Below are 1112816 nucleotides of genomic sequence, written 5' to 3' on the forward strand. Positions count from 1 at the left end.
GAAAAGGATGGAGAATGTATGGAAAATATAATTGGGCAAACCGTTAAGGACCTTGTGAAAGTCCAATTTGAGATTCAACATTCAAATATGATTAAAAAACTTAGAAAACTCTAGAAAATAGAGGATGAGAACAATGGAAAAGAATACAACGTCTTATGGTGTTCCAAAAATTCAAAAAGCAATTCATTTCTAATAAGTAACTATAATTCATTTATTCAGTACACAGAAAATATACAAGAAATTAACACTGGCAATAAAAAATCATCAGAAAGGAATCATGACAGTGCGATTTGCAGACATTTGGAGGACCTTGTAATAATATAAATACCTACATGTTAAGGGATGGCCTGATGGAAGCGTAAGTTGATTGTCACAACAATTTCTATAGGATTTAACACATGCAATTACAAGATTAATGTCGGCACACGGAGTCCGAGCATTGTTTATGATACAAATAACTTACATAGCCTTAAATAAAACATTTCCTTTTTAAATAATTATTGTGAGTATACTACATGCATGGTTCATCAACTGGCCACTGACTAGCAATGACAGACAACCAGAACATTTTCTTCACAACTGACCATAAATATTTAACTTAACAAAACACAATTTTTTGATTCAATATGAACCCTATGATTATTGTTGAATTGTAATACAATTTTAAACTTATTGAGTACAAGCATTGTTTTTTTTTAAATGTTAAAAGCAGCACATATTTTGACACGTTTCCTACATTACATGAAGATACGATAGAATCCTACTTGACCAGCCAATGAGAAAAAACAAAGCAAATCAATACTATAGATATTTCCTATGGCAAGACATCCAGTTTCCCTGATTCTTAACTTGACACTGGATCTCATTCAGTAAACTATTGGGCCCTGCAGTACTCACATTATCAATCTTACTACTTGCTTGGGGTAACATTAACGAACACTGCTTGTGAAAAGCTAGCACCAAATATTTTCGCACAAACAATATACAGCAAAAACCCGCTTAGTCCTTTTCACTTAATCCATGCAGAAAATTCAGTCCATTTCAACCGAATACATTAAACTGCTACTTGCACTCCAGATTTTTTCGCTCGTCAATCTTTACAAAGGCTCATTCATTTGCATAAAATTTGAATATTTTAGATTTTCAAATGCATATGTAATAAACGGATGAACCTCCACTTTCTATCAGTTCCAAGTGATCCAAATTGAATTCGTTCTCCTGAATGAATATTTTCCACCAAATTAGTAAGAGACATGTGAAAAAATACAACTTGAAATATGAAGGATTTTGGAGGCTTGGAAGATAGACTCCCATTTTCCGGTGTATATAGTTTTTTGCTTTAACTGCATTTCGAACATGGCAGTCATGCCCACGAATAACATCTATCAATCACTTAACCATTATCATCAAGTTAAACATAGAATGATAACATATCACATACTGCACATCAAGTTGACCAGAAAATCGACCTCTATGTTTGAACATTTCCGTAAGTACCAGCCGGAGGTCGGTAGATTTTCGGCAGAGAAAGAACGCGTAGACTGTTGAACGCGTATTTCCGAGAACCAGTGTTCTTGTAGGTATTCTCTCTACGGACACCCTCGCTGAAAGATTGATAAGAATGATGACCTCAATTATCAACATCTTTACTCTTTTCCATCTCTGTGTTACATTGCCATTATAACTTCAATCCCTCTCTTATGCATAGTGTTTTCAAATTATTGTTTGGATGTGGTAAGCCTTTGACCAAAAGACTTCAAATAACATACCAGCTTGATAGAGCATTTGGCATTCATCAGGTTTCCCCAAAGAACCCATTCATGAATTATTCACAAATGAATAAGATAATAATAATGATTAGAATTTGATTTCGATAAATGAACAAACTGAATCTGAGTATTTGACCTAAATCATGGACTCAAAAACGAGTCCATGCCTAATCATACTACAGCAGATACATAGACCTAATGTTGAAGTCTACTTGACACATAACGTATGATTTCTTCGTTTTTTTGTCTCAACTTATACTGTAATTTGAATAAGCCCTAATTTTCTTCAATGTGTAGTTCAGTCAGCTGTGGTTACAGAATCAAATATAATACTATAGGCTCTGAAAACTTCATCAGTGAATCTTTGAACCACACTACCGGGTAGTTAATTTTCAAACCTCAAATGTACCATCCCCATATTTATAGCTATCATAGTTCAGTTAACTGTATTGTATTGTAATTTTCTATGAAGCAATTGTACAATCAGAAGTATTTCTTTTGTAATGGAATAAAGAGTATCATGAACAACAATTCACGCATACCTTCTCATACATTCTAAAGCACCGATGAATATCGTTGAATCAAGCTGATGCTCGCGTTGAAGAACAGATACTTGCTCTAATGTGACGCCCATCGCTGTACGATCTTTAGCACTCTTACAACTTGTAAATCTCATTCCTTTCATCAAACGACTGGCCTAGAAATATATACATGATTTCTTCCCATAATATGTTACAATATGCTTACATGTTCAGTCTAAGTCCGTTACAATGCCTTTTTAATGCCAGTCCTGACTAAACGCCAATGTGTTCTCAGAACAAATTTGCTCAAACTAACTCCAATCCAAGTAGTCTCCGCTCAGGTCTGATCTCTTGGGACGGTAAAAAAATGTGTCCGACATATCCAAGTTAGATGTTATGTATTTCATAAATAGTTTCGCAAAAGATATTTCAACAAATATCTACTGCGGAGTCTACTGCGCCATAATTTACAATGCCAAATTCGTTATAAAGCTATATATTTTTGGTTGATCCCAACTGTGGCATTATAAAGGACTTTTACAGTATCATGATTTTAACTATGATTTGGAACAGATGGTATTAAGACTGGGTGTGCAGCTATTCGTATATCAGACAATGATCGTTGATGAAACAAATTTTGCTGCAAACCCGTTACTGGGCAGCATTTCACACCAGGTCCGAATTCTTGAGAAAGAATGAATGACAAACAGGAATAAACATTTGATTCTCATGTAGAAATGATTAGCATAGAAGTTCTTTACATGTGTCCTGCTGGTCTTTAAATTGGGAACAGTGACTTAACACTTCACTTAGCCACCAATGACGCACTAAGACATCATGTATAAAGAATCATATATCGTATCAGCTTAAAACCCTTTCAGTGCTGGGTTATTGTTACTGCTGGAGATGATTTGAAAAATTCTACCCCAGTATCCTTTAATGGGTGGGCATACCGCTGTGGTGTATCATGAGTTACTAATATTTGAATGTTTGAGGTGCTACCATCTTTCAGCAGAGATGCTGAAAGATGGTAGCACCTCAAACCATATGTAACTAATTACTAATAACATTGATACACCGCGATGTGGTGTACTAGCTAAGTCCATCACCGATATATACACCGCACTGCGATGGGTAGAAGTTTTAATAACTACATTCACAATGCACAGCAGTGATTATGAAGAAATTCCGTACCACTTCAGCTATTTGAAGTATTTCAACATTTTTAGATTTCCTTGCGGGCACGTTGATGTGTAGCATTCTCATCAGTTCAGATAAACTTGGTCCATTACTGTGTAACATCACTGAAATTATTCCATCAAAACATCAATCGAAAGAACAACAAGTTCAAAAAGACAAAATTACAAAACATAAAACAGGGTTACTAAGACTATCCTTGCGAAACGAATCAGAGTTGGATGCGTCATACTAATGATTTTTGCTTATAAATTATTAGATCGTACACAAAAGATAACTTTCAATTACTTAAAACAATATTTTACTATTGACAGTAAACGACTTATGGAAAATTCCTACCTGGCTCACCGCTGACATCTATAAACTGGTCAAAGTAATTCGAAATGACTTTTAAACTTTCGATGTTGATTAATTCTTGCAGCGAATTATCACCAAATCTACAAATTGTGAATGCAAGCGTATCTTTAAACAAGTCAAATGAAAAGTTTTTTTGTGGAAAATTTAGGATCACAGGTTTCAGACTTCCGTAGGAATTCTCGGAAAAAGCCCCACTGAGATGCTACATACTGTCTGTTCTACTAATTAACAGTAGAGATCTGTTAAATCATACATTTCACTCATTTGTAAACAAAGCCAATAGGCCTTGTTGTGAACTATCTACTTTAGCATTGTTTCCCATCCCCAAATCTACAAATTGTGAATGCAAGCGTATCTTTAAACAAGTCAAATGAAAAGTTTTTTTGTGGAAATCATACATTTCACTCATTTGTAAACAAAGCCAATAGGCCTTATTGTGAACTATCTACTTCAGCATTGTTTCCCATCCCCAAAGACTCTAGTTACAGATGTACAAATTTTGTGGTAAATAGGATAAATGTATTTACTTTTCCGCTAACGTGGCCTGTTCATTGATTCCTATGTTGAACATGACCGGCACTATCTGAATCAGGTGTCCTTGTCGTATTTCCGATGGAACTTGCTGAAACAAACTGTTCATCAACGGAATCTCGATGATCAATCCGGATCTGCTGCGGGTAATTCTCGGTGTCGTTCTCGTGTGACCCATTTGATGGATGAGTCTGAATTTAACGTTGGACAGGTCGTTCACGGCGATACACATATCTTCCAACATGCCGAGTTCTTTTCCGTGACAGCTGAGCAACGCTTCGAAATGCGCGAGAATTCCTATATGAGCGATCTGTCGAAGGAAAGCCGTGTCAGCGATGTTCTCCTGGAGTTTAGTTACAAATCCTGCAGTTACCGTTGTTATCTGCAATGTTAAATAAAGAACAGTGAATACAATGAAACCTCTTCAAAATACCTTTAGACAAAACATGTTAGCATTCTAGTCCAGCAAAGGTTGGTCCAGCCAAATACGCACAGGCCCATTTGGCACCCATGTGAATAGTCATTTTCTCGATAAAACATATCGCTTTACTTACCGCCTGAGCTAGATTAACGTCTCTGCGATATTTGATGATGTACGACAATTGAACATTCACCGAATGTTGCTAAAAATAATGAGAAAAGCAGAACAAAATTCACAAAACTTTCCATTGATTACACTCGAGAGAGAGAGAGAGAGAGAGAGAGAGAGGGAGAGGGAGAGGGAGAGGGAGAGGGAGAGGGAGAGGGAGAGGGAGAGGGAGAGGGAGAGGGAGAGGGAGAGGGAGAGGGAGAGGGAGAGGGAGAGGGAGAGGGAGAGGGAGAGGGAGAGGGAGAGGGAGAGGGAGAGGGAGAGGGAGAGGGAGAGGGAGAGGGAGAGGGAGAGGGAGAGGGAGAGGGAGAGGGAGAGGGAGAGGGAGAGGGAGAGGGAGAGGGAGAGGGAGAGGGAGAGGGAGAGGGAGAGGGAGAGGGAGAGGGAGAGGGAGAGGGAGAGGGAGAGGGAGAGGGAGAGGGAGAGGGAGAGGGAGAGGGAGAGGGAGAGGGAGAGGGAGAGGGAGAGGGAAGGGAGAGGGAGAGGAGAGGGAGAGAGAGAGAGAGAGAGAGGAGAGAGAGAAGGAGAGAGAGAGAGAGAGAGAGAGAGAGAGAGAGAGAGAGAGAGAGAAGAGAGAGAGAGAGAGAGAGAGAGAGAGAGAGAGAGAGAGAGAGAGAGAGAGAGAGAGAGAGAAAGAAACTCGAACAATTAGAATTCATGGCTTATACATGATATTGCTCAAAGCATTGCCAAAAAAGCATTAGCTCAACTAAAAGTCAATGCTGAACTCTATTACTGGTAATCCGAATCCCTACCAGCTGTATTCAGTTAACACCCAGTTTTTAGTGTTAACTGACCAATTACTAGTATCTAATTCTAATCCAGATTTCCCTGGATCAAAAATTAAATTGTTTCCGAATGTACTCTTGCTGAGTAAGTTTCTTTGTAGCAAAGTGCTACAGATTGCACCACAATATTGAACTAAGGGTCCGAGGACACTTGCGGCGATCACATGAGCATTTTTGGCTAGGAACAACTGTTCACACCGATGCCAAATGGGCTTGTGCCTGTTTGGCCCGACCGAAAACATTGCATCAGGCCTTAAGCCAAGCGGGACAAATAAGTGTGTTTAAATTGCAACTGGTCCTGGAAACGATTCACTTCGCTTTGTTTGAGCATTTATTAGTCAGTATCAAGTGATTGGTTAGTGTGTGAGTGCGGTCGCCAATTTTGCCTAGGCCAAATCATGTCCATGTGATCGCGGCTACTATGTCTACTAGGGAAGATATACTGAAATGCTCGACAATCTGACAATTTCATTATTCAATGCATCCTGGTGAACATACACAACAAGTAATGACGCTAACATTCAGCAGAAGATGTTTAAAACTCACTACGATAGAATGGAAAACCAATGCGCTCAAAGCTCTTTTGCACATAAACTCGGCTAAGCCTTTCGTTTGCGTGACCAATTTGTGTACTTCTTCAAACCACGAACTCGATTTGTCGGCGTGGTGTTTGATGAGACTGTCAACTTTTGATATCGTGCATATAATCGAAGCCTCGAGATTCGCTCTTGTAACACCCTATAAAAATCACAAACAACATACCATTTTGTTGTTTCACTTAAATGTGTAATTTGATCAAAGTGAATACGTATATAGAAACATCTAATCAAAGTGCAGCATTCGTTAAGAATATAACTGAGTTGATAATAAAAAAAATCCAAACTAAAGCAGTTATCCCAAATGACTTGTCAGGGTCCCTACAGATTGGTCATTCCCGGATGTAAGGAGTTTTAAGGGGGAAAATTTCAAATTTTCTAGGAAGGGTCTACATCACTTTCATATCCCAATCATGGTAGATCCTAATTCAGTACTGTTATCCCAGTTAACCATTATTTTGGTGGTTTTGCAAGCAAATTGTCATCCTTTACCCTACCATAACTCGGATTCTAATTCAGTAACCGCCTTATCGGGTAAAAGAATCCTGTACTGATCCATTTTAGGCGTAGTCTACTGTAAAACTCCAAACTAGACTAACATTTCTAATTGCCTAATTCTCAAAATTGAAGGAGTTTCGGGCATTTTGCTCAAATAAAAGGAGTTTCAAGCACCTATCAAAGCATATTCTGTTTAGAAGGAGTTTTCAAGGTACCTAGGAGTCGTAGGGACCCTGCCTGTATTGAGTAAGGATGAGTCAATGGCATATGTATTTTATGACAGTTAAAACAATGTTGAATGTTTTAAATGAAATATTTACCCAATGTTCCTGGGGAATTTCTGCAGTTTTCTGTAGTTCTACTATATAATCTGCAACTGCTTTCTCCAATAATGGTATTTCACTGACCAGTAAAAACTGTCGCACCTGAAAAATGAACACTTTAAATCAAGGAGCCCAAACTTGTTATGAAGGATTCTAAGAGAATAATGCACTATTCCTTTTTCCAGGAAAACCATACCCATTTGGGAAATGGTCTGAAATGCTGAACAATCCGAATATTTCAATATTCAATGCCAGTCAAGTTGAATCGGAGAAATAGATAAGCCATATTTCATGGAATAACATGTCAGCATCGGCTAAAACGTACCTGATCACTGAGCTGATCGGTACTAGAACGGAATAGATCGCTATATCCCTGAACGGCGGCATTCGACACACCGTCGCAGTAATGATGAATCGAACGTTGCAATTCGCGAATGTTCGTCTGCAGTTCGAGGTTTTTCGCGATCGTCGGCGGGTCGGCGAATTTCTCGACGTGTTGCTCTCGTAGTTGTATCAACATACGACGAACGCCGCCCTGTTTAAACATTCGCGGAAAATCGATAAATGCGCCGACTGTTACTATATCGTAGTACGTGTCTGAAAAGATTCAAAGTGTCAAATCAAAAAACAAAAAAAATAGAACCAGATGCCATCGATAAGTATGAATATTTCAGCTAATTAATGCATCTAAGACATTTGGGTTACTCTGGGTCCAGTCTAAAATTTTTGGTTTACTTGCTGTTGGTAACTTCACGTTTTCAGTGAGGACAACAATTCAAACTTAACCATTCTAAGTTTAAACTTTTTCATGAAACTGCACCCAGATCTGCTAAAGTATCACATCACTAAGTATTGCCACTGGTGATCAATAATTCAAAAGTTTTCTTTGATCTGGCAAATGAATCTTATGAATGCGTTGAAGAATGGAAGGCAGAATTATTCTAGAATTGTATAGATACTTGCATTTTTAGGTACGGTAAGTTGGTTGTTGGAATTGCAAAACTGCCAGAGAATAAAATCTTCCCTTAATGGCATATCAGTATATAACCAATCAAATACAATGTATCGCATTATTTAGTGAATGATTTTTATGGAAGAGCTAGCAAACAACAGGGAATCTGAATGGATCCAAACATTTTGGGGGGGCCAAGTAGTGTACCAGTCTCTTAGGGCAGGGAATCATCCAGAGGAGAGTCTCATTGTCACTGGGTTTTGATCCCTACTGAAGGAGAATGTGTTAGCTGTCTTAATAGAGAGTAAATGTCGAGTTTTTATAGTAAAACTGAATTACCAAATAACCAATCTAGTTGAGATAAAAATCGAACAAGCCTTGACCTAACGGATTTGCGGTGCCACCTAACAGTATTTGTAAAATACGGGAGTCAGTTCTGAGTCATAACTTGACTCTAAGGTCAAGTAATTCGTAATGAACTTATTCCAAATCTAGATTAAAAACATTGGAAATGAACTCACTCTAACAATGCTCATAATCAAAAAACGGAACAGTGGAACTTGGAACAGATGACTAAATATTGCACATTCATATCATCCTATTAACACCCCATTGTAAATTCATGAGATGTAAAATATCACGTATTCAGTACTTACTGTTTTTTCTTGCTTCGTTGTGCACCCACATTCTTTGTAAATGAAGATTGGTTGGAACAAATGCAAGTTCGGATATACTTTTCTGAACACTCTGTTTAAACGGTGGACCTGCGAACACAATCACAATTTAAAACTAACAAACTTCAGTCGATTTATGAAAGAGCCAGACAGGAAATCACCTTTATAAAAATAAAAAGAATTGCTCTTGAAGTACAAATAGACTTAAAAATGTCCAGATTACATAAAAAACTGAAAATATGAGGGTACTAGCAACCCCGGTCATATTTCTATCACTATGCATGGTCGACTTGCTGGTTCTTCTCTAGCCTTACTCTATTAATGAGTTGGCTGCAACTTTAACCCTGAGGCTAACTCAATTCATACTCATATTCAGTTGACCACCCGTAGGTTGATATTAACAACCTAAAGGCTGGCTTATGTCGACAAGCAACGCGACGCCTACCGACGCAACTGGGTTTATCGCCGATTAGCGGCAACTAGCGGCCTACGAGAGGCCGCCAGTTGCTGCTCTATCGCTTCGACATTAGCCGGCTTGTGACGGCAACCCGACGCCTACCGACTCGTCGCAAGCCGTATCCGGCTAGTTGCCCATGTTCTACTCCGGCCTACGGTAGGCGGACAGTTGCTTTCGATCGCAGCCGACATAAGCTCATCTGCGACGCGACGGAATTGAGCGCAGAGGTTCCAGCCAATGAGAGACCGCATATACATAGTACAAATTATCACCGCTAGTTAGCGTCATTCGTAATTAGTCATAATCTTTCAAATTCAAGTAGTTCAAAACGTAAACCAAACCTTCAACACGGCAGAGGACTGGACCGAAGATCTAGAAACGAAATTGGTAGAATTATGGTGTGAGCGGCCATCTTTATATGATGTCGCTAGCACGTTGTATTCAAAACAGAATCAGAAAAATCAAAGTCTTTAAGAAATAGCTTTTCTAAAAGAAATATATTTCCTTATAATTCAAATTTATTCTCAAAATGCTTATCACGTGGCCATTTGAGCCGTTGCAGTTGCCAGTAATCGTAACCGACATAAGCAGGGAAGCAACTGGGAGGATCTCGTATCCCGCTAGTCGGCCTCAGTTGCTGTGAATCGGAGCGCAGTCGACATAAGCTGGGCTGCGATCGCGGTAGGAGTCGCGTTGCTTGTCGACATAAGCCAGCCTTAAGAATGACCCCTGTTGAGCAGCGTACTGTCAATGGAATTGTTATTTTAATGTTTCTAAGGTTTTAGTAATCAATGCTTGTAAATTACCTCTGTACTCTTCCATAACCCGAAGACTCTTCGTGTACGCGCTTAAAATTCCTATATGGTAATCTAGCATCTGTTTGCGTACAGCTTCCCATTCTGCTGATAACTGAAATTCAAAGCAAAGTCATTACAATACAGTAATTGTGATCGTGTACCAAGCTAAAACTGTTGCTCACGGACAATTAGATTATCGAAAAACAAACGATGATGACTAAATTTCTGTTGACTGATTTTTTCATGGGTGAAAGGAACCTGAACGTCATACACAATACAAAATATGCATACGCAGAACTGAAGTCTGTTGGGAAAACTAATAAAATGATAACTTCTATCAGAAATGTATGGAATATTCCCGACAAAAACCTCATTCAAATTATTGAAAATGTTGTTTTAATTACCCCAACAAAACTCTTATCGACTATTTTTGACAATCTTGGGTTAACTCAATTATTAAGCCAGTGAGTTCAAGTTAATACTGTTTCATAAAACTGACCACAGGCAATATTTTGGGTAGTAACTAATAGCTTAGCAATAACTATATACCGCAATAAAAATATTTTGTCCACACTGACATAAGAGTTCATCCCTTTCGTGATTGGACACAATTTCAACTAAAGAACTATCGGTAAGTTACTGTTTTGGAATCAGTTTCTTTGTACAAATTTCTATCTTAAATGTTATAAGAACCAGTACGGTAAGGGTTTAATCCGGTATGATCTTAATTAGATTGTTTGTGTCAATGATTTATCATGAAGCAAATGAGAAGACTTTCTGAAGAATGATCGATCAACCTTTCCGAGTTCCTGATATTGTTCCATTTTTATTCGTTCTTCTGAGATCCACAGTTTGCTGAAATTTGATGAAAAAATAAAAATCAACAATCAATATAGTATCAAAGTCTACAAAGTAAACAAATTAGTAAGACCAGATCTGTACACAGATCTAGTGGTTGGTAGAAATTGGTTTCACGCACTGAAAGGGTTAGACTTCAGTCTTAAATATACCAAGATATGCTGCAGGTAAATCTACAGCATAGCTATGCTCATTATTGGCGCTTTATGTTTATTCATGAAAACAGACTTTCACCGTCATACGAGCGATGACAGTGTTGTACCTGTTGAATACTTTGAGGTGAATTGAAAAGATTTTTTATGATACCATATGAATCGATCTAACGGAGTCGTCACTTACAGCAGTTCTTTCGGAATACGGAATGTCAATTTACTTTCACCCATAAATTCGTAGACTTTCATCTTCGAGCCGTTCGCGCACGGAAATCGATACGCGCGCGTCGATATATTGTCGCATAAACTGCGTAGACTTTTCGTGCGCTCGCGCGTGTGGCTGCGTCTGAGCGGGACCGGTGGTGGCGTGTCAGTGAAAATTTCCTTGAATCGAGGAAAAACGAAGAATTATTAAACATATTCATTACAAATTGTTTCTTACATTATCATAATACATGGAAATCTATATATCATTTTCATCAGGGCTCAACTATAACATGTCTTAACCAGTACTCAAACCGAGGAGAGACATTTTTAGTGGAGACCTGATGACTGGATAATCCAAAGAATGTGATATGTGAAAAAAGATTACCCTATTCTGAGTGTCAGTCGCAACTGAACTTTATACTGCATTTTCTGCAGAGATATCATAATATATCATTCGAAATCTTAACATTATAAAGATGAATTAATTTAGTGAGAGAAAATAAATAATATCTTGTATCAATACATCATATGAGAGCAAAAAGATGATTTACCGAGATTTAAATAGTTTGGAGTTTGACTCATTGAAAATGAACTAATTCTAACTGAGAGTCAACTTGAACTCGCAAATGGCCCTGTGGAACTTTATCCAGTTTAAAAAAAAACAATTAACTACTCAATCAAAGTAAGTGCGATAAAATGAATGAAGAAATTAATTTGATTTAAGAACAACTGTTTTTCGTGAAACTGAGCCCAGTGTTACCAATATTCAACATATACCTCATCTTCCGGACTAGAGACAATGTCGGCAGAATCGACACCATCTAGTAATGCACTGATTCCATCCTCTTGCCAGGCAGTGACCGTTACCATTCCACAATCATCATCATCAACAGCAGCAGCAGCGGAGAAAATTTCCGGAGATCTGTAAACAAATTCAATCGGAAAGAAACTTTCATAATGGGTCTAGCAGGATTATAGAAACAAGGATAACAGGATATAACGCGAAATAAATTTTCATGATGTCGAAGTCCACCCAGGAGCCACACTTTGGATATCCTCATAGCAATAGTGCTCTCAAAGTCATCAGTTGATCCTTCTAAACGAATAAACTACTATTGAACTTACCCCGGTAATTATGCTGTTGATTTTATCTACATTTGGTTTTTAAAAATTCTTTTATGAATATGAATATCATGTAGAAAAACGAAAACTTTAACCTCAATTTGTTTTGATTGCACTGACATAACATGCCACTTACTAGAGCAAGGGTATTTCGTAAGAATTATGTACTCATGAGCTTGCAAACCCCTATCAATCAACGAAAACAGGGCTGGTTTCCATATTATTTGCATATGCAGTTAACTCTTACCCTAAATGTAAACTAAGTTGATGAGTTGCTTCATTGAGTAAATCAGCAACAGTGAAAATAACACTTCCTACTTGTGTCATCTGAAAATCCAATGAAAAGACGCTTGATAAGTAAATTGATATTGCAGTTGATATTGAGTTGTAGAGTAGTTGTCTTAACCGAGCTTAAAATCAGTAAGCGTTAAGACAAATAGTACTTTGAAGGTTAATGAAATCTATTTGAAGTATGAACTTTTGCTACTAGTATATAGTGGCTTCATACCTCATTTACCAGATGAAGCTGCTATAACTCACTACCTGATGAAGATGTAATTCAAATAAATCTAATTAACGTTAAGTACTATTTGATATTGCGAGTAACAGATTGAGTTTCTTGCTTCACAACTGCAGCCTTATTGTTACTTACAGTCTCAGTGATTCTTTCCCGAACGTCGTAAATCGCCAGTTTAATCCGCGTGCTTTTAGTAATTGTTTTCCAGTTTATACAGATTGTCTTCAAGAAATTAGGGTCACGATTTTTCTGAAAGAGTGTTTATGCCATACACATTATCATGAGTTACAATCAAAAGAATTATTGCAGCAACTGGAGCCAGTTGTTAAAAGTCATGTCTTAGATTTAAGACCATCATGGTTCTTTAGCCAATCCAACAACTAAAGACCAACTTACAATTTAAGACCAATTTGACTGTGCAACTGGGTCCTGAAGCCAGTTTTATAGACCGGTACTAACTTTAACCTAGGGGTGACCTCAAAAGACAAATATATGGGTTAACCTTAACCCCTTAAAGTTTTTCACGATTCCATTTTCCCACATCCTCCCCCAACAGGGATTCGAACCTGATGGCATCAAGATTGCTACGGTACGAAACCCTGCCACACTAGACTGAGTACGCAGCCCCACGCGCAGCTTATATGATGTTATTATTAGCTAATCAGATATCCCGTTTTATTGTAGCCCGGGTTTTCCCATTTATAGTTCTTCGGTGAAAGTTACCTCAGCCATTATACAATGAGCAATCTGATTGGTGCCGCAAGCTTTTGTGCGGCAAAGCCGCGCATGTACCTGCGCACCCAGCCTAATGTGGCAGGGGTTCGTGTCATGGCTGAGTGTAGCGATGCCATCAGGTTCGAATCCCTGTCGTGGGAGGATGTTTTCCCAGGGTTTCAGACAATTGCACAAAATTCACGACTTTCACTTGTAAATATTCTGCCTTCTCCAGAGCTGCCAGGATTGTTTTGAATGAAGACTTTTGAGAATTTTGGGATAAGAAATAAATCTGTATTTCTTTATAAAGAACGGGTTATATTTTGAGGGGGCATATCTATACATCTTGTCTGGGTAAGGAAGCAAAAAATATTTTGTAAGAAGTTTTTTAAATACATTTTTTTCAAACAATGATGTATACCCTTACCTCAATAACTTCCGTATGAGCTAATAGTACCCAGGATTCCTCAGGAGGGGTCATGTGACTAACGGTAACCATGGCATTAGGTTCTTGACCCGGAATACTACAGGGAAGCAAGGAACAGGCTAAAGAATAAATGGAAAAGTTTATCACCACAATTCACAGAAAGAACATTGCTTCACTTCGAAAACGAGATCATAAAACTACTTACATATACCGAGTTCAATAACAGGTTCATCTGAATGGATTCCTGAAATGAAAAACGTTTATATGTATATCGAGCGGTCTGGGGATGCCATGTCCACTTGTGAATCTAAACTGTCATCAATGACAATTCCGAGATCTTTTTCCTTGGTGACAAGTTTTAACTCGAAGTCAGTGGCTCCAGCTTCCATTATGTAATGTGCTGGGTTTTAATTAATGCCAATACCGGTATTTAGCATTACATATTTTTTGGATGGACCGCCATTTGCCTTATTTTTGCCCTACGACATAACCTATAGTATACAAAGTGTACATGTATAGCTTCGATCTACCAGATATTAAATTTTGGTTCTCTACTGGAATAGAAGTGTTTGTATTAGGGAATGGTTACCACATGGGACGTTTATCGTGACATGGAGAGTGGTTAGTTTTCTGATGAAGAGAGAACTGCATCGCCTGCGTAACACTTAGGCTACTATTCAACATAAAGAAATATTGCTCACCTATGGGACCGGCGTCTAAACTGGTCGGTTCGGGCTCATCAACTGGATCGCGACCTGTTTTCGACTTGATCTGTTCGCGGAGACTTTGTAACTGCATTTTCAGACATTCATAGCTAGCTAAGTGTAAGGCTTTAATCCAATCATCTCGCTCTTCTTCTGTGTCAGTCGCCAAAAACTGTATACGTTCATCTCCTTCAAAAACTTTAGAAGCAACCAAGAATATCATAAATCAGTTAGTGTCCTGGAAAATGTTAAAATTTACCCAATCATCCAGCCCTAAAACTTACAAGTATAATGTAATGTATACATAAAGTTATGTACCGGGTAATGTTACGGATGACATTTGAATGGAAATTTGTTCAGTAACCCTTAGCATATAATTCATAGTAAATGTTCCTTAACGAAGAGGCATAACTGTTAAAGTATTATTCTGCCTTCAAGTTGGCTCCATTCAACTCCCAAGTCTAATGTATGTAGTTCAAGTTAGGCCATAAGGCCAAATTCAAAATTTAATGCGTAATCTTGTATACCGGGTGTGCCTCCACAAAAAATGAACCCTTTTTTGACTCTGTGATTGATAAACCCAATTCGTAGATCTTTTGCACAGAATAACTTCAGGGTTATGAGTACGCAAACTATCTAAGAGATCAGTCGCGAAATAAAGAATAATTGGTTTGTTATCGTGTATATATGCGTAAAACAAAGTGTTCCCCAAGGCTCAACCACCAGTTTATATGTTCAGATGTATTTGATTTGACAATTAAGACGATTATCATTATAAACAATGTGGCCACTGGTACTTAATTTCACCATGTGGCAATCAAGGGTGGATCCTGCCCCCCCCTAATCAGACCCTAGACCGCCCCTGGCAATGATAATCATCTTATCATAATATTAATTAGCAATATAGTGATTGTAACTCAATTAGCAATCGGTATGTACAATGATTTACCTTTTTATTTACAGGGTATCTAGAGTACATGTACATGTACATGTACACGTACAGAAGTACAATAGATATATGGAGACCTACTCACCTATTTGGAAAGAGAAAGCAAGCTCTTCTTTGAGATCAAGTTCAACAGTGCATCGTTCTAATACGATAACACCAGCTGGTTCAGATGACTGTAAAAAACCAAGATAATAGCTACTTTATGACCATAATCAATTGCAAAGTTGTAGCTCATGACATGTTCTTATGATTGTGGTGAGTTTCAAGGTAATTGGTTGTTGTATATGGTCACCAGGGGGCATTGAATAGTACAATAACTTAGTATTTCCACATTATTCAAAATTTCAGATTTTTGGTTTCTTCATTATTCAAAATTTCAGATTTTTTATTTCTTTTCTCAGGAATAAAATACGGTATTCTGCTACAAATTCCCTTCTACAGTATGAAACACTGGATCCCATTGTACAGTTCATAGATGAATTCGACACAGGAGGTCACTTTTCATAAGAAATTAACTAATTCAACTCTAAATCACAAAATGTGAAATGGGATCCTGCTTTATATCAGGCCTCAAGTTGCTTGGAGAAGTGGGAATATTTTTTTTGAAAATTGAATTCTACCATATCATTCATTTTTTGCCATCTCTAGCACTCCCTATGAGTTTTAGTGCATTTAAACGACTGTAAGTTATCTCTTGGGCATGCTGATGCAGTTTGAGCTGCCAGGTTTTACTAGTTTAGGCCCATATTGCCATCTAGTGGAAATTAAGGTTATGAGATCCTGATACCTATCGGATTCATTGTCATGAGCCTCTTGGCGACACCGATGAAAAGGAAAGCAAAATCTTCTATTTCTACTTCTTTGTGCAAAAGAGATCCACCCAAAACATGAGGCCTCTTCGACTAAGGTTGTCAGAAAATGCTGGACGTGCCCCACAATAGTAGTTTTCAACTAAAATAGTAGTTTTCAACCTACCGGTTCTTTAGACTTGAAGTAAAACAACAGATTTCCTCTGAGACGACAAAATCGAGAGGTGTACACTACAAAGATAAACCAAAAAAAAACCCCGATTCATTCGGTTTCCAACCTTTACATCCCAGCTATTTCCATTTCAGTGATCCAATTTGGTGGGAATACCCACGTTTTAAAATCGAAATAGATAACAGGGTCAATCCCTATTTCAAGAAAAAAAATAGATAGATTTTCTTAAGAACCGCTGAGTGTGGCAAACTAGAAAATTGTACTTAAAGCTTTTGAAAAATTCTTACTGATGTGGCGCAAAATTTTCAAGGGATAGACCCCCCATTGCCGACTGCCTATATGCCTAGCCCTACACATAGCCACACTTTGGTATCTCCTTGGTGTCTCCAAAGGCAGATCAAGGAGATCTCAAGCAACCTCAGTAAGACGGCAACAATTTTTGAGTGTCCCATTTATTCAGTCACTTGTTGTCAAAACTGGCATAGTGCTGCTGAAATAAATCTGACTAAATGAGACTGATAAGACTTCAGTTCAATTGAACATCTAACGGGTAAATTCCAACAGGGATAACATTTGAAAGTCGAACCAAATTTTTTAAGCAAATTTCAAGAAATAGCGATCTTGCAGCGCCTTGTTTACCACTTTCCAGAATTCTTTACATTGTTTAAAAAATTTCCCTCTTTAAAGATTTTTTTTCCAACAAAATCGTGCGTGTTTTGCAAAAAGTGCCTTTAAATGGGGGACCAAAAATTGCGAGACTCTTTACTGAAGTCTTGATAAAATCCCAGGATATAGGCCCCTACCCCTCTCTCCTGACTTAAAGTGAACCTACCCTCTGATTTCTTGAAAAGACCCTCGGGTTTGTCCTTGACAAGCAGAACTCCTTCCCTGTCAAAACTTGAAGCTTTACTGTAGCGGGATAGAAAAGTCAACTCTCGGGCGTTAAACTTCATTATTGTCGATCCACACACGTCCTGCTACTAGACTCTGCAACGACAACAAAGCTTGCCAAGAATCTTTCAGACCCGCTGCCTTATCAAAATACTGGACTTAGGGGCCTAGCTGAAACGGAAAAGAATATAAAAGGCAGGTGATATTTTGCCAGTGCAGTATTATTCCTGTTAACGCTATTTTGCCAATGGCGCGTTCTGATTGGCTAATTGACGCTGTGCATGTGCACTGAGGTGCGCGACTTAGAAATTTCAAGGAAAGTGTGGAGAACAGAGTTAGAGAAAATAGGAGCATAGAGCGATATTTGAACCCGGACCAGCTATTGCTAGCGTAACGTCTAACCACCTCCCCTTTTTTAAAAATCGGTTCATAATTTCTGGTCGAAAGCACCGTTTGTTTTCAAAAATCATGGTCATATTTATTTCCAGGCTGGTGTGGTACAGACGGATTTTGCTGATTTTTTCGGATTAATTGCATGATTTAACAATCTCAAAGGCACTCAAACCTTTCTCAAACCACCCAGTCTAACGCAGAAATTCGTTGACTTTAAGAATAATCTTACTTGAAGCGGATTGGATTATCAATAACGAATTTACAAACTGTTGAAGTGATATACCTATCGACCGATCTGACGGAGAGCTGGCTCCCTTGTTTTTTTATATATAGTACCTAGGATACTGGGGTCAAAATCCTTTCGAGTCAAGTCCCTGTGTCTGGACCCTCTAGACCCTAAACCTATCGAAACATAATGATTTTATTGTTATATTTCATTACTATATCTTTGATTATATACAGCAATAGGCAAAATAGCGTTTACCAAAATAATGCCGCATTGGCAAAATATCCACTTCCTAAACAATATCAACACAAGGTATTTCCGTGATATTTCAAATTCATTTCCAGTTCAAATTTAGCGCCATTCTCGCCAGATTATCAACAACCCGGAAATAAAATCCAAGCCAGTTTACAAGCCCCTGTGCTTCGTTCCTGTCAAAAATTACTGCAGCCGAGCCAGAATAAATGCATCAATCAAGTGTTAATTTCTGAAGCTTTTTTAAAATCAGACAAGACAAGCCTGACACTGAACCTGCCCTTCTAAATTTACCTCCGTCAATTATCAACCTCAATGGAATCAGGAAACGGTTATGACAACGGATGTATAACATGAATCTTACCAACATTTGATGATTTTATGTTCATATCTGTTCAGCTGCTTATTTTTTGACAAGTCAATAATCGACCGCAGTACCGCCTAGCGGAGATGGAAATAACTGATCAATGGGTTCGAATCCCATATAAGTTAATGCCCACCTGCCAGGGACTGGTTTCATGGCATATACACAGCCATGAATCAAATATTTCAATATTTCTTAAGTTAGGCAGACTTTCGGCATATCTATATTTCGATCCTGGAGTTATATTTCTATCATTTTTATGTGGCCGCATTGCTCACTGATGAAGAAGGGCATGCAACACTATCGGACTAACCTTGCTATTAATGTCAATTTTGACCATAGCAAAATAACTTATTGTAAAATTTTCCCAGAAATAAAGCCCAATGTATCTAAAAAAAAAAACACTATCAGACCATTAAAGTTTTTGCTTCTTCACTAAAAATAAAAGATCCAACAGTCTAACTCAAATTCTTGTCGACGACTGGAATGAAAAACTCAAAACTTTTTTTCATAGAAAACCTCTTTATTATTCCTCACAGAATCAAATACTTTTATTAATATTCAGTATTCACGATTAAAGCCAAATATCGATAAAATTTTGACTAGTTCCATCAGCACACTTACACTGACAGACGACCTATCAGATCATTGTCATTAGTTACATAAGTTCAGTACATGTATTGTTGTAAAAACCAGACATAACTTAAAACATAGAATATTTTCTTCGAATTATGTATCTTAGGTAAACCTTTTTCAAGTGTCTTACAAAGCCATTTAAGAACTAACGTTCCATTTGTCAAAAATCAAAGACATGCAAATAAATTAACAAGACCGGTACTGGCAAATATTTGAGTAAATTCGAAATAAATGCTTCAAACATCAAGTCAACTTGTTCATACAATTCTTCCATGAATTGTATAGGTTTCTAAAACTAAAAGATTGATTGGAATTAGCAAATATTCTTCTAATAGTGTGCATCACATGGCATTAGCTACTAGAATAGGAAATTTTAACTGAACACATTAACGATAATTTGGAATGAGTCTAAGAACTTTGTGGTTAATTCAAGTAAGTAGGTAGGTACACGAAAAAAGGTATTTCGTCACGCCTGGATCAGATCTTAAAAAGCAACTGTTTATTTTTCTTTCATGTCTTCATTTTTCCACCGCAAACTGTTAGAAATCTACAAATGTATCTACGCGCTAATCGAATGGTGCAATTCGAATCAAGCAGTTTGATCTTCCACATATTGCACCCATTCATGCGGCGTCACACGTCCAAACTAAAAAGATAAACAACAAAATATAGTTTATACAGATAACAAAGTAATCAAATTATTACACAGATACTGAAAAGTTGTTTAACAATATACAATATTCATGTACCTGGAGATTTCAAGAATTTGGGATAGTACTTTAGTAATTGATCATGAGAGAAAATCTCTGAAGACGCCTTGTGGCCAACTTGAAGCTATCTGACTTTTACATACTGGTCATATCAATCCAGGGTTCTGGGTTAAAATTCTGGTGACCACAGAGTTTCCTAGTGGAAGGTTACGAACAGTATTCCTGGAGATGACTATTAGAATATAGTTGAAGCCGTCAAATAAACTACTAGCTCTAGGAAACATTTTCAGACTTAGTTTTTCGTTATTATTGTGGGATTCTCTCTATATTATCCAAACTTTAATTGCCTCAACACACCTCAACCATGTCAATTACGACCCAAGTAGTAGACAGCAGATTGAGAAAATTGATTTCAAGACCGTTAAGCCCATTATGGGCATGATAAGCTGATTCAAGGTTTCTTCTTCTATATATCGATGGGGAAATGAGACGTATAAGAACCGTTGACCAAGGAAGAATAGGAATGCCGATTTGCTATGAAGATAGTCACTTATTCTACAATAGTAAATGTACCTGAATAGCAGTGATTTCATCAAGGAATCGGTTTGTGAGTTTTGCACCCTGATCCATCGTCGGTATATGCAGTTTTTCGTTTTTGTAAAGAATACTCTCTACCGGACAAACTAAGCATGCAGTTCCCGCTCCAAATATTTCTTTTACCTGTGAAATAGAATTACATGGTGAGAGGGTTATATGACACGTTATGTGATAAGATTAGAGCAAATATTTGTTTCAGTGTAAAACAAGTCTGACAACATTTTCTCTTATCAAATAAGTGTACATCATAAATAAATTCCATAACAAGCAGCCTGTCAACTGACATAGCTCTGCTGTGTTTTAACCTCAATTTTCTTCATTTATCTTATGGCCCAACTGCTAAGGGCATCCTTAAAGGGATAAAATCCAAGAAAAGCTATCTAACTTAGTACCTGTTTGCCCACGGAATATGAATACCAAACTTGGAAAATATCTCTAAATGATGAGTAGCGATCATAGGAATATGGACTCCATTCATTAGGGTAACCCATGGGGGTAAAATCCCTAAACAAGGAATCTATATTGTAATAGTCCTCGGCCCATAAAACAGTGTTGAAATATTTGGCAATGATACAATATGGGCCCCACACCCAAGGGCACCCATCTGTTCACAAGGGGGTTGAAACTTTAGTCATTTCCAAAAAATCATGCATCATATCCGAATGTTACTGTACAAGGTGCATTTTACAATAGAATTTGTGTGAAACCGAAGGTTCATCTAATGATGTAAATTAGATATTGTAAAGCATAAGTAACCTTTAAAACAAAAGTTCAAATGCACTTTTACGGAACACCACCATTATCTTATTACCTATTATATAAGATCAAAAATTGGAAATTCATGAATGGGATTATAGGAAGAAAAAATTTGTTCAACTCTTACCCGTCCTTCTTTTAATGCCTTCACAACGTCTCCCATGTTGAATGATCTTTCCGAGACTTTGAATTCTCCCTGCGAAATAAATGATATTACAATAATCGAACGAAATCAATGCCTCAAATTAATTTATTACATACAATATCATCTATGTCCAGACCATATTCATGCTTGCATAATCATCAATAAGTACAAGCTACCAGCGCAGTAACTCTAGATCAATAAGCTATCTTTAATATATCAGCTCAAAGAGTGATAGCTTATTGGATGGCACCATTCCCAACACTTCCATCTTGATTACAGGGGTAAACAAAATAAGGGTACTTCCAAAAAATCCACTCTTTATTCATTTATTTTTCATTATCACCATATTACGGTAACGTCAACCCCCGATATACCGCCTACCACCAGGTTTTCTCAATGCACATCTCTATACAAATACTAAGTAAAACTCCCCCGATATACCGCCATACTCTAGAAACCGCCAAAATCATTCTGCATCGATGTGGGCAGTATATCGGGGGTTGACTGCAGTTTGTATGGTTTTCTAGAATGATAGTTTGAACATATACCATGGTCCTTTTTTGCGATCAGCCACAGGAATATCAAATGACTAGTTAGTAAATTCACAATCTTGGACATTAAGTACTTACCCAATTTTGTGCAAGTTCAATCAGACTTTTCCTGGTTACTCCCGGCAATATGACACCGGTACTTAATGGAGGGGTGATCAATTCATTTTCTAAAAAAGAAATAAATTGATTAGAAATGGTTGATATAATCTTTGTTTCAGTATTACGGTACGTAGTATGACTAAGACTTCAAATTGTTTTGTGTAACAGACCCTAGATTTTGAAAAAATTGCACATGCAGAAAGTCAAAATTTCAACAATTTCTCTATAAATTCTTATGTAATAAAGACATTAGACTCGACGTGAAAAGCAACAAGGCTTATCGGAATAAGGGTACTTGCCTCCATTTTCGTTTACCCAATACATGAAAAGGTTCATAGTTCCGACCTCTGTAACTTGTTCATCCTGTCCGTACAACCATAGAACCTGTTGACATCCACGTTCTTCTGCTATTTGTTGAATATAAGTTGTCGGAGCGTAGTTTCTATGAAATCAAAACATAAAACAAAATATTTTTGAACTCTGATCCAAAAAATTTTAGTATTGGTACATTGCTGATTTTTAATTGTACAATATTGTTATCACATTGAGATAACAAAGTGGTGTTGCTTTGTTGCTTAAAAACAATAATTGCAACTTACGAGCCCATTTTTGTGTTTCCGCTACCACCTGGCCAGGCACGAACGAATGCAGGATCAGCGAGAAGCGAGACCGGTTTCAATCCAGTCGGGAAATACGGACCAACTGGCGACAGAAGCACGAATAGTAAAGCTTCCTGCGGCGGACGAACTCCGAGCGATGGCTGTAAGATGAAGAAATATAGATAGCGGTTATCGTTATTTTTCATCACAAAGTTGTTCAAAGATAGACTTGAATTATGCGGGTTACAAATTGGAATAATACCATCACAAAGGTACATGTATTACAAACTGGGTACAGTGGAACCTTGTTACGGTCAACTAGAACTAGAAAATATGTTTGTAATAACCCATAGTTCGTTACATACAGTAGGAAATTAATAAAATTGCCTTACTTCAAAATTCTATATTTGTTACATCCGATGAACTGTTGTATCCGAGATTGTTGTAACGAGGTTCCACTGTACTTATTTCTATAAATTGTTTCAAATTTTGGAAAGATGATAAATAGCTTGATATATACTCACATCTACAGCGATCATCGTAGGACGGAGATACAACGTGCTCGTCGTTGAATAAGGTACCCATTCTTGGTCGATATGAATCAACTTTTTCATTAGTTTCACCAAAACATCTCCATCAAATGTCTGTGGAAAGTGGATGAAATTTAACCAGAAGAGATAACGAATAAGAATTAAGTTCTACATACCGGTAAGTATAAGTCTAAATGATTGACTGTAAATAATTTCCGATAGAACTGGATCAGCCAGATTCAATATGGAGTAGGTTATTGAATTACGAGCTTGAATTTGGAAAATTGTGGTTTTTTTTAAAGATTTCTAATTAAATACAGGAGTCAGGACTTTAATCGAAATTCGATCAGTTAATTCAAACCGACGTCACCTCTACATTTATACGAAAATGGCCAGTTTCAGAAAGCTTTCAAATCGGGTTCTTACACGCTACTTACGGGTAAAGTGGCCCTCACAGCCGAACTGTTCATTCGAATCATGTTTTCACGCGGGCGAAACATTCGAATTTTATTATCGACTCCCCTGTATGCTTTCATACCTTCAAACAACTGTTTAAAAAGATACCATTTATATCAAATAACGAGTAAAACATTTTCAAAAAAAGATTAGGCGTTAACTGGTAGGATCCTCCCCCTGGTTAAGGATTTTTTCAAGGACTTTTCAAGGAAATTCTTGAGACAATTTCTTTAATTTCGAAGAATATCAGAAAAATGTTTCCTCAAGAGACCTTCTAATTTCTGTAACAGATTCATAACAACACTTATCAGTCTATTTCTGATGCACTCTTAAGGTGTATCTGAATTTTCTTTTTTCAATTTTTCCAATAAGGCCTAGTAGAAATTTGCTGTGCAGGGCTTGAATTTGGGTAAAGATACCATTAAAATCAAATGATGAAGAAAAATAAACATTTTCTTGCACAAAAATAGCTTGTGTTTTACTGGTGCTGTCGGGCCTACAAACATTGCTTGTACCGACGATTTCTTCAAATTGCACACATTTTAACATTGTAACTTTAGCTACATTTGATTGATATTGTTGCAATTTTACAAAATCTTCCTCTTCAAACTTCAGAATGGCCTACTTACTTCATTCGCGTAATGAAGAACTTTCGCTCCGGGATGTAACTGCAATGGTTTGACGGGATGAATGCGAGGACTAGCCCAACCGACAGTATCCTTCCAATGTATGGATAGCATATGATCAGAAAAAGTCTGTCCGAAAACTAGACCATCTGGGCTTGGTTTCTCAGCTGGCTTATCTGTTAGTTCGACAGTTAATCCTTCATACTGCAAAGACATAATCAAGGACAAAATATCTTAACAAATTATGATATATGAAATTTTCATTTTGCTATAGGCCTATTTGACTGATTTACCACACTGGGGACATACAATTACAGGCTATTCTTATCAGTCAAATACAGCGAACTGTCACTAATTTCTGAGGGAAAGCAGGGAACTTCAAAATAATCTTTCCCGATTTGGATTTCAATTAAGTTAATAAAAACAAACCAATTTGCTTCTAAACTTTACACCTGGGGCTGGTTTTACAGACTGGTATCAACTCCTAACAGGGGATTACTCAATTAGAATTCTAACCCAGAACAGTGGAATCAGATCTCTGTTTACTTTCGCAAGCAATGGCGGCAGGCAAGATTAATAAACTGAATTGTTAATCACGAAACTGAAGTTTATCGGCACTCAAAACTTACCTTCAGTGGAGCTAAACTCAATGAACTGCATCTTCTTAAACTATTTTGGGAAAGTGCCTTCAGGAGAATATTACCCAAAACATTCTTTGACTGAAATTTCAATGGACATCATCTCACAAACTAAGCTTTTGATCAATTAAGTCTTATTGAAAACATGAAGTAAGCCTAACATATCTACATTGTGCAGCCACGACTATCGGCAGCCAAGTTTGTCTACTCATCTTCATAATAGGCACCTTTCGCCCTCTCTCCACCATTGACAGTTTATTGCCAGAAGGTTACGTCGGTGAACGTAAAAATACAGATAGAGCAAAAAATCAAGATGAAAATACTATCAAACCATCCTCGATGCCAGGGTCTGATTGCCTCTCTAAAAAATCTCAGGCTTTGTAATAGACAATGAAGGGTGTGTGGCCAGCATTTGTGTTGGCGTAAGCTTCGTCGGTTGAGGCAATCCAACCCTGGCAAGTGAGGATGTAGGCCTATCAAATAATTTTGATGAAACACTCTCTGCCCAGTTTGAAACGACAATAGAGTAAAATTCTAAAGCTTAAGTTAATTTCAAACGTTTCGAATTTATTCTTTAGGCCTAATAGTTATCTTCAGGATGCTATCAATAAAGTAAACTTGAATTGAATTGACGACCGTCACGAATGAATGATGTTCGATAAAACTTCAAGACGTTAAATTTACGAAATACGCCGATGCTCAAATATCGCGGAAGACCTAGGTATACTCACCTGCGACATTAGAACGCACTTCATGTTTATGTCAGGCGTTGAATCGGCTTAAAACAGCAGAAAATTCGAAGAACCAGGAAATAAAATGAGACTGTTAGTGTTGCGCAGAAACCGTAAAGGACTGAAACTGGTGACCGTGACGAATTATAAATAATAAAACAAATTCTTGACATTGCAAGGTGTTAAAATCAGTCAAATTATTTTTTTTCCCTGGATGATTAATGATCAGTATTTGACAGTAAGCTTTCTGTTTTCAAGATCAATAATCAATGATAATGTTGATGGTGTCTACATGAATTGACGCGACATAGTATTTTCTTCCAATTTCGAGGTTTCATCGATTAATTCACGTAAAAATGATCATTACAGGTTAAAAATTTCGTTTGTTTACAAATTTAACCAGTAGCTATGAGCTAACTGATAAAGTAATATCTTATGACCACAGGGACTTGACGCAAAACGATTTTGACACCTAGTATCCTAGGTCTTTTTCTAGGCTAGGGCTAGTAGGAGGAATAGGATACTGCCACTGGCCCCTGGGGTCAAAATCCTTATGTGCTAATGACTAAAGATCGGTGAGGTTTTAATCTTGTTGGCTATGCGTGCCACGGTTCCTTCTCTGGTAGTAGAGATATATGCCACCAATGACCGTGTAGTGTTCAGGTTCAGTAGTAGCGGTTTTTGTATTGTAAATCCAATTTTCTACTCTTCATATAGTCTAACCGGTCTAACTGCAGTTTGGGTCACCTATCCACTGGGTGGTGCTAGTGTTATTAAAGAATAGTGTTATGGTAAGGTTAGGTACATAACCATTAGGGACACCTAAACTGCAGTCATACCGTCTAACCTAACTGGTACTAGGCTACATTATCTGCTGGGCTCGGTTTCACAAAAAAGTTAAACGCAAATTTTTGGTGTAATTCCCAGTGGTTACTTCATGTTATCATGGTTTTTTTTATGGAGGACAACAATTCAAACTTAACTGTTTTTAGTCTAGTACCTAGCCGTCGTTCCACGAACCTGTAACAACGACTGGTATTCAGACTAAACCGTTTTTCGTGAAACTGGGTCCTGGTCTTGCTAATTTATTGAGACTAGTGGTCATGGACTATCTTGGGTTTTAATCCATCTCCTGTCATTGTGTACTAGTCTCTGCATGTTGCCAAAAAGAGCCAATTGTTGACCTCTTAATATGTTCTACATCATACGCCTGAATACCAGAATATAGCTTACCGCCTATTTTTAATCTAGAAGATTTCTTTTTAGGCTTGCATTTTCTTGTAGGTTTAGAAAAAAGTAGTGTCTACATCCACCTGGTGCCTTTTACGTCTACTCTAGGTCTATGGGTCAAACAAATTTCTATTGAAATTAGTTAACAGCAGAGAACAATTATTATCAGCTATAACGAATCTTGGATTTTATCCCAAATAAGAAGACCAATGTTTATTTGTTTGTAGAAATTCAGATTAAAGATCATATTTTGTATACTTTTAGTAGACTCTATACGATGAAAGTCTATCCATTTTCATGCCAGAGATCGCTTCGATAACAGCAACAATAACATTTTTCTGACAACAAATACATGTATAGACTTCAGACTGATATAAATCTCCGTGTTCAGACTTAATTAGCAAAACCCAGGGTTGATGATTTGATAATTCATCCTAATCTGACAGTTTCAGGGATTATCTAAATTTCATCATCAGAGAGACTCAAAAATAAAATGATATTTTAGTTTAGAATAAATTATTAAGTCATCAACAATGGGATTTGCTAAGTAACTATATTGAATTCGTGATAATGCCAAATTTATTTGAACATGATTAAGGATTTCTAACTGTAGATATTATGAAATAATGTCAGTCATGGTTCCCACAGCACAGGGAAATTGTGGAAAACTTGGGAATTTTGTAATGATAAACCACAGTTTGGAAATATTTGGGAATTTGAGAAATTCTCAAATCAGGAAAATATTTGGGAAATTTATTTACATTTCACGTATCGCATCATCCAGGGCAATTTTCTTCAGCGATGTCCTTAGAAAATTATCTTTATCAACCAGTTACCATTTAAAGGTTGACTGTAGTATGATCATATCTGTTCGTCTTTATGAAGGCCCCCATTTTCCATTTGTGAAAATTGAAAAATCACCCATGAAATATTTGGGAAAAACCTGGGAATTTATAATTCATGTAACTGTGGGAACTATGGTATAAGATATTGGATTAAAGTGATCTGGATTTTAAGCAGACTTAACTGAAGCAGCATCTTAACATGCCTTGCGATGCTAGTTAATCAAATTTTGACGGAATCATACTGACTGATTACTCCTAGGTTCTAATGTACTGTATGGATGGTTGCAGACTGCTACACTGAGCTGCATGGATTTTTTTCTAATGCATATGCCTGCACATTCAGTCAGAATGCGTAACCATCCTATTTCTGATTTTGGTTCGTTCGTTCGTTGCAGGCTCTTCTACTAGCGGATGATCGCATTTACAAGAAAGCTCGCCGCGCAATCGACTTCAGGATACTACTTACTTCTCCTCTGCAACTCTCGAAAACGCAACTAATTCTTCAAGGTAAAACGCATCTCTTATTTGCAATGTTTATCGCGTCATTCGTTTTATTTCGAAGAGGGATAATTTGATGAAGAAATCATGAATTGATGATCAATAAATCTTTTAATGAGTTGATATTGGCTCAATAGCAAGAAATAGATGTTTGAAATTCAATTTCCCCGCTGATATCTATGATAGGATATATGGATTGCGATAATCACGTGTAAAAGAAAGGAACTTTGAAAAATTTGAACATGTCAGGCATTTTAAAATCCGAATCAGGAATGGTTTAATGTCATTCGAGCATTATCAATAACAATTAGCAGTTTACTTAGCAGTTAATCAAGCATTATTGATATATTTAGCAATTTTTTTCGGGAAATGTGATGTTTATTTTTTAGCTCTTTTCATACCTCTGGGACAGCAATGACACCTTTTCTATGGCAATAAATCGAGCTTAGACCAACTTTTGACACAGACTAAAGTTATTTTAGCTGAGTTAACTTTCGCTGGCCATTTTCTCGTTTTACAAGAGTCTTGCAGCTATATTCATTTACACATGGTATTGATTGTGAAACAAACACCCCCCCCCCGTACTATCCTCCAAGCCATGGGGATATGATTTTTACTGAATATCATCGAAAATTACAGCTATGGACCTAATTTGGTATCCCAAATTATTTTTTCTACAATTATGTCTTATGCCAATATAGATGCCTCGGGCTACAGCGATTTGTTGTGGATTGTGTCATTTTAGGCTTAAATGATAATAAAAAGATATCACGTATGCCGTAGAAATGTGCTTACTTTTACTATCATAAAAGTGCTTACAAAGTGGTTAATTTTTCCTCAGTGTGACTGACTTCTGAAGAACCCTGTTATGATAAGGACGATGATAATTTATTTCCAAAAAAATGCTTTGTATTTCATAAAGCTTTTTTATAGAAATTAAAAAAACTAGCATTTCTGGCCAAAACAGTAGAATGAATGAAATGATGTGTTACGGCAGCTTTATATTTATAGAGCTAGGAAAAATTCTCTGAAATATTTCTCATGGAGATCTGAATGGATTTCGAGGACCGCATTCGACGCGATTTGATCTATTGCGAGGTTTTCGATTTGTAAACGATGAAGATCACCTGGATGTTCGTGAATTCAGGTGTATTCACCCGGTGAAGTTTTATCAATGAACTGCACATGGTTAAACACACGGCGATTGGTAGATTCTAGGCCGTATAACACGTGCTCAACACATAATTCCTTCCCTCTCCTCTCTCCCTCACCTGCGATTGTGGTATGTTTTAGACTGCGTTGAGAGGGCAATGGATTCTGTTTGCAGTTTTATCTGAGGCAAGTTAGTTTTTATAAGCGTTTTCAATTATTTTTGCGTCGTATTTCAATTATTTGTTTTTCTTGAAAAAAAAAACGATCGTCAGCAAAAAGTAAGTAAATCTTTGAATAATCGTCGGTATTTTCTTTACGTATTAAAGATGTGACTGAGGTGTTGAAAGATTTTTAAAAAGATGTACGTATAGATTAATTATGCCGATGTTCTCAGGAGTAATTACACACTTGACACCTCCGAGGATAAATTAGAGGGGCCAGATGCTCAAAAGTTGGTTATAGTTAACCGGTGGATAAATGCATTATTACCAATATGATAAGTCCACCAGTTAACTCTTACCGACTTTTGAGCAACCAGCCTCAGAATTATGCAGAATTCAAACTTTGAACAGGAGGATTTGTTCTCCTTCTGCCACAATAGCGAGTTAGCCAGCTATTCGACCACTGGTGGGAACAATTTTTGTTCGATAGATTTTTGATTTCATGCTTATTTTGGTTCTTCACAAACCACCTAACCTTCTGGACGACGAAATGATACATGGCGTTTGATTATGAAATTGAAAGTTGGAGTACATGTATATTTGGATGATCGGTCGGATTTAGATGATTTTTGTTCTCCGGAAATGCAATATACATAGGCCTCATTGTAAATTTTAGTTCCAGTTCGTGTAAACAATCTTCCATCTACTCCAAGCATTCAAGTGACTGATGGGGTTTATCTTTGTTGGTTGTCTAATTTCAGATTGACAAACTGAAGTAGGTAACTAGCGTTTTGGACATTATGATATTATTATTGGTTGAATATATGGGTTGAAATTGAGATATTTTTAGGGGTTACCGGTATGCCAGGCACAAAAGTATGATAGAAATCCTTTTGAAAAGTATATATTCAGGGGTGGATCCAGGGGCAGACTAAGACAGGAGCCGAAAGAAATGAAAAGGGCATGTAGACTGAAAACAATTTAATTAAGTATCCACGCAGCCAAAAACAAGGGTAATGAAAGTTTTAAACTTTCAGTGCATTTTTACACAATTTCTAGGCACTTGAAGGATATTTGAAATAAGAATATAAGCTAAATCTCTATGTGGCAGACTGCTATTTTATAAGTTGCGGGTGGAAAAATTGCCAGAAAATATTGCCATTGCATTTTCAAAAGGGCGCGGGGAAAATTGCGACGGGAGCACGTGTGCTCCTTGTGCTCCTGTCTCAGGGTTTCCAGCAGTCCTTCCAAGTCCTTCCAAGTCCTTCTTTTGGAAAAAGTACCCTGCGGAAAAATATTTCAATGTTTAAAATTGTGAACTTTCAACCTTGAAATAAGGAAAACAAATGGAAGAAAAAATAACTTCTCGCGTTTTTCGTTTCGCTTCGAGAATCTAGTTAGTTTTAGCGGTTCTCCCCGCTGAGTTGACTGAAGCTCGTGATCGAAGCAATCTTGACTTGTGAAAATCTGTTTTTCCTTTTTTTGCCGGAGCATAGCTGTTACTAATTACTTAGATTTTCTCGAGAAAGATGTTCGCTATTTGCAAGCTGGGAAATATACTTATTTCAGCTACAGTAAACTTTGGCGAACTCGACAAATTGAGGAATATACGAATTCACCGTTGAAAGTAACCGAAGGAAATCCGGACCTGGTTGCAAACATAACCCAAAGGTTTAGTTTAGTTTAGTTTATGTGGGAACTCATCAATTACTTACAAGGCAAGTTGCAAAGAAAAATACATACACTATGAGCATGTTAGGGGTTCGAAAAATCCTAATGATTGTCGAAGTTTAACCCCTCCATAGATATGAGTACAAACTCTACAGTACAAAAAGCGGAGGAATCAGTGACAGCATCGAGGGTCTAGCACAGTGACGATGATATAAAAAAATAATGAAGTATAAGCTTAGACAACTTTTGTTTACTTCAGGTGATAACAAGAAAGGAGATTGAGTGTGGTTAATGGATGGTTGCAAGAGATTAATGCATGTATTTTGAAAAATAAGGTGGCGCTTATGATGACGCTTGAAAAAATTTAGAGATGGCCTATTACGAATGATTAGAGACAAAGAATTCCATAATCTCGGTCCTAATATATACTGATTGAAAATGACCGCTATGGAATAATTGAATATATGTATCCTGTGTTCTCCATACGCTGGCATTTTGAAGGGGCTGCATTCATTAAGTATAATGATATCGTGGTTGCTAAAGTAGCAAGACTTTCAATCCCCCCCAAAAATTACAGAAAATTAAGCTGAATTTTGATGTTATCTATTTTTATACATTTCAAAGGAATTATCAGAGCCTCTCTCAATCCTGTTGTGGAGATCACTGGCACCAAATATTTCCTCCAGGATACATTATGTGCAGCACATTTTAGAATATCCTGTGCCCCACGTAAGTATCCCTCAGAAATACAAATTTTACCCCGGAAAATTATGATATTTCCTTCAGGATACATTACGTGGGGCATGTTAGAAATACAAATCTTACTCTGGAAAATTATGATTTTAACTCACAATTCTGTGACTTCTCGGTAGTAAGACGAATGAAAAACCTGAACGTCTGAATCAGTGCACTCGCTGAATGTATTCTTTTTAGACATCTCGATTAAAATTGCTATTCAATACATTGACGTAAGGCTTTCAGATGTTTTCAGGGCTCTATAGAGTCTGCACGGTACCTGGGAAAAGATTTTTACGTCATTATTGATAATCTGGTCTAGTATCGGGCCCCTATCGGTATGACGTCATGTTTTCATCAGGCCATCCCCAGGAAAAGCTTGTTCCCTGTGTATGTTTACTAAACACTGGTTTTCGGTTTCGATTTCTTTGGAAACGGTATCAGGAATTCGTGAAAATTAGTTTTTTTAAATTTCGGTATCAGCTACGCTTTCGTGGATTCTATAGAAATAAAGGAATTAAAGGAAATTTGTGTGATGTCATTTCTGAGAGGTCTTTTCTATCGCTATTCTATTGAGATTCGCATTGCGACTTGTGTTGACCTATAGCACCAAATGAATTATGTCCGGATAACCCACCCTTTCAAAACTCCCATACCTATAAAATATAAAACGTAATTTCGTAAGTTGTAACTTATAAAACCTTCTTCTTAAGTCGTGGCAGTTCAGGAATTCTGTTGAGAAGGGAAAAAAGGTTACAATTTTTTGTTTAGTTTTCATTGATATGAGGAGCAGATCCGAGGGGAGGGCGCAGGGGTAAACCCCCCTAAAAATGTCAAGTTGCCCTGAAATTTCACCGGAAAATGAAATATATTAATCTGATACCCTAAAAAAGTTTAAATTCATAAACCTGTCGTCTGTGTATCCAAAAAATTAGAAATCTTTTCCGATGAGTTTCCTTTCCGGGGGTGCCCTATTGATTAGTGATGTGCCCTATTTTGGGGATCCACCCTTCCCTGAATCAGACCCTAGATCCGACCCTGATATCACTTTCTTTTTAGATAAAAAAAGTACTTTCAGTTGAACTCGGAATCGTCGCCGTGAAGCGCAATAGATGACGAAATTACTTGATGCTACGATCATTCTGACTACGTTTTGAATTTGGTTCAATGTCGTCGATGAAGGGCCCTTCCCGATTTTCCCGTTTATAGTGAATATAAGATTATTCATTGCCGCGCCGAGGCTAATCGATTTCTTCAGTAGATAGAAACATGAAATGAGAACTAACGTCCGAGTTAGACTACGGTCACTGCTGCTGTCGTTAGAAGTTCGATTACTTGTAGACATGGCCTTTCTCGCCGCGCCGGCGTGTCTCAACGTAAAAACCAGTCGGGCAGTTATTAGAATCACGATCAAGGTCGGAATTATAGTAAATATAGGAGCACGGACAAACATGTTGTAGTACTTCAAATATATATTCTTACCAAATTGTGTCAACTTCTGAGTCCATCTCTCGTGTCCAGTGCACGGATTAACAGAACGACGAGCATAATACATGAAATAGTTTCTAGACCCATCGCCTATTGTAATCGCAACCACAGAAGTAATGTAGATATGACTTTTCCTTCGACTAATGATACTAACAGCTTTCAAGGGCCAACAAACAACGATATATCTGTCTATAGCTATTAACAATGTTATTAGATCACTGATGTCCGAGGACAAAAGTCGAATGTGTTGAGTGTATGTATAGATGCGCTTCATAACGTGGTTCATTTCAACGGTCATGTCCAGTAACAGCGTGTGACTGTAGAGCCGATACTGGAAGTCAAATATGATATACGACAAGCTAATAAAAAAGTCTGCGATAGCCAAACATCTCAAATAGAAGATACTGGTGTTGTTTGAACGCTCTTTACTAAGGATGATAAAAGACAGTGAATTTGTGCCGAAACCGAAGATGGCAATGGTGAAAATAATGTACGTCGTGATCTGTAGATACAAATTCACGTGAAATGGTTTGTAATCAGCGTGGTGGATGTATTTGCACCGAGGATGAGGTTTAAACCCCGCCTTCTCAGTGGTGGACGTCAGGTCTGATCCGTTGTGGCCTAGAAACTGAGCGTCAACAACCGACACATTTTCTGAAGCCATCATTTTAGTCTCTGCCAACGGTCACGGGGTTGTTACCAGAAATACGATCGGTGTAAACTTTCAAATTCGTAGATTTTTCAACCATCGACACCTCAGTTATAAGCGAATAATTTTCAACTACAAAGAATGGATATCAAGCCATCAAACTACACCAAGTCATTAATATGCGCACTGACGCTAAGAGACTAGAATTCGAAATACTGAACTGTTCCTCTGTTGTTGACATCAAACAAAATATCTCATTTCTCAGGCAGGCAGAGCTACTTACCAATTAAGTGAAGATCAGAACATTAATTGGCGAAATAGATATGAATCGATATTTTTTTATAAATCTGTTCGCATCATCTGATGCAGAATGTATACGTAGCTACTGTGAGATACACATGCAGAACGTGTGTATGAAAATCATGTAGAGTAATCTTAGAAATATCAGTCGAAAAAAGCTTCTATTCGTGTCCTCGAAGTTTGCAGTTAGCATGTTGATTAAAAGATTGATTTGTAAGTCATAATCAGTAAACATATTAGTTACTAAATGATGTATTCACCTACGTCAATGGTCGGGTTAGGTTGTTAGGATATATCGGAATTTCTAGTCGAATGCACGGCCCAAATTAGGAAAATGATATTTCGAAACCAGGAATTCTGTAGAGAAGGATAAAAAAGGTTAAGATTTTTTGTTTAGTTTTCATTGATATCAGTTTCTTTTTAAATCAAATAAATGCTTTCAGTTGAAATCTGAATTGTTGCTGTGATGCTCAATAGATGACAAAATCATTCGATGCTACAGTCATTCTGACTATGTTTTGAATTTGGTTCAATGTTGTTGATTGAAGAGCCTTTGCCAATATATTCTTACCAGCAACGCTATAGAACATAAGAAGGTATCAATATCAATGCGATATTTATAAAGCCTTTACAAACCTATTCAAATTACTAAAGTACCCCTGGAGGATAAATCAAGGGTCAATCAAAATGAAGACATTTGAAATCTGTGGGTATTGGGGATAGGTAAAATCCTAAAAGATCTAATAAAACTCTGTTATGCATTGTAGGAGCCCTAGGCTTTTAGTGACTTTTGGGGATTATCTACTTGCGAAGGGGGAAAATAATAATGATAATAAAAATAATGATATTGATAATCCTGAGGAAAAGCAAAAGGCTTTTCTTGGAAAAAGCAAAAGGCCCTAATAAATGCTCCACAATGGTATCAGTTACATAACTAATATACGAATATAAATTCTCATGCAAGGGAACTGTTGGTATGAAAACTGTGTATGAAATTCTAAACTAGTTAAATGCCCGCTTGTTGATAGAACATTCCTGTATGCCTCTTCTGCAAATAGTAATAATAATATTACGGTTACCATTCTTCCACCGATTTGTACAATTAAACTCGGATTTGCGGGAATATCTGACATACCCAGCGCCAGGGATGAGCCCCAGCGAGGCTAGTCAAAGTAACCCCGCGCCGTCATGATACCCCATTGATATCCCGCGAAATATTTATTTGCGTTCGGGCTTGGATTTCGATTTCTTTGCTAGCGGTCTGCGGAATTTGTGAAAATATATTTATGTATGCTATTTTGGCAACGAGTCAGCTTCGCTTTCGCTGAACAATTGTAAATAAGTATATGAGTTCGAAAAATGTTACGGACGAGATACTGCTGAAACTATTATTATTGATATTAGTACTGGTGCACAATATCAACTCAGTCCCTAGACCAAATTCCAGTTTTTTTTTTTAGTTGAACAGAAGTCTTTCTAAACATTTTCGATATTTGCTTGTGATGTGTGAGCTTAACTAAGACATAAGATGCTGCCACGTTCTTGAATAATGGATGATTAATTTGCCGATAGTGTGTACATACTTAAATGTAAAATCTTCTTTCACAACTTTTCATAGTTTAAGTTAGTGGTATAATATGATCAACATCGAGATACTGTGCAGTCGAGCAGGTTGACTATTAAAGTAGTTGATTGCAGCAGGTGCCATGGTCGCTTCAGAAATCAATAGCGTTATAGAGAGGTTTGGTAAACAATCTGTCCTGAGGAGTGGATATCTTCCCATGTCAGGGGAAGGGCGAAATATCTGGCACAAAATGTGTATCAAGGTTGTACGGCGAAGGAATGGAAATAGTACTGTCGTATTTGCAAGATAAATGGCTCACGGAGCTTTCTTATCTCGCGCAAAAATTCGGTAAACACATTTCTCATGCATCGTGAAATTTATTTCTCCCAGACTCCAAATTCTACTCTATGTAGAGACGCCAGAAGTAGAGCGAGAATTCGATGAGATTTATTCCTTGATTTTTTCCGCTGTTGAAAATTCTCTTGGCTGCTGCTGCGTTTTTGATGCAGACATCGTAATTGATATTGAAGGTCGGTCAGTGATGAGTTTGAAGAGGGTACCGATACTAATGCGCAAGATGATTTACATGCATGTGGGTTTCATATCGTTACCATTGATAAACCCGGGGAAACTGGGCGCACGTTCCTCTCTCTCTCTCTCTTTAGAGCAGCAGATAAAATGTGGCACTGATACAAACAACAATTGCTACACGCGATATGTTTTTGATACCCACTCCTTAAGAACATTGTTGAAATAGCTGAAGCCTACATAAACAATGTTGATGGACTTTTAACTGCCCAGGTATACACCACTCAGCAGGGTTAATTTAACCTTTAGAAGTGATAACGCTAACACCAGTAAGATGATTACCTGATATCTTGTACTTCTTCATCTCGTACCAGTTCACTACTGTTGGCCTAGTTAATCAATGGTTCAACCGAGGTCGATCATTTTGATCTGAAAAATGTGGTGTCCGATTTCGAGATTTATCACGGGAGATGTGGTAATGGGTCTTCACTCTCATTGCGATTTTATGATCTTAAAGGTTATTGCCCCGTGTTCCCTTACAGCTTCGAAAGCTCTTTTTCATATCTTCTTTCTATCGTTCGCTATCAGTGATTGCATTTTCTCAAAGTTTAACCTATATATTTATTGCGGGTAAGGTCGTTCATCCGTGTATTTTGGTGAAGAAATCCACAAACAATGTTTTTGTTGCATTTACATGTTATATCCCTAGCTTACCGTAGTTTATGCGGGAACTGATATACACAACAGTATGTATGCTACCAATAATATGGCTGTCATTTATGGCTGACTTTCAACATTCTTAGCAGACAATAAATATTTGTAACCTCTCCGTAATTCCTGTTAAGTGTTCAAATCATCTCAGGTTCTCCCCTACCCCACTCGGCGTTTTAAGGCCACCTGTCCGTCATTCTTAGCAATATTCCATCAGTCTCCCGCTCTCTTTAATCACCCATTGGCAAAGTTGGAAACGGAAAAAAGATATACACCTGCCAGTTTGCTTTAGGCTTGATTAGTTCTTGGAAAGAAAGTCCTTTTTCTTTCGGGAAGGGATGGTTTTCTGAAGAAGTTGTAACACTCAGTTTATGTTTTGACTTCCGACTTGTGATAAACAGTAAACTCATTAATATCATACTTTGGTTGATCAACTAAATTCTATTCATATTCATTTCATGGAATCTATTTGTATTCAGTCAATCGAAGTAATGATGATGATCATGATAGTGATAAAAGTTATGTTATTTAAGATGCTGATATAGTGCAAAATCCAACCAGCCTGCTCGGAGCGCTTTAGAAATTTGTTCTATCAAAGTGGGACCAATGACTGACTAAGACGTAAAATGTGTCACTACTAATATTTATTAATTGTTATTAACTCTATTTGATTCTGCAAAGACTTCAATTGCATGAAATTATCAAAGACAGGTTTTGAGTGTTCTGAATTTGAAAATGTCCCGGTTGTGAGCACTTTGAGCACAATATCTGAGCTGATCTAGTGACCAGGAGTCATTTGTTACCATTAGGGTGGAGAGAGGCAATACGGATAACTACCGTGCCCAGGGATACTACCGTGAAGGTATAGTACGGGTTGGAAACCCTTCGGATTCCTTTTGTACATGATTTCCAAGCCATTCTTTTGTTTCTGCAAGTTTTAGATCGTTGATTTTCTACTATTAATAAATCGTATGCGATTTGGTTTTACTCGATGATGTTCGAACATGTTTTGAGGTTCCCCTACATCGTTTGTCAGATGCCCGACAAACAATCTGAAAGATAACATTAGTACCTCTTTCAACTTTCACTATATTTGCTGCCAATCAAAATCAAATTGTCAGAAGCAGCCTCTTGTACACATTGTTATCCTTTTCCATTGAGTGATGTAGGCAGTTGTAGCCTGTAGATCGGAACTCTCACTTCAAAAGTTTTGCCAAAGTTATTTGTAGGATATTCGAATTATTGGAGTCACGCTGTGAGGTAGTTTTTGCTTCTACTAAATCTTGTGCTTGGTTCATTCACGAATAGTCTTTTCTGCATTTCTACCCATTCACGAATTTTCTGTTCCTTTACATCATGTTTCTGCATTGATTCAAGAATGTCACTGTGGTTTTTTTGCGTCGTCTTTTTCTAGTCCAGATTTTCATTTTCTTTTCTATCGGGACATGTGTTATTCGGTACGCAACGATATTCGTTGTATCCAGTACCATTCATCTTTCTGCGCCTTATCTATATCTGCACTAATACTGCCGCAACCCCCCTACCCTCCAAGACACGGTTCCACTTCAAAAAGAATGCACTACATTAAAGTCTTCTCTCCTGGGGAAAGTTTTTAAACAATGTTGTTCTGTTGTTTTTTGTCGACGTGATTTTTCAAAGCAGACAGGAAGCGAATTCATCGTTGTTTTTTTTTTGCGGGGCGGGTAATCTTAAGATGCGTTTGACATTATCTCGATGCGCACTGGATACGTGATTTACACGAAAATGATGCTCGCCGCGAATTAGCCCCCATCGGCATTCTTACATATCAACGAGTGCAAAACTTTATAAAGTGTGAAGGTTTTGCGAGATTGGATAGAACACGGAAGATCGGCGGAGAACATGCAACTTTGACAGTAAACAGATAATGTTCCTTCGAGCTTATCGTTAGTTTGTTTGAGTTTATCGGTTAGTACCTGACAACCTTTTGACCCAGTATCATCGATGTTCTTGTCAGGTTACTTTTGCTTTCTATCAGTTTCAAATATCGTTTAAATGGTTCGACACCTGATTTACTACTTCTTTTATGTTGTCTTGCTTTCGTTTCACTTTGTTCTGTCTGCCTGGTTTCATTCTTTCTATGCGGATAAGTTGGAAATCAGGATTGCAGGAACGTCCAGCATACAGGGCTGGACTACATCACACTCTTGCTGGTTTTGCTCTTGTGGAGATAAAAGCAGCTCTGCTTAGCGGATGGAGTTCGTGTTGGCAGTCTGGAACTTTTACGAAACCCCCTTTTTAGCCTTATTGCGTTCACTTCTTGTTCATCCATTTATTTGTCTGTAGACAGAATCCATTTTTTTTAGAAGTTTTGAAGATGCTTCAATGTAATGTAGTGTAATTTATTGATGGATTGTCTTGATATTAAGGTTATATATGTATCTACTCTAGACGTATATTCAGCCCTAAAACTGGCCGATCAGAATCCTGATGGCCAAATTAGTTCACCAAAATCAGCACCTTTTACACATTATTGAGGTTTTCAGGGGAAACGCTTCAATCAATTATCTGAAGCTTTCGCATGTCATTTTTGCCCTGAATTGCAAGACCTCTTCCAAATGGTTAGGCATTTCTCATTGAAATACATGATGGGTATACTTTGGGAAGGGATTTAAACATATCTGACAGATTTTTCGTTCAGTCACTTGTCACTTATTCGGCAGCCATCCCATCCGTCATTCCTAGATAGAAAAAAGTTTTTTGAGAAAAATATCGACAGGTTTTAACACATAGTCTTCATATTCAATCATTGTTACGACGACTGTCATATGATTCATCTCCTCTTGTGGAATTGGGGTTACTGAGTTTTTTTGTTCTCGTCACCAGGGGGAGTTGAATATTTAATAAGATACAATTTGTCTATTTATTTTGGAACCTAAGGATATTTTGTAACCCCAATCAATTGCAAAGTTGCTCATGACATGTTCTATGATTATGGGGAGTTCCAAGGTCATTGGCTTTTTGGACACTAGGGAGTATAAAGAAGTTTCCAGTTTCTAGGCGCCATTTTGTGGCGGTCCCTCGAGGTCCCCATTGTTGCGATAATTTGCGCTCATTTTTAAAACATAAGTTTAGATTGAATATCATATAGTTCTGCAGCCCCTTGCTCGACGAAATCAATTTATACACCATTTTAAAGGAAATGAAATGCAGATATTTGCTGGCGATTCTTGGAATTTTTGAACGCAACAATGATGAACAGTGACAATGTAAAACCAAGGACCGCATATCTTAACCGCGCGTAAAAGAAATCGCAATATTTATTAATTTTAAAATATCTAAGTATCTCTTAAAGCTGTATTTCCAATTTTCACAGAGGTTAAAGAGGGTTATTTGCAGTTTAAGCCTGCGTTTAATTTTTTTGAATATCTTTACTGACGACTGATCTGTACCCGCTTGAGTTTGAGATTACCACAGTCAATTGCAAAATTGTAGCATGTAACATGTTTTATGATTGTCAGTTTCAAAGTCATTGGTTTTTTATATGTTCACCAGGGGGCGTTGAATATTGAATATGTGAATTTCAAATCACTTCCCAAGTGGGCATGGTGGGCAAATAAAGTTGTTAGTTGCGGTTACAATTGGCTGAAAGGGCCACAGTAAATTTTCTTTTCTCCCTTCAATTCCCACCCTCATTCATATCGTTCATGTTGTTTAGATTCATTCCGCGCGCGATGGAGTGCCGCCATTGTTGGTTTTTTTTTTCATTCCAATATTCATACCTCTGTGTCTCGTATATATAAAGTCTACGTGTATATAAATGATGTATAACTATATATTCGCTCAGGTGATGTTTATATATGTTGCGGGGTATAGAGCATATCGTACAACAAACACTCACTCGCATTCTGACAAAGATATCTCTCGCATATAAATTCCTTCATCATGTACAATCGTGTGCAATAAAAGCTACATGGACACGCACGTATATTTGATACCACACCTCTGCTAGATCCGAAAATGTGAAACAGAAATGTTTCTCATAAATGCACATGTGGGATGGAAACGCTTGGAAACAATGTTTGTGTTTCCTGCTTCTGTGTTTCCCTATGTTGTGAGTTGTGTAGGCCTTCGCTGTATGCAAAAAGCCAACATTTTGGTGTCGGCATACCCAAACAACAAAGTTTACGTCGCCTTGAAAAATAACACATCATATATTGCTTAATATTGTCAACGATAAATAATATGATATAGATTACATAATATTGAGGATCTTTTAAGTTATTTTGGATTTGAGTATATCGATAATTGAATTGAATGGACTGGCAACCAGTCTAACCTCGATGTATTGATGACGTAGTGCACATCCTCTCACAACCAGTCTAACCTCGATGTATTGATGACGTAGTGCGCATCCTCTCAAAAATAATTATTAGAACTTATCAAACTAAGATAAGAGATTTGAAATTTGATTATTTTGAAACGTCAAGATTGATGACGTAGTGCACATCGACTCTCACAGAACCCCTTAATAACACATTCTAGATATACATGTATATAAATGTTAATGTAACGGATTTTACAGCAATTCAACACAATTGAATTTTGGGTTTATGTCTTACTCTGTGCGCTGGACTTTATAACACTTTGCTGAGCATTATCGAGATCTTGCAGCCACACTAAATTTGAAAACCCTCCTCTGTCCCTTTGACGTGCAAAAGGTAAAAGGCGGTACTGTTGTTTCGATGGTGCGTAATGTATTATTTTATGTTTTGTTAGTCGGATGGCTCCTAAAAAAGAATGTACAATACCAGGTGCCAGTAATGTCTTTAGAATTGTATGAAATCGGGTCGTAGAAGTGCTGGCATCAATTCGGGCGACTGGCCAGGGCATGCGGTGTGTCTAATCTTCGACTCAATTACGGGTAATGGAGTTCATGGAATGCAAACCAATCGAAACCATTAATAAGCAGTACTCTACTCAACTGTCTGCCGATCATCGAACCACCTATAATAATGATGTAAATCTATCTTTGAATGTTATTTACTAAACTGAATGTTGTGTAGAATATTCAGGAATTTGGTCAGTTTCTTCGATCACCTCCTACGAGGCACATTTGAATGGTTTATTCCTAAACGGATTCCTGATGTAAACAGGTTCATCCAGTATCATTTTCACTGCTGCTTCCGGTAAGTACTATGTTCCTACTGGGTAAACATCTACATAAATGAATATCTTTTTAATGGAATTTGTTTCGCTTGAGATGTTTAATTCCTAGGGCTTGTTTATAAAATGGGGTTAAATGCGAGTCACATGCTTCGAACTCGTGGATTTCAAATGTTCTTCAGACCACACCCTGGGTTTGTGGTTGGATCCTGTCCCTTTTGTACGGATGAGGCTAACAGGTTCCTTACGACTCCTCGATACCTTCAAAACTTCTTCTAAATGGAAAATGCTTTTAAAGGTGCTTGAAACTTCTTTGATTTGAGAAAAATGCCCAAAACTCCTTTAAAACTCCTTCAATTTTGAGAAATAGGCCGTTAGAAATTGTTGATTAGAGTACACTTAAATTGGTAGCGTTGGGACCAGGATATCCTTTTATCCAATAAGGCGGTTACCGACTTTGTAACTGTGTTGAGGTAGTGTAAAGGAATTTGCTTACAAAACCACTGAATGAATGGTTTATCAAGATAAACGGTTCCGATTTAGGAGCAGTCTACAGTAATTGGGAAATATGAAAGTGAACAAGATACATCCTCCATATTTGAAATTGTCTCCTTTTAAACCCCTTGAAAAATCTTGATATCTAGGAATGACCGATCCGTACGGACCCTGCTTAACCTTAAGACCAGTTTTGGACTTCAGTCACTTTACTGACACGCATAAACATGAACATACAGCATTTGAACGGAAAAATCTCCGAATTGTTCCTGTAGAATGTTACAATACGTAATGACCTTGTAATGATATTGCCAGTTATTTTATTATCATTGTTGGCAAAGTTGGTTGCCGAATGTTTTCATTCTTGGCGTTGAAAAGCTCTGTATAGCTGTTCCGACGGTACCATTCTGACAGTGATGGCAACCTGCTAGGCGAGCGGAGATGTAAAAAACGCCGGGGATTCCGTTCTGGAGTCGCCGCAGGTTGTCCTATAATGTTGGAAGACTATCGCATATCTGTTCATTGGTTTTCGACCTTTAACACCGAGTCGAACCACCTGTTATTCATAACTTCACGAAAATACTTTTCTTCGAGATGGAACAACCTTCTTTGTAATATGACGCATTATATTTGGCTTAGTTGTACATCCGTATGTGTTATGTATGTGTAAGAAAAACATGCCTATACCTACCTAAAAAAATACACGATAAACGGCAATTTTCGCGGAAAATGGCTATATTGTCGGTTTGCTATATTGTCATCACGATTTTAATCACCTATAGTTACTTGGATTTCAATTATCCGTAAATAGACCAGTGATGATGTAACGAATGGGGGGGATTTTTTCTTTCGAAATATGCTGATGATGCACTTCTAGTTACTGTACTAAAGCACAGACCTGCCAACTGACTTAGGGTATGTGTTGAAAATAAAAAGACCGTAGGCTATTGTGTGGGGTAAATACGACGATGAAGAACATCGATGTGGGATGATAAATATATCTTGATGATGCATCTAAATCGTATTTGATGAGTCCCTAATGCAATTTGCTAAGTTTTTCTGAAAAAAAAAATGTTTCAAGGTAAAACTGCTGCAAAGTGGGGTAAACATCATGACAGCAAAGTAGAGCTTGAATGATTAATTCATTGCGTTGATATATCTAACTCATGTTTGATGAGTCCCTAAACGCAATTTTTCTGAAAAAAAAACAAAAATTTCAAGGTCAAACTACTGCCAAAGGAGTAGAAGTCGGTATCTATAAGATTTGTGACTCAAAATGATCTATGAATAACTGGGCATGAGGTCAATTAGAATGTGATAGTTTTCCATTTATCTGTAGACTAATGTATAAAACGATTTCTTAAAGCCCCTAGGCAATTATCGTCAATCAACTTTCGTCAAAATCACTGACAATTGTTGCTTAGTCACCCATTACCGCTGCTTGAGATTTTTGTAGCCGAATTGCAGGCTGCAACGTGGCGCCACTAGTTGTTGGCACTGATTTAGGGGCGGCCATTTTGTGACTGGCTCATATTTCTAATCTCGGCGCTGATTGGCTGTTATGGGATTTTTCATTAGTAGCCACGCACCAGGTGACTGACACTGATTCACTGCCAATCTTTGGTGATGATGTCGCTGATTATCTAGCATGCTAGATACTGAGCAATCTCGTCACCAGTGACTATGTGTGTTACCAGTGGCCGCGCACTAAAACGATATAGTAGAAAGTTTGTCGTTTGTGACAAAAATAACTGGGAAAACGTCAAGAAATAGCATGCGCTGGGCTTCATCAAGAGCGGATCTAGCTTTTGGGAGAAGTAGGAGTGCACATTGAATATGGGGTCGCTACTGACATTTGTGGCCGGTAATGACAACGCTGTCCTCTAAAAGAAAATTAGTAGTTGAAATATAGAATGAATAATGCTCAGAATTTCACCATTTCCTAAACAAAAATCTTAGGGAACAAATTCCTCCGTCACTTAGTTGCCACTGTTCATTTGTTACCTGCTGTATATATATATATATATATATATATGTATGTATGTATGTATGTATGTATGTATGTATGTATGTATGTATGTACGTACGTACGTACGTACGTACGTACGTACGTATGTATATATATATATAATGTGTTCAATTTCCCTGATGAACTTCGGAGAGGGTTTGAAGGTATCTGCTATGATATGTCCCAAATGAAAAATTTCACATGAATCGTCAATTATCAATCAACACAATTCTTATATGGAATTCTCATAATATGTTAGCGATTCATCTATGCGGTTCTCACCGTAGGCCTACTGGAAATTTGGGGATTTAGAAATCATATTTCACAGTTTGGAAATCTCTTGGTAGATTTATGATAGATTGTTCAAGATGACAGTGACGTTTCGAATCCTGCATGCACTGATTTTGAATACTGATTTTCTACGTTGTATCATGATTGCTCGTAGGTTGTATACTGTTGTGGTTTTGATGGGTTTTATTGCGATATTTGCTAATTACATGAATGGAAGTTGAAATTTAGATCAGATTTCCTGGGTAGGAACACTGAACAAGACGATTTACAAGGTGTTTACTTTATTCAACATTACTTATTCAGATTTTTTTGGATAATGTAGCCATCATGGTAGAATAGCCACATCAAACGTGGAGAGAGAACGATATAATAAAAAAAAACCACTCTTCGCAGAGTAAAAGTATCACAACGACCTGGGACTGGTTTTATAGACTGGTATTATCTTAAACCCGGGAGTTAACTCTGTCTTGGGTTAACTTTTTCTGTTGAGTTAACCCCTGGGTTAGAGATAATACCAGTCTATAAAACCCGCCCCTGAGCGCAGCACTGCGACTAGTGACTGATCACCTGCAATCCTATAGATCCGTCGCGTCGTAGGGTGATCTTAGCGCCCCTATCAGCATCCCAACATTGGACCTATATTTCGATACCGGGCTAATGGGACCTCCGTGATTTTACGCATCCCCAAAATCCTCAATCCTCATTTTTTTCGTGGGCGGTTTGTACCGGTGGCCTTATCTTCCCGAGGTCATCGGTACTAGAAGTACGTATATAACAGCCCCCATTTCTGACACATAGGAAAACATCAACCGGAACGTGTCTGAGATCTTGTTCTCAGATGTTGGTGATTCCGGGCTGTGTAGTTGTTGTGAAAATTCCGCGCATTCTTGTAGCAAACATAAAGCGACTACATGTTGCATATGCATCGTGTGCTTATATTTATATATCTATAGATGCATGTAGTATATATAAGAGGTGAACAAAACCTACGTTTATCTGCAAGAACTTTGAAAAAATGCCCTGATTTTATGCAGTTCACAGAATCTTCAATATTATGTGACCTGCTTTTTAAATTTTGGATCTATTTACAAGATAATTTGAGTTGAGGGGTATTTCAGTTGGATCTAGGCTAGAATGCCCTAAACTTCGTCGGGGTAGTTTCACAATAAGATCCCGAATTTCAATTTCCGTCGCCATTCCTGTTTGTCTCCGGACTTTTGAAAGGAATTTTAAGGCGGGCGCTGGTCGACACACGACTGCTGACGACACCAGAGGTTGCAACTGGCCACGAATACCGGGGTATTTACGTCAACTGCAATGCAATGGTGTAACAACCGGAGTCAGTCGCAAGACGGTTCATGTCAATTATGGCTGGGAGAGACGGTCGGTCGGTAGTGTCGCTTACCTTTTGAGACATATATATTTCTAATTCGAATGGAAATTTTTTATCTGGTATCTATTTTTTCTTGTTCATAATGTGAAATGTGGTGAGTATTTTTATAGTTCTGCACTATGTAAGCGAATGAATTATTATTTTTATTATTATTATTATTACTATTATTATCATTATTATTATTATGCATTCCGAAAGTAGTACTTCAAAAATGTCCAAATTTAGCCATGTACGTACCACTTCAGACAGGATTATTTTTAACGCCTGTTTCGCTACCAGCAGGTATAGTGGGTTCGTAACATACAGATCAAATCAAAATTAATCAAACAAATGTGTAAGAGGGACAATCCCAATTTTAAGTTTAAAAAAAATTAAGATATAATGTTACTTTAGAAATAGGCATTGAAATGTGTACATATTTCAGATTCTATCCACGTATGGCATCATCTTCAAAATATTTTCAAACACTACTTTGCATTGCCTGGTAGAGCTATATACCTCTATTGCTCACACCCCTCGGTTCATTTCGATAACCACAAATATGTACGTCGATTTTAACGCCTATGACAGTTTGACAAATTTTCAAGAGCGACTCTTTTACATAACGAGTTCAGTAATTTCAATGGCATTTTATTATATACATATAAGTCTATACCGCACGAGAGCGTTGACAAAAGGCTTTACATACTTTGAAATCAGTAGGCCATTAATGAACGTCTAATCTTATCTATAGCTTCATAGTCAAGTTTTCTGTGTTTCTCGGCGTTAAATGTTTTCGTACGAGCGGAAGAATGTTTAGATTTTGTTCATTTCGTACGTTGTTTTCTCATTGTTAAAGACGAGTTTTACAACTTCCAACACGAACAGGTTCGTATAGTTCGTTGTAGTCGAATTCATTTTTTCTGCTGGATATTAGACAGAGAATAATCGATCGCTTATAACAGACAGGTAGGGATAAGTTTTATATGACGTTGTCAGTACTCTCAATATGCTGGAATTTTTTTATCTTAAAATATGGATTGTCCCCATTATTTATTTATTTGGCCAGTAAATTTCGTTTGATTTTTCGATTGAGTGTCCCTTACAGACCCACCACACCTGCCGGGAGCGAAACAGGGGGTTTGATTTTGAAATCGGAAATCGAAGTACAGATATAGATGTGTGATCGGCGGTCGAGTTAAGAGAATATTTTTAAATTTTTTAAAGAGGCTGCATCTGTTGTTAAGTGTATGACATCGTGGCTGCTGAAGTAGTAAGGTTTTCGATCCCCCCAAAAATACAGAAGCTTAATATTGCTTAATTTTGGTGTAATCTACTATTTTACATATCTGCTCAATACATTTTCAAAGCAATTTTCAACATTGATAGAATATTGACATCCACTCTGGTAAGGGCAGAAGATATTTTACAAAGGGGTGGGTGATATTCAGAAGGGTGGATGTAAAAATGAAAGGTGTGGCTGCCCCTCTAAAACCTGTTGTGGAGATCACTGGTTGACCGTGATTTAGATGTGTTACCCTGATAGATGGATAATTAAAGTATAGCTTTATCATTTGTTCTCATTTTTAAAGTTTTTCTTATTCCACCTTATGGTTATGATACAATGCAACTGACAGGACATTTCTGGAACTATATCTGTACTTCGATTTTCGATTTCAAATTAGAATGCCCGTTCTGGTCCCAGAATTATAGCTGATAAAAGTTGACATTTTAATGTGAATTTCGGATTTCTCTTAAAACTTTACTCGTTTTCAACAGAAGAAGGGCGGAACAATACGATGATAACGTATAACTGCGAAACGTTCTCGGCATATTTTGTAACGGTATATTTTCATCAGAAAAAAATACGCTCACATTTTTAATGGTGTTATTGAAAGAAAATTCTTTCCTTGAATAAAATGCTATTCATTCCATTGGATATTTTTTTTTGCCGTGAAGAAGAATTTCCCGTCGATTCGGTATTGCCAAATTTGGTTTCTTTAAGCTTTCTTGTTATTGCGTCAAATATTTGCTCGACCATCTTAGATTGGCAATTTGGAGAATATTTTGTCGATATCGGTAGACTATATTTTCTGACAGACTTAAGCCAAATAAAGCATATCACCGGTAGTAGTGGTACAAAACCTTCAATGAAGTTTTGAGGCATATTCTTAACTTCCGAGTACAATCTTCAAGAAAACTAACTTGAAAGTTTATTGACGCCTTGAAGAAAGATAACTGATATATATTTCCTAATATAGTCGAATGAATTATACATAAATGGTATGATATCAAGGATCAATAAAGTTACTTTGAATTTGAGTATGTCAATAATTGAATTGAATTGACTGGCAGCCAGTCTAGCTCCATTATAACGATCACGTAGTGTACATCCTCTCAAAAATAATTATCCAAATCTATCAAAAATGATATAAGAAATATGGAATATATCTAATTACAAAAAACACCAAAATTCACAATTCTAACTGTAATTTTCAAATGCTGATATTGATGACGTAGTGCGCACACAGAACCCCTTTAATAATGCATACTAGGTATCAATGTATATCAACATTATTGTAACGGTTTTTATGGTGTCTGTGATAATCTAATACATGCAGTTCTCTTTTCAATACATCAAAACTCTGATCTAATCTTTTTCGAGGGAATATTCTGGCCCATAATTTTTTTTTGCGGAGTTGTTTTGAGTAAACTTAGATTTACGGTATTCACTCTGAAGTACTAGTTGGTTCAAGAATCATGACTTAGTCAATATTGGGACTGAGTGTTATATTTCTCCACGGTAAATAAGTATGGTCATACGAACTGTACGACTTTATTGTATAAAACCAGTCACAAAAGTATTGGCACCACTGTTTTGATATTGATGTTTAATTGGGTTCAGACCGCGGTCTTTCTCTCGAGATCAATAAAATAACATTTATTCAGATAATTTCACAGGTATTTCAGTACATTTTTCAGTCTTTTCAGCTCATAATGAGTGAACTCTTTTGGGATATACAAAGGGGTCTCCAATAATTGCACTACCCTGATAATGGGTTAATGGCACACCACCAGATGGCATGAATAACAGTCAGTTTTATTGTTTTTAGATGCTTTTATTTTCTGTTTTTTTTTGTAAATAATTGTAAATACGCTTTTTCCTCCATATACCATGGAAATGGTTGGAGTGTAAATAAAGTTGTAATTCATAATTTATAAATATTTATAAACAACATAAATTTTTCCTTCCACATTCCATGCAAATGGTTGGAGAGTAATGAAATTATCTTATCTTTATGTACTGGTAGTCAAATTTCATTCAATCAACCTTAATGGGCTTTTAGGCTACTAAATCTAAATATTATCGTCAAAAATTATAAATCCAAAAAGTTATGAAATCGACTTTTCTAGCTGGATTTCGGCGCAGGTTTTGTTGTATTTCTATCTATTCATTACCTAAAACTTAAAAGAGTTTAAGCCGTAGAAGTGATTGTTAGAAGAGTTTGAGTTAGAATTTTTAATTGGAAGTGTAGAAGGAGTGAAGCTTGGAAAAGACGAATAACTATTCAAGCGTACCTAGCGGTTTCTCTCGGAATCATTCATTGCCGCAGCACCCTCGTACTGCTGCTAGTACCCCATTTCTTTGTAACTACTCTAATAATTGCACTACTCTCCTCACACTACTATATACTCGCTCTACTCTAATTGCGCTACTCTACTTACCAAATGCGAGATAAGGAAAACGATGGATCACAAACCTCTTCGAAATGGGAGAATAATTAGACAAATCAAACATGTAAAATAACAAAATAACAATTTCGAAGGCATGTCGATTGCCTTGTACTTCATCTTACACTAGAGTTTATTGACTACTAGGATTGATACATTTTTTGCTCCACCGATATTTGATATTGTTCTTCAGGGCTCCCTCATTCACCTGATGAAGCTTCTATACATTAGTAGCGAAAGCTCGTGCGTCAAATAAATAGTCAACCTATATAGTATCACTTGTCTCGTTACTTATTTTAAACCAGGTTAGCACGGCTACTCTACAAATATTCTTCAGGGCTGTAACCCCCAGCTCCGCTCATTTTTATTTCAAAGGAAATATTAAGTAGAAACATTTCGCTTACATCTACAACATAATTCATGTATATAGAATTTGTTCATATTTATTAGACCTTCGTATCTCGAGGGAAATCAGAGGCCATATCTGGGCATCACATTTGGGCCAGGGCCCCAGACCCATGGTCGGTTCCAACAGAATTAAAATGAACCCACCCCCGTGTATTCCTCATGCTGCGGGCCTGGTTCATCAAACGACAACTTTATCTCATTGAAATGTGTTTTGGGAAAATTAGTTTGTATTCCTCTCTTGTTATTCACCCTTGTTATTGTCGTCATGATACATAAATTGAAGTTTTAACATGAAAAACATAGCTTTGCAGGCGATCCGGCTGAAACTGTAATGTTGAAAGTTGAAAGAGGCACTCAATGAAAAGTGCAAGCAGTATCATGAAAAAGTTTATAGTCAAAGTTTTCAAAGCTGGGACGATCATTATGTTGACGACTTACGCTTAGTAATTTAATTTGAAATACAAATCATGATTAAACCGAGTTCAACCTTTCTTACCTTTTAACACATTGCTACGCGGAATTTCGGAAGTGGTACCATCTTTTTTGTAAATCTTTTAAGATATTTCTCATAAGACACTGTATAAAATGAAATTACCAATGTAGGAACTAAACTGAAAATTTGTCAATTCGATTCTCGTCAATCAACTTGAAATGTTCTTTGAAGAAATGAATTAAGAGCAACATACAGGTCTGTTACCCAGGGGGCTTGTCTCAGGGGTTAACCCAATTCATGACCACTGGGTTATAATACCAACCAGAATTTTCTATCGAACGCCAGTTCTTTATTGCGAAATACAAAATCGACATTTTTAAGCAAAAATTGAACAACAAAATGATCCAGGTATAACATTTTAAATTGAATCTATTTTTCCTAGTATTATTAAGTTCAGTGACTGAGACCTTGGCCTACTAGTCTGTAGCGGTCGACAAAAAGGGAATCGACAGATCACTAAAATCTAGTTTATGAAGTATTTTAGAGATGTAGTTATAGCTGGCAGTTTACTCCGAACATATATTCAAAACAGCTGGATTTTCAGAGAGTTTTCAGTGAACGCGGCATGGATCAGATTTCTACAGACCGCAGATGGATTCGAACCGTGATTCACCGTGTTTAAATTAGGGATATAGGGATGTAGGTCTGCGGTTAGTCACAGGTGTCTGGAGTACGGGATGGTGTGTGTGTTTTTTTTTTCAGTAGTAAGATCTCCAACCACTTCAATGTTATCGTTGGGTACTTGTTCTGTAGCTTCAATGTAAACACGATTGTGGTTGCACCTGTAATCATTATCTTCGGCTCAAGTGGGTGTTCTATCACTTCGCGCTTACACGTGTACATGCTCATCGTTTTGATGACAGGATCATAAAAAAGTGATTCTTTTTTTAAAGTAAAAACTACTAACTAAAATGTATTATTACGAAAATCCCGCAATAAAGAAAAAAAAGGTCCGAAAATGTTTCCTTGAGCTAATGTAGTTTATTCAACGTTTCGACTATGTGCAGTTAGCTCAGTTGGTTAAATGGAGGACTGGGAACCAAGAGGTACCTGGTTCAAAACCACCTCTGGCGTCGGTTGTCGAGACACATACATGGACTAAGCACTGCTAACCTAGTAAGGTTGTGAGCCATAACAACCTATTAAAAGGCCGTCTCTTAAAATCCGCTAGGGTGACACTGTTACTTGCAGTGGGACGTAAAACTCTTCTAAACTAAACTAATATTGTAATAGTCATCTTCAGGAATTCTGTATTCCTTTAGTATTCCTGAAGAGGACTATTAGAATATAGTCAAATTGAATATACTACATTAACTCAAGGAAATATTTTCGGACTTTTTCTTATTGCGGCTTATTGTTATGTATGTGTTGTATTATATTTTTGTGATATTATTGTCATAACACTGATATAGTGTCTCTTTAATGGTTATAACTAAATGTATATACGATTGACTAAAGAGGTTATGAAAGTTTAATTTTCATTCTCGGTCCACCAAAATCTGCATATATGTTCAGTGATCGCGATTTGTTTGGTCAGAAAATGAAGTTGCATCATAAAACGTTACTTAATTTTAGTGGCGGCAAATAAGCATATTTTTCATGCTGCTTTGTGAAATCATGAATGGAGTCACCTAGGGATCCTCTTGAGGGCGTCAAACAAACACTGCAAGAGTATTAAGCCGCGATCACACAGAGACGATTTGGCACCAACCAGGCTTGGGGGGTGGGGGGGCCAAATTTGGCCTGTGCCTAATTAGAGAGCGCGTTCACACGCAAACCATTCTCTGGATACTCAATAATGCTCAAACAAAGCAAAGTGGATCATTTCTGGTGCCAGTTGCAATTCAAACGTAATCATTTGTCTGGTGCTAAAATTAGACTCGGGCCTATTTGGCACCCGTGTGAACAGTTGTTCCGGGCCAAAAATGCACGTGTGATCGCGGCTTTAATCAATCAATCTTAGGAAGAGAGTTCAAATATCCGAATAACCATAGAAGCGATAACATTAAAAACCTCATTTTCTAATGAGTAAAAACAGTTTATTAACACGAACGTTTTCGGGATCATATCCCCTCATCAGGTGAAATACAAGTGAATCAAATGATTAAACTACTGGTTTATATACAACATAAGTTACAAAATTACAAGTGCTAAATTCTAAGCTAATTACAAACCAAGTATTTAATTACAAACTAATTATTTGAATACATTTAGGATAAAGGATGAGCCGTTTTGAAATAATTGTTGATTTAAAGAGGGTTAAATCTGTTAAATCTGTTCTGTTTAAATCTAATGCGTTTCCTATTCATGTCATCGATCAATGTATTAATAGATTTTTGAAATCAAAACAGAACTCAGAACCTCAACCGAAACCTGTTGAAGATGGAATTGATCTATTCATTTCATTACCGTATATTGGTAACCCGTCAATCCTATTTGCCCGAAAATTAAAATATCTATTTAAAAGGAATTTTGAAATCAACTTGAAATGTGCATTCACTACGACCAAAATTAAGAATTTTTTCTCTTTGAAATGTGCTACCCCTAAATCGCTGAAGGCTAAAGTCATATATAAATTTAATTGTTTATGTGATATAAACACTTCCTATATTGGGAAAACTAAACGACATTTGGCCATCAGGAGTAAGGAACACAGATCAAAGACTTCTGCGATTGGACAACATCTCGCAATTTGTCACACTTGGGATCAGGAATTCAGTAACAACAAATTCAAAATTCTAGACAAAGGTTCATCTGATCTCGACTGTAAAATTAGGGAGGCCCTGTTTATTAAAGCGCAACGACCCTCTTTAAATCAACAATTATTTCAAAACGGCTCATCCTTTATCCTAAATGTATTCAAATAATTAGTCTGTAATTAAATACTTGGTTTGTAATTAGCTTAGAATTTAGCACTTGTAATTTTGTAACTTATGTTGTATATAAACCTGTAGTTTAATCATTTGATTCACTTGTATTTCACCTGATGAGGGGATATGATCCCGAAAACGTTCGTGTTAATAAACTGTTTTTACTCATTAGAAAATGAGGTTTTTAATGTTATCGCTTCTATGGTTATTAATCAATCAATACCTCAATTTTCTAATCATTGCATGATTGAAGTTTCATTTGTTTTTACGTGAATAATTGATACTATACCAAGTGCCAAATAGGCTGATATGTTTCTATAGATCTTGGGTATATTTGATCATTTTTTCGTATGTATATAACCGTGACCTGAAAAAGTTACAAATTTTTAAGAAACTATCGCGAAACTGTGTCAAGAAACTTGAAGCACAAACAGCCTTTAGTTGTATGCGGGTGTATTATTACTTAAAAGGTGCAAATGACTGTGATTATTTGTACGACAATACATTTCATTGTACAATGTTGAAGGTTGTCAATTACTACTAAATGATTTTTAATTTTCTTTAATTTTCGCACAGTTGAACTGAAAGTCCTACCGCAAGGCACAGATAATACGTTTTCATACTTGCGAAAAACGAATCGCCATTCGCTTTGTAAAACTAGATCTTGATTATTTGTTTGTAACGCTACAGTGACTCGGGATAATCCAAACCATGGCATATGCGGAATAAGAATTCACTCTCCCATTCCCCCTCTCTCTCCTTTTGCAACCGAATTCACTTTGGTTAGGGTTTTCTGATCATTTTACAGAAAACTCTATTGTTATTTCCTGGATTAATATTATTAAGTTCCACATTATTTTCGCTAAAAAGTGCTATAGTCTCTCGGTGTTTTTTGACGAATCGATATTATAAAAGCAATGTCGAGCCATAAACATCGTAGATTTGGGCGCACTGAATTTTACCACATTGTGGTGAAGTGTAGCTGTTATTGCTGTTATGGATAGATAGCAGCATTGATTTAATTCCAAATGTATGCAATCCAAATGTATATAATGGAACTGTTTCTGGTTGTGAGAACCCCAAATAGGGTTTACTTTAAAGGTGGTGTTATGTCTGCATCTGATAAATGCCGTGATCACACGGAGACGATTTGGCCCAAGCTAAATTGGTACGTATCAAGCCCGAATAAAATTTAGCTCGTGCCTAATTAGAGAGCGCGCTCACACGTAAACCACCAACTCACAGTTGCAATAATTTGACCCGTGCGAAAATTTGGAACGCGCCTGGCTGATGTTTTTGGTCAGGGCCAGACAGGCATGGGCCAAATTTGGCACCCGTGTGAAAAGTTGTTCTAGGCTTTATTTGGCCCGGGCCAAAAATGCTCGTGTGATCACGGTTTATGTTTACATCATCATTTTAGAGGCATTTCGTGCCAGATCTTTTGTGTCATGATTGTAAAAATGACGGCCCGCTATTATAACCAATTACAAATACAACAGGGACTTCTACATGCGTGGCTGTTATCTTGATTATAATTATAATCAAGGAATTGCTCAATTTCAGTATTCGTTAATTAGGCGATTTCGAATTAGCCCACATAAATCTTACAATTTGTGAACCAATTAATATATCAGAACTTCTTAATTAACCAACAACGACAGTTTAGATAAAAACCATCCACGCGTATAAAAATGGCGTGGTGTTATTGACCTCACCGAATGTGTCGGGTAGGTTTATTTTCCGGGGAAGTCGGCGGCAAGAATGTGTATTGCAAAACCCTGAGGCAACCCCTCGAAATTCCGCTTGGCTTCCACTGTTTTCTCTCATGCGTCGGATACGTCGCCCGAAGCGACGATGTTTACTGGGAAGTTTTCTGACAAACCTGTTAGTTTTCTTTCTATGAATCTTTCCGATTTTTCTGAGAGGTTGCTATCGGTATCCGGAGCATTCTACGAATACCGATTACTGTTGATTTATAGATGTGTAGTGTATTCAGGGCACTAACAAGCCAGCTCAATGTGAAGAAAGACTGGTCTAGTAGCCCTTTAATTGAGGGCTTATTCAGAAGACTGGTCTTGTGCCGCAATCACACGAGCGTTTTGCCCCGTGCCAAATTTTGCTAAATGTGCCCGTGCCTGTTTGGCCTTGGACCAACTAAAAATGGACCAGGCCACAGCCTAGTTTTAGCGCGTTTTAGCACAAATTATTGCTTTCGAATTGGAACTGGTTCCAGAAATTATCCATTTCGCTTTGTTTAGGCATTGTTTAGTATCTTGCGCTCTCTAATTAGGCACGGGCCAAATTTGAATCAGGCTTGATCCATGCCAATTTGGCCCAGGCCAGTGATCGCTGCTTTGATTTCTGTTCGATTGGTTTACACATAGGCCCAATGGTCTAAGCTTGCGGTCATGAATTAACATCTGGGTCTTAAGTAGTACATGTGTGACTAGTCTAAAAAATTAATGGTTTGGAATTGCAAGATAAGTTTTAAGTCGTTAGATTGGCAATGTAGAATGGTGTAAGACAAGTCTTATCTTAGGTTTTATTAGCTGTGGAACTGTGGAAATATCTTGAATCCTGATTAAAGATTTATAGCTTACAAAGTTCAAAATTAAGTTAAGAAGACAGTTGTATAACCATTTTCGGGAGTAAAGGTATGTCGAGCCTTAAGAGTTATGGTAATTTTATCAACTGATGTGAGGACAGTTAAAATGTAAAGGCCAATGACACAACTTCTGACCTGAATTGCGTGATATGTTGTCTGGAAGAAATGGCAATATTTGAAACAAGAAACGGTCCCAGTCAACGGTGGATTGACCTAACTTCATCAGCCGTTCACTTAACTCAGCCGACCAATACTGCTATAATTCCATCCCTGACCTATGATAAATGTTGCTGCATGAAACCTGAGCAAGTTAATAGGACGCTAGGTTATTTGAATCAGACGTTTTTCTGTCATCTGTTAATTTTTTGTCAAGACGTTAGTAAAAGTAGGTGCCTACGTGACAGGTCGTAAAAAATGCCAAAAACTAGAAAACGAGATACGTTATCGTACAACGTATAGATATATCTATTTTTCAGGAATTTTTATTCGCTATTTATAACCGGTCGTTTTTCGTATTTCGTATCTTTCAGGTTTTCACGTACGACGCGTAGCTTCGATACACACACACACACACGTACGTACGTACATCGGTACCGCGTAGTTCAACCAGCGTCGTGCGCGAGGAGCGAGAATTTCCTTCGTCCGTCATTCATTCGTAGCGCATGGCATAAACGGTTGCGGCAAGGTGGTCACGCGCGATAATGGGATTTACCTGCCGGCACGCTATTCTAAGTCGTTGAGTTTATCGCGCTGTCACCGCTAGCTACGGCTCATAATGTGACCTCATTATGTCTTCATTGAAGAAATAATAATAAGCAGTACGACGGACCGTTTTATTTCATTACATCGGGAATAAATCGATCGATAATTTGTATATGTTTTGCGCCGAACCACCGTTACGAGCAGATTCATCGCTTGGGGTGACATGCCATTTCGACAATACGTGGTAAAACCAAACTCAGCCGCCGACGCGAGATTCACGACGACACCGACTTTCGACAGCGCGTATTTCACCGTAGAGAACAATTCGACGCAAATGGACGGCGGGATGTATCAGGATACCGGCGGCGGAGGCTTGCCGATGTCTTACCACCACCAGAGGGCGGCGTCTCTGGAGTCATTGGAAAGTTCGGCGACGAGTCAGACGCGTTATTCGTCGGACAGCGGTGGCGACGGTACCTCGTATTCGCGCGAAGGCAGTCACCCGCGCGATGGTATTTCGCGTGGCGGCAGCGCGGGGAACTACCACGGATTGCGCCGCGCGAGTCTGTCGACGACGGCCCCGGCGCATTCGCCGATGCAGTTCGTCAAGACGGATATTTCGCCGCTCGCCATCAAGGCCGCGATGCACGTGCAGAAAATGAAGAAATTCGAAGAGGAGAAGAAGAAAGCGAAGGAAATTGAACCGTGGCAAGGGGTAGGTGTGGTAGTCGTATATTTGCAAAGATCCATTCAGGTCATGGACCCAGTTCCGTAGTTTCGGGTTAGATTTAACTATTGACAATGATTTAAGTTATTATGTGGTGGCCACTTACCTTGAAATGAGGGAACAGTTGGGGAATTTTCTTTTCTTTAAAGAAGTCAGGGAAAACAAGCTGAAAATCAGGGGTAAGTCAGGGAAATTTGAGATGGCTATATTGTGCATAAAATCGAGTTTACATCTATGTCTTCCATATTTCCTGCGTTCTTAATAGCAGATCAAGTCAGGAAAAACAACGTACATGTTCATGGAAAAAGCCAAATATAAGTGGTCACCTTATCATATTTTTACACAAAGCTGGAGATTGGGGTCATGGATAGCAGTTTTCTAAACTGCTACACCTGGATGACGCCTTTTGCCTGAGGTCAATTAGTAACCACTAAGGTAGAGGCGCACAAGTGTATCTTTTTCCCAAATCACCCAAATTTGATAACAATTTCGACATCAATTTCATTACGTGACGAATCAAGCATTAAACTCTAGATCGAACTGCAACTGAGGAACTGGGTCGTTGCCTTTCATTTTCAGATATCCTTACTTAATTAACCATGGACTTGAATCCATGCCTTAACGTCTAACTTCGGCTTTTAAGCTTTTTATCACTTAACATTGTCACCGGTGGTTGAAATACATATAGACCATCGAGTGTTATGTATCGCGTGTAATGAGCATGATTTAATGTCGTTTTACATATACTTTGATACACGAAGCGTTTGTATATGACAGTATATAATTACGACACAAGCTGTCACTCTCTCTCCTCTCTCTCTCTCATTCAGTCTCTGGGGGTCTGATGATTTTTTTCTCTATTATTTCTCTGTAGGATATTTGATAACCGAATTGAATGCTCTGTTCTGCGTGTAAGCCACCTGCGGTATGAAAACATATGGTGGATTGTATATCTTGTATACGTGCACAAAATCCCGAATCAACCTAATCAAGTCAGATGAGAGCAAATTAATTCCTGGGAGGGGGGTTGAGGGGTAATGCAGTGGGAGCCCTCTCAGTGTGCCGAAATCACTCTGTGGATGAGATGTTTAAGAAGCTGCAATCACACGGGCACGATTCGGTACGGGCCCAATTGGTCCGCATCGGGCCCAAGCCAAATTTGGCCAGTGCCTAATTAGAGAGCACATTCACATGTAAAAAAATGACCAAACAAAGCGAAGTGAGTCACTTCCAGCAATAGTTGCAATTCATTTGTCCCGTGCTAAAATTTTGCTTGGGCCTGGTCCAACGTTTTTGGTTGGGTCAAACTGGCATGTGCCCATTTGGCCCCCGCGTGAACTGTTGTTTCAGGCCTAATTTGGGACAGGCCAAAATTCTGGCCCGGCCAAAAACGCTTGTGTGATCGCGGCTAGTCTTTCAGTGAGATAAGGTTTGAAGGGGGGAATGTGACTAAGTCTAAACGCTATCAGAGGTTCGATTCCTTGCGAGTGCGGGATATGGTTGAGTCTCTCAGTGGAGAATTTGCATGTGTCGGAAGCCTCTATGAGCCAGAAATGTGAAAGAGTCTCTCGGGTTCAAGTTTCAAATCCCTTCAAGGGAGGAAATAAGTCTCTGGGCCATCAGGTTTGAATCCCTGTGGAACATGAACGCTTCTTGTGATAGCCTTCCATTTCAACTGTGGCATTAATTTTGGTGATCTTATGTATACAATTTCCGCAATAAACGAAATTTTTAGTTTTAGGTGGCCACTTGCCTCACCAAGAGGGCTTGCACTAATAAAATGTCAGTTAGAAATTTTTACAATACAAAGACGATGGTGTGTACAGCCATTAAAAAACTGATTATTAGTTTCGGAAGAAAACACTCAATGAACGGGAATGAACAGGAAACGCTGGCGATAACAATGCGTTACATATCGACATACTGTTGCCTAAGAGTTGAATTAAGTTCACTGCCGATAACTTGACCCCGGATTCAAATTTTTAGCCCAGAATTATAGAATACTGGCCCCTGATTGTCTATGATTTTAATCTTCACATTCATATGATATGTTTATAACAATTTATCAATGTTAACTACAACATCCTTCCCGGAAGGGATTCGAACTTGATGGCATTGCTAGACACCGTCAGTGCATAAAACCCTGCCACACAAGACCGGGTGCACAGGTATATACACAGGTTTGCCACAAGTTATCTTGCGGAAAACCAATAAGATTGCCCGTTCTATAATCGCTAAGGCAAATTTCACAAACTATGAATGGGAATACCCAGACTAAAATGACATAATCTAAGCTGTGTATGTAGCTTCGCACTCGGGGCCAATGGGGCAGGGTTTCTTACCATGGCGAGTCTCGATGCCATCAGGGAGTATGTATCTTTAACTGCATGTGAATAATTACATCACTCCATTCTGTCCTTGACACTGGTATGATCGCTGTCCTTGTCGCACCGGGCCTATTTCACAGAATATAAAGTTCATTCATGGTTAAAAGGCCCTTTTCATTCTGTGAAATGGCTGGTCATTAAAATCATAGCATTGTCCAATTTTCCCATATCTGTAAGATTTTTGGAAATTTAATACGTTTGCCGCCAACTACGAGATATGTATATCTAGTTCTGGTTGTTCCATCATTGCCACTATGGGTCGTAGCTGATATTTCTGCACTGTTTGATTTGCCCTCATTCGAATGACACCGTCCCTTATTGGTTGGCAGTGTGAACAAACTCAGTTTATTGGTTAATTCAGAATAATGGCTGCTGCCTATGCTGCCTCTATGGCCAACTATGACATAAATTGAAAAAAAAGTAATTTCTGCAAAGGAACATAGTGGCTGCAAACGTCTTAATGAAAATTCGTGAAAATTTTGCCCAAATCTTCCATTTACGGCACTTCACTTTGTATCAGCGAAAGCATGGTTCTCACTCTTAATTCAATCATGGCTAAGCTGCTATTTTAAAGACAATTTGCACATTATCCGCCTGTTCAATTCATGAATGACCCCCTCGTATGAAAGTACAGTTGACCCCGCTTAATTCAGATCAATTCGGACAAATGAAATATACCTGTATCCGGTTTATGAGAAATGGAAAAATGAACATCATATTTTTCATGAATTTATGTATAAATGGACTGTAGGCCCAGAAGTCGAGGTCAGGTTTACTTATGACCTGACTAGATCGTCATAAGCAGTAACACACATGACTGCGGATTGCTCATTTGTTTGTCTCACAATCTTAAGAGCACTCTGGTCGACTTACGACGCGATCATCGCCGAGTCTGAAAGTCATGTGATGCAATACTCATCACTGATTGGCTACGACGTTAAGATCTGTCATAGGAAAAAGAACTCATTCTTTCCATACGATTCGGCTTACGATCGGTCTGCGTTCAATCCGTCGTGGTCGTAAGCGCACTCAGGTCAAAAAGATTTCCGATGATCTGATCCGATCTCAGTTGACCTGAGTAACATAGGCCTATATAGCATCTAGATTAGATGAAAATCCGTGCTGGATTAAGCGGATTTGACTGTACTATCCACAAATATGTGTATTTAACCGATTCACCGAGTTCTCCAATCCAGGAGCAACACTGTATCGTTCTCTCCGAGTAAGGGCGGAACACACTCGCATGCGTCTAACATCGAAATTAACCCGCGTCTTGTTTTCTTCGAACGTGTTCTGAACTTTTAGGACACTTATTTGCAGGATTTGTCGAATTGGAGAGATAAACGCCGCAAGCAGTCGGTGACCAATCCAACCGAGTCATCCGATCACGACCAGACGGACGCGTCCGACCAGGAACAACCTAAGGAACAACCTAAGACTAAGACTTTCAGTGAAATCATGAAAGAAAGGTTGGTCATTTAATCATTAATAGTATGGTAATTAATTCTAAATCGAATAATTTGTTCTGGTATTTCATTTTACCCCTCTGGGCCCAAGTTCATGCACTGAAATTCTAATTAAAGTTTAATGAGGTTCTTAATGAAGATAATCCATTGGGCCAGATTTCGTTTGAAAAATAATTAGATAAAGACATCTGTTTTTGTTTCGACTGTCAAAAGTCATTATTCATATTCATAACTGATTACTATTGATATTTTAGATTGAATTATGCTTCAATTTTAATGAGGATTCTACATTCATTTGACTCTTGATTCCACCTTGTAAAAACTGACGATCCACCAGGTGGAAACAATGTGCATTTCGACAACGATTTCGATCGGGAGGCTAAAAATCTAGATGAAAGCTCACTGAAAATAAACTGAAATTTGACCGAGTTGTCTACGCACCACGCCATCTAGCTGGTGACACAGTAGGGTCATCGTTGAAAGAAATCAAGTGTCATGGTCTTACTCCGCACAAGCTAACCTGGTGGATCCTCACTAGGCAAGCTCGCCGTGGTTGCATTGCCGGTCAGCTTCATTGTGCCATGGTTTTCCGATTATACTTTTCAGAAAATCAAGAAGACATAGTTATAACTTTTATCCGATTGATGACTCAGCTTCAACTATAGTCGACGTAGATATAGAAAGCAATGCTCAAGTAAGCATCTAGGATATGCTAGAATTTTTTTTTAAAGAAAATGGAACGCCACAAGTGTATTTCCTTACTACTGTACTGTTCCCTTTCCTATAGGTTTTGCCAATATTCTCTGAATTTGATCGCCAGTGATTTTTCTATACGACCCCGGCACTGCAATATCGCATTTAGCTAACGGCGATTTCTGCCATTTTTTCGCTATAGGCTAGCAGTCACAAGAATGCTGCTAAGCAGGGCGGGAGGGTGGGACTTCCTCCATAGGAAAGGGTTAAATACTACTCGAAAATACAAATTTTAGTTCCAACAATTGTAATTTTTTTACCTGGGCCAAATTTGGCTGTTCACATTGGTGCCAATAAAGTCAATGCTTGTTTGTCATGGGTCAAATTTGGCTGGATCAAAAACGTCCGACGATGAATGCTTACTGATTCTGGGAGTGACTCATTCCTCTTCATCACTGCATCGTTTTGATGGCATTTTAGTAAGAGTTTGTGATTTACGTGTGAATGCACTCCAATTTGACTCGCGCCTGGTCTAAATGGTCAAAATATCTCAATTTGAGCGTGGTTTTATAGTTGAATTCGATAGATATCAAAATTTTATAAGAGTTTAAGAGAAATTGGTTCCTTTGACCCTGTTCTTTTTGTTGAAAAATCAAACTCAATCAATTTTGCAGAAATAAATTGATGAAATTAAGAAAATTGCATTGATTTTTAATAGTTTTAGAACGGTGCCCTGCATTTCTGCATTTACTCCCAGCCAAATTTCATTTGCATTGAATCGATGAAGAAATTTGATACTTTCGATGAAAATGATTTAAAATCGTGACATATTTCTGAAATTTGCTATGATTTCTGATTCTCTTACTGCATTACTGCAATCATTAAAGCTTGATCATACCGATCGAATCCTATTTCGAGACCTTAAAAAAACATATGAATCACCCTCTTAACTGATGCATAAGAATCCCATGTGTTCTCGAATAAAAAATTGCTACTGTGGAATCTGTAAATCTCAACTGGATTACGTAATAAATGTGTGAGTCATTTGCACTTGAAACAGTCGAAGAAGAGGTAACCACTTAGATAAGAAGTAATTGGAAATTTCCAAATTTTGGTGAGCGTTCACACGGCGTTTTGAAATGCGGTGATTAAATCGCTTGTCACCGGGCCCACAAGATGTCGCCATCTGCTAAGTAATTAATTGCGCCTGGATGAAGTCTTGCTTCCAGATTCGAAGTATAGCAAGACATTCTTCATTTGACCAATTCGATCCTCTGTCAGGTTTAGACATTTTTGCGAATTTGATTTTATTCTATCATGCTGAAACTCTAAGTGTCGTTTAAACACGGTTCAAAGCACGGCAGTAAAACGGATGATGATCGCGATATACGAATACGAATTATGCTCCAAACATTTCCATAGTATAGTGAGGAAAAACAGTTTCTAAGAATAATTACATAAACAGTAATAAAAGCATTTAAAACTTAATAAACTGAACTCACACTCTGCTGCAGAGGTCGCGACATCTATACCGCAGAGATTAAGAATTACGATTTAGACCAGACCTGGTACCAGTTTCTGTCCACACGCACATATTTAGATCGGTCCAAATTTGGTCCGGTCCTGGTTCGCTCTTTTAGACCGTGCCAAATTAGACCAGTCTAAACTAGACCGGTCTAATTTTGAACGGTATTTTTGCCAGTGTGAACGCTTGGTCTGGTCTAAATTTAGACCGATCTAAATTTAGACCGGTCGAAATTTCGTCGTGTGAACGCACCTTTAGATCCCAGACATACAAAACTCTGACCGCCCCATACAAAAATGGATGTATCTACCTAATAGAATAAGTAATCCTAATTGCTTTGCCTGTTCACATTGTAATTGAAAAATTGTTTGTACATATCAAGTGCCAGTGAATAGACATTGTTTCTTATACATACAACGATTATGTCAAACTGTCAGGATAGTTACAAACTGCTGATTGCCCTATCTTAACCCTAACTTCAAATTTGGCCCGTGCCTAATTAGAGAGCGCGCTCACCTGCAAACCACTCCCTAGATACTAAGCAATGCTTAGACAAAGCGAAGTGAGTCACTTCCGGAATCAGTTACAATTCAGACGCAATAATTTCACCCGGGCCGGGTCCAACATTTACGGGTATGGGCCCATTTGGCATCCACGTGAACGGGGGGTTGTTGCAAACCAAAAACAATTGCGGTTATTATTACGCATATAAAGATTATGAACTCGCACAGTCACAAACGGGTGATTACCCGATCTTAACCCTAACTTCAGTTATATTTCACTGATTATTTTATTTATAGGATAAACCAGCTGTGATAACAAACTCGAACGACGATCGTGATAGGAATCAACGTACGATCAGAAAGAAAGATGAGACGGACTGCGGCGTCACGAAAGAAACTGATCCGGAAATCATCGAGTTATTGAAACGAGTCGCCGCAATGAAAGCGCAACAATTACGTAATAAAGGTAGCGAGTCGGAAAGCGAGTCGGAGGACAGCGAAACCGGCGAGGTTCAGAAACAAAACGAGAAGAACGAAAAAGTCGCGACGATTACGAAAACGGATTCTTTGACGCCGCCTCGTCGGACAAGTGTCGGGTCGACCGGGAGACGTCGGTCCAGCTCAGAGGCTCCTTATATCATAAACCCGAACAGAAACCTCGTAAGTTTATCTATTCGCTGCGTCTGTTTGCACTTTACCGTTGACTTGTTATATTCAGGGGCGGATTTAGGGGGTCTGGTCTCGGGGTTTCCCATTGAGGTTGCCCTTTTCATTAAGACAAAGATTGTTAAAACCTGCAAATTTACCACTCATCCTCTCGTAATTTTCATGTTTTATGATGTACATCTCCAAAATATCTAAACACCGAGAGTGGGACCCCTGAGTGCTTAAAGGCTGGCCTATGTTGACAAGCAACACCACGCCTACCGACACAACTGGGTTTATCGCCGATTAGCGGCAACTAGCGACCTACGAGAGGCTGCCAGTTGCTGCTCTATCGGTTCGACATAAGCCGGCTTGCGACGGCAACCCGACGCGACCGACTCATCGCAAGCCGTATCTGTCTAGTTGCCCATGTTCTACTCTGCCTACGGTAGGCGGATAGTTGCTTTTGATCGCAACCGACATAAGCTCATCTGCCAATCAGAGACCGAATATACATAGTACAAATTATGACCGCTAGTTAGTGTCATAAACTTTCAAATTCAAGTAGTTCAAAACGTAAACCAAACCTTCAGCATGGCAGATGACTGGACTGAAGATCTAGATACGAAATTGGTAGAATTATGGTGTGAGTGGCCATCTTTATATGATGTCGCTTGCACATTGTATTCAAAACTAAATCAGAAAGATAAAGATCTTTAAGAAATAGCTTTTCTAATAGAAATATATTTTCCAATAATTCAAATTTATTCTCAAAATGCTTATCACGTGACCATCTGAGCTGTTGCAGTGGCCAGTAATCGTACCCGACATAAGCAGGGAAGCAACTGGGAGGATCTCATATCCCGCTAGTCGGCCTCAGTTGCTGCGAATCGGAGCGCAGACGACATAAGCTGGGCTGCGATCGCGGTTGCTCTCAGTTTCGTTGATAGGAGTCGGTAGGCATTGCGTTGCTTGTTGAGATAAGCCAGCCTTAAGACATAACATTGCTTTATTCAAGGAATGCCTTTTCTTTTCTTCTGGACCCCTTTCAGTGGCCTTACCTTTTCCTAATCCGCCTCTGATATTACCGTTTCGAATTGCTGTTCACATGAGAATGTGCTGCCCTCTTTCTTCGAGTTCTAAAGTTAATGCATAGTTATATCGTCTATCTCTCTCTCTCCCCGTTCATACTGATCAATATACAGTAAATTGCAAATGATAACAAAAAATACCTGTACGTCCTCTATATTTGATTTGATTGTGCATGATATTAATCCTTGTCAAAAGGCCGCCGCACATTAACCTCATCCATTAAACTGGGCTTACTCAGCCCAATTTAATGGCAAAAGTCAGCCCAGCTTCATGGGTACGATCACATGGAGACGATTTGGCCCAAATTCAGACCCGGATCAAACACGCAATTGGTGCCTGTGTAAATGGTTGGCCCGGGTCTAATCAGGTACGGGCCAAAAACACTTGTGTGATCGTCGCAGCTATCGTCATCATGTGTTAAGAGAAATTGAAAGTGGCAGGCATTGCCGACCCATGCATTCCATGAGACAAACCGATCCCACCACGACAATATGAAATCCCGTAAATATCTGCTGAGTTGCGGCGCCCTTGAAATCTGCATTTCCATTTTTGTTAAGTTCAACTTTGCAAAGTCCTGCTTCGCATGGTTTCGGAAGGTTTACAAAGTTAGTAAACTTTCTAATTTTGCTATATGCTAATGTGCTATTAACTTATTTCAGCCTGGCCTTCAAAGACAGTTTAGTGGTGTAAGTAAAATAAGTATGAGCTTCTTAGTATAGATTATAGTCTAGGTGTTGGTATGGACCCACTGAGAGTCAAATTCTTCAACAGTTTTTTCTAATGAATGACACTTCCTAATTACCATAAATAAAGTCTGGTTTGGCATTTCCATTCTAATTGTACTCTAATATTGTACCACCATTTCCTTGAAAATTAGTTTGTCTTGAAGGGGAAATCTTCCCGACCAACTGGATCAAAATACTAGTTAACAAATTACATACTCTTACATTAGCCACCACCATTCTATGAAAGGTTGTCTCTCCAGGCTTTACCCATTTTTGTCATAATCTGGCCATCTTCTCTTGGCAGTGATTCGTACCTGATGGCATCAAGATTTGCTTGCGAAACCTTGCCATACTAGATTGGGTGTGCAGCTTAGATGATGTCATTGTTAGCCAATCAAAAATAATGTTTTATTTTAGCCCAGGTTTTTCCATTTATAGTTTATCTGTGAAATTTGTCTCAGTTATTATACAACAGGCAATCTGATTGGTGCCACAAGTAAACTTGCGGCAAACCTGCGCTTCCGGTCTAGTGTGGTAGCCATGGAGTGTTGCGATGTCATCTGGTCCCTGCCAGGGGAGGATGTAATCTGGCATGCAGATTTTAATGTCTTTGATAGGTGTTTGACATCTGATGCGACAATCTGAAGTTCCAGATGGATGATAAAAAATGAGATCTCTCTTATGTTTGCTACTTTCAGAAATATGAGGATAAAGAAATTCAGCTCAAACAAAATCCACATAAAAGCGACGGGTTTGGTTTCACAATTAAAGGAGGCATCGACCAGTTGCTACCAATTCTAGTCGACAACATCATTGAAGGTACGTTTCAACCGGTTTTGAATTCTACAACCATGCCAATGATTTAAATCTGTATTCAAGTAGTCTGCTAAAGAAAAATTTCAGCCTAAAGCTAAGCTCAGGTCGACTTACGACTCGTTCATCTTGTCGTAAGAACAGCGATAGTAAATATGTGACCGCCGATTGGCAATTCATTTGACGCGACGTCGCAAGAGCACTTAGGTCGACTACGACTTGATCATCACAGAGTCTAAAAGTCATGTGATGCAGAACTCGTCGCTGATTGGCTACAGCGATTTGATCGGGTTTGCGATCAATCCGTCGCGATCGTAAGCACACTCATGTAAAAAAAGGTAAAGTAAAAAATCGCAGACCGTTCCGACGAGATGATCGGGGTGTAAGTCTTAGCTTAAAGCCTATATGGCAGGTTTGATTGAGCTCGGCCAATGCTTGAATACTGTTACAGTATGTTTGTTCAATGAAAATACAGGTCTAGTGATTCCATTGAGTACAATTTTTCGATTTCAGGATACACTTCTGGGGCTGTTGTTGCTCAAAAGTTGGTTAGAATTAACCAGTGACTTACATAGTAACTTACATAGTGACAATTAAGAGTTCATTGTTACTATGGCATTTATCCACTGGTTATCTTTAACCAACTTTTGAGCAACTGGCCCCTGATGTGTTCATTTCAGCCTGAAACATTTTACCTATTCCAGAATGGCTCTTGGAAATCAGAAAAAAAGTTTGGGAATCCTCTTTTTCTATAAGCCAGGGAATAGTCAGAGAATTTTGGGAAAAAAAGCAGGGTAGAGTCATGGACATTAGGTGTGATGGTCAAAGCATTTCTCTCTATATTTTACTTATTGTGGCTGTGTTAATTGGTTGAATTTTTAGCAGAAAAACTTACCCCGGAAACATGTCAGGGAATAGTCAGGGGAAAAGCATATCAAATACAAGTGGCCAATTGATAATAGTACTGAAAACCTGGGCTCTTAGAGCTAAAATGCATTCCATCGAAATCCTGCCTTAAAATACAAAACATTTTACTGAATAAAACATGTTTATATCTTATGATTATTTGTTTTCTTTTGAAATATTCATATTTTTCATTTCATGCAATTTTTCTATTTCTAGGTAGCACCGCAGATGATGCGGATATCTGCGAAGGAGATGAACTTTTGTATGTGAACGGTCAGACTTGCGAGAACCAATTCAAAGGATCGGTCATGTTGGTCATCAACAGCGCGGTAAAGGCTGGACAGTTGAATATCAAATTACGCAGATTTGAAAATGCTCGTAGTAAGTATTCAATGCTTTTTTCGAAACTATCTAAGTGCTAGACGGGAGCAGATTCCTCATCCACTTCTGGCAGGGATTCGAACCTGATGGCTCACGATTGCAGGTTGCTGCACAGTCACCCGTCTGCGCCCAGCTTGAGATACAATTTATCTACAGCTAGAGCTTGTTCTACTCTTCGGCACCTGGTTGCTCTCAGATCCGGTGTTATCACCTGATGCATGCCCTCCCTAATCAACAAGGTATGGCACAACTGATAATCAAAGTGACTTTGGGAAGCCCTCTAGAATTTTTGCTAGATAAGAAGAGATCCCAGTTGCCGTCAATGGAGGCTCAGTCAATCTCGATATTGACTGCCAAGTTTTCGTCAGTTTTTAAGTGAGTATGGGGTACCTGGCTCACAAGTGACTCATCTGATTAGTGGCTAGTCCGATATACGCTTAGCATTACAATTGTGTAGCATGTGTAGGGATTTTATCCCAGTACCAATGAAGTTGTTGTCTATGAGTCGAGATAGATGGCAACACATATCAGTCCAAGTATTCTGGAAGTGCTCCTATACAGCTGTTAAAACATTGATTTCCTCTAGAATGTAGCCACAAATTGTTCGTAATTTAAACCGATATTTTTCGCACGCATGAATCTATAATGAATATAGAATTCTGTATTGATTAGTATATGTTTTCAGAAAAGAGCAGCACGACAGTCCCTCCGATACTGCCTCCAACACAAGCGCAGATAGAAACATTGTACGAAACGGCCGGACCTAGGAGGAAAAATAAACCTGATTCTGTAAGTGATGATGATGATGATTTTGATAAGGGAGAAGATGACAATTTGACTCGGTCGGTGTTCATTCCCACGAAAAGAGTTCCCCCTAGTGTTCCCCCGAAACCGTCGCTTAAGTCTTCGTTATCCCTGCATGCTATAACCGAATCGCCCGACCTCGAGCAGAAACTCAACATCGAAAGATTGAAATCTGATGAGGCGGAGCCGTCTGCTCAGAAATCGACTCGACCGACCGATGACGAGGAATTCAACTACAGCATGTTGCATGGTGATCCTTCGCATTTAGGATTTAATAGTTCGAATCAGCAGCATGGAAAACAGCATGCATTCGAAACCAATCTTCCGGATTTGTTGCCCAAGAATGCTTACACCCTTAATAGCACCACAGCTGAGATTATCATGCCGACTTCGATGGTAAGAGCTTTTGTTGTTCTTTATTTTTACCCATATTATCAAATATTAATGGGCTCTTTTTATGTTCAGAAAATTTCCAATGGCTTTCTATGTGAATTCATGAATTCATGGTAGTTCTATTCTATATGGTACTTTTCGTGTTTTCAGTGGATTCTGTTAAGAAAAGATGAATTTCTGACCGATTAATTAATTGAACACTTTTTTCATTGTCAAATTACTGCCATTTGCACTGAAAAACTCCTGCAAAGGGAGATGCCAAGGTAGTCGGGTCTGCTTTCAACGTGGATCCATTAACCCATTAATGGTAGTATTTTAGTTCACCAAGACCATTAATGTCTAATGTATCGCAGGTGGTCTAGGCTTAACAGCCTAGCATAGAAACGCATATGTGCCCCGCGCTCCAGGACTGGGTGACACATTTTAGTAGCGGTATATCCTATCGACCTTCAATTCCGTCCGGTGTCGATGAAAGGATCTTTTTCCGTCGCGGTTTTCGTCGAGTATCGATTTCACGAACAACAGCTGTCGTCACAGTGGGAAAGATTTATTACCTCATTAAATTGTCAAAAAAATGAATTATTCAATTTACGCCGCTTTTAATGAAATTCATAAAAATCGACTCAGACGCTCGGCGGGCGTTTGAAAAACATTTTTTCCGGATGATATCCGTAAGATATACAAAGCATGGGCGGAATTTCCATTCCAATTGTCGCTGACTTGTTCAATATAGTGTCGTCTTGACATTCGCGCCGCGATACATTATTCAACGTGTCTCTAGCGAGTACTCGAAAAACTTTTGATTATTTTATCGATATGCGAAAATATTTCTGTTGACCTATTTTGATTTCACACATGCGACGAATCGAGGCGAATACCAGTTTTTTCACCGTAGTAGTCAATTTAGCTTCACGCGCACTCGCGTTAACCGTGTTAATTATGTTGAAAAGAGAATTCACGAATGCGAAATACTTTCATTAAAAATTTTATTACTCGATTATGCCGTTATATAGAATCTGCGTCGTAATCGACGAAATGAAAACCGTCCGTTCGCGTCATCGAGGAAGGTCCACCCTTCCCGTGTAAACGTTACTTGTTTTAAACACTTCGGCGCTCCAACGGCGCGTGGAAACAAATACTTCTATCGCTCGTTACAAGGAGTTTCGTATTTTATTACCGCGCTGCCGTTTGTAAATGCGTAGCAATCAATAATGAATGGTACGAGGGAAGTGAAATTTATTCAAATTTGCAATGATGGATTTACGCTGCGGGACGTGCTTGTACTGTTTTTATACGGCGTTGATATATATAGTTAATGAGCGAATAAACCTGAATGTGCATTAGCATTTGAGGCGAGTAATAATCGGACGACTCTTAATCGAGGAAGAGTTGCGCAATTTCTCTCGGAATATACGTTTTACGTTTTGTCGAAAAAAGCAGGTATTAGAAATAGAATATCGTATATTTCGGTGCTATGGCTTCGTATTAGACACCTCTTTCAGCTTGGGTAACCTTTGATTATTTGATTATGTCGAGACTGTTTTGAGAATAACAAAAATGTTGGGTGTTGAATATATAAAACTTTGTGAAAGTGGTGACTGACTTCTGGTTAGTTAAGAAGTCGAAAATCTAGGCTTTTTTTATACAGGACCTGGACCGATGGTTGCGCAACAAATTTTCTTTAATTCATAGTATGACTTAATTATTCTATTCTGATAATAGTTTTTCGTCAATATATAGTTGATACAAACAAACAACAACCACGGAACAGGGTTCTGGCATCTGATGATATGGATTGATCCCATTACCAACAATCCAGGTCTCTGCTATGAATGAATTAACTGCATGGCATGGCATTTATTTAAAGGAATTTTTATTATTACTAGGTAGCGTGTGCATATAACTAATCTTTTATCATATGCATGTTTTTGAATTAGCCGACAACGCTAGCACCAGCCCCGACAGCGCCAGCATCGGCAATGGATCGTGGAGATAAAGTGGACGTCGGTGGTAGCATGTCGTCGGACGAAGAAGAACGCTTGGAGCGCGAGATTATGGATAAACTGGAGCTGGAGGAGAATCTGGAGGAGGAGACCGGAATGATGAGTGATTACGAAGAGGATGAAGTATGCATGGTTGATAACCGTAATTGAATGATTTTGGTGGCAGACTGCGTAGTTTGAATTTACATTTTTATTTTGAACCCAGTTACGAGGATTGTACAATCTAGTTCCGCTGTGACAGGTTTAATTTGTCTCGCAGGAATTGAATTGAAATAACTAATTTTAGTCCAGATTCAAATTATACCTTATCACATCCAACACCCTAAGAGAATGGCTGTTTTTGACATTTTTATATAAGTTAATTTCTTTACTAAAAATGAAATACAAAAATAGTCATCACTAATACATAGGAGAAAAAGTTTAGGAAGGTACTTCTGCATAGTGAAATTTTAGCAAAGAAAAGGACAAAAAGGGATCCCAAGGGGGGTATACTTTTAATAACAAGCCTAATGCCCTGGCGGAATGAAATTTGGACAGGAAGTGACATTAACATATGCCCAAAATCTTGAAGGGGTTTATCATTCTTGGGGCCAAACACTGAACTCATCTGTAGTATTGGGTCTTCAGTAGTCCTGAAATCAATCACCAGTATTGCATTTCGTCGCATGAACTGAATATAGAAACTTGTTTTAAAAACAAGACTTTCCCCTGAAATGTTTGGCCTTTATTGACTTTATTTACCTGTTTATCTGATAAGACCAAGATAAGAATTGACCCGATCATCTAATGCATATTTCAATTGCCCGTACTTCAACTCTTGAAGAAAATTAGACTTTAGTGTGGTTAGAACGACCTATGCTTCAAGTTGAATACGTCAGAAATATTTGGATCTTAAATATTGTGGCCTGTTCAGTATCAAATTTGATACATTCAGTCGGTTTGAAATCAAGATTTGGCAGTGGAACTGAGCCCTGTTTCACAAAATTACTTAAAACAACATTTCATTAATGTTTCGTCTTTGTTATCATGACTTATGAGTCGTTCTGTGGAATATGTCCTTCTCGGTCCATGAATTCTAGCATAGTAGATATACAGTAAAATTTACTTGAGTTGTCATTTGTCATTGGATAAGTGATCTGTTTTTTGAGGCCCAACATGTATTTTCAAATTGATTTACGAAGCGTAAGTCCTCATTTGGATAAGTCAACAACATAATGATGGTCCTGACTTTGACGACTTAGGTAAGTTTTACTGTAGTTACAAAAGCAAGAATCTCAGTAAAGTGCAATTCGACAGGTCTAATGTTTTGACATGGATAAATTTGCTCTTTCAATCCTTTCAATGTGTCTACACCGCAGTGCAGTGTGTCAATCAGTGATGGACTTAGCTAGTACACTACATCACAGTGTATTGATGTAATAAGTAATTGGGTTTTATCTCTTTGGAAAGATGACAGACAGCGCCTGTCAAATAAAATGAAATGTAAGAAACTAATGATACATCTCACTGCAGTGTAGACAACGCTCTAAAAAAGTATGCCACACTGGGGTGAAATTTTTGAAAATTTTCAAATTATCATCAGTACTTTCGGGTATAAATTAGTCAGCACTGAAAGGGTTTTAAGAAAAATTTTCTTTCATCGAGTTTTGTATTTTCGTCTGTTTTAGACATTAAAGACACCGTTACAGCGAGCTAGACGATCTCTTTCACTCGATTCCGGTAGGTCGACTCCACCGGCGCCGATCATGGAAACGTTACCGGACATCAACGAAGCGCCGAGTCCGAGTCCGGCGGGGAAAACGAAACCGAAATTACAAGCGTTTTCGTTCCTCGAGAAATTCGCCGCCGAAGAAGAAAAAGAGGGCCGCGCGAATGAAAAACCGAAGATGCGTCAGTCGTCTGCGCTGCCGTTTTTGGATAAATACCTGAAAAGTCAGGATAAATTCGAGCAGTTGGCGAATTTAGAAGACGACGCGACCGACGACAAGCAGAAAACGTTCACATTTCTCGACACGCTTCAGAATTCGACGCCGCCGCCAGATTTAAGCGCGACTACGAAACCGAAACCTTACAAATCAGACTCGCCTACGGTTAACGGCGATACGGCAGTCGTCAAACCGGATACAACAAAACCTGAAGGTAAAGTTCCATAGCTAGGTGAAAATATTCGAGCCCTTTTACTGTTGATGCGATCACACTGAGACTATTTGGCTCGTGCTGAGTTAGAGAGCGTGTTCACATGTAAACCACTCACTCGATACTAAATAATACTCAAACCAAGTGAGTCACTTCCACAACCAGGTGCATTTCACAGGCAATAATTTGACCTGTGCTAAAATTTGGCTCCGGTCTTGACGATTTTGGTTGGGGTCAAACAGGCATGGTCCTATTTGTTACCAATCTGAACAGTTGCTCTGGGCCAAAAATGCTTGTATGATCGCGGCTATAGCGCGGTGGAAATATGTGAACCCTTTCATCGTGCAGTGTGTACCCCACTATGCAGTGTATAATCCACCCATCCTATATTGCATGTGCCCCGTTGTGCGATGTAGTTGTATATTAGCTAAAATCTCTATTACAAGAGGGTCCTGGTGCACCTGGTACACATGGTGAACATTGTGAAATATAAACTTACACTGCACAGAAGGGTGGCCTAGTGTCATGGCTTGTACAGCTAAGAGGGCAGTATCTTAACAAGCTCCTTCAAAATGGCCGTCAAATGCAGGTAAAAAGTCCATATGGCATGGTAGACTATACCTTACCTATATTCTACCTATTTTTCAGCACCAGCGACAGTAGGTAAATTAGATGAGCAGGCTTTGTGGGCGCGCGTTGAAAGTCAGATGAGCGCGGCTCCGATGGGTCGAAAAAAGAGACTTTCGCAACACGAGGATCTAAACACGAGCAGCGCCAGTAGTACGGGAAGTGTCGATAAAAAACTCGAAAAACAATGGAAATCTGTAGAGAACAATAACGCTCAATCGGAAAACAACGCCGAAACGACGAAGAAATCGTTATTTCAACCGAAATATAAACCGGTCGAATTCAAGAAAGCGGTCAAATCGCCGGAACCGACGAGTGCGAAACCGCCGATCGCGAAACAGAAACAATCGGACAATAACAACGTCATCAAAAAAGCGGCGGTCGCGAAAGATGCCGCGAAACCGAACATTAAACAGTCCCCGACGACTAAACAGAATGGTAGCAGTCCGTCGAAACGAATAAACGGCGGCGCTTTGTCCCCGTCTACCGTTCAATCCGGTCCAAAACGTAATGGCAAACCCAGCGTTCTGAATCGTTGGGACCCGGCCAGTTTACAGGAAGAGAAACGTAAACGCGAACAATGGATTAAAGATCAGGAGAAACGACACAAGGTAGGTTGCAAGCACTGACTGCTCTAGGTGGCGCATTACACTTGTCTCGGCTTTCGGTGGAGGATATTGTAGATATATTTTTTCGAAGCACGACATAGTATAGTAGTCTATCTATTTCCTCTAGGAAATTTATTCACGACGGCTTTAATGCACTTTTAACTTCTTGCTTATATGAATGAGATCCTCTTTTATAGTTCTGTGTCCAAAGCCTTAGTGCAGCTATTTACCTGCTGTCTGTACACACCACCTCAGATGTTCGACGGACATTCACCATTTTCCCAAGACATGTTCATCCAGGCATCGCTATAAACTGTGGCAGTACCACGGATGTATTTCTTTGGAAATGAATAAAAGTGTCATGTCTGAACCATTAATTTTAGACGGATGTTCACAATTTGTGAAAAATATGTTCGTCCAGACTACGCCGTTCATAACATGATCATCTGAGGAGGTGGGTCTGACAGCTGCATAACATGAATTGAAATCAAAGATTTTATTTTCCTTGGTTGGTTTCTGATTAAGGAACCGGGTTAGAGTGATCTCTGAGATTCAAATCTTGACCTTACTAGGCCCAGGTGAAAATGGTTGTGTTCATTTCGGTATTTCAGTTACTGAGTAGACTGATGCATCTGTCTTCTCAGTCTAATATTAACTGAAACTTTTGAAATCAATCAGCTGCTTCTGTCCAGGATTAGTCATGCAGATACTCTATGAACAGTTTTCTCATGAATTGACAAAAGAGCCGGTTTGCACAGTCATATCTGAACTAAGTCTGTCTCGTAAACACGCAATCGTTAGTGCTCACCTAGAAGGTGCTGCCATCTAGTCTGTTTAAGAGGACCTCATTCATATACGTATAGCTACTGTTGTACATTTAAAGCGGATGACAATATGTATTTTATAAATGTCTGATTCTTTATATACAGTAAACTACAGATCTATCATATCACTTGCGACTGAAGGACAGATAACTTATGGAATGAATAAAACTTCTGAGCATACCAAACGAAATTTCAAAATGTTGGTGTAACCAATCTTATTGAACGTAATTTGACCAAAGATCCGAAAATGAATAAATTTCGCTTCATTCAGATTTCTTTGTTGACATTGTTCAGTTTTTAACAGGATGTACACATTCTGAATACTGAATTTATTGACAATTTACCAATACATCCATAGTTTACCGTATAAAAGAAGATGAAGTATTGTGAAAAAGAATGTTGGACTTGACATTGTCTGATTGTGTAGTGAGTGTATAATATCTTGTTTGAACAAGTGGCATTTTAGGTTTTTTACTATATGTACATAAATACTAGTAGTGTGAATAAGCATTAAGAAACCTGGTAGGAATAATCGTAATCTGATATGTCTTCCTCTGTGATATTATGATAAGTGCCTGCAATGATAAATTGTGAGCTCGCCTGTGTTAGAGAATATCTGAGCTAAGCAACCGTTTGGAAAAAGATTATCGGTACTTGGTGTTTATCTGTCGTCGGCGGATTTAGAGAAATGTCTATCAATACACACTTCTGCATCGAGAAATTAAGTGAACTCTCAAAATCAAAAGATTGTTGTTTTTTGAAAGCACATTTGACCCCCTTGGGTTGAATCATTGAAAAATAAACGACCAGCGCTTTTTCATCAAATCTAACGTACAACTGTGGTCCTCGGCCCGTTCCGCAGTTCCGAAAGTTGTCTTAAATCTTAAGACTGGTCTTAAGTTGTTTGATCGGATATAGAACTAAGTTGGTCTTAGTCAAGTCCCTGAGGTCTATAGTGAGTCCTGTCTCTTAAGTGAAGACATGACTGAATTGAATATCGATGAATATTTTATACTCAGCCGTGAGGCTTTAAAATCTTTGTAAATGATAAACCTATGCAAGCAATCCCTCGATTATACAAACAGGACAGTTCAATGATATCTTTTGATATATTGGAAAGATCATCGGTTTTATACCAGTTTGTGTATATTTTTATATATTTTCTGGCTGTGAGCTGTAAGTTTATCAGGAGTAAATATACGATGATAGATTATTATTAGAGAATTATTAGAGAATACGGTATCAAATTTATAAAGTAGTTTGTTTCTTCAAATATTATTATTCGAAGCAGTGAAGGGCTGTGACTGGGTATTTTTCGTATGATTGGGGGAGGGGGGGTGGCGAAAAGTATGGTCAGTTAATAACCGCTTATAACAATTGTTAAAAATGTTTGTCTACTGTTGACAGATAATGATATTTGAAGTGGGGTCCGTGTATTTCATGTAAATGTATGTTCATTTGTTTGATTGAATTGTAGTTCGAAACATGTAAGATATACTTAAGTTCAACTAACTCAGGACCCAGCTAGTCGCTATATCATCTCGCCGTAGATTCTATACTTGGTATGAGATTTCCTGATGAAAAACCGCTGCAATAATGATGAATCCTGTGGCGATTTTAAATTTGACACCGTTTTTTCATGGTCCAACTTCTACAGAGGTCTTGCGCGCCGTCATTTGTTTAGAACCACAAAAAAAGCCATCGAAAGCCATTGAAGCATTCAGAAAATACATTGGTAATATTTTCAGGGCATTTTTTCCAGTGGCAACCAATGAGACAGCAGTCTGCAATGCAATGTTTAGCTTATATTCTCTTAAATTCTCCAAGTCTAGAAATTGTATGAAAATACTCTGAAATTTCAAAATTCTCCAGACCTTTGTTATGGCTTTTTCAGTATACATGCCCTTTTCATTTCTTAATGCTGCTGTCAAAGTCTGCCCCTGGATCCACCCTTGGCATTTTTGGATTCATTTGGATTTTTAAGCTGATATTTCATACAAAAAAAATGACTCACCATTACATAACAGTGGGGATGTACAAGCTGTACTGGGATATATCATGTAAGCTACCAATGCTACTGTGGCAATTGAGGATTCCACTTATGGCAAGCGAGGATCCACCAGGTTGGCTAGTAGTAACTCGGTCTTCCATGTTCAAACTTTTCTACATTTCGGTTGAAATTGAATCAACTTTTCTCTTAAATAAATCAATTATCAATAAAAACTATACCAATCACTGAGTAGGAAAAAAAGTTTAATGTATATCTGTAGGCCCTGTGATAATGTATGGATACTTGAGCCTTTAAAATCTATTTCAAAGTCGATCGAGATGATATACTAATTTTGAATTTAAGACTGCTTGTCACGCTCTCTGGTGGGATAACTGGGGTTGCAGCTCCCCCGATACCTCTAAAGCTTACGAGATCCAGCTTCTTGCTCTGTACATAAAGGTTTACAAGATAGGTTTAGCTTTTTATGAGCGTCCTAATCTGAACAGGAGTTAGCTTTGAGATATCTCAGCTTGCTCTCTAGACGTTGGCGACTATGCTCTTTTTGGGCACAACCTCATCAAGGTTAGGAGGAGCGTTGGCGTGTTTTGTAGGCTGATCTTCGATATGATTTATGTCGAATTCATTTATGTCAATAAACAGAGTAACCAAGGTGAAAACTGTGAATATACCGGTAGTAGTGTACAGTGATTTTTTGTGTTGAAAATTGTGTTAATACGTACAAAAAATATGTCATAGTAAAAATCTTCTTGTGACAATAATATTCGTAGTTTTCGTGAGATTTTGATTACGTATAAGTCATATAGCAAACAGTGCAAGCGCGCTTAACTTTGACTTGGTCCAGAATTGGTCCAGAAAGGTCCACAAATTGCGTAAATTGAAAGTTAAGTTATTAAGCGTTTCATGCAATGTTTGTAGAAGTCTATTGTTTGCAAGCAACAATTCGATAAAACAAATAGTTGGATTGAAGAAAGTGAAGAAATGTTGCTCATAAACATAGCTTTGTTTAGATATCGCATGTGTTTAGGACGTCGCATGATTTGTTTAAGAATTACATAAATCAGCATTATAGTAATAGGTTTTGATTTTTTGAAATCATATTCCGCAATTTTCAGTTCCAAGACAAATATTCTACCATATCCTACAGCCCCACAAAATCAGTTTTACACCGGACTGACTGATTGGATGCTGCCATTCTGATTGCGGAGATCATCCTGTAATTTCCAAACATAACCTTGGATTGCAAAAATTCATATATTCTGAAGACCCGTAACAGCAAAAACAGTAAAAACCTCATTTTCTAATGAGTGAAATAAATTTGTTGTTACGATACTTCATGGTTAGCTGAACTTAGTCTGTGTTTACACAAATTTTGAGGTACTGATGAATCCAAAATAGATTGCACCGGGCCTGGTTTTATAGACAAATTTAACATTGGGGTTAACCCTATTATTTGAATTACCGGTAAACCCCTCAACGAAGTTAAACCGTTCTATATGACTGGGCCCAGATTCTTGAACCCATTAGCACTCAGGAATTGTACTATGTAGTGTCAATTACTCCTCAGAAAATTCAAAGTAAAATCTAAGTTCATTACGATACCGAATAGCTCATTTGCTGTTTATTTCCATGCATTACAAGTTAGTGTTATTTTGTAGTAAATAGTCAAGGCTTTCATATGATATAAGATTTGATATAAGATTTAAACTTGTAATACTCGAGAAATTGAAATAGGAGGATGTTGATTTCTGTTTGGTATTCCAAGGACTTAGGTGTGTAGTTTATCATAAGCGATTGGGTTCGAATCCCACTACAACCGTTTTCGTGCAGCATGGCTTGAGGAGTAATAGGCAGGGCGGATACGGGCGGCCTGAGTGCCAATGGGTTAAACGGATTATCATACAATATTGGTTGACACGAATAATTTAATACTGACGATTTAACTAACCATGGACTCTAAAACAAAAGTCCATGATTTGACACTATAGAACTAAGAAATAAGCTAGCCGAAGTTGATTTCGAGTACAGGCGCAAGATATAAACTAAGCGAAATTGTCGATTGGCAGTCACTTGAATTTTCAGTGTTCATATGATGTTTCATTTTATAGGAATTGCTCGAAAAAGAACAAGCCCTGCATAAATCTGAGGAGGAGGTCAGTTAATAACAGTTTTTGTTGTTTTATGTGGAGGATTTTCTGGCGAAATTTCGGTGTGTTAATTATTGTCGTTTTTTGGGAAAAAAAAAACAACTGTTGTTTCTGTGTTTAACATTAAAATCTACACAATCTGAGCTTCATAAAGCTCTAACTTGAGGAGTGGATGGTGATAGGGATTTTCAATACTCATCTTATTTTGGTAGTTAAGAATTTTTCGGTGGTACTTCATATTTTTAGCGGTTCAGGGAATTGCACTTAACTGAATAGATAAATACTAATAAAATAAATGATCAGTAATGAAGTATGTACCGGTAGCATAAATAAAAGCCGTGATCACACAAAGCGTTTTTGACCACGGCAAACTGTTCACAATGGTTCCAAATGGGCCCTTGCCTGTTCCAAATTTTAGCATGAGGGATCAATGCAACTGGTTGTGGAAACATTGTTTAGTATCGAGTGAGTGGTTTGCGTGTGAACGCGCTCTCTAATTAGGAATGGGCCAAATTACACTCAAATCATATCTGTGTAATCACGGCTAAAATGTCTTACAATTTCACCTAGCTTACCAAAACCATTTTCGATTGGGGCTGTAGGTCTTTTTGCCGATGCCTGAGACATTCAAAACATTTAGCAGAATGACCTTGAAAAGAAAAAACGATTCAAGAAGCTTATTTTCAACTGGTCCAGTGTTGCTGTATGAATGCATGTTCATATATGTACAGTAGACTTCGCCTAACTCGGACCAATCGGGACCTGCCAAATTGGTCTGAGGTAAGCAAAAGTCTGAGTTAAGGACAGGAATAAGGTTAGCAAGTCACAAAAATGCTAGTCTAAAGTCTTAGTTGGCCATGTCTGAGTAAGGCGAGCTTTACTTTATGCGAATTCCCCAAAGCAGTGACAATATTTTTCTAATAAACCAGGTCTGAAATTCTTTTCACAAGAAAGTCATCATCATCAACATCATCGTATGGAATTTGATGTATGTAATGGTAATGCATACCATAATGTAATTGATGAAGCTAATTGTGTCTGCTATCAATGACCACCCATTGTTTTGATAAGTTGTGAAACACCGTATCCAGACTGCTGTGGAATTCAGACATCCTATTATAGAGCGGAGGCATTAGTTTTCTTCGGTTAAACTTTCAGTCATGTCAACAAGGTGAACCTATTTTGTAGGGCTGGATGCAGAAGCAAATTTGGGGGCCTTAAAAGGCACACTGCCGAACAAGAGCATACTGAACAAACTAAACAGTGGGTGCCCACTTCACAGGACAACTTAAAGTTTCAGGAAATATTCAGCCTCGGTCCAGAATTTCTCAGGACTCACTTTCAATGTAAACAAGGTCAACTTATAAGTAGGGTTTGATGCCAGCATTTTTTGGGTCCTTAAAATTGGTCCAGAATTCGACTCACTATTTGTTATGGAGATTGAAAATGCCATTTGCTGGAAAAGATTTGAACATCTTACAGATTTTGACAGCCAACAAATTTTGCATTATATTTGTTGGTGTTATGGAATGCCAGTGTGACCAGCATTGAATTCTTCTGCAGCCATCAGGTTTACTTAGTTTTTGTTCGGGCTGTATTTTAGAAATTGTCACCAAAGTATCCATACACACGGTAAACATGTCATGCAGAATATGTGGGACAATTTGCGAAATAGTCGGAAAAGAATGTCAGCTGTCAGCTGTGACCTATCGTTGTCTTTGCAGTATAAATACCAGCAAATTTTAGCGAAATATTAATTTCGCCAATTTCGCAGCTGTTCACCGGGCAGCCGTTTCTCCGCTCGCGCTAATACTTACCTATCGGACTGTTTGCGCTAATCGATTTCACCTTCATCACCGAACGCGATCTATTCACGACCGCATCGGTCGGCGCATTCGATCGCGCAATTGATGGATATTTAATCGTTTTTTCTTTTTTAACGGAATGATAATTTTACCTGTACATAAATGGCTGTTATACGTATAGGTTGTGTATATTGTTATAATCATCAGCTGTATATATGTACTGTAAGCGTTACATTGTGCCGATATAATACGTACAAATAAAAGCATTGAGTATTACGTGTCTTTGGTGACCCGATTTGTAGTCAAGCAAAATATACGTCGCTTGTCGGTTGAGTTATTATTTCAACGAGAATGTTGAGTACGAGTTAAGTATGTTTTGTTCGCCGGTCGGAATGTTTGGACGATTCTCGCGAGGTCACAACGCGATCACGGGGGTTCGGTTGATAAGCCTAATCGAGGAGGAGACACCGCTCGAACGAGGCAGTGCCATGACGAGAACCAGCGCGTTTCGACCGAAGTAGCGGCGTTATCGTAGCGCGCTCATTCGTTCGGATACTACTACCGATAGCGGACGGATAACGATACACAGCTCCGGGCTCTCGCCGTAAACGAGAAAGTCGCCGTTGTAGCGCGTAATTGCGTGCGCGCCGAAAATCCGGGAATTATGAAGAATTGCAAGTTTCAATGCATGTGTCATCTTTGTCGTACGGGATTTAAACATCAGCATAGTAGTAACGTTATCGATATTCGAAGCCCGACGAAACGAATCTCGAAATTGGTATGTAGTTTTGACGATTATATATGCATTGTTTTGGCATCGCGCCATGCGAACTCTTCCGTTTTTTTAAACAGCATGAATGAATGGAATAAGCCATAATTATTAGTGCATGTTGCGTTTGATACGAGTGAAACGTGATTCCGCATCGTGATTTCTAATCATTCGAATTTTTAATTAACTAATAACGAGAATGTAGATATTTCGTTACGTGAGTTGAATATGCCGTCCTGCAGATATCGCTTGCTCGCTTCTGTAATTATTGTCTCATGTATTCTAGATCGACGTGTACTGTACAAACGGTGTAGGTGTTTTATTATTTGCCACAAATTTGTGCGTAGAGGAAATGCCAGGGCTGGGCACATCGTACTGGAAGGTCGAAGATACTTCTCTCTTACCTTGATTAGAAGTAAAAGGGATCCCATAACCCTGGCTAGACTGTGGGTTTTTTTTTTAAAAACCTACAGTCTAGACCGGAGCACATTGTTGAATAATAATTGTTGTATACATTTTTCTAAACCATTCCATATAGCAATGAAAATGGTGCTTATTTCATCCATTTCTCTCACATCTTGAATGAATCCATTTTTCAGGGGTTCATATTCTTCCACTCCCCCCCCCCCCCATCAGCGCTTTGCGCAAACTTATTTACCCGGCAGCAACCCAGATATTTGTTAGTTATGAGATTAACGACCTCAGTACCTCAGTCCTTACGTCTCTTTTCCCTTCATTTGAAGTGGCTCTGGCTCTCAAAAGAACATCACAATGGATTTTGCATTGTAAAAATTGTAATGATTGTAAAAACATCGTAAACATGCATGTTTTAGTTTGTATTTCTATAATCCGTGGCACAGTCCTTGATTATTGTAAGTTATCGCGTTGAAATTCTTTAAGAAATACTAACGATTAATTTTAGTATTTCTTACAGAATTTCAAACCCCTTGAAATTTTCTGGAAACACCCATATAACAAGACGGCTTAATTGCGTTTGTATGATTTTCGGCAAGTTATAAGTTTATCATAATTCAATTAAAATCAATTGTGATTGAAATAACGTCACCCATCACTCCCCATGGGGAGGGGAGGGAGTTGCGGTGGTGCCTTGATTTCTGATATGATTTACTTAAGTCATTTGTTTACGCATTGCGAAGTTCTACTCCGTCATAATTAACCTGACTTTTTATCACTCAAGCATTGCAATATCTAATAGAAAAAGCTGTTTAGATGAGATATGATATTTGATTAGCTTTTTGTTTTGTATGATATGTAATAATACGACGGACGATTTTATTCCAAATATCCCAATATAGATGGCATCAAAAATGGCATGAAAAATGTGTATTCTAACTCCTCTCCCAATTCGTGTTTTCACTGGAATTTCAAAATGCAGATTCAAAACCTTGCTATAACCCATTACAGCACCGTGTTCCATTGTTCTGATTGGTATTGATTACCTTATTGGTGATTAACTAATTTATCTTATATTTGTAACGAAATATATCCAAATATGAAGAAACAAATATATTCAAGTGAAGTAGAAATATGATTAAAATGCGCTAATCTCATAACTTGAGTACATGAAGGAAGAAAACTGGAATGACATGGTAGCAATTATTGACCAGAAAGACCTTTGTAGCTATATCTTGACGATCAGAGCCCAGTTCTTGATTATTTGATTTCTATCAGAGTTGAAATTGTCCCGTACGATTTAATCCTACAGCAAAATTTTTGGATCTGGAAAAATGGAACACGGTCCTGTTATTGCTTTATAGTCCCCCTGTGAGCTGAGCCACATTTTCAGATTTTAGTGAAAACACGAATTTTGAAATACCAATTTAGTTACCCGTTTATCAGGAGTTGAAGCCTGATATAGAAATCATGATGAACTTTCCTCCATAAAACTTAATTGATTAATCCTGCTTAAAGTCCTGAAAGTAGAAGTGATACCTCGCATGTTTTATTAATGATATCGTTAAATTTTCACTATGCGCGGTGTTTCGACCGGCAGGTTAATATGTCCATCAAACATTCATTTTACATTCATCGCTTTCGTTTCTGTTGGAAATGAATTAGAAATAGGCAGATTACGATTACAATTCCGTATGAGTTTTATGCAGTTTAAGTGTTTTACAAATATTCTATGTTTTCCTAATCGATTGTTCTCACTTTGACATCGACATGCACACCACTGTTATATACAGATATGTGTATAGATACTAACCGTACTGTTATTGCAGTTTAGAATATGTGCATTTTTTCATCACGAATTACTAAAGTCTTTTCGAGGCGAATGCGGAGTTGCTAACCAACTATCTCTTATTAGTCGCGATTACGCAACTTTTTTTAACCTGGGACAAATTTGGTCTGTGCTAGGTTAAGCCCGTTCACCAAATCATTGCTAAAATCCTTTGAACCTAAACATATATTTGTTTGGTATATACATTGGTTTTGATTAATTGAATTTGTTCATATTTAAAAAAACATTCGCATTGCTTCTAAATGCCTTCGTGCCTTGTTGACACTGACCAAATTTGGCCCTACCAAAGACGTCGGACCAGGCCCGTGCCAAATTTTAGCACCATGGGTCAAAATATGCTATGTGAACTAACTGGTTTTGATGAGACTTGCCTCATTTGCCACGGCATAGTTTTAAAATCATTTTAGGAACGAGTAAGTGGTTTATTTTCGATGCTCTCTTTTAATGAAGCATTGGCCAAATTTGACCAATTTGTCCCGGCCAAAATTGTTTCCTTGTGATTGCGGCTTATATTGAAACATGATTTTATGCCCATATTGTATACTGAAGAGTTTATTCTTCTTATTTGTATATAATTTCCCCGATGAACATTTCTTTTTCCTGATTGAGAACTTCACCTGTTGGTTGGCAACTTGGTTCGTCTATCGAAACTGGGTTTGAAAATATTCCCACGAAGAATATTCTATGTTTCGATTCACAAGAGCATGGAATTTTCAATGCTAGGTTGAGTTTCACAGAAATACGGTTTTATTCCATAATACATGCCATGACGGTCGGGTGGCAACCTTAGACATTCTTAAGGTATACCATCATTACTGGGTATACAGAGAACATACGATTCCATATACAAAGTTAGAATTCATCGAGTTGAAAGTAAACTTATTTTGATTCATGAATTTTTGATTCTTTACTCTGACAATGAACTGTCTAGATTTACAAAATAAATACATGTCAAGGTTGCACCGGTCTGGTGGCAACGTAAGACATTGTTGAGATATACCAACACTTCGGGTTCCCTGAGTTGAAATTAAACTTCAAGTTAAAATCAAGTTAAAATCTAACACAGAACTGTCGAACTGGGTCGTAGTAATAAGATTGTGTGTCATTAAGGAAATATGTGAAACTGAGCCTAGTTTTTAGCTTAAACTTACTTATGATTCAAACTTTGATTAAAACTTTTTTTTTCAAATTATCTATATAGGAACAAGAGGAAGCTGACCGGTCTCACAGGCAGATCAAAGATGTCGAGGACAGTAAGTTATTACTGTTGAAGACTGGCGCAGCTCCTGATGTTGTTATAAGATCGACTGAACAGCATAAAATCGAGTCCACTTATAACAGGTAATTATCACCGATATAAATTATACCGTTACGCGTTGCCATGCATGATTTCCAGCAATTACTCAAAAATATCCGATATTCAATTGTAGTTAGTTAGAAATCCATTGTCGGCTACTTTCAATTATATGATTTAATTCATGCCTGTTGAGCAAGGGATGTCGATCCGCGGTGTGTCGACGGGGAGTCGATAAATTAGAACTTGGAACATTCTCAAGATTCCTGGCAAATCCTTAGCCTATTACCTGGTACCGTATTATGTTACCTGTTATCATATTATTTATAGAAAACTTTTTCTTTTTTTTCATTTTATAAGATGTTTCTATAAAAACCTCTTTGACGGTCTTTCTCACATGATACTGCCAAATGTGTTAAAAAGAACAATAATACGCTGAGTCTACTTGGCTTTCAGTCAAGATTGTACATCATAGGCCTGTATGGCGATTCACCGGAATCTCTGCAGCAAATATCAACTGATAATTGAATCATATGCATAAACCCTACTGTTTCACACGAGGTCACACAGGAACTAAAATTCTGATAACTGATACAGCCTTCGGCGGTCATACGTGTCAACTCTCGTTATCGCTTCTGAACTTGTGACAATTTCTCAGCTCCGTCGGTATTTCATTTACATTCGACCTTATTCGGTATACACGCGGAGATGACCTGTCATTTTAAGTTGTTGATACCGAAGTGTTGATACTTACATAGTTTACCGATCAGGTTACGACAAGAATTCCATTCATTTTACGGAGATTACGAATTTATCGATCTGGCGCATAATTGGTCGGATAATCAAATATATCAACGATATCAATGTCCTACATATTCTAATTTGTACGGTAAACATGTATGTTTGTTAGCATAACTTTGGGGACCACGAATTCAGTGCGGAATATTTGCGTCAGAATTATGCTCGACCGGCTAGCATAAGGCAGAAAAATAAAAGTTATAAAATAATTCCCTATGTTTTACACTCTTATATGGCTATGGAAGTTGTACCAAACTAAAAAGCTTGTCTCTAACCCGCAACGTTTTTTGGCTGTTCATTAACATGGCTGGATGCATAATGCATATACCAACAATATTAACTTACATTTACGAAATATTGTATGCCCAGACATTATGTGAATGGTCTTTTGGCGCAAGTTTATGCTTTTCAGCCCATTTTCAGGCTCGGTTAATCTCTAGCGCGAAGAGACCACAGCTTAGCAATTTACACAAGTGTGTTAAGTGAACCTGAATGAATGAACGGAGGCAATATGATCATGAATGAACTAGGCTTATAATCACCCCATTGAAATAGTACTGTGTATTGCTTCGTGCATAAATAGTAGATTTCTATTGACTTGATTTTGACTTTGACTTGATTTCTGAAATCATGGTCAAGTCTCGAACGAGCTCGAAAAATCAGCTTAGCATGTTTTTTTTCATCACAGTTGAACGATTGTTATTGATATGATAATTATTTCACCTTGACTCGATATAATACAACAAAGTAATTCTTTATAGAGTGTTTGACTCTGGAAATCCAGAGTGTGAACCCCTACATTACCGTGGTGTCCCTGAGCAAGACACTTATCCTCATTGCCTGTCTTCACCCAGGATAAATGGGTACCTGACCTGATAAAATTACTCCTGAGCAGCTGACAGCTGCTCAGATGTTACTGCTCCCCATGGAGAGATTACTGATAAATGGTTAGAGTTATAGGCTGGGGGTAATGATATCATTGTAATGGAAAGTGGACATTGTATCACAGTGAAAAGGGCGCAGACTGCATCAAACTCAACTAACTCAAAGTTACAAAGATGAAATTGCGTGAAAATTGCAAGTGTAAATTCTCTATATACTGGTGACATTGGTAAAAATACGGTTATAGTACCTGGAAGTATGAATATTGCAAATGCGAGTGAAACTGTTACGAGCATTATTGTCGTGCGTTTTTATTTTGTAAATTTCTGGTCAGACAAAACCACTTTTGAACCTCTGAATAACTGAACTATTATAACAGAATTTGATAGAATAATCAAAGAAAAAGGTAGAAAGTTATCGTAAATGACAATTATGGAGGAAAATGGTTTGATATATTATTTATATTTGGTTTGATAATTTCTAGTAACATCCAAAATACTGGTCGGTGAAATGCATCAACAAAGCAGGTGTGAGATATAGAGCCATAGCATTCACAGTGATAATTGTCGATATAATAAATCTAGCGAATCTCGGTGCGCATATCAAACGAGAAGTGATCGGGAAGAGCACGACTGCCGCACGTTCTAGAGATATCGCTACTATCAACCACGAACTATTGCTGTTTACGAGTACCACCATTAATTCATAGATTTGACAACTGATCGGTGAATTCAACTGGACCGTCTTTAAAACGGAGGAGAACAAACTGTAAAACAGGCATCAGCTTAAAATTGATGCAGTATGTAAAATCACTGAGAGACAAAACAATAAGATAGTTAGCGTAGGAATCTGCGGAATCTGCGACTTATCGACTCGATAAGCCGCACAGATTTTAAAACATTCAGCACCGCAGCTTCAGTACTGAGACTCGGTTTTATTAGCCTCGGTTTTATTAGCCAGTCTTAACTTGTGGTTAATTCAACTATAAGTCTTTTGAGTCAAGATTTTTAAAAACAATTAAAACCGGTTTACGATTACAGAACACGGGCTACAATTGCTCAAAAGTTGGTTAAAGATAACCATTGGTTGAATTTCATGGTAACAGTGGACTTTTAATTGTCACTATATCAATTATCGAAGGGTTAACTCTAACCAACTTTTTTTGGGCAACTGACACCAGGACTTCAGTCCTGATTCCCTAAGTTGATTTCATTTTCAACGTATTCAAGATTCGAATGTAGAAAACCATTGATTTGGAACTGACTCGATCAGAGTTCCTCGCCTTGAATGTATTAAGTATTAATCATCGTCTTAAGAATGTTGACGAATATCGAGAAACGACTGAATGAAATTCCAGTGTCATATTTACTGTTTACCCAGCAGGGTCAGGTGTTTAGGTCAACAACCACTTTAAATTTCTCCCGCCGAGAATATAAGCTCAATCCAAATTCCATTGTGAATGGATGTGCGTTTAAAAAATGACATCTTTTGTGGTAATTGGCGACCGGCATAGAGCATTTCTCGTCAACAAAAGAGGATCGAATTTTGCCCGAAAATATAGGTTTACATGATAATTTCTTGTTTTTATAGGATGTGTTGTATACACTGGATTTATAGGTAAAATTTGAATTTCTAAAGTTGAGAATATCTTTTTTTCTATGGCAGAAAACAAGATGACGAGGACGCACAACTTGAATATCCGCGAGATGAGGATGAGAAAAAACGTCAGCTTGACTATGAACGACGTCGGCGGATAGATGAACAAAAACGCAAACTAGAAATTGTAAGTTTAAGTTTTTGATTTTAACGGGTACGTGAGAGTGGATTTTCTACCACTGCAGCACATACTCCTCTGATTTTGATTATTTCTGCTGTTGCTCTTAGAGTACCGTCATAATTTTCTTTTGAAAAATAAAAACTGCGAATTCTTGTTGTATAAAACAGGGTGTTTATGGGTTTTAGAAAGTTTAGGAAAATGGCAATTTTTTCATGACCCTGGAAAAGCTATGTAAATTTTGTTTTATTCTCTGTGGCTATGTAAAATCTGAAAATGGTCTCAAAAAAGAATTTTCTTTCAATTTTGAATTATGGGCTGTATGCCTAATTGTCTTACTAACAATTTTGATGGTAAGAGGGAGTTGTCACTTTACAGCAACAAATTGCACATAGCGACTACTCATTTGACAAATATCTTTATGAAAACAATTGGTCAATGCATAAAACAAATGGTTAATGGTAATGATAGTTGTAACCAATTTACTTAGAATGGGAATCTATATGGGGATGTGTAACTTAGGGTCTATGGAAAATCTATAATCTGGGTACGGAAAATGAAATTGGTTAACCTGTAGTCAGGAAAACGCATTTCTACACAATATGTACTGGTAATTGTCATACGATATCTGGGGAAGGAGTTTTTGCTAAGTATAAAAAGTGGAGTGATAAGGTGAAGGGGCTTTTTTTGTGATACGACTTAATTACCTTGTACTGTAAATAGCTGTTGATATTGATCAAAACGAATTTGAAAAATGAATGCGGTTTTTATAGGATATTGCTGAGACGAAGCAAAAGATGGCGGATGACAGGCGATCGAGAGATCGAAAAAATCGCCAGCTGTCCGAAGATCAACAACGTCAAGTGTGGATCGAAGAACAGGAAATCGAACAAGAGGAACGCGAGTTGGAATTGTTGCGTCGTGAAGAGGAACGCAAACTGAAAGAATGGGAGGAGAGGATGAAGCGTGATGCGGAGCAGAGGAAGAACGAACCGCGTCGGGATATTCATTACCAGGATCGACGAACAGCGCAAGAACCTAGGAACAATGATGGCCGAGGAGGATATTATCAAGATCACGGAAATGGCAGAACGCAACCAGAATCTGTAATTCTAAGTAAGTTTCAATACAATCCAAATGGTAAAGTGTTGAAAATAGTCGTTTCATTAGTAATTACAGCAGGTTTATTGCCTGATTTTTTGTAAAATGTTTTTTTCTTCTTGAAATAGATGTTTAATGTTAAATGAAAAAATTACAAAAGGTTTTCATGGCTTAGGGCATTTTTATTTAAGCAACTTGCGTACTTCACCGTCAAATTTAACCAACTCGCCATACTTGAGTATCCAACTCACCATACTCAAGTACCCAACTCAGCTCATTTATTTGGATGAGTTACCAATGCGAGTAACTCCTTTCGCATTTCAAGATGGTGCCTGTGTCTAGTGCATTCGTTGACAGATCAAAAAACAAAATGGCGGCTTTTTCAATTGCAGAAAATTCAGGTTGCGGTTCGGCCGTCGATTTGTACCACGTGATCATACGTGGATGTCAAATGCGAGTTTTTTAAATAAAAACGCCTTTAGTTTAGATTTTTGTTATTGATTTTCTCATTGCTTTGAAATTATATCGTAGTTTTGATTCGTTGTAGGAACGTCCAGGAACGGCCCGAGCTATTCCATGCCGACGAAAACTCGTCCGGATTCGGTGCCGAATCATGCTCAAGTATCGCGACAACCTGTTCCCAATCACCCACAACATCGGCGACCAGAATCGCTCCCTGTTCACTATCAACTCGTACGCGAATCAAACTCGCCGAACTTATCTGGTAAAAATAACTATCACGACACTAAAAAACCTTTAGTCAGTCCGAAAGGTATCATGAAACAATCTAGTAGTCCGCCGCGAAGTCCTTTAGTCAGCCGAAGAATGGACTCTCCGGGCAAAGAGCTCGTAGACGGCGTACTCAATAGTCCTCAGTTTGCCAAACGTGGTCACACTAGTCCTAACATGCGAAGTAAAAGCGCCGAACGCTTGAATAGTAAACCGTTCATTGAGAACAGCTTACAAAAACAACAGCAGCAGCAGCAGCAGTATAGACCAGGATTTAACAACAGTCGTTCGATGCATAACTTACGCGTCGATTCGCCGTCGTCTCAAACACGCTACGATAACTCGAAAACACCGCACGGGGAAGCGATGCATCGCGAGATACAGAATCCGCAGCAGCATTGGCTGTTCGAAGAGGCCGAACGACGACGCATCGACGAACAGAGATATAAAGAGCAACAATTGAAATACGCACAACAGCAGCAACAGCCAACTCATAGAAACGAGTCTCGAAATCATCCTCGAAACGCTAGAAACGACTCGCGTCGGTACGACGAAAGGTTATCACCAAATAAAGATCCCAGTTTAAGAAATCATTCGCCTAATAAAGATTTAGGATATCGTCCCGCTCACATGGAACAATCGACGAAACCAGTGAATACGGTAAAAGAATACGACATGCCTCCGAAGAAACCTGTGCACTATTCCGGTCCAATTCCTGATGCTATAAAACAGACGCTTTTGCAGAGAGTTAGTTCGCCAAAATCTCCTAATCCTCCGGACTATGCGGATTATTCGCAATATCCGCAATATTCAGCCGGTTACAGTCCAAAACCTCAGCACAATCCTAGTTATTCTCAGCCGGGACAGTACAATCCTAGTTACAACACACATCCCGGTCCGAAATCATATCAAAACGTACCGCATTCCGTAGACGGGCTTGTTCGGATGTCGTCGCCGCATGTGGCTAATCGTAGTTCACCGTATAGCGGAAATAGTGCTGCCGATTTAAGAGGTTCTGCTAAAGGACCACCTAAACCACCACGAAATGTACCAGGCGGCGCCGAGGTAGAGCAAGTACTCGCTGTTAGTGGTCAACATCGATGCTGTCACTGTAACCAAGAATTAGGTAAGTGGTTTTTGCTAAAAGCTTTTCTAACTCCATACTCTAATCGAGAGAATTAGTTCTACGTAGCTTGTGGATTTGATAACGGCACTTGTTTTGAACGTTGAAAGTTGTGGCATGTGAACAGTTAAATTGTTCTGAAAATGGACGCAAAACTTGCGCACTACTTCCAATTTCTATATGTTCCATGACTGAATATTTCTTTGTGACAAGACTGATTCCAACTATCTTAAAAATCTTTTCATTTTTTTAATCTTAAGTAGTAGGCTATAGCCATGCTCGGACATGGTAAATAGATGGGTAAACAAATTTCAAATTTTAAAACCAAGATTCATTAAAGATGAAAATTAGTAAAAAATAAGAAAGCCCTGTAATTAAAATAGTACAAAGTTTTGGGCTCCAACCAGAGACCATCGTCAGGCTTGTGTAAACCTTGTGTTTTTAAACCAGATGATGTACCGGTACGTGCATGTTATATCTTTCAGGACACGGAGCAGCAATGGTTATTGAGTCTCTACAGTTGTATTATCACATGCAGTGTTTTCGATGCGTAGTGTGTCATACTCCGCTAAGCTATGGACACAACGGGGCAGACGTACGTGTTCGCGCGTCGCGGTTGCATTGCGTAAACTGTTACAGCAACGATGAAGGTATCGAATTTATGGGAACATTCTAACCACCAATGTGTGTGTGTGTGTGTCTTTGACTTCTCACTATGGCCTCAGGTATTATCAGTTAGACTAACCAGCTTTTATTTGGTCGACGCATGACTCTTTAAAGGACACAACAGCATTTAAACTTCATATTCAAAGAATGTGTTATAATTATTGCAAGTTGAATGTGGAAATTGGCACATATCTTAACTGTGTTAGAATGCATATGTATTTGATATTCATTCTTAATTGCTGATTTTCTTGCATAATTCAAATATACAGACAATCAGCACTTAAGGTGGCACAAAGTAAGTTTTCTTTGAATACCATGGTAATATGAAACCTTTCACTATTACCATGGTCAACATTGAACATACTTTGAGTAACTGACCCAGATTTACATCAGTACTGCCTTGAAATACTTCAAAATTACTTCACTATTTCACCGCACTTAATTTCCTATCCAGTTGTTTGATTTGTTATACACTTATAATGATTTCGATAAATACGCAAGTATTATATGTAAATTTATTCATGATTACTACACCACATTAATACATATATACAGTGGTTTGAAATAAACGAGTCATGCGCCTTTCAAAACCACTTCGGCTCAAAAGCAAACCCCTCCTTTCCGACCAAAGGTAAATTCTCTTTAAAACATGCTAATCTGATCATCTGTCACCTACTAGCCATCTGCACTAATACATCGTTATACCTGTAGACATTTAGTTGTTATAATTAAATATTTCCCTGCTTATATTATCATGAATGCATAAAGCTTCGTAAATAATATCATCATCAATGCAGATATGTGAAATAATTGATTTCTTCTAAATCTAAAGCTAGGACATCTACTGTGTCTACTTGCTGATATGATCGATTAGATAATTTCTTTGGGTAGTGTCTTAGGGGATGTTTTGAACATCAGCCACGATGACATGAGCATTTTTGACCCGGGCCAATGTTGGCCCGACCAAAAATGTGGGACATGGCCAGAGCCAAATTTTAGCACGAGATAAATGATTGCGTTTAAATTGCAACTGGTACCAGAAATGACCCACTTCGCTTTGTTTAAGCATTGTTTAGTATCAAGTGAGTTGTTTGCGTGTGAGCAAGCTCTCTTATTAGGCATGGGCCAAATTTGGCTCGAGCCTGATCCTTGCCAATTTGGCCCGGACCAAATCGTCTCTGTGTGATCGCGGCTATCATATCCTCCTTGGAAAATTTTTAGGCATGCTATTTGTACTGTTATTATATGTAATGATCAATCTTCTGCCTGGCCAACCCTCCTTCCAATTTTCAATCGCCCGGACACCAATCATCCCATGTATTCAGGACTTCACCTCAGAAATTATACTTGCGATTGGACTATAAACGTCAGACTTCCACACTTTGAAAGAGTGATCACAATAATGGGTTCCAGGCTGCAGATTGAACATTTGAATACACTCTTAGCTTTAAATAATCTCTCACAGTACCTTCCAATCATTGTAATTATATTGACAATGAATTAATAACCATTTAATTAAGTAGTGAAATTCTAGAATCTGAGAATAACTGTTTCATGCAAACCATTTTGTTTCAGGAATTAAATACAGCAAAGTGTGACTGACATTTCAAACTTAATTCATTGATCTTCAAAAAAATGTGGAAAATGAAGATCATCCCATCCGCTGGGGCTGGAAAGTTGTTCCGTTAAAATCTAATCTATGAAGGAAGACCTAACTGTTTGCTACCTCGTTGGTGTAAAATGTTGTGCTAAGTGATTGCTAACTCATAACAATAAGTAACCTGCAGCATCGTGTAAATTTACTTAGGTATAAACAAGCATAATATATTTGAAATATCTTTTGTGAAAAAATTTAATTTCAATGTAAATATCTTTTCACTCTGTGAATATAGCTATAAGGGGTCATTCTTTGGAGGGGCCATTTGTAAAGTAATTACGCGACATGGAGGAGGTTGGTAAAAAAATTGGTCACTTTTCCTTAAGTACATGATGCGTGATGTAACGTTCATGGGGGAAGGTGTTGAAATCAGCAAAATTGTGCATATATGAATGGCTCCTCTGAAATCACATACGAAGATAAGGGATTGGCAATTTGCTTGACCCCTAAGAGATATAGGATAAATATGACATTGTAGAACTTCATATAGAATTTGTAAATATATTTAGAATATGACTTTGAAAAATCTTGGCAAGAGCAGTAAAGCTTACTTCGACTTGAATCTTTCTCGACGAATTCTTTTGTCTGAATCCATAAAATACAAAGTTGTACGATGAACATGTAAACTGCATTCCGAGATGGTAGAATTCAAATTAAGTAGGCTTTACTTTTAGGCTATTACGCTAAACAGTATATTGGTGGTCACAGTTTTATTCAATGAAACATTTTGGTGGATTTTGTTCTTTTTTATGCATTGTCATGTAAGACACAGATGCGCAGCTGTATCGATTGTGGTATCGATGATAATACGTGTCATTTTGAACATTGAATCACCTGTTTGCTGCAGATACATCTGCATAGCTGATACAGGCCTATGTTTTCCTGTACATAAATGTAAATATTCCTGATGAAATTTAGATGCTACACTCGTAATAAAAAGAGAAAACCATCATCATCAGTTCCACAGTTGACGACCTGTATTCTCCATTTTACTGGTGAAATATCTTGATAAGCATAACTATTTCACTCTGATAAAAATGATGAACAGCCTAGTAATCAATTCAACATATCATGGTTTAGATTTGTGACATCAGAGTTCCAATAGTCTTGTCAAGAATTAAGTCCCTTTTACCCTCAACTGTGTCACATCTGTGGAACAACCTATTTTATAGGCGAGTTTTAACCTTCGGGTTACCTCAATTGAAAGAAGTTTAATCTGGCCTTTGATGTTGTGAGTGTTTTAACTCTTTGAGTTCAAATAAGCTCATTCAAATATTTTAACTCAATCTTACAGTCAAACTTAAAACTGCATTACTGGGGCCAGGGCACAAATTCAAACACGGATATTTTCGTGCATATCTAGATGAAGTAAACATATCTTTTATGGTACAATGTTAAGACATACATAGCTCAATAATGAATTGTTTTATGGTGGACTGTTATACGTTGCTGTTTGGTATTCTTTTGAGTACAGTTATATATATATATATGATTATACTATTATTCTATAAATCAAGTCTTAATCCGGCCGACACAACATTTACGCAAAAAATCCATCCTTTATCAAGTAATTGTCACTTACAATTATGTTTTATATAGTATAGGAAGAATTCCATTGTTGACAATTAGTACAGAATGCTTTTAGTGATAAATCCGATTAATGTTTTATGAAATTATGTTTTTATGATTTTTGAGTGATCCCACAACTCTTCAAATTTGTGTTGTATGGGAAACCGGGTTTAAAGCGGATCAGTTGAGACTGACGATTTGTCTGTGGTGTGTGAAAGATCCCAATGAAAACATTGTATTCTAATATACATTAATGTATTGATGGATTGGAAATAATGTCCGAAAAATATCAAAATCCACCGAATAAACTAATCCAGATTAAAAAGGGTTTACTCTTAAAGATTAATTACTTTTGCCCGGTGTGTATTAAAAATTAGATGCATATTTATATTTTCGGAAGTACTGGTATCTATAAAAATCATTGTTCACAATTTAAAGGTTAAATGAAATTCATCTTGATGCGTCATCTGTCCAAATAATTCCCTCCCAAATAAATGCAAGCACCTTCTCTTACAAATGGAGCAGAGTATTTGCCCGTGTGCAATTGATAAATTATAGGCTTATATTTTGTAATATTGTATATGACGTAAATAAACTTATTGAAGTACTTTACATTCATATCTTCTTTCATTGATTCAATTATTGATAAGGATTTATGAAGATGAGGGAAGAATTGCAAAATAAAGCCGAAACACATGGTGCTCCTTATCAAGGACGGGCAACCAAAACTTTTGGAATTTCAATTGGAAAATGGACTTGAAACACTGTCGCCATGTTTTCACTTCGCAAATGAGCACTCAATTTGCTATTTTTCTGACAGAAATGTTGCAACTTTCTGTTAGTCTTTCTGGACTGTTAGACTCGAACTATTCATGATTGGCTTTTTGAAAGGACAATTATTCATGGGCTGTGCATACATCTTCATGTCTGAATGAACAATTTGACTGGGTCATTTCCACTCTAAAATTCAGTATGTTTTCAGACAAGGTCAAGTGCTAATTTGATGAATAGGGCATCGGATATGATATAATATAATTTTATTGAATTGAATTGCCTATGATTGAAAATCTTCCTTCTTCGACATGGTACATATTGGAAATTCAATTCAATTCATTAATGGAATGATGAGTGATGAACTGGAATACGGCCGTGGCTTGGAAGTTCTATTTTCTGCGGCCAAAAATCAATTGAAATCGCCGATCGACGCGTTAATTCTTTATCTACACAACAACCTGATAAACCATGGGTTTAAATGCGCTGGTACCGGTGAAGAGGTAAGCACTGTCAGTTCCAAAACAAATCCAAAACATGGGTCATGAAATGATGAAATCAGAAATGTCTTTACTCATCCCCTCTTCAGGGCACAGGCACTCGCCGATGGCGTACATACAGTTGCTGGGGTTTTTGATAGTGTATTTGTGTTTTCATTCGTGATTCCGCAATAAATCCGAAACGTCTTGGTACTGATACGTTTAGAAAGATAATGGCCGCTGGCTCCACACACGGCGACCTCACAAAATACTGAACAAACTTCGTTTTTCAATCTAAAATCAAAACTTTTATTTTATACGACACTTACTAGTGATATGACAGTTATATATCCTATTATTCCATCCGACTGTGAGACACTGTCAATTTGTGAAACGTCTTTAGTAATATAAAAGAAAAGGTAGTTGACAAAGCGTGAGCGTATAGGAAAAAATTTAACAGGCGTTGAGACGGCAACACTAGGTCACACGGGCACCTGCTACAAGTATTCCCCTTCTATATTCAATAAATCGGGATTTCGTTATGACGTCACTCAGCGGTTGAACGACGTTCGGTGACCTAGTGTTGCCTTCTCAACGCCTGTAAAGTTTTTCCTATACGCTCATACTGCAGCGGCCATGATCTTTTTAAATGTATCAGTACCAAGACATTTTTTCTCGGATTTATTGCAGAATAACGAATGAAAACACAAATACACTATCAAAAACCCCAGCAACTGTATCCCAAGCCCATCGGCGAGTGCCTGTGTTCAGGGTATGAAGCTCACGCCGACACAAACCCCGACCACAGGCCTTTTATTGGTCTAATGCACCGCCCAAGATTTCTTGCACGATGGACAGGTTGCCACCCTCACAGCATTATATTAGTATTACGAGCATTCAATTTCGGCGATCGCATTCGTAGTCAATTTACGTAGATTTTGCGATCATATCAAACGTTTGTAAAAACGACGATAGTTTAGGTGAATTACATGACATGAACATGTGGAGAGAAAGATTTAATCAATCATCAAATCAGTTAGTTAGTTACCTAATCATTGGTGGTAAGCTTTTTATAATCGGATGGGCTTATACCCTGTTTTGGCCCTTGTCATCCCTAACGTTGGTGTCCGGTCCTCCTTATTACCAAGATGATGTATTTTACCGAGATCAACCGAGATGACATGAAATATAACATATTTATTAATTCCTTATCGATTTTAACACTTAAAATTATATTATATCAGTAATAATAAATACCTGCTTGAGTCACATTTTACATATTTTGTCGGATATTTTTGTAGAAAAATATCTTTTAACTTTACCGCGATGAGATCGTCGATCAATCAAATTTAATGAAATTTTATTGCTTACCGAGATTACGTATTTGAAATCAATATTTTTTCTACAAAATATCCGGCAAAATATGTAAGATATGACTCTAGAAGGTATTTATTACTCAGGGCCGTCGGAACAGGGGCGGCCAAAGCTGCCCCGCTTTTTTGCTTAACAAATTTTTTTTCAAAAGCATGTTGCGTAGCAGCTCGTCGTTCTCTGTACTAGGTGGTTGGCTCACAGCTTCTCATGCTTCTGTGAATGAGACCGTGAAATGGCCCCAAAATGCATCTCCGGCGATTGAATTCTCTCAAAATTTTTCTAGGGGAGGGCCCCCAGACCCCCCCTTCAGAAATAAGCCTCGCCGCTAAAAAATTCCTTCCGACGGCTCTGTTACTGATATTACATGATTTCAAGTGTTAAAACAGTTAAGAATTTAACAAAATGCTATACTTCATGTCATCTCGGTAAATTGTGTCATCTCGGTAATAAGGACGACCCCTCGTAAAGTGCATTTCACTGAACGGATGCACAAATCCGATGCTTGTAAAAATGCCCTATGGAATGCCGTCCTAGCAAAAACTATTTCATATTTGGTACATGGTATTTTAACAATGTATTCACAGTTGTATAGTTGTACAAGCAACAGACAATCTTTATCAGAGAGCGTCTACGTTCAACGCCAGTAGAATTATACAGTAGGCTACCTTCCTTGCTTGAAAAGCTCGCACCAACATAGTCCTTGAACGCACTTACGTCATTGTAATGTTCTATTACACAACTACATGTTATCATTCAATGAAGCAAGCGAGGAAAAACAAATAAATTTTTTTAGGTATATATCATCCTCCCTCGGCAGAGATTCGAACCTGATGGCAGCGCTACACTCAGCCACGGCACGAACCCCTGCCACACTAGACCGGGTGGGCAGGAACATGCGCAGCTTTGCCGCACGAAAACTTGAGGCGCCAATCACATTGCGTGTAGCTGCGCACTCAATCTAATGTGGCAGGGTTTCGTACTGTGGCAATCTCGATGCCATCAGGTTCGTATCATTGCAGGGGAGGATGGTATATATTTTCATTATTGATAATTTTCATAAGTGGCAACCTACCCGCCGAAGGAATGTGTGTGGTGATATAGACCGATGAAGGAAGTGGTTTTGTGTTGCTTGTGAGCTTTTGGTGGGAGGCAATCAATCTCCCTCTTTCGTTTGCCATAAAACATCAGTTTTGTACTATTTTCTTTTTTCAGGGCTCGTGGGATAAAAAGTCTGAGTTGTTGCCTTGCGGGTGGAATGACAATCAGGACCTTTATGTGCTGAAATATAGGCAAACCGATGACAATACCAGACACTTATTGAAAGTGTTGGTCGTAGAAGGAGTTTTACTCGTACATTTGATGGTATGATTCTCTTTTGTATCTTTGTCGAATGCTTGCTTTATGCAGCCTGATATCAATCTGGCATTTAGGGTGCACTCTTTTATGAAATCGGAGAATCCGTTATTGGTCACATGACCTTTTGGGGAGTTCGATACCTCCTTTCCGTCGAGGTGGTGTGATTCGGATTTTGTGTGGAACCAACCGGTGATTTCGGATAGAGACTAGTATGCCCTTAATGTAGCTCATTTTCAATTTAACCCTTTCGCTGCGAACATGGTCAAATTTTGGTATGCTGGAGTCCCGAGGTAAAGAAATTAAATCAATTTGATTTAAATAAAACCATGAGATTTTGATTAGGCCTCATTTATTATGATTTTTCCTTGATGAAAATAGCTAGAAATATTATTTCTAAATCCCGATCACCATCAGGACTCAAAGGACAGAATGCGACAGCATAGCATATTCAATGAGCCCATCTGGTGCCACCAGCCGGCCAACCACGCGAATCAACTGGTGAAAATTTCACCATCTTTCAGAAAAAATCGGAACTAAGTTGTCCAGCATGTGAACATACACAATGCGCGATAACTAGTGCTATACAATACGGTACATCATGATGAGCCGAGTTCGTCATACGCACATCAAATGTCAATTTTATAACGCAGCGAAAAGGTTAAACTGTCCAGAGATCAGATTGTTGGGAAAAATGTGCAAAACTTTTTACAAGAAAAGTGTCAAAAATGTTTTGATACCCTTTTCATGCCATACAGGTATACAGTTATAACAAGGCTTGGGAATACCAGCCTTTATTACCAAGATATCAGCTAATCCTAGATTTCCACGGTAGATGTGCTCGAACCCCATTGACATCAGCTAGGAGAATCCTTCGAGGATTGCTTCTGGAGTAAGATTTTGATTGCATTAATTTGTTTCGTTTTAGCGTTTGGTAAATGAAAAAGTTGCATGCACCAATGTGAAGGTTGGCGATTTCACTTCTTCGCAATTTACCGAATTTGAAAGGTACATTCACTAACTACCATTTCATGTCTTCATATTAATACCTGTTGATACCTAGTTGTTGAATATTGAAATTATCTGATTGTCAAGCATTTCACCAAGTGGGCATCCTCTAGTTCAATTATAGCTGCGTTCACACTAGATTCGGCGCCTACGAAATGCCGTAATTCACCAAAATACGGCGCTTACACGGCCAGTTACATTTACACTACAAGTCGGCAATTCGGCACTTAGTAAGCCCAGTATAGTAGTCACCCAGTGTGCCAATAGAGGGAGTGTAATTAGTGTTTGGTGTTTAGTACCGTACTGAAATCCTAGTGTTAACGCAGCTTATAAAGCTTTTCGAATCATCGTAATTGCATTTTCAATTACAGCGCGTATAAAGATTTGGGCGTCTTGGAGAAACAGATTCAAACAGAATTACTGAACGAGGTTTCCGGTCGTACTGCGGCAGCTAGTAGCCAGCCACAGAGGCGAAGAGATGAACCACGTCAACAGCATCGTCCCGAAGATGATGACGATCCTTTGAGGGTCGGACCCCCCCGTCGTGGTGGCCCGAGAAATTTTATACCTCCCGACCAGTAAGTATGTTCATTTGATACAATCAAACCGCTGTCTTAGAAGACCGGTAAGATGTTCAGTAAGTCACTCTGACGCTAGTCAATAATATTTAAATAAATTTATTATTTATTTTCAGTCGAGATCCATTTGGTGTCGGTAGAGGCGATTTAGATCCATTTGGCGGAGGTGCACCGGGAATGATAATGGATCCGTTCAGAGGACATCCTCGTTTCGGTTTTGACCCTAACGTCGGTCCGGGCGGATTACCGAGGTAACAGTGCTTCATTGAAAGTTAATCTTACGACACTTACAAAAGAACTCGAGTTCGGAATGAAATTTATTCATTCTTGTTTACATTGGTTTTGTTATTTTTCAGAGGAGCCGTCCCGCCCGGCGCACGTTTCGATCCTTTTGGACCTCCAGGGCATGGGGGAGGGCCGCCACCTGATAATGCGTTCAGACCAGGGTAAGTATGTCATAGCGCAACAAGTAATTATTTGCGAATACTGGTTTGGTCTATTTGCCATTGACCATTTTATCCTGTTCATTCAGCACATGTACTAGTTCATAAAAATGGCATTCAGAATTACAGCTTAGCTATTTGGCCGCTTAGCTTAGCTGATAGTTGTAAGAGAAATTGTATAAGACGGCGACTTATCCCACTAGCGTATATTATTACAGCATTATATTATTTTGGTTGTAGCCTTGAATATAAACAAAATTTTGCGTAGCTCCACAACTATTACTGTGATCACAGGCAAACTAACATGGTACAAACCTGACTACGACTTCTATTTGAGAGTATTTTCTACTCTTTTCAAGAGCTCTTATACGCTGAAGAATATCAAAATACCACCCGAATAATTTCCACTTCACTAAACTACTATATTTTATATAAAAATACTCTCATTTTATGCAAATACTACCACAGTTAGAGATATCAGGTAGTGTGGTCTGATGGTTATCTAAAATCCCTGTTTCTATTGCAGGCCAGATCCTGACCATGAACGACCACCGGATTTTGATGATATGTTCATGTGAATGAAGATTATGCTTCGATGATGAATTTCATTTGCGGCGTGTACTTTATGATTCTTTTGGTTTGTGAGTTGATGGTGTTTGAGGGTTTTGAGAGTGTACAATATGAAATGTTGGTTCTTGTTTTATTATGAATAAAATTTTATTCAATTTATGAAAAATTTATCGGTGTTGTCATATGTTTTTGGGAGACCTATGATGGAATTTAGTATGGATTGGATATTTACTTGAAGTACACGTTTCAATACTGGATATGGGCCATGATCGCACGGTTAATGATTTGTCCAGGACCTGGCACCAGATCATATTTGGCGTGTGGCCAATTAAGGAGTGTGTGGAAGCTGTGTATGAGAAAATTATGATTAATTCCTCGCTGATCGATGTCTCCAGTCCAGAAGACTCGCTAAAGATTTTTCCACAAGATGAATTTAACTGGTTGGGGTTGAAACAAAAAGTTTAATTTGTATTAGTTAAGTTTTGGTGGCGTTTTGGTTAATCATGTACATTAAGAAAGAGGAAGATCAGATCTCGGCAAATTTTTACCATGTAACAAAAGCATTGTAACAATCTTTTACTATATAGCTGGATTACTATGATCAACTATAACAGAGTCGACCACAATCCAACCACTTCCGAATCCCAAAGTTTACCTAGTAAAAGCAGAACTTTCCCTATTTTTTCTTAAGGACAGCAGTAAAAAAGACCAGAGAGTTATCTTGATGGACCCAAGTAGTAAGCGGTAAGTATTGGGATACATGAAATCTGTCAGTTGATTGGAGCTAATCATTTCAACATTCCATATCTCTCGGCTGACCTTTGAAATTAGGCATATCAAATAAAATCTTCTGGATTCCTTGTGTAATGCTAAAATAATAGGACCTCATTTCTCCTAATCAGCCGGGCCATTTTGAAGACTGCAATAAAATTTGCAATCATTTCATTTTTATGACTGCCGGTTCTGTTAAGGTTAACTTGATCATGATTTAGAAAAAAAACATGTTCAGGAAAGACAGGCAGCTGGCCCGTTCAACTTTTTCAAGCTCAACAGAAATGAGAAACAAAGAAATTTAGCCTAAAATGTTGAACGCATCAAATTATCTCCATATTCCATGAAAGTGAAGTTAAATGTAACCAACCCAAGTATCTTGTAATGATTTATTTATCGGAAATTGAATATATTATCAAAGTATGAAATTAACAAAATATATGGTAAACGTGACTAGCATAAACTTAAATTTGTCTTGGATGGTTTGTTCGGAATATGGCTTGGTGGCGAATGGCGATGTTTCGGCATTTTAGTACTTTCGTGGAGAATCTGCATTACACGGTAACCGTAGCAACTCTTACAGCGACACCTAAAACGAATACGCGAATGTGAAATATGTTTCATAATATAATGATATGATTGCTTAAGGAGATGAAAAGTTTTCTTACCGCAAACATTCATTCCAACTTTGATGTGTAAATAACCGTTTATGCCGAATGCATTGCCCCAAGAATTTCTAACGATATAATATGGAATATCACCTGAAATGGATGAACACAATATCGTACCGATACTTGAGCTACTTACTACTAGCATCTAGTTTCACTGTTTTGAGTCCAAATTTGACTCATTTGACCACCGGCAATTGACATAGAACTATCTTGACTCCCGAGTTAAATCTAACCTTGGAGTTATCATTCTGACAGAGTGATTAGTCCAAGATCTATGCAGGGTGGTCACTGACCTGGAAAACTCAGGGAATCAGAAAAATCTAGTAAGAATTGGGGAATTTGACAAATCATAGCAAAAAATCTGGAAAACTCAGGGAATTTGGATAACGCTATTTACCACGTATTTCTTTATCAATACATGATTCAAAGAAAAATGAATGAATAATAACATTTCAAAACTAGAAATTTCTGACCCTGGGAATTTTGTGTTATCACATAAAAAAACTAAGGGAATTTGTAACTGGGCGAAAGGCTTACCCTGAACTGGGTCCAGAAGTGCCTAAAATGCACCTGGGTAAAGAGGCAATGAGGATAAGTGTCGCGCCCAAAAACGCTGCGATAATGTGCAAGGTTCGAACCCATGATTTGGCATCATTAAGTCGACTGCACTATTATTCACCAACACTGCTGCTCTCAAACAAACATAACACATCAAAGATCTATATTACCTGTAAGATCATATCCGACAATCACTACCGCGTGGTTATTGAATGTCGAACAATGATATTGTATAATTCCACCCAGATAGTCGTTCCAAGTTACCGCATCCACGCTTATAGTCAATGGACCGTGTTCAGCTATCAATCTCAACATTTCATCTTCCTGATTGACAAAACTGAAAAGATTAGAAGAAGTTCAGCTGAACAAGCGAGTTTGGCAGTTTCGTGTGCTTTAGCCTTTGGTAAACTAGAAACTAACGTGTGACATGTGGAGCTGTTGATTGGTATTCCTGTATAACCAGTTGGGAACATCTTGCAGTAGTTTGATTTGTTTGTCAGTGGATATTTATTTTCTGTCACTAGCTTCATCTTCGTCTACAATTTTGAGAGGCGTAATTATTTCATGAAAAGCCTGAGTATGACGCCAAACAACGCTCATGGATACGTTAGCGAGATTTATTCGATTATTTCAAAGACAATTATATATTTCCATTGCCAGGACAAAAATAATCAAATGTAACAAGTCTCAGAGGATATAAAAATAGACATGTGAACCTAAATAACCACCACTCAAAGAGGAAAACAACTCACTAGGAAGTATTGTACAGTGGAACCTCGTTACAACGAACTCGGATACAACGATTCCTCAGTTATAACAAATATAGAATTTCATCCTAAGTAAAAACAATTTAACTAATTTCAAACTGGATATAACAAACTATTGGTTATAACAAACATATTATCTGGTCCCGTGGAGTTCGCCATAACAAGCTTCCACTGTTGAATAAAATTATCACAAATTCACATATCAATTTCAGGATTAGATTTTCGGGATTAACAAATGTCATTCCAAGCGAGCTAGATATTGAGCAAGCATAAAGGACATTGTGAAAAAGATTACTTTCAAACTAATTCGTAGTTGCGAGAGGTATAAAATTCCTACCGTTTGAAGCCAACTTAGGGCCATGCAGATATCTCCCCCAGAACAGCCATAATTTCCATTTCCTGCACAGTCTATCATCTGTTGGGTACTGAGGTCGGATAGCGTGCCTGTTTTGATCGCATGCATAGTTTCAATATTTTCTACTGAACTGAAAGCCCTGAAAATCAATATCAAGAAGTTAAGTCGGATTTGATGAATTTAATCCTAGTAACACGGGCAATCATTCAATCTTTTTAGCGACCATAGCACTGTAGATATTTCACTTACCAACATGCTCCACAGTGGAGTTGGTTTTTGACGGGAGTAACTACTTTTTTCTCTCGCCTGCAAAAAATTATAAATGATACACTATTCACTGAGTTGAATCTATATAGTTTACATATGAATAAATACATTCAACTGATGAAGCTACTATATACTAGTAGCAAAAGCGCATGCATCAAATAAACTAGTTAACCTAAAGTACTATTCGTCTCGCATCTATTCTGCACCAGGTTATCATGGCTCCTCTACGAATCTTCATATGAAGAAATAAAACATCTCAGATCCTACAAAACTTTACTTACCAATCCCATTTTTGAGGAATGTTTAATTTCTTATAGTCTATCACAGAAGGCTTGAATCTCAATACATTGCTGCTTTTGGAAGAATAGACAATAGCTGTCTGAATGGGCGGACCACCATTAATATTCAGATATTTTGCTGTTACAATGAAAAACAAGCTGGATATTATCATTTTACCAGGATGAAAAAATTGTCTCTGAACAAGGGAAAACGATTTTGTCTTGATAGTCTATGTAAAGCTAAGTTAACTGTCATAGAATGAAACTGGATTAATTTCAGTCTAAGATAGCTTTCATAGAAACCAACCCTGTCACCAAAAGTTGGACACCAATAGGGCTCTAGGCCTACCAGGCCTACATCCGTCCCTTTGTGATATTGATGATGACGATGATCATCATAATGGTTATATCACCTTTAAATTCCTCTGGTGTAAGGTCAGAAAACTGTGTGACTCCGTAATAAGCACTCCCGTTGCTATTTGCAGTTGCGTTCAATTTTGCTTGCCGCACTAAATTATCCTATTTCAAAAAGAAAAGTAATGATACAAAAGTAAAAACAAAACGAGATGTTGAAAGCTCTTGAAAGTCCTGTTTCAAGATAATACCATAAAAATTTGATAACACTATTCCCAAATACTTTTAAGTCAAGTACATCATGGTTCCTACAGATTGGTCTTTCCAGAATTTTAGGGTTTTTTTAGGAGAATTCTTTTAATAATCTGTTCGCATCACCATGCCCAAGAAATTGAGCTCCATAAAAACGTGTATCAATTACACCTCTATTCCAGTAAGGAATCCATATATCCATTTGCTTTGTTTGTGTGACTTTATTTAGTGATTCGTCAAACAACAGAACATATTCGTCAGCTGTGGATACGGACTTCTGAAGCAGATCACTAAAATGAGGGCCTATGCCAAAGTTTACGGTATAAAGACACTTGTCTTCACCAAGACTAAACTTTCTAGCTTTCTAGCTTTGAAGCTATTCCACTATCCGGAAACATTCTCCTATACCGTTTATTTTTATTCTCCATCGAATGAATAATTGCATTCTATCGCATCAATAGTGGACAAAATTTCAGCTTTCCTAACATCTTCTGTGACGAGATAATCCGCGATAGCATGGTTACTTGTAGAACCTGACCTAACGGTATCAGGAATTTTCGGTTGGTTTTCAGCAGTAAGTACATCATCAATCCGTTGACAGTTTCTTTGTGACATTTTAAATCTCTCATGTGCCGCAACATGTTTCATCCCTTTTTGGTGTGACGCAACTTGAGATTTGCCCTGACCAGCAATTGAAAATGTTGTCCTACATATCGAACGCTTAGCCGAGTGCTTATCTGTTGTGTACTTCAATAACCAATCTGAGAAATCCGGAATAGAAAGCCAGGCATCATTAAATTTACAATTTCCTTTCGGCATCTTGGAATGTATACGACTGACTGCTAAGAGAAACTATTCGAAGTGTAATTTCCAGTTCATAAATTTTGCTTGAATAATATTCAATTAATTGGCTAACTTAGGGATTTGTTCAATAATTAGTAATTTGTCTATTGGTTTAATTAAGAGCCTGAGGTTTGTGGCCAGTTAAAAAACCGTTTAGTGTCTAACTGTACATGACCAGTAGGCCTACTTAATTAGTGCTTTATAGACAATAAGCAGGAGGTGATTGGATATTCTCTCTATCACCTCCCTGGTTAGTCAACAGTTCCTTCACTAGCCAGTACATTTCAATAATAATAGGCCTTTTGTGTCTGTGTGCTTGCATCTAATCTAAATTACATCTACAATGACCAGTGGAAACAATGAGCTGAATTGAGCTACTAACTTTAACACAATTCAAAGGAATACAAAAGCCCACTATGATGTTTCACATACAGCATCACATTCAAAAATGATCCTAAAATTTTTACGGAGATGATTTCCAGAATTTTAGGGGTATTTTAGGGGCCTGAGGTTCAAAAGCCAGAATTTTAGGGTATTTCTCCCCTAAAAAATGGAATTCCGGAATTTTAGGGTATTTTAGGAATTTTAGGGGCTGTAGGAACCATGTATGTACATTCTGATGGAAAAAAGGCACCAGAGAATTCCAGAAAATCATTAGCCCTAAGAACTAGACTCTGGTTAATTTTCAAAATCGGATCTTTTCACAAACATTATTTGTTGCTGTTGAATAGATGATTCGGTAAATAAAGCTCCATTGTCATTCGGCAGAGATTCAAACCTGATGGCATTGAGACTTAACCACAGCAAAAAACTCTGGCTTATCAGCCAAGAACGCAGGCACATGTGGAGCTTAGCTGATATCATTATAACCAACCAATCAGAAATTGTGTCTTATTCTAGCCCGGATTTTTCCATTTACCCATGACTAATTTGCCTCAGCGATTATTCAAAAGGCAATCCGATTAAGCCAATATGCCCATAGTCTAGTACCTAGCCGCTGTTCCTCAAAAACAACACTGGTCGTAGGGGTCCACACATAACAACGACTGGTAGGCCTATTGGTATTCAGACTAATATGCCCACCTCAACAAAACCTGCCTATTCCTATTTCGAGGCTAGTAGACCATTGGTTTAACGGATTTCCATTGACAAATTGCTATCACAAAACCAGATACGTTTATTTGAAACCTGAATAGAGATTGTTGGAATAAATACAATTTAAATTTGACTTGAATTTACCTGGAATATGTTGAAACGTCGCTTGTATTCATCGGAACCGGGTCGATATGACTTTCCGTACTTTACGATGAATTCCTCAAATAGTTTTTCGTTCTTTGTTTCGGTTGTCATCGGTATGCGGAGGCTGTGGCTGGCCGCAAATGTGAAAATAACGGCGAAAAGTAGCAAACCCGGAACTAACATGGGCGCTGCCATTTTCATTTCCCACAACGCATTGCGCGCATCTGTCACTTCCTTTTGCTAAAGCTTGCAATCATGGCGGCTCAAATATCGAAAAAACGAAAGGTACAATTGAAGTTTTATACCTCTTAGCAAGGCCGAATAACTCTATGTTGTAGCTAGTCAGAAAGCTACGTATCGATTTTATTTTCTGTGCTTGAACTGCGTTATTTGAAGCTATCGATGTCGCGATGTTTGCCGATTTACTTCAGTAGGCATGAAAATTCCGGTCGATTGTATAAGATTATGCTGTTTTATCTGCACTACATTCGCCTATATATGAATTAGGAGTCGTTACCTGACCAGTAGCAACCCTTCCCCATATTTGCAGTCAGTAGTGCTGGCAGATCATTCCTATCTCATGCCAATTTCAGATGATAAATGCTATAACATTTAACGAGTGAGGGTCCATACATTACTTCAATTCTCTTTTTCTGCCAACTATTGAATGAGGTTCAGAATAAGTCCCACTCAATGCAGCAAGATATACTCAATATCAAAGGCTTAACTACGAGCTGGGCAGTAAAGGCGAAGCCAATGTGATAATATTGAAGTTGGCTTGGTAAACTAAATCTTCATGCAGTGGCAGTGCAGTAGGCCTATCAATATGCTGCCTGTCTGTACCCCTCCCCTCAGATAATCATAAGATGATCATGATTTGATTTCCCATTTAGTCTAAAACTCAAAACATTGATTTATTTTCAAAAATTTTTCAGTTAGGCAGATAGACCTTCAATGACAATAATCATTTCAGTCGTCTAGTAGTTAGGAGTAGTTTGCAATCGGCTTATTTGCAGGGATCAAACTGTATTTTAGGCCATCATCTATGGCTCAGCTTGGCGCTGCTACAGTCATCCTGTATTAAATCTTATGCTTGCGATGTATTTCACAGTTTGTTGCTGACGGCGTGTTCAAGGCCGAGTTGAACGAATTTCTAACCCGTGAGCTCGCCGAAGACGGTTACAGCGGTGTCGAAGTACGCGTCACGCCGACCCGTACAGAAATCATCATTCTAGCCACGCGAACCCAGAACGTCCTTGGAGAAAAGGGACGCAGAATCAGAGAATTGACATCGGTCGTTCAGAAGAGATTCAGCTTCCCGGAGGGTACAGTCGAGGTGGGTATTTACGCATATCCAGCATAGCTCAACCAAGTGCTTTACACCACTGTTCGGATTAGAAAAATCATGCCATGATATGAATTGGTTATTTAGAACAGTATTTTCATTTTGAGAGACTTTAGTTTAATGGAATGTGTGCAGTTAAAAAAGAGTAAGATAGCTGTGTAGGCCACTTTTCAAATGGGCCATCTATTAAGAATATGTACATGTGCATGTCCGTTTCACTCTCAGTGGGTGTGGTTGTTTTTGGAAGGGACAACGAATCCAAAACGAAATCTGCCGATGGATTAAATAAGGATCAATCCCTATTTTAAGATTTTAAAAAAGGATATACGTAACACATCAATGGGGTTGTTGCTTCCCATATGTACAGGATTTGATCTGCGCGGATTCCGCTTGTGAAATGACTTTCTAGACTTGCTTAGCTTATCTTTACATATGTCTTAAATGATGGTATCTGGTTCGTTAACGATAATAGAATATTGGTAATTTCTTATTTTACAGCTGTACGCCGAGAAGGTCGCCACACGTGGTCTGTGCGCTATCGCTCAATGCGAGTCTCTCAGATATAAACTCATCGGAGGTTTAGCTGTACGAAGGTATGTAGTCGCATTTGACCGTTGAAATTCTGTACTACATTTTGGTAGCATTATTAGAAAGAAAATAATCGAATGATCTGTACTTGATCACTACCAAATAGTATATGATCCTCTGAAGTAAGCGTGGTTCTCGATACCAGGAAATAAGGAAAACTGAATATTTCCTCAAACCTAGTTTCGAAATATTTAGGAATTCTGTAGATTTTTCGGCAGAATTCATGTTGCGAAGTTCTCGTTTATGTCAAGGGCAAACTTCAGCAATTTTGACATTCCCCTCATCAACTACCATCACTAAAATCTAGACATCCTTGTAGTATGATGGTAATTTCATTTTCATGAAGTCCCATTTGGAAAAATTGAAAAATCACCCATGTAATAATATATTACTTGGGAAATACCTGGAAATATTGAGTTCCATATAACAGTGACAAAAAAATGACTGGACTGATCCAGGTTAAAAATGTTGGATCTTCTGCACTTAAGTTAGAACTGTCGATTAATTTCAGGGCTTGCTACGGTGTATTACGTTTCATCATGGAAAGCGGCGCTAAAGGTTGCGAGGTAGTCGTATCCGGTAAACTGAGAGGTCAACGAGCTAAATCGATGAAATTCGTCGACGGTTTGATGATCCATTCCGGTGAACCGTGTAACGAATACGTCGACATGGCTGTCCGACACGTACTTCTCAGACAAGGTATATACTGTTTGGTTGGGCCTAATGCATACAATGCAGGGAAATGCGTTTCTGTGCGTTTCGCCTTGTCATGTGCGTCTATTTAGAAATTGGAACATGTGTGTTATGTTTCTGTGTTTCCCTAATGTCATATGCGTTCATTAGAACCATCCATGTTGCATGGTGTGCGCTGGGACTTGATCCTTACCATATAGTAATCTTTTTCGAGGTCTTGAAAGGTGGTGAATTTTCATGTAGGGCTTCCAAATCAAAAAGAGGGCAGTGACGAATTACAAAACAAAACTACAAATATATCTACAATTTATAATATGTAGACCTTTACGTTGGTACTATATATTTCACCATGTTGAGAATAGAAAAAAATCCAAATAAACTTGAGTAAAATTTGCCGATATTTAAGCAGATATGATCGAGTTGGCCAGTACCGAGTAAGGAGTCGACTGTAACTTTATTGTATTTTGTGTGAAGTAGAAATGATATTTTACTAGGAAGCTTATCGAGTGGTACAGTGAAACCTGATGTTACACCGAACTTGTAGGGGCCAGAAAATCTGTTCGTTATAACCGATAGATCGTTATATCCAGTATGAAATTATTAGAATTGACGAAATTGTAGGTTTGTAATAACCGATAAGTCATTATATCAGAGGTCCTGATTCCACTGTACTTCTATACAACGTACTTCACGGGACCAGAAAATCTATTTGTTATAATCCATAGTTCATTTTATGGAGTGTGAGGTTATCGAAATAATCCTATTGTAGAAACTTATAGGTTCATGGTAACCAAAAAAATCATCACATTCTGTATAACGAGGTTCCACTGTGTTCTAGGTTCCATTTTCAAGAATTTGAATGATAACTGAAAAGCGATTATGGATTTTTCCCTTCTAATATGTCGTCGTCTGTTACAGGTGTTTTGGGTATCAAGGTCAAAATTATGTTGCCGTGGGATCCTACCGGTAAACTCGGACCGAAGCGCCCGCTGCCTGATCACGTCAGCATCGTCGAGCCGAAAGAAGAGACCATACCGGCCGCTCCTTACAGCGAACAGAAAGGCGGCAAACCTGCTGAGCCATTGCCGCAATAGATATGTACAATAAAATACGACATTAAAAAAAAATGATACGGAAAATGTTTTTAGTTTCGTTCTGTTTTGTGGAGTTATGAAGTGCACTTTCGATCACCCACCATTATTTGGACCAATGGCCTTTTGGTGGAGGTTGATCTTCAACTGTTTTGTTGGCAGATGAAAAGGTTCGGATTTAATTTCACGAATATTAGTTTGATTTTGTTCATTATGGATTGCTGAGGGTCGAGGAGTGTGGACGTGTTAACCTTGGCCAACTAGCGGATCGATAATTCTACATCGGGTACTACTTTTATGGTTGTAGTAGTAGTAGGGCGGGTTCGAATCCCATAATTACGAACAGGTATTCGCCGTCTATTTATCAAATTACACCCTAAAATTGATGGTAGATTCCTGGTTTGATTATTTTCTCAATGGAGGCTAGTGAGAAAATCTAATTTAGGATCATATCTATGAGTTTCCCGTGAGACGATATGTAGAACAAAATAGTACGTTCGCGCATGCACACATAGAATGCGCTAGAATTTGCGTGGTGTGCCCATCTGAACGGGGCACTACCGAAAAATTACTGGGGAAAATCCCATTTTTCTCCCTTTATTTGGAAATTTTATGATTTTTGACGATACGCGATGGAAGCAGCACAGTAAATTATACGTAATCACCGCTTTTACTGAGCTATATGCTCTTGTGTTCGCAAGAAATCAGCATCGAAACGGGTCAGGTAATAGTCTTTCATTTCCTCAAATCTGACGTTTCATCATTAAACATAGGCCCTATTAAATTAGTATTGGCTCTAGTTAGTTACCTAATCGTTGGCTTATTTATAATGAATGGACCGAAAATGCTATGATGCCGGTTTTCTGCCAATCGATTTCGAAATTTAAAACGTTGAGTTCGAAGCAAAATCCTTAACCGATTATAGGCCTAATGATCGAGGGCTTCAAATGTATAAAACGTTCTATATTTTCGGAATATTGCGGTTGTTTTGTAAATCCATACGATCTTCCAGCTTTGCAAATGCGAATTTTGTTATTTATTTTCGATCCAGGCGATTTCGGCCCTAATTTTGCGTTCAAAGACATATAATTCACGAACTATTCATTCGAAGTTAACAGGATTAGTTTCGTAAGAAGCAGGAAGTTTTCAGCTTTCATATCATGCCTGGATTATCGAAATTGGATGAAAAATAACAAAGTAGTAAGCGACTGAAGTTGAGAAGTGTGTGTGCGTCGTTAGCTCCCTTGTTATTTTATAGGCCTATATACTATGGACATTGGATTAACAGATTATCGTTTTATTACCTACAACTCTGATATGAGGTTGCTGACTACCTATCCTCCTGATCTCATATGAGTTTTTTATCTTAAAATAGGGATTGACCCTGTTATTTATTTGATTAGTAGATTTCATTTGATTTTCTGTTTTTAGAGAGACCTTCATCCATTAAATTTGCACCATTGGTTCCCCGTTCCAGATCGCCTTTCATTTCCTAGAATAACTTAATTTTGGTGTTGTTACCGGTTTAGGTTCTGTGGCTAGTAGGATTGGTGGACAGTGATTGTGTACTACAACAGGATGAAACTTTGTAACGAACGACTTCAGCAGCTAGGCAACCGTCTGGAGTTGGCTTTGACTCGGGAAAAGAATAACAAGAATCCTTTCAACGTGTACAAGCGACTGATTCCGGTGAGTGTGACTAAAGTCAAAATCAGTTTAATCGTCATAGCTGGGATGATTGTTGTATTGACAACTTATGCTTAGTTAATGGAATTGGAAACACATAAGTAAGGACTAAAAATAGTGGTGAATTAAGTAATGTGATGACTTCAAAGTGGCGTCCACCCAGTTTCATTTTCACCCCATCCCCTGAAAATTTTCTGCCCGGACCTATTAGAGTTAATCAGACTGAGTTAATGATTAATAAACATTTTCACGCCTATTCATAGCCGTTGCATTAGTTACAATGATTGACTACCATACCAAATTAATTTCTCTACAACCACAAAAGCTGGTACATAGATTCTAGCGTATCGATTTCTAGTGATATGATACCAGGAAGTTATGATTTGATTACTGTACACAGGATTTGAACCCATGACCAGATATATATCTGCGTTGAATGTTCAAACCATTCATTCATTCTGTTCCACGCTGGTGAATTTGTTTAGCTCCACAGTTTTGTTTAGATAACCATTTAAACACTATATTCGTGTTGTGACGGAAATGCGTAGAGAATCCCACAATAAGGATGAAAAAAATAATATGGAGTCCGAAAAATGTTTCCTTGAGCTATTAGTTTATTCTACATAAAGTGCTAGCTCAAGGAAACGTTTTTTGGACTAATTTTTTCCGATATTATTGTAGGATGCTCTATACGTTTTGGTTAGAACTTTGCAAGTTAAGATTTTATTTGATAATGTTCACATCTTTCGTTTGCGATGGAATTTGACGGCCTGTAGGCCTATCGGTTCCTGTGGATCACCGTATAAATATGTAGGCCTATATGTGATCGTTTTCAATTTCAGGGTAAAGATGTATTTCCTCAGCAGCGCGACCAAGCTGTCCTATGGATAATGCGTCTTTGCGACAAGTTTCATTTTTACCCGGAAACATTCGCCCTCAGCATAAACATTCTTGATCGAGTTCTTTCCTCAGTCAAGGTAAGAAACTATCGGGTTGTTGAAACGGTCAACCATTCCAATATATAATACGTAGAGAGCGATGATATGTTCGAGGTTGTTCGTTTATTGACATATTTTTCGATCAACTTATTCCAGGTCAACCCTCGGTACTTGCAATGTATTGTCACGACCAGTCTATACCTAGCTGCCAAACTTTTGGAAGAAAATGAGGTAAAATGTGTAACCTTTGTAATACCACTGTTTTTGTGTTATCAAGTTAAATCAACAGGCTATCAGTTGTTTATATGAAATGTAATATAAGTGTTCTTCCCTTTGCTTGACATTTCCATATATAGGAAGAGAAAGTGTCAATATGGAAACAAACACACTTAATTTGGCTCATTGGTGAATTTTGAACTTGTTGTAATAACCATTGTTGATCCGATGAATTATAAAATTTGAGGTTTCCTATGACAAATTAAACTTAGTAGGCCTACGCGGCCTATTTTTGACAGGTTCTAATATTGCCGCTGCAAATTTTCTTCAATTTCATTAAAAACATGGTATAGATAAGAAAGAAAAAAAACTTCATTCAGTAAATTATTGCAGCGGTAGTCGTTACACTTCCAACGCCACTTATAAACTACTTAGACATGGCTTCATAGACAATAACGATAGGACTCTGTGTGTGAAATGTAGTCATTCCATAAATATTTTTTTACTTGTCGCTTCAGGTAGTACCAGGAACGTTGGAATTTGTAAGAAGTACACAATGTGGCTGTACGGTTAGCGAAGTACTGCGAATGGAACGAGTGATCTTAGATAAACTACAGTGGCAGATCAACTCTAGTACAGCCTTAGACTTCTTGCATATTGTAAGCACGATTTACTGATTTCTTCTTTCCCAATTGTTGCGTTCAGAGACGGTCTGATTTTATCCCTTGACGGGAGGATTTGATAGATTTGATCCATTTATCTTTCAGTTCCATACGATGCTATTGTCCAGTAATCCTCAGCTATTCGGTAGCCACAGCCACCTGACCCCGGCGTATCAGCTGTCAGCGCTGACCACGAAACTCAAGTTCTGTTTGGCCCATCATCAGCTGGTCGCTTTCAGACCGTCCACGCTAGCTTTGGCTGTTCTCAGTCTCGAAATGGAATCGTACACCGGCGAATGGTTCTCGCTGACATGTTACCTCCAACATTTGGCTCAGGTAAACTTTCATATCCATGTTATATTATTAGAAATGTTATTGCATTATCAACATTGAGTCGAGAAGATGCACAATATCCGTGTAAGATGAATAACGAGAGAAATCCCACTATAAATTCAGATAATTAAAATACATATCATCTTATATTTACCTTAGAACTTTTCATTTTTCGCTGGATTTATAGCAGAATTTTTCTTATTATTAACATTGTTGATATTAGGTGTTTTGAATTTCAATGTTTTTGAGATTGTCCCGCTACCCCCCTAGGGAAATCACCACTGGGGTAAAATGCATTTCCAGACATCGATACCCCCTTGAATCTGACGTTTTGACCGGAGAGAAAGTCCATTTTCAGGCAGAAAACCCATTCCTTGAAGTGTGTAATCTACTAGGGTACTCGTAAACCCAGCTATCCCGCCAGCTGGCGTGACGAGCAGTAGGTCGTCCGTTGTCAAAACGAGTTCATTTTTAGTGAACTTTGAACTGGATTTTTAGACTCCCCAATCCATATATTATCACAGCACCCGCCGAATATACAATACTTTCATTCTTCTACTCGGTTATCGGGATAGTTTTCTTGAATAATTGATTCATTTAAAAGAAAAGTTAATTTAGATTTAATTGAAATGTAGAACAAATCGAATGCAGACGATCAACTTTACTTAACTGGCAGATCCTCCCTGCCATACCTGGAATCCTCGATTGCCACAGTAGTACTGCGGGTACCCCATTCATGGTTCACTGCAGATACGCTAAGCGTTAACGAGGTTCATCTTGAAGTTGTCACGATATCAAAACATTCCCAATTTTCGTTTTCTCATTTCATCAGATCGATTCTCGTCGGCTGATCCACTGTCGCGAGGCGGTCGCGTCGTGTTTGTCGAGCAGCCAATACAAGAAGAACGTCGTCTACCGCTTCAGTCTCGAGGCCGTGAACAAACGAGTGAAACGCAGTCTCAGCGAATCGGACGACGATCCGAACATCTACGACGGCATCAAACGGTTGTACAACAGCGAAGACGGCGGCGGTGGCGCGATGAGTTGCGGGCTCGCCGCGCGATGCGGCGCTGACGATACGCCATGTCCTACATTGAAACCAGTCGAAGTTAATTAGATAGCGACAACGACCAACTGCACAACTACCGCGTATTAAACGACAATATTTGCCCTGTTTTAAATAAGATTATTGGTCGGGTGTTATTTGTTTATTTTACATGTATTATTGAAAACTCCGAGGGTTACAATTTGCCTTTGAAATACTGTACGGTAGAGACTTCGGTTGGATCTTTTTCGACCGTAACAATTCGTCCGACCTGTCGATATATGGGATACGCAATCGAATAAAATTTCTCCATATATCCAAGTTGATAATGTAAAGTTTAAATATCCAAGTTGAAAAGTAAGCATAATTTTATTAGAGGTAACCAGACATAATCGCGCGGAGGGTCCCTACAACTCCTTGATTCCTTAAAAACTCCTTCAAAAAGGAAAATGCTTTTTAAGATGCTTGAAACTCCTTTGATTAGAACGAAATGTTCAAAACTAAAAAAACTACTTCAATTTTGGCATATATACAATTAGAAAGTTTTGACTAGTTTATAGTTGTACAGTAGAAACCAAGTTTAGGATAGAAATTTGCTTACAAAACCACTTGAAGTTTACCGCGATAACAGTGTACCAATTTAGGAGGAGTCTACTGTAATTGAGATGAAAATGATGCAGACGCTTCCTCGAAATTCGAAATTTTTTAAAACTCCTTGGAAACCCCTTATATCCAGGAATTGCTGATCTGTAGGGACCCTGATACAACAACCTAAGTCTAAAGCTTAGAGTTTTGATCTATAGGTTACTGTAAACTATTTCGGTCACCTGCAAATTCTTTTTCGAAAAAAAAACGAACTTTCAGGAAATTGTGCTCTTTCGATGACTTTTCAATACGTACGTATGTATACGTTGGGTGTGTGTGTGTGTGTAATCATCGAAGACGAATAGCTTTTCGTCGTAACGCTATCTCCGCCTTCATTTCGCCGTCTGTTCAACGCTTCGTCGACTTTACTCGTGAACGCGCGACGAAACTCAACGAAGCGTTGATACACGACGAAATGTTATCATCGTTTACCTTCTTGCGATACTCGTCGATTTATAGTCGTAACGGTATTTCGAAATACCGTCGGTGAGTTTTCTCGATCGAAAATTTTTTACACAAAAACATCTTTTTTTTCTCAGTTGATGTAAGCATTGCTGGAGCATCTCAATCACCATTTTATCGAACGGTAGTTTCTACCGTTTAAGGGTTTAAAAAAAACAATGCGCCAAACCAAAGAAGATTTCTGAACTCTTAAATCTGACTTATTCCAACCCCTCTTATAAAAATGGATCTACTCTATTTCATTTTTGGGATCTGGCACACTCAGGCATATCCACATGTATTCGGTTTGGTGAATGTTTTATATGCAACTGCAATTTGTGATAAGATTCTACAACCGGTAGGCTACTCAATCGAATTAATTCAATTTCATTGACAATTTCAACGAGGTTGGCAGGTTTCTATTACACTGTTGGGTCCAGTGCCTCGGTTACGAGTTGAAATCAGTTCATTTTCAGAGTTAACTCGGAGTGAAATCTGAACTCAGAACTCCGGAACTGGGTCCCGCTTTGAATCGATTTGCGCTAGTGCAACGAGATTTAATTTCATCCCATAACGATAAGAATATGATAAAAAATCTTCGATCGAAAATGTACTTCTTTCATCATCGAAGAATTTTAGAAAAACAACTGATATTTTGACGTACTGAACGATGGCTTCTGTTTTAAATATCCGCGACATCGAACTCGATGCTAAATTCTCTCTCTCGCGTACGTGCGGATTTTTCTCGGGAACTCCCGACGTACGGATTTCGGTTAGTTTTATTAGTATGTAAATTATTTAACGTGTAATTATTCTTAGGTTAGTCTTAAGTTCCTATTATGAATAAAAAAATATCGTAGTTCAACAGGTGCTCTTTGTGCTCGGCGGTCGCCGGTGCCGGAACAAAATACTGTACAAAAAAAATTATAAAAAAACGGTTTTTTATACGAATTGAAAAAAAATGTATGTAAAAAGTTTAAAATGTTAGCAAAAAAGCTCCAATGGACCACGCCTTTTGTGGGGAGGTATAAAGTTATTTTATTATTATTTTGCGTGTTGCGTCTTGCTGTGTTTGATTGTGTTGCGACGACGACTGGCCGTAAAAAAAGCGCCAAATTTCTCTCGGATGTCACGATCTCGCAAAACGAAATATCAACGAGTTATATTTTAATATATTTCCCCTTAATCAGGACATTTTTCGGGTGTGCTAGAGAGCGAGTTTGAATGCGAGCTTAAAAAGAAGATAACTGCATGGATAGATCTGGAGGAGTCAATATTATTGTCTATAAATGTTCTCAACCTTGTGTGCTCGGGTCATCTTAGAAAGGCCTATGCAGTAAATAGTCTCAAATGGTCCATTGCAAAAAATATTGTATTTTATCATCATTTGTTTATCTTTCACTATGTGTGTTACTAGTATTATTTCATTATGTATTGTTACCGGTATCATCATTTTTGACCGTATCGTCCTGTGTTAATGTCATTGTTACGTATTTATTACCAACAGTCAACTGATCGGCTGACTGATTCAAAAGACTTTTGATGATGAAACTTTTGTCACACTCAAAAATTCAGTCGGTTTCAAGAAGAATCTGGTAGTCATTCCATAAGTAATTGATTCCCCGTTTATATTCTCTATACTGTGTTTGTCCTGTCCACTTATGGTTCTAGATATTTTCTCTGTCTCTGCGCAAAGATCGAAATGAGTGCCAATATTTGTTGTTTTCGTTAGCGTAGAATGACCGTAATTATAGAAATAGAACCGTTTCTACCGTTTTCCGGTCATTCTTTATTTATCATTAAATTGTCTTGTCGTGTGTTGTCATTGTGTGTCTTCTGGTGTATGACTTCAAAAATCGTATCAATCAAAAATAATCTATCAGCCATTATTGAATGAAAGGGCCCGATTTAGGTGTGGAGCTCTTATTTCTGGCTGTATGCGTGCATGATATGGTTTCTCATTTGAAGAAAAAAAATCGGTTTATTGCATGTTATGTAGCACGGGTCACTGCTTAGTCATTGTGTGGCTTAGATACTGTTCGGTGAAACTTAGCAAATTGATTACAATGAGATTTGTACTTTTTAGGGGTCTAGTACAGTAAAATGGGTCATTCATAAAATGCACGCTCCATATTACGCAAGGGTCATATTTGACTCGGGAGTCCGATCCGGGCCAAAACTTATCCATTTGATAGCCACTTATGGATTGCTTTATGAACACGTAATTCGATACATAGAAATGAGGCCCGGGGTAGGTTTGTAATGAATCCGCAATGTTTGCCATCTTATGAATGACCCCTTACTAAGTCCTTGTCAATTCGCTAAGACGGATTGGTTTGGATTGAGTTTTGTTAAACTTGTATCCTGAGTATGGCACTCACTGTCGTATCTTATCATCTAATCATTCTCATTACTATGGTTAGGCAAGACCTAAGTCGAGCCGGCTTAACTTGTATTTTTACCACTCCCTAGTTTGTGAATCGTTCAATTCGTTTTTGTCCCACGTGAGTTCGGCGGGCTCGACTGCGGTCGGTGTTGTGTATTTTTCTTTTGTTAAAGGGGATAAATCATTTTTTTTTTTTCAAGGCAGCTGAAATAACGGGAAAAAAATTATCATTTATCCCTTCGTAAATGTCAGCGTCGTGAAATCACGATTCTCTTCTTAAACCAGGGCAAACCGTTCATAATCGCGAATATACATAGAAATTGATAGTTACGTGTCATTTCATTTCGCGGCATATTATTCCTGTCAGTATAGTTTACCGTTTTGCTTCATCTCTTTCGGTAAAGATATACCATTCGAAACATAATATTTGTGTATGATTATTCCTAGAAAGACCCAAAGACAGAATCGAATGTTTGTTTTTTTTTTTTTAATCGGAATCGAACTTGCGCGTAATTTCCATTGAATTTGCTCATTCGTACGATATCGCGGTCAGCTATGCAAAGTGTTTCGATGGCCGAGTGTCATTGGCGAAAGAGAATGTTTTTTCTACTTTGATACTTCTTTTGTAACAGCTGTACGTAGTGCTACTACTCGTTGCGAAAGACTGTCTACTACAACTACAAGCCAGGGTAGTCATGGGTCATCGGATCTCATATCGGGAACAGGTGCGTATATCGTAATGATTGATTCGCGCAGCGAAAAAAAATTCTTGTTTATACCCTAAAAAAATCAAATTAACCTGAATTTAACGATGTCTTTCGGTTTAGATAATCGTACGGAAGTACCCAAAATTATTCATGTACCTATTGTGTAGGGGTGAGTTTCACACAAAATTCTCGGGTAGGGATTAGAAATCTCTCTAACCAGAAGGTTTTCGTCGTCTCCTCCGCGCCCGGCAGCGATGCGACGCGCGGATGACCGAACGAAACTCGAGCAAAAAAATGACCAAAAAAAAAACTTGGAGACGATCGTGCTGTGTAAAACATAGCAGCTTTCAGACAGAGTTTCAGTTAGCCTTGCGCCGTGTTTCGCCGTGAAAGAAATATGAAAAAAGATTGCCGGCTTACACTCGGTGCAAGGTTCGAAAACGGGAATATTTTATGTATTAAAGTAGCTTTGTTTTAAAATCTACGGCATATGTTGACGGCTAAAACGATCGTTCGTTTCGGTCGTCAGAATAGCAATAAAAACAGGTGCATTTTTTACGGTGCGAGATGGGGGACACTTACTGCTGAATCGTACTAAACGACTACTACTTTAGTATCACTCTCCGTAATTGTCACACTTATCGCGACGAGAAACCCGGTACTTACTAAAAAATCTGCCCGTCTCGCATCGGATATTTGCGCGTATTGTTTATATTGTTTGTTACGATGGAGAGTGAGATTATATTAAAATAAACGTGTCTCCAAACAAAATCATTCGATCTTTTTTTCATTCGATTTGGTGTTCTATTCTTTGGTGTTCTATTCTATGTTTAACCATGGGCTCTAAAACGGTGACGTCACATATACGAGGAATGTACGGAAAACTGTAGCTCGGATACTATTTTGCCAAGATCAACGGAGGCATTTTCACGTTCCTTCATTTTTGAGTTCATGGTTTAACAGGTTCAATGATTTTTCCAGAGAAGACTTACTTACTGCCTCTATTGTTTCAACCCGCTTAGGTCATTTGTTTAACATGGGACGAGTGCAATTTCAATAGTTGTCTTTTCAGGGGCAAAACTGTCATTACTGATTGGCCTGTAGTTCTTGATCAGAGCCTGGCTCAACTAAGTGACAAGGGAAAACATAACACAGGGGAATAATTTCTCTCATTGGAAAACAAGAGAATTTGATAAAACACTGGGAAATGGTGTCAACGCCTTTTTCCCTGCTGATTGTGTTGTATCTCTTGTCACATCTTTTCAACAATTTTCGTTTCATGCGAGTTAATTTGAATTCCTATAAGAATAGGATTCTTATAGACGGTTCCATAGTCAAGACTTAAGACCAAAAGTGGTCTTAAATCTTACGACTGACCTTAAGTTGTTAGATTGGCTATAGAATTAAGTTGGTCTTAGAACGGTCATAAGTCTAAGCCTTGACTGGAACCAGCCCCTGGGCTAGCTAACTACTTGGCTGAGGTAACAACACTGGTCTCTTCTACTGATGTTTATCAGAACATGGGGAAAGTTCCGATTTTACCGGGAAAACACAGGGAACGTGGAAGTGGATATATTGTGGTCGCCCTGCATTATATTGCATTGAAATTCAGGGCCGTCGGAACACTTTTTTGCTTAACAAAAATTTTTTCAAAAGCACGCTGTACCGCGTAGCAGCTCATCGTTCTCTGTGTACTATAGGTGGTTGGCTCACGACTTCTCATGCTCCAGTGAACGAGACCGTGAAATGGCCCCAAAGCACATCTCCGGCGATTGAATTTTCAAAATTTTTCTAGGGGAGGACCCCCAGACCACCCTTCAGAAATAAGCCTCGCCACTGAAAAATTCCTTCCGACGGCTCTGAAGTTTGAGATGGGTAAGCTACAGGAAGAGGCAGTCATTAGTCAATCATAACTGTATGTAATATCTGCCAATGTTCATCTGTCTAAGATAATGAAGAGGGGTGCAGTAAAATAATCGTTCTTGGGCCTCTCCACAGCATTGGGATACAGATACTTCCAATCCAATACACGTACGCAACAGTCCAATAATCAACTAGATTTGAAAGAGAACAATAGGACAACTATGGAATTTCAGTCAAATATATTAATAATTTCATTTATTAAGTAACAGTCAATGATCGATACAATTCCGGAAATTGCATATGAAGCGAAATTACATCGAAGTGAATTATAATTATTGAATTATATATGCCACTAATAAATTATTCGACACAATAAAACTACTGGCTTTTCATTAATCACAATATTCCCTAACCTTTTAAAATCAATAGTGAAAACTTAAAATGCAAACCTCTTGTAAGTTGCGTTCCGATCGTATTTTATAAGTCAAAAAAACCTAAAACCCAGTTATTCGTCGTCAAGTTTTATTCAAGATCAAAACGGAGAAAATAATTAATGCAACGACCATCAACAATACCCATATATATCGCTTATATTTCGTAAGGAAACTCGGCTCTTCAACGATTTCTTTTTTAGAACGCGATTTCCGTTTCGGACCCGAATGAAATTTGCGGTTATACTTTTCTAATTCTTCCTTCTGTTTTCGAACTTCCTCTTCTTTTTTCATTCGCTCGGCCTCCGACGCTTCCTGTAATTGACAATAATATTGAGGATATGCAGCGACTTCCACTAGGTGGGCACTTGTGACTTGTTTTTCCCCCGACTATTCCTAGACATACATTGTTTTCCCCGACTTGATCTGCCAAGAATCCGATCAATTAACACAGTGCGTATGACATAGACGGATACTGTTTGATTATACTTGCGATATAGCAATCTCAACAAATTTCTCTGACTCATCTCTGACTTGAGGCTTTTTCTTACAAAATTCCCTGACTTTTTTAAAGAAAAGAAAATTCCCCGATTTCCAGGTAAGTGGCCCCAATGTTACACATTTGGAATATTTTAGGAGGGGACCCTTCTATAGAATCCGAATGCAATAAGGCCCTCAGTATCAAGATGTATAGTTCAGTTTGCTTAGTGAGAAATCTTTATTGAATTTATGTAAAAACTAGGACATGGCATCAATTAACTAGGCGTCCAGAGACACCATTGCCAAGTGGGCTAAAAACTGGAAATCTAGAAACAGATTTTGCATTCATGTGTTTTGATGTATATTCGCCCACCATCGCAAGACGCATACAGAAACAAATATACAGCGCCACTCGTGATAAAAGTAGTAATTGTACCACATGCCATTCAAATAGCTGACAATTTTGATCAGTTATGTGATTCGCTCATTGGCGTTTTACAATAAGCAGGGTTACTTAGCTTAGTATAAAACAACATGTATGAGTCGTGCATGAAAATATCTGTTGAAAAGGAACATTTTGATTGACAATTTGAAGGATTTTGCGTCCGAGATGTAAACGTAACACCGGCGTACCTTTTGCTTTTTCTCTTTTATTTTCAAGCACGCTGCATCGCAATCGAGATTAGCTTGATGTTTTTGATTCACAACGCAGGCAAAATTTTTCTTCTTGCGTTTACACGGGCAGTGTCTAGTTACTGACTCGGTGCATTCATTCGCTTTCGAACACGCGCCATCGTGACACGATAAAATGCAGAAATGGCCGCACGACATCTGAAGGCAAAGAAAACATTTGAAAAGTGTTATGAAAGAGTGGACATTTTTAATCTGTTTCATTCATTTTTTACAGTCTTGCAAGTTACACATTTTTATTACATGGGAACATCTGTACAAAATTTAAGGGCCCCAAAGATACAAATTCAGTACTAATGTCCTGTTGGGTTCTGTACATACATAGAGCATCAAGAATCTGAAAAATTCAATACACCAGGTACAGTCAAGTTTGCTTAATTTGTTTCATAGGCATCTACTTTGATTACCCATTTGATTTCTAACTTTTGTCAAGTTCGCTTATCAAAGTTAAAATTTGCTGATACGAATTAAGTGGACTTTTAATTGCATTTCATTACAAACCTGCCAAAAATATGAGTAAAAACGAACCCAATCATCAACTTACATGTTTAGTGCACTGTCCCATACAAGATTTCAGCTTGTTCTGTTCAGATTCAGAAGCAGTTATCCATTGATTGCACTCGATGTACAACTGTAAACTGCTGCAGTGACATCTTGTTTTGATTCGGTGTTCGCACGGCGGACATTGCCCCGGGTGACACGTCAGCAGACATTTATGCTTGCATCCGATTGGTCGCTTTCTGTTGCATTGAGCCTCACACATCAAACAGTTTTTTCCTGCCTGTTAAAGAGGATAATAACGAGCGTAAACAAACGATGTCAAAAAGATTCTATATTCCACTTGATCTTCAGCCTACAATTACGAAACACACCAGCTCATGAGGTACTATTTACAGGTTTATCGGTAGTACCAGTAACCTGAAGTTATGTATAATCAGTTTTTCAAAATTTTACTTCTACCAAGAGGAATAGAAGTAGATTGTAGAATTTACAAGAACAAGGACTCCACAAAGCTGCTGCGGCAAGCAAAGAGCCACAAAGTTAGCTTGTGAACAGAATGCTGGATTTCTTCTTTAACTCAATAGATTTTTATAACAAAATTGCACACTTTGAACCCTAAAGATCAATGCTCTGCAGGAGATATTGTCTAAAGACATAATTCATAAACGGCTAAAACATGATTTCAGTTGGGCCTAATTGAAAACAAAGTCTGAAATTTTAGTGGTGGCCAACTGGTGGTATGTCCGCATTCCTTAAAAGAAAGCTGACCCTCTTCAAATGTGATTTCCTCTTGATCCGGGAGAACTTAAATGTCTCCACCAATCGATTGTACCAGGTTCCCATCCAGAGTTATTAGTGAGAATTTCAGTTCATTAAGCAAATGATTCTCTACCTTTTCATTATCACTGGCCCCTTGTACTTTGTGACACTCATGGGCACACGTATGATTGCCGCATGGTAATTTGCGACCGCAACTATTTGAACAGGAATATGATCGTGCCTCGCTGCATGGCATATTGATAGTCTGAAATAAACAAAATAATTTTGTTACCGTTATTTGAATTTCAAGTACAGTTGAGTCCCGATAAAATTTCCCGTTTCTGAACGCCTAAAATGGAGCTAACATTGAGATCATTTGGGCATTTTGTGACTAAGATAAGTTCATTTAAGCGTGTCCCATTACAGGGTTGCTTCTCATTTTACCTCTTACTATCTCACAGGGTGGCCACTTTTATTTGACTTGCATTTTATTTGACATGCATGTTGTTCGCTTTTTGCAGGATCATGCAATCTCAACAATTTTCACAGATTTTGCTTTGATTCTAAGCTTTTTTTTTTTTTTTACAAAATTCCTTTGACCATTTTCTGACTTTTATCGAGAAAAGAAAATTCCCCGACCTTTTCCCTGATTTCCAGTAAGTGGCCACACTGTTTCACTAAGATGTCATCACTCCATTGATTTGACCCGTTTCTCTATAGGGAAGCAAGGATCCTCTTAAAAACTTCATAAGGCTATATGGAGATCGTTCGTGCATTAGATGGCTCATTAGAAACACAATTCCAATATTCATTAATGAAATATATATCATAGATATCAAATTCTTGTTGTGAGATTTACATGTAATAAGTCGTAAAAGAATTTTCAATACGTTATACATTGTATCATATAAAATGAATATAATTTATGGGTTTAAATTCAAATAATAAGATAACTGACACTGTTAGGCTGTAAGGATTCAAGTTAGCGATTAGGATATAAACTAATGGAATTTACCTCGTGATCACCTAAACATGTAACTGGAACTGGCATTTGACATGGTGGACAGGGCTGATCAACCAGTTCGTACCTTATCTCGGGCGCTGCTTCCCACGGACCGCTGCGTTCCACCTATGTAGAGAATAGATAACAATTCCAACGAAAGAAGTCACTCGGGTCCACTGATATCGATCTCATTACTTCAGAGAGCAAAACCCACAGTTGATGATTTAAATGATGTTAAATCATCAACTGTGGGGTTTGCTCCTTAACCCTTTCAGTTCTAATTAATCAATACCCTGAAGTGCGGGAGAAATTTGCAATTTTTGAAAAGTTCCAGCCCAGTGCATCAAATAACAGGCATCCACTATAATGCGTCTATACACCGCTGTGTGGTGTATGATTAGTTACTTTTGTCTAACTGTGTTTGGCAGGTGCTGCCATCTATCATTAGAGATAAAAACTTTTACGAATTGCATCAATACACCGCAGTGGTGTACTAGCAACGTCAGTCACCGATTTATACACCGTCCTGCAGTGTAGATGCAACTGAAAGGGTTAAGTCTATCATAAATATAATCACATCTTCCTTTGATGAAATTTACATGTACTGTTATAAAAGAACATTTGACCGCCCAGTTATTTGCAAAACTGGTAGGAATTTTCTACAATTTGATGAATTGGAAAAAGACCACCTCAAAACACATTCCAGACATACTTAAAATCGTTCACTAAATCTTCAATTCCAAACCCTTACATAATGCTATACCAGAACAGGACTATCACACTATCAAATCCTTTCTATTTTGACTTCCGGTATATGTACCTGGTAACCTTACTATTTCCGCCTAACTCTCGGTCCTGTGCTTACCTTATCGACCACTTTCGTGAATACAGCTATATGACACCGGGCAGGACAAGAATGAGTACAGGTAAGAGATTTCTCACAAACTTGACGACAAGGAGGACAACGCCCAAAATGACATCGATGGGCATCACGAAATTCATGATTACACACCGAAGCAATTCTGAAATAACAATAGAACTCAGTTTTATCGCTCAGGAATTTTCGCCCCAGGAAACGAGACATCTACCCGCGGTACACAGTATCAGAAATTTGGTACATACTATGTATTATGTAATGGGCTATCTGGGTTGGTTTATTACTCAAGGGCCCCAGTTTGACCCTAGCTGAAGGTATTAGAGGGTTGGTACCTCCGATTCACAGAAAAACACAGGCAATTTAATTACAGGCTTTGAAGGCAGAACATTAAATTTTGTGGAAGCCGATATAAGAAAAAATTTCAGGTTTTCAAATAGAAGGGGCATTATCAACCGGCTTCTTTAAATCTAAGAACATCCTAATTCTTCGGGGACAGTTTTAAAGAAAATGGTTTCAACTGTAACACTGGGGTTAACTCTAACTATACGGTAAGTCAAATTAGTTAATTTCGAAGTACGAGTTAAAACCAATCGGTTCTTTTTTTCAAACTTTTTTTTGTCAGAAAACATTTAATAGTGAATCGTGCACTTTTTTTTTTTAGTCAGAAAACACTTACTAGTGAATCATGCACTTTTTTTTAGTCAGAAAACATTTACTAGTGAATCATGCAACACAAGTGTTGGTTGACAAGGTTTTCACATTTTTAAAGATACTTACGAGCATTGTTTTGAGCAGCGAGGAGGTTTAGTGATCTTCTCGCGACCGCACCGTACGACGATCTTCGACGACTTGCAGAAACAACTGACCGTTTCTTTCAACGAACACGGATAACACCGACCTAGAAAACACAGCATCAAAATGTCTGGTTATCTCCGGTTTGACTCACTCGAATCAGCTAATACAGTGGACCCTCGTTACAACAACTTCAGAGGATCCAAAAAGATGTTCGTTATATCCAGTATGAAATTATTGAAATTGTCCTATTTGCAACAAGATTCTAGGTTTGTTATAACTGATAAATCATCATATCGAAGGTGTATTTAACGAGGACCACTGTACACCATTTACCAAGTGTTTCATGGATTTTTGTCCATTTCCAATTTGTAGAATGAAGAGGGTTCTAATCTGAATTCGCAAAATGTACTCGACAACAAGGACAAGTACACCAGCATATCCAAATCAGTTATTGAAGCACTTAACTAGTAGGCATGCATGAAGAAAGTGTGCTATGGAGTGCACATCCTAAACTTAATAAAAATACTAGACGAGATGATAACATGATGCCATTTGTCAATATAGATTAAAATATAACCCCCAGGGAGCTCCTACAAAGAATGTGTCAGTAAAGGAATGGAGAATGAATAGAGGACATCACATTTCCGGTGCCCATTTTTTGGAAAAGTGGCCTATTCTGAAGGTACTATGGTCATAGTCACTCATCAGAATTCAAGAGAGTAGAGGAGCCGACATACCTGTATGACATCGACTGTTGCATTTGTGTTTCTTGCAGCCGAGATTTTTCGCACACGGCTGTTCACACGGTGGACAATTACCGTCGCAACACTGAAATGAAGACCAAAACTAAAAATGTCTAAAACTCGACTGTGGGTTTCCTTCTCTCAAATGATGAAACACATTTGCAGGGCTTGATTTTGTCAGTATCCCGGTATCGCAATGGTACTAGATTTTTTGTCGGGATACTAAACATGGAAATGAAACAAGAAATTTCGTATTTCACCATCAGAAAATGTTTAATTAAATTCTCTTCTTGATTAGAAACTTAAATCAATGACAAACTGAGATAACAAACTTTGATGTGGGATACTGAAAATAGAGGATCTTGTATCCCAAGAAGTTACTCTAGGTATTGTATGTATCAAGCCTTGAATTTCAATGCCCCAATCATTCTTCCAGGTATTTGGGAGCTGGTTGTAATACGGCTACCACATATCTCTTGACAATGTCACATTTGTAGAAAATTTTGCAACATATCGTGCATAATGAAATAGATGGTACACAATGAATTACCTTTCGTTTACAAGAATGTCGACCACAATCCTTAGTTTTAGTACATCTGGTGTCACAAATATAGTCCTTACAACACAACACTTCCTTTTGCCGCGCCCCGCATTTACATCTTTTAGTCACCATTTGCCGACACTGTGGTCAAAAACAAGGATCCATCAACCGAATGAAGACACTCAATCAAACGATATGAAAAAGGAAACTTTTCACTTACAGCACCACAAGGTCCAGTGTGACATCTTTGCGCGCAAGTATGAATTCCGCAATCTAATAGTTTACCACACGTGTCTCCGCAAGTCGGTATATCTTCAGTACAAGGCAGATGTAACTCTAGAAATGACCGAAAACTATAATTGACGAACTGACCGGTTTATTTTTCTTTCAATCAATCTAGCAAAGCACTACTTACTGGACTTTCCACAGGGACACGACCTAGCACCGGCTCTCGGACAAGGTCCACAACTTCCAGCGTGACAAGTTTGCTCGCAAATATGATTTCCGCAGCCTAGAACCTTGCCACAAACCTATAAGCAGAATTTCCATTATTACATGTCACAACTGATTTTGATAAATGGTAATACCAACACTTCAGGAATTATCACCGAAACCTTCTGTCCGATCTGTATCAATATCATTTCTCTCAGGGGGTAAGAAACATTCCAGTCGATTGCGGAGCTAAGGAGTCAGAGGCCCAGGTGCAAGGATATAACTGTGGTCCTGGGAGTCCAACATACGACTTACGAATACAAGTATCTAACTTACAAATGAAACTACCTAGGCCTGTGAAATCACGGGGAACTATTTTCTGTCTGGGTATACTCGTGTATCGACTAACAGCTTGGAAATACCCCCTGAAACAGAATCTTATCGTCCAATCAGGCTTTATGTTGCATTTAGAACCTCACATCAATTATTTTGAATTGAAAATGAACCACTACAGCCAGACATTAATCACCACGCTTTCAAAAAATGATCGCAAAGACTAGCGGTGACCATTCGTCAATAACTGTAATACAGTCAACCCCGCATAAGTCGTAGTCCTCGGGACTGACGATTTTACTACGACTTAAGTGATGTATGAGCAACGTGTATGTCGTATTTTTACGAGTTATCTATAAGTCCTGGTTTTATACGAATTCCGCGAATAACCCGTGAAAATACGATATATACGACGCTCAGATTCCAGCATGGTAAGTCATGTTGAGCTGACAGTGCAGATCCTATATCGCTCAATCAATCAATTAAAGCCGCCACGTGCATCACACTGTAACTGTCTGACCACTAATTACAATGAGAATATTGTAGCGTATTTTTATCTGCTGCCGGCATAGTAGGCTACGACTTACGCGATGTATCTTGAATGGAATCAGAAGATTTGGCTTCTAAAATTGATATGACTTACGTGAAAATACGACTTATGAAGTATGAGTTATAAACATAATTTCATAAGGTTTAAAGAAGAAGAAAATGGGGACCAAAATAATTATACGAGATATGTGATGATTTGGCTTATTCTTCGATGACGACTTATGCGGGGTTGACTGTAGCTTTGTTCAGAACCATACCTTGTCACACTGCCAGACCGGAGTAGCGCATGGACGCTGAGCGGTCTGCTGACCGCACTGACACCGCTGAGTGCTCGTTTTCGAGCACGTTTTACAATCGCCCTCGTGACACGCCTGTTCGCAGCGATGCTGTTTACACGACAGCGTACGCGCGCAAGGTTTACCGCACGACCACGATTTCGATCCGCACCGACGAATCTGCGGCTGTTGTTTGTTACAATGACATTTCACCGACACCGTTTTTGGACACGGAGGACAAGGACCTGAAACAAGATAAAACCATAATCATGGTGTTAACGTACGAAGCTTTCAAAATTTCAATTTAGGGCTGTTCTACTTTTACACCGTCATCCCGGTCGTAGTTGTAAAAGACAATCAAAACTGTTTCACTGCTGAAGGTTTGTATATTTCGTCTCAATCACATCTTCACCCGTCAAGGGATTCGAACCCACTATGCTAAAGCTGTTCGCCGAACCCCTTGACCTCACGAGTCGTTGGAGTCGTTACTAGCCGACCAGAATCCGGTCGTACCAATCACAGCGCTTGTAACAAACGACTTTAGGCTTCTATTGGTTTTCCCGTTAAATGGACCAATCAGCGAACGTTTTACTGAACAAGGAAGTATTTCGCAAATCGATATTTGACGTCTTGCGCAACAGTGCTAGTAATGAAATCACGCTTCGTGAGACCCGGGAGCATGTGGAAGCGAGTTCGGGAGTGATGCCGGACCCCTGGCAAGCGAGGGTGTCTCAATCAGGGATCTGTGTGTATATCTGCGCAACTTACCCGGGTGACAGAACAGCATACATTTGTGACCACAATTTGAAGGTAGCAGTTTGCCGCACTGTTGACCACACGAATGCGGTAACAACCACGGATCATACTCGGGCTCCTCTACTTTACCACAGTAACACAAATACTTCGTCGGACATTCGATTTGTTTGTATTCCAGGCGACAATTAGGACTGTAATGAAACGACGGCCATTGGTTCAAGCGTCACAATTTCGCTTAGTTGCTTTCAGTGCTGACTAATAAATACCCTATAGTGCTGGAGGTAATTTGAAAATTTTAAAAAATTCCCCCCTAGTGTGTTGAACAACGGGAATACCACTATAGCGTGTCTACACTGCGGCGCAGTATATCGTTAGTTACTAGTATTTCACCATGTTTGACAGGTGCTGCCATTTTTCAAGAGAGATAATTACTAATTACATCAATACACCGCAGTGCGGTGTACTAGCAAAAGCTATCACTGATTTATACACCGCACAGCGTAGACGCACTGAAAGGGTTAAGCAAACAAATTTCATTTCGATTTTGCTTTGGAGACTGAATAAGGCCGAATGATTTTAACAGACCAGACTACCTGGTATTTCCATTTTAGAAATCTTCCTCACAAATAAGAGCGATCCGACCTTAAAACTTGTCGCTTAATTGACGATGAACTAGAAAATCATTCTGATTTTTTTGGGGGATTATTTTGATGGTGTTTTTAGGAGTGCTTGAGCTCTAAAAGAGTTGTAATTACTCAGAAATAGGAGTGAAAGTAAGGTCTGTTCTTAACTCTTGGCCTTTCAGTGTTAGTCCAGGGGATTGAATCTTGGAAGTGGAAGAATCATTGTTAATTTGATGATGACTGTTAGGAATCTTTGAAGTCATTAACAATTCACGTGTGCATTATCAAAGTTTCCTGATATCTGTAGCACCAATTCAATAGTCGTACACTGATAGGAATTGGCCATTAACTCACCAGTTCCATGGAATATCGCGGTCGGGAAAGTTTTCATCCGACAATCGAGACTTAGTTTGATAGACGCCGTCTTTAACCCATTTCTGTATGCACGGTATGTGAAACACACAGAAACATTGATTACAACACCAAATCTGCAAAACAGAAATCAACAATAAGATCAACTTCAAATGGTCAGCTGTGGGCATAAAAGTGTATAAGATTCAGCTTAAATCCGAATCTGATAAAACAAATACTGGGTACTTACGGCGTCAGTCTTCCTTATGTTTTCTAAGCAGATCAAACAAACCGACGTATCGGACTTGAAGAAATTGTGCAAGTATTCGCTCGTTTTTCCGATGTCGCCATCGTCTGAAAGTGTGAGACAAATCATCAGTTATTCACATAAAAATTAGCAACTGAAATATCGATAACACTGTCAGCAATGACGGACATCAGTAGAGACAAAAACCCATCACCATAAGAAGAACATCATATGGTTCTAACGTTCAGGGCAGAATACATTTGTTCATCTTCGGAGGCATGTTTGCTTTGTAATAGTATAGTTTTTAGACCAGTCTTACTTCAGTGCTACATATGACCAAAAAGTGCTGGAGAGATAATTGGAAAGTTCCACCCTAGTATGTTGAATAATGGGCGTACTGCTAACAGTGACTACACTTCGGATACCATACTCTCATCTGGAAAATTTGCGTTTTGAAATGTGCTTCCTTTCTATCTAGTCAACACGCGGGACAATCAACTTAGAGGACTTTCTACATCTACATCTACCATAAAAAATAAATAAATTATCGGACTATTTACACGCAGAAAACGACCAAAAAAATATAAAAATGGACAAATGATCTTCAACCTTGTAATATAACTATTTCCAAAATTTCGATGTATTAAATTAGACAGCCAGAAAAATTCACCCCAATCAGTCGCTTGCCGGTTCAGACTGGTTGGAAGATTGTTTGGATGAACTGGAACCGAATTTCCCAATTATGCACTTCGATTTAAACAAAAAATTATGTAAACTCGACCGCCGATCACACAACTGTATCTGTACTTCGATTTCAGATTTCAAAATCAAACCCCCTGTGTAAGGTTACAGACCCACCACAAGGGACACTCAATCAAAAAATCAAACGAAATTTACCAACCAAATAAATAACAGGGACAATCCCTATTTTAAGATAAAAAAAATAGTGCATTTACACTGCCTTACATTGCCATGCGGTGTATCGTTAGCTACTGGTATTTCATAAAAGTTTCACAGGTGCTGCCATCTTAAACTATTACATAATATCAATACACCACAATGCAATGTCCTGGCATGTCGTCGATTTATACACCGCACTGAAAGGGTTAAGACCATAAGAACACCTTGAGACCAAACTAAGATTAACAACCTTTTTTGAACTCAAGTCAAAACTGTCACCACAGAATCTACACTTACCAGTAGAGTCGGCAAACGATTTTAAAACTGTCTGTATAGCCTCTTCATTCTTTATTTCATCTTCGCTATCATCTTCTTCATCGTCTTCATTATCGTCATTGCTATTTTGCTGCTTCAGGAGACGTTGCGCGTTTTCTCGATCTTTAGCTTTGATGTCTTGGAATTTGTCTTGCGCTCGTTTTGGGGCCATGAAATCTGGTTGAATTTTCAGAAGAATATAGAAATAAAGTTAGAAGTAAAGATTAAAAAAACCAAGCGATATTGATCCACCCTACGAATTTTACAAAAAATGAAAAGTTTGAACATGTCAAGTTATGAGAATAGTTCACATCTTGAAGCTTATGGTTCAAAGTTAACTAGGGTCTGTTTCATAATTCACTAAAATCAACGAATCTAAACAGTTTGTTATTGTAATTGGCTGCTTTTGTATAGTGGTGGATCCAGGAAGGGATTTTTATATTAAGCATAGGGCACGTTTTTACAGCCACTGAAAAAGAGACATTAGCCTGTGTGGCATCACAGCCCCCTACACTTGATAAAATGTTGCATATATAGACTGTTATTCAAGATTTTACTGACAGAAATCTTATCATAGAATTGTCTATTTACAGATTATGACAGATGATACTCAATACTTTTCCAATCACCACTGTATTCCAAAGTGCCTAGATCCACACCTGAACCAATGGTTAATTTGATCATTTACAAGTAAACAAGTTAACCAAGCAGAGTTCAAAGACAAACTTTAAAAGCCATCTCACAAATATACATGTAGACCTATCTATTTGTTATTTACCAGTGAAAGATGTCTTTTCTCGACCTGGTGCAGTATTTTGGTTGCTATTATTCTGATTCGTTCTACCTCCTCTTCCCATACCACCGACATTTCTTTGAAATGGATTGAAGTACGCCTCGTCGTTATTGCCATTTCTATTGTACGTTCCTCGACCTCGGCCACGACCTTTAGCGGGTAAGTATGCGGGAGTCCCGTTCATCTTTCTCGTTGTTGGTATCTATTTGGAAAACGATGAAATAAATTGAAATTTAGTCGGCTATCCAAACAACATCGGTCCCTAAACTCTCAACACACTTTTCCGCATCATTCGTGATCGTGCAGACTTCGTATAGCCTATCAGGACCTTACCTCATGACATTTTTAATTGAAAATAAACCAAACACAAGACATTAGCTACGGAGAGTTTATAAATGCTAGAATGATGGAAGGTCATAAACCTATTCAGTGGGATATCATTTTACAGTCAGCTGTTGCACAAGGATTGCCGATGCCATCCTCGCTTGCCAGGGTTTGAATGCTTCCCACTCCACACAAAGCTGCTCAGTGGCCACCAGTCTCTTATCAATAGCTTTGTATTGATAGAGGATCTGCCAGGAAAAACAACGCATCTAATTGGCGTAATACATAGACTGCTCTGCAGCCAACAGTTCACCCAAGAGCTCTTGCGCGGTGTGATAGACCAATGGAGGGTCTGCGGCCAGGACAGGATTTGTGTTGGCTTGAACTTGGCCGGGCGGCAATCAAACCCTGGCAAGCGAGGATGTATTGATGCTAGCCAAATTTCGATATCATGGATAAAAATTGAGAGGAAAATTTTTCTATATATCTAAAAAAATTGATTGCATCAAAAAAACATTGTGTCAGCAATATTCTTCGTTCATGACACGCCACCACTGGAGTGGACAGGCTGTAGTAGAAAGTGTATTATTATACTCAAAGTCCAAGTTGCCACCTGGTTTAAAAATGATAATTGTCTCAAATTCGGTCGATCCTCTGAGTTCCCTACGACCGATACACTTTTACCCAATCCCTGTTTTCCTTGATCTCTTCGACTTCGTGTTTGACAGATAGTTTCAATAAATATCTTTGATTTATATTGAATTTATATCTCAATTTAATGACAGATTCGGTGCGGTTTTATTCACCTATTCATTTACTGGTCGGTTCAAATATCAAGCATGTTATCGCTCGAATATAACGATCGAGAAGCCGATTCATCTGTGAGACGAGCAAGATGCATTTATAAACACAACAACCGTGCGTCGTGAGAACCGCCGACCAACGACTTATTGCAACGCCGCAGTTCCACAAAACGCAAATCCAATCCAATTCAATATATTCGCCTAAACATTCAAATTCCAACTCACCTTTATTACCCCAAACTGTGTACTAAAATAAAAGAATAGAAAATCGAAAACGTTGATAGGCTTATTACTCAACGTACACAAAATATTGCTCGTTGAAGAGCTAAAAATTAGAATGGGCACTTTAATCTGAAAGGGGCAATGCACAAGGACACACAAAACGTTTTTGACCCCATCCTACCGGAATCGGGCCGGGTAATAAAAAAAACAAGGGAGCCAACTCTCCGTCAGATCGGTCGATAGGTAAGTCACTTCAACAGTTCGTAACTTCGTTATTGATAATCCAATCCGCTTCAACCAGGGCCTAAGATTTTCTTAAAGATAACGAATTTCTGCGTTGGACCCGGTTTGACTAAGATTTGAGTGCCTTTATTAAGATTGTTAAATCGTGCGATTAATCCGAAAAAATCGGCAAAATCCAACTGTACCGCACCAGCCTGGAAGTAGAACTTACCATGATCTTTGAAAACAAACCGTGCTTTCGACCAGTAATTCTGAACCGATTTTTACAAACGAGTATGCGAGGGGATGAGCGAAACATTGGTGGTGGTGGGGAAAGGGCTTGTAGTGGTCCTCAAACAGACAATTTGGGACAAAAGGGGATCCGGTCTTTATCTCGGCCCATTTGGATTCATTTTCCATGTGTTCCTAAACGTTTATTTGCAAACATTTCTCCAGACTTCTCAAAGGGCACATTCCCGGCACATTCGAATTTTGAAAACCGGACAAAAATCCACTCTCGACTCAAACTCGCACGCACCCTCATGGAAAAACATATAACGGAAACACTAACTAACGCATTACAGGTTACATTTGACAAACATCTTTTAAGAAATCCCTAGGCCGTTTACCGTTAGGGGCCATTTTTAGTGGATTCGGCTACGACAGAACCGGAGTTGAAAATTCACACTGCAATAAAAGTTGAAGGTTACGAAGGAACGATTATTATCGTAAAATGCGATACCATGATTCAGTTACACGAAAAAGAACAGCTCATATTTTTTGCTTAATTCAAAACTTCAATTCAAAATTTTTGACGACGACAACTGTATGTTCTCTGCAATGAGATCCGAACGATTCAAACTAACCGTTTTAAGCTTTTTCATGAAACTGACCCGCATATCTCAGATTTGTCGAATATTTTTATAGCATATTCTTTATTATGTATAGATCGCAATACATTTTGAAGAAGAAATAATCCAGAACCATCTTTTTCAAAAAGCGGATCTCAGCCGACCGTTGTATCGTTGATTCGATTGAGCACTTACACAATTTGACCGGCTTAAAGTATCCAGCGTTTCGGGTTATCAATGGTTCTGGGGCGGAATATTAGCTCGAAAATTACATCCATTTTTACGTAGCAGCTAGAAACCTAAATGATTGTGTGGAGTTGAGAAAATGTCGTAGTAAAAATGCAACTTTCAATAGCAAATCACTATCAATGGAATGGTAAAATCATGGCGAAACGATGGACGATTCGGTCACCGTTTTAATGGTTTATCCAAATTGATTTTTTTCGAATAAAAATTTCCTAGATTTCAACTCTTTGAATGTTATCGAGATTTAGATCGCGAATAATGTGTGAACAACGTCCCGTATTTGCGTTCACCTTTCAAACCGGCGACACAATCATTACCTCCCATCATCCATAATTCTTCTCGCCATTGTAACGGCGTCGTGAATTTGTTTATGACTTTCTTACAAGTTAGTTCTGATCCGAGTGACGTCCGGACAATGCCGATCTCGACCGACAATAGCAACAGACCCATCAATCTGTTCTGCTTGTGACTTCCAAAACAAATCTTGTTTAAATGTTGCCTATAAAAAGCGACTGTTATAATTAAGTTGCATTTTTCACCACATCTGCGCGTTAACTAGTGAAAGAAAATTTAAATGAGCCACCACATAACATTGAATAAAACATTCATTCGTTCATTGAATTTCGTTGAATGGGTGAAGTTACCGCGAAAACTTGTCCTTATACTTCGCTAAACTGTCCCGTCGACAATCGACGAAAGATTAATATGTTTGTTGAACGAGGTATGCACGACTTGACACACAAAAGCCGTATTTACATATATCCAACACCGAAAGCATTGTAACACAAATGAAATAAACACTCCAGGTTATTCAAAGTAAAAAGTTGATCGAGGGCATATTCAAACAAATCAATTCGCTATACAAATACCGACACCGAAATACACCCTTTATCACACCGTGAATCGTGAAAAAAATCAACCCAGAAGAAAGAAACTGGGAAATCTTTAACATTCTATAGAAAGTCGGGCTGCGTGGTATCTTTTTCAAATTACCGATCGCTCTATGCACACTATAGCAAAGGCACTACATGAAAAAATGCTTTGCCGTCTTCGTTTGTGGGAGACCTTTTTATCTGTTCTGTATGCTCTCGTAAATTTCGTCATTAGGTGAGCAAAATCGACTCCGTAACTTCGAAATGAGCTTGAATCCCAGATTAACTTTCCCAGATGACTTTATCACCAATTTTAGGATAAGAAAATTGATACCTCGTTTCTCCTGTCTGCTGAACTTAAAAGTGTTGACCCTGCCGGCCGCCTATCTACCATGTACCGGTACATAACGTTTAGAAAATTATGATGAAGCTTACCTTAACAGACCCAGCAGCTATAGAAATTAACTGATTACACATCTTATTGCGATTTAGAAAATGACCCGACCGATTAGGAGAAACAAGGTTTTATTTTTGATCTTAAGATAGGGATTGACCCTGTTATTTATTTGATTGGTAGATTTCGTTTCATTTTCTTGAGTTGGTGTCCTCCTTACAAACCCACCACACCTACCGGGAGCGAAACAGGGGTGCCATATATTAGTTACCGTTTTCATCTTCTTCCAAGGGACCGAGCTCCAGTAATCCAGAGAATTGCACGATTTCCATGTCTCCTTTGAGCATTTCGGATACTTACGGTCAAAAACTAAACGGGAAGGAAAACAATGATTTGTATATTTCAACATATTCTACATTTATTTATTTAATTCAATTATTTATTAATTTCCTGAATAATTTACATCAATGAATACCAGATTTATAAAATGACAATAGTTAATTGATTTGTTTTGCGCATACATACATAGACTGACGTAAAATAACAGCAGGGCAGCCGGAGAAAAGCAGAGCTTGTAATATCAGGCACCCTAAAAGAAGACAAGAGGAAATGAAATACACAAAAAACAACATATTGCCCGTAAAGATTTCCACGTGTACTCTTCTGTCCGTAGGAGAAAGAGAGTTCGTGTGCAATTTCACTCGGCTCGGTCCGGTGGGATAAACGTTCTGGACCGAAGACAATCGTCTGCGTTGAGTAGACAAACAAACTACGCGGAGATGATCAGAATTTCATTAGTATCAGGTCAATATTTGTAGTTTACATTTATCCCGAGATAACATCCACTCGCTTCCCTAGATACCGCCAGTATTGATTAACGCGCTCGTTCTCAAATCTCTTAACTTAGCCGATAAGTCAAAAACTAATCTTTTCCATCGGAAAATGCTCATAATTCCGCGTGATCGGCGGTATTCTCATGAAATAATGCGCCGACAGTTCGCTGAAATGTGTAATGCGGTTATTTTATTGGGGATTTTGAGGGATTAGGCGACGAGGCCTAGTGAGTAATTCCTGCTGATGATACGGAGGGTTTAAGGACTGATGACGGGAAAATGATTACGTTTGTATGGACATAGTTGATACTGTAAGACATTCATTAAATGAATTTCATAATCCCGTCGCAAAGTCGCTTGCTTAAGCGCCTATATTGATGATGCTTTTTTGAAACCAATTCCGGCGTAAACGTAAAAATGCGGCAGCGAGATTTGAAAATGAATATACATATTCATAGTGGAACATTTGATAAGATAATTCGTTCAAGAAGTTTGTTTCATACACTCTGTCTGGATAATGTCACGAAATGCTAAGTGTGTGTAAAAGGTTAATCCCATTAAAACGAATTTGTGGCCAAATATTCCACCAGAGTTTGGTTTTTTAACTTTTGAGGTATTTTGATATTTAATATATTTAATATTCCTATTGCTTTCTTTATCAGATTCAACAAATTAACTCTAAGCTAAGACCTTGACTTGTTCCCTTTGATCTATTCATCCAACCTATACATTTTTCAGAGAAATAAATGAATACATTTCCAATAAACGTATTACAAAACAGATAGAATTAATAGGATTGAATTCGTGATTCTAGAACTACATATGGGATACCGAGGAGATTTATAGGAGCTCAATCTATATACTGGGTAAGTATATGTAGATTAGCTTTTACAAATCGTTTTAAAAATGCAAGTCAGTGAGTCTAGATTCGTTTCTCATTTATCACAAACGGATGCGTTCTTTCTCCGCCGAACATTCGAACGCGAGAATGATTTGTTGTACTCATTAAATAGGCAAATTATCTCGCCTCGTATCTACGTTCGATCGTTTATAAATCTGTGTTGAAATTCCGGAATTTGTAGCCGGATTTGTCAGTCTTGGCTTTAGAGATCCATCGCTGAAATCTCAAATGCGGCTGCCTGGATTAAACGCAGGATTAAACTCCTTCGTCGAGAACGTTTTATCAATGACTGGCGAAGATTCACTCGCCTTTGAAGCCGTGATATTTTTAAATTAAGATTTATCTGCGGCAACGCATTAGAAATCTTCAGTGATGTCTAACTTCGAGGGACTCATATACTCCCTATGAAAACCCCAAAATTCACAATTTCCATTTTTAATAAATGACCCGGCTTTAAGGATTATATTTTCGACAGCTTGGAGTGGCCAGTTGTAATAAATTGGGAATAATTTAGAAATTAAGGAATTTCACCGGATTAAAATGATGTGTAGATTGACGATTTTGAGGCAGATGGTGGTATGAATGGAACTTGCCGGCAATTTATCTTTTACACGATTTGTGACAAGAGTTTAAAACAGCAGTAATGAAACAGTCGGTGTCCAAATCTTCACTTGTGCTTTTTTGAAGATGCTTTTGTTTTCGAAAGTCCCTGCTCTACTACCCCATTCGATGTTATATTGTCAAGTAGAAGACACATATTAATGATCGCACTTTGCACCGCTTATGCAGAATAACGAGAATGTGAGAAAAAAAAAATCCGTATCCCTGTGATTCTGGATCTAGCTGTTAACATTCGGGGAAGGAAATATGTGGACAAGACCTAAACTAATCTGTGGCCGATGAACTACGATGGTGTGCTAAATCCTTGTGCGAAAAAACGACTAAATTTAATTATGCAGAAGTTGTGCAAAAAAGGAAATGCAATTTATTATTGAATAGAATATCTATTAGGCAATATGACAACATATGCAGAGTATGAGTCAAAGCAATAACGATTTATCAACTACAAATAAATCCACGTGTTGAAAGTAAATCTTTAGACCAGTCGGTGCGTCATTACTGATGACATAATACGCGAAGATTGATGTCGTCTTAATCACGGCGGATTCGGGACCTAAATATTGATATTTTTGCGAGGAAGTTGACAAGATGGTCAACTTTTAAACCTTTTATGACGAAAGAACGAGAGGGTTCAATGTTCATGAACCATACAATCTATATTCATATAGTCTATATTCAATTTAAGAATTATACATTTATCAATATGATATGCATAAAAAGGATTAGCACAACAAACTTGGAGCGAGGAATACTATATGATGGCTATTATACATACAAATTCAGCCCCGTATAGAAATAAGTCCGATTCAATGAAAATGTCTTAAAACCAATTCACATTGTGGAAGAACTTGTTTTGAACAGATATATCTTCCAAACCTTTCCATCCATTGATTTCCCGCACAAACAGGTGAAACATCATAAGCCGCGATCAAACGGAGACGATTTTGCCCGGGCCTAATCGTCATGGATTAGGCCCGAGTAAATTAGGGGATAAACGGGGATTTGGCCCGTGCCTAATAAGAGAGCGCGTTCGCGCGTAATCCACTTCACAATACTAAAAAAGTGATAAGTGAGTCACTTCCGGAACCTGTAGTAATAATTTGACTTTGCTAAAATTTGGCTCGGGCCTGGTCCAACATTTTTGGTCGGATCAAATTTGGCCCGGACCAAACAGGCGCGGGCCCATTTGGAACCCGTGTGAACAGTTGTTCCGGGCCAAATTTGGCACGAGGCAAAAATGCTCGCGTAATCGCGGCTATAGTGTTAATATCTTTAGCGTCATCGGCAATGCTTCTTTAACCGAGTTAATGAGTGCCATTACGGTAACCACAAAATTGCCGAGGCTTTTCGCGTCGTGTTTTAAAACGACATTAATGTTGAATTTACGTCTCGTCGTATTGCACCGTAAAGTGATTACAGTCAAAGGTTGTCCTGGCTGATAATTGCCGCAAACCTCATCATCAGATCGCACGTCTGCCCCTGATCGCATTATTGATTATGATACGAACGCGCGCGTCTAACGTGGAAAAATAGCGTTTATTAGTGTGATTGCCGTCAGTCGCTGACAATGTATTCTAATCACCCGAGGGATGGTAATTATGGATTATTTTTTGCGTCAAGTGTCATTATTAACAAGAACGATTGCATATTGGCTTTATTGAGTCTCATTTGCCTTTGATAACTTGTCAAGATTGTGATTAACAAGTTTGCTGATACAAATCCGAAGCCACGCATCTTGCTGACCAGCGTGAGAGATGGCCAGAAATCTACAACCGCGGTTTCTACCGCGGCGTCCGGGATCGGATTAAGCAAGGTGGCAATTTTTGATCACGCCAAAGATTTATGGAATGTTGTTAAGTCATATTCTTTACTTGGCCTTGATAAATCAGCTCGTCTCATACTAATTGACTGAAGGAAATCTATCACAGAAATCTCTAATTATAAGAAATCTCTTACTTGGATTTGTTTGACTTTCGTGTGAAAATGTTTCATCCAGAACACTTGTCAGCGGGATGCGTACATTGGGAACGCAAAGAATGGTAGAGCATTGTGTACACAACTAGTTCCAGGACTGGGCGAAGAATGTATTAATGAAAAACGAATAAATTAAATTATTTTTTGTGAATGAATTAACGACTGAATCAGATCATTTAATGTGAATGAATACATTTTTATAACGTTCTTACAATGATAATCTTCTATTCAAATGAACAACACTACACCATTTCTCTTATATAACGTACACATTTGTAATATGCAAATGAAGGCGCTTAAAGATAAAACGCCAAAGAGAGATGAACGTCGAATTTTCTATCAAAAATCGATTTATTGCGCCCTAAAGCGAAGCCTCTTTGACACACCCGTGAAAGTTTGTTACCAAGCCTAAAATTGCAGCATTTAAAAATAAGCAATAAGGACTAAATGAAATATCGATTTGTATGGTAATAAAAAACGTAGATCGTTATTATAATAAACAATGAAGCATGTTGTTGACAAAGGTTTTTCAGGTTGGATAAGGGGGGGGGGTCTGAATTAGTATTCGCTGATCTTTAAAAAGGGTTTTTGATTCTTAAATAGCGCCTGAAAAATCAGAAGTCCCAGCGCATTTTTAAGTCACTATATTTTGAAATGACATATATCTAGAAAAATCAATATCATATCAAATTATGTATCTTCTACAGTCATATTTGGGTTTAGCCCTCCATAGAGTTCCGAGACGAGGACGACGAGAGGTCCCTTTAGCTTTTATTAGTAAAACCATGTCGTGCCACCCGATGATAAATAAATGATTGGGTTAAGAAATCAGCGTTTTCGGTTGCGTGCGCGAAATCCTTGGTTTGCCGGCTGAAAAGATTTCCCCGCGGACGACGAAAGATACAAAGCGATTCGGTCGAAAGATTAACAGCCGAACTTTCGATTGGGCCGATATGCGCGTTAATCACCGAAAACAAATACATCTGAACGCTAGATAAATATTGATATATTAATTTCTGCAACAACATGAATCGATTGAATGCAAACGATCACCTGACACGCTATCGATGTTGATCAGATGAACCGATACCCGCCAAGCAGACGCTCAATCGAGACATGGTTCTTGTTTAATATCTGACCACTAGAATGACTAATGAGGCGTGCAATTTAATTGACTAGATGCAGGTAATGTTTCGATGAGGTTGATTTCTTGGTGCTTCCGATATAAGATATGTCGTTTTCCCTGCCGTATAGGATATTTTGAAATTTATCAACCATTTTTGGACGTGTCATAATATGGTGGCTGCCGATTTGAAAATTATTATTCCAAATTAAAGGGTTGAGAGGCCAAAGAAGAAACTAAAAACACAGCCGCGGTCAGGGAATTGAATCCACGAACCTGCGATTATTGAGATCAGTACGCAAACGACCGACAATTTACACCACTCAGCCGGACAAGTTAATATACGTTATGATAATAATTGACATTGAAATATTTAGATTTAAAACATACTTTTCGAAACGAAGATTTCTTAAATACTACGAACACCGAATGATGATGTGTATAGTGATTACAAAACCAATAAGCGCCTTTAGAATTAAAATTCCCTTATCATATCGAAACAAAGAAATTTCTAGCTAACACTTCTATTTTCATTATGATTTTGCTATTAGCATTTTTTTCAAATCATATACCACGTTTCTCGTATCAATCTTAAAGATTAGATTTAGATTAGTTTCGATGAGTTTGATTTTTTCTCGGTGCTTCCGATATAAAATATGTCGTTTTCCCTGCCGTATAGGATATTTTGAAATTTATCAACCATTTTTGGACGTGTCATATAAGCCGCGATCACACGAGCACTTTTGGCCCGGGCCAAATTTAGCCCGGGCTAAACAGGCTCGGGCACTTCCGGACCAAAAACATCGGACCAGGCCCGAGCCAAATTTTAGCACCAGACAAATGATTGCGTTTGAATTGCAACTGGCACCGGAAATGATCCACTTGCTTTGTTTGAGCATTGTTTAGTATCGAGTGAATGGTTTGCGTGAAAACGCGCTCTCTAATTAGGCACGGGCCAAATTTGGCCCGAGCCTGATCCGTTCAAATTTGGCCCGGGCCAAATCGTCTCTGTGTGATCGCAGCTAATATGGTGGCTGCCGATTTGAAAATTATGATTCCAAATTAAAGGGTTGAGAGTCCAAAGAAGAAACTAAAAACACTGCATCGGCCAGGGAATTGAATCCACGAACCTGCGATTATTGAGATCAGTACGCAAAGGACCGACAATTTAAACCACTCAGCCAGACAAGTAAATATACGTTATGATAATAATTGCCATTGAAATATCTAGATTTAAAACATTCAAAATGACGATTTCTTAAACAGTACGAACACCGAATGATGATGTGTATAGTGATTACAAAACCAATAAGCGCCTTTAGAATTAAAATTCCCTTATCATTTCGAAACAAAGAAATTTCTAGCTAACATTTCTATTTTCATTATGATTTTGCTATTAGCATTTTTTTATCAAATCATGTACCACGTTTCTCGTTTCAATCTTAAAGTTTGATTTAGATTAGTTTAGTTTATTTGCTTACAGTACAGAAAAAAAATTTACAATATATGTGTAGTAAATACATGAATATGTGTATGATGGACAATCCTGTCTATAAATGTCTATAAAATGTCCATAGATTACACTACAAATTTAATTAACTTTACCCTTTTAACTTTACACTACTGACATATATTGATGGCGTGATGTTTCCTTAAAACAAACGTGGGCTTGCCTTTTTTTACAAAATAAACCAGATTTATCAGGGATTATTAGGTTGCTATTAGAATTGATATTGTTGGTTCGATTTGCGCTACTCAATGTGAAACACTATGTCGAGAGTTGGTTCGATTAAAAATCTTCAACTACACCATTTCAAATCCTTGTTTAATATCCTTAAATCCAATGAAATGTCATTTTTCAAGATGAATCGTTGTTACATCAGTGTTTAATCCAGAAGGCCATATCCGTCGCGTGATCTAGCCAAAGTTCTTTACGATTCTGTTCGGAGTGGATTCTTCTCGGACACGACTCCGTAGTAATTGATCATTTCAACATCGATTATTTTTATTGACCTTTCTCTGATCCGATTTGACAATCTGATGGAAAATTGATTAGTTATTTCATCACAAAATGTGGTCGTATTTGACGGCTTAAGAAGCGTAGAATTACATATCATCATTAAAGTTTCGTTTTTTCCAAATTACTCGTCCATGATTATTTCGTGTGTTTTTTTTCGGTTTGAAAACAGATATAATCAATTTGAATTCGTTAAGATAATTAGTTATTTTCGAGTAAATCTGAACCGTGTGACAATAAATGATGTTTTAGTACTAATTGAAATGTCGCGAAAGAAAATACAGGAAAAGCGGGTTTCGAATCCACTCGTGATTTTACCTGGGATTACTATTTAGTGACAGGAAAACGTGATAAATGATATCTTGATTACACGGGAATTCAATTAGATTTTAAACCCGTGTAAGCTTTGTTCATCCGTGTCTGGTCCCATCAATCCAAAGTTCAAATAGTTTGAATTCTCGAATCAGTCAAGAGTTCTGGGGCATGATATCTTATCGTGCGTGCATTTTGGAAAAGATCAAAACGATAACTATTCTGAAGAAACAAAAATTAGATATATCAAGACTAATTATGTGTATAATGGCACATTTCCCATCTCCATGCTTTATTCAATTTTAAGGGCCAACAACCAGTATGCTGGGTGGGGTGGAATTTAATTCAGTATTCAGAATGGAAGAGGCCTATTCCCGACCACCTTCACACTAGATTAGACTCGCAAAATTGCTTTGTACCTTAAAGGGTTAAATGAATCAGTAGTATGCGTTTTGCGGAGATACTTTGATGATTAAAATAGAACTTATAGACATAACGCTACTCGTTCATACTTATTAAATGGATAAATTTAATTAATTTTCAACAAGAAGAGCTATATTGTGCTATACGTTTGTACGATATTATTTTGCCGTAACAAAAATTGTATCACCGTAACAGTTACAATGACAACATCACTTTAATGTCATTTGTTGCGGCCAGTAATCGTTTCTATCGCTAATCTTCCCGCAAATTTACTGACCTGAGACAACTGACCACAACTCTTTCCGCGCTACGTAGAGAAAGAACGCATTTTCATGTAGCGCGTCATTTTAACGACCAACTCAGCCGTCGAGAAAAACTGATGCAATTGTCTTTTGCGTTGATCCCTGGATTAGCGTGATTGTGTTGATAAATCCTACAAGATACTCAAAGATTGATGACAATTTGTGATAATGAATACATGAATTCACAAAAAGGTTCCCTGTCACGGTGATTTATGAAGTACTCCCGATACAGTTCTCCTACGTACTCGCCGTCTGATAGATTTTGGTCATATTCTGAAGATTGTCCAGGCAGGGCAGAGCCATTTAGGGTCTTCCATTTGATTCTGATTAGAAAAATAGTCTGCAGCATTATTGGCTTTTATTCAATTTGCCAAAACAGAGATGGGATCCTACCAAATATTCGTGACTGCGACCAAGTTGGTAGATCTCCCTGATCTTCCAGCAATTCACTTTTCACCTATTTTCGTCAACAGGCCAACGCAGACGATGCAGGAAACCATGGGAACACAGAAACACGGAATCAGACATGTTTGATCTCGGAACGGTTTTTTCCAAAACCATCTCGATTCTCGTAAACACACATACGCCACCATAAAAACGCTCTGAAACATGTTTCTATCTCATTATCCGTGTTTCCCTGCGTCTTCTGCGTTGGGCTTAAAGCATAAAACGTTTAGTTACTAAAAATCATTTCCGTGAAATCCCAGCTACACGAGAAAATATCAGGTGACTTAGATAGGCGAAAAGATCTGCGCTGGAAATTTACGAGAAATAATTTTTGTGAATCTATTATTGAACTGAGACCACAGCGGCAGCATAGACCTTTTAGAGCCCATGAGTAGACTAACCTTTTATCTACAGTTGACACACAGGTTGATTATTTCATCCGATTGAGCGACTGGTGGTGTCTCGAGTAGTGTTTGAAACAATGCGCTTTCAATTTTGAATCGAGAAGTTGTGGCTCCCTATACGTATCTTCAATGTAATTCATCTTCTAAAACGCATTCGTTCTTTTTCTAAATTGTGTCGCGGTGGCGAAATAAAATTACGGCTTATTGTCCGCGAGCAATTTATTCTTTTGTGTTCGTGAAAAGAAAACTCATTCGTTTCGTAAAGTTTTCGCGTATTGACCCTGTTTCGCGCGCATAACGTCGAAAATCATGTATAGATAAACTTTTCACACCATCGCCGGAGCAGCTTTTCATTTTTGGCAGTTTACCCCGAGAGCGTTTGTAATAAAGAAATGGGATTCAAATTGTAATCATTTATCTATCAACGTGGTTATTAACTTAACAGACGCCTGTCACGATGTAAGTGGTTAGTTATAGGTTTCGTGGCGACATGTTTCATTGTGCATTATTGGCGGTTTCGAAACGTAAATAAATCTATAATTTTTGAAAAGTTGACCCACCAGGCGACCCGTAGCGCAATGTCCACATCGTTTCTTTTGATGTTTCAGATATTTGACCTTTGTTGTTTTTTACCTCAAGTCAGGGTAACTGGCGTAGGCCATTTACTTGGAAGATCGTGTGCAGATTTTGGTCGGTTGAAAATAGCGTAAAGATCTGCGATTGTGATAGCCACATTGATTCTGACTGAAGTTTGTCGCCGATCAAGTTTATCGGCTCCGGGATCTAAAAGATCTTAACACGTTGTACGCAAATTGAATATCTAATTTGATCATCTACCGATAAGAATTGAATTCAGGCCCGTGCCGAGGGGGGGGGGGGGCGTTCGAGGTTAGCGAACGAACCCCCTAAAGTGCCCTTCAAAAAGCCAGTGCCAAGAGATTTGGGTCAAGATTTTTCGAAATTTGAATACAATTTTCATAGCTTTTTTTTCTGGAAAATGAAAAGTTACCCATTCTCAAATGATTTATTCAGGTGTACCCGGGAACTTCATATTTAAGATCTGACCCTTTTTCAATATGAAATGGGCCCTTTCTTACAGTGAAATGTGCCCTTTTTCTTGAAATAGAACTGACCCTTAAAGAAGCTCGGCACGGGCCTGAAATTCATCGAAGGAGACTTTAAAATACATATCAATCGGCACGTTAAACATTCACTGCTGCAGTTAGGAAGATGGTTAATGTGTTAGGGTAATCAGTTAATCAGTTAAAGAAATTTTCAGACGGACCAACGCACACAGAAATTTGACTATGACATGTGTAGGATTGAGTCGTAAGTTGAGAAGATACACATCTTTCGTGAAATATGAAGACATAAAAAATAAAAAAAAGTCCAGAAAAATCCAAAAAGTACAGAAAAAGATGATGGCTGTGAGCATATAAACGAAAAGTTGCTCAAAAAAAGGAAACATTTACTACAAGAACTAAGGCTCTTTTTCTGGACATATTGTGGGATTTGTTTTCATTTTTACGTATCTCGAGTTGTACTGGATCAAATTTCTTCAATTTAGTACGTCCTAATCGGCAGTTCACTGCCGATATCTTTGGCGTAGTAAATTTGCTGCCGCTGTTCGAGAAAAAAAACAGCTACAGAACGAATGAATAATTTCGAATAGATTCTTTCAAATGATTTTTACAGAATAGAATATCTAAGCGAAAAAATGATATATGTTGAAATTCTGTGGGTTTTGTGGATTCAATTGATATGAAAAATTGATTAGAACTAAAAACAATATTTTGGAATTGTCTTAAAAAGTATACGTTTTCAACAACACTTACTTGATTTTTCCAACTATATGAGAGAAGTAACTTCGTTTATTCACCGAGCACATTTATTAGTTTTAAATAATGAGTGTACACTAGGAACACACACACTATAGGAATAAATTAATTCGATATTAACGATTATTATCATATCATATTTAGATAAGGTTTTTTAAGTTTCTACGACGAGTTTGTCGCCGTGTTTGTTTCCTGATGTTTTGTTGGCGGCGATTCCCGTAAGGCGGATACGGTGGAACAGTTCGCGTACATGCTCCCGGCCCGTGAAATACATACTCCGTGTAGTCCCATCGGAAGACCGGCCTCGCCGCTTACAACCAACGACATCGGGGGCATAGCAGATATCGGCGACGGTTTTATCGGCAATGGGGCAGTGATGCCGGGTAAAAATGTCCTCATATGTCCCAAACTGACTTCGTTTTTCAAGGCGGATATGGCGGAAATGTCACTACTCCACGATGGAGCCAGAGCCGGGTTGCCGACGTGCGATGATAGCGTATGGATATTGGACCCGGCAAACGTAGGAATCGCTGCCGGAATTATCGGGCTGAACGACGAACCCGACGACGACTTAAAATCCGGGGCGATAATGTTCTCAATCGTGAAGGCTTGCTTGTTAGCGTTAGAAGGTCTGGTCGATGGTACAGTACCCGCCACCGGGTATTGCGGTATTTTACTCGGAATATGCGCCGGATGAAACTGTCCGCTGTTCCCACTACCGAAATTCTGCATTCTTAGTTTCTGCTGTTGCAAGTAAAGCGCCGACTGGTCGAGGATTTCTTGCGCTTTTCCGAACTGTTCGGCGAAACATTTCGGCGATGAACGCAGTTTGAATCGCTTTCGTCGCCGCAAGAAACTCCCGTTTTCGAACATATCCCCGCAATACGGATGTAACGCCCAGTAGCTTCCCTTGCCCGGGCGGTCCGGTCGCCGAGGAATCTTGATAAAACAGTCGTTGAATGATAAATTATGACGCAACGAATTCTGCCATCTTTGCGTATTTTGACGATAGAACGGAAATCTGTCCATGATGAATTTGTAAATGTCGTTCAACGGTAACATTTTTTCGGTTGATGATTGAATCGCCATGGCGGTCAAAGCGATATAGGAATACGGTGGTTTTTGGTCGCTGTACGTGTTTCTACCCGGCCGTGGCATCGTGCTCGATATTCTTACAGTGTCCAACAAGTGTCAAAAATACGCTAATAATATATTACGCAAATCGTGTTGAGCTTTTCTGAATTCGGATGCGGGCAAAAAATGTTCTGTGTTAACTCCGAAAATTTAGTAATCGGTTTTTCCTTCAAATTAGAAAAAAGTCCACTTAACTGAAGCAACAGAAGCCTAATTTCCCTTATGCACTTGGTAGAAAATGATTTCACCTTTCGTTCTTGTGGCTTCGATTGGACCAGGCTCCACTATGTTAACGCCTGTGACTGCTCTCCAACACTGACGCCAAATTCAGCAAATATTCCCAGTTTTAACAGCAGTTCTCATAATCACAGTTACACTTAATCAACTACACAAACCACACAAAACCGAACGCACTTGACAGCGCCGTCGTGAACTCCTTCCAATGACGTCAGTTGGTCTACACGGCTAGGGGAGGGGCTTCCTGAGGGAAGCGCGACCATTAATGCCGATCCGGTAAACTATTAATGACATCTTTGACAAGAATTGTGAAGTGTTTTCAATGTCGTACTAAAGTGTTATTGAATTAGCTGACAAGAGTTAGCAAGTTTTCAAACCACATGCGTGCAAAAACGCATAAAAACCTACTCGAAATAATCATCTCGTAAGCAGATGACCAGAATCGCGAAGCAGCCAATCAGCCGTTTTCGGCAATTTATTTCAGCAACTCCGCTCGATTAAAAAGAATAATTATTCTGCGAACTATACGCATCGACGGCCTTAATCAAATTTCAAAACCCGAACATTCATTAGATATCAAAATCATCGTCCTTGTGGTGTGCTATAATAACCTGTCTCTTACTCACCATTCGTTGCAGTTCTATTATCTAATATTAACCGCACAAGGTTATTTTGTGGAATAAACGTTTATATCATCAACTGTGGGTTCAACTTAAAAAAACTCAGAATATATTGGTATACCAGTCGACTCGATTCATCTCTTGTTGACCATACTTAAGTTGCCAAAGTAAATTATGTGAATTATGATATCGTATAACGTTACCTCTTGTATATACATTTTCCCGATTAAGATCTTGATTTCATTTGAAAAATTCATAATAGATTTTGCCCTCTGTCTGCGTATATTCACATTCACGCCTTATGAAAACAATTTCTTACAGATATTTAGTCGGCAGTTGGCAAAATATTTTTGGGTCGGTTGCTCCGAACAAGCCACCATATGTCCCCAAAAACAGAGCTGTTACTTTAAGAACGTCGGGCCTCGCCGTTCGCAAAAAAACGTGCACAAAGGGTTTACGGGGCGAATTTCCCGATTCTCAATTCGTCTGTGAAAAATTTATATTTCCGATAGTGAAGTAACCATGCGGCAAAGTCAACGTTTGTAAACCTAACACAAAAGAAATCAATTACAGATTTGAAATCATGGTTCCCGTACACGAAAGATTATGTGGCCGAGTTCTTTTTTTCGGGGAGTTTCAACGGCACCTCGGAACCGAATATTATTTTCATTCTGTATACCCTCGAAAAGAATAACGCGATCTGATTGTTAGTGCGCGGCATTGTGCGCGCTACACAGGCTCACATTTCGGTTCCTCCCTTTACTCGGCGGGGATTAATAAATTTCATTAAACATAACCGATCTAGCCATCAGAAGCCACTTGCGCGCGGCGACAGAGACTATTGTCGCCAATAGGCCGAGAATAATGGAATAACTAACATTGACATGTCGATATCATAGAGACAATCTTCAACGATGCCTTTAATCCCGAATTCGAGTTCGTCTGATCTGCGAACCGTAATTATTCTTTTCCTATTCTATTCGCTATCTTTTCTTGAAAATCAAACGAAGCGAATGCGAATGGGTGAGATATTCACGAAATGAACTTCATTCAATCCTATTTCGCTTTGCTTTGATGAATTATTGCTTTTTTTATCGCCGAAAAGCGATGTTCGAGTACTTTTCGAAAACCTGTGAATCTAAGTAAATCATCCGGTTTCTTAGTGTAGTGAATTATTCAAAGTTGTCAGAAATGAAGAAATACGTTTCTCAAATTGCTATTCATTGAAATATCGCTTCTTGCTTTAAGACGAATAGCTTTTTTCGACTGCAATGTTTTTGGCTTTTGAAAAGCTGAGCACATTAAGGCCCTAATGTTGTGAAATGCGAACAATAACCCATCAATCTGACGACGCTTCGATCGGTTTTCTATAATAAGCCAGTAGCTTGTAATTTCCAAAACAAGACATTCAGATCTTAGAATATAAACAACCGTACGAACGACTACATCGAGATAGTGGTATTCATCTTTATTGCCAAGATCCGCACTTAGATATACAAAAGCGGTTAAAACGCGTATACGTCGTTTAGCAGGCGTAAATGAAAAGAGCCATACAAATACACTATATATGATGTTATTATTCATTATTCTAAAATGAGCTCATATAAATTCAACTATCCTTTTAAAAGCGTATTCGGTCGTCGTCAGACGCGAGAATAAAACTTTAGCCCAGGACAAATAAAACAACTTAATGTACATACGATGTGTATGCGGCTGTTTACATTAAAACTTCTAATATTTGTTTAGGTCATTAATCTGACTTATAAACGATGAAAGAAGACGCATTTATCACCGGACATAAACTCGCTGAAGACACTTGATTTAGGGCCTTTACGTCGCGACAGCGCTATTCATCTTAGCCCGGTTAAAGTTTCGGTTCGGCGCGTTCTAAAAAGGTGTTTTCCTCACGCAAAGACTTATTGCGAGCTGTTATTTCTTAATGGCTTCGGCAATAAATTCTCGACAATCAAAATCACACGTTAATGACAAATTTGAACGCTCGATAAAGTAAAACCACGATTTTCGTAACTTATCAAGCTTTATAAACTTCGTTTTTCGATCTATTTTTTGCTATTATACATAAATAGTTTTATGTGTTGTTTATTTCTATTTCACAACCATTAACCAGTTTTAATAGCGGTGTGAATTGATAGTGTTTGCTTCGCTTTGGCTTTGAGATAGATGGGTATATAAAAATCCAATTGTCTTCGTATCCTGAAAGTTATTTGTTCTACGGCGTTAATAACGGTGTGAAAATAGCGTACGTCTATCAGTTGAAGTTTGTTTTAAATCCAAAGAAAATGGTGTTTTTTAAAAGTTTTTTTGATGGAATTTCCGGGCTTTGTTCGCAACGCGCATACGTTCAAATTCATTTTATGAGTATAAACGCGGCAAGATATTTTTCTCTGAATCTAGATTTTGGCCGAATACAGTTTAACGTGACTCATATCAATATTAAATTTCGGTTCGAAAACGTCAGTCTAACGGAAATCACGGCTAATTTCCTTGGCTACGGTGAACAAAACTGTACAAAAAGCGTTTTTATTTTGTCATAGAACAATCGTAGGAATAGTTGTGTAACTGCATCGCGTCGAGCTATCCGTCAGCGATGGAGTAATCAAATTTCAGAATGATTACTCTTAATCGATGAACAAAACATAATTTGATATAGTAAAACAGTCTTTCCGTCGTGTTCGCGTGTAACAATCTAACTCGAGTTCATCCCGCACGTGCGCACTTGCGGAAACGGGGGTATCAACCTTAAACAATTATACGCGGCGGGCACCACGCCTTGGACGCGAACACGAAACGCCGAAACTCTCGGTGTCATTCGAATCGGAAATTCCCGCCTGGCAATATCCGCAAGATACAACCGCGTTCAGTTCTTTATTATCAATTCACGTTTACGGCGTCGCGATACCGCTGCAACATCGTCCGCCCGCCGGCGCGCGGAAACCAACCGAGTTTTATGCAACCCGACATCATCGGCAATAATGTTATTCGCCGCGATGAAAATTAATTATTAACTATCCACGGCCGCAGCAGCAGCGGCAGAAGTCCCTCGAACGATGATGAAACTAAACGCGGTATTATTATTACTCTTGCGCCACGGATAATAACGTTAGTTTATATACGTCTAAATGACATTAGAAAAAGCCGGTTAACTCGCGTATTATTGTCACATTCTGTAACCGCACTCGTGTGTTTGCAATTTGCTTCGCATGTAATATTTCATTTAAGGCTAATATTGAGCTAGCTCAATGTGTCATAATTTTACGTGTCGCTCTGCAAATTGAGTTTGATTAACGTAAGTTAAGTGCGGTGTTGATTGCTGTACGGCTATATTATTGAATAGTAACGTTATGTAAAAAAATGTTTTCGTGCATTATCATTTTTTGTTTCTACGATATTTTATTCATGAATGCAGTTACCAAGTATTAGAAAACAAAATTCATCTTTTTTTTGGTATGATACAAATGAACGAAAATAGCTTCTATGCTCAGAAATACTGTGTAGTATAATTTTAAGAATGGTCTATATTTTAACTAACCATCGTATCTGTAAAAATTGATTTTTCAGAAATTACATTCGAAATTCGCTAAATGATTTGTAGCTCAAATGGCATAGATATTTGTGTCATTTGAACTTCATATTCGGCCAGAATGGAACGCAAGGCCTTATTATCATATGCTGCTATTGGTTTTAGTCAAGCCAAAAGAATTATCCAAATTTAGGGGGCCAAAGTTGTGCGTCGGTTAGTGAAACGGTTTTTCTAAATTTCACCAGATACGTCACCTCAGCCTGTTAGATTCGCTAGTTAGTGAAAAAGAAAACTGTATGCTTCTGTAGATACGTCTCTCAAGAAATACTGTGTAAAATGACCATTATTTTTTTTCCGTAAATCCCTCTTCCATATTTCAGATAGGTTCGAAGCCTATATACATGGATAATATTTTTGCCATTTTTTTCTGCTTAAGACCAAATAGCGACATCTTCGTTTAAATTCATTAAGTTTCTAAGGCGATTTTTTGTGTAACCCATTCGATTCCTTGTACAGAAATCTATCAACGTTTTTGATAATATCTATCAACGTTTGTGACACACGTCACGCATAGTCCCTGTTCTTCGATTTCCGATTTCAAAATCAAACCGTTGTTTCGTTCCCGGCAGGTGCGATGAGTTTGTAAGGGACACCGAATCAAAACAAATCAAACAAAAACTATATACCGATCAAATAAACAACAGGGACAATCCCTATTTCAAGATAAGATATATTGATAATTCTATTGCTACTGCGAAGAGGGGGCGAGAGATGAACTCTGAAGAAATCAAGATGTGGGGGCGCTGAAATTGAAGAACGTTTCCTTTTCTGCGATGCTTTAACGAGCGACGTATAACGCGACAAATGATGGATTACACTTCGTCGAGAATCCAAGCAAAACATCATCAAATATCGGTTTTAATTGGTGTTCATACGAAACTTACACGACGCGAAATCTCCATGAAAATACACCGGGCCGCTGATTCCGTTCTTGTAAGGAAATGACGAATGCCCGTTAGCCCTTTAAGTCCCGGATCACGCTGAGTGATTTCTGGTGTTTAACGGATGGCTTAAAGTGATGTATGTCCAATGCGACACGACTTCATTGTTCATGTTTTTGACTTCGAACCAGGTTCTTGCGACACGGGATTTTTTGTAAATATTTGTGCAAGTACAGGTCTTTCTTTGCTTAATGACGTTTTTATTCGGTGTGATTCCGCTTTAAGTATGATTTATGCCTTATGGATATTGCTAAGAATTGTAATAATGCGATTGAATTGCCTCTGCGATGACGGTATATGTTTTTGTAATCTTGCTTAACCTTTAAAAGACCTATGCGTGACTGATTCGCATGATCGACTAGCGATATAATGCAGGGAACAGACACCGGTCGTGGACAATGATTTATCAATATTGAAAATGTCCGACCGACGCAGCTCAATTGAAAGATCGCAGGTACACGGTTTTTTAATTAGACAACGCGACCAGAGGAAGAGCCTGTAAAAAGATCATGTCGTATTAATTGAATATGAAAAGGAAACCTTTTCACAAATAAGTTGATACGGGGAAAACATGACTTATAAAGCATTTTATTCATACGGTCAAAATGTTAAGCTCTAGGTTCCATTCATTCTTAAGTAATTCTTGCGCGCAATCTTTTCGCAATATTCTCATAAACATACGTGTAACGCAGATCAGAATGGAAATACATCTTTTTAACGATCAATTTATGTGAAAAGTTGGCTAAACGAATGACTTTTAGATTCCTTCGAGCTCGTATTGTTTATGATATCGATGGAAATTGATGGTCGCAACCGTAACACCGGTGACACCTTACTGAGCGGCATCCACGCCGACTACTCGCTGGAGTTATTTGCTCTGTTTCATTAGATCAACCATTCTGTGCTCAATATCATTTCATTGAATATTAAAGCGATTGTTTCCGGGAGTGACTGCCATCGGGGACTCGTCAATCAACATCTTTATTAACGATCTTTGTCGAGTAACGCGCTTTCGAGATCCTTGTACAAGCATCTTAGGCCATCAGAAAACTCGCCGTTGTCGTTACAGCAAACATTTGCCTAATAAATGTTGCAAAGGGACAAATATTTGTCGGTTGGCGACGAGCGAGTTTTTCTTGTATCAACCGGATAGCGCATCACGGCAGAGAGATACATCCATCACAGACGACAGCGTGCAACGAAAGGCAACGATATGAATTGCAAACTTGATCAAATTAACCGGACCCTCGAGACTGCTGTATTATGGCTTTTCTCACCCTCTCGGTGGCTTCTGACGCGTTCGTCGAGCTCGGTAGAAATATGGAAAATTGTATTGGGTTATTTAATTGAGGGCTATCAATGGAAATAAATCGCCTCGCAGCGAGTTTTCATCTTAGTTAAATGTTGACAGGCACTCGATAAAACATATCATCTGTCGTCGTTTGGGGAGTGAAGATTATTCGGTAACGGTCTGTGTTAACAAATGAGATAACGGAGGGTTCAGTCGGCAGGTGTCTCCGGGGATCTAATCAGATATCTATCCATTTTTAATAACTCTCGGGTTTGAACTACGATTCATTTCATAAACGTATTAAACCGGAGCCATAAATACTCATTATATTCGGAATACGTGTATAGAAATTCAAAGTAACGTCTTTGTGCTTACCAAAAGTTAGCTTTTTTAACAAGGAATTTATTTGCCATAGTATATATTAGTACATGGAACTTACAAAATCAACTTACAAACCCTTACTAAAATGCATTATATGCAAGTGTAGATGAAAAAATTAATTAATGTACATAGATGGCAGACCAAATGCAAAAATAAGGAAAAAGAAGAAAGGGGAAGTATCTAAGGTACCTTCTAATTGCAGTTCTTAATGCTAGTATGATTCGCTGTGAAAAAGTTTGCTACGGTGATGGTTAGTTTGTTATTTAAAAGTTTAAATACCTGCGTAAAGCATTTTGCCACGGTAAGAATATCTGTTACGCATTGGTCGTATCTGATTCTTGCGACGAGTCGGTAGGCGTCGGGTTGCCGTCGCAAGCCGGCTTATGTTGAACCGATAGAGCAGCAACTGATGACGGCCTCTCGTAGGCCGCTAGTTGCTGCTAATCGGCGATAAACTCACAGTTGCGTCGATAGGCGCCGAGTCGCTTGTCAACATAAGCTAGCCTTTATAATACTTCCTGCGCTTAAACGGTGTTATATTGGATATAGGCATACGGGACTACAATAGAAGTAGGATCGGATGCATTCGGAAGCCTAGCTAAAAATAAACACGAATTGGAAAAGGTTTTTCTTGGCTAGTTTCGTGACTGCGCGCATTGCTCCAAAACAAGAAACGCAGTTTGCTGAAATAGGCTCGTGAAATCAATATGACCACAACATCCGTTTTATTGTCGCGCTAGAAAGATATCAACACCTAATAGAGTCCACGATTCAGTTTCGTTTCAAAATTATACTGATAAACTATTCTTGCTAATGAAATTCCGCAGGGTGGATTTTATAATGATAATGAAAATACATAATATCTATGAATTCGAAACGTTTCTTTTTCTTGATTGAGCGTTGATTGTAGTACAGTCGTCTCTCCATCGATTTCTTTTTGGTCGGAGTAAGAGAGATGTATACATGTAATACATATCGTGGATAAAGGTTTAATGAAAATAGAAAAAAGAAATTTTTCAACGAATAAAGACTTTGACCCATTTTATTTAACAAGATTTGCTGTATAAAACCAAGACCAGGATAAATGCACAATTTTCTGAAATGCCATACCTATAAACAATTTGTCGAACGCATGAATATGAATATTATGACTATCATTATGCACCAACCACGTATCCATATTAACGCTTGACAATTTGAATTCCAACTCGAACGTCACATTACAGACGTTTTCGATTTCAAACGTGGCTCCATTGATGAAACGTCTAGTATACAAAAATAAACAAGTCGTATTTCCGATTTTATTGTTGACTTCTATTTGCCCGCGTTCCGGTGGCGTTCTGCGAAATTGACCGTTTGTGACGGTACAGATACACAACCGTAAGTTAACATACGTCTCGGCGCATTGTCTGTACCGCTCGTAGCTGGTCACGCGCTCGACCGACGCGACCGTTAAGCTGGATTCGTCGACGCCGTGTCTTACAGCGACGAAAAATGTCTCCCGGCGTCCGTCTGCACCAAGAATATCCAAGTCAAACTTGTAAACCATAGCGTTCTGAAAGAAATTCAAAAAGAAACTCGAAACACCTTTTTGAAATACTATACTTTCTAAATGTGTCTATATGATGTATGGTGGCTGATTCGGGCCATACTAAAAAAATTTCTGTACGGCTAGAGAAACGATAAAAAACTTTAACATTGGCCCGTTTTTTGGTTTCTCGCGCGAGAAAACAAAAATGTTTTGAATTCTCGCACGAGAAAACGGGCCAATGAGGACATTTTTATAGTTGCTCTAGCCGTACAGAAGTTTTTTTTAGTATGAACATGTTTCTGGTCGAGTTTTTGTCTGTGGACGATACAAACCTTGTTGATACTTTTTCTCATATTTCTAAACGATTTTGGCCGAATTCTCCGACAACTTCCGTACTCGGCACTATCGATGCTCATTTTGCCGCCATTGTCCAGAAAATACGACCGTATCTGATTGTTCAACACACCCGACGTAAATTCCGCCAGAATTTCGTGGTCCACGTTATGACCGACTCGCAACTCGTATCCAGCGCAAATACATACGTTTGGCATAGATAACTCGATGTCGTCACAAGTACGAGTTTCCGGTACCGCGCCAAAAAGAGTCTGACTAGCCGATACGCTGCCTTGAGCGTGTAAGAGGTAACGGAGGGTATGGTGAATATCAGTCATTGATACAAGTTTATTTTGATTATCGAACATGTTTTCGATCGACTGCTCGCCGAGAATGCGCTGAACGTTCGGCGGAATGATGAAAAACAACATCGGGTTGTACGTTTCGTATCGACCACGAGTGTAGTTCTCGGCGTACGTCCCGTAATTGTTACCGTGATCGGAGAGCAGGACGGTGACGGTGTACTCGAGCGTTGCGGCCTCGTGGACATACGCGGCCAGATCTTCGTCGATAGTTTGAACGCGAACGCCCGTTTCTTCGTGGCTAGTACTACACGTATAGAACGAGAAGTACGGCCGTCCAGACTTCGTCGCGAATACGCGATAGTTTTTGAGGTATTCGAAAAAATACTGGTGGCTATACTTATTATTGAAACAGATCTCTTTCAGATTATGAAAAGGGTTGTCGGTGTTGCTCTGCTCGAGAATCTGACAACTTGCTGCCGTGAGACCGATATCGCTAATTGAGGCCGATTCAAAAGCCTTCAGCAAACGTTTCCAACGACGAGAACCTTTAATCGATGCCTTTTCTCTGGGCAGGAAGTCCTTCACTGGGCCCCAGCCCGACTTCCAGCACAAATCATCTAACCACAAAGTCAGATACCCACGTTCGGCGCATTTGTCCAACAGTTTTTCAGTTCTTATCGGTTCGTAATAGTCCTCGTCACGTTTGAATTTCATCCCCGAGTCGAGCGTCACGTGACCAGTGAACAACGCCTGCAGCGATTCGTACGTCCTCGCTTTGACCGATTGCATCATTTCGAAGTCGAAAATAATCGGCGCATTTCGATAAACCGAACGTTTATTGATAAAACGCATGGCGCTGGCGGTTTTTTCCAGTGACCTGTAAAAATGATCCCTGGAAAGTGAGTCGACCAAAACGATTTCGACGTTTATTTTCGTTTCTGTTGATTTTCTGTAAAACTGCAGGGGATCTAACGATTTTCGGGGCAATAGAAAGAGTTGAGCGTGTTTCGTTTTCTCGCACTGAATGAAACAAAACCCGAAGCTGTCCGTACTTGAATTTACTATTCCAGTTAGTTCACTTTGAAGTTCAATCGCAGTTTTAGCTTTTCTCCAAATAAGATCCCCGCTATCAACACTAACAATTCCATATTCATATCCAGTACAGCCAGGGTTTGAACCACAGAATATTGTCTTGCCCCCATCATCGGAAATTGACTAGAAAATATGAAAATGCGTCAATCTTAAAATCGATTCGAATTTAATCCACAACGAATTAGATGATGACGTATTGCTTTTTCAGGAATGTCTACTTACGTTTAATGTGCAGTATTCAACTGGCTTTCGGGTGGCGCATTTTGATGATTTTCCTTTTGCGAACAACTTCTGAGTGACGCCACAAATATGGCGTGATGGCGCTACCCGTTGACATGCTCGATTCTTGCCCGTATTAACAGACGAACCAATGGTCGGAAAAATATCACAAGGGGAATCTTTTTGTGGGCTCGTGTGTTTTAGTTGACTGAAACTCCGGAATAAGTGACCACGTCCCACCGCTGGTCGACGCACTGGTCTGGCCGCTGTAGTGACGATAGGCTTGACCACTGGCTGGACTACAGTCCGGACCACTGGTTTCCCATTATCATACCGTCGTAAAGTTACGTTCAACGCCAAATACACTACCAGACCAAGAATAATTACAGCTTTAAAACACGTAGTTACTAGCGGCAAATTCATTCTATTGTAAACTATCAAACTATCAAACTATCTTCATCTTGTTAGAGCTTGTAGTCTGTAAAGAGGAATCATGAATCGGATTTCAAAAGTAATATTCAAATTACACGATGCCATGTATTTTACATCACATGGAAATATTGAGAATAATATAATTATAATGATAAAATTAAAACTTACCAAAAATTAGACTTAATGAATACATGTACTTATAATTCTTAAAATGGTCGTATTGGTTTTGAACGTGCACGCTTACAAAATCACGATAACGACATTCTCATTTCAGGGTTGATAATGAATGTCTTATCGACCACAAAGTCAACAGAGTAAAGGGTTGTGTATAAAAAGTAAGATTTCAGGAAAAGACAACTCGTTTGTAAAGAACTGGTCTCCTTTTATAAAGAATAATACTTTGAAGTGAAATTCAAATAGTTGGGGTGCTGTGAACAAGGTCGTAACATTCTCTCTTCATTGATATTCAAATAATGGTAGAAAAAGAATTCTAAAAGCAATTCTTAGGTTACATATGATACCGCCAGTCCCGGATTTGGTTTCACTCTCGTCGAATGCCGTAGCAACGGTTTCGAGAGGTTTCCCCTGACATAAGCTGAAATAAAGTGAAGAGCAAACTATATTCAGCAGAGCTATGTACAACATCGCCGACGATGGTAAACCGCCACATCAGATGTTGCTAGCACAAAGAATCTCACCAAACGTTCGAGGAAAATATCTTCTCTAAAATCTGTTAAATATTCTCCTCTACCTACTACTATACTACAACAACTGCGCATTATATACACAGAGCTAAAACGATTTGCGCACTTACCACAACAGTTCAAGACATAGAACAAAATCGGCAGTTCACATGCATGATAAGACGTACGTATGTGTGTAAATATGACCAAAATGAATGCCTTAATTTGTAGATATAACTCTCGCAAAATGTGACTACGTTATATTACTCGGTTTTATATACCGGTCTATTAATTAAAATGTGTAAAGAGACGCACGCTCAGCGCACATAAATAATGAATAATACTCATGAATGGAATTCTAACTTAAAGATCTAATGTGCGTTTGTTGCATGATATATGTTCATGTATGTGTATGTTATATATTTTCGTAGAATTTCAATCTAGAATCGACTTTTTCGTGAACTTGAAATCATGATTATACGATATTATTGACTGCGTTTACGAGTAATGTGGTGACCTCTGCAACGATGTGCAACCACATAAACAAACGATAAATCTTGAAGTAATCCCTTCGTGGGGTTTAGTTGTTATACATGCAGTTGACCATCGAATTCGCAAAGCATAACCCGCACCGTCAACAAAACTGGTCAAGATCTTAACATATGCCAATCGACAGTCAACACGCGGATACAAGCAGGGAAACTAAATAAGGGGAGCAAGAAGGTCATTTGAATTGTTCTCGGTAAAAACCTGGATCTACGGTAAGATCGTTGGAGATTTACCTCAAAAGATCGGCTGATTTCTGTTTCTAATCGTTTATAAATCGGAAGTAGCGCACGTCAGGTCCACGTTTTTCAATTGTAGAACGTGTTATGAAATTCAACACACAAAAAGAGGGCAATATAGTTATCGGTCGTAGTACTGGGTCTGTCGTTTGTGTGACATTCAATTGTAGTCACGCTCGTATATGTTAAGTCCGCCTCGACGAATAGAGAAGAACCAGGTTATGTGTATTTAATATTCGGCAAAATCGTATCGTCAATTCATTGCGTTGCCAGGAATGTGCGTTTATATCTAAATTTTTAAGCTTCTGCGCTATCAGATTAAGATATAGTTCAGTTATATGATTTATTTTGCATAGGGCGCCATTTAGAAACAGTCACTCGCGATAGAATACGCCGAGTATATTACGAAGTCGAAGGATACTAAAATTATGGCTACGGACTCGAAAGAACCGGAAGATTCTGTGAAATTACAACGAACCCTAGGATTACGAAGTGGAATTTCAATCATTGCCGGCATCATTATCGGTAGTGGGATATTCATCAGCCCGAAAGGAATTTTTCACGAAGTAGGGTCTCTGGGATTGGCCTTGATTATATGGGCAGTATGTGGCTTGTTTGCTTTGTTCGGTGCTCTGTGCTACGCTGAGTTGGGCGTCTGCATTCCAATATCCGGGGGTCCGTACATCTATATTCAAAGAGCGTTCGGACAATTACCGGCATTTCTAGTGTTATGGATAAACATCATCATTCGCGTACCAGCCGGATGCACTGTCATCGCTATGGGGTTCGGCTACTATATCGTCGAGCCGTTTTTCCCGGACTGCAAACAGCCGGATGAAGCGGTTAAACTATTTGCAGCAATAGTCATGTGTAAGCATTTCCACAGTTTCGAAGATTCAAAGTTTATTTTGCTCCGTATCTTACAAAAGATTTGAGCACAGATATTTCTGTCCTACAATACATATTACATATTTATATCTGTTTTGTGTATAGGGTGACTTGTAAGTCCACCTTTGGGCTTGGTGCAGGTTAAGGTAATTGACCATATCATTTGCATTTATATTTCACATGTCACTTTAATTAATAAATAGACGGATATGAATAGATATTACAAGGTGAACAGACAAAATCAATTCCTTTCGAAAACTTTTCGAAGAACACGACACCAGCATATTTTCTGTCCAAGTAACAGTAGCATACAACATGTAGATTTAATTATAACCCGACGTATTCAGTTGTATTTGAATATCAAGTAAAAGCAAAAATACATCCTCTTTATGTATGTTTGGTAGGGGAATAATGAATATACCATGGCTTTTATACTAGTTCTTTTTGATAGAGCTAACTTTTTTTTTCTATTTCGCAGGTTTTCTTACCGTGCTGAATTGCGTCAGCGTAAAATGGTCGTCGTGGGTATGCGACGCATTTATGTTGGCGAAATTCCTAGCTTTGATACTTATCATCGTCACTGGCATCGTACAGTTATTCAGAGGTAAAAATTACGCCGGCTTCGCACACAGCTGTGCACTATCTAGTAGCGTTTATTGCGTAACTTATAAACAATTCACGTTCGCGAAAATACAACGAGCTGTTTCATTTATCAATATTTGGTACACTGTATTCATAAGTTTACTAAATCCTTAGGACCGCGCCGTACCTAGCATTTGAGATTTGTTTTTTGCTCGCCCACACAGGCACTTTTCCAAAATTTCCGCCCCCCCTCCGAGCCCCCTGCTGGTAGCTTCGGCCTTCAACACTGATATATATCTGCATAAAGAGCTGAATACCAAGAAATGTTTGCGATCAACTTATTTTCAAAATTCTTTTTAGGCCACGCTGAAAATCTAACGAATGGTTTTGAAGGGAGCACGACGAATTTAGGGAAGATTGCCATTGCTATTTACATCGGCATGTTCTCATTCTCGGGCTGGTAAGAATGATTTCTAAAAAAAACTGCATCTAATCGACTTTGAGTTCTAAATCGCCATCAGACCATATGCTATTTTGTAGGGATGCGTTCAATTTCGTAACTGAAGAAATAAAAAATCCAAGAAGGTATTCCTTGTTTCTATCGTTTGTCGAATGATTAAGAAGCATTTTTGAATTATCTTCCACTTTTTCAAATCTACGTATATATATGAAAACAATTAAGGGTGAATGAACTTTTCACACGTGTTTGATGTTTTGTAAGGTTTCTGTAAAATTTTCAGAAATCTACCATTAGCCATTTGGATATCGGTACCGGCTGTGACTGTGATATACGTTCTAGCAAACGTTTCCTATTTTGCAATTCTTTCACCTTATGAGATGTTACAATCCAACGCGGTCGCTGTAGTGAGTATAATGCACAACACCTTATGTAAAAATAATCTAAATCTACACGTACCACACCCCTAGACATTTCACCATCTGTTACGTGTATAAGCTATCATAAATATCTAATTACGTTACGTTATTTGATTGGATATTTGGTGGTTTAAATCGATCAAATAAACAACAATAGATTTTCCTGATATTTCGTTACACTACTTTTTCTTACGAATGATACGTAATCATATTACGCATAAAAATGTTCGTAACGTTAATACGTGTACATACGCGTTATGCAAACACTTATACTCTAAAACTGCACCTACTGAAAAAGTTATGTTGTTTTTTTTTTAAATGATGAATCATAACCACGCCTTATCGTTTTATTCGTATCAATCATGTAGTCAGTCAACTTCAAAGATTATCATCTATTTCATGATTCTGCACTACAACCGATAGACTCGTGATTCACCAAAGACAGAACATTGGAATCAAACTACGGTACTCTACAACTAAATGGACTTTGTTTTGTAATTTCTTTTTATTATCTCATTGCAGACATTTGGTAATAAAGTGTTTGGTGTCATGGCTTGGTGCGTCCCAGTTTTTGTGGCCGGGTCGTGTTTCGGAAGTCTAAACGGCTGTATACTTACAGGTTCAAGGTAACCAAGACGAGACGTTCAGGCTAAATTCGATAAAGACCGGTCAAAGTTTGATTCCGTGTGAATAGACGTTGGAAAAGTTTTGTCATTGAAATTTGAGGCATTGTTTTATTGGTCTAAAGTGTCAAAATGTTATCCATAGACAAGCTAGAAATCTAGAAAAACCGTCAAAACAATAACAACAAATTATTGAGTTTAATTAGGCCACACAAAAAACTGCTTGTTTCTCATCAGTTTCATTTTCCGAGTACGCGTCAAAAAGGTCCCTCAGTAAAAATGAAAATAGAAATGAGCATTCCGCATGCAAAAATCTGTTTTCGTTTATTTTCTTAAAGTGAAACACTTCTGTACGCATCCCAATAAAGCACCTAATCGCACTTACGATTTTTCTACCCGGTCGCTCCCCAATTGTTACTGTGGCAGGTGAGTATTTCGGTAACGAAGTGGACTCCTGATTCAAAGTCGTTAACGCCTAGATTTCCCCATTTGAAAAAAAGAAAATAGTTGCCCTCGTCACTTTTAGAATTTGGAATAAGGCTTTTTATTTCTCTCTAGCTTTTGAAAAAAGGAAGTAAAAATAAAAACCTGCCGCCCTCTTCACTTTTCCAAAAAAGAGCTGATGAGAAACAAGCATATTTCTTTGCGTAGTTTTATGCTTTTAGTTTGTTTTAAATCATATGTTTATCTAAGTTTAGTTTAGCAAATTCACGCCAAATGTCACTGTCGTTTGTATCATGATTAATCTAATGGATTTAAACTAACTGCATAAGGGGTTATAAACTTCAAAAATTTTCATGGTACCTTAAAAACACTGAAATGGCACTTTAGGATTTATTGCGTGTAGTACATTGAACCATGGACTCTTAAACGAAGTCCATGATAAACTGAGCTTCTGAAGACGTCGTGTAAAAATTGCTTTATCTATTTTCTAGGATGTTCTTTGTTGGGGCGCGTGAAGGACAGCTTCCGGACTGTCTGGCACTTGTTAACCTTCGTTTTCTAACGCCAGTGACTAGTGTGATTTTTACAGTACGTATATATAAATCGAGAGTTATCGGTTCAATTGGAACCTTGCCAAACCTTCAAAAAGATAAGATTTATTTTCAAACAACCGTAAAGACTGTCCCGAATAATAGATAAGTCGAGAAGAATACATATAGGTTGATAATCGGTGAGGACGAATACAGGGCGACCGATTCGTTCTGCACCGATGTGGGCGATATATCGGGGGTTGACTGTAGTTTTTTTCTGAAATACGTAATCACCCTTTATTCGTTTCAGGGGATCATGTCGTTGGTTTTCCTATTTTCTAACGATATCTACACGCTGCTATCCTTCCTGGAGTTCACGGAGACGTTAGTTCTAGCTTTACCTGTACTTGGTTTACTGTATCTCAGGTATACTGAACCAGATCTCAAACGCGAAGTGAAGGTAAACCAACATAGCAATCCCTTGAAAAATCAAAATCTGGAATTTCAATTTGGTACTACATTATAGGCGTCTACGGGGTCGGCGACGCAAACGTCCTGCTTTTGGGTCAATATTTTCTATTTCAACGACTTATTTTCAGGTGAATATTATAATTCCGATTATCTATATGATTCTATCGGTATTCCTGTTGATTTTCCCGTGGTTTACTGCACCTGTTGAATCAGCTATCGGTCTCGCATTTGTATTGTCTGGCATTCCATTTTATTGGTTCGGCGTATGCTGGAAGAACAAGCCAGCATCCATCAGAAATGCCATAAGTAAGTAAAGTTGTAGAGAAGCCGTGCTAAATATCCCACAACGTTGATCTCTGGGGAGCATAGGTGATCGTATCTCTCGATGCGTAATTTGGTGTAATACAGTATGGAACCTCGTTACTTCACGGCACGAGAAGATCTTTTCGTTGTAAGCGATAGTTCGTTGTAGCCAGTATGAAAAACATTGAACTGTCTTAATTGGAACAAAATTCTCTATGTATTATATATATATATATATATATATATATATATATATATATATATATATATATATATATATATATATATATATATATATATATATATATATATATATATATATATATATATATATATATATATATATATATATATATATATATATATATATATATATATATATATATATATATATATATATATATATATATATATATATATATATATATATATATATATATATATATATATATATATATATATATATATATATATATATATATATATATATATATATATATATATATATATATATATATATATATATATATATATATATATATATATATATATATATATATATATATATATATATATATATATATATATATATATATATATATATATATATATATATATATATATATATATATATATATATATATATATATATATATATATATATATATATATTATTTGTTATATCCGATGAATCGTTGTATCCGAGTAATCTTGAAATGAAATTCGAAATGCATAATCTGAACGTTTTCTGATGTTTTAGGTTCAGTTACTATCGGTCTTCAGAAGCTGTTCATGGCAGTCGAATCGGACAAGTCTTTTGAAAAGAAACTCGCCTAAAGTCGACGGGATAGTCGACATAATTAGGCCTATCTAAGAGCAATCAGATTGCTCGTAGGGCCTATGGATCGTTGTTTTATTTTTGTTTGATAGATAGTTAGCAGATCACAGGCGGGAGCCGCGCATCGACACTGCATCAACCAACGTTTCTTTTTCCAAATCTTCTTTTATATGTTTTTTCTTGTTCTCCGGCATCTTATCAGGGCGTTGCGGCCGAATGGTATAGGGTTTTGGTCAGCCACTTATATTAATCCGTTTGCATAGCAATTGCTTTTCTGAAATATGATCATGTATTCTGAAATATAATTTTATATTCTGAAATATAATTTTATAATATATTCGACCAGATTATTCACTTGAAAATTGTTTTATGATTTCATGAAATTTTATAAATAAAGAAATTAAAATGCTTTCTTTCGGGTTGCGCGGTAAGTTCTTCTCATTAGTGCATGCTGGATTTGCGGAAAAGGTTTCATATTCAATGGAGCAAACAACAAAATCAAACGTAGGGTACAACTTCTCGACTATACGGGCTCGTTTCGTTCTATCCTGGAAAATATCAACGAATGATTTCATTTTGTTCCTGTAGTTGATTAGATGATGTGTCTCAACATCACGAATCGAATGTTCAGTTTTCACTTCTTGGCTGCTATGCTGTTGCCTATCCTGCAGAAGGGAGTATTTTCCCGTTATAATTGACAGTCAATTAGCGGGCCCGAAACATACGGCGTCGAGAAACGGCGGTCGCCCCGGGTACACGCCAGACGCAATTTTTTTTAATCTCCATAAGAATACCGGATCTCTTTATTGATTTTGTGAAACGAATGGATCAAAAGTTTATCCAACTTTAGTTTATCCATAGAACTATTCCGTTATAGTTCTATGGTTTAACTTACATGATCTTTCCCCGCTTTCCAAGAACCTGGCAAGCGAGTAATTCAGACTTTCGCACTTTCTCGGTAGTAAATAGCGGAATCTTGTTACTATTGGTGGCGCCACTAGACGGTACAAGTTTAAAAACACCGGCTAAAGGAGATGGAACTTGAAGTTTGGGGATGCGATTGGGGTCTTCCCTCGGTTGACGCTGCTTGTTTGACAGTTATGGTATATTGCTTCCAAAGATTACTCGTAACTTCGTTGGTTTAAAACCGAATAGCCTTATTACCGCCGCTTGTCACGCTTTATTTCGAGCGAATACGGGTACAAATTCGTTCGTGTTTAGTCTGTGTTTCAGCTGTTAAGCACCCACTTCTCGACATCGTGGCCGAGATCGACTGAAAAATAACATTTTGGTAGATTTCCCACTAGGCTTACCCGAACTTCTGGTTTTAATGCTTGAAACCGAATCATATTTTTAGGCATGTTGTAAATTTGGTGAAGTTCCTGTGAAGATCAATCAGACCAATAATCCGTGGCGTTCTCCTTCTGGTGAATATTTCATACAAACTAAAATTTGAGACCAAGGCTTCTGATTTTGTTGAAGGGTTTTAGTTAGTTATCTAATCAGTGGTGGTAAGCTTTTTATAATCGGATGGGCTTATTAATATACCAACTCAGTATGTGAAAATTGCTGATCGTGAAGTAGTCACTAGCTGGGTTTTCCTGAGAAAATCAGTAACCTTCTCCTAACTGTAAAGGCAATTATCTTAATAGTGCTATTTTATCAGTATCTATTATTGTAATAGAGAACCTCGTAATACAAAGTAAGGCGCATGTCGGCACAGTATCCACTTCCTAATGTATTTACTCTTGAAAATCATTTGTTTTTCAGGTAATTTGCCAGTTTTGAGACATAATGAGAAGGTTATATCTGGTGTAACAGAAGTATGTAACTATTTGAGGGAACAGGTTCGTGATATTATTTGAAGATTCAATTATTCAAGGGGTGACAATATAAAGATTTCACATTGTGGTCAGGCATTTTAGAAAGTCAGTCTGAATTAATACCAGAGGTCCCTGACAACAATGACTAAATTAACTAGAATGCTGAGGGACTTTGGCACTAAGTCAAACTAATTTATGGTTCCTTACTGAAAATCTTTGGGTTCGTCAAACAAGCAGAACGTATGAGAGGGGACCTACAGGCCTGCTATGCTAAATTCCTTTCAAAAACCCTTTCAAACAGTCAAATTTGCTTTATCCAGATCAGATAACCCTTTCAGCTTTGGCCAATCCATACCCTAAATGTGCTGGAGGTGATTTAAGAATTCTACCCCTGTGCGTTGTGTAACAGGCATACTGCTATACTGCATCTACACTGCTGTGCGGTGTATCATTAGTTACTTATATTTCAAAATGTTTGAGACACATGCTGCAATCTTCCAATAGAGATTAACTAATTAATAAACAAATTGAACAAATTAAACAAAGTTAGCTAAGTCCATCTCCATCACTACAATGCACTGCAGTGAAGTCGTTATGAAAGGGTTAAATGTTGGCGCTTTATCTGGTTTTCTCATAAACCGGATGGATTTTATAGGTTGCGAATTTTGCTAGGTCTACTAGGTTAACACGTTGTGGGTGACATGTTTTAATAGGCTTGTCATATTATTTAGGTAAATATTCTAATTGTTGAATTTGTTTGTTTAAGAATTTGATCACTGATTATGAGTTGACAGTGAAACAGAGTTCAGAAACTTTGGCGTTCCAAGCTCTTTTGGAAGAGAAATTGCTGCCGGCTCTTGTAAGTACACACACTAAATCAAGCGTATTATCACCAATTCATAACGTGAGATTGAGTTTCAGAAATTCATGAAATGATTTCAGATTGTTTTATATTCTATGAATACATTACTGGGATGCAAACCTCTGTTTTAGCGGTTCCTGAAACAATAATTTCAAAAAGGACAACGATTAAAACTTAATTATTTTCAGTATAATTTGTATCGCGAATGGTGCAGGCCAGCCATTAGGATTTACTATTTAGAACGTTTGATTTTGTCAAATACAATGTAATCATCTTTGCAGTGAATAATTACGCGATACATATACTGTTATAACATTTTCTGGTATGATTTAATTTTATGAGTGAAATGTGTGACATTTTAGAATTTATGGCAGCTGGCGATGTATATTTTGGAAAATCTAACGCAGGTATCTGAACCCAACCCTCAGACATACAATTTTTTGACCAGACTTCCCAGTGCATTAGATGCATTTGTTCAGCTGACTATTAACTAAAAATGTACCCAAAATTCCAGGCTATAGTTACACAGTTTGTGAGTTCAGAGTTAACCAAGTTAAAGCTTGGAGTAATTCAGTCTGATTACTCAAAGGTTAAAGTTAGCTCATTTTCGATGATTAAATAAATGAACTATCAGTCAAATCTTAAATCAGAACTGTGGAACTGGGTGCAGGAATTTAATAGTGATTTCATTGCCACACTTTCAAAAAGTGGTTGTCAAGACTTCACTGTTAGTTTGTGAGACAGTGGTTGTGGACTGCAGATTGAAAACTGCGTAAATCGATTTTTGCAGTTGAGAATATGGTGGCAAGATGACCGGAACTTCTCCGATGTTACTCGTCCATGGTTTGCTAAAGCCGTGCCTTTTCCTCAAAATTTCTACTATCCAGTTCGAAAACAGTCGAAGTGCATAAAGCAGTTTACCGAGAAAATGAGGATCAATTCGGCGTTAACGCCAGAGGATGCCGATCTGAAGGTAATGCTTATTACTGAGTGAACAGTGTGGCTGAGTGGTTAGAGCGTTCAACTCCGGGAAGCCAGGTCATGGCTTCAAACCCATACATTACCATAGTGTCCTCATGCAAAACATTGCCTCTCTCCACCCAGGAGTAAATGGGTACCTGGCCTGATAGATGACTCCCGAGTGCCAAGTAGTTGCTCAGATGTTACTTCTAGAGTTTTAGGCTCGGGGTAATAAAACTAATTTGGAATCTTTTTGGTGATACACTACGACAAGTGTGAATTCGATTTCGGGAATTAGAAATCTATAAATCTTTTCTCGAGGGGGTGTTTCTTCATCGCCTGGAAATACCAACTCGTTCTTTCACCACTTTCCTATGTTATATATCGATTGATAATTCTTATTTTCTATAACAGGTTTTTAGAGATGCCAAAGAATGTCTGAATTGTTTATCGCACAAACTAGGTGACGGTGAATTCTTTTTGGGTAAAAAGTAAGTGTAAGATGGTCTTCTTAAAGATCTTGCTTCGTGGCGACCTAATAATTTGTGAAGTCATGAGGGATCGATTAAGCCAACGTACCTGAAAAATTTTGAGAGTAACCTATATGGAATGAATATTGAGTGTGATAAATTTCAAATGTACGTTTCGATTTTTCAGTCCCACGACATTAGATGCATTAGTCTATGGCTACCTGGCGCCACTGCTGAAAGCGCCGTTTCCGAATAACCCACTGCTAAACCATTTAGACAACTGTGACAATTTAACCTTGTTCTGTTCGCGGATATCGCAAAGATACTTTCCTATCGAAATCAAAGGTAAATCTAGAACATTGAGGTTGATTGTTTGTTGATTATTCATGTATTTGGATAGTGTAATACGAATTAGATTCATTAAGTATTATGCAGGGAAACAGGAGACAGAAACATGTTTCTGAGCATCTGTCTTCCTGTGTGGTGTGCATTTACGAGAAACATGGTTTCGCGAAAGAATGTTTCTAAGATCAAACATGTTTAGTTTCTGTGTTTCTCTGCATGGTGTGTGTCGGGCTTTAGTATCGAATGAAATGATAGATGGTGAGTAATTACATGGTTCCCACTGTACAGTATCGGGAAATTGGGAAAAACTTGGGAATTTTGAGATAATATTCCCAGTTTGGAAATATTTGGGATTTTGAGAAATCTTCCTCTAATCGGGGAAATATTTGGGAAATTCATTAACATTTCACGCATTGCATTTGCCAAGGGCAACTTTCTTCGGCAATTTCTCTTGAAAATCACCTTTACCAACCAGTCACCACTAAAATGTTGATGATGAAGTATGATGGTATCAGTTCATATTTACGAAGGCCCCATTTTGCATTTGGGAATTTCTGATTCAAGCAACTGTGAGAACCATCTAATTATTAAAAATAAACTGGTTTAAACTGTTCTATGAGGAATACGGAATGATTGACATTATTCTATTATATTCATGTGGACTGCAGATTTAATATGCCTTGGATAGGATCAAAATTCGGAATTAGCATTTTTTACATGTACCCGTATTATCGTCTGCTTTTAGAATCTGAAGCTATTCGCGACGAGAAAGCGAAAGAAAACAAAGAGGACATCATGGAATTCCCTCACAAATATCGTAACATCGTACTCGCCGGTTTAGTGGCTGTGACGGCGATGGTTGGTTTTGCATTTATGACCGGCATGGTTCAAATAATCGAACTGGATGACGATACTACTGACTACGTTTACGATAAAGACCATATGAATATTGACGAGGAACGGGATACCAAGCATTCCAGGAATTGAAAATAAGCAGTTTAATTTGTATATGAAGTTTGTTAAATAATATTGAAATCGTCAAATCTAAGATAATATTGAAAAATGCAGAAATTCGTTGAATTTGTTTTTGTAAGCAGAAACTGTCAGCCGAGTTCGACCCATGAAAACCTGTCTTCATTCGATGGGTTGCTGGTACATCTTAAAGGTGTCGATGCCTCAACTCATTCGAAACAAATAGTGGGCAATCCAGGAATCCTGTAGCTGTACGATGCCCATGCTCCTCATAACTACACAGCTCAAATATGAGCACAACGAGAGGAAACCAGGGCCAAAAACTGACTGATTCGCCAAGAATACATGTAGTACTAGTCTACGCGTCGTACGATACTGTCGCCACTACATGTATTTTGATACAGTAGACCCTGATAGTATATCCAAGATTGGATTGGACGCATCAAATATGATGCCTTGGTGAGCATTTTATGTAGAACTGACGAGTAAATATTATGTTTCACTTTGATGGGTAAAAATTAAAAGTTTGGCTATCTGAATTCTGGTATGAAAGTTTGACGAGTAAATCTATGTTTCATTTCGACAGTAAGCCTATAACTATGCTAAATGCCTTACTCTTCACTCAAGTATGGATTTATCTTGAAAAACCTCTCTATAGTGAACTGATATGTGACCGCCAGCAACAAGGGGTCACTATTGGAAGTGGTCACTTTAGGGAAGAATATGCGATTGCGAGCAAAGTTCCAGTCCAAGGACGGGTGTGAATAGTTGACTAGGGTTAATCAAATAATGATATAAATATTAATAACGTCTGGGGAAACAAATAACAAATGAAAATAATGATTTAATGTGAAGAGTTGGTTTTAACGAAGAAAAAAAGGAATGTAAATAGCTTAGTCTAAGGGAATAATTCAGAAACATGATTCAGAAACTTGGTATGTAGTGTTGGTGGTTGGAAATATATTTCTAGTCGGAGAGTGGTTAATGGAGCTTGCAGATTCTGTAGAAACCACACTAAATTTGGTAGGGAGAGATCACGTGGTTGAAACTTGGTAGAGGGAGAGAGTAGTTTAGTTGGGAAACGAGTAGAGAGAACGGAGTTCGAATTTTGGCAGCCACCAGTACAGTTGATAGCAGATCCCATGAGATTGCCTAGTTGTTAGCTTATTTTTTGGAGAAGTTCATCTTTAGAGGCAATCGATCAGTGTCACCTCACGTGCGTAAAAATAATAATTCAATAAGACCCGTGAATACTGTTATATGTTATCATTCATCGAATGAATGGAGAAATAGATGTAGCCCACGTACACTTTTGGAAATGGTTGTAGCTTGATGAAAGCGTGTAAAAATTGAATTGGAAATTGTATTAACCATAGGTCAGACTTTACTAAGCCGGTAAATTGCACATGTAGTTACAACAGCGTTGTCTTACAGCCGTCTCGTGTAAAATCTGACAAATTAAAAAAACAATCATGTCTGGTTGAAGATCACAACGTTGTCCATTTTCATATGATTTGGTCGTTCATCTTTCCATCGGGTCAACCATCAAGTGAAACCGCGTACTGCTTACAGACTTATTGTCCCAACGTCCCCGAGTAGGCGGGGTTTTCCGTCGAATTGAGATGACCCTTTCCTTAAGTTAACGTGTATATAATATTCCAAAAGGCATATAAAGGTTTACTTTTTCTATCTTATCGGTATTCTACATATGTTTGTTATTCTATTATGGTGGGTACCTTTTCATGCCGACAATTTCAGTCCGGATACGTTATTTGATGAATCATGGGCCATAAAACGAATTCGGTAGTCCATGGTATAGTTGCCTTTATCTGCGATATCGATTTTGAAGTATCAAAGAGATATTCTTAAAATCTATTCAATCCTAAGTTTACTTCATAAAAAAGTACAATACAGATACATCTCAATTAAATGTAAATAATTGTATTTATGTATATAAATGAAAGAAGTTACACGAATGTATATTTATACACTATGGAATACAGTGCAGAAAAAGGACAAAAGGGTATACAGTCACCCCAAGGGGTATATACAGTGTACTTTGAATTGAAAAAAGCCTGATACCCGCGGCGGAATAACGTATTAAATCGAGAATAACAGTAAAATGTATTACGCGCCGGTCTAGTGGCTGTGACAGTGATTTCTAGTTTCGACATTAATACAGTATATTAAGATAATGATTTAGTCGTGACGATACTTGTTTATCAAGATCAGATTTGACACGTCAGCTATTACCGCGTCAAAACTACATAACACACATATCTCATATGGATCGAGTTCCACAGTTTTGAGTTTGAGAGCTTGGAGGAATTATTTGGTTAGAGTTAACTCTTGAGTTGAATAACTAGTTCGTTTTCGACGAGTTTGACTCTTAGTCGAATCTTAACTCATAGTTGTGGAACTGGGTCTTGATTTCGATAAGCGCATTGTGTATATTTTTGTAAATTTGCTGTTTTAGTTTTTAACAGGAAGAATATGAAACTTATGGTCGAATTTGATGTTACTATTTTGAGATAATATCTGTCATTTATAATATTGTGCGTGTACATATAATACATCAGAGTGCGGCCTTTTAGACTGGTATTAACTTTAACCCGGGGTCAACTCAATTGAAATTGAATTGAATTAACCTCTGGGTTAAAGGTTACACCAGTAAGGCCACAAATTGCTAGTTTCTTATCAGTTTCATTTTCCGCGCGCGTCAAAAGAATGTTCGTTGGTTGGTAAAAAATAGAAATAGAAATGCGCATTAACTGATTGCAATTAACTGATATCAATCTCAGTGTAGAGTTAACAAATAAAAACCCACAGTTAGATCTGTAAAAACAGATAATTTTCCTTACAATTTCGAGGCTTTAACTAAGCCTCATCATCAGAGGATCAAAAACAAAAAAAAAAACAAAATGCGCATCCCGCATGCAGAAATCTGTTGTTGTTCCTTTTTTAAAACATTCCCGCACGCATCCCGATAACCTAATCACACTTTTTAGCGACCTCATTTTTATGTTTTTTCTTTCACGGTCGTTTTCCCATAGTTTCAGTGGCAGGTGAGTATTTCGGTTACGAAGTGGACTCAATCCCGATTCAAGGTGATTAACGCCTAAATTTTCCCATTGAAAAAAAATTGAAAAATAGTAGCCCTCGTCACTTTTGGAATTTGGAATAAGGCTTTTTATTTCTATATCTTTAAAAAAAAGCGAGGTAAAAATAAAAACCTGCCGCCCTCGTCACTTTTCCAAAAATGGCTGATGAGAAACAAGGGTATTTCTTTGCGTGGCCAAATTTGCGGTAATGCTTTAGCCCAATTGGTGTGTAGATTCTTTGCCAAACGTGGAAACCCCAGCTGCCGCAATAGAGTGTTTCAGGGGTTTTGAATTTTCTGTAGATCAAAGTCCTTTATCAAATATTGTTAAGCTCATCGCACACGACGCACAGAAACACTAAAACGAACATATGTTCTCGGAAACATGAGTGTTATCCGTGTAGACCATGTGGATACAGGGAAACATTCAGAAACACGGTTCTGCCTCCTGTTTCCGTGTTTCCTTGCGTCGTCTGCGTTTGGGCTTAAGAAACAATGTGTCCGTAAATCAGATACCCACTGTGCCCAGCCGTGTGACAGTCTGAGTTTGATAATATATAATCTTTCTCGGTTTTTTATTTGAATAGGATCGTGTTTTTGTTTTGAATAATAACAACAAACATTGCGAGACTTTGTAACAATTAGAAATACACGTTTTAGATTAGATCTCGTTTTTCTAATAATACCAAAAATTGTGAGACTTCGTAACAATATTCGAAATACACGTTTGAGATTAAATTTCGTGCACGAACTGCGCGAATTTCAGTACTGAAATTCTTAGAACTAGAGCCATTAAACAGGACTCTCCGTGGAGTACTGCCATCTAGACGACGGATATAAACCGTTTCCACGCTCGAAACTAGCTCTCTGAAATAGTCTCGCGCCAGTGATGATTTATTGTGCTGGCGGTATGGCTATAGGCATTCGGTGACACAGCGCGGTAAACAATACTTGTGTACTGCTCGTTGCTAACAGCGCACAATAACGCTATTATAAAATGTTCCCGTGGACATACGACGGATTAAGATCGGACTGGAATTAAGCGTTGGTTGACCGTGTGCGCGTTAGTTACGTTAAATAAATCCACCTATTATAACGAAATCATATTTTACACGCGCGGACGCGACATACATTCTTCGCAATTTGACCGCGGAACGGTCGATCTCTCCCGACGCGGATTCGGACGGCAACGGCGCGCAGCGATTGTATAATTCAAGTTCCCCATCTGCGGAAGAGAAGAGCCGAACCCGATAAATACGTGATTTGATTGATGGAGCGCGGAGCGCGCAGGAATTTAATATCGACAGAACGCCCAACGTCGTCTGCCGAGGAAGTACGCGTTGATATACGAGTCGCGTGAAAAACGGAAAAACAAGTGACAGCCAAGCACAATTACAAGCATCCGTATCAATATTTGATTCGTTTGCGTGTAGCTTTATTTGTTAGATTAATGTGCGCTCATTAAGCTTTCAATTTTAGTACTAGTATATATATATATATATATAAGTACAGTATTTGGTTTGTGATTATTATTATTACCATGCATTATTGCTAGGTAATGGACGCGCGTAGTGGAGGACAATATGGAGATTAGTTTTCGTGTTCTGGTTGAGTTTAGTTCGGATTTATCACGATGACGAAGGAAGAAGGTAAACCCGATACGAAAGGGAAGCCGGATCCTGCCGTAGGGGGAACGTCTTCGGGTCCGGTGAAATTGAAAACGTCCCATGTCGTATCTTTACTTAAGAAAGAAGCAACGAAGAGCGAACCCGATATGAAAAATGAAGATGCCGAAAGCATCGCTAGTTCGGATTCTGATCGGTTTCAGTTTAAACCGTTCACGAGAGAATCCTTTCAAAAACTGCTAGCACGCGAGGAGGATCTCAGAAATAAAGCCGAACTTTTGCGACGAAAGCCCAAAGAGGGTCGATTAGTGGACGGCGAACTACTGTTCGACGATGGAGAGGGTGGGGAAGATAGTCAAATAGATCGGGATCCTCATCTGATCGAAGGTAACCAACTTCCAGAACAGTTTGGCGATTTTCCGGTGGAATTACGCGGTAAAGCTATCGAAGAAATTGACAAGAATATCAAAGATAGGGTGAGTTACGACCACGCGCACAAGGATGTTCACGAGCGTAACGCTTATAGAACATATTGCCCTAATACATATTGACATCGAAGTGAAATTGTACGATTTGGTTCAGACTTCAATTCGACTGATTAGAAAGCTTACCTATACCACTTCATATGTTCCTGAGTAGGGTTTGATGATAAAACTTTATTTAAGATTATGTGAGTTGTTTTGACTAATCTTACATTTCAAGATTAGCCTACATACACGTATTTGAATGTGAATTCACGAGGTAGATATAATCTCAAAGAAAAGAACATCTTTTGTGTCGCCACGTCCTATTTTTATTTCTCTTTGACCCAGTAAAGCCGAACGCGAACACCCGTAACATCGGTCACCGAAACCAGTGTTTCTTGTTTCGGAGCAACGTACTGTAGCGCACACAGCCCAAAAACAGGAAACACTGGTTTACCGGAACCGTGTTTTCGAACAGCGCACACAGTCACGAAACAAGCCATTTCTCTTATTTCGTGTTTATGTCTTATTGCTATGTGCGCAGGGCTTAAGATCCGAGATTAAGATTAAGGGCCAATTTCGAAAGAAAGTATGCATGGAAAATGATTTTCTGATGCATGAACTGAAGCGCAGCCAGGCTGTCGTAACAGTACTGATCATAGCTTTCAGAGGCTTCAAAACCATTTACCATTTACCAAGAGTATCGCATTATGACCTAGGTCTATTGGGAACAGTAACTTGCCCTTTGAAAAACAAGATTACGCATAGGTTTTGAGTCGTCCTTCAAAAGGTCACGAAATGAAGCCCTGTCTGAATGCGTATCGACGTTATACAAATCGAAACCGACGCAGATTGAATACGAAATTTTATTACACCGATTATAGATTTAGAACGTCTCCACCCTAATTACTCCAATCGATAAGCGACACACGTATATAATATTTGTACATATAGCTGGGTCGTAAAATCAACATCTATGAATCGAAATTAAAAAACAGTTTACATGTATTTAAATCGACTATAAATCATGAATCTCGAGAACTGTGGACACGCGGGCCATTGGATCCGCTGTTCTGATATAGATGAAGAAAACATTCCGCAATTTAAGGGAGCCTAATGTTAAAATCTAAAGAACGAAGAGTAATGTATTTGACAATAGTAGCCTTAAGGCCTATATACTAAATTATCAATTTTTTATGATAGTCCACGTTTTGACTCTTATATGGTGGCTGATTCGGGCCATCAAGTATGATTCCTTGGGCGCACCAAAACGGACTTTCAAATGGAAATTCGACGTTTTTTGTTTTGGTTTGGCGTTCTGGCACCCTCGTTTGCATATCATATACGTTACCGCCCGAATCAGCCTCCATACTTATAAACCTTATAGAGAAGATTTTCAACTGCGACTTTACATTGATTTAATAACAAAATCGGTTAAATTTCATTTCAATACACGATACAGGCGTTTTTACGTGTGTATGACATAGAAAGAGTGGCATATATACATCATCAGACGAGAAAGAAGCCACGGAAAATTCTATCGCGTTAATTTCGCACATTAAAGTATAGCCTTACAGTTGAAATACGTCGAAAGTGTAAATTTGAAATTCATTAGCAGCACCGAGTGTATGTGCGTGTGTATGAATTCGCGTGGGGTTGCTCAAACACTAGTTTCAGTATATATTTTATGAAATGCACGCCAGTTATTGCTATCATAAGGACGAAAGACGAAATTTCAGCGATTCTTCGTCACTAGCCGTGAAAAGAGAGCCATATTCTACACGCGTATTATTAAACAAATTCGGTAACAAAACGACATATTATATTATACGGCGTGTACTATAAACCGTAGAATTGAACAGGCCGGGCCTATAGCTTAAGAACGTTATTTCTGTAAAGAATAAAGTAATATCTCGCGGTTCGTGAATCAAGTTCCCACAATCTGTCGGTTTTAAATGGTTGATTTATGGAAATTTCGCATTTTATACGGCGCGTTCGAGTTAAACTTGTGCAGTATATACGCGCACGATCCGTTAGTATTTATTTATGATTTCATATACTTTGTTGTGTGTATATATATGCGTAGCGAATTTTGCCTATCCACAAAAGAAATTTTTGAAAATTTCATAAGTCAGATTATGAAGCATTTAGCGCGTTTCGCAGAATTTTACGACACGCTATAGATATATACGTGTAGGATTGTATAGAAAAGGGGCTTGGTATTGACTAATACAAAATCTTGTTACGAATACCCAAGACTGATTAAATAAGGCAGCCAACGAAATAAACCCCGATCAGTCGCTTGTCGGTTCAGGCTGGTTGGAATTTTTTCTATTACAGGAACCGGTACCGAAATTTCCAATCGTGTACTTCCATTTAAACAAGAAATGCTGTAAATTCGACCGATCATCCGACTATATTCTGTGTGCTTCGATTTCCGATTTCAAAATCAAACCCCCTGTTTCGCTCCCGGCATGGTGTGGTTGGTTTGCGCCAAATCAATTAAACAAATCAAACCAAATCTACCAATTGAAAAAATAACAGGGAGGATCCCTATTTCAAGATCAAGAAACAAAAAAGAAATACCAAAGATTTGAATGCAGCAGTCGGCAACTTGAATGTGGTTACGGGAATACAATCTGTTTGAAAATTAAAATGTCTTCCTTTTTGGAATTGAAGTAATAGAATTACAAAATGTGGTATCACCTGATCATTTCAACTTACAACCTTATGAAAGATATTTCCCCCCATGGGGAGGGTTTTATTGATATTAATACTCAACTTGTTGAAAGAACACTTTAACAAAATGAAAAACGTGTAGGCCTATTGGTTTTCTCTGAGCTCTCTGACAAGTGTTGGGAGTATTATTTACTTATTGCTGCATTGAATGTAGAGTGGCAATCCCAATTCGATGTTAACTGTTACAAATTTTCGGGTTTCCCCCTCCCCAAGTGTATAAATGATGAATGAAATAAAATGAAAATTCATTCTCCAATTTCCAATTCTTATTCAGTTAAACGGTCGTTCTGTAAAAAAAAACCCACTATATATCCGACTGTTTTCTTCAAATATAAAGGCCGGTTTTAAGATTTAAGACTTGTTGTCTTATTGGGACTTAGTCTTGAGAGTTGAACTAAGTCCACAAATATTGAACTCGCTGAGCTCTTGAAGAATCGGATGTACAAAAATATGCTTCCAGCGCTTTGACGTAATATACTGAGAGGTCATTCCAAAGATCATAGTACTCCGATCGACGTAAACCTCATCGCTGTCGATTCCAATTTCAGATAGAATTAAGCTAAAAGATTAGTTGGACTAAAACCGAAAGCTTTTCAGTTTACCGACATAGAAAAGGTAAAAAAGTTAAATCTCGGCATAGCGTATCTATTACTCGTAGTAGTGACAATGATTTTACGAAGAAATGCTGTAACGTACAAAATCGAAATGAAAATCATTAATTCAAGTGAAGTTGTAGATAATACCAAAAGTCTATGCGGAATTCCTTCTCCGCCAAGTAGCGGCTGGTTCGCGCTTGTCGTCTTTATATTATCATCTATAGACAAGCTAACTCATAAATGATTTCGTTGGTTCAATATCTCGCATTCAAGCGGACTACAACTAACTTGACTACTGACGCTAGGTTACGTTTGTTGCATATTATCTACTAGCAGCATCTCTCGTAATCTGCGTGGATGGAAACGCCGTACATGTTGCCATGAAAATCCCTAACCCGATATCAGGATTGATAATAGTACGATAAATTATTAAATGATTCGCTATATTTCATCATTTCTACACATTTCTAGGAGTCTCATCATAATCGGCATATCTCAGAACACTGGACTGTTAGGTATATCTAGCTTTGCCGCGTGAGTTGGGAGGGCATGGCTATCAGGATATCTGTAGTTTATATAAATATATATCACGATGTTTCCATTTTTCGTCTCAACAAATTTGTGTGTCCGCTTGAACCGTTTTATGAACGTATATTCAGGCACTGATGACGTGGTCCGGTATCATAATTGCAACGAAGCATTTGTACCGCTGGGGCTTGTACAGATCCAAGTGCTACTTAGACTCTACTATGACTGTATATTAAAGATCTCATCGTGCACGGTATATAGCTTAAGACGGCTTATTTTCGCTTTCAGCTCGACATTGATATTTTAACTAATGTGATTCGTGTCATTTCCACCGTACCCGACATCCCCCGTTACCATGGCTCATTGAGGTGACAGCCTCTGTGAAGAGAACGTGTGTACCCTCCGCTGGCAGCGTCGCGCTGTATTTCAATATCAGCTATTGTATCGTTCTCCGCGCCGCAATCGTCGAGTTCACCGGGATCAAATTCGCTATACTCGAGGATATCATTTGCCTTCTCGGACTATAATTTACTACAATTTAACTGTAACCATTTAAATATTAATCTCTATGATACGATGTAATACACAGCCGATACAGACTGAGAAAAAGATTATATAGTATTAGCTTTATTCTATAGGACTCAGTTTCACGGGAAAGTAAGCTCTTCGAGGTTAAAAGTCTTTTAGAATTATAAATCAATATGAACAATATGATATAAATTATATGATATCAAGGGTCAATAAAGTTACTGAATATAGATAATTGAATTGAATTAACCGGCTACCAGTCTAGTCCCGATATATTGATGACGTAGTGCACATCCTCTCAAAAATAATTATCAAAATTTATCAAAAATGGAATGATTAAAGAGTTACGAAATATGTTTAATTACAAAATTAACATAAAATTCACAATTGAAATTGTTATATTTTGAAACGCCGATATTGATGACGTAGTGCACATCGACTCACACCGAATCTCTTAAGAATAACGCATACTAGGTATAAACACATTATTGTAACAGTTTGTACGGCGTCAAAAACACAGATTTAACTCAAATGTGCAAACGGTTTGACCATTTGACCGTGTAAAACCACGACTACATACAACGTTTTCGGGCAGAAAACTTCAGGGTCGTTTCGAGCTATGGCTATAATGTGAAAGTTAATGGCCATTTCTTATCGAGTGACAAGAGTCAACCATTCATGTTAGTACAAGCGGTTTGATCGCGTTTGTTCTTCGGTAATTGAAATTAGTTGCTTTTTGATTTATGTTTTATTTCAACGACCGTGGTGTATCGAACAATCCCTTGAAGTGACGGATTTGAAACAGTGTTGCGCACGACGTCGTTGATTTACGTTAGGTTGTTGTTTCGACCATGACGGTCGTTCCCCGTGATCTAGTTTCCACGAAAATTATTCATTTTATCCGAAATTAGATACTTTCTGTAACAGCCACCCCTTTCCTTTAAAAGTACACAACAGAGGATTAAATATCGAAAGTTGTTGGTTGATATTTATAAGGTCATAATTAGAACAATTTCACTAATACTCCACCCCCTTCCCAAACTTAACACAAACCTGTGAAAATCTAAACATAGTCAAATGCCACTTTCCGCCCATTTACAAATCCTCTGGGGCCGGTTTTATAGACTAGTATTACCTTTAACCTGGGGGTTAACTTAATTCATTTTTAATCGAGTTAGCCCACGGGTTAAAGTTAATACCAGCCTATAAAAGCGAGTCCTAGGTTTTCCCTGATTTTTCCATATGATAACACAAATTTTCCGGTGCGAATTAGAGAAATTTATGGGTTTCATTCATTTTTCATTCAATCACGTATTAGAGAAAAATATAAAGAAACACGCGTGGTCAATTATCCAAATTCCCTGAGTTTTCCAGGCTTATGGTAAAATATGTCAAATTCCATGAGTTTTCCCAGATTTTTTCTAGATTTTTCTGATTCCCTGAGTTTTTCTAGGTTATCCAGGTCAGTGGCCACCCTGAATCTGAATCTGAGCGCATTAACCCGTGACTAAGGGATTTGATTCATGAAGGGAACTACTACAAACTTATGTTAATGAAATAAATAATCAACGAAATAGACATCCTTTTACTTTCAATCCAGCTCATACTTAAGTGTGATACGCCCATAATATGTGCACATGTGCAACCGTACTACAACTAAAAACCTGATCGGCATGTTTCAATATACATTATTCAAACGGTGTCTATTAATTTTACGGCAAGGAAAATCGCGTGCAAATGTTCCACGCCACAATAGTTTTAAGATCGTGTGTGTTCGGCTTTTTTTTCCATCCGCAGCGACTATCAGACGCAAGTGGTTTTATTACAACACTTTATGCGATATTTCCACCGTAAAAATCAGATCTCTACCCGGAGCCATGAACATAGAAAGTGAATGGAGTTCTTGTCGCTTGTCAGGGCGTGAGATTAATCAATATGTATAACTGTGTTTGTAAAATTACGATTCCCATCAGACCAGCATATATATACTTATTTACTCATGGATGTCTGGATGTCACTTGGGCCCTATTATCTAGGCTGATGGTATTTTGGCTCGTTCGAACGGACAAATCAATATGCAGGGTCTTCTTAATGATATTAGAAACCAAATCTTATGGCTACAATCTATTTTGCTAACGAGAAAGAAACTGTGGACAGTTGAGCCAGTTCCACGTTCATCTCTGGAGTGGTGAAACGAACTGTTCCAAATGAGATTCGACTGTCAAATCTAACTGTGAAACTTTCCAGTGTGAATTAAAATTACAAGTTAGTACAGTAGTTATTGCTCAGAAAAAATTGAGTTGCCAACAGCACAAAAACATCGTAAGAATTACAAGGATTAATGCAGTTTAGGAAGATAATTTTCTTTATCTTGAATTGGGATTCTTATTCATTTGATTTGTAGATTTGATCTAGATACATAGACGCAAACTTAGATGAGGCAGTTTTGATGAAGTCGGTATGTCTTTTTGCCTTTGATGTCCATTGATTGGGTATTAATGTGTGCACGCTTGGCCGATAGTTCTGAAAAATCGTTTTAAGAATTTAGAGTTTTGATTATATAGGTCTAACAAGCGGAAAATGATTTCATTACGTAAGTTGAATAGTTCCGAGCCATAAAGTCTGAATAGATTTAGGCGAATATAATCCTATTAGATTAAAAATTTAGATAGTGAGCAGTTTATTCGATTATGTCATTTCTTACCCACACCACGGTCTACTGGTTATTGATTAAACGCAAAAATACTTACTCCACAACCAACGGCTAATAATCAATATCTAAGTGTCCCTATTTCAATCGTCTGGCGAGGAAATTGTTAATAATACATCGTTTACAAGGCGAAAATGTCTACTACGCAGTGAAAAGGCAATCAGTCATAGGAGATTTGCGCTTAATGCCAAACACGCCAGAAGCTCATCAAATTTTCTGAAAAAAAAAATAAACGTGAAGTGTCCCTCCGGTATTTCATATAGATGATTGAAAGTATACAAAACCGATCGATGGAGTTCATTTCAAAACGAATTTTCCAATATGCTGATATTTGAATGCGACGTTACAAATTCGATTGCATAAAGCGCGCGCTCGCTCGACTAATCGACTCGTCGTATAGCCGACTTTATGTCTTAAACGTCTATTTTTAGACAGAAAAGAGAAGCCTCACCCTAGCTTTGGGCGTGTGTTGGCGCAATCGTTTAAAGAACTGTTATCGTATGTACAATACACATCGATACCGTAGCCCTGACGCGATTGCGTGCTGAAAATTTTCGTGTCCGTAATCGTCAGCGCAATATTCAATTACCTCTTCGTAAAGACACATTAAAAATGTGTTACGAAGGCCATATTTTGCTTAATCTTAGAGCTCAAAATAATCTTAGAAAATCAATTAATCATTTTCTTCTTTTCAACGCCTTGGTTTTGGCGAAACTAATAAGCCGCCAAATGTATTTGTGGTTTTGTTAAATCGTAAATCCCTATATTAATTTCACGTGTCTGCTCTCCCGATATTTTCCATGAATTCGTCCGCGCGACCTTGAGGTCGCGGTTGGAGGGTGATTTTGACCAACGCGTTGCGTATGAACTTTATTTGAACTTCAAAACATAAATAGGAAAATATGCATTCGACTAGATATTCATCACACCATTAATAAATATCTTTAAAATTCTGTCTTAAAAAATTTTAAACCCTTTGACAATACTTCTAACGTTCCCGAAGCCCCAAATTTGGTTTCACAAGTACATCAAAAAGATGAAACCACGCCACTCAAGCTTTATTCCTGTGATTTTTCCAAACGCAAAATAAAGCCTAGGTCCCACTTTCCGCTAGGGCCTCGCCAAGATACTTGATATTTCGATTTCCCCATATCGGCATATAAGTATAATATCCCCATATAAGTGAAAAGTGAAATTTCTCCTAAACATTATGACAATGTTCTAATCATTTCTGGTAAGAATCTTGCAAACTGATCAAATCGGCTCTATATTCTACATCGTGGGCGATAGATTTCATTTTCTTTTAATTCCCCACTCCGCCCCTAGAAGAGTGGCGTTGCACAGCCCGGTTTGAAATTGGATACACGTGCCGCGAGGCTGTGACACCAAAGCAGCAACGTGAGTTGTTTTTAGTAAAAATTTGACTATCCATCAATCACCTCCCCATCCAGCCTGAACTGGCAATTGACTGATGGGCTTTATTTCTTTTGTTGCCTCTGCCTTATAATTCATACGAAATATCTATGAATATTGTTCGCCCAGAAAATACTGTCAATCCAATATACTGAATAATCATTGCAGGAATAACTCCGAGACAAACACGGTTAAATAATTCGCCGAATCCATATTGCTAATAACCTGACGTCTGGGAGAAAATTGATTTCGATATTCGGTAATACCTGACGGGGCAGTGCGGTTCAGTTGAATAGAGATGCCATCCGTGCCGACGCGAACGGCTTCAATAATGATATAACCCGAGTGAATAATTAATGCTATTGATAGGGTATTAATTGTTTGTGGTTAGCATCGCCGCCGACTGCGCGGCTGAACTTTCATAATATTCAACGGGCTTATACTTAGTCATTCGTAGCCGCGTATATACGACCTCTATTATCGCATCATTTGCATCTTTAGATTGAAAAATGATCATTGATACGTGTTCTCTGTTTTGGAGAGTCCCGTCAGAGTCCCGTCATCAAGGCGTTGATTATGTATTTGTAAATCATATATGTAACCGACGACCTTTTTGATTTTGATTTTTATGAGAAAATATACCAGGAAATTAACCCCAAGAAATCTGGCTCATAGTTGTAAGATTAGTATAATGTACACTTTTTACACGGGTATTGCGAATCATCGCGACTTATCAAGGAGGCAAAATCTATGAAGTTAAGAGCATATAATCAGGATGTACCCCCTCTGAATCATTACCGCAGAGATGACGTCAGAGACGCTATTTCCTGCGGGAGAGGGAAGGCAAAAAGTTTCTGGAATGGTGTCAATTTTACTTCAGATATCGGATCCAATCACGTTACTAGCGTAAAGCTTTTGATCTATAATTCATATGCACAATTAAACCTATATATAATTCTGATAGAGTCAAATTTACATTCTAAAATCCGATATACAAGTGCTAATAATGCGCCAAATGAAAAACGTTTTTCGGTCATTCGGACCGTTCTTGGGTATCCAAGACTTATCAAAGATTCGGAATGTAGGGCGAATATGTAGGTTTAACCGTGGGCATATTAGGTGTCACCAGCGTCATCAGATTGAAGGTGCAAACGCTCCCTTTCCGGCTTGCTTTCCGTCCGCTTATGTTTCCGAATTATTGGGGACGTAAACAGCGGAAATGCGTGGTTAAATCTTAGAAAACGCACCGCCAAATTTTAAACTCTCCTTTGGGACGAGGAGGGCCCACGAACGCATTCCATCGGATCGCCTCGAACTTTCAACGCAGCCCAACTGCCTTAACTTCTCTCGTGAAAAACCGGGTCTAGGTGCCACATTCCAGCGTAATACCCTGTTTTGATTTGAATGAACCACTACAGTGGAACCTCGCTACAGCTAACTTCACGGGACCAGATAATATGTTCGTTATAATCGATAGTTCGTTATATCCAGCGAAAATGATTAAATTTTATTACTTGGGACGAAATTCTATATTTTGTTATATCCGATGAATATTTGTATCAGAGTTCGTTATTACGAGGTTCCATTGTAATGGCAAACATTGTCCTCCATGTGCAATAATTTCAAAAACTATCCTTGATCATGCGACAATATTCCCTAATGCGATTTCATATCTTTCTCTCATTTCAGACATTTACGGTGATAAATACTCGATTCGGTAAAAACTATATATACCGATTTTCAGCAAGCAATGCATTTTATATACTGGGGCCATGGAATATGATGAGAAGAGGATTAATAATGACAGTTACCCATCAGGCTTTCGACTTGTTTATTATGTTGTCTATTGTCGTTAATTGCGTATTCCTTGCCTTGGATGATCCTCCCGAGTCAAACGAGTGAGTATTTAGAATTACTTACAATCTGCGCAAAGATGGATATAATTCGAGCACCTAATAGCCACGATCACACGGAGATGATTCGACCCAGGTCAAATACATCATACACGTAATCATACAGTCACAGAATTCATACAGCCACAATTTAGATAAGGAGAAATACATAAAGAAAGACATGAATACTCGGCACGGATCTTACATATATAGTTTATTCTTCTTTATCAAAGTGCGAACTACACTTGTATGACACATGATCAAGAATGCACATTTTAACAAAATAATTTGATACAAAATTACATATTGAAAAAGAAGAAATCTCGATCAATTTTTCAAATAAAGATAGATTTTGTTCCGTGCCGCGTGAATCTCTCGTTCGATACTGAACAAAGCGACGTGAAACGCGTCCGGAACCAGTTGCTATTCAGATGTAATATTTTTTGACCCGTGCTTAAATTTGGCTCGGGCCGTAAATGCTAGTGCGATCGCGGCTTTACGAAACTAATTCAAGCTCCGTTATTACAGAAAATGAAAAAAAGTGTTAAAATGTGCAAAATAGGTATTTTTTAGATTAGGTTAACTGATTTCGTTTTTACTCAATTTGTCTAATAATGAATTTTCCATTCATACGTCGCCATTTTAATCACTCGTTATTTTTCTCGTATGTTTTAGATATGTGTTTCTAGGAATTTACACGGTAGAAATGTTACTGAAAATGTTCGCCCGAGGATTCATCTTCAATAAACATACTTATCTCAGAGATCTTTGGAATTGGTTAGATTTTGTAGTTATCATTCTAGGGTAAGTACCATAATGATATATTCTATTTCCTATAATAAATTCTGGTGTACAATTCCAAACAATGAATCGTTATTATATCCTATGTCTAATGCGTCTAATGCACGGACGTTACCTTTTGTCCTATTGACCACGTATATCTCTGTATTAGAATGGACGCGAATCGACCGCTTTTGTCTCAAGGTCGCAAACGGCCGAATAGAATCCCACCAGAGTTTTCGTGTGTTTGACCCCTTTAGTCTAGGTTCTAAGTCTCAAAAAGCCTCTGGAAATGTGATTTCGTCTGACCCTGTCTGAATTTACATCGAAGCCCAATTTGTCTGTTTATCTGCGATACTTTTGAAATGATCGACCGTTTGAAACCCATTTAACAGCATAGATTTTACCAGCACGTTACCTCGATTACGCAATATCCCGGCACATGTTGCCGGAATTACAAATCTGCCGAAATAACCTTGAAAATATTATCTTTCTTCATTGTAATTTTGGGCTTGAATGTATTCCAGGTAAACGTAATTCCAATTTTTGGTACTTAGAGCCTGTACTTGCCGGTATTCATAGAGCCTGGACCACTTGTATTGATATATGATTTTTTCTATTATCTTTATTTGCATTCAGATATACGACAATACTATTACAAAGCGTCGGTGTACAAATCGGTAATCTGAACAGTTTACGCACATTCCGGGTGCTCAGGGCTTTGAAAACTATATCTATATTTCCTGGTAAGTTGCGAATCAGATCCTTGAGCATCGGATTCCTTTTCACAGAAATATAAAAAGTCGACGGCAAACTACCGGTGCCACGATGCCCTAAACGATAAGTGGTTAGAAAAATTAAAATAATCTTCAAAATCCATTAACCCCTTAGATCCTTGAGAATCATATTCCCTTTCACAGAAATAAAATAGTCAATGGTGCCACGATACCCTAAACGGTAATTGGTTAAACAAATTCATTTTCAAAAAAATCGAAGCTTGAGAATGATGAGATTGATCCATTAACCAGTGAAGCGGTGGCTGAAACGAATACCGAAGATTGTTACATTTTTCACTTAAGTAATACGGACGTGTATAGCTATTTTAGCCGTCTGAAAAACATACCCGTTACACGGTTGACTCGCGTGTGTTTATTTTGCTAAGAGCTGTCGTGCCGCGTGTCCCCGGTGGTATCAGCGTGTTGTGATCGGGACAAATTTGTTGCTATGTCGGCCTACTGAAACGAAAGCGACCGTATGGAATTACTGATATTGATTGTCATCGGAAAGACTTACGGGTGCCTTGGCTAGTATTTCCTTGACAACATGACTGTGGGCCATCACAACTTCGCCGACGCTTTCATTATCACGAAATGTTAAAACCAATTCACACAATCGATTGCACTAAAAGCGAAGCACTATTCCGTATAAAAACAATTTCCATTCCATATGCTCTTCGAGTATTCTGCTATGCAATTATTACAAAAAAAGATTCATAAATTCTGGAAGTGAAATCAACTAATGTATATTAGATGGCGTAAATTTTCTAGTAAGGGAACATGTAGAATAACCATGTATCATGTCACGATCTGATATGATATGACTGATACGGGTAATTGCAAATCTATTTAATTTCTGGGTTAGATACTTCGTCAACGATTGGCGCTCGTGGTCGCGATTGATGTAAATTGAAGAAAAAAACATTTCCAGCTAGCTTGATATTGATATAGCGAAATTGATTGTATCGTCAAGATTTCAGCATTCTCTCCGCTGGAGAATTACCTAAATGTGTTTGCTGTTTATTAATGAAAGCTGTTTACGTTGCGTATTAACAAATATTGGACATCGAAGCCGATTGATTCGATTTGACTACAAAATCCTGACTAACGATACAGCGAAATCATTACTAGTTCCTCGTGCTGCTCTGGTAACAATATTGTCCAGCAGAAATCCGTCGAGAAATTCACTAGACACGGCTGTTCACTAATCCATACAATGTCAACCCTATATAATATGATGCTGTAACTTGATAACGATACAAAACACGCGCCCTTTTTCTATCCATTAACTGAAATCTGTTGACGACGCTTTTAAATAAAGTCAACGACGATGATCGGGTTAGAATTATTTGAAGTAGTCTGAAATGCTTTTTTAAGTCGGTGACATTTCCTGGTAAAGCCGCTGTTGTGTATTTCAGGACAGCATCGAATATTTACGAGAGTTTCCGGAGAAATAAACATGAGTAGTTTTCCGGTGCGCAAGCCGATACAAATGGGACCACACGACCTACATTTTTTTACGACCGAGTCCTTTTTCAAAACGGCCTTTCCCGAGAATTTTAGGAATATTTATCAATCTGGTCATTGGTCCATTTAAGCTATGAGTCGGGTCTAAAACGTTTCACATTAGGAACATTTTGCCAAATTATGGGGATCTGCCAACGATGTGGCAATCGAGTATTCCACTTATGGCAGGCGAGGATCCGCCAGGTTCGCTAGTAGTTACTCGGTCTTCTGCGTCCAATTTCTTCTATATTTCAACTGATATCATATGAACATTCCTCTTAAACAAATCAATTTTCAATGATAACTATACCAATTACTGGGTAGAAAAATTAATTTTAAGTATTTTAGGTGGGTCAAGTGATAATGCTTGGATCAATCCGGGAGCCTAAATATTCAGTTCAAAGTTGATTGAAAATGAACTGATTTTAACAACGTAAGGCTGAGTGCTCGTCGCGTCATCTGGCGGGATAACTGGTGTTGCAGCTACCCATTAATTATTCTGCTTACAGGCTATATCTATGCGAGAGGAGGTGTCCACCATCACCATTAACTTATCATAATGACATACTCTCCGTCATCAACCCTCAAATTTCCGTCGAAGCTTCGTCCTTCAAAACTCTAACCGTGGACTCTGAAAACTCTAAAATCTTGATCTTTCGCCGCGTTCCACGTGCCTTCGTTTTTTTTTAATTCTTAAAATAGGGATTGACCCTGATATTAATTCGACGGGTAGATTTCGTTTGATAGGATCCATGCACACACGGACCCTGTTCCACAGTAATTTGTGTTAAGATTTGACTCAGAGTTAACTCTAACTAACTCACAACTGTGGAACTGGATCATGAGATCTATCCATCAAAACGACAAACACTGTTAGTACCGCTAATATGGATGTACTCTAAAAATAAATGCACAATCAGCAGAAATACGACGCATATAACCCGGAGCAATTTATAATCCATTTGATTCTATTTCTTCCAGGCTTAAAAACGATAGTCAATGCACTGTTACGTTCAATGCGTATGTTCATAGAGGTGCTAGCTTTGACGGTGTTTTGTATGATGATGTTCGCGCTATTCGGACTACAAGTTTACATGGGATTACTGCGTAATAAATGCGTGAAAATGCCGGATTTATCTTCGTTTGGCAATAGTTCCGGACCGGAAATGCACGCTTACTACGCCGAATTCACCAAGAATGAGAGTAAGTAAAATATTCCGTCATAACACATCTAGAATACTGTTGAAATCATTGACGAAAAAGTATTAATCAACAATATGACTTTGCATTCAGTTATCAGTTATTTGAAAACATTTGAAAAATATAATTAATGTATATCACACTTTTGACTGAGTTAGAATATCTAAATATCTATGACACGCAACAAGTAGAACAAATGTGTACCTTTCAGCATGACATTGATGAGGATCGCAAGCCCATAAGCAGGTTTTCAAACGGGTCGTTCTAACTTCTAGAAGGTTTATAACATATCAAAAACTAATAATACAAACAAACCTATTAAAGATTACCTTCATCGATTTTATTCCATTGCAATTGGCCATTGGCCCACAAGCGACCTATATATTTTCAAAATGGCGCTTGGTTGAAAAAGGCCGTTCGTTCGAAGGCCCCTGTACGGCCTGGGATCGTGTGTGATGATCGAAATCAATCGTGTATTTCATGTATTTTGGTCCAAATTCTTCAGTTCATATCAACATGAGGATTTTTCTTCGTTGTGTGTTTATGGATATATATATTTGATACATGAAAATACATTTAAAAAGATCGAAGCACACTCAATGCCCGCTGTTATACTATCAAAAATATGATAAGGCCTACTTTGACGGAGTTTATGGATTTTCTTGTGATGCACCTTCTGTGACCTGTGACTTTTCACGATATCGGAACAATTAAATTCAACTACATGTATATACACTGTACGCTAGCATTGTACTTCATGAAGAATTAATGACACAATCCTCTCTTTTACCCTCAATTCCTGTACATTTTGAAGAGGGGTTGATAGATTATGTACATACATTACGCAGTTTCTGAAATGGAAATGCACGATTTACACGTGGTTTTTTCGACGGGGGATTTGATCGATAAGCAACAACAATTGAAATATTCGTGAATAATTTACGCAATTATGATGTATATTCGCCAGTTGCGTATTTCAAAGTGTAAAACAAAATCAATCATACTGTAGACGTGTTTTAATGAAATCAACAAAAAATCGATTAAGCGTTGAAAAAACAACGTTTCAAAGCTTCACAAAAATGGTCTCCTTAATTACATCGCTATATTGAATACGAAAATTATGTAGATTACAAAAAAAAAACAAGCCATAGGCGACAACAGTTCTCTGGCTCAGACTCGAACTCCGAAATTGCCATGCGTTAGTTCCCATTGCATTTTTGATATGTTGTTTCAAGGGCCAATAACTAAATTTGTCAAGACAACTTTTTGAATTTCGACTCCGTTCCTCGGTTATGAGGTCATCTTCAAGGTCATGTCACTGACATTGTACCCATGCAAGTTTCATCGAGATACATAGACAGTGCAATGATAAGCGTCTAATGGAGGCCCGAGAACCAATAGTTTTTGCCCGAGAACCAATGAGTTTATACATTAATTGAATGAATGAATGAATCGCACTTTTGTCAATATAATGAACGTCAATTTTTAAGAGCTTGTTATTTTTTAGCTAACTGGGAGATCGATCAACAAGGCAATATCCGACTATGCGGCAACACTTCTGGTGCTGGGTACGTTATAATTATAAAGTTCGTTTGACTGTAAGAAATATCGTTTATTTCGCCTCAACGATTTTTTTTTCTAATTTCTTTCGTAGCATTTGTAGCCCTGGGTATAAATGCTTACCAGACATCGGCGACAATCCGAACTTCGGCTACACGAGTTTTGACCATTTCGGTTGGGCGATGCTTACGTCTTTTCAACTGATCACATTGGATTACTGGGAAAACGTTTATAATATGGTAAGGATTGCGCGTGATTACCTGAAAACCTAATAATTTCCTACCGACATTCTCCACTATCTATGTATGTATAGCTGAATCGGTTTCTGCAATTGAATTCTTAGAATTGAGGAAAATATTGATAACAACATTAAGTTCTTATAATGATAGATCGATTGTTCTTGTTGCTAAGATCGGACCCTTCATCTGTTCTCTGCTAGCGGCGGTCTCTTAGTAACGAGTCATCTTTCTCTTGGTGCGGGAGGGAAAGTCGTACTACTATGCCGATGACAACGAACCATCTGCCTTTTGTGTGTCGATAAATATATTATATCAACCCTACTGTTGAATGGTTACTATGGAAGCATTAGCTCCGTGTCCGGTCTGCAATAAGTTTCTGCGATTTGAAATCTGCACCGGAAAAAAAGATATAAATATTTCCCCCCGTTGACAATGCCAGGTCGCCTATTTGTTCAGCATTGATACATTCATTTCTGTTCCATTTTTCCTGGCTTCCTGCACATTAGCGCGCAAGCCCAAAATAGATACAATCATCTCTCATAAAAAAGCCCGACGCGGACAACCCAGGGAAACACCAAAAAAAGAATACGGAATCAAACGTTTGATCTCGGGACAGCTGCGATCACACAAGCATTTTTGGTCCGAACAACCTGTTCACCCGGGTGCCAAATGGGCCCGGGCAAAATTTTAGCACGAGACTAAAGATTGCGTTTTAATTGCAACTGGTACTGGAAATGACCAACTTCACTTTGTTTGAGCATTGTTCAGCATCGAGTGAATGGTTTGCGCATGAACGTGCTCCCTGATTAGGCACGGGCCAAATTTGGCTCGAGCCTGATCCGGGCCATATCGTTCGGTGATCGCGGCTATTATTTCCCGAAACCATGTTTCTCGGTTCTCATGAACACACACACTCGACACAGGGTAACGCTCGGGCTAGTCTGGTTAGACTGGTTGCCGGCACTTTTATCGTCGATGTATCCAAATCCAAAATAACCTTATTGATCCGTTATATTATATACGTTATTATTAATTTAGTAATTTAGTCAGTAATTTAAGGCATTATGCACGTGACATATGTGATAATTCTTCCAAGGCGTCAATGAAGTTCCTTCAAGTTTCTTGTTTCATATCTCTTTTCAGATTATTCGGATCAACGGACCTTGGAATATTTTGTTTTTCATTTTGATAGTGTTTTTCGGTTCTTTTTATCTGGTGAATCTGATGTTGGCTGTTGTAACGATGTCGTACGAAGAGGAAGCACTCAATGACGGCAAGGTATGAGGAGGTCTCTTTAACACGCGACATGAGACAAACGACTTTCGTCTTTAGCCTTATCCCCATTCCACCGCTACACATCCATCGATTTTTTTATTCAAAGGGTGTGACACCGAGAATAAAAATCTCGTTGTAATTTTCGTTGACTGATCAACGAATTGCTGTCTACAGATATATTATTACCAACTGTTTTTAATTTCTAAAATCGATAATTCAAGATTTTTCATCGATAATAGTTTGGCATGTTCATTCTAATGATTTTCATTACACGCATGTCCCTTACCACTAAAAGAATTGTGTTATTTCTGTTCGTTTATGATATTCGAATTACTTATTTCTTATGAAATACTAATATGACTATAAAAACTAAAAACCCGATTGATTTCTCTATTCTAATAAAGAACAAAAAGAATGCTGTAAGTAACTGAAAATAGAAAGGTCATTGCTTATCGAGGATTGATTACAACCAAAAGTGCAGTGCCACTTCGATGATAAACCTTTTGAATTTCTGAACATGGACATATTCGAAATTCACGAGGCGTTATTTTCCGCCGTTCGTTTTGTAGTAAACCATTTAGTTTTTATTGTTTGGAAAATTTGTTTTTTTCCCGAGTGCAATAAGAAAGCAATGATCTTTCTGAATGTGTGGTTTGCTTTTCAAAGAGCTTTACATCACGCCAAGATTTTCTTTCAAAGCACGACATTTTTGTCATCAGAGACCTTTAAAAGCTGGTATATTCATACGTATTTCCATTCGTTTGACAGAAAAGCAACTGCAGCTTCTCTCGGGAGACCAACAGGCTTTTTTAATTAACGATTGCGCAAAGCTTTCTTACCGCGTGTGATATATTCCTTAGTCTTTGAATTGCGTATATCAAAGGGAATCATAGATTTGCTAGATTAGTATGCGGTGCTTTCTTGCACTATTACAATCAATTCTCCCTCTTTACAGATTTCGCAAGAATCTCATTCTAATTCGAGAAACAATTACCTATTTTCTATCAAAGTTTTCACTAATCGGTTGCCGAAAAGAAAACCATTAACTCACGCGGTATCTTATCTTAAACAATCTGCCATACGTAACCGCCCGTTTCGTAGAAGTGTTGCCGCTAAAACATATAGCGAACACCTTTCGTTCGTAGCATAACCGACGTGTGAAAAGTATGTATATATATATATATATATATATATATATATATATATATATATATATATATATATATATATATATATATATATATATATATATATATATATATATATATATATATATATATATATATATATATATATATATATATATATATATATATATATATATATATATATATATATATATATATATATATATATATATATATATATATATATATATATATATATATATATATATATATATATATATATATATATATATATATATATATATATATATATATATATATATATATATATATATATATATATATATATATATATATATATATATATATATATATATATATATATATATATATGTACACGATATTTCATGCGGCTCACTCTTCAATTAAACACCCAGAAATATAGGATGAACTCTTTTTATGTTCTTTTTTCACGTTCACATAGATTTTTTAACTTCACGTGTTTTATATCACTATCTATATACGGAGGCGTCGAGGGATTGTATCGATATGATGTTTCGGCGTTATCTTACAGGGAGCATCGAAATCATGAGAAAGCACTATCTGATTAATCTGAAGTAATATTTCGTCTTTTCTGCCAACCATGTATGGTAGCTGATTCGGGCCAGAGAATCTCAAATTGATTAAAAGAAAGATTTTCCTTGAAAAAAATTGATTTCTGTACTGAACACAACTAGTTGATGTTAGTATCCGTTGAAAACAACTTTTAGCTCCTGAAAACAACTTCGCATTGTTGTCAGGCCCTTTAAGTTGTTTTCAACACCCTCCGAAATCACCGAAATAAATTTTTGCTCGTGGAAACAAACTTTGGACCAACTAAGATACAATATTTGTGACTTTGAATAATAACTCTCGATTATCTTCCTCCGATCAATCTATTAGGTAAAAGTTGTTTTCTTGACCGTAATGTTGTTTTTTTCTGGATCAAAACATTTTACTTTAACTTTTAACAACTTCAACTTTTGCTTTAACCAACATTTTCGTTTTTGATCAATTTGGAATGTTGTGCCCAAATCAGCCACTACACTAATGTAATTTTCTGTGAGATAATGACTCGCTAAAACTAGATTATTAGTCAAACCGATGACCAAATTCACAAGACTAATGCTGAATATCAATTAGCCCTAGCTAGTTATGTGTCAGTATTCATCGTTAAGTGTTTCGTGGTATAGAATTTAGCGTTATCTCACAAAAAATCTACCAAAATGAAATCAGTGAAAATACCCCTGAGTTGCATCGTCCCTCAGCGGTCGGAACCGATAGCATCGAGCGAACCCCTGCCCGAATAGATCCGATGTGCATATCGGTTCGGCTAACCGCAGAAATTGCGGTGCAAGTCAAAATGCTGATCGAATAATGGGTTAGGCAAATTCATGGATTTTCGAGTGGCTTATAACGACATCAACCTTTGCAATGGGTCTATTCGGGTAGGGGTTCGTACCAAGTTCGTACCGATGCCATCTGGTTCGAATCCCTGCCTAGGCAGGATATCTGGGTTGCCAATCGAGAGCCTTCTTAAATTAAGAAAAACGTCCTAATTTTCTTGTAGAATAAACAATCTTATAACTTTTTGCGTTGATATCATTGGTTAATCCCTTTTTCCAGGAATTAGAAAGGCAAAAGAAGGCCAAGAAAAAGGCCGCTAGAAAAAAGCTCAAGAAGGAAAGTGTACAAAAAATCGATTTCGATCCGGCTAGACTGAAGATGACTGTTTCATTAGTCGACATAAAATCAATCGAATCGAAACAGAAACAGAAAGAAGAGCAATCCGCGAAAGACAAAGAGGAGCATATTGCTGGACTACAACAGGTCGGGCAGGAGGACGAAACTGTAAATAAATCAGAAGCTAGTGTTAAAACAGCGGTTAGTAGAAACAGCGTTAAAAGTCGGAATAGTATTAATAGTGCCAAAAGTAAAAAGAGTGCTGTGATAGATAACATTGTGACGACTAACAATAAATCACCAACTAAAACAAAGCCGAATTCGGCGGCCAATAAGTCTCCACCGAAAAGTCGACCATCCGAAACTGATTCTCCGTCTAAAAAGAACTCTAAGAAAGTGTCAGTGAAAATCGCGCCAGTGTCGAACGCATCTTCCAGTACGGGTACGAAAAAGGGTAGTCCTCAAATTAGTAAATTAACTAAAAGCACTAGTCATGATAATAACCCGAAACCGTACGCTACACCGGTAGATTCGGGTATGGGCAGCACGGACCGACTGATAGAAGCGTTGGACGCCATCGAACAGGGCGGTGTTACGAATCCCTGTTACGTATCGGACGACAACGATGACAAAACTGCGAAATACGACAGGACTTCCGAGGATTCGGGCAGCAGTTCCCGTCCGTCTCCGAATCACTCCTCCGGTGAGAGACCGACGCCGAAACACGGACCGGCGAAAGTTGATTCTAAAACTCCGCACGAGTCGTTTTCTCGCTCACACACCGTTAACATTCCCAGTGCACAAGTTTCAATATCTAATACCAGACCACCTCTTACTAAACGTGACAGCGAGGTAAGTTACGTTTTTCTTTTAGTGTTGACGATGTGAAGTCAAAAGTAACAGTGAAACGGTGAAAGCACCTTAATCCACTCGGTAAACAGTAGTAGGCCTTGCACGAAATGATCGACTGAATTCACGTTTGATTTTGTTAAACGTTGAACAATATTCAATATAGTTATCAATATGATAACGTATTTTGCTCGATACTGAGATCCGTTGTTTTTTGTTTTTGTTTCAGCTGTCATCGAATTTTGACGATGGCCAAAGCGAAGAATCTGATGGACAATCAGTTGTTGTTGTCGACGGTACTTATGATTATTTTTCCTGCTCATTATTTTCTCCGTCATCCGTTTTGATTCTTTCATCAAAAACCTTCGCGGTTCTTTGATGCTCCTAGAGGAGGGCCACAAATACTTTCGATGTGCCCTATAGTCATCTCTAGACATGATTGCTTTTATGTACGTCGATAAAACCAGACGGCGAGTTCCAAAAATAGCTGGGAACTACAGTTCATTACTCCAAGTGTATTGTTTACAGCCGTATTAAAAATATTAATTAGTTCTTCTTTGATTGAAGATAAGGACAGAGAATGGAAGGATAGGAACTGCGTAGTCGGCTGTAAAGCATGTTGCAAGACGCATTATATTCCGTGGTTGAGAGTTCAGAATGGGATCTACAATTTCGTTATGGACCCGCTGTTCGAAATGTTCATCATGTTGTGCATAGTTTTAAATACGATGGCTATGGCTTTAGAGTTCGAAGGCATGACACCGCAATACCACAAAGGCTTGGAAATAACGAATTACGTATGTGTCCGTTTTATTTGGTAAAAGGGGTGCAATATTGCATCCACCTCCACGATATCTTTGGAGTTAACCTTATCAATCTGTAGCATGCTTTGTTGGAGAAAAGAACAGACGTATATTTGGCTGAGCAAGGCTAGGATATATAAATTTTGTTATGCAGCATGTTAGAATATCTAATATACGAATTCAATATCACTAATATGTTAAGCTTTGTATTACCGATAGTCAGCGTTTATCACGTTTAGATGAGGATTCATTTAGATTAGTACAAGAAAGCTTGTTATTAATTGCTTGGATATAGTTGCATGCATTTTTATATTAGCAACGCTTCGGTCTTAAAGGATCTCGTGGGTAGGCACGCATTTAACAGCTTCGTATATATCAATCACTGTTGCTTTTTCAGGTTTTCTCGGGGATATTCATCCTCGAAGCCATCTTGAAAATAATGGCAATGCCTAGACTGTACTGGAAAAGTGGATGGAATATATTTGATTTTATAATTGTGTTAGCTAGCATTTTGGATCTTGGCTTGACCAACGTAGCGGCTGGCCTTAGCGTTATTCGTGTCTGTCGGCTGGTAAGTGACCTGCGTGTTGTTCAAACTCGGAAATTTCTTTTTCTAGATCTTCTCCGGGATCTTTATTCTCGAAGCCATCCTAAAAATCCTCTCAATGCCACGGATATACTGGAAAAGCGCTTGGAATGTCTTCGATTTTGTCATAGTGCTAGCCAGTATACTGGACTTCATTATGGGTCAAATCGAACATGTAACTAACGCTGGGTTAGGTGTTGTAAGAGTTTGCCGACTGGTAAGTCAGTAGATGATAGTTTAGCGCCGCAGTTGTCTTTAACATCGGGGAACCTTGTCAACGTCGACTACAAAAGGATTTTAGTTGCTAGAAGCGTTATTGTATCACGCTTTCCATATAGTTAAGCTACAACAGCTGAACTAAGTGTATCCCCTAGGATAAATCTGATAGTATTGGGGTACCCCCTCGCCATCGTTTGATGCAGTCTCTAGACTTGGGGATGTCCTCTCGATAAATTGTAGTTTGTTTATGTTCCATGTACACCGTACAATATCTATTGAATAAAACTCATTCATACCACTTGTGAGTGTATCCGGTCGTTGCAACCAGTATTCACAAATTATTAGGACTATATTTGGAACTGCTCTAAATTCTTCATCTTAATGTACTAAAAATATATGAATAAAATGCATTTAGGGCAACATCTAATGCAACGTCTTATAGCCAATTTTACTTGACAGGAAATTACTTTCAAATGCAAGCAATGGTCCTGAGTTGGAAATTAAGTTGAATATAAGACGTGATAACGTCTATCAAGTACAATCCTGTTTTTCGTGTGCCCAATAAGAAGACCTTGTAGAACCAGTTGACATATATGTGTTACCTATACTCATTCTTTTGCAGTTTCGAGTCTTCCGTTTAGCACAATCATGGACCACAATGAGAATCTTATTGTCTATAATATTCAGCACGCTGCACTCTCTCGGTAACCTGACATTGATTCTGCTCATATTCATGTACATGTTTGCCGTCATCGGAATGTCTTTATTCAAGAGTGCTTACACTGAGAGTAACTTCGCCCCGGACGAGGTTCCCAGGTTCGTTAATTATGTATTTTTCTTCAAACATTATGATCTTGAAATAAGAACTAACGTTAAACGGAGCCCCTAAATAGTTTAATCATTTTGATCATACCTCGGTAAAGCCCCAAACCTTTTCAAATCCTTCTCAATCTTGTAACTGTAAATATCATTATGCTGCACGTGTTCTTTTCGTGAAATGAATTAACTTGGACTTGAACTCACTTTTAACCTAGTTGCATTCTATTTTGCAGGTGGAATTTCATCGACTTCGAGCACTCGTTGATGATGGTGTTTCGTGTGATATGCGGCGAATGGATTGAACCTTTATGGGATTGTATGCGAGCTTCTAACGAGCTTTGTATGATTGTCTTTCTACCCACTTTATTTATTGGTAACTACATGGTAAGTAGACAGATAGACGTCTATTCTATGGTATGAAACGAAGCACGCCAGAATCCGTTCATAGTTTATGTTGTTGATTTTGACTCATTGAAGTTATTCTTTGAAAAGTAATTCTCACCCCACATGCAGATGCTCATAATAGTATGAATTTTCTTCAAGGTACTGAATTTGTTTTTGGCCTTACTGCTGAATTCGTTTGCTACGGATGCGTTGAAGAAGAAAGAAAGCGATAAAGAGGAAACGAATCGCTTGAAGCTTGGGTGGCAACGAATCAAGAATATCGTGATGTCTTTCAGAAAAAAGAAGGATTCCATAGTGGAACCAGAAGTAGAATCCGTAACAGAGAATACCGGTGAGGATCTATCCAAGAACTAACTTAAGCGTGGTATGTATGGCTTTTCTTTTGAAGCTCAAGGTTTTATAATTTGTCTGTTTCCAATTTTCCAGGCTCTCAACAAGACGGGATAGTGGTTTCGAATGGTAAGGTGTCAACAGGCACGACAAATGGCCACACAGTGCAGGTAACAAGAAAATTTTTTTTCAAGTGTTTGACGCCTTGCCAAAAAAATAGTAAAATAGAACAATAATCATGAAATGTTATGTCAACGCATACATGTAAATTTTTCTTTTCATTCACAAAATCAGGACGCTAACAGTACCGATGTTGGAAGCAAGGCGATTTTAGAAAACAAACAAAACAGCAAACACGAAGCTGAGGCAGATGAGAAGAGTAAAAAATCCGGACCGGAATTGATGAATAATGATTCAGACGGCAACAAAAAAGACGAAAATGGAAACCCTATTATTGAAGATTGTTGTCCAATAGTCTGCTATCAAAAGTAAGTATGATATAGGGCATAACATAGAAGTTTAGTTACTGCCCGATATACGAAATTGATTATTCAATAAATATTTGCTCAATGCATTAATTCATAAAGGATCATTGAGTCTTAGTTCACTTTCTCATAGGCAAGATACTTTAACTTTATCGAATAAACGAAATACGTTTTTACACCTGTAGGTGTTGCCCATCTCTTTTGAATGCGTCGGACCAACCATGGGAAGCCAGATGGAAACAGTTCCGGGTTGTCACCAGTAAAGTTGTTGATCATAAAGCTTTCGAAACTTTCATATTGCTGCTGATTGCCGCAAGCAGCATTTCACTGGTAAGTTTATTACGAAATACGAATTGAACGCCTTCAAAACACTTAATCAAAAGTTTCATCTTTGGCCATCCCCATCCATCCTTGCATAGGATAATTCGCCAGGTTTAAAGCAAGTTTCGATAATGCTCTCAAGATACCTTGGAGTTGTAGCTTATGATATGTTCTATGATTGTAATGGGGTTATTTGCTCCTGGTCACATTGACCAGAGGGCATTAAGATTTTCAGATCACCGAGCACTTGACCAAGTTCCTAGATCCCTAGTTTCATTAATTCTTAACCCTTCACGCAAGTTCATTATCTACTTTAGTCGGTTGAAAGCTGTGGGCTTGCTGGTATAGTTATTGTGATTATCGATGTTTTCAGGCTGCCGAAGATATCTACATGCCTTTGGATGCAGTCAGAGTCGAAGTTCTTTACTACCTGAATATTGTTTTCGCCATTTTGTTTACGATCGAGATGTTTCTGAAATGGATCGCGTACGGTTTCAAAAAATATTTCACAAGTTTCTGGACAATCTTGGACTTCATTATCGTAGTGGTAAGCATTGCCAGTCCCATTTTTTAAAGACCGCACTCAAAATAAGATTAGTAATGATGAGACTTATAACTCCAATGATGAAAAAAAAACGATTATAAAAGTCTGATGCTTTTAATTTTGAATGATTCCGAACTAGAATATGTCAAGCAACTTATGAGAACAACTGTTCCTTATTTTGGACCAAGATCCCCCTTCTTGCGAATATAGAATTTCCGTTGAGAAGGACTTAAAAAAACTGAAAATGTTTCTTGCAATGTATTTTGAAGGTATCGATAGCAAGTTTGATAGCTGAACATGCAATGCCAGACGGTGCCAATATATCGGCATTCCGTGCTTTACGAACGCTGCGGGCATTCCGTCCGCTTAGGGCCGTTTCAAGGTGGCAAGGAATGAAGGTATATATTGCAAACGTCCTATAATCATTTTGTTATATTTTGAAACTCATATCGGTATTCCGTATTTACGTTTTAACGTCTGAATGCGATGCTAAGGATATTTGAATTCAACTGAAATCATTGCTCCACAAATTTAATATTAAAATATTTCATTTAACTTCATTTTTATAATGTATAATGATATATTGTAATATTCAGTGGAAATAAAATATATTGCATTATATTAAATTATAAGAAATTGAAAGCCTTCCATTCTCATGCCAACATACACTCATGTTGTATCCTTTTGAAGTCCCTCGTGAAGCTACTACGTAATTTAGAAATTTCAAATTAAAACCTTTTTCAAACTTGACCTTTACACTCAGAAATACAGCAGTACGGATTTGACATTTAATTGAATGCGTCGTTTTTTAGATTGTCGTGAATGCGTTGGTTTTCGCAGTACCGTCCATTTTCAACGTGCTAGTCGTATGCGCCATATTCTGGCTCATCTTCAGCATAATGGGCATGAATTTATTCATGGGTAAATTTTACAAGTGCACCCACGTCGACAATGGACGATTCGAGACGTCAGTCGTCGCGAACAAGAGCCAATGCCTAGAGCTTGCGGCCAATGATTCGAAGATCCGATGGCAGAATTCGGATGTGAACTTTGACAATGTTGGTAATGGTCTCCTAGCGCTGCTTCAGGTGGTAAGTATTAATGCAGAGGAATCCGGACATTGCTGTCTACTCATTGACATCGATACGCACATACTCATAATCGGATAGAAATACCACACGCTCCACGTGTTCTATTGTTTCAATGTTCGATTATCAATTTTCAGGCCACGTTTGAAGGATGGATGGAAGTAATGGCTGACGCTATCGATTCGAGAGGGGTTCGTGAATAAGATATATTGAAATTCTCTTCAGATTGTTATTCGTCTCGTCGTGATTATTTCAAATTCGTATATGTCAATTTTTATGCTGTTTCTTTTAGAGAGACCTACAGCCGACTAAAGAAGCCAATCTGTTGTACTACATATATTTCGTGATTTTCATCATTTTCGGATCGTTTTTTACGTTGAATTTGTTTATTGGTGTGATCATCGATAATTTCAACATGCTGAAGAAAAAGGTTAGTGCACCCTTTCGAGCTCACGCCTTTCCGCGGCTTTTTAACACCGGAATTTCGACGCAAGATTACTTCTCTGGTTCATTATCATGAAATAAGTTTGACTTTTGAAATTCATTTCTATCATGGTTGATTTCAGTACGAAGGAACGTACCTGGATGTATTCTTGACGTCCAGTCAAAGAAACTATTACAACACCATCAAGAAATTGGGAAATAGGAAGCCACAAAAGACTATCAAGCGGCCTAAGGTACAGAATGCAACCTCATATAACGATAGGTTAACAAAAAGAAAGTTTTATCGCAGAGGCGGATTTAGGAGTGGTCATGGTGGTCCACACCCCTGTTTTTCAATCTAAAAAATACCAATACCGGGTGAGGTACCGCACCAGTGGTCATTGGCATGAATATCCGAGAAATGTCTTTCCTGTTCCTCTGGACCCCTAAATCTGCCCCTGAATCGAGATATTCTATTCAAGTCACCACCGGATCATTGATTTTATATGAATTAATGTTGTAATCAGTTTTGAAGCCAGATTTTACAGTCAGAAACTGCATGAAATTTCGGCATAACGCTAACCGAGTAATATATAAATCGTTTTTCTGAAGAATTGTAAATTTTTACCGGATATATTTCTTTATCGAAATACTTCTATCTCGGTTGGCTCGATTTGTCTAATTCACCTAGATATTCAAATACGGTAGAAATGAATTGGAAATATTTAACAGTAACTAATCAGTTCTGTTGCTTGGACGTGGTGTTATATTGTACTGTAGGAAAATCCGAATGAATTCCCCTTAAAGCTCTTTAAGCTAAAGTACAAAATATACGTATCGTGGTTCTTTTTCAGAACAAAGTAATGGGCTTTTTCTTCGACATCGCAGTCAGCACGAAATTCGAACTGGCCATAGTCGTGTTGATTTTCCTGAACATGTGCGCCATGGCTGTCGAGCATTACAAGCAAACCCAGACGATCACAGTCGCGTTAGACATCATCAACGTAATCTTCACGACAATTTTTACCCTGGAAGCGGTCATCAAGATCATCGGAATGAGATACCACTACTTCCGTAGAGCTTGGAACGTGTTCGATTTCATCATCGTTCTGCTGTCGATTATCGGTAGGTTATTCCGGAAGTCTGTTCGTCTAAACACGCGAGAATGAAAAAAAAAATGAACATGTTCTTTCGCCCCTAATTTCCGCTCATGAAAGCTAAATAATTCTATAAGATAATTCGAAGGCTTTCAGAATGTCATAGTTGCACAGTTGCTGGTTGAAACAACTTTGATTCATACTCATTTCAAATTAACTACAACTGGATCGTATCCTGCAACTGCGTAAAACTGGGTTCAGAATATCCGTACGATGATTTAAAAGCCCAGCGTATGTCGTTTCATTTCATGATATACGATGATATATTACAGCTGGTCTCGGCGTACTTATGAACAAAGGTGATTGTGTGAAACTGTTGTTTTTTGCTGCGAATTCTATTCTAATCAGTATTCATTCTCTTATTACTACGTTTCACTTCCTTCTATGATCGCTGATCAGTAATAGGCGAAAAAGCTTCTAAAAGTAAGGAGAAATCCGTACTGAATTTAACGTAGCATCTGTCTGTTCTAGTTATATATTGGACGTTAGGTTTGATATGAGAATCACTGTTTTGAAAGTAAATGCACGTGTCGACTGTTTCCTGAAGGTTTCCATAGACGTTTTCCCACCTCCGGATGAATAGAAAATGATATACATTCCTCCAATTTTGGATATAGAAAAATCGAAAAAGGAGACTCCGTATTTCAAAGGGCTCAGTTCCACGGCCATGGCTTAAATTCAAGACCAGTCTAAAACCAACTCTTAGTTCTATTACTAATCTAACAACTTAAGACCAGTCTCAAGATTTAAGACCACGTTTGGACTGAGGTCAAGACTGTGAAACTGGGCCCTGGTCTCAACAATGTCCAGTTTATGCGTTGTTAATTGGGTTGGGGGTGTTTAAGAAACCATCAAAATTTCCACTGATAGTATTCTATATCGATCCTTCAAGATATATCTCTAAACTCTGTGAGAAGGTAAACAATTTATGTCAAATCTTTGAAACACCCTCCTCCCACCGGAACCATGTTTTCCAAATGTTTTACCAGTGTTTCTTGAGAAAATATTTACTCCGTTACCGATGACGAAAATATTTGATTTTCCTTTAAATCATGCCTCGTTTACTGAGAAAGTCGATTGTCATAGGTCTAATCAAGACATAATTAAACATCTATCGATTACTATCTAGAATTAGCAAAATCTGATTGTGGTAAATACTGTACTTTTCTACCGCTAAATTTTCTTTCTGATTACCTAGAATTTCAACTGAATCTGAAATGTTTCCGAGCGTCGTTGTTTTCGATCGGGAGTAGATTTTTCTTGTTATCAGAGTGGCACGTCTTCTGGTGTTTTACTGTAGCCACTTTAAGATATAGGTTCACCCAAAAAAAATAGGAAGAATCGAAATTTGCACCATATTTAGATCGTGGATTTTATGGCTGCTGTTTGTTTTATAAACAAACAAAAAAGAAAAATAATTTCTGATTGATTATTTATTTACAGAGACAGCTGCAGGTAAATGTGACATCTATAGCCATGTGTTTCTTGCGTAACATCACTTGATGTGCAAAAGCCATTTCACAAACAATTTCACAATCAATTTCACATTTCATTAAAATGTGAATTCGGAGATATTTTCATTTGAATCGTCATGTTGCTTCGCGCTTGTGAACCTGTGTCGTGGGCTAGGCTTTCAAAAGAAAGAGAATCCGAGCTTACTCTTCACTTGCACGAGAATATGATGACAAAATGTCTCGGTCGATGTCTCGTACAAATTTGAGTTCCAAGTTTAAAGGAGTCTTTGAGAATGAAAAATGTGAAAATTTGTATCTCATCAGCACAAATGTTATCAAAAATTGATACCGATACATACAAATTGTGCGTGTTCACCTTTACAAAAAAACTTATCAATATTTATCGACTCATTTGTCTCACTCATCTCTGGAACTCAAACGTGTCCAATGGAACCGACTGAGATATTTTTGCTTCCTCGAATGCAACTTGTCTATTGTTGTTGGGGAAAATGTGAAGTTGACAATCCACTGAATATTCGGAATTTTGAGCTCCACTTTCGTATGTGAAATGGTTCGATGACTCGTCAGTCATTTCGGCCTTTGTACGTCCACTGATGTTATAGATGTTAGTTGTTATACGTTGTATATTCTATTCATATATTTATAATCCCGAGTGTGAAGCTTCATTAGTAGCGCATTAGTTTACAATCACAGTTCATTTGGCAAGCTCAAGGTCTACAATTTAGACAATATGAGTTAAAAATAGAATTCATTATACAAAATAACATAGCAGCGAAAATGAAAACAGATTGTGTTAAGATGGAGTTTTGATTGTTCAGCTTAGAAGTTGGTTTTATGCAAGAACGAAGGATATTGGTAATAGGTCACATGTATGGGGAAACCCCTTAGATGTACGCTTATTCTAGTCGTAGTAACGAAACCCACCTCGACACCCTCGTGAAACGGAATGAACTTAAAACCCACTATATTCCTAATTTGACAATGGAAACATTTATCGAAAAGAAAATCGATTGATATAAAAAATAAGAAAACGTCTGTAGATACTTGTGATGAATAAATGATTTGAAATCATTTTGAAACATTTCTAGAAATACATGTAAAAATAGTGGATTTCATGCTCATTTTCGTTATCGTAATTCTTATCCATTTTTCTCGAAGTTACCGATGACATGCAAAGTCCCCTATCATCTATAAAAGACTATCTTCCTTTCGTATCCATTCTAAACCAGCTCAATATCGTAACCTGGATCGAGTTACGTTCGAAAATGTAACGGTGTGTTCTGTAAAGTAAATGTGTGTAAATACAGGTTAATTCTACATTTTTCGTAGATGCTCTACTTTTCCTTTCTATTCTTTTCCTGAACATTATTGCCAAAATGTCAGTCTTTATCCGTATAAAAAATATTTGTTTTTCGACTTCTGTTGAAATAGTTGTATATATCTCTAAGTTGTACATTTTTGCAAAACTTGCAGTGTATATTAAGATAATGTGCAGGAGTATGTAAGTTTATATTTCCATGTATTTACTTTTGACTTTGTGCTCGAAAAATTGTTAATGATTTGGAGCAATAAAGAATCTAATCTGTAATCTATTCTTATTTTTAGGGGTGATCCTGGACGACTTGTTGAAAGATATTTTCATCACACCGACGTTGTTACGCGTAGTAAGAATATTCCGGATCGGACGCGTGTTACGCCTGATCAAGGCGGCGAAAGGCATCCGCAAATTGCTGTTTGCGTTGATAATATCCGTACCAGCCTTGTTCAATATCGGCGCCTTGTTGTTCGTTGTCGTTTTCATATTCGCAATTGTCGGAATGTCGTCGTTCGGCCGCGTCAAACACAACGGCTTCATCAACGATTTGGTGAATTTCGAAACTTTCGAAAGGAGCGTTTTGGTGTTGTTCCGTTTGACCACGTCAGCCGGTTGGAATGACATCCTCGGCCCGTTGTTCGTGCAGCCTCCCGATTGCAACGATACGCATTATATCGACCCCCGCGGGGTGCCGATCGCCGAATGGAACGGCAACTGCGGACTGCCGTGGTTAGCGTCCGGCTACATGATCTTGTTTGTGATGATCACATTTTTGATCGTTATAAACATGTACATAGCGGTGATTCTAGAGAATTTCAACCAGGCACACGAGCAAGAAGAAGTCGGAGTTACCGAAGACGATTTCGAAATGTTTTACGTGATCTGGGAACGCTACGATCCGCACGCTTCACAGTTTATTAAGTACGAACAGTTATCCGATTTCGTCGCGGACTTGGACTTACCGCTAGGCTTGCCTAAGCCTAACGATTTAGCGCTTGTCGCATTCAATCTACCGATCGTCCAAGGCGAGAAATTGCACTGTTTAGACATTCTAATGGCGTTAGTAAAACGCCTGCTAGGCGACCCCGAACAGTCGAAAGAATTCGACGAGTTGAAAGTCGAAATGGAAGAGAAGTTCAGAGATACGTTCCCGTTCCGTGTGGAAACCGATGTCATTGCGACTACTATGCAGCGTAAAAAAGAGGACGTGGCCGCTAAAACCCTACAGCGGGCTTGGAGAAAACACAAGGCCCAACAGAAAATTCGTAATATCACTGCATTGGCGCTTGCGCAGCGGCCAAACAGCAGTAACTTGAACAGCGCTACCTCAAGTTTAGCTAATACTCCCCGACGCGGGCTCAGTCCAGTCAGCCGGACATCGAATAGAAGTGCGACATTACAGGTTCCTACTCCCTCCAAAAATTCCAAGAGCTGAGAAAATACCGTAGTCAGTTGCTGAGATGTAGTCTGATTTCCTATGCGCTCGTCCATTTCCTATGCGGGGAACGAAGCTTGACATTGATTCCCGCCATTGAATCCGTCCCAAAGATGAAAATATTTACACGCAATTCGTTATCATGTACGTTTTATATAATATACTATGTTATGTTTGTAAAGAATTTTTAATTTTAAGATTTTCCTTAGGGATGTTTTCGACATGAATGACAAAATTGTTAGAAATCTTGGGAAAAGTGGTTTTTCTCTTGTTGAGTACCAAACGGCGAACTTGGCCCGATTTGCAGCCATAGGTGTGTATGACTATAGAATCGCCGTGCCTTGATAACTGATAGCGCTTATCTGTGATACAAAAAACAACATTTCAAACATAATGCAGAGTTACGGCTATAACTGTGATCATTGAAACCTTGGGGTTTGCATATTCGGAACAATACGCCGGTTCTAGCGAATAATAATGTTTAACTACTTCTCTTTTTGTGTGCACGTGAAATTCATTATGTTTCGTCGTTACTTAAAAAAAAGATGTGTATTTCGACGACGATTTCTATCGAAAACGATAACTCCTCGTGTACGCATACGGTTTGTCCTAACAACATACCTATTCATCATGGTTGTTCGTTTATTTTGTTGTGGTCTTTTTCTACTGTTGTTGTGCGACCGTTCGATACGTGAAATGTATACATATATATTCCGTCCCAAATGTTCTAAAATCTAAAAAATCCTCCACGGAGTAAAACTTTTTTTCGAGAGATGCACTCGTCTGAGAGTGTTCGGTTTATTGCCAGCGATATGATCCAAGAATCGAAGATATCCTAACGATTAAAGTTATTTTCAAAAATCAACACAACTTGTTTCAGAAATTGGACAGCTCGAAAGCCCGTTGGTTGTGGGTAATTTAGTAGAGATGATAACCTACGGAGATAATGATTCGTAATCGAATTTCTGTAGGTTTTCTCCAAATATTCCTCTCTCCACTAGCAATATGCGAATGAATAAACTGCTGAAATATTCAACTGCTCAACTGTTAGATAATGATGATAATAAGTAGCTTTATCGTTAATATTGTCGCTGTTTTATAAATAGTAAATAAATATGTTGAAAATCAAGACGCGGTGCTATTGATCGGCGCTGATAATATAGACGTACTCTATAATTAAGCAAGTAGATAACGGTTAAATATGTTTCGTTTCTTGTGTTTCTTGTGCTAATAGCAATCGGTTTTATCAGTAAATGGGTAATATTTGGCATTCAGCGAAAATAAATCGACAAACAAACAGGCAATGGGTGGGAGACTGCTCTTTGACTCTGATTCGGATAACAGGGCCGGGCGGGTCCAGGGGGATTCTGGGGTGTCTGGAATCCTCTCTCTGAAAAAGATTTCTTTTTCATTTAACACAACTATTCCAAATCCAACTGAAAAAAAATCAGTAGTAAGTCCTACGCCAATGAATGTTAAATGTTACTGGTTAAACATGGTTAAATGCAGGAAAATCCATCTGCAGGCTTCTACTTTTTAGACCCCCTTTGGCGCTGGCAGTTGCTAAACACAGCCGATTGAATTTACATTGGAATCCCCCATCTCTAATCCTGGATCCACCTCTGGCGAAAGATATCCGAGATAATTCCCCAAATTCATCCTAGAAATTCATATATGTAGCCAATTCGGTGGTACATTTCGAAAACTTATTTGACGCAAACTGGTTTTCTAGTCCCTAGCCACCACAAATGCGAAGCACCTACGTTATCATGCAAACTTTGCTTATTTAGCTGTTCATTCATAATATAACCTTGATATATGAAAAGAAGAATATCAAGATGCTGATGAAGTTACTATGCAAGATAAAGACCTGCTGCGTACAAGTATTAAGCACTAATAGGGCTGGTCGCACTTCAGGTCATGACTAACATACGTCAAAAAGAGGACCTGTCTTAATTCTTTTGGACACAAACTTGACAGTGCGTGGACGGGTCTTACCAGATGAATAGTCTTATTGTAAAACTAAGCAATTACTTGATCTACATTCGTTTCAGAAATTATGATTATCATCATTAACGGTTTGGTTATTTCTTGTTGAATTCTCTAGTTTATATTTGTGTCTAGTCATGTAGAGAGTTTAGTGCGGTATCGAATACTCCTAGAGAAGAATTTTATTTTCTTGATGACAAAGCAAATGACATAAACAAACACGAATTAACTTCATCATCATTATGGTATACATGATACATTTGTTATTGTAAATAAAACTTCATAATTATGATTTCCATAAAGATAGTTCGTCAACATTCTTTTTTTCACGCAGGCTTTTGCTTTGAATTCTGTACCAAGACATCATTCCTCATAAGCTATAAAAGCGGAACTCATTCATCCCAACCAGTTTGCGCAAAATATATATTTAGTTATGTAACTTGGTATTTACGCAGAGGAATAGATTTTTTCTTGTAAAGATAACAATTTATTTGGGTCTAGGGTCTAATATCGCTCGAAATCCTCAAAATCCCAGTAGATTCTTGAAGTTGGTAGTAGATGGCGTGTGTGTGTACAGCGTATAGATTACCTAACTCTAAGTATGACTGACCTGGACGAGCGCAGGAAAGCTTGCATTGTTAACCGTGGAAAGTAAGCTGTGGTTCGGCGTAAATAGGCGCTGGAAAAAGCTTAGTTAACTACGATTTCGTGTGGCTTCTTATTTTAAGTTAAGTTGTTTAAGTTTAAGTTTAAGTTAGTTTAAGTTGGTTAGACTAACCACGGATAAGCCACTAACAACGGTAAGGTTAACGAGGTTTCCTGCGCCCGCCTCGACTGTTACAGCGTTGGGGTGACGTGTTTGACTTCGACCCAATCTGCACCCGATGAGATTCGATCACCGCGGACCAGATTCTTGTTAAGCATAGTATGGTCTGGGAATAGAGGGCATGTCGAGAAAGAGACTACTCGGCTTCTAGGAGGAAACATTGCTTGAGTTTTGATTGGAACGGTCAATCAAAGATCACCAAAGGGATTTTATTAGGCTGACATTTAAGGAGCCCATCAAATTGGGAGGCATCATGTGCTCCTTTGAAATCCACCTTAACCCAGCCTGCATTTTCTACTTAGCTCCTCTGTCCAACCCATCGAGGATGGGTATTTTGTTAGTACATGCGTGTCGTCTGTCCCGTACGTTGACTATCCTGTGTGAAAGAAATACATCTCCGAAACATGCGCTATCTCCTTGTATCCGCGAAGTATGATATTGTTGATACGTCAAGGGGTGCAATTGGTTCCTCGCATCCGGAGCTGCTTTTGCCTATACAGTGTAGAATAAAGACTGTCGGCCTAGCGGGAACTGTAGTGACCTACCTATACGGTTCGCCGCCAGTTACCGTCATTTCTACCGGACACAAGCCTACTTAGCGCTAACGATGCATCCCTGCGCCGACTAACAACTCCTCGTCTGTCATATCGCGCCAGTTTTTTCCTCCAGCCTTAAAATTATGGGTCAGTTTCATTTTAAAATCTTATGATCAATGTTTAAAGAATCCCGCTGGAAAACGTCAAATATATTTTCAATGCCACCAAATCAGCCACAATATTTTTTTGAAAAGATGAATAAATGAGCAAAAATTAGTCCGAAAATGTATGACGTTTATTCTGATATCAGACACGAAAATCATAAATTTTACAAACTCATTATTTATTCTAACCACGACGATTCTGAAAATATGATATCTTGAAAAATCTACTTCGATACTACACTGAATAATTATTTCCTAAATTTTCTGGGAAAAGTTTATCACGGTCTACAATTTGATGGTCCTAGTACTGGCACACTTTAAATTTGTCTGATTCAAACATTTTCGTGCACGAGGGACTTTCACCAATGGAGCCGCGACAGCAGTCTGAATCGGACATGCATTTAGAATACCGACCCACATCTGTTATAGAACGAATCGCAAGAAGACGCTTTGCCATTCACTGTGCAACATTCCGAGGCATAACGACAAGGAACTCCATTCTGCTTACACCTCCGTGCCTTGCAAGTATTTTGGCCGCTAGCACCAGTTCGTGCGCATGTCACTTCAATCCCACGACGACCATGATCGCAACACTCGGTGGCCGTATCACAACCCCGGTTGATGAGCGTGCATTCCGATGGTAGACAGGCCCTTATTCCACCCAACGCACCCGCTCGGCAAATCACTTTTTCGTCGGCACCATCAGCTGCCGCGCAACAATCTGCGTCGGATTCGCAACGTCTATATAATCCCTTGCATTCTTTCGCGCCGACTTGCCCTGCAATAATGACCAGTAAGAAACTGCTTATTGCAAGCATATTCATTTTGCGAAACATAATGAATAGATCTTGTACGTTGATATAAAAATCGAGATAATCAAGATAATCAAGAACAAACACTCCAGCTAATATAAACAGCCAATGCCACGACTACGGCCAATAGTGGCTTTATATATGTATATGTCACGTGTTTTATTCATGCGCGTCATATTGGGCGAATTTGGGGGAGGTTTTCGGAGTTAGTCGACTATAGTCGAACTAATGTGAAACCGGTTTGGAAATGGTCGACCACGCAATTGATCGCGGTCGCTATGGTTCGGACCTAGGTTCAAGATGGCCGACACTGTGAAATACATTAAGACCGAACTAAGGGTTCGGTTATTAGTTTCGACCACTAGTCGACTAGCAACGAAAACCGAAGTTCGCCTTGTCTGTTTTATGGCAGTCGTCCGTTACCATTACTTCAAATAACCGCCAGGAAATTGGCGGACATTAGGACGATTGTGACCACGCCATTTAAAGCCAAAGTACGTAAAAGATATTATCAAACGACGAATAGAATAAGCTGAAAAGCCTGACTAAAAAGCCAGGACCAAATTCGGTTATCTGAGTTTGTCGACTATAGTCCAACTATGTAAAACCGAATTTCAGTTAGACGGAACTATATTCCGGAAATAGTTCAGAAATTAAACGTATTCGGTTATCAGTTCCGACCACCAGTCGACTAGAGATACAAAAACCGATTTAATTGTGCTCGTTGAAAAATTTTATTATTTGTTGTTGTTGTTGTTTCTTTTTTGCTGTTGTATTTTCTATCCTTTTTAATCTCTGTATATAGCCTACCTATATGCTTTCCGTGAAATAGATTTGAAATTGAACTCGAACAACCATTACAACGCTACGGACGGAATTCTGTCATACATGTCACACATGCTCTTCATCATTATTCATTTTCCAAATTTCCCATCAGTTGATGCCATACACACATTTGATAAAACGTACAACGATAATGAACTAGTTGATAATGACCAGTAAAAACACGTCGATGAACAGTGCGGGTAACGCAGTAAAACTATGCAATCAATTGCGAGAGACGAATAGAATAAAATCCCACAATCACGAGATCGAGGTTTTTTTATAAAATCGAAACTATTAAAATTTATGAAAAAACGAAAATTCAGGTTTTTGATAGATTTTGATAGTTTCGATTTTTTAAAAACTTTTTCGATCTCGTGATTGTGGGATTTATATTCTAGGTGCGGGTATTCACTGTTCGCTGTGTAAGAGAGGTCAAATGATCATTTAGTACCATAAAGTGTTAGCTCTTCGGTTTTACTTCAAAATGAAATAAGAACGTTAGGCTCCAAGTTAAAGTGTTCGTTTTTGAAAGGCGTTCGGTTGTAACGATACAGTTATCGTCACATTACAATATAATGTGACGTTGATAGTGTTGATATGAATCTATATATATATAGATACATATCAATACTATTGTCTTATTGATTCATGCATTGCAAGAATTCCATATTTAAAAAATGCCATCGTTTACAGTGGAGCACGTGCTATGGTCGCGAGAATTTCGTGCCATTATCATCGCTAGGAGATTGAACTAAAAGAAGGCACATTCAGTCGTCCATCAATTCCGAAAACGATAGAAAAGACAAGTTCAGTCGTCTTTATCAATCACAAAAGTAGAAAAAGGCACATTTTCATAAGACGATGCAGATAATTTTCAACAAATAGGCACACCATCGTCAGGATTTTTGTTTCCTATTTATGGCCTGGAAACTATCTGAATGCAGTAAAAATCTATAAGTTCTGTTATCCTTAGCAGTGGCGCCTGGATCCGCCTTTGGTTTATAGAATTCCGCTGAATCATTCTGTTGGCCGACCCCTAACTGAGAACATCCAGTTATTGATTATTTCGTTTATTTGAAATTACTGAATAAGGTCATAATGATAAATTGATATAGAAAGGCCCGATTTAAAGTTACAATTTAATAGTTAAAAATTTGATAGAGCTTCGGAGAATTTGGGAAGAGTCTCACAACAAAGAGCTGAGCAGAGCTTTACCATGCAGATAATATATGTGGTAAAGTGAAAAGAAGACGATGTCTTATTGCAAACAAACCTATCTAAACAGGGATGATTTGTGCACTTAAAATCCAAGAAGAAGATATCAGTATCCATAATTCTGTTAAATTCAGGTTAGATTGTATATAAGTAAATGACCCAGAGGTACCGCGTTTTTGGGGAATGCCCCAAACAACAATGTCCCACGAGAGGATGAGTTGTTATGGACATGAGATAATATTTTCTATACAATGTTGACAAAAGAATTTTCTCAACCCCTTCCAGGACTAGGTGAAAATAATCTATGCTGATTTGTTGGAGTACTTCGTTGTTTGGTGGTTAATATTTTTCTGGAAGTACGTCGAAAAAGCAATGATGTTACATTCGTAACGCCTTTATTTTTTCTATTTCAATTTTTTCTATTTCTATTGCACTGACTGGTCCAGGCTTCTGGAAATATCCCGTTATACTAACTTGTACATAAACCATATCGGACTATGCCCTGTCAACTTGCGCGCCAAGCTTGTTTGGACAAATCAGATATTTCACAGCCAGTTAGTTCTTAAAAGTCCTAGGAATATTCCAACGACAAATTCTGTATTGTGCAGTTCAGTTTAGAATATTGCCAGTACAATCGGCGGTCATTTCAACGGATGATAGACTTGTGTAAGACACCATTGAAATGCGGAACAACAAATTCTTTTCACAGCTAGCGGAGATGGCCTTTCAGGCCTTTCCTTTGTCCCCTTTATTTCTGCATAAGTTCGTAACCTGAACAGAATTAAAAGACAATCAAGCGCGGAAATTAATCGTGCTAACACGTCTATAGGCAGACATTTTGCCAGCCAACATGCGTGACTGGCTTAAATTTGAAGTGGGGAAGAATATAAAAGTCACGTATGGCTCGCGAAATACCAAAAGAAAATGTGAACAATGATTTACCTTATGAACTCCCCATCGGAAAAGTACTGGTGTTGTCTGAATGGAGTAGCCGAGTCACAACCATTTTGTGTTTGACTACTGGTGTAGTCAATTACGACCTAAGTGTTAAGAATACCACACTAACCGTACTGCCGTGACATTCTCTCCGGAACACACGACACACTAAAACACGGTAAAATATCAATTACTTCTATACGTTTTTCTTCGATTCTTATTATTCTTATCTGTATTTATAGTCAAATTAGTTTCGTTGATATTCTAATTATTTTGACTCATTAGCACATTGTGCAAATTCATCTATAAGAATATTTGACAGATTTCGCGCATGAGATATGAAATAGTGAAATTGGTGCTACGTATCAGCCTGGAAAGTGCGATAAACGCTGTATTTCACTCTGATAACGTGACTTTTTTGATTAATTAAAAATCTCTTTGAATTAAGGAAATTTGATACCTTGTTTCTCCTTTCTGGTTAGCTTAAAAGTTGACCCGGCCGGCCGCCTATCTACCATATGTATCACTTTTTTTTATCAGATCCAATCAATTTTACAACAACACCCCCGGCAGCTATAGAAATGAACTGATTACGTTATTGCATTTTACAAAAATGTTTGACTTACTCGTTTCAGAAAATGAATGTTTATGTGGTAATTTGCTGTTTGTTGGTCCTCGCAGTATCCATCGATACCGCCTCCGCTTGCCAAAAAAGTTATGAAAAATGTGAATCGGATGCTGATTGTTGTGAAGGAACCAGAGGTCCCGATCGTAAATTGATATGCAAAGAATATCTCAACAAGAGAGATAATAAATTATGTTTGTACGTGCCGGTGGCAGCGACATGCAGTAAAACCTACGAACCGTGCACCACGGACGAAGAATGCTGCGAAGAGGATGGCAAGGTAATAACTTGTCAGCTGCGCCGTGGGAAAAATGTCTGTCGTGAGAAAAAATGCAAGAAGACATACGAAGAATGCGAATCGGATTCCGACTGTTGTCCAAGCGAAGATTCCGCTAAGGAATCGATTTGCAAAAATATCTTTTTAAACAAGAAAAAGATGAAGATTTGCGCGTTCAAGCGTGTAGAAAAGTGCAAAAGAACCTATGAACCATGTCAATCCGACCAGGAGTGTTGCAAGGAAGGAAATGGTGAAAGCCTAATCTGTGAGAAGTATTATGGCCAGAACGTCTGCATGAGGCCTTAAACATGTGCTTCGCGGTTGAAGCAATGCGATGATTTGATGGGTAGCAAAAAGATGGGTAGTTTGTCAATGTGCACGGCCAGTCGAAGGAAGTAACAACCTAGGCAATATTCACTTTAATTAGCAAAAATAATTCATTATCCCGTACATACGTAGACTAATTGATTGTTTTTTCTTTTCTGAGTTTGCAGTATATAGTTTTTGTCTAACACAAAGAAAAGAAATAAAGATGTTTGACTTCAGTATTTTCTCGTATGTTAATTTGCTTTGGACTGATACGGATTCGCTGAAATATATTTATCTAAATAAGGCGATTGGCCGCTCGAGTATGCAGATGGCTACTTACTTCCAATAAAGGAAAGGTTGTGGACGGTGTTAGAAAACGAAGCAAACTATCGACTTGTTAGTTGTGCTCCATCTTCACCCGTCGAGGGATTCGAACTCACTAAGCTAAAGCCGTTTAATTCCCGAACCCCTTTGGAGTCGTTACTATCCGACTAGAATCCGGTCGTACCAATCACAGTTGCTGGAAGCGAGTTCGGGGAGCAATACCGGACCCCTGGCAAGCGGAGATGCTTGTGCTCAGACTTTTCGAGGGAGAAGAATGCATTCAGGTAGTCCTGAAAATTAAGTTTCATCCTTGGCAATTATTATATTACAAAACGAATGTGAATTCAAAGACAATTTCGCAATTCCAATTACAAACATAGCGATCATATTAATGGAGACAAAGATAAACTTTAAATCGGTGACATTAAACAAAATTACCAAATGCCTACCCTTTTTATTTATTATTGCCATGCGGCAAGCATCCTATTTCTATTCTCACTACGTAGCGCTGCGGACACACGAAAGAAAAGTTTGGTTTAATTTGTTTTTCTTGCTGCCGGACGTACTAGTGCGTTGTGGTTGTTCACGGCTTGGCTTTGCTACCAGTTCTGTGTGATCTAAGAACTTGATGATGGTGTGTCTTTCTGTGTGCAGTCTGGAGGCTGTTGCCCAGGGTATGGTCAAAGATAGCCCGTTGTGTGGTGGTCGTCCTCTGTATGTGGTCACAAAGAGTAGTCCACTGTGTGTGGTCAGGAGGCTGTGTGCCTCTCGAGACTGTCCCGTCGCTGTGTGTGGACTGGAGGAATGTGCCTCTTATGACTGTGTCTTGTTTCTTGTTGCAGGCTATAGGGCCGAGCTCTGGAGTTGATGGAGAGAAATATGGTTCTGGGTGCAATATTTCCGAATCAAACGTGTCATTTGATTGTTTCTGTATCTATGCGTTTCTCCCTGCATCATGTGCGTTTAGCTTTAGATTGTACATTCACACGAAGATCTAAAATGCTATCAAAATGATGTTTTGACAAGTAAGGCGAGTAACTTCCAGGATCAGTTGGCATACATATACAGTAAGTAACGAGACGAGTAAGGTTAACTATTTATTTGACGCACGAGCTTTCGCTACTAAGGCTAAACAAAAATGATACCTTGTTTCTCCGCAGCGGCCGGGTCATTTTTGTAAAATATGATAAAATTTATAAACAGTTCATTTCTATAGCGGCCGGGTCTGTTATGGTGAAATTGATCACGATTTAAAAAAAAAGTAATGTATAGGGTAGATAGGCGGCCGGCCGGGTCAACATTTAAGCTCAGCAGAGCGGAGAAACAAGGTATCAATTTTTTTTTGGCCTAATGTATAGAAGCTTCATCGGGTGAAGCCACTCATAACCTATTTAGTACTACTCGTCTCGTTACTTATTTCAAACCAGATTAACACGGCTAATCTACGAATATTTCCATACATATTACAGAACATGACCTGTGCTAAAATTTGGCACAAGCCTATGAATGTTAGCCCGGTCAGGCAAAATTTAAGCTTTGTCAAACCATGGACTCCAAAACGATTCGTTTTAGAATCCATGGTCAAACAGGCATGGGTCCATCGAGCACCAGCGTGATCGCAGATTATGTTCATGGTCAGGCATTATATAGCGATGAAAAACAAAACTGCAAAATTCTTACTTCAAATCCGTTAAAATCTTTATTTTATCGAAACTCTGAAAAATTCGTATTAAAAAATGTAAATATTTTGCGATCATCGTCGTTTAAAATACTCGATATTTATGTAAAAATGCATATGATCTAAAAAGATCTAAAACCAAGCCGCGTGTCGCGCTAAAAGGATTAGAAAAATACGGCTTCACAGATTTAAACTATTTGAACTTCGACTTCTTCTCCAACTGTAACGCTAGATGTCTCGTCATTCTTATCTCCAACTTCTCCGGCTGTACCGGTATTTGTCTCATCGTTTTTAACTTCGTCAACATCAATTCTAACTGCAACTTCTCCGATCGTAATGGTGGTTGTCTCTTTATTTTCAACGTCCTCAACTTTATCGTTTTGATTTTCGTATTTCACGGCGGTTTGAAACGTAAGGCGTTGTTGCGAACGTCGTTGCTCGCAAAAATACGTGACGAATTTATACAACTGGAAGAATAAAATCAGCCCGTTTTTCAACATGAAAAATAGGATCGAGTTGTCCACTTCGTTGAACGCGTAGATCACGTAGTTTCGAACGCCGAAGAACGGCCGTCGATGAACACACACGACGCGATGATACTCCATCGTTCGTCTGCCAGAATCGGGTATTTCTTTGCATTTCTGTTCTTGTTCGCCGTCAAAACGAGCGTGAACAACATTAAACTCCACGTCCAGACGCCCAATAGAGTATAGGTCAGGTGGTATCGATGTTTCCTCGCGTCGAGCTCCATGAGCGTTTCGTAGAACTCGACGATATCGGCGCCGCTTCCCAGATACACGAGCAGCAGGTCGGAAAGCTGACGATGCGACAGAGATTTGTTCGGCAATACCAAACGCGCGATCGTCAGAATGATCAGCATGAATTGTTCGATCGTGATGATCCATTTTTCGGTCGTGAACTCGAACGGCAATTCTAAATCGAGCTGTAATAAATTAAACAGAAAAGATGCATCATTTCGTAGCGCGTTCAGATATTTTTAGGTAGATTCAATTTCGATCGAAATTCAAGTCATTTCTTGTCGATTAAAGCCACGAAAACAGGAAGTGTTTGGTCCAAATTTGGCCTGCACCACATAAAGCCGGGATAGTCCATCCACACGGGTGCCAATAGGATCACGCCTGAACCTGAGCCAAATTTGGTCAGTGGTCAAAATTTTTGAAACTGGTTCCGGTAAATGACTCACTTTGCTTTGTTCAAACATTGTATTGAGTGGTGTAATTTGGCACTGGCTAAATTTGACTCGGGCCTGATCTGGGTCGATTTTACCGGGGCCAAATTGTTTCTATGTGATTGCGGCTGAAGAATAGGAGCATCGCCGCTGGCTAGGGTTTGATCATCCAACGCCAACCCTGGTAAGCGAGGGTGGAACTGAGAAACTTAGATTCCGCATCATCGATAATCCAAGTTGCACATTTCTGTTTGGTCCGAATTGGTTTTTTAAATCCAATTTACTAAATGTCAGTTGTGATTTAGATGAGTGGTCGATGGAACGACGGTGACTTGGACTGGAACAAGTCAACAGTCAAACAACTCGGAACATTTCCAAACTATAGGCCTACCTTATCACTGACTTCACGGATTGCCGTTTGGATATTCTTGTTTTCTTTTTTCGCCGAACTGTGATCGTAATGTATTTGCAGAATCCAGATGCAAGTGACATTTGGTATGAGAAAGAACAGAAAGCAATAGCAGAACCTAGAAAAGAAACAAACATTATCGATATAAATGCTGATAATGGTATAGTCAAACGTGCTAAGGTCTTTATCTGATAAATCATCACTTAAGTCATAAATCATCTCGTAAGTCATCTCTATTTTCGAGTCCTTTCAATTTGCCAAGTGTAAGTTCATTAGTTATAGTGATTGAAGCTAGTTTGGCTATAAGTATACATCAGTATCATACAAACGTTTTTTTTTTACCATTTACTCTCTACTCCTTTGTATTTGACGACGCGTATAACGCCTTCGATCGCTAACGGTAGAAGTAATAGCGTAAAAAGCCAGCCGGACTGGTAAATATCCGTCACCCTCCATATACTAACTAACGCGGCCGACGCAAGAACAGCCCTGACCGTCACTGCTCGAATTATATTCGCGAAATCGGTAGAACAGTTCTTTCTTCTTTCCACCATTATCCTCCTCGCTTTCTGTTCTGCTGATATATATGAATTTGTTTCTAAAATGTTACTTCTCTAAAATGTTACTACTGTATAAGCCCCGTCCTGAGACTAACTTATGTTGTATTCTGCTAAGACTAGAATAGTAGCGGCAGCCACGCATGGGTAGCTTTATTTACTCGACCGGTCAACTATAGAGTTGCAATATTCATATCTATCTTTATTGTCTCTTTTATGGTTTTACAACATTTAGCGAGATTTACACAAAACATTACTCAATTCGTTTCACCTGTATGATTTGCAGTGCTCTCTGGATCACAAACTTCCACATTGAACTTTTCACCAATAACTGTTTCGCCGCCCTGGCTTTGTCTTAAGCTGGTCAATAAATGGAATAGAATCTTTTGACTTTAAACGTGATGGCCTTCTTTTACTAATTAACTAACAGGTAGATGAACCCTAGTGTAGGTACAGGGTGTCATAATACATTCAATGTAGGCTATGAATGCACGAGTCATTTAATACAGTGGAACCTCCAATGCAGCAGAAAACCCTAACGATGCTTTATGACATGCCAAGGAAACACAGTTAAGTAAGGTGCGTCATATACCTTCAGTAAATTCAATGTCATACTATTGATGTTTTCACATACAATATTCATTTCATGAAGAATGACATTTTACAAAAAAAAGTGATATGCGTCTTACGACACGCCATACAGACATTATAGCAAAACGCAAAATACATGTTATACAAATAAACAAGGATTAACAAAGAGGTAGATAGCAGTCATTGAACAGGGAATGAATGCTGTATGAATAGATACATACATGGCTTGCCTTACAGCGTATCATAATTCGATATGAATTTGAAGGTTATTGATGATATCTGAATATTCTTATCAAAAGTGTGATCTTAATGGCCAGATTCGAAGGAAGTCACATTTTGCAGAGATACTGCTGAGAAACTTCAATTCGAGGTCTTCCAATCATTACCAAATGGGTTTTTTTCGTGTCTACGTTCAGGTATCCGGTATTGAATAGAAGAATGCTTTGTTAATATTCTGACATTGCAGAAATTACAAGTAATGATATTGATAATAATAAAAATGATGATAATCCAGAGTGGAAACGTGGTTTCCTGCGACTGAGAGCAACAGAAAAACTCAATCAACGTCCTTTCATAAAAGAGTTGACTTTTGACGAGTAGACGAATTTTTTGCCGAAGCATAGTGTCCGTATCTTATCCAGATGGCCGTGGGCAATCTAAAAAAATCCAAAACATCCAAAGCTTAAAATAGCATTTCAAATACCTTCTACACTTGTTCCTAATCACAAAAGCGAGTATTATTTAATACAGCAATCAGTATTTTGTATTCATTGTTTTCTATACTGTATATCTTCATCATAGATAGAAAATCCCACACTGATATGGTGAAAGATGATGCCGAAAAAATTCACTATGGCTAACGATATATTGATTCGACGTTTCGACTATAATCTAATAGTCATCGTCGGGAATGAAGATGACTATCTTGAAGATGACCAAGATGAAGATGACTATCTTGATGATGATGATCTTGAAGATGAAACGTCGAATCAATAAATCCTTAGCTATAGTGAAGCTTTTCGAACGGGATTCTCTATTTATCGTCACAACATGGAATAATGTATCTTCAATGGGTTATATCTTCATAAACTAGATTGTATTGTGATTTCACTACAACATAACCTTAATTTCCCTTCCATTTTCTTTCATGAAAACAAAATTTCAAAAAAACTGTATGAATGTGGAATGTGAAGACTTGTAATTTTGACTTATCAATCTTTTAACTTATCAATCAGCCTTATCTGGTGGACTTATTCATTGACATCACCAGGTGGTGAACTGGGATGTGAATAATCCCGTTCTAGAATCCCGTTCTAGAAAACACTTATCGGCAAATGTTTTTAACTTTCCTTGGTGAGGGTCTGAAACTCCCTCTATGAATATGCCACCACTACGGAGGCGTCATGGCGGCAAACTGTTAGAAAAAGATTTTCGAGGTATTCTCGACCTGATTTTACTTGAAATACACTTCGAATACAACTTTTAATCGAGAAAAATAGTAGTTCGATTAGACTAAGTTATGGATAGAGTCGAATTACTTCCGCGAACACGTATGGGCCCAAATGCTGTTGGCTGTCGTAATTGATGAAATTGGCGATTTAGAGTCAATGATTTGACCAATGATATCGCGCAGATGTTTACGACTCTTGGCCCAAATTTGAGTTTCGTACCTATAGTTGACTAGTGGTCGGAACTAATAACCGAATGCGCTTAATTTCCGAACTATTTCCGGACTATAGTTCCGACTAACTGACATTCGGTTTCACTTAGTTCGACTATAGTCGACTAACTCGCTAACCGAAGTTAGCCTTGGCTGAATTGTGACTGACGCACAAGTAGGTTTCCGAATTATCATTTAGTCCCCAATTATGCGAGGCTGGACTGTACCATATAATACAAATTATTATTTCCCGTATGTACGTTTGGGGAAAATATTGTTCTGTCTTGGATCATGTTAACAAGTGTCTGTGCTGTTTGATGTTTTCAATTCCAATTTATCATAAGAAAGCATGGTTTAAAGATATTTACAAACAAAACAAAAATACGATTGAGAAGGCCTAAGAAATATATATGAGCTTGCGTATGAACACTGAAATATGAACTCGCAAACCGAGCTCATAAACATCGTTGTTAAAGGTTTACTAGGGTAGATTTAAATAGTAAGACTTACGAAGGCGCCGCTCCACAAGAACATCTTTGACGCTCCTTGTCGTGTACGCGAAACGATACACGCAATTATTGTCATCCCTGTATTGGCATAATCTGTGAGAGCGATCGTTTTCTGGAGTGAAATGATAATTAAACATAATATGATATGCCAATATGCACCTTTGAGTCGCCAAATGATATTTCTAACCTTGCATGTTGAACATGTGGAAGTTGTTACAAAACATTTCTATGCAAACGCGATTTCGTGAATCAGATTCGCAATGTATGATGGCGTAGCCATCTCTGTTCAACAAAAATCTTTAGTAGCAATCCACACGAGGATTTTTACGGAAGAGCATTGCGGCCACATGACAATTTTTTTGTAAACTCGAGATTTCGACTTTTAATCTCGAAACTTTACACGCATTCGACGAATATTCGGTCACTTAGAATGACGTTATCGTGCTTGCTAAGGCAGTATCGTATTTCGGCATTATTTAAACTTAGCTTGAAGAGAGAAAGATAAAACTGATCTCGTGCCATAGCGTGAATATAACAACATACTGTGCGCACATGTGTTAAAAAGTAAAAAGTCGAAATTTCAAGATTAAAAGTTGAGATTTCGAGTTTCAAAGTCAAAATTCCGAGTTTCAAAGTCGAAATTTCGACCTGAAAAAAAATGTTCATGTGACCGTAGATTTAAGTAGGGCACTAAGCGTTCTCATGTTTAAATATTTCGAGGATACGCCGCTTATTCAATTGAGTACCGAAACACCAGGCCGAGTAAGCGCGGGAAGCGTATTCCCCCTGACGGTATATGTAGGCTACGGCTTGATTTAAAACATCATGTCCCATCGGTGAGGAGATGAACTGTCTGAATTTATTGAAATTATGAAGATCACTCCTATGACTGAGAACAGAGGTCCAATTAGCGCTACCTGGTAAGTTGTCGACTGGAAGCATTCTTAAATGGCGGCAATTAGAACGACAATCTTCTGCGTTGTATCTCGCTGATCCCCAAATCATACATTCTACGCAATTTCTGAGACGTGCACACTGACCCGGACATGTCTTGAAATAAAGGAATCAAAAGGGTACATATTTTATGTATATTCATTTAACTGATATACATCGCAATTTAATAGACTATTTCAATAACCCCTGGATTGTGAAACCATGTTAAACTACTTTCGATCTTTCTGCTTAAAGTCTTTTCGATCGTCCAATCTTTCAATCACAATGTAGTGAGGGTTTTCGTTGAAGCAAATCCTCTAAACATGTCTGACTGACCACCGTCTGGGTCATTTGACTAAAGGTTTTTCACTAAAAGATAACTTAAAGGGACAATAATCAGCTTTTGAGGGGCCACCAGACTACGTGGCCATACCTAGCATCTATAAAAGGTATAGAACAAATCGATTCAATTTGCACAGAGCATATTCCCCCTTAGTCAATGGACGTCACCCAATTCGGACCATTCCAACTTCTTGGCTAATGACGACACAATTATTGTCTGGCTCAAATAAACTAATACAAAGTTATTGCTTTTCCGCGTACGTAGACGACACCAAAAGGTACCTTGGAAAATTGGAACGACGAGAGAGTTTTTACTGATAGTACTCCTGAAGTTTCGTTGATAACTAATTTCTATAAGTTATCAATCTAAAACATTTTTACAAACCTCCTTTTTCAGTTAATGTACATACCGGACAGTCTTCGCAAGTAGATCCCATGTAATAGCTGTTACGATGACACAAACATTTTCCACATATGCAGTTACCTTTGCCATTGCAAAGCATCTGTAATTGAACAATTATGAATGAAGATTTACATGATGATGAATGAAATTTTTTTTCATTTGACACTTGAAATCAAAATGCCATTTTGGTCGATCGATGCTCTATGTGTTATAAATATTATGATATCCGCTTGTTCAACCGATGCTGAATTTGTTTCAGATTTCACTATGGGCTTTACTGTGGAATCGCCATAAGTATTCTTTCTTATATGCTGTATTCGTTTTTAGAGAAGTGACAAGTACCCCGTTTGTTGAAAGGCAGTTTTCGACCGATGCGTGGCATTCGTCGCCTACAAAAACAAATTCTGAAAATCGTCCCTCGTTGAAAACAAAAACATTTATGCAGGAAAATGCTGACAACGATTGATAACGAATCACCTACCTAGAACGGAACGCCCAAAATAGCAGAAAACGGAAAAGAATATGAGTTTCTGTGACAATGCCATCTTCACATTTATTAAACAGACAAGCGATTCAGTGATCGCTTTGCTAACTGTTTGCGGAAATTAGTTGACCTCAATTACTACGTTGTTTTGGCTACTCATGATCAGGATAAGTGATTGATTGTGTCCCGTAATGCTTATAATGACAGTGTTGTTATCTTTAATTTGCATGAATATCCTAATTTTTAGGTTGTGGATATAAACGGTGGTGGTTTGGGATGTGATATTATTACTTGTTTTGATCATGGAAGCGTTTCTGATTACTTTGCGTGTATAATGCGAACAACCGCAGTCAATATTCATTGAAAAGTCCATCGGGCAGTCTAGAGAAATTATCTTCAAAAAATGCCAGTGCAATCGGCGGTCATTTGAATGGATAATAGACTTAAGATTACCATTATTAGAATGCAATACAATATATTCTTTTCATTGATGGAGGAGGTGCCTTTTTAAAGAAATGACTATACAGAAATAAAAGCTGCTGGTCCAACTAACACTTTATTTTTGCTATCATACTACAAATTAGAAATCAAAGCATTAACGATCTCAATACAAATCATAGTCGCTGGTAATGGAAACACAAACAACATCAAGAATAGATGTATAAATCTGTTGTGCATAAACCGAATCACCAATTCTGCCTATATAGGTCCAACGCTATCGCCTTTCTCGCCTTTCTTCTTCGGATAGCAAGCCTTTCTTGATTTGCCATTGGTACTATTGCCATACGGCAAGCACTGAACGTCCATTCCCAGACGCTTACAACAGTCGGAATCGCTTGAACAATTAATGTTAACGCAGTCTAGTCGACAACGCTTCCGTCCCAACAATCCCTTGCACACCGCGGAATTGCCACTGCGGTCGCTACAACAGTCCGAATTGTCACTGCATTTCGAAAAAATACGTTTGCAATCCGGTCGACGTCGACAGGTGCCGCTTTTTCCATCCCCGATGACGCAAATTGTTGCCTTACCGTCGTTAGGACAACATTCCGAATCTGTGGTACACGGTTTATCAATCGCGCTGCACTCCTTTGCCTTTGACAGCTTACACACGGCGCCACTGCCTCTTACCTTGCATGTAGCTACCATTCCAGGGCGATCGTCTGCTGCGCAACACTGATCATTAGATTCACACGATTCGTATCTAACGCGGCATTTTGACGGCAGACAGAATTTGCTTGCATCCTTCGAATTCATGAACGGTTTTCGGCACGTCACTCCATCTCCACAACACTTGTCACCCAAAGAACAAACGCTTCTATATTCTTTGCATCCCTGCGCGCTGATGTGCGCTACTACGAAGAGCAATAAACAGCTTCTCACCAACGCAGTCATTTTCTGAAATAAGAAGGACGAACAATGTTAGTAACTTTGTCGAATCGAGAAATAATGTTCAACTTTGAGAGGAATAGTTCAACTTAACGAACATGAATTGAATATTCGAAAGATCCATTACTGATTCTATGTCCATATTCAGTAATTTCCATGATATCACATACCATATGTTTCTCAAGCCGATGTCACCCAGGGAATGTCGTGAATGCAACGGGTTTATATATATATATATACATCGTAAACAAAGGAGCATTCATGCTTATCAGCATTTCGCGTAAAGCCGTAATATGCTTTAAACGATTGTGTAGTTGCAGTGAACGAGGACAATCTTTCTTTTGACTAGAATATCAGTAATAGGGGTAATGGGCTTTCAAGCCAAAGGTCGAACGGTCGAGCTCATTAAAAAACAAAACATTAAAAGTAATTTAAAACTATAATATATTTTCATAACCGTGTGTATTTTATATTATAACTAAATATTTATTCTAAGATATCAATAATTTAAATTTAAAAAGCATATTGTATTAAATCAATTGGTCGCTCCACTTCGCTACCGCTCCGCTCCGCGACCAATTGATTTATTTACAATACACAAATTCATATAATCAAATATATTTTAATAATGATAATTATTCTATTATTCAACTGAAATACACACGGTTATGAAAATATATTATAGTTTTAAATTACTTTTAATGTTTTGTTTTTTAATGAGCTCGACCATTCAACCTTTAACCTGAAAGCCCATTACCCCTATTACTCTTAAAATAATCATGTACATGAATAACATTTAAATTGACAGATTATTCAATATAAAAGTATATATTTACAACATTATTTCAATATTCATATTTGTGTGAGTTAGATTTTAAACATTAAAAGTGTTAGTAAAGTGTGATTGAAATAATACATGATATAAATCATTGAACTTCTAAAATCAATATAGTAAAAAAATATGTATAATAAATGGAACCAGAACAACCACAAATTATCAATATTACCAATAAGGGTAAAAAAAATATTTTAAAGCGTAAGGTTTCAGCGAACTCTAACTCTTTTTGAATTTTTACCTATTTTAATAAAAATTTGATATATAAATGTGCACAAGATTAATTAAAGTTCCCGCGAAAGACATGAGTAATAAATATATAAATTCAATATTATATTATTTAACTGTTAACAATAATTTAGCAGATATTTCAGGAGTAAATATAAATAGGTATTATAAATCTGAAAATAATGAATTAATTGAAACATCAGATATATTTTGCGATAATATAATGCTATATAAAATCATGTTAGAAAAAGAAATTATAAAAGAAAATAGAACAACTTTTCTAAACGTTAATCAGAGAAAGATAACACATTATGAAATTATAGAATGTTTTAATCAAGGAGATATTATATTGGATAACTTAGCTATAAAAGTTACACGTTTTTTAACAATTCATGATGATAATTCAAAATCATATATATTAAGTAGAATTAATCAAGAATTAAAATTAACAGATTATATTGCTGTATTTAAAATTTCATTATGCAATCAAAATTTAAATGAATTAATACAGAAAATGGATAATATTGAAAAATTATTAAATGAAAAAAATTACAATATATTAGATGTAGATGTGACACAAGATTTTAAAGGATCATTTAATTCAGATGAAATAAAATCAATGTTCGAAAATAGAAAATATAAAGTTCTAAAAGAATTCTCCAATGGTTGTGTTTCAGCATTACATAAGGATGATGAAATAAAGATCTATAATAAAACAGCATGTCAATTCAAATCTCCTGGTGTAAATATAAATTTCGGTTCAAATTTAATGAGTTACATAAATTGCTATCAAGAGAGGAGAATCATTTGAAAAATCAATTGAAACAGGATTAATTAGAATTGAAATAACAAGTATTTCATATTACTCATGTCTTTCGCGGGAACTTTAATTAATCTTGTGCACATTTATATATCAAATTTTTATTAAAATAGGTTAAAATTCAAAAAGAGTTAGAGTTCGCTGAAACCTTACGCTTTAAAATATTTTTTTACCCTTATTGGTAATATTGATAATTTGTGGTTGTTCTGGTTCCATTTATTATACATATTTTTCTACTAAATTGATTTTAGAAGTTCAATGATTTATATCATGTATTATTTCAATCACACTTTACTAACACTTTTAATGTTTAAAATCTAACTCACACAAATATGAATATTGAAATAATGTTGTAAATATATACTTTTATATTGAATAATCTGTCAATTTAAATGTTATTCATGTACATGATTATTTTAAGAGTAATAGGGGTAATGGGCTTTCAGGTTAAAGGTTGAATGGTCGAGCTCATTAAAAAACAAAACATTAAAAGTAATTTAAAACTATAATATATTTTCATAACCGTGTGTATTTCAGTTGAATAATAGAATAATTATTATTATTAAAATATATTTGATTATATGAATTTGTGTATTGTAAATAAATCAATTGGTCGCGGAGCGGAGCGGTAGCGAAGTGGAGCGACCAATTGATTTAATACAATATGCTTTTTAAATTTAAATTATTGATATCTTAGAATAAATATTTAGTTATAATATAAAATACACACGGTTATGAAAATATATTATAGTTTTAAATTACTTTTAACGTTTTGTTTTTTAATGAGCTCGACCGTTCGACCTTTGGCTTGAAAGCCCATTACCCCTATTACTAATATCAACGTCCAACGCTCCACCAGCTCTGCAATAGCCGTTACATGTTGTACTGGAACACGAAAAGCAGCCATCCACACGCCAAATACTTTTTGCCCGAAATCCAATATCTGTTGATGAATGTTTGTACTCTAGATAACACTGGACTTGAAATTTTTCATGGGAAAAAAATATTGGGAACCAAAATTCAAGAACATTCGTTTGGATTAAAGACATCAAAATCAAATCCAAACTGGATACCAATTAATGCCACAAGAAAATAGGTTCACTGTTTTCGATAATATCATTTTAACATAAATCGTAATGTCTGGAATGACTAAATCTATGAATCTACTTCGATATATACTAAACATAATTATAATGATCATCGTATATATTCTCGGAGAAAATTTTTGGTTACCATTCGTCATTTGAGTGCGTTGCGCTCTATTGGCATACCTCTATTGCCATTTTCAAATCAGATACACGTCGGGAAACGGCAATGGAAATTGAAAAAAATGTGTGTTATCTATCCGAAATCAAGCCTATATTCGCCGAACTGACCAAGACGTCTGAATGTCTGAGCCCTCCGACTTCGTAACAACCGGTTCAGAGTTACCCTGGTCGAATAAATAGAGTCAATTTTCAGTTTAGTTTTTGTTCACCATTCAATCAAATCACATGATTGATCAATTCAAACAAAAAGGCAAAAAGAGAATCAACAAGAAACAATAAAAAGATTTAAACAAAGCAACAAAAAGACAAAACATATATTCACTTTATTTACAGTTGTCAACACACATCAAGTTATTATAAAATGCCGATCTAGCCTCCCCAAATCTATTACTTCTCATTTACAGCAAGTTTTCCAACGATGCGCTAGTGCGAGAACAAGATATATCATTATTATCATTGTTGGTATGCATGTTGTTATACAACAATATCATTGCTTTTTCCAACATTTTTTACAGGCCATGTGGTGCGGTACGGAGACTGATTTTTGCGATGTTTTATCAACCGCCGATTTCTAGACACTGTGGCGCGGCGGCGGCAACTAACTAACGAAGTCCGCTGTGCAGTCCGCATCAGCAGAGACTGTGCAGTCAACCCCAAGGTCGTTGAACCAGTTTAGATCGGTTTGGTTTCGTTTGAAGCGATTTAACGCGCAGCAATGAAGAATACTCGTTCAACTGGTTATTTGTTGATGATATTCTTGATAATCTTTGCATCAAACGTTGAACGAAATGCTGTTGAAGGGATTGGTCCATTGGCACCAGCTGTAGCAGTGGGTACTGCAGCTATCACGTCGTTTTTGTTGACAAGTTACGATTCGATCAAATGTCAATTCGTCGAATGTTGTACGAATTCGTGGATCGATGCAAATATAACTGGTGAGTTTCATGGATAAACTATTTAAATGAATGCAGTGGATATTTTACTGCACATCATCGCTGATTGGCTGATTTACACCGCATGCGCACAGAGGTGCGCGACTTAGAAAATTCAAGGAAAGTGTGGAGAAGAGTTAGAGAAAATAGAGCGGATAGAGCGAGACTCGAACCCGGGCCAGTAAATTACTAGTGCAGCGTCTTCCCACTAGACCACTGAGCTCGCTGAGAAGCAACCGAAGGTTTTAACCATCTATACTAGTACCTCACCTTTACCCTAATCCTATCCCTAGGGGTAAAACGGACCCTAACCCTAATCCTAACCCTCTGGGTCGTTTAGACCCTAAACCCATAGGAACCCTAACCCTAAACCCAATAAAATGATTTTATTGTTGCTTTTATTGATTAATGCTATAATTTATAGTATTGATGGTATGGTAAAATAGCGGAAGTGTACACTTTGCGGTATACGTTTAATTATCCACTTGGTGAAATGAACGCAGTGGATATTTTACCGTATACGGCAGAGTCTTTACTTCTGCTATTTTACCGTACATCGTCGCTGATTAGCTGATTTATGCCGCGTATCCGCACTGAGGTGCGCGACTTAGAAAATTCAAGGAAAGTATCATACCACTAGAACAACGAGCTCGCTAAAAACCAATCGAATGTTTTAATTAGATATTGCACCTAACCTTACCCTAATCCTATCCCACGGGTAAAACGGCTGCCCGTGCAACGGTGGATTGTCTCTGCCTTAATTAGGTGAGTAATTGATGGTCAAGAGCCCCCAAATCTCTATATGTGATCCTAACACTTGCCTGTGCCAGAAGGCTTTGAACGAATTGAGAGTTCGGGCGAAAACTTGCAAGTCACCCCTATAGCTCAAGTGGTAGAGCAATCGCCCGGCAAGCGAGAGATGGTTCGAGTCCCGGTCTCAGTGGTTGACAGATTTCGCTCATCCGCTAGTACTTCACTAATTCTTTAATCACACACATGATTATAATTAGTTACAAGCTCTACCGCTGCCCGTGCAATGGTGGGGTGTCTCTGCCTTATTTAGGTGTGTAATTAATGGTCAAGAGCCCCCAAACTTCTATCTGTGATCCTAACCCTCTGGGTCCTTTTGACCCTTAACCCATCGGAGCCCTAACCCTAAACCCAATATAATGATTTTATTGTTACTTATTAGTTAATACTATAGTACATAGTAATGATGTACAGTAAAATAGCCCTAGCGGAAGTAAACACTTTATCGTATATGGTTGAATATCCACTTCGTAAAATGAAACAAAATTTCAGATTTGCTATTTATGATATCATCTACCGTGGCGAGTCTCGATGCCATCAGGTTTAGATCCTTGCTGTTGAGGATGTACCTGCACCTGCCAGTTGGCAATCCAATGAGATGCGCAAGTTCTACTTTCTGCATCACGATCGTCTTTCCCAGTTACAACTGTCTGACATTGTGACTGACAGAGACTATAATATAATTGCACACTATCGCCGATGTTCACATCTCAGTCCACCTAAGGCTGACCTCCGCCTTGCTTAAGGTTCTCAGTGAAATCAAATACACGTCTTTGAAAAACTAGGCAAATTATCATTCTATGGTTGCATTAGTGTATAGGTATTTCAACAATGATTGGGCCTATAAGACTTAGTTGATCATTGTCAGTTTATTCTTGAGGCAGAGAAAGAAATTATTAGAGTTAGATTGTGTCAATATTATGGATCCTAAAAGTTTTTCTATTGGCAAATGATTTAACATGTTTACCGGTAGTTTGCCAGGCAGAATTTGTAAAGCTACACTGAATATGCTTCATTTTCATCAAACCAAACCTCAAATCTTGCTGTATACATAAACAACTTGAATTGTACAAAAATGAGAATTAAATGATTAGCTCCAGTACAAACTACATGGAAATGCAGAAACATAACCACTAGGCCTGCATCGTTAATTAATATGGGCTTTTTGTTTCAGGGTTGTCTCGTTCATTGAACACAAGACTACACGGGCAACACCTGGTCATAGGAGCAACTCTTAAGGCAGTTAAGGTAAAATGATTTCATAGAAGTAGATATTTTGACAATGCGGCTATTTTGCCAATGGCTCATTTTGATTTGTTACTGGCGTACATGCACCCTTCAGAGAAATTACTGTACTTCACTAAAACAGGCTTCAAACCCACCACCTACTGTCTCAAAAAGAACTCACGAATGTCAACTATCATTATATTAGGCCTCATTCAACCAATAGGCCTGTAGCCCTTAAGTAAATCCTTTTGTTTGAGTCCCGGTCTTGGTGGTGGACTGTTCCCCGATGCCACAAACATCGATACCTTGCGACAACTGGGAGTTAGCCTTCTTTACTGCTGTCTGTGCACTAGTGGGTGAAATGAAGAAATTCCATGAAATGCCAGTTGTTCATTGGTTATTTATCCAATGGTTAAACTGAAATCAATTTTCGAGCAACTCAGCTCTGGACACTGTGGCTTTACAACTAACTGACATTGAAATTTCTACTGCGTGTTTATTTCAGGCGCATGTTAACAATCCTGACCCGAAGAAAGCTTTGACGCTCTCGTTTCACGGGTGGACGGGAGGCGGTAAGAACTACGTCAGTCGAATGATTGCTGACCATCTGTACGTGAAAGGAATGCAAAGCAGATACGTGCACCTGTTCATTTCAACGTTACACTTTCCTCACAAAAGTGAACTAGAAACGTATAAAGTAAGTATGTCAGTTGATGCCCCCCATAATATGAAGGCAGTGTCATAGAGGGCTCATGTACCAGTGAAATGTGTGAGCGCAAATTAGATACAAGCACAGATTTTAAGACTGGTATTAACTTTAACCCGGGCTAACTAACTCCAGTTCCCGGTTAATTCCAGTCTATAAAATCAGGCCCTGGGTTCTGGACTAAAAATGCATGTTTATGAATTATGTTTCCATTGCAAAAGGTCCAACAAGAATTTTTTATTTTCTATCTGACTTATATTCTGAGGGGCCCTGCAACAAAATTCAGGGGTTTGGATCCCTTGGACACCGTTCCTTTTTCAAATGAGCAATTTTCAGTTTTTATTTGCCCACTTGGGACTTTAGTCCCAGCAGGCTATTGCGTTCACTTTTCGTCCGTCAGTCTGTCTGTCCATCCGTAGACGGAATCCTGTTATTTTGGGGAGTTTTGAAGATGCTTCAAGGTAATGTCTTGATATTTGGTTTATGCATGAATCTACCCTAGACACATCTTCAGCCCAAAAACTGGCCCTGTCAGAATCAAGATGGCCGACTGGCAGCCATTGGTGTTCGCCAAAATCAGCACTTTTTACACGTTTTTGAACTTATGAGGGAAATTTTGAAGACGCCTTGTTTAATTACCTTGATCTTTTGTATATATTTGATCATCTTGGTGTCATCAGTACTCATTCGTAGGTGGGAAAAAGTTTTTCGACATTTTATTGATACCTAAGCATATTTTGTTACAACAATGAATTAGAAAGTTGTAGCTTATAACGTGTTCTATGATTTTGGTGAGTTTCAAGTTCATTGGTTTTTGTATATGGCCACCAGGAGGCGTTTAATAATACAATATCTTAGTATTTCTATATTATATTTGTACCAACACATATTTTGTTACCACAATCAATTGCCAAATTGTAGCTCATGACATCATCTATGATTGTGGTGAGTTTTAATGAAATTAGCTATTCTATATGGTCACCAGGGGGCGTTGAATAGTAGAATAACCTAGTATTTCCTTATTATATTGGTACCTAGGCATATTTTGTTACCATGATCATTTTGTAAAGTTGTAGTTCATGACATGTTCTATGATTGTGGTGAGTTGCAAGGTTATTGGGTTTTGAATATGGTCACCAGGGGGGGGGGTTGAATAGAAGAATAACTTAGTATTTCCATATTAAATTGGTTACGAGGCATATTTTGTTATCACAATCAATTACAAAATCATAGCTGCTGACATGTTCTATGATTGTGGTGAGTTTCAAGGTCATTGGTTTTTGTATATGGTCACCAGGGGGCGTTGAATATTGAAATTGTTAGATTGTTGAGTATTTGAAACCACTTCCCAAGTGGGCATGGTGTCCCTGGACCCCTAGTATAAGTTAAAATATGCCAAAACTTTTCCATGCTGACTAAAAAGACTACAAGTACTAAACAAAGAATGAATATTGATAAACTGCTGTGTCGATTTATTTAGGATCAGTTGCGGGGATGGATAAAAGGGAATGTGTCGATTTGTCCACAGCAGTTGTTTATTTTTGACGAAGTCGATAAAATGCACGAATCGCTGATAGACACGATCTCGTCGTATCTCGATTATCACAAAGAAATCAACGGCGTGAACTATAGAAAATCGATATTTCTTTTTCTGAGGTAATGTTAAAAAGTGTATCTCGAAAATCATGAAATCTTAGCTAGGCAAAACCTTCTAAAACCTTACTCTATTAAGGTCCGATGCATGTGATGCGGGAAAACATGGAAACAGGAGATAGAAACATATTTCTCTGAGTGTTTTGCTGCGTCGTCTACAAGAAACGAGAGACATGGTTTGGGAAAACAATGTTTCCAGGATAAAAAATGTTTGGCTCCATGTTTCTGTGTTTCCCTGCCTTTGGAATTGGGCAAAATTGATGGCCCCAGTTTATGATATCTTATATTTATTAGTCTAACAGAACGCAGAGATTAATCAAATAATCTTATTGAAACTGTTATGATTTGATTACTGTTTCTCTGATGATAAGATTTGGATGATTCTCAAAAACTTCTTGATTGAAAAATCTTTATCAAGTGTGGGATTATTCATTAGCTTCTACACCGAGTATAGTGAGAATACTGTTCTCAGTGTAGAAGCTAATGAATGATCCATATCGGTCTATCTGTCACGCTTGAGCTTAATTTGACCGTAACAATTTCTTAAAGTCTAATCTGCCTTCGTATTCTAATTCGTAGCAACACAGCTGGAAATGATATTTCGAATGCAGCCTTCAGTCACTGGCAGGATGGGGGCAAAAGAGAGGATATTTCATTCAAAAAAATGGAAGAGATAATTACTCTTAATTCATATAATGAAAAAGGTCAGTACTTAGTGCGACATTCTTGATAGACGTACATGTGGCGTGTTAGCTCATAGAAAATGAGATCCCATGATTAACCCTTTCAGTGCGTCTACACAGCGATGCGGTGTATAAATCGGTGATGGATTTTGCTTGTACAAGCAGCTTGTACACTGCACTGCAGTGTATTGATGTAATTAGTTATTAGTCTTACCCCTATTGAAAGATGGCAGCACCTGTCAAACATAGTGACATATTAGTAACTAACAATACACTGCGTAGCGGTGTAGACGCACTTGAGTGGTATTCCCATTATTTAACACACTAGGTTGGAATTTTTCAAAATTATCAAATTATCTCCAGCACTATAGGGTTTTAATTAGTTAGCACTGAAAGGGTTAAGCTAAGAATAAGCTAAAAAAGATTATTGAGTTTACCCAGTAAGTAGTGATGCAGAACGTTGTGGCATTGTCAGGTGTCTACTGGGATAAACAGTTGGAAAATATGTTTTTGACAGCCCAGAGTTGATATCTTACTTAGAAAACAGATGCTGAATCAGGTGTTTATATTGCTGCTTGAATTTTGATTCAATGCGTTTTACAGGCGGTTTGTGGCATAGTTCGTTGATTTCGAAAAATCTGATCAACGCGTTCATTCCGTTCTTGCCGCTGGAGCGTATTCACGTGAAAATGTGCATCAAAGACGATTTATTATCGAAAGGGCACCGCCATCCGTCCGAAGAACTGATCAGTTCAATCGCCGACGAGATGCATTATTTCCCGAAAGAAGTGAAATTATACTCGACATCCGGCTGCAAACGGGTGACTGAAAAAGTGGATTACGTAATGGAAGAAGTGTGAGCGGATAGCAGACGTATTTTTCTAAATAACAATCTTTATCATGTGTGAAAAAATTATCTTATTGCGATATTTGATGTATGGTAATAACCATAATTGTGGCTCCGAAATTTAGATATTTTCGTATGTGGAATTTTATGTGCACAGTAACTATAAACAAGTTCCTTTACTGCTTGTTTCGGTTAGATTCTCAATGTTTTTCATTGCTCTTTCGATGCTCTTTGGGATCAATCTACTTCCTATGGTATCAATATTTAGGTCATGAATTTAGTTATCAAAAGTAACCGTAGTATGAATCACTGGTATACAATGAATGTATAGTTCTGTAAAAATGTGTTCTTTAGTCTCAGAATTACGTTCAGGCATAGTGGGAACTCCCCTCTCTGCTGTGCTAGAAAATGAATGCATTTTTCAATGTACTACCATATGACCTTGTATGCGTATGTACTAATTGAATGAAGTTAGTATATGGAAGATGTCGACTACTGCACTGTAACTTGTGTTTTTATTGGTAATTCGATAAGACGTATTCAATCCATTAAGAAACCAACCAGGGGCCAGTTGCATAGTCATGGCTTATATTCAAGACCAGTCTAAGACCAACTTCGTTTTATAGCCAATCTAACACGTTGAGGCCAGTCTCAAGTTTAAAGACCACTTTTGGACCAGAGTCACGACTGCAACTGGGCTTCGGGGCCTTTAGCCTTACTGGTAATGCTTAATTATTTGAGGAATATTCTCCTTGTGCCAAATTGTTCCTTTTATGATTTTAGTTGAAGATAATAGTAAGATCAATGTGAATTTAAACACAATGTGGACCTAATACTGGGTAGACTGGGAAGTCAATGATTTAATGATATTTTCTGTTATCTGCTGCTGGAAATAAATCGAAAACAAAGTTAAGTTATTGAATCGATGAATTTTTTAGTTTTATTCTCGGGATGTTTTCCCAGATTTTCATGTCGAATTGCCTGTACAGGTAAGCATCAAGGCGTTTGGACGATCCAGTCTTAGTACAGTAAACCTCACCCAACTTGGACCAACTAGGACTGGCAAATTTTGTCCGAGGTAAGCCAATAACCGAGTTAAGACTATGAAAATATGTTAGCAAGTCACAAAAATTATTTCATTTTTCTCAGAGATAATCAAATGTCTACGATAGCCATGTCCGAGTAAACCAAGGTTTGCTGTAGTTTAGCAGTGATTATGAATAATCATGGCTACGTAGATTAACAACCGAAATCTTAACCTATCTCCAGATCTTCAATTTACGAAGCAATGTTGAACTCGACAGACCATGCCGCTTTATTTGAGATAAATGGGACTAGAGACGCAATCACTACAGAACGTATGGAACATATTGCTGTAAAGGGATCACTACATGTGTAGTTTGGGCTTGCTGTTTGTAGACTGGATATTTGTAGTTTTCTCTTGAAAATAATGATTTTTTTAGATTTAGATTTAAATTTATTGCTCCAGAAAATTGTACATTTTTTGCGAGCACAGGATACATACAAAATAAACAGTTTGCAGTTATACAATAACAGTTGCTAGTCATACAATAACTAGTTATATTTACAATTGAAAAGTTATTTTGAAAAGTTCGTGTATACCAGGAACAGCGATGAGGTGAGGCTAGATAAGGCTATGTGCCTTTTTTATAAAAACTGCAAGATTCCTTAGGACGTTTGGGTTTTCTGACGTAAAAAGGTTCATTAATTTTCTTATATTAGGAAACGTTACTATTTGTTGCGGTATGTACCGACTTCTTAAACTTTCGAAAAAAGTACACTCCATTATAAAATGGTATTCGTCGCCGATTTGCCCTAGGTTACATTTGGTACAAAGTCGTTCATTTCGGGGGATATTTTCATATCTTCTTGTTTCAATCGGTAGATTATGATTAGAGCAACGAAACCGTATTACATTTGTCCTGAGGTCAAATGGTAGTGCTAATGAACATACTTCCCGCCCCCAATTCGGCTTAATAATTCTATAGGTATCTAGTTTTGTTGAAGCTGCGATAGTCTGGTGCCATTTCTGTTTGAATTGATCTTGTAAACATAATTTAACAGTTTCTGATAAATACCGGATATTCGGGAAAGATTGTTCGTACCAAATGTAACCTAGACCACAGTTTTCTAAGATAGACTGAATACAAGTGATCCATTTACTGGTCTTACCATTTACATGATTTTTTATTAGGATACGATACATTTTACTAGAATGAGAGTTGCTCTCTGTGATCAGATGTCCCCAAAACTTAACCATTCTGACTTTTATTTGTATTTCAAAAGGAAAACGACCTAATTCTCCATAAACCATAGCATTTGGAGTTGCACGTTTCAATTTCAATAAGTATTTGCAGAACATTAGGTGTATTTTCTCGATTGCATCTAAGTTCGAGAAACCCCATATTTCACTACCAAAGGTAAGGATCGATCCCACCATTGCATCAAAAATTTTAAATGCAATGTCTATAGTTAGGGAGTATTGCTGTACTTTTTTAAGAACAAAAAATAGTGTTTTTTTTGCTTGGTCACAGATATCTTTTTTGCATTTAGCGAAATTTCCAGTATAATTAAAGTGTACTCCCAAATATCTAAAGTCAGATACTGTATCCAAGGCTACCCCCTGATATAGAAAATGGGCTGTCTGTTAGATCGTCTTTTTTCGAAAACTATGGCTTTGGTTTTTTCGACATTGATTACTAACTGCCATGTTTGGCAGTAATCCACAACATGGTCAAGTATATTATGCAGTTTGGAAGCATTGTCAGATAATAATAAAGTATCGTCGGCATATAAAAGTATTAATATGTTAAACCAGAAATCATCCAGCTGGAAATCTAATCCTTGACACCCTTTCTCGTATAAGAAAGACTCGAGGTCATTGACAAATATGGAGAAAAGCACTGGTGACAGATTTTCCCCTTGACGTAACCCAATTTGACTATCTATGCTTTCTGATAATCGATCGTTTACCTTGACCTTAGATTTAATATGTTGATACATGTTATGAATCACTCGGAGGATATTTCCTGTAATTCCCGTTAAAATTAATTTATGCCACAGTGCTTTTCTCCATATTGTATCGAATGCTTTTTGGTAATCAATAAATATACAGTAAAGCTTCCGCTTATTACTAGTCAGAATATCTATAAGGGAATGCAATGTGAAAATATGGTCCATGATACTACGATTTTTTCGAAATCCAGCTTGATTTTCATTCAGTAATTGGTTATCCATCAAAAACTCCTCTAAACGTTTATTAATCAGGCTCGTAAACAATTTGCTCATACAGCTTAATAGAGTAATTCCTCTGTAGTTATCCGGATTGGAAGGGTCTCCCTTATTCTTAAAGATTGGAGTGATAATACCTACAGCCCACTCTTCCGGAATGCAGCCAGTTTTCAAAATATTGTTAAACAACAAAACGAGGGTAGGCATGATTTCATTTTCTGCAGTTTTGAGGAATTCGTTTAAAATTTCGTCGTTTCCAGGGGCTTTATTATTTTTGAGGCATTTTATACATTTAGATATTTCTCCCTCAGTGATTAGCCTATTAAGTGCATCATCATTGTGGTCATGAAGGAAGTCATTCACATTGAAAAAATTACGATTATCATTTTCTGCACTACGGTTTTGGTTAATGACGGAAAAGTGGTCAAATAAATCATCTAGCGACGCTTTACATTCATTTGGTTTTTCCTTTCGGAAATATTTCCAAAAAGCTTTTGGATCGTCTTTTGCTAACTTTCCTATTTGGTCATTGTGCAATTTAACTTTCTTTTGTTTTGATATCTTTATCGATGTTTTATACCTCTTATACGCCGAATTCAGATTAGTTCTATTTTGGACGGATCGATATCTTTTATAATTTCTTTTCGCTTTCCTATAAATTCTACGGTCTCGTTTCACTTTATAGTCATGTAACAAAGTTTTTGGTTTGTCAAAGTTAACCCGGCTTCGGCCCATTGTGGCCCCTGCCGCCTTATTTAAAATGTCGCATATACGCTTATTCGCACAGGCGCTGTCTATTATATCATTTTGAAGTTCGATATTTATTTTATTCAATTCGGTTTGGTTGATTGCCTCTCTAAAAACATCGCTTCGACCACTGTTCCATTTAATTTTACCTGTTATGTTAGGCATGTTTTGTACATTTGTATATGGACTTCTCGTGTGTGAAATAGAGAAGGAACACGTAACAGCACAGTGTACGTCTGAAATCATTTGGTCATAGTCGTTTACATTGAAGTTCACGCATTTTGACAACAAATAGGGAGACATAATAAAGTAATCAATAACATGGTTATTTTCCCCTTTGATGCACGTGTACTCACCGATTCCTTTATCCCTACCTAATCTGCCATTTGCAATGAACATGTTGTGATTTTTACAAAAGTCTAACAAACGATAACCCCAATTATTGATAGAGGAGTCTTTGTTTTTCCTATTGAGTAGACCTTGTATTTTTAGTGCATCAAGGTTATGACGATCTTCCACAAAAACTTCGTCTAGGCCTAGGAATTCCATGAGTATTTCGTCATGGGGTAAATAGTCTAATAACTGCTTTGTGTAGGCATTGAAATCGCCACATAGACAAAAATAAGCATCGGTAGAACTCATTCGGTTTATAACGTCAGTGTCGAGTTCATCGAATAAGTTAATATTTCCATATCTACTAGTTTCTGGGGGAATATATACTCCTCCAATTAACAAATGTTTTTTCCACCCTAGGAATCTCTTATCAATTTCAATCCATTGAATGATATTGGTTGATTTATGAATAGTTTTAATATATCTGTTTAGACTTTGCTTAAAAGCAACCAGGATTCCCCCAGATTTCCTTATAGCTAGATTTGATCTGTTATTCATGACTACTTCGTAACCGACACTTTTAAAATACTCTTTTACCCACAATTCATCGGAATCATCAAGTTTGGTTTCAGAAAAAACTAAAATATCAGCTGACTTGCATAAACTATCAAACTCTAGAGTATATGATCTAGATTTCAAACCACAAATATTCAGACACAGGATACTAATTTCTCCTGGCTCGGCGCAATCCTATTCTGGAGCTGTTGCTAGCGGTTGGGATAGATGTAATCCACTGTCCATATCCAAGACGAACCTGGCGTCTCGGAGCGCTTCGTTTACTGATGATTGTTCAGGTTCAGACGCTACTCTGGCTCTTTTTTCCGGAGGTCTAACGGTATCCCGTTTACGATTTCCAGCAGGCACGGTTTTACGGGTGCGCGATTTCGTAGAGTTGGTCAGTGTGGCGTATTCCTAGCGGCTGGTTGTTTCGTTCGCACCAGATGTTGCATCATTATTAACAGCAACTTGAAGTGGCAGGGTAGGTGAAGCTCGAAACGTAAAACCAGAAAAAGTACTTTCATCACGGGAAGGGGTTACAACGGGCTCTGTCGCTGGGGTTCGGTTTTTTTCATCATTACTTTCATCGCGGGCAGGGGTTACATCGGGCTCTGTCGCTGGGGTTCGGTTTCTTTGAGCCGGCGCGTTGCGGTTTATCGGTTGCCTATGTGGCACGGAGCGACTTATCAATCGCCCATTACTCGCTATTTTAAGTTCTTTCTTGGCTTCTGGTATAAAATCTAGAACTCTTCGGAAGTTTATGTCATTGAGACGTTCCGCATGTGATTGGCTTGATCTCAACCAGACATCAGTGAACTTAGGATTTTTTCTAAGATTATGTTTCTTTCGCAAGACATCGATTTTAATGGCTTTTGTTTTCAACGCGACCTTTACAAGCGGATTTCTCTGACCATTTCTAATCGGCAATTGCTTGTGAGCTGTGATTGCTTGTTTATGGCCAAGATAGTCAAACATTTCTTCGCATGTTTTTTGGAGATCAGATTGGAATTCTTTCTTCAAGTCGCTCACGATAATGCAGAGTTCTGCACAGTCTAGTGGGTCGGGGCAGTTTGCAGTGAGGCCTGAGTTCACTTGGCACTGCAGCTCTATGCAGAGGCTTTCTAATTTTTTTATATCTGCCCTTGCGGCTTTAAGGCTTGTGGTGAGGCTGTTTACTTTCCCTGATGTGAAGTTCAAGTCTGAGATCAACTTTTGATTTTCATTTTGAAGGTCGTCGTAGGATTTGCTGGTGTATTGAACCGAGTCAGCGAGCTCGTCGATAGTTTTTGATTGGTTTTGTAGTTTTTCATTAATACTACTTATGTCAGTATCATGGACACGAACTGTGGTTTTCAAAGAATCGAAACTATCGGTCATTTGTTTCTGCTCAAGTTGAATATCATTCAAGCGCTTCATGATGTCAGCGACTGAGCTTTTCATAAAAGATTCAAAATCTGATACTAAGTCTGATTCTGGTTTATCACCAGAGCATCGGTTGTTTCGTTCCATTTTGTAGTCGCACGTCAAGCAGCCGAATAAGTGTTACACAACGAGTTAATACACACTACGCAGTTAGACCACAAAACTCCGGGTTGTAATCCTTCGAGCGTGACGGTTCACCGGTCGTGCACAGGTTATATATCACCAGTACTCAAATTTATAGCAATTTGCGACAACTTTTACGATCGAAAATAATGTACATACTCAATTTCCACGACGCTAAAACACGGTTGTACAGTAGTATCCTATGAGTTCTCGCTACTGACCGCGTTTGGTACTGTATTTCCAACCGCTGACAGACGAGAATCGGAGTTTTTAGCAGCACTAGAAATTTCAAGAACCAGCACCCGCCATATTGAATCTATAAGATTAGGTTAGTCCTCGGGGCATAATCCAGTTACTCAATCTTGATGCTTAAAGAGTTACCAATTGAAATACAGCTACGTTTTACTCATATTGCTAACTCTCAAAATGGCCCTTGGTTAAAGAATAATCCTTAAATTTCTTCTTAAAATGTTCATTCTATAGACACCAATCACCAAAAGATATAAACGAATGCATTGTACATAAACTGGGATTTATTTCAACAATCATATTTATATACATGAATAATTACTCAATATACAATACGCTCATTATTGAGCTATAAGGTCGGATAAATAGAAATCTATTTCACGTCAATCGAGCGCTGCACAGTTGATCAACAATCAAGAATGATCGAGCAGTTGATCACAACAATCACGAATGATCGAGCACAGTTGATCAACAAAAAAGAATGACTAGAGAAATTTCAAGCTCGAATGAGTTAAATATACATTGTATATTCCTTCCATAACCATTTGTAGAGGTGTCAAACTTGGCACATTTTTATGGAAATCGTCATTAAGATCTCAAAACTGTGTACATTGTTTGGCCCTATCTGGGGATGCAGAATACATTTGAACTACATAGCCTCCAAATTTTGACATTTCCCCGAAAAAGTAATCTAAAACACGGCATTATCTATTATGCTGTAATATAATCATCAGATCATCGGGAAATTTTCTAAAATGGCCTTTGAAAAGAAATGATGCATAATGCTTTCTACGAAAGACTACGTATGATATTTCATAGATTTTCATAAATTTTGTCCGAGGTAAGCCAATAACCGAGTTAAGACTATGAAAATATGTTAGCAAGTCACAAAAATTATTTCATTTTTCTCAGAGATAATCAAATGTCTACGATAGCCATGTCCGAGTAAACCAAGGTTTGCTGTAGTTTAGCAGTGATTATGAATAATCATGGCTACGTAGATTAACAACCGAAATCTTAACCTATCTCCAGATCTTCAATTTACGAAGCAATGTTGAACTCGACAGACCATGCCGCTTTATTTGAGATAAATGGGACTAGAGACGCAATCACTACAGAACGTATGGAACATATTGCTGTAAAGGGATCACTACATGTGTAGTTTGGGCTTGCTGTTTGTAGACTGGATATTTGTAGTTTTCTCTTGAAAATAATGGTTAGTCCTCGGGGCATAATCCAGTTACTCAATCTTGATGCTTAAAGAGTTACCAATTGAAATACAGCTACGTTTTACTCATATTGCTAACTCTCAAAATGGCCCTTGGTTAAAGAATAATCCTTAAATTTCTTCTAAAAATGTTCATTCTATAGACACCAATCACCAAAAGATATAAACGAATGCATTGTACATAAACTGGGATTTATTTCAACAATCATATTTATATACATGAATAATTACTCAATATACAATACGCTCATTATTGAGCTATAAGGTCGGATAAATAGAAATCTATTTCACGTCAATCGAGCGCTGCACAGTTGATCAACAATCAAGAATGATCGAGCAGTTGATCACAACAATCACGAATGATCGAGCACAGTTGATCAACAAAAAAGAATGACTAGAGAAATTTCAAGCTCGAATGAGTTAAATATACATTGTATATTCCTTCCTTAACCATTTGTAGAGGTGTCAAACTTGGCACATTTTTATGGAAATCGTCATTAAGATCTCAAAACTGTGTACATTGTTTGGCCCTATCTGGGGATGCAGAATACATTTGAACTACATAGCCTCCTAATTTTGACATTTCCCCGAAAAAGTAATCTAAAACACGGCATTATCTATTATGCTGTAATATAATCATCAGATCATCGGGAAATTTTCTAAAATGGCCTTTGAAAAGAAATGATGCATAATGCTTTCTACGAAAGACTACGTATGATATTTCATAGAACACTTCGCTATCGTAAATAATGCTGTCATGGCATGAGAACATATCAGTCGATAAGAACTCAACGATTTTAGCCACATTAGTCGATACGCACAATTCGTGTTCAACAGTTTTTATCAGCACAAATGTTCTTGTTGTAAGCACCATTATCATTAGAATATCCTGAGCAGAGTTGAGTTGTTGATTATTTAGCGAGCGCTTTTTCGTCGTTCACTTTCTCCAATACTGAAAATGCAATGACAAACGTCCATAAATGTCTAATAAAGATTTAACGAACTTCATCTCATGGAAGTCATATTTTTGTCGATCATCGGGGGCAGGTGCATTCATACAGTCACAATCACCCTTGTTTGATATACTCTTGTTGTTGATAAAGTAATAACCATTTGATTATTTCAAGGATTGTTTTTACCATGTTAGATGGATAGCAGATTAGAAATTGAGTATAGGTAGTGTATAGGATTTGTATACAATTTGCTTACAAAACCACCAAATTAATGGTTTTACCAAAATAAAAAATACCGATTTAGGAGGAGTCTACAGTAATTGGCATATGAAAGTGATGCAGAAACTTCCTTGAAATTTGAAATGGTCCCCTTCAAAACACTTTATATCAAGGAATGACCGATCTGTAGGGATCCTGTAGTAAGTAAAGGAGTCTTAATAAAATAGAAAGGAAACAACGCCACTGAATCATGAGGGGACAACCACATTAGACCCCCACTAAGGGTTTCACACTCCGAAGACGCTTGCTAGACAGCAGCTAAAAAGCCATATATGCTCCAGGATCCACTCCCGTTATTTTTAGATTGTAATGTCTGTCCTTTTGCCGGAGCAACTGTACATTTTTTGTAGCTAGCAGAGATAACTATGTGTTGTCATCCTACCTGGGCTATTTTATGCATCTGCTCAACAAGTGCAGCCATCATGGCTGACACACTGACATCGATCAAGTTCTGCATACAATGGACGGCTTCTTCATCGGTTAAATCCAACATGAATTTATCTTGAACCTGAAGACAACCCAACAAGAGAACGCGATACTTTTACGCACAGTTAAAGTAGATTAGCAAAAATTTATAGTCATTTACTTACAGTACAATTCATAAAGCATACTCAAACTTCTTTTTAAGACTTAAACCTTGACATTTTTGGTTAAGTCTTTATTCATACACTAACCTTTTTAACAGTTTTGTCCGGTTCTAAAGCAATATCAGGCACATTGGCATCGACCATTAGTGAAAATAGATTAAGTATCAAATTCGCTGACCTACGTAAACAAAGTGAAATATCAAAAGTTAGAATATAAGATTTAAAAGTTAAAATCTAAATCACGGAGATGGTATCTTTATCAAACTCAAATAAGCTGGGAGCATCTTCCAAGGAGATTAAAGGATTCCTCAGGATAACAGATTATCTTTTATCTGTATATCACGAAATCTGAACTGAAAAGGAGGTCGCGAGTGATACGGGTTAACCAAGGTCGACTGTACTAACCGTCGTAAATGTAGAAATGCAGTGTATGAAAGTTTTTTGAATTCGTGGAAATGTTCGCTATTCGTTCCTCCCATCGCGTCGACCATTTCTTTGCTCAGTTTCATCGGCGGCGGCAACGGTTTCGGATCGCGGCCGAGGATGAACCCGAAATCCACGTGACACAATCTTCCTAAAATTTGTAACAATCGATTTAATCAATTTTGCCGTTTATCAATTATGAGTTTATTCGACAGAACCTAACGGACAGTAAATATTAATCAATCCTTTAAGTGTTTCTGGTTTCCGTTTTCCCGGGGTTTCAATTCACGTTTTTCACTTGAAAAAATTCCGCCTTACACAGAGCTGCCATGGTTGTTTTGAATGAAGACCCTAGCAATGTCTATCAGATGCTAGGTAAACAAATTAGCGATATGAATACGTTCAAAACCCTTAAGTTATGGCTGGGTGTTGACATGAACGTAAATATACGCCCTTAGAGAATGGCTGTATTAGACGTAAACATATGCTCAAAATACTTTGAGGGGTTTAAGATCATTACATTGAGGAACAAGCATTCAGCTGTTGTGATTAGAAAAGGAATTAATTTTTACCATGAAACTAGGTCCAATGGTATCAGTAGACATGTACGTACATGAGAGAATGCTTCAAGCACTTATGTTGATAACTTACAACTTACAACAATAGCATGCGCAAAATATCAGAGTTCTGTGAATCGCTAATTATTTTTCCGTGTAGGATCCAGAGTGCCTCCAATTTCCCATAGGCTTCTAATTCTAATTCTACTATGTACCTTATTATTAAATTATATTTATCATGTTTATATCTACTTCCTTCATACATTTAGTTTATCAAAATCCCTGTTTCATTTTCTTCCGCATTTTGTGACAGAAACAGTAACAGTAAAATTAAGCGATGGACCGCTAGGGCAATCTTAACACTATTTGGTCACCACTCAGTTCTATCTAACTTACTACATATGTAGGCTCCAAATAGTAGGTGGTTGTTTATCTAATATGGAACTCATGCTTATCGTAAGATTCTTCCCATTTTGCACAATATTCCCATATACCGGTATATACATTCACCTGATTTATGTAGCAGCAAGTTATCTAGATGCCGATCGCCTACACCTAGTAAATACGTGATTACACAATAACCAGCTGAAACGAAGTAAAGGCTTAGATGTCAGCCTTATTTGTAAGCGAAATTTTCAAAAATAATTACCGACATACATTCCGTTCAACCTACCACAACTTTTTACATAATTATCCATGACCTCGGGTGCGATTCCGTAAGGCCCATTCTCTGATGGCGAATGTTTGCGGAAGTAATTCTGAATGCTTGTATCCGTTCGTAGAATTTCAGCTATTGCCAACGCGTCGACGTATTGCACGAAACCTGCGAAGAAATGATGAATTTCGCTAGTTTGTGAAAAATGACCAAGATATAGATTACCATACATTGGTGTCACGTCAGCCCCGCAGAGCCAGAGGAAGTCGGTACCTAGACAAACGGCTATAGACTATACTAAGGCAATACACATGGTTATTTTCATACAATAGCTTCTTACTTAATTTCACACACCACAATTCAACTTCGGTATCTTTGCAGATAAGGATTGGATTATCATCAGTAAAACCATTCAGGCTGTACGTATGCAAAATTATCCTAAATTGTCTATGGCAGGCAGAATAATCGCGACTAAAAAGGAAGATCTTTGCTCGTATAAATGTCCTTAAGGGAATGAAAAGTTCCATTCAGCGGATAACGGGAACACTTCTCATTTTCCACTCGAGCGGAATCCCTATCCAATAGCTGCATTATGTAACTCTGCTTACCGTGTCTATTGCTTGTAGCGAGAACTTTATAAGGCGTGAGTTTGAGATCGAGGTTTTCTTTACGCAAGAGTTTGTCCATCAATGTGATAATCTGCAGTATGAGTTGATCTTGACGTAAATCGTCACCGTGTTTGAATATTGCCATATATTCCTGGTCGTTGATTGTCCGAAATGTCAATCTACATGGCATTAATGCACTCTAAAAACATAGGACGGATAAAAACATAGAATTTATTGATTACGATTGATTCCTTGTAAGTAATCTAATTATTGAGGTTTACAGGCCCTTAGGGTGGGGTTTAACTTTTTCACTGTGTCATAAAATTGAAATTTGATGCGCATCATTTCATGTGTGTTTGTGAAGTATTTTATAGCAGTATTCATCGCACATTGTTATAACTCTATGCACTTAGTTCCAATTTTTTCTGAAACATGGCAAAACTTTCGCCAGTTGGTTCGGGTGATTTGCCGGCTGGTGGCACTGGATCATGGCTCATTAAATGTGCTATGCTATCCGACTCTGATGGTGGTCGAAATAACATTTCTAGCTATTTTCATCAAGGAAACATCATAATAAATAAGGCCCAATCAGAAATATATGGTTTTGTTTTATCAAATTGCTTTAAGTTTGTATGTACATGTACGTTGGGACTCTTTTCACGGCTAATCAGGCAAAACGTCACTATGTATAAAACTCCCAGGGACTGAAGTTTAACTTACATTAAATAGGGTTGCTTTTTCCGGGACGATAGCTATAGTTTTAACCTCTGGATCCAAGGGTAAAGGCAGTATGTCGTAATTAGCGAAATTCATCGCCTCGTTGTCCGCCAACAGAGCCTGCAGTCGTTCGATCTATGAATAAAAACATATCAATTGTGACATTCTCGCAAACAAATACATTAACCCTTTCAGTGCGTCTACACCGCAGTGGGGTGTATAAATCAGTGATGGATTTTGCTAGTACACCGCACTGGGGTGTATTGATGTAATTACTCATAAGTAATTACCTCTCTTGAAAAATGGCAGCACCTGTCAGACATAGTGAAATACTAGTGACTAACGATACACTGCGCCATGGTGTAGACGCACTATAGTGGTATTCCCGTAATTCAACACACTAGGGTGGAATTTTTAAAAATTTTCAAATTATCTCTAGCACTATAGGGTATTAACTAGTCAGCACGGAAAGGGTTAAGATCAACAATTAATTAAGGATAAGAAAGAGTGGGCTACCTTTTTCCTACGGTTTCCGCTTTCACGAGCGACCATCTTTACGAGTTCGACCAGTTTACTCATAAATCCTTGTTGTTTCACAATCAAAGATCGTCTTTGCCGGTATTCCAGACCTCCCTGAAAAGGGCAAATCCAATCTTAACATCTCGTACGAAGACAATAATTGAATCCCACAGCCAGCATTTCTGATACTTTCAACCAAGTACGGTATTCATAAGCTGAACCCCTAAACATACCTTCATCAGGACTTGACTAAATCGTTTCAGAACGGTAATGTACATATCGGTGACTTTTGCGTCTTTTTCCTGGTCATCGCTCTCTACCTTGACGTACCAATAGAAATAGTTGGCCAATGTGGAATTGTTGCAGGCTCGTTGTATAAGGAAAGTGGCGAGATCCATCTGTGAAATCATATGAAAAAATGTTCAGGTTACCCATGACATATATCTATACCACGATTTAGGGCTATATGCGTTAGATGATTAAAGAATGTTTTCGCAACATGAACTCGAAAATACATTTCAGAACCCGGACGACCAGTTGTAACTTAAACACAGAGGTTTCATTAAAAAACTGTCGATGAAATCAGCCCGGGAAGTTGAGCTAATTCAACACAACAACCGATTAAACCATCTTCAGTCATACAGCATTTTCTAGTTCGATATACGTAGATTATTTAATTTTTCTAGCGCAATTATTGGCTGCACAATTGCAGGATTAAGATAACAAATTCAAGTGCTAGCTGCTTATCAATCACGTAGTGATGCTTACTTGAGAAGGATCTAAAATTCATTCGTTTCAATTTACGGATTCATTGTATCTACATAAAAGAGCACAATCAGAAATATCTCGAAGATAACATTTTTTCAGTAGGCGGAACATTGAATCAACAACGGCTTGAATTAAAGGTAGTTATGCATACAATATATGTTAGTGAGAGTGATGCCGATAATAATCAATGACAGCTGTCATATCGAAGAACAGCTGTCAAATGAAAAAAATGTCGGCCTTTTTAATTCAAGGTCAATTTATACTGGTAAGGGATGCACAGAATTTTAATTTTGTTAGCTCACCGTCTCCTAGTACTAGGACCCCTTAGCATACGTACTCATTACAAGCATAATTTTCTATTGTTAATGTATGTTCAATCCACTATGAGTAGCAAGAGTGAAAGAAGAGTTAACCGTTAACTATTTTGCAGTCCCAACTTAGTGATATTCCTATGGATTGGCGTCGTGACATCACAATTTTTCCTATTTGGTTAAGCCTAACTCAGGTCGCACTAAGATCCGACCCGATCGTCTGTGATTCAGTCTCAAGTACACTCAGGATGCATATGATTCGATTGTTGTATGAAATAGAACATGCCCGATCCTTACGATTGTGCTTAAGACTGGTCTTAATGATCTTAAGTACATTCATCGTCTGTGATTCAGTCTTAAGTACGCTCAGGATGCATATGATTCGATTGTCGTATGAAATAGAACATGCTCGATCCTTACGATTGTGCTTAAGACTGGTCTTTATGATCTTAAGTACATTCATCGTCTGTGATTCAGTCTTAAGTACGCTCAGGATGCATATGATTCGATTGTCGTATGCAATAGAACATGCTCGATCCTTACAATTGTGCTTAAGACTGGTTTTAATGATCTTAAGTACATTCATGTTGCAAGAATTCCCCGACTGAGCACTGATTCCTTACGACCCGACGAATGGCTCGGATCTTGTGTCACCTGAGTTAGGCTTTAGTCGGTATAAAGTTGCCCTTCCCAATTTTCAACTACCGATTTTTTGTGTGTTATCAACCAATGTGTCAAACACTTCCTGGTTTGGGGAAAAAACGGTTTAGACGAAACCAGATAGGATTACATCTTCTTATTCGGTAAATTTTAAAACGTTTTTTAACGTACATCATTTTCCATCTGTTTACCGGTGTCTTCGGTGCTCGATAAACTCGCGCTATCCGTACCAGCCGTTTCTGGATCCGATTCGTTAATCGACAGATTTGACGCCCGTCTGCAATAAACAGAAATATTTACAATTTTCCTTTTATCTTATCAATGAATATCCGGTCAGATACACCCGATCCCGAAGTGATATAATTCGGGTCAGCAAAATATACCGATTCCACGCAAGCCAGTGTCGGATTTTCCAGTTGCCACTGGTTAATGCAAGGCGAATTGAGTCCCTTCACAGAGCAACAACGCAGAGCTAGACAACTATGGAGAACTCCATACTACATTCATAATGAATGAACCCTGCCTCTATTTAGTGAAATAACCACTAATTATGAAATATACATAAAATCATGATTCATATGATTAACAACCACTTTAGGCAATGCCTTGTAAAATGAAATAAAGACGAAGCGTATGTTTTCTTTCTTCTCTGCCGAACTTCTCGAAGGGGGTAATTTTACATGAATACTCCCGTGCAACCAGATACGTACCTCGGATTATTATCTTTCTCCTGGTTGATCACAGTTGGCGCTATATTCTCGGGCAATATGGATTCTTTGCGCGCGGCGAACGCACTGTCGAGGCCTGATTTAATCTCATCGAAATCTTCGTATCGTAATCCTTGCACCAGTTGCAGCAAGTACAGTAACAAGTCCTAAAACAATGAATATCTAAATCTGAGACTTTTAGGAACAGCTCTCGGGCAAAGATCCAAGGATCTTACGAAATATTTTAGGGCTAATTGATAAGAAACGGGCATTCAGGCAGAGCCCTTTTGACTCCTTTACAGAATTTTTCGACAAAACTTTGCGTTTTCAGAAATTGCCCTTGTTCAGATTTTTTTATCAATAACATTATGCCCTTTTGTTATCGTTATGAGTTCATTTAAATAAGTTAGGCAATCAAAATTCTAAGTGTCTTTCATAAGCCTTGTAATGACGACTGACTTTTACAAAAATCATTAAGGCATTATGAATCAGTTAGATCACAATATCCATGACACCACAGTTTCCATAACCTAACTATCAGCAGTCTTATTTACTGATAATATTCACATACAGTGTATCTATTTGATGCATCATTTTAGACTGAAAAAGGGTGGAATCACCCGAAATATTTCTAGTATTTCAAATAAACTTTTTAGTCTCTCAACAATTGTGGGATTTCACATTTACTAAGGCCTTGATATCATCAGTGCGTGCATTTGTTATTTCATATCATCATTTCATTGGTAACTTTAGGTGAAATTCACAGCTGATTGATATATGATTCCATTATTCCAGACATACATGTATTCTGAATGGAGTGTTGTTTAGGCTAACAGCCATGATGTAAAATGATCACTTGCTGTGATATCAAGCATAGCTCCCGGTTACTGGCAGCTGTACCGATTGCCTTGTGTGACTTGGCACTACTGCAACCGGTGTGACAACTGCACATTCATGACACATTGTCACATTAGTCATACCGGTTTAAGGATCATTTTCTATTTTGTAAAATTGTATGGAGACTCGAACTGATAACTCAATATCAAATGCCAACATCATGTTCGAAAAAGGTTATTTTAACTGCTTCCGTAACAGCCCTAAAGATATCATAACAATTGGTTTTGTTTATTAACCGCGAACTAAGATAGAAAACAATAGCAAAACGGTATCACTAAATAACACTATGGTTAAAAGCAATGGCGTAATGGGCATCTCACGGAGACATCCATCTTTTCTAGATGTTCATGTACTAAACTAGGGCATGGTTCCCACAGTTGCATGAATTAAAAATTCCCAGGTTTTTCCCAAGGTAATTCATCGGTGATTTTTCCAATTTTTCCAAATGGCAATGAACAGATACCATCTACCGTCAACATTTTACTGATGACTGGTTGATAAAGTTGATTCTCAAGAGAAATCGCCAAAGAAAGTTGCCCGTGCAAAATGCGATACGTGAAATGTAAAAGAATTTCCCAAATATTTCCATGATTTGAGGAAATTTTTTTTCAAATTCCCAAATATTTCAAAACTGAGGAATTATTATTGCAAAATTCCCTAGGTTTTCCCAATTTCCCAGTTCTGTGAGAACCATGCTAGGGATGCATTTCGCAAATATGTTTACATCGGAAATATATTCAATCAAATTGAATCGCTGCAGATTCAAATGAATTGCGTAACCCATTCCAGGATGCAGTCCACAGTTATGAGTTATGATGAGCTGAAACCACAAACACGGAAATTCATCCCGAGCTGAAGAAATATCAATACCTCGTCATCTGCTTGTCGCAGTCGCGCCACGGCGTATTTACGAACGGCTTTATGAGTGAAATGCGGACTCAACAATTCTAACGCGTCCTCGACGTCCATCGGTATCCACTTATACAGCAGTTCCAACGCTTGGTTCACCTCTTGTTGCACGGTCCAGTTGACCGATTTGAGGAACTTGATCAACGCTTTCTTCTGCGTCGACAAATAGAAACGGAATTTCCACACGAGATCCTGTTCTTCGGTAGTCAGGTTTTTAGTCGGAGGGTAGTTTACTATCACCTGTCGAAAAAAAATGCAATATCGGTCAGTATTATCTCCTGAACTTAACCATAAGTTTTATCACTTGAGAGAAATTCGAATCAACATTTTGAAATAACTTTCTATGATTTACTTGTGATACATCAATACTCTCAACTTTGAAACTGTATGCTTGTTATTTGCAGTTGGTGCAAGGTTTTAAGAGATATTCAATCGTTCATATAGAAATATACAAAGGACAACAATTTTGAACAAATTCTCAAGTATTTACTGATATCAATAGAATCCCCATTGCAGTGGGATTTCGTTTGGCATATTGGCTATGTACATAGCCAAACATGCGAGCGCAATATCCCGGTATAACAAATACCTTTATCCAGACAATCGTCTTAAACAGTATTGCTTAGCAGCTACAACCATGACAGCGCAAATTCTATGATTAATTTCGAATTTTTTGATAGCATTGTTTTACTTCGACCAGACAACCTGATATCTCTAATTGCAGTAGTTTTCCCCAAATTTGTGAGACTTCGACATCAGAAATAGTAGTTTAATTGAATGAACTAGAAATTATTCCAATTTTGGGAGTATTTTGATATTTAGTAGCTGAGCTCTCAAAAACCGAGTAGAAACAGTAGTCGTAGTCAGGTCTGTTTACTATTCGCCAAACCGTGATGGACATGCCTAGCTTTAAAGAGTTGGAGTAACATATGTAGGTTACGAAAGACTTACATTCAGCTGATCTCTGGTGGCTGCGTTCGGTTTCAAGTCACGATCAGTTGGACCACTACGTAGACTCCTCACTAGCTTATGATGTTTGCTTTCGACCAAATTCTCCTAAAATCCAAAATTCAACGAAAACTAAGCATTGAGACTATCCAAGGCCTTGCGCGTAGATGATGAGGATTAAGTGACCAGATTAAGGGTTTAACTTGAGCTAGGGCTCACTTTTGTACTAGGGCCCAGGTCCAATTGCAAGTAACAGTAGAATTTGCTTAATTTAGGAACACCTGGGACTGGAAAATTTGGGCCATTTAAAAGAAATCCGTTGAATAGAAATAACCAAGGGAGGACTGGAATTTTAGTCCGAAATATGAGAAAATTTGAATTAAGCGAGTTATAATGTACTATAAATTTGGCATTTAAGAGCGAATTGTTTTACCGAAAACAAAATCAGTATTTTCAGTCCGGAGTCAATGCTTACCAAGTCAATTTCTGGATCCGGGACGAGGACCAGTTCAGCGTGAGTGCGCATCTGATAGACATCATCTCCATCCTATCAATACAAAATAAATACAATCATGAACATTTGTAGTAGCCAAAATTTAACACAAAGCTGCTTTGTTTTCTTTTTCACCGGGATGCCAGATGGTGCTCCCTGGCTGTACTAGTCAATTAACTACATCCAGGGTGAACTTCGGTTTTCGTAGCTGGTCGACTAGTAATCGGAACAAATAACCGAACGCAGGGTAGCTTGGTCGTAAAGTAATATTTCACTGTGTCTGTCATCTTGAAACTAGGTCCGAACTACAGCGACCGTACTCAATCCCGTGGTCGACTATTTTCGGACTATAGTTCCGACCAACTGACATTCGGTTTCATTAAGTTCGCTAATAGTCAAATAACTCCAATAACGGAAGTTCGCCCAGGGCTATTATTGTAATGAGGTTTCGGGGGTATTCTAACGTAAGCCCTTCCTGAAAATACCGGGATGTAGCTGTCACCATCGGCTTTGACATCGCCAAATCGCTTAATGACCTCTCACGATCCATTTACGATTAGCTTGCTAAGAAAAATGCTAATTCAATCAATGACGATGTCGAAGTGGGACGCTATAGGCGCGGCCATCTCGGGCGGTCGTATGCGCGCTTCATTCCACTTACGCCTCTTTTCAGTCCAGACGAACACGTCAAAATCCGTAGACAGTTCATTTTAGAAATTCAAACCACCTTACATCACGATATCCTGTGTCGACTACGAATCAGGCAGAACTCGCTTAATTCGGATCACCTGGCACTGGAAAATTTTGTCCGAATTAAACAAAATCCGAATTATGCACTCCCACTCGAATAGAAAAAACATAGCGGGGACTGGGATTTTTAGTCCGAAATTACTGAAAATCCGAATAAAACTGATCCGAATAAAGCGATTTATACTGTACAAAATACTATCGCATAAATACAAAGAAATCGGAATTCTTTTTCCGCGACGAATTACACGTATGCAGAAGCCCTTTTACGGTTCTAATTTCTAGTGACATCGCACTCGCGCGGCGAAATGCGGAATGATTACCGTATCCGAAATCCATAAAATACCGTCTGTTGCAAATAATGCAACGCGTTTTAATTTCGAGTTTTAATTCGATGCGCTGTATGCGGACAGCAGGTCACCATCGTTGAAACTATCGGCGAATTCTTGGCCGGCAACTGGTAACTTCGGTGGAGCCATTAATTTCGGCTGACCAGAAAGTTCAGAAACTGCCAAGAAACAGTTCGTAATTTTACTGTACAATCAGCTAGCTGCTGGTTTTACGACCAGTCTAAGTTCGATATTGTCTAATTCCAATATCTTACTAGATTGAAGCTTTTATAGGCCTAATACCCAATCTAATTAGTTAAGACTAGTCTCATGATTAGCTAAGCTCAGTCTAAAAACTTAAGACATAATTCCTATAGTCAAACAACTTCAGACTAGACCTCAGATTTCAAATCATTTTCGGACCGATGTAATTCACAATTGCTATCTAATTTTCTACACCCTATATTGAGACATCTCCTTCCAAAACTAGATTTGTATGAAGTAAAATCCAAGTAAAGTCACGACTGGTTTGACAATCTATACCAAAAATATCATGGAAAACACTATAACCTAATGGGACAGTCCGCAGATCCAGAGATCAAGATATTTTCTATATTAGCCAACATAGGGGGGGAGGGGGAGAGGGGGAGAGCCTTTACAACACACATGACATACAGAATGGATTTCATTCACACAGGACCCCTTACCCTTGCATTAAGCCTCTGGTGGGTGTCACTTAACTTTAAACCCCTTTTTTGTATTTTATGATAGAATTCAACAGAGTAAAATTATAAATCTATAAATATACCTGTTCAATGCCGATGCCCTACCCTATAACTGGGTAAGATATTAGGGAGTCTTACAATTATGGGTAATAAGTTTCATACGTCTATTGAAAACTTTATAGTCACATTAACCTAAGACCCCCTTCAAAAAATACCGACAGGGTCATAGGGCTTAGGTTTTATGGGTCTGATGCGTTAGGTCAACTCCGTTATTTCTAAAAAGGTTCAATTTTCAAGCTTTTTTAAGGCATTTTATTATCGCAAAGATTGTTTCAGTGCACCATCTAATGTAATTCCCAGTAATACATGTGTATAATGTGACATTCCATAAATAGGGGTATGTGGTTTACCTGTGGAGATACTGCGAAAAATTGGGTGTCTGTCACACTTGACAAGATCGCTAGGTTAGGGTCAATTTTGTGAATCTCAGAATTAACACATTATACCATCTTACTTCAGAAGCGAAGGACCCGCACAAAATGTCACGAATGTGCTATTTTTAAGATTATTACCCATCATTGTGAAAAATACTGACAAATGCTCAGGCCAGGTATGCATTTACTCCTCGGTGGAGACAGGCAATCAGGATAAGTGTCTTGCCGGCGGACACTACGGTAACGTACAGGGTTCGAACCCACAATACTTCAAACGGACACCAAACACCCTCCTGCGGGTGTATTTTACCTATAGAAGAATCCACTCTTCAATTACCTGAATTTGTACACCGAGGTCTTTTAATTTTTTCACCTGTAAATCACGCAGTTTCTGCAACTTGGCCGCTTTACGTCGCGCTATCCAACGTCGAAACATGACGCGTCGACAATAATAATAATACTAATATTAATAATAATTTCACTATCATCACATTATCGACATCGCGAATAATCATCGTAACACATTGTTGTTTATTAATCCCGTCTGTGAACCGTTAAAATAACAGTAAAACTAAATCACCGGTCGGCGGGTCGGTTGGTCAATTAGCGCGCGTGGATTATTCTGTCATTCGATCTCATTTGACGACACGGTCCGAGACATATTACCGCGATATAATACTGTCATCATTACATAAGCATAAGCTATATATTCATACACACGTGCATAGGTCGTCGTCGTCGGTCTCTCGTAAGCTGATGACCGAATTGATTATTTCATCTACAGCTGTGGAATACCGTCCTCGTCGGTCGTCGTCGTGTACAGCTTTAGTTCACTCTTCCACAATTGGCAGTTGTCTTAACGATTTAATTTTCACGAAAACTCGCCTAATTTAAAAAACGAAAAGGACGATATTTCACCCGTTACGTCGTCTGGTTGCCGGTAAGACCCTTCGTCGAAATTCTGTCGTTGTATTCTCATTCAAAACCCGAACCGACAAAACGTGCGTTGTCTTGTTGTCACTGGGGCGCGATTGTCAAATGGCCCGATGGCCTTTCACATGACGCTATCAATTGAATATAGATATGGACATAGGCGCTTGTGGGACGTGCCCATTCGAAAACACACTTTCTCGCGATCTACGAATATATGCATTCGTCCGTCGGACTCCCGACGTGTCTCTTCAACAAAAATTGATCTGCGATATTGAGAATTTTTTTTAACTTCCCCGGCGCAAGATACGGTTATGAGAGATATTCGCGATAGACTCAATTTTCGCGTAGAACAGTCCAATAATCCGATTAAAACCGTTTTACGAACTTAAACGCCACAATTCAGCTTCCAACATCACAAAACATAGAAATGATAGAAAGGATTTACGTATAATACATACATATGTATGTATAATATATATATATATATATATATATATATATATATATATATATATATATATATATATATATATATACCCGGCATATATTCATACATGCGACGTGTGCCATCAAGCGAATTTATTATATTATATTGAATAAAATCAAACTGAATGAAACAGATGTTCGCGATATGACTAATCGAAATATCGAACTATACGTTATGTGTCAACAAGTCAGAGACAATGCTCGGCAAATTTGTAAATGATTAAATCTTGTCGACATATAATGATATTTATACGACAATTTACATCGTTTTTCCGCGCTTAAAGAGGTGCACCGGGGTCCCTACAGATCAGTCAATCCTGGATATATGGAGTTTTAACCCATTAGCACACTCAGGAATTTCACTATGTGTCAATATTACTTCTTAGAAAATTCAAAGGAAAATCCAAGTTCATTACGATACCGAATAGCTCATTTGCTGTTTATTTTCATGCATTACAAGTTTGTGTTGTCTTGTAGTAAATACTCAAGGCTTTCATATGATATAAGATTTGATGAGGTGGGCCACCAAAATCGTGTCCTTTCGCCCCCCCCCCCCGAAATTCATCCAAACATACTTGGATTTGAAGTGAGCACTCAGATGTGTCATGTTCTTACTCCAAATTCTCGAGAATTTCAAATAGGAGGATGTTGATTTCTGTACAGTATTTCCAGGACTTGGGTGTCTAGTTTATCACAAGCTATTGCGTTTGAATCTCACTATTACCATTTTTCGTGCAGCATACGAAAAAAGTGTCAGGGTGGATTCGGGCGGTTTGAGTGCTAATGAGTTAAAAAGGAGAAAATTTCAAATTTCGACGAAGTGTCTGCATCATTTTCATCCTATCCCCATTACAGTAGACTCCTGAATAGGTTCTGTTTGTCTCATGCTGTGGTTTTGTAAGCGAATTCCTATATTTTCTAATTCCATAAGCGCACCTCGTTGTGCAAAAAATCCTGATCCAAACCATACTGATTTAGGCATAGTCTATTTACAGTACAACTTCTAAAATTTCGAATTACCTACATATTTCTCAAAATTAAAGGAGTTTCAAAGCAGTCTCTGGCATCTTGCATTTTCCTGAATTTGTCACCAATTCGAACTCTTCACGTACAGTACAGAATTCTATCAAAATATTTTCAAAATTTGGGACTTCTTACATTAGTTTTTCATTTGATTTTCGGCACCGGGCCTAATAACTTCATACTCATTACTGTGTATGGATTTCAGCATAAGTTCTGCGTTCGTCATAGACAATACTTTTGTGGAATGCAAATTGGAGACATAATTACGAAAACATCATTTTAAATGCCTAGTTTATTCACGGCTATAGTATTAAGTAGGGGGTCATTTAACATCTAAAAAGGCTGAGGTCAACTATAGAAGTTCAATCATCTGTCAACACATAGCAGTACCTATGAACCCAAGTAGGCTCAAGCCAAGAGCTCAAACCGTTGAAACTGGTATTTTCCCTATTATCTCTAAAAATCAATCTAATTCAAAATCGGATAACAAGGTAGAATGCGACTGGTACCGACTGATATCAATCTCAATGTGCAGAGTTTTTTTAATACAGAATTTTTGGTTTCTACTATGATGGAGTTTATAGTCGAAACTCTGAAACTGTCAGAAAATTTAACGGTTTCATCGTCAACTGTATTCACCTATTAAGATAGAACGCATTTGAGGATAATGATGCCTAAAAAAACATTAAGATATAGCCAAATTGCTATCATTGTGAAAACAGCTTCATCGGTTCATATTCTGATTGGATCATATACCGGTATCCTCCATCTGGACTGCTGGCAAGCGAAAAAGTATAACAACATTAGAACGATAAATAAATCAAACAATAAAATGATGTTTGAAAAACAGGTTTTCTGAGTAAAGTTTCCCCGTAATTAGGAACCAACAATAATAACACACAGTTGATATCAACTCAAGGAGAGTCAGGCTTTGAGACACCAAATCGATTACAAGAATCAATTTCATTCGGCATTCTATCTAGTGAACAATTCCCTACATCTAAATTAATTTTTAGTTGACAAATCAATGGGGATATACAACGTCACTGTACGTCACTGTATTACCATAGAGGATTCTACTTATAGCAAGCAAGGAATGGACAACCACCTTTGCTAGTAGTAGTGCCTAACTCGGGGCTTTCCATTTTCTACTACATTTCAGTTAAAATCCAATCAATTTTTCTCGAAAGGAAATCAATTATCAGTGAAAACTATACCAAACACTGACTAGAAAAATCACTCTATCTATTTCAACGACTATACGATAATACACGGTAGGCTATATGGATTCAGGAACTTAAAAATTCAGTTCATGTCAAAGTCGATTGGAGTTTTGACAACATAAACAGAGCACTTATTACGCCATCTACCAGCCCAACGGTTCCACATCAATTCAATTGTTTGTTATTCTAAATTATCAGTTTGCTATATCTGAATCGCTTGGGATGATATACTGTAACCCGACAGATGGCAGCACCTCTCAACATTGTTGGGAACTGAACCCAATCACAGGCATGTCACAGCCAGCCTATTGTTACTGTTACAAATTTTCAAACATGGTATGGTAATTCAACTGTCTGTTTACTACTGGGCTTCCGAAGAAAATCTGTCAGTATCTTATTTAACAATAGAACTAGATTGGAACATTTCTAATGCGATGAACTTCATGGAATCAGAAAATCAGTTTGTTGTCTTCAGGCTAATAATTTCGACTATTTTCACCGCTGCAGCGATGGATAGAGATATTTTTACTCGAGTAAGGTGTGATATCGTTCGAATTGTTTGTATATCGGAGAGATGTTCATTTTAATACTAAGGCCAAAAGCGTGGCAAAAAAACATGGGCTACATCGTTCTGTTGTTGAAAGACGAGTGTGCCATCTAACAGTACAAGAACGCATTAAACCTGTGTTATCTAGATACACGGAATCATCGCAGTCCATGTTCTGTTTCTCTTAGTATATCTTTTTACAGGGTGACCACAATGTACACTTTCAAATTCCCAAGGTTTTCCTATGTTTTCCAAGTAAAAATTAGAACATTCCCCGTGTTCTGATGAACATCAGCAAGAGAGACCAAAAAGTTGTTATCTTGACAGATCCAGTTACGTAAGAAACTGTGCCCGGTAAATACTTCTATTTTCAGCTGATACGTTTTTATAGAGATACAAGCTTAACAGCGTGAAATGAAGATTTTAGAGTTGTAATAATCTGATGACAAAGATGGGGAACATAGTTCAGAAGTGAAACACAATTCGCGGGGTAAACCCGCTCAACATTAAACACAATTTCGCTGTGTTTTCCAGAATTCTATCAAATTTAATCAAATTCTAAGGGTTATCAGATTCCCTGTTTTCCAGAATCGCGGTCACCTCGTCTTAGATCTGTACGACAATACGACAATGCATCGACAAATCATTGCTATATCCGAAAAAATTCCAGCACGCTGTAGTAGTCGTTAAAGAAACGAGCAGTGTTTTCAATAAGAGCCAGGTCCTGGGTCCCAGACCCGTCTGTCGTTTTTTACGGACCCGCCTGTTTTTTCAAACCAGCTTTCGTTTCAGGGACTGTGACATATTACGGGACCCTCCTGTTTTTCGAATGGACCTGGCTTGTTAATTTCTTACCGAAAACACTGACGAGTACGAAATTATTACCTTTTCGAAGTAGACGACCGCGTATTCAACGCCGTCGCAGTGAATACGAGGAAATTCGACCATCAAATACATGAAGTTACTGTCTCGCTTCTGTTTCTCGTTGATCAACTCGATCTCGCGAAACGTCAAACGATCCAACCAGTCGACTTTCATCATGTGCCCGTTGTGATGTCGCTTCGTCAACTGCAACGAATGGAATTCCGATATGGCATCGACATATATATAAGACGGCTTACGTTTTTCGAGTCTCGGTCGATATTTTGGTGGGCGGATATCGAAGTGGCGGATAAACACGCCGAATCTGTGAATTTCGGTTCATTTGTTCATCATTGATAAGACACTACCGTATATTGGTTTCCATAGACAAGTGGCTGTCCAATTAGTCGACAAAAACCCACATAAAAAAGAAACAAGTAAAACTATCTGATAGTTTGACGTTTCGACTCAAATCTATGAGCCATTTTCGTTTTTGAAAATGGCTCATAGATTTGAGTCGAAACGTCAAACTATCAGATAGCTTTTCTTTTTTCTTTTTTATTGTGGGTTTTTGTCAACTACCGTATATCCGTGTTGTGAGGATTAAATATTGACAATCCCACAATGAGTAATTCAGTATTCCTGAAGATGACTATTAGAATATAGTCAAAACGTCGAATAAACTACTGACTTTGTCTTTCATTATCATATTGTAGGATTCTCGTTATTCTATTGGTTCGTTTGTATCATGACTTACATGAGCGAGTTGACTCATCTGATCTTTGGCCCCGGCGCCTTTACCCGCTGTAGTTGACGCATTATTTGGGTCGGCCTCCATGTCGGGCCACACTTTCAAATCGATCATCCCTCGACGAAATGTCCTGAAGAATAGGTAAGACGCTTATCAAATAATTCATATGACACTGAGTGCAGTATTACCCAACCAACACCAAGTTACACCGAGCAGCTAATAAGCGCTGAGGAGTCATCTATCAGGCCAGGTACCCATTTACTCTTGAGTGGAGAAAGGCAATGATGATAAGTGTCTTGCCCGAGGACAGTACGGTAATGTACAGGATTCAAACCCACACAACCTGGTTTCCCACCCAGAGCCGAACACTCTAACCACTCGGCCATGCCACTCCACATAAGAAAATATTTAAGCTTGTTTTGACTCATACTTTCATTAGATTCATACTTTCATTAATACCAGCCTATACTTCTAACAGCAAAAATAATCTATTTTCAGGAGTCATCTATTAGGGGGTGTAGAGGCAAGGCAACAAGGGATAAGTATTTTGCTGAGATATATTTCATTACAGGGCAGGGTTCAGAATTGTAGAAAACAAATCGTACCAAGCCACAATGGTATCAAATATTACTCTCCTTTCACATCCACCTGATGCACACAATATTCCAGCCAATAACTACTCACCCATATTTGCCATATAACGAAACGGTAGTGCCACCTATAGGTAATGCTTCTGTTGTACCGTAAATATCCCAGATCGTCAGAGCTAACAGCGCATTTCTTGGCAAATCACTATATTTGACTGGCAGCGTCAACCATTCGTTCCAACTGAAAATAAATCGAAAGTTTCGACATTAAAAATGTAACCATTCAGGCCATCCTCCCTCTGCAGGGACTCGAACCTGATGGCATCGCTACACTCAGCCACGGCACGAACCCCTGCATCAGTAGACCGGGTGCGCAGGTACATGCGCAGCTTTCCGAACGAAAACTGGCGGCACCAATCAGATTGCTCGTTGTATAATCGTTGAGGCAAATTTCAAGGAAGAACTATAAATGGGAAAACCCGGGCTAAAATAAAACGGGATTTCTGATTGGCTAAAAATCACATCATCTGAACTGCGCATGTATCTGCGCACACGGTCGATTATGGCAGGGTTTCGTGCCGTGGTAATCTCGATGCCATCAGGTTCTAATCCCTGCCGGGGGAGGATGCATTCAGGCAGGCATTTCTCTAGTCCCATTTATACAGTTTTAGGTGCAAAGATAGATTGAATATTGAGATGATTGAGTGATATTAAAGACTTGAGTTTGTTGGATTCGTTCAGGAATCAAAATGAGCTTCATTGGCACACTAATTTTTGGAATTTCTATTTGACAGTTTAACCCTTTCAGTACGTCTACAACGCAGTGCGGTGTATAAATCAGTGATAGATTTTGCTAGTTCACCGCACTGCAGTGTAATGATGTAATTAGTAATTATCTCTCTTGAAAATGGCAGCACCTGTCAAACATAGTGAAATACTAGTAACTAACGATACACCGCACTGCGGTGAAGATGCACTATAGTGGTATTCCCATTATTCAACACACTAGGGTGGAATTTTTAAAAATTTTCAAATTATCTCCAGCACTAGGGCCTATAGGGTATTAATTAGTCAGCACTGAAAGGGTTGATACAATCATGTGAACCTACTGAAACATTCGCAATTTTACTGAATTTAATCAGAAATACACCAAAATCAAGATTTTACAAAGCCTAATGAGGACAGTGTGCTATGTTTCACTCTGTGTGTGGTTCAGTAAAATTATTCCAGATGGTAGGCATGGAAACATATTGTTAAAATTGATTTGATTCATAAAATGGAGTCTCTTTTCTCCGATTCAAATTAGTCGAAGAAGACTTTTTAGCAAATCCTTCAATACAGTCTAAAATGGATATATAAACGATGGTTTATTCAGACCTCACAATTTCACTGGTCGTATTGAGACCAATTGGAGGTGTGTGTTCAAAAAGCCAATATCTGAAACATTAATACTTACTTCCAACGCGAAGTAAATGGTTTATACGCGGTCCTAACGGGCAAGGCGATCGGTTTGTTGTCCGCAAATATTTGACAGGTCACATATAAATCAGCATTCCTCTCTTGATACAAGCCGGAAAATTTCAACATCGGATCGTCCATCAAATCTTTATAACTCGGTCTTTGCCTGGTGCCTTCTAAAGTACCTCTGAAAATATGCAAATAAGCCGAACTAGAAATTTTGGGGACATAATACTACGATCGGGCTTGAACTGACAAAAGGATGAGAATGTTAGAGAAACTAGACATTTAAGAATTTACTGTCCAATTATTGATAACAAGAGACCCATATGGGTTAGGCATCGGTCATGTTGAGCAGAGCCTGCATCCAACTACACTATGGACCGACTATTATCACGTCCGGATGGATATCTGGATGATCCGGTGATTTCGGTGAAAAAAAAGTAAAGTCGGAGAACGACTGTAATATCACTTAATAGACTAGTTGCTGAGCCTGTACTGGTCGCCTGTTATCGCTATGCTGAAGGTGTATCTTCTTAACCGCACGGCTCCGCAACTAAACCACCTCGCCAGAATGGAGAGTCTGGAGACATCCGGATGATCAGGTGATCGATCCCAAAAGAGACATTGATAATAGAGTCAGCCCTATGGCATAATCCCTAACATTTAGGCCTACCCTTCTAGTAGCAGTCATAAGCGCACGCATAAGAGTGGAAAGATACCTAAACTGCAATCTTAACAAAATGAACATTCTGGCTGGAAAACTGACAATAGTTTTGTTTTTCTTGAGGGACTTTTACGATTTTCAATTTTGGCGATTTATCAGAGAAACTCATTTATGAGCACTGATTTTAGTGATAGATTTCACTACGAAACACAATTTTCCGATCGAAATTCTGCAATCGACCAACTCGCTCCGGTGGTGATTTGATTTCCAAGATGGCCACACCTGGTCCAGGTAGCCTACTGTTTAAAAGATACAATCTTTTCACGTCGCCCATCAGAACCAATATTGTCGTTTTTTTATGAATGTGTTTGATTTGATCCTAAATCATCAACTCAAAACGTGATTGCTTCAAAATTGAATACTTTTAAAAGGCCTTTAATTCCGTGCGCCTAGGCCTAAAAACCGCGATAAGAGTCAAAGAGAAAGGGGTGGGTGGGTGGACTTCTTATTTCATTCAATCGATGATAAAAACCTATTTTTACAATTACATTTTAATCTGAATGTTGACGTCTAAATCAGAGCTATACACGTAACAGAAACGATGTTGCGGTATATGATCGGTGCCATCCATCCTCCTTGAATAGTTTTACAGCCAAACAACGGTGGAGACGAGAAAAAAAATTAATTTGACAGATCAATCAATTCAATTCAATATATTTGAATCCTCGACTGCCACAGATAGAATAGGAAGTACAATTCAATTTTATTTTATTCCACAGTGCCACTAATTTCCATTTCCTCCTAGAGGGCAAGAAAATATTGCAAATACAAACATCAGTGGACGGTACAATAAGTACATTTTCTTTCTTTATGGTGAGCCAAGCCTGAAAATGCGATAAGCCGCGTGTAAAGATAATTAATAAACAATAGCAGGTGGCGCCATCTCGTTTCAAAATGGCTTCGAAAAAGAAATCGGGAGCTCGTGAAGTGATTAAAGAAGAGGATGTTTTGCAGGCGGTCGTCATCGCTGACAGTTTCAACATTCGATTTGCGCCGATCACCAAAAACATTCCGCGGGTCGGTAAAAATCTCCGTGTCCCATCCCTCGAGTAACTCTGAAATTCATCTAGAACTGAATGAAGAAACGTCGCCGTTTTTACCATATGTTTTTGTTATGCTAAGTACAGCCGACAACCGACATAAGTTTTTCACTGGGGGCTTGTCACAGTTGTTAATCAGTTTTCTCCAGATTTTTATCCTCGCTCGCCAGGGTCTGATTGCTGCCCGCTGGAGCACAGGCCAATACAAACCCTGGCCGCAAACCCTTAACTTGTCTATTATCGCCCAGAATTTTTGGGTGGACAGTTTAAAGCGCTCAGCAGCGCCCACCAGTCTATACATCTAGCCAATCAGATGCGTGGTATTTATAGAGCATCACGTCGTGCCGGTAATAAGCGCACCTGATTGGCTAGATATATAGACTGGTAGGCGCTGAGTGGAAACCTGTCCGCCCAAAAAATTCTGGGCGATGTAATAGACCAATGAAGGGTTTGCATCGGCGTGAGCTTCAGCTGGTGGGCATCAAAACCTGGTAATCGAGGATGCAGATTCTAGAAAGGCAGCCACCCCTTTCATTGTTGTACCTACTCTGAAAGTCAGCCGCAATTTATAAAATGTCTTCTGCCCGCTACACCAGAGTGGGCCCGTGACAATATTCTATCAATGCTGATAATTGCTTTGAAATATATTGAAATATTGAGCTAATGTGAAAAATAGAAGATTAGACCAAGATTTTGCGTATTGTTAGGGGATTGAAAGCTTTGTTTCTTCAGCAGCCACAATGTCATCCTTGCTTGCCAGGGGTCCGGTATCACTCCCGAACTCGCTTCCACCAGCCCCCTGGCCTCAGAATTGTGATTTCATTACTGGCGCTGTTGTGCATACGTCATATATCGATTTGCGAAATACTTCCTTATTCAGTTAAACGTTCGCTGATTGGTCCATTTAACGGAAAAACCAATAGAATCCTTAAGTCTTTTGTTACAAGCGCTGTGATTGGTACGACCGGATTCTTGTCGGCTAGTAACAACTTCAACGACTCGTGAGGTCAAGGGGTTCGGCGAACAGCTTAAACGTAGTGGGTTCGAATCTCTTGACGGGTGAAGATGCCACTATGTCAAAATGGTTAATACCGTTAACCAGCGGAAAGTTGACTCAGTAACAATTGAAAGTATTGTTACTATGGCATTTATCCACTGGTTATGTTTAACCAACTTTTGAGCGAACAGCTCCTTAAATCCTAACGAGGAAAATCATCCATGATATTGTCACTGAGAAAATTTACTTTGCCGTGAGAGTGAAGGCTCTGAAAATATAATAGGAATAAACTATAGGAAATAGATTTTTAGTAAATACATGCACCATTAATGACTTAGGGTCCAGTGTTATGAAAAGGATTTATCCCTAGATGAATTTAAATCAACAGAATCAATCAGATTGATTGAAGGGCAGGGACCTTCGTGTTGAGCCTTTATGTGAAATTTAATCCTGGTGTTTATTGCAAGACTGTGAAGAAGTTTGAACAACTGACTGAAACTTAGTATCTTTTAGAAAATAACTGAAATGATAAATAACAGTAAAAACTTAACCATTTACTACAAAATATGTAATTTTTTATATTCAACCTTTCCTCATTTTTTGTAGGCACTGATGCCTTTATGCAATGTACCCCTGTTGGACTACACGTTGGAATTTTTATGCGAAGCTGGCATTCAAGAGATAATTGTGTTCTGTTGTGCACATGCTGAGAAAATTAAAGCCCACATACGGTACGGCTTATGATCTTTTTATCGCGTTCCCTGTTCAATAGTTCATGATGAAATATGATTCTCGGGGGAGTTACTTTCATGGTTCCCACAGAACAGGGAAATTGGGAAAAACTTGGGAATTTTGAAATAATGATTCCCGGTTTGGAAATATTTGGGAATTTGAAAAATTCTCATATCAGGGAAATATTTGGGAGATTCATTGCATTTCACATATTGCATTTGCCAAGGGCAACTTTCTTCAGCAGTTTCTCTTGAAAATCGCCTTTATCAACCAGTCACCGCTAAAATGTTGACTGAAGCATGACGATATGTGTTCATTTGCATTTGGGAAAATTGAAAAATCACCCATGAAATACTTGGGAAAAACTTGGGAATTTTGAATTCGTATAACTGTGGGAACAATGTACTTTGTTTTAACTCTTAAAAGTGAAATTTTGACCCAGAACCTCAGGGGAACTGGTACCATGGTGGACGGTATACCGATTCTCATCATTGTATGTTTACATTATTATCGCAAGATTCATTTATTGCCTTTCTAGAAATTCGAAATGGAGCAAAGGTTCATCGCCGGCGTCGGTGAGAACCATAATCTCGGAGGATTGTTTGTCGATGGGAGACGCTCTACGTGATTTGGACAGTAAAAGTATCATTCGTTCTGACTTTGTGCTGGTGAACGCCGATCTAATATCTAACATGGATTTAAAGTCTGCTATTCAAACTCACAAGTAAGATCCGCAGAGGATTTTTTGCGCATTCTAGTTACTCGGATAGGTTTAAGTCTTAGACTTTGTGGAACTATACAAATCTTTAGCCATTTCCATGATTTCATTCTTTAAAAAGATTTTTCCTGGCCTAGCTTGGGCTTCACTAAAACCATAGTAACTCTTGAAACCCCTAAGCGTTTTCGGTAGGTCCAGAAATTACAGAATTTTCCGGTAGGAGTACCGATCTAAGCAATAACGAGCAGTAAGTGGTACCTCAAAAGGTTAAATGTAACATATACCGGGTAGTAAAAGTCTAACCTTATCGGTAGGTATCAGGACAATTGCCCCTCTCAATGATTGCCCCCCCCCCCCCATTTTTCAATGAAATCCAACAACAATGACAACCAACAACAATTTTATAGATACAATTTTCATTTCATAGTTTTTTGGTTGCATTTTCAATGTTTTCGTTATCATTATGGCTCAAACAACCCAACATTTTTTACGCCGAAGTAAAAACTGCGATGTTTGTTAACTAGTATATCTTGTATTACGATCGCTGGTTGGTTGTGTTAGAAACACAAGCTGGCTGTTAGTCGTTAACTCGTAAGGTTTAACCTAGTTAAAGATTTGAGTGATATACGTACGCCTTCACATCTGAAATATTCTTCTTCAGGAAAAGACGCGACAAAGATAAATCGTCGGTTATGACTATGGTGTTCAAACATGCTCCCGCCGGCCACCGTAGTCGCTGTCATGAAGACGAAGTCATTATCGCTGTCGATAAAGAAACCGATCAAGTGCTTCATTATTCTAAAGTAGGAGACAAAAAGAAGATTGCTTTTCCTCTGGTAAGTGTCTTAATTGCGATGATATCACTCGTTGGATGGTTTTGTGTAAATATCAAATATTGGTTCTCGTGGTCTCCGTTACTAGAACCTTATTTTGTACTGTCTGTGTGTTTGTGTCAGTCTTTCAGCTTAGTTAATAGTAGGTCGATCTTGATGAAACTTCTGTACAATGTTAGTATCAGGGGTCTAGTTTTGCAGTGCAAAGAATGTGCCCAGTGCACTACTAAGTGGCAGAAAAAATGTTTTTCAACAACATGACCTTGAAGATGACTCCATAACTGTGGAACTGGGTGCAAATTCAAAAAGTTGTCTTAAAAAGATTTAGCTTTTGGCCCTTGATACAACATAGCCTATACAAAATGTATTGGTAACTAACACGTGGTAATTTCGGAATGCCTCATGCATACGTCAGTGACAACAGATTCAAGCTTGAACCCGAGAACTGTGTCACGTGTGGCTTGCATTCATATTGTATAATAATGGATCTTTAAAACCTCCAGTAAAAACTCATAAAAGAAGTGGGATCCGATAAGTGCTGGCACTGCACATCAGGTTTCAGGTTCCCGTATCGAAATGTATCTCAGTAAAAAGCATAATTTAAGGACATGATGAATCTTTTGCCAGAATAACTATAGTATAACAGACCTCAGAAAGCATCAATCAGTCTAGATTATTCCTATAATGGTGGGGTGTCCTGCGTTGATAGGGAGTCGTATGAATTCATACTGCTTCGTGTACATTTTCTATCTTATTGAAATTGTTTACTTCGCAGGAAATCTTTAAGGAGCATCCAGCAGTGCAGTTACGTTACGATCTGTTGGATTGTCAAGTTTGTATTTGTTCGCCGTTAGTAGCCCCGCTTTTCTCGGATAATTTTGATTACCTGACGCGGGATCATTTCGTGCGGGGCCTTCTTATCAATGAAGAGGTAAGAGTTTTGTAAATTATACTGGCTTCACCAAGCAGGCCTATCTGCATAATTATTAGTTCTAGTTGAGTTTGGTTTCAAGTATATACTTAACTACCAGATAATTTTATACCCGGTAGTTGAGAAATTCCTCTTCTATAACGGCAATGGTGGTACATGTATGACCTATTAAGAAATGTTTTAAGTTATGATGACACCCACCCGATGTTATTCTTTGTTAAACATATCTTTGAATTTAGAGAAGGGTCAGTGAAATTCTTTGAAAATTGTAGCCCAAACAATAATGAACATCTTCGTAAGTCTCAAACTTTTTCACCTCAACTCTTTAAAAGGCACAGAAATTAGGAACTATACTTTTTCAGCTAAAATATCGTATGCCAAACGATTAATGAACTACTCTAAGGTGACCACTGACCTGGAAAACTCAGGGAATTTGGATCTATCATTGACCACGCATTTGTTTATCAATACATGATTCATAAAAAATGAATAAATTATAACATTTTAAACCAAGAAATTCCTCAGATTTAACCAAGGAATTTTGTGTTATAACATGGAAAATCCAGGAAAACTCCGGGAATTTGTAAATTGGCGGAAAGTGGCTATGAACCAGGTTATTAGTGAGTTTCTTTCCGCTGTATTTTCAGATTCTAGGAAACACAATTCACGTGCACGTTATCGAAGACGATTACGCGGCTCGCGTTTCGAATTTAATGATGTACGACGCGGTCAGTAAAGATGTGATAGCCAGATGGTCGTACCCACTCGTACCGGAGAATAATATATCCACGCGTCATATGGACGACTATATTTACGGCCGACACAATACGTATACTTGTACGGATGTCCGATTATCTAGGTGAGAATGTTAATGATAATGATAATTATAATAGTAATAATTATAATATATTTACTTATATAGTGCAGTTATAAAATCTTAACCACAACCCTTTGCATTCTAAAACTACATTATGATAAGTGCAAGTTGAAAAAAATTACTAGTAATCACCATAAAAGTTTTCAATTTGGATTTGAAGGTTTAGACAGATGGAGACTCTCTTATGCTTTGAGGTAGTCAATTACAAAGAGAAGGAGCTGAATAGTAAAATGACCTTGTTCCAATAACCTTTTTTGGTGTAGGTTAAGCTAGAATTGCAGAATCATTACCGGAACAAAGTGTACGAGGTGGAACATAATGTTAGTACCAGGCCACTGGTACGACTGAACTACAATAGCCTATCGACCAAATGAACAAAATCAAACAAATTTGATAAAAAAATCTAGTTTTCTTTTATGAATTTCTGAAAAAAAATTAATCTTTGCAAAGCGCAGCATTTTTTGAAAAATAGGTATGACAGGCAAAGAGTTAAGACGAGTCTAAGCCTGTTATCTTAGTTCTATAGCCATCTAACAACTCTAAAACTAAGAACACTGTAGGACTTCAGGCACAACTGTGTAACTGGGCCCTATAATCGGAGTATATTGGTACGGGTTATAATTGGAATATATATATATATGATGATACAGAACTGGTTTCAAAAAGCAACGTTGCACAGTTGTGAGCTCAGTTTGTCCGTAGAGTTAGAGGGGTAACTGTGTACATGTGTTTCATTGCTAGTTATTTATCGAAGCCATCTCTGCGGTATTTCACCCATATCAAGCGATTACTTCCTATTTCAGAGGTTGCATTTTAGAACAAGATGTGATGATCGGTCCCGGCACGTCAGTGGGTCAAAACTCAACAATCCGACGCTCGATTATTGGGCGTAATTGTAAAATAGGTAAGACTTTTAATCTTTAATGTTCAGTTATCATAGTAGTTACCGTCTAGACCATCTAATGTAATATCATCTTAAAGAAAAATTTAGTAATTGCATTTATGAATCCTACAACTGTTTTTTTCTTTTAAGGTGAAGATGTGCATTTAGACGGCACGTTTATCTGGGATAACGTAACTATTGAAGATAATTGTCATATTACTCAGGCTGTATTGTGTAATAATGCCGTAGTGAAAAGAGATGTAAACATAGAAAAAGGCTGCATATTATCGTACGATGTAAGTGTATGTTGGACATTACTTGATTTTAAAAGATATTTCAATTGTAACTAGTCAACAAGGTTTATAGTACATGTACATATTTCATAATATGCTTTATAGCGGTCAGTGAAGATCTTCAATAGCTTTGAATTTTGCCCGAGCATTTTCAGTCGTTGATTTGTTATTTGTTTAGGGGCACTAACCAAGGGGACCAAGGGAGGCAGCTGTCCAGGGGCAATTGTCTTGATTCCGTACATCAAATATGACTAAAAAGTGACAAGTATTTTGTCAGCCATAGATTAACTGAATTCATTGAAACCCCGTCTCCGAATAACCTTAACAAGTCTGCAAAATATCTTGCCGTAACGGAGCAGTGCAAATAATACTATTGTTCCCATTTCAAAACTTCATTACAAAAAAATAATGCGGTGTCAAAGCTGAGCAATCATGGTATAATGATATTGCATTTTTTACATGAATTTGAGAAAACTCGCATAATTGTGAGTGATCCCTTAAGATATTGTATGGACTCATTCATGGTACCCTAAGCTTATTCTGAGAAAATTTTCCATGAAATCGGTTGATCTACAGCTGAGAAATTACTACTCAAACAGCGGTTCCCTCGTTTCAGGAGTCCCAATTTAGGACATGACATATGTTTCAATTTCCCATAGTAACTATATAAACATTTTTTTTTCAATCGTAGGTAATCGTAGGTCCTTGTATCAAGTTGCCCAGCCGAACTATGTTAATGTCTGAACCTGCCAGTCATGACGACAGCGATTCTGATGACGATGAAACCGATCTGGATCCAGCTGCTACCGGTAAGTAGATGTATTTGGTCTCAACAGTTGCTTTTTCCTCCTATCTATAGCAAGAGCAACCAGTAAAGAACCACGAACTACAATCTTGAGGAGCCATTGACGAATAGGGGGGGGGGGGGGAAATTGTCCTAGATTCTGTTGCAATAAAATATCACTTAGAATTTTCATTTAGCCTCGCTCAAATTTTTACCTAGGGCCTAATTCAGGTCCCAATTGGTTTCTTATTAGGAATGTATGTGTGTTGATATTGATACCGGAATGAATGATGTACACACAGTATTAACCCATCAGCACTCAGGAACTTCACTATTCAATTACTCCTCAGAAAATTCAAGGGAAAATCCAAGTTTATCATGAGTGAGCACTCGGATCAGATCTGTCATGTTCTCGCTCCAAATACACAAGAATTTCAAATAGGAAGATGTTGATTTCTGTACATTATTTGTGTCTAGTTTATCTTAAGCTATTGGGTTCAAACCCCACTACCACCATATTTCCGTCGAGTACTGTACCCTTTCCTATGGTTTTTGCCAATATTTTCTAAATTTGGATTTATCGCCAATGGTTTTTCTATACGACCCGGCCCTGCGGTATTGCATTTAGCCACCGGCGAAATCCGCCATCTTTTTTCTTGGCGTTCTCGCAGTAGAACGCGTTGGATTTTTTCGCCGTAAAAATCTGGGAATTAGGAGTGAGTTTTCACTCTCGTAACGGTGAGTCCGTTCGGTTTGGGGGTTATCCCTGATTTCTTTTTTTCCGTAAGAATTTTATTTACAAATATAATTTGATTGAATTGAATTGAATTGTTTTGATTTGTAACAGGATAATTATGCCACCCCCTCCTAAGGGTCAGCATCGTGGCGGGGAGGGATGCGGGCATTTGTTTGGCGCCTGGGACAACCACGATTCATGTGCGTCGTGCAGGCGCAAATCCGGTCAAATATGTGCAAGGAGCAATCCTTGCAATATTTGCGTCGTGTGGTCCGAGGACCTTTGGCTTCGGGCCGATAAGGCTCTTAAACTAAGAGATCGTCGTCGAGTTAGCAGGGATTCGTCGGTTTCGGCCGATGTGCCAACCGACGTTTCTAATCCTGTTTCTTATCGTAAAGCGGAGCGGTCGCCGGTCGTTCAGGTACGATCGGCTTCCCAACTCCGTTCACCGGGGAGGAACGCTGGTTCACCGGCACCGGTCTCCGGTCATTCACCGGTCTCTGGTCGTTCACCGGTTCGGCCGGTTCAGACTACATGTTCGGAACCGAGCGCGCGCTTCGGTAGTCGCGAACGGCCCGCACCGGTTCGGTCGGTACCGGTCCGGGTCGGGCATCGGTCCGGTTCGGCCACCGGTCCGGTCCAGACGTCGTCCGGTTCAAAACATCCGGTACGTTCATCGTCTGATTCTGATCGTCGCTCCGGGGATAGAGCTCGCTCTCCCACTAGATTTAGACGCCGTGAGCGTAATAAACGAGCAAGATCTCCTTCTAGCAGATCAAGGTTTGATCCTGCAACTTCTACAACAGGTAAGCCTATTCCTGATTGTCTGTTTAGAAGTTCGCCAGCCCACTCAGTTTTTCGGAATTCTGACTCTGAATTCCTGGATGCTGCGGTAGGGTCTGATTTCAATGAGGATCCGGTCCCAGAGGCGGCAATTCCTTCTGGGGTCGTTCCTGTCGCAAGCAATTGTGGGTTGCCCCAGACGATGGGGGCTTCCCTGGCTCGCAATGTATCTCCGTCCCGTTCAGTTTTATCCGAACCAGCGGGGGACATGCCATTTAGAGCGATGATAAGTGAGTTCTTTGTCAAGCACGGGGCAACTCGCGCTAAGCCCACAGCAGCTCCTCTGGTCGGTGAGTCAATGGAAGCTTATCGCCCTCCGGACTCTTAACGTTTTACGGGAATCGTCAGCGGTTTCGAGAGAATGGGCTCGATTGGATACGCAATTATGGGGTGAATGTCGGCCTGGAACTTTTTCATTTCCCCCTCAAGAACGGGGTATGAAATCTGGGAAATATTTTAGTTCAACCGATCCACCTATAGGCGCATTTCGCTCGGCGTATTACGCAACTCCAGGTGCTGTGGATCACAGTCATAACTGCCTGGATGCTGATTATACTTTGATCAGCCCGGATACTGTTACAGCACAGTCGGGTATTCGTTTGCCTAAGTCCGGTTTGGTGGCCATGACGTCAATCCTGGACAATCTTACCAGGGTTGGTTCGTTTCAAGATATGGCACTGAAGGTGTTGACGGGTGAGCTTCGCGAGACTCACGCCGCCGTTCATGCGGGCTCCAACCCAGAGTCAGTTGCCCTAAAACTGGAGGGAATGGACCGGATTATCCAATCTTTGGCTCGGTCTGTTTCGCATGTAATTCCGTTGTCGGTTCGGGGTCAGGCTAATCTGGTGTTAGCCTCCCGTCAGTCAGTGATGGACTCCAGTGCCAAAACTCGTCTACCGGATATGGTGTCCAATGCTTTGCTGAGAGCCCCATTGGGGACGTCTTCACGTCTCTTCTCCGGTTGGTGCGCTCCGGTTTCCGCAGAGCTGAGGAAGATTCGGGAGGTTCAGGCCAAGTCCAACCCCCGAACTCCGTGGAAAAAGCGTTCTGGTCCGACGCCGGCGGCGCAAGGTTCGGCACGGACGCAAACAGGACCATCTCAAACTTCAGCGCTTTCTCAGGTGGCTTCGGATGCCGGTTGGAGAACTAGCGGGCAACTTCAACAATCGTGTCAAGCCTCGTCCGGTGGTAACAGTTCCGGTTCGTATCGAGGCAAGGGGAAGGCTCCAAAAAGGGGCTCTTCCTTTCGGAAAAACTCGAAATGAATTCTTGGGACCAGTGGGAGGTTGTCTGCAGCAGGCAGCAACCCACTGGTCCGACCTCTTTGGAGACGGTTGGCCCTCCCGGGTCGTCTCTCGGGGCTACCGTCTCCGTTTCCTAAGGCGACCGCGCCTGATGAGGTCACCTCCCGACATGCGGCCAAAACCAGGTCAGGAGGCCTTAATCTCTCCGGCTCTCAAGGAACTGGCAGAGAAGGGAGCGATAGAACCAGTTTGCAACGAAACTTCTCCCGGCTGGTTTTCTCGAATATTCATGGTACCAAAGGCCACAGGGGGTCAACGGACAGTGATAGATCTGTCATCCCTCAATCGGCACCTAGACATTCCAAGGTTCCGGATGACCAAGCCCAAGGACGTGATTCAAGGGTTCCGTCCGGGTCAATGGGCGGCTTCATTGGACCTGAAAGACGCTTACTTTCAGGTTCCAATTCACCCAAAATCTCGGCGATTTCGGCTCAGGAATGTCGGGAGGCAATGACCTCAGTCTTGGACTTAGTCCATCAGCTAGGGTTCCGCGTAAACAGGGAAAAATCTCAGTTGACGCCGGCCCAACAGTTCACTTATCTCGGCATGGACTTCGATCTCCGAATCGGCAAAGTCTTTCCGTCTATGGTTCGAGTGGCCAAACTTCAAGAAGCTGTAGCGGGAGTGTCCACAACCCCGAGAACAGCTCGTTACTGGTCACGGCTTCTAGGCTCCATCAGCTCCATGGGTCTGGTGGTGCCCTTAGGCCGCCTCAGAAGCAGGCGCTTGCAACAATATTGGAAGGTCTTCTGGTCTCAGTCGAAGGGCAACTGGGAGGCCTTGATTCCCGTACCTCCAACCGATCTAAGTCCGGATCTTCAGTGGTGGGCGGCCACTACGAATCTTCGGCTCGGGGTGTCACTAGCCCCGTTAGAGGCTCCAGTTCGTGTATTCACGGATGCCAGTCACCAAGGTTGGGGGGCACATCTGGAGAACCGAGTCAAAGCCGGGAAATGGTCTCGCTACGAGGCCACCAACCACATAAATTTCCTAGAAATGCTGGCCGTGTGGAAGGCCCTGAAGTTCTTTCACAGGAGAGTGGAGGGCCACCACGTTTGGTTAGCCACAGACAATTCAACAGTGAGGGCTTACCTTCAGAACCAAGGGGGCACTCACTCAGAAACCCTCACAGGTCTGTCGGCCAAAATTCTTCTTTGGTGCCAGACAAAGGGCGTGTCCCTGACTGTGGCACATTTAGCAGGGAAAAGGAACGTGATGGCCGATGCTCTGTCTCGTCGAGGTCAGGCTATTGCGACAGAATGGGTTCTCCACCAAGAAGTAGCCGATCGGGTTCGGGGCATTTTTGGCAATCCGCTGCTGGATCTGTTTGCCACCCGGTTCAATCGGAGGTGTCCTCTGTTTGTGTCCCCGTTTCCAGACAGGTCATAACTATTAAAGGTTACCGCTCCGCGATTTCTCATACATTGCGTGCTTCTGGATGGCCAAATGTAGCAGGGGATCATCGGATATCCCAGCTGGTTGCTGGGTTTTCTATTTCCCGGCCTCGGGTAACAAGGACAGTTCCACCATGGGATCTGTCTGTAATTTTGAAGAAGTTAATGGAGGCTCCATTTGAACCTCTTTCGGCAGCGTCTTTTGCAAATTTGTCAAAAAAGACTGCATTTTTGCTGTTCTTGGCTTGCTCGGCCCGTCGCTCTGAGATTCATGCGCTTTCAGTCCGACAAGGTCACATTGTCTTTGGGCCAGCGAATGAATTTGTTTCGCTGCGGCCTGCTTTGGAATTTTTGGCAAAGAACCAACGACCAGGCTCGGTTGGGCGTCAATGGCGAATTGAAGCCCTAAAACATCGAGTGGAACCGGGCATCCCGGACAGGACTTTATGTCCTGTGCGGGCGTTGTGTTTCTATTTAGATCGCTCTGCTTCACGGAGGGGTTCACGGGAGCGGTTATTTATTCCGCTGCTGGATCACCTAAAGGGTGATATTTCGCGGGACACAGTAGCCCGATGGGTCTCTTCAATGATCAAGGACATTTTATTGAAGGAGAATCTTTCCTCGGAGGGAGTCGTTTCTCATCAAGTGAGGTCTATGGCTACTTCCTGCGCAGCCTTTTCGGGTGCTCCGTTGGAGGAAGTCTGTCGGGCCGCCTTTTGGAATTCACCGTCGACATTCACGTCATTTTATTTACGGGATGTTTCAGGCCAGTTAGGCTCATTAGCTTCACTTGGTCCTGTTGTCATGGCTCAAGGTGTCCGTTCTTTCCGATCGGACCCTTTAGTGTAGAATATTTATGTAGCATTATCAGGATCACAGGGGGTGTATCCTTGTACATAGTTTGGGCTCATATCTGCAAGTATTAATTTCGCTAAATTCTGGGGGGGCCCCTGAGCTGGACGGACTCACTGTGGCCAACCGGTCTTCCCTGTGCTACAGTGCTCCATTCCGTGCTTGGGTAAGTGCTCTCTTTTTCCCTCTTACCTTGCGTTTGAGCGGTGGTTTTTCTATCTACCTTTCCCACCATCCTTGTGCTAGGCTAGTCTAGCAAAAACCATAGGAAAGGGTACAGTACTCGACGGAAATATTACAATTTTTGGAACTAAAATTTGTATTTCCGAGTAGTACTTACCCTTTCCTATGGTGGGAATCCCGCCCACCTGCCCCGCATAGCTGTTTTTTTTGGTCTGCTATGACGAAAAAAGATGGCGGATTTCGCCGGTGGCTAAATGCAATACCGCAGGGCCGGGTCGTATAGAAAAACCATTGGCGATAAATCCAAATTTAGAAAATATTGGCAAAAACCATAGGAAAGGGTAAGTACTACTCGGAAATACAAATTTTAGTTCCAAAAATTGTAATTTTTGTGCGGCAAACAAAAAGTGTCAGGGCGGATTCGGGTGGCTTGAGGAGTAATACAGGGCGGATATGGACAGCATGAGGAATAACACTGGGCGGATATGGGCAACTTGAGTGCTAATGGGTTAATCCTAAGTAATTTCATGTCTTGCAGAAATCGATCCGAACATTGTCGGCTCCGAGGGTAAAGCATACTTGTATAAACCAGCGACAGGTAATAACGACGAAGTCGAAGATCTGGCCAAGAACATGTGGGGACTGACGATGAGGATAGAGGATGACGACGATAAAAGCAGCGGTATTAGTGATAATGAGTCGCAGAGCGGCGATGAACTCGACAGCGACATGTCATTCGGCGACGGTGAACCGCTTCCGGTCGATGAGGACGAAGACTCTCAAAGTAAGTTATTAAGTCGAGCAACCAGGATCGAAAAATTATGATTATTCACACCACTTAAGGATTACTTTGCTATGTTTTCAGTGTTCTATACGGAGGTGTTAGATACACTGGATCGAGCGGAAGAGGAGGACCAAGATGCTGAAAATATCATCCTTGAAATCAATTCATTAAAGTACGTACGAACTCGTTGAATGGGCCAAAAAACGCTCATGTTATTGCAGCTTATGAAATCTTTATTGTGGTAAACATCTTGATTCAACAGAAATTCTTAGCCATGTGCGAAATAAGTACCATTTTAAACAGAATTCGATATTATTCTTAAAATGAATCAATGAAATTATATGTTTTTTTCCTCCTGGCAGACATGCGTATAACATCGCTATAAAAGAAGTCAATGAACTAGTCGTACGTTGTATCGGAGAACATATATGCGTTAAAAATCCACATCTAGAAAACGTTCAGTTGTTGGCAGTATTTCTAAAGGTCAGTTTACTATTTGTCAACGGTAAATGAATTTCAAAACCAGCGGCCAGTTGCTCAAAAGTTGGTTAACCAGTGGATAGTTGTCGTGGTGACAATCAAAACTTGATTGATTGTTACCAGGCGTTTATCTGCCATCTTTAATCTACTTTAAAGCAGCAAAGACAGTTCTCCGTAATTTCTTGGCAAAACTTCATGAGGAAGGAAGATTTTACTGGCAGACGAATTACTTTTCCGTGTAAAACTTGTTTCTGATGAGGAATGGAATCATTGAATAAGGATTTTATTTGCCACTCTCAATATTTGTTACTCTTAAAGTTAGCCCCAGCATTCATTATTCTGAATGATTTCCTCCTTGCCTTGAAATTGTGTATTCTTACTGATTTCACTGGATTCTTTGATTATATGAGGTTTTAGTTTATTAAGGGGCTATGTACCAGGGGGCTAGTTGCATTCACTTTTCATCCGTCCATCTGTCTAGACAGAATGCAGTCTTACTGGTTAGTTTTCAACATGCTTTGATGTATGGCCTTAATACTTGGTCTATGTATCTATCTCTCCTTTCCCTCTTCAACCCTTAATGTGGGCCAATCAGAATCAAGATGGCCGACTTGTGGCCATTGTAGTTCGGCCAAACCAGCACACTTTTGAAGTTTTTATGAAAAATTTTGAAGAAGCTTTGATCAATTATCTTTAGGTTTGTATGTATACAATGCATCCTGGGGCTGAGTGACAACCAGGGGTAAAATGGGACGATCAAGAAATAAGATGGCTGATTAGCCAAGTTTTAGATCATGACAGGTTCAGCGATTGCAGGGATTTTCAAGTCTTTGGCTTCTGCATACATTCACCAGGGGGCGTTGAATGGTAAAATTACGAAGTATTTCCATTTATGTTGGTTCCTATGTATAATTTGGAATATGATCAATTGCAGAAGTTGTAGCTCGTGACGTTTCAAGATCACTGGTTTCTGTATACGGTATGTTCACCAGGGGGCCTTGAATATTGAAATTGTCAGATTGTCAAGCATTTACCTGTTCCCAAGTGGGCATGCTGTACCTGGACCCCTAGTTATTAATCATTTTCTCTCATAGTTACTGAAAAAATGGATGAAGGTTTTACGGAATTATATAAAAAATTCAGAAGCACAGAAACACTGTTTAACAGGACTTGAGGTAAGCTTTCACTGGAAACTACCCAATAAAACTGAGATGTTAAGAATTGTGTGGTGGAGATTACATTAATTTAGGAAAAATTCATAACAGTTTTGTCAAAATAACAGTACATATATATATATATACAGTATAACAGTCAAAATAACAGTACAAATTCGCCAGGCTTATTCATTAAACACATTGATTTAACTTTAACATCCTCATAGGAACTGTGCCTTCAACAGGATAAAATGAAAGTGATACTGCTGAAGGTGCTAAATTTCTTGTACGATCAAGAAATCCTTTCGGAAGAGGTGATCATACATTGGCATAAAACGGTGCCATCGACGGGGGATCAGGCTATGAGAATTTCAATTAGAAAACAAGTACGTATATGTAATATCCGTAGTGCCACTACATTTAGATACGGTGGAACCTCGTTACGGCAAACTTCACAGGACCAGAAAATATGTTCGTTATAACCAATAGTTCATTATACCCAGTATATGAAATGATTAAACTTTCTTACTTGAGACGAAATTCTATACTTGTTATACCCGATGAATTGTTGTATCCGAGTTCGTTGTAACGAGGTTCCACTGTAGTTGAAACTGATATGCCTCAAAATCCTGCAAAGAAATATACTTTCCTAGCTAGTACAGCAGACTCTGCTCATGTTTGATCTTTTTGGATTGTGAAAGTTTGTTAGACTTGACTAAGAGTAATGGATGGTCGATACACTTCGCATTGTTCATCCATAAATAATTCCATCAAATATCCCTATCTGAGTCTTTATCAGAGTTTGGTTATATCCAACGTGAGTAGAGACTTGTTTATCAACTTCATTTGGTTGATTTCTCTAGGTGGATCCATTTGTAACGTGGTTAGAAGAAGCCGAAGAAGAGTCGTCGGATGATGATGATGAAGATTGATTTATTTGAAGATAGAATTTTATAGAAAAAACATATTTGTTGACTTGAAATAAATGAATGTGCCTAATTGTCGCTAAATAAATTATGTACGAGTCCATGTTGAATAATCGTTGTCATGTCTTTTCTTGTTGAGATCACATGATTTTAGAATTGATATTTGGTGTTTAACCAGCCAATAGAATAGATACTGGTGCATCGACGAAGTGCTCTTTTGGCATTGTAAGATCCTTCCTCTGACTTAGAATGCATAGTCACGGCTTAGACTTAAGTCTAGTCTAAGACCAACTTACTTCTATATCCAATCTTACAAAATTAGACCAGTCTTAAGATTTAAGACTACTTTTGGACTTAAGTCACGACTGCAACTGGGCCCAGGAGTTATTGTTACACTTATTGAAATCAAGGTGGAATAAACACTAGGGGTCGATTTTGGTCAACCGGGCTAGGTGTAGTGACAACTCTGATTCTGGAACACCTACTGGTACATCTCACGGCTAGCACTTGAGGCAAGAAATAACTTTTTTTAAATGATTCTGTTCACCTGCTATAACCATAACCAGTTCCCAGCAAGAAATCAAGCCAGAGAAGTGTTTCAGGTTTGTCTCGTTGCGTGGCTAGGCTTAACGTATAACTGTAAAGATACCAAACACATTGGCTGGTGTGTAAATAAATTACCAAGTACATGTACTTATGCAGGGGTTTCACTCAATACAAATCCCAGTTGCTATTCAAAGTTAATCAGGATGGCCACTTTGCACCTATCTACAAGATCCCTGAGTTTTTCCCGATTCTCTGAGTTTTCCAGGTCAGCGGCCACCCGTTAACAATAAATTGTACCGGTTGAGTCGATGGTTTCTACATAAGCAAAACAGAGAACTATATCTAGAGATATCTGTACGTCTCTACCATCTGGAGGCTGCATGGGCAGATGATCGATAGAGTGGAACCTCAGTAACACAAATCTTGCGAGCAAAGTGAAATTGTTGTATCAAGCGGGTTTCGTATCATCAAAAACAGGATTCGTAAGCTGGGACATGCTGGATATAATCGTAATAAACGTGTTTCGTATTATCTAAAGCTTCATTGATATGAATATGTTCGCTGGGACCTGCTCGAAAACGAGGCTCCGCTGTATATACAAATTGAGAGCACAAAAGCCTCCTACAATCTGATAATGAATTACATGAAACTAAATTTTTCAGTTGCCAATAAATATATTTACAAATAACAAGTGCAACATGTACACCATAAAGATAAAAATCTCCAAAAAAACTACAAATTAATCACTATATTTTAGATTTTTCATAGTTGGACGGATATCTGAATATATTTTGCTAGTACCGGTAATTACTGGACGGGGTTTATTCGTCTTTAGAAGATACAATCATATAATTTTAGATCACAGACACTTAAAAATTAGGCTTTTGAATTCAAAATCCATCGGAGTAGAAATGGAATGCTTCGTTCACAGATTTCTATGAGATTCACAAGGCTTTGCAAATCCTAATATTACATAAAACTATCACGTTACGATGGTCCATCTTTGTAAGTCCTAAAAAAAATACTTTGATTATTTTTCGAAATGTCAATCAATGTCGACGCAAGAAGCTCATCAACACTTAATATTTGCGCTTTTATATTTTCTGGTAGAAAGATGCCTCCATACTATCGGTCCTCAGCAGATCACCAGGGTGATGAATAAGATCGACGATGTACGATTTTGGTGGATATTTTGGAGCTCCAGGCTGCAACAAGTAAACAAACAAATTCCTGATCATGTTAGTAATCCCAAGAGCAAAAAATCCCCAATTAAGCCCACACAAGGGATTTCCTTAGGTAAGGTTACTACAGCAGGAGTAACAAATAATATGCAAAATGAAAGCGAATCGGTTATAAATAAAATTTCACTATGGTATTTTGTGAAGCAATAAGTAATATTTTTATCGAGGCACCTGTCTTTTCCAGAACTAAACTGAAATTCGGTTTTATTGTGAAAAATTCAACCTACCGTAGTAGTTTCATCACAAAGCATCACCTCGTTCCAGGCTCGATTATATTCGCCTCTCACTAGCGAACAAGGTACGGCAATTCTATCGGCAAGAGCCTGCAAGAAAAATGTCGACATTCAAATGAAATATCCGATCACGATTCGAGAGCAGCTAGAAATAGGAATTCATGAGTTTCATCGCAATATGCTATCTTAAACCAGGGAATCTAAATTAGGTCGTTTACAAGATTGGGACTGTGAATACAGTGTACTGGCAAACCAAACCTTGGAGCAGAATGATTATACTGAGGCAGAACTGATTCCTTTTTGAATAATTTGACATAGACATTGTAGCTTAATTGAAAATGAACTAGAAATTAGTCTGATTTTGAGAGTATTTATTTTACTTTTGCGGTATTGACCCTCAAATAGAGGCGGTAGCTTCACTTCATACCTCAACCTACTAAGTCCCACTCAGGGCATTATCAGCAGATTCATGGTTTCTTATTACCAATAAGGGGCAATGCCAGAGAAGAAGCTTCGACCAAGAAACTGATACTTTCAAAATATAATCCCATGAATTATGGTATTGACAATACCAGTAGGTCCACGTGAAAGACTGATGACTGAATCCGTGACATTGGTTCTGACGACTGAAAAATGCATGCAATTTTATCGCGATACTTATCACGTTTCATTCGTTACCTTGAACAATATACTTCTGTGATAATGTATGCCAGCGTTAATAGTCCCGATTGGAATAACATTAGACTGTAAATTATATTTCAGTTGACTGATTTGTAGTTCGTAACTGAAATTTGACACTTGTCCTTTTTCGATTGCACCACCCATACGATCAGCAACGAACCTAAAATGAGTATCAACAAATACCGTAAGATGATCTGGCTTAGGGGCATATTTCTCAAGAGACAAGTAGGGTTGCAATTTGGCCAAGAGCCCGCTTTGTCGACTCACTAATGTCTATTTCAAATTGACTTGAGAGTGCATTAGATGGCCTAGCTCAGTTAGTTTTGTTGGATTTTGGTTATCTGATAAAAGTGTTATTAGGACCAGAACAGACTGGCAGTTGACCTAAAACATCGTTTTTTAATCCAGTCTTCACTGTATTGAAGGATTAGATAAAAATTCTTCATTGAAAGGATGGCATCATAGAAAAAGAGACACAATTTTCTTGAAAAAATAAAGTTTAACAATATGTTTCCATGCCTACCCTGACAACTGAAGTTTGGAATGTATGCATGGAAAGATATAGTTAAACATTCAAATCATGGAATCACTTTTCTTTATTCAACTGCTTTCAATGAAGACTTTCTGGATATCCTTCAATACAGTTTGAAAACGATTAAAAACCAATGTTTTAGGTGAACGCCAGTCCTCTCTGATCCTAATAGGACTTACCGGTATATCAGGTTTGGTATGTCCACCAAACTAATTGAGCAAGGTAACCTTATGTGCTCTCAAGTCAAGTTGAAATAGACAGTAGTACCAGAGAGAAGGATCATAATACAAATACATATGTGAGCTATTTTCATCGCAGAGGCTATTATCCAATCATCCAAAATATTAGATTTCCAGGAAAAGAAGTAGTCAATCAGGCTGGTAATGTTGCCAAAACATAGAGATCAATTCTTCGATATTTTCAAATCAATTATATGTTAAGAAAATATTCAACAGCTACTACTACAACCAATACAGTTTTATGCATGCTCTATCGGCAATATATCTTACTCGGCTAATGCAACTACTTGTTCTTTCATTGACCCCAATGGCAATACTTTCTCGGTGACCATATCAACATATTTGCGCAACATATCATCGACTGGTGGTACAAATGTACTTTCTTCTATGGGTTCTTCCTTTTCTTGTTTTTCTTTCGTCGATTGACGTGATTTTTCGGCTGATTTTTCACGTGGTTTCCTACGAACAACATCGATCAAAATAGTTCATCATCGAAAGAGCAATCAAGAATATGAAATCGAAACCATCAGGGCCTACGTAACACAGTTCCCAGATGCCGAAGACTAATGCACACAATATCAAACGTTTTGCACAACCTGAAGTACCGGTACATAGGCTCTGAAAAGCATTTGCAGTAGCAGGTAGCATCTGCTATCCAAAATACTAGATAAAGTTCACTTGAAACGATGACTACCTCCATAAATCAGATATCTCTAATTAAAATAATCCAATATGAACCCAATCTTAACAGAGTTCTATGGTATACACAGTAGATCAATGGAGCGTGTAAACCATCTTTTAGGCTAAGCTATCTGTACATTATTATTATAATTCTTGATAGAAAATATTCTTTTTTAAGAAAACAGGTCTAGGAGCAAGCGTTTGCGAATAAAATGGGCATTTTTATAAAACAAAAAAAGGAAACTAAATCACCGAGAACAAAATGAAGCGTCATTACAATGGAACCTCAAGAGACTATTAACGACTGATCATAAAAATTTCTCATTTGGTTGGTGGTTGTACACGACGTGGATGTTCAGAGGTTCCACTGCACAGAATTTTCCCTTTACCACAGAAATAAAGCATTGGGTTTATGAATAGCTAGATTTGCAGCTCTAGACACTACAGATGAAAGATAACTCTACAATCTTTTCATGCAGGTCAACTAATTAAAAAATGTTCATGAACTAACATAACTCATGCACTGTAAAATCTATCTGATAATACATGTACCGATGTATTGACTAGCCCATCACAAGCTCGGTAGGAATGAAATAATACATAAACGATTTTGCTAACAAGTATGAAATAAAGGTTAAAAAGAAATATTCAAGTGTTGCATTCTCTCCAAAACTTTCGGTTTCCTTTGTGCTACAGTATTAATATTGATTGGTATAATGTGGCATTTCAATTTATTGGTACGTTACGCCGAAGAGAATGCAACAGGTCAAGACAACTTAATATCTAAAGCAGAAAAAGAAATGATGCGATTAGGATCAGAAATGGAAACATATCAAACGAAGAGTCCAGCCATGCGCTTAAAAACAGTATAACATAGTATGCAGATTGTCGGCAACAACCCCACACATCAATAAGGATTGGAGACATATTTTGTCCCCTCCTCGTACACAAACCGCTAAATTTCATGTACGTACCTATGTGAACCTTTTACCCCCAGTGCAGTAGATGAGCTCTTGTTGATATGGTTATTGACAGGCACGGATCCAAATTTCGAGTGCCCTTTTAATTTGAAAGGATTGCCTTTTATTTGAAAGGCACTACTTTACAGGGGTGTTGGAAGCAATTTTTGATTGCCGTGGCCAAGTGGCGATTTTGGACAGGTTCTGAATATTGCCTCGGTGAATTTACTTAATTTCTTCAAAAGCGTGGTATTCAAAGAAAAAAAAATGTCATTCAGCAAATTATTGCCGCGGCTTTCGCCGCTGCACTTTCAAAGCCACTGCTTTATATGAAACGGGCAAATTCTTGCTACAAAATATTTGAAGAGCAATTTCAGTAAAACTAAGGCACAATTTTGTTTAAAATTTTTGATAAGGTTTTTTCTTGACAAAAGTGCACTGCTAGATTGCCTTTTTCTAAGTGGTTTTGCCATTAAAAGAATTGGTTTGAGCCTCAGATTATTATGTACTTGGATCCGCTCCTGATCAAAAGGTTATTTTCAGGTATAAAGAAACAAGAATTATCAATGCTGAGGGCACGGTAGGCGGCTGGTACAAATTGAAAGAAGCCGATCCAATGTTGACTTACGCCTTGCCATCTTTGCTAGATTTAACGGGCGTTCTAGCGCGAATACTACCAGCGGAACCGCGAGGTTTTATATCAACGCTCGGGGTCGGAGTGACGGCTTTCACGCTGCAAATGATTGTTTTGTTAATGTTAAGTAAACAAAAAGAAAACTACATTTCATATATTTTCATCAAGTAAAGCACGAATATTAGAGAAAAATTTCATGCTACTATTCAACAAAATCAGTGGCAATTGCAACAAGTTTTAGAAATCATTAACACGAAAACAGTTTGGTAAATACTGCACATTATTATTAACCACACGCTATATACGATCAAGGGCATCTGAACGAAAATTTTCACAAATCTAATCCTCATTCCACCACAAGTCAGTAGCCATCAATACTTACTCGAGCGCTGATGAACCTGGGTTAACGAGGAGAATCGGTCGTTTTTGGTTGACGTCGTCTTTGCAATAATCCTCTAACGTTCTGAATGAAGAGCCAGGTTTCAATTGGCCGGCATCGAAGAAGCCGTCTGCGATCAAATTGTTCGGACCTGCAAAAAATGACCGTGAAAACTTTTTTCTAGATACGTATCGTCGGATTTTTCAGCTTAGAATTTCGAAATAAATACCTACCGAGGTAACCGGTGAGAGCATATTTAGCTGAAAGGTTACTGTCCAATAACTTTTCCATCGCTGCATCGGTGAATCTGTTTGCCCTTGTACCGGATTGTTGAATATCTTGTAATATGCCTAGACAACTATCGGAGGAATGCGATATTCATGAAATAATTCATCACGCCTGCTTGAAATGTAGAAATACGTCGCAAAATATACATACCCTAATTTACTGAGCTCAGAAGCCGTCGGCTCGTCCACTGCGATCACCGTGATGGCCCATGACGCGCTTCTTCGAACTTCGTCGTTGTTAGACTTGAGCAATTCGCACAAAGGCTCCAAACCGTTGGACAGACCGAAATCTTGCCTGGCATTAGCGTCCGATGCAAAAGCGGCAACTGCAAGCGCGGCTTTACTCTGAACAATATAACTCCTTAATATAACAAAACCAACAAATTACACACACAGATATTCACTATATCTTTTGGTCACTTTCATGGATGGGTATCTAGGTTTTCTTCAGACAGTCTACCTAGACACTCAGTTGCGAAATTAATTACACAATGATCTTTTATTGTCGAGTTCATTCTACTTTGAACTATGTTGGGCAAGTTTTCATCATAGACGAAATTGAATTTGACTCAAGAATAAACTCGATATGGCCCTTTCATCTGTTGGTTTATGCAGCTACGTTCATCGATTAGATATCAAGATATCATTAGCGCACACAGCCAGCTTGGACTAACCCATAAAGAGTTATTACTGGTAGACAAGCAGCAGAGTGGGAACAAAATAGTAAAACTTCAATGGGGCGATGATGTCAATCATATTGAGGATCCAGAATCGCACCTCAACAATTTTGAGAGGATATTATTGAAAATCTGAAGATGCGATGTTTCAGACTCACACTAGCCCGACAATTGTCTCCAGTGCGAGTCTGAAAAATCGTGTCATTTAATAATTTGTACAAAGTGGGATTTTATATATTATCTCTATTCACACTCATACTTACTGTGATTTTAATGGTAAAATGACGGCAGATACTACGCCCAATCGTTGAATTTCAGCCCTCATCTGTTCATCTACGGACATGTTCGTTAAAACGCATGCCGCGTTAGCGACAACTGTTTCTCTCTGGTCGGCCAACAGATTGATCAACGGCTCGATTCCGTTCTTATGCAGAACTTCCCTAGAAAAGCGAATCGAAATGAGACATTAAATGACATATGAACAAAGTAGTAGTTTAAACTGTAATAGAAATTTTCTAATTTCGGCCAAGCACTACAGGTCAGGAAAACTGTCAGTGATGAAAGGATTAATGACTTGTACACAACAGAATGGGAGTTTCGCAGCAATATTTAGGCAGATGCATTTTTGATCAAGCTGTAAAGTTTAGGAGCATTTGGAGTCAAAGTAACAAATATCGCCAAGACAAGCTTGAAGTCTATCGTTCCAATAAATCAATCATATCTACCCGCAGTTGTTAGTGTTGGAAACTGTGAGATTTGCCAGAGCCGCAGTCGCTGCCTCTTTCAATTCAGAATTGTCCGATTTCAGCATTTTAATGAATGGATCGATGCCCTCTACAATTGAAACAACAATTTATCAGTCGTGCTTGCTTCTTGTAAATTTAACGACTATAAATTTTCATCTCAGACTACGCTCGATGGATTTATACGAAGTTACACTCACCCCACTGTCCGATTGAGTCTCTGCACGTCAGACTTTCGGCCATCACCGCAATTGCTTGAGCCGCCGCGATCTGTACTTCTTGCGCTTCATGCGACAGCAACAAGATCAGCATTTTTTCCGCTTCTTGTTCGTGCAGGATCTTTCTATTTTCAGCTATGAGATAAATGAAAATCATTGTAGTACTAGGGGCATCATTTCAAATAAGCAATTTCAAATTGGGAGGTTTTGACCATATTCATCTCAAATAAGCCTCAAATTGGGAGGTTTTGACAATATCTATCTCAATGAAAAAGGCAACTTCAATAGGAAGACAGGGATCTAGACCCCAGAAATAATGCAACACATTTGCCCCAGGAAAAGTCAGAAATCGCTTATTTGTGAAATAGGTCAAGAATCGGCAGCTTTCAAGCTGTTGCTGTATAAACAATTCTTAAATTTTGCGTTCAAGTGAAACAATAATATTGATCCAGCACTATACAAATGAAGTTACCGGGTTAACTTGGAGTATCCTAGATCATAACAGTAAAGACTGCATTGACCAGCGAGCAAATTCTTTAAACTTACACGTTTCTCTAACTGTTGGCCCATACTGAGCTTGAGTATGGTATGCAAATTACCCTAAAATTTCAAGATTCTTTAGCAACGCTCGCAACGACTTACATCTTTAATATACTCACCATTTTTGGCAGCTCTAGCGATAGCTTTCGCAGCATGTTTCTTACACTCCGGTAAAGTATTAGACGGTTCACCGGTCTTCTTCTCTTCTCCTTTAAACAAAATCAAATACGACATGACCGGTAAGTTGAAATGATAAAATCACTTAGAAAAATAGATTTTAGGTTGAAATCAGACTCCGGAATGAAAACATTTGATGATCAATGTACGCAGGGAACAAACAAATCCAAACATTTCCTATATATAATATTGGAAAAAGCAAAAAGATATGTTCGCATGGGTTGCTTTTTGGTTTAGGATTCAGAACAGAATGTGTAACCATTTTGATAACCATTTAAGTTTTAACAGCTTCCCCTGTCTGCCTTGAAAAAATATCTATCTCATATTTTGGACTGAACTGAAAATGTTCTCAAACACGCAGCCTGGCAACTAGGTCTATTGTAGTAAATAGATATTCTCTCGTTTTTACAGAAGCGAAATCAGATTCAGTGTAGGCATAATAGATACTTTGAAGTACAAGAAATGAGGGTTAAATTATAAAAAGTTAAGTTAACAAATACGGATTCATCATTCATTGTAAACTACTCGGTATAAGAAGAGTATCGGAATTAATTCCTAACAATAAACATTTAAGGCGAAAACTAAACGACAAAGGAAGTTAAGTCAGCTTGTAACAGGTCTGAAAATGTGTATCATGAAGAATGTCCAAGTCAGAGCCCAGAAAAAGAAGCAGGTTTTTTCCTATACACGTACTGCCAGACTTGAGGAATAAGCTAGCTAATTGGGGAGAAAGGAATCATGTTACAAAAAATAACTATGGTTAACAGAAAGGAACTGCCTTGCGGCGATCAATGCAAATGATTTATAGACTTTCATGAAAACTTGTCTAATTTTTTGGGCAAATCAATTATTTACTGACCAGTCAAAAACCGCTACTGTATACAATGTACAGTACAGTAGTTCATTGATGGCAATTCTTAAGAATTCTAAAGGGACTTAACAACAAACAAAGAGTTTACTATCTTTCAGGAAAATCACAAACAAGCGGAGGCAGCGCCTTTCAGATGCTTAGAAGAACATTTTGTTAGTAAGGGGAATATAAAAAGACATCAAATAACAAATTAGCAATGTATCTTACCCTTTTTTGCTGTGAACATGATAAAAAGTGCATGAATTTAAAATATATTGAGCACATGCATATATTCGAATATTGCGCAAGTGATAATGAAATATCTAAATGCTGAATAAATTGTAGAAAAAACCCGGTATCTACTTATAACACCCAAAGCTTTCATTCATTGATGCATTGACATTTGAAAAATGCTCTAAAAACATACCGATAATTTAAATTTACAATGAAACATCACGAAAAAACATTCAGTTTTTCTAAGTCAGTTAGTTTCAGTATACATTTAGCATTTTGGTTTAGTGGTAATTTATAAAACGGTGGGTCTGTTGAGAACAATGTGATTTACCGCTTTCTTCATCCGAGACTAAGTGAAGTATTTTGGAAAATATATTTGAAAAATGTACATTTCACATTTAATCTAGTAGCTTCTCATATAACAGGGAAAAATTCCTGCCGACAAAATCATTCTCAGAAGCAAATAGAACTCGGATTTCAAGCTCAAATACGAAATGAAAACCTTTAACCAAAAGTCTGTTGCCCATTTAACCTTATGGAAACAAAGCATTAAATAATTTGCCAACCCGATCACCCAATCAACCAGATTAAATAGCACATTTTTTATTCTACGTACCGTCTTCGCCTTTTTTGCCCTTTTTAGAGCCAGATTTCGGCTTTTTGCCTTTCTCCTTGCCGCTCTCGTCTTCAGGGGGCGTCGTATCGGTGATAAACGCGATCAGTCGAGCGAGGCCGCCGTTTTCCTTGATTTGTTGCATGCTCTCCACGTCGTCGAGACTGTTTGAAAGCGCATACAACGCATGCACGTGTAGATCGTTGAAGTCGGGCCGACCCACGAAATCGACTAATCTGTTCAACGCTTCTAGTTCTCGTAGGGCAGCTCGCGTGTCATCTGAAACATTTTAAAATTCACTTCAGAAATGATTTTCAAACATTCAAACCAAGTTTTAATGACGTGGTATGAAATAGAGAAGTGTTTACTATCACAGACTGGCCATTTTCCATCAATTTAAAAATCCCCTGGGTTTCCCTGATTTTTCCATGCGATTACATAAAATCCCCCAAGTGAATCAGAAAAATTTCTAGGTTTTTGAAATGTTAAAATTCATTCATTCATTTATTTTTCATCGAATCATGTAGGCCCTATTGATAAAGGAACAAGTGGTCAATAACATTCGAATTCCCTGAGTTTTCCAGGTTGTTTGGTAAAATTTGTCTGAGTTTCCCTAGATTTCTATGATTCCCGAAGTTTTCCAGGTTTTCCAGGTCAGTGGCCACCCTGTACGAGTGCATTGGTCCTTACTATCATCATCGGTCATTATTTTAAACAGGTTGGATCTAAGGGATAGTTTTAGAAGTACGGACCCATGCCTTCCCATCAAGGTTGCCCTTTTTGTATAGACAGAGCTTGTTGAAACCTATAAATTTCATGCTCATCCTCTTGGGAATTGAGTCTTTTTGTAGGAATTTCTTCAGAAAGATCAAATCCCGATGGTGGGACCCTGCTTGTAGCCTTCCTAGAAATACCCTTCCTTCTGTTTCAGAGCATATTTCCTATTTTCCTAGATCCGCACCCGTCCTAATTATAAGTATTTCTACTGTACCAGTAGTTCAATTACTGGGGTAGTATGTATCTATTTCTTAGCTAGTTCAACCAGTAATCGTGCAGGAAGTCAGCAAAAGGAAGTGAAAAACTTACTGTCTTGAGCAGCTTTTTGTAGTGCTACAAGTGCGAATTCTTGAATCACTGGATATTCGGATTTCATCAAATCCAAAAGGGGTTCGAGACCATTTTGATCACGGACCGCTGCTCGAGCCTGGTAATCCTAAAAGGCACCATTGGTAATATTTCAATCATTGATAAATGTTATGAGTGTAAAACACAAAACCTATAGATATTTTTACATTTTTTGAGTTACGTACTTCCATCATTAAAACCAATGTCTCGAGGCCATTTTTCTGTACATCGGGATCGCCCGAATACAAGCAGCGAATCAGAGCTTCGACTCCGTCACCCTCGTACACGGCTACTTTACTGCTGAAATCGTTGCACATATACGACAAACACAACGCCGCAAATTCATGCACCACTGTATCCTCTGCAAGAGAGACAAAACCCTGGCTTTTTATGATTATTTTTGAAACTTCCTTTAAAATCCACTCTTCATTAAAGACCTAATTAACTTCTTCACTTCATTGGACCTCTGTAATGAGACTAGATTTTTTTTAATGGGATCAGAAATTCATTTAGCAATTAGCAGACAATCCAATAGTAGTCATACAAACAACGATGAAAGTACATCAGACTCATACCATTATATTATAATATATATGTATTTCAGTGACTGATAATGTGGCGTATAGGTCTTAAAATTAGCGACTGCTTATATAGCAGTCAGTTGTATGATATCATATCAAAAGATACCTAATGATGGTGTAAAGCTTTCGGATAGGTTTGTTAAAATATTTGATTGCGAAACTAAACCAGTCTAGTCACTGACTACGTGAACCGATATATTCTTGTTTACCTTCAGGGTTCAATAAATGAATAACAGCCGGAATTGTTTCATCTTGTTTTCTTAAGAGTTTCCGTACGTCAGCTGAAAAGATAATTAGAAACAACAATGAATGCTTTTTCAAAAAATAATTTGGAACTTGATAATTAATTTAACGAATACCATATAAAATGTGTCGATTTTATTGTCAGAACAGCGCAGAAAGAGAATCTCAGAACGTTGAAAAACCTTGCATACTGGACACATTAATTTGAGTATGGAGTCATAACTAGTTAATCCCAAGTAGGGTAAACTAATCTATCTTATCCAACAAATTGTAGAACTGGCTCCAGAAAACCTTGGCAATAAGTCAAGAATTTTCTACAATTCATAATGACTTCAGTTGACTTGAGAATCACTGCCTGAATTCAAATAAATTAGTCGCTCAATTCTGAAATGTACCACACTTACGATGGGCGGCCATGACACCGAAAGCCATGCAAGCGTTACGCCGTACAATTCTATCTTCCGACTGAATCAACTTCAACAGTTTATCGACCGTTCCGAGATCTAATAATACTTTCTTATTTTCATCACCTGTTACAAAAAACATTTGAAATATGCAATAAGTATTTAAAACATTATCTAATCAAATTGTTGATATTGCTAAAAGGATTTATATGGACAAAAATATTCAAAAACAGTAAGCATGCCATTTATCTTCTTTCTTTTAGGTTACCCTGGACTTACATTTGTCAGCAAATCTGTACATAGCTTCGCACGCCTTAGCGAGCACATCCTCCTCTGGACTATCCAACATTAAAACTACCGTTGCCGCTTCTTTGCTTTCCACTTGCAGCGGATCGAACTATCGGGAAAGAAAATGTAATATCAAAGGATAGGCGAGTATTTAGAATTCAGGACCCAGTTCCACAGTTCTAAGATAAAAATAACAAATTTCAAACCGTTCAATGATGACTATTAATACCCAAAAGTGCTGGAGATAATCTGAAAATTTTAACCCAGTCTGTTGAATAGCAGGCACACCACTATGGGATCATTCATTTAGTACGTACGTATTAGGGGAGGGGTAAGTGCTATTGCGTACTGCAATGCTTAATGTATATGAAAAAAATGGCCGATTTTGCGTACGGGGTTGGGTCTTTTGAAGTAAAAAAAATCAGATTTCATGCGTACATAATTTAATAAATGAATGATCCCTATTAGCATGTCTACACCACGGTGTGATCATGTATCGTTTTTAGTTACTAACATTTCATTATGTCAGGTGCAGCCATCTTTCAATGGAGATAAAATCTAATTACTAAGAACATCAATATACATCGATGCAGTCTTCTAGCCAAGTCCATCACTGCACTGAAAGTTGGTTTGAGTTGACAAACACTGTAGACCAAGTAATAAATGTAATAATGATTTTACTTATTTCATTCATCGACCGGTTAACTTAACCTAATTTTTGAGCAACTGACCCTGATTGCAGCACGTTCTTAATTGTGGATTGCTAATGTATGATGATGACGATGATACTTACAACATCCTCCGGTGGAGCTTTTTCTTCCTTTTTTATCTTTTTCCCCATGTTGAAATCAGAACCTGCTGGGCATGAGAAAAAAAATCAATGAACGGAGGTTCTCAGAGTTTAATCAGTTCATTTTCAAAATTTTATCTCTTGAGTCAAAAGTGGAACTCAGTCAATATCAGACCTATGCGTTATAGAAATGAGATATTTTAGATACAAGAGATTGCATTGCCCATGATATTTTGGGGGGGATGGGGCAGGTTGCCACACTAAATGTATCAGATGCATTGTTTTTCACTAGCAGATCTGCTCTAGCCAATGTAATATAGACTGGTGGCCACTGAATGGCAACCTTTCTGCCAAATAATCTTGAGCGGTGCAATAGACCCATGGAAGGCCGGCGGCCAGGGTTTGAGTTGGCGTGAGCTTTGATGGGTGGCAATCAAACCCTGGCAAGCAAGGATGGATGATCACCCGATGGATGATCACCGCGACTGGGCCTGCTGAGCTGAGCCACATGTCAATTACATATAATAGAAAAAAGAGTAAAACGCAACTTGCTCAAACTGTCCTCGGTCGATGACCTGAAGCACCCCTTGTATTAGCAGAGAAACAGAAACACATTACAGATCATAAACTAACGAATCAAATAAATGACAAACAGCAATAAATATTGATTTATATTTAATTCATTTTGGAAACTTCTACGATTCTCTAAGTAAAAAATAAAAAGTACGAGGCCTTTGACGCATCGTTTCAACGAATGATCCAACAAACCTGAAGTCTGTCTTCTTTCTGACAGGGGTAAATCAGCGGGAAAAATAGTTTACTCACCGAAAACGAGCTTTTAAACGGAATTTCGAGTGATGTTTTCGAGCGGAGGATGTTTGGGTAGTTGCTAGATGACGTCACGGAGAGTCGGCCGATGCTGTCACCTGACGGCTATCGAAGAAACTCATAAGCTTATCTTTACTTAAAATGATTTTTAGAATACATGTGGTCAAAATATGTAACAATCCTTTCTGAAAACGTTTAAATAATTTTTAAATTGAGTTTAAATGCATTGAAATCTTAATTACTGCCATCTAGCGGCGATTAATCAAACGAACGCGGAAGTAAAATTTTGATACTGTGACACGCACTTGTGACAGTGAGCTATTTTTGGATTTTCGTCGCGCGGTTCTCGTCGAATTCGCATGGATTTGTCGTCGTAAGTGACCCCGAACCGACTACAGCTATGGATAAGCTTTATACATATTTATTTAGCGTCGTATTCGTATTTCTACTCGTCACGGTGGCCGTGGCCGCTCCATCTGTGAAAAAACAGAACCCTAAGCCCGGCAGTGACACTAGCGTCGATAATAATGATGCTAAAAAAACTGATGACGCCAAAAAAGCGCAACCGAATAAAATATCGCCACCGCCATCGTCTACTCCGTCTACTTCAGTGAATAAAACAAAATGTGTGGGAAATAATGGAACCGATTGCGTAACGACGTCGTCGAAATCGAGATCATTCGGGGATATGTTTAACCAAAATAAAGGAATGTTATTGCGGACTATGTACGTCCTAATCGGAATTACAGCCGTCGTTATTTTGTGTTTCGCCGTGAAGACTATTAGGTAAGAATAATATCTTTTCCAGTGCTGACTAATTGATGCTAACAGAAAGTGCTGGAGATAATTTTGAAAAATTCTGTCCCAGTTTGTTGAATGACGCGGTATACCTGATAAAGGTCTTAATGGGATCAGAAAGGACAATGAGTCGACCTAAATCATCATTTTTCAATCCATTAGAAACTGTATTGAAGGATATCCAAAAAGTCTTCATTGAAAGGGGTTGAATGAAGAGAAGTGATTCCATGATTTGAAAGTTTAACACTATGTTTCCATGCCTACGTACCGAACTTCAGTTGGTAGGCATGGAGACATATTGTTAAACTTTCAAATCATGGAGTCTCTTTTCTCTCAGGAACCCCTCTCACCGCAGACTTTTTGGATATCCTTCTAGGCTATACAGTTTAAAGTGGATTAAAAAACGATATTTTAGGTCAGCTGCCAATGCATTCTGGCCCTAATAAGACTTTTATCAGGTATGTACTACCAAAACTGACTGAGTTAGGCAACCAGGAATGCTCTCAAGTCAGGTTGAAATCGACATTAGCAAAGTTCATCACCGGTGTAGATGTACTGAAAGGGTTAATTTGATAGTGAGGATCTCTGGTTTGCTAATGGTGAGTCGTCTGCCATGACTATGCCACTAGGCCTATCTGCTCTTCAAGGAGGGGTGGCACCCCTAAAATAGGGCATAGGCCTATCATATAATTAGAAGTGCACACTGAAAAAGCTAATTGGAAAACATTAGGCCTAACTCAATTTTGAAAATAGTGAACAATGCGCGGCCCCTGGATGTGCCCTTGCCTATTACGCTACATATTTTGATTTAATTCAAACATCACTTTGACAACTAGCCTATACCATGCCATGACGAGAGACAAGTCAATTCTTCGTTTTCTTCTAACCCTCTCTTCATCATGCTGAAGATTCTCAGAACTGTCCAAGACTTTCATGTTAGATCAACGCATCGGAGAAAGAACACCGACATGTCCCGGAATCAAACCTTCCACCTCACATCTTCCTCCGGCAGGGATTCAAACCTGATGGCATCGACATTGCCACGGTTCAAAATCCCGTTTTATTTTAGCCCGGTTTTCCCATTTATAGTTCTTCCGTGAAATTTACCTCAGCGATTATACAAGCAATCTGATTGGTGCCGCAAGTACCTAGTCTATAATGGCAGGGCTTCGTGCCGTGGCTAAATATAGCGATGCCATCAGGTTCAAACCCCTGCCAAGGTAGGATGACCACCTCTCAATTAGGCATGTGTAAAACACCTTATCCATCAAGAATATCAAGGGCATCTCTTTGGTTGAAATCCTGTTCAAAGATGATTGAAAATAAACTAATTCTAACTTTCTAATGGTAAGTCACATCAGCCGATCTTGTTGTAATGTGTGCCTCCAGTCAGGCTACTGGACTGTTAGCTTTTAATAGGAGGGCTTTGTTAGGGAATTGTGAAATTAGTAGTATTTGACGTTTTGTGATAAACTGACCAAATATAAGATTTCAAGCATTTCTCTCCCTCGGCCAGAGTTTTTCCCCTTAGAAATATTTACAACGAATATTCTGTGAAGAAAATAGGTGAAGCCATCCCCAAATAATGGTCTGTTTGCCGTAACCCGACTGACCGGACTTCGAAGGTACTGCATGGAAACTTTTTTTTGGGATTCATTGAAATAGATTTTATTTTTGATATTGTTTCCATACAAAAAAGGTGATAAATTTGTTTTTTGCCCTAAAATTTTGCCAAAAAAAAATTTCCTCCTACCTACCGACTCATCCGGAAAACTTTTGAGTCGATGTTACGGCAAACAGACAATTATTTTGGGATGGCCTGATTCTGATATTGCCGAGTAGATAGAATGCGGGTGTATGTTTGTTTTACTGTCAGTTCTATACTACCAGCATGGTCATTAAGTAATTGTGTAGCCTAGTTTTGAAATTATTATGTTGTCATCATATTCACGAAAGTAGTCGCAACACTTTCGCATCATTAGGATCCCCAAAAGATATTCTTATGCCATTATCTAACTCGCGTGATTAGGCCTAGTTAGCTTGCAAGGTTGTATGAACTCTTGTCAATGGATTAACATTGTTGCTTCTTTTTCTCTCATTTCTATCATGTTGAAATTAATTGTTGTTAAAATTGACCTAAGTTCATTTCTCTGGTAATAAAAAATCTAGATCTATATCATATGCGCATGGGACATATACCAAATTAAAATCTTTTAGTGACTGTTTTAAGTTTACAATAAACATATCGGCATATAAAGTGTCAATAAATCAATCATAATACAAATATTGGGGCACCACAGACTGACGACCTATAGCTGGGATACACCACATATACCAGGGCAACCACCAGCAACATATGCTTAAAAAACAGGAGAGGATATCGATACTCGTGTTCAATTTCTTCCACCTTTCCGTTAAATGAAAGAATTTGATTGCTTTATCCAGAGAATATCCTTAATAACCCTTTGTAGGCCTACCCCAAAGTTGGACTCGACCTGCCTCCATTACGAGTTCCTTGTTTTCTATTAGGCTATGTGTTTGTGGTTTTAGCTCTGTTAATGGTTGGTCGATCTTGATGAAACGATGTTAGTGCGGGGGTCTAATGGGGAACAGGCACTCCAGCTATCCCGTCAGATGGCGCCACTGAGTTATCAGAAAGCACTCGATCAAAATTAGTTCATTTTCAAGTAACTTTGATCTCAATTTTTGGTCTTTCCAATCGGAAAATTGGGCAAATCACGCAATAAACTCTGATTAGTCTTTAGAGTTCATGTGCCACAATTTGCATGTATCATAGAATTTGATGAATTATTGTTAGATTTTAATTGAGTTTGAGAAGAAATCCAGCGATGACGTCGTATTGTACACTAGCGAACCTGGCGGATTATGGTGGAATTCCGCTTACCACAGTAGTGTGCCGGTACCCCGTTGTGCTGTGCAAAGAATGGGCCAATGCGCCACCTAGCGGCAGAACTAGGCACTGAAAACTCTTTTTTTCAGCAACATGGCTAATTGCTCAGGAACGGGGTCGAAGTTCAAAAAGTTGTTTTGATAAAATTTAGCTTGACCCTAGATACAAATTTTCCAAAATGCAGTGGTAACTAATGCATTGGAATTTTGAAGTTGCTTCATGCACACGCCAGTGACTACCAATTCGAGCCTGAGCCCGACAACCGTTGTCGCATATGGCGCTTGTTTTCCTATAGATTTCTGCCTGCTATTCCAGTCCGGTAATATCATGTTTCGAGTATGTCATATACTCATGTTTAAACGCATGCTGTGCGTATGTGTGCACCTGTAGCAGATATTGTTGTCGCTGGATATTATTGTGTCAAAAAGGACTAGAAAACGTAACAAGTATCCGACTATCGTTGATTTGCCGGGGGAAAAAACCAGATGGTACCCCTCATGAAATAATTTACATTCGTTGTATAGAAAATGCTTTTGCAGCATATTATTTTCATCGCTTTTACTAAATCATGGCAACATAGGACATTCCCCTAATTGTAAAACGGGGGTAGCCATATGATTGCAACCTAATCCGAAACCATAGAAATATAAACTATAGGGGAAGACTGACTTCTGTGCAAATAAGCGCAATGATGAAATTCTGGAACGCATGCACATATTGGAAGCAATTTCAGCTAATTGCCGATTTTGACAGGTTCTGATATGTTACCGCGTCAAATTTGCTTTGATTTCTTCAAAAACGTATTCAAAGAAAAAAAACATCTTTCGCCGCTGCAGTCACTTTGCTTCCAACACCACTGGAGCGCCCTCTAGGGTTGTTGCAATAAACAATAGATTCTGGGTAAAATATTTTCTCCACAAGCATTAAGGTTGGGGTTTTTCGAGATTTGATTAAGTTTTAAAAAAATTCATGTAAATGAGCCGGTATTCCCTTCAGCGAAACAGCGAATCCAAACACAAAAATGCATTTCAAAGGTAATAGATGCTTAAAACTCTTTCAGTGCTGACTAATTTATTAATGCCCGAAAGTGCTAGGGGTAATTTGAAAGTTTAAAGAACCTTCCATCCCAGCGTGCTGAATAACGGGCAAACCGCTTTAGCGCGTCTGTTTGACAGGTGCTGCTATCTCTCAATAGCGATAGAGAATAATTATTAATAGTCTGTACACAGCGATGCGGTGTATTAGCAAAGCTCATCGATGATTCATACACCGCACTGTGGTGTAGACGCGCTGAAAGGGTTGATAGTTGTGATTTGGCGGTGAGACGCGGGTGCGTTTTTTCATATCCCTAATCTCCACGTCCCTATTAGGTACCGGTAGTTAAGTCGCTCGACAGTTTGTAACGACGATGTTGTCGCTTTTCTCGTAACAGGTTAAGACGGCGTCGAAGCAAAACGAAGAAGTACGGCGTGATATCCACTCCCGGTCACGATAATATGGAGATGACGCCTTTAGACCAGGACGACGACGACGAGGACATGACCGTGTTCGAGTTGAATAACGGCCACATGCGAAAATAGCACGGTAAGTTTTTTAGGACGGAAGTCAATCACCGCTAATTCACGTGTAGCGATGCATAGGCAATAGGGATAACAGTACCGATGTGTTTAGAAGTAAGCTCGGGGACTGAAGTGTTCGGTTAAGTTCGACGGAGTGAGTGAAAATCAAAGCAGATCGTACTGTACGCCTATGTCTTTTCGAACGGTTAGTTGTTGGAAAAAATAATTTGAGCGCAAGGGAAATCAAAATTTTGCGCAGTTTCCAAAGAATGGATATACCGCATTTACCGCGACTCATAAAACATCCCCCATTTATGTTATGTTAAAACTCAATCGTTTTATTTATAACGATTTAATTTCTATAACGCCATTTTCACCGTTATGCGACGTTCAACAGTGCTGCCAATACTGGTAGTTGGTATTATTACCCCTATCCTAGGCTAGCCGCAAATACGCGCAGACGATCTGGCCGAAACCATATTCGGTCTGTATCCGGCCGGAGTCAAATCTGGCCCATGTCTAATAAGATGGCTTGTTCACACGTAAACCAACAAAGCGAAGTGAGTCACTTCCGGAACTAGTTGCAATTCATACGCAATAATTTGACCCGTGCGAAAATTTGGCCCAGAACAAAAATGCTTGTGCAAATACGGTTTACTGTAACCATGCATCGGTCATCTCTCCGTGGGGCGGTGTAACACATGAGCAACTAATAAGCGCTCAGGATTCATCTATTAGGCCAGGTACCCATTATCTCCTGGGTGGGGAGAGGCAATGATGATAAAGTGTCTTGTGCGGGGATACTACGGGTTTCGAACCTACGACCTGGCTTCGCGGATTCAAACGCTCTAACCATTCGGCCGCACCGCTTTACAAGACTCGACTAGTACAAACTTCATCATAGACTGAACCCAGCCCGATGTATGTGCTACATATTTATTATCATTGATTCCAATCAATTCGTATTGTAGGCAACATTAAATGACTGGACAAACTAGGGTGTAAAATTTTCGGCAGGACGTTTCGGGGACCTTTTCATAAAAACTCTCGAATGTTTCATCCACGTTATTCAGATTGTATTACAGCGGACTATAGCTGAGTAATGATCTTTGAAATGGCCCCCGGGTCCTGTTTATCATGTAAACATCTCGTAAATCTTACGAAATCTATACCGACATGAATTTGATTTCAACTGAAATTGTCTCTCGTCGTCCCTCGGACCTGAATTAATAATATCTATTTCTTCATATTCTCCTCGGATGAATTGATCGTCGCATTCATTCCGCTCGAGACGTCTCGAAGTGCCGATCATCTCCGGTTTATCAACCGTCGCCGTGGAATCCTTCTTCGAATTCTAGACCGATATCTCGAGGAATCGCTTCGAATCCTATACCTCTAGTGGTAGGCCTACGCCTAACGTTTGTTTATTCAATTCATTTTTACAGTCAAACCTGGAAACATCGTGCTTACAATATAGCACTGTCTAACTGACAAGGGTGCTTGGTTTGTCTTTCTCAGTTAGCAACCATTAAACTAGCATCACCTCCCTCTCTCTCCCTCTCCTCTCTATCCAACTAGCATCGCCTCCCTCCCTCTCTCTCCCTCTCCTCTATCCAACTAGCATCGCCTCCCTCCCTCTCTCTCCCTCCCTCTTCTCTCCCTCTCCCCTCTCTATCCAACTAGCATTGCCTCCCTCTTCTCTCTCTTCCTCCCTCTTCTCTCTCTTCCTCCCTCTTCTCTCTTCCTCCTCTCTCTCTCTCTCTCTCTCTCTCTCTCTCTCTCCCTCTCTCCCCTCTCTCTCTCTTCTCTCTATCCAACTAGAATCGCCTCCATCCCTCTTCTCCCTCCCTCTCCCCCTCTCCCTCCCCCACTCGGAATTTGGTCGTTTTCACCAAATGGGCATATAATCCAATCAAATTTACAGCACATACCGTATAAAAACGATACAATTTAGTATTCGAGTAATTTCGAGTAATTCGTCGCAATGATCGCTGTGAAGGACATTATAACGAGAGAACGAAAATCTGTGGCACTCAGATAATCATATAATATGTGCTGTGATGAAAAACTACTTCGGTTGCTATCAGTGATTCTTTGATGAATGTAAATAGGCTTACCCCATTATGTCCTGCATCGTCGGGGCTATTATTGATAGTTACGTCCATAAAATTTGAAATGCGAATCTCCCATCGTTGATCGATGATGTCGGATTGACGGCAGAATTCGGTACAGGTTTCGATGACAGATACAAGTTTTGTGTGATAGAGTTTGTTATGTTTAGTAGGGTTTTAACAGTGTAACCCTAGTGGGTCTTAAGAGACGGCCAAGTTAGCAGAGCTTAGTCCATGTATGTGTCTTGACAGCCAACAACAGATGTGGTTTCGAACCAGGGACCTCTTGGTTCCCAGTCCTCCACTAAACCATCTGAGTTAATGGCACAGGACTTGTCGTGTGGATCTGTCTGATCCTCGCAGGTAACCCATCCACCCTTTTGAAAGCCTATCATCCCTAGTGGGGGAGCGATATCTTGTTTTAGTCAGCGGGTGCCGTTTGCTGTCTCGCTTGAGGCCTCGTTAGCGTGATATAGCCTGCAATTCTCAATGGATTTCCATGAACCTTGGTCTGAGGATTGGGCCAGGTGTAATGTCCACCCCTATTGAAAATGGAGGTTATCGACTGTCTGATATGGTCATCAGGGCGGCCATATTGAATTTCATGTAAAGGCGATACAGCCAGGGCGAACTTCGGTTTTCGAAGTTATACGACTAGTGGTTTGAACTAATAACCGAACGCTTTATTTCGGTCGTAACGCCATCTTTCACAAAGTCGGCCATCTTGAAACTAGGTCCAAACTACAGCAACCATGCTCAATCATGTGAGTAATAGGGATAATAGGCTTTCATACCAAAGGTCGAAGGGTCGAGCTCGTAAAAAAATGAAAATAATAATTTACAGTTGAATTAGTCGCGCACACTCCTAATTCAACTGTAAATTATTATTATTTTCATTTTTTTACTCACTCACCCCTTCAACCTTTGATACGAAAGCCTATTATCCCTATTACTCTTAAAATATTCACATAAATGAATAACATTTAAATCATTGAACTTCTAAAATCAATTTTAATAAAAAATATAGTATTAAAATGGAAGCAAATAAATACTACTGCCCAACATGTAAGATAAGTATAGATAAATCCCAAAAAGCAAGACACAATAAAACTATAACACATTTAGAGAATAAATTGAAACTAGAATATTTACAGTTATATTCAGAACAGTTAACAAAAGGAAAGAAATTTATTGAATTATGGAATAATGATCCAAATAATGAACAATACGTTGAGGAATTTATTATCAAGGAATCGAAAGAACTTATCAAAGCAACGAAGAATGAAAAAGGATGATGTTGGTCGAAGAAATAGAAGAGGATTATAAATTATTAACCAATTTAGTAAAAAAATACGTATAATAAATGGAACCAGAACAACCACAAACTATCAATATTACAAATAACACTGGCGTTATAAACATATATTACAAGAAATGTTCTAAATGTGAATTAGATAAATCATTAACAGAATTTAGTAAGCGTAAGATTAGCAAAGATGGTTTTCAATATTGCTGTAAAACTTGTACTAAACTATATACCAAACAATACCGAGAAGATAATAGAGAATCTTATAATGATTATATGACAGAATATATGAGAGAAAGATATCAAACAGATCTTAATTTTAGATTGAAACAATGTTTACGGTCTAGATTAACACAATTATTCAACAAAGAAACACATTCAGAAACATTATCTAATTTATTGGGTTGTTCAGATGAATTTCTCAAATCATGGATTATATTTCAATTCGATGATAAAATGAATATAGATAATTATGGGGATTATTACCATATTGATCACGTGTTACCAATATCTAAATTTAACATGAATGATGAATACAATAAAAAACTTATTTGGAATTGGAAAAATTTAAGACCTTTAGAAAAGAAAGAAAATCAAACCAAATCTAATAAACTAGATTTACAGTTATATTCAGAACAGTTAACAAAAGCAAAGAAATTTATTGATCAATGGAATAATAATCCAAATAATGAACGATACGTTGAGGAATTTGATATCAAGGATCCGAAATGACTTATCTGGACAGTTATAACTACTGCTCCTAATAGATAAACAAAAGTAGTGAGATATCAAATCCTAATTTAAATAAAAAGTATTTAAAAAACAATAACTTCAACTAGCTATCGAATTCTATTATATTTTTAATATTTTCTTTTCAAAAAGAGAATACTTTATATTTTGAATAGATCCGAATAGAAATTCTTTAAATTCAAATAGCTAGTATCAGTAGTCAATACTAGAATTCTTTAGCTTTAACTAGCTAGTATCATTTTATAATACTTATAATACTATTCTTATTAAATTTCTCTAATATAAATGTCAAAGAAATCTAATAAGAATAGTATTGATATTGAAAAAACATTAGATGATTTAGGTATTAGTGATAATAAGGATACAGTTGTTTCTAATTCTATTCAAGTTAATAACAATATAGATTATGAATACTATTTATATTGTAAGCATCATCTTGAATTATTAATTGCTGGCGGGAAATCTAAGGACTTCTTAGGAAAAATAATAACTTTTCAAGAACTAGACTCTATGAAACCCGATAAAGTAATAAAATATTTTAAGATTTATGAAGAAGCAAGATTAGCTAGAATAAATGATTCTATTTCAGATGGTATTGTCAAATGTTATTCAAAATTATGTAACCAGTTAATACCAATTGATGATGAAAATAAATTATATAATGATTTGAAAAATGATTATTTAGTTATGACTGAATTACAAAAATGGGTTGGTTATGCTTCATTTCAATTAGGATCGGTTATGACATTGATTTCTACTGGAGTTATAACATTTTCGAACATCAAACCTATGGAATATAAATCAGGTAAGAACGAAACAGATGTACTACAACCAAACGTCGAAACAGAAAATGAATCAGAACAAAAATTAACTAAAATAAATGAGTGATGGAGTTAAGAAAAAGGCTAGATCAGAGAAACAAATTAAATGGGCAAGAGAATTAGGTAAAAGATCATCAGAATTAAAAAAAGCTAAGAAAAAGAAATTAACTGATATAAATGAATCACCTGGTATTGATTCAAATAATAATCCATCTGATTCTTCTAATGTTGGAAGTAATAATAAATTATATATTACAATTGGGTTAATCACAATTATTATATTATCCGGTGTAATATATAAATCAAAATTCAAATCTGATGATAAAGATGATTCCAATGATGATAAACCTATTATACCAGAAAATAAATCAAATGAAAATAAATCTAAAATATTATTAATGGATTAAAATATAATGAAAAAAGAACAATATTTAAGAGAGTTATATTATAACCCAGAAAGTGAAGTATCATATTCTAACGTTTCAGAATTATGGAATAAAATTAAATCTGATAATAGTGATATAAAATATGGTGAATTAAAATCATGGTTACAAAATCAACCCACATATCAAATTCATAAAAAGATGGATAAAAAATATTTAACAAGAAAAGTTATGGTTTCATATATTGACCAACAATGGCAAGCTGATTTAATTGACATGAAAAACTTAGAAGAATACAATAAAGGATATTTTTGGATACTAAATGTTATAGACATATTCAGTAGATACGCATGGTCAATTCCAATCAAAAATAAAACTGGAATAGAAGTTACAAATTCTTTCAAATTAATATTTAAAGAAGTTATTCCAGATAAAATACAATTTGATGAAGGTAAGGAATTTTATAACAAACATTTTAAAAAACTATTAACTGATAACGATGTAGAATATTTTTCAACACATTCAGATAAAAAAGCATCTGTTATAGAAAGATTTAATAAAACATTGAAAACTAGAATGTGGAAATATTTTACTGCTAATGAAACATATAAATATATCGATGTGTTAGATGATTTAGTTAAAGGTTATAATAATTCTAAACATAGTTCTATAAATATGAAACCTATACAAGCTAGAAAAGAAGATAATTCAGAAATAGTTTGGAATAATTTATATGGCGCATTTGTTACACACGATTTTGGAGAACCTAAATTTAAAATAGGACAACATGTTAGAATATCTAAATATCGAAAAACATTTTATAAAGGTTATACCCCTAATTTTACTGAAGAAATATTTAAAATTAAAAAGATAATATTAACTAAACCATTTGTTTATAAACTAGAAGATCTAAAAGATGAAGAAATATTAGGTTATTTTTATGAACAAGAATTATCATTAGTACCAAATCCAGATGAAATAGAATACAAAATAGAAAAAGTATTGAAAACAAAAACTCTTAAAGGAAAAAAGTATTCTTTGGTGAAATATAAAGGATATGATGATAAATTTAATGAATGGATTTTATCTAGTAAAATTAAAAGAATAAATGAATAAAGATTTATTTATATTTGAACCACATAATATGTTAGTTACTGGAGTTACAAATTGTGGTAAAACACACTTCATATTATATTTATTAGAAACTATTTATAAGAATCATTTTGATAATATAATATTATTCTGTCCTACTTATGAAATGAATGAAACGTATAATAGAGATATAGTTAAGATAAAAAAGTTTATTATATTAGATCCTAAAACAGTAAAAGAAAATTTAGATAATTGTATTAAAATTGCATTAGATATTTATAAAGGATCAAATACATTATTCATTATAGATGATTGCGCAAATTTACATGATTCTAAAATTAGAGAAAGTGAGTTATGTTATTTAGCTTTCTCTGGTAGACATTTTGGGATAACAACATGGGTTTTAAATCAGAAATATAATTCAATTGTTAAAGACTTTAGAGAGAATATAAGATTTCTAGTTTTATTTTATAATAAAGATAAAAAATCTATGCAACAATCATTGGAAGAAAATCAAATTATACCTACTGAATTACATGATGAATATATGAATAAATTAAAGAATAATAAAGGTTCCAAATTACTTATGAGATTACAATTTCCATATGAATATAAATTTATAAAATAAAATCCTAATTCAAAATATTATAGAATTCACTGTATACTAATGGATGAGTGGATGAATTGGATGAATTGGATGAATTGGAAGAGTGGATGAATGGAAGAGTGTAATAATATATAATTTACATATGTTTTTTATTTTTAAAACAGTAAGAGTTTGATTTGAAGATGTCATATAATAATAAATATATTTTTATAAAATAATAAAATGACAGATAATAAATGTCATATAATAATAAATATATTTTTATAAAATGATAAATAATAAAATGATAAATAATAAAATGATAAATAATAAATATATTTTTATAAAATAATAAATAATAAAATGATAAATAATAAATGTCATATAATAATAAATATATATTGTGTTAAATTTAATAAAGAATAAAAATATTATATTTATACTCATACTATTCTTCCAATTTATGTGTTAAAAAGTAAAATATATATATTATTACACTCTTCCACTCTTCCACTCTTCCAATTCTTCCAACTCATCCAACTCATCCATTCATCCATCAATATACAGTGAATTCTATAATCTTTTTAATTTTCATTTTCATATTTTTCTTTAAGCTTATTGTATTCTAAATATATATCCCTTTGCATTTTCATTGGTATAATTCCTGAACGATTCCCGAGTTTATATTTCCTAAATGTTTCTCTTGAAAATATTTTTGGAATATAATTTTCGATTTCAGTTTTAGATGGATGTTTATTTAAAAATTCTCTAAAATCATCATATTTAAGTTCAAATAAGTTCATTGCATAAGTAACATTTGGTTTAAAGTTATCTAACTTTTTCAATATGGTAACTATATCATTACTCAAGAAATAATCTATAAATGTTTTTCTATACCACCGATAATCTAATATATTCTTATTATTAAATTTTGGATTTATAACTGTTGGATCTTCTATTACATTATCTGTACCAATATGTTTAATTGAGTATTTATGATTCAATTGTTTATCATATATTACATATTCTTTACATTTTTCACACCAAGATTTAAATACTTTTATTGCATGGGCTGAATCATTTCCACTTTTTGTTTTTAATTTATAATGTTTTGCCCAATTAGCCTTTGTTATACATTCATTACAGAAAGCACAATAATTCTGATCCTCTTTACATTTATCTTTATATATATTGGCATATGTTTTTACTAATTGTAAAATATGTTCATCTTTTTTGATGTGTAATAAATAATCATTATAATTATCAAAATCTTCTTCACAATACATACATCTGATGTTATCTTTTGGTTGAACATTTGATTTTTCTATTTTTGTTTCAATCTTATGTTCTATTTTAGGTTCAATATTATCGTCATTCGATGTAGAAGGTATAACATTATCTTCTATTTTAGGTTCAATATTATCTTCTATTTTTATATCAATATTATCTTTTATTTTAGGTTCAATATTATCTTCTATTTTTATATCAATATTATTATTACGTTTAATTAAATATTCTTTGTATTGATTTAATTCATTTAATAAAAATGTTCCAATATATTCATTTATTCTTTTATAAGGTATTACATAATACAAATCATCATTGATTTCTTTATCAGCTTTGATTCTTTCATATACTTTACCTTCCATTTATTATATACATTTTTATTAAAGTTAAAATTCTAATACATAACACTATCTAATTGTGAATTTACAATATTTAATTGCGCGTCAGATATAATATAAATGTGCATTTTAAAATTTTTGATTCCCTTTTTCTTTGTCATGAATAATTGTATTCCATCTTTAGTGTTCTGTAGTTTTTTCCCAGAACCATGTAATAAGTTATCTTCAGTTGTTCTAAAATCTAACCATAATGCATATTTATTACCGGTATAATAATCAATTTGATTAATGTTACAATTTTCAAATGATTTTACTTTTTCATTCATAAAATGTTTTTTAATTTCTACCCATTGATCTATCATTCTCATTCCTTGACAAAATATTTTATTCGCTATACCTTCAATAGTTATTTCTACTTTTGTTATTTCAGGATTATAATAATTGTCAACATTTATTGCGCCATTAGTATACGTTCCAATAGTAAAAAATATTAATATGCCTTTAATAGATCTTCTAGGAAAGTTAATATTCTCATTTATTATTTCATCATTTGCATTAATAGTTACAGTTTTAAATTTATCAATATAATCATATAATAATGAAAACCCTTGATTGTATTGAGTTTGAATTATACTTGAAATATTTTCATCAGTTACTGTATCATATTCTAAACATATATTCGATAATTTATAACTCATATCTTTATTAACGCTAGATAATACAATTTCATTTACAGGAGCAAATGTTATCTCAAATATAATATCTTCTTGAATTGCGTATTTATATAAAGGTGCATTATTATTTATCAATTCAAAGTCTAATGGAATTTTATATTTGCTTCCATATATACTTTTTATCAATTTATCTACATCATTTGTTAATATTGCGCTATTAGCTTCTGATCTTAATTTATTTTGGTTTTCTGATTGGATGCCTTGAAATATCATATTATTTCTATTTTCTTTAGTTAACCATAAATCTTTATAATGCATAAATAAATTATAATCATCTAATGAGAAAACTGTTTCTGGACCAATCTTTATTGTTAACTTTTTAATCAAATATCTCCCAACATTATCAACGACATAATTATTATTATTACCGATTACTTTTATATCAGCTGATAAATAAATACTATTTGGAACATAAAAAGTATTTTGTGTTAATCTAGGAATTCTAACGTATAAAGTTTCATCGGGATTAATATTTGAAGGGTTATGAGTAATTATATGATGTGATCTTTCTGCTTTAATAGCGTTAGATATTCTAGAAATCTTCGAAGGACTTATATAAATCCCACTCATTTATTTAACAAAAAAAATTAATTATTTATTTTTTATCATGTTTACTAAACCAAAAATAATAGCACTTACAACCGTAATTAAAAATAAAATAATATGTTCAGCAGCAAAGTTAATAATGTTTCCTGCAGATTTCAATATAAAACCAACAATTGAAGCAATAACTCCTGGCAATGCTGCAGCAGATTTTTTAGATAGTTCCCATAAATATTTTGCTAATTTCTTTAAACCATCTTTAACTTTATCTTGTATAGAATTATTGCCTGGAGGTTTATCTGGTTTATTTGGAGTGGGAGTAGGAGTAGATTTCAAAGCATTTGATATAGCTAAACCTATTGTTGTAAATACCATAGTTACAGCTGTTAGAATTGAAAGAATTGTTATTCCTTCAAACTTAAATAATAATTTTATTCTATCTTTTAGTGATATGTCAGAATTTGGTTTTAGTATTAACTCTTTAACAACAACTTTTAATCTATTAATACAATAATCATATGATTTTAATAATAATTTCATTTTTTCTTTCTGAAATTCTATGTTATATTTTAAATCATCAATTTCTTTTTCTAAATATGCATTTCTTTTTTTAAATTCAATTTCTTCAATAACTTTAAATTCTCTATCTAATTTTAATTGTTCTAATTCTTTTCTGGTGTCAAATAATTTATTTTCTAAAGGTTTAATTTTATTATATCTAATATGTTTTTCGCGAGCAATTTTATCGGCTTCATTTCGTATACCTATTATTTCTCTAATTGTTTTTTTAGAAAACATACTTAAAGCTTCTATTTCTTGATCTGTTGCATCAAGTAATCCATTCGGTAAAAGTTTTTCAGTTTGAACTTCAGTGTTTGATTTAAGTTTACTAGTTTTGGAAGTTATATTCTGTTCAGAAGTTGTTTCTATTTCCGATTTCTTTTTGATTATTTTAAATAAGTCATTAATTCTTTGTTTAAATACTATTATATAATTATTTATTTCTTCTTGTGTTACATCAGTTATAACATCATTATTGATTTTCTTAATTCTATATGGTTCTAACTTAAGCAAAGTTGATTTCGCTAATATTTTAGTTAGTATTGTCGTTTGATTAGTGATATCAATATAATAATCAAAGGACAAATGATAATAATATTCACCATCTAAAAACTTTAAATCTTGTGCTAAAAGTCCGGCGCCTTCGGCATTTATATTATATTCAGATTTTTCAAAATCATATTGAATCTTACTTAAAAATCTAATATTTTCTAAATTTTTTATTTCTAAATCTGGGTCTAAATTTTCAGGATTTATTCTCGATCTAGTTCTTCTATCAAATTCATCTGTTGATGGGACTTTATAACCTCTATCTGCTAAATTAGAATTATATGCTGATTCATTATTATCATTAAAACTTGTTTCACTTAAATCAGGTGGTTGTTCTTCAGTTATGCTGGGTTTATCAAAAGTATCCATTCCAATATTTTCTACACCTTCTGCCATTTACATAATAAAAAAATTAAAATTTAAAATATAATATTCCTCCGATTACAATTCCTATACAAGTTATAGCTAATTTAGTATTTTCATGGGATTTATTATCATCATTTAGTTTAATTATATCATGTTGAATTTTATCAGTTTTAATATTTTCTGATGTATTGTAATCTTTTATTTTAGAATCATTAACCAATTTAATATTATTAGTTTTAGTTTCTGTTGATTGAATATGTTTTTTATTTTTTTCACCTTCCATTAATTTTGGAGCAGTAATAATCTTTTTATTTATATCATTTAATCCAAATGAATTATTTATTGTTGCAGTTTTAATTAGATTATTATAACCAATTATATTTCCCATCTTTAATACTAAATCATTAGAAATAATTAATAGATTAGGGCCTATACAATAATTAAGTCTTACATGAGATTTATCTAAATAATTTTGATATCTAATAATGTTTTCTGGAATCGATCTATTTTTATCATTATGAATTGAATCTTCAAATAAAACTTTAAATTGTTTTTGTGTATCGAATGATGTATTCAAATTTCCAATTATCGGTGATCTTGTTTCAACTTGTGATCCTAAAATACATATCAAATAAGTTCTAATAGATTGATTTATTCTTTGTATTCCAGCTTTAGTAAAACCTTCACTATTTTCTAAAATGAAATTAACCCAACCATTATTATTATCAATTTTATAATTATGATAAGCTCCAATTCTATGCATATAATCAATTCTTTTTATTTCATACTGTTCACCAACACCTTGCAATTTACCATGCGCTCTAAAATCGGAATTAATATTTATATTAAATTCATTACATATTTTATAAAACTTGGATATATTAATATTATTATCTAATTCTTTAAAATATTTAGACCCGGGTAAAGGACATTCTAATTCATTTAATATTATTCTGATTTGAAAATATGTGTGAAATCTAAATATTGTGTGAATTAATTTTAAATCAGAATACTTCAAATTTTTATCTAAGTTATTTAAATGATCATTCCAACTTATTCCACATCCTGTTGTTGCACAATAAATAGCAAAATCTAATTGGTTCTGCCAATACTTCATATTAGATTTTACTTTATATTTATGATATTCATCTCGAGTAAAAGTAACTTCATATGTATTAAATATATTTTCCATTTTAGAAATAAAAAACTGTGATTCATTAACATAAATTTCTAAATTAGTTAATGAATTTAAAACTATATTTTTATATGTAATATTTTTCTTAAAATCTATTGCCGGAATATTATATTTAATTGATTTATTATATTGGAAAGCTTTTGGAAACCCCATTTATATAATTAAAAAATTAATAATTAACTAATTCTTTTAATAATTTATCTTGTTCTTCAACTGTTATATGACCATTTAAACTTATTATATAATCTAGTGTGTTCTTTAATTTATTTATTTCTTTTATATTAGATTTTATTTTTTCTTTATTACTTTTTATATTTAATTTTGAACTTATACCAGTTAAAACACTTGAACTTAATCCTAACACACCAATTGATATAGCTAAAGGTGTTAATGGACTGAATATTGCTAGAAATGTTATTACAGAACTAATTGTAACCGAACCACTTATAATCAAATAATATATAATTTTACTTTTTAAATATTTTTTCTTTTTTATCTTTAAGTCACTTTCAAATTCTAATATTTGTTTTTCTAAATATGTTTTTAATTTAGTTTTATTTATATCATGAGGAATAATATCAATACTATCAACTTTATCTTCCATTTATTTAGAATAAAAATTACTAATTAGTAAATTTATAAGCAACAAATATAACAATAACAGTTCCACCTAAAATCCATATTATTTCATATTTCTGTTGTTCTTTACTTGGGGTATAATAATCTGATAATTTAGGTTTGTATAGATGTAATTTTTCTTTATTGGTTACCGCGTTATATAAACTCATAGCATCATCAACTGATTGAAAATCTCTATGTGAAATCTTCTGATCATATAATTCTTTATTGATGTAATCCATATAGTTTTGTCTCTTTTCTCTATATTCTTCTGCAGCTTTATTGTATTTCTCTAACGCTAAGTTATGTCTTCTTTGTTCTCCTAATGAACTATTTTTATCAATATGTTTAAATAAATAACCGCCACCAGTAAATGCTAAAGCGTTAACAATTGCTGATCCTATAATAGTTATAATTGCAGAAGCCATTTATTTAGCAAAAAAAATTATGCATTTATATGGGAGGAATATATTTTTGTTTTTCCAAATAATCAATAGTTAAATTAGATAAAGTAACTGCTAATGTTAACTTTAAAATATCATTGATATCAAATCTATCAACATTAACACTTCCCATTTTGAATACTTTTTTTAATACCATTGAATAACCAACAGTTCCAACTGATAGTAATGCGCCATTATATAATCCAGTTATTATCCACTTATTATCACTCATTTATTTATCAAAAAAATTACTATATTCAAAATATTTAGTTATCTTAGTGATTATTAATTCAACATTTATTTTATTACTAGTTTTATGATTATCATATATTTTGGATAATATGTTTTTAATATCATCGATGATAAAATCTTCATCTAATTCATAAAATCTTAAAGATTCGGTAATCTTTTCTATATTAAAAGTTTCTTTATCAATTGTTGTTTCATACTCAAATGTTGTTTCATTAGAAAATGCAATATTTTTGATATGTGTTATTACATCATAAATGTTAAATTTCATTTCTTTCTCACGTTTAAAATCAAACCCAAAACATATACTCGGTCCAACAGTTATATTCATTTATATAGGTGAAAAATTACTCTTTACATCTTATAACTAATTCATAAATTACAGGAAAGTTATTCAAATCAATTAAGTATCCATTATGATTTCTTATTTCTAATTTAAAATTATTAAATTGAGGAATACAAGGTTTGAAATCACATTCAGCTAAATTATAATTTATTTGCGTTCCAAATTGTTTAACATTTTTTAATGGTAAAATATTTAATATACTAGAATTACATGTTGTATCTTTAGTTGCTTCGAATGTTTTTGTTGGGTCAATTAAATTGCAATAAATATAAAAATGTGTAAAAGGTATTATATTTGAATTACCGTCTACGTTTCCTGTAACAGTTTGTGGTTTAATTCCTAACAGTTTAGCTAAAGGTTTCCTTACCATAAATGCATGTTTGTTTTCATCATCTAACTTTATTTTAATTTTATTAGAACTATCACTTTTTATAAATCTAATTGAAAATTTATCTTCACTTTTAAGTTTTAATCGTGCTCTCCGATTAATTTCTTGTGCTAATGTATCTAAATTATATAATCCTGGTTTTAAAATTAGTTGAAACCATTTATTTATATTTCTAATATGAATTAAAAAGTCTCTATGATCAAAACTTTTATCCGATATATTATGAAAAGAATTACATAAACTTATATTTACTAATTTTAAATCAACACAATTCTTGAATTCTCTATCTAATTGTACTAATAAATTATGTGATTTATAATTTGTAAGTTTTCTAGAATCAACAAATATTCTGTATTCTTTTAATTCTACCATTTATTTTACATATTTTCTTATTCGAAATCTATTTCATGGTGCCCTTTTTCATTCTTACCTTTGTATACGAAATAGAAATCTCCAGAACATAATTCTTCTAGATCTTCACTTGATAATCTATGAAATCTATCTGGTAAATAAGTTCTGAATTTATATGTATTTCCTTTTAATCCTTCATATTCTAAATGAATTACTAATTTATCTCCATATTTATTAGTAATTGTTTCAATGTTAGTAATTAAATATTTCTTGTGAATTGTTAATTCTGTTAACTTTTTAAATTTATAATCTACAGATTTGACGCTTGAAGTATCTTTAATTCTATCTAAGAATTCATTGTGTACTTGTTTACTCTCCATTTATTATACAAATTTTTATTGAAATTGATTAACACGTTAGAATCCTTTTCATGATTTCATTTTCTTTTGTTTCTTCTCTTTTGAATTTTATATATTCATCTAAATTGCAACCATAGGCGACTGTGTGGATTCCATCATCTAAAATATATCTTTTATCATCAAATGGGTTTAGACTTATCTTTTCAATTTCTTCAATATACATTTCATGATCTTCAGATCTTAAACATTTCATTTTATGTTTTCTAACTTCTTCATTAAATATACAATTGATGTAATCTTTGAAATGAATATTCTTTTCTACTACACTTTTAGTAATTCCTTTTAACTTTTTAGCTTCATGTTCTTTAGTTTTATATGAATACATTTTAGATCTAATACCAATAAACTCTATCATTTCTTCACCACCTAATTCATCCTTAAACTTCCCTGGAACTTTTTTATTATCATTGCTAAACAATTCATGATTTTTTGGATAATTACTAAAATCAAAATGGTGTTTTAATGTTTTTAAATCATCTGTTATGTTATCAGTTTTTATCTTTAATATATAACTGTCAGTATCAAAGTATAGAATTTCTATGTGTTTTTCTCCAAAATGGGGTTGTAATATGTTATAATAAAATTGATACATTAATAACTTTGAAATTTCTAGAACTGATGCACCAACATAAATAGGTTTATTGAACTTCATAGAAGTTCTTTTCATTTTAACTGCTGCTAAATTTTCATCAAATATTCTGTTACCTATAAACTTAGGATATGATTGTAAATGCCTAATTCTTTTACCATTACTAACTAACTCAATATCATTTCTATTTCTAATATTTTCACAAGTCTTACCATAGAATGCATTATTCATTAGTTTGAAGAAATCTTTTTCAAAATCAGTTTTAGATTTAGTTCTCTGTGTAGTATTAAAATCTATATATTTTTCTAACCATTTAGATTGACTGAATGAAATATATCTATGTACTTTTTTTAGAATCATTCCTTGATTCAAATAAAACTTCAACATTCTATAATGCACAACGTAATTATATTTATCTTCTTGAGTTACCATTAACTTTTCAGTATGAATATGATTATCGGGTTTAATTCTTTTTTGATAATTTGATAATTCTTCATGTTTAACAGTTTTATGTTCGGGACAATATGCTAGATTTCTAGATTTGAATTTAATATTTTCAGGGTATTCTAAATCTACAACAAAGAAGTAACCAGTATCTGAATCATCTGCAATATCTAGAATTCTTTTCTTCCAATCAAATTTATCATTATTTTCATTCTGTAAAACTTCAGTTATTTCAAACATCCCATAAGGTTGTGGTTCCATCATTGCCCAACCATAAAGATTATTTGCATCTATGTATAATAATTTATATCCAGGATTATCATTTACATTGAAATATCTATCACCCAATACACCTGAAACACCTCCTCTTATAGATTTTTCAAATAATAGTAATTGATCTATATTTGTTAACAAATCCATTTTTATATCTGTAAATTTTAATCCACAATCCCATGTTAATCCTGGTGATGAATAACAATGACAAGGATCAATGTTAAAATATTTTAGGTTTACATCTCTAAACCTTTCGAATATATCGGTTAATAATAATACATCTGATTTTAAATATAAATCTACTAATTGACCATGATTTTCTATTTTGAAATGATTCCAAATATTCAATGTTCTATTATAAACTTCATCTTTAACATATTCATTTTTTAATTCATCATAGAATTGTTCTTTTAATAATTCAGTTATATTAAAATCATTATGATTTTTATAGAAAGAATATGGAATCGCTCCTTTATATCTCATTAATTTAAAATCATCATAATTTGGGTAATATTCTTTTAATATCTTTAATTCATCATCAACTAATGATTTTGATAGATTATCTAATGAACTTGCTAGAAATCTATAAGAATCTATAAATCTTAGACAACCAAATTGGAATGATATATAATTCTCAGATGTTTTAGCTAACATTCTAAATTTATAAGTTGGTATTTTATCTTTTGATTTATTTGAATTTAATATTTCTATTTCATTATTAATTTCTTCTATTTTATGACATAACTGTTTGATAAATAAATGCGCGTCATATCCTGATAGATTATGAAATATAATGGGGACAAAATTTACTTTTTTGGCTTGCAAATTACAATTCTCATGTGCAGCGCCTCTAAACTTTCCATTCAAATGATCATGGTCTCTTACTTTTTTATCTTTATAATTAAATATCTTTTCACAATAATAACATTTATCTGCAAACTCAAATTCTTCTTTATCTTCTTCTGTCATTATAATTTCTTTATTTGTATTCAATAATTTACTAAATCTTATTTCATATTCAATTAATAAGTCACAAAAATAATAACATTTTCATTTCTATACTGATAATATTCACTTTCAATTAGTTCTGGATAATCAGATTTAATATATAACCCGAAAGCAGCAGCTGATTGATGAATCTTTTTAATAGTATTTGTTTTTGGTGGGTCTTCTGAATAATCACTTTCATTAGAATTTAATTTCTTTCTTTTATAATATATATCTTTTCTATCTTTATCTGTTAATTCTTTATTTAATGATTCAAAATCTCCATATATTACAAATGGTACTTTATTTTTGTAATCATATTTTTTGAATTCTAATATTTTATCCTTTTCATTTGGTAAAACTAATTTACAATAATCATGATTATCACATAGTTGTTTATGATTTAATAATGTACTTTCATTACTAAATCTATGTAAACATTTTCTACATAGATATATTTTATTATGGTGATCACTTTCTGTTCTAAAAAATAAATCTATTTGTTTAATCCACATATAATGATTCTCATAATATAATATATCTATAACATCGTTTGAATCATAATCTTTTGATAGGTATAAAGGTTCTAATGTATAATGTTTAATATTATTTCCTTTTGTATTTGGTAATTTAATTAAATCAAATACATTTATTTTAAGATTATTATCTCTTTCTATTTTGGGGATGTTTTTAATTCTAACAGGATACTTATCTATCTTATAATTATTTTCAAATGGTTTATAATGAGTTAATCTAAAACTATGTGTAATATCTTCTGTTGGATGTAAACAACTTATTATAGCCCATAGAAAACATTTATCATCTTCATTTTGTATATTTATTACAGCATTAGTTTTAAATGGTAGTTTAATATAACTTGTTCCATTTATACTATCATCTTTATAATATGATAAATTATTTTCATCAATTGGTTTTGATTTAGTTAACTTATTATATTTTGTGTTATAAACATGTAAAGTCATAAATATTATCTCATCAAATATTAAACCAGATCCTTCAAAATATTTTTCTTCTATTTTAGTTTTTATTTCATTATAACATTTTTCTAATTTATCATCTAAATGTTGTTTAGATATAATATGTTGTGAATGAGAATTTATATTATATATTGGTTTATCTTCAGATTTTATAAACTTTACTTTAGAAGATATACTAATTTTAGGATATTCAACATCTGTAATTATTTTTATTATTTCTTTCATATTTTCTAAATGTTTTTTATTTTCTTCTAATGTTTTACCTTTATGAAATTTAAACTCGATAGCTGCTGGACCAATATCACTTTTAAATGCTTCGGTTATCTCTATATCTTTTTTATTATCTAATGAATTAATATAATTTCTTACATCTTCCATGTATGGTCTTTTATTGTTTAATTTATTTTTTATTCTTTTAATTGTCTTCTGTTTCTTATCGTTATCATTATCAAAATAATCTTCACCTAAAATATCATTATTCTTATTTCTAATATGACTTATAGATTTTAAATGTTCTTTATAATATCTTTTATCACTGAATGATTGATTACATGTATCACATTTGTATGTTTCTTTTTCATTCTTTAATTCTTCTAATTTAGTTTCTAATATATCATCTTTATATTCTAATTTCAATTTATTCTCTAAATGTGTTATAGTTTTATTGTGTCTTGCTTTTTGGGATTTATCTATACTTATCTTACATGTTGGGCAGTAGTATTTATTTGCTTCCATTTTAATACTATATTTTTTATTAAAATTGATTTTAGAAGTTCAATGATTTAAATGTTATTCATTTATGTGAATATTTTAAGAGTAATAGGGATAATAGGCTTTCGTATCAAAGGTTGAAGGGGTGAGTGAGTAAAAAAATGAAAATAATAATAATTTACAGTTGAATTAGGAGTGTGCGCGACTAATTCAACTGTAAATTATTATTTTCATTTTTTTACGAGCTCGACCCTTCGACCTTTGGTATGAAAGCCTATTATCCCTATTACTCATGTGGTCGACAATTTCTGGACCGGTTTCACTTTAGTTCGACTATAGTCGACTAACTCCGAAAACCAAAGTACGCCCTGCAATCTGGAATGGTGTATCTTGAAAATCAATATGGTTCTTTCCTACATGATCCGACAACATGCCGTGCAATTTAAAATTATTCCATCGACTGGTTCAGCCAGAATCTTGTATACAAGGATGTTAGTTGAACAGCTATTTAGAGAACAACGTCATCTTCAACGTTGTACAGTAGGATTTTCTACCCTTTTGCCAGGTCAACTCCTGGTTATCCCAAAAATACCACATCAAATCTCATGTCATCATAGTGACCATCTAAACAATAGCCTCTTTTAAATTTCATGCAATTGGTTGTAAATGTATAAGTTCTGACTTTGTGTGGTGCGGTTGCCATTTTGGAACAGATGTTTGTCGTCGCTGGATTTGTACTATCGGCTTTTAGACAATAGGGTTGTGGCGGCCGTGTGTAACGTAGCAAATAAGGAAGTATAGATGTTCTGTAGCGCGGGGGGGTGGGGGGATGTCGGCCTATCACACGCGTATAGTTGTTCATCTTTTCCCGTATAACAATCCCGATGCTGATTGCGCGCTTCTCATTTTTAGCATATAGATTATTGTAAATGTCGCCTCTCAAGGGGAATCTATAACAATACGATGTAAGCTGATTACGAATACATCGCGCACAGCTGTAGTAAGCAGTATATTGAATATGGATCGAGAATTATATATAATGTATGATATTAGTGTACCCTGATGGTCAAATATCTGAAATAAAACTGGAAATTGCCGGGGCTTGATCCAGGGCCATAAAGAGAGAAGTACAATATCTACAGGGTCCCTACAACTTCTTGATTGACTTTTTACCCAAAAATGGCAGTTATTTGCAAAAAGGGCACTTTTCAAAAATAATGAATACATCTGTGATTTGTAAGCCTATTTGGGCTGGGCATCCACTTTTTATTATATGTTAACCCATTAGCACTCAAGCCGCCCATATCCGCCCCGGAACTTTTTTCGTATGCTGCACGAAAATGGTTGTAATGAGATTTGAACCCAATAGCTTATTATAAACTACACACCTAAGTCGTCGAAATACCAAACAGAAATCAACATCCTCCTATTTCAATTGCGAGTATGAACATGACACATCTGAGCGCTCACTTCAAATCCAAGTAACTTTGGGTGAATTTCGGGGGCCAATAGGACATGATTTTGGTGGCCTACCTCATCAATCTTACATGAAAGCCTTTACTATTTACTTCCAAATAACACAAACTTGTAATGCATGGAAATTATCAGCAAATGAGCTATTCAGTATCGTGATGAGCTTGGATTTTACCTTGAATTTTCTGAGGAGTAATTGACACTACATAGTGCAATTCCTGAGTGCTAATGGGTTAATGGAATTATATGTGTATGTCACATAGATAAATAAATGAACAAATATATTATTTGATGATTTCTCTTTTCAGATGTATAACCAAAAGAATTGTAAAATACGTAGGGTAGTTAGCGAATACAACAAGAGAATGGGTGTAAAGTATGTACATGTACATCGAATGATCGTATTAATAATAAAAACATCGAAGAAATCATCATCGCGGTGGTGGTATCAAACGTCGCGACTTTTTACCTCCGAAAGTATCCGACGACGGAATTCATCGACGTATAATAGAGACGTCACTCGTTGAATAGTTGTAACGAGGAAACAGTAAAATACATCGGGAAAAATTGCGGTTGAAACGTTGCGAATCGTGGCTATTTGCGATTGGACGTTGATGACGGCTGGTGGAGACGGATTGTTCATAGCTGAATTATACAATTAACGCAATGTGCCGCTGCCTGGCTTTACTATTAATATTATTATTGCCTCGGAGCTGATGAAGCCGAGTATGCGTTAAATGCGTATGTGTTTTCGACTAACTGCGCGCTGTTCGTTTTGAATCTGTCATTCGTTGGATGACCACTATAGCTGCGATCCCGCGAGCAGGGCTGCCAACGTCTGAAAAGTGCTATCGGTAACAAATTGAATATTTTTGTTAACGTGTCATTGACATATGAAAGAAAATGCTCCCATTAATTGGTAATCAACAGTAAGACCCTCATTAACATCTTTCATATTTCTGTATGCATCAAAGAAATCAAATCAGTATTTCTCATTATAAATTAGTAACAAATACTGAAAATCAGAAACTGTTGCCAGCTCTGCACTAGTGCTTTTTGGCCCGTGCCAGATTGGATCCGGGCCAACGGCGGTTCAAACAGGTGCCAAATGGGCCCTGTCTGTTAGAGATATAAGCCACGATCACACAAGCATATTTGGCATGACCAAAAACGTCAGATTACCCTTAGACGCAGACATCGCATGCCACTGCATCATTTTGATAGCATTTTAGTAAGAGTTAATGATTAGCGTGTGAACACCCTCTGTTATAAAGCACGGGGCTGTTCCGGGCCATTTTGACCCGCGCCGAATTGTGCCATGTGATCGCGGCTTTGCTTCATCGACCTCATTGTGCTCAATCATACATGCAAAATATCTTGACAAGAATGAATTTTCAATCGAGTTTCATCAAAAATTCATGAACTTTTGATATCATGTAAATGTATGCATGTATACCGCATTCTAGGTTCAGGTTCTGGTCTGTCTTTCTTAGAGATATTGTATATATTACTCTATGATTGAGAATTTTATGGCGTGTCATCTACAACTTTGCGTGATGATTTAATTTGAAGTACTCGAATTCCGTTCACATTACATCGTTTTCAATACGTATCGATCCATGTCGGAGTCGGATATAAATCCGGCCGGTGCATTTGAAAAATTTCGAAACGATTACAACCGCTGTCTATCAATTCGTCGATCAAAATGAAAGTGTCGCTCGGATGCAAATTATTTCTTTTTTCATTCGTCGAGATCGATATATCTCGCGCGCGAGAGACGACTTTTCGATTGATCGAATTTTAAATCTATCATCTGTACGAACAGCCTATCGAACGCGCGACGTAGTTAAACCCCGATCGGAATTTCGCGAAGTTTCGGCGCCAGATCGGAAAATCGAAAGCCGGATTTTACCGTTAGATCCGCTACGACAGAAGATGGATCGATCGTTACGCGTGCGTACGAAAGGATGCAGTTTCACAATCGGGATCATTGAGGATTAAGAAAGTTGATTACTAGCACCAGGTTCTTACACTGACTTTGTGATTTTAAGTTCATTCGAAATTAAGCCGAGTTAAAGCCCATCGCACAGGTCGCATGGAAACTTGAAAACAGAAACGTGTTTCTAAGCGTTTATTGTGCTGTGTTGGTTGATGAGAAACAGGAAACGCGGTTTTGGGAAAAACGTTTCTGAGATTAAACGTATTTGTTTCCCTGTGTCTTGTGCATGGGCTAACGAAACTGAAACAATTTCTATTAAAAGTTTTCTGCTGTTGGAAATCTTATGCGCTCTCTAACTAATCAAAATCGAGGTAACAGTACAGAAAGCACAAATACAGAAAATCCTGTTGATCTAGATCCTTGCCCAACTCAAGGGGCTGTGAGTAACTTCTCATCAGAAATTAATCAAGATATTGCCGATTTATAGATTTACTGCATTTCTGTTCCTGTATATGAAAACAATATTGTAGTCATTTGTATCCCCATTCATCATTAAGTTATTTGATATTTTAAAGTACTTTCTTTGTGAGATATAATGTGAGTAGCCAGCTGTAGCGCCATAAAGTTACATGTGAGTAGCCAGCTGTAGCGCCATTAAGTTACAACAAGCAAACTCTCTAAACGGGTTTAGGGTTTTTTCTCTATAAATTGTTTTCCCAATCCATGATTTGTGTTTGTCAATGTGTTCAAAATCAAATATATATACAGTCAACCCCTGATATACCGCCCGCATCAGTGCAAACGATTTTGCATATAGAGAGTATGGCGGTATATCGGGGGTGTTTTACTATGTATTTGTATAGGGATGTACAAAGAGACCTGGCAGTCTAATCGAATTGGCCCGGGTTGGTTTTTGTAGCTATCGTTTATCCTTAATTGATGTGTAAATATATGTTGACAAGTACAAAACATATATGAATATAATGTTGTAAATATATATATATGTATATATATATATATTATACGAAGTCCTTCCTATTAGATAATGATGACGATGATAATGATGATGATGTAAGGTGTAGTGTGTGCGCGTGATAAAAACTATCCCAAGATTATTTTGCGTAATGATGTGCAAAATGATTATCAGTTAGTTCACCAGTTTAATGTATCTCTCCGATGCACGACGATGATGATGATGATGGCAGTTGTCTCGCCATTGTTGGCAAAATGTCAATCTATGAATTATCTAATCACGTTTTGGACGTTATTTTCTCATTAGCAGCCGATTCGTACGTACCACCCGCGCTCGCTGATTAGTGCCAAGGTACGAGGTACGATTAGAATGAATTATCGCCTTAGGTATATAGAATGAAGACAGGGTCCCCTAGTCCTGGAAAAGTTGAGCCCATCGCACACGATGCAGGAAAACACTGAAACATATTTCTGTGCAGGGGCGGATCTAGGGAGGATGTCGGGGTGTCCGGACCCCCCCCCCCCTCAACTTTGAAGTGCCCTCAAAAATGTCACCCACAAATTTTTTTGGCCAAGGTTTTCCACCTATAATATTTTTTCAACGCATGAAATGACCGAAACCACCCCCTAAAATGTTGTAGAAGCATTCGGAGTACATGGTGTTTCGTAAAAAGTGCCCCTTTTTCTTATTGGACACCCCCCCATGGAAAATCCTAGATCCGCCCCTGCTGTGTTTCCCTGTATCGTGCGCTACAAACCTAATCTTTGTGAATTTAGTAGTAATGGAGAATTGGGTATGTTTGGCCCTGGAAAAGGTACGGAAAATCAAATACTGCTAATAGCATTAACTTTGGAAAGATTTTCTTGCTTGGTTGACAGAACTAGTGGCCATTCTGTCAGTATACTGGAACTTACTGTAGGTCCCTCAGGCTCACGAAAAAGTTTGGTTAGGCCTACTTTTGGTAACTACATGTTTTCAGCGAGGACAAAAATTCAAACTTTATCACGAAACTGAACCCTTGTGTATAAAATCTGGCTCTAATTCAGCATATGCTCAATAAATATGACAGTGATTGTTTTGGCGTTCCAAGTGATGGTCATTTGTATGCAGGAGCAGCAAGCATTCACAGCTTAAATCTACTACTAATCAAATTGAAACCAGATGATCATTTCTGATGCGATGAAGCCTTAAAAGCATTTGCGATATCACATTAATCGAATTTAAAGAATTTTCTGAGAATCACTGGCTGTTGTCTTCGGCGCTCTGATTAGATTACTGACTCGTCTGTGATGAACGATATTAAGTGCCTGTTGAGAAGTGTTTCTTTTTTTTCTACTTGTACAAATTATATTCAAACGTCAGTCATAGCAGACGCCATGTTTGTCAGTCTGCAGTGCTTTACCTATTAATGATATAGGGTGGTGGATGAGGTTTAATTATTATCTGAACAAAGCTATCTCGCGGGTTTGAGGTTCACAATATAATCTTTCAGTTTAACTGTGGTATATTGGATATTGTAACCGAAAAAAAAGTTTTATTTATCTATTTGTGTTGAATTAAATGATGAATGTAATATATTGAAAACAGAGATAAATATTTGTAATGGTGTTTGTATCGTTTTTATTACTAAAAGTAAGGAAAAATCCCAACTGGTTACAACCAGTATTTAAATTTGACCAGAATTTTTCTCTTAGTTTGTACATTCCAGGAAGAACTGTACTATTTTGATTATTCTTATTTGTAAGTACAGAGATTTTTTTTACGAAAGTTCAAAATCGGAACTTGGAGATGCAATGTAAATGTTTTGCCCAGAATCTGTCAAAATGTTTGTATTTCTGATCATTGAATAAAATCTAAATTTCTTGAACAATTTTCGTAGTTAGTCAATGACTTGCTTGCAAGAGGTAGTCTGGTTTCTCCTCATGAGTACATGTAGTTGGACACCTTGTTGGTGTTGGTTTGGTAGAACGAGTCAACATGCATTCCTATCATCTCAATAGAATGGAACCTTCAAATCAATGCCCGCACCAAAAATCAGTTTTATGAAATGCATGTACTTCATGAACAGTTTTCCAATTGAGCCACAAAACTGGTTCACATGGTCATGACATTACAAAAAGAATGGCACATCAAGTTGATTGTGACTGTCCATGAGGATTGACTGGAAATTCCAATCATGATACAACAGTGCTAACTCATGCCGGTCACCACTGCCTTCAGGAAGTCATAGATATACAGTCAAGCCCACTTAAAGTTGAATTTTTAAACCAATTTTCTGCAGAAGCCAGTTTCGATTGTCTCCACACTTGCTATTTAAATTGTGCTCCCCGAGTCTGATTTTCACTAGTCAGAAAAAAATCCCAAAACATTCTAGAAAGATCTGATTTAAACTTTACCGTAGTTACTATACCATTAGTATGAGTACAGATCGTTTCTTAAACCAGACCCTTTGATAATGTTCCATTACTCCGAAAGAAGTGTAAGAAGCCAATTTTTCTGAGATTGCAGGCGTTTTGAATGCAGCTCCCACAGAGTGTGACAAACCCCTAGGGTGACTGAACACTAACAAATTTCTACTTGTGCAATACTGACCCGAGTGATTGAAGACAGAATCAACAGGATACCGTACATAATCGATTCTTTGTATATTCAGCTATAAATCAATTATGTATCTATTCAACCTTTTTCCAATCGCTTGTGGTCAGCTTTGCGCAAGTAGAAATCTGTTAGTGTTTAGTCATAATCTGTTTCTCCCTACATGTTCATGACGCATCGATTATTTTTGTGGATGGCCTTCAAATGCCCCCTCAGCAATCTCAATAAAATTTGCCTTCATATTCTATATCGACCTCAACTGAAGTTATGGGCCATTTTCCGAGGGTCTGGTTTCTTACGAAACACTCTGTAGTGTCCTATGAATCTATACGCGCAAGAAACATTTGACGGTTTATGAAAAAGATTTATTCCAACGTTGTGAACATCGTCATCATCCAGACATGTGTAAGATCAATATTAACACAATTAATTCCAGTCTGGTTGAGACATATACTCATATACAAATAAATCAATATTAAATGTAAATCGCTTGGATGGAACCCAACACACACACCATACGTCGGCAGATATATATCTATATCAATCAAAATTTCTTCCACATTCCCTATCAGTCTAAAGAGTGTAATCGACACCAGATTTGTGATTCGAGCTTCTTATTTTCAAATCTTATTAACAGCTTTTTAAGAGAACAGGATGCAATTTTTTCCAGTCCTCGTCCTTTGCCTAATAAAAATTTTACGTGACAACTCATAACCTAATACATACTATGTATACATATTAAGAAGACCCACACAGTTCAAAAATCATTTATACAAACGGATTATACGAAAAAAAAACCTTCAAAACTAAATTCTTTTTTTTTCAAAAGCGTACAAGTAACCATACACGAGATAACATACATTCTTTCTAAAAGGAAGCACCGAAAACATCCGAACATAAGCAAATTTGAGCCTATAACAGATTAAGTGATTAAAATAAGGCGGCTATTCCTTAAAACGCGTAGTAGTAGAACAGGGTAATCAAAACATCGGCTAGATCGCCTTTCCAACTTGATACGAGCAATCATATGAAAATCATAGAAAAATAAAATTCAATTTTTGCTCCCTTAACAGACTGAAATAGGTGATAATTTCGGAGGCAATTCAAAATTCAGTCAGAAACATGTTGTAATACACACGTACAAGAAAAAGCAAATATCGTCGTTCTGTTGTGACAAAAAATTGTGTATTTCTAATTGGAATGAGCTACTGGCATCATGGCACTTTCCTTTCCAAGAAAGGTGATGCCTTGAAAATATTCCGACAACCCATATTCTGAACACACCATATTCTGAGAATAACTACATATTACCCGACTTGATTTCTCACAATTGCGAAACAAACAGGTAATTACTCGGTGAAAAGAAAGCATTACTCATTCATTATAATCTGAAATCATCCAAAAATTGATTGGTCAATAAATTATAATCAAGCTAGATATGGCCCGCCGCCCTTCTTCTAAAATTGATTCTTATTGCAGAGAAAATATATACACACAAGTAGTGTTTTTCTGTAATTCGAAAAAAAAATTGGAGCTCGAGGAGAGGTGTACTATTGTTCATATCCATCGCACCATCCTTCGCTACGGGCCTAATCGACGTTCATCTCACGCGTATTGAGGGTCCTTTTCTGAATTCAACGATAAACAGTCACGAAAAATCGATCGTCGTCGAGTTCAAAACTTTTTCGATCCAAAAATTGCGTCGGCATCGGGCGCGCCTTTCGGGTGTTGGAATTTCAAACGGCGTTCCCGGTTCAGGTTTACGGGCGGCGGTCGATTCATTCCGGCGAGCATCTCCTGGTAGTCCTCCTCTTCTTGGCGTTCGTGTATGTCGAGAACGACGCGTTTCAAACGATTCTTCTCGTCGCGTTCAGCCTGCTCGCGTTCGATGAACTTCGTCGCGAACGTCGCTGACACGGGCACGTTCACCGGCACGAACTGTGGCTTGTTGCCTTTCTTCATCATCAATGTGAAGTTGATCGAGTTCATCGTCGTCACGACCGCCGATGCCGGCGCGTCGTCCGCCGCGTCGTCGGGCGGCTGCAATATTCCCGACGCGTCTGAATCGTTGTTCGCGCCGTACAATTCGGCGGCCATCGTCGACGTGATGACGCCGCGCTTTTTCGCCTTGTTGCACCCCTTCAGGTGCATCGGCATCGCGATGTCGACCGGCGGCGCTTTCATCGCCTCTTGCGCGCGCGCTTGCAAACTGTCGATCATCATCTTGTCGAACGCCGACATGAAGTCGTCGTCTTCCGTGCACTTCATGTGCTTCGGCCCGCCGGTCAACACGTGACAACGATCGTCGTTATTGTCTTCCCCGGCCGACAGGTAATCATCGTCTACCCCCTCGTCGTCGCCGTGTTCGTCTTCAGCTGTCAAACGCTGCTCAGTCAGCGATAAACTCCCACTCCGCTCCTCCGTGCTTTCCTGCGTGCTGCCCTCGTCATCAGACGCAGTCGCCGCCGATGAACGAGGTTCGCCGATCTCGTCGGCTTCGTCGGTCTCTTCGATCGGCGCGAGATTACCGTCGTCCGAAAATGACAATCGCTCCGGCAGGGCCTCGTCGAGTTTCGACTTGAATTCGTTTTCGATTTTGCCGACGGCTTCGTTCGCCTCGTCGAGCGTTTCGAACAACGCGATCTTCGCGCGGATCGCCTCCAGCGAGTCTTTCACCATGTTGTCGACGTCCATCGGGAACGGTCGCTGATCGGTCCAGATGGCGCGCGAACGTTTGTACAAATAGTAACGCTGAAAATACGTCAGGAAATAGTCGAGTTTCTTCCTGCTGCTGCCGCGGTCGAAGAACTGTCCGCACGTGTCCAACAACACGCACACGAGCCGTATACGGAATAGATGTTCGGGCTGATCGAGCGGGGACGGCACGCTTTCGTCGAGCGATACGCCGAACGTGATGAATGAGTACAACGTTTTAAAAACGACCGCGGATTCGACCATGCGATAGTTGTACAGTTCGCCGAGGTACTTCGCCGTGCTCACGCGACGCTGGTTGAACTTCGGCGCATTGATCTCCATGCCGACGCGCACGTCTTCGAGAACGCCGTCGACGACGAGCACGGCGATGTTCTCGTGAAACGGCGCAAGACCGGCGAGCAGATTCGCGAGGCAGTGAACATTGTTGAAGCGCACATTCCACACCGCCGTCAAACACTTCGCCGCATAGTTGCGCAAGTCGTCGTCGTCCCAGTCGAGTTTACGCATCTGCCGCAACATCTTCTCGACCGTGTGCTTCGTCAAGTCGTCGTAGAGGATTTTGCGGATGTACTCGTGCATCGGTGGTCGCTCCTTTTTCGTCGTCTGCACGGTGTCCGGCGGGTTGCAGTAGTAGTACGCGTTTTCGATCATCGCCGTGTAGCGACTGTCGAGGTGCAACGCCGCTTTCTTGCGCACCATCACATCGAGGTAGACTTTCGTGCGTTGATGCGAATCGGCGCTGCGATAGAGAAACCGGCCGCACGTGTCGAGCAACGAACACGCCATCTCGATGTTGTGGTGGCTGAAATCGTACATGAGCATGCGCAGGAAGTGCAATGCGTCCGATTTCGGAAACATGTTGAACTTGACGAGTTCGCCGATGAATCGCACCGTCTTCAACTTCGACTCGATGTTTATCTGGTCCTTTTTGCGTACGTGCCATCGGAAGTCGCTGCTGAGCAACTGCGCGAGTTCTTGCGACACGTCGGGCATGCACGGGTACAGAATCGCGACTAACCGCGAGTAGAACGGCAACAGGTCGTAACGCGTGCGCTGCACGGTAAACAAAACGCGCACGAGTTTCTTGCGATTCGCCTTCGTGTTCAGGTTCATGCAGAAATCGATCGCCGCCTTGTCGATCAGTTCGCGATTGACGCAATTCGGCAGCGATTGAATGAACGCTTCGAAAATCAACTTCATACAACCGCTCGTGTCGTCGTCGTCGATATCGGCTTCGACCTCGACGTTCACCGGTTCCGGTTCGTCTTTTTTGCTACCCTCCAATTCCATCTCTTTTTCGATTTCTTTTTCGACGTCTTCGACGTTCAGGCTTTCGTCTTCGACCGTTGTCGTCACTCCGCCGCCGTCGCCCGTCGCAACCTTATCCGACGTAGTCTGTTCGCTATCCCTGTACAGTATCCCCGGAACCATCGCTTTCAAATCGGGAAACGTTATGTAAAACGCCTTCGTTTCTTCGTCCTCGAAAAGTTCGACGTCCGCATCGAACGGATATTCGGCGATCTTGTCGCCGAACGCGTCCAAACCGAGCCCGTCGTTTTCGGCGTTCTCTTCTTCGGCGAACTCCGGCAAATCCTCGTCGAGTATGTCGGCGAATTGCGCGGCGTTCGATTGCAATTTCTGCCACGCCGACTGCGCCGCTTCGAACTTCTCTTTACGTTCCGTAGTCAATTCCCCTTTCATATGCAGCGTTTTGCGATTCTGACGCTCCATGTTCTTCAGGTTTTTGTGCTCGGCGACGAGGTGTTTCGACAACGACACGTAGTAATCTTTGATCAGATTGCGACACGCTTTTTGCCGATCGGCGACGAGGACCTGACTGCGCGGCACCGGCGTCGCAAACTTCTCCGACAACATGCGAATCTTCCGCGCCAAAAGTCCGGCCCAATCGTCGCCGCAGTGTCGACAGAAACTGAGAATAATCGTCAGATTGTTGTGCTCTTCTTTGTCGGTGTTGATCAGCAAGCTGAGCTGCGTCGACAACACCGGCAATCCGACTTTCTCCGAGAACACGCGAACGGCGACGAGGTCAGCGAAAAATCGCAAATCGACGCGTAGCTTACTGGCGTTGATCGCCTTCTCCTCTTTCTTCGACGGCAGAACCTTCAACCAATTCTCCAACAACGCCGGCGAAAACTCGACGTACCGCTGGTGGAGCAGGCTGCAAATATAGACAGCGCAGCCGACGTCGGTCATCTTCAACTTCGCCTCGGTGATTGCCGATGCCACCTCGCCGATGTACTTCGTCAAATTCAACGCGTTGAAATCGTTCACCAACGTTTCGCGTTGCGCTTCGCTCAGCGAGTGCACTTTCTTCACGAACGCGCGGTTCTTCTTCAAACTCGAATCGAGCTTGCCGAAAAACGACTCCGAATCGGGTCGATTCTCGGCGGCGTTTGAATTTTTCGCGCGTAGCTCCGCTTTCAGTTTAATCTTCTCTTCGACGTCTTTGATATACGCGATTAACGTTTCTTTCTCCTCCTTTTCGATCAGTTCGATGTTCTTCCCCTCGGAGCCATCATCCGGTTGTTTAACTTCTTCGTTTTTCTCCATGTTTTAACTCTTTTCACCTTCTTTGATGGCAATTATAACTAATATTCACTCGCGTACTAATTGAACGATTCCACTGCCTGCTTTTGTTGGTCGAAACGACTCTTGTGATTTTTTGCCATGTAGATGAAATACGTCAGGGCTTCTTTCTCCACAACTGGGATCGTTTTGAAGTGTCTCGCAACAGTCTGAAATGACACAAACGTCACGATATTCAGATCGCATCAGAAAAGATCAAATCACAAGATTTAGGTTCGGAGGGGCGACCATCCTTTCATTTTTACATCTACCTTCTGAAAATCTGCCACCCCTTATAAAATATCTTCTGCCCCTACCAAAGTGGATTCCAATATTCTATCAAAGCTCATAATTGAGAGCGTAATGAGCTTACAAATTAAACTTAATTTTCTGCATTTTCGCGGATCGTTAAGTTTTGCTACTTCAGCGGCCACGATGCCATAAACTTAACAATGAATACAGCCTCCTTAGAATTCTGTGCATATCAAATATTGAGTTGATATTGGTTAATTTTCAATGAATTAACACTAAGGACTGTGGAACCGAGTCCTACGTTAATTCGGATTGGTTGAATTTCATAGACCAGATGAAGAATTTTATCAGTCCAAAATGCGGTGTTAACATAAACAACAGTACAATACAACCACACACACCATCATCGAAAACAGTGCATAGGCCCCTAGTAATCATATTATTTGTTTACACAAAATCTACGAGACTTATAAAGGTTCAGGGTTAGTTGTTCCAAAGTTTGTCGATATTGGATAAATACTCTTAATTACAATGCAGTTTCAACGGTTGCGCTATGTTAGTAAATCCACTGATAACTTAGACAAACTTTCGAGCATTTGGAATGATATTACTCAACAATGTCACGGTTTTTTGCAAGAAACATCAACAAAAATCAGAACTTACATCGGCTAATTGAGCTTTATTCAATCCAGGTCGCGTTTGTAATTTGTAGTAGCGCTTGTATCTTCTCAACGTGTTTACAGGCATTTGTAAGAAGTCAATCTGGAATCAATTCAATCATAGAAACAAATAAAAACAAATAGAAATTATGGGAAAATGAGTGCAGGCCAATGTTTCAAATGAAGAGATTATTACACAAATCAGTTAAATTCAAATTTTCAAATTAAAGACTCAATTTTCAAACTTATTCCAATTTATCTATCATCTATTCGCAATTCAATTGAACTTGCCAAGTTCACGGTTTTAAACAGTACTATTTCTCGAAGCACGGTTTATACTTTTTGGTCATTCAACGATTTGATTAATTAATTAATAGAATCAGGATACTTCATACAATACATCGATTCAGTATCCTGATTAGATATGGCAAGAAAATGCACCGCCATCATCAGGGGCCAGTTGTGTAGTCACGGCTTAGATAAACAGTCTCAGAACATCTTAGCTGATTCTAAAGATAATCAAATAAGTTAATATTCCAGATAAGACCAGTCTATGGATTAAAGAAGTAGAACATTTTTGGACTTACGTCATGACTGTGCAACTGGCCCCAGGACTAATTAATTCAAGTTAAGTATAAGTACCTCTAGTCTAAGCCTAATCAGTATTTCATATATAGTGCCCGCTTCAAAATTAAGAGTCTAAGGGCACCATACTGATGAGGCTAGGTAATAAGATAGCCTTAAGAGAGTAAGGTATAATGTCATTGACTGAAATATATTTGATTTTTAGGACTCTTCCAAATTCAAGAAGTTTGTCGAGTAATTTCACAAATTTAGAGGGAGATTCGAGATGTTCAATTCAGACCGAGTTTCCAAGCAGTAGTAAGACGACGAGGGCAGCTCGTTGGATTCATACCTCGGGTAGATCGTTGTCCCTGTCTGGTGTATCACGATCATCACCGCTATCTTTTCGTTTTCTTTTGGTTCGTACACTTTGAATCATCGTCTTGTGGTAATCACAAATGTAGATGTGGCGTACCTGCACACGAAATAACAAGTAGATTTATATTCACTTATATCCCAGGTATTAAAAACAGATAGGAAACATCCCACACCACTGAGGCAAGTGCCCTACTGTTCTGTGTTCTTCCCTACTGTTTAAATCCCTCAACCCACTTAGTGCTACACCGAGCATTATGAGGGACCATGTATTTACTTAGTTTGTACGCAAAAATCTGCCAATTTCTATGAAACCCCTCCCCTTATACGCAGCTGTACTTTTCGCTTTACCCTCACTCCCAGTATGTACGCAAGAATGATATGTTTGTATAAATTATTTGAGATTTTTTTTTAAATCATAAAGAATGCGATAGAGAATATAAAGAATCCTTAAATCGCGACACTTCATTTTTTTAAGTCGCCCATCCTAATTGTACGAGTTCCTCATTTCAAGGTTTGTATGAAAAAGACAATTTTAAAAAACGTACGTTTGTATCGATATTAAGCTTTAGTTTTCTCTGAAGTACGATCTTTTGGATACGTTTGCTGTAACTGGCATTTCCGGCGAGACGAACGCAACGTGTACCGGACTCTAATAAACAGCAGATTTGATCTTGTGGTCCTCGGCTATCCTCTTCAGTACTAACACCGTTCATACCACCACCACAGCCACCTCAGCCTCTCCTGAAATACACAAACCCCAGCTGAACAGATCAAGCGAATAAGAGGCTAGCAAAAACGATCTGTGTTTTTCGGACATGTCATATTAATCAAAGTAGAGAGGTACAGTAGCAGGGGCGGATTCAACCAAAGAAAAGTATGTTGGGAGCCTTCAGACATCCTCGGATGGGACCAATTTTTTTACAGGTAGGGGGGCCAACTGAAAATCTAGAGGGTAGCAACCCCCTAGATCCGCACCTGTGTAGTCTGTAGAATTGTGGTGAAGGCCAGTGGATTGGCTGCAGTAGGCCTAGGTCTAGCTAAAATAGGGGCTGTCAAATGTTAAAGCGCAGATCCACACCTTTTCATATGGTTCGATCAATTTTATCAAAGATCACCGTTTCAGACTCAGAATATCATCAGGAATTCAGTGCAGTTGTTTATTTTATGATATCACCACTAGAGAATAGGTAGTTGCCCAGTTTTTGTCTCGAAATCGTCACGATTTTTCAACCGGATGCCATATTGGATTGAATGGTGAATCTGAAGTGGAGATCTGTCAAAAGTATTTGCTGAAACTATGTTTTGTGATCCAATCAATTTGAGAAAGAAAAATAAAATTTTCTTATCAAGTTAAACAATTATAGGCCTATCAGACAATTTAGCTAGCATTAGAAACCCAAGTGACAGTTGACAGAAATTTGATCAACTTAATTGTACTGATAATCGACACATTGTTTCAGTAAGGATTCGTAAGAAGTCTGCATAAGAATAACGAAATCCAAGATGGCATCCAGTTAAAAAATCGTGATGATCTTGAGATAAAAACCGCGCCAAAATTCGGATTTCTAGTGAAAATGACATGAAATAAATGATTACATTGGATTCCTAGAAACATTCTGAGGCTGGAACAGTGATTTGTAACTCTTAATTTAGATTGTGTCAGTCACGAGAGGTGTGGATCTGTACTTTTACAGCTATGGCGCTATAAATATAATTAGTTAAGTGGAACACTGTCTTATCGCCAGTCCTTTTTTCACTCAATGCTCTGCAAAAACTAGAGGCATTAACAATTAACAACCTTTGTCACCGTTCCGTTTTCGTAACTACTGTCTGTCACACCTCCTCTCCGTGCGACGTTTTGGTCCGTAATTTCGTTAATAAACAGCTTATCTACCTTTATTACGCATCAATTTGTTCAGTGAGGACTTTGCATTCAGAAATAAACAACATTTTTTACTAAAGTTGTATTTGTTTTCATTTATGAGCGATAGTTTACTCGGCATACGCTCGCGTAATGCTGAAAAATCCGCTCCGCGGACGCTCGGAAACATTACAGTGATGTCATCACCTGCTCATTAGGCCCGGAACTATAGCAGAATCAGAGAGACTCAAAAGAAGACACGTTGACGCAATGGTTTCTATACTATAACTGAAGATACTTTATTTCCACTAACATACAGAATGGCGGGTTGCTGGGACGCACATGTGGTCCTAATAAGCTACTCTAAACTGTGGCAGCGTGAGAACGCGGAGAGAATGAGGAGAGCGCGAGAATTATCGACAATTAGCATATCAAAACACAGTAGGTGGCGCCACGTGATGGGCCATAAAAGCCGATTTTCAGAATTATGCGAGCATATGCTAGGTAAACTATCGCTGATAGATGAAAACACAAACAAATCTATGCCAGATCATGATTTATTTCTGAATGCAAATTCCCTACTGAACAAATTGATGCATAATATTTAGAGATAAACCGATTATTAACGAAATTACCACAGGCACTTGAATATGGGCTTTGATAATGGATAAATATCAAATAATTCACCAGCGATACGTTGTTCCTACTTCGATAATCCGCCATGTTTTATAATAATTTACCCATGATGCAACGCGCGCCCGTCGTTTAACTATACTACACAGAAAGGCTGGAAACGATCCCATCTCCGTAGTGCTTAAATCTACCCGCAATTATCGGGACAGCCGAACACTGCCGATGATTGCCGAAGTACGTCCCAAGTGTCAATTTTAATCCTGAAATATAATGAGCGCCCATAATTTCAATTGTAGATGATTTTTTGGAAACATTGACACTGTTTTAGCTCCATTAAAGATTTGAACTGGCAACAAAATTGATTTTTGAAAATTTGTGATGCCTCTTCGGGATTGCTGTGACGTCATCAGTCCCGATATTTGCAGGTAGATTTAAGTATTACGGAGATAGGTGCGTTTCCAGCCTTTCTGTATAGTATAGTTAGACGAGGGATGCGCGTTGGATCATGGGTAAAACATTTGCATCATGGATAATTAAGATGGCAACCCCGTTGGTGTTTTTATCGAAGATTACGATAAATCTTATCATTTTTAACACACCAACAAGGTCAAAGCCCATATTCAAGTGCCTGTGGAAATTACGGACCAAAACGTCGCACGGAGAGCAGGTGTGACAGACAGTAGTCAACTAAGCCAAGGTGGGAAGTAACTGAACGCCCTTTTTGTTCAGTCGCAACGTATTTCAGTATCGGCCATTTTGGAATCAGGCTCAACAAAATACAACGACCGTGCTCAATTGTGTGGTAAATTTCCGGACCACAGTTCCGACTAACTGACATTAGGTTTCATCTATTTCGACTTACTATAAGGGGTCAATTCATTTATTACGTACGCAGGGGAGGGGTAAGTGCAATTGCGTACTGTAATGCTTAATGTATATGAAAAAATGGTCGATTTTGCGTACAGAGGGGGAGGGGGGTTGAAAAATTCAAATTTTATGCGTACGTAATTAATGAATGATCCCTAAGTCTAATCGAATCGACGTAACGAACGGAAACCACCCAGACTAGTTTTATCATGGTCTTTCAGCTTAACAATTTAAACACTATTTAAAATTTAAATCATGAAGTATTCTACTTTGAAGCACGCTTCAGCTTACCAACAAGTTTCCCGACGCAAAAAGCGACAGAATACACCCGTTCTTTGAGGATTTGGCTCAGAATGGTACAACAAAACTAACGACGTTACACCAGAAATTTGTGAGGAAGCACCGGCACCGACCGAAGTGAGAATAAGATGACGTCACATAAATGAACACGATCTATCCGGGCTTAGGTTCGAACCCCAGCGTGACACTACCATGACAGAAGGGTAAACTACGCAAACTAACATAGCAAATGCCAAATATATAACACATTCTTCAAGATTAAAACCTCAAATAACAAAAAGGTGGCTTACTCACTTTTAAAAAAATTATCTTTATTTGAGTTGATCAAACAGAGGGCTGAAAATTGGCATATGATATTTGATACAGGTGTAATAGCCATCCATACAACTATTCCATTGTTTAGCTTCTGCAATGTGGTTTAGGCATAGCTGTGTTTTTGCCACCTCAGCTCGGATGAGCGGTTCATTATCGCATCATTACAGTCGAATTAAATATCGGAGAGCGTGCTCTATTGTTTTTCGCGTGACGTAATGGCATATTTAAACGAATAGCGATTGAGAAACGTGATTGGCTGCTACGTAGGCAGATAATGATATGAACGGCGGCGACGGACTCTGATTCGCCACGATGCCGACGGTCTGGCGGGAAATCGACCAATGGGCGCTTGTTTTGGCGGCATAACTCATCGGGATAACTCGGTCTGCATAAGTAGCGTGTATGTGCGGGCTCCGTGCTTTGAATATACGCGGATATAGAAGGTATGTTTACATTCAAATATATCTGTATGATTTATATTTACGAATTTATCCAGTTAATGCGACATCGTTCTGAAAATATTCTAATTATTAGCGAGGAGTTTATGTCGTATTTCGGTGTTGTTCTTCATTAGAAAGCGTTTCTGCGCAGCGTTGATCTCACTTGTCGAATCTCTTAGCGCTGTGTGCATGCATTAGATATGGCGGCCGTGTGTATGTATGTATGAACTCGAAGAAAAAAATTCTTACGAATTCATTTTTCGTCGATCGACAAAACATTTCGAGATAGCCATTTCGTATGGTTTCTGTATATGATTAAAAATGTATATTGAGCAGGTTCTCGAAGTTCGTTTTTTGCCTGTGAAACCGATGCAAAATGCCAGGTTGGCGCTACACTACGAGGTTGGCATATGGCTGCGTAGTATACAAGGCACCCTGTACGTTTTACATAGGAAGCCAGAGCCCTATCCTGGTGTACTAGACGCGTATAAAAGCATAGCGGATGGTGCGCTTGTCACAAAATCTTTCCTAAACATTTCTATTTTCGAATGTTAATCGAAATATGGTTAGGCGACGTTTAGATCACGCATATTAAGGGGGACTTTCATTCATGCGAAGTAGAAATGATGTCGACAAGGTGAATTTGAGGGTCATCAAAGACAAAATGTCGGTTGTAGGCAAATGAACTACCGTCGTATACTACTCACTACTACGTTGTAGTGTAACGCATAAAACATTTTAATGGACTGTCACTTTTTGCTACCAATCTTTTTCAAGCCATACGATTGCAAAGATAATTTTATGGTACGGTAATAATGATTATACTATGTATGAATATATTTCTATCGAAAAGTTTAATTTTTATCAATAGCCTATTCAATTTATCTATTTTAACCACAAAATGTGGCTGTTATTATTTCTATTTTGTAGAGTGTGGACAAGGACCATTGATTGAATTAGTCTTATGATTTTTGATAAATCCATAAATGATTAAAAATTGACAAAAAGTCATTCAATTTTCAAATTTCGTCATTAAATCTGATTTTGTATCTTGCAATCAAATAATCTTTCACAGAAAATGCGATTGATAGGCCTATCATTCAATTAGCCTTGAATAGAAAATAAATCGATTCAAAATTTAAGTTTTACGAATATACTGCTATTTACATATGTAGCCTATCTTTTTTTAGATACGACTCCTAATATGGCTTCAATGGGAATGGATCCTGTTGCCGTGATGCAGATGCAGATGCAGATGAGACAGCAAGCGGGTAATGTTACTACTGCTGCTGCTACTGCTGCGGTTAGTTCTGGATCTAGTAAAAAACCAAGAGGGAAGATGACACCGTATGCGTGCTTTGTTAAGGTGATCCGTGCTGAGCATAAGAAAAAGCACCCGACTGAACATATCGTATTTGCTGAATTCTCTAAGAAATGCGCGGAAAAGTGGTCGGTAAGTGCAACGTAATTCCGTGGTCCTTTTTGGTTCAAGACTTCGCTATTAGATAAGACGTCACATTCTCAAAAATATTATCATTTTCTTCTCCTTTGCAGCAAATGAATGAAAAGGAAAAGAAACGATTTCAAGAAATGTCGTTGAAAGACAAAGAGCGCTACGAACGCGAAATGGCCGAATATGAACCGCCCGCAGGGGAAGCACCGAAGCCGAAGAAGAAAAAAAGGACCAAAGATCCGAACGCCCCAAAACGAGCGCTGTAAGAAATCAACTAGTTATTTAGATTTGAATTATCTACTCGTTCTTTTGCCTGTTCGAAACAAGTTGGGGGGGGGGCACATGGTTTTAAGCATCAGTAAACATCTTCCCAGTTCTTGCCAACTCGGAGCAGCGATATTAGTCAGAAAAAAGGATAAGAAAAATGAGATTATTATTTTGTTTTTATCAGAGTAAATAAAAAAAGTTTGATTTGGGCATGTTGTACTAAGCCACAACTGCCCCTGAAATATCCATCATAAACACGGTTTTAATTTCAGGTCGGCGTTCATGTGGTTTTGCAAAGACGCGCGCAAGGATGTTAAAGAGGCGAGTCCTGAACTGCGAATGGGCGAAATCGCCAAGGTTCTTTCGGTCAAGTGGAAAGAATGTCCAAATCGAGAAATCTACGAAAAACAGGCTGACGAAGATAAACAAAGATACGCAGAAGTAAGTCGATCACTCAAAAATTTCCGTTGTTGGTTGAACTATTACCATTGTGTAAACAGTAAACTTCTGATTATCTTCTTGCTTCCCTTGTGACCAGTTCCTTTTCGTTGGTTAGTTTTGATGGTCTAAACTGAACATATTAATTATTATGACCAATTTATGGAAAAAATCTGATTTGGTATTCAGAAGCGTATAATTGAGAGTTGAAACAATTTCAATCATCAAATCACCATCCCTCCTAACAACTTGTTTGCATTGCATGCTCGATGAATGAAGGCTTGGATATAACAGAACTATATAATAATTGCGGTTCAGATATGGATTATGGCTTGTTTGAAAGACAATTGCATCAGATATTTCTAACAATGTTGCAATGTTTTTTTTTATTCGCCGGTATATATCGCTATTAACGATCTCATTGTTTTACAGGCGATGAAAGTTTACAAAAGCCAAAAAGCAACCGGAAAAACGAAACCGATGATCGTCGGTAATCAGCAAAATCATCAAATTGCCGCGATGATTCCACAACAACAACAGCAGCTACACCACAAACAACAAGGTGGCGCTGAATCTGAGGAATCAGACGAATCTGGCTCTGAAGATGATGATGAGGACGATGAGGCTTAGGATGGTGTAGTCTGCTACCATTGTTGGTTGTCTTTGATCGTTGGCTGCCGTCTGAATGAGCCGCCGATAATCCAAGTTTTGTACAGCAATTGTTAATCCGAGTGTCCAAACACCTTCGATTGATACATCGAACGGATCTGCATTTCAAACAAACGACTTTTCAATGTTTTTATTTTTGAAAACATTTTAAGTTGTCACGTTTCTTCCATTTAAGGCCTATATAGGCGCGGACCTATGTATTGTGTGTGTACGTACGTTGACGCTTATTGTTGTTAATTGATTCTTCGATCGAATTGAGAATTTTCTTGTTGTTTCATTATTTGTAAAATGTTGATTAGAAAGAGAGCTATTATGATGATTTTTGATTTGTCTAACGTGTAAAAGTTGTTAAGTATATCGATGTAACATGAAAATAAAGTATATACCTAGTGTAGATCTAGCTTGCAACTGATATACGTGTATTTTTGTGTGTTGCGAATGATGACAGCTTCATCGCTATTCTCTATTGTAAATATTTCGTGAAATTAATTTGTTTAGTCATACTGAAATGAGTTTATCTCTTTGACGAATGATACGTTGAAAAATGTGCAATGTTTCATAGGTCGCTGAAAAATGTCATAATGTAACATTAATGTACCTGTGATGTGCGGATCTGGTTCATTTTCTGCTCAATTTCAGACTGGCTCAGCAGTTGCTTGAGCAGTATTTGATTGAAATAAAGAAAGAGTAATTCATCAAATACTGAATACCGCCCATTGAAGTTAATTGTGTAGCATTAGAGATTCATGTAAGAAAAGTTTTTGGCAATACCGTTAAACACTAACTCAATGTATGGTATATCATATTCTGTGCTTTTTGCTGTAGTTTAGTGAGGTTGCAGAATGGCTTGTTTCATTCATGTGATTGTAAAAAAAATCCCCATTGCAACAACAACATATTTTTGGTGGTTGTTGGAGCTTGTCAATTGTAAGATATGGTAACATTCATTAGTAAGGGAATTGGGACTAGTTCTGTTTGGTAAGTAAAGTGTAAGAACTCAACTTGATGAGATTGGAACTAAAATTAATCAGTGGTATCAAGTAGACTGCCAAGTGATATGGCGATTCAAGAAGGAAAGATAGTTGTGTATTCATCTGTAAATAGTCAATGAATGTCACTGTATGATAACTTCGAATGTTGTTACAGAAAAACATTTTATCTACTATATTAACATTGTATTTGATATGAATGACCCCTGTCATTAAATAAAATACATAGATTCATTTAATTTTTGATTAATTGTAGTATATTAGAAATATGCTTCCGTACCACTAGTCTTGGCGCACTTTGTTTTTCTTTGAAATATCGTTAATTACTAATTACTACTAGGAATTCAAAAATACGTCCAGGAATTGTTATGATTTTGATATGATTTTATTTTCCAGTCTAATGAGTATTAAACATCCACATTGATTGATTAAATTGATGGTCTTAATTGAACCTAGTTGAAAACGTTAATATGTTTTAGCAAAGTATATTCTTTTATGTGTAGTTCAATATTATTTTCTATCATCAAAGAAAATGAAAGCTATTGAATAAAAAAAAACTATTACGCTGAAAACGTCTTTATTAGTTAAGGGAAATTGGTCAGTTTTAAATCAAAAATGGGCCCCGTTTTGCGCCGTCTGCCGGTAGGTCAGCCAAACTCAAAACATTCGGTAGATGGCAGCACTGTGTAGATAATGGCGATCCTTCATTGACCGTACAATAAGATATCTAGCTAATGTTTGCCGCCTAATTTCACCATCAAGAAATCTCCGCGGGTAAGGTTTATCTAAACGATCGAATTCGTTGCGAATCGTAGACGACTATGACGGCCAGTTTTAGTCGATGCATTCGTGAATTCGCTTCAAATCGCCTTTCAAATTCGGGTGTTTTAAAAGTTCGATCCTCGTCGGTTTTTTCATTCTTTCTTCTCTTCAATTTTATTGTGTAAATAAAGGCTCATCTCGTCGAAGCAATCGTGTCGTCGATTGAGTGCGACTTAATTGGCTTTTGGTTGCCGTAATTGCAATTTGCCTTGAATATTGTCTCTCATTGTTGAAGTTAAGATCCCTATTTGTATATTAAACTGTATAGAGATAGAATAGAATACATTTAAGTAATGTATTTTTAGTTCCGAAATGAATTTCCAGATGGCGCTTTCCATCAGGGAAATATTTGATTACATTGTATTCTATTTTTCTACATATTGAAACAATGTAACGACTAAATCTCTCAACTGTTGGCACAGGTAAAATCAATGAAATCTTCCACAACCCAGAAATACCTTATGGTTTTGTGTTTCAGCTTATTTATATGATCAGAATGTCTTTGGTTCTTTGTTATCAAAAAATATTTTATTAGAAACACACATTTCGTTTAGATGATATTCATTTAATAACATATTCAGAAATGATTAACTTTACACTTGTTATACAAGCACTATCATCTCAGACCCGATATGAATTTGGTTAAGTGCCATTCTTAAACTTACGTGCACAAGAAATGGTGAGATCATAGATTATGCTACATAATTTCAATTCGTGTACTGCTATCTTTTTGAGCCCGGCTACTTAATGTATGCAGGATTTTGGTTTTGATTTCGATAATGAGCCTAAAGCTCATTTCAAAAAGCTAGATATTTTTCAAGACTTTGTCTAGCAACCTCACAGTGGATCTCAATGAATTCAGAGAAATTTGGATATATTATGGAGCAATCATCCACCAGCACCCAGTTCCTAAGTGGTCATTTAGGCCTGTAAAGGTTCAAATTTTTTGGGAGTCCATTATCTCAAGGTTTGAATTGTTATGTCGCGCAATTCACGATTTTTACTAGTAAGCATTCTTCCTTGCCCGAGCTGCCATGTTTGTTTTGAAAATAAAGAGCCATGAGATCTATTCGATATCAGGCAAATGAAATAATAGTGAGAATGTTAAATCAGTCTAAAACGCTCGCAGGAGTGAAAGGCGCATTGAAATATACCTTGGTCCCTCAAGCGATGTGTTAAAATCTTAAGCTCAAAACCCATATTTTGTTCATCATCAAAGCTATTTGATTAAACTGGTTTCAGTTAACAAACATTTTTTGACGTTACATCAACCCTTTAATGACTTAAAATTTTACCTAATAGACTTAAAAGGAAAGCGCAGTGATTATTTCATTGTACTGCGCTATATAGAAAAAAATATTATTAAAATATTTGGAATGAACTAATTTTAACTGAGTGGTTAAATTTTATTGACAACTTTGGACTTGATTCAAGCATATACAGAATCCAGCTCCATTCAAATTCTAGGGCACATAAATTCCAACGAAAATACAATTATCTCAAAATGTATGTTTGGTTCCAAGTAGTACTTACGATTTTGTACCAAATTAAAAATGAGATGTTTTTTTTTCCGATTTCAGGAAATTTGTGTTTTCTAGCATTGTCGTACTTACGAATAACAACAGTGTGTGGCCATGATGATGCAAATGCCAATGAACCCTATGGTAGCTCCCGGGCCCGCTCCTGGACCGCCTGCGGGCGCAAACAAAAAACCGAAGGGCAAAATGACTCCTTACGCCTGTTTTGTGAAAGTTATCCGGGCTGAACACAAGAAGAAACACCCCAATGAACATATCGTTTTTGCTGAGTTTTCGAAAAAATGTGCAGAGAAGTGGTCGGTAAGTGTAATCATGGACGTATAAACTAGATCTAGTTTATACGTCCAATGTGTAATAGAACGTAAACAGTAAAATCTTTATGAGAACTATTCGTCAAAATGTTTTATGTTATTTAACTTTTCCTGACCCCTTAATTCGGAGATGCCTTCCGTAATTGGGATATGATAGTAATGCAGATTCTAGCTCAAAATTCTCTACTTTATAAACTTTTTGTATTCAGGAATGACTGATCTGTAATGGGGACCCTGTTACATTAGGCTATAGAAAGTTGAGACTATTCTCAGTCTGGATTATAGTTGTTTCATCCACTATGTAAATTAAAAAAGACAATTGTTATTTTTGTTCTGACGTTTCGGGAGTATTACTTCCACCCATCTTCAGAGATTATTTATACATTAGGCTATCTTCTGAACTTAATAATTGACGTTGCGTATGGACATTCTCTTCGTTTTAGCAAATGACCGACAAGGAGAAGCGACGATTTCAGGAGATGTCGTTAAACGACAAAGAGCGTTACGAGCGCGAAATGGCTGGCTACGAACCGCAACCCGGTGAAAAACCGAAGCGAACAAAGAAGAAGAGAACAAAGGATCCAAACGCTCCCAAACGAGCCCTGTAAGTTTTGAGTCGCGGCTGGTGCACTGTCGACTACGGTGGTCGCGCTAAACGTCCCAAAGCATTGGGTAATTCTCGGTGCTATTTTTTCCTGAGCAAAATTCTGCCCTGTTTTCCTGCAAAGGTTGCAGATGATACCAGTGCGTAAAAGATAAATGAATTGCCCTAAGACTTATTGCTGTATATAGAAGTATACTACAGTATTCAGTATTTGGGCATGCGTCTGGTAGGAAACAACAAATGTATTTCAACATGCTAGTTAGGTAGCGTTTTAAAACGGAAATACAGTACAATGTTTGGCTGCGCCGTGCACCATGTATTTCTATGTATAGGCACCCTTTTGAAATCTCTGACTGCCATGCATAACAATGAATAGACATGGTCAGTCGAATTTGGGAGGACTTGAAGACTCAAAAAATTACTTAAGGGCTGTTGAGGCCAGGGGTTTTATGAAAAGAAAAAAAAAATAAATTATCTGAATCGGGCTTAAGTTTATTTTCTCTCATTGATTTACTATTCTATTCAGCTCCGCGTTCATGTGGTTTTGTAAGGACGCTCGTAAAGACGTGAAAGAGGTCAGTCCCGAATTGCGTATGGGCGAAATAGCGAAGGTGCTGTCGGTGAAATGGAAAACCTGTCCGAACAAGGAGTACTACGAGAAACAATCGGATGAAGACAAACAGCGATACGCGAATGTAAGTTCTCGCTGCTTTCAACTCTAGTTTCGAAAGATGGCTGGTATCAATTGAGACGAAACATCAACATAGTTGTTCTTAACCCTTTCAGCGCATCAACACCGCAGTGCGGTGTATAAATCGGTACTGAACTTTGCTAGAACAACACATTGATGTTATTAGAAACTTGTTATTATCTTTACGAAAGATGGCTACACATGTCAAACTTGTTGAAATAGTAGTAACTAACGACCCGCACTAAACTAGTGGTATACCCGCTAAACGAGGTATTCGGGTGGACTTGTTAAAATTATCTCCAGCATTTAAGGGTAATATTTAGGGCCAAATTCGGTTTTTCTATCTAGTCGACTAGTGATCGGTACCAATAGCCGAATGCACGTAATTTCCAAACTATTGCCGAAATATAGTTTCGACTAACTGAAATTCGGTTTCACTTAGTTTAACTAACTGCCTTCTCCTTGGCTGCACTGAAAGGGTTTAATTTTGCGGGTTTAAGTCTGTTCATTTGTAATAATGAATGTCGGAAGGGGTGGTTCCAGATTGAAGATTGAAAATCAAAATTCATCAATATTTTCCAGGCAATGCGGATATACAAAAGCCAAAAAGCTGGCAAACCGCTGCCGGCGACGACGATTCCTCCCCAACAACCGACGGTGATGCCGATGATGGCGCCGATGTCACAACAGCTTCAGCCGCCGCCGCAGCCGCATCATCACCTGCAACCGGCGAAGGGTCCCGACGAATCGGAGTCGGAATCGGACGAATCCGGCTCCGAGGACGACGACGACGACGACGAAGCCTAAATATCTAGAGATAGACTGTGAATGCATTTGATTGCCAATTCAACTGGTAGTACATGTAATAATAATTATCATGGATCTGCGTTTGTACTGTTGTAAAGATTAAAAACACAAAAAAACCATTCTTAGCTCATTCTTCCATAGGTGTATCTAACTAAGCTATTATTATTATTATTATCATCATAATGATTATTATTATTATTATTATTATTATTTAAGTTTACAATTCTTCGGTTGTTGACGGATTGTATTTTGTGTAATGCTGGGTATTACTTCATTGAATACTGAATGGGTTAATTCGGAGATAACGTTAAGAGGTGTGCCGGCTGCTAATCCGTGTTGCGGTGTTTTGATAATCGCGATACCAGCGAAATGATTAGCGAAAAACGGAAGAAACATCGGAATGTACTGATTACGAACGACAATTTTATGCATGGCCCATTTTCTAATTAAGTATATCGCGTGTTGTAATAGTGCCGAGGTTTTTGGTTATATTGTCTTTTTTAACCGATTGTCTTACTCTTCTATCGCTTAATAGTGCTAAGATTGGCGCAAAAAATCGAATATTTCGGGTTGGCGGTGTATAATGGATATGTAATAATGTCGAATCTAAATCGAACATAGATTATAGCGTGTATATTTCTGAAACCAGTAGTAGCTAGTGAGTTAAGGCACAGTTCTCGAAAAGGAATTCGGTCGAATCTACCCCTAATTTGGCGATGGTCGATGCCGGATTCGGTGAATTCGAATCAGGTAAACGTGTTGTAATTGCGTAATTACCCCTGATTCTCGATTCAGTACTCGGATGAAAGATTCGTTAATAGTAGTCCCGACGCGACATCTATTGCTGGTTTAAAAACCGTATACATGTACATATGTAATGTGCGTACATAATAGCTTTTATGTATTGTTTCATTCGAAACGGAACAGAGCTGCCAACTGTTGCCGATTTTTTCGAGAACATGTCCCGAATTTGAATCGTTTCTTACTCGCTTATCACGTCGATAGAAGTTACCTCGGTCGTGTTTTGTTCAGATGGTTGGCAGCGTTCCTGTTTTCGTTTCTCGTCGAGAGACCGAACGATACTTCGATGAAAAAAAATTCGAAAGTAAGTTTAATCGCTGTGCCATATCATCATAATATTTAGGTTTGTATTTTACAAAAAAAATAAAAAATGGTTGTATGGTAAGCTTTATTCTCGATGTTGTCAATTCATCCATCGATGATTATGGTCATAATTGTAAATGTATAATTTGGTGTGGGGTATATATCGGTCGGGGCTTTCCCCGCTCGCCGCAGCCTCTTCGATAGAGATTATTTCCTCGTTCAGTTATGCTACGGCGCAACAACAAAAAACTCGGATCGGAAAAAAAAAACCGCTTTAAAAGTCGGCTTCGTTCTGTTGAACTCTTGTCGGGATGGAAGAACGAATATCTAGCGCGGTTCACATTTAGGTTTCACTCGAATGTTCGTCGGAAAAGTGTTGAATTATCCGTGTCGATTTTCGTTGAAATTTTTGTTAATATTCTGTTTCGATTTGAGATCGTCACAGTTTACTATATGACAAATTTATCGTATAACCAATGCCTGCGTATTGACTTTGATGAAAAGACTTAAAAACGAATCGGTGATTTTTACCAGAGCTCTAGATACGCAGTAGACCCGACCTTCCAGAAAACGTCGGTTGTCTGCAATGACGCTGTATCTAGAACCTCGTTGTTTTCAAGACTTTCCAGAAAAAGATGGATGGTTTCGTAGATTCCCGTAGTACCATCCTCCCTGGCAGGGATTCAAATCGATGGCATCGCTGGTCTCTGGTCACGGCGCGAAACTCCGCTACACTTGAGGACCGGGTGCCGAGGAGGTTGTCTTTTCTGGAACGGCCGGGTCATGCAGTTTTTCACCGATTAGCGAATATACAGGATACACTTGTGTTAGATATTTACGAATTGTAGTCGTGATCGCTTTTACATATCGAAAATTGCTTCTTTTTTTTTTCTTAGTCGAATCACCAGCAGATAAAATGGCCAAGTACCATTAGGTATATATATATATAAATTATTGATTGAAGTCGACGTACCTGTTCCGAAGAAGAAACGCGTATGGATTATTTACATAACAATATCGCCCATCCGACAGTTCAGTTCAACTTGTAAATATATCCCTTGTACGTAACCTTAGAAAGAAAAGTGTTCAACTAATTCCAGTTTCGTTAAGTTTTCTCTGGTCGCTAATCAATCGAAAAACAGTAACAACGCGATGTTTTTTTTTTTACCAGGTTTCAGTTCCTTTTCTCTTCTCGAATTTTGCTTCCTTTTTTTTCGCTCGTCGAAAAAAATCGCACTTTTTTACGTAACCATCGTTTGTAGTTAAGTTTTGGAAAAGCAGTGAATGCGCGAAAAATTCAGGATCAATCCATGGATAAATCTATCGGAATTCATTTATGTAAAGTTTTTTGTGACTATTTTTTGAAGAAAAAAAATGCTGTATAAATGTATTTTTTTTTGGTTTGCTGATTATTTGCTTGGAAATACATGCTCATTTTAACATCCAGGCTCTTTGTATAGTGTGTATGTTTTAGCAAGAATATATTCTTTTATGTGTAGGTCAGAAAAATTTTGTATCATCAAAATTAAAAAAGCATTTTAATCACAAACAAAACATTAGTTTTTAGTTGGTCTCGTGAACGGATGCGTAAGCCAGGAATGTTGTGCTGTTTTCTGTGTATAGTTAAGTCGTTACTTCCCATCACGGTTCATAGCAGTCCTTGAATGTCTGTTAGAGTTTTGAAATGGGAATCCTGAAATCATTGTCATGGTCCTTGAATGGCATCAAGTCATTAGTTATTGTCCGCAGATCCAAGATACAGCTCTTAAAATCTGATTAGACCTGGATTCATGGCAACAATACGTCCTGGAATCGGAGTCCTTGAAAAACCCTTGAAAGTCATTAAATGAGATAGGTCACGAAATGAATCCTGGTTATAGAACTGGTAATTTCATTGAATTTGAGTTAGATTGGACAAATTTGTTCACTGAAAAAAGTTGCGGGCACTGGCATCAAAAAGGATGACTTCATAACGGACTTGGACTGTAGTTATTCAGACGCTTTAAACTTACCAAAGTGTAAGGATACATTCGATTCCATTACAGTAAAACCTCCCATAATGAACATAATGAAAATTTCATTTAGTTCATTTCCGATTAAGTTAACCTGTAAAGTTATACTGTATTTCAGAAATTAAAAGATAATTTCATTTCATGGGAATAGAATAGATGTGTGCCTTGAAACATCCAGACTGGTTGCTGTCACTGAAATACACGTGTCAATCTGCTGCCTGGACCATCTTAATTTCCATACGTTAATCATTTTCTTAAAATATATTCATTGTCTAGGGCTATAAACACACTTGATCGGACATAAAATTCACTACAAATGACAGGAATTATAGTCATTTTTCACCATGATTGCTTCCAGTTAACACTCGCACTTATGTTTTATAAAATTAGACAATCTAGAACAAAAACCTCCCTGATTGCCGCTGATAGATATATACAATCTTCAAAACGCGTAACAGGTATTCAAATTATTAACAAATCCATTGTTTATTTATTACAAGGATACAAAGCATTATCCAGATGTACACATTTATAAAGAATCATTAATATTAAAGCACTCCACGTTGAAAGACAAGGCATAACTGCGTTGAACGGAATTCAAATGCGCCATCAAGTTCGTTAGGCCGTAAAAAGTCCAGTAAAATTATCTCATTCGAACAGAACTTTATCTCGAGTGAGATGTGACTATACAAAACATTAAAACAAAAATACAATCTGTAGAAATAAAAGAAAGCTACAAATAAAACAGTTAAACAGCGCGAACATTTCGAGACGCGTTAGAAAAAAAAACAACATTCTGTGCGGGAGTTAATCTTCGAAAAAGATGAGCGAAAATGAAATTTTCTTCTCATCCGTTAAACCATCGGATGACGACAACTTTGCCGTCGCTCGTGCCGACAGCAATCATCGGGCCGTCGCCATCGTCTCCGATATCGATGCACGTTACTTGAGCCGACGTAATCTGTTCGCTGAAACTCGGATTGGTAATGTCTATTTTCTGAAAATCTCTGTAGGATTCCACGTGATAAGCATGTATCTTACCTGTCAAAAGAAAATAAAGTACATGATTAAGCAAAGAATATTTTTCAAGACTTAAAGACTAGTCTACTCAATCGATCCACCCCCTTGATCCGTCCTTGGATTTTAAATTGTTCATTAAACGATCTTATGTCATAAGGTAAATTGTTTCACTATCCGGGCCGCACTGAGAGAACACTAGATCTCAACATTCTCATACGCCTTATGCAAGTTGAAGATCTAGTGTTTTCAGCATGTCCTGATTTTTCAGAGCACCAGTTTTTGTTACTTTATCTGGACTGAGCAGCAAGTTTCATAGTAACCACTGAATGCAATTCACATTGGATACATCTAATTTATACTACATGTTGATCAGACTGTGACCTTAAGAAATGTGAAAACTGTTAACTACCTGCCGTAGTTCCAATCACAAATAACGAGCCCCATAATGCCGCTAATACTGCATTTCCACCAAGACTCTCCCATACATTATGTTTGACAAAGTTGTATCCATGATTAGTTGACATAAACAGCAGTCCAGAAACTGAAAACATTATTGAAAACAATGCTTGATCTCGACACAAAATCCACATTCCTTCTTCAGGGGTGATTGCATAACTTAAAATTTAGGACTACAATGTACGGTGCCGGCATTTACACAGATATCCGTTTGGAGTTCTTAGTTCTTACTGCAACTGAACCCTAATAAAAATCCTTAAAACAATCGATACTAGTCCGTTAACAAAAAGATTATCTTTCTGGGTAAATGTTCATCAATCAATCAATTGCTTATTTACGGAAAAAACAAATAACCAATTGCAACTAGACCAGAACAGGCAGGATCTAGGAAAATTTGAAGGCAAGGGGCCAGAAGAAATGAAGAGGCGTTTCTTGGATAAAGCAGCTAGTTCAAAGGGCACTATAGAGGGGTCCCACCCTCAGTGTTATAGATAAAATAATTAACTTATATATTCATCTGAAAAGATGTAATTTCCGTGGGGGAGATTGTCAAATTTTCAGGTTTTGACAATCCAAGTCTTGGCAAATAGAGCAACCTCACATGGAAGGCAGGTGTCTGGACCCCCAAGATCATCCCCTAAATCCACCCGTGCAGAAACGTGTTCTCGCACTTTTTCTTGAAACTGCACTTTCAGCTTATATACAGAGCCTTTCAATTACCTGTCACACAAATGATTATGTCAGTTCGTAATATCAAATTATGCACGACTTCCTCGAACACGTTAATGACCTCGTGCGCCAATCCTGTTTGCAAACCCACGACATCATCGCCAACATCAGCAGTCGATTTGCCTCGACTCAAATCCCACACCAAGAGATCACCTTGCGAGCTTAATGACATCACCTTCAAACAGAAAAAATAATCCTGAGACTGGACGAAATTAACATTTTTCCTGGCTAGCCATTTTGAGCTGACAGTTTTAACGAAATCTTAGGTGCACATCGGTAGTAAGGCGTTTTATTTAGCACTACAGGGGTCATAGTAGGGCATAGTAAGCACTTTTTGATAATAAAAGTACCTGTGTAAGTGACACTTTTTTATTGCCCTAGTCCTAATGCAACACATAAATTGTAAAAGCCCTAAATGATATTAAACACTGGACAGGCTATGGATAATATGTTTAAACAGGCATAAATATTGGCATGAATGAATAATTGTCCCACAGAAATCAAAATAAAGCACTTTTAGAACTTTTTGTGAAAGGCAAGCGCTTTTAATGGCTTTGCCCAATTTTTTTTCAAAAGTAACCACGGTTGAGTAAGAGACTCACTATGAAACCTGGCAAATCGTCTATAGAAAAGATCAGAAGAACTTGTAGAAAAGATGAAGAACATTCCGAGTCACTGCCTTTGAGCTCACCTCATTTTTCCAAATCTTGACGACTAACGGTGGTTGAGCGTGTCCGTAGAGATTATATCTCAATTGTGGTTTAAGATGGTCGGCTGCTAGTTCGACCACTCTGTGCCCGCTAATAACATGATCTGCTGCTGCCATTACAACCCTATTTCCGAAAGCGCTGAAACTAAACCAACCATACACAAAATGTTAAGTTTTCTGAACACTTTCCCTCCATTCAATGACTCAACTGAACTTGAAAAAGTCTGATATATTAAACAATTTTTGGTTCTGTTACGAGACCCTAATTTTTTTACTGTCTGTCTGTGTGTCTTTCAGTTACTTAGCGTTGTTAATAGTGGGTCCATCTTGATCAAACAATGGTAGTATGGGGGTCAAGTTGTACAGTGCAAAGAAAGGGGCCCAGCAGCTGAACTAGGACACTAAAAATCTTTTTTTCAGTGACATGACCTTGAAAATGACCTCATAACTGAGGCATGGGGCTGAAATCTAAAAAGTTGTCTTGACCACATTTAGTTATTGGCCCTAGATACAACGTATCCAAAATGCAATGGGAACCAATGCATGGAAGTTTTGGATTTCCAGATTCACCTGAGCCAGATTACCGATGTCGCATGTGGCTTGTCCAGTCACAAAACAGCTGACTTAGGAATTAGTTTGGTCTACAATAGGCTCACTTCATTACTGAGAAAGTTATACACAATTCATTTACCTCGGATTCTTTCCTTTGATACAAATGAATTGTCGTCTGTTGTCTTTTTTGAAACAGTTGTACAGGTCCGTGAATACGGCACCCATTCGATAGCAGATGAGACAAGCGCGGAATGGCAGATTAATATCTAGAAACTCTAACATCAATTCTTTGTTCACGTTGCTCAATTCGTCGCCATCTAAATCTGCGGAATGTGCAATTAAAACGATAAAATGAAAATCGATTCTAATGAACGAGCCGAAACAATAACTTTCTAGAAGAATACAATTAAGGGTTCACGGATAGTCCTTAATGATTGGACCATCTCAAATCGATTCAAAATGAAGTGAAATTTGATTCAAAAAGTAAGTAAAGATACTATTACCAGGTAGTTTAATTCATCATCTGTGCGCCACTATGTGACATGTGTTGTCTACCTGGTAATAGTGGGCAGTGGATAAAAATATTTGCCATTAATTGTGCCTACGTATTATGAAAGTGGTACATGCTTAAAACTAAGTACATAGTAGTAAGGAGAAGCAAGAAAAATGGGTAATATAATTGATTTTAACGTGTCTACTATACGCACAAATATGAAGTGATATTAAAAAGTGGAGGGTTAACCAGTAAAGCGCAACATAACTCCCCTGGTAAGCACAGTGCACAATTTTGTATTCAGTAAACCAATACCGTGAGATTCATGCTAGGAGTAAAACTAAAGCCGCGATCACACTGAGATGATTTTGCCCTGACCAAATTGGCACGGATCAGGCTCGAACCAAATTTGGCCCGTGTCTAATCAGAGAGCGCGTTCACACGCAAACCATTCACTCGATACTAAACAATTTTCAAACAAAGCGAAGTGGGTCATTTCCGGTACCAGTTGCGCTGCTTCACTGTCTCGTGCTAAATTTCGGCTCGTACCTGGTCCGACATTTTTGGTTGTGCCAAATTTGGCTAGGGCCAAATAGGCTCGTGCCCATTTGGCACCTGTGTGAACAGCTTGTTCCAGGCCAAATTTGGCCCGGGCCCAAAGTGCTCATATGATCGCGGCTTAAGATGCTGCCAAATTAGAACACATGCAAAATATCATGTGTTCTGGTAAGCAACATCCCAGCATGTGTAAAAGATTGGGTGCTCTATTCAGTGAAATTCAAACAAGGCTTTAGGTCAGAAAATGTTTTTCAAAACAGAGCCAGGGATTTGTTATAGAAAGGATTTGTTTCTTCCCATAGAAAATCTAGGACAAAAAGAGACTTCTCTGGCCCTCATCAGGGCCCACTTTTTAATGGATTTAACTGATTTCTTAGCAATGTTTGTATCAAAACTAAAATTGAGGGGAACTTACTCTGATAAGTTTTTACGGCGCCAAACCCCCTAACTACAGACTTGAGAGCTAATAACTGATTGTGAATGAAGTGATTATCAAAAACAACATACCACACATAGTATGACACACGTTTTCACCTGAAACGTTGGAGTTTTGTTGATAGAAAAGTTGAATATCGGTGACGCCACACGCCGTTTTACCGGGAACGGTCACCACATCAACGAGCTCGCAAGTCAAGTGATTCCAAATCGACACATTTCCACAATTCATCGATCCAGTGAAGAGGAAATCTCCTGAAATCCAATAATAATCATTCATTTACAGCAGACTCCGCCCAAGTCATATCCAACCAACTCTGATAACCATTCGACTCAGATGGTTTTTGAAAGATTTTGTCAAGAAATTAGTAGGTACATTAATCAGAAGGACAACCCCGCAACCTCAAATTTCTCATAAACTGAAGGCCCATTATATCCTCAACGATCATCAAAATTCAAAATTTCAAAGATGAAGAGCTGTTGATCTTGTTGAAAGTGGAGGGATCACCCATAGACACCTGCAGAGCGGGTGGGGCACGAATGAGTAAAGTGAGTCATTTTCAGAATCAGTAAGTATTCATACGCAATGATTTGACCCTTGCTTGAATTTGGTATGGGCCCGGTCGACGTTTTTGGTTGGGCCAAACAGACGAACAGCCCATTTGGCACCCATGTGAATGGTTGGTCTGGGCCTAATCTGACACTGGCCAAAATCGCTCAGTGTGATCATGCTCATATCATTTTTTTTTGTGTTGTCTGTATTGCGATAGTTTTATGCGAGAACAGCTGAACAATCACGTACCATCCCTGATATCGATCATACACAGGGGCAGATCCAAAGGGCTATAGACCTATTATTAAACTACCCTCCAAATTTAGAAGGGCCTGAAAATTGAGGTCCTGAGATGTAATCTAAGGGGCTCCAAGTAGCTTGAAACACTAAAAAATCAAAGTGGAATTTTAAGATTAGATTCTCCGAAAGTTTTTTTGCCCTTTTAAAAAATTTTGATTTAATGTGGCCTTTTTAATTGGATATGGTAACCCTTTTTATCTGTCCTCACCAATCTTCTCAAAAGAAAGGTTGATTTTCTTCATAAAATTCTACTACTTTGATTTTAAAGGGGCATTTTGGAAATTTAAATTGCCTTCCAGAAGGCATGGCAGGTAAGCTGGATCCACCACTGGTAATACACACATTGGCTCAGAGAAATACCGTTGAATTTGACGGTGAAAACGCGAGCCTGCTCTTCGCAACACGGAATCTCAGTGCGTATCTTCTTCCACGTTTTAACACGCCGCATACGGTACCACTTGACGTATAACGTTTTCCACGCGAAAAACGGGTGAATATCTGACGCGATGTGTGCCGCGATTTCATTGAGATCGCGACATGAGCTGATATCCAGTAGTATGTCCTCGTCGATTTCGTTTGCGCAAAATTTTGTCCACGCGTCGTCCTTGGCAGTGAGCTCGCGTAAAATCGAGTTCCACTTGTGACAAACGGTCCTCGATCGCGCGGAATCGTAACCAGTCAAGTTGCGAAATATCCGAATTAGAATTTCGTCGGGAATGTTCGTTACGGTGGCCATTTCACCGGTCTCTGTTTTAGAGTTCGACTTAATGATATCAACCCGATTCGGTGCACAAATCTTTTATAGATTGGTATAAATCTTTACGATTCAAGAGGTTTTAATTTAGTGAAGGCAATTTATCATCGATTGCTTAATCTACATACGTCCTTTAGTAGAATAATTGTAGCCTAAGTAGAATATAATTAGCTCTGCCCATCGTTGTAGGCCTAACAAAATTTCGGGAGCTGTTCACAATAGCATAACGCCATCTTAAAGCCATATCATGCAATCCAGTACCACTGGTCGGTTTTGTTACCACTCCCCGTTAGTTATTGTTTATCTGCGTTGTTACCGCGTTGTGTTTAAAAATCAGTTCAAAATCGACGAAGCACAGCAGGCTCCCTCGAGGCGAGCAGGTCAATCAAATACACACAGAGTTCACCCTCTGACTATCTTCGTCTGTCCTTTATAGCGCACCTTTACCCTCGGACACGGTGTAGCGACGAATAGTTCCATGACAAAGTCATGCGGTGGTACGTAAGGACATACAGGCACGGCTCGACCCAAAAATCAAAAATTGAATGTGACATGGCATCAGACCACAATTAGGTTAGTAGCTCGAAGATGCGTAGGGCCGGACCCCAAAAATAGTACCTAGAGTGAAGAAGAGGTCCCCCATAAATGTTGCCATAATTTCTGCAAATGGGATAGGTAACGAATTTCGGTTATATGTATGAAATCCATTGATCCTGAGAGACAGATCGATGATGAAATAAGGGATTCCCTGGACTTTTTTTGCTTGGAGTAAGGGTACCAAACACGGTGGGGGATTCCCTTAGATATTTGGCTCGGATGTACTGGCATACCTGTACTGGGATACCCCTCCTTTCTAAAGGTTTGATTATTTCAAAAGTTAGGTTGGGTACGTGGGGCGAAAACCACTTCAATGCGTAGCTAAGATGCTGGCCTATGAGCCATAAGCAGGATTTCCCCTGAATTTACGCGCTTATATATGAACTAAACTCTCGAATTTCTTGTTTTTACTATAGGATATAGAAGATTTTGGAATAGTGGTCTGAGCTCACATTTCGCATTTGTCAAAACTGGAGGGCAACGACCTTGAGAAAACTTACGCAATGTCATGGCGTTACCGAATTTCTGAAAAAGCCGAAAAAATCCTGGAATTTTTTTCGATGAAATAAAATAATCGTTAAGAAGATAATCTTAAACGAATAAAGTAGTATTAGTGATATAAATTAAAGGTGGTTTAAAGGTGATTCTCGCAACTTCTCTAGGGATCTCGCGAAGCCTGCGTGATCTCGTCCATGCTGCTTCCTTTTCTCGTGGCGAAAAATTAATTCCGAGGTGAGTCGAGTTTTCTAGCATTAATTAGTAAAATACTGTTAACATACCGCGTAATCCCCGTACTTTTAACGATTTACTTGTATCTTAATTCATAGCGGATAACTTAAAGCGGTAATTTCGATTGTTTGAATCGCGGGATCAAGGTTAAACTGTTTTAATTTGTGAGGCCAGGCCTTTCTCGGTACAAATTGAATTCAAATCAATCGAGACTTTATTGCTGTCACACAGGCACTGGCCCTTGGTTTTGGGACACAGTTCGTGGGGTTATTGATAATGTATCTGAGGATGGTTGTTCATAAATAAATCAGAGAAAAAGCATCTTGCTTCTTAAGTTTAAGAAGTAGGGCCATTGGCCGCTGCAGCTTGCTCCACGACCACCACAGCCTCGCAGTCACACAGGTCCACGGGACTACACAGGGGCTTGTAAATTTGAACTGGAAATGAATTCAAAATATCACAGAAATACCTTGTGTTGACATTGTTTACACCCGCTATAAAGTTTGGATAAACAATCGGTCGTTTAGGATCTATTATCAGATGGTCACGAAGCCTTAGGCCTACTATAAAATAATAAGGGATGAGACGGCTTTGCTTTTTGCCCAATTTTTGCCTGTGACTGTATTGCAATGTGGCCTAGGTTGTAGTAGTTTGATGCGTGGGCCATTTGGCCCTTATGGGAACTCTTCTCGCCTCTTCTCTTGGCAGTCTTAAGTTCCTTCGTAGTGAAATGTTCATGATGTTTTGTTCCTATTTTCAGTCACAATGACGAATCCAAAGGGATACAGGCGGGGTACCCGTCACATGTTCTCCAGGAAGTTCAGGACGAAGGGTTACATCCCGCTGTCGACTTACATGAAAGTGTACAAGAGAGGTGACATCGTAGATATCAAGGTTCGTCAGGGTTTTTTAGGTGTTGCTTTGTTATTGTCAATACTGTATATCAGTTTAGTAATTTGCTGGGTAAAATAACGGTTTGGAAATATTTAAGAATTTCCTCTTATCAGTGGAATATCTTGGATGTTCAGGGTACTGAAGAGCACAAAGGGTACCCCAATGCGGCTAAGCTATAAAAGGGGGTTTGGGGTCCTCCCCTTGGAACATTTTGGTGTTCTTCAAGGCCATTCAATGGTGTAATGGGAGGGAATAATTCATATTTCCTCAAAAAAAATTTTCCTCAACATTTTTGAGGGTGCCTTTGAGAATTAAGGAGGGGGACAGTCCCCCTGGATCCGTGTTTGTTTTTCAAGCGATTACCGTTAAAATATATCCCTGTTGTATGACGGTAATTGTTCATTAACACAAATCATCCATGAAATACTTCAGGTTTTTTAATTCATCATAAGAAATTGGGAACTATGGGTATTGGTAAATATGGTAATTTATACACATATATCTTCTTCCTATCACAGGCTAATGGTGCCGTTCAGAAGGGTATGCCGCATAAAGTGTATCATGGAAGAACTGGCAAAGTGTACAATGTTACTCCACATGCTCTGGGAGTGATAGTCAACAAGCGAGTGAAGTAAGTGATAGGTCGAACAGACCTCAGTTGAGAGAAACCATTGGCATCCTATAGCTTAATGCAATGCGCGGATTCAATGAGGGGTACACTCCCCTCAGAATATTAAGTTTCCCCGAAATTTACGAAAAAAGTATATATAAAATATTTTACCATTATCTGAATGTTTCTGAATTGAAGGCTTGTTCTCTATATTTCTGAAAATGAGTCAATGTCTTTTTAAGTCTAAAGCTATAGAGTCAGTTGCATAAAAGTTGGTTAGACTGGAGTTAACCAGTGGATACTTGACATGGTGACGAAGTCCATTGTTGCTCGGTATTTATCCAGCGGTTATCTTCAACCAACATTTTTGAGCCGCTGGCCCCGGCCTATTTAAAGGGGTGCACTCCTCGAATCTGAGGACTCGATCCAATGCAGATGAAATATAAATCGATGTTTAATTCCAGGGGACGAATTCTGCCGAAACGTATCAACGTACGAGTAGAACACGTCAAACATTCGAATTGTCGTCTGGATTTCTTGAAACGCGTGAAGGAAAACGAACGCATCAAGAAGGAAGCCAAAGAGCAGGGCATCCAGGCCGATTTCAAACGAAAAGTGAGTTTGGCTATGAAATGAATATGTGTGAGAGCCACTTGGTGGCAACTGAGGATCTGCCATGATTGCATTAAATTTCTCAGTTATTGCACTAGACAATTTCTATTCTGGCTTTTCTTTAATCTTATGAGCACATAAGTTTTCGATAAAATTTTCATCACAGAGAGGGAAAAAAATATCAATTTCATATATATTCAATTACTTGTTTAGTCGAAGTTGTCATTGCTGGAATGATCATTATATTGACGACTTATCGAAATGATGTATTACATTAAGAACAGGGTCCCTACAACTCCTTGAATCCTTGAAAACTCCTTGATTTTTGAAAATATTTTTCAAGGTCCTTGAAAATCCTTTAATTTTGAGAAATATCCATGAACTCCTTGAAACTCCTTAAATTCTGGGAAAGTCCTATTAAAAATTTTCAAAAGGTCCTTTTCAGAAGACGGTGTATTCTATTATTCTTCATTATGTGACTTGTGAGTGAAAGTTGTTTCACTTTGAGATTTAAAACATTTAAACATGTAAAACCAAAACGGCACACACAACAACTGATCAAAATCTGAGAAAAACATGGATTTTGTTTTTGAATTTTCGACTTTTTTCCTTATATATGACCGCGTAAACCTCCTTAAATTTTGAAAATTACTCCTTAAAAATTCCTTGAATTCTGGATACCAGGAATTGTAGGAACCTTGAAGAAAGTTAATTCAACTGGAAATACAGATAACCCCGCGTATATCGCCCACATCGGTTCAGAACTATTTTGTTGGTACACAGTATGGCGGTATATCGGGGATGTTTTACTATGTATTTGTATTGAGAAATTGTAAAACCTGGTGGTATGCGGGTATGGCGGTATGTGAGAGGGCAGTATATCAGGGGTTGACTGTACATACATTATTAGGGCCTAATATGATGGAATAATATGACAACTTGACCAAGAGTTCGGTTGTATTCAGAATTAAGAAGCTAAAAATCCAGTTCAAATTTCATTGAAAATTGATACAATTTTGTAACTGATTTGCACTACGTATAACTGTACGTATTGTGGTATGCGGTGTGTGCTGGTACTCCTTCTTGGATGACTGTGCAAAATTTATATATTTAATCCTCAAAATACCTTCCGTGCTCAAGCCCAAGATTTGAAGTATCATCTGGTGTAGATGACGGTCGTGAGATGCAGTCAATGAACATGATACATTACCCCTTAGTTGAAAATGAATATAATCGACTTCCTTTGTTTTCTGTCCGTATTCTCTCAATTGTCGATTGTGATATTTGGTTATTCGCTACCCTTCAGTTTTTGATTATCCACCTCAAGTGTGGCAGATAATCAAGAGTTCTTTCTTCAACTATGCTCACTGCATGCCGAAATTGGCGTATGTTAATTTGTATTTCGTTTCTTTCTTTGTAGCCTGTAGGTCCGAGAGAAGCTCATTTCGTGCGAACGAAGTTTAACAAACCACAAGTCATTGAGCCGATACCGTACGAGTTCATCGCATAAATTTCTATCGTGTATAAATGAATGAATAAAAAAATCATGTTAAGAGAATTTATAGGTCGTCTGTCGTGGATTATTTTATTGGTCAGCAGTTGATTTCTGGAAAGAATTTAAGGTTTCTTGGATATATTGTATTAAGATTATCTCTACCGTGGTTCAGATGTTGTTTTCCCAAGGCTAACCCTATTGGATTGTTCATAACCTCATGCAGGATGGCTTAGGTAGTGTGCCGAACACGGAAAGCGGCATTTTTTTAATGAGGACAACAGTTAGAAGCTTAAACTTAGTGATGAAACAACTCAAGACTCGGACCTGCTTGTCACTCTAGGCTGGTACTCAATGCTAGTAGGTTTTGCAGCTGGACCAATCCCTCATGACAATCATTGCTCATCCAGTCAAGTTCTAAGTATTCATTTGGAACCCAAATAAGTTTTAGTGGACTTAAGATGCCAGACAAGTGACATTTAATTTTATCAACGCACTTAGGTATGGCAGAAGGTCCATCATGTAAATCTCGACAGGTAAGGGAGCATTCGACTTAAGGCCAATTTAGCAATTTTTAAATCCGCCTTACCTCATTCCATCTATGTACTTATTTCATTGACCCCTATCTGTTCGTCTGCAAGTCCCCCACTTAAAACACTGTATCTCGATAACCCACGGTACACCGAAACAATTGAGCCAAGCTCCGCTCGACGCTTTCACTGACCTAAGGATTTTTATTAAGGAACTAGGAGAAGACAGTGTTATGATATATGGGCCCAGTTCCATAGTCATGGCTTAGACTTAAGACCAATTTAAGACTATCTTAGTTCTATGACCAATCTAACAACTTAAGACCAGTCTTAAAATTTAAGACCATTTTTGGACTTAAGTCTCAACTGAGGAACCAGCCCCGTACTGTAATTAAGTCACCCCGGTAGAGCGGGTACATGATCAAACTTACTTATTAAGCACAAAAATCCTGAATTTCAAGACTCGATCACCCTTATTAAGGTTAACAGCCAGAGATCTGTAATGCTTGTTGTGGAATAAGACGATTTCGATGAAAAATTTTATTGACAATCAAAATATATACAATATCATTCTTTTTGTACAACTACTTAATTATATATTATATTATAAAAGATTACTAGCAATTAAATTATATAACTTATCATCAAATTACCCCTGGTATATAAAATTTACAAAAATAATCATTGAAATTTCTTGTTAATCCCAGTCAGTTACACTATTACCGTATCTCAATATAAGTCCTATGAACCATGAACATTCTTCGTTATTAAAATCGATTAACTTGCATAAATGTGACTAGATTTGCACATTGCATTGAGCACCATCAGAAATATGAGTATATAAAAGCAATTATTATGTTCCTCCTATTTAATAGATATTATTCGATCATTCAAATATGACAATAAGTATAAGTATTTATTCACATAATAGATTTATACAAAGCATTTAGGTCGCGGGGTATACATGTGTAATAGAAAACAATGTAGCAATAAATTATGCTAGGGGTTAGGAAAAACCAAATCAACGGCTTAAACGAGTCCTTTCCCCTCGACAACATACACACCTCACAATAAACCGTGGTCAACTATGGAATACACGTACCGGTATATAAAATATATGCAAAGCAGATGATTGTAAATTTCTATGAAATGATGTACATGTATATAAAATAAAACGGTAACATGAAATGACTGAACTACAGCAGTTGTCATTCTGCTGTCTGTACCCACCTTCTCAGATGATCACCTTTTGAAGGGCGAAGTTTGGACGAACACATTTTTCAACAAATGGTGACTATTAGTCAAAAAATTGATGGTTCACGCATGACACCTTAATTCTTTTCAAAGAAATATGTGCGGGGTATTGGCACAGTGGTGGTGACGCCTGGGCGAACATGTTTTGGGAAAGTAGGGAATGTCTGTCGAATGTCTGAGGGTAGTGTGCGTACAGACAACGGGCGGGTTGATAGCTGCATTGAATTATATAGATTAGATTCCGATAACTATATTCTAAGCAAAACTAAATCTCAACCTTTTGTACACGACTCTCAAGTATGAATGAATACAAATTCATTTGATATAATCTCCTGTAAACAGAGCCCGGGCTATGCGTTCAGCTCATCGAAGATCTCAAATCGTTTTCGCAATCATCGATTTGACCAGCAATTACGATGTACCAAAATTAACAATAATACCAATAACGATAAATGTTTGAACGATTATTTACATTCTACGACATAGTTATAAGCGTAAATATACAACCAATGTATGAGAAATGATTTTTCCGGAAGATGAGCATACATGAAAATGTTGAGCGTGAACAAACGGCTTGATTGGAAAGAACTTCAAAATCGCTCTTCGAGACATTGAGAGACAGAGGGAGATCATGTCCTGAAATGATGGACCGTGGTAGCAGTAGCAGTCGATGCATCCTAAAGTTTATTCGTTCTGTTCGCACGAAATCACTCGCAGTTCAACGGAATCACTTTCGTTTGTATATTTTCGATATAGTTTTACCTAATTTTGGTGAAGACGTTCTCTGTAAAAGTAATTCGTACACGCATTAATTACGAAAGCTGATCGAAGAACCGATCGACAACCAATCAGTTTACTTACCACGCCCTCTACTGTTTGTAGGGAAGTTCGTCTGACATTTGGTATCGTCGTATGACCTTCAGGGTATAATCCACCTGGGTGCTACAATGAACAAAACGGTTGTTTGTAACATGAAACAAATATTCCCATGGATATATCATACAAGTAGAACCCACTTCATTCTGATCATTTGGAACCAAGGAAATTAATCCAGTTAATAAGATATCTGGATTAACCTCTTCAGTGCTAACTAATTAATACCCGAAACAGCTAAAGATAATTTGAAAATATTTTCTAAGATTCCGCCCCAGTGTATTGAATAACAGGCATATCGCGTTAGTGTGTATACACCGTGATGCGGTGTATCATTAGTTGCTAATATTGCACAATGTTTGACAGGTGCTGCAATCTTTCAATAGAGATAAAAGACAATTACTAATAGCATCAATACACCGCAATGCAGTGTACTAGCAAAGTTCATCACTGATTTATACACGGCACTGTAGTGTAGATGCACTGAAAGTGTTAAACATGATATTTTACATAAATTTATGTATAGATGCCGACTTTATTGGGATTAGATCAAAGTGAAAATTAACAAAAAGCAGGTTTGAATGTACAACCTTGCGACCAGTTGTGTATTAGTTTCAAAGATTTTCAGTGAAAGTTATATCGATATGAGCATTAAGATGCGGCAACAAATCAATCCCATAGACACTCACAATCTTTCATAAGACGTTCGCGTGAACTGTGACAACATATGAATATACATTGATATGACACATTGGTTTCATGCCCTACCTGAGCAGAAATCATTCCAGCTAACCACTTATAGAATTCTTCGGCATTGTTGCAAGCGATAGTTCGACCGAAGAAAGGGCTGTCTCGACTTTTAATGACCCGTTCTAATTTCTCTACGAACGTGAAACAATACCTAAAAATACGATTTTACAAAAAGGGTGTCATTTTCAGTTTAATATGACAACTGCATGAGAATTGATTCATTTTTAACCTGGCTTATATGAATAACTTATCAGTCTTAAGACATTTCAGGCAAGACCCCGCCTTCTAGACCTTTCATGCTCGCAAAGGGAGTAAATAACCTACAGACCTACAGCCAGCAACTGAGCTACTAAGGGGTTTGTTATACTGGTACTTAAAATAGCAAAGACACTATGGCCAGAAATCAGATTCAGAGCACTGATATGTACCCTGACTAAATGGCATGGTTTAACTGAAATTTGCCCGCACCATCTATCAATGAATATGTGCTGAAAACACCATTAGACAAATTATTTGCAGCAATAAGGGAATCTTACTTGGTCGGTGGGGAACGTTTGTGTTCTGTGCCAACGTACACCAACAAGTCTTCAACATTCCACGACGATATTACATTAGTTGCCTGTATATAAAAGAAAATATATAATTTCATGTAGGGATGAATTTTTCAAAATCCAACTCAATAATCTTCATTAAATACATATAATACGGTGCATATTACGTTTTTACCTGTGGTGATTTGAAATAACTGAGTTTCGACTGCTTGAATTCGAAGCAGAATTTTTTGAAAGCCTTTCGCTCGCTGAGTTTCAGTTCACTAAACATCGGTGATGCTGTATCCATCTGTAAAATACAGGGGTAGAACCATTGCTTAAGGTACTGCTGAAACGTATAGTATAGTTAGTATACATCGATGTGGGGGGCTTCATTAGCCCTTGCATCAGGACAGGAGAGTTGCAGAGAAGCAGCGTTAACCTGGTGTCGAATCAGATGAAGACAGATAGTACTTTGATGGTTACCTAGATTTACTTAGAGTACAAACTGTCGCTACTAGTACATAGCAGCTTCATAAGGTAAGTGACTCATTTACCATATGAAGCTACTATGCACTAGCAGGGAAAGTTCAAAATCTAAACAAATCTAGTTAACCATCAAAGTACTACCAGTATCTGTCTTTACGTTTTAGTGCAAGGAAGGCGAGATTAATTCCGGACTAGACATCAGAGTTACTATTGGTTATAAGGTCCCCAGAAATGTGCTCAGCGCCGCATGGGGTATAGCAATGCGTTCAGTTGTTTTTCTTCCTACAGAGAGAGGCCGGATGATAGCTATCAACTGAGAAACACTGCCATCGCCAGTATTCAAACCTGGACCCCAGATTGATGAGACCAGTGAAACACCTACGTTCAAACCACCTAAAACTCAGCTTGGATTACATCATACCTTTTTTCAATTCTTAAACACTCATTTGCGTTTGAAATAAGAGAATTTACGTACCACCAGTTCGATGTTTTCATACAAGACATTCTCTTTGACGCAAAGATAATTCTGAACAGTGAAATCAGCATGCCAGTTTACCCAGTTCATTAGAACTTGCAACACATTCTCGCCGTGATGGAGAACTCGTTCTAGAAAGAGAATTGTAGATCTTCACCGTTTAAAAAGTAATTCGTAAATTTCTTTTAGGATGAAAGACTTAACTATTGAAATATTACCAAGATCGCCGTGACAAATCATCTCATGTAAGCCCCAGTTATCTGGTGCCAGATGAGCCTTGTTGACCACTTGGTCAACAACTTCTTTCGCTGTCATTTGCGCTGCAACTTTGATATTGACGCATTGTCCCTCCCTGTTCCCGACAAAAACTTCAACAATGAAATCTTCAGCATTTCCCGGACTCTAAAATCATAATTACGCCTATCAACGATTCATGCGATTCTATCAATAAACATGTCAAGGTATCATCGTGTTTCTAAATCTAAAACTGTACCTTTTGTTTCATTGCCTCTTCGATATCCTTCTTTGCTTGTTCAATTTTCATTTCCGTTTCCATTTTGGTATCTCTCAACTCGAACAAAGCTTCGTGAAACGCTATCAAATCGACCATCACGCGTATTTCGCTGTTTGTGTCTCCGAATCCGAGCGCTTCTTCCTTCATTTCAAAAAGAAAAAACACTTTCAACAACGGCTTTAATCTTTATGGTTCAAATATCTATTCGGCGAAGATCTCGATATTGCTTACATCATCCAATTTCATAGTTGTTGGTCCGAATAACGAAGCAAGGTTTGTCGCAGACATTCTATTCTGAGGTTCTTGTTTAGCCACGCTATATTTGACAATATGGAAAATAATGCCATTGAGATAATCATCTCGAGCAGTAATGCCTAGCGTACATCGAACTTGCAACTGATCATATCCAGTTGCTAGTGAACGAGTACCCCCCCCCTCACATCGAAAATCTAGCAAAAACCAGCAACTGTGTGGTTCATGCCAGTCTCTAGGTCCATAGCGCGTACATCGACAGCAACTGGGATGCGTTAACTAACAAATATTTTTGAGGGCATCTTAAGTGACGTGTCATTTTGCTTTGTTTTAGTCAGTTGCAACCATGTGTCGTTGATTATGGATTGCACACATTGGAAGACATGACAGTAACTAAGTAAAACTAGTTGCTCAAAAGTAGAACATGGACATGGAACTGGAGATCGTCGCTTACCAGTCATAAGCTAGCTAACATCGACGAATACTAGCAACTGATTGTATCCAGCCAGTTCCTCTCATACGCCAAAAACTGCCTTGCAACTAGTAGTCCCCAATCGCAGTGTCGATGTACGCTAGGCTTGAAATTTCAAATCAAACCGCAAATGAATAGAAGATTACTTACTCTTTGAGATGAAGGACTAGTTTCTTTAATGTGCAGTAATTTATCTCTGGTAACTCCTTTAACAAGTATTTGTACCACTGAAGTTTTGAAGCATGATCAGCAATACCTGAATAAAAAGAATGTAAAATCGTGGTGAATTCTGATTTATATGAATTTAAGTCGTATTTTCATAAGTGTATCTATTATTGATCTCCATAGGTTTTCCTAGCACGGCAAACAGGAGTGCACACATTCGTTTTAATAACAAAACCCACCGAGAACAAATATAACAACGATCGGCCAGTTTAGTCTGCTCTTCTAGTGGGATCTCACTCATTATGTACAAGAATCCTTGTTGCCATCAGATTTCAACTTGATCGGGCTTGACTGTAGTAAACAAGTACTTACCTGCGGTGTTGACCCACTTTTCATGAAGGCTAGACGTCAGAAGAGGATCCGACAGCGTACGCAGGTAGCGTTTCATACAATTAGTTATATCGTGCACTTCATAATCTTCTAGTTTCAAATGCACTGACCTTGAATCTGCACATAATAAGAGAAGCTTTCATTTTTAACTAGCCTTACAAATTGTGGAATTTTAGTAGCGTGGCAAAACATTTAATACTCCATTTGGAGAGCCAATGAAAATGGGTAGGCATGCAATCGATATATTAATATGAAACTATGTACCAGCTTCTGTCACTGTGGAGAAGAAATGGGCCTTGATATTTGGTGCGGTAGTCAATCAATGTATAACTAATGACACGGCTAGAAGTGGGTGTGAAAATATTCATAGGGGGCGGGGCCAAATTGAGGCAAACAAAATTTCAGCCAATCTGTGAATTTCAATTATGGACTATCATTGTATCAAAACAATTTTACAGTGTAGTACTGAGACGTCACATGGTCTCCACGAGCATGGGCATATACCACATAATTTTTGAATGGTCCGACGAGATTTCATGGCCAATAAAATCGAAAAAGGATCAAGTTTTTATCATGGCATTAAATCGGGTGTTATTGTAATACATTTGTATAAGATTGGCCTAGGAGATAACGGTGGTGGTGGCAGAATGCGAGGGGTGGTAAATCGGGGTTTTTCCTGTACATTTTAGATACGAATGTTGGTGGTGAATTGGGGCGCCTTAAATCGAGGTACAACTGTACTTCACAAAGTCTGGCCTATTACCTTCAGCAAATTCAGTCAAAAGATTATTTATTTTGCTGTTTGTTCCACTTCTCCTGTAAATCCCTTCTTCCTCCATTCCATGAGTTGCGACAAATTCGATACATTTGTCGATTATAACCGGTATATTTTCGTGGGTCAGTTGTTGCTCGTCCAACGCCTTACCGCCCTCCTGGAAATAATAATTTTTTCCAAGATTTCCGAGGAGAAAACTTTTAAAAACAGGTTGCATTCATTTTAGAATACTAGACATACCGAGACAGTTTTCTTGATCCAATTCCACCATGATTCCGTTTCCACCCGTGTGCATCCTTGCATGTACAGAGCCCTTCGATAACAAAACAACAATAAGTTACAAGTAAAACCAAAATTCACATTCACCATCTATCTTAGCTAAAGCTCAAAAATTTTCACCAGCGAAAAAAGATCTCGGCTCGAGAGTAGACTCTACTCTAGTGTACGCAAAATTATTACTTAAGTCAGACTTATGAAATCCGACTTAATCGTACTTTTTGTACCAGCTTATTCCTAAATGGACTGGGGCTTCAGAAATTGACTGACATATGCATATATCTGAGTTAAGCGTATTCAACTTATCCGTACTCCACTGTACTTTATACTCCACTGGGACTGCTTTTGAATTACGAAGTGTGATCATCTGTGGAAGTAACGAATGTCCCATATTTTCTGTCCATGGCAGCTACTCCCCCCCCCCCCCCCCCATTTACAAATTCCGAGTCTTCCCGATTTTCCATGTTATAACACAAAATAGTGTGAATGGACAGGTGAATGGAGAAATTTCTTGGTATCGATGTTACAATTCATTCATTTTTCACGAATCGTGTATTGATAAATCAACGCATGTTCAATAACTTATCCAAATTTCCTGAGTTTTCCAGGTTTTTCTTTTACAAAATTGAGTTTCCCCCAATTTTTCTAGATTTTTCAGATTCCCTGAGTGTCAGTGGCCACAGTGCTGTAGGTTTAGTAAGGACACACGTACCTTCCCCCGGGTAAATCAATGATGAAATTCAGTCCACCCTCAACTGCCAGTGAACAGGTTTCTTCATCATCTTCGTGCTGTGCTGTAAAACCAGAAATATTGATGACAGTGTTTTTACAATGCATGTATTCTTATTTGTAATCACGGTATCTGTAGTTCTTTGGGGTCTATATGTAAAAACTTACTCAAACCGGAAACTTTTCGAAGGTCAACTGTACTAATCTCATTCAAAACCTGAAAATAACAAGATATTATAAGAATTTTATCAAGAAAAGACCAATCATACCACAGTTGATGCATTCCAGGTGCAATATTTCAATTTTGAATACTAACTGAATCAAAGATGAATAAATGTTTTCCCTTCACTTGTAGGAAGCATTGGAACCAATCCTACAAAAAAAAACATCCAAATCATTATTGATCAAGGTTAAGTATTTATCAAAGAAAATCTAATACTTTTTGAGGTAAAGCTCATTTATGGTAGGGGCTATTCAAAATAAGCTTACCCTTTATCGTCATGCTTAATCTATTTTTTGATCTTGAAATACAGAATTTTCCCTCAGTGTTATTCATTTAAATCGAAGTACTTAATTGGAAATTTCCAACCAGTCTGAACCGCATGAGACTGGTTGAGGTTTGATTTCTTAATGGACTATATTGGCATTAAAGCGTGTTAGATTATTCCAGTCATAGCTACAATTTTCGGATGCGAATCTTGGATAACCAGAAGTCAAATTGTTAGTGTTGCTGTCACACCTGTTAACATATAAACTACATGTATATTAGTTGTAACTTACCCCTGTTTTCCCATGTTTTATGTAAAGATTTCCACACCTGTCGAAGTCCGTCAGACTCGAGGCTACATCGGGAGGGCAGAAGCTCTGAAATGAATAACTAAAATTTGATAAAACACAGCTTTAACGAGAGTACTTCTGGGTAATAAAAGGAAGCTGTCAAAACTTGAAGAAACTTCAGTCTATGTGATCTCTCATTACCTTGGCAATAGCTTTCATCCAAGCCATTTTTTCCTCTTCGGTATCAGCGGCGAATAAATAAACGCGGTTGTCGCATTTCCTAGTACCGACCTCAAAGCAGTGCTCATATCTGCAAAAGTCGGAGCGAAAATTCAACAGGGCACACCAACAGACCTGTCTGGTATTCAAGGGTGTCTCTTCGTGCCAAGCCAGAAGCAGGGAAGCAAAAAGAAGGTAAACCTGTCCAAAACTAAAACTACTGGCAACACACTAGTACATACAGATTACATACTACAAAACATGAACCCACCACTTATTTTCTCATCAATTCATTCATTTTAAAGTTTGATGTGATACATAATAATATCATAGAGAAGTCTGTTTAAGACTACTCTTGTTTATATATAATGGTACAATCAAGCATGTACATGCAGCTCCCAGCCATTACATCCTTTTCAGTGAGACATATGTCACACAGCTAAAACCCCTGTAGGTTTTCCTTGTCCTGACAAAAAACTTTCTACTCAAAAAATCAAGACATATCATTAGCAAGACAGTTATGACCTATCTACATTCTCGGTTTCCCTTTAGCATGAAACTTTCCTGCATGCTGTTAAATGGTATGACGAGACTAGGATTTGGCTCTAGTTGTCAACAGGATAATAACGGGTGATCTCAAACTTTCTTTGTCATGCGTACGTCGTAAAATATAAGCCGAAACGAGACGAAGCAAACATGATGATAGACACGAATACAAATATAGCTGCAACATTAAGGCCATGCATCGAGAACACGCCTACCTCGCGGTATAAGAAATCGGTCGCAACACGTTGAATCTGAATAGAATTTTTTTCAAGATGAAAAGTGTTTAGACTTCAAAGTTTTCTCATATAAGAGGCACAGTAATGTTTATATGTTTACTCATGATGAATAGCTACGGTCAGGGCGGATCGAGGTGGAGGGTGTAGGAGTGTGCTAAAAATGTCAAATTGCCCTAAAATTTTACGGGAAAATGAAAAATATTAAACTGATACCTAAAAAGTTTAAATTCATCAGTTGTTCTCCGTATTTCTTGTAGTGAATGTTTTCTGTTGATCTTTTTTTTCTCGATGCTTTCATTAATCAAATGTTATGCCCTTTTTTTGGGGGTACACCCCTCCCTAAATCCGCCCCTGTCAGCATGTATTGTAAAACTTTCCTTTGTTAATTTGCACCATTGTAAGCTTAACTTATGTTATGAAACACAAAATAGAATCGATTCTAGCTTTAACCAGCGGCTTGTTTTGTAGTCCAGTTTTAACTTCAACCCCGGGGGTTAAAGCAAAACCTGATCAATATGATCGGAATCCAGATCGAACTTAGGTTAGCCATATTTACCCCGTCCTGCGGGGATTCAAACCTGATGGCAAATTGAGACTGACCAATAGTATATTATTGCACCTTAAAAGGGCAGGGGTTCGAATTTTGCCTCCTATGCCATAAAGCCTCAAATCCCTGCCAGGGAAAGAAATGTCATATTAATAGTGTGTTTAGTAAACCATGCAAATATAGAAATTGATAATGATTTTACCGTACCGAGATTTCAATCTAAAACAAACAAACGGAAGTCATCTTATTTGTGGTTTGTTACACAGAATAATAGCATTTGATGTATTCAAAGGTCGTGCTTTCTCGATTACCCGGTTACTTGTACATTTACTTGTAGATTCATATGCATATTTTTATATCTTAAAATTTGGCGAGTGTTTCGAAGAACTTACTTTCCAACTCTGTCTGATATTCCAACATTTAACATCTCACGACATTGTATAGTGTCTTTAGCGGTACTCGACTGAAAAATATGAAATCATAGAAAGAAAAATTAACGCTCCTTTGAATGAGAAATGTTGCACCCAAATATTGATAACGTATCATCTTATTTTGGAAAACAAATGAACATACTCCAAACCCACCTTGTCATCTAGATAGTAAGAAAGCGAGCCCCGTTCCAATATACACCATCGACGATGGAAATCTGAAACAGTGCATAGTCAGATTATCTGAATCCATTATTTGGAAAATAGTTAACATGCACTCCGGAGAGGGATCAGGCAAGAAGTAAAATGGGAACACGGCAGAAAATGCGTGAGGGTTCCCTTACCTTTCATGTTGCTGCCCGTCTTGTGAAGAAATCCTTTGTGAGAAACTGTCCTACGCGAGTAATCGTCCAACTCCTAGAAATACATACCGCATACATTCAACTCAGCCAGTTACCATGTTGAAAGAAAGAAATTGAATTGTCGTCCGGGATAAAATTCCATCGAAAGTAGAAGTAGAAAAGAAGATGAATCCGACGCCAGACGCTAGATGAACTTACTTCGAGTTGGCCTCCGTTTTCTAGAACCTCAGCACCATTATGACCTAAATAATCCATTTGAAAACGCTTGCCAGAGGCTTCCGCAAGCTGATATGCTACGATGAAAAATATTGAGATTAACTCATCAATTGACATTACAAATTACGTAATCCACAAGTGCTGGACGATGAAATTTAACTTAATGAAGTGTATTACTATTACCTGTCATTGGCAATTCGCTGTATTTCTCTGTTGTGTACGTCATCTGCAATGAGACGAAATAACACCATATAAGGAAATAAATATTTCAATCCACCTCCGGTCCGGTAATTGCAGGCGACGTGACCTACCTCTGCACCAGAATATAGCAGTATCATCGTTTCAACTATGTCGTCAGTTTGAACTGAATGACACAATGCCTGTAACGAAAAAGTTTTGCCAAAACTTAGATACCTTAGTTTACATCCCGTATTTGCATCTTCTATGGACCAGTAAAACCTGTTAGACCTAGGTGAAATAGGACTTTTGACCGAATAACTCATCTCCACATACATGTAGAACACGTTCATGTACACAGAATAGGCATACATCGCCGATATCGAGTTCTAATATATATCATAATAATAATAATAATAAATTGTCATTTATATAGCGCAAGGCTCCTTAAGAATATAAGTTCAAATGCGCTCCTCTAGAAAATATAAGTAGCTGGCACGGAATAGAACGGTTTTGAGTGTTCGCTTGAATGATTCACAAGACAAAGACATGGGGTCAGGTATGTCCGCAAGAAGGTTATTCCACAGTCTGGGAGCATATGTGGAGAATGTTCTGCCACCATATGAAGACAAGCGGAAAATAGGAACAACCAGTCTCTCCTACTTCGAGTTGGCCTCCGTTTTCTAAAACATATATATATTCTCATAAACCGTGCTCTCAACTTCATATTACAATGTAATATACATTGTACTATCATACGGGAAAACAAGCAACTGACTACTTACTTCATCCAAGACATGTTGATTTCCATAGTGATGATGAAATCTGCAGAATTTCTTATTCACATACTTATCTTCTATGTGCTGTTGGCGAGACAAACTGCAAAATACGTACGGTAAATCAGCAAAATACTTCAATGTTATTTCCATCCACCTTTCAATCGATTCCAGTTGTTTATACATTCTTTTAATTCACATCTGCTTTTCTGTTCAGCGTATGGGCAGCAGATGCAGTTTTCACTAACCAATAAGGTTGCACACTTTTAATATGTAATGGGCACTATACAAATCTACAGATAATCATTATCATTTTCAATATAGCAAATCGAGTTATAACCCAGGTTTGAGTTCAAACTTGCTTTACAGAACCAGTCCTAGAAATCTATCTATCCTGTACGAACCACAGCGGATCGTGGCATTTTTGCGAATGCTTAACATCGAATCAGTATCAGAAACTACCTACTACCATTGTCTACTTTGAAGGATCTGTTTTTTTTTTGCTTTTTCTATGAAATAAGCTCATAACTCACCTGTCCGAGTCGGGATAGATACGATCAAATTCGCTGAGATTTCCCGCCCAAAAACTGTTGGCATTCGCATTTCCGATTTGAAGAAATAACTGCAATATAAATGGATTAGTAAAAAATCAAACGCATTACACGGTACGTTGCTGTTTAACTCTATAGTTTTGTCGTCAAATCAAACAATATTTGCCAAATACCTTTATGTTAGTCGGTGTCCAAATCTTAATATCGAGAGTTGCTGAACGTACTTTCGGAGCGAGAACATGCTTATGAATTGTATTTCCAGGCAGATTTCGATGAATACCTGGAAAGATGAGCAAGGTTTGCGATGGGTACTTAAATATAGAAAAGCCTTTCGGGAGGTCAGCTGTTTGCGATAAATACTACGAGAATTAATCAGCTATAAAAATCATCTAGATGAAGTTTTAGAACAAAGGCTTACCTGCACATCTTTTACAAATGACAATTCCGAAGTTAAAAGAAACCCAGGTTGGATCTGAAAATAAAGAAGGCATCAATTGGGACAACTATGAAAATGCATTGTGCAAATTGATAGGAAATATAAAACTGTTTCTAATGCACAATCTTTTTTAGCAAACCAGATCAATGAAAAGGAAACTTGCTATGGTAAGTATTTTACAACAAAAACCAATTAACCTGAGGCTAAGCTGACAGAAATGAAATAACCAGTGCCATCAACTAAACAAAACCAGGTACAACACCACTGACCACATTACAACAACAAATGATAAATGAAAATGGGGAAAAATTTTGGGTTTTGATAAAAACACAAAAAAAATTGTTATGGACACGGGGAAGACACTTTACGATATTGTATACACCGTACTTGAATACTTTGAAACAACGAAATGTGGAGAAACTTAGAAAGTCAAATGTTTTGCCTAATAATAAAAGGTGTAAAAAGACGGAACTATATTGTATAAAGTTACCTCATCAACGTCAGGAAAACCTGATGTAATAAGACAATGAAAGACTAATTATTCAATCAAAAATACAGCAAGGAATTTTGCTTTGTTGCAAATGAATTGATAAACTTACTATCAGCTCCGCAGTCAGCGCATGTTTTGTTGTCCTCATTCTCGTAGAGTTGTTTCACATACTTTTTCGAAAAAGAAATTGAAAAAAAAACTTCCGATTAAAATCGATTGAATATTACGTGACCAACACTCAGTTTGGAGATAAAATGAGTAAACATGTAACTGAACTATAGTGAGTATAGGAAAAAAGTTATTTGACTGGACTATACAAAAAGCAATTTGACTCGACTACAATTTAACAACCGAATTTCCTGGACTACTTTACAAAAACCAATTTTACTGCACTACTCAACAAAAATCAATTTTACTGGACTACTATCAAGTGACGTACCCTACATACAATGTATATGGAAAGTAAATCACTCACGTAAATAAATATCAAATAGAATATACAACAGATATATGTAATAACTGATTTGTTCATTGAATATATAACTATCAAACAACAGTTGTGTGTAAGCAAACATTTGTAATGAATTAACGAGCAGTGATAGATAATACACTTAACTAGGAAAACAAAACACAAACTATGAATATGACAAATGACAAATACCTACGTATGAAGTTTTATGTATCACAACCAGGAAACTTTAACCAGGATTTTCTAAGCAGCATTAGATGCGACTGATCATATTTATGCAATATATTCATCATCGGATGTGAAAAATGGAAGATTTATTGCGGAGGTGGGCGGGAATTACCTCGCGTCACAGATATCTCATACGTGTAAATAATAAACACAGGCATTAGGTGAAAGTGGTTCTCAGGCTCGATCACCGAAATACCCATGCTTTAGTGATCTTTGCATTTTGGATATGTCGTATCTAGGGCCAATAGCTTAATCTTGTCAAGACAATTTTTCATGAGGAAAAATGTCCAGTGCCTAAATATTTCTACCGCTAGGTGGCGCGATTTTTGCCATTCTTAGCGCTGCACAACTAGACCCCCGTATTAACATTGCACCCATTTTAATCAAGGTCAACCCACTATTAACCCAATAGACCGAACATCTGTTCGACTTGTATCTTGTATCTCTGCAGAACGTCTGCTGTACTATAGCGCCACCTATAGTTTGAGAGGGTCAAGGTCAAACTTTTAACCTTTCATTGACCAAATCTATACAGCGATAGAAAGCCTGTATAATTATCTTCAAAACAACCAATGGTTGTGATGCATCATTTTCAGTAGTCTTCACACTGCATCTCTACCTTATCTTTATATGCAAATTCATATAATCAAGCGTTTGTTATTCAGGAACATCTATATGAAGTCACAGCGTCTAATGGGTTAATGAAGCTAAGTAGCTGTAAGACAGACACACAGATAGACAGTACAAGAATAAGGGTCTCGTAACGAGGCGCGAGAACCAATAGTTACCGTATCGTCAGATATGCTTTCAGCGATCGCTTCTTCCATCGCCTTTTTCCATTGACTCATTTCGTTATTACTATCGCAGCACAATCTGTTAATTGAAAATCGCGAAAATAAACGATCGTCACAAATTTAAAGTTCGTTTAAACTACTTAGCAGCTAGGCTGTGTTCGTTAAAATGGTGAGGACACACGATGTAGTACTGTATTTATTTGAATTAAAATCAAAATGTAAATTAAAAAATGAGACAAATGTAAATTCCAGTCGAAACACAATTATCTCAAAAGGATGACTTTTTATACATTGCGTGTCCATTAGTATTTTCAGAGTGGTTATAAACGCCGCTTAACCCTTCCAGTGCTGACTTATTAATTGATTGATTGATTTGAACACTTTATTTTTCAAATATAATTTACAGCATAGTGTACAAAGCATAATACAAAATACAGTAAATTAGACCTGGAGGGGCCTGTAGAAACTAAGGAATAGTTTGTATAAAACAGGTCCCTCAAAAGAGAAAAGAAAAAAAGAGAAATGCAATAAAGATAATAATATGCTCACAGTCAACCCTTAACACACAAAATGCAATCAAAGTAAACTATGATGACAGCTTGATTAAGATATAATCATTTAATAAGCCAGTTATTTTCTGAAATATTCCAAAAACAATAATTTTAGTTCGAATAACTGTATGATAAAATCAAGCACAAAGTTGCTTTCTATAATTTCTTAGGAACAGTTTAGAATTTTCCATGTTTTTTAGATTTTCACTGATGTTATTCCAAAGTAAAGGGCCGGATACTTTTACTGAAAATTTTCTTCTTAGACTATTGAAAGAAAGTGTTTGTAAATCTTGACGTCGCCGAGTATTGTGACTGTGGATTTGAAAATTTTGGTTCCAATAATTTTCGAATGATTAATACCCTATAGTGCTGGAGATAATTTGAAAATTCTAAAAAATTCCACCCTAGTGTGTTGAACAACGGGAATACCACTATAGTGCGTCTACACTGCGGTACGGTGTATCGTTAGTTACTAGTATTTCACTATGTTTGACACATGCTGCAATTTTCCCAGAGAGATAATTACTAATTGCTAATTACATCAATACACCGCATTGCGGTGTACTCGCAAAATCTATCACTGATTTATACACCGCACTGTGGTGTAGACGCACTGAAAGGGTTAAAACGTTATTCGACCTCGAATGGATACGTACATGAAATTTTTGTAACTGGTCATCAGTTGAATTTTGTTTTTGCCGAGATCTTTCACCGCGCAAAGCTGCATATCTATCTGATGTATGGGGGAGCCAACTTTATAGTCCTACAAGAAAAGTATTTTTTCTAAGACATCTATACAGCATACTGGGTACCGAAAATTCTAAAAACTATTTTCAAGTTACTCATAGGTAATATTTCAGAAACTTACATCATAATTCTTGTAATAACACAGTTTATCTCCTTTGATTGCTATAAACATTTTTCCAGGCAATCCTTGAATCTTCAGGAAACCCTAAAAATTTACAAATATTTGACAAAATTGATTTACTGAATTGATTGGGGTAATAATATCGATTTAATGGAAAGCGCCGTTGAACATTGTATTCCAGAGAAAGAAAGTGGTGCCTTAGGAATTGAATTACTCTTACTATTATTGGACACAAAAATCTTGACTCACCAGCACAAATTCTTAATCATCATATCGCTTTACTCACCTGTTTATCCGGATCATGCATTGTTAGACCATCGCCTAAGTTTATAATCGAACCCTGAAATCAAAAGTCTTGCACGATCAAATGAATTCATTTCAAAAAACAAAAACTACCGTAACCCTTTCTACGGAAGCGTCCTGGGGACATATCCATTGAAAAAAATTTCTAGTTTTCTCAGTTATATTTGATTTTGGAGGTTAACTAGTTTTCTTAGTAAAATTTGAGTTTGGAATTAAGTTTATTTCGAGTAACAAACTCGGAATAAATCTCAAAAAATCAAATTTAACTGAGAAAGCTAGTTTATTCTGAGTTACAAACTCGGAATAAACCTCGAAAATTTTTTGAAATGTCCCCAGGACGCTTCCCGCCTTTCCGATGAAATTCAATTATCTCTTATACTTGAACGGCTGTTGAAGTGATTAAAACTAAAAATGTTAGAAGAAATTATGTTTTCCAGAATGAGAAAATTGACCCTTACTCGACACGAAATGATCGACTGCATCAGTGTGCTCGTCCATAGGCTGAGGTCATCTAGAAAACAGCATACAAATAACATGATTTTCTTTTTTTCATTAGCTACAAATTATGTCGAAATTGTGGAGTACTGTAATAGGTATAACAGATATTACTGTACTCATGCGGTTATCAATACATCATTCTAGGAAATCATTGAATAGGCCAGTGCAAAATATTCTTGGATACCGCTAAAAAGCAATATTATCGTAGCAATTTGCACATAGAACCCCCTTTGTCAATCTCCAACTCTTATTCCTACATCCACCTCTTTTTTGATCCATCTATTTCTAAGTTATGAGACTGGGGGTGACTGATCTTAATCGCCTCATGAAAAGAGATTATAATATGCCAGTTGTTTCAATTCCCTTTTCCCAATGTAGCAAGCAGTAAGCACTGAGCTTCATGTGAATTTATAGGGAAATGGCATACATCGCATATCAGTATGCTATTTTTGAAAAGCTTATACACGAACAGCAAGCCAAAACATTCTATTCACCCATGGACTCGAAAACGTTTTTTAGTGTCCATAACCGTGATCACGCGGTGCCAAATTGGCACGGATCATGCCCGAGTCAAATTTGGCCCGCGCCTAAGAGAGCGCATTCACACGTAAACCACTCACTCGATACTAAACATTGCTAAAACAAAGCGAAGCGGGTCATTTCCGGTACCAGTTGAAATTCTTGTTTCACGCTAAAATTTGGCTCGGGACTGGTCCAACGTTTTTAGTCATGCCAAACAGACTCGGACCCATTTTGCATGCGTGTGAATGGTTGTTCTGGACCAAATTTGGCCCGAGCCAAAAATGCTCGTGTGATCGCGGCTCATGATTCACCTGAATGCTCGTCCCTCTCAGCAAATAATAGGAATACAATAGCTTACCCACTGTGTCAGCGGCAAACACGTATACACGACCATCAACTGTAATCACCTTGAAGCGATATTGCTTAGAATCACCGAGCTGAAGATTTAAAACAAAAGACTACCAGCAAGGGCATGCATGTACACCTCTGAGATTTCGTATATTCAGCAACATTGAACATTTTCGCTGAATCAAACCCATCGAACAATGTTTTATCATTCTCACGCGAAACAACCGATTACCTTTATGTCATTCTCGACATTCTTCACTGTAGCCACTGGAATTATTCTTTTCGAGACCATGCTCTGTCGTGGAAAATAAATTAATGTCAAGGTGCTTCGTTATAATTCATTTCGCCTTGTATAGAAATAACTTCAGTCGTACATTTGCCATTTTTGCATTTTGATTTACACGATTTAGTTAACCCTTTCAGTGCGTATACACCACAGTGCGGTGTATGAATCGGTGATGGATTATGCTAGGACACCGCACTGCGGTGTATTGGTGTAATTAGTAATTAGTTTTTATCTCTATTGAAAGATGGCAGCACCTGTCAAACATAGTGAAATATTTGTTACTTACGATACACCGCGCCGCGGAGTAGACACACTATAGTGGTAATCCCGTTATTCAACACACTAGGGCAGAATTTTTTCAAAATTTTCAAATTATCTCCAGCACTATAGGGTATTGATTAGTCAGCACTGAAAGGGTTAAGCTGGTGCAAACTTATGTAGAATTTAATGTTTCAAAGATGTCACGGAATTTCTATTGCCAAGTTCCTGGTAGAATAGTGTTAATCAATTTAACGAACCATCGAAATCGAATCACGAAAATGCCTCGCGTAAAAGAATTCATCAATACAAAAATAACGATAACTTATCATCTTCTTATCTTACCTTCTTATCCTCGTAATAACGGATATCATCTCCGTTGAATACGACCCAACGTTTCAACCAGGTCCAAGGGCTGGCGTTGGCGTCGTTTTTATATAGATAGCCACATCGTTCGTGATTGCGTACCTACACGAAACATACGACATATCGTTTAATAACAATAATAATTAATTAATCAATTGTCAATTTAATTAATAACCATCAATTGGCAATGGCGAGAGAAAATGTTTGTCACGTTAAGCTTTTTTTAAGTCACGGCACCTATGGTAGTCAAATTTGGTATAAAAGAACAGGAATATGCATAGAATGTCCTGTGGGACATATTTTAATTGCCAACAAAAACCCCAAGAAATAGCGTTTTGTACCTCAGAATCACTGCACGTATAATGTATCAATGAAGAACAGGACTATCACAGGCATTTACTCATATAACAGTTTAATCTGTGTCATTTTGTTAACTTTATTTTTCAATAAATCACCAGTTAGCAGAATGACAAAATCTAGGCTAATCTTCATTGATTCACTGTGTCATATTATCGGGGTGTCATGTAAGATTTCTACCCATCATGCAGGTGAACATTTTCAAGTGATAATAATATTCATCAGTGATATATATTCATATCATGAAAAAGTCTGAAAGCTCTTTGCAAAAAAAACATTTACAGACCAATCGTAAAAAACAGTGTATGGAAAATAATGCAAAATGAATGATATAAGTGTTTTAATAGTATTCTGAAAATAAGAATCTTTACCACAAAATTACCATATATATTGCATTTTGAATCGGTTGAAAATCACAATATCCGTGATAAGACGATGAGCAACAATTTGCACACAATATGAATAACTCTAAAAATTTAATTCAAAAATTAGAAATATTTTGAGTGGTTGCAAACAGCCTTCTTCATCCTCTCATTCTAGACTGAAGAAGGGCGGTAGCAACCACCCGATATATTACTAATTTTCATATAAACCTTTTACATCCATTCATATATTGTGGGATCTTTACTCATATTGCATGTTATTAAATCAAATGAATAAGATTTTCTCAAGGTTCTTAAGCCAGGTTACAAAGATTTTAGTTTAGAAATAACGATTTTAAAATAGGAATTACGACTCAATTGACTCGTAAGTTGGGCCACGTCTTTTAAGTCTGTGAATCTGGTCCGAGAAGATTTGGTCTTATTGATTTCATATGTTTATAATGCTTCTAACCCCTCAGACTTGTCCACCTTAAATTCCGGGAAATTCTGTGGTCCCATGGTACGAGTTGTGTGAATGAAATACGATGAGAATTCAGAAAAAAAGGAATATCTATGCATGGAATTAATCACTAATTTTTTTCTGGTGCAAGTTCATCGTGGCAGGGAAGGTGAGCAGCCTATGGATTTTTGACGACATTGTCAGGAAGTTTGAGGAGATACCCAACCTAACCCCGAAGCTCTCATTTCAACAGGGTGACCACAATCCATCCACTTCCAAATTCCCTGTGACAATTTTCAGGGTCGCAATGAGGAAAATTGCAGAAATTAGAAAATTTGTAGAGGGACAGTAGAAAGTTGTTTCTGGGACAGCGATAGTTTTTCAAAAGATTAAAAAAAACCACCCTATGGGACAATGAGGCATTTTCAGGGAGTGAGCTGCCGACTGTCCCTGACAATCAGGGACAGTGTTGGCAGCTCTGGCTAGCCCAGTAAATGTTTTGACATGAAACAAAGACCTTAGAGTCGTAATTTTCTGAGACGGAGAACAAAGTTCAGAAGCGATTCACATTTCATGGGGAAAACGCGTGCGCAACATAAACACAATTTCGATGCGTTTTCCAGGTATTACCGAATTCAATATCGATATATATCTCGAATTCTGAGGGAAATGGGTTCTTTGTGTTTTTCCCCGTTTTCCAGAATCGTGGTCACCCCGTTCAAGCGCTAACTAAATGATTTTTCTACGTTTGTGTTCTATGTTGGAGGCGGGGGAAGGTAGCGATTTGAAGCTCAAATAATCATATATTTCCAGTATTCCGATGCAGGTTCTAACAAAATCATTGCAAGCCAAGCGAATATTGACCGTAAGAAAATGAAAGCGACTTACATTGGCCGACTATAAAAGATAAAATCATTCATGGTAAACAAATAAAAAACCGATAAACAAACACATTGTTAACATTAGAAAAGCAGCAGTAATGCGATTCACACTAAAAATGAAAGAGCAATTTCCTCACTAATCATGTACATATGTTCAGAGGAAATATGTAACTCATTGAGTATGGTGCTTTTCCGTTATTGTAAATAAACAGTTTATTCTAGATTTTAAAAAGAACTAAGGCTAAAAAAGGCTGATACCATGTTTCTCCTAATCATCTGGGTCGTTTCGTAAAGTGCAATACAATTTGTAATCCAGTTCATTTCTAAGTAACGCACGGGTAGGTAGGCGGACCAGCAGAAATGAGAAACAAGGTGTTAACTTTTCTAGCCTAATATGTATTAGTCATTTTAGCTAAAAGCGGCAATATCTGTATGAAAAAAAAATTGGCAATCCACGAATAGAATAAGCTTCCCCCTGTAACAGTATCCGCGTGGAAATTCCGCATAAAATCTTTATGCGCTCATCAGTTTAATTCCGCTATAACATCATCGGTCGACAAAGCGAAAGTTGAGGAGCAAACCATATCCTTTTTAACAGATCATGATATATTGATACAGACAGTTTACAGCCGTTCGGACGGATGTTTCGCATTCACAACGAAGATCAAAAGATATTTTTTCCTCAGGGGATGAAATCGAATAATTCAGCAAAATCTAGAGTAGGTGACCCGTGGACCCGCCACACGTGATTAGCAGCCGGCTACTTACTGTCGGTGTTTTGGGAATGATCGGAATTCGTTTTTGGTGATCGACGGACGCCGCGTCGTCGTCGCCATCTAGCGGGTTACCTCCGTCGCTTAAACTCTCGCAGCTATCCAATACACCTAGAAAATATACGATAATAACAAATATCTTTAGCTGATCGAAGAGATCGAGTAGGCTGGTACAATGATATTAGTTCTATGGCGCAATACACTTATCCTCATTGCCTCACTCCACCAGTAAATGGGTACCTGTCCTGATAGAAGACTCCCGAGCGCCTAGTTGCTCGCCAGGGAGAAATGACTGATACATGGAATAGAGTTATAGGCTGGGGTGATAATACCAATTTGGAGCGCATTTGAACTAGACTCTGTTTAGGATACCTGCGCTTTATAAATAACATTATCATTATTATTACTATTACTAATATTGTTTATAAATCCTAGCTTGAATGATGAAAAAATTGAAAATCGCGAGGTTCTTTTTTGATCACAGAGCGCAGAATTCGAACTTTCCAAGAATAATTTGTTTGGACGTATGTGTATTGCCCCATCCACAGTTCCCTCTTTCATCAAAAAGTGATTCCATCTCACTAAGGGTATTTTTTTAAAATTTCTATTTCCTCCTCCGAAATGAAATTTTAATAGGTCTACCCCGTAAACCGAGCTATCAAAAAGAGGCCTAAAGACTGAAAACCATGAGTATCTCGTATTAGTAAAAAAACAACTACGTACACGCAATGCAATGTAAACTGCTGAAAAATGGGAACAAAAACATTGAAGCGTTAACGAGAATCCTACGATAATATAAATTGACAGAGAATCATCATTGGCAATGACTCAGCAAAAACATGATGCACAGGCCTAAAGTATCCGTATATACCTGCAACTCAGTTTCCATAACTAGTACGTCTACATTTTCAATTTGATACGGGGGGGGGGGGGGGGGGCAAGAAATAACAATCGATGAAATACTACATCCGTGTTGTGATGATAACATATACAGGCCTATGGTGGAACCTCGTTAATACAAATCTTGTGTGGGCAAAAGTGAAATCATCGTATTCGAAGGGTTTCATATTCTATCCAAATCTTGATTCATACAAATATGTTAGCCGGGGCATGCTCGAAAAAATTGTAATCAACGGGTTTCGTCTTTGGCAGAGTGTTTTTAACGAGGTTTAACTGTAAGCCATAAACCTGAACGTCCAATCAATAAACCATTAGCTCAAAGGAGACATTATGGACATCATTTTATTCTTCATTAGTGTTTGATTCTATGGGCCAGAAAGGTTTCAAATTTTCATCTGATGTAGCTATAGCCAAGATCACACAAGCATTTTTGGCCATGGCCAAATTTGGCCCTGAACAACTGTTCGACTGTTCACACGGGTGCCCAATGGAACCGAGTCTGTTTGGCCCGGGCCAAATTTGGCCTGACCAAAAACATCGGACCAGGCCCGAGCCAAATTTTAGCACCAGACAAATGATTGCTTTTGAACACGCTCTCTAATTAGGCACGGGCCAAGTTTCGCGTGAGCCTGATCCGCGCCAATTTGGCCAAGGCCAAATCATCTCCGTGTGATGGCTGCTAATATGTATGACATACGGTTCACTTCCTGCCGAAAAGGAGCAAGGATAGTGACCAAAAGGATAAATACGTGTACTGAAATATTGGAATGTTAAATAAATATCGCATATACGTGGATGAAAAAATTAAATTGACTTGTACTATTGATAGCCCACAATAAAGCATCAACTTAAAACGTTTATTCATCCATAAACCAGAGTCTAAAGATAATGATAAACTCTCCTCGTTCTCACAGTTTTACAGGAATCAACTCATCAGTTCACGGCGTAATCCTCTAGTAAAGCACGATAAAAAGCATATCATAAACAAACGAAAAAATACAACACTCTCCTACTTGTTTACTTGAACAGTTTGTCATGGATACAATGATATCAGGGACGGATTTAGGAGCCGGTCTCGGCAGTCTACGCCTGCTGTCCCCATGAGGTTGCCCTTTTCATCAAAACAGAGATCGTTCAAAACTTGTAAATTTGACACTCATCCTCGCGAAAATTGTCGCATGTATATCCTCCAAAAATATCTAACGCCGAGGATGGGACTCCGCTAATAGCCTATGACGCCCCGCTTTATCTGAAAAAATGCGTCGAGTCATTCCTTCCGGATCCCCGCTTTCCAATTTTGCCTAAACTCGGCCCTGCAATACGTGCAAAAATTTCGAACAGTTTTTAGCGACTAACCTCTGGCGACGAGTTTCATCGCGTGAAACGAGATGAATTTCGTTACAACATTCATGCAACTGAACTCCGACGCTATTGTTCATTCGTCTAAACCTGCGGCGGACGGTTAACTCACTACTGACAACACGTTCCGAATAAACTTCCTCAATTATCTGTGCGCATGTATTATCTATCTGTATCGAGTAGGAAAGCGCCTTTTCTATGCTGGTGGGTCATTATTTCACAATACCGTTGTCGACCGAACCTGTGTTTTCATTGAGCGTAAAAAAGTAATCCAAACGAATTACTGTGCACAAAAAACATGTTGATGCGGTGGTGGGGGCTGCATAATATCACTTCGTTTCTTCAATGCGCCTAAAACCGGCTTGCAATTTAACTTTCGAACCTCTTTACCCGGACCTTATATTTTGGTTATGAATAGGCCTATAACCTTGAGCTGAAATGTGATGCTTTTGCGTTGCATTTTCTACGGACCAAATGAAACTGAAACAGTCCACGGATAGCAAATTCCGTGGACCATTGAGCACAAATTTGTAATTCAGACCAAGCACAAGATGTGCTGGGACCCTATCTGTGAAACTATAGCCGTGATCACATGGAGATGATTTGGCCCAGACCAGGCCCGAGTCAAATCTGGCGCGTGTCTAATTATAAAGCGCGTTCACACGTAAACCACTCACTCGTTACTAAAACAATGCATAAACAAAGCGAAGTGAGTCATTTCTTGTACCAGTTGCAATTCAAATGCAATCATTTTTCCCAATAAAATTTGGCTCAGACCTGGTCCAACGTTTTTGGTCCAGTCAAACAGGCAACTGTGTGAATGGTTGACCTGGGTCAAAAACTCTTATAGGACTTGAGACCCAAGTGGGCTTAAAATAAATGGAGCACATCTTTTTTGTCAAGCATGAGTCCTTACTTATTCTCTCGGATACCAGGACCATACTATCATCTGGACAATTCATGTTTCAAAATGTGCTAGTAAACACACGGGACAATCAACTTAGAGGACATCTACCCGAGAAAAAACTACAATTAACTTTCAGACCAGTTACATGTGGAAACGACCAAAAAACTATGAAAATGGAATAAATGATTTTCAACCTTGTAATGTAGGCCTAGATATTTTACGAAATCTTGATGTATTACATTTTTGCAGCCAACAGAATTAACCCCAATCAGTCACTTGTTGGTTCATACTGGTTGGAAGATTGTTTGAATGAACCAAAACCTAAATTTCAGACCGCCAATCACACAACCAGGCTATATCTGTACTTTGATGGGAGGAGCTCGCAAAAAATAAATCCTGTATCCCAGCTCATGGAAGAGAAGAGCTAGAAAATTTTAAAAATTAGGGCCCTCAGATGCATTCTGATAGCATTTCTGAGACGATTATTCGAGCAGATACTGGTCGCACACACTGCTCGAACAGTTTTTTTAACACTTTAGCTAGAAAGAGGTAGGTCCAATTTTTTTTGGGTGTCCCGCGTGCTCCCCCTAAATCCGAAAAAAAGGAATTATTACTTTATAGCATTAATGATACATGCGGTATTAAGCACTTACCTGTTGAATTATCGTCGTCATCCGTGTAATCCAATCCGCCGCCAAACAAACAGGGAACCGCTGGAGCAGGCCGATGCGGAGTGACGAACTTGGCAGCGAGCACCTTGAGTGGATCGGAATCCGTTCTTTCCATGTCGTAATATGACTCCTCCTGATCATCCTCGGGGTTAGTGACGACAGACGTCGACATCGACTGCGCCGAGCTCTTCGAAACGCTGCTTTCTTTCAATAGTTTTTCGAACGAATCGTCGAGCGTAGTTTCGTCCTGCGCCTGCCGCGCCGCTAGAGGATCGAAATTTCTTATCACGCTCTCCGCGGAGTGACACAGCGGCGGCCGCGACGAGCCGGGCTCGACGACTGGCTGGTTCGGCGGCGAATCGGAGACTTTTCTCGGCGGAACAGGCGGGGGCGCTTCGTCGCCAGCAGCCGGTAACGGCGGCGGAGGGAACGAGGGCGGGGGCGTGTCGTAGAGGTTGTCAACGATCGCGATGTTCTGCGGCACGAACGACTCGCGCGGCGGTTTCGGCGGACCGGGTATGAACGTCGACATCGACGTCGCGTTCGGATTTACCGTCGGCGAAAACCAAATCGGTTCGTATTCGTTGCTGCTCACCGAATCTTTATGCGTCGTTACAATCGTAGGCGGCTCGTCGTCGCGAGCTTCGGCTGGATTTTCGACGTTTTCGTTTTCAGCTTTCGAATCGGTGTCAATCGCATCCGAACGTTTCGAATAGTCGGGAATGTTAGAATTCGTATCGACGATAGCCACTTCCGTCGTTTCCCGTTGAATATCGACCTCTTCGGGTTTCGGGTCGACGATGATATCGCACGAATCCGTAGAACTTTCATCTTCCGTAGCGCCGCAAAGAGCGATTGTATTACCGGGCGGGTGATCGTCCTTAGGAGGACGAGGTCTAGGTCTAGGTCGAGGCGACGGTTTAGGCTTCGGAGGCGCTGCATCGATTGAAGCTTCGGACTCTGGTTTATTCGGCATGTCGGGTTTTTTACGCGGTTTCCGAGGTTTCGGCGTAGGTTTTACGGATGCGTCTGCTGCGTACGAATTTCTGCCTAAAACTCGGTCATCGTCGTGTTGCCGTCCGATGTGCGATTTAGGAGGCAGGGACGGCGGAGCCTGATCGTCCATGACTTCACGCTCTCGTGTTATTTACACCTGAAATAGTAAAGCACGGACGATCAATGAGCAGAATCAACAAATAGAGTAATGCAATGTTAGTATATATTGTAAGTATGCAATGGACAGACTACTTGCAGGCCCGTAGCCAAGGCCCTCCAGGGGGTGGCGTGATACAAACTACAAGCGGACCTAAAACCCACGTCAGTAAAGCCAAGCGACGAAGGCTCGAAGTTTTGATGCTCTTTGACATTAGAGGATAGAATATCATCTTCCATCGGCAGGGATTCGAACCTGCTGGCATTGGGACTGTCATCGCATTATGAAACCCTGCCTGACTAGCCCACATGTGCTGGGTTTTTCCATTTATAGTTTATCCGAGAAATTTGCCTCAGCGATAAGCCTATACAATAGGCGATCTGATTGGCGCCGTAAGTTTTTGTGCGGCAAACCTGCGCAAGTACCTGCACCTTAGGCTAGTGAGGATAATAGAATATTAGCATGTACAATTCATAATATCAGTTGAATTTTAGGGCTACCCTAACTATCATATAGAATATAGACCTACCGGTAGTTGCCTGCATAGCATATTATTAACACCCTTATCAACGTTATCCTGTCTTTTTTTATCGCCAAAAGGAAATAGCAATAATGATTTACGCCTGATGATGGATACATATGATATATTGCAATGATTCTACTGGTGCAAAGAGATAGAATATATCAGATACACAGTGAGCAAGTACATTCATCATCTCATAAATCATATCCAAACCAGCTCCGAAAATATTACATCATATATTCATATCGTATCCTGGAATTACCGGTATATTGTTATTCTACTACCCAATAAATAACAGATACAATATAAAAAGATATAATATATACATACATTATACATCTATTCACTGATTTATCGCGATGACACATAAACTAAATATATCTATTACATAGAGTAATATCCGGCCAATTTCGTATACATTGCATACAATCTGTCTTGAGACAGATTAAGAAAATTGCAAGCATTCCCAGATTCCATAACACTTTGAAGCCTGAAACTTGAATATAAAAGTCAAATCCAATATATCCGATCCCCCATAAACCGCCACCCCAGAACAATGCAAAGTTTTTTCTAAGAAAATTAAAATCTATATTCAGGTGCCAATTCAGATGTACTTGTGAGACTTGTACAAGTCCATCAAATTCTCTTTTGTCAACAAACATAATTGGTGCATTTCAGTACGGTAGTGCCCCTAATATTGCCTTTGTGGACATTGAAGTGTCCTTTTTGGACGAGACTTGCTCTTCAAGACTGGCCCCTCAGTGCGGGAGTACACATGAAATTGCCTTTGTGAATATCAATATGACAAGTCCATCAAAATTTGCCTCTGGATCCGCCCCTGATATTTAGAGCTCGAAAGGGGACCAAAAATTTCACTTGTACTTATCTAGAATAACATCAATCTATACATTAATTTAGATAAAACCAGTTTAGATAACGCCTAGTTCATTACCAATGTTAAACGCTAAATTACCTAGAGAACTGTTGCATTGAGTCCACAAAATGAATTTCCACTGCACCAATACAAGTACGGTATTCACAACAAAAATCTATGTAGCCTACATACAAGTAATTGTGAAAAGAAGACGCATTACCTTACAGCTTTTATCAGAGAATAAGCCCTTATCAATGATAGGGATACCCGGTACATACAATTATTCTTATGACCCAAAATGCAAAGACACTCATGACCTTTAGTCCATAGAACTTGGCAGGGTAAGGAAATAAACATTATTGCCTGATAAGCAATAATTTCAAAGCGTAGAAGTCATAGAGGGTATTGAATGAAACAAATTCTTCACATACAACAATATCTCTTAGCCAACATAAAAATATTTTGTGGGTAAACCTTCATCCAAATCCAATACAATATTTTGACCATACTCGGCTTTGGACATAGCCTGTATTTACATGTACCGTATATGCATATATCTTTAAGCATATAGCCAGCATAGATACAATATTCCTAAACAACTGTTATATCACTAACTTCAAGCATATTTCAAATCATGCCTTATATCACTTTCAATCAAATTCTGGATTTCTCACGAAATATTTCATGAAATTGCAACCCCTATATTTTCATCGATCAACCAGAATATATTCCCATCGAAATCCATAATGCAAACTCAACTAACCGACCCAAAGTGCCATGTACTCTGGCGTATAATATAATAATCATTTTCCATTACAAAATACGGTTATTTTCACAATTCGGAATAACTAAGAGATATTAAACGAGGGATCCAGTGCAAGCCTTTCAGGGCTATACTTATAGACAACAGGAATTGACCTACGTGCACTGCGTGCCTATCAACCTTGGTAATTGGGTAGTTCAGGGTTACTGATGGTCAGTGAACAATAGATAGGCCTAGATCAACTGATTACAAACGAAATGAAGGACCAAATGTCACACTCTGAGGTAGTGTGATCAGACAGTAAATCATCATCTAACAAGAATTGATGTTGTATTGGTAAAATAATAAAAATAAGCTTAATAGGCCTAGATTATTTTGATACCAGCTCCAATAAAGCCTTTAGACCAAGTTCAACATTTCTCCGTTACTTTCGAGCCCAATTAGAATTTACATGTGAAAATGACAAACAAAAAATAATAGTGGACAATGCGATCTTTAGCCTTTTGTCTGAGCAGTTTTTATTGCCACCAACTGGATCCAGTCTCACAAAAAAGGTTTAACTCAAATTTTTGGTTAAGGCCTAATTGCTATTGTTAACTTCATGTTCAAACTTTTACACTTTTGGCAGGTGATAGAGTTCGCTGAGGCAGTCACGCATGCGCAGTGTAAATTAGCCAATCAGAGATGAGTTATCAGCAAAATGGCGTTAACTGGAATAATGCCGCTTAGGCAAAATATCAACTTCCTATACACTTTTTCATGAAACTGACCTCTGGCCTGTTCTCACTAGACAGAGGGATGCTATCTCTAATGGTACAGTCCAGGTGGTGCTCTGTTTTAATCGCATTGCTTTCTTACATTTACACAGATATGAGTCAGTGACACTTATTGAAACATAGAACTCTCAATTGACGATTACCGAAAGGCACTACGCTAACAAATACTTCATCAACTTCAAATCATTTTACGAAAGACCAATGCTGTTCATGCGTCGTAAATACTGATTAGCCTACTTTTCCTTGCCAGGAACAAACTGGCTCCGGTTACAGGAATCTGCACTATATCTACATGCTGGGTTAGGTGAGGCTATATATAAATTAACTCATCCAACTTCCAGGCGTGCGCTGTGGCTCCATGGGTAAAGCACTCTCTACTATTTTTTCGTTTGGTTTCGAATCCCAATATTACAAGTCAGAATTCTACTGTAGTGTATTGCACATGCGCTAACCGTACTCGCACTCCATTAACGCACTCCATGACCTGAGCCACATCAAAAAATGAAATCAACATTAACTCCTCATTTAGCTTTTCTAATAGGTACGAAAAGCCTTAAAAATTGTAAGGCTTTTTCGTACCACCTTCTCTCTACTGTTCTTCTTCGTCTCTCCCACAACATTCAACACACTACATTTGATTTGATTCATCAATTCCTACCCGTTTTTCAATACACCAGAGTTTTAACAAAACCAATCATCAAATTCACAACAAACCTGGTAAATAGTGGCAATTTTATCGTAAAAGAAAGTACAAATCTACAAATCTGATCAAATGTCAAAGCTAAACACTTCCTGGTTTTGTGCGCCATCTAGTACTCAGATATTTAAAGAGGCAGCTCCGAAAATTTCACGGGGAAGTACCAAATAATCAAGAATCATTCTATACAAGTGTAAACGATCACTTAAGTTACACTTCTATATTTAGATAAAGCAATAATTACACCACAGTAACAGAATAAGATTTGAAATAGAATATTTCAAAGGGCTAGATAAAATTAAGGATAGCTCCGAAATATTCGATAGGACTGGTTACAATACCACTAGAGGGCGCTTTAGGCTACCAATTCAATCAAACTTATTATGGTTAAGCTCGTACAATCGTAAAATTGTTGGTAAGTATCGTATTTTGAATTTCGTAACCTTTAACCTGGCTAACTTTAATGTTTTTAATTCCATTCGATCATTTTCATGAGTTGAAAATCGGAGAGGTGATGGTTTCAATGCCTATCTGTCCATCACTGTGACTGTGTCGTGTGTGAGGGGAATTTTGTCTCATTCATGGGCTGACATCCCCGCCCCGGGGTTTTGGCGATGAACAGCAACGATACCCCCACATCTACACACTGTCACACAGTCAGTGACAGTATCCTTCGCTACTACAATCCAGGGCCTGATTTAATAGACTGGTATCAACTTAACCCAGGGGTAAGCTGAATTGAAAATGAACTGAGTTAGCCCACGGTTTAAAGTTGATACCAGTTTATAAAACTGGCCCCAGAGATGTGATGGATTAAGACCACTCATTCTATTCTCTTCAACTACTATAGTCGCACAGAGAACAAAAACGACAGACAACAGGTGGACGGTAGTCCTGAAAGTGGCTGGTTCACGACGCTCTGTATAGGCCCTACTGAGAGCTCGCTTGAACCACCCACCCAGTCGTGTAGTCATTATTGTGTATGTGACAGTCAAAAGTGCCCATTGGAGCTCAGCCAGTAATTTTATTTGAATGCTCAGTACTCGGCAACATCACACCTGTTTTAAATATATAAACTAATTAACGTATAGGCCTAGGCCTACTGACCTATGTTGTTATCTTTTTATTGCTTACCCTTTGAAGGCTATTTCTGATGTTCAAGTTGGCAAAAATTATTTTGTTTTACCCACAAAAAAAACACTTCCGCGTGAGACTCACCGGCATGAACCCAACAGTCAAAGCAGGAAAGATCAGAGGTTTTTAATGACGGTTTATTTTTAAAAATCGGCTGAGATAGGACTGAGTAATGATGATATAATTAGAGGTGAATTTAAATCTCTGCACATTTGGTTTCTGGTCTTAGTGTCTGGGGTCGTGATAGCGATATACCACTGACACTAAGGTTCTCAATGAAATATTCTACAGGCTTTGGTCTTGTACTAACGGGAGTCCTCATTACTATAAGTGTTATCGTCCGGAATTGCTGGAGAGGTCACTAGGCCCATAGGCCTTTAGTAGCGGTTGGCTGACCATAGTACGAGTAATGACATATGCCTCACCAAATTTGAACAACTGACCCCAGAATTTATTTCAGTAACACTGCAGCTACCACGGAGGTAGTCTGAATATCAGACTATCTTACAGATTGCGCCTTGGGAACAACATCTTATTATCGTAGGTGCTAGCCTAGGCCTACCCAGGGGACACAGCTTGGCTTATCACATATTTTAGGGGTCCGAAATAAAAAGCTCAATTCGAATAGAAATATTCCTGGATTCATGGGTATATTTTGAATAACTGAATGTGGATTGTATAGTTTAGGCTGGGGCAGGCATCAGAAAAGGCCTAAGAGGCCCATTTAGATGCAATATTCTAACATTGTTACAAATCGTCTGACCAGACTTTAGAATATAAAGTTTTCGCAGTGTGCGCCTCGCTCGGGAAAAAAACCAACGTTGTACGAGTATTTTTTGTTTCATTGTTTTGAATTAAGAAATGATGTATGTATGTACGTCATGCCCTGTGGCTATGAGACATAGCCTAGATTCATAACAAAGAATACTGTATTGATTTTTCATTTTGCATTATGTCATTTGTCTTGCACATCTATTTGATGGTTGCATGCAAGCGGTGATCATGCGTTGTCTGATGCTTGCTCTTAAATCTAGATATATCATGCGCAGAGGTTTGTGTCATTGGATTCTATTTGTGGGTCCAGTTTCATGAAAAAGTATGAATCTGAAATCTTTGTGATTTCTTTAGTTCAGTTTTGTGTTAGGCTTACCTATTTGATTTAAAGGGTTAATCTTTTTGTGAAACTGGACACTGAAGGTGTTTCATGTATACAAGGTATCGCGATTTAGTGTAGGCCTATAAAGGGATGTTTTGTTGGTTAAAGTTTTAGGGAATTAATCCAGAGGGAAGGAAATATTGAGCTTTTATTTTAAGCCGGAAAATATTTTATCAATTCTCTGTGTAGTAGGCCTAAGTAGTGAATTATCAGTGACAGGGTCCCTACAACTCCTTGAATCCTTGAAAACTCCTTGATTTTTGAAAATATTTTTCAAGGTCCTTGAAAATCCTTTAATTTTGAGAAATATCCATAAACTCCTTGAAACTCCTTAAATTCTGGGAAAGTCCTATTAAAGGTTTTCAAAAGGTCCTTTTCAGAAGACAGTGTATTCTATTATTCTTCACTGTGTGACTTGTGAATGAAAGTTGTTTCACTTTGAGATTCAGACATGTAAAACCAAAACGGCACACACAACAACTGATCAAAATTTGAGAAAAACAGGGATTTTGTTTTTCAATTTTCGACTTTTTTTCCTTATATATGACCGCGGAATCCTCCTTGAATTTTCAAAATTACTCCTTTAAAAGTCCTTGAATTCTGGATACCAGGAATTGTAGGAACCTTGAGTGATATCTATTGCCCAAATACCATACAGTGTGGAAAAGATGAGTCTTATATCTATTCAATGTCAATGATTTGTTTGATAATATTCAGGTTCATAAGTCTAAAAATACATATTTCATGGAAAAATTGATATTTCATGGAAAATGTATTTTCATATCTTTTTTGTGAGTTATTGTGCCATCTAGTATTAGTTATTGATAAAAAAAGTGGTTTTTTTTACAAGATTTTTTGCTTAAGTGCACTGCAAACCGTTGACTATTCCTTTTTTCAGGTATGGATGTCTATAAGGAAGGCGATCCAGTCTGGTTTAAGCAGAATGGACTGTGGTGGGTCGGAAGGGTAAGATATGATTATTGTTAGATACGTTAATCAATTTCAAAGAACAATATCTTGCATGCAATAAAGGTGATCGGCAGCCATATAGGCCTATACATCCTTTTCTACAGGGTACAGTTTTTGAAGGGAGTTAAGATAATCTATCATTAATCTGAGGGATTGGTAATCCTATCCTTGTTTTTAAATGTGCATTGCATCTTTGAAAATAGATTGTTTACCGCAGCGTTTTTTAAGTTGATTTCATCAAAATCGTTTTGGAAGTTCAGGGGTTAGATTCTAAAAATTGTAGGTGCTCTACTAATTGAGCACCTAGATTTGGTTAGGTGCTCAACTGGAATTTTTTAATGTGCCGAAACGAGTGGATTGCGCGCCTCAAAATCCAACCCCTGAAGTTTCTTAACTGAATTTGCATTAAATATAGTTCTTCAATAATAATTCAATTTCACCTGGAAATCGCAAGATATTAAAAACTTGATCAGAGATTATGTAATGTTTAACAATACGGTAGAAAAGCCCATATACACTCAGACAATGAGTATGAATTACAAATGCATAGAATAAAAATTAAACTGATTTAATCACAAATCAAAAGAAATCGTTTTCATCTATCCTGGCCGATGATCGCTGTGATATGCTTTAACCCTATGGTTAATCTAGTAATCCATGTAAATATTTATCATATGAGTACAAGTGAGGTATAAGACCAAATGGACCTTTATTGAAGTAGACTGCTCATTTTAACATATTATATGTATGGTTTAGAGGTTGAGAAACCTAAATTCTTCCTATTCTTTAGGGCGCAGTTTTTTGAAGTAGACTGTTTTTTTAAATCTTAAAGTAGGGATTGTCCCTGTTATTTATTTGGTTGGTAAATTTCGAGAGATTTTTTGATTCAGTGTCCCTTACAGACCCACCACACCTGCCGAGAGCGAAACATTGATTTTGAAATCGGAAATCAAAGTGCAGATATAGTTGTGTGATCGGCGGCCGAGTTTACAGAATTTTTTGTTTAAATCGAAGTACATAATTGAGAAATTCAGTTCCGGTCCATTCAAACAATCTTCCATCCAGTCTGAACTGGCAAGCGACTGATTCGGGTGAATTTCCCTGGCTGCCTAATTTGATACATCGAAATTTTGGAAATAGCTATATTACAAGGTTGAAGATCATTTTGTCCATTTTTATATTTTTTTGGTCGTTTTCTACGTTTAAATAGTCTGATAGTTAATTGTAGTTTTTTTCTCGGGTAGATGTTTATGTATAAAGTCCTGTAAGTTGATCGTCCTGCGTGTTGACTAGATAGAAAGGAAGCACATTTCGAAACGCAAATTTTCCAGATGAGAGTATGGTTCTTGGGTATCCGAAGTGTAGTTTATGACATCAACGGTTCCGATGAGGATGGGTTTCTCCATCAAGGGGTGCGCAATCGGTACTTCACATCTGGTGCTGAGTTTGCCTAAAATTAAAAGTTTTTACATGGGGTGCAGTTTTGTGTTTCTAATATAGAGTGCATAGTTAGGTCCGTGGATGCGTCGCAATCAAATGGACAGTGCTATGCGCATTGATAGACCTTCAGTAAGAAAGCGGCACAGGCACGTGAATATTGAATATATATTTGTACACTTACGTATATACAGTCTTCATGGGGTTTTATTTACATTGTCACGATTAGTTTTTTGGTAGTTTTTAATGAGACTGATGTCAAGAGGCAACTTCCAACTTTCCATTGCGCGCAGATAGACTGAGCTTGCTATCCTGAAGCCAAAAAAACAGAGGCAGCTTTCTAGTTATCGCGGCAATGAGACTGAGTTTACAGTCAAAACATCAGAAACAGTAAACTAATGCGTATGTGGTGATATAAAACAAAAGTGGTCAGACAGTTCTATGCGTATTGATAGACCGTCATCCCGGGTTCGATCTAAATCGGAACATACCTCAAGTGTCAAAGTCGGGGTATGTAGGTATAACTAATAAAAGAAAATGGCGTTTGGTTTAATTAATAGACTACGCTAATGCAGGTGTCGATTGTGGTTCTGTTTACTGCATTCAGTCTGCTAGCGTCCAGATGTATAAGTATATTGTTAAGACTCCAAATATGAAGGTTTTGTTGAAGTATGATTTCTTGGTTTAGGCGTTCTATTAGTGGGTTTTCATAATAAATTATAGTATTGATGCGGCCAGAGCCTTGTTCTAGATTGTAATGATTTTTATACAAAATGGATTGTGCGAGAAATAAAAGGTAGTCTGCGAGTGTGCGTTTGAAGAAATCTCTTTCCATTGAAGTAGACTGTTTTAACAGTGTATGGTATATAGCTTAAGAATCCTATTGATCATGGTGTTTTATTGCCTTGTTGGATTCTCATTCTGATATGGTTCCCGCCATACAGGTGGCAGTTTGTGAAGTTAGTAGAGCCTTTATATCTATTTGAAAGGCGTGTTATACAGCTAATGAAACATCAAATTTTACCATATTCACTTTCAAGCTTGCGAATTGTTGGCCTTATCGGCTTCTCCCACTGTTCCCTTCATAGAGGTGTAGTGTCTCAAAGTAGAGCATTCTTTTGCGTAAGTGATGTCTGGTATGCCGATGTACCTATATCGATTTGGTGATTATTGCATTCAAGATGGCTGACTTGTGGTCATTTTTGGTGTTTTAAAAACGGACCACTTTCCCACCCTACAGGGTACAGTTTTAGCATCAAATCCTTCTGAATGGTGTATGGTACGAAAGTAGAAATCTCCATCAAGGTAAAGATTCTCACTGTGTCGCAAATGAATAATAAATCCAAATCATCATTCTTTGAAAATGGTTTTAGTGGAAAACCGAAAATTCGGATTTTGCAATAGATTCTAACATTTCGATACTTTAATTTCTGATTGTGGGACTAGGATTCAATTCCTATCGATTCCAGTTGTATTCGCGTGCAAGATGGCTGCCTGGTGACCATATTGTATTCTCAAGATATATCATGCCTGTCCTATATAATGTAGCTTCTGTATACATAGCCTTCATATTTATATGCATCAAGTATAGCATGAAGATAAGAAGGCTTATTGATGTCAAAATGGCTCGCTGGGAACCATATTGAAATAGACAAATCCTGTTTTGTAGGGTGCAGTTTCTGAAGCATAGCCCTCTCCATTTGTGTAGCTATAGTTTTAGATTAAATCCTAATAACATGCTAACATATACTGGTAATATCAAACATAGGTGTAAATCCTAGCGACGTAAATCTGAAACAGAGAGACATTTCTGGCTTGTTTCATGCGTTGCTATGAAACAACACGGTTTGTCTACACTGTGAATGGCTCACATATCTGGCCGTCTCCTGCTGAACAGTTGCTGATATCTGTTGCTTACTCATCTCTATCTAGTATCAAGTTTTTGAACGCCCCAAACGAGAGTTGCGTTGATGATTTTTCGATCTATTTACAGGTGATATCGGAAGAACAGTGCCCTCTCGCGACAGGAAAGCGTAAACGACACGAAGGGATCTACGTGAAATTTGAAAATGAGGATTTCTTGTACGTAGATTTATCGTAATCCGTGAAGTTAATATCAAATATTCTAGGTTCAGCCTATTTAAGTTGATACGATACACGTTTGTGGTTCTGTTTTTAGCGAAATGGTATATGATGTGAAAAATATCGACAGATTCAACAGCTCTCTCAAAGACGAATATATCAAGAAGACTACAGGTAGCACTTAGATTCTAATCTGTTCTGTGGGTTGGTTGAGGCATTTAAACAACAAATCAAGAATGTAGAATCCAAGCCTAATAACAATTACGGTTGCGGGCACAGTTTCACAAAGAATTTTACCTCTTAAGAACGATTTAATCTTAAATACATCAGTATAGGAATTGAATTAATTCAAGAGAGTTAAAAATCTTTGTGTGACACTCTATCCTGTAGGTTGTTCTATTTTTCCCCAAGGTGCCATCATTTCTTAAGAAAATAATGCTCGTGTTTTACATGTCTACGGATTAAGGATTTATCTCTAGTTCCTTACTGCATTGCTAATGACGACCTTTTGATTTTGAATTAACTCAATGATTATATCAGAATTATCCCTTTCAGCATGTCTACACTGCAGTGCGGTGTATAAAACAGTGATGAACTTTGCTAGTACACCGCATAGCGGTGTATTGATGTTATTAGTAATTAGTTTCTATCTCTATTGAAAGATGGCAGCACCTGTCAAACAAAGTGAAATATTAGTAACTAGTTAACACCGCACCGTGGTGTATCATTAGAGAGGCACTGTAGGGGTGTGCCCATTATTCAACACACTGGGGTAGAATTTTTAAAACTTTCAAATTATCTCCTGCACTTTACAGTAAGGATTAGTCAGCTGAACGGGTTGATTTTACTTTGCTTCGCGGAACTAGACCGAGAATTTGACACAGGTGAAGGATCACTCAGCCACTGGGTCTTATGAATCGTTCTCATCATTCGTCATTTCTGTTCCAGAATATCTCGAGTCAAGGCGACAGGATTTGAAATTGTTACACTTCCGCTGCGCGTTAAGAAGTCTCAGTTTACTGGAGTCATCATCTGGTTCGACTTGTCATTTACTCCAGACGACCGTGTCAGGTAGCGGCAAAACGTCGGCAGAAATGAGTGTCGAGTCGCCGTCGATTACGACATTGTCGCAAAAACGAAAACGCCGAAAATCGACGCCGAGAAAATTACGCCCGCGACGATCGTCCACAAACGCATCATTACCAAACATTTCGGAAGATAATAACATAAGTAGCGAAAATAACATGCAAACGAATTCGGATGATTCTCGGCCTAACCATACGAACAATCCAGACGAACGTGTAAAATCTGTTTCGAATATTTGTTGTTCTGCAGATGTTCAAGCAGAAAAGCCATCTGATATAAACTTTGTCGATGCATCTATAGATTCTGTTTCGAATGTTTGCCGTCCCGCTGATATTCAAGCGGAAAAATCTGTTGATGTAAACTTTGTCGGTGGACATGTAAATACTCCTTCAAATATTTGTCGATCTGCTGATGTTCAAGCAGAAAAGTCGTCTGATGTAAACTTTGTCCATGCATGTGTAAATTCTGTTTCGAATTTTTCTCGTTCTGCCGATATTCGAGTGGAAAAGTCTGTTGATGTAAACGCCTTTGAAAATGTGAAACGAACTGGTGTATCAGATTTGAATTTTCATTCGAATGAGCAACGAAACAACGTTTGTGTTCACGGTCATAGACAAAATCAACCCTCGATTGCTGATTCAGATTTTGAATCGAATGAACAACCGAAGAACATTTGCGCGATGAACGAACGAAACGAACCTTCAGCTTCTTGTCAACCAAAAAACAGCGATTTCGTTCGGAGCAATGTACGAGATGAGGAAACGGCGGCTGCTACGAATGTGAAAATCGACCATTCGTCCGGGGCATATGTAACGCCGAGTCTCGGACGAGGAAAAGGACAAGCATGTGCGAAAAAAAGCAAAGCGAAACCTGTTCTGAAACGAAAACTGCCGGTCATATCACCGCCTGACGAGAGATTGTCGTCGTTTTTTGCTATTAAACCAACAGTCGGAAAAAGTGACGGCGAGACTAGTGGCAGTGCGTTCAAAACACCGGAAAAATAGTATGTACACCGTCCTGAAGGATTTAGTTTTTTATGTTGATTTACTTTCCTTTTAATTTTGAATTTCCTCCAAAAAGAGATAATGACACTGCACTAGTGCACATTATCTATGCTAAGTGAAGATGGTGCACAATTAGTACGTCAGTAGTTGTGAAAAAAAAATATTTAAAGATACTGATAATAGACTTTAATTCTCCATTTTAAAGCATCTTCTGGTTTGAAAATTTGGGACTAATGGAAAAGTTTTGAAAATACATCTACTGATTAACTTGGACATGTGTTTGGCAAAACTTATTTTGAGGGTTAAATGTAACATGCACCTGCTCTGCTGTACTAGGCCCTTGGTGCACAAAGAAATTCACAAGTTAAAATCCCATATCTCTGGTTGAGTTGCCACTACTTACTTCATGTTTTCAATAACCATAACAATAAACTATTCCATATTTACAGCTCAAATAATACAAATTCTGAATTGAAGTTAAATGATGATGATGATAATGTTGACAAGGATAACGGAGAGGATGAGAGTGATGATGATGATTTACCAATGTTTTCACCGTGTACTGTTAATGGTAAGTTGATCTGTGACTGGTGATCATCAGATCTTTAAAGTTTTACCTGCAGGCTCACTCAATTCATACTCATATTCAGTTAACCCCCAGGTTAAAGTTGATACTTGGTTCATGTTAATACTGCTCTATAAAACCAGCCCCTTGTATGTTATACAGGACCCTCTTTCATTACGGCAGGTTTTGATCAAACTTATCCCACTTTAGGAATACCAATTCCCGATTACCAACTTTCCACCAGTCTCCTATCAGGTTTACAGATTATGCTATTGCGGAATAGGTACAGCTTATTCTGGCTGAAATGAACTGCGCCAGAAAACCAGCCCCTTGTATGTTATACAGGGTCCTCTTTCATTACGACAGGTTTTGATTGAACTTATCCCAGTTTAGGAATACCAATTCCCGATTACCAACTTTCCGGTTTCCTATCAGGTTTACAGATTATGCTATTGCGGAATAGGTACAGCTTATTCTGGCTGAAATGAACTGCGCCAGAAAAGAATTGCGTTATTGATAGAAACGAATCGAAACCTGCCTTGAGGGTGTCTGGAATTGGACCAAATCCTTTTGATTTTGGTTCTCGGTATGCTGTCGCTTTGGGTTGATGATGACGCTTTTTTGACATGTCTATTACAGAGCCACAGTTCTCAAAAGGAGAAGTCGTCTGGGTAAATTTCAGAAACACATTTCACTGGCCGGCATTGATCAAGAACTGCTACGCGAAAAAACGGAAATTCGTTGTGTTATTCTTATCCGATTATGTCGAACACAGTTCTCGAACTGGGTATGTTCCAAATTGAACAATTAGTCTGGGCCAGTTGCTCAAAGGTTGGTTACAGTTAGCTATTAGATAGTTGACATTGTGACATTGGAAGTTCATTCTTACAATGGCATTTATCCGCCAGTTTTTTTTAACCAACCTTTGAGCAACTGGCCCCAGGTATCGAGAAAAAAGATGAAGAATGAAATATTCCGTAAAAGCTGCAATGTATTTAAGAAAACCATGTCCAGGGTAGGGTTTAGGTGAACGGATTTCGGTATTTTCATCAAAGGCTGTGGGTGGGTACGAGGGACTTTCCCTTGCAAAAACTCCTTTTCACTTTGTCGAAATTTTTAATACTCTCTCGATGAATCATTTCACTCAGTTCTCTTATTTATTTAATGAGTCCCCTATGGCAAGTTTTTTTCTTAGTCAAAATACCGAATTTGCTTACTTCAGAGATATTGTTTCTCTTTTCAAAGACTGTCCATAACATATGATCCAAAAAAGAAGAATATTTTACCTTATAACGACGAGCGGAAAAAAGAGATTATCGTGAGTATCTTTCATATCCTTTGTTAGTTAGTTCAATTTGTAAAACGTTATCATTCGGAATGTTCATGTTTCAGGAGGTCGGCACCAATTCCGATAGACAAAGGGATTTTGCGACTGCGTGGCAAGCTGCTGACGATTATTTCACCAAAAAAGCCCTCGGTCATGTGAACGTGTCGTCTTTTGAATATTTTGCGGAGCTAGGTATGATCGTGAATCGAAATGATTTGTCAAATGAAATTTAAGAATGCAACAAATCTTCTGTTTCTTTATAATGATCAGTCTAGAGTCTATGAATGACTGCATTGCGATATTTATGGAATTTTGTTCTATCTGGCAGATTTGATTCCTGTTGCTAACAAGTTGAGCGTTAGCAACGATCAGTTGCTCGACTTAAACGATGATCTGTTGTCTGATGATCCACAGTCGTCACGAGTTGACGGCGACGAAAATGAAGAAGGTGTGAAACCTTTAGAATGCGTAGATTTCAATGAGAATACTGCCGGCAATTTACCCCAACGCATCCAGAAGACATTGGACTTACAGTAAGTATAATAGAAATACGATTGGCATAAAATTTTGATTTCATATAATTGTCTACCGGCACCATTGCTGTGGAAATCGAGGATTCTGCATATGGCAGAGGCGAGGATCCGCTAGGTGTTGCTAGTGTCAATAGGCCTGATGATAGCTAGTAGTATTTAGAAAAAAGGTTGCTCGAAATATATATTATTTTACGTACCATAGAATTTTTCATATCCTGGCTGAATCTATTGTGGGATTTCTCTCATTATTTATCTTACACAGATATTGTGTATCTTCTCGAATCATCAAGAAGTTGACGGATGAAAAGAGCTCAAAAAGAGCCATCACTAATGGATGTTCAGACATCTGTTTCAGTGCATCTACACCGCAGTGCGGTGTATTAATCAGTGATGAACTATGCTAGTACACCTAGTACATCGCAGTGAATCTATGTATTGATTAGATATTATACTTATTGAAAGATGGTCGCAATTGTCAAACATGTTGAAATATTAGTAACCAACCATACACAGCATTGAACGATGCACTGGGCTGGAATTTTTCAAAATTTTCAAATTATCCCTAGCACCATAGGGTAAGAATAAGTCAGAACTAACAGGGTTAAAGGGCATGACTGAAGGCGGGTGTAGGTCGGCCTTGCGACGGCTTGCGATTCACTGCGATGCGACTCACTGCGACTGCCAGCGACGATCGCCTCGCAACGACTCACCGACCTACGCTACCTTGCGACTGCCAGCGACGCCAGTCGCAATGAGTCGCACATGTTCTACTTTCTGCGACACGACGCGACCGTCGCAACCGACCTGCGTGCTGTTGCGACTGGCAGCAACTAGTCGCACACAGTCGCTGACAACCGCATCGCAACCGACTTGCGTAGCCACTTGAGACGCAATGCGACAATCGTGTCGCAAGGCCGACCTACGCCCGCCTTTAGAGATGATGTTTTCGAAGCTTTTCAATTGATTGCATGTCTTCCTTTCGTAGATACGAAAAACGAAAGAAACGTAACCAAGACCTGGTGACGTTTATACAGACCGATCCCGCGGTGAAAAAGCATCTATTCGAAATATACAACGGGACATTCAAATCGGAGATACACGAAAGATACCAGAAAGATCCTGGCTCGGTAAAATACGAAGGTTCTGGCCCAATCGACGATGAAGACCAAGTAATTACAGTGCATGTCAAATAGTTTGAGTCTCTGAAAATGGGTATTTGGATAAATCAGTAAAAGGATTTATTTTCATTTTAGTTGGAGGCTCTTTCTCTGACACTTGGAAAATGGCATCAGGAACTTCTGAGCTCCAAGGAAGACAAACCAGCGATTCCGCAGGCGGGATATGTGTTATCCGTCTGGCTGCCTGAGGTAACTTTAATCTAATGAAAGGAGTAGATGAAGTGATAATATTATAAGGGCCTATTGTCATAAAAAAAATGTGGCCAGTGTAGTAGATGTGAAGGCACCCATGACTGATGCTTAAGGTCTGCAATTTGACATCTGAAAATTCAAAACTCTCAGTGAGTGATTTTCATTGATGGGCGTGATTTATGTTGGCTCTATTTATAAAGGAAGAACATCTTTCCTTGAGCTAATAGTTTATTCAAATGCTGAGCTAAGTTACACTGGGATGCCTAGGCCAGGCTGTCCCACAATATCAAGAAGAACAAAATTTCTTTTTTCCCCTTTATGGGTTTTACATCAACTGAAGATAGCTAATTAGTCTAATACAGTCTCGCCAAGATAATTGTTATATTACAAAAACGCAAATAATTTAGAATTAATCTCTTAAACCTACTGTCATTCATCATTGATATTTGAAAGCTTAGATTGAAGTGGTGTTGGTTCTTTTCGAATTTTCTAGGCGATCGTTTATGGGATGCGAAGGAAGCGTCGATGCTCGACGAAAAAAGCGTGGGAAATATTTCGAAACGGAGTACGAATGACGAACGCATCGTCTGCTGCCGTACACAAACAGATGACCGAGTCGGTTGACGAAAACGATATGAATCTTTACAAAGAAAAATTTGAATTCAAAATCAAAATGAAATTGCTCTCGAATTCCATGCTGTAGTATATGTAGGAACAAAAATCGGGCGTATAGCTATTGTCACGACAAAGGCCCTAACTCTTTAATCGATTTGATATCTCTGTCAATTTTCAGTTTATCTTAAAACGATTTCAGAGTTATTCTTTATTGTGAAACTAGAACAAGAAGTTCCCAAGATTCAGTTCTACAGTTTCGTTCGTTAAGTACAATTACAGTCATGTCTCAATACAATGCCCTCTAATTCACCCGCCAATCTCGCCCACCACCAGGATCTTGCCAAAAAATGAAATTTCCTGTCTAAAAGGCATAAGAGATTCTAAATTCATAGCATACTGTCACCTCAGTACTTTGTTCTTGTACAATTGGTGCAAATGTATAGAGATTTGTCGTGATTTGACACCATTGGTAATGTCAACATATCGTTTATTCATATGTTTCTGTGTTTATTGAACTCTACTACTTTATATATTGGTTTTCACTTATTGGAAATTCGTTGATATTTTTGTACACTTCTTTCAACTCATAGATGAATAAGAGCTTGGGCAGCAAAATACTTGGAAAATTGTATCTTTTGCCCAAAATGAAATAGCCTGATAATACTACTGTATGTACGATAAAGGATTGTAGTGCTGGGTAACAAAATTTTGTAAATGAAATAACTGAATTACCATCTAGTCGTCAAGTTAAGATAAGATAACCATCTTGTGGTATTACAAGAAATGAGAAAGCTGATCTACAACTGGTTTCGCCATTAACAAAACATTGATAATACATGTTGTCATTAGATATTTATTACGCAATGCAAGGTCAATTAAGATTGAGCGACAGGTTAAAATTATGATGGAATATTGTCACCGGTAATATATGTACCAGCTAGCGACATATTCATTGGATGATAAACGCATGTTATGTACAGTATTTAATGAAATGATCTCTTGTGATAGTATAGATCTACTCGCGTATAGGCAGAATATCGCGATAAAATTATATGAAGAAAACAATTTATCTGCGGTTAACGTAATTGAGAACTGCTGTGAACTGTGAAAAAATAAGGTTGATTGTAGGTTTATAGTTTGTTTGCTCACTCGTAGCGGAAGCATTTAGAATTTAGATAGCATTTAGTGTCATACTTAAGTTTATTTCGTAAATATCCTTTTAACATCATTGATTATTACGATGATATGGTAACCGTTTATGACCGTTCAAGTCCAACGCGCACCAGGCAGGGAAACATTGAAATAGGAGACAGGAGCATGTTTCCGCACGTTTCCCTGTGTCGTGTGCCTCAGCGAGAAACGTGATTTTTGGAAACCATTTTTCTGAGGTCAAACGTGTTTTCCTGTGTCGTGTGCGTTGGGCTTTTGATTTCTGGGACAATCGTTGATGGCTATAAAGGAGATGAAGCGGTAGTCTGTCTATACATGTTTTCAAAAATTCATGAATTTTTGATGTAATTTGTAGATGTCGTAATCGCAATGCTTTCGTATCATTCTAGCTCGATGAATCTCGTGCTCGTGCAGTGGGGTATATATACTTGCATCTTTGTGGGTAGCTTACAACTAGCTTTTGTTTTTAGGTGTAAATTGAATGTATTGTCGTTGCAAATACTGGGGCCGAGTTTCAAGCACTAAAAATATGCTTGATCCTTTCATATGTCTTTCTCCCACTGACATACCTAGGTCTACATTGGTTATTAGCTTGAAATTCCTGAGCATACTAGTACCCGGGTGCCTATAATGGCAACAGAATCAATTTCAGACTTAAGGAACATTGCAAGATTACACCGAGCTTTTCTTTTTACTGTGAAGCACTTATGTTAATATATTTTGTAATGTTCATTATAGTGTAAGTGTATGTAGACGTACTGTTATTGTAGACTGTATTGTGATTATGGCTCTTGTGATTGTTCGTTTGCCTGAAGACGATGGCATCCTGACTTTTCTTAATGGTCAGTGCTTGAGAATATCAATTTCTGACTTGATTTGTATTAACATATTTATAGATTATTTCCGAGTACTACCAATAACATACAATGTGTAAAATATTTCAAACTAGACCTAAAAAGAAGATATTTGTAGATGTGTAATTTGTAGATGTGTATTTTTTTTACTTAAGTCAAATTAGTTAAACATTATTCCGTCCTCTCCAAGCTAATGTAGCTCATGCCTTGCTAAAATGGAACCTCATAACAAAATCCTACTTTTAGGTTTATTACTTTATACATGTTTGGATTCCGAGTTGCTGGGTTCCACAAATATGTGATAATAAAATGAAACAGCAAATATCTATTTGAGATTCGAAAATGCAATATATGGTACTTATATGGTTCTTATATGTTAAGAAAAAATCTTTGCATGTTAAGGTTTTTTTTGGGCGCAAGCGCATCTTTAGATTTAAGGACCCGCTCTTAAGGTTGTAGTTGGATTATGAAAACTAGGCGAAATGAACCTAAAGATCATGTTGAAATTTTAAAGAAAAGAATCGTATGACTTATCCTACTTTTGAGGGACTTCTGATTGATACATACCGTACATTATTTTTGACGTAAACAGTATGTTAGTTAGGCTACTTGTTGGGAAATAAGATTTCTTATCTAAAACCATGAGTGCTCATCGTCATTGCTGATTTCAGTTTGTTGTCTTGAATCACTATCGGTACTGGTATGTTGTTAGTATCGATTTATGGTGTCCGAATTTCAATGTTTGCTTATGCTACTGGGAAAATGTTGAATGTTGTCACTGTAAAGTGATTTGTGTACTAGGCCTATTGATTGGTTGTTTAAAACATAAGTCAAAAGTAGATAACTCTAAAAAGATGAATTTAACCCACGTGTCTGAATGGATGCAGAATTTGATTGACTTTTCTTGCTTATTTGCAGATGCTATATTTGTATTGGAGTATATGTAGAATAAAAAAGATTTATTTATAGTGAGAAATCAGTTGTTAGTTATTTCAAACCAAAAGCACAGAATTCAATGATGGCATTGTCGGTAGATGGCGAATGCGATCACGATTAAGAACCTGGTGAGTATTGGTATATTTTTGTCAAATCATCTGCCTAGTCTAATAATGCAAAAAGCTATCCCAAGAACTGTATACCTGGGTTCAGGTGTCGAATCTATACATCAGACTACTGCTGAAATATGTATGTGGATTGGTGAATTCTTTTAGATAGCAGAGTTAAGATCATTTTGTTTGTTTGAAAGAAACAACTGTAATTTAGTTGTTTCATGGAAATGCATTTTTTGCCCATAAATCGCTGGTTTTTAACATTTTGCTTTGCCATCCAGTCCACTCTTGAGTTATTGAGGTTTGTCTTGTAGGCTAACTAATTCACTAACTCATTAAAACTCACAGGGTGAACTCTAAGGGCTTATATTCACAACTGTAGAACTTGGGAGTTTACGAAAGCAAAATCCATAGAGAGAATCGACCGCAAAGATGATAGGCCAGAGCCCAAAATGTTTTCTTGAGCCGGTAGTTTATTCAACATTTTGATGACGGTATCCCGATCTTAAGAAGGCCTACTCCTTGAATTAAGTGAGAATAAAGTAGCTATTTTTCGTTATTATTGTGGGATTCTCTATTATCGTCACAACATGGATTGTGTTTCATCAATGGTTATCTACTAAGAAAAAAAAAGTATCAGGGCCCAGTTTCAAAAAAAAGTTTAACTCAAATTTGTGTCAAATAGAAGAATGTGCATTGTAAAAGAAGCCGCATTTTGCACAACAAAGCCTGCTGCGGCAATCGACCGTGTGTTTTAAAGTGGTCCATGTGCGCGTGTGCATGGAGCGTGGATGATGTGTGGATAGACCGTTGTTAACAAAACGATCAGCAGATCTTTTCCACCCAGGTAAAAGATTTACATTGTCATCGTATGTTAGAAAATCATATTCTTGTTAGCGTCGTTTTATGAAGTCTTTCAGCGACGAATCCATGCAACGTACCGCATGATTTTTATTAAGAGTTTTTGGCGGTCAGATTTGAAGTGAATTTTATTCATTCGATTCCGCCCGGCTCGCTCGCGTCATGCGTGGGGCCAACAGCGGCCATTTATTTGTTGGCTTTAAAAAAGTAGGCCTTTAACTTAAGAAGCAAGATATATTGTCTCTGATTTATTGCTGAACAACCACTCAGAATGCATGGGCATCCCCAGGATTTGTTTTAGGGGGTTCGTTTTTAAGAATATTTTAAAATTTCATGCAAGCAGGCGCGTTCTGGTGCAATCTGAGACCAATCAATAGGTTCGGTGGGCTGGTTCCCGTTCCCACCAACGAACCCCCCCAGGGACGCCCATGGAATGTACGTGAAATTAACAATAACCCCAGGAATAGATAGATCCCAAGCCCATCGATGAGCTCTGTATTTTTTTGTTGTAGATTTTGACATCCATTACCAACTATTTCGGTCATAATAGTGACAGTGTAATATCTGGCCGCTGCACGGACTGCCATTGATTCGTTTTCAATTGTTGCGGACCTTGTAGCATAGCAACAATGGTCCGTTATTTTCAAATTAGAGTGATTGTTTTTTAAGTCACTTTTTAGAAAAAAACGTGAATTGAAAATATTCACCAGTGTAAAACTTTTTTATTTTTCAAGATAGACCATCACAACCAGCGAGAAACTTGTTGGAAATGTTCTGAAGTTTTCATTCATATAAGATATGATAAACGGAATCTGCTGTCTTTGAGTAGATTATATATAATACAGCGCGAGCTATCCTCGGGCCAACTCTCAAATTTGTCTCAAGTTCACGGTTAAATGTAAATGATGAAAATTATCTTGATTTTCTCAATTTCAGCGGGGATTGGTAAAAAATATCTTATATTTACAGAATCTATAAGCGCTTTAACTCTATCATCCTCTATTGTCTTTGAATAACGCTTGGAAATCGTACCGAAAGCATGAAATTTCATGGCTTTCTTGCAAATGTGAAAGGATTTCTGTCCCTTTTTTCATAATCAAAAGTAAAAGTGTAGAATGCGTTAGATATTCTTCAAAATTAGTCCATTCGACGCAGAAAGACAGCCACAACATGAATCTATCAGCACTTTGACAATTTTTTAATCAATTTTCATCTACTTTAATTTTGTTAATAAGGACTATAGCATTTTCAATGACGCAGAGCCAAATTTTATTATTGCATTGTTGCACATGCGCACATAGCGATGTTCCAAAAAGTTGGTAATGGTACCCTTGAAGAAGGCGATTCTATTCTAGGGCACTCAAAATTTTGAGGGTCCCCACAGATGGCAGGGTACTGGTATAGGCCCATAGTTAGCAATAAACATTGGCGTGTTCGACAATCTGAAAATTCGAACTGAAAATCAGCTGAAATGGAAAACACTGGGGGTACCAATTTAAGCTCTTTTTCAGCTCAATTTCAGCCAGAAAATAGGTGTTTCTATTTCAATGAATTCCGCTCATTTTCAGCCTTGTGTTGCCAGGCGTAATTAGAGCTGAAATCTAGCTGAATTTTCAGGCACTCATAAATTCCTCCTTATTACAGCTGATTTTAACAGTAGACAATTTTCTGCTTATTTCCAGCTCATTTTCACCCCATTTTCCGCTCATAATTCAGCTCTTTTTCAGCTGAAATTCAGTAATTGGGCTGATAGTGTATGACCTGCTGAAGCACCATATGGGGAACCAAAGGTATGAAGCAAAATAAAAGGTAAAAGAAGAATGTTTTTGTAAATATCAACCTCTCGTAGACATTTTGGCCTGCCTACAATATTTCCTCAGTGTTGACAAGTTTTTAGTATAGAATACTACCTTAGGTGCTTTGCAAGATAAATTTAGTAGAGCCTGTGTATTTGATTTCCGAATGAAGATGTCCAGGCTTATGGTTTAAACAAAAAGTTTTAATACCTATTCTGAAAAGGGCGCTTGGTTTACCACTTGTGAGTAAACTAAAAAAAAATTCAGTTATTAGGGCGTATGCCTGTCAATGGGATTATCCAAAATGCAGCAGACTAGTGGATGTAGGACCTTAATTTTTCTCCGACTTTTTAATGGAAACATTTGCTTTATTCACTCGGGGAATGTTGCCCTGGAACATGGAAATTCAGGAGAGTTGGCTTTTAGTGGAGGGGGAACTATGTTAACTTGGTGTCAAATCAGTAAAAAGTGAAGACATATAGCCCTAGTACTTTGAAGGTTACCTAAATCTGTTCAAATTATGAGCATGGACTTATGGCGCATATTAGCGCAAATGAATTATTACCTAATGAAGCTACTACGCTTGTACTTAAAATAGCCTCGATTTAGACAAAGTCTTTGTCTTAGCGTTGAGGTACTGATTGAAACTAAGGAAAATTTTAGGTAAAAAGTGATCACCTCGTCAAGGGACGGAGCTGCCGTAGTGTGCCTTACTTGGTCGTCAGTAGTCCCCAAACTGTGAGTATAAATGCTGGTAGTTAGTGTCTAGCTCCATCATCTTGGTACGGTATGGTAGCTTTATTTCTGAACAAATTAAAATTATATATTACATTATCATTCAATATTACAAATATATGAAAACATTTGTATATACAAAATGTGATAAGTTAATGAATAATTTTGATTTTACAGCAAGGATACTTCAGAAAGCTTTGAGCTTGAAAATGCGAAATACCTTAAAAAAAAATGATAAGAAAACAAAAACAAATCATACAAAAAAATTAGTATAAGCAAATACTTAGAAAAAGAGCAAACATGTTCTGAGTACTAGTGTACAGGTATATATATATCTTTATTTACGTGTCATCTCGATAGACAAGCCAGCCTATAATAAGGCTTACAAGACACATTGACATTTACAAGTACAACAAACATGTGACAAACTGGTACAACTAATTCAGATTGGATATAATTGGATTAAAATGAATTAGGAATTGCGAAGTTTCATTGCGGCTGATATGAATCTGCAAACACTAGTTACAATACGACTATTACTCAATAGAATTCTAACCTTATCGATATTTGACAAAAGATATATGTCTAGGCCCAAGATAGCATTAATCTTAGAAAAAAGGTCATTACGTAAATCAACGTATTGGAGACAAGTGCACAAGAAATGTTCCTCTGTTTCAACTTCATTCGATGTACATGCAACACATATTCTTTGTTCAATTGGCAGATTACGGTAGCGACCTAGTTCTATGTTTAAGGGGAAAGTACCATTTCTTAATCTTGCTATTGTGGAGCGGTTTGAACATGATGTGTGTAATTTGACATAATCTTCTGTTCCAAATTTTGGCTTAAGTGAGGTATAAGTACGGAGTTTTGGTTGCAGAGGAACATTTCTTGACCACGTTAAAGCATAGTTCCTATATAAAACTTTTCTAATATCATTCAAAACCTTTTTAATTTGATAGGTATTTAGTGTAGAAAACTGCAAGTTCTCATAAAAATATTCCATATTGCATTCAGTTAGTATTGTCTTGACAAATGAACACCAATTAGCTTTGCCAATAACGGCCAGTTCATAATCATAAAGAAACAAGTGTTTGGTTAGTCTCGTATCTGGCATATTACAAAGTCGAAACCATAGACGTAAAACCTCAATACGATGCCTAATAGAAACCGGTAGCCATCCCATATCACCTTCAATCGATAACAGCGATGAATTTTTCCCCGTACCGAGAAAAGAGCGCATAGCTCGATAATGGATTTTACTACAACTTTGATATATTTTTACACCCCAAACAGCACTGCCATAGTCCATTATAGGTACTACTGTTGCATTATATAGTTTCGAAAAAGTTGTGAAAGGTAATCCGCTACTACTGAAATGTTTACTTAAAAGGCTACCGAGTGCTTTCCCAGCGTTGGAGGCAAGGGAATCAGCTACTACGTTATAATCAAGGAATTCATCAAGTTCAATACCTAGATAGTGATATGTTCTGACAACTTCCATGGGTTTATTATCCAGTGTAAATACGAAGTCAGTGAGCCTCACTGTTTTTTTTCCTGAAATGCATTATTTTAGATTTATTTATATTAACTAATAATTTCCATTTACTACACCACTCGGTTACTTTGTCTATCATAAGTTGCAAAGAAGGTTCGTCATATGCAATCAGAACAATATCATCAGCGTAAAGTAAAATGGACACATTACTACCTCTGACATCAATCCCAAGATTCATGGATTTAATCTCATTTGCCAATGAATTTAGAAATATAGAAAAAAGTGTTGGAGAAAGGCAGTCTCCTTGTCGGACCCCACAAACACTCGGAAAACTGTCCGTCATATGACCATTTAATCTCAACCTTGCATCATTGTTGGTGTACATACTTTTGATACTATTTAGAAAGTTTCCATCTACACCCATGTTATATAGTCGATATAAAAGATATGGACGATCGACCCTATCGAATGCTTGACTGAAGTCAATATAACAAGCAAAGGTAGATTGATGACACAGTTGACGGTTTTTTACAATACTAGTTAAACTAAAAATATGATCCAAACACGATCTACCTTTTCGAAATCCATTTTGTTCGTCACACAATAAATCGTTGGTATCTAAAAATTCAACCAGTCGATTATTGAGAATGGCGCTAAATAGTTTACCGACATTAGAATTTAAACTGATTCCACGATATCCTAAGGGGTCTAGTTCATCTTTACCTTTTTTGTGAATTGGGTGTATGATACTTTGGTTCCATAACTTTGGGACTTTGCCACAACCAAAAAATTTGTTGAAGAGAACACACAATACATCTCGCATCTTAGGACTCTTTATAATTTCGTTTGGGATTTTATCCAATCCAGTGGCCTTACCATTTTTCAGATTCAAGGCAGCCTTAGAGATTTCGTTCATTGTAATGGGTGCATTCAAAATTATATTCATATTATTAATAGGTAGCGTGTTAGTATTAGACCAGAGGTTTTTTATTTCCAGCTCCTCTGGGTTGGTTGAACTCGTGGCAACTGGATTGTATAAAGCTTCATAGTCTTTCATCCATTTATTCATGATTTCGCTTTTATCTTCAGATATAGTTCCATTATCTAACTTGACAGATTTGATATATTTATTTCTTTTATTACCGGGACCTATTTGTTTTATTTGCTTCCAAAATTCTTTAGGATTGCTCCTACCTAAATGATCTATATTCTTAATTTTCTTAGCATTATACTGACGTTCTGCGCAACGTATCTGTTTGTCAAATTGATTTCGTAATGAATTAAATTCTTTCCTTAGACTAACTTTCCTGATATCGTCTTTTTTGCATCGCAAAAATAGTCTCTCTGCTTTTTTGCAACGTAACCGAAGTCGTTATAATTCGTCATTCCACCATGGTTTCTTAAAGTTTTTACGGCCTCTCTCACGGAAATAGATTTTTATGTCTTTGTGTGGGATTTCGGAGTCCATCTCTTTGTGGCAGATGTCGACAAATTCGTAATACGCGGTATCAACGTCATCTTGGGTGGCGCGTGAACTGTTTAAATTGTCACAAATACGCATAATCGCCGATCTGCGCCTCTCATTCTCTAAGAAGTCCATCGGAGTACCATCTACGTAATAGCGTCTATCAAATATAACGTCTCGGTTTTGTGTATCACGGGGAGCAGAACGGCATGCGGCTTCGGTATTATCAAAATTCACATAATTCGATAGTGTATACGTAAATTTTATCAATGAGTGATCGGGTCTACGGCACGCAGAGCTATAGTGTGCCGGGTCGGCAAGATCGGTCATGGTTAATACTTCGAAATCGCAAACTTTCTGAAAATCGGCACACGGTACTAGAAAATAATCCACGACTGAGCGGCCTCTTCCGGATATACACGTAAAATCATCATTATTCGTATATCTTCCGTTGAGAATAAACATATTAGCGTCCTGTACAAAATCAATCAGATACCGACCATAATTATTTACACTTTCGTCGATAGTTACGCGCGGAGGAATATTTGTATCCGATGTGTCTTTTTTATTGCCAATACGCCCATTAAAGTCACCCGCTATAACGCACGGTTCGTTATTCCAATACATATATATAATTGCGATAACAGAGTGTCATAGAAAAATTGGGAGGTATCACCTCTAGACGAACGCTCCGGGGGCAGGTAAACAGCACCCATAAGGACTGTCAGAGAGTCATCGCTAACTGATCGGAGACGCAGCCACATTATACCGTCAAATGATGTGTCTAGTACATCCACATAATAATAGCGCAAGATTGTCTGCTTAATTAGTACTCCCACGCCTCCAGATCCACGTACAGCGCGTTTATGGAGTTCCGTTCTGTTATGGCCAAACCACCTATAGCCTGGGACTGATATTTTTGAGTTGTTTCTTAGATGTGATTCACAAATTGTTATAATGTCTAGATTACTGTTCACTATTATATCTTCTCGAAGCTTGGTCGAGTCGTTAGTGTTAGTATCCGCCCAACCGTTCACATTCCACTGACCAAGGCTTAGCCTTATGTTAGCCTGGCAATCCTACGCGATGACGGCACCTGTATCCATGTTCAGGATATTTCGAGTTTGTGACAGCGTATCACTTACATCTTCTGGTATATCTGCCATGTCCTGCCTCTGTTTTTTAGGCAGTTGTTTCGCACTCCTAGTTGGTGTGATATCCCCCGTTGAATCGTCTGAGGGGTCTCTTTTTGTTCCACTACCGGTACACATATCTCGTCCATCATCAACTGGGCTGTTATCGGTCGCAGACTTATTCTGTCGAGGAGTAAGTCCCGTGCTTGTTGCCGGGGCGGCTGCTGGATTTACTTTTGGAGTTTTTTCTAATAACCGGCCATTGCTCGCCAGTTTGAGTGTTTTCCCACCTGGAACCATTTCAAGTAATTTCCGAGTGTTAATCTCATGTAGACGCTCAAGATGAGATTTACTGCTACGGAGCCAGGTACTTCCGAATTCTTTGTCATCTCTTAGTTTATTTTTTGCACCGAGGACCTTTATCTTTATCTCCTTACTTTCCAACGCTAACTTTACTAGGGGTGGTACGCCCTCAACTCGGGGCTTCAGTCGCACACACTTGATTACCCCCGGGGTCGGCTGTATTAATTTTTGCATGACTTTTGAGCAGGTAGTTTCGAGGTTTTCGTTCGTTTCCACTTTCAGGTTAGAAATTATGATGCATACATCCGGGTTGTCCAGCGGGTCTCTTTGGTTCTGGGTATTCAGTTGTCGTTGTAGATCCATACATAAGGCCTCGAGTTGTTTCACGGTGGACTGCGACTGTTCAAGATCCTTACTCAGGACAGTGATTTTTTTCCCGCAAACTTTCAGGTCAATTTCTTGTTTTTCGCTTGTCAATTTTAATTCTTCATACGACAGGCCGTTGAATTCGACAGAACTGATTACTTCATCAATTTTTGCGTCATTTTGTTTTACTTTTTCTTTCAGTGTACTGACGTCTTCATATAAGTTCTTAAATTTGGCGTAGTCTTGCTTTTGTTGTGTTTTAATTTCTTCCATTGATGATTGTAGTTTCCCAACGGCATTTCGCATGAATATTTCGAAGTCTACAGAGCCTTCAGAATTAGCGGCCATGGTATTCGTCATGGGGCAACAAAAATATAAAAAATATCAAATTTTATCATGCGTAACAGCGTCAGAGCTAGCGTTGTAATAATCCGCCTAACGGTGTGTCCTTCATAGATTATCGTGTAGCGGCTTTCAATACAATAGTTCTAATGACGATATGTGCAATCATGCGGAACCGTTCTCGGTCAACCTAGGCACCAGTCCAAATACACGTATATGCCTTTGATATGGTTTGATTGAATTTATTGAATTTATTGAGTGTACATCAGATGCAATTAAACGGTCCAAAATACGATTTCGTGGACTTACAGCATATGATGTAGAGAGCTCACCAGAACAGCGGTTATAGTTCTTAAATATGATATCCTACTTTAGTGACGAGACACTCTCTAAAGCTATTCGTTAATGGTTCCAGCGGAGTAACGAAAACACGCGACTTGACCAGTCCGCCATATTGTGTCGGTATATTGAATCTTTTTCTTGATTAAGATTCGACTGAGTGAGCTATAGGGCCTACAACGCCATGTTATTGTAAATCCGAACGGAACCGTGCAAAAGGAGATTAACAAGAAATCAATCAGAGGGAATCAAGTTGATAGATTTTTGATCGACAGTCTCCGATGATACACTGGCTTCCTACACGCGATACCGAATGATAGCCAGCAATGTAGCCCGGAACGGAATGATAAAAAAGCGTTCTGTTATTAGATCTCCACTTGACAGGAATTCTAAATCAATCATAGCCTTGTGGTGGCATGGAACAACTTTTAATCAAACTAATGAGTAGTCCTTGCCACCAGCTATCCCGCTAGATGGCATGTGTAACAACGATAGGACAAGTTGATGATAATTAAGTTTGTTTTCAATTAAATTTCATCTAGATTTTTTACTTCGTAGATGAAAAAATTTAGGCAAATCGTGTCTCTAGGTGAACTCAAATGATCTTTCGGATGCATATACCCATAAAGAGCGAAATTTTCATTCATTATCCATAGAATTTGAGAAAGTTTGGATTGAATTTAATTGAATCTGGATCGTTGTCCTCGTGCAAGTAGTTGCAACCTGGTGGACCCTGATGTGTGGGAATCTTTGTTCGTCACGGTCAATTGCAGTCCTCACGACTATACCTGTACCAAGGGTCTGTGAAACAAGCCTTGGCATAAGGTTACTGACGATATTGGGGCCAATATATGTCCGCTAGTATTTAAGATTTCACTTTTCAATTGAATAGTCTTATTTCGATGAATTCAGTTCGATGGTGGTAAAATCTGGTGGCGTTGTCAAGTTTTCAACAGCGAATTGATGAAAACACCTGAAAAATGATATCGTGATCGGTTAAAAATGCAATGTAGGAAATTTTAACATGATACTTTCAAGAGTTTTCAACGAAATAGTGTTGGAAAGAGATTGCCCTTTCTTGTTTTTCATCGTTGATTATGTCCTTTTCTGACAAATTGCCTTTTAGTTTATTAAATTTAGTGTTATCAAAGGGGTACACTTGATAAAAAGTAATTTGAGGGTCTTGTAAAAACCTCGCACTCACCCCTCTATTGATGACAGTAATTGGAGACCCGATAGGCATGAGCTTACTATAAAAATTGAAGGCCTGTTGATACCGATAGGAATTAAGGAACCATAATTTTATGCTAACACATGAGACATCTGAAGTATTGAGTTGTGCCTAGGTCTGGTTCTTTTGATGTGATATTTGTTGTTCTGCGAGGTATCACTCGTTGTCAACCTGTTTTTGGCCTATAAATGAAAAGACATTTAACTTAAGCTGTCAATTATGTTTTTATTTTCTAGTCATGTATACACAGTTGTAAAGCTTATGTAAGGCTGAACGAGTAGCTGAAAGTACTGGTACACGGCGGTGCCAGTAGATGTCGCCGAACATGTGACAATATAGCCTAGACTCGTAATATACCAGTCGTGGTGTCACACGAGTGTAGTAGTACTGTAATTGAGAAATCTACCGGCGACCAAGTTGGAAATAATATTACCGATTCTGCACAGTCGGCCGAATACACGTTAGCTGATAAGGTATGTCAATATCCAGTAATTCAGTAATGGCACAATGTAGCTAATATTTCCGTAGCTCACGACGAGTCGGGTTCGTTCGTTCGTTCGTGCATTTGTTTATGTCGGATTCTCCGGCTTCGGCTTTCGTACTGCGAGATTCTGTCGATAATTTTCCATCAAGAAATGTCGTCCGTCTTGAGTAAAGGGATTTATGTCATTTTCTTCGGCAGCGGCGGCTACGGCGGCGAAAGGGATTAACGAATGCCGCTCGTGTGTGACAAGATTTTCATTTAGTAAAAACCTTGTAATCAGATTCATTTGAGTCGTGTTTCGCGACCAATTTTTCTGCGCTTGTCTTTAAGTACGCGAGGCTCGATTTTTTAAAATCAAAGAACAAGGAATGAAAAATTATGCATGTACATTTTTTGAATAGAATATCACCTGTCACTATGGCAATGTCATAAAGAAGAAAACTAATTATTTCAATATTATGAATTAATTTTGACGGCAGTAAATCGAGCGCAGGTAACTGAAACGGCTCGGACATACCAGGTGTGGATCCAGGGTTTAGGTTGGACAGTATTTTCTGAATTAAGGGCATTTTATATATCCGTGAAAATGAAGATACTGCAGGCCAATGCAGGGGAATTGGGACTATTTCATCATTTAGAGGATTGTAGAAATTAGATAGATCAGTCTAGATCGGGATCAATCCTATATGCCAAAAGTCATGCTAGGATGGACCATTCTTGGCGAAGGATGTCATAGCCAACTTGGAAGTGTGTAATTACCTCTGAACTGTCTGGTGGTCTCGCTTATTTGGGACAAGGACAAGTTCAATAGGAAACTTGGTCACGAGCTGCGATCACACAAGCATTTTTGGCCCACGCGGCTGCCAAATGTGCTCGTGCCAGTTGGCAACTGGTTCCGGAAATGACTCCAGAATGAGTGGTTTGCATGTGAGGGCGCTCTAATTATAGGTACAGGCCAAATTTGACTCAAACCATCTCCGCGTGATCACGGGCCAAATCATCTCCGTGTTATCGCGGCTATGGTCACTTGTCAGGGGGATGAGGATGGACTAACTGATGTATGTTTGGTAAAAAGCACTGATGAAATACCGCTTGATTCATCATCATTGCGTATTTAAACATTGGGGCGGAGGGGGTACTTTCTTCTCTCAAACTAAATAAATCAAATCGTTAGGTCGTTGCAGAAGTACCTAAATTTCGGAGAACGACGATAATTTCTGAGGATTATTACCGTATTATGATTAAACGGGACGAGGATAGTCGCCGCGTTCAAGTATATGTAGAATCTATACATCTCTCTCTCTCTCTCAATCTCTCAGTGCTTGTCAGCCGAATACATCGCAGGGCGATTGTGGATGCCCGTAATTAAACATGTAACATAATGACATATAATTACCAATAATAACGCGCGGTGACCTTATTTTCGAGTGTCGTCAAACATCGGCGAATGCCTCGCAATTTTATGGAGGAATTTTTACTCGCCTTCCTCTCTCTCTCTCTTGTGTATCGCGATGACTTCGACTCCCGCAGAGCTACCGGAGCCGCCATCTACGAAACGACTGTCATCATCGACAGTTCGCAGATCTACGGCTGAAATTAGGTGAAGTGCTAATTACTTCTCTATTTTTCGTGCGTCGGTAATTATTTCATGTGATCGTTATTGCCCGGGCGCGCGCGCACCGCATGTTTGTGATTCAACAGAGAAAAAAAATGTATGTTATAAAAGTTATCATCATTGTCATATGTATATTTAACTCAAAGGGATGGTGATATCAAAACATCCTTTTAAAAGTGTTTTTAACCTTCGAGATTCTTTTAAGCTTTGACTAGTTGAACTTGAATCTATAAACTGTAGGTCTGGGCCCTGACGGTATCATCATAAGCTGTGATCATACAGCGACGATTTGGCCCGGTCCAAAATGGCATGGATCGGGCCCGAATTGAATTTAGAAATTTAAAGAATTTAAGCATTTAATGTCGAACTTCTCTCATTTTTGTGCAGAAAATAGCAGGTACCCAGGTGGGTCCATATTTTGCACGTCGCAAATTGAAGAGTTGTAAGTTTGCTTGCTATAGTATCCTCGTTCGAAGCTTCAGTGTGCAGAAAAAACTAACATATCATGCTGTTTCATTCAGACAATTTGTAATTACCGACATCATCTAACTCGCTGAACTGTTGAAGATGGTTACTCGTACTGGTTAATTAAGAGAAGATCCAGGACTGGAAATTCATTTAAAAAGATTTCAAATTTCCGCGATGGCACAATTATCATTTGTCGTATCAATTCACATGTATTATGTAGGCCTACCTGTACATAGTACACGTGAATATAAGGTTCAAATTTAGGGAATTTTGTATTTGTATAAGGTATATTAGTTAATGCCGTTAAATGTTAGGTAACATAGCCTATATAAGTTACTTTTAAGTGTTAATGTCTTTAAAAAATCAGCCTCTATAACCTATATCTCTTGTCAGACTATCGATCATCTCTCCCTGTGTAATTGAAGTAAGTGTTGAAACTGGTTTTAAGTTGTTAGATTGGCTCCAGATGGTTTTAGACTGGTCTGAAATCTAAGACTGCATGCAACTGGTTCTAGGGCTTCATCTATCAGGCCTGCTGGTAGCCATATCGTTCCTTTCTGAGATAAAGCCCATGATACACACGACTCAGGGAAACACAGAAACAGGAGACGAAACATGTTTCTGAGTGTTTCCTCGTGTTGTGTGTGCAAACGGGTAACATAAGTTTCGCAAACAATGTTTCCAAGGTCAAACATGTTTGATTTCATGTTTCTGAATGTTTCCTTGTGCCATGTGCGTAAAGGGGAAACATAAGTTTCGCAATTAATGTTTCCAAGGTCAGACATGTTTGATTCATGTTTCTGTGTTTATATATTTCCCTGTTTCCCTGTCATGTGCGTTGGGCTTAACGGAATGGTCAGTTATTACGGAATTGTTGTTATAGATAGCTGCTCCATACTTTCCATGTTTTCTTATTAGGCTTGTGGTGTTAATACATTTAAACCAGCAATCTCTAAATAACGCAAAGATTTGCGATGATAATTCTTCATGTGAAGCTCTGCGATGTCTGTCAGTAAATATCAGTTTATCTATGTAGCACATCTGTCACTAAGTATTGATCATCAATTAAAGCTAACTGCCAATAGAACCAGCTGATCTTGTGGTGCATTTTAATCGGACGGATCGTGTTAGATATAGTTATCGATTTCCGGATCATCAAATACAAGTCAATATCTCAATCTTAAAGGTTTTTCATGCAAGGTGCCCTGATTGGGTGAGAAAATTAGAGTGGTTAACCGAAGATGATACCGGGGTTGATATAGGATAATTGGAAGGCGGGGCCCAAAAGATAATGAAGGGTATCGGATAAAGGAGCCATGCTGAAGGACACAAGCAGGTTTACCTCGAGAGTTTTTGAAAAAAAATATATGTATATGTATAAACATAATGTGTATTTAAATTAAAAATGATGCTTAATTCAAAAAGATATTTCTGTGAGGATGCGTGTGATAAGCAGGTTCGACCAGGCTCATGCCTAATTGTAGTATGGATCAAATTATTCTGTGTGAATTCTGAGAAATGTCTCACTTTCCTTGCGGCGGCATCGTTTTGAGAGTATTTTAGTATCGAGTGAGTGATTTTCATGTGAATGCGCTCACTCATTAGGCATGGGCCAAATTTGACTCTGGGTCAGTGTGGCCCGGGCCAAATTGTCGGATCACAGTTTAAGTGTAATGCATCATTTCGATAAGTCGTCGACATAATTCTGGTGCTAGACATAATTCTGGTCCTAACCAAGCACGATCGATTTGTCAGTTTGAAACGGCCCTTCGGATATAGGGAAATATTCAAAGCTATCTATGGTAGGTTAATTCCCATCGATATGTGTGTCTGTGTCTGTAAACTATAAACATTTTGGGTTGGGGGAATTATTAAAATTTTCATGGCCAGTCATATATGTGAGTTTTGCATAATTCATCGGCAAGAGAGAACATGCTGTATTGGCATTTAATATCGAAGTTGTAATGATTAAATTGGTTGCCTGTTCGGGGAAAAGGTCAGTTTAAGTTGACCAACGAGAGTCTAGCCGATTAGGAAGTGGACATTAGGGTTATATAAGTCACACCTCATATTGATAGTGTCTGTAAGCAGGGACCTGGCTATGAATTGAGTGACAGTGTGGATTGTGTATTGGTCTGGTTGGTCATTTGTTGTTTACTTAAACTAGATAAAATGTCCTCATAATGCTCTGGTATAGGATTCCCGCGTGACAGTATTTAAGCATACGATTCTAGGTTCTAGGTTTGTGATAATTTTTCCAAACCACGGATTAGCTAAGGCCTATAAGTCTAGCTTAGAATAAAGCTCGTTCAACTTTTGGTCAGTAAGTGAATAAATGACGATTCTTTATGACACAAGGTCTCCGTATCCTGTTTGTCTGTTTCATTCTTGGTATTGGCCTGAAAAAGTGGTGCTTTAAGCCGCCCGTGCGGGAAAAAATGTTCCGTGGGCATTTTGCGCTACGCATAGTTAGTAGTTAGCTTAGAATATCGGCCCTCGCAGCCAAAAAATGCACTCAACAAAGGAGCTGTGGCAAGTGTGTATATACATCATCGCGTAAGTCGCTGTCAAATTGTTCATTTATTTAACCAACTCGTCATGCTCGAGTACCCAACTCGGCTCATTTATTTAGACGATTTACCAACGCGAGTTCCACTGGTTCACATTTCAAGATGGCGCCTGTGTCGAGTGTGTTCATTGATCGAACAAAAAATAAAATGGCAGCTTTTTCAATCACAGAAAATCTGTTTGGTAAAACGCCTCATCTGCAGAATTTACAAGCGCTTTTGCGTCGCCCGAGTTGCATTCAATTGAGTAGAAATGAAATCTTCTGTTCTTTTCACGATCGTAAAAAATTTGAATCGAAAAATCTCGCAAGGGAAAAATTACGATTCTGGTAATCAGCCGAAGTCAGGGGTGGATTCAGGGGCATGTTGTGACCATGTCGACCAATAAAAAGGGCATATATTCTTAATTTAGGGCGGAAAGCATATCAGCAAAATTTTTGAAAATTACTATCATTTTAGAGCTTTCTGAGCATCTCTGAGAGGCATTTAGTTAAGAAACATACGTTATATATTTAGGAAAATATCTATTGGATATCTCAGGTGGTTACAACGGCAAATTTTGATACAGAGAAAAAAAAGGCACTTTGAAATTCCGACCGTGTTGGGCGACACGGTCGACACGGTCTAAATCCGCCCCTGGAAGTTGGTTGCTATGTTGTTTCTGCCGTTTGGTCACTTGTAAAAAAAAGAAAGTTTAATTTTTTTGCATGTGTATTATACGTACTGCATTTAGAAAAAAATATGAAACATCTGGCATGTTGAAGCCAGTGGCGCCTCTGACCTGATTATTAACGATATAGATTACCAGTGCTTGTTTTTACGCGCGGCTAGATGTGTATATGCAGCGCGATTCTACCACACATTATAGTGTCATAGGTATTAGCTCCTTCCCACACGCTGTAAGCTCCGATGTCGTCGCATGTTCAAAGATTTATTTACGTTATCGTACCTCCGTAAGATCAAAAAACGTTTGTTCGGATCAAAGGACAAGTCGGAATTTAGCATTCTAGGTCGCCGCGCGGTTAAGAGCGTTGGAACGGTGTCTAAAACAATAACGTGTTTCGAATAAAGAAGGTGAGGAATTATTAATGCTACAGTGGAACCTCGTTGTAACGATTTTGGATACAATGATTCATCTGATATAACAAATGTAGAATTTTGTAGAAGGAAAGACAATTTGATACAATTTCATACTACTGGATAAGACAAACTATCAGTTATAACAAACAGATTTTCTGGTCCCACGAAGTTCGTTGTAATTTTTACCCGAGGTTCCACTGTATATCGATAACCTTGCAGTCTCTTCACTTGATAAGTGTAAGGTGAGTTGGGTACAGAGTAATCTGACCCCTAAAACTTACATTTGTATTTTGAGAGGTTTGTGGTTTTTACTCCCACTTGCCATAGGGCTGATTGCCTCGGATTGTCACGAACCCTGGACAAAATATTTAAGATCTTTCTACTTTATGTGAAGACAATCTGTGTTTGTGCGACTGCCCCAGATTTCGCTTGCCTCGAAAATTTATTAGTCCCTCGATATCGGAGGTAGCAGAATCAACTGCGCTTCGGATGGAACTGGCCTCGTTGGCAATATCAGTTCATGTTCCTGATACGACGTGACATTAAGAGAATAAATGATAGTTAATCATTCCAATGTTTGCTGCGCTACTTTCATTGATTTATTCAAAGAGGAAAAAATGATTCGCTACAAATCGTTATAAAAGAATGTAGTTGTAATCTGCTCATTGACATATCGAACCTAATCCGAGCTATAAATGATTGTACAGTTCATATGTCCAACCAGTTCCCACATTTATGACATCCTGTTATAATCATTTAATCATCCGTGCTACTCTAACTAACTAGTTATATTAGGCCTCTCATAATTTTCCCCGTATACTGGCAGTGAAATACAACGTACGCAGATTACATATGTGTGCTATTTGGTCAATTTCCGTACTATTTGGTCAATTTCGTGGGCCATTTACGTGCCAACGGAAATTGTTGATAATTACTAAGCGAGGACCAGTGCAATTATAAGTAGTGTAAAATATGACTTATACCGAGTGATACCAGCAAACATGACAGCAGCGTATGTATGTGTGTGTGTGCCCGAATAGACCGGGCAGATTTCATCCGTTAAACCCTAATAATGACGTACGTTATCCTAGGAATGTATAACGCCTTAGAATATCTCGCCACACCGGCATCAGTGACGGGGGTGGATCTAGGGTCTGATTCGGGGAGGGGTGCACCCCCGAAATTGGGCATTTCATATATTATAAGTAAAAGGGCATTCCGAAAGAAAGCTCATCAGAAAACATTAACTCATTCTTTGAAATAAACAGGGCAAGCTTATAAATTTAAACTTTTTTAGATATCAATAAAACATATTTTATTTTGACGAAAAATTTCAGGGCAACGAAACATTTTAAGGGGAGGTGCACTTGTGCACCCTTCCCTTAGATTTGCCCTTGCGGTAGCTTATCAGAGGCACGTAGGTGGCATTTTTAGGGAGGGGCACACGCCCTGCAACCTCCGCTTGGATTTGCCCCTGTGGTGACCGAGGTATGGATGCTTTTGTTTGATACCTGGAATATTTTTCTCGCGCAACACTGTCTACCTGTGAGGTTCAAGAGCCTGGTTCGGAAATGAACTAATTCCCATTCCAGAGTAAAAGTGAAACTGAAAGTAGGTCGATAAATCTATCTCAGGAAGATCGTGTGGATTAAGACAATTTGCTCTCGTTCTAGTAAGCTGATTCCCCCACCCAACATTCCGCTAGAAAATTACACAAATTCATTCCGGTATCAGTGTATAATAATATAGGCTGATATTAACGTCATCAATAACCTCCGGTAATAAGGACACGCTTACAGTTACTCGATATAGCGTCCATTTCCGCTGAAGAAAACGAGTAATTGAAATAGCGATTTTCTCTCGAGGAAAGTCGTGGCAACGGCAGCAGCCGTTTTTCAAGCATTCATGTGTAATAAGACATTCAGTTCCGGCGGTAGACTTTATACATTTCTTACCCCAATATAGCTGCATCTCGACTAGCGTGTACTTTCAACCCAGGGCTTTGGTCGGCGATTTAAGTCCCACAAAATGGTCGGGAATCTCGGGACTGGTCTTCGATTCGAGCTCAAGGCGCACAATCCTGGAAAACTCGGGGGGGGGGGGGAATCAGAAAAATACAGACAAAAACCAGTGAAATTCTGACATATTTTGCAAAATCCTGGAAAACTCTAGGAATTCTGATAATTTTATTGACTACCACGTTTCATTATCAATGTGATTCATAGAAAAATGAATAAATTCTGACATGGAATCAAAAGTGTTTGATCTCAGAAACATTGTTTCCCAAAACCATGTTTCTTGTAAGGGCACATAACAGAGGGAAATGCTTGGAAACATGTTTCTGTCTCCTGTTTCCATGTTTCCCTGTGTCAAGTCTACCGTGCAACTGTCCCCAGGTTTTTTATGTTTAGTCTTTGGCTAGAAATGACGTAGTCCTAATAGTACCGTAAAGATTTGTCTAGCTGTTACTCAGTTGTTTCTGTCTAGTCAATGAATGGTCTCTAAATGCACGACTAACATTTACATTTCAACTGGTGATGGATGCACCTCTATCATAGATGGTCATGGTTGTAATTAGTTGAGACTATTTCCTGCCTCAGTGAATATCATAAGCAACTGTTTTTTCAGGCGGGAATCCTTCCACCCTTCTTTCGTTTTTCAAATTAACTCTGCAGAAGTATTCCACCCGAAACGTAAAAGAAAAAAAATAATAACAGTTGTTTAAATCGATATTGTGGTTTTCTCTTAATGATATAGATGGCCATTCTCGGTGATTCGAAGTCCTTGCTTAGACGTGAAGCTTGAATTTTATATATCATCATCATCTATCCGCTGTATATGGCAGACGATCACACTGCGCTTATAACAACATACACTGCGCCGGCGCCACCGTTGACATTCACGTCCACATTCGTGCTCTCCGGAGTCTTATAATCTCCAGTAGCTGCGTGTGACGACGTGAAAATAGCAATACGAGACAACTTTTCACCGTTCTGTTTTCTCTTTCTCGATGGTGTACAATAACAGCACTGTTACAACAGCTATTAGCATCATCCATGCACATGAGAGACAGAGACGTTTTACTGCACTCTCGTCGCAGCTCTTCAAAATGTTCAGTTTGATGCTGCGCTTTTTCGAATTCTAGCCGTTTTTGTCGCGTTCGAATGTGGGAAACTTGTTTGTTCAGCGATGCGTTAGTCGAAAACGGAAATGAGTTTTTCGAACAATTCGGTGGATGGATGTTAAGTACCCGGCGCGGTGTGGGCTTCAATTAGAGTTTCTGCATTACAGTGGCGCGTGCTCTGCCAAATGGACTTGCAGTGAATTACGGTGGGACTAGGTAGCAGTAAGGATTCGAAATAAAAGAGAGGTATGATTTTCAAATCTAGATACCGGCTTTTGATTTCTTTGTTGGTGGCAAATTCTCGCTTCCGACCTTGATCCGTCCCTAGCATGACCGTATGAAACGCGTAGCATCAATACAAAACATGTAATGCGTAATATCACATTCTCAAGTCATAATTTCACAGTCAACTCGTAAGCCTTTATGAGCTGCGACCACACGCAGACGATTTGACCCGGATCAAGCCCAAGCCAAATTTGGACTGTGCCTATATTTAGAGAGCGTGTTCACACGCAAACCACTCACTCGATACTTGACAATGCTCAAACAAAGTGAAGTGATTCATTTCTAGAACTAGTTGCAATCATTTGTCCCGTGCTAAAATTTGGCTTGGGCCTGATCCGACATTTTTGGTCGGGCCAAACAGGCACGTGCCCATTTGTCACCTGTCTGAACAGTTGTTCCGGGCCAAATTCGGTGGCTATAGTCAACTCATAACTTATCAGTCAACTCATAATGTATAAGATAAGGAGACTACTCTAAGATCACAAGGTCTTTTGTGAAAAAATTGAGTTATATTTTTTGCGGTAATGGCATTTCATACTGACCTCCCTCCCTCCCTCCCTTGATTTTTGCATGAACGTCATTAACTTATCAGTTCTGGTTTCCAAATGTGTATTTGAATTTTTGTATCGGTATTCATGGGGGAAAGATCTTCAGAGAGTCGAGATCAAAGGTGACCTTGCATTTTTTCAACTCAGACTGCTCTGTTACAAAATGTCTAAAAAACATGTGGTTTTGTTTGACTTGCAAGTGACTTCTGTCTGCGTATAAAAAACTCAGGTTCGCATCGGGGTTGTTGATTGGCTAAACGCGATAGCTCCTGTGTTATACGGCGGCTTCGGTAATAAGGTTGCTGGATAATCTTATCAACTGACGGCGCTGCACAACCACCTTCGGTGCCATCTTTCCCCGGATTTTGCGTGCTGTGAATCTGTAATAGGTTTTTCCGTCGTGGCGCTGGGAAAATTGTATTTAAATCGGTATGCTATTCAAAATGTGCCACCAGACTTGACGCAAGATATTGGTCCCTTTTAGCCTTGAGGTTCCTGAATGTGAATTAGAAAATAAGAATACATTTCGTTCCTCCTTGACAAATTAATAAATGCTTTCCGGTCATTCCTCACTTCCTTGATAATAACGATAATTCCTTGAGGGAATATGATTCTAATTACTTGCTCCAGATTTTTCGCTCAATTCTAGACTGATTTCTTGTTGAACTTTGTTCAATCCGACTGCCATAATGTTAGTCATTTAATTATACCTCGAGACATAAAGTCTTGGGGGCTGCTGCTAAAAAGTTGATTTTAGAATTAACCGGCAGATAACCCAAATACGGGTTTATAATGCAATTTCCCTTGTCGCTATGGTATTTATTCATTGGTTTGCTTAACCCCTTCAGTGCTAGCTTTTAATACCCAAAAGTGCGGGATGAATAATTCTATGATGAATGCATTTTTCTTTAGTGCGTCTACACTGCGGTGCGGTGTATCGTTAATGACTAATATTTCTCTGACAGGTGCTGCCATCTTTCAATAGAGATAGAAATTTATTACTAATAACATCATTAGGTCGCGATGCATCAATACATTGTGAAGCTAGGTCCATCACCAATTTATACATCGCACTGTGGTGAAGATGCACTGAAGGGATTGAACCAACTTCTGCCATTTTGCTTTGAAAATAAATACAAGATGAATTATCCAAACGACGGCTAAAGATCAGTAAAACGGAAATCTAAGTTAGGTCTTGAAAATAGAAAAACAGATAGAGATTAAGTAATGTAATGACTTATCCGATAATGACTTATGCCAAGTTGGCTATAATGAGAGTCCACCGTCTGAGAGTTAGTGCAAAACTTATACTGGTAGAGATGACGCATATGGAGCATTCACAAATAGCAATTATCTTTGGTTGCAGCAATCTGATGATAACGGAATCATAATAAAAAGAAGAGTCAATCAGTATATCGATAATCTGATCAGATTTACGACCGTATAGCATGACGTTAATGACCATCAAAAATGAATTGTCCCATAAGTTGTTCATGATTGCTTCAATTTAGCTGCAGAAGATTTCATTAGTCTCCGTCGGCATGATCTCTTTTTATAGATCTCCGATATTCTTCTTCGCGAATTGAGGGACGTTTTTTTTCTCTTGAGAGGAATATTCTGTCGGTATTGTATCTCGCTATATATGCGTCTATTGTACGTGTTCCGCAATTAGATTTTCAGACTTTTTCGGAAGAAAATCTTGAGACAACCAGCGTGCGGCGATATTGTTAGTGATTCATATGTCTGAAATACTAAGACTGCATTCGTGCGTCATAAGCCGCAATCACATGGAGATGATTCGGCCCAGGCCAAAAAGGCACAGATCAAACTCGTACCAAATTTGGTCCATGCCTAATTGGAGAGCAGAGCGCGTTCACATGCAAACCACTCACTGGATACTAGACGCTCAAACAAAGCGAAGTGGGTCATTTCCGGTACCAAACGCAATTATTTGTCTCGTGCTAAAATTTGGCTCGGGCTCCGGCCTATTTGATACCCCTGTGAACATTGTTCCGCGCCAAAAATGCTCATGTGGTCTCGGCTATAGTTGACAGTTGATCATCTGAGTTGGGCTAAATCTCTATGGGTTCTTATCTCAGGTCGCCCGTACAGACCTAGCTGCCAGTGTCGATATCTAAAAACAGCTCGAACACGATTCTGACCCAGACTGCCATTTTGAACAATCGCATGACATAGCAGTCACGATTCGACTGCGATCGGTAGTAGACGTGCTCAGATTGTCAACGATTACATGACTTAAGCCGCGATTACACGAGCATTTGCATAAGTCATGATCGGATAATGATTGCTTCAGAATTGCAACTGACACCGGAAATGATCCACTTCGCTTTGTTTGAGCATTGTTGAGTATCGAGTGAATGTTTTGCGTGTGAACGTGCTGTCTAATTAGGCACGGGCCAAATTTGGCTTGATCCGTGCCAATGTGGCCCGCGCCAAATCATGTCCATGTGATCGCGGCTTTAGTCGTATAGTCGCAAGGAGTCATGAGCCAGTCACATGCGCGACTTTAAGTGACTGGTGATATTTTGGTCGCTGGCGGTTGGTAGATGTGCTCAGGTCGGTGTAACTAGTGACTTATCGGTGAGACACTCACAATACTAGTTGCTTCTGGTTCGGTCATGTTGTATATGGGTGACCTGAGCAGAAGCTGTGAATGACTTAAAGTAGTGGCAGCCATTTTGTGGGCTCAGATATATTCACTTGATCTGCCTTGTTGTGAGTTGATTCCTCGAAGACGAACATCTTTGTTGAACTAGTCTAACAATCACCATTGATAAAACACTCAATCCGTGTTGTGACGATAAAATAACGGGAATCCCACGATGATAATGACTGAAGTCCGAAAATATTTCTAGAGCCTGTAGTTTATTTGACGTTTCGACTATTCTAATAGCCATTTTCAGGAATACGTATTCCTGAAGATAGTCACACTTATTCTGAACCAAAACTGCATTTTCATCTATACCTATGGCGTTGATATATATAATTCCAGGAAAACACGCCCGTTTTTGTAGTTAATTCGATTACGTCTGTTTTATGAGAGGACACGCAGAGTACTGATTGCCTTGACGAGAAATCGATGTCGTAAATTGTTTGCGTTATACCCCGAGAAAATCGAAAAATCCGTCCGTTGAGAACAATCTCCCGTCGTCGCGTCGAGGCCCCGCGGGACAACTCGGAAACCAATCGTCCTCTCTTACGAAACAAATTATTGGATCGTTTCGTACAAAGTCGCGCATTAGGAAACGACGACGCGAGGCTATTATAAGACTGCGCGTCTTTAAGATGAAGATATGAAGTCAAGGCCACAGCGTGCACGTAAGTGCGTGTTGGTTTTTCTATGAAATCACACCTTGCTAGAACTCGGATCAGATATTGGATCAGACATTAAATCGTAGCCTAGCCGGTGTGGCGTTCCCATTTATTGTCCGTCCCTCCGTCCCCGTAGACGTGGGATACGCGGAGCGCAGCGGGGACGAATGAGTCAGTCGCCGCAACGAACCCCCCTCGAAACCTAATTAGAAATTGACGTTCATCCGACGATCAGACATTGGATCAAACTAATTTTGGTTATCAGGCTTCCACAAGACCTTTATTCTCATACTATCTGACTACACGTGATTCCCGCAGTAGAGAACTGGGAAATTAGGAAAGACTTTGGAATTTTTGAATGATATTCCCAGTTCGGAAATATTTGGGATTTCGAGAAATTTCTTCTGATCAGGGAAAAATTTGGGAAATTCATTTACGTTCCACATATTGTATTTGCCAAGGGCAACTTTCCTCAGCAATTTCTCTTGAGAATCACCTTTATCAAACAGTTACCTATAAGATGTTGACGGTAGCATGATGGTATCTGTTCATTTCCATTTGGAAAAATTGAAAAATCACCCATAAAAAACTAGGGGGAACGGTGTCTACATGTCTTGTCTTTCAGCTATTACTTAGCTTTGTTAATAGTTGGTCGATCTTGATGAAACTTGGTTGCTATGTTAGTACGGGGATCTTTTAGTTGTGCAGCGCAAAATATGGGCACAGTGCGCCACCTAGCAGCAGAACTAGGCACTAAAAACTCTGTTTTACAGCAACATGGCCTTGAAGATGACCTCATAACTGAGGAAGGTATAACTTGAAAGTTATTGACGCCTTGAAAAGTAGTACAGATACAGCCTAATATTGCCGATAATAAATAGTATAATATGAATTGTATAATATTAAGGATGAGTAAAGTTATTTTGGATTTGAATGTATCGATAATTGAATTGACCGGTAGCCAGTCTAACCACATGTATCGAAAAAATGATGACTAGAATTCATTCAAAAATGAAATAAACAAAATATGATTTACGAGATATATTCCATTACAAAATAAATGCCAAAATTCAAAATTGTAATCGAAAAGTCAATTTTGATAAGTAGTGCACATTGACTCATACAGAACTGCTTAAATAACGCATCTTAGGTGTCAATGCAAACAATAGTATTTTCACAGTGTCAAAAAAGTAAATTTTTAACCATTTCCGTGAGGGCCTGCTGGCGAATTGCCGACATTGATTCGATGACTCGCGATAAAAACTTGATTTTATCGTTGGTGGCTGTCGCGCGATTGTTTTCACCTGGATGATACCGGAGCGGTTAGCCGGGGACTGAAAGGTTATGCCTCGAAGGCATAACGAATAAAAAAATAAGTCAACTCGCGTTTCATATCACGCCGCGAAAAACGGGGGAGGTTTTTTAAGTGGATTATTGTTCGCGCGCGGAGCTGAATGCCTCGGTGGCGGCGTCAACTTCAAAGCGACTATAATCGGCGCAAACCGTAAGCCTAATGATTCGAGCGAGCACCCTGATAGCAGGAAGGGGGGTAATATATGCGCGCCGTAAAAATGGAGGCTGTGAAAAATTTACCTGTTATTTTCTCTCTATTTCTAGGTGAATGCGGAGGTAAACAGAAGGTGAAGCGATTATTTTTGCGAAGGATTGTATTTATTGCCGTTTATTGTCGCGATTATTGTCGTTTAATTGTCGTCCGCTTGACTCGTAGCGAACGCCGCCCGAAGACTTGCTTCGACGCAGCTGGTGAATACAACCTTCGGTGATTAAATATTTACGATTTTTTCATCTCCCCGTTCGTCATCCACCGGCCATAAATCGTAGCCTAGCCGGTGTGGCGTTCCCATTTATTGTCCGTCCGTCCCCGTAGACGTGGGATACGCGGAGCGCAGCGGGGACGAATGAGTCAGTCGCTGCAACGAACCCCCCTCGAAACCTAATTAGAAATTGACGATCATCCGTTGAGTGATATATTTCAACGGCGCTCTGGCTCTGGTATAACTACAGAGCCGCGTTTCAGTCAGCGTGGCCGGCAGCCGCGCTCTCACTCGCTCACTCTCGCGTAGTATAGTCTCGCTCGGATTTATACCAGACACGCTTGTTCTGCGTCGATCTATTTGTGCGTGTATATGTGTGTGTGTATGTAGTGAATTATTCCGGATTACGATAACTTGGGATTCCTCGGAACGCCGGCGTAACATCGGATATAGACATGAAAGGTGAGTCGAATTGTTGATAATTTTGTTCATTTACGGTGATTGAAATATGACCACGCTTTTGAAGTGTTTCGTACACTTGACGTTTTTAACTGTGTGTATGTGCATTGGAATGTCTGGCCATAATAATGATGATAATTGCTTTACACATCACCGATAGTTATTACTGTTAGTCACATCCGTGCGCGTTGGCGGCGTAGACCCTGGAGTCCTGTACGGGTCCTGGATAGGCTGTAGCACTTCCATAGCTCTAGTTGGCGAAGATTTAATTTGGACGTGTTGAAAATAAGCTAGTTTTGGAACTGGAATCGAATTTAATTCATGTCAATGGATCTGGATTGGGGATAGATTTTTTGAGGTTGGCACGCAGGTCGTGTTACCCCTTGATGTGGGGCCAGTTGCTCAAAGGTTGGTTAGAGTTAACCAGTGGATAGTTGACATAGTGACAATTAAAAGTATCTCGATTGTATCTACACTGGTTATCTTTAACCAACTTTTGAGCAACTGGCCCCTGAGTGTTAAAAATAATTGGGAAAATATAAAGAAGAATACGTGGATTAATTCTTTGAAGATAGTGTATAAATGTAATAATGTAATGCAAATAATATGATAGATTATAAATGTAGGAAATGCCATCTAAAAGCATCAATTTTTCAAAGATCCCAAGTTATTTTTCAAACATATTATTGTAACTGCACCTTCCCTCTTTCAAATTTTTCGATCCACCCCTAAGGACCCCAGTTCCGTAGTCCTTGGTAAAGATTTGACTTGGGTTAGATTATTGGAAATTAATCAATTTAAACAGTCAGTCAGAGGTCAGACGGTGGAACTGGAGTCCTGTAGCGAGTTACAAGCCGGGAATATGCGAGTTTCTGCCAAAATGTTCCTTGTGTCTAAAAATCATCGAACACCATCGCACGCCATATTTGGGGATTTGTTATCAATTCGTAGAAACCTCGAGGCTTACACTTTTTGCACTGATAGAGAGATTTTGCGAAAGCGCATATGTAGAGTGGATTCTGGTCTCCACCGATTCTCGGAACCGTTGCGGCTATGGCATTTCCCTTCAGTCGTATTATTCTTCTTCGTCTGAATATTCAACTATTCCGACGGTAGTATTGCAGATCATGGTTCTCGCTCGCCACCGTTCAGCATAGAGCCGAAGGCTTTCAGGTGATCAGGCAGCCACTGAACGCTGAACAGAATCCGTCTAAAAGTTACATATTTAAACACGCTTCGCGAGGATTCTTCTCGCCTCTATGACTATGTAGATCGGTCGAATACCTATCTCTACGGTGTGGAAGTGATCCTTCCTTTCGTTATTTAAAGCGAGTGAGTTAGAAATCGTCTATTATTATCCGCGCCACTTCTAGATAACCATAGCCCTGAGGAGTAAGAGAGAGAGATCAGCAACGTTCAATAGTTGAACCGGTTAAGAGCTGGAAACAGATACCGATAGTATCGGTTTGGAAGATGTTCCGCGAAACCTTCTCCGGGTATCGCAATAAGTCTAGTATTTCCACTGTGTCGTTGCAAAGCCCATCCTACATAACGCTGTAACTACAAGCGTGGTAGGGGTAGATCTAGAGTCTGATTCGGGGAGGGGTGCGCTCCCAAAATAGGGCGCATTATTAGTAGGGCACCCAGAATGAAAGCTAATCGGAAAAATGAACTCATATTTGGAAATACGGAGATAAGCTTATGAATTTAAACTTGTTTATGTACCAGTTTAATATATTTCATTTTGCTGTAAAATTTTTGGGCAACTTGGAACTTTTAAGGGTTGTGCACTCCCCTTGGATCGGCCCCTGCATGTACATGTACGTATAAACTAGAAGTCCATGCTTTGTATATGCCTATGCCGCAAATGCTTGCGTAGAATTAGCCTAGTTTGTGGATAAAATCTTCCAGCATATTTGTGTCCATTTTCTCGATGATATGTAACATGTTCGATATTTTTGTCGCAACGCAACAAGTCTCTTCATGCTGTACTCAATTAAGTCAAATGCATTGTAGCATGAAGCAAGGCGAAAAAAATTATCTTTGTTATATGACAAATATTTGTACTACTACTGAATGTTACTTGCGGAAAACCCGTGGAAACCACTGAAGATTTTTATTCCAGAACTTCGAAATCTTCAGTTCATTCAGCCCATGAATTCAGTAAAGCATTTTCTATAAATGTTATTTTGTCAGTGCCTGGGATAGCATAAGCCCCCAGAAAACTCCCGCATAGGCTAACATGTGGCCACGGAGACCGGGTCCTCGGCCAAGAACTCTGATCGGATATCGGATCAAACAGGCACGGGCCCATTTGGCACCTATGTTGAACAGTTGTTCTAAGTCTAATTTGGCCTGGGCCAATAGTGTTCGTGAGATTGCAGTTTATCTCTAGACGCTTTAGATAGATCATTCAAGCCAGGTGGTCACTAGTATAAGTCTGGTTGACTCGGCCGGCCGCCGGCTGGTGTTGGTGAAACCATGATGTCTTGCATATATAATTCGAGTTACTGACTCCGCATAATTGATGAAGTGACAAGCTACCCAGTGAAATATACGCTGGGTCAGAACTGTGTATATCAATTATTCTTTGTACACCACTGTTAATCCTGTACTGTGAAAAGCCCTCTTCATCATTTCTCTGTATGCGTAGAAAGTGATGTGTTGTCCTGATATAAATACAGGGGCACAGCCTAAGGGGAGTGTAGAGAGTGCGCACCTCCTTAAAATGTTCTGAGGACCCTTTTTTCTGGCCTCAAATTTTTAATCCGTTTTTTTTGAAAACGTTCATAGTTTCAAAGTTGGCATTACGTAGATGAGATCAGCTGTCCTGAAAATTCACTAAAATAAGTAGTATTTTTTAGTTGCGATTTTTTTCTGCACCCCTTTGAAGAAATCCAAGATAGCCCCTGAAGCAAAATTCGATAGTAATAAATCATAAGAATTATCATTGGTACATGCGCAAAATACCAGAACAATTTTGATGGATATAACAAAGAATTTTTTGTGGAAAAATTGTGACTGAAGGGATTTTTTTGTAATAAAATGTTTTGGCAGAATTTTGGCAAGTGAAAATGATTGATTCCAAAATGGGCATGGTCTACTACCAGTTTGCTTTTTACGCGCAAGAAAACGTGACAAATGAAAAAAAGTGTGCTCTGATATATATACACGTCTATTTACCTAGTCATTCTACATAAAAAGCCATTAAGCTAATACACATTATCTTAACGGCATTCACGAGGTAATTACTACAGCGAGTATCGGGGCCTGTATCTGGCGAGAGAGAGAGGGGAGAGAGAGAGAGAGGAAGAGTGATTTTTGCGCGTTACATCGTCAGTTGTAATGGTAGGTTTCTACTACGGCCCGGAAACATTTAGCATCATCAACGTCTTTGGGAAGCCTACTCACTTTTGTGAATGAAATATAGTTTTCCATGATGATGATGATGGTAGTAGGGCGCGTACCATCGGTTTTTTCTTTCTATGAATAGAGTTCTTGACATGTATAATTTTTTTTTTTTGACCCACCATCGCGTTTTACATATAGAATACAACGTAGAACGATTGAAAAGTTCTCAGTTGTGCATTCAATTTCAAGTGTACACGGTGGCGGCGTTACAATTTCAAAATTCGTTATCACAAATTGTATCAATCGGGTATACGTATCAATATTATTGACCGATCTAACGACTGACCGACCTTCCACCGGGTGTGTTGCGTACTGTTTAGTCATGAATTATTAATGATTCGTTTAAACTATAACCAGCTGAGGGAGATGATGGTAGATTCTACAATGAATTCTTCAATTCTTCGTGCATGCATGCATTGGTATCTTCTATATCGTAAAATATATTTTAGCCAAATCCTACAGTACATGTACATACTTAATATAAAGCAGTATATATATATATATATATATATATATATATATATATATATATATATATATATAACTGAATTTGTTTGAAGATACATAATTCAATAAGTTCGCGCTAGTTGTTATAGCTTCCGCTGTGCATATTGGCCGTGATTGGTAATGAAATTATTTGGGCAAATTTGACAAGGAAAGGCGTAGAAAATGTCAGCGTTTGCCGTTTTCATAAGGCGTTCATTATCGGCGTTCTCTTTCTCTCTGTTTCATTCTTTAGTAAAAATGTTGTGGCTGGTAAAGTAGCAACGCTTTCGGTCTCCCGAAAATGGTAGAAAATTAGCTCAATTTCGGTGCAATCCGCTATTTTTCATACGAACTCGCTGCTTCGCGAAGCAACGATCTTTTTAAGCATCATCGATCTAATATGAAGAAGGGTAGCAGATATTTCAAAAGGGTAGGTTTATACGGTGTATGTAGAGGTGAAAGGGTTGACCGCCCCTTTAAAACACCCTATAGATAGATAACAGGGTCATTCCCTATTTTAAGATTTAAAAAAACCCTATGGAGGAAGTGAAATAAAATACATGATTGATATGGAAAGTACTGGTACTTTGACTGACAGAGGCTGTCAATAAGACAATGATTTGGTTTAATTATTCAAATCATTCCCCCCCAAACAGCTTTATGGCCTCATTTTTATGAGGTAATCCAGTCTATGTTAGACTGTATTTTCCCTATATGCGGGTTGTTTGTAAACAGGTTTTATAACAACAACCACCGCCGGAGACCCTGCCTCGAAGGCAGGCCCTGACCTGTGAGCTATGATTCACGGGCGGACAATACTAACAAACAGTATTTAAAGAAGAATATCTTTCTCGAGTTATGAGTGAATCTCGCAAAATAGCGGCGTCATTGTACACTACCGGATAGCGGCGCGCGTCCCTCTCGTACGTTCTCTGTTGCTAACTGAATACTTCTGTCTATATTGCAAAGCGTTTCGACTATAGCCTTCTCTCGGTTGACTCATCAGAGACTTCCAGCTCAGTTCATCCCGATTTTCAATTTGTCTCTATATTCGAGTTGTCAAGCGTACTTGTCAACCATGTACATAACTGCGAAGTAGATAATAGCCGAACTCTGGGATGTTATGTAGTGATTAGTTTTTGGAGTATATTCCGAAGTGGTTCCCACTCGTTGTTACTCAAACCGTGGATGTTTACTTATGTTTTGCGGTACAAGGAAAAGGTACAGTAAACAGTATTTTAGTTTTATATAGCCGCGATTACGCGGAGACGATTTGACCCGGGTCAAATTGGCCCGTGCTTTATAAAGCCCATCGCTGATTTTCGCAGCATAACTCGGAAACTGGAGACAGAAACAAGCTCGATTGTTTCCCTACGTCGTTAAAGGGAAAAACGTGGTTTTGGTAGCAATATTTCGAGATCAAACATGTTTGAATCCATGTTACCCTAGTTCCCTGCGTCGTGTGCATTGGGCTTTAAAGAGCACATTCACATGTTTATCGTTTGCTCATTACTAAATGCTGTGGTATGGGCTTATGTTGGCCGTGGTCAGGCCTAATTTGGGCTGCGTCAAAATGGCGTGGATCCATTCAGCACCGTTGTGAACTAGGCTTATGGTCAGTCATAGTGATGAATCAAACATTAAAACGAAACTGCAAAATTTTGGAACCGACTTATTCTATGTGTGTGGACAAAAACTGGTTCCAGGTCCGTTCTAAATTGTACTCTGCATGAATTCAATTATAATATACGAGTCATCAAGCTGATTGATATAAGCCGCGATCACACGGACACGATTTGGCCTGGGCCAAATTGGCACTGATTAGGCTCGGGCCAAATTAGAGAGCGCGTTCACACGCAAACCATTCACTCGATATAAACTATGATCAAACAAAGCGAAGTGGATCATTTCCGGTGCCAGTTGCAATTCAAATGCAATCATTAGTCTGGTGCTAAAATTTGGCTCGGGCCTGGTCCGACGTTTTTGGTTGGGCCAAATTTGGCGCGGGCCAAACAGACTCTGGCCCATTCGGCACCCGTGTGAACAGTTGTTACGGGCCAAATTTGGCACGGGCCAAAAATGCTCGTGTGATCGCGGCTTATATTTCATTCGTCTCTCGCGATTCATTGCGTAGTTTTATCACGTTATATTGTGCAATGTTGTGTTCTACTGGTGATAGAGAATGGTAGTCTGTTGCCAGTCACGCACAAGTAGCTTCCATTTACTCGACCAGTAGTTCCAATCCATTTTCAAGATGGCCGACACTGTGAAGTACATTACGGCTGACCTATAGCGTGTTCGGTTATTTATAAGTTCGACCACTTGTCGACTAACTACGAAAACCGAAGTTGGCGAGGGTGTCATACTTTGTCAGGTTTGCAGAAAAGCGATCCTTATTACAGACCTAGCACGTTTCATACCTAAATTCTGCGCAGTGGAGTTCATCAGAGGAGGCAATTTTTAGATGTCCCATTGTTGCTTTTGATAAGTTTACTATTGAATAATTGGCGTTGGAATGTTTTCAGTACGCTGCCACATGATATATATGGGAAGTAAAATGATAACTGAGGCCGTTTTGCGATTCTATGATTGTTTACAAATAGATTCCACATTCTCTAAAAAAAAAATGTTTAGGTAGCTTATTTCCTATTCCTATTCATATTGCACCCGATGATATCTATTTAATATTAAATGACGTTATTTAACCGTATAATGACGTAGCTTACCCTGAATAGAAAATCATCTATATATGTATAAGTTTATAGAATGTAGATAGATAGAGATCTTCATTTAGATATTTTTTGCTTCATCGTAGAATAATATTTTTCTAGGAATATATGAATATATATATATATATATATATATATATATATATATATATATATATATATATATATATATATATATATATATATATATATATATATATATATATATGTATATATATATATATATATATATACGTCATGCAACCAACCTAGTGTAGTCGGTCGGTATATATATATATATATATCTATCTGTGTATACAGCGGAAAATCGCTGAAACATCTGGATCTGAAATAACAGGTAATATAGTTTCATTTAACGCTACACATGGTTATATATGTATATATATATGTTATGTCGGATTCTATCAAATATGATTGATATTTTCGGTTTCATTGACTTTTTGCTCTATCCCAGGGACGACAATATAGTGATAAGTATATATGTAGGAATTTTCAAATATGGCTTTTTCTGGATTGGCACCGATTGTATGCTTTCGCAAAGCTTTTTATATTCGGCCCAATTTGCCCCTTCGAAACTTCAATGGCATTAAAGGCTACTTGAACGTTGCCCTAGAATTTCCATGTTACTTATGATTCTGTCAAATATGATTGATATTTTCCGTTTAATTGCCTTTTTACTCTAACCCAGGACGACAATATAGCAAGGAATTTTCAAATATGGCTTTTTCTGGATTGGACCAATGCTTTCGGTAAGCTTTTTATACACGGCCCATTTTGCCCCTTCAAAACTTCAATAGCGTTGTAGGCGAGTTGAACCTTGCCCTAGAATTTCCATAATATTGGTATTCGTGAAGATACTTGATATGAACAGTATTGATATGCGTATTGTTACAGATGCGGGAAAAACAGAGATAGTCGATATATGCGTGTAGGTTTTAGTCGTAGTAGGCCTTCACTCTGAATAGAACATTACACACTTCATACTATTATTGACTATAACTAATACATGTGTTATAATGAAATTATTCACACCTGTGAGTACTTTTAACACTTATTTCTACATATCCGGCGCATCCATCATCATCATCATACCCGATATTTAAATCTTTTATCATCTATCCTATTTACGTATGAAAGTATTGTGAACGCAGTTTTTCTGCAAAATCATCGGTAGGCCTACGTGAATTGTTATGTTCGCGGTAGTTCGATTTTAGTGGTGCTCGTTGTGGTTTTATCAAAGCCACGGGTTAGGTTGGCCTTGCTTGTAAGTTCTCTGCAATCACCGTCGGACGATCGCGTCTCAACAACCCGTCGACCTACAGGCCGTTGAGACTGCCTGCTTTCTGCAATGCGACGTGACCTTTTCTACCAGTCACAACTAAACTTTGCGACTGACAAAGACTCATTGCACACCACGCACCTACTTGCTACCAGTCCCAACCAACCGTGTCACATGGCCCTACCTCTGTCCAGCTGCCCAAGTTCCAAGTTCCATATGAATTGGACGATGATTTTACGAGATAATAGCCGCGATCATACGGAGCTGATGCGACCCTGGCATAATTGCCACTGATCGGGCCGGAGTCGAATTCGGCCCACAATTAAAAGATGATGAAACAAGTTATGTAGATGAACAGATTTTTGAGTAGCTATATCATAGTGCCCTTGAAAATGTGTAATGAAATATATAATTCAGTTCATTCCGTTTATTTTAATCATATTAAACTTCATCTAATCATGGACGTTGAAACTAGTTAAACTGCGGTGGCCTCGCGAGCAAAGTTTTTATCAACGATCAGTGAAAGATCATTACCCTAAAAAGCTAATAGAAATCTATATTACAAAGCCATTTCAAGGAACTTAAAAGGTTCACTATTTGGCGCTGTTATCTTTGGTTATTTGCCATCTGATTTCTATCTTGATATTTTCGCAAGGATTTTCACCAGATTCGAACGATGATCTGTACACCAGAGCGGCTTGTATGTAATTCGGATAGCATTATTTTGATACCTGCGCCAAACTATGAACGAACGGGTGAGTTCAACCATGTCTCAAATAGTTCAATACCAGCAGTAGCGGTAGCTATAACTAATGTATCTATAACTAACTGTCGGAATGCGAAGAAACAACCTGGCCACCGCAGCAGCAGGCAAATCTGTTCCATCCGTTTCCACATTTCTTCGCGAAACCGCAACAAACGTCGATGCAGCAGTTGTTGAATACGGGTGAACCAGCTGTAGTAGATAGTGTATAAAGGAGGGTCTGGGGGCTATAGCTAGAAATGATCGGACTCTAGCAACGATGGATTAATAGCGATGTTCGGATAAATATGATGGATAGGATTCGAAGATGATAGGATAAATACGATGATTGAGGAGGGAGGAAAGTGAGCGGCCACTTTTCGAACTGGTGAGAAGAAATATTCTATTGGCTGCCAGATAGATTTTTGTTTGAATGGTTAGATATGCATAAGCTTGGATTAGACCTAATAAAGTTCCGGGGCCAGTTGCTCAAAGGGTGTTAAGAGTTAACCAAACTGTAGACCAAACTGTAGGACCAGGTTAGAGCCGATTTAACTGTGTCAAATTATTGCGTGTGAAATGCTACTGGTTCTGGAAGTGACTCACTTTGCTTCGTCTAGGCATTGTTTAGTATCGAGTGAGTGGTTTAAAGCTCTCTAATTTGGCACGGGTCAAATTTGATTTAGGCCTGGTCCAGGGCAAATCGTCTCTGTGTTATCGCGGCTATAGTAACAATTAAAACACCGCCGGTTATCTTTACCCAACTTTTGACCTACTGCAGCCCCAGGAAGGGAACTCAAGCTAAACTTATTCAGTGGTGGGACACAATGCTGCCAAATTTGGCAATCGTCAATTAAGAATTGGGCGATGACATCTCGAATGCTAGATTCGTGCGAGTCAATTTGCCGACTAGAAAATTTGCATCGTGTCCCTTGGCGTGCACTATCCAAGTTAATTTACTGATGAAATTCACTGATGACTCTATTATACAGATGTCGACTCAAACCTCTTTTCTAGATATAATGTGCATAATTCGGGTAAAAACAAGAATTCATATCACAACATTGAAAATTCCTATAAGCCGCAATTACTCGAGCATTTTTGACCCGGGTCAAATAAAGCCCGGGCTCATTTAGCACCCGTGTAAACAGTTGTTCCGCGCCAAATTTGCCGGGGCACTCTTCTAATTAGGCACGGGCCAAATTTGCCTCGGGCCTGATCCGTGCCAATTTGGCCCGGGCCGTGTGGTCGCGGCTATAGAATAAGTCTTGCCGAGGTTCATAAAATCCGACCAGAAATAATCCATTATTAGTCGCATATTGTATCGTTTCTGTTGTTGGCAACGTAGATATTTTTTCTCGCCGTTGTTGACGTTTTTCGGTGTTGACTCGTCGTCGGAGCTATTACAAATACGTCGAAAAAATCTGTCTCTCGTTTGTTCATTTCGCCCGTCTAATCCCCGTCGAAACGAATTCTTGCTTTATGCTTACGTTCGGAGACGGTTCTTTTCACTAATTGGAATGTCGTTTATTTGTAGCCACTTGCCTGCCTGAACGTTTTTTGTACGGCCGTTTAGTCTATGAATCACTAATGGAATTTTCAAAGCCGCGTTGAATACTGCAATTTGTAAAGCTTTCTGAAACGTTTAAAAATACATACACACACACACACACACACACACACGAGTCCCCGTCGTTCCGCACGACTGAAGTATCGAAAAACGCACGGTCGATGTTTTTATTATTTGTTTTTTTTTTTTTACGATTGAAAGTACTACGGAATTTACTACGATTTCGCTTCAATGGAACGTTGAATGTCGGTGACAATGGCACGAAGCGGTTTGGCGTCGAATAACGATATTCGAACGTACAGTATAACCCAGAACTCGGGTGACTGTTTGATCGGTTTAGAAAAAATTTTCCCGGGCCCTGGTTGAGCGTATTATGCTTGACGTCGTCATGCAATTCTTTTTTTTTTTACGGGAAAATAGATCAGGAATTCTATCCGGTGTGTAGACCTACTCCGCGTTTGTTTGATGAGTGTATGTTAATAAGGTTCTATACTTTGTCCATTCGCTTTTTTGCATTGAGATAAAGTTTTCAATGAAAACTATTCAGTCGAATTACCTATTTATCCGTGTAGCTCGTGCGTATATTGATGAGAGAAATGTCAGAGTGTAATTAACTATAATTTTCATCGTCTATATATTCTATAGCTCAGAATCGCTTCAGTGCTTTTTTTTTACTCTCTTCAGGTCAATTTTTATTCTTCGTTTGTTGCTAATTTCAAATTTATGCGTTATCTAGCTGCCTATCTAGTCGTATAAAGTGGAGTCTTATGACACCGAAATACTGAGCTCTTCTCAGTGAGATGACTTTCAGATGCATACGGGGCAATATGTTTAACCCTTTCAGTGAGTCTACACCTCAGTGCAGTGTATAAACTGGTAATGGACTTTGCCAGTACACCGCACCGCGGTATATTGATGTAAGTCATAAACGTTTTTATCTCTTATGAAAGATGGCAGCACCTGTCAAACACACATAAGTTACGGATGACGATACATCGCACCGCGTTGTAGACGCATTATAGTGGATGCCTGTTATTTGATGCACTGGGCTGGTGGAATTTTTCAAAAATTTACAAATTATCTCCCGCTCTTTAGGGTGTTCATTAGTCAGCACTGAAAGGGTTAAAAGGACAAGTCCTTGGGTTAATGTGACTGCTTGCAGTGACTGCTGGGAGCAGATCGTTTTAGCTGGCCTCGTGAGCACAGGTGGTTCGAGCGTTGCGCTAACAGTACGGTGCTTGCATGTTCAAATCCCAAACCTCTGTTTCGTTCCCGGGCACGTGTGCCGGGTATGTACGGGATACAAAATCTATTCAAATCAAAATAAAAGATTTCCAATATCAAGTTTAAAATGTAAATGCTTGCCGAAGACGATCGATATTTAGCTCTCTTCAATGTGAGTTGCCATTGACGATACTGACATTCAAGAAGTAAATCCTACATCCAAGTTCTTTACCTTGAAAAGGACGCGATAGGTGCTTTCGTTAAAAAACGTATCCGATAATACCCCGTAATTACTGTCAAAACCGTAGAAGAGTCTCTTAAGATCGGGGATATTTCGAACTAGTAAATGCCCGATATTTTCATTCGAGCGTCTACGCGTATCGCTGTAGTAGCAGTTAAAGCGATATACGCTCATTTGCAAGCGTTAAACGCGCGAACAGATTTTCGCGTATCGCCGCCGCCGCCGCGTGGATTTCTCATCGAATTTCGATGTTTTTCTCATCACTTTCTCGGCGCGCGCTCGTCTATAGTCGATGACTGATTGCGAATCGATACGCGGTCGGTCGGTTTTTTTTTTCGGCGCCTCGTCCTCGTTTGTATGCGCGGCGGCTCGGTGACAAAGTCATCGACGTAAGTGCTATTCGTCCGAGGCGAAATCATCGGATTGTCGTATACCTCTGCGGCGAGCGAGGATTTATCGTCGCAGCAGGAGTTGACGTGAAATTGATTCGAACGATTGGCTGAAGTCTCTCAGCGAACGGCGGCGACAGCGACGGTATACAACTCTGTGAGAGAGGTATCTAGTGGTCTTGTCGGTGCTTGCATCGGCGCCGAAAAACATATGATATTGAATCCGGAAACAAATGACTCGGTAAACTGTACATTCATCAAAGTTTTTCTCATATTTCTTAGATCTTGAAAGGGAATTTTCCTTCATATTCATAATTATGATTTGATCTGAGTTTTGTATTTCTTACAAACCCGCCACATCCACCGAGAGCGAATCAGGGTGTCTGATTCTGAAATCGGAAATCGAAGTATATACAGATTATAGTTGGATGATCGGCCGAATTTACAGAATTCTTTTTTTTCAAATTGAAAGCCCAAAATTGTAAATTTCGGTTTCGGTTTCGTTCAAATGATGCCCAACCAGCCTGAACCGGCAAGCGACTGGTTTGAACGTTGGTTCTCAGCTGTTTTAATACACCTCACCTATGAAATAACGTACCAAAAGAAATAAGCGAAAAAAGCACTTTGAGAATTAGAATCCGGTTTTCATGGTTCGTCGATTAAGAATTTTTCGGAAAAACTAATTCGAGTGTCCGTTTCACCGGTATTGGGTCGCTCGGTGCGGCTATGCGTTGTTAGAATTTGATTATCGACTCGATCAAAGATGAGCAATGTTAAGTTATCCATGTCTTGGGAAATCTAAACCGAAGTCGCTGTAATTTCTGACCGGACTATAAATGCCTCGCGTGACTACGGCGATTACCGACGTCGCGCTAACCTGGTCTTAATTTCGGTCGTAACTCGCAACAATTTCCATCGTGCAAAATTGTTCGGCCGTACATTAGATAGAATGATGATCACGTTGGCCTTATACACCGTCGTTACGTAAAAAACGGAGGATGTGAATTTTTTTGTCGAAAGACCTTTTCCTTTCATGTATCATCATCATTACGAGATATGAAAAAGATGATTTCGATCTCTGGCATTTACTACCATTTCCTGTCTCAGGAGATTGAATTGTTTTTTAGTTCAGCATGAAAGCTGATCAGAAGGCGAACTTGAACTACTGGCTGATGTGTGGGGGACTGGATATAGAGTTTTCACCAAGCCCTATACAGTCTGATATCAAAGCCCGCATTCAACATCTCTATTTGAGCTCATCTTAAAACTCTTGGTTCCACACAGTTCATATTCTAAATCTAATTATAGATCTCAGGCCTGACAATATCGGGTCTTGTAGATATACAGTATAAGATGATCAATCAGATTTCAAAGGCGGATCCAGGGGGACTAGTCCCCCCTAGATTTTTTGAGGTGCCCTAAAAATGTTTAGGAAAATTTTTTCATTTTTTAAAGAAATATGAATTATAAGCCTAGGAGAACACTAGGAGAAAATTTTAAAATTTTCTGGGGGGGAGATCCCCTTTGGTGGCTTCACGCTTTCGGCATTTGCCATGCCAGGGTGCTCTTCATATTACTTTTTACCCTTCAGTAACTTGGTCCCCCATCTTCCAAAAATTCTGACTCCACCTTTCGATTTACATGTTTATTTACAACTAAATTTCGGCATATGACTTAACCTTATTTTCGACAGCTTTGATGATCTGAGGATATTAATATTTCGTAGTCGTTTAAGGGTAGAAGGGACAGACAGCATATAGCACTAATTGATCAACTCCTGAAACTTAAGGTTGCAGCCAGGTTTTTTTAAATAAATGTTCCGGTGTCATCGAATTCCTTATTTATGAGACATCATTAATCTTTCTCGCGTTGGTTGGAGGTATCAAATAATAACGATATTACTGCGACGAAAATGTCAACAGGGATTTACATTCCATAGGCATTTCGTACTTATAACGGATAAGTGTGAAAAGCAATTAACTACCAGGGGGAAATACGATCCATTAGAAATAAGTGTGCGTGTGTAATGCAAAATGTGTACAGTATATATGCATTGCGCAATACCTGAAAACAAATATGTGTTTATATGTGAAAATAAATACGAAAAGCACTAGTTGATCATTCAAAGTTCAAGTGTTGTGTTTGTAATTACCTTGTGACCGGAGAAAATGAAAGTAGAGTATTTTGTCAACGTATATATTATATCTCGCCAGCCTAGACTTAGAAACTATTATATCTTTATACGCGGCGGTTTAGTACGTATTTCATTGGTCACGCGGCTTGTGTTAAGAAATTTATAATCCGCCTCAGCCCGGTTTTTCTTGCGCTCGTAGATTTGATTAGCTCCTCATCGTTAATAATTGAACGTGCGCGCGTCGATATAGCTTTACAGGACTAATCAATATTATTGCTGCGGTTTAGTGGTATGTGACAGATGGTGGCGTGTGTGTTGAATCAGAGACTCATTGACCACTATGAATTTACAACGGGCGCTGAATGAGTTATGGTTCAATGATGAATCGATGTACGTTATATAGGCTATGCCGTGAGTCGTCGTCAATATGCAGGATCTGATATCGAGGAAGGAATTGTCTTCGTTAATTCTTCGATTTTTTTAATTTCGAAGGGAATATTCGGATTTTCGGTTTAGAATTGGTTAGGTGAGTGTTGCCTTGTCGTAGCAGTGATGAGTGCTTTATTGCACCATTTCCGATGGCACTGTGCATCTAACTTCAAAACTGGTTAACTATCGTACAAGCGTTTTTTGGCCTGTGTACCAGATAAGGTCCGGGCTAACCATTCACACGGGTGCCAAATGGGCCCGTGCCTGCAGAACCCGGACCAATTTGGCCGGACCGAAAAAATTGAGTCATATTCAACAACGGTTAAATTATTGCGTCTGAATGCTTACTAGTTCCGGCAGTGACTGGCCTTACTTTGTCACTGCATTTCTTTCACCAAATTTGACTCGGGTTTGTTCCGGGCCAATTTGACCCGGCCCAAATCATCTCCGTGTGATCGCGGCTTATGTTTCATGGAGAGTTGAGTAGCATCAGGCTCGAATCCCTAAATTGAAGGATGGTATTGCTGAGTTCCCACCTCTCTGAATCAGTTCTTATTATTAGTTAGACGTTATCTTGCATTCTTGTTTTGTGGCTCTCCTAAATGCCGAATCTTAGAAATGATAAACACCTATATGTTTGAGGTTTAGATATAATAGGGCCTATGTAGATTCAATTAGTTTCGAACTGCACTGACCTGCGAAACTATTTGGACTATTGTTTTTGAGTGACCCCACTTCACTTGCTGCATTATACTTAAAATGCCTTGTTTTGGGGTAACCGAACAGTACTACGAACCCGAAAATCTATTGTTTGGAATAAACTGTATTATTTGGTAAACCTAGCCTCGGGTGGAAATGGCTTCAGAAATTGGCTTAGTTTTGAAATGGCCAAACTGCGCTTATAAATGTTGACAAATTGAATACAAATTGCCTTATTTGCTGGTGACCCCAGTACTGTACTGTATTGTACTGTACTGTACTTAGTCATACCTTTCGGGATTGAATACAAATTGTCTTCATTGTCACAAAAATGTTATCCCTCTATGCAGTGCTGTCCAAATGAGGCGATAAGCTGTAACATTTTGCCGGTTCGACGAAGCCTGCTAACCGTTTGAAATGAAAGTGGTCAGAATCAAATCACGACATCTTACCACCCTGAAAGTTCCTCTTACCAGTCGCGTCATTTCATATGGACCTCACTGCCTGTGTATCTGCTTACGGTTGGTGACTGAATCGGTGACATTTTTCCAGTCCACTACCGAGCATAACATCGACGCTGGTGAAACGTATATATTATATATGTGTTTTTACGAAACGAACGACTAAGTGGCTAATGAAGTTACATCCGATAAACGCGCATAAAAGGACGCAAAGTGGTCGCCTAATAATCATCATCGCAGGATCGCGTGGATTCATCGTGGATAGCGGTGGAAATAGATTGTTGTTCTTAATACGTATTAGTTACGAGATACGCATAGCCTTTATCAGTCAGTTAGTTCCACGACGCACACACACAGGGCTTTCAATAAAGAAAACATTAGGGAAATCAATGGATATGTTTTATCCACACCTCGGGTATATCTTGCGTCCGTCTTACGGGGATTGATGATGCGAATCGCATTTGCTATTTTTTTCTCCGTCTCATCCCCGACCGTTTCTCTGAGCTGTTAACTGTAACTGATTGTCGGTGTTTGTTACTATTTCATTACGAGATGTACTGATTCGATTTGTTTTAGTCGACAGAAATATGAAAGATGTTCCTGACGGTCATACTATTGATTACTCATTAATTCGAACATTTTCTTTCATATTGACTCTCAGGCTTCCATGAGGTCCTCATTCTTGTACTGTCCATCTGTTTATCTGTGTCTGTGAACCTGTCTTTCAGCTACTTAGCTTCATTAATTGTGGGCCGGTCTTCATGAAACTTGGGTACGGTACTATGTTAGTATGGGGGTCTAGTTGTGCAGTGCAAAGAATGGGCCCAGTGCGCCGCCTAGTGGCACAAATTTCCACTAAGAACTCTGTTTTTCAGCAACACGACCTTGAAAATGACCTCATAACTCAGGAACGGCGTTCAAATTCAAAAAGTTTGACAAAATTTAGCTATTTAGCCCTAGATACCACATAGCCTATCAAAATGCAATGGGAACTAACACATGGTAGTTTCGGAGTTTGAGCCTGAGTCTAAGAACCTTTGTCGCTTGTGGCTTTTTTCAATGAAATTTTACTGAAAAAAATTCAATTCGTTACTGATAGCACTTTTTACAGTTTGACAGCCCTGATTGCTTTATTCGTACATACGCCTGGATGATGTAAATTTTGAATTTTTTGACGCCTTATAAAACGTTACCATTATGAAACCTAAACTATGCTAAACCATTCAGCGTCATTTTACAAACGACAACCGTAAATCGATGTACAAAACGTCACAGGTCTATGTGTACACATACAAGCTATTTGGCAAAATATTATTGATAAAGATGTAGAATGTCTTCCTGTGATTATATAATGAGCTCTATTTGAACATCGAAATGTTATATGCATTGAATATCATTAGAAGACGTATTGTAATAGTAAAGGATATATGATTATATCAGAAGCGCAGGCATCAATAGAAATGATAAGTAAATAGGATTATTCAGTCAAAATGGCTGGATGTATACACGATTTGGAAGTCTGATATAAAAGCAAGACCCTGACATGGGATGCTGGTGGAATGACGAAGCTCTACGATCTGTGTAGGGCCGGTGTGAATTTCATCGGCGGCTAACACAAGCGATCAATATAAAAATGTGTAAACATATGATTTCAATATTCAAATGTTTTAGAAAATATGTTCGATATTAAGGGTATGCAGGTTTCATGAGATTGACAATTTATAATAGCCGCAATTTATAATATAAGACGTCAAATAATTTATTAGAATTAATTTTCTTGTAATATTTCAGATCACTATGGATTTACTAAGATGAATCGTATGATCGAAATGGATTTTATCGCATGCACTATCGAACATAGGTAAGTTTATAACCGGAATGAACAATGCGACTGATACAAAAGAGATCATTAACCCTTTCAGTGCATTTCATCGGTGATGGATTTTGCGAGTACACCGCACTGCGGTGTATTGATTTAATTAGTAATTAGTAAGTATCTCTCTTGAAAAATGGCAGCACCTGTCAAACATAGTGAAATACTAGTAACTAACGATACACCGCGTCAGGTGTAGACGCACTATTGTGGTATTCCCGTTATTCAACACACAAGGATGGAATTTTTCAAAATTTTTAAATTATCTCCAGCACTGTAGGCTATTAATTAGTCAGCACTGAAAGGGTTAAGAACAACTATTCACACGAGTGCCAAATGGGGACAAAAGTCGTACTAGACCGTAATATTGCTTTCGACCAGGCTTATAAGATAGAAATAATTTTTTTGTTCATCATTCATGTATCTTCCGAATGAATAGAATTACTAAGGAAAAAAATCAAAAAGAGCGAAAATTGTATCGAATTGAATAAAAATGATGAAGAAACAAAGAACACGATAGGTAGAACACAATATCCGTGTTGACGCGATGAGGAGAGAATCCCACAATGATAATAAAAAGTCCGAAAATGAAACTTCGAGATAGTAGTTTATTTCAACGTTTCGACTATATCCTAATAGTCATCTTCAGGAATAATGAGATACTACAGAAATTATGAGATATATATACAATCCAGAGACAAAGAGACTAATTCAGTTTGTATCATCTCTGATTACTTGAATTAGTCTCTTTGTCTCTGGATTGTATATATATCTCATAATTTCTGTAGTATCTCATTATTCCTGAAGATGACTATTAGGATATAGTCGAAACGTTGAAATAAACTACTATCTCGAAGTTTCATTTTCGGACTTTTTATTATCATTGTGGGATTCTCTCCTCAAACAAAGAACACTAACTTTTCGTAGATAATGAGACCGAACATAAAGATGGAAATATCAACGAAAAAAATCTCTTTTTAAATCATGATGAAGACGTTACCGAATTTTTTTTGTCATTTGATGTTTTGTCGGAATTCCTAGTGACGCATCTGTACTCGCTAGTAATTAGAAACAAAACCCTTTACGTATTTTTATATTACTCGTCAAAAGTTGCCGACGAACTGGAAACAAGTTTTTGATTAGGCTTAGATGTAATCTGATGCTAGGGTCTCAAAAACATATATTTTTTTGGTGATGTACTGACAGTCGAGCACAACTATTTTGAAGAGTGTGAACGAAAAAGTTAAGACCTGTTCCAATTTAGACATAAAAGACAACTGCTTTGAAAATGTCCTCAAATTTACCATAGATTGATGTATCCAGATATAATGATAAACTGCAGTTATCAAAATTGTTTAAATATACAGCCAGGGACTCATAGATCTATCGTTTAGATATAAATCTCTAGTTGAAATACCCATGGCGACATCTTGCAGTGCAAGTTATAACTAAGTGTAGCCAATTTAGCAACGGACACTCTGATTTGGCCCGTTCCAGAAAAGGACCCATTTGGACCGGTCTAACTAGTGGTAGTGTGAATGCGGCTGGGGAAAATTATCTCAGAGCATGCCTGAATCAAATTCAGCCCATGCCTAATTAAAGAGCAGGTTTGCACGTAAACCACTTTCTAGACAATGCTATGAAAAGTGAAATGAGTCACTTCAAAAATCCTGTAAGCAATAATTTAAGCCACGCTAAAATTTGGCTCGGGCCTGGTCCATATGAATGGTTGGATCTAATCTGGCACTGGTCAAATTTGACCCGGCCCAAAAAATGCTTAGCGTGATCGCGGCTATAAGGCTTCAAATATCAGCTTTAATTTGAAGTCACGAATTCATCGCTTTCAATTCTGGGCGCGGATTTTCGCGAATTTAATCTATTACTTCTGGTACAAATCCTGAATGAATGAAATATGTTTTCGCGATTGAAGCTGAACCAGAGTAAGGCGTTGTAACGCATTCGTCACAAAACGAACGGATACAAGGCTTCCTAATATGGATCTACGCCGGCGCTCGGCGATGTAGCGTTGATTAGTGGGGAAAAAAAAACGCCCGCAAAGCTATCGTCGCCTGAAGAGACGAACGAACGTCTAAAAACGATCATCTATAATTTAATTACCGACAGTCAACGAACGTTTACCTTACATTTGTCGACTCCATCCTTTTTTCCCTGTAAGAAACATTTCGGTCGATGCTTTGATTGATATGTACGTTGTATTGAAGATATACAGCTTCAAGTATTGGATAATACATTACGGATGCTTTTGATGAGTTATACAATAAATGCATCCAGGTAGTTGGGCGCACCTTCCTCTAGGTTCTTTGTAAAAAAAACCGAACATGGGGAAAAAATGAATCGTTTATGGAAGGAAATACAATTTCTTATTGAGATGTTTTGTGTATAGTATTTCCCGTTGATAATGATTATAGCCGCGATCACACGAGCAAATTTGGCCCGGAACAACTGTTCACGCAGTGGCTCACAAATAGGGAACATGCCTGTCTGGCCCGACCAAAACCAAAAATCAGGCCAGAGTCAAAAGCCGCGATCACATGAGCGTTTTTGGCCTGGGACAACCATTCACACGGGTGCCAAATGGGCCCGAGCCTGTTTTACCCGACCAAAAACGGACCAGGCCCGAGCCAAATTTTAGTACCAGACAAATGATTGCATTTGAATTGCAACTGGCACCAGAAATGATCCACTTCGCTTTGAGCATTGTTTAGTATCGAGTGAATGGTTTGCGTGTGAACGCGCTCTCCAATTAGGACAAATTGGCCCGAGCCTGATCCGTGCCAATTTGGTCCGGGTCAAATCGTCTCCTGTTTGGCCCGACCAAAACCAAAAATCAGGCTCGAGCCAATTTTTTACACGAAACACTTTGCTTTGTTTGAGCATTGTTAAGTATCCAGTGAGTGGTTTGAACGCGCTCTCTAATTAGGCACGGACCAAATTTGACTCGGGCCTGATCCGGGCCAACTTTGGTGAAATCGTCTCCGAGTGATTGTGGCATATGTCACTGAACTTCAGTTTTTTGTAGTAAAGATTTTTTTGTCATTCGCACCACTCCATATTGACATCTGTATGTATAATTAAAGTATGGCGTAGAGTGTTTCAGCAGACGCTCTTCACCGAGGAGTATCTTTATTTCCTTTTCATCGCCGACGACGACTGTGACAAGCCGCGCTATGTGTGCGCGCCGTGTCGTACAAAATTCGGCGTCGTGTCTCTCGACACATAGCCGTCATCTTTCCAGCTCGTTACCCGCGACGATTGCTTTCATTTGGGGGTAGCTCGGCGATCATCAGAGATTAACGAATGAACGTCTGTCGCGGCGGTTTATATCTGATCATCGCGGCGTTTGGTTCTACTCTCATCGTCGTCGCGAACGCGCAATACACTGATATACGCGGTGGACGGTAAAAAATCACTTTTTTCATCGCCGTAAAAATTGACATTCGTTATTTGTCCGGTTTTGATGTCTGATCCTATTATCGGGCGAGGACGAGACACTCGTAATGATCAAATCTGATAGTATAGTCGTTTGTTTTTCGCCGAAGCGTCGCTATTTGACGTATGGCTTCGCGAACGTCGCTTACTTTCTCGGGTATTTTGTTTATCGAACAATCGCGGATGATTTTTGTTTTTGTCGGTAAAAGATACCTCGGGAATTTTGGGGAAGTAAGCAAACTAAAACGGAAAACAATGTAGATTTCTTCAGTAAAACAAACGCGGAATTCCAGACTTTTTTTTAGTCAGGGACTTTTTTGCCCATCTTGAAGTGATTTTTGCTGAACCTGCGGTAAAAACATGCTGCTGCTGACCTATTTACTTTCGTTAACGAAAATAGGAATTTGACGAGTTGTCTTTGAGGATTTGTAACAACGGAGTTATCAATCATCCGTGAAAGCGCGCGGTAAACGCATCAGCAACTTTCACTTACTAAACCTTCCAGTGTTATCACGAGAACAGCTCTCCACACAGCGGCCCGTATTCATTTTACAAGTGCTTTTTGTCCTTGGAAAACTAGTTGGAGTACATAGTATGGTACATGTTTCAGAGAACATGGGATTAACAAAAACAAACTAGTCGCAACCCGGATTAGATAGTTCGGGATTCGGGGCCCACTGAATTGTCAAATTTCAAAAACCCCATATCGATTAAGCCCAACGCACACGGCAAAACATTTGTTTTGCCGAAACAGAAAACACGTTTTTCAGAAAACGTTTTTTGCTCGTGACAAACGTTTTTCAGTTCGGCATTTTGTGTTTTGCCTCCCCCGCACACGGTATAACAAAAAACATCAAACACGTTTTTTCAAGAGGAAAAAACGTTTTTTCGGTGCCGTGTGCGTTGGGCTTTAAGAAGCAGCAGTTATCAAAAGCCCAATGAACAAGACGCAGGGAAACACAGAAACAGGATACAGGATTATGTTTCTGAGTGTTTCCCTGGATTGTGTGTGTTTATGAGAAACGAGAAACATAGTTTGGGGAAACGATGTTTCTGAGATCAAACATGTTTGATTCTGTGTTTCCCAAGTCGTATGTACTTCACACAAAAAGGGTTTTTTTTTCGTTATGATTTTATACCTGGTTCGTACCTGGGTCATGTGGTTCCTGTTCTTGGAGCCGCGGATACCACTGAGGTTTGAAAGGTTACAATGATCACGTCTCCGTGGCAGAGGCAGTCTAGTGAGACTTGTGGTGCCATTATCGTTGATGTAGAGTCAGTCACACTGTCTCTAGCTCGTTTAGCTGTGGGTGGAAATGGTCAGTTATCTAAAGCCGCGGACACTCTGGGCGATTTCGTCGGCTGACGAAATCGCCGCCGATTTTATGACCGATTTGATCGCCGACAGACCCGGACACTGGGTGATTTCGTCGGCGACGAAATCGGCGAACAGCGCCGCTTATTTTGAAACGACCAGTTGAAATCGCCCAGTGTGTCCATTGACTGTCAACATTATTGACTGTGAATCTCTGAGGCAATGTTGACCACTGATCAGCGAATTGTCTGGTAAAAAATCATCTCAAGAGAGGTTACTGGTCTGTGGTATTGCAGCCAGATTGATAGCAGTTGCTGGATTAATGAAGGAGGGGGTATAAAGTATCCAAGCATTAGGGACAACCTTGATAAAGTTTTGAGAAGACAACCCTTATAACTATTATCTTTCTGAATACGAATGTAATTATGAAATGCACAATGTAACAACTAGCAACTCGAACAATAGGCTTAACTTTTTTCGCAGCAAACCTGAGCATTTAGGTTCAAAGTTATACACGATAAATGTTCTATACATACGAAAATGCATTCGCGATAATTTAATAATTCTCTCGAGTGTATTCTAAATCAACATGCAGCTTGTCGCAGTTCGGCTTAAGAACTGCGAACGCTTTTATTGATACGTTTACATGTAATGCTAAAACTTCTGACAATGTGTCATATGAAGTTCAGCGCATTAGTTGATATGGGATCCCTTATCAGCCGAGCTGACTTGGTCAACTAGTAATTACTGTCATCGCATATCCACCAACGAACGCCATGCGCGCGCTGCGGTTTATCTTGATCGTGTATTACAATTAGATTATACATCAATATCTACGATGCGCCTTTGATCAAAACTTTTAACGGAAGCTCTACGCTGAATTTCATTAACAACGCGAAGCCGATGTTGTTAACGAGACAAAATTACTACATAATCTGTGTTATTTCAGGCCGCATAAATACAACGCCAAAAATGCGCTTCATAACGCGCATTTTTGTCGAATTTTTTTTGTCGGCAATATCTTTTCAAGAGTTATTACCCCTAACCTTCATTTCCAGACATCATCCTAACCTTCATTTCCAGACATCATCTCTTCATAGATTTATATATCGAAAAAGGCCGATTATATGTGATTCAAATTGAGGACTTATTAACACATTCATTGCCGGCTATGAATATACTCGTACTTCTGCTTATGTCACCAGCGCCACTATGAATATACTCATCGTTGATTCTTCCTATTTACAGTTAGATATCTGGCACACGGGAATGACACAAACTCTGCCCCATTCTCAATGCTCATTGGTCAGTTTGGACCTGACTTTATAAAGCTCCATTGACAGCCTATGAGTAAATTTGTGTTGGCAATTGGGGGCAGCACTGTATTACCTTAATGGCAACGAAAGTGCTAAGCGATATCCTGAAGCTCGGCTTTGTTGAAGCAGGTTGAGTTGTGCTGGTTGACTTACACTAGATTAGCTATGCTGGTTGATGGAAATGAAGATCGCAAGCTAGTTTTCGAGAACCCCTACGCTAGGCGAGTTTTGTCACTAGCAACAAATTTGCAACAATATCCTAGTGCAACCCTTGACGTCGACAACAGGATCAAGTGTGCTACTAGATATTCGGTGACAAGATTGGCGCTTTAATCGCTTAGTGCAAGCTGACTGAGGACGCGTCATTTTTAATGCCATAAAAATCAGCTAATCATCGCCGAGATAACGAATAAAACCAACAGTTACTTCTGTAAAAACAGTTTATTGCCTTACAGTTTCGAGGTTGAAACTAAACCTCATCATAAAAAAAATGGTCATCGACAAGATGAAAATCCTGCGCCATCCAAAAAATGGCGATCTAAAATGAAGTGGCGCAAATTCGGCCACAAATGTGTACGGTACAGCCTAGAAGAAACTTAATATAACTCCATTTTCGTTTGCGTTTAGTTTTATATCGTTTAAACCGCGCTCTGTTTCGTTTAGTTGCGAACACGTTCGACACTCGTCAGGGACGTCATATTTCTCCAATTTCTCAAGTGGAGCAGTCGTAGTATTAGCTATCAACTTTTTTTCTATGTGTATTAGTTGCGATTATTCGTTGGAGGTTTCGTCGTGTTTTCATTGATAAATGCTCTCCTCCCCGCGTAGAATGCGCTCGATAAATAAGTGATACATAAGCAATAGCCTGATAAATCGATATCTATCTCTGAAGAGTACGGATAAATATTTCTCCCCAGCGGCAAACATTGTGGTAGTAAACGGAGCCGAGGATTAGATCTCCGTGTTCGTCTGTTTCGAAAACAGTTAGTCCGGTTGGAATGTCGGAAATGGGTGCGGGTCATTGAGAAGCTAAATGAATCATCATCCGTTTGTATTCCTGGATTCCTCTTTTATACGCAATCCTACCCTCTCTCTCCCTTTCCCTCTCCCTCCGTCTCCTCTATCTCCTTCCCTCTCCCTCTCTCCCTCCCTCCCTCCTTTCCTCCCTCTCCTCTTATATCCCTTTCTCCCGCCCGCCCTCCATCTCTCTCCCTTTCTCCTTCCCTCTCCCTCGTTCTCCCGCCCTCCATCTCTCCCTTTCCCTCTCCCCTCCCTCCCTTTCTTTCCCTCTCCCTCGCTCTCCCGCCCTCCATCTCTCTCCCTCTCTCCCTTTATCTTTCCCTCTCCTCTCTCCCCCTTTCCCTCTCCCTCCATCCCTTTCCCTCTCCCTCTCCTCTCTCCCCTTTCCCTTTCCCTCCATCTCCCTCTCTCCCCCTTTCCCTCTCCCTCTATCTCCCTCTCTCCCCCTTTCTCCCTCTCTCACCTCTCTCGAGCTTTCACAACCAAATGATTCAATTGCATTGATGTATTTTTTTTAGCTCGTTACGCTAAAAGAAAGGTTTTTTCACCGCGCTGCGATGTCGACGTGATACCTGCTTAGACGTGATACCTGCTTAGCGTAGATTTATCGAATAATGGTTGTCATTAAAAATGCCTAATGGTAGCTCGCATCTTCGCAAAGTATCTCCCTCGAGTAAAAGCAGTAAGCAAGCGTGGCATTTTAGATCGATAAAGTCTAAGTTTGCCAGTGAACAGTCACATGGCATAAAAACATCTGGTTTTAAAGACAATGTTAACTCTTTAACCAAGGGTGCATATACGATTCTTTGAAGGAGTGGTCCTGAAAATTGGAATGGGTGTTTAATTTGAAAAGGACAGACTTTGCAATATAAGTGCGAAACTTGGTATGGGCCTCTGACCCACAGAAAATAGTCCATCTGGTCCACCACCCCTAAATTCGGCCCTTGCTTACCCTGGGCTTAAAACTGTTAATTGATTTAGCCCTATATCCTAATCTAAGGTGGGTTTATTGGTCGATTGATCTGGCAAGGATCAGAGTCAGAGTTGAGGCAACATACTTCAGATACACACAGAAAGACCTTTAGCCCCAAGTTGTAACTTAGAAATATGCAGCATTTCTAGGTAACTTTAAAAAGGTAGTTAATACAAGAAATGTCTTGAAATGAAGTGATGAAGATGTGCAACTCAACCTTGAGCTTTTTTCGTAGACAGAATTCCCATGAGTTTTTAACATTTATCATATAGCCCTTGGAGTTGAAACGTAGAAATGGTTTAATTTAGGGGCACACGAGCGTATTTTTTCGCCCGAAAAATTCGCTCGTGTGGCCACTCACGGCGAAGACGATTTCGTCGGCCGACTCGATCGCCCGGCGAATCGCCCGTATCAAACATGTTTGATATTTTCGGCCAATTATTTACGCCGGCGATCGCATCGCCCGCAAATTCGCTCGTCGAGTGATCCATTTTTATCAACCAATAGGATGCATTGTTGATATCATGCGATTCGTTTATTCTCTCCCTCTTAGTGCCAGTCGCTGACCGAATTTCGGTTTGATCGCTATGTGTGCCCGCTCGTATCGGGCGTATAATTTCGTCGGCGAATTCGCTGGCGAATTTAATCGTCGCGATCGGGCGAAAAAATACGCTCGTGTCCCTAGCTTTAGTGAACGAAATGGCACCGGATTCCAAGTGATTATTTATATCTATATTTGAAATGTGTTTGTACCCGCTGCAATGCGCTTACCACTTTATGAGAAGCATATCTCGCAAATGGAAAAATTCGATCGCGAAAACAATGGGTTTTCGCTTTGAACTGCTGAAATTGTTTTCGCTTTCATCTGCAAGCGTTTGAGCGGTTTCATCGAGGCGAAATTGTTTTCAATTTGTCGGCGACTTTTGACAACGTCACCGGCATAGCGATCATCATCGGTTTGGTATTTTATTGAATTGCCAATAAACGTTTGATCAAAGATCTCGCTCGTGTCACCGCAGACACTCTCGGTTTGAACGCTGTTACCAATAATTCATCCAACCTAACGCTGCTACTGCATTCTCAACCTCCCCTCCCCTCCCCTCCCCTCCCCTCCCCTCCCCTCCCCTCCCCTCCCCTCCCCTCCCCTCCCCTCCCCTCCCCTCCCCTCCCCTCCCCTCCCCTCCCTGCCTGCCTCCATCCCTCCCTCCTGCCGCCGCCTTTCCACAGCATTTTTGCATGTTGATAATAAAAAACCTTTGATGAATAACCTAAAATCATGAATATTATTTGAATCACTCTAAAAATTTTAATTTTTCTCTCACAATAATGCCGCTAAATAGATGGAGAGTTTATGGAATAAAATTTCATACATATTGTTATTTTTTATGGGAGATGTGTGCACGTAGCTTTGAACGGGTCACGTGATCTACTCGTAGGGAGCCCACGACTCGGTGTATTAGTGTCGATGTGAGCGCGCTCATGTCCAGTCGTTACGGCTGATAGCAACTGGTCGGCGATTATCGCTGAATTCGATCTGAGTGCAACCTACGATAGTCGCCTCGTAAGGTCGATCTGAGCCCGGCTAAATGTACTGTCGCTGATGTCTTTCGAAGTAGATAATTTTTGATGGGTATATATCGAAATCGATGAGTCTCGCCTTAATACGACTTTATCAGATTCATATTCGTGAAGGCTATGATACTGGCGATCCCTGTAGTGCTATCATACACGCGCTGCGCAAGACTGCAACATTTTATCCGTTCATGTAGATGCTCGCTCACTCAATCGCTATAGCAACTAAGTGTTAATTGCGGTATGTTGTATGGCTTTAAAAAAGAATTCCACTCATATTTTCTCGAACTGTTTGTTGATGGGTAGTGGGAGTGGGTGACTGCTGAACTCATTGAGGAGTGTGGTTGTTGGTTGTATAGCTCATCACCGTACTGGAACAGTTGTGGTTGTTCGGTAGTAGGGACGGACGGACGTAATGCTACTTTCTTCGTTCATTTCAGCTGTCGATTCCCGTTTCAAAAAGACGTTAATTTCCAGTTTAAGTTTTTAAAATCTTGAAGGGCAACAGGTGGTTCCGATATTCCCATCAGTTACCCATGTCAATTCAACATGTAATAGTTCAGTACCAGTTTCAGTACGGTTGATACTTCAGTACCAGTAATAGTTCAGTACAGTTATGTATCAGTACCGGTGATAGTTCAGTACCGGTGATAGTTCAGTACCGTTGATACTTCAGTACCAGTACCAGTAATAGTTTAGTACCGGTGATAGTTCAGTACTGGTGATAGTTCAGTACCGGGTACCGGTGATAGTTCAGTACCGGTAATAGTTCAGTACCGTTGATGCTTCAGTACCAGTAGTAGTTCAGTACCAGTAATAGTTCAGTACCGGTAAGTTTTGGCGCTGATGGGGCCAGTTGTATAGTGAAAGCTTCAATTAAAACCAGTCTTAGCACATTTTGATTATATCACTAGTACAAAGCATTTGAAAAGACTAATCGTTATGAATTCTTGCCTATTCTGTTGTAACGAGCTAAGATTTTGAGCAACGTGTGTGTCCTGCTAAGATATGTCATATTTATATAGTTCGTTAGAACTCGGCTGGCCTTCGTCTAGTTCGGTCTCGTCATGTTTCAGTTTCAAGTCCACGATATTTACGGTTGTTGATAAGATCATCGCCGCCGAATGCGCGACGATCCGGAAATAGCTAAGCTGACATTTACCCGTTATTATTACGAGACGGGAACCATTACCGTTTTGTATGTGTCCTTCGGTTTATCTTCTACGAGCCATCACGAGCATGTACACGTTTTATGATCGGGTCATCTTCGTCTTATATCGTGAAAATGTTATCTATCTTACCTATAAGGTGGTCATTGGCCGCTGAGGAGTTTCGAATCTCGTGCTAAGAATTGTATTGCTATACACCAATAGAGTTAACCTTTTCAACCGTAACAGATGATATAGGCCTATCAATGATTCGGTCCATTTGCCATGTGTTACCTAATCACTGATTACACTATGCTATTTAGAATGGTCTAAAAACAGATTGATTGTTCACACAAGTGGAAAGTCCGTTCTAGGTTGGGACCAAATTAGTCATTTAGGGAACATAGGAAGTGTGCTGCCCTTAGCAGCCTGTAGCCAGCACTTGCCATTTATATGTGACTCATGTAAATGGACATTTTAGGACATAGTACGTGACCTTGTGAGCACCCTGGCGTGAAGTTTTATGGGGACACTCCCGGGGAAGATTATGAAAAAATGTCAGGAGACGCATTCTGAAGCTAATAGCTGCTTTGATATCGTAACTAGTCTGAAACTGTTTTGTCAATGCAAAGACAATAAGATTATCTATCTATCTGTCTGTGTATGGCCTTACTTTGTAACCTGCTCTTATTGCTCTTTAACCCTTTCAGTGCTGGCTAAAAAATACCCTATAGTGCTGAAGATAATTTGAAAATTCTGAAAAATTCCATCCTAGTGTGTTGAATAACAGTAATAGCACTAGCACTATTGTGCGTCTACACCCTGGTGCAGTATATCGTTAGTTACTAATATTTCACTGTTTGACAGGTGCTGCCATCTTTCAAGAGAGATAATTAGTAATTACTAATTAAATCAATACACCGCAGTGCGGTGTACTAGCAAAATCAATCACTGATTTGTACACCGCACTGCGGTGTAGACGCACTGAAAGGGTTAAGATGACCGAATTCCACAATTTGTTTCCATACACTGCAGCGTCAAATGCCCATTATCGAAGCAGTGCAAGGTCATTTCGTGTTTTTTGGTAAAATGATAATCCGTCTGTCTGTCTGTCTGCTGACGATTGTAGGGATTGATGCTGTTATTTTTTCTGTGATGACGACGACGAGGATGAGTGAGGATGTATTCCGCTAATGATGCGTGTAAAGCATCTGTAACTCCTAATGCACCAGTAAGTTGGGGAATGCTATCGGCTTGTTACAGCGAACGACGACGACGGTGACATATTTCCTCTGTATATCTCGTCTCCGCTGTAAGATGGATCACGTTTGCCTGTGCAGAGTATATCGAAAATAATGTCGCTCTTATTTGATTAGTTATAATTGATAGCGTTTATTTATTCTTAATTGAAGTGCAAGTTGATGAAATTACCAATTTCGACACCTTTTGGATGACCGGTTCTGGGTCCTTAATACATCACTTATTTTCCTTAACCCTTTCAGTGCGGTGTATGAATCGGTGATTAATTTTGCTAGTACACCGCACTGCGGTGAATTGATGTAATTGGTTTTTAGTTTTTATCTCTATACAAGATGACAGCACCCGTCAAACATAGTGAAATATTAGTACCTAACGATACACTGCACTGCGGTGTAGACGCATTATAGTGGTATTCTTGTTATACAACACGCTCGGGTGGAATTTTCACATTTTCTCCAGCACTTAGGGTATCAATTAGTCCGCACGGAAAGGGTTAAAAGGATAACAGTATGAAGTAAATCATCAAATGCCTTCATTCTAGAATAAATTCATCGAATTACATAACTTTGTTTATCAATTGAACTTATTGAATCCGATTGATTGACATTTTTTTGCAACACCCCGTATGTGGAACAGCGAAGCAGCTGCATATTTTCTCTTTAACGATGCTGTGATGCATGTCTTGTTGTTCATCAATTATTTATGGAAAAAATTCGCTATACTAGCCATATACTAGCTAATCTTCAGAATTCTACCTCTAAACGTTCGATATACATGGCGCACTTACTTCTTTCTGCGTATTTGTCATTTCATGTGTCTTGTAAAGCTTTGTCTATGCGAAAAGGCCACTCATCGCTTTGATAACAATTTAAGCTGTGGCCTTTTACGTATAACTTTTGCTTTGTTAGTTCCCATGCGTTCGTTCATTACCTAAAAACCCACTTACCCTAAGTATTATTTTACAGTACTGGTAGTCTCCTGGGGGTTCGTTACTTTTAGAGACATGTTTTTAGAAGCTTGTTTTTACTTAAAGGATTACCCCCTGTGCAGTGGAATAATTATTTTGAAATGTTTTAGGCACATTTTTGATGACAGGCACGCAAAAAGTGCAATTTTAGGTCAGGTCGTATTATACCGTAGTGAGAACGCTATCTGTTTCTGGAAGGGACTTACCTCACTTGCTACAGTAACCGATGAGAGAGTCATTTACGCACGGGTTCGATTCTACCCGGGCTTGGCAAGGACCAGTTTATCCAAAGCCAAATTGTCTCCATATGATAGTGGCTTATTTAGAATCTGCTGTCTCCCTCCGTTATAAGTTGATAACAAATGGAGGATTACTATCAATTCAATGATAAAGAGTAATGAGCTAATGGGAAATCAGATCGAAATAAATGAAGCTCATTTTGGGTAACAGTTGATTGGAATCACCTCAGCATCATATAATCGGCTTCGAAGGGACTCGTAGCTGCCTTCTGCACTATAAAAGCCGCGATCACACTAAGACAATTCGGCCCAGACCAGGCCAGAGTCAAATTTGACCCATGACCCATTGATTAATTAGACAGTGCGTTCGCACATTGAGTCACTTTTGGAACCAGTTACAACTACAGGCATTAATTTGGCTCGGGCCATGGTCCGACGTATTTCCGTCGAGTACGGTACCCTTTCCTATGGGTTTTGCCAATATTTTCTAAATTTCGATTGATCGCCAATGGTTTTTCTATGCGACCCTGCCTTGCGGTATTGCATCTAGCCACCAACGAAATCCGCCATCTTTTTTGCTTGGCATTTTTGGTCAAGCCAAGTTTGGCCCAAGCAAAAAATGCTCATGTGACTGCGGCTATAGCCCAGCACCATCGCTTAAAAGCAACGTACCCCACGGATACGGATAGAAGATTTTTCCAAATAAATTGGGGAGACCCGGAATTGCGGCTTCGGCTAATAATTGGATCCGGCCCTTCGAGACTATATTGTATCGAAAAACGCCGTCGCGATTGAATTAATATTGAAACAAGAGCGCGTCGGGCGGCTGTCTTTTTAATTCGCTTAATTTATTCGTTGATTCGCGTTTATCGATACCTCGCGGGTAGAGACAGTCGACATAAGCAATTAACGAAACATCGTCTGTCGTGCAGAGATTGCGAATCCCCGTCGTCGTCGTCTCCCCGCGTATCTTGTCACAGAATCCTTGCGCACCGAGGGAGACGGAAAGAGAGGACGATTTTATTCATAAATCTCGTCTCTGCCTTCAGGGGGGAGATGTTTCGCGAAGGTGTTAGTATTACGCGGCGGACATTTGTAATCAATTCCTCGGGCCCCCGGAAGATGTATGAATCTGTTATTCCGTGTTGGTTCTGTAAATAATGACCGTACACACTCTTGGTGATTATTTTCCGGATGAGGCGGTTATTTTTGTGGTTAATCGATTTACCACTTCATGTTGTCCGCCAAACCATCGACTTGTACTACTACGACCAGGATCCACATCAGCGTATGTACGCGGCAGCCTACTAGAGCAATATGGGTTTACTTCGGTCAGGCAGATAGTACAAATTAAGCCACGATCAGCGTTTTTGGTCTGTACTAAATTAGGCCTGGAACAACTATTCACATGGGTAAAATATGGTCCCCCTACCTGTTTGGCCAGACCAGAAACACCAGGCAAGAGTACAATTTGTGTTTAATTGCTACTGGTTCTCGAATTGTCTTATTTTGCTGTGTTTAAGCATTTTAAGCGCTCTCAGGCAGACGCCAAATTTGACTTGGGCCTGATCTGGGCCAATTTAGCCCGGGCCAAATCATCTCCATGTAAACACAGCTTACATCTACTAGGATGAGGATCCGCATCAACGTTTATGCGACAGCATACTAGTGCAAATCAGGTTTACTTTGATCATACGCATACTACAAATTAGATGAACACAACATTAGACACGGGAGGCTGCTTGCAAAGACCTCAAATTGACCATAGATTGCTTACAATCTAAATAAAGATCGAGGAGAACAGATTTGTCGTATATTTGCTGTATAGGTACATCTAGATATTCCATCAACAGAACATCCAAATCACATTTTATAAGCATTTTTGGCGCGGGCCAATTGTGGCAGATTAGGCCCAGGGGTACCAAATGAACCCGTGCCTGTTTTACCCGGGCCAAATTTTAGCATGGGTCAAATCATTGCTTGATTATGATTACTGGTCCTGGAAGTGACGTGCCTGGCTTCGTTTCAGCAAAAATTCACAAAGACTAGTCTTTATGAATTTTTGGTTTCAGGTATAATTAGTGATTTACATGTGAACACACTCTGATTAGGCACAGGTGAAATTTGATGGTCTGATCTGGGCCAATTTTACCCGCGCCAAGTTGTCTCCGGATGATAAATTAATAGCTCCTGTATTTTTGACACCGTTTATATTTTATACCGTTTTAAATGGTTACCGAGTCTCTTATAGCGAGATTAGGTTCAACCTTAGATTGTAAACTTAGATACCCTTTTCCATTTTAACCTTGATTTTTATCACGAACCGGTTGCGATTCGTGAACAAAAAAATTATGGTTTTTATTCTTGATTTTTGATGTGTGTTAAGTGTTTAAGGTTACCTGTATTTGTGCTAATAACCTGTGTACTCTCTCAACAAAATGCACTTGAGGACTCTGTCGACATCAAGAGATATACTTGTGTCAAGAATGTGACCTTATTTACTCGATCAACTCACCTCAATCTAAAAAATGATTTACTCTTTAAGAGAGATGTCGACGACAATGAGAGACAAGTGTTTTTAATGTATCGATTTACTTAGTTAAAAAATGAACCCAAAGAGTACCAATACATTGCTCCTATAGCATATATGATTTGAATGGGCAAAATTAAATCTACGATTGAATTAGAAGAAATATTAGTAGTATAGCTATAAGGGGGGGTTCTGGCACAGGCAAACATTTAGGCTAATCAGACAACCTTTTGGGCAAATCTGGCAAAATTTTCGGCAAACTTTTAGGCAAATTCGGCTCGCATATCAATTTGTTTGATGGCTTTCCATTCAGTCGACTTAGCGAAAAGTTTCACAAGTAGTAATGGCCTCAATCCGTTTTCAGGTAAACATCTTTTTTTCTTCATCTTAATGAACAAAAACACAATTAAGAATCACAGGATAACATCATTTGAAATAAATCTAAATAAGAAATTTCACACACCAAAATATAACAATGGCGATAAATATGTCATGAAAGTCTCCCCAAATGATTAGAAATGTCTTCTAAATGCTTATCCAGAATTTTGTCGAGTTTGCGGGAGACTCCCAAAGTTTGCCAGATTTATGAGGTTTCCTGAAAGAATGCCGGATGTGCCGGAAACTTTGCCGGATTTGCCTGAAAAGTTGCCTGTGCCAGAACCCCCTTATAGCTATACTACTAATATTCATAATGTATGAAAATTTTTATTTATTCTATAAAAACATATTACCGTCATGTCCTGGTTTGGAGTTGATGGCAGGGTGGCCACTGACTTGGCAAACTCAGGGAATCAGAAAAATCAGGGAAAACTCCTGATTAATTGTACTAAAAACCTGGTAAACTCAAAAAATTTGGATGATGCTATTCACCATATGTTTCTTATCAACGCGTGATTCAATGAAAAATGTATGGATTATTACATCTTAAACCTAGAAATTTCCGATTCACTGGGTATTTTGTGTAATCACATGATAAAAAACAAGGAAAACTCAGGGATTTATAAATGGTAAGAAAGTGGCGCCACTTATCATCGATAATATGGAAGTAACACGAATTCAAGACGCTTCTTGAGCTTTGTAAACCTCAATCAATACCAGACAGTGGCAGAGGGGATGAGAAGTGTTTCTAAGATGCTATTTTTGTTAGTAAGGTCTAATTATTTTTTTGTGATTTTTTTTTTTAGTATCTTTAGATGCAAATATGCCGTGCAGTAAATCATTATGACTGCATCTTTTGAAGACAGCTACAGAGAAATTGACCGATACCTCCAAGAAGCACAGGTATGTATTCATACCACTTGGTATGTTTCGCTACTACAGTTAATTGTCCTTTTAATCTATTATTATTCATTCCATTTTTGGCTTTTTCGCTTCAATTTTGACTTTTTAAAGTATTTTGTTCAATCTTAATTTCATTAATAAGGAAATAGTCGACCTTTCCCTTTTTTGATAAAATCAGGCCCAACACTGCTTATGAGCAAAAGCGTTGGTTTTTGCAGTGTGAGGTATTTTTGAGTGAGTTAAATGCTGAAGCCAAATGCACACGATGCAGGGAAACATGGAATGTTTGATCTCGGAAATATTGTTTCCCTAATCATGTTTCTCGAATGTTCGGAAACGTGTTCCTGTCTCCTGTTTCCATGTTTCCGTGCGTCATGTGCGTTGGCTTGACCGAGGGCTTTCATTTCAAGATGAGCAAAAACCTTGCTTGTGTGGCCACGTTTTAATTTTTGTCCTATTGGCTTCTTTTGATAAGTCGTAGCAATAACTCTGAATCTAAATCAAATGACTGTTTAAAATGTTTCAGGGTGGCCACTATCCTAGAATTCAGGGAAAAGTCAGACAATTTTTTTTCTCAAAAAAGTCGGGGATAGTCAGGCAATTTCGTAGAAAAGGTAAAAATCAGGGAAAATTGTTGAGATTTGCTAGACTATGTCTTACGTATTTGACTGTGTTATTTGGTTGAAATTCTTAGCAAATCGAGTCAGAGAAAACAGCGTACGTGTCAGGCACTAGTCGAGGAATAGTCAGGGAAAACAACGTACATCAGGGAATAGTCAGGGAAGATGCATGTCAAATAAGTGGCCACCCTGGTTTTCAACAATCTGGGATTTTGAGTTAATCTTTTTGTTTAGTTTTTCAATTCGATAAACCCTGAATTCGAGATTGATTTATTGATTATTTGCAGTGACTCTGAGTAGCTGAAAAGAAAATGTCGCCTCTTCATCCCGCTTTGTCCGGCATATTTTTCTAGATACGTCAGGTTGAATTCTTTGTCTGTAGTTGTTTCCTATGTACGTATCTTTCGAAAAAACTTAACACACACCGATTTATTTTTTTCTGCTTTTAATTGAAGGATTTGTCGTGTAGATCGTGTAGGTAACAACTGAACTCTTAATATTTTTCTCTTCACCTTTTCGAAAACGAATTCATGGGCTAAGTTTTATAGACGTGCAGATATTCATTATATAATACCGGTATCAATCTGCGACCTTGAAGCACCCCTTCGGACATTCGTCGTCATCGGTTGAAATTTCGATGATCAATTTAAGGAAAGTATGGTGATGAAAGCCTTGGATCACATGACAAGACGATCTTGCCCAGGCCAAAATGGACTGGATCGAGCACGAGTCATACAATAACCATTATCTCGATACAAAATGTAATAAAGCAAAATAAATCACTTCCAGATCCACTCGCAATTCATAAGCAATAATTTGACCTGTGCTAAAATTGAGCAAATTTTGGATAGGCCAGTTGGACCAGATCTAATTTGGCCGGTGCCAAAAATATTCGTGTGATGATGGCTAAATGATTGGTATTTGAAGTTCATTCGCATCCAAGTGTCTAGCGGTAGCAGATTGATAAGTAGGGCTCGTTGAAATTTATGATCTTAAATTCCAAAAGGCCAAGTACTGTGTTTGGAATAGTCCACAGTGACATAGTATAAATTATATCAAAAGCTGGAGCCCAATTTCTATTATGGCCCTGAATTCAGTCTATAAAACCGGCCTGTTTTTATTTTCATTTATGATTTTCTCTGAGTCTGGATAATTTTTCCATAAAATTGCGTATACATTCAGCAACTGTTTTTCTTTCTTGCTCGAATTCTAATTTTCCATCCGCCCGGTTTCCACACATCTCGGCGAGCGGGATTCATTTCAATTTCATCAATGAATGCAAATAGCATGGAAATTGAAGATGGTACAACCTCACGCAATTAGTCTACGCAGTTAGATCTTGGCGTACAGTCTGGCATTGATTTTGTTGTGTATTGACAGAGAAGCAGCTTTGGCCGTTTATTTTCCAATCAAGGACCATCGAGAGAGTACGGATTCTCCGATACAAGCACCGAGTCAGTGCGTAACATTCGCCAGACGCAGCCATCCAAGTTCGGCTGTAGTTGAATAATGATTAATTAAAATGATCATTATATCCTGCGGTTCGTCCACTTTTGGCTGGGATTTGAACCCGATGACATTGAGCAGCCACTGTACGAATCGCTTCCCGAACAGACCCAGCACGCGTGTAGTTGTACAGCTTTGCTCCAAAGAATAATGTCAAATTTCTGGAGCAATGAATCTTGATCTAAATACGAATCTGCCACTCACGAGTGGACCGTACCAATCAGATCGCCTGATATATAATTCATTGATCTAAACATTATGCAATAAACCTGACTAAATGAAATGTGATATCTGATTGGTTGATAATGACATCATAGCTATGTTTTGCAAACTACAATATGCGCATCAGGTCTATCGGCCCCTTGGTTATTGAAGTTAGTCGACTACTTATGAAAGTGAAACCGAATATCAGTTAGTCGGAACTTTTAGTCGAGAAAAAGTCGATTCACTGTAGTTTGGACCTAATTCCAAGATGGCTGACACACTAGTCGACTAGCTACGAAAACCAAAGTTCACTCAGTGTTTCGTAACATGGCACAGTATCGATACCAACATGTTTGAATTCCTGCCTAGGGAGGATGCCTACTGCTTAATGAACCAACCTCATGGCTATGGATTACAAAAGCCGCGATCACATGGAGACAGTTTGGCCCAAGATCACGGATCGGGCCTGATTAAAATTTTGCCTAATTGGAGAGCAAGTTCAGACGTTAACCCCTCACTCAATGCAGCGAAGTGAGTCACTTTCAAAACCAGTTGCAATTCACGTGCAATAATTTTGCACGCTAAAATTTGGCTTGGGCTTGGTCTGAAGTGTTTGGTCTGGCCAAACTGGTACGGGCCCGTTTTGCACCCATTTGGACAGTTGTTCCGGGCCCGATTTTGCTCGGGCCAAAAATGCTGGTGTGATCGCGGCTATAGTCTGCCTCATTCCAGATCTTTATATCTATGAATACGTGATTTATTTATATCTTTATGAAAGCAGTTGCTGTTTTTGTGCAATTATTTGAATATCTTGACGCGAATCTTTTACTGCTTCACGAAATGTCAATATCGATCCTTATACATATACGTATATATAACACGCATCGCATCGCTTCACCACGCCCACGTGGTGTCGGTGAGAGGTAAGCGCGCGCGCGCTCTCTCTCTCTCTTAGCTCTTATCCACCAGATGAGCTTAGCTTGAATGCGAACAGACTCAGCAACAGAAGATATAGATATATTTAGTTAATCCTGGTCTTGTTCGATATTTTCAGTTCAGATGTCTAGCCGTCGCGATTCTATTGATGTTCACTGTTCGTTCATTAATTTGCATGAATTCTAATCTCTAATCTAGTATTCTAGTAGTTTTTAGCCCACTTGGGACTTTAGTCCCAGCGGGCTAATGCGTTCACTTGTCATTTCGTCCGTTTGTCCGTCCATAGACGGAATCCAGTTATTTTGGGAAGTTTGAAGACGCTTCAATGTAATGTCTTGATATTTGGGTTACGCATGTATCTATTGTAGACCATTTTTCAGCCCAAAAACTGGCCCTGTCAGAATCAAGATGGCCGACTGGCAGTCATTGTTGTTCGCCAAAATCAGCACTTTTTTTAAATTTTTGAAGTTTTTGAGGGAAATTTTGAAGAAGCTTTGATCAATTACCTGGATCTTTTGTATACATTTGAATTACCCAAGGGCCCAGCAGCATAGAAAAATTGGGTCGATCATACTCAAGATGGCCGTCCTATGACCTTTTTAGTGCCCAAAAATGTCAATTTTGGCCGGAATTCTGAGTCCTGTTGCTTCCTACTGAGACAGGTATTTTTGATCAGCTAATTATGACGCAATTGGCAGCCATCTTGGTGTCTTCAGTACTCATTCGTAGGTGGAAAAAATGTTTCTCCACATTATATTGATACCTAAGCATATTGTGTTATTACAATCAATTGGAAAGTTGTAGCCCATAACATGTTCTATGATTTTGGGGAGTTTCAAGGACATTAGATATTCTATATGGTCACCAGGGGGCGTTGAACAGTAGAATAACTTAGTATTTCCTTATTAGATTGGTACCTAGGCATATTTTGTTACCATGATCAATTGCAAAGTTGTAGTTCATGACATGTTCTATCATTGTGGAGTTTCAAGGTCATTGGGTTTTGCATATGGTCACCAGGGTATGTTGAATAGTAAAGTAACTTAGTATTTTTATATTGAATTGGTTACGAGGCATATTTTGTTATCACAATCAATTACAAAATCGTAGCTGCTGACATGTTCTATGATTGTGATGGGTTTCAAGGTCATTGGTTTTGTATATGGTCACCAGGGGGCATTGAATATTGAAATTGTTAGATTGTTGAGCATTTAAAAACACTTCCCAAGTGGGCATGGTGTCCCTGGACACCTAGTTCTTTTTAATTGGTTTTGTATGCTTATATCATCGACAAATATAATATCTGCAGTTTAGGCGATGAATACTAAAAGATAACGAATTATTTTTTGTCTAACTTCACAAATTAAACTTCGTTCACTGGATTTTAGATAATGTTTGTCCTTTCGTTCTTAACATAAGGGATGTGTTTCCCAGTGCCATCGTGTTTTAGAAAATGAAATGATATTGCTTCTGCAAAGTTAATGTAAACAGTACTGTGGAATTGGGTCCAGAATTCAGTTTTGCTGTTCAAAATATTAAATCAAAACCTGTGGCTGCAGTTGCTCTAAAGTTGGTTGGAAATGTAGATAGTTGACATAGTGCCAATTAAAACTTCATTGTTGATGTTATTTATCCACCAGTTATCTTTAACCAACTTTTGAGCAACCAGCCCCAGAACATAATTAGTGAAAATATTTGAAAACAATGTTTGAGAAACAGACCCTATATTCTGGCATGATCATTATGGTTTTAGTCGAATAGATGTACAACATATGTTTTTTGAGTCTCCGAAAAAAGAAACCTGTTAGTATATATTTCGTGTGTCATAATTTCCTGAAAGTGATGTAAAATGTGATTATCAATCAAATCTGTGGAAAATATCCTACAATGAGGACATTAGAGATGCTTATTTCGCGTTGCGTGCTGAGCTTGCTTACATCACTCATTCCTACAACGGTAATAAAACCAGATTCAGAAATGCGGAAAAATTCGATACATTTAGATTTTTAAGTGCGTGTCCAATTTCGGTGTAGCCTTGACTTTATCGGCTTTTATATAGGCGCGCTCACACGACGAAATTTAGACCGGTCTTAATTTGGTCTGGTCCAATTTAGACTGGACCAAGCGTTCACACGGGCAAAAATACCATTCCAAACTAGACCGGTCTAGTTTAGACCAGTCTAATTTGGCACGGTCTAAAAGAGCGAACCAGGTCCGGACCAAATTTTGGACTGGTCTAAATATGTGTGTGGACAGAAACTGGTACCAGGTCCGGTCTAAATCATAATTCTGAATCTCTGCGGTATAGATGTCGCGATTCTACGGCAGAGTGTGGGTCCAGTTTATTAAGTTTTAAATGCTTTTATTACCGTTTATATAATTATTCTTAACTGTTTTTCCTCCCTATACTATGGAAATGTTTGGAGCGTATTTCGTATTCATATATCGGGATCATCATCCGTTTTACTGCCGTGCTTTGAACCGTGTCTAAACGACACATAGAGTTTCAGCGTGATAGAATAAAATCGAATTCACAAAAATGTCTTAACCTGACAAGAGGATCGAATTGGTCAAATGAAGAATGTCTTGCTATACTTCGAATCTGGAAGCAAGACTTCATCCAGACGCAATTGTTTATTTAGTAGATGGCGACATCTTGTTGGCCCGGTAACAAGCGATTTTATCACCGCGTTTCAAAACACCGTGTGAACGCTCACCAAAATTTGGTCCGGTCTAAATTTGGACCGGACCAGGTACGGACCCATTTAGACCGGTCTAACTAGTTGTCGTGTGAACGTAGCTTATGATTTTATCATGCGCATTTGAAGTTTTGCTGCGGACTGAAGACTCGGCCTTACTAAAGTAGAGCCCATTTGATTCGAATCATTTGGGACAAAAAAAATTCATCCGGTTCATGGGAAATCTGGATTTGAAGTCGTTTCCTTGTAAATTAGTGAACAAATAGACTGTAAATAGTGTCCCGATTAGTCCAAAATCTGGATTAAGCTGATCTGGATTAAGCAAGCAGGTTTGACTGTACAAACAAACCTTGTTGTAAAGCATCTCCATATTTACAATGCTACGATGAGTGTATATGGCTTCATGGTAAATGGATGGTACTTTATTTATGAAGCCATATCGTGTGTCATAACGCCCGTTCGGCACAGTTAACGATACCCCGGTAATCTAATTACTCTATTTGCCGGCTTTGTTGTACATTTGATCTCTAATGTAGTTTCACCCGCTGTGAGAGAAAATCAACGGGAACACGATATTGCCGTGTTTACAGTCATCACCGTCAACGACGGAGAAATATACCGGCACGATGTCGTCAGTGCCGCTGTACTGCTCGGATGCTGAGCTTCAGTACAGATGACAGATTCGTCACATCCTTGCTTGCCAGGGCTACATTGCCTCCCATTGAAACTCACGCCAACACAAATCCCGGCAGCAGACTCTACATTGGTCTAGTACACTGCCCAAGATTTCTTCAGGCAGACAGGTTGCTACTGACCAATCTATGTATTAAGCCAATCAGATGCTATATTTTTCACTGGCATCTGATTGGCTTGATATATAGACTGGTGGCCGCATAGCGGCAACCTGTCTCCCCAAAATGGGTTTTCGGCCACGGTTTATGTTAGCGTGAGCTTCGGTGGGAGACAATCAAACCCTGGCAAGCGAGGATGGATTCGTCATGGCCAGACGTACATGTATATTTGTCAATGCGGCTAATTTGATTTGTGCTAACAATGAAATTACGTCTGGTACGTCTGGTCTGGTCGGCTGGCCCGGCTACGTATGACATATATTTATTCACCACGGAATGGAATTCGTGACAGTTTTGTGTCAATGAAATTTGCTCTTTTCTGTCTGCCTGGGCTTACACGACCACGCATATGTTTATTCTGCCAGAGCGTTTGTTCGTTTATCGCGTTTTACTGCTAGATGATTGAAGCAGTACATCATCATATTCTATAAACTGATTCAATTGTGAATAATTGCCCGATGAGGTATTTAATGAGCTTGAATATTTTTACATACACTCGTAATTAGGTTTCAATTGTTGTCATCAATTCAAAAAAGAGATCTAGGACACGAGAATGCGAGTGCAGTTTGCCTTGAATAATCGTTTGCAAAATGATGTCTATATTTGTAGAATGAACTCGGGCTTGCGTTTGACGATTTGCCAGCAGACCTCCCTCCGTGGCCAGATCCTCCTGATGTCACGAAACCCGACCCTGTGATATCGGAATCGAAGGACACAAGACCGAAACACGCAGTGGTACGTTTTGATTCGTTCTGTCGAACAGAGGTGGCAGCACATTCTAGATATCATTTGCAAGGATAAGATGCGAAACATGTGAAAAAACTGAAGTTCTGTAAAATAAATTGTTATGTGAAAATGTGAAAATTTTGAAAAAATTCTTGATATCAGAAAAATGTTCTATGTAGTTTTCCTCATGAGAAGGCTGTATATGTTTTATCTCTGGGTGTATATGTTTTTTCTCTGGGCTCCGCTTTGACACTAGATAGTTCATAGTACATGCACATGTTCATAGTCTAGTGTCAGTCATGGATACCCTAATCGCGGGTCAGAATTGCCATAAATGCAGTTCTAGTGTAAAACCTCATGAAAAATGAAGAAATCGCGTTATATATTTGTCCCTTTTGAAAAATTGTGTGAAAATTCTGATATTGATATGAAAAGAGTGAAAAATCCTGGGTTTTATTGGGTTGATTAAATGTGAAAAAAGCGGAAAATGGCAATGTGAATATTTCAGAATCTTGCATCTCATCCCTGTGTGTCAATTTCAGAGCGGTTTGGGTGAGTGGGTGGAATGCCAGATCGTGAGTTCGAACCCGATACATTTCCATAGGGCGATAAATACTCTTATCATCATTGCCTCTCTCCACCGAGTACCGTAGTAAATGGATGGTAAATGGATGGATACCTGACCAGACAGATGACTCTTGAGCGCATTGGCTCGAATATTACTACTTCTCAGAGATGATTGATTCGTAGTTATAAGATATACGCTAGGAGAAATGATACCAATAAGATTGAGTGCGGTTGAACTGTATTCGTGCGCTGTATAAATATCAATTATCGTTATCGAATATTATGTTGCTTGATCAACTAAGTCGAAATGTGATTCCATCAGTATTTGTTAACCCTTTCAGTGCGTCTACGGCGCAGTGCGGTGTATAAATCAGTGATAGATATTGCTAGTATACCGCAATGCGGTGTATTGATATAATTAGTAATTATCTCTCTTGAAAAATGGCAGCACCTGTCAAACATAGTGAAATAACTAATGATACAGTGCGCCGCAGTGTAGACGCACTGTAGTGGCATTCCCGTTATTCAACGCACTAGGGTGGAATTTTAAAAAAAAATTTAAAATTATCTCCAGCACTATATGGTATTAATTAGTCAGCTCTGAAAGGGTTAAGGGGGTTCTACAGTGGGAGCCTATGTGTTTAAGTTCATAAATAGGCTTAGATGTTTTAGGTTTGTATTGAGGGCTTGCTTAAGAAAAATGAAATTAGCCTGATTTAATTTTCCGTGGTCGATTAGTCGATTCGAACAGTCCGAATAACATCTCTACCCGAAACTAGATGATAATAAAACAATCGGACCTAAGTCAATTCTGTCTGAGAAACTTGTTCCAACATTTCTACAGTTATTTCAATGACCCTACTAGAACGTGGTAAGAACAGTAGTATACAGATGGCTGCTGATTGCCGATTCGTTTGTCTCACGATCTTAAGAGCACTCTGGGCCAAATTCGGTTTTCGTATCTAGTCGACTGGTGGTCGGAACTGATAACTGAATTCGCTTGATTTTTGAACTATTTCCGGAATATAGTTCCGACTAATGGACATTCGGTTTCGTTTAGTTCGACTATAGTCGACTAACTCAGATTACCGAAGTAGGCCCAGGCTGACTATGACTCGATCATCGAAAGTGATAACTTTTTGAATGTCTTTTCCTACCCTCGTTTCAGGACTTCGAGGCGATATTCCGCGCTCACAATCTTATCGATTCGAATCGGTCGATGCGAAAGAAGACGTCATCGTCCAGCGGCAGCGGTGGCGGCCATCATGTTAAACGAAAGGACGAAAACCTATTCGGTAGTTCGTCAAAACACTCGTCCTCGAAACGGCATCACCGCTCGAGATGTATGTCCGACGCGGGCGTGAAAACGCACGAACAACGAAATAACTCGGCTTCGAGCGTCGACGCGTCGAAATATCGAATTTCGTTGAATTTAGACTTCAGCCCTCGACGCGAACGTATTCAAAGCGCGCCGGAATCGAGGCGGCCCGAAAATGCGCCGGATAAACGTAAAACGTCGGCGGATGTGAAATTATCGCAACCCGACATTCAAGGTTCGTATTCGTCCGTGAAACCGGATTTGATTTCCGATTGCGATAAGATATATCCCGAGGCGTCATCGCCACCGCCGTCCGGTTGCGGTCGCGTGAAAAACTCTGATTCGACGACGACATTGTTCCGAAATCGCGATTTCCCGCAGGAAAAGGAAACGCGCGCGTACGAAAAAGTTCTGTTCGACGACGACGACGACAACGACGATCGCGCGGCGAAAAAGAAAAACTCCTCGCGACGACGTAAGAAATCCGAAAAAGTCGAAGATCATCGCCATCCGTCGAGGAAACCGGACATTTCGGCAGTGTTCGACTTCATCGAGACGCAAATCCGACGAAATATTTGTAAAGATGATATGGGCTCTGAATGCGAGCCGTTTCTTCAGATGGAAGATAAGAATGTCTACGCGGCTATGAGCGATGCGGCCGATCGTAATTCGTCCTATCAACAACGAGCGTCCGACAGCGATTACGACGAGGTCTACGCCGGCGGCGACGATGACTTAGACGAAAACGATAGAAAAGTCGTAAACAATTCGAACGACGCGGCGCATGAAAAAATGAAGCAGCATAATCACGTCGACGTGCTGTCGTCGCCTTTGAAGCACCCGCACGACGATATCAAATTCATCGACGAAGATGACGATGACGATGAGGTAAAAGATGAAGCTAGCGAAAGCGTCGACGCGGAATTCGCGCAGAAAGTCAAATCGGAAATCGAAAAGGTAACCGTTGTGCCGGACGTCGAACTGCGTCGTAAGACTTCCGAACCGACGATCGACTGGTTGGCGCTGCGGCAAAAGCGTCTGTCGCCGATTTTCGACTGCGAACATTCGGACATCGATAGTCAGCATTATTATTGCATAAAAGTGAACGAAGACAATTTGAGAAAAGCCGACGAGAAGGGTAAGAAATACGGACACCGTCGATCGGGCAGTTTGAACGTGGATACGCGCGCGAACAGCAACGTTCGAAGTAAAGGCGATTGCATCGACGATTTCGACGTGTTTCTAAGTCGAAAAACGATCAGCGCGCTCGAAACGCTGAACAAAGGCGATAACAAAGAACCGGAGAACGGCGTCCGAACCGAACAACCGCAGCAACACGCGAAAAAGAAGGAGAGTAAACTTTCGTTGCTTCAAAAACGCCTGCGAAAACGTAGCGCGCCGCCATCGATGTCCGCTTTTTTCCGACGAAAAAATGTTAACAAGGACGACACCGGTGGTACCGATAATAAGAGTCAATCGGTCGAGAGTCCGGCTCACGGGGTTAAGAGCGACGTCGATAAAGAATCGGTTAGTAGTAGGGATAGCAGCTCGAATCGCGATCACGCCGACGACCGGGGCTACATGAGCGATCACGAAAAGGAAAAGCCGAAGAAAGATCACGGGTTGTTCCATTCGTTGCGACGAAGCGCCAGCAAACGTTTTCACCGTAAATCGCCGGCGCGGTCGGTGCCCGTCGTTATCATCCATAATAAAAACGCCCACGAAGACGAACAAAAACTCGTTGTGTCGCCGAGCGACGAAAGCATAAAACTAATCGATTCTCCGGTCGTACCGCCACCCCCGCCGCCGCCGCAACCACCTTCCGCGGACATTAAAGATGCCCATCGCAAGGAGAAGGACGGAAAATTTGCCCGATTGAAAAAGCGTCTGCGCAAACGCAGCGCGCCGCCTTCGTTGTTAACGTTTCATCGTTTTCTAACGCACGATAAGGACACGGGCGGAGTTCTCGAGAACAAGGGGGTTTACAACGAGGGCGTCGACGTGAGCGAGCCGTCGATACCGGCGCCGTATCAGAGTTACCCGCAACCTCCCGGAAGCGCTAGTCTAACGCGCAAGCATAAGTGGTACGACGGCTTTCGAACGGCTCCGTTGCCGCGTAAGAACAGTAAAAAGAATTCCAGCAAAGATGAAAACAAACCCAAAGATAACGATACCGAAAATATGGTCAAATATGGCGTCACTCCTACTTCGTGTTCTTGCCATTTCGGGCAGACTCATTCTGTGAAAGCCGGTCGCGGAGGAGCGACTCGGTGTGTCGGTTGTGGACATTATAGCAATAACTTCGCGAAAGCCCATGGCCACCAACGAAAATACAGCGCTCCTGATATTAAATACGGCCAACCGGCGAACAAAGAATTTCTACAGAGTCCATCTAGTCATATGTCGCAGAAACGATTGCGTAATATGTGCCAACCGATAGTGCCTACAGGTGTCGACTACTCGGCGACAACCTTGCCTTCGAAAAGTAGCCAAAAAGGGTACATCGACATGGCCAATGATAATTCGGTGTGCCGGACGGTTAGCGAGTCAGGTATGATCGGTCAACCGTTCGACTATTCGTCGAACACGCAGACATTTCCAAGGATCAGAACGAGTCCGACGCATCCGAACGAATCGGCGCCCGTACAACAACAGAATTCTCTTCTCGACAGCCTGCATCGCAAGTATTATTCGCACCAGTACGAGCGAAAAGACATCAAACTCGGAACGCGCGCATACAAACGCTCGCCGGAGCAATCCGGTAAAAGCGACTCGGAATCAGATTCGTCGCGCGTCAGCGTCGCGGGCCCGATATCGCCGGATACCGTACAGCGCGATCTGTCGATTTCGTCGACGTCGATTGGTAATCGATCGTCCCGCGAAAGCAGCCCGGGCATCGTCAACATTCTCAAGGTGTCCGAAGGTATGGATAAGTACGCGACGAGCAGCGTAACGGTTTCGGCGTGTTCGTGTCCGCACCACCTCGACTCCGATACGGTCAGCGTGCAAAGCTATCGAAGCAGTTCGTCGTCGAGTAATAAGGCCGGCGACTGCGCCGACAACCTTCCGCACGACCACGGCAGACGCGGCTCGGTCGAATCGGATTCGAGCGGTTTGAACTTGTCGAACTCGCTGCGCAGTAACAAAAGCTCCGGTTCGAATCGCAGTCGCAAGAGTTTCGATGCGAGCAGTTTACGCGTCGTGAAACCGGTGAAGCTGCAGAGTTTCGACGAGATGAACGCCGCCGTGCAACGCAGTGTCACGGACAAGCGACGTCGACGCTCGTGCGACGACGGCAGCGAGCAACTGAATTTCAGTTCGCCAGCGCGAAATAAAACCGCGTCCACGAGAGACGGTTCGACCAGCGAGGCGTCAGTGAAAACGAACGGTAGTTTGAATCGCAACCGGCCGAAAAGTTGCGATCGAGATCGACGAAATGGTTCGCGTAATAAGCGCGATAGCTCGCTAAGTAACCGAAGTAGCGTTAATAGCAACCGAGAAAGTGAACGCAGCAGCTTTTCGGGAATGAGCAGCAGCGTTCAAAGCGACAACTCCGACGTCCTAGGTTCTCCGGGAAACGACGATCAGATGCCGAGCAGCGCGACGTCCCGACGCATATTTGACGAACTCTTACTAGTCAACAAAGAATTAGAGATTTCGTCGGCGAGTTCATTTTTCAACGACAGCAACGACGAGGACGGCTGCTTCAATTTCGATCGAATTTTGCGCGACGACGAAGATTTCGTCGGTCTCGACGATAGCGCCGTCGTCGACGCCGACTGCGAATTCAACTTCGAACAGGTCTTCGAACAACGCCTGAACGCATTTGGCGAAAAATCGAACACGCTGAAACAGTCGGATTTCAATCTGAGCGATTTCGCCGAAAGCGGCGACAGCTCGTCGAGTTCGTCGCAAAGTACGCTGTGCAGCGAACCGGGCACTGTCGACGGCCGTGCCACTGTCGACGACGAGAAAGCGACGGCGAGCTTGAAAAATGCGCCGAGTTCGTTGACGATGACCCCGTCGAACGTTCATTTGTTGTCGTTGTCGTCGTCGCAGACGGACGAGAACAGCAACGAGACGATGTCGCTCGATCGCGCGTTAATCAAGAAGAATCATCCGATTATACCGTCATCGACGATGGTTCATCACGGCAGTGTTTTTTCGTTGCCGTCTAATGAAAACAAACGATCGAGCGATGGTTTCATTAGTCTTGAAGATATGGTTAGGGTAAGTTTCTCTAGTATTCCACTGGTCGTTATTGCCGGGTATTGATTTCTTATCCCCGCGGCGGCATCGCTTATCTCGGCGCTATGACTTTTTTGCACCAAGACGAGATGTCCCAGACCTGACTATGATTACTATATGCCTTAGTTATTACGTCTAAGCTCAGGCCAAACGGATACATAAACCATGTTCACACTAGGTTATTGGAATCACGGCATTCTCTAGGCGTATAGATGACACAAAATTCTACCTTAACCAGGGGCGGATCTAGCTTTTCAGAAAAGGTGGTCCGCACTACTTATTTGGGTCAATACTTGAATATGGGGTGGGGTCTGGGTATGCTCTTCCAGAAAATTTTGAAAAATTAGATGCATTCTGAGCACTTTCCTGGTTGAACTATGTAATGAAGTATTTTCACAATTTTACCATTTTCTGAACAAAAAGTCTTGGGTAGAAAATTCTAAGGTCACTCTACCGAAAAAAGGCAGTGCGCGCATCCCTAGCGCACCCTCCTGGATCTGCCACTGATATGAGAGTAGTTTCTACTCATTTTAACCCATTAGCACTCAGGAATTTTACTATGTAGTGTTCAAGGGAAAATCCACTTGTATTACGATACGAGATTACTGTTTATTGTCCTGTATATTACAAGTTCATGTTAGATATAAGATTTGATGAGTTGGGCTACCAAAATCCTGACCCAAGGCGGATTCGTGTGGCTTGAGGGCTTATAAGTTCAACTATTCCCATGAATATCAAATTATTCTCAAAATCAGAATGATTTTTCAATTAAACTACTATTTTTGATGTTGAATTTCAATTTTTGTGAAAACTTAAACAATTAGACATATCAGGTTGTCTGGTCTGGGAATTGATTTTTTGCACTCATGACTTTTTAGAACTGCTAGCACGTGTCCTTGATACACACAACGGAATTCATTCTGACCGTATCTTTTTCGATAATCAATGAAACTTCATCGGTGATAGCTCGGTTACCATCGGGGACAAATAAATCGGCGCGAATCCCAGTCCAAGATATGCCTGATAGGAGAGATTGGTTGAAAAATGGAAATCTCACCTGATTGTCCTAAGTCCTAATTGTAATCCAAGGAGATAATTTTCATAACGTATTGATTGAATATTTTATACACATTTTCGTGAGTTCAGGGTTCAAATCAGTTAGGCTGTTGGCATTATCAACTTTAGGTTATCAATAATCAATAGATTAAATAGGATAGGAATTTAAAAAGCCACAGGAAGGTTGTGGTGAAGTGTGGAGAAGTGATGAACTTGCTGGACTTTTTTCATGCTTATTTCGACTTTTTGCTTAGCGATCTTTCTGAACTGTTTTGATGATAAACTTAATGCCAATTATATTGGTTTGGGGAAAAGTTCGAAACTTCATGCGATGTGCCGAGATGCATTTTTGATTACTCTTGATTCGTTATTTGTTGAGGTAAGGAGTAACTAACTGATACCGGCGTAGTGTTGGGTGGTTTATTGCAAATTGCCTGATACTTAATACAGTCAATATCGCTGAATTATCGTTTTCTAAAGAAGTAACTAGCGGGAGGTCAACATCAAAGTCATTTCTGCGGATAAACTCGCATCCAGTAGCCTTTTACTGTTTGCTCGAATTATTATTTTTGTCTTAAGTTTGTTTCCTTTGCTTCTGGTGGTAAACACGATAGGCATCACGATAGGCATATTTCGAACATAGGCCGTTTGTTCGAACATAGGCTATTTGTTCGGCGCTGTCGCTGGTAATGTTGTTAGCGGAAGAAAGCCGACGGCCTACGCTCATTACGGATTTAATCTTTCCTGTTTTGAGTTTCCGATGTGAGAATGTTGTGAAAATCTCAATTAGCGCTCACGATCCGCCGAAAATCATTAGAATATATATGATTTGCCTCTCTACAGCTAGTCGACTGGCTATGTGTGTTTATGCTCTGTGATCTGAGACAATGGAATATCGAGTTAGAACCATTATTTATTCGAAATTACCACGCGACAAAAAAGCATGGAAGCATTTCAGTTTGTACGCGTTATGTTTCGGAAAAAACCGACAATATTTCAAGGTAGGCGTTCATCATCTTGTCATAGCATATCAAAATATGTTTTCTTGAAACTTGATATTCCTTTTCATCAAAATTTTTCTTTAATATTGATGTTGCTAATAAGGAATATGAGTAGACTGACGTGAAATTCTCTTAGTTTTTAAAAGCGAAATGCCAAAATTAGGCATTAGTAGAAAAGCCTGTGCGCTCTGACGTGGAGAATAGATAATAAGTTTAAAATAATAATAATAATAATAATAATAATGATAATAATAATGTTTTATTTATGAATTAAATTACAATATAAAGTAGTAGGAATTAGTACAAAATATTGTAAAATAGGACGTTGGACGACAGGTGAAGTTAGAATAAACTTATTACCTGAGAGACCCAGTCGCTCACCAAATCCATTATAACAACCTGATGATGGTCTTTAGAGAGGGTCTTTAGAGAGGGTCTTCAACGTTGTGTCTTAAATGCCTAATTCTTGAGTTATAAGCTGTGCCTGCGGGTCAAATGAGGGCTTTTTCCCTGGGCTTTTGGCAAAGTTCGGGCTCTCTAATTAGGCATGGGCCAAATTTGTCTCGGACCAAATCATCTCCATGTGATCATGGCTATAAATTTCGCTTTCAATCTTTCGAATTTTGTAAGGTGGAATCTAAACTCATTTCCAATATAGGCGTTCTTACACCAAATATCGTTTTTAGCTGCTCGATAAAGCTACATTTTTGGGAGATTAACTGAAACTTTTGAAAAAAGCGAGTTCCCATGATTTTTTCTTCTTATTTACGCTGTTGACATTCTCAACGGCTGCCTTAGGAAAATAGCATTTTTGTTCTGTCCTTATATATACACCGGGTTAACCCAGAAGTGGTGTTTTCTTGCTAGACAGATGAATACGATGTACTTGAAATTATGCTCGGCGGCTGATGTAATTTGAAGTGTTACCGAAGTGCATGATATTCAGAGTATCCGACCACTTCATTTGATTTTTTTTCTAATAGCAGGGTAGCTTTTCAGTGCAGGATGTTATCGTTATCTTCGCAATAGCTACTAATCGTTTCGTTAAACAAAATCTAAAACGATGACAGATGAAAGAGATGCATTTTTTTGTTCCGAAGGATTTCTGAATAGGCCTAGTTGTTTCTCGTATTTTTTGAATCGGGTATTTCTGAACCGATCATTTCTGACCCATCCACATCAAGATTTATTCACTGATGCGCTGATCAGAAGTAATACAATACAACACAATACAAAAGTTTATTACTCTCTGACCTAGTATTGGTTTAAAGAGGATACAATATTTCATATAAAAAATCTAAAGAATAAAACAATATATACATATAAACAAGAAATAATTACAATCGCATCGAAAGCAGTTTGGACATTTTTACAGTATTCGGTTGATTTGAAAAACGTTTGTTACATTGAAATGAAAAATTAAATTCATTCCCTATTCCGTTTGCATTATTACAATGTAAGCAAAATCGCTCACTTCTAGGTATATCTCTGTTACTATGAAACTACTAGGAAATGCTGCCATCTAGTTGCAGAAGCTTGAGATAAGACCGTTAAAACCATAGGCGCTTTTACGAGCATCCGATTTTTGCGATCGATCGTAGGAACGCATTTACGAGCACCGATTTTTGCGTTCGATTTCACGATCGGCGTTTTTACGAACACGATTTTCCGATCGATTTTTGAAATCGACCAACTCGTTTTGGCGATTTGATTTCCAAGATGGCGGCACCGCGTAGTTCATAACGCTACAATTTTTTCTCAACGTCGCCATATTTATGTCATGTGATTAGCCAAATCCATCGTCATTTTTACGAACGTTCGATTCGATCGCACGATCGGAGCAAATCGGTTTACGAAATCGATCGCAAAAATCGGATACTGGTAAAAACGCCTCATTCCAAGGTAGTTGGAAAGCTAGAACATGTCCCGCCGTTTCGGATCAAAACATTTCGTCCAGGCATCGAAGACTGTTGCTCGAGTCATCACATTTCAAACTGTCTTAAGCCATTCTGGTTCTATTACCAATTAAATAACCAATCTAAAGGGGACTGACCTCGACCTGAGGTCTCGATCATTATTTATTGAATAGTTATTAGTTATGAATCAGTTAAATCGTTAACGCGATGATTATGAGTGGTTACATCCTGGTAAAAGTAATTCTGGAAACGCCGATTTTCATCCGCGAAGCATTCTGTCTGAATAAACATGAAAATTATCTTTATTTTTTTCGTGTTAGCTCACAATGTGCCGGCATGCTCGCCGTTTTATTAACGTTTTGTTCATATTTTATGTAGGAACTTATCAGAAATGCGACAATGATGTACGTGCAACCAGGCACGCGGAGCTTTAGAGCTTTTATTTATCATTTTACGAGCCCTTGCCTCTCAATTCCGATTCTCTTTGTATGTGCGCGCATGCTGGGTATGTTTAGCGAACAGAACGGAAATAATACTTCGGAAAAAGTTTTTCGCGCAGAATTTGCGCGCGTAGGCGCTTTATATATACATGTACGCAACTTTTAGAGTTAGAATGGGTGTTACCATCGTCGAGTTGAAAAGCCATCTGTTCTAACGTCGAAAAGTCGAGCAGGGAGAGCAAAGGCCACTGTCGAAACTGTGTCAAAGATAAATAGTTTGCGCGCGAGTAGTTTTATTTTTTTTTCGCCCGCAGTTTTTTTCGCATACTTCCCGATAGAAAGAGTTTGAAAGTCGTTCGCTGTTTGCTGTGTATTCTCAGTGCGCGCATGGATAGACTACTCGTTGATTTCGTGCGAATGTTAATATTAGAGTATTCGAACGAAACCGGGGTTGTTTTTTTTTTTTCGATTTCGGATTTAAGTCGTAGTTTTTTATATAAAGGATAATAATCATGCCGGGAGCTTTGTTACTGTCGTCTTGTATGCCTTTGAATAGGTCTCGTTCGTATCCCGAATGTTCGCAAGATATCGTCGTAAGTCATAGGGGCATCATCGGCTGAACGAATAGAAATTTTCGAACTTTTTAGCTTTTCAATTTTGGTTTCATCTTATTTTTTTCAGGATTTGAAGAGTTTGATGACGGAGAAGGAATTGGCTGGTGAGTTTGATTTTCAATTTGATTACTTATCGTAGCTTCGGTTTGAATCTTTACCTAATTCGGGTTTCACTTCAAGTTATACCGATCGCAACTATATATGTAGATAAATTTTCAATATGAAACCGAGGATGAAATTCGGTTTTCGTAGTTAGTCGACCAGCCTGTAGTATTTAGTGCTATGTTTGAATTTTTTTTTTAAATTCATCGACCCGTTCATTATAATTCAAGGTATATATGATTTCGTGGGGGTAGCGGGGAGACTATAGAGAATTACCTGTTGATCGAGAAACAGTCCTCGGCCAGAACCGCGATTAAAGCCAATTTAAGATCGATTAGACCAAATAAAGGGTTGATCAGGATGAACCAGTCGGCCTTGACTTCTGTTGTTTGACAACATTTAATATTGATACATACGTGTTGGGCGGTTATATGTCATGTGATTTAGTCGATTGAGATATCGCTAGATGGCAGTATAGTGATGCCATTGCTGCTGCTGCTGCTGCTGCTGCTGCGTAAAGCAGTGTGATTTATCACATGAAACACAATACGATCCCGACCAATAGTTACTCAAGAAATCTATGCCTACGATTGAATCCCCTTCGTAAACACGAACGTCTTAAAAAGTGATCATAAAAGCAGTTATAAAAATTGGTCATGAATCTTGCATGTTGTAGCGCCTAAAATTATACATACTCAGCAAAATTTTGCATAAAGCCCCAAACCAAATGTCAATTCACGTTAGTTCATTCAGATTTAAACTATATCTCGAAATGTTAAAACAATTACATTTATAACAATTATATATATATATATATATATATATATATATATATATATATATATATATATATACACTAATTTTGACCTCCCTCCCCCCTGGATGCTGCTGTCTTTATGAAGGGTTAGTCCTTGTAGCAGATTAAGCGACGATTCCAATTCTTTTAAAAAAATAATCTTACCTATGTCAGAAATGGTATTAGTCTCCCCCTGAATATTACAAAAACATGATTGATCGTCACCATTTCATACTTGTCTCATAGAATTGGTTTTTCGACTAAGATACGCTCTATTTAAACTAACATCCGATCGCAGTGTTTAAACTGTGGCGAGAACTTTAATTGGATTTTTAAAATGAAATATGCGTTCAGGCGCCGATGTTGTCGATAATATTTTTGATATCTTTCCTAGCGTGCGTCAAATGCCTTATGGCGTACGGTCGTGCTTCTGTCTGTCTCGGCGCGGAGGAGTTTACACGATTACGGAACTCGACGATCGTTAAACAGCCTTCAGGTTTCGATAGGTTAACGGGTTTCTAATGAGATTTAGCGCGACGGGTGTGCACGCGCGTGTGTCGTAGTCATGAGACTGAAATTCAGTTTACGGATAGATCTCACATCTGCGCCATCGGCTCATTAGAAAATCAGGGTTCGAACGTGTGAAGCGAAAAGCGCGGTTGCGTCGAAAAAAATTTGCGAAACTGGATTCGTGTAGTAGGTACTGGTATGCCTGGTTTAGCCGGTGTGTTATTGATGAAAAATAAAATGAAATAAATGATTGTCACGCAACGAAATGGAGAATTGAATTGATCTTTGTTGAACATCGGCCGTAATTCGGGTTGAATTGAAAGTGGGCTGTAGTTCTAATAACAAGATGGCGGACGCTTTAAGCCTGAAAGCGATCGATGAAAATTCTGGCAATTCCAATGCATCTTAGTTCTTAAGATGTCGAAGGAGCGCCTCTGCAAGATTTTCTTCAACCCCCATTGGCACGAGGACCAGGTTGTCGGAGAGCTGAAACGTTCGGTCTGGTTTCTGGTTTCGTCGACCACTAATGAAGTTGGTCATGTGAGAAAGCGATTTTTCTCTTCGAAACGAATTGTAATTGCGTTTCGGGAAGCCTAAGTCGTTACCTCGTCGTCTAATTGTCGTTTTGCCTGCTGTCTTGGCGACGGTTTGATGGTTTTCACTTTTTGCGTGGTTAAACGGTACGTACACTTGGCCTGATATATAATTGATGCACGGAAAGACTGCCTCTCATAATATACAATGGAAACAGGTGTTTTTTCAATGATTCTAGGTCCGCTTTCACAATACATATCAACATATCTGGCGAGTTAGATTTTCTCAGTGGTAAAATAATTCGACAGCATCCTGGGAACATTGTAATCCTCTCCATAATCCTCGTGATTATTATTATATATTTTCCACCATTTTTTTTCCGTACGAGAAATTCATCTATCATATTCAACAACCAACCACTTCTAAATGAAACATTGAATTCCGAAAGATATATAACAGTCACTCCGAACTAGCAGACTGTGAACGTATTGTCGATCCAATTTTAAACTTGAAATCTCTATCTGTCGATCGACCGACACCGGCGGAAATAGCAACTCGGCAAAATCAGCATGTCTCTTCAGGTATTCCGTACATTCTATATCGGAAAAAATTTATCAGCGATATGGAAGTATTCAACATGAAGATTGCAGTTTAGAGAAATGTTTATTAAGAAGAAATAAGTGGATGCTACCGGTAATATCAATTCAGAAAAACAGAATAGTAATTCTTTTTCTGTGCGCACAAAATGAAATAATCCGCCTTGTATCGGTAATGAAAAATTTCCAATGAGAATTATTTACCAGCTTACGAGTAATCCGTCTTTTGTATTCAAAAACTCGGGGAATTACTGCAGATATCATATCGAAAAACATCGCGACAAAGAATTAGGAATAGCTGTATATTTCAGCTACATTCTGGTAGTTCAAAAAGTTAATCAATTCATTGATTCTCCAGCTGCATGCGTCAGTGACGACTGATTCGACCTCGAGCCTTGAGAACCATTGTCAACGATTGCTCGTTGTTGATCTTTTTGTACCTCATAGTTGGGATAGATTTTGAAAAAGATAAAGTTCAAAAGCCTAACTTTGCCTGACTTTTTTCTACATTTGATACACTAAAGTGATATGTCATTTTGTACACTGCAAAAACAGCCCGTTATCTTATTTTTCTCACGACCTGACTAAATCATCGTCACGTCTGTACTGCGGTAGGATTCACGTGACCACTAGTTTAGTTGCTGATACAATTGTCGCACGGACTAAAGCGCACTCAGGTTGACAACGACTCGAGTCTAAAGGTCATGTGACGCATATCTCGTCTCTGATTGGCTACAACGATCTGATCGGGTCGTAGAAAATAGAACTTGTTTTATCCTCGCGATTCGGCTTACGACAGGTCTGCAATCAATCTGTCGCAATCTGGATGCACGAGACCGGACTAGTCTTTTTGTGATCGACGCATTTCTCTTCCACGTTCAAATTAGTTCATACCCAAATGATGTATCTATCGATCTTTTAATGGAAGCCGTGAAACTGAAATGAGTCTATTAAAGTGGTGTAAAGTGATTGCTAGATCTCGACGTTTGTTTCAAACATCGCGAAGAGGCTAATTGAAAAGCCTTGATCGCTTGTCAATATTTAGACCCGTATAGTTCATCGCGGATCTCGGTCTATTCGTGTAAACACGACGAATAAAACAGTGAGAAGAAAACAGCTTGCAGCGTTGCTTCATTTCTGATGTATGATCGATCGCCTGTTGTTGAAAAACGTAACTATGGGAAGAAAATAAGTATTCTCGGGACGATGCTTCTAGAGATAAAGAGACTTCAGAGATGAATGTATCGCCTGTTTTTTCATGCCGGAATAAATTCGTCGTTGATGTTACCGAAATGCAGTTACAAAAAAACGAACGGTTTAGATTTACAAATGCGGTGTGGCAGGGTATATATACTGCGATACACTGTGCAGTTGCCAATCGTGTAGATTTTTGTTTGCATTCTGCATTTCTGAATCTGGGCCAAGCGTTCATTCTTTCAGATGTTTATTAGTTGTTTTTTTTTAGGTTCAGTTACCAGGGTTAGGGTTAGATAACATAGATGTTACACGTATGCATTTACAATCTAAACGTTCACAATCTATGTTATTAATATAAGGTAGGCTCAGACCACACTTGGTATGCATCTCGACAGTCGCACATGTCATGTCGTCATAGCACTGGCTGTCTGTCTGTCAGCTGCTAAGCTTTGTAAATAGTGGGGAAACTTGGTTATAATGTTAGTATGAGGGTCTAGTTGAGCAGAGCAAAAAAATGTGCCCAGCGCGCCGCCTAGCGGCAGAAGCAGGCATTAAAAACTATTCAGCAATATGACCTTGAAGACGACCTCGTCAGTGGGTCAATAGTGTATTTGTCGAGTACATATCGCTTGATCGATTGATCACATGACCTATGTGGCAGATACAGTACCGAGGCCGCATAGTCCTCGATAGTGCACGGGAAACCGTTTTTGGCAACAATGTCACCGATAAATTGCGCGATGTATTTGTTGCGGCGTACTTGACGAGCTTCAGAATTCGATCAGTTCATCGGTGGTCATTGTCCGTCCGAAAACATTGTCAGCTATCAAAACTTCTCGGATGGCTAGATATTCTTCAGCAATTATTGCTAAGAATTATGCCCTCGCTGAGTACCACATTTAGAATGACGGTATCAGTGGTGAGGCATTAGCAGGTGTTTTTTCAATGATTCTAGGTCCGCTTTCACAATACATATCAACATATCTGGCGAGTTAGATTTTCTCAGTGGTAAAATAATTCGACAGCATCCTGGGAACATTGTAATCCTCTCCATAATCCTCGTGATTATTATTATATATTTTCCACCATTTTTTTTCCGTACGAGAAATTCATCTATCATATTCAACAACCAACCACTTCTAAATGAAACATTGAATTCCGAAAGATATATAACAGTCACTCCGAACTAGCAGACTGTGAACGTATTGTCGATCCAATTTTAAACTTGAAATCTCTATCTGTCGATCGACCGACACCGGCGGAAATAGCAACTCGGCAAAATCAGCATGTCTCTTCAGGTATTCCGTACATTCTATATCGGAAAAAATTTATCAGCGATATGGAAGTATTCAACATGAAGATTGCAGTTTAGAGAAATGTTTATTAAGAAGAAATAAGTGGATGCTACCGGTAATATCAATTCAGAAAAACAGAATAGTAATTCTTTTTCTGTGCGCACAAAATGAAATAATCCGCCTTGTATCGGTAATGAAAAATTTCCAATGAGAATTATTTACCAGCTTACGAGTAATCCGTCTTTTGTATTCAAAAACTCGGGGAATTACTGCAGATATCATATCGAAAAACATCGCGACAAAGAATTAGGAATAGCTGTATATTTCAGCTACATTCTGGTAGTTCAAAAAGTTAATCAATTCATTGATTCTCCAGCTGCATGCGTCAGTGACGACTGATTCGACCTCGAGCCTTGAGAACCATTGTCAACGATTGCTCGTTGTTGATCTTTTTGTACCTCATAGTTGGGATAGATTTTGAAAAAGATAAAGTTCAAAAGCCTAACTTTGCCTGACTTTTTTCTACATTTGATACACTAAAGTGATATGTCATTTTGTACACTGCAAAAACAGCCCGTTATCTTATTTTTCTCACGACCTGACTAAATCATCGTCACGTCTGTACTGCGGTAGGATTCACGTGACCACTAGTTTAGTTGCTGATACAATTGTCGCACGGACTAAAGCGCACTCAGGTTGACAACGACTCGAGTCTAAAGGTCATGTGACGCATATCTCGTCTCTGATTGGCTACAACGATCTGATCGGGTCGTAGAAAATAGAACTTGTTTTATCCTCGCGATTCGGCTTACGACAGGTCTGCAATCAATCTGTCGCAATCTGGATGCACGAGACCGGACTAGTCTTTTTGTGATCGACGCATTTCTCTTCCACGTTCAAATTAGTTCATACCCAAATGATGTATCTATCGATCTTTTAATGGAAGCCGTGAAACTGAAATGAGTCTATTAAAGTGGTGTAAAGTGATTGCTAGATCTCGACGTTTGTTTCAAACATCGCGAAGAGGCTAATTGAAAAGCCTTGATCGCTTGTCAATATTTAGACCCGTATAGTTCATCGCGGATCTCGGTCTATTCGTGTAAACACGACGAATAAAACAGTGAGAAGAAAACAGCTTGCAGCGTTGCTTCATTTCTGATGTATGATCGATCGCCTGTTGTTGAAAAACGTAACTATGGGAAGAAAATAAGTATTCTCGGGACGATGCTTCTAGAGATAAAGAGACTTCAGAGATGAATGTATCGCCTGTTTTTTCATGCCGGAATAAATTCGTCGTTGATGTTACCGAAATGCAGTTACAAAAAAACGAACGGTTTAGATTTACAAATGCGGTGTGGCAGGGTATATATACTGCGATACACTGTGCAGTTGCCAATCGTGTAGATTTTTGTTTGCATTCTGCATTTCTGAATCTGGGCCAAGCGTTCATTCTTTCAGATGTTTATTAGTTGTTTTTTTTTAGGTTCAGTTACCAGGGTTAGGGTTAGATAACATAGATGTTACACGTATGCATTTACAATCTAAACGTTCACAATCTATGTTATTAATATAAGGTAGGCTCAGACCACACTTGGTATGCATCTCGACAGTCGCACATGTCATGTCGTCATAGCACTGGCTGTCTGTCTGTCAGCTGCTAAGCTTTGTAAATAGTGGGGAAACTTGGTTATAATGTTAGTATGAGGGTCTAGTTGAGCAGAGCAAAAAAATGTGCCCAGCGCGCCGCCTAGCGGCAGAAGCAGGCATTAAAAACTATTCAGCAATATGACCTTGAAGACGACCTCGTCAGTGGGTCAATAGTGTATTTGTCGAGTACATATCGCTTGATCGATTGATCACATGACCTATGTGGCAGATACAGTACCGAGGCCGCATAGTCCTCGATAGTGCACGGGAAACCGTTTTTGGCAACAATGTCACCGATAAATTGCGCGATGTATTTGTTGCGGCGTACTTGACGAGCTTCAGAATTCGATCAGTTCATCGGTGGTCATTGTCCGTCCGAAAACATTGTCAGCTATCAAAACTTCTCGGATGGCTAGATATTCTTCAGCAATTATTGCTAAGAATTATGCCCTCGCTGAGTACCACATTTAGAATGACGGTATCAGTGGTGAGGCATTAGCTGGCCAGTTGCTTTATGGTCAAGTAGTCACCAGCCGTGGATATTGCGTGTAATGAGTATTGATGATGGACTGAGCTCATTATTTGGCATTCTGATGAAGCTAATGATTTTTTCGTGGTTTATATCGCATCACGACAGGGCTATGCTTTCCGTTAAGTTCATGCTCCGAAAAAAGGACTTGATCTAAAGACACCTTTCATTCCTTGGATGTGTGTATATAGGTCATAGGCAAGTTTTCACCGTTTGGCCTTTGCCGAATTTTCAACTTGTGCCTATGGTAAGCCTGAGTTCTTGGTTTCTGCTATTGTACAGGGGCTGATCAAGGGGTGACCTGCGAGACTTGTTCAAGTCCATGAAATCTTTCTGAGTGATCCTTATAGAATGGTCCAGAGAGTAACTTTCTGTTAGCTCTTGGTGGCACAAATTGTAACCAATAGATATACAAAACTGTTATTTTGCCATTAGGAGGGAAATAGGGGTTGTGGAATTGATATGGCAAGTTTCGTCCATCAGCTCTAAGCCGTTTGGAAGTGCTGGGAGAAAATGTGCAAAATTTTTCCCCATTCTAATAATCGATGATTGGCCTTGTTTCCTGACATCACAGGGAAAGCCCTTCAGAAGGGCATCACTTGGAAATCCCTCTAGAGGGGCTTTCCCAGTGACATCATTATCAAGAACTGTTCTACCATTTACTTGTTAAAACCCATTACCATGTATACCATCAAAGTTGAACATGCTTACACAGTCTACGATGACTTCATCTTCATCAGCTGTTTATACGTCATTGCAAAGAACAAATCGATTTTTGAGCTCAAATCTAGAATGTACTTAGTTTATCCTACTGGACCCATGGTCCTTTATTTCATTTTGTCAACAAACATAATTGGTGCATTTCAATGCAGGAGTGCGCCTGATATTGCCTTCTTGGACATCAATGTGCCCTTTTTGAACTTGACAAGTTCATCAAAATCAGCCTGTCAGTGCGGAAGTACGCTTTTCGGGGCATTGAAGTGCCCTTTTGGGATGTGACAAGTCCTTTGAAATTGGCGTCTGGATCCGACCCCGGGAAAGGGAAATGAAAAGGTGCAAAGCAAAAGAAATATGGAATGTAAGAGAGCGATTGGACAAGAGGACGATAGACAGTGTTGTAGAGGTTTTGCATGCTCCATCCAAGTGTATGCCGTGTTAAGTGGTTGGTTCGGATCTACTAAGAAAGAAAAGTGGGGCAGGTTATGATGTGTATGAAAAGAAAATCGCTTGGTAAAAATTATTTGTTCTATATTCCTCAAAATGAGCACTTAATCATATCATAGCCAGTGCCGCCTCATAAAGTAGTTGGATGAATTGAATGAACTGATTATTTTTGGCACGCTGAATGCTTGCATGCATGCGTGCGTGAATCAATCACAAATTTATGATTTCGATGTCGAGAGAGAAATTTATGGATTCCGAATACATATTTTTTTTCCGATATTTTCCCCGTGGAATAATCAGTTGTTCAGGGATAGCGTTGTCGGGTCAGATTATAACCGATTGCGACAGAAAACGACTGCGTGTACAGTAGTAGAGCGCAATATTGAAAAATTATCGTCGGTTCGATTGGAACCTTCCCAGTTCACCTGAATCAATTATATCATTACTAACAGAATACCGGGTTGGTTGATAAAAAAGAGAGACACATTTCAGCGTTACAGCAATAAGAAAAAAAAGTCATGAACCTCTTCACTGGTTGGCTATAGGCTAGTTCACTAATTTCCTCACAGAGGGAGAGACATCTTCCAAAATGGCTGATGATGCTTTGTACTTCATTTCGTTATCATTTTCTTGTACTAAATCTAATACCTCCTTGTATAATAATTCACATTTGAATTTACGCTAAAAACTTTCAAAGGGACCAAAAGGTTGTCACATCAACATGAAACGCCCCGCCCAATAACCGTGATGTGTCCTCCAAAACATCTCCAATCAATTTATATAGTTATTTAGATCTAGATATCATTATTGGTACATACTTCCATCTAGTTCAGTAGATCTGACTGTGGTGTACGGCCTATACAGTGAATATACAGCATTCATGGCAGAGATACTTGTGTAGATTGTTTCGCAGACATTTCGAGTATATTTGGCGCCCTAAAGAAATAACAAAGACTTAAACATAGTCATTGATAATGTCAATTGGCGTATACTAGGTATCACCGCATCTTAGCAAACAGGATATTACTTATTGGTGTAACATGTTCAAAGATATCTATTTTTGATGAAATTTTCTAACCAGTGATACGATATGGATCATTTTCAATCAATTTTGGCTAATGTCAACGATAAGTTATGATAAGTTAATTCAGAAAAATTTGTTTGAACGATTGGATAAAAATCTTGACTAAGGGGCCGCCGTTCGGTGTAGTGTCGAAGGTTGATATTGCATAGTTGTAACTTAGCTTTTTGCATTGCTTGTTAAGGTTTTAAAATAGTATTGAATAGCTAAGCCTGTTGTTCTAACTTCCGATATACAGTCATACCATCCTCCTTACCTGAGTCGGTCCCATATTTTTGACTTGACTAGGCCTAGCTCATTTTCGCCAACTCCTTAAGTCCAAAATAACCAACCAAATGAAGACAATACTTGATATGATAAATCCATATTGAGGCTTATGTGTGTGTGGAATCAGGGCCCCTGATGTGGTAAGTTGATAGATTTTTCATCCAATTACGTATATTGGTCTTTTCGGAATGGCGACGTTAAAAGCCTCGGCTATGGTCAAAACTGAGCAATTCGGCTCAAAATGTCAGATGTTTTACCAGTTATCGGATGGATTTGTATGCAGATGAAAATGGCGGCGCGAGCCGATCGGATGTAAATGCAATTTGTCACTGTCACTCGGCGGTATCGGTGGAAAAGAAAAACGAATATTTTTTCTGTCACGGAACGAAACGAAGTTCGTCGAACGGAAACGTCATCCGCAGCGGAAGAACAATCGCGTATCGGATTCGCTGAGTGAAAACAGAGAAAAACTGATCGCGTCGCGTCGTAAAAGAAAAACGTGTATTTATCAGGGATCCCAGGGTTCTGGGGATCAGAGGAAATTTGCTGTTTTGTCCATGATTTCGGGATCCCCACGGTCGATGTAGATTTGATGTAAAGATAAAGGGGGTAGGGCGAGCTCTTCGAATTTGATATTACAGCATCGTCATTCTTAGCAATGATGGCTTCAGAATGATGAAGTGCTGCTATCAATAGTGCGATCATTGTTCTAAAAGATCAATATTGCAATATATATAATCAATATATAGAAGGTGAGGTGAAAGCAGAGAGTGGAGCCGTACATGTGTTTAGACAGGCAACCAGTCTAGACTCTAAATTCGACAGGCGACCAGTCCATTATAGCTGATAGCACAGTCGTTCTACACTATTCTTCCATTTTACTCTCTATTTCACGGAATTCACCGGATTGACAGCTGGACGGCGATAATAGAGTCGGCCCCTAGTGTTCTCATTCAACGTCGATGGGATTCAAACCATCTCATTTTCTGACTCGCAAGACTACCGCGAGAATCAAGATGGCAGCCCCGTGGCGTGACATGTTAGATGAAAAAGCCAGTAATACACTCTATATTCATGGAAAAGAACTCTCTTGGATGGAAAAAATCCAAAAATTGTCTAGCTTCGAGGGGTCCTTGAACTCCGATCACACGACCATTTTTGGCCCGAGACAACACGGGTGCCAAATGGAGCCTGTTTGGCCCAGGCCAAATTTGACTCGGGCCTGATCCGTACTTATTTGGCCCCGACCAAATCATCTCCATGTGATTGCGGCTTATATTTTAATCATGATCATGAGGAAGTTTGAGGAAGTTTAAAGAAGTTTAAAATTCTGATGTGAATTGGTGCGTTCATTACGATTTCGTGAGTGTCTCAAAAAGCATTTCACTCATTTCAGGCCCGCATTCTCTTATGAAAATTAGCAGCTAATAGCAGACGTGAGACATCGGCTAATCAAGACGATAACGGCTTTTTGTGTTTGTGTTTCGAATAACTCGGCTAGTTGCGGGTTGTTACGAATGCTACCGCCGCAATTTCCAACCGCACAACGAGATGATTGGTATATTTTACTATATTTACTGTATTTTACTATAAGATTTTTCGTATTCTCGTGTGGTGTAGGCTGTGATTAGCGCAAACAACGTGTTCATCTTCGAGAGATTGTTCGTCATTCTATGAATGATAACTCTGATGAGCGCAAGACGACTTTAAGATGTATACAAAAACCAATGCCTCGATCAATTTTATCAGTACACAGGGTTATATAATTAGACACTTCAGGCAATAACTAGCTATTAGCTACTATTAAATCCAGGACTCTTTGCGTGTCGCTGACTTAAGATCCCAAATATCTAAGAAAACCCCAAATATCTAAGACTCAGCTCCTAAGCCGCTTTCACATGGAAATGTTTTTTTACCCAGGTCACACTGTGGCCGCACCAGGCCTGAATCATATCTGACCTGGTGCTATCTAGATGCTATCAAAATGATGATGTGGCAAGGTGAGTCCCTTCCAGATCCAGAGAGCATTCATAGGCCAAATTGGGCCCCGTGTCAAACAGGTACCAATATGAACGGTCGACCTGGGCCTAATCTTGCGCTAGCCAAATTAAGCCCGGGTCAAAAAATTCATATCGGTAGTCGTTTATGGTGTTGGCGTAATGAGCATCTGGTCTTCATATCTAAGTGAAGAATGTGCACTGCCTCGTTGCGGGTAGATAGGAGAAAAGTTACATCTAATACGTACGGGCAAAAATACATAGTAGAGTATATGTGTATTCCTATGTATTTTTGGTATGAGAGACGTAATGTTCAACATTCTAATGAACAATACGTAGAGAAAATGTTTGAGACAGAACTGGAAAAAAATCCAGACGTCATCATTAGGCGACTCCCATCATTAGGCGACTCCCATCATTAGGCGAGTCCATCGAAAGGTCATGTTGTCACGTTAATGGAATTTATTTGAATAAATGCCAGAAAAATGGTGACATTTCAAGATGTCATGCATAGTTTAACAGTGCATTACTAGCTTTTGTATGATACATTGAGTATGTACATATGCAAATATATATAATATATATAATGGTATATTAATGGTTTTTATATGATAAATGTAAACTTGGGGGCAATGACATATCACGTATGCTTAATGAGAATGTATCTATGATGGAAAAAAGTCATTAAAAACATTCATAGGCCGTTTGCAGCTGAACTTTTTAGATCGTTCGATTATTATGTCGAATAATTGCTGGTAATTCGGTTGATTTTTTTTTTTTCATTTCGTTCTTTATAACAATCGATATTCTAGTACGGGTCCCCGGAAAAAGGATGGAGAAAAAAAACTAGGGCAAATGGTTTTATCATTGAGTGTAGTAGAAGTAGTCGTAGTAGTAGTAGTTTGGGTTCAAGCTGCGTATAGTATCACTCGGTTGGAATGTGCGCTTAAATCTGGTAGCAGTTAAAACTTCCTTTGCTTCTGTATTCTTAGTTTCCGGTTACGTTGTTTCTGGTCATCGTTGTTAGCCTTTTATTGCGGGCACAAAAATAATAGGAGTACATGGATATCGTTGTCGTTGTCGCGGAGGACGGGGATGCATCGCCCACCGCTGAATTTCAGCACACTATTAAAGAATTTTGGAACAGTAAGTTTTAAATTTACTCGAATAGTTTGGGAGCGGTGTGGCTGAGTGGATACAGCCATCGGCTCTGAGAAGCCAGGTCCCCCCTCTCCCACGTAGTGTCCTCAGGCACTAATTCCGATTGCCTTTTCCACTCAGGAGCAAACGGGTATCTGGCTATGTTACTTCATTTAGACACACTCGACTGCTGCCTATGGAACCAGCTGAGCTGATAACTAACGCTGTTTTTCCAGGGGCGGATCCAGCCCACCGTTACTATGGCTTGAGAGGCACTCATCATAGTATAAGTGCCCTTCTGTTTTTCAAATTCCGGTGGAAGCAATTGAAATGATCAATTCGAATAATCGAAATAATCGAAAATGGGTGACTTCTCATTTTTTGTGAATGATTTTTCTTAATGGGTCAAAATGCCGTATTTTGTAGATGCAGAGAAGGATTTGAGAGCCCAAAATTGTCTCCGATTGCATTTCGTAGCCCTTTAAGTTCAAAATTTTCCAAGACATAGGTGCCCTGCCACAGCTGAGCAGTACTCAGAAACCTAGGCTAGATCCGCCCCAGTTTTCCGTTTTAAATTTTTGCTGGCTTGAAATATACTGAATCAATTTCTTTAAAGACATGATTTAGCAAAACATTTCCTTTCATATTTCGAGTTTCCCCTTGTTACTGACTGCCCTGTAGAGGTTCGTCTTGATCTGGGCGTTGAGAAGGACAACAGTATTTTCGGCTAGTTTTTCCGCAGAAATACAATTCGTCAGTAAAGACTTACTCATTCCTGATCATTTCCTGGTAAATTAGACACAAAGGAGAAATGAAAGGCGAAAGATAGATTAATACTCTCTCAATTTCCGTAGTGTATGATATTCGATATTAGCCGCGATATTCACATTTCGCCGTTTGACTTTTGCAGCGGTGATAGATTCAATCGATGTAAAAGGTTTTCGTCAAAAAAAAACTTCACCTCATTTTCATTTCCTCGATTAATCGATCCGTCATGAACTATCCATATTTATCCGTCCGCTACTGATCGCTGACATTTCGTCCTTTGAGCGATGACCTTTCTTCGTCCTTCAGATCGATCTGTTTGGAAATAACCTTGTTTATACTAGCAAGCAGATGATTTGGCTCGGGTTAAACTGGCCCAGATCGGACCCTATAGTAAAATTCGGTGCGCGCTTGATTAGGGCATATTCACAAATCGTTAAAACTCTTACTACAATTCTTTCAAAAATGATGCTTTGGAAAGCGAGGTGAGTTACTTCCAGAACCGGTTACCATCCACATGGATTAATTTGACCCATGTCCGAACCAACTTTTCCCGTGTCAAATAGGCACGGACTCATTCGGCACCGGTATGAATGAATGTTTGGCCCGCGCTGAATCTGGGCCAAATTCACTCTTTTCGATTGCGGTTTATATTACTGTCCTCGAACTAGGCAACGATCTTGGATCCCAGCCGCTTATGGATAATCAGTGTTGTCAGCCTCGTTCATCCTTGAAGTCGAATTGCTCGGAAATTAACTCGCTGAAATGTGTCGTCCTAGAACTAGTTATTGTTCTGGGATCTTCGCCGCTTGTGTAGATATCAGTCAAGCATCTCTTATAGAACAGAAAGTAGAACGAAAGCAACTGTTGGGTAAAGCTAGGGACACACGAGCGTATTTTTTCGCGCGATCGCGACGATTAAATTCGCCAGCGAATTCGCCGACGAAATTATACGCCCGATATGAGCGGGCACACATAGCGATCAAACCGAAATTCGGTCAGCGACTGGCACTAAGAGGGAGAGAGTTAACGAATGACATGATATCAACAATGCAGCCTATTGGTTGATAAAAATGGATCGCTCGGCGAAATTCGCCGAGTGCGGGGAGACGAGCGAATTTGCGGGCGATCCGATCGCCGGCGTAAATAATCGGCCGAAAATATCAAACATCGATCGAGTCGGCCGACGAAATCGTCGTCGCCGTAAGTGGCCACACGAGCAAATTTTTCGGGCGATTTATAAATTCGCCGCGATCGGGCGAAAAAATACGCTCGTGTGCCCCTACCTTAAGGCATGTTCCACTATGCAGCAACAAGTATGCTGCTGTAGAATTCACCTAGTGTACGGGTCAGAATTTCAAGCGTATTTGTCACTTGCGTCGTTGACCATAAACAGCAACAAAAATGATTGAGTGTGCGCATAATTCAGCTGCTGGAAAGAATGCTGGATTGGCGTACTTGTTGCTCTTGGGACAAAGATATCAAACATGTTGGATATCATGTCAACAACGCAAGCAACAATTGCGCTTGAACAATTTACCCACAAACTAGTCGAATTCTCGCCCAGTGTCTATAGCCGCGATCGCACCAACATTTTTGGCCGGCGCCAAATTTGCCCCTGAACAACTGATCACACGTGCCTGTTTGGCCCTACCGAAATCGTTGGACCAGGCCCAAGCCAAAATTTCATCACGGGTCAAATTATATGCAACTGGTTCCGGAAGTGACTCACTTGTTTAGTATTGAGCGAGTGGTTTACCTGTGAGTACGCTCTCTAATTAGGCACAGGCCAAATTTGACTCGACCCTGGTCCGTGCCAATCATCTCCGTTTTGATGCGGCGTCACTAATTTGCTGCAGGCACCACTTTAGCGGAGAGTTGAATAAAGACTAGGCTAATTCGAGTTTAATCATCGCGAATGTTGAGTAAATTTTCTGACCCCAGGTCTGGACTCTTTGTCGTCGGTTCCTAGTGATTGATTGAGTTTCAGATTCAGCCCTACTATTAATCTAACGCCAGTATTCAGTACTGTATAATGCAAAAACTAATTTTCAATGCATTCTCACTAATGTATCAGCAATCAAATGTATAAATGGCTGCCTTTTCAATGTGCAGAGATGATTTTTTTCACGCCGCGAACGCCTACAGAAGGCTTTCATTCATTGTTACAGAACAAGTCACGAGCACAACGAAAACAGTTATTCACGGATAAAATTCGAAGTGAATTTTATGACTTCGAGCAGAAGTCTTAATAAATCATGACAACATCGTCGTCGTAGTCGTCGCGTGTCGATGATTATTAGTTTTTCACCGGGTAATTTCGGCGTATTACAGCTTCGTGGACATTGCGTTTTGAATATTGTAGATAGTGTTTTTCGACGTCGTTTACGAGAGAGAGAGAGAGAGAACGCGCGCGCGAGATATCTATTAACCCTTTCTCTCGATGAAACTAGGGAGAGAATTCGCGCATGTAGATCCACAGGCCTTTTTGACGGATTTAGCAGTAGAAAGTGGAACTTTATATTTTGAACCCATTTTCAGCTTATGGCTAAATAGCATCATCACGGTGGTTGCTTACCTGAAAATTGAGGAAAAGTCGGGGAATTTTACATTTACTTTAAAAAAGTCTGGGAATCTGGTAAAGCTTAAAATCAGGTAAAAGTCAGGGAAATGTGTTGACATCACTGAATGGCCTTAAATCCAATAGTTTCTGTCTATATATTACTTATTATTTGACTGTTAATTCATTGGATTGGATTCCTAGTGGATTATTTCAGGGAAAACAAGGAGGGGTGGTAGGGGGAAGGGTATAGCAAGTCAAATAAAGTGGCCACCCTGAGCTTGCATGCATATTGAATTACTGATGTTTGTATCTGAAAATTGCTAACAAACAAATACCAAACGTTGATACTTATACGCCGAGTTTTTGATATTCTTACGTTTTTTCTTATAGATTATTATTCGTAGTATGAAGGAAATGATTATTCTACGAATTCATGAATATTTTCCGAGACGTAGGTTGCAAACTGCGAGGTGTACGCGTGTTTGTGTTCCCATTCCGAAACCGACCCAGAATGGTTGCGGTTGTCTCTGAATGTTTCCGCCGATTTGCGGAATGCTTAGTTGATATCATCGGTGTTAACTGTGAAAAAAAATGAATTAACTGGATACGTCTCGGTGACTAGTCGCTGCCGGAGGCTGTTACAATTTTACACTATCTCTCACCAGCGAAATGATTTAGAATATCATCAAAGCCGGCATCTTCATGTGGCAATTTCATCATTGACTGATACTTTAGATCATTAACATCGGACGTTCTTTGATTTCTGCCGAATTAAGAGTCGCTACTTAAGTTCTTGTCATTAAATAGATCAAACGTTCTATAATGGATGGCGATTTTTTTTCTTCTTAGCTGTAGCAACCTTCGACGATTTATAGAGTTGATAGAGTTATAGAGTCGATTTATTTCTCGTTGACGGCTGGTAACTATTGTGACAATACCAGCTGCGTCTTACCAATAAAGACTTCTTGTCCTAGATCCCGGTTGCAATGGAGGTTGTTGTTCCACAGTTCAGCGATCACATGGGCATGGATTGGGCCCCGATTCAAATTTGGTGCGTGGCTAATTAGATAGAAACCACTCACTTATACTAAACAATGCTTAAACAAAACAAAGTTAGTCACTACAGGAACCAGTTGCATGCGGTTCACCGGCAATAATTTGACGCATCCTAAAATTTGGCTTGGGCCTGGTCCAACGTGCTTGTCATTTGGTACCTCAGTAGCTACGCATAAAGCGACTCCGAGCAATCGATGAGACATTTTCCGTTGCCCAATATCAAACATGTTTTGGTATTGGGCGACTATGAGCAAATCGATCAGATGACAAACAATTCTCCTGTCCTCGCAATAAGACTTTAGAGATTTTTCCTTCAACCATCACCAGCTTTTGCGATTGTTGCTCGTGGATTGCTTGAAAAAGTTATGCATCTACCTGAAGCTTTCTAGGCGAAACATCTGAAATTTGCTATGGTGATGCTTGCTGAGTTGAACGATGAATATTTTGACTGCCATTTTCAGTCATTTTGACAGCAGATTATACATCTAGAGTAAGGTCATTAACATATATAGGAAACAATTCGCGGATAATGGACGGGGGAAATTTTTTAAATTTTACGTGACACATAAATGGTGAAGGAATTTTTATGTTTTCATAATATTCTACCGCCTAAAGATAAACTGACTTTTCATACTTTTTTAGTAACGATACATATACGTGCGTTATCACTATGAAATTTACAGCAGCAGTGACCTGGGAATTCGAAGCGCGTAATTATTCGCGGCGATATGATCACGAATCGCTGTGTTTGCCCAAACGAGTGTAGACCATCCCTCGGCGCTTGTAATATCTGGCGTTTCGCCGCGTATCACCATTTTGTCGAAATAATAATATCCGATTCCCGCTGCGACTGGAACCTATGGTTAAGAGCTTGACGGTGTTTCCGCATGCGTGTCGGGCCTAATAACGTCGCGGTGCCGTCGCTGGCTTTATCGGCGAAAAGAAATTGATTATTTTCATGCGTTCATTTCTTTCGGACGGACGTACGGTGAGCAATTAACGAGAACATTAGCTGCGTTGATTTCGCTTTGATTCGTACGGGAAGTTGGGAAGTGGTCGTCGGAGATGGTGCTTGTTAGTCTTATTGCGTACGCCAAATATCAGATTCCTCCGCTTAATTTACGTATTACCTCTGCTACATTTGCGCTGCGTGCGGTTTCCCGGCGGTGTTTCCTGCGCAGGCTTTCAAATCGTCATTAAAGGACAGTTCGAAACATCTTCATCATCGCGGTTAGATTGCGTTGACCGCTGTGGCGCGACTGATACGTACAGCTAGACGTAATTCGAGAGTGTTTTTCCATTGAATTTATTATTCATAGCGACTGATGGCTGTTGTTCAGAAACATGTAGCTTCTAGCTTTCAGTATTCAATTAAGCTTGATACAGCTTCGTTGATTATATACTCTACTTCTACGGTAAATGTGGGGCATGCTGTAGATTGAAAAAGGGCATATCCAACGAAGCATGTATCGAAACGGAATTGAGATATTAATCTTCCATAAACGGCGAGGTGAACTAGTATTGGCTTTCGATGGTGTCTGAAACAACTCGATACTTAACAATTAATGATTCCCATCAATTTCAGAGCTAGACCGGCAAGTTCAATTCAATTTCAGAAATATATTAAAATTCATAGTAAAACATTATTAATCCAATAATTATATACCAACTTGAAACATATTGGCCCAGATCAGTGTGGAAACACTGTGGGCAATTGTTGGGTTATTGGAGTTAGTCGACACATTTGCTATGTCAAACCTGTCAGTTAGTCGGAACTATAGTCCAAAAAACAGTGAAATGAGCACAGTCGCTGTAGTTCGGACCTAGTTCCAAGATGGCACACAACAAGAAATGTGTTAAGACCGAAATATAGTGCGTTCGGTCATTAGCTCCAGCCACTAGTCGACTAACTATGGAAACCTAAGTACGCCCAGCCCAACAGTTGTAACAACAATACAGCGAAATACCACGATTAAAAAAAGAACATTTTTTTTAAAAAGTCCGAAAGGTTTTTTTTTGTAATAAACTACAGCTTAGGAAACCTTACAGATTTGTGTTTTCTTTTCGTTTATGTGGGATAGTTCTATAGCGCCTACTGGTTATTTGATTTGCACAGTCACAATCGCTGTCTGTAGAGGTGTAGTTATGGAGACTTGCCATATAATATACAATGAAAGATGCTCAACAGTCAGTAGGCTTCGTTTGGCGAACATTGTATTTTCTGGTTCTCGGGCCTCTGTTATGAGACCCTATTTTCGTATTGTCTGTCTGTGTCTCTGGGTTACAATGTCAGTATGGGGGTCTAGTTGTGTAGTGCAAAGAATGTGCCCAGTGCACCTCCTAAAAGTGGGGGTGAACTGTGGTTTCTAGTGGCAGAACTAGGCACTAATAACTGTTTTCAGCAACTTGCCCTTGGAGATCACCTCATAACTGAGGAAATGGTCGAAATTCAAATAGGTATCTTGACAAAATTTAGCTATTCACCCTAGATACAACATATCCAAAATGCAATGATAACTAACGCATGGGAACTTCGGGTTTGCCTCATACATATATTGAGCCTGAGCCTGAGAACCATTGTTGGCCATTGTCGCCTATAGCTTGTTGTAATTTCCTATGCAAATGAACTGAATTTGAATTTGAATTTGAGGGTATGTCATGTTATGTTAATCTCGCATTGTAATCACCGGCTAGACATGATAAAAAGGGCAGAATTCCAATGGATCTACATAGAAAGGTCCGCGGAATATCTCTTAAGTTCCATTGCAGACTGCGTCGCCGGCTTTCAGCGACATTACGATTTCTGGCTCGTCGCGTTCCGTCATCGACACGCACGCCTTTACCGTGTTTCACTTCCTCTTCATTCCTTTCCCCGTTACTTGAACGGACGTGCGAGATGAAGCCTCCTCGACTGCCGCGTGTCTCGCTTCCTTCGCCGAAACAAATTCGAATCGATTAATTTTCTCGCGGCCAGTATTCCAATATCGTCGTCGTCGTCGGTGTTGTTGAGATTTCGTTTTTTTTTTTGTGCACCTTTGACATTTTTCGAAAATGATGTACGATTTTCATCGGTGACGACGACATAAGAATGATGCATCATCGGCGTCATCGTCGTCGTCATCTCATCGTCGTCTCATCATCGTCGCGGATTACAAAATGTAATCAGGTGACGCGTTAATTACCGATGACATCTGAATCTATTTTTCACCTTCACGCCCGATATTCGTATCCAACGACGCTTCGTGTCGGGTATTAATTCGCCTGGATTAAAATCTACGTGAAGTGAAATTGTGATCACTGCATCTTTTTGAACGCTTTAGAAAGGTTGATTAGCACGAGTGTTGTTGGCCCGGCCAACGGTTCGTTCAGACGGTTGCCAAATGGACCCGGGCAAAATTTTTAGCAAGGGACAAATGATCGCGTTTGAATTGCATGCACCTGCTACCAGAAATGACTCTGAGTGAGGGTGGTTTATGCGTGAACGTGCTCTCTAATTTGGCACGGGCCAAATTTGACTGGTCCTGATTCAGGGGAGGGGGGCAAATCATCTCTCAGTGTGAGGCTTTTATCACTTGGATTTCGTATAGAATTAATTTCAATTCATTTCAATAAAATCTATACATTATTGGACAATACAATAAATGAAAGAAAACAACATTATCAAAATAGAATATAAAATGTATCATACAAAACAGTTAATATTGTATATACATTGTAAAGGTGTTCTACATTTAGGTACTTTCGTGAATAAACTTTCCTAGACTCGGAGCCATTTTTACCGATGTCATAATCATGATGAATAAAATGATTAGATCGTTCGATATTGGATCTACTGTGACATGACAAAACATATCTCTACAAGTCAATTTTTTACTTTCAGTTACCAAAAATAAGTAATTTGACACAATTTAAGATATCTAAGTTATAAATACTCAATAGTTGGTTGAAGATAACTTGGATACATACCATAGTAACAATGAACTTGTAATTGCCACTATGTCAGCTTATCCACTTGTTAATCAAATTTTGAGCAACGGGTCTCGTGTGTGTCAAATTACTTATTTTCAGGTTGAAAATTGCGTTAGCCGTTGATTTATGGATGAACGTTGTTTGGTTGAGGGCTGCTAAAAACAAACGCGGTTTGGGTTTGATAGATTGAACGTTGACAATAATCCCCTGTTTTAATCATCTCCCGGTGTGCAGATTAACAGAAACGCTCAATCATGATCAGCGGAGGGGGGTCTCAGACTTGTTTAATTAACTTGATAATCCAACTTGCTATTAATTGATTTATCAATAAAGGCTCTACAATAGTTTTTTAGGCTTTTATTCTATTTGAACAAGATGTTAAGCCATGGAAATACGTGTTAGTTCTTTAGATTGTAACCCCTCTGAAAAGGTATTTACCCAGAGGCAAATTCAGGGTACTGAAGCCTTTTAAACTATTAGCCCTAATACAAACTTGTAGTGCATGGAAATCAACTGGATATGAGGTTTTTTGTATCGTCATAAATCAGGGTTATGGCACCTTCAGGGTCCTATACCAAACTATTGATAAGGTGCCCTTATATGTGACTTGCTGTGACTTTATTGCCTTGCCAGGGTGTGGTTGTGAACAGTTAACCTAATAACACAGGTAAACTTTGGATCAACCCCTATTTGACCACCGTTTTCTTCAGGGCGTTCCGTCATACGATAATTAAGACCATACGTGAAAGTAGCTCGGGCATGACGTATGATCGTCAATAATAGGGTGAATTTTGGCTGTATCTCGCCCGTAGTTTTCATGAACACTGATGAAAAGCGAAACCTACGTGTGCGATTCTTGTCGAAGACCTACGGGATTGCATTGATCTTCACCAGAGCTACGTGTCGCGATTAATACATTTGAGAAATGAAAACATTTCGACACCTGGTGTAATTAGTTTCATTTAGAGTCTAACATAATGAAATGATTCTCGTATCGTATGTATATTCATCCAATTTTACGCACCCCGACGAGAGTGCCTAGATTTTCTGTAACCAGGATCCAATTCCACTGTTGTGAATACTGAATTGACAATGAACCAATTTTCACTAAAAACTTGGTAAATGCTGAAGTTCAGTAATGCGGGTTACTGAGAAGGGTCGTGGTCCTAAACAAACTGCCTATCTGAATATCCATTGCATGGGGAACTGAACGATGGTCCATATATCAACCTATTTTTGGGGTCATGATATTGCTTGTGGCCATTTTAACCCGCCTTAACAGGAACTGATATTTCAGTGGCAAGTGCACCGCAACAAATATGCAGCATAATTTATTGGTATTGATGTGAAAACTGTGTCTGGCCCACCAGCAACAACTGCACATGTATCCGGCACACTAGCAACCACTATACATTGTCTCCGGGACACTGGCAACAACTGTACATTGTGTCTGGCACACTGGCAACAAACTGCACATTTGTCCGGCATACTAGCAACAACTGTACATGGCACACTAGCAACAACTGCTGCACATGTGTCCGGCACACCAGCAATGACAGTACATTGTGTCTGGCACACTGGCAACAAACTGCACATGTGTCCAGCACACTGGCAACGACTGTACATTGTGTCTGGCACACTGGCAACAAACTGCACATGTGTGCGGCACACGAGCAACGACTGCACATTGTGTCCGGCACACTGGCAACAACTGCACACCTGTGCATACTGTACCTGCCATATATTGTATATTGAAACATAATCCAGCAGCAAGTACATACTGTCTTGGTGTACTTTTTGCTGTTGTGACAAGAATATCAAACATGTTAGTTATTGCAGTCAATGACGCAAGTGACAAATATGCTCGAAAAGTATGCTTTTGGAATATACTTATCGCTGTACTGGTTATGGTGTAAACATATACTTGTAGTTAGTGCGTGGGTGCTTTACTCATATCTCTATGTAGCGGGCTGGAATCGGTTTACTGAATGGCAGTAATCGCATTCATCCCGGCTTCCATTCCGTAGATACCTGATTTATAAGCTTTATCCAATCATCCGTTGAAAGCGAATACAACATAAATTTTGTTCGATACGGCGAAAACATGCGACCTTTAATGGTCGCCGATTAACCGTAGATCACGATCCTATGATGGTTCTGGGCACGTATTCAGATTGTATCTGGTGAGTTCGCGTATTCCCGTTATTTCTATGTCGCCGGTCATTGCGAGTATAGCTGTGAATACAAATTCTCACGATGCGTGCAGACTGTAATAAGTTGACCGTTATTACGCCCGTCGTCGATATGGGAGAGAATCAGTGGGCGGTGATGAGGTTTTTACCATAGACTCATGAGGTTTATCGTAGACTCGCGGTGGTATAGTTACAGCGTTAACGGCGTCGGCTGGGAGTCCAGTGCGCTCATAACCGGTAGTTATAACCTTCAGGCAATGAAATGTAGAATGAATTTTTCATAGTTGTCGATATGTGGGTGAACATAAATGTGTTTGGGTTGTATTATGGATTTATATATAAACTAGCGCTGCTATCGCACGAGCGTTTTTTGTCTGTGTTGGATAAAGCCCAGGTCAACCGTTGACCATCAACCATGAGTCAAACGGGCACGCATTTGACACAAGCCCAAATTGGCCCTACAAAAACATTCGTCCAGGGTTGGTCAAATTTAAGCTTGGGACAGATAATTGCTTGTGAATGTTTACTGCTTCTGTAAGGACTCGCCTCACTTTGTTACTGATCCGAGCAAATTTGACCGGGGCTTCATAGTCTCCATGTGATCACCGCTATATATAGTGTTTATCTGGGTTGTAATCATGGATATATGAACTAGGTGAATGTCCATGGTTGTGTTGGGAACTGTTACCCTCCTTTGATTTTTTACTCGTTTTCCGATATCCTTCTCTTTATTTGACTAGTGTTTAGTAAGCCACGGGGAGTGCTGTTTGCCATGGACAATTTTTGGTGAAAACCAGTACACTAAGCATTGAAAAGATCATCAATGTTTGTAAACAAAGCCACCTAAACGTCTCTTGTGTAAGCTGAAATGGATCCGCACAACCTTGGGCAATCGTGTGTTTATGCGACAATTGAATTATCAGCTTACAGGTCTGATTTGTTTTTTTTTTGCACCGTCGACTGGCTCCGCGACAGGTTAACCGAATGACATTTCCCTCGTAGACTACTTATGCGCGGCGGAAAGCTTTATTTACCCTACGACAACAATGGTTTATTCTCAGTTTGCGCTGGGGAAAGAAAATAGAAAACCGAAGCAATTAGTTAATGCCCCGAGATGATATTTCATATTTCACTAGATGTAGTTTTCTCTCATATCCCTAGGGTAATTCATAGCTGTTCCTATACTTTTTCTGAAAAACTTCTTAGGCCTTACGATGAAAAATACATAAAGCTCATTGAATGACATTTGCAAATACCAGATTTTCAGCGCTTGCTATGTATCTGAGGGGGTTTCCACGTACAGTGCCCTTCCATTCGTCAAAAACATGTGTTTGTGTACTGGTGTAATTAAAGTGTAGGGTTTCTTCTCGGTACTGCTGGTACAGCGTCTTATTTAATTAACGAAGAGCTTTCCGCACTTCACGAGGCACATCATCATCCGGCGCGTTAGCATTGACCTATCGAGGTAGATGAGGCAGATAGGTCCAATTTAGCGAACGACAAAACCGCGTATTTTTTTAAAGTAGATACCGCGTAACCTGCTCAATTCAGCTAACCAAATCCGTCCCATCTCCTGGGAAATTACATTTCGTATACCACTTTCGCCGGGGTTGATCGTGTTCGCGCGTTGAATGCCGAATGCCGGCTACTGAAACGGAACGGGACCTGGATAACCGCGTACCTGAGCTCGGTCGATTAATCAATTCGTATGCGGGAAAACACCTCGTCTCGACGGAGGCCGATAGTTGTCGTCGTCATTCATTTTTTCGATATTTATCATCGCGTGGGTGATGTTATATACCATTCGTGTTTACGGGCTCGTACTAATTGAATCACTGTGTGCAGCGCGTAGCTTGATTTTGTAGAATTTAGAAAGTGGATATTTTGCCGATTCGACGTTATTCTTGTAAACGCTATTTTGCCTGGAGCTCATTCAGATCGGTTACTGATGGTGCTCATGCGCATGAAGGAGCTGGACTTAGAAAAATCAAGAAAGCAACAAAAATAAAATGGTGAAAAATCAGGATTTGAACCCACAGCCTGCTGTGTGCTAGTGCAACGACGCCTACCACTAGACCATCCGGTCAAGCTGCCTAAACTCTTAAGGTTTAACTACTCACAGCACTCGATCTAACCCTTAACCAACCATGACCCTTAAATTGACCCGAAAGCACTAACACCCTTTTTCTAACCCTAGTTGAAAGAGTTTCCTAGAATTCAAGTTCGGAATTAGAGAAGTATTACAATGTACTCGACATGAAGCTTGGAGCCATATTTGGCCAACCCTATCTGTGCCTCGCCGTTAAATGAGATTTCAACAATGATCTTCGTAAAACTTCCGGTTGAGAGGAGAAGCGTATGCGTAGCTTCAGGTTTTTAGTCTCCATCTCCATCAGCATTAATTCCATTAGCTAAAGCTACCGACTAACTGACTTGAGACCATCTTTCAATTCAGCTAGTTTTTCATATACCTCTACAGGGATCTCATTACCAGTCGACAGCCGGTAATTTCCACGAGTCTCTACTCCCGGTATTTTTCGCCATTTTTCGCCCGGGTTACTTTGATCATTGATGTATCCGTTTTTTTTTTCGCACGACGCAGTCGCCGTCATTAAGTCATTTGTACGCGTCAAGGCAACATCGACGAACAGAGATGACTACCGTCTCGGTAACGCGCCGAGAAGGAAATCTGAATCCCACTTTTATTTTTTTCATCCATGGCAATGATGCGCGACGTTAAAACCATTGTTTCAATCTGGTAAGGTTTTTTTTTTTCTAAGCGCGATGAAACAATGCGAGAAATTTCATCGGTATCAAATTTAGAAAACATTGCGCTGAATCGTCAGGAATTTGTTAGAATCGGTCGAGTTCGCCTCAACTCTCTTCTTCATTTTGTCTCGTTTCACTTGACATTTTGTGGTGGCCATGTAATTGGAAATTCTGCAACTACCACAAAACAGGAAACATCGTGTGAAGTCGGAGCAGCTAAACAAGAATCGCCAACGCACAACCAATGACTATGAGCAAGCAGAGTGATCGAAATCGCTGTTATTTTGATTGGTTCTTGTCATGCTCCGTGCTATACACGTACTAATAAGTACCATTATTAAAGGTGACTTCAAAGTACCATTTTCAGTGGGGTACTTATAAGTACTTAAAAAGGTACTATGTGTTCGTCATTGTAGGAGTACCTTTTTAAGTACTAATAAGCACCATTATTTAAGGTGACATCAAAGTACCATTTTCAGTAGGGTACTCATTAGTACCATCTGAGAAACATCTAAGACGGTACTCCGACATTCCCTTTTATGAATAAATAACGTGACGAGTATAGTACTATATAGATTAACTATTTATTTGACGCACAAGCTTTTGCTACTAATGTATAGATGCTTCATCAGGTGAATGAGAAAGCTTGCGTGCCATTAGTACTACTTCTCACGTTATTTATTCTAAATCTGGCTAACTCTACGAATATACCCTTTTATGGGATATTTGACAAATACCTTTTTCACATTGTTGGTACTCTATTATACCCTTTAAAGGTTTAGGGCAAGTACCTGTGTGGGTAATTTCAGGTACCTTTCGAGGTACTAGGGAGTTCTATAGCAGCAGGTGACCTAAACACAAAACGCACAAACTTAAGCAGCAGCTCGAGCGTAAAATTCTGAAGTTTTTGGCGTTCGGTACGTTTCAGCCGATATTTCTCTCGATATTTTGTGCACTATTTGACGTTTCGCTCGTTATAGAGATTAGCGTGCGATCGCATTCATGTTTTATTACGTTGTTGAACTCATCCATGTACGTGTGTATGCGGCGTCTCTATCTATCGTACCCCGATGCCGCGTATCCTTCGGGAATTTCACGACGTAACGATGTTACTACGTACTGTAGATATAATATCGCCCGTTGAACATCCAGATATTCAAAAGTTAAATACGTGATACGCGATCAGATAATAAACTTAAAAGTCTGCAATTCTAGACTTGCGACCTCATCGCATTTATCTTGATTATAACCTTGATATACAATAAAATCATATATTTCGACTCGATTCTTGCCATTAAGATTAATTTTATTTGCCATATAGGGTGCCACTCTTGTACAGTTATAGACTATATCTATATGCAACCAGCCTCTGAGATTTGCAGACAAATTTAGCCGGTGCCAAATTTGGCCTGGAACAACTTTTCATACGGTGCCGAATGGGCCTGGTCTAGATTTTGCAAGACCAAAAACGTCAGACCAGGCCCAAGCCGAATATTAGCACGGGTCAAATTATTGCGCATGAATTACGACTAGTTCCAATAGTGACTGACTTTTCACTTTGTTTAAGCATTGTTTAGTATCAAGTGAGTGGTTTACCTGTGAGATCGCTCTCTAATTAGGCGCAGGTCTAATTTGGGCCTGATCCGGGACAACGTCGTGGCCCGGGCCAAATCATCTTCATTCGATTGCGGCTAATATTGCCTTCTACGAGAACCTCTGGTGTCAATTTCCGGCCATTGTGAAAGCAACAATTCAACTGTCAATTGTTGACAGTTTAAGGATAAACACAGGCGTCGCGTTCATGTCTGTTTACCATATAGATTTCCCCGGAGTAAATTGCACTGTCGCTTGAAAACGAAATCTTAAGAAAAAATCATCGTCGTTACAAACGGTTAATGAAGTCAAAGATATCGACTAAAGATGACGATGTCGTAGCAGTTTGTCTCGTTCAGAATACGAGCCGTCAGAACCGTCAGATGATAGAGTGAATTCATCCTAGCTAATGGGATTTTATCGGGGGAAACTTGTTTATCGCGAGGTAAAAAGGGGGAATAATCACCTTTACGTTTGCTACGCGAGTGCATTCCGTTCGGCGCTCGTCGTTACGTGCGTCCTCAGCTGTGTCCTTGGCAGAGGTGACGAGAAACCGTCCAGCGACTGCCGGAAATTCAAACCTATCGAGTCGCACTTACGACGATCCACTTATAGATGGTAATAAAAAAAATCGAACGCAAGAAAGCGTCGATTGCACGTTTTTCCCGTGTAAGACGTGACGATCGATTATGGTTTCCTAGGTTATCGGCGCCGGTCGGTTATTAGCGACGCGAGCGTTGTCGTCGGCGCGTACGATTTTTCGATACTATAAGCAACATTTCCTGCCAATTATTCGACGAATCCTCATAAGATGATCGGCGTTCGCGGAAAATGTTACAGTAGTCGCGCTCTTCTACAGTCGGCGCACGTTTCTATATGATATAGAGATACGCGATCGGCTTTGCTAAGAGTACCGATACCTAAGTACCAACAACCGCGGTGGCGTGCTTGCTTGGTCGTGGTTGGAGGTATAGAATTTGTATATAAACATCGCGGTACCGGTTAGATTAACGCGGCAGCCGTACATAAAATCTAATCGGCTGAAGTTATTGATGAACCGATAGCACGTGCATCGTTAGGTAATTTCTTGGAAGCGTATGTTAATGAGGGTCTGAATGATTGCTTTTCGGAATACAGTCGTTTATTACACCTCGATTGATAAGGCACTGATGGGTACAAACGTAATCGAACGTAATGAAAGTTCTTTCCTACGTACTTACAACGGATCCTAGAAATGCGTTCGCAAGCCCTGATCATGAGAACTTTTGGCCCCTGCCAAATTAGGACTTTACATTGGAACTGGCCAATCATTGGATCCTTAGACAAAGTTGCCATCACACAAGCATTTTTGGCTTCAAACAACTGTTCACACAAGCATTTTTGGCCTCAAACAACTACTGTTCACATAGGTGCCAAATGGGCCTCTGCCTTTTTGGCCCAACCAAAAATGTCGGACCAGGCCCGAGTCAAATTTTAGCACAGGTCAAATTATTGCATATGAATTGCTACTGGTTCCGGGAGTGAGTCACTTTGTTTAAGCATTGTTTAGTATCAAGTGAGTGGTTTACATGTGAACACGCTCTCTAAATAGGCTCGGTCCAAATTTGACTCTAGTCCGATCGGTGCCAATTTTGCGTGGGCGAAGTTGTGATTGCGGCTGTTGACTGGGTTGATACAGTTCTGCATAAGGATAACCTCAAAATACCACACTACCTATGAGAATTATTATAACAATATGGACAACCTTGGTAACTTTCGTTTCGATTATACAAGCGAAATAACGAAATGGATCTTATGGAATGACTAGTCGAACTCCTTGTAGACACCATTCGATTATATGGGCATTTTTGGACGTAAACAAATTACGGCGCCTTATCTGGTATTCAGTGGCAGCTGTTAAATGGCTCTGTTTTGGTCTTTATTATCCATTGCAGCGGGTGGTTGCCGTACCTAGGGTAATCATCGCGATAGCTCTAGATGTAATCATCTAGATTGTGAAAAAAAGATATCCAGTGAATATTTCATGACGCAGCCCGACCAACCAACTGACAATGCGCGAAGTCTCGCGTGGAAAAAAGCTATTCGCAATTTTGTTCGATGTACCGTGATCGCACAGAGTCGATTCGACCCGGGTAAAATTTGGCCAGTGCCTAATTAGAGAGTGCGTTCACACGTAAACCACTCACTCGTTACTAAAGAAAGTGAGTCACTTCCGGAACCAGTTGAAATTCACATGCTATGATTTCGCCTGTGCTAAAATTCTACTCGGGCCTAGTCCAATGTTTTGGTCGGATGCCCATATGGCACCCTGGTGAACGGTTGTTCCAGATCTACTATGGCCCGGGCCAAAAGCGCTCGCATAATCACAGCTTTTATAATCAGCAAGTATTCATCAGGGCTCATTATTGTTCGGCGGAAGTATCCATTTCTGCTCGACGGTAAAGCTGATATCGTTTTGTTTTGTCATTTATGCAAGTGTTATTTTTTGATGTATTAACTTTTTCCGCAATAACAGGCTTTAGTTTTTCCCACTTCTATCTAATCAAGATATCATGTGATGGTCATGAGGAGCTGGTTTACGAATTTCATTTCTATATTGCAAACTCGCGTGCAACCAGGAACTAAATACGTGTCGCTTTCATACGAACTGTTCTATGGCCGGTTGAATTCATATCCGGATTATACATGGGGAAAGAATGATTTCGTATTTTATCGAAAATCCTAGGTAATGCGGGCGATGCGTATGCTGCTAGCGTAAACAAACTTTACCCGTGGCATCCGTGGGTTCTGTAAGATAAGCTTCTCGTAAAAGTGAATAAGACTCGAAGGATTTGTATCGTGTTTTACCGCTCGGCGTTTCCGCGTAACCGTTGCGAGAGTGTTCGCGCGGATATCGAGCCGACTCCGGTCATGAGAAACCGGCTTCGTTTGTATCGGCTACGCGGATCGTAGGTAGACGAAAGCTTTCGCGCAAAAGTGGCGCTCGAAGAAATTGCTAATTCGCCGGTGCCCGGGAAATAGAAGCCGCGTGTCTCTCGGGGGTATTTTCAGTCAGGGAGAAATTCGTCGAGTTATCAAAGCGTTCGTTCGCTCGCGCACGCGATTAACTACAATTCCGTCAGACGAATTTCATGAATAATTGACTTCGTTTTAAAAGTCTTTTCAAATGGAATTTACTTCCGTCGGGCGGCGTTTCTAGACGTGCGATTTGAATACGTCGAGAACGATCGTCGTTTTCCGCGCGGATTTCGGGATACCTCCGATTCGTCTTGTTACGTTAGAATGTCGTCGTTATTATCCGCATCGGGCTGGCGACGTTCGTTACCTGAGCGTTCGTCGATGATGTCATGCTCGTAGCCGTTGCGTCGGTCGTCGTCGTTAACGGCGTATTCGATATTTCTGCAGCCGAGGATGAACCGCCGAGCTCTGCCGCGTCGGCTGATCAACGAGCATTCGACGAACGGATATCGTAACGTGCGACTGGGATTCGAGTATGCGCGTGCTCGAATTCACGGATATATATATATATATATATATATATATATAAATAAGCTACTTCCATCTCTCTTAATCGTTACAATCGGATAGGAAAACTTGAAATATATATACTAATAAATATTTCAAGCTCATTAGAATTCGCGAAATAGTTGCGTTATTAGTTGACAAGAAGCACTTGTTGAAAGCAAAATGAAGCTGCCGAGCTGCGCGTACAAAACATAAGCCGCGTTCGAACACGATGGCTTCGATCTCGGCTGATCGGTCGTTTCATTTGAAGTCGCGCTCATGAAGTTTGTTTGTTTTTTTTCACTCGATCTGAAGGAGGTTATTAATTGTAACGCTTTATACACGTTCGTTCTCGCGTGCGTTGTTTACTTAACAAAATGGAGTTTACCTGGGTGCGCAGTTTCAGCGAACGTCTACGCGGCATGAACCGCAGTTACGTGGAATTCTTTTTGAAAAAGGAACGCCAGAAGAAACTTCTCGGTAAGTTGAAATATGACGCGGGCTTCGATTTGTTGGGCTGAATGTCGGATTTCTTCGAAGGGATACGCAGAAAAAGGGCTATATTCTGTTGTATATTCTATATTGTTTTCCCCCGCCTCCCAGAAAATTTCGAAAAGAATTATTTTTCAGGACATCTGATCTCATCATCTACGTTATGGCAACCTTGAAACTATAAAAAAGGTATTAGAAAAATTAGGGCCAGTATAGAAGGGTAAATTTCTGGGGCCCGTGATTTTAAGTTTTTTCCAACTGGCCACGCGCCAGCAATTCCAGCCGACATAAATCGGTGTTCGTTGGTCCGTCTGTCGAAAGGTTCTATATTACACAGACATTCGGTTGCGTAACTTTCATTTTTTTTCTCCAACGCGATTCTTCTATAATGTCTTGTTTCGCTACATGCGTTAGTTCGCGCGGGCGGTGAATCCCTCGTCGGATATTCACAATGTTGACTCAATAGCGAAACTAGTTATAACGTAAATATCCCGAGCGCGAGCGCGCGCGTATCTCATTCGTCGTCGTAAATTTTCATCTGCTTCGTTTCCGCGCAACAGGCCGTCGCAATAATTGAAACTAATATATTTTCATCGCGAATTGAGTCCGATAATTTTTTTTTTATATCGGCGAAAACCTCATCTAGAGCTTAATTGAAACGAATGATGTTTTTCAGAAATCATGATTGAATCGAACATTTGAAGCAAGTATTTCACCCATTAGCACTCAGGGATTTCACTTTGTCCATCACGATACCGAGTAGCTCATTTGCTGTTTATCTCCATGCATTACAAGTTCGTGTTATCTTGTAGTAAATAGTCGAGGCTTTCATATGATATAAAATTTGATGAGGTAGGCCACCAAAATCGTGTCCTTTTGGCCCCCCGAAATTCATCAGAAACTGACTTGAATTTGAAGTGAGCGCTCAGATCTGTCATTTTCATACTCTAAATACTCTAGAAATTGAAATAGGAGGATGTTGATTTCTGGACTTCGAGGACTTGGGTGTCTAGTTTAACATAAGTGGGTTCAAATCCCGCTATAACCGTTTTTATGCATCATACAAAAAAAAGTGTTGGGGCGGATTCGGGAGGGTTGAGGAGTAATAGGCAGGGTCGATACGGGCGGGCGACTTGAGTGCTAATGGGTTAACTAAAACAATTCGATCTGTTCTGTTCTTGTAATTCAATGAAGCCTGACGAGTTCTGTCCGAAATTCAGCGTTATAACGATGCTATTTTTCTTTAACTATTACTCATTCCTCGAGCTATCAGTTCATTTTCTCAGAATGTGCCAGTATTTATGTTTCTATGGGGTTAACTCGACGGGTTGCGCATGGAATTAGAGTTTTGTGTGTCCTTGATCAAATCACGGACTTTCGTTTCAGAGTCAACGATCGAATGGACTTCTGGACTTTCGATTCTCTAAAGCCCAACTCACAGGACACCGGGAACACGGAAACACAAACATGGAATCAAAAAACACATTTGATCTCGGAAACAATATTGCCCTGTAGACACGTCATAGGAAAACATGGAAACAGGAGACATGTTTCCGAGTAATTCCCTGTGTCGTGTGCGGTTACATGAAACGACAAACATGGTTTGGGAGACAATGTTTCCAAACGTGTTTGATTCTGTTTTTCTGTTTCCCTATATTCCTGTGCCGTGTAGAGTTCATTTTTCAAGGGAGTGACTGACTCCCGGAGTGTCAATCCTGGAGTTAGATTGCCAGGGATATCCAACGGCTAATAACTGTCTCATAAATAGATAAACAAAATAATTTATTCAGCAATAACAAACTTCAGTATGGGGGGGGGGTAACTCACATGCTTAGCCATCAAATATTACATATTACTCTATTTACCAATAAGCTTCCAATCAAAATGTAAGCGTATGAATAACTGATAAGGTTTCTGGGTAGTATTAATGATGATTATGGTTTATTGATTGAGTCGTGTGTCATAGGTAATCGTTAAAGTTTTACGACTGTCGAGTCCTTTCATGTTTGTCTCAGGAAGTTGATAACCCAGTGCGCGGAAATCTCGCTGGAAATATTAATTATCGTGTTCAGATACGATGCACGAACCATCTGGATGTCATCGCTCGGCACGTCGACAATCCATACTTTAGCTTATGTTGCTAGCTATTGCGAGCTACACTATTGTTTCAGTCACTGGTGTGTGGTTCTTACCAGCCGTCTTGGGACAGTCTGAATTTGGATCTTGCGGGGGGGGGGGCATTTATAACATAACTATCTGTAGCCAATTGAGGAACGCACACTATTTATTTGGCCCGTTCCAGGTATGGATTCATTTTGAATGGTCTAAGTGATTTAGTGTGAACACTGCTATAGAGTTCAGTGTAGATAGCAGTCTCACGATCACGTGAGTGTTTTTTGGCCAACCATTCACACTGGTGCCAAATGGGTCCGTGCCTGTTTGACCCAGGCAAAATTTGGCCCGACCAAAAATGTCGGACCAGGCCAGTGTCAAATTATTCATCCCCGTGAATGTTTATTGGTTCTGGAAGTGACTGACCTCGCTTGCCACAGCATTGTTTTGATAATTGAAAAATTATGGAAAGTTGATTTGGATCGGATCAGGCTCGGGCCAAATTTGGCCCGTGCCAAATAAGAGAGCGCGTTCACATGCCTTGAAAAGTAATGTCTATATATGCGTATTGCGTAACATCGTCAACAATGGGTATAACGTATATCAAGGATCAATAAAGTTATTTTGAATTTGAATATATCGACAATGGAATTAACCGGCAAACAGTATAGTCCTGATATTGGTGTATATCCACAATGCCTTAAAAGAAATCGTAATCAGAAAGACATGAACATTTGTTGAAGAGGCTGTCTGTATATAGGCATGGTAAAATATGTGATATGAATAGAAAATAAGTCATGAAATTTAATTATCTCAATGTATGCATTGTTATTCTGATTTGAAACGCTGATATTGATGACGTAGTACGCATTAACTCATACAGTACCTGATCTCGGGGAGTCAATTTGGTCCAGGCCAAATTGGCACGGATTAGGCCCCCCACTCAAATTTGGCCTGTGCCTAATTAGAGAGTGCGTTCACATGCAAACCACTCAATCGATAGTTGGCACCCGTGTGAACAGTTCCGGGTCTTTTGGCACGGGCCTAAAATGCTTGTGCGATTGCGGCGTAATGCATAGTTATTACCAAGGTATAAAACATTTTTGTAACAGTTTTTACGGGGTGTCCGTATTGACTGTAGGAATAAATGAACCTCGTGTAGACATAGCTAAAAGGGTTAGTTCAGGACATAGCCATAGCTGTACTGAATATTACTAGTACACTGAACTGTTATTCTATATTTGAACGAGCGGCAAGAAATCAATTGATTGTTTATTGTACATCACATGAGAATACATGACTAACGAATGATGATTTGCAAAGCCCTGGCAGCTTCCTCATTTACCCTATTTGTTACCCTTTTAGCCTGATTCACTTTTGAATGAGGACTAAGTGTTCGACTGTGGCAATTCCACTTGTGGCAAGTGAGGATCCACCAGGTTCGCTAGTGTGCATTCAGATAACAACTCCCGGATTTCTTCTCAGATTGAATCAAAATCTATCCATAATTTCTCAAATTCTTTGAATGGTGATTAGTAAAATTCACCTTATATATGAACCTTGAGATCATCTGAGTTTATCTAGAGGAGCGGTTTGCCTAATTTCTGATAAGGGAGGCTAAAAATTTAGATGAAAGTTCATCGAAAATGAACTACATTTTGACAGGACTGTCGCGCTGATACACACGCCATCTAGTGGGATAGCTGGTGGCAAGGAGTCCTCATTGAAAGGTATCCCAAAGGCTCGGGCATAATCGAGAGAAATCATTCTCTATACAGAAGGCACTCGATGGCTAGGGCATGGTGTTATACATTTCATTGCTGATTAATCCAGATGATATCTTTCATATGCTGATGAAATGCGTTCCTGACAACGTTTCACCTCTCGTCATAAGTTGCATCACTCTTTGTCAGTGGGGATGAACTTCGTTTATCGGGAGTTAGACAACTATTTGAAACTGAATGTCAGTTCCGAACTATAGTACCGAAATAGCGAACCACCCAACTGAGCATGGTCGCTGTAGTTCGTCCGAGTTCGTACCTATGGCCGACGATCCGGAACCACCAGTCAAAGTCAACCAACTTCGAAATCCGAAGTTCGCCAGGATTGTTAAGATAACCATTAGCTATTTTCCGAGTGTCTGCGACTCCCTTTATCTTCAGTCATCGATGGAAATTTCTTATTACCATTTTCCGAAAGTTTCCTTCAAGTCATTTCCCAAATAAATGGATTCACTTGTTTTACACGATGAATGCTTCTTCAACTTCATCAATCAATAATCGATAAAACATGGGCTGAATTTGAGAAACATGAGCTGAAATTGACGCCAGATTTCGATCCAAAAAAAAAAGAAGAAATTACTGCTGGAAATATTTTTGTCCAGGATCGCATTATTTTTCTGAGGACTTCGATAAATCATCTTGATAAACCGGTAAAACGCTGTCTCCCTGTCATCGACGGTCGGATTTATGGCGCTTTTAAGTCACCATTTGCCTGTTGGATGTCGGTTGATGGTCGACGCTAAGTGGTCCCTTAAGTAAACCGACACATTATGACCGACATGCGGTTAATTGTGTAGAAAAAAAAAACCGCGCAGAGAAGAACCACATCAAAGCACACATTTGTTTTATATGTTTCATCGTAAAAATTTTTTTTCTCCATCTACGACTGTTTTCTTTCATTTCATTTAAAACATCGATATGATCTCGAACACTGTGTTTTACCATAACGAATCGGTTTCAACTTTAGAACGAGGTTTTTATTCGGCTCATTATGAAATGAGGTAAAACCCTCGGTTAAGTGGATAAAACTGAAGGTTGAATATCATTACTTCCACTAGTATCACTAGTGTATATTAAGGATCATTTAAAATGCTCTCGGGGTTTGTCCTGAGATCAAGCTAGGTCCCTTAAAGGGGATTCAGCCCAAATCAATTTGTTGAATTGATTTGACGTAAGCCGCGATCACCGAAGATGATTTTGCCACGGCTTATGTGGCCCGGATCAGGCCCAGGCCAAATTTGGCCTTTGCCTAGTAAGAGAGCGTGTTTACACACAAACCATTCATTTGATACTAAACAATGCTGTGACAAGCGAAATGAGTCACTTCTGGAATCAGTGGCCCGTTATAATTTGGCCCTTGCTACATTTTGGAAGTTTTTGGTCGGATCAGAGCGGCACAGGCCATTCCATTGCTGAGAAAGTGCAGAACTGTTTCCCCTGAAAATTTTATTACAACATCTTTATTCAGTAACTAACTACGAATTTAATGTGCCCGACCATTATTTGTACAAAGGCTATTAGTTTTCTTCCTGGTTGGTTATTTAATCTTGCCATTAAATTTCGCAGTAGTTTACCGGTGCGGGTTTATTTGGGTTCCAACTCATTCAGAAGGTGGCAGTTTAATGTATAAATCTTGCACCTGTGGAGAAGAACAGTTCCTAACACAGCCGGCTTATCCAAACATACACAGAACTGCTGCACTAATCGTACTTTATCTGAATATCTGATTCTCCACTGCAGTGATTAACCTAACTGTTTAATAACATTTTCGTTATAAATAGTGCCAAATACAGATCTATCTCTCTCTCTTTCCCTCTCCCTCTCCCTCTCTCTCTCCCTCTCCCTCTCCCCCTCTCCCTCCCCATCCCCTCCCCCTCCCTCTCCCTCTCTCTGCTGTTTCCTGCTGTAGGGAACATCAGAAATGGTTTTGCCTGTGTATCTATCTACATTCATATTCAACTTTCCATTGCTGTGTTCAATTTTTCATCTCTCGTTTCACAAAAGCCATTATTTCTCGTTTTACAAAAGCAATTTTCTTCGGTCGACTCCACCTTCATTAGTTAGGGCTGGAAAATGCGAATCGCATAGAAAATTTGTAAATCGTGTTCCAATTTCGGCGCCATGAGAACGTACATATTGAATCATTGTTGTAATTTCATTTTTCAAAAATATCACTTTGAAATTCAGTCTGAAAGATTTACCCAGGCCATCAACCTTGAACTAAGCACTATTCAAAATGGATGATGCACTTCTCGATCAAATGGCCTCGTGAATAAAATCTGGAATAATGTCCGGATTCAAATGTACATTTGATAATAGTATTCTTTATAGCATAAATCCTTATGTATCTGAACCAAATCGGAATGAGCATGATAGTTATAGTTGTGGAACTTATCAGGGACTAGCGGCATAAACAAAATTGGTAGCACCCACTATGGAATTACCTACTGAAAACATGCCACAGAGTGCGGTGTTGCACGTTGAAATGTTCAACCGCCCTAGAGGAATTTCAAGTTACGATTCTCTGGAACCGAGCAATTATAGCATTGATATCGACTTGCCGCGGTAGAGAATCTGGAATCGTCTCCGCGGAGTTGGAACTCTAATTCGGATCATGTATATCAGAAGCTCAGGTAATCACTGAGGAATTGCAGAACATACGTTTCGCGTACTGCAATAACTCTCATCTCTGTCACACAAAAACTTCTTTCATCCGCTTGTAATCTGATGTTGATGGATGGGTTGAAGGTTGCGTTTGCCTTTATGTCGAGTTGTATGAAGGTGGACTTATGTTGGCACGTGATCCGCTGGCAACTGATAATTTGTCATCGCACTGGTCATTCTGGTCAATAGCAATTGTTGGATTCTGAAGGCTGGACACTAAATAGCCGTGATCACACGGAGACGATTTGGCCCGGGCCAAATTGGCACAGATCAGACTCGGGCCAAATTTGGCCCGTGCCTAATTAGAGAGCGCGTTCACACGCAAACCATTCACTCGATACTAAACAATGCTCAAACAAAGCGAAGTGGGTCATTTCCGGTGCCAGTTGCAATTCAAACGCATTCATTTGTCTTGTGCTAAAACTTGCCTCAGGGCCTGGTCCGACGTTTTTCGTCGGGCCAAACAGGCTCAAAGCCAGCACACACTAGGCAATTTTGTTGCAGACGAAAATTATATTATCCTATTCCCATTTCCAGGTTGTCGAAAAACAAAATGGTAGATTTTTCAACCACGGTTTTTAGTCTAGAGGGTAGTTTTTAGGCTCCAGGGGTCGGTTGCATAGTCATAGGCTTAGACTTAAGACCGGTCTAAAACCAAAGTTCTAAACCTAAAGTTCTATAGCCAATCTAACAACATTAGACCAGTCTTAAGATTTAAGACCACTTTTGGACTTAGGACACGATCATGCAAGACCCGACTGTGCAACTGGCCCCAGAGGGTGAATATTGAATATATTTATTTTGTACTGTAATAAGAAGTATATACTTACAGAATTAATTCACATATATAAAATATTTTCAGGGTAAGGGTTTAGGGTCCAGAGGGTTAGGGTATACGTTATAATTGGGTAGGTAACAGTGAGACTAAGGTAGATAACAGAAAGAAGCTTGAATCCGCCAATAGTGCTCTGATGGCGGGTACTTAGTGGGTTGAGGCAGTGAAAAAGTTGTCCTTAGTTAGTTAGTTAGCCGGCGAGTTTGATGAAGAACTCGCTGTTCATGACGTTAGCGGTATCGCGTACTCGTCAGTATCCCCGACGCGGAATAGACATAATTTCATTGCGAGTAATCAGATTATGAATATCGCTCGAGGATCCGAAGCCAGGCAGTCTGATTCTCAGCGTCGAGGATCACTTGACTTTTTGCTTTGATTTCTATAATCGCATTGATATTGTATCGCACGCGAAGAAAAGAAGCACTTCGCCAGTACATACACGCTCTGAAACCTCTTGTGTTTTCGGGGCATCCTTAACAAACTCTCTTATCACGATGTGAAACGTGGTGCCGATGTGTATATGTTTGTTGTGGATGCATCGTCGTCTTATGCTAAATCTGTCTTCTCAAACAGTCTTAACCCTTTCAGTGCGTCTACACTGCAGTGCGGTGTACGAATCAGTGATGGATTTTGCTAGAACATCGCACTGCGGTGTATTGATTTAATTAGTAATTACTAATTATCTCTCTCGAAAGGTGGCAGCACCTGTCAAACATAGTGAAATATAAGTAACTAACGATACACCGCGTCGTGGTGTAGATGCACTATAGTGGTATTCCCGTTATTCAACACACTAGGGTAGAATTTTTCAGAATTTTCAAATTATCTTCAGCACTATAGGGCATTATTTAGTCAGCACTGAAAGGGTTAAGTATCGTATTCCGAAAATATCTCGGCGAAGACAGTGAGTGATGTTCTCCCACCTGAGCCATGCCTCATTTCACTTGTGTATCACTGCAGACAACGAGGTGGATTTGTGTCGTGTAAATATATAAATCTACCCGCAGCGCTTTGCGTTTTCGGTATTAATGAAACGGTATTGTCATCGGCGTAGATAAAGCTATAGTAACTTTGATATCGTTTTAAACTAAGTGATAAAAGAATATGAAATGGCATCAAAGGTACGTCCAACAAGGCAGAACATGGGAGAATATGAAGCATATGGAATATATAAGCTAAGTCTACACTTGCTTCCTGGGTTACACGTCTTCTACGCATAGGCGTCCCCAGGAATTTTCATAGGGGGTTCGAATTAGCATCAATCCGGCATCCAAGCACAATGTCTGGTGTTTGGTGGGCCTCCCCCAAAAAACTTTTTTTAAATTGGAGGCTTTAGAGACGTTTTCCAGGCTCTAAATGAATCATTAAGAGTTAAAAGACTTGTCAAATGTCTTGGAAATAACTTGGAAGTTAGCTATCTCGAAAAGGGGGTGCGTCCGCTACCCCCGCACCCCCTTGGGGACGCCTATGCTACACTACGCTTGAAACACGGGTTCAATACAGAGTTTTCCAGAAAGACCCGGGTTTTAGAAACCCTTCTTGGAATAGACGGGTACACTCCGCATTGAACCAGCTTTCGTTTCTCTAGTGTAGACGGTAAACCCGTGTTCAATGCAGCGTTCGGGGCGCCACAATTGAACTTGAACTTGTACTACAGATGTGGATTCGTACTGCCGAAGCCGAGTTAACCCTTTCAGTGCTGACTAGTTAATACCCTATAGTGCTAGAGATAATTTGAAAATTTTAAAAATTTTTGAATAACGGGAATACCACTATAGTGCGTCTACACCGTGGCGCCGTGTATCGTTAGTTACTAGTATTTCACTATGTCTGACAAGTGCTGCCATTTTTCAAGAGAGATAATTACTAATTACATCAATACACCGCAGTGCGGTGTACTAGCAAAATCCATCGCTGATTTATACACCCCACTGCGGTGTAGACATACTGAAAGGGTTAAGTGTCGACGCTACTTCCTGCAAACGTGGGTTTTCGTCGAACCTGCCTACATCGAAACCTAGGTTTAACAGCTAGTGTAGACGTGGTTATAAAGCTCATATCTCTCCAAAAGTGCAACACTGTCCCAAAGTGCGAGGTACTGATGAATTTCATAATGGAATCATTGCGAAAGACAGCCGTCGATTTCTCAACCGTATACCTTTCATACGAGTCGCCTTTTTTGAAATAAGAGAAACGCGTTTTCTTACGTATTTCGATACCGGTGAAGTTTGTAGATGCTCGACGAAAGCTGACGTGTCTCCTTTCGTACCCCTCACGGCGTCGCGTCACGACCGTCGTTTCGTCGTAAAACATTAGAAGGCACGATACATTTCTGATATAAGTGGCCTGGTCGTCTTCTGTCATCGGCTTAATTGAATTACAAATTTTTTCGCGATGAGTAGCGTGAGTAGCTGTTCGATTTTTGTTAACAGTCGGAGAAAGATTTGAATTCAAGTTGGCTGACGGGACTCTTGTCTCTTATTTCTCTTTTTTTCTCCCACTCTTATACGACAAGATTAATGAATGTTTCCATGGAAAACCCGATACGATCTGTGTGCTGCGTGGCAGACAGACAGGTTAGATATTCTTGGAGCACTTCCTAAAAACTACGTCTTGTTCCGTGTGCGTCGATAAAATCCATTCGCTATTCAGCGCGCAATTTTCATGAAGTTGCATTGAATAAGGAGTAAATTTGCTGAGTGATCTCGCGACCTCGTTACTTTCATTTTCTATTCAGAGACGCGATAGCTTTTTTTCTAATCGTTTCGCTTGCCGGAGGAGGCTTTTTAATGATTTATAACGAACTCCCACAAACGAGATACGAAAACCCAGAGCGAATTGAATCGAATCTAATGACGTAATTGAATTTAAACGTTTTCAGCCATTATCGAAATCCGCGTAGCCATTAAATATGGTTCGTGCGTGATTTAACCCTTTCAGTGCTGACTAATTAATACCCGATAGTGCTGGAAATATTTTTGAAATTTTGAAAAATTCCATCCCAGGGGGTTGAATAAAAACAATACCACTATAGTGCGTCTACACCGCGGCGTGGTGTATCGTTAGTTACTAATATTTCACTATGTTTGACAGGTGCTGCCATCTTTTCTCGCCGTGCAGTGTACTAGCAAAATTCATCACCGATTTATACACTGCACTGCGGTGTAGACGCACTGAATGGGTTAATAGAATTCTCGAAATAAAGTATGTGATTTTATGCGAAAACGATATCGATATAATGATCATTCAATGACCAGGAGGTTGTCAAGCGAAATGATGGATGTCCTTGATATGCAACGTTAATTGCTTCAAGGTTATGTTGATATCGTTAATCGTGCAAAATCTGTTTATCGAAACCTTAGCTCGCCGGGCATATATGTCATGGTTTTTCAGGCGACGTTTATTTTTCCGTCTTAGCTGTGCATGATTTTGCCTCGTACCGAGTTGCGGTTGGTCATTTGAAAAATTTATTTCTGAAACCGACGCAGCTAAAAGACAGCTGATATATCACATAGCGTTATCCCCCCCTGAAGCGCGGTTTCGGGAAGAACTGTTGAAACATCGAGGCATAAACAAAGATTATTGATTCGAATCGTTGCAGCGAAGCATTACGAAAACTGTCATTCGAAGAAGAGAATTCCGTGCCGCTTGAAATATTCACGAAGATTTTCGCGTTTACGCCGTTTGAATGAAATGTTTGTCGGAAGCCAGTCTTAAAAAAACTATGAATAGCTCGGATTTTATTCAACAATTTTCTTCGACGCAATAAGAAGTCGAGGCCGATTCTATTCGCGACGCGCGATTCTTTCGAGAATCGATGCCATTTATTATTAACGGATATTCGCGAAGCATTAGTTTCTCGTTTGACGAGACGAATAACGAACTGAGAAGATTTGGCTTATGTCTACATAGGTTTAAATTGAGCAAAGTTTCTGTTTTAATGCCTAATCGCGCGTGGCGAGAAAAACTTCAACAAGAAATGGATTTTGTGTTCATGCATTTTATACTTAGTTCAGTCCATATAGCACTCAGTGAAACAAGCGATATACTGAGAAAAACAGGGCTATTAGCAATGGAAAGCAGGAGTTGAATCACATGGTGTCACAAAGCCAATCACATGGTGATTTTCATCGTTTCCCGATGTTTCTTGTTTCACAACTAATATGTTGTGTGAAAGAAAAGCCAGAAAAAAAATTCCGTTTGGTGATAATTTTGTACTACGTACTAAGGATATTCTAAACTAGAAGCTCGTGATCGTTTTATTTCATGCTATAATCTAGGCTTAATCCTTTCAGTGCGTATACACCGCAGTGCGGTGTATGAATCGCTGATGGATTTTGCTAGTACATTGCACTGGGGTTTATTGGTGTAATTAGTAATTAGTTTTTATCTCTATTGAAAGATGGCAGCACCTGTCAAACATAGTGAAATACTAGTAACCTATGATACATCGCACCGCGGTGTAGACGCACTATAGTGGTACGCCCGTTATTCAACATACTAGGGCGGGGAATTTTTCAAAATTTTTAAATTATCTCCAGCACTATAGGGTATTGATTAGTCAGCACTGAAAGGGTTAAGGGAAGAAGCTCATGATCTGATGGGTAGCTGGAACAAACTAGTAAGATCGTTGGGGGTTTAAGCAAACTTCGAGTTTTTGTAATCTGAGAGTCGAGCTGCGATAACTGATTATGTAGTATTACCCTCATTATCGAGTAGTAGCGTAGCTCTGAAATTTTAGATTAGCTAAAGATCAAAAAGTCTTAAGGTTATATCTAAGTTTATTGGCTCCCCGGAGACATGGCTCGTATGTTTACCCGAGTGAGCGCTATCGGTGTCCACACACGGGGAAATGAAACGCCGAATGTTCTTTTACTTACTCAGTAGCAATGAACGTAATCTGATTTCTTTGATTTGTCTCGTGTACGAGAAAAAGCAGTAATATCAGCGAAAATAGGGAAATTTCCTCCTCGGGCGAATTAACTCGAATTCGTGATGAATACAGCGTCCGATGCGTTACTGAAGTTAAATACGGCATTTGATTGAACAGGGATGTACGATGATGGGTGATGCCTCCTGGATGTTCTAACCATGTTCGATTATAAGTTTTGTGCGGGTTGGACATGGTCCTCTCTGAAAGTACTATTCGATATCGGCCAATCCTAAGAGCACTCATGGTTATTTTCTTCAATTTATAGCGTTGGTACCTAGAAGCTTCGAGGTCCACTTGTTTATAGCCGCGTTCACACTAGATTTGGCACTTACGAAGTACTGTACTTCACTGGTACCAAATTCACCAAAATACAGCGCTTACACTGCCAGTTACGTTCACACTACGAGTCGGCAATTCGGTACTTAGTAAGCCCAGTATAATAGTCACCCGGTGTGCCAATAGAGGGGAGTGTAATTACTGTTCAGTGTATTGTCTATCAATTTTAGTCAGGAGAATAAAGTTATATTTAATCATCTTATCATATTGTACTACGCGGATGTAAATATGCGGCTAGTTAAGTCCCGAATAGATCTGCGTTCACACTACAGAAAATACAGGGCCAGCTCAGTACAGTACTGAGATCGGGTTTTCGGCGCGGAATCACCTTCACATTCCGCGCTTGATAAGCCGCGTATTTCAGTACGGAACTGAATAAGCCGCGAATAGGCCCCGAATGATTTCCTAGTGTGAACGCTTAGTACCGTACTGAAATCCTAGTGTGAACGCAGCTTATGTTCGTTTAACGGCATCTAATGGTAACAAATTTGGACAACTTGGAACATAGAACACATCAGTGATGCAATACATGCGCCGTTCGTTGCGCTGTAGATATTTCCCATATTTATGTGGATATTAATTAATAAAAACTATATTCAGAACCTTCATATCATTAATATACAACTGGACAAATTTAATATCGGCGGGGATGGCGGCGGCGACAAATTGAACGCCGCTTAATCATATATAGCTCTGTTAGACATATGAATATTTGATTGTTTGGCCTTCACGGCATTGGGTAATGGTGTAGTGGAATAAATTGAGATGATAATTAGACAAGCATTATTGATAATACTAGCACGCTACTGCTAGGATATGCTAGTAAAAGCTTACCACTCCCGAAGAACTTGATAATTTGAAATACAGGATGCAATGAATGACAAATTGATTAATGATGCGCAATAGCAAATCATCTATAACAAAATAATGAATATGTATTTGGTATTAAGCTCCGAATGAGGAGTTCGAATAGTGTTTTCTGAGATGATTCAGTGTGGGTCAACACATGCGTCCATGTATACGTCAAACTGGTGTGGATCAGATCCGAGTCAAACTTGGCCTGCACCTAATAAGAGAGAGTGCACCTAATGACAGAGAGTGCATTCACGCGTAAATCACTCATTTGATACTAAAATGCTATCGAACCGATGTGACAAGCGAATCAGAACTAATGAGCTTTGGCATCAGTGTGACCAGTTGGCTTGGGCCTAATCTAGCACGGGGCCACATTGGACGAATCAAATTATTGCCATTTGGTACTGGTTAGTATTAGGACGCTAATGAGCTATATATGAGCGAATATGCCCGTATACCACATATGCAGAAATTCCCTGGTCTCGTTTGATCAATAGTCGATGGTGTCTTTATTAATACACGTACTGGATCAGTTTCCTCTTGATCTTTTCAGCCACACTCATTCTGTAGAATATCTTCGGATTAATGCGACGTCTTATTTATATTTGGTTCATTTCAAAGCTCTGGAGGTGCTTTTAGCCGCAATCACACAAGCATTTTTGGCCTGGAACAACTGTTCACACGGGTGCAAAATGGGCCCGAGCCTGTTTTGCCCGGGCCAAATCTGGCCCGACCAAAAACATCGGACCAGGCCCGAGCCAAATTTTGGCACCAGACAAATAATTACGTTTCAATTGCAACTGGCACCAGAAATGATCCACTTCGCTTTGTTTGAGCATTGTTTAGTATCGAGTGAATGGTTTGCGTGTGAACGCGCACTCTAATTAGGCACGGGCCAAATTTGTCCCGAGTCTGTTCCATGCCAATTTGGCCCGGGCCAAATCATCTCCGTGTGATCGTGGCTTCCATTTCAGTGGCTTCGCTGTCAGAATTAGCCGTAAAACCTCCGTATGATTGGGCACTTTTCTACATGTGTGTTTGTACAATTATTTTCTCTGCAGTGTGAAGTTCCCTACTTGAAAGTTGATTATGCTCTGTATCTTGTGTATAACAGCGAAAACATACTCTTGCATCCATAAATTGCCGCCCCCTCAACAAAACATCTTCTTAACGACTGTTGGGGATTTTTTGCCTCAGGTCAAATTGAAAATAGACACGACTTCATAATTAAATGAGCAGATACTACGATTTACTTAGAATCTGTGCCCATTAGTTTCACAAAAAACAAACAATGATTCTTGGATGAGATGAATTGAATTTATGAAGAAATGTTTCAATGATTTTAATTTGACTATTTTGTGAAATGTAGTTACTAGAATTTGTTTACGGTGTCCTGTGAATTGAAAATATTCTTCTATAGCCGCGATCACATGAGATATACGTCCGACCAGAAACTTATTTTGCCCGACCAAAAACGTCAGACCAGGCCCGAGCCAAATTCTAACACGGTCAAATTATTGCAAGTGAATTGCAACTGGTTCCAGAAGTTTCCAGAAGTGACTCACTTCACGCTTTGTTTAAGCATTGTTTAGTGTCAAGCGAGTGGTTTATGTGTGAATGCGCTCTCTAATTAGGCACGGGCGGAATTTGATTCGAGCCTGATGCGTGCCAATTTGGCCTGGGTTAATTCGTCTCTCCGTGTGATCGCGGCTTATCCCTTAGGAACCTGGATTTTTTTACAACAATGCACTGAGCAAGACTGAATTAGGTTTGGGTAAAAATAAAGGCACGAGTACCTAATTACCAAGCCGTAACAACATCCTCATCTTCGAGCCTTCGTCAAGGCGATCAATTTAACAATCTATTTGTCCGTTAGAAATTTTCTCGGCACTTTTTAGCAAAATAAACAGTGTAACGTCTATTTCCTGATTGTCAAATCGAAGAAACCCCTTCCTTGTGGCACCTTGCCAATTGAACGTAAATTTCTCGAGAATTTTTAATGGTACGCTATGAGTTTGTGTACCGAAATGACTTCATTGGACAATCTGCCGTAATGCACCCGGATGCGTACTACTTGTCGATACTAAATTTAAAACTTTCATGGTGCTATATCAGATACTGGGCGAAACGTCACCTTAATTTGCGAGACCAGTCCTTTCGGGGTCACTTCCGTTCTCTCGCAAATTTGCGAGGGCGGGTTCCTTAGGGTTAAGTGGGGTTTGAATTTCCACATAGCATAATCGCCAAAATGGAATATCGCCTGCAGGTTGACGAGCGACGAACTCGGCTCGTGCGAAGTTTCTTATGCTAATCAATGGAAAACGTTCTCGATATATTCATCTGGGGAGTCGTAAACTTGTTTCAATTCGTCGGTGTTCATTCCCGAAACGATACGTCTCACCCGCCGAAACGACAACGTGAAATATGTCGAATATATCGAAGTTAATCGCAAAGTTTTCTCGTCCCCGCGAGACCTCTTCTCATGATGTATCGAAATTCATCGCGAAAACCATTAACTCGCACGTAGTTTGTGTACAAATTTTTTTTTTTTATGGTTTCAAATTTGCACTGGTTTCGGCTGCAACTTCAGAATGACGAGACCATATTTCCAGAGCTGCCGACTGTTCGTGATTTTCAGTATTTGCTACTCTTTTATGATGAGAAATACTGATTCGATATGTTTGATGCATACAGAAATATGAAAGATGTCACTGAAGGTCTTACAGTTGATTACTGGTCAATTTGAAGATTTGCTTTCATATTTCAATGAAACGTCACTGACAAAAATTCAATTTGTTACTGATAGTACATTTCAGCAGTTGACAGCCCTGTATTTCTTTTGAAAATTGCGCTTGATGAATTAGGTGAACACGATAAATTTGTCTCAGTAGAATTCCGGTAATTCGCATCCGGTAAAATTGGTTACTTCATTAAAAACTTTCGAGCGAGGAACACAGAGACAATTTGGGCGCAAATTTGACCTGGGGCCTGATCCATACCAATTTGACCCGTGCCACCACTCACTCATACTCCACATATCTGTGACAAGTTGAGTCACTTCCCGAACCAGTTGCAATTCACGCGCAATAATTTGACCCATGCCAAAATTTGGCTTGGTCAAATTTGGCACGACCCAACAATGCTTGCGTGATCGTGGCTATTGCTTCAACCAAGGAGGTGAGCTAGATTCAGGTTCATGGGTCAAAGCCTGCAACAGTCACGACTAGGATTGCTCAATTTTTTTATTCCCGACTCAATTTCTTTATTCTCGAGGATTAGATAACTTCTCTCTTCACGCTTTTTCGGTAGATTACTCTTCTTTTGGTATTTGTTATGCTCGTCATCGTGGTTTCTTATCACTATTGTCCAGTATTTCCCTTGATCGTTGTTTTCCTGGCGACCGCCATGAATCCGCAATAAAGCGATTCCGCATAAAAAGCCTGTTGCGCCGATAAAGAAAATCGGAGTCTCGAACCGACTGAACCGAAAGGCCCAGGGGAGGAAATTATGTCGAAAGAAATTGACGAGAAGTATCAATACTTCCGCGTGGATGTCGAAATTTTCTATTTTTTCACAATATTCCCAACACTGGCAGCAGCGGGATAACGGAATGACCGAAGTTACGTAAGAAATTTAGGCTTAGTGTCATTTTCAGTTGTTATGTAAGTCCTACAAAAATATCGTCCAACGCTCGAGGAGGGGATATACGTAACAGCGAAACTCTGTTCACGGAAGTTATAAGTAATATTACGAAGAAATCATGTCTAAAAATCTCTATAAACACGAAGCTGTTAGGTTCACACGGGATTGCGCGGCCCGAAGGCTGGATGGAATCTAATTTGACGGCTCATTTTTGCGAGCGAGCGCGCAGCCTTTCATCGCGGGGCTTGAGCGGAATGCCAACAGGCGTAATCACGGCATTTTGATGTGTGAGGATCTATCATAACTTCTTTTAACAAGTAACAACGCGTGTCAAGGGCATTTCGCGACAGTATTTTTTTTTTTGGAACGTTGACAGCTCGCTTCTGTTTCGAAAGCTATGGCAACGCTACCGTGGCAATCGGGGATTCCACTTATGGCAAGTGGGGATCCAACAGGTTCTCTAGTAGTTGCTGGGTCTTCTGCGTCCAATTTCTACTATATTTCAGTTAGTGAACTTTTCTATTGAATAAATACAGTCAAACATCGTTACAACCAACTTCATTCAGGGCGCCAGATAATGTGTGTTTGTTATGATGGATAGTTCGTTATAACCAGTATTGTGAATTACTGAAATTGTTCTATTTGGGATGAAGTTCTTAGTTTGTAGTAATTGATATTCGTTATATCAGAGGTCTTTATAACAAGGTTCCACTGTAAATTTTTAATGAAAACCATAGCAATCACTTAGTAGAAAATTGAATTCGATATGTATTTGATAACGTATGGATTTGGTAACGTATGGATTTGGGAACCTTTAGCCGCGATCACACGGAGACGATTATGCCCAGACCAAATTTGGCCCGTGCCTAATTAGAGAGCGCGTTCACACGCAAACCAATCACTCGATACTAAACAATGCTCAAACAAAGCGAAGTGGATCATTTCTGGTGCCAATTGCAATTCAAACGCAATCATTTGTCTGGTGCTAAAATTTGGCTCGGGCCTGGTCCGACGTTTTTGGTCGGGCCAAATTTGGCTCGGGCCCATTTGGCACCCGTGTGAACAGTTGTTCCGGGCCAAATTTTGCCCGGGCCAAAAATGCTCGTGTGATTGCGGCTTTAATATTCAGTTCGAAGTTTATTGATATAATGAACTGATTTTTGCGAGTGCCCATCTGGGGGGATGGCTGGTGTTGTGGCTCAGTACTGCTAGTCAAAAAATATTAACGACTTCCTTGAACTGGGGCAATTAGCAACATAATTTCGCAAAAGGGTGAAATCAGGAAAGCCGGATGATTTTAGCAGGATATCCGTCGGTGGTTGGCTATTAAGTCGAATATTTTCGTATGAAAAATGATAATAATGACGAATGATTGCCTTAGAAAATAACCGTTATTTTTCGATGATGGTATCATCATTTTCGTGCGATCGGTCGTAGACATCGAATTTGTTTTCCATTCGCCGTTTGAAGACTACCTCGCGTGCGGTTTGATGCTGTATATTGCTTATCCGACTTTCGCGCTAACGTTCAAATCATGCGACCATTTTGAAGTCAACGAACGCCGAAACATATTTTTCGTAGTGAACTGCCAACATCGGAAGCGCTTCAATCTACGCAGATATCTTCGTCTTGACACTCTAATGATGAAATTCTGCCCTCGGAGTGGAGTTAAAAGCCCGGCTTCTTTTCTCGACGTCGTTTGATGATAAGTCCGTAATTTCCGGTTAAGTGTAGTTTCCTATTGCTTTACACTGCCAGTTACAGATGACGGATGTTTACCGTGGTGGGAAGCTTATGACGACGACGGCGGCGGCGGCATTGCGCAATCTCATTTTAGCCATACTAAGGCTGTGGTCGTTGGTTAACGAAAGCCACACGATCGCGCGTAGATGATTCGGCCCGAACCTAATTGGCACGGATCGGGGCCCCCGGGTCAAATTTGGACCCTGCCTGATAAAGGAACGCATTCACATGTAAACCACTCACTCGATACTAAATGATACTTAATAAATAAAGTGGAGTCACAAATCTTCATGGGCTTGTGGCTTTTAAAATCAGCTGTTCCCCTGATTCCCGCTAGATTTTGATTGACAATTTCTATTCGCATACGGAGAGATAGTCTGTTCTAAAATTTAGAACACGCCTGGATCGGCCTTATTTGGTTAGTCTAAATTGATCTGTTCCTAAAATGTAATAGACCAATTTAGAACAATTGGAACTGACTAAAGCCATGGTCACACAAGCGTTTTTGACCTGGACAAAACTTAGCCGGCGACAAAATTAGGCCCAGAACAAGCGTTCACACGGGAGCCAAAAGGTCCAAAAATGACCAAAAACGACGGACCAGGCCCGATATTAACGTACCTCAATCATCACAGTTTAAGTCACTTAATGTGTGATCGCTTGAATTTAGTACGTTCTAACGTAGCTGTAGATTTAGCAAAAGATAATTCTCTTATCTTTGATTGACCTTTTTATACACTGTCCGATGAATTTTCTGGAAAAAAAAATGTTTCTATTTCTGGCGAATGTGTATAAGCAATTTTAAGCGGCTGGCCATAAAACTTCAATTCATCAACTTTCACGTCTCGGTGTGGTATAGGTGATTATTGTTTACGCCACACTTATTCCGGCCGGTGGTACTAAGTCAACCACAGCTGAGGTATAGTGATTGATCACATTAATTATAACAGCAGACGAAAGTGGTCATATTTAGTCGGCCCCGGTGAGTAATCCGAATTCGGTCGGTTCGAGCGTTTCTTCGCATATCGAGATGTCCTTAGCGGCTCTTCGATCTACGTATCTGATTAGATTCGTTACGCGTTAAAAGTGATGATATTAAAGGAGTTATTAGTCTCGTTTGATCGCCGGCTGTATATAGGCTAATGCCCGTGAGATACGACGCTATTCTTTCTCACCAGTCTCAATGCAAAGATTAGAATCGGAAGAAAAACATGAAATCTAATGTGAAAGTTTATCGACGCCTTGAAAAATAACATATCTTACTTAATATTGTTCACAATTAATTCAATATGATTTAAATTATATGATATTAAGGATCAATAAAAAATTTGAATATATCGATAATTTAATTGAATTGACCGACAACCAGGACAAACTTTGGTTATTGGAATTAGTCGACTATAGTCGAACTAAACGAAACCGAATGTCCGTTAGTCGGAACTATGGTCCGGAAATGGTCGACCACAGGATAGAGCGCGGTTGCTGTAGTTCCGACCCATTTCTAAGATGGCCGACACTGTGAAATACGTCACAACCGCACTATAGTGCATTCGGATATTAGTTCCGACCGCTAGTCGCCTAGCTACGAAAACCGAAGTTGGCCCAGTCTAGCCCCCAATGTATTGATGACATAGTGCACCTTGACTCACACAGAGCCCCTTGAATAACGCATACCAGGTATCAATGTATATAAACATTATAGTAACGGTTTTTACGCTACCAAAAAATCTCCTCATTGACCTCTAGCCAGCAAAGTTTGATGAAAGGAAACTTTTCTTTTTATATTTTCATCATGTTAGTCTAAGGCTAGTCTTCGATTATGCAATACTCTACTGGGGTGTCCATTTTGTTGCCCAGAATACCTCCACCTATTCCGGAATACCTCTAACTAAACCGGAATATGTTTGATCGGTTTTCTATTGGGTAAATGGAACATGCATGACTAAATTTGTGATATATGATACTAAGGATCAATAATGTTATTTTGGATTTGAATGCATCGATGATTGAATCACCAATATATCGATGACGTAGAGCACGTCAACTCACACAGAACCACTTGTTCGTTTTATTAACCCTTTCAGTGCATCTACATCGCAGTGCGGTGTATGAATCGGTGAATGAATCGGTGAATGACTAGTACACTGCACTGCGGTGTATTGGTGTAATTAGTTTTATCTCTATTGAAAGATGGCAGCACCTGTCAAACATAGTGAAATATTAGTAACTAACGATACACCGCGCCGCGGTGTAGACGCACTATAGTGGTATTACCGTTCTTCAACACACTAGGGCGGAATTTTTCAAAATGTTCAAATTATCTCCAGCACTATTGGGTATTGATTAGTCAGCACTGAAAGGGTTAAGTGACTGCTTCTTTTTGTGTATTGTCGGACAAAATTATTTTTTCTATTTTGTAACATGAACTGAGATGAAACGATCAGAAATCAAAGAGAGAAGATTACTCTGATTAAAAATACCATCAAACCTGTTTTTTTTGTGTGTGGTAAAAAATACATGAAATTGGAGAAAAAACTCTATCCGACGTATGCTGACCACTCACTCGCGAAGAAACGATGGCTAGTTTCGTTTTTTGCGCCGTTCGAAGCGCAAATTTTTGTCGAGCGTGATCGATGATGTTGCATTAGCGAATGATGATGAAATGAACGTACGTCGGTCAGATTCTCAACGTCGACCGTAGTGAATAAATGATACCTAATGGATATTGGCAACGCGAGTGAATTCTCGGTGACCACTGGAGATTTGCCGGTATGTCCGTACGCCGTCGAAGAGAAGCACGCGCGCTTGCTGCCAGTCCATCAATACCGCATTAACCCGTCGTACCCGTCTTGAGAGTAAAATGGTTGTCCAACTTCGGCAAAGTTGCCAAAGAAAGAAATAGACATCAACATCAATGCCTATAAATTGAATCTACTTGATTTGAGTCGGAATATTGGCAATAATTACTCTGTAGTGACTTCACAGGCTTGTTCGTGGATAGTTGGCACGTCTTGATTTGTTTCTGCCAATAAATGATGGGGCTACGGACTACAATTTTCAACAAAGATTTATCGTTTCATAATAAACGGAAAAAAATCGCCCCTGTGTTTAGAAAGTATCACAGTCATTCACTAATTGAAACATCTTAGTTCTCTGGCTTCTGTCGGAAACATTCTGTCTGTGTGTCTGTCTTAACAGCTACTTAACTTTGTCAATAGTGGGTCGATCTTGATGAAACTTTTGTACGATTTCATTATAAGGGTCTATTTATGCAATGCAAATAATGGGCCCAGTGCGCCACCTAACATGAGATCAATGCACTAAAAACTGTTTTTCAGCAACATGACCTTGAAGATGACCTCATAACTGTGGAATGGGGTTCAAATTCAAAAAGTTTGACAAAATTTAGCTATCGGCCCTAGATACAACATATCTAAAATGCAATGGGAACTAATGCTTGGGAGTTTGAGCCTGAGCCAGAGAACGTTGCCGCCTATGGCTAGTTACAATTTATAACTATGAATTTGCTTTGTTGTGTTAAACATTGTAAATTTGGCCACGCTGAATAGTCCCCACCATTGTGCCATTGAATCGTGGCCAGTTCTTGCCGTCATGGATAGATGGCAGCATTTATATAGGTCGGGGTTACATACTAAATCAATCCAATAAGGATTTATTGCCTTTCAAGTAACGGACTATAGTACGGAAAACTTGTTATCGTCACTTTGCAGCTATATTTTTAGTCTTGTTTGTCTGCTGCTTCAGTGACAAGCCTTCATCAATTATACAAAAGTAGAAAATTTATGTTCATATCTTGTTTCGATATGTCGTCGTCGCGTTGGTTCGTTATTATCATCCTACTTCATATACTTAGCAATATCTTGCAGCTGATATTTTCCATCACGCGACCGATGACATGTTTTTCTTATAAACCTTAATGACTGTCTCTAGTACGCTAGGATAGACAACCTTTTAGACGAGAAAACAATTATTACAGGCGTGCCCTTTACAGGTGTGACATATTGCTTATCCTATTTTTGCGACATGATATTTACGGAAAGGATCATTCTCTGTGTGCGAGACGAATTGATCCATATTTTGGAATGGTAGTCGAGTCTACCATCGATCGTTCACTTAGTTGTGGGTTGTATTGGTCAGTAAGCGTATCTGATTTTTCAGTTCACCGTACTTGATCATACAAATTAAGCTTATTGGATTTTTGAATGTCATCGATGCATTATTTAAGGCGTTCCGTGTGCATTACGTCTTAAATATAGACTGGTGTCCGGTCAATTTAGTAATCGATATATACAAATTCAACATAACTTTTTTGACCCCTAGTACTATGAAATTTTATATTATGTTATTCATTGTCGCCAATATTATCCAATACATGTGTTTCTGTTATTACGATCAACTGTGTTGATCCGTATAGGATGGTCCTGGGAGTAACTTTCACTTATCAGCTCTTGGTGGCATAAATTGTAACCACTGGATATACACAACTGATATTTTATCATCAGGAGGGAAATAGGTATCGGAATTGATATGGCAAGTTTTGTCCATCAGCTCTAAGCCATTTGGAAGTGCAAAATTTCAATGAATTTTTCCCCATTCTACTAATCGATGCTGGACCTTGTTTCATGACATCACAGGGAAAGCCCTTCAGAAGGGCATCACTTGGAAATCTCTGTAGAAGGGCTCTCCCAGTGACATCATTGTCAAGAACTGTTCTACCATTTTACTAGTGATTCGTAGAACATGCTTACTACACAGTGCACCATGATTATTTCATCTTGATCAGCTGTTTATACGTTATTGCAAATCCAAGCACAAATCGATTTTTGTGCTCAAAACTAAAATGTACTCAGTTGATCCTACTGGACCCACGGTCCTTTATTTTTCAAGACGTCAATAAACTTTTAAGTCCATGCCTGGTAAGAAGAGCGCGTTGACCTTCAGAGTAAGCAAAGCGCTACAGATGTCTCAAAAAGTATCTAATTGTGGTTCTTAGTTAGTTGCGAGTTGGCGCTGATATGCCGCGCTCAATTGTGGCGTTGAGAGCTCTACTTTATGCACGGCGTTGATTATAAGTCTTATGACGTTGTTTAATTAATAGTCGCCATGGAAATTCGCGTTTTCACGCGATGTATTTTTCACAGCGAGGTGTCTGTCACGGCGGAGTAACCCTCGCGAAACCGGTTCGTCGTAATTGCAGCCGACAAAGATTTGCGCCCTGAAATGCGCCGGCATGCCTAGGTAATCAGTGAAATTACTTGTTAGCGAGGATTACAGTGTCTTTTGCTGAAATGCGCTCTCGTTCTCAGCTCCAGCGCACAAGCCTCGAGTTATAACTGGGCAGATGAAACAGAAAATTTGACCAAATAATATAATCTGTGAACCCGGGGTAGATAACCCAAGAATCATCTATGGATTTTTTTCGATGGGGTTCTCGTGCCGAATAAAAAAAGGGCTATGAAAAAGGTTAAAGGAGATCGTATAAAAAGGCAATTGTCTGTCAGCCATGACAGTGGCAGATTTGGGTTCGACTACTGAGAGTATCGGAGAGTAGTTTCTACTCTTAAGAGCTCAACTACTCCCAAAAATATCGAAATAATCTTAAAATCGAAATTATTCCTAGTTCATTTTCGGTTAAACTACATTTCTCAATGTCGAATTATTCTCGATTTTGGCGCAAACTACTACTATTAAACATATCAGGTACCCAGGTCAGCGTTATCTATGAACCCAGCTCCAGGAAACCTGGTTTTCCCTATTATCCCTGTCAGTAAACCGATTTGGACCCTCATTTTGTCAGGTATGCGTATGAACATATACTTTATTCATTTCTTTGGTTCGAATTTCTCCATCATCCATGAATTAGCAATTTACTAATTGCATTCTATGAATTTTCTAATCTTTTAATGAGCTGACGGAGGGGTTATCCATCCAACCCATTGCACAGTATTTTTCTACAGAATAACATTTGATAAACAGGACAAACAGAAAGTTAATCAATGTTTTCCTAGAGAATAATAAGATTTGTAACGTCATTGCGCATAGAACAGTTTTTAATACTGAAGTTTAGCTTCGACTTATTGAAATGGTTCAAAACGTTACAGTAAACAATCTTGAACGTCTCCTCCGCGATAACTGCTGAGAAATTTCTCATGAATAACCAGTGGGTGGATGCGGCGGATTTTTGATGAACGCCCTCACTTTCGTGGGTTGTGGTGCGTGGGAAATTCTGTATCGCCGGCATCAATGAATGACGTCACCAGTACGCGAACGTCTAGTGTACTATCAACACTGAAGAGGCAATTACATTTTTCTCAGTTCTATGAGTAATCTGTAAGGATTAATTAATTTTAACTTATTTGAATTTCTAATATTCATTTCGGGCACGCCCGAGGTAATATCGATGAAAGAAACTCGTGTTTTGATGTGCGGACGATTGCCGCGCTGTACTAATTTGCATAATTGAACATCGAACGGATCAACCGGATGTCTTAAGAATATGTCGTCCAATTAAAATCTCACGATAATTTCTGAAATTCTATGCATGGTGCACAGAAATCGTGGCACATATGAACTTCAAAGATTAATTCAAAGAGTTTGATTAATCCGATGCATTATTTGCCTAATTTTTTTATTGGAATACCAACAATTGAGATCAAAGTTTGATCAAAATTGATCAAATGATTTTGATCAAGTTTGTCTGATGTATAAATGGCGCCATCTAACGATGATTGGTGTGCCGATACCCCGTTGAGACATTGCACGCTGTTTGCTCGGTTTATGGACATCCAGCAAGCAGGGCTGGCATGGCCAGCTGAGGTTGCTGTGAGTTGTGCGTCGCAGCGCTTAGTGGGTGATGTGGATCAGACATATCGATGATAAGGTCATCCAATCAATTGCAGAAAATTGTTTATCATTCTTATGGCCCACGGAGCCTCTAGTTACCTCTTTAAGTTTTATCATTGAGGCCAGTATCTCTGAATTGCACTGGCATTGAAATGTGACGCTTTAAGGTCTTGAGTAGGTCTGCATGTATATATACAATATTTTCATCCCTGGATAAGCATGCTTACTAGATTATTCATGGAATGGTTGTTGGCTTACCGCTGATTGGTAAAAAACACCTGTTATCCCCATTATTAAGATGTCAGTCATGGTTTTGAACAATTGCTGTAGATTTCAAATTTTCCAACCTTGGCTAAAAGCTAGCTTATGTCGGGTTACGATGCTCCTTCGGATAATGACGCAACTGGAGTTATCAGCAACTACCAGCCTACCTTATGCCACCGTGGTCAGTTTCCATCATATCCACCTGACATACACAGGCTTAGTCTGCTTTAGTTGCCCGTGTCCTACATTGGCCTTACTTATCCCACCAGTTGCAGTCGAGCAACGTAAGCCGGACTATCGTCACAGTCGGATATAAGCTAGCTTTAAGTAAACAAGGCTTAACAGGGGATACTGCGACAATGCGGCATCTAGAATAGACGCTACTTCTTTACTGACGCTGATTTAATTAATCTGGTAATCTCGGGAGACTTGGATAATCTATATTTATATAACGTTAGCTAGCTGTCTGCTGGCTTAGTGGACATAGCTAATTAACGTGATGCCTGCAGCGGGTGCAAACGACATCAAACATGTTGAATGCAAAATGCTGTAGTTAATGATGGATTAAGCAGGAATCGGAATGTCACACTGGTGATCGATTACGTTTAGCTTTTTTCTGTAATGTCTGTTTTATGAATTGTCCAGCATTCGGTTCAGCAGCAATGGCTAGTGGAACTGGATGCGATCGCGCAGAGAGACCATTTGGCACGGATCAGACCCGAGTCAAATTTGGCTCGTGCCTAATTACACATAAACCACTCACCCGATACTAAACAATGTCATGATGACGAAGTGAGTTGTGTCACTTCCAGAATTAATTAGAGCCGCGATCGCACGGAGATGATCAGGCCCGGGCCAAATTGGCTTCAATCAGGTTCGTGCCTGATAAGAGAGTGTGCAAAATTTGGCCTGGGCCAAAAACGCCCGTGTTATCGCGGGTAAGCATTTACAGCCTATTGACCCAGCACGGGCCCATTCGGCACCCGTGTGATGGTTGGCCCGGGCTTAAAACGCTTGTGTGATCACAACCTATGACGATGTATTGCTAGGCTACGAAGAAATATGTTTAATACGATACTCCGAGTATTTGTTGGTTAGATTACGTACAGATGACTGTAATGCATCTGTGTAGTCGGCTGGACAAATATATACACACGCTTCAGATGACGCTCTGTGGGGGTTTCTCGTGATTAGACACGACTTCTTTTGTTTCGTTTTTTTTGTTCCGTTTTTTTTTTTGTTCGTCGTTTTCGTCGTTTGTTCGCGAAGCCCCATATTCGCAATAATTCATTCCATGAAAATCAATGTAAGTCGTCAGCGATGCAAAGAGTTCCACCAGTATCTGCATTCCTCATCGCCGTTTTATATTTGCTGCATCCACACTTACCACAATTTAGACCATTAATGGGCAGAATCGGAGTGTGCATTCATACTCGCGTTGTCTTTAGGTCCAAATTAGTCCGGACTAAAATGGAATTTAGAACACGCCTTTCGCTAGTTTGATTTGCCTGGTGAATACTATATTGGAACTAACCAAATTTATACCCCGCAATAACGTCGTGTGAACACAGCTTTAATATCATCATTCTGGCCTCGATAAGAATGAAAAATCCGTTGCTAACGAGTCATCTGTTTTTGAGATGTTTATGTAAGTCGATGTGTGTTGTGTTGAGCGGACGCCCTCTCGGTGGAAGATTATTTTGAACGAGAAATTTCTTGATTTAGATACCGCCAGCTGAAAACTATTGCAGCAAATAGTGCTGCCAGCTACTGGTGAAATGTTGAACTATAAAGTTTTGTATTCAAGACGTGGGCGGGCTAATATAGGATCAAGCTTTGGCTTTACGTGGACGTTTTGCCCTGAGTTCCATAGATGTGATTCAAATTTCGTTTCGATGAGTTGAAAATTGTTTAGTTAGAGCTACGTCGAAACACAGTCAGTATAGCTCTGAAGAGCAGTTTATCAGAAAATGAGAAAATTCAATGAAATTTTTTAACACTTAATGAAATGGATTTCTCGGTGCCTGGGATGGTATTTCGATTGAAGTACCACTGTCTGATCTGCTGGAGCTGACGAATTTAGAAAAAGAATAAACCGCGTAACTCTTCTCGCGTAATCTTCGCCCTTCCCCCCTCGCAAGAAGAAACTGGTGCGGAAGGTTCGTATGAATTATTGCCGATCTAACAACTCAACAAGTTCATGTACTACGATGATAATACGGCGCACGCGTCTGACTATCCCCTCTCTCTCTCTCAGCTCACTCGAACTGACGCCGTACTAAGTAGATTCTCGTTTACTCGTCGGCTGATGGATTTTACACCTCGGTTCGTCTTCAGGTACGCTGTCGGTTTCTTAATATCGTAGATGGAATTTTTCGAGAATTCGCTGTTTTTCCTATTACGCAATAATTTTCGCTGCGATGAATTTTTAATGAAATCGCGGCAAACGATTTGATTCCGGTTTGAATTATAAACAGCTTCTTCGATCAATATTCATGGTAGAACATTGCCATTTAAATTGTTGCTTCGAGTCAGGGGAAGTCAGGTTGTGTCGGATTAGGTTCTGATTAGATTTGGTTTTGAATTATGGTTGTTTTGGATATACCGATTCAACGATCTAATAGAAAGAAAAAGCGCTTTCAAAGTGTAGGTGAGAATTTTGGTATATCTTAAATCCAACAACGCACGTGATGCAGGGAAACATGGAAACCGGAAACGGAAACAAGTTTTCGAAGATTTCCATGTGTCATGTCCGTTTACGAGAAACAGGGTAGCCGTGATGACATGAGCATTTTGGCTCGGGTCAAATTAGGCCCAGAACAACTGTTCTCACATGGGTACTAAATGGGCCCGTGTCTGTTTGGACCAAACCGAATTTTGCCCGACCAAAAACATCGGACCAGGCTCGAGCCAAATTATTGCGTATGAATTGGTTGCGGAAATGACTCACTTCGCTTTGTTTAAGCGTAGTTTAACATCGAGTAACATTTACATGTGATCGCGCTTTCTAATAAAGCATGGGCCGAACTCATCTTGGGCCTGATACGTACCAATTTGTCCAGGGCCAAATCGTCTCTGTGTGATCGCCGCTGGTGCGTTTCCTTGCGGCTGGTGCGTTTCCTTGTGTCGTGTGCTTTGTAGTCGCCTGTGTTAAAAAATGATCGCGAGGAGTCAACGGTTTATGAACGATGAAAAATTCAATAGATTTTAATGAGGATGAACTTTTGCGATGCCGATCCATTTCCGCGATGATGAACAAACATAGGAATTAATCGTCCATGAATAATTTAGTGATGTTCTTTTTTTCAATAAATCCGCGCTGTGTTTCATTCGCACTCAACACTGACGATGAAAGCAAATTTGGCGCGTTAGTTCGTAAAAAAATATATCCTTCGCATTATGTATTTGATGGTAAAATGATGAATTTATGGAATAGGACGATTGATCTTACTGTCGATCAATGGTTGGAAAGCGCTGATAGGGAATTTGTTGCTCGGGAAATTTTTCAAAGCTGATCACCATCTTTGCTATAAAGCTAGGGGCGCACGAGTGTATTTTTCAACCGAATGCGACAATTGATTTCACTAGAAAATTCATATACAGAGTATAGTACTGTATCGATTGACAGAGCACGGGCAGACAAGCAAATTTGCAGGCGACCCGATCACTGGTGTAAATAATCGGCTGAAAATATCAAATATGTTTGATACGGGTATTTCACTGGACGATTGAGTCAGTCGTGAACGGACAGACTCTCGAATTCTTTGGGCCATTTATAAATTTGCCACAATCGGAGCGAATTCGTGCCCCTACCTTACGGAATAGAAGGTTTTCGAAGTGCTAACTATCGTAGACGTAACGTTGCTGTCATAGTAAATGGGTTGAGAGAGATAGTTCATTTAGCGGGCGACCCTGAAAACTCCTCTGTACATATACTACACTTCTTCAGTACTACCGCGGAGTGTAAGAGTAGCTCGCGGTGAGTGATGGCTGGTTGTACCACCAACAACTGGCCAATTTACTGCAACCACTTTTTTCTATCATAACTACAGCCAGCTCGGGTTATCTATTTACCGCAGCTGGTAGTAAAACTTTGAATTGCGTAAACGTGAGTTACAGGTGGAAATAGACTTCATCGATGGTTGTAACATCCGCCATCACAGGGGCAGATCTAGGTTTCTGAGTGCTGCTCGACTGTGGAAGGGCACCTATATATCATAGCCGGTAAACGGAAAAAAATATACGTAGGAAAAAATGCCACCGGTAAAAATGCCACTTTTTGTACAGTAGGAAAAAATTCGTCCAGGAACAAATACAGTTATTTACATATATGAATATCAGTTGACTGCGTAAATTATCAGTCATTTTACTAATGATCTCTTGATAATTGTCATAGCCGGAGAATCTGGGGCAGAATGGGAAAACTTTGAATTTCTAGGGCTCCGAGATGAAATCTGAGCACACTTGTGGCATCAACTATATCTATCCACAAAATACGCCATTTTGACCTGTAGGTGTATATATGGAATATACCATTGCCTGAGAAGAATGTTCATTCATGAATGATCTGTTTTCAGATTGATTTATTCAGCCTAATTATTAACTAATTACTAACTAGGGTGATTAGTGAATTAATTTATTCAGTGTGTCACATCCAAGATATCTTTTCTGCTACAGATATGTTAATTACGTGATTAGTAGAATGATTGTTAATGAAAACGACCTGTATGTATATATATAACTAGGGGTATTTTGCTTATGGAAAAGCCTACACCTTTTCTTTTCTTGGAAGTGTTTGCTTTGATTGTTTGTTCAGTGGAATCTTTTGACAAAAGTTGCACTCCAGGTCTAAACACTAGCTGTTTACTGTACCTATTGTGTCCGAATCTCAGGGTGAAAAGGGATCCATTTCCTTCAGAGATGTAATCAGCGTTTTCTGTTTTGATATAATTGGACCAATGAATTTTGTGAAAGCTGCTTGGTCATGGATATATCGAGGTGGCTACCAAATAAGGAGTTGACACAATGCAGTAGATATCGTAGATAACAGTCGTATGCTTAAAACTGGGGCAATGTGACTCTTGAGATATATTAACTTTCTTCGAGTCAACGAGTGCGAACTGACCAGTGGTATAAACATGAAGGAGCGAAGTTTCCGAGAGGCCATGATGTACTGGCCAGGTAAAAATTATTTTTTTTATTTTTGTGTGGAAGAAATGGTTATTGAATTTTTTCTGATATTCTACGTGCTTTTCGTTTAGGTTTGTTATGAAATATGGGATCGATGCTTTTGATATAAGCTTTACATTTTAGCCATAATGTGTATATGGAGAAAATGTGGCTCGGTATCGTATGATTTTTGAAAATTGCCGATTTTGAACAGGTTCTAATATTGCCACGACAAATTTACTTCAATTTCGTCAAAAACGTTGTATTGAAAGAAAAAAACTCATTCAGTGAATTATTGCTGCGGCTTTCGCCGCTGCAGTCGCTACAGTTCCAACGTTATACCGGTGTGTCCTGTATATTGGTAGGTGTCCTATTCGTTCTCAAAATGCTGTTAATCTTGAATGTATTGGAAAATGTCGCACATTCAATGCTGCACAAGTGTGACATCTATCATACAACGTCATTACTAATGTAATGTTGTATGCATTTCAAAGTAGCAACGCGACTGTGTGACAATATTCAGATAGTGCGTGACTGTAGCCGCCATTACACGGAGACGATTTGGCTCGGGCCAAAGTGGCACAGATCAGGCCAATACCAAATTTGGCCCCTGTCTAATCAGAGAGCGCGTTCACGCACAAACCATTCACTCGATTCTCAACAATGCTCAAACAAAGTGAAGTGAGTCATTTCCAGAACCAGTTGCAATTCAAGCATGATCATTTGACCCATGCTAACATTTGACTGGCGCCTGGTCCAACATTTTCGGTCCGGCCAAATAGGCACGAGCCCATTTGGCACCGGTGTGAACAGTTGTTCCGGGCCAAAAACGCTTATGTGATCGTAGCTCCAGAGACAATATTGACATAGTAGTGGTTTAAGCAGTTGCCACCATTACTTAAGGCGCTAATAGGATTCAGGACCTAGGAAAAGTTTCCTAGAAAATGACTAATGAACTACACACGACTGCAGACAAACATATTTCTGATTTAAAGCCAAATCGAGATAACATTTTGAGTGAATTAAGCAAGTTGATTAATGTACAGCAGCTTATGATTTGGACAGGAAGGTGGGGGCGAAATATTCACTGCTAGTTCTCACCAGATGGCGCTGTATTGTCATTTTCAGGCAGCCTGAATATAAGCTGCCCTTAATGCATAGGGTTGTGAGGAACTTTAAGTTGTTATGACTGTCATCAGTAATTTCTTAGGGCGGGCAACCTGCAATTGTTTGTGACGCGATCGGTTGCACCTGGTCACAAATTGTTGCTCGGAGCGACTGCGTTGCGATCATCAGCGACGATTTGAGACTTGTCTATGTCAGTCGCAAGGGAGTAGTATTACAGTTGCGACTTAGGTGAGACGGTCGCATCGCAGAAAGTAGATCATGTGCGACTAGTGGCGTGGCTGCAGTCGCAAGGCGTTACAAGGATATGCTTATCAATGGGTCGTTCACCAGCCTTTCGCCTCTGAGAGAACCGTCAGGATCGAAAGTTTTCAGTTGCGATATAAAAAGGTTGCCAGGGGCCAGTTGCTCGAAAGTTGGCTATAGAGGTAACCAGTGGATAGTTGGCATAGATAGTGACGATTAAAAGTTCATTGTTACTATGGTATTTATCCACCGGTTATCTTAAACCAACTTTAAAGCAACTGGCCCTGGTGTGCTCCGACGAGCTGGAACTGGTAACGGGCTGAATCTGCCTTGTCGTTAGCTCAATCAGCCGAGTGTCATCAGCAGGCAGACGACGATGACGGCTCCATCTTTCAATTCACTGCATTCTGAAAAAAACGATACAACGACAGTAAAGAGAAATTCAGTTCAGTTCATAGAAAATAATTTTGGCCGACCTTGATGAACCCGTTTATTATTCGGTCAAGAGTAATCTAGATATCGCGGTGATTATTTGTCGAAAACGTTCGCTCCGGTCGGAAATCTGTTGTTTTTTTCGCCTGTTTGCCCGCAGCAAACTTTGGTACGTTATTCAGTTCACACCACGAACGAACGTTCAGCCGATTAATCCGTACGAACGCTTGCATAGTCGACAAAACTGTACGCTTTTTCGCGGTTACAATGGAATTTTTTCGATTCAATTAAGCGTAATGCTCGAGTATGTTCACAAAATTCTCTTGATTAACTTCCGCAGGCTAAAATATATATACGTTTATACATACCTATATATACATGTCCATGTATAGGCCTACTTTTCATATGAATTACTCTTGTCCTGTTTACGTTCATTTTAGTTTTTCTATTAAGTATATTATATATGAGAAGTCCGACGACGAAATATATTACTTCATTTACATAAAGTAAACGCCTAAATGATAAAGGATAAAAAAGGTTAGTTTAAACTTGGACTCAAAACGCTCTTCGTTTGAGAGTCCATGGTTTAAAATTGGATATATCAATGATTGAATTGAATGGACCGGCAATGAACCATTCTAACCAGGCTACAGGGGCAGGGGCATTTACCCCCCCCCCCAAAGAAAAAAAAATTAATTTAAAGTTTTGAAAAGTGGCCATTTTGCAAATATCATTGTTACATCATTGTTTATGATATGATATGATGATAAATGTGAGTAAGACCTGGGCTAGCCCCAATATTGGTGACTTATTGTGCGTATTTGCTTAAAATTCAAAGCGACGTAAATTTCACGACTCCAACGCTAATATTGATGATGTAGTGCACACGTCGCCTCACATTGAGTACCCCTTAAATAACAGTAATTATCGATGTATTAAAATGTGGTTACGGTTTTTACAGCGTCACGAAAACGCGCGCCAGCGATATCGTATATTTTTCAATGATTTGTGACCTGAATGATTATAATTCTGCGGGAGTATCGGGAATTATAACTGAAATGTATATGAATTAATCATCTAATTTATTATCATCCCGCTCATTACGGAGGAATGTGAAATATAAACGATCGCTGGCAACTGACCGACTGTGTTTTCTATTTAGTGCGACGATACGATGTGGGAACCTGAACGCGATATGAGAAATTGGATTCAATTTCATCATGTTCTATAGGGTCAAATCTTGTAAATGAATATATATAAACACCGGCTAGCCAGTAATGCCATTACGGTTATGGTTATGAACGCCTTTTGTGGAAAAGTCGTAATGATTTTTCCAATCATCTCTTAAAAATTCAAACGCTCCTAGAATCTCAGAGATATCCGAGATAGTTCATTTGTCTATTAATTTATTCATCAACTTTTCTTGAAGGTTCGCCCGAATTTGTATTAGTCAAACTTCGATAGTTGCTCTTAATCCGGCACATCTGTCTTTTATGCCCCTAGAAGAAAGCATCTTTTTATATTGGTTTCCATAGACAATTGACTGTCTAAAGTAAAAAAACCCACAATACATGTATAATGAAAAAACTAAAAGAGAATTTAACTTTCGACCCAATTCTATTTTTTCAGTTTTTGTAAATGGCCCGCAGAATCAGGCCGAAACGTCAAATATACTTATCTATTTTTTCAATATACTGCGGTTTTTACTTCATATATTTTTATATGCCCCGAAAAGGGAACACAATTTTTTCAAACATGGACGATTATTCGATAAACATCGCTCCGAAAATACATCGCATTTTTACGCGACGTATGTCGCCGTATATGTACGTAGACAATACGCTGACTTTCCGGCTGCGCTATAAGCTGTATATGCTAATGTGCAGACGAAGACGGATGACAAGGACTCTAGTTAATACTATACACGCAGCGCATATAGAAATAGAGAGAGAGAGAGAGAAACCACACAGCTCGATAGCTAGAGCTAACGCGGGTGCTGACTGCATACGCGTAATCTACGACACACAACAGCAGCAGCAGCAGCGACACGGCTACGCCTGAATTCTGCCGTGTTGACGAGGCGACCGACCGTCGTCTATTACGGATAGCGTTCGGATTTACACGTCTGGCAGTTTTTCGCGTTTCGTAACGTTTAGTCGCCGGGATTTCCGAGACGGAAAATTCGTCGCCGATATCGAAGCGTCGTGGACGTGTTTTAAACGCGTATCGGAGGACGGGCGAAGGCTTCTCTCGCGACGAGACGTGTAACATCTTCTTTTTATCATAAATGCAATATGGCAGCGTTTCTCGTGTCTTGTCACGGAACCTGGATTTTCGTTCGAGGCACATTACGCGCGACGAGACGGTTTCACCGATGCCCGCGCGAATCGTGAATAAATTTCGGTCACCCGGACGAACGGACGACGAGGACTAGTTTTTTTATTAAGTGGTTATAGGTATAGTAGAATTCTCGCTAGGCTTTCTTCGTAATATCATGGCGTACATAAGGATAACAGAGGCGTTTCCTTTACGATACTAATCACTCGTATGATTTACTATAACTAACGTTTACTTTGTACTTTCTGTTGCTTTGTTATTCGCCTTTGAATTCGATTTTATGACATTCATCGGCGGCATGACTTGAGAAAATTCATGACCGAAACCGGATTCCGATCGTTAGATTGCCTAATTTGGAACGGGATTCACCGGCCGAATAGAGATAAGAATTTCGAATTTCTTTTCGTAATCGGTTACTTTGAATTCTGTATAACGAACTAGCCGTTTAGTAGATTCACGCGTGCGGTTATTATCAGGATTTAAGCCGCAGTGAATCATCGGAATTCCGAGATTCATTTAATTAGTCATTTATAAGTCATGAAATACACCTGTTTAAAGCTAATCATCGAAGCCACCGTATACATTCAGCAGTAAGGCTTTCTAAATACTGACGATTTTTCAAAATCATCGCGTTTGTATTCTGTACAATACTTCATTAACGACGCCGTGATTGATGTCAGCCTGTTGTTCGTACATTCAACAGTAGATCACACATTCTCCGTTGAAGCTTCGATGGATGATCGTATTGTACCCGAAAATGATATCGCACACATTGACATACTTCCTCTAGGTTCCGACAGCTGCTGAGCTCGACCGAGAGGAGGTATTCCCACACATACTTGCCTGCTTATAATCGGATATGAACGTACACGCGGATTTTGACGACCACAGACGCACTATTCGGACCGACCAGCTGGTTTAAGTGTCGTACACGCTGCTCGGCCTAGTACAGGCTTTAGCATATATATATATATATATACACATACCCGAGTGAATCCAAACGTTGACTTCTGCTTATACAGCATAGACTTATAATACACTAGTCAGGCAGACATACGCATATATATGTATACAATCAGCATTTTGATCGGATTAGTCGTAACACACAGGAGTGTATTCAATAACTAAATATCGGTTAATTCCTCTCTCTCGCGCTTACTCGCTCGATAGATCGTATTTCATCATCATCATCGTTGGGCTTTAAACTGGATTTCATCAACGGACGAACGATCGATCGTTGATGTTAGCGCCTCTCGGACCCGCACGTGTTGATCTGGCGAATAATATACTCACTCGCCGTCGTTTTATCCGCGGTTTAATGATGACGACGACGATGACGTTTTTTTAAACGGGATTTTACGTTAGTGTTCGGTCGACTAGTCGCGTGCGATTTGCTTACATTTATGATCATCAAAGGCCATTGGACAATGTGGCTGTGGTCTTGCTGCAGTTCTGATGCCGGGCAAAATCGCATCAGTCTGTCCAACCACGCAAGTCGCATGAATGGTAAGTGTGGTCGGGATGTCCCTTAGTTTTTACATTTTTTTCATCACGCCTGACTGGATGCCATCTGAAAAAGTTAATTCAAGCTGATGATTGTTCTTTATGTGGGCATAAAGAAGCCCAGAGCATTAGTGGTTTATTAACTAAACTTATTTTCTAATTCTTGGTAATCGTTTACCACGGATATATTCTGTCATTTCTTTCTCCTTGATTACTGTTGGTTGTCTGTTGTTGGTTGGCGATGTGTTACTTAGGGATATCGAAAATTTGTAATCATGGTATCGATAATGATATCGTCCAACTGGTCAGAACCTTGAAAATAATTATTTGATAGCAATGATTTTGCGATGAGTACCTGGCGTATATTCTAAAGAATTGTATCCGGATTTTTGTTCTAAATGTCGGCCGCAATGTTATCGCTCGAAGCCTTGAACGAAGTCAAACTACGACGATTAATCAACTTGTCATGTGTATTGATTGCAATTATCATGTCGAAATGATAATTAGCCCGATATCATATTCATATGAATTAAATATACATGATACAGAGAATTTGTGTCATTTGATTCTGAAGCGTTGTTGTCGGATGTCGTTGAACCGTCCGTTTTGGTGTGTAATGCATTGAAACCGATAATTCTGCAACGGCTGAATTGGGTTACCAGGTCTCCGCGCTGCCAGTTGACAACGCTGATAAACTAGCTGATAAACTATCCGTCCGAAATGATAATTCGGAACGCCTCTTCAAACTCACGTTCGTGTACGTCAAACGATTCCGATAAACAATTCGGGACCAATTGTGAATTTCCCATGGGTATGTCGTTAATTTGATTCCCGGGGATCCGAATAGAAATAGACGGCGTTCGTTAATTAACCCCGGTTCATCATCGCGTCGACATTCCCGAGTACCGAACTCCTGCGTTGTTATCTACTAAATCTTTTTAGGTTTTTTTTTTCGAAATCAAAATCCGAAGCGACGTGATGGTAGCCCCTCTGCTCGATAAAAATTAGTCCATTTTATAATTAAGTTTCATCTAAAATTTTGAGCCTGCTTCAATCAAATAGTCGCCAAAACATATCTGATGATGAACTCGGATTGGCCTTCGTGGGGGGGGGGGGGGGGGGCAAGCACATTTCTTATTCATCATTTGTTAATGTGAGAATTAATTAGCATAGATTCCGTCGTTTATTGTCACCTGGTTCAGGTAGGTCCTCATGCTTCAAATATATAAAATTTTGATTCACCGAAAATTAATGATTATCATCTTATCATTGATAGGATTGTATATCCGTAATCTATTTCTGTAATATCGTATTGAAATCAACTTCAGTGTCTCGTTAAAACTTCGGTTCATTTTCACTCATAGGAAATGTTATTACACTCTTGTGGCAAATATTCTGGAAGTTCACAGCTTTAAACAGCTAAAAGTAATGGTGATTATGGCCATTTAATCGTTCCCTTCCTATGCGTATATGTATGTTACTTAAATCCTATCACTCTCTGAGACATGGACGTACACCATTGTCACTGACATATTGGAATATTAGAAGCAGTATCATTATGAATAACTTCCTCCACCTAGTGCAGTGTACTGCCTAGTCAGACCATAGGTACACCACACATGCTCGGTCTCATTTGATAAAGACGTCAATAACTGAAAGAAAATAGCAACCAATATTCGCATTCCTGAAAGTAATTAATATTGTTTAACCCCTTTATATCTGGCGTCGTCGAATGGTAGTCGGAATTTTCATCGACGTATTAGCAAATATTGCGGGCCTGAGGTTTATTGGAGAATGAAGTTAAATGACGTTTCACGATAAGTTTCGAACCCACTTCACGCAAATTCTTAAGCATTAATAGAGAAATTAGATGATGATGGTCTCCGGAGAATGTCCGAATTTTCTTTTTGATTTTAATTCTCGAGTGATACATTTTGCTTTTGATGCTCAAATATTGTATAAAGCGGGTTTTAAACTTATCGATTCCCCACTTCAGAGTGTACAGGCGTATTCTACTATGAGGTTTCATTTTTGCGGAGTATGAAGTTTCATTTCGTTTCGATTTCCGAATAACCATATCTCGGTCGGCCTGACCCGATTGCCGGCGCTTTATACATATACCTGCCGCTGCTATGTGACTAACCGCACATATGTTGCATCACATCTGATCCGGAATAATTAATAAGTCACTCAATCATTTGTATTTAAGTCAGGAAAATATGTCCACATATGATAAATTATGCATGAATTATTGCGTCGAGTTTCCATATGTATGTTTGAGCGCGTAATTGGTTTGCTGTACTCGAAAGTGTCGGGGGTCGGGTTCCCAGGTATACAGAAGCTGTTCACAGCTGAAAAAACTACCGTTCGTTTCGCCGTAAAAAATGTGAATACGGATCATCAAACTATTAGCATAGCAGTTGATAGACGATGAGAGAGATTTCAGGCCCTAGATGCGAGGTCGACGCGAATCACTAATCGGAACAATTTCCGACTGGTTTTGTCAATCAAACCTCGTGTCTGTAGACAACGCTTTCTGATATATCGGTAAAAATATGTTAAAGTATCCAATGCAGATATCGAGACAATACTTCAAAGTGTGTACGAAAACTTTGCCCGATATTTTCATTTCATTTATAGACGAATAGAAGGAAATGCACTTACACAATCACAAAGTTTGTTCTCTGGTGTTATTTTGGTGTGAAATTTATTGAATTACCGAGTTAGTAATGATAGACTGGGACATTTTTTTTTCTGTGGACATTTTTTCCGGGGCATTCTAACGTACATTCGCATTAAAAACAACACCTTATATTGACTGTGTTTATATTTACTTCATGTTTTCGATATTTTAAATATTTTTTGTGACTTCATCATATAGAATGTAGGCTTACATCATTGATAAACCGAAATCTTAATGTCAATATGACCAGTTCTATATCATACCTCATCTTTATAGCTTTTATCTATAAAATGGCTTAAATCTCATTTGATGTGAGACTAAATACCAATATTGAGTTTGGTAGTTTTTTTTTGGCTAAGACTAAATACGATTATTGGGTTTGGTAGTTTTTTTGGGTTAGACTGAATACGATTATTGAGTTTGGTAGTTGTTTTTGGTAAAATAGATTTGGATTCAAAAGGTTCTCAACAGTGACAACAAACGCTTAACAATCGATACCTTTATTGAAACCATTACCATCTACTATCATTCGGTGAAGTTAACTCGTTAGTAGGTGTTAATAGAAACAGCTCGTTCTCGGAAATTTATTACATTTCATTCATGAAATCCCTGATTCATACAACAATATTCTTAAAATTGCGCCTACGTTTGCGTTCAACAACACATTGCACCCGTGCGGAGGGTGTATAGGTGTTATTACAGGTGACAACGGCCGAGCGTTTAAAATAGAAATTTCTAGCAACACCAAGAGAGTAAAAATTTCGTTTACGCTTGTATTTTACAGAAATCGAAGCGATCGAGGCGTGTAGATGGTTGCGGGCAGCAGGATTCCCTCAGTATGCGCAGATGTATGAAGGTATGTATCGACCATCTTTATCGTCTATTTCTCGTATAGCGGTTTGCGCGGTTTTCTCTTCCCCCAATTCCCTCATTTCTGTCGGTTTAACTCGGTACATTTACGATGCTCTGCTACAATAATTGTGGTCAGTTCCTCCGCATTTGTTGTTTTCCTCGGGGCTGTTCATCTTTTTGCGATAAACGCGAAGATTTCTCGGAACTACTCCCTATTGCTAATCTGCAGTCTCGGAATTTGAATTTCGTGGATTTAATTCCTAATTTTTGGTCGAATGCCGTTTATTTCGGTAAGAGTAACGAGTTCTTCGAAATTCTGTCTCAACGCTGAAACTACCGATCGATCGGATTTCATGCGTTTAATCCTCATATCAAAATCTGATAAAAGCAAGATTTCATTTCTAATAATCCTCCGCTAAATTAATCCCTGCGCTCTAATCCGCACTCGACTGAGTTGATAGTTTGTAGTTGATCCATTGTATTATGCTGGGGTGATGTAATGAATCAGTTTCAGCTGTTTATAATATTGATTTAAAAGAAATCTTAAGTTTATCTTGATTCATTTTCTTTCAAATATGTTTAAACCCTTCCGTGTGATATCCATTCGTGTAGGTATCAGGGTTACCCTTAGTTCCTTTCTGGCTCATCTTAATCATTTTTCCTGATGATTTTTTCGCGGTATTTTCTCTATTCTGGAGTAAATCGAGAAATAAGTATATATCAAAGGGCAGTTGATCAAAGTTTTAAAAAAAAGAAGTCACTATATATTGTATTTATCCGATTGTTAACTTGGAGCCCAGTCCGGATCCGGCTTCACAAAAGTGATTAATCACTAAATTGGGTGAAGAAAAACTGAATTTAATTAAGAAATTAAATCGATTTCGAATTAAATTTGTTAATCTAAACAGTCGGAGTCAAAAGGGCAGTTGGGTAGCCCAAATTTCAACAAAATGGGGCTTGAAGGGCATACCCAGAAGATTTTTATGCCTGTAAATGCCATGTTGAGGCACCTGAGAGAGAGTGGCATTCTCTCCTGTAAGAAATAACGACAACAGCGTTGCAGACGGTACAAGATGCTGGTGGGCGCAGTGACAACGATGATCGATCGATTCAAAATCGCGTGGTAAGAACATATACGTACTCATCGTGATGGCAGCGCTGACAAGCGGGAAGCAATCACCGCGCAGAAAAACGTGATTTTGAAGAGAAAAAAACTTCAGGACCCGAAAAGGGGGCCAGCCTTCCCTCTTCCGATGGCATTGTTTACGAAACAGGACATGAATAGTAAACCGAGGTTTTCACCCGTTACGATACCTCCGCACTCAATAATTATCTACGGAAACTATTTCGGAGTACGTAAATGTTCTCGCTACACGTCGAAGAAGAAGAGAAATGTCGGGTTCGTTTTACCGCAGGCATTTTCATAGAATACCGATCACGGCGCTACATGAAATTAAGCCGTCTTCGTCGTCGTCGTCGCGAGAGAGATACCGAACCACGCCGACGACGTCTATCGATTATAGGGGTGAAGAAAATCCTCGCAGTTACTTTACCAGTGCTTTGTTTGAAAGGCGTACTTAATGGAAAAAATTCTCGACTAAAATGGCGAATCGATAATATCGCGAAAATATCCCTTACGCATACGCGTGCCAGAATGTTCCCGACTATAATCCACGTTCAATCGAAAATGACTGCAAAAAATCTTGGGTTTGGTTTCATGGACCGGTATCACCTTTAACCCGTGGTCTTACTCGATTCATTATCAATTGAGTAAGCCCGCGGGTTTAAGGTAATACCAGTAAAACCTATAAAACCTGTAATACCTATATAACCGGGCCCCGGTTAATAAAAAATGTTTGAAATATTATCAGTATTTAACTAGATCTGAGGGTCTTACAAAATACTTTCAGAGCAGATTATTAAAAAGGGAACATTCCGGCAGCGCCCTTTTGACCCCGATCCTGAATTTAATTGAATTACTCATTAGGAAATGTGTTATATTTCATATAGTCCATTGCTTCAGTTGAATTGATCTATGAATAATTGATATACCCCCCCCCCCCCATAGATAAATGCTGATTAGATTTCATTTGAAATGAGTTAACGATTTAAATGAAACACCGGCTGACACAATGACGACACAATGACGCTGTCGTCGATTGCGAGAGGATGGAGCATCGACTGCCGCAGTAGGTTCCGTCAGCCGCCCCATTGAATATTCACGTTGTGTATGAATCATGGTACCAGCTTGGAGTACTCCCAGTATATATAGGACTAGTATGGCATATTTATTCGGTGGTTAAATCCATAAGCCGCTATCGGTTAATTACTTGTATCGAACTAAAAGGAAAAGCCAGGGGAATAGGTTCATTCGACTGGGGCTCCTTTGTAGCGCATTGCGGATGTTCAGAATAGGAAATTGTGGCCACTATTTCTATGGAAATTTCAGCGGCAAATAGATATTGAACATATGGCGTGCTTTCTCTCGTCAAATCTTATGAATAACGACAGAAAAATTGTGATTTCTGTAATGAGTTCTTTTGCCTTTACCATGAACTTTTACTGAGTTAATTCAAAAATTTACTTTTTTGGCTGTATTCATTGTTAGCTTTTAGTTTTCGGTAATACTGTATTCAAACATAACTTGAATCTTGGAACTCCATTGCGAACTGATAACCGATAGCCCGGAAACAATATTATTGTTATGGCACCCAGTAATTCGTTGAGCTTTTGAAAACTACGCCAGATATTTAACCCCACGAATAATTGCTCGCAAAGTTTTTTTCTCAAAGAGTTAGCTCTCAAAGTTTATTTTATACTACATATTTTATACTGTGCGTGTTTGTGCACCTGAACACATGCGCGAAGCATACCTCAGCTATGAGTAAACGACATAAATTTAGTCAGAGTTAAAAATCTTCAAATCCCAGTGATCTCAAGTGCTACTTACACACAACCATCTGTTTTCAGTAAATACCAGCTCGCCCGATTCTTTATTACCTTACTGATTAGAAATCCCGTACCGAGCCACTGAGCTTGCCAAAGAGCTGCTTCGGAAAGTATTTCAATCCACTCCGCATCTTGAACAGCCAAAACTGAAGTGCTCCGGATTTTTGGTTTACCTTTGTTAGCGATAGGCAGTTTATTTTACTACAAATTAATTCATTGAAAAAATACAAGATAAAATAGAACTTTGAACTCAAGAATTAAAAAGATTTTTCGTAAGCAATGCCCTCGCTCAAAACAAGCTCCAGTTTTCCAACTCAACAAGTCGCCATATTTATGTGAACATATCGCATCAAGTCGTCATGAATACGACGTTTTCACGACAAAATTCATGAATGAAGACAGGTCGACATGAAAGATGAGGGTGCCAGTGATATGACGACTGAGTTTCAAGTCGTCATGAATATGTCGACTTGTCGTAAGGAAAATGGTCGAGAAAACGAATTATGTCATCAAAACGTCACGATATGTCGACATGTTTATGTCGACTTGACGCGATATATCGACATAAATATGGCGACTTGTCGAGTTGGAACGGGACAACTCGAGGCCCTTTATCGCTTCCGTACAAAATGTATATACATTGACGTAATTGCGTTTGCATTTTCATAGCATTCTAACAAGTGTCGCATATAAAAAAATCCTCATATTGATTCACTACTATTACATTGCGGGATTTCTGACATGTAGATACTTCTTTTCTACAAAAATCTGACAGTATATCTGAAATGTACGCGCGACATCGATGGACGTTCGCATTCGAGGTCAAGGTCATGTTGAGGAGACGTGCTCGGAGTCATGTACCCCCTGCGTACTCCTCTATCGGATGCGGAGAGATGTGAATGACATGTAATTTGGTATATAAACCATCGATTATATCGACTGCTACTGGAATACACGTTCGCTAGTCGGAGTGTTCGGTAATCCGCGTAATCCTCGTACGCAGTTGACGAAAACGTCTAGCGCATTCGGATTGTTGCAATTCACTGCTCAATCTAGATAACTATATAGATTGTTTGGAGATTTTTTCGAGGACTTTTTATGGTTATTGTGTGGGGTGTTTCATGTTGATGCGATGATTCTTTCGTTCTAAATTATGTTCGGAAGGTTTTAGCATAGTTTAGATATGAATGATTACAAGGAGGCATTAGATTTAGTATGAGAAAATCTTAACTAAATGAAATAAAAACGTGGCGCATCAGCCATATTGCTTCGATGTGGAAGATAGTTCTGTGAGAAATTAGTGAATTGAGGTTGTTCCTCTGTTAAGGAACATGATCTATCATTAATATTATTGACAAGTAACGCTAATGTGTTTACGTCTCCACATCACCCAACCCGGCAGAGACAGTTTTTTTGTGCTAGTATTGAATATTTCTCAAAATCTACTCCATCTTGTCATTATCTGGACTCGGCTCTCAATCTTCCTCTACTCTACCACCCAAAACTTGATCGACTATATTGTGTTGCTATGTCTACTATTATTTTACATTTTTTGGTTTACCTTTGTCAGCAGTATGAGGTTGGCATTGAGCCAATTCATGTAAAATCGCGGTACGTTTTTTTATGTGAGCATTTTTTGCATTGGTTCTCGGGTTAAACGACGTATAATCGATGCGATTGAAGACATGACGAACCTCCGTCGATGACATGGTCAACTCTGTTTAAATTCGACGAAAAACTGTTTTTGGCGGGAAAATTCTTAGCTCTTGCGTATAAAATTGCAATGACCTCGATTGGGGGGCGTCGTCTCTACGAGCGAATGTGATTGGCTGTTTTTGGGATACACGGGGAATTCCGGCCCTACTAAAATAATTATGGGGAAGCCATTTATGGCGAACGTTTCATTGGACTAAGTGCGAATTTTAAATGCTCATTGCTGGTGAGAATATAATTATTTCACATATCGCCATAGGTATTGTTTCGTTTTAATACCCATTGATTGAGATTGAAGTGAAGCGAGCGTTCACTACACAAGGCCTCCACGTGCGCGGGACGGGAGTGCTAAACATTAGACTGTTGCACACACAAACACACGCTCATACAGACTACTATATGGAGATGCTGTAACGCTGCTTGGCGCGTGCACGTTTTGTATGATAACAGGCTTAATAATCGTCATAGCAGAAGATGAGCGCTGTGTTTTCTGTTTGATAGAAGTTGTAAGAAATTGTAATTTCTTGTGACCTGAAAATACTAAGCAGCAAACTATAGGTATAGGTCGAGGTCTGAATATTGTAGCGGTAAATTCCAGGATTCAAAACGATCTAATACTACGCCCCGGTGTTTTAGCTTCCGCGGCCATACATTGGCAGGCGCCGATCCAGGGCCATACAGTGACTACAGCACAGTGAAAAAGGGCACCAACTGAAAAGGGCCAGTATTAATGCCCAGCGAGCGAGTTTGAGTTTGAGCGCAATCGTATCATGCCACTAAATGTGTCTTCACATTCAATTCGCTTTTAGCCTTTTTTAGGTATTTGGTCAAAATTTGCCATTTCTCGATTAAATTTATAGAGCGACAATAATTTATTTTTTAGAATAGTGCCCTTTTGAGTAAAAAATGCCTTAGATTGCCTTTTATGATTTTGGGCAATTTATTTCATCCACATTTCGCTTTAGGCCTTGTACAGAAAGGCAATTATTTTTTATGACGCACAAATTGTGTGCCCTTTTATTTACTTTTTTCCCGAAACATAAATTTTTCAAGGGCATTTGAAAACTGCGACTACCGCACGTGCTGCATGTGCGATAGTCTGGATCCGCACCTGATTGGAAGAGGTTTCGTTTCCAAGACTCAATATTCAGCCACCCTCTGATATGTGACATCATTTGAATTTTATTTGAATATTTTTTCATATTGTGAAATTATTTTTTTTAAATATAAAATAGTTTCCAATGCCGCGTCTATCTGTACCCTACGAAATTTTGGACGTAGACCATAAACAAATGTTTATCTTTGGTCTTATTTGACTACAAAATAATTCTTTAAGAAAGATAAAATACAATATAAACTTCTAGAACTTTGAAGTCACGAATTAAAAAGATTTTTTCAAGCAATGCCCTTACTCCAAACAACCTCTAGCTTTCAAGGTAAACCACACTTTGCCCATGGGCAATTTATTTTGTCATGAATGCATTTGAAACTAAAAGCGTAAACATAATTATCATTATAGGAAGTCGCCTGTGCGGTGGTTTCCCTTTCCTAGTAAAGCGTCAGATTTGTTGATACTCGTAAATGTATTCAGGGTTTTTAAATCAGTATAAACTAAACTGCATTAACGAATGAACCATTTTCATTGCAGATCAACAGTTTCCCATAGAGTTGGGCGTTGTTGAAAAAGACCATGATTTTCTCGACCGAGACCAGCTACAGTCATTATTCAGGTAAGGTTCGTGGAGCAGTTGCAAAACACACGTTTGTCCATCTAGCTGATCATTTGATCATGAATAAAAAGGAGTTCATTGCCGGGCATAGGTCAGCCTTGCGAGGGCTTGCGATTCACTGCGACGCGACTCACTGCGACCGCGACCGTCGCAACCAACCTACGCGGTCTTGCGACTGGCAGTAACTAGTCGCACACAGTCACTGACAATCGCGTCGCAACCGACTTACGCCCCCACTTTCGACGCAACGTGACAATCGCAAGGTCAACCTGCACCCTGGCTTTAAGCTCAGTGAGATAAGGCGTGATGCAGTTGTATCCGCTGTCAGTGCTGAGTGACAAGTGGGTTCGAGTCCTGCTGGTTGCTTTCAGTGTGCGGGCAACACTTCAAAGGCCGTCCCGTCGTGAGGTTAAATGAATAATCCAAGGGGGTTAGTCTTGGGAAAACCTAGATCCAAGCGACGTAAAGCCAAAAACAAGTCGGGTGCTTGACTTACATTACCGAGCCACATGTTCATACCTGAAGTCGGATCAAAGATGAGATATAATCTAGGTCCAAGAAATCGAAGGAAAAGGCGTATTTCTCGGTTTTTAGAAATAAGATCCCTAGGTAAGGTAATTTTCGCGAATCTGGAAAGGAACATGTCTTAGTAAAGAAGTGAAGATTTCCGTTGTCTCGTGTTGCGTCGCGACAAAATAACAGATTTTTTTCAATGACAGCCTTTTTTCCTGTATCTATCCAGGGACATCGATCATCGTAAACATGATTTCTGTTTACGTACGTCCCATCCCAATTTTAGGATTGCCGCCTCTTTTTTTTTCGTTCGTGTTATAATGTCCAGATATCTCGACGGTAATCGACCGGATATCTCGTGTGGGTTTTCCGGCATTGTAAATATAGGAATTAATTTAACCGTAAAAATCGTGGCTCTCCCGTGACGAATCCGTTGACCGATTACCGAACAATCCCGACGCCGATGTTGACATGCTGACTAGCAGCCGGAGAAAAGATAACTCGATGAATAGCATGAAAGGGCAAGATGTTGTGAATGGATTTGCGTGGTATATCATGTTCGGTTTTCGATTTCTCGAAACCCTATACCGTATTCTAGCAAAAATAAATTTTTCTCGTGAGGTAGAGAGTTTGTAGAATAGGGTGACCAAGATTCTGAAAAACTGGGAACTGTTTTCTCTCAGAGGGTGGGGGTTATACAGGAATTCAATGAAATTTGATAAATCTCTGAAAAACAGAACACGTATTTTCCCGCGAATTGTGTTTCTTTCCCTAATTACGTTCCCAATCTCTTTCATCAACATTACGACTGTAAAATCTAAATTTTATCAAATTCCTATAGAAATAGATCGGCTGAAAGTCAAAATATTTGCTGGATAACAACTCTCTGGTCTTTCCTACCGATGTTCATTACAACACGGGAAAAGTTCATATTTTTAACGGGAACACCCGAGTAAAACCCAGGACCTGGTTTGATAGACTGGTCTTAACTTTAACCCGGGGCTATCTCATATCTTTTTCGATTTAGTTAATCCCAGGGTTAAAGATAATACCAGTCTATAAAACCGGCCCCAGGGAATTAGGAAGTGGCTGGATTGTGGTCACCCTGTGTAGGTTGTATTTTAGTCGTCATAAGTTGGCTAAACGTTTGCCGGTGGAACAATTGTTAATTCTTGGCCGTACCCGGCATAGGGGATGACAACCGCAATTTCCAACGACCGCAAATTACAACACAATGGACTTCAAAGTAAATGTATAAATAATGGTATTTCGGATAGGAAAATTTAGTTCCCATGAAAAACGCTTTTTCCCGCTAATTTTACTCGATTCTCGGAAAAATATCGTGTAGCTGTTCTCGGCACGAGTATCGATCACGTTTTTCCAGTAATCACGATTATTCCTCGTATGCCACGCATTTTCATATCGATAACAATACGTCGCCGGCGGGGGCGACAGATCGCTGATTATTAATTATGAGATGGACGACGAATCGAACTGCCAAATAGAAACGGAGGTCCGGACGGCGTAAATTGGATGCGCGGCATAATTCCCGGCTACCACTGAGGTTGCGCGAGAAAAATATCCCTGGCTTTGATCATCTCATGAAATGAAAACATGACAACATGTTGACGACGAAATTCCGAGAAATTTCGTCATCGTCTTCATCAGGTTTTTTTATCATTCATTTCTATTCTCGATCGTCATCAAGGGAATGACAGTTTTGGAAAGCTATAAAAAAGAAAGTGGAAGGAGCACTAGAATTTTTTATTCGCAAAGGAGTCATTGTTCATGCTATATAGCTTTAGACTAACCAGGAGCCCTTCGTAATTGAGTCCATTGCCGCGATCGCACAAGTATTTTTGGCCCAAGTTAGCCATTTAAACGGGTGACAAATTTCGTCGAACAATAACGTCAGTCCAGGTCATGCTACATTTTATCACCGGTCAAATTATTACCTATAAACTGGTTTTGGAAGTGACTCACATTGCATAAGCATTGTTAAGTATGAGTGAGTGGTTTATGTGTGAACGCGCTCTCTAATTAGGCGCGGGCCAAATTTGAATCTGGTCTGATCCAAACCTATCCGAACCTATCCAAATTGTCTCTATGGGGCCCATGAGGTCAGAGTTTGTCCTATATAAGTGTCACCACAGTTAGGGCAGTGATGCTCTTTTTAAGTGTAAGACGCTGGATTGCCCATTCTCACGTGTCCACGTCTTTTCTGCCATTAATTTTCAAACTTGAGGCTTCAGTACTTATTCAATTTTTAAACTTGAGAGTACTTATTGAATATTGTTCCAGCATCTACTTACCGTATATGTTATCCATAAGAGTAGTTTTTTAGTTAACATGTAGGTACGCTCTATGTCGCGGTTATATTGCGCAATTGATGCCAAGTATAAATATAGAATCGTCTTTTTTTATCTCGTCATTCCCGATGGGTGTGGTCTGATGTATTTTGTATGTAAAGATGCATTGAAATGAACGCGACAGAAATAGAAAATAACTTCACACGTAGGTACCGGGTATTTGAAGGCTGACAGTATTTCACGTCCCTCGTCCGATGTATTCATTTCGGTTTATAACGAGAGTTTTAATTAGATTTAATCAATCAAATTGTAAGTAAAGCCGGGGTTTAAGATCAACGTTGTATCGGTGACTGGCTTTCCGCTGACTGCTGACGACCGACTGTCACGAGCTTTGTATCGTCCATTCTAGTAGATCCGAGTCCACCTATCACAATAGGCAACAGTTGGCAACTGTTCCTGATTTTCAGTATTCGGTACTACTCTATAACGAGAAATACTGATTTCTTTTGGTTGATGCATACAGAAATATCTAAGATGTTACTGAGAGTCTGACTGTGGATTACTGATTTATTCGAACATTTCCCTTCATATATCAATGACAATGAGATTTTACTGAAGAAATAATTATAAGAACGCAACTATCACAATCTTCATGATGATAATGAGTTTATTTACATGTTCAAACGTTTCGATCGATTTCGACTCATCTCTTCGAGTCCTTTTCAAGAAATGACATGACAAGATACAAACTATGTATAGTATACTGTTACTAATTACAGAGAATATCATGCAGGCGTGAAGTGGCCTAGTTTACAAAGTACAAATGGATTATAAACATATCAAAATACGTTCAGTAAAAATGAGACACCATGTGTGGAAAGTTGTTTGTTAATACTTGGTTTTTTGGATTTTATATATAATGCCTCTTCGATGGTGATTTCAAAGTCATTTTTTCCAGAATCAACGAATCGTTTTTCTTGGATGAATCAATTATCAAACTGAAAACTGGAATGATATATGAGTAGAAAAATGAATTTAAAGTGTATATGTTCGGTGGGTGCTGTGATATGTTCGGATTTGGGCATAAAAATTCAGTCCAAAGTTCATTAAAATTCTGTTCAAAGTTCATCGAAAATGAAGTAATTTTGACTAGGTAAGAGTGCTCGTCACGCCATCTGGTGGGATAACTGGTCTCGCAGTATCCTCATTAAACGAGCGTTCCCGTCGGTCTAGACGTGATCAGGTATCAAAAAAGTTCTATCGACATTCGGTATTATTTTCTGATTAGTTCGGATAGTTCGCTAACGCCTGATTTCGAACTGAAACTAATAAAACCTGTCCGACCTCGACCGGGGGGGGGGGGAGGGGGGGGGGTAAAACGAGACCGAACTCATCGGGCGAACCGCGTCATAAACAAGCTGTTTTTGTTTTCGATGTCGCGACGTCGTCGTCTGGCAGTCGTTCGATTCGGGATCACGAGAGATCGGCTTTGGCGAAACGCGGCGAAATCGTAGAAAATCTCTGTGTACCCAACATGTCGGCGGCGCGCGCGAGACGCCGCCGGTATTCGCTTACATCGAAGAAACATATCCATCAATCAAAGCTTCTCATTAGACTTCATCGGCTTCCCGAAGTCGAATTCGATGATATCGTTTTGATGATAACCGGCCCCGTAGCCAAGGAGGAAGCGATAGGCTTGAACGGTCCACATTTCTTCGAAATATCAAGAAAAATACTATCCCTTATATATCTATTTGTTTAGCAATACGAACGACTTGAAAATAAAGTCACCATATACGTATGTACGTATGTATATCGCCTGAGAGTGCATCTTCCGGTTGCTATTTTTCCTAAAAGTTCTGGTTAAAGCGACTAAACCCCCGAGCGAGACGTATACTTTTGTGAATGTCGCATCCCCCTAAAGATAACAACGCTTCAAGAAACAATTTGCTTCAAAAGAAGCTGTTTTGAAAATTTTCCTGGCTGCCCCTAACCCCTTAAGGACTTTTTGTCTACAGCGCTTGTGTTCATGTTCCAAATATGTGTAGATCTCGGATTTTTTGGACCCCCTTATTCAAACTTCCCGGATTGCCCCCCCCTCTGTAAAGGCATATGTTGATATATGAATATAGGTGTATATATACCATAAACCTAACAGCATGGATGCAACCTGACTCTTTCAAAATAATTCATGAAAGCTTAATCGTTAATAACACATCAACGTATAAAACCTAAAATCTACAAAGGCAATAGCAATATAAGTTACGATACCGGATTTAATCAATTTTAAGATACAAACTATTCATGCGATGACGATTTTGTTGAAATTCTTCTACAAAACGATATGCCGCGCAACACGAATGTATTAAACGTTGTAATGGCTGAATAGAGTAATAATGAATATATATATAAAAGGGCATCGAGAATAATGGTGATTATCTACGTATTTGGCCTATGTCGTCTGTTATAAGGATGGTTAACCGTTTGCCATCTTTGCCGCCATGCTCATCAACAGGTTATGTACTGTACGCTCCTATACTGGCGATGACGACGACGACGACGTTGTTGATCATAGGCTTTCCTGCGGGATCAGGATGTTCGGTTGCCTAGCGACGTATTCGCTTTAAATGTGAAGGGTTGTCGGCGCTGCGCAGAGAACTCTGTGACATGTCTCCGCGGCGACGGCGAGCTCGCTGATTCTCCGCGTTCGTGCTCAGTATTATGATCGAAGTTGTATTTGTGGGATGCTTTCCGGTCAAAAAGAGGTGAGTGGGATGAAATGAAATGAACAGACGGTAAAGAAGAGGCGGTCGGCAGACGTGTAATCAATCGGGTTTTTTTTTGTATTCGTGCGGGAATCTTTTTACTCTCTTCGTCGAAATAAAGCTTTGTCGGTGTTCTATTTCGAATGATGCTAATATATACGGGTAAAAAAAACAATTGTTGAAAACTTTTCATGTTCTTGCGTCGAAGATTGAATTTACGCTTTGATTTGAATGACATTTCGATATTTGAGTTACGATGACCTGTTGGCGGTGAAGTCCGTCCTCGATATGGTACAAATAAGCATTTCACAGATTTGACAGAGTTTTCTATAAAAAAACACCTTTCAGCTCTGAAGCCCCACCTTCCTCTAAATAGCAAATTTCACGAAGATGTGTTGAACATTTATTGTTTTTTATCTTGAAATAGGGATTGTCTGCTTGATATGTTTGATTGGTAGATAGATTTCAATTAATTTTTTAATTGGGCTCGTAGAAAGTACATCGGATGTGTCAACAAACAATTTTAATTTTGAAATCTATCTTTGGTGACAGTTAACCCCTTCTCTTTCCACAGTGTAAGAGAAGAGTACAGAGACGCAACCTGATTGCCAAAGGTATATTTCCTGACATGATTGTTTGATTGACAGTTTGAAGTTGACAAGCAATTAGTCGAAATTAGCCCTCAACGCGGCTATTGATGGAAATTATCGATTTATCGATTATAGATATGGCAATTGACGAATAACTAATTACGCCGTACTTATCGGGTCAATTAAGGTGACACATCAGTTGTTTGGCTTTTTGATAAGTTAACTTGGACGAGACTTGAACCGAGCGATTAAGAAAATTATCGCCGGTCATTTCTTATAAGTAGTAATTGTCGTATGGAAAAATGTCTATTATCGATCCACGTTCATCATGGTGGTCGTGTCCTCTTCAGGCGGGGACATTCGATTCAATCGAGCTTGTAAAATCTACGATGACTTCTTCTTTTTGTAAGTAGTTCAGCGTAGATATTTTGGACATCGCTGGTTATTGTTTTTTGTTGGTAGATGAAAGGAACTTGTATCGGTCGGATAAGAAAGCAGTTGCGTAGAATGTTTACTGATATGCTTTAGTGTCATGTGATAATATTTTATGTTGAGTTCAGATCTGAAGGTGGTGCGAAAAGTAGATTTTCACACTTCGTAGGGGAGGCCGGTTTTAAGAGGCTTATCGTAGGGGAGGCCCATTTTAAGAGGCCTATGGAGACAAGGAATTTCAACTGGAAGATGAAGTGTTGACGACGTGTGAGACGTGCTCTCGAAAAACGAAACAGTTATTCTCGTCGTTGGAACGGGATTCGTAGAATTGCGTAAAATTTTCCAGCCGGATCTGAATATTTAGGCATATTTCAGGAATCGAATTTCAGATATTTTATCAACTGACGACGGAACCGATGCTGCCCTACATTTATGAACGGTCGTGTAAACATAGGAGTATAACATTCTGGGGGGCTGAGATATGTCACCCGAATAAACCAGGAAGTGTATGCGCGGCTTCTGTCGGCTGCGGTTAACCTTGCGGGTCAAGTACGGTGCTTCCTTATTGTTCAGGATGTGATCGGTTTTCGCCATTAAAGACTTGATAATGTTTTTAAGGAGTTCCTGAACGTGTTGGATATCTCTCGGGGAAATGAGACATCTCGTATATTGGTAATGCGAGCGCCGATCTCCCCGAACGGAATGAGCTCTAGGTCATAGCATCTACGCAATTAGTTAACTGCTACGATGCATTTCTGGTTGTGATATAAGTAGCTGTCGGCAGAGGTTTATTCATTTAACAGGATACATTTTCTTTCTTGTAAAACGTGGTCGGCCCTGGCAAAGCTGAAAAATTTCTTAACAGAAATATGTCTATAAGTTTGTCTTTTTGATCTTAAAATAGGGATTGTCCCCATTATTTATTTATTTGGCTGGTAAATTTTGTTTGATTTTTCGATTGAGTGTCCCTTACAGACCCACCACACCTGCCGGGAGCGAAACAGGGGGTTTAACCATAGTTCATGAATTAGACTACCTGAGTTAGAACAATATCTGTACCCAGTTCTGCAGTTGTGAGTAATGATTTGACTCATCGAAAATGAACTGATTTTAACTCACAGTTAACTATAACTCATAACTGGAACTGGATCCTGAACTGTTGCCGATCGATAATGATATCCTATTGTCATTTTCAGACGTTTGAATACCCTGAATCGATGTACGACTATGAAGATTGATACGTCATCCAGGAAGGCTGTCAACGACGTCACTGTAAGTTGAAATTGATTTATAAGTTGTCTGATTTTGAGCCAGTAGTGGTCATTTAGAATTTTTCGGTTTAGTAAGACAACGTTTTGATACTTGTGTTGCATATCGTCTAAAGCCACGATCACACAAACATCTTTGGTGCGGGCAAACTTTGGCATGTGCCAAGTTCGCCTAGAACAACTGTTCACACGGGTGCCAAATGGCCCCAAGTCTGCGGGCAAATTTTAACACTGGTGAAATTATTATGTTTAAATTGCAACTGGTCGCGGAAGTGGCTCACTTCACTTAAGTAATGAGTGAGGGGTTTACGTATGGACGCACTCTCTGATTAGGCCTGGGCCAAACTTGACTCATGCCTGATCCGTGCCAATTTTGCCTGGGCCAAATTGTCTCCATTGTCGCTTTGCAAGTTCATCAAAATAGAGAAAAGTATCTATGATTAACTGTTAGCATATAAGTACTTCACCAGTGGTATTAGCATCATCCTGTTAACTGGAATCTCTGGGGAGTAAAGTGATAAATGCCGAGTAAGGAAAAGGCAGCTTCGTTAATTGTATAATGATAATACTAGCGTTGTTCTCGATAATCATGCGTCATTTCAACGTATTTCAGCAAGACGAGTCCGACGACGAGGACCAGTGCGCGTTGAGCGACAAATGGAAATTTCAACGCAGCAACCATCGATGGTCGCGTAAAGAGCTGGAAGATACGCCGCCGATTCCCGTCGTGGTCGTCGATTCGAGCGCGAGCCAGCCGCAGCCGATTACTTCGTGTAGCAGTCACGACAGCGTGCTCACCGACAACGACAGCTCCGGCCACGTCGACGACAGTCCGAAACTGACGCCGAAATCGTTGCCGCTGATGTCGCATCTGTCACCGGGCGACGGTCTCGACGTCGGCTCGCGGCTACACCCCGACGACGCTGATGACGACGACTTGACGAGTCCGCGGCTGCGTCGTGCGGCCAGCGAAAAGATCAAAGGCGCGAAAACGTTTTTCAAACGCATGGAAAGTTTGAAGGGTAACAAACGCAAGAAGAACAATAACAACGGCGGCAAACAGCAGCATATATCGAAAGAGGGCATCGGCAGTCCGACGCTGACCGATGTCGAGGATATGCAAGCGCGAATCGAACGATTAAATTGCGTCGATATTTGTTCGGCCGACGAAATGTCTCCGCCGCTGTCTCCATCTTTAGGGCAATATTCGAGCGTGAAGGCGTTTTCGGACACAGACTGTTCACCCGTTCACGAAAGGTACGGTCTAAACGCGGCGGCCGCCTCCGAAAATACGTTGAATCCGAGTCGCAGCGACAGCGAAAGTCTCGGTTCGCAAATTCGCCATAAACGCAATTTAAGCGACCTAGCCGGCGCCACCGGTTACACGGACATGTCTCGCGAGTTTAGGATTCCTAAGGTGCTATCCAACGGATATATCGAGGCCGGCAGCGGCAGTTTGAACTATCGCACGGGCAGTTTTAATCTCGGCAGCGACTCCGCCGAGAAGGACGAGATGCTCGATCGCGTGCGCCGACGCACGGAGTCGACGCACTCGCAGTGCCCGCGCGAGCACCGCGTCAGTTTCTACGATAACGTCACGCCCGACGAGCCCGACCCGCAAAAAGAACTCGACAAAGTGCTCGAGGACTTATTCCAGAATATAAACAGCCTAGCGAATTTCGGCGGCGAGGATGGCGAAGATTCGAATTTGAACAACGAGTTAGCGACGACTAGTAAACCGGAGGAGAGTTCCGACGATGCATTTACCATTCCAGGCATTTCTATAGATTCCCCTGAGAAGACTAGTAGTCCAATAGAAATCAAACCTCCTAGGCATAGTCATACAAGTGAAGGTTAGTCGAGTCGATTTTACGTAATAATCAAATCAGTCCTCGAGACATCGCCGCTTATCCTTAGAGTACTTGTTATGTTAATTGAGTTTTGCAGTCCTACGTATATGTGAACGTCTTTCAATGACTGGTAAAGGCTAAAATGGCTAATACAGTTTTCTTTAACCCTTTCAGTGCTGACTAATTGATACCCTTAAGTGCTGGTGATAATTTGAAAAGTTTTAGAGATTCCCCCAGCATTTCTCTTCAGTGCATCTAGGCCGTGGTGTATGTTAGACAGGTGTTGCCATCTTTCAATAGAGATAAAAACCAATTACTATTCACATCAATGCACTGCTATGCGGTGTACTAGCACAGTCCATCACGGATTTGTACACTGCACTGTGGTGTAGATGCACTGAAAGGGTTGATACCTATCAATCCTCTTTAGACGCAAGGCAACAATTTTGCTACACGAACAAATGAATAGTTGACTTTTTGTTGTCTTTTTCAGAAGGAATTCAATTTGATTTTGATCAAACAGACGAATCGGCTGTATTCGAAGGCGATAATGTAGAAAGTCCTTGCTCCGATGTGCAAATCACTCGACACATGGTGGTCTCGACAACCGACACATCCTCGGCTCCGGAAACAGTCAGCGACCTCGAATCTCCTCTGTCGCCGGAAGACGGGTCTGAACAGTCGACGTCCAGTGCGAGGGAACGTCGCGATTCCGGTGTTGGGTCTTCACTAACTAGAACGCCTAGGTAAGAAATTGACAAAGTTATGGTGAAGAATATCCGAACCCAGTCATAAACCGGGCTGGCCATTTTACCTGGAAAAGCGGTAAAACTCAGAGAATCAAAAATAATCAGGAAAAACTTATGGAATTTGGATAATGCTATTGACTACATGCTTCTTTATCAGTACATGATTCAATGAAAGATAATTGAATTGTAACTTTTTAAACCTAGAAATTTCTCTGATCCACTAATTTTGTATAATCACGTGGGATAATCAGGGTAAATTCAAGAGATTTGTAAATGGGCGGAAAGTGGCGCCACCTGGTGAGGTACTTTCTATTTCGGTGACAAACATTCCACCTAAAACGTTTTCGGTTCTATTCAGTAGCGAACGACGACGGCCGAGAATTCGCTGGCACAGTTTCCAGAAGTCGCATCGTCCCAGTCTCGGAAGCAAAAACCTACAAATATCGAGTCATTCGGCCGGACAGCTGATGGTCTTACGCAAGCTCGCACTGCTTAAACTTACAGGCATCATGGATAAATATTCACCGTCAAACAGAACAGGCTGGAGTTGGTAAGTGTTATTCACACCAATCTATAGACTTAATGGCAGTACCTTTGGGGGACATCTTTCACATTTCTTGCTCCCACCCTTTGGAATGCTCAACCCAAAAATATTTGTCTAAAAACCGGCTCCTAAAAACATACCTGTTCACTGGATTACTTTAAAGCACCTTTGAACATTGAATCAGGGAAAATGGGCGCTATATAATAGTATTTCATCATCGCGCTTGAAATTATAGTTTATTCAGATATCCTGAAATTGCGCTTGTCTCGAACATTTTTGTGTATTAGTGTACTTCTTAGTAGGCTTTAGTTTAAGAAATCAGACTTTTGAAAGGTTAGCTCAAACCTAGGGCAACAGTCATTTGAAGTCATTGATGTTTTGTTTGGTATATTGATTTTGACACATGAGTACACTTGTTTTTGTATTGGCCTAATGTAAACCATGTATTTGCCACGATTACATGTGAGAACATAACTACAAAATTACCCTGATTAATTTCATCGAGGGTCAACGTATCGAGGCACTCCTCGGGTCAAGTTGACAAATTTTTCCATAAGTACGAAAATTACGAATAACGACGATCCTTGAGGTGTTAATACCGCGGCACTTCTATCATGAAATGATGCATTTGGTTTTTTTTGTTATTTCAGGACGATGCCGAAGTTCATCAAGCGATTCCGCGCTCCCGACTACAAAGATAAGAACGTTTTCGGCGTGCCGCTGCTCGTCATGTTGCAGCGAACAGTACAACCGCTGCCTCAGTGTATTTTGTACGCGATGCGACATTTACGCCGGACAGCGCCCGAACAGGTCGGCATATTCCGTAAATCGGGCGTGCGCTCGCGGATACAGAAACTGCGCAATCAACTCGAATCGAATCCCGACATGATCGACTTCGAATCGATACAAGAGTACGACGTCGCCGATCTTTTGAAGCAATATTTCCGAGAGCTGCCGGAATGTTTACTGACGAACAAATTCTCGGAGATATTTATCAGCATTTACACGTGTAAGTTCGATATTGTCTGAAATTCAACTCGATCTATGCGCTCTAAGAAGAATTTCAGTAAAATGAACAATTTTGTATCGTTATTTCAGACCTACCTCCCGACCAGCGACTTGAGGCCTGCCAGTCAGCCATTATGTTGATGCCCGATGAAAATCGAGAGGTTCTTCAGTCGTTGTTGCTATTTTTGAGTGATCTTGCACAGCATTCCGAGAAAAATCAGGTACAAAATATTCACCAAGTCTCAAATAACGAAACTGAAGATGGATTCGACATTTTATTCGAACTTTTTTTTCTGTCGTTCCAGATGAATGCAAGCAATCTTGCCGTCTGTTTTGCTCCGTCTATCTTCAACATTCTGCGAAACACGGATAACCGTTCGGCGTCGAATAGCCCGAAAAGAGGTCGTAAACATACGGGCGGTATCCCGGACCAGAAAGAGCTCGTCGAACAGAAAGCCGCCCACGAGTGCCTGACGCAAATGATCACTGAATGTAAAAAGTTCTTCATGGTAAGCATTTCATAAACTAATTCTTCATGATGTTATTTGCACCCGATGAAATTACTACCTAATACTGTGAAGTCGAAACACAGTTATAATATGGATAGATTTTAAAGCATTGGAAGATTAGGAAATCAGAAATCTAAATTAGAAAACTAACTAGGAAGGTTTATTGACCCCTTGAAAATTGAAGCATATATTGCTTGATATTGTCAACAATAAATAGCATAATAAGCATCAATAGTGCACATCCTCTCAAAAATATTTATTAAGATTATTCGACAAAAAAAAATAAGAGTTATGAAACATATTCAATTACGAAATATACCAGGTACGCTAGAATTCACAATTTTAATTGTTATTTTGAAACGCCAATATTGATTACGTACATCAACTTATACAGATACCCTTAAATAATGCATACTGTGTATCAATGTATATAAACATTATCGTAACGGTTTTTATGGTGACAAAAAATCCTCTGGAATATGTAGATACTATGCAAAATAGATACGTAGAATCTGCATTAAATCAGTATCGATTCGAATCTGATTTGATCGCGATTCATTCCTTTGCTAAGTCGATTCACTGCTTCGAACGATTCTGAATTCTTCGAAACCATTCCAGATCCCGGAAGATGCGTTAAAGAAATGCCGTTTTTCGTACATCGAACAAGGTGATCCGTCGACTTTAGAAGAACTTTGTAAGACGCTGAGCGACGGAAAGCCGAACTATCCTTCGTACATCGAATCGTGCATCCAGGGTGTCTTAAAGGTGAGGAAGTGTAAAGATTTCGAACGAGTTTGATTTCTAAAGACCCAACTTAGCCATTTACATTTCAGTTCTTTTAGTCTTTGTTCGGTTTATCGCATGTTTAATGTCGATCTCGCTTGTTTTTAAAAGGAATCTCGCGAGAAATTTAAAGGATGGGTCTCGATACCGAGTGAGACGGATGTTGATTTGTCGTATAAGAAAGTTGGCGACGGGCATCCGCTGCGACTGTGGAAATGTGCATTAGATGTACCGGCCCCGCCGATTGAAGTTCTGAATAGAGTATTACGCGAAAGGTAAGCACCTATTTCAACAGTTTTCTAGTAAGAATAAATACATTCTAGCATTCTTTCTTCATTCAAAGCACACTGAAGAAACGGCCAAATTTCATCCCTTAGGATATTTTTTGTTTTTCATTTCCAAAAGCTCTTATATAATTGATTATGCCGAAAAGATTTTCTTCGTCCAGAAGAGGTCATTCATGAACTAATTGAAATTTTTCTATCCAAATTTTAAAAAAACGTAGCATCGTGTTGGTTTCCCAAATTTCTTTCTATCTAAGCTTATAGACTCTTAAAGACTGCTGAGCTATATGGTTCTTCTTAGAAAAACGTATCTACATGATGTAACGCTCTTACAGACGACTGCTTGGCTATATGGTTCTTCCAGAAAAATATATCTACGTGATATAACTTCATCGTCACACTTTGATGCCCTATCTCTTATATGTCATTATTTCTAGGCATTTATGGGACGAAGATCTGCTGAAATGGCGAATTGTCGAACGACTGGATAAAGAGACAGAGATTTTCCAGAATGTGCGAAACAGTATGGCTCCACACCCTACAAGAGACTACACGACCCTCAGGTAAAGACATACGCAACAGACACGACTGCCATCTGGATTGATATGGTAGAACTAACTCATTATATGTCGTGTGCAACGAGCACATAAGAATATCTAGCTATGATATAAGATGGATTTCTGATTATACCCAATGCTTAAGACTTTGATGCGTTACCTGATTTAATGCACTAGCCTGAAAGGGATCTATGAATCCACTCCTGATACTTAGATAACACATTGCAATGTTTCACCTGATAGTTTGACAAATATTGAAAGTTTCACCTACTTAGATGTGCTCTTGAAACTTATCTTCTTATTCAAGCTTATATCATAAGCCAAACTTCATTATGTATCGATGTTTCTTGTGAGTGCCTTAGACCAGTATTTTACTGAACAAGGCACTGAATATGTAAAATAGATAATTAAATGAATCTTGAATATCTACTAAGAAGATGTCTGAGTTGCTTAGTTTTTGTGTGGTATGAAATATGTTACAATTTATCTATTTCAGATCATGGCGCACTGATCTTCCGAAGGGAGCGTGTTGTCTCGTGGCTACGTCAGTAGAACATCCCGAAGCTCCCTTACTAGGTGGCGTACGCGCAGTCGTATTAGCTTCCCGATATCTGATCGAACCGTGCGGATCGGGAAAATCGAGAATAACGCATATGTGCAGGACTGATACGAGGTAAATTATTTCTAGATACAGTATAGGCACAAACTCAGCTACTTCAATCTAATCCCAATAATTGTCTTAAGCGTCCACTCTCAGCGGGGGCTAGAACCTAATGGCATCGCTAGACTCAGCCAGGACCAGAAACCCTGCAGGCACATGTGCAGGATTGCCGCAAGGAAACTGGCAGCGCCAATCAGATTTCATGTGCTATGATCGCTGAAGCAAATTTTCATGGATAAACTTTAAGCGGCAAAACCCAGGCTAAAATTTGATTTCTGATTGGCTAATAAGTTCATCGTCTAAGCTGCGTATGTGGCAGGGTTTCCTACCGTGGCGAGTCTCAATGCCATCACGTTCAAACCTGTGCCGAGAGAGGATGTGACTAATCAAGGTCCAAAAACTAGGTTTTTATTCATGCATCATTCTCTTCTTTTTCAGAGGTCGAACTCCTGAATGGTACAATAAAGCATTCGGACATATGTGCGCGACGCTGTTGCTTAAAGTTCGCGAATCTTTCAAACATAGTACTCCGACACATGGTCCCGAAACAAAAGTGTGATCGCAATTAATAAGTGCCTTCTGTGACTAGATCATGGTTAATAGGAACTGCGTTTGTTCGTCGGTGCTCTCTCTAACTCTGTGTTATATTAACAATGTGAAATCCAAGCAAGTCACCATCTGATGTTACGGCCGTTCTGCAGTCAGCCGTGATATCTACAGAATAACATTCGGCAAGCTATGAATGTCAACGAGGCATTCGCTATAAGTCATATTGACTTTGAACTCTAAATGATGACATGTTGTTACCGCCTATTAATGACGATTGATGTCTTGATGGTTCCTTGTAATGTTACAAATGATATAAAGTGTTCATTTTGATTTCATAGTTTCTACGCTTTCGATGAAGAATTCGAATTTTTTTCGTTACTGCCAACATGATGTGACATATGTAGTAGTTAAGTGTACTATGTATTGATAATTGGACTGTCAGTACGTATGGTGTACAGAGTGTATTTGTATGTTAGTTGTTACGCAGAAAATCCCAACGTTTTGTAAATAGATGAGTAAAAAACATTTGTGATAACTTGGCGTACCTTAGCGCTTGCGATGTATCTGTGCACTCGTTATGTATCTATACAGAATTCGAATAAATGTATAGCCCTGACAATTTGGACTGGACGGGTTGAATGAAAAATCAGGGTACTACGCAATATAATGATTCAATAACTGGATCTGGTTCCTCGGTTTGAGGGCTGAAATTTGACTCCACAGTAATAAACTACATAAGCTAGTTTCGTGGAACTGGCTTCCAGTCAGAGCATCGGAACTTCAGTTTATTCCCAGTAGGTTGTACCTAGCATGTAATTTTATATAAATGTTTATAAGCAATACAGTAACGATATCATGTGCGATGATTTTGCCGCAATTCATGAAGAGGGTTTTACAAGATATGTGGAAAACATGATAAGCCGGCTCATCCGTAATAGAAAGCGTTTGTTGGACACGATGATAGATGGCATTGCTATAGCTTAAGTAAAGTCACGCTTCACATTAACGTTATTTTACACATGCAGGTTGTATTGTTAAGATGTGTACATAGAACAAATTGCGCAAGATTTTTAATATATGGATGTAATATTTCCGACTCGACAGTTGTTTTCTTGTTATTATGAAAATTGTTTTTAAAGAAAAGAATCAAATCGTAGATTATTGTTGGTGCTTACTACTACTACTACTACTACTACTACTACTACTACTATTACTACTCTTCATACTACTAGACTACTATATTTCAGAACAAAAGCGTTATCTTTCGTGTGCCTGTGCTTGTTATTATTATCGAAGAAAATAATGTGCGTGAATATCGAATCGCGTAAAAGAGAAGAATTTGTTGAAATATAATACGATAAAGTTGTTATGTACAGTGGAAAAACTCGAAATGTTGTTGATAATCGATTAGAATCACGGATGGATCACATTGTTCGATGTATATGTACCGGTACCTGAAGTACTGTCCACTACACTAATTATTTGATTACAATCATGATGAATTACATCTCTAAAAAAATTGCGATGGTAATAGGTGTGGTAGTTACATCCGGGATTCAGTTTTAACTTGAAACTGTGGTTCATGGGGCTAATGCCCCGGCTTGGATGTTAAAAACAAGTCTATTGTTGCGTTATAGCCACAAATAGACAATGATTTATTTAGGCTGTGCTGTAATAAATGAATGCAGTAGTCCAATTTGATTTTCGCTAACTCAACAAATTTCATCCTCTTTCAAACCTGATGACACCCATGGAGACTGCCATACCCTCTTTGGCTTGGTGCACAGCTATTCGCATGAATAACTCCGTTTGTTATGGTAGGGCGAGTCTCGGGACACCAACCCCGGTAGAGGAGGTACTAATCTCATTGAGTGGCTTCGAGCTGGTACATGAATTTTAGGAATATGATGATATACTGTAATGAAATGTGTCATTCATTTGATAGACATTTTAATTGTTACATATACTACTATACTGTACTCTGTTTTCTGATGTGATCAGCGATGATATTTTTAAATTGATTTTTGTGTAGTAAAAAATGGATTTTGTGAATAGTAACGTTTTACCTTGGTTTTACGTCGGTTAGTTTTATTCAGGGATATCCTGCCACCTGAAATGTTTCGATAAATCTATCCCCCCATTTCAAATGAATTCACAATGGAGAAGAATGGATTCGTTTAACTAAAAAGACTAATTGAACTGGTCACTGGTCAACTTGAGAAAACATACAGCAGACCCTGCTTAACCACATACGGTGTTCTGAGTTTAGAATCTTAAAACTAAGGTTTTAAGTCCATGATCTGAGTTTTAATTGCCCCAGTTTTGAGTTGGACATAAATCGAAGGGCCTCACCTAAGGGTTGAGTCCTTATCAGATAAGCCATCACATTTTTTGAGTATATATTTCCGATTCAATCTAAAACGTGTAGGCCAAGGCTCCATTTGGATAAATAGTTGGTATTAATGATGGTCCAAGCTATGGACGACAACTGTACTAGACTTTAGTAGCATCATTTCAAGTAAAAATGCATCGAGTGACCTATACCATCTTACTCATTTAAGTAAGGGTGCCGTATTGTTTAGAGATTTTCATCTAATATTATGTTGATTTCGTCTAGAAAAGATACTTATGAAATTAATCTACGAATTTGTGAAGAAATTGTTGTTATCCTTGTACTTATTGGTTTGTATATAAAATACTATCAAAAAGAAGGGCTTTATTATTATCATTAAAAGGTATATTTTTCCTTTATTCCGAAAATAAATTGAACGGTAACTGAAATTAAGCCGAGGTACTTAGTGTATGTTTTCTTTCTTTTCAACAGCAATGAGCAGTCTGCCTTTTTTGGTGAAAAAATGTCCATTCACATGATAAGATGCTGAAGCCAAGGCTAAGGCTTACTCCGCAGCAATCATATCTCAAAGTATATCTGCTGTTGCAGACTTCTTTATATTCATAAGAGGTCACATGACCCACCCTGAGCTAGGCCTGGTGTTAAACCTGGCAAGGGGCTGACCCCTTGTATATCATAAAGGGGGAACTGAATGTCTTTCGTTACCAGTTTGCCCGATATTTATACATTGTTCGGCCATGAGAATTGGCATGTACACAGAGGAATGGTTTCTTATGGCAATGATAACAATTTTATTTGGATCCAGGATCTAATTTCACCTGAATTTAAATCCCCAAAATCCCAGAAGTTGGCAGTAGATGGCGTGTCATAGGCGTAGGCCTACTGTGTTATTCAATACTTGCATAGAATACAATGTGTAAACATATATACAATCTACACAGGCCTAGCAAAGCCAGAAAGGCCACTTAACACTAGCACCCATCTGTCTGTTACTGCAGCATTGTGGGGTGTTTGACCCAATTTTCACCCTATGAGATTATCACAATAACAGAATTTCACTGAGCTAATTGTATCCCTATACAGAGCCCAGCCACTGTCAGTAGTAATTCAGTTCAGGATGAACAAATATTTATTGTGAGGCATAAGTAAGCATCCAGGAATAGAGGGGCGTGTCAAGAAAGGGTTTGACATTCCCCAGGCTACTTGGAGGAAATGTTACTTGAATTTTAATTGGAAAGGTCAATCGGGATTAATTAGGCTGCCATTTAAGGAGCCGCGCATAACTTTCCAACCCATCGAGGATTGGTATTTTTACTAGTTCATCAATAAACTTGTATCATATTTGCTATCAGTAGTCAACACCCATGCGCCACCTATCCGCATTGGCGGTCATTATCATTGTAGCCGACGCTCTAGGGTTAATAGGATTATCAGTTCAAAGAAATTCCGCTAGGGGACTGTATGGTGCTGCCACCTATATTGCAAGCTTAGAATCAAATGCGGTACAATGACTTTTGGCTAGCTTCGCTGCAATTTCAAGTTGTAGATATAATTTGATACACTTGTGTGGGACGTACAATGTGTTGCCTTGATCTCTGCATTCTATCTCCCAGATGACTTGGCTATCCTATTCCTCTCCAGTAATAAACAAGAAATAAGCAAGCGCATAAAGTTTTTAATTGTTCATATTTATTTCATACAAGCTGCATCAACCAAAAAACACATTCACTTTATGTTTCTTGGACCACCCAATTCAACACTTGACCAACTTATATAACATTCTTTTGTCGAGATTCTACAATGCGGAATCAATCTGACAGACCGTAACCTCTTCAATTGTTTAAAAATTTCTGATTAAGATGTAACCAATTTAGAGGCAACAGACACTAAATCAATGATCCATTCCACAATTATATAGCTCACAAAGCGAGATGTTTTCCACTTTTCAGTAAATAAATTTAATCATTTACAACATGTTATTTTTCAAACATACAATATGAGACCAATATTAATTGCAGAATCTAGGTTAGATGGTTTGTTAGTCACAGCAAAAATAAGAAGTGTTGTTGTTGGGAACATGAGAAATCTTGACAGCACTTCGTACACTCACTCAGTGGTCAGAAAGCATATAAGTTCTGCTGTCAATCATGAGACAGTGACCGATGCGACATTTGCACGGAGAAATAAAACTAGTTACAAATAAATTAATTCTGGAACATCCTGTTTAAGTGATACTGATCAGTTGATAAAAATGCACAGAACCGATTACAACCGACATCAAAATGGGGACTTGTACGTATCTTATGCCGTATTGAAACCCTGTTAAATGCCAAATCTGACATGAATGTGATCTGCCAGCCTGGAACCATCGACGTTTTGAATGCCGTGATAAATTAATCCCGTGGCTTAGGTCAATTTCGTTTTCTTCAATAAAAATATCCTAGGTTAAGCTCTAACCAAGGCACAGGTGAAGCATGGATGATAAAAAATTGGAAAATGATTACAATGGAACCTCGTTACAACAAACTTCATGGGACCAGAAAAACTGTTCGTTATAACCGATAGTTCATTATATCCAGTATTAAATTAGTCAAATTGTCTTACTCAGGACGAAATTTTATATTTGTTATATCCGATGAATCGTTGTATCTGAGTTCGTTATAACGAGGTTCCGCTGTATCAAGCACAGAGTATTGAATCTTTGGATCAAGGCTTCAGATATTGAAACCCCACTCGCATTAAGTGGGTTCCATATGAACAAATTTTGGCTACAATAGTACAAGGTAATTTAACACCATCTTGTAATGCGGCTGCATGGGAGAAAATTTTGATTCAGTTATATTCTGCTGAGGGCACAGTTAACTATGTATACATGTATATCATTATCGACAATTCCTTTTTTACATCCTTTTTTCTTCAATCTATATACTGCAGGATGGAGAATATCGTTGATATTTTACCCATCAATGCGAGATACAACATGTACATTCATAGTTAACCGTCATAAAAGAGACAGGGACTCTATACACGTCTCGAGCGCGCAGAACAATCAGGCTTTTGATGCTTCGATATAATTAGGCTAAAAGAAAAGGTCGAGACAGTTTGATATCAGCGGGAAAATCTTTTGCAACACGTCGCAATATATTAAAATTTATTTTCGGAATAAAATTTCACCGACCGTTTCCACGCGAGACTTTAACTAACCCAGGCTAAGCCTGTTTTACCGGCTGGACAGACCGAACTTAAGATCTAGATTATCTACGGAATAAAGCATCGACCGTGGAACTGGGCCCAGTAACGGGCTCAATCGTTGCAGACGTACCCAATGGTACATTCATTATCTCTTCGCAACGACAACAATTAATCTATAATCAATCTATGCATCACGAATCGCCTTTTCTTATGTACAAAGGTGTCACTTTTTTTTTCATTAGCGAAGTTACAATAAATTAAAGAATACATCGAAGAAAAAATACAATATATATCGCTTCATATGATACAATATCTGATATACACGTATTCACAAAGAAATAACCACTTCACTCGATCATATAGGCCTACTTACAAAGTAGGGCATATAATCTTTTTTGATATTCGGTTAAAATATACATTTTTTTTTGGTTTTACAGTTCCACATTTTCCGTCCGCTCATACGCTAGGAAAAGAACGAAACAACACCTCTAGCAAGGCAAGTCTCAATCACAAGGTTTCCAGATCGTAAGATCTTACGCACGAGTAATACGGTTCATTACCGTGGTTATATAGAGATAGAGGGGAAAAGATAAAGGTTTGCACCCAAATCAGAGGACATATCGCGCCATTCCTACTCCTCTAACTAACACCAGGACCCGGTTCGACAGTTGTGAGTTAAACAGTTTTTTTTTCAATGAGTTAAATCTTAACTCCCAACTGTGGTTCAGCATCCAATTGTTACCTTTCAAAACTAGCTGCATGAAATAAACTATCGCTTTGAGCTTCTCCGCTTTTGCCAAACATTCGCAAAATTTGAAAGGATTAATCTTAGAATATCGGGCTATACCAAAAAGGTTGAAATATCACTCCAACAGGGCATGTCGGAAATCGGGAACTTCGAAGAATTGCATTCTACCGGTATCAAAGAGAGCCTCGCAATTTCCATGACTTTTAGTTCTGACTTTGGAAGGCCAGTACTAAAATTGTATGCAACATAATGTTTATATTATTATCTAGAATATAATGATATTTTGGAGTGCTTTTGAAAACGTACACCAGTAATATTGATTTTGAAACTAACGCCCTACGGCTGTCAACATCATTCGTCTAAAAATGACTCCTTCGTACGATCTCGGTAGCGCGTTTCAAGTCGGCATGAAATACCGTTTTGAACGCGCTACAAACCCGAACAAAGAGCTGAAATTCAATCATTCAGTCAGTCAGTCGCAAACATGAAACGTAATTTTAGTGGAAAATGCAACGATTTCTAAAAATCAATGACCATAATATCGATGAACGTGAAAGGAGCTTTGGAATTAGCTGTTGACTTGATGTCGAGAGTGATGAAATGATTTAATATGTACATTTAATACATAGCCCTCTCAAAGATATAGCCCTTGATCACGTGAGTTTCATGCAGCTACTTCCACGATTGCGTACAACTACAAAATAAGATTTTCTTTCATCATCCGTTCCGAAAAAATGCATCGTCTCGGCGAGAATTAAAAGCGCACGCATTTTCTAAAGCAAGCGCTTGTATCGATCGGAGACCTCGGTTTGCTGAATAGCTGTGCAATAATCCGTGATTTAATAGTTCGGTAATTTAAAAATAATTTATATATTCTCCACACACACACACACCGCTGGCCCGGAGCAAACATTGCACCCTCGAAAATATTTCAACACGAACAAATTGCATACACATGCTGTTTTATCTGAAGTTCAATCCCGAAGGGTTGACGTGATTACTTTTTTTTAAGAGCGAAGTTAACGGTAGATGAAATAGATTCGTCAGTTGCTATTCGACCCCAAGGGCAATCGACAGAACAGGCAGGGTGTGTCGAAATACCGGCGCACAATGTTGTCTACGAAAAGTTTGCTGACACCAGCAACAAACATCGTGAACTATGAAATTATCGCGTACTCGAATCGATAACGACCAACGCAGAAATTTCGAAACATATTTCAATAACAGACTCGGTTGAATTTGAAGTGGTTTAAGTCGATGAAAACAAAATGTGAACTCATTCAAGTTGTTACATCACCGAGGCAAGAGGAGCTTATTTCAAAATGAATTAGAGCAGAAACTATTTCGAAGATGTAATGTTCATTGCCCAGAGTGAATTGAAAGTTAACTCTCGATTTCAAACTATTCGATTATCAAACCCAGTTCCATAGTTCTCCATTTTTTAACTGTTGAGCGAAATATCAACTGTGGGACTGCAACTGGGTCTGTATACCACCAATGTTGATTAAGCGTGGAGATTTTTGTACCGGCGATCTAAAGCAATTGAACAAACCATTGAGGTAAAAATATTTCATCATTTGTCTAAAGGTGGCAGCACTAATGAAAAACGGGTTCAGAAAAAAAATTATTCAGCGCATCGCCATAGGTGAGGGAAACAAAATAATAACAACCTGACCATCTGTTCGAGAGATTCAAAGATCACGCCAGGCTCAAGATCTACGGCCGACGCCGACCTTGATGTTCTACTTCGGGGGAAGTTCTCATACATCGTTCAGATCTCAATTTGAGACGGTATTAATTTTGCAAGTGGAGACAACGACGAACAAAGCGCAATTTGATCACACATTCGAGAAACGAAAGGAGACTCCGACTCCCACCCGCGCGCACTTCTGAGATTATTACTTTTCGTGACAACGTCTAGAGGACAATTATTATTGCTCGAAGAAAAATAGGCTTTGGCAAATCGGATACATACTTAACAAAAGTGCGGGAGTGTCGTCAAGTTGAGACATTAAATAATAGATTATTGCTTAAAAGTATTGAACATAATCGAATACATATACTGGCGCGGATATATTTTTTTTGACAGACGTTTTTCTTACCCATCAGTAGCTGCCACCAATAGGTCAAGAAATCATAGCGATTCATTATTTTACGGGTAAATGCTCTTTTCTCGTCGCGAGGCTTTGTGGGGATACAGAAAGGGCTGAACGCTTTTAGCCCGACAATCACCGGTAGCCCTAATACCCTCAATCTTCACGCGCACTGCGTCTTATAGACAAACTAACGTTATTTTTTCTCTATAAAGCCACACACACACACGCGCGCGAAAGGCATAATAAATTAAATAAATACATATATAATACTCTTTTATAATTTCTTCTCTTATTACTGCTGAAGTAAACGTCTGCCTATAAGTAACTGAAAGCTTGGCGGTGTTTGCCGGGAGTAAAAAGCGTTCTATGAACGCCTGCATTTTTTTTCACATCTGTAACAAAATGAACAAATAAAAACATTTCAAACAATTCTAACTCTCAAATAATAATCATCGTCCGTTTTTCCGTAAATACAAGGTCAATCGTCAATTTCTTATCATTTTTCTTTTCGGTTTTCCATTTGCGGGCACCCCGGCCAGGCATATAGCGTCCACATAATCAATTAACTAGTATGCGAGAAATTCACAAAATCATTTCATACCATCAACGCATTTAACAAATCACGATTAAACTCAAATATATAATCAGAACTCTTTATAATAATTTCACTTTTGTCGGAAGTCGAAACTTCAACTAAAAAGCATGAATGGAAAAACATGCCCGTCATTTATCATTATCATCATTAGTAACATAAGCACACACGATTTGAGGCCTTTTTTTTACTGGACAGAAAGGAATGGCTCGGCAAAAATATCAAACGTGACCATTTTTAAGAATGTATAGCAGTAATTCGACAAATATCACGTAAAAAACCATATGGCCATCGGGATATACGCCACAAACCCACACAAAACAACACTTAACAGTTTATGTGAAATTTCGTAAATTAAGTCCAACCCGCTTAATCTGAAATTAGCTTAATCCGAATTTTGGTCTAATCCGGACAATATTTGCATTCCATATAGTACTTAAAATACAAGAAAATTACTTTTAATCAGGATTTCCCTTAAACCGGATAAATTTCGTTGGTTCCAAATGGTCAGAATTAAGCGGATTCTACTGTAACTAATGCGGAATAAACTAAGGTCAGTTGCTCAAAAGTTAGAGTAAACAGATATCATACAAACGTTTTGGCTCCAAGCAACCGTTCGAATGGATGCCGTTAAATGGGCCCCGAGCCAAATTTTAGCCCGGTTTCAATTATTGCACTATGGCATTCGTGAGCTAACTTTCGAGCAACTGGCAACTACAAAACACTTACTACTACGTACAATATGCAACATGCTCCGATTCATCAGAGTGTTTTGATCAGACCGATTCATCAAATTGCATACATTTTTTCTCCCACCCTAACCAACCAGGAATAAGTAGGCTATATGATTCTAAAAAGAAAAATATTCTATAATTTCGGCCGCCATATACAATTCAAGCTATAACTTGTATTAACTTTTTAAATACTATTCAAAACGACAACATTTTTCATGAGAGCACATCAAATATAATTGGATTTTGATTTTTAAAGCTTCATTATTGAAATCATCAATTTCTTGAGAAGGTGGAGACATTTTTTTTCAAAACCCGCACTTCGTAGTACAACATCACAGAACATTCACCGCCATAAGTAGTACGCATCACCTCATTAGAAATATATACCTATGGTTTCCAAAGAAATTTCATCTTATTATTGTATTAACAAATCTCTGATGATCAGTAAGAAAGGGTTATTCACAAGTATGTAGGCAACTTTGGGGGAAGGGGGTGTGTTTTCGAGATGTCATTTTTTTCCCAATGCATAATAACCATAACACTTAAAACGCATACCGGTATATATTAAGTAAAGGTAACAAGTTTGGAAAACATTTCTATCATGTACTTTATGAACAGCACACAGCAGAGACCATCCTCCCCCAGCAAGGATTCGAAACCTGATGGCATCAACACCTGCCACAGTAAGAAACCATGCCACACTAGCGCAAGTACGGAATCAGAAATCCTGTTCTATTTTAGCCCAGGCTTTTCCATTTGTAGTTTATCCATGAAATTTGCCTCAGCAATCATACGACGAGTAATCTGATCGGTGCTGCAAGTTTTCTGGCTGCAAACCTGCGCACCCGGTCTAGTGTGGCAGGGTTTCATGCCGAGGCCGAGTCCAGTGATGCCGTCAGATCAGGTTCGAATCCCTGCCGGGGGGGGGACGAGAGTAGACGAAAGAAATAATGGCTTTCTATAGCATCAGAAATTCTTTGGAATGATAGGTTCTGATGGAAGACTCGAATATAATACCCATAATTAACTGAACCATTTACGAAAAAGCTCTAGGCAGGGATTGCTAGCGATAACGATAAATCTTGAATTCGAATAAACTAAACCAATTCTAAATTTTAAAACTTTTTTGTGTCGGAAATGACATCCTTCTACGAATTATATTTTCATTTCGTTAATTTTTGCTTTTTAAATTTTTTTTTCTCATTTAAGTATCAAGAATTAAACAGAAACAAACAAACGAACAAAACATGCACACGTATTATAAACATCCACCACATTATTTCAGTATTAATAGACATAAAATGCATATAATTAATACGCATCGATTTTTTTGTTTGTTTTCTTTTCGACCGACCACTTGCGTTAAATTCACGATCACGCTCTACTCTCTCGTAAACACATACAAACCCGAGACCCACTCTTCCTCTGAACTATCACAGTTTTATATAATGGAAGCGAATCAAAACTGGTCGGACTCTCAACGATATCGTCATTAGCCGCGATCACACGAGCCCGGAACAACTGTTCACACGGATGCCAAATTGGGCTGCGCCTATTCAGCCCGGACCAAATTTGGCCCGAACAAAAACGTCGGACCAGGACCGAGCCGAACTATAGCACAGGTCGAATCATTGTGCTTGAATTGCAACTGGTTCTGGAAGCGACTCACTTTGCGCTTTGTTTAAGCATTGTTTAGTATCGAGTGAGTGGTTTACGTGTGATTAATTAGGCACAGGCCGAATTTGACTCCGTGTGATCGTGGCTATCATCTTATCGGCTATCAGCTAAACCGCGCATATACTCGTAATACCTATACAAAAACAGGGGGTGCCCGCAAATGGAATATTGCTAAATACTACCCTAATCTAAGCTGAAGAAATGCTAAGACGTGTGCAACTGGTCGTATTCTAAGATCTTTCGTTTGACGTGAGCTAATTTGTTATGCAGATATTCGAAGCGCTTCTTTTGTTCAACGAACTTCGGATCAGCTTTGATATTCTTGTATTCAGTGAGTATCTTGTTTTTGATATTCTGAAAAAAAAAAATGCGAATGGTAGAGATTCAATATGAACTAGCATCGTGTACTACTTGGGCTAGCTTTTATTTGCTGAAACGAGTTGACCTATTATTTTCAGCTAAACCAGGGGCCAGTTCATTAAAAATTAGCTAGAAGATACCGGTGAATCAATACCATAGTAACAATGGACTTTTAATTGTCATTACATCAACTATCCACTGGCCAACTAACTCTAACCAACAGCAGCGCCTGGTTTAATCAAATATTGTGGGTTAACTCAATTCATAGCCAATGTAGTTGAGTTAAAATCCACTCAAAAGTTTATCTAACATTAACGAACAATCCCTACCTACCATATACATGTATACTGCTGTAATGTATACATTGCAAAAATGCCAACATTCCAGAATCAGGGAATAGTTTCAAGGATTTCAGTTATTTTCATCAGGTTGAAAAAATCGACTTTCATTTTCAACATCGAATGAAAGAGGGATAGCATAACTAGCATAACTAGGATAGGGATAACTATTTTTGACTTGGAACTATCCCGGAATGGTAGGCAGTTTCGCAAATTAGGGAAGGGGGTGATATGCATTAGGATGTAACTTTTTGTCCAAGAGACAAATAAGCAACTACCCAGTAAAAAGACATCGCCATACTGACCATTCATTTCACTGTCCATCTGATTGACAGCCACTGAACTCACCTCATGATCAGTAGTGCCCTCTTGAGTTTTGCGTAAACTTTGTTCCAGCTCAGAGAAACGCTTTGAGACTTTATCGACGTTCGCGTGCAGTTTCCTGTACTCGTCGTACTGAGAGTTAAATACAGTCTTATATTTTTGCCTTTGCTCATTCGAAGTGATCACAGTGTATTGACTGCAAAAAGGAAAAATACGCGTGAAAAAACTTAATACAAAATACAAATCTTTTGACTGATATAGAATAAATAGATGTTTTGATCATGCTTACTATTGATATATACAGTAAACCTGGCTTAACTCAGACATTGCTGACTCGAGATAAAAACGAGATCATTTTCTCGCTACCAAACATATTTTTCGATCCTAAACTTGGACTTTCGCTCAAATCGGACCTAGGAGTTGAACAAGGTTTACTGTACGTATGAAATAGTTTCTCATAAATCGTGAATGAACGCGACGTGGGCCTCGTCAGAAACACGGTAGTTCAGCTAACAGTTAGGTAATATAGTATCCTGTTTAAACCAGATTATTTGGGCCCAATGAAATTAATACGGCTCGTGAAAATGAACATATACATCATATGCATTTATGTATGGGTAGATTGTGAATGAATATAAAATCCACATCAAGTCGACCATAGTATGGCCAATATTAAGAAGAGTTCTTCCACTCGAAAAATGAGACCAGGAAACTAGAAATCTGTTGGTTTAAAGTCTACGTAATCTATACACACGACACACGGAAATTCATCAATTATATAACATGCCCACGCCGAGAGGATAAAAGCTATTTAATGACTTGAAATTCGAAAGCATGATCAACAAGTCGAGCTTTCAATGATCAATCGATCATTACGCCGATAAGATCACGAAGTCGACATATTTCATCGAAGTTCCATCGATGTAATCGTCGCTGACATTTACTTCCTTGAAATTTGTGCTATTAGAGCATGTTTTCCAGATATCAACATGATCATACCTCTAATTTGACAAGAATATGATGATCATTTCTTAGCAAATCATATTTGTCTCACGAACTAGATGGCTGACTTTTGGATTAACACTCAGTGCTGATCAGTGCTGATCAAAATTTAATTTGAAAATTTCAAAAAAATTCCAACCAAGTGTGTTGTACAATGGGAACATTGCTTTAGTATATCTACACCGTGGTGCGGTGTATTGTTAGTTGCTACTATTTCACCATTTGACAGGTGCTGCCATCTTTCAATGGAGATAAAAACTAATTTCTTATCACATCAATACACCCAAATGCAGTGTATTAGCAAAGTCCATAACTGATTTATATACACCGAAAGTGTTAAAGGAAAAGTGAATCTCTCCAATGGGCTGCTCCACCTTAATTAATGACAGACAGAGCCCGATAATGGGCGAGATATTTAAACAGATATATCAAAACTTACTTAACGTAGTCGGGAGTATCTGACGTCGAGCTCGCCATTTCCGGTGGACTGACACCGCCGCGTTGGTTCTCTTTACGCGACTGAGTCGAATCGGCGTCCTGGATGATGGCATTCTGGTTACTCTTGTCGGATAGACGCGGTTTCTTATTGCTTACAGGCGGTGGTTTAGCGTCGTCGGTCGTCGACTGGTGTGGCCGCTTTTGAGATTGATGATGTTGTTGTTGTTGTTGTTGTTGATGAGACGCGAGTACCGGACTGTTCTGCTGACTGCCCAAACTACTGAGCGGAGAAACACCCGAGGTCGGAGGCGATGGCGTGCCACTCGGCTCGCGCGGAAGACGTCTACAACGAAAAGAAACGATTATTGTCAAAAATTCTTCGAATTCAAACGATCTCATATAATTTTGGCAGAGCATCCAGAACCCACCGGGAACGCTGGTGTCCAGTAGGACACTAACAATAGAGGCAATAGACAGGGTTCGTACAGATCAGGGAAAACAGGGAAAATCAGGTAATTTCAGAATTAAAACGCAACTGTCAAAATCGTCACGATTAAATGATTTTATTTACATGATTCACGTTTAAATCGACTCATCTCTTCAGAGTCCTTATCAAGGAATGAAATGAAATACAAACTTATGCATAGTATTCTATTACTTGTCTCAGAAGTAATTAGTAATAGAATACTATGCATAAATTAGTATTTGCTCATTTCTTTCAGGACTTGAAGAGTAGAGTCGAAATAGATTGAAACGTGAATCATTTAAATAAAATCATCTAATTGTCTTGAAGATTTTGATAGTTGTGTTTTATATATCATTGAAATGATTTCACTGAATGATTTTTTTCAATATGCGTGAGTTGACGCACTAAGGTGACTACAATATGAAGCAACGTAATCAGAAATTAAGTCTATGATTTTTTACATTTTGCTAATTCCTGTGCTCAAGTACCATCGTTCGGCCACTTAGCATTTGGTTAATACCTAACATTTGGTTTATATCTAATATAGATTACTAAACTAATGATGATTTAATAGCAGACTGATGACAGATGTCCGACTAGACTTTTCAGCGAACCTTTGTTTAAGCAGAGGTCATAAAATCAAATCACTATACATGATAGATGATTTACTATGCTTGGATGTATGCCTGTACCAAGGCACTGAATGGAAGTTGAAAATGATCCAAATAAGGGAACCAGGTGGTTTTGACTGATATAATAGTCAGTCTTACACCATTCAAAATAAGTTAATATTCATATAACTACTTCAAATGAGAATATTTCTAATTTTCCTGAATTTATATACATTATTTTAGAGAAAAGTTGATTGAATTTTTCAAGCGTATGTAAGATATACTGCTCCGGGGATCACGAACTACAGTAAACCTGGCCTAACTCGGGACCAACTGAAACTGGTGAAATTGGTGCAAGGCAAGCGGGGATCCTGAAGTCCAAGTTAAGGATAGGAAAATACGTTAGGAAGTCACAAAAATGATTCCCCTTCATCCAAGTTAGTCAAAAGACCAAGGTGGCCCAAAGCCGATGTATCCATGCTTGCCACAGTAGCATTGGAGGTTCCGGGCGGGTGGTCATTAGCAATGAACTATCAACACAACCGAATTTGAAAACCTTCAAACGCGGTTTTTAAATATAGGAAAAACGCCGCCGGCAATTCTCTCTCTCTCTCTCTCTATCTCTGTCTACAGAATCGATTATTAAAAATCTATACACATTTTAGAAACGATTCCCGAGGCAAGTTCAATTAACGGCAGCTCTACTTAATAATACACGCAGAATTCGGAGCGCATTTCTGTTTCCCTGCAGTCACGAAAAACGAAAAACTGCTGTCGTCGTCAACATCGACGGGAAAACACGCGACGATAGCGACTACGTTCGTCGTCTCATCGCATTAGCGCGTATCGATTCGTCGTAGAAATGCAGCGATTTTCAAAAAGCCCGAAAGCGATACGTCGAGGTGTTGCGTATTAACGTATTATCGATCGGGAACCGTTGTTTTCCCCGACTATTCCCGGACATGCAAGTTGTTTTCCCTGACCTGATCTGCTAGGAATCCGATCAATTAAAGCCCAGCGCACATCGACACTGCGATTGGAGACAACTAGTTGCAAGGCAGTTTTCGGCGCATGAGAGGAACTGGCTGGATACGATCAGTTGCTTGAATGTGTCGATGTGAGCGAGCTTACGATTGGTAAGCGTCGATCTATCTCCAGTTCCAGCCAGTTGCCCATGTTCTACTTTTGAGCAACTGGTTGTACTCAATCGCAGTCATATCCGTCGATGTGCGCGCTCTGGATCTCGACGATCGACATGCGCCATGCAGTTGCTGCAACTGACCCGTTGTAACTAGATTCCGATGTGCGCGGGGTAATCGTTCGGTAGCAACTAGTTGTCTCCAATCGCAGTGTCGATGTGCGCTAGGCTTAAAGCCCCGAACACACTATGCGATTTTTCGCTGCGAACTTATTCGCGGCGAATTTCGCGGCCAATTTATCGCACAGAGCGGAGCGGACACACCTATGCGATCAGCTGTTAGCGACCTCATGCGGAGTTCGTGGTCATGTGATCAAACAGATGGCTGCGTCCAGGAAACTTAAAATTGTTGTTGTTGTTGCTGGTCATTGATTGGTTCGATTTCAAGTGGTTCGCTGTGAAATTCGTATCTCACGGTCACACTGTGCCAAAATATTCGCTGCGATCAAATTCGCAGCGAAAATATCTAACATGTTTGATCGGTGCGATTTTCGCATGCGACGGATCGCACGCGTAAATCGCCTGCAACTGACTGAACACACTATGCGAATTTCGCTACGAAATCTGTAATCGCAGACGTGCGAATAAAATCGCTAAGTGTGTTCGGGCCATCAAAACGTAAACGAACACTATCGAGCAATCTCAACTAATTTCCAGATTTTTTCCTTCAAGTACACACACCAACAATAAGAAATTTCTTCCAACCCACTGATAGGGTTAGTTACGTGGCAATGAAAAAAAACAAGCGTTTGCTTTTGTTTCGGAAAAAATATCGCGCAGCACAGGCCATGTAGCTAACGAACATCAACTAGCTATTCATTAGGTAATGAATGGAGTATGCGATCATAGCCATTCCGACAAAAGGCAGTCGCCAGTCGCGTGATATTTTAAAAAATGAGCAATCCAGGTTAATTTTTATCGCAGAAAAGTATCACTGTTGGCACGATTTCATCAAAAATTGCTCGACGCTCGCTCGTAGTCGTTTGACCCAGACAAATTTTTAACGGAGGAAGCCATTTTGGCGCGCTTTTTTTTTCTTCAAAATTAAGTTCAACAGCACCCACGCGAATACAGTCAAACCTGCCTAATTCGGAGATCTAAATATATATATATCTACGTAAGTAGGCCTATAGGTGGGCTAAGCCAGTTTAACAGTGTATTAAAAGAATTCCACGATATGCAGGCATATTTAACTAACATCATCTTAGTTCAATAGCAACTTAAGACTTCTAGTCTTAAGATTTTAAGAACACTTCTAACTAAGGTCACGTTTGCGCTGCAAATGGGTCTGCAGAAGTCTTTACTGTCAAAGTCAAAAACATTTTCCTAAATCAAGTAATATAGGATTTCCCGGAATTTTTCAAAATCTATAATCAAGCCATGAAATACGAAAATTCATTATTGATCAAATCTAGAATTCATTTAAGCACTTTAAATAATTCATTTAACCACTTGAAATAAGTTGTTACTGGTGGAAGGACCAGAGCGCAAAAAATTTATCGCGCAAAATTTCGCAGCGCAAAAATCAAGTACTTTTCAGCGTTTTCACCAGAAAAGTAAGCGCGCTAGTAATCAGGGCTCTTCCTAGATTTCAACATACGTAAGCACTTTTCAGACTTCGTCAGACTCGCCACAATCACCGTGATGATTAGAGATGTAAATTAACAATCGCATGAATGACTTGACCCTGTCCGATATACTCGAATAGGAATATATACGTATCTAGTGTATGTATGTACGTACCTGCGTAGAAGCTGTTTATCAACTTCAGTATAAAACGGCCAGTCGAGTTGTACCTCGTTGTACAACGATTTCGTCAGCATGAACGTGTTGTCGCGAGCGTTCAACGACGCCACCTGTTGGAGAATCGAGCCCAGGCAATTCTTGTCCTTCTCTCGGATTCCATCTGAATGAAAAGAGATGCACAGCTTATTATACATAGCCACGAAGACGTCGCATCCACAGATACGAATAGGCAGGGATTAGACCCCGAGCCGAAGTTGGCCCGTGCCTAAGTAGAGAACGCGTGCAAACATAAACCACTCACTTGATACTAAACCGAGGAAGGAGTCACTTCCGGAACCAGTTGCGTTTACATGCAATAATTTTACCCACGCTAAAATTTTGCACGGGCTGGCCCGAAATTTTTCAGTTCGGCAATTTAACCCAGGTCAAAAGATCACGGGCCCTTTTGGAACTTGTGTGAATGTTTGGCCTAATCTAGTACGGACCAAAAACGTAGTCGGGGCTTAACGAAATTCTCACTTGCACAATTTAAGTCTTATCTCATAAGCTTCAAAAGCTCAGAAATGAAAAACTGGCTCAAGTCCATTATAGTATTAAATAGTTCCATCAGAGACTTATCACATTGGACTGGTATTTGGAATTAATCCGCCAATATTGGACTGATTGAATCTTACGACATTACGCCATAGGGACGTGCGGCTCAACTCCAGAACAGGTAAAAGTAGAGATCTATCAATCCTAAATATCGGCCGATTCTACTCGTCGACGATGTCTACAACCCCGATTGTCGACCGATTTTACTCGTCGACAATGTATACAATCATGTTTATACAATCTTATATAGAATGGCTGGGATCGAGGGGCTGCATGTGTGCGTGGATTACGCTTATATAGAATGGCCGGGATCGAGGGGCTGCGTGTGTGCGTGGATTACTCTTATATAGAGTGGCCAGGATCGAGGGGCTGCGTGTGTGCGTGGATTACGCTTATATAGAATGGCCGGGATCGAGGGGCTGCGTGTGTGCGTGGATTACTCTTATATAGAGTGGCCGGGATCGAGGGGCTGCATGTGTGCGTGGATTACGCTTATATAGAATGGCCGGGATCGAGGGGCTGCGTGTGTGCGTGGATTACTCTTATATAGAGTGGCCAGGATCGAGGGGCTGCGTGTGTGCGTGGATTACCCTTATATAGAGTGGCTGGGATCGAGGGGCCGCGTTTGTGAGTGGATCACCCTTATATAGAGTGGCTGGGATCGAGGGGCTGCGTGTGTGCGTGGATTACTCTTATATAGAGTGGCCAGGATCGAGGGGCTGCGTGTGTGCGTGGATTACCCTTATATAGAGTGGCTGGGATCGAGGGGCCGCGTTTGTGAGTGGATCACCCTTATATAGAGTGGCTGGGATCGAGGGGCCGCGTGCGTGCGTGGATCACCCTTATATAGAGTGGCTGCGTGTGTGCGTGGATCACCCTTATATAGAGTGGCTGCGTGTGTGCGTGGATCACCCTTATATAGTGGCTGGGATCGAGGGGCCGCGTGTGTGCGTGGATCACCCTTATATAAAGTGGCAGGGATCGAGGGGTGGTGTGTGAGTGGATTACCCTTATATAGAGTGGCTGCTATCAAGGGGCTGCGTGTGTGTGTGGATTACCCTTATAATGAGTGACCGGGATCGAGGGGCTGCGTGTGTGTGTGGATTACCCTTATAATGAGTGACCGGGATCGAGGGGCCGCGTGTGTGCATGGATTACCCTTATATAGAGTGGCTGGGATCGAGGGGCTGCGTGTGTGCGTGGATTACCCTTATATAGTGGCTGGGATCGAGGGGCTGCGTGTGTGTGTGGATTACCCTTATAATGAGTGACCGGGATCGAGGGGCTGCGTGTGTGTGTGGATTACCCTTATAATGAGTGACCGGGATCGAGGGGCCGCGTGTGTGCGTGGATTACCCTTATATAGAGTGGCCGGGATCGAGGGGCTGCGTGTGTGTGTGGATTACCCTTATAATGAGTGACCGGGATCGAGGGGCCGCGTGTGTGCGTGGATTACCCTTATATAGAGTGGCTGGGATCGAGGGGCTGCGTGTGTGCATGGATTACCCTTATATAGAGTGGCTGGGATCGAGGGGCTGCGTGTGTGTGTGGATTACCCTTATAATGAGTGACCGGGATCGAGGGGCCGCGTGTGTGCGTGGATTACCCTTATATAGAGTGGCCGGGATCGAGGGGCTGCGTGTGTGCATGGATTACCCTTATATAGAGTGGCTGGGATCGAGGGGCTGCGCGTGTGCATGGATTACCCTTATATAAAGTGGCTGGGATCGAGGAGCTGCGTGCTTCCATCAGTTGATTTTCACAATCAGGATTGTAGACATTGTCAATGAGTAGAATCGGTCGACAATCGGGGTTGTAGACATTGTCGATGAGTAGAATCGGTCGACAATCAGGATTGTAGAAATTGTCGACGAGTAGAATCGGTCGACAATCGGGGTTGTAGACATTGTCGACGAGTAGAATCAGTCGACAATCGGGGTTGTAGACATTGTCGACGAGTAGAATCGGTCGCAGCCGAAATACTCCTTTTCTATAAATGTATCTTTGAGCGGGGAACTATTCCACGCTATAATGGACTTGAACCGAAAAACTCAGACCTCTTGAAAAAAAAACAACTATTCGATTGTTGTTGTTATTGAAAGTATGAAGTGTCCGGGTGACAACCAACAACAATTAAAACTAGTATCTGAGCTTGATTTCTTCGCGATATCTAACCCTAACTGTTCTTTTACAAAATTATGAAGTGCCCCTTTTACAAAAAATGCAATCAACCAACCCCCTTGGTGACAAATTGATATTTTCCATTTCCATGGATTGGTGCACATCAGTTGCACTCATATAACAGTAGGGTTCCACATGTGTTTAAGAAGGAAATAATCAAGGATATGATCATCCACGAGCTACTCACCTCTCTGAAGTCTGGCTATTAACTCTGGCTTTTTATAGGGTCTCACAGCGAGCAAGTGTATCACTCGATCTCTGTAAAATATAAGAATAGAAAAGATAATGAAAACTTGGTTTAGAAAGCGTGAATAAAATGCATTGTACACATATTATATTGCAAGATACCATCTGAAATAATTTATAGAATTTCTATATTTTCATTTCCACCTATAGTAAGAGCGAGTTTCACCATTCTAAAAGCTAGGGGCAGACGAGCGTATTTTTTCGCCCGATCGTGACAATTAAATTCATATTATTCTAAATTATATACCCCATGTAGCGATCAAACCAAAGTTCCAACAGCGAACGCCGCTCAGTGAAGGCGAATTAACAAATCAGATGATATCAATAATGCATCCTACTGGTTGATAAAAATTTATCAGTTGGCAGAATAAGGGCAGACAAGGGAATTTGCTGCTGAATCGCCGAAAATATCAAAAACGTTTGATACGGGCGATTCACCGGACGATCGAGACAAAACCTTCGTCACCATGAATACAGTCAGTTTCTCTGGGCGATAAACGAATTCGCCCCGATCGTGCGAAATATACTACCGCGCAACCCTACCCACTCGTGAATGAACGAGTGGATTAAAATTAGCTCATTTATGAATTTATTCACTAGGCATATCTGGGTCTAGGTTAAACGTTAAGCTAGGACTAACGCAATATTCCCCAGTATTCACAGCTAAACAAATATCAATTGACACTTTACAATATTGAAAATACCGAGTTCTAAATGTCCCACTTTCCATATCTAAAGCAGCACTCAGGTCGCCCTACGACGCGACGAAACTGAAGACCACGAGTTGTAACCGCGCTCAGGTCGCTTACAACTAGAACTAGAAGCGACCGGCAGCAACGGGATTGAAACGTTCAACGCTAATCAGTGCGCGCTCAGGTCACCCTTCGACCGTCGCTGCAACGCGCGATTCAATTGATCATGTGATCTGTTCAAAATGGCGCCGCCCAAGTTCAATTGATCATGTGATCTGTTCAAAATGACTATAGTACTTCCCTACAACGCGGAAATCGGTTGCAGTAGCGCTCAGGTCGACAAAAACGCTGTACAACTAGTGGTAGTCGCTGCGACGCGTTGCTGAAAGTTCAACATGTTCAACTCATAGCGACTGGCAGTTTTTGCGTCGCCGACCCGTCGCTGTCAGTTGTAGACGCGCTCAGGTCGCCGCGACTGGGAAAAAACCAGTCGCTGACGATCGCTGCCAGTTGCTCGAACCAATCGCTTCTAGTTGTAGTTGCAGTTGTAAGGGCGACCTGAGTGCCCCATAAAGGTTTCTGCGAAAATTCAAATTCATGCCAATAATGTTAAGGCCGTGCATATTGGAATACGCTTCATGCAGATATCAGATAATAATAATATATCAGGCTAACGGGTATATCCAATATAAAACCCTCGGGTCCATAAAACACTGATATGAATAATCATTCATCGACTTATCAAGAAATTCTATCTACCCTAACGATTTCAAACGTGAGAGATCAATACAATAAACCCTATGCCATCGCTCTGTTATTTGCTGTCATAGAAATTTTTTCTGCAAACTAAGCAAAATAGACAGATAAAGTCTGAATGATAAAATCGTCACTTTCACACGAATACAAAAACAATCGCGCGTTCGCTCGTTTGGCGTAATCATGCAAATTGACCATAACGTTCAAGCGGGTTTTTTTCGGGGATAAAAAGTTGTCATGAAATTTCCATAACCTGATTTCCGCGGTTCTATTGAATATCGTCAAAGGAATACCCGAATCGGAAATGATTGTACGACGTATTGGGTAAAACCAAACTCATTCTCATTAATGGAGACATACAGGTTGGGATAGTGGCGGCGCTATCGAGAGGGGAAGGAGGGGAGGTAGGTAGGGAGGGGAGGTAGGTAGGGAGGAAGAGAGGGGAGGTAGGTAGGGAGGTCGGAAGAGAGGGAGGTAGGGGAGAGAAAGGGAGAGAGAGAGATCACTTCTCATTCAGACAAGTTCTTCGAAATGTTTGCTATTAGGAAAAACCCATTATTGATTAAACCCGGGTTTTAGAAGAATTTAACTTCCGTTCCCACAAAACCCCGCATATTCTGTAGGGCAGGACGGTAAAACCCGTGTTCAATGGTAAATGGTCTTTTCAATCCTTCGCAACCATGTACCCCATTGCGCATGCGCAGACTTAAAAAAACAAAATGGCGGTTCTTTCAACCGCAGTTGAGATCAATTTCTCAGAAAGTCCAGCGTATTGGCGCATGTGCAGTGCGGTACATGGTTGTAAGGGATTGAACAGACAGGGTGCCACAATTGACCTTGACCTTGAACTGCACACGTAGATCCGTGCTACGGGAGATGAGTTTAACGTAGCGCTTCTCGCTGAGAACGCGGGTTTTCGTCGAATCCAAATACCTCAAAACCCAGGTTCAATGAGCTAGTGGACCTGGCCCGATATGGCCCTTTTTTTAAAAAGTTGCTTTGATATACAGAACTGACATTCAAATGCTCGCTATCTCATTATCTGTGTGCGAATATATTCGAGTAGTGAATGTCATCCTCACATGAATGTTGACAAAAGAGAGACATCTGTTACGATCATTCACGGGTCATGAAGTTACACACATAAATTGAATTAAAAGGACAACAATTTTTCACAGGTTAGCTAGTGGCAACTACAGGGTCGCGCAGGTGGAGTTAACACTTTAAGTCCAAAAAAGATATATTTCTATAGCTTTTCAAGGGCCTGAAAAAAATTCCCCATTTTCCAAAACTATCAGAAACGCATGTAAGAACCTGGGGCCAGTTGCACAGTTGTGACTTAAGTCAAAAAGTGGTCTTAAATCTTAAGACTGTACTTAAGTTGTTAGATTGGCTATAGAACTTAGTTGGTCTTAGACTGGTCTTAAGTCTAAGCCATGACTATGCAACTGGCCCCTGGGGCTGGTTTTTCAGTCATGACTCAAGTCCAAAAGTGGTCTTAAATCTTAGGTCTTTAAGTCTTATACTGGTTTTAAGTCTAAGCCATGACTATGCAACTGACCCCTGCACAGGGTTTCCAACAGTAAAGCTACAATAAAAAGAAGTACTAAGGAGGACTTTTTCGGCAATTTTGGGCCCAAAGGGAAGGACTTTTTTTGACACGGAAAGAAGTTCTTTCCAGTAAAATGAGGACCCATAAGGAAGCATTTAAGGAAGCATTTTCACAATGCCTTCACCAGAATACTAGTAATGTAGACCAGTCATACATTCAAAGGTAATTCCATAACGATTTCCTGTACATCCAATCTTACTGACACTTGAATTACAAGGGCTAAGTAATAAAATGCTTCAGTCGAAGTGCGACAAAATTGCACACGAAAAATACATAAAATTCAAATTTGGAAGGACTTTTTCATCAAATAGAAGGACTGAGAGTAAAAAAGAAGGACAAAGATGATGTTTGTCCAAAATATTTCCAAAAAAAAGAAGGACTTGGAAGGCCCGCTGGAAACCCAAGCTATACATCTTTCTAATTTTCAATTAGACCAACGAATGAATCAGACAGGTTGATTGGAGTTTACACCAGTTCACTATGACATCATCATTGCGCTGCCGGTTATTATGACCCGCGGAGATAAAAAGCCATAAATACGTCTCGACAATAACTCGGCGGCTGCGCGCGACAACATACAGCCTAATCCCATAAAACATTTCCAGGAAACGGAACCATTTTCAGAAGAATCAGCATCGAAAAATAGAAACTTTTGTCATACGCAGCAGACGGAATAAATAAAATATATATACGTAGTGACCCTAGAAAGTAGTGCGCACCCCCTTTTTATATATATATGCTCAACATCACGATGCATATACAGGGTTTCTAGCGCTATAAGGCCAGGACAAAAAGAAGTAGGCCTACAAGATGGACTTTTTCCGAAATATTTGACTAAGAAAGAAGTATCTTCCAGTAAAATGAGGACCCATAAGGAAGCATTTACGTAATGCCTTCACCAATTAAAAGACATATGCAGCTCAATTTTTCCCATTAAAACAAACTGTTGAATTCGCGACAAAAAAATCAAATTTGGAAGAACTTATTCATCAAAAGGAAGGACTAAGAGTCAAAAAGAAGGACAAAGATGACACATGCCCAGACTTTTTTCAAAAGCAGGACAAAGAAGGACTTTAGAAACCCTGATTTATTATCACCCAGATTTAATCAAAATGTAGAACGATCAAAATGCAGACGATCCAACTATCATCTACTAGCGAACCCGGAACGTAGAATCATTGATTGCAGCAGTAGCACCGCGGGTACCCAATTGTCTGCAGTTCAAAATAAACTACAGTCTCATCCGGAGTCGGAGTTTTTGTCATCAACTTCATTGAGGACTCGGAACTGGAAGACGCAGATCACCAATGGAATCTGCGACACGTATTAACCACCCTGAATATCGAGCTAGTTCCCCGTTACTATACCAGTCACCGACTGGGTCAATGATGCATCAATTCATCTTCCCATACGCCTGCTCAGAAATGAAATAACCACAGCATATTTCACTCAAAACAGTGCAACAGTGCAACATGACACTAGTTTTTTTTTCTTCAGATGATATCGGTCACAATACAACCGTACACATATAGATATCGTAACACTCTTTTCAGTTATTACTACTCTGATAAATCAGTAACTATTGGTCCAGTAATATCCACTTGGAGAACTGCTTCGTGACAATCTGACAATTACACATTAGTCATGAGCAACAACTGTGTAATTCATTGTGATAACCTTGGAACCAATAATACGTCACCTTGACATAGGCCTAAGTCAATGATAGATATCTACTATTTAATACGGAAATATTCTATATATCTCATTAAATACAATGCTCAATAATGATTATCAAAATAATAATAATGTACATGTGTATGGAAAAACCATGTTATTCCACAATTCAATCGCACAACAATGCGGCCATCTAGAATCTAATTAGGCCAGTTTTTGGGCGACAGGTGTGTTTAGGGAAGATACACGTATGAACATTATATTAAGATAATCCATTTAAGTGTCTTCAAAACATCCCAAAATATTTGGATTCTGTACGGACGGACTGACAGACGCATGAATAGCCCACTGGGACTGTACCATTAGGGCTAAAATCTGATATTACACCCTTTCGACTGAACTGACTGAACTATCATCAACATTTGATGAGTTAAAGATCAATGTCAAATGTTTGAGCTAGTGGATGGCAATTCTTGACTGACTCTCGCGCTACCAAATCGCAAGACTCACAACAAGATTCTGCGGCCGATTTATTCATAGAATAGGATTTCCTTATTCTAGCCATTAATAGGTCGATTTTCGTACGAATTCGCACCACAAAAATTCAGACACCGAGCAGCGTTTACCCGATCCGATACACAGAAGACACGTATGACTTGCGTCAAGCGGCAAAAATATAGTATACACTAGCCAGTTTAATTCGTCTCTTAATTGACACTAATTTAGACACAACAGGAATACGGCGTAATAACCGAAAACGCTCAACAACGAAATTGGATATCATTATGAGGTTCCATACAAGCGTAACTTTCATTCGACTATAGTTTTTTTCATAAAATACCAACATAATTGACACGCAAGAAATCCCTATGCTCTGCGCCAAGGGTATGGCACCAAGTCTGCTATACAGTACAAACCTCTGTCCCGGGTTTTTACAGGTTTCCCAATTTCGTTTTCCATAAATTTTCCATACACAGATATAAATTTTCCATACCCCTAACCTTGAACAGACAATGCAGGCCCATTCAAAGTATCAAATGCCATTATCAATTCACCATTGACATTGACAAAGTGTCTGTGTAATAAGATATTTAGGCAGATAATCTAAAATTCATAATAGAAGGTAAATTTTTTTTTGGGACCATTTTCAGAATTTCTGTACCTTTCCCATAGGTGTAGAGGAAAATTTCCATAGCCTTCAAGGGCCTGGGAAAAAAATTTCCATTTGCCTAATTTTTCTGAAACCTGCAAAAATGTCAAGTGTCATTCGACCGTGCATGCAGCTATACAAAAATACATGTCGACCAAATCAGTTATGGTTTTCTACAAAATTCACTCACAAGGGGGCTATCCCATTAAGCGTTCCTGAAAACAGGGACTCTCCATTCCTGTTCGGTTTTAAGCCCAACGCACACGACACAGGGAAACACCTTTTTTGAAACATGGCTTCGGGAAGCAATTTTTCCGATATCAAAATGTTTGATCCCGTATTCCTGTGTTTTTCTGAAACTTGTGCATCAGGTTCCAACTGGCCACCGTTGGAGAATGTGACATTTTCTCAGACAGGAGAGACCACGTGACAAAATTCGTCAAATTTTCCCTGATTTTTCCGATTCCCTGAGTTTTCAAGGTTTTCCAGGTCAGATAGGATACTACCCTGTACTGATAGGACACGAAATACAGATGAATTAACCATGTTCACGTACGTACCTGTAGGGTCTGTTGATGATACCGGAATTCGAGACTGGGGGTTTGTGGATAGTTTCACGCGTTTTCGGAATAGCCGACGATGGCGGCGGCGGTGGTGGTGGTGGGTGACTGGGACTGATAGACGACTGCGATTGACTGTGCTGTTGACTTTGAGATGCGTTCCGATTGTACTGACTACTAGCAGCGCCGCTATGATGCTGCTGCTGCTGATTATGATGATTATGATGATGATGCTGTTGCTGGTGGTGATTGAGAGAGTTGCTTTGACTATGCGGCGGTCTCTGGGAAGTGTTTATGCCGGATTTGAACGCGCCGCCGTGGTACGAACTGCCGCTATTCTCCAGGCGTGAACTGTGGCCGATTCTGACGCCGTCCGACGATCGACCTAAAACCGAGTTCGTGTTGGTCGGCGGAAGTTTCAAGCTACTATGTTTGATCACTTTCTTTACGCGGCGTCCTATATTAGGTCCACTGGGTTTGATTTCTTTAGCGCTGAAAAAAAAGACAGCGACGGACAACATTTAGAAAAGGCTCAACGAGAAATACAGTTTGTTTTAAAATTACCCAGTGTTTTTTTCCAACATCAACAAAAATCATAGGGCATATTCTTCACAGGAATGGGATACCGGCACCCCGTTTCATTCCTAAATTAAATTCTAATCAACTTTTCTCATCATTCAATCAATTTTCAGTGAAATCTATACCATAAACTGAGTGAGAAAGCAGATCTTATATTTATACGATGACTTGATAATTTTCGATTTGGAAACCTAGAAATCAAATTTCATCGAAAAATGAACTGATTTTCACTGCGAATGACCCAGTGTTTCATCGTGCCATTCGGTGGCGCTGGCATCACATTCACTGAGGACAAAACATCGAAATTAGATCCAATGACTGCTTAGGTATTCCATTTGGAACGGCGTTCACGACAAACAACCGTAATTGGATATCAAAAAGTAGTTGAATGGTAATTAAGTTATCAATTGATTTTGCGCGTAATTCAGGTCTTAAAAAAAAAGTGTCTACGCTGATAATATTAGTTGCAATACGATGCCATACAATGCATTGTAAGTCAATTTAATATGCATTGAAGGTACGACATGACATTGTCTCATGGAAAAATTATTATATATGTAAAAGCGTAAGTTTAGCATTTACTTTTATTCAAGTGGTTTTATCATTCACTGTTCTATTTCGAGGGTTTATTCAAGAAATCAAGGAAGTCCCTACAGCTCAACAAATTTCCCCGATTTTTTTTTAATGGAAATGAAAATTCCCCAACTTTTCCCCGATTTCCTTGTAAGTGGCCACCCCGATTAATGGTCTATATGATTGCCAACTGCTGGTGACGGACTAACGACGCGGCAATTCAACAGACATATCTCGGCACATCAAAGAGTTTATATCGCACCGAAAACAGCTTCCTTGACCCTTTCAGTGCGTCTACACCGCAGTGCGGTGTATAAATCAGTGTTGGATTTTGCTAGTACACCGCACTGTGGTGTATTGATTTAATTAGTTATGAGTATTTATCTCTCTTGAAAGATGGCAGCACCTGTCAAACATAGTTAAATATTAGTAACTAACGATACACCGCGCCGCAGTGTAGACGCACTATAGCGGTATTCCCGTTATTCAACACACTAGGGTAGAATTTGTCAACAATTTCAAATTATCTCCAGCACTATAGGGTATTAATTAGTCAGCACTGAATGGGTTAATAAGTCGATTCCTAAAAAACACTCACCAGACTTTCTTCGACTCCTCCTCGGCTAACGTCATTTTCTCTTTCGTCGCTTGGTACACGTCCTCGCCGGCTTGAATAGTCATACGATGGTTCATGCTACCCAACAGGTCCAACTGAGAACTATAAGAGCAACAACAGAAAAAAAAAACATTTTTTTGAAACTAGCAGAGAAACTTTAATAGATCAGTCATAAAAACGTTCAAGAACCTGATGCGTAGTTGCGAATGGTTTTCGTCAATCTTATGGTTTTCACATTTTGTAATTAGTCGACTAGAGGTTGCGGCTAGTAATAGAACACACTATAGTTCGGTCTTAACCAGTTTCAGTGTCGGCCATCTTGGAACTAGGTCCAAACTACAGCCACCGCACTCAATCCCGTAATTCACTACTTTTCAAACTACAGCAGTGGCGGATCCAGGGGGTGCGTATCCCCTTTTTTGGCAGAGTGACCTTTGAATTTTCTACCCAAGACTTTTTGTTTAGAAAATGGTGAAATTGTGAACATATTTCATTACTAATTTCAACCAGGAAAGTGCTCAAAATGTATCTAATTTTCCAAAATTGTCTGGAGGAGCATACCCAGACCCTGCCCCATATGTACGTAGTGACCCTAGAAAGTAGTGCGCACCCCTTTTTCTGATAGATCCACCCCTGTACAGTACTGACAAACTGACATACGAACTTCGCCCGGTGGTTATTGGGTGCGTCTAAAACTTTTCATTCATTTCAGCAACGCTTAAATTATCTATGAAAACCTCGATCTTTTACGAAGGACAAATTCATTGATTTTCGACAATAGAAGATCGCCAGTCACCCGAGATGAACGGGTAGAAGGGTAGAAAACACCACAGGAACGGGATATCGAAGACGGTAAACGAATCCCGTGAAAATTACACGATGAAACAAAACGCTCACTCATTCGAAAAACGTTGTCATTAGAGGAAGAAGCAGGAGTTAATTTTTTAAGGGGCTGTTTTCGACTGCGAGCGCGTCAAGAAATATAAATGTCAAGGTAAACGATCGCATCTGTTCTATTTCCGTAAAACACCCGCGATATAAAAACAATCCAATCTTAGACCTAATGGCTTCGTATCTGCGACATCAATCAGAACGGGGAGGTCGTCCCTGATTAGAATAGAGAAAATTTAAAATCTATTTTTGGTAGGAAGGCATATATGCCAAAATTTGACCCATTTACATGAGCAATCCGGGTTAATTACATAGTAGTTCAGCTGAGTCGATGCAGAGAGATTTGGCTTCGACAATTATCAGGGGGGAAAAAACGATAATCAGAGAATTCAGCAACAGGTGATACAGCATGTTTAAATGATCGACAGCCTGTTGAGTTATCATTTTTTTCTTCTTTTTCTATTCAACAATCAAGTTTACGGGAACAATGACTGAAACGTGATAATAATACAGCCCTGATGGTAGAAGACCAATTACAGAAATCTCGATTCAAAACCAGCCAATTTCAAATATCACGTCATTTTGCTCCGTGACATTTAAACGGGCATCTTTTTTTTCTCAGGTGACCTGAGAGGGAGAGAGTGGGCCGCAAGATTAGCAATAAGCCAATAATGAAAGCTACCCACTCCCCCTGAGTTATAGTTTCACGAATTTTTGCCAATAAGAAACCTTGGTAATGGTGTCAGCTGTTATTCTCAAAAATAGAACAAGACAACCGTCTTGAAAGTTTAACAAAATAACACACATATACATTGCCGACATTGAATAATATAAATACAACATTAAGGTTCGATGAATCAATTATTGAATTGAATTGACTGGCAACCAGTCTAACCAGGCTAGCCCCAATATTGATGACGATGAACCAATAGGAATAATTCATGAAAGAGAAAATAATGAATGCCTAAATTCATAACTGTTATTGTTATTTTCAAGGTTCTTACAGATCTAGAAATCCAAAATTCCCCGATAATTCCCTGATTCTTGACCCAAAATTCCATGATCATCGTCATCGTAATTGTTATCTTTCATATTTCTTTTTGGCGCTGTTTTGGAGCTGTTGTTCGTCGAACTCCAACAAATTTAACGCTCATGCGCCAACAAACACCTGGCCTATTACTACATAAGTGAAGATCTTTCAGAAAAAATTTACCTGCGTCGACTTTGCTGCTGGATACAATCGAAGCTGCCGTTGGGATCGCCTTGAATGCTGGATAAGTTGAAATGGTACGTTCGCTTTCCATTGGAAGACACATCGGGTATACTGATCAACTGAAAAATAGCATAAAAATAAATAAGCCCAGTATTTTCCCCGAGTTACGTCTGCATTGCTAACCAATTCCAGAATCGACGACACAAGACAACCGTAGAGTAAACTATCCCCAAATGAGGGACATACAAATCTATGGCTATCTACAATTCATGAGTGGAATTGTCGAGGAACCACCAGTTCGGCCTATAATCACTCGGTCTTTAAAGTTTAATTGCAATTAAAAATCGAACAAAATCAATCATTTATGATTATCCATGAAATGCGCCCCGGCGATTATACAACGAGCAATCTGCTTGGTGCTGTAAGTTTCCATGTGCCGAACCTGTATATGTGCCCGTGCACTCGGGCCAATAGGGCAGGGGCGCATGCCGTCGATGAGTCTAGCAACGACATCGATCAACGGCATCCCTAACCGGGGATGACGGAAAGGACATACCGTCCCAATAAGCATATAATACACGTAACAATAACCTGAATAAAACTCAGAAACATTCGTGGGTCGCCTCGCGATTGCTTTATCCGATCGAGTTCATGTCATTACGATATCATTCGAAATAAAGCAGCAATTAGTAATCGGTGAACCTTATTTTTGCGCCAGGTTAACTTGATAAATAACTTTATCACAGAGCTATTTTTTTAATTTTTCAGCACAACCGATGACAATAGACTTTAGCCGACATCATAAATCACAAACTGACATACATGTTACACAGCATAAACAAGTTTTTCAATCAAGTGTATTTAAGTACGAGTATGAAAGAATGGTTGGAGCCCGTACCTTCCATGGGCATAATAATAAAGTATATCCCCTTAAACTACCATTTCCTTGTGACGTAACACGGTACCCAATAACTAGTGAAATACTGCCAGAAGACATGAACTGCTGAAATCATTGTTGACGCAGTGCTCCTATAGCCCGCATTCGCCCAATAGGTACCATTAAGCCGCAATTGCATGAGCATTTTTGGCCAAGGCCAAATTAGACCCGGAAAAACTGGTCACACGGATGCCGAATAGGCCCCGAGCCTGTTTGGTTTGACCAAAAATGTCGAAGCAAATTAGAGCCAAATTTGGGCACAGGTCAAATAATTGCGCGTGAATTGCAACTGATTCGAGATGTGACTTGATTTGCGCGTGAACGCGCTCTCCGATTAGGAATGAACTAAATTCGACTCGGGCCTGATCCGTGCTGCAGTTCGGTCTGGATCAAATCGTCTCCGTGTGATCGCAGCTTTAAGTTTTCGATAATTTTTTCCTCGGCTTAATTCTCTGAAAGGCAACCGACGACTGCAAACCGACGAATTTCAATTTAGACTTACCCCATTTTCACCTTTGAACTGTATCGAAGATTTACTGCTACACGATTTCTGCAAAATAAAAAACAAGCCATTATTAGAACCATAGCAAGCTATAACAATTGATCGGTTGCATACACCACATAGATTTCAAAATCATACCTATAAAATAGCCATATAGTCATTGTATGCATAACGAAAATTACTAAGTTACCTGAAAAAATTCCACCATATGCGAGTCTAGGCTCAGTTTCATATCAGTTTCTAATTTATTCATTTATTTTCAAATACATGTATTACTACGAATACTTATTCCGAAAATTGAATTTTCTAATTTCAACTAAAAAAATATCAACCATGCAACCGTACATTTTTATCAAAACCTCTATCAACTGTATATATGATGTAGACTCGCAATCGGCAACTGTAGATATTCGAAACTAAAAAAATAGATAGGCCTGCTTGGCTTGGAATTGGAATCGCCGATTTCAAACTAGCTTTAATGTTACGTTGCCGCGGCGCATTTACATCAAAAACATGGTATTCAAAGAAAAAGAAAATATGTCATTCAGCAAATTATTGCCGCGCGGCTTGCAGTTCCAGCGCCACTTGAGGAAATCCGAGGACTGCTACGAACCCGGCTATATGTATATTCAACCACCCAACCCGCCCACCTATCTATAGGCAGATAGCAGGCTTTTCACGTTCGAATCATGAATTCTATCGCTGCAGACCGTATATAAACAAACAACGGATTGTGCGCCGATGACAATGGAATAAAAAGTCATTCGCAATCTGTTTCCAAATCTGAAAATCATTTCTCATGATTTATACCATCGATAGGTAAATCTTGCCGATTTTGCTGAAACAGCACATTTCTCAGCGAGCGCGTCATACTAAGACCAGGCGCGCGCGTGTGCACGTCTAGCATGCGCAGCTGGTGTATGTGAATGTGATATCTGTAATCCGACATTGCGACATTGCGGCGTGACATTTTTCAGTTGTCATTATTTCTATTTTCATATCAGGCTTATCCGCACGAAAGCACCCTGAAATATGCATAATGATTAACCGCTGTTTTAAGCCTAAAATCTGTATTTTATCATCATCATCCAAATACGATGATCCATCATCGCGGAAAATACGTAAAAAATTCAGTATAAAAGGGCGTCGTTCCAATTTTCCGATAAGCCTACCTCTAGTTGTTCTGTAGCCACCATCACACGGAGACGTGGCCCGGGCCAAATTGGCACGGATCAGACTCGAGCCAAATTTGAAACCAGCCTCTAGCCGTGCCTAATTACAGAGCAAACAACTCACTCGATACTAAACAATGCTTAAAAAAAAGAAATGGGTCATTTCCGGTAGAAGTTGCAATTCAAATGCAATCATTTGTCTGGTGCTAAAATTTGGCTTGGCCCTGGTCCAACGTTTTTGTTTGGGTCAAACAGGCTTGGGTACATTTCGCACCAGTGAGAACAGTTGTTCCAGGCCAAATTTGACACCAGCCAAAAACACTCGTGTGATCGCGGCTTATTCCTAAGTTATTTGGCTCGGGCCTGGTCCAACGTTTTTGTTCTGGCCTAAAAGGCCTTGGGTACATTTGGCAACAGCCAGAACAGTTGTTCCAGGCCGAATTTGACACCAGCCAAAAACACTCGTGTCATCGCGGCTTATTCCTCAGTTTTATCAGAGGAAGAAGAAGGACCCGCATAGTTTAACTGGCAAGGTTGGCTTTTTCTGTTGCTCAGATGATACACCCAAATCCATCTGTGAATTATCTTATTTAGAACTTACGAGAATCTTTGATATCTCTCTCTCTCTCTCTCTCTCTCTCTCTCTCTCTCTCTAATCTTATCGTTTAACTTCAGTCATCATACCCGGTATTTTTCAATGAATATGTTAGATATTTCAAATTCTCAATTTTCATTCACTTGTGTCTGACAAATTGTTGACATACATATTTCATTCATTTCCGTCCTTTCAGCATTACATATAAATTGCGAGCTCTTTTTTGATAGAAGTCCAATATTTTCGACATTCGATAGACATGTTGAGAGGCTAATCAACTAATAACAGAATAAACATCATTATTCAACAAATGGTAATAGTCCGTTAAATGGTCGCATGTAAACAGTGGATATCTTTTTTCAACTTTTTTACTGATTTATTAGAAAATGGCAGAACTCCATGGATGTCAAGCCGGTATATTGAAAGTTGTGGCAGCCATATTGAAATAGCAAGTAGGCTAACCTGAATTTAACTAGGTGTAATCCATCTACCTGAGCCCATCACCCCTTCTGAGTTTATAAGAAATTGCACATTATGCCTATTTGAAGTGTGTAGAGCGTCAACGCCAAATTCAAGATGTCCATGCACCTTAGTGGCAATTTTGGGACAATGCGTAAAATCCGATGTAAAGCGCACTATTTTGTAGTGTCTAGTCAGAGCACTAACAAGAATTTCAAAAGGTCCGCCATGGTGGCCATATTGGAAGAGCGAGAAACTTGATTTTCAATATGTGTAATCAATGAACCTACCCTGAATTGAGTTATACACCTACTAAGTTTCGAAAATGCAATACGTGAAATTTCCCAAATATTTTCTGATTCGAGGAAAAATTTTTCAAATTCACAAATATTTCCGTCTTGGGAATTATTATTTTTTTTTCTAAATTCCGAAGTTTTTCCCAATTTCCCTGTTCCGTGGGAACCATGCCCCCCATCTGGGCTGAAATAATATGACTCATGATTATCAAGGGATTCAACGCACAAAAATATCATTGAAACTGCTCTTTCATCGTAAAAGTCCGCATGAAAAATTTATTTGACTAAACTGGTAGGGCCTACAATTTTTATACGAGATAATTATTACGCAAAAGGCACGCGCGTTCTTGCCCGAGGGAATATTTTTTCCGAGCTGAACTAGCGGCAGGAGTTTCAAAAATCAATACTACAAACATATTCTACCAACGAAATATTTGAGTTTAAACGCCAGGCCCAACAAAGCCAATACAATTGATTATTGCCGGGGGCGACGCCGATCGATAAATAAAGACGTTAATTTTGTTTATGACGACAGCCCCCGACGGGCGTACGACTCGGGTTCCGATTACGAAACCGCCGGCGGAAAAACCGTGTCGCTTTTGAAGTCGAGAGACGAAAGGTGAAATAATATGGATTAGAATAATAGTAGCAAAAATTGCACGGTTTCGCTCAAAAATGGATCTACATTTCGTTCACAAATGAGTCGATATTCGAAAATATCTATGGCAACCATTTTGGAATACCGGTCGCGATCTTGACCCAGGCCAAATTTGGTCCATTGCAGGTTACGTCAGGCACAATCCCGTTTACACCAGGGTCCAGTTTCACGAAAAAGTTTAAGCCTAAAACGGTTAAGTTTGAATTGTTGTCCTCAGTGAAAACATGAAGTTACCAATGGCAATTACACCAAAAATTTGAGTTGAACTTTTTCGTGAAACCGGGCCCAGCGCCAAATGCATCATTTCGTTGAGTGTCTAACTAGTGAAAACAGGCCCAACTAAATATTTGGACCAGGGTTGTGCCACCAAATTGCAGCAAATAACTGTGCGTAAACATGCTCTAAACATTGACCACACACTAAATTAGACTGATCAGGGTCAAATCGTCTCTGAATGATTGCTGGCTATCAATTGTGGCTAGTTTCAATGCTTGGCTGGTCACTTATGAGCTGGCTATGAATTATCACTAGGCCCAATGAACACATAGGGTACGAATTATTTTCCATGACGCACTCATTCTCAAGATCGAGAAAAAAATGTTAATCAAGGTCACTGAATAGACATGACGTGCAGCTGACGATGCTCAGAGACTTATCACTACTGACTGTTCTATTTCACATGAGCCTAGGTCAAATTTTTTTTCGCTGTTCTAAATAGGCCTATGCCTTTTGTGAACTAGCCAAAAATCTGAAACAATAGCTGAAGAATGACGCAAGACAGGGCATAATACATTTCGCAAAAGATTAAAACTCAAAACGCCTCATCTATTTCTAAGATTATGTATATGATTTGAGTGTGCTACATTTTTGTTTATAGTCGATGTTTTCTAAGTACAATCTAATTAATCCCGAACCTACTCTTGAAGCTTGACTAATCTGTGCTCTGCAAGATTTATTGGCAGGGCATACGTATTCACGGTATGATTAGCACGTCTTACTTGCTAGGCCTAGGCCTATATATTCTTTAACCGTTCTATTGCGGTTACATTTTTAAAACAATTAAGTAGATGACTTTCTGCGGTTTTGCTTCGTAGACTTCGGAATTTTGAAAGTGTTTCCATCTAAAAAAAAAAGTCGGGCTACTCATAGTTATGATTTAGGTATACAGGAAATTTCATTAGGTCTTTCATTTTACTAGTCACAGACAAATTTCCTGGTAGTCTGGCACTTGAATAGGTACCCTCATATTATATTCATTATCAAAAGGCTCCTGAAGTCGTAACCACCAAGTCCGAAATATCAATTAGCTCGAAGTAGCATGCCTAAATGGGGACAGCTGCGTTGCTTTTGTCTGCTAGACCCTAAAGCCTCAAGAAAATGTGTGGAAACATCAAGTAACCAATAGCAATTTAATTTTCTACCTTCAACACAATTCTGCTTTGAAAAATTGCTAGAAGAAGTCAATCCATCTAGAGGCCTAACTAAACACATAGCTAAGTAAAAATTAATTTGCTAATAAAAATAGATGGCAGTGATTATTTAGATTAAACGAACACGACTAAGCAAGAAGGTTAACTTTATCCATAGACGCAATTAGGTAAAAGAAAATCAAATTGTTTGGTGAGCAAGACTCGAGTTTAAGAGATTATTTTATCGACAGATATATGCCATATCAATTAACTAGACTGCAATCTACATCCACAAACATACGCAAACACGAAGCTGCCCCTATGAATGAATTTTTGAAAGGGACTAAAACAGTCAGTATTCACAATTCTGTTCCCATGAAATATTTCATTGCCTAATACTAATAGGTAGTAATGATGCGAAATTAAGCTATTATTTTACAAACTATTCTACTATCTAAATGAGTACGTAAAAAGAAATAGCAGGGCTCAAGTAATCTGTTATAATTCGAGATCTGGCGACCGAGAGAAATTTTGCTAGGTCGGCAGTTTTCCAACTTGCCATTTATGGCAACACACGATACCAGCTGTTTTTCGAGATGCGAGTTGGTAATACAAAACCTGAACGGTCCCGCGCTTCAAATGGTATTCGTGCTCTACGGGCACATACAACACGTAAATATACCTTGTTTTTCGAATAAACGTCCAAAGCTCTGAGCGCCGAGTCGGTTAATTTCACGTAGACGACGGTTTTTCCAGCGTAATCAGCCAGATTTGAAGAGAGCCCATACTGATTACCCTCCGCTAACGCCGCCATGTTGAGCAGCTCTCTTACCTTTGACCCGGAACAGCGAGTAACATCGACTGCCACAGGTGGCTCGCTAGTTGTAAACCTCGACTGCCGCAGTGCGTCCTGTTAATTTCGATTCCACTGTTGCCGCATTTCGACGTCCCGACTAGGAAAGGAGTTCTAATAATTAATGCAAACAAAAAACATTACCCTGCATCCAATTACACAAAAATGATTAACTCGAAATATCGATCTAGAATGGAATGAATGAAGATAGAAATAAGATTGACTTGAAACCCCTGCTGCATTTGGATCATTAAGTTATATTCCCCCTATCATTTTGATTTCGATGGAATTAGTTTTTAACTTAGTTACCCCGGTAATTAATTTTACGACAACAATTGTGGCAATGACAGGGTTGACATTTCACAAAGAGGATCAACTGTAAATCAATTCAAGAAATGCAATGGACTTCAGATTTTTTAACTTTTCTGTGAAACTCGTCCATGGCCTCTTGGCAAGTGTTGTACTAGGTTAGAAACTCAATGCCAACCTGAGTCAGAGTGGGCTGGGAAAAGCGTCAAACCAAAATGAATAAAAACCTCATTTACAATGAAATTTTTTTATTTGCTCATAAGAGCATCACACATTTTGCCAAAGTACCCCTAATCAAAATACATCACATAAATAATTTACAATCATAGATATTTCACATCAACATTTAAATACAGCTTAATGGACTCGATGAAGTATAAACAAGCAAAATTGAGTCATTTTTAAAATGACTAGAGATTTAATTTAAAATTGAATTTTTCATAAGGGAATAATACTATATATTTCATGAGATCAGTGCAACCAAAAATAATCGAATTATTTCTACTTGGAATGAATAATCATTGATAGAATCAAACTGAATGAAATGAACATAATTTTATCATGAACATTTTATTAAATCTAATGCCTTCTAGGGTAGACTCTGACAGGAGCACAAAAAGGTCAAACAGTTAAAAAGGGACAAGTTTCCACGTGGAGCATGTGCCAAGCTAAAACAGGGTCTGAAAAATCTAGAAATTCCAGTGATTTTTTTACACAAATTTCTACCGTAGGCACTTGAGCGACATAGAATAAAAGCTAAATCTGTGCTGCAGACTGCTGTCTTTTTAGTTATGGGTGGAAAAAGTGCCCTGAAAAATTCGCCATTGTATTTTCAAAAAGGCATGGGATAATTACGATGGAAGCACATGCTCCCGTTTGGATCTGCCCCTGTTCCCATGTTGTTGCTCAGTTGTTTGTTGATTCCGCAAGATCTTTCATCAACACATCTCCATTGGCATTAAGAATCTGTTGTGCATCCTCTTCATCATCCAGTATATGCAGATCGTCCAAATCATAATTGATTACCTGCAAATATATACAACAGAGATGTAAATCCATGGTTTACATCAATGTTGAACTGGTACAAGCTGTCTACACGAGAATAAGCAATGCATATCTATCACACAGGTAAAGAGGTCGTGGTCTAACTTATGACTAATATTATTACTACTACTAGCCTTGTTTCGACACCTTCTGGACAAGTTTAGATTTTACTGTCTTAATTACCAGCTTAAGGTAATCACTAAGCATGTTTTTAATTCCGTATTTTAGGTCACCTCAAGTAGATTAAGTCTTCCCAAAGAAAATGCGAGATTCCTCACACGAGTTTCAGTGTCTTGCCACAAACTAATGGGACACCTTTTGATTTCTTTTCATTTATTCACTCAGGGTACGTTAGGGTATTTGAATTTAGTAAGGAAAGCTAGAGATCACTGCGCAGGAATCCTCATGTAATGAGGATGATAATTTCATAATCTCATAAACCTCATGTAGCTTTTGGGACCATGATAATTTGTAGAGTCATTTTGTTTCAACAAACATCCGAATTAAATGGTTATCCAAGCAGATCGGATCCTACTTGAGCAGAGTCTAATTTATATAGAGATTTTTGACCTATTCGATATTTCATAGACCATTACGAGTTTGAATGATAACATATTCGCACCATCTGGACTATCGATAAATACAAGAAAGCGAATAAGACTTGAATTATATCACATCAGATCTTTGATTTTATTGACGCAAGTAAGAAGCATGTGCAGAATATGTACGTAAGCATACATATACATATACATATACATATATATATATATTCAGAAAACCTTCTGGCACCAGCGCAGCTGTTGCATTAGTGACGCACTATAGCCACTATTGATTATACATGTAACTTGGGAAAATCTTCAAGCATTTAAGTCCAAGCCATACAGATTATGTCATTATATTTCAGGGTCTCGCAACATTCAATACTTATAAATATGGGCAATATAATTTCCGCATAGCTACAATAAACAAGCATTAGAGCCATTATGAATACCAAGGGCATTAAAACTTCATATCGTTCGACATTAAAGGTCAAACCATATTTCTCATTACATAGTCTAATTTTGGAAAGTTATAGCTAGATATATGCACCAAAACAAATCGGCTTGGCTTGTCGAATACACAAATTTAAATAGAATCGACAACCATACTGTCACAGACCGACTGTACATTAGTGAATGTATTAACTGACAGACGCTTGTCATTATAATCATTGTTATGAATTCAGCTGCAGTATGGAAATACCATCTAGATGATTATTGATTGCTGGAAAAAATTTGATAGTCAGATGCCGGATGAATGGATAGTTGAAGTAGTGACAAAACTACCAGGGTACAACACTTTAAACACCTATCGACAACTGGCCCCTCGGCTTTTTACTATGCAGAAAGCAAATTGTCATCTAATAATATTCACCAAATTCATCATCAGCAATCTCTAAACGAGTAAAATTCATTTGAAATCGTCTTCCTCAAATATTCAACAGACTTTTCAACTAACAATGATGGGTTTGTATATTAGAGTTTGTAGCAGTCAAACTAAGCCATAAGTCAGCAGTTTTTTCCTGAATCCAGAAACTTTTTTGTAAGTAGAAATTTTGCTGGGATATCAAACACTATTGAAAGCCTATCCTAAATTTTTTCAATAAGTAAGCACTTTTTCAGACATTGTACGACTCGCTACAAACCCTGTACATCTAATTCAACATCGAAATATACGTCTCAATCAATCTAAGTTGGTATTTGAGTAAAACAAACCACAATCATAAGAATAAACTTGTTATTCCTTATACCAAGATAGGCGTGTTCTTCTTTTGGTTATGGCTTTACTTCTACACCAACTAAAAACTGCTATCATCAATCTAATACGATCGCCATATTGGTCGGGTTTGGTAAATCATTCTCGCTATTTTAGTAGAAGTTGCAATTAAACTCAAGTGGTCAGTAGCGTTAATTTTCGGTAAGCATTTTCCGCACATCAATAAATTTCTGCCGTATCGCTAATTCATCGACTCCATTTCGATTTCCTCGGCATTTTTTTCTTCGACGTCTCCTTCGGATTTTTTCCCACCGGCCATTTTCAATGCCTGTAATACAAAGACAAAGCCAATTACAAAAGAATCCAGATCAGAATACATTCCAGGGGCCGGTTGCATAGTTATGACTTAGACTTAAGACCAGTCTAAGACCAACTTAGTTCTATAGCCAATCTAACAATTTAAGACTAGTCTTAAGATTTAAGACCACTTTTGGACTTAAGTCACGACTGTGCAACTGGCCCCTGCATCTATAATTACATTGAATATCGATTACAAAAATCCAAATCTCACTACTGATGACCAATCATTTCTTTCTTTTTCGGAATATTTTTCAACACAAAATAATATAGGAGTAAGTTTTTGACAGCAGAGTTGTTACCAGTAGTTTGTGCTGCATTCTGACTCATGTTATTGTAATAACTGTTCAATAAATTAGATTTTATAAATGGCTCTCATAGAATTGAGTCGAAACATCGGATTCTCTTTTAGTTTTGATTATGAAAATGGCTCATAGAATTGAGGCGAAACCCTTCTAGATTTTTTCCATTTCATTGTGTCTGAAATCTATATCGCATGCGTATTACAAACACTTTCATCGGCTTTAATCTTATTCATTGCGGAATATAGATTGAAACGTTAGTTTTGCTGATTCAGCGGTATATTTTCATAAATCGCGCTTCTGCTTTGGCAAACGCCCAATATGTATATACTTTGTGAAACTTATTGATATACAGTGCAGATTAGCCGATTTGAACTGCGCAGAACGGGCGGTATTCAAATCAAGTACATAAAACTAAAAACACTCGAAATATTATCACCCAGGCCTAATGAAAGGTCACTGTGATCGCGGTCGTGAATTTAGATACTTATCAGTGATATTGCCACCGAACATATTGTTCTTACTGTTTTCGGAAAACTGACTGATTCTGATTAAGTAATAATATCAGGTGTTTCAAGATGGTCGCTTATACGGCGGCCATTACATTGGGCTGATGACGACAACCAACATTTATGAAAGGAACCTACCTTATTTGATCGTGGTTTCGTCTGAGCACCGAGTGTTTGAAAGGAAGTCAGAGGAAAATGCGCGATTAGTTGAGAAAAAGACTAAAGCTAATATAGAGTCCACAGTTACAGGAGTCGAAGAGGGGCAGAAATTGATCTATGCCTCAAAACTCCCATAACTGCAGACATTTTGTTAATTCAATAGAATCTTAAGGATCTAAGACAAATTTACAGTAGATCTAACCTACAATGACCTCCTGTATACCAATATAATAATAACGATAATAATAATTGATATTCATATGGCGCAAGGATCGTATTCAATACAGTTTGAATGTGCCTATTTTTGTGTTTTCATCTGTACATTACCCCCCCTCAGTTAATATATCCCTATTTGAATCAGTCATCTCTCCCTGAGGAGGAGTAACATGCCAGCAGCTATTACTAAGAGCTCAGGAGTCTTCTATCGGGCCAGGTACCCAATTGCACCGAGGTGAATTACTGCAATAAGGATACGCGTCTTGCCAAAGGACACCATGCCTATGGCAATGTACTGGGTTCGAATCCATGACCTGGCATCTTACCTAGCTCTTACCAATCGCCCACGTAGCTCCAATATTTTCAGAGGAAATCTTAGCTGCAGGAATTTAAACCACTGGATGAAATTTAAGCTGATTTCTATTTAAGGAAGGCTTACCAGTTGATTTACAGGCCAAGTGCCAACAACTAGATCCGTCAAGTCACCAAGAGTGTTGTGCAAATAGGACATCGTTCCACGGACATTTTCCAAGAACACGTTCGACATATCTTCAGTTTTTGCCTAAAACGAATAACAACACTTGTAAATACTAGAGCCCCGAAGGAAAGGGGTAAATATTGAACGATTCCAAAAGCAAATTTTCAAGATTTACCAATTTAAAGAGAGTATATAAATCTTCACTGTACTGCCGAGCCTGTTCCATCGTTTGAGCAATCGTTTCTGGTAATGCCTTCGCGGAAGCCTGACCAGCGGTCAGTCCCTGCTTCAGTTGAATCGTCAAATATCGAGCGTATCTTATAGCACGTCGCTCAAATGTCTAAAAACGATTAATTGTTAAAAAGAATTGATCAGACGAATATTTCCGGCTACATTTAACATAAATCGGTTATCATATAAATTTCTTGTTTAAGACGGACCGAGAGATGATAATAGCGGCTCACCTTGTCAGTTTCAGATATTTCGCCGTTGTCTTCTTCGGGGCATTCATCGCGGTTTATTTCCTCGAAGATATCCTGGAAATGTTGACGCGCTCCGTCCAGCTTGTGACCGGCGACATCGATGTTCGTTCTGGCGTACTGAATCTGTAATAATATGTGAATTTAAGTAAATTATCAATTGTATACAAGAATCGAAGGAGTCTTTATTAGGGTTTTCTGACTTTCGTCGAAAACCCTCTTGAAATTCTGTTGATTATTATTATTATTATATATTTTCCGCCGATTTCGTCAAATAAAATTCATCTTCATTCAGATTCGGCAACTGACAGCTTCGAAACAAAATGTATAAATTGATACTGTAATAACGGTCTCTCTGAACCAACAGATTGTCTGAATGTACTTTCCATCCTATTTGAAACTTAAAATTACTTATCAGTTTACTGTAAATAAAGAATTGATTGAATTGTTAGACAACAAGCACCGGCGAAATAACAGTTTGTGACGTCATTTAGTAAGTAAATAAAGGAGGGCTCCGATAATTTCCGAATCACGGGGACTATACTGGGGTTAGACCATTCAACCAAAAAGAGGATTGCTCCGATAATATCCAAATCATCTCATTTTATTTTTTCCATCGAATACCCGGTAATTAATTTTTCCTTTCGATCACATGTATCCAGAAAACCCGTTATCGCTGCTTTGCAGCTATATTTTTTCTTCTTAACATTACGTTGAAACAAGAAAAATATTTACAGCTAAGATATCTAAATGCAAAACCTTTCTAAAGATAACTGATAAAATTAATCGAAATATCTTTCATAACATATCTCATTTCTGAATGAAACCTCTATACTTTCTATAAGTCCGCAAATATTCAAAAGTGCCTAGCGCCTATTATGACCATCTGATTATATTTTCTCGCAGTCATAATATTCTGGAAGCAGTTCCACAGTTGTGAGTTCAGATTTGACTCTTATAAGAGTTAAAATCGAAAATTCACTTGTTCGACTCCAGAGCCAAACTTGGTCTTGGGTTCAGTTTAATGAAGTTTTTTGAATTTTTTCCTCATTGAAAACAGTAAGTAACCGAAAGCAATAATTCAGCGAAAAATTTTCTGATTCACTATTTCGCGAAACTGGGCCCGAGCTTCAGATAAAGGGAAAAGACAGTGGGGACATAGGCCGGGCACATATAGTAAATGACTTACCAGATCAACGGTGAAATTCAGCTTGCTCAATGTCTCGGTACTGCGTGTGCGGATGTTAGTAAGGTCATTCATGGCACGCGTGAACATTCTCTTGCGCAATTTGCTACTCAAAAGTCCGACGTGAGTCAGCGTATCTACTTTCTCATCACCTTCATCTTGTTTTTCTTCATCTAAAAGTAAAATTACCAAATTGCTACCGTAAATTCATGTGTTCCAAGAAAGGTCTTGATTAGTTTTTCTGTAAGTGCGTACGAATATCGCATAAGTTCTTCCTTTTGTTGCCACTGCCAGACCAGACTATTTATTTCTAATTCAGTAGTAGTTTTCATTTTAAAAAAACGAGGGTAATTTGACAAAAGAATCGTAATTAAATTGAAATGAACTAGAAATTATTCCGATTTTGAAAATATTTAGATATTTTAGGCAGTAGTTGAGCTCTCATAAAGAGTAGTCGTATAGTCAGGTCTGAACTTTCGACAACCGAAAATCAATAACGAAAATCAAAGAGAAGAAAACCAAAATCAAATCACTCATTCACCTGATGAAGCTTCTATAAATAAGTAGCGAAAGCTTGTGCGTCAAATTAATAGTTATCCTACATAGTACTACTCGTCTGGTTATTTATTCTAAACCCAGTTAACACGGTTACTCTACGAATCTTTTCAAAATCAAAGAATTCAACATCAACCGTACGTACCGTCTCCGGGAAGGTAATGATCGACGTAGTTCTCGATGATGTCCATCGCGCCGTCCAACCTAGTGGCGACCTTCTGTCCAAGGGGCGTCTTCAACGAGTCGTCGATTTTTCGGATGCTGAAATCTTTCGCCTGAATCGCCTTCTCGATGCCGTAGTCTTTAACGCTCGATACGGTTGACGTCGTGTATTCTTTCGCGTCTTTCACTTTGTTGCAGGTGTACGTCGTTACGTCAGCGACCGTGTCACGGGTGAACGTTTTCACGCTGTTCGCCGTGTTGATTCCGTACTTGGTCGCCGCCGTCACTTTGTCGACCGTCGGTTTCAAAGTCGAGTCGTAAACCTTCTTCGTCTCGCCCAAAACCTTGAAAGATAAATAATCAGACGGACGTCAAAAAATCGGGTGACCACTTTCCGTCCATTTACAAATCCCCCGAGGTTTCACAGATTTTTCAGTGCAATTACATAGAATTCCGGAGTGACAATTAGAGAAATTTCTAGGCTTAAAACAATACAATTCATTCATTTTTCAAAGAATCACGTAATGATTAAGAAACAAATGGTCGATAACGTTATCCGAAATTCCCCAAGTTTTCCAGGTTTTTGGTAAAATTTGTCAAATTCCCCGAGTTTTCCACTCGGTCCTCGAATTTAACATTGAAGTAAGAATTAGGCCAATAATTTCAATCCAATAATAGTTTTTCTATTGCCAATTTCTTACCTCTTCAGTCGGTTTAGTAATGATTGGATACTTTTCTTCCAATTTGTCCAATTGGGAACAGGCGATCGAGTTCAAGGCATCCACTAGAAAATAATAATGACCACAATCAATTAACTCGTAGGCTTCAGAGCTTCTCGGAAAGTCGAACTAAATGCTCAAATAAACCAGTAAAACTAATGATATGATAATTTTTAACATCTACGTATTAAAAATATATCACCATGCTTAAAGATTATCGACAGTTTACTATAAAATTCTAGAACTACTTTAATGATTTAACAGAAAGAAAATAAGCCCAAAATGCAATAGGCCTACCGTAAGTTAAATAATTTCAAAATGTAACTGAAGTCTTACATTTTCCTTCAAATCGGTTGGTGACAATCGGAACAGCCGTGTCCGACACCTTTTTGGTAACGGATTCAGCCGATTCCAAAGTGTACTTAACGAGCCTATTGCCTTCTTTGGCGCGGTCATAAAGGCTCGTCACCTGGGATAGCGCAGATGCCACAACTGGGTAGCTACCGACTCGTTTTACTGCAACGCAATGTTCTTCGTCCATTTTCCTTTTCTGTTCAGCTTTACGGTACATACAATCTGCATAGAAAATAATACCGTATTAGATCCATGCGTTCAATCGAGAAAAAGGCAAAGGAGGGTTAATCATGAGGGTTAATCATCATCTTAATTTAGCATCACCTAGGCTACGTGACGAGACCGAGTGCATCTACAGGGTCCCTACAGTCATTCCTGGATGTTAGGAGTTTTCAACGAGATTAAAAGGAGAAAATTTCCAATCTCGAGGCATCTGCATCACTTCCATATCCCAATTGCTGTAGACTCCTATCTGCCTTCCTTTTTAAGCTAGGTGGTGCATAGGTCTTTTTTCCCTTTAGGGTAGTACTCATGGATGAATAAAAGCTCACAGGATTTGTGGAAAATTAAATTTTACAAATGGTAAATCAGCAGCAGGTAGCATTAGGATTTAAGAATTTCCTAGGGAGGACACCAGCCACACCACCCTCTCTGTGGTACTGAAATGAGCAATCAGAAACTGAGGTTGAATTCACCCCACCCAGCTGGCTGGCAATTTTTGGCATAGCCTATTGCCTGTTGGCCGTATTTGGCTTCAATAAATTATTAGCTGTGCCTGAGGTGGCTTGTATCACATGATTTATTATCAGACCTACCCGGTAAACCTAAAATGATAAGCATTGTGAATCACCCCCTGCTTTGGAACACAAAAAAGAACAGAGGCAGTTTCAATTCAGCCAGAGTCAAAGGCCATCTATTGACGTTTTCAGTCACTGTCAGCTGATCGCAACTCGAACCCGGAAGTTAAATGACGACACCAAAAGTTGAATGAAACTCCTCATTTTTCTATGATCTCGATGAAGTTACTCAATGAGTATGACTTACGAAATATCCCTAATTCATTTATTAATCAGGTTACCTTCTACTTACCCTGCTCACTGGTATTGAAGTAGTGAAATGTGTCGATTATAGCCGCAATTTATACCAGAAACTTCAGCGACGATAAGAGCTGACGTATACCAGTCAAATGACGCAATTAACGCGGACCAATCAGCGAATAACTGACGTCATCTAGAGCACCTAGCAGCCAATCAGCGATCTAGTCTATCGATATGGTTTTTGAACTTTGGACCCGGTATACGTAGTTTGGAGTGACTGATTCGTGCACGGCTCCGATAAGAATTAACTCGAACATTCCTAGAAATACATTCGGGAAGTTTTTGCCGTTACCGGTTATGGTCTCATAGATATACTTTCGGAACACGGTTCAAGGTCCGGTTTCATGTACAAATTTTTTCGTTTGATCACTATTTCGGTTGCAACATTTTTATTTATGATGTTTGCAATGTGGGCACTACAAAAAGTAACAATTTTGTTCATGAGACAGTGAAAATGAACCCGATTCAACTTTTTTTAGAGATAATTTAAGGAATTCTAGTCAGAGTCTATAGTCAAAAAGTGCAAAGTTCAGCACAATGAGTCATGAGGTATTTTGTGTGAACTCCATGCAGCATGTTCCGCAGTCATTGATGACAGTGGAGTGTGGCTTCGCTAAACTATGGAGAGTTGTATTTTTTTGTTAAGATTCTACTTTCTTTTCAAAATACCGGGCTCCCGAGCCGAGGACAGCAAAAACTACCAAATTCAAAGACCAGAAATACGAGACAATGTGATAATAATTTATTTAAACATTTATGTACATCAAATACTAATACATGATCATCAGTAGTGGACATCGATTGATTAAAAAACATCGAATTGTGAGAGAAATGCACACTCGGGTCGTCATTTCAATACACGTGAACCATCCCATATAAAAACCTATAAAAATAAGCACTCAAGTGAAGGAGAATAGTGCAAAGTCCTGATTACAAAGTTCAGATAATACAAGTGTCTCGACATGCATTATCAAATAAGATTTCAAAAAGGATACGTCCAAAACAAAATATACGTCTGAAAAAGAATGGAGTCAAGGAAAACATTTTTTAATATACGTCAGTTGTCCAATTCAAGTCTCGTCTCAAAGCAGTTCTTTTTCGTGCATACTTAGATACTCCAGAGGAGCGCTTTCGAAGTTTATCTTGCAATGGAATTACAGCACTTAATAAATACCATTTTAATTATCATTATCATAAAAATTTCTATTTGCTGTAAAATATTCATTTTTTACAAAAATAGAAATGTCCAACTATCAAATTTTCAGATGGATTGGAATATAAGACCCCTTTCCTGAAAAGTTTTGCTTTTGTTCTCTTCTTTCACAACTGAGACTCTTTCAACACGACCACTTGAAAATATAAACACAGTTTTTTCTTTCTTTTACGTAACTGATAAAAAAAAATTTCAAAATTGATAAAATTCCATATAGGCGTCTCATTTAGCCTCTATCCAGTATTCTAATCGTTTTTCTTTTTTCTAAAAGGACTGATATTTGATAACATGTCATACACATATATTAAAGGATACGAATAAACCACCAAGAAGTCCACCAGTGAATAGTTCAATCCTAGAACGAAAGAATTTACTCCATTGCGATCCAGCTTTGAGAAAAAGCATCACCTGAAAAATTTAAAGAAACACATAATTAATGGAAACTTCATTTTAACGAAGACTGGTTTAAAAATACAAATAGTGTTAGTTGAAACATGACCCTCGACCAACTTTTCAGATGATCAATTAATGCACCTAAGTCAGCGCATGAGTGTGTTGCATTATTTGATAGAACTGGATTGTAAAATGTTTTCAACATCTATAGTCAATTTTCAGGGTCCCAATCGATCAGTCATTCCTGGATATAAGTTTTCAAGGGGACAGTCTCAAATTTCAAGGAAGTGTCTGCAATTACTGTAGACTACTAACTCAATACTTAGCTAAACCATTGATTTGGAGGTTTTGTCAGCAAAATTTTATGCCATACTTAACTATATTTGGTAACCTCCTAATTGTGTAAAAAATCTCATTGTCCCAACTTTGGTTCTGATTTAGGCGTAGTCTACTTGTACAGCTACAAACTAGACAAAAATTTCTAATGGCTTATTTCTCAAAATTGAAGGAGTTTTGGGTATTTTGCTCGAATTAATGAGTTTCAAAAACCTTTAAACGCATTTTTGGTTTAGAAGGAGTTTTTAAGGAATCAATGATTCATAGGGTCTATTGTTTGTAACCTTCTCGGAGAGGTCGCCATCTTATGGAATATAAGTTTTATCATGATTAACAATTTTTCTATGCTTTATTTTCAAATCAATAAAAAGTCATGGTTTTTACTAGGCATGGAAACATATTGTAAAACAGATGCAGTAACTTTTCTCCATGCGATTCTTCAATACGGTGTTAAACGAATACGAAAACGATAACTCATTCAGACTGCGAAGTTTCACAGCTCATATTTCAAGATCACTTCGAGGTACGGTATGTACTCTAAGAATTGGCCAAATATCCTCAAAAAAAAAAACAGGTTAAAAACAACGAACATAGACAAGAGCATCATGTGGAAGAAGAAAATGACTTACAGATAACATGAACGACGTGATGAAATAAAATATAAATCCGTATAAACTCGTCAGACCCATGATTCCTGCTGTACAGCCGGCTAGAGCGCACATCGACGTTCGACAATAATCCAGAAATGCAGCATTTGATCTGATTGCACCTTCACTGTACGCAACATTATCTACAATATAAGAAGTAATGTTTTTTGTGTCAATTTGATATGCCACAATATAATTGATCAACAGTTTAACCTGTCTCTCAGTAGCTCAGTGAGATAAGCCGTGAATCTGTTGCATTCTTCATAAAAATAAAGAGTAACAAGTGGGTTCATGTCCTGCTGGCTGCTTAGATCAAAGGCCATCCCGTCGTGAAGTTAAAGAATAATCCAATTGGGAAACCAAGATCCAAGCAACGTAAAGCCAAACCAAACGAATGATCGTATAGTTTCAACATTGGATATTTACATAAACCACAAAACAAGCGACTAGCAAGTAAGGTGTATTTGGTAGCCCCATCCAATTTCAAAAGCTTACCCCCAGGATTGTATTAGGTAACTTTAAATTAATGAGAGGAGGCCTAGTCCTCCTTTTGAACTTTTTGGTTTGATCATGAAACGGAAAACAAAATGGCGGATTTTTGAACTACCGGTACAGAAAATTAAGGTTTATAGTATAGGTTCTTGAGGGTTAGGGTTTGGTTAAGGCTGTACAAAGTAATATGTTATAATAGTGAAGGTTTTTTTGGGTTAGTGCCTTAGGTTCTACAATTAGTAAATATTCTTATAAAGTCTGTTTGCCACCGGCTACTGTCTACTGTCTGTCACACCTCTCCGTGCGACGTTTTGGTCCGTAATTTCGTTAATTTATCTGGGAATATTGTCTATCAATTTGTCCAGTTAAGGAATTTGCATTCAGAAATTAATTATGAATTGGCACAAATTTGTTTGTGTTTTCATCTATCAGCGATTGTTTACCTAGCATACGCTCACGTAATGCTGAAAAACGGCTTTTGCGGCCAGTCACGTGGCGCCAACTAGGGTATTTTGTTATGCTTATAAATAGGTGATGACGTCAAAGCAACGTTTCTGAGCGTCAGCGGAGCAGTTTTTTAGCATCAGGCGAGCGTATGCAGAGTAAATTATCGCCGAGAAATGAAAACAAAAACATTTTTAGTAAAAATTGTTGATTATTTCTGAATGCAAATTCCGAAAGGTGTGACAGACAGTAGCCTCAAATTAGACTAAGAATAATGTCATCTCTAGTAAAGCTTCCAACGATCGGGTAGTTTCTCGAAAAGTGGAAATGAGGGTGACTGTGAACATCATAATTTTTACGACATGACACACTCTGTTGGAAATATGGAGCTTAGCAAAATTCGCTCAGACTACACACGTCATTTCCTGGCCGGCGGCAGTCATAATTAACTGTGTATAAGACAGTTTTTCGAGGTTTCAAGTGTATCCAATAAAAGAAATACAAAGTATCCCCTGTAAAGTCACGGTCTTTTATGTGGTCAAAGAGACGCAACAGCACAAAACCAAACCTTTTGGAACCTTTCCAGCCTTTAACGTGACAGTGGTCGCCATATTTGCTAATTACCAAAATAAATTGTCTCTTATTTGTTTAGATTTGAATTGAATTGATGGTTCGAATTGATTGATTACTGATGACTGGTGGCTGAATTGAAGCTAACTGATATTGAAAAAGCGTAAAATGGTTCTTAATCGATCCACTCGGTTTAGCTTATTTTATCACCGCGCTGTGCACAGCGTTGTATTTTGATTCGGTTTCATTCGGTAAATATTCTAACCATACGTTTACGTTATGTGGAGACTTCCGTTACCATTAAAAAATTTTTTTGAAATTTATTGGGTTTTTATTTGATTTTGTTGTTTCTCTTGTGTCTGGTAAGTTTCTGAAATGCATTGTCGTCTTAAATTCTTCAGCTCACCATGACATTTCACCCGGTCGTCAGTCGATAGTTGCTTTTTAATGGCGCTCCATTACTGCAAGAATTATGCTTGCATGAACGACTGAACGTGACAGTACAGTAGACAGTAGAGGCCTTTTTATGAACACTCGATTAATATATTCGAGTATGCAAAACGTTTTTATGAGCATGGGTTATGTCATAATCCGTCATTTTCATGAACATTGGTTATCATAATCGATTAGCATACTCAGCATACTCGCTCGGCGACCAAGTATGCCGATTATCTAATCCAACCGATATGGTGTTCTCGGTAGAAGTCGCTGCTGAGTAGGCCATAATTGAATAATTTCTACCTGGCGTTTTTATCAACCAACATACCCGGTTATGCTAATTGACACTAATCGGCTATATAATCTAAATAGCTAATCTATTTCGATTTTGCTGGTTCATAAAAAGGCCTTAGTTGACACCATCCTCACTTGCCAGGGTTTGATTGCCTCCCACCGAAGTTCATGCAAACACAAACCTAGGCCGCAAACCCTTCATTCTATTGCATTGCCATGGCCCAATTTCTTGGGCGGACAGGTTGCCACTAAGTAAAAGCGGCCACCAGTCAGTCTATGTAACAAACTGAAAATGTGAGGCCAAATAAAAAAAATTAGTTGTTTATCGTCCTTATTTTCAAAAAGCTTGGGTCGGCCGGGAGGTTTTTTAGATTTTTTTATTTTAGATCGAGTGTTGTAAATGATATACGATTGATGAAATAAAGCATGTTTTCCATCGACTGGAAGTGTGGCGCCACAAGCAATACAGATACAATTCAATTCATAGAACTTTATTAACTTAGATTTTAAAATCGATCTAAATATGCTCCACAACCGGAAATCCACGCTGTGTACGCTCCATAACGGAATATTGACTTCAATTTGTTATTCAGTGAACGTACTTCGTCGATCGATAAATCGTTTTGTTTGCTGCTATACTGTCCTACAATCGACATGAAACGGCAGCTATGGCAAGTATTTTCGATTGGAACCAAAATAGAACACAATAAAAAAAAAAAAAATTGGGTCGGGTATTTTTCGTAGGGTCGGGCGGGGACGATAAACAACTAATTTTTTTTATTTGGCCTAATGATAGATATCAAGTTATTGACACTAAGTGGACATAAGTGTGTTTCCTATTGACATAAATCAAACTAACAGGAATTCCAAACAATTAAATTGACTTATAACTTGAAAAGTGTGAATTACTTTTTCACGTCATTAACCAATGACTCTTCACAGATCTATTGATAATGTGTTGACTTGGTTCGTCAAACAAATGAACAGAAACCGATGCCAAGACTCATCCGCTGCACGAATGATTAGTGACAGTGTCTTATAGTTCTTCTAATTCTACCCCATCACCAGTCAATAACAATGTGCAGATGACTTATCGGTTCATAACTTTGGTTGTTGGATCTGTAAGATAGGAAATACTGATATATGTCCTGCCCTAATTTAAGGTTTTACCGGGATCTGTACCCTCAACCTCTCCATTGCGAGTCAAATGCCTCATCCATCAAGCTATGGAGACAAATAACTCAATTGAACCACAGGGGCTTGTAAACTAGCTTGGATTGAAGGATCATTATCAGGTGGTCGCGATGCCTTACTATAAAAATAACAAGGGATGAAACAGCTTGGCTTTTGCCTGTGACCGTATTGATGCTGCGGAACCCACGGCACTGCGCATGCACGGCAACTTCCGAGCGATTGTGAGCTGTCAATCAAACAACACATTACAGTTTTTCTATATCAATTCAAAAATTGATACTTTCCTTAGAAGTGTGATTGCCTTGGCTAGACAGAGGTTTTTGAGAAAAATCAATTGAACTTGAACTGACCATGGACTTCGGAAAGTTGCTGCGCATGCGAAGTGGTTGCTGCCGCATCAATACGGTCACAGGCAAAAGCAAAGCCATTTCATCCCTTGTTAAGTAAGGCGTCGCGACCGCCTGATAATGAACGACCAATTGTTCATCGGAACTTTATAACCGATTGAAGAATTGATTAAACTTGAATAGGATTGTAAATGGCCCCCTATTTCATTTCACAATCTAACAAAACTTCTTACGCAACCTTTCGTGTTCTGATTTTTTTAGACAGCTGCTAGTAGGCTGATTTATGATTGATATTCGTGTTTGAAGTCTAAGATTTTGAATATTTACGGAGAAACAATTATTGGTAAGTAGTAATTTTTTGAAGCATTTATTTTGTACATGAGTTGTTTTTGTACTAAATAATGGAAATCACTTAATTTCCCTCATATTTCAAGCCCCAACGTGAACCCTTAGTGTGTCGACTGTGTTATAGGGGGCAGCCTTGTAGTTGTACATTTGATGACTGTGGTTTGTCCTGCATTTGGACGCAGCAATTCATGACTAACAGTAAATCTTTTTCAAAACGAATAAAACAGATACTCCGTGACCAGCACCTTCAAGAAACTGTATCTGCCATAAATACTAATCCGATATACACTAACTTTAGGCAATATAAAAATGATATTAGGTTAGAGAAGTATATAATAGAACTTGGTGATGACTTAGGAACTAGTTTATTTGAATTTAGGGTCGGGTCCTATATTTTACCTGTGAACAAATTTTCAAACCTTCATTTAGACAGAGCCGATAGAATATGCCCCGCTTGTAATACTTTAGGTGACGAATCCCATTTTCTGTTTGACTGTACCTTACTTAACGAACAACGCAAAAACTTTTTGAATTTGAATACCTTTAATACCCTTGATATTCTGAAAAACCCAACGGTCAACTTAGCTAAATTCATTAAGACCGGCTTAGATGTATATAGATCTTCCAATAGTATATATAGTATTGTAAATAGTTGATGTATATATATATTTCGTTACGTTTTCATTCTCTAAATTTTAATCACTTCAGTGTTGTTTTGTAAATATTTGTATATACATGTGTAATAGTTTTCCTCCATATACCATGGAAATGGTTGGAGTGTAAATAAATCGTAATCATAATCGTAATCGCAACAAAAATGATTATAGCAAGTCTGACAGTCTTAAAAAGTGCTTACATTAAAAATTTGTTGGTGGTTAATGATCGCTAGGGCTATGAAAATCTTTTAGGATTCAGCATTTTTGGGTCCAGTTTCACGATAGATTTAAACCAAAAAAACATAAGTGGTATAACACCGTATCTCGTAAGATGGCGTGACGAGCACTCAGTCTTACGTTGTCAAAAATAGTTAATTTTCTTTCGACTTCATGAATTTCTAGGCTCCTTAATCCATTCATCATCACAGGATCCAACAAAGATTGAAATTCATTTTTATACTCGGCAATTGGTATAATTTCGAATAGTCGTTGATATTTCTGAGAGAAAGATTCATTCGAATTTAACCGAAATGTTTTGAGCAATTGAAAAACTTTGCTTTTTGCTGCAATTTCCAAGCAATTAATGTCCTGGTGCGAAGTGCTTTCCAACGAATAACAGTATTGAGATGTAGTTTCCAGGTAATAAAGACAAAATCTTGAAGAATGGGGTACCGGCAACGCTACTGTGGCAGACGGAATTCCGCCATAATCCGCCAGGTTCGCTAGTGCACAATACGACGTCGACGCTGGATTTCTTCTCAAACTCAATTAAAATCTAACAATAATTTCTCAAATTCTATGCATGATATATGAAAATCGTAGCATGTATGAACTCCAATGAAGACTAATCAGAGTTTATTATGATGTGTGATTTTCCCAATCTTTGGATTGGAAGCCCAAAAATTGAGATCAAAGTTACTTGAAAATGAACTAATTTTGATCGAGTGCGTCTGATATCTCAGTGGCGCCATCTGACGGGATAGCTGGTGTGCCGGTTCCCCATTATGTGCACTTTGTTTAAGATTATCTACCTCGTCTTGTAAAAATGTGCCTTTTTTTGTGCCTCTACTTTATGGACATAGAAAAAAGAATGAAAAAAAAGGGCACAAGATGTTCGCGACGGTAGCACGTCCCTACGGTGCTACCGTCTGAAAAACCGGGCCTGGGTAAATTCTTTAACCAGTTTTAAACGATTCTTTTAGCCTCCTCAACAATAATTTTCACGTACAGTATATTGCACCCGATATTGCACTCGGTCGTGTCGGGATGGCACGATATCGTATTACGCAAAAAAAATATCACCTTGCATTGCTGATGGTTACTAGTTACAGGTGACTGAATTGATGAACGACAGTTGTCGTGCATACGTAGCCATAGCGTCTGCTCGATTCTAATTCATCGATAATCGAATGGATCAGTTCATGAAAATATGATGTTTTAATCCGATGTTTGTGATCATTAGCTGCTGGCGATGAGCAGGTTAGCGCTGTGTACTATTAATATGAATGCATCAGCTTTTAATAATGAATAGGTTTGATGATGTGGATTTCTGAGTGGCGAACACAAAATATGCCCTGTATGAAAAAAATTATGGTTTCTATCTGATATTTGCGGTCGGTAGATGGCGGTGCCACACGCATGTAATAAGGATATACTTGCTACACTTTATGATGTGACTACTTCGATTTTTATATTCAAAAATATGAATGGAGTTCTCAAGCAAACTGTACTGGTCACTAGATTATTGCGGAAATCGGATGATTAGCGATCAGTATTAGCGATGCATGGATCTTCTTGATTGGTGTACAACTGTTGTAGATTGGTGGATAAAATATCTACAAATCTTATTGGGCGTATGAATTTTTGGTTATCAGTGAGCGATAAGCTGCGATCATACTCGAACATTTTTTTTTCCTGCGATAAATTCGGTTCCTTACCCTTGCCGAGTTAAACCCGGGTAAACCGTTCACACAGATGCCAAGTGAGAACAGCATGTATGTTTTACCGGGACCTGAATTTGACTGGAACTAAAAAGCTTGGACCAGGCCTGTGCCGAATTTAAGCACTTGGGTCAAATTATTGCGTGTGTATGCTTACTGGTTCCCGAAGTGCTACCTGGCCTTGTCACAGCATTTTTAGTATGGAGTGTGCGATTTACGAACAAACGTGCTCTCCCAAATTTGACTCGAGTCCGATCCAGGCCAATTTCAACCAGCACCAAATCAACTCAGCGTGTTCGCGGCTATATTAATCGATGTTTTGGACCGATTCCGACGGATGCCGGTAAAATCGACGCTGATAATTCGTCGATTCGCGAGACGTGACGATAAGCACCGCGAATTTCCATTGCAAATGAACGTACGTAGTTTATTTATCAATCGCGCGGAACGTTTTAATGGGGTTTTTTTTTCGGAGGCGGAACATGATTCGATAACATATCGGTCGCCGCTGTCGATGAAGTGTCGTTCGTGTCTTATGTCGTCAACTTCTCATCGTTTATAGATTTATGCGCGAGTACATCGTGCTGGTTTTATGCGATGATGGTGGCTCGGTCAGTTTGAACGATGCCTTAGATGGATTAAAGTTTGGTTTCTAAACGTTCGCGGCGTTTGCCTCGCGTGGATTAAAGTTTGGTTTCTATTAATATTCGATGCGTTTGTGGATATTGAATATTTCTATCGGATGATTCGATGTTAGGCTCTCGATTTTATCGTCGACGAATTCGGGAAGTTTAATTGCGCGCGATGGATTCAAATGGTGGTATACATCGGTGAGATATTTCGTCCATCGAGATTTTTTCGTTCGATCGAATTTTTGGAAAAATGAATAAAAAACTGACTCGATTAGTTGGATAATTCTCGAAGTCTCGTGGTAAAAAGTTGCACGCTGTATTGATTGTATGATAGTAAGATATTTGCAGTGAATCGTAAACAGAGACTGGAGAATCATTCGGGAAACTATGATGATTGTTCTTTAGACAAGTAGTTTTTGAGTAGTTAAATCGTAGTGTATTTCAATACATGATTGGGTCATTCGAATGTGGTCGTTGAAACTGAAAATGCTCTGGTTGGAATTTGTAGTTTTTGGAATATCGAAGAGAAAGTCATCGTACGAGACTGGGGTACTATAAGCGCAGGCCATCGTGATTGAAACTGCATATGCGTAATTGCAGCCTAAAGAAAATCAGGATTATCGAGCGCGTGCTTTAAAATGACGCGCTAAACTGAGCTGAAAGATATTTTTCAAATTTTCCCTGGAGTGCAGCGATCGTTTCAACGCGTACGTACGTCAACCCGACGAACGAACGGCGAAGGCGTATATTTTCATGGGAATCGTCGGCTGCTTTCGTGATCAATGAAACTGTGATTGATTCAACGGTGTAGAACGTTAACACGTTCACCGTCGACGTTCAACGAGCGTTCAAACCTCTCTCACGTCGCGCGCGCCCCTAGATAGAAGTAGATACCACGACGACGAGGACGAGCGTTTTTAAATTGAAAAATGTAGGAAGAAAAAATCCATTCCGCCCTCGAGATGAGAAACGATATTCATTAGTCGCGCGACGCGCGCGCGGAATATATCATCAAAGCTGAATTGATTTCACCTGGTGATAAATGACTAGGGAATAATTAGTACGGGTGGTACTAATTTCATATCCGGTTTCACGAGAAAAAGGTTAAACCCGAATTCGATTTTCCGTTAAGTTGCTTTCGGAATTCGGAGTTGTGCAGAATTGAAATCATTTAAACACTTGAAACCTATAGCTGGTTTCACTAGAAATTAAGCCGTTGTGCTGAATTTGATATCGACACCTCGGTCGATGTTAACATCGATACATTCATTTTCTCCATCATTCAAGCGATATCTTTCATGATCATTTACATAATTAGTGGAGAAGGATGCCATGTTTTTCGATGGATGAAACTTGACAATTTCAAGCTTAGAAACGTTTTTCGATTTCATGAGAAGTTATCCATTTCGGATTCATATCAGTTGATACTAGCTTCTGATCTCCTTTTTGAGTGCAGAGTGAAATGATTAAATCGGAAACCTATGGATCAGTGGATCAGTGGACCGGTGGTTCGGCAGTTGCCGCTGCCATGGATTTTCTCAATTCATTCCAACATTGGCTGAACAAAATTTCATTCACCTGCGTGATGTTGTGACTTTAACCTCGCTAGGGATCATAAGAAAATCAATTAATTCATTAGTCGCGCACGACGACTGTCTCCAGAAGTTTCAACGCCGATGCGTGCAAGCGAGCGAGCGCACGCGTCTGCCCGAAGATTTGAGCATCTGTCTCTGAATGCCGTCTGCTAGATCCGACACAACATTGCGTTACCTCGCATAAAATACTGAGTTCGCCTTATTGTCGTACGACCGAGGACGTTTTTTGTATTTTCGGGGGTACACGCGTGATAGATCGGCAGGAATCGGAGTAGAAGTTTACCCTATCGTCAGACTGTAAACTGTGATTATGCATCTAGAACTACACTCTATTCGATAACGCGCGAGGAAATGTGATTATACGTACATGGAATCAACTTATGGGGAACAGGGCCATTAAAATCTGCTGCAGCAGGTGAATATAGATTTTCATACACAGATATTTGTGTAGTCGTCAATGTTTAGTGTTAAGATGTAACATGGGGTTATCGTTCTGTCTCCATTAGTTCAGCAGTTGTGGGGTCTGCTTGCCAAGGACGGATCTAGGAAGGGGGCTGCACCTCGATATTGGATAAATTTGACGTTGTGAGGGCTGCAAGCGAGACAGGGGTGGGGTTCTGGTGGCCCTCCCGCAGAGAATTTAGGAAAAAAAATCTCCAGGCTCTTTAGAGGGCACATTCAAATTTTCTGGGGGGTGAGATTCGAGATACACCCTTCCTTGCCTATGATTTAGAAATCGATTCGACTTCAGTTTCTTTCTAGATCATGAGAGTCGAAAGAATTGATTTTGCAAAATTTGTCTTCAGTTTATCACATGCCCGTCTGCACCCGAATTTTGTGTGTTCGAATTTTGAAAAGAAAAAAATTGAATCTATGTCATTTAGAATTACCGTATGACAGCTTGATACGTTTTGTCTAATCTATAAATTTCACCATGGATAATGATACGTGGTTGCTTTCCCGTGTGGGGGGAAATTGTCTTGTGTAATCTACATTATGAATCAGACATGGAATAACTTTCATGTTTTTGGAAGGAATCCATATTCCTTAACTGTAAACAAGGCGTATGTTCTCGTCTTGGACGGTATGATAAACTATGGTGTCCTTAATACAGAACAGTCTGAGATATTCTCAATTAGCAGTAAGAAATATGCCCGATCATAGACTGACAATCAAGCCAGGCTGGTATTCTCGGCATTCAATTTCTGCATTTGTGTCTCATTATTATTGGCTGGTTTTTGTCTTGCATTAGCCTTCAGATATAGAAGTCTTCATATTTTTAGTTTTTAGTTGAGAGAGTGTGAAAGTTAGAAAATTCATAATAATAATAATAATAATAATAATAATAATAATAATAATAATAAGTATAATAATGATGATCATAATAATAATAATAATAATAATAATAATAATAATAATAATAATAATAATAATATATAGCTGCAAAGCAGCGATAACGGGTTTTCTGGATGCATGTGATCGAAAGGAAAAATTAATTACCGGGTATTCGATGGAAAAAATAAAATGAGATGATTTGGATATTATCGGAGCAATCCTCTTTTTGGTTGAATGGTCGAACCCCAGTATAGTCCCCCGTGATTTGGAACTTCTCGGAGCCCTCCTTTATTTACTTACTAAATGACGTCACAAACTGTTATTTCACTGGTGCTTGTTGTCTAACAATTCAATTCAATTCTTCATTTACCGTGACCTAATAAGTAATTTTAAGTTTCAAATAGGATGGAAAGTACATTCAGACAATCTGTTGGTTCAGAGAGACCGTTATTACAGTATCAATTTATACATTTCGTTTCGAAGCTGTCAGTTGCCGAATCTGAATGAAGATGAATTTTATTTGACGAAATCGGCGGAAAATATATAATAATAATAATCAACAGAATTTCAAGAGGGTTTTCGACGAAAGTCAGAAAACCCTAATAATTTCTACACACGAGGATAAGAATAGGGCTTTCTGTGAAGTAGCAGAAAGGCCTGATTTTGATAACTTAAGACTGTTGTTTCAGAATATAGGTAAAAAAAATCCTCCTAGGTAAAGATCCCCCAAATTCAGTTTTCTATCAAACTAGAATAGGGCCTGTATAATACGTTTTTACAACAATATTTAGGAATATGTATGAACATAGACATGTTTGTTTCGTTTAAAATATAATTCTTCATAGAAATTGATTTTCAAACCGATGATAATGTCATTTTTGATGCATGTAGCTTGCCTAAAAGTCACAGAATAATGTCATATCTATACACGAAGCTTGTTAAAAGTCGCAGATTATCCAAGGTTAACTTCGTGACTCGGAGAATTTAAAATTTTTGGAATCATGGTTCTATATATCAAGGATATTGAAATATTTTGTTGAAATTTGTTGTGAATTCCAATTTGGGGAGATTTATACCAGAGGGAATTTAATTATTACCTGCATTTTTGTTTTTTGTTTCCCCATTTGACCGAATGTTACCGGAAGTGGTTTAATATCATATAAATTAATTAATTTGCCCTTTACGGCTTTACATGCTCCGCTTTTAAGCTGATCTTCCTCCGATAAAAAATGAACGTATTTCATTCAATTATTTAACGAGAGATACGACGAAACGCTCTCGGAAATCATTGTATCGAATTTCGAGCATTTTTAGCCGCTCCACCCCTGTAAACGTCGTCGTTATCCGTATCGAATATTCTATATTTTAGCACCGTGTAAAACCTTTATTGGGTGCGGATGAATTAGCTTGATTGAACTTTTTATTGAACCGACCTTGTATTCTTTAATTAGGATGCTTTCATATCGGCGTGTAGGAGTTTACCTCGTTCCCTCCCGGCTATGCAACGCTTATTTATCATCATCATCTCATCATCAGAATGAACTAACTCATTTTTTCCGAAGCGTAGGAGGAATGGCCGAGGGCTTCGCGGGCGATGTACTATATGCAAAAAAATTTGAAGCTTCCAGCGTCGGGTCCAAGCTATATTAGCCGGTATAAGCTAATCTGACAGGTCGTGCAGAATGCCTTTAGATACAAGGAAAATGAGTCATTTTTCAAACTTTTCTTGGAGGAGGACCCCCCCAAACCCCCTTTAATGAGCTTCATCACTGGCAGATAATTGAGCAGTAATTTTTAGGAATAAAGTCAAATTTACTGGCGCATCCGCCCCTTGCCATCCTTGAATTTATTTAGAATAAAAAAGATTGCCTTATTGTATTGGCTTCATGGAGCCGGTCCGAAAAATTTCACTCAATTAATCTGGTTAATCAAATAGCGGTGGGAGGAGCCCCGTGAGAAAAATAGGGTCATCGAATAACGATTAATCACTCACTTTGTAATTGGTGTGCGTTCATTGTATGACGAAGTAAGGTTGTAAAACTTTGCTGATTTCATGCTCGGATTTAGGTATGTTTGAGCTGTGCTTATAATCATTTGGCTTCTAATGATATGTTTTGTGAAATAGATGCTTAGTTTCAGCATGGACTCTAACACGTTTTACAGTCCATAGTTTCAGTTGGGTCAATGCTAGTGCTTTTGGTTTCCCAAATTGTATATTTATTTCATAAGCTTTACCAGTGTAATCTACTTCATCTCTGTTGCCGTGCGTATTAAGCTAAGGTTCTGGCCCCGAACCTCGCAAAAATGCTTAAAAAGTGCCCACTTTTACGATCAAAAAGTGCTCTTTATCAGTGAATTTAGATATCCTTTCTTCCTTTTCTAGACTATTTTTAAGAATGGTCCACTATGTCATTGCTGAATCTGAGTTACTATTACGTAACGTTGCTATTTTAAATGATTTTCCAAGTGGATTGTGCTGATATTTTCAAGGCTACACGTGAGATGATGGATGGATGGTCTTTCGGTTCAGTTGAGGCGTATTTGCTGATATATTTTTTTCAAGGTTACATTAGGAAAGGTCTTTGCCGGTGGTAGTACTTCAAAGAGTAAACACGGTGAATCGTCGGAGGTCTTTCGATCCCGTTTGTGATTTCTGGGTCGTGGTAAATTTTCTTCGAGCAAATATGAAGTGATGGTTGTTGATCGATCGTGGACAGTTGAGCGTAGCCGAGATCGCGTAAGCGTTTTGGCCGTTTGACACCAATGTGAGCAGTTAACCCGGGCCTTAAGCCTGTGACTAGGCGAATTTTTTATTTTCTTCCGAGTAAAGATGCGTAGAAATCTTCGAGAGTCCGAGGAACGCTCATCTTCCGTCATGTGCAGTGTGTTCGGTGCGATTTTCAGTCATATCAATTTGCGGGTTCTACATTATCATAGGTAGACATTTCAACTTAGTTATTACATTTATTCATGCAATCTTCACCTGCCCGCTATGAATCACGCCGCCGTCTTCTGAGATGATTATCTTCTTTTTTTTCGTAAACAACGTGAACGCCATTTTTTAGTTCATCAGTTATTCACAGGAGTGTGTAAATCTAGTAACAGGTTATATATAAGCCTTTTATTCTTTGTCACGAGTTACAAGTTTTCTAGAATGCAAACTGTAACATCCCGATTAGACATTTATACTGGAATTAAGCTAATGAAAAATCTATATCAATTATATCTATACTTCGATTTCAAAATCGAACCCCTGTTTCCGGCAGGTGTGATGGGTTCATAAGGGACGCCAAATCAAATCTAATTAACCAATCCAATGAATAATGGGACAACCGTTTCTATTTTGTGGTTGAAAAAACAAGGTGTCAAAATCAGCCGGGTCCGATCATAATTACGAGTCTGCCCGTTGATCTTGTGCCCGGTGGCCTTAAGACCACATACAGACTGATGATTTCAACATTAATCTTACGATCACGCGGCAATTTTTCATCGTTCGTCGCAAATGAAACTATTAATCTGTTGCCGATGAAGAAGTACTAAGCTGATTAGAAATTAATTTAAGCTCGATCAATCAATCATGTTTAATCGCCACCTATTCTTTGAAAACTGTAGGCCTATACCATCAGCTCGATGTTATATCCATTTCGTGTTCTTTTCCGAAAATAATCTATGTTCTCTTTTTTAAACAGCCATATCTCTATATTTACGAGTTTAACCATTCATGCAATTGCTCTATTCATTTGATTGATTTGATTGGTTGATTGATTTTTGTTTGATTGGTTGATTTGATTGAATTGATTGATTGATTTGATTTGATTTCTACCGGTATATCATTTTTATATAGTCAAATATCATTAGCGGCAAATGATTTTTTCAATGGTTGGGCCCTAAAAGCATCATATAATCTCATCAATAACTAGTGTAACGATTAAGAAGTGACTGTGAAATTACCCACACTCACTCATTCAAACCCGGGTCTCGTACGTCGAAAGCAAGCGTGCTAACCAGTAGACCAACAGAACTAGTCCACTTGGCCAGTGGTTATACAGTCTGTCGTATAGGACGATGCGTAACACAAGATAACTCGATCATTTCGAGGATAAACCTTTTTTCTGAAGTTCGTACCTAGAAATGAACTCGAATCGAGCCATAACCAGCGAAGTAAATGGTAATTGGCTACCAATGGCAAGTATCGAGAGATCAGCGCGATAATGACCGGTATCAAAGAAAGCGCTGGTCGATCGAGTGTGTCCGACCACAAAGTAAGTGATTTCGAGTGCGTCTACGACTGTAATAAACGATAAGGGTAGCGGCGGAACTAAGTGGATCGTTGAATCGCGAGTTCATAGATCTGATCTGACCTCAAAGGCTGTAATGGTCGACGTCCAGCTCGATTCGACTTCACAATCGCAAATATGAAGTGATGGTTGTCGAAAGAACCCGGGAGACGTTGAGCGTAGCCGTGATCACTTAAGCATTTTTGGTCGTTTGCCACCGGTGCGAACAGTTAGCCCGCGCTTAAAGCCTGTGACAGACTGGGTGAATTTTCATTGGCAAATTATACTCTGAGATTGCATCTTGTACCCAGGGAAGCGATGTAAAATCAAATCGAGTCTGAATCAATTTGCGCGAATCAAAAGTGCCGGATATTATCGACAAATTTTTTATTGGCAATTGCTTAATTCACCCGGAGTGTGTGCGTTACCTTCACCGGATAAATTCAGCGAAATAAAAAATGCATGCGTGAATTTACTCAGGGAATCAGTCTTCGCATCGAATTCACATAAATGTGTCAACTTTACGCTCCTGATTTCTATCATTGACGAATACCGGGTAATATGGCAAATAAGCCAGGTAAATTCGGCCCTACCAAAAACACCAAGACCAGGCCCATCATTCCGAAGTTAGCGAGAATAAGATTATTGCATGCAGGGGCGGATCCAGCGTTTTGAAAAAAGAGGGTTGCAAATGAAAGCAATTGGATGGGGAAGCCGTTCCAGCGGGAGCACCGATTGCGCAAAAAGCTAGTTAGGGTGTCTGGAGATTTTGGAAAAATAGATGCAACGAGGTGCATTCTGAGCGTACCGTCCAGCAAATTATTTTCTTTTTATATACATGTATGTAGTGGCTTGAAAAAATTCTTAGCTCGGTAGAAAATAGGATGGGGGCGCCCCTGGCATGTGAATTTGTCGATTGGCGGAAAGTGGCCACCCTGACGTATATTAATCGTACAGTCGCATGTATTAATGAATATATATGCATGTGTGTGTGTGCATTTCGCAGCTACATCATCTGATATTACGTTTATTACTAGTTATTTCATCCCCACTCGTCACTCGTTTATATAGATATAGATTATTTCACACATCGACACCTCCAGTGATTATGTTCGTCATCCTAGAAACCTCTCTCTCTATCTCTTTATGTGTGATATATATAAACTGATATCTCAGGGCCGGATCTAGGGGGATAGATTTCAGGGTCCGGACCGCTTTCATCCCATTGAGGTTGCATTTTTTGTCAAGACACTTATCCTCTCAGAAAATGTAGCTTTTCGGATCGATTTCTTCAAGAATATCTAACACCGATGGTGGTACCTTCACCAAGAACCTTAGAGTCTGATGTAGGTGTATCATGGTTGGGTACACCGGGATCGTAAAGAGTGACGGAGATCACTGTGGAAACAACCACTTCCAGGACTGGGTGGAGCGTGGAGGTGGAACCCCGCTTGTGGCGTTTAACGTGACTGCTTTTCTCTTTTCCTACTTTAGAAATTTTCCTAGATCTACCTCTGTGTCTATACGACGAAAGCATCTACGAGGGTTCCCGGTTGTTCCGGCTATTATTCTGCTCTCATGTTTTTACGAAAGCCGTAATCGTCGGCCGTATAATGATGTGGCATCATAGTTTTCATAAGTGATTACCTTAAATTCACTTGTTTCGTTCGCTCTAAGGATACTCTATCATACTCTCAGCTGCATGCTTAGTTCGTAATTTCTCTGTTTTTATTAGTTTAATGAGCACACAGTGCCACAAACTATCACGCTAGATGGCGGTGACAACGCGGTCAAAACTAAGTTCATTTTCGATGAAGGTTCATCCAGATTTTTTGCCTCCTAATTCAAAAATTAGGCAACTCATGTCTATAGACATGATATATAGATTGATGTTTAACCCTTTCAGTGCGTCTACACCACAGTGCGGTGTGTATGGATCGGTGATAGATTTTGCTAGTACACCGCACTGCGGTGTATTGATGTAATTAGTAATCAGTTTTTATCTCTATTGAAAGATTACAGCACCTGTAAAACATAGTGAAATACTAGTAACTAACGATACACCGCGCCGCGGTGTATACGCACTATAGTAGTATTCCCGTGATTCAACACACTAGGGGTGGATTTTTTCAAAATTTTCAAACTATCTCATAAACCATATGTTAGGAATATTTGTTCATCATTCATGAGATTGCGAAATTATAGATACGCCTAGATTTTGATTGATTCTGAGACGAAATCCGTGGACTTGTTGTTCGAATGCCTGCTAGTGACACTTAGTGGATCCTCGCTAGCCACAAGCTGAATCCTCTATTGCCACAGTCGAATGCACAGTCCTCACTGAACGTCCGAAAAATTGAGAGCAGATTGCCAGAGGATTTCGTTGATGGAAAAGCTAAGAAGTATTTTTACGGTATAGCTAAAAGAGCCTGAGTTTGTTGGAGAATTTTCTGGATTGAACCGTGATAGGCATCTACGTACACGTCTCATCGACTTATCTCGCTAATGATCGCAAGTTCTCTAATGGCACGCGTTGACATTTTCAGTCGCAAATTTGTTCACTGTAAAATGTACACCTGATCACGGGAACATCAGAGGACTCGTCGAGTCTCTTGTCTATCACGGAAAGCAAAGATAACACGTGGCCTTAATCATCGTGTTTAGTTCGTCGTTGTCACGGGCTATGTGTAGATGAACTGATATACTTAAATCCCGTTCTCGACATTTAACACTGAATGGGTAAAGTATGATGATTGTAAAATGAACTACATCCGACGGTAAACTGTCATCAGAATTCCTGATTTCTAAAAGCGTAGCGTTCGATGAAGTAGCTGGAGTCAACTAGTTGCACGGAAGTTTTCGGCGTGAGAGGAACTGGCTGGATACAATCATTCGCTTGAATGTGTCGATGTTAGCTAAAATACGACTGGTAAGCTACAATCCAGACACTCCAGTTCCAGCCAGTTGCCCATGTTCTACTTTTGAGCAACTGGAACAAATCGTGGTCACATTGGCCCTATCGGGCTCGACCCACGCTAGAATTTGGTATGGGCCTGGTCTGATGCTTTTGTTCGGGCAGGGGTCAAACGAGCCTGGACCCATTTGGCCTAATCTGGCAACTTTTCCTGGTCCGTAAAGGCTTGTGATAGTTGAAATGTTTGTTGCCGCTGTGATAATGCAGTGCTGCCCTCTGTTGTGATGTCGACCAAGAGCATCGCGAATGAAGCAGAGTTCGTTCACATTGCCGGCGAATCAAGGCGAATCAAGATTGCGTCATTCCCGTGTGCCAGAGTTCAATAATATAACTGTGAAGGGTCACCTAGGAGTATGTACTCGGTAAGGGCACTGGTGACAGAACCGGAAGTACGAGTATACTCATAGCCGGCAGCGAACGTGTTAGGACTGCATCTTTGAGCATTTTGTCTTGCTTCTGTTGTGCCCGTTTTGGTTGCTGACAATTTTCGCAAAATGATGAGAAATATTCAACTATGTCTGAGTCTATAGATATCAACTATTATCAGTCCACAGGATTTTCATATTCTCCTTTGTTGACTATTTCCCCGATAGTGCCCCCAGGAGAATATCCCTCTTACTTTGTATTATATCAACTGTATCAACTATATTCAACTATGTCTGAGTCTAAAGATATCAACTATATCAGTCAGCAGGACTTTCATATTCTCCTTTGTTGACTATTTCCCAGTGAATGGCTGAAATACGTTTTTGAAAGAACGCCCTACGAGAAAGCTTTTCCATATCGAGCAGCACCATTTCATCGACTTCTCATTTCTCGTCGCTTTCGTCGCGTTTTTGCGTTCAGTCGACTTCAAACAGATAATCCGCGAACGAGCGAACTAGACGTAAAATTCTCTCTTCGTGAAAATGTTGTCGTCACTGTCGTTTGAAAAACGTCTGTCATTCAGAACGCGAGGTGAATCAATTGAAATCAACCGGTTTTTACGGAGCTGCTCGTGACAGGTCGATGTCTTAATTTTTCCGCGCGCGCGCTTAATCGGATGGATTACGTTAATGCGCGCCCCGCGCATACGTTTCATCGTCGTGGCGGCCAACTCTGCTCGTTCGCTTGGCTGAAGCAGCGGTCGTATTCTCAAAAGACCTCGCGTCGGGATTAGCCGAGAATCAGGCTTTCAACGCGCGCTCGCGTAATACTGTTGTTGACAATACCCCCAGGAGAATATCCCTATTACCGCCGGTTCTTTGTACTTCGTATTTTTCAGCCGTTTGGACGGCTTACTGGCATTTTGTAATGACAGGACGTCGGCGGCGGTGTGGCTGTTTTAATCTTTTGTTTGTCGGAGATATCTGGCGATACGCGCGGAAAGAGCTCCGGTGACTCTTTTGTGAGTTAAAAGCAGCCGATATGTCAACGTTATACGGTAAACCCGGCGTTACGTTTTTTTGCCAATGATCGTAATGGTTGCCTGTCAAACCGCAGCGATGAAAAACCTTACACGATCCCATCGATGACAGGGAGGCCACTGACCTGGAAAACTCAGAGAATCAGACAAAAAATCAGCGAAAACTGGAGGCATTTGACAAATTTGACCAATAGCATCGAAAAACTCAGAGAATTGACCACCTGTTTCTTGATGAGTACATGATCCAATGGAAAATGAATGAATCGTTACAATTTTAAATCTAGAAATTTCTCTGATTCACGCAGGGAATTTTGTGTCATCACATGGAAAATTTAGGGACTTTATCAAATGGGTGGAAAGTGGTCACCTGTGAAATGTCACCCTCAAATTGATATCGCATAATCTCAGAAGATGCGGAGAAAGTACATAGAAATATTTTGTAGATTTCTGTCGTTATCTGTAATGAAAGTACCTGTTTTTTCTGAAATCTATACGTTTGATTTCTCGCTCAAATCGACGCGCAGTGGCTCAGTTCTGCCATCTATCCACATTCTTAGATATCAAGACACAAGCTATTTCAGCTATTCCACTGGTTATTAGACTGTGTCACGCTTCACTTGAAGAATCTACGCCTGCCTCGAGCGATCAACATTGATCAACATTCCAGTACATCACAGCATTACCTCATCAACGTTCAGAACTTACGGTTTCAACCTGAGAATACCTTTGTAGTTTAGAGTCAGGAACTTGTGGGCAATCAGGCTAGCTGTGGGGTTCGGGATTCCCCTTCCACCCCATGAGAAAATTTCGAAGTCCCTTAAACATTCCACCCTCAAAAAATCGGGACTGAATATTTTCTGAAGAATCAAAATTAAGCTTTAACAACTAGAAAAAATATAGAAATTCTGTTGTGGCAATTTGGTGTTCTGCCATTTTAGAAGTGTCCGGATATCATAATGTATGTGAGCAACAATATTGCGGCAAAGCATGGAAAACGGCCCCAAATTTCTGAAGTGGTTATCTCCTTCCTTTGGACCCTGAATCTACTCCTGTAGGGCCAACTTCCATCAGTAATATGTTGAAAATTCATAAAATTTCAGTAAATGAGATGTTTTTTTTTTTTCAATTATTCTTGGAACATGTCAAAATGCTTTCTATCTTGCAAATACCAGGGTCCAGTGAGAGCCTTTTAGCTAAATTTGACATTTCCTTGGGCAACATTTCTATGGTGTTGTTTGTTGCAAATTTCGACTGACTCCCTTCAACGTGACATTATCGAAATGATCTACTGCTTTGGATTTTTATAAAATCGCGGCCTACTGTTATTTTTGAAGCGAAAATTATGTCTGGCCGCCGTAAAGAAGTGTGCTAATAAAATGCTTTGTTACGCGCGTATTACTGGTTTAATTGACCAATTTCGAGCGTTTAATAAAATATGATTCATACGCTTTCTCTTGCGGTAATTAGCGGCCAATTGAGGCTGTTCTCCTACTATTTGCAGGCTGTACGAGTACTCTGCGCACCAGATTGCCAGTTCTCTAACCATCGGGACTATAGCGCGCAGGTTTTTATAGTCGCGAGTTTTATTTCCTGTGCGCCGGATGATGATTATTTTCATAACGTCTTTACAGTGCAAATATTATCGTTACAATTGATAAAATATTTCAGTAGATTCAACTGTGCTCCCAGCCGGCCTCAAACCGTGATTTATATTCGCGATTAACCGCAGATGATTTCAACAATGATGGAATATCTCCAACGGCCGGGATTCGGTATCGGCGGAGTATCTATAATCCGTCTGCCGTTGAGAGAGCGCGAATGAGATTTTAGACGATGATGATGACTTACTTAAAGTCTACGATGATTTTTTTTTCGTTTTCGTTTACAAACAGTCAGTGAAGATTTCCCCGACGAATGTGGACTCATCGTTTATATGCGTAAGAGATAAAACAGCCGGATTTTGATTACCGGGTGAAAATAGAGAAAAAAACCGCGCGGCTTTGTCTCTCTCGTATTTTGCATTCGATTTAGACACTTAGCTGTTCACTTAGCGGGAACTTTTTAACGATGATGCAACAGTTCCACTCATTCGCCGGGTAGGATTTTTCTTCGTTTGGTTCGATTGTCGCCGATATTTAAAACCGATATCGATATTCTCGTATGTATGCTAACATTTACTTATCAGATTATCCGGCGTCTTTCGAGTGTTTGTCTCGAGATTAACTTTGTACTGTTGATTAGTGTCAAATACTCACAACGAGGGCTGGTCACTTACTAACGGACACTCACTCGAAAATTATTGCGATGTTGTACTGGACTTTGTAATGTCATATGCGTTCGTTGTTGGACTTGCAAGTTACTCTCTATCTACCAGGAATTCTCCGTGCTAGCTCAGGGGGAAAGAGTGGAAATCGTTTTATGACAGCTGTAGACAACAATGGGTAACATGGATGAGGCTAGACTACTTATGTTAACGAACGGGTGAGTTACGATGATGATAATGATGCTCTTTGTTATTCAGACTTTTTCTGAGATTGTTCAGAAAACCACCATTACTTTCGAAGCTAATGAAGCACCACGCATTACAATGACATTTATATAGCTATACTACACAGAGCACTATACAAGATCATTATTCCCCCCAATGCCTCTTACACACAGTGCTCTGCGCATTTTTTGTGGTTACGACTTTTTCCCTAAATCTCTGGGAACTGCAATATTTTTTAGTTAGTTCTCAGAACTACAATCTGCATACATCGTTCAACAGTTATTTTTTGGATAACGGATTTGATGTAATTTTCTAATTATTAGTAATGGACATAGGTGAAAAAGCTTTTTGATGATGAACCTTGTGCATCAGTACTGTATTACTCTTGTGTTTGATGATGTTTGAAGATGTTTGAGCTCTTAACTGGAGGTGAAAACCCCTGGGCCCATGTGTTGCACAGTTGTGTCCATACGTGGTCTTAAATCTGTTCTTAAGTCGTTAGATTGGCTATAGAACTAAGTTGGTCTCAGACTGATCTTAAGTCGTGACTTTGTACAGACCCCTGTATAAACGCACTGAGCCTAGCTTTATGGACAGTATCAATGCGAATACCTGTGGATCGGGTCCCTAGTTCTTGGTGTTAAATCATGGACTAGAGTCTATAGTTAGATTTTTAAGTTCAATCAGTTGTTTTTCAATGATTCGACCCTATAGTCTTAAATCAAGTTTTAGGTTTACTAGTAGCATTAAATACGTCCATGCTAGTGGTAAAGTTTCGTAGTAAAAGGGTCTAACAACTTGTCTTATTAGCTTGACGGAAAGGTATGGTATTTGGTGTTTATATTATTTCATATAAGTTATGTCATTCCTATAACCAAAAATTCAAAAAGACTAGAATTTTTGATGTTACTCGCATGATGAACATATATATATATATAGATTGTCATGATTTTCCGCGGTATCCCGGGTACAGGCAGCCTCCAGGGACTATCTGCACTGCTCAAGCAGTTAAAACTGTGGGGGTATTGTTTTGTTTGAACACATCAGTAAACATTTGTTTGAAGTGGAAACTAAACACCCGCAGGCATTGAGCACCTAGATATTCATAAACAACATTCAACTACTGACAATGAGGTATGGCCGTTTTTTGTTAATTACTTGTACAGGGGGGTTTTTTTTAAAGAAAAATCTTTTTTTTTGGTAACTGGCTTCTAAAAGTTTTTTCATTATTCGAGTATTTTCCTTATAAGATTTCGCAAAGATTGTGGAAAAGAAATGAAATAGGAGTGAAAATTGTATTGAATCGGATTCAAATGATGGAAGAAATGAAGAAAACTAACTGTTTTCCAAATCACCGAATTAAGAGCGGACGTAACACAACTGGTAAATCTCTAGATTGCTGAATTTCACAGAATTCCAGAAGGCAGGTCTTTATTCCAAGTAATTAATAAAAAGCCTAAATAGGATTTTAAAGTATTTTGGCTGAGAAAATGGTATTAATCCGGGCCTGTGCCGAAGGGGGTTCGGGTGTAGGGAATGAACCCACCAAAATTTTTCAAGTACCCGTCAAAAAGTCAATGTCGAAAAGTTTGGGTCAAGTTTTCAAAATTTGAATGCAATTTTCATATTCTTTTGGAAAATGTAATGTAATCCATTGTCGAATGATTTATTCAGGTACCCGTGTACTTCATATTTATGATCTGTCCTTTTCAATAAGAAGTGGCCCTTTTTACGTTGAAAAAGTGCCCTTATTCTTGAAATAGAACTGCCCCTCGGCACAGACCTGGGATCGTTTCTCGTGTTTGAGAGCCACATCAACATTTCTCTGTTGCTAACTTTTACCTCTAAGTCCGCAGTTAATTTGTGAAAATAAGTCTAAAGCAAAAAGAAATCTACACAAAATTATTTGTGCAGTTGAATAAGTTAATAAAGTGAAATTAACGTGTCTATTTACTGTGATACATCTGTTCAAAACCTGTTCGAATAGCTACACATCGGTAATTCTTGGGTAAACCCTTTGTTTTGCATTGCTGCTGTCAGTTTTCTGAGAGGTTATTCGGTTTTCTCAATTACCGGCTGATTAGGTTGATTGCGAACCTACTGGTTTTAACACTTGGTCAGGGTTTCACTTCATTAGCGTCATGCTGTATGGCATACCTGGTCAGTCAGTCAGTCTGTCAGGGTTACTGGGTACGTAGAATTTTGAAGCTACGTCTACACTTGCTTCTTATACCCGGTTTACGCGTCTACACTAAGCTCGAAACACCGGTGCAATGCAGTTTTCTGCAAAACCCGGATTTTAGAAATTCTTCTTGATAAAGAAGGGTACACTCCGCATTGAACCCGCATTCGCATAAAACTCTACATTTTCTCTAGTGTAGACGGTAAACCTGCGTCCAATGCAACATTCGGGCGCCGTAATTGACCTTGAACTTGCACCACAGATGTGGATTCTTACAAAACGGTTTTTGTTGAACCAGGGTTCATCGAAACCCGGGTTAAACGAAACCCGAGTTCAACGAGCTAGTATAGATGTGCTTATACTATTTGAGAGTAGTTTCTACGACTTATATTCTAAAAAAATCAAAATCAGAATAATTTCTCGTTCATTTTCAATTAAACTCGTATTATTGATATCAAATTTCTCACTACTTTCGCGAAAATTACTATGATTTGAGATATCAGGTATAGTCTGGCCTGTAAGTGAAATTTGTAGCCCTCAGATGTAAACCTCATGAGTTTCATAAACCATGGACTAGAGTCCATGCATAAACCAATGAGTTTTCTATTCCCAGTCTTTTATTCTGTCATGCACAAACTTTTTTCCTCAGTTGTTAATTAGTTGCAATTAGCCAGTTTTCGATGTGTAGCTTGAAGTATGAATTTTTCGATAGATTTTCCTCGTTTAGCGCCGACGAATTAGTCTAAATATTGGGCTTTACAACGCTAGACTAATACGCATAGTGCCTGATAATGGTAATTATTAGTTTGTGTGGGAAAGGTCGATGCGTTTTCGTAAATCGTCTCCATAAACCATTTGACATGGACGGTTCGTGTCTCGTAAATAAAGATATTGTTTTCGATCGCGATCTAATCGATTCATTAGACCCGGTCGTTTATTTATAGCTGTCTAATCAACAAGATTATTTTACGCAATCGGCACGAGGCAAATTTTTTAAAACTTGATGATTGACCGTATTAGGACTTTAATTGTCGAGGCTGAATCCAGGGTGATATACGTGACTGTACCTTTTGCTCGATTACAGGGGGGAGGGGAGGGGGAATGGGCAATAGCTCTTGAAAAGAGTATATTCGTTAGCCGAGCTCAGGTCGACTTATACAAAACATTTGTCTTATGATCTTTAGAGCACTCGGGCCGACTACGAATCGATCATGTGACACAATAATCATCTCTGATTGGCTTCAATGTTAAGATCGGTCGTCGGAAGTAGAACTTGGTGCGTATCCTTAAGCCTAGCTCAGGTCGACTTATGACCTGACTAGATCATCGTAAAGACAGTGGTAGTAAACACGTGACCACTCATTGCCGATTCATTTTGTCAGCAATCGGGTTGACTAGGACTCGATCATCGCTGAGTCTAAAGGTCATGTGACCCAATACTAATCGCTGATTGGCTATGATGATCTCATCGGGTCATATGAAATAGAACTTGTATCCTTGCGATTCGGCTTACGACGGGTCTGCGATCAACCCGTTGCAGTCGTGAGTACAATCATGTCGAATAGGTTCTCGATAGAAAAATTGCGGACTGGAGCGGTTATGATTAGATCGGATGGGATCTTAGTCGACCTGAGTTAGGGTTTAAGGCGAGTAAAAATTCATCGGTGAGTAAGATAAACGGAAGGTTCAGCCAGGTCCAGGGTCTCGCTGCAATTTCGAAGTGAAAGTCCTTGCATTCTTGTATTCAGATAAGTGTACAATGTTTTCATTTTACTGGTCTGTAATAAATACGTCAAAATCTCCCTAACTAAACTATGATTAACAACTAGCCAACTGTTTGATGTAACCTTGCCGTACAAGTAACCGCGAGGTAGAACCACCTGTAAACCTTGTATCAGAGGAGAGCGGTGTTACTACAGCATTCCCATCAGTTCCAGATGTAAATCGCGGTTCACTGTTTATTGGAATCGAATTTACTCCTAGAGTAAAGGATCAAGAATGTGCCTATCGATATGTCATTCAGGGGCCTTCGATTTTTTAGATCCAGTGTTAGGACATGCTCGAAAAGGATTTTCATTTTACTGGTCTGTTTGGTACTAATTGGGTAAACTTAGATAATTTTAACTTTTACTGGCCGAACCAGGGTGTGATTATCGACGGTACTTTTCCAAACACTGGGGAAAAGATTTTTCGAAAAGGTTGCATTAGCATCTTGACGGGCTGAATTGCAAGGATTCGTAAATTTAGTTCAAAACGCTTGTGGCTTTAATACAGGGTTCCTGATGATTCCTTATAAACTTGTTCCTAATGGAAAATGCCTTCAAAGGTGCTTGAAACTCTATTAATTTGAGCAAAATACCCAGAATTCCTTTAAAACTCCTTCAATTTTGAGAAATAGGCAATTAAAAATGTTTGTCCAGTTTGTTGTACAGTAGACCTAAATCGGTACAGTTTGGACCAGAATTTGTTTCTACCCAAATTAGGCGGTTGCCGAATTAGAAAGTAAGTTTAGATAGTGATAAGGATGAAAATGTGCTTACAAAATGCCACAGAATTAATGGTTTACTGAGATATACTGAAACCGATTTTAGGAGAAATGAAAGTGATGTGAACGCTTCCTCGAAATTTGAAATATTTGCCTTTAGATATCCTTATATTTAGAAATGACTGATTTGTAGGGACCCTGTAATATCTCTTTCTATTTCATAAAATTCGATTTGATTCTAGTGTCGGATGATATCATAGAATTGTAGGCCTATAACTAATTTTGAAACTAATGGCATTGGAAAATATGCTGCAGTATGTAAATGCAAAGCCGGTAAAATAGTTCTGGATATTCTTGGTAGATGGCAGCAGTATCTGTCTAATTCCTTGGATACACTGGTTCAATCCTACTATCAAAAACAATTTGTTTTTGAGTGTCCATGGTTCAATGTAACTAATCATTGATGATTTAAAATGTGTATATCGTAAAAATCTAATCAGCCCCAAATTATTTTTCAGGGAATTTATGTTGATATTGTATGATAACATGTGATTATTTAGGAAATTCAGGCGATGGATTTTGAAAAGGTTTAAACCAATTTATCTATGTTTGTCAGATGTGATGCAAGGTTTTTTCTAATCTTGACTAAACTTTTGGGAAAACATAGGTAAAGCCCTTATTAGCGCTTACTTTTCAAACAATTTTTTCCTTGTGCCTGAAAGTATCTAGTACTTATTGAACCGAATGTCTTCACAGAAACATAATGAAAAATTTTCGACTGCCAGAAAGACTCTGCTGAGAATATTCTCAGATTGGGAAAATTATCAAGGACGTTAATTAAAAAATATTTCTGGAGGGATAACCACAAACCCTCCTCCTACTGCTATCAAATAGCAATCCGATATAATCCTGGCTCTACCACAAGGAAATGGTCTCTGGATTCTGGAAAGTGTTTCTTTTGACTTTCGACAGTGTTGATGCAGTATAAGGTGCCTCGGCCTTATTGATACCATATGAATTTTTGATACCATGGATGAACTTCTATCCCTGAATATGCTATACATGTAGAATAAAGTAAGATATTCGCAGAATGAACTAAATCTGATTGCGAACTGTCGGCAGGATTCCAGGGGCCGATTCCATTGTCTAGACTTAAGACTTAAAGTGGTCTTAAATCTTAACACTGCTCTTGAGTTGCTAGATTGCCTAAAGAACTAAGATGGGCTTAGAATAGTCTTAAGTCTAAGCCCTGACTACGGAACTGCCCCCCCCCCAAATTTCTTGCTTGGAATCGCAAAATATATCTCGGATATACCTTATCAAATCTTAGATCATGCCCAGTCTACTGAATTCTTTCAGATCAGAAAGAAGTTGTTATCCACATTTATCTGTTGCTCAGAGTCTGACATTCATCGTGTGACTATACACTTAAAGATATCGAGTACCTCGTTATTCACAGCCAAAAATCAGATTTCTGTCAATATAGCTGTTGGCATTTTCTGAAAGCCGTCGCGATGTTATTTCGTAATCATCGCCGCAAAGCTCAATAATTCATAAGTCATTACCGACTGCCGAGAGCGAATGGATTGTCTGCGTTAATGGTGAAAAGCTCGCGCTGTTAATAGTAAGCATTGTATCGAGAGCGTTTGTGAGAGAGAGAAAATGGGGAGAGCGGAGTTTCGCGGAATATTTTCTATGTTGAGTGGCTCTCTGACCGCTTTTGTCTGGCTCGATCGCTCTTAGGCATAATAAGGCGGCGGCGTAATGCAACTCCGAAACGCGTACCAGTTTGGTCGGTCGGTCGTGTTAATTGCAGTAAGTAACGACGTACTTAAAATCGACGGAGATAAAAGTTGACTCGAAGATCATCAAACTCTGGCGACGTCGATAGACATCTGTTAGTCGTAGCAGAAGATCACAGTCAACGGATGAGCGATTACGATTCTGAGATCGGCTTGCTCATTTCGTTATTAAGTTATACGGTTTGTAGTTCGTCCCGAGATGATGAAAACGGCCGGATTACGAAACTCTTGATCGACGGCTGGATAAGTAATAATATCCGAGTGGAATACATCGCGCGGGGATAAGCGCACTCGCGATTTTCTCTACTCGGCCGGTTTGAAGACGTTCGACGTCGAGACAGTTTCCCCGTTGTAAGCACGCACGACGAGGCAGCGCGATCGAACCCTCAAGCGAACAGACGAACGAACGAACGAACGAACGAACGAACGAACGAACGAACGAACGAACGAACGAACGAACGTGACGAGGACTACACCTACATATTGACTTTTAATTATCGCAGTAGATTTGATGAATATTGTCACTTCGGGTACGTAGTGTATATATAGCCACCACGCGAAGAAGCATCGATCTTTCACGCATATATACGTCTGTAAACGCGTTTGTGCGAGTACATCTTTCCATATGATTCGATAAAATTAGATCGTCTATCGCGCGCAAACCGCGGATGAACTCGCGAGCTTCGTCTGTAATCCCCAGTTTTCAATGTTTGGATAGCGATCTCTTTGTTCGGATGTTGACTGTGCGTTGACTCGTCTCTGATCGAATTTCTCTAGCCCTCATTTTGCGCGGCGACGTTAGTTTTTTTTCCGCGAAACAGCGAGACAAACTCATTATCGGTGACGTCTGCTATGCGTGCACATTTACGATATATAGGATTCCGCCGCGTCGGACATTGATGTATGGTAGATGAGATTCTGTCGGCGACGCCAAGGTTGACATTCGTCTTACTAGCAGACAGGCTTAGTCAGTCGTCTTACGAGAGCTCTCGGATTATTATGACCTAGCCTCCTCTTCTATTCAATATAGGTGTATTTACGTATATCAGAGGTGAACATTTTTCCGCTACAGAAAGTAAGGTTGTTTTCAGCTGTAGAAACAGGCGTTAATTTAGATGCACACGAACGAGCGCCGTGCTGGATTAACCGTTCCACTGTTCGTTTTCTAATCAGTGATTGACTGGCTGAGCGAAAAAAATATTTCCCCGTCTAACGCAGGAATGAACGATTTTCTCTCGTCGATTGTTGCATAAGGTTCAATAATAAACGTCGCGGTCAGAGATCGGTTGAGTTTGCGCACTTGTTAACAGACATACGCAGATGATTGGGATGCTTACTGCGGGATAGCAGAGGATGTGACTGGACTAATAATCCGATATAGAGACCTGACATTCTGGTTAACTGTAGCAGCACTCAAGTGCTTTCGTCTTTAACTAGTATCAGTCAAAACGCGGGAATCTCTTGGCAGTTGAATCCAGTCAACTGGTATATGGTATATTGATGTTTGTATGAAGTATCCAGTAAACTGGTATCTTGTTAGCAGTAGTATCCAGTGAACTGGTATCTTGTAAGCAGTATCCAGTCAACTGGTATCTTGTAAGCAAAATCCTGTCAACTGGTATCTTGTAAGCATTATCCAGTCAACTGGTGTTAGTAGTATCCAGTCAATTAACATTTACATAATATCTAGGATCTTGATATTTGTTAGCTGAAGCCAGTCAATTGGTATCCGGTATCCAGTGAAGGATCGTTAAGCGATATCCGGTCAATTTATAGCAGTATCCTATCAGCCGGTGGTATCCCGTCAATAGGCCTAGGTCAAGTCAGCAGACTGGAACGGTACTCCATGTATCGCGGGCGCACAATCTTATCTAACGTTCTCAGAATTACCGAACAGCAATAACAACTCGTGCGTCCGGGCAAGAACAATACGAAAACAATTTTCTTGTCATTTTTCATGAATAATTGATAGCGTCTAGTTATCGAGCGGACAGACGGACGAACGAACTAACAGACGCATTAACGGACATATCGGCTGCAAACAGCTGCATATATCTCGGTCAATATTTATCGTTTGGATCGTCGTGAATTGGTCGGATTCTGTCATCGTCGATCGTCGCCGAGTTGATGACCGCGTTGTTACACGATGAGTCGACGACGCGAAGTTCATTCGTGCGAGTTTTCCGACGAGATATTCAACCGTATCGATTCACCTCCCGTCTGGAAACGGTCGCTGAACGATGTCACCAGGTAAGAGTCACGACGACGACGCGTTTCGTGCGTCTTTGTTTTCACGATTGTTTTTTTATAAATTCGAAAGCTCCGTACTTGTGCCGTGTGAACGAACGTCTTAGAAGAAAGTCGGTACCTCAGGGAAGATGTCTGAAATATTAAAACGTTAGTCTTAGGTTTTATTCAAGAAATCGCTAAAACGTTTGCAGCAGCAGCTTATACAGGTGTCAGTTGCTCAAAAGTTTGTTAACCCTTTCAGTGCTGACTAGTTAATACTAGTTAATAGTGCTAGAGATAATTTGAAAATTTTAAAAATTTTTGAATAACGGGAATACCACTATAGTGCGTCTACACCGTGGGGCGGTGTATCGTTAGTTACTAGTATTTCACTATGTCTGACAAGTGCTGCCATTTTTCAAGAGAGATAATTACTTATTACTAATTACATCAATACACGGCAGTGCGGTGTACTAGCAAAATCCATCACTGATTTATACACCGCACTGCAGTGAAGACGCACTGAAAGGGTTAAAGAGAACCGGTTGATAATTAACCGTTGTAACAATGAACCGTAGTAACACGTCACTATGTCAAATATCGACTTGTTAACTCTAACCAACTTTTCGGCAACTGACCCATGTTCTTAAGTATTAAACATTGAATATTGATTCAAAAAATTTTAAATATTTGTGCCTTGCACCTGAGTTAAGCTCTGATGAAATGGCTGTGTTTATTGGTCCATATTTTCCCTACGTATGTATATTATCGAAACTTGTGGCAGAAATAGTTTACTTAACCCTTTCAGTGCCTCTACACCCCAGTGCGGTGCATAAATCGGTGATGGACCTTGCTAGTACGCTGCTCTCTGCGGTGTATCGATGTCATTCGTAAACATTTTTTTCTCTAATGAAGATGGTAGCACCTGTCAAACACAGTTAGATGTAAGTTTCTAACGATACACCGTGTCACGGTGTAGATGCATTATAGTGGATGCCTGTTATTTGATGCACTGGGCTGGAATTTTTGAAAATTTACAAATTATCTTCCGCTCTTTGGGGCATTAGTCAGCACTGAAAGGGTTAAGCTTTTCTAGCTTCTCATTCGAGACCAAAAACAACCCATTAAAGCTGTTCCCCGTGGAGCTGCGGAATTGCATCGGTGTCGTGCTTTAAGGTTCCACGAACTTCGATTTATGGGGAAAAGAGTAGTTCGCGATCGTGTCTCCGTAATATCAAAAGGTAATTTATCGTACAGCTATGTGACTTCGGGGACGAAAAATGGCAAATTGATGCGATGTAAAGCTGTATGATTTACAAACAAGATTCTGTTCGTTATCTATTACTCTACTGCTTTTTACCGCATAAGTTTAGTTTTGTTGATCCTTATAGAATGGTTCTGAGAGTAACTTTCTGTTAGCTCTTGGTGGCACAAATTGTAACCATTTGATATACACATCTGATATTTTGTGATTAGGAGGGAAATAGGTATTGGAATTGACATGGCAATTTTTGTCCATCAGGTGTAAGCCGTTTGGAAGTGCTGGGAGAAAATGTGCAAAATTTCAATGAACTTTTCCACATTCTACTAATCGATGCTTGACCTAGTTTCATGACATCATAGGGAAAGCCCTTCAGCAGGGCATCACTTGGAAATCCTTCTAGACGGGCTTTCCCAGTGACATCATTATCAAGAACTGTTCTACCATGTACTTGTGACTCATCGGGAAAACCCATTACCATGTATATCATCATAGTTGAACACATGGACCCTAGAGTCCGTGGTTCGGTTGAACATGCTTATCAGTGCACCATGATTTCATCTTTATATGTTATTGCTAAATCCAAGAACAAATTGATTTTGTGCTCAAACTTGAAATGTACTCAGTTGATCCTACTGGACCATGGTCATTTAGTTTGTTATCTCTTTTCTTGCGAAATACAGATATTTTTCTAGCTCCATAATTCCTTGCTACATAACGAAAGTTGCTAAGGTGTTCCTCCTTAATTCTGAATGTATAATCATCCGCACACTATCATCATTGTCCTGGCTCATTGTGGCTCAATACTTGAATGAGGTTTCGACATTTTTCCTTCTATTCGACGCTCAGGCCCTCATCGCTTTTTTAAACCCTTTCTCAGTCGATCGTCGTATTCTTACAGGCTGATACATTTTCTCGATGATGGAGATGTTATTTTTGCTGTTGCATGCTAGCGAGGGGCGATATGTGTTTCTCAGCTTTGCCTCTTACTCATCACATGCTTCAAACTATTAAGAGTAAAACAGTTGATGATGATGATGATAATGATGAGGCCGAGTGATTTTTTAGTGCTGTAATCTACTTCGCTGGAGTATCTAAGAGAGCTCTTCACTGTTATCGGTATATTCCGCTGAGCCAGTACCAGCGTCGGCTGTCTGCAATAAGATACTTGTTGATTCATCGTTCGATCTATCGGCTTATATAAATTATCATCGATTATCTCCTCGGACAATGGGGAGCTGCAACACCAGCTAACCAGCCAGCGCGACGAACATTCGAAGTCTTAAGCCGGGCTCTGGTCGCCCTATACAATGCAGTGGAACTAGGAGCGACTAGTCGTAGAGTGCTCAGGTCGCCGTCGACTGAAGATTACAAGCGACCATCAGCAGTGAGTTGCTAGTCGTAGTGCTGCGCTCAAGGGCTTTGTGTTGTCAAAATAGAACTTTTAGGAATTTTCAATGAATTTTTAGACCTGAATCCATACATTATCGCATGAGACACTGCATATACTAATCTAGTTAATTTACTTGCTCAATGATTGATAAAGTTTTTGTTAGCAATTGATGAGAAAACGTCATTCGATTTTCACTGAAATATGAAACCCTGAAGACCGATTTACTATGCGCTAGTGAGCCTGGTGGATCCTTGCTTGCCGCAAAAGCATTGGAGGTTCCCTGTTGTACGATAACTGCCTGATTGAAGAAAGGAAATTGCCTGAAGATTTCATCAGATATTACATTCACATCAAATTTCAATACTTTTCGTAGCTTTTTCAATTGAATGATAATCAACAGTGACAGAGGGGTCTATTCTCTTGGACTTCTTGGACAGACATCCTCAAACATAATAATCATCAAATTCATAAGAATTTCTTTAAATGAATCGGTCAGCCTATAAATTCGACGAAGCTTATTCTTATTTCCTGATTCTCAGAAAATCCGCGGCCAAAATATAATCAGGAGTAAAAATATCTCGAATTCATTTAGACGCGTTTGAACCGTCCATATCACACCAGTGGATTTCTAGATTTCAGGCTATTTACAAACCACGATATATAAAACCAGTGTCCCAATGAGGCTTATTAGTTTTATCGCCGCGATAAAGAAGTAATGTTTACAGGGTTTTTTTATAGACAATTATTTAACGCACGCCCGGGCTCTATCAATCAGCCGATATTGTTCGATAAAGACTTGTTTGTCAATAGCGTTAGTTTAGGCATACGCAACGATATGAAAAGGAAACTAGTATTGAGTCGATCTATTTCCATTCGGATAACCGTTGATGATTCGTGTGTTTACAACTTTTTGAATGACAATTGCCTAAATGTAAGCCGTAATTCGCTTTCGATTTAACGGATCCACAATTGATGATTGTGACGGATGATTCTCCGTTTTTCAACGCGCATTTTTAGCATTGACAAAAACAGAAACGAAAGTTGCGTCGGCGTGGCGTCGGCGGCGACCGCATTGAGCACCTGGGAATTATGCGTACCTGATTTCATTTATAAACGACATGACTTTTACAGCTCATTACCGGAGCTATACAAATATCGCTTCGTTCAGGTTCGGGGGACCCTGTGTACGGGGAAGCTTTTTTACTATAGTCGCCATCAATCATATTGTTCGGCTTCGAGCTCGCCGCCTAGCAACCCCGTAAACATCGTTGCACCGGTTTTTCGGCTGATATTACGCAAACGCTGTTTTCGAGCGATCGAGATCGGAATTTAGCGAAATTGCATCTTAAATCTAGACGCGTGTGTCGAGACGTAGTAGATTTCGATGTTACGCGTTTGATTGACAGTATAATTTTATATCGTCGTTTCGGATAGAAACTGGACGTAAATCGCTAATCGACTCGATCTCGGGTCTATTCGAGTACAATGCCGGATATATGCGTACAGACTACTGCTGGTCATATCAAATATGAATTGCGAAATCGGCTGGCTAGCAAAATAATCCAGGCAAATGTCGGCGTTGGTGCCGATCATGAAGACGACGCATCATACGACAACAGGTAGGAGAGTAGTCAACGGTGTCGGGTTGAAAGTTGTCTACATTATATGTAATTGTTAGATTGTTATGAAGCCAGAATGGAATTCGGCTGGTCTTAAAACTTAAAGCTGTGGTTGCGCAATCGACCCCTGATATAAACGGTGATTTCAAGGCTTTTAGGTGTCAATAACCGCGACGGTCTCGGTCTAGAAGTAGTCTTAGATTATATGTTTGGAATCATAAGTTGATTGGTTATAGAACCAAAATTGTCTTCGACCAGTCTTAAAACAGAAGATGTGGTTCCGAATTTTTTGTAAATTACACATCGGCAAAATTTGGCCTTTGCCAAACAGACACAGGCCCATTTGGCACCAAAAATGCTTGTGTGGTCGCGGCTATTATCTGTTAGTCCAGGTACCCCAGTTGCTCCTTGTTGGAGTGCGTTCTGCTGCTTGTGCGATTCATGTAAATCCCTCATCACCAGAAATTGACTATTCACATAGTCAAAAATCTGTCTGTTAAAATGACTCGCTGCTATTTATTCATACACGATCGAACCCTATTTTAGCAGCAGATGCTGGCGAGTTTTTGTCGAGACGAAAAACTTTCGAAATATTTTACATTAATACTGTACATTCTAAAAACCACTATGACCCCAACGCTTAAATCTCGATGCAGTAGGTGTTTCGTTCAGTTTATTTTCACAGGAGCCTCTAATCTGCAGTCGCAGTAAATAGACTTGCGAAATATACTTGCAAAAATAACATTTCATTGGTTTTCACCTGCTACCGAACACCTGTGGACACCCACGATTTCCACAACTCCCGACACGTGCTGCCATCTGACGCGGAAAGGCGAAACTGATCATTTCGAATATTGTGGTGATTTCATCATCTCACTTGTAACAGCTGTGCGTACAAATGTTTGTCCGCACTACAAATTACTTTTTAATCGACAACAAGCTGTGAATTAAATACTGCAAACAGTTTTAACTGTGTCGATAATGAGTTATGTCTAACTTAACGATAGACCATGAAACCTAAATCGTTTTTGGAGTCCATGGATAGACCGAGTAGAAATCGTGCAATTTGATTTTAGAATAATAAACGCTGTGAGGTTTAAATTGCTTCATGTGGATAGCAAGCAGGAGAGGCTCCGAACCTCCAACCAAAAAGCTTTGCAACTTGGGCTGTTACTCTAGTATAGGATATTGATCAGCCCACTCATAAATCCCAGCATAATGAGAAAATTCAACATAGGCAGGGTATTCATAGGCAGTACAAGCCTATGAATACCCTGGGCCCGGATTTGGAGATTGGAAATTTCTTTAACCTGGGGGTTAAGTCAGTTGAAAATGAATTAAGTTAGCCCCCTAGTTAAAGTTCATATTAGTCTATAAATCCGGGCCCTGGGTTATAGGCCTACCACGCTCTGCTGCTGGTGAAATTGGTAATTCAAATATGGTGATATAGTAAAAATGTAATGACAATTGCATATTTCATTCAAATGATATTATGATCCTACTCTGGTGGGTGAACGAGTCCTGATGAGGTGATCAAGTACATGAACTGTGTACATGTCTGTATATAAAATTGCTATGAGATTTTATCGAAAATACTCATTTATATTCCGAAATACATACACGTATATCTTAAAGGAAAATATCATAGATTTCATCATCTTTTCATCTACTGTTGTTAGATCATGTCGCACATGTAGCCGTCATTGATTTGCCGATATTAGTCGATAATCTTTGTATGAACATTGATTAACGTTACAGTCTGGCTGGGTGTCTGAGTGTGTCTAGGGTTTTCAATTCGGTATCGAGCCTTCATTGAACGTATAAGTCGCCAGAAAGATATATTATCGATACGAAATAAGTGGTATACTTTTTAAAATCTTAAAGTAGGGATTATCAACTATTTATTTGATTGGTAGATTTTGTCTGATTTGTTTTGATTCGGTGTTCCTTACAAGCTTGCACCACACCTGCCGGGAACAGTGGGTTTGATTTTGAAATTGGAAATCGAAGTCCACATATAGTTGTGTGATCGGCGGTCGAATTGACAGAATATATTTTGTTGAAATCAAAGTACATGATTTACTGGTCTGTTATCGTTCTTTATTCAAATTGAATGCGACTTATGTTTAACAGTTGAAATCCCATTAGCGGGTTTAATTTTCGCGAATATGTTTTGTTCGCAATTAGTTCCGATAAGAGGAATACGTTATACAGGTTTACGGGGCGTCCCTTGTCTATGAAAACCTATTTATACTCGATGATCTTACTCTATTTAGAATCGACAATGACCAGTACTTGTCTTTTCTTTGCTTAAGGTCATCATTCCAAACGATTACTCTTAATACCCGATGTTTACCGATTAAATTAGGCCGTGGGTTTTGATATTTTTGTTTTGGTGAAATTCGTTAGCAGGAAATTGAATTGAAATTTGAGAAATGGAATATATATATATATATATATATATATATATATATATATATATATATATATATATATATATATATATATATATATATATATATATATATATATATAAAGTTACCAAGGTATAAATGTATAATAAAAATCATTGTAGTATGCATTTAAACTTTGCCGATGTCATGTGATCGTATTTTAGTATGTGCGCGCTGAGGGTAGCTCATAAACTGCCTTTTTCAAATGTTTTCAAATCCCAAGGCCCAATGTTGCAAATATGCAACATTGCTTAAAATGGGCAAAAATTAGAGATTGAGGTAAATTGTTATTTCGTTGTTTTATCTGCATGTGTTGGAAAGATAGAGATTTTTTTCACGTATTTCATGAGGTGCGCCCTGGAGAGTGAATATAGGTTGAAAAAAAACATTATGTTAGTTTGATATCGAATTCGGACTATGTTAGACAATGCACACCTAGCTCTTTCTAATCATCGATTCAGATTTAACGAAACAGAAATCTTGAAATGTTTGGCCTCGATGTTCTGTACAGAACTTATCGTAGTTAAAACTAGATGGCGTTAGTGTCATGCAGTCTTGGGTGAAGTTTAGACAAGAGAGTGACGGTGTGTCGATAGTTTTCGACAGTGAGCATAATTCCATTCATCGGCGACAACGTCGACGACGTCGGGAGTACTTGATGGATCGTAGTTCTGCGAATACCTGACAGGTGTCGTTACCGTCGTTTCTGCTGTATCCGTGCGTTGTTTAGTACACGATGATGATACCGGCGTTGTTGTTGGAGCGACGAGGTCGTCGAAATGTGGCAACCTAAACGGCCGACGGTAATTAGGTTAATTACTCGGCATAATTAACGATAATCAGCAATGAATTGAGACGCGCAGCAGACGGACGTGGTTGTTGTTAGACATGGTTCATTTTAGCCGCGAGAATGGAACAAACAGATTCACCGTGGAAACGTGTTGCGCCAAATTTAGTCAAATGGCCAAATATGGAAAAATTGACAGCGTACGTAGATTTTTAGCTTTTATGTTTATCAGTTCGTCGTTTTTTCGATGTTTCGAAAAACTTTTTTTCGTTTTATTTTTCATATCGCGTCCATTCGAAATCTAAATTTCATTTGTCTCAATTTTTCACATGATGACTGTAACAGCTGAATTAAGGAGATTGCTTTGAACAGGTTGCATTTCCATCTTTCATGCCCCATGGCTATTTACCTCTAAGTTTATAGACAGTATGCTCAGTACAAATCAGTAATGTCTGTATTTTTTTCTTATCTTAGAATAGGGATTGACCGTGTTATTTATTTAATTTGGTTTTATATATTCATTAGATTTCGTATGATTTGGTGTCTTGCTTACAAACCGGCACCACACCTGCCAGGAGCGAAACAGGGTGTTCGATTTTTAAATCGGAAATCAAAGTACAGATAAAGTAATGCGAGGAGATGCATGTTCTTAGGTTTAGTCGGTAACCTTAAATATTGCTCCATCCCAAATTCATACAATACGACAATAGTTTGCGAAACTATCCCTTCTCGGGATGGAAGTTATTGTATCGTAGCGTGAAAATTGTTGTATAGTCCCTATATCGTAACTATGGCGATAAATTCGTCTTCATTGTTCGTCCAGCATAAGTTTATAAAGAATATCGACCAAAAAAAAAACCGATTCGGACGGAAAAGAATACCGATTGTTTTTGTCGTTATTATTGGTTGATTCGTGTGCTCTGCGGTCTGCTGAGCGTCACTTTCGTTCATTCGCGAAATTCAAAAAATTTAAATAGCAATAATAGTAATGATAATCGTTATTTACATTGAAATGATCACATAATATAACAAGCATTGTTACAGATATTTGATTAGATATGTTACAGGAGTTATAATGTCAATTGAAGACACCCAAGAAGCAAAATGCTCGTAATAACGGATCAGCTCAGCATAGTGCTTCGATCACATACGCGCTCGCATTGGTCCAAAAGAAAAATGAAATTAAAGAAAAATTCCATTATGTGATAAATGGCAAAAACTTGATACTTATAGTGCGTTGGAAGCAATTTTTGATTGCCGTGGCCAGTTGCCGATTTCTGACAGGTTCTGTTTTATTGCCGCCGCGAATTTACTCCAATTTGTCAAAAAATTATTTGAAGGAAAAAATGGTCATTCAGTAAATTATTGCTGCAGCTTTCGCTGTTGCAGTCGCTACAGTTCCAACGCAGCTAATAATTGATATAGCCAGAAATTGCAATATTTTTGAATTTGTGTTTAAGTTCGCTCAGAGATTTAGAAATTTGTAAAGCCTAGCGCACATCGACACTGCGATTGGAGACAACTAGTTGCCAGGCAGTTTTCGGCACATGAGAGCAACTGGCTGGATACAATCAGTTGCTCGAATATGTCGATGTGAGCGAGCTTACGACTGGTTAGCGTCCATCTATCTCCAGTTCCACCCAGTTGCTCATGTTCTACTTTTGAGCAACTAGTTGTACTCAGTTGCTCTCATATCCGTCGATGTGAGCGCTCCATAATCAACAACACATGGTTGTAACTGACTAAAACAAAGCTATTTGTCACGTGACTTGTGATGCCCTCAAGAATATTTGCTAAACCACATCTCAGTTGCTGTCGATGTGTGCGCTATGGACCTAGCGACCAGCATGAGCCACGCAGTTGCTGGTTTTTACTAAATTTTCGATGTGCGCGGGGTACTCGCTCACTAGCAACTAGTTGTCTCAAGTCGCTTTGTCGATGTGCGCTAGGCTTAAGCTAACGTGTAGGTTTTTGCGAAAGGCTTCCGTAATTCAGCGCGCTCTCGTTTATGTTAATAAAGCAATTAGAGCCGTTTCAAATTGCTGAATGAATTTCGACCAGACGAATTCAAACCGACTTAGTTATTCGATTTATATATCACGGTTCCCTCGATAAAAGGCTCATTTCAGGTGGTTGTACTGTGAACGCTTAATGTCAGCCCCCGACAATTCATTTTCCCGATGATAATTTTTCAACACACTACTTACGTACTTTCCTGTATCGTAATATTTATTCTTTCTCGACGAGAAATTTCGCTTCGAATGAATCGCTAATTGAAAGCCGCGTTTTCGAAGTCACGGCTTACGTAACAACTGTATTTTTTAGTCGAAGAGACTCGGCGTGGAGCGACGACGATGAATATTTATTCCGATGTCGAAGACTTACCGGTATCGACTAATTCAGCGCCGGCCTAATAGACCCTCGAGATTTAACGGAGAATTTTGTGAAAAATCTGCGTTCGAAGTCGTTTTCAGCGTATAAATCTTTTGCGTAATCCGGTTCAAGACCCGGTAAAGGACAAGGTTTTATCGGTACAAATCCTGATAAATAATTACACTACCATCATCAGTTGCCATGCCACGGAGATGATTCGGCCCGGTCCAAATTGGCACGGGTTGGGCTCCGAGTCAAATTTGATGCGTGCCTAATTAGAATTAGATTTAATTCACATGCAAACCACTCACTTGATACTTAACAATGGAACTTCTGGAACCAGTTGTAATTCAAATGATTTGACCAAGGCCTGACCCAACATTTTTGGGTGAGCCCATTTGGCACCGACGTGAACTGATTGATGTTCCTGACCTAATTTAGCAGGGGCGAAAAATGCTCGTGCGATCACGCTATTAGCTATCTTACAACCACTGTGACTGTTTCCCCCAGCAGGCATACATATATATCATGTTTTTGGGGTTATTGCTTTCTGGTTCGTGTATACTTTTGAGCGAAATGTCAGAACAAGTGATGAAATCACTAACGAAAACGAATAATCCGTGGGTAAAGCCGATAAACTATCCTCAACTATGCTCGTACACCGGGGTTCGCGCTGAATAATTGCGCCGTGGCAAAATGCCGTCATCGTATCGCCGGCATCGTATCGCCGGCTTGTTTAGTATCAACTGGTGTGTTTTTTTTGTGACGGTTTTATTGCCCTAACCGAGTCGTGTGTCGGGTGGAGAGAACGGCGCGTTATGTTTACCTGTTAATACGGACGGGTTTTCTCGACTGCGGTGATTAGTATGCGAATGGCCGATAACCGAGGCTGATTTATAATCATTATACGCCGGCAGTGGCGATGTATCCCGACGTAGATCGCGGCGCGATGATGGTTTGCGGTAATAGTCCCCAAACACCATCGTCTTCTTTGTACGCTATGTTAAGGTGGTCTCTTCATCTTCGAATGAAAAAATCATTTTCGATGTGAGAATCTGCCAATGCTTCAGTGGCAAGTGTTAAAAAAATGTTTGTAAATTTGTACTTTTTGCTCTACGCAAATTATTTTTTGTCGGCATTATAATATGAATGAATGAATGAATGAAGGACACACGCCACTGGGAAATATGTTTCCCTGTGTCATATGCATTTATGAGAAATGAGTAACTCGGTTTCAGCTCGGAGTAATCAAATGATTACTCAAAGGTTTCGGGAAACAACGGTTTCCGGGATCAAACGTGTTTGTTTCCAGGTTTCTGTGTTTCCCTGTTTCCCTATGTCAAGTATGTTTAGCTTCAGCTTGCGTACGGTGCGACCTCAACACTGTATCTTTGACTCAATCAAAATCGATCCATGATCTTCTCAATCGTGCCATATTCGAACCGTCTAGAGACATGATTTATCTAATCTCTGGATGTAGTCGCCTAAAAATCAAAGCTCATTGAAAATAAACCGATTAAATAAACTATCTCTGACATGCACCATCTTATAGCTGCAATCACACAAGCCTTTTTGGTCCATGCCAAATTTGGTCAAAACAGTTCACACGTTTGCCCATGCCTATTTGGCCTGACCAAAAACGTTGGACCAGGCCTGAGCAAAATTTTAGCGCGAGACAAATGATGGCATGTGAATTGCAACTGGTACCGGAAATGACCCACTTCGGTTTGTTAAGTATCGAGTGAGTGGATCAGTTAAAGCGCATTCTCTAATTAAGCACGGGCCAAATTTGACTCGGGCCCGATCAGTGCCAATTTTGCCCAGGCCAAATCGTCTCGTGTGATCGGGGCTATTTTTTAGCAGTGTAGTTCATATTCATCATCTCAAACCACTGTATACATCTCGATGTACTTATGTTTACAAAAGTAATTAGAAGTTGACATTTTGATGCACAGTTTTATGAGTCGTACGTATTCTGAAAAGAATGATGGATGGGAATCTTGAACCTTTGCTCTTTCGATTCTGATTCGGCTGATGGCAGATTTTCCGACACTGTGTACAGAGAGCGTATTACGGGGCCGGATGCGCGCCTCCGCAAAATTGATACGATCCGTAAACATTGCCGCCGCCGCCGTGAAAAATGATGAATTCGCGCCGTTACTCGTCGTCGTGTGTCTCGGGATTAATTCACGTGTTTGATAAACGATTTGTTTAATATAAAACATCGCCCGGTTGAATGTTTACCGCGGGTAATGGATGAAGAACTCTCGGGGCACGTCGGGAGTTTATTAATAATGCGCTCTCGTGTCCCGGGTTACTCCGCGCGCCGCACTCGTGCAAGTTCTAGCCCGACGATTGTAGACTTCTCCCGGACCGTGAAGTATCATCGAAATCGCTCGAGTATCATTGCGCGCAAATGTAATATATATTTCTTCGTTTCATCGCGGGGCCACTTTTACTTTATTGGTTTCTTGTTTTTCATAACGTATCTCATTCGTTAATAATCATCGCTGTCTATAACTAACTGATATAACGCGAGAAATGTTTTCAATTTTCGTCGGATGAAAAGTTCATTCGTTGTTTCTATGATTGAGGTTCGGTTATGAAATTAGAAGGCTAAACTCCATGATCACACAACCCAAGTCGAATTTGGCCAGTTCCTAGAGCGTGTTCACAAACATAAACAACTCAACACTGTGCTGTGCTGTGCTGTGCTGTGCTGTGCTGTGCTGTGCTGTGCTGTGCTGTGAGTAATTTTCAGAACCCAGTAAACATTCACGCGCAACGATTTGGTCCATACTAAAATTTGACCAAAATGTCAGACAAGGCATTGGCCCACATGGCATTCATATGAAAATTTTACCAAGGCCTAAACTGGCATGGATTGGAAACGCTCATGGCTCGAAGGTTGGAATCAGAAACTCAACCAGTTCCCTGGGTTAATGAGGTGCCAGGTTACAGGCTGAATCAACAATAATCTTCAAGAAAACCGTCTTTACAGACTTAGGTGTGATCAGAGACTTTCTAGTTAAATTGACATGTTGAATTGACATTTGGGAACGTGCCAGGTTACAGACTGAATCCACTGCAATAATCTTCAAAAAGACCATCTGATGTTTACAGTTATGAAGTTACAGACTTGCGTTAAATCAGAGACTTTCTGGTTAAATTGACATTTCGAATTGACATTTAGGAAGGTGCCAGGTTACAGGCTGAATCCACAAATGTCTGATGTTAAAACTTTTGAAGAGATTGGAGTTGTTGATTAGTTGTAACGTTGTAAACGTTGTAATTGAGCTTCTTAAAAAAAACATCGCCTAGCCAGCTATCCAAAGATCTGTCCGAAAAAAATGATGTACACGTACCAACTTTTCGATGATCATTTAAAAAAAAGAAATTGAGCTCCTTGGATGAAATTTGAATTCAACGCATAAATATCCCGTGCTGCGGCCGCTAGGCTTAAGATCACTGAAATGATAGAATTTGATCATCAAAACGTTGGTACGTGTACATCACTTTTTATTCCTACAGATCTTTGGATAGCTGGCTAGGCGATGTTTTTTATAAGTATAACATTCGAGCTTATCAGCACGCTCCTCCGAACTTATCGAACTTATCACGCGGGTATAAAAGAAATATGATCGCTCATTTATGCCCGGATTAAGCTTATCGAAGATTGATAGCTACAGGCGGTTTAACCTTATACTCTCTCTCTCTCTCTCTCTCTCTCTCTCTCGAGAAATACTGCTGCTTTGAGTGAAACGAGAAAGTCAGGTAAACACTTGATGCAGAATCCAGGTGCGCGAGTGTTCCCACGAGAGAGAGCTTCGTTCCTCTAGTACGTTGATATTACGAAATATTTCGCGTGGCGTCTGCTTCGTTAGATTTAATGTATCCGGCATCGTCATAACCAGACGTACTCCCGCTGTATAATACAGGTATGTTGATCATTTTTCTCATCATCCGTATCATCGTCCAGAAATACGTTATTGACATCTTCATTATCATCATCTTCACTATCATCATCTTCATTATCATCACATTCGACCGTCGGATCTCGCTGACTAACTGGATCGCGCGCGGTCACGCACAAAGGTCGCCAGAGTATGACGGCATATCGACGGGATAAATCTTCAGTTACTCGCTTCCGAAAATTGGCCTGTCAAGTTGTAGATCAGTGATCACGAATATTCATCGGCCGGATTAACTCTTGTCAGGTTGTTTCGTCGGGCAGGTTTTCTTTATTACGCGATCTAGTGGAGTAGAGCGTGAAGAGAATTAAGCGCGAAACGGTCGCGCCGCCAGCCTTAACCACAAATCTTGCAAAACGCCAAACGCGCGCATGGAAACATGGAATTGAATTGATTTCGTAAACTTTATTTTCTGAAACCTGTTTCCAGTTTCTCGTAAACAAACATGACTCAGGGAACTGCTCGGAAACATTTCTGTCTGTTTCCGTGTTTTCCTTCATCGTGTGCTAGGCTTGATGAATGATGAAGCCCTACAATTCTTGAAATGAAAATCTACAAAAATTTGGCTGTTATGATCAGGTGGACCAGGTGGAATGATTCCAACTGATGATGACTGTTACCAAAAATACATCCTCTTTATGTATTTTTGCTGTTCGTCAATAGCAGTAATGTAGTTTCATTTTGATAGATTTTATGAATAAAATCCTATTGTGGACGTATTCATTCATCTACAGTTTACACGCATTAGAGTGTTTTATTCAACTACTATTGGGTTTGATGCTTCCACAAGGACTTTTGATAAGTGACATGTGTAAATTTCAAAACTGAAGTGGTTCTTGATCGAGGACATTTTCTAAACCTCGAACCCGTTCGCACTACTCCCAACAGCGGGTTCTTTGTCACAAACATCTTCGGTAGTTTTTGATGCATTTTCGTAGGGAGGACCTTTCAAATCTCCAGCCAAAACGGAACTTCTATTTCTGGCGTATAGATAAATTGAACTGTATATTACGAGTTCGAGATAGGCTGCGTTCACACTAGGATTTCAGTACGGTACTAAGCGTTCACACTAGGAAATTATTCGAGGCCTATTCGCGGCTTATTCAGTTCCGTACTGAAAATCTCAGCTTATTAAGCGCGGAATGCGATTCCGCGCCGAAAACCCGATCTCAGTACGGAACTGAGCTGGCCGCGTATTTTCTGTAGTGTGAACACAGATTCGGCACTTAGCTAGCCGCGTATTTAAATCCTCGTAGTGAAAAATACTAAACAGTAATTACACTCCCCTCTATTGGCACACTGGGTGACTACTATACTGGGCTTACTAAGTGCCGAATTGCTGACTCGTAGTGTGAACATAACTGGCTGTATAAGCGCTGTATTTTGGTGAATTCGGCACCAGCGAAGTACGTTACTTCGTAAGCGCCGAATCTATTGTGAACGCGGCTATACTCTTCATCGTCATCGTCGTCGTCGTCGCAATCTGTGTTTGCAAGAATATTAATTTGAAACAGTATTCTCCAACGACGCACGCACGCACGAGCAAATGTGATATGTAATCTGTGATGGATTGTTTAATTAATTCTCGATATTTCATCAGCCGTACGTCGGTCGGTCGACGATATTTTCAATATCTCGTCGGTCGCCCGCTTTTCAATTATATCAAGTTAATCGCCTATTATCGAACCACCCGACGCTATACCACGATATACCACCCACACCGCGCGCGGTTAATTGATATCGGTATTCCGCTATTTGCTGGGTCAAAGTTACCCGAATTCCGGAGAAAGCTCGTTCCCGGTATCGTGGTATGCTTTTGTCCCTGATATATCGTGCAGATGATTAAAAATCTATATATCTATACATGATCTGTATAAATTGTGAATTCTTGTAGATATTTTTGCGACGATGTTGATGTTGCTATCATTGCTATGTTTCGATCAGAATGTTTCTAATGTTTTTATGAAAGGAGTATTTTATTACCCAATATTTTCATTCGTTGCAAACGTAGGCATCTGACAATCAGGGGCAGACGCAAGAAAACCCTCTCTGTGCCAACCAGGGTTAGTAAACTGTGGTAAGATGTTGGGTGCAGGATTACACTGTTAGCTAACTATTGTCACACCAAATCATGGTTGAAGGCACTGTTAGTGCTCACCGTGGTTAGACTAACCTACGCACTAAAATAACCGCGATTTCGTGCAGCCTCTTCTTAGACTTAACTACTAACTCAAGGATACATTTTGGATTTTATGTATTGAAATGAGGAATTACGGCTAAAATTTTGTATATCCATAAAAGCCTACTAACTAGGCTTAATAGATGAACTGAGCTTGGAGCTTTCCTTGAAAACGTGCTAGAAACACCTGTATGAAGAGACATATACTCTGGCGTTATGGTATATTCTCATGTATACAATGAAATGAATGTCGAAGTCTGTCGCATTCATTGATAAGTTCAGAGTGAATTGAATCAAAGAAATTGATATTTACACTAGTTGCCTCTCTTGAAGTAAGTCTGATTGATTATCAACGCACGGGGTGGCAGGCGTTATGAGTAGATATTATTATAATATATATAGATAAACGTAGAAAGTCTTGTGAACGCGACCATCTGACTGCATCGGAAGACGACGATTAATCGGACTTTCCTATATCCGGTTCGCCACTCCGTCTCAGTCGTTGTCGCTGCCGTACACCCCCCCCCCTGTCTAAATAATGGTATTCTCGAAATCGCTGTAGGTGATATCCGACAACTGTCTTTCACGAGTACATGGTAGAACACCGGCACCGGCAAAACATGAAACATTCATCGATTTCCGAGCGCCGTACAAGAGCTTCTGTGCCTTATTCTTATTCTTCGACCGTATCGGAGCTCGACTCGTTTCTCTCAATTCAGAAGAGCAGTGACTGTAAAAGATTAATTCTGAAAGCGCGTTCGCTTTTCTGACGACGCGCAGCGCTCTTTGGAATCGTCGCCAATTTTTCAGATCTCGTATTTGAATAAGATCGCTTCATGTTTCGGGTAGGCTTTGATGATTCAGGATGGCGTTTCCTGCGCAAAGTAGATGCCTTTTGTCGCCCCTTTGTTGTAAGATTGGTCTCATCGTAATAATCTTCTCTGCGCCGAGTTTCATGAAAAACTTCGAAGCTTCGGTATGAATTGTTGTCCTCGCTGAATATGCTAGAGTCAACTGTGTTGATCCTTATAGAATCATTCAGAGAGTAACTTTCTGTTAGCTCTTGGTGGCACAAATTGTAATCAATGGATATAAACAACTGATATTTTTTAGGAGGGAAATAGGTGGTGGAATTGATATGGCTAGTTTCGTCCATCAGCTCTAAGTTTGTAAGTGCTGGGAGAAAATGCGCAAAATTTCAGTGAATTTTTCCCCATTCTACTAATCGATTCTTGACCTTAGTTCCTGACATCACAGGGAAAGCCCTTCAGAAGGGCATCACTTGGAAATCCCTCTAGAAGGGCTTTCCCAGTGACATCATTATCAAGAACTGTTCTACCATGTACTTGTGAAAACCCATTACCATGTATATCATCAAAGTTGAACATGCTTATGACACGGTCTACGATGATTTCATCCTTATCAGCTATACGTTATTGCAAATCCATGAACAAATCTATTTTGGTACATGTTTTGAAAATATCTTCGCAAAAAGCTGGATAAAAAGCTTGATACAGTAGCATGTATAGCGGGTTAACCGATGGTTCATTTTCTGCGGCTATAAAGACCCCGATCTCCGCCATGATGACCGTTTTCCCATGTCGCTGGAACTAGTACTTGGCGGTCAATATACGCCGGTACCTTATTGCGCTTTATTTGGTTTACTAAGTAGTGTTGTTTATGCGCGCTCATGTGTCTCGAGACACATTCCTGGGCGGAAAGAGCTAATGAAATTCCGATGCAAATGGATGTCCGGTTAAGTGACTTCGCGTAAGAATGAAGGATCTGTAGACCTGATTTTCAAAGCTGCCGAATAAATTCTGTTTATTGCTTACGGTCTGTTGGTCGCGTATGGATGATTCTGATTGGTGACATTTGGTCGACGCAATCCAGATTGTGTAAAACATCTTTTAACCTTTTCGATGCTGACTAATTGTTACTCTGATGTGCTGAAGATAATAAATATCCACCCCTTCGTGGAGTGAATAACAAGCATACCGCTGAAGGGCATTACACCACGGTGCGGTGTATCATTAGTTACTTATATTACAACATGTATACGTACTGCTATCTTTCCAGAGATTTTCACTAATTACTAATTACATCAATACACTGATGCGGTATACTATCAAAATTCATCACAAATTATACACCGTACAGCGGTGCATACACACTGAAAGGACCCAATTCCTCCCAGAGTTGAAATTGTTTATTTCATTTACAATTATCTATCATACTGAAATACAGTATATATGTATAGCTTTTATATACTGGTATTTAGAATCTGTAGAACTTGGCCCTGGTGTTTGTTGGCCTCCTTTACCACAATGGGCACCTCCAAAAACCAAGAACCCCTTCATATCTCAACAGTGGCAACTGAATATTTATCATTTTTAGCAATCCTTTGTTTCCTATAATGACGATAATGAATAATCAGCAATTCATTGATGAGTTAGCTTATTTCATCGAAAGTACACAGCAATCTATCTGGTATATGTTGATATAGAAGCAGCTTGTCCAAATTGATGGCGCCTGAATATTCTCGTGACCATTACGAAAGGCTTCGTGATTACATAGATGGACCTGTTTTCTTCCCTGCAGAGTTCCGCACTTCATCGGCAGCGATTGATTTTTTCCCCTGGCAGAAAACCATGACTCATTTATTATTATCCAATTCAGGTGATTTGATGCGTATGGACGCGTGTAGTACGGTTAATTTCACTAATCAACTCGCTGACGCCGCCGTCAGCTTTCTCAACATTAGTCACAACTTCATCTGCTCCGCACAACAGCATCGTAAAGACAAGACCAAATCTGGAGATATGATGTTACCAATGATGTTACCTGTTAAGCCAGGAATGGAAGCTGCTATTAGGAAATGAAGATTTTGGTTAGTTTTTGAATAGTAAAGTCTGAAAAGTGTTTCTTTTGGATTTTGATATCAGGCCTTATCTGGACTCAACTGCCAGAATAAAGATTAACTCCAGAACAGCTCTGAACAAGTCGTTATGGGACCAGCACCAAAAGTCATAGTCACGGCTTAGACTTAAGACCAGTCTATGACCATCCTGGTTCTTTAGACATTCTAACAACCTGAAGCCAGTCTTAAGATTGATGACTACGCGGGTACTTCTAGACTTAAGTCTCAACTTCGTAACTGGCCTTAATTCTACAATCTGAACTGTGGACCACCGAATCTCTCAATTCTTGGAAACCAGCACCGACCAAAGCACTTGGAGGGTCGAAGCGGCCCCTCGACAATGCAGAATTGTTCTTGACCTGTATGGGCCTCATATTTAATAGATCTGTAGACACGACAAGCAAGACCACAGATATACTACTACATGACATATGGACACCCTGTACTGAAAGTATTAGGTCTGGCCATACACTCACTCGGCAATAATACTTTCATTCAGGCCTACTTCAAACAAGCGGCTGTTTTTTTCCATGTACAACGTGCGTGACAAGAAAATACCTCCGCAGGGGTCCCATCATTAATACTTGATGATTATTTCACCGGAACTTTCCGTTCTCAAATGTACGCCGGTTTCATGTAATTGATTGATTAAAATGTGTATTATACGCCGCCGATCGAGGGGCGTCCGTCTGTCCCGAGTACCAAGACAACAACAACGACTGATGACGACGACAACAGGCTGTTTCAATATCAAATCCAATTCGTAAACTCATAGTTATGATTATACAGTTTGTAGTGAGTCTGAAAAAGTCAAAAAAGTGCTTTTGGAAAAATTCAGTGTAGGCTTTGATTAGTGTTTACTTTCCAGGTAAAATCCTGCAAGTGCTGAAGTCGAAAAGTACATACTTTTCGGACTCAATGTCAAAAGGCCTAAGCATTTTTTCTTATTTCATGAAAAAAATACCTTTTACCCTTTCAGTGCTGACTGATAGATACCCTATAGTGCTGGAGATAATTTGAAAGTTTTGAAAAATTCCATCCTAGTGTGTTGAATGACAGGAATACCACTATAGTGCTTCTACATCGTGGCTTGGTGTATCGTTAGTTACTAATATTTCATTATGTTTGACAGGTGCTACAATCTTTCAAAAGAGATAAAAACTAATTACTTATTACATCAATACATCATGATGCAGTGTACTAGAAAAGTTCATCACCGATTTATACACCGCATTGCGGTGTAGACGCGCTGAAAGGGTTAGATCTTTGGATTCGGGAAAAAGTGCTGAATTTTGACTTTAAAAAGTGTCAAAAAGTGCCGAGTCTTACTGCTAGAAACCCAGTTATGGTTGGCTTGTATACGTAGTCGTTTGATGAAGTTTCATTAGCTCTTACACGGTTCATGGTTGGCAGTTTGTTATGAATGAATATTAACGCGGCAGCATCAGTTTCAGGCAGACGCCGGCGTCAGGTAGACTACATCCAACGACATCTTGCACACGCACACACACAGTCGCTGATGATAAATCGCTTATGGATTTGCTGATGTGAACGTCTCTCGATTTGGAACGCATTTTAAATCTCTTGAGATCATCGTATCTGCCATTTTTCGTGTCGGAATTGCAAAAATGACTAACCATTGCCGCGACTAAATCATATCAATGAAGATTCTATGCATGTTTCACTGTGGCGATCAAGGATTCAGCTTGTGGCAAGTGAGGATCCACCAGGTGTCGCTAGCGGGCATTCAGATAATGAAACTCGGATTTCTTCTCAGAATCAATTAAAATCTATCAATAATTTCTCGAATTCTATTAATGATGAATACAAATCGCTTTATTTGGACCTGAAAGATGTGAGTTCATCTATCGACACAAAAATCTAGATGAAAGTTCATCGAGAATGAACCAAATTTCAATAAACTAAATTTCGACCTGACTTATGGCACACCATCTAGTGGGATAGCTGGTGGCAAGGGGTCCTCGTTGCAAAAACATATTTATCTCCCGATATTCAGCCTATGCAAAACATAAGATTCTGACTTTGGTTGTATAGAATAGTACTAAATTTAGAGGTCAAAATTTAGCTACTGTAAGGTATACGCGTAAAGACGCCCACCACTTCCCTGCTGTATAACTTGCCAATTTAACAGGTAGCAACGGCTAGACACAAGACTTCATCAGTTAAAACCAGGATCAGGGGCCAGTTGCTCAAAAGTTGATCTGAGTTAACCAGTGGATAGTTGACATAGTGACAATTGAAAGTTCATTGTTACTATGGTATTCATCCGCCAGTTATCTTTAACCAACTTTTGTAGCGACCGACCCCGGGCTTAGTTTTTACAGAGCGTTCTTCTAAAATCAGCGATTGAAAACCATATTTACGTCGTCAATAAATTCTAACAGTTCATACGCTTGACATTTACTAATACGCGCTCTGAAATCAGTGCGACGAGCATTTAAACATATCCTTCAGTCAAAATTGACGCCACCTCGTGCGCGCGGAACCTGCCGAGTTATTATAGCAGTCTTGTTCGCGGAATCCATTTCTCATTCGAGTCGAGCGCCCCGTCGTTTCATTTACTCAGCGAGAGCTTTTTTACTTCGGCAGTCGATCGCTGATTAACGAAATTGTTGCTCGCGCATCGCTCCGAATTACAAATTGTCACCTAAAAAAAAACGATTTACGGAAGTTGTCAGTTTCTGTAAACTGCAGTAGTACGCACCGAGCGTTGTATCGCCCAGTATTCATGCGTCTACGCAAAATTTGCCCTGTCTTCGCTTGTCGTAACACGATCTAATAGAATTTATGCGAAAAGTGAAAAGCTTTAACGTGTTCCGCCCGCTCCTCGAAACTAGATATATTCAATTAGGTTCAGATTCGAATTTACGACTGACGACTTTGTCGTTTTCGATTTAGAGCCTTAAAAGCCACTGATGGCAGTTTGATGCGCTGCTATTCGGATTTCATGACGAAGAGGTGCCATCGGTGTTACGCGAGACTGTCGGAATTATTTTTGCCCGTTCCTGACGATAATCTGTCTCTCAAATTTCTTTCCCGCTAATGTATGCCTTATGTATGAACCTCGAATAAAACCCCAGGCGTGGTTTTTACCTTCAGAAAATTCAAGGAGAAATTCAAAATTCACGAAAATTCAACTGAGTTCCAATGAGTTAACTCTGAATCAAATCTTAATTCACAACTTCAGAACTGGGTCCAGCAATCTTAATTACTCGATGGACTCCAGTTCATGATTTAACATCAAACTGTTGATTTTCATTCTTTGATTTTGTTTAACTGGATTCTGTTAAAATATGTATAACATCTGAAGATTAGGGTCCGTTTCCACAGTTGTGAGTTAACATTTAAATCTGAGTTAACTCATTGAAAACGAACTGATTTTAACTCGGAGTTAAATCTTAACTCAGAAAACTTTGGAACTGGATTTAGGTTACTTTGAATATTTATCATAGGTTATGCTCATATGAATTCGAAGCATGCTTAGATCCTGTTGAATTGTCAACTGAAGGCCGTGAAACTGCATGTTTGCAGTTATGAGTGTCTTCTGCACTCCTTTGTAGCAGTTTATACTGAACAAATTTCAACTCCTCAAATCCTAAATAACAATGGCAGCAAGCCGTTCATTTAAAGTTGTACTGATTGTTCTCGGAAATATTCCAGATGATACATAACGCAAATTCACTCTGTATTACTGAATCGTGGAAGATTCATCGGCGCTGTTTGATGTTACCTGCTATCATCTCACCTGTAATCATCGGTCACATCAGATACTGACTGATGACAAGCGCCGCTTTGTAATTTAGACTGGATTGAGGCAGACGGTTTATGTGACTGGCATACTAGCAGTTTCTTAGCCTTTTATATCGACTAGTCGCTTTGGGTGCCTCGCTTTGTACCGCTTCATTTCTAGAGCTAGGTAAGTTCAGATTTCTGTAGCAGTCTGTGAACAAATTATGCTACCAGAATGAAACGAACAACGCGGGACCAGAAAATCTGTATCCAGTGAAAATGATTAAATTAACTTCTGACACAATTTTATATTTGTTCGTTATAACGAGGTTGCACTGTATGTATACATACATAAATATGTGTAGGATGAACATGAATTTCTATTAGAGTATAATTTTGGTTTTTCTTTTACCTTTTGGACACTACTGGTACATTCATATCTTGATGTTTACCAAAGATAGAGGTGGCCTCGCCTTATGAAGTAAGCCAGTTTTATTAGGAGTTTTCTATTACAATGGAAGACGATATATTCAGTAAGAATCTTAAGAATCTTAGTAGCTTCCCCTATAGATTTATACCTTATAGTTTGAAATAGTGCGGTATGAAAGCCTTTAATAGAATATCACATCAACGTGACGTGGCCTTTAATTCTACCATTTTTCCGTTATCATCTCCGTTATGAATCCACCGTTTAGTGTACGCCAGTTCGCATCATCCGGTACGTACTATTTCGGAAGTTGCAATTTTTACGACGTCAACATCTGTCGTATGCGATTCGCATGTTAATTTCGGATTGCTCGTTTTATAAATTGGATGCTACGTTTTATAACATTACTCAACTCGCGACGACGACGGCGGTAATTTAGTCTCGGTCGTCGCAGCGAAGACGCGCCGAGATGTGACTGGAATTTTTAGCTTATCAGCGAATGTCGTCGTGTAAGATATTCGAGAAGGCTTCTTGACGCTTTGTTTTCCGGATGAAATGGCGACGAATGTAGTCCCGATACATCAAAAGCAAAAATCCGTCCTAGCACTTTTGAAATATTCAGATCGAGAGAGAGGGTTCATGGTCAAATGTACGAAGTAACCTTGAAAATGTTATCATACACAAATACGACAAGCTGTATTACCACTGACCGCAGACCTGACCATGACTACTATTTGAGAGTGATTTCTACTGTCTACTCCCAAAAATATCAAAACCCTCTCAAAATCGGAATAATTTCTAGTTCATTTTCAATTAAACTACTATTCTAGCAGTTGAATTTTGTTAAACTACTACAAAGGTAGACGCCAAGGTATTCGGGGTAGTGACCAAGTGGACTAGTTCCATCGGTCTACTCGTTAGCACACTTGATTTCTACGTCCGAGACCCGGGTTCGATCTCCAGTGAGTGCGTGTTTCTTTATCGTTACAAAATGTATTTTTCTCGGGCAATCTTCTAGTTTGATCAATATTTTCGTGATCGCGCCGGCTTCGTGATCATTGATCGTCGTCATTGATCACCGCGCTCGCAGTTGTATCGCAAATTACATTTGCACGGACGTTATTTGATCAGTGCAGATCAAAGCGAGATCGCGGCTTCGTTCGGTCACGCGGCTTACGCCGGCTACGAAACCAGATCGCTTTAGTTTCGCCGTTCTATCTACTGATTTCGTTTGGGAATTACGACTTTACGAATTACGACTTGGGAATTTTATTCGCTGCGTGCAGCATTCCTGCAGCATTCCTGCGGCGACGATGACGCAATCGGGGTCGAGGCTTATTCCGCTTCAATCATCCGAGAAATAGGCCGTCAAATGATATTCAGTCCGTCTCGAGCAGTGGTCCGTAATCGTGAGGGTCCTATCAGCGAGATCTGTTCTTGATATAGAAAATGCATTACTAGCATATAGTGCAAATCATCTTTATCTTGAAAAAGCGTTTATGAAGTGGTTATCCTGTAAATGAATTTGGCAGGTGTAATATATGTAAGTCAAACGGAAAAACGAGATTCTCCTGATTTAATCTTAGGACTTAGATGATGGTCCAAGTCAGCCTAATGCACACCAAGCAGGGAAATAAGGAGATAGGATACAGAAACATATTTTCTTAGCGTTTCCCTGTGTCGTGTGCATTTACGGGAAACAGCGTTTCCGAGATCAAACGTGTTTCCCTGTGTCCTGGTCATCGCGTTTAACCGTTCACCGACTTTCAGATGTAAATTTCAACGCGGCGACATTTTGCATCTTCCCGCAGAGCGAGCTTATCGTCGGACTATGTACACCGTATATATACGGCGAAAACAATCAATCCGGAGAGGTATATGCACGCTCGCGCGGCGGAGATATCGCTTCAGGTTGCTGCTGTCATTACCGATCTTATGAGTCACGTTACGTCTTTGATCTGCGGTACTCTCATCGTCATTAGTCCCGTCCCTCGAGCGATGAGGTTCTCATCCTCGTCGTCGCGTACCCGCAGCGTTGTCGTAATAAATATCGCTCCGTGTCGATCATCGAATGATGGAAATTTCGCGTTTACGCGGATGGAAATCGACTATTTCCAGTCGGTATTATTCGCGTCCTTTGAAGTCGGTCATCGTCGTCTTCGTCGTCGATTATTACGTTGATAATCGTTGGCTGAAGAACGAATTAAGCCGAGCCCGCGAGGATTTAACGACGATGTCTTGTGATCAGTTTTCATAGTAAATCGACGATCTTTTACATATATGATCCAGCTATGATTAACAGCTACGATATGAATAGATATTCTCTTTAATATGTATATATGTCGCCCAGAAAATTTTTGGAAAAATAGATGCAATGAGGTGCATTCTGAGCGTGCTTTTGCAATATGATAGAAAGACAATAATTCATTCAGTCAATCCTCCGTAAAGAATAGATTTGCGGCTACATCCAGCAAATATCGTTCGTTTATAAACATGTTTATAGTGGCTAGAAAAAGTTCTTTGCTCAGCAAAAAATAAGGGGGCGCGCACCATCAAGATCCACCGCTGATATTAGTGCATTTGAGGAGTCGAAATAATTTTGAACTAGCGATAATTTCCGTATTAGTCGAATGTTTGCATTGATGGTCGAATTTATGAATTAAGTCAGTTAGATCAAGAGTTAGTTCAATAGTTCCCAGTGCCAGATTTAAGCCTATGGGTAAAAATTTGATTCTGGATATAAAACGTTGACCTCGCGAGTAAAATTTAGCCTACAACCATCGCATTTAGTCCTCGAGACCCGGCCATGCCCGTGATAATGCGCAATTATCAATATAAGACATCTTGCCAAATTGGAACAGATTGTTCTACTTGGACATTACTATGCCGTGTATAAGGTAACTCCCTAATAGTACTGTAGCTGAATTACTATATCCTATCCTCTAAAGCTGGGGATTTATCCTCGGCCAACTAGCCGAGCCAGCAGCAGGTTTCCAGTAATGGTACGTAGATAATCATAATTACTGTAGCTGTCACTGGTCGTCGTATTATTTGATGGATTAAATCACGTTGGGCGTATAACTCGATAGCGAAATATTCATTATACCAATATGCTTGTCAATTTCGTCGTGACGTCTGTTATTAACTGATTTATGAGCAATACGACGACGGCATCTCAGAATGCGACGGAACGCCAGCCGCCGACCCGCGCTCGCTCGCCGCAGTCGTTTCTTCTATTCGAGTTGTAGACTTCCATTTTTCGACGGAATTCCATTTTTTTTTCATTTTCCTGGTAAAAAAATGCTGTGAAATTGCATCTGAGAACACTTAAGATTTAAGAAATCTCCTAGCTCCCTCAGTGTGGCGTTTGGATATCGACTATTTTCCTTTTTTTTTCCTTTGGCCACTTACATCTCTGAAGGAAGATAAATGAGTAAAAAGAGGCTGCGCATGGTTGATGTAATAAAATGTATTCGATCCTTTTCGCACGGTGGCGCCACTGACCCGGATAACCTGTCCCGTCCTGTGGCATGGTGGATGAGGTGTTTGACCGAAAGGTTGTGGGTTCGAATCCTATTGAAACCATGTCATACAGGTAGGATACATATCAGTGCCGGTCGACTCACTGATTTAACAACAAAAGTCTGTACCTGGCCAAAATCTTCAACATGATGACGTTGGCCAGTAATAGGTAGAAAAATAGAAACCTGCAAAACTCGGGGAATCAGAAAAATCAAGACACAAATCGGGGAAAACTCTGGTAATTTGACAAGTTTTATCAAAAACCTAGAAAACTCGGGGAATTCGGATAATGCTATTGACCGCTATTTCTTTATCAGTACGTGATTCAATGAAAGATGAATGATTTGTATCGTTTTAAACCTAGAAATTTCTCTGATTCACTCAGTTATGACAACTCGTGTGTTATAACAACAATTAACAGGTGTCGAGCATCCTCTTTTACCTTCCGATGCATTTTACCCTCCGATGCAGATGAGTTTGCTGCAGTTTGACGTTTCGGCTTGTAGATTCATGCCTGATGCTCGCACTCACGTTTGAATACGATTTTTGTCACGCTTTATGTGAATTAATATTTCTATGAGAAAATGTTCTATTTATTCCTAAACGAATGAAAATCATATGGTATTTATCATTTAAGTATGCGTTTCTTTATAAACACGTAGTTTCTCATATGAAAAATAGCAAATTCATGAAAAAAATTGCAATTTTTTTTTATAGGCCTACGTGTAACTCGAATACGCGTCAGTCAGACGAAAATGACGGTCCCGAGTGATCTGACTTATGCCTATTCTTCTGCACTTATTATCAATGTTTATAAACATCATTTTAATGATTTTTACAGCGTCAAAACAATTCCTTCTTGATTATCTTAAGAATTACTTTGTATAAACGACGCCTATTTCTGACTCATTTTCAATTACCCGTATAAGCTACTTATGTGAATGTCTTCCAACGTCTACTTTAAAAATAACGTATGTTGAAGTAGCCAGATCAGGGATGATCATTTTCTGAAGTATTTTCATCGCCTGAAATGGAGGCATCCGGTTGTGAAATTATCTGCTGGTGCACACGTCGCAAAAATCTTTCCGCTCTCCGTAGAAAATCATTTATCCGCATCTGTGTACGCGGAAATTATGATCGAAAAATTGAGAATATGCCGTGCATGCGGAAAAAAAAATTGATATTCAATCTCGAGTGTTCCCCTACTACAGCAGTGTTTATTGAGAGATTTTGAATATCGACGAAGAGCGAAATCAATCCGATTACGCATTCACGAGAGAGAGAGAGAGAGCATCGTCGTCATCGTTTATCGGAACAGATGAGACGTTTTCAAACCTGTTCGTTCGTTAATATCAGACGAGACTCTCTTGTAAGATAGGAATTGAATAGATTGGAGAATGAGATGGATAGGAATTAGAAATATAGGAAAAAGACAGATATGATTTAGAGAGATATGAATTAGACAGATAGGAATAAGACAGATAGGAATTAGACATCATTAGATAGGAAGTAAACAGATAAATCTGATAGATAAGGTGTAAACAGATAGATCTGATAGATAGGAAGTAAACAGATATATCTCATAGATAGGAAGTAAACAGTTATATCTCATAGATAGGAAGTAAACAGATACATCTAATAGATAGGAAGTAAACAGATACATCTGATAGATAAGGTGTAAACAGATAGATCTGATAGATAGGATGTAAACAGATACATCTGATAGATAGGAAGTAAACAGATATATCTCATAGATAGGAAGTAAACAGTTACATCTAATAGATAAGGTGTAAACAGATATATCTGATAGATAGGAAGTAAACAGATAAATCTGATAGATAAGGTGTAAACAGATAGATCTGATAGATAGGAAGTAAACAGATACATCTGATAGATAGGAAGTAAACAGATACATCTGATAGATAGGAAGTAAACAGATACATCTGATAGATAGGAAGTAAACAGATACACCTGATAGATAGGAAGTAAACAGATACATCTGATAGATAGGAAGTAAACAGATACATCTGATAGATAGGAAGTAAACAGATACATCTGATAGATAGGAGGTAAACAGATAAATCTGATAAATAGAAAGTAAACAGATACACCTGATAGATAGGAGGTAAACAGATACACCTGATAGATAGGAGGTAAACAGATACACCTGATAGATAGGAGGTAAACAGATACACCTGATAGATAGGAGGTAAACAGATACACCTGATAGATAGGAAGGCGCCAATATGAAGAATGTTGAGATACAGATATGAGTTATATCATGGACTCTATAGTCCATGGTTAGATGGGTGAGAGTGTAACTGACACAATATATTAGTGTTATTATGAAGATATAACTCGTTCCGTACTTCTCTGAATAAATAAATACATATCCAATCTATTCGGCTAGTTAGAAAATAGCTAGAATTCTTCACGTCATTCCGCGTTGATAGTCCTAATTTTCTGACGGACAATTTTTCATCGACGAGGAGTATGCATATATCAATTTCCATGTTTGGTGTAATAATGGGTTTGCAAGGCATGTATGGGATTTGAACTGATCGCCGATAGAAAATGACATGAAATGTCGGTCTTAATAGAATTGGATTTTAGAAATGTGGGTATTTGCCAATAAGCATCATCAAGGCAGTTAATGTATTTTTAGACGAGTCGGCAATTTCGATATCCTGAAAATGAGACACATAATAGATAATTCTAAACGGATCATTATTATCATGCTGGTATCATCTAATGATTATTAAATCCGGAATGAAATTCTGTATTGTGAAGAGTCGAGAAGATACGCACAACATCCGTGTTGTGAAGTAAAGAACTCAATAGATGCTTTATTTGGTGTCAAATGAACGGATATTCAGCGCTTGATTAGCGTCGAATTTTCATTTCTGTTATCGGCACGAGGCGGCCAGTCGTCCACGAAAATACCGCACTTTAGTAAGTTTGGTAATGATGCGCTGTTGAAGGCTACAGTCGAATTTACGCCGAATTACTGAGGTTAATACGTACCTGTAAGAACTGTATTAACGATGCTATAGATAGATAATCAGCAAAACCCACCGTCGATGATTTAACAGTTTATTCCGACAGCGTCCAAAGTTTTGAATGAACTTCATTATCGGAGAAATGAAAAGAAATTGAATGAATGAATTGTTAATTCATCAACTGTCGGTTTTGCTCGTTAACTCTTGAGAGAATACCGTGATCGGTCTATGCGATAGATTGTTATCTCTTGTATCTGATTTTCGTTTTTTTTTCGTGTCTTACAGATATTTGGTCCACCACGCCTATGGCAGCTATCACTCGGGCAGAATGGATGTGATATCCGATGAATGCTATCGTTCCATCAATCATTCCGAACGTATGATGAAGAAGATGGAATCGTACTTGTGCAAACGACAGCTGACCGACGTCGTGCTGGTCACCGGTCAGAAGCGTATCGCCGCGCACCGCGTCGTGTTGAGCGCGTCGTCCGACTACTTCGCGGCGATGTTCACGAACGACGTGAAAGAGGCGAGTCAAGACGAGATCAAAATGAAGGACGTCGATTCCGAAGCTCTGGCGCTGCTCGTGCAGTATATGTATACAGGTAAACCTTTAGAGGAGGGTGACACCGAGGGAGGAGTCTCTTTCAGGGGCAGTTACACTCCCCTATAGAATAATTGGTAGGGTAACCAGGTTTAAAATAAGTAATGAGACGAGTAGTACTGTATAGGTTTACTATACATTCACTCATTCATCTGATGAAGCTTCTATTCATTATTTGCGAAAGCTCGTGCGTCAAATAAATAGTTAACCTATATAGTACTACTCGTCTCGTTACTTACTCCCCTATAGCTACGTCTACACTTGTTTCTTATACCCAGTGTATCTAGTTTGTGTCTACCACACGCTCGAAACACGGATGCAATGCAGAGTTTTCAGCAAGACCCGGGTTTTAGAAACCCTTCTTGAAAAAGAAGGGTACACTCCGCATTGAGCCCGCGTTTGTTTCCCTAGTGTAGACGGTAAACCTGTGTTCAATGCAACGTTTGGGCACCACAATTGATTTTGAAGTTGAACTATAAGCCGCGATCACACGAGCATTTTTGGCCCGTGCCAAATTTGGCCCGGAACAACTGTTCACACGGATGCCAAATGGGCCTGACCAAAAACGTCGGACCAGGCCCGAGCCTAATTTTAGCACCAGGCAAATGAATGCGTATGAATTGCAACTGGTACCGGAAATGATCCACTTCGCTTTGTTTGAGCATTGTTGAGTATCGAGTGAATGGTTTGCGTGTGAACACGCTCTCTAATTAGGCACGGGCCAAATTTGGCCCGAGCCTGATCCGGGCCAATTTGGCCCGGCCCAAATCTTCTCCGTGTGATCACGGCTATAGATACTTTCTACGGAAGCAGATGTGTAGACGCTACGGGCTGCGAACATGGGTTTTCGTCGGACCCGCATACATCGAACCCCAGGTTTAACGAGCTAGTGTAGACGTGGTTTATGTGATGTAGGGTCACACAGTTGAAATGAAAATTTTGACTCCTTAGTCGCGATCACACGGAGACAATTTAACCCGGATCAGGCCCGAGTCATCCCGTGCCTAATTGGAAAGTGCATTTACAGGGGTCAATAATTTGACCCATGCTAAAATTAGGCTCAATCCCGGTGTGATGTTTTTGGTTTGGACAAATAGGCACAGGCCAGCGCGAATGGTTGGACCAGGCCATATACACTCGCGCATTCGCGGCTATTGTTCTGTGTTACCCAGTCGAAACATATGCCCTCGTCTGTTAGCCAGCTGAAATATTGGCTTTTTCCGACTGATTTTCTGATCCAATTGCCGAGATAAGTCTGGAATTACTGGAATCAAGGAAACACCGAACACAACATTTATGCTCATACAATAGGAACCAGGTACAGAGGCAGAATGATCTTATATTCATAGATTCACGATCTATCCTTGAAAAGGCAGACGTATATAGCAGCAGCAGCAGCGAGTGGCGGCAGTGGCGTTAAACTGAAATATCATCGTCTCTCTCTCTCAATGGTTACTGCTCATCATGAATAACGAATTGTCATCATCGGATTTTTTTACGTTATCGGTGTCCCGTGTCCATTTCGAATGTGGTTTCCATAGAAACGCATCAGGTGGCACGGAACCACCTACAAATTCAAAAACCTTGAAACCGAATCTTTGCGATTGTGGAGGAACCGCTGCTGTAGCTGCAGTTGTTTATAGAAGCAGTGGATCTCTTTCTCAGGTTTGAATTTCAAATCTATTTCTTAGAAAAAAGTTACATTCTTGAAGTGTTTTGAAATGTTGCTAGACACGTATCGGTAGTGAAGTAAAACCCCCAATACAGTGGATCTTCATTACAGTGAACTTCATGGGACCAGAAAATATGTTCGTTATAACCAATAGTGTGTTCATTACAATGTAGTTCCACTGTATAATTCTAAAAAAACATACAGAAATAATGGTACGTAGCTATATTCACCGATGTTTTACGCTTTAGGGTTATTATTATTTGAAAATGTTGCTGAATGTCATCAAAAAAGTAAATTTATCCTGCGCGACATGAAACAATAGTAGCAGCCCCTTTGACCTAATTCCAGTTGTGCCTAGTTTGTTTCGTTTCGATGTGGAAAACATAATGACAGACTTTTTCTATGTCGATTGAATGTATATATGTCTAATTTCTGCATAGTTACATAACTACTATCTATGATAATTGCATATAGAGTTTGGGCGACTTTTGGCCTTTTATCAGTCATATTTATGTATATGTATATATATATGGCAGACACAACAAGCCATTTTTCGATCGAACCAAACACTAGTTAGAAATGATTGTCATCGATTATCAATGCGGTTTATGCTTTGTGTGCGTTCCTATTGTATTTAGATAGAGTCAATTTTAAATTGAAAAATGATCTTTTGAATTGATAGATGATGGCTTTTACTTGGAAACCACGGTATTCAACAGTAAAGCCGGGCTGATGCGGTTTGATTTTGAAATAATCGTACAAAGCGCCACGAGAAAAGTAGTCCAATTTTTTTTAAAATCAATAACATTGGTTTTTTATGTTCATGTAAAAACTTCTACTATTCTTTAAGATGTCTCATATAAAGTTAAATCCTCAGGTCCTTCACATTCTACCGACAAATCGCATGCGATAGTTGCACGTGTATGCGCACACATTTCTTCTTGTCAGTTGGATTGCTCCCGATTGCTTATTGCTGCAACCCGACATCGACATTAGCCTGTGTGCACCCGGCTTTAGGTCTATATGTAGGTTGACTGCAACAGTGTCAGTTATGGGTGTGCAACTACAGTCTTTGACGAGTCGAGTCACAAGAGCAGCGTAGGTCAGTTGCATCACCAAAAGTAGAACAGGTCCGACTCATTGTGACTGATATTGCTGGCTATTGTAACCCATTGTGGGCAGTTACAGGGTGTTTAGGTTGATAGGACGTAACTGGCAGTTGCGCACAGTACAGCCGTGATTGCATGGAGATGATTAGGCCCGGGCCTGAAATTGGCACAGATCAGCCTCGCCCCACACTTTTTGGTTTTTCAATTGCTGATAATGATGATAGGCGCAATCGGATTGGATACTGAAAACGTTGTCGGTTTCAAATGAATTTTAGTTTTCAAATTCTCAGAAGTTTGTTGAGATTTGTTGTTCATTTGATTTATGAGATGCGCGTCATCTGTAACGCATGAAACGAGCGTAATTTCATCTGGAGGTTGTGGATCGAAGAAATTGTGCTGCCTCCGCGCACTTCATGTATCATTTCTATTAGATAGATTTCAATACTGCGCGAGTATCATCCGTCTTTCATGTCCCGATGAGGGCGATAAAAAGTATTTTTCATAATCCATCTACATCATCTACATCATCATCATCATCATCATCATCATCATCATCATCATCATCATCATCATCATCATCATCGTCGTCGTCATCTCGAAGACATAAAACTGCTTGTATCCGTGCATTCGAGATACTCGTGCAGTAAGTGGGAGTTTACGACGCCTCAAGGACTTGACTTGTAATTAATCAAGTTTGTTTTTTCTTTCTTCATTTTCTCTCGAACGCCGCCGTTTCGTCCTCGTCGTCGTCCATCACTTCGCAACCGAGATCGCCGTGGTTACGAAAATACATTACTACCGACCCCCCCTCTCTCTGTCTCCTTATACCTGCCACGGAATTAATTAAGAAGAAATATGATTTCTAAAAACGCGCGTGCATGTGTGTGTGTGACCACCTTCTCGGCGGAAGCGTGTTTACAGATATTGCGCGCTTAATGGAATTCTATTTCGAGAGTTGCGATGATCGAGGGCTGTTAATCTTTCATTCACACATGATGCTTGCTGTTTGTTTTGTAGCGGCGCGAGGGACTGAAAAAAGAAGATTAGTACTTTCGATTTTTCCGCAGTCGGTATATACCGGAGTATATGTAGCCTGAATATAGGCAAATAAACTTAAGGCAAACAGCGTGGTCCACGGTTGCTAACACGAGAAATCTATGGTTTAACCAAGAGTTAACTTAAAACTCTATAACCGCGATCACATGGAAATGATTTGGCCCGGGCCAAATTGGCATGGATCAGGCACGGGCCAAATTTGGCCTGTGCCTAATTGGAGAGCGCGTTTGCACGTAAACCATTCACTTGTTACTAAACAATGCTTAAACAAAGCGAAGTGAGTCACTTCCAGAATCTGTAGCCATTCACATGCAATATAATGTGACCCGTACTAAAATATGGTTTGGGCCAGCTCCGAGGTGTTTGGTCGTGCCAAATTTGGCCCAGGTGAAACAGGCACGGGCCCATTTGGCATCCATGTGAACCATGTGAACAGGTGTTCACACTGGCCAAAAATTCTTGTATCGGGCAAATGTAGGGGCCAGTTGCATTGTCATGAAGTCTAAGGATCATCTGAAATCATAAGACTGGTTGTTGAGAGTTGTTGAGAAGTTGGGTTGATCTTAACAATAAGAAATGCCTACAGTTTAACTGGTAAATAACAGACCAGCCCTACTTCTAAGCCAACAAATCCAATCAAACAACTAGGGAATTTCAAGTCAATTGTTGATTCAGGACTCAGCCAGGTACCCTACTAGGTTCTGGGTATTAGATAATGTATTCTATTACGCAATTATTACGAAATTGTGCGCAATATCAATTAATCTTTATTCACGGAATCACTAAAATTCAAACCCGCATATTCGTCGGTATTGGGGAAAATTTTTGATCGATCGCCGTCCATCTCAATGAAAAAAAAAATCACTCATTTTACCCGGAAATTCAGAAATTACATCAGTTGCCGGTGTTTTTATGCGAACATTATTGTCGCCACGGTTGACTTCGGTTTCTTCAACGCATCGGGAATTATTAACGATTGAATATAATTTTTCAACCGTGCTTCGTTTAAGGCCATTTGTTACGGTATGCGCTCGCGTGTGCACATGCGCTAAATGCCGCTATCTGATTTTTGCGAAAAACGATGGCTCATCGGTTTTCAACTTAACGATGGAATAAAATTGCTTAATCTAGCCAGAGACCACACAACCAAATCTAATTATGCATCAATTTATGAGCTCTCGGTTGCCAGGTAACTCATTCTTGTTTGCCGAAGTTGTCACTTGAGTGACATGACGGGTAGAATGCGAATGTAGTGAAAAAAAGCCTGTCTGTATCTCAGTAGGTATGATGTTTGTCTCCGTCAGGCTTCCAGCTGGTAGGGGGTAGGCCTATCACTTGTAGGCTACGTATGGCGGGCGAAAACCACCAAAATATAGCATTACAATGAAAGATGATGAAAAGATGATGTGTTGATGATGAAAAGATACAGAAAAGCTGGTGATAAGACCGAAGATTGTTCAGCAATGATGTAATCATAAAAAATTTTTAAAAAGTGAAACAATGGAATGGTGAAATGATAGAAGATGATAGGTAAAAAGGTTATTATGCACTGGCTGTGGCAATTTTTGTTGTGTAACATAATAGGTGATAGAGACAATAACATATCATAGAACTCGCTGTGCTTGGAAACTTGATATGTATTTGGTGAATATTTTGGATGGAAGAAGACTTCAAGATATATCGAGGAATAAAGGAATGAATAATTTGAAAATTCTTCCAATTTCATTCGTAGTAGTAGAATACGCCCGTGCGCTCTGACTTGAAGAATCTATGATAAGTTTGAAATCTTGCGGCACCAATCAGATTGCTCCTTGTATCATCACTAAGGTAAATTTCATGGCAGAATTATAAATGGGAAAACCTGGGTTAAAATAAAACGGGATATCTGATTGGCTGATAATGACATCATCTAAGCTGCGCATGTAGCTGCGCACGGCAGGGTTTCGTATTGTGGCGATTTGATGCCATCGGGTTCGAATCCCTGCCAGGGAGGGGATGTAATAAGTTTAAAACATGAATGGTCTCTAGAGAGTGGTGTGAGAATGTGTTGAACTGTAGAGAACGTTGTGTCTTTTGATTTTGATTTTTCATAAATAGAACTCTTTTTTTATCTCGCGGGTTCAAAACTTATTAATTCGTAGTCTTTTGAATCCGTTCGTTCGTAATTTGAAAAACTTATTACAGTCGGAATCTTTAATGTTCCGCGCTCGACGTCTGCAGGTTCGGAAACGGGGACCGTGTCGGGTGGTTAAAAGCAAATTGAAGAATGATGAATGAAAGGAGCGCGCCGATAAACCGACCTCGAGGGAAATCAATCGCGTTTTCATTTTCGGCTTCGCATAGATGCAACAGCAGCCGCGTAACCTTTCGCTGGCAGCTTTAATGTCAATCGCATCAAAGGTGAATTTATCATGTGGTAATGAGTCATGAATTGTCATGTGTGTCGTTTGTCTTTTTTTTCTAACCACAAATTTCAACGCGCGAGAGACCCTCGAGTCGATCGAATTGAAATTTTGTTTAATTTCCAACAGCCAATCTTCTCGATCTAATGAAAGATATCATCATTTTTACGGGGTATCTGCCATTATACACATGCTTATGAAAGTCCAAGTCATCATCGTTAATTTAGTGGCAAACAAAAGTCAAATTGGGCCCATGCCTAATAAGAGAGCGTGCTCGCACGTAAACCACTCATTCGATACAGAACCAGTTCACACTCAATAATTTGACCCATGCTAGAATCTTTGCTCGGGCCTGGTCGGATGTTTGTGGTCGGGCAAAACAGGTATGTGGCACCCGTGTGTATTGATGTAATAAGTAATTAGTCATTATTTCTCTTGATAAATGGCAGCACCAGTCAAACATAGTGAAATATTAGTAACTGACGATACACCGCACCACGGTGTAGACACACGATAGTGGTATTCCCGTTAATCAACACACGAGGGTGGAATTTCTCATAATATTCAAATTATCTCCAGCACTATAAGGTTTCAATTAGTCAGCAGTGAAAGGGTTAATCTAACACCTGACGATGGTCTTTAGCGACTGTCCCAAACGTTGTATCTTTTATTTTCGATTCTCTGGTAATATATTTCGCTTTTAATCTTTTAAATTTTGTATACAATGGGTTTTAAACTTACCATTGTAGACGTTCGTATCGCATTCGTAAGCTACGTCAATTAGATGAATTTAGACATAGGATTTGCTAGCGACGTACTGGTTGACTCGTTTAAGTGACCCTTCATCGTCGTAAAAATAGCGTCGATAACGTTAATTCGCCGACCGGTAATAACTACTTCATTCCCATCAAATATTCCGCGTCCTGGAGAGGATGCTCCCGCCGGGTGACTCATTGTCTGACGATCTTCATACCAATTATGGGATTGATCGAAGAAAGATAGTGCCTTGCTGATAGCACCGTGACATCGGTACATATTACTTAACGATCACCCGCGATGGCCGCGGTATCGTTTCGTTTTTCGTTTGACCATCATCGTAGGCGAATATTCATACATCATTTCATCGCAATCATAACGCTCGGCTTCGGCCAAAAATTAGTTTCTTTTTCCTCGAGACGACGGCGACGCTTGATTATCGTCGGCGCGCGGTCGGTGGAGAAAAACTAATTTCATACGATCGATGCTCATGTAATCTATACGTCCGCGTCCATTCCGCCCTGACAGCATATGCCTTAATCAGCTCAATAATAATTTTCTCTTTACCTCCGGCAGCCTCGGCAGCTTTCCACCAGAATTTGGAATTCGCAATTGCGAAGTTTTAGTTCATCGACAATTAAAATGATATCCTTCCAATTATTCGTTTCAAGGATGTAGATAATCACGAGACTGATCCCTGACCAACACTCTTTTTATCGGAGGTATATACTTCAGTTTACCGAGGCAGAGTAAATCTTAATTCCTTTACCTTAACGAATTGTTTGCCAATTCTTAAAAACGGTAATTAGTTGAACATAACCCCGATTTCGACTCATGGAGAATCCTACGCTGATAAAACGAGAAAGAAAATTTCCCTTCAAGCTAATATTTCATTGATTTAATGTTTCGACTGTAACCTAATGATCATCATCAGGAATTTCAGGAATGAAGATGACTATTAGGTTACAGTATTCCTGAAGATGACTATTAGGTTATAGTATTCCTGAAGATGACTATTAGGTTATAGTATTCCTGAAGACGACTATTAGGTTATAGTCGACATACTGAATCAATAAATTATTAGTTTGAAGGAAACGATTGGTGTTGGGATTCTCTATAAATCGTTACAGATCGGAATAGTGTTTCACCAATAGTTACATATATGGACATGTTTGTAGGAATCTAAAAAGAATGGGTTAAATTGTATATATTCATAATTTGTCATTGTCGATAGTTAAAGATCAAATTGACAAAAATGTTCAATTTGAATTGCTATTTGCGAAGCGCGTCTTCTCGATGATCGGTTCGATTGATTTTGAATCCCCTAGCCCGATCCATGCGCGCCTTCAAGCGCTGTCGGATGTCTCGAAGGCATAGCTTGATTTAAAGAACTCGCCGGTGTGGAGGGGATTGAAACGCGCGCTCGCTCGCCGGTGTTGTAGTCGACGACGATATCGGTCGAAAAGCGAAGCTGATGAAGTTAATCAGTGTTGAGTACCTGCGGGATGATGTCGAGCATCATCGATACATCGATCGGTCCCGTCGTCGTACGAGTCGCGATCTCGGCGCGCGCTGCCGCATCGCCCGCCGCGCTCGCGCAGTCGACGGAAATTCGCGTCGATTGATGATGGAATTATGATTTCGTGCGAATCTGATTTTCGCGTAAACTCATTCGACGTCGACGCAGTAAGAGCTTTATTCTCTGTTTACCACTCCGGCGGTTCGCATCAGATATGTTTAAAAGCTGCCCCGCGGATATATTGACGTTTTCGGCTTCGATGGTTTTTCGTCGCATTCAAAGAAGCTGCGTTTGTTTAAGTCGCGGCCCGAGTTGCGTTCGGTAGTTTCAAATTTACTCCGAAATTCAGATTTAGTCATCGAATTATCAGTGAGTACAATAATGAAACTTTGCTGATTTAAGAACTTCTTGAACTGGGCCTAGGAGAATGACTTTGCGGTAAAATGTCAAAGCACTTTATCTAGATTCTGGGCTTCGTCTCCTGTTTTTACCGAGGAAGGCATTAAAAAAACTGCTTACGCCGGAAAAATACTTATGCTATTTCTCGGCTTAATTGAAGTCTTATCTGAAGTGCAAATGAAACGGTTCTATTGATTCCAGAGTCGTCGTTTCAGAATCGCAAATCCTGTTTCGGGACAAGCACCGACGTTCATATTGATTTTTTTTTCACCACAAGCAGCAAAGGAATTAATGTATTTTTTTGTTACAAGCGCAATCGTGTTTTGGTTTAAATTGTATCAGTGCAGAACCTTTTTAACTCTTTCAGTGCTGACTAATTAATACCCCGATGCTGGGGATGATTCGAAATCTTTACTCTTTTGGCATTTTATACACCACCGTGCGGTGTATCGTTAGTGATTAACATTTAACAGTTTTTGACAGGCGCTGCCATCTTTCACTAGCGATAAAAACTAATTACTAACAACATCAATACACCATGAAGCGGTGCACTAGATTTATACACCACAGTGCGGTGTATTGTTAGTGATTTACATTTGACTATTTGACAGGTGCTGCCATCTTTCAATAGAGATACAAATTAAATACTAACAACATCAATACTCAACGATGAGGTGCACTAGATTTATACACCGCACTGCAGTGTAGATGCACTGAAAGGGTTAACTGGCACCGATTTTTGCCAACCTATCCCGCTTCGAGCATTTCAAAAATTTCCCCGGTGTACACACACGCATGCGCGCGTGCTCACAAATGAGCGGTGTAATCTCGATGCTTTTTGACGGCGTCAAATCGAATACACACGAGGACTCGACGAGCACGATGCGAATCTCGAATGATTTAAAACGATCGACGTGAAACGTCTTGTCTTCGTTTCCACGCGTAATTCGATTGATTTTCGATATTCTCTCCCCACAGTAGCAGACGGATTTCAGATTGAATACATCGATAGTCGCGACGATTCTCTCCGGTCGTTTGTTCGTTCTGCGCGGCGTCTGACTCATGGCGTCGGCGCAGATTTCATCTAACCTGTCAAAGTCGATTTAATAATCGCGACGGCGGCGCGCAAATTCTGTCCGCATCGCGCGGGCGCGAGAACGAGCGACGACGATCATTCAATCCGAACGGAAGCGGTTCAACTCCGTCTGCGAAAATAGATCTTTTCAATCGGCGTTCGCGTCAAGCCGCCGGTAATGCAAGGTTCCGATCGAATGTCGCGATCTTGCGATTATCTTCTATTACTGGTTTCTGTCGGCGAGATATTGGATTATTACCTTTCACGGCAGCGCTCACTCGGTCTTTTTCATTCGGGGGTAATGATTTTTTCGCTAGGATCGGCCGCTAAAACCGTGGAAATAAACGCGCTAATGGAAAGCACCATGATTTTTTCATACACCGATATATGATACGATAGGACTAGTGCTAAGTAGTACCGGTATTCAGTGATGAAGGATTCAAAAGCCGCGATCGTATGAGCATTTTTGGCCCGTGCCGTATTTGGCCCGGAATAGGCATTCACACAGATGCCAAATGGGCCCGTGCCTGTTTGGCCCGACCAAAAACATAGACCAGGCCGGAGCCAAATTTAAACACGCGTAAGATAATCGTGTGTGAATTGCTGCTGGTTCTGGAAGTGACTCACTTCACTTTGTTTAAGCATTGTTAAGTATCGAGTGAGTGGTTTACGCGTGAAGGTGCCCTCTAGTTAGGCACAGATCTGTACCGATTTGGCCTAAGCCGAATCATCTCCGTGTGATCGCGGCTAAAGATCTCATATTTTCTCGAAGAAGGAAGTTATGAAATCTCATTCATCATTCAAAGAGAATTTATGCAGACATTTCAATAGGGAAAACGACATCAGGTCCTGTGCGATTTTCTGGTCTGATTTTCTCTTATTAAAAATCAAGAATTAATCTTAGATCCTCTTAAATCTTCCGAATCCGAATAAGAAATTCGATACTCGTTTTATATTTTCAGGGAGAATCGAGTTGAAAGAAGAGACGGTCGAAAGTTTACTGTCGACGTCGTGTTTGTTGCAGCTCTCCGAAGTCGTCGAGGCTTGCTGCAGCTTTCTCATGAAGCAGCTTCATCCATCCAACTGTCTCGGTATACGACAGTTCGCTGACGCTCAAGGCTGTTCAGATCTGTTCAAAGTCGCCAATAATTATGTTATGGTAAGCACGACGTCGTGTGTCGCTAATTGATATATTTACGCATTATTTCGGACGATCTTCGTATAATCGCGGTGGCGCCACTGACCTGGAAAACGTGAAAAACTCAGGGAATCAGAAACATCTAGAAACAAATCATGGAAAAATCGGGGAATTTGACAAATGTTGCGAAAAAAAAACCCTGAATTTGGATAATGCTATTATTGGCCATGTGTTTCTTTATCAATACATGACTGGTGAATAATGAATGAATTGTTACATTATAAACCAATAGATTTCTATGTTCACCTGCTGCAGATTCACTCGGGGAATTCTGGTTTATAACATTGAAAATCAGGGGAATCTCAGGGAATTATTTGTAACTGAGCGGAAAGTGGCGCCACCCTAATAATTTCAAATCGGATTACGTAGTTAGGTTTCGAGAATTACTCAAACAAGAAAGTTCTAGTTGACTTCGCAGTGAGGATCAGGTTTGCACAAGGGACGCAATGATGTGCGTTTGAAAATTTTCTGGTGGAAACTGTGCTTATTTTTAAGGCTTTTGTGCGCTTTGTTCTATGAATAACTGTCATCATATGCCTCCGGCTTGCCCCTGGGAACGATGAATTTCCTCCATTTTTTCACCCCGTAAAAGTTTTTACATTTTCAATTCAAAGATGAAAGGCCTTTATATCTCCACATATTAATCGATTATCCTGCTCTTTTGTTGATCCAGTTTAAGCTGCTACATTTTCATGTAGCATATGGGTGTATTTCCAAATCTCGGTATTTATCGCAGTTGAATTTTGCAAAGCGGTTCTCTATAACCCACCTACTACATTTCATATCTCACATTCCTTTTTTGGGTTTCAGGTTATACAAGCCTTGCTTTTTATGAAACCCCAATTGATATTACAACATTATCTACTGATTGTCAGATTGTACACATTGGTGCACTTGATTTCTGAAATAAATAGATGAATTCACAAACCAATATTTTGATCTTAAAATAGATATGGAATTGAAATAGGATTGTCCCTGTGATTTATTTAATTGGAATAAAATCAAAAGTGACTGATTCATAAAAAAACTACAAAGGTTGTAGTTTCCATATTCCAATCATAACGTTCATTACATTCGATTTTTTTCCAGGAACACTTCTGCGAAGTGATTGTCAATCAAGAATTCCAGATGTTACAGGCGGAAGAGGTTGGCAAACTATTGTCCAGCGATGATCTGAACGTTCCAAACGAAGAGACAATCTTTAACGCCCTTATCGCGTGGGCCAACTACGATTCCGCGAACCGTAAAAAGAACCTGTCCAAACTGCTGGCACACGTGAAACTACCGTTGATGTCGCCGCAGGTGAGTGCGATTGATTCTATTAGGTTGTATTTAGAAAAAAGGAATTCGAAAATATGAAATGAAATATGGTTTATTTCAAGGATGCATCACATACATTTGTCAAATCAAATAATTTGACTATTGATCTTTTGGTGGCCTTTAATTGCCTTGTTTTAACATTGAAGATTTACATTTGAATTTTGGTCTGTACCATAAAAGATGTACAGTACAGTTCAATGTGTTTAATAATTAGAACATGCCTTCATTCTTTTGCATATCCCCTTTCAAAGATATCTTTTACCAGTACCCTGGTATATCCGGATGGTCTTCTTTCTTGTTCTGTGACAATGCTTGTGTCTTTCGAAATTATTGCTCAATTGGATGGTTTGAAAGAGATTTCCTCGGAAAATCAAACATACTGAGTCCCACACTGATATAACGAGAAAAATCAAGTCTGATGAAAATTTTCCTGCGAGCTAATAATTCATTGATTTGATGTTTCGACTATAACCTGATAGTTGTCTTCAGGAATACTATGACCTAATAGTCATCTTCACTGAAGATGATTATTAGGTTATCGTCGAAACATCAAATCAATAAATTATTAGCTCATAGGAAACTTATCAGACTTCATTTTTCTTGTTATATTAATGCCGCAATACAGAAGTAGTGTTTCATCAATGGTCAAGCATACAGATGTTATCACCAAAAACAGTGTTCATGTCTAATTCATTGTGACACTCAGCATTGAAAATAGGCAAAAATGGGCAGTGTATTGCTAAACCTAAGATAAAGCAAGATATTGTGTGGCATTGGGTGCACATGGGTGAAAATGGTCATGTCTGATTCAATAGAAAAGAAAACTCAAACCGAACTGCAAATGAGGAATTGCGGCGAACATAATCTGCAACAATCTCTCATTAAATCAAGCATCAAGATATACATTCTCTGGCTTGTAACAGTAGACGTGCTTGATTTTCTTCTTAAGAGACAAAAGAGCTCATGCGTGAGATCTCGTCTATTTTCTGACGGCCGCGCGTTTCGTATCGTTTCAGTTCATAGCAGATCAAGTCGAAACGAACAGCCTATTCAAAGAGGACAGCGAGTGTCAGTCGCTGATCATGGAAGCGTTGAAGTACCACCTCCTTCCCGAACGGCGGCTATCGATGCAAAGTCCTCGCACGAAACCGCGCAAATCGACGGTCGGTGTTTTATACGCAGTCGGAGGTATGGATTGTACGAAAGGTAACTACGTGTTCGATGTCGTCATCGCTTTCGTTAAAATCAATGCACGGTTTGTCTAGACTCTTTAGCAGCGTTTATTAATAGCCGATTGTGCCGCGTCTGTGTTTCGATATAACGTTTTGTTTCGCTTTCATCTCTCACATTCAGACGTATGCTTTGGCCTCGAGATATTCGAATACATTGATGATAACGCCCTTTAGATCATCTGAAATATTAGAATTTTGTAGAAAAATCGATGCATTTCATGTCTGTGTATATTGCATTTTCACCGCAAGTTTTTTTTTCTCATGATGTTACGTGAAATTTGTCGAGCACGCGTCCCTGTCCCGATGTATCTACAGAGCTGCCAACTGTTCCTGATTTTCAGTATTTGTTACTATTTTACAACGAGAAATACTGATTTGATTTCTTTGATACGTACAGAAATATAAAAGATGTTACTGACAGTCTGGTCTTACGGTTGATTACTGAATAATTGGACATTTACTTTCCTATTTCAATGAAAAGTAACTGACAAAAATTAACTTTGTTACCGATAGCACTTGTAAGAAGTTGGCAACCATGTATGTATGTTTTTTGTACGAGGCTACCCTCTTTTCGACGGTCGTTTAGAAATCGTTTTTTTCTTTCCTTTCAGGCTCGACGAGCATCGAAAAATACGATCTGCGCACAAATATTTGGACTCAGGTCGCGAATATGAACGGCCGACGATTGCAGTTCGGCGTCGCCGTGTTGGAGGATAAACTCTACGTGGTCGGCGGTCGCGACGGTCTGAAGACTCTCAATACGGTCGAATCGTACGATCCGAAAAAGAAAAGTTGGACGCTTATGGCGCCGATGTCCACTCATCGACACGGCTTAGGTCAGTCTTAAGAGTCCATCGATTTACCGATGTAGGAAAGATTTAAATACAGTCTTAAGTCCTTTGTACTCGAAAGAATGTTGGCATTAAGTGAGCACTGGCATTGATAAGAATGGCCTTGTAATGGACTTTGACTGTAAATGAAGAGGGCTGGAATATTCTGCCTGTGAATTTAGAACCATATACGTTCTTTTTTGATCTCAGGTTTTTGTTTCTTCTACCAGCTTAAGACTGCTATTAGTAGCGATAACTTCGATTCCGATCCAAAAAGTGTGTCTAGATTACGCTTTCAAGGTTGGGAGATAAAATACATCCGTAGCAGGGGAATGTTTTGCACAACTACTCAATAGTTACCCTGGTACCCAGAAATAATTATCTCAAACCTTCTCTAAAAAATGGTGTCCCCCATATACTTCCGGCTCATATACCACTGACATCAGGAGCCAGTGTGTCTATTACGTCAAGAATCTGAAGTGAATCAGAAATTGTGTTAATCTCTGTATTCAGGTGTCGGTGTTTTAGAAGGTCCGATGTATGCAGTTGGTGGCCATGATGGTTGGTCGTATTTGAACACAGTTGAGCGATGGGATCCACAAGCCCGCCAGTGGAGTTACGTCGCACCCATGTCCATTCCACGCAGCACTGTAGGTGTTGCAGTATTAGGGAGCAAGTAAGTCCCTTTACAACATTGTTCTAAATTTAACATCCCAGGACTTGCACGTAATGGGTTTGCTGCCAGCTATTAGTATACTCACATCTGATTCTTCCTATTTATCCACTAGTGTTACATATTTACACTCCGGAATGACATACATTGTAGTTCCTGATTGACTGGTGATATGAAAAAACTCTTCATTCACAAAGCTGATTGGTCAATTTTGAACAAAGGCTGACTATGTAATAGCTCCAGTGCCAACCTACAATTACACTCGTAGTGGCAATTGACTGTGGCACCGTATTATCATGGTCGGTCCAAAAGTGACTGAAATTTTAAATCTTAAGACTGGTTTTAAGTTGTTAGATAGGCTACAGAACTAAGATGGTATTTGACTCGTTTTGAAGTTTGAATTGAGTGTCGTCTTCTGACAAACGATCACCTTCGCAAAATGACCATGTCAGTTTCACAAAACAAAGACAGTTTGATGGTTGTATGCAATGCCTGAGCAGATCAACACACACACACGATAACCAATCAGTGACTGCAAGCAGATCACATGACGGAAAACTGCCATTTTGATATCATGTGACACAATTAGATTACATTTGTCTGCTTTTCCCATTGTTAGCGGCCCTGTAAATTTATTTCGGTATTTTTTAATATTTTTCCATCGCGAGTGGTGGAAGATTGAAACATTGAAAAATCTTGTTTTGAGGATTTTGTGCTGTACGGCTTAATAATACTTAATGGTTAAAGACATATTTTCTCGTACTTTGTTGTAGATTATACGCTGTAGGTGGTAGAGATGGCAGTTCTTGTTTACGCTCGGTTGAATGTTACGACCCGCACACAAACAAATGGTCGTTATGTTCGCCAATGAATAAAAGGCGCGGCGGTGTCGGTGTCACCACCTGTAATGGATTCCTGTACGCAGTCGGTGGCCACGATGCACCGGCTAGCAATCCTACCTCGAGTAGATTTGATTGTGTGGAAAGGTAAATATTAGTTTACATTTCAATTGAAACGTTACAAGCTATTACATCCATTCCATGTAATGACAATGAAAAAACACTAGCTTTCTCATAATTGGCGTATTATTTAAAAACCTAACTTGATTGAAATTATTATGACTGTGTCAGAGTTAGATTTAACTCAGTCCCAGATTCACAATTTAAGGTGATACCTATTGAAGTTAGACGTCCATTTCCATTAAGTCAGGGGCTTAGGGCTTGAGTCATTATTCTCATCTACAGAACTTGCTTTACTGTTTTTGGAACTTTTTTGAAGTATTGATCATAATTTTTGATTACCGGTATTTTTTGAGTGGATTTTTAGGCCATTGCTTTAAACTTCCAGTTGAACTTTTCCATTTCAGGTTCGATCCAAAAACTGATACGTGGACATTAGTGGCGTCGATGACCTCGCCGAGGGATGCTGTCGGAGTTAGTTTGCTCGGTGATAAACTGTACGCTGTTGGGGGCTATGACGGCCAACAATACTTGAACGATGTTGAATGTTATGATCCGCAGAGTAATGAATGGACCAAGGTATATTGGGAGCTTGATGCACAGGGCTTTGTTATAATTATCACAAGCATATATCAACTCTAGACTTGGTTACTTGTTGGGGTTATCATACTACTCCAAGGAATACTCCAAGGTTACTTTTAGTTACTTCCTAGTTTCCGGCCCAACATTTCGAAATTAAGCTTTAGATGTTTTGATTGCTCTCCTAAAAGATGTAATCAATATCGACTTTGCTGTTTGTGCATCTTTATGCCGGTTCATGAGTGGTCTCATCTGAGAGTAGCTTGAACTAATTCCAGTTTTCATAGTTAGTTATCTACAGTGGTCCCAACTTGTAAATGATAGTAGCCTGTAAATAATTGATAAATCACAATGAGCAAAGATCACCCTGACAGCCAGTAAGATGGCAGCACTAGCCATATTGGGCAAAATCAAGTCATTTTTCTAGATCATTACATAAGCTGAATACTTTATATGTACCTTTTTAAAGCCTGGATAATATTTTTACATCCTCATTCATATTTATCTAGGCCATCTAGAATCAGATATTCAGAATATAAAAGGACTTATGCAATAAAATTTTTTAGATATACATAGATAATTCCGTCTGTAGGGCTAGTGGTAATTGCTTTTGAAATTTACATTTCAGGTAGCGACACTGTGCACAGGACGAGCAGGTGCATGTGTGGTGCAGCTGCGGAGCACCTGACAGATAGGGGAGCAAGGGGCGGGTGGCTGGCGACGGTCAGCCACGGCAAGCCCCTTGCCCGGACCCATGCCTTGCCCGACCGTTCAGAACTTGAAGAAATCCACTTCGCAACCAGCTGACGTTTCGTCATGCTACTCGACTTTGTGACAACCAGAGGGCTCTGTTTGATTCGGACGGACACTGGCAAACAGAGCTCGCATCCATAAACGCTAGTCACTCGACAACTTCGATCGATTATCGTTGAAATTAAGAACTGCTGATCATGGTTATTTCTGCCGGTGTTTTTACTGTAAATCGATCAGACGATAAATGTGGCATTCCAGTTAGAAACCGGCTAATAGGAATACGCCTACCGGCAACTAGGGACGGTTTTGAAAATGACCCGCCAGAAGAGCGTATTTTAATCGAATCCGAACGCTTTAAATAAACGGATTTATATCAGGCTTTGCTGAAAAGAAACTTCTATCGGAGAAGCTATGTTTTTTTTTTCGCACAAAGCTACTCAAAAAGACATCTTAAGCTGCTGCTTACATCAGCATGGGCTTCATTTTAATAAAAGATTTTCTAAGGATATTCTACGAAATGCTCAAGATCCTTCCCACTGCTTCTGTAAAAGGATGGATCTTTTCAAGGAATTTCAGGGTACTTAAAACAGCATCGGGGAATCAATAAACCGCCAGAAGAACCTTATACCCCGGAAGTTTTACCAGGTCAAGGGATTTGCGAGTCCAACTGGTCATAATCTGTCCTTATAGGACATGATGGCTTAATAAAAAGTTGAAATTAGATGATGGTAAATCCTGCACTTTTAGGCCGTCTTATGTTCTTCCACCAGGTAAAATATCCTACCATAGATGAAAATGTTGTATTCCTGAGTCATCATCATACTTTAATGCATTCGCTGCCAAGTGCGAGTCTGCCGTAAGTGCCACTACGAGGCAGGGATTCGAACCTGATGGCATTCTCTAGACTCGGCCACAGTATACCGCAACTGTCTTGAGGATTCTCGTAGCCGATTCTTCCTATTTACAGTTAGATATTTGCGCTCCGGCACATGAGAATGACATAGTACGTGATAGACTGGCAATGTGAATAAACTCTGCTAATCAGTCAACTTTGCAATGCTCATCAGTGAACTTCAAGCAAAGGCTGACTACGTAATAGCAACAGTGCCAACCTGAGTAGTTGGGGGCTGCACCGTATTATTGGTAGCGAATGTGTTGAATCCAGCCAATACTGAAATCATAACAAATGAAATCTAGAACTCACAAACGCACCGAAGAACATTTTTGAGTAACATTAACACAATTTTATTTTTCCTTCTACATAAATAAACAAACTTATCCCTCCTTCGAATGATAACCAAGATCTTTTCTAGCAGTTCAATGATGGAAGAAAAACAACACAGATGATACAGTACACCTCGCCTTGCTGGCACTGCCAAATTGGTCTGAGGTAAGCAAAGCCCGTGATCCGGATAGGAAAATACGTTAGGAAGTCAGAAAAATTTAGATTTTGTTTTTGTCCGAGTTGGTCACGTCCGAGTAAGGCATGGGATCATCATTTATTACGTACGCATAAAATTTGAATTTTTCAACCCCCTCCTCTGTACGCAAAATCGGCCATTTTTTCATATACATTAAGCATTACAGTACGCAATTGCACTGACCCCTCCCCTCTCCCCTAATGCGTACGTAATAAATGAATGACCCCATGGTTTACTGTATCATTTTTTTACAGCAGGTTCGCAGAGAACAGTTAGAAAAAAAAAGCCATTTCAGTAATGATGGTATAATGTGAAATGCTCAAATGTTCGTCTAAACATATGAACATGTTTCTATACTTAAGAAAAACAGAAATATCATTTCGTAGATTAAGTAAAATAAGGTCTCGAGAGAAATAAGAGACCTGTTATATTTCCTTCACCACCAACAAAAATACCCGGGAACAATTTAACGGAACCACTCTTTTCTATGATATTGAATAACTTCCAGTTGTGGTAACCGTAAATGCTTATAATGGAAATAAAAAAACAAATTGTTGGTTTGGGAGATCATTCTTTAATAAGTAAAACTGAGAGTGTAAACGAGGGTAAACATTTTCAATTTCAGACAACTGCTTATAGATTCTATAAACGTGGGCCGTATATCTAAACTCTAGTTTACATGTATGTCCATGCTATAACTATAAGGTAAACGAAGTAAATGTGATGCGCAAATCAGACACTTCGTCAAACAATGATTATCGTCATTGATTCACTGCTACATAACTTAAAGTAAACCTTTACTTAGTACATATATATTTACTTTACGCGCGTGTTTGATAAAGCTTTACATGAAATACACACAGATTTTCAATTCCCATCGAATTCCGATATAATGAAATTTATATAGTACAATCGATATTAGTGGAATTATCTCATTCGTTCGAAGCTCCTCTATACTCATCCATCTGTTCGAAATACATACAACGAAATTCTATATCCACTGTTTTTGTACCTAATTATCGACCCGTTCATGTGTATGTACAGGGTAGACTCGGACTTACTTTAAATTCTACAGGAGTTAATTAATGCAGTTTACATTCAGGGGAACTTGCAATTCGACCCTATTGAACCTGTAACATCATGTCATCGAAATAATTTAATTCCCAATTTGTCACGAGGTTACACAGGGATGTCTTTTGAAAATCTCTTACATGTGTTACTAACTTCATAGTTACTAAGTAGGGCCGAATCTACTCTACACATATTCACACACTTCAATTTTGTAACATGGCTCTCGGTATCACAAAAAAATATTGGGCATAAAATTTTCTACTTTCGATGCCTAGACTAACAAAAAAAAATAGATATCAGAACTTTTTTTTTGTGAAACTGGGCTCCGAAATACCAGCATCCGTCATAAAACTTTTAAGTAACCCTTCTAGAAGCTTCATAAGTCAGTCCTTTTCCCGATGATCTCTTTTACAAATGTTACATGCATAAAAGTCTGAATGATTATCACAAAATAATGATAACGATATTAATAATAATGTATATTTTTATACAAAGATAAAATTCGATGATATTGTTATTATAATACAGCGTCTGTCCTCTGACTACTGTTCTTTTTTGCGCTCTATTCGTGTGTACAAGTAAATTGACTAAAGCATTTATTATTTAAGCATATATTCTAACATAACGAATACTGTATATAGATTTATCATACGCCTTTAAAAGGTTATTTTGTGGTGAGGTTTAGAGGAAAATTATCATATGTCGATATGATGTTTGATACTTGTAACAGATGTTCTATAATGACTTGATAATGAGAGACGACAGGTGTTTCGTGTAGTGTGGTTTTATATGAAACAGATGAACCAGCTTTCAAGTCAATCCTAAAAAAAACCACCATTTTCTCTTTTTGTCATAAGACCGGATTCAGTTTCACAAAAAGTTTTAACCCTTTAATTGATTCAAGAGTTAATCTTTTTTGTGAAACAGGGCCCAGGGCCGGCAGAAGCAATTTGGGGGTCTAGGGCCCTCCTCCAGAAAATGTTTTAAAATCAGATGCATTTCCCGGCATCTGAACCACACAATTCCGCTGATCTTGAGTGAGAATTATTATTTGAGGGGAAAGTAAAAATTACCAATTTTGGTCGACTGATTTGGGTAATTATTGGTTTCGACCACCATCATCAAGTCGGAACTATTCTGCCGGCCTTGTAAGATATAGAACTTATGAATTATTCTTAACGCGAAAATCTCAAGGGGATGTAACAACTAACAAGACCGAGGTTACTGTATATTTCGAATAGAAAGCTTGTTTTCGTAACAAAATTATATTTCTATCTTTTGCTTTGAATTACAGCTTTTTCATTCGTACTCAAATTAACGGTATATTCCATTTAAAATACCAGATGTATGAATTCAAATTCGATGTTTTAGAAACTTATTGATATAACGATTGAATCTCTTTTCATCTATGAGTTCATATAAACTCTCGGATGTGTTAATTTCATGACAACATACTAAATGGTGGGTTTTTGTGGCTAGGGGAGACTGGTGCTATTGATACAACCCCTAATACCTCCAGCCAGCTTGGATAATTGAGTTATACGGCTGAAAAAATAACTGTTGATCATTCATGTTGTTTCATTCGAAAAAGTGGTGAAAAACAGTTTTTTTTCCCGTTTAAAATCTGGAAAGTTTTCTCTAATTTCGCTGACCCAGGACGCACTTACAGAAACATCACACTCAGTCTCTATCATGGAGTGTGGATTAGTTTCACAATCAGCTGAAGGTGGTTTTATAGACTGGAACTATCTTTGTCCTGGGGTTAACTCAATTCAATTTCAATTGAGGAAGGCCCTGGGTTTAAGTTAATACCAGTCTGTAAAACAAACCCTGTTAGTTAGTTAGTTAGTAACTTGCGTGTCCAGTGATTTTATGAAAACGAAATGTAGTCAGCATTTTCCAATATTCGAAAGCAATTTTTCAGCAGGCTTGAAAATAGATAAATAAATCTTAAGGGAACAATAATACATGTTAACGTAGCTTTTAGACATGAGATGTTCGATTTTTTAATTATCGTATAAGCACTAATGTACGTAATGAGCACTAATGTACGTAATGAGTTTGTGTAATATGATATATTGCATTGTATTTGGCAGGCATAATAGCTTAAATAATGTAATAAATATTTGAACAAAGAAACACGCATTATCTTGAGACTCATTTTCTTTCAAATCTCGGTGGACTCTTTTTTTTAACAGAGGTTTCAAGGTCGCTACAGGTCTGAATATGAGGAATTTTAAAGGAGAAAATTTCATATTTCAAGGAAGCGTCTGCATCATTTTCGTATTCTAATTATTGTAGACTCCTAAATCGGTACCGTTTATCTCGGTAAACCATTAATTCCAGGTTCTCACTGTATTGATTTAGGGGTAGTCTACTATACAACTACAAACTAGACAAAAATATCTAATTTCCTATTTCTAAATTGAAGGAGTTTGAAAACAAGTTTTTGAAATTTTGTTCAAATCGAAGTAGTTTCATGCACGTTTAGAAGGATTTTCCATTTTGAAGGAGTTTTTCAGGAATCAAGGAGTCGTAGGGACCCTGAGCATAAACATACACTCTGCTTTGAGCTGATATCATATTAACACATGCAATTAGGCTATACTTCTTACATAACCCCAATATGGCAGTATTTTTAACAAGGGGAGATTTCTAACAACCTTTCATAAACTAGGCCTATGTACATGAACAGAAAATTTTCATCACCCCGATATATACACAATTTATCTCAAGCCTTATCTACAAAGGGAGAATTCGCTTTTTTGTCCCCAAAGAATGGTCCATTAGCTGAACAAAACATAGGCAAGCGATAAATTAGGTAAAGTTCAGTAAAACCACCAAACGATAAACACAGAAGACGACACTCGAGTCGGGTATGGGATATAATCATTCAACTCGCATATTTCTGTCTAGTATGACGTAACACGAACTTACTGAAAGGTCCATCACGTTCCTGAAACATGCCATTAAATAAGTGGAGGAGACAACTGTCAGACCACGGTGTCATAACGCAATCAACAAAGCCATTTTCATACAAACGATCACAAATGGCACCATAAATGCACATAATACGAAAATAATTTCAGTAATAAAGCAAAAACAGGGTTCTTCTTTTAGTCAATAATGGTCTCTGCCGAATTCGTAATATGGGTTAAACTCTCGTACGCCTGGTCTTCTTCGTCTTTATCCTCGTCGGTGATGCAGAAAGTCACGTTCTTTGCGCCGGTTACGCTGTCATTCGAGCCGGACACTGAACTTTCGACGTCGTCGACGTCCGGCCGAGATTTCGCCAGCTCGTCGAGCAGCGCCAGGTCTTTCTTGCAGTAATAATCGGTGAACGCGGCGCAGAAACAATGGCTGACGATGTTACCGGTCGTGCGTACGCGATCAAGGAACCACTCGACCGTGAACAGGATCGCGATGTCGCGCGTCGGAATACCGATCGACGACAGGATGATGACTAAAGTTACGATGCTCGAGCTCGGGACGGACGGCAACGCGAGCGTCGACACGGCCGTCAAAATACCGATCACGCAAATCTGCCCGGGATCGAGATTGATGCTGCTCATCTGTGCGATGAACATCGCCGCCGCCGATATAAAGATGGCGCTGCCGTCGGCGTTTAACGTAACGCAGAACGGTATTACGAAACGCGATACACGCTTGTCGATTTTCTTGCTGTCGCAGCTGCGGTACATGTCGGGTATCGCAACGGCCGTGCTCGTCGCGGCGAAACCGGTCAGCCACGGTCGCAACAACTTCGCGTAGAACGAGTACGGATTCTCGCGCGTCAACACGAAATGAATCAACTGCAGCAGGACAACTTGATGCAACAGCAAACCGACCGTCACCGTCAAAATAAACATCCCGAGCTGCGAGAACGTCTTTTCGAGGTCGGTAATTGACGCCAACGCCGCGGCGATCAGACTCGCGACGCCGATCGGCGTGTACCACAGAAACCAACGCATGATCTTGATGACGATGTCGGCGGTCGATTGGAAAAACATCAAGAACGGTTTGCCCTTTTCGCCGGCGGCTCGTGTCGCCATTCCGAATACGAGACACGCGAAAATGATGCCGATCAAATTTGTACCTCGCGCCGCACCGATCGTTTTGTGCAGCACTTCTTTCGTCGTGTTCGCGTAACCGTCAGATGTGTTTAAGATAACGACGGCCTTCTCTTTGACGTAGATCGTCTGCGTTTTTTCGATGCACGCGCCGACCACGTTGTCGGGAACGATATTGCGAACGAGATCGGCAAAAATATCCTGAGTTTGAAGAATGTCGCGCGTTTTATCGCCGCCACCGGCCGCGATCTCCGTAACGCCGACGCCCGGTTTGATCGCCAACGCGAACACTATCCCGACCAGACAAGCGAGGACGTTCGTCGCGATTATGTAGATCACTGACAGCAGGCTGATTTTGCCGTTCGACCGCGCGTCTAAACTCGCCGTGCCGGATATCACGCACGACACGATCAACGGCAAAATCATCATTTTCAACAATCGCAAGAACAGATCGCCCGGCAAACCGAGCCAGATCAAGGTATCCTTGGAAGGCTCGTATTTACGCGTGACGAGTCCGGCGGCGAATCCTACTACGATTCCCGCGGCTGTCAATACGAGCAACAAATTCGTCCGTAAGAATTTCGCGATTCGTCGTCGCAGCGGAAGTTTCTCGACGCGGATGTCTTTGCTGCGCACAACGGAAGCAACCGAGTCGCCGTCCGTACTGTTTCTGACGTGTTTCAGCAACATAGCGATGGTGGCTGTACTAGCGTCCCGCTCCATTTTTTTCATCCGACAGTCCGATGTAGATGTTGATCAATTCAGTCACGTCCTTTCACTCGCAGACCCTTAAATCAAAACAAGAAATCAAAAAGGTATGGTAAAGCCACAAGGCATAAGAACAAGAAGGTACACTTTTTGCAGGAATAAAAATTTTTGCCTGGGGGGGACCATGTCGAAAATGCGATAGCGCCCACTTATTGATCCCAAATCTGTGTAAGTATACCTCTACTTTAAAATATTCAATTCTTACTGTTTTTGGCCCTGTTTTTACTGTATGTTGCCTTCTCGAATAACTAGGTTTGTCATAAAAGTCCACAGCTTTCACTGACACTTTGAGGATTGTCGTTGAAGCTGGCGATCGATCATGCAGGCCTGAAAATTCTCTACTCAAAATTCGCCGGCTCCTCGATCCAGATCCACTCCTTGGTATTGCCCACCAGTGTTGTGACAAGCTTCGCTATTCAATGCGAATCTTATACTGAAAGTCTTCTTACAAGAGACCTGTCACACGACTGGTCACAGGACGATGGAACCGTGTAGAACTTTGACAGTTCTCGCTCGAAACACGGGCTGATGCAACAGCACATCGACCACGACCAAGATAGTGTCAGCGCCGCTAGTGTGGTGGCAGCACCAGCCGGGATGACATTACGCAATGTCACCAGACCGTGTCATCGTTTAATCTTCATTAAACGGTTTCACTTTTCTCTATATGACGTATAGGCGTATATTTGATCAGTTGGAATTGCTAAACGTTTTTACATTGAATAAAGTTTTTAATTGAAAGCATGTGTAAGATCGGGTTTGCAAAATAGCATAGGGGCTCGTAGTTAGTTACCTAATCGTTGGTGGTAAGCTTTTTATAATCGGATGGGCTTATACCAACGATATATGTGGTTTGTGAAAATATCCGATCGTGAAACTAAACCACAGACAGGTTACTGACTAAGGGGCTCGTATCAGAGTTGTAGGTAATGTAAAAACGATAATCTGTTAATCCAATGTATATAGTATATATAAAATAACATATATATATACTATATACATTGGATTAACAGATTATCGTTTTTACATTACCTACAACTCTGATACGAGCCCCTGTGCAAAATAGAAAAAAAAACGTGTAGTGATCAACCAGGGCCCAGTTTCACGAAGAAGTTAAAGCCTAAAACGGTTAAGTTTGAATTGTTGTCCTCATTGAAAACACGAAGTAACCAATGGCAATTAAACCAAAAATTCGAGTTCAACTTTTTTGTGAAACTGGACCCAGAGGGCTTAAAATGTTAAATCAGTTTTCTTTATGTTTTTCTATGTCTTTGACTTCAACCTCTAATGTGAAAGCATGAATTTTGTATACCTATATGAGTAATTGTAATTTATTGAAACTGCATGAGCCCGATTAGATATCGAAAAGGCTGAAAAAATGACCGCGTTGTGCTTTAAAGCCAAATGAATGGGAGGAAACAAAGACAACAAACAATCACAAAATTAAAATGTCATTCATTCTGCTGCATAGATAGTAGACGAAAAAGTTGTACGTACCGATCAGTTGTCGAATGGGTATTGCAAGGCTTCAGCATAATCAGGTTTGAAGGGTGAACTTTCAGAATCAGATCGGAACCGGACGCTATGGCTTTGAAAAATTGCATGCAAATAAATTCACTGTTTTGAGAAGAATTTCATATTTCGATTCTGTGGTTTGCATTTACGCAATCTTGGCTGCTGCGTATACGATCAACGTTCTTCAAGTTGAGGCCTTAGATTGAAATACCGCCTATGCCTTAGCCGCAATTCGTGTATTTTATATTTTAGATTTTTTGATTAGATAAATTCTCGATTTTAAAATTCTTTTTATTTTGTATATAGTGGGTTTTCATCTTATTATCCGTTCACCGCGTTGAGTGTGGTTATTGTACTATCTCAATGAGATAATTTCTCAAATGTGTCCGTAAATACTCGCTTCCCCTGTGCTGTGCCGCATATCGATCACAAATCGCTCAAAAGACGATTATCAACGAATCTTTCTTCTCAGGTTTTCATGACACGTGATTCGATCAAAATAGGATATCATCTGTTTATGGCGTAAAAATGGAATAACAATGAGAACTTTATCCCCGCGGAAAGGAATAAATGCGCCCTATAGTTAGACTGGTTGCCTGTCTAATTTAATATGCAGATAGAGACCGGTAACCAGTCTACCCTATAGTATAGACCTTTTTATGAACCAGCAAAATCGAAATAGATTAGCTATTTAGATTATATAGCCGATTAGTGTCAATTAGCATAACCGGGTATGTTGGTTGATAAAAACGCCAGGTAGAAATTATTCACTTATGGCCTACTCAGCAGCGACTTCTACCGAGAACACCATTTCGGTTGGATTAGATAATCGGCATACTTGCTCGCCGAGCGAGTATGCTGGTATGCTAATCGATTATGATAACCAATGTTCATAAAAATGACGGATTATGACATAATCCATGCTCATAAAAACGTTTTGCATACTCGAATATACTAATCGAGTGTTCATAAAAAGGCCTTTAAATCGTTAGGCTGAGTGAAGTTGTGGTCACTGTTGCGCGTAATACAAACTGCACACACGAGCGAGGACTGCCGAGCCGAGTTCTTCATTCATCAAAACTTCACTGGTAACGTTTACACGAAACACGGCCCGATGATATCGAAAAGTATCTCGCATGGAACATCTACGAGCAGTAAGTACATATTATCTTCAAATTTCATCAATACGCACCTACAGTACACCACACGGTACTCATCTATAAATGAAACAAAATTTTTATCGGTTTATATTTTGTTACTTCGATTTGCTTTTGCACGTCGAACTCAAAAACTCTCATCAAACAGTCAAACTCTTTCAGTAAAACTGTTTGATTGTTTTCTATTGGATTGATGTGCGATTTGTTATTCAAAATATGATACGCTATTCGTAAGGCCCGTGTTAAATAAGACCCGCCTAAATGATTTCATTCAATACTTCTCTTATAAATTCGCTGTAAAATTCCGTTAAAATGCTATTGATTCAAGATGTTTACATGATATTATGATGTATGGCTTTGGATAGGCAAGATTTGTTCTTAAAATCTCTTTATTTCATTTTTGTTCGCAGGTTCGCGGTATTACTTCATAGCCTATAAGCGCGCGGTACATTTAATGCTTCAACAAACTTAGACAAACTCAGGGACGTAAGCAAGTAACACAATTCAGACGCGACCTTTAGGACACTGTTCGACAACAACTAGAATCACTGATCCGGAAAGAGAACAAACAACTGACCTAGGCCTATAATGTTTCAACTCAACTCAACTGATCCAGTATGGTGGGTATAGAAACCATTCATGCATACTTCGGCTCATCTCAAAATGGTTATTTCTGGTCACGCGCATTTTATTTCCGCCTATAAGCGCGCGGTACATTTAATGCTTCAACAAACTTAGACAAACTCAGGGACGTAAGCAAGTAACACAATTCAGACGCGACCTTTAGGACACTGTTCGACAACAACTAGAATCACTGATCCGGAAAGAGAACAAACAACTGACCTAGGCCTATAATGTTTCAACTCAACTCAACTGATCCAGTATGGTGGGTATAGAAACCATTCATGCATACTTCGGCTCATCTCAAAATGGTTATTTCTGGTCACGCGCATTTTATTTCATTTTTGTGTGCAGGTGCGCGGTATTACTTCATGCCAGCGTGGTATATTCCATGCTTCAATGAACTTTTATAAACTCAGTGACGTTAAGCAAGTATAATTGAACAAAATACAGACTTTGAGGACAATGTTCTACAACAATTACGTGTAGAATGTTCCCAACGAAACTACTGATCCAAAAAGAGAGCAACTGAGCTATGAAATATTTCAACTCAACTCTTCTCAACTGATCCAGTATGGTGAGTATAGAAACCATTTGTATTTACTTTGGCTCATTTTGAAATGGTTATTTCTTTGGTGACGCACAAACTTAAAGTCTCCTTCATTTTTGTTCGCAGGTTCGTGGTATTATTTCATATGAGCGCGGTACATGGTTCCATGCTTCTACGAAGCAAGTCTAATCGAACAAAATTTGGAACACGACTTTGAACACACTGTTCGACAACAACTAGAATTTTCCCAACAAAACTACTGTGATCCAAGAAGAGAACAACTGAGCTATAACTCAACTTATCCAGTATGGTGAGTATAGAAAACATTTGTATTTTCTTCGGTGTTATCATATCACGGATTCGCAGAATATTCCGAAGGCTGCCAGTTACTACCTGAAGCAGCAGTCACTAGTTGGGAAAAGGATCAGCACCAGGGCAAACATCGGTTAGCGAAGTTTGTCGACTCTTTGCGAACTCAATATAGAACTGAACTAGAACTGAACATAGGGCTAGACTGTCCTGCACGGGTCCCTATCGGGATAAGTCGGCTAAAGTTTGTGAACACCAGTCACATACCTTCTCAGTGAGTTAGTAAATGCGGACCCTTTTCTGGTCGGGACACGGACGATATCATTTGTGCTACTTCCTCAAGATTTTTAAAGCATTGTATGCGTTTAAATTCTTTACCAGCATAGCCAGACACTTGAACCGATGTATGCTTCTCTTTTTGTAACCAGAAAACACGTATGAAGTGTTTTAAGGCAACACGTCTCAGAGCTGTATCAGGAATCTAAGCCCACAGCCTAACCCCTTTTAACTGTTCAGGTCGGATATCATTTATGCTACTTCTGAATATTATTGGAGGCATTTGATGCATTTGAATTGTATGCTTGTTTTTTTGTAGTTAGTACATTCGGACCCTTTTTACTGTTCAGGCCATGGCCCATATTATTTGTGCTACTTGTGTAAGATTTAAAAAGGCATTTAAAGCGTTTAAATTCTTTACCAGCATAGCCAGATACTTGAACCGATGTATGCTTCTCTTTTTGTAGCCAGAAAACACATATGAAGTGTTTTAAGGCAATGCGTTTATCAGAGCTGTATCGGGAATCTCAGCCCACAGCCTGAAACCCTTCATGGCCACTAACTTGACTGCTTGCTTCCAGGCTCTAGCTTGATGTATTTCGGCAGAGGCTCCGCCGGTGCGAATCAGATACTAGTCCAGGGTTCACACGATTATCATCGGAAGGTTAGGAGAGAGGGCTAGGCTGTCCTTCACGGGTCCCTATCGGGAGAAGTCGGCTAGAGTTTGTGAACACCAGTCACATACCTCAGTGAGTTAGTAAATTCGGACCCTTTTACTGTGCGGGCCATGGACCATATTATTGGTGCTACTTGTAAGATTTTAAAAGGCAATTGATGCGTTTAAATTTTTTACGAGCATAGCCAGCAACTTGAACCCATGTATGCTCCTCTTCTTGTAGCCAGAAAACACATGGGAAGTGTTTTAAGGCAGCGCGTCTATCAGAGCTGTATCGGGAATCTAAGCCCACAGCCTGAAACATTTTAACTGTTCAGGTCAGAAATCATTTATGCTACTTCTGAATATTATTGGAGGTATTCGATGCATTTAAATTGTATGCTTGTTTTTCTTATAGTTAATAAATTCGGAACCTTTTTACTGTTCGGGCCATGGACCATATTATTTGTGCTACTTGTGTAAGATTTAAAATAGCATTTAATGCGTTTAAATTCTTTACCAGCATAGCCAGCAACTTGAACCGATGTATGCTTCTCTTTTTGTAGCCAGAAAACACATAGGCCCCTATGAAGTGTTATAAGGCGACACGTCTCAGAGCTCTATCAGGAATCTAAGCCCACAGCCTAAAACCCTTCATGGCCACTTACTTGACTGCTTGCTTCCAGGCTCTAGCTTGATATATTCCGACAGAGGCTCCGCCGGTGCGAATCAGATACTAGTCCAGGGTTCACACGATTATCATCGGTAGGTTAGGAGAGCGGGCTAGGCTGTCCTGCACGGGTCCCTATCGGGATAAGTCGGCTAAAGTTTGTGAACACCAGTCACATACCTCAGTGAATCATTAAATTCGGAACCCTTTTTACTGTTCGGGCCATGGACCATATTATTTGTGCTTCTTGTAAGATTTTAAAAGGCATTTGATGCATTTAAATTCTTTACCAGCATAGTCAGCAACTTAAACCGATGTATGCTTCTCTTTTTGTTGCCAGAAAACACATATGAAGTGTTTTAAGACAACGCGTCTATCAGAGCTGTATCCGGAATCTAAGCCCACAGCCTGAAACATTTTAACTGTTCAGGTCAGATATCATTTATGCTACTTCTGAATATTATTGGAGGCATTTGATGCATTTGAATTGTATGCTTGTTTTTTTGTAGTTAGTAAATTCAACCCTTTTTACTGTTCGGGCCATGGACCATATTATTTGTGCTACTTGTGTAAGATTTAAAAAAAGGCATTTAATGCGTTTAAATTCTTTACCAGCATAGTCAGATACTTGAACGGATGTATGCTTCTCTTTTTGTAGCCAGAAAACACATATGAAGTGTTTTAAGGCAGCGCCTCTTTCAGAGCTGTATCGGGAATCTCAGCCCACAGCCTGAAACCCTTTATGGTCACTAACTTGACTGCTTGCTTCCAGGCTCTAGCTTGATGTATTTCGGCAGAGGCTCCGCCGGTGCGAATCAGATACTAGTCCAGGGTTTACACGATTATCATCGGTAGGTTAGGAGAGAGGGCTAGGCTGTCCTGCACGGGTCCCTATCGGGATAAGTCGGCTAAAGTTTGTGAACACCAGACACATACCTCCTCAGTGAGTTAGTAAATTCGGACCCTTTTCACTGGTCGGGACACGGACCATATCATTTGTGCTACTTGCTTAAGATTTTTAAAGCATTGGATGCGTTTAAATTCTTTACCAGCATAGCCAGCAACTTGAACCGATGTATGCTTCTCTTTTTGTAGCCAGAAAACACGTATGAAGTGTTTTAAGGCAATGTGTTTATCAGAGCTGTATCGGGAATCTCAGCCCACAGCCTGAAACCTTTTAACAGTTCAGGTCAGATATCCTTTATGCTACTTCTGAATATTATTGGAGGCATTTGATGCATTTGAATTGTATGCTTGTTTTTTTTGTAGTTAGTAAATTCGGACCCTTTTTACTGTTAGGGCCTTGGACCAAATTTTTTGTGGTACTTGTGTAAGATGTAAAAGCATTTAATGTGTTTAAATTCTTTACTAGCATAACCAGCAACTTGAACCAATGTATGCTTCTCTTTTTGTAGCCAGAAAACACATATGAAGTTTTTAAGAGAACGCCCACAGCCTGTGACCTTTTTACTGTTCAGGTCACGGATCATATCATTTATGCTACTTCCCAAGATTTTTTAAGGCATTTGATGCGTTTATATTGTATGTTTCTATTTATGTAGTTTAAGACCCTTTTTACAATTCGGGTCAAGGATCTTATTATTTCTGCTATTTGTGTAAGCCTTCCAAAACCTGAAACCCTTTTGTGAAGGGCTGTCACATTTCTCTCCAAAAGTTATTGCATTTGTTTCCTTTTTTACCATTTAACACATTTGAAGCATAAAACACAGAAATTTGTTTCGGAATCAACACAGTATGAAAAGTATCATCCGCGATATAACACTTGCAAATCTCGAATATTGTTGTTTGGACATTAATTACATTAATCAAGTACATTATTCAAATTGATTCAAAATAGAACCATGAAAGCCAGACCAGTCAATGAGAAAATCCGCTGTTCAATATCATAAATCGTTTGCTCTGAACTGGAAAAAGATCAAAAATGTTATCTGTGAAGGTTTTGTGAATTTTCAGGGCACAATATAGATCTCGTGTGAAAACAGTGACGGTGCTTGGAGGACTTGACGCTGCTGATGGCAAAGGGAAAGCTCGAAGAAGCAATTGTGGAACTTGAGAAAACCACATCATTCTAAATAATGGGCCAATGGAAGCTGGGCCAATGGGAGCGAATACTGGTAATTGAGATCATTCTGACTACTGGGTCAATGTTTAGAGTGCACAGTCTACCACTGCAACAATTAACTGCACTCTAACTAGAGGTAGACCGGCAACCAGTCTAGAGTTTTGGTGGCAGCACTAGCTGGGATGACATTACGCAATGTCCCCGAACGTCATAAGGCCAGATGAATGTCATTGCTTTAATTTCTTGTAAACTTGATGGTTACACTTGATTTGTTGGAATTCGATGCAAATGTTTTTTTTTATCCGGCAGAAATGGTTTGACATTGGAATAAAGTTTTGAATTGAAGCCCCGAGTCAAGGTCGGCGAGCGATTGAAAAGATGAATTCATAAATAAATGTTCAAGTTGAGGATTTTCGTGCCTCTGAACAAAAACTGCTGGTATACCAGGTATCTCACCGTATCTACTAGTAGCAGAATGCCTAAAGAAAATAAAACAAAAAAGGTCAGTAAAAAATAAAATAACTGAAACTGAATGACCAAAAATCAGATAATTCGAGGCATTCGGCATTCCATATAGCAAGGCCGGTTCGGGTTGGCTTGGCCTACCTTACCTTGAAATCATCAATTATTATTATATTTATGGAAAAACCCTAGTCTAGTACCTAGCCGTTGTTCCTGAAACGTAACCGTAGGGAACCGTAACAACGACTGGTATTCAGACTAAGGCCAAATAAAAAAAATTAGTTGTTTATCGTCCTATTTTTCAAAAAGCTTGGGTCAGCCGGGAGGTTTTTTTTTTATTTTTTATTTTAGATCGAGTGTTGTAAATGATATACGATTGATAAAATATAGCATGTTTTCCATCGACTGGAAGTGTGGCGCCACAAGCAATACAAATACAATTCAATTCATAGAACTTTATTAACTTAGATTTTAAAATCGCTCTAAATATGCTCCACAACCGGAAATCCATGCTGTGTACGCTCCATAACCGAATATTGACTTCAATTTGTTATTCAGCGAAGGCACTTCGTCGAACGATAAATCGTTTTGTTTGCTGCTATACTGTCCTACAATCGACATGAAACGGTAGCTATGGCAAATATTTTCGATTGGAACCAAAATAGAACACAATGAAAAAAAAAAGATTGAGTCGGGTATTTTTCGTAGGGTCAGGCGGGGACAATAAACAACTAATTTTTTTTATTTGGCCTAATAGGAAAAACCCCATGTAATCACTTTCAATACTTAAGAATATACTGAAAGTCCCCCTGATGTTGGACGTAAAAAGTGCGGTGTTCGGCGAACAACAATGGCCACCAGTCGGCCATCTTTTGATTCTGATTGTGCATGTTTTGGGCGGTATAGGCCTAGGTTTATCTTCTACTCTTTCTCGTTCTAAAAGGATGGTCAATCAGTAAAAGACTACAACGTTACTAATCAAGACTATTCAATTATTTCTCCAAAAGATGGATCGGTCGGCATTAAAATCAGAGTACTGGCAAAACCAGGAGCGAAAATCAACGCTATCACAGGTGTGTTTTTGTTCGGAACTTAACTGTCAAAAAATAGCCAAGTCATGCAATTGTGCACATTTGATATGTATATTTCCAGATTTGGATGAAGTGGTGCACTTTTTTTTCGCTTGGATATCTGACTTCGGCCTAATATCTTTATATGACCAGAATTGTTCTCTGTTAATGTATGTAGGTATATCTGAAGAAGGCGTTGGAATTCAGATTTCAGCTCCACCAGTAGATGGAGAAGCAAATGCCGAACTGGTTAAATTCCTGTCTAAGCTACTGCAAATACGAAAGTCTGACGTATCCCTAGAAAAGGTGATTATCGTAGAAGACTTGATTAAGCGCAGTGAACCCTCATTATAACAGGGCCCGCAAAGGATTAACTCCTAAATTATTGATTCAACATTGATTATGGTGAATTAACAAAGCACACATGTATTCAAATTGATTTAAAATTCAACCCGAAGCCCTGCCCAGTGTCTGAGAAAATCTGTTTATCGATATCATATCCGATTGTTTGCTATAAAAATTTGGTATGCGTTTCACCGCAGCCTGAGTTTCTGAAAAGTAGATCAAACATTGTTCAACCGTCTTATCTGAAAAAGATGAATTTTCAGGGCTCCAGATCTCGTGTGAAAACAGTGATGGTGACAGGGGACTTGACCGCAGCTGACGTCAAAAGAAAGCTTGAAGAAGCGATTGGAACTTGAGAAAACCACATCATTCTAAATGCTAGGACAATGGCAGTGAAAACTGTACTCAAAGGAAACCAGATCACTCTGAATACTGGGCCAATGTAAAGAGTGCAGTCTGCTGCTGTATATATTTTGTTTGCATGACATATGCACAAGTAATGCATGACATCACATTCGTGCCTGGAGAAGTATGATTGCGGTTCCACATCGGGAATGATTTCAGCGACATGTTCCTTTTCCTTGACATAAAATGCTTCAAATCTTCATGCGTTCCATCTTTAATCTTCTTCCGTGATGGGAAGATTCAGTCTAAAAATTGATTCCTCACTCATACTGCTTTAAAAGAATGCATGAGTATAGGATCCAATTCCAGTTTTGAGAGGACAAATGCTTCAATGTCAATACAAAATTCCTAATTTTCTAGTACACTTTTATTATCATGAAATACATGTACGTATTATGTGAAAAATCATAAATATATGCCTGAGTAAATCACAGAAATTACTAAGTATCATTCTATTTCGCAGTTTTTAGAGGCTCAGAACATATTCGAATGAAATCTTCCAGCAATTCTCGGTATTCCTGCGGGTACTTTCGGAAATGGGCGGCGTGATGCGAATCGGGCCAGCATTTCTGGACGACGGTCAACCCGAATTCGTTTCTCCATTTCGAAACGATGTCGTTCACCGTATCGGGACAGCACATCGGATCGGCTAACGAATGAAAAAACAAACTCGGCGCGTTCACCGGCCGATCGACGAAATAATCGATACTCTCGTCATAGAATCTCACTGTCACGTGTTTCGTCGCGGCGAAATACGCCGACGCCGCCGATTCGATCGCTTTCCGAACGAGATAATTCCCGGAAACGGACACGGCGATTCCGCGGCCCATTTTCTCTAAACCGCCGGCCGTAACGCTGTCGAAAACCTGGCCGTAAATCTGCGCGAGCAGCGGTCGAAATTCCGCCCGTCGCAACATCTCCATTCGCATGACCGTGTATAAAAACGATCCGATCGAAAACGAATGAACGAAGATCGGCGTCCCGTGGTGTTCGGATTTAACGTATTCTATTGTTTCGTTGACGAACGGAACCGCGGTTTTCGGCAATAGGAAATGTTTTGCATTGCCCGCGACGGTCAACGTGTCGAATCCGTTGTCGCGATATATTTCGCAATATCGCTCGACGATTTTCGCCGGCGCGTTCAACCACGGCATGAACAGCGCCAACGGCGATCGCTTATCGTTTCGGTCCTTGTCGATTTTTCGTAAAGTCATGAATGGTGAGATTTCGGTCGTAGTGACGGACGAGCTGATACCGCGGGCCAGCATCGAATTGAATATTCGGACACGAGTAGCAGAACGTATTACTCTAGTAGCCATTTTAAGTCTGAAAAATTATGGAAACAAGTGAAAGCACGGCTCAGAATTGAACAAAGCAAAATTGTATTTCGTACAAAACTTTAATTTGAATACAGTGGAACCCCCTCGTTACTGCGAACTTCACAAGACCAGGAAATGCGTTCTTCATAACTGATGGTTTGTTATCTCCTTGGGATGAAATTCTATATTTGTTATATCCGATGAATTGTATCCGAGTTCATTAAAACGAGGTTCCACTGTTATTAAGGTAGAGGCCATTTAGTTAGGATCATTTACAACCAACGAAATTCAATCCGTTAAATGAGAAATCCAGAATACCGTAATCCAGATTAAACTGAAACGGCTTCAGTTTGACTGTATTTTCTTGAAAATCATACTTGTTTCGTTCTTAGAGAAAAATAATCTTCCACATGAAAAATGTCTTAACGCTGAACATTTTAGGCCCATTTTCATTAAAAAAAAGTTATTCATTAACAATTTCTGAGCCGAATTAGAGTTGACCCTTATCGCATTCATAGGGAACCATTTTCAATTTTTAGAATGCAATTCAATCAATCTTTATTCTTTTTAAATCAAGTATGATGCAGGGTCCCTACAGATCAGTCATTCCAAAATATATGGAGTTTTTTAAGGGAAAAACTTGTCTGCATCACCAATACCCCAATTACTGTGGATTCCTCTTAAATCAGTACTATTGATCTTAATAAACCATTAATTTAGTGGTTTCTGTTTCAAATTTTATGCTTTACACTACTAAACTCGGTTTCTAATTCCGTAACTGGCTAATTGGAAAAGAAAAGTTCCTGGTCTGTACAAATATTTTTAGAATTTAAGGCATTTTGCTCACATTAAAGAGTTTCAAGCGCCTTTAAAAGTATTTTCAGTTTCAGAGTTTTTGAGGAATCAAGGAGTTGTAGGGACCGGCTACATGGATCTCAGACTAGGACAGCCACATAACTTGTCGGGAACTTATAACCTACAGTAGGCTTACATCTATCAATCTACAATAGCTACATTTCAGTACAAACCCTATAATTGCAGGCTTCTTAAAACAGTTATTGGCATTGTGTCAACCTGGATTTATGAATTGACATAGCAGTACATGTACCAGGAAAAACAACAACAGTAACAGTGTAAGTTTATGAAAATGCAACGTATGAACTGGAGTGCTGAAATGAATAAATAGCATAAGCTTACACTGGTAGCAAACTGCAGTAAACCTCCCCTAACTCAGACAAATTGCTACAAGTTAGTCAAAAGTCTGCTTTGGACGTGTCTGAGTTAGACGAGGTTTATTGTAATCAGAAAATTGAATTAATTTCACAATTCATCTCTCATAACCAAAAACTAATGCATACATGTACAAAATATACCAGTAGTTATCCTTTTTAGAACGCTAAATTAGTTTACAAGAACTTCAAGAATAGCTCTATTACGATATACTTGCAGCAGAACCTACAAAAAAACACCTACTGAAAACTGAACATTCGACATGTTTACAATATAGTGATTTTCCAATGACCTGGATATGAATTTGTTTGAACGAGTGACAATCTACTCTGGCATGAATTAGTTAGTAAATCATTTACTTAACAGGCATTTTCGAGAATAACTCCATTATATACGCAGTATTTTCAGAAAAAGATTTATCAATAGCACAGACGAAAATCCACGCTGTTGAACTTTCAGTGAACTATCAAGGTCTGATGCCACACAAGTTTTAGTGAACTCATTGACACAAAACTATAGGTTGATTAACAATCATTTCACGATGGAAGAAATGACAAGAATAAGTTATTGAAAGCTGTTTTAGAAAAAGGTTGCACTTCATTAAGTCCTGTCGCGCAAATCGACAAACTGTTCGAAAATTATCACACGACGGTTATCTCGTCTACATAACCTCGATATCACAAATGTCCGCGTCGTCTAAAAAATCGTCCGTGGCCATCGAAGATAGATTTTTCGCTCGTTCATCGACGATTCGATCGCCGCTGTCCATTTCGGCGTCGGCGTTCCGTTTTTCTGCGCCGCTCGGCTGAATTTCGACATCCTGACTACGTTGATCGAGATCTTTCAAACGTTTCGCTTCGAGGATATCTCGTTTCAGCTCTTCGTATTCGTTTTTCAAATCGTGCTCGCGAATTCGACGTTTCGCTAATTTGTGCTTTCGCCTGCAATAAAACGGAACATGAAAATTTGTTGGAATTCTAACGCATATAATACCTCAATTCCGCATCAAGCGCTAGATGGAAACCAATAGTTTTGTATCACAGCAGACAAACGCTAGTTGGTTACCTAATCGTCAGTGGTAAAGCCCCGAACACACCATGCGATTTTCCCTGCAAATTTCGCAGCGAATTTATCGCACAGAGCGCAGCGGACACACCTATGCGATCAGCTGTTAGCGACCTCATGCGGAGTTCGTGGTCATGTGATCAAACAGATGGCTGGGTCCAGGAAACTTAAAATTGTTGTTGTTGTTGCTGGTCACTTTGATTGGTTTCGATTTCAAGTGGTTCGCAGCGAAATTCGTATTCGTATATTCGCTGCGATAAAATTCGCCGCGAAAATATTAAACATGTTTGATCGGTGCGATTTTCTGCAGCCGACCGAACACACTATGCGAATTTCGCTGCGAAATCTGTTATCGCAGACGCTGTGCGAATAAAATCGCATAGTGTGTTCGGGCCTTAAGCTAATCAGATGAGCTTATACCAACTCTGGCTTTTGTTTGTGGTTTGTAGAAATATCCGATCGTGAAACTAAACCACAGATAGGTTACTGACTAAGCAGACAGCATAACAGTCGAACCGGTAACAATTTTTTCAGTTTAGAACCTAGGATTTCATCGATTTATATAATGAACCATCAGTTATAACAACCAGATTTTTTGTCGTTTTTTTCTTATGTTCGTCGTTATGAGGTTCCCGCGGTAGTATGAATCAATCGTGATTTAATTCTACTTATTTTCTGAATATCAATTCAAAGTTTTGAAATTAATAAATACAGTAGACTCGGCTTAGATAGGCCCTTTATGACCGTGCTCTTCCGAATTATTTCTTACAATTGCTACATTCAGAGGTTTCTGCTGACTTTTCAGTCTCGGTATTACAGAAATCTATTATGAAGAAAAATATTTCATCTACCAGAACAGCACAATCATAATGGGCCCAAGGAATTGATTGCCTTGGATTATGACGTTGAACTTTTCTCCAATTCACCTGATGACAATCCGAGCAATGTGACATCTGAGCTACGTGATACTGAGGTTGATGATTTGCAATAACACCAACTATAAAATATTTTTTCCGACCCTCCTGAGCACTGCGACGCTCTATAATATTCCAATCTTAATTAATAACCAAAGCAACTTACATTCTCTTTTTCTGCAGATTCTGTTGTGGTCGGAAGATCTTCGCGAGTGTTTCTTTTGGAATACTTTTATCGTTCTTGATCAGGTAAAGGTATACGCCACCTGCAGTTCTCCTTCGACTGCCATCCTGAAAACAAAAAAGACACATTTCAAAATGTTGATTTTTTTCAAGATCTTGACCTAATGATTTTGATTCCCTAATGCACAGGCCATATATCGACATCAACACCATTGTTTGGCCACTATCTTTAACCGCCACTAGATGACTAACCAGTCAAACCTGGGTGAACTTTGGATTCATAGTTGGCCAACTAGTGGTCAGAGATAGAGTGGTCGAACGCACGAGGGGAGTTTGGTCTTTTGCATTTCACAGTCTCAGCCATCATGGAACTAGGTCTGAACTACTGCAACTGGCTTAATCCTGTGGTCCACTACTTTTGGACTGTAGCTCTGACACAAATAGTTGATAACCAAAGTTCACCATGGCTGTTTCTACGACAGGGTCACTGGGGGATTCCTTTCACATTCGACTAACAGGTGACAGTTACTGTAAAGATGATGTCAAAGCACCTAGACCCATGGTTGCAGATCTCTAAAATTTTCATTATCCGATAGCGATTGCTATTACGGGATATCGACAAATCCATGTTCTGGAACTCGTCGTTCAATGGTGCTTGTCAGAACCGGAAATCGGAAACTTATTCCGCCATATTAGAAATATGATGAACTTGACTGTGAAATAACAATTCAAAATCAAACTGAAGATTTAATCAACCACAAGCGGTGAGTCGTTTTTCAAGGAAGCAACACTCTTAAAGTTTCAAGGGGCTACATGACTAGCCTCCACTAACCTGTGTCATCATACCCCCGGATTCTTCAAGGCTGTTCGTCATCTGTAAGAACTTTAGCGCCATTTCTTTGCCTAGATGCACAACAACCAATTCTGCAAAAACATTTTATTTGAGAAAATGAACATATTTAATGGATCGTTTTGACAAAGTAACTTTTGCCTTCGAGTTATTTCAAATTGATTTAGGTAATGAATCGGGACCGGATACAAATAAGACATAGGTAGATAAATTTCGTTTATTCAAATTTAAAAGAAATGATCGAAAACTGTCATTTTCCATGACTTCAACTAACGTAGTCAAATTCATACAACACGGACAGAAACTTTGATAATACGCGCAATCGAGCAATTCTCAATTCCCTGACTTATCCCTGGTTTTCAGCTTTTTTACAAAATTCCTCAAAAATTGTAGGTCAAGTGGCCACCCAGTTTTTTATAAAGCACAGCGATTACAATGCAAAAATTTCTTACCGATCATTTCCAGATTTTGTTCGCACAGTTTGAACGAGATATCGGCGGCGACCGCCGTTTCGTCTTCTGTCAACGCGTAATCGTGCGTTAAGCCCTCATCTACCTTTTCGCCGAGTCGCTCTTTCGCCGGCGCTTTTCTTTTCAAATTTGCACGTCGCCGATTTTCCGCCGCATCGCCGCCGTCGTCCATCTCCTCGTCGCCGGTTTTTCGATAACCGAGTCGCGATTTTGCGTTGTCCCGTGTCGCGTCGCGCTTAAACGTGTTCTCCTGGCGTAATTCGGGGTTCGTGAGTTTTTCGACGTTATCGAGGTCCCCGTCGTCGAACGGATTATCGACGTCTTCCACTTCGAGCACGTTGCCATCGGCGACGACGACTTTCCGCTGCTTATCGAAATCGCCGTCGTTGTAACTGTAACTTTCGACGTCGCGGTCGATTACGTTCGCTTTCTGCATAACGTCGACGCCCTCGAGATCGTTGACGATGGTCTGTTCTGTTACGACGCTGCCCCAAACGTTGTTGATTTTGCGTTTTGTTTTATTGGCGCTCGCGTTGTCGCCGCGGCCGCCGTTGTTGTTCGGAAGCGGCGGGAAACCGTCGCGTTTGATCAGGTCCGGTCGATTCAACAACGGATTCACGAAAGTTTCTTCGTTGTCGTTCGTATTGTTCGAAGTTTTTCGATATTTTCTCTTATTCGCCAGACGACTGCGCGGCGCTTCGCTGTCGCTGTCCTGATCGCTGCTTTCGTCGGTATCGGAAAGACCGGGAACCGGCGCAGACGCTCGATGGTACAGCGTATGAGAACGAACGGCCGTCATCTCGGAAGGTACAGCGGCCGCAGCAGCCTGACTCAACTGGAAAAATCAAAATATACCAACAATCGTTTGATCTATGAGTTTAGGTCACCTTTGAACTGAATTAGCACATTGGAGTAGGGAACATTCTGGCCAACTAGATAACCATTTTTGAGTTGACATTTTGCAGATGTGAATGTTACAATATTTATTTTACTTATTTTAAGTAGGGCCTAAAATATTTACGTTTTTTTTAAATCGAATTTTTAAGTTATTGGAATTCTTTGCTTATGATTGTCAGGTGCTTTTTCAAATCTCAGACACTACAGTACAACATAAAAGTAACTTTGAATGATATTATTATTTATTGATGATAGCAGGCATGCAAAAAATGAATTTTCTGGTTGTGCACTTCAGCTGTATGTCTCGAAGTTGACATATAGCCCATATCAGCAATCAAAGCAAAGGAAAAATATGCAGACCTCCTCTTCCGAGCTGAGAAGTTCTCCTTCTTCCATTTAGAAACTTCAAATCAAATCTAATGCTGATGGGCCATTCGAATACAATTCGATTTGAATTGATTCTGGTAAAGCATAAAATCCGGAACAGGCTTATATGTGTCCCGGACCAAATCAAATAGGCAAGACAGAGTAGTTGTAAACCGGCCCGATTTTAAAAGCTGACCACCACTCTAACGGTTATGTCATTAACTTAAAGTAGTTGTCGAATAAACACTATAATCGGTGTAAACTGTAGATAAATGAAGAAATCCCACACTTCGAATTTGAAATTATACTATCAAATTTATTATTACGAAACCACCGTAATAATTTTTGTTTCGTAATAATAAATTTGATAGTATAATTTCAAATTCGAAGTGTGGGATTTCTTCATTTAACTTAAAGTACTTTAACCGTAACGTATCTTTCAACACGTATCCTTAAACCGCGATGCATAAGTTGACCGGTGCAGCTTCCGGACTCGAAGTGGCGGCCCACACACAATAACGACGCCGCGCGAGATAGCCCTCTTTGAGCTAGACGATGAGTCTTGTCAAAATACTTGAATGAAGATTTTGACGGCGTCATTGAGAGATCTTGTATTCCAGGAACCACCGTTACCACCGTATAGTGGTACGGGAGCTTTTTAATACAAAAAATTAGGCCGCTCCCTTACACTGGTGTTCAGCTGAGAGGCGAATTCTGGTTAATATGTTTGGCCAATTTTGGCAGTCGGAAAATGAGCAATTTTCTTACGGTTTTCAGTGGTTTTCTGGTGATAAATCATATAACTATATGCACTAGGCTTAATACATGAAAAACCTTTCGCCAGATAAGCCTATTGAAACAAAGCCAACTGAATCTGTTGTATTCGGTTTATCTACGGTTTGGTTTCATTACAGTCTTTATCCCTTGAATAAGTAAATCATTCGCGACCGCAGTGGATCTCGTTTAGACGAATCTTGTGCGCAAAGTGAAAAAGTCGTTCGTATCAAACCGGTTTCGTATTATCTAAAGCTTGATTGATATTGATTATCCTAGCTGGGACATGTTGGAAATGCTCGTAATAAACGGGTTTCGTTGGTTGATCGTTGATTCTACTAAGAAGTACGTCGAAATAGTAGTTATGATTAAACGTAAATCAAACATTGAGAAATTTGGCAAGATCCATGAATATTTTAAATCGCCTGATATTATATTTATCGCAAGGCTAAAATTCATATGTTATTTTTGTTCTTATTTTTTCTATATTTGTTGAATGTCTGTCATATGTGTCACAATGTATATAATTCGTTTACTCTTTGTCTCACTGTCATTACTCGTCACCTTTGTTTTTCTATCAGTTTCCATGTCTCCACCCGCCTTGTATCTCAATGTAAATAGTTTTTGTCTAAAATAAAGTCAGTCCAGTTTTGGTATTTCAAACTGGTCGTCAAGTTGTTACTCTTTCGCTCTGTTCCAGATTTCCGACGTCGACCAATCTTCGAGAACAGGACCGAAAATAACTTTGTTAGAATATGCTGGACAATGAAGAAGGATATGCTCTTCATTTTCGACTGATATGCTAGAATCCCACGTTTTGCAGAATCTCTCATGTGCAGGGACGCAGAATCTTATGCGACGGGTAGTTTCAATTCTAGCTTTGTGATTTGGTAAATGTTCTTCCTTCTTCGTATTCACGTTGTTTCATTATACTGCCATCCAACAATGACACCTAAATAATCAGTATGGGCCCGGACTGGTAATAGTTTCACCATCATAAACCATGGGCTAGGTATAAAATAGGCTGTAAATGCCCTCGTTTAGAGATAAGCCGATACGATAAAAACCATTAGCTTTTGCCAATGACGGTTTTGATCGTTATGAACTTGGGACACTGCAATAGTCCTCGATTGCGTACAACGAGCGTTATTGGATAAGGTCACGGTCTAGCACCTGCATACCAGGCACCATCTAGACGCTCCCACTCCACGCCTTTGAATATGTCCCTGAACTAGTTTTTCACATACAAACAACCACTCGGGAAGACTAACAAGGTATGACAACTTTCTTTATTCATGCCACAGTTTATCATTACCATCATCAGTTGGCAGATCTTTAAAAAGCTTTACAGCCTATTTTCATCCGCTTCGATATCTCGTTTGGTGGTTTAAAGAGGTGACAGAACACAACGTCCTACCGACACGACCCCAGAGAAGGCCTACGTCTGCAGGGTTTTGGCAATGAAGAATAGAAGGGTGGAATAATTACCAAAACCAAGATTAGGTTTATGATTAGTAAACCGAATGATTATATTCTAGTTCGCTTTTTCGCATTGTTTGTTTACGTAAGAAAGTGGCAGTCAAAAGGACGTTATTCTCGCCATAAGAAAAAACGAACATATTTTCTACGTAAGATTATTAGTATAAAAACGTTTAGAAACGTTTTAATCTCTATCAAAAAGATGCTCAGGAATTTCCTTAAAATGGTTAGTTAAACATGAAAAGTCACAAGGACTGTTGATTCTGGTTTTCATTTTTCCGTTTACAGAAACTCGCAGTCTTAGTTTCGGGAAAGGGCTGGAAATCCGACTTATTCAAAGTCGGAGGATTTTTCTCGGTCCCAAAAGATCCGACTTACGCGAGGTTTACTGTAATAAAATGATCTATACACACGGAATGTTAAAAACTTTCTTTCGAAAAATAACGTCAAACAGGTACCTGATCGTTCGATTACCAGCTTATACTCGATATTTCTTGATTATTCTCAGCTTGGTTAAAGTTCTATATCATCTACACCGCTACAAGATGGAGAGCGAGATGTATCACGTGTTCGTGAATATTTGCCAAAAGTATAAAATTACTGCCGCATCGACCAAACTCGACGAAGCGTTTAAAGATTTTAAAGTCACCGATACGAACAATGATAAGACTTTGGACAGAGAGGAAATTAAGCAGTTGGGGTTAAGCAAAGAATGCATCGATGTAGGCTGAATAGAGTGCTTTCTATTTGAAATGGAAAAAAAAAATCTGCATTAATATTCACGAATGAACTGTTTATGTTAAATTAGGATCTTAGAAATCAGATATGTTGAATAATATAAACTGATAATAACCGTCTGATGATAATTGAATAATATAGTTAACAACCGCCATAACATTTTGACAGAGATTTATCTCTTTTTTCTAAGGAACTATTTACATCGGATATTGATGGCAGTAAAGTTGACAGAATTACTCTGAGGGAGCTTTTCAGGCATATCTTCTTGTAAGTTTTCATTAGCTAGATAAACTACGTGCGCGACTGAGCCGTCGCCGTCGCAGGTCCATTTCCACATTATCTCATTCATTTTGATTTTTGTAATGATCTAGACCGACAATCGAGAAAAAGTGGAAAAAGCTTTTCAAGCAACTCGACACGGACGATAGTGGTTTCATCTCACCGGACGAGTTGGTACCGTATTTGAAGATGTGTGGGATGACCGAAGCAGACATCGATTTGGCCACAGCGGTCATCGAAACATACGATCTTAACGATGATAACCAACTTTCTTACGACGAGTTTTCAAAATACTTGAATGAAGATCTTGACAGCGTAATTGAGTTGTTGACGAGAGATCTCTAACCTGACAAGGAAACCACCGCACAACACCATACTCATTCTGTTCATTCTGTACATCGAAGTATTTAACCAAGATTGGACAAGTTTATACAAATACTTTTTCTGAACTTGAATATGCACTATTCGCTTGAATATGCACCAGGCTTAAATGAAACCTTACGCCAGCAGGAAAAGCCATTTAATTTAATTACACCAACAATTCATCAGCTTATATTTAGGTTTTATGCCTATTCCATATAAATCAGTGTGTCTAAATGTTCCAACTAGGTTATTTCTAATAAAACTATTTCAAATTCTGTGATTGTGTTGGTCGTTGTGGTTCTTGTTGTTTTGTATGTAAAACTGTTCTTTCTGACTCTAGTTCTGTTTGAGCAGGCATTGATTGAAAATAAACCCCTGGTGAAATACATGCGTGTTTCTATTTTTTTGTAGTGTGAAACTACACTGCTATGCTCCATAATTCATGTACATATCGAGGAATTTTTCTCAATGGCCCTTATATTGACGAGATTAATAACACGTCACTGAAGTGCAATGTTTTTTTTCATATACATATATGAATACATTTTCCAATACATAAAACGCACAAAATGTCCCCGGAAATAATAACGCAATTTGTTTGTTGGAAAAATGTTCCAGTTTTACTAACTTGGTAATTCAGTTTAGATTTCAAGCCGAACATTAGACTCACCGTCATCTTATCTGACAAGCATAGGTCTCATTGCTCATCTTGGTTCAATAAGTGATTTAGTTGTTTCAGGACCTAAATGTCCTCATGTCCTCTTACAGTAGTTAATTTCAGCACCTGCTGAATTCAACTTTCAGGTCACGAAAACGAATTTTGCTTAAAAAATTGAAATTAGAATATTCCGGAGTAAAGTCCCAGATGATGCAATCACATTGTTCTAAGTTAGTATATCTTAATACAGTGTACCACTTTGGCAAATATTTTCTCGACTGAAAAGACGATTTCAGAGGGTGCTAAAACTATACCAAGGTAAGCCTATATTGCATAAATCAATTTCTAGGTTCCGAAAACAACTAAAAGTTGTATCGGTGGAGGGCTCGTTGAGGGATTTTGGGCAGAGGTATTTTCAACGGGATAGATCTCGTTTTCTCAAGCATATTTTTCAAATGTCATCAAGATTTTTCGCGAGTTAATCTGCCCGTCATATCCATATCTATGTTCATGGTACTTCTTTTATTGTGCCATATTACTACACTTTCATATTTCAGCTTGCGCATTTATATATCACATTACTCAATTCCCCAATTTACTCAAAAAATTACTCTACATTGTCTACTATAATACCGTATATCGGACTTGGGCCGGATAATTAAATCAACAATTCGTCTTATTTATTCATAAAGTTGAATGTTTATCAAGGTTTCTAAACGTATCTAAATGTTCTAATGATGTTATTTCATTTTTTTTAATAATAAAATCTATTTCAAATTCTGTGATTGTGTTGTACGTTTTGAGTCTTGTTGTTCTTGCGGGACTGCACGGATATAAGTGTGAGTTAGGGATTCCCTAACTACTAGTGTGCTTCATGCAGTTGAACCCCCTAATACGATTCTGTTAAAGGTGAAACCAGTTTATTACGATGATTTCCAGTCGCAGCTAAGATATTTATATCAATCAAGATTTGGATAATACGAAACCCGTTTGATACGACAGTTTCGCTTTTGCCCACAAGATTCGTATTAAGCCGACCCCGTCTCCGAGTGCTGTACCGAAATGAATAAAAAGAACGAATCTAATCAAATCAAACTTTTTTTGACCCGTAATGCAAAGATTAACATTCTGGCATGAGCACAATATCTAAAAACAATGACGATAAAACGCAGAACAAAAATTAACGGTTAAATTCGTACAAAAATTTTGCAAACTTGAACCAAATGGTGGAGCAAATCATAAGAGATGCGATCGTAATTTTCAAAATATCCTTATTGATCTTATTACTCAATCACCTAAATTGTACATTTTTGCAAGAAACTTATTAAAAAATTGCATTTGTCTAATGAATGATGACTGTCATAAGTATTTTTCTAGTGTTTATTTAAATGTATATCTATGTATGCGTATCCTAATTAGTTACTCCGTTATTTCTGTTTTTTCATTTCAACAAGTACTTGTATATTGTGTTATTGAATTTGTAATTTTTTCTATCGCGTTATCAAATTTGTAAATTCTGTTTTGTTCCTCTAATACCTGTAATATTGATCAGATCTGATTCAACCATATCATAGAAATATAGGTTTCTTTGTAAAGTATGTTTTCTACAATAAAATGAATAGTGGAGTTCATCTTCTGCAGTTGCATTTAACGATGAACTGAGTTCTCGGGGTCCCGTCGTGCGGGGTGAATGTGGCCACGAAGGCCGTGCGCTTTTGGTCACAGTCACCCACATGGCGGTATAAAAATAATGTCTGTACGACTGACGAAACTGATGTTTCCATATACATTTTTCAATACATGTATGAAAAACGTGCGTATTATATGGACTAAATCGATATTTATGAAAGTAGGGTAGCAATCAAACATTACTTGAACAATTCAACTCATTCGCTACTCAGCCATGTTTTCATTTTCAACTCGACACATTTAACGACTAAAAAACGAATTGTATTGAGGCTGCACCCGAGTTCAATACGTACAATTCATTACAGAAATATGAATCGCGTGTATTCATAATACGCTATTCATAATGATATACAAAGAGACAATACAGTCTACCAGTTCGATCGTCAGGTTTGGTTTCAATGTATTTCGTCTATTTGAAGTGCTTTGGCGCCTGATCTGGGCCATGTACAAAAAACATCAAACACCTAGCAATTTTTTCAGCGAAACCTTTATAAATCAATGTTAATCTGCGCGTAAGAAGACTTTTTTGAAGCGGAATATTACGATTTTTCATAAAAACGAACGGATTACCAAATTCACGTTGCCGAAAATACTGCACCGGTAGCTAACGGAATATCATCTATTTTAGAATCTGTCTATTTGCGTGTGTTACTCGAGGAGTAGCCGTTTGAACTGTTTTGAAAATGATGTAGAATGTAACCTACGAGCAATCATCTCAACTAGTAGATGTAACATTGTTGCCGTGTCCTGATATATGATGAACTGTAATCTTGGAGTAATCATTGAAATGATTACTCCAAGCTGTAATCATCAAATGTTTTATGGCTCTCAGCTACCACAGTAGACCATCGTCACAGAAAGTTGCAAAGTGTTAGATAATCGAGGTGGGCGTCTGAATTTTCTAAACACGTGGCATATCTTTTCAAATTGCAACTTGTTTTCATTTTATGTATCTGTCTCAAATCCAGTTCTAATTCTATCGAAAAAAGTCATGGTGACCTTGGAATCCAGGCACCTGTGACATATTAACGCGTCATAACAACCACGCCTTTTATTCGTCCCATACGCAGTTACTAGTTCGTCGTTGGCAACCACTCGGGAAGGATAAACCGGTAGGTAAAACATTCACTGATGTATTTATCATGGCGCTTGGCGGGCCAATTCGCAGTATCGTGATGGAACATTTGTATATGGACCAAAGACTTCTTTGTCTAGTGTTAGATCGTAATGACGTTGATGTTTTTATGGTCGAAATGTCACATACACGAAATAATCTCGTCATTGAATCCGATAATATTTCATATGAAAATCGTATTCACTTTAACAGATACTCCACCACATCAAGATGACCTCCACGGATGACTTTCAAAAATTTGAAGCATTTTGTAAAAAGTATAAAGTGCCGGAAGTAGCAGCAGACCTTAAGGAAGCCTTTATCGTGTTCCGTCAAACTGACAAAAACAAAGACGGAAGTCTAGACATGGAGGAAATCAAGAAGTTGGGATTAAGCGAAAAATCCAATAAAGTACGTTATGCATATATATTGATCATTGTATAAGACTTGGCCGGCTGAACTGGCTTTTTTAGGTATTCACGATACATACGGTGAATATCAAGACCGAACACGTTTGATTCGATGTGTTTTGTACATTGTATCGATTTCGTAATAGATCGAAATCACAAAACCATCTGGCATAAATGTTTACCATCAACTCAAAATCGAACTTGCTAACACTGTTAGGCTATGCAAATGTTACTTAAAATAATTACTTTGACTTCCATATAGGACTCGTGATTTATCAAATAATATCAGTTTTTGATATATATATATATATATATATATATATATATATATATATATATATATATATATATATATATATATATATATATATATATATATATATATATATATATATATATATATATATATATATATATATATATATATATATATATCGAATTTTGTGTAAATTTCAATCGAATCACGTCTAGCGACATTACATGTATGCACAAAATGGTTATTATTGTCGAAATCTGATCAACTTCGGTTCGACAGCTTCGGTGAAAATTTCAACGAACGTCCTCTGTTTTCAGGAAATCATTGCAGCAGGTGGTGCTGATGGAAAGATTACTCTGGCGGAGCTCATCAAGTTTATTTTCTTGTGAGTAGCTAGACCACACAAACTTTAAGCCCACGGCACACGGCATTACAAAAAAAATCGAAAACGTTTTTTTTTCAACAGGAAAAAACTTTTTTTTCGGTGCCGTGTGGGCGTTACTGATATAACACTGTTGGGAAGGGATTCTACCTTTATTTGAGATACACTGTACTTGTGGCATCTAGGCTTATCGGCTATGCCAATGTACATTAATAAATTGTTCTTACGATTTAGACCGAACGTAGAAGAAAAATGGAAGAAGATTTTCAAAGAAGCCAATACGGACCATAACGATACAATCGGGCCAGATGAGATGGAGGGATATCTTAAAAAGTGCGGATTTGAAATGGCTGATGTCGAGTGCGCTATCGCAGTCATCGAAACGTACGATACGAATGAAGACAAACGGCTTTCTATTAATGAGTTTTTGAAATATATTACACATGATTTTGACGCTCTCGTTGACACATTGAGCGACAGTACCAGTAAGAAATAATTCTAGTTTTACTGAGTGATAAATTTTAGCAAGAAAAACCTAATGTAATAACTCGTTAACTCAAATAAAAACAACAGTTATAAATCATTATTATAGCATTGTCTTTATCCCTTAGAAAATTTGTATAGCGATAGCTTAGGTGACAGCGGGGATTTCATTCTTGGCCCGCGCCTTTTCAAAGCCCATCAAACAGTGTTAACTAAACGCAGTGCAGTAGAAAAAATAGATCTGTTTCGATTACACAGTGGACGTATAACACGTATAAGGGGCTGTATATAAAAGACGTTCCAGACGACGTTGTGGACTTTTGTGGACAAGGTGGAGGGATGTGGACATCATTGTTCCCTGCTTGATTCCTGTAAGCCAAGAACAAATCATTTAGTGCATTATCAGTACATAATAGTTCACACCCTACACCAATTATTGACCTTCACTTAATCCACTAGATGAGGAAATACATGATCATTCATCGACATCAAACGGAAGACTCCGTATCCCTAAAGATAGGCGCGCTTAATGGCAATGCTTCTGATTCCGGGTTTTTCAAAACGTTCGGTTCGTCCGACCATAGAACTATAATTCTATGGTCTATCTGATTTCGTTTGATTTTCGATGCAGCGGGATAGCCCGGTCCGAGACATCAAGCCGACTCAAGATGCGGCCAATCTCGTAGGGCAAGGGTCCACTTGAATCACAAGTGAAATATTACCTACCAGACCCGGTGTGGCCGACCCTTACTATGCGCACATAGAATATGACCATCGGCGCTTGGTCCAATAACTAGCAAATTACATTTTCCCCGGTGGGGTATATTATGTGTCGTTCGTTGTTACGTTCGTATCACGTCCGGTTCGCAAATAAATCCTAAGTCCGGTTGTTCGGCAAAGGCACCGGACATTTTTGTGTCAAACATGTTTTATCTTTTAACGTGAAGAAATAGAGTAGAATGTAAATCCTTATCAGACGTCATATGTATTCAAATAAAACAGACTCTGAATTTAATCGGTATTAAGTTTTAGCATGACAATTATGGGGATTGAACTATATTATGCATCGAAAAAGTGTTACACCTTCAGGTCAACAAAACAATTGAGCAATGCGATGATGTCGCAATACATATTCAATTCAATTCAACATTTATTGCTTACGAGTACGAATACCAATACCGACGATGATGCCAACAACTCGTTTCTAACATATTCCTGGGTAGTTTCATGCAGGTGGTGAAGCTTATTCGAATTGAATCCACAAATTTTCATTGAAGCAACTAAGTAAAAAGCCTTCAAGATGATAAACTGTTTACATACATGAACTAAAATCAAATGATTCATATTCCATCTTCTTGTATGGAACCAGGAACGTTGAGCGAAGAGAGCAAAAGAGGAACACGTGCGTTTAGTAAGATGACTATCGAGTGTACAGATGTTTGGTGGGGAGTAGAATCGGGTATTTCGCGCCATATTTGATACTCGCATTTTGTAAACGCCCACCGCATCGAATGACACTGTTGTCAGTCACAAATAAGTTTAATTGGCGCGCTAAACTAATCTTACGTTTATTGTACGAGGCCATGATTCCCGGAAATTCGTTATCTTGCAGATTTCGAATCCACGCTTGTTCTGCTAGACGCAAGTCCGGTACCGAAATGTGACGGGTACTTTTATTCCCTTTGAGTCGCGTTATAAATTTCATGACGAGAGCGGTAACGCGTAACAATCTTTGGTAGCGTCGCGAATTCGGCGATTTCGATTATGTTATGTAATCCGCATATGTCTGTGATCGCAGTGGTGCAGACGAGTTGCGGCTCGTCGTAGATGAGCTCGTTGACATGCGTAATAGGCTCATCAAACATTTCGCATACTGGCCAATCGCCATTCGGAAGCCAATGTGGACCGTTCCACCACAGATCCGAATTTTGAAGTTCGGTCGCTTTTACTCCACGTGTGAGTAAATCGGCTGGGTTGTCTTTCGTGTAACAATACTTGATATCGTCGAAATCTCTCATTCGAATTTCCTTTACGCGGTTCTCAACAAATACGGGTAGCTTTTTCTGACTTCTAATCCAGTGAATAACAATTTGACTGTCAGACCATAGGATGGTCTTCACAATCTGAGCAGATTTCGTCAGCGAATCCACGATAAATTTCGATAGTCGCGTCGCAATGAGAGCTGCCATGAGCTCCATTCGTGGTAACGTGATCTCTTTTAACGGTTTCACTCGCGACTTAGCCATAACAATTGATACGTTATTATGGGAAATGCGTTTCAGATAGGCAACAGCAGCGTACGCAACAGTGCTTGCATCGGCAAACATATGCAATTCACAATTATCGCATATTCCAGTATCGAAATATTTCCGCCTGTAAGATATATCCCTAGCGTTTTCGAGTTCGGGATATATATTTCTCCATTCGTTCGCGAGATTTTCGGGCAAACGTTCATCCCAGTTCAATTTTCCGAGCCATAGCTTTTGAATGAACGTTTTCGCGCGTATGTGTACGGGTGAGAGTAACCCGAGCGGATCGTAGAGTTCAGACGTAGATCTCAGTACTTCGCGTTTCATTAGTAGTGGCTCAGAGTTATCAGATTTCGACTTCTTGTATGTCAACGAATCTTCTACAGTATCCCATACCAAGCCGACAACGTTGACAGATGCTTCCCGGTCGTGTCGATTGTCTTGTTGCATGACTGCTCTGAGTTGGGGGTCGTTGGTCGCCCACGATCTGAGTAAAAACCCGCCCTTCTCCATCATCCAGTTCACCTCGTTGTAGAATGTGACAGCTTGATCTTCTATTCCAGTTAGAATGTTATCGACATAAATGTTCTCCATAATGTTTTCTGCTACCAGACACGATTCGTTCTCAAGGTGTGTTTTGATAGCGGCGTTGAGGATGAACGGTGAACTGACTGACCCAAACAACACTGACTTAAATTGATACACCTTGAACTGACTTTCTCGGTCCTTTGGGTCAGAAAGCCACAGAAATTTGGTGTATTTTCGATCTTTTTCCTCGAGTCGTACATTCAGAAAGGCTTTTTCGATATCACTGCTGATTGCAATGGTATTGAGTCGGAATCGTAGAAGAATCTGAACGAGATCGTTGATTAACGGTTCTCCGGCTTCCAGGCAATTCAGGCTGGGATTCCCTCTTACATTGAAGCTACAATCATAGACAATTCTTATGGGAGTTGTTTGCGAATCTTTCTTTACTGCGTGATGAGGGATGTAGTGGCCTGTATTCGGGTCGTTGTCTGGTATCTCTTCGATAAAGTCTCTTGCACACTGCTCTCGAATAATGTTGTCATAATGCTCTAGTAAATCTGATGATAGGTTGTGTGTCATCGCGCGTGTTCGTCTCTTGCATACACTGTAATTTGACGGAAGTGCTTCGTGATCACCTTTCCACGGTAGAGCCACCACGTATCTTCCATCTCCATCCCGACGAAGTTTTTCGGAACGATAATTGAGATACGATGTAGGTTTCGAGTCATTTTCGTCCTTTATCCCTATTGTCTCGAGGTCCCAGTAGCGAGATAGGTTTTCCTCTTCGTGAACAGGGCTCGTTAGAAGCTTAAAGCAAGTGGTCATCACCGTCGTTGATGGGAAATCTGTTGGTCCTGACAGGAGATAACCCAATTTTGAGGCAACAGCTGTGGGGCCCTGTCCTCTGATGACCTTATCTTCGACTACGGACCAATAATGGTCTGCACCTATCAGGAGGTCAATTTCAAACGAATGGGTCGTAGCGTACGGTGCCAACTCAATTTTCTGCAGATAATCATAATTCGTTGCTGCCTTGTATACATAGTTTTTCATCAGTGTTGAGATCTTGGGTACGATAAGAGCACGTATATCGATGGCTCCCGATGGCGTTTGTAGTTTTAGGTCAGTCACCCCAACTGATTGGATGCCAGATGTGTTGGCGCCAAATGCCGAAACGCATATAGTTTCCCGGTTGATGAAATTTAGGTCGATCGGAAGTCTTCTAGCGGCATCGTGAGAGATAAAGGAACGCTGCGCTCCCTCGTCGAAAAGAATGTTTACGATAGTGGATCCGGAGTTTGCCGAAATTGAACCCACAGCTGTTTTCAATATGACTGTTCCAGATGTTGGTGTCAATTTGGCCTCTACGATGGTGGGATTCTGCTTCACTGACCGGTTCCCATGGCCTTCTCTCTCAGTGCAAAGTAGTGTGTGGTGTCGCCGATTGCATATTCTGCAAGTCCACCTTGAGTTGCAATTACTAACTTTGTGGGTTCCAAGACAATTTAAACATAGTCTGTTTTTTCGGACAATTTCTTCTCGCTTTTCTGGCGACGTGACGACGGTGCATTCAATAGGTGTGTGGTTTCCTCTACAAAATTGACATTTTCTGATTGGTCGGTCACCCGGTTGTTCGCGTCGTTCGGGGTGTTGATTCCGAGTGATGAATGCTGATACAGATGGTAATTCATATACACTGGTAGGCCTATCTGACGATTCCGCTTCTGAGGCTTCTATTTCTTTCTTCAGAGCCTGTCGAAGCGTAGTGAGTGTCCAGTCTGTGTTGCCATTCCCACGAGTAAGCTGTTTCCTTACTGATCCGGGTATTTTTTCGAGTATAATTGGGACGAGAAGATCACCATACCCGTCTTCTGTCTTCCCTAGAGCATTCAAACCACGAATGTAACTATCTAAATTATCCGAGAATATTTTCAATTGAGTGATGTTTTCTCCTGGTTTAGGGAGCTCCCATAAAGCTTTCATGTATGAACTTACGATTTTTTGTGGCTGGCCATATCGTGTCGTGAGCAGCTCTAACGCGTTGAGATAATTTGCATAGGCTAGAGCTAACCCTTCGATCGTACGCGATGCCTCTCCGGTTACTAATCCTCTGAGGTACTGAAACTTGACGACATTATCGAGATGTTGATCGTTATGGATAGCTGAGTTGAAACTGTCCATGAAACCTTGCCAAGTGAGTATATCACCGTCAAACTTAGCGAGGGTGAGTTTGGGCAAGTTTAGCGTCTTGGATGTCCGTTGGTTGGTGGAGATTTCACTTACATTAAATGTTGATGTGTCGGCGCCTGGAGAGGTTTCAATCCGTTTCCGTTCAAGAAACTTTTTTAATTTTTCATTTTTGCTGATAATGTCTGTACTATAGTCGTCGGCTTCGATTATCGCTCGTTCTAGATCATTATCCTCAGTCATTTCGATTATGCCGTTATCTAATTGTTGAATGTTGCGTAACTTGGTCGTGCTTAATTCGATTTTGGTTTCCAATTCGTCGAGGTCTTCCCCTGAAATTGTGGGCTTTTCGAGTACCGCCTCAGCCCCGGAGACAGCCTTGTTTAATAATCCACGGTAGGCTCCTCTTGATTTTCTCTGTCTTTCGATTGTACATGTATTCATTTGCGGGTCTGCAGTTGTAGCCATCCTGGTCACGGCACCAAAATGTATGGAACCAGGAACGTTGAGCGAAGAGAGCAAAAGAGGAACACGTGCGTTTAGTAAGATGACTATCGAGTGTACTGATTTATTTACTGAGACGGATATACAGATGGTTGATTACAATATAGGTCATTAACAGAGTTCAAGTATAGGATAGATACAATTCCTGACACTTCTGTCCATCTTAGTATAATTGGGAACATCGCAAAATTTAAACACCGGTTCCTTTTTGAATACCTTTCTTTGCAAAATTCCAGACTCTGACCTAATTCCCAATGGCTGTGACCAACTCAACCGTGGCGCAGTTCGAATCCCAAGCGTCAACACTCATTCCTGATTTCTATTCGTGGGACTCATTTAAAGCCAGAAATAGTGATCCACAGGATTGAGCACAGTTCCTGTAGTTCGTAGTCTGAATACCCGTCATTGTAATTGGTTCCCCTACAACGGGTTGTTTGGGGAACAACGGCTGTACTAATGTCTATTTCAACCTGATTCGAGAGCATTCCAGGTGGCCTAGCTCACTCAGTTTTGGTAGTACATACCTGATAAAGGTCTTAGTAGGACCAGAAAGGACTGGCAGTGGACCTAAATCAAAATTTTGTAATCCATTTGAAACTGTATTGAAGGATATCCAAAAAGTCTTCACTGAAAGGGGTTCATGAGAGAAAAGAGACTCCATGATTGGAAAGTTTAACAATATGTCTCCATGCCTACCAACTGAAGTTTGGTATGTAGGCATGGAAACATATTGTTAAACTTTCAAATTATGTGTTTCCAAGAGGGCCAACAGCAGTGAAATGCTTAAGACTGAACTAACGGTACCTAATAATCAGTGTGGTAAAGCTTTTACAATCGGGCTTTGTGAAAATATTCGATCGTGAAACTAAACCACAGACAGGTTACTGAAGTTACTGTCCTCACTAGACAATAGGCACCAGATGATTTTAGTTTGAATACCAGACGATCGATCTACGGATTGTTTCAGCAGCAATGGCTGGATCATCCTTGCTTGTCCCTGCCACTCACTGAAGCTTATGTTGCCCTGGCTGCACTTCGTTCATTGGTCTATTACAGGGCTTAGAAATTTTTGTCTGATGGTGATGCCAATCAGATGTGTTGTTTTGTCCACACAGTGATCTTTATCGTAAATTCATTTTATTTCCAGTGGCACAAACTCGCCGAATAATGTCAAACATCAGTACTCTGGCTGAAGTGAAAAATTTGACAAGTCCGCATATCATCAGTGGTGCAATTTCGAAATGGCCGGCAAGTGAGTGGACTCCTGAATTGATCGCAGCAAAACTGAATGGAAAGAAAATTCAATTTCGAATTGGAAAAAGGTCTCACAGCCAAGGTATTGCCTTATTTCACTGGTCCATGTGGTCCTACCGCAGTTGATCATATATTGAGGGATAAAAAGTTAAAAAGTTGACTTAGGCCTAACCCTTGACTATAATTATATATTGATAGTAATGGCATTAATTTAAGCTGTGCCTGCGTGGGCGACGAGCATGGCAGGGTTTCGTACTGTGGTGAGTCTCAATGCAATGCCATCAGGTTTGAATCCCTGCCAGGGGAGGATACGTTGACCATTGCATCACAGTGAAAAGGGCGCTATTGAAATTGAATTACTCCTACTATTATCTTTTCTAAATTCAGATGTTCAGTGGGAAGCAAACTGTCATTACGTAATGGCTAGAATGAATGATTTCATCGAATGGGATGATGATGATAGGATCTTGAGCGAAACGAACCCATTATCACCTTATGGCAAGGCTGAATATTGGGCATACGCTGATTACAAGTACTTCACTGAACTTTTCGACGAATTGCCTGAAATACAAAAGGTATTGGTTTAATGTAACAAGTAAATACTGAAACCCTAACTTCGGTTTTATACTGCAATATCTTACAACACCTTGATTCTCCTCCAAATCTGTGAAATTAGGCTTAAAAATGATACCTTGTTTCTCCTAATCAGCCAGGTCATTTTGTAAACTGCAATGAAATTTTTTATCAGTTCATTTCTATAGCTGTCACATCTGTAATGGTTAGCTTGATCATGATCTTTTTTAAACAGTAATGTACAGGGTAGATAGGCCACTGACGGTAAACTATTGAGCTCGGCAAAATAAGAAACAAGGTATCAATTTTTTCTGGCTTTACTCGGCAACATAGGTTCCTGGTCTAATCATCCAATTACACATGAACTAGAATAACTAGAACAATTGATTGCAATGATAAACCTCTCTGAATTTTGAAATGTTCTCCTTGAATACTCGCTCAAAAAGTCCTCAAATTCTGGCTTGAAGTGATCATACAAAACCCTGTTTATGATTGCAAATAATATGGATCCAAACGTTGAGCTACCAGTAGGTCACTGGTAGTGTGTACCACCATCGAGCTGTCGTCAGTTTTTTTTTTAGCATAGTTCTATGTGTTAATTTAGGATGTTAACTGGGAAACGTTTGGTTTTGAAGGACGAGATGGCAAATCGAGCACATTTTGGCTCGGCAGTCGAGGAGCTTATACGCCTTGTCATCAAGACACGTACGGCTGTAACTTCGTAGCTCAAATCTATGGAAGGTACTGACACCATTTTCTCTGTTTTACTGCAATCGTCAGAGTTGAGTTAACGTAGTGAGTAGTCCCAAATACTAGGGGCTTACACTATGTACGTAGAAATATGTAGACACCATATCAAAAGTATGGTGCCATCCTTCTTACAGAGGACCCTGCTTAACTCGGATTACGGTGGCACGAATAAATCTTGTTCCGTCAATGAAGAAATTCCAATTAAGCTTTCACATTTTACATTCGCTTTATTTGGATAAGGTCAAAATCATGATTAAAAACTAATATCTACTATAAATGTTAAAAACTTGTTGCCCGAAGAACCCACAGAGCTAATAAATAGCCACTTAGTAACTTGTTCAACTCTTGACTAAGATTTTAACGAAGATGTGTCGAACAGTGGCCAGACTTTGTTGGGACATTCCCAATTTGATTTTCCCACCGAATTGGCGCTACATTACAAAAGTGTGTTAGCCTTCGCCAGCAAGGTGTCAAGGTGTCGGCGTATGGAAAATCACTGTGAATAAAATCTTGGTTTCGTTACTCAAATTGTTCTTGATAAATAACAATTCAATTAACTTTTTTTCGACATCAATATCGTTTTCTTCTTCAGGAAGCGATGGATTCTTTTTCCGCCGGAGCAAACCTGCTTTATGTATCCGACGCGGTTGCCTTTTGAAGAATCGAGTATTTTCAGTCGAGTTAATGTCAAACAGCCTCATAAAAAGTTTCGAAATTTTAGGGTAAGAGATATCATTTTACGCGAAACGATAAGTCCAAAAATATATTTTGATAATCCTTAACTTCATTTGCCTATTTGATGTGTGCATGTATTTTCAAGCTGGATTGTCATTGGCATCTGACTATTTGTAGAAAACGACTCCTAGCGTTGTGACGTTGGAACCCGGGCAAGTGTTATTTGTACCTCGACATTGGTGGCATCATGTTGAATCACTGGAAACGTCCATCAGCGTAAACAGCTGGATTGAATTGGTATGATATTCACTAGATAGTTATCGTTCAATTAGTTAGGTTAGCGATAATCAAAATTATAATTGACCAGTACTTCACAAGCGGTTAAAGTAGCGCTTATTATGAATAATTGTGCGATAGATAATGCTTTACATAATAATCATTCCCCACTTTATCCAGATCATTTGGTATCAAGTTCATGATTAGAGTATCTATTTCATTTTGCCTCTGAATTCTTTGCCAAATATCGATGCAAGTACAGTTAACTCCTGATATACCGCCCACATCGGTGCAGAAAAATTTTGGCAGTATTGAGATTATGGCAGTATATCGGGGGTGTTTTACTATGTATTTGTATAGAGATGTGCATTGAGAAAACCTGGCGGTAGGCGGGGTGGTGGTATATGGGAGGGCAGTATATCGGGGGGTTGACTGTAGATGTATTTGTTAAATATGCCCCTTCCGTTTTATATCCAGCCTGAAGATGATGAAAGCAGGCTCCACGAGGCTTTGTCCAGGCTAATCATCACATCTTTGATGGAAACTGACAGTACAATAGAGCTGGATGATTGGTTGAATCCAACTGAGGTAGGTCGATCAGAGATAATTTGGTAATTCAGCCCAACTCTAGAGGTTTTCCTTACCGTAAACTCGGATTTCACCGGATTGTGATTTATTAAAGAGTCATCGTAGAGGACAAAAGAATTCCGACACCTTTCCTAACTGTTTGAAAATTAGAAGTATTAAAATTCCTAGTATAACCTTAAGCATTCCTAGTATAACAGGGTAGAAAAAATTAATACCGGGCAAGACCTCACAGAAATGGTTGTATTTAAAGGATCGTTGTATGAAAGCGTTAACCGTGAGGTTGGAAACAAAGTATTTTGAAATATCAGTTCCAGTTAGAATATACAAAACTAAAAGAATGATACACATTGCAGACCATATCAATCTGCATTTTCTTGAGACGTCTATAGTTTAATGACATGGCATATGATGATAATGATGTAGGCCTATATGATTCGCAAACAACATAACAGTTGTTTGTCTCGCTCAGAAACGCCTTAAATTCCAGACTACAGACTTAGTAAGTAATTTGAATGGATGTTTAGAAATTTATAGTACACATATTTTCTATTCATCCACAGGATGTCCAGCCATATAAAGTCAACTTACGATACGTGAACAGTGCGGCATGTGCTTACAGAAACTCTAGAGTTCATCAAACCCCGGCGAATAACAATTGCGGTCGTTTGAAAAAACAGAAAACCTCAGACTCGCCGCATTCATCGCCGACTAACTGGACTGTGAATACTGCGAAATCCATGCCGTTTGAGCAATACTTGCAAACATTTGTCGAAATGGATAGTTTAGCGCATGTTGAATCGGATTTGGCAAATACTGATGCCGATGACGCTGACTCTCGGACCGTGTCGACAGCTGCTATTGTGCGAGCGCTCACCAATCCTCGAATTATAAGACAGATTTCAGATTTGATTATAAATGAATTTGAAAGTCCCGTATTAGTTGAATAATACACTTATTCTATTTTGTAAAAGTGCTTTTCAGCCAACTTGGGGACTAGCCTAGCGGGCTGTTGCATTCATTTTTCATCCTTCGCCTGTCCGTACCCTAGAAGCATCTCCAGCCCAGTGGCCCAATCAGAATCAAGATGGCTGATTGACGGCCATTAATATTTGCCAAAATCGGGGGAGGGGAGGGGTAAGAGCAATTGTGTAGTGTAATGCTCAATGTATATGAAAAAAAAATGGCCGATTTTGGGTACAGGGGGGTTGAAAAAGTGTACGTAATAAATGATCCCTTTATCAGCTGTTTATGCGTTATTGCAATTCCAAGAACTAATTTTTATAGTCTATTTGGACCAGACCAATTTGAACCGAACCAGGTCCGTTCTAAATTTTGGAATGGACTAAATATGTGTATTTGGACAGAAACTGGTTTCAGGTCCGTTCTTAATCATGACGTATCTCTACGGTATGAATTCAATTGAAATAAACCGGTCACTAAATCCTCATCAGGCCGATCAATATAGTTTTCTGATTTAATATCATTTTCACATACCGTAAACTGTTAAGGCCTATGCTCGGACAAAAAACACTGGTTCCACTTGATTTGAGTTTTGGGCAGCAAACCATGCGAAGACAAGGTAGACAATCGGGGATGGATCTAGCTTTTCAGAAAAGGGGGTGCACGCACAACTTACTCGGGTCACTACTTACATATGGGTTGGGGTCTGGGTATGCTCCTAAAGAAAATTTTGAAAAATTAGATCGATTCTGAGCACTTTCCTGGTTGAAATTAGTAATGAAATATGTTCGCAATTTCACCATTTTCTGAACAACAAGTCTTGGGTAGAAAATTCCAAGGTCAACCTGCCGAAAATAGGGGTGCATACGCCCCCTGCGCATCCCCTGGATCGACCACTGACAATTCCAAGTAGCACACAACATCCTTCGTAAAGAATCAAGAAAAATCCACTACCGCTATTCAATTTTCTCTTGCATTTTATTTTATCATAATTTCATCTCTATACACAATGTTTTGGCATCGATGTCTCGGGGGTCTTTAAACATATCGAAAGACAATTTACAACATCTCATTTACTATTTACATTCATCATAAAATATAAAAGTTTAAATATATCGATATATATATATATATATAATAATAAAACAATATACTATGTACATACACATGTATTTATTTCGGTAAACAACAGTATTAGGCAAAATACTAGCAGTAAGTAGATTGATTTTCACCTTAAAAACTTAAGAATTAACATCGTCACGATCGACAGTAATACAGCAGCACCTATCAATTAACATGTACAATAGAACCCGCTTATTCGGATCATTTGGGACGAAAAAAATTCCAGATTAAAAATTTTCTTGTATATTCATGAACAAATGGACTGAAAATAATCTGGATCACACCGAAATCCAGATTAAGCCGATCCGGATTCAGCGGTTTGACTGTCACTGTACAATGTATAAACAAATTGTATATCAACATTATACAATGAAACTGATTGCAATTTTACACACAATATTATACTGTAAATATATATACTAAATTATCAGAGCTATTGATTGTTTGTGGAGTACTGATATCTCGGATCACACCTCATACACTATTTTAGAGCTCGTGAAGAAAAAATTGCTTATTTCTCGCGTCATTTGTCAATTACTGGATGAATTGGAAAGGAATTATCATAGTCGGATAGAAACTACGGAAATACAACTGACTCGGCTTCTGTAAGCACAAGCGGTACAAATTTGATTCCAGTTTGAAGTTTAACTGTGATTCAAAAAGAACAAATTTAAACTCGGAACTTATTCTAACTAATAATTTCGAAAATTTTTCGAAGGTCATTCAATAAGGTAACTGTTACCATGGTATTTCAACACTGGTTGATATGCGATGACATTCAAAAGCGACGCGCCGATCGAAAATTGGAATTTCAATAAATCGAGCTTCAGATTTTCGTAACCGATGAGCATTGAATTGCTATTGAGTAATATTGCATTAATAAATACATTCTATTACACATTAATCACGATTGCCTATTTCATCAGGTTTATTCATCATAATAAACGATATAAATAACATACTATTATCATATAAGTATCTTGTGCAAGTACTGAGCGAGATATGTAAAAAGATACACGGTATCATAAGCCCTGGGGTCGTTCATCGAGTATGTACATGCATGCTTGCTGTACGCATGTTGGTAATGTTAATATTGGCAAAAATTGTTCGTAAGTTGTGCATACGTGTGTACCTTATGATCGACCCCTTATGTATTACGTAAGGCTAAAAAAATTGATACCTCATTTCTCATTTTTGCTGAGCTTAAAAGCCTATCTACCCTGTACGTTTTAAAATTATGATCAGGCTAACGACAACAGACCCGGCCGTTATAGAAATGAACTGATTACAAATTTCAATACGGTTTACAAAATGATGCCGCCGATTAGGAGAAACAAGGTATCATTTCATTTTTGCGTAATTACCTGATTTATTCATCAAAACTGAGATTGCTTACCCTCGCATTAACAAACCCTCAAATATCGATGCGCAAATATGGAAGTAAGTAAAAATTACATTTCAGAGGCCCGTCTGCATATGCCCAACATTTAGAAAAATATAACATACCGGTACACGGTATATCAAATGTTTTGATTTAAAGTTACTGCTGCATTCTGGCCGGTATTCGTGGCAAGTTTTGATTTAGATACTTTTCAGTTCCTTTCATATTGGCGAGATCTTTGATATTTCATAATTGCCGACATAAATTTCACTGATGTTAACTTTGCTGAATAAGACTGAATATACTGTAGGTTCGTTTTTTTTAACCATCAGGATCCAGTTCTGCAGTTGTGAGTGGGAGTTAACTCTGAGTTAAATAAGTTCATTTTCAATGCGTAACACTATGAGAGAGTGAAGATTTGATCTTAACTCTCAAACTGCGTAACTGGGTCCAGTGAGTTAAACGAACATCGCGCCTCCAGATCGGATTATGCATTTTCTCATACCCTGTATAATTTCCTGAATGATTCGACAGATCTATTACTCTGGATGGATTGGACTTGTATTGGCGTAAAAATTGAGCTCATACAAAATATATCTACATTCGGTAGGCGAAACGACTTTTCAAAATGACAAAAAAAAACAGTTAGTTCATTTCGTGTTTAGTAGCAAAAGGATGATAAAACCGCATACATGTAAAAATATGTTGACGTACAAATCACAAAAAACACCGCATTTCCGGTTTTCGTTTCTAGACTGATAGTATAATAGGCCTACAACAGAACCCGTTCAATTCGGATCGTCTTGGAAAAACAAAATTCAACCAGTTTCTGAGAGATCTAGATTAAACGTAATATTTTACATACATTTCCAACTTTCGCCAAGGTGCTGGGCCGGCTGGTTGCACCAGGTAAAGGGCTTATTGCATGTGCTATGCTATTGCATTCTGATGGTGGTCGGAATTTAGAAATAATGTATTTCTAGATATTTTCATCGACGAACATCACGAATGAGGCCCAATAAAAAGTAAATGGTTTTGCTTCATTCAAATCGCCTAAATTTTTTGACATGGACAATTCAACCATGAACGCAGCGAAAGGGTTAAATAATATCCAGATTTGATCAAAATCTGGATTAAACTGATCCGAATTAGGCGGGTTAGATTGTAGTAGATTTTTGATGATATTGTTCTAGTAACATCGATAACACTTATGTATAACGTTCATTCAAAAAAAAAAGATATGGGCGCCAAGTCTACATTGTCAACTTGAAAATTTCACTGCTACAGCAGTAAACTTTCATTTCTCGATACAAAAATGAAGCACCATCAAATTTATTCACGTTTTAAAAATCAAAGAATAGCAGAATCCAAATTTTTGCTCAAAAACATATTCGAATATCCCAATGTTGTAACACAGTAGAATCAAGCGTAAACATTCAACTTTTTTAAAACGGGATATTCTACACAAAAGGCTGCATAGTCTTTCGATATGTAAATGAGATGAATTCTATGGTATCAGGACGATTGTCACCCCCCGGACAATTGAAATTAGGACCGCTTACTACTCTAGGACTGATTTGAAGTATGATTTTAAGACATTTGCATTACTCTGAACTGTTTAACTAATTGCAATAAATTCGTAAAAATTAACTAGGATTTTTTATAATTTCCGGTATACTATATGTTTCATGTATCTATAAAAAAATACAAACAAATTTCTAAGTAAAGTTGTCATTGGAGAAAATTTAGAAAATGAAGCTGACTTTCTTGAAAAGTTGTTGCCTGGGGGGGAAATTGTCATAGAATCGTATTGTAGAGAATTAAAAGGATATCAAAAAGCGATAACCATTTGCATGATGTTTGTTAAAACATTGAGCGTGATTCAGTTGAATGAATGAATGAAATTATCATCTGCTATTCGAAAATTAAGACATAACTAGAAAACCATTAACGATAAACCTGTCCATAATAAAAAAATGTATGAGAAATCGTCCGATTAAAATCTAGATGTGGAGTTCTTGTTCGGAGCCCGAAGTGGACATCCTTGGCGCTGGATACGCGTTGATGACCCGCCGTCCGCGAGGCGTCGTCTGTCCCGATCCTCCTAAACTGCTAGCGTGCGATATACTTCCCTGCGAGCCATTCAACGGCGACACCAACGGACTGCCGGTTGCCAGGGGTGACAACGAAGGAGTGAACGACGGCGTGTAAGCCGACGATTGGTAAACGTCGTTCGTGATCGGCGATCGCGGAAGCACATGGGATGGGTTTATGACTACCGTTCGCGGCGGAGCCGCGCTGCCGCTCTGCACGGAACTTGGGCTGTAACTGGGACTGTTTTGTTGACTAGATGAGGACGACAGCTTCGCCAGGGGAGGAGCGTTTGTTATGATCGGTGGCGGCAAGTTCTTCATTTTCGCCGGATTGAAACTTGTCGGATACGGCCGTTGCGGCACGATTTGCGTCGGCAGTTTTTTCGGCTGGATGCTCTCGTCTTTGAGCCGCGCGATCTCGGTGAACACGTGCGCCAACGGTTGATACTGCGGACCCCAGTCGAGTAGATAATCCCAATTGTACGAACCGCTGAATTCCTCTTCGCTATTGATCACGCTCGACAATGAACCGGCGTTCGACGGCTCGACCTCGTCGAAACCGAGCTCCTGCGAACTGCTGATATTCGAGAGATCCTCGTCCGGCTCGCATTCGGCCAGTTTACCGTAGATGATATTACCGAGGTCTAGTCCGTCGCCTTCGCCGCCGCCTTCTTCTGAAAACTGATGAATGCTCTCGACCGACGTTGTCGCCGGTTTAGTCGTCGGTTCGGCGCCGATCTTCGAAACGTCGATGCCTAAACGCGCGAGGTATTCCTGATGATTTTGGACGGAGTGTTCGGACACGTTGTCCTCGTCTTGTTGAATGCCCGAATCGGGCATCGACTTGCGCGCGAGGCTGTTCGTCTGATTCAACGGCGACGAATTTATGTGGCAAATTTCTTCGTCGTCGTCATTCTCTTCCGCCGAGCCGCGGCCGCTCGACGCCGAATGCGACTGATCGGACAGCTCCGACGTCGTCATGTTCGGCGTGCTGCTGTATCCGTGCAGTTCGTTGTACGACGGCGGTACTAGTTCCGAGCGTTCGGCGCGCGCTTTTATCACCGGCGTCATGTGGCGCACGCCCTGAATCGGCATCGGATCAAACGCGCCGTTGTGATTGCCGTACTGGATGCTCGCTGTGTCCGACGGCTCATTGCGTTTGGTCGCGCGTTGCCGACACAAGCACAACAAGACGACGACGACGATGACGATGATCGTCAATATCGGAAAAACGATTACGAGAACGAACGCCGTTCCCGACAGCATACCGGTCTGCTCGCGCGGGCCCGAGATACCGCAACCTTGACACGTTCGATTTATGTCGACCTTCACCATGACGACGTCGTTCAGGGAACCGTCTTTACCGGAGCTGGCTTCGATCAGCAACGACACCGTATCTTGGGGAATCGCGCGACGATGCCTGTGCTGCGCGTTCGCTCGCTCGTATCGCGGCGCCATCCGCTTTTTGCGCTTGGATTTCGCGTTTTCGCTGAGCGGCTTCGCGACGTACACCGATCCGGTCGTGCCGTTGATCGCGAAATATTCCTGCGGATCGCGGAACGAGTAGACAATGCGACCGTCTTCGCCACCGTCGGCGTCGGTCGCGCGGACCGTTCCGACGACGTCGCCGACCTTCGAGTCGCCGCGTACCGAAAACTGATAACCCTGTTTAAGGAAACTCGGCTTGTACTCGTCGACGCTCCCGATGTTCACCTCGACGTTAATCGGAACGGTATTTCCTCCGTTGTCGACGGCTTTGACCTTGAAATAGAACTGATTACCGGACGGATCTTCGTAGTCGAACACCTTCTTCGTCGCGACGGCGCCGGTCGACGGGTTAATATCGAATAAACCGGGCTGCGCGCTTTCGAGTTCGTACGTCAATTGGCCGTACACGCCGGCGTCCTGATCATTGGCGTGCGCAGTGAACACGTGTGTGCCGGCCGGTTTATTCTCGTCGACTTTCTCGATGTACATCAACACCGGGAAGAATGGCTTGTGATCGTTGACATCAGCAACGTCAATCACGACCGTGCAGTACGATGACAACCTCCGCTCGATCGGACACGTTACGCAATCGGTCGCCTGCACGACCAGGCGATGTTGCTTATTGATTTCGTGGTCGACACTCTTCGCCAGCGTCACGCGCCCGGTTTGCGTGTCGATCGCAAAATTGCCCGCCACGTCGCCGGAAAGTATTGCGTACGCGATTTCGGAATTCTCGCCGACGTCGTAGTCGTGAGCCGATACTTTCACGATCGCCGTGCCTACCGTGACGCTTTCGTTTATTTTCGCCTTGTATTCCGTTTTGTTAAATTTTGGCGCCCAATCGTTGACGTCGTCGATGATTATTTTCACCGTGCTCGTGCCGGTTTGACTCGGAGTGCCGCGATCTTTCCCTTGTACCTCCATCACGTACAAGTTGACGCGCTCGCGATCTAATGATCCGACGATGACTATTTCACCCGTGTTGCTCACCATTTGAAACATTTCGTCTTGATTACCGCTGGTTATTGCGTAATCCACTTTACTATTCACTCGCGATTTGTCGGCGTCGACTGCCGTTACTTGAATTACGTTCGTTCCCTTTTTTGCATTTTCTTTGACGTGAATCCTAAAAATGGGATAATTCAATTTGATTATTAGTAATCATAATGCGATTATAGCTTCTTTCATGGAAAAAAATAGAAATGAAATTATAGAAATGCAAGAGACCCAAGGTGGCCGCAAGCTCTTCTTAGAGTCAGAAATTCGAATACTTACTCATATGTTGTTTTCGTGAAAATAGGTTTCTCATCGTTGCGATCAAATATTTTGATATTGACGGCCGCAACTGCTGTCAGCGACGGAGCACCCCGATCCTTAACTATCACTACAAACTGATAGTTTGGTTGCTGCGGGTTGTAAACGACTGTTTTATTCGTATATATTGTTCCTGAAAAAAAAAAAATATTTCAAATGTATCGGCTAGGTCCGAGCCACGAGACTGCTCACGTTCGTTAAACAGTGAAGTTTCAGTAGACATCGCGAAACTTATCAGGGTGGGGAGCTTCATTACCTGTATTCTTATCGATAGAAAACCCGTCGACCGGTATAACGCCCATGCTGTACGTCAGTTTCGAGTTCAACCCGGAATCGGCATCGCTAGCGTTCATATTCAACACGGCTACTCCGCTCGGAGTGTTCTCCGGCAAAGAAATCTGATAACGAATAATATTCAAGACACGTTTAGTATACATTGCATCAAAAAATATTCCGAAAGCGATTTCATATTCGGTAACCGCAAAGGAATAACGATACACATCGTTTCCACAGTAACATGAAATGCAAATTCCAAGATCTTTCATTCGAGTGTTTTCAATTAGAGCCAAGTCCCAGACCCATCTGTTGTTTGTAAAGGACCCGCCTGTTTTTTCAAACCAGCTTTTGTTTCAGGGACTGTGACATATTATGGGACCCTCCTGTTTTTCAAAGGGACCTGGCTCGTTAATTTCTTATTGAAAACACTGCATTCCAATAGAAAATGGGACCTTCATTAAAGTAAAAACACCATCACATTACAAGGATCTCAACATTTTAATGGTGACTGGTTGATAAAGGTAAATTTCAAGAAAAACTGCATTAGAAAGTTACCCTCAGTCGAACTATCGACATCACGGAACTACACCACGTGATTCGTTAAATGAATTTCCCAAATATATTCTGGGGATGCAACAAAAATCGATCAAATTCCGATTATTCCCAAAACCGCGAAAAATCATTTTAGAATTACCAAGTTTTCTCGAATTGCTCACAAAACCTACCGTGTACGAATTCCTCGCGAACGTCGGCGCGTTGTCGTTTTCGTCGATGACATTGACGACCAGGTCGGTCGTAACCGGATGCACCGTGTCGGTTGCTTGAATACGCAGCGTGTACTGGTGTCGTTTTTCGTAGTCGAGCGGTTTCGCTAGCGTCACTTTTCCGCTCAGTTTGTCGATGGTGAACGTGTTATCCGGATTTCCGCCGCTCGTGAAGTCGTAAGCCAACGGCGGGCTGAGATCGACGTCGTTCGCGGTCACGGTAGTAATCACCGTTCCTACCGGCGTACCTAGAAATCGAAACGTATCACCTGATTTGAAATATGTCATTACGCGATGAAAATAACAGGGTCCAGTTCCACAGTTCCGAATTAAGATTTAACTCTCAGTTAACTTGTCAAAATGAACAAACTTAAACTCAAAGTTAACTCTAACTCACAACTAAGTATTCACTAGTTAGAAACTAAGTATTCACTAGTTAGAAACTAAGTATTCACTAGTTAGAAACTTAGTATTCACTTGTAAGAATTGGTTAAAAAATATCGAATGCATTGGTATCCTCTTCATAAGTCAAACACGAATTGTGAAGACAATGAGATTCAGAAAAGTAGCCAGGAATCAGATATTCCCCGACTTCTACCCAATTAGTAAGGAAAGAGCCTAAATTCATTATTTTACCCAGCAGGAAATTCGAAAACCTGGATTCCTTTATTTTCCGTTAACCGGACGAACATATAGATACATCTTCCCTATGATATCACAGGTGTAATATTGAACATTGCGCAGAAGTCACAATTGAACGCCATCTAATGGCATGAGATAAGTGCATGTGACATTGACAACTACTTCTATATGGTGAAGTAATAATTTAACCCTTGACTAATCAATACCCTATAGTGCTGGAGATAGTTTGAAAATTTCAAAAAGTTCCACCCTAGTGTGTTGAATAACGGGAATACCACTATAGTGCGTCTACACCGCGGCGCAGTGTATTGTTAGTGACTACTATTTCACTATGTTTGACAGGTGCTGCCATCTTTCAATAGAGATAACAATTAATTACTAATTACATCAATACAGTGCGGTGCGGTGCGGTGTACTGGCAAAATACATCACCAATTCATACACCGCACTGCGGTGTAGATGCACTGAAAGGGTTAAAGATGAAACTTACGTTCGGATATATCGACCGGAGGAGGTCGCGGAAAGAACGGCCGATTATCATTCGTGTCGATGACCATTATTCGTAGCGTACACGTCGACGTTCGCGGCGGATATCCCTGATCGACGGCTTCGATCAGCAAACGATACGAGTTGCGAATTTCGCGGTCGAGAATCAAGTTCGTCGTGACGATTCCGCTGTATGGCGGATCGATGCGGAACGCTCGGTCTTCGTCGCCTTCGATGATCGTGTAGACGATTTCGCCGTTCGAGCCTTTATCCGGATCCATCGCCGTCACCTGCGTGACGAACGTATTTCGCGTGGCGCCTTCCCACACCGACGATACGTAGTTGTCCTGCGTGAACTTCGGCGGATTGTCGTTCTTGTCGACGAGATTCACGGTCAACATCGCGTACGCGGAAACGCCGCTGCCTTCGGCCATGACGGTCAATTTGATCTGACTGTGGGCCTCGTAATCGAGCTGGGCAGCATTCGACACCGTTATCATACCTGTAAACAGTGAATTTGCAAAAATTAATTATCACAATAAGCATACATGTTGGATTTCAGAAACATTGTTTCCGAAACCATGTTTCTTGTAAGCGCACACAACACAAGGAATGCTCAGAAGCATATTTTCCTGTTTCCTGTTTCTGTGTGCATTTGTACTTTGAAGACATAATCAATACCATGTGTAAGCTGATCATCTATCGACACTATTTCATTGTGAACGTAATAGGTTTCTATGGCCTTCTATCTCTCATACTGAGAAGATAATATAGCTAGGCTAAATGCAGTTATCAAAGTCTAGCAAGAATAAGGGATATGGATTAAATCATTTTTCATCAACCAAACTAACCAAGAAATAATAAGGTACTGACCATTAGTTAAAGGTATGAATATAGACACTACGCTATGAATATAAATACATATTTTCTAAAGAAATCTTTATTCACCTTGAGTTGAATCGATAGCGAAAGTATTCGCTTCATTTCCGCTGGCTAGCGAGTAGGTAATAGGGTTTGCGGTATTGCCACCGACGTACGACGCTTGCACCATTTTCACGAGCGACCCGACCCGCGAATTCTCTTTTATCTGCGCCGTGTACGACGGACTGTCAAACTGCACGGACGGTCCAACGTTTTGATTACCGACCTGAATCTCGACAACTCCTGCAAAAAGATACATACGAATTCAAGCAAATGTCGCCTATAATTTCTAACTGTTACGCTGTAAATGCAAATCGACACCAATCCATACCTTTCGAGCTCAACTGAGGTGATCCCAAATCTTTAGCGATTACGATCATTTGGTGGACTTTGAGCGCGGCGTTGTCGAGTAAACGCTTTGTCTTAATTTCGCCCGTCGTCGAGTCGACTTTGAAATATGGGTTTTCTGCTTCCAGACTGTAGACGACGTTGCCATTGTTGCCCGTGTCTAAATCATCTGCTTCCACCTATTGCAAAATCATAAATAGTACAGATTGAAGAAATCTACCAGTCATTTCTGTTAGGGAGTAGTTTTCAACACAAGTTGAAATCTAATATGAAAATATGAGTTTAATCGAGAATGAACTAGAAATGCATCTGATTTTGAGAATATTCAAGAAATATCTCGAGTAATTAGCCGTGAAGATAGTTGTAACTTGGTTAAAAGTTTGGTAAAAAGGTCTGTAACAAATCATTGATGCAAACTAATCAAAACCAATCCTAAGATTGAAAATTCATCTATCAAGCCGTGTGCTATGTATACGTAGCTCGACTTACCCGCAAGACTAAACCGCCGGCCGGCGTGCTTTGAGGGATCGTTTTCTTGTACGGTATCGTTTTGAAAATCGGCACGTTGTCGTTAACGTCAAGGATGGTAACTTCGACGGATGCGGTTTTCTTACGGGATTTATACTGACCGCCGTCCATCGCGGTAACGTCAAACGAATAGAACGACTTCTTCTCCCGATCGAACGCACTGAAATACGAATTACAAAATGGAAATTTTAAATGTGATTTTGTGAGAATTTATTTCTATGTACGACATGGTATCATTAATTGATTTGAAAAATGTTTCCAACGATACACAAGCGCATAGTGGCAAGAAATATTAGACCCTCCCAAACGATCGTGCCACCCCATAAAACCCCTATCAGGATGGCCAATTTCTGCCCATTCACAAATCTCCTTGACAATTTTCCCTGACATGTATGTTGTTTTCTGTGACTTGATCTGCTAATAATTCAATCAATAAACACAGTCAAATAGGTAAGACATAGATGGAAAATATTTGATCCTACGCGTGATTTAACAATCTCAACATACATGTATTTCCCTGACTTTTAGGTTATTTATAGCACTTCCCTTTACAATTCCCTGACTTTAGTAAAGAAAAGAAAATTCCCTGACTTTTTCCCGATTCCCAGGCGAGTGGCCTACTTTATAGACCCTTCCAGAAGAGTCTTCCGCAAAATTCCCTTTTTCGGTTCTAATTCTAGCTTAGCATCTACGATAGGGTCATGTATTTTTCCATTCGAGGTATATACACACCTGACAGTGGTGACAACTCCCGTTTGACTATCAATCGTGAACATTCCGTTTGTATTATTGCCTAGCGTATACGAGATAGCTCCGTTGATGCCGATATCGTTATCGGAAGTCGTGATGGTTGTCACCGACGTTCCAATCGGCGCGTCTTCCATCAGTACCTTCGTATATTTCAGACGGCTGAACGTCGGGTCGTTGTCGTTCTTATCGAGCACGGTGACGTTTATACGACACGTGCTCTCGCGCGACGGCTGACCGCGATCCTTCGCGTGTATCGTCAGACTGTAACTCGGCGTGACCTCGCGATCCAAGGCTGAACACGACAACCGGCCAGTGGTCGAATCGAGCGAGAACTTTCCTTCACTGTTACCGGCTGAAAGAGTGAATGATTCATTTTAGTGTCTTCACAGTGATAATAAATGAAATGTTCAGAGGCCAATTGCTCAGACGTTGGTTAGAGGTAACCAGTGGATTGCTGACAGTGACTATTAAAAGTTCATTGTTACTATGGTATTTATCCGCCGGTTACCTTTAATCAACTTTTGAGCAACCGTAGCCCCAGTTTGACTCGAAGGTAACACCATCAGAAATCTAATCTCGTGAGTTAACCTTAACTAATTAAATGTGAAACAGACTCCATAGGCAAACCCAGGGGCACATAGAAAAGGCAAGTGCTGAAAAAAAAGGGGATCGGGGTCCCCTCGCAGAGAGACAGACTCCATTTACAGATAGTGAACTTAATGCAACCCTCTAGATCTAAACATAAGGCTAAGTTTAAAATCAGTTATCTGTCTGTGGATTAGTTTCACGATTGGATATTTTGGCAAAACACAAAAGTTGGGATAAGCCCATCCGATGTCGTTAGCTACATACCGATGATTAGATACGTGATATCTGCATTGGCTCCGAGATCTTTATCCATCGCGCCGACCGTATGTATATCGGTGAACGCGCTGTTCTCCGGGATGCTGATATAATACGTCTGCTTCTCGAATATCGGCGTGTTATCGTTAACGTCAGTCACTCGTACGAGCACGGTCGTCGTGTCGTAGCGAGCCGGATACGCGCCGTCCTTCACGTACGCTGAAACATTACAATCAAACGCTTGATTCAGTAATTTGTAGTGGTGCTATACTTGTAACGCTAGTCGTAACGACAAATCATGATTGAAAACATTCATATTGTAAGCCATTATCAAACTGAACACAAGGGCGGATCTAGGATTCCTTGAAGGTGGTGGACATGAAATTTGGAATGGGAACTTAATTTGAAAAGGGCAAATTTGGCAATGTACGCAAGCAATGTTTATAAGAGATGCAAGCGCGAACATTCGTTTGGGTTCTGGTGGCCCTCTCAAAGAAAATTGAGGACAAAAGGGACTTTTCTGGCCCTTATCAGAGCCCATTTAGATTTCTTTTTCGCAAAAAAAAGTTGCCAGATTTTTTGGGAGGCACGCTCGAATTTCGACGATAACTTACGTATATTCAAATGCAAGTAGAAATAGGTGGACAAGGTAAGCATCGAAATGAATTAAATCTATCGTGTATGTACCTGTGATTATGTAAGAATCTTTCGTCTCGCGGTCGATGTTCCCGGCTGTCGTGACGATGCCCGTACTTTTACCGACTACGAACTTATTATCGGCGATTCCGTTCGGAATGAAATAGAAAAGCTCGGCGTTGCTGCCCGTGTCTCGGTCGACGGCCTCGATTTTCGCGACGTAGCTGCCTTCGATGACGTTTTCGCTGACGTTCGCCGAGTAGAGCGGCTGTTTGAAATGCGGCGGGTGATCGTTGACGTCGACGACGTGAACTTCGATGAGCTGTTCGGACGATCGCGCCGGCGATCCGTGATCGGTGGCGCTGATTCTCAATCGGTACAACTGTTTGAACTCGTAATCCAACAACTTGATGATCGATAACAAACCTGCAAAAGGAGTTCAAATGCATTCAACTATAAATCTATGCAATTAAAATGAAAATCAACACAACCATTTCTGTCAACCTCAGTATAAGGTTGCGCCATAGACTTCAGATGTAACCGCGAAAAAATTCTTAAGATGATTTTTACTATATAAACTATGTTTAGTGTAGATAAACCTTGGTAGCTAGATGGGAGGTGACAAACATTACAATGGTTACACAGAGCCCGAATAGCTATCCCTTGAGATGGCATGCCTTACAATAACAGTTCTTTTTGAATTAACTTTCATTTAGACTTTTCAGCCTTCCACATCAAATATCTCTAAATGATATATCAAATGACCTAACAAATATGGTGTGATTTTTATTTTTGGTAGAACCTGCTTAATTCGGATCATCTAGGACCAATAAAATAAATCCAGTTTATGAATCCAGAATAAAAACATCATACTTCATACACATTAATGCATGAATAGATAGACTGTAGATATCATCACGATTAGACCATAATCTGATGGACTGATCTGAATAAACCCTTTCAGTGCTGGCTAATTAATACCCTATAGTGCTGAAGATAATTTGAAAATTCTGAAAAATTCCACCCTAGTGTGTTGAATAACGGGAATAGCACTATAGTGCGTCAACACCCTGGCGCGGTATATCGTTAGTTACTAATATTTCACTATTTTTGACAGGTGCTGCCATCTTTCAAAAGAGATAATTAGTAATTACTAATTAAATCAATACAGCAAAATCCATCACTGATTCATACACCGCACTGATTCATACACCGCACGGTGTAGACGCATGAAAGGGTTAAGCAGGTTTGATTACACGATGAAATCATTATTCACTAACTTACCGGTTTCATAATCTAACTTGAAATGACTGTCTTCATTCCCGCTTTCGATACGGTATGTAACTTTGCCGTTGTTGCCCGAATCTGCGTCATCGGCTAGCACGTGCACGACCGGGAAGTCGACCGGTTCGTCTTCCATGACGTCGACTCGCGGATGTGGAACGAAAATCGGCGCGTTGTCGTTTTTGTCGTCGACCAAAACGCGAACGGTCGTACGCGTTTTACGCCGCACGGCGACCGGGCCGTTGTCTGATGCGGCGATCACGAGGACGACCTCTTTCAGATTTTCGTAATCGATCGCGCGCGCCGTCGACAACACGCCGGTGATCGCGTCAATCTTGAAATAGCCGCCGCTCGGCGTTTCGCTCTCGATCGAGTATCGCACCGTGCCGTTAACGCTCTTATCCTTATCCGACGCCTGGTACCGATTAACCGAATACCCGACGCCGACGTTCTCGGGAACGGTGAGTACGATCTTCTCGGCTTCGAATTTCGGCGCGTTGTCGTTCAAATCGAGAATCGTGATGTTCACCGTGAGGAAACTGCTTCGCCGGTTCAGCACGTTGCTGTCGACGGCCTGCACGCGCAGCGAGTACGACGACGACGTCTCATAGTCGACTTCGCGGATCGTGTAGATATCGCCGGTGAGCGAATTTATCCCGAACGAACCGAGCAGGTTACCGCCGACGATGTAGTACTTCACCTGCGCGGCCGAGCCGTGGATTCGCACCGAGCCGATCACCGTCCCAGCCGGTATTCCCTCGACGACGTTCAGATTGACGACCGTGCTTGGGAATAGCGGTCCGTTTTCGTTGATGTCGAGGACGGATATTTCGACGGGAATGGTGGCGACGCGTGACGGTGTTCCGCCGTCGCGAGCCGACACGATCAGCTGGTACGATCCTCCCGTTTCGAAATCAAGAACTTCTTTAGTCGTTATTTGGCCGGTTATCGAATGAATGGCGAACAAATTACTCGGACCTGAAAAGGGGTTAAAATGGAAACATATTATTTTGAATTTCCTCTTCACAAATTACATAGTGTCATAAAACACATAGGGCAGTCTGGCCCCCTGGAGTTTTCCATTTTCTAACATGATAATTTCAGAAATTGAGTGAATCTGCAGTTCAATGGAGAAATGCCTTTGTTTTTAATGTTAGAATTTAATCATTTTCATGAATCATGCATTGATTATGAAACTTGTGGTCAACAGAACATATATAAGAGTTTTCCAGGTCTTTGCCAAAATTTGTACAATTCTCAAAGTTCTTCTAGACTTTTCTGATTCCCTGAGTGAAATTTCTAGTTTTAAAATGTAACAATTCATTCATTTTTCATTGAACATGCACTGATAAGAAACACGTATTCCCTGATTTCTCTTAGATTTTTCTGATTCTCTGAGTTTTTCAGGTTTTCCAGGTCAGTGGCCACCTAGTAAGATATCACAAATTAACACAAACTCACCTGAACTAATAGCATACGACACTTCACCATTGACGCCTAAATCCACATCATTCGCTTTCACCTGCGCGACCAATGTGCCTTTCGGTCTATTCTCTTGAACTTTCGCGACGTATTTCCCCGGACGCTGGAACACGGGAACGTTGTCGTTCTCGTCGATGACATTGATGCGTACGTCGACCGTCGTGCTTTTCGGCGGCGAGCCGTGATCGGCGGCCGAAACGTGCAACACGTACGTACTGTCGACTTCGCGATCGAGTCGAACAGACGTCGATATCAAACCGGTGTTCGCGTTTATCGTGAACAGGTCGGTTTTCGTTTCAATTTTATAGCCGATCAACGCGTTCTGTCCTTTGTCCAAATCGACGGCGGATACCGATCCGACCTGCGTCATATCCGGCCGGTTTTCGTGGACGCTGAACGTATACTCGTCGGCTTGGAATGTCGGGACGTGGTCGTTGTCGTCTTGGACGTGGACGGTGATCGAAGCAGTCGCCGACAGCTCCGGTTGGCCATTATCGACGGCCTGGACGGTCAGCGCGAACGTTTCTTTCGGCGCTTGATTGAGCAATTTTCGAACGTAAACCGAGCCGTCGTTCGGGTAAACGCCGAACCACTCGGCGTCCGCCGACACGCGCAACGTGTACGTAATACGCGCGTTGTTACCGTAATCGCGATCGGTCGCCGAAACCTGCAAGAACTTCTCGCGTAGTCCCGCTGATTCGCGGATTGTCGCCTTGTACGAAGACTTTGCAAAAACCGGCGCGTTATCGTTGAAATCTTGCACGGCGACGACGAGCGTCATTGAAGCGCTCTGCGGAGCGGTCGGATTTAAATCGACCGCGCGAATAGTCACCGAATACCTCTTCGTCGCTTCGTAATCCATTTGCGATTGCACGCTCACGGCGCCGGTGATCGAATCGATGGCGAACATATTCTGCGGATTCTGCGTCAGCGAATAACGAATCATTCCGTTTTGGCCGCTGTCTCGGTCGGTAGCGCGAACTTGGTAGATTTTCGTAGCCGGCGGCGTGTTCTCTTTCACCGGGATTTCGATGCTGTTTACGCTGAACTCTGGCTTATTGTCGTTTATGTCTGATATCGTTACATTGGCCTGGTAAAGAAAAACATGAAAATTGGTGAAATTTCCCGGTGTCTGGTTCAGTCTTTATACTGCTGGAAAGTTTCTCAAAATTCTATAGTATAGTGATTTATTTACTTATAGTATGTACATTTTAAACATAATTCCTAAGATATAAACAAATAAATAGGTAAGGAAGGACAACCCCCTCTATGTAAGTTATTTCGATAAGCTAGAAGTGTTCCAATGAGTGAACAAAAAGTCCAAAACCATTTCATAATGTACTTGTTAAAGCTAGATCAATTCCAAAAACAGAAACTCTTAGTCAGTTCCATACGAGGAACCCGTAGTAAATTAAGCAAAAACAGCTCTGAAATTACCTGAGCTCTGCCGAATCTGGGAGGATTGCCTTGCTGCGCTTGAATGCCGAGCAGTCGCGAGGGTATCGTATCGTGATCCAGAGTCTTGGCGACCGTGATTATTCCCGTCGTTTGTCCGATCTGAAACATTTGCTGCGGATCACCGGACACTATGCTGTACGTGTTACCTATGAAGAAGAATTATCGAATCAGTCTTAAAGCCCTCAAAAGATCATCTAAACGTTCCTGATAATGGCATAGTTTAATCCAAAATGCAGTTCTGAATTCAGTTTATAAAGTTCGTTCTAACCCTGGAATCAATATTTGATTCAGAACTGTGGGACTCTGCCCAGATAAAAAAATGAAATGAGATGATTTTAACCCCTTCAGTGATGACACATTGTTACCCTGAAGTGCTGGAGACAATTTGAAGATTTCGAAAAATTCCACCCCAGTGCGTTGTCTAATGGGCATACACTGCTATAGTACATCTACATTGTGGTGCGATGTTATTGTTAGTTACTAATATTTCCATATGTAGTTGCCATCTTTCAGTAGAGATAACAGCAACTAGTTACTAATAACATCAATACACCACAATACGGTGTACTATCAAATTAATACAAATTATTACTGATTGATACACTGCACTGGGTTAAAAGGGTAGAACTGAAGTGAATTAAACCATCATGGAAAAGTAAGTATAGATGATTGTTACCTTGTTGTGTTGCTGTAACAGTCCCCACCGAAGCTCCTGGAGTTGCATCTTCCGGAATGGAGAATTTGAAAAGTAGCGAACTAAAAGTCGGAAGACCCTGATTGGACGAGATGATACTGATCGTCACCACGGCATTGACGAGCGATTTCATACCAGCGCCATCCGTGGCCGATACTTGTAAATTATGGACGCGTTGTTGACCGGACGTATATGAACTCTGTAGCTTGATCAAACCTGTAAAGGGAGATTGATACGCCGATAGTGAATTAACTGCCATTCCGAATACCTGGTTACCGTGGCTAAAATTCCATGGATACCACTTTAGGATAGCACGCTTAGTTATATTATTTAACAAAATTGGAATCAACAGGATCTCAGGCAGAGGCACCTAAGAAGTGAAAAGTTAGGGGGTGTGGTGTAGTGGGTGAATAGTTTTAAGCCATCAGGCTTTGATCAACTGGTCTTGTCAGAGGTCATGGGTTCAAATCAAGTTACTGGTGAGCCCCTCAGGTTAAGGCAAATACCAGCCTATAAAACAGGCCCGTGGTGGCTGCAGTTACTTTGACGTCTGGCATTCCCTTTTATCGGAAAATCGGAGAAAAAAACCTTGAACCTGCGGATAAAGCCCTTGAGCGGGATGAAAAAAATATGGAGAAGTCTAAATGGCAAATTTTCGATATATATGTCCTCAAATCATTGTATTTTCATGGTTGACCCGTATATTTTTCCATAATGAATATGCCACTTAGTAACACAGACAAAATCGTCGAAACGGTTATTCATTTGTTATATGGAGGAAGGGGTGGGGGATATTAGGGGGAAGGGGGAATTCCGCTACGAGAACTCAACGAGACATCGAGCAGCTAACACTGGCGCGATTGAAGAGGTTAATCTGTCACTGGATGCAATGAGTAGTAATACCAATCGATACGCTCGAGAGGTTATACTCTAGTCGTTATATCGCGTCCGAACATTCATCGCGTATAGCTAACAATAATAATGCATTACGTGTGTATATAGATTTTCAATATTCGCATCCTACGTGCCACCGGTAAATCAGTTGTTTACCTACGCGAACAAGAAACTTTGTCCACGAAGTTAAATTGTTACTGAGTGGTCTTGGTATACTACTATTCACGCATACAGAAGGCGTTTTCAAATTATGGGTAATTTCGGTAAATTCTTTTTACAACTGGTCCGAAGTCGCGGTTGCACCATTTACGCTTCGATTTTACGTTCAACCACATAATTTCAGGAAATTCTTTTACCGGTAATAACTGGTCGAAAGTCGTAGTCATACAGCGTTTGCTTAAATATTACTTTTAAGAGTTCAAATGAAAATTGATTCACTTTCGCTGATTCAAACATGACTGTATTCAAATCCGATACATAACTACGGTCCTCGTATCATACCAATGAACCGTTATCAGAAATTTTCAAACGCTGCAGGTCAATTTCAAAGTTCGATCATCATTTCCAAGGTGGGGTTAGCTACTCGGTTGAGGATTAACCCTTTACAGGTCGATAGCGTGTTGGATTTTCAAAAATGTAGTTCCACTCATTTTCAATTCCGAAGGATATACATGTTTTAAGCAGAAACGTATTATCTATGAGCAATCATCTCTGAGATGATTGCTCGTAGGTATATTGTACATATAACTACTACGAACAGAAATCATTCATGGGCCATAACCGAGCATCCTGAACTAAGGCTTTACATCCGAGAATCCATGTCGAAGCTGGGTTCAAAATTTCAAACGTGGCCGAAATAAATAGTTCTTCTTCATACCTGAGGTTTGACCGATCGTGAAGAGATTGTCCGCGTTGCCGCCGACGATCGCGTATCGGACGGAGCCGAAATCTCCCGAATCGGCGTCCGATGCGCTGACGAGGGCGACCTCGGCGCCGACGACGCCGTTCTCGTTCAGATTCACCGAGTACGACGTCGGATAGAACACCGGCCGATTGTCGTTTTTATCGAGGACGGAAATTTTCACCATCGCCGTCGTGTATAGATTATCTGAAAAATAGAAAATGAAATATTTTCGAATTTTGAAAATAACGGACTAGAATACAAAAAGACACATTCTTAAACAACAGAACCAATCAATTCTCGCTAAGTTGTTTGCAGGTTCAGGCTGGATGGATGATTGTTTTATATGAATCAAAAGCGGATTTTCCAATCGTGTTCTTTCGATTCAGACAAAAAATTCTGTTAATTCCATTGCACAAGTATATCCGATCTCTGATTTTAATCTACTTTAGGCTAAAGAAAATGCCTTCAATCAGGGGCGTTGGAAGCATCTTTTGATTGCCGAGGCCAGTTGCCGATTTTTGACAGGGACTTATGTTGCTGGGGCGAATTTACTTCAATTTCATCAAAAACATAATAAATCAAAGTAAATAATTGCTGCGGCTTTCACGGCTTCAGTAGCTGTGGTTCCAATGCCACTGTCAATTAAACCTTTTTGTTTTTCTGCGGTATTGTGGCTAAAATGAAGGTATCGAAACTCATTTCCTTCCAATCACTCAATCACTGAATTAGACTCCACACCTTACGTAGGTCGATAAGAAATATTTTGTTTTTAGGCACGTAACAAGATGGAATAAGTTCGGTCGATTTTAAATATTTCTTTTCAAATCAATGAATTATTAGGATTTATTAGGGATTACATGTTATGTTGTCATACACTCAGAAACTAAAACGCTATCCTATTCTCTGACTAGTTAATTAAGCCCGAGACGTGAAAATTGACCAATTTTCAAACAACAGCCCATGGGATTAATACTCTCTTGACTGGATCTCCTAGGGGCGAAAATAGCAATTGAGATGACACTCTTATAGCATACTTCATATCTAGGACTTAATTACGGGCTCGGTTTGATCTCTGGGGAAGACCAGTTGAAGATTTTTCAACTTAGATGACTATCATATATTTGGAGCTCCCCGTTAATTGCTCGAGCCAAGCAATGCTTTTGTGGTCAGGCTGGTAGATATCGCAGTGGGCGTCACAAACAACAATAGGGTACTTTTGTCAAGCACATGCTGAGAGCCAAACAGTGAAAGTGCATGTATTGTAGCCGGCTAAATATCGCGCAATTACCAAATTAAGTCTCATATCAGGGAAACATTTCTGGGAATTTAGAACACACCTCAGAAATGTACTAATTTCTTGAATAGAAGATTAGTATAGAAACATGTACGAAATTTGACTGCACACATTCCTACGAAAATATCCGAAGACGTATATAAATTAAGAACATACCAAATGATCCCCATTCCAATGACATAGGCCTGTATTTAGCTAAGCCGAATTACAAATATGCCTATCCAAACAAGGGCCCTAGATGAATCGAATAAATTTCGTCTGGACACCAAATAATCGTTTAACCCCGGTGATATTTATTCGCTATCAACAAATAGTTTATGAAACCGATCGCCTTTTTATCTAGGAATGCGCGATATACCGAAGTGCGGGCTAGGGGAAGCAAATACAAATTCCATCAACGCCGATATTGACAATATACCATTACAGGGTTTCCAGTGTTAAGGCCAGGGCAAAAAATTGTGACTTTTTCGGCAATTTTAGACCCATACGAAGGGACTATTTGACACGGAAAGAGGTACCTTCCAGTAAATTGAGGACCCATAAGGAAGCATTTTCGCAATGCCTTCACCGGAATACTAGTCATGTAGACCAGTCATACATTAAAGGGTAATTCCATAACACGTTCCTATATTTTTAATCTTACTGACAGTTGAATTTACAGGCCCAATAAAATACTTCAACAGTCGAATTCGCGACATAATTGCGCGTGAAAAATACATGAAAATCAAATTCGGAAAGATTTTTCTATCAATTAGAAAGACAAAGTTGATGTTTGTCCAAACTTTTTCCAAGAGAAGAACGAAGAATGTAATGAATGGAATGCAAGAATATAATGTAACCAATCAGTAACTGGAATATTCCCTAGGCCAACAATAATGATAAAACACCGGTCATTTTGCCATTCGCATTAATTATGATTAATAAAGCAAACATTTTTCTAACGTGATAACGGACAGAATCAAGGTATGACTATACGCGTATTGTTGGCGGCTTTCCTTATTTTGTTTGAACGTTCCAAGCGCCGTTATGAAAAGCGGTGACTTCTGACATTTGATGTCTCCACCCACCTATGTCCTTTGAGGCGCGTGCGGGCTAATGGCGATATTGCGGTTACTGTCGCGCCAGGGTCCCTACAGATCAGTCGTTCGTGAATATATGAGTTTTCGTGGTTTTGAAAGCAGTAAATTTCTAATTTTGTGGAAGGAATGTCGCGTCACTTTTATATCCCTATTACAGTAGACTCCTCCTAAATTGGTATTGTTTATGCGGTAATCCATTAATTCAGTGGTTTTGTTAGCAAATTTTGATCTTTTACAGGTACCTAAACTCTGTTTCTAATTCGGTAACTGCCTAATAGGGTAAAAATAAATCCCAACTTAACTGATTTAGGCGTAGTTCACTGTACAACTAAAAACTAGACAAAAATTTCTAATTGCCTATTTCTCAAAATTAAAGGAGGTTTGAGCATTTTGTTCAAATTAAAGCAGTTTCAAGAGCCTTGACGAAGCATTTTCCATTTTGTAGGAGTTATCAAGGAACCAAGGAGTCGTTAGGGCACGGTCTAAGGTGAAATGTACGATATGGGATATGGTACGGTCGTCCGCCTTTGATATCCGAGCGGCGATTCAGGCGACCGGCGACTATTAAAAAGGTACACGGCGGCTGCGTCGCATTGGCGACCATGCATGCGTGCACGTAAACCGCAATTCGCATTAAATAACTCTCTTCATTCATACAATAATACACTATCCACAGCATATGGCAAACCATAAACAAGTAAAAACCCTATAATACAGACGGCGGACATTTTTGTTATCGTCGAACAAAAGCCTCTTGTAACGCGTCATATCTTACGTATATGACTATGATAAATATTCGAATTATAGGGAAAAACGCACTTGAAAAACTCTGCTCGAAGAGATATCTTTAACAGTATTAAACTTTATGGCGCCCTGAAATAAATGCCTGAACTACCAATTTGGGTGGGTTAACGTTAGAAATGTTGATAGGAAACTACAGTTTAATTGATTTTATTCAGATTTTCACTTATTTTGGACTAAAATTACAGTCCCCACTAGGTTATTTCTATTCAAATGAGAGCACATTATTCGCATTTCGTATAATTCGAACAAAATTTTCCAGTACCAGTCGATCCGAATTAAGTGAGTTCTACTACTGTAATAGTTTGTTAGGCGCATCCAAAAGATGGGCCAAAGATGCAGTTTCTGGTCCCTCCTATTCGGCGGTTCATCATAGCAGCAGCCATTTTGGAGGTTAAGTTTTTCAATAAAAGATGCCCGCCTCCAAAATCCCTAATATGATGCTTTGAACTAGGCTCAGGTCATGTGATGCATAACTCGTCGCTGATTGGCTACAACCATCTGATCGTGTTGTTGAAATCTTGCGATTCGGTTTACGACGGGTCGGCGATGAATCCGTCGCGGTCGTGAGTAAACTCACGTCGAAAAGGTTCCCGATGAAAAAATCGCAGACTCGCCTCCTAACGATTTGACGATCTGATCGGGCCGTAGGTCGACCTGAGCTTAGCTTAACTACTAAAGAACTTAGTGAAAGTTCAGATATACTTCATATCAACATTGTTGAAGCAATTTTACCCGAGGTAGTTGAATGTCTAATAATTGGCATATATTCTCTACGTAAGTAAAAAAAACCCAGAGGAAACTAAATCAGTTGTTCATACACCGCAGGCAATAAGGGCTATAACATCCCGCAGTACCTTGTGTCACCATACCGACGGTACCGGAATAAAAACGGAGATTAATATAATACACTGCTGTAAATATCCGCGAGCTCCGACCGAAAAATAGCTTCGCGAAAAGATCTTGAGTCCACAACCACAGGACTGTTAGGCGTGTGAAAATTATGGCATTCTTGAAGTAGGGCTACACAACCTTATCCCTTAAAACTGAAAATCTGGATAAAATGCCTCCTAGTGCTTCCCGAGGATTGAAATGTATTTTGCTGAATGCTTTAAGTTTACGTGAATACAGCATAATTGGCTCTTCTTTAAGTTTTTTTATACATTCCCAAAAATTTCTTCTGTGCGTCAAAAGTACGCAAAATGTTTGGACGGAGAGACTTACGTCGGCTTTCTTTTCTACCGATGGATACTTCGATATCAGCGCGCGGGGCACTTCGCTTTTCTTATCATACATTATCAAACCCTAGCGGAACCGGATAAGTGGCACCTATTCGTAACAACGATATCCTGCCCTCAACGCGAAAGTGGTCTAATCAAAAATTCATATACATGTTCCAGACAGGAAAATAATCGCTTGAATTTCTTCTCAAACACAATTCGCCGGCCGTACGGAAATCTAATACGTTCGCTCAAAGAATGCAATCGTATATAATTTTCTTGTAATTCCCCTGAAGGGCAAATAGACGCGAGCTAAATGCCAACGAGAATTATGCGAAGAAACCAATCCTATTACCCCCGGTACTCTTCCGAGATGAGAGCGTGCAACTTAAATAGGTTTCAAGTAAAGGCACGACCCAGTTTGATAGTGCCCAGTTAACTCGATTCTCGACTCAAAAATGTTAGCTCATTTTCAAATATTTTGACTCTATCTACGCTATAGAGTTGACTCTATTAATCATCTAGGGCTACGCTCAAATATTCGCTCGAAATTATTGAAATAAAGACCAACGCACACGACACAGGAAAACACTGAAACAGGAGACAGAAATATGTTTCCGAGCGTTTCCCTGTATCGTGTGGATTTGTGACGTTTTTGAGATAAAACATGTTTGATTCCATGTTTTTAAGTTTTCCGGCGTCATGTGCTTTTACGAGAATCATGGTTTCAGGAAACATGCTTGTTTCAGTGTTTCTAAGTTTCCCTGTGTCGTGCGAACATTTGGATTAAAGGCGGAATATTCTTTCATCTCAACTATTTGAAAGAGTGACCATCGTCGTGAGTGAAAATTGGCACAAGATCCAGCTCGGCGATGACCGATGGTAATGCGGTTTTCACATACAGACCTTACGGCTCTAAGCGTATAACAAAATGCATATCATCGATCTATGCAGCATTTGTCGAGTAACTATCCGATTACAGTCAACGGTTTATATTTCTGACCAAACACTCTTTCTATTCCGTTGTTTGCCGACTAACAGACAATTCGGACTAGTACACGTCCCGCGTGAAATCGAATCGTGAATTTCAAATACACGATTGATAACAGGGAGCGACGAGACGTCGTTTGTGACGTCACGGTTAAAAACCCTTTTGGTGCCGACTTATAAGTACCCTAAATTGCGGGAGATCGTTAGAAAATGTTTGAAAAATTCCAGCCCAGTGCATCAAATAACAGGCATTCGCTATAGTGCGTCTACACCCCCGTACGGTGTATCGTTCGTTACTTAATTAGATTAATACGCCATAGTGCGTCGTACTAGCAAAGTCAATCACCAATTAATTCACCGCACTGCAGTGTAGATGCACTGAAAGGGTTTTGAACAGATTTCGTGTTAACGCGGGTCGATGTTACGCCAGGAAACACGGAACCAAACTGGTTTCAGGTTGTTTCCGAAACCACGTTTCTCATTCCTCATGTTACATACGCCATCTGGTGGGATAGCTGGACCCTCGTTCTCCCGAGAAATGTACCTGCATCGCTGGCGACGATCTGAAACTCGTAGACACTCGTTCGTTCGTAGTCGAGCGGTCGTTTGATGCAGATCTGACCGGATTTTTCGTCGATCTCGAATTCGTCGGGCCGCGTAAATCCTGATCCGGTGCCGAGCGAATACGTAACTTGAGCGTTTACTCCGCAATCTGGATCTGTCGCCGACACCTGCAAATATACAGGTCGTTAGAAGATATATTGAAAGTCAAGGTCATTGTGATTGCAAGGTTTTTTTTATTGAAATTTTGCCATCTCATAAGAAATATGAAGGGCTTAATGGTAGAATAACCACACTCCAAAGGGGAGAATAGATACTCAGTTAAAAACTATCTACTGATCTACTAAGAGTTTAAAACGTTATGTCATTTTAATTTTTTGATTGAATAAATTCTTGATTTTAAAACTTTTAAATCTATAGGCCTATCTATGTGGTGTATGTGATGGGTTTTTATCTAATCACGAAGGACGAGAAGCATAAAGAGGGTTAACAAATACAGTCACTAGTATCTCATTGATACCTTTTTTCATTCGAAATGGCTTAGCAATAAATTTAGCTCAGTTAACCAATAAATACTTGATTCATTAATAAAACATTGATACATTCTACAATTGATAATATATACTCTTTTTGGGATATTTGGCTAGACATTGTTATATTGTACACGGTATATTGGCTCAAATTTTCCAATTGAATGACCATTCATACATAACTAACACTCTAAAGCCTGCATGCTGTTTTTCGGCGTAGATTAACATTTTAAAGGTATACGTAATAAATTCTCAAAATTCGCTAAGAATGACCAATGTTCCTTTAATAAGGGTAGGAGGAACCAGCAAGTTATAACGCCTTTTGTTCGACGGCGGATTATGTCCAGTTGGACTATAGGGCATAAAATAAAGGCATTTATTGTACTTTTATGGACTATATGAGCTATACGACACCGTTTGCAAGTCGGCTTAATTACAAAACGGTTGGATTTTACTGAGCCATGCGTGTCCTTGTTCAGTTCGAAACAATATTACTGCCACACCTTACACTTCGCTGTATATACCCCACAGCGGATACATGTTTGTGTGTCCAACTCGACAAACATTTTGGCCGAAAGCCAACGCGAAAACTGAAATAATTTTCCCAAAGGGCGATCGGGAAAGAAGATTAAAATAGTCGATTCAAAGGAGAATTCGGATATGTAATCATAATCAATGAGTTTGAGAGTACTATATGTGAACATTTTAATTCACGTAGGTTCCGAGACAAAAATCCTATTAGTCAGTCATGAAAACAAACTCGGGAAAATATCAGAAACATCAAGGTCTTCAGCTTTTACGATATAGGTCTTATAGGTACCATTAGCAGACGCCTGTAAATTGTGGGGCGTTAGGATGACACATAAGCCCGTAAATTGCGGGGCGTTTGGATGTCAATTGAACATTTCGGCATACACAATGTTCACTTGTCAGATTTCAAATGTTTTATGATTTTTCCATAGAGAGCTTTATAATGAAGACGGAACCGCCTGCCTCGTGGCCTGGGGAATTTATGGGACCTATTGCTATTATGTAATAAATATGTAGACACAAGCAACGTTGTCACCAAATATTACCCAATTAGACCGGAGTGTGGGAATTATGAGACGCTTAGACCCTGCACATGAAAAGTTGATATGATATGAGTGTTCGATGGTTTGTTAATTTCGAACAATTAAGCACCAATAAAACTAATACCCGATGATCTCGTCGTATCTCCAGGTACCCAGTTGCCTAGACTACCGTCTGAGTGTATACTTAAAGCATTCCGCGATTATTTTCATATTTTCAGAAAAATCATGATGGTCGAAATTTCATCTCATTAAAGGAACTATTTCACCTTCATGATGAATCATGACTATAAACAAGACTACATTAATAAGCAAATCTGATGTGAAAGTGGAAAAAAATGTTTTTCAGTCAATGTCCTCACTTTGTTGTAGGCCTATATACATGTACGGTAGAACCCGATTAATTCCGATAATTTCGGACCGACAAAATCCTTGCTTACTCAACATTTTTGAGAAATCTGGATTAAACATTATATCTTGCATACATGATCGTAGGAGGAGCATAGATAATATCCAGATCAGATAAAAATCAGCCTAACTCGGACACGGCCGAATCAGACAAATTTGACTTTTAACTCATTGCTTTTAATCATTTTCTGATTTCCGAACGTATTTTTCAACCCCCAGCCTCGTGGCCTGGGGAATTTATGGGACCTATTGCTATTATGTAATAAATATGTAGACACAAGCAACGTTGTCACCAAATATTACCCAATTAGACCGTCCATCTTACATCAACTTGTTCGACAACATTTCCATCCGCGAGCCGAAAAGTCCAGTTTTAAGGTTCATTGAAAATGTACTAATTACGTAATAATAAAAATATTGATAACAATAATTTATTTACACTAAAACCCATTATAGGTATTAGAGGGACTCAAAATTTATGACTAGCGTATCGTTACACCATCTGGTGTGTGCCGGTACCCCTGTTCGAACGACTGCTGCTGCGCATAAGACTTCAAGACCAAAACCATACGGCGTAAAATCTTGCGCGCAGTTAGTTCCCTACTGACACACTAATGAATAACGCGAGGAACGAGGACACAAAACAGTAGTTCGTCACGAAAAATATGCCAAAAATTACAACGTGACGCAAAGAATGAATATATACAGCCGATCGCAAGACGACCACGACGACGTTTTTTCGAAATCGGCGAACATTCGTCAATCGGCGTTTAGATAAGATCTTCTTTGTGAGCAGACACGACGCTCTGAAGTACTATTCATTGACGAAATTACCGAGCACTCGACCTGAATTTTATCCACTTTTCTATAAAAACAGAACGACGACGATGATGACTAAAACCGGCTGGTCGTGTTTTTTTTTCAAGCGAGAATGTGGAAAATTAATCTATCGCGTCTATGACACGAACGTCGAGTAAATCATTTATCAGTATTTCTCAGTGTTTAACGTCATTCTTCCCTCTATGCGCCGTGTGTGTGAAAAATCAAACATAAAGAATCGCGGACAGATTGAATTGAATTTGTGAGTTATTAATACTTAATCGAGTTGACAGCTATGAGTTTTAAATCACCGATTACGTGTTGAAATACTCGTTTGAAAATCGATACGATAGGAACGGCCGAACACGCGTCGATTTTTGGAAACGGAACAAACTTGAAGAAAGACCTATAGAATGATGAAATTGATCTACAACATCCATACTTTTTTATGAATTAACTCTCTACATATCACAGGGTGTCTGTCCATTGTCAATGGTTCGAATAACTGAGACCAAAGTTGCGCGTAAATATAGTCGAGGTCCATGGGCAAATTTCATCGGATGTCCTGGGCGCCTGGGACACTCAAACATTTTTTCAAATAGGCCCATAGATGTTTTGCAATTATCAAAACACAAATTTCATAGCTGAGTTGATCTACTTGCATTTGGTTCCACAGAAGCCCACAGAATATCTTTGCTTGTACCTAATTTCTTGGGGTGTATTTGTGCCTTCCTGATATTTGCCCTTGAGTTAACAACTAGCAAACGTGTTACATTAGACACGGAAATGACTGACATGAAACTTATAATTGTATTCCCATAAATAAACGAGGGGTTTTCAAGACTATGATCATTTCTGCCCAAACATTCGGGGCTGTATTTCGCTCGAAATTTCACCGTGTACCAATACACCGTAGATACAAATTATAACTGGCGCTTGTTGAGCATTCGGACAAAGCATAGCGTGCGTTCGCGTAACCAAACCATCAGCTTGCACAGATTCGAGTAATAAATGAAATATGAATAGTAGGCGAGAGTTATGTAATAATTTCAATGCGCCTATCAATACTCGATATAGACATCCAGCGTGTACAAGCTGTGATATTACCCATCAAATAGACTGATACTAATGACGGTATTCTACATAATTCATGAAGGCGTAGCTTTGAGCCGGGCCCGTGCCGAGAGGGGGTTCAGGGTTAGCAACCAAACCCCCTTAAATTTTCATAGTGCCCTTCGAAAAGTCAGTGTCAAAAAATTAGGGCCAAGATTTTTCTAAATTTGTATAGAATTTTCATGCTTTTTTGGAAAATGAAAAGTAATCGATTCTAAAATTATTTGTTCAGGTACCCGGGCGCTTCATATTTATGATCTGCCCTTTTTCAATAGGAAAGTGCCCCTTTTTGAAATACAACTGTCCCTCAAAAAAGCTGGCCACAGGCCTGTGAACTGGAAAAGGGAAATAGTTTTCTTGAAAATATGGAATGAATGGGAAATCAAAATTAGCCTGATAAATATGATATCAAATTGATATTCAGCAGCATTGTCAATAGACCTACTCTAAGATCTTAATGCTGGCACAGCAGTTGTACAATGACATGCCTTTTTGTTAAAACATATGAAAGTTCATTTATAAGGGGAAAAGTCTAGTTGACCATATCTAAATATCGCTGACCTTTCAAACTTTCTACGAATTCTAACAACAGAAAATAATTCGACTACAAAAGTCTTGTAGGTACTCGAATTTCTATGACGGCTGGTAAAATGTAATAGGTCTGAAGCTTTCGAGAGCAAATTCAATAAAAAGTAGGCTTTTCACGTTAGGTAAAGAGATGATATGAGCAACAATGGGTGGTCTGAACTATTGCCTCATGGGATCACGGTAATGGTCATGACTATTCGGGTTTGGTTTTTGGGAAAAATTTGTTTCTTTACTAGGGCTCCTATTTTAGTTCTATGATAAACAATCAAAAACACTGATCCTTAAATTTTGGATACATAACTATCCTTGGGGTCAATCTCTCGGAAAATTACTCAGGGGCCACTATTATTTGACTTGCTTTTCCCCTGACTATTCCATGGCACGTACGTTTTTTTCCATGACTTGGTCTGCTAAGAATTCAACCAATTAACAGTCAAATATATATGACATAGACAGAGTTTGAATTTAAGTGCAATCTAGCAAATTTCACTGACTTTTCCATGGTTTTAGCTGTATTACAAAATTTCCCTGACCATTCCCCGAATTTTTTGATAGATAGATTTTTTGATGAACACTTTTGATAGATGGAAGACATTAAGTCTTGAGCCGAATAATGACAACTTAATACAACGTTCCAACCAATTGCGGCAGCAATAGACTCAATTAAGCGGAATTTCGTACCTAGTTTCAACCACCTGTCATTTACTTCGAATTAACACAGGTAATTTTAGCCTTCATATCTGAATGTCGATATACGCTAGGAACAGCCAGACAATTCACTTATATATAAATACCTTTGCCGATCATAAAAGAAGAATTGGCTTTTGAAAACAGATATTGCAGCGCGTTATAATTAACGCCCGGGTATTTTGTATGACAAACGCGATTCAATAGAACCAAAGTCAATGTCGGTGCGAAAATAAAAAAAAAACATATACGAAAATTGCTGGTTTCAGCCATTCCCAGTGTAACATATAACACAACGCCAAAAAAAAATCATAATACGCCTAATTCCCGAAGTAAACCCGGTGCTCTAGATTCGTTTAAAAAAAAGACTTTTCGACCAATTCGTGAATTTCGCTCAAGGAAATTGATCGTCAACGTACATTCGATTCGAGTTCTAAAGGGGCATGGTCCCTTTAGAATGTAGGAACTGGCAATATCGCCACTGAAAGTATTCGCTGGCCTTAATCTTCGAATTCCAAGCAAAATAAAAAACATTATATACATAACTAGTCGTCTCTCTCTACCCCTCTCTCGTTTAAAACCACTACAAGCAACAATTGAGTTTTTAACTGAACGTATTTTAGTTTTGTTTACTCTTCGATAATGGGTTTTCAAACTTGTTCGGATGTCGTCGGGGCCGGGATAACATTACCGGCGTTTAAGAGACGACTGTCGCCCGAAGGTAAACACGTATATTTCGGGATAATACGAAATCCTGATGTATTAGTCTGGATTTATCTATTTGGAAGAAAATGTTTTTTTCCCCCGGATAATATCTAATAATCAGTACTGCGAAAAGCGAAGTGCGCTATCCGATATGACAAATATTTTACGTAAGGATTTCTGCGAAGAGGCCTAATATGGATCGAATCAATATTGGACTATACGGAAAGTATATGATCAGCAAAAAAATTGCCAGCACTTTTTTCCAGTGGAAAACACTTTGAAAATCTGGGTCCCAACAACGATGTAGGGCTCAGTTAGTTGATCTCTAGTTGATGCCAAGATGCTGGGATTGCTAAACTCCTCCGCGACTTCAGCCGCAACTTTACCCTTCCAGTGCGTCTACACCGCAGTGCGGTGTATAAATCAGTGATGGGTTTTGTTAGTACGCCGCATCGCAGTGTATTGATGTTATTAGTAATTAGATTCTATTTCTATTGAAAGATTGCAACACCTGTCAAACAGCGAAATACTAGTCACTAACGATACACTGCACCATGGGGTAGACACACTACAGTGGTATGCTCGTTTTTCAATGCACTGGGGTAGAATTTTTTTTAATTTTTAAATTATCTCCAGCACTTTTGGGCATTGATTAGTCAACGCTGAAATGGTTAAGAGTTGGATCATTTCAATAGTTTTACGATATGAAAACGATATTAAAACGCATTTGTAAACTATTTAACTACTCATTCGAGGTATTCGATTTGAGGTAGACCTAACTCGTATATCATCATCATCAATCGCTATGGAACGATCGATTTTTGAAAATATTCAACAACAAAAATCGTCGAAAATTTCGATGAAATTCGACCGGATTGGCTGACGTTGGAGAGGTTGTTTCGGTAGTCGTCGAGTCTATATACACGACGCGGACACTCGAATCCCACTGCTGAACACATCTGCCGTACTCAGACACACGAAACCCACGCGGTATACATAAACACGTACGTGTAATGAAGTAATATCGATAATTCCCCGAGAACAATAGACAAAATACACACAACGTTCATTGATCAGTCGATGGCTGTGCTGTCCAGTAGCGCCGGCGAGATGGTGCTGTTAATAGTAATAGCGCGCGAACAACAGTCTCAAACAACCTCCTCCATGCTGCTCTACACGCGGCTTAACTTTCACTATATTCTATAGAAATTAGCCATACACGATGCCCACAGATACCTGAACTCAATCGGAGAATATTTGACCTATCTATCCTAATGCGAGAAAACCAACGATTTATAGGATGAAAAATTGAAACGAAGAGTAAGATATTCTGAAATTGATCTAAATCCACAGCGTTTTGGCAATTGAGCCTGTTCAACAGGTTTCAATGACTACGACGGCCAAGAGCAAAATTTTCACTCCAGAGTAATCAGTGAAATTTTCAGGACCTAGTTCCACAGTTCTGAGTAAATACTTGACTCGGAGTTAACTCATCGAAAATGAACTAATTTTAACTCTACGAGTCGTGACGACTGTGGAACTGAATCCATAGATGAGCAGAAAGCTCAAACTTTGGCCTAAATATTTTCCCAGGAATATTGTCACTAGTGGCCTGCTGTACGATTTAGACAGGTGTTTATCACTTTTCGATATGTTTATAGATGACGATTAACTCATATTGTATTAAATACACAATTGTATTTGTATATAATGACCAATAGTGAGATTACCGGTTTATCAATTGGGAGTTAGGGCAATTCATCAACCAATTGTCATGTTCAGTTTGCTGTGATTGAAGAGATAAGTCATGACAGCCGTTCGTTATAATGATAGCCCAACACTTACACGCTGATAAGACCAGTTTACAAAAATACTCCTACAAAGACGATATAACCCTTATGATAAAACACGGTGATAAGTACTCAACAAGATCTTCAACTGCACGATAAATGTCATTCAAAGTTCCGTCAAATGACAGGTTGTATAGAAACCAAATGCGATTTTTCCGAATGAATTTTCCAAAAGAAAAACATGGACAAAGAAGAAATTTTCCGCGAGAAAAAAATTATTTGTACTTTGGTCACTGGCAGAGTCCAATTCATAGGATGTCAGTCCTACTTGAAACGTAATTACCGTATATAAATAGCTTAGTGGTGGTGATATTAATGCTTTATTCTTTCAATAATATGATATTGCTGTAGTACATGAAACTCTCCATCGGTGAAGATCTGACAGTTTAGTATTTCACATAATCGATATTCATTCCACGTAAATACTTGAATGTAAGCATAATTTCAGGTATTCGAATTAAAAACCTAATTGAGAATCGGAATAGAAAACAGAGCGTTGTACTGTATGGGCTTGAATCCGACGCCCGACATTAAAATATAAACGAAATGCTCGCGACCATTTTGTCATTTCCGATTAATACGAGACGTATATTAATAATGGCTCGGCGCTCTATAGTGGGAAATCGATAATTAAATCAAACATCATCACAACCATTCATTAACGGGACATACTCCCACTTGCCGGGTATATCAAACATATAGTGCGGGTACGTGTAGCCTAATAAAACCATACTTCATGTTCATTGAAATTAGTCTTTAACAAGAAAGTTAATCATAAATGCATAATTTGATGCCTCCAAAAGAAATAACGACTATTTTTCGAATCTTCGATGGACTATCGAAATGTTGTTTAATGAAATCTACAAATGTTGCATGACTTAATTAAGGGGTTCTAGCTGTAATAGGGTACTTCATTGAATTAGTACATCAAGTTATATACACCTATATACCCTGTAAATGACCTTTTTTAAAATCATGATCCAGCTAACAATAATAGACCAGGCTGGAATAGAAATGAACTGAGTAAAAATTTGATTGCATTTTACATAAATGACCCGGTCGATTAGGAGAAACGATGTATTGTTTTGTTTTAGCCTTAAGAAATCTTATTTCATCAATTACAATGTCACAATCATCAGGTAAAAATGTTTTACATTCAACTCCTGGGTACCATGTCTGATGATAATAGCCGCGATCACACGAGCATTTTTGGTCCGGGCCAGACTTGGCCGACCAAAAACGTTGGACCAGGCCCGAGCCTAATTTTAGCACCAGGCAAATGATTGCGTTTGAATTGCAACTGGCACCGGAAATGATCCACTTCGTTTTGTTTGAGCATTGTTGAGTATCGAGTGAATGGTTTGCTTGTGAACACGCTTTCTAATTAGGCACGGGCCAAATTTGGCCCGGGCCAAATCTTCTCCGTGTGATCGCGGCTAATATACCTACTAAAATCTACGAATTGCTCAGACCAACAAATCGTACTGAAACCCATGCCCCTAAATCATGTACTTAATTGTGTAAAAGCGAACTTTTCAATACGTTTATGATGTGAAAAACACGATTTCGTTCATTCACATTCGATCCCCCATGAAATCGGTTTAATGACTTGGAAATAAAAGCCGTAAAAGTCTCGAGATCTCGAAGGCGAAAATAATTGCCTTTTCCTTAAAAAGAGGAAATATTCTATCGCCCCAGCGATACAGGCATTTTCAAGGGTTATCGGGTCAGAATGATTTCCTGTGTTTTCCAGACTTGATTAACATCAGTTCTCTCGCGTTAGACCATGAAAATTTTTCCCGCCGCCACGACAAAAATTTTTACGACGTCTGAAAATACGTCGGTTTAATCGGCGGAAAATACAAGAAGCAAATTGGTCGAACACTGAAACCTGTCTCATAAATTTTCAACTATCCAGTAGGCCTATTAGAAACAAAATGAGCACTCACTTAACCCGACAGTGATAACCATAAAACAAGCCAAAAGTTCAAAACGGCAAAACAGGCAAAACGGCAAATCTTTCCGTAATCTATTGTATATGCATAGATATATATACATAATATACCCTTTTGATCTGATTCGGACCGATTTCACATTTGCCATCGCTCACTACAGGAGTTTCTAGACTGGAAGGCAAAAAGATTAATCAGACTCCTTGAAGACTGCGCAAACTAAATCATATCGGAAACTTGGGGGTGATCAAACACTGGCGCGGTATATTATCACTGAGTTAAAATGCTAAGCTGGCCTTTCATCTGACATTAAAGAGCGCCACTACAAAAAAAATACACAGTTGTTTATACAAATATACATATATATTCAAGCAGGCCTAAGCTAGAATGCCGAAATCGAATTGTATCCAAGTCATTTAAGAAAATGCTTAATGTAACCAACAGCACAGCCACTCTACAACGCTAAGTTTGACTGATCTACAAGTAACTTCAGCCTTCTAAATTAATTTTATTATCAATTATTTTGATCCTATAGCAAAGAAAACTGGATTCAGCCAAAAAACCAACAGCGAAGACTCTACAACGCTAAGTTTGGCAGATCTACAAGGAGCTTCAGCCTCCCAAATTAATTTTTCAAATACCTATCATTTTGATCCTATAGCAAAGAAAACTGGATTCATCAAACACGTTCAATACATTTCTCAGGTCTTACAATTCATAAGCGTAATTTTTATCAAATCTTGGTACGAAACTGCTTATTCTTATCGCAGAAGTATGAAAAGATACATATATAGAGTGCCCAAAGTAGAATCCTGCCCCTAGCCGACGAATTTAATGGTAATGTTCTTGCTATGGAAACTACGGGTCACGTCGAAGTCAGATTTTATGGGTTTTCGTGCATTCTTAATGTCATTGCTCATAACCATGTACTATAACTTAAGGCTATGAGTCTTTCCGATATAAACGCATTCAAGTAATGTCGAGCGACGATTATTCAGGCTTGACACAACCGCGGATCGTTTCAATCGTTCTTTTTACAGTATATACCTGCAGGCCGGCGTATAAGACGAATACCTGCGGGTCACTAATAAGTCACAACACAGCAGAATGAATAAGAAATACATAAACAACCAACTAATACAGCTAATATATATATATATATATATATATATATATATATATATATATATATATATATATACCCCGGAACACACATATATTATACAATTTTCAAACGAATACTGAATTTTTTGAATGAGCAAGAAAGACGGGATTGGTAAAAATCTTCTTTACCGAATAAAATTCGCAGGGCCTGAACCCACAATTATCGAATAGATTTTCATTGGACCCATGAAATCAAGGGTATTTTTTCGATTACAACTTCATAATTATAACAATAATAATAATGATGATAATAATTTATTTTTTAAAGCACTTTAGATTAAGATCAATCTTAAAGCTCTCTACGACTCGACGCAATCAGAAAAATTAGTTAAGATAATATTCTAATAAACTTCCATCGAGATTAGTGTAATTTCAAAACTTCAATCTCGGTTATGTTTGAACTCATTTTGAGAAATGCTCATATATATATATATATATATATATATATATATATATATATTTATATAAATCAAAGTTTATGTAAGCGTTTGGAACTACAAGGCTTCAATCTACCATCAAACATAGGCTACAGTTTAGACCGATGAAGCATGGTAGGATTGGAACCACTTATGATATTACTATTTTCTAATAAACTAATTTAGTTATTTCAAACTTCATCGAAATATTATACATATTTTTCCCCCACCTATTTTCCCCGCAGCCGGTAAGCTGTACCAGAACTCTCTCTCCCCTCGCCTCAGGCTAACCATTTTTCACCTGTTCCGAGCAATTATACGAGGCCAGCGTTTTTCCCGGAAAGAAAAGAATTTTCCGCCAGCAAATTGCGGCGGTGCACTAAAACGTGAGGATTTGTAAATGCGAAAAGTGCGCGGAGAGAAAAGGTTTCCCGTTAAAAACGACAACGGGCGCATTTCGCTATCGAGAAAATATCTAGAGGAACTATCGACAACAACCTTCAAATATTTGTAAACTGTTAACTCAACGGCCTATATAACATCAAATAAAGAAATATTTGGTCAGGTAAAGCAAGCTTTTGCGGAGCAAACAACTCGGACAGGAAATGCTGGTCACTCATATTCGAAGCTAAATAGTGACGTAAAGGAAACTACGCAAACTACTGATGTTTGTCTCGAAGGAATAAACGACGCTTAACCCCTTAGGCCTAATCAATATCCACCTAGTTGATATAACGTTTTAATAATTGTAGCTCGTGGAGTCAGACATATTTCATTCGGAGGTTCATTAGTGACAATTAAAACTTCATTGTAACTACATGTATTCTATCTATCCGCCGGTTATCATAAAAAAAACTTTTGAGCAACTGACCCTAGTATGCTAAGTTCCACCGCCTAAAAAAAGCTTATTTTCTTATGAGTTATGATAGTGCAAATGTGATTAGATTTTTGATATCATAAATTCAATCACTTGCACTATATGCCTGAAGATACTCTCTAGAGATCATTTCACCTCTCTAAGGAGAGTTCGAAACACTGTGTCTTTATATCTTTTTTTGACTCAATAAATTATCAGTTTTCAATACTTTTAATCCGTAAATAGTGGGTTTTATCATATCATATCGTCTCTCCGCGTTTGATTGAGGCTATTCTACCAATAAATATATTGACTCATTAGAAATTGAGAATTCTACTTGATATTTTCAACTGTTGTGAAATCATTGGCCGAGATGAAAAACTTACCTTAAGAATGCACGAGTCGACATTAGCCGATTCATCGACGGTTGTGTCGTAATAACTCTGATCGAAAACCGGCTGATTATCGTTAACATCCTTGATCGTGACGATGACCGTCGCGTTGCTCGACAACGGTGGCGAGCCGTGATCGGTGGCCGTAACCGTAATCCTCGGCCGCGAAACCGTCTCGCAATCCAAACGCGACGCCGACATCACGAGTCCGGTCGTCGCGTCGATGCGAAACCACGCCGAATACGCGCTCGCGACGATGCCGTACGTTATACGCGAGTTGTTGCCGAAATCTGAGTCGGTCGCCGTCACTTTCACGACGGACGAGCCGGGCGGCGAAACCTCGGCCAGCGAAGCTTCGTACGTGTCGGCCGTGAATTTCGGCGCGTTGTCGTTTGTATCGGAGACGACCAGGTTGAACGACTCGCGGCTGGTTAACGGCGGCACGCCGGCGTCGGTCGCGATGATCGTCAGTCGATAGAATGGCCGGCGCTCGCGATCGAGCGGCTTCGATACGATCATCAGGTAGACGACGTTGTTCTGCGTCGTCAGTCCGAAATGGCCGTCGCCGCCGTCCAGCGTGACGTTGATGTTCGCGATGAATCCCGGCACGTCGGGATCGCTGACGGAGATACGCGCGACGTAATCGCCCGGCGATGCCTTCTCTGACAACTTCGGATTGCGATCGTCCGTTAAGAAAACTAAATCGATGGACGGAGGATGTTCGTTGATGTTGTCGACTTCGATCGACACGATCGCCGTCGTCTCGAGCGGCTGCGTCGCGTTGTCACGCGCGACCACGATCAACTCGTATCCGTGTTTCGTCTCGTAGTCGAGTCGCTTGTTCAGCCGCACGACGCCCGACGTTTTGTCGATCGCGAACACCTGGTCGGCGTCGCTGCGCGCGCGGTCGATGAAGTACTCGACGCGGCCGTTTTCGCCGCCGTCCTGGTCGGTGGCGAACACGCGCACGACGCTCGTGCCGATGGTCGCGTTCTCGGGAACTTTCGCCGAGTAGCGACTCTGGTTGAATATCGGTTGATTGTCGTTGGAGTCGCTGAGCTGCACGATGACGCGCGTGCTGCCCGACAGTGGCGGGTCGCCGCCGTCGTACGCTACCAGCAACAAGTTATACGTACGCGTGGCCGGGTCGTCGTAGTCGAGATGCCCGGACACGATCAAATCGACGTACAAAATTCCGTCGGCGGCGCGACGCGAAATCAACGAAAACGCGTCGTTTGTATTTCCGGAGACGATCGCGTAACGCTGCGTCGTGAAATTACCGAAATCCGGATCGATCGCGCTGCCGAGCGCATGTTTCGCCCCGCGCGGCGCCGACTCCGAAATCGAGATGATCGTTTCGTCTTTCGAGAACTTCGGCGCGTAATCGTTGACGTCGCTGACCGAAACGGTGACAGCGATGTTGTTCGACGACGCCGATATCGCGTTAAACGTATAAACGTCCTGCGTTTCGCGGTCCAAAATGATCTTCGTACGGATTTCGCCGGTGTCCGTGTTGATGTCGAGGTCGGCCGACACGGGCGATTTCGAGTTATCGAATAAAATATACGGCGGGTTGTCTAATAATCGACCGACTACGCTGTTAGCCGGAAGACCTTCCGATATCGATAGGTCCTGATTTAAAGTTACGGCCGTCCCGTGTTTAACTAGTAGAATTATCGTCCAAATTGTCCAGTGAATTATATATTCCATTTTCAGTCGTTCGAATTGCACCATTTTTCTACGTTAACAAAATATGACGGAAAATCTCCTTATATTTCGCGTACATCCGATATGTATATATTCTGTATTAGAGGGATGACTTTCTGTTCCTATGATTTACGAGGCGTTAGTGTGTTGTGTACTTGAATTCTCCTGCCCACACTTTCATAGTTTGCCCACTGTCACCTGCGAAAAGAAATAAGGGACTAATTACTCTCAGAGATGGTATTTACTTAGCAACGGGGTGCCAACTATAGACAAATACCCCCTAGAATAAACAATAGGTATAATTGAACGACACAAAAGGCAAAGCTGTCAAAGCAGATCAAAAGAGTACTTAGTGGGAGATAGCTTTGTTAGTAATTAGTTAATTACTAAGATTTTATAAACTGAGGCATGACTAACTTGCTCGAAATTCCCTTTCACGAAACAATAGTGCACACAGTGGAAATCGAGAATTAGCGATTACAGTGTGTTTACTAGAGAATGTTTTAAAGGGAATGTTATTCATAGAATGCGCTGGACCTACTAGTATGAGGCATCAAATTGTCTAATTATCATCCATGTTAAAATGATATCTCAGGATAGATAGCGCTGCCATCTACCCAAAATAAAAAAAAAGAAGAATTTTGTTTCTGATATTGTACGTATATAACATGTTGTAGGCCTATTCTCTGTTTTGCTCTAAGCAAATGTATTTTGTGAGCAATTATTTATATTCTATTAAAACGGGTCATCCTTATTACGGAGATGACGTATTTTACCGAGATGAACCGAGATGAAATGAAATATAGCATATCTATTTATTCGTTATCGATTTTAACACTTGAAATCATGTTATATCAGTAATAAATACCTCCTAGAGTCATATTTTACATATTTTTTTTATTTAAAAAAATTTTGATTACAAATACGAAAACTTGGTTAGCAATAGAATTTCATTGAATTTGATTGATCGAAGATCTCATCTCGGTAAAGTTAAGTTATTTTTCTACAAAAATATCCGAAAAAATATGTAAAATATGACTCCAGCAGGCATTTATTACTGATATGATGTCAATTGTTAAAATCGATAAGGAATAAATAAATATGTTATATTTTATTTCATCTCGGTTGATCTCGGTTCATCTTGGTAAAATACGTCATCTCGGTAATAAGGATGACCGATTAAAACCACACTCTTAAATCAAATGATACCTTTGACAAAAAATAAAAGCAATTGTTAATTTTTTAGATTATACTCCGTAACACATTTTGTTTAACTAAATTCAGGGTATAGGCATAACCTAATGCTTAGTTTCAAGATAAAGTTTAATTTCAAAGTTTAATTTAATATTTTTTCATTTTTATTCAAATTATCTTTAAACAATTCAAAAGTTCATCATGTTTCTAAAACTATTATTTACGCTCTACCAAATGTTTGAAAATTCCAGAGCAAATTCATAGAAACACACAATTCCAAATATTTTCAATTAATAATTCAAGTCCTAATTAAATACATTTAAAATAAGAAAATATTTTTTAAAAATAGTTCGATTTCCTTTCTATTTGTAAAACTTGCTCAAAAAGGTTGTACATTCTTTCTTCATTCGTGAAAAAAATTTGCAATAATGATGACAAACAAACATTTAATGAAAACAAAATTTCGTGTATCGACAATTGATCACAATAAACTGTATTTATGTTGACGTTTGTTACGACGCTTTTACCTGTGTTTACGTTTCAAATGCATTTTTGCTGGAATTGAATGGCAATAAAGCCGAATAAACAATCGAAGTTACAATTCTAATCTAAAACGACATATTTACCAAGATAAATCTAGTTCACGTATTCCATAGGCAGGTAGTTTATCCATTTCACAGCGGACAACAAACAACACCAACGACCAGCTTTCATTTGTCATAACTACTAATGCATTGAAGAGTGACAATACAATACAATTCAATATCGACTTTATTGCACCACTGTACACAAAATCTCCACCTGTCGTCGTTTATAGATTCCAATATTTCCGATAACAACGTTCAACGTCTATGAAATAGCGGCGATTTTACAAAAAGATCCAGTTTTAGGGATGAGAGCTTTCCGATTTTATCTAGCCTAAAAGGCCTGCCCTATTTAGCTTCATTTCTTAAACAAAAAGAAGAACTATTAAATTCGTTTAATGAATTGTTATTCTTTTCTTAGATATTTGTTCAATATGAAAAGAATAAACAGATAAACGTTGACCTTTTCCTAGGCCTAGTGCAATGAACAAAATACATTGAATTAAATTTGACTTTTGATAGTTAGCAATTCATCATGGCCGCGCCCATGAAACGTGGAACGAAAATGCATGTGCTTGAAAATGTGGACAAAAATCTCCAAAAATACACCGACAAACCGGAGATATTTTTAAGGTATAGCAATCTTGATTTACGATAATTCTGCTGTTTGTTTGTGCGGCTTGTATATCCCTTAATGATGAAATGACTCGTCAAATTTCAATTCAATCAAATTAAATTCAAGAAAAAGAATTAAGCACTTATTCTTCGCTCCTAGTCCACTGTCTTCTTTGTAAGCGTTATTTCGTTGCGCTAATGGTGAATGCATTATTTTACTTAATGGATCAACATTGATAATTGCTCAATGCAAACAATAGGGCCTACCTGCCTTTTTTTAAATTATACCGCTGCCGATAAGTAGCGCTACTAATTTACTCTACTTTTATTTTTTATCACCACTGCGAGTACTGGTAGATCCGAAAATTCATTTAATCATATTCTAAATCGGTCTTAATCGTTGCATTTTCTCTACATCTGAATTATTTCAGCACCCAAAAGACGGTCGAGAAGGGGATGAAATCATGTACGAAAGAACTATATGATTTCATGAAAGAGTTCGACTCAGCCGCCGACTCTAACAGTACCGACGCATTGCCCGAATTGATTGTCGAAAATTTCGACGACGAACAAATTTGGCAGGAAATCGAACTTCAAAACGATCCGCACATCAGTGGACTCGTGAAGGGTTTGTCTCAATTGATCGCGTTTAAAGGCGATCTGAATTTGCAATTAGCGGACGATGATGATGTCGGACGCGGTGAGAATGAAAGCGATCAGGAGGAATCGGACCAATCCGAGGATGATGGAAGCGATTCGGAATTCGATGCGGACAATCTCGAAAATGAAACTTACGATTTCGACGATGAAGATATCGATGAATTCGATTTATTAAGAAAACCCGGTGAGGAGTTAGATGACGATGAAGATGACAGTAGCGACATTGGCGAGGATGACGGCGAATGCGGTCGAAAAAAACTGGTATCGAAGAAACGACGTAAAACTGTCGTCGATGAAAAGTTTTTCAAAATGGCCGACATGGAGGAATTTTTGGAGATGGAAGACGCGAAAGAAGAGAGACGCTTGAATGGCGACGATGTAAATGATGCAGGAGATATTGATTATTTCACCGAAATTGGCAGCGACGATGAAGGGGATGACGTAGAAGGGGTAAGTGAAGAGGTAAGGAAATACAGCGTCGCCATTTGAACGGCGGTTGCCTTTCTGTTATCATTCTGCGGTTCAACTCTTGGATATAGTCGATAGTCATATGCTCAATTGAGTAAACCTAGCTTACCTCGGAATAACTGGGACCGACAAAATCGGTCTGAGGTAAACGAAGTCTGAGTAAATGATTGGAAAATACGTTTAGAAGTCAAAAAAAATTTTGTGTTGGACATGTCCGAGTAGAGAGAGGTTTACTGTCTTCAAAAATTGGTTTCGTTTATTTTAGGGTAAAAAAGATACCAAGTATGGCGACTTCTTTGATTTACCAGAAGGAGAAAATAAGAAAAATGATAGCAATGGTGATGATGATGATGATGATGATGATGATGATGAGAATGATGATGGTGATGAGGAAGAATCTGGGTATGATTTGGGAAAATTGTTGAATAAGCCAAATCTATCCGATTCCTGCTAATTATAGACCTATTCTTTTTCATTGTAGCTTCAATTTAGAAGATGTTGATGAGGATAATGAAAATGATGACAAAATAAAACACATACCTTTCAAAACTGCGAAACTGTTGTCCGACGACGAAGAAGATAACGACGCGTCTCAGAAATCATCGTTTGAAAAGCGACAAGAAAGGGTATGAAATATCATGGAGGCTATCATCCATTTCAAGGGTCTTAATCCACCTCAATTCTTACCTACTTCCCTATTTCACATTTTGAATTGGAGCATTAGATTTAAAAGAAATTGTAAACGAGACAGTCAAATTGATAGAATGGAACCTCTTTTATAATGAACTCGGATACAATGATTCATCGGATATAACAAATATAGAATTTCGTCCAAAGTATGTTAGACAATTTGATTAATTTCATACTGGATATAACAAACTATCGGTTATAACGAACATATTTTCTGGTACTGTGTAAGTTCATCGTTACAAAGTTCCGCTGTAGAGCAAAAAACAAACAAGGCGAATTATATTTGAAGATAACAAGAGAAATCCCACAATAAGTTCAGCCAAAACGAGAAACTTGAATAGAAGAGTTATATATATTTGCGCAACGTTTCGGCTAAAGACTATTAGCCATCATCAGGCGTACTGAGTACAGGAGAATATTACAAGATATTTATACAAGACCAAAACAATAGAAGCAGAGTGAGTGATTAAATTTGGTCTTGTATAAATATCTTGTAATATTCTCCTGTACTCAGTACGCCTGATGATGGCTAATAGTCTTTAGCCGAAACGTTGCGCAAATATATATAACTCTTCTATTCAAGTTTCTCGTTTTGGCTGAACTTATTGTGGGATTTCTCTTGTTATCTTCTTACACGGATATTGTGTATCTTCTCGTCTCATATTTGAAGATCATCAATCCATTATCCACTTCTATTGAGCTTTGGCCATGCGGTCCCTGAAATGAATTTCGGTGTGTTTGTGTCATCGCGATATTCTTACCTTCAGTTGCAAAAGCGCATAAGAGAAATGGAAGACGTCGCTTTGATGGAGAAACCGTGGCAGCTGTCTGGTGAGGTGACCGGTGGTAAACGTCCTGAGAATAGTCTGCTTCAAGAAAACGTACAGTTCGACCAAACGGCAAGACCAGGTTAGAACTACTGAAATGATGACGATTAATAAATAAGTAGAGTTATGTTAAACAACGAATATACATGCAAATCTACATTAGATCAGTTTGATTCTGATTGTGGATAGCGATATCTGGGTAGATTCTACTGCTAAATATGATGTGTGTACCATTTGTAATTTTGGGTTGAAATACTCTATTTTCAGCTCCAGTCATTACAGAAGAAACGACTAAGCAGTTAGAAGATCTAATAAAGCAGCGCATTAAAGATCAGGTTTATTATCAATCGAGACGTTCTTTACTAGAGTTAAGGTATTACAATCGGAATGACGTTTGACGGGACTAATTTTCGGTTAATATTTGCATGTAGGCGTGGGATGATGTCACGCGCAAGATTAAACCAAAAGATGCGCCGTACGAGTACAAGAAGCGCATCACACTCGATCAGGAAAAGAGTAAGATTAGTCTCGGCGAAGTTTACGAACAGGAATATATAAAACAGACGGAGGTAAATTGGCCGTTTTGACTGGAATTTCATTTGCCTCACCTGGAATTGATCGTGGTTCTGAAATCGATGATCTGTTCACATTTTAGGAAGAGGCTGAAGAGAAAGCCGACCCGCAACATGAGGAAATCAAGAAAATGCTGGAATCGCTGTTCATTAAGTTAGACGCTCTTTCTAATTTCCACTATACTCCGAAACCAGTAAGTATACTGTTCTGTTTTACAAAATGAATCCAAGCGAAACAAAAAATGCATTTAACCTTCTGTAAGTCGGATAAACACTTAAGTCAGAAGAAAAGGTCGAATATGGCTATTTTCTCATTCGGAAATATATTTTTGTCCCAAAATTGCATATTTGAAATCGGGAACTTACTTGCCTAAGTTGGTAGTATTCTTACGGTGCGAACAATTAGGATTGTATCAAAACAACTATGGTAGCTGTATGAAGCTATTCATGTGATATTCCCGTCATTGAACCAAACATGCTACAATACAGGGAATACATGTAGGCCCCGCCTCTGATTCAACAAGATAAGTTGAGACGTGCTACATATAAGTTAAAGACCTAAGATTAAACACTCATTTTTTCGAAAGTTTGAAATTCTGACTTTCTCATACTCAGAATTTTTCTAATTCAAAGAAAATGATCCAGTTGCGAAAGATGCAAAATACGCATGGTTTACTGTATCAGCGTGAAATCATTGATGTTGATTCAGAATCTGGCTTCTATATATGATAGAGACTTAATGGCTTAAAATCTGTTCATTTCAGGCTATGCCAGAGGTAGAAATAGTCAGTAATTTGCCGTCAATAGCGATGGAAGAGGTTGCGCCAGTCAGTGTTAGTGATGCAGCGATGTTGGCGCCTGAAGAAATCCAGGTGAGAAAAAAGATAATCTATAGTATTATGAAGTGAAATTTGCTCATTCTGTATGAGTTAGGTTGATATTGTCCTATTTTTTTTGTACGATACTTCTAGAAATGTTGTACAAATTCAACCTTGTGTAGAATACGTTGAACGAGACGGATAGTGCTTTATAAGTTAATTTGTTTATTTGAAGTACGGGCTTTCGCTACTGATGTATATTAACTTTATCAGTGAATAAAATCTCTCATTCACGTGATGAAGCTACAATACATTGGTGGCGAAAAGCTCATATTTTATCAGATATCTTGTTTATATGTATGAGCTTTCAATACTAATGTAAAGTAGCTTCATCAGGTGACTGAGAAATTTTCTTCACCTGATGAATTTACAATACATTAGTGGCAAAAGCTTGTACTTCAAATGAACAAATTAACTTATAAAGTACTTTCCGTTCCGTTTTACACGTAGAAGAAATTAAAACTTCTCTAGTTCGAGCAGAACCATGTGTTTTATCAGGGTCCCTACGACTCCTTGATTCCTTAAAAACTCCTAAACAGAAATTACTTTTAAAGGTACTTGAAACTCCTTTAATTTGGGCAAAATGCCCAAAACTCCTTTGAAACTCTTCAATTTTGAGAAATAGGCAACTAAGATATTTGTTGTTGCACAATAAACTGTGCCTGAATCGATACTGTTGGATTTTCACCAGGATTCTTTAGTAATGTAAAGCATGAAAATTTGCTTACAAAACCACAGAATTATCCGTTCACCTAAATAGCTTAAACAGTACCAATTTAGGAGCAGTTTACAGTAATTGGAATATAAAAGTGATGCAGAATTTGAAATTTCCTCCTTGAAATCTCCTTATATCCGGCAATGACCAATCTGTAGGGACCCTGGTTATTCTGATTCATATCGATGCTCCATTCATCATGATTTTCATCATTCATCATTTTTTGTGTTCAATCTCAAGGAGAAGAATCGCGGCATCGAAATCGGAAAAAGCGAACGAACCGAAACCGACAAGAAGCGCGATCGACGTAAGATAAAAACGGCGAAGCGCAAGAAGATCAAGGAGAAAGAACAACGCGAGAAACTCGTCGAAAAAATCAGACCGGGTTTGGGTAACAAGTACAGTAAAGAACGAGCGCTTTCCGAACTAGAGAAGGCTAGTAAAGCAACGGATAAACTCAGCCTCATTAAGGTATATTTCAGAATATGATCAGATTTTATAGTATGGATACTGAGTAGGGTTCATGATGGAACCTCTTTAGGATGAATGTGATGTAACGAATTATTGAATTTAACAAACCTAGATTTTTGTCCACAATGGTCCGCTGATCGCTGGTCCACCGAAGTTTGTTGTACTACCGCGGTACTTTTCACCTCGTTCAGGATATTCAAAAACATTTTATGTGTAGTTTTATCTTTCCTTCTTGAGTGAAAAGTTTTTTCAAACAGTTGAATAGATAAGTAGATTAATTTCGTGATTGCAACAGAAAGAAAGTGGAGAAAGCCAAATTAAAGTTGAGGAAGCTCTATAACAAAAATGTTTGATACAATGTAGACTCTATAATCAGGTCTACTTGGAATGACCCAAGGCTGTATATTTGACATATACATTTTTGGAAAGCCTTTCAATTTTCTTGATCCTCAAGTAGATATCTAGATATCTAGATAACTTGGTGGCCAACATTACTGGATAAGGCAAAGTCCACTAAACTAATGAATTGTTCATCTAACTGATGTCAAATGAAGATTGAATGCTTGCATACATGTACGAAACATTTATCGTAGTTGTTGCTTATGTATATTTCTAGGATAAATCTAGTTCTGCTAAAAAGTCTCTGACCTCGTCGAAACAGTTCTTCAACCAATTGCAAGATGAAGTTACGTCCCATATAAATCGTCAGAAAGGGGCGCCGCAAGTGAAGAAAAAGCAAAAAAGTTCCGCTACAAAATTGATGTTGTAAAAGTGAATCTAGAAATATTTTGTATATAAATAAATTAATTGTAAATAAAACTAAAAGTATTTAGAATCATTGACTTGCTGGTATTTTTTTGGAAGATTGCAGAAGTTAGAATATTCATATATTGGAATCATTGCCATCCTGTATCGTGGCGTATCCGAATTTTTGCGAATCAATCGGGATGAATTGACTCGTCAGGGCCGTACCTGGCATTATAATTTTTTTTGGTGGGGGGGGGGGAGGTACCTGAAAAAGGGCAATTCTATAGGATAAAACAAATTGTAAAACTGCTCTTTCCAAAATTTCTTGGGGGAGGGCCTTGCAACCCCCCCTTTAAATACGGCAAGCCATCATTCTGCTCATATCACCTTGATTAACTTAAAATCGTCTAACGTCGGATATCTCGTTCGTGGTGTAAGCAAATAACACATTCAACGGTTGCGTTTACTAAAATTTAAATTTCGTGAATTCAAAAATTGAAACGTAACTAAAATAACTACCGTATTTGACTCGTATTGCACGTCTTCCACTCGGGAGTAATTTTACTTAGTCGGTGATTTAACCGAATGTGAGTTTGCTACAAGAAAGAACTCCGTTTACAAGACTAAAACCAAAGGGTAGGTTACCCTCGGGATACTTCCTAATAGGCATGAAGTGGGGAACCATTTATAGGTAAAACTTCATGTTTCCAGGAGGATTTCGACCCCGAAAAACTTATAATCACATCCTTCCTAGACAGAGATTCGAACCTGATGGAATCGCTCGACTCGCTTGTATCCAAATTTCGAAAAATCTTGACAAAACGTTTCCGACACTGACATTTTGAAGTGCACATAGAGAAGTTTATTAGGCGTTCGTTCGCAGGAATCCCTCCCTGGATCCGTCACTGGGCAGGCCCTCGTTCCGTGGCGCGAGTCTCGATACCACCAGGTTCTTGCCTAGGGAGGATGTTATAATCACAGATGTATGACCGCTGTTAGGATGGTGCGTTCGTTGCACGCGAAGTACATCTGCGAAAAAGATTAAAACATCATGTGAGAAGTTAATATTCAGGAAACCTGTACGATGCGAAAATAATTAGAAATCGGCATGTACGACACGTGGAAACATAAAACTGAAAATTGCTGCATTTATAGATTGGTTGGTAATTACTGGGAAGCTCGTTATTTTTGTCATTTTAGAATCTCGGAAAATCGAACTTTTAATGATGGATCAGATATCGCTCAAAGATAATCAGCGGCTGAAAAATTGAGAATTCTGTATTGCTGAGGGAAGTGAATAATTCCAAACATACGTTAGTATAATCTGTTAAGAGCGGCCTTAGCCTGGCGTGACAACCAAGCTGTGGAATTCAAATAGTGAAGGAATTTTGTTCTTTGTATCGTAAAGAAATTGTTCGTTATGAATCGGCAGCTGTGGGGGCTGTTTATAGCGTCAATGATCCTCTGTCAAGTTTGCATCGCACGCGCTGATCGCGTAGAATCTATCGAGGAATCGTCAGTGACGGTAAGTTCGTCTTGTAACAACACGTGGTACCCCATCGATTCTACATCTGGTTATATCGTTTCACCAAATTATCCTTCGTTAACACGCGGCGTTGAATGTCGCTGGTTAATCAACAGCTCTTTACCAGGAGCCGTTCAAGTTTACTACGACATCGATCCGTCAATATTCTGTAGTGACAACTACCTTCTCGTCCATGAGTCTGATAACAGATTGTGCGGTGATGGAAAACATGATATCCGCAGTAGCGATTTTATACCGTTGATGTTTAGGAGTAACGTCGATGGTGCGCGGGGTAGCCGGGTTTTTGTCATATATCGTTACGAACGAAACCGATTGAGAATTAGTCACAACTGTCGATACAACTTCTATTTAGATAAACTCAATTCGTCAACTGGTTATAAATTCTTCTTGAAAAGACGAGGGATGCCTAATTGCAAATTATTTTTGAATCGGATCGGAATATCACGGGATTATGCGATGAATCTCACATTCATTCAGATCATACTCAAATATCAACCTAGACGTCAATCTACCACTAAAATCCACGATGGATGGAATAGCAGTGATCCCATTGGTATTATACGAAAACAAACTGGATATCCACCATCATCATTTTATACAAAAACAAACAAAGCCCTCATTTCTTTAAATGTTCCAACTCAGTTCAAGCTTTTTGTTCAGCTGTATAAGATATCAGATTGGAACGTCTCTAATCCATTGATTCGGATCTCAGATAACGAGTCGTCGGGAGTGCTCATACCTAGTGACAAGAGCTTACACGTAATAACCCGATCAAAACACTTACACTGCTGGTCTATCACAGTGCAGGTATTACAGTACGTCATATTCAACTGGACCAGTGATCTCATCATATCCGGTGACGTCATTGCTGTATATAAACTAGAAGGATTACGTATTGTAGGAACTGATATCTTGCTCGGTTACAACTACTTGGAATCATTGAATGTCAAAACCGACGGCTTTCTCGTCATACTATGCGTTTTATTGAGGATGGAAGCAGAAAAGTTGCTACAAAAGTTCAACTATGAAATTAAATCGCATTCTTTAGAAGACATGTACGTCTACAAATACCGAGTGAGTATTAGGCCTAAATGATATACTTGAATGCATGTGTTACCCGATTTCTCTTATAGAAGTGTTTCTATTTTCCAGGTGTTATACTGGCGTGCTCACTATTTGAGACATTCCCAACTTTTTCAATACAAAACGAAATCGATTTACAGAATCAAACGTTTTGATTTTAAATGGAATGTCAATATCTATGAAGAAACGGACTTTCAATTTTCAGTTTTATCAGAGAACTGTGAGCGAGCTGGATTTTATATATATGATGGTGGCAATTTCACAGCTAGACGCTGTGGTCCGTATTGTCCTGGTTCAAAGGAAGGAGGTTACGGTCGATCTATGATCAGCCTGGTTACATCAGGAGGACCGGTTCTTATAGTAGCATACGCATACAAATACCTGCCGAGAAAATCTCCGTCAAGACTAGTTATTCGCTCTACTGACTGTGACGGGTATGTTCTACAAGAAGGTGAACGTCAAATCAATATAACGTCACACTGTCTTGTGATTACACCAGAAACCCGACGCATTGTTTTCACAAATATTCAAGTGTTATCAAAAAAAGAATATGAAATTGGTGATTGTTTGCATAATATTGCACCATCAACAATGAGCTGCAAACGGATCCTAAGTCTCAAGAGTGATATACTGAATAACAGTGTCGTATCGTATACCGTGAAATTACGATTTAATAACGCATTGCTGAACTATCGATTTATAATCAAACTGCAAACCAAATGTCAGAGGTTGAAAAAGACTCGAAAAGACTACACGGGGGTGATGTCCTTCGTAAAGAATGAATGTGGTTTGATACAGTCAGATAATTTCCCAGAAAATGCCGGATATAAACTTCAAACTGTATACTATGCATTCGGTTGGATGGGATACATTAATTACTTTTATAGATTTTATAGATTCATAATAAAATACATAAGCAAGAGAGTGCCATGTATGGGATCACCAGGATTAGACAAAACCCCAATCATTCTCAAACAATTTGTTAATGATATATCTAGAAGACAGATCACGCACGAATATAAAATATGCGATAAAAGAGCCGAAGTGGGTACTGTATTTTACAGCCTTCTTAGTTACAACTTAGGGCTCGAGGTAAAAAGTCGAGTCCCAACATTTCGAATACAATATACATTTGAAAGACCGCCATCAATAGATACGCGTGATAGACCGTGTCGTTCAAAATTTCGGGATTCGGGAATTTCATGCGTAAACTATATCAGAGATGAACGTCTGAATTGGGAGAATGCAGAATTGTACTGTAGGCAGAAGTTTGCGGGACATTTACTCAGTGTCAACTCAGAACAGGAAATGACTTCCATGAAAAAATTATTCGCTACATCCTTTCTGCATAATGCATATTCACAGAAAGCACTCCTAATGATGATTGGATTAAAACTGCAGGTGAATCAGAATTGAAAATAAGTTACATATGGGAAGTTTTCATATAAGAAAACAGTGTATTTTATCTTCTATTTTGATTTTTTTTCAGCCAAGTTCTGGTCATTACACGTGGACTGATGGGAAACCATTAAGCTACACTGAGTGGTATAAACCTACAAATAACGACACGATACCAGAAGTATTACAAGGATTCATATCTCCTTTAAGAAAACAACCGATAAATGACGTCGATATGCCATGTACAGCGATGGTACTAAATAATCCACGAGGATCGGCGAACTGGTTTCGATTCCCCTGCAAATTCGAAGAGGTTCACTCGAGTTTCATGTGTGAAACAGAAAGAATCGAAAATTTTAAGAATGTAAATGCAAAGTTTACATCTACGAACAATGAAACATATTTGATAGGACAAAATGTATTTCAAGACGCCGGTTTCAATGAATCGAGTTGTTCGATTGGTTGGGTAAGCATAAATAAACAATGCTATCAAATACTGACAGACTGGAACAAAGATCGAGTTTTAGATATGATAACTGCGGCAGCGATGTGTCATGCTATCAATGGTGAAATAGTTACTGCTACGATAAGTTACACAGAAACTGAAACTATGAACTTAGTAAGAACATTTAGCTACCAGCCTGTATATAGCTCTATACTAACAATGGCTTCTAATGATAGACTGCTAATTATAAACCCAAAAATAACTAGAGATGAAATAACTTATATTCAATCAGTTAAATGGACGACGAAACAGTTTGATAATGCGACAGATACAGCGCACTCTGTCTTGTGTTCTTACAACGCAACTAGTGATACGTTAGCTTCTACAAGCAGTTGTAAATCGTGGCAGTTTAAATGTAACGATCAAAGATGTATTAGTGACCATCGTGTATGTGACACCAGACACGACTGTCATCACGGTGAAGATGAATTCAACTGTACGGATATAAATAATCTATATAGTCAGTTTCAGTGCTATGATGGCCAGGTCATATCAATGAGTGGTTTCTGTGATTTCATGCACGATTGTGCGGATGGTTCTGATGAGAACTCGTGTTTTCATCCCGCGTGTTTGTCCGAACAATTTCGCTGCAACAGTGGGCGATGTATCAGTCGGTCAAACAGGTGTGACGGAGTCACTGATTGTAAAGACGGCTCCGATGAAAGTGGATGCACCGCTCAACTGTGCCAGGGGTTCTTGTGTAACAGTGGTGACTGCATTAGTTCTCAGTTGTATCAAGATGGTGTCGTGGATTGCAGTGGAAGCCTCGAAGAAGATGAATTAGTGACAGCTACTAATGTTACAATGAATCCTACGATTGAATGCAATAATGAGAACCATTGTACATTTAACTTCACAAATCTCTGTAAAGCTTCGGACGAACAAAGATGTTCTTTCAATTCTCCGCATTGTTATGCAAGACGTCATAGATGTATTCTAGAAAGAACAGCAAATGGTAACCCAGTTTGTAGAAATCTTGAGCACGTATTGAGATGTGAAGAATTTGAATGTCCAGCTAGTACCGTAAAATGTCCAACATCGTACTGTATACCAATCAGACAGGTATGCGATGGTCAATCAGATTGTCCTAATTCAGAAGATGAAAAAAACTGTGAGACATTTACATGCCCACGTATGTTCAAATGTGGCCAGGAAAATCGATGTATTCCACAATCTGAAGTTTGTGATGGCGTCATAAATTGTAAGCATACAACTGATGACGAGGCTTTCTGTAACGTCACCTGTCCGAGAGGTTGTACATGTCAAGGCTATTTAATTGATTGTAAAAATACTGGTTTAACAGATATCACTCGCCTTTTCCCACCATCAACTCGGGTTTTGGTTTTATCAAATAACCGAATCATCTTGAACGCGTCGACGTTATCGTTATTTGTCTATCTTCGTATGCTCAACATCTCCTCCAATGAATTTTCCTATATTTTACCAAACTTGTTCAAAAACCTGAATAATTTACATACATTAGACCTAACGTATAACAACATAAGATCATTATCCACAAACACATTCACTGGTTTATATAGTTTGAAAGAGTTATTCATAACTGAAAATCCACTACGTCATTTGATGGACGATACCTTCCAAGATTTGAAGTCACTTAAAGTTCTTAATCTTGATGGACTTTCCTTATTGGTGCTTGGTAGAAATGTATTTCGAGGTTTATCTACATTACATTCGTTGAATATCAGCACTAACAGAATCAATCGTATTTCAAGATATGCATTTTCTGGATTAACTTCACTTGAAATGCTAGATATAACCAATAACTACAAAGTTATTTCTGTCGACAAAGATGCTTTCAACAACATGACATCTCTAGTCTTTCTAACGTCTGATGCTTACAAATTTTGCTGCATGGCTCCTAATGTTGACCAGTGCCTTCCTGAAGCTGACCAATTTTCCTCCTGTTCTGATCTGATGGGTAATACAGCCCTTAGAGCTATCATCTGGGTAATCGCTGCATTTAGTTTTTTCGCTAATGGAATTGTCATTTCTCTTCGCATTCATGCGATATGTTTCTCCTCAAATCCATCCTCAGACATCATCATCATTAATGTTGCTGTGTGTGATTTCATGATGTCTATATATCTATTTTTGATCGCGGGAGCCGATCACATTTATAGAGGTATTTACTTCCTAAATTCAGAATCATGGACGGACAGTTTGTATTGTCGTCTTGCGGGGGTCGTGGTGTTTATTTCTTGCGAAGGTTCATTGACATTTTTGCTGGTAATGACGCGTCACAGATTATCAAATATAGTTAATCCATTTTCTGGAAACCCGATTACATCTATAAGATATGTGTGCGTGATTTGTTGTACCTGTTGGATTGTCTTAAGTGTCATTGCACTACTACCACTTATGCCAGTCCCATACTTTGGAAGCAACTTCTACGGTACTACAGGAGTTTGTTTACCTATGAATTTAATTTCAATTGATGTTAGTGCCTGGCAATATTCATTCGCTATTTTCTCTTTATCCAACTCGCTCATACTAGCTACGATAATGGGGACTTATTTTCAAATGTACAGACTCGTATCTGGAAGCAGGTCTGGTTCGGGTAGAGCTGATCCTACCGAACTGATTCTGGCACGTAGGAGTTTGGTAATAAATCTTTGTAATTTATTTTGCTGGCTGCCGTTAATAATTGTTCAGTTTTGCGCGGTATTTCGTGTAGAAATACCGAATCAGGTGGCGGCTTGGCTAGCGGTTCTTTTCTTACCGATAAACTCGTCTCTCAATCCCCTTCTTTACACTATACTGACTATTGATATGAAATCCATACGAGCTAAAACTAAACGCTGGCAACATAGAAAATGAAAATAAAATAGCTACGTGTATATTCCTACCCAGGAATGGAGTGGCATTACCAGTCAGTACGATGTTTCAATTGTATTTTCTGGTGGGGATATTTCATGTTAGAACATAATTTCATACGTGTACTAGACACCACACTAAGAATATTTAGTTCACCGATTTTTCCACATTTAATGTTTATCATCACTTTCACTGATGCAATGTTAGTACTTCGTATCGATAATGGAAACAATGAATGCTTTGACTGGGTATCAAGTGTCAATATCTGCAATGAATGTGGGGGAGATATTATGATGGCTGACACGATATAACAATTAATGAACGCATTTTTTTTTCGCCCGGATAATTAAAACTTTATCGGTTTCGCAGGTAAAAAAATTTCTCGGTCAAGAAAACCAAACCTTTTGATTTTGACTTCTCGTGCTAGAAAATTTGCGTTTATATTAAAGTTTATGATCGTGCGTTAAGGCATACCGAAATACTATGCGTATTTTTTTAGTATAGCTCGTATTAGCTACCGTAGGTAACAGCTTGCTCATTTATTTACCTGGCACTCGCTAATAAATCAAGTCAGGTACCACTGCGAAGACGCGAAGACAACCCGAGGGGATGACAACTGAGCTATAGTTCTTTTGATCTTAAAATATGGATTGTCCCTGTTATTTATTTGGTTGGTAAATTTCGTTTGATTTTTTGATTGGATGTCCCTTACAGACCCACCACCTGCCGGAAGCGAAACAGGGGTTTGATTTTGAAATCGGACTCGGAATTCGAAGTACAGATATAGTTGTGTGATCGGCGGTCGAGTTTACAAAAGTATTTTGTTTAAATCGAAGTACATAATTGGGAAATTCGGTTCCGGTTCATTCAAGCAATCTTCCATTCAGTCTGAACCGGCAAGCGACCGATTGGGTTGAATTTTCTTGGCTGCCTAATTTAATACATCGAAATTTTGGAAATAGCTATATTACAAGGTTGAAGATCATTTTGTCCATTTTCAATTTTTTCTGTCGTTTTCTATACGTGTAAATAGTCCGATAGTTTATTTTAGTTTTTTTTCGGATAGGTGTTGATGTAGAAGTCCTCTAAGTTGATTTTCCTGCGTTTTGACTAGATAGAAAGGAAGCACATTTCGAAACGCTAATTTTCCAGATGAGAGTATCCGAAGTGTAGTTGTATGACATCGACGGGGCAGCTCCGATAGGATGGGTATCTCCGTCAAGGGGTGCGCAGTTGATACTTCACATCTGGTGCTGAGTTTGCCTAAAAATAAAAGTTGTACACAGGGAGCAGTTTTGTGTTTCTGATGAATGTAGGAAAAATGGCCAAGGAAAGAATGGCCAAGGTATTTGCCCAGGAAAAAATGGCCACGGAAAAAAAGGCCAAGGAAAATTTATGAGAACTACTGACAATGTTAATAAACATTAAGCTTTCAATTTAATGACATCATTTATTTTTCATGGGGCTAAAACAATCAAAATCGGTATAATGAGTTCAGAAATTTGATGAACTTACATTTAATTTCATTGCATATAATATACAGTGCATAGGTGGATGCGTAGATGAGAGTGAGTTCCAACTAGAAAACAATAATGTCAATAAAAATCAATATTATTGTCAATATTGTAAAAAATACATCGATAAATCTTACATGGAAAATGTTAGAAATTATATTGATTCACTAGAAATAAAAGATATAATTAAAATTTTAGAAATATTACGTAATAAAATTGTGACACACATAAACAGTGAGTGCGCGTAACAACAGCTGCTTTTTTTTTGCTTTTTTCCAAAAATAAACACACTTTTTAATATAAAAGCGCTAATAAAATGATAAAATTGTTCAATATTAAAAGTGTGAGTAAAGTGTGAGTAAAATAATTGAGATTTTCAATATTAAAAGTGTGAGTAAAGTGTGAGTAAAATAATTGAGATTTTCAATATTAAAAGTGTGAGTAAAGTGTGAGTAAAATAATTGAGATTTTCAATATTAAAAGTGTGAGTAAAGTGTGAGTAAAATAATTGAGATTTTCAATATTAAAAGTGTGAGTAAAGTGTGAGTAAAATGATAAAATTGTTCAATATTAAAAGTGTGAGTAAAGTGTGAGTAATAATTTTGTTATAAAAATGAAGAAAGAAGAACCCAACTTCAAAATCGAAATCAATGAACCCAATAAATCATTTTCACAGTTTAACATTAAAAATTATATTTCAGCAACAAATTTAGTGTCCGCAAGACATTATAAAATTGATAATATTACTGTAATTAATCAAATATTATTAAATGAAACTTATTTAATTACTGAACTAATAGATACTTTAGATAATGGCGCCAAAAATCCTAAAATATTTAATACAGTTTTAAATTATAAAGGTAATTTAGATGAAAACATAATAAATATTCTTAAATGTCCTTTTAATGAAAGAGAAAGTGATATAATACTTTCAAAAGGTAATGATAGGATAGACTTAAGAATTGAAAAACGACAATTATATTATTATAATTTTGATAATAAACAAATTATCTATAATGAAAATTCATCAAATATTGGAATTCAATGTGATTTAGATAATGAAAAATCATATAAAGATGTTGCAGTTCAATGTAACTTAGATAATGAAATTGTTACGCCTAAATATGAACCTAATGAAAAAGTGTTATGTGATTGTGGAAAATATTATACTCGAAGCAATAAATCCCACCATCTTAAATCAAAATATCATAACTCGAAATTAATAATTCAACTCTAAAAATCAAAACAAATAACATAAGAAAAGACTTAACAACATTAAAACATAATTTTGATTTTCGCAATTATCCCAAAGATCATGAACTATTTAGCAATGATAATAAAAAGATTCCGGATTTAGAAAATAGTAAATCTTTTAAACATATCGCAATTCAATGTGATTTAGAAAATGAATTCAAAAGATTTAATCCTAATGAAAAAATTCATTGTTATTGCGGAGGTAAATATTCAAAATCACATAAATCAAAGCATTACCAAACAATTAAACATAAAAACTGGTGTAAAGAGTAACAATTCTACATTGAAAATAAATTAAATAGTCAAATAATTATTGAATTTAGTTAAATGATTTAAATATTTAATAGACTGTTGAAATGATAAATTGTTTGGCTGTTAAAATGATAAATTGTTTGACATTTGAAATGATAAATTGTTTGACTGTTGAAATGATTTGACAGTTGAAATGATAAATTGTTTGACAGTTGAAATGATTTGACAGTTGAAATAATAAATTGTTTGACAGTTGAAATGATAAATTGTTTGACAGTTGAAATGATAAATTGTTTGACAGTTGAAATGATAAATTGTTCGACTGTTGAAATGATAAATTGTTCGACTGTTGAAATGATTTGACAGTTGAAATAATAAATTGTTTGACAGTTGAAATGATAAATTGTTTGACAGTTGAAATGATAAATTGTTTGACAGTTGAAATGATAAATTGTTCGACTGTTGAAATGATAAATTGTTCGACTGTTGAAATGATTTGACAGTTGAAATAATAAATTGTTTGACAGTTGAAATGATAAATTGTTTGACAGTTGAAATAATAAATTGTTTGACAGTTGAAATGATAAATTGTTTGACAGTTGAAATGATTTGACAGTTGAAATAATAAATTGTTTGACAGTTGAAATGATAAATTGTTTGACAGTTGAAATGATAAATTGTTTGACAGTTGAAATGATTTGACAGTTGAAATAATAAATTGTTTGACAGTTGAAATGATAAATTGTTTGACAGTTGAAATGATAAATTGTTTGACAGTTGAAATGATAAATTGTTTGACTGTTGAAATGATAAATTGTTTGACAGTTGAAATGATTTGACAGTTGAAATAATAAATTGTTTGACAGTTGAAATGATAAATTGTTTGACAGTTGAAATGATAAATTGTTTGACAGTTGAAATGATAAATTGTTTGACAGTTGAAATGATAAATTGTTTGACAGTTGAAATGATAAATTGTTCGACTGTTGAAATGATAAATTGTTTGACAGTTGAAATGATAAATTGTTCGACTGTTGAAATGATAAATTGTTCGACTGTTGAAATGATTTGACAGTTGAAATAATAAATTGTTTGACAGTTGAAATGATAAATTGTTTGACAGTTGAAATAATAAATTGTTTGACAGTTGAAATGATAAATTGTTTGACAGTTGAAATGATAAATTGTTTGACAGTTGAAATGATAAATTGTTCGACTGTTGAAATGATAAATTGTTCGACTGTTGAAATGATTTGACAGTTAAAATAATAAATTGTTTGACAGTTGAAATGATTTGACAGTTGAAATAATAAATTGTTTGACAGTTGAAATGATAAATTGTTTGACAGTTGAAATGATAAATTGTTTGACAGTTGAAATGATAAATTGTTTGACAGTTGAAATGATAAATTGTTTGACAGTTGAAATGATAAATTGTTCGACTGTTGAAATGATAAATTGTTTTACAGTTGAAATGATAAATTGTTTGACAGTTGAAATGATTTGACAGTTGAAATAATAAATTGTTTGACAGTTGAAATGATAAATTGTTTGACAGTTGAAATGATAAATTGTTTGACAGTTGAAATGATAAATTGTTTGACTGTTGAAATGATAAATTGTTTGACAGTTGAAATGATTTGACAGTTGAAATAATAAATTGTTTGACAGTTGAAATGATAAATTGTTTGACAGTTGAAATGATAAATTGTTTGACAGTTGAAATGATAAATTGTTTGACAGTTGAAATGATAAATTGTTTGACAGTTGAAATGATAAATTGTTCGACTGTTGAAATGATAAATTGTTTGACAGTTGAAATGATAAATTGTTCGACTGTTGAAATGATAAATTGTTCGACTGTTGAAATGATTTGACAGTTGAAATAATAAATTGTTTGACAGTTGAAATGATAAATTGTTTGACAGTTGAAATAATAAATTGTTTGACAGTTGAAATGATAAATTGTTTGACAGTTGAAATGATAAATTGTTTGACAGTTGAAATGATAAATTGTTCGACTGTTGAAATGATAAATTGTTCGACTGTTGAAATGATTTGACAGTTGAAATAATAAATTGTTTGACAGTTGAAATGATTTGACAGTTGAAATAATAAATTGTTTGACAGTTGAAATGATAAATTGTTTGACAGTTGAAATGATAAATTGTTTGACAGTTGAAATGATAAATTGTTCGACTGTTGAAATGATAAATTGTTTGACAGTTGAAATGATAAATTGTTTGACAGTTGAAATGATAAATTGTTTAGCTGTAAATTTAATTGTTATTTGATTTAATCATTTAAAAGTTTAATATTTTAAAAATGATTTTAAAATATTTAAATAAAAACAAGCAAATGTTTATTAATTTTCTAATTTCTTTCTTAAATAAATGGATGGTTTCATTCCAACTGGGAAAAGTGATTTAAAACATTATTTAGTTGCTGGAGGTTTAATTTTAGCTGCGCTTTACTTTTATTATGAAAATATTTCAAAAGATTTAATAAATGAAAATAATAAATTAAGCAAGAAAATAAAGAAGTTAAATACTAAAAATGGAAATAATTATAAAAACGGTAATAATCACAAGAAAGTTGTTGAATCAGATTAAATAGTGAATTAATCTATTAAAATCTTTTCTTATTAAATGAGTGAAAATATATTAAATTTGTTAAATCTTATTTACAGAAATCAAGAGAAAATGAAATTAATTATGATGATTTCAGGGTTACTTTCATTTTCAGTTTATAGTTTGAAACAATTGTTTCATTTTTATGATGATTGTAAAATAAAATATATTGAATTGAAAAATAATATCAATTACATTTCAGATAGAATGAATAATATTAAAAGATGCGAAATTTGTAGTAAAAAATACAAGACGGAAAAAGGATTTAGAAATCATAAAATTGGGCATAAATTGGAATGATTAAATAACAAATTAAAGTAAAGAATTTAAAAAAAATCTCATTTATTGTGTAAAATTGAAATACTTTGAACTACGACTAAAATTAAACTAAAATAGACAACTTTGTTTATCTAATGAAATTTTAGTTATATTTTAGTTGAATTGTAATTAAAGTTAGTTGCAACTAACTTCAACTAGAATTTAACTAGAATTGACTAAAAATTTAAAAAGATTAACAAGACAGTTGATTTAGTGTATTTTTAGTCAATTCTAGTTAAATTCTAGTTGAAGTTAGTTGCAACTAACTTTAATTACAATTCAACTAAAATATAACTAAAATTTCATTAGATAAACAAAGTTGTCTATTTTAGTTTAATTTTAGTCGTAGTCCAAAGTATTTCAATTTTACACAATAAATGAGATTTTTTTTAAATTCTTTACTTTAATTTGTTATCTAATCATTCCAATTTATGCCCAATTTTATGATTTCTAAATCCTTTTTCCGTCTTGTATTTTTTACTACAAATTTCGCATCTTTTAATATTATTCATTCTATCTGAAATGTAATTGATATTATTTTTCAATTCAATATATTTTATTTTACAATCATCATAAAAATGAAACAATTGTTTCAAACTATAAACTGAAAATGAAAGTAACCCTGAAATCATCATAATTAATTTCATTTTCTCTTGATTTCTGTAAATAAGATTTAACAAATTTAATATATTTTCACTCATTTAATAAGAAAAGATTTTAATAGATTAATTCACTATTTAATCTGATTCAACAACTTTCTTGTGATTATTACCGTTTTTATAATTATTTCCATTTTTAGTATTTAACTTCTTTAATTTCTTGCTTAATTTATTATTTTCATTTATTAAATCTTTTGAAATATTTTCATAATAAAAGTAAAGCGCAGCTAAAATTAAACCTCCAGCAACTAAATAATGTTTTAAATCACTTTTCCCAGTTGGAATGAAACCATCCATTTATTTAAGAAAGAAATTAGAAAATTAATAAACATTTGCTTGTTTTTATTTAAATATTTTAAAATCATTTTTAAAATATTAAACTTTTAAATGATTAAATCAAATAACAATTAAATTTACAGCTAAACAATTTATCATTTCAACTGTCAAACAATTTATCATTTCAACTGTCAAACAATTTATCATTTCAACAGTCGAACAATTTATCATTTCAACTGTCAAACAATTTATCATTTCAACTGTCAAACAATTTATCATTTCAACTGTCAAACAATTTATCATTTCAACTGTCAAACAATTTATCATTTCAACTGTCAAACAATTTATTATTTCAACTGTCAAATCATTTCAACTGTCAAACAATTTATTATTTCAACTGTCAAATCATTTCAACAGTCGAACAATTTATCATTTCAACAGTCGAACAATTTATCATTTCAACTGTCAAACAATTTATCATTTCAACTGTCAAACAATTTATCATTTCAACTGTCAAACAATTTATTATTTCAACTGTCAAACAATTTATCATTTCAACTGTCAAACAATTTATTATTTCAACTGTCAAATCATTTCAACAGTCGAACAATTTATCATTTCAACAGTCGAACAATTTATCATTTCAACTGTCAAACAATTTATCATTTCAACAGTCGAACAATTTATCATTTCAACTGTCAAACAATTTATCATTTCAACTGTCAAACAATTTATCATTTCAACTGTCAAACAATTTATCATTTCAACTGTCAAACAATTTATCATTTCAACTGTCAAACAATTTATTATTTCAACTGTCAAATCATTTCAACTGTCAAACAATTTATCATTTCAACAGTCAAACAATTTATCATTTCAACTGTCAAACAATTTATCATTTCAACTGTCAAACAATTTATTATTTCAACTGTCAAATCATTTCAACTGTCAAACAATTTATCATTTCAACTGTCAAACAATTTATCATTTCAACTGTCAAACAATTTATTATTTCAACTGTCAAATCATTTCAACTGTCAAACAATTTATCATTTCAACTGTCAAACAATTTATCATTTCAACTGTCAAACAATTTATCATTTCAACTGTCAAACAATTTATCATTTCAACTGTCAAACAATTTATTATTTCAACTGTCAAATCATTTCAACTGTCAAACAATTTATCATTTCAACAGTCAAACAATTTATCATTTCAACTGTCAAACAATTTATCATTTCAACTGTCAAACAATTTATCATTTCAACTGTCAAACAATTTATTATTTCAACTGTCAAATCATTTCAACTGTCAAACAATTTATCATTTCAACTGTCAAACAATTTATCATTTCAACTGTCAAACAATTTATTATTTCAACTGTCAAATCATTTCAACTGTCAAACAATTTATCATTTCAACTGTCAAACAATTTATTATTTCAACTGTCAAACAATTTATCATTTCAACTGTCAAACAATTTATTATTTCAACTGTCAAATCATTTCAACAGTCGAACAATTTATCATTTCAACAGTCGAACAATTTATCATTTCAACTGTCAAACAATTTATCATTTCAACTGTCAAACAATTTATCATTTCAACTGTCAAACAATTTATTATTTCAACTGTCAAATCATTTCAACTGTCAAACAATTTATCATTTCAACTGTCAAATCATTTCAACAGTCAAACAATTTATCATTTCAAATGTCAAACAATTTATCATTTTAACAGCCAAACAATTTATCATTTCAACAGTCTATTAAATATTTAAATCATTTAACTAAATTCAATAATTATTTGACTATTTAATTTATTTTCAATGTAGAATTGTTACTCTTTACACCAGTTTTTATGTTTAATTGTTTGGTAATGCTTTGATTTATGTGATTTTGAATATTTACCTCCGCAATAACAATGAATTTTTTCATTAGGATTAAATCTTTTGAATTCATTTTCTAAATCACATTGAATTGCGATATGTTTAAAAGATTTACTATTTTCTAAATCCGGAATCTTTTTATTATCATTGCTAAATAGTTCATGATCTTTGGGATAATTGCGAAAATCAAAATTATGTTTTAATGTTGTTAAGTCTTTTCTTATGTTATTTGTTTTGATTTTTAGAGTTGAATTATTAATTTCGAGTTATGATATTTTGATTTAAGATGGTGGGATTTATTGCTTCGAGTATAATATTTTCCACAATCACATAACACTTTTTCATTAGGTTCATATTTAGGCGTAACAATTTCATTATCTAAGTTACATTGAACTGCAACATCTTTATATGATTTTTCATTATCTAAATCACATTGAATTCCAATATTTGATGAATTTTCATTATAGATAATTTGTTTATTATCAAAATTATAATAATATAATTGTCGTTTTTCAATTCTTAAGTCTATCCTATCATTACCTTTTGAAAGTATTATATCACTTTCTCTTTCATTAAAAGGACATTTAAGAATATTTATTATGTTTTCATCTAAATTACCTTTATAATTTAAAACTGTATTAAATATTTTAGGATTTTTGGCGCCATTATCTAAAGTATCTATTAGTTCAGTAATTAAATATGTTTCATTTAATAATATTTGATTAATTACAGTAATATTATCAATTTTATAATGTCTTGCGGACACTAAATTTGTTGCTGAAATATAATTTTTAATGTTAAACTGTGAAAATGATTTATTGGGTTCATTGATTTCGATTTTGAAGTTGGGTTCTTCTTTCTTCATTTTTATAACAAAATTATTACTCACACTTTACTCACACTTTTAATATTGAACAATTTTATCATTTTACTCACACTTTACTCACACTTTTAATATTGAAAATCTCAATTATTTTACTCACACTTTACTCACACTTTTAATATTGAAAATCTCAATTATTTTACTCACACTTTACTCACACTTTTAATATTGAAAATCTCAATTATTTTACTCACACTTTACTCACACTTTTAATATTGAAAATCTCAATTATTTTACTCACACTTTACTCACACTTTTAATATTGAACAATTTTATCATTTTATTAGCGCTTTTATATTAAAAAGTGTGTTTATTTTTGGAAAAAAGCAAAAAAAAAGCAGCTGTTGTTACGCGCACTCACTGTTTATGTGTGTCACAAGAAGTGAAACGCAAGAAGATCAAGAAGAAAGAACAACGCGAGAAACTCGTCGAAAAAATCAGACCGGGTTTGGGTAACACGTACAGTAAAAAACGAGCGCTTTCCGAACGAGAGAAGGCTAGTAAAGCAACGGATAAGCTTATTAAGGTATGTTTCAGAATATGATCAAATTTTATAGCGTGGATACTAGGCAGGGGTTTACAACGAAACCTCGTTATAATGGATGTCGATATAGCGAATTATTACATCTGAAAACATAGAATTTCGTCCAAAATGAGAAAATCTATCTTTATTTCGTACTATAGACTATAGACAAGTAACGTAAGGAACAGATCTGTTCGGCGTTGTGCCGATATTCTGCGGTATTTTTCACGTGCAGTTTAATCTTTTCTTTCTGATTGAAAAGTTGTTAATCTGACCCTGTAGATAAACGGGACGATTTCATGAATGTAACAGACAAGAAAGCAAAGAAACTCAATGCAATCGTTAGAAAGCAGGGGCCAGACTTTTGTCAGATAAAAATGTTGAATATGCGTAGACTGGAAATGACTGAAGGCAGTCTATTTAACAAATACATTTTTTGAAAGCCTTCAAATTTTCTTGATCCTCAAGTGATTATCTGGTGGAGCCTGCAGTATAAAATCACTGGTCGCTTCTTGACGTGATTTATGATGATTGAATGCAATAGATGGTGCATGCATCGCACAAAACATTCGTCGTCTTCGTTGCTATATTTCTGGGATAAATCCAGTTCCGCTAAAAAGTCTCTGACCTCGTCGAAACAGTTCTTCATTTCAAGGCAAAGTTACGTCCCATAAAATCGTCAGAAAGGTGCGCCACAAGTGAAGAAGAAACAAAAAAGTTTGGCTACAAAATTGATGTTGTAGTAGACAAAGTGATTCTAGAAATATCTTGTATATAAATAGATTAACTGTCAATAAAACTATAACGATATTTAGAATTTTTTTGACTTGCCGGTGTTTTATTTTCGGATGGTTGCAGAAGACAAGCTGTTCATATTGGAATTATAATCTATAGACGTTACAAATTCGTTTACTGCTGTGGCCACATAAGATTCCTGATTTTCTTTAGAAGAATATCTGAACGACCCCGATGATTTAGTTTAAAAAAGTTTATTGAATTGCTTTCAACGAATGACTTCCCTAGGAAGCGAGTGCGTGCTGCGTTCAGGCATAGAACTATTCCGTTAAGGCTGACTTATGTCGACAAGCAACGCGACGCCTACCGACGCAACTGGATTTATCGCCGATTAGCGGCATCTAGCGGCCTACAAGAGGCCGCCAGTTGCTCCTCAATCGGTTCGACATAAGCCGGCTTGCGACGGCAACGCGACGCCTACCGACGCCTACCGACTCGTCGCAAGCCGTATCCGGCTAGTTGCCCATGTTCTACTCCGGCCTACGGTAGGCGGGCAGTTGCTTTCGATCGCAGCCGACATAAGCTCATCTGCGACGCGACGGAACTGAGCGCAGGGGTTCCAGCCAATGAGAAACTGCATATACATAGTACAAATTATCACCGCTAGTTAGCGTCATTCGTAATTAGTCATAAACTTTCAAATTCAAGTAGTTCAAAACGTAAAACAAACCTACAGCACGGCAGAGGACTGGACCGAAGATCTAGAAACGAAATTGGTAGAATTATGGTGTGAGCGGCCATCTTTATAGATGTCGCTAGCACATCGTATTCAAAACAGAATCAGAAAGATCAAAGTCTTAAAGAAATAGCTTTTCTAATAGAAATATATTTCCTAATAATTCAAATTTATTCTCAAAGTGCTAATCACGTGACCATTTGAGCCGTTGCAGTTGCTAGTAATCGCAACCGACATAAGCAGGGAATCAACTGGGAGGATCTCATATCCCGCTAGTCGGCCTCAGTTGCTGCGAATCGGAGCGCAGTCGACATAAGCTGGGCTGCGATCGCGGTTGCTCTCAGTTGCGTCGGTAGGAATCGGTAGGCGTCGCGTTGCTTGTCGACATAAGCCAGCCTTTATAGTTCTATGGTTCAGGGTCGTTGGACCATGACTAACGAACGAGGAACGCGCGTCGCCGTCAAAATAAGCACAAACACTTAAACATTAATAGGAATAGGACATTATTATTGTCGATCAAAGTTTATCACAAGTATAATAACAATACTCTACATCTTGTTTCTTTCCCGGGACATTATGCGAAAGAACTTTGGAATAAAACGAATACCTTTTCTAAAATCGACCTAATTCTCCCCACACACACAGTGTTGGACGCGGGAAGCAAAGAAACATGGAATCGAACATGTTTGATCTAGGAAACATTGTTGCCGTGACTATGTTTCTCAGTTCTTGTAAACGAACACATATGTCACAGGAAAACATTCGTTTCTTCTCCTGTTTCCGTGTTTTTTCTGCGTCGGGTGCGTTGGGCTTCATGTCGATTTGGTTTCCTAGTTCAGTACGTATGCTCTTCCGTCCAATTGGTTCTTGTTAAGATAAGCGATGCAAAATGACTTTATCGCCATCCATCAGTAGGACACTAAGAATTTCAAAACCCAACTCTGCGAAACCGAGAGAGCGAGAAAATAATGATTCTCATCCATTAGATATATGAGTTGATAGATGAGATGCGAAAACATGTTAAAACTTGCCGAGGGATATTCAATTTTTTTATAACCTATTACACATTTGCTTTGTTATTTCTTTGTTATGTGAGAATATAATATTAATCATCAATTACGGCTCGCGGATATATACGAATATGTGAATGTATTTTGAACCGTTGGCGCTTTTCATTTCAGTGGATAATTTCAAAGTGAAACATTACGCATCGGAGTTAGCCCGCGGTGTGCCCGCAAGATTGATTTTTTTTCGCGTTAAAACGTTTACAACGCGGAGAAAAAAAAACAAAAATATGTGCGCAGATACCTCGCCTACCCAGGACAAACTTTGACCGGTAATATTGGTCCGAGGTAAGTTAAGTGTGAATTTAAAAAAAATATTATAATCGTTTTTGTCCGAGTCAAAAGCCCAAGTAGGCGTCACATATCCGGTGAGTGCGAGTGTGCTCTGAGAGTGCCCTTATTTACCGAGAGGTGCCCTAAATCTTTCCTGCTCCCCCTCCTTGATTTATACCCGAGATCCTCCCCTGTATACATAGCCTTATAGTAAATAGTAACGTTAAAAAATTTTGTTTACATCGGAATGCATTTTACCCATATATCGATCTCATAATACAATTTATAGATATATGTATAATAAAAATCCATAAATGAACACTCGTTAATTGTAGTTGTTTTCACGCCCGATTTTCCGATAGATAGAGACTACTGTATATTAAAGACATATTCTCTCATTATAGGAAAAAAGCTTTGCGACGGGAAGGTGCACCGTCGCCAGTGCATGGCCCCGAGCGTCGAGGCTGAACATATCTGCGGTTTATTTGCCGTAGATTTGTGCGGATGATAATTATTAGTCCTGTGTCATCATTGATTAGATAGAAATTGTCTATCAAACACGAAGCCAATTCCGTCTTCGGTTCTCGGGCAATTAACGGCTAATAAACCAGTTTTAGCAACGCCGACGGAAAATACCGTGTGGGTGATGTATCGACGTATTTGGAATCTATCTTAAACGTGAAACGGCTTCATCACGGGGATTCACATAGGAAAAGTTTTTATGGTTTTCTTTTAAACTTTCTTTTCTCGCTGATTCGAAATATAGCCCTTGGCAATTTTACCTGCTTAATATATTCTCGGTCGTGTAACACAGCTTTGCATTTAGCGCGACGATGCCGGCTTTTCGTTGGGAACCAACTTCACTCATTTGAAGTTCGATGTTTTTTTTTCAAACTATAAGAGCTATTTCTGGCTTGAGCCCGAAGCTGTTTTTGTAAGAAGTTACCCTTCCGAGGTTTTGTAGTCCCCGCGGCGCTGCTAACCGATGACTAACGGCAATGATTTTTTTAGTCTCCGGACAACGCTCGCGATTGTCGCAATTTTTTCAGCGCGGCGAAGGCGAATAGCCATCGATTTATAATTCAGAAAGCTGCCGGTAAACGTTCCACATCAGTGATCGGAAAACAAAGTGCCGTGTCTATATAGCAAAGCAGTTGCTTGTGGCCCTGTTGGTTTGAATCCGAAATTCACGAGTCAGATTGTACGTCCTTCCCGCTTTGCTCGTTGATCGTTCACCTGCTTCCTCAGCCGAGGGAGTTTCTAACCCTTCTCGAAGCCTCTAATTAGCTCACCGATACTCCGCTCAGTCTGTACGTCTGCATACCTATCCTTTCGCGAATTATGCTGCTTTGATAATATAAGCACCTAGAAACACCCAGTTTGACATTTCAACTATGATATGTATATTGATCAGTTTGTTCTTTTATGCAATGTCTCTCAAATTGTATACGAAATTCATGAGATATAATGCCGCAAAATATCTATAGATAGCACTTGGAGAATGGTGACCGACACAGAATATCTAATGTAGAAAATTATTGACTTTAAAGTGTGACATTTATTTTCGTTAAATATTGTGAATTACACACCTCGATTGTGCCGCAATTTCCAAGATAAAAGCCTTTGCTGCAAACTTAGTGAAAATTCTAGAATTTACTATTTTGATCCTTTGAAAGGAACGCACAACTTGGTACAATGAATCGAATTGCTATCGATAGAAATTGCATCAGCACCATGAGTTGAAAGTATTCGATTTTGTGTCATGTCATGAAACAGTTGTCTTCGGTCGAATCTTTTCAAGGATATTTCCAAGATGGAATTCTACCAGGCTATATATATGTTTTATAGAAAGTTTATATATTGATTATGTTACCATCAGGTTTTGCCGTCTATATAAGATTATCTACGTAATAATGAACGGAATTGTAGATGATTATTTCCTCACATAAATGACATTGTATTTCACGCCGATTACGACCAATATTTGTTAGGATTGGTCGTATACGTAAAAATCCCCAATGCTTCAAAGTAGGTAATCTCCCGTTTAAATGCGAAGTGCATTCAATTTATTCATATTTTACTAAGTATACATTACATACGAATATCATGAGCATTGATTGAATTTGAATTGAAAAATACGAATTACAAATCAGAAGTCCAGTATTTACGGAAGCGTCCTGGGGACATAATTAATTTTTCTATTTTTTGCTGATTGAAAAATCATAGAATAAATTAAAATTCGATTTCCGACTTTTTTCACGGAATTAAATCACCACCGGTCGAAAAAAATGAAATTTGGAATTAAATCGCCAAAGGTCGAAAAAAGATAAATCTAATAATAAATGATTTAATTTCGTGAAAAAAGTCGGAATTAAATCGCCACCGGTCGAAAAAAACATTACATTTTCTAGAAAATCGAATCTTTATTTGATTCTATGATTTTTTAATCAGCAAAAAAAATCAATGATATCCCCAGGACGCTTCCGTAAGTTAACTGAAAATTATCGCACAGCTAAAATATAGTTATATCAAAAGTTAAAAAGAGGGTCTATCGCAGAAGAGGATTATGCGCAAGGATCATGCATTAATTGGTGATTCTGTTAATCACATCCATCATGTAGGTTAGTAACTCAACTTCAATTTCCATTTCAGTCCCCCCCCCCCCCCCCAGTTTTTGTCACACGATACCGGATGTACAATACTTTCAAGTAGAATATTTGATGACAAAGAAGCGTCGGATTTAACTTAATTTTCTAATATTTGTCTCAGGTTCACACATCGCATTAAAGCAATCACTAAATCTTGTGCTAGAATATCAAATAATTTTTCTTTGGAGATTTAACATTTTAAAAAAACTCCTTCTTGGACGCCCAGAGATACATAACAAACACTGGTATTCCCTATATACGCTGCCAAATTGATAACTTCGAAAACATATCATGATCATACAGATTCGCAGGCATATATAATCAGTTTGTCAGTCCGAATTATTTTTAAGCGGATCGATATGTACGACGAAGCTGACAAGTAAGAGGGACTATTTTTTGACACGATTCGTCCATTATCTCTACATAGAAAAATGACATTTGACGTCGAATCAGCTGGCATATAATATGAAAGCCGCCTCCAATCGATCGCAGGTGGACATACGTAGCTGTAACGGAAAACAGCTTGCTTCAAAGCAACTTATTCTGGAACGTGTTCTGTGTCCAAGCTTCGTCCATGTTTAGTCCTAGCGGTGGCCTTGTATAAATATTCCGTATCAAGCGCTCATATTTCTGCAGGCGGATACAAAATTCTTGGGAGGAAAAACTTTTCAAACTATCATCTTACGGACCTAGGAAAAGGATACTTGACCATAACGAAGGCTGTAGCTCGTTAAGCTAAGTTGGTTTATATGTTAAAAATTAGAATATACAGTAGTTTTGAAACCAACTGTATAGGCTGAGCAACCTTTCTTCTTGAGTTTAGGCCGAAAATGCCAGAACGAATCAGTCCTGGATACAATTTTACGCGATTTTATTCGTTACGAAGTTCTGTTACGAAGTTCTGGCGCCCTAAATTGCCTTTCGCGTTAATTTATTCAGAATTCTGTCATCGTTATTTGCGTGGTACGAATTTTCCTTTTTATTCCGTGGCAAATACTTACGAGCGTTATTGAACTGGTAAAATATTTACTTTTTTTCCAACGTATAAATGAATAGTTCGTTTCTCGGATTACCGACTAACGATAAAGGCAGTTCGATAAAAACCCGGCAGCAGTTATCGTATAGAGCTTTTAAAATAAAGATGATGTCAACTGCGACTGTTCCTCGGGCGCTGGAAATTATTTCGAATGATCACAAACATTCGTTGTATACAGGGGCGCTATATTATAGGGTGTAATATAATGCCGTTTAATTCTTAGCGGCTTCAAAAGCATAATGAAAAGGCAATACGTTTGCGTATGACGAAAATGAAAAAAAAAATGTCAAAATCATTTCCGGGTTAGACTTTCTCGATCTTGATTCGTTGAGTGCATTCGGCGATGAAATTCTGGATTGCCCCTCAGAGCGGCTGTGATGTCTGCCTTTTGTCAAAGATAATTATACATATTCTTTATACTCATTTTATTAAGAGCCATTTTAGCCTGTATACACAGTATAATCCGATTAGGCCATTAAACGCTTTAAAAGAAAATGAATTATTATTATTATTATTATGATAGGAACTATATATATAAATTCTTTATCGAATATGCTTCAGAAGATCCATCGCGGCCACAGTAATCGCTAAGCTGAAATTCGTACGGCCATACCTATTGAATAGGCTTAATTTTCGATTAGACTTCTTCGTACAACATCAAACGTTAATGGAACAGCTTTGTTTCGTGGATGTTAGTTTATTTCGCGTGTTCATTTTTTTGGTCCAGACTATATTCTCAGGTGAATCTTTCCAACAATGCGAGACCCGCGGGACCGCCTCAAAATGGCGACTTCCCTATTGTATCCTACGATATTGATATCAGTGGTTTCGTGAGAGTTCCAGTCGAATACACATAAGAAACGATCTTTATATAACAAACCATTAAATACGCGATGATATCAATATACCTCGTCCATCAGGCCCATGCCGATCTTTTTTGAGGGGCAGTTCAATTTCGAGGAAAATACCACTTTTTCACCGTGAAAAGGGACACTTTCCTATTGAAAGAGGACAGATCTTGAATATGAAGTGCCCGGGTACCATGGATAAATCATTTCAGGATGGATTACTTTTCATTTCCAAATAATAAACGTGAAAATTGTATCCAAATTTCGGGAAATCCTAACCCGAATTTTTTTACACTGTCTTTTGAAGGGCACCTCTGAGGCCTCTTTGAAAATTCTGGGTGGTTCGTTCGCTACCTCTGGACGGGCCTGGCATCTTGCTCTATTGGTCACACTGACCAAATGGTATGGAGCATGACGTTACGAGTTGACAGGTACCACACCCTCTCCTAATAAGAAAATCAATCGTAAGGTGCCCCTAGAGATCACGCGGTTCATCTTTTGATCTTAGAATCGGGATTGAGCCTGTTATTTATATGATTGGTATATTTCGTTTGATTTGTTTTGATTTGGTGTCCGTTACAGACCCACCACACCTGCCGGGAGCGAAACGGAGGAGCGAAAGGGAAGTTTGATTCTGATATCGGAAATCGAAGTACATATAGTTGTTTAATCGGCGGTCGAATTTACAGAGATCGTTGTTTACATCGAAGTATATGATTGAAAATTTCGGTTCCGGTTCATTCTGACAATCTTCCTGCCTGAACCGACAAGCGACAGATTGGGATCAATTTTGTTGGCTGCCTAATCTAATACATAGAATTTAGAAATTACTATATTACAAAGTTGAAGATAATTTTGTCCATTTTTACATATTTTGGTCGTTTTCCTCGTGCAAATAGTCCGATTGTAGTTTTTCCCGGGTATATGTCGATGTAGAAATCCTCTAAGATGAGTGTCCCGCGTGCTGACTAAAAAGAAGCATACATTTCGAAACGAAAATTATGGTCCTGGTATCAGCATCTTATGTCTTATCAGCATCTGCGGTTGTGTTGTGTGTTCGGTGCTTTCATCGTTTTTATTCATAACTCGCAACACAACCTGCGCTATCAAAAAAAGATCATTACAATCGATTTTTATTATGATATTTAAGGGCAGGGCTTTTGAGCCGAACTTCAAAAGTAAGATTTTACAACGATTGTACACTTCATTAATGATTTCACGTATATATGGGAGACGCCCGCGCTGTCTATCTAAAAAGTACCAATTTTTCTGACGTATCGAATTTTCTCAATTTCAATCAATTTACGATTCTCATATTTCTGGAGTCGGTTTCGACCCGACTCGTTTAAAATGGGTTTCTATGTAACATCAAACGGCTGAAAATCGCCACCCTATTTATAGCAAGTTGTCTTCGTAAAAGTTTCGAGCGAAACCCGCGGCGCTTTTTTTATACTCGCGAATTCGTAGCATAGTTACTCAGCGGTATCGTTTACTTGTTTTAAAACCTTTCGTTCTCCCTTTTTTTTGATCATGTACATCTTCGTATATGAAGCTGAAACTGAGAGAAGCATTTCTTGTTAAACTACGTTTACGAGACCAATTTAAACAGAAATGGCACCAGACTATTGAAGCCTCAACAAAACTAGATGCTTATGGAAGTATTAAGCTGAATTGTGGGTGGGAAATAATGTTCACTAGCATTACCATTTGACCTAAGGACAAATTTAATACGGTTCCGTTGTCCTAACCATTACCTACCGATTGAAACGGAAGATACGAAAATATTCCCCGGAATGAACGACTTTGTACCAAATGTAACCTTGGAAAAATTGGCGACGAATACCATTTCATAATGGAGTGTACTTTTTTCCATCCTCGCTTGCCAGGGGTCCAGTATCACTCCCGAACTCGCTTCCACCAGCCCCCTGGCCTCACGAAGCGTGATTTCATTACTGGCGCTGTTGCGCATGACGTCATATATCGATTTGCGAAATACTTCCTTGTTCGGTAAAACGTTCGCTGATTGGTCCATTTAACGGGAAAACAAACAGAAGTCTACTGTCGGTTTGTTACAAGCGCTGTGATTGGTACGACCGGATTCTGGTCGGCTAGTAACGACTCCAACGACTCGTGAGGTCAAGGGGTTCGGGAAACAGCTTTAGCGTAGTGGGTTCGAATCCCTTGACGGGTGAAGATGACTTTTTTCGAAAGTTTAAGAAGTCGGTACACACCGCAACAACTAGTAAATTTCCCTAACTTAAGAAAATGTATGAATGTTTTTACATCACAACACCGGAACATCTTGAAGAAGCTAGCAGTATTTATAAAAAAGGCACATAGCCTCATCTAGCCATCGCTGTGCACACACGTCTTAATTGCGTGTATAGTGATATGTATAGGAGAAATAACTTTTACTGTATTTCTGGAGCAATAAATCAAATCTGAATCTTCTCGATTTACGTAATGACATATTTCTGAGATCAATCTCATCCCGGGACTGTAGACATCTATCGTTTATCTATTTTTTTCATTTTATTTATTCATTTATTCTAGTGACTTGTACATCATATATGAAAATAAAAATAATTTAATTTTGTTCAAATTTGCCCCAACCATACTGAATTTCGATCTATCTTACTGCAGCAAAAAATGAATTCGAAGGCTTTGAATTAAAATCACCCGAATCCAAATTTATAAATATCACGAAGAACCTTCAATTCAAATTTTCACACTATATCTCATCAGCCTTGACAAAATGGAATTCGTGCTTGAATAAAAAATCTAAGAACTTTTCCCCTTTTTCTCCTGTACTATCTGCCTATCGTAGCTGATTTTTTTCTTCTGTTTTTCGTATATTTGGCCATGATTGTGTTTGACCTATGTTATTTTCTAATTCTCTTACACATTTCTTATGGCTTGTAGCCTATATAATTGTAAATACAATTGTGACTTGTTAGCCCATTTTGGCTGGGCACCAATTTATATGTTATATGTTAATCTAAATATATGTGTATGTCACATAAATAAATAGATAAAAAAATGTACCTTAAGTACCCAGCCCTAATCATCTAATGTCGGTAAAATGAAAATTCTACTGAGCAATAAATAAGTCGTCTCACAATTAGTGTTTGCGGGTTTATATCCTGTAACTTTAACTTCATAACTCTAACTTTATCGACAAACTCAAGGTCACAAAGTAATGTCTGTCATGAGAATTATGATAATAACAAGCGAAGTTTACATAGAGAAGAGAAAGCATAATAAATACGCAATATTCCGATCGGTAGCAGTCTGTAGTAAGAAGTAGATAGTCTCTGAATTGCCCGAAAAGATGACCCAGGAAAGCTCTCCTTTTTCGAAAATATGAGTATTGTCTGTCGGTCAATGCCTGCTGAATTTCTGAATACTAGGATCACAGGTATACTGTTCAGGAATGTAATTGGATTTGATATTTTCAAATCCGCTGCAATGAAATTTTGCAATTGCTAATGCAATTTAACCCATTTACTGCACACCAATTAAAAGCTTAATGTTTAAAAGTTGAAAACTTAAACGTTGAATTAGTTGTATGTAACATTGTTGTGTAACTTGTAAATGTCAATGCGTTAGCGAGGCGGTATCGTGTGGCTATATATTTCCCGCTACTGAAAGCAATATATGATAGTATCATATGAACGGACCAACTTGCGTGAAATCATGATAAGGTGACGTTACGTATTTCTTGCTAAAGCATGCGATCCTTGCTAGGTAAAATTACGAATTTCGCCGCGGTTAAATTCTGATCCCTAAGAGGAAAGCGTCGCCGTAACGTTACCCGTCTTAACACGATACCCGAGGGCCGGTTTTATACGTAACATTTACACTAATTCGGATTCAGATTCAGATTTTATTGCCAACAAAAAGGTAATTTTACACCGAGCAAAACTTAGTACGTGATGTAAATGCAAGTACGTAAATGATTTGCTTGACAGATGGTAAAAGGATAACGATAACCGAGATCAAAAATTTTTGAAATAAAAGAAATACAAAGTAAATTGAAATGAATACATATAAAGACTTCTGAATGAATATATGGAAGCAAAAACATGAGAAAAATGAAAGAATCAGAAATTATAGCACATAATCGTTTTATTTTCTACTCAGCGTCTCCGAGTTCGTCCTGTTGTAGCTGATACGATTTGAATAATTCGGTTTCATTTTGTAATCCGTTTTCGTATACGCTGATCGTTGAAAAAGGGTAGGTTAAAACGGAAATTGGTATTCGTTTCGCAGTACAGCTATGTTACATTTGCGGGGTATACCAGGCCGGTGCCGAGTGGGGGTTCGCGGGTATCGAACAACCCCCTAAAATCTTCAAAGTTCCCTTCGAAGTCAGTATAAACAAATCTGGGTAAAGATTTTGCTAATTTTCATGTTTTCTTTCCGGAAAATGAAAAGGAATCCATTCTGAAATGATTTGTTCAGGTGTCCGGGAATTTCATATTTTAGATGTGTCCTTTTCAATAGGAAAGTGGCCATTTTTCTTGAAATAGAACCGTACTCTCCCGGCACCAGCCTGGGCACGATTGTGTCGACACACAATTCAACCGTAAAAACAGGGCAGGGTCCCGCGATGTCATTAGGTTCGAATCCCTGCCGAGGGAGGATTCGATTCGGTACACGTATATAATGTTAAAAAATTACTGATTCATTTTAACGAATTGAACGCGGCGGGCCAAGTAACCGCTAACAAACCGGGTTGATCCTTACTTACCATAGAATCCTCGATTATCGCATTAGCGTCTAGACGTCTCAGAATAATGATGGCATAGGAAGAATAACCGGTAAACTGGAAGTTTCACTTCGACAGCGCTGCATGATTTGCATTTCTGTATACAAAGACGGTGGTTCAGATGTATTTTCGTCCTGTAATTGAACACGGCTTTTCCATTGTAGACGAGGGGAACTTGACCAGGCTATTTATTAGACGGGGCTGGTCAGTCGATGAGTCTTGTCCATTAGTGTAAGCCGAGAAATCATTTACGCTAGCCGATTCAGTTTTCATCGGATTCATTATTCATTCGTGACGCGTTATACACTGCAGCGTGTGCGTTCGAGTCGGGCTTGCTTATGGATTTGGATTCCTAGGCCCTGTCGTAAGGTGATGACGTCTCAAGCTGATAAATCATTTCGGCCTTAATCAGATAGATCCACATCTGTATATTTTCCATTGTATCTTTTTTTCGGTGCTTGACAGTATTGTAATATATCTATTGTGTAATTCGTATGCGCTTGTGCTTCTATTTCTCGAAGTGTTAACAGTGTTATTGTAATTCAAGTTACATACGTTCATTATTTCACAAAGAACAATGAGAATCTCTTCTTGCAGTTTACAAAAGAAACCTTTACGAACAATACATACGTGAAAATCATCTTTCAGAATATCAAACAGAGCTTCAGTTTGATATCTTAATAAGGATAATGAGAAAGTGGTGAAATTTAGGAATTTAGAAATCAACCTAGGTGATATAGGCTTTGGCTAGCCATACGTTTAGCGTGTTAGATCCATACGTGGCCACTTGATGGAGTAGGGCTGGACGGGCTAAGAGTTTCGAAAGGTTACTATGGAGATAGTGAATGACACCGACACAACAAGAACCAATTTATACTTTCTTTGATGAGCTTTTTTGAGTAAACCAGACGTCCTGACGTCACAGGACGTAATACAATGCCAACTCTCTTTCGTTCCCCAATAATTGTATTTTGCTGGCTTGCGGAAAGCTAGTCTACTCCTACTGGGAAAAAACCTTTGAAGTTTGCATCACCATTTTCTCAATAACCGTTAGGGCAAGATCAAATTCATTCACTTTCAGTTATGTCTCCGTAACTTTTCATCGGCATTGTAATTCGAATGCGGTGTCGGTACGTTTTAATGAAATACTATAATTCTCGAAACAAATACACATAGATCTGTTAAATTCCACATGGCGAGGATTATTCAAGCATCTTCAAAGAATATATATAATCAGAGATTAGCGAATACACGATTTCATCCTACGTATGTGTAAGCAAAATTCGCTTTGACGGAATTCCTATGAAGTGAGATTTTATAGCTGCATCTTCGGGAAATAGCTTATCGGTACAGTATTACGAATAGTAGAGAACTCTAAATAGGAAATCTCAAATTGCAGCAGTTTTCAATATTCGGCTTAATATAAAATTTTCCGACGATTAATCGAAACGAAAAGCGTTCCATTGAACGACGGTTCGTGTGAATAGATATCATAAGCCGGGCGCACACCTTTGCGATCATCGTGTCATCGTATCATCGCATGCGATGACACGACGAAAATCGCATCATCCCCGCATACCTTTGCGATTTTTATGAGGGCCTCGAGTTGGATTCGATCACGTGACTGGGCCGCCATTTTGGGCATCAGTTGAGCGTCACGCTTCATCTTCAATTCTGATTGGCTACTAAAAAATTTCGTACAGAACATCGGCAGTGAAGTCCGCGCACCTTTACGATTTTTATCGCACGGAAAAATCGCATGCGAAAATATGTTTGATTTGTTGCGATGAAGCGATGATGCGATGAAATCGGCCCCGGATGCCACCGCATACGATGCGATAAAACCGTGCGTTGAAGCGATCAATCGCAAAGGTGTGGGCCGGGCACATATAGACACATGGCCCTTCAAGCGTGTTGGATTCGCACCTTCGCGTCTCGTAAAGATGCAAACAACTCATTTAGTTAAACTTATTTTCGAATAACCCATGTACTGAAGTATATTACGGCTGTTTAAAAAAAATCTATTGTTTATCGAACTCCACCCATTTTAATGAAAATGTACAGAATATCCGATTTTACCCGATACTGCAGCGTGGAAAAAACAGTATCAGTCTCAACAGCAAAGGACTGCAGCGAAAAGCTCGTCGTGAATTCACTTCTAGGTCTATCGGACGAAGTAATAGCTGGCGCCTTATGGCGTATCTGCATTATGCAGTTCACTCTGTTAGCATCGCGGCTTTAATCTCCTTACACGATGTTAAACTACCTGAGGATAGATTTTATTATCGGCGGATTCTGCTGATTTAGACGGCATTGCCGTTCTATCATCATAAAAATCCGTACTCGTCCCCCCGTGTACGTTATGTCATCTGACCTGAAGCGGTGGATTTAAGAAATATTTGGTTCCGCTATTGTTGTCGCGTCGTAATGCGATATTCTCATCATTTTATTTTTAATGCCTCCTCTCTCTGAAATGCGATCAGTTTCTATATGAATAAAGATTATACCTTTATACACGAACCAAAAATTCAACAAATATATTCTTCTGATTTGGGAAACGTTCTATCAATAAACATCATGCGTCCATCCTACGGTTTCGCTCATAATGAACGGGTATTGGCCTCCTTGCTGAAACCGTTTTGAAAATCCTAATTCGTGTTATTTTTCGAGAAAAAAAGATTTCAAATAAGTTTACATAAACCCGAAGAAGAATTCTATAGCTTTTGGTTTTTTAATGGTGTCGGTTTATTATTTCTGTCTATCATTGCTGTCGGTTCATTATATACTTTTTCTTCCATGGTGTTTAAAAGGTTTTTGTAAGTCTATCATATATGCAGTATTTATTTTCCCCGTAAGTATGTAATCTTTCTATACGTTTTGTTGACATTTAAAACCGCGACAATGACAGCGACTTCATTCAGAAAAAAATGCAGTTTTCTGAATTTCAAACTGCATCTAATCTGTCTTTCGACGTCTATACCCTGTCGTCAACTGTAGACGCAGTCATTTTTTTCTACCCTGGCTGTATTTTATGGTGGCTGATAAGGGCCATAGCGTAAAATTCCTGGTATGTAAATGAGGGCGCCAGAACGCCAGAACGCCAAAACGAAAAAAAACGTCCAATTTTCTCTAAAAGTTCGTTTTGGCGCGCCAAAACGGAGAATATTCCGTTTTGGCGCCCCCGCCAAAACGAACTTTCATTTTGGCGCCCCCGCCAAAACGAACTTTCGTTTTGGCGCCCCCGCCAAAACAACGAAAAACGTCCAATTTTCTCTAAAAGTTCGTTTTGGCGCGCCAAAACAAAGAAAATTCCGTTTTGGCGCCCCCGCCAAAACGAACTTTCATTTTGGCGCCCCCGCCAAAACGAACTTTGGTTTTGGCGCCCCCGCCAAAACAACGAAAAACGTCGAAATTTCTCTGAAAGTTCGTTTTGGCGCGCCAAAACGGAAAAAAATTCCGTTTTGGCGCCCCCGCCAAAACGAACTTTCATTTTGGCGCCCCCGCCAAAACGAACTTTGGTTTTGGCGCCCCCGCCAAAACAACGAAAAACGTCCAATTTTCTCTGAAAGTTCGTTTTGGCGCGCCAAAACAACGAATATTCCGTTTTGGCGCCCCCGCCAAAACGAACTTTCGTTTTGGCGCCCCCGCCAATACGAACTTTAAACCACGTAAAATAATTCTATATATACGTAAAATATTTTCATTTATGCAAATTTATGCAAATTACACACAAGATCAACGCGCCAATTTGAAAAATAATTTTACTGTGGTTGAATGCTTGTTTTGGCGGGGGCGCCAAAACGAAAATAACCGCGCCAAAACGAACTTTTCTTTGTTTTGGCGCGCCAAAACGAACTTTCAGAGAAATTTCGACGTTTTTCGTTGTTTTGGCGGGGGCGCCAAAACGAAAGTTCGTTTTGGCGGGGGCGCCAAAACGGAATATTCTCCGTTTTGGCGCGCCAAAACGAACTTTTAGAGAAATTTCGACGTTTTTCGTTGTTTTGGCGGGGGCGCCAAAACGAAAGTTCGTTTTGGCGGGGGCGCCAAAATGAAAGTTCGTTTTGGCGGGGGCGCCAAAACGGAATATTCTCCGTTTTGGCGCGCCAAAACGAACTTTTAGAGAAATTTCGACGTTTTTCGTTGTTTTGGCGGGGGCGCCAAAACGAAAGTTCGTTTTGGCGGGGGCGCCAAAATGAAAGTTCGTTTTGGCGGGGGCGCCAAAACGGAATTTTCTTTGTTTTGGCGCGCCAAAACGAACTTTCAGAGAAAATTGGACGTTTTTTTTCGTTTTGGCGTTCTGGCGTTCTGGCGCCCTCATTTACATACCAGGAATTTTACGCTATGGCCCTTATCAGCCACCATAGTATTTGACAACATCCGGCGATTTTTCTATTTTTCATCGTCATCAAGTTTAAAATCATCGAATTTCCCTTTCTGTATCTGTCTCTGATACGCTGTGCGCGATCGCTTTTCGCTCACTGTGCTGCAGGAGCTCGGCTGTCCTCTCTCTCTCGTGTCGCGCAATCATTCTTGAAAACAGCTGTAACTGAAAACTCAGCGCTCGTGGATCGCAGGAGAAACGAGAACCTGGCGCGCGCGCGCGCGCGCAGTTGAACAGCGTTTAAACCAATCAGCTGCCGGTTTTATTTTCTGCAGTGAGACTGCTGTTTTCAAACTATCAGTAATTGATGCGCGCACGCAGTTAGCAAACGGAGTAGTACTGCTGAGACCACCTCTATATCCTAGTCATCGCAGTAAATCCGATTGTTTTTTAAGCACCACGCGGCTTTTAAGGTAAATGTTCGATCCTTTTCGTTATCTTTGTTCGTATCGTCCGTCGTTTTTTCCCGCTTGTTATGTTTTCTCTCATATTTCGGGATCGGCGAAGAAGCTGTTGCTTGCGCATATATACATGCATGTATTATTTTAAATTCATCAATTATGCGTAAAATATATTTGACGATATTATAAATTCAACTAATGATTGGATTTGAAAATAACAATCTCGAAAATAGATTGATTTTGGTCCGTATTGTACATCATTTCCCAAGTTAACTCATAACGGAAACGTTGCTCGCGGAAATGTCAGGTGCATGCTGGTAAACGAATTTAAAAATCATTTCAAAAAAGCAATAAGTTCTTTGTGAGCAGAATTTCTTGATGGTATCTTTCATTAATATACTAGTAGCATATAGAATTTCCACCGTCAGATGTTGCGATAATTGGACGAAGCCTTTTTCGAAAAACACTCCTACTAAATTATTCACCTTAATGCATTTTGTCGATCTTCCCCACTCGTTTTACCTTAAACAGTCCCTGATGAAATATTGAAACTATAATCTCCAAAAGAAGCGCGATGGACTGTCGAAACTTGAGTGTAAATGTTGTTTTTGTCAAGCAAGGGGACGGATACAGCTGGTTAAGTTTTCTCTACCCGTTTGCGCAGTTGTGACTCCTTAAGACGAGTCATTAAGTTGTTAGATTCACTATAGAATTCTTGAATCTATGACTGGCCCCTGGGACTCAGTTGCGCCGTTGTGTCCCAAAAAATTGTTTTCATTAAAATTATCTTTGATTTTCAATTTCTAGTATGGCTACACCCTTCTGGAAAAATGGCTTCTTTCATTAAATTTCCCTACTCAACCTAGTGACATCATCCTACGAAACCTTTGATAAAGCAGACTGGTTCTAAATAAGTATTTAATATAAATGTAATAAAATATGCCCATATACACATGTAGGGGCGAATCCAGGAAAATCGTGGTATATTCTGGTAATGAAAAAGAGCACTTCTATAGAAAGGGATCATATAGAACTGAGTTACGGACGTACGGAGTTCAAAAGATGAAATTATCAAAAATTATAAACACAAAATTCAAATCTAGCGTAACAAAAATATTAACTCGTGATGATATAATCGGTGCACGAACATCAGTATAGTACTATTTATCTGTTTTTATTTTGATCTGTGATACTTAAAAAGGGAACGCAAAGAGGGGTTTCGGATCCGGGAACCCACTCCCCGGGAAGGAGGGGGGGGGGTATCAAACTTCAAAGCTTTTAGTTATTGAGAGATGTTCTGAAGAAACGAGTATCAATGAGACAATGAATTTCACCGCACAATTCGAAGAGAATTACAGAAAATTCCATAAAATAAATCCATTAAAAAGATGCCATGAAATGTTCTGTGAAACGTGAATGCATTTTTCATCAACATTTCGGCTATCATAGCCATCATCAGGTGCGCTGGTGTGGGATTAAGTTACATGCATAAGAATTATTAATGATACTAGTAACATATTCCTGATGATGGCTATTAGATAATAGCTGAAACTTTGATGAAAAACTCATTCACATTTAGCCGAACCGTGGAATCTAAAACGTTTTAGTCTTATAACATGGGAATTGCTCCCCCACTATAGAATTTTTAGCAGCGTTGATAATCTATGATCGCCATCATCGAAAATTTGAAGGACACTTTTTCAAAAGGGGTCCGTCCGTCGAACTAACCCACATCCTGCGTACGGCCCAGCCCAACTGATACATGTTTCATTGATCGCCTAAACCTTATTTTCAGTAGCTCATCTATTACAATTACGTAAACACGGAACAAGGGCTTAGAATTGCTGAAGTGACGCTTCTTAAGGATTTAATCTGTTTCTTGCAAATCAAAATCGTAAAAAACAATCAGGAATAATTCTCGTCGAAATAATTAGAATTCTTGATATCTCCGCGCGCTTGTAAGCTTTTCCTCAAATTCGTAAAATCCGGGAAACCGGTCTGATTAGACAGATCAGTCGGACAGATTTTGAAACCGATCCTTCTAACGCAAGCCAGTTTCATTAGTGGCCGATCATTTAAGAAATTTAACAAATTCGAAGTATCGAAGTTATAAAGAGAAGACTTAAAAGTGACGGAGATTTTCAATCGAAAAATCTAAGTTCGGTGAAATCGTTGATGAGTGTCTTAACCCATAAGCCCGTTCCTTCTTAGGTCCGTGGTAGCGAGCTTTATCTTGGAGTATTAATTTTGACTGCTTTAACTATTGCATTTACAGTAAGAACCGACTGTAGTGACGAAAATAATATCACAGGTAAAAACACTCGATATGTTATTCATCGTAGTCAATTCCTCGATGGACTCGAGAATGAATACGAATTCTTTCGCCGGTCTTGTATTACAAGTATTTACCTTTGTAAGACAAGACAGCGGAGGGAACATTTGATAACCTGTTTTTTTAGCGCGACACACGAGAACCACCGACATTTGCTTTTTGTATCGGCTTTATGTCGAATCGGAGCCGAAACCAGAGGAGACAGGCGTATCAGAAAAAACTACGATCAAACGAGTAAAACCGAAAAGATTTTTTGCTTAATGGTTTCGTGATGAAAGATTAATATCGACGAAAGATTGCAGATCTTTTTTCGCCGGGATGGATTGCTGGGTTTAGGAATTTTTCGTGACAAGGGTCAAACACTGTTAGTAAATATAAGAGACGTATTCAATGTATTAGTTTTGCTAGGAATTTTATGATATTTTATAATAAACTTATAAGTAAATATGTGTATGAAAATAAAGAAACCGCGTTTCGTATTCGTAAAAGAAACCGATGAATCTTAAAAATATACCCGGGTCAGTGAGTTGCTCAAAAGTTGGTTAAAATTAGCAGCAAAAAAAAACAGCGGATATAGTTGGAAAAGGTCTCTCTGTACTATGTACTAAGGAAGGCTCCTGATTCTCGAATAACGGCGCAGATCAAGAACATACAATGCATCTTAGAGAATATAACCAAAAGGATGTGGTATTGTGAAACGGCAAACTGCAGTTTCACTGGTTAATTAGATGAATTCATTTCCAGTGATGCGCAGCCCTTGGGTCAAATTTTATGGAACTGAGTCACGTTCTATATATTCTAATATCCAGATATTCCTTTCGGGTACAATCTCTAAATCTATGGATCCTTTTGGCGCGAACTAGCGGCTATTTCATTAGTTGTGTTAGGTCCCCAATAAAAACCTCGTAGACAAATTCTCACCAGGCGATGCATGCAAGCGGCCTGCGCATACCTAGCTGAAGTTCGCCATCTTCTCCCAGCAGATATTTCTGGAAATATACCGCACGCCTATGACTGATAACAACCATATACATGTACTAAGGTTGTATTTTTAAAAAACAACGTCCGCGACCTCTGCGTTTGACGAATTTGTTTAGATCGGATGTATAGTCCGACAATACATAATCTGCATAACAGAACGATAACCACACTCATCTTCAGGTCACCTGACAATACATAATCACAATACATAATCTGCATAACGTTTCGGTTCGTGTCGATCCGTGTTTCAGTTTGTATTCTTTTCGGGGAGTATTCATCTTACGATTCAGGGTTTTAACTTAAGATTCCGATTGGCGCTGCAATTTTTGCGGCAAACCAGCGCACCCGTTCTAGTGTGGCAGTGTATATTTACATTTTAAATAGGAAATACTTAAAATATTTCCTTTTTTTATAAATACTTTCAAGTAGTTAATTTTTCCTTTCACTCCGCGTCCTAATTCTTCAAATATTGTTTTCCATGACACCGGATCACCCTCGGTTTCAACGGTGTTTTCGCTATGTAGTTACTGAATGTGTCTAACGGAGTTGAACTCATTGTGTTAGCGCGCAGAATGTTTTATGGATTGTTTCTTTTTATCTCTCACTTCTGGAAAAGGCGATTAAATTTTTGAGCTTTAAAAACTGTCCGCAAACCGAGGAAACGTCATACCGCAGACAGAATTCCATCAAATATATAAAACGTATTAAGCACTTATATATATTCTTTGAATTGAAATACTATAATTGCCATCTACCTCAATGAGTTCCGTAGGTTTTTTCTAGTGTCTAGCTTCTAGCGTGACGTACGCGCGTCTAGAATTTCTCGAAGCCATTCGCATTTTATAATCGTAACGAAATACGATCAAGTTTATTGTTTTGCGCATTCGTATTTCGAATTCAAAGCAACTGCTGAAACTTGACGAGTGCCGATCGATTCGAAATTAGAAAAAGATTAAGTCATTTCTATTTATATGAATCATGCCACGCATTATCACCCTTGCCTACATAGATGTCGTTTGCCGATTGATTTTTGAGCCGAAAGAGCTGCTGAAAATTGAAGATATAATGTACATACTATTTGTTGATGGTGGATTTCAAATTGTAGGGAATAGGAGCTACAATCTCATATCTCACACCTTCTCTACTTTTTCGTTGAATCGTCGTTAGATTCGCAAACTTAGATTCCCGAAATCTATCTCTATGAATAATTTTCGGGATCCGTGAAATAATTGGATTTAATTCTATCTAAATTACCATCGATTCCAAAATCTATGTCTACGGAGGAAGTAAGAGCCTGCATTCCTCTTTCTTTCGATTCTCGTAGATAATTGAAGAAATCACACGATTCGAATTTTATATGATGAAATTTATTATTTTGAAACCACGACTTTTTGGCTGTTGACTAACAGCCATTATCAGGTGGAATGATTACCTTCAAGTATCGACACGCATTAGATTGTCATCCGACTATAATTCACGCCCGTAGCCAGCCATGTGATTGGCGGAGGGGGGGGGGGTCGGTATTTACAATAGTGAACTTTTTGTAAGGTGCACACCCCAAAAGGCGCGTAGTTTTATTCGGGGGTCCTGAGAGTGCTCACTCAGATTTTTTTTTCAAAAATCGGTTGCAAAGAGGGGCGATTTCAAGGCTTCTGGCATATTGCAATTCTGGCATCTTCTGCAATTTGGCATCGAATCAAGCAAGTTTGAAAGGAATATGTCTTGAACTGAAAGGGCCAATGAGTGAATTAAAAAAAAATAGATGCTCGGATTTTCTTTAAGGCTGTCATCAGGGCGGTTCTTCCGAGAGGATTGGGGGGGGGGTTCATCCAAACCCCCAGAACTCCCTTTTTAATACGGACCTGGAATTGTCAAGCATTGTTTAGTATCATTCCAATGGTATCATTTTCACGGCGTTCAAACTGCGACTGACGTCTTCCATCCATAATGACTAGGTACGCAGTCGAAATGCTACATTTAGTGACGGTGTGACTCAATTTAAATTCGCGCTGATGAGGATGGAAGCTACGTCCTTCTTGTCACTTAAGGATGTTTTGCGCTGAGGAATTGCCCCGTAAATGACACGGTGGAATATCCGAGCGCGATGCGCGGTGCCTTCCGGGGCAAGGGGAACTGTCTTCAATAACGCCAAATGCTTCGACGCAGCGTGTCTCATCAATAAAATTGACAAACTTCAAGCTTGTGGATATAATTCCACATTAAAGTAATCTCTTCGCGAAATCTCTTTTCGAATGTCCCCGCGCCCCGCGTTCTTACGGAATGGGAATTTGATGGTGGATCTGGCGGCGTGTGAATATACGCTACGGCAAAAATTTCGACTCGTATAAACTGGATCAAACTGGATTTTCTCAAATATGATTGATCCTCCTTCGTAAACCGGGAATCAGCTATTTGAAATGAGCTTTTGAAAATATCGTCAATTGGTTCAACTTACAACTGAAACAGTTAACTCATTTAAAAACCCAAAACTTGAAAGCAAGGAAAAACGAGACCGAAAGATTTTCTTCAGATTATTCATTTCAATAACATTAATGATAATGATAATAGTAATAATAATAATAATAATAATAATAATAATAATAATAATAATAATAATAATAATAATAATAATAAAAATAATCTTTATTTACATGGAAATCATAACATGATATAACACTCAGTTAGAACGATGACCACACTCAAACGTGGTGAACGGATAATAAGATAAAATCCCACTATTTACAGATTAAAAGAATTTTTAAATATTTTAGATTTAATAAATAAATTCTTGTTTTTAAATTCTTTTAATCTGTAAATAGTGGGATTTTATCTTATTATAACACTCAGTTTTATGGATGCATAATTAAATAGATATATGATTAAATAGATAAATATGTTGTAGAAGTTATAATATCGATGAAGATGCCCAAGAAGCAAAATGCTTGTAAAAAGGGTCACCTAAACACATACACACTCACATTCATCCAGAAGAAAAATCGGTTATGTAATAAATGGCGAATAATTTATGCTAAATCATTTAGCTAGGGATTGTATTATTTTTGAATTTATATTTAAGTTCGTTCAGAGATTTAGAAATTTGTAAGCTGTTGGGATCTTTCCACTTATATCAAATTTATGAATAAAAATCCCAATACCAGTGGCCACGTTAAGGTGTTCCAATGATAATTTTTGCATTGAAACTAGCCTGTTGGCTGCGTCCTGTCTTCCCCAATGTCATGGCAAGAACATGGCAATACTGTAATCTAAATATTGCTAAAAATGAATATCATGTTCTGGTAAAATGCCCGTTGTACAGAGACGAACGAATGAGACGCATCACACAAAATGTTCTTTGTAACCCAAATAGCTGTATACGCTTTTTCTGAAAAATCCAGGCAATATGAATGCTTTCCCTTGTTTCTCTTAAAGTTTTAGATTAAGCGCGATATAGTATGCATTTCGTAGTTTCGAAATCAATTTCCGTTTGTAAATTGTTTATCATTTCTCTCATCAAATTGTTTTGTTGCCCGTGTGGTCATGATATGTATTTTTCCAGATTTTTATTGTAAAAGAAATTATCGTTGACACTAAATTCTATTATTATTATCACATTCCAATAGTCATCTGCAGGACTACTAATGTTACAACAGCAATTATTAGATATATGTGTATATACAATCCGAAACAAAATACTAATCAAAATCAGAAGAATGAACGAATTTATTTTTCATCGTATCGATGACAATATAGATATAAGCAATGATTATATACAATAATCTTTGGGTACAGTCACGTCACCACGTCTTGGCTTGGTCCAAAGTTGTTACAGCCTGTGGGCTCTGTGACTGCACCCTCACTTACTGATGTAAACTCGGCATTGATATTCTTTCATTTCAATGCTATCTTTAAGTGAAAAGTAAATCATTATTCGATAGGTTTTGAGGCAATGTGTGGGAGCCCGGCTGTACACTTGGTGGCCGAAGAAGAGAAAAGAGATAGACGGCCTATAGACGTGTACGTGGCTTATACAGGGATGAAGCTAGAAATGGAAATACTGGAGTAATAATTGATGGGTAACACTCGGTAGGGAGAGATCACTGATAACAGTTAATGATTCAAGAAGTTATTCATTCCATGGATGTTTTATTCATCTCGTGTCTATGTTAATGGTATCCAGAAATTGTATGCTTTAATACCAATCAAAAAAGTGAACAAATAATCATAACGTTTAGATTTGCGTATGGCATGGATCGTGTATCTATTAGATGTATTGGTAATAACAATAATCACGCTGCACTGTGTCTCAATGCGGTGTAGTTATGATTACATACGTATCAAAAAGGTAGTACTTATGAAGACGAGTTTTGATTTACCAAATGTTAACATTTACCCAGAGGGTATAAGGGACAGCAGCTACGGGTGCATTAACTGTAAACCGTTAATGTCTACTGACGACTTGGTTTCAATACCGCATATGCCCTTTGAATGTTACGCTCGTTTACCGCTATCTTTTTATACCTATTATACTTGCGCCTCGATTTTTCAAACCGATATCGATCGTGCGAACCACTTCCCGTTCTCTTCATTTCTTAAATGATATCAGAATCGATCGTAAAGTTCCATCGATTACAGAATAATCTAGTCCATCCATGATGTCGTGGTGGAATCAAACCGTTCAAAACTCGGTGAAATTGAAATGAAATATATAGTTTGTGAACGGGGTATGGGATAGAAAATGTGCCTACTATTACAAACTTTAACTTTAAACTTGATTTGACAAAGCCAAGGTCGCATAATTGACAATCATAATTGGTATGATAACATACAAGCGGATTTAACAAAAAGATTATTCATATTTTGGTGGATGCCAAGGAGTGTAGGTAATGAACACGGAAATAGTAAATTGAGTCCCTGAGTTGTCTGATAAGATGACCTGACTTTGATTAACCGTTCAATGAATGAATCGATAATGATTTGTGACGGTCTACTTGTATCATTCAAATAAAAAAAAAAATTTCTTTTCGAAATTTTTAGACGACCGTCAATAGTGTAAAGATTGGATTATTTTGACTTATGCGATATCAACAAAATTTGTTATTACCGATCTGGAGGTCTCGAGTTCCTGCTGGATCATCCAGACGGCGACTCGTTTTACTATTCACGCCTCATTTCTTTTAAATTTGATAATCATGTCAAGATGAAACGAACATAAACAGTAGCGAAGTAATTCACAATAAACCTTTCTCTATTATAAGAGCTTTCATCCTGTCTACCGTTACATAAGAGACTGGATCGACCAATGATTAATCATTGGTGTAATCTATTGTGGCTAAACGCTTTTCTGGAATAGGCTTGTGTAGTTATTCGCTGGAATACGAAGTGGCGAACGCTTTGTAAAGGATATCAGAAACCCTCAACACCTCCTTTGATAACTTCTCGTTCGGACTTTAATGTAACTGTCACACGATACGTCTTTTACATCATTCGGCGCGCAATGCAAAGCGCCGCGCACTTTGATTTGATTCATGAATGAAGCGAAAAATATACGCGCACCTCTTCTCTAAAAGCATCATTCATTTGCATTCCCCTTCTCTCATTGAATTACGTCGTGAGAATTACGCAGTTTCTAAGCTTTCCTTTGAAGCCTCTGTATAAAGCGTGGGATTTGCCTTGTTTTTGAGCATGTATTCATTGTGTGAGTTGCGTCGTATTTTCCGAATAATTTACTTTTTACCCCGTTCAAAAGCGTTCAGAACCGGACGCGTTAACGAACTCAATTTGCAACTGGTTTTGATGAGCTTCGGCGGGAGCTTCCGTGCATGCCATTATGCATATAATTCAAAATGGTGGTTTAAGTTCTCTGTTCGTTTATAAAAGCACTTTCCATCATTCGCATCTTTGTTTCATTTCCACAATTCTGGCAAAATCACGTGTTCTTCCATAAGTATAGAAAAGGTCACTGTAACCTCTAATTGATGGTCTAAACCAAATGAGTTCAAGCCCATACCTTATGGGACAATCTAACACCTGAAGAACAAGATTATAGAAACAGTTAAGGTTTACTTAATTGTGGGTTTACTTTGAAACAACTGAAATAATATATTAGTCGACTTCTCAGACAGATTTCAATTCGCTGTAGTTACAATATGGTATGATGTTCAGGGGCAAATTAAGGTTCATTTTTTTTTGTGCTGCATTTTTGTTCATTTTTTTTGTGCCGTCGTTCGATTCATTATTCACTTTTCAGTGCCTTCCGCTTGTTCGCCATCCATTTTGTTTAGACTCTCGATGCGAGCAATGTGTTTTCAGCGCCAATTTAACATCCTACAATGAAACTCATTGACGTGACGAAAACGGAGTTGAAAATGATAGTATTTTCGCAGCGCGCGCGCGTGTGATTTATTTCAGCTCGCACGAAAGCTGATTTCGCATTTTAATGGCTCGGCGAAATGTGCCAGCTACAATCTCTGAAAATCAGCTCGCTTAAAAGTTGGAAATGGAAATCTTTCTTCGGCTTCAAAAAGCGACGGCAACCAACGAACTAAATATTCAATAGAAACGACGCGATCAATCTTTGTTAAACTCGGAAGAGACTGAAATCGTCGGCTTGTCTCGTGTCTGTTTATGGTAATCCCGAACCAACATTCAATATTAGCCTTTCAATCCGTGGATGCGCGCGGCTTCCATTTTGAGGATTGAATAATCTCCTAAAAAAGCAGAGTTTACGAGAAAGAGATAACGAGGCAAAAATCAAATGAACTAAGTGAGCTGTATTTTGACTAGGGATAAATTCGTCCATGAAAGTGCGAATATATCGTGGTCTGCCCATGGTGCGTGGTTATCAAGTTCTCCATTTTTATATCTTATCCTCGTTCGGGATCAATCGGTATAGGGAAAACGTTCTCCGCCAAGCTGGTAGCATTAAATATTTCAGAGTATTTAGAACATTTGACACCATGCGCACTTAACGGGGCTGAAACAACGGGCCGCTTGCTTTTGCATTTTTAATATCCTTAGGTTTTAGTCGTCTGTTGCGACAGTTAACAGCCAGGCGAATCCATCTACTAGTGAGAGATCAGAATACACCCGACACGGCTCAGGTATCAAACGGGTTTAACTGAAAATGAATATATATATATATTTGTATCAAACGAGTTGGCAAGCGAATTGCTGGAATACCGGCGGTGGCGCTTTAATTTCAAACCTGTTGAAGGGTGTTTATCTTTATTCAGAAAAATTGAATTCCTACCCGATGATATAAGCGCTATAAATAAGTATTCACCGGTTAAAGTTGTCGAGAAGTTTTCAGGCCACGCCCCAGAAACGCTGATTCCCGATGTTTTTGTTCAATGTTATGTCGTAATACGTCGCTAGTCCATTCGTGTTCATTGCTGAAACCACTTTCAAACGACGGGCGCGCCTCGCGAGATATTTACCGAAAATCTGGTTCGTATTCTCCGAATCAATCATTTCTAACAATCTGATGGACTTGAACAAATTGTCTATATAAATAATGTTTATATGCTTCAACCTCTATATGGCCCGGTGCCCAACTTAATTTCTGCATCTCGATACATAATGATGCATAACGGTAATGTGCTGTATACAATCATGGTGTTTAACTTCATCTCCGGGGTTATTTAGATTGATTTTAAGAAGATTCAAACAAGAAAACTCGAAACATTATTGATGCCTTGAAAATAACACATACATTGCTTAATATTGTCGACAAAAATAATATCATATAGATTATATGATATTAAAGATCAAAATAGTTATCTTGGATTTTAGTACATCGATGAGTGAATTGAGTTGACCGGCCACCAGTCTAGCCCCGATATATTGATGACGTAGTGCACATCTTCTCCTCAAACAATGATTATCACAATCTATCGAACATAAAAAATAGAGATATGAAATATATTTAATTACAAAATAAACGCTAGAATTCACAATAATTGGAATTTCTAATTTGAAAATCCAAAATTGATGACGCAGAACACATTGACTCACTCAGAACTCCTTGAATAACGCATATACTAGATATAATTGTATATAATAAACATTATTGTAACGTATTGTATCATACGCCGTCAAAAAAATTTACGACTTATGTGCATGGCAACCCTTTCGTTTTCAATGCCTCCGTCAATTAGTGTTAGTCCTTATAAGCTTTGCGCAGCAGCTCCGGGCGTTAATACTAAACTGATCTATAAGATCAACTCGAAGGAAATCACTGTTGTTTTAAACTACTCGCGTTCGATTTTAGTTTCTTGTCAAGTGGATCAATACAGACCGATACTTCATACACGATTGCGTTTAGAATAGAATGTATTGATGATATCGATAAACGTCGTGAAAATGAATAAATCAGTAAAATAGTACATTGTTACAGGGACGAAAACGAATGCTGACCATTTATTGAGTTTATGTCTGTCTCTCGCTTTTCGCTCCGGATCAAAATACGCCTAGATGATTTCTTTGCAATATTTCATGGGTCATTTGCGTGTCCATTCGCCGTGATCAGATGATATTGTTGTTTAGTTCTGAAATACATCTTTCGCCGCTCTCATTTCTCCCATCAAAAATTGATCCTGACGGTTTGCAATTTTTCACGGCCCATTACACTGCCATACAAAAAAAAAATGATATACGGGGAACGCAAACAATGACTAGCGGCTATGTCGGTTTGATGACCTGGCCGGCATGATGCGATTGCGCGTGGACAGGATGTGAAACAATTTTTGCGCAAATAAACGCCCGATTACTTATATTGGATAAGTCATCTTTTATTATGACGTGCATCTTTTCTTTTCGTTAAAAGAGCGACGGGCATATTACGAACGACGCGATGATCGATGGCCGTAGACGAACAGAGAGAGAGAGGAATAGCCTTCGCCATCATCATCATCGTCATCATCATCGCCGACCAAATTAACTTGTACACACAGAATCGTCTGCAGCTAATTGATCGAGATAACCTCGCGATAAACGATGGTCACTCAGCCGGTAGAGATTTATTTCATCGTCTGTCGGCAGTGGTCGTCTGCGATGGCCGTCTGCGTCGAGCAAGATGTCGCGGCTTCTATTATACCTTGCCATCAATACAATCAAAAGCCGAATGCTGTAACGGGCACCGGGGGCGATCTTGGGAAAATTAATAAATCTTTTACGACTGCTGCACGAGAAATCTGTCCCTGTTTGCTAAAGAATAAATATATTGGCGTTTTATTAGGTGACTGCTTTCGTGTTTCAAGATAGTTCTTCATATAAATCCTATATGAAGATTCGCCCACTTTGAAGGGTAGTCAATGGATTTCATGTGTACAATTTCGTTTTCAATTTCAAAGATATCTTCGAATTTCACGCATTCGCGTTTTAGAAATAGTCGCTACATATTTTCTCTTCGTGAGCGTAGCGTTTCGTTGAATCTCATATACCAACGTGAATAGAACGTATTCCGCCCGACAGCAAGACACTTTGTTCCGATGTAATTCAGAATATACGGTTTCAATTTTAGACGTATAAGGCTTAAAAGCGATTTAGAAGAAAATCACGTCTGATATTAAAAAGTCAAACGGAATTACGTAACATAAGCGGGAACAGTATCTCCGCAACTCTGAACATGAAGCGTGTTCGACGAAGAAACCGAACGATCGTAGATTATTTGCATAATATTCGTTACACTAGGGATTGATTGGGATTTGGCATTACACGACTTCCTAATCACGTGTCAAATTGATTAAGCCTGTTCAATATTTCAAACTTGTCAGACGGCTTGCTCGTATTTTAATACGGCGCGCGGCGAATGATATTTTCGACGAGACCGTGCTATAGCGTCGATGCCGCTCTAATTCTGAAAAATTAGCCTTAACGACCGTGCTCTTATCGGTTAGAAGAAGCACCGAGTCGAGAGCTGTGAATAAAATTCCGGGGGTAATTTGCATCTGAACGTTTCCGTAATGCGGCGTGACATTGTCTTTCTTCAGTTCTCGAGCAGAATTTTCTCAACTTCACGCGAAAGATTTGTCTGATCATACCGCGCTAACGGTAATCAGGTCTTTTGATCATGACAACAAGACTTTACTTAGTCTGAATTTAGCCGCGAAACAACGTCGCGTGTTGTTGTACATTAAGGTTACATCGACGTGATATTTTGCGTATGTTTTCCCCATTTTTTACTATGATAATTCGTGTATACCGATACCATTGAAAAAAAAGACCGCGGGCAGAACGTTCTCAGTTCCTCGAAAGGATAGTGGTAACGATGCAAGTCAAAGCCAATCCATCCGTAGAAATGAAGTCGCTTTTCTCGCTGGTAAAATGACCTTAAGGTTGGCGCATTGTTCCCAGGCGTGTTTACGTATGAGCAACGTTGGAGAGAGGACTCACCAGAGAAGTTTAATAAAGATGGCTTCGCCTTAATGCCCTTATTGATTTACTCGCGAGACAAGATTTCAGCTAAATATTTCACTGTCACCGTTTTTACGATAAGAAACGTGAAATAGCGTCGGCGCCTTGAGCTATTGCCAGCATATTAGCGTCGTAGCGAATAACCCCTTCACATCAAAAAGGAAACGGCATAAGTCAGAGTAGTTCGCTGATTTTTAACTGCGCATCGCTAAGAACTTAGATAAGCACCCGACAAGAACTCGGTGATGTAACGTCAGTCACCGATGAACGAGTCGGGAATTTCTGATAATGTCAACGCCGAGTGAATCGTGCGTTTTTAACGAGCGCCTATCGCAAATCGGTGGTTTTAATTAGAATGAAATATTTAAAATATCGTTACGCAGCAGTTGGCGGTCTTTAATCACGGCGGCTTTGTGTCGAGAGAGAGAGAGAGAGAGAGGGAGAGAGCGGGATTTCTTTGCGGAGATTACGCAAACGCCGGAGATTTCATTGACATCGACTCCTTAATTAGCAAGTCAAAGAAAACGAAGCGCTCATCAGATGAACAGCAAGAGAAAAAAACCAGAAACCGAAGATAATTTTAGACGATTTTATATTTTTGAGATATCGCTGTTGTATTAAGCTATTATTTTACAAAGCAACGATTCCGTTCGTCGCTACTCGAATTTCCGTTTTTTTTAGTTAATTCTGAATTAAGCTAATCATGTTGACGTGGAAATTACGTAAATACCATCCGCAATCGTGTAGGGATTCGAACCTGATGACATCGCAAGACTCGGCATTCGATGACGTGATCAGGATGACTCAAATATATACGATGTCTATATATACTCAGTCAGTACTCCTGATGATGGCTAACAGTTGTTAGCCGAAACATCGCTCCTCAAATACAATCATTCTGATATAGAATTTTTCAATCTTGGCTTCGTTATTGTGGGATTTCTCTCGTCATCATCATACACGGATATTGTGTATCTTCTCGTCTAATACGATGTCTATCCTTAAAACGCGAATTCGAATTTTGAAAACGGAATGAATGTATCGATATCACGATGACAAGAAAACTAACTTGAAATTTTATTGACGCCTGGAGAAACGACAAACATATTGCTTGATACGGTCGACAGTAAAAAAGATGATATTAACCGTATACACATGTAATATCAAGGATCAATTAAGTTATTTCATCTTTGAATATATCAATGATTGAATTGAATTGACCGCCAACCAGTCTAACCTCGATATATCGATGACGTAGCACACATCCTCTCGAAAATAATTATCAAAATTTATCAAAAATAAAGACAGAGTTATGATTTAGTTAAAAGATAAATGCCAACATTCAAAAGTGTAATTGTTATTTTGAAACGCCGATATTGATGACGTAGTGCACATCGACTCACACAGAGCCCCTTATATGACGCTTACTAGGCATCAATGTATAAAAACATTATTAGAACAGTTTTTACGGCGTCTAAAAAGAAATAAGGGCGATTTTCCATGCGCTTTTAGAATACAAGCGAAAAGAAGTTAAATCATTCCAGCATATCGGCTCGACTCGAATTTCGTTATAGCCCCGCGTGCTTAAGCGAATCGGTCGGGGATTTACTACGCGTAAACGAAGTCAATGCCGGGTCAAGTATCGGAGATTTTATTTCAAAAATTTCTATACGCGCATTATCGAAAATGAAATCGATGTCAAAACTGCAAAAACCGCGGCATTAGTATTAGCAAACGGGCGCAGGCGCGTTATTTTCATGAATCAGTCTTTTAAAAAGCAAACGACTTAGCGCTCGGCTATATTGTAGCGTGTCCTATAATACAGTTTCATATTCGTCGTTCGTGACTGATAAAAATCCAATTTTTCCATCGGAAGAGAAGAAATTGCCTGAGATTAGTGTGACAAAACGCCAGCCCCCCCCCATCAACTATCGGCACGCGATGTTAGTTCGGTGCGAACGATCATACGTCGAGAAATAGATTTTTTCGAGTGCTTCGAGAATTTTGGCAAGATATTCATTGCACGACATATTTTTGATACTGGCCCGATAAACGTTCGTATGCGTTGTTTTGAATCGAATTCGTATATATGGTTAACTGTATATGCATTTCGATCTAAAGGTGTCTTGTCAAGCCGGTGCTGAGTGGGGGTTCTGGGGTAGCGAACGAACCTCCTAAAATGTTCAAGACACCCTTCTAAGTCAGTGTCAAAAGATTTTGGGTCAAGATTTTGCGAAACTTGGATGAAACTTTCATGGTTTCATTCTCAAATGATTTGTTCAGGTACCCGGGCACTTCATATTTTAAGATGTGTTCTTTTTTCGATAGGAAAGTGGCACTTTTCTTGAAATAGAATTGCCCCTCAAAAAACTCGGCACGGGCCTGAACTTGTTATAGCTGAAAATACATTCACGCTTGTTTTTCGCCCCGATTCTGTAACGCCGGGCAATTTCAAACGTTTCACAGAGAAGCATTACGACGAATTAGCCGCATTAGCACGTGCATGTCACGAACTTCACAAATTCATCCGGCGTTATGTGTAGGAAAATTGCTCGCATAAAGGCATAATTCGGGTTCAAATTGATTTCAATATACGTCCCCGGCTGGCTTATAATTCGGTGTAATTTCGCTAATGAGCCGCCATCTGGCTGATCCTGAATTGCTTATCACTTCATACGATGAATAAATTTACTTTAATAGTAAACACATTAGCCGTTTCGACCGGCAGTTTCGTGTTGACTGAAACCGAAGCCTTGTAGTCCTTTGCAAATACTGCCAGTTCATTTTAAGACAGCCAGCCTGTCGATGTTGTTTATGTAATGGCGAAATGTATACCGCGTGTTTTATGGCATTTATCATTCATAATTTGAAGTATTTGTTCGCATATTTTGCCACACGCGACGCTTGGTCGACGGACGAAGTGTTTGCTTCAGTAAATTTTCGAAATTCCATTCAGTGTAAAAAGCTATAAATATATAATGATATCCGCACTTTACGTCACATGAGAAAATAAAAGATATATAAAACAAACCACCCCGGCGACAAAAAAAAGTTTGAAGATAAGTCAATTTAAAAAGATAGATTTTAAGATTTCGTCTTCAAAACAATGAACTGATGGGCATTCCCTTAATGACTTGGGAAGGAAATTGCATGGGTGCAGCCCTAATGCCACAAACGAGTTTTAGGAACATCGCTAGCCACGGCTATAGTCAGATTGTGTAAAATATAGAACTCGAAGGCTTGACTTCCGTATTACAACTGATTGTGTATTTCATTCCTAAAACAATACATGATTTAACTGCGTATGTGCTGGGGGGGGGGGGGTATGGAGATGTGGATTACACCAGGATCGAAAATGGATGACGTTGGCAAGTCTGACATTAAATTGAGCTGATCGAAGAGGTCTAGTATAGGTTGGTACAATGATATACATTATATTAGTTCTTGTTGGTAAAATGGCGCAATATTGTTTCAGCGATATTTTAGGGCCTCGCACGACATATCTCGTTCGTCTATAAATTCCCAATTATTAAGATATTTTCTCTTTTCTGGATCCGACCCAGTTCTTCAGGTTTTTTTTCAATGATGCATGTGTAAGATGCGTATAAGTATGGTAAGATTCTTCTTTCGAGACGGATATATCATCCAACCATTAACCGTCGTATTTTCTTGCGAGGTATATTTCATTACAATATGTACCAATAATTGAAGGTTGACGTATACGCTATTAGAATATTACGTTTTTTTCCCCGCGGAAGACTTTCAGGCCTGCGGGCCGTGGGCTGCCATTAAATTACTAATTGGCCGGCGGAGTGAAGGGTCAGGCTTGGTGTATGTCGAATTAGTGTAATCTCATCCGATTTTACTCGGAGCAATTTTCCAACCGCGGCTTCGAAAATTGTCGAGTAACACGACAAAATTTGCTATCTTGCCCAATTAAGGTTTGACCAAGGGCTGAAAACTTGTCGGATATTATTACGCGAACGACACCCCCACATCACGCGAAGCCTACCTTTTGCCGTAATTCGTGACTCAGATTTTTTTCCTACAAATTCGAGCCGATGATTTACTTCTTGAAAAATACAGTTTTCATAAAAACACGTTATGTATATAACGCAAGCAAACATGGCGAAAATCGTCATTAATCTGAATCAGTTTCTACGCGTCGTGGTTACACGGTTGGCGGGTCAATATTTCAACTATTTCTGGTAAGGTTTTGATAAATCCACACGCGAGCTCTGATGAATTAGTCACGCTTGATAAGCGCCAGAATCCTTTACAGTTTTATTTACGTTCTCCTCATATCGGAGCCCTCGAACTCGACTCTATGAAATTGATATGATCATAATGACGTTGGTTGAATACGAAAGTATATCATTCGGAACGTATTCTTACTAGAACGTATAGGAATCAGTTCGATCCCCTAAATCTAAGACCCAATGCACAGTCATGACTGAGAGCGATAAAGCAAAGCTCAACTCGTTTCGGCTGAAGTACCTTTTTCGTTTCGGTTTATGTTCTTTAGCCGGTCTAAGAAATTGAAGTTAAGTGCATTTTGGACTAAAAGTTTTTCCAAGCGTTAAGGGCCCAAAATATAGATATAGCGAGTTGAGTGGAATGACTCATAATCTATTGCAGGTCGATTGGGTCCGATATCTCGTTGGATTTTCTAAATTGTTCGCAGAATTTTGACAATAAGCAGATGAATTTTCTTTATATTTGAGATCATCTACGTTGTTCATATCTCACTAAACTTTACGGAATTTTCTTCGTAATTTGTCACCGGGTACACATTCAAACGACGCACATAGCCCGGCAATCACTCTCGCTACTCTGGATTCGTGCGCAACGTAAATTTTGATTTAAATTTCATCGCTCAATGATTGCCGGTGAAGCTACCTCGGATTGCACTTCCGAGGCTTGATCTGTTGTGACAGCATTCGTAATTATTTTTTGACGTGCCATTTTGTTTCATTTAGAATTCGGAAAGAAGCTCTCCGTAGCGTGAGTCAACTCCAAAACGGACACCGTAGCTGTCAAAAGTTTTCATATCATCCGTTATGTTGTATTCTCTCAGCCCTCTGAAGGAATATCCGTCATTGTATCTAGTCATGTAAATTTCCATATTAGATAATCGGTTCAATGAAGCAGCGTTCATTAACTTGAAATTCAAAAAAAATCGTAACTCGCTCGAAGGGACGTATACGTGTTCACGAAGTAAATGCATTTAAACTACAACCTGATAGAAATAATAGGTTTCGTATGAAGGTGTTTTTTTTAGATTATGAATGTCAATGTATATCTCACGTGTATAGAGAGACGTTGTTAACCCTGGTTATTATTGACGTGTCATCGATAGTAATCGCATTTTTCAAATGCACTTTTGTATATAGAATCAATTTTATGAACGACGACATGCGAAGTTGCAGCGCAAAAAATTGCTTAAAAGACATTTGTTAGCTCCGGTAGGATAGGTCTCAGATTTCGGACTCAAAGCCCTTTAATAAATACTGCAGTGAGTTGATATAGTTCATTTAGATTAGTTCAATCTTTAGTAACTGACTATTTTCTTATCTTTTTCTGTTGAAAATCATCATCCATGTCGTCATTTTGATAACTTAAGCTTTTATTGTCAGTTAAAAAACTATTGACAAATAACATTGAAACATCTATAACGATTGAAGCAACACCTGACAGTCCGTGTATCCGGAACGGCACACAATATCATACTGATGTTTATCGTGTCTCAAGTGTTTCCATAACTTCCGAACGAAATTTGTTTTGCCCATTAGATTTATGGATTTTGGCCGTACAAAATTCTTTCTAGGGATAACATTCCAGTAATGAAAAAAGATCTCGAGTGTTAATCGTAAACAAAAGGCCAAGACGAAAGTTTTTTTGAAATATTTACATATATAAAAAATGTTGAAGGCAACATGGGCTTGCCAAAACATGTCAACAATATTTTTTGTATATATGTAGAATATCAATAAACGGATCTAAAATGTTTGCCTTGGCGTTTTGTTATTATTGACGCTTTCTAGGGATGTATCGAGATCTGGGTGTAGCATATGTGGTGCATCTAGTAAAAACGTGGCGCAAATCTTCTATTTTGATCACCATTACAAATATTTATAATCCAAGACCCGTTTTTGTGTCAGTAATTTTAACGGCGTCTGCCGTAGACACGCTCGTGAAGTCGAGGCGCGAAAACTGCTGTGCATTTCTCCATTGAAGTACTTACCATTACCAGGTTGTTGTCACTCTCGACTGTCTTTCGTTTGTCAACGCGAATTTGCGAGAGCCGCGTCGACGACGACGGCGCAGCGCTAACGCGGCGAGGCCTTTACATCCGTTGCTAGTAAATTATCCCCGTGAGTCGCAAAATGACGGTGTTAGAAACGTAATAACTGTTAAGATTCTCCCTCGGTGGTTTCAATGCATCTCGCCGCGTTCGCGTTGCCTTTACTTAATGGCATATTTGTTGCCCCGGCACACACTTTCTGTCCCCAAGTTGGCATTAGACGCAGTCACATGAACTCGTTTGCGAAGCGAATAAAAAATCTCTAATGATTAGCCTGTCACCATTTTAATGAAATCATCGTTTCATCATAAGTATAGAATTCACCGGCGCGCTATTAACTTTCCTAATCTACGTTTCAGTAAAAAGGCTCTCAGTTTTAAGTCGGTGAACTTTCTTCTTGTAATTTAGTCGTCGGATATTTACGACCTGTTTCGTAGTCAAATTACTATAATTCGGCGTCGTCAATTTAATACGAAACACACTATATAGTAGCAGCGAATGTAACGCCATAATTCGATATGAAAAATACCGGGTCCCACTGGGGCTATATGACCAAGACGGCAATTTTCTTTATCAAATCTAATATATTGGATGTAATATGCTGAATTAATGGCAAAATGGAGATATTCGCGGTGTTATCGTTTTGGCAAACATGCAATGCAGAAGATTTTAATTCGCAGGGGAGCGGAGGGGGAGGGGAAATCGGGAATTATTTAGAGAAGTACATATTTGGGTTTTAAGCTTCAGACTATTAAAGTCAAAACTCTGAACTGGATCTACGTTATAACCATTGATGAAACTCTATATCCGTGTTGTGACGATAGAAAATTATTGATAATTTTTTGCTGTTAACTTATAGCGTTTCTGAAGATGACTTCTTTGTCGAATTCATAACTGGTTCTTAACATCATTGTGCTATTTCGTTTCGACTGTAACGAGATACCGTATTGTTAAAATGATAGAGACGAATCCGACATTTAGTTTAAGGAGTGAAAATTAAGGAGTGAAAATAATCGGATTCTGAATGCGTTGGGGGATTAGAAACTTTTATAAGCCTTTGTTGGCTTCATCTAATCTCCTCCACATTATATTAAAATGTCCCATACTTGTGTATATCTTTTGTATATCTTTATGGCATGTTGTAATTTATTGTGGAAATAGAATTATCATTATCATTCCATCTAGGCATCGATCGTAGGGTACGTATTTTACGTGGATATACCGGTAACCGTCTTTGCAGTTATTTATAGATAACTGCCATGCTTCACAGTCACTGGACAGGACTTTCGTTTTTAAAAATGTTTAAAAGTTGACTAACTGTGTCTAACGTATAGACGATGCAGTAATCGACCGACAAGGCTGACCAGAAACACGAAGCTAAGGAAATAAAGATCTCGGGGATTCAGATGACAGTGAAATTCCATTATGAAACATTCAGGTGGTGAATAGTGTTACATCGGTCAACTCTCTAATATAGCTTTATTTTAAGGAGCGTCGTCATCAATTTAGCGACGAGTTATCGGATCTGGTGAACACGGCTTCCTCTGCTCATCGCATTGTCACGCCGCCTCATCACGCGCTGGTCATAATTCAGATATTCGGTTACTCTGCGAATCGTGTTACGAAAATACGAAATCTTGTCTAAAGCGTCAAACTATATACTTCGTAGATTAAGTAAATTAACTACTTCGATGTTATAGCTCATTACGTTATTAATAGCTTACATGGAAAGTTAATTCTTTTTCAAAATATGACTCACTTCGTTTTGAAAACGCATATATTCTTTTTTATTTTCAACGAAGATGAAAATGAAAACGCTTTCGAATCATAACTTCGTCTGCAAATTTACTTCGAAATCAATATATTTATATTGATATTTATGTATATATGTATACATTATTTTAATCGGATTAAAACGATGTTTCAGCCGACAGTTTAGTTCACGGTCCGGTCCATTTACGGTTGTTTTTGTTAATGAATAAATATTTCATAGCGTTATCGGTAAATTGATTAGCTTCAGACATAAGGAATTGACAGCGCAAAGATGGATCGAGTGTTGCCCGCGGAGCGAATTTACTTTCATTTATTTGACCCAAACTGAGTCAATGTTTGCCCGGGGAGCGAATGTTTTCAGAGAATAAATCACAAGTAATTCGCTTAATGGCATGTAATTAGCACCGCGTATATATTTAGGTTATATTTTTCGTCGAGTGGCTGCATTATTTTGCAAAAATACAATACAGCATAATAATCTCCGAGCTTGATCCCTGGTCAAAAGGTGAGCTACGTTTTTAGCATACATGTTATATAAATATACATCGACAGAATAGCTCTTCTAGATGTACAGGCCTGTGTATATCCACGATTGTCTCATTTTCTATTTTATTCTGCAGGTGATAGTAGTATATTATGTATGTTGTGAAACAGACGTAGTTTTTACGTCCGTGGTTTGAACAGCCAACATCATGAATGTAAAATTACGTAGTCGCTCGCCTATAGTTACACCTCTATCCTAGGAATAATAATCAAAATCAAGGTCGCTAGCTTGGGCACGTTTTCTACGTTATGTGCATCGTTTAGTTAACACCGGAATTGGTAAAATTGCTAGTTCCAAAAACGGCACCAGTACGTCTTAAGCGTCGGTATTTGTAAAGGGTGTCATTGTGCCGAAGATGTCAATGCAACGGTTCGAATCCTTATTTCTTAGATTTAAGGTTCAATATCATTACGTAAAGCATGTAGAACGCTTTGTTGTCTTGTCTCTCGCAACATACTTTTCTTCAATCTTTTGAATCACTGCCAATTATCTTGCGGACTTCGAGTGGAATACCATGGCAACAACAAAAGGCTTTCTCGAGTTTTAACTCGGAGTTAACTTTCCTCCGCAATACGTCGGAAACTACGACTCGAGTGTAATGCCATAAACCACATTCTGCGAAGATGCCGTCGTGGAAATATGCATCGGGTCTGAATCGGAGCAGCGATGACGTGCTGTTGTTGTAATCTTGTCAGATTTCAATTCAGCACTTAGATAAATCAGGCCAAACAGCGACAATTATGAATAAATTCGCTATTAATCTTGCATTTCAAATACGAAATGCCGCGTCACCTTTAAATCTTCCGAAACTCAGCGCAAAATGGAAATCGTCGTAGTTGATGTAACGATTATAGCGGGCAATCTGCACGCTGTGGGTTTCTTATTAGACGGAATTAGTTCGCCGCGTGTGTTCGAGTATACGCCGAGCTTTGAATTTGCTATTTGCACCATAACGTTAATGCTTTTAAAAATATTGTATGAAACATCGACGCGCTTTTTGCGCTGCGTGTTGTCATTTCACGATAACGCCGGATCGCGAGTCATCATCGGCTATAGAATCTGCTTGTCAGATTAACACGACGTGTAGCTGGGCAGGGTAGTAGTTCGAGATCGAACTCGCGCACGCGGCGTGCTCTGGATCAGCTTATTCCAGAATACACGCTTTGAAATATGAATATTGTCGTCTGTTCGATTATCGAGTTTTTATTCTACGCAGCAGACGATATTTTTCAAGAGTTTCGCTCATTCCACCGCGCTCGCTCGCGCGCGCGCGCGAAGATTTCCACTAAAACGTTGTCAACTTGAAGCGCATTTCGGAACGTACGTTCGAACGACTTGAAACGTTCGTAAATTGACGCGTGAGTGTTTACGGTGAGGTCTCATCCGGGTTCATCACCACGCTGCCGACTGTCAGTTTTTGTTTGCAGACGAAACGACGACGCAAGAAGACGAACACAGCCGGTAAATTGACGAAGAAGGATTTGATTACTTATCGCATGTCATACTTCTCGGCGATTGCGAATAGGATTCGCGCATTAATCACTCATAAAAGTCAAAGCGCTGTTGTCGGAACCGGCAAAGCACCGACGCGAGGATTCTAAAAAGGTGAATCTTCTCTTCAAGTCTACTATGAAACTTCAAGCTATTTCCCTTTCAATATCCTATGCATTCTTTATGACAACCAGCTAGCTGTACACACATTTTAAGATTTTGAAATTGTTTCCACTAATATTCTTCCATCAAAGCCCAGCTCTGAATTTGTTTTAATGCACTTTTCAATCGAATCGAGCTTTTTGAATTCAACTGCGCTTCCGAATCAATCATCAGTGATTAAACCCGACGTTTGATTTCGATGATTCCAGTTATTTACTCATTTCAGATGAGTCAATTTCATGTTTTTGCGATTGTTTTACAAATTTTTGCGTATTGCCGAAGTTTTAACGTACGTATGTTCCTCAATATGTAAACATTCGAATTCAAAGTCATCAACGGCGCGATATGAAATGACAATAACTATATTAAAAACGTATGTTTTCGTTGAAAGGTATATTAATCATAATCTTTTGTCGCCGTTAATGAACTGACTGTGAGGGTCGCCTGTGTGTCCCGTTTTCGCGTAATCAAACGCAATCCCCGAAGGCCCCGAACGGCATTAGTTTTTTTAGTAATTATTTCAAAGCTATACCGAAATGCAAGAATCTATTTATGAGTTTCATTTCATCTACGTATCTCTACATCTCGTTGATATCGCTTTTTGATATATTTGAAGTGTATTACACGAACTTCTAATATCGCGTACATGTCTACATTTTCTATTGCGTATTATTCCCGGGTGGCCGAGTGTGTATTGGAACAGTTTTCTATGTATTGTTTTGCGACGACTGCCTCGCTTTTCAGCTGTATCGCGAAACGTTAATTGTTTTTTGTCGGGCACAAAAAGAATAATTCACCGCGAATTCTACCGGGAATCGATGGGAGCTGTGTGTATGCAAATAGGCCTGGATAAATATGAGCGCGCGTCGCTTGAATACGGACCCAGTCAGCTGTCAGCCGAGGCAAAGAGGGATCTTTGTTTAATCGCGGAAACTTCAATGATTTGCGTCTGTTTTTGTAAATCGAAGCTCGAACACGCGAAATCAACTACTTTACTTGAATGTTAAATGCGCTTATATAGCGCTATCGGTTTATTATTTCTGTATCCAGGATTGAGATAAGCCAGCCAGAAATGACCCTCACCACCCGGCCTTGGTAAAGCTTCGAGCAAAACACTCATATACATGTACTTACCAATTGATCAATAATGCTTCATACCATTCAAAAGTATGACACACTCTCTTGTACTAGTTCCCTGTGAAACATCGCTGATCCTCAATGGTCTGCGTAAACATTTGCTCCTTTTCAAAATAACCTGAAATCTAGAAGGCTGTTATCAACTGCAAATTACCTTTTAAGGAAATTCGACATATTTCTTTTTTTTCGGCGCGGTTTCCGAAACAAGGGTTTCTGAGTATATACGGAAACGCGGAAACTTGGAATCGGGCGTGTTTGATCTCGGAAACGTTGATCCCGAAACAGTACGCACATTAACCAAGGGCAACGCTCGGAAACGTGTTTATGTCTCCTGTTTCCGTGTTTCTCTGTACCGTCTGTCCGTGTTTGGCTTGAGAGAAAATTCGAAATGGTTTTTCATCGTTTTAGCCTGTCTGGCGTCCTAGCGTCCTAATTTGCATATCAGGAAATTTACGTTACGGCCTGTATCAGCCACGATTGATCGACATAATATCGAAACATCTTTTTTTTCAATAAAAGCTTGAGATTAAAGTCGTGTAAATTACGAATATTTCTGGCTTTAGAATTGATTATCTTACATAAGAGTACAGAGTTAACAACATTTTCAGTTTTGATTCACATGGTTTTCTGCCAAAACCTGCATTTTACATTATCCGAAATCTATTTCATGCTGACTCCGGCGAAGTTGTCAGATTTCTCGGTGGCATCACCTGTTCATTCATCATCTCAGGGGCTGAAAGAAAAAACCACCTTTATTCAGTAAAGGTTTCTAAATCGATATCGTAACTCCTAGAAGGTTGACTATCAATATAAATGGAACTAGACCAAGTGAGCCATAAAGTTTATCAAATAATGTTTTTGATCTTAATAGGGATTATCCCCGTTATTCGTTTGATTGATTGATTAATTTTGATTTTATTTGATTGTTATGTCCCTTACAAACCCACCACAACTGCCGGGAGCGAAACAGGGGGTTTGATTTTAAAATCGGAAATCAGAGTACATTATAACATAGATGTGTGATCGGCGGTTGAGTTTACAGAATGTTTTGTTCAAATCGAAGTACATTACTGGAGATTTCGGTTCCAACCAGTGACTGATAGGGTTAATTCTTTAGCTTCCTATGGTAACTTAACCATAAGGGTTGAATATCAAATAAGGTTAACCGCATAAGACCCAATCCCCAGTGATCCAAATTATTTTTCTATCTTAAAATAGGGATTGACCCCGTTATTCATTTGATTGGTAGATTTCGTTTGATTTTTTCTCATTCAGGGTCCCTTAAAAACCCACCAACCTTCTAATCGAAACAGGGGTTTGATTTTGAAATCGAAAATCGAAGTACAGATATTGTCGTGTGTTCGGCGGCCGAGTTTAGCCACGACATGTTTTAACCTTTAGAAGAGATAAATCTAATACATAATGGAACTTCTGTTCTGATGCATGAAATCATATTGTTGCAGTAGATATAACATTTTGACCACTTCACCTCAACTTAAGATAACGACGGCGCTTTAACTCATCTGATTCCCGATTATCAACACCAGTCTATATAAAAGATAAAATTAGATTTTGGACCTTATCTATATTTACAGGTGGCCATCGGCCTTATCAACATTCTTTTAGCTATTTGGCCAACCTCCTAATCTATAATGGTCGTGAAGATTCGAATTTGATTGACGGAATGTTAGAAAAATCGTAGTCGCCGCCATCGTGCGGTTCTTAAGGTTAATAAAACATGTAGATAACTCAAAGACTTTATTATCCTGCAGTGATGCGAAATTGACCAGGTCATCGGCGCAATCCCCTGGCACTTTAAGCGACGATTAATCCCCTTCCGGACTCGACTGTCTTTCTTCGCCGTCGCTATCTAAGCCGTCATCGGCGTTTTTTTTGCGCGCGCGCGGCATTGACGGAGCTTAGCGCTAAAACTTATCTTCGGCACAATACGGGTGACAGCAATTCCTACATCGGGTTATGGACAGTACATAGCAGTAGATTACCCGCTGTCATTTTCTGTCATTGTATCGTTTGTTTCGGACCATGTCTGCCCGAGAAACGACGTCTCTCTAATATCGTAAGGATTACCAGTATTCATCGTCGTCGAGTACCTTTAATTATACCCCGTTAACGATGAATCTGAAGTAACGAGGCGAATTCGCGATTAATGGAAAATTTAACCTATCAAGTTAAAAGAGCCAATTAATTCCGTTCTAATGCCGCTGGAAATCTATTTTTGATAAAGTGATCTTTTTGAAGGTGATCATTATCGATGAGGGCAGATTTCAGATTTGAGTTTGTTGATATACAATATCCATTTTTCCATCGGGAGAACGCTAGCTATGTTATCGGTAATATCAAACGATCTTTAACTCGCGCTTGCTTGCTCGTTAAATGTCATTATTCTTCGATATAGCCACGAATTCGATACAAGTCGCCGATAGGTGCGATGAAAGTATTTTGATAAAGAAAAAAGCCCCGAAACCTCGATACCGATCAAGACGACGGCGGATTCGCGTCATATAACCTGTAGGTCTTGTAAAGACGGGTACAAAAATTGATAAAAGTTAACAATACTCTACGGGCTGAGACTAATTTCAGACATAAATTTGCCAAATTAATCCATAAATTTGATTGCGTTCATCTGAAATTGTGCGATGTATAGATCCTTAGGTTGTTTTAACTCCTTAATCCTCCTTTCTTCTTCTTAATCAATCACTTCGTTTGATTCTTGTATAGATATCTTGAAAATGTATTCTGTATCAGTATATACGCCCGATGATGGCTATTAGGCGAGGAAACGTTGCTCTGAAAGTACAATCATTTAATTCTAGAACGCAATATCTTTCGCTGAAATTATTGTTTGTTTTCTTACGTAAACCATATATACATTATTTCGATTAAATAATGATAATAATGATGATGATAATAATAATGATTATAATGATAACAATAATAATTCATTGCCTTAATTAATTCCATATAAGATATGCTGTTTGGCTTACAGAACTACGATACACGAATTAGAATAAATAGTAAAACAACAGTTAGATATAAAAGAGGAGTCCTCAAGAATAAGCTTTGATAAAAAGGTGTGTCAAAATTTGAAATTTTGAGGCATCTAATGATGGGCTAAATCGTAATTTGTAAGGTAACCTATTTAAAAGAAACGGCGCACAATTTAGGATCAAGTTATTGTAAGTCGCGTGCAAGGACTACATGGAGTCTTCTGTTGAATTGGCGATTTTTAATCATGAAATGACTTCTGTTCTCATCGTGGCCCCTATACGCTGATATACATCGCTTATCAGTCCTCGCTTCGCCTTCGGTAATTTTTCATCTCTGACTGATTGACTGGTATACAGCGTCATATAAGAATTAATGCTGTGCTTTTATTTTCAACAAACCACTGTGTGCCACTTAGCCAAACGAGTTGGATTGATTGATTCTGCCTGTCAGAATCCAATTGCCCCGTAACTGTTAATCATACCCATTTACTGCCGCAGAAATCGCGGAAATATAACTGCCATTTTGTTTGCCGTGGTCTTTTTGTGCATAGGTGGATGTGCATTGTGTCAACTTTTATTTCGCGATGCGGCTTTCGTTCATCAACGATTTGTGGCCGGTCTCACTTTGTCGGCGCGTCTGTGCTGAGCGATATATATTACCGAGGCGGGCTTTTTGCTATTATTTTCGCCGTTAATAAATAAAGTGTAGGCTACATCCGTTTTCAAGCGTGCCTTGCTAATGAATATACCTATTCCGATGATAGTATCGTATAGCGCGCATAAAATCAGAAATGATGATTTATATTCGTTCATTAACAACCAGACAGGCGTTACTTTATCCGAATATCTTCTTAGAAAAAAAAAAACGCAACCGACAGACCGCGATATGAAGGTCAGGTTTATGAAAAAGGGCCACCGGTTTCCATTCCGAAGTTGGCCATCGCCAACACCCAAGCCCTTGTGTGGTTTCAAAAAGTGGCGAAAATCAATATAACCGAAAGATGATAAATGGACCAATCAATCGATAGTGTAAACGGGCCCATTTCCATATCCAGATCAACATAATTCGACTTAGTGGTTACTTAGAAAACTATTCGAATCTAAAACCGTCGTTCGAAAAATTCTGAATTTCACCTACGTTTACCATAAGAACCCTTTTAGCTCTTTCGTCGAATTGAATGCACTTCAAAAAATGATAATAATCTTATTTCATTCCTTTGATTGGGGGCCCCAAAAATATCAGAGGTATAAATATTTGCTTCTATCTTAGCTTAAGAGGCCAATTTGAAACTTTTCTAATTTCAAGTTCAAACACGTGTAACGAGCCTTCGAGTGAAATAATTGGCCGTATTATATAAAAGCAAATTCGCTCTTTTTAATTCAAAAAGAAAACTTTTTAAAATTCTAATTGCAATTAGATTCCACTATCTAATTGACGGTACTTCAAAGCTTTCGCTGCATTTCTTGTGAGTTTCGTTATTGGATACGGCTGTCCACTGGAGAATTGGAGTTGAGAGAGAAGGATTTTTTTTTTGGTCAAAGCAAATTGGACATGCAGACGATCAAAGAAGCACTGACCGATGCGGATTGTTCGTCGGCAATTCGCTTAAAACGGTGAGAAATAATACTCGTTCGTCGTCTGGCGACCGTCGTGTTTTAATTAGATCAAATAAAACAACTTTCGAAGGAGCACGTCAGTACATGATAAATGCATCTAGTGAGCCGAACTCGTGCCCGCGGGGACACTTAATTTAGTCGACTGAGTTTAAAAGGTTTTAGAATAATGCGCGTGATAGTGTTGTTAAAACGGTTCTAATTACATTCGGGGTAGAGAAATTTAACGTATTGATCCCGCTGTACGCGAGCTCGACGAGCGCAGAGACAAATCGTATTTCGTACCGTATAGCGTGAAATCCGACGAAACTCTTTTGCAATCCATTTCTCACGAAGAAAAATTGGTAATATTCGGCAAAACGCTATGTGTAGATGTACGTAGATTAGGTTACGTATTCACTAAGGCGTATCACTTTAATGGGTGCATTTCGCTACTTTTAAAATGCCAAACTCAATTCAAGTGATTTAGAAGTTTATGTTAGGACAAAGCATATAACAAGATATAATCCTACAGCTGAGGTCTGAGGTCCTCAATTCCAACCAAAACGTTAGAAGGTCTCCATATCCGTGTTGTGACGATATGTGAGATAATTAGAGAATCCCATATTAATAACGAAAAAGTATAAGGTTCTAAAATGTTTCCAAGAGTATAGTAATGTTTATTCGACGTTGATACTGATATACTTCTGAAGATGACTGTTGGGATATAGTCGAAACGTCGAATAAACTACTAGTTCAAGGAATATAGTATTCCTGAAGACAACTATTAGGATATAGTCGAAACGTCGAATAAACTACTAGTTCAAGGAACACAGTATTCCTGACTATCAGGATAAAGTCGAAGACGCGTATTAGGATATAGTCGAAATGTCGAATAGACTACTCGTTTATGCCATACAGTATTCCCGAAGATGAGTATTAGGGTATTGTCGAAACGTCGAATAAAATACTAGTTCAAGGAACACAGTATTCCTGAAGATGACTATCAGGATAAAGTCGAAGATGAGTATTAGGATATAGTCGAAACGTCGAATAAACTACTAGTTCATGGAATACAGTATTCCCGAAGATGGCTATAAGAATAAATACGAAACGTCGAATAACCTGCTAGTTCAAGGAATACAGTATTCCTGAAGATGACTATCAGGATAAAGTCGAAACGCCGAATAAACTGCTTAGTACGAGGAATACAGTATTCCTGAAGATGACCATTAGAATACAGTCGAAACGTCGAATAAACTATACTCAAGGAAACATTTTCGGACTTAATATTTTTTCCTCATCAAGTTCTCTCTATGCGCATTCAAAACGTCAAGAATAAGTCATAAGAATGCTATACAGTCATCGCCACTGCTGCTAATTTGTAGCGTTATGCTTCAAAGCCTAGACTGCCTTGTTAGGTTCGACACTCGAGCGACGGATTGATCTCCCCCCTCGTTTTACTGTCGCTCAAAACATCAACGTTAATTAGAACGGAGAGCGCGGTTGGTTGTGAAGTAATGAATTTGATTCTGTTCGACCACAAAGAAACAGCTTCGAACAGAACGAGTAATAATTGCGCTTAATAAAGCGTAGAATTACCGCTCGGCGGTTTACATTACAGCTCTCAGCGGTATACGGCTATATATGATCATTTAGAAAATCGCTACCAATTTCCTCTATAAATACCGCAGATAACGGCTTGAAATTTCACACTGCGTTTTTCTGTGCTGTCGTCTTGAACCGCACGGGGGCTGGATTGACTGACCTTTGGTCTAATCGCTATTTCAGAGGCGACGGAAGCAAATTTCCAACGGGCAACCAAAAACTGCTAAGACCTATATGGTACAATGCAGGAGGTAAAATACCAAGGGGTATACCATTAAAAATGCTAGAGGTAGAAATGTTAGAAGAACATGTGCAGGGAATTGATAGATACAAATATCATGATATCGTTTATGATAGTGGAACAAATATGGTCTTGCTTCTCCAATTAATGTTAGCAAGATGGTGTGGTAAAATGATTAAGGCAAAAGAATTTATACCGTTTCTCCATTCTGTTGAGCTTTAAAATTGACCCAGCTGGTGGCCTATTTATCTACCCTTTACATAACTCTTTTTAAAAATCATGATCAAGCTAACTATAAGACGCGGCAGTTATAGAAATGAACTGATTACAAATCTTATTGCGACTTACAAATTATGACCATATCGACACATCTCGCGGAGTAGTTCGGATTTTTAAACTATTTGTACGATTTCGAATGACGACGTGTTTGATACAAACAAAATCAGCGAATCGGTAACGTCGGCGCCGCGACCCCCGAGGGATGACTCATTTAACAAATTTACAACTTCAAAACGTTCGCCAGTTCGAGATGAATTAAAAGAATTTTTCCTCCGTTTCACGATTCGAGAGCATTAAAACCGGAGACCGATGGCAATTGCATTTAACTGCGTTGCGCTCGCTATACCTGACTTGAATGATTATGGGCACTGATCCGTACGAAGATGGATGGCCTACGCCATTAATGCTAATCGTATATGTGTAAACTGATCTAACACACTTTGCCAAGGGAGTTCTACTGTTTGCTAAGTGGATTTCATTAAAACGTTTTTATCGAAATGATCCGTCGCGCGATGTTGTCAATCAGATATTAGTCTCGACTTCTTCGACTTCCGAGAATCGATTTGATTCGTCTTCTTCTTTCATTTTTCGACGAAAATGACGACTGTAAAAGGACCGTGAAGCGCATCGTTATTCGAAACGTATTAATACGGATTAGTACGGTAAAATGACTTGCCTCATTCAGTCACCATTCACCTGTTCAATTAATGCCCGTCGCAATTTATTTTATGCCTCTCTTTTCGAACTGGTTTCGAATTAAGCCGGGAAAGTCGTCAGGAAAAATGAGGCAATTCCAAAACGATTCCAAAGACGGATCGTTCAATGCTTCAAATCAGAAGATAATTCCGTGAGATTAATCAATCGGCAAGGGTACCAACTTTTCAAAGATCGTGCCAAGAGACCGGCATGTATACTGAATCCATATGTAGTCAAATTGAAATATAGCCTTTACAATAATGTGTAGTTAATTGATTAATGTATAGTTAATTAGATTTTGCTTTTACAAAGCACTGCAAATGTTGAGACACGACCTTTCGACATGTTGGCACAATGTAAATTGCAAGTGAACTGAATGGATAGCTAAGAACTTGTAGTACGTCTGTAACTGAAAGTATCAAAATTCATAGTATACAAATTTCTAGCATATATACACAGTTCACTTGAAAATGACATCGTGTTAACATTTTAAAACGTCTTAATATTTCAAGCATGTAGTATAACGGGATCTTGAACTAACTTCATTCAAATCTTATAGTTGATCTTATTCGCGATCTTACCTTATAAGACGTAACAAAAAACTAATAGCTGTTTGGATCCAGTTCCACAGTGACTCTCTGAGTTAAAATCAGTTAATATTTAATGGGTTAACCCCCTGTCAAATCTTAATTCACAACCGTGGAAATGGGTCGTGGGTTCATAGGCACGAATCCCGATGGTAGCACATTTATTTCGGGCGACAGGTCGATTCCCCCGTAAACGGGTTCGCCGATCTCTGAGTGGCGCGTGAGGCTCACGGGACTGGGAATTCAAAAATTGATCTGGCAGTCCCTCCTTCCACAGTTAAGTCAGTCCGTCTGCAGCCAGGTTTTCCCCAAAATTCTTGGAGAAGCTTGCTGTCAACCTACGTGCCATTTCATCCATTGATGAATTTAAGAAACATCTGAAATGTTTCCTTTTTAAGGAAGCAGCATTTCATCATTTGTAAAGCGCCTTGAGCAGCTTTACTGATTTAGCGCTATACAAGCCTCATTGTTATCATTATACCAGTATTAGAAAGCCTGACAGTTAAAACGCGAATAAGTTGATTTCCCGATTATTGAAAACTTCAATGTACAATTTTAGCCCTCAACTGAGTACGCATCAACCAATCAATCTCAGACAACGAGAATAGAATCGGAAACACAATAATATATTTTTCGTCTGCTCGCCTGGAGCAGTTCTTTTACGCTATTTAAGAACGTCGTTTATCAAAATTGGAAAATTGAGTTGATTTTATTTACGCCCTTTTTCGCGGATACCGAATTTCACAATATCTTATTTTGTTTTACCTTTGGTCTATTTTGCTACTATCGAATTTATCAGGCGAACTTCCACCCGGGGAAAAACAATGCGAAAAATTGATAACGACCGGTTTCGACATCGATCGTCGAATTAAAATATTCCGCTACTTCAAGTGTATTGATTCAAGACGTAGCTAAATGCATAACAATATCGTATTCTTCGCATCCCAATTACATCGATTCAAACGATCATAAGGAAATGCTGTTCATTCTAGATTTAGAATAAATGAAAACACAACGCGTACGCGCGCCATGTTAACCCTGTTAAACACCTGATTTTATTTGCGTTTCGCAGGCTATTTATAGCCGCGCAAGATCATATTTGGTATCTTCGAAATTTCGCGACATCTCCGTGTTTTGGGTGTAGTCGCGTGAATCAGAAACAACGCCTGGGAATATGAGCTTTTTCTCGGTGTTGTGGTATTGCTTTGCAAAACATAAACTCTGTACGACGTGTGTGTGTGCGTGTAATGTCTTAAACGAAAATTTCACCTTCTTTCGAAAAAAGCTTGACTTTGAAGGTGGTTCATTGGAAAATGTATGGCCTCAAGATTTAACCCCATTCCGTTCATCGATCGAAATAGATCATAGTTGATCCTGGAATTTCAGCTTCTGAATATTTAATCTAATAACTACACCGTGAAGTTTATTCGATCAGAATTCCGCCTTTTGGTTTTAGGTTATTTTCAGCTATGATTTTCAGAAAGACTTTAAGGTCTGAACACACGTCAGGGCAAGATGTTTAGCAAAATATTGATGACGATTACTATTTCTCGTTAGAAAAAGAGAGCTCAAAACTGCTTCGAAATAGAAAATATTAAGTAAAGTGTTAGTGAAAATACAGATTTCGTGAAGGATTTGTCATCACACTACCCAAATCCGAATGTTCGACTGGTCTGGACAGATTAGCTGTGTTCGGGATTTACGTGGATAAGCCGCCTGATCTCCGCTAATCCGCCACGGTGGACGTGTGAAGTACTTCACGTCGCAGAAAAAAAACATAGAAAAACGTGCGAGCCATTCTGGCGGTTCGTGCCAGATATACGTCAACTCCCTCGACTGATCGCTAATAGATTCTAAAGCGATCTAGCGACGCGCTGACCATAAAACCCGAGACGCAATACGACGATCGTTCTCCATAAATACCTGGCCTGACACAAAGCTCTCACTCGATAAACAGTTATTATTATTGCGAGTGCTCTCTCCTCTCTGTCTCCCGCTGATGGATTAGACGTTGGCGTGCGCGCGCCTGCCTGCCTGCCATCGAGCTCGCATTTTTGCTCCGGTTGCTTATATCTATCTCGTCAGAGTCGAGTTGACGACGAGCCGAGCGAACTTACGTTCGTACTACTATACACAGTGACGCATCTGCACAATTAGTTAAAGTGCGAAAAATACGTCGAGTTTTGCCGCGATCGACGACGAAAGCCTAAGCCGCTGAACAGGTGAGGAAATATTACTAACGTCATTATAGTTCGTTTTTGCGTCGTTCAAAACATGGGACACATTTTTTGCCGTTCACGCGCGTATTGCGTGGCACCTCTTGATGCTTTCCAGCTTCAATTCTAGTTTTATGAATGAAATTTTTTAAGCTCGAAACATTTGTTGTTATGTTTGAATATTGTTGTCCTCCTTGGAAAAAATGAAGTAACATTTAAAAAAAACTTGAGCAAAACCATTTCGTGAAGCTGGCGCCTGCTCTTCTCATAAAAAAAGTTTACGGGAACTTTTTTTGTTTTTGTTGCAATGGAAAACAATCATGCAGAGATTGCCTCTTTTTCAAATGTCTTAAGAAAAAGCGTTTTTTACCTTAAAATAGGGATTTATTAAGACGGGTAGATTTCGTTTGATTTGTTTAGATTTGGTGTCCCTTATACAAACCCACCACACCAGCCGGGAACGAGGCAGGGGGTTTGATTTTGAAATCGGAAATGAAAGTTCAGATACATGTAGGATGATCGGCGGTCGAAATTGCAGAATTTTTTGCTTAAATCTCGAAATAAATCCTAATTGGAAATTTCGTTTCAACGACGATCGAAAGATCGACGATTATAAAACTATTTTGTATCATGAGATTTGAAAAATTGTCGCAATCATAATTTCATAAAACTACACGATTCAAATGCGCTGAACGAATCGTAAGTTTAAGATTTTCATTTTTTCGCTTCGATGTTACGAAATACCAACAAGGGTCTCGTCGAAAAGATACCGAATCGGGGTTCGAAAATCGAGCCTCAAAAAACAGCGTTTACGATCATTTCGTTTTAATTCTCATTGAGCAACTAGAAAAAAATTCATACAATGTATCTAAGTACTTGAATAAAAGATTTATTTTTCTTATAAAGAAGGTCTGGTATTTTTTTAGATCTCCAAAGTGTCTTGTATATAGATAACGGAACTATATGTGTAACCATAAACTGTTTAAAAAACGATGTTCATTGCCGTATAGAGTTTATGATTTTTTCGTTCATTGTATCGCGTATCCCACAGTCACCGGAGAAATCAGTTATACATCGCACGTGAATAGCTCATATACTGACGAACAATGCTCTCAAACCCCCGACCGCGGGTTAGCGTTCGAGCGTATCGAAATCGTGGTAACAGAGGACGAGAAATAGATCGCTTGTGTATATAAAGTGTTTATTTTACGCTGAAATTCTATATAGGGACATCGGCCGAACGCACGGCGATAGCGTTGCCGATTTTAGACGTTGGAAAGTTATTTAATCGGCTACTAAAGTCGGTCCGCGAAGTTCCGCCGTAAAGCGCAACTCAAATCAATCGATAGCATATCCGCGGTCGCTTTACGAATCTAATACGCTTTTATGGCGCGGCTTTTAACATTTTCTTAATATCGTATGTTTGAAGCTTTCTCGATTACCCCAGCCGCATTAATGTTTCATGTCGTCGCGGGTAGAATTCGGTATTGCTTTTGTGCCATTATCGACACAGCGAATATCGTTTGCTATCTCCAGTTACCTGATACCCCCATTCTGATGTCAGCTTTCGGCGAAAAAAGTAGCGCGCGCGTACCGCGTATACATATTATGTTTGTCTTAGTCGTTAACTTTTTTTGAAGTTGTATTATGTTTTTCCGAATCTATATGTTCTAACGCGTCGCAGAACAATATCTGTGCCTTGCGGTCCTCGCTCATTTTTTGTCGTCGTTTACATAAGCTGTGAAGTTCACGGCGTTATACTTCTCGTCTATATACACATATATGATATCTGTGTTCAGACGAAAACACGATGAGACAGCAGTATATATCAAATTCGTCTCGAAATATCGACCGGTTTTGTTTTCTATCGCTGAAAAACCGAGAGCGACTTTGTACAAAACGGCTCGATAAACTTGGCCGTATTTTATTTCTCACCGCGAAGATCCGTTTTTATTGATTTTATAATGAACATAAAGATCGATAAAGACGTACGTATATAATATCATGACTGTTCGGGGCTGACCTGAATGCGACGCGTGAATATCCTGCGAGGCGAAAGCGGTTTATCGTGGGCAAATTTGTCGGTTTTGATGATAGGCAAAATCAGATTTATGGTCATAATACGTCTGCTGTTCCGCCTTCGGGCAAATGATGGCTCGAATCCGTGGAGTGCTGTTTAGAGCGTTGTTATGGCTGTAACTTCAAATAGAAAGACGCCATTTTAATGCCAATATTCTAGTGGAATCAGGTGTTTAGGCGAGTCTCGTACGAATAAAACACCCTTTCAAGTAGTCGGAAAAATCTAGTGGCAAATCGGATATGATCTTCAGACATCATGGAACTTGAAAAATTTGTCATTTTGATGGCCTGTTTAAATGATCGTTTGAACGCAGTCAAAAATCTACAACGTCTTTATGGTAAAAAATCGGCTTTCTTTTTTCCGGCTTCGTTTGTGCAAATAAGATCAGAAATATTCGGAGTAGCCTGGTCTGCGTAATGAACGTTTTCAACGCGCTTCCGTGATTCGTTTTCATACTTCATTTAAGAATATTCCGTTTCCCAGATGTTTAAAATTCTCTGAGATTTTGATTCGATTTGAATTCGCTGCAATTGAAAAGTGAATCAAGAGGGGACTATACCGTGAAATATTCATCGAATCGAATCAAGGCGTATAAGGAGTGGATTTTGAGTCTGATTTCATTTAGAAAACCGGAAAAAAGTTGTCAGTAAATACAAACTGAATTGCGAGCGGTAAAATCAATAACTAGCGCCACCTCGTGACGAAAAGAGGACAGTACAGTGGCCGTGGGTGGTAATAGCGCGCTTTCTGTTGAGGTTTTTCTTCTTAGAAATTCGCGAATGAAACCGCAAACCTGCTTAAGATATCCTATAAGCAGGCTTAGCGACTTTGCGCATAGAAGTGTAAGTTCGCTTACACTTCTATGCTTTGCGCGAGATACCGAAGAATGCCTGTACTGAGAGGCGATTCGACCCTGCTTGCTGTCGAGATGACTGTGTGTTACAGACGATCAGATCTTATTAGCTCTTGCTGACGTCACACTCAGATTCATTATTTCGCATATTGCTTTTGCTATTTCATATATCGTTGATATTTTCACGTATCCGCTTAACCGATGACGTCATCGCTTGCTATGATCGGACGGCGATATTTCAAATTTCATTTCGTTTTATTGTAACTTTGTACAAAGTGCATTGTACAAATGTATCGTACATGTAACATTTTACGTTGAGTAAATGCATTTAAAAAAGCATTTTACAGATTTGACCCGATAATGTTGATGCATCGTTGCATTAAGGTTGTGCCCCAGATTTGTACCACTTTTACTCTCAATATCTATTGAAAGCGAGTTTGCACCTAATTTGCCATTGTATAAACCAGTCAATAACAAATGGACCGGTTTAGATTAAGTAGATATCTATAAAATCACCGGTAGCATTTCTCTGAAATAGCAGCAACCCATATACGCGTAAGGATTGGTTCGACCATAGCATCAAAGATTTGTGGACCTACGACTGTTTCCCGAGAGAACTGTTGGACTTTTTTCAGAACAAAGAAAATTTAGCTTATTTTCACTGTCCTCAATTTTCTTCCGACAATTCGCAAGTGTACCTATGTAATCGAATAGTAGGCTACTCAAAACTTCTTGCTGGTTCATAAAAAAGGTGAAACAGATGGAACGGTTCGAACGCGCTGTATTTAGAAATATTTGTGGAACAATATGTAGAACAACCCTAACACTAATTCTTTTAAAGTAAACCTATGCTTCGATCAATAATCTATTGAAATGAATCGCCGAATTGATGAGGTTTAGAATCTATTAATTATTGAAGTTTTCAATCAGGTGTGCGTTTTTCTCGCTAATCCGTTATTTGTTTTTCTCCTCGCTGTACGCAGTTCTAAGGCTTTACTAAAACGTATCTAAATTGTCAGGGAAAATACATTTTATGTAAATCTATAACAGCTGGTATGACAGGTAAAGGTAAGCACTGCAGGACCTAAATATGCTTGTTGTTGCGATGGTCATCCTGTATGCATTTCACGGCCTCATTCAAACGGATATCAGTTTTCCAAGTTGAGCTGGATGATATCGGTTTCTATTACTTAAAAAGCGAGTTGCGCAGATCCGCGCGTAAGCCCCTTATTGCTTTTAACTTAAATATGCATGCCACGACGACAGGGCTGCCGCGGAGGGTAAATCGAGCACCTTTCGGCGAAGCATTTTTCAGACGTTCGAATCGGCGAAACAAGTTCGCGTCTGGGATTCGGGTTACTGCGAGAAAGTCCCGAACTCGGACGTAAACGAAGACCACGAGCTGCTGAGTGAGACTTAGTTGACAGCCTATCGGCAAACACCGACGCGATGCATTATTTATGGCACAAGGAATTGTCGTCGATAGGGTACTTCACCTAACGTGGATAAGAATCGGCGGTACTTCGCGGTAGGAGTATCATCGCCAAGTTTTTTCAAGTGAGCGGCTAAAATCCCATCTCGAAGAAACACGGTAAATACGTGCCGATGTTTGAACTGATGACATGCGACATTATTTGACGAACGCAACGGGTTTCCTCGCGATTGTCTTCGTTCTAGATAGAGAGAACGCCCATGCGTCGTTTCACAAACCGCTTGTCATAAGCACCGTTCAGAACTTCGACAGTGACCGCGATACCAACTTCGATTCGCTTCGAAGCGAAAAAGAGCTTCGTAACAACCCGAAAAGTTAAATTATACATTTATGCATCGATCAAACGCGTAGTTATTATAGTTTTCTTTGACATATGAAAAAAAGCCAATTTGTATATAAAACAGAAAATGCTGTGGGCAGTGTTGTTGATGAAACGGAATTTTGCTTTGATAAAACGTCGCTTAGTGTCAAGCTGTAATGTCACAGAAACATCGATTATACGACAAAATAATAATGGGTGGCAACTCATCCAGTTTGCCGTCGACAGTACTAACAAGCTTTAATCGTTTGTCGATATACTTATAAAATATGTGATTCGCCCTGGAACTGCTTAACCGGATTTTACACCCGCGCCCAATCGGTTGATGTACACTTAAAATGCTTTCGACAGTTATAAACCACAATCGCCGATCGAACAAATCCGACGGAAATGTTTTTTAAATTGACTTAGATATACACGACTGGATGACTGTGTGCCTAGCTGACTGGACAACCTGGATATTGCCTTATACTTTTGCACTATTATCCCGTATTGTAACTATAGTAAATGTCTCCGTCTTAATCGGCACCGGTCAAGTCAATGAACCGCTCAAATCGGTTTTCTAAAACTCATTAGGAAAAACCTACAGTTTCCCCGATTCGGCATATGGTCAAGTCGGTGAAATATTTAGGCTAAAAAATTGATACCTCGTTTCTCTTTCCTGCTGAGCTTGAAAATTGGCCTGGCCGGCCGCCTAATCTACCCTGTACATTCCATTTTTAAAGCGTATCAAGCTTACAATAACAGAACCGGCAGCTATAGAAATGAACTGGATTACAGATTCTATTGCAGTTTAGAAAAGTGACCCGGCCGATTACAGTCACAGCGACGGCAGGGTCTATCCGCACATTGTACGTAAAGTCTACTTGCGTAGTACAAAATACGCGATGTTAATGAGCGCGACTCAGAAATCATCGATTACTGTCGACCGCGGTCTGAGTGACACCCGGGGGAACGAGTTTGATCTTTTCGTGTACGGGAGACAGTCCGACTGATTTACATCTGACCAGTTTTCAAAAACAAAAGACATTGACAAATTATCAAGTGAGTCAAGCTTCGTCGCAAATGCTATCAGTGTCACACATCTTTCATCCCGCCCGATCGTACGGTCAATAACAAAAATAGGAATCCCCACCCAGGGAATATTACCGACAGTCGATAAATCGAAATATCTTGATCCGAACATAATTTGCTTTGAAACGTTCGCTGTTATTTCTGCGATTGTATATTGAGCTATGATAATATCGGGCACGCCGTTGCTGATGGCTTGAAACCGTGCCATCCACATCGATGCTTTCGAGAGACGACGAACTGTTAATATCGGGAAACTCTTAGAGCGAAGATGTTCAGGATTTAAAAGCTATATTTGCACTCTAAATCTTAACACGTACAGCGTTCGTAGAAAAGTTATCAGTTTTTGAAATCTTGAAATATGGATTGTCCCCGTTATTCATATGATTGGTAGATTTGGTCTGATTTGTTTTGATTTGGTCTGATTTGTTTAGATTTGGTGTCCGTTACAAACCCACTACACCTGTCGGCAGCGAGACGGGGGATTTGATTTTGAATTTAGGATACGAAGTACGGATATAGCTGAGTGATCGGCGGTCGAATTCACAGAATTTTTGGTCAAATGGAAGTACATAATTGGGAAATTCGGTTCCAGTTCATTAAAACGATCTTCCAAACAGCTTGAACCGGCTAGCGACTGGTTGGGAAAACGGGCGCATCTTTCTATCGGTACGGCGGAATGATTCGAAATAGTTGGTAAAAATCAAAGAATTTTTGTCCTCGAAACTTGACTGAAACGGTGAATTCTTCGTTATTTCATTGCTCACGGAACATGTAACGTTTTCCGTGTCGAGTGGGGTCGGGGTATTCTCGATCCTCTATCATCGGTTTGTCCATTTGTAACCATCTGATGGCAAGAGAATTTCATTTTCTGTTGACCTTCAAACAATGCGAACAGATTCTATACCCAACCAATTTCATTGGAAATAGCGGGCTCAAATCTGCAACCTAATTGACGCAAGCATGAAATATTATCCATATGAGGCAAGGCGAAACATCATCTAAATACACGTCGCCACTATGGAATACTAATATCAGTGTATTCGTCTAATTACTTCGTGATAATGACTCGACTGTACACGAGTCCCTAGTCACATATCACAATGAAGCATCTTCGAATTTCTCTTTTTTTTTTCGTGTTATCCTTGCACGGAGATACCGCCACGTCGATCGGGCGAATCCGACACGAAAGATATATACATTTCATATATTCCTTCGCGCGTTTATCGTGATATACTTCGGCGGTGTCTCCGTTCGGATCAAACGGACGCCGCTTAAATAGGGGAGAGATCATCGCAGATCACGCGGCGGTTGATTCAGGGGCTGAACGGCGCGGGCTGACGATCAAACCGCGCGCTACCGTCGTCGACGCGAACTGAAACACGACGCGTTCGGGTTTTAATTAATGAAATTTGCGTCGCGGAGACACGCCGGCGTTTTTCGCTATACGCTTTACATCCTGCAGTAAGTGGTTGACCATGTACGTCCCGAGGCTTTGCGATGTCTGTAAACATCAGTAATGACCCGGTCTGCGCGAATATTGTTCGGTAATCTCGCGTGTCTCAGCCGATTAGCGCGCACATCCTGACATCTATTCATCAAACGAACCTCGGCAGATTATTCGATCATTTGATCGTTTTCTGCGCGTTTTTTGCCTACTTTGCTGCGAATAACCGGCCACTTAGCGCGCCGTATAAATTGTAAGAATCTTGCGCCGTGTCCTTTTATGAAGTCATTTCGAGACCGGAACTGCGTGTTAGTGTCAAAACTTATTGTCTGACAAATCACGAGACTCGAGACCTTCGCGCTATATCCATTGGCATAAGATATATTATATATCACTTGAAATTTGAAAAATAATTTTTTTTTCTCCGAATTTAGCATAAAGTCCAGGAGGGAAAGAATGGTACTGCGTATCTTGTATTACTTACTACTTTACTTTATTTTCCGATAAACCCTTCCGATTTACAAGGAAAAAGTTTTAAATGGTACATGTATAATTACAGATGGTCGAAGCATCAACGTTTTGTAGACAGTAACGTTGATCTACCATCCTCGCTTGCCAGGGTTTGATAGCCTCGCGCCGAACGGCGTGAGCTTCGCCGGGAGGCAATCAAACCCTGGCTTGCGAGGATGAGATCTATACGCGCAGATTGCCCGTAGTAACTCAATGTATCAACATGGTAACAAACAATACACACATCTCATTGTGCCTCAATTCTCATCCAGCATTACTATCATCAGTATTCAAATAATCATCATTTTTGACGCCGTAAAAACCGTTACAATAATGTTTTAAGGGGTTCCGTGCGAGTCGATGTGCTCTACGTCATCACTATTAGCGCTTCAGAATAATAATCAATGAATTTTGTAATCAAACATATATATTTCATTACTCCTCTATTTGATAAATTTCATGTCTTTCTGATAATCAATCTTTGAAAGGATGACGTGCACTACGTCATCAATATATCGGGGATAGACTGGTTACCAGTCATTATCGATATATTCAAATTCAAAATAGCTTTATTGATCATTGATAGCTATGTTATTCATATCATCATTTATTATCAATATCGACTGCGATACGTTTTGAAGGCGTCAATAAACTAGTTAATTCAAGTTAATTTTCTTGTTTTACTATTTCATACTAATTCATAGATTCATTGTGTGATATAGCCTAACGGCAGTAATCAGATTCCGTATCTTTTTCAAAAATGTATTCGTAATGCCGTCACATACATGATTAAATGTCAAATCTATCAATATCCAAAGCACTACGTGGGTGGCCATAGAAAACGAAATCGTGCAATGCATCGGTTAGAACATATATTTGCTAAAGCTTTGAATTGTGGCGCCATGACAATTTTTCGTGGCCGCGTTCGCCATTACATCGCCATAATTCATGAGTGACAAGTACAGCGGCTTTAATTAAACATCGTGGCAGCTTATATCATGTTTATAATTACTGATTAATTCGACTCTGAACCCGGTTTTATTCATCGCTTTAATGCAGGTTTGTTTATATTGTATTTTACAGAGCCAGCAAAGCCGAGCGCAGGCAAGGTGTGGCTGATCACTGTTGACTTATCGTTCGCGTGTGAATTCTGAAGTCAACATTTCATGCCAGGTTGGGCTTTTAGGGCTGATTGATGTCAAACTCAACAAATGGAGACCAGCCATGTGCAGCGCGTGAACGCAATCGTGAAGCAACGCGGGAGGTGGAATACGCGCAGTTAAAAATGACGCAGTCATCTCTCGTCTGCTAAAGATTGTTTACGTCGTAGAATCGCAGCAGCGTTGCGCGTCGAAGTTGCCGAAGTCGAAAGAGAAATCTTAACGAATGTCAAAGACAGTATTCATAGCGCTCAAAATGATCAGGGATTGTCGTTTCGCCCTCGTCGTTTTCGTGTTGAATTCGATCTGTTTGAGTCTTTCGCAGAATCCGGAAGTCCTCTTTCGAATACCGGAAGAGAACGACCCCGGCACGTTCGTCGGCGAGGTGAAATCGTCGCATAAATTGATGGAGAAATTCAACGCGTCGATTCGGGCTCTGTTACGATACACGATCCTCAACCCGAACGAACCGGGCGTCGATTCGTTTCAGATCGACCCGACGAGTAGCGCGGTGACCACCACCCAGGTACTGGACAGAGATACCCTCTGCACGAAAGTCTCCACTTGTTGTGACAGGTCTGGTCGGTGCAGCGTCCTGCTCATCATCGGCACGCAGCCTAGAGAATACTTCATGGTTCTGAACGCTAAAGTCGAAATCGTCGACATCAACGACAATGCGCCGATTTTCCCGTTGTCGACTGTCAACATAAAGATGTCCGAATCGACGGCGATCAATTCGACGGTGCTGCTACCTGCCGCCGACGACATCGATTCCGGCGCCAACCGGATCAAGGAATATAAGATCGAATCGCCGACCCACACTTTCGGTTTGAGTACATTGAAATACGAAGGCGAGATCACCGATCTAATGCTGGTGAATCTGAGAAGTTTGGACCGGGAATCGATGGCGTATTATCAGGTGAAAGTCCTCGCTACCGACGGAGGGTTGCCCACTCTTACCGGAACGTGTACGGTGAACATCGAAGTCACCGATGCCAACGATAATTCGCCGAAATTCGCGAAACCCGTCTACTCGCTGACGATTCCCGAAAATACGCCGACGAACACGACTATCTTACAGGTACACGCCGTCGACCCGGACCTTGGAGAGAGCGGCAAGGTTAAGTATTCCATAAACATTCGCGCTTCGGACGAAATCAAAACGACGTTCTTGATCGAACCGTTTTCCGGCTGGATCAAGTTGATGCGACCGTTGGACTTCGAGGGCACGAAGATGTACAAGATACCGATCGACGCTCGAGATCTTGGTATGGGAACGTTGCCGACCAGAACGATCGTCACCGTGCACGTCATCGACGTGAACGACAACGGCCCGAAAATAACGATGAATTCCTTCACGCCGAACGGGCTAGTGGAAGTTTCGGAAGCGGCAGAGGTCGGTACTTTGGTCGCGCATATCATGATCAAAGACATCGATACGGGGAGGAACGGCGAAGTGGACTGTTTCATGGACAATCCGTTTTTCGGACTGAACAGAATGGATAACGGCCGCGGAAGGAGCAAGGAGTTCAAGATTGTCACGTCCGGTTCTCTGAACCGCGAAACGGCGTCCGAGTACCTCGTGACGGTCATATGCCAAGATCAAGGTAAACCTATGCTGGAAACGAGGAAAATATTTACTATCACCGTGCTCGACGCCAACGATAATGTACCCGTGTTTTCGAAAGACAAATACTTTGCGGACGTTTACGAGAACAACCCGATGGGATTATCGTTGCTGCGTGTTCACGCCGTTGATAGAGACGACGGGCCAGGCGGACAGATACACTATAAAGTGGCGGCAGATGGCCTATCCGTGGTGACCATCAGCAGCGAGGGGTATGTCTACGCCAGCACCGTATTCGACAGGGAAGAGCAAGACACGATCACTTTCCACATCATCGCCACGGACTCCGGCGAGAATCCGCTCAGCTCGTCGGCGAAGGTCGTCCTTCGTATCAAAGACAGGAACGACAACACACCCGAATTCTCCCGCTCTTATCACTTCAACATAACGGAGAACGCTAACGTACTCACGCGGGTCGGACGAGTCGTCGCCGTCGACAGGGATAAAGGCCCCAACGGCGAAATATCGTATAGCATGGCGGGCAATGAACTCGCGCACATATTCGACGTTTCGAAACGAGGGGTAATCACGACCCGGGCGCGGTTAGATCGCGAACACCGCAGCCTGTATCACTTGCACGTCATCGCCAAAGATAACGGAGAAAAACAGTTGTCCAGTTCGGTGCCGGTCACCATCAAGGTCATCGACATGAACGATAACGCTCCCGAATTTCACTTTCCAAATCCTTCCAATCACACGGTGTATATTTCGTATCTCGAACAGGTCGGGCATAAGATCACCCAGGTCACCGCCTCGGACATCGACCACGGACGAAATGCGCATTTGCTCTATTTCATCAAGCAAGGCGACATCCGTGGCCTGTTTCACATAGATAAAGACAGCGGGGTTATCACCGTTTATCGGACACTATCCGAAAATGACGCCCACAGTTACAATTTGAAGGTCGAGGTCAAAGACCGCGGCATGCCGCAGAACAGTAAAGTGAACACGCTGACTATCGTCGTCGATGGGACCGGAAAGCCTATCACTGCTAGCGGCGTTTACATCGACCAACAGCCGAGCAACAAGAATCTGATCATAGTAATCTGTCTTGCGACCGTGTCCGGTCTGCTGGCGATCGTCTTAATCGTGGCGATTATCTGCATACGGCGTAAAGACTACGATAACCATACGCAAAACGTGAAAACAGAAACGCAACGCATCTTCAACAATCGCCGTTTAAGCCCGAACGGCAGCAGCGGTAGCCCCGGTAGCAAATTGGGCGACAGCGCCAAGCCTCTGCACGGCGTCAAAGAGGTCAGCTTTTCGGTCGACAACGACGACCTGTCCGATCATAACGAGCGACCGTTCCTTCCAGTGAAAGCAGATCATCCCGCGTGGAAGTCGACGAAAACTTTCGAGGTAAACGTCTAACTTGTATACTGTTTTTTTTTTCAATATTGTTGATCTTTATCTATCATTGGTCGATATCGTTTTTCCATGAGAATCTTTCGGCTTGAAACGTCTGTGTTGCTCATTGCGATGAATGCTTGGTTTTGAGATCCTTGTTTGTACGTTTTTTTATATATACAAAATGAAAACTGTTAATATACTAATATAAAAACCTAATCAATATGGGCGTGGGTAATGCGGTAATATGATTAACATTCAAAGAATATCCATATTAGAACTTGCCACTCCTTTGCCACCGCGCTAAGAAGCATTATCATGTCGAAAGTCGAAAGTCACTTAAATAGTTTATTATCGAAAGGTGGACTAGGTCTACATTGTAAAATCAATTTTACCACTTTAGTTTCGGCCAGACATATTGACTATTAAACGTCAATAATAGCTAGTAATAGTAACGAAGCAATAGTAACAGTTTGTTTACACTTACGAATTTTGTACGATATAGCAATATATTGTTTAGTAATACCAAACGAACCGGGGGTAATCGGTATTCTTTATTCAGATTTTTGAGATAGTGCGATAACATCGGACTCGTAATTAGAAATTATCATTCGAAATCCTCGTCTAATTAAAAGTGAATATTTATAGGGAATCGTTCGTTGTTTATCACGCTGTAAACCGTTGCACGTTTGGCATCGCATTAAACTGCATTTGATTTCTTTGCACGCCATGTCAACTTTTCAATTTGATTCCGTATAGCTCGAATGTCGGAATCCCATAAACTGCGATGGCGCGGCTGCGCGAAAACGTCGGCTATAAAACTTGTTTCTAATCAGTTGCATTCTTCATTTTGAAATCGTGTTTTCGTTACTCATGCTTCGCAAATCAAACCGCGCAGCTACTAGAAAAACGCGAGCGAGCGACGGCCGTGTAAGCGCAGCAGCGTGTGCGTCATTACTCAGCCGCCGCGGCTTCCGCATCCTCGATTCGGCTCACGTAACTCGACAACAGCCATATTTATTCGCACAAGAAAGATAATCTCGAATGCAAATTTCGCTTTGAAGCGTTCGCTTAAAATTCGCAAACTGAAGGTGATTACACTAATGCCCGCTTACATCGTCAGCACGTACCCGCTTGTTTCGTGGTATATGCGCAAGTTTTCGCCGCGAGTCGATTTCCCGAAGACGACAAGAATTGTTTTCGGCTATTTCTCAGATACGTATACAGAAAACGACGATGTACTCGTATCGTGTGATAGCATATACCGATATGAGCAATCCGTCTGATTATGGATCGCTAGAAAACATACTTTAAGCATATTAGACCACATATCCTGCTCACAGAAGATTTCCTATGTCTCTCTCGGATCAGAATCCTCTTACATAGAAACTTCCTATTTTCTATTTATCGAACCAAGGTCGCGGCACCCTGTTGTATTGAGTATATTCGATGAAAGCGACGAATATACGTATATATTCATGGTATGACATGTATTTAAAGCGACCATTTTGGGAAATCTATAATTCACATGTTTTATTCTAAAAGGCTGTCAGTTTAGCATGTCCGCTAATGGAATTATAGTTCCCCGAGCTTAAGACGTCATATTTCTTCATTAAAGGCAAAGATAGCGCGTCGCAGATAACGCCGGGTATCCTGTTTTGAAAGTTAATCCGTTTTCAGCTTAGTATTTGCTTTGACATTGTCAAATCTTTAATTAAATTCTGCTGGCGAAGCTTAAGCGTATGCTGGAACAGAAAACCGACCGAGCGTTTAATTTCGTCGAGAATGAATACTATAAGGCGGAGAGTACTTTTAAAGTTATAGATTCCCATTTAAAGTAATGATTCGCTAAAAGGAATACTTTTTAGGGATTATTTAGAGTCTCGGGGCCTTAGTTTTCGGTCGCTATATTTCTTTCGGAATAAATACAATGAATTCTCAGAAAAAGTACTTTACGGGATTAAAGGGGTTGTTAAAGCGGCCATACCTTTCAGCAGTACATTTGTTTTGGCGGATAAAAAATAGAAAATCCATGGCAAGATATTTTAGGAAACTAAAAGTTTTCACCACTCCACTATTGTCGTTAATTGGCTTTCGAATGAATGGACTTTCGGTTGACTCATCGTTAACGATAAGCGAATGAAAAGGCTGGCTTTTTCATATTTCACTCGCAAAGTGGTCTTTTCACAAAACGATGTTAGACACAAAACGTCCAACGCCAGCCGAGAACTGAAATTCAACCATGCATAGAGCGATGGGTTTATCCTCCTATCGCCGAGTCGTATTTCCTTCGTAACCAATGGCAACTTAAAAGTCAAGCCCATTTCGACACTGATCGAAATAACCTTTGAAATATAAACATCTGATGCCATCGTTATTTCAAAATGAATGGTTATCATTGGAACTTTTGTCAGTAGGCGCGGCGTATACGTATTGCGAGGCGCTCAATGTCATATCTACGATGGATGGTCGGAAAACTGTGTATTTTGGGACCCTGGGACATCGATATCTCGAAAAAGTCTCGCTCAAATCGAGAATTCTATATCGTAATGTGTCAAAGTCATACGGTTGGTTCGATTTTAAGTTTTTTGATCAACTACATCAAATATTAAGCACGTCTCGAGTTTCGACTCTTAGCGCAGATAATGTAGCCCCTAGGCTGCGTTTCACCGAAAAGTTTTAACTCGTGTATAATTGAATCGATTTAATTACTTAATCAATTCATTTTGAGTCGAGAAAAGCGGTTTGAAACCCGCGGAGCTGAGGTCTGGCCAAATTTAGATTTTCAAAAAAATCAACAACAACTTTTGATTAATCTATGATCGATCGTCGTTATAGTTAATACTCAAGGATGTACCTGAGAGTTTGTTCGTTTTTTTTTTCAAACGAATCGCTTGAAAACGCCTTTAATCTCTGATTAATCACTTCGTAATTAGGTTTTATCGGTAAAAATAGATGAAAGATGAAAAAGTTTTTCTCTTTTTTTCGCCAGTTGAAAATCGATCTCGTAAATTAGTGCACGGAACCGTAAACTACCGCGACATCACAGGCTGGCGTGATTAGATCCAATTTACTACGGCAGTAGCCCCGTTTAATTGGCTTGTAAAAGGATTTGAAAAACGCAGATCAAAATCGCCGATTTTTGTACACACAGTGCATTGCTCACCGGGATCCGTGCCGTTTTCTTCAATTGAACGCGCAAATGAAGATCCAAACCTAACTCGGGGTTCATTTTGTCGAAATGAAAGCTTTATTCACAAAAATGTCTAGAAATTGGTCTGAAAATTTTGACTCGGCACTGTATGTATGTGAAAAAACGCACCGAAAAAGCCTAGAAGGCCAAACATTATGTAGCTTTATAGTTGGTTGTGATATACATGTATATCACAACCAACTATAAACTGTTTTGAACACCAGTTAATCTTTAGATAACGATTTAATGGTTATATAATGTTTTTGAAAACAACTTAGGATATCATAGCTCGAAACTAGACTCCGATATCGTCGGAAAATCGTTCCAAAAACGGTACAGTTTCGAAAATTGCGTGAAAATGATGCTAAACAGATATCGAGAGCTTTCTTAGTTTAACAAAGTATTTCTGAGAGAAGATGCTGTGATTTTTGAAAACTGTGGTTTGTAAACGAGTGTATACGATGTACTCACAATCGAATTCAATTCAATTCAAACTTTATTCAGAATAACATGAAAAAAACCATTTTTTGCAACTGATACAGTTTCGGTAAAATCAATTTGTGTATACATTATAGGAGATTAGCAAGCAATGAAAATGAGGCATAATTAACACTAATTACAGATGAAGAACATAATTGAAAAAAAATGAACATTATTTAGAAAAATATTAGAACAATGGCAAACCGAGTTTAGTAAATTTGGCTAGCTGGACGATACTTGAATGTTCGTATCTGAGTCTGACGACTCAACTCGCTGATGGCGTATATATCATATTTTCAGTTGCCGCTAGAATTAGCCGCATGAATTCAAAATATCATAAGTTATTCGCTTCGTGAGCTGAAATGATTATGCATGGCGTAATTTCCTTCGAATTCATGGATGGATAGCATCCATAAATCACCTTAGTCAAACATACCTCCTCGAGCAGTTTGAGTAGTTAGTATTTTGCTTCAATAATTCAATGTCAAATAGTCATTGGTTTTTGTTTATCATATTCAGCACCGCCTAACGCTCGGGGATAGAAACGATAAAACTCTGTTTATAGAAAGTGAGTTAATACAACCGCGCAAACTATATATATACTACAGTATTCAAGTCTGGGCATCTAGTTTATACTACGCTGATGTATCTATCCTTCAGATCTTCAAATCTTTCAGGCGTTGGTTAAAATATTAGAAAAATACCCGCTCGGAATTCACAAGAAATTTTAAAACGTTAATTTTCTGTTAGGAATCATTCCATTTTGCTTATAAAAATCGGACCAAATAGTATCAATAAGATTTAAGTCTTAGTTCTAAAACCCCGTATCCATCGCTTTTTGTCGGCTGGAGCGGGGATATTACATCAGGAGCGTTTAGCGTCTGTTCAAAAAATCTTGTATATTTACAAAAAAGTATATTGGCAGCAAAGTTGACAATTACAATGTTGTAAAATGTGATGAAATACAATCCCCACTGTCAATTTACGATACATTATTGTTGTGATATTGATATCGTGGAAGTACAACAAAAAATTCGACTTTTACAAGCAAAACTGTAATTAGCACCGACAACACTGTAATCGTCCAATGGGGCATTCTAAAGTGGATTATACTTTTACTTTTGTTGAAAACGCAGGCATCATTTCGCGCACTCTCCTGCACCAGCCACAGAATCGTTGGCGTAACCCGAATGTTAGCTCATACGCCTTTGGAGACAATTACTAGTTCGACACGGCGAACAGTGATTAGTCCTGATAAAACTACCCGCAGCCGATGATTCTGTTTGCTGTTAATAAAGCGAGGCATTCGCTGATTGATTTTCTTGTTTTTTGTCGTGTGGACATGGCGGGGGATGGGTCGTGTATGCCCGAGTGCGAGATGTCAGAAAATAAAGATGTTTTGTGTAGATAAGTCCTTCGTCCCGGGGAAAGTTATTCAATTATTTCACTTAATTAATTACGCTCGGGGCTCGGAAATTGGTTTCTTTGTGACGTCGGTCGTTGCGTGTAGGTGAGGTAATTAGATTGGGCCGGGGACCGTTCTGCATCAATATACGTGTATACCTTTAGTAAAATGAAACAACGCACAAGAAATACTGACTTATATCTCGATCTAGATAACTATATGAATTTGTTGGAGGACACATCCCTTTGATTGGGAGGATTGTTTCATGATGATGTGACAATTCTTTGGTCCTGTATAACCGTGGAAAGGCTTTAAGCAGTCTAGTTTAAAATGTAAATAGTTTACATGGAGGCATTAGATTGAGTAAAAGAAAATCGTAACAAAATTAAATACCAACATCATCAGCCATTTTGGAAGATGTCTCCGTCTCTGAGGAAGCAATTCAGTGAGGACGTTCATGACCTCTTTTCTTATTACTGTAACGCTGATATATTTACGTCCTCCATCAACCAACCCGTCAAAGATGGGTAGCCTAGTATAGTAAGCTGGGGATGGGGTATACGATACAACATAGTAAAACTTGATCGTAATTATAAACGCTATGAATCGGATTTAGTTCACCATCAGTATTAAATCGGTTAGAGTTACAGTGTTCTGAGGTGTGACTCTTCGCTTGAAGCGATTACGCGCGCGTATATTCAAAAAGCAACCTGGAATACGTTGAACCCATTAAATCTATCGGCAATTCAATCGTAAAAAATCGAATATTCCGTAAATTGACCCTGTCATATGTAATTTTAACCGTATTCTATGAATAAAAGCTCAAAGAAGTGCAGCCAGATGTAGACAGGGGGAGCCGTTTTTAAGGAACGAATATTTTGGTACTTTTTCAGAAAAGATTTAGATATTTATGCTATATTCTGTCTTTTTTATATATGAAATGGTTCGATTTGAAGAAAAGATTTTTTTTCCTTTTTATGGTGTTAGATTATTTTGCAACAAATCGCTTATACTGAAAAAAAACTCACGGGACTTTTTTTCTATCCATGTACAGGGATGTCCACTGCTTGGTCCCCCCAGTCTACATGGCGGGCCAAATGAATGCACAAATTTGTAGGCATGCGACCTTCCTAGGTGAGTGCACTGTTCCACTCAGAAAAATTTCGATCAATAAGATAAATATGCTGTCGATAGTTTTGGCTGAAATACTACAGAATAACTTATTGGACATTGATTCATATCTCTGCTGCGAAAGGCTACTGAATTTCGTTTGAAAAAAAAACAATTCAAGTTATACATATCTAGAGTGGTTGGCTTAAGTGTGATATATATTTTTGTTTTTGGAGTGTTCTTAATTTCGTCGTATTTGCAATAATGGTGGTATTATTTTTGACATGGTAACCCGTGCAGCCTGCTGGGAGGATCATAAACAACACTTGTACATGTAAGTTGACATATTGATTTTTTTCGTGTATAAAGCTCGTGTGTTGTGGCGGGTGCATGTTCTTTTAGTTTTTATTTGCATGAAATCATATTTATTAATAGCGAAAAACGCTTGTATGAATTATAGATTGTAGAATTTAATTTTGGAATCGTGAGAGTTTTCGCGTCGAGCGGTGGGTGGATGATGGTTTGATCGTTGATCCAATCGTCGTTGAGGCCAATCGAACGTTTCCATCTCGGCATTATCATTTTACTTTTGTCGTGTTTATTGGAGGATCTATTTTCGAACGTGGTCTGCCGCTCGAGCCGTGCTCCCTTCGTTGGTTCGTTGATAATGTATACTGACCCATCATTGCCTCGGGTAAACACGATAAAAGTAGAATATCCAATCAAATTCTCAGTTCGATTTTCAGTAGCTGTAGAAGTTTTCGCCATCTTAACCGAAAAATCTTATTCATAGCATGATGATTTATTCGCATTTTTCTGTAAAATTTACTTCACCATTATATGCCTTTTAGAGTAGATAGAGTTTTTCATTCCTTGCTCGTGGATTTTGGATATAAATCTTTTTTGAATCCATACTTATCGTTATGATTATCTTTGATTTAATTCGTTTAGTAGTACGTCATTTTGGTAGAACATTTTCCAATCTATTCTGTATATACGTATTATATTTCATCTATAATTTCATTCAATAACAATATTTTTGAATCTGTGAAATCGCGTAAAGACCAACGCAATATTGCAGGTATATTCGATGAATATTTTTTGTTTTACCTTTTAAGGATAGAAATAACCCTCGCGAAAGGTCTGACGGCTGAACTTAATTTTTCCCAACAACCCAATAAATCTTGTTTGTAGTTAAACGACGTCAGTCCATTATATATTTTTCCCCACAGACGTTGCTTGAGTTATCGACCAGGTTACGAAATGCGGTATATGCATCAAATATGAAATGGTCCACGTGGCAATAAATTCAAATGTGCTGGTTACCCGATATGGTACATGCCTCATTCAGTTTTAAACATGCCACGAAACAATAAGAAAATCGAGCAATGGCTGAATATCTAGAAAGCCTCGTCGGTGTCTGAAGATAGGCTATTAAGTTTAAGCACTTGGGACTGGAAATTCAAGTTAGCAACCGCGCAGCGGTTCATCATAGAAGGCACAGCTGTCCGCATGGTTTCTAGTCCCACGGATATTTTCTTATTCATAATAATTGAAAAACTTTATACGAATTCATTTCGCTGTCGTTAATTTAGTCATCATTGCGCGACAGGATACTGATATGTATAATTCAGCTATCTAGCAGACAAGCGTTATACCCAGTGGAAATGGGATTAATCATTGCCCGCGGGACCCCTATAAATTCAAGTCAAACTATCCCTGGACTTATTATTCACATCGGTCAAACCTTTCACTCGGAATTATCACTCCAAGGACGAATTCGTCTAATAGGTCCGTCGAGGTTTGGCGCGACCGTCGGTCGATTGATCAACTTTGAAATTGAAAGATGAGTAATGGCGGCGAAAAAACTCAATCAATGAAGGGAACGACCAGAGCTAAATTGAATTCTGCTGTCGAGATGGCCGTTGGAGATCATATTTCTAAGCCGGCGTTGTTTGAAGTTTGACCACTGGCAGACGATTGACCGTCTATTTCTGACCATGTCGACGACTATAACCGACAAGAATAGGTTCTCGAAATGCTTTGTTGTCGGATTGATGAGAAAGGGATTGGGAGAAAAAGGTCCGTTGAGCTTTCTTCCCGTCCCGTCTTTGATCGCGATAAAGTAAAAAGCTGAAAAAAATATTGATGACGAAAAAAATCAGATCGTGTTGAAGCCGGGTTGCGTCGTTGGAAGTTTGACCACTGATACACGATTGACCATCGATCTCTGACCATGTCAACAAGTATAACCGGCAAGAATCCGTTCTTGAAATGCTTTTCGTGTCGGTTTGATGTGAAAAATGTTGAAGCGTTCTTGGCAATTTAAGGAACACGGCAGTTGAGTTGTCTACGCCGGTTCGTCTTTGATCGGATTTAAGTTGAAAACTAAAAAACCCGATGACGAAAACGTTCTGATCCTGTTTCGAAATAACTGCCCTCCGGCCAGACAAACCGAGATGAAAATCGGTCGATCGTAGGTTACATTTTCTGAATTTCATCGATGCAAATGTTAACATGGACTACGAAAGAACGGCCAGATGTGCACGGTCTCAGGGGAAAATCAACTAGCGACTGGGTGCCGTTTTAAAGCAAGCGTCCCGCACAACACAGAGTTTCTTACCGGAATGGTATACCATCGATCGAGATTATGCTGTCTTCGTATATATGAATATACTTACTCAACACTTTAGTTAAACATGTTTCGATCGATGAAACACCGAAGAGTTTGCAATCTCGGCATACCATGTCGACACAATTCAATTCAATTCAAACTTTTTTCAGTTGTAAATGTGTACAATGCCCGACGTAATATTTATACAGAAGGTTGAAACACAAAAAGGATAAAAAACATGAAAGGCACAAAATTATCATTATTACTTTATTATTATCATTATTACCATATTTAGTGCTCTGTACAAGGTAAAAATACATGCTCCAAAGCACTCACAGCATATTAAAAGACGATAACTATAATTTCTTTATATATATATTTTCAAAACTTCTTGAAACAGTTAAAACTATCAATAGATCGGATGGTAAGTCATCCAGATAAAAGGTCCTGATAATTTGAAACAGCGTTCACCATATTGTGATTTTGCACGAGGCAATTTTAAAGGACTACGTTGAGAAGGGGGAAGAGCAGCAAGCCGTAGATATGTCGAATGATATTTTCAAGGACTACAAAGCAGCAAGCCGTTGTCGTTTCTTGAATAGAGATTAGACAGCAGATTAAAACGCGACCTCTGCGTGATAATCATCCCTCGACTGGCTCACATGGAAGCAACAGTTTCGACGTGATAACTCCCTTCGGGGCGAAGATATATATAAATGTCAATGAATCTTACCTATCAGTAGAAAAACGAACCACAGAGGCAGTTGCCATTGTGGTGTAATATAGACCCTTTCATCAACTTGCTGAAATTTATCTACACGTTGGGAGTAAAAAAATTGTTATCTTAGATCGCCGAAGTTTTCAACTCGTAGTTGCTGCATGATACGAATCAAGTTTTATTTTTCTGGGACCATTTTGAAAAGGTCCTTTTCAAATTCGTGTCTTGCTCGAAATGCGATATATTTGTCTATAAGTGCCTTTTTGTCAGATGGTGGGCTTGGTCTATTATCCGTTGACGACAGAAACCAGAAACATACTTGCATTGGAAATAAGAGAATCCATTGTTTAGCGAACGCTATATTATATATATATATATATATATATATATATATATATATATATATATATATATATATATATATATATATATATATATATATATATATATATATATATATATATATATATATATATATATATATATATATATATATATATATATATATATATATATATATATATATATATATATATATATAATTATATATATACTTGATCTGGCCAAGGGGAATATCTACAAAATTGTCGCTTCGCTTCGTGATATAAAGTGACATTGCAAGCGCCTTCTTTTTTTTAATTCGAATAGAATTTTTCCACATCGTTTCAAACGTGAAAAAAATCCGACGAAAACTTGTTCGTGATTCTCGTACTGGATTAACCAAATAATATATTTTCATTCTGGGCGAAATCTGCATTGATAGAGAGAATCGGCGATTATTGTGGAGGTTTTGATTTATGCTTTGTCTTTTGATTAATGCGGGCTGTGTAGTTTTTACGGCAGACGATCCATCACCGCCTGCGAGAGAGAGAGGGAGAGAGAGAGAGAGAACGTTTTCACTATTCAACGAGGGTGTTACGTTATAGCACGAATACGTCGTTTACGCGCATAACTGACACTTCAATTTCGAATCTCGCCGACTCGGTCGAGATCGTATCTGGCGTCGTCGCCTTGTGACCAGAATTATCGGGCGCGAGTCACGCCGTATCAGCGCCTCGTATCTGGCGTAAAGCCTGCTCGGGAGCCTATTGAAAATCGATACGTTGAATAGTAGAAAATAGCTCGCTGACTGTTAATCTCTTAAATAGGCGCTCGAATTATTGTTTTTCGATGCTTATCGCTCGAATAAAAACATCGGTATATTTCACCGCGCCGATCGCGTTCGTTCGAGTGGGGAATTATAATCGCTGGAATATACACCAGCGAGCCGAGTCGATGCGAAAATCAATTTCGTCCATTTTTGCGCTTCGCGATAGATACCGGCAGCGGTGTCTTCTTTCACAAATCATTCTCGGGCGCGAATCGATGCGAGATCGCGAAGTTCGATATTCGCGTACTCTAGACTATGGCTATTCACTGGCGGACGTGTAAATTAGCAAGGACTCGATGACCCGTCGGCGCGTATATCATCGAATTGATCGATAATTAAGTTTAGGTCGATGATGGCAATGGTGATTAAACGCCATTCATTCAATGAAACAGATAGGAAGAGGGAACTAACGCGAAACGGTGTGAAGAAACTCGACCTCATCAGACTAAGAAATCGCACGCTATAATGTTTTCTTTTTGCTAGCTTGTTAATTATATATTCTATACATTGGTATCGTCTGCCAATGTCAATGAAGACGTCGAATAAAAGTATTCTTCGAAAAAAGCCTACTTATTAGCCCGACGATATCGATTCGTATAGGCGTGAAAATCTGATTCATCAAGACCTTTGCTATTTCGATACACGATTTCAAGCTTGTTTAGAACAATTAAACATCACACTTCACACAACGCATCGACTCATCGGCAGCTCGAATAGTTTCACTGGCAATTTTCGTCAATAAATTTTACTCACATGAGGTGTGTTACCGATATAATAATGTCTGCTATAAATACCAATGATATAATCGACAATCCGATCTGTTCACGCTGCCGGCATTGAAACGAGCTCTTTAAAGTTCCTAGTCAATATAGATGCTGTCTCTTCATACCTAATAGAAGTTTCTGTAATAAAACACTTCATTAATACCAATACTAATTCAAGTATCTATATATATCTATACATCGAATGCTTGCCATATACGATCTTGCGTAAACGGTGCTTGGTACTACAAAAAATGGACATACTTTTTTTTCTCGCTTTCTTATACAGAGAAGAAATTCCACGCGATCTGTAATTAAGGTTTGATAGAGAATTAAGATACGTTTTTCCGCGACTGGACGAAGAGTCGTGAACGGATTTATATTTGATCCAGTCTTTTTTGACCGAGATGTAATCATTTGATTTTTGTGGCTCAAGCGACACAAAATGAGGCTGTTTTGCAGGGAGCCAGCGAGCGAGCGAGCGAGTGGGGATAGATGCAATCAGCTAATTGTTATTCAATGAGAAAACACGCTATAAAGTCTATTGAATCAGTCATTCTCCAGCGACTGAAATGAGTCTTGTCATCATTCTGTCCGGCCTCGGGGCTGACAACGACGATGAAACGGTAAACTATTCGTCGTCGTTAAAGATCGTCGTCGTTTCGTCCCGAGATTATTTATTAAATACACTATTACCGTAACCGTTGAAAGGTAAAATTTGCCCTAAATCCATCTGGTGATTATGTTCAATTAGATCGAAGCCAGTTCGCAGAACTACGCGCACTCGAAGTGCTGTGTATGATTTCTGTACGGCACGGTGATCTTTCTCCTCAAACACCATAAGCATGGTGATTTTCGAAAACGAAAAACATTTTTTAAACTTGAAATTCTTAGAGCTTAGATTGGAATATGTTTGTTTATGATCTCAGTCGGTTGAAATTGACTTTTCGTTCTTGAAATAGGGATTTACTCTGTTATTCGTTAGGTTGCCAGATTTCGTTTGATTTTCTGATTTGGTGTCCCTTACAAACCCACCACACCTGCAACTATGCATTGAGGTTCATTCTCATAATGTGCTTCTTTTGAAAAAAGTGCCCCCTTTTTTCTTTGGTGAGGCAATAAAACTTTAACCGTGGATCCGCACCTAATTTTGGAAAAAATACGTGACAAAATGCTATACCCAAAAATCACAGTATTAGAAAAGTTCATTTATCTCCGAAAACGAAACGGAATATTTGAAATCAACGAATCTTAACCAGTCTCAATGATACCTCTTCTCTCATGTTCAAACTCGTTAAGAGTCGGTTTCTGCGAACGAGTGCCTCGATGTTCAAATCAATGGCTAGCTCTCTGAAAATGCTCTGAATTCTCTGGAAAGCATTTTTGTTTTTTTTTTCGAACTACATCGACGCTGAAACACTCAGGCCAGTCTCTATTACTCATTGTTCACAAGTTTCGAAGGCGTTGATGGTATCGATATCATATAGCGTCAGATGCGCAGACGACGGAGAGGTAACGTCTACTGCACGCGCGTTTGTTTTAATCGTTTTTCGATTTTCACCGATATTTCAACATGCCTGAGAATACAGCGTTGAGAAAAAAGAACTCGCCTCGTTCGTCGCGCTTCTTCTTCTATACACGATGAGCCCCGCGTACACGCCAGGTGACAGTTTCCCAAATATCCGACAACATCAACACGATGTATATACATGTGTGTGTGTATGTGTGAAATGTCGCCGCGCAAGAAACCGATTTTAATCAAGAAGATTCGTGGAGTGCGCTCTCGAATCATTTTGCCGCGTATTCGCCACGTTAAGAGTTCTCATGCCGGCGAAGTAATGCCTAGAACAAAGCGCTTTTCGAGCAATTTCGAAATTGATTTTCGTAATTGCGCTAATTTCAATCGCTTCTTTGGAGTGTGGGTTTGCCGTTATTTTCAAAGAAATCGACGCTGCGAATGTATTATTTGCTATACATGCACAATCGTGCTTACGGTATAGAATCTTACTTTTTCGAACTGCTGCATCAAAGAACGCGCGTTTTCACAAATCTTGCCACAATGATATCATCTGCCTTCCTTCGGATTTATAATCCGGCTAGAAGTTCTACTTTAAACCGGAAAATAAGATGCAACTGAGCTTGTTAAATCGGCTTTTGGTCCGCATTCGCCAAGGCGTACTCAAAAGGCATGCTTAATCTAAAAAAAAAACATAGCTAAAATAGCAAAAAGCGAATACGGTTTGTATTGAGAAAAGAAGAATAGTCGGGTCGTTGAGCTGCTTGACATTTCAAACTCTAATGGCTTTGATGATGACAAATGCACAGGTATCAACATCAGCCAGTGACAGAAGTCGCCGTCGAATTTATCACGGCGCGCGTACAGCGGCTGTTAACGACCTCATCCGATCTGTAAAACTCGGGAACAGCAGGCGAGCGAAACGACGGCCGTTACGGGCCGATGTATATAGTAAACAGTCATTTCTGATGCTTCGTACGTGCTTATCTTACCGTTATATTCATTGAACCTGCCATGTTTATGATCCGTTCGTGTTACGGAGGCATGTCGCCGAAACGTAATTCCACCAAAACGGTGCGTGATACGACATAATGGTTACTATACGAATTTTTCGTTTTTAATACGTCATAACGCACTATTTCCCGTTTTCGCGTTATGACATGTGAATGACGCGGCATAATTTAATCCGCGGCCGATGTATATTCAAAAATTCCGCAAACTAATGAATACGTTTTATGGCGTTGTGCGCACACCTTCTCGTTCTGAAAATATTCATAAATATTAACGACTTCTCGCGATTAAATCATCTTCGGGGACTCATTCAAAATTTAACCCGTTCTTACTTGAGATGTTATTGAATAGGAAAGTACGATATCTATGTGTCATATCCTGTCGGGCGAAGATATCGCAGCCAGGGAAGTCCTACCTGTACTTTTGTCGAGCCATACATATATTTTCTCTCATATCGAATGTGACATCACTGGCTGTACAGACAAAAACTGTAGGCTGATAATATAGATATACCTAGTCTCCAATATATCTACGTACTTATGTTTGATTTGAATAGATGGTACTGAAAGTACATATAAATGTAAGCCTAAATAAATGTGAAATTACCTGGAGAACTAGGTAGCCGGTATATAAACCAAATTTTACCAGTTTCTACCGAAACATTACCTAAATGTAAACGAAATAAAACGCCAGCCAAATGTAAAATCGATGTAGTATTCAATTACTTTGACAAATAAACATTATTACATTATTTTATTATCATATTATATCATCATAGGTAAAATATTATACATTTTACATGAAAATCATCAGGACCTCAGAAATCATATCATGATTGTCGAGCCGAGGCCCATGAAAAGATAAATGACAAGTATAAAAATAAGAAATTTGAGGACATACGAGTTAAAAGTAAACTTGAAAGTATTCATCATCGATAGACATACCCTACTAGTTCATTAGTCTATCAGTTCATTTCCAGAACAAACTATGAATATAGTCATTATTTCCTGTTGGATGGGGTATTCATTGTAATAGGAAATTCGAAGAGCAAGCTTTTCAAGGTTCTCAAAGTATTGAATGATTTGGCGCCAAGTTGTATTTATAACCTAATCACATGATATACTCCTACCAGATCCTTGCGATCTACTGATTCGATTTTACTAAACTCTGTCTAATTTTACACTCAATTATATGGTCACCTTGCCTCAGCAGCTCCAATCTTATGGAATGCTTTACCTTTTAGAATGAAATCCTGCAGCGATGTAGTTACTTTTAAAACTGAGTTTAACACATTCCTCTTTTGGTAATATCTTAATCTACTGTTTTCATCCGCGGTAGGTGAAAGAAATAAATACTATTTATTATTAAGCTAGTGGATATTCGCGAGCTTTATTTCGATAAATGATCGTAGCGGAGGATAACGAGTTAACTTTTCGGCTTAAATATATGCGCATCGCGCGCTAAAGGGATTTCAACAAACATGTTGTGCGGTTCATTATCTACTGCTTGTGCGTTACTATGTTGTCGTTTTCGAGCGCGGTTGAAAACTCTTTCGCGACGGCGCTGCGAATGGCGTCTCTCTTCTTCTTCGTTCGTAATTCAATTCTAAATGCTATTTAAATTAATTCAATTTTCGAGTTTGCTGCAGAAATTGCTGTCTTCTTGAATATTAATTAAAGCGATGCCGCAGAACTTAGGGTTTCTGTTCTGGGGGATTTGAAATCGAATTAGCGCTGGTCGTATTTGATTGCATCAGCGTTCGTTCGTCGGCATGCATCTGGGACAATGAATTACATTTTCTGATCAGTTTATTTGTCATGCGATGTACAAAAAACGGCTACGAATCTACTCTAAATATCTGAAGATTTGAAGGCTATATAGCCACATACTTTAGGTACGAGATGAATATTTTCTGAAAAAAAGTTGACAGCAATATTTTTGACCGTTCAAAAAGAAATGTTCAACTAGTGAATCTCCAACCTCGAGGATTCCACTTTCTTGGGTAAATCAATTAGTAATGAAAACTGTACCAATCACTGGGTAGAAAAATGAATTTAAAGTATATTCGGTGGGTCATATGATAATATGTGAATTCGGGAGTGCAAAAATGCAGTTCAACGTTCATTGAAAATAAACTAATTTTGATAACGTAAGGAATTAGGATTTAGGATTCTATCTACACTCCAACCATTTCTATAATGGGGGGGGGGGGGGGACTATAAGATATACATTATTTACAAAAAATAGAAATTACAAATTTTTCTTATTAAAGTACCGATGTTATTAACAAAATATGCATACACTATTTACAATAAATTAACTGTTGGAGGGAGCTATGTACATCCAAACCTTTTTGGTGAATTTAGCAAACTGGGTAAGATAAAATAAGATAAGACTTTTATAACTTTATTCATCTTGACTATAGAAAAACATGGATATTAGTACATTATGCAAAGGACGTTATTTACAGAACATTTCAACATAATGGGTAAGACTGACTGCTCGTCACGCCATCTGGTGGAATAGCTGGTGTAGCGATACCTCATTTATCTTTTTGGAATCTAAAAGGTGATATCCGGATTTGTGTTAGAAAATAATTTCATTAGTTTAGTATAAATGCATGTGTTCTTATAATTTGAAAAAGCCCACTTGTGAAGTAAGTAATATTCGACATTTTAGTTGTTTCTATACTTTTCTTTGCTTTCGACGTAAGCACTCCGATGACCGAATGCTCCACAGGCGTGCACCGCGCGAAAGGGCAGGTCAATATATCAATCAACCATACACGAAGACAAGAAAAAACTTCGGTAAACCAGCGTTATCATTATATATGTACATATATTTCACTGGCACCTGAAATTCAGTTCAATGAAAAGACGATTGCGTGGTGGGAATCGATCTCGAGGTTATCGCGGTGCATCTTCATTCATTATACACCTGCTTGTTAACCGGTTTTTTTGTATAAGCTTTTATGGATTATCGGACGTGGAAATATCAATGACACAGCTTGAAATCGAATAGAATAGCAGACAAACCATCGAAACCGCGACGACATCGCCGATAATATAAACACGTCATGCGATCTGAAATGGAATTTCCGCGCTAACCGGAAGTATGAGATGTCGAAACTTTCTTCCGTTTAGCTTCTTAGGAAAAAATAAACCGTTCCATTGTTACGGATGGGTTGGATGAGCGTGGTAAGCGATTGAAGAATGAGGAAGGAAAAAAAATCGATGATTTATTGCATGAGTATCACTTTCTGTATGGTATGGGACTAGAATAGATAACTTGCAAGACCCTCGAGCTGAATGTTTTGCGATGGAAAATTAATTGGCAGAGAAGAATTCGGTATTCGAATGAATTTGGGGGATGGTGAAAATCGCTTGTAATGCTGCACAAGGTGATGATGCATTATACTTTCCATAGCTCCTATGCAGGAGCGAACCTTCGCCAGGTGCGCGCTGTATTCAATTCCGTCCTAAATCCATCTTCGCTCTTTCTGCAGAGCGTTCATTTGAAATTCAGTCGAAGCCGTTAGAAATCTATATTTTTCTTCGTGCGTTTGTGGGATTTTACTTCTACCTACTAGCTTGTCGACATGTTCACGGCCTGGTTACCGCTACGGTGAAACGACGGACTCTTGGAAAAAGCCCAGAGAACACAACGCTAACTGATACTAACTACATATACTAAATATATCATAACTTTTGAATTTCGGGCCTCCGTGTGGCCCTTATTCTCATACTGTATGTTTGTGTGTGTCTGACTTTCAGCTACAGCTTCGTTAATAGTGGGTCGATCTTGTTGAAATTTGGGTTAAAAACATTTTAGGATGGGGGTCTAGACCTAGCGACAGAAATAGCCACTATATCTGAAAAACGAGGTCGAAATTCAAAAGGTTGTTTTGCCAAAATTTAGCTTTTGGCCTTAGATACAACATATCCGAAACAATGGGAACTAACGCGTGGTAATTTCAGAGTTCGGATTCGAGCCTGAGAACCGTTGTCACCTACGGCTTGTCTCTTTCAATATTTAAGCCGCAGTGAATTGCGTTAAGCATCATTTTCGTGTTCGATCGAGTCGTGTCCGATTTTATGATTTCGGTAAATAACATATTGCGAGCATTATCGAGTGCGCGTGCGCATCGCTGAACCTTTCGTCTTACGAGTTGCAGCTCCGTACACCTCGAGCCATGTTTATCGGGTAGGCCATCGATTTTACAAAATGGAGGTATTTTTTTTCGAACTCGCGATCCGCCGTTGCGATACCCGATGCTTTTTACAATAAAGATAGATAGTTGATATAGCGTGCGCGCGTACTGTTCTCGAATAACCGCGCTTGGTTTACAGACGAGTAATATCACGGAACGTGTGCTATAGCTAGTTAGGTTACTCGCTTTGTTTCTTGTTGGTCATAAGTTCACGGTTCGAAATAAATTCGTTTAGTTTCGAAATAAATCAGAACCGGCTATATTTTATCTATTGTATTAAACAAGGTCAGATACGCTATAGAAAAAAACATGATATTTTAGGTAAATGTCGTATCATTGAATAGGTAATGTTTGAGTATCGCAATCGGTTGAGGGATGAAAAATATGAAAATGAATATAGTTTTGATGTGCATTCAGATTTTTGAACTCTATCGATTGTTTGCGCTTTACTTGTTTCTCTTAGTTATAGTACCTTATATAGTTGTTACGCTACACCAATGAAAGCGCTACAAAATGCTGAATACATTCGGGAAAAAAGCTTAGGAATATTTCCGCTTGCAAATGTTTAATTATTATTATTATTATTATTATAATTATTATTATCTTTATTGCTCCATTTTTTACAAAATTTCGAGCACAGAAAAGAAAATACATTATTGTCACATGCATACATACATATATACAAATTACAATTTTAGGGTTCCGGTTTAAATTCGTAGTTTACTACTTAGAGTTGATAAAGCTCGTTTAGTTTCTTCAGAAAAATAGATAAATTACGCAGCACAGTCATGTCTTTTGAACTAAATAGCTGCGAGAATTTATGAAGATTTGGGTTTTCATAAAATATGCTAATATATATAGTTTACGGAGGTCTTCAAGGAAACTATACACTCCAAAAGAACATGATACTCGTCACTGATTTTGTTTCGGTTAACAGAGAACCTGCGTAAAGACTTTCGTGAAAGCTCGGGGTCCTCGGCACTGACATGAAATAATCAGAACTCGATCGATCTGATACAGCCACTTTCGTCAAAATTTCATGCGGAATCGCATGCCTTGTTTGATTTGTTTTGGGCGGCAGCTTTCGCTTACAAGTCTTTGATGTATTTGAATTCATTGAGATACGTATCTAGAAATAGCTTCGAGATACACGAAAGTTCGTTCAATTCTATCGTTTCATATCGCGTGTATTTGTTGGTTCTAATTTCATAGCTCATGGTTTCTTGGTGAAATTTCTGACTCGTTTGAATGTTCAAAAAATGTTCTTGAATGTAAGAAGTATTAAACATACTTATTATGAGCCTTTGATTTCGTATCAAGGAAAGGAGAGGGCTTGGAACAAATATACCCAGAGCAGCTGACATAATCTTTATGTTTCAAATAATAATGATAATAGTGATAATAATAGTCATCATAATTCATTGGTTTTCATAGCGCTTTACATGAAAAGGATAATAATAGTCATACAATTGTTGAAATACCTTTGAAATACAGGGATCAAATGGTAAGAGACATTATAATGATGCTAAAAGCTTTCCTAAAATAATATGTCTTAGATGCGAGCGTCGTGGGCGAGTGGTTTGAGCGTTCGACTGTAGGAAGCCAGGTCGTGGGTTCGAACCCTCGTACTGTACACCGTAGTGTCCTCGGGCAAGACACTTATCCTCATTGCCTCTTTCCACCCAGGATTAAATGGCTACCTGGTCTGATAGAAGACTCCTGAGCGCCTAGTAGTTGCTCGGATGTAACTTCTCCCCAAGGAGAGATGACTGATGCATGAATAGAGTTATAGGCTGGGGGTAATAAAAAATACATAAGTTTTGAGCGCATTTGAACAGACTCTAGTTTGGATAAATGACGATTATTATCATCAATTATGATTAAGATTTCATTTGAAAGCATCCAAAAGAATTCATTTCGAACCCGTAGTTCATTGGATCATTCACTATCGAATAGCCGTCCTTAATTGATATAACGTTATATACATGCGACTTCAGCGAAACGTAACGCCATCAAGATTCTCAGCGCGATACTCGCTCGAGCACGATATTGCTTCCGTTACGTTTGCATTGGATCAATTCATTTTCGTGCCTTAGTGGCCGAAAATTGGAAGAGTAAACTCTTAATGCGTCATCCGGGAACTCTTTATCGTATTATCTGTTTGCTGGCACGACAGTTCGGTCTGTAAACACTGCCTTCATAAATCTTCGAACAACGCCGTCGACCCGGACGAGCACGATGATATCTGAGAGACGTTCTCCTCTCGACCTGTGGCCTGACTCTCGTATCGTATATAGCTTATTCAGAGAAAATCACGCACAAAGTTACGTCCTAATTGCCGCGAAGAATTACGAGATTTGCGAAATTGTCATCGGTATTTTGTCTCGCAGCTTGAGGCTGAATATGAGTTTATTCCCTCAGAATTATTCGCACTCACCAGGTTGAGATGCAACCAAACCAGACTATAGCCATTATTATGTTTATTTCTGACTGAAAATTCAGCTCGGGAATTTTTTCATAACGATTCACAACATCAAGTCAATACCTCACCATTAAGGGACGCCGTGTCTAAAATTCTTCTAAGGGACACCGTATCTAAGATTCATCTAAGGAACATTGTATCTAAGATTTTTTTCGAGATTCTTATCAAAACTGCATTCAGTTCATCTTTTTTTCATTATAACAATCCTATGATCATTCTAAGACATCTCAGAAAAATGCATCCTCCTATAACTTCCCCAAAAAAGCCGCCAAAGATCAAAGCAAATTTATACATCGATTTTGTGGTTGTGTTTTTCAGACTCAGCTAAATTTCAGCTTATTGAACCAACGAGAAGGGAGTACCCACGGAAATTCATCAACATTTGACATAAGGCCGCAGACAAATCGAATATTGCATCAACGGAATTCATCATGGACGAAAATTGAAACTTTACGATTACCGAGATTTGGGGTAAGTTTGAAATGAAAAAAGAAAATGTCGGAATCGAGCAAAACTGACTATGATACACTGTACATATTGGCTTGTCGTTTAGAAGAACTTTATTCGGTGAAGGTTTCCTGTTCGTTGCCATTTTCATCTTTTCGTAAAAGTATATTTTGAGAAGAATCTACAAAAAAGACGGACAATATACGATCTTAAATCCTCCATTGAGATATTTCCAAATCTAGATGTATAAAATTAGCCAGCCAACAAAAATAAATCTCCACAAATCACTTGCCGGTTCGGACTGGTTGGAAGATTGTTTTTATCACGATCCTGGACCGAAATTTCCAATTATGTCCTTGTATATTTAAACAAAAAAAATATGTTAACTCGACAAACCTTTCATCCAAATCTGTACCTAGATTTTCGAATTAGAAGTCAAATCCCGTTTCGTTACCAGCAGCAGTTGTGGTGCGTTTTAAGGGCGATTCAAAATAAGTACAAACTAATTAAAATCAATCAATTGAATAAATCAAAGAGAAAATAATCTTCCCTGTTTCAAGAGGCTACAAAGAAGAGCCAACCATACTCGGTGATAGAGATGCACTGCAGCGCCGCAAGCACGCGAAGCCACTTGAATAGACCTCCTCTCCTTTTGCCGAAAGATTTTCTTCAAAGAACCTCTTATACCTAGTGACTGAAATACACGTATAACGCATCATTCTTAGCGGATGCCGCCAAAAGAACGTTAATGCAGCCAATTTGAAATATGTGAAATGTCGTTATAGCATCGTCGACTGTGTCAATTTATAACGTTGTAACCGGAGAGCAACACTATACAACAACCTGAGATCGGCAATTCTTGGGCCCTTTGATGCGTCATGCCGCTGCTAAAATCGTGTTATCTGGCGCCTCAAATTCGCTAAAAGCTCGAAGATCACGACCAAAAAATATAAAAATTGACAAAATGATCTTCAACCTTGTAATATAGCTATATTTCCAGAATCTCGATGTATTAAATTAGGCAGCCAGAAAAATTCATCCCAATCAGTCGCTTGCCGGTTCAGACTGAATGGAAGATTGTTTGGATGAACCGGAACCGAATTTCCAATTATGTATTCGATTTAAAAATATTCTGTTAACTCGACCGCCGATCACACATCTTTATCTGTACTTGGATTTCCGATTTCAAAATCAAACCCCCTGTTTCGCTCCCGGCAGGTGTGGTGGGTCTGTAAGGGACACTCAATCGAAAAATCAAACAAAATTTACCAGCCAAATAAATAAATAATGGGGACAATCCCTATTTTAAGATAAAAAAAGCTCGGAGATCTTGTCTCGTATCGATATATATATATATATATATATATATATATATATATATATATATATATATATATATATATATATATATATATATATATATATATATATATATATATATATAACGAAACGGGGCTCGATTTGGAAATCGGAAATCGAAGTACGTAGGTGAGATTGTCGTCAGTCGAGGTTACATCATCTTTTTAAACGAAATATGGATAATTGGAAAGCCTGAACCGGCAAGCGACGGGTGAGGTTGATCTTGTTTGCAACCTAATTAGTACACCTAAATTTGGAAATGACTATAAGGGGCTAAGATCGACCCTCGATTCTTCATCGCTCTTCCTCATTTTACAAACACTGATGCTAGTCTGAATACCAGTCGTTGTTACGGGTTCGCTATTACTTGTTTGGGGAACAACGGCTAGGTACTAGACTAACACTGATGCGATCTTCACACTCGTTATATATCTTGGTGGCGTGATGGTTAGCCGAGAATCTATCAATTTTGCTCGGAGAATCAAATATCATCTAAACTGCTAGTGTGGCGCTCTGTATTTTCAGGGACCAGTGAACCTAATCTAAAAACCGGCAAAATACATTCCGCATTTCTGTTGTCACGCAAACGCATCCAGTCACATAGGGACATCGTCGGCAGTGCGTGTTGTAGACAGTGCTACCATGTGTGTAATGAAATCCTTTCAGTATTTGCTCAGAATCTTCGTGATGACGCCATAAAACACCACCCCAGGTGTCAATAACGTCCAATAATGACAAGGTAAGTTACATGTCGCTAATCAATTCATCTGTTTCAATCTAGCAGGGATCAAATGTTCGTCGTAGAACCAGACGTTAACGACAGAGATAGCTCGGTTCGTGTATCGGCGCTCTGCCTAGCGAAGAAAGACGCAAAGAACAGGTATTCTATTTACCCAGACGATCATCAGTCGGCCTTTGAAAAGAGGCACGAAATTCTCTAGTGAACTCTCTTTTGAAATTCCATCGAGGGGAGGAAGTGTCTCATGAGCTTCCTTGATTATCGATGTATGGAAGCATAGCATATGCACTGAACGGCCTTTCGATAATATGCTCTGAAAATAAGTTAATTCCTATTCCTATACAGATTACTCGTTTTTTTTCCAACGAACTTTGAGAGACCTTCGGGAATAATTAGATACATATCTCGCTCCCGTAATTGTCTAAGTTATAAGCAAAGAAAAGTTGACGGTGCAGTTTACATCTCGGCACTAGAGAATCTGCACAGAGAATCAAATGGTGGTTGAGACACCAACACGACTTTCTACAGCTGGACTGATGATGAGCAAAATAGAAATTTGCGTATAGTGTATTTGTTATACATCGCCATGTAACTAAGTGATATTCGTTTTAACCAATTAGGAATTAATTGAGTTTTCTTCTGCCATAATTTGTAATTCAATAAATTTATAGTATCTCGTTGTCACGAGGTCCGCTTTCCCCCAATACATACCTTGCATTTGAAAAACGATTGTATCTTTGTTACAAAAAAACGAAAGAAATGTCTTTCTTGGCCCTTGTGTCTTTATTTTTGATCGCATTACTTGGTTTGTGTTGTCGATTTGTATTTCCTTCCCAGGGCATCCCGTTGGTTGGTACAGCCTTTAGGCTTGGGGATGTGCTTTCAATTATGTAGGACAAGTCGGCAAATTTACAATCATATAGATATTATATGTACATATTTTTGCTCGACTTTAGCTAATAGCTTATCGAACTTATACCAGAAATTAGAATGACTTCTCATTGAAATACTTAAACGAAAAAAGTTCCTTCGAACCGCAACTATCAGAAAATGAACCTTCTTATTCCCGCCGTCTCCAGTTGACTGCCATCTGGTAGAATTTTTATGAAATTATGTATCCCATCAGATAAGTTAGTACAACTGTGATGAGTAATAAGTAAATACAACTAGCCCACAATACTATATTGATGAATAAATTATTAATGTTATCATTATTAATAAAAACGCAATATAAATCTACGTTCTGTAGGTCTGTATTTAAGCGTCAAATAGGGAAATGTGTTTCCTAATAGCGGTTGAATGAATTGATCTAATCCTCTTTCGCCCATAATTACGGACATTGTTTTTCGCTGCATAAGCGCGCTAATGGCCGTGTGTACGAAAAAACCCGCGTGTGTGTGAGTTTATCAGGTTCGTGATTAATCCTACGGGCACACGCTAGGACAATCTCTTATTCATAAGTGTTGTTGCTTTTCTCATCTAGGAGTGATGATTACACGTTATTCAGACCGATATCTGGAGCGGCGATAACGCAGCTGAAGCTACACGCTAAATACAGGTGAATCCAGCCATCCAACGCGTTCGTCATCGCCGTCGTCGTGACAATCGTCTCCGCGTGTGATTATCTGTAAAAAGAGAACCGGCGAGTTTGTTTTTTTTTCTCTCTCGCTTCATCCCTGAAACGAACAGGATCCCTCGTGGCTGAACTGCACCGATTATAGATAGATGGACAGGCGCCTCGAAGGTAGAGATTTTCCCATTCTTGTTATTTTGTTTTTTCGCCAATGCCCGTGTATAAACGCCTTCTTTGTTTGTCAACATCGCCTAAAGATTATCACGATAGATGACAAACCTCATCCAACACTCAATCAACAAACAGAAAACTGACTTGAAAGTTTATCGACGTCTTAGAAAATATCTCATATATTGCTTAATTTTTTTTTTCATTTAATTTCATTTATTGTTCACTAATAAAATTTGCACTGAACAATTACAAATACATCTCAAGTACAGAGATAAATGCTAAATATGATAAATGATTAATATTATCGACGATAAATGATATAATGTAGATTATACAATAACGATCATTAAAGTCATTTTGAATTGAATTGCCCGGCAACCAGTCCAGCTTTTATATGTGACGTAGTGCACATCCTCTCACAAAAATGAAATCAGAGTTGTGAAATATATTTGATTACAAAATGAACCCCCACAATTGTAATTGTTATTTCGAAACGCTAATATAAGATCACAAAGAACCCCTTAAAATAACGCATACTAGGTATCTATGTATATAGACATTATTGTTATGGTTTCTAGGCTAAAAAAATAAAATTCCAATACAAACTCAAGTGACTGTAGTGAACTGATATAAATCTCAGTATAGTTAACAAGTAATAGTTATCATGTAAGATATCATTACTATCGTAAAAGTCAGTATCATAAATTTGCTATAATTGTCAATTTTGACCTTAGCAAAATAAGATATTACAAAATTCTCCTTGAATATGTGAATAAATGAAAGAATTGGTTTTGTTATGGCATCTTCCCGGTGATTCCGAATATTGGTTCCAAATACTAAATTCGCAAAATTCAACGCTGGAACATTGACGATGATGTTCTCTTTGAGAAAAAGCGTGTTTAGATAAAATATTCATGCATATTTTGCATGTGCTTTATAAAAAGAAATAAACACGACGAAACTAATGCTTTTTCTTTGTTGTCTTAATTGCAGATTTCAGTACAAGAAGTGAAATGGAATTTCATGCCGAATGGGAGACACTAGTATTACCAACCCACACCCCGTTGATGTCTGTTTTGACGCGCATTTATCGTTTTCCTCGACTGACTGAAAAAATAAACAGTTATATGTCACATCTACAAACGCGACCGTGTATCGTAGAAACAAGTGATAAATTTTCATCCGTGATGTGTTCAGAAATTGTGTAGATATCCGATTTGCATAAAAGAAACTCTAAATTTTGTATATTTTACATTATATACGTAGGCCTATACATATAGCTATTCGAGATGCTACATTCGTCTTGCGAAACAGCGTGCTTTTCTATATACCTCAGATATATAATAATTGCTGTCTTTATTTCCTATCGCCTGGTATGAAATGAATGAATACATAATAGATGGTTTTGGCTATCGTTATTTTTTACAACTATCGACAATATCTCGAGTATCTCGCTTTAATCGTATGGAGATACGGGTCGGATAAGGTAGATGTAGACATACCGATACGCGATATCATCGGCATTTCTTCTACGAGGATGCTTTGAGTAGAAAAAGAGACTGCATAAGCTTATAGAGATATTGTCTCGAGTTGCTGCTCAGCTTCCCCGTTAAAAAAATTGTAGCAACGGCTATCGTTTTGTGATATACTTTTGACCATGTGACTGCAAGTGTCGGTGTGGCAGCTACATAATTATATCTATATAGAAGTTTTCTATCTTGAGCGCCAATTTGTGAGGCTCCTCCGCAAAAAATCCGACGATGAAATTAACGAATATTCGTATACACTTTTCGCAGCTTAAGTATGCAAACTGTTCTGCGTATAGATTTCAATCGTTCCTCGAGTTTTCGTTAAGCTCGAAAACGAATTTCCAGTAAAACGAGCGCATCGGCGGCGATTTCTTTTTAAAAAGAAGCATTATTTTTGTATATTACTATACATATATATACATATATAAACTATCGGTGGTGATGCGCGGTACATCCTGATAATCTGTAAATTGTAAATAGCGTTTACGAAATAATTAACAAGAACCTGACTATGATATGACCTCATTCGGCGAATGAGTCATTCATCTAGGCCTATAAACCGGCAAATATTAAAATCGGTTTTTATTTCACGAAAACTGTTGCAGATGTTTCATTCGATTTGGTTGGTCGTATATTTGAAGGGAAGGTGCGTTGACGCCCCTCAACGTATCTTTTTCAAACACTATTGCCTATATACGTATAACCGGTACGGCATAATTTATGCTGACGACGGTGGTCGTTTGGAATATCACACGGTTTTCGCGCATATACTTGTATGAAATCTGTAACATTTTGAACTAAACGGGAAACAAGATACAATTGATTTATTATCGTAACCTGACTTCCAGTATTGTCAGACCTGCAGCGCGTGTGACGGACAGAAGGGCAGATGAAAAACCATCGACGTTGAAATTCTGTCTTGTTTAAATGTTTGTCCGGTCATTTCTGTTGATAGTTTGATGATAGATATTATTCCTTTCGGCGGTCTCACGTCCCAATCATAAGGGTATGACTCTGTTATGAAACGGGGGTTTATCTAACTGTTAATTACTAAACAGATACGGTCTACCAACCGGAATATTGTATTTGACAGATGATTATGGAATTTACATTTTGACTATTAAACTATGTAAAACCTCTATTTCATAACATTTCCACGTTCACAGTTAGATTTAGTTCGGGGTCGTTGAATCCCCGAAAACTCCAACAATTGCTTTCGTTCTAATACACGTCAGTCACGTCTTATGCGGAAGACTAAGAATTTAAACGCTTTGGATGTTGTCACTCGATTGAAATGCATGTAGGCCTATTACGGGAGCATAAAAATAGAGAAATTTTGTAAAGCACTAAACAATATATATATAATATGTGTACGTCGATGTAGCTTTAACAGTTGTCACTTTTGGAAAGTAACTTTTCTAGATGAATTGCCTATGGCAGTCCTAGGTGGTGCACACAAGGATCTTCATTGGTCTGAACTAAAATTCGTATGGGACCAAAAACTTTTCATGTCTTTGTAACACTTGCTCAAGTTAATTTTTATCCGTGTAAGTTGGGTTTATTAAGTGGATGGTTCCGTGTCGGTGCTGGCTTGTATAGCAACTAGATCTTGAATATTTGATGATGATGGTATATCTGCATTCTGAATTAATAGGATAGAGTTATAGCTTGCAAGTTGGATTATTGAATTTCCGATGGGCAAAGACAGTGCAATTTGCACGGTGTAAATCCTGAGCGCTTTGACAAAAGCCAGGTGTAAGCTAAGGGCAATATTTTGGCTGTGCAAAAACATTTAGAACTGACGAAGAGAATGATTGAAAGCGAAACCCACGAATTAAGATATTACGTTTGAAATCACAATAGCCAGAGAGATGATGTAACATCAACCACATTTCATAATCTTTAACTTAAGATAATGTTAGATTGTGGCCATTTCACTTTCTGTTCTTCCCAGTTTCTGGTGTTGAATTGTATCCGATATGATTCAAGTTATTTTCGATTGGTCCCGAAAGCCATCAAATGGCGATCGATATTGATGGAGATGATGTAAATACGGAAAGTTTTGTATAATACGGACTGATTATTTGATATGATACATGTATTAAGGAACATTGAAATCGATAAGTGCCAAGTGTTTTTTTTTCGAAGGAATGTAGTTCGCTTCACAGTGTGATTCGCGAATATCGGTGTAGTCTCTCGCTTTGCGGTGATATTGTGATAGGTATAATTAATACATGTAGAATCGCGCGTATGTAACGATACTGTTCTGTTGCCATATTCTATTTCGATTTCGGAAAAAAATGAAAAACTTCCGACAATTTCTTGTGGTATGCTATGCGTAGATACCACCACCTCTCTGACGGGAGCATCTCCGAATAAGCTTCGAAGTGCCAACCAATACTGGATTATTTTCCTGAATCTTAAGTCGTGTTCTGTTTTTATGCAATTTGTTTTTAAAGACTATCGTTTGGTTATGGATATATAATTCAAAAATATACTATTTCATTATATAGTATTGATAATTATGAATATCTTCGACTATTGTAATGTTTTTTGAACTTCATACTTCATAATAAAAGATCGTAATGAATGTAATAAGCTATTCTGAAGAGCGTTTGCATTGTTTTCTCCGACTTTCAAGTCATTTATCTTATCTGACCGAACAGCAGTGCAGAGTGGAACTTCGTTATGATACGTACGTACAGCCACAGTATAAGAAACCAATAAATTCAAAACATCGTTTAGTTACTGTGACATAGAATCAATACACTAATGGAAACTAAACAAGCAATGAAATAAGGCATAACCTAATTACAGATGAAGAAAACTACGAAACTGGTGAAAGAATATAGATTTATATGCAAGTAAAATCTCTTAATATGTATACGCCGAAAAACAAAGTTGAAAATATTAAGACGATGGAAAACATGATTTGATGAATTTATGAAGTAAAAAAAGAATCATATCGGTAACTTCAATATAGAGTCCATGGAAGTTTGTTGTAAGGGCCGTTCATCTAAACGTTCGTAGGAGCGGCCATTTTTAAATATCGGCGCTAATCGTCTGATCATGAGCTTCTTCATTTCATGCATTTTGAGAGCATCTCCAACCCTCATGTTACCGCGCAGACGTTCAAAGTATAGGTACATCAAATGTTTTGAGAAAAAACCGTTGGAACTTGAACGGTGAAAGATCAATACGGACGACTCGCTTCAAAATTCAACCCAATTCACGAGGCTCTAATGTAATACGTGGCATATTCTGTTTAGGTTGGTTACGAATTTGTTGGTGGTAAGCTTTTATGATGGGCTTATACATGTACCAACACTATAGCTTATACGCGGGAATATGCAGGCAAAAAATGTATAGTCTGTTTGAAATGTCATCAAATTCCCAGTTTTCTTTGAGATTGGTTCTCCGTCCACGGTTTTCCCAATTGCGGTCATCCCCGATCGTGCTTTCACTGGGAACCTTAGTGTCAGTGGTGTCAATGGCAATCGCGACCCCTGGTTCACGCGAGCTCTTGGTACACGCAGTATACGAACCGGCCACTCACAGGACTTGGTGAAATCGTGCTAAGCACTATCGAGGGCTACAGGCTCATGAACACGGGCCAATAGTGACAGTTTTGCTCCCGAAAAGACAACTAAATGACATTCGTCTCGAAAACAATCGCCTCAAGTGCGTTCAAACAACAAAACGAATATGCGGCGTAATAGAGGCAGTCGTTTTTTTCTGGAAAACAAATAAATCGTTAACCTGTTTAACCCACCAAACTGAATAGAACATCTAATCAAATGATATTTTGTTTGGAGACCTGTTTATTTCTATATAATTCAATCTCGCCAATTTCGGAACCCACGATGGAAATATAATCAGGACGAGACGAGCTGATACACAATATCCGTGTATGATGATAACGAGAGAAATCCCACAATAAATTCAGCCAAAAATGAAAAGTTCTATATAAAAATGATTATATTTCGAGCAACGTTTCGGCTTCGGCTTCGATGTGGGATTTCTCTCGATAATCAGGACCCTAATCAATATCGAATAGGACGTAAGTAGGCTTCCTGTGAGTAGACTCCGCTCGATAACTGCCGTTCAACTCGGATGTTTGTTGAAATAAGTCACACTATTTAATAAAAAAATACATAACATCTAACTCGGATATCACTCTCAAGTCCGTCACATTTTTACGGTCCAAAGAGATCCGACTTGAGACTATGTATAGTGCTTCTGCCAAAAACCGAAGGAACAGAAAAAAACTCCATCAAACTTTAAGTTATGGATATTTATTACTTTGTAAAATCAATATATAATATCTCAATATTCAATATGTTATAATATTAAAATCACGATACACCATATAATGACATAATCTATAAAATCTTGGATATCTGTTGTTTTTTTAATGATAAAAAGTCAATCGTTCCTTCCATCGCCGACGACATTCTGCGATCCTTCGGGCATACACAATTCCCCGTTAAATTCAGTCAGACTATATAAATAAAACAAAACGATACGAAGCACGATGAAAGGTTTGAACATGATATCTCGCTGATATGTCGACACCAATCGGTGAACGGTGCCAATATTTCTAATAACCGCGCACTCGAGGCAGCTCCAGACGCTCCAGGCCGCGATGAATCATCTACGTATTTATTCGTAAATGTATCGGAAAAAAATGTTTCCGAACAGCGCGTTCGAAAATAAATTCACCCAATCATGTATGGGGATTATCACGTCAACACGACGAGTAATATAAAGTCCGAAAAGTTTCCATTAATTAATTGATTCGATGTTTTGTCTATTACCTTAGGCCCTTCAAAGTTGATACCGGTACTTTGTTTCTCATGCAAACCAAAACATTTTTTGTTTATGAGCTTTTTTGAAATAAAAAGGTGGAAATAAACTCAAAAATAATATTTTCATATTTTCCAAGGAGAGATGAGGGCGGGAGGTCTTTTCTTTTTAAATCCAAAAATTATTCACTGTATAATACTATTTGAGATGAGGGCGGAAGCAGAGACTTGATCCATAGAAGGTTAAGTGAACAGATCCAAGAAATGTTCATTTTGCTTATTCTAAAACATCTAAACTGCAAAACTTATTATTTCATTTCTATTTTGACTTTCGGGAGTGACGCGGGCGGCTTTGCGATTTGACGAGAAACAAGGTATCAACTTTGAAGGGCCAAATAGTCGTCTTCAGGAATACTGTTAGCGTTTCATCTATGGTTAAAAACTCACCCATTCATCGGAATCGACGCCTTCCGTTAGATCTTGGGGTAGAGGGCTATCCTGTACTTCCATTTTAGATACCATTGCACTCAACAACTATTCCAGAATTAACGAAATAAGGTAAAATAGAATCATGTCATGAACTGAATTATTCATTTAGAGTTTTTCCAGTTTTTGCACTTTGATTTTGGCATCGCAAATCGAGCCAGGGCCGAAATACGTTTCAACCAATCCAATGCCTCCTTAAGCCCCAAGGTCTTTTAACCTTGACCCCATCTAACAGATATAACTTAGAGTTAGAAGCTGATTAGAAAACAGTATGTACAGACCTCTTCTTTCTTCTGTTCGTCAGTTTTGAATTCTTCTTCCTTATAACTTTTATATTTCTTCGGTTTTGGAGCACTGACTGGAGCCTCACTCACTGAAAAATTCAAAGGATTCACAAAAATGGTATACATTAACTCTATTTTTACTATATGCTCACAAAACCGATTTATATGGTTTAATTACTGTGGACTCAGTTGCAAAGTCATTGCTTAGATTTGTCTAAGACCATCTCATTTCCATAGTCGATCTGTCCCGAATGTGCAACTGACCCCTGTATCAAATCAACTATTTTATCAAATGTGAGTACATGAGCCGAGGGTCTGATCTAAGCACTTGCCCGATTGCCCGGGGCAAGTTAATTTTCATTAGGGCAAGTAGGTTATCATTATCACTTTTCCACCGGGCAAGTGCGATTTAATGTCTCAAAGCTTTTTTCCCACTTGATACAACTGATGATCATGCCACCACACTGCCTGTGTAGAGCAAGTTGATTTTTGAGGGGGCCAGTGAAATTTCACTTGCCACACGGGCAAGTGGCTTTTATTCCCTGAATCGCACCCTGTGAGCGCAGATATACTTACGTGGTTTCATGTCTGAAGGCCGCAGACTGATTTTCTCGAACACTCGACTAGCACCGTTCATCCATTCATCAGCAGTCATCGTTGGTTTCGTAGTATCATTCGTATCGGGAAATATGTCGTCTTGAAAATATTCCATCTGTTAAAGACGTAGATTTAAATATTCAACAGATCGTTTAGACAATATGAGTTGAAGAATTTATCACCGGTCAATTTGAAAGGGATAAAAAACATATTTCAATTGAAAAATGGTTAAGTGGTAAATATCGTCTTTCAATCCAGCATCCTATGGGTTTGAATCCTGGGGTCGGCTGAGTTTCCTAGTCGCAGATTCTTCTCAGGTATTTCTACCCTTAATCGAAAAAAATTTCAAACCCGCCCTGAGTTCTCGCCGTGTTTGAGGATGAAAAAAGAAAATATCAACGAAATTGGTCATAAATCGCAGGGATAAATCACCTTGACTCGTGGCACCGTGAAAGAAATAGGCTCGATCGACGACGCGGTTAATCGGAAACCTTTGGCGAATTCGACGTTCTTCACATCGCAACGTAGCTTCGGCAAGAAACCGATGGCCTGGTGTAGACTGTCCGCTTTATAGGTCGACAGCGGAAACAAATGAGGATACTCGGTGTAGGCTTCGAATGCGTAAACTGCGGAATCGCCCTGAAATTGAAGAGGAAACATTCTACAGTCATTTTATCTGTTCAATAAGGGCTACTAGGCCTTTAAAGTAATGAAATTCATTGGAACATTAAGATTTGTTCATCTTATACCAATGGTATATACAGTTGACTCCGCTTGCCTCCATCTCACGCACCCAACAAATCTTCTCTTCAGGCAAGAACAATCTGGGGCAGTTGGAGCGAAAATAGGCTTCCATTGCATGAATTGGAATACGAAAATTCTAAACATTTTAAGTCCACGGCATGTAATAATTTGAGGTTATTAGCTCAGTGACAAGTAGATTCTACAGTAAATTTAAGTGGATTAATGAGCAAAACCCAAGTTGATGATATAACAGTTTAATCTAACAGTTTCAAAGTTTTGACTAAACTTCCATCATCAGAGAAATGAAAATAACATGAAAATGATACACAGTAATTCAAAAATATAGATGTTTACTGAGGAAGGTTAGGGACAGGAACTAAGAGACAATCGCTAATATACAGAGAAGACTGTCAGTTAGTTTAGTTAAGAAGAATTTTACGTCCTAACTGCAAGTAACGCTAAAGGCCAAGGCCTTTTAATAGGTTGTTATGGTTCACAACCTGACTAAATCCGAATAAACTGTTATAAATATCATCGACTGTGGGTTCACTCGTAAACTCTGAGATACAGAGATCGATATCAATCTACCAGCTGTAAATGGTTTACGTAACTTACACGCCCGGTAAGGAAGATCGTGGAGCTATCTTCATCGTAGTGCGGGATGATAATCGACGGGGAATAATCAAGTTCGTTGCTAAAAAGTTGACTAGTGAGATCAGAGGCGTCATAAACTGCTATCAATCGATTTCCTTTCCTGCATAAAATGTACAAAATACCGGTTTATTTCACATGACACAGTGGGAACTTCAAAATATCCATATACAATAGTACTGCATAAATCCAGGTTTTGTCTAATCCAAGTACTATTTACAATTCACTGATACGATAGATGTAAATTGTATGTCGAAACCGGATTTCTCCAAAACCAGATGAATTTCATCAAAAATACATGTATTTTTTATTTCATTGATCCCAAATGATCCGGATCAAGCTACGGTCTACTTGAATTCCATATCATTTGTCTATGCCCATCAGATATGAAACCATTTGAATTGACATTTTCAAATGAGAAAATATGGTCAAGGATGTCCCTATTATATATGTCAAACTCTGGTTGTAATACATGTACATCTACTTACTTATCAAAACCTGTAATGGCCAGATATTTTCCATTGCATACCCAAACAATTCGGGCACCCCTAGTACCATCAGGCCCAGCGCCACCCTATTGAAATAGAATAATCTACGGTGTACATGTAAATTAGGTACAGATGTACAGATATGTATTTGTTATCTAATAACAAAGGCACAATTGTGTTTGAAAAAAATATTAGGTACAGTGTTTAGGTAATCGAAAATCCATGAAAATGATGAAACTATAAATCATGTTTTCTATAGGAGTATTAAATGTTTATACTCATTGGAAAATGAAATTAATATTGTTATCGTTTCTATGAACATGTGTTCATGAAGTGGTGCCTCAAATCATTATTAAATTTTTTTAAGAATAATAACAAGCAAAATTGTTCAATAAAGGTTAAAACTCACTAAAATCGGTTGCGTAGAAGTTCGCGGTTCGTAGATGCGTATCTTTCCATCTTTACAAACCGTAGCGCATTTGCTCCCGTCCGGGCTCCAAGAAAGACAGAATATCTGAAAAAAATTGTGTCATTTCTAAATAAAAACCCAGATTCATCTTAAGATTCAAATACAAATGACTTGTAAATGAGAAACCTTACAGTGTCCGTATGGCCTTCTAATGTTATCAGCACGCTGCGAGTTCCTAGGTCCCAGATTTTGACGGTCATATCGTAAGAAGCCGACGCCAAGATATCTTTCGCCAAAGGATGAAATCGCACGAAATATATCTTCTCATTATGACCTAATAATAGAACGCACTGATTTACAACATACATTCAGCTTTATTTTGTGGATTTCAGGGCTAAAAATGTTCTATTCAAGATGGATTCTTAATGACTAGGGAAAGTCTACAGATTTTGACATGAACAGTTAGATAACGGATCATTGTCCACTATACAGACAAACCAGACAGATTTCCAAACAAAAATCAGACAACAATTTTCAAACACAGAATTGTACGCTAATTCTCTAATATCGCCAGCTACCTGCCAACCACTGCACTGCTCATAATAGACTGGGCTGACATGACGATGAGTACGAGGCACTCTAATATACTTTTGAATAAAGTACCGTTTCATCTGTTGAATTCTATTTGAACAATTTTTTCTCATTTCTCTGAATAATGTTAGACTTTTTAGATTTTTTTTTCAGGACTTTTTGAATCCTATCCCCTGGCAACGCTACGTATTAAAAGAAATGTCTCTGATTGCATACCGGTCAGATAGAAATCTGGCGCTTCCAGCGTTTCCGTCAGGCCATCATCGGGAATCGTCCACACTTGTATGCGCGCGTCATCGCAGCCTGAAAACATTGATTGAAGCGTTATCTTCGTAATTATAAAGTACATTACACGATGTAATGATAATGATAACTCACCGACTACTAGCCTTGAATCATCGAATGGATCGAAAACGAAGTCCGAGACATTTCGACCATTTTGAATAATCGGGATTCCGCTGTCTGGTAATCTGCAGGGTTTACCAACCTGACGAAATACACAATGCACATGTTTAATAATAACTGACTCGGCTAGTACATAACTAAGAGGTGCAAGCATAGCTAAGTGATGGAAGTACAATGCATTCAGCTTCTACGAAATGAAGACGAACTACCGTAATGGAACAATGGAGCTATGATAGGTTAGAAAAGGGATTGGCCAAAAGGTGCAGCTAGATGGTACAATAATAATAACTCAGTGTGTTTTCTAAATTTTTAATAACTGAATACCACCAGTCAATAAAGCGCGCTCCTAAAAAACCTAAAACATGTAAGTAATTAGCATCTGCTGCGAAATGAAGACCTGGAAGACTACACAGGCGAGCAGCTAAGTTTCGAAGTACAGAAAACCTCGCCTTACTCAGACATGGCTAACGTGGAATTTCGACAAAATCGAACAAAATCTAAATCATTTTTGTGACTTTTCCTATCCTTAACTCAGACTTCATTAATACCTCAGACCAATTTTGCCGGCCCCAGTTTGCCAGAGTTTGGCGAGGTTTACTATATTCGGCCCGGACAAAATTCAAGATTGCGACCCGAAACAACCAACCTCGAAAACTGCAATAATTCCTCCGGCACCGGTCAGCGATACGGCACATCGTTGGCTATTCACAGCGAACCCGTCACTCTCACCAGGAACGCTGTTACTCAGGTTACGAATGTTGTCGATGTGAAGACTTTTGTGAGCAGCAGTTCCTTGGAAATGGCGGAATTTAGCCTGGTGCAGATTACCTGTAAAATACACATATATATTTATCCAATTCATTATCATACAATAAATCATGCTAGTTCCAACTACGGTATATATAGAGTCTTCTTTATCGAGCTTCTGTTCTATTTCTTCAATTCCGAGCTACCGTTGCTTACTTGTGAATATAGTTTTCGGTGTCGGTCTATGTTCAGCAGGCGACGAAGTCGGACTAGATCGCGACGGCTTATTTTTTATCACTTCTAACATCTGTTCAGCTTCGGTAGGTGGCTGCGCGCTTGCTTTGTTCTCGTAAATGGTAGCTTTGATAGTTGTACTGTTATTCGCAGCCGCGTGTGACTGATTATCGGCTTTGCTGATTTCGATCGCTTTAGCCGCACTTTTAGCAGTAGCACTCGCAACACATTTATAACTGCTGGTACCATTCTGTTTTGAAGGATCCAAAGATACCTTCTCCAGCTGTAAATGAATACAGTCAACAGTCAGAATGGACCATTGTTGAGGACGACGAATAAATGTCGGTAAATATTGGCAACTTACAAGGGCATTTTCACCGTTAATCCATTGTTCAGCTGTCATGGCCGCTTTTCTAACATTTGTGTCCGGAAATAATTCACCATAGAATTCAGTATGAGTCTGAAAACGACACAGCTGATATTTTCAGGGGCCAGTTTCATAGATTCTCATTGGGCTACTGATAGAATATATATATGAACAGCTTATCACCAGTTTTATTTTCAGTTAACTACAATAAATCAATTCTTCAACTAAAAACTGCAGAATAGGATCGAGATTATACCTTTCGAGGTACTTGATACGGCAGTGGGATGATCGAATTCTTCGTTAGGACCATTAATCTCGCTACTTCGCATTGCATAACATTCAATGCTAATTTAGGAACCATAGCAACGCCTTTCACCTGATCGACCATATCGGAATTAACTAGCGATGCAAAAAGGGAAACAGATAACAGATTCCATGACGATTGATGCTACCATATTGTAAAATTATCTTCATAAGCCGCAATCACACAAGGCACAGGCCCATTTGGCACCGATGTGAACAGTTGTTCCTGGCCAAATCGGGCCCTACCACAAATATCGGACCAGACTCGAGCCAAATTCTAGCACAGAACAAATGATTGCGTTTGAATTGCAAATAGTTCCGAAAGTGACTCATTTCACTTTGTTTGAGCATTGTTATCATTTTAATTATATCATTAACAAATTATATTGTTAAGGATCGAGCGAGTGGTTTACGTGTGAACACGCTCACTAATTAGGCATGGGCCAAATCGTCTCTGTGTGATTGCGGCTATATTTTTCACATTTGTTCCGTGTTAATACAGCTTTTATCGTAAACTTAAATACTTACATTCAGTGAGATATGGATCTTTTTCACTAGCTTCATAGAGACTTATACGAGTATCTCCCTGTAATGTATACATGTACAATTATGAGCCTAGTTTAATAGACAGGTACGGCGAGTACACACAAACATAATATATATATATATATATATATATTCAACTGAATCATGAAAATAAATCTTCGTTACGTCAAAACGGCCCTGTATGCCATCTATTATCGATGCGACAGGGTGTATCACAGCGTTCCTACTAGCTCAGCTAGCAGGAATGTTCTCTTTGGCTCAGCGGTATAGCGTCTGCCTTCGACGCCAGGCATCGAGAGTTCAAATCTTGGAGAGGACACATATTTCTTCCTGTTACATTAAGCTACTGAAAGTGCAACCTAAAAGCAATTGCAAATACGTACCTTTCCAGCTAGGAATACCAGATTTGTATCTTCATCGCGCAATGGCATTAAAGTTCTGAAAGAGGAATGATTAAAATCGAAAAAATCTAGAAATAATTCGTTTATAAGATTTCGAATACTTATAATTAACGTACCCCGTATTCGAATCCAATTCCATGACTTTAACAGGCGCTGATAAGGCTCGTTGATCGTAGATATGAATCTGTCTCGACCGATTCTGAAACAGCCGAAATATGACGCTTTTTCCATTTAAATGAAAAGATATCACCGTCGAAAGTAATTCAGAGCCTAATTGCTCAAACTTAATTCGTGAGTACAATTGTAATCTTTAACCCATTAGCACTCAAGCCGCCTGTATCTGCCCTGCCTATTACTCCTCAAGCAGCCCGAATCCGCCCTGACACTTTTTTCATCTGCTACAAAAACGGTTGCAGTGGGATTCGAACCCAATAGCTTATGGTCAACGAGACATCCAAGTTGTCAGAATTCCGTACAGTAATCGACACCTTTCTATTTGAAACATAGCGAAATTCCTGAGTGCTAATGAGTTAACTACAGAACTGGGCTTGATATCACCCGTCCAATCTTACAAACTCACCCTTCCAAAGCCTGTTGAAAGAATGTACGGCGTATCTCCGAGCCACATTATTCGCGAATCTTTGACATTGTCGTGTCCCGGACCTTCCTGAGGAAAAAAAATAATATGAGAGATTGTTTAAAATGAACCGCGGACGCTGTAGGTATGACTATACGCTTATTAATTCATTTCCGATCTACAAACCGCGGACACGGCAAATGCTCTCGGATCGAAAACTCTGACCATCTTATCCCGAGCGGTTGTCGCGATCAAACTTCCATCACCTTTCCACGATATACTCTGAATTTGGTCTTCGTGGCCGGATATCGCTGAAAAAAGGAATAGGATGAGAAGAGATCAGTTCGAAATGCTTTTAGGTAAAATTCAATTTTCGCTCTAAAAATCCATCCATATGTTCGCTTGAAATAAGAAATTGAAAGATGTGCCACCAATAGAATAGATTTTCGTTGCAGTTTGAAAATTGGATATATCTGATTATTTCAGGATCCAACACCTATCCATCCTCGCTTGCCAGGACCTGATTGCCTCCCACCTGGGTTTGTGTTGGCATGAGCTTTGGTGAGAGGCAATCAAGCCCTGGCAAGCGAGGATGCACGAATCTAGAATGGCTCCTTACCATATTTAGGTTCTTGAGCGTTAACGTCATATATCTTCAGGTGCTGATAACAAGACGTAGCTAAGATATCTGATGCGGTAGGATGCCAAAGGACATTTTCGACGCGTCTCTCCTGATTGGGGAATGTTACGATCGCGTTGTACACATTTTCATCGATCTCATCGGGAATTTGCCAAATTTTCACCTGATAGTAGAAAACTGAATTTGAAAGGGCGACTTAATCAAGGCCACCTTTTTTGACAGCTCCAACCTTTCGACAATAACAACGATTAGTTGAAGCCTAAAATCCCATCATAGAATGCTCTATGGCTTTACATTAAAGTTCAATAAGAGCTGATAAAAATGTCGTCTAAATAGGCAGAATATAGACTTTCAATAGCGTTGGTTACAATCATTTTAATATCTATTGCAAAATTAGCAATGGCAGAAAGCCCTGTTACATGCAGTTTTAAGATTAATCCTAAGAACTTCTAGCGTGAACTTATCATATGTGCTGAGTGATGGTATTGAAAATCAAATAGACATCTCTTAACTATTGGTGTCTGTGACAAATTTGCTGTTTTAATTTCTATTGGGTGATTTTGATTATTGAAAAGTTTGAGTCAACTACAGAAATGAGGGTCTAAAAACAGTGACACTAATTTGTAGCTTGATTAGTAATGATGGGTAATTAAAGCTGGAATGCAACTTGTAGCCATTGTCCATTGATAGACTGCCTTGCGAATTAAACTAAGCCTATCATGATCCCATTCTATTTCATCTGGTGTTAGTGGAAATAATGGCAGTATACGTAGGTCAAAAAGGTTTGCCAGCACTTACCCCTCCATCTTGCGATGCCGTCGCGAGCAAATTGTCGTCGAAAGGGCTGAAATCAAAGTCACTTACAAATTCTGAAAACAACAAATAAGAGAATGATCGCAACAATATTTAAATTCCGGATAGTGATTTGAATAAAAAGCAATTTCGTGGTATCTTATGATTCATTATGGAAATACAAACCAGTGTGAGCTTGGATCAATGGCGGAGATTTGGTCAATTTACCAGTCGTTTCAAGCGGCAATATTCCCAAGCAACCTCCACCTGTAACGGAAAAAGGAGCAAATTCAATGAAATCAAGAATATGATAAAATGAGAAACTCGGCGATTGAAAATGCATAATTAATAGCAATAAACCTGAACACCTACCACCACTTTCAACATTAAATGCAATGTATTTACAGCTAGCTTTGATATGGTTGCCACATGAATTCATCAAGTTTCCCACAGGAACATTTCCAATAATTTCCTACATATAATTTTTAATTAAAAGAGCATTATAAGGCCATATAGTGGGCGTGTCACTGTATGGAAAAAAAAGACTTTTTGATCATACGCTTAATTTCTGTGAACAAGCTCAGTAGCCTAAGGCTTCCAGACTGTTAGATGGATTTACCTCTTTCTTTGGTAACTTGGGAGCAGTGTTCTTGAACTTGGAAACTTTGAACTTCCACATTTTCTATCTGGGACAGAGCGGCTTTAATATAGGCCTATTCGAAGTTCTCTAACTCTGAGAAAAATTGAATGACAGTCAGTTGATAGTTAGAATGAGCCTGTATTTAGAGATAAGCTTATTCAAATAATCCTTCATACTAAAATGATTAGATGTGTACCTTTGATATAGTTTCTCAAGCCAAAAATACAAACCCGGAAGTAAAATTCACAAAATACAACTCTAAATTGGGATTCGAACCTACTTTCCGGAATTATAACCTCCGCGGGTAAACAGCGTAAGCTTGTTCTGTCAAAGAATTATTAGGGCGCACGATGCAGCGACTCCGGTTGATTTTTGGCCAGTCAGCGAGCGCGGTTAACTCAAAGCGGCTATCGTCTAGATTTCATTGTAGCTCATCATTTCAAGTGAAACTACGTCAACCATTAGTTAGTCAATGTGAAAATAATGACAATGTAAGGATTTCTGATTTCACAATACTTACTGGATTCTATATAAAATCCAAACCCCTAAAGTCGTCAATTATTCGGTCAACAACTCTTTTCTCGTCTGTGAAGTCTTGTTATAAACCTTCGATTATTTACCATTAGATTCAACTACTTCTAAAGTAAAGAATTCTCGATATCACAAATTAATGGGAGGCCTTACCCCACTATATATGCCTACCATACCTAAACGATGTCGGTCCCAATGACTATGTGGTGTATAACTTAAAGTTGGTCTAACTGCAGTTAGGGTTGCGTTTCCACTGTGTGGCGCTAGTGTTGTGGTTAGATTAGGTACATAACCACTGGGGACTAAACTGCAGTGAATCCTAATATTGACTTTATAGTTGCCAGTGAAACCCCTGGCAGCTATGAGCCTGTTATGACTCGCGTCTCACAGCTCAACTAATTATCATTATTTCGCATTACAGTTTTTGCCTTGCTGCACGAAGCCTGTTGTTCCTTTAAATCTCACTAGAACTTTCTGTTCGGAGCCAATGTAAGTAACAACTCCATGATGATTATTCATGTCACACGCGTTCTTTTCATAATTTCCTCACAATCTGATCTAATCGTGATATTTTTCAGCAAAAATCTCAGTGAAGCACAGTATCATTCAGTTGCCGATGAAACTTTAGATTCACTTACTGAAAAATTTGAAGATCTGGGGGATTCTGGTGTCACCAGGGAGGAGTATGATGTTGTCTTAGGGGTAAGATATAGATGCCAAAGAGGTGGAAATTTGCAATTGTCTTGAATATGGCCACAAGCGTTCCTTGGTAATCATAATGGTTTTTAGTTAAAATCAATAATTCTGAGTCCTCAACGCTCAATTTTCAATGTATTGGTGTTTTGATTGTGGGTTTGACAGTAATACCCAGCTTGGTTGCTTGAGCTGATTTCAATGTTATTAACCGTTCCTGATGTCAGATCCTATCTAAATATGAATGTCGCAATTATCCAAAAGGCAAATTGTAAGATAAAATTCTTATCAAGAGCAGTTTATAGTAGATGTTATCTAATGGATGATGTCATTCATGTAAATACAGAAATCGTTGACAGCAGCAGATAACTTTGATAGAAAGCTAATCCCTTAGATATTGCCTAGTTACCGCGCTCAAGGAGGTGATCCTTGACAAAATATAAGCAAGATGGCAGGGGTGGGTCCAGAGCTTGTGCTCCCATCGCAATTCTTCATGCCCTTTTGAAAATACAATGGCAATATTTTTCAGGGCACTTTTTCCACCAACCTGTAACTAATAAAACAGCAGTCCACAACGCAAGATGAAGCTTATATTTTCTTCACGTGCCCTCACGTGCCTAGAAATTGAATGAAAATGCACTGAAATTTCAAAATTTTGCAGACCCTCGTTTATGCTGGATATTAATTTAACTTTTTCAGTACGGTATATATGCCCTTTTCCTGTCTTTGTACTCCTATCAAAGTCTGTCCCCGGAGGGTGGCTGTTTCTTAAAGTTTACCAACATTTTCAGCAAGGCGTTTTGACAGTAAAAATTGGTGGTGATCATGGCACTTACGTCATCAACAAACAGGGTCCGAATAAACAGATCTGGTTGTCTTCGCCGAAGAGGTAAGATTCTGAGTTCTGTGTAATCTTAGATCGATGTTGTAAGTATAGCTGGTAACATGTATTTGGTAAAATTTCAATTCCTTAATAAAACAAAAGCCCCCCGGTAAAAAGGCATGTACTAGAACAGTTGACTTGGCTTGTCTCAGATCTTGGGGAATGAATTTTTTCCCTGAGGTGATTGAATTCTGGGGCAACAGCCTCGTCAGTGTTCACATGAATTTGGGTTGTAAAATTTCAAATCATATTTTGTTCGGGGTATCTGATAATCCAAAACAATCGGCTCTGTGGTATGGGGAGTCCATTGTACTGTCTACTTTACGCCTGTGTTTCGAGTTCTGGTAATTTATGTAACTTGCATTTTCAGTGGTCCCAAACGGTACGATTTCAACGGCAAAGAGTGGGTTTACAAACACGAAAGCTTTTCGTTACACGAACTTCTCACGCTGGAAATATCCGAATTGTTCGAGAAAGAAGTGAATTTTAAGAACTGTGAACACGGTGGTGGTGGTACGAGTTGATAGTTCAGGGTACCATGAGGGTCGGCCTAATGACAGTATAATAAATGAGATTGTGTGAAAATAATTTTACAGGTTAAATATAAACTAGCTCCTTTCAAAGTTTCATTTTACTTTTTCTCTCTTCTTGGAATTGAAGCAGAAAATTGTTTAGTGAATTTCTTTGTCAGCAGCACTGACCAATTGACGATCGATTTGAAAAAATGTATCGCAAGTCTGAGGAGGAAGCGCTTTGATCATTTGTCATACATGGAAAGGTGCTTTACAAATTGCTAAAATTATAGTAGAACTCAGATTTTTCATTACAGATTTTCACTTAATTTAGATGAAATGGTATTAATCTGGAACCTTGTGAACTATTATTAATAATTTGAATTTTACTCAATTCAGAGAAATCTGGGCAGTCTCTAGTATTCTGAATTAAGTGAGTTCTACTGCAGTATTACTAATATTCTCAACTAAAACCTCAAGGGTATGTTTATCTTGCCTACAGGGTCAAAAACCTTCCTTCATAATTAGACCCTAACTGTCGAGGTAAGTCATACGCAGAACTTTTGTATTCACAGTTAGATAGGGACTGGTAAACAAATACAGTTAGGAGACTGGTAAATGCCGCATGGAGATGCCTTATTCATGCCTAAAAAGACAAATTCAAAAAGAATAGATATCTTTTTATACATAAAGTACACATAGTTAATTTCTTTATTTACAGTAAACTGCAATATTACATAAAAGAATTGTTTAAAAGATCATCGGTGTATAGAATAGTCTTACAGCTCCTATTTGATATGTTTGATTTTTACTTGGTTGCATTATGACACTGGTGAATGAATGTCGCTGAATTCGAAACCTTCTTCCAGTAATAGTTGTAGCGAAAAGAACAGTTCCTTTCTCGGTGGAAGATCTTCCCATTTACACCAAAACCAACCTTTAATTTATGAAAATGTGGAACAATTTTTGTAAATACGCGTAGTAGCATCATAAATACAGCTTCTGAAATGATGGCTAAATTTGACATCTCTAAGATATAGAAATAACTGTTAGTTCATTTGAAACCCACACTGAATCAAGACCTAGTCCCCAACTCATAATAACAGTTAAAACATCAGAAATGAACTTATTTACCCTTGAGTCACAAACTAAGAACTGTTGAACAGAGTCCAGATTTTTCATTCGAATTCATCTCCCTTAATTCTTAACAATTTCAACATAAAACACTAATTGTATACAACTCACTGTACGATATTGTACAACAAGATATCGGCTCGATTTTCTGACCAATCAAATTTAATTGGGTTCGACTGTAAAACTGCTTAAAAAGCTGATGTTGATCGAAAAATGTTGATATTCCATTCATAACGAATTCAAACGATCCAAATTTTGTTTACAGACATAATGAACGGCCCGTTATCTCACCTTCGCATCGGTCGGGTTCTGAATTTTCGGGTTCCGATTTGAAGTCTACGTCCAATTCTCCGTGCACGACTATATCCAAGTAATGGCGGTCTTCGGCTTTCGAGTACGCGTTCACGGGACGTATGAGAGAAACCGTCTTCAACTTCAAACCGGTTTCTTCCATAACTTCTCTTGCAGCACAGTCCGCATGATCTTCGCTGTCGATAAATAACGACAATTATATACAAGTTTTCATTGAAAAAATTTGTGTCAATATCGTGATGAAATGAGTCGAATTCATGAAGCCTTTCAGTGCGATATATAAACCGCACACCCTTCATTGCACCTACCCCTCGGTGCGGTGTATCCAAGTAATCATTTATTAGTTAAAACCTGCACTGAAAGATGGCAGCACCAGTACTGCTAGGTAGAAGCAATAAAGCAGTACCGGTATGCCCATTACACATTGAACTGAGGCTTGAGCATTTTGGGGTTTGAAAGGGTTTAGTCTGATAAGTCGTGAAAATGTTAGTCCCAAATTTACTTTTTCCAGTTCAATTTACTAATTCTAAGTCAACATACTGGTAAATTGACAACACAATGATTGTTCCAGCTATGACGAGTTAAGCAATTTTGTTGGGAATTAATGAAAGTAGCTTGAACAGAGCCGTTAAGGCTGTACATGGACGAATCAAATTTTTAGTATAAACCCTAAAACCTAACATAAAAAGATACATCGTTTTTCCATGATTGGTTTGTTGAAAAAAACTAGGCCAACAAAGATAAATTAACAAGAATTAGATAGGAAGATTGCAATTCCTTAAAGCCTCATTGAATTCTAAAAAAATTATTCTGCTAAAAGTGTGGCTTCAAAAAATGAGATTTTTGTAGTCTAACAATGAATGTTCCTCCGAAGCCAATTTCCAAACATTCAACATTCATTAATTCAAATACTTACAACATTTCTAGACTTCCGCCTGGAAGCTGATATAGTCCGGTTTCTTTAACTTCGCCTTTCCTGCGCCCGAGCAGAACGCAACCGGGATGTTGAGAACTCGTGACGAAAACGCCGACTCCGATGTGCGGTCGTTTACTTTTGTCGGGTTCCTCACTCGACGTATCGTAACGGGGAGTCGCATTGACGGCAACCGGCGATCCGAATATACTCCGCGGCTTTTCTTCGAAAGGATTGAAGCCTTGTTTGATGATTATTTTTAAGCAGTAGAATATTTCTTCGGTCGGCGGTAGTTGATTCCAATCGCACCAAAACCACTCTGTAACAATAATTATTAATATTTGTTTCTTTTTAACGCTTGACATTAAGCCCAACGCACATGATGCAGGGAAACAGGAAACAAGTTTCAAAGCAGTTCCCTGTGTCGTGTGGGTTCAGGACTAACTGAGAAACATAGTTTGGGAGACAATGTTTCTGAAGTCATACATGTTTGATTCCGTGTTTCTATGTTTCTTTGTGTTATACGTTTGGCTTAAAAACAATCTCGAAACTCTTGACAAAAATCTAAAGCAGATAATATTGACAGTTAGTAGAAATAAAATTAGTCCAAATATAGTAGAAATTACGCAAACTAGACAGATTTCAGCTGGTTCGTTCTTAGTCCCGATAAAGAAATTTTTAATTTTATTTGGCTGAATGAAAAAAACGGTTGACTCCTTCTTCATCAGTACCAGTCAAAGGCAGGTAAGTTTCTAAGTTACTAAGGCAGGTTTCGATTGAACATATATTCCGGTATAAGAATACAAATTCCAGATTACGAACTCTCTACTGGCTTTCCATCAGATTTAGAGAATTCCGCAATAGGTAGATCGTATTCTGGTTGAAAGAAGAGAATTCCCGAATCGATAGAAACCAATTGAAACCTGCCTCCCAAGACTTTCAATTTGCCCGGTTCACAACTTTGTGAAAGAAACATTTATTCATCATTCCACACTACTGAACTACTCAGTAAGACCGAGTCGACTGTTTTTACTTCAATTAATACAAAAAATTGGCTTTATACGAGACATTTGATACGTCACCTTCATTTTTATGCGGTTCCGTATTCACAGGTTCCGTGGAATGAGATTCATCCAGTTCGCCGCTTATGAAAATGGTGATGTAATGATAATTGGTGTTACACTCAGTTCCGTTGGTGACACATTCGTATTTACAGTTTTTTAGTTTGAGATTTGTCTCTTCAAGCGTTTCGCGCGCGCCACAATCTATCCAATCTTCTCTAAAAGAGTAAATAAAAAATTCAGATTAATACCAATCATTATATTTCATAGCCCTTTTACCGCTTAAATGTGGCATGCAATTTTATGAAAAAAGATGATTGAGACACAGTTCATTTGTCAGACACTTCAAACAAACCTCATCGAAGTAAAATTAACCTAAGTAATTATGATGTAGTTTGTTTTATTGAATTGTTAGCAACTTCACTTACCCATTTTCTAAGTGACCTCCAGGTAGTTGATACAGACCAGATCCCATGACAGTCCCTTTTCTTTTACCGAGTAGAACGCAATTAGGATATTTTCTCGACCAGACGAAAACTGCGATACCAACCATTGGCTGTTTCAGAGTGCTGCTATTATCGTTAGCGTTCCTGAAATAGTATGTATCATAAAAAGGTCCATCGACGCATACAGCAGGGGCCTTTGGGAGGCTTAGATCTGGGCGACATTCCTTTACATCTGCAGGCTCACTGCACTAACTAATCCATGGTGTTCGGAAATCTATCACTTACATTTAAGCACATATTTGAAGTTTGGGAGTAAACTGTACAGATCACTCCCAAACTATAAATACGAGCCCCTGTGTATTAAAGAGTGTATTTTTTGTATGAGGAATCGGATGTTGAAATCAGAAGAAAATATAGTGTAGGCCTATATAATATTTTCTTCATCAGGTTCAAATCCCTGCCAGGGAAAATTTCAGATTTCTCATACAAAATTGGTACCAGTTATTTCTTTAGGCGCGTTGGATGCAATTTTTGATTGCTGCGGCCAATTGCCGATTTTTTTTACAGGTTCTAATGTAGCCACAGGGAATTTACTTAGATTTCATGAAAAACATAGTACAGTATCCAATGAAAAAAGCCATCCAGTAGATTATTGCAGCAGCTTTCACAGCTGCAGTTCCAATGCCACCGCTTTCTTAGTGACGCAGGTTTGACAGTTACATTTAATATTAGACGGCCAGCATAGTGCGTTGTGAAAGTAAAAGAATGCCAAGATCTGAAAGCAAAGCTAGTATCATTAGTTGACAACATTAGACTGGGCTGGCTGTCAATTTTGTACGCTGTGGCTATTCGTACGGACCCGTACGGATTACTTTGGAGGCTATTCGTACGGAACTAGGAACTGTATGCTAATAACTGTCGCTGAATGGCCGATTAACGCCGCGCATGCGTACAGAGGTGCGCGACTTAGAAAATTCAAGGAAAGTGTGGAGAATAGAGTTAGAGAAAAATAGAGCGGGTCAAGTGAGACTCGAACCCGGGCCAGTAAATTTCAGCGCAGCATCATCCTACTAAACCACCGAGCTTGCTGAATGTTTTAATTAGATATTGGCATTGGCCTAGCCTCACCCTACCCTATCCCTATCCCTTCCCGTAGGATTAATTCCAGGGTAATCCGTACGAGTCCGCACAAATAGCCTCCGGAATTATTCGTACGTGTCCGTACGAATAGCCACTTCGAATAATTTCGTAATAGTAATCTGGTCATGTTGACAAGTCGAGTAAAACAACAGTAAGTAAGTCGACAATCACATCACTCCATGGATTAGACTACCTACATAATGTTACTGTTTAATCAAATGAACGGTGCTGTTGTCATGTGTTAAGTATTTATGGACGGGTGGTTTAGGAGGAGCAGGATACGAATCGAATCGAGTGTTGTTTTTAGTTGTCATGTCGAAAAATCCATGGCCAACGACCTTCAGATTCACTCCCGCGTTCCTATGAATTGAATTGAACTTTTCTTCTCAAGGTCGTTGAGCTGATTGTTTATTTTTTGAGGGGTGTCAAAATTTGACAGGCTTTTAAATCGAGATGGCTTCAATAGCTGCTGCAAAACAGGCTCTTAGAAAACAAGTTAAAACCCTATTGAAACAACTTCAACCGAGTCAAATAATGACTCAATCTAATAAGATTTGTGAAAAGGTAAGACCGTTTCTTCATGCAACTGTCTCACTCTCAGTCATGACATCTGCATATGTGAGGCCTCAATAATAGTCATCCCCTCTGGTTTATCTTACTCATTCCCATCTTGACTAATAGGTTAGCCTAGATAAGCACAGCCAGAAGTGACTGTCTATTCTAGTATTATTATCGTCAGGTGCCTTTAGCCCCTAGTAGGCCCTAGTCTAGTACCGGTACCTAGCCGCTGTTCCCTTGTATTAACTTGTAGGGAACCCGTAATGACTGGTATTCAGATAGTTAGTTACGTAATTGTTGGTGGTAAGCTTTTTATAATCGGATGGGCTTGGTTTGTGAAAATATCCGATCATGAAACTAAACCACAGACAGGTTACTGACTAGCATTCAGACTACATGAGCGCCTAGTCTAGTCCTAGACCCCTTGTCTCTGATAGGGATGGCTTACCAAGATCAGCCGGTCAAACTACGAATCTGAAGGTTCAAATGTTTTGCACCAGACTCTGCCTACCGTACAATGCCTTTCAAGGTAGTCAGTAACCAGATCGTAGGAACTCATAGGTCTACCCTGGCTGATGTAGGTGGTAAACTTTTATAATAGGATGGATTTATACTAGGCCCTACCAACAAAAATATCTGATCATGAAACGTAACCACTGACAGGTTACCAATTACCTGGCTGCAGTTTGAAAAAAATCTTGAAATAAGATTTAAAAATTTTTCCCCCTATCTAGTTGATCGCGCATCCAGATTTCCAGAAGAGTCATCGAATTTCGGTTTACCTCAGCATGACGAAAGAGGTAAACACCGAAAGAATCTTCGAAGAAATTCTAAAAACCGGGAAGAAATGCTTCATCCCATACTATAAAGGCGACAACATGGAAATGTTGCTGATGAAATCGCAGGCCGATTACGATTCTCTGCCGGAAACGGCTTGGAAGATAAAACAACCGGCCGATGACGACGTGCAAAACAGAGAAAACGCTTTAAACACAGGTTTGTTACATGAAAAATAATTGATATATTTTTGATCTATTTCCTAAAAGCTTCTTGATAGAATGAAACAATTAATAATTTGTAACTGAATGTAGATTTTAATTCGTAAAAATTTGTCTGTAGATTTGGCAATATCAAGAATATATACAATACATGACCCAGTTCCACAGTTCCTAGTTAAGATTTAACTCGGAGTTAACTCATTGAAAATGAACTGATTTTAACTCAAGAGTTAACTCTAACTGACAACTGTGGAACTGGGTCCAGTAGACACTGCATTGTCCGGATCATTTGGGGCCAAATGGAATTAATTCAGTTTATGAGGAATCTGGATTGAATGTCATATTTTGTATACACCTGGTGCATTTATTTATAGATGGACCAAAAATAATATCTGCATTGGATCAAAATGCGGGACTATACAGGGTCTAGGCCTACTGTTTATACAACTTGATGCCTTAACAAAGAATCTTAGTTAACCTATGAAAAATTCATACATGAAAACCATACTGTTCTAGATTCAAGTTTTGGTAAATATGGAACCTCTAAAATCCAGGAACTGCGAAACCCATCAAAATCATATTTTAAAATTTGATGAAATTTCATGGCAAGACTTCTTCGAACAGTATACCAGTGTCATAGTAAAATTACTGTCAGCTTAGAGACTGTGGGACACTCAGTGGTTCCTCTCGGCTCAGTCCACAGCCAGGACAAATCCTCGCTTTTGTTGCAATTTTTGTTTGGCCAGAATTTTCATGATAGCTTTCAGAAGTAGTAATTGACTAACCTATAGCGGACAATCATTAGTTACATACCAGTAGGTATTTCATCAACAAACTTTCGATCATCCAGGAATCACGCAACAAATGGTAAATGTTTGAGGGCAGTTCCAGGCTGCGAATTGGACAAAATAAAAACATAAATTAAAACTGATTTCATTTTTAATTTAATTTTGACAGGCGGTTTAGATTTGATCCTCGTACCGGGATTAGCTTTCTCGAAGGATGGAAACCGTTGCGGTCGCGGGAGAGGTTACTACGATAAATATCTACAGCGTTGCATCGACGAAACGAACAAAACTCCCGTTACGATCGGCCTGGCATTCAGCGAACAGATCGTCGACGATGTACCCGTTACGCCTAATGATTTTAAAGTCGATGCGGTTATATACCCAACTGAATAGCGACACGATTACACAATAATGTTGATCACCTATCAACAATTAATGGTCAAACTCGCTTAAGAGTTGTTGTACAGGAGACTCTGCCTACTGACCATACACCCAACTGAATAGCAATACAATTACAAGGCTAAAAAAATTGATACCTTGTTTCTCTGGTCTGCTGAGCTTAAAAGTTGACACGGCTGGCCGCCTATCTACCCTGTACATTACCTTTTCTATGATCAATTCTACCATAACAGACCTGGCAGCTATAAAAATGAACTGATTACAGATTTCATTCATTTATATTAAAATGACCTGGCCACTGCGGAGTAACAAGGTACAATTTTTGTTTAGCCTGATGTTGATCACCTATCAACAAGTAACAGTAAAACTCGCTTAAGAGTCGTTGTACGGGAGATTCTGCCTATTAGCGGTACCGGTCGATTCTGTACTCCGTTCAAACCGGTAGCACGATAAAAAGATTTTGTCTCTACCGTTTGCTAAGGCTCAGAAAATGATACCTTGTTTCTCCTAATCGGCCGGACCATTTTGTAAACTGCAATAAAATTAGGCGGCTGGCCGGGTCGACTTTTAAGCTCAAAACAGAGATGAGAAACGAGGTTTCTGAAAATCTATACCGGTAACATTTTGCTACCACTATAATAGGCAGTGTTGTTGGAACCATCATTACGTTAATGAATTATTCCAAATGACGACTTAGTCTATTGAATCAAGACTCAAAAATAAAATGGAGATGATTCCAGTGATGTGATGACTTATTCGGATGACGAATTACATACAATAAGCAAGTTTGATTGTACAGTAAACCTTGCTTAATTCAGATCTGATATCACGACTGATGAAATAAATCCAGATTAAACTGAAATCCAGATTACCATGAAAATTGTATTCTACGTATGTTTCAGCGCAAATGGATTTTAAATAAATGTCCGGATTAGATCAGGTTAAGCAGGTTTTCCTACCCAAAATAACTGAAAATTATCGTTACATGTACGCAGTATCAGTCATAGTAAATAATGTCAGTATGAATGAAAAATGTGCCATAAATCAGTATTAATTGACATGTATATTTTGAAACATAATAAAACATAAACAAATCACGTTAATCTTGAGTTCCTATTTCTTATTTGGTGGAGAAAATTTCATCTGAAGAAACTGTCGATTGTTGTTGTCTGACTCAACGGCAACAAGTCCATTTTCTTCCGTTTGGCATGAGATGGTTGGCTTAATGAAAGAGAAGTATTTTTCCTAAGAAAGAAGAAAAACATTCAATTAAAATACCCAATAGATATTCGCACAGTAGACTCGGCATACTCGGATACATACAATTAAATAGTACGGTATTTCGTAATACATTGTAACTACGTCAACACTAGCTCGTTGAATTAAGAAGCAAGTGTAGAAGGAGCTTGTATTGCCTAACTCTGAGTTAAGTCAGACAAATTCTTGAAACAACCAGATTCAGTACAGTAGAATGTGCATAAGTCGGTTCATTTAGGCCAGATGAAATTCATCCCGTTAATGAGGAATCCTGATAAAACATCAGGTACTACTTACAAATCTTTACATATAGACGGCCTGTCAATAACATCCAAAAATCTGGCTTAAACTGATCCCGAATTAAGCAGATTTCACCAAAATGTGTACTATAGAAATCGCATATCGTTTAATGTATATACGTAGATATATATGCAGAGATATACGTAGTCATATGATAAACAGTCAAGAGTGGGGGCGGGGGGGGGGCGAAGAATTAGTGGATTCAATTGAGATTGACTTGAATACCCCGTTTATCTAAACATATCACATTCTTACCGTTTAAGACTGGAGTCGAGCTGTTTCTGCTCTTGCAGTATTGTATGAATAGTTCCTCGGCTCAGACAGCCGTCGACGTGGTCGTTAAACGACGCTAAATCTTTCAGTTTAGGTTGCGGCAGATTACATATTGGACAGACGAATCGCTGCGACTGCTCGTCGGCTGCCCGTTCGTCGTCTTCATCGTTAACGAAATTCGAACTAATATCCTGACTATCGGTTATCCAAGTTTTAATATCGCAGCCGTTTAGAGACGTGTCTTTCTTTTTCGACGACAGTTGGCTGGAATTTCGTTTTCGTCGCTTCGTCGTAGCTGGCGGTTGTTTTACTTTGACCTTGGTTTTAGAGATTGTCCGAATTACGCTGATATCCGATTGTTTGTCGTCGCGGTCGGCGACTTCTCGAGACGACAAACACGCGTCTAAATGATCGTTAAAATCGCGCATCACGTGACAAGTAATGTCGCGATTACACACGGGACACATGTATACAGTTTCGAGATTTGTATCAGCGGTGGCGAATTCCAGTTCCGCACGAGCGATCGGACTCGGCAGATCGCAATCCGTAGTCGCGGTGAGATTTTCTACTATCACACCCGGGCTATCGCTATTTTCGACGTTAGTTTCGGATTTTGAAACCTCATTCGCAATTTCACAATCGCGCAACTGATGATGAGTGTCGGTAACCTTAGAGTCAGTGTTCTTTATTGCAGAGTCAATAATTTTTGGTTTACTTAGCCCAAGATCGCAGTGCTGGTCCGACATATCTGCATCAGAATTGCGAGCACCGGTCTCGGTTTTGTTTTCGCTAGTTGAAGGTTCTTTTTCGACATGATTCGACGCAGAGCCTGCTGAAGAATCGTTACCATGTCGAGCAGTAGCCCTTGACGACGAAGCATCCGCTGAACTCTCATCGTTGGAATCAACTTTGCATGAATCCAGTTCATTGATCCGATGATGATTAACGGTCAAAAGGCTTTTAATCGTTTGCTGTTTAGATCTGGCTACCGCGTCACCGGCGTTCTGCAGATTTGAAAGTCGGACACCTATTGTTACGACAAAAAAGAAAATTGCGCGTATATTTTGATAATGTAAAACTGTGTCAGTACATGCTGCATATCTAAAATTCTATGGCACGAATTTTTGTCCGCCATCAGGTTCGAATCTGTGCACGGGACGATGATAAATCAAACCTTAACTATAACTTAATTTTTCCGATACATACCCAGTAAACGAATTCGAAGGTATTCCGGCGCGACCCTCTGGATTTCAGTCGTAAGCAGGCGTCTGGCGGCGCAGCATATCAACGCGAAATCGTTAGTATAATCGGCCATCGTCAAAGCTCGGGTGCGAATCTCAAAACTGATTGTTTTTAGCTTTATAGTAACTGTTTTGCCCTAGAATAGAGTGAAACGTTTTTAAATCGTAGACAACTCGAATTGAAAAAAAATTCTCAAATCGGGAACATTGCTTAAAAACTGTTAAATCTAAGCCAAGTTTGAGGTATAAATTGAGTTTTCACCGTAATTTTTTCTAGTTTAAGATCTTCCACGAGTGCCTCGACGAGCTCAGTGCATTTCGCGAATAGATCTTCAGGTCGATACAGTTCGGTGAACGTGCGTTCCGTGCTGATACTCTTTCGTCCTTCATCTCTGAATGAGCAACCAGAAAATGACTCGGATACAGAGCTACATACGTATATACATACACTAATCTAGGTAAAATAAAATGGTGAAATATGAGAACGTTGATACTTTCTTCTCGCGCACACATACCTTTCCACTCTAGTCGATCCCAGTCCTAAGCAGACCCTCAAAAAATAATTGAACGATATTTTCGAGTAGAGATGGTAAACACACGCGAGATTGTTGTAAAGGTCGGTGCAGGTAACGACGCCGATTGCGCTAAGCATTTTCTCGGTAACTTTTCCGATGCCGCAAATCTATGAAAACACGCAAATACAGGTAGTTATCTCAAACACTGGTCTAGTAACAGTAACAGTTTCATCGGGTTCATACTAATACGTCACTCCTAGATTTGAGGACTTTCTGCGAAGTATTCAAGAAGAGAAATTACAGAGGCTTACGGTGACTTAGGCATCAAGTATTCTGATAAAACATTATGAGAAAACAATCTGCGCAACAATTTCTTGTGACGCATTTCCCCCTACCCACATTCGTCCATAAACACAGTGTATAATATGTATTGAGCACTAGTTCCCTTTTTTCAAAATTTTAAGTCTATGGATATTTAGGTACTTAGCTGATTACGGCAGGGTTAGGAGTTTAATTTAGGAGTTTCAAGGAGTTGGGCCTATTTATAAAAACTAGAGCAGATTTGATGTAGAGCGTTGTCAAGGAATCAAGAAGTACCGACAGTATGAACCCAGATTTTGATGTTCACAGCGATCTTACTTTTCTGAGCGGTAAGTCCTTGATAAACTCTATGACTGCTTCACGCGACAGCGCGATCTCGAACTGGCCATTCGGTTTGTTTCTATCCGAACAAACTTTCGCCAGCATCATATTCGGTGCAATGCCTGAAATGAAGCGTATAGCGGATATGCATATACTGTTACTGGTACGTGATAACAGTATTTACAGTAGACCCGAATATCCTTTCAAGCCAAATTATCACAATCAAACAAAAATCTTCGAATCATGGAGACAGTTCGGACTCATGGCAGTGTATATATAGCATGTAGATGAGACCAAACCCAAAATCATAAGAAATACACCTAATATATCTACTACAATCTATTACAAGGAGCCAATCGGTTTATATAGTTCCGTTGTGTGATTTGAAGAAATAGAAGCTGCATACCACAAACGAACAGACGGATGACGACGGCTCACCCCCTAACCCATTAGCTTTGCTGACCTGTGGTCCCAGCGGAGCTAAAAATTCAGATGATCTTTTAGGTAGAATGCTCGTGCTCATCTTCAGAGTATTCATTTTTATGATCAGTCACTGAATATACGTCTTGGAGACAACAATTTTTGTCACGAATTAGGTTACATAGATACTTCAGGATATTTTATAACCGACCACCCCAATAATTATTTTGAAGATGGGCAGAAGCTTCAGCTTAATGATAATAACAACACTGTGCCAATGAAATCTATTTCATTATCTAAGATAAATTGTTAAAGCATTAGAATGCGATGAACAAATTACCTGCGCTTGCTGTTAGTTTGGTCTTCTGTTGGATTTTAAATCTCATTTCTCTCACTGCTTCAGCGACGGACGTACCGAAAACGATTACATTTTCACTCAAATTCTTATTGCACTTTGTGCAAACATGAGTTGACCGATCACCCGTCGCGCCGCGCCGGTCGAGATCGTAGGAATCGCCCGCCATTTCATTTCCGTTCGCGTCGAGAAGCAGCTGATTCCCGGTCGATGTTGTTCCGCAAACGCATCGATCCTCTACATCGGAATTCCGAACGAACGTTCGCCGCTCGAGCGGATAGTTTTTTCTCGCCGACACGTGCTTCGTTAAATCCAAATACGCTTCGTCTAAACTCATCGGACAAAAATGTTCGTCGTATTCCGCGAGTACCGAACGTATTTCTTTACTGACCGACGTGTATTTCTCGAAGTCCGGCGGCACGATTACCAACTCAGGACAAAGTTTTCGAGCGATAAATCCGGGCATGGCCGCGCGAACTCCGTATCTTCTCGCGATATAATTCGACGTTGACTGGAAAAAAGATTTTTGAGAATGATTAATCATCTTTAATACCGGTACTACTAGATAACTTAAGATACTAAATTTCAATAAAAAATCTTATCAAATCTAATATAATAGGTAATCAATCTAAAGTTGATATGCACAACTTTTTTCATTTTTCTGAACAACACTATCAAATTTTCAAATCAAATCAAGCTCCGTAGTGTTTGTCAAACAGACCCCACAAGAATCCGGATCAAATTGATACACTTTGTAGGATATCTGAAGTTAAGAAGTTATGAGGCATTGCTAGCCATGGTCAATGAAAGCATCACATGAATTAGGGTCCCTTGCTCGCTGAACCAACTATCGAACCATGATTTTTGAGATGGCTACAACAATATTACACAGCTGAAGAGCTGGTCTCCTATAGGCCTAGATAGGCATGATTCTTCACTCTTCCTCATCTCTTCTTTCTTTCGCGTAAAACTTACCAACATGGAGTTTCCACCGACTGCCATCGGCTTGTCGCGCAGCGTTTCGTCGTCCCTCATTTCTACCGCCGCGTAGAATGCGTCCATATCGACGTGCACGATTATCCGATTCAATTCGCGTTCGCATTCTAGCGATTCGATCATTTGTTCGACCTAGGTATGAAAAACAAAAGAGTATTCGTCAGCCTACTACAATTTAGTTCAGTAATAACGACTGTAAATACAGTATACATGTTACTTTCTTCTTTCTCTTAGCTTAACAAGGTTTATTAGTACTACATTCAGATTACATAAACCAAGGGCGGAGCCAGGATTTTTGTAAGGTGGGTGACCAGGGTACTGAAGGGCACAAAAGTAGTCGCGAAGGGCATTAAAGTAATCATGCATGAAGGGTACCCCAACATGACGAGTGCAACAGGCGCAAAGCCATCAAAGGGGGTCTGTTCAAAATTTTGAAATTTTGGTGTTCTCTTATTGACAGCTGCCATGATTTACATTTTTCTTGATGAAATTTAAAAAAAATGTTTTCCTAAATTTTTTTAGGTCACCTAAAAAAATTTAGGGGGGGCTAGTCCTTTGGATTCAGTTCCACAGTTTCGAGTTAAGATTTGAGTTAACTAATTGAAAATGAACTTACTCAGAGTTAAACCTAACTCACAACTGTGGAACTGGGTCCTGGTCCATTTTTTCAATCAATAAGTCTTTAAAATTGTGAGCACTAAATAGTTAGCAGTCTCAAATAAGTTTACTGTTTTCTTAGTGTTTTAATCTAATTTAGATATCTAACAAATACCATGATTTTAGTTGAAGCTATCTGCTGCGGTGACACTTGTTCCAGAATTTGCTGTTGTTTTCGAATGCGTTCTCTAATTTCGTCTTCTTTCTTCAGTTCTTTTTCATAGAATTTCGAGCCTGAAATTGATCAGAAAATGATAAAATAAATCATTTTCTTTAACATTTCAAACAAATATCCATCAAGTGTCGAGATCAATTCAAACAATTCATCATCGGTCTCGCCCAAATATACCTTTCGAAGCGTCAAAAATTATCTGATTAATTCTGGCTTTATCGAGTGACTGCATTCCAGCCTTGTTATCATTTAACGTCAAGCCCATCAGAGGCTTCTCTCCAATTGCTGAAGTTGAAGATGCCATATTTCTTTCTTTTTGATAACTGCCCAAATAATTGTCACTGCCCAACCTACGTGCCTGGCTGGTCTCTAGAGGCTCGGCTCTGGTCTTGCCCAGTTACACTTACAGCGTTGTTAATTTCAAGAACTCTCTGAAAGATATTTAGATATTTAAAAGAAAATACTTCAATTTGTTCATTTGTCATAAATTTTGGTGTGGACAGACAACAAGGGGTTTCACCCAGTCCTGAGAGTGGCCGGTTCGGGGCGCCCCGTATACTAAAGAGCTTGCGTCGATAGCGATAATAATAATATATAGGCCTACCAACTGACAGTCTAAGGTTCTCGGCGAACAAGAGGTCCAATAAGGCAATATAATGAATGGTATCCCATGACCATGTAACATGACAATTTTTTTGCCTTACACGTCTCTAACAATTAACTAACCACAGCCCCGCCCCGTGTTGGATTTAGATTATGCATTTCGTTGACGGCATTGATCAGTAGTGGCACCACATAAAACCGGCATATTTCCCTGCCCTGCACCAAACAAAATGCGTAACGTTGTTATCATGGTCGTGCAATAAGTAACCAGTATAGGCCGATTTGGTTAAACCTACCCAGTGAGATTCATTTAGGATGTCACCTCGTAATTCCCGGGATTAACAGAATTCTGAGAGTTTTATTTTGGCAATTAGTTCGATTAGTTAAAATCCCCGACTTTGCAGCGGCGTACTCGCTTCCCTGTGCACGCATCACTCGCTTCCCTGTGTATGCATCCCTCGCTTCCTTGTGAATGCATATATCGCTTCTCGGAGCCCGCCTCTCACTTCCCGCACTACATGCAAAATTGGTTCCTTCCTGAATTTCAAGGTTCTTTCTATTACGAACTCCATCGATTGTAGTTGTGTCAGCAAAAGAACTTGACTGTGGTCCTTCTTTATGTTAAAACTAGAAAATCCCCAAATTTCAGAGTCCTTTTGGAACATCGTGCGCATCCCGTCAACAATGCAATAATCAAATTTGGCTCCGCGTCCGTTGAAAATGCTATTGTCCTCGTGAACAAAATTATAGTAGTTGAAAATTCGTCGAAGGCTGATAGATTCATGTTGTGGCTGTCTTCGGCTGCGACGAATGGACTAATTTTGAGGAATATCTAAGGAAATCTACACTTTTACTTTTGATCATGAAAAAAACGGACAGAAATCCTTTCACATTTGCAAGAAATCCATGAAATTTCATGCTTTCGGTACTATTTCCAAGCGTTATTCAAAGAAAATAGAGGATGATAGAGTAAAAGTGCTTGAGAAAATCAAGATAATTTTGATGATTTACATATAACCGCGAAGTTGAGACTAACTTGAGAGTTGGCACCGAGGATAGCTGCGCTGTATTATATTAAGTGTCCAGTCATGAGAAACACATTGTGCTCTGGTCTTTCAAATAGTTCAATTTGAATTGAACCAGTTCAGAGGATTAATTCTTAGCATACGTTGAATTCACTATACACGCGCATATGCGTATGTTCGGTCCTCGCGCGCGGTTAGGTGAGTTGAATTTAGAAATGTTTTTTTCCCAGAAAGCTACATCATTCAAAGAATTAGTCGAGTAAATTTAGTTCCACAATTTTAAGAACTGGTTCGCGAGGTTGCCGGTTCATTTCGGGAGTGATCTCACCCGGGCAACTGACCTATAAATATCGATTCTTCTAGTCGAAATCAAAATTTATACTGTACCAAATCGTTGATTTTTTTCAGATCGGTCATTCCTCACTTTTTCATCATCGGGATCTGATTGCTGCTCGTACCGCCAGGCCGACTTAGCCAACTCTTGTGATCGAATTAATCCATGATGCTCCACACAGAAATTGGTGGTGAGTACTTTTCTTGTAACAGAAAATAATGTACATGTACATGTGTTAAGTTAACAGTTCTAATAGCGATCGTTGCGGTTCTTTTAGATAAACTCTGTCCAGCAGGACCTGATTGCTTTCAATACATGTTGACTTGGCCAACAAACGCATTGTGTGGACCTGATTGCTGCTACTGCATGCTGCGAACTAAAACTAACCTGGCCCAATAAATGACTCCTTTGATCTGAGTACTGTAGTCTGGACGTTACATCTCCCGAGGAAAATCTCACTAATCGAAATAATCCAAGAAGATGCACTTATAAATCAGTGAGTACATATCTTTCGGTTGTCGGGTTTAAGCTTATTCAAACAGATGGCCGACCCTCGTTACAGCAAACTCAGATACTGCAGACCCCTAACACTCTTAACTCGAATTAATTTGTGACCAGTGATTTGTGTTTGATTTTAGCTACCAAGTCAAATTATATCGACATCTCATTTTACGTTATATACATGTATTAATATTATATAATGCCTTCAATACTGTATTTGATTATTCTTTGCTTGAATGACTCCGGGCAGTGTGTAAGTCGTTCCTAGTTCAACCAGTTCGCATCATCAATTCGAGATAAAACCCGGACGACCAGTACTGTCGATTCGATGACAAATTGTACAGTTTAGCACTCTGAAATATACAACAAACAGTATCGTGAAATGCCATGCGTTTTGTTTTCGTTGTCTGGCTGCTAATATCGTCTTGGTGCTTTCTGACCGTAACAATATACATATGTAAGTTCATAGAACCTATATGGTAAGTTATAGATGATTGTTCTAACAATGATTTCATAGTCGATTTGCAACCAAGCATGTGGTGAATTTATCCTGGATTTATCGATTCAACTATAATTCAACCGTAGACATGGTCGTGGTGGTGACGATAATAACAGCTAATAGCTCGCATCAGTGTCCGCTGCAGCCGTTCGCTCCGATCATTATAACATCCGTGGCAATTTTACCGACAGGAATTTTAGGTGTAATACTGGATGTGATCACTGTATTTGTCTATCGTCGCATTGCCAGAGCCCAATCGAACAAAGGCTTTCACTCATCCACTTGGCTCATGCAGCTGTGGGCTGGTTTTGACGCAGTGGCGCTTTCTACCAGTTATCTGGCTTTCTCACTCCGATACACGGCCGCGCTAGTTACTTATGGCGAACTTGCATTTCACATTCATAAAGGCAATATTTTTCCACATTTCTACTTATCCGCTTCAGCTGGGGTAGGTATGGTGCTCAAGACTACAGAACCATGGATGATCGCGATGCTTACAATTGATAGATTTTTGCACGTTTACGATCCGTTCAGAGCCCCACAGTGGACCAGCGAATTCAACTTGTCTTTAAGTTTTGGTTTCATATTATTTTGTTCCGCATTTCAGAGAGTTTTACTATTGATGCCTTTTCCTGCATTTAAGCCAATGGACAGTATTGACTTGGTCCCAGTCAGTTGCCCTTACGGATTACCCGGTTATAAAACATTCTTTAGGAGGAATAACGTGGAGAAATTTCTATCGAGATTTCGTATAGGTATATACGGTGTATTAATACCCATATCGATCATATCAATGTTCAGTATTGGTATTCTGATTGTAGTTTCTAAAAGCGCCCTTTCGATTAAACGAAATGTTAGTATTCCTAAATTTCACAATGCCCGAGCAACCGCCGTCGTACTTTCAATTGTGTTTAGCTACCTGTTACTCAAGGGACCTGCTGCTATGATACATGTCTTTAAGGGTGTCACACCACAGGGTAAAGCCTTTAAAGCCCTATACAAGCGACCGTGGCTTTACGCATTTACACGGAACATCGGTTCCTTTACCGGTATCGTCAATTTCATAGTCTTTTCATTTATTAACCCTACATTCAAAAATGAACTCCGGCACATGTTGTACCGTAACAAGAGGAAAAAATGAGATAGAAAAATTCAGGGGTTCCTATTTTTCATTGTGAAGAGCTTTCGGATGGGACTAAAAATAGACTCATGTTGTAATTGCAATTTTGCATTTCTCAATGATAAATGTATTGTTGCTTTTCATTTCGTTCAACAATGAATTACCTATTATATAATAAACAACTATTGTTTATCAATAAGTATACAGTATTATTGTCTTAAAGTTCATGAACAGGATTTTGAAATTTACTGTATACCTAACAAGCTCCACGCCCTTGTTAGTTGTCTGTATCCCGGTGGCTGGTTGCAGGTTTCACCGTCACATATTATCACAAACCACACATACATGTATGGTGTAAGCCCATACGATCATAAAGCATACATCGCCAACGATGCAGACGCTCCGTAACACGGGTAGTCCTCCGTCACGGACCACCGAGCGAATCTTATACTGTAGTCAGCAACCTGTCTGATGGCGACCTTCATTTGGGGGCATGCTTGGATCCCAAATGGTAAAACTCCCCCCGCCCACCAAAAAGACCACATTTCTAATAGCTACAATAATACTGAATCAGAATATATATAGTTTTCCTATGTTTATGATTATACACAGCAATAAAGTTGAAAACCGGATAATTATGACCAAAATTAAATCAGTGAAATCTAAGAATTTCTTAATTTATTATTACACGTGGATAGGGATTTATAATGTATATATAATGTCCCAGTAGTGTATCTAATTAAAACCTGTTTAAAATCGAGGTAAGGCTTTTAACGATTTCAGTTGTGGTTAGATTTTTAAATTGATAGTTCACTGTATAATTGTGACAGCGGTTATTATTGATTTGTCACCAACGGGATCTTTGAATTCCGCTTGAGTGATAGAATGTTTAACAAATCGTCCAAGAAATAACGAGTCGCAACACACAGAGTTCCTGCCTTCAGAATTACTTTTATTACACGAACTGATCTCAACGATCTAGATGGTTACAGCGGTCTCCCTTAACCGTTCAAAACAACAAGTATATATAGTTCACTTCTTAATTATCTAATCAATAAACCCATTACCAAAACAGTAAAAATTGTCGTTAGCTCAACCTGCGTTGGACGAAAAACCATTCAATCTCACTTCAGGCAAGCTGCCCAGAAAATTAGTTCCTTCCTTGAGCGGTTCCAAAAGGTCTCCCTATCACGAATCAGCTCCATCGATTGTAGTTATCTTGACTGACTGCGGTCCTCCTAAAACCTCCAAATGAGTCACTTTCAGGAAAACCGCCGTCAGTTTGTCCAAAATCACTGATATATTGCTCTGTGGGGATTTTTTTTATTATGAAAATAAAGACATAGGCCTAGCTGGAAAAGCTTTTATTGTGAAATTTCTAAGTGGACCCTGAGCCATTCCACCTGATATACGGGTTCCGGAACAACGGCTAAGATACTAGACCAAGCCGCGGCTGTTTGTCAAGGGCCGAAACGTTATGGATTCATTTTTATCAAATGACATTCGAATGTGGGACTTTTTCATTTAAAATGTGAATTGCATAATTTTCAAAGCGCATCACCACCGCCAAAAATTCGACTAAAACCCCATTTTTCAATCCACGCCATATCTACGTGGCTTCGTGCTGTTTCATTAAATGGGAAATCCGACATTTCTGACATTCCCCGCGGAAATCTACGAACATTTACAGAAAAATATTTCAATTAAAATAACCATGTTCAATGGGAATTCCGGAATACTGTTTCCATTACTGTTTCATTATTCCATATAAAATTCATAAACCAGCACAAATTTTACACTGCTCAAGAATTATAAGTTCATGCCCGGATCCCGAACGCGATTTTATGTACCGCGTATTGCTGAACTTTCAAGCGTTTTAATAAATGCAGCTCATACGGCGGTTTTTAGCACAATGCAAAATTTGTTCATTCAAATTTTGCCACACGATTTAGAGTTCCCGGTACCTGTATATTGTAAGACAAAAAACGTGATATGTGAAATACCTTCCCAAGTGTTGAGTATTCAATTTGTGCGTTTATCAGGCTGGAATGATTGTTTGGCAATAGTAAGCAGATTGAAGCGCTAACTTTTCAAACGAGTTTCTTCAGGGTGTGGAGAAACTGTTTGTTAACTATACAATACAGAATGAAATTAACGCACGAATCTACGTCACCCGATATATGAGCTATATCAAACGCCACCTCCCAGATAACCGCATTCGGCAACGCGTAAGAGCGCACTTTCGAAAACGTTTCGGGCATTTCCAACAGAAGAAAAGTTATACTCATCGATATTACCATACGAGTGGCTTTAGAATCGCCTTTCAACGTTTGTTGCGAGCCGGTGCCCCCTAATTTCTTTCGTTGTCTAAATTTTACGCATAATGTCGCGATAAGGGCCGTGTTTACGATGAGAATTATCGCGCTCGGAAATATCAATCTGAAAACGGGATCCAGGAGCTTGTTGCAAAGAAAATATATTTTCGGGTTCTTAGAAGCAATACGGTATTGTTGGCCGTAACAGGGATTCGTATAATCTTCTATTTTAACGCTCAATGGAAAATATATAGACCACAAAAAGAACGACAACGTCGCCACGGTGATGATACGGTTCATACGCTTTTTTGTCCACCATTGACTGGCTTTTAACGGGAACAGAACGGTCAGAAGTCGTTCTAACTGTATCAGAACTGTCAACCAGTTGCGTTGGTACATGAATCCGAACCGCAACACGCGCGCTCCGTAGGCGTACATTTTCGGGTAAATGTGGAATGGATCGATAAAAACGTTATCACCGTAATTTACGTAAAACAACAAATATCTCAGAGTATCGGCCAGAAAGTGACTCAACAGTAAACTGATATCGGCAATCGCGAGGCATTTTAACAAGTGTATTGAAGGGTGTGACGATTTCAATCTGGTAAAAATAGCGATGATTAAAGAATTCATAACCAATCCGGTGAGCATAATTTGAGGAAGTACGAATACGTTGATGTAAAATCGACCAGACCATTCGTCATACTGCTGGACGCAAGACTCTTCTCGGGTTAGGTTCCGTACTGCGACCATCTCGACTGTTTGTTGTTACCACGATAACGTCAGGATTTCCACGCTATTTGCGCAGCATTTATTCCCGCATTATTGGCCACACCGGGTGCATTCTTTCTAGTCTAACGGGCGTCGGCTGCCTGGACTCTCATAGTGGCTGCGATCATCCGAGATCGCGTCGAAAATATTCCGCCGCACGTAAAAACAATCTCGACAATTCAGGCTCAACTTTCGTTAGATTGACGTTTAAAAAGACCCGTTCAATAACGGTTAATTTCAGGCAGTTCTTTGCCGAAAGATCGACGAAAACGCTCGCGATTTATAAATGATACACCGAGAATGAGAGAATATTTTTCTTGCTCACAATCTTCGAACTGGCAGCCTTTCAAAGACTTACTTGTTCAACGGGCTCAATTTTCCTCCATTAGAAGATCGATGAAGTTGCAATTTGATGATAGAACGATTGCATCCATTATCAGAACGGGTTACCTCGATCGATCGATGTGTGTTGCGTAAAAACTTAAAACTGCGATATCAACAGTTGAATAAGTGTATTCCTAGCCTTGTCATTTATTCGTGATGTACAAAGTTACTAACTGGTTATGTTTTGTTATTGGGCAACATTCCGCCTAGTAATTTTTTAAACTCTAAGCAAGTTGCTGTGATGGGAATTCTACGAGTTTGTTGGTATGGCTTATGATTCTTTAATTGAATCAGAACCCATTCTTTCGCTCATTATCTTGAATAGTCAGCACGCGTCTCGCTAAGGTGTAATCAGTTCAAACGCACGTCTGTAACAGCTGCTTTACCAAATACATTTCACGATAAAAAAAATTGTAAAAAAGTTTCTCGGCAGAAAGATGCCTAAGATAAAGTCAGCCCCGATAACGCCCACATCGGCGCAGAACGATTTTGGCGGTATAGAGAGTACGGCGGTATATCGGGGTGTTTTACTATGTATTTGTATAGAGATGTATGTACATTGAGAAAATCTTACGGTAGGCGGGGGGGGGGGGTGGCTGTGTATGGGAGGGCGGTATATAGGGGGTTGATCGTATATACTAACCTGCCGAGTTCTGGGTGTTAAATATTTGGGTGGGACTACAGGTAGTCATCGGATTCCGAGATGATTCAACTTGACAGGATTCTAAATTGATATTAGTTAAGAATATGCTTAAAGGTTAGAAACAAAATGTACAGGGTCAGTCTGGTATATGTATTCTAGCTAAAGGCGAGATGTCCTGTCCAATGAACCGCCGCATTCAAACCAGTTCATATCGTGTCCAGTCATGAGAAACACATTGCGCGCTGGTCTTTTAAATAGTTCGATTTGAATTGAACCAGTTCAGAGGATTAATTCTTAGCATACGTTGAATTCACTATACTGCGCATATGCGTTTGTTCAGTCCTGGCGCGCGGTTAGGTGAGTTGAATTTAGAATTTTTTTTTTCAGATAGCTACATTATTTAAAGAATTAGTTGAGACATTTAGGTCCACAATATCAAGACTATGACGAGAGAAATCCCACAATAACAATGGGCTTTGTTATTGTGGGATTTCTCTCGTCATCTTCATACACGGATATTGTGTATCTTCACGTCTAATCAAGAACTATGGTTGGCGAAGTTGCCGGTTCATTCCGGGTGTGATCTCACACGCACAACTGACCTATAAATATCGATTCTTCTAGTCGAAATCAAAATTTACACTGACCTAATCGTTGATTATTTTTTTCAGATCGGCCATTCCTCACTTTTTCATCATCGGGATCTGATTGCTGTTAATAGCGCCAGGCCGACTAAACCAACCCTTGTGATCGAATCAATCCATAATGCTCCACACAGAAATTGTCGGTGAGTACATGTGTTGTTTTTTAATCTTGGAGTAATCGTTTAACAAATGATCACTCCAAGATACTGTATGTTACAGACTATAATGTAGTATCAAGTCAAGTTAACAGTTCTAATGGTGATGGTTGCGGATTTTTCAGATAAGGCCTCCTCTGTCAGCCTGAGTCCAGGACCGGATTGCTTTCAATACATGTTGACCTGGCCAACAAACGCATTGTGTGGACCTGATTGCTGCTACGCATGCTGCGAACTAAAACTAACCTGGCCCAATAAATAACTCATTTGATCTCAGTACTGTAGTCTGGACGTTACATCTCTCGAGGAAAATCTAACTCATCGAAATAATCCATGAAGCTCCACTTATAAATCAGTGAGTACATATTTTATCTCTTTGTTGCATATGATATTTAGGTTAGGTCGAGTTTAAGGTTATTCAAACAGATGGACCCTCGTTACAACGAACTCGGATACAGTAGGCTTCTAACACTCCTCTTAACTCGAATTAATTTGTGACCAGTGATTTGTGTTTGATTTTAGCTGAAAATTCGATAGAATTGAATTAATTGGTATTCTACAGTATAATTGCAATGCTTTCGAAATTTGTTTGATTCGGCATATACTTTAGCTGATAATTTGACAAACCGAATTGATATTCTATTGTTGCAATGGTTTCGAAATCTGTGTTCAAGATTATTTTTTTCTTATGATTCAGCTTTAATGGATAACAATTTGTCGGATAAACCTGATTATGAAAAATTACTTGTAAAACCGGTTCAATCGCCTAAGACATGTATACTTTGTGTGCCATAGTTCAGTGACACGCGCTCAATCGTCCAAAAACATATTGTTTGATTCAATTGATTGATTGTATCATTCCTATATTTTTGAAAATACACCTCAAAAGATCTTACCGGTTAAGGACGGTTAACCGGTTTCGAGCGAAAATATTTTCTGGACTCGCATGAAGTTCGGGTTTGACTATTTCACTGAATGGCTTCTTATCGTAACGATTTAAAAATGTACGGATCGGGTTCTCGAAGATTGTGGATACCAGGATGGTTCTGAAAAATTCAAAAGATGTCGCCTTCGCTAATTTACACTTGTCGTAGAGTTTTCTCAGGAGATTCAGAACTTGGTGGTCACAGGACGGCGCTCCGGCAAAGCGGCGAAATTCATGAAATTACAGACTTTTTACTGACTGGGTTTTTGCACTTTGCGACCGACGGATGGTCACTCCGTTCACCAGACGTAAAGTCTTGCCACTGCTGTCAGCCTCGCTTAGTTCAACATCTGAGTTATCGCATTACAAATATTTCATAATGACAGATTTCACATTCATAGAGTATATATACGCCTCAGCCCTTTTGATAAGACATAAAATGATTCTCCCAATTCCGATAGCAATTTTCCTTGTTATCTGAATAAAGACTTGAAATAAAACAACTCTTTTTGACCCTTAGAAACATGATGACATTTGATGAAATCGTTTCTTATTCAATTCTGAATAAAGTTTATGGGATTTAGAATTTGTTCTGTGTCAGCTTGTCATTTTGTCTTACCTGCGACAAGTGTAAATTAGAGTCGATCTTTATTCGAACAATTCAGTCCGATGCTTTAAACTAGTAAACCAGTACAATACAAATCAAATTGTCAAACCCATGGGATTTGTGGTAATGAGTGTCCATCGTATTACGCTTAATGCAGGCATATCGGTCTTTATCCTGGAACCACTTCCCTTCAAGTGAGTGTGTATGATCGAACAAAATGTATATTGTATTCTCGGGTCAGGTAAGCGATCAAGAAGTATGGTGATAACCTACAGAATACCCGAGGGCTAGCAGGGTCCAAGCTGTAGATTGAAACCTGCATTATTTCATATAAGGTTTAGAATCGATTAAAACATGTTACTATGATACTGTATGTAGTAACTCTGATATTATTGTGAACGGGTCCGTCTAAATCCTATCGACGACAACCACTTTTTAAACGGCAGTTCGTTTCTGGAAATCCCTACTTTCATTGATCTTCAACATTAGTTTTGAGTCCCACTTCATGCTTTTACAGCACGTACTATCAAGATGACAAGTTGCAATCTGAATGGTCCAGCTCGCATTTGATTCGACCACGTCCTTTTACGTTTTCCGCGATATCCATTCCAAAACCAATTCATCCACAAAAAATTAAAATAGATAACATTGATAATAACAATTCACTTCGACTTTATTGAAAATTTAGCCAACTGGTAAAGTGTATGATCAACAAATTTCATTATAACGCCATCCTTTTTATTGTCGGACACTAACATTGATGACGTAGTACACGTCGATTCGCACCCCAATGACTCGTAGTATCAATGCATATTAAAAAATTATTCTAACGATCTTTTCGGAGTAAAAAAAGTCACAGCGGAAAAGCAGATCGGTTGCTTATAATAATTATGATTTGATAATTTTTTTAAAATTTTTTAATTTTTTTCTATTTCATCTACATAGTAATCTTGAATTTACTTGGCTACTCTATTTCTTCTAGACAATCGATTAATTTATTAGAATCCAAGTATTCACAAATATCATATTTACAAAATCACACACGGAAGGTCGGCAATTGGAAAAACTTGTGCGTCTTTCAGGTCGTGAACCCGCGATCCCCGGTATTTGGTAACGTACAAAATGCGTAGCCTGAAAATTCAAAAATGAAACATTATGCAATAGTTGGTTGTGACTGATGGGATTTAGATACGGCCCCTTAAACGCCAAATGATTGTTGTATACCGATTATACCAAATGGAAGTAAAACTATGGTCTTCAATAAAACCTATTGTTTAACTTGTTATTTTGACATTGATGAAGCTAATTTCAATGGTTCAAAAGACCAAACAATAGGTTGATTGAAGACAATTAGTAACTAATATGGTTTTACCTCTATTTGGTCTCATCGGTATACAACAATCATAGGGTAAGGAACCATTGAAAATACAATTTAACTTATTGTTAGGGCTTTGGCCTTCAATTTTGTTTCGGAATTTGAACACTTCCGATTGTATAGCCATTAAGTCCGACTCCCGACACACCGGCATACTGACATACCGGCACTCCCGACATACTAACACTCCCGACATTCCGACACTCGCGACATACCGACACACCGGCACTCCCGGCACACCGGCACTGACGACATACCAGCACTCCCGACATACTGACACTCCCGGCACTCCCGATATACCGGCCACATCGGCACTCTCGACACACTCGACACTACGGCACTCACGACACTACGGCACTCCAGACACTCTGACACACCGGCACTCTCGACACTCCCGACATACTGGTCTTGCCGACACACCTGACACACCGCCACTCCCGACATACCGACACACCGGCACTCCCGACATACCGGTATTCCCGACACACCGCCACACCGGCTCTCCCGACATACCAGCACTCCCCACACTCCCGACACACCGACACACTGGCCTCCCCACACACCGGCACTTCCGACATACCCGCACTCCCGACATACCCGGTACTCTCGACACTCCCGACACTCTCGACACTCCCGACACACCGGCACTCCCGACATACCCGGCACTCTCGACACTCCCGATATACAGGCACTCCCGACACACCGACACTCCCGACATTCCGACACTCCCGATATACAGGCACTCCCGACACACCGCCGCTCCCGACACACCGCCGCTCCCGACACACCGGCGCTCCCGACACATCAGCGCTCCCGACACACCGGCGCTCCCGACACACCGGCACTCACGACATTACGACGCTACGCCGCTCCCGACACTCCGACACACCGCCACTCCCGACACACCGACACTCCCGACACACCGGCACTCACGACATTACGACACTCCCGGCACACCGCCGCTCCCGACACACCACCACTCCCGACACCGGCACTCCCGACACACCGGCACTCCCGACATTCCGACACTCCGGCACTCACGACATTACGACACTCACGACATTACGGCACTCCCGACACACCGGCACTCCCGACACACCGGCACTCCCGACACACCGGCACTCACGACACACAGGCACTCCCGACACACAGGCACTCCCGACACACCGGCACTCCCGACATTACGACACTCCCGACACACCGGCGCTCCCGACATTCCGACACTCCGGCACTCCCGACATACTGGTCTTGCCGACACTCCCGCCACACCCGACACACCGGCACTCACGACATTACGACACTCCCGACACTCCCGACACTCCCGACACTCCCGACACACCGCCACTCCCGGCACACATGACACTCCCGACATACAGGTACTCCCGACACACCAACACTCCCGACAATCCGGCACTCACGACATACCGACACTCCCGACACATCCAGTATTAAACAAAAACAATTAATCTACTCACCACCAATTTCTGTGTGATGCATCATATATTTATTCGAAAGGTCTTGGGTCACCAGTGTTGGTATAGTCAGCCTTGCACTATTGGCAGCAATCAGATCCTGATGATGAAACAGTGAGGAAGGGCCGATCTGAAAAAATCAACGATTTGATACATTACAAATTTTTATTTCGACTAGAAGAATCACTAATTATGTATAGGTCAGAAATGGATCTGCAACTTCACCAAGCAGTTTTTAAATTAATGGACCTAAATGTACTCGATCAATTCTTTAGATAATACAGCTGATAAGAAACAAAAAAAAAATGATAGAAAATGAAGAGAAAATATTTCTGAATCAATGAAAACTAGTACCTTATATTTTTCTTTTTAAATAACTGTATAAAACATTTTGTACGAATATACACATCAATTCAGGAAATCGTTAAAAGAATTAATTTTTTCTTTCCTGATACTCATATTTATTCTTTTCCGCGCACATCGGAAAACTGTAATATTGATCAATAAGTTGATGCTGACAGTATACGGTAGGAAAAAATAATCCTAAACCGCCAATTTGTTTAATTAGAAACTGAGAAATACACGCTCATGGTTCCCGGCTACTGTCGGCAATTTCCGTGGTTGGTTACGTTGTAATGATGTCACGAATCAGTTGCCAGGAAGCTGTTGCCGCGTTGCTATGTTAGCATCAGTTTTCACTACACGTGAAATCGCTTTTACACGCGCGCTTTTGCTTGCAATTGTTGTTTTACGACAAAATGGAAAATTCAGACGAAATGGTATCTAATTTTGTTGATCGGGTGTTGAGATCGAGCGTCGAGACGACCCCAAAATATGGTAAAAGCATAACTTTTACAGAAGTTGATTCCTAATTAGATAAATGCAAGTTTTAGAAAATTTTTCTTCATTTTTTAGATTCCGAAAACGAAAATGTATTCTGCCTCAATGGCGAATTCTACTCTGCGGAAAACATAAGAACACTTCCAGGTAACATATATAAATATGGAAAATCCGTTTTCAAATTGAATAAAACTTTTAACTAAACAAACTATAATCTACTTAAATCATACGATAGCCTGAAATTACTATGCTATTCTGTAGGTATTCCAAAATCGTTCTGGTTATCAATCCGTCAGAGGTCTGCCGTGATTATGACCCATTATGAGACATCCCCGGGTGAAACAGTTAAAATGTTCGGCAAAACCATCGGTTGGAGCGATGGCACATTTCTTCAGAGAATCCCGTACAGTAACTGGTGGGAAGGTCACCTGACGGAACAACAACTCAGAACTGAATACAAGCTGGCAGTTGTGAGTGAAAATGGAGATATAAAGTGGGAGCCGAGAGCTAATCGATTTGTTAAATCGGCGGGAATTTACTTCTGCCAGTGGGGCCAGGCATCCGTGATTGTCGATGGTAAGTTTTGATCTTGATAACGTATGTTGCAAATAGTTGAACGATAGAAACAGAGTAGGACGTTCCAGTTTTTTTTTCTGTTTAAGACAAGTCGAATAATCATCAAACTGCAGGAGGAATAAGAAAATTAACATCGACTGCAGCTCAACGAGACGTTGCCGAAGTGAACGGAATGGGAGCTGTGCAACTAAAACGCTATTCCGAAGAAAAGCTAGATGTAGAAAAGCATTTAGTTGAACACAAACCAGTGAGACCAGAGAGTGAGCGTTCACTTCCTCGTGAGATAAAAGCTGAAATTCATGTCACCGAATACAAAGATGGTAAATCATCTAATGATGCAGAAGAAAGAAATCGCTTAAAAAGAAACGATATCGAAGTACAAATCAACCAACCGATTATAGCGATTATACCACCCACATGTGAAATCAAACCAAACATTTCTGGCATCGATTTCGAGGGTGAGTGATTTAAATCGGAATATCTTACACTAAGATTGAAAATGTCTATGACTGGTTGGTAAATGTTTCATGGTTTTATCATTATTATACAGAACCAATAGATGACAAGAATATGATTACGGAAAAAGTTGACATTGATGAAATATCGCTTGATGGAAGAGAGCAGAAGAACATAAAACCAGGGATGGGAGTCGGATTAAAATCTGAAGAACCGACGACAAGATGCGGAAAATCAGAAACTCGTGGTAAGAGCTTCACTGACTTGCAGATTGAGAAATCCGACTTTGCAGGTGTTGACATAATCCATATTCAATTTGTCAGCTTTTCTGATGAAGTTTGGAAATTGTAGTAGTCGTCATTCTAAACTAACTATGTATTTATATTCTCTATCTGTAGGAAAAGTGAGGAAATTCGCTAGATATTTACGTCGAGGCTTTCGCAGATTATTCATATGCAATGCTGGTCGATGAAATTGATATCAACTTCATCATGTATATACTCTGAATGTGATGATTCGTAACTACCAATACCTCCGCCTGAGTCTCATATATTTGTTAATACGACCTATGCCGCCAATAAATGTTATTTCTTCAAAAAGTCTTTTAACAGAGATTTTCGTTACTTGTCCACCTGTAGGGAACTATAGTGATCTTCAGTGACGCGTTAGAAGCCACCAAGGGGTACATACAATAGGAATGTTTATGCAGGATTTATGGGTACTTCAATTTCATCAGAACTTCAGCGTGTGTAATTGAACTTTGGCACACCAAGTATAAATATAGTAAAATTATACACGATTGAACCGGTTACAAGCGGGTTACAAGTCGGTTTTACGAGTAAAATTTCATAATCAAGTTCAGGGAATAAATAAAAATACCTTGCTTTATCCGATACATTTTTATCAATTAGAACTCTTATCTCTCACCTTACCTCAAATTCTTTAAAGCCGAATTATCAAAAAAACCTTGACCACAGAATTCGAAAGCATTGCGACAATAGAATATCAATTCAATTTAGTTTAACTCGAATTATCAGCCAAAATCAAACACAAATCACTGGACATCATAAATTAATTTGAGCTAAGATGACTGTTAGGATCAGTCTGTATCTGAGTTCGTTGTAACGAGGGTCCATCTGTTTAAATAAGCTTAAACCCGACCTAACCTAAATTTCCTATGCAACAAAGTGTCAAGATATGTACTCACTAATTTAAAAGTGGAGCTTCGTGGATTATTTCGATTAGTTATCTTTTCCTCGGAACATCCAGACTACAATACTCCGATCAGTTTAGTAAAATCGCAGCAATTGGCAGCAATCAGGTCCTGAGGAAATGAGGAAGGTCTGACGTTCACAATGCATTTGTTGGTTAAGTCAGCACGTTTCGAAGTCAGCATGGCAATCAGGCTGGAGAAGAAGGGTTTTTCTGAAAAAAAAACCCGCAACGATCACCATCGGAACTGTTAACTTAACTCGATACATGTACATCATAGTCTGTAACATCCATAAAACAAAAAATAATCTACTCACCACCAATTTCTGTGTGGAGCATCGTGGATTAATTCGAAAGGTCTTGGGTCACCAGTGTTGGTTTCGTCAGCCTGGCGCTATTGGCAGCAATCAGATCCTGATGATGAAAAAGTGAGGAAGGGCCAATCTGAACAAAATCAACGATTTGATACATTACAAATTTTGATTTCGACTAGATGAATCAATATTTCATGTGTAGATCAGTGTTGTGCGGGTGAGATCACTCCCGAAATGAACAGGCAACTTCGCCAACCAGTTGTTGAAATTCTGGACCTAAATGTACTCAATCAACATTTCTTTATAGCAATCTGAGTTTTTTAAAAAGTCTAAATTCAACTCACCTAACCGCGCGCGAGGACTGAACATACGCATATGCGCGTGTATAGTGAATTCAGCGTATGCAAAGAATTAATCCTCTGAACTGGTTCAATTCAAATTGAACTATTTGAAAGACCAGCGCACAATATGTTTCTCATGACTGGACACAATATGAACCGGTTTTGTCACAATGCGGCTCATTGGACAGGACATCTCGCACTAGTTAGAATATATATAATAAATAATTGTCACTGCCCAACCTACGTGCCTGGCTGGTCTCTAGAGGCTCGGCTCTGGTCTTGCCCAGTTACACTTACAGCGTTGTTAATTTCAAGAACTCTCTGAAAGATATTTAGATATTTAAAAGAAAATACTTCAATTTGTTCATTTGTCATAAATTTTGGTGTGGACAGACAACAAGGGGTTTCACCCAGTCCTGAGAGTGGCCGGTTCGGGGCGCCCCGTATACTAAAGAGCTTGCGTCGATAGCGATAATATATAGGCCTACCAACTGACAGTCTAAGGTTCTCGGCGAACAAGAGGTCCAATAAGGCAATATAATGAATGGTATCCCATGACCATGTAACATGACAATTTTTTTGCCTTACACGTCTCTAACAATTAACTAACCACAGCCCCGCCCCGTGTTGGATTTAGATTATGCATTTCGTTGACGGAATTGAACAGTAGTGGCACCACATAAAACCGGCATATTTCCCTGCCCTGCACCAAACAAAATGCGTAACGTTGTTATCATGGTCGTGCAATAAGTAACCAGTATAGGCCGATTTGGTTAAACCTACCCAGTGAGATTCATTTAGGATGTCACCTCGTAATTCCCGGGATTAACAGAATTCTGAGAGTTTTATTTTGGCAATTAGTTCGATTAGTTAAAATCCCCGACTTTGCAGCGGCGTACTCGCTTCCCTGTGCACGCATCACTCGCTTCCCTGTGTATGCATCCCTCGCTTCCTTGTGAATGCATCTATCGCTTCTCGGAGCCCGCCTCTCACTTCCCGCACTACATGCAAAATTGGTTCCTTCCTGAATTTCAAGGTTCTTTCTATTACGAACTCCATCGATTGTAGTTGTGTCAGCAAAAGATCTTGACTGTGGTCCTTTATGTTAAAACTAGAAAATCCCCAAATTTCAGAGTCCTTTTGGAACATCGTGCGCATCCCGTCAACAATGCAATAATCAAATTTGGCTCCGCGTCCGTTGAAAATGCTATTGTCCTCGTGAACAAAATTAAAGTAGTTGAAAATTGATTGCAAAACTCGTCGAAGGCTGATAAGATTCATGTTGTGGCTGTCTTCTGCTGCGACGAATGGACTAATTTTGAGGAATATCTAAGGAAATCTACACTTTTACTTTTGATCATAAAAAAAACGGACAGAAATCCTTTCACATTTGCAAGAAATCCATGAAATTTCATGCTTTCGGTACTATTTCCAAGCGTTATTCAAAGAAAATAGAGGATGATAGAGTAAAAGTGCTTGAGAAAATCAAGATAATTTTGATGATTTACATATAACCGCGAAGTTGAGACTAACTTGAGAGTTGGCACCGAGGATAGCTGCGCTGTATTATATTGTGTCCAGTCATGAGAAACACATTGTGCTCTGGTCTTTCAAATAGTTCAATTTGAATTGAACCAGTTCAGAGGATTAATTCTTAGCATACGTTGAATTCACTATACACGCGCATATGCGTATGTTCGGTCCTCGCGCGCGGTTAGGTGAGTTGAATTTAGAAATGTTTTTTTCCCAGAAAGCTACATCATTCAAAGAATTAGTCGAGTAAATTTAGTTCCACAATTTTAAGAACTGGTTCGCGAGGTTGCCGGTTCATTTAGGGAGTGATCTCACCCGGGCAACTGACCTATAAATATCGATTCTTCTAGTCGAAATCAAAATTTATACTGTACCAAATCGTTGATTTTTTTCAGATCGGTCATTCCTCACTTTTTCATCATCGGGATCTGATTGCTGCTCGTACCACCAGGCCGACTTAGCCAACTCTTGTGATCGAATTAATCCATGATGCTCCACACAGAAATTGGTGGTGAGTACTTTTCTTGTTGTTTAATAATCTTTGAGTAATCGTTTGACAAAATGATTACTCCAGATTCAATATTGTATGTAACAGAGAATAATGTACATGTACATGTGTTAAGTTAACAGTTCTAATAGCGATCGTTGCGGTTCTTTTAGATAAACTCTGTCCAGCAGGACCTGATTGCTTTCAATACATGTTGACTTGGCCAACAAACGCATTGTGTGGACCTGATTGCTGCTACTGCATGCTGCGAACTAAAACTAACCTGGCCCAATAAATGACTCCTTTGATCTGAGTACTGTAGTCTGGACGTTACATCTCCCGAGGAAAATCTCACTAATCGAAATAATCCAAGAAGATGCACTTATAAATCAGTGAGTACATATCTTTCGGTTGTCGGGTTTAGGCTTATTCAAACAGATGGCCGACCCTCGTTAAACTCAGATACTGCAGACCCCTAACACTCTTAACTCGAATTAATTTGTGACCAGTGATTTGTGTTTGATTTTAGCTACCAAGTCAAATTATATCGACATCTCATTTTACGTTATATACATGTATTAATATTATATAATGCCTTCAATACTGTATTTGATTATTCTTTGCTTGAATGACTCCGGGCAGTGTATAAGTCGTTCCTAGTTCAACCAGTTCGCATCAATATTTCGAGATAAAACCCGGACGACCAGTACTGTCGATTCGATGACAAATTGTACAGTTTAGCACTCTGAAATATACAACAAACAGTATCGTGAAATGCCATGCGTTTTGTTTTCGTTGTCTGGCTGCTAATATCGTCTTGGTGCTTTCTGACCGTAACAATATACATATGTAAGTTCATAGAACCTATATGGTAAGTTATAGATGATTGTTCTAACAATGATTTCATAGTCGATTTGCAACCAAGCATGTGGTGAATTTATCCTGGATTTATCGATTCAACTATAATTCAACCGTAGACATGGCCGTGGTGGTGACGATAATAACAGCTAATAGCTCGCATCAGTGTCCGCTGCAGCCGTTCGCTCCGATCATTATAACATCCGTGGCAATTTTACCGACAGGAATTTTAGGTGTAATACTGGATGTGATCACTGTATTTGTCTATCGTCGCATTGCCAGAGCCCAATCGAACAAAGGCTTTCACTCATCCACTTGGCTCATGCAGCTGTGGGCTGGTTTTGACGCAGTGGCGCTTTCTACCAGTTATCTGGCTTTCTCACTCCGATACACGGCCGCGCTAGTTACTTATGGTGAACTTGCATTTCACATTCATAAAGGCAATATTTTTCCACATTTCTACTTATCCGCTTCAGCTGGGGTAGGTATGGTGCTCAAGACTACAGAACCATGGATAATCGCGATGCTTACAATTGATAGATTTTTGCACGTTTACGATCCGTTCAGAGCCCCACAGTGGACCAGCGAATTCAACTTGTCTTTAAGTTTCGGTTTCATATTATTTTGTTCCGCATTTCAGAGAGTTTTACTATTGATGCCTTTTCCTGCATTTAAGCCAATGGACAGTATTGACTTGGTCCCAGTCAGTTGCCCTTACGGATTACCCGGTTATAAAACATTCTTTAGGAGGAATAACGTGGAGAAATTTCTATCGAGATTTCGTATAGGTATATACGGTGTATTAATACCCATATCGATCATATCAATGTTCAGTATTGGTATTCTGATTGTAGTTTCTAAAAGCGCCCTTTCGATTAAACGAAATGTTAGTATTCCTAAATTTCACAATGCCCGAGCAACCGCCGTCGTACTTTTAATTGTGTTTAGCTACCTGTTACTCAAGGGACCTGCTGCTATGATACATGTCTATCAGGGTGTCACACCACAGGGTAAAGCCTTTAAAGCCCTATACAAGCGACCGTGGCTTTACGCATTTACACGGAACATCGGTTCCTTTACCGGTATCGTCAATTTCATAGTCTTTTCATTCATTAACCCTACATTCAAAAATGAACTCCGGCACATGTTGTACCGTAACAAGAGGAAAAAATGAGAAAGAAACATTCAGGGGTTCCTATTATTCATTGTGAATAGCTTTCGGATGGGACTGAAAATAGACTCATGATGTAATTGCAATTTGTTGCTTTTCATTTCGTTCAACAATGAATTACCTATTATATTATAAACAACTATTGTTTATCAATAAGTAGACAGTATTATTGTGTTAAAGTTCATGAACAGGATTTTGAAATTTACTGTATACCTAACAAGCTCCACGCCCTTGTTAGTTGTCTGTATCCCGGTGGCTGGTTGCAGGTTTCACCGTCACATATTATCACAAACCACACATACAAGTATGGTGTAAGCCCATACGATCATAAAGCATACATCGCCAACGATGCAGACGCTCCGTAACACGGGTAGTCCTCCGTCACGGACCACCGAGCGAATCTTATACTGTAGTCAGCAACCTGTCTGATGGTGACCTTCATTTGGGGGCATGCTTGGATCCCAAATGGTAAAACTCTCCCCGCCCCCCAAAAAGACCACATTTCTAATAGCTACAATAATACTGAATCAGAATATATATAGTTTTCCTATGTTTATGATTATACACAATTTTTATCACAATGATTATACGCAATAAAGTTGAAAACCGGATAATTATGACCAAAATTAAATCAGTGAAATCTAAGAATTTCTTAATTGATTATTACACGTGGATAGGGATTTATAATGTATATATAATGTCCCAGTAGTGTATCTAATTAAAACCTGTTTAAAATCGAGGTAAGGCTTTTAACGATTTCAGTTGTGGTTAGATTTTTAAATTGATAGTTCACTGTATAATTGTGACCGCGGTTATTATTGATTTGTCACCAACGGGATCTTTGAATTCCGCTTGAGTGATAGAATGTTTAACAAATTGTCCAAGAAATAACGAGTCGCGACACACAGAGTTCCTGTCTCCAGAATTACTTTTATTACACGAACTGATCTCAACGATCTAGATGGTTACAGCGGTCTCCCTTAACCGTTCAAAACAACAAGTATATATAGTTCACTTCTTAATTATCTAATCAATAAACCCATTACCAAAACAGTAAAAATTGTCGTTAGCTCAACCTGCGTTGGACGAAAAACCATTCAATCTCACTTCAGGCAAGCTGCCCAGAAAATTAGTTCCTTCCTTGAGCGGTTCCAAAAGTTCTCCCTATCACGAATCAGCTCCATCGATTGTAGTTATCTTGACTGACTGCGGTCCTCCTAAAACCTCCAAATAAGTCACTTTCAGGAAAACCGCCGTCAGTTTGTCCAAAATCACTGATATATTGCTCTGTGGGGATTTTTTTTTATTAAGAAAATAAAGACATAGGCCTAGCTGGAAAAGCTTTTATTGTGAAATTTCTAAGTGGACCCTGAGCCATTCCACCTGATATACGGGTTCCGGAACAACGGCTAAGATACTAGACCAAGCCGCGGCTGTTTGTCAAGGGCCGAAACGTTATGGATTCATTTTTATCAAATGACATTCGAATGTGGGACTTTTTCATTTAAAATGTGAATTGCATAATTTTCAAAGCGCATCACTACCGCCAAAAATTCGACTAAAACCCCATTTTTCAATCCACGCCATATCTACGTGGCTTCGTGCTGTTTCATTAAATGGGAAATCCGACATTTCTGACATTCCCCGCGGAAATCTACGAACATTTACAGAAAAATATTTCAATTAAAATAACCATGTTCAATGGGAATTCCGGAATACTGTTTCCATTACTGTTTCATTATTCCATATAAAATTCATAAACCAGCACAAATTTCACACTGCTCAAAAATTATAAGTTCATGCCCGGATCCCGAACGCGATTTTATGTACCGCGTATTGCTGAACTTTCAAGCGTTTTAATAAATGCAGCTCATACGGCGGTTTTTAGCACAATGCAAAATTTGTTCATTCAAATTTTGCCACACGATTTAGAGTTCCCGGTACCTGTATATTGTAAGACAAAAAACGTGATATGTGAAATACCTTCCCAAGTGTTGAGTATTCAATTTGTGCGTTTATCAGGCTGGAATGATTATTTGGCAATAGTAAGCAGATTGAAGCGCTAACTTTTCAAACGAGTTTCTTCAGGGTGTGGAGAAACTGTTTGTTTACTATACAATACAGAATGAAATTAACGCACGAATCTACGTCACCCGATATATGAGCTATATCAAACGCCACCTCCCAGATAACCGCATTCGGCAACGCGTAAGAGCGCACTTTCGAAAACGTTTCGGGCATTTCCAACAGAAGAAAAGTTATACTCATCGATATTACCATACGAGTGGCTTTAGAATCGCCTTTCAACGTTTGTTGCGAGCCGGTGCCCCCTAATTTCTTTCGTTGTCTAAATTTTACGCATAATGTCGCGATAAGGGCCGTGTTTACGATGAGAATTATCACGCTCGGAAATATCAATCTGAAAACGGGATCCAGGAGCTTGTTGCAAAGAAAATATATTTTCGGGTTCTTAGAAGCAATACGGTATTGTTGGCCGTAACAGGGATTCGTATAATCTTCTATTTTAACGCTCAATGGAAAATATATAGACCACAAAAAGAAAGACAACGTCGCCACGGTGATGATACGGTTCATACGCTTTTTTGTCCACCATTGACTGGCTTTTAACGGGAATAGAACGGTCAGAAGTCGTTCTAACTGTATTAGAACTGTCAACCAGTTGCGTTGGTACATGAATCCGAACCGCAACACGCGAGCTCCGTAGGCGTACATTTTCGGGTAAATGTGGAATGGATCGATAAAAACGTTATCACCGTAATTTACGTAAAACAACAAATATCTCAGAGTATCGGCCAGAAAGTGACTCAACAGTAAACTGATATCGGCAATCGCGAGGCATTTTAACAAGTGTATTGAAGGGTGTGACGATTTCAATCTGGTAAAAATAGCGATGATTAAAGAATTCATAACCAATCCGGTGAGCATAATCTGAGGTAGTACGAATACGTTGATGTAAAATCGACCAGACCATTCGTCATACTGCTGGACGCAAGACTCTTCTCGGGTTAGGTTCCGTACTGCGACCATCTCGACTGTTTGTTGTTACCACGATAACGTCAGGATTTCCACGCTATTTGCGCAGCATTTATTCCCGCATTATTGGCCACACCGGGTGCATTCTTTCTAGTCTAACGGGCGTCGGCTGCCTGGACTCTCATAGTGGCTGCGATCATCCGAGATCGCGTCGAAAATATTCCGCCGCACGTAAAAACAATCTCGACAATTCAGGCTCAACTTTCGTTAGATTGACGTTTACAAAGACCCGTTCAATAACGGTTAATTTCAGGCAGTTCTTTGCCGAAAGATCGACGAAAACGCTCGCGATTTATAAATGATACACCGAGAATGAAAGAATATTTTTCTTGCTCACAATCTTCGAACTGGCAGCCTTTCAAAGACTTACTTGTTCAACGGGCTCAATTTTCCTCCATTAGAAGATCGATGAAGTTGCAATTTGATGATAGAACGATTGCATCCATTATCAGAACGGGTTACCTCGATCGATCGATGTGTGTTGCGTAAAAACTTAAAACTGCGATATTAACAGTTGAATAAGTGTATTCCTAGCCTTGTCATTTATTCGTGATGTACAAAGTTACTAACTGGTTATGTTTTGTTATTGGGCAACATTCCACCTAGTAATTTTTTAAACTCTAAGCAAGTTGCTGTGATGGGAATTCAACGGGTTTGTTGGTATGGCTTATGATTCTTTAATTGAATCAGAACCCATTCTTTCACTCATTATCTTGAATAGTCAGTACGCGTCTCGCTAAGGTGTAATCAGTTCAAACGCACGTCTGTAACAGCTGCTTTACCAAATACATTTTACGATAAAAAAATTGTAAAAAAGTTTCTCGGCAGAAAGATGCCTAAGATAAAGTCAGCCCCGATAACGCCCACATCGGCGCAGAACGATTTTGGCGGTATAGAGAGTACGGCGGTATATCGGGGTGTTTTACTATGTATTTGTATAGAGATGTACATTGAGAAAGTCTGACGGTAGGCGGGGGGGGGGGGGTGGCTGTGTATGGGAGGGCGGTATATAGGGGGTTGATCGTATATACTAACCTGCCGAGTTCTGGGTGTTAAATATTTGGGTGGGACTACAGGTAGTCATCGGATTCCGAGATGATTCAACTTGACAGGATTCTAAATTGATATTAGTTAAGAATATGCTTAAAGGTTAGAAACAAAATGTACAGGGTCAGTCTGGTATATGTATTCTAGCTAAAGGCGAGATGTCCTGTCCAATGAACCGCCGCATTGTGACAAAACCAGTTCATATTGTGTCCAGTCATGAGAAACACATTGCGCGCTGGTCTTTTAAATAGTTCGATTTGAATTGAACCAGTTCAGAGGATTAATTCTTAGCATACGTTGAATTCACTATACTGCGCATATGCGTATGTTCAGTCCTGGCGCGCGGTTAGGTGAGTTGAATTTAAAATTTTTTTTTCAGATAGCTACATTATTTAAAGAATTAGTTGAGACATTTAGGTCCACAATATCAAGACTATGACGAGAGAAATCCCACAATAACAAAGCCCATTGATTTCTCTCGTCATCTTCATACACGGATATTGTGTATCTTCACGTCTAATCAAGAACTATGGTTGGCGAAGTTACCGGTTCATTTCGGGTGTGATCTCACACGCACAACTGACCTATAAATATCGATTCTTCTAGTCGAAATCAAAATTTACACTGACCTAATCGTTGATTATTTTTTCAGAACGGCCATTCCTCACTTTTTCATCATCGGGATCTGATTGCTGTCAATAGCACCAGGCCGACTAAACCAACACTTGTGATCGAATCAATCCATGATGCTCCACACAGAAATTGGCGGTGAGTACATTTGTTGTTTTTTAATCTTGGAGTAATCGTTTAACAAATGATCACTCCAAGGTTTAATACTGTATGTTACAGACTATAATGTAGTCAAGTTAACAGTTCTAATGGTGATGGTTGCGGATTTTTCAGATAAGGCCTCCTGTGTCAGCCTGAGTCCAGGACCGGATTGCTTTCAATACATGTTGACCTGGCCAACAAACGCATTGTCTGGACCTGATTGCTGCTACGCATGCTGCGAACTAAAACTAACCTGGCCCAATAAATAACTCATTTGATCTCAGTACTGTAGTCTGGACGTTACATCTCTCGAGGAAAATCTAACTCATCGAAATAATCCATGAAGCTCCACTTATAAATCAGTGAGTACATATTTTAACTCTTTGTTGCATATGATATTTAGGTAAGGTCGGGTTAAGGTTATTCAAACAGATGGACCCTCGTTACAACGAACTCAGATACAGTAGGCTCCTAACACTCCTCTTAACTCGAATTAATTTGTGACCAGTGATTTGTGTTCGATAGAAAATTCGATAGAATTAAATTAATTGGTATCCTACAGTATAATTGCAATGGTTTCGAAATTTGTTTTTCAAGATATTTGATGATTCGGCTTATACTTTAGCTGATAATTTGACAAACCGAATTGATATTCTATTGTAGCGAAAATATTTTCTGGACTCGCATGAAGTTCGGGTTTAACTATTTCACTGAATGGCTTCTTATCGTAATGATTTAAAAATGTACGGATTCGGGTTCTCGAAGATTGTGAATACCAGGGTGGGCAATTTTCCTTGTTATCTGAATGAAGACATGAAATAAAACAACTCTTTTTGACCCTTAGAAACATGATGACATTTGATGAAATCGTTTCTAATTCAATTCTGAATAAAGTTTATGGGATTTAGAATTTGTTCTGTGTCAGCTTGTCATTTTGTCCTGCGACAAGTGTAAATTAGAGTCGATCTTTATTCGAACAATTCAGTCCGATGTTTTAAACTTGTAAACGAGTACAATACATCGAAGTGGATAGAATACCATATTCTATATATCGGTTGATTATCCCCGGTTAAAAGATATCGTTTAAAAAAACATACGCTGAGTTGTCAAGAACAACCCTGTAAAGCCGCTTGGATGATGGAAGGACGCTACGCTCATCTGCCGCAGCCGAGTTTGAATAGTGTCATTTTTCTGTAGGTAGGTGAAATCCTTTAGGTAGGTGAAATTACTATTCAGCCGTATGAAATTGTAAAACCCATGGGATTTGTGGTAACGTCTGTCCATTGTATTACGCTTAATGCAGGCATATCGGTCTTTATCCTGGAACCACTTCCCTTCAAGTGAGTGTGTATGATCGAACAAAATGTATATTGTATTTGGTTCATTTTGATTTTCTGGGGTAAGTGATCAAGAAGTATGGTGATAAACTACAGAATACCCGAGGGCTAGCAGGGTCCAGGCTGTAGATTGATACCTGCATTATTTCATATAAGGTTTAGAATCGAATAAAACATGTTACTATGATACTGTATGTAGTAACTCTGATATTATTGTGAACGGGTCCGTCTAAATCCTATCGACGACAACCACTTTTTAAACGGCAGTTCGTTTCTGGAAATCCCTACTTTCATTGATCTTCAACTTTCATTGATCTTCAATTAGTTTTGAGTCCCACTTCATGCTTTTACAGCACGCACTATCAAGATGACAAGTTGCGATCTGAATGGTCCAGCTCGCATTTGATTCGAGCACGTCCTTTTGCGTTTTCCGCGATATCCATTCCAAAACCAATTCATCCACAAAAAATTAAAATAGATAACATTGATAATAACAATTCACTTCTACTTTATTGAAAATTAAGCCAACTGGTAAAGTGTATGATCAACAAATTTCATTATAACGCCATCCTTTTTATTGTCGGACACTAATATTGATGACGTAGTACACGTCGATTCGCACCCCAATGACTCGTAGTATCAATGCATATTAAAAAATTATTCTAACGATCTTTTCGGAGTAAAAAAAGTCACAGCGGAAAAGCAGATCGGTTGCTTATAATAATTATGATTTGATAATTTTTTTAAAATTTTTTAATTTTTTCTATTTTATCTACATAGTAATCTTGAATTTACTTGGCTACTCTATTTCTTCTAGACAATCGATTAATTTATTAGAATCCAAGTATTCACAAATATCATATTTACAAAATCACACACGGAAGGTCGGCGTGAAACTTGTGCGTCTTTCAGGTCGTGAACCCGCGATCCCCGGTATTTGGTAACGTACAAAATGCGTAGCCTGATAATTCAAAAATGAAACATTATGCAATAGTTGGTTGTGACTGATGGGATTTAGATACGGCCCCTTAAACGCCAAATGATTGTTGTATACCGATTATACGAAATGGAAGTAAAACTATGGTCTTCAATAAAACCTATTGTTTAACTTGTTATTTTGACATTGATGAAGCTAATATCAATGGTTCAAAAGACCAAACAATAGGTTGATTGAAGACAATTAGTAACTAATATGGTTTTACCTCTATTTGGTCTCATCGGTATACAACAATCATAGGGTAAGGAACCATTGAAAATACAATTTAACTTATTGTTAGGGCTTTGGCCTTCAATTAAAGTTATTGTTTCGGAATTTGAACACTTCCGATTGTATAGCCATTAAGTCCGACTCCCGACACACCGGCATACTGACATACCGGCACTCCCGACATACTAACACTCCCGACATTCCGACACTCGCGACATACCGACACACCGGCACTCCCGGCAACCGGCACTGACGACATACCAGCACTCCCGACATACCGACACTCCCGGCACTCCCGTTATACCGGCCACATCGGCACTCTCGACACACTCGACACTCCCGACATACCGACACACTGGCCTTCCCGACACTACGGCACTCACGACACTACGGCACTCCCGACACTCTGACACACCGGCACTCTCGACACTCCCGACACTCCCGACATACTGGTCTTGCCGACACACCTGACACACCGCCACTCCCGACATACCGGTATTCCCGACACACCGCCACTCACGACATTCCGACACTCCGGCAATCCGGCACTCCCCACATACCGACACTCCGGCACTCCCGACACACCGGCTCTCCCGACATACCAGCACTCCCCACACTCCCGACACACTGGCCTCCCCACACACCGGCACTCCCGACATACCCGGCACTCTCGACACTCCCGACACTCTCGACACTCCCGACACTCTCGACACTCCCGACACACCGGCACTCCCGACGCTCCCGATATACAGGCACTCCCCATATACAGACACACCGCCACTACCGACACACCGGCACTCCCGACATTCCGACACTCCCGGCACACCGGCACTCACGACATTACGACGCTCCGACGCTCCGCCGCTCCCGACACTCCGACACACCGCCGCTCCCGACACACCGGCACTCACGACATTACGACGCTCCGCCGCTCCCGACACTCCGACACACCGCCACTCCCGCCGCTCCCGACACTCCCGACACACCGGCACTCACGACATTACGACACTCCCGACACACCCGACACACCGGTACTCACGACATTACGACACTCCCGACACACCGGCACTCCCGACACATAGGACACATCGGCACTCACGACATTACGACACTCCCGACACACCCGACACACCGGTACTCACGACATTATGACACTCCCGACACACCGCCGTTCCCGACACACCGGCACTCACGACATTACGACACTCCCGACATACTGGTCTTTCCGACACTCCCGCCACACTGGTCTTGCCGACATTCCGGCACTCACGACATTACGACACTCCCGACACACCGGCACTCCCGACACACCGCCACTCCCGACACACCGCCACTCCCGACATTCCCGACACACCGGCACTCCCGACACACACGACACTCCCGACACACACGACACACACGACACTCCCGACATACAGGTACTCCCGACACACCAACACTCCCGACACACCGGCAATCCGGCACTCACGACATACCGACACTCCCGACACACCAACACTCCCGACATATCCAGTATTAAACAAAAACAATTAATCTACTCACGACCAATTTCTGTGTGATGCATCATATATTTATTCGAAAGGTCTTGGGTCACCAGTGTTGGTATAGTCAGCCTTGCACTATTGGCAGCAATCAGATCCTGATGATGAGACAGTGAGGAAGGGCCGATCTGAAAAAATAAACGATTTGATACATTACAAATTTTGATTTCGACTAGAAGAATCACTAATTATGTATTGGTCAGTTGTGCGGGTGACATCACTCCAGAAATGGATCTGCAACTTCACCAAGCAGTTTTCAAATTAATGGACCTAAATGTACTCGATCAATTCTTTAGATAATACAGCTGATAAGAAACAAACAAAAAAATGATAGAAAATGAAGAGAAAATATTTCTGAATCAATGAAAACTAGTACCTTATATTTTTCTTTTTAAATAACTGTATAAAACATTTTGTACGAATATACACATAAATTCAGGAAATCGTTAAAAGAATTAATTTTTTCTTTCCTGATACAAGTTGATGCTGACAGTATACGGTAGGAAAAAATAATCTTAAACCGCCAATTTGTTTAATTAGAAACTGAGAAATACACGCTCATGGTTCCCGGCTACTGTCGGCAATTTCCGTGGTTGGTTACGTTGTAATGATGTCACGAATCAGTTGCCAGGAAGCTGTTGCCGCGTTGCTATGTTAGCATCAGTTTTCACTACACGTGAAATCGCTTTTACACGCGCGCTTTTGCTTGCAATTGTTGTTTTACGACAAAATGGAAAATTCAGACGAAATGGTATCTAATTTTGTTGATCGGGTGTTGAGATCGAGCGTCGAGACGACCCCAAAATATGGTAAAAGCATAACTTTTACAGAAGTTGATTCCTAATTAGATAAATGCAAGTTTTAGAAAATTTTTCTTCATTTTTTAGATTCCGAAAACGAAAATGTATTCTGCCTCAATGGCGAATTCTACTCTGCGGAAAACATAAGAACACTTCCAGGTAACATATATAAATATGGAAAATCCGTTTTCAAATTGAATAAAACTTTTAACTAAACAAACTATAATCTACTTAAATCATACGATAGCCTGAAATTACTATGCTATTCTGTAGGTATTCCAAAATCGTTCTGGTTATCAATCCGTCAGAGGTCTGCCGTGATTATGACCCATTATGAGACATCCCCGGGTGAAACAGTTAAAATGTTCGGCAAAACCATCGGTTGGAGCGATGGCACATTTCTTCAGAGAATCCCGTACAGTAACTGGTGGGAAGGTCACCTGACGGAACAACAACTCAGAACTGAATACAAGCTGGCAGTTGTGAGTGAAAATGGAGATATAAAGTGGGAGCCGAGAGCTAATCGATTTGTTAAATCGGCGGGAATTTACTTCTGCCAGTGGGGCCAGGCATCCGTGATGGTCGATGGTAAGTTTTGATCTTGGTAACGTATGTTGCAAATAGTTACACAATAGAAACAGAGTAGGACGTTCCTGTATTTTCTGTTTTAGACAAGTCGAATAATCATCAAACTGCAGGAGGAATAAGAAAATTAACATCGACTGCAGCTCAACGAGACGTTGCCGAAGTGAACGGAATGGGAGCTGTGCAACTAAAACGCTATTCCGAAGAAAAGCTAGATGTAGAAAAGCATTTAGTTGAACACAAACCAGTGAGACCAGAGAGTGAGCGTTCACTTCCTCGTGAGATAAAAGCTGAAATTCATGTCACCGAATACAAAGATGGTAAATCATCTAATGATGCAGAAGAAAGAAATCGCTTAAAAAGAAACGATATCGAAGTACAAATCAACCAACCGATTATAGCGATTATACCTCCCACATGTGAAATCAAACCAAACATTTCTGGCATCGATTTCGAGGGTGAGTGATTTAAATCGGAATATCTTACACTAAGATTGAAAATGTCTATGACTGGTTGGTAAATGTTTCATGGTTTTATCATTATTATACAGAACCAATAGATGACAAGAATATGATTACGGAAAAAGTTGACATTGATGAAATATCGCTTGATGGAAGAGAGCAGAAGAACATAAAACCAGGGATGGGAGTCGGATTAAAATCTGAAGAACCGACGACAAGATGCGGTAAATCAGAAACTCGTGGTAAGAGCTTCACTGACTTGCAGATTGAGAAATCCGACTTTGCAGGTGTTGACATAATCCATATTCAATTTGTCAGCTTTTCTGATGAAGTTTGGAAATTGCAGTAGTCGTCATTCTCAACTAACTATTTACAAATATTCTCTATTTGTAGGAAAAGTGAGGAAATTCGCTAGATATTTACGTCGAGGCTTTCGCAGATTATTCATATGCAATGCTGGTCGATGAAATTGATATCAACTTCCATCATGTATATACTCTGAATGTGATGATTCGTAACTACCAATACCTCCGCCTGAGTCTCATATATTTGTTTATACGACCTATGCCGCCAATAAATGTTATTTCTTCAAAAAGTCTTTTAACAGAGATTTTCGTTACTTGTCCACCTGTAAGGAACTATAGTGATCTTCAGTGACGCGTTAGAAGCCACCAAGGGGTACATACAATAGGAATGTTTATGCAGGATTTATGGGTACTTCAATTTCATCAGAATTTCAGCGTGTGTAATTGGACTTTGGCACACCAAGTATAAATATAGTAAAATTATACACGATTCAACCGGTTACAAGCGGGTTACAAGTCGGTTTTACGAGTAAAATTTCATAATCAAGTTCAGGGAATAAATAAAAATACCTTGCTTTATCGATACATTTTTATCAATTAGAACTCTTATCTCTCATCTTAACTCAAATTCTTTAAAGCCGAATTATCAAAAAAACCTTGACCACAGAATTCGAAAGCATTGCGACAATAGAATATCAATTCAATTTAGTTTAACTCGAATTATCAGCCAAAATCAAACACAAATCACTGGACGTCATAAATTAATTTGAGCTAAGATGACTGTTAGGATCAGTCTGTATCTGAGTTCGCTGTAACGAGGGTCTATCTGTTTAAATAAGCTTAAACCCGACCTAACCTAAATTTCCTATGCAACAAAGTGTCAAGATATGTACTCACTAATTTAAAAGTGGAGCTTCGTGGATTATTTCGATTAGTTATCTTTTCCTCGGAACATCCAGACTACAATACTCCGATCAGTTTAGTAAAATCGCAGCAATTGGCAGCAATCAGGTCCTGAGGAAGTGAGGAAGGTCTGACGTTCACAATGCATTTGTTGGTTAAGTCAGCACGTTTCGAAGTCAGCATGGCAATCAGGCTGGAGAAGAAGGGTTTTTCTGGAAAAAAAACCGCAACGATCACCATCGGAACTGTTAACTTAACTCGATACATGTACATCATAGTCTGTAACATCCAGAAAACAAAAAAATAATCTACTCACCACCAATTTCTGTGTGGAGCATCGTGGATTAATTCGAAAGGTCTTGGGTCACCAGTGTTGGTTTCGTCAGCCTGGCGCTATTGGCAGCAATCAGATCCTGATGATGAAAAAGTGAGGAAGGGCCAATCTGAACAAAATCAACGATTTGATACATTACAAATTTTGATTTCGACTAGATGAATCAATATTTATGTGTAGATCAGTGTTGTGCGGGTGAGATCACTCCCGAAATGAACAGGCAACTTCGCCAACCAGTTGTTGAAATTCTGGACCTAAATGTACTCAATCAACATTTCTTTATAGCAATCTGAGTTTTTTAAAAAGTCTAAATTCAACTCACCTAACCGCGCGCGAGGACTGAACATACGCATATGCGCGTGTATAGTGAATTCAGCGTATGCTAAGAATTAATCCTCTGAACTGGTTCAATTCAAATTGAACTATTTGAAAGACCAGTGCACAATATGTTTCTCATGACTGGACACAATATGAACCGGTTTTGTCACAATGCGGCTCATTGGACAGGACATCTCGCACTAGTTAGAATATATATTCCAGCATGAGGTCCATGAACATTTCTAACTTTTTAGAATATTCTAAACTGATAATCTTTAGAATATACAAAGTAGACAGATATTTAAACCTATCCCAATTAAGGTGATACTCTTATACAATATCTCCAATTTAAACTTCGGATCGTGTCAAGTCGAATTTTTACAGAATTCGATAAAATATCTTAGAATCATTCGTAATAGATTCATTCAAATTTCCCGATTGTCTTTAACTAATTACCAGTGAACACATGACACAAATACTAATCATTTTACAATTGATTATCAAATTGATTCCAATTGGCAGTCGGTTTTACTGTATGTAGAATAATCATTCTTCATTAAAAATATCAAAAACAAAAGCGTTTCTTTGAACCTTATACTTTGGAGTGATATAAATATTGAATAGTGATATCTAAGTATTGAGATAATTTTACGGTAAATTTGTTGTATAACCCGTATTTTTTGGACGTAGAAATGCATAGTTTTCAAACTTATCGAAAATCAGACCTTTAATGGTTAGCAACATTTATCATTAGATATTACGATTTTTTTTACCGTAAAAACTGTAACAATAATGGTTATTCACTACCCGTATTCGCGGCCTGCCGGGGCCTTCGTCGCGGGTAGGTCGAGATGGCTGAGCGAATCGTGTACGTACTGCTATAGGGTCCAGAAGGTTAGGGTATTAGGTTTAGAGGCAGGTTTTAGAGTTAGGGTAAGGTTTAGGAATTACGCTATATAGGTATGGGTCCGGACCGTTCGGCTTCTGGGCACCGTCGTTATGTTGTGCCAGGATGAGACCGTGCACGTCTTTTACTTCTAATTCCAATTCCGTGCTTTATCCTGAACCGTTACGAAACTTCACTGCTCGCGATGGCAAAAGAGCGATGAAACGATTAAAACCATGATCACGTAAAACCTACCACTTTTCTTTAAGTTTGTGGCAAAGTGTATGTAGTGGTGCTAATTTTGAGACTGTTATTGATGCGTGTCATTTTCGAAAACGCCGATACAGGGTGGGTCTACACTAAGGCCCTATCAAATCCAATTTAAATAAATTTATTTGATAATTTAGAACGTTTCATCAGACTGACACAGGGACTTGTCACGATTGACAGAAAGGAGCGTCTGCAGTTTAGGTGTCCTTGATGGTTATGTACCTAATCTAACCTAACCATAACATTAATTTCTAATAACACTAGCACCACAGGGAAGGTGGCCTTAATTAAACTACTGCAGTTAGACCGATGGATAGAAATAATCTGGATCGAATAAATGACCAGCAGCACTTTTTCTATAAAAGCGAAATTATAAGATGATTCCCTCCTTCTTAGTACTTCAGAACAGCTGTGTCAAGTTTTCAACAACTGATCAAGGCCTAATGAAAAATACATCCGACTTTCTCCGTCCTATCAGTAGTATTACGCCGGTTCCATCGCTCTCAAACAAGTATCTCACATAGAAATATTTCACTCTTTACCATCGCAATTTTGTTCAAACTGGGGATCTACCAGACTCCTCTATCGTTTTGGCAGTATTTTGGCCCAAGAGGGTTCATTTGCATTGCTAAAATTCACACAAGTAATTGAATATAACAATTGTACAACAAAACCTCTATTGATTGCCTTACATGTCTTGATCAGCTATTGCTGTTTTACATTATTTTTTACTAGTGACAAGGACTGAGGTGATAGAATGGATGATAAAGAAAGTCAAGAGGATGAACTAATTGCTTTAGCCAGCATTTATGATGACGAATCCTTTTGCGTGTCCAAAGATGATGGCGATGCTGCTGGTGGATATTTCTCTGCCTGTTTGGAACTTCCAACTCCATTCTATATAAAGTTAGATAGCGACCAAGGTAAGCGTAATATTGAAAGTCTCATATGAAGTGAACTAAGATGAAGAATCCTTGGTTTATTTGCTGTTTGGCATGATTTTTTTCTAATTACAGAAAGTAAGGAAGGCGAAAAATCCGAAATTTCACACGAAGTGCAGTATTTGCCACCGATACAACTGAATTTTCAGTTTCCTGCTGAATACCCATCTCGAAGTCCCCCGCAATTTACTCTATCTTGTAAATGGTTGTCCTTGAATCAGGTAACAGGGATACTGTTAACCCTTTCGGTGCGTATACACCGCAGTGCGGTGTATGAATCGGTGGCGGATTTTGCTAGTACAACGTATTGCGGTGTATTGGTGTAATCAGTAATTAGTTTTTATCTCTATTGAAAGATGGCAGCACCTGTCAAACATAGTGAAATATTAGTTACTAACGATACACCATGTCGCTGTGTAGACGCACTATAGTGGTATTCCCGTTATTCAACACACTAGGGCGGAATTTTTCAAAATTTTTAAATTATCTCCAGCACAATAGGGTATTGATTAGTCAGAACTGAAAGGGTCTTAAGCAGAGTATACTATGCATATGAATGTGATTGAATCTCTATAGCTTGTGGGTAGTAGCACTTGAATTCCTGCAGGCAAGATACAATACAAAGCCTATGAAACTTAACTTGCTGGTATTGCTCCAATTCTGTGAATGGTAAAATGATTATTAAGGCCGTTCATAAGAAATAGTTCTTATGTTATTTAGATTCAAACATCATTTAGAAAAATAAATCTATATATTTATATTATCAACTGCGGGTTTCACGCATTAATTATCCTCCCAATGCTGGAACTCGATTCTGATGGTTTCTAGTTGACCCCCCAGTCATTTTCAGATAAATAGAACAGAGCAGCCTTCTTATAAAGGACTCTGATCTCGAATACAACTATTTATCGGATATAACAAATATAGAATTTCATCCCAACGAAGATGATTTGATTAATTCCATACTGGATATTACTAACTATCGGTTATAACGAACATATTCCAGTGTATACAAAATTCAATCTTGTGTCGTTTCAGTTGACGAAACTTTGCCAGAAACTGGACGAGATCTGGGACGAGAACAAAGGTGAAGTGATATTATTCCTGTGGACGAATCTCCTGAAAAACGAATCGATCGAAATATTGGATATAACGAGTCCGCTGAATCTGAACAACGCGTGCGACAAAACTCGAAAAAACTCTCGGGATAAAACGAACTCGACGACTAGCGGCATCGCGAATGCCGACGAGATCATACCCGATAGTCGCGCGATTCAGGATATCGGTTGCCACGCGTATCTTTTACCGACGATCTTGGAATACAATAAACAGCGACGGCGCGCGGTCTTCGATAAGACGTTGTTCACGTGCGACGTTTGTTTCGCCGAGAAGTTCGGTTCGCTGTGTCTGCAGTTTGCCGACTGCGAACACGTTTTCTGCGATGACTGCATGAAGGGATTCTTCGAAGTTCAGATCAACGAAGGAAACGTGAAAGCGCTGACGTGTCCACATGATAAATGTGAAACCCAGGCGCTTCCATGGCAGGTGCGTATCCGGACGTTTTCGAATGTTTTCGCTCTGCTTCCTTTTTGTCAACCTCAATAATAAAGAAACCTATGCATTCCTGATTAGACTTAAGAAAATGATGATACCTCAATTTTCCTAATCGTCTGGGTCATTTTGTGAACTGCTATAAAATTTGTAATCATTTCCATGCAATTAAATGTGCTTGCAACTCCTTTATTAACCCACTTGGGACTTAAAGTCCCAGCGGGCTATTGCGTTCACTTTTCGTCCGTCCGTCCGTAGACGGAATCCAGTTGTTTTGGGAAGTTTTGAAGACGCTTCAGTGTAATGTCTTGATATTTGGGTTACACATGTATCTACCCTAGACACATCTTCAGCCCAAAAACTGGCTTGATTTTTCGTATATATTCGAATCCCTCAAGGGCCCATCAGCATAAGAAAATTTTCAAGGACTCCACATTATTTTGATACCTAAGCATATTGTGTTACCATAATCAATTGGAAAGTTGTAGCCCATAGCATGTTATATGATTTTGGTGAGTTTCAAGGTCATTGGTTTTTGTATATGGCCACCCGGGGCGTTGAATAATACAATTACTTAGTATTTCTATATTATATTTGTACCTATGCATATTTTGTTACCACAATTAATTGCAAAGTTGTAGCTCATGACATCGTCTATGATTGTGGTGAGTTTTAAGGACATAATCAATTACAAATCGTAGCTGCTGACATGTTCTATGAATGTGGTGGGTTTCAAGGTCATTGGTTTTTGTATATGGTCACCAGGGGGTGTGGAGTATTGAAAATGTTAGATTGTTGAGCATTTGAAACCACTTCCCAAGACAGTGGGCATGGTGTCCCTGGACGCCTAGTTTTTAGCTAAGTGCCCAGGACCCAGTTCCACAGTTCTGTGTCAAGATATGACTTAAAGAGTTAACTAGTTGAAAAAGAACTAATTTTAACTCATAGTTAACTCACATCTGAGGAACTGGAGCCAGAACTCCTTAAAACTTCAATTTTGAGAAATGGGCAATTAGAAATTTTTGTCTTCTTTCAAGTTGTACAGTGGACAACCCCTAATCGATACAGTTGGAACCGACCTGGATGATTTCACCCTTATATCCAGGAATACTGATCTGTAGGGACCTCGAATGATGACAGAATCATTAATCTTTGAGGATATTCTTTTGTAGGTGAAACGACTGGTGAGCCCGGAACTATTTCAAAAGTACGATCGTCTGCTGTTACAAGTCAGTCTCGATACGATGACAGATATCGTCTATTGTCCGCGACCGGCATGTCAGTCAGCTGTCATATTAGACCCCGGTAGTAACATGGGCTGTTGTGCTGCGTGTAACTACGTGTTCTGTACGCTGTGTCAGTTGACATATCATGGTGTCTCGCCTTGTCGAGTAAAACGAAGTAGGTATTTCTACGAAATATATGAATGACCACGCAGTTCATTTTCATTCGAAAGATCATTGCAAAAACAATGATTACATGTACATGTTTTAAGGAACCTTCTTACAATGAACTCCAGGGGACCAGAAAGATCTGTTCGTTTTAACGGATAGTTTGTTATATCCAAAATGAAACTTTGAAAATTGTTCTATTTGGGATGAAAGGTTTATGATATAACCGAAGAATCCTTATGTCTGAGGGGTTTTAATGAAGTTCCACTGTATGATAAAAATCTAAGAAGAATATTGCGAAATTTGAGTTCCATTAGACTTGATTCTAAACTCGGTATATTTTCAACTTAGCCGTTGAAATAGATTTTTTTGGTCCACAAATGTCAGCATTTAATAGCCAGCAAGAATAGCCAGTTATTGATGATCTGATTTAATGTTTTGATGATTGGCAAATGATCTTTTCTTACTAAACACTAAATAGAGAAGTTTTGCTTCGGTGTGATGATTCTGATCTTTTTCATTTTCAGATCAGCTGAAAAAGTTGAGGGATGAATATTTGAACGCTGACTCGGCGGGAAAGCTATTCCTCGAAAAACGTTACGGCAAACGCGCTATCGAAACGGCCATGGAAGAAATATTCAGTCAAGAGTGGTTGGAAGAATTCAGTAAACAATGCCCGGAATGTGGAACTTATATTCAGGTACTTGAACATACATTCTCTTTGCAGATACAGTAGAATCGGCATAATTCGGATTATTTGGGACCAATGAAATTCACCCAGCTTACGGGAAATCAGGATTAAAATTCATGTTCTTGTATGAACAAATAAAATGGACTGCAAATATTGTCCAAATGTTCAGTACCCTCACCATTAGCGTTGAGCAATCAGTAAACTTTCTAGACTGGTTGCCGGTTTCTATTCTTAATAAGACTTAAAACTTTGAAATCTTGAAAGACGCTATTCTCAATGCTCACGAAGAAAATATTATTGAAAATATTACCTAGAATCTGGTGAGGGAGCGGATTATTAGGGGTGCCCAGCGGATTTTTTTAGGAGTCAGCCTGCCTTTAGTTGACATTTCTATGACTAATGTACTTGTGCTATTCAAGTCATAACCCAACCAACCATAGATAATTTTCGACATTCAAGGGGTCAGTTGCTCAAAAGTTCATTACAGATAACCGCCATAGATAGATGCCATAGTAACAATGAACTTTTTATTGTCACTATGTCAATTATCCACTAACTCTTAAACAACTTTCGAACAACTGGCCCCAAGATTTCATTGGCTGTACCATTTATATTTCCAGAAAATCGATGGATGCAATAAGATGACGTGCATTAAATGTCGTGGATATTTCTGTTGGATTTGCAGTCGGCTGCTATCGCGGAGTACGCCGTACAATCACTATCAGGATCAATCGAGTGAATGTTTCAATCGTCTGTTCGAGGGAATGGACCTCGATAATGACGATGACGATGATGATTTTGGTGGGGATAACTGGCGCGGCGGCTGGTAGAAATCGAGTGTCGTGAACGAAGAATGTTATTTAATGCAATGTTTCGGTTCAATTTTAAATTCGTTGACTAAATGTATTTATTTATGATCTATGTTGTGTGCGTATGTTTCTTGTATTAGTCATTGGTACACATGTCTTATTATTTGATAATAAAATCGACGTTGATTAGTAAGTTATTGGTCATAAGTTTTCTAGAGTTTTTGGCGAACCGTAGGTTTGCCTATGCAAACGGTCTGATGAAGCAGTTTTCATTGAAAATGAATAGAGTACCGGTGTGTCAATAAGGCACAAACATTGGCTGTTGAACCGATTGTGTTTATTTTTGGTTTCATGGTTTGGCTCAATGAGTTCTCGAGCCCACAAAAATTTCATAGTGATCGAGTTATTTTTTGGGGACTTATTCTTGAAAAACACGCAAAAACCCTGCTTTTTAGCACTTAGTAATGGCACGTTTTTATATATGACAATTTGCATGCTTGGAATTGAAATATATAAAAGTTCAATCTACGGCCCTCACTTTATAAACCCCCTAAATTTCCTCGCTTCTATTTATTTGAGTTGACCTTGTAACCTGAGGTACAATGAATGTGATTGGCTAATAAGATAAAATCCCACTATTTACAGATTAAAAGAATTTAAAAACCAGAATTTATTTATTCAATCAAAAATATATAAAAGACACGACGTTTCGATCTCGCCCTAGAGATCATCGTCAGGTGTGTCACACCATGGAACTATAACGGAACCAACTGACCAACCAGTTTATTTAGTACCATTACGCACCAACCGGCACAGGCCTAACACTGTTCGTCAACTGTGTGTACCGTAGTAGGCTATCGATAATCACCTGATACTTTTCTGTCGTTTGTTTTCTGAGCTCAGACCACTATACCAAAATCTTCTATATCCTATAGTAAAAACAAGAAATTCGGGAGTTTAGTTCATATATAAGCGCGTAAATTCAGGGGAAATCCTGCTTATGGCTCATAGGCCAGCATCTTAGCTACGCATCGAAGTGGTTTTCGCCCCACATACCCAACCTAACTTTTAAGATAATCAAACCTTTAGAAAGGAGGGGTATCCCAGTACAGGTATGCCAGTACATCCGTATACCGTAAACTTTGGCATAGGCCCTAATTTTAGTGATATGCTTCAGAAGTCCGTATCCACAGCTGACGAATATGTTCTGTTGTTTGACGAATCACTGAATAAAGTCACACAAACAAAGCAAATGGATGTATGGATTCGTTATTCGTAAGTTGTAATTGATACACGTTTTTATGGAGCTCAATTTCTTGGGCATGGTGATGCGAACAGATTATTAAAAGAATTCAAAACAAACATCAACAAACTTGACATGAAGAAAATGGTACAAATTTCAATGGATGGACCGAACGTTAATTTGAAATTTGAAAGAAAAACAATCCGTTGCGTCATTGAAACGACAAAGACTTGAAGATGAGTTATTCGAATTCGCATCGAAAAAGAGACGCCTCGAAACGGTGTTCTGGTACACCACCGAACAACCCCAAGCTGAGGAGAAAGGAGCGCTTTCCCTTCTTACGCAATCGAATACATTACGACGACGTGCAAAAGACAAAGGCAGTGAACTGTCTGTTGTGGAAGAAGAAATTAAAAATCTAAAGAACACAATTTCACAGATTTGTGCATAGACATTCTAATCGTGAGGAATATCATTGTAACTTTTGTGTATCTGAACACAGTGCGGAATAAATATGGGTTTTGTTAATACATATGGTTATATGCTTTTGATTTTTGTTGTTAGTTTCAGTAGGAAAAAAGTGTCGATAATTATAATTGGCCCCTAAATTTTAGGTTAACATCCCCTAAAAAACCCCTAAAAAACCCCTAAAATTTTGGAAAGACCTATGTCCGAGCCAAATATCTAAGGGAATCCCCCACCAGGTTTGGTACCCTTACCCCAAGCAAAAAAGTCCAGGGAATCCCTTATTTCATCATCGATCTGTCTCTCAGGATCAATGGATTTCATACATATAACCGAAATTCGTTACCTATCCCTTTGCAGAAATTATGGCAACATTTATGGGGGACCTTTTCTTCACTCTAGGTACTATTTTTGGGGTCCGGCCCTACGCATCTTCGAGCTACTAACCTAATTGTGGTCTGGCAGGCATTGATTGAAAATAAACCCCTGGTGAAATACATGCGTGTTTCTATTTTTTGTAGCGTGCTACTACTGCTATGATCCATAATTCATGTACATATCGAGGAATTTTTCTCAATGGCCCTTATATTGACCTTTTTCACTGAAGTGCAATGTTTTTTTTCATATACATATATGAATACATTTTCCTATACATAAAACGCACAAAATGTCCCCGGAAATAATAACCCAATTTGTTAGTTGGGAAAATGTTCCAGTTTTACTAACTTGATAATTCAGTTTAGATTTCACGCCGAACATTAGACGCACCGTCATCTTATCTAGGCATAGGTTTCATTGCTCATCTTGGTTCAATAAGTGATTTAGTTGTTTTTAGGACCCAAATGTCCTCATGTCCTCTTACAGTAGTTGATTTCAGCACCCGCTGAATTCAACTTTCAGGTCAAGAAAACGACTTTTGCTTAAAAAAAGTGAAATTAGAATATTCCGGAGTAATGTCCCAGATGATGCAATCACATTGTTCTAAGTTAGTATATCTTAATACAGTGTACCACTTTGGCAAATATTTTCTGACTGAAAAGACGATTTCAGAGGGTGCTAAAACTATACCAAGGTAAGCCTATATTGTTTTACGACGTGCATAAATCAATTTCTAGGTTCCGAAAACAACTAAAAGTTGTATCGGTGGAGGGCTCGTTGAGGGATTTTGGGCAGAGGTATTTTCAACGGGATAGATTTCGTTTTCTCAAGCATATTTTTCAAATTTCATCAAGATATTTCGTAAGTTAAATTATTACTAAAGACAGCTTGCGCATTTATATATCACATTACTCTATTCCCCAATTTACTCAAAAAATTACTCTACATTGTCCACTATAATACCGTATATCGGACTTGGGCCGGATAATTAAATCAACAATTCGTCTTATTTATTCATAAAGTTGAATGTTTATCAAGGTTTCTTAACGTATCTAAATATTCTAATGATGTTATTTCATTTTTTGAATAATAAAATCTATTTCAAATTCTGTGATTGTGTTGTACGTTTTGAGTCTTGTTGTTCTTCCGGGACTGCACGGATATAAGTGCAAGTTAGGGATTCCCTAACTACTAGTGTGCTTCATGCAGTTGAACCCCCTAATACGATTCTGTTAAAGGTGAAACCCGTTTATTACGACGATTTCCAGTCGCAGCTAAGATATTCATATCAATCAAGATTTGGATAATACGAAACCCGTTTGATACAACAGTTTCGCTTTTGCCCACAAGATTCGTAATAAGCCGACCCCGTCTCCGAGTGCTGTACCGAAATGAATCAAAAGAACGAATCTAATCAAATCAAACTTTTTTTGACCCGTAATGCAAAGATTTACATTCTGGAATGAGCCCAATATCTAAAAACAATGACGATAAAACGCAAAACAAAAATTAACGGTTAAATTCGTACACAAATTTTGCTTGAAATTTGAACCAAGTATGTGGAGCAAATCATAAGAGATGCGATCGTAATTTTCATAATATCCTTATTGATCTTATTACTCAATCACCTAAATTGTACATTTTTGCAAGAAACTTATTAAAAAATTGCATTTGTCTAATGAATGATTACTTTCATAAGTATTTTTCTAGTGTTTATTTACATGTATATCTATGTATGCATATCCTAATTAGTTACTCCGTTATTTCTGTTTTTCATTTCAACAAGTACTTGTATATTGTGTTATTGAATTTGTAATTTTTTCTATCGCGTTATCAAATCTGTAAATTCTGTTTTGTTCCTCTAATACCTGTAATATTGATCAGATCTGATTCGACCATATCATAGAAATATCGGGTTTCTTTGTAAAGTATGTTTTCGACAATAAAATGAATAGTGGAGTTCATCTTCTGGAGTTGCATTTAACGATGAACTGAGTTCTCTTGAGGTCCCGTCGTGTGGGGTGACTTTGGCCACGCGGGCCGTGCGCTTTTGGTCACAGTCACCCACATATGACGGTACCGGTATAAAAAATAATGTCTGTACGACTGACGAAACTGATGTTTCCATATACATTTTTCAATACATGTATAAAAAACGTGCATATTATATGGACTAAATCGATATTTATAAAAGTAGGGTAGCAATCAAACATATACTTGAACAGTTCAACGTATTCGCTACTCAGCCATGTTTTCAGTTTCAACTCGACACATTTAACGACTAAAAAACGAATTGTATTGAGGCTGCACCCGAGTTCAATACGTACATTCATTACAGAAATATGAATCGCGTGTATTCATAATACGTTATTAATAATGATATGCAAAGAGACAATATATTCTACCAGTTCGATCGTCAGGTTTAGTTTCAATCATGGACGTATAATCTAGTTTATACGTCCATGGTTTCAATGTATTTCGTCTATTTGTTCTAGCTTTGGCGCCTGATCTGGGCCATGTATAAAAAAATCAAACACCTAGAAATTTTTTCAGCGAAACCTTTATACATCAGTGTTAATCTGCGCGTAAGAAGACTTTTTTTGAAGCGGAATTTTACGATTTTCCATAAAAACGAACGGATTACCAAATTCACGTTGCCTAAAATACTGCACCGGTAGCTAACGGAATATCATTTATTTTAGAATCTGTCTATTTGCGTGTGTTACTCGAGGAGTAGCCGTTTGAACTGTTTTGAAACTGATGTAGAATATAACCTACGAGCAATCATCTCAACTAGTAGATGTAACATTGTTGCCGTGTCCTGATAAACTGTAATCTTGGAGTAATCATTCAAATTATTACTCCAAGCTGCAATCATCAAATGTTTTATGGCTCTCAGCTACCACAGTAGACCATTGTTTAGTCACAGAACGTTGCAAAGTGTTAGATAATCGAGGTGGGCGTCTGAATTTTCCAAACACGTGGCATATCTTTTCAAATTGCAACTTATTTTCGTTTTATGTATCTGTCTCAAATTCAGTTCTAATTCTATCGAAAAAGGTCATAGCGACCCTGGAATCCAGGCACCTGTGACATATTCATACGTCATAACAACCACGCCTTTTATTCGTCCCATACGCAGTAACTAGTTGGTCGCTGGCAACCACACGGGAAGGATTAACTGGTAGGTATAACATTCACTGATGTATTTATCGTGGCGCTTGGCGGGCCAATTCGCAGTATCGTGTTGGAACATTTGTATATGGATCAAAGACTTCTTTGTCTAGTGTTAGATCGTAATGACGTTGATGTTTTTATGGTCGAAATGTCACATACACGAAATAATCTCGTCATTGAATCCGATAATATTTCATATGAAAATCTTATTTACTTTAACAGATACTCCACCACATCAAGATGACCTCCACAGATGACTTTCAAAAATTTGAAGCATTTTGTAAAAAGTATAATGTGCCGGAAGTAGCAGCAGACCTCAAGGAAGCCTTTATCGTGTTCCGTCAAATTGACAAAAACAAAGACGGAAGTCTAGACATGAAGGAAATCAAGAAGTTGGGATTAAGCGAAAAATCCAATGAAGTACGTTACGCATAAATGTTTACCATCAACTCAAAATCGAACTTGCTAACACTGTTAAGGCTATGCAAATATTACTTAACAAAATTACTTTGACTTCCATATAGGACTCATGAATTATCAAATAATATCAGTTTGTGAAATATTTATTGAATTTTGTGTAAATTTCAATCGAATCACGTCTAGCGACATTACATGTATGCACAAAATGGTTTTGATTGTCGAAATCTGATCGACTTCGGTTCGACAGCTTCTGTGAAAATTTCAACGAACGTCCTCTGTTTTCAGGAAATCATTGCAAAAGGCGGTCCTGATAGAAAGATTACTCTGGCGGAGCTCATCAAGTTTATTTTCTTGTGAGTAGCTAGACCACACAAACTTTAAGCACGCCGCACACGGCATAACAAAAAAAATCGAAAACGTTTTTTTTTCACGAGGAAAAAATGTTTTTTTTCGGTGCCGTGTGAGGCGGGCTTTACTGATATATTACTGTTGGGAAGGGATTCTACCTTTATTTGAGATACACTGTGGTTATGTCAATGTACATAAATAAATTGTTCTTACGATTTAGACCGAACGTAGAAGAAAAATGGCAGAAAATTTTCGATGAATTCAAAACGAACAATACAATCGGGCCAGATGAGATGGAGGCATATCTTAAAAAGTGCGGATTTGAAAAGACTAATGTCAAGAGCGCTATTGAAGTCATCGAAACGTACGATACGAATGAAGACAAACGGCTTTCTTTTAATGAGTTTTTGAAATATATTACGCATGATTTTGACGCTCTCGTTGAAAAATTGTGGGACAGTACCTGTAAGAAATAATTCTAGTTTTACTGAGTGATAGATATTAGCGAGAAAAACATAATGTAATAGCTCGTTAACTCAAATAAATACAACAGTTATAAATCATTATAATAGCATTGTCTTTATCCCTTAGAAAGTTTTTATACGATAGCTTAGGTGACAGCGGGGATTTCGTTCTCGGCCCGCGCCTTTTCAAAGCCCATCAAACAGTGTTAACTAAACGCAGTTCAGTAAAAAAATAGATCTGTTTCGATTACACAGTGGACGTATAACACGTATAAGGGGCTGTATATAAAAGACGTTCAAGACGACGTTGTGGACTTTTGTGGACAAGGTGGAGGGATGTGGACATCATTGTTCCCTGCTTGATTCCTGTAAGCCAAGAACAAATCATTTAGTGCATCATCGGTACAGTTCACACACTACACCAATTACAATTATTGACCTTCACTTAATACTAGATGAGGAAATACATGATCATTCCGTTATAGTTCTATTCTCACTACGTCGCGCTGCGGACATGCGAAAGAAATCAGTTTGGCTTTGGTCTTCCTCGCTGTCGGACGTGCTTTTACTGTTGTGGTGGTTCACAGTTTGGCATTGTTCGGTATGTGACCGTGTTTACTTATGTTGAACTGTGTGGCTTCCTTTTTGCAGTTCGGAGCCTGTCGTCCGGGGTATAAAGAAGTTTCCAGTTTCTAGGCGCCATTTTGTGGCGGTCCCTCGAGGTCCCTATTGTTGCGATAATTTGCGCTCATTTTTAAAACATAAGTTTAGATTGAATATCATATAGTTCTGCAGTCCCTTGCTCGACGAAATCAATTTATACACCATTTTAAAGGAAATTAAATGCAGATATTTGCTGGCGATTCTTGGAATTTTTGAACGCAACAATTGAGAACAGTGAAGATGTGAAACCAAGGACCGCATATCTTAACCGTGCGTAAAAGAAATCGCAATATTTATTAGTTTTAAAATATCTAAGTATCTCTTAAAGCTATATTTCCAATTTTCACAGAGGTTAAAGAGGGTTATTTGCAGTTTAAGCCTGCGTTGAATTTTTTTGAATATCTTTCCTGACGACTGATCTGTACCCGCTTGAGTTTGAGATTACGCGCAAAAGGGGTCTCCCACTGCGCACCGCCATTTCACTGAACATTGAGATTTGTGAAAAGAAATCGCAAAAATAAGATTTTATACTGGTTTGTAATTACTAATATTGCTTCTGATGGTTAAATGTTACCTTTATTTTCGTATGGTTGAAAATGGACTTTGAGTGCTTTGATGAATTCGAGTTTTGTAGCGTTGGGAAATTAAAGGATTTCTTGTAAGAGTGGGGACTTTCTGTGTTGGTTGGAAATGTGGCCTAGTTGAGAACCTAATTTGCGTTTCAACCGAATGTACCACTCATGGTTGGACACTAGAAAAAAAATCTAAGTTTTTATATATTTTTGAATATGCGGCGCAGCTGAAAGTTGCCAAACTGGACGTTGACCCCCTAAAACAGAATATCAAATGGGGGACAGATATGAACCCCTTTAAATATTATATTGGAATTTTATATCAGTTAGGTTTTCTGGTCGATGTTTTCCAGCAAGAAGGTTGAGATTCTTTAAATAAATTCATCGTATGATCCCAGAATGAGGGATTACCAGAGAGAGATATGTGTTAAATATGTCCTAAGCGTTTAAATTGACTGGCACATTTCACCATCGACTCTAAAACCTTTGATTTCACCGAACACAAAATCGGCGCTAGGCTGGACGGGCTGTATACGACAATTCCTCAACTGGGCCGTTCACACTTCAATAGCGGGACAAACCGGATCCCGAAACCAGATTAACGAATTGCCCCCGCCGAAATACGGTACAAACAAGATATGGATTATCATCTAAATATCTCCATGGAAAATGTGAAGAAATCAAATTGCATTTAAAAATTTCTTGTCGCAAATCTCAATGTTCAGTGAAATTGCAATGCGCAGTGGGAGACCCCTTTTGCGCGTAATCTCAAACTCAAGCGGGTACAGACCAGTCGTCAGGTAAGATATTCAAAAGATTTTAACGCAGGCTTAAACTACAAATAACCCTCTTTAAACTCAGTGAAAATAGGAAATATAGCTTGAAGAGATACTTAGATATTTCAAAATTAATGAATATCGCGATTTCATTTACGCGCGGTTAAGATATGTGGTCCTTGGTTTCATATCGTTACTGTTCTCAATTGTTGCGTTCAAAAATTCCAAGAATTACCAACAAATATCTGCATTTCATTTCCTTTAAAATGGTGTATAAATTAAGTTAATCGAGTAAGGGACTGCAGAACTACATGATATTCAATCTAAACTTATGTTTTAAAAATGAGCGCAAATTATCGCAACAATGGGGACCTCGCGGGATTGCCACAAAATGGCGCCTAGAAACTGGAAACTTCTTTATTCCACTGTGTGTGGAATAGGGGATAGTCCACTGTGTGTGGATAGCCAATGTGTTTGGACTTTGAGAATTTTTGATTGCCCACTTCGGTGGTCGGATCCAATGTGTTTGGACAAATTCTATAGATACGTAAATTTTGATTGCCCACTTCGGTGGTCGGATCCAATGTGTTTGGACAAATTCTGTAGATACGTATATTTTGATTGCCCAATTCGGTGGTCGGATCCAATGCATGTGTTTGGACAAATTCTAGAGATACGTATATTTTGATTGCCCACTTCGGTGGTCGGATCCAATGTGTTTGGACAAATTTTGAGGCTACGTTGTGTGGCTGTTCACTTTGTGTGGACTAGAGGATGCGTGCCTTGCAGGACTGTGTGTCCTGTTGCCTACTGTGTGCGGGGTGTGCCCCGGAGTCCGCTGTGTGTGAGAAAAGATTGGAAGAATCGTTACGTTTAATAAAGAGTGATAATGAATAAGTGGATTTTAGGGCAGGGAAAACTCAAGCAGAGAAAACTCGAGAGGTCAGGGTTGTTGGTTCTCCATATTCAATGTGTGTTTCGGTATAGTACGTCCCACTATTGTGAGATTTATCGGTCAGGGAGTTCGCCTATTATTTCAGTTTTCGGATCCGTTCCGGTGATTTTATTTAGCGCATTTTCGTTTCCGTGGGGAGTTTAGTCGCGCTCAACGCCTGATTTAGTTTGCTCCATTCGTGCGGGACGTGTGTCTAATACCTTACATTTTGCAGTTTTACGCGAGCACTCAGATCTTAGTATTTTCATATTTCTTGTTTAAGCAGCTTCGTGTTGCGTTTGCCCTTGTATTCCACGGGTTTTTTGTTGGTCAATTTGTCGGTTACCGTTTTCCGAGGTGGAAATGAAATTGCAAAAGATTTGGCGTCTAAAACCTGTCGATTGTTTACGCTGGTAATAAAGTTAGGTCGTTGAGCCGTTTCAATGTGTTGTTTATATTGCGACCTGTTTTCAATTCTCTAGCCGCGGGCCTCTTAGTGTCCGTTGTCATGGCTTCGGTCATGTTGGCTGGGGGGTTGGTTTAGTATACTCCTTTTAGTTGCCTTAGGATACGGTACGATCTGCTTCGAAGGTGTGGATTCTATTCTCGACGATTGTGGTTACCGTTGGGTAACTATTGGGGGGTTGCTTTTCCTTCCCTCTGGTCATGTGTCTGCGGTTGATGATGCTTACAAACCATTGTACGTGTACATTTGAGCGTCTAGGGAGGTTCAGTCCCGTAAGGCTTTCACATATGATCTCAATATTGCTTCTGTGCGATTGCCGTTTTGATCTAATGTTTAACTCCCCTTTTATGGTTTGGGTTTGGGTTTTGGGATGTTAGTTTTGGGGTTTTATGGCTTGTCTATTCGGAGTGTTTGGTGCGTCGCTTGGGCAGTACCGGTTTTTCCCCATATCTTATATTTCTGTAGTATGCCCGCACAACAGGGAGTGAGAATATTATACTATGATCACACCTGACGATCGTCAGGTGTGTCAAACCTGACGATGATCTCTAGGGTGAGATCGAAACGTCGTGTCTTTTATATATTTTTGATTGAATAAATAAATTCTGGTTTTTAAATTCTTTTAATCTGTAAATAGTGGGATTTTATCTTATTATCCGTTCACCACGTTTGAGTGTGGTTATCGTTCTTCTAATGTGATTGGCTGTAGTGTGGGATATACGGGAAATTCTAGGAATTTCAGCTTCTCTGATGTAATTGGGAAAGCCCATTGGGAAAGCCTAATGTCAAACCCAAGACAAAATGGCGAACATTTTATTCGATTATGTATCGTACGCTTGCTTATTATTTGTTCGTTGACACGAATATAAGCGAGTGGGCTATTCAATTCAGTTGCAATTCTGAACTAGCAAGTAGTGGGTCTTCCAAGTCGGTATTTATTTAAGAAAAAAATCATAGCCGCTATTCTTTTCATTTCTAGAAAAAAAAGTCCGTATATGTTTGCATTTTTTTTTTGACATTTTGTGGATGGAGGTATTCTGACTTGTGAAATTACGGCCAATCTAATACTGCGTATTTTTGACAATATATGCACTAAATGACTTAATGGTGAGCCACAGGGCCATTGGACCTTTATAATGGTGATTAAAATCAGGAAATTAGATGGAGGATGAAATAAATTTTGAACTTATACATGTTGGGAGGTAAATAGAGCGAGGAGATAGAAGAAAAGCAAAAAAAGGAAAAATACAATTGCTTACTGGGATTGAAACCCAATGGTATACGGTAATGTCCCACAATAAAAAAACGAAAAATATCGACAGGTTCAAATTTATCTAAAATCCGAATTTTCTGTTTTCGTTTTAAAAACCAAAAAATGATCAGTACAATAAATATTTGAATTGGATAGATGGGAAATGTAAACTGTGGCATGCGAGTTTTAGTCAGTGCGCAGGCGTAGCATTCCAGTTGCTAATGAGAGAAAATGCTGTCAAAAATTTAGATTTTTTTCTGAAAATAAAGAGTGAACGAAGCCGAAAATGAAGGTATTTTACGAAATATATGAAATTACCGATTATATTGAAATTGCAGCGAAAAATGGAAGCTTTTTGATGCGTTTTTCACCGTTTAATTACGTGTTAAATATAGAAAAATACCGTTTTCGTTAGTCTGTGTTCAGTCCTTTCGTCGTGTAATTTCTGTGACTAACGTTGTCGTTATTTTTTCGCAGCGTGTGTTCACAATTCCTGATAAAACCCACGGTTTGGGAGCGATAGTGTACGCCTGGCAGAAAACCCACGGCAACTATTTAGCAACAACAGGGTAAGAAAACCAAATGCTGATGAGAAAAAAAGGCTGAATTGAAACTGACTGAAAAAGTGAGATGCATAAGCTTACCCCAACCAAGCCTTCTACTACTCTAGCTATTTGTCTATTCTGTGATATTTTTACTTAAAACATCCCTTTTTGGCTCTGTACATTTTTTCAATGATATTCATAAATTACATCACGATGGACGCCAACAACCCATCTCTCAATCAGTAAATGTTATTTACGGCTATGCGGAACAGTCCTATACAGACTTCTTTCTGAACTTATTTTTCCTGTCAAATATAGGTCCGATCATGTGGTTCGTATTTACGATCGTCACGGTGAAATTCACGATGAGATAAGTTTACCTGGGTACGTATTCGCTCAATGCCCCATAACGAACCATAAATAGGCTCAGTACATTGAGTGCAAAAGCATTCGATTACTTTTTCTAAGTGGTTTCTAATAGACCCGTCCAAACAATAATTTTGAACTTCAATAATGGACATATTTCGAACGCAGAAAATTAGGGTTTAGTGTCGAGAGAGTAAGGGTTTGGGTAAGATAAGGCATTGGGTAAGTAAGGATTAGGCTATGATTAAAGGTTTAAAACTAGCATTGACTCTCTCTGTTAGTAAAGAGCACTAATCGAAATCGAAAGTTTCGTGGTCATTTCTTGGAATTTTCCTAGTACCGTACATTTGTGCAAGCACGTTGATTCAGACTGCTGGGTCTATCAGAATAGTCACTTCATCAATCTATTTCCTATAAAACTTCCATTTTAATTTCCATTTATTTCTAATAAAAGCATCGAAATCGTCCTCGTATATTTTCTAGTATGTGTTCCGGTCTAGGATGGGACAAAGACGGAGACACGTTGGCGATAATCAACGATAAAACCGGGGTCATATTTCTGTGGAGCGCTAATGCCCGGAAAACAACCCAACTAGACAGTGGATTGAGGTAGGTTGAAATGGTGTGCCATACTTGCCTTAGCTTGCCTTTTCATGGTTCCCACAGTACTCGCCTTAGCTCTCCTAAAACATGTGTCCCACAGTACTAGAAAATGGGGGGAAACCTTTAATAGGCCTATTTGTAAATTTCACTTGTTTGACTTTCCACCAATCTGGGAAATATTTGAGAAATTCATTTAGAACTTCACAGTACATCCTTCACAGCCTATCCTAATGGCAAATAAGCAATTCAATTGAAAATCGCCTTTATCAACCGGTCATCACTCAAATGTTGATGTCCCTGTAGTATGATGGTTTTTCGTTTTCACAAAGGTAGCGTTTCTATGGGAAAATTAAAAATCACCCATGAAACACTTGTGAATTTTGAATTCATGTTTCTGTGGAAACAATGTTACAACCTACAAGTATGACCTGAATATACGCACCATTTTTTGTAGGCCTATATCTGATTTTTAAGGAAGTCTATAAATTCTCCTGAAATTACCAGGACATGCCCCTTTCTGCAATGGAGATATTCATAGATGCATGTTAAGATGTTCTTTTATTTCCACAGGGATTCGTTGACGTACTTAATCTGGTCGAAAGTTGGGCCCCAGCTCGCCATAGGTACAGCTAAGGGCAACCTTCTGATATACAATCATCAAACATCCAGGTAATGCAGCACATTTTGTTAATCCAACCTTGCATACATAACTTGAAAAGATAAAGTTATTGCTGGAGATCTTTTTCACATATAAAAACATTTTTTTTCTAAATGAAAATTTGGAAAAGGTTACTTCAATGACTTGAACAGAAAACTACACTATACTCCCTTTTTTTCGGTTGTGTTGGGACTATGAAAATTCTGTTTCTTGAGTTGAGAATCAGTTTTGCAAATAAATTCTAGTTCAATTCACTGGCCTGAGTGGTTTACCCCACAAGGGATTTTGAATCAGGGATTGTATTTTTGAAGAAACAGTAGAATTCATTAAGATAAAAACCCACTATTTACAGATTAAAAGAATTTTAAAACCAAGAATTTATTTATTCAAACAATCTAAAATATATAAAATACACGACGTTTCGATCTCACCCTAGAGATCATCGCCAGGTGTCCGTTGATCTGACGATGATCTTTAGGGTGAGATCGAAACGTTGTGTATTTTATATAGTTTAGATTGTTCAAATAAATAAATTCTCAGTTTTAAAATTCTTTTAACCCTTTCAGTGCTGACTAATTAATACCCTATAGTGCTGGAGATAATTTGAAAATTCTAAAAAATTCCACCCTAGTGTGTTGAACAACGGGAATACCACTATAGTGCGTCTACACTGCGGTGCGGTGTATCGTTAGTTACTAGTATTTCACTATGTTTGACACGTGCTGCCATTTTCCAAGACAGTTAATTACTAATTACATCAATACACCGCAGTGCGGTGTACTAGCAAAATCTATCACTGATTTATACACCACACTGGGGTGTAGACGCACTGAAAGGGTTAATCTGTAGATAGTGGGTTTTTATCTTATTATCAGTTCACCACGTTTTAGTGTGGTTATCATTCTAGTAGAATTCATAATAAACAATAAACTAAATTACTTCTCTCCTTTACGCAGGAAAGTTCCTATTCTGGGTAAACACACAAAGAAAATCACGTGCGGAGCGTGGAGTATGCAGAATTTGTTGGCCCTCGGAAGCGAGGATCGTACGATTACGATCAGCAACGCGGAAGGCGATACGATACGCACGACGTCGGTTCGAGCCGATCCGATGGAAGTTCAGTTTTCCGAAATGAAAGGGGACGAACGCAGTCAGATGGGCGAAAACACGGTAAGTTCTCCGTTCACCGCGGCGAGAATAAAGTGCTGCATCCGAACTGAAAAAAAAGGAATTATTTGAAGTTATTCAAATTTTGACCGAACTTTGTAGGATATTTAGAGATGGGGAATTATCATTAGTTTCTACACTTTTCTGTTACGTAATTGATAATATAGTAGCTACTGAAGTAAAAATTGTTTTGCACCGTGGAAATTTGTCCTGGTTTGATTGATTTCCAAGTAAGGCCTATAATATGGTACGTGTCTGTAATCCATTGATAGAATCGGAGGAATGTTGAAACTCTCCTCCAAGTTAAACATTTATCCGAGTTGACATTGAATCCGACACTTTAGTGGAGCCTATTGATGTATATAGAGACTAACTCCCGTGTCCTGTCGCATTGAAGCATTAACAAATTAGGAATTCAATTCCTGTGTTTCCACCCTACGGTTTTGATTTGTTGGATTTGGAATAGAAATTATAGACGCGCTGTATTTACCTTCTGGGGTCGTTGAAAAATCTTGATATAGAATCCTGCTGCTGAAATTGTCTTTTATTTTCATTTGTATGTGGTTGCAGAATTTGATAAAATCGCCAAAAACTGTTAGCACGTATCATTGGCCGGACTACGTGACAGTGAAACCTGAACCCGATGATAGCATGGATAATCCTGGTTTCCGTGAAGTGATTAAAAAGTTCATAGTTCCGGCATTTACATTTTTTTGTTATTCGCCGTTTTGTTCTCGATTCTAGATAGATTTTTGTTATTCATTGATGTTTCGCGTTTAAAAGTTTCAAAATTCTGGCGATTTGCTTGAGATTGTATTTTCAGCTTTTCATTCCGAGTTCAGTACTGTACGTGTTCACTAATATTGCGATCATACTTTCATCGAATGAGGAACTATACCTGGGAAGATATCAAACGGCTATTTTCATGGCATAGACTTTTAGATTATGGGATTCCGGCAACTCTCAAATTACAGCGCTTCAATTTCTTCTACGTTTCAATTGGAAGGAATTCAAATAATTTTTCTCGTTAGTATGTCAATTTTCAGTGAAATCTATACCACACACTGAATGGGAAAGTCAATCTCGCATGGATTCGTACCGGTATTTTGGATTCAAGAATCTAAAAATGGAGTCCAAATTTCATCGAAAATAAACTGATGTTTGGCTTCTTATAACTGTTGTGCCCCATCTGACATGGTACCCCATCGCTTAGCGAACATAGCTGTGAACCAGTGATAAGCTATCTTGATAATTGAATACTAAATTGTGTTGCTCGATTTCTTTAGGTGAGTGTCGTGATCGGAAGAAAGACACTGTTTCTATACAATATGAACGAACCTGAAAATCCGGTTGAATTGGCATTTCAGCAACGTTACGGCAACATCGTAGCTTATAAATGGTAAAATTCGTTTACAATCGACGAAAATTGAATCCGCTGTAAGAAAAGCCGCGATCGCACGAGCATTTTTGGTCCGTGCCAAATTAGGCCCGGAACGACCATTCAAACGTGTGTCTGTTTGGTGACCAAAAATTTCGGACCAGGCCCGTGCCAAATTAAAGCAAGGGTAAAATTATTGCGTGTGAATTGGAACTGGTTCTGGAAGTTACTCACTTCACTTAGTTTCAGTACTCTTTAGTATCGAGTGAGTGGTTTACGCTCCCTTACCCTTTCAGTGCTGACTAATCAATACCCTATAGTGCTGGAGATAATTTGAAAATTTTCAAAAATTCCACCCTAGTGTGCTGAATAACAGGAATACCACTATAGTGCGTCTACACCGCGGTGCAGTGTATCGTTAGTGATTACTATTTCACTATGTTTGACAGGTGCTGCCATTTTTCAAGAGATAATTACTAATAACATCAATACACCGCATTGCGGTGTACTAGCAAAATCTATCACTGATTTATACACCGCACTGCGGTGAAGATGCACTGAAAGGGCTAATCATGCACAGGCCCTGATTCGGATCGGATCTGGGCCAAATCGTCTCTGTGTGATCGTGGCTTAAGATCTGCAGCCAATATGCATGTTGTTTAAAACGTGTTTATTTCTAGGTACGGAGATGGTTACATAATGATCGGTTTTTCGCACGGATTTTTCATCGTTATTTCCACGCACATGAAGGAGATCGGACAGGAACTGTTCCAAGCTCGAAACCACAAAGACAACTTGACGGGCATCGCGATCTCGTTGTCCCTAAACAAGGCGGCTTCGTGCGGCGACAACTGGTAAGTATACCGGAGCTGTAGTTTGACAGTTGCGGGCTGGATTTGAACGTCCGACGGTCAGTGAGGATGAGGTGATATTTACTCTAAATTTGACCTGTATCCGAGTACTAGTGAGATTGGTAATAGTGTGAATGGTCTTAATCAGTCGGTCTTTCTCAGTTCTTAAGAGTTTGTGATAAAATCCAGGGCTGTATTTCATAGATGTGGAAGAAAAAAAGTCGCGGAGAACATTTTGAAATTCGTTAGTTATAACCGTAGTTTCTCATTGTTACTATGTCATCCAGATTGAGGATTTACTCCTATGGATAACTTCGGTACTTAGTCTATGAACCCCTGGTCCTGGTGATTGCTTAGTTTCCTAATTTTGGCCTCGCAAGCAACATTATCCCTTGGCAAAGATTCGATCCTGATAGCATTGAGACTCGGCCAGGGTGATGTCATAGTTAGCGAATCGGATTTCATTCCTCAATGATTAAACAACAGGCAATCTGATTGACACTGTCAATTCAGATCAGTGACGATCTGACTGACACTGTCTGGTTGACACTGTTAATTTCTCTTTGACTTGACTTCTTAGATATATGCAAACTGGGTAGATATATGCAAACTGGGTCTATTCAGTTCAGGGTTTGTCCTGTGGTAGTCTCATTCTCATTTGAATCCTTGCTGAGGGCGGATACCCTAGCAATGGAAAAGGATGAATACAAATTTACTGTAAAGTTGCGTACTAAAGTTGAGGTGTTATTTTCGAAGAATTTGTTGGTATCCCTTGAATACATTGACGCAGATACATAGATATCTGAGGATCCCTAGAAACTTTCGTTTTGAATATAATCTTCTTTTCGAATATGTTTCAGCATAAAAATCCACGATTTGTCCGAAATGAAGGACATGTACGCGATCATCTACCTGGACGACGAACGCAGTCTGGATAAGATATCGTGGACAGATGACGGACAGCTGATGGCTTTATCGACTCAGAAAGGCTCGCTTCACGTTTACCTCACTAAACTACCAATACTGGGAGCTGCTATACAAACTAGGATCGCTTATCTAACGTCGTTGCTGGAAGTCACCATTCAAGATGATGTTAACCGGGTATGTTTTACGTTCTTTTGAAATGAATTTGAAAATTTTCGCGAATAAACCCGACAGCCTACAAAATGGATACATTTTTAGCCTAAGAGATTTACAGGCGCTTTGGTTGACTGCCCATTTTTCAGTGGACAAGATGCTATTAGGTCACGGTAACTAGTTCTTTCACAGTGGTACGAGTTCAAATTAAACAGCAATCAAAACAATTGAACATGAACTTATTCAGGGTTTAGCTGAATCTAAATCGTGACTGTAGAACTGGGTGAAATTCAAATTGTTGGCAGGGGAGATGGAATTTGTTGTTTGTAGCCTTAAGAATGAAATAGACTCACTCAGGGCGACTACAATTCTGGAAAATGCGGTGAATTGATTTCTCTCATGGAAAAGACGCGGAATTTGATAAATTTTGATAAATATCTGGAGAACGTAGGGAAATGGCGTTTATGTTGCACTCACGTTTTCCCCGCGAATTGTGTTATGCTCCCGAACTATGTTCTCCATCTCTGTCAACCGTACATCACAACTCTAAAAACTTCATTTGATGTAGTTATGAATTCCTATGAAAATATATCACCTGAAACTGGAAATATTTACCCGGCCAGTTTACTACTGGATCATGGTATGAACTTTTTGGTTCATCAGGACACGGGGAAAGTTCTGTTTTTAACTGGGGGAAAACCTGGAGAATTCGTGGAAGCGGAATTCAATTCGCGCTTTTGTTATTTTCCAGGGAGCATCGACGGTACTGGCTATCGAGGTGGAGCCGTCGTTTATCGGTCTCGGTCCGTATCATCTCGCGGTCGGCATGAATAACAGAGCCTGGTTCTACATGCTGAGTGAAGGTGGTAAGTAAATACGCTGAAATAAATACTGACTGCTATTAGAATCTGTTTGTCTGTATTATCTACACAAGAACTGGACTGAACTCAGACCCACGATAAGAGAAAATATAGCTAAAAAGCTTGTCTATAAATTCTGAATTAATTTTGGTCTTCGGTGATTTGGCTGAAAATGGCTGAAAATGATTCCTTGGTTTACAATATACAAGCTTTATGATGAAAGGCTGCTTTATTGCATATGACTGATAGATCTGAGAAATATGTTGCAGGACCAGAGAAGATGAAAGATAGAGAATACCTCGGTACTGTGCAGTCTATTAAACTGAATGCTGATTACGCTGGCGTCAGTTTCGAAGGAAAAGTTCAACTCCACATGGTAATTATTATAAGTTAATAGGCCTATATCCCGTATCAGCATGCAGCCTTATTCACAAAAGTTTTCTAGCTTAGTTGGTTGCTATGTAGTTAAACTATAGGTAGTGAGGAACTAAGCTAGAAATGGGCTTTATGAATACAGCTGCTGGTCTCCACTTGGGTCACTTACCAGCCAGCCTTTAACTTAAGTCTAGATGGAACTCGTGAAAAAGCTGTCATTATTCGGCAGTTCATGTCGCAATCCGAACCTTGTCCTACTAATACATACTGATAGGTGGCATTCTCCTGGGGCCTGTTCTTTCGTCATGGCTTGGGCTTAAGAACAGTCTAAAACCATCTTAGTTCGAATATGGAACCGGCCTCTGGTTGACTCCTAAAGTTGAAAATTTGTAGGTTTGGTAGTGGCAATTTGAATTGAATTGTACGCTTAACGAGGGAAAGGTATATTCGATATGGTTTAGATAATGTTTTGGAAGTGTTCTGTTGTTGATATTATGAAAATCTATTGTTTCAGATTGAAGGTGAATCGATGGGTACAGATGAGAGCAGAGAGACGAGACTATTCCCTGATGATAGTAGCAGTGGACGTATCACTTGTCACGACGTCACCCCAGAATTTCTCATTTACGGAACCGATGTAAGTGAACTTACTCGAATAATGACATTGACAGAGCATTTCTTTATCAATGCATGATTCAATGAAAAATGAATAAATTGTAACATTTTAAACGTAGAAAATTTCTCTGATTCACTCAGCCAATTTTATGAAATCACTTGGAAAATTAGAGAAAACTCAGGACCCAGTTCCACAGTTCTGAGTTAGAGTTAAATCTGAGTTAAAACTAGTTCATTTTCAATTAGTAAACTCTGAGTTAAATCTTAACTCAGAACTGTGGAACTGGCTCCTGGGGATTTGTAAATGGGCGGAAAGTGGCCACCCTGCGCAGCCTCTAAAATCCTTGGAAAGAAAACCATGAAGATTTCTTTGATGAGGTTGCATCGTATAGGCCCATACAGAATTGTACTTTGTTTCTTTTACTTTTAAAGTACGTGTACAACGTACTGAATATTTTGTAAAAACTCGTTATGAATCGTTTCGGTTTTACAGACGGGAGGTATCCATTACTTCTATATCGAAGACTGGCAGTTCGTGAATGAGTTTCGTCACGTAGTCGGCATCCGCAAACTGTTTCCCGACCCGAGCGGAACTCGACTCGTGTTCATCGACGATAAAAGCGATGGTTACGTTTACAATCCGGTAAGTCTGGAACACAGCGGGTAGCAGGTGGTGAAAAATTGGAGAAATGCTCATCAGCGGGTATTGTTACCTGTGTTTTCATGCCTTCCCATTTTTACCGTGGGTGAACTTCGGTTTTCGTAGTTAGTCGACTAGTAGTCGGAGCTAGTGATCAAATGCACTTAAGTTTTGTCTAACACCATCTTCGAACGAGATATGAACTACAGCGTCTTCACAGTTTCTTAGTTCGTTATTTTCAGACTATAGTTCCGACTAACTGATATTCGGTTTCATTTAGTTCGCAAATAGTGTACTAACTCCGATAACCGAAGTTCGCCATGGGTGAACTTTGGCAATCACCAGTCATCGACTATTAATGGATGAATTGAAAATAAATGTCAGTTAGTCCGAACTATAGTCCCCGAAGGTATCTCTGAAGTTTGCACTCTCTGTAGTTTCCACGTAGTCTAAACATGGCAGACACAAAGTCTAGTGCATAAGAAATTGAAGGATAGAGATTCTTATATTCTATTAACTAGAAAAAACCAAAGTTCACCTCCGTGCTAAAGAAGGTGTAACCCTTGGGATAGTTTCAGTGCCCAGTCCTCGGTTGATTATTCTCGTGGACGCGATAATTAAACAATTGAAAATAGATATTTGTAAACGTAATTCGTTTTTCATGAAATATTTTCTTCTGTTCGGTCGATGTAGGTAAACGACCAGATCATAGAAATCCCTAATTTCTCCTCGACAACGCACGGCGTTCTGTGGGAAAACTGGCTACCGGATAAGGTAAGAATTATCGTCGGGATTTTCGTCGGAGTGTATGTATTTATGTGTATATTGCGTGAGAGAAATGTCGTCAAATTTCTGAACGAATTGAAAGGATTCCTGTTCGTAATTATTATTTCAGAGGATATTCATATCGTACGACGACGATACGATCGTCACGTATTTGTTACATAAAGAATCGTATAAGGGTATGATTGAAAGACAATCGAACAGCCTCGATCGAACGTAGACAGCTGACTGACCTAGCACTTGGCGGCCCGGTTTAACGAAAGAGTTCATATTCAAATTTATCGGAAACTTTGTCTCGAACCCACGTTCGAATAACAGAAAAGTTATTCAAAACATTGATGAGTTAGAATTTCTTTTGAAAAAAATCTGAATATCCGAACATTAAAAACCATTTTCAAGGAGACACCTTTGGTTTACTTGCTGTGGGTTACTTAGTACAAACTTTTTTTAAGCGTAGATTTGTTCGTTAAACTATATCCGCCGAGAAACTCTTCAAATCAAGATCTCTCAGCTGTCTAGAGATAATGCTATTAACATTCCTTTTGTAGTACTTTATAACATTTAGTAAGCTTACAGTCAGTGGATTTATTTTGTCTAATATTTTGTGCCCTAAAAATAGCTTACGTTGTTGAGACCATTCCCGAAAAATATGGCTGCTAGAGACATAATCGCTAATCCAGTTGACATCGTACTAATTAGTGATTTTACAGAGGGATCATATAGAGGGATACAGCAGGGATTCGAACCTGATGGCATCGCTAGACTCGGCCACGGCATATGAAACCCTGCCACAATAGACCGGGTGCGCAAGTTAGCCGCATTAAAACTCGCGACACCAATCAGATTGCCCGTGGTATAATTGCCAAGGCATATTTCACGAAAAAACTATAAATGGAAAACCTGGGCTAAAATAAAACAGGATGTCTGATTGGCTGATAATGACATCATCTAAGCTGCGCACTCGCGCTAGTGTGGCAGGGTTTGTACCATGGCGCGTCTCAATGCCATGAGGTTCGAGTGCCTGCCGGGCGAGGATGCATATAGATAGGGAGCCATGTTTTTCTTGAGGGGTCTGCCCAGACTGGTTCATGCCGTCAGTAAGTAGCTTTATGTACCCAGGTTCCTCAATGTAAGCGCTAACTTTTTATCTACCGGTACTTGTAGAGATTTAAACATATTTTTCTTTATTTAAATCGACTCATACGATCTAAGAAAGACCCTTCGGCATCGAAACAAAATTTCATACCTATTTATCCTACTGTGAAAAAGAAAGCCATATCATGCTGATTTACTCTTATGCCATCAGATGCATTTGACAAGACTTACAAATGCGCCAACCATTCCTGATTTCTTGGATTAGTTTTCAACTCGTTTCTGAGGTTGATAGTCCTGGATATACCGGTGAGGATACCGCAGGACGGCGATGATAGTATGTTGTCGCCAGAGCGGCACAACTTCTTATCAGTGCATTAAGTAAAAAAACATGTAGTTCAGTAACGGTTGACGGTTATTATTGTTCCAGATGCTCTTGAAATGCTTTTGAAATTTAAAAATTTACCTTAGTAAGAGGGGCCATTGAGTCGTCTTTTCTTGACTAAGATATCTATTCGACACGCTTTTAAAAATTCTGGTAACATCCTTGATGAGGGCAAAGTGTTAGTTTGAGTTCTAACACGGCGTGGTGTGAATAATATATACGGTTCGATATTTAACAGCTCTGACACAAGCTTCTGTTCTCTCTCGTTTCATTATTCTAGGGCGTGTTCGTAGTGTTCAACGACGAAAAGATAACGTCCTACGTATACCTACGGGAAACAGTGTCTGGTATGCCCGAAACTTTCGTACACGTGCAGGCCGCGTATAACCTGCCGCCCTCGGTGGCTCTGGCCAGTTGTAAGTGTGGGAGGCGTATATACACTGTACTGGACACTGGGTTTTCCCGCGATTGAGATTCTGCGTTTTTTTTCTGTTTTCGACGCGTTGTGCACACTCTCAAAATTCTAGTTACCTATAGTCGAATTCGACAATATTCTTATAACTTTAGCGAGATTTTTCATGATATTTTTGTTTTCTGCGTCACTTTTCAGCAGCAGCAGCAGCACAATATTATTTCAGTAGTGTGTTACATCATATATATACCTCCCACACTCACACACCTCCACGCTTCCATTCTCATCGGAATGGGAGTTCTAAAACCTTAACTTAAGTTTCTATTCTATATGGTGGCTGATTCGGGCCATACTAAGAAACATTTTCTGTTCAGCTTGAGGCACGATAAAATAACTTTTACATTGGCCCAATTCTAGAGTTTTGAATTTTTCGTGCGAGAGAATAAAAGACTTTGAACTTTTGCGCAAGAAAACCAGATTTTTTTAAAATTCTCAAGCAAAAGCCAAAATGTTTTGTTGAATTCTCGCACGAGAAAACCAAAAAATGGGCCAATGTGAAAAACTTTTTTTTCATGCCTCAGTTCAGAAAAATGTCTTAAGTATGGCCCAAATCAGCCACCATAATTCTAACTATTTTTCGCCTAATTTTTCATTGCGTTGTTTGTAGAAATATTTCATAGAATTCGATCATTGCCGTTTAAAAATTTTCTCGAAATCGTTTATTTACGGGTTTATTATGGCCATTTATGATGGAATCTTTCCTTATTCGTACATATAGGTTCTAAAGTCGTTCAAGTCGGAAACACGAAACTGCCGTACGGTCATGTACCGATCATGCTGTACAACGGAGAGGTTACTCTTCAAACTCAGAGCGGCAAAGTCCAAACTCTGGTCCTTTCAACTCACGATTTCGAAGGGAAGCCTTTGGATCAGTCACCGGCTGAAGTACGTATCGAATGAATGTTCGAAGTGTCCTTAGATGAGGCTTCCTTAGTATATTCTATTCATTACTCAGTGATTTATCTGTTGTTTTTTTTTCAGCTCAAAGATGCTCTTGAAAAGTGTTTAGCTTTAAGAAGGTAATGTCTGATTTTTAAAATGCATATCACGATTGATAAAACACTATTTGTTGAGACGATTATGTAAAGAGAATACCACAACAATAACGAAAAAAGTCCGAAAAATGTAACTGGAGCTTTTTAGTAGTTTACTATTTACTATTCTAATAGTCATCTTCAGGAATACTGAATGAATAAAAATATATAGAATATATTATCAAAATGCTACAATCTTGAAATGTTTGTTGCTGTAGTAATTTTGTTCTGAAAAGCTCCTTAACCCAGTTCCGCAGTTCTGAGTTAAGATTTGACTCAGAATTAAATCATTGAAAATGAACTGATTTCAACTCAGAGTTAACTCTTTTAACTCGCAACTGTGGAACTGGGTCCATCAGTTCACTAAACTATAGGTTTTTGTCTAGATTACTTTTTACTGTTTCGCAGGTTTAAAGATGCGTGGACGTATTGCGACCTGCTTTGTAAGAGGGAGCATTGGCTCGAGTTGGGAAGAGTCGCTTTAGAGAATTTGGAAATTGACATGGGTACGAAGTGCTTATTTTGCGTGTCAAAATGAAATTTTTGAAAAATACGATCTGCAAATATTATATCCACGAAAACTTAATCATTTTACAGCGATCAAGGTGTATAGACATATCGCTGATGCCGGAATGGTGATGTCTTTACAAAAAATCAAAGTACGTGCTTGAAATGAAACAGTCATAGACAATATAATGTCCTTGTCGAGGTACTCAAGGTATTGATATTCATAATTTGCTTTCTTTATCATTACAGAATACAGAAGATCGAAATTTGCTAGCCGGCTATATCGCGATGTTCATGGAAGATTTCAGTCTCGCGCAAGATTTGTTTTTGGCCTCGAGTTTCCCGAGCGCGGCATTGGAAGTACGTTTCAGCTAGAACTTGATAAAGCCCAGTTCGTAGAAATAATAAGTATATAAGATACCGAGAAATAAGAAAAAAGATTCCCCCAATTTGAATTGACTTACCAAAGCTGGTACATGTATATGCCGGTTTATCATTAGATTTGTATCATGTACATTTTCTATATTGGTATATCAGTCCTCTGCTAGTAAAGACATTTCAAGTTATACATCACACATATTTTTTCATCAAAGAGATGTTGTTATCTAGTGAAGAGATCTACCGGTAGTTAGTCGACTAGAATTTACGCTGAAGTAGGATTTAATTCTAACTCATTTACAATAGATATCACTCAATTCAAACCTTTTTAGGACTGTGATAAGCAATATCCCCGAGTTGGATAGTGTATATTTCATATATTGGTCATATTTTGAAGAATATTTTGAGTTGAAAATTTATCTGAATCTGACTTTGCGGCGGAGTCTACCATATATAGTATTGTTGATAGTATTGTTAAGCTTAAAAGTGATACGAATTGAACTGTTTACTGTTAAATCTGTTGAATTATATTCTTTCATCAAATTCCAAAGTTGAGATCTGAGTTACGCATTTCTGCTTACGGTATATTTACATATGTTTACAGTTATGAAAATATTACTCCATTTTTTAGATGCGACGAGATCTGTTGCATTGGGACGAGGCGTTGAAACTGGCTAAAGCCCTCGCGCCCGAGCAGATTCCGTTCATATCGAAGGAATACGCCCAGCAGCTGGAATTCACCGGCGATCACATTAACGCGTTGGCGCACTACGAAAAGGGTATTACGAAAGCTGATCAGCATCGGGATCACGACGAGATCTGCGCGGCCGGCGTGGCGCGTGAATCCATCCGAATGGGCGATATTCGCAGGTAATTTAGCTACCATTACTACAACAAAATTTCCAAGTGATGATAAAAGTGATGGTTATGGTGTTCAGGCCTGTATGTACGTAGGAACAAACTTTTAAAAGTTGATTGTAAAACGCCCCTCGACTCTTGGTGATTATACCCCCAATACCCCTCGAATACCTGTCAAATTTGAAAATTATGGTCCTGTAGGTCCTGTATTATTGCCCCCCCCCCCCCAGCCTCAAAAATCAATTTTCTACTGGGTGAAGAGAGGGATTGTGGATCTTGGTCAGGGAGAAAGGGTTTGAACCCACAACTTAACATCCCAGAGTTAAACGCTGTCACCACTCTCCAAACTGTTGAAGACCCTACTAAGCTGAACGCAGATTGGTAACTTATTGTCCAATTAACACTTGTCCTAAACCAAAAATTTGAATGTTTGATATATTTTCTTTCTTAAGGGGTGTTGGTATGGCTTTGAAAATGCCGAGTAAAATATTGAAGAAAGAATGCGCAGCAATACTTGAAAATATGAAGGTATAAGTCGGGGCTAGAGTTCATTAAGAGGGCTTTACTTGATAAAGTGAATTAGAAATTACGTTATTGTTTGTAGCAATGGACAGAGGCGGCGCTTCTGTATGAAAAAGGAGGTTACTACGATAAAGCTGCATCCGTGTACATACGTTCGAAAAACTGGTGAGTCAATTTATATAGGCCCATAAGATAAATTCCTCTGAATTAATGAATTTCGTGTAATGATATGGAAAAATCAGGAAAAACTCAGGAAAAATTTGTAAATTGGCGGAAAGTGGCGACGCGTTTCATAGGCGTGGTGTTTGATATTTTATTTGAAGGAGTCAGGCCATAACGCGCAGTTCTCAGTTTTCAAATTTGACTCTTAGAAATAAATAAGTTCAATATTTTGATACTAACCAGCAACTGCGGGACTGGATCATTGTATGATTTATGGACTATTTCCTGATCACGCGCAATGAGTTATTATATGGATTTAGGGTTATGATATGGAAAAATCAGGGAAAACTCAGGAAAAATTTGTAAATTGGGGGAAAGTGAGAAAGTATTTTCTGATCACGTGCAATGATATCGCTTCAGGACAAAAGTCGGCGAATTGTTATCTCACATCACGTCGCCGAAAATTCACGCTCAATACGCGAAGGCGAAGGAAGCGGACGGGCGCTACAAGGAGGCGGCGCAAGCTTACGAAAACGCGAAAGATTTCGACAATGTTATCAGGTTAGTGAGAACGCTTCAACGATTCTACGATAGATTTGCATTACGAGAAACCCTTGCGGTGAAATCTGGCGAATTGAGTGGTTTTCTGCATCGGGTCGCGTATGCCGAAGTCAGACTCTACTGTGCACTTAGCATTTTACGCAATAAAACGTTTAAGACGGATAGAACTTCGAAGGTTGACTAGATTTATTAAGAGTTTGAGCTTTTGTTTCTTGTGCAGAGTAGCTTAATTGTGTATATGAATTTGCCTTAACTGATGAAGCTAATATGCGCTAGTAGCGAAAACTCATGCTCTAGATAAATCTCCTCAACCTTGAAAGTACTAACTGTCTTTAGGTTTAACTGATTCGACACCAGCAGGTTAACGCTGCTTCTCAGTGAAAGCAAGGAAACTTTGTCAACAACTTCTGATGATATGACAGTCCTTAGCGATTTACTTATGCGTACCAATAATTTCGGCAGTATACGTACATATGTTTGCGCGCTTTGCTTTTCAGAATCAATTTGGATTACTTGCATAACCCGGAGGAAGCTGTGAAAATAGTTCGAGAAACGCAGTCAATCGATGGAGCGAAGATGGTCGCCAAGTACGTAATCCTTCAGAAAATATTGAGTTTCCATTCCACAATTGGTAATTTCGATGTCAACTCATTTCGTCTTCTTTTGTTCAGGTTTTTCCTGAAGTTGAGCGACTATTCATCGGCCATACAGTTTCTGGTGATGTCCAAGTGTAACGACGAAGCGTTCCAGCTCGCTCAGGTTCACGGTCAAATGGAAACGTATGCCGACATTATCGGTATGTTCTTAGATTCTGCAAATGAAAATTAAATCTGGCGCCTGGCTCCATTCCAGATTTGGCACTTAGTTTAGACTGAGCTTTGTTTATTGATCCAATGATTTTATCGTAAATAACCAGCAGTCATATTCAGAAAGGTTTTCTAGCTCATTTGTTTGCTAACTATGTAGTTAAACAATAGTTAGTAAGGTACTTAGCAAAAAACTAAGCTTAGTAAGGCTTCATGAATACGGCTGGATGTAATTGGGAATGACCTTAGAATTTTTTTGTTGTACTGCTGTCATGAATGAAAAGTAGGTCCAAGCTAGTCTTGATTTGAAAGAATAAGAATTGAGCCATCAATACACTTCTGTCCAGGGTGGCCACTGATCTGGCAAACCTGGAAAACTTCTAGAATAAGAATGTGAAATATTATTTCCATGTTTTCATCAGGACCAGATGCAACACCTGAAGATTACAGAAGTATAGCCTTACACTTCGAGAACGAACGTAATTACTTCATGGCCGGAAAATTCTTCCTTCTCTGTGGACAACATCCAAAGGTACCGGTTACATGTATACTGATATGGCAACATTGATGATAAACAAGACTTAACAGGGTAGAGCAATAGAATCACAAAATCTTAGTGAAACAGGGTAGCCGCCACTAACCTGAATATCAGGGAAATCAGAGAAAAGTCAGGGAAATTTCTTTTCTTTTGGAATAGTCAGGGAATTTTGTATATAAGCTAAAAATCAATTGAGAAGTCACAGAATTTTTTTGGGATTGCCGTGTTAATTGATAGGATTTTTAGCAGATCGAGGGAAAACAAAGTGCATGTCGGGGAATAGTCGGGAAAATGCAAGTCAAACAAACATTTTTTACGTTCATTTATATTGAATTGGACGATGAGTAATATCCAGATAAAATCCGGCTTGATTTTTGGGTCTACTGGATTTTTCCGATCTTCAACCCGATGCCTATTTTTTCCGAAAATTAATTTTGTATCTTTTTTTCCCATTTTCGTAGGCCCTCAATCATTTCCTGCGAGTGAAAGGCCAAGACGAACACCAGGCTATCGAGATGGCCATCGAAACCGTCGGCCAGGCGAACGACGATAAACTCACGGAAGTGCTCATCGAATTCCTGATGGGCGAAAACGACAACATTCCGAAAGACGCGAAATATTTGTTCCGTGTCTATATGGCTTTGAAACAGTATCGAGAAGCCGCCCGTACGGCTATTATCATCGCGCGCGAGGAACAAAACGCCGGTAGGATTTCGATACAAAAAAAAATGATTCGAATTTAGTGATAGAAATTTATTTTCATGAAGAAGTTTACATCATTAGACATTGAATAAATGGTAAAAGGAAGAATAATATAACTAGATGATATGTGGAGAGACTGAATTGGTCGATCTCATCCTCCCCGGCGGGGACTCGAACCTGATGGCATCGCACCTGCTACTGCGCGAAACCCTGCCTCACTAGCCTGAGTGCCCAGCTACTATAATATCATTGTTAGCCAATCAAAGATCATGTTTTATCTTAGCCCGGGTTATCTCAAGCTATCATTATCCATACCTCAGCGATTGTGCAACCGGTGATCTGATTGGTGCTGCAAGTTTTCGTGCCGCAAACCTGCGCAAGTATCTGCGCACCCGGTCTAGTGTGGCAGGGGTTCGTGCCTTGGCTGAGTCGAGTGATGCCATCAGGTTCGAATCCCTGCCGAGGGAGGATTGTCTATCTAAGTTGTGTCGCCCAAATGCATCCACACCACATTCATCACATTCAAACAACATGAATCAGTCCGGTAATGAGAAATGATTGTGACTGTATAACTGAAGCTATATTCATCGTTTCACTGGATGTCTTTGAAACTAGGACAAGCGGGTTTCATTCTATGTAGAATAAAAAGAACCGTTCGCATATTTTGAAAAATTGGATCCGTTTTTCGTTTGTTTAGGTAACTACCGCAATGCTCACGACGTTTTGTTCAGCATGTACCAAGAACTGAAACAAAATCGAATCAAAATTCCGACGGAGATGTTGACGAATCTGATGATTCTTCACAGCTATATTCTCGTCAAGGTGAGAATCGACGATTTCACTCGGCGTCAGTACGTTTCATTCGGGATAAGATTACCTGAACCTTTTTTTTCGGTTTTCGTTAATTACAGATCCACGTGAAACGTGGCGATCATTTGAAAGGAGCCAGAATGTTGATTCGAGTGGCAAACAATATCAGCAAATTTCCTGCTCGTGAGTTTTAAAAGCTTTCAAGAATTTTCCAATATTATTAGTAATTTGTAGTAGTAGTAGTAGTAGGCCTGTACTTGATAGCGTTATGCAATACACGTCTAGAGGCGGTTGATTATGTGGATCAGATTTTGTGATTGAGTGTTTGACTAGTTTCAGCAAATGAAATATCGATCTCACGAGAATCATTCAATGATTTGTACCGTATTAGGGTTTGACTGGAATGGCAAAAAGATATGAGCACTGACGTGATGAAGACTAGATTATAATTTGATATAGTGAAAAGAAGATAACTTCTTCAACTTAAGATGAAATTCAGTCACCCGTGATCTATTCATGACCAGTTTTCTCTATTTAGATGTTTACTACTTGCGCGTGGGCGCTGGCAAATATTATACAGTCAAAGCCACATAATACATCTATGTCTTACAACATCTATGTCTTACAGTCAGGGAAAACAATATGCATGTCTAGAAATAGTCAGGGAAAAAGAATGTGAAATAAAAGTGGCCACCCTGATGATATAAGATGTATATATGACCTATTACATGTATTGTTATGATCATTATTATTTTTATGGTCTTTCTATGTATTGTATACTCAAAAATGAGGAAAGATTTTGAAAATATTTCAGATATCGTACCGATATTGACGTCGACGGTTATCGAATGCCATCGGTCGGGTCTGCGAAATTCGTCGTTCAGCTACGCGGCCATGTTACTGCGTCCCGAGTACAAGAACCAAATCGATGCTAAGTATAAGAAAAAGATCGAAGCTATCGTTAGGTATGTTTGTGCGTACGCAGTACGAGCGATTACGAATTCTTTTCGGGAAATACAGAATCATTCATCTCCGTTTGTTCGATGTTGTAGAAAACCGGATAAAACCGAAGAAGAAGAAGAACTGCTACCTTGTCCCTATTGTAGTTTCGAAATCCCCGGTACGACCCTCACTTGTCCCGGCTGCAAAAACAATATTCCGTTCTGCGTTGTGACTGTAAGTTGAAGTAGAGATATATTCAATGGCCAACCATTCCCCCTGGTTTTTATGCTGCTGTATTACGTCCGACGAAATTAACTTTTTTGTTTCATTTCTCAGGGTCGTCATATAACCAAAGATGATCTCACTGCCTGTCCGACCTGTGATTTCCCTGCCTTCAGATCTGAATTCATTACGTAAGTACCAGTACATTGCATTGTAAAGATACTCATAGTGGACTCCAGTCTCTGGTCGAGTCGGAACGACTCGGGTTGCCGTTCAGTAATTCATCGAAATATGAAATATATTTCTTAGTTTATGCAACTCAGATATCACTCAATTTACATTTGATTGGACAAAATGGGACCGTCAAAATTAGTCCGAGGTAACCCGAGTCTGAGTTAAGGATAGGGAAATATGTTAAGAAGTCAGAAAAACGGGTATAGGTTAATTTTTTAATTTTTGTCTGAGTTGGGCATGTCCTACCTGTATATAGATATTTTGCCAGTAACGGTGTGCACTGGTAGTCGACTGTCGGTTTGTCAACTCTACTAATAATGATTATTTTGTCTTTGCGTCTCAGGTTGTTAGAAACCGAGGAAAACTGTCCCATGTGCTCGGAGAAAGTCATGTCGGAAAACCTGGCGAAAATCAACGACGCGAACAAATACCTGAACGAAGAATCCGACGACTGAATGACAAAAATATGAACGAAATAGACTTTAAATTGAGTCGTAGTCTATTTTTATTCATAAATTGTTTATGATGACTTGACGATTGTAAACGCCGAGGACCTCACTTGATCTGGATCAGTTATCGAGAATTCGGATTAAACATCATATCGAACATGTACATTTTATGTATAGGTGTAGACCTACTAGACAGAAATCTGGATTAATCTGATCCAGATCTATTAGCGTCTTTCGTACATGTGTTAGTTCATAAGTCTTGTGTCTAGCAATTTTGCTCGGGGTATAGGGGTGCATCCAAAAAAAAAAATGGAAGGCCGGGGTCCAGGTGAAAAAAAAAAAATTTCTGGTATAAAGCAGCCTAGTCGAAGCCTATATTGGGGTTCTGCATTGTTCTGCCCTCGGTTTTAGATATTTTTGAACAGATATATCTGAAAGATTGCAATTTCCGGGAGGATGAGTGTCAAATTTACAGATTTGAGGGCCACCTCAACGGGAAGGCAGGGTCCGGGACCCGAAACTACGCCTTGAATCCGCTGCTGGGGTAACCCAGAAGATCTGCGCTAGAATTCCGACGTACGCACCAGCACAGGTACTGTGCTAGTGCGGTAAACCGTACTTATACAATTAATAATGTCCAGTTGATGATCCGATCCATTCGTTTAAAGTATCAAGTTTTTATCAGCTTACATCAGTTTATCGAAACGTTTTTACTTCACTATCAGAATATACACGGATCCCTCCGAAATCACCAAAATGCTACGCGCGTTCCGTCCATTGTTATGAGATATTTACATCAGCGATTATTAACTGTTAAAACAAGTAAGATATGATGAATTAAGTAAAGTTTGTTTTTTTTCGTAAATTAAGGCAACAATGATGTATTTATGTGCTTGTATGGTTTCTGTTCAATTAAAGTTTTTCTGGTGACGCTTCATATGAAAACATATGAAACAAATGCGTATCAAATGCGAAATACAGTGCTGATATTTCTCTCCTGAATAGTGTTTACAGAAAAATTTGAATTACGGTTTGATGAATATTTCTTTAGTTGAGCTGGAACATGGCAAAAATACTTGTCATCTTTTCGAAAAGCGATGAGACATTAAAACGTTATATCTATCTTCCAAATCTAGATATTTCCTAAATATTTTCCAGATGTTAAGGCTTACAATTAGGGCCCCTAATTTCTGGATCGCTTAGTCCCGTCCATACTTTTCTGTAGGTTTGCGAGATAATTAGAACTCCCAACTGTTCCTGATTTTCAGTATTTGTTACTATTTGAAAACGAGAAATACTGATTTGATTTCTTTTATTCATACAGAAATATGAACAACATAATTACCCCTACTGATTATTTTGAAGATTTTATTTCATATTTCAATGAAATGTTACTGAAAAAATTCAATTTGCTACTGATAACAGTTTTCAGAGGTTGGAAGCCCTGGGTACTTCTTCGCGAAATTAAAGTATCGATATACTTCAAATCGGTAACTATTATTATTCAACCGCGATTGAGTTTATTGCTTGTGAATTTTGTTCTACATCGGCGTACTCCAAGGTGGTGTACTCGACGCCAAGCCTATCGGTCGTGACTCATTCGGCGATATTAATATTCTCCGATCATCCCGGCTATCTTGAACTTTGCGCGGCGTTCGAATATCATCGAGATGGTTGACTAAGACAGCTAATATCGCTTTCCCCGTGCAAAGATACTTGTCGTCTGTCTACGTTTCCCCGGGAAGCAATGAGACATGAAAGTAATATCCGCATTGTCTTAACTAATCATCACTAAGTACTCATCGACTTCGTAGCTTTCTACCTGTCCGCTCTTTCGTTAATTGAATAAATCTTTCCTGCCGATGTCTAATTTACTTTACGAAATAAAAGGAGACATCTTCCGGATAGCAACTTAATTGGTCAATTTCTGACATTGGTACCTTTTGATATTTTCGTTAGCTATTACTGTTACCAGAGTCTGGTATGTCGATATCAAATGATACAGAATCGTATCTCGGTTATATTTTATTGACGTTATTATTATCATTATTATTATTATTATTACTATTATTATTATATTGTGGAGATGTTCCTAAATGAATGTTTGATGGAAAAATATAAGAATTTTTGTATTTTATGTTGAATTATCGTTGTTCGTTGTGGACCAGGAAATGCTGCCATCTGGCTCAAAGATTTTCCCGGTGAAACTAAAGTGAAATGGATATGCGCTTTATGTAAGGCTGCAGGTTTCTTGTGGGTTTTGGAAAGTTTTTTGGAAAAATGGAATTTGTTTTCCAGGCCCTAAGTAAAGCTATCTTGGGAACAATCTTCTCTATGGCTATCGAAAATTTATAGAAAATCAGAAAATGCTCTTGAAATGAAACATTCGTTTCAATTTTGAATTTTAGGCTAAACGTATTTGCTTAAATGTCTTACTGCACATTTGATAATTAACTTTATGAAAATAATTTGCCTTTGGTATTGATAATTGGCACTTGTTTATTTTGAATGTGCCTACATTGCCAGTTCTAGACTGGGGATGTGTTACAGAAAATTTATATATAATCTGGGTATGGAGAAGTTATGGAAAATGAAATCGGTAAACCCGTGGGAATCCTGGGGTTGATGAAAAAATTACCTCCTGAGTTATCAAGATTATAGCCTTTAAAACCATTCAACCATTCTAACCCTTCATCGTAATCAAGTCGTTGAGGTAATTTTTCATCCCCGGATGCATCAAAAGCCCTTTACCTGCCCCTGCACCACGAATGAGATATTTACATGCAGTTCAAGATTGTATAAGCTGAAAAAATCATTTTCCGGATTCGGTCCAGTCTTCAGAAAAGGATACTCATCCCCTGACGATGAAAATTCAAGTTAAACAATGCCCTAAAATTCGAGAGCCATTTAACGTTTAGGATTTTTAAAGCATCTCTATTCATTTCTTTGAAAAAGGATAAACATTTTTGAAATACGTCAGAAAATATTCTATCCATAGATAAAGCTTCGAAGAAAAAGGCTTGAGGTAAAAAGTATCTCGATTCTTTCCCCTGCGTTTCAACTAGTATAGAGATTAAAATGTTGGCATTAAAGCGATAAGAATCATTTTCAGTTCCTGAGTTGTTTTACACAAATTTCCACGATTCAGATTGATTTTCTGAAGCAATCAGATCAATTCAATTTACTTCCGCATCTGCAAAATTCAGATTTCATGGTTTTATTCCTTCGCCGAGAAACAAAATCAAATGAACGATCGAATTAACACGATTTCATTATCTAGAATAGATATTACGGACAGAAGTATTTAACTGGACATTACTTTTCTAAATGACCTACAGAGTAATGGATATCAAAAGGACACATATGCATACTCGATAACACGAGTTCCGGAGGCTCGATGCAAAAACGAGCGGTCGACCAGCCACGAAAAATCTTGAATATCTATAATTCCTAATCCGATTTGGCGGTTCGATTTTCTAAGGCTTCGGTGGTTTAGAGCTGGAAATGCTTGTTGGAGTGGAAAATACTTGGGTTTTATAAGTATTGCCTACTGCCCGTACTGATAGGTGCTGAATTTTGAAATCTATTCTACGTTTAAATAATATAAATATACATGTAGAGAATTCACGCTGAAGTAAGCTTTTCGTAAAAAGTAGTGTAAGCTTCTATACTCCGTGATGGTCGTTTGTGAGAATGCCGCGCAGCGCGATGTCGCATACACACGAACCACGTGCTTGTGGAAGCTGTAGAACGCTGTACAGGCAACAACGACAGGATACTTAAGCATCATTATTCACACAGAATCAAGGTACGTCATTTTTGTCCGATTTTTTCTCGTGTTTGCACGTGACAGACGCTATCAGACCCGTACATTTCGATTTCAACGAGTTACGTAAGTCCAATATGGGCCGAGTGACCGGCAGATTTGGAAGTGACGGGGTGGCAGACGCAAACTTCCAATATTTCTTTTAGAATATTCTCTTGATGATGTTACTACATGTAGATTTGATCAATGAAAGCGATGACTTGATATGTATTAGTGAATTTATCGGCCCCCATATGCAACTATACCAAATAAAGTTTAGCCTACACTGTAGAATGCGTTTGATACGATTTAAACCCCAGTTAACGATCTATTGATTACCGGATCCATTGGTAAATCAATTAATGAAATATATACGCTACATCATTGAATTCTGATATGCTGAATGATGCCATTGCGGTCATCGTTATGACGCTTAAGCACATCTTTTTTTAGCATTATCGTGATTATTCCTTTTTAGGTTTGATGCTGGGCCCCTTGCTTTCTTCTTCTGATATTCATTAACATTTAACCTTCAAGTTCGTGCGTTATGATGCTAGATGGTATCATTGAGGATAATAACAGCAAATAACTAATCACCAGTGTATCAATGAATTAAACATGATAATTGAAATGTAAATCGATTAAAGCATTTTTGGCTGGAATTCGACCTTAATGTCATGTAAAGTGAAGAATTATGGTCCTAGTTACTACGTTACTATGTTCTATTGTCCTAATTCGAAGTTGCTACGAAGCTTTTGAAAATGTTTCTTTTTCTATCCTAGTTTCAACATCATGATATCCTGCTCGGTAGCGAAATGTGTCCTCCTCATCGGTATACGCCATTTTTGCAGATCACCAAGCATTAACTGCGCATCTGTAGCTAATTTTGTTGTAAGCATCCCTGCCGTCTCACTTAATCAGCGTTAGGTCAGCCACTTCGGTGACACGAAAGTGACGAGATGCTATTTCTCCCTAAGCCAGTCATTTGTGGACGAAGAAAATAGCTTTCTAAATCACCTCGATGTACTTTTTGTCATAACGAGATAAAAATGAGACCAGGCATTTATTATTGACCACCCAGACGTATATACGTACGTACGTATATAGGTGTATTTGCGGAATCTATCATTTTCGGTAGAATGGTCTATCACACAAGTTAATGACCAGGGTCGGAAAATTTTCCTGTCTCTGTCACTTGAAATTGATGATTTTACTGATCAGCGCACCCTGGCGAACAGATCATAAAAACAGCTCTATATAATTGAGTGGAGCTTGAACCATGGTACCACATATTATGTACCAACTTTCTAAAAGATTGAATGTAAACTCTATGCAATTAGATACATTTATATAGGCCTACAATGAACAGCGCCGAAGGCCTCGTCCATAGATACCAACCACTTACTGCTTCTGAAAAATCGGATGGAAATTCTAATGCTAGTAGAAATCTAGAAAAGAAATATTACATTTAGTTAGGAAAAACGTTCCGATGATTTTTCAAATTTAGATTTAAATTTGAATTCGGGCCAAACCTTTAGCAGTTTTGCCGTATCACACTTTATATATGTATACGCAAATTTGTACCGAACAAATGGAGAAAAGAATCGATGTGATTTTCTGACACTATTTTATATGTATTTTACTGCGCCAAAGTGGTATGGAAATATCTGAAGGTCTCTCTCTCTCTCTCTTTCCCTCAAAGCGACCGTTGGATATATACTCGCGTCATTTCCTGAGATGAAAACAAAGATGACAACAATCTGATGGAAATAGCAGCTAGACAGTTATCTCGATAATGTGCTGAAATTGATGTTTTCTCTCGCGATATTTGCGCGCTTGATATCGGCGAATGAAATAGAGATGAAATAATGTGTATGGCTATATTACACAGCGGATAAAATACTCTGCTACGAACATTTTTCGATGCATCCACCCCTCCCCCTTTTCAGGTAGTTTTTGATGTCGATAAAGCCCAGCGGACTCATGCAGAAAAACCCAGAAACTCGGAATCAGACATGTTTGATCTCGGAAACGTTGTATCCCGAACCGTTTCTCAGAAACACGTTTCTGTCTCCTATATTTCATTGTTTCCCTGCGTCCTATGCGAACTGAATGCTCGTATAAGGTCGTTGTCTATAATGGGAAGCTTCAGCTTCGTTTTGCGGGTACGATTCGTATAATTTCTTCTCGTTATCTTAGCTATCGCGTTGATACGTCATGCCCGGTGGATAAATGCTTGTTGATAGCATAGCGTACGTTAGTAGGCTATTCCTGTTTAAATCAAGTTCCCTGGCCAAAGGATGAATGCGCATTCAGTGGTGGCAGATTTTTTTGGTCTTGGCCTTTACACTGGGGAAAGCACATTCGCAGGAAAAAGCATGTTAAATGGCCCCCTGAGTGGCCCGTTATGAAAGCTGCAATTCTTTTTCCTTTTTTACGTTATTTTGCTCGAAAACATCGTTATCACGAACGACGTTTTTTTTTGTCGTGAATTATAGTGCCAGTTTATTTGCCAAAGTGGGATATATATTCAAACTGTCTGGTTGCTGTTTACTCTTTGCCAACGCGTTCTTTGTCAGCCCACACGTGATCAATAGAATAACGACTAGTTATACATATATATGGATTCTCTTTATTCATCAGTATCGAAAGAAAGAAGAGAAAGGAAAGGGCAATCTCTCTACGGGAAAAAAATGATGAATCTTGCGGTGTTTTTTGTTTGGGGAAAGTTCAGGAGTCAAACGCGGGATGGTGAAAATGTCATCGGGCCACCCGGGAATGGCCCTCAGGGAGATCGTTTTGATTATCTTGAGTTCAGATTGGAATTTCACCAATAACTTATGTACTGGTCGGTTACACTATAGGATCGTAGAGCGTCGTAGATCACAGTGGAGAGGCAATCACTTCTAGTACCGGGTGAAATTCGAAAAGGTTGATACTTCAAAACAACGTTGCTAGGTATATTGTGGTTGTCAAACTAGCAAAAAATCTGAATCACGCGTTTGAATTCAAATAACCCTAAGACATACCTCATAGGCTTGAGATGGAAAAAATCCACCCGAAAATCATTTTAGATTTTGTATCAGATGATAGCAACTAGTTTCTGTCTCTTCAAGTGGTAAGGGCCGTCTTAGGGGTCCAAAATATCGCACCGATCTTTGGCGATTTGTCATTTGAAATAGTGGCTTTTCGATAAAATGCTATCGGACGGATTTTAGGACCACTTGAAGGTTTATGATCGTATGTCTGGCGTTGAACCATCTGGTATACGTTCTGGTACCACGCTTAATCTAATTACTGCCGCCTTCGTCTAATCATCACTCGAGCTCTCAGCGCGCTATCACCGAACACCGAAATAGCTGTCCAGTTCATGAAATATTACAATTTATGACAGTTTGAATTTAATAATTCATACAAATAGTCTATCGCATAGAGTTTAAAGCCTAACGTCGTCGTAAAGTTTGAACTTCTTTCCGCAGGACTTACGCGGTCGATGGTGAATGAGTATTATTGATATTTGAAAATTCGGATCTAAAATCGTCTCATATACGAATTGACTATGATGATCGTCTGCTTCGTTCAAGTGCTCGTGATTTCGGTCGGAGTATTGTCAAATTCAGGTAAGTGAATTCAAATTCTATTTAGAATGATTTATATATTCTGTGTTCTGTACCGGCGGAAAGCGACGAAATGAAATCCATTTTATTATGATTTGAAATAGCTTTGACGGTTGTGGTGAAAATGAAAAAAAAATGTGAGGGCAAATCGCAGTAGCTCAAAGAAACCTGTTGGATCCACTTGGTATTTTGAATATTGAGATGGACGGAATTCATCGGAATCTATCTTCAATTGTAATGATTAGTTCAACAGCTAATCAAGTATCAACCCACATCCTAGGATTCCAGTTTACCTTCTACTTTCTTTCATAGTAAAAGAAGGTCAATTAATCGAATATTTCCATCATTCTAGTGTTGTAATATTTGCTTGTTTAAAAAAATAAGATTAATCAACTTACGGTGTAAATTATGCATGTCGGCTTATATCTCAGTGACTTTAATCAGGAGCGGATTGAGGGGGGGGGTATGTATCGGAGGGCACAGGCCCCATATTTTTGTCAATATAACATTACTGATAATTTTGTTTAGAATCGCTCTAATTGCTCAGAAAATGATAAATGATTTTTTTCAGATTTTCTTTTTCGGAGGAACCCCAAATTCCTTATAAGGCTTCGCACCAACGTCGCCCACTATCCATGTACCTCTACAACTTGACCTAGGAAGTTTCCCCCTTCTAGGTATCTGTATACGCCCCTGGAAAATAAGTTTTGCATAAACTTTGAGACGTTTGACCTTTCGATTCGATTTGGGTTTTCAATTTATTTCGACAAATTATTTTTCCGGCTTCGCGCAACCGCTGTAAGTCGCTGGATTTGCGCGCGAGCAAATTCAACACCTCCGCGACGACGGCATCTCGTCTACTTTCGGCTGGTTTTCGCATTGAATTTTCATTTATATCACCTTCGGGAAATGAAGCGAAAAGATCTCTTCCTATACGATGGACGGCATAAATTTGCGATTTAGAAAGCCGACGAATTCTTTACGCTAACGACAACGAAGACCGATGGATTTTCGTAACTACTATGATATTTTGCCGTATACGGTCTGTTGCCCGCGCCGGCCCGGGACGCATTCGGGGCCTTGGTCGCACGTAGAATCCTAATCTTTTAAAATTCTGTTAATGCGATTTCCAAGTTAACAAATCCCAAAGCTGGTGTAAGTTGTGTCGCAATGGCGCACGCGGGAATAATCTAGGCCTGACTGTAATGGAAAAGGAGGCAGCAAATTCTTCTCGGTCACAAAACTTACTATGTGACTCGAATACGATTTTAATGCACTACTGTTGTCGCGTTGCCTTTAAATGAGTGATGAAACACATCTTCATAGTTCTACCCACAACGCCAGAGGCCAGTTCCACAGTCGTGAGTTAGTATTAACTATGTGACTGTTGAAATAAGTTCATTTCTTATGATTTAACGAGTCAAGTCACAACTATGGAACTAGATCCAAGATCACAGATCACAGATCACAGAAGTTATTATTCAATCAATTTTGTGGGGTTTTTAATGATACATATAATATCTTCAGACATATTGGGGCCAGGAGAGTCCGCTGGAGTGAATCTGCGATATAAGACGTTGATTAGTCATAAAATGTTTCTATGCTTAATAAAGAGCTAAAAATAATATGGTACACAGTAATCAATTCAATGATTCGTTTTTAATCTACTGGTACATATTATTAACATAATTTCATGTTTTCCACTATCTGCTATTTGCAATAAAACCGAATAAACGTACAACCCGATTACCCCAGATTTTGTCCAGAACTAACAAAACGACGATCAGTGACGACAATCATAATATGATGATTTCTATATCGAATCAACACGCCGAAAAAATGGCTACCGATGTGTATTCTGACTCGGTTAATGTGATATTTCGCTGTTTACACGGTGCCACGAGCCTGGCCTAGTCGGTAAAGAACTGTGCAAGCATAAAAACGTTTCGATGATGATATTGTCCACGCGTGTGCAAGCCGAAAATGAGATTTGGGAGTTGACATTGGCACCGGGGATTCGCTGCGCAAATACGTTCCGTAATTAACCATGTCGGACGCTCGCAAGGCGTAGAATTGATATATATGTAGTTGGTCTGTTGTATATAGTTTGGGACGCTGGGAGGCGGATTTTCGATCGCGAAATTCGCGTGATTATGAGTAATAATTGTCGGGAAATAATTCGTCCGTTATATCTATTGTTACCGGCGCGCCCGACGTGCTTCATTTTTCCACCAGATCCATCATCGTGTATACATTCGGAAGAATGCGTTTTGTACTGTTTCATTTCAAGTTGAATGGAAGCGAGAATGGCGCATTCTTTAGCGCCGTTATCGTCGATTGTTGATGATTTTCTGACCTTATCGCCGGTTAGTATATTACTAACCTGTAATCAATCAAATTAAGGAATATTGTTCGGAAATTTTCGGTCATCATGTATTACTGCCGTGGGCACGCGGTAGCCCAGGTGTGAATCTCATTAATTACGTTGCCACATACGTTTTAGCAGAGTTTAGTATAAACGTTCTTTTTAGAGAGTTCGTTTCTATGTTTGCGATATTACGCACATAGTTCCTGAAATGTTTGAATTTTTTGAAAATTATTTCTGAAAATGACGAACTTCAAAGTTCAGTACTCTGAATTTTTACGCGTGCGGCAAAAACTGACCTACGATTTTTATATCGCTCTTTTGTTCATTCCTACGGTTTAAATGTTGCTAAAGCCATTAGATTATAGTCATGGCTTAGACTTAAGACCAGTCTAAGACCAACTTAGTTCTATAGCTAATCTAACAACTTAAGACCAGTCTTAAGATTTAAGACCACTTTTTGACTTAAGTCACGACTATGCAACTGGCCCCAGGGGTCCGGTTCCATATAGCCAGACTAAGGCCAGACAAAGACCGGCATAGTTCTATAGCCAATATAACAACCTAAGACCATGTCTTAAGATTTGAGACAACTTTTGGACTACGTTTGGACTATGGAACCTAGCCTAGGTGTTAACTCTATTCTCCACTATTCTCCTATTTGCCGTTTTCCCATATCGCGCACATTTTTGTTCGCTAGCGTCCTGGTATATGTATTTCTGTCATCCTGAATGATTTTTTTATTCCCGTCCATATTTCATTATGAAACATGACATCAAAAGCAAGGCTACATTACGTCACCTATCTATATATATATATATATATACATAAATAATCAATTAATGAAATTACGCGCCAAATAATCATTAAACGTCAGTCACTGTAGAAGGTTCCGGTGAGACCTGACATGACGGCTGATTACTATCCGGAGGATTACGTTCGCTGCAACTTCGGAGGCTGGATCTAGTTGCTCTTGATGCTCGTTGGGCAAATTGGATTAACGAGATTAATTCGATACGGCGATCATCCAATGTTTTCCGGGAGCTCGGCAGCAAAGTGGAAATATTTAAATTGACAGTGACGTGCGCATGGCATCGTCAATTTTTCCGTTATTGACCTGTTGTGATGACGAACCATGTTGCTCTTTCGTTTATCGGCGTCGACCCTGAATTAGGTTAAGTCGGCGCGGTGCATAATCGATTTGGAAAATTACAGACTCAGGTCTGTCGCAATTGATTAAGACAATCGCCGTACATTGCACTCTTTCGCAAGCCCATCGCAGGGGGCACCGGGATAGGAGACAGAAACATGTTTCCGAGCGTTCTCCTGAAAATCGAAAATCATGTTTTCGGGAAACAGTGTTTCCGAGATTATACATGTTTGATTCCGTGTTTCTCAGCGTCGTGTGCGTCGGGCTATGAAATATATGAAGGCATCTGCGAATAAATGGCTTCATTGTTCACTTCTGGCTTCAAGAAGAATCTCAGTGCCATAGCAAACACGGACATAAACCCTAAACACGAAGCAAAGGGCTTTTCTGACGTTTGTGTCAGCGTGAACATGATGCTCGGTTGAAAAACACGAAAAAAGTGTTTTGCGTGTTTTTGTTGCGCAGTCTGCAACACTAAAAACAAAAACCAAGAGAACGGTCTCTTCTCTCGTATCGGGCAAGAGAAAAACACCGAAACACGAAACGCTTGTTTCCATTGTGATGTGCTAGACAACCAAAGTTGCACTAACATACTTTTTTTTAAATTTTGAAATAGGAGTTTTCCTTCATATTTATTTGATTGGTTGATTGGTTAGTTTATATTTGATTTGAATGTGATGTCCCTTACGAACCCACCACACCTACCCGGAACTAATCGAGTGCTTTTATTTTGAAATAGGAAATCGAAGTACAGATATAGTCGTATTAACAGAATTTTTAGTTCAAATCGAAGTACATGATTTGAAACTCGGTTCCGGTTCAAGTAAACAATCTTATACAAACAGCCTGGACCGGCAAGCGACTGCGCTATTAACTGCACACATTAACCAATCAGCGGCAACGAGTGGATCACATGACTGATCAAACCAGAATAATCGAGAATCATCGAAACATATTTAAACAAAATCTGTTTCATGTATCGGTTTATTTCTTATTGCATGCGCTATAGGCTTCAGATGAAGTAAGGCACCGCATCGACACTTAAGAGATTTTTCTGTTCTAAGTCTTGGTTGATTAATTCCCTTTCTGAAACACTCTGGGCTTCCCTTTTCTGGCACAATATATACAGGTATGCGTTATAACATGAAGGATAGGGATGCAATGAATGTCTTTGTTCTGATCGCTTATCTCATGGCTATCGTCTGAAAAATGTATCATGAATAGTGAAGACATAGCCATTTGCCACGAATGAGCTGAGCCTATATTGCTCCCACTTGGAATCATTTTTTTTTCAAGTTCTTGGTTTCATTTCCTATTCTAAAATGATCAGAAAATGACACATAGATAGCGTGGAAATCGGCGTTAAATCTAGTCGTGTATCCGAGTAAAATCTCGCCGTCTCGAGCAAATACGTTCGTGACGCTCGCAACCCTCGCGTTTCGATAAATGTCACAAATTTGCCGTCTTTACAAAACGCAGATTGAATTACGAGATACATAGACTATGATGCGTTCTCCGTGCGCGATGAAATATGCCGGCGCCCGGGAATGTGTCGGCGCTGAGCGCGGTGTTTATCGCATTTCGGGATTAAACAGCTTTTGGCGAATGGCTCGTATCGGACCGATGGGACACATTTCATCTGCGGCGCGTTCAGATCGGTTTCGAGATGAGTAATTTGTCGTCGCTGACCGGCGCGTTTTTCTCGTCGTTCGAAACGTTCGTTTTATGACGATTGTTAATCATCCGTTTACAATCGGGAATCGGGTGCGCGCGTGGAGAACGCGGTATTGTCTAATACGCGGAATTGGCCTTACTATCGTCCGCGGACAAAACCATCTCCTTTGATGCATGTATATATGAATCCCCAAGGCGCGTGTTCATACATGTTTTCCAACATCCTGTTGATTATTGAGTATATATGGTTCCAATTCCGCGGCAATTAATGGGTATCCACGATGTTTAATTTAGCCGGGCCTCTACGCACGTACTTCACGCCGCGCGCGTGGTAGGCACCTACGACAACGAGTCGCCGAACTGCTGCCGACGACAAATTATTTGCGGACCAAATTCTATATAGCTCGTTTATATAAAGAAATATTCATATTAACTTCATATTACCGCTCAAGCAGGCGTTAAGACCATCAAGCCACACTTTTTGCTTTTACAATACTGGCATATTGCATCCATAATGCAACCGCTTCAGTTGACATTAATGACGCGGGTTTTCTAATAAGTGCAACATTTCATGCGCGTAACATTTCTGGTTATTGGTTAGTTATTTCCAAGCAGTTTTGTTAAACGATTCGATAACAATCAACGGCGTTTTTAACGCGACGCCTAACACGGGTATTATCTTTTTTCCGTGAAATTTGAGAGGCCCTTCGAAGCGAAGTGATGTCTTCAACGATCTTAAACGGCACATCGTGAGTTTAAGATGTGAGAATCAGTTCGGAAAGGGTAAAATATTTAGATTCCTCGAAAGATTTGCAGGATTATAAAACGGATCATTAAAACGACAGAATGTTAACGACATAAATAAAATCACGAGTTATATGTTAGAACTTATGGACTTTCTCGAATGAGCCGAAACCAGGCGAGCGAGAACTAGTGTTTTTGAGTCATTTTGAAATTCACAACGGATTCGATTAAAAGCGGCAACGTACCCTATGAATAATTGAGTGTGAAGTTATTTTTCTTATAACCGCGCATGGCGTCGAAATGGATGTGCCGATGTTTTATTCATGAGGATCTGGAAATCCGGGTCGTTCGTTCATAAGAAATGCATTGTGTATTTCAAATCGATAACGAGAGATATTTATTTGAATACAAAAAAAATAACGCGGATTCATTCATGGATGTGGCAAACTGGCAAACGGATTTGTTTGACGCCGTAGAAACCGTTACTATAATGTTTATATACATTGATACCTAGTATGCGTTATAATATGAGGGGTTCGTCATCAATATTGGCGTTTCAAAATAATAATTACAATTGCGTGAATTTTGGCATTTATTTTGTAACTAAATATATTTCATAACTCTTATTCTATTTTTGATAAATTTTGACTATCATTATTCAGAGGATGTGTGCTACGTCATCAGTATATCGGGGTTAGACTGGTTGCCGGTCAATTCAATTCAATTATTGACCATAAATGCAAATCTAAAATAACTTTATTGATCATTGACCTTACATGTGTATATCATTAATATCATCTTTTCTATTGTCGACAATATAAAGAAATATTTGTGTTGTTTCTAAAGGCGTCAATAAACTTTCAAGTTTATAGTTTTCTTGTAATTCTTCTAGTGTAGATTTGTATCACGCAAGCCCACATCACACACCTACACACACATGGTTAGTTGTCTTCTGTCCGCTATTTCTTAATATGAATTATTTATCCCCCGGAGCACACACACCGAGATCTTTATTGTTTTACGTTTTCGCGAAGTTGACAGAATCTGTGCGTTCCCAGCATCTCCTCGCGCCGAAGCCATTAGAGGAGCCTTTGTTTACTTTATTGACCACTATCAGGCAGACGCATTTCGAAGTTCATCCATTTCCGGAATTGTTTTCTCCGCATCCCCGCTAGCTTAGTGTTCGTATATATACGCGCAAAAAGTATTGTCATAAAGCAGTATATGCATCATACTATGTCAATGGCGCCTTAACTAATGTATTTTCTCCGTATCAGACAAATGCGAAACCTTGAATATATATTTGTATCCGTTGAAATTAATCCACAGCGAAGGTGATATTACTCAATTTGTCTAATTGAATTGGTTTGCGTTACAGGCGTGGTATTGATTGCACGATGCATTGTTTCACAAATAGGGATGGTACTGACTGTTCATATGATAGAAAAGTCATTAACACTGGAGATAGCTGGCGATCGTATGGTTGTACTAGGACATCACGATACCAGAGGACTCATACAATTTCAAAAGTGTGATCATTCAACCGCCCATTTTCTTAAACCATGAACGTATCGGGACCATAGCCACGTCCATGTCCCAAATGGTTCATCGCCAATGCCATTTTTCATGCCGTCAAGCTTTTGAATATTACTATGCTATGATAAGAAATAATGAGGAATTATGTAATTAGGAATTATGAACATATAGTAAATGAAGAATATAGCGATCCACTGTGTCATAATTTACAATACATGTTTGTATTATTTCGTTGAAGTATATGCCATCGTCGTATATTACCAGATCGTCTGGTGATCCAAACTAACACCATATATCTAACACATCGGCGTGGCGTTAATATTCCGCATGAACGGCAGCTGACAGGAATGCGATTTCGGTTCTCTGAAGACTGCAAAAATCATTATACAATAATTCATTGATATAAGCTGGCGTTAGAATGGATATGCAAGAATTTTTCCCAAATGCGACCTCTCCCAGCAACATACGTACTACGGACCATGATTATCGATGGACAATATTCGACCGTCTGGCAACGACACGGGGTAGAGATTCCAACCTATGATATCCAAATCCAGAGCAGGGGCGGATGTAGGGTCTGAGTCGGAGAGGGGTGCACCTCCGAAATATAAGGGCATCACGAAAGAAAGCTCATCGGGAAAAATAAACTCATTTTTGAAAATACAAGCTTATGAATTTAAGCTTTGTCATCAGTTTAATATATTTAACTTTGCCAAAGAATCCTGGGCAACTTGACACTTTTAGGGGTGTGCACCTACTGAGATGATCCATAAGCTATCAGGTTCGGATCCCCTGCTCACGAGAGGTTGCGGGTCGATTGGAGTTTTACTGAACGTGGTTCAGATATCCGAAACAGTTTTCGCGTGGCATTCGGGTGCTTTATAGAATTTGCTCGTTTTGAAACTTAATTGATTTATGAAACGTCACCGCAATTCACGATGAGATAGTTCAACGTCGTATGATAGATACCGAACCGAATTTGTTTCGATTTAGATATCCATTCGTTCTTATCTTTAGTGCAGATATAAGATATCCGTCTCGATTTATTACAATCGTTTTTAGAATTCAAAACAAAAATAGATCGGACCGATTTCGACGCTAAAATCGATACATCTCAATTTGATTGAATTTCACTCCTCTATATCGTCTCGTATTCAAGAAGAATGCGATACCCGATCGATGATAACACCCCCCTGAGGAAAAAATTCCGATTGTTCACCGAAACTAAAGATTTATTGAAATATTTCGTTCGTTCGTCGCTGGGAACTCGCAAACATAACCGACGGAATATTCACGACACGTATGTATAGTCGGAATGGTTATGATTCAAACGGCCAAACTGGATTTGGGGCTTCGCGTATTCGGAATGACTTAATTTCATTTATTATGCCATCTTCCGACGACTTATGACGAAATAAATGGCATATTTCTCTTGGTATTAAAACAACCTAAGGCGTCGTGTCGCTGTAAAATTGAATTTTCCGTCAAGATTCGAAGGTGAGTACCGGTTCGTCTGCGGCGTTGGCGCGCGATCAATAAAATCCAAATATCCATGTCAATTTGCCGGTGGATTGTGTCCCGTAGGGCAGATGGAAATGTCGTTTCGCTGATAATGTCAACAAGCGTTGATTTCTGGAGGAAACTCGAGATAAATTTCATATTTGCCGCAAAAAATCTATACGTTTATTTCCGATTACTGTTGCGGCGAATTTTCGCGCCGACTTAGATTTATTGGATAGGTGCTTTTGGTGATCTTAATTTTTACGAATTTCATTACATTCATTTGAATTTATGGCCAACGGTAAACCATACTATTGCCTATATTATCCATATAACCATTTCATACGCAACTGGTGAACGTGAGCCTGTCTTCTGGCCAATGCTGCCTAAATCAACGCTGGAAGTGGTGATAATTTCTCTCATTTCCTGACGTTGATGACCAATCATCAGCCCCGCACCAAACGCGACGAGCCACTACTGGGTCTACCGCATGGTGTAATCGGTCAACGTCGCCGCGAGCCGCTATACTTCGACAACGTTAAATCGATAAGGCGGAATCTTTCGAGTGTGATTTACTTTGAAACATTCCTGTCGGGACGACGCTGTTGACGACTGTGGCACAGGAGACTGTACCCAAAACACGATTGATTCGTATACGCTAGCTGAGAGCCATTTGACAACTATAACATCTTAATGCCATCGTCATATAGTAAATAATTCACCAGCATGTTGACACTCGCTATCTCATAGACTGATTTCCGTCAGATTTCCTGGGTAGTACTGGTTCTCCTTAACCTGACAATTCCGTTCTCTTTTTCATTGTTAACGCCAGTTCAACATCCGTAACACACTTGACTTAATAATAAAAAATTGATTCTTTTTCGGCTGAGAGTTCAACGCAGTGTGTTTCCAAAAAGGAACCCCTGAATAAGATAGTTACACTAGTAGAATATCCGTTTTCGACGGGTTGGTTGACGGGGAGACATAAACACATCAGCGTTACAGAAATAAGAAGAATAGGTGGTGACTTCCTCACTGGTAGGCTATGGGCTAGTTCACTAATTTCCTAGCAGAGGGAGACATCTTCCAAAATGGCTGATGATGTTTTGTATTTCATTTTGTTACGATTTTCTTTTACTCAATCTAATGCCTCCTCGTATATTCACATTTTGAACTATACTAAAAACCTTCCAAAAGTTATTTAGGACCAAGAAATTGTCACATCAACACGAGCTGACCCCGTGATGACGTGTCCTCGAAAAAACTTCCAACCAATTTACATAGTTATCTAGATTAGGAAGAATGTCGTCAGTCTAATACAAATCTTGTGCTCACTGGCATAGAATTAGTGGTTGGGAAAATACGTACAAGCCGGCTGGAAATTCTACTTCGTATTGTCTATATATCGGGAAGTGATCGCTGATTGAATCCTTAGTTTTGGATCCTATTTCACCGTAGAACGCTCGTCTTTGGAGAAATGGATGATTAAACATTTTAATCGCTACGTCGAAAAGTTATGAAATCACATAATGTCTCAGATTGCCGTATGGTTTATCCACCGATATTGATTCATGACTGTTTGAGATAATCTTCGAGGGTATTTTTCATTATCCGCAATTCGAGGATAACGAGGCCACGTAACGTTCGAGGCCATGCGTCTGTGGGAATCAACTACAGTTAATCCAGCCGCCAATAGGCCTAATCCATAGATTCAAACTTAGAACTTCACACAATACTGCGAGCCATTTGAACTCGAATATCATGTAAAGTTCATTTGAAGTTTGTTACGTAGATGTCCATTCTTTATAAAGGAAAACCATCGTATCGCAGAGAATCGGCAAGTTGGATGAAATGAAGCGATACTTCACAACGATCGATGTCAATGTTTACGACGCGACCACAAATGAGTGGAAATCCAATTTTGAGTAGGCCTACATTAAAATAGAAAAGTAATCAAAAGCTTTTTTGTCATTTCGTTCATTCTTACCACCCTAAGGTTTCATCGGGGCATTAGACTGATTCGGTTTCTCCCGTGGGCAGACCTATACTGCTCTTTCAATGGTTTTAGCTTTCTTTCTCCGGATGCCCCGCACCTTTGATCGAGCTGCTTTCTGTCAAAGGTTAATGAAACCCCGTCGCCGAAAGATGAAAGTCGTTAATCAGGAAAAAGGATTTCTTATACGCATCTAAGTTTCGCATAGATCGACGAACTATTAATGAGCACCGAAAGTCGATATTTGTCTTTGTAATTCGACAAAGTTGTCATAACTAAGGCGATGGAATGTGGTGATTTTTTATCATTAATTATCGAAACCTCATTAGTCGAGATAAGCGTGTGGCATTATGGCCGATCAGTTCATAATGTAATTCCATGTCCATAAAAAACGTATCACACTTTTGGAAATAGCTGTCATTATGTGGCTTTCAGTGCCATAGATTTTTTGCACACCTTCTCTCACTCTCTCTCTCTCAATTTCCCCTTGTTCTGACCTTGCGATAGAACTTTTTGCATAAGAAGTATTTCGATGTTCTCGTGTCATTGCTTTTGCACGTTACCTACAGTATCGGTCATCGACCCGTTGTTGGCTATCTTTTCCTAGGTTTTTTTTACGGTCGTCTGCCAACGATGGAGTCGAAACGGAAAATTCTTTCGATCGGAGATAACGTAACCGAAAAAAACAGGACTGGTATATCGTACGATGGACCAGACGAACACAGATATTTCGAAGACGATGGATAATGTTGTTTGCTGGAACAACATTCACATCTGATTCACCGCATCAGATAGTCTTCGACTATGTCTTCATTTTGTTGTTGCACTCTCGTCGGATTCGCCGTCGCATTCGCGACATTAATCATGCATCAGTAATAAAACTTGATCTCTCGAAGGTACGGCGCCGCGTATGCAGATGGTTATAAGTGCACCGACCATGCGCCGGTTATGCATGTACTATCCCATACGCGATAGACGGAATAAAAATTGTTTTCGTACTAGAAAACGTCTCGATAAAAAGCTTACCGAGGGTTATAGGGCTTCGTCCTGAAATCTTATTTTGCCTTTTTCTGTTTCGCTATAACGCATCATAAAAGGAAATCGTTTTTACCTTGTGAATTAATTAATCAATGCTTTTCGGTCGATTGTCGAACCTCCGAGGTTATCGGAGAAAAAAGTCAATATGCCTTATGGCCCCATAGTACGCCTGATGATGGCTAATAGCATTTAGCCGAAACGTTGCTCGAAATATAATCATTTTAATAATAGAACTTTTCATTTTTGGCTGATTTTATTGTGGGATTTTTCTCGTCATAGCCCCATTTCACAACCGATATCTTTCTCCTAGATTTGCCTGATAAACTAATTTGACGAAGAAATTAAATCAATATTAAGCATATAAAACTGATTTCACAAGGGTGTTAAATCGATTCAGGAGCGGCATTTTCCTCAACCAACCTCTAAGTTTAATTAGAATTTGATCTAGTTTCCCAAAACAAAACAGTAGCCATCGTTATTGGCTATAAAACTACGCGGAACCTCGCAACTTTTTTTTTTCTCAAATAGATAAATCCTCGTGATTAATCTATCATACTGACAATTACTTTATTTATCAGTTAATGAGTTGTTACTTGTTTATGATTCAATCGACTTGATGCGGGAAGAATTTGGCAGCCGTGTGCACGACGCATGTACAATCGCTTTTCTTCGTCTTTCGGTCAGGGAAAAATTGGATAGATTCTTTCCATTCATAGACTTAGTTAATTACATCGTCTCTCGAAAAAGATTAGTATCCGCGTAATCAGCCACTTTATCTTCATATTGACTGGAATTGTGCGTCGATGGCGCTCGTCGCTGGCGAAAAGCGAAATTGAGATGGAGCGAGTATGGATTTTATGGATCGACCAGAGGCGGATATCTAGTCGTTCAGTCTAATTAGAAGCGGCGAGAAAACGACTTATAAATACTTGTCGCTGTTTGTCGAAATGCGATCCGGCCGATAATCGATATTTGGGGTGGAAAACTTTTCTTTTTTTTGATCGTCCCCTCCCCTCGGAAGAACAGAAATGTCTCGGCCAACGATAGCCGCCCGAAGGCATGGATGACACCGATGATTGATATTGGAATTTCATCGTTTAGCTATTTTTGTTTCAAACGCATCTGGGATATCTTTAGAATGAAAAGTCACCCCGTCATTTCTACCGCGGTATTACTGGTAATTTCGTAACGATGATAATAATGATTTATTTCCACAATGGATAACAACCTGAAGAGATCTACAATCTACAACGTAAAGAGATCTACAAAAATATACGAAACATGCGACTTCGATTATTTCATTTTCGCCCAGAAATACATTGAAAAACCTTGTTCCTTCGATGACAAATTTCAATTCTATGATATCTGAAAAGGTCCATTGTACTGATCTCAAAATACCATTTTTCGTAGATCTCAACTGACTCCGTCATGACCAGGCAGTTTGAATCCCCTGTTTCGCCCCCAGGTACAGGTGTGCTGATTTTGTAAAGGACACCGAATAAAACCTATCAAATAAGAGGGGCAATCCCTTTGAAATAGCATCAATGAGCAATGATCGATTAAACGAAAATGAATTATTCAATTTTTGTCCTAACTACTCGGATGCTGCAGCGGTGCCACTTCAGGCGTATTTTATTCTTCTAAATATGTTTCAATTCCCTAATTACCGAAGTAATCCGATATACCTTAGCTAAAGATCATAGTGCGTATACCCTGCATATATTCATAATTATGTGGAAGTTTCTATCGACTGAGAAATTGATTAAACCTTCACCTCGTGAATGTTTAAAAGTATAGATATCAATAACTCCCGTGTTTTAAAAGCTCTGCAAACATCCTGGGGAATTTTGTATTGTTATATGCTGTTCGTTCTATTGCGCTTTGGATTATGTTTCTCAATTTCTATATCGACGAACGCGCGGAAGAACTTTTTACAGGTGAACGCAGCGATATAAAGCCCGTTTTCTATGAAGATGCATAACCCTTCACAATAGACACAATCATAATATATGTGATGTTTTGACGATTTTGACTCAAGTTTAGCTGATACTGGTACTTTTTGTGAGAGTAACGGTTTCGTCAACTAAGGGGTTATTGATCCAAATCCAAAGTAGTGGTGGAGTCCACTGCCCCTCGCCCTCAGAAATTAGGGGACAGAATACCGTAACTGTAACGACTTGAGTGGCCTTCCGCGAGGCGTTTAAGAATCGACAGTTTTTGTCTACGTTTTCGCATATTTGACATAAATTGTCTATTCTCAGCGGTCGCGGATAGATAGGATGGTATTGGCGATGTGTTGCCGCGGCCCCTCCTGGGAAGAAAAGTTGCCGCTTACAGCTGCTGCTATTCCTGTTTGCCACAAGTTGTAATGAGACATGCGTCGGCGTCTTCTGTCTTCGCCGGGGAGAATTTCAACAAAACTGCGGCACTCTCTCGGCGATCGATGATTACTCGCTTGTATATACGAGCTAGGGTAAATACGCGAAAAGAACTCGCGCAATTATTGCTGGGATATTCTATCTCATCTTTGATTGCGCGCGGAGGACGGACTCGTTCTATATCCCCGATGTTGATCCGAATCGAATCGACATCATATTGTATTATCTTACCCGGATGGTCGTGTCGTTCTATACGAAAACATTCGACGACGTTGCTGAATTTTTGCTGCCGTTTGATTTCCTCGCTACGCAAATAGAGGGGATCAATGGTCTAGATCAAAACAAAGTAAATATACGGTTGCCATTACGTTTTTAGCCTCGGCGGTTTCCATTGATAACTTAAGTGAGTTAAAACGTACGAACCGAATCTTTGGATGTGCGTAGGCGCGGGTTCGATCGTGTCAAAGTGTATACGCTATTTTTCTGTTACCGAGAATATGCGTTTTCGTCTTTGACATTGGCGGAACAGAATCCAAGTACTACAGTTACCCCGATCACAATTCTCATTTCCCTTTTGAATATTTCATTGTGAAGAAAAATTTCCAGCATCAAAGTAAGCTTTGAAATGAGACAAGGAATGCACGCATCCGGCGAGGCGCACCTGTCTTTCTCAATGTAATAACGGCAGGGGATTTCCAGGTTTTTTCTCGTATTTGCCACCGAACGCGTTACTGAAGTTCTTGAAAACGCTGTTTAGCTGATATTCGCTATAAAACTATGCAAGCCTATTCCGTCTGCGAGCGAGCGAAATGCCGCCGTGAAATTCGATGCATATCAATATCGGCATCTTTGAGGTCGAGGCAGTTTGATGCTCTTGCAATCATTATCTAACTTGCCAAAAAGAATTATAATCTTATTTCAGACATGATAAATCATAAGACGGGCGGCTTAAGAATAAGCTGGTCTATTTTCTCGGCGACCGAGAAGGCTCGTCATATACCGCCACCCGTTTTTCGATTTTGAGTATGTAGCATATTTTGAAATTTGGCTTAAGGCAAAATTGGCGTGGACTTCGACATAATCTGTAGTTGATGATAAAATCTCATAATCATTATGTTATATCTTTCGTATTTACTCTCAGGAATTTCTCGTTGCGATTCTAGTTACTAACGTTCGCTGGTTTGGAGACGTACGATATCGTTAGATTAATCGTAGCATCTTTTTATTTGCCCATTACGACTCATATTGTGCATTAAGGCTGATAGCACACGGACCTCGTGGGGTAGATGTTGATATCGCTGAAACATGTTGTACTTCTTTTCTCTATTTCGGACGACTTTTGTGTTCAGTATACAAACATTCTCTGGACTCAATCACACATTTTTATCCGACGTTCGAATGGAGGTTTTCAATCTTCGACCGCGCGCGACGTCGATGATTAAAACGGGCGGCGAACTCGAGATGAACTGAATTTCGCGATATATCTACAACTGCGATTGTTTGCCCGCAGTTCCGGCTTAAAAGGTTTCTGTAGTGGTGCTGTTTTATGCATTAAATCAACGTCTGACAATCCGCGGGGACGTTTAAGACAATTCCCGCAGGTATTAACTCGCAGTTGCGTACACTGCATAGCGGTTGTGCGTGTGTTTGTTCTTGTATTAACGCGCGTAGAAAAACCAGGAGGCCTCGGCACATTCACCGGTTTTTACCCCTATATCCGGCGCTGCTTACCTGGATTCCGAGGTTGACAATTCCCCCGCTTTCATGAAATGTTTTTGTTTTTGATGCCGTGAAAACTGTTAAAATAATGTTTTACATATTGATAACTATTATGTATGCGCGTTGGGTTCTGTGTGAGTCGATGTGCACTACGTCATCAGTAGGCCTATTGGTGTTACGAAATTACAATAGCCATTGCGAAAATGGGCGTTTATTTCTTAATCGATTAAATTCTATTGTAATTGATTAGATTCTACGACTCTGGACCCAGTTCCACAGTTATGAGTTACAGTTAACTCTGAGTTAGAATTAGTTCATTTTAAATGAGTTAACTCTGAGTTAAATCTTAACTCAGAACTGTGGAACTGGACCCTGTATTTCTATTTAATGAAATTTCATAATTTTCATAATGAATTAGAATATTGTGAGTGGATGTGCACTACGTCATCGAAATTGGAGCTAGACTGGTTTCCGGCCAATTAGATCCAATTCGATATATTCACATTCAACTTTATCAATCCTTAATATTTTTTATCTATATCATAAATATACCCTTCTCTGTCGACAATATTAAGCAAATGTGTATATGTTATTTTTCATGGCGTCATCAGGTTCTTGTTTAGATAGTATTCAGTGTCAGTCGTTGCTATATTTTAGGTATGGCATGTTTTACGGGAATCTTCGAATGGTGACTCAAATGAAGACTCGTTAAAACAGCTATCGTTCCATTTTAACTGTCATCTTAAATGAAACGCACTTTTCCTCGGGTATAGAAGATTACCATTGGCACCGTCTGCAACACTGCGACGCTTTTTCGATTCGCTGTCGTTTCGACTTAACATCCAGTATTTCTCGACGTGTCAACATCCTGCGTTCATTGATTTCACCACCACACACGCGGACTCTAACGGTTGTCGGCTCTCCTTGCGCGAGCGAGTTCACTTTTTCTCTCGCCCACTCTCTCAATCTCCCGCGCGCTCATAATACCCCCGGACTGTTCATTGATAGAAAAATACTCTTCATCCCCGCCGTGTGTTCCGCTACCGCGCGAGAAAGCCTGTCAGTTGAAATGTTCACGGCGAGTGCTGATATAGTACGCGAATCTCGCTCCGAGGTCTCCGTTACCGAATCATTAGTAATAATCACTTGTTCGAGGCATTTTTAATGGGGACGGCTATGAAGGAAAAACGGTCTCCTGTCCTCGTTCTTTCGGATCGATAACGTGGTTTATATACGGTAGTATATAGATGATGCGCGTATATCGACCAAAGCAAACCAATGAACCCTTGATTCCTTTCGTTATTCATGAAACTTTTTGATAGAATGTCGTATATTTTACAGAATTATATGCTTGTTTAAAGCCTATCAGAGCGATGGATTTACGAGCTTATGAATTCATATCTACGATGCATCCGATTTCGTATCGATCCTATCAGACTTACGGTGTCAATAAACCGAATAAACTTATTGGAAACATGACGACATTACACGGCCGATCAGCCCCACATATTTATTGATGACACTCCGATATAGTTAATGCGCGTATCGGCGTTTGTATTTACGTCGAGTTCAAATAGATATCCTCCAGGTTTCGGCAGTTCCCAACTCCCCATATGCCGCCGAATTGGCAGGTAATGAACTAGATCATCGTAAAAACCTTGCCTCGCTATACGAGGCCATCATTAAAAAGGCTGCTTTCCGAACAGAAATTTCGAAAATAATGACTCGCGGTTTCCGCCACGGTGACGATATTCGTTCGAATGCCTGTCATGTTTAATCTGCGAGAGCATGCAGTAATTTAGATGATTTTGTTGTTGAAACCTATAAAGTATTCATTCCGAACGGCTCTCCCTTGACTTCTAAATAGTTTTTTTTTCTCATTCTTCGGCGCATTGTCAAGGTTTTTTTTCCTTAATTCAGCGTGCGTTTGTGTGTAGTATCAAGGCAAATTGAATTATTCAGCCTCGGGTATAAAACAAATTTAAGTTTTAAATGGAGCTCGTAGATTTTTGGGACCGCCATATTGTAATGGAATGGGTATTGATGCTGTTTTTATATTTACGGTTCATCCGACATCCTTATAGATTGGCTATGTTCCGATTACGATTGGCTCAAAAATGTCCTCCGCCAAATCGAACCTCTGGTTGATTACGCACGGTGAATGAAATATCACGACAGAGAAGGAACGTTTCAATCGATCAGTCGCTGCTTACAGTTGACTAGAATTTCAATATGTCCTTTTACGATCATGTCGAAGCAAGCAATTGCATTTAGACGAATTTAAACTGCACCGACAGCCGACATAGTTGATTGCTAAACTACCAATTGCTATACATCAGCGCGCTCTCGATAAATGAATAGATGAACAAATTCACCTTTGCATTTCAAAAATAACATTGAACGATAAAGAAATTTACAAGGTTTCGTCTGGATCTTTTACATTATCGGGCAATGATGAAATACAGGCGAACCCGAGAAGGCGAAGAACAACTCTCTTTTTTACTTGCTAGTAAATCGCTCCATTGTTGTATTTCCGGAAAGAACGTTAAAACGTGGATGCAAAGTCACGATTGATTAAACACTATATCCGTGTTGAAGCTAAGTAGATAGAAACCCACAATAATAACGGAAAAACAAAGTCCAAAAATGTAACTGAAGCTAGTAGTTTATTCAACGATTCGATTATATTCTAATAGTCATCTTCAGGAATATACTAGCTCCAGGTATACTTTTGGACTTTGTTTTTTCGTTATTATTGTGGGATTCTCTTTACGTGGATGCAAAGGTCTTAATGTAGAAGAGTCGAAGAAAAAGGGGCGTACGGATTAATACAATGTCCGAAAACGAAAAGGGCATTTTTTAAATACGACATTATTTGAACCGTATTTTTAGCGGAGTTTTACCCGTTTCAGCGATCTCCGCTTCATAACTTTCATATTTACACGTTTTAAATTCATATATGGCCACGAATAGCCCAATAGTTTTAGCTGAGGATTCTGAATCTTGTCCGTAACCGTGAACCACCATTTTCGATCTAGGAAAAAAAAACAACCTATTGTTGACGTATTGCAATCCGCTGCGGAGTCATGTAAACATTTTCCACCAGAATGTATAGGATCCAATTGTGTATTCGACTACATTTATTTTGGGTGTGCCTGATTTATTTCCTAGAAGAGTTTATCGAAATCAACACCTTTATTAATTTCCAGTAAACATGAGTGACGCAAGAAAACAAAAACATTGCGTAATATTCCGACATTCATTACGTTCCCACAACCTCGTCAAAGATAGACTTGGCACCAATTCTAACCAGTATTGTCTCGTATCAACCCCGAAGCTTAATGCATTGAACCTTTTTTGTTATATTATTACTTAGAAATATATTAGTCGCCAATATTTACCGATGGCAAAGGCCTATCGATCGTTTCGTCGCGTCAATTCCTATTGTTATTATGTAAACGATTCCCGATCGGTGAAGTTAATATTCGCTTCTTTTCTTTTGCAATATTTTCCAATCTTTCGATCGAATTGATTTTCCAATTCGTCTGCTGCGAAAACTTCCCTCCGCCAACACTAACTGCTCACTCATCGACTGATACCGGATCCGTTCAAAGCGAAACCTCCCGGCATATTACTTTATATATCGTTGTTTGTTGACGTATCTTTTGACCATGAAACGCATGGGTGTCTCCAGATATTAAGTTCCCTATGATTTGACGAATTGATTATTTCAGTCGACAAAACAGGCAATATGGATTACAATGCCTGCAACGATTAGATATGAGGAGGTGGTAGGTGATCTAAGCACATCGTTCGGCTTTCGGGAGTATTTGTCTATTTTCCTTCCCCCCGGTATGATATTCAACTAAGAGATGCTAGCGTTAGGGTTTTGGAATAAGAGATAAGGACAAGGCGAACAAACCTTTTTTTCGAGTATTTTCATTTCCTCTTTGCGGGAGGTTGTCGAAGATATATACTAGGCAGCTAAGCCAATGACGAAGTAAATCAGGGTCGACCACGTGAAACACCCGGACAAGGCAAACTTCGGTTACCGGAGTTAGTCGACTTTTTGCGAACTAAGTGGAACCGATTGTCCGTTAGTCGGGGAACTAGTGAACCACGCAACTAAGCACGGTCGTTGTAGTCCTGACATAGCAGCAAGATGGCCGACACTGTCAAGTAGGTTTAGACCGAACTAAATTAAAATAAGAAGTAGCGTGAGTAAATGAAAAATATTGTAATCATAAGACGCTGGACGACTGGTGAACTTTGGACCTAAAAGGTCCAGTCACACTCACTCTCACTTGCATACCCCATTCATACCCACAAGTTACAGGACAAGAACATTTAACACCAGTATGAAAATATCATACCGGCTCCAAAAGACGTGAGAGTACTACATAATCTTAGATTTTTTTCTTACCGATTTCCAGAGTTTTGGACCTTTATAGATTATTTTGAATTGCCTGTAATTATTTTTTTTGTGACGGTGAGTGGTATGGTATGGCTGTGTTTAGTTTTGCTTTAAGTGAATAGATTTTCGTACTGTTCGGGAAGTAGATAGATCATTCATAGATTCAAACATGAACGATCCACTTCCCAAGTAATACGAGAATCTCGTAGAATTTAGAGAAATCCACCCGGATTTGAAAGGAATCTTCCCTCGGAGCCTTGTTTTAGAAAGTTTGCTTACAGTGACGGGACAGGTTTAACAGTATACAGCGGAGAAAAGCACCTCGATATCTTCGCATCAGAAAACGAATCGTTCACTTTGATGTCCTACGCCGTTGTTGTTTAATGCGATCATAGACGATTGAAGTGTGACTACGTTGTGTTTTGATTACGGCGCGATTCTCTGTGATCGTGCATATACACGTACATATTCCCCCTCGCGGCCACAATTTCGCTATCGTTGACGAAAATCTGCGTTCGGTGAATAGCGACTAATGACGAATATTCCCTCTAGTTTATCTAAAATCGCTGAAAAAATATTTCCTATCGGCAATTTCGATGCGGCGCGGACAATGCGACTATGAGTCACATCAATTTGACAGCGAATCACTGACAGAGATCTGATTATATTGATAATGACAGAAGAACCCTTCGGTGTACCCTACTCTCTTCAGAGGTTAGAATGTGGTATATTTGAATAAGTCCGCCGCAAACAGAACCCGCCACTTAGCTATCTTTGATTAATCATGCCGAGAAATTACGGAAGCGATTAGGGGCCTCGATCTGTCGCGTTCGAACCCTACAAGTCGCCATGATTGTGTCGACATATCGCGATATATCGCGTCAAGTCGACATGAATGTCGACATATCGTGACGTTTTGACGACATAGTTCGTTTTGTCGACCATTTTCCTCTCGAAAAGTTGACATATGACGACTTACTCAGATGACGACGCATGTAACGTAAAAAATTGGTGACCAAGCGAAATATGTCATCAAAACATCACTATATGTCGACAAATTCATGTCGCGATAGGACGACATAATCATGGCGACGTGTTGAGATGGCACACGACAACTCGAAGCCCCTTATCACTTCCGTTACTAGGAAATGCTACAAGAGATTTTTCAACCCAACCATAGCTTTCAATTTTTCGTTGGTTGAATTCTAGTTGCCGGTAATGCTAATTTCGTTTCTTATATAGTTCTATTTAGTTAGATTCAGAAATACGTATATTTGAATAACTGCTCAAAGATGAAAATGATAGCTAAGTAAAAGATATTTGACAAAATTAATTCAAAAAACAATAATCTAAAGATATGAAATATTATATTCTAGAAGTCTCGGAAACGATTAAACGGGCCGCATAATCACATCAAATTGTGTTTGCGTTATGGAAATGTCTACACGCGAATTTCGTCGTCGACGCCTCGAATTTAGAATGAAAAATGCGATAACGTGTCCGTATATATGAATCGGTAAATTTATGCATGAGAATTCAACTCAGCCGCGCCGCGCCTCGCATTATTGAGATTGATAACGCGAAGAAACGTGGACATAAAAAAACCTCGGCGTCGGAGAGTACACATATTAGCGCGATGGTAGCCCTGCCCCTTGAGATAATCTGTAAGTCTACGAGCGCCGTACTCGTTAGTAAAGTTTGCGCAGCGATCGTTCCCCGTCGGCATAAAAGTCTTCATTCTTCATTATATCGGGTTTCCCTGGCTGCGAATCGTTCATTTGCATACTCGAATTAAAGGTCACCGATTGGTCATATTATATATTATCCGGTCGTCCTCGTAAGTTACCTTAGTAATGACTAAGCTTTACCTGAACAGACGAGATGTTCTATTTGTAACAACGCATGCTTGTCATCTAAGCAGATTTTTTGCTTTTGTTTTCATCCGAACAACTCTCAGAAAAAGACAAGAGTACACTGTAATAGATTATTACGTACGGGGCCTCCCATAAAAGAGTTTAGCCAGTCTCGTCCTGGGTTATTCTCCATACCTGTTGTGTATTGAAGCATGGACCAAAATGGAGAGAAAGATAGCACCAATGATGATATAGACACACTACTCGTTGAAGATGTCTTCGACAGAAAGTTTCTGATACTGAGCTTTCGACCAAAATGGCTACTATTTGGCTTGCACCATAGCAAAGATATTTTCGATTTTACCAAGATATACTTAGTTGATCTCGAGGATTTTCGAGTTATTTTTGGTAGATGACAGTAACGATCATTACTAATTCGGATAAAATTCACCGGATTATACAACAAGGCCAGTATTTTCGTATTTTTGCAGTAATTGCATGCGGTAGACTGAGTGGTGCCTATGCCATACTCCAACCAGTCACTTGTTTCAACCGCTATGTTTGGAAGATAATATTATTATTATTGCATCGCATTTGTTTTGAAATCACATCGAGCCAGTGTTCCGTAGAAATTATCGGGCGCCGAATGTTTCCCGAATTTCAATGTGTTTTCCGAAGAAACAATATTTTCGTCAGGTCAGATCAGACAATATATACGTGATAGATATAGCTATTTTACGGATAGTAAGAACCCACAAACATCCAACAAAAAGATTGACTAATCAGTTGATGATCACAATATCCGTGATAAAACGATATGAGTAAAAATCCCACGATAAACGAATTGATCTAAAATGTTTATTTGAAATATTAGAAATATTTTGGATGGTTACCACCACCCTTCTTCATTCTAAAAACAAATTGATAAAAGAATGATAAAAGATTGTTTTAGCTTGAAGAAGGGTTGTACCAACTACCCGAAATATTTCTAATATTTAAGATAAACTTTTTATTTTAGATCAATTCATTTTAAGTTGGATTTTTACTAAAAAAGATTGCATTTTCGGCCATATTATAGTCTTGTTTCGGACAATGCAATATAAAGTCTTCAATAGAAGGACATCTTTTTTTCTCGCATACACTGCGAACAATTTTAAGCGTCAATCTCGGGAGAGAATTTTGTAATTGTTTTTATGATCTAGATCGGAAACGTCGTGTTCGTCGTAAAATTACGCTTTCTCTCCGTTGCCAGTCTATACTTCTGTGCATGAAAAGCCGATTAGCGAGGCTAGTAGTACTCCATGGCGATCGGCATTCAAGAAGGTAATTGTACGATGTTTCACCGCCGTGTATTAACTTGTCTTTAAATCGTAACAACTTCCTCGAACACACGTCGACATCGTCGAGTGTTTGTTATCGCCGACCCGCGCGAACGTTTTGCCCGGACTAATGGGAAAAAACGAAAAAATGTCACATTTCAGCTAATCGATTAATTCTACGAATGTTAGATATAATTCGAAACGGTGATCGCGGCATAACTAAAGAAAATCGAAACCCTTACCCTAAACCCAATATAATGATTTTATAGTTACTTTTATTAGTTTATATCATAATATATAGCAACGATGTACGGTCAAATAGCGGAAGTAAACACTTTGCCGTAGACGGCTAAATATCCACTATGAAAAACGTCGGTGCACTTTCTAGCACTTAAAAGTGGCTTCGCATCGAACGGTTTGAATTATTAGTATAAATTAGCGTATATATCCAATCCAATTCAATTAGATTAAATTCAATTCAATAAATGTTTATTGTCTTTGAATAAACGTTACGCGATTATAAGTGACAAGAAGTACGAAAATAGAAATATATGCTTAGCATGCCTTTGCTTACAAGGATTTTAATAATTCAAGCTCAGATCAACGACGTCGTTTATATAGGATTTGAATCTTGAAAGTTAAACGAAAGCAGTGGCGTATAAAATGTAGACTAGCGCGGCCATTTTGTAATTGTCTCAAATTGCGACATTTCTCTGACGAATTATGAAATGCGAATAGAAACCTGTCACGGTAGAAATTACCTGGCCGCACTAAAACTACAGGTTCTAGCTCAACAGTTGTGAGTTCGAGTTAACTCTGAGTTAAAATTAGTTCATTTTCAATTAGTTAACTCTCCGTCAAATCTTAACACAGAACTGGGGAACTGACGTGCTATACATTCGTGTTTATTCGGAACAAACTCTAAAACCGACACGTCATGGTCAGGTGACCAAGTCCTGCGAGTGACGTGAACCTTTATACAATAGACATGATATAGCATGATATATGATTAACGTCATTCGTTACTGATGATTCATTAACTACGGAAAAGTTTTCAATATAATTTCTTCAGTCTGAAGCCGACATTTTTTCAGCGTTGCTTTCTTCGCGTCAGTTAAAACTCTCGTTTCTCGGCCAGTAAAGGGTTAAACGACACTGCGGCGCTTATAAGACGACATGTCAAACGAAACATACCGTGAAATCCATTGATCGCCGCGTCTGTAAATGACACAACGACTGGAAACGGCTCATTTAAGTTTATGTCTTCTAAATCCGTATCACTGATAGCGCCCGTACTGTATTTGTTGTTGGCGCGGCGAATACGTATCCTTAAACCACTGATTGCTGGCATCTTAGCGGTGAAGAATTACTCGCGGCCATTCTCCCGCAAGGGTCATTATCCCGCTCTTATTTCGTGAAGATGGATGGACACATTTTTCGTGTTGTCGGTGCACTAACGTGTTTATATGTGCATATGTGATTGGTTTTTTAGTCCCCGTCTGGCCATTTCGTTACGAGCTAATTAGTTTTTTGGGTGAGCTCACCGATATATGACATGGAAAATGAGGCATTAATTGTGCTTAAGCATGGCGTATATTATGATGAGTTAACTCGAAAAGTTATCTAACAATACAAACGATTTGATGACGTAATGATGTCTTTATCATTAACTATAATTCGTATATAGATCATCTGACATTAGTGAAGCGTTCTGAGTAAGAAAATCAGCAATATCGAACATTATCGAGTTTTAAGAATGTCTCCCTCTCCCTCTCCCTCTCCCTCTCCCTCTCCCTCTCCCTCTCCCTCTCCCTCTCCCTCTCCCTCTCCCTCTCCCTCTCCCTCTCCCTCTCCCTCTCCCTCTCCCTCTCCCTCTCCCTCTCCCTCTCCCTCTCCCTCTCCCTCTCCCTCTCCCTCTCCCTCTCCCTCTCCCTCTCCCTCTCCCTCTCCCTCTCCCTCTCCCTCTCCCTCTCCTCTCCCTCTCCCTCTCCCTCTCCCTCTCCCTCTCCCTCTCCCTCTCCCTCTCCCTCTCCCTCTCCCTCTCCCTCTCCCTCTCCCTCTCCCTCTCCCTCTCCCTCTCCCTCTCCCTCTCCCTCTCCCTCTCCCTCTCCCTCTCCCTCTCCCTCTCCCGGTTGGTATCCTGCTATATGTAGAGAGATCTTCTACCCGAGGGTAAGCTTATATCTAGCTAAGCTCAACTTGAAAAGGCATTTAGCTACAAAATGCAGCGTACAGAGTGGACGGTTTATAACTGTATATTCAATAGCCATTAACGAACAGCGATACAGCGTGCTATAGGCCTTTTGATAATCTGGAAACTGCCAGATAGGCCAGTGTTCAAGCATGAAGTCTGTGGTTCGGACACGTTTGCACAACCTCAAAAAACCAAATGGTAGTAAGCTAAAGATTGCGAGACACAGCAGCCGTGTGTTTATCATCAATCGAAGTGACTGGATTGCATTAGTACTGCTACATTAGCACCCCACTAGTCGATTCCATTAGGCTGATACATTAAGTTGTTGAGCTATTGTGACTCCAATAAACTGCGACGAGAGCGCGCCGGAGACCCGTTTTATTAACGAAAACTATTTCAGCGAAAGGCCTAATTTCTCTCGGCACGTCCCTTTCGTTCAGTTGCCGGCGTCACCTCATTTGTCGAACCTTTTTCGATTGAATTCGAAATGCTCGCGGTTTATCGACGACATTGTTTTTCAGTACACGCGCGGTTCGCAGTCGATGTTCGATTTTCAATAAACAGATTAGTTCATTAAATGGGAAAACAAGTTCGGTTCATTGATTGATAGATGTTTTTTTGATGACTGCGGAGATACGTTATCTATTGGCTTCTTCGCGCTGGAGCGATTTTACTTTCATACGCGCGACTCCGAAGGAGATTTTATTTAACGGCGAACTGATATTGTGAGATGTAGCTATGCGCGGTGTCACCTTTCTATATGCGATATTCAGCAGAACCAGATCCTGCAGCGTACGGGAGGATTGAAACTCGGAAGGAAGCAAGCCATGCAAAACTGCTATGATAAATCGCTTTGGTTGTTCGAAAACGGCAATTGAATGGTATATTGAAACCGTTTTGTGATTGGCGGAGGTTAATTTTGAGTTTCCGCCAGCCGACCTTAATTTTTATTGGCCATTCATCCTTATTAAACTACAAGTAAAAGCTACGAAGTACTTGATGCCAGGAAAGTTGTTGAAGAAACAGTTGGAGTATGTATTCATATATACTCTTACATATTTCTTGTGCATCATCAAAATATCGCATATTCCAAAGACTATCAATGTTATCGAACCTCGGTCTTGGGTGTACATGGGCCCAGTTTCACAGTCGCGGCTTCTCGTCTTAAAGTGTTCTTATTAAATCTTAAGACTGGTATCAAGCTATAGATACGCTACCGAACTAAGATAGTCTGAGGCTGGTCATAGATCTACACCGCGTTTGGTTCCAGTTGCTAATGATGTCTGATTTTATTTTCTGATCGGTGTCCGCTGGAATCGTGGTCTCGACAACTTCTGCTCGGGCGTCGTGCGTGCATCAGTTTAAGATGATCGGTTACATTTTTGCCTTATTTGCCGAGCCAATATAGATTCTTCGCCGGTGCATGAATATTTACATCCGCTCGGCTGGCGTAATGCGCGGCGCGTCGCATCTAGCATGCGACTCCGCAATTAGAGAAGTATTCTGTCAAAATTCGCCATGCTCGATCCGTCTGTGTTAGCGTTGTCCGAACGGTGTGAAATTACCTGCGCGTTACTCGCTGTTTAATATTCACGGCGGCGCTTCGTTTTTTTTTCTGTGGTACGCTGTGAAAATGGTACTGATGGTTTTGTGACAGGCCAGCTCATCATTAACAACGGTATCTGCCAATGCGTCATCGGTTACCACGTTCGGCACGGTCGCCACTTCAAGGTTCGCTTGACACTTACAGCGTGTGGTCAGCTCCTCGTGGTACTCATACTAATTGTGCAGTATTGATAACTATCGTTACATTGTCGCTATTCGTTTACACATTTATTTCTCGTTATTGCTGTATCGTGTACAGATGCATCCCCCGATGTTTTCTATGGAGATATACTAATAATTGGGAAGCCCAACCGTCTTTGTATTGAGTACACGGAGTCGTCCTTCTTTTCAACGATGTTTATGGATCAAGCCTTGTAGAAGTTCCATTCCAGCATAAACGCGAAAAAAAAACAAGAGAACAAAATCGTGAAAACTATACCGCGCAAAGATTCTGCTTCTTTCTGCTCGAATAAAAAAATGAAACACTCTCTTGAAGTGTTCACGGGGAGCATCGCGTTTTATCTTGATAAACAAGATTTTTTTCCATTGACAAAGACGTCGAAGTAACGCGGCGTTACGTAACATATTGCGACTAGCTGTTCTAACACGGAGCTCGTCAGTGAAAAACATTTCTCCCGCCGACGAGAATAGAACCATTACACACTGACATCCCGTGGGTAAGCAGCCAGCTGAAAATCGAATTTGCAACGAATTTAACAGTCTTTTAAACTCGATCGCACTGACATGTCGAAATTAAGTGCTCGATACGTATGTGTGCGTAGAGTCGCGGACTGAATTCATTTCGATCGACTGACTGGTTCTTTTAAACGAAATGTACTCGGTTTATTCGATTAATGGTTATTGGCATCTTGTTGAAATCTGTAATGTCATTAATTATATATCGCTCAGACGCGCACCGTGGAATGTGATATTCCGAGGTTTCTACGTTTGTACATTTCAATGAATTGATGGCTCAGCGGAGGCCTTAAACCGCGCGTATATCGTTGTCAGAAAGTCTACGCTTGTTTTCTTGCGAACCATGCAATTTTTTCTATCGAAAATGAGCTGAATATACCATCAAAATCGTCGTCTTTCAAAGTTTCATTTGTGCTAATTTGGCATGGATCAGACCGCTAATTACTTTTCAGGCTAAGCAATTGTTGAATATGGTTTCCCTCATTTTTCCTTTTGGCTAACCGACGAATACCATATATGGGCATACATATCCATCGAATATGGGGAATCAATTAAGTGAACCGTCGAATACGCGTCAAATATAGTAAATCGATGAGATGATATTTTGGTGAACCGCCGAATGTGGTCACTCCATCTTTTAAATAGTTTTTCTGGGACCCTGTCGAATATGGCGACATCTATTTTCAGTTTTAAAATATTGGTAACAATCAGTCATTTTCAGTATTTGCTTGTTTGATAAGCTAACAAGGGACCTAAATCAGCTTACTGTAAGTTAATATCTGAGATAAAATGACCCCGATAACGGAAACTACAGTGACAAGAAAGTCCAAAATCTCAAATCGATTTTTCTCACTTTCAACGCATGTTTTCATTTGACGGTTCAATAATCAGAACAAAATGGCGCAAAATTTGATACAAAAGAAAGGATTTCATATGCGTAATGATATCCGTCGGGTTGCTTAATTTACACTGGTGCAATTTTGATGGACCTAAAAGGCAATCACTTGGAAGCAAATATTCCTAAATCAATTTTTTTTACTGGCCGGAGAAAAAAAATCGTATTTTGACAACATGCTCGATATCAGAATCCCTTTCATCGCTGTTGTAGTCAGACCATGAAACCAAATGACTTGTTCCCTGTGCTCCTGTCAGCTGCTGATGCGGATAATTACATCCCGAAGTCCCATCTCATCCTCGGTTATCAGTTTGATGGACACGAGCTCTTCGCGGAATGGACAGTGGTCATCCAGGGAAATAGCTAACCGATGTAAATGCGCTACAATCATTACTGGTGGTTTGCAAGTAATGGTTCCTGATTGCGTTGTTTATACGATTCGCACAAAGATTGATAACATCTTCCAGAACAGCCTTAACCTATATGTACGTAACAATGATTTGATATTTGTAAAAATGAACTTAAAAGCGCTGTTATAAAGACACATGCTTTAAAGAAGCCCGGAATAACGATAGAAGTCCCACAATAAATTCAGCCAAAAATGAAAAGTTCTTATAATCATATTTCGAGCAACGTTTTTGCTTAATATTATTAGCCATCATCAGTACGCCTGATGATGGCTTATAGCATTTAGCCGAAATGTTGCTCGAAAATATAATCATTTTAATAATAGAACTTTTCATTTTTGGCTAAATTTATTGTGGAATTCTTTTCGTTATCATCATACACGGATATTGCGTATCCACCAGTCTCAGCCCGGAATAAGTCCATCCCAGGGCCCATAGCAAACACAGGTCATTTACAAATGACAAATTAGAGCGTAATACATTTACAAGGGAAAAGTTGAAATGTAGATGGTCGAAGCATTAAGCGAATGTTTTCATAACAGTTGATACAAACGTACACAAATCTGTTAATACGTGATCATTTTTTTGTTGCATCAGAGCTCTGAATTTGAAAGGATTCGGATCAGCCAAGTAATATTGGGGGATTAGGCGCATTCTTACGTCGCTACTATGATTACAACAAAAAAGATAATGATATTCATCACCGACACCATCGTTACATAGGGTACAAATACGTACGTTCCCCTCTATCTATCTGATCCCATCTCTCAGTTTCAACGCGGGTAGGTTTGATTTAAATTTGGAAAGAGGTTGGACCCTGCCCCAGAAGAATTTTGAAAATTTGATGTTCCGGTGTGGCCTTCAGGCGATTTCAAATAAGGAGCTTTAGGTGGAAGGCAAACTGGTGAATCGTTATTTGTTCATTTACGATCCAATGCCCTGTATATTGTTTATACGAAAATGAATTAATGAACCTACGTACAAATCTTAAGAAATATTCAGATTTAGATTCTTGAAATAGCGTCTTAAGCGTAATCTAATTTTCAAAACTCGACTAAAATTTAAACGGATACGACAAAAATCACGATCAGAAAACACCGATACCGGTATAGAATATGCGCAGATAACCGGAATGATCAACCGCGTGGATGTGAGAATATTGATTGTTTATCTGCGCGACTAATCCGAGACAACCCATTCACCACGCCATGCCTTACGAAAAATGCGAAATTAGTTGAGCCAATGATGAATTTTCCGCGCACGATCAATCGTTCGACGATAATATATGCCCGCACTTTGAAGGGTCCTTTTTCGTTGATTAATTTACGCCCGTATCCAGTTTCGACTCGGGGAGATATTTGTCAACAAGATGGCTGTCGTCGCCGGGTCAGATTAAAACCAGTTGCTAGGCGAGTTTAATATAGTTCTCTTAATCAATCATTTCGCGAATGGAAAGATGCTCGGCGCGGTATGATGTATTGCCGAGTGATATTGGATTAAAGAACATCGTGTTTCATTAGTCGTTCAGTTTCGCGATGTTAATCCTCCGGTTTTTCGAAGAAATCGTCATACAGCGATGTGGAATTTCCTAACCACCGCGTTGGTGGTGGTTAATTTTCACTCGCCGAGAAGAAAAAGGCAACCTAATCGTTGTCAGCATTTTTGCGGCTTCTTAAATCTCGTTGTTATAGTAGGTCATCTGTAGGGATAAGCTCCATCGCTGAAAAGCCGGAGATAGCTTCCTCAGAAAGTAGAGAAAATATTCTTTGAATAAACCTCATAAAACTGTCTATCAAAATGTCAACTTCTAATTAATTTTGTAAATATAAGTATATCAAAATGTATTGAGCTTTGAGATGATGAATATGAATTGAATTTTGTGTAATCTATAGATTTTCATATGCGTTGGTCAGCATTTTTCAGGCTTCTTAAATCAATAATCGTTAAAAACGCCAATGAATCGCTTGTTTTCGTAGTAGGTCATCTGTCAGCGACGAACTTCTGAAACCGAAAAGCAAGAGATAGCTTCTTCAAAAATTAAAGAATAGATGACTTTTGTTTGTACAGGTAGCACATTATTTTGATCAGTCATTGAAAACGGCAAAAAAGTAATAATGATAATAATGATAATCTTTATTTACATTATTATTATTATAACAAAATTATATTATTATAAATCATAACATAACATAACACTTAGTTTTATAGATGCATAATTAGATAGATATATGAATATGTTACAGAAGCTATAATGTCAATGAAGGTGCCCGAGAGTCACTTGTCACAGGTCATCCTGCGGACTATGTCACTGAAAAGCCAGAGTTAGCTTCCTCGAAAAGGGAAGAATTGATAACATTTTTTGTACTAACATGGCAACACATTTTTTTTTCATAGCAGGTCATCGGTAGCGACAAATTCTATTACTGAGAAGCTTCTGAGTTAGCTTCCTCAAAATATAAAGAATGGACGATTTTCTGTAGCACAGCACAGAATATATCGATTGTACAGTCTGCGTATTGTATAAAGCGTAATTTCAATGGATATTCAAGTGGCAACATAATGCGATTCTTGAAGAGGGCATTTTCTTCAGGCCTGTCATCACTTCTCGTAAGGATATCGGTTCTTGGAAAAAGAGATTCTTACGATACGCGATAGCATTATCCGTAGCGAAATAAATCTCATTGATTTATTTCTTCGCCTCTGTCCTCCCAACATACGTATATATATATATATTACAATTTTATATACATATATATGTCTCGCCTGAAGTTCTTGCGGAGGAGTTTCGTCAAATGTCGAATAAGTCTTCCTTAATCCGCGGTGGAAAGTTCGGTCGACGGTGACGACGATATAAACCCCGCACGGTTAACGAGATTAATTTGTTTTCGAGGCGTGGATTAACATTCTAGAATTCGTCAACAAACGCCAACGAGTGAAGAGCGTGAAATCTTACAAATGTAGCCTGAAGGGGGCACAGCGCATTCTGAGTCACGGCTAACGCAGTCTATCTCTGGCAGGCACAGCAGCTAAACGTTTTACTTCTGCGGCATCGTTTTCACATATTTTGTCATCATTGCCAATTTAAATGTCAAATAGAAGCTATTTCTTCGAATTAGATTTTCGCTCGTAGGCGCGAAAATGCCTCGCGCGCTACTTCAAATCGTCACCTGACTGCGCGTATGATTACTAATTACAAAGCGGTTGTTGCCTCGGAAATTCTATAATTGTCGCTAATCACCATTTCGATGCTCTTTAATTCAACGACTACCGAAGATCGGCATTGATGATGATGTCGATCCGATCGCGACGAGCAATCGGAAGGAGTATTCGTTTCAAATCGTCGTTTCCTTCGTTCAATTCAATTTCAATTCAATGGGGTTTCCGCTAGGCGGCAAACGAGGATTCCACTTATGGCAGGCGAGGATCCGCCAGGTTCGCTAGTGGTTACTCGGTTACCGCGCTTCAATTACTCCTACATTTCAGTTAAATTCGAGTCAACTTTTCTCATTAGTGAATCAATTTCTAATGAAACTATATCACACACTATTGAGTCGTATCAATCTTATATCTATTTGATGACTTATTCGACAACATTTCTATTTTTGTGAGTTTAAAAATCCAGTTCAAAGTTCATTGAAAATGAGCAAATTTTCACTCGGTATAACTGAGTGTATTGTAGCGCCATCCGGTTTTCAATATTTCAATTTTCAATTTCAATTTATTTCACAGAAAAGCGTAACATTATTACAAGTTAAACAATTCATAAAGAGAGAAAAATATATGAATTTACAAAATTGTAGCGTTTGTGCTGTTACCCAATTTCAATTCAATTTCAATTTATTCCACAGAAAAACAGAACATTAAGATTAAAAGAAAATTAAACGATTAAAAAAAGAGAGAAAATATTTATAAATTTGCAAATATTGTAGGCGAGCGCGCTTTTCCATGTGGGCCTTGCAAAGCCTTGTAGGCCGCTAGCGCAGGTACCCGATGAAAGAGAGAAAAATAAAGAGATAGAGAGAAGAGAGGAAGATGAGAAACAGATGAGCTCGTACTAGAGAAATTACAGGAAAAATATTGATTGGTGTAGGAAATACATGTATAATGATAAAAATGAACGTTATATTCGTTATATTCTTTGGGCGAATCGGATGAACTTGATATCACTTCGGAATAAAGATCGCGTTGAATTGAATCTTAAAATCTCGGGTAATCTAATCGCGCTCTTTTGTTTGTCCGACAAGAAGCCCTACCATTTCCAAATACCATTTGTTCTGCTGAGTCATTCGCATTGGAAACAAGCTGACATCAAATGAACTGTTACCTTTCATCCGTGGTATTTATTTCTCCGCGGTGGTCACAAAAGTAGCGTAATCAAGTTATCAAGCGTTTCGCTTAGAACAAAGGAATTATATTTTTTTTTATCGAAACAATCTTTTTTAAGGTGGTTGTCTTTGCAAATCGAATTACGCTTGCTCCTTTCAGCGGGGTAGAAAGTGGACATTACGCGCCATTCCCACGGGGCCGTACATTTCAAAGAATGAATTTTGAAGAAAAAAAACGATGACTATACACGTAACGCGCCAAACAAACGGATTCATTCGTAGAGATTTTTCACCTACTACGATGAAATTCGGACGTAAATCGAAAGTAGCCGGAAGGCGCGCGGCGAATGGACTGGCAGTTTATTCGGTTTACTCGGCGACGATCGTTGGCAAATCTTCCGCATCGTCAGATCCGAGCTTTGTTCAAACGGCAATCGAGTTTAGAGCGTCGTGAGTAATAGTTTCGTCAGGTTCACTCGAGTCATTAGCCACCAGCGAAGCATTGTTTCAACGCGGGTGATGACGAAGAACACGTCGGACTAATCTATCCTAGAAATGCAATTTTTTAGGACACAACCTATCTACCAGGGGAAGGGGGAGATCGACTTAGTTCTATAACCAATGTAACAACTTAAGTCTTTAGATTTGAGAACCGGCTCAGGGCTATAGCCTACTGCAGGTGACCAAGTTTATATTCATTTCAGGCATTTAACATACGGAAAAGTACGGGAAATGGCTTGTGTGATGAATAAAAGAAGCAAGTTAACTGTTATATCCAATCCATTCATCACCAATAAGGCCCGCAAAGCTCGTGACAATGAATGTAGTGCCTGCGTTTCTAATTGTATTTCTTGCATCCATTCCAACAAATGTATTTGCATGATACACTGCGAATGTTTTGCTTAGGCCATCTCTGCCCTCCTGATATCAAAATATGTTTAATGCACAATTTGAATAATTCTATCTGTGCTCGAGTGTTTTTTTTGACGCCGTAAAAACCGTTACAATAATGTTTATATACATCGATACCTAGTATGCGTTATTTAAAGGGTTATGCGTGATGTGCACTACGTCATCAATATTGGTGTTTCAAAATAAAGAACATATACAATTATGAATTTTGGCGTTTATTTTGTAATTTGATATATTTCATAACTATTTTTAAATTTTTGACAAATTTCAATAATTATTTTTGAGAGGATGTGCCATTCGTCATCAATATATCGGGGCTGGACTGGTTGCCGTTCGATTCAATTCGATATATTCAAATCAAATTCAATTATCGATATATTCAAATCCAAAATAACCTCGATATTATATAGTTTCTTTTATATCATTCATTGACGACAATATTAAGCAATCAATGTATGTGTTATTTTTCAAGGCGTCAACAAATTTTCAAGTTAGTCTTCTTGTTGTAAACATTTTCAGCGTATAAACTTTGAAACTTTGTGACCACGTATAACGATGGCTAAACGAGCACGAAATGGCACTGCTGGATGTCAGCCACGTATGATAATTCTATAAAGGAATATCGGTCAGCCACAATGATACCTGAGAAAGCTTTCATATTCATACAACCAGTCATACGAGTCCTCTCTCCATTATCTCAATTGTTTGCCTGTCAAAGCAAGGGAAGAATAATAGCCGATATTGCATTGTGCGAAACGCCTAGCGCCTAAAAAAAGAAATCGTTTACCAAGTTGCAGGGCAATGCTACAGGATGGCCCGGGGGAGTGAAGACAAATTTATTTAACCGTTATCTACTTAAAGAGCGAATTTGCAAAAGGAATTAAATCGATACGAGAAGGAAGACTACATGAATTCGATTATCAAACCAAATCAACATCAAAATGCCACTACGAATTACTGCAAATAATATCCGAGGATTTATACTTTTTCGATGGGATTTTCTCAGCTAGACTAGAAGCCCCCGTGTCAGCTATAACGAAGCCTTAAGAACAGAAAAGTAATAATCTAAATACGAAATCACGAGTATTAGCGGACTAGAGATACTGAAGCGAGAACCGATCGACTAGGAATCTCGCACCAATCGCCGTTTGATCCACGTTGCGCGCAGAACGATAAGATTTTACAGGTTTATTGATTGCAAACTGATCTAACAGATTAGATTACTGGTGCCGATAAATCACAGTGGATTTTTTCACTTGCTCTTTGCATGGAAATCAGTCGAGCGTTGATTCGGCTGTGCGACTGCAGCGGCTTATTCTCGTGTAACCTTAAAGCCCGACGCACACGACGCAGGGAAACATTGAAATACAGAAACACGTCACGCACACGACGCATTCCCCTGCGTCGTGTGCGTTGGGCTTAATCAAGCGTGTTTGATCTCGGAAACATTGTTTCCCGAAACCGTGTCCCGAAACCGTGTTTCGTGTTTCTCGTAAACGCACACGGCACAGGGAAACGCTCGGAAACATGTTTCTATCTCACGTTTCCGTGTTTTCAGCGAAATACAGAAACACGTAATGCACGCGATGCATTCCCAGCGTCGTGTGCGTTGGACTTAATCAAACATGCTAGGTTTTGGAAACATCGTTTCCCGAAACCATGTTTTAAACGCACATGACATAGAGAAACGCTCGGAAACGTGTTTCTGTTTCATGTTTCCGTGTTTTCCTGCGTCGTTTGCATAGCCGTTATCTTTTTGTCGCGGCAGGAATCACGTTTCGGTACCTCGTTCAAGCCCACCGAATTTTTGTGTTATTTTGTTATTTTCGAATAATATCGCCGCGAACAGAACAGGTGCGGTTGGCGGTACATGAGCAAACTCGGGAAAAAATCGACCAGAAATAGATGTTCTAAGTCGAATGTCGTTTCAATTTCATTTGAAAGCTTTTCGTTGTTGACTTGACGAAACTGATACCGGAATAACTAAAAACAATGCTTATTTTCGTGGATCTTCCATGTTCACATCGATTGTGGGAGAGTGAACATTTTCGGAGCTTCATCCATTCACGGCCAAACATCTTTCGTAAATAGTCATAAAACTCCATCGCTTTCGGGATATCTTCGATATTTATTCGGATGGAAGAGATAGAAATTCACAATGCGTCAGAAAATGAAAACTACTAGATTGTTAGAAACACTAGAATTTGAAGTCTATAAGAAATACCAAATTTCGGTTTTCAACTAAGAGTCATTATCAAGGAACGAACGATTGGGGTTTGAGTGCTTTGAGACTACTGAAATCTGGTCAGTCGGTTATCATACGATTCGGTATAAGACGGCGCTATGGTTCGAAATGTACGTATGCCTTTTTATCGATCGGCCCCGCAAACATGAAGACTTCAACTTATAAATTATCAACGAACTCTCGCGCGTCTCTGCGGGATTTCGATGCGTAGAGATGATAACTGCCGCCAGACGAACCATTCACGTGTGTCGTTCCTTCTATTCGTCGACTGATCTGGAGAATTCTGCCGTTCACCGCGCGTGAATGGCGCCTGTTTTCGAAGTCGCGATAACGCCCGTTCCCCGGAGTTCGACGAGAAGAGAAATTAACCTCCCGACTCGGGAAAATTGTTTATGTAATTTCGTTTTAATTGCTTTTGGGATTTGATTCCACCCGATATTTTGGACGCTTAATTGAATTAAATATCCAATTTTATTTTTCCTGACGGTGCCTCGTAACCGGATAGAGACGCGTGGCGAATAAGACGAAGTACGAAGATGCCGAATGAATAAAAAAAAGTATCTCACTATTTTACAAGTAATTTTGCAAGATTTTTCTCCGCCGCAACATTCGTTATATACTTCAAGACCCCCGAGGTGATACATTATGCGGAAATAGAGGAATAAACAGAAAAAATTCCTCTTCGATATTGTTTGTTGATTCAAATAGTTGTATGGGCGTATTGTGTAAACCCAGGAAACTGGGATTCGGACCAAACCTATATAGTCGACCTAACTTTAGAAACGAAAGAGCCTTCTGCTCGTCCAAACACCCAGTTGAACGCGTAAAGACCTAATGTGACCAATTTATTTGTTCTGGAAGTGTAGAAAAGTATATCGTGAATTCATGTAATTTCTGGTCATACTGTATTTTAGAATTATTTACACGCGCACGCCGCACTAGCTTCCTTGAGTTGAGCGAATTTCCCGCTAGGTGTGCGTGGACTCAAATCCGCCCTAAATGAGTACGAGCCTTGCGCAGCGCAATTTGCGTGCCACAATTTTTCCATAAACGAGACCGCGTTACGCAATACCGTACAAATGAATTTGGCCCGTAGCTTCGAATAAATTCAATTTGCATTCAAATAAATTCGATTTCACTATCGAATTTTCGTTATTCAAAAACTCGACGAACCAAACACGCGCGTAAGAATCAGTCGTATGATTATCTTTTATTTGTAAAATGAGTTGCTGTTTGAATTTTACGCCTTCAGTCAAAACCATCTCGTCTCCCTAGAGCCCGCGGTGCTGCGCCAGAATACGAATATCACGTTGAAAATTTTCAATTTATTTGGCACATTCTTTTACGTTTCGTATCTCATACGACTTCGAATATAAAGACCGCACCAATCAGGTTTTTTTCATACCCCTCTATCGTTCTTGGAAGCACCTGGGAATCCTTTTTCATTATTAACGGAAAATGCGAAACGATCAGTGGGAATTGCATCATAGACGGTATAATTCCATATTTATTGATTATCGTATTATCGGTGATAATGGAAATTCGTTTCGGTGATAATTTGACAGTCGTCGCAGTCGGCGCCTTGTTACACACGATCCGGCAGAATAACCCACGTATATACACGATGAACTTTGACACCGGCGCGAGGAGAACCTCTGATATGCGGTGTTAAGGCATCGGGCGCCCCGGCGTATTAGACTCGAGACAAATGACGTGAAAACGATAAGACGGGGAATATCGAATAAGATGTAACGGGTCACTATCGGCGGGCACCATCGTGCATGACTCGAATACTCGCCGAACGCGATCGATGGCTGGGAAAACATTATGTAGCGCCGCGCTCCTATGATTACTTCCCGGCTAAATTATAAGCTTTATGCGGTGCGCGCGAGTAGAGTCGGTTGGTATAAAAAGGTAAATGCTAGCTACTTCTCTCTCTCCCTCTGAGAGGAGGAAATCCACTGATTCAAACTGAAGATGACAGAGAAATTGTGCCAACGTGCAATAAAGCCAAGGCACCTGGACCGTGTTTCGGGATTGGAGAGTAAAAGACGGATTTAACCGAGTTCAATGTAAAAGAATATGGCCGATTCACAGAATCAAGTTGAATCAATTTTTCCAAAACTGGCGTGAGGAAATCTCCTGACTAGAGAAATGCAATGCGTGACTGATGATGTGTGGCATTCTTATTACATCGGAGCTCAGAATTTCGACTTTGATTTCAGTTATTGGGCATTGTAACAGCTTACTGGTGATAATCGTCATTTTTCCCAACTCTGACCATTTGCCGAGGATACCGTTTTGAACCATTAAGCTTTAGGCCAAAGTCCGCCCTTATCTCCTATATCTGGTATTAGCGCGTTCGTCGAATAGATATTGTTTAATCGAGCGTTGGACAGGTGGATATTGGACATACGGAACCAGAAGGACAAGATAAAAAACCAGAAATACCGTGTGCATATAAGTGTATTGAACGAAGTATATCCTTTTACTATTAGCGAAACCGTGTATTCGGATAAATGATATTTACAGGAAGACCTTGTCGCAACTAGTAGATCTGTTCGTTAGAATCTCGATATAGTCTATTTGCAAAGGGGTCAGGAAAAATCGTGGGGTAGTAGATTGCTATTAAGAATTCGAATGCAAAATGGCGCTATCGTCAGCGTTTGTTATCGATTTGAATATCGATAATTGAATTTGATTGACCGGCAACCAGTCTAACCCCGATATATTGATGACATAGTGCACATCCTCTCAAAAAATAATGATTGCAATTTATCAAAATAGAATAAGAGTATATGAAGTATTGTCAATTACAACATATACGCCATAATTCAATATATTGTAATCGTCATGAAACGCTGATATTGATGACGTACTGCACGTCAGTGGATACTTTGATAACGTTAAAAAGAAGATTTTTTTTTTACCTTTTAAATGAGCCCACTCATATGCGCAATAAAATGGAAAAATACTTGCCTTAAACCAATCACCCTTAAATATATTATGGAATAATGGTTATGATTCTACGATGGTCTATTGATGGTGGGCTTCTCCGAATACCAAATAGAAAAATCTATATTGATCGAAATCTTGCAATTTACGAACCCCTTAAATAACGCATACGAGGTGTCATTGTATATAGAAATTATTGCGACGGTTTTTACGGCGTGGAAAATGCATAAAATATGGATATTTGAGGTACCCTAATCTGCTATATTCTATGTTTTGTCGTAACCCGATATCAAACTTTTTCCGGGGAACCACCAATAGCATCTTGGGTAAACTTTATATGCAGTTGTTCGGAGTGAAGCGAATTGAAAGTCTATTCGCGACACCTCGTCGCGCGCATGCGCTGTTAAGACACACGTCGCTAGTCGATGACGTCGAGGCGGGCGGAGGCATATTGAACATTACACCGGAAATAGCTATCACGCATGATATATCGTTATTAAATGACGTTCACACACATAAAATGTTTTCACTCCGATAATCAAGCATGAACACGCACAGTCATCTGTGATTATCATACGCTCAATTCTGAACAAACACGCCGCTTTCGCCGTTTCTCTAAATAATCACGCGAATATCAGAAAATAGGAATGTTCGCGAATATGTAGATGATGTTCGAAAATAATCACGTAAATATGATAAACATGTCGCCCAAATGTTGGTCGCTGTTTCAAATATAAATTCAATAGACAAGTATATAACTGTCTTATTCGATTGACGAAATAGAAACAATTTGAAGAATAAACTACGAATAAACTACGAATAAACTACGAATAAACTACGAATAAACTATCCGACATTTCGACTCAATTCTATCAGCCGTTTCAAAAATTGTTTTGAAAATTGCTCAAAGAATTGAGTCGAAAAGTAAAATACTCTTGTCGTCTTCTCTACATATTGTGGGGTTTTCTTCAATTTACTTTGCATTTCCTTTATCATTCCAAAAATCTGCATTTCACGCCTTTCGACTTTACAATTCGACTAAACCTGTAGTTCTTTTCCCATTTCGGAGGGCGATTTGGATGTTTTCAATCAATTTTGAATCACTTTCGGCATCGTGGCCTTGAACGAACGTGTATTGATGTAAACACCGGACCTTATTGTGTGATGTTTTGATTTTAACTTTGCTGGATGCTATGAAGTCGAGATGTTACGCGAAAGGTGAAGTTCTGCCATTATGCGCATTTCTATCAATAAGAGCTTCAATTATGTGCTCAATTTTGTGGAAACATTTATATACATTATCTTATCTAACTTTATAAATATTGATTTTTAGTTGTGTATCGGTGCATTGCATTTATATACGAGTTTGAAGGATAGGAAAAATGTCTATTCTTTTAACAAATAATTATGAAAATGTTTTTGAAAAATACATTCACTCAATTTTCAAACCTGTGGTCAATCAAAGTGAAGTGGGAATTAAAGAAAATGGTTCTCAGCTCGGTGATGTAGTCGTGATTAAAAAGCAGAGGTAATCGGAGTAATTAATTGATTTTTGAATTTGGTCGCTACAATAACGCGGTTTCGTATGCGAATGATCAAATTTGTATGGAAATAATCAATTCGAACGACAGCGCCTCGATGATTGGTTTCAACTGTTCTGGAGAGATGGCAGCTCGTGTTCCGTCAACGTAGCGCTTGCTGGCTGTGGAGGATGCCGCCACTCTGCGGTTCTCATACAGAGAAAGAAATATAACTATTGTTGAGAATGAATTTTACTGAGAAGATGTTCGATAAAATACTAAGACAAACCATAATGCTTATCGATGATAATAATGGTCGTTCCAAAGCTCTTCATGGCAAATCTTTCTGAACTTGCGTTTATATCCCACCATATATAAAATTAGAATAAGTTCATCTCTGTATGCAATCAAATAAAGTCAGATTTTTTTAACGTTGAAAATTGACAATTTTGTAGAAAACCCACCAGGACTTTCGATCCAAATCCGCGACGAAGATCCATAGATTTGGATCGGAAGCTCTGGTGAGTTTTCTACAAGATTGTCTATTTTCAGCGTCTAAAAATCTTACTTTATCATCAAATTTATCGTTTTTTATATGATGTTGATATCAAATGAAAAATCACGTTCTGTTTTAGTAACGTATTTTAAAAATCACATTTGAGTCGCTTTTTGACCGGGCATTCTCAAGGTGGCAAGATTTTCAAGAATTCATTGTAGAAATTAGTCCCTTTCCCCCTCTGGGTGAAATTTTCAGATACCCAAAGCGACTGCATATCGCTAGGTTGATCAAATCTTGGGAGACTATCGCTGAGACCGCAAGCATATACATAACTGATATTGTGTTTTCTTCAGTAAGCCCAAAGAGACGTTATGATTATCGATCGGAAATTAACAAGTTTGTGTGTGGCATGTTGAGACTCTCGAGTATGATGTTGATGCTGATAAATATTAATGATTTCAGTTATTACGTCTTCAGGTGCTTCAACGTAATGACTTGTTATCATTTCCTTTGAATTTGCCACGATGTTTGCGAATAGCTGGTGATTGGCAGTTAAATTTTATATAGATCTGACGTGTACGCTCTCACGAAGGGTGTGGGCGATATCACAGACCTATCGGCTTTTGTAACGTGCTGCCTCCTTCCGCGATCTTCAGAAACTACAAGCGTCTGCTCATGCTCGTATCTACGCCGTAATTGGTCGGCCTGTTTCTTTTTTATTTGTTTCGAAACTTACTTCTAATTCCGGTCGCCTTCTGATAGATGGCTCTCCGAAACGGCGGCGTGGGCTGTTGGGACTTTTCCGACGAGACACGGACGCGTTCTATCGCGGAATAACGAGGAAATTCTATATTAAGCAAACTGCCTTGAAAGATGTTCGAACACGGGACGGTTTATTGCGGCATTCTTTGTCGGGGTAAATGCTGCGGGGTACCCCGTATACGCCAGAATTGATAAACACAGAAACTCGACACTGCGAGTTGTTTATTACGTTGACTGGTATTAGTGCCGCGTCGATAATGGTAATATCTACGCTTTCCTTCCGTCTCTAACTTACTTTCTCCTCTTTTGCTCTTATGACAGAATGTTCGTATCGACCGAATAATTTTTATCGATATATCGGCTGCAGTTGTAATTCCTCCGTGCGACGACGCCGACTGCGATGGCAGCGAAAACGATATTGCAGACGATTATTACTTCGCTTTAATTGAGTCGCGCGATTCCGATACAATAACGTTCAACTCAACTGCGGTGGAAAAAGAACCGAATCATAAAAATATTGAACGTACTTTGTCTAATTCTCGAATTGCGACGGTATTTTCAATATGTAGATCCTTATAATCGGAATATTGAAATCCAGTAGAGGGTAAATGAAAGTTTGAGGTTTTAGTTTTGAATTGGTTACATTCAATCCTTCAAGAAAAACAACCGTCGCAGACTTGGTCTAGACAATTCAATTCTTTATTGAAATTCAATTCAATTTTTTACTGACACTTATAAATTTTACAATAAAACATTTTAGCAATATAATAGCGTCTACAAAGCCAAGAGGGATGACAAGTTATAAAATATATGGAAAAGATATTCAGGATAGACATCGGCCCGAAGGTCCTCCAAGGTCGGGGTTTCGTATCGTCGACGGTTCCTCTCGTGTCTTCTATCCAGCGTTAACAAGGGATGATGAATCGCGAGCTCCAATGAAGTCCTGGCTGACGTCGCTCATTTTGAGGAATTAAATAAAAGAAAATAATTACGTATCATTATTACGAACAATTTTGATTACCAAAGTACACAACTCAAATGGAATAATTCGCTCCAAATAACTAGTATCCGTAAGGAATATAGGGCTACTACAATTTCATGCCCTGTATACATAGCTTCCCCTGCTGAATGATCTATCAAAGCGCTTATCGCTTTGCAGCAATATTGCCGATGCGTGATAACACATTGTTTTCACGGATGGTTGCGCACAGACATCACATAATCCGATTGGAATCGAAAAACTTTTCTTTACACCGAAACGGGAAGAGGGGAACGGAATCATTTTTTTTTGCGCGCGGCCAGTCATCACTTAAAGACGAAATCGTTTGCATGTCTTCCGTCGTCGCCGTCTCTCTTTCTTTTGATATTACGATTCACGTGCGCGTCGCAAGCGTATTTGCATATTTGCATTATTTTGACGTTCCCGCCTGTGCAATCAATCATCGAACCTAGGTGAGTACTGTCCACCAAAATATACACAAGGGAACCGACTGTGCTCACAATCATCGTTTGTTTAATGATGTTTCTGCTGACACAGTATGGCCGCCGCCGCTGCCGGTATATGAGACAATTTTTAGCACGAACAAAAGATCTGCCGTTAATGAAGTATACTTCATTCTTTTCGAGGTAACCTGGGAGTAATGTTAAAATGTTACAGTACCGAAGACAAAGTATAGATAGTAAATCCGAAAAAGGTCCGCACATGACAAACGAATTTCTAAATATCCAATTTCCGAATACAATTTCGGGCTTTTCTTATATACTCCCGATCCACTGACTCTAGTGGCGGATTTAAGGTACCTCACATGCCTCACGTGAGGTACTCAAAATATCCGAAATTTCCTTCATGGATAGACAAAAAGAAATGAATTTTGAAAACTTTTCAAATGTCTTTCCTGAGGGTTACAATTTCCTGAGGGTATACCTCAAACATGTTTCCTCGCGGTCCTGAATGGTGTTACGAATATTCAATCGTACGCATGAAAAAAGCCCGTTTTCTTTGGTGAGGCAGTCAAAATTGTACCCTGGATTCGCCCCGGCACCGCATAGAAACTTGCCTATATACCTCTAACTCATTAAGGCCTGTATACTTTGGCATTGAACTACAGAGGAAGCCTTGGACCGCGAGCGTATTTGCCGTCACAACGCAATCACGTGAGCGCCGTTTCAAAAAGGTCCACCGATAGGCCCGCATTTTAAGGAAAACTGCCCTTAAAATTAGTTACGCTTCTGGCCTGTTGGGGCTTCAATATGAAAAATGGACCTCGTAATCGAAATAGAATTCGTATTCGAAAGAAAATGAACAAAGACAAAGATCTCGGTATATATTGATTCCGTTTCGTTAAGCACACAAGCGATATGCGATCTGGTGACAAGGTGAAAATCTGTGCTAGAGGTATATTGTTTAATGTTTGTTTTTTGTATAGTATTTCGTCCTTCTGTTGACATTCGATGTACGTCTATTCGCTTTACCTAATAGCCGATGTTTGGCGAGGAAAAAGCAACGACGGCAGAAGAGTAGATTGTAAACACGCCGCAGACTGTAAATGGTGTGAGGTTTGTGATGACCTTAGCTATTCGCCACGGTGAACCAATCGGCTTCTTATTGACTTAAGACTGCCAGGTTTCGATTTGCAATACTTCTCCAATGACATCAAAGCCAGACTCTTGATTATATTTACCCCTACGAGATGGTTCTGTTTATTACACCCCGAAATAATATGCATATACACGGGAACTGATATTTCTCGATAGATTCGACTTGGTTAGTTTAGATTTGGGAAACATTTTGTTAGGAACTTTACAGTGTATCCCCACACTTATGTACATTATGTAAAGCCGAACGCACACGACACGGAAAGGCTCGGAAACATGTTTCTGTCTCCCCTGTCTCCCGTGGCTCGGAAACATGTTTCTGTCTCCTGTTTCCTTGCATCGTGTGCGTTGAGGTTAGCCGAGAATGAGGACTCTACGTTCGACTGTAGCAATCGAGGATTCCACTTGTGGCAAGCGAGGATCCACCAGGTTTGCTAGTGTGCATTCAGACAACAACTCCCGGATTTCTTCTCAGATTCAATTAAAATCTATCCATTATTTCTCAAATTCTTTGAATGGCGATCAGTAAAATCCACCCAATATATGAACCTAAAGATCATTTGAATTTACCAAGTTATTTGTAGAAAGTTCAATTAAATCCAAAAGACAATCAACCGGTATAACAAAATGAAAATCTTAAGTAGGTAACTTTCTCGTAAGAAAGTCCAAAGTAGGTTCTATAGGAACATTAATGAATAAGCTAGCAACATTTTATTGCCTAATTACTGGTGAGGGAGGCTAAAAATCTAGATGAAAGTTCAATATTGAAAATGATCTAGATTTTGACAGGGTTGTCGCACTGATACGCACGCCATCTAGTGGGATAGCTGGTGGCACGGAGTACTCAGCATTATACCCAGCATTGTCGAGCGTAGAATCGCCTGCTAGTTGCGTGAAAAGAAATCGCTGAAAAGAAAGTATTCCAACTGTCAAATATGTATATCGCATCATTTATTATTCATTGTCATCTGAACAGAAATTAGCTCGGAACCCTTCAAAAAAGGAAGTAGCAACAAAGTGCCTACTTAAAGATTGAGGTGCCTTTAGAGATTACTCAAGATGAGCTATATACCAGTAATTCAGGAGTGTTACGAGTAATTCGTGAACTGAATTATTTATATTTATGTATCAAGTGGGTATATTTGGAAGTAAAGGATTGGAATTCAGATTTCACTTAGAATTAAGTTGTTCGTTATCCAGGTCAACTTATGTTTGAAATCGTCAAAGGTACAGACCTCGTTTATCTAATTGACTAGAAAATCTGTTTTATTGAAGAAAAAGAATTGAATCTCTGTCAGAAAAAAATCAGTCATCAGATCTCAAATGTAAATTGCAGTCATTGATGCGTATCCTGTTCAAATCTACCACACAATTTCGCATTCAGTAGTAAACAGTTAGTGTTGTAGAACATGAGGTGCCGAATACTGAACACAGGAAAACAAAGCCCAATACGACGCAGGGAAACGGGGAGACACAGAAACACTGAAACAAACATGTTTGATTTTGGAGAAATTGCTCCTGAAACCATGTTTCTCGTGTTTCTCGTAAACGCACACGACATGACCCAGGGAAACGCTCGAAGACATGTTTCTGTCTCATATTTCCGTGTTTCCCTGTGTCGTGTGCGTTGGACTTAACTGACATTGTAGATTTAACGGCAGGTTTGACCCAAACGCTATGAATTTATTAAATACCTCAAATTAAGACAATTATTTCTGTCCGTATTTTGAAAAAGTGAGAAGCGATATAGATCGAATGGCATGGAGGAATCTCGTAAAAATTGTGTTCTAGTAAATGAAGAGTGTGAAGTAATATAATATGTCTATATGCTCTCAAAAAACGTACCTCCTCTGTCATCTACAATTTCTCCTATTTTCCCGCTGCGCTGAAACTGGTTAGAATTGAATGGAGAATGAATAAACTACAAGAAAATGAGACGAGCTATTATTGAATAATGTCCTATTCGGCGGTACTCGGCACTTAAACTAATGAACGAGTGTTGTCAGTTTTATGTTCGATGAATGTTCCCCTATTCGATTGTTTATGAGCTTGAAATAAAGATAATTCCGTCCCGACTATATACAGGGTTGACTGAGGACGTATTCCGTCAGTCTTTTCGGTTGCGAATTCCCCGCCGCAAGCAGCAGCTACGGCGATGTTCATGGCGAATTTGCCGCATGTCTGAGAACGGTTCGAGAAGAAATAATTCTATCTCAGGAATTTCGTATCATTAGCGCGCGCGTTAACCGGTCGTGGTATAGTGAGAAATTGGGTAAATCTTTATCGAATTGAAATCAGATTCCGCGACGATGCATTGCGCTGTTACATGGGGTATAGAGTGTGACTATCCGTCGAACGAGCCGGTTTCATTTCCTCCGCAAGTGTATATACATATATATATACACCCGCATACGAGGCATGTCAAATGATCAGCGCGACGCTCGCTTAGCCCGCGATAGGTTCGGCATATTCACGATGCTCGCTGAGGGAGAAAATTTCCCGCTAGCCATCGGGGAATGATAACTGTTCTGTTTGTCGCAAAAAGAAGTTATTTACTGCTTGAACGGATTTCACTTTCTGTTTATGCCGTTTTTTGGAATCGTCGCCGGCGTTCTGTTGCTTTTCTGTATGCGCGAACGCAGTTCCTTGACCTTTATGTAAGAACGCGAGGCGAACGAGCGTCCCTTCTTCGTCGAGAGTTCGGTCAGCAATTTATGCTTCTGTCCAATTCCGCTCAGTGAATCGGGTAGCTTTTTAAGAATGAATTATTCAGTATCCAATCTATCGCATCCTTGTTTTGTAATGAAAGTTGCATTACAGTTTCCGATCGTGATTATCAGACTTCGTCTGCGGCGGAAGAGATCGTCCGACTCTAGTTCTGAATGGTTAACCTACGACGTATCCTTGTCAGAAAAAGTTATATCGAATCATTCGATAATCGTGCTCGGCCTATCAATCGATCTCTCGGCCGATGCTCGCTGACCCATACATTTACGGGTCTCACTCGCTAAACAACTTTTTCAACAAAGGTTTGGTCTATGACAATCGATTTTCATGAAAGTGGAACTTTTTGAATTAATATTCCAGTCTATTTATTACGACTGAAATACGCGGCTGTCATAGCTAGGGCTATTATTTGTACTAATTTACCAGCTTCGATTTTTATATTGATACTATTTTGTTATGCTCGGAAAAATTGTATATCTTTTTTGGAGCAATAAACTTGAAACTTGTAAGGTACCCACGCTAATGTCTGGTCCTGGGAGTAAAATTTTGAACATCAGATGCAAAGAGAAGCAATTTCGCAACTGCTGGCATATTTGGGCTGAAAATTCTGCTTCTTTTTCCAGGCCTGTGCTGGTCATGAACTTTTTAAGATTCAACTTTCAAGAACTAATTGGTATTTACTAAATTGAAAATATCTATAGAAAACATTCTAGATCATACGAAGTCAATATTTTCCCGATTTCTTTGCATGCATTTTAGTAGTTCAGTCGGGTCTGAACAGGAATACTTAAAAAAACTCATTTTGTGTGGTCAATGATGGCATAATCTGATATTTAAGTCAACATTAAAGTCTTATTACACACGACTATAGTGAGACACTAACCTTATTCATTTTCTATTATACAACTTACGTAGGATTTATTCTCAAAACTAAAGGTTTTATTATGGATTTCTGGCGATGGTTCGGAAACGACACCCACCATCCGCAAACAGACAAATATACAGTCTTTCCGATTTGCTTCAGATAGATAAACAGTCGACATCTATTTAAACCTGAACATTTGGGCACTGAAGCAAGTAGTCAATGCAACCTGCCGTGAATGTGAAATACCGGCAGCTGGTATTGTTTTCAGTACGGCTGTGTGCAGCCTTTATTGGATTCCGGCTCGCAGTGTTGGGAAATATAACGGTCAACGCGAATGCTATTACCGCGTGGACGACTCGTCGGCGTGGCGGCGTTACCCGCAGGTGAAACGTCGGCCAACGAGAAGAAAAGAATTAGAAATACATGCTCGGAAATATTAATCAAACTAATTCACTAATGGAAACCTGCGCGGAATAAACAATCCAGGGTTGCTTCCTTGCTTTGTATTTCGGTTTGATCACCGTAGGTAGTTACTTAAAGTTTTCGAGATCTTCGGGTTATTATTGCGTTTAACGTTATTACTCGAGATAGAAATCAGATCCACGTCTTGGGCAAGTGTTATGATATGACAATACGCGGAACATCGTTAAACATGTGTTCGGTCGTCGTGCGAAAGCGTGTTCTCGGAACGTCGAAGAAGCAGAACGATCAGATACAACGATGATTTGTGGCGATGTCTAAGAATCGGAAACAAGTCCCACGGGTACGGCGTTCAATTAATCTGGCTGAGTTATCGATTCGTATCATCAGCTAGTGATCAACCTGCTGTTGTATATACGCCATACCCGCGCTGCCGCGTTCCCGTCTCTGACTGTCGCGATGATTGCCTCCAGATTATGTAACGTACGATATTGAGACTATGGCGGAGGGAAAAATGCGATAGGACGGCGAGAGATGGCAAGAGTGGACGAAAGAGAGGGGGAGAGGGAGGAGAGATGGAGAGAGATGGAGAGAGAGAGAGAGGGGCGAGGTTGAGAGAGAGAGCGAGATAGAGGGAACTTGGAAAAAGTGTGTCTTTACTTTATACATCTTTAAACTGCCCAGGACTCGGTTCCCATTCATACAAAACCCTGTTTATTTTTCTATCATATGATATAATCTTAAAATCCAAAATGAATTCATTCATTTTTTCAATGGGAGCGGCCACCAGTCTAGATATCTAGCCAATCAGATGCGTTGTTTTCACCGGAAGTTTTCATCGCTCTATCAATGGCTAGATATATAGATTGGTGGCCGCTGAACGACAACCTGGACCAACTTCGGTTATCTTGAGTTAGTCGACTTTTGTCGAACTAAGTGAGACTGAATGTTAGTTAGTCGGAACTATATTCCGGAAATAGTTCGGAAATTTAGTGCATTCGGTTAATATTAGTTCCAAGCACTAGTCGATTTTGGCCCTGTCCGCCCAAGAAATCTTGTGTTATAGATCAACGAATGGTCCGCGGCCAGGGTTAGTGTTGGCGTACGCTTCGGCGGGAGGCAATCTAACCCCGGCAAGCGAGGATGTCCTGTTCCCGCGCGGCGTCGACGGATAGATATCGAATGCAACGATATTGCGCAATCGACACGAATTAATTAGTTTAAAAGCGAATACATACGATCTGGATTGCCACGCGGTCGTAAGTTGCTGTTTGCTCGCGACCTGTAAGTAGGGATCGTTTATGATTGTTTATAACCGTGCCGCGGCACGACGGTATCATCAGGGATTAACCGCTAGCCGTCGCTTCCTCACCGATCGCTGCGAGCTTTTACAATCAACATTGATTTCCCGTTGTAATCCAATTTTATGTAAGGGTCATTACGGCGGATGAAAGTTGATGTCGTCCGCGAATTTTTGCGCGTCGTCTTCGTTTGCCCGATTCATAAGATATATACGGTTTCTATTTGCGGAAGGCACGGTGACATCTTCTTAATTTAGTTTATTCAACTCCGAGTCGATTTTTATCGAGTTTAACCAAGCCCGCGGGTATAATTTATATTTCAAATTGCACCTGCCTTCAATTTGCCGTGAGCACGAAAAATGCGATACTGTTACCGCAAAGACCATTGTGGATCTTTTTGTCGGTGCACGAGTGAGCCATGTCCATAATGACCGTTTAGTCCTCGGCCAAAGTTGACATACCATTCGGATACCACTGGGATCCTTCGTTTCGTGTTTTCATCACAATTTTTCCGAAAAAATGTCCGTCTTAATTTTCAATGTAGTGATTTCGAAAAAAGTTTGAATAACTTTGAATAATAGAAATCATATTTTCATATTTGCTTGTCCTCCCACTTTAAAAGCCAGCAATAAAACGTCTTCTTTCAATATTTCCATTCGCCCTTCCATTTTGTTTTCGTGAAAACATCCACGCTCAGTGATCAATAAAATAGGTCTAACAAGCGGATTTAAAACCTCTAGCTCTTGGCCCCGATGATCACGATCAATGATCACGACCAATGATCACGATCAACGATCAGGCATCTAGTATTGGCAACTACTAGTAAAACAAGAGGTATTTCAATTTACTCGTATTTGGTAACGGATACGACGCATGAACTACGAGATATATTTTTACGTTGGTGGACAACAAAAGAACCGAAATAAGAGAATCGAGAAAACCGATCTTTCTGTAATTGTTTCTTGCATTTTGAAAATGTATTCGATTTTATCTCGGGACTATTGTCAATGAAGTAACAACGAAATCGATATTCGTCAATCGGAAGAATCGGATCGTGCATTGGTTTCGATGTTGATATACAATTCTTTGTGTGTGAGTGTGCATGATCGTGTTCGTTCCATCGCACGGCGTATACGGAATAATCCGTTTTTGATATACGATTCCAATAAAATCTGAATATCGCCGGCGTGATGTGTGACAGGACTGACTGCAATAAGATACAGCTGCCGAATGATTGAAATCGGAATACAGTTATCCACGTACATGCTCCAAATGGCAACAACAACCAGCACACTTTATTCTGATACATTCGTCCTATTAACTAAGGTTAACTATGGGCGACAGTTGCCTTCAAAAAGACTACATACGTCTCATGTCACGATATATAAAGTTGCAACAAAGACTATTCCATGCCACGAAGTCATGCGCCGAAATGTCGGCAGAGGGCGCCGCGTAGTGTAGATGACGTCATCTTGGGAAAACCGGAAATGATATACGTATTATATTCGTGCAGCGCGGAATTGTTACAGTTGCAGCTTTTTACTGCATGCAACAAACGTAGTCTTTTAAAGGGAATTATCGCCCATATAGGCGCGGTTGCTGCGAGTTGCTAAAATATGCCTCGCAATTACAAAATATTGCCCTTAATGACGTGGTACAGGACCCTGATACTATTTGACGTCACTGTGAAAGTATCAGTTCGCGATTATTTCTCGAGTGTAGGGGCTACTTGGCAATTGTAGACTGTTTACGCTGAAAGCGATATTAGGCGATCATTGCATACCGTTCGTCAGCTCAGGAAATGACACCTATATCTGATGACTCAATCGTCGTCGCAAAAACATATGTCATAGCCAGGTACTGCAGGTGTCCATCTTGACGATTCGGGTGATTAGCTTATCCTCTCGCTCGTTGAAAACACAGAACTGAGCCAGTGCTGATGACGATGCTGTTGCCGATACGCGATGAAGTCCCTGGGATTCTAGAAACGGGTCGTCATCGGGATTACAGATCAATATCACTTGCAACTGTTATGCGTGGACGAAACTCATCTTCTCGGAGCGGCAGGTGTATCTGACATTAACCCTTCACCTCCGCGTATGGAATAAGATCCGATCAAAGATAGATTTTGAGCGTAACCTCCGACCTGTTATGTTTTCCCGAGAACCTCTGCCATCAAAAGAATTTGGATTGGCCGGGTTGGCGGATAAGATATTGACGGTTCAAAAAATAAGCTCTACCTCCAGATTTATAGCTTATTGATAAAATAGACTGGGATTAAGCCCTACGCACAGGACGCAGGGAAACACGGAAAACGCAGAATCTCGGAATCGGACATGTTTGAATCTCGGAAACATCTCGGAAACTTTGTTCTCCGAAACAATGTTTCCAGTGCCTCGTAAACGCACACGGCGCAGGGTGATGCTGCTGGGAAACATCTACCTCATGTTAGAATGTTTAGCTGTGCCGGCTGTTTGCGTTTAGCTTCAATACAGAAGACCGATGTTTAGCTGGAGCTTGACGTCTATGCCCTGGAGTTGACAGATATAACAATTCTAGTGAACAACTGCATAGACCTTGCCCAAGAAGGTCTTGACTTACGTACATACGTACGTACGTTGATGGCTATGGCATATGTACACAGAATAAAGAGCGGAATCATCTACGCTGGAACCAAGAATTGGAAAGGGATGAAGTTTTTTTTAGAATTCATCAGAATTCATGAGAATTCTAGTTTTTCTGTGAACGACGCGTGTTTTGCTACTACGAGAATTCACACAGCGCAGTTGAAATTGATTAAATCGGCGACCCAGACTTGTTTGGGTCAGCGTCGGGGATCTACATCCATGATTAATTGTTTAATTCTCCAGAGAAATCAACGGGGGTTGTGTTGTCGTTGTTCCGAAATAGAAATGCGTAGTGACACAGTTGAACTCTTGATCACTCGGTTTGGAACTGCTTCCTAATTACAATGATTTAAGGCACTAGATGGAAGAACTCGACAAGCTGTTTAAGTTGTTGAGTATAGTGGATACTTTTTCTTGACGCCGTAAAAACCATTAGAATAATGTTTATGAATATTGATAACTACTTAACATTCGTTATTTAAATGGGGTTACGTGTAAGTCGATGTGTACTACGTCATCAATATTGGTGTTTCAAAATAACATGTACATACGTGAATTTTGGCGTTCATTTTGTAATAGAATATATTTCATGACTTTTATTTTCTATTTAATCAATTTTCATGTCTTTTTTATAAAGAATTTTGAGACGGTATGCCCTACGCCAGCAAGCCTGGTTAGACTGGTTGCCGGTCAATTCAATTCAATTGTCGATCATTCACATTAGAAATAACTTTTTTAGACTGGTTGCCGGTCAATTCAATTCAATTGTCGATTATTCACATTAGAAATAACTTGTTTTTATCCTAAATGTTTATTATATTATTCATTGTCGAGTGTAGTAGGCAATGTGTATGTGTTATTTTTCTTCAAGGGGCCAATGCACTTTTACGTCATTCCTCTTGTTACAAGAAATCATAGATTTTCAAATATTTCTCTACTAGTCTTGTATCTGTAAAAATGCCGTTATTCGATTCAATAAGCCGATTACTAAAAACGAAGATCTCAAATCATTATAGTTTGTTTCGCGGTTAGAATTTTCCGCAGTGTAGTGTCGGATGTTTTACATACCAGCATCGCTTTAATCAGGTACTCTTTCGCGTGCGAGACGTCGTCGCGAAATTCAAAAAATGTTCCTCGACGATCGTCGTTATATTCCAATTAGACGCGTGCTTTTCTATATCTGCGACAATGTTTGGTGCGCGCGACGGCCGTGTGTGGTTTATAGTTCTATTCGGGCACGATTTCGCCCGCTGGCTGACTGAATATTTCAGGTCGTATTTCGATGATGTCGACATCGACGCACTCTCAGACTTCGATGGGAATTTTAATTGGAGTCTGGATGTTCGCGTGAAACCACGCATTATACGAGTTTCGACTGATATTATCGGAAAGCACGAAGTGCGGCTACTGATTCGGTTTTTATACAACGATAACTAAGTATAATTTTCAGATATACGATAGAATATACAGCAATCTTTATTTGCATGAGACATTATGAACGACGTTTGAAAAATATATTTAGATACAGTTGTAGTTACTATGCAGGTCCAGCGAAACCCAAAGGCCGCATAACGCTGGGACCCTTTGAAAAAGAAAGAAAGCGTTAACAGCAAAACAATTAACAATTATCGCAATACAAAATCATAATTGGGCAACTTTCTAAAACTAAAATCATGATAGGACAACTCTCTAAAACTAAAATGATGATATAGGGCAACTCTCTAAAACTAAAATGACGATAGGGCAACTCTCTCAAATGATGATAGGGCAACTCCTTAAAGAAATGGGTAACTTGTCCCAATGCCATATATTTTCAGTACAGCCAACCTGAACCCGTTTTGTAGATTTTGTAGTTAAGTTCGTTCCAACGTCAGATTCTAATAGTTGCCTTAGCACAACGAGGAACTTTACGCGAATGATAAATCTAAGAATGTTCCCATGTCTAGTCTAGAAGATAATCGAGGCCCAGGCAAATCAGCTTCATCCAATCCATCCACACGATCAACCAAACGAAGTGGAACAGGTTGCACTTGAATTCAAAATTGGCAGCGCAGACGTACGTATACAAGTCATTAGCAAATCGACGATCGATCTCGCCGTTGACACCAGTAGATTATTGTCTGTTCACCGATGATAACTTCCACCGGAGTCGCTGAACTCAAAATAAAAAATCACTAAGGAGAACGCGACTAAAAAGTGGCATTGACCTTGACCCCGAAAAAAACCGCACGTGGTCCGGAATCGAGGAAATCGAGGCGATGAAGAAAAATTGACACGAATCAGCCCGGCTAATTGAGCCGGCCCGGGGCGAATTATGTTTTTCAGCGGTTTATTTGTTGACAGCGTTTTGGAACTGAGGGCCCTAGACAAAGCGCGCCGTTACGCTCTCAAGACAGGCTGGACGCGCGCGGAAAAAATGTACAAGGGTGTCACTAATGGCGTACTTGAGGGAAAACGGTGAATTCTACGTGCTTTGGCTACCGAGACAAAATATTTCCTTCAGCCATGAAATATCACAGCTTTAATCATTCGATAAGCATTTTCCTTCAAGCCGCTAGATCAAAACTCGCGTCCGTTGTGGATTTCTTTTCATTGTTTATTTTCGCTCGCCGCAAGAATTGCTTCCTGGTTCTTGTAGAATCATTGTGTTAAAATCAAAGAACACATATTTATGCGTCTATACTTGGTTTGCTTTGTGGTGGCTATGTATCTAGCAAAGAAACATATTTCCTCTCGTGGTTGTTGCGAATATCTCGGCAAACAACTAAAGTTAGTTCGCGTACAAATCTATATAAGGGATGCACTGTCTGACATACATTTTGTCCGTATCAAAACGAGATCAAACTTTAACGACTTAATTAAACAGCGATACACCTGTCTAGACCTGTAATTACTATTGTCTGTATAGAACGCAATTAAATATCTCCCGATTGAATATGAATTATTCACGATTACGGGGTTCTAAAGTGCATCTTATTGTCCGTTAGCATCGTCGACGCGTTCCTTGTTCAACTTAAACTTTACTTCCGATGTTATCGGTGATTCTATCGAACTGCTACAGAAAATGTAACGTATTTATGTTATCGTTTTAGGAGCCGCGTTAACCGGGTGTAGAATGAATAACAAAGACGAGTAGTACTATATAGGTTAACTATTCATTTGACCACGAGCTTTCGCTACTTATCTAAAGTAGCTTCATCAGGTGAATGAGTGATGAAGCGATGAAGCTACTACACATTAGTAGCGAAATCTGGTGCATCAAATAAATAGTTAACCTAGTACTACTCGTCTCGTCTTTATTGGCTACGTGGAGCTATGCGAGTCAGTCACAATGGTAAATTTCATAAATAACAAAGCTATCATTTTCTCTAAACCTGCCATTCGTAAGGCTCTGGGTCAAATCTGATAGACAAGAATCGGATTTGTCTTCGGATACCAAATTTGCGCCCTTGCAATCGGCCCATCTTTCAATTCAGTTAGTTGCAAAGCCTAGATTCAAGTTCAAGGTCAAGTTGGAAGTTCAATTTCAAGTTTATTTCGCGGAAAGAAAAATACATGCAGAGATGAAAAAGAAACCATACGATAAGATTTGTAGATTTATTCAACAAGCGCGTAACACGTGATGCGAGAAAGAAAATGAGCTCCATGTGTAGGCCGAGCCACTCCTTAAAAGAGCCCAACTCACTCGAAGCAGGAATAAGAAACACAGTTTCAGGAAACAATGTTTCCGACATTAAACATGTTTTGATTCCGTGTTTCTCCGTTAGACTGATCCCTTGCGTCGTAAGCGTTGGGCGTAAGGCCGCACTTGTCACCCCATATTTATACAAACTAACAAGATTCAACGTATTTATATCCATGCTCACCCTTTCAATTCAATTCAATAATACTCTGTTATATTCATTTCATGATCTACGGTGAATAAGACAGTCTAGTTGGTTGAAATGGGGATAAATCATGACATTGCCTTTTCATACGAAAAAATGATCCTCGCGTCCTTGAATTTAAAATGTCAATGACGCGCCATATTCAGCGTTATGGTGACGTCAGCAAAAGTCTTCATGAATAAATTACCGACTACATTCCGATACGACGATGACACGTGACCGCATCGGTGTCGTCGTTAAAGTGCCGGCGAATTATGCGAAGCATTTTCCTCAGTTATTTTATTCATAATTACTTCAGTTGGAAATACTGCACCCAAGCGGCTATGGCGTTCAACGATCAGCGTGTAGTAACTCAACCCTTTTGCAGCGCGGTTATTATTCCAAACGCATCGATTGCGAATGAGAGGCTTTTGACATGGAAAAACACCTTCAAGAGCTTGACAGTGTTTCCGGAGATATGTTCCGCTAATTTCGCGACATAGTGCGCGTCAGTTTATTTTCATTACGTTTCGAAAAACGGGATGGTTAGAAGAATACGTAGACATTTCCACAATAAGGCTAGAAATAAAGTTCATCGTAAGCGAATGCATTGAGCAACGCTCTGGCCATTTAGACAATGGCCGAAACGTTGCCCAACGTTCTCACTCATAACAGAAATATTAGCCTTTTTCTGGCATTGTTATGCGAAATGTTACATTGCTACACGGTAATTGTGTATAACCTCGACCTTTTCATAGGAATCAGTAGAAAATCTAACATGCAATTAATTGCTCGATCTATAGATCTCTAGGAAGTGAGTCATTCTGTGAAGAAAATGTTGAAGCTATACATTAGGATTGATGGAGAGCATTATCTAGCTGTCGTAACGGAATATATAGATAATGACAATCGGGACAAATTATTCGGTATCCAGTCCTACTGCATCCGAGCCCCCCTTCCGGCTTTCTTCCCCGACAATCACCCTTTATACTGTACACACACATTCGCATTGATTCATGGATTGTATAGTATTTAGCATCTTGGGCATCCGGGTATTGTGTATTTTGCTAAAGTGATTAATGACAGCTTTTCCCATGTTAGCGCTCACCCATGTCAACCATTAGCAGACGGTGTGCGCGGAATATGAGATCAGGCTTCGGTTTCGCCGGTGTCTCGATCATGCTTAAATGAACACCCTCTCCCGACAGTTTTTTTTTTCGAAGTAGCAACGGTATATCTTAAAAGTATATAGTCTAGTAGTAGTATATATATATATATATATATATATATATATATATATATATATATAAATAATTAATCGAGTCACCCTTTTTGGGGCGGAGGAGGTAGGTCTGGGGATATCGATCTCATCCCTAGCCCGGATATTGATTATTTTTGGTCTAGTACGGACGATTCATGGTTCTATTGCGGATCAGCTCGTGAAAAAATCAGCCTTATTGATACGTATAAATAGAAATAGAAATACATCCTCTTTAAGGTATAATCTTAGTGAAATGTAAGGTTAAATGCGCTGTGCAGGCCTTGTGCTTTCTAAACTTAGCACCAGTGGCGGATCCAGTGGACCGCTTGAGATTTTGCAATAACATTTTCAATCTAGTCAATATTTGCCTGCATGTGACTGACTTTACATTCAAACGCCCTACTGGTTTTATCTAAGGAACCGAAACAACTTAAGCTCAATCTTATATCTTGGATCTTGCCAATGGGAATACGGTCACTTATACTAATCTATCCTCGACACTGGAGACGCATCGACAAGCGCAAATAACAATATTTCGATGAGTGCACTACTCTGACCTATCGTTAAAAGTGTACGTTCTGCGATCATTAAACGTCAGGTGATGGTCGCAGATATGTTAGTAATGGCTATCGATTGGTGCTGATTGAGCTGACGAGGTCAATATCATGGTATACCCGGCCTTAATATCGGAGACACTGATTGACTGGGACCACGAAATACATTTCTCGATATATATGTTATGATTTTCTTTCTAAAAGTAATACAGCACATGAATCTTGAGTTGAAAATGAAAACAAATGAATTGTTAGATCTAGGCCTCTCGCTATACCATCCACTGCGTAATCTGTGCGTGATCTGACGATAGAGTCCGAAAGGTCGTGCCATTTGAGAATATTTTTGTTGAGTTTTTTATGTATATAATACGTAATTTTTCATAAATACATATATAAGCTTTTTACGGCCCTGTGGTTTTAGTTTTATGGCCTGTGGCAGACTAGACCGAGGGTAAATGTGCAGTAAATGTCGATTACTTTTTTTCGAATCTCACAGAATAGATAACAGAATGATGATTTTCGGAATATTTGCAATTACCACGAATACCCTGATAGCTGAAATCAACAATCGGTTGTAAATCTAAATGTAATCTTGACAGGCTTAACTCTCCGAAGTCCACTTTAAGATCGCTTTTAGTCTTCTTCTCATCCTGTCGAAAGTTATACCCCGACACATTTATCTATTTCAGTCGCTTTAAATAGCACGAATTTCACATTTCAAAGCGTCAGCTACGATCCAAAAATTCAATTAAGTGCCGGGTACTTGATGATAGAATCATTCAATTTCTCCGCTAACACAATAAAGGTGTTCAAATTGAGATTACATTGGCAGAAATCAGACAGCTTACGAGTCGGTGCCGCCAGGAATTCAACAAGATTTGATGACGATGCTTTTTCCTAATGATTAAATGTGTCGGCTGCGCGAAGATTAGATTTTTACGAAAAGTTTAATTCGATTCCGGGTCGTTTCGTCGACATGTACTGGAAACTGCTGGAAAGAAAACGAATGCTGTTTTGATGCAGAATAAATTCATTTATCGATATATAAGTAAAATTTACTGGCTATTTAAAATCATACACGAGATCGGCTAGGTTGAAATGAGATATCAGTTCAAAAAGAAAACATGGCTTTTGCTTAGGTGATTGCCTCCTTTCGGGGGTAGCGAATGAACCCCGCGAAATTTTCCCCTTTGAAAGTGCCTTTCAAAAAGTCAGTGTGAAAATATTCTGGTCAAGATTTTTCGAAATTTGGATACAATATTTATGTTTTTTTTCGTAAAATGAAAAGTAATCCATTAACAAATTCGTTATCAGGAAAGTGTCCCTTTTTACGGTGAAAAAGTGCCCTTTCTCTTGGAATAGAACTGCTCCTCAAAAAACAAGGTACGGGCGTGTCTTATATTCTAAGACTGGTCTTAGCTTGTAAGATTATACATTGAACCAAATTGGCCTTAGACTAGTGCTAAATCGAAGCTAAGACTCTACCCTGGTGTATAAGGTTTTTCAAGGCACTCAACCGGTGGAACCAATCCAATCGGGTGACGTTCTTTTGTGACGAGTCTTTCGGTTCTTTCTACTTCTCCATTTTTTTTACCACCGTCATAACCACCGCGCGTAATTTCGGCGCAAAAACATTCGTCCATTGGCTTCGAGATACTTAAGCATTTAGTGAAAGCTTTATGGCATCTCTTGCATCTAGATGGCGGTTTTATGTGGAAGATTTCATCTGCAAGTAAACACAGTTGCCGTACGCGTACGGAATACGTAACCGGCGAGCCGATTATTTACCGGTTAGCCTGCTGAATATAGTGGCCGCCTTTTTGCCCCGGAACGCCGTTGTGTATCGAGATTACCAAATTTATTCATTGTCCGCGTAGCGAAGTGTTACAGACAGTATCGGCTGGGGATGGATTTTGACAGTCATTCGATCTGGCGTTCCAGATGTTATTATTCCGTGTACGTGAGACAAAAATCAACCGCATTCTCGACGATGTATTATTATCTCATATCTGCCTTTTCGACACGACGTGTGTCGCAAAAGCGATGGCCAAGCCGAACCTTCTGATTTCTTCTGATTTCTTCACCAGATGCAGTTTTCTCAGGTTTTTTTCCCCGACGACAACGTGAAATTATCGAACTTAGATTACGACTTTGACCGCTCAAACTGGTTCTACATTTCTGCTGCGGTATAGACAGCCGCTAGCGTGGCATAATATGCGACTTTTGCCCGATTCCCTAATGGCGTCGAGAAATTGGCGAGTAATTGGATGAAGTTTGAATGTTAATTAGTCCATAACCAGTTAACGAAGCAAATTAATTAACGATTGTCATGATAATCAACCATTTACACGAACGTCATTCGGAAGGATATCCATAAATTTTCTGGGAAACGTTCCCGCTTAGCGCCAGGATAATTCGGATATCACGTTCTCTGACCTTATGTCATTTCTATGACTGCCTTGTACATGCTAACTGTCGCATCATAGCAATCATAAATTTCATGTTATTACATTTTCAGTGTCTATAATATTTATTTATAATTTTGTTTATATGAAAGAAAATGGTATCATATCATAATTAACAACCGAAGGCTTTAATAACGAGTGATTTCGTAAAAAAATATATTATCATTGGTTGGACCGGCTATATCATACTGACACTGGGACCTTATTTCATAATATCATCACGTGTACTCAGGTTGAATCGTTATTCTATGTTTATGTTCTATCTGTACACCGAAATCCGTATGGATATAACCGTATGATAAATGTTTATTAAATTGAATTAATCATATCATATCATATACGTCATATCTTCAAACGAAGGTTAATGATGCGATGATATATCATTCTCCATTTCCAATCGTTACTTATACTATCATCACATTGATAGTCCGGCATACTGATGCGGCGTACATTTTCATAGATAACTATCGGTTTAGAACTCGACGATAGCGCCAATTGCCGGAAATGGCCGAATAATTGCGAGTACGGTCGATCCGACAATCAGCGACCACTCGTATTTCCGCGCTGAAGTGGACGCACACTTGCCCGCCAGCCACAATCAAGTACATACTGACCAGTTTCGACATTTGCATTTGTTTTCTAATATGGCTTATTATAGGATTTGTATCGGAGCGCGCGGGCTGCTACTGTCGTTCGGGAATTACGATTTTTTTCCCCTGTCAGCTCATTTTAGGTGACTAACGTTGAATGGAAATGGACCGCTGATTCATAAATAATATGACGCATATTTTCCGGGTGGATTTCTCCGAAATGTTATTATTATCATTACCAGGGTTCCTAACCCCCGGTTCGCAGATGGCAGTCGCTCGATTTAAGCCGACTGCTCGTTATTGCGTAACTCCGTGCTCGGATTAAGTTAGCCGACTCCCGGCGGACGCGGTTTTAACCCGTGCCATTAATTTATTTAAAAAAAGACTTGAATAGAAATGAATTTCGCGTATATCATCGTTCATCGGTGACAGGCGCTCTAATGCCGCGTTGTTTCGAATGGAGGGTGGTTATTATTAGCCGGGCCTGAAATTACGTCATCACATCAGCGACCGGGGCTAATAGAATTTAGATTGAAAAAATACGCCTAAATCGCAATTAATCTTTAATAGATCGCGATATCGCTTTCTTTATTAGACTCTGGACTAGCGCGCTCATTTTCCGATCGAGATAAGTTCTCGAAAAATAATTGGTAGGCGCCGTTGTTTTTAGAATGAGTAATGCACGGGCCTCGCGTGTTAAACATGCGAACGAAGATTGCGATGACAACGACCGTATAGCAGCTGAGGGCAGCATTGTCTCGCTATAAACTATAAGCGAAAGGGAAGGCCAACTCCGTGACGTCACTATGCATTCGCCTTCGCTATCTTCGAAATTGATCAGCGCCCTCACCGGTGGCGATAAACAATAGGTTCTCGGAAATAATTTCGATTATATTAATCTCTGCGAGCATTTAAACATTACCGTTTTTCAGGATTTGGTATTAAGACATAAACAAATCAATAAAAAACGCTAAATTAAGAATAGAGACCGGCAACCAGTCTACAACATCTATTGTTTGTCGCCACATGTGAGGCGCTGAACAAAAAACAAGATTACTAGCGGTGCCTAGTGGATTTTTGAGGAGTCGGCCTTCCCGTTCGCTTATAGTTCTATGGCTATATCAACCGTCGTTCTACTGGAAAGAATATTCATCTCCGCGAAAACGTCTACTCATTTGAATTGGTTCGGTCGTTTTCTTCGCTTAGCAAATAAATTCCCGCCGCCGAAAATCCCCGGGTAGTTAATCCGCTACGGTTTATGCGGTTACACGCCCGATGCGAATCATTAAAACCGCATTCGATGATAACCGCCGCGCCGTTCATGCCGACCGTCGAAGTAAAAGTCTTGGTACGCGCCGCGCACACGCTCAATACGCAGATGTGAACTATACTAGAGTTGACAGTTTTTCGCTTCGATTCCGACAAGACGACGTCGTTAATTCAAGTGTAATGGCGGTAATTAAACGTTTTTCGATGCATTAAATTCTACGTCGAAATACACACGTCGATGTCGGAATTCATTTCTTATGAAATCCGCAGCTTAACAATCCCAGCCTAGATCGAGTTTATTCATATGCTGCGCCCTCTCTAATGAACCCACCTCATTTAAGCCCAACGCAGACGGCGCTGGGAAACACGGAAAAACATGTTTTTTTTTTCGGGAATATGTTTCCCGAAACCATGTTTCTCAATTTACGTAACGCACACGGCGCAGAGAAACACGGAAAAACATGTTTTCTTTCGGAAATATGTTTCTCATTTCTCGTAACGCACATGGTGCGGGGAAACACGGAAAAAATATGTTTTCTTGCGGACACATGTTTCCCGAAACCATGTTTATCATTTCTCGCAACGCACACGTCGCAGGGAAACACGGAAAAACATGTTTTCTTTCGGAAACATGTTTCTCATTTCTCGTAACGCACATGGTGCGGGGAAACACGGAAAAAATATGTTTTCTTGCGGACACATGTTTCCCGAAACCATGTTTATCATTTCTCGCAGCGCACACGTCGCAGGGAAACACGGAAAAACATGTTTACTTTCGGAAACATGTTTCCCGGAACCAAGTTTCTCATTTCGCGTAACACACGCGACACAGGGAAGCGCTCGGAAACATGTTTCTGTCTCCTGTTCCCGCGTTTCCATGCGCTGTGTGTGTCGGGGCTTTATTGGCATGTTAAAATGAAACCGTTCATGCAATTCTACCTCGAACATCGCAGTTTCCTATATCAAATTCACCCCGGGCCGATCCCAAGACTCGTGTATTTTCTGGTTCAAAAATCAAAATTCGATAGTCGATAAATTTGAATCAAGAGTTGAGGTTTAATTTAAGAGTTAGTTAATAAATTGAAATTTTGACGGAGGAGAACATTGTCGTACTGGATCCTGGTGAAAAAATAAGGAAAAAAAACTAAGGAAAATTAAAGTCAAATTCTACGCAACGACGAAGTATCGCCAAAATGACTGAAACGATCAAAGCTTCACAACGAATCCAAAATGGCCATATCTAAATGGAAGATTTATCATTGGCCTTTGAAACGAATTTTCTTATAAGGAATAAGGCACTGCATAGCCACTAAAATGATTGGTATATATCTAAGGATGTAAACTTCGATTTCTTATTTGTTTCGTTTTGATTCTAAAAACCTATTACAGCTAATTAAATGGACTAGCTTGAATCAATTTATGGCTAGTAAACAGGGCGATAAGTGTTGAACAGTTAAACAGTTTGAACAGGACAAGTTCGCTAGGATATATGATATATGCATGTATATACCTCTAATAATCGCAAATAAGAAAAGAAAAGAGACATGCCGGCGTCTAATATCATCTGATGCAATCAGAAATATGTAGAACATATCGCGCGATGTCACCCAAGTGTTTCTGACATTATTTTCTTTACACAAGAGTGTCACTTATGGCACCGGGAACAAAACCACTCAGTCAAAAACATTATTGTTTACAAGACACGGTGCACAACAGTCGTATGTTGCATTATGTCTCAACGGTTTCGTTTCATGAGCTAAAGATATCGATTTCGACTCCATTTCGAACTTGACACCGCATGATTTGCCGATTTTGTGAAATTATATTATAAACGGGGGTTCAACACGGGAAGTGACCTGGAATCAGGACCTTCGGGATCTTTCCACGTTTCAAAAAAGAAAAAAATATTGAAGTGAAAGCGAATTAAAACCGCGAGAAAAACCGCTTCGAATTTTTGAAGGTAGATTTATTGAAGTATTGTTATGACTCGATGAAATCATATTCTCTTGTCTGAATCAAAGACTTGGTATTGCTTTTAATGTACATCATTTACCTAAGCAAACCACACTTATATAATTCATCGAAATGGAGTCAAATCTTACATAAGAATACCATAGACTCTAAAAACAATTCGTTTTGGAGTCGAATCAATCACCATAATGAAAATGATAATGATAATGATAATGATATTAATAATTATAATACTTTGTTCAGCTTAAAATCCATATGAAATATGCTCACTGGCTTTACATCATATAGAAACAGAGAAAACTAAAAACGAGTTTAATTAAAAGCAATTGATGAACAAATGGGTTTTGAGCTTAGCTTTTAAAACATCGAGAACAAGAAAATATTTCAACGGTTGTTGAACAAAAATAGAACGAAACACTTGACTGTGACAAAAAAAAACCCAGTAATCTGCCTTATATTCATACCATCTTAAAGGACGATGAATTTCTTTACGTTTCATAATCTTAAACTCAATTATTTTCAGTTTTTCCATCGTTATCGTTAATCATGCGATTACCTGCTTCAAGCTCGTCGTTTGCTTTTGCGGTAAATAGAAACCCGAGCAGCGCGCAGCGACTGGTCGAACTTTGAGCTCAAAAACCGTCTCCAAATACTCCCACACTTTCGATACGATAAAAATGAATTTCAACGAGGTGTATTCGAAAAACACCCGCGTATTGACTTTCAAATTACCTCGATCATATCGAAATAGCATTTTGTTTTGTCGGCGATCAATTTTTTCAGTTCTTTTCCCCTTTTTTCGATGTCTGAGCGGAGTTTGTTTATCAGGTCTGAGGATAGTTCTGTTTATCCTTGGTCGTATCGGGCAAAATAGTTTATTCTTAGTAACGTTATCGAATCGATTCAACCTACAACGTCGATTTTAGAATCGTCAGTTGAAAGTTTGCGTTTTGAAATCGTTTAGCCACACTCGAACGTGGAAAATCTATCTAGAATTATGGGGCATATATACGGGGCAGAACTAGTTAAATCGACATCCCTCGTATATATAACCCAGTTATTCCTACACGCCTAGCGATGATCTCTAGGAAGAGAGAGAGTTCGAATGTTCGATTTTCTGATTTTTAATTTTTGAATAATAAATTTTGCCTTTATATTTGTACATAGCGTAGTGGGCGTTTATCATATCGTCTGGTTAAACGATGTAGGCTAAATGACGGAAGCGGTGGAAGCGATCGCCATTTTTTGCGAGTATCCGTGTAATATCAATCACGGCGAAGAACGTTTCCATTCGATGACTGTTGGATTCCCACCGAGATCGCGTCGAAAGCCGGTGCGTTATTGAGGTCAGCGAATCCTGATTCTAGCTCTGTCGTGAACTGTCAGGGCAGCGACGATTTCCTGCGGCAAACGTCAGTCGGAGACGCGCGCCTTTTTGGCCCCGGGTCCTCGTCATATTGACAACTTCAATTAACGGCGAGACGTTCGAAGATTTAGAGTCCCGCGCACGAAAGCGAGCTATAAGCTATAACGATATAGGCTGCGGTTTGAACCCCGCGTATACGTATCGATTCATACGGCGAATTCCTTGAATCGATCGAGTCGTTCTATTGAGCTTTATGTCTGCTGATAATTTAGAGGATTTTTTTTTCAATCTTAACGACGGACTCTGCCGGCGACGGATGTCGGGGGGCGAAGACTTCTAAATACGCGGCTACGAACTGTATACGTTGATTTACACCGCTAGGGCCTCTCGTCAGCCGCGCGGGTGTAATCGGCCATTCTTACACATGTGTTGATTAATATTTGAACGCGACGCAAATGGCAGATTAAGTTCTAAATCACGATCAGGGCAATTCTTCACGCGCCCGCGCGTATACGGCGCAGATCTTCTATCAGTGACAAGCAGCCTGTGTTGGGAGTTCGGTTCATCGCGCATTAAATGTCCGATAACGATGTCAGTCAAAAATAGTGCGCGCTTACATACGCCGAGTCCCTTAAAGGGGCTATATTTCATTCTTGATGAGGCCAATGAATCCGCAGTCTTTTAGTAGAAATTAAAGAAGCGACAACTTTGCAGCGAATACCTAAAAAAGTCGGAATCGAGAGACTCAAAAAGCTGATAATAAAATATTGTTTCAAACCGAAATATAACACTAAAAGCCCAACGCACGCGACGCAGGGAAACACGGAATCAAACATGTCTGATCTCGGAAACATTGTTCTTATGTTAATTGTTTCTCGTAAACGCACACGTTTCCCACGTGTCGTGTGCCTTTTACGAGAAACATAGTTTTGGGATGGGAACAATGTTTCCGCGATCAAACATGTTCGTTTGGCTGTTTTTATGTTTCCGCATTTCCCTGTGTCACGTACTAATTTTGGCTCTAAGAACGCTCATGAAGAAAAGACGCGAGGTCAAAGACTCTTCGAAGATAATGGACATGGATTAATCCTAACGATGTAACAATTTCAAACTGCATAATGAAAAATAAATACGTCATCTCATAATCATTACTTACCGCTGTCAACTTTCAGACGTATATTAGTCTTTTTTAAATATACTATTTGTCACGCGTAAACAAACTGGTAATGGAGTATAATTTGGCTGCTCGGTGACTGGTAATACTAGACAAAAGTCAATGATTACTCATGCCGTGGAAAGGAAAACACTAAATTGTGACGAGGAGGGACGAAACTGGCTTAAGTGGCATTAATGAGAAATGAAGATGCTTTAAATAGAAGAGTTGTCTTCGCCATTAGCCGTGACATCCTCGAGAAGTGGTCTAACCGACAGTGTGTACGCGGTATTATAGTAATTCTTGCAGTACGTCAAACCGCAGTCACATGTTATAGTCCGTTCGTCCGTCTGCGCATGTCGACGACGTCGTGAACTGATGATCTTATACATAAATAATAGTGTGTCGTTTATAAACCTACACTAACTCGTTGAACCCGGGTTTCGATGTAGGTGCAGGGTCCGACGAAAACACGCATTTGCAGCGAGCGGCGTCTACTCGGTAGAATATGAATCCACATCCGTACTTCAAGTTCAAGGTCAAAATTGGCGCTCAATCCTGCATTGAATATGGGTTTATCGTCTACACTAGAAAAAATAAATAACAGGATGAGTTGTACTTTAAAAGTTACCTATTCATTTGACGCACGAGCTTTCGCTACTAATGTATAGAAGCTTCATCAGGTGAATGAGTAAAAAAAAAAAACTAGAAAAAAAGTCGTATGCGAACGTAAACTCTTCTTTTTAAAGGAGGGTTTCTAAAACGTGGGTTTCTAAAACACGGTCACTCTGAAATGAACCCGTTTTTCTATCGTATTGTTATGCATAAACCGGGTCTAAGAAGCAAGTAGGGAGACGAGGCCTAGGTGATTTCGGCTTTATATTTCGCAGACGGTCCATTTCCAGGTGCCAACGAACGGCGAATGTACCGACCGATGTTGAGCGGTATTAGTGCCAGTTCGGTATCTTAGCGTAAATCCTACACGTAGTTATTCGTTTATATCATAGAAGATCTTCGAAGATCGGACTTCAATTACTCGTATAAGCCATATTTTGATTGAAGATCACGGGCGCAGAAATCGTGATATTGCAGGAGATTTATGCGTCGATCTCGTGAGAGTACACAAGACGGCATCATTTCTATGGAAAGATTGTCGAACAAAAAGTACATCGCATGCTTCATAGTTTTGATTTACGTTCGACATTGTCTTTAGTAATAGTACACCTTACCTGGAAGCAGAAAATTAAAAATGATGGTCGTTCACATGTTTGAAAAAAAATAATTTCTTTTACGATTTGAAACTAACCCCTTTCGCGAGGCATTTATTACATATAATATCTATTTCCCTGGGAGTAATACACGTACGAAAGCGATGAATAGAAAAGTTTTAACTCAATGACGAGTATAACAGAGTTCCTGACAAATAATCTTGAAATAAAAGAAAAGAATTGCCACGAATAAATGAAAAACCTAGTAGTCTCAGGATGTCGCCAAGAACGAAGAATATCTAGCCGAAGATTTATATTCTCACATAAGTATTTTGATTCGAAATTCACTTGCTTGTCGCCATCAAAGTCGTGGGATGTTTCTTTCATTTTCTATATAAAAATGGGCACAGTGTAAAAGAATGTGCATTTTACCCCATACTACTTCGCAATGTGGGCTTTTCATCTCATCACGAGACGGGTCGGAAAAACGCAGTTTGAGGAATGTTTTACGCTCTCAGCGATATTCATTTATGGACACTATATTTAGTAGCCATAAGTTTAGTTTAATCTATTTTGCTCAGTAAAAATACATTTGCTTAGAGCACAGGAACAATTTACAATCTATGTGTAAATGCACGAATTACATATGTATATAGTAATGGTTATAGATTATACTATGAATTTGACCTTGCGACAGTTGAGACGATCATCAACTGGAGGCATATTTTTGCTTCCCTCCTTCAGAAATTAACGCAAAAATTGTACTAAACGAAAGCCTGCCATGTTATTCCGTTAGGCTGCTTATTGATACGCGATATTTTTTCCTATATCCAACAGTTCGAAACGTCATCCAGCAACTCTCACGAGTGAATATGGACGCATTTAAATCTATCTTATTTCAAAGAAAAGCACCCATGGCCACAACACTCATTGTTTCTAATTTCAAACAATGGCTTAGAGCTCGTTCAGAAACGTCTCCGCGAAATAAGGACATTCTTCTTCTATTTTTGGAGCCCCGTGGGCGAAATTTTGATCTACGCGTTAAGTAATTTCAAAATATTTAGTACCCTCTCCTGAAATAACGTTACGTCCCTGACAATGTTTTCATTTTTAAAGAAATCGTGATTGTCACTTCGCCGTAACGGGAGACGGACGATAGAAGGGAAATGTAAAGGGAAATGTGAAGTCCCGTAGTAAAAGCACCGTTTATTGTTCAGTAAAGAAGTCAAAAAATGCGAGAATCTCGTGATTCGTATCCGATTGGTAATGAGTAGATATTTCCAATAGACGTGCACGGTTAAGCATGGAACGGTATATGACAGCTGTCATTATTAAGCATTGTCTCATGAATGAGAACCTATAAAAGATATGTAAAAAAGTATATCGCATCGGAAAGACACACATTTGGCAGCGGTTTTTAGTTATACTGTCTATATCAAACTCAAGAATCAGATGCCAATCTAAAGTTTGTTCAGGGATTTACATCACCGTCGAGGGTACAAGATGTTTTTTTTCATGGCTGTGGTATTTGAATTATCCGAATTATGCGATTATAATTATTATTTTAGGTGAAATGTTTTGTTGAAAAATCTTTGTTTAAAATCATATCTCGCGTAGAATAAAATGGCGAAGTTTAGAATATTTAATTTCCACTGACGAGATGATATTTGAAACCCTTACGACAATAGTATAATCTTGTATCTCTTCATCAACGCGTTGAATGATTCATTTAAAAATGCCTGTCACGGATCAAGTATCAAGTGTATGTATCAGAGTGACGGCATCGCATGTTATAAAATCGGTATTAGAAGCGCGTAGTTCTTTTTAAAAGCGCGATGTACCGCTATTGTTTATTCAACTGAGCGCAGGAAAGGAAGGTGTCGGCATTGTATATCCTCTATTTTTCAAAAAGAGACACATCGCCGTGATTGATCGAACACGATATCGGATGTGTTAATTGAGAAAGGCGCGGGTGGAAGCGCAGGCGTTATTTCGTACTATAATTACTATACACTCGGCGAGGTTATATATTCTGAAATAGTCATTAAGTAAAACAGAAAAAGAAGGAAATAACCTTCCATTTACAATAGAAATGTCGACTAATTAGGAAAATCTCGGGGAGTGAGATACGAGGGGGTTGTTAAAAAAAACACAATCAGTTCGATATTTGATGAACTGTAGAAATCAGATGGGATTGGTTTCGCCATATTATTCTTGTAAGATTAATCACGATATTTCTTTTATTTCTATTTTCAGGTAAGGTAATAAAGAATGACAGACAGATGGTGAGCGAAGTAGAATTGTGTTTGAATATCTGTAGTCGATTCCGAGGAACAGGAATGAAGGTAGTCTTGAACCTCTTGTTCCTGGGAATCTTTTTTTTTTATTTGAATGTTCGATTTCTGCTTATACATTTGGCTCGTGTAGGATTGATGTGTTCAGGTCGGAAAAAGAGGTTTAAGGAAATAACTGATACTGGTTCAACTAGGTATCAGCGTCCCAAGACAACGGATCCGATATGAATAATATTTCACATATGACTGAACGTGACCTTCGCCTAATCTATAAAAAATGTTGTCTAAGCCCCATATACAAATTCCAAATATTTCAAACGAAGATGCAAAAAACCCAGATTCTATATCTTGGTTTCCGCTTGATTAGGTCAAAAGGTTCGTGCCCCGTTATAATTTCTAATTTCGATCATTTTCAAACTTCTAAATGTCGGTTTTTATATTGTACTGTTATCGTTACTGCGAATTCTACTTAGATAATGGCTATCGTTGCAAACGTCTACGAAAACAATATATCTATTCATTTCAATCAAGTTGTTTCTCGAGTACGAGAGAAAACGTCTCCGAACGCGGAGCGTTTTCCGATAGAAATGACGTATATCGGCAGCCGGTGTCATTAGCGAAATACCTGCGCGGAATGTTGTCAAAGTGTTTTGTTTCTCTATCATTATCAATTCCGGAGGAGAGGAAACTATGAAACCAGACCAAAAAACGATATCGCCCCGTGCAGTCCTCGATGTCTTCGTTTTTCCCACGCAGGTATTGTATATACATTTCTGTTTCGCGCGTTTGAAGAAAAGAAACATAAAAAGCCGATATAAGCCTGTAAGAAAACACTCCTAGTGACGCCGGCTTCCGATTTTAAGATACCGTCATAAACCTAAATAGGTGTGGCAATTTTTTTCTATTCATCCAGTCTTCATTTTAAGTCTTCAACTATTTTGAACGCATCGGCAATCGGTTTCGTTCGATGTCGGCACCTCGTGGCCTGTCTATATCGGCGCAAAAATCCTTTCCGACTGACCAAATGTGCACGGTCCACTAAAGAAGATAGAACCGCCTGTTTCATCGTTAGCTTTTCCCATGGTTTTTTTTTCTGCAGCGAGACGCGTCTTTTTCCGTAAATAGCGCCGCATAATCTGACAATATCAATAATGTACGTATGTTCAAGATGATATTTTCTTGATCTGTTGTTGTGTGTTGGTTCTCAGGCAGAAGGTATACAGCAATATGATATACGTCTATAAGCATATGTATGACAAGACAGATAATTTAAGCCGGTCTTCCGCGACGTTTCAGGCAATTAAGAATGATTGTTCGGGCACTGATGTGTTTTGTGCGTGGTTGCTGTCACCTCGCGATGACTGCTAATCATTCAGCAGTGGCTTATACAGTGAAATTTTCCACTCGTTCTCCGGCCATTTGATCAATCAAGCAGCGCGACTAATTCGACGAGCGCAACCTCGTCAACTCTTCCAACCCGTAGCTCAAAGCTAAAAGTCACACGACATCAAAAACGCGCTGTAAGTTTAAAAGAACCGACACCGCTATTTTCTGGTCTTTGTTTCGAACCTTTCAACTTGCGATGGCCGTTCGTTGCACACGCGCTTTCAACTACGTCATAGAAGGTCAAGGCCATTCTCACCCGCAGTAAATTTTTTAAAAGAATTTTATTCGCAAAACGAATTTTTTTTTCTCGTAATGTTTCGACCTTGAACTGTCGAAATCGATGAAAGATAATTACTCATTGACTTGGTTCGTTTCCCAATAATTCGCATTACGCATATGCACTTCATGAATAGCTTTTTATTTCGGTGACCAGGAAACGCTTATGTGCCCGCTTGTCGCGCGCATCAATTATTAACGTTATTCATTTTTATCGAAGTTCGGGGCGTGCTTTTTTTTCTACCGCGGCACCGGCCGTTTATGGTTCTGCGGGGAGACTTTCGAGCTTATACGCATTTCGATTCCGGTGCGTGTTGAGTACGAATTCGGCTCCGAAATCGGCCCGTCGCCCTGATGGGAATCGTCGTATAAGTTGATTTACTATCGGTTCACTAAATGAGACGACTCGAGGCCGATGTGAGAAATCACTCCACAGCATTCGTGCGGCGGGCGATGATCGACTTGTCAAATAGTAACTTGTAGCAATTTGACCCCGGCGATCGATAGACTAAACTGCGCGTATGCCCGTCAAGCATTAATAACATATCCACCATTTCCCCGACGAATCTCTCGCGCCAAACGATACGTACAATTAACTCACCGAACGGATCAAGACTCTCAAAAAGAAATTGATCTTTCGAGCACACACGGCCGCTGCGCTGTGATTCATATTATACTATATACTCGTTCGCTTCGCTTATAGCTTCATTTCGCTTTTTCATCAAATCATAATCGACACGCGTTCCCCGATCCCATATTTCATTAAGCTATCAAAAAAGATCAAATTGCTTAAATTATGCCGTACGAACGTACGGTAACGGAATCCTCTTATGCGCGCAGCTATCTTCGACAGACGACGGAAAAAAGGTGTCGATTTCATTTCGTTTTGGGGAAGTAATCTATATGTATGTATTTACCCCTGCGAATAACAATGAATCTATATAAGCACTGGCGCGCGTTCGGCTTCGCGATAATTTTTGTCCGCTGATTTCCCCTATGGCTTTTTGATGTTTTGCTTGAAATGATAGGGCACCTGCTCCTTCTGCGTGTAACCATAGAAATAATAGCGAGCGATTCTGTCGTCGAATTATGTTATTTGGTAAATATAACGTCTCATTCCCCTATTGTATGTACGGCTTAAAAATGACGGCATCGCGATATGGAACGCTCTATTTCTACGTCTATCATTTATCTATCAACCGATCCTTTTTCTGGGAAGACTATATAGCTCGATTTTATCGAAAGACGAAGGACGTATATCTGTTTCTTGTGATTAATGACGACCGTCATCGCCCATACGCGCTTCATTGTCCTTCCCTTATGTATGATACCATTAATAAATACACTTTTAGCGAAGATGTACTAGGTGTAGGTAGTTCGGTATAAATGTCTTCGTCGGTAATGCACAATTTCTGTTCAAAGCGGATGACAATCTTGTGTATCGATTCCGCATCGAAACACACATTGTTCTTGTTACATGATTCGAAATGCAGTCCCGATGATGATACACACATATACTAATGCTACCAGCCACACAACCTCCACAACAACCTTCCACGCACGTTCACGGTTAAACATCTCATAGCATTGATCTTTGATTTTGTTCAGACGAAGCATTTGTAAAACCATCCTTTGTACGATTTAGAAAATGTCGTCATTGATCAGAGTCGTCTATGGAATTTTGGCTTTGTTTTATCTCGGCTAATTGGATCGACTTGTCTTTTAGGTTGTTCAGCCTCCGTCAAAATCGATAAGCCTTCCAGTCGAACCCACAACTTTTCGTAGTCTTTCTTCTTGAATGAATCAAATGAACTTACGTTGTTTGCTAGCGATTTGTCAGCAACCGGTTTTCTTAAATGAATGAACGAATTTTTCTTCAGATTATTTTCTAGCCTCAGTGCCTATGTTGTGAGCGTGGGTGGAGTGCATTATACCATTCGTTAAGTTGATCATTCTTTTTTAACTTCGATTTAGTGTCATCTAACGTCTGGTATAGACGTGCGTAAGGTTCGATCGACCTTAGTGTCGCAATAAGCTTAATCCAAACTTCCCGAACGCTGTATGTGACAACTTAATCTAAGCATGGACGTATAAACTAGTTTATACGTCGTTACTATATATTTTACTATATACTAATATGGCTAGTTTATACGTCCATGATCTAAGATATTGGAAACGACGCACTAATAGTCATTTGAAATGCGACGGTAAAGCATCCTGAAAATATTAGCGTCAGTAATTGTTGGTTAGTAGCTTTAATTGGTTGTTTGACTCAGATCCTTCTAGCGTTCATAATCTACCAACTGATTGCCACTTCTAGGGTCATTCGGAATGAAATCCGGGCAGAAGAAGTTCGACTTAGTGGTTATCAGTTATTGATGAACCATAATAGAAATGTAAAGAACGAAAGGTTACACCTCCTACATGTTTTGCTAGACAAACATAAGTTTTCTAGTAGGCCACACGGACAAGGGGACCGTCGGAAAAAATTCATTCAGGTAATGTGATAACCGGTCGATATTTTCCCGGCCTACTCTATATCCGAAGAACAATGTACCGTTAACGCGCGACGCAAAGAATTGGCGAATGATCCGACACGATTAAAGCTTAACCAGGGGGATGGCGTTGGCGTAAAAGCGGAATCGCTTCCTGGCTCGTCGGGGAAAAAAAGATGAATCCATCCCCAATTCATGACTCGATAATACGGTGAAATGTCATCAGTAGACGAAATCCGACGACATCACACTGTCGTGACGTCACTGTTGATGCCATCCCTCTACCGAATGACATCAAAACGACTCAAAGAAGCGCGATCGATAATGTTCAATGGAGCGACGCACTGACGACGATCTTCGAAGTTTTATTGAGAATGATTAGGTTGTTGTTGTCACGAACACGAACAAACAAATGTTTTTCTTAACCATTTTTGGTAAATGTTCTGGCCTTAAACAGTCACCAGCGTGGGCTGAAGAAGCTTCTCCCATTAAATCATGGTATTTTGAAGTTTGCAGATTTTAGCTTTTCTCAAAAACATGGATATAAAAGCTAGCAAGACGATATATCTACGTTTTTCTTTCGCATTTTTCTTTGAGTTTCTGGGGATGCTATAGAACTTAATCCTTCGATAATATCAAATAAAACATGTAGATAGAATAAGGACTACAAACCCTTACGGAGAGGAACCTATCGATACGAATATGTTGCTGTCAAATATTTCCCTTAATAGTTGATTGAAGTTATATCATATTATTGTCATAACAATACCGTTTAAGTCAACACGCGTTTAAGTCGTATGTTCATCTTTTTTAGATCGAATTTATTGCGATTGAAAAAAGAAATCAAAGCACGTTCATTATCGGTTGGTACATACATAAATGAAAAAAAAAATCTAGGGTGGGGCATTGTCGATGATTCAAATTATTTATTGTATCGTATTGGCACGACAAAACATGATATTTTTCCGATATTTTATTTCAAATGATATTTTTTATTCGATGGATATATTTTAATCCATGACAGCTTCACTTTTCTTTATCATCTTCTCGTTTGACTGTATTTCTGGAAACTGACGTCAACTGGTAATTCTAAGTAGATTCGAATCTCTAAAGCCTAACGCAAACGGCGCGGGGGGAAACAGGGAAACATTTTTGATGTTAGATTTTTGAACCCAGCGCACGCGACGCAGGGAAGCACCGAAACCTGTGCCCTGTAAACGAGAAACGAGAAACATAGTTTTGGGATAAGATGATTGTGATAGAACGTGTTTGATTCCGTGTTTCCCTGTTACTGTGCATCGTAGTCTTTGTATTAACATGTTCGGAAAACAATATTCTGAGATCGAACACGTTTCATTCCGCGTTTCTGTGTTTCCGCGATTTCCTACATCGTGTGCGTTGGGCTTTGGGTAAACCTGTTAGATGAACTTTCTGTCATCTGTAGCTTGGTCCATCGTGGATTTTCTTTCGATGAAGTTCTAATTGCCAAAAGAACGTTCCCTTTGGTGTAGTATCAGCGTCTCAGTTTGTTTTTTTAACACCCTCAACCCGCTAAGCGCCACGCAGGGCATTATAAGCGGGTTCGATGTTTCTTTTCCTAATGGAGGAGAGACCAGAGAAGAACCTTCGACCAAGAAATTCAGTCGCCACCAGGGTTTGAACCCATAAACCCTGGCTTGACGAGACCAGCGGCTTGAACCACTCGGCCACCGCGCCTCGATCAGCGTCTCAGTAGTTAAGATACCGCAAAGTCCTCGTTGCTTTTTCGCTTAGTTGCAGACACAGAAAATCCGATATTCAAATTCAAACCGAAAAACAATTTAAAACAATCTGTTCCAGCTAAACACAAGAGAATATAATACAATTTCAACAGTTATTCAAGGGTGAAGTTCGCATTTTATGCGTCTTCAATAAGACCGTTGTTATTAGAAGTTATCGCTTGATAAAGGATCGTTGATTAATTTTTCCAAGTCCCAGGCGATGCTATCGAGTGACATCGCTTTCTGTAGTAATTTATTAAACTGAAGATTCGTATGGAAGGGCGAATCTACGTTTATTAAATAGAGTATGAACTACGAGCGAACTGGGTGTCATCTGTATCAATATCGTCTGCGATATTCGTGTGCGTCCGTGTTGCTACCGTTTTCAAAAGCTCGTTTTTCGCGAGCAAAAGCGATGTAAATGTCGTGAACTGATTAATGAGCTTTCACAACGGATCATACTACCATCGTTTGATACGGTCATTACGACAGAAGCATCGACGTAAGTAGTAAGCACAATAGTGTTTGGTCAAAATAAGAAAAAAAGTGGGAGAGAATGTTTGATTTAGTGGGGGCGGTGTTCTCGGCGTTTGACGTAGCGTCGAATTCGGCCGTATGAGAATAAAATCTAGAATTATGTCCCGAAATTAAGGTTCTGTCTTTTATTTTCGTTACGATGGTGATCGGGCCAATAAAAAGAAATGCCTGGCGGTATCATGATTTACGATGGTTACCCTTTGTTTGGACAAAGTACCCTGGTCGAAAGACCTATTTCACTTACTACTTACTGTAAGGCCATGCCATTTACGAAAAAGTCCTTTGACCGCTTAAAACCGAGAAACTAGTCCAAATCTAACGAATAAAGAAGTTTCCAGTTTCTAGGAGCCATTTTGTGGCGATCCATCGTTGTCCCCATGGTTGCGATAAATTTCTCCCTTTTTTGAAGCATAAGTTTTGATTGAATTCCAATTAGCTCTGCAGTCCCTTGCTTGATAAACTTGATTTATATATCATTTTAAAGGAAAGGAAATGCAGATTTTTGCTGCTGATTCTTGGGTTTTTCGGACGGCAATCACGATATGAGACCAAGGACCGCATGTTTTAAATTCGCGTCAAAAAAAAAAATCGCGAACTTACTTCATTTTGAAATAAATAAGTATCTGCTAAAGCTGTAATTCCCATTTTTTCAGAGGTAAAAGACCGTTATTTGCAAATCTAACGAATTAGATGCGTGAATGTCGATATTCCTTTTTTTTCAAAATTTCAATTAAAACGCCGGGAAATTGACGTGGAATTTTCGCGCTATTAAAATCGCGCAGTCGGCGTGTTTACATACGGGGCAGCTGCCGATGAAATCATTCTGTCTAAACTTCTGCGAAACACTTCTGAATAAATACGAAATTTCCTGCGTACGCCGCGGAGACAATCATAACAAGAATTGGCGACGAATGCCGCCGGCTAAATACCGCTCATTCGAGCCCTGCGATTCGGTAGATACTCGCTACCGCGGGTAGACCTTGCGTAATTACCGACCAAACGAATGAACACACACGCGGTAAAATTTGGATTCATAGTTCGTTGACTCGTCGGGCCGGTAATCACCCAGCACTTACTAAATCACAACCCTTTCAGTGCGTCTACACCACAGTGCGGTGTATAAATCATTGATAGATTTTACTAGTACACCGCACTGCGGTGTATTGATGTAATTAGTAATTAGTAATTATCTCTATTGAAAAATGGCAGCACGTGTCGAACATAGTGAAATACTAGTAACTAATGATACACCGCACCGCAGTGTAGACGCACTATAGTGGTATTCCCGTTGTTCAACACACTAGGGTGCAATTTTTTAGAATTTTCAAATTATCTCCAGCACTATAGGGTATTAATTAGTCAGCACTGAAAGGGTTTTAATTTTAGACTTTGGAATGTTACCTCGACGAGTCGACTCAACGCATTGGATTCGTCACTAACGAGGTTCACCCAAAATCCACTAAAAATGAATACTAGAATAAAGAGATGATTAAACATTTAAAGTTTCGCTTTGAATATGATGGTGGGGACCGTAACATGCCTTCGGGAGGCTGTAATGTGGAAATAATACCTAGGCCTCTTCTTACAACCACTCTTTTTGACCTGGATATGATTGTGACTAGAAAATGTATTCATTTATTTATTTCCTGAATAATTTACATCAATAGATACCAGATTGACTCAATGACAATAGATAATTGATTTGTTTTACACATAAATATATGAACTGATGTAAAATAACACCAGGGCAACCAGAGGAAAGCAGAGCTTGTAATATTAGGCACCCTAAAAGGAAACAAATAGATGACATTCAAGCCTTCACATTTGGCTCGATATGAATCGTTATCTATACACAATATTCGTATACTCATATATTATAACTATTTGTAATAATCGCTTAATCGTTTATCATATAGGATTTGGTAATTCTTTCTCATTCGGATATATATATTACCGATAATCCGGAAGAATCTGTC

General features: G+C 39.0%; 53 protein-coding genes and 3 long non-coding RNA genes across 96 annotated transcripts; 28 read left to right on the forward strand and 28 right to left on the reverse strand.

Annotated features, from left to right (window-relative positions):
* Positions 1-219: 219 nt before the first annotated feature.
* Positions 220-18875, reverse strand: LOC141905797 (inositol polyphosphate-4-phosphatase type I A-like). 2 transcript variants are annotated; one of them, XM_074794830.1, is made up of 23 exons: positions 18807-18875; positions 17513-17742; positions 16675-16739; positions 15785-15872; positions 14748-14948; positions 14252-14290; positions 14047-14165; positions 13041-13154; positions 12636-12715; positions 12044-12188; positions 11247-11443; positions 10847-10904; positions 10059-10161; positions 8778-8885; positions 7495-7766; positions 7167-7271; positions 6299-6490; positions 4930-4998; positions 4372-4757; positions 3827-3924; positions 3485-3594; positions 2312-2466; positions 220-1604 (listed from the first exon to the last, which is right to left on the reverse strand). In XM_074794830.1, the coding sequence occupies exons 2-23, from the start codon at positions 17631-17633 to the stop codon at positions 1472-1474; spliced, it is 2958 nt and encodes a 985-aa protein (XP_074650931.1). In that variant the 5' UTR covers positions 17634-17742; positions 18807-18875; the 3' UTR covers positions 220-1471. The 2 variants fall into 2 exon arrangements, with proteins under 2 accessions (XP_074650931.1, XP_074650933.1); XM_074794832.1 differs by having other exon boundaries at positions 17513-17667; positions 18807-18854.
* A 455-nt stretch (positions 18876-19330) lies between these two features.
* Positions 19331-25987, reverse strand: LOC141905280 (branched-chain-amino-acid aminotransferase, cytosolic-like). 2 transcript variants are annotated; one of them, XM_074794108.1, is made up of 11 exons: positions 25881-25987; positions 25141-25230; positions 24515-24715; positions 23867-23977; positions 23424-23543; positions 22900-23060; positions 22600-22742; positions 22280-22368; positions 21633-21701; positions 20726-20872; positions 19331-20088 (listed from the first exon to the last, which is right to left on the reverse strand). In XM_074794108.1, the coding sequence occupies exons 1-11, from the start codon at positions 25902-25904 to the stop codon at positions 20032-20034; spliced, it is 1212 nt and encodes a 403-aa protein (XP_074650209.1). In that variant the 5' UTR covers positions 25905-25987; the 3' UTR covers positions 19331-20031. The 2 variants fall into 2 exon arrangements, with proteins under 2 accessions (XP_074650209.1, XP_074650210.1); XM_074794109.1 differs by having other exon boundaries at positions 25319-25982.
* A 217-nt stretch (positions 25988-26204) lies between these two features.
* LOC141905900 (uncharacterized) lies at positions 26205-97976 on the forward strand. Of its 7 annotated transcripts, none has more exons than XM_074794983.1 (20): positions 26205-26249; positions 28351-28462; positions 57362-58248; positions 61953-62116; positions 62720-62807; positions 65132-65494; positions 67231-67257; positions 67995-68115; positions 69232-69396; positions 70082-70596; positions 72531-72719; positions 74264-74735; positions 75381-75970; positions 80908-80952; positions 86985-87124; positions 90423-90540; positions 91305-91647; positions 92180-93487; positions 93970-94209; positions 95726-97976. In XM_074794983.1, the coding sequence occupies exons 3-19, from the start codon at positions 57757-57759 to the stop codon at positions 94158-94160; spliced, it is 5331 nt and encodes a 1776-aa protein (XP_074651084.1). In that variant the 5' UTR covers positions 26205-26249; positions 28351-28462; positions 57362-57756; the 3' UTR covers positions 94161-94209; positions 95726-97976. The 7 variants fall into 7 exon arrangements, with proteins under 7 accessions (XP_074651084.1, XP_074651086.1, XP_074651087.1 ...); XM_074794985.1 differs by having other exon boundaries at positions 93970-94134; XM_074794986.1 differs by having other exon boundaries at positions 61968-62116.
* Positions 97977-98475: 499 nt separating this feature from the next.
* LOC141905806 (proteasome inhibitor PI31 subunit-like) lies at positions 98476-104120 on the forward strand. The gene is made up of 7 exons (XM_074794847.1): positions 98476-98650; positions 101213-101362; positions 102282-102361; positions 102733-102939; positions 103056-103190; positions 103296-103385; positions 103909-104120. Exons 1-7 carry the CDS (start codon positions 98498-98500, stop codon positions 103958-103960), a joined length of 867 nt encoding a protein of 288 aa, XP_074650948.1. The 5' UTR covers positions 98476-98497; the 3' UTR covers positions 103961-104120.
* Positions 104121-105107: 987 nt separating this feature from the next.
* LOC141905485 (cathepsin O-like) lies at positions 105108-110507 on the reverse strand. The gene is made up of 9 exons (XM_074794351.1): positions 110308-110507; positions 108033-108138; positions 107623-107758; positions 107324-107380; positions 107057-107213; positions 106373-106488; positions 106123-106289; positions 105392-105484; positions 105108-105312 (listed from the first exon to the last, which is right to left on the reverse strand). Exons 1-9 carry the CDS (start codon positions 110500-110502, stop codon positions 105278-105280), a joined length of 1062 nt encoding a protein of 353 aa, XP_074650452.1. The 5' UTR covers positions 110503-110507; the 3' UTR covers positions 105108-105277.
* On the forward strand, positions 110507-114072 carry LOC141905486 (small ribosomal subunit protein uS3). The gene is made up of 5 exons (XM_074794353.1): positions 110507-110592; positions 111419-111643; positions 112151-112245; positions 112752-112939; positions 113852-114072. The coding sequence occupies exons 1-5, from the start codon at positions 110563-110565 to the stop codon at positions 114025-114027; spliced, it is 714 nt and encodes a 237-aa protein (XP_074650454.1). The 5' UTR covers positions 110507-110562; the 3' UTR covers positions 114028-114072.
* Positions 114073-114554: 482 nt separating this feature from the next.
* On the forward strand, positions 114555-123848 carry LOC141906382 (cyclin-I-like). The gene is made up of 7 exons (XM_074795638.1): positions 114555-114748; positions 115554-115713; positions 116553-116687; positions 116805-116879; positions 117383-117523; positions 117632-117862; positions 118692-123848. The coding sequence occupies exons 2-7, from the start codon at positions 115603-115605 to the stop codon at positions 118974-118976; spliced, it is 978 nt and encodes a 325-aa protein (XP_074651739.1). The 5' UTR covers positions 114555-114748; positions 115554-115602; the 3' UTR covers positions 118977-123848.
* Positions 123849-125241: 1393 nt separating this feature from the next.
* On the reverse strand, positions 125242-138620 carry LOC141906381 (NF-X1-type zinc finger protein NFXL1-like). Its single transcript, XM_074795637.1, has 18 exons — positions 138471-138620; positions 137326-137542; positions 136530-136724; positions 135336-135439; positions 135089-135222; positions 134124-134302; positions 133338-133600; positions 132182-132296; positions 131987-132102; positions 131776-131907; positions 131220-131310; positions 130465-130585; positions 129676-129832; positions 128823-128936; positions 127941-128072; positions 127092-127328; positions 126491-126688; positions 125242-125692 (listed from the first exon to the last, which is right to left on the reverse strand). The coding sequence occupies exons 2-18, from the start codon at positions 137522-137524 to the stop codon at positions 125462-125464; spliced, it is 2718 nt and encodes a 905-aa protein (XP_074651738.1). The 5' UTR covers positions 137525-137542; positions 138471-138620; the 3' UTR covers positions 125242-125461.
* A 14011-nt stretch (positions 138621-152631) lies between these two features.
* Positions 152632-153900, reverse strand: LOC141906284 (forkhead box protein B1-like). Its single transcript, XM_074795529.1, has one exon. It carries the CDS (start codon positions 153625-153627, stop codon positions 152632-152634), a length of 996 nt encoding a protein of 331 aa, XP_074651630.1. The 5' UTR covers positions 153628-153900.
* A 7816-nt stretch (positions 153901-161716) lies between these two features.
* On the reverse strand, positions 161717-165486 carry LOC141906285 (uncharacterized). The gene is made up of 4 exons (XM_074795530.1): positions 165401-165486; positions 164158-164632; positions 162538-164058; positions 161717-162229 (listed from the first exon to the last, which is right to left on the reverse strand). Exons 2-4 carry the CDS (start codon positions 164575-164577, stop codon positions 161717-161719), a joined length of 2454 nt encoding a protein of 817 aa, XP_074651631.1. The 5' UTR covers positions 164578-164632; positions 165401-165486.
* Positions 165487-165729: 243 nt separating this feature from the next.
* On the forward strand, positions 165730-171957 carry LOC141905622 (large neutral amino acids transporter small subunit 1-like). 2 transcript variants are annotated; one of them, XM_074794573.1, is made up of 12 exons: positions 165730-166030; positions 166134-166331; positions 166411-166924; positions 167421-167546; positions 167885-167984; positions 168065-168109; positions 168265-168388; positions 168923-169026; positions 169959-170055; positions 170308-170457; positions 170597-170774; positions 171532-171957. In XM_074794573.1, the coding sequence occupies exons 3-12, from the start codon at positions 166483-166485 to the stop codon at positions 171606-171608; spliced, it is 1443 nt and encodes a 480-aa protein (XP_074650674.1). In that variant the 5' UTR covers positions 165730-166030; positions 166134-166331; positions 166411-166482; the 3' UTR covers positions 171609-171957. The 2 variants fall into 2 exon arrangements, with proteins under 2 accessions (XP_074650674.1, XP_074650675.1); XM_074794574.1 differs by having other exon boundaries at positions 166134-166272.
* Positions 171958-172505: 548 nt separating this feature from the next.
* Positions 172506-177131, forward strand: LOC141905623 (metaxin-1-like). Its single transcript, XM_074794575.1, has 8 exons — positions 172506-172712; positions 172967-173036; positions 173380-173456; positions 174199-174291; positions 175085-175267; positions 175669-175745; positions 175912-176069; positions 176815-177131. The coding sequence occupies exons 1-8, from the start codon at positions 172644-172646 to the stop codon at positions 177054-177056; spliced, it is 969 nt and encodes a 322-aa protein (XP_074650676.1). The 5' UTR covers positions 172506-172643; the 3' UTR covers positions 177057-177131.
* Positions 177132-181916: 4785 nt separating this feature from the next.
* Positions 181917-217302, forward strand: LOC141905047 (sodium channel protein 1 brain-like). 2 transcript variants are annotated; one of them, XM_074793773.1, is made up of 27 exons: positions 181917-182242; positions 192434-192642; positions 193312-193440; positions 194056-194162; positions 196680-196901; positions 198406-198466; positions 198553-198697; positions 199841-199975; positions 200377-200391; positions 202765-203673; positions 203900-203966; positions 204238-204467; positions 205091-205276; positions 205901-206094; positions 206331-206481; positions 206641-206833; positions 206929-207002; positions 207127-207320; positions 207503-207647; positions 208012-208185; positions 208452-208580; positions 208995-209273; positions 209408-209461; positions 209563-209700; positions 209837-209947; positions 210548-210818; positions 213931-217302. In XM_074793773.1, exons 2-27 carry the CDS (start codon positions 192524-192526, stop codon positions 215073-215075), a joined length of 5577 nt encoding a protein of 1858 aa, XP_074649874.1. In that variant the 5' UTR covers positions 181917-182242; positions 192434-192523; the 3' UTR covers positions 215076-217302. The 2 variants fall into 2 exon arrangements, with proteins under 2 accessions (XP_074649874.1, XP_074649873.1); XM_074793772.1 differs by lacking the exons at positions 181917-182242; positions 200377-200391 and having other exon boundaries at positions 192556-192642.
* An 8823-nt stretch (positions 217303-226125) lies between these two features.
* Positions 226126-227828, reverse strand: LOC141905988 (transmembrane protein 26-like). The gene is made up of 3 exons (XM_074795123.1): positions 227532-227828; positions 227172-227307; positions 226126-226534 (listed from the first exon to the last, which is right to left on the reverse strand). The coding sequence occupies exons 1-3, from the start codon at positions 227741-227743 to the stop codon at positions 226133-226135; spliced, it is 750 nt and encodes a 249-aa protein (XP_074651224.1). The 5' UTR covers positions 227744-227828; the 3' UTR covers positions 226126-226132.
* Positions 227829-227947: 119 nt separating this feature from the next.
* LOC141905369 (integrin beta-PS-like) lies at positions 227948-234257 on the reverse strand. Of its 2 annotated transcripts, XM_074794213.1 has the most exons (7): positions 234228-234257; positions 232666-234066; positions 232527-232573; positions 232192-232284; positions 231424-231556; positions 230508-230618; positions 227948-228993 (listed from the first exon to the last, which is right to left on the reverse strand). In XM_074794213.1, exons 2-7 carry the CDS (start codon positions 232727-232729, stop codon positions 228971-228973), a joined length of 471 nt encoding a protein of 156 aa, XP_074650314.1. In that variant the 5' UTR covers positions 232730-234066; positions 234228-234257; the 3' UTR covers positions 227948-228970. The 2 variants fall into 2 exon arrangements, with proteins under 2 accessions (XP_074650314.1, XP_074650312.1); XM_074794211.1 differs by lacking the exons at positions 227948-228993; positions 230508-230618; positions 231424-231556; ... (1 more) ...; positions 232527-232573; positions 234228-234257 and adding an exon at positions 234156-234217 and having other exon boundaries at positions 233206-234066.
* A 3627-nt stretch (positions 234258-237884) lies between these two features.
* Positions 237885-244980, forward strand: LOC141905368 (torsin-1A-like). The gene is made up of 6 exons (XM_074794210.1): positions 237885-238143; positions 240125-240198; positions 240683-240874; positions 242364-242539; positions 243116-243240; positions 243823-244980. Exons 1-6 carry the CDS (start codon positions 237924-237926, stop codon positions 244077-244079), a joined length of 1044 nt encoding a protein of 347 aa, XP_074650311.1. The 5' UTR covers positions 237885-237923; the 3' UTR covers positions 244080-244980.
* Positions 244981-252106: 7126 nt separating this feature from the next.
* On the reverse strand, positions 252107-274427 carry LOC141904975 (phosphatidylinositol 3-kinase catalytic subunit type 3-like). 2 transcript variants are annotated; one of them, XM_074793641.1, is made up of 20 exons: positions 274289-274427; positions 273072-273260; positions 271713-271856; positions 271035-271158; positions 270302-270484; positions 262952-263023; positions 262480-262581; positions 261490-261768; positions 259726-259889; positions 259187-259292; positions 257510-257674; positions 257274-257390; positions 256761-256892; positions 256041-256239; positions 255451-255600; positions 255288-255362; positions 254203-254371; positions 253885-253975; positions 253593-253718; positions 252107-252930 (listed from the first exon to the last, which is right to left on the reverse strand). In XM_074793641.1, exons 1-20 carry the CDS (start codon positions 274369-274371, stop codon positions 252916-252918), a joined length of 2685 nt encoding a protein of 894 aa, XP_074649742.1. In that variant the 5' UTR covers positions 274372-274427; the 3' UTR covers positions 252107-252915. The 2 variants fall into 2 exon arrangements, with proteins under 2 accessions (XP_074649742.1, XP_074649741.1); XM_074793640.1 differs by having other exon boundaries at positions 262480-262584.
* A 230-nt stretch (positions 274428-274657) lies between these two features.
* On the forward strand, positions 274658-290637 carry LOC141905455 (translation initiation factor eIF2B subunit epsilon-like). Its single transcript, XM_074794321.1, has 15 exons — positions 274658-274817; positions 276444-276568; positions 277108-277293; positions 277949-278123; positions 278896-279051; positions 279699-279910; positions 280732-280832; positions 280962-281107; positions 281796-281913; positions 287739-287984; positions 288066-288156; positions 288347-288467; positions 289559-289639; positions 289846-290004; positions 290482-290637. Exons 1-15 carry the CDS (start codon positions 274695-274697, stop codon positions 290548-290550), a joined length of 2109 nt encoding a protein of 702 aa, XP_074650422.1. The 5' UTR covers positions 274658-274694; the 3' UTR covers positions 290551-290637.
* A 1123-nt stretch (positions 290638-291760) lies between these two features.
* LOC141905718 (armadillo repeat-containing protein 3-like) lies at positions 291761-305345 on the reverse strand. The gene is made up of 20 exons (XM_074794707.1): positions 305265-305345; positions 304443-304504; positions 303641-303758; positions 303362-303487; positions 302924-302995; positions 302319-302494; positions 302095-302221; positions 301012-301287; positions 299254-299343; positions 298577-298729; positions 298359-298467; positions 297897-298073; positions 297108-297317; positions 296903-297027; positions 296673-296820; positions 296285-296389; positions 294287-294475; positions 293243-293405; positions 292559-292654; positions 291761-292295 (listed from the first exon to the last, which is right to left on the reverse strand). The coding sequence occupies exons 2-20, from the start codon at positions 304488-304490 to the stop codon at positions 292185-292187; spliced, it is 2619 nt and encodes an 872-aa protein (XP_074650808.1). The 5' UTR covers positions 304491-304504; positions 305265-305345; the 3' UTR covers positions 291761-292184.
* Positions 305346-305563: 218 nt separating this feature from the next.
* On the forward strand, positions 305564-336197 carry LOC141905472 (uncharacterized). The gene is made up of 3 exons (XM_074794338.1): positions 305564-306053; positions 310409-310560; positions 331755-336197. Exons 1-2 carry the CDS (start codon positions 305668-305670, stop codon positions 310554-310556), a joined length of 534 nt encoding a protein of 177 aa, XP_074650439.1. The 5' UTR covers positions 305564-305667; the 3' UTR covers positions 310557-310560; positions 331755-336197.
* Positions 336198-337250: 1053 nt separating this feature from the next.
* Positions 337251-342239, reverse strand: LOC141905009 (regulator of nonsense transcripts 2-like). Its single transcript, XM_074793701.1, has one exon. The coding sequence runs from the start codon at positions 342237-342239 to the stop codon at positions 338628-338630; it is 3612 nt and encodes a 1203-aa protein (XP_074649802.1). The 3' UTR covers positions 337251-338627.
* Positions 342240-342285: 46 nt separating this feature from the next.
* Positions 342286-347875, reverse strand: LOC141905010 (histone deacetylase complex subunit SAP30L-A-like). Its single transcript, XM_074793702.1, has 5 exons — positions 347760-347875; positions 344653-344848; positions 344082-344204; positions 343170-343268; positions 342286-342424 (listed from the first exon to the last, which is right to left on the reverse strand). The coding sequence occupies exons 2-5, from the start codon at positions 344818-344820 to the stop codon at positions 342296-342298; spliced, it is 519 nt and encodes a 172-aa protein (XP_074649803.1). The 5' UTR covers positions 344821-344848; positions 347760-347875; the 3' UTR covers positions 342286-342295.
* A 585-nt stretch (positions 347876-348460) lies between these two features.
* LOC141906286 (uncharacterized) lies at positions 348461-359741 on the forward strand. Its single transcript, XM_074795531.1, has 9 exons — positions 348461-348526; positions 349714-349976; positions 350078-350238; positions 350516-350684; positions 351114-351305; positions 354787-354999; positions 355454-355614; positions 356141-356309; positions 356888-359741. Exons 2-9 carry the CDS (start codon positions 349728-349730, stop codon positions 357110-357112), a joined length of 1539 nt encoding a protein of 512 aa, XP_074651632.1. The 5' UTR covers positions 348461-348526; positions 349714-349727; the 3' UTR covers positions 357113-359741.
* A 971-nt stretch (positions 359742-360712) lies between these two features.
* Positions 360713-367834, reverse strand: LOC141905572 (uncharacterized). Of its 3 annotated transcripts, none has more exons than XM_074794486.1 (7): positions 366394-367834; positions 365253-365435; positions 363834-364017; positions 363125-363287; positions 362425-362608; positions 361658-361789; positions 360713-360912 (listed from the first exon to the last, which is right to left on the reverse strand). In XM_074794486.1, exons 1-7 carry the CDS (start codon positions 366767-366769, stop codon positions 360893-360895), a joined length of 1242 nt encoding a protein of 413 aa, XP_074650587.1. In that variant the 5' UTR covers positions 366770-367834; the 3' UTR covers positions 360713-360892. The 3 variants fall into 3 exon arrangements, with proteins under 3 accessions (XP_074650587.1, XP_074650586.1, XP_074650588.1); XM_074794485.1 differs by having other exon boundaries at positions 360713-361269; XM_074794487.1 differs by lacking the exon at positions 365253-365435 and having other exon boundaries at positions 360713-361269.
* Positions 367835-367993: 159 nt separating this feature from the next.
* Positions 367994-371787, forward strand: LOC141905373 (large ribosomal subunit protein eL21-like). Its single transcript, XM_074794217.1, has 5 exons — positions 367994-368116; positions 368874-369007; positions 369526-369638; positions 370082-370232; positions 371650-371787. The coding sequence occupies exons 2-5, from the start codon at positions 368879-368881 to the stop codon at positions 371737-371739; spliced, it is 483 nt and encodes a 160-aa protein (XP_074650318.1). The 5' UTR covers positions 367994-368116; positions 368874-368878; the 3' UTR covers positions 371740-371787.
* A 1039-nt stretch (positions 371788-372826) lies between these two features.
* On the reverse strand, positions 372827-403006 carry LOC141905019 (arf-GAP with Rho-GAP domain, ANK repeat and PH domain-containing protein 1-like). 6 transcript variants are annotated; one of them, XM_074793715.1, is made up of 41 exons: positions 402921-403006; positions 398100-399270; positions 394276-394391; positions 393515-393523; positions 391427-391549; positions 390770-390832; positions 390548-390626; positions 389628-389680; positions 389153-389206; positions 388867-388950; positions 388655-388761; positions 387442-387526; positions 386066-386126; positions 385449-385502; positions 385204-385310; positions 385013-385101; positions 384489-384582; positions 383838-383906; positions 383710-383752; positions 383509-383603; positions 383293-383365; positions 383105-383166; positions 382913-382983; positions 381174-381282; positions 380976-381059; positions 380512-380568; positions 380364-380412; positions 380179-380260; positions 379431-379503; positions 379179-379347; positions 378398-378532; positions 378011-378116; positions 377368-377452; positions 377116-377277; positions 376841-377024; positions 376623-376753; positions 375855-375968; positions 375665-375747; positions 375147-375279; positions 374367-374447; positions 372827-374289 (listed from the first exon to the last, which is right to left on the reverse strand). In XM_074793715.1, exons 2-41 carry the CDS (start codon positions 399241-399243, stop codon positions 374233-374235), a joined length of 4629 nt encoding a protein of 1542 aa, XP_074649816.1. In that variant the 5' UTR covers positions 399244-399270; positions 402921-403006; the 3' UTR covers positions 372827-374232. The 6 variants fall into 6 exon arrangements, with proteins under 6 accessions (XP_074649816.1, XP_074649818.1, XP_074649817.1 ...); XM_074793717.1 differs by having other exon boundaries at positions 402865-402967; XM_074793716.1 differs by lacking the exon at positions 402921-403006 and adding an exon at positions 400767-400894.
* Positions 403007-403285: 279 nt separating this feature from the next.
* Positions 403286-419168, forward strand: LOC141906287 (uncharacterized). The gene is made up of 13 exons (XM_074795532.1): positions 403286-403318; positions 406092-406159; positions 409593-409681; positions 409779-409855; positions 410630-411770; positions 412221-412342; positions 412976-413123; positions 413582-413654; positions 413729-413855; positions 413992-414196; positions 415182-415365; positions 415450-415563; positions 416060-419168. The coding sequence occupies exons 2-13, from the start codon at positions 406094-406096 to the stop codon at positions 416267-416269; spliced, it is 2556 nt and encodes an 851-aa protein (XP_074651633.1). The 5' UTR covers positions 403286-403318; positions 406092-406093; the 3' UTR covers positions 416270-419168.
* Positions 419169-444531: 25363 nt separating this feature from the next.
* LOC141906288 (uncharacterized) lies at positions 444532-490692 on the forward strand. Its single transcript, XM_074795534.1, has 6 exons — positions 444532-445064; positions 462647-462716; positions 479703-479799; positions 487225-487350; positions 489077-490580; positions 490670-490692. Exons 3-6 carry the CDS (start codon positions 479740-479742, stop codon positions 490690-490692), a joined length of 1713 nt encoding a protein of 570 aa, XP_074651635.1. The 5' UTR covers positions 444532-445064; positions 462647-462716; positions 479703-479739.
* An 87-nt stretch (positions 490693-490779) lies between these two features.
* LOC141906408 (rho GTPase-activating protein 7-like) lies at positions 490780-595162 on the forward strand. 2 transcript variants are annotated; one of them, XM_074795686.1, is made up of 16 exons: positions 490780-493456; positions 498569-498605; positions 570568-570639; positions 576946-577027; positions 584833-584908; positions 585518-586757; positions 587248-587500; positions 587862-588053; positions 588698-589056; positions 589146-589276; positions 589361-589564; positions 590183-590329; positions 590459-590622; positions 591069-591194; positions 591685-591861; positions 592288-595162. In XM_074795686.1, exons 1-16 carry the CDS (start codon positions 490808-490810, stop codon positions 592406-592408), a joined length of 6030 nt encoding a protein of 2009 aa, XP_074651787.1. In that variant the 5' UTR covers positions 490780-490807; the 3' UTR covers positions 592409-595162. The 2 variants fall into 2 exon arrangements, with proteins under 2 accessions (XP_074651787.1, XP_074651788.1); XM_074795687.1 differs by having other exon boundaries at positions 587865-588053.
* A 1261-nt stretch (positions 595163-596423) lies between these two features.
* Positions 596424-630453, reverse strand: LOC141906419 (RNA polymerase II elongation factor ELL2-like). The gene is made up of 10 exons (XM_074795707.1): positions 630321-630453; positions 625050-625097; positions 623611-623729; positions 621489-621608; positions 619739-620230; positions 613236-613306; positions 610271-610433; positions 606254-606595; positions 604837-605008; positions 596424-604144 (listed from the first exon to the last, which is right to left on the reverse strand). Exons 1-10 carry the CDS (start codon positions 630450-630452, stop codon positions 603995-603997), a joined length of 1809 nt encoding a protein of 602 aa, XP_074651808.1. The 5' UTR covers position 630453; the 3' UTR covers positions 596424-603994.
* Positions 630454-631086: 633 nt separating this feature from the next.
* Positions 631087-640307, reverse strand: LOC141906406 (perilipin-2-like). 6 transcript variants are annotated; one of them, XM_074795681.1, is made up of 10 exons: positions 639400-639866; positions 639058-639297; positions 638704-638786; positions 637986-638346; positions 637289-637458; positions 636085-636225; positions 635796-635960; positions 635582-635704; positions 634906-634926; positions 632511-633927 (listed from the first exon to the last, which is right to left on the reverse strand). In XM_074795681.1, exons 1-10 carry the CDS (start codon positions 639425-639427, stop codon positions 633841-633843), a joined length of 1419 nt encoding a protein of 472 aa, XP_074651782.1. In that variant the 5' UTR covers positions 639428-639866; the 3' UTR covers positions 632511-633840. The 6 variants fall into 6 exon arrangements, with proteins under 6 accessions (XP_074651781.1, XP_074651780.1, XP_074651784.1 ...); XM_074795680.1 differs by lacking the exons at positions 632511-633927; positions 634906-634926; positions 639400-639866 and adding exons at positions 631087-631826; positions 639891-640130; XM_074795679.1 differs by lacking the exons at positions 632511-633927; positions 634906-634926 and adding an exon at positions 631087-631826.
* A 585-nt stretch (positions 640308-640892) lies between these two features.
* Positions 640893-644339, reverse strand: LOC141905642 (ER membrane protein complex subunit 6-like). The gene is made up of 5 exons (XM_074794601.1): positions 644266-644339; positions 642744-642904; positions 641701-641793; positions 641168-641187; positions 640893-641055 (listed from the first exon to the last, which is right to left on the reverse strand). Exons 1-5 carry the CDS (start codon positions 644306-644308, stop codon positions 641025-641027), a joined length of 348 nt encoding a protein of 115 aa, XP_074650702.1. The 5' UTR covers positions 644309-644339; the 3' UTR covers positions 640893-641024.
* A 204-nt stretch (positions 644340-644543) lies between these two features.
* On the forward strand, positions 644544-724742 carry LOC141905861 (kelch-like protein 5). Of its 8 annotated transcripts, none has more exons than XM_074794930.1 (11): positions 644544-644629; positions 646802-646883; positions 702828-703147; positions 714097-714293; positions 715422-715634; positions 716669-716858; positions 717496-717720; positions 718228-718390; positions 719161-719373; positions 719754-719925; positions 720554-724742. In XM_074794930.1, exons 3-11 carry the CDS (start codon positions 702871-702873, stop codon positions 720611-720613), a joined length of 1710 nt encoding a protein of 569 aa, XP_074651031.1. In that variant the 5' UTR covers positions 644544-644629; positions 646802-646883; positions 702828-702870; the 3' UTR covers positions 720614-724742. The 8 variants fall into 8 exon arrangements, 7 of the variants coding, with proteins under 7 accessions (XP_074651031.1, XP_074651029.1, XP_074651030.1 ...); XR_012619280.1 differs by lacking the exons at positions 644544-644629; positions 646802-646883 and adding an exon at positions 676880-677161 and having other exon boundaries at positions 720554-721448; positions 721995-724742; XM_074794928.1 differs by lacking the exons at positions 644544-644629; positions 646802-646883 and adding an exon at positions 676880-677161.
* A 58-nt stretch (positions 724743-724800) lies between these two features.
* LOC141905863 (excitatory amino acid transporter-like) lies at positions 724801-728543 on the reverse strand. The gene is made up of 2 exons (XM_074794936.1): positions 728214-728543; positions 724801-728028 (listed from the first exon to the last, which is right to left on the reverse strand). The coding sequence occupies exon 2, from the start codon at positions 727970-727972 to the stop codon at positions 726287-726289; it is 1686 nt and encodes a 561-aa protein (XP_074651037.1). The 5' UTR covers positions 727973-728028; positions 728214-728543; the 3' UTR covers positions 724801-726286.
* Positions 728544-731655: 3112 nt separating this feature from the next.
* LOC141906289 (HSPB1-associated protein 1-like) lies at positions 731656-764576 on the forward strand. Its single transcript, XM_074795535.1, has 10 exons — positions 731656-731878; positions 731978-732161; positions 735736-735896; positions 760661-760849; positions 761155-761342; positions 761945-762081; positions 762683-762812; positions 762943-763062; positions 763519-763629; positions 764190-764576. The coding sequence occupies exons 3-10, from the start codon at positions 735866-735868 to the stop codon at positions 764574-764576; spliced, it is 1293 nt and encodes a 430-aa protein (XP_074651636.1). The 5' UTR covers positions 731656-731878; positions 731978-732161; positions 735736-735865.
* Positions 736075-738492, forward strand: LOC141906445 (UPF0235 protein C15orf40 homolog). The gene is made up of 4 exons (XM_074795747.1): positions 736075-736346; positions 737250-737379; positions 737459-737682; positions 737985-738492. The coding sequence occupies exons 1-4, from the start codon at positions 736239-736241 to the stop codon at positions 738075-738077; spliced, it is 555 nt and encodes a 184-aa protein (XP_074651848.1). The 5' UTR covers positions 736075-736238; the 3' UTR covers positions 738078-738492.
* On the reverse strand, positions 738555-741298 carry LOC141906443 (transmembrane protein 53-B-like). Its single transcript, XM_074795746.1, has one exon. The coding sequence runs from the start codon at positions 739443-739445 to the stop codon at positions 738579-738581; it is 867 nt and encodes a 288-aa protein (XP_074651847.1). The 5' UTR covers positions 739446-741298; the 3' UTR covers positions 738555-738578.
* Positions 741332-745891, reverse strand: LOC141906442 (uncharacterized). Of its 2 annotated transcripts, none has more exons than XM_074795744.1 (5): positions 745841-745891; positions 744140-744992; positions 743670-743761; positions 742821-742945; positions 741332-741616 (listed from the first exon to the last, which is right to left on the reverse strand). In XM_074795744.1, the coding sequence occupies exons 1-5, from the start codon at positions 745886-745888 to the stop codon at positions 741337-741339; spliced, it is 1398 nt and encodes a 465-aa protein (XP_074651845.1). In that variant the 5' UTR covers positions 745889-745891; the 3' UTR covers positions 741332-741336. The 2 variants fall into 2 exon arrangements, with proteins under 2 accessions (XP_074651845.1, XP_074651846.1); XM_074795745.1 differs by lacking the exon at positions 745841-745891 and adding an exon at positions 745415-745503.
* On the forward strand, positions 747415-749056 carry LOC141906391 (16 kDa calcium-binding protein-like). The gene is made up of 4 exons (XM_074795648.1): positions 747415-747468; positions 748182-748395; positions 748602-748678; positions 748783-749056. The coding sequence occupies exons 2-4, from the start codon at positions 748219-748221 to the stop codon at positions 749033-749035; spliced, it is 507 nt and encodes a 168-aa protein (XP_074651749.1). The 5' UTR covers positions 747415-747468; positions 748182-748218; the 3' UTR covers positions 749036-749056.
* On the forward strand, positions 752383-754148 carry LOC141906175 (calpain small subunit 2-like). The gene is made up of 4 exons (XM_074795405.1): positions 752383-752512; positions 752728-752925; positions 753498-753565; positions 753797-754148. The coding sequence occupies exons 2-4, from the start codon at positions 752746-752748 to the stop codon at positions 754056-754058; spliced, it is 510 nt and encodes a 169-aa protein (XP_074651506.1). The 5' UTR covers positions 752383-752512; positions 752728-752745; the 3' UTR covers positions 754059-754148.
* Positions 764577-769095: 4519 nt separating the features above from the next.
* Positions 769096-783358, reverse strand: LOC141906290 (protein dachsous-like). Its single transcript, XM_074795536.1, has 15 exons — positions 783082-783358; positions 782385-782551; positions 780927-782037; positions 779466-780443; positions 778233-778607; positions 777555-777764; positions 776685-777054; positions 775914-776112; positions 775408-775603; positions 775104-775319; positions 774160-774657; positions 772989-773275; positions 772244-772385; positions 771949-772120; positions 769096-771799 (listed from the first exon to the last, which is right to left on the reverse strand). The coding sequence occupies exons 1-15, from the start codon at positions 783356-783358 to the stop codon at positions 769096-769098; spliced, it is 7902 nt and encodes a 2633-aa protein (XP_074651637.1).
* A 1468-nt stretch (positions 783359-784826) lies between these two features.
* LOC141906291 (protein dachsous-like) lies at positions 784827-805126 on the reverse strand. The gene is made up of 3 exons (XM_074795537.1): positions 803387-805126; positions 790826-791012; positions 784827-785101 (listed from the first exon to the last, which is right to left on the reverse strand). Exons 1-3 carry the CDS (start codon positions 805124-805126, stop codon positions 784827-784829), a joined length of 2202 nt encoding a protein of 733 aa, XP_074651638.1.
* Positions 805127-807412: 2286 nt separating this feature from the next.
* Positions 807413-813549, forward strand: LOC141904892 (U3 small nucleolar ribonucleoprotein MPP10-like). Of its 2 annotated transcripts, none has more exons than XM_074793499.1 (11): positions 807413-807510; positions 807924-808614; positions 808886-809022; positions 809102-809246; positions 810078-810219; positions 810405-810472; positions 810569-810706; positions 810793-810903; positions 811474-811581; positions 812543-812773; positions 813390-813549. In XM_074793499.1, the coding sequence occupies exons 1-11, from the start codon at positions 807413-807415 to the stop codon at positions 813540-813542; spliced, it is 2022 nt and encodes a 673-aa protein (XP_074649600.1). In that variant the 3' UTR covers positions 813543-813549. The 2 variants fall into 2 exon arrangements, with proteins under 2 accessions (XP_074649600.1, XP_074649601.1); XM_074793500.1 differs by having other exon boundaries at positions 807924-808602.
* A 78980-nt stretch (positions 813550-892529) lies between these two features.
* On the forward strand, positions 892530-921925 carry LOC141906292 (protocadherin-11 X-linked-like). Its single transcript, XM_074795538.1, has 5 exons — positions 892530-895262; positions 916219-916371; positions 918232-918445; positions 919929-920189; positions 921183-921925. Exons 1-3 carry the CDS (start codon positions 892530-892532, stop codon positions 918250-918252), a joined length of 2907 nt encoding a protein of 968 aa, XP_074651639.1. The 3' UTR covers positions 918253-918445; positions 919929-920189; positions 921183-921925.
* A 4093-nt stretch (positions 921926-926018) lies between these two features.
* Positions 926019-936672, reverse strand: LOC141905799 (coronin-7-like). Its single transcript, XM_074794835.1, has 26 exons — positions 936622-936672; positions 936405-936518; positions 936158-936257; positions 935972-936052; positions 935792-935862; positions 934973-935156; positions 934540-934664; positions 934357-934443; positions 933893-933975; positions 933759-933813; positions 933358-933415; positions 932783-932925; positions 932524-932619; positions 932142-932442; positions 931825-932006; positions 931152-931260; positions 930990-931076; positions 930374-930516; positions 930183-930287; positions 929774-929859; positions 929250-929388; positions 928323-928529; positions 927870-928005; positions 927291-927382; positions 926971-927057; positions 926019-926219 (listed from the first exon to the last, which is right to left on the reverse strand). The coding sequence occupies exons 2-26, from the start codon at positions 936462-936464 to the stop codon at positions 926211-926213; spliced, it is 2826 nt and encodes a 941-aa protein (XP_074650936.1). The 5' UTR covers positions 936465-936518; positions 936622-936672; the 3' UTR covers positions 926019-926210.
* Positions 936673-936747: 75 nt separating this feature from the next.
* Positions 936748-939142, forward strand: LOC141905931 (frataxin, mitochondrial-like). Of its 2 annotated transcripts, none has more exons than XM_074795040.1 (5): positions 936748-936916; positions 937378-937445; positions 937535-937658; positions 938441-938538; positions 938903-939142. In XM_074795040.1, exons 1-5 carry the CDS (start codon positions 936776-936778, stop codon positions 939054-939056), a joined length of 585 nt encoding a protein of 194 aa, XP_074651141.1. In that variant the 5' UTR covers positions 936748-936775; the 3' UTR covers positions 939057-939142. The 2 variants fall into 2 exon arrangements, with proteins under 2 accessions (XP_074651141.1, XP_074651142.1); XM_074795041.1 differs by having other exon boundaries at positions 936748-936889.
* Positions 939143-944459: 5317 nt separating this feature from the next.
* On the forward strand, positions 944460-946787 carry LOC141905308 (5-formyltetrahydrofolate cyclo-ligase-like). The gene is made up of 3 exons (XM_074794145.1): positions 944460-944614; positions 945343-945604; positions 946564-946787. The coding sequence occupies exons 1-3, from the start codon at positions 944504-944506 to the stop codon at positions 946785-946787; spliced, it is 597 nt and encodes a 198-aa protein (XP_074650246.1). The 5' UTR covers positions 944460-944503.
* A 1058-nt stretch (positions 946788-947845) lies between these two features.
* LOC141905307 (DNA polymerase kappa-like) lies at positions 947846-954592 on the reverse strand. The gene is made up of 11 exons (XM_074794144.1): positions 954521-954592; positions 953799-954052; positions 953565-953683; positions 952772-952924; positions 951782-952307; positions 951019-951143; positions 950380-950546; positions 950127-950256; positions 949830-950001; positions 948606-949650; positions 947846-948038 (listed from the first exon to the last, which is right to left on the reverse strand). The coding sequence occupies exons 2-11, from the start codon at positions 953923-953925 to the stop codon at positions 947933-947935; spliced, it is 2670 nt and encodes an 889-aa protein (XP_074650245.1). The 5' UTR covers positions 953926-954052; positions 954521-954592; the 3' UTR covers positions 947846-947932.
* A 5201-nt stretch (positions 954593-959793) lies between these two features.
* Positions 959794-960771, reverse strand: LOC141906293 (putative G-protein coupled receptor F59B2.13). Its single transcript, XM_074795539.1, has one exon. It carries the CDS (start codon positions 960769-960771, stop codon positions 959794-959796), a length of 978 nt encoding a protein of 325 aa, XP_074651640.1.
* A 4033-nt stretch (positions 960772-964804) lies between these two features.
* Positions 964805-971595, reverse strand: LOC141906025 (uncharacterized). Of its 2 annotated transcripts, XR_012619291.1 has the most exons (6): positions 971517-971595; positions 970737-971054; positions 970396-970492; positions 970074-970291; positions 966998-967124; positions 964805-965278 (listed from the first exon to the last, which is right to left on the reverse strand). It is a non-coding gene; the product is annotated as an uncharacterized LOC141906025 (long non-coding RNA). The 2 variants fall into 2 exon arrangements; XR_012619290.1 differs by having other exon boundaries at positions 970396-971054.
* An 803-nt stretch (positions 971596-972398) lies between these two features.
* LOC141905969 (uncharacterized) lies at positions 972399-973568 on the forward strand. The gene is made up of 3 exons (XR_012619287.1): positions 972399-972451; positions 972662-972777; positions 972927-973568. It is a non-coding gene; the product is annotated as an uncharacterized LOC141905969 (long non-coding RNA).
* A 3284-nt stretch (positions 973569-976852) lies between these two features.
* Positions 976853-977830, reverse strand: LOC141906294 (uncharacterized). Its single transcript, XM_074795540.1, has 2 exons — positions 977349-977830; positions 976853-977201 (listed from the first exon to the last, which is right to left on the reverse strand). The coding sequence occupies exons 1-2, from the start codon at positions 977828-977830 to the stop codon at positions 976853-976855; spliced, it is 831 nt and encodes a 276-aa protein (XP_074651641.1).
* Positions 977831-981769: 3939 nt separating this feature from the next.
* Positions 981770-987505, reverse strand: LOC141906182 (uncharacterized). The gene is made up of 5 exons (XR_012619315.1): positions 987450-987505; positions 987110-987206; positions 986788-987005; positions 983741-983867; positions 981770-981952 (listed from the first exon to the last, which is right to left on the reverse strand). It is a non-coding gene; the product is annotated as an uncharacterized LOC141906182 (long non-coding RNA).
* A 1001-nt stretch (positions 987506-988506) lies between these two features.
* LOC141905399 (E3 ubiquitin-protein ligase RNF14-like) lies at positions 988507-994160 on the forward strand. Of its 4 annotated transcripts, XM_074794249.1 has the most exons (8): positions 988514-988575; positions 988998-989244; positions 989337-989524; positions 989618-989763; positions 990581-991087; positions 992266-992494; positions 993012-993184; positions 993796-994160. In XM_074794249.1, the coding sequence occupies exons 3-8, from the start codon at positions 989359-989361 to the stop codon at positions 994003-994005; spliced, it is 1431 nt and encodes a 476-aa protein (XP_074650350.1). In that variant the 5' UTR covers positions 988514-988575; positions 988998-989244; positions 989337-989358; the 3' UTR covers positions 994006-994160. The 4 variants fall into 4 exon arrangements, with proteins under 4 accessions (XP_074650349.1, XP_074650350.1, XP_074650348.1 ...); XM_074794248.1 differs by lacking the exon at positions 988998-989244 and having other exon boundaries at positions 988507-988575; XM_074794247.1 differs by lacking the exon at positions 988998-989244 and having other exon boundaries at positions 988516-988679.
* Positions 994161-999228: 5068 nt separating this feature from the next.
* Positions 999229-1001175, forward strand: LOC141906295 (uncharacterized). The gene is made up of 6 exons (XM_074795542.1): positions 999229-999254; positions 999470-999667; positions 999953-1000020; positions 1000236-1000480; positions 1000965-1001080; positions 1001131-1001175. Exons 2-6 carry the CDS (start codon positions 999488-999490, stop codon positions 1001173-1001175), a joined length of 654 nt encoding a protein of 217 aa, XP_074651643.1. The 5' UTR covers positions 999229-999254; positions 999470-999487.
* Positions 1001176-1005343: 4168 nt separating this feature from the next.
* LOC141904925 (WD repeat-containing protein 19-like) lies at positions 1005344-1027767 on the forward strand. 2 transcript variants are annotated; one of them, XM_074793549.1, is made up of 34 exons: positions 1005344-1005434; positions 1005620-1005711; positions 1006006-1006071; positions 1006537-1006662; positions 1007227-1007325; positions 1008271-1008484; positions 1009768-1009880; positions 1010540-1010713; positions 1011571-1011811; positions 1012539-1012653; positions 1012917-1013023; positions 1013537-1013659; positions 1014131-1014280; positions 1014971-1015051; positions 1015173-1015239; positions 1017728-1017894; positions 1017991-1018028; positions 1018452-1018549; positions 1018641-1018702; positions 1018800-1018910; positions 1019560-1019798; positions 1020239-1020314; positions 1020391-1020473; positions 1020891-1021031; positions 1021529-1021618; positions 1021703-1021827; positions 1022260-1022369; positions 1022837-1023080; positions 1023775-1023899; positions 1023989-1024070; positions 1024702-1024852; positions 1024940-1025063; positions 1025166-1025242; positions 1025629-1027767. In XM_074793549.1, the coding sequence occupies exons 1-34, from the start codon at positions 1005429-1005431 to the stop codon at positions 1025738-1025740; spliced, it is 4029 nt and encodes a 1342-aa protein (XP_074649650.1). In that variant the 5' UTR covers positions 1005344-1005428; the 3' UTR covers positions 1025741-1027767. The 2 variants fall into 2 exon arrangements, with proteins under 2 accessions (XP_074649650.1, XP_074649651.1); XM_074793550.1 differs by lacking the exon at positions 1015173-1015239 and adding an exon at positions 1016818-1016884.
* The last annotated feature ends 85049 nt before the right edge of the window (positions 1027768-1112816 follow it).

Source organism: Tubulanus polymorphus, chromosome 5 (genome assembly GCF_964204645.1).
Source record: "Tubulanus polymorphus chromosome 5, tnTubPoly1.2, whole genome shotgun sequence".
NCBI classification, from domain to species: Eukaryota; Metazoa; Nemertea; class Palaeonemertea; order Tubulaniformes; family Tubulanidae; genus Tubulanus; species Tubulanus polymorphus.

Coding starts and splice junctions, on each gene's coding strand:
- LOC141906286 (XM_074795531.1), top strand. CDS start 349,728: ATGGCTTCAATGGGAATGGATCCTGTTGCCGTGATGCAGATGCAGATG. Junction 350,239..350,515: donor AACGCCCCAAAACGAGCGCT/GTAAGAAATCAA, acceptor TTTTAATTTCAG/GTCGGCGTTCATGTGGTTTT. Junction 350,685..351,113: donor ATAAACAAAGATACGCAGAA/GTAAGTCGATCA, acceptor ATTGTTTTACAG/GCGATGAAAGTTTACAAAAG.
- LOC141906442 (XM_074795744.1), bottom strand. CDS start 745,888: ATGCATCGCGGTTTAAGGATACGTGTTGAAAGATACGTTACGGTTAAA. Junction 744,993..745,840: donor AAAGATACGTTACGGTTAAA/GTACTTTAAGTT, acceptor TGATTTTTCCAG/TTGAGTCAGGCTGCTGCGGC. Junction 743,762..744,139: donor ACAAAATCTGGAAATGATCG/GTAAGAAATTTT, acceptor ATGTTTTTGCAG/AATTGGTTGTTGTGCATCTA.
- LOC141905622 (XM_074794573.1), top strand. CDS start 166,483: ATGGCTACGGACTCGAAAGAACCGGAAGATTCTGTGAAATTACAACGA. Junction 168,110..168,264: donor GAAATAAAAAATCCAAGAAG/GTATTCCTTGTT, acceptor TAAAATTTTCAG/AAATCTACCATTAGCCATTT. Junction 169,027..169,958: donor TGTATACTTACAGGTTCAAG/GTAACCAAGACG, acceptor TCTATTTTCTAG/GATGTTCTTTGTTGGGGCGC.
- LOC141905019 (XM_074793715.1), bottom strand. CDS start 399,243: ATGGACGATCAGGCTCCGCCGTCCCTGCCTCCTAAATCGCACATCGGA. Junction 390,833..391,426: donor GTTATTACGAGGATAAGAAG/GTAAGATAAGAA, acceptor TTTCCACGACAG/AGCATGGTCTCGAAAAGAAT. Junction 383,907..384,488: donor ATCAACATGTCTTGGATGAA/GTAAGTAGTCAG, acceptor TTTTCGTTACAG/GCATTGTGTCATTCAGTTCA.
- LOC141905861 (XM_074794928.1), top strand. CDS start 677,028: ATGCCGGATATATGCGTACAGACTACTGCTGGTCATATCAAATATGAA. Junction 703,148..714,096: donor CGTGCAGTATATGTATACAG/GTAAACCTTTAG, acceptor TTATATTTTCAG/GGAGAATCGAGTTGAAAGAA. Junction 716,859..717,495: donor AGGTATGGATTGTACGAAAG/GTAACTACGTGT, acceptor CTTTCCTTTCAG/GCTCGACGAGCATCGAAAAA.
- LOC141905399 (XM_074794248.1), top strand. CDS start 989,359: ATGGATGATAAAGAAAGTCAAGAGGATGAACTAATTGCTTTAGCCAGC. Junction 989,525..989,617: donor AAAGTTAGATAGCGACCAAG/GTAAGCGTAATA, acceptor TTCTAATTACAG/AAAGTAAGGAAGGCGAAAAA. Junction 989,764..990,580: donor AATGGTTGTCCTTGAATCAG/GTAACAGGGATA, acceptor GTGTCGTTTCAG/TTGACGAAACTTTGCCAGAA.
- LOC141905472 (XM_074794338.1), top strand. CDS start 305,668: ATGGATAAGCTTTATACATATTTATTTAGCGTCGTATTCGTATTTCTA. Junction 306,054..310,408: donor TTCGCCGTGAAGACTATTAG/GTAAGAATAATA, acceptor TTCTCGTAACAG/GTTAAGACGGCGTCGAAGCA.
- LOC141906391 (XM_074795648.1), top strand. CDS start 748,219: ATGGAGAGCGAGATGTATCACGTGTTCGTGAATATTTGCCAAAAGTAT. Junction 748,396..748,601: donor TAAGCAAAGAATGCATCGAT/GTAGGCTGAATA, acceptor CTTTTTTCTAAG/GAACTATTTACATCGGATAT. Junction 748,679..748,782: donor CTTTTCAGGCATATCTTCTT/GTAAGTTTTCAT, acceptor GTAATGATCTAG/ACCGACAATCGAGAAAAAGT.
- LOC141905797 (XM_074794830.1), bottom strand. CDS start 17,633: ATGAAGTTTAACGCCCGAGAGTTGACTTTTCTATCCCGCTACAGTAAA. Junction 14,291..14,747: donor TTTAGACGCCGGTCCCATAG/GTGAGCAATATT, acceptor TTTTCATTTCAG/GAATCCATTCAGATGAACCT. Junction 1,605..2,311: donor GCTTTAGAATGTATGAGAAG/GTATGCGTGAAT, acceptor TCAATCTTTCAG/CGAGGGTGTCCGTAGAGAGA.
- LOC141906287 (XM_074795532.1), top strand. CDS start 406,094: ATGGATGTCTATAAGGAAGGCGATCCAGTCTGGTTTAAGCAGAATGGA. Junction 413,856..413,991: donor TGAATATTTTGCGGAGCTAG/GTATGATCGTGA, acceptor TCTATCTGGCAG/ATTTGATTCCTGTTGCTAAC. Junction 415,564..416,059: donor TATCCGTCTGGCTGCCTGAG/GTAACTTTAATC, acceptor CGAATTTTCTAG/GCGATCGTTTATGGGATGCG.
- LOC141906408 (XM_074795686.1), top strand. CDS start 490,808: ATGAGCGATCACGAAAAGGAAAAGCCGAAGAAAGATCACGGGTTGTTC. Junction 498,606..570,567: donor GACGGAGAAGGAATTGGCTG/GTGAGTTTGATT, acceptor TGTATTTTACAG/AAATCGAAGCGATCGAGGCG. Junction 589,565..590,182: donor AATGTAAAAAGTTCTTCATG/GTAAGCATTTCA, acceptor AAACCATTCCAG/ATCCCGGAAGATGCGTTAAA.
- LOC141905047 (XM_074793773.1), top strand. CDS start 192,524: ATGATGAGAAGAGGATTAATAATGACAGTTACCCATCAGGCTTTCGAC. Junction 209,462..209,562: donor ACGCTATCGATTCGAGAGGG/GTTCGTGAATAA, acceptor TGTTTCTTTTAG/AGAGACCTACAGCCGACTAA. Junction 209,948..210,547: donor AGACTATCAAGCGGCCTAAG/GTACAGAATGCA, acceptor GTTCTTTTTCAG/AACAAAGTAATGGGCTTTTT.
- LOC141906291 (XM_074795537.1), bottom strand. CDS start 805,126: ATGGTGCAATTCGAACGACTGAAAATGGAATATATAATTCACTGGACA. Junction 791,013..803,386: donor TCGACTCGTGCATTCTTAAG/GTAAGTTTTTCA, acceptor GTATATTTGCAG/GTGTCGGCGACAGATCCAGA. Junction 785,102..790,825: donor GATCGTCGCCAGCGATGCAG/GTACATTTCTCG, acceptor TCTATTTTTCAG/ATAATCTATACACGACGGCG.
- LOC141906419 (XM_074795707.1), bottom strand. CDS start 630,452: ATGGCGGCGTTAGCGGAGGGTAATCAGTATGGGCTCTCTTCAAATCTG. Junction 613,307..619,738: donor ATCATCAACAGACCCTACAG/GTACGTACGTGA, acceptor TATATTTTACAG/AGATCGAGTGATACACTTGC. Junction 605,009..606,253: donor GATACTCCCGACTACGTTAA/GTAAGTTTTGAT, acceptor TCCTTTTTGCAG/TCAATACACTGTGATCACTT.
- LOC141906295 (XM_074795542.1), top strand. CDS start 999,488: ATGACCTCCACAGATGACTTTCAAAAATTTGAAGCATTTTGTAAAAAG. Junction 999,668..999,952: donor TAAGCGAAAAATCCAATGAA/GTACGTTACGCA, acceptor CTCTGTTTTCAG/GAAATCATTGCAAAAGGCGG. Junction 1,000,021..1,000,235: donor CTCATCAAGTTTATTTTCTT/GTGAGTAGCTAG, acceptor CTTACGATTTAG/ACCGAACGTAGAAGAAAAAT.
- LOC141906294 (XM_074795540.1), bottom strand. CDS start 977,830: ATGGTCGCAGTACGGAACCTAACCCGAGAAGAGTCTTGCGTCCAGCAG. Junction 977,202..977,348: donor ATCATCACCGTGGCGACGTT/GTCTTTCTTTTT, acceptor TCCCGTTTTCAG/ATTGATATTTCCGAGCGTGA.
- LOC141905806 (XM_074794847.1), top strand. CDS start 98,498: ATGATGAGTGATGAACTGGAATACGGCCGTGGCTTGGAAGTTCTATTT. Junction 98,651..101,212: donor GCGCTGGTACCGGTGAAGAG/GTAAGCACTGTC, acceptor TTCTTTTTTCAG/GGCTCGTGGGATAAAAAGTC. Junction 103,191..103,295: donor GGTCCGGGCGGATTACCGAG/GTAACAGTGCTT, acceptor GTTATTTTTCAG/AGGAGCCGTCCCGCCCGGCG.
- LOC141905642 (XM_074794601.1), bottom strand. CDS start 644,308: ATGGCGACCACTGTCACGTTAAAGGCTGGAAAGGTTCCAAAAG. Junction 642,905..644,265: donor GGCTGGAAAGGTTCCAAAAG/GTTTGGTTTTGT, acceptor CTTATATTGTAG/ATAATGTTGCGTACAGTGAA. Junction 641,056..641,167: donor ACGTATATTTTGTTTTGGAC/GTATCCTTTTTG, acceptor TTATTTTTATAG/GTTTTTATATGGGATGGTTC.
- LOC141906175 (XM_074795405.1), top strand. CDS start 752,746: ATGACCTCCACGGATGACTTTCAAAAATTTGAAGCATTTTGTAAAAAG. Junction 752,926..753,497: donor TAAGCGAAAAATCCAATAAA/GTACGTTATGCA, acceptor CTCTGTTTTCAG/GAAATCATTGCAGCAGGTGG. Junction 753,566..753,796: donor CTCATCAAGTTTATTTTCTT/GTGAGTAGCTAG, acceptor CTTACGATTTAG/ACCGAACGTAGAAGAAAAAT.
- LOC141905718 (XM_074794707.1), bottom strand. CDS start 304,490: ATGGGGAAAAAGATAAAAAAGGAAGAAAAAGCTCCACCGGAGGATGTT. Junction 296,390..296,672: donor CCAGGTTCATCAGCGCTCGA/GTAAGTATTGAT, acceptor AATCATTTGCAG/CGTGAAAGCCGTCACTCCGA. Junction 292,296..292,558: donor TTTGTGATGAAACTACTACG/GTAGGTTGAATT, acceptor TACTTGTTGCAG/CCTGGAGCTCCAAAATATCC.
- LOC141905308 (XM_074794145.1), top strand. CDS start 944,504: ATGGCTTCAATAGCTGCTGCAAAACAGGCTCTTAGAAAACAAGTTAAA. Junction 944,615..945,342: donor CTAATAAGATTTGTGAAAAG/GTAAGACCGTTT, acceptor CCCCCTATCTAG/TTGATCGCGCATCCAGATTT. Junction 945,605..946,563: donor AGAAAACGCTTTAAACACAG/GTTTGTTACATG, acceptor TAATTTTGACAG/GCGGTTTAGATTTGATCCTC.
- LOC141905373 (XM_074794217.1), top strand. CDS start 368,879: ATGACGAATCCAAAGGGATACAGGCGGGGTACCCGTCACATGTTCTCC. Junction 369,008..369,525: donor GTGACATCGTAGATATCAAG/GTTCGTCAGGGT, acceptor TTCCTATCACAG/GCTAATGGTGCCGTTCAGAA. Junction 370,233..371,649: donor AGGCCGATTTCAAACGAAAA/GTGAGTTTGGCT, acceptor CTTTCTTTGTAG/CCTGTAGGTCCGAGAGAAGC.
- LOC141904925 (XM_074793549.1), top strand. Junction 1,011,812..1,012,538: donor TTCAAGATGATGTTAACCGG/GTATGTTTTACG, acceptor GTTATTTTCCAG/GGAGCATCGACGGTACTGGC. Junction 1,024,071..1,024,701: donor TATCAGCAAATTTCCTGCTC/GTGAGTTTTAAA, acceptor AAAATATTTCAG/ATATCGTACCGATATTGACG.
- LOC141905010 (XM_074793702.1), bottom strand. CDS start 344,820: ATGAACGGTGTTAGTACTGAAGAGGATAGCCGAGGACCACAAGATCAA. Junction 344,205..344,652: donor AGCTTAATATCGATACAAAC/GTACGTTTTTTA, acceptor TTTCGTGTGCAG/GTACGCCACATCTACATTTG. Junction 342,425..343,169: donor ATAAAGCTCAATTAGCCGAT/GTAAGTTCTGAT, acceptor GTGTCATTTCAG/ACTGTTGCGAGACACTTCAA.
- LOC141906381 (XM_074795637.1), bottom strand. CDS start 137,524: ATGAACGGGACTCCCGCATACTTACCCGCTAAAGGTCGTGGCCGAGGT. Junction 131,311..131,775: donor GACATTCTTGTAAACGAAAG/GTAATTCATTGT, acceptor TCTTCATTTCAG/TGTTGCGACGGTAATTGTCC. Junction 129,833..130,464: donor CGCTGCTCAAAACAATGCTC/GTAAGTATCTTT, acceptor TTGTTATTTCAG/AATTGCTTCGGTGTGTAATC.
- LOC141906293 (XM_074795539.1), bottom strand. CDS start 960,771: ATGGTCGCAGTACGGAACCTAACCCGAGAAGAGTCTTGCGTCCAGCAG.
- LOC141905009 (XM_074793701.1), bottom strand. CDS start 342,239: ATGGAGAAAAACGAAGAAGTTAAACAACCGGATGATGGCTCCGAGGGG.
- LOC141906382 (XM_074795638.1), top strand. CDS start 115,603: ATGAAACTTTGTAACGAACGACTTCAGCAGCTAGGCAACCGTCTGGAG. Junction 116,688..116,804: donor GAGTTCTTTCCTCAGTCAAG/GTAAGAAACTAT, acceptor AACTTATTCCAG/GTCAACCCTCGGTACTTGCA. Junction 117,863..118,691: donor ACCTCCAACATTTGGCTCAG/GTAAACTTTCAT, acceptor TCATTTCATCAG/ATCGATTCTCGTCGGCTGAT.
- LOC141905369 (XM_074794211.1), bottom strand. CDS start 234,215: ATGGAAATTACTGAATATGGACATAGAATCAGTAATGGATCTTTCGAA. Junction 234,067..234,155: donor CTTTCGAATATTCAATTCAT/GTTCGTTAAGTT, acceptor TTCTTATTTCAG/AAAATGACTGCGTTGGTGAG.
- LOC141905485 (XM_074794351.1), bottom strand. CDS start 110,502: ATGGCAGCGCCCATGTTAGTTCCGGGTTTGCTACTTTTCGCCGTTATT. Junction 107,381..107,622: donor ATTCCTCAAAAATGGGATTG/GTAAGTAAAGTT, acceptor AATTTTTTGCAG/GCGAGAGAAAAAAGTAGTTA. Junction 106,290..106,372: donor AACAGCTCCACATGTCACAC/GTTAGTTTCTAG, acceptor TAATCTTTTCAG/TTTTGTCAATCAGGAAGATG.
- LOC141906406 (XM_074795679.1), bottom strand. CDS start 639,427: ATGCACTCGGTCTCGTCACGTAGCCTAG. Junction 638,787..639,057: donor CAACCGATTTGAAGGAAAAT/GTAAGACTTCAG, acceptor ATTATTTTCTAG/TGGATGCCTTGAACTCGATC. Junction 635,705..635,795: donor TATATACTCTCTTTAAATTG/GTAAATCTTGAA, acceptor TATTCGTTTTAG/GCAAAAACTGAAGATATGTC.
- LOC141904975 (XM_074793640.1), bottom strand. CDS start 274,371: ATGGATGGCACCGATCATATACCGCAACATCGTTTCTGTTACGTGTAT. Junction 263,024..270,301: donor CGGTCGTCTACTTCGAAAAG/GTAATAATTTCG, acceptor TTGTATTGATAG/GATGGAGATGATGTCTATCA. Junction 253,976..254,202: donor GCATTTCTACATTTACGACG/GTTAGTACAGTC, acceptor TTGTTTACGTAG/GTCAGCGAATTTGATACTTA.
- LOC141906292 (XM_074795538.1), top strand. CDS start 892,530: ATGATCAGGGATTGTCGTTTCGCCCTCGTCGTTTTCGTGTTGAATTCG. Junction 895,263..916,218: donor AGTCGACGAAAACTTTCGAG/GTAAACGTCTAA, acceptor TGTGTTTTTCAG/ACTCAGCTAAATTTCAGCTT. Junction 916,372..918,231: donor TACGATTACCGAGATTTGGG/GTAAGTTTGAAA, acceptor CTGTATTTTCAG/GGACCAGTGAACCTAATCTA.
- LOC141905368 (XM_074794210.1), top strand. CDS start 237,924: ATGAAGAATACTCGTTCAACTGGTTATTTGTTGATGATATTCTTGATA. Junction 238,144..240,124: donor GATCGATGCAAATATAACTG/GTGAGTTTCATG, acceptor TTTTTGTTTCAG/GGTTGTCTCGTTCATTGAAC. Junction 240,875..242,363: donor GTGAACTAGAAACGTATAAA/GTAAGTATGTCA, acceptor CGATTTATTTAG/GATCAGTTGCGGGGATGGAT.
- LOC141905988 (XM_074795123.1), bottom strand. CDS start 227,743: ATGGTGGAAAGAAGAAAGAACTGTTCTACCGATTTCGCGAATATAATT. Junction 227,308..227,531: donor AAAGGAGTAGAGAGTAAATG/GTAAAAAAAAAA, acceptor TTTCTTTTCTAG/GTTCTGCTATTGCTTTCTGT. Junction 226,535..227,171: donor TCCGTGAAGTCAGTGATAAG/GTAGGCCTATAG, acceptor AATTTATTACAG/CTCGATTTAGAATTGCCGTT.
- LOC141905572 (XM_074794485.1), bottom strand. CDS start 366,769: ATGGCCACCGTAACGAACATTCCCGACGAAATTCTAATTCGGATATTT. Junction 364,018..365,252: donor CGTGTGTCATACTATGTGTG/GTATGTTGTTTT, acceptor CACATTCCGCAG/ATTTAGATGGCGACGAATTG. Junction 362,609..363,124: donor TCAAGATTTGGAAAAATGAG/GTGAGCTCAAAG, acceptor TTCTGTTTGAAG/GTGATGTCATTAAGCTCGCA.
- LOC141905623 (XM_074794575.1), top strand. CDS start 172,644: ATGGAACTTGAAGTTTGGGGATGCGATTGGGGTCTTCCCTCGGTTGAC. Junction 174,292..175,084: donor AGAAATTGCTGCCGGCTCTT/GTAAGTACACAC, acceptor CGATTTTTGCAG/TTGAGAATATGGTGGCAAGA. Junction 175,746..175,911: donor GAATTCTTTTTGGGTAAAAA/GTAAGTGTAAGA, acceptor TCGATTTTTCAG/TCCCACGACATTAGATGCAT.
- LOC141905307 (XM_074794144.1), bottom strand. CDS start 953,925: ATGGCATCTTCAACTTCAGCAATTGGAGAGAAGCCTCTGATGGGCTTG. Junction 952,308..952,771: donor TCGGTGGAAACTCCATGTTG/GTAAGTTTTACG, acceptor TCTTTTTTCCAG/TCAACGTCGAATTATATCGC. Junction 950,257..950,379: donor GGATCGACTAGAGTGGAAAG/GTATGTGTGCGC, acceptor TTGCTCATTCAG/AGATGAAGGACGAAAGAGTA.
- LOC141906289 (XM_074795535.1), top strand. CDS start 735,866: ATGGAAGCTGGGCCAATGGGAGCGAATACTG. Junction 762,813..762,942: donor AAAAGTTTCGAAATTTTAGG/GTAAGAGATATC, acceptor GACTATTTGTAG/AAAACGACTCCTAGCGTTGT. Junction 763,063..763,518: donor TAAACAGCTGGATTGAATTG/GTATGATATTCA, acceptor TTTTATATCCAG/CCTGAAGATGATGAAAGCAG.
- LOC141906290 (XM_074795536.1), bottom strand. CDS start 783,358: ATGGCAGTTAATTCACTATCGGCGTATCAATCTCCCTTTACAGGTTTG. Junction 775,320..775,407: donor ACCTCAGTTGAGCTCGAAAG/GTATGGATTGGT, acceptor ATCTTTTTGCAG/GAGTTGTCGAGATTCAGGTC. Junction 771,800..771,948: donor TTCACGAAAACAACATATGA/GTAAGTATTCGA, acceptor TCCCATTTTTAG/GATTCACGTCAAAGAAAATG.
- LOC141905486 (XM_074794353.1), top strand. CDS start 110,563: ATGGCGGCTCAAATATCGAAAAAACGAAAG. Junction 110,593..111,418: donor AAATATCGAAAAAACGAAAG/GTACAATTGAAG, acceptor TGTATTTCACAG/TTTGTTGCTGACGGCGTGTT. Junction 112,940..113,851: donor ACACGTACTTCTCAGACAAG/GTATATACTGTT, acceptor CGTCTGTTACAG/GTGTTTTGGGTATCAAGGTC.
- LOC141905280 (XM_074794108.1), bottom strand. CDS start 25,904: ATGAAGTGCGTTCTAATGTCGCAG. Junction 25,231..25,880: donor AGTGCGTTCTAATGTCGCAG/GTGAGTATACCT, acceptor TTGAAATTTCAG/TCAAAGAATGTTTTGGGTAA. Junction 22,743..22,899: donor GGAAACACAAAAATGGGCTC/GTAAGTTGCAAT, acceptor TTGATTTCATAG/AAACTACGCTCCGACAACTT.
- LOC141906443 (XM_074795746.1), bottom strand. CDS start 739,445: ATGGCTACTAGAGTAATACGTTCTGCTACTCGTGTCCGAATATTCAAT.
- LOC141905931 (XM_074795040.1), top strand. CDS start 936,776: ATGCAGCGACTCCGGTTGATTTTTGGCCAGTCAGCGAGCGCGGTTAAC. Junction 936,917..937,377: donor AATGTGAAAATAATGACAAT/GTAAGGATTTCT, acceptor TTCGCATTACAG/TTTTTGCCTTGCTGCACGAA. Junction 937,446..937,534: donor ACTTTCTGTTCGGAGCCAAT/GTAAGTAACAAC, acceptor GATATTTTTCAG/CAAAAATCTCAGTGAAGCAC.
- LOC141905900 (XM_074794983.1), top strand. CDS start 57,757: ATGCCATTTCGACAATACGTGGTAAAACCAAACTCAGCCGCCGACGCG. Junction 70,597..72,530: donor TTATCATGCCGACTTCGATG/GTAAGAGCTTTT, acceptor TTTTTGAATTAG/CCGACAACGCTAGCACCAGC. Junction 91,648..92,179: donor ACCAGAATCTGTAATTCTAA/GTAAGTTTCAAT, acceptor GATTCGTTGTAG/GAACGTCCAGGAACGGCCCG.
- LOC141906288 (XM_074795534.1), top strand. CDS start 479,740: ATGACTGCATCTTTTGAAGACAGCTACAGAGAAATTGACCGATACCTC. Junction 479,800..487,224: donor GATACCTCCAAGAAGCACAG/GTATGTATTCAT, acceptor CTATATTTGTAG/AATGAACTCGGGCTTGCGTT. Junction 487,351..489,076: donor CAAGACCGAAACACGCAGTG/GTACGTTTTGAT, acceptor CCCTCGTTTCAG/GACTTCGAGGCGATATTCCG.
- LOC141906284 (XM_074795529.1), bottom strand. CDS start 153,627: ATGCCACGGCCGGGTAGAAACACGTACAGCGACCAAAAACCACCGTAT.
- LOC141904892 (XM_074793499.1), top strand. CDS start 807,413: ATGGCCGCGCCCATGAAACGTGGAACGAAAATGCATGTGCTTGAAAAT. Junction 808,615..808,885: donor TAGAAGGGGTAAGTGAAGAG/GTAAGGAAATAC, acceptor CGTTTATTTTAG/GGTAAAAAAGATACCAAGTA. Junction 810,904..811,473: donor TCCACTATACTCCGAAACCA/GTAAGTATACTG, acceptor TGTTCATTTCAG/GCTATGCCAGAGGTAGAAAT.
- LOC141906445 (XM_074795747.1), top strand. CDS start 736,239: ATGTTCAAGTTGAGGATTTTCGTGCCTCTGAACAAAAACTGCTGGTAT. Junction 737,380..737,458: donor GAAAATCAACGCTATCACAG/GTGTGTTTTTGT, acceptor GTATATTTCCAG/ATTTGGATGAAGTGGTGCAC. Junction 737,683..737,984: donor CTGACGTATCCCTAGAAAAG/GTGATTATCGTA, acceptor ATGAATTTTCAG/GGCTCCAGATCTCGTGTGAA.
- LOC141905455 (XM_074794321.1), top strand. CDS start 274,695: ATGGCTTCGAAAAAGAAATCGGGAGCTCGTGAAGTGATTAAAGAAGAG. Junction 279,911..280,731: donor ACGGATGTCCGATTATCTAG/GTGAGAATGTTA, acceptor TTCCTATTTCAG/AGGTTGCATTTTAGAACAAG. Junction 281,108..281,795: donor GCTGCATATTATCGTACGAT/GTAAGTGTATGT, acceptor TTTCAATCGTAG/GTAATCGTAGGTCCTTGTAT.
- LOC141906285 (XM_074795530.1), bottom strand. CDS start 164,577: ATGAATTTGCCGCTAGTAACTACGTGTTTTAAAGCTGTAATTATTCTT. Junction 164,059..164,157: donor TTGAATACTGCACATTAAAC/GTAAGTAGACAT, acceptor CATATTTTCTAG/TCAATTTCCGATGATGGGGG. Junction 162,230..162,537: donor TGAGAAAAAGTATCAACAAG/GTTTGTATCGTC, acceptor AATTTCTTTCAG/AACGCTATGGTTTACAAGTT.
- LOC141905799 (XM_074794835.1), bottom strand. CDS start 936,464: ATGTGGAAGTTCAAAGTTTCCAAGTTCAAGAACACTGCTCCCAAGTTA. Junction 936,258..936,404: donor CCAAGTTACCAAAGAAAGAG/GTAAATCCATCT, acceptor AATTATATGTAG/GAAATTATTGGAAATGTTCC. Junction 932,443..932,523: donor TTAACGGTGAAAATGCCCTT/GTAAGTTGCCAA, acceptor ATTCATTTACAG/CTGGAGAAGGTATCTTTGGA.
- LOC141905863 (XM_074794936.1), bottom strand. CDS start 727,972: ATGAAAAAAATGGAGCGGGACGCTAGTACAGCCACCATCGCTATGTTG.